Here is a 1,153,433-nt window from a genome sequence, read left to right as displayed (position 1 = left end):
ATATTGCCAAATGCCTTCTGCTTTCAGATAGTCCTTTCCATGAAATACACAGGCACCACGTCCAGTCAACTCTGTGGAGTCTGCGTTGTGCGCCAACATTCTAGAAATTCTCATCTGGCTTGCGGCCTCTAGAAACAGATAGTTCTGAAACATTGGTCTTGCAAGACCTGGTGCTTTCTTGTTTTTGCTTCCCCCCAAGGGGCTCATTTCTCCTGACTTCTTCGGGAACACCTGGGGTGCAGCAGAGGACGTTTTTTAGGGCTTCGAGTGAGGGGGATCCAAGAAGGACAGAGCTGGCCGAGGGAGCCGTGGCGTGAGTTTTCTGCAGCTGGAGCACCTGCCGGTCAAGGCCCTTTTATTAGGTCCATGCTGGTTGCAGAGAACAGCGTGAGAAGACAAGGTGGGCAGCCCCGGGGACTACAGGAACCCTGGGGACAGATGGAGAGATGGTATGGCCAGCCATGGCTGTAGCGGGAGGTCCCAGGCCCGGGGAGCTGGGGGCCAGGACGCCTTGTCCTTGGCAATCTGGCTGCGGGGTGTCCTCTGCAGATGGGAAGCTGGACCTGCAAAGAAGGTGGCTGTGAAACCTGGCCAGGTACCATCGGTCGAAGTTAGCTTTTAATTAATTTATTTTTTCCCGACAAATATAGTCGCTCAGATTTCCGAGGCAGCTGTGCTAGGGGAAAGGAGGCTGGTGGGTGAGAAAGCTGGGCCTCTGAGACAGCCCCCAGGCCCAGAACATTGGACTGAGGAGGCGCCAGGACCCCTCCAAGCAGCACCTGCTCATCCGTGGTCCCCTTCCCAGCCCAGTCCTGCTTGGAGCTGAATCGCTTCAGATTCAGCCAGGCCCGTCCTCTTTCCTGCAGTGGCCTGTGAGCTTGTCCTCCAGAACATTTTGTAGGGGCGTAGGGCAGTGGGGGAGATGGTTAGAGGTCAGGCAGGCAAAGGGGCAGCTGGGCTGAAGGCTGCTCCCTGCCTCTTGGGACTCCTTCCCCCTCAGTGGTGGCCTGATTTGAGCCGGCAGGGAAGAGGGGTGCAGCCCAGTGCCGCCCCCATCAGTGAGGCCAGGGGGAGCAGCCCAGCTGCCCAGGCAGGGTTTGGGTGCCGAGCTCTCCTGACCCAGAAGATCCACATAGTTCCATTCAATCACTTTGGATAGGGACTCACTTTTCCTTTGTTATCTGGTTTGTTCCTTTGGTTGGTTGATTTAAGAGTTTGCATTTCCTCTGCCCAGCATTTCAAAACACTGCCCTTCCAACTGGAAAATCCTTGGAAGGGGTCCCTATCCCTCTGGTCTGTCCCCCACTGGCCCATCTTCCACCCCAATTTGAAGCCCTCAGCAGCCTAGCTTGGGGTTTATTTTGGAATTTTGGAGCTTTGAGTTGTTTGTTTGTTTTTAGTGTTGGGATCACTTGAGACTATTTCTCCTGGCTGGAGTACAAGTCCTTGATGAAACTTTTTGTTTTTCAAGGTAAAAATCAACAAAGGGAAAAAGAGCTTCTTTTTCAGAGTGAGACTGAGGGAGCTCACAGATGTCGGAGCAGAAGTAGGAGTCATCCTAGGACAGGCCACGCAGAGAAAGGCAAAGTTGAGCTGGATGAGGTGACATTGGGGGAGTGCTGACTTTCTCCCCACCCTCGCCTGCTTTTTGGTATTGCCAGCCCCCACCGGCAGGTGTGGAGGGCTCTCTCCATTTAAATATTATCAGCACCGACCTTATTAGTTAGATGAATTTGCTGCTGCTTCAGAAAAAGTCTGAAGCTAGAAGGGCAACGCTATGCAACATGGAAGCATTATCTTACTTAAGTTTGTTATGCCTACTGTATCAGCTTCCCCATTCCCGGCCTCCGGGCGGCAGTTTCCAAGTGCAAGCAGTCAGCTCTGCCACCCCCACCCTCCGCCACGCTCCTTTGTTCCACCCACGGGGGCCTCCCTCTGGGTCGACTTCCCACCAGCCCTGTACAGACCACGTGCAGATCAAAGCTTGCCGCGCTGCGCTCCACCCGCCCCGCCCCCGGCCCTTTGATCCCCGTCTGGCCTCCCCGGTGAACTTGGACACCCACGGGAGGGCTGGGAAGTTACGTGCCAGGCTCTGGAGGAGTCTGCGTGAGAAGGAGAGGGCAGGACGCGGGAGGCCCAGGCAGAGCCGTGCGGGGCCAGCGTGCTCAGGACCCCGTCTCCAGGGCTGGTCCCTGTTGGTTCTCGCTTTCGTTGGCAGGCAGGTGGGGTGGGCTGAATTCTGGCCCCCCGCAGGCACAGGTTCTTAATCTTCATCCATGTCTCTCTGGGGGTGAACCCACTGTAAATGGGCCTCTGGAAGATGTTATTCGTAGTTTAGACGAGGCCCTTCGGAAACAGGGAGGATCTTAGATTCCTCGAGGTCTTGTAAGGATAAAGAGATCCGAAACCAGAGTCAGGGAATGCCCGCCCTGAGAGAAACCGGAAGTCAGCAGGAACCCGGAAGTCAGCAGGAACCCGGAAGAGATGGGGGAGGATGTGGCCATGTGATGGGAAAGGCAAGGATTGCCAGCCAGCCAGGAGGCTACCAACCCCAGGAGGAAGCTAGCCCACCCGCCGCCGAACCTGGAGCCAGCCCGTTGTGCGGCACCTGTCTTAGCAGCCCCGCAAACTGAGACGGGGGGTGGGGGAGGGTGGGGGGGGGGGTGAACTTTGCCCAAGGGTCATTGTGCAGTGACCCTGCACCCAAGTTGAAAACCGTATCGCCGCCACCACTGCCAATAGAAATGGGTTGTCCTCTGCTCCCCATAGCCCTGCCCACCTGTAAGATTTCCGTTCTAGTCTTCGGGGAATATTGGGAAGGGACCTTCCTTCCCTTCTCTGTACCCCTTCATGCTTCATTCACCCCTCCTCCTCGGAGGGATACCCCCTAAATGGGAGGGTGGATGTGCCAAGGCTTAGAGAGCACTCTCTTTCTCACCTGGAACCTACCTTTTAGCCTCAGGCCTCCCACTGTCACCTCTGCTTACAGCCTGTGAGCACCCTGGTGGGAGGATCTGACCCAGGTCTGGAGGCCCCAGACCCTCCCTCACTTCCTCCTGGGTGCCCTGCGCTTGACACGATGCACCTGCGGCACAGTGCCCGTGTGGTCGTGGGAACGTATCTGCCCGGCAGCCCCCACGGCCCCCCGGGTGCATCCCAAAGTCTCGGCTTAAGAAAAAGTGGTTGGAAACTAGATTTGGCTCTCCATCCCCGCTTTACCTATTACAGTCTGGTTCCTGTGCCTATTTCTCATTTGGTCCAGAATTTGCAGAAACGGTAATGCTGAGATTTACTGGGCACTTAGTAGGCACAAGGGAAACAATGGGTGAAGAATTTAGGTAAATCACACAAGGTCACTAGCGGACCAGTATTAGAGCCAGCAAAACCTCAAAACCCACATCTTTTTTTTTTTTTTAAACAATTCATATTTATTGATACATATTTTTTAACAATTCAAATTTATTGATACATATTAATACACATACAGTTCATCCAAAGTGTATAATAATGGCATTTTCTATAATCACATAGTTGTGCATTCATCACTTCAATCATTATTAGAGCATTTTCATTATTTCAATAATAATAAAACACAAAAAATAGACAAACAAGAAAATTCCTCAGCTCTCAATCTCTCTATGCCTCCCCCCACTGTACATAACTGCTGTTTCTGGCTATTCTATCCAGAGTGTGTCATCAATAGCTTTTAGTATAATCACAATGTTATACATTCATCATCTCAAAAATTTTAGAAAAATTTCATTACTCCAAAAAGAAATATTCCACACTCTTTAGCGTGCCTTCCTCAGACCTTCATAACCACTGATCTCCTTTCATCTTAATTGATTTATATTTACATTTTATATAAATGGAATCATACAATACATAGTACTCTGTGTCTGGTCTTGTTCACTTAGTATAATGTGTTTTTTTTGCTATTAACATTTTGTAGTATTAACTTACATTTGTTCAGCTTAAAAAAAGGTCTTATATATACAATTCTACCCATATTCATATTTCACATAATGTATTTATATTTCACATAATATATTTAGTCATAATAGCGTAATCATACGGTATCTGTCCTTTTGAGTCTGGCTTGCTTCACTCAACATAATGTCCTTCAGGTTCATCCATGTTGTCATTTCCTTCACGACTTCTTCTTACTGCTGCCTAATATTCCATCGCGTGTATACACCACAATTTGTTTATCCGTTTATCAGTTGAAGGATACCTGGGTTGTTTCCAACTTTTAAAGTCCATGCTTTTTCACCCTTCCATGGCACAGAGGGCCTGGCAAAAGCCAAGGCAGGAGGCTCAAGATGCACAAGGAGCGCTGAAGGTAGCCTTCAGACAGATGCAAAGAAGGTTCTGTTTTACGTGCTCCACCTGATCCAAGCCCACACTCTCTGCTACAAGAAGCAGAGATTTGTTAAACCACAAAGCCTGGATTTTCTGGGAGATCCCCAACTTCTGATATTCTTTCTCATTACCAGGCCCTTCCAGCACAGCCTTCAGGATAGAGTGGATGGAAGCATAGAGCTTTTGGAAGCTTGAACCATCTGTCAAAACTCAGAAAACATCATCATTCAAGAAATAAAAATCATTAAATACCATCTCAGAAAACTGGCGTTGAGAGAGGCAGAGTCTTCAAGAGAGGAAAAAACAAGTCGAAGACTTTTTTAAAAGAAATCACCAGAGCATTTCAGCTGCAGTGCTCTCTTTCAGCTCTCCAGCTCTGCTGGGGCTGGGGGGCAGGCAGGCAGGCTTCCCACAAGCCAGGTAGACACCCGATTGTGGGGTCCCACCTATGACTGGATGGTGTGCAGACAGGTGGGGCCCCAGGGGTCCAGCCTGTGGGCTCCTCAGCTTGTGGAAAGAGGAATGTCCTTCACAGGTAGATGAGGGGGTCTCTGAATTGTTAATGTGAGCGCTGCCAAACCCTACCTGGAAAGTCCTTGGATTGTGTGAGGCGGGCCTCCTCCGTGGTCTGAAATGCTGTGCCAGGTAGAACTCTTCCCAGGCAGTCTCACTAAGACTTTTTTCCAGAAAGAAAAAATTAATCCCTGAGCCTAAGGCTGGTTTCCAACATCACTGGTGCTAACCTGTGGGCGCCCTTATCTTGTGGAACTGGACGGAGTGACTCCAGCTCTGTCTTGGTCAATGTGCAGGGAAAGTCCACCTGGAAAGGGCATGGAGACACTTGATTCCAGTTTCAGCCAACGACTGAGGTCCTGTCTTCTGGCTCCACCTCTCCCCGGCCATGGCTCTGGAAGGCTGCCTTGCACTCCTCACCAGCTGCAAGACTGCCTGAGGTGGCCGGCCCTGCCCATTTGGCACTGACTCGGTCTGTGTGGAGGGCGCAAGAGCCTCGTGAAGAGGCACACCCCTTCCAGTTAACTGAGGCTTCTGCGGCAGAAGCCCATGACTTCAAGTTTCTACAGTCATTCTGCAGCATCCTCACTTCCCCAAAGGCTCTCGAACTAATCTTGTAGTCTCAGCCACAGCCAACAGCTCTCATCATTAGAGAAGATTCTAAAATCTGGTGGGAGCGGGGGAGGGGGGCTTGACTGGGGAAGAAAGAGGAGCATCCAGGATTTCTGCTTCTTCCCGTTTCCTATTGTGCAAACTATTGCCACCACCACTACAGCAAAATAGTTCTCTGGCTCCTGTAGAGGATCTCTCTGTATTTTCCAACCCTTGCATTCAGGAGTTCCAAGTCCCAGTTTAAGAAATACTGCATTAGCTAATAATATTCCACCAAGTCTATGAAATAAAGTAAGCAGGATGCACGTGCACTTTCTACCTGCAGAAAAGCTTTATGACCGCTTCTTTGAAAACATTCTTTGGGGAGTATGTCATTTATTAGGAAGCCCATTCTGGATAATGCCATAAAAAGGCTTATCTGAGCTCATATGCCAAATCCTTAATCAAATAACAATGTATAGCTGGTGCCTGCCAAAATCTTGCTGGATAAAAGCCACCACAATTTCCCCCTACAGGGCTACAAGAGATGGAATCCAGTGTACTCCGCATAGTATGAATGAATAAGGGAGTGAAGAAAGTTACTTAGTGAATCTGCTGCAAGTACCTTCGATGATAAATAGGCTGTTTCTTCATAGTAATATTTTTTTTGTAAGGAGGCCATTGCCAATTTGCTTGCTGTTTGATGAGCAAATGTGGCCATTCTAACTTCAAATGCTGCTGCTTTTAACAAAGCCCATGCAAATGCTCTCTAAGCCAATCCCAGACCAGTCATAAATGTTTTTGAGCAGGCAATGTTTATAGGCTGGAAAAAATCAGGCTGTGTCCATGATCATGTCAAAAGGGAAGAAGAAAATGAATAAAAATTATACCTTCCGTGAAAATACTATCTCATATTCCAGTTGCTGATAGACCTTAACTAGGCTAAATTTTAGAATAGATTTTTCAGATTTTATAAATGGAAAAGGCAAGTTATAAGAGGCCTTCTCTTTATTTGATTTTTTCCAGTAGTCCCACATTTATAAGAAAATTTTCTGTATGATTTAGCTCTTGCCTGGGTAGTATAAATTTCCCAATATGAGTACTTGGAATGTTGGTCAGGGAGCACAGTTGACCATCTGGAGGGTGACCTGATATAAATTCTAAACTCCTAAAGCCCAATCTCCAGAGCCCAGAAAGATTTGAGGTTTCAGGGCCCTGATGGGTAAATGTAGAGAATACTGAAGACAAGCATCCATCCATCCATCCATCCATCCATCCATCCATCCATCCATCCATCCATCCATCCCAACAACCATTATTTATTTATACATCAGTAAGAGAGGGTATTTGGGAAAGTCTTTGAACTGGTCTTAGAAAAATGAGTTCAACAGGAAGCTGTAAGTGACTCTACTGACAGAAAATAGAGCATGAAAGCCTCAGGAAAGTTATGAACCCCAAGGACTGGAAAAAAGATTCTCCAACCCAACAGAATCTTATTGCTTAGCATATGATACATGTGTTAAAGTCACAGTTGGCTTACAGCTAAGAAAGGCTCATGACGTTTGAGCTGCTTCAGCCTCCTTCATCAAATAGAGGAACCAGCCATGAGTTTCCCATGGGACTGCCTCATGATTACGAGGAATCCATGTGGCAGAGGAAATAAACTCAAAGGTAGCTATTCTCATCTCTTCAGACATTGCTCAAGAAGTAGAGGATCCTCAACTGATCAGGAATTTGGCAGTGAGACAAGAGGGAAATTTTCAGCTTAGTATGCCAAACTCTTTGTCAATGTTGATATATATTGTCTCATGTTAATTAAATGAATTTATTTAATTTCATTTAATTGATTATTAAATGAAATCCTATGTCAAAAGATTTTATAAGAAATAGTGCACAAAGAAATACTATCTGATTCAATTTAGTATTTAATGCAAGTTAAATATATAGCAAACAGTGAGTTTGTTATAAAATTCTTCATCTGAGACTTTAATGTCTATAGGATTTGATGTGAAGGTCATTCTTTTAACAAACATTTCTTCATCAGGAGGATACTTCCTGCTATCTCACCAAGGCTGGGGTCATGTAGAAACTGGCCAGGGCCTACTATTAATATGTCTACTCTGGGGTACAGAAAGAAACATCAATTCATGCTGGACCAAAAAAGCCACTCACAAAACCCTATCCTTAATTAGGCATTCTCTCTATGAGTTGTGGTGATGCTAGCTGCTATTTTCAGCAAATCTGAAATCCCAGGGGCCTAATATAATGAAGTTTACTTCTCTTTCATGTAAAACTCTTGTGGCAGTTTGAACTTCTTTTATGAATCTCAAAAAGAAGAAAGATTATGTTATTGAACTAATCCATTCCTATGTGTGGGACCCTTCGATTGTATTAAATTCAGCTGAGGGGCCTTTGAATAGATCACTTGATAAGAGCACTTTAGGGCTTTTAATTGGACTGTGTCAGTGAGGCAGGAGCCAGCTTAGGTCTCCACCCTCTTGTTGAGTCTGATATAAATGAAGACACAGAGAGACACACACACATACACACTCACACAGGGTAAAGAAATCACCATTATTGATCCTGCCATGTAAGAAGGAACTGCAGGAAAACAGAGAAGCCCTGAAAGGTGAGAGAGGTCCCGGAGTCTGGAACCAGCAGAGCACAGAGGCACAGAAAGAGGACCCAAGGGGCTTGACCCACTGAGCAGCTCAAGGCTGAGAAGACAAGCCCTGAAATATGCCCGATCACCACAGGGCAGGACAGCAGGATCAACAGTAGCTGACTTTGGTGAGAAAGCATCTCTGATGGTACTTTGATTTGGACATTTCATGGCCTCAGAACAGTAAGCTTTTACCCCAAATAAATCCCCTTTATAAAAGCCAACACATTTGCTTTGCATTGGCAGCCCTGTAGCAAACTAAGACAAGACCGAAACAGATTTCCTGATTCATGAGCAGCTGTTCTCCAAGCAATAACTAGATGAATATCCTGTCTAGCTCCATCATCTTCAACACCTGGCTTTCAAGTTGTTTGCTCATCTACATCAAGCCAGGAGAGAAGAGAACATGGAGGATGGAGTGCAGGAAGTCTTAAAGAGCCAGGCCTGGTGGCGCCATCACTTCCTCCCATTCTCCTTTGGGTAGAACGCAGTCACATGGCCCTGCCAAACTGCAAGGAATGCTGCATTATCTGGCCATGTCCCAAGGAGGTGGAGGACACATGTTTTGATGAGCACAGCAGACTCTGCCACAAAATACATTTCTTGAAAATTTGCAATGTTCCTAGTACTGTGTTGAGCAGGCATGATAGTTGTCCACATTTTACAGAGAAGTTAAGTCCTTTGTCCAAGACCCAAGGCTAACGGTAATGACCACCAGGCAGTGTGATGTCTAAGCTCATACCTTTACCCACCACACAGTCCTACCACCATCCCTCACATCAGAAATCTGGCACTGAACTGCTATGATAACACATGCCACGTCTTTCCACCAAAGAGCTGGGAATGTGGACACAGCATCTGGAGTCAGTATTTAGGGCAAGTGTGTGTGTATGGGGTGAGGTTACCAGTATCTTTTTTTTTTTTTTTTTTAAAGATTTATTTATTTATTTAATTCCCCCCCCTCCCCTGGTTGTCTGTTCTTGGTGTCTATTTGTTGCATCTTGTTTCTTTGTCTGCTTTTTTGTTTCTTTGTCCGCTTCTGTTGTCAGTGGCATAGGAAGTGTGGGCGGCGCCATTCCTGGGCAGGCTGCACTTTCTTTTCACGCTGGGCGGCTTTGGTTACCAGTATCTTAAATGAGGTTCTTCTCAAATTATAGAGATACATCAAATGAGACCAAGATCTACTGAAGAGAAATGAAAATCTCTCTTTAAAGACCTCCAGTGAAGGTAGTGTCACAGCCTTCCTTGATGGTATCTTTATCTGGGATCAAGTTAGGAATTTCCTCTTTTAATCTTATGCTTCAGGTTGTTGCATAAATTCTAGTCCTTGCTTCACTGAATGCTGAGAACAGCTCTATCGTTCCCTTTCCAACTTATTAGATATCATATAAGATTTATTTTTATTATGTTTTTCCTTTTTTCCCTCCAGGCTATGCCTGTTTTAGTTCCTTGCCAGATCTTTCCCCATAGGGTCTGCAGTCCAGCACTATAATCATTTAGACTCTGGTCTTAGGGCCCATCCTCAGTACTGCTCAAGGCTTTATTGAGCACATAGCCCTGACCTAAGGGCAGGAGGGCCGGACTCTAGGACTGATTCTGCCCTTAATTGACCTTGACTGAGTGACCCAAACTTTCTGAACAAGAGTTTCTTTATCTGAAAGAGAAATGAGTATGGATAATTGACTTCTGATTTTTTTGTACTTCTATTCCATTTTCCCCCCACTGTTCACTTAGAGCACACCAGTCCAAATAGAGAAAGAATCTGTTAAAGTAGAGTTCTAAAGGGCCATTAATGACTTGGTTTTGCCTGCTCTGGGAACCAGAATCTTGAGTCTAGTCAAGATTAAACTCATCAAATAAGACCTGTCCATGTTAGTTATCTGTATTTGATGTGGGGAGGGTGGCAGGTGGGATGGGGGGCAGAAAGGGTTAATTCAGAACCTTTTTTACAATTAAATATTTTAAAGGAGATATTCATATGGTTCAAAAATCAAATCAAAACAATACTAAAAGTATATATTGAGAAATCTGACTCCCTCTCATATTCCCTTCCACCTTTTATCCCTACTCCTTACAAATAATTTATACATGTTTCTTTTATATAATTCCAATATTCATGTAAATATGAGCAAATATATTATTATCCTCTTCATTCCTATTCATTATGCTCTATGCATCTTTTTTCTTTGTTTCTTTTTTAACTTTTTATTTTGAAATACTTTCATACTTATAGGACATTTGCAAAAATAATGCAAAATCCATACGGAGAACTCCAGTATAAACCCCAACCAGATACTGGGGCCACCAACTTTTAACATTTTGCAACATCTGCCACATTATTCTCTCTCTCTCTCGTGAACATTTAAGAGTTGCACATTTAATACTTATTCCCAAGAATAAGGATATTCACTTATTTACCTTAAGTACAGTTATCAAGTCCAAGAAAATTAACATTTATATCAATGTTTATAAGCTTTATATCAGTTTACAGTCTATACTACAATTTTCTGAGAATTTTTTGTGTTTTACATCTTTCCACATCAGTATTAGGACAATGTCCTCATTGGGATTTATAGCTGCATAGTATTCCAATGTGCAGCAGTATCATAATTTATCCAACTAATTGCCTACACACAGAGACTTGCATTATTTTTTATCTTTTGTTGTTACACATAATATTGCAATGAAGAACTCTGTAAATATGTCAATTTGTATGTGTGCAATTATTTCTGTAGGATAAATTCCCAGAAGTACAATTGCTATGTCAAAGAGTAAATGCACTTGAAGTTTTACTAGATGTTGCCAAATCACCCTCCATGGGGTTATATCATTCTTACGTTTCCACCCACAGTATATGAGAGTGCCTATTTTCCACAACCTTACCACAGAGTGAGTTGTCAAATCCAAAGCTGGGCTTTTGCCAATCTGATAGGTTAGGAATGACAACTCAGGAGGGTTGGGATTTTATTTCCTTTGTAACTATGGTAACAATGAAGAACTCAGGGCTCTTTGAAGATGGCAGAAGGATTTGTTGAGAATGATAAATCTGCACTACCATTAGAACTGTATTTGATGTACTACATATACTGTAAGCCAGTGGTTCTCAACATGATCGCAAGTTGGAACCACCTGGGAGCTGCTTCTAATAAATAGGGAAGCCTGGGTCCCATGCAAGGCCAATTAAAGCAGAGCCTCCAGGAAGAAGGCTTCAGCTCTTTGACTTCTAAAGTTCTCTAGATAGTGTATCTGTTTGTCTTTTTCCAACTGTGTTCTCTTCGTGGCATCTGGGACTGGCTTCCATCTACTCCTTTTTCCTAGCCATGAGAGAGATATTTAAAGTCTTTTTGGTAGCAAGCATTGCTTCCCGCTTGGACACTAGGCTGTGACCAGATTCTCTGATGGTGGCAATCCGTAACAAGTCCCATATAACACCATTAACATCCTCCTGGCAGGGTGATCAGGCATGTTTCCTTTCTGACCAGTGCTGAGCAGGGTACACTGGTGAACAGGGTGAACTCACGTTCAATTTCTTATGCTTTGCTAAAGTAAAGCTGGTCTGGATTTCCACGGACTGAGGTATATTCCAAAATCAAATTGTGAAACTCTCTACTGTACCAATTTTGAAACCATCTCCTAAAACTGAGAACTGTAATTGAGGAATATATCTAATACATCTTTCAAAAATTATGGTGGCTGTTGGGACTGAGCTTCCCTTCCTCAAATATCAGGGAAACTTCATGATATGGCACAAGTGGCCCAAAATTTGTAGACTTGTAAAAATGTGTCCATTTCTGTCCCCCACCCCATAGAAAAATCAGTTCACTTCTTTCTCCTTCAAGCTGGGATGTGAGTTGGTCTCAGCAAGGGAGATCTTGAGTGGGAATAGGAGAGAAAGAGTGGGTGCTATACCTTTCAGGGTGGGAACAGCTTACCTTAGGGTAAGAGGTACTTACCCACTCAGCACTGGGGCTGCCCCTGGGACTCCCATCCATCTCCAGTTAGTGGGTGTTGAGGCTGAAGGCTCCATTACATTTTCCAGTTTAGGAGATCCCTGACAATGACAACACCTGTCTCCATGCCCAAGTCACAGGGCCACTTCCTAACTGTATGGTGTGGTTCCATCCAACATCAGCCCCTCAGGTACAGAACATTCTATGGCGGCAAGGATTCCCTATGATCACCTCACTTAGTCACAACTACTCAAGGGCACATACATCAAGTAAACTGGGAATAGTGATGTTTATCAAATGAACTTGGAGCGAGGCCATTGAGAACTATAGTGGCAAATAATGGATCATTTCCTATTTTCTTTCTATTACCTTCGTGACTCCAAAGTTCTGTTTCTGACCACTTCTTATGACTTGAGAAGGTGTGTTAGGGGCTTTAAAAATAGCAGAACTTTAATATGTTTACTATCATCCAGTTCACAAATTTCACTCCCACACGTTACGATGAGGAGAAGAGCTTCTCTCCCTCTCCCGCAGAAGAGATTGCTTTCTCTCATAGATGACAGCAGTGTAAAGTACATGAATATATGGAAAGACAGAACACCAGTAAGCAGGACACTCACTGCCCTGTCATCCCAGGAAGCAGTTTTGAGGCTGTTGTGCACCACCTTAACCAAAGAATAGCCCTGACCTGGAGTGCTCAGCAGAGCTATTATTTTTCTTGACCATATACACCCACAGACTAAGACCACAAGTCGAATTTGACCAGACGGTGAATAAGAAAGTTTCTTTAAGAACAGAGACTATGTGATGTTGTATCTGGAAGTCAGACCAAAAGGAAGGGAATTTTTGAAATCAGTATTTTTGAAGCAATGGGGCATGTTTTCCTTTACAGCACATAAGTCCCCCAAAAGCTATTGTCAAAGAAACACCCCTCTATCTCTATGATGCAGAAACAGAGATTTTCATTATTTGGTAAGTTTCTTCTGGGAAAACAAACAAAAATCAGAGAGCTAGTTGTTCAGCAACATGATCTCAAAATAGTTTAGGAACTGGATTTAAAAAATTTTTATCTGGTTGTTTGGGCACTCATAATGCCCAAACCAAACACTTGTCTGGTTTTCTTTTGGTAGCATCTACAGACATCGAGGTTTTTCCCAATAGCTGGCCTCTCCTTGACCTCCATTTTTGCCCCAGAGCTACTTATGTGATAGCAACCCTTTAATTCACAGTAATTACGTGGTAGTCCCAGACACTGTTCCTTTTCCCAAAGTGTGTCTCTCTTTTCTTGGTGCTTATGAAACAAAAAGATGGGGAAGACAGTGCTCAGAAAAGAGCTGCAAAATTAGGATCTAAGGAAGTTTGCGAGTGGTGGACTGAGGCTCTCTCTGGTGCCAGATCCATTTCCCGCCTCCAGCCTTTTCCTTTCTGGGTCCGCAAAGAGAGATCCTACCAACGCCATCGTTGGCATCGCCTTCCAAACTCACGAAGGCTCTAATTATATTTTCAACCTGAAACCTCAGCATTCAAAACTAATCATTTCAAGATGAAAATGAAAAGATACGAAAGCTGCCATCCATTGAATAATTAGAGGAACAGACAGGATCCCGAGGGTGGCTTGGCTTGTCTTCTCTCCAAATAAGTGAGATAAGAGATAAGTAAGTGGGAGTTAGGTGCCCGCTAAAGATACTTTGCCTGTTCACTGTAGGTGCAGCACAAGCCACCCTTTGGGATCTTGTCCTGGAGGTCCTTCCTTTTCAGCAGTTCTGATCAGAAAAGAGGGTTATAAACTTGGGCAGAAAGCCGGCCAATGCTAATGCTTTCCAACTCACCTTTCCTCTTCGGGTCTATCAAAAAAATAAATAAAAATAAAAACCCAGGGAGTATCGAATTTCTAACATGGATCACAGGGTCAGCAGGCGATATTCAACGATTCCACACTTCTGGCTGCCAAAGGAGTTTATCCAGGGTTTAAGTTAAGTAGAATTCTATAGAACTACTACACACACACACATCGTTAAATCAAATGTCTTTCAAGGGACAGTTGCCAGTGAATGTGGGAAAACCTGCCCTGGGCTCGTGCCCATCCCAGACCTGGAGTGGGGGTGCGGTGCAGAGGTGAGGCCTCCTTAGGCATAGTAAGGTGAGTTCAGGAAGTGGCTCTTGGCCAAACAGGTATTATTTGGTCCACAGTTATCATGATCCTAGGTATTTGTATCAGATGTTGCACTCCATCTCCTTTGCTTGTCATTAGAAACCTCCTTCCCTGAGGGATCAATTAGTGGGAAGCAAGGTAGATTTCAGATATGGGGAAGAAACTGCAGAAGGTAACTGATTGGTTCGCCTACCTGGCCAAGCTCGGGCAGGTTGGAAGCCTGGCATTGGCGCTGGAGCAGCCTCCCCAGGTGCCAGGGCTGGATCAGGAATTATTAAGGAGAGGCAGAGCCAGAGGGTCAGGATGTGGAGGCTCAGTTACATTTCGGTTGGGGGCCTAAAATTTGAATTTCTTTGATATCACTGCTGTAACAGGAGTAGGAGTTTTAATTTATGTAGTAAGTTTCATAAACACATGGATTTTTTTTTTTAATAACAAAGCCTAAATGAAATATTCTCAAGGAGGTCATATGATGTAGTGAACATTTTTGTAAAGCTTTTGGAGTCTAGGGATTGGACCGTTGGCTGTCCAGCCCTGCCACTTATTCATCGTGAGAACTTGAACTCAGTGCCTCAGTTTGCTCATTTTTAAGATGGGGAGACTACCGCCCATACACTGGGGAGTTGTGAGGGCTAAATATGGAACTATCACTTAATAGTTTCTCAATAAATCTTAGTTCCCTTCCTTGTCTTCTTTCAATGAACAGAGCACCTTGAAATAGAGTTCTTGGCTTAGCTAAACCCAAATTCCTTCGGTTCAGTCCTTGTTAAAAAAATCCTTCTGAAAAGTTAGTTAATTTGGGCTTTCACTCATTCTAAATCTTCCCTTGGGGATTCAACATCTATTAATCCTCGGTTATGAGCTGTCACTCTTAATGACTATCACTGTGAATGGAGGAGATACTGGGAATGGGGGTTGGTATGAACTGTTAAGCACTGTAGGAATTTTGCTTTAAATTTCTGTCGCCAGGATTTGTTTTCATTCTTCTGTTTTTTTAAAAAATAAAAAATGAGTGCATAAAACATAGTTATAATATTTAAAATTTCCTCTTATTTTAACTGAGATGTTGCCATATGTAGCTGTCTCATTGTTTGTATCTATCTATCTATCTATCTATCATCTATCTATCATCATGATATCTATCATGGGTCAAAATCTATCAACTGGCATAAGAATATATTTAGATATAATTTGATTATGTCCATAAATCTATAGGTTATTTCATGACATTTACAAACTTGATTCGAGCACCATTTTGAGAATGGAAGGATATTTAGAATCCACAGAAAAACGAAGAGTGGATGTTTCCACATTCTCTGCCTCAGAACTGTGGAGTCACCCTGAGCTGTATCCTCCTGACCTCAGATCTGGGGGTGGTCGTCGTCATGGGCAGGTCCCTCGGTCTCATTACTCATTCCACCCAGGAACAGGACGTGGGCTGCAAGAGCACCTCCTTGAGGGGTTCTCTCAAGGAGAGGAAGCCCAATAGGCCCCCCAAATTGGGAGCTATAGTGAGGATAGATGAATGCAACATTATCTGAAGGTTCCAACTGGTTGAACACATCTAGCATGAGCCAAGAGACTCCAAAGAGCCCATGAGAATGTGTTGCATGTAAAAGGGAACGTCTCACACTACGTTGTTTTCAAACTGCAGGTCACAAATCATTTGTGGGTGATAAAAACATTTAGTGTGTTAGATCCCCCCCCACCCCTTTAAAATGGATAAATAGAATAGAAAATATCTGAGCGGATCTAATGTAGTGAGGAAAAGTATTCTTTCCTGAAACTTTTGTTTCAGTTATGTGCATGGGTATTTTAGAGCATGTGTGTGTGCCTACTGGGTTGTGATGTAAATGTGTTTCTTTCTCTAGGTCAAGGTAAAAAAAGATGCAAAACCATGGCATTGAACACTAGGAAACAATGGTTCTCTAGTGGTGATGGCTGGAACTACTTTTGTCACAAAAAATGAGTGCCAGATTTTAAAAATATCAGAGAAATGGATATGCTAATTGTGTATGAAATTCCTCTGCCTCCTACTTGAGCCAAAACAGTGAGAAAATTTATGATACTCAGAACTTTGCCATCAGTGAAACTAGGAGAGGTTAATGATTCAGAGGTCAGTAAATGGACTAGTATTGTCCCAAAGCTCTATCTTCTTTGTGGGGGGGAGGGGAACAGAAATTAACCCTTTGTTTTTGTAAGGGAAATACTTTTACTTATCATCTTGATCAACTGTTTATCCCCCTCTCTCTGAACAACATCATTACTTGCATTGACTTGAATATCAGATTCCCCAAACTGACTTCAAACTATTGCTGGACCTCACCTTCTTCATTCTTTCTAGTATTTTCAACAAAACCCTGGAATCATTTCAGCCTCAATTCTGGACATTGGTATATACAATCCTCCATCTTGGACTCAAACAAGCTGTCCCCAGCCTGCAGAGCATGAAAACAGTTTAGTCCTCAAAGCCCTGGATTGGGAAGCAGGAGGCCTCCGTGTGCTTCTCTGGGTGGCCTTGGCTGAGCTGGTTTAATCTCCTGGACCTGTTTCCTAAGCCAAAAACCGAGGGGTGGGTCTACCCTAGACCATCCCTAAAGCCAGGTATAACCTCCTCTCTACTCTATTCAAGCCAATTCTTTGCTTCATGTCTAGGACCAGCAGGCTGCCTCTATTAATACTTCCTCTGTCTCTTGCATTTTCGACTTGAGTGTGGTTTAAAATACAGGCGTACTCCTGTCTCCAGGGCATGATAAGCTTCTGACGGCTGGTAGTAATATACATCTAATTGGCAGGACATCGAGGCCATATGTACTGGATTGGGGGTTGAATGTATGCCAGCATACATTTCACTGGGCTATTTGGAATGAGGGAGGGTGCTGGTATTTACAAATTACTTAGTATTGATAAAGTATCTTTTCTTCCAGAAACTGAAATCATTTTTTGACCCACTCTCCATTCACTTAATTCCATTCAGTGTGGACAAGTGCCAAGGCTCTCCATTCTACAATATAAAAAACGAAGAACCCAATAAATTCCATTGTATGTCAGGCCAGGGGTTCCCTTCGCAGTGTTTGCCTCTGACAGGGGAAGTGGGAAATGTTTAGTGGACAAGTATATTAGTTTTCCTGTGTGGCACTGATTTCAATGGACAAGCGATATATGTAGAATATTTCCAATTTTCCCTCAAGAATCTATTAATCATGAAGTTTATTAAGCATGAACTTATCTGAATCCATTTGGAGTCTATTTATAATTTCCCCTGACACCCTCAGCATAATTTGCTCCATATGTTTACAACCTGGTATAGTAAACAATGTTTCCTCCTGTTGGCCACCAAAATGGCCTCCCCCAAACTTGAAGGGGTCTCCAAGTTTAGCTGAGTGTGCCTGGGCCCTGAGACTCTGCCAGGCCCATGCCTGAACTATCCTCTGTCTTCTCTCAGCCTCTGCCTTCACGGCCAAGGATTTCTGATGGTTTGAAACAGTCCCCAGTCCCTGCATTGGATGCTGCTCCATTCACATACTCATTTGGTCATTTGCTTACTCGTCTCTCTCAGGACTCTATGCTAAGTGTTTTGGGTGCTTATCAGCAAAATTATGTGCAATATCCTAGAGCCAAACAAACCACAGCTTTTTCGAGATTCCTTCTTCAGAATAATGACTTTATTGTGATTTTAAATTCGGGTTCTTTAACATAATGACCCACAATGATACCTGCATTATCAATAAAAATCTGTGCAAATGATACGCATACCAAAATAGACTTTACACTTCACCAACGATGGGTCTTAGTCTACCTGAACCAGTAAGACAATGCTTTGAGGGTCTCTTATAAACCTACTCTAAGATAGGTCCCTACTTTTAGTAATCTCATAGTCTAGCTAGAGAAGCCATATATACACTCAAAAAGAAAGAACAAATCATCATTATTTGTGTGGGAGGTGCAAAGGGAAAAGACTTTCTTGTGACAGCACTTTCAGTTTAAATATATCATTTAAATGAATGTGAGAAAGGTCCTGCTGAACCTGAGCTATTGGAATAAACAAATGAGCTTTTGTCCATGTCCCCTCTCCTTTCCACATCCCTTTCTCAAAAACCCTTCATGAAAGGGCTGTGCATATTTTGACAATGTCTTCAAATAAACGTAGTGCACAGAACACACTCACAAATAAATAAAAATAAAAGAAATAATAAATGTGTACGTATTTGTGGGAGAACTGAAAGACCAGTCAGTAATTTTGAGAAATCCAAATTATTTTGAAAAAGTCAGAACAAAATAAATGAGCATAAAGAAGGCAGGATTTTAACTGAGTCTTATAAAACATGATAGAACATAAACTAACAAGAAAAGAAGATTTTACAAAAGAAGGAAAGATTTAGGTGTTATCTGCTCCCCAGTACAATAATCACATGTAGGAATTACCATTTCTATTGGGTAAGATGTGGGAACTGAGACTCAGAAAGACTCAGGAACTTGCCCGAAGTCTGGTGCTCTTCGCTGCCTTCGGGATGGCAATGCGGAAGACTGTTGCCTGAGCCCCTCGTGTTGTCCACAGAACTCAGCGGGGCCTCTTTGCCCTGACCTGCGTTAGCCAGGCTTCCGGGATTTTTCCTGATCTTTGCGGCTTCTCACATCCTGAATTGCTGTCCCGGTTACAGTCTTGCTGTACCTCTGCCCTGAGGCTTGGCTCTGCTACCCTGTCTTCTCAGCCAGATGCTGTGTAGAGTCCACCACACTCAGTGCTGCTGGCGGGACTTTCCTGACAGGACCAGGAGAGGAACGCAGACCTAAGGGATTTCAAACTCTTTGTTTTTCCCCTTCTTCCACCATCACTTCCCAGAGGGAAAGGGCAGGACATCTCGGAGGAGACAAACGGCAGGGTGGTTTCTGGCCATCAGTCAGCGCTGGCACTGCCCATTAAGAACGTGTTTGCTAGTCTACATTTGCTTTCACAAGAAGACTAGATAAAAGAAAAAAAAAAAAGGGAGGCATTCAGTAAAGTAAGTGGAATAAATACTCATTGACAGCTGGCAAAAAAAAAAAGCCAACACAAAAACCCAAAAAAACAAAAACAAAAAACAAAAATACCACTTTTGAATTGCGTTAGAAATCTTAAAGGAAGTCTCATTGAAATGGTATAATTTTATATTATCAGAGTAGAATTGATAAGATGTTGTAACTGCAAAAGTTTTGTGCCACGATATAAAGAAAGAACTTTGCAGAGGGGATAGATATGAATGGTGTGGATAATGAGCATGTTCAATGAGCCTCTACTTGCTTTGTAGGCAAACACCAATCACTTTCTAAACCCTGAATAAATCCAGCATCTTTCATTTTAAGTTTGCTTCTGAGCAGGGACTTTGCTCTTCTCACTGCTGTATTCCCAAAGCCTATTCAGTGCTCAGGGCATGTTCCTTAACCTTTCTCAGCTTCAGTTTCCTCATCTGTGTATTGAAGGTAATGATATATAATTCTTAGTATTTTGTGAATATTAGATATGTTACTATATATAAAGCAATTAAGATGATGTCTCAGAGTAGAAACATATCTCTATAAATTATATATAAGAAATAAAACGTGCAGTTAAAAAAAAAAGACTATGGAACAAACAAAACTTTCCCAATAGCAGCTGAAATGGAATGAATTATGCAAATACTTAATTTTTCTAAGTCCAGTAGATTCTGACTTAATTTCCTACTCTCCAAGCTTAAAGAAAAATTCGAAATCAGTCATCTTTCAAGGTTTTCTCTCTCTTCATCTGCTCACACCCATCAATCAACCCTTTGAATTGGATGGAAAAATTGGATTGTTGGGATCAGAAAAATAAGGGAGGAAATTGGTTCTCATTCTATGGCCCCTATTCTGCTGTAGTAGCTTTGCCCAAGCCCTCGGACCCATCTGGAGATAGGCATCTCTTGGGTCATATCTAGCAGGCCATGGAAATCTCAAGTCCCCTCTGTTTGAGTCTTTTATGTGGACCCCACAAAATTATGTCCTTAAATTGAACCCATTGGGAACCTTTGATTAGATTAGCTCAAATAAGGGCCATTCGACTAGATTACTCCAGTAGGATATAGCCTGGAGTGGGCCTTAATCCTCATATAATGTAGGTAGAAAAGCCACAAACACAGGAAAAGCTGCAGAAACAGAAAAGAACCCAGAAGCCGAAAAATATGAGGCCCTGAGGAGAGGGAAGAGATGAGTAGACAGACACTGCCATGTGTCTGATCACCCACAGGTGCAACTTGGTGAGACAGCATCTCTTGATGATGACTTGGTTTGGACACTTTCATGGCCAAAGAGCCATGTAAGCTCTTAACCTGATAAATCCCTATTGTAAAAGCCAACTCATTTCTAGTACATTGCATTGGCAGCCCTTACCAAACCAAAACAGCCCCCTAGGGGAGGGACTGCCCCTCTTTTCTCCTGGACACACATATATTCCAGCTGTGGAGCAGCGAGGTCGAGGTTTCATCCAGTGGGTTGCGGTGGACGTGCTGTCAGCCACCTCCCAGCCTGGCCTCAGAGCCCCCGTGTGGTCTTCCATACCATCATTGCCCAGTGGAACTTTCTGTGCTGATGGAACTGTTCCCTACCCTTTCGTATCACTCTTATGGCCACAGACCTCCTGTACCTATCAAGCAACCGAGATATGGCTCATGCAGCTGAGGACCTGGATTTTTCATTTTATTTAATTTTAATTCATTTAAATGTAAAGAGTTACTGATGCTCTGGTAGCAGCCACCACATTGGGCAGTGCTGTTCTATACTTTCTTTCCTCTTCTGCAGAAAGCTCTGTGTTCTAGAAGGCAGAGTTAACTTAGAAGCAGCCAGGAACCTTGAGTTACTACCTGGTGGGAAAATACCCAAGGAGACAACTTAACTCAGAGCAGCTTGACCCACTTTATATGAGGTAGAAATAACAATTTGTTGCGGTAAGCCTTGGCAGTTTCAGGGTGTGTTTGTTAACACGGCGTAACATGGCCACTCCTGACTACTATGGCTTCTAGGATAGGTGCTGAGCCTGCCACCCCCGTCCGAGTCACATCACCTCAAAGCCCTGTGATCCAGCTCCCATGCCCGTCCCAGGAGACCATGCTAATATGTCCTCCCCAGTTCTTTTCCCCTTTCTGCATTAGTCAGTCCCTTCCTTCTTCAACCTTCAAATGGCCATGAGTTTATCCATACTTACCCTGGGACCACCTGGCTTAATGATTCTCAATGGGCCTGGACCTTCGGGACAAAAACGTGTATTTTGGGTTTTTCCTCTGGGCCCTGCCTAGCAACTTTTCTTTTTTCAGCGTTATGCTTTTCTAATGCATCTACCACAGTGAAAAACAAAGTACAAAACTTCTCAATAAGTTCTACACTGCCCTTAATTATTAATAAATCATCGAGTTCTGACTACAATTACTGACCTCTGCAAGTAGAGATAAGGGAAGAAATGATTTTCCTTTGTCCATGCCAAGTTGGCACTTTTGTCAAAGGCCTGAGATCTTGGCATGGGAAGTTCCACAGAAACAATTTAGTTAAAAGTATATCCCGGCTGGGGAAGTCCACAGAGAAGTCCGCTCTCACTCCACACCCATCTGAGTCCACACTCAGCATCCCATCAAACAAATCCCGTTCCACAATGCGTTGAGAAGTAATGCATATTTCACTGAAATCTTCAGTAGAGATTTCTTGGAGAGCTGGAAAAGAAAAATCACAGCTCGTACCTCAGAGCAAATAAAATTAACCATCAAACGTTGCTCATTTCCCCCAAAATTTCCTGTCCCCTGCTAGTCATTTCATCTCCCTTCTTATCTTTCCCTCACATAGCTGCTAAAATCCCCTTCTCCCCTTCTACCATCCCAAGCAACTTTCATTTCTCCCTTGGCTTGTATCCCTCATGCAGCAAAACAAAACCTCCCACAGTCCATCAGACAAGGATGATTTTCTCTCTCCCATGTCCCTGGCGATGGCAAGGCTCGCCCACCACCCACAGCAATTGAGCAAAAGCAAATAATTCTATTGCCCTCTTGTTGGAAGCTGCATTTTACTTCCTTTCAGGTGGTCTCACGTTATCACTCATGGGGACATCTTCATACCTAGCAACTGCGGCGAGGAGTTCTAAGCCCTCAGACCCTGTCCTCTGCAGGGGAGCAGAGCTCCTTGACCTGCACTGTTTATGCTTCCCCAGCCATAACACAGTTCCTGCCAAGTTCCCGGCCCCCGTGGACTCTGAGCAAAGAGCGCAGCTGGTGGACAGGAAGCTCGTTCTACCAATGTCACCGTTTCCTTTCCAGCCATCATTGTTCCTGCCGTTGGTGAGCATGTCGGGGGTTCAAAGCAACCGTCTCCTTTGGCTCTCATTCGGAGGCCTGAGTCTTTTCCCCATCCGCCTCTATTATCCTGAATGCCTTATTTTTCCTCTTGATCCAAACCAAACACTGTTAATCAGCCTTCGGAAGGACTCTGCAACGTTTCTGCCGGCTGTGAGCGTGACACGCCAAGCTTCCTGTGTGTGGTCCCGCTCCAAGACAGTGTTATTCAGGGCAGATCAGAGGGTCAGGAGCTGGCATTGTCCAGGCCACGGCCACGGGACAGCTAGGCCCTTTCTCTGTCCGTGTCCCAGGTCTCCAAAGCCCAGGAAGGACGTGGCTTGCACAGAGGGTGGCTCCATAAAGAGCAAGAGAAGTGAGTGTTGTTGAACAGTGCAAGTCTGAGGAGCATTCGAACTTCCAGAGCTGCTTTGAGCACAGTAAAGCATGTAAGAAATACCTGCCATGACAGCTCACAGGAATTTAAGGAGATTGGGGAGAGGTCTCCACCACCGACTCCCAGAGGGAGCAGTGTTGGGAAAAGACCACTGAGCTGACAGATGGGGAGAGAGGGCGACCTGCCTTCTCACCTCAGCTCGCCCCGTCACTGGTCACAAGTCTGTGTTATGTCAAGTTCGGGTCTAGATTTCCTTCTCTGTGCAATTAAGAAGCTGGGTTGCACGGTAGATCCCTCAGAGCTCCCGTATTATCTGAGAATTCTGTAGAGACCTTAATGGGTGGTGATGGAGAGCATGCAGGTGGCGTGACTCACAGGACGGCTTTGGAAGAAGGACATCGTGATACGAGTGTTGTAGAATCCTGAACATTCTCACCAGCCCACGCTTGGCCACTCTCCTCCTATTGTCCTTTTCCTTTGCAGGGCAACCCAGGTGCAGGAGTTTGGGGCAAGTCTAGTGCTCACCAAAGCATCTGTTCCCTTGCCAATAAGTTCTGCTCCACGTTCGAGTTACAAACTCTAAGCTGTACAAACAATCCATAAGAGCACATTTCAAAGCAACTTATTAGAGCCAAACTAGTTAAAAAGTATATTTTAAAAATGGTAAACAAGGCCAATTCTATGGTGTCTGAAATGAAACAATGAGCAAACGGGCCTCAGAACCACGTGGGTTTACTGAGAATTCTGCAGAGAGCTTATGGAGGAGTGAATGCTGGTGACATGGCACATATGACAAATGAACATGTTTACCTGGTCCAGACCATAGCCCAAGCCCTGTGCTGGGCACTTGGGACACAAAGATGCAGGCTCTGCTTTTGTGAAGCTCGCAATCTAGAAAGGAGGCCATGAGTAAATGAATAATTAGGATCCAGTTAGGAGGTGTGCCTTTGGTGTGTGCAGCTATTCCATCTCCAGCCTGAAGAAGGACTCATGACTGGCAGAGAAGAGTCAAGGGAAGGGGGTGGGAAGTGCATTGTACTTGAACTGCGACTTGCACTTGGAATTCTCCCACCGGCAATTGCTGCTTCCCAAATCTGTAACACGAGGCCCATTCCTGGTTCCAAGCCTCTTGGACCAGGGACAGAGTTTGCATCGAAGAGCAGCCAGTTTAAGCTTGTTGACGGTTCTGTGACTTGTGGCCTGGATGGAAAAAACAAGCCAGCCAAGTCAGAGGCATTGCTCAGGGATTTAAATTGGGAAACAAAGAGATGGTTGCCGGGTACCCGGGGGACGGAGGGTGAGTCTGTCTGAAAAGAGGGTTGAATCCTGGGCATGCTAAAATCATGCACCCTGGACCTTTAGGCAGAGGTAGCCGAGACAGGGAAGCACAGAGCACCTTCCTCTCCCCTCTCTCACCTGCCCCTACCCCCATCTTGAGAACTTTCCCTTTCCTGTTTTTAGGGGACCCTCATGCTCCCTTGGGTTTCTTCTATTTCATTTGGTGCAAACTTCATAAAGTTTTAAAAAGATCATAATTAAGCAGATGAAATTGCAGCAGACACCCGTGTAACCATTACCCAGAATGAACACACATTAGCAATTTGTCATTTGTTTGCTTTAGTTGGATGCATTATGAATGACCTAGAAATTACAACGGACACAGTGGCACATTCCTTTTTCTCGTTCTTGGCACCTCGTTTTCTTCAGAGGAACAACCGCTATCTTGAATTGCCATGCGTCTGGGAATCCTTTCAAATGTTTGGATGATGGGGCAATGTTTAAATCAGGAAAGAAAAGGGTTTCAACAATCCCTTGCCAGCTTCTCCACATGGCCTTGTGAACTAGTTGGGCACGTCCACAACTGAGTGGGGCTGGCAAGGGAAAGTGTTATGTTATTGTTGCTGCTTTTTTTTTTTTTTAACCTGGCATATTGCTTAGAATAAAAAATAATTTTGTAAAGATGGAAAAGGAGAATGCACGTTGGGTGGGATGAACAGGGTCTCTCAGTTACACATATATTCACCAAACTGATGTCATGACTGCGGGATGTTTAACAATCTTTCTCTTTAAGGTTTTGCAGTATCACTACCATGAGCCTGTAAGTATTTATTTGTATGGATTCTGCTAAGGGTCCAGACCATTTCTTCTGAGAACGTCTGCCTTCAATTTTGTAAAACCCACTGCCTTCTACTCTACTACTTCCATTTGCTTATTATGAAACATCTTATTGTATGCTCAACCTCTTTTCTATTTTCCATCTTTTTGCCCTTGCGCTACGTTCTCAGAGGTATTTTCTAGTTTAATTATCTGTTAAGTTGTGTCTAGTTTTCTATCCATCAAGATTTTTTATTTAAAATTTTAAGATTTAAAATTTTTAATGACCGTAGTTGATAATTCTACACTTCCAATTTGAATGTACTTTAGTTTTGACTTTTCTTTTTTCTAGGGTTCTGTTCTTGCTGTGTGGCATCTTTTTCTTCCTTTATCTCTTTGAACTCAAAAACATGTCAATATTTATTTTATGAAGAAAGATTGGCCATGAGTTTATAATTGTCAAAACTAGGTGGTAGGTCCATACAGGTTTTTATACTATTTTTCCTATTGATATGTTTCAATTTTCCACTAAAAAGTTTTAAAGACCATCCTTGTTTAAAGTGTCCTTTGGATTGTTCTAATTTTTTCCTTGTTCTTAGAGGTGCTGGTGTCTGCTTGCTGGCTCCTGCTGACTCCCCCAGAGGCTCATTTCTCTATCACTGGTCCTCATTCACAGAGGATTCTTCTTTCGCAGGTGTTGCCTTCCGTGGAGGCACTGACGACCTGGGCTCAGAGTGCAGCCTCCCAGGAAGGTTCTGCCTTGGGGACTGCTCCATTTAGCTTCTCTCCTTGGGCTCCCTGCATCATAGGGCAAGTCAAAGCCGGGGCTCTGTACCCATGGATGACCCAACCCTAGGGCTACGATTTCTATCAGATAATTCTTTCCCCCACTATCACCTTAAGCAAATGGCAGACTTCTTTGGTGCTCAGCCAGGCCAATGGCCAGGATTCTGGAAGTTCTTATCTCAGCCCATTAAGATATTGAACAACTTGCTTTAGGCACTTAGAGTGAGTCTAGCTTCCATCACGCACAGTTTGCTCCTCCTGCTCCCACCCATCCTGCAGGCACAGAACCCCAACCTCCAACTGGCAAGGGCCATCTGGTCTGAATGTCCCATGGACTGTTGGGGCTTCCTCTCCTACTAACTACTCCGAATTCAAGTTCCTCATTTCCGGCACCTGGGTATTTCCCTCTGTACAAGTGTCAAACATGTACAGGGGCCAAAAAATTATTTTATGATATCTTACTAACCTTTAATATATTTGGGTAAAGGATGGGAGTGGGTTTTACGGTCAGCATGAGTCTGGTCATGGTCTAGTATCACTGCCTGTCCATGAACATTGGCACCTTGCATTGAACTTCCTCTTTTCTTTAGCTAGTTTGGGTGGGCATCTCTGCCTTGAAATCAGAAGAACTCTAAGTAGAACAGGCATGGTCAGGAAAAGGGAGTTGGGAGAGGGTTCAACAGTGCTTCAAAATGTATTCACCAAATACAGTGAATGTGCCACTATGATGAGGGAAGAGTAGGGGGGTGAGGGTGGAGTATGTGAAAACCTCTTATATTTTTTAATGTAACAATTTTTGTGATTTATGTGTCTTAAAAAAAAGACAATTTAATTTAAAAAAATGTATATTAATTTGAACTTAGGTCTCTGACATGGAAGCCCATCCATGTCTTTTATTTATATCAAGAACCTTTTCATAGGAATTGGTGATAAGTTGTGTGTGGAAGGTGTAGAAGAGGGGAGGACTCTGAGGTTACTATCTTGGGTGATTCGCTGTTGAAGGTGCTGCTAATTGGCGGAGAAGCAGCTTAGGGAGAAAGGAAAGGAGTCCACTTTGTGAGGTGCCTGGAAGTCATTCAGGTGCATATTTGGAAATATATGGCCCAGGAGAGAGTGCAGCTGGAGAGATGAACTTTGACATTACTGGCTCATTGCTGGTTATGGAATCCAAGGGAGAGGATGAAGTCAGGGAGTAGATGAAGAGAGAAGAGAGCCAAGTGCATTACCTGGAGACATCAGCTTTAACATCTCAGGAGAAGGCATAGACAGAGTCAGATATGAGGGGAAAGGTAGGTAGCAAATTCACAGTAGACTTTCAAAAGTTAAAAGAAGTAGATTTATTTTTCTTAAATAAGGAGTTTTGATACTAACAAATGTTAAAGAGATCAAACAGGATGTGGCATGAAAAGAAGACAGTGGATCTGCCTATTAAGAAGTCACTGATGACCTTTGCAAAGACAAAAAAGGAGTGATGAATTCTGCCTGGGGCAGGCTAGAGAAAGGCTTCAAAGAAGAGTTGACATTTGAGTTGGACCATGAAGGATGGGTGGGATTTTGCCAGGCAGAGAAGAGGATAAAAGGCATTTCAGGCTAAGGAAACAACATGAAGAGAAAACAAGAATCCAAACTGAAAAAAAACCTTGGAATTCAGTCAGAGCTCTTTGGATTTTCATAGGCAATATCAAGTTGGCAGCACAAGTCTACTAGGTTTTCTTTTGTTTTCTACATTTGGGAGAATGTTAGAGTTTCTCTTTTCACTGTAAGGAAAATAATTGAGACTTGGAAATAAGACTGGCATCTTCCAAGGAGACACATGGTTCAGTCTCTTATGAAAACAGAGTACTAATAAGACAGTGTAAGTGGAAAAACTCTTCAGATACATCTCAAAGAACATTTTTATGCATTAGTGAGAATAATAAATGCTAGCTGTTGTAACAAATAAACCAAATTCTCAGAATCTTAACACAACAAAAGCTCAGTTCCCACAGAGTCACACAGAGTCAAATGGGGTCCAGCAACAATTCTGGGCAGCTCTCCTCCATACAGTGTCTATGTTCCTTCTGTTACATGCCTCTGTAGCCTTATAACCCCTTCACTCCCAGTCATGTGAATGGGGAAAGGAACTATGGTGAAATCATGCCAAATACTTTATCAGCACAGCCTGTTCACAGTCCAAGGGGTGTATTTACTCAAATGGCCAACCTAAGTGCAAGGGAGACTGGAAAATGTATGTTGACATATTGGGATTAGTGAGTGCCAACTCTATATGCCTAGGCATTGGTTATTAAATTACTCTTTGCTTCTCTTCAAAAAATGTGAATGATTTTATTCATTGTCTATTTTCTACATTTGCAGGTAAACCTGGCTCTCTGATTCAGGGCCTAATACCTTGGTATGCTTTTCAAAACTGATTTCCGTGTCACTAGAACATTTTCCTTAGACTGAAGCAACTAGAGTGCAAGTTTAAGGACCATAGAATTGTATTTATAAGTGTTTCCAAAAATGGGCTGCATTCTCAAAGTAAATACAATTCTACTGACTCATGATTAATCTTTTACTCTGGTTGTCAGTGTGGAGTGCACCACAACTAAGAGGAAACTATGCAAAGAAGATTTATGTCAACCCTGTAGGCTGAACTTGAAGGAGAATTTATTTTATGTCACAATCGTGCAATATCAAGACCTTATTTTTGCATATGCAATGAAGGATATTTCAAAAAATTTTTGAATGAGTAATATTGTACAAATATTAACTGCAATTTTAAGAAAGAGAAAAATACTCATACATTATCTCCTTTTTATTCTCCTGTTTCCTTCCAGTTAATATGCATACAAAACCTTTGAACAGTTGAGTTCATAGCATGATTTTTTATTCTAATATTTTCATAAATCATACTTCTTGCCGTTCCACCTTGACCCTATAGCAATCATGCTTTACTCTCTACATTCCAGTTATGTTGCCCTTCATTCCAGTTAACATGCCCATGTCTTTTCTACCTCAAGATGTTTGTACTTGAATTCTTTGGAATGGCCTTTACAAAGCGCTTTGTGTGACTCATGCATCCTCATTTTACAGGTCTCAGGTCCAATGTCACCTCCTTAGTGATGAGTTCCCTGACTGTCCTATGAAAAGTATACCATAAGCTCCTCATTCTTCTCTGTCACATCACCTTTCCATGCTCATGCCCATTGTGGCATTTTTCACATCACTCTTTCTTTCTTTAGGTGATTATTTATTGTACTGGAATGGAAGCTTCTATCATGAATATTATTATGCATATAACCTTGCCTCATTTTAATTTCTTTTTGCTGTGGGCTCTTTTCCTGAATAAATTCTCAGGAGAGAGATTATTGAATCAAACATTATATTCTTATGCTTCTTGAAATGTAGTTGCCATATTGCTCTCTAGAGTTGCACTCATTTATACAGCCACTGAAAGTGTTTCTGTACTCATTTCACCATATCTTTGCCAGTACTGGGATATATATGTGTGTGTATGTGTATTATATTCAATACACACATGATTTGGTTTGGCAAATGTGTTAATTGCATTCATGGATTAATTTATGAATTATTAGAGGTCAAGCCCTACTAAAATTAAATACTTTAGCATGAGATAAAATCCTGCATCTTGAATTCTTCAAGCCAAATTTTCAAGAAAATAGTCTCTTTATTAGTGTTTTTTTTTTTTGCAGTTCTCTAATCCTTGTATAATGAAAACCTTCTTAAGCAGCATCAAGAAAGAGCAAATGGTTAAAAGTAGTCTTAAAAAACACCTCTCTTTCACTGCCATTTAACCCTCAAGCTTCTGAATAGCTATTCTTCTCCAACTTTGAGGGTCCAAAAACTTTTAACTACTGAGACTCTGTGGATGAGGGATAGTCAGACTCCATTAAGTTTATGTAGCATCAAAGGAGACAGATTAGATTTATAGGAAACTACTAGGATTTCTGAGGGTTCAAGCAGAGCAGTAAATATGATGCCTGTGATATTCACAACAGCCAGAGACTTGTCACTTTACAACTAACAAAAAGTAAACCTGCTTTCTTTAGGCAAGATTCTAGCTCCCAAGGGGATGAATGAATAAATAAAGCAATAAAGCAATAACACCATTACAAGCACCTTGTCCAGATCAATCATACTAAGGACTAAGGATTGAAGATACAAGTGGGGTAGAAGATGAAGCTTCCCTTCTAGGATCTGCCCTCCTTGTGGCTGCAGGAGCCTTGCCTGTACCATGTAGAGGATGGAGCATGTCAGTGAGTTTTCAGCGTATTCTGCTAAAAACTAGGGCTTGCAGGCATGTTTCAAGGTTTTCTAAACACTGAATATTTAAACTGCCTAAGCTTTATCTATTTTGATAGAATTTCTATAATTTCACTTGAAAAAATGGTTTCTTTTGTTGCTTTGTCAGTTTTAATAACAAAAGGAATAGTGGTAAGCCACGGTCCAGACCTCTCTAGCCTTTGTCCCTCTCTTGCTTTATGAGATTTAGGGTAAATCCAGCAAAAAGAGCTTCCACCTCCAGCCCCACTGCACTGATAACACCCAACACACAGCAGGATTAGTCCTTCCTGCATTCTCCCTCTCTTCCTCTTTCCTCCTTTCTACTTTTATTCTCTTCTCTATCTCATCTCAGTTTGAACTAACCTTGTCTTTGGGTTGGAGGAGAGAAAGCCTGCAGTTTGAAGCTTGAAGAAATAACTTCTGTTAACACTACAAATCATTCTGTGATCATGAGTTCTACCCTTGAGAAGAATTTCTAAAATAAATTGACGGGATCCCAGTGTAAATCTAACACTTTTCCTAACCTTTTGTGTTGGATCTCAATTGAGGCCATTGCCCCAAACACTACAGTAGAAAGTATGCTTAGAAACATGTGTTGAGGATTATCATAAAATCCAGGTCTGGGGGACTTGGTATGGTTAGAGCCTCTCCACAAGCTAAGAGGTTTGGTGTTTTTCATCTGGTATACCTCACACACAAAATACCTTGGGAACAAAGCAAGGAGTTTCATGCTCAAAGCTCCTCTGATTTCCCACTTCTTTCAAGGCAAGATGACTTGCCTGATAGGGCCTATTTTCTTAGTATGGGGTTTAGAATCCTCAAAGGGCTGGTGATAATGAAACTTGTTTTTTTTTTTTTTCCCCTTCCCCAAGAAACACTTAGGTAAAAATTCTGAAGCTGATTCTGTTTCCAGCTAGATGAAAATAATCGGGGATCATTGGAAGATAGGGAAAGTCCTTTCACACCAAGGTCTTAAGGAAAAGGATTCCAGAGAGCCTGTCTTGGGTCCTTGAGCCCTGCCATATAAAAGTACAGCTCTGCCCATATGTCACAAGCAAATGAATAGGAAATCATCAGGGTTTACGATATAATTTTGCCAGCCCATATAAGCAATGTTTCTTTGTTGGAGAGTTGGCATCAATTAGCAGTTGGTATTTTGGTGTATCCTTGATCTCTGAGAGATCAAATTTTGCACCAGATCAGAATCTGTTTGTATTCTCTGGATCTTACCATCAAAACACCATTATAGTCAAATATTTGAAGCACAAAAATGCTGTTGAAATAAATGGTGTGACCTCTTTTTTTTTTAAAGATTTATTTATTTATTTATTTATTTTTCTCCTCTTCCCCCCCACCTGTCTGCCCTGGTTGTCTGTTCTCTGTGTCTATTTGCTGTGTCTTCTTTGTCTGCTTTTGTTCTTGTCAGCGGCACAGGACTCTGTGTTTCTTTTTGTTGGGTCATCTTGCTGCATCAGCTCTCCGTGTGCGGCGCCATTCTTGTGCAGGCTGCACCTTCTTTCACGCTGAGCGGCTCTCCTTATGGGGAGCACTCCTTGAGCGTGGGGCTCCCCTACGTGGGCGACACCCCTGTGTGGCCCAGCACTCCTTGTGTGCATCAGCACTGCGCATGGGCCAGCTCCACATGGGTCAAGGAGGCCCGGGGTTTGAACTGCGGACCTCCCATGTGGTAGATGGATGTCCTAACCACTGGGCCAAGTCCTCCTCCGTGACCTCTTTTTTGATGGTATTATAATATACAAACCTAAGTTAAATGTAAATCTTGTTGAAGTAGGCATTGAAATTTTCCACACTTCTCTTTTCCTTCACTCTCCAAATGAATTGCTTACCCAAAGAGAAATTACTAGAAAGTCATTTTTTTTTTTTTGTCAAGAGAATCCCGTTTCTTTGTATGCTTGTCAAATTCCATGTTGACTGCCAAAGTTTCTGCAGCCGTAGCTTTCACTCTCTGTTGGTTATGGAACTACTTTTGGTTGTCAGCATTTTAATTAGAATCACTACCATTTTGTACTCTACAAAGTCTCTTTGGGTTGGTGGATAATATACAATTCTCATTGTATGAACAGCCATCACCCTGAAAGAGAAAAAGCCCAGCTCTCCAGCATTCTTTCTGATGATTAAGGCCAGGCTGCCCACTCCAGAAATGTTCCCCTAAACTGCTGAACACTTACTCTGCGCCGGACACCTGCATATTAATAGCTTATTCAATCCTTACAAAAAAGATAAGGTGGTTACTATTATTATTATCCCCATATTAGGTAGATGAAACATGAAGCTCAAAGAGGTTAAGAGACTCTCCTTATCATAAATCACAAAAGGCAGCCAGAAAGTAGCTGGGTTAAATGTTTTACAATGCTCCTGGGCAGGTGTAACATAAAGTTGCCTCGTATAAGAAGGGAATCTTCAAGGGGAACAGTTTCTTGGAGATGAATTGCAAAGGACATGAGTCCTGGGCTTGGGAACTGACTCTTCATTATCTAGTGGAGCCATCCAACCTCTTCAGATTTGTATTTCTTCATCTGTGAAATGGGATAATACTTCGTCTTTCCAGGTTCTTATGGAAAAGTATGTGCTTATCCACTTAGAACCATTCATGGCACATATTAGACCCTCAATAAATATTTGTTGAATATAAAAAGGTTTTAAATGAAAGATGCAGGCAATCATTCTATTTTAAAAAAGAACTTGGAAGAACCAACAAGATGGCAGCGTAGTAAGGTGCTCCTAGAGTCAGCTCCTGCTATAGGGCAGTTAGCAAACACCCAGAGCTCTCTCGAGCTAGTGGAAGCACCTGTTTGGGGGCTCCAAGAGACCAGAAGAGCATCCTGCAACGTCTTTGAAGGAGTAGAAGGAGGAGACTGCCCACCTACAGAGAAGATTCTAAAGTAGAGGGCTCCACACCCTGGAGGCTGGTGCCCATCCTCCACTGGAGGTACAAGCTGCCTCCAGAGCTGTTCTGTGGCTGGAATTGAAAGCTCCACTTCCCCAAAATGGGGAGGAAGAGATGGTTGGGCACCAATTTCAGCTGTTGATGAGGAAATTCAGCAGGCTACAGTATAATCCTGAGAACAGCTAAAGCTTGAGCCTGTCCAAGTCAGAAAGAGGCTGGGAGCCGCCATCTTAATTCCATGCCTGGCACGAGGGGAAGCAGGGAAGACTGAGGATCCCAGGGCTGGTGGAGACCGGCTTCTTCCCATCCAGATCATATTGCAGGTCTAGCCTAGGCCCTAGTGTCACCTCCGGCAGGGAGGAAGCTGCAGGGACCTGTGCCAGCCTCTCTGGGAAATTACCGGCCAAGCCACGGAGGCCGATGATAATCTTACTCTGGAGGCATGAGCTTCCCCAGGAGCTGTTCAGTGATGGGTATTGGAGGCTCCATTTCCCAGAAACAGGGGAGGAGGAAATGGTTAGCTGCTGATTTCGGCTACTGAATGGGAGACTTAGTTGGCTAAGAAATGGCGCTGGGAACAGGGGACTGTGAACCAGTCCAAGTCAGCAAAAGGCCAGTAGTTGCCATTTTGACTCTGCCCCCAGCCTGAGGGGAAGCCGGGCTGACTGAAACTCTCAATGTCAGCAGGAACCAGTTCCTTTCACTGCCTAGGCTTCAGAGGAGGCTGAGGATCCCTGCACCAGCCTACATATGTAAGTAACTGCAGATAACTTTGGCTATCATATTCTGAAAATCAGAAGTCCACCAGGGCTACTGCAGTCATCTTGGACCCACACTGCATAGATTGCTGCCCACACCTGCAGCTCCTTCCCTGCCCCAGGCAGGAGAGAAAGGGATGTGAAGCTTCACAGTCTCTCTGGGTAACTACAGTCTAGGTCTGCACGTGCATTATTCCACATAGCTGTGATGCTGTCCTTACCCCTGGCAAAGGATAAAGTTGGAAGAAGCTTCATTGGTCCCTGGTGCAAGGAGAGCAGCTTGAGCCTCCACAGCTTACAGCACCAACTACATGCTTGGCTCCTACTGTACAACCAGCATGGGAGAATTGATAGGAAGCCCTAAACTAAAGAGAAAAACTGCACCCAGTATAAATACTGTAGTAAGCCAGATGCGAAGACACCAACAAAAAACAACAATCCACACCAAGAAACAGAAAGCTATGGCCCAGTTAAAGGAATAAGATAAGCCTCCAGATGACATAAAGTAGTTGAGACAACTAATCATAGATGTTCAAGCAAATCTCCTTAATAAATTCAATGAGATGGCTAAAGAGATCAAGGATATTAAGAAGACTTTGGATGAGTACAAAGAAGAACTTGAAAGCATACATAGAAAAATAGCAGATCTTATGGGAATGAAAGATACAGTCAATGAAATTAAAAAAACATTGAAATCATGTAACAGCAGATTTGAGGAGGCAGAAGAAAGAATTGGTGAGCTTGAAGAAATGTTCTCTGAAAGTGAACATACAAAAGAACAGATGAAGAAAAGAATGGGAAAAAATTGAATAAGGTCTCAGGGAGCTAAATGACAGCAAAAGGCATACAAACAAGCATGTCATGGATGTCCCAGAAGGAGAAGAGAAGGGGAAAGGGGCAGAAGAAATTTTTGAAGAAATAATATTAGAAAATTTCCCAATCCTATTGAAGGACATAGATAGCCCTGTCCAAGAGACACAATGTAATCCCATTCAAAAAAATCCAAACAGACCAACTCCAAGACACATACTCATCAGAATGTCAAAGGCAAAAGACAAAGAGAGAATTCTGAGAGCCGCAAGAGAAAAGCAATGCGTAACATGTAAGGGATATCCAATAAGATTAAGTGCTGATTTCTCACCAAAAATCATGGAGGCAAGAAGACAGTGGTCTGATATATTTAAGATACTACAAGAGAAAAACTTCCAGCCAAGAATCTTATATCCAGCAAGTCTGTCTTTCAAAAATAAGGGCAAAATTAGAATATTCACAGATAAACAGAAACTGAGAGAATTTCTAAGCAAGAGACCAGATTTTCAGGAAATACTAAGGGTGTGCTAGAGTCTGAAAAGAAAAGACTGGAGAGAGGGACCTGGAAGAGAGTCTAGAAATAAAGATTATATCAATAAATGTAAAAGTGTCAAAGGAGTGGTGAAAATAAAATAGGACAGCTAAAACTCAAATAGTTAGGAATAAACGTAATCAATGATGTAAAGCACTTGTATTCAGAAAACTGTAACTCAATGTTAAAAGAAATAAAAAAAGCCCAAAATAACTGGAAAAACATTCCATGCTCATGGATTGGAAGGCTAAATATCATTAAGATGTCAATTCTACTCAAATCGATATACAGATTTAATGCAATCTTGATAAAAATTCCACCAGCATTAAAGAAAAAATTGAAAACACAATCATTAAATTTATTTGGAAGGGTAAGGAGTCCTGAATAACCAGAAACATCATAAAAAGGAAAAATGAATCCTCATCTCCAGACTTTAAATCATAATACCTACCTATAGTGGTAAAAACACCATGGTACTGGCCTAAAGACAGATACAATAGACCAAAGGAACAAAATTTATGGTTCAGAAACAGACTCTCACAGGTATAGTCACGTGATTTTTGATTAGCCTGTCAAATTCACACAGCTCAGGCAGAACAATCCATTTAACAAATGGTGCTTAAAAAATTGGACATCCATAGCTGAAAGAAGGAAAGAGGACCAGTATCTCACACCTTATCCAAAAGTTAACTTAAAATTTTATTTTTATTTAAAAATAAAAGCAAGAATCATAAAACTTCTAGAAGAAATTATTGGAAAATATCTTCAAGACCTGGTGGTAGGTGGTGGATTCTTAAAGAAGATAAGAGAAGGACTGAGTGGACTACTGGTGTTTAGGGTATGTAGAAGTTTTAATTAGCTTTACTGTAAAACTGTGGAAATGTATAGAGTGGATGGTAACACGCAATGAGTAACAGTTAGTTTATAAATGGGGATGTGACTGAAAATGGTAATATAGTTATGTAAATGCCAGTTGACAGAATGCTAAAGAATAATCTAGGAAATGGATAATACAGTAAACCAAGAGGTGGATGAGACTTGTGGTTGATGGTAGAGATGCAAGAGTGTCCTTTGTTAGCTAGAACAAATGTATATCACTACTGCAGGGTGATGGGAATGTGGAGAAGCATGGGAAAAATACAGCTGGAGTGACCTATGGACTATGGTTAGTAGTAATAATATAATATTCTTGCATCTATGCAAAAGATGTATTGTGTTGATCCTGAGGCAGTATAGAAAATGTGAGCCAAATGCACACTATGGACATGGTAACAATCAGATGATATTATTTTATCTGTAGTAAATGACACACCAGAATGTTGATGGAGGGGTGTTGTTTGGGAATTCTGCACATGTGCATGATTGTTTTATAAGTTTACAACTTCTGTCATAAAAATATATTTAAAAAATAATAATAAGGTGGGTTGGTGGAAAAACACCCCAAATATAAGATAAGGACTATGATTAGTAGTAAGATTTTGACAGTGTTCTTTCATAGTTTGTAACAAACGTCTCATGACAATGCAAGGTGTTGGTGGAGGGTTGATGTATGGGACCCCTGTATGATGTTATGCATGTTTGCTTTGTAAGTTCACAACTTTTACTATACACTTAATTGTTTATGTATGTTCATATATAAATGATATAAAGATAATAGCAATCGAATTGGTTAGGGGAAAACTACTTTGTTTAGTAGTAATATTTTGACAATGCTCTTTAATCATTAGTTAAAAAGGTTTAAAAACAATGCACGTTATTGGTGGTGGGTAAGATGTTATATATGTTTGTTTGATGTTATATATTTTTGTTCTGTAAGTTCACAATTATTATACACTTATTGTTTATGTATATTTATGTATAACTGATATATTTCAATAAATTAAAAAAAAAAAGAACTTGGAAGAAAGCTCCTGGCAGATTGAGACAAGGATTTTGTCTTGTCTAAAATTTGTAGTTGGATGTGTGTCTTAGTTTGCCAGAGCTGCTGTCCCAAATACCATAAGCTGGTTTTGGCTTCAGCAACAGGGGTTTATTGGCTCACAGTTTTGAGACTAGTAGAAGTCCAAAAATCAAGATTATCAAGGCCGTCTTTCTCTCTGAAGACTAAAGGTGTTCTGGTGTTGCTTGCCGGCAATCCTTGGTACCCCTTGCCTTGTATTTCTGCCTCCTTTGCATGGCGATGTTATCTCCTTTCTCTCCCGGGTTTCCTCTAACCTCAGGATTTCCCTGTGGCCTTCTCCAACTTCTGGCTTCTGGTTTCTTCTGTTAGGCCCCCAGTAGTCTGGATTAAGACCCACCTTCATTCAATGGGGTCGCACCTCAACTAAAAAGAACATCTTAAGAGGCCCTATTTATGGTGGCATCATACCACAGGAATGTGGATTAAAATTGAGAACATGCCTGTGTTGGAGTCCATCATTCAGTCTACCACAATAGGGCTCTTAGGGAGAAAACAGTATACGTATGTGTACCTAGAACCATGCATGATACATATTAGACCCTCACCAAAAATTTGTTTGGTGTAAAAAGCTTTTAAATGAAAAACATAGGCTAATCATTTTCTCTATATTTTTCATATAACAAAGTTTATTTATTTTTAATACATCATTCGTTTATTAATATGGAAGTTCTGTGCTTTCACATAGATGGATATATTCATAAACAGCAAGTTGATTTGTGAAGAATTTGGTCAACTAACCAGATTTTTTGTTCATACTTTGCCAAATAATCTTGGCAACAAACTTTATTTTTAAAGAAGCTGTAGATTACGGAAAAGTTACATTGAAAGTGTAGGGGATTCCTTAATCATTCTTTAAAAAGAGATCTTGGAGGAGAAGAGCATGAAGATCTGCCGATTGAGACAGATTTCCTCTTGTCTAAAAATTATGGTACTGCTTGTTTCACCCTTCAAAATGCATTAAAGCACTTTCACTAGGTCATGCAAACCTTACCCTGGGGAAATGTAATTAATGTGGCAGGTACAAATGGAGGGAGAAGGAGAGAAGCCGAGGCTGGACAGTTGGGGTTTCTAAAAGCACTATTTAGAAGAGTGGTGGAAAGATGGCAACTCAAAAAAAGTCTGTAGCAGTGGAGAGAATTTTGCAAAATGAATTATGAGCACAGGCTGCCTTATAGGTTAGTTTGTTAAATAGGTTCTGACCTCTGAAATAATAATATAATATATAATAATATATATAATATAATAATATACTATAACATATAACATATAATAATATAATATACACATTATGTTAACAAGGGTGATGCTTATTGCTCAGAATGCAAAACTATTTGTAGACTCTGGTGTACATCTCTCTTTTTTTCTTCTAACTCCTTCCAATATTCTGAGAATTCCCCAGTGGGAAGCAGAGACCACCTCCCACTACAGAAGCTGAAAATGACAGTTACTCACTGTCCCAGCCCTCCTGGGAGTGAGGGCATAAAAAACATCAACAGAACCCAGCCTGGGTTTTGAATCAGCAGCTGGTGATACAGAACAGGGGCAAAAGACCCCTTTGTGGAAAGTAGCACGTGCCAGGTGGCTAGCGGGGCAGGCCACAGCTCATGGTGACTGGCTGGGGTGGGGATGGCATGTGACCTCCCCAGCCATGACTTGCTGTGGTTTTAGAGTTCCATAAATTCATTTGCTGACCAACTAAGCCAGTTGGTTCTCTTCCTACAACAAGCAAATGTGATGAGGCACTGTCACATTGGACGGTGTACCTTTTCCTTTTTCTTCCCCATACTTCCCACATCGTTCAGGAATTGAAGATGTTGCCTCTTCTGCCAACTATTGGGCCGGCATTTTTTTTTTTGAGGGTGTATTTATTTATCCTCTATTTCAATAAAAATAAAATTGGCCAGGTCTTGAGGCCCCTGAGTTCAAATGGGGGCAATTGGTCCCTGATTATGTTCTGCCCTCCACCATCCTAGTCCTTCTCAGCTGAAATAGGAGTGCAATATGGAGGTGGCCGTGATGGATTTCCTCCCTGTCCATTCCTTATGGGGTCTGTGAATCTGCAGGTGATAGGTTTGCCAAACCTGGCCATGCTGCATCAGGCAGCCACATATTATGGACTCAGATTTGGCTGCGAATACTTATCATTTCCTCAAGTTTTCACTAAGAGAATGTCAATGTAATTTAAAAAACAGATTATAACTCTTTAAAACTTTTATGGATTTCATTGGGTTTACCAGGTAACATACAAAACGATGGAATTCTTTTACCAGATGAAAAATTCAAGCAACTTTTTCAGCTTCCAGGGCTCTAATGTCTAATCTGTCTCAAATCAGTCCATTTCGTACTTACTTTTAGTGAGTTTACCTGTACTTAGCCAGGAAAGAAACTCGAATCTGGCTGCACTCTCTCCAAGGTGAACCAGGTGATATGGAGAACCCTAGCAATGCGGTGTGAACAATTTGCTTGCACTTGGGAGAAAAATGTAGCCTGTGAAAAATGAGCCTCTAAAAGACTTGAAAGCAAAGCTACGTTTTCGCCTTGCCTTTATGTTTTATGAATGTTGGGGAAAGGCCGGCTGTTTACTAATTATCAAAGCTGTTTTTATGACTTCCCCAAAGGAAAACAAAAAAAGGGAAGGCTCCAAGTATATTCCTTTAGGCCTGGGATGAAAGCTTGACCTTTGGTGCTCTTGGGGGAACTGTATGGTTTGCAGTGTTGGAAAATAAAAATCGGAATGCACGTTCAGGAAAACTGGAAGCTTTGAAGTTGGAAGCCAAACAGGAACAGCTGTCATAATTGGGGTAGCATAGACTCCCCAGCCCTGCAACCTGATAGAGCCATCCACGTAGGGTCTTCTGTGGTCCAGAGAGTTAGAGACTTTCTGTTGGTATTCCTGATTCACAGGGATCCAAACAAAACAAAACAAAACAAAATAATGAAACAAACAAAAAAACCAAGCCCAGGGCTTCTTAACATCTGCTGCAAGAGGAAATATCAGTGGGCCATGGTCTCTAGTCAACCCGTCTTACGTGGAGACCCCAGGCACAATGGAAATAAAAGCAGAGGACATGCAGTTACTTCTGAAAATTTAATTATAATGATCTCCAACCATCAGTCAAGCTTGATGGGAAGAAAAACACGTCTGTCATTTTAATCTTCTGAGACTCTAGAACTGGGACTCAGAAGAGCACACAAATATTTTCGTGGAACTTTTTATTTTCTCATTAGAATCCACATATTGGGTGAAATGCCATCAATTACCCTTGAGAAATTAGCATAAAGTATTCTTTCCCCCAGAGAGGATGTGAAAAGTCTGAGGTTGTCAGTTACCATAATCACTGGGTTCCAGTATTTATTTGCATTCTGACTTTGGTCTCCTTTCAATGGACAAGCCCTTTACGGCTTCCTTCCTGTTTCTAGCAGCGGAATTCGAACAGTAAAGACAGTAAATTACCCAGCTCTATCAGTTCCCAAGATTCAGAGTCTTTCTTTTATATTCTCTTAAAAATCAATTCAGCCTCGTCACTTTCTAAAAATAAAACTTAGGGCCACATGTATTGTTCTCCTGGCTTTGTGCTAACCTCTTTGAAGAATTTATGCCAATGTGTCATTTCCACTGAGCATCACTGGGTTGATATTCTCAAATGCTTGGGAACTTGGATTTGCAACCTAGACCCATTCTTTTTTTTCTTTTTTTAAAAAGATTTGTTTTATTTATTTCTCTCCACTTCCCCCTTCCCCCCTGTTGTCTGTTCTCTGTGTCCATTTGCTATATATTCTTCTTTGCCCACTTCTGTTGCTGTCAGTGGCACGGGAATTTGGTCTCTTTTTGTTGGGTCATCTTGCTGCGTCAGCTCTCCATGTGTGCGGCGCCATTCTTGGGCAGGCTGAACTTTCCTTCTCGCTGGGTGGCTCTCCTTACAGGGTGCAATCCTTGCGCGTGGGGCTCCCCTACGCAGTGGGCACACCTGTGTGGCACGGCACTCCCTGCGTGCATCAGCACTGCATGTGGGCCAGCTCCACATGGGTCAAGGAGGCCTGGGATTTGAACCACCCTATCCATTGGGCCAAGTCTGCTTCCCTAGATCCATTCTTATTTGAAGCCCACGGATTTGTTATAAATGCCCTCCAAGGGTAAAAGTATTAATAATTCTTGCCACCACCCAATGTAAAGTTTGCATGGGGATTGCTTTAATACAGCTACCAGGTTTACTTCCCAGCATCTGGGGAGTACTCTATGGCAGAAGTAGTTACCCAGGAGGTAACTTGCCTCTGGCCAGAATAAAGAAGAGGAGGTGCCACTGAGAGAGCTAGAAATTAGAGCCATGGACGTGGTGAACTAGTTGACTGAACAATTCAACAACAATGAAACCACAACAGAAATGGAGGTAGATTAGCAGCATGGCTCCATGGCTTGCATTTTGAGAGTAAGAATGGACTGATTCAGGGTAGGCTACTCAGGCAAGGTCTGAAGCAAACAGCTTGGATTTGAACAAGAGGCGAGTTGCTGGAGCCCAGGAGGTCACCACAGGCTCTTGGTTTATCCCTCAGATGTCTTAACCAGGTAGTGAAAAGCCCAAACCCCACACAGGACAATGCCTGTTGAGGGACAAAGAGGAAAGTTCCATTTTAAAAAAGTAACCAAGCAACCTTATAATTTATGAAGTGCTTTCCTCTGCATTATCTCATATACTCCTCTCAAAATGTTAAGGGGTTGGAATTGTCAATACTGCTTTATGCAGCAAATGGAAGTGGCTGGGCAGAGGCCAGGGGCTGGTCAGTGGCATCTTCTGTTTTTTCACTATTTAACTCAGGGGTTCTTAACCAGGGGTCCACAGACCCCCGAGGGGTCCATGGAAAGATTTCAGAGGGTCTGTGAGCTTGAATTGAAAATTCAATAAAACATTACTCTAGTGGGGATGTGTTGGTGCAGGGGTGATATATTTATTAAATAATACACAGTAAAATGTGGACTTAGAAGGGGTCTGTGGTTTTCACCTGACTGGCAAAAGGGTCTGTGGAACAAAAAATGTTAAGAACCCCTAGTTTAATTGAATGCTTTGGAAAGAGAGGGATGAACTACTCGATGATTCTCAAATTTTAACATGCACATGGGTCACCCGGTTGATCCTATAAAAATGCAAATTTGAATTCTGTGGGTCTTGGGTGATATTTTCGTTTCCTAGGCTGCCTAAATAGTTTGGCTTGAACAATGGAAATTTATTAGCCTATGGTCCTGAGGCCAGGAAAATGCCCAAATCAAAGCACCAGCATCAGGTGAGGCTTTCTCCCCAGGACTGTGGCGTTCTGGGGCTGGCTGCTGATGGCCCTTGGTTCCTTAGCTTGTCACATGGCAAGGCACATGGTGGCATCTCCTGGTCTCTCCCTTCTCTTCTGGGTTCTGTTGATTTTAGCTTCTGGCTGCACTGTCTCTCATGTCTGAATTCATTCCTTTCCTAAAGGACTCCAGTAACAGGGTTAAGACCCATCCCGTTGAGGTGGGTCCCACCTTAATTGAAGTAACCTCATCAAACGGTCCTACTTACAGTGGGTTCACACCCACAAGCATGGATTAGGTTTAAGAGCATGTTTTTCTGGAGTACATAGAGTCCCAAACCAACACAGGTGGGGTCTGAGGTCTGCATTTCTTTGGAAGCTTTGTGAGCAGGGAGTTGTGCGGACATCATTTTCAGCCTTTTGACTGTGGTTCTGCAGGCCTCTCCCTGCAGCAAACTAAGCCTCTCAGCTACCACTCTATTCTACATCATTTTGTAGACAGAACTCTATTTTATTTTCTGAATTCTTACCATGGGTCTCAGTCTCAAACTGTAGAATCTGAACATCCCAGGGTTTCTCCAGCCAGTAGTCAGGGGGTCTTATTATCAGCATCAATGCCCAACACCCATTCAGACTGGACCCTACTTCATGTCCAACAATGCCAATCCCCTGAAAAGGTCTTCCTTTTCAAATATTTTAGAGGCCACCCAGATGATGCCGTATGCACATCCATGGAGTAGCCCTGTTGCTGCTCACCATCAAGCTAGTAGCTTTGCCCATAGGTGCCTCAGCCCCACTCAGGTGAGGCTCATCCTTCCTATGACAGGGGCCGCCCCTGGGGCCACTGCCACAACAGGTTCTGGGGGAAGTAAGATTGTTCTTTCTTCTGCATAACACTATTTGGGGGTAAGGGTCCAGAAAATATTGTATTAAAGGGCAGAGTTGGATCCCCAATGTTAGAAAAATTCTTTAGTGGGGGAGCTTTGGAGTCTGACAGGCAAACACCATCTAATGGCAGCCAGCAGTGTGCTGGACTGGTGGAACTGCTTATCCTGGAAGAATTCATAAAGCCAGTATCACAGCCACTGTGCAGGCTCCACTGCTCATTCACCCTGGGGAGGCACACAGAGCTCTAGCAGGGCACATGATGAGGGTGGCATGGGCACCTCTCTCTAGAGTGGTCAGAAGTCTGGGATCCAAGTTTGGATTCATCACCTCCCCCCACACCGAGATGGCTCCCCTCGTCTGCTCATTGATTTTGCTTGCTATTTTTGCTTGTTGTTTGCGCTTATTGTCTGCTTGTTGTCCCTGCTCACCCTCTGCTCGTTGTTTGCTCATTGCTCTTTGCTCACTGTCTGCTCATTGTCGGCCTCCTTTTTCTTTAAGGGACACCAGCAACTGAATCCCGGTCCTCCCATGTGGGAAGTGGGCACACAACTACTTGAGTCACATCTGCTCCCCTCAAAGTTGGATTTTTAGTTGGGTAATGCAGCCAGTGTTCATGGTTGGGAAATATAATGTGTGGCCACACACATCTATGTGTACACATGTGTGTTCACATGTGTTTGTGTGTACATGAGTGTGCACACACGTGTGTGCATGTGCGTGTGTGTGTATGTCTGGGGTCTCAGACTTTTGACTTCTGGTGCTCAATGCCTGTTTTTGGCTGTAGCCAGTTTTCAGAAAGTCTGCTCTGTATTTTGGGAGAAATTGAACTTCAAAGACACTGTCTTTCATGGTGCTATTTGGGGCACCTGGGCAGAAGCAAAAGAGGTCACCTGGGCTTCCCCAGAGCCTCTCAAGTCCCACCATGTGGACGATAGGGGTGCCAAACTTCCTGGCCCTGACCACGAGCAGGTGTTTGTTCACAGAGCCTGCTTTGGCAGGGAGAAGTTCAGAGACATTGTCCTTCAGGGATGTGGAGGAGGGAGACACCAATTGTGATGTGAGTGAAAGAACAAGTAGCATCCTTGTAAGTTAGCTCAGGAGCCCTATTACAACAAAATATTCCTGCTGAAGATACTTGTCCACCAGTGTTCACAGCAGCATTATTCACAATAGCCCAAAGATGGAAATAACCCAGGTGCTCAATGAATGGATAAACAAAATGTGGTATAGACCCACAATAATATTTTTCAGCCATAAAAAGGAATGAAGCTCTGACACATGCAACGACATGGATGAACTTTAGAGACATCTTGTTAAAAGTAACAAGTCAGACACAAAAGAACAAGTAGTATGTGATTCCCCTTATATAATATATAATAAAAGCTAGAACACATAAATTCATATATAGATAAAGTATATTAGAGGTTACCAGGGGTTGGGGAGAGGAAGAATGTGGAATTACAACTTTATGGATACAGAGTTCCTTTTTTGGAGTGATGAAGAAATTTTACTTCTTCCTTTTGAATTTGGATGCCTTTTATTTCTTTTTCTTACCTAAGTGCTCTAGCAAGAACTTTTAACACAATGTTGAAAAATTGTGGGAAGAGTGGGCTTCCTTCTCTTTTTCTGGATCTTAGAGGAAAAGCCTTTAGCCTTTCACCATCAACTGTGATGTTAGCTGTGGGAAGGTAGTGAGTTTATTTGCTGAGTTTGGCTCAGAAAGAGGCCACATTTGGGTAACAAGGAGGTAACTCTTAGACATTAATAGGAGGTTACATGTATTTTCTGTGTGATTTTTTGGTAAACCTACAACTTCCCTAATAAAGAATTTTATTTAATAAGTGAACTATAACACATACCTCTTTTTCTTCTGTAACCTCCTTGAGGGCAACAAATGTGTCTTATCTATTTTGACACTCCCAGAACCTAACTCAGAGCCTGATTTATTGTAGGAACCAAGTACATGTTCACTGAATTGAACTGACAAGGTAAGGGACCTATATGTCCCTTCCAGAGAAGATGCAAAGACTCCTGCTACTGGGATGACATTTACTTGTTACTTGGCTTGCGAGCTTATGGCCTCTTCTACTTCCCTTGCCTGTCCCTGCACTGCTGGGTCAGCTGGAAATCAGGGCAAGCTGGGAAAGAGTCAGTTCTCTGTTTTCACCTAGCATCCCTCTGGAGACCCTAGCACAGGTCAAGGGATTCTCTGCACTGAAAGCATAGGGCAGTCCACTCATCAAGTATCTCCCTACAGAGACCAGGATGACAATAGGGAGCAGAGAAGCTCTTTGATTTACCAAGATATTTCTCTTCAAGGACCTCCTGAAGCTTTCACCCAGAGCTTCTGTCCCTGGAAGGCCGAGTGGTTAGCAGTCCCAGTACTTGGCATGGTGTCTAGCACAGAGCAGGTAGTTAATGAATATTTGTTGGATTAATTAATCCTTTAATTACAGAAGATAATCCAAACCATTCTACCCAAAGAAACTGTTCCTGGCCAGTGAGTCATCATTCTGTATGAGCTCCCTAACATTTTTATGAGGCAAACACTGGTAAGGATGAACATGCAGAACAGCCTTGGAATGACAAAGAGATGGTAGACTGGACCCAGAGATGTCTTGTGGAAGGAGACAAATCAGTCTTTGTCATGCAGCAAGCACTTTCTTCTCTCTACTCTCTAACTAGCAGATTTTATGTGCATGAGTGCTCTTACCTCTTTTTCTATCAGTTGGCAGGTCCCCATTCAGCCAAGACAGCCATGCAGCAGGACTTACAGAGGACATCTCTAGGCTAGGCCCACCCAAGCAATCACCCAACTCTCTTAGTCACCAAAAGACCCCTGAATCAGATATAAGGGGGTGATCTGCCTGTTTTTCAAAACTGTCTTGGTTTGCCAGGGCTGCTGTAACAAGGTACCACAGATATTGGCTTGGCTTCTTCTAATATGGTTATTTGGTTCCATGAGTCATATGCTTAATCTCTTTAATAAACAGTTGTCCAGTCATACATTTGGTCCTGATTCCAGAGCACACCATCTGGACACACTGAGAATTTTCCAAATCGTCAAGTTCTGGCTCCTTTTTGCTTAATAATTCATTCCTCAACTTATCTCTTTCCACTCACACTGTTCTGAAAGCAGCAAGGAGAAACCAGGCTCGCTGTGCCTTCTACTCTTTGCTTAGAAATCTCCTCAGCTGAATAAGTTTGCCATTTACAGATTCTGCCTTTCATCTGACATCAAAACGCAATTTCATCAAGGTCCTTGCCATTTTATGACAAAGATAACCTTCCTTCTAGTTTCCAATAGCATGCTCATCATTTCCTACTAAAGCCTCACCAGAAGCATGTTTAACACCCATATTTATACCAATAGTCTCCTCAAGGTAATCAAGGCTTTCACTATTCTCAAAATTATTCCAGCCACTATCCAATTACCCAAAGCCACTTCCACATTGTTAGGTATTTGTTGTAGCGATGCCCCACTTCCCTGTACCAAACCAAGGATTTTCTATTTTCCAAGAACACATTTTTTTGTGTTTTTTTTGCCTCCATTAAGACAGGGCTTAAAAAGGGCTCATTGGTCATTCCTGAAAAAGAAATTAGGAATCAAATTGTTAAATTGTACAATACTATCCTGTTTTAGCTTGCTAAGCTGCTCAAGCAGATACCATGAAATGGGTTGGCTTTTACAATGGGAATGCATTAGCTTACAGGTTTACAGTGCTGAGGCTGTGAAAATGTCCAAGTCAAGGCATCACGAAGGGGATCCCTTCTTCCTGAAGATTGGCTGCTGGTGATCCTGGGCTCCTCTGTCACATGGCAAGGCACATGGTAGTCTGATGATCTCTCCCTTCTCTCCCAGGTTTCATTGCTCCCAGTTTCTTGCTTCTGTGTGTTTCTCTCTCTTCTGAATTTCACTTATAAAAGACTCCAGTGAGAGGATTAAGACCCACCCTGAATGAGGTGGGTCAGATCTTAAGTTAAGATCCTACTCACCGAAAGATCCTATTTAACATACATCCACATCCACAGGAATGGATTAACTTCAAGAAGATACTTTTCTGGGGTCCATACACCTTCAAACCATCACACAGCCCATTAAGTGCCAGGACAAAGAGAACAGCCTGGCAGCCCAAGTGGTCCTCCCACCATGATTGGTGTCTCAATGCAGAATGGCTTTCTCAGATACCTGTGAGCCTCACATGGATAAGAGACCAGCAAAACCACACTGGGTGCCTACTCGGCATTCTAGCCTGGCTTCTTGGGGCAGAATAGCACCAAAAATATGGCTTACCTGAGTTTCACTCCAGTTGGAAGTTTAAAAATTGGTTCCTGAATAATCCCCCTTACCTCCACATCAGGTCCAAGGTTTTCTGGCAAAAGCTTAAATCACATGCAAAGATTGATGTGCAAGAGGGAGTTATACTTTTTAGCACGCTCTTCCCACCCTCCTGAGGCCAATGCCATTTGGTAAATACTGCAATCCCAGGTGGGAAACGTCTTTTAAAAATATTTAGAGAGGCTGTAAAAGACATATTTTTCATATATTCCTGGTTTCCTGTGTAAATCTCAGGATTTGAAGACTCTTGTGTGCCTTAAGTGAAAGCCTCTGGAAATGCTAAGGATTATGGTGTCACAGTGACTCTGATTGGGTTGTCACTCACAGGTGCTATTGCCTGCCAGGGAATATCAACTCTGCTTCCTCCGGAAAGCTCAAGATCAGACCATATTGGGACCCAACGTAGCCTCTATCTGGGCCCATCTACCTGACCATTCTGTTAGGTTGGGGCTAGTTGAATCCCAGTTGCTCTGAGAAAGAACAGCTTCCTGGCTCCTGAAGAAAGCAAGCTTATATAGACACATAGTCCTTTGTGGGTTTCATACCACAAGGCACTGTTGACAAATGCCCAATGGCAGCAGGGACACATACAGCTGAACTCTTCCTGGACTAAAATATGTGTGTTTAACAATGAAGGCTAAGAAGTGCCCAGCTAAATGTGTATTGTGTTCTGCAGATTTTGGAGTGGCTCTCAAGGACCTTCAGGCCATGTTTCTGAGCTCCACCCTGCTAACTAGAACAGACCATCCAGCCTGTCTGCCCTGGTCACCCGGGACCGCACAGCTTGCTTCACTTTCATGTAGCCTCCTCAGAGCCCCAAAGCCAGATTCTTCTTTAGAGCAATTTTTATGAGAATTCTCTCATAGAGTAACAGACCAAAGACACAAAAACCCTAAGCATTCCCTAAACCATTGCTTTAGTGTCTATATCGTTCAGTTGTTTCCCATTGTCCCCATCTGTGGTCAAGTTGTGCTCCCTGTGTGCTTCTCTCAAGTCTCCTTGACCTCTGTGCTCTCCCCTCACACACACCTTTCTAGTGGGAAAATGGTAAGTGCTGAGGGTAAGTAAGTCTTGCACATTTTGCCACCCAGGAGCCTGGTTTCTTTCAGAGCAGCATTTGAGTTTTCTAAATTTCAGTTTCTTCATCTGCACATAGGTGTATTATAGTACCTACCCAAATGACTTAATCTAAGCTAATCTCTTAGTAAAGTATCTGGCATGTACTATGTGAACCCTCAATTTAAACTATTAGTTTATTTTAAAGGAATTGGCCTATAGGGTCACTTGAGTAGAACACCAACCCATGGAGTTAGCATACTTCAAATGTTTGGGGGATTCCCCAGGGTGACATTCCTGATGCAGACTGTACAAGGATCCTTTTGTCATCAATAGGCAGGTGCTCCTTATAGTGGCTCTAGGTAGACCCACAGCCAAGCTGTGAGCACCTCAGAGTGGGATGAGTCAATCCTTTGCTGCCCCCAACATCTCAGTAACAGCCAAGACCTGCTCTCAATTCCCTTAGGCAGGTAGGTGATACGACTACAGGTTTTCCCACTAAGACAGGCTATAAGCACAGGAAAGGCACTCTGAAACCAAGAAAACTCTGTTTCCTTGAGAACTACTATGTGCAGGCATTTGGTGAGTACTCTTGTATGCTATCTCAAATCCTGTAATTTGAGAAGGGGTCTTCTGCCCCTACACATACCCCTTCCTCTCAAAGGTCCTCTTATTAATATAATTCCAGAAATGTTTATATTAACTATTTCTTTTAGCTTACTCATTGAAAGCCTTTACTAAAGTGTAAATTTTATCTGCAATGAAATATTTAAGGTGTAATAATCATCCCTTGGGACTAACTGATGTTTCAAATTGCCTGTTCACCCACAGAATTGAGAGAGAATGAATATGATAAATTTTAGATGAATAAAAACATGAGAAAAGGCAAATGAAACAAAGTGTGAACATAATAGCAATGAAATTTCCCTCCCTCTCTCCCTCCCTCACTCTCTCCCTCCCTCCCTCCCTTCCTTCCTTCCATAATGGAGGAAACTGCTTCTGCCAACATCTCTTCCTATAGCCAGAGAAGAATTTTAGAAATTAGGGGGAAATGACAGAGGAAAACTTCATTGTTGATTGACATAAGAGGGTCTTATAGTGAAATCCAGGCAGGGGGCAGGATAGGACTAGGGTTACTAGTTTACAAGAAATAAACTAATACTTAGCTTTTATAGATGGAATAGGAAATCCTTGTTTAAACTAGATGGAGGACTTTCAGATGGAAATTAATTTTTGTAATAAAATATCTGATTCTAGATACTTTAGGAGGAAACAAAACATAATCTGGAGCAGAAGATCCCAAAAACTTCTCCTGGTCCCCTCCCATTGAGACAGAACTTATCCTATTCTCTTCCTGGAGTCAGCTTGCCCTGGGACCAGTGTTACTGCCAAACAGAGGTGGAAGGGTTAACACAGGGCTTCTAGAGGCTACAAATTCCCAAGGGGATCTAGAGTTTAATCACTATCACTAAGGGAGAAGACTTGGTGGGGCTCAGACAAAACTTAATTGAGCAATAGGTAGTAACAATTTAGACATGGCGGGATGGGGAGAGGACCATTCTGGCCAAGGAGGGAAGTATGAGTAAAGTTACAGAGGAAGACATAAATCAGAATGGCACTTTCAGGAAATTGTAAGATATTCAGTATAGTTCAAAGAGCTCTAAGACGGATGTGCTGGTGACGGGATGGGCTTTTTGCTGAATCTTTAGGACTTTATCCTTCAGACAATAGAGAGTCATTGAATTTTGTGCAGGCGTATAGTATACTCAGACTTGCACTTCTGGGAGATTGCTCTGATGGCTAGATGGGGGATGGGTTCAAAGGAAGGGATTTGGAGCCCTGGAGTTTAGGTGTGAAATAATGAGGTTTAATTTTAGGCAATGATAGCAGGAATGCAACAGAAGAGTAGATATGGGATAAGGAAGGAGGCATGATTGTTGGGATCTACACATAAATATGTGTGAGGTGAGAAATAGGGAGGACTTAGGGGTGAATCCAAAGTTGCTGACTAGGGTGAACAGGTGGATGGTGTTGCCCTTGACTATGAAGGCAATTCTGTTGGGAGTAGAAAAACTGGAAATTAACTCAAATTGGAGTGTGTCACTTTTTAATTGCTGAAATACTGGGCAGAAATATTCAGGTTATATTTAAATAAATAAGCCTGGAATTCAGGGAAGAGACTGTGGTTGGAGACTACTCTCAATATTAAAAGCATGTGAATGGCTGAAATATCTCAGAAGAGTCATGTCAAGTGAGTTGCCAAGGAGTGAGCTAAAGAAAACATAATCTGAGGGGTGTGCAGATATAAAGGGATACACAAAGAAGACAGAAGGACCTGACAGAGGCATAGGAGAGAAATAGGAAAGGGGTATCACAGAAACCAAGGAGAGAAGGAGTTACTAGAATAAAGAAGCATCCCAGAGCTAGCTACAGAATGCCAAAGAAGAAAACGATTGAAGAGATACAGTGGATGTGGCAGTGAGAACTTCAGAGGTGGGGCAAGGAAAAGCTAGATTACAATGAGTTAATGGTGGTGATAAAGCAAAACTAATAAGCAGAAAAATTCTTCCAGCTAACATGTCTATGACGGGAAGGAAAGAGGGGTATTGCTTTGGGTGAGAGGAGAGTGTCAAGATGATTTTAAAGTCTATGAGCAGTAAGAGAGGGGCCAGTGTGGATGGAATGGCTGAAAAGCCACAAAAGAATGAAAAAATATGGAAAGGAGAAGGGTCAACAGAGAGAACACACTTCTGAAGGAGTTTGAAGGGAGTGACACCAAGAACATGATCCTGAGCTGGAGGAAGGAGATAACTCTGGGAACTTTGGGAAAATAATGGGGTGAATCCAGATGTAGACATATATATTTTTTCAGGGCAGGAGCTTCACACCTGATTGCTTCAATTTTTTTCTCTGAAGAAGGCAAATCAGCAATTGAGAGAATACGAAAGTTTGTAGATGGGGGAACTTGGCATTTTGTATGGAGTTTGAGGAGTGGATTCATGGGAACCCAACAGAAGGTGGTTGTGAATTCTCAGCACTTGGCTTGAAAATTTATTTGTACCATTTGTGGTTTGTGTGATTTTTCTTCAGCAGCTAAGGTTTAAAAGCATAGCAGGAGAATGCTTAGATCAGTGCAGGAGTTTGGCTTGTAGGGTGGTTGGGATGGAAGAACAAGAGCCTAAGTGTGTTGAGGCAAGAAATTGGCTTGAAAGGTGCACCCTGGGTTTGGGGCTGGGGCTGGAAGGTAGTGAAGTCAGGAATCTAGAGTCCAAGATCTGGAAGACCTCCTATAATGAGCACATGGAATTTAACCAGGGTGATTGAGACATCAGGATTCCCTTCACAGGTGAGAACTTTGGGGTTTTGACAAGGCCCAGTGGATACACAGAGTGGATGCTGAAAAGGGTATGAATGGAAATCATAAAGGTTAAGATGGTCAAGAAACTACGGGTGTAAGCATTTGTTTTTTTAAACAGCTTTGAGATATAATTCATATTGCATACAAGTCTACCATTTAAAGAATACAATGTTTATTAATAAATTCATAGGGTAGTGCAGACATCACCACAGTCTAATTTTAGAATATTTTTGTCCCGCCTTCCCCAAAGAAAACGCATGCCCATTATTTCCCCATCCCCATCCACCACTCCAGCTCTTGACAATCCCTAACTGACCTCCTGTCTCTATAGACTTGCCAGGGGCTAGGCTTCTGATCTGTCATCTTCAGGGACATTGAGTTTTTCTGTGATTATGGGTTCCTAGATGGTAGTCTTTAAGTAAGAAGGACTCATATTCTGTTTACCACTTCATCCTGACATTTCCATGCCTGTAAAATAATAGGTGCTGAATGGATGACCAGATCTGGCCTGTGGCTTGAGTTGCAACCTTCAGAAGATGAGGGGAAGCCTGTCAGTTGGAGAGCTAACAGCTATGAGAAAATATGGAGTTTTCACTGTTTGTCTTTATATATTCCTGCTCTTTACTCAGAGTTGCATCTTCATGCTAAGCCAGATCATTCCATCTTTACTTTCTGTGATGTTTAGCCTCACTGTTTGCTCAAGCAAGCTCTGGCATGATTGTTAGTGTGAGGACATTACATGGATTTAAATCATCAGTGAGGTGACTGCATAGATGGCTGATTACATCTACAATCAACCAAGGAGATTCCTTCAGCAATGAGTGATGTCTCATGCAATCAATTGAAGACCTTAAAAGGAGAAGTGATTTCAGCATTCAGAGTGAGAATTTCCTCTTTACTTCAGACAGTCAGTGTCTCCTGGGGAACCCACCAAGGATCTTCATTAGAGTTCCTGGTTTGCAACTTGCCCTATGGAATATGGACTCATGCATCCTCATGGTTGCATGAGACAATTCTATAAAATCTCATAACATTACAGATATCTCCTGTTGGTTCTGTTTCTTAGAATACCCTGACGAATACACCTGCTTTTAAGTCAGTGTCCTACTATGGCAATGTGAACACATCCTGAAGAAATGGTGGCCACACAGATCAGAGACTGGTAAACTCAACTTCATGGCAATGTGAACATATCCTGAAGAAACGGTGGCCACACAGATCAGAGGCTGGTGAACTCAACTTCATGGAAGAGACTTGGCTGCACAAAGGTGCCCTGAGGATGATTGTGAGGTATGGGGTGTCACCCAGGCCTTGATAATCAGAATGGATAGGTGTATTTGCAGAGTTTAGGAGCAATTCCTTTATGGACTCTCTGGTCTACCCTTTGTAGTCCTTACTCTCATGTATTTTATGCTTCAAAGGCAAGATCTCCTTTTACAACAATAATTTGTGCAGAAGCAAAGCCACACAAGTGCTGGGACATGCCCCTGTTCCGAAAACAGAGACATCTCTGTTGTCTTATAAACATGACTCTAGTTTCATATGCTGTCGATGTGCAGACTCCTCTTCCTTGCTGCCTCTGGGCTGTGACGGCCCACACCTTGTAAACATGTCAGAACCATTAAACATTGTGCAAATATGACTTATCCACCTGTTGCTGTGTGATTTTCTCCCTTTACCCTTAAAAGGGGAGGCCATTTGTGGTTAGCAGAATGCCAGGAAAGTGGAAAAGGGGAGAAGGACACTGTCAGTCCTGTTCCTTCTCTAACTTCGGTAACAATCCAGGTAAGGTGACCACTCTCTGGCTTTTGACTTCTGCTTTCTTCTGACTGGGTCAAATCTCCTCTGTTTATAAGGACTTTTGTCATCTGGAAGAAATTCCAACTTCATTCCATTTTGTCTCATCAATATAGGATCTATGAAGATCCTACTCACAAATCAATCTACACCTTGACTGACAATAACCTCTTCAATAGTCCTTATTTACAAATGGGTTCACACCCAAGTGAACACAGATTAAGACTTGACAATGTCTTTTGTGGGGGCCATGATTCAGTCCCCAACATGTAGCCACCTCAAAAGGCTTTTGCTTTCACACCACCAGTGATGTGGCTGATTTGTGGGATCTGAGTTGAGCCTGCATTCTTTTCCTCAGGGTTAGTCACATCCTTGGGCCTCTTTCTCTCTCCTTCTAACATCTGTGCATCTGGCTCCTTGGCACAGCCACCCCGGTAAAGGAGCTGAACCTCGTTCTGCCACTTGCTTTCTGTGCAACCCAGCACCTGCCCAGTCTCTTCTGCGCCAACATATTGCATATGAAGAAATGCCAAAGCAGATTCCAAAGAATGCAAAATATATTTAGCAAATTGTATTAGTCAGCCAAAGGTGGGCTGATGTAAAATACCAGTAATTGGTTGGTTTTTATAAAAGGTATTTATTTGGGGTAGGAGCTTACAGATACCAGGCCATAAACATAAGTTACTTCCCTCACCAAAGTCTATTTTCATATGTTGGAGCAAAATGACTGCTTATGTCTACAAGGGTTCAGGCTTCCTGGGTTCCTCCCTTCCAGGGTCTTGCTTCTCTCTGGGTTCAGCGTTCCTCTCTTCCCAGGGCTTGCTTCTTCCTGGGCTCAGGGTTCCTCTCTTCCTGGGGCTTGCTTCTGTTTCCTCTGTGAACTTACTTCCCAGGGCTGAAGCTTAAGACTTCAGCATCAAACTCTAACATCAAAACTCCAACATCAAAAACCCTCAACTCTGTCCTTTGCCATGCCTTTTACCTGTGAGTCCCCACCCATCAACTGTTGGGGACTTAATGCCCTAATGACATGGCCCAATTAAAGCCCTAATCATAACTCAGTCACACCCAGGTACAGACCAGATTACAAACATAATCCAATATCTATTTTGGGAATTCATAACCATATCAAACTGCTACACAAATGAAGACTTTTTAAGCACAAATAATGTATTAAACAATTCAAAAAATATTTTACAGCATTTATAAAAGATACACGTTCCCAGTGCACTTTGATTGCAACTGAGCTAAATGCTTGCTTCAAACAGACTCATTTAACCTAGGTTGAGTGGGAAAAGAAAGCATGTGTCCTAAGGATATACAGTAGTGGGGTAAGAATGGATTGGGTAGGCATTGGAGGCAGATGTTTACATTCAATGTTGGGTAATAACTTTCACTAGCTTGGGTAATCTTGAGCTCACATAATCTCACCTCTCTGGGCCCCCATTTCATTATCTGCAATGTGGGGATGATAAGTGACATAAGCCTGTGACTAGGGAGCTGGTGATGCCACATTATAACAGGGATGTTCACATTATAACAACTCAGTGGGGCACTTTTGCAGGGACTTTGGGGCAATGGGATTAGGTCCTGCATCTCCAACCCTGTGAATAAATCATATGCCACTTTACTGGACAGGAAACCAAGGCACGTCTGGAACACCAACAGACTTTCTGCCAGAAGGATTTGCAATGGGTGTTTCATCTTTTGTCTATGGGTGATGTTATCCAAAACCCAAGCCCTAGTTCTGATCCTGAAACTGGCTTTAGAAGATTAATTCATAGACAATGTCTTCACTGGACACCACCAGCCTCTCAGTCTTGCCTTTGTGCCTTATCTGTCCATCAGTCACCCATGAAAACTCCATGGGTGCACTCTCCCTTCTCAGAGCTGGGCTCTTCCCTCTGTTTCAGCCCACGGTGGTGGCCTCAGATTGTCTATGGCAACAAGAAACTGCATTACATATGTGCATACACTCATGCACATAATATACACACGCACATATACATATGCATAAACAACTGATTGCTGTTACTCATGGTCATTACGTTTTATAGAGCTGCCATGGACACTGATTTATGAATACCGAAGATTTACACTTGGGGGAAATACAGGGGTAGGTTCCTGTGAGTCTTCGATTACAATGCTTCATCAGTGGGTCAATTCATAACTTGATTTAGGCGTGTTTCTGCTTAAAGTCACCTTATTTAATATATATTGCTGATTCCTGAATACTGAGTCTTGGCCAGCAGTGTAACTCATGTCTGAATGGAGCTTCTCTAACCCACCTACTTTTCCTGTAAGGCACATCACAGCCTTCTTGCTCTTAGGAACAGTATGCAGCACTTTAGCACTCTGCTTGGGAGACATTTTAAACAGTGATATCACCAACAGAAAGCACAAAAATGAAAAAAACATGAACCAAGCATGCTGCAAAAAGGCATTTATTTACAGTATGAGAGTCAAAAGAAGAAGGAAAGGTATCACTTTGCTTGACCTCAGCTGGAAATATGTGTGCCAAGTGACTCAAATTTTCTGTCACTCTGAATAAGTCTGTGGATGACAGCAAAAAGTGTCAAATGTTCCTTTAGGGTGAAAAATAAATTTTAGCATGACTTTACATTGCATCGTGCCTTTCTGATAAACTTGGTTGTAACCTGATGTCAAGGACCACTTCCAAGACATTGGTAGACATCCGCGCGGAAACTTGACATATTTCTTATGTGTATTTCTCCTTAAATCATCCAAGAAGTAGGCTTTTACCTCTAGTAGAAAGTCAGAAATATCTAAGAATGAGGAAAAATAGAATTTCTGATATTTTCCCTACTTGAAAGTGTTAGGATGTTTTCAACAAATTATCTGGAAAAAACCACCATGATTGTTTCTGAATGAGGTGATTTTCCTAATTTTCTACCCAATAATAATCTGGAGTTTGAACTTTAGTCTTGAAACCGATGAAACTGAGCTTACTGGAAGGAGGACTTTGAGTTCTTTGAGGATGGGGAGGGGCGAAGGGGAAGCGGTGGGAAGGGAGAATGCTGGTCGAAACGAATGCCACCTTTACTTGTAAAAGAAGAAACGCATCTGCTGCAAAAGAGCAGATGTGAGAGATGGGGTGGGGAGGGAGTTATGTGTGCTGATTGTTTGCTCGGCAGCTGATGTACACGCCCAGGACGGAAGTGTGGCATGCTGGAGAGCATATCCGTAAACTGCCTGAGAGTCGGCGCCCCCGCATTTCCCCCGTGTGGCTGCTGCGTGACCTCCCGTGTCTTCCGGATTAGTGCCACTGTCCTGGGGGTGTGATGGAGTTTAGAAAGCACATCGCTATTCTCCTTCAGGGCCACATATCCACCCTGGGATAGGAATCTCAGAGTTGTTTTCTTTTGGTTATTCATAGTACACTACAGCATTGATTTCACCAACAATAAAGCTGTGGAAAAAGCACTAAAGCAAGAGTGATGAAACGGGCTCTGCTTTCCCTCTGCAACTGTGTGTCCCTAGGCAGATTGCTTAACCTCTCTGGGCCTCAGTTCTCCTTTCTGTAAAATGAAAAGATTAAACGTCAACAGTGAAATTTTTTTGAACTTTTGTCTTAATCTATGGAATTAATGGAAAACCTTTACATATACCAGACAAAGACTAAGTGATGGAATTGGTCTCCTTGAGGGTCTTTCTCTTTGACACTCTTTTCCATTGAGATGGTCCATGATGCCTTCTGGGGCCCAGGAGAGTCTGACAATCAGCCAATTAGGTAGTATATATCTGTGTAGCGTTCTTCTCTTGTCCCAGGTCATTTCATGTGCATTGCTATGGGAGGTAGATGGTTGGGGCAGGGCTGTTATCCCCATTTACCAGGAAGGTATTGGAGGTACAGAGCGGTTAGGTGACATATCCCACATGCACACTTGGAGGGCAAGTTTTTTATTGTCATCAAGAGCTTTTTATTCCAAAGACTCTTCCAAAATCCTGTGATTCTAAAACATAATATGTGACTTTGAAACAGGAAATTGTCTATGCTTGGGATAAAGCATTGGACTCCCTGTTAGTGCAGTAGCTCCTTGTGCTCTCCAGGCCTTTCTAGATGGGATTAGTGGCTGCCAATGAGAAGCCTCCTGGACTCATTAAGGTGGAAAAAGTCCATTTCGATTGTGAGAAATTGCTGAGATGCTTCAATGGATTATTAATGGGCTAGAAAAGGGCCAAGCATTTAAACAAGACCCTACTAGTTTAGATGATACCCTTTGATAATTTCATGGCCTTGCCTTCAACATCTCCTTTCTCTGAGCTGTCTCCTTTCCTTCTCCCATCTAATCACATGCTCAGACATTAGTTGGACCCTCCTTGAATTCTTCTCCGTCCTGGAGACCACACAGGTCTCCCTGTATTCTTGGAGTTTTTGTGACCCGCAAAGTCTCAACTCTTGACATTTGCCATGACTTGCCCCATTCATCAGTAAATATTTTCATGCATATCCTAGAATCTAATCAAGAGCATTATACTTTCCTTGCCATTTAAACAGGTAGAGGAACTGTATTCTTAAGAATATTGTAACCAATTGCCCATTATTCTGGTTCTCAAACATTTTTCTTAAAACATATATAAAAAAATCATACATAATCATTGTATTGGTAAGTAAAAACAGAGAAGATGAAAGTCACCAGATGTTCAAACAAAAAAATGGTTTTTACATATACATGCCTCACCTCCCCAATCTTATTATAAGTTTCTTGGGGGACAAAGAAAAGATCTTCTAAGTCATTAATAAAAATAATATTAGCTGTCATTTGTGCAGAGCCTTATGGGTTGAAACACTCACTATCTTAATTTGATCGTCACTGAGAAGAGTTTGGGCAGGGGCCACTGGCTTTGGTTGAATGTGATGAAATTGGGACTACAACAGGTGATGGGTTTTTGTTTGTTTGTTTGTTTGTTTTTAAATTTTTGTCTTTATTTATTTTCTTTAATGTTACATTAAAAAAATATGAGGTCCCCATATACCCCCCACCCCCTCACCCCACTCCTCCCATAACAACAACCTCCTCCATCATCACGGGACATTCACTGTACTTGGTGGATACATCTCTGGGCACTGCTGCACCACATGGTCAATGGTCCACATTATAGTTTACACTCTCCCCCAGTCCACCCAGTGGGCCATGGGAGGACATACAATGTCCAGTAACTGTTCCTGCAGTACCACCCAGGACAACTCCAAGTCCTGAAAATGCCCCCTGAGCTGAACATCTTGTCTGGTACAAAGAGGGCACAAAACCATCCTGTTCCCTCCCCCCACCCTTCCCCACATTGTTAGACAATGAGGGATACTCTCCTCAGAGTCCCTCATACTGACTAAATCTTTCCCATTAAATCAAGAAAGTTTTACGCCTCCTCTTCTTAACACAAACAAATGAATGTACAAATACCCTTTATTGATCTTTCCCTCCCCCTCAAGCTGAAGGCACATTTCTCGATGCTCAGAGTCAAACTTCTCCCAGAGTTCCTTGCTTGCCCATGACCCCCTTCTTCACCCATGCCCACTCCAGGCCCTCATATAGCGTCCACCTCCTCCATTCAGAGAGCACCCAACCCACAGGCCTTCTCCAGTCATTATTTTACCCGACCTTGTGGTAGCGAGTGGTGCGACCATTGATAAAGTTCCTGAAACCCGTTCATCTCGAGCCTTCTGGGTTCCACACTCCCTTGGGTCTTTCTACTTCTTGGAGTCTTCTTTGTTACCTTTCCCTTCCTCTCTAACATGAATGTCCTCTCGAGTCAGTTCTAAGCTCTCAGCCCCTGCATCTTCTTTCATTCTCTGCTCGAGATTTGGATGGTCAACCCAGGCCTCATCCTTGAGTTCTAGGCCCACAGGTTATAGCCAACGTCTACACTTAGGTCACTCAAGTTCACCTTGAACTCAATACCACCAAAACCGAGTTCAAAGTCGTTTCTCCCTCCTCCATAGCCACCTAGTCCTCTTCCCATGTTTGAGTGACATAACAGTCCAGTTGCCCAAGTCACGAATTTGCCAATTTTTCCTGGTGAATATCTCTTATATCTACTTGCTTCTCGTCATCTTTGCTGCAGCCTGCCATTGTCTCCCAGCTAGACCACTGCAATGAGCTTTCACATGTTCTCTCTGCATCTATCTTTGCTTTTCTGATTCTTTCTCCACCAAGCAGTCAGAGTACGCTTTATAAGGACAAATCTAACCATACACTTCTCTGGCTAAATTATCTCCTGGGATGAAAGACCAGTCTTTATGCTGCCTTGCAGGTCTTGCTTCATCTGATCCTTGCCTGACCATTCAGCATCATCTCACACTGATTCCCGGCCCATGCTCTGCCTTCCAATCACAGTGGCTGAGCTGCCTGTCACCGGTTAGAGAAAAGATCTTGGGGGTGTCACTCAAAGAACCCCCTTCTGATTCAAAGCATAACATAGGAGGTTGGTGAGAACAAGAAGGCTTGACTGGGCTTCACCATGCACTAAGCTCTCTATAAGCTTCCCCTCACCTAAGCCTTATGGGAACCTTGCAAGGCACAGATTATTGTTATTTCTGTTTTATAGACTAAAACCGGACTCTTAGAAGGGCTGGACAATTTGTCCAAGGTGACAGCCTTTTAACTGTCAAAGCTAAAATTCAAAATCAGGTGGGTCTCACTTCAGTCTTGACACTCTTCTCAAAGCACCCAGTGTGTCTTAGTTTGTCAAAGGTTTCCAGTGCAATATACCAGAAATGGGTTTGCTTTTATGATGGGAATTTTATTAGGGTAAAGGCTCACAGTTCTGAGGCTGTGAAAATGTCCATATCAAGGCATCACCAGAGACACTTTCTCACCAAAGGTCAGCTGCTAGCAGATCCTGGAGTTCTGCCACATTGGGAGGCAAGAAGGCAGGTCTGCCGGTCTCTATTTTCTCCTTGAGCTCATCTCTGGCTAACCAGGGATCTTTTTCTGGGCTTCATCTGCTTAAGCCTCTCAGGGCTTCTCTGTCTTTAGGTAGCTGTAGGTAAGCCCAGAATCCTCTCTCTCACATGGCAGGGTAAAGATGGTGGCGACTCTCTTTTCTCTGCGTTTCTCTTAATGTGTGTGTTCTCAGTTTAGGCAAGACATAGCAAGAGGATGGAGACCCAACCTGGGACACACCTCTCTGATTCAGTCTAACCAAAAGTCCCAAAGCAATAATGCAGTGATCTAATCAAAGGTCCCTTAACCCCGGGGTTTTTTTAACAGGGGTCCATGGAAAGATTTCAAGGGGTCTGTGGGCTTGAATTGAAAAGTCAATGGATGTGATATATTTATTAAATAATACACAATATTGTGTAAGAAGTCTGTGGTTATCACCTGACTGGCCAAGGGGTCTGTGGAACAAAAAAGGTTATAACCTCTGCCTTAACTGAATGTAATGCAATCAAAGGGCTCCAAACCTACAGGAATGGATTAGTTCCACATAATCTATTCTGGGATTCACAAAATTCAAACAGTCACACAGTCATATCTGTGTGCCTGCTCAAATGGGCTGGGCACTACTTCTTACATCAAGCTGGTCAATTTTCAGATCTATTTTTAGAGAATAACTTTTTTTGCTATTAAGCCCACATCTTTTTCTGAGTTAGCTTTTATCACATTATTCCTTCTTTCCCTGGTACAATAATGCATAATTCTGTTTCATTCCACATATTTAAACATAGCTCATAACTTCAACGTCTTCAGGGTTGGAGTCAAATATTCAGATTCTAGCCATTTGTAGAGCAGTTTAAGTAACATCTAGACAGAACTGAAAGGTATGGTAGCAATCTTCTGGTCTTGCTCACCATTTAGGGTTGAGGGTTGATGGGTCAGAGATAGGATGGAACCTGGGATGGACCACCCAAGAACCAGTCAAGGAGCCATGGTTGAAGCTCATTTCTCCCACCTTCTGCTCCACTCAGAGAACTACACTGACCTTTTGGAAGTTAATTGAGATATGAAAGTCCAGTTTTCAAGGATCTCTGTGGCTCAGTAAGGAATGTGAACAGTTTCAGAGAGGAAATAAAGACCAGTACATGCATTAAGACAGAAATCATAAAAGGAAAACTTAAAGTCCAAAGCTCTAGTTTCTTGAATTCTTAAAGAGGAGAGACCCATTGATGTTGTGTCAATGACTTTGCAGTAACAATTTCAAAGTCTGGATGTGACCAAGACCACACCGTGTTCTCCCATCAGGATATGTTCCAGAAGAAATGAGAGAACCCGCCAGGCTCCCTGGGCAGAGGCCCTTGACTTGAAAGTCATTGGGGGTGTAGAACTTCAGGCACCAGAGGAAAGGGCACTAAGGCTACTGCTTGTGTAAGCTGGTGACCATGAGTCATTTCTGCAACAAATGACCTGGGACTAATTTGGCAAAGTGTGTCAAAGGGGCTCATTTTGCAACATTGGCTGTCCTTAGCTGCTTTTCCCTCCTGCCTCTGGGTCTGCTGTCTTCTGTACGAACTGCCATTTCCTTTCCTGTAAGTAGGTTGCATAAGCATCCGCTGGTTGGACACACACTTTTCCATATGCAGAGGCAAGGCAGCCGTGGATCTCTGCTGTGCCCCTCCTGCCTGGCCCCAGGTGGCTGACTGGGCACAGGACAAACACATGTGCATGAGCAACCACACTTAGGAGAAGCACCTATGCTTGGAGGACATGGCACAAAAAGTCATTTAATCATTAAAAAAAGTAATGAGTATATGAAATGTTCCAATTACCAGAAATGGGCATCAGATGTTCACGATGAGAGAACGAATCTCTTTTGGCTCTGCCTTCTGGCACTTTGGCTAAGACTTCAGCCTGTCCCCACCTTCTGTCGGGAGGACATCAGCCCACGGCCTTCTTCCCTCTCTTGGAAGAAGAAGAACAATTTGTCCAACGTCTAATTGGAGTTTGGATTTTCCTGAGAGACTGTAAGTATTTCTCCTGAGCTTGTGGATATTAAACATCTACTTCCATTTGGTTGCTGGAATGTAATATCCTGCCTTCTTAGTTTTTTCTTAAGTACATTTCATTGAGGTATAACAAAGAAAAGTGAACAACCTGATGGGTTTCCACCCAGGAAAACAACCGTGTCACTGACACCTGGATGAAGAAGAAGATTTCCACAGTTCCAGATACCCCCCATTCTCCCTTAAATCACTAATATCTGCCTCCCCACAAAGAATTCCTTTATCAATTCGCTTTTACAGATTGGTACCAGCATAGCTGTAACATAATTTTAACATTTCCTAATCTTCCCTTTCACAAAGAGAGAGGACACCTCAGCTCAGGCCTTCAAAAGGCAACAGTTCAGCTAAAATTTAGTGATTTTGACTTCATTCGTTTAATTTTAATATCAGCTTTATTGAAATAACTTTATAGCATAAAATTCACCCTTTGTTTTCTATTAAAGAATTTGTAGGTTTACAGAAAAACCATGCACAAAATACAGAGTTCCAAAATACCACTTTATTATTATACCTTTCATTAATGTAGTACATTTGTTACAATTCATGAAAGAACATTTTTATAATTGTTCTAACATCTGTAGTTCATCATTCGCAATAGGATTCACTGTGATGTACAGTCTTATTTGTTATTTTTAAATTTTTATTCCAGTAACATACATATAACCTAAGTTTTCTCCCTTTAACCCCCTTCACATATATAATTAATTGCTGTTTATTAAACTCACAATGTTGTGCTACCATCAGCATTACCCATTTCCAAAACTTCATATAATGAACTCAAATAGAAATTCTGTACACTTTATCATTAACTGCCTCTTCTCAACCCCCAACCCAGCACCTGGTAACCTATATTCTAGATTCTGACTCTATGAGTTTGCTTATTCTAATTATTTCATATCAGTGAGGTGATACAATATCTGTCCCTTTGCATCTGGTTTATTTCACTCAACATGATGTCTTCATCCATGTTGTTACATGTATCAGAATGTTATTCCTTTTTATGACTGAGTAATATTCCACTGTATGTGTATACCATGTTTTATTTATCCATTAATTGATTGACAGACAGTTGGATTTTTTCCACCTTTTGGTAATTGTAAATAATGCCACCATAACATTGGTGTGCAAATAGCTGTTTCCCTGCTTTCAAATCTTTGGGGTATATCCTGGTAGTGGGATTGTGGGTTCATATGGTAATTCTATACCTAACTTTCTGAGGAACTGCTGAACTGTCTTCCACAGCAGTTGCACAATTTTACATTCCCCCAACAATGAGAGAGTGTTCCTATTTCTCTACATCCTCTTAAACACTTATAATTTTCTGTTGTTTTTTTTAACTGTAGCCACTCAGATGGGTGTGAAATGTTATCTTGTGGTTTTGATTTGCATTTCATAAATAGCTAATGACGTTGAACATCTTTTCATGTGCTTTTTGGCTATTTGAATATCCTCTTTGGGGAAACATCAGTTCAAGTTTTTTGCCCATTTTGAAAATTGGTTGTCTGTCTTTTTATTGTTGAATTGTAGAATTTCTTTATATATTCTGGATATTAAACCCTTATTGGATATGTGGTTTGTAAATATTTTTCTCCCATTGAGTAGGCTGTCTTTTCACTTTCATGATGAAGTCCTTTTGAGGCACAGAAGTTTTACATTTTGATGAGGTCCCATTTATTTATTTTCTTTTGTTGCTTTTGCTTTGGGTATGAAAACTAAGAAACCATTGCCTAATACAAGATCCTGAAGATACTTTCCTGCTTTCTTCTAGGTTTTTTGTAGTTAGGTCTTTGATCCATTTTGAGTTGATTTTTGCAGATCATGTAAGATAGGGGACCCCCCCCATCTTATTCTTTTGCACATGGATATCCAGTTCTCCCAGCACCATTTGTTGAAGAGATTATTCTTTCCCAATTGAGTGGACTTGGCAGCCTTGTCAAAATCATTTGACCATAGATGTGAAAGTCTATTTATGAACACTCTATTTGACTCCATGGGTCGATAGATCTATCCTTATACAAGTCCCAGGCTGTTTTGACAACTATAGCTTTGTAAAACGTTTTAAAGTCAGGCAGGATAAGTCTTCCAACTTCATCGTTCTTCTTTTTCAAGATGGTTTTGCCTATTCAGGACCCCTTATTCTGCATTGTATGCATTGTAAGATGGGCTTTTGGGCTTTTCCATTTCTGCAAAGAAGGTTGTTGTAATTCTGATTGGGGTTCCATTGAATCTGTACATTGCTTTGGGTAGACTGACATCTAAGCATTATTTAGCTTTCCAAACCAGGAACATATAATATCCTTCCACTTATTTAGGTCTTTTTTAACTTCTTTTAGCAAAGTTTTGTAGTTTTCTGTGCACCAGTCCCTGACATCTTGGTTAGATTTATTCCTTGATATTTCATTATTTTAGTTGCTGTTATAAATGGAACTCTTTTCTTGATTTCCTCCTCAGATTGCTCAACCTTAGTGTATAGAAATGCTATTGACTTCTGCTGTTGACTTTGTAACCTGCCATTTTACTGAATTGTTCCATTAGCCCTATTAGCTTTGTTGTAGATTTTTTGGGGGATTTCTATATATAGGATCAAAAATTCACCCTTTTAAAGTATATAATGTAGTGTTTGTTTGATTTTTAGCACAGGCACAGAGTTGTTCAATTTTAGAGTACCTTGATAAATCCTAAGAGAAATCCTGTAGCTGTTAGATACCACTTCTCATTCCTATCCTCTCCCATCCTTAGACAACCACTAATCTATTTTCAGTTTCTATGGAGTTGCCTATTCTGGATATTTCATATAAATGGAATCAAACAACATATGACTTTTTGTGTCTGTCTTTTTTTACTTAATCACATGTTTTCAAGGTTCATCCATGTTGTAGCATGTATTAGAACTCCATTCCTTTTTACAGATGACTAATATCCCATTGTATGAATTGATCACACTTTATTTAGTCATTAGTCAATGGACATTTGGATTTTTTTCACATTTTAGCTATTATATTAATGCTGTTATGAACATTCATGTACAGGTTTTTGTGGAGGCATATGTTTTCATTTCTCTTGGGCATATATTTAGGAGTGAAATTCATGGATTGTACCATGTCTTTATGGTTAACATTGTGGAGAGCTACAAAATTATTTTCTAAAATGACTGTAACATTTTACAACCCCACCAGCAATGTAAGAGGGTTCCAATTTCTCTACATCTTTGTCAACACTTGTCACTGTCTTTTTTATTTTTGTCATCCCACTGGGCATGAAGTGGTATCTCATTGTAGTACTGATTTGCTTTTCTCAATGACTAATGATGCTGAGAATCTTTTCATCTGTTTCTCAGTCATTTGTAGAACTTCTTTGGAGAAATGTCTGTTTAGATTAGTTGCCCATTTTTAATAGGTTGTCTTTTTATTTTTGAGTTGTATAGTTCTTTATACATATTGGATACCAGGCCCTTATCAGATCTGTGATTTGCAAATATTTTCTCCCATTTTTTAGGGTGTCTCTCCACTTTCTTAATTGGGTCTTTGAAGCACAAATGCTTTTAACTGATGAAATCCAATTTACTTTTCTTTTGTCACTTGTGTTTTGGTGTTATATCTGAAAAAAACATTGCCTAATTAAAGGTCACAAAGATTTAGTCCTATGCTTTCTGAGAGTTTTTATGGTTTTAGCTCTTATATTTAGATATATGATCCATTTTAAGTTAATTTTTATATATGGTGTGAGGAAGAGGTCCACTTTAATTCTTTTGCACGCATATATCCAGTGCCCCTGCACAATTTGTGAAAAAGGTTCTTCTTTACCAATAGAATGGTCTTAGCACTGTTGTAAAAAATCAAGTGATTTTTTTAAAACTCTGCCCTTGGCATGCAGGGAAGTGGGGCTGACTGAAAACCACAGTGAGGATAGGGACTGGCTTTTTCCCATCAACATATGATTGCAGCCTTAGCCTAGGCTCCAGCTCTACCTCTGGCAGGCAGGAAGTTGGGGGAACATGCACTTGCCTCTCGAGTGACCCCAAGTGCTTTTGGCTGGCACAGACTGAATAGTTGGGCACCTGGGGCTCCATCCTGGCTCCCAAATAGGGTAGGAGGAGAGCTGTGTTTCCTCCACCCCTTAAGAAAATGGCAGATATTTTTGGCCTACAGGGACTGAACTGCAGGATCTGCTCCCACCCCCTAACGGGATAGGAGGGGACCGATATTTCCTTATCCTCTTTGGGCAATGGCAGGTACTCTTGGCCTACAGGAACTTAACTGTTGGGCGTCTGAGTACCCAGCTCCAACACCAAACAGGATAGGAAGGGGCTTGTGTTTCCTCAGTCTCTCTGGGCAACAGCAGGCACTATTGGCTTACAGAGACTGAACTGATGAGTGTAGGTGTTTCCATTTCCATCCCCTAAAGGGCAGAAGGGACTGTACTCCCTCAGACTCTCAGGGCAATTGCAGACACATTCGACCTGCACAGACTAGATTGTTGGACACTCCAGAGGGTCCATCCCCACCCCTGGCAGGGAGAGAGGAGCTGGTGCTACGTCAGTCTACCTGGGCAACTACAGTCATTTTGGTCCCACAAAGTATAAATTTCTGCTCAAACCTCCAGCTCCATTCCCACCATAGGCAGGGGAGGAAGGGACATGAAGTTTTATCAGTCTCTCCAGCAACTACAGATAGATGGTCTTGGCCTGCATAACCTGGATTATTACACATGGCTGCAGCCCTCTCCCAACCCCTGGCAGAAGAGAAAGTTGGGAGAATCTTCACTAGTACCTGTAAGCTTCAACCTCCACAGCTTACAGCACTGACTATATCCTTAGCTCCTCCTATACAATCAGCAAGGGAGAAAAGGCAAGGAAGTTCTAAACATCTAGTAAGCCAGATGCCAAGACACCAATAAAAAAATACAATCCATATCAAGAAACAGGAAGATATGGTACAGTTAAAGAAACAAGACAAATCTCCAGATAACATAAAGGAGTTGAGACAACTAATCATAGATGTTCAAACAAATCTACTTAAGTTCAGTGAGATGGCTAAAGAGATTAAGGATATTAAGAAGAGGCTTGGTGAATAACAAGAAGAATTGGAAAGCATACATAGAAAAATAGCAGATCTTATGGGAATGAAAGGCACGATAAATGGAATTTTGAAAACATTGGAATCATATAACAGCAGATTTGAGGAGGCAGAAGAAAAGATCACTGATCTTGAAGACATAGTCTCTGAAGTGAACATACAAAAGAACAGATGAAGAAAAGACTGGAAAAAGTTGAATAGGGTCTCAGAGAACTGAATGATCGTAAGAGATGTGCAAATATACATGTCATGGGAGTCCCAGAGGAAGAGAAGGGGAAAGGGGGAGAAGGAATATTTGAAGAAATAAGGGTAGAAAATTTCCCAACCCTATTGAAGGACATAGATATCCATGTCCAAGAAGCACAATGTTCTCCCATCTGAATAAATCTGAGTAGACCAACTCTGAGACACATACTAATTGGAATGTCAAATGCCAAAGACAAAGAGAATTTTGACAGCAGAAAGAGAAAACATAACATATAAAGGATACCCAATAAGATTAAATGTTGATTTCCCATCAGAAGCCCTTGAGGCAAGAAGAGAGTGATATTATATATTTAAGATACTGCAAGAGAAAAACTGCCAGTCAAGAATCTTATATTTGGCAAGATTGTCTTCCAAAATTTGGGCAAGTTCAGAATATTCACAGAAAACAAACTAAGCAAGCTTGTAACCAAGAGACTGGCTTTGCAGGAAATACTAAAGGGAATGTCACAGCCTGAAAAGAAAATACAGGAGAGAAAGGCTTGGAAGAGAGTCTAGAAATGAAGATTATATCAGGAAATGTGATCTCAAAATAGTGGTGAAAATAAAATATGACAGATAAAGCTCAAAAGTCAAAATGGGTGAAATAAGAACTGCCTTTACAGTAAAAACATTGAAAGTTAATGTATTAAACTCCCCAATCAAAAGACACAGACTGGTGGAATGGATAAGAAAATATGAGGCATCTATATGCTCTCTACAAGAGACTCACCTTAGACCCAAAGTTACTAATAGATTGAAAGTGAAAGGTTAGAAAAAGATATTCCACATATGAAATAAATGAACAAACAAAAGCTGGAGTAACTATACATACATTGGATGAAATAGACTTTAAAAGCAAAATTGTTTTTAGAGACAAGGAAGGACATTATATATCAATATAAAGGGCAATTTACCAGAAAGAAATAACAATCATAAATGTATATGCACCTAACCAGGATGTCCCAAGATACATGAGGTAAACACTGGCAAAACTGAAGGGAAAAATAGATATCTCAACAATAACAGTTGGAAGCTTCAATACACTACTCTCAGCATTGAATAGAACATTTGAACTGAGTATTAATAAAGAAACAGAGAACTTGAATATTATGAGAAGTGGAATAATCCTAATAGACACATACAGAACACTGCATCCCCAAACAGCAGGATATACATTCTTCTCAAGTGCTCCTGGCTCTTTCTTTAGGATAGACCATATGTTGGGTCACAAAACAGATCTCAATAAATTCAACAGGATCAAAATTATACAAAGCACTTCCTCTGATCATAATGGAATAAAGCTGGAAATCAATAAGAGGCAGAAAAAGGGAAAATTCATAAATACATGGAGATTAAACAACACACTCAAGTAATCAGTGAGTCAAAGAAGGAATTTTGAGAGAAATCAATAGTATCTCAAAATGAATGAGAATTAGAACACAACATATCAGAATCTATGGGATGCAGTGAAGGCAGTGTCGAGAGAGAAATTTATAGCCTTTAATACTTAACTTTAAAAAAGAAGAAAGAGCTAAAATCAATGACTTAACTATACAGCAGAAGGAACTAGAAAAAGAACTGCAAACTAAACCCGAAGCAAGTAGAGGGAATGAAATAACAAAGATCAGAGCAGAAATAAATGAAACTGAGAACAAAAAATAATAGAGAGAATTAACAAAACCAAAAGTTGGTCCATTATGAAGACTAACAAATTGACAAACCCTTAGCTAGACTGACAAAAAAAGAGAGAAGATGCAAAAAATGAAATGAAAAATGGAAATGGGGACAATACTACTGACCCCATAGAAATAAAAGAGATCATAAGAGGATGCTATGAACAACTGTATACCCACAAATGAGACAATATAGATGAAATGGAAAATTCCTGGGAATGTACAAACAATCCACACTGACCCCAGAAGAATTAGAAGACCTCAAAAAATCAATCACAAGTAAAGAGATTGAAACAGTCATGAAACAACTCTCCAAAATGAAAAGCCCAGGAACAGATGGTTTCACAGGTGAGCTCTATCACACATTCAAAGAAGTTTTTAATACCAGTCTTATTCAAGCTCTTCCAAAAAAGTTGAATAAGAAGGAATGCTGCCAAACTCATTCTATGAAGCCAATATCACCCAAATAGCAAAGCCAGATAAAGATATGAAAAAAGAAAATTACAGACCCATTTTCCTAATGAATATGGATGCAAAAATCCTCAACAAAATACTTGTTAATTAAATTAAACAACACATTAAAAGAATTATTCATCATGATCAAGTGGATTTTATACCAGGCATGCAAGGTGGTTCAACACAAGAATTCAATCAGTGTAATACATCACATTAATAAATCAAAGAAGAAAAATCATGGTTCTATCAACTGACACAGAAAAGGCACTTGACAAAATACAGCATCCTTTTTTGATAGAAATACTACAAAAAGAGGAATTGAAGGAAATTTTCTCAATATGATAAAGGACATATATGAAAAATCCACAGCTAACATTGTACTCAATGGTGAAAAACTGAAAGCTTTCCCAATGAGATCAGGAACAAGACAAGGATATACACTGTCACCACTATTGTTCAATATAGTGCTAGAAGTTCTAGCTAGAGTAATCAGGTAAGAAAAAGAAATAAAAGGCATCCAAATTGGAAAGGAAGAAGTGAAACTTTTTGCTATTCACAGATACGATCCTATGTCTAGAAAGTCCCAAAAAATCTACAACAAACCTACTAGAGCTAACAAGCAATTTCAGCAGATTACCAGGATTCAAGATCAATATGCACAAATCAGTGGTGTTTCTGTTCACTAGTAATGTGCAATCTGAGAAGGAAGTCAGGAAAAAATTCTGTTTACAATAGTCACTAAAAGAATCAAATATTTAGGAATAAACTTAACCAAAGATGTAAAGCACTTATACTCAGAATAACTACAATGCTTTGCTAAAAGAAAAATTTTAAAACCCTAAATAATTGGAACAACATTCCATGCTCATGGATTGGAATTAAATAAACATCATTAAGATGTCAGTTCTACCCAAATTGATATACAGATTCAATGCAATCCCAATAAAAATTCTACTAGCGATTTTTTAAACAAATGAAATTCACAATTATTAAATTTACTTGGAAGGGCAAGGGGTGCTGAACAGCCAGAAACATCTTAAAAAGGAAATATGAAGTTGGAGGACTCTCACTTCTGAAGTTTAAATCGTATTACCTAGCTACACTGGTAAAAACAGTATGGTACTGGTATAAAGATTAACACATAGGCCAATGGAACCAAACTGATGGATCCATTTATGATCAAGTGATTTTTGACCAGCCTGTCAATAGCACCCAGCTGGGTAACAACAGTCTATTCAACAAATGGTGCTGAGAGAACTGGATATTCACATCCAAAAGAAAGAAAGAGGAACCCTATCTCACGCCTTACACATAATTAACTCAAAACGGATCAAAGACCTAAATATAAAAGCTAGAACCATAAGCTCCTAGAAGAGCCTGTAGGAAAACATCTTCAAGACCTGGTGATAGGTGGTGCATTCCTGAACCTCACACTGAAAACATGAGCAATGAAAGAAAATACAGATAAACAGGACCTCTTCAAACTTAAACACTTTTGTGAGTCAAAGGACTTCATCAAGAAGGTGAGAAGGCAGCCCACGCAATGGGAGGAAATATTTGGAAACCACATATCCAATAAGGGTTTGATTTCATTTTATATAAAGAGATCATACAACTCAACAATAAAAGAGAAAACAATTCAATTTAAAAGTGGGCAAAAGACATAGACATTTCTCCAAAGAGGAAATTCAAATGGCTAAAAAAGCACATGAAAAAATGTTCAATATCAATAGCTATTAGGCAAATGCAAATTAAAACAATAATGAGATATCATCTCATACTGCATAAAATCGCCATTATTTAAAAAAATAGAACACAGTAAGTATTGGAGAGGATGTGGAGAAATAGGAACACTCCTTCACTGTTAGTTGGATTGTAAAATGGTGACGTCTCCGTGGAAGACAGTTTGGTGATTCCTTAGGAAGCTAAACATACAACTGGTATATGATCCAGCAATTCCTTCACTAGGAATAGATCCAGGAGTACTGCAAATGGTGATGCGAAGAAACATCTGCACATGGATGTTCATAGCAGCATTATTTACAATTGCCAAAAGATGAGAAACGACCCAAGTGTCCATCAACCAATGATGAATGAACAAAATGTGGTATAGACATATGATGGAATACTATGCTGAGTAAGAAGAAATGAAGTTTGGACACATATGATAACATGAATGAATCTTGAAGACATTATGCTAAGTGAAGTAAGCAGACACAAAAGGACAGATGTTGCATGCTCTCATTAATATGAACTAAGTATGAAGAATAAACACATGAAGTTAAAACCTAGAGGTTTTTAGGAGATAAGAGGGGGCTGAGACAGACTACTGATGCTTAATATGTAGAAGTTTTAATTAAATGGAAGAGATGATGGTATCACATTATAGTGAGTAGCAGCTGGTTTATAAATGGGATTATAACTGAAAGGGTAGTCTGGGGATGTGAATTGCAATTGAAAGAAAGTTAGAGAATAATCTAGGAACTATGTAACACAGTGAACTCAGAGGTGGATGAGAACTGTGGTTGATGATACAGATGCAAGTGTGTCCTTCTGTGAGCTAGAGCAGATGTACATCACTATTGAAGGGTGGTGGGAATGTGGAGAAGCATAAGAAAAATACAATTGGTGTGACCTATGGACTGTGGTTAACAATAATGCTGTAATATTCTTCCATCAGTCCTAAAGCTATACTGTATTGATAATAGGAGTGTATGGAAAATGTGTGTCAAATGTACACTATGTACCATGATGGGTGGTAACAGTCTCATGATATTATCTCATAATTTGTAGCAAATATTCCATCACAGTGTGCTGTGTTAGTGAAGGGGTGTTGTATGGGAATTCTACACATGCACATGATTGTTTTATAAGATCACAACTTCTATAATAAAAATATATTTTTAAAAAATGATAGGGTGAGTTGGGGAAAAAATACACTAAATGTAAGATATGGACTATAGTTTGTAGTAATGTTTTGATAATATTCTTCCATAATTTGTAATAAATGTTTCACAACAATGCAAGGTATTGGTGGTGGGTGATGTATGGAACCCCTGTATGATTTTCTGCATGTTGTTTTGTAAGTTAAAAATTTTTACTATACACTTATTGTTTATGTATGCTCATGTATGAATGATATACTTCAATAAAATATTTTTAAAAATCGAAAAAAGTCAATTGACGATCATGTTGAGTGAAATAAGCCAGTCACAAAAGAACAGATGTTGTATGATCTCACTGATATGAAATAATTAGAATAAGCAAACTCATAGAATCAGGATCTAGAATAGGTTACCAGGGGCTGGGTTGGGGATAGAGAATGGGGAGTTAATGTTTAAATTGTACAGAATATCTACTGGGGTAGATTGTAAAGTTTTAATAATGGATGGTGGTGATAGCACAACATTGTGAATGTAGTTAACAATGCTCAATTATATATGTGAGAAATTTTAGTTTGTAAATATGTTACTAGAATAAAAATTAAAAGAAAAATGTAGGACGATACAACACAATGAGCCCTATTTAAACTATGGTCTAGTGTTAACGGTACATTTATAAAAATGTTCTTCCATAAATTATAACAGATGTATCTCACTAATGTAAACCAGGGTAGTAGAAGATGAGAACTCTATATTTTATATATTTTATGCATTATATTTATGTAGACCTATAACTTTTTAACAAAAAATTATTAACTAAAAATATCAATTGGTGATAAATATCAAGGTTTACTTCTGTACTCTCAAATCTGTCTATATGTCTATCCCTAAGCGAGTATCACACAATCTTTATTACTGTAGCTATATACATTTGGATGTCAGGAAATATGTAGCCTCCAAACTTCCTCTTGTATTTCTAGATTATTTTAGTAATTATGGATCCTTTGTATTTCCATATAAATTTTAGGATAGGCTTCTCAAGTTCTGCAAAAAAGACAGCTGGTATTTTGTATTGAATCTGTAGATCCATTTGATGAGTAAAGCTATGTCAACAATATTAATTGTTCCTGTCCATGTACATGATGTCTTTCTATTTATTTAGGTCTTCTTTAATTTCTTTCAATGATATTTTGCATTTTCAGTGCATGAGTCTTACACTCTTTTGTTATATTTATTCCTAAGTATTTTTGCCAGGCCTCTTAAAGATGATCAGGCTCTCCTTTGTAGTGTCTAGTGTTAGAAGGTAAATCAAGGCACTCTTTTTTGTCCTTATGTATACTTTGTGACTTCACATCTTTAATGACCTCTTCTTTACTCAAATAAGACATTTTCCTGAGTCTTTGATTCTCTTATTTCCATAGTATATAAATGAAAGACTAGCTGCCACAGTCACAGATAACTAAAATGCCAAAATTAGACTTGTTAGATCAGCCTGCCATTTTAGAAGAGAAGCAGTTCAATTTTGTAGACGAGACAGAAAGCTGGAAATATGATTATGATGTTCAGATCCTACTTGGCTGCTACCTTGTTGGGTGACATATTTGTTAATATAAGATAATCTACTTGTCAAAACTCTCAGTATGAGCTGGAAGGTAATATCTGACTGTTCCAAAATTCAATATGTAGAAATTCAGCAACCATATGTTAGAGAAGTGCATCAATATGCAATATCTGAGAGTTCATCTTAAAGAACTTTAAAATTACCCTCACTGTGAGACTAAAAGCATTCTCTTTGTTATTTCATGAAGTGATAGTTCATTCAATGAATTTTTAATGATCATCTTCTATGTCCTATTCTCCATAATAAGTACTGAGAAGGACACAAAGATGAGCAAAACAGTACTGGCCCTCAAGGCATGTAATATCTAATAAAAGAAAAAGGCATGTACACAGAAACCAAGATATGAGAGATAAATTATAGATGAAATGCAACATGAGGGCAAAGGGGTAAGAGATTAACTTATATTGATCTGGCCAAAAAAGTCTGCATGGAAATGGAGGCATTTGAACTGCATCTTAAAGAATGAGATGATTTAAACAAGTAGGATTGAGAAGAGGAGTGGAAAAATGCATTCCCAGCAGAGGAGGTAAACGAAGAAAGGAAGAGGCAAGAGACTACATTGAATATTGATAAAACATCAGAGTAGAGCAGCAGGGCTTAAACATAGAGTCTAAGAGATTAGAAAGAAAAAAGCATAGAGTAAGAGATGAGACAGAAAAGTCTGGCTTTTCAGAAAACATGCTCTCTAGTAACTCATCTATAGCCATTCCTGATTTCAAGTCTTCTGTGTGGCTGGTGTCACCTCTTTCATTCAATCTGTAGTTGAAAGTATTGGGTCTATATATAGTCAAAGACACCTTCTTGTTAATCCACCATATAATTTTACTAGTAGCTGGTTTATTTTTTAATGTATTATATTTATCTTATCTCTTACCCCATTCTTACCAGGAATACCAGTTAACATACCCAAATATGTACCACCACACCCTTATACACAACAGTCAACTTGAAAAGTGAGTACTGTATTTCTTCACAAATTCAGCAGAGGTAATTTTTCAAATGCCCAAAGAATTATTGCAGTATGAATTAAAATCCAGAAAATGTTATGCACATATACATTAAAATTCTTAGCTTAGTGGATGAAAGCAAGGGATCTTGAGTTAAATCTTGAGTGTCTTCCCATTATTCATTAGGATAAAGCTTAGAAACAAGGTAAGAGTTCATTTTTCTTTCAAAGAGAAATGCAACGGAAGGCAGTCTGGAGCTCCATAAAGTCATTCAGGTTTCTAGGCATCCTGCACATCTCCCTGTCACCTTCTTCAGGCAAAGACTTTCATGGTCAGGGCATAAGATGGCTTCTAGAGTTCAGCTATAACATCGATATCCCAGGAAGCACAACGGAGGAAATGGAACACACACACACACAAACACAAACACACACACACAAACCCAACCAACATCTCCTTTTAAAAAGACTCCTTGCAAGTACCACAAAATATTTTTTTACAGGGTCTTGTTTTAGTTGTGTGGCTATACTTACTTGTGAGGGAAGATGGGAAATGCAAAATTTTATCAGGGAACAATCCTATTTAATAACCTGGGCAGTCATGCAAGGACATTTGAAAAATTTTCTCCAAGCAGATAAACTGTAACTACTAAGCCCTGCAGACTCATAATAAAGTTTCTATTAATAGATGCCATATTTTCTCTCTCTTAAAAAATCAAACATAGGGCATCAATTATGCTAATGCTGAGAGTATGGAAGAGTTCCGATCTGTTTCTGAGATTTTTTGAACTGGAGGAGCTAAGACACAGACGTTGCTCAGGATGGCCTCCTTTAAAATAAATTTACATTTTGCTTGTGGTATCGCTAGCCACATCATTGGCACCAAAGATACAAACTTGGGCTCTGTTGCTGATTTCTTGGCTACATGACTAAAATGATTTTATAGTAATAATGATGCGGCTCCAAGCATACATTTCCCTCCAATTTCCCCCTTAATATATTTTTTAAACAGTAAAAGTGATACATGAGTGTTGTAAAGGATGCAACTATTTTAATGCAGCCTTTGATGCAGCGATAGCAATGACGTTGGTATGAGCATGAGTGCACTAAATAGAAATTCCCTTAGGAATATCTCAGAACATCTAGTATATATTGTCATTATATTTTATAATCTATTGTATATAGAGGTATGTTGAATAATATTACAAAGGAAAGGTCTCCTGCTGCATTATTGAGGGGGGGGTGGTGATTCCTGGATGCTGGAGTTTCAAGAGCCTCTTGCATCATGATAGCACATAGAGTAAACCAATTATGGTAGAAAGAGAATTTGTGGTAAGAAAATGGGCGCAGAGCACCTAGGTTAGAGAACTAGAATGCTGGAGCAACACACGCTCATTTCAAAGGCTACCAGACAACCGCCATTTTCATTCACTTATATCCATTCATTTATTCCACGGATGCTTAGGTGGGGACTCAGTGGTGAACAAGACACAAAGACCTTCTGGGGGAAATCATTCCTCCTGTGAAAATTCATTATCAAGCCTTCAGGTTTTAAAGGTGGTGTTTTTTGCAAGTTCACACCTGATGTTTAGCCTTCTATGGCTAATAGTACGGGTCTTGGAACGGGAAGTGGGTATTGCAGCATTTAGTATGGAGAAAGAACTAATCAGTGAGGCACAGGCATATAGGAAAAAGTCCCCAGAACTTGAAGAAAAAGATGGGATAAGTAATTGTTCTCTTGGCCAAAACTGCCAAGGGTTATCAAAAACCTCCAATGACAAGAAGTTGGAAATTAGTAAGAGAATATACCGGGCTGCCTTTGTATGTGATTACAGGCAAGTAGATGTGGACATGGTAATGTGTTTCTCCTTGGACAAGTTCATGTGCATAGTCAGTCGCAATAAATCTAGACTGCTTTTTATGAAAAGCACCGATATAAAGCTCACAAGTCCTAACTCACTGAATCTTTGTAACAATACTCAGAGGTGTTTTGGCTACTGTCATTTTGTTTTTGACAGCTGATGGAACTGGGGCCCTGGGTGGTTGACTAGGATGCAGGCACTGAACTGCGCCAATCCTGTCTGAGAACACCACTGGGCAGGACTGATCCTGTGGAGAAGGCTGCCCCAGCCTCAATTCCGACTGAGAGAGCCACAGGTGACAGTGGCATTTACCCGTTTGTTTGCCCATCTCTACTGTTGTCTTTTGCTCTTCTCATAGTTGGATTTGAAATGTCGTGCTTCAAGACGACCATATAATATATATGGCTGGAATGGAGATTTCCCACACCAAATTCTATGAATGGAACATTATATATAAGCATGGCTGTGTCTCTAAAGATTTGCTTTCTCTCAGATTGTGTCATAAATGAGATGAAAAAAATGTGATGATGAATGGAAATACACATTTCTGAGTTTTGGGGGGAAAATCAAGGAACTCTGTAAGAAGACTTATTGTGGATTTGGGTAAGAGCCATCAGATTTTCCTCCCTGACAATATGAAGGCTTATGGATTCTCCCACCACAAGTGGGCACCCTCACAAGCTATGCTGTGGGGTTGGCCCTGCTCACCCCGGGCCAGGGAGCACCTTACTCCAGGCGTCTGAAGATAAGCCTCACATTCCGTGCCAAGGGCCTTCGTGCCAAACCACATCTCCATGTTTATGGCAAGGCCATAGCACGAAGAGCAGAGCTAATGGATTTCCTGCAGTTGGGTGGGGATCTTCTCCTTGCAAATGGGGGTTTCTCGTGAAGGCCACCACCCCACAGGCCGGTCAACCATCTGAACTGAACAGTAGGACTTCCTTCAGTCCATTGCCCTAGAACCTAGAGTTAAGAAAATCTGGGTGCAGCTGTCCTAACACCCAGCCTGAGAGGACACAACCCTAGAATTTCAAAAATTATAGTGATGATCAGTTAAACAACTTTCATAAGACCATGAAAAATATTGAAAAATGAGATGACTGTTCAATTTAGTGGATTACAAGAACCTAATTTGACACAGACTTTGAGTAGATAATAGAGCCATTAATTTATCACTCTTAAAGTGATTCATCACTTCCTCATCTTGGCCACCCCTTACTCACTCACATCATCACACACACACACACACACACAGTCTCTCTCTCACCCACATGCACACACATACCTTTTCTCTTTTTCTCTCTCACCCACATGCTCACACGCACACTCTCTCCTCTCTCACACACACTCTCATACACTAACACACACTCTCACATACACACATAAACACTTTCTCTGTCCCTGTTACCATAATGCACACACACATGCTCTCTCACACACACTCACATTTGCACACTCACACACAATCTTTCCTTCTCTCTCTCACACACATACTCTCTCTTTCTCTCACCCACATACACATACTCTTTTTCTCTCACACACACATGCTCTATTTCTCTCTCACATGCACACATGTACATACTCTCACCCACGTGTGCACACACTTTTTCTCTTACTCACATGCATGCATGCACACACACACATACTCTTATACACTCACACACAATATTTTCTTATGCCTTGGACCCTGTGCACCAAGGATACCTTGAAAGCTCTTCATGTGCTGGGTCATTACGTCACGATTCCACTCAAACCTTATGACCTCCCTCTGACCTGGGTACATTTCACTATCCTATAATGGAACCAATAAACAGAGGTTGTGCAGTGGACACCCACCCTGCTCAGTGTGCACTAACTTAGATCCGCTCACCTCCATGCCCAGTGGCTTCGCCCACTCACCTTGCTTCCTGATCCAAACACCCGGCTGACAGTGTCACCACTCCCACAGCCACAAAGACCCAGTCATGTGTTCCTGCTGGCACAGAGAACCCTGGGCCTCTAAGAGGTCAACCATTGCCAGAGTAGAAGGCTTTGGGCTCCTATAACTTTGGGTCCACATTCCAAACCCATTCATTAAGAGCACAAATAAGTGCAGCCTAGATATGCCAATTTACCTGAAGTCACAAAAAAATCAAATAACGATACGTTACTGTGGTCTTTCCTGCCTGGAATCGATTTTCAAGCTACATTTATCAGTTTAATTTTACTCTAAACTCTGTCTCCATTCTCTTCACTGTTTCCATTTTTTCCCCTTGAAATTCAGGTCTTCTCTCTTTTTCACCGAAAAGAAGAATGATGTTGAAAGAGCCTGGGGTTGGGTAGGGGCAGGTGAAGGAATAGAGAGTCGATGATAATTTCTGAATAGTTACAGGGATTGGAAAAAACCTCTTCCTTTGAAGTGAGAATTGTGAAATCTGTTTCCAGCTTGCAGCAGATGCACAATCTGCCAGACTCCCCGGATCCAGTGAAGAGAGAGCCCCGAGGGATGCCTGGAGAGTGGTCTGACACCAAGAGTTTGCAGATCAGCTCCTTGGATCCCTGAGCTCCTCCATGTAGACTCAAAGTCCCCATCGCCACTGGTCTTTGGAGGTTTACAAAGCATCCCCGAATTTGGTGGAGGAACTAGGATGAGTAACAAGCACATCTGGGATCCTATCACCACTTGGAAAGATAAATTGGCAGTCTACTTACTACACTTTGAGTGTAAAGCATCTTTCTCCATTGAGGAAAAAAAAGGTGACATCAGTGTAATGAAATGATCGAATGTCAAATTTAGAACCCAGTTTAGCTGAAAAATCAAATCCTTCTGATGGGAAAAAGGGCTGCCAAGTTGAAGAAGCCATAGAAGAGTGAGCATTGCTAAGTTCTGGCCATTACTCTTCTTTGTCTTAATTTCTTAAAAAAACACTCCTGTGAGTTTTTAAAAAATGTTTAATCAAAACAAGGCTTGCTTCAAGCAGAAGGAGTTGGAGTTTCACTATTTAACCCAAAGTGTGCCCTTTGGCTCAGAAGGTAAAATATGCAGAAGGAAGGTCCCCAAATATTTGATCAGTTCTTTAATTCCAGTTCAAATAATAAGATACAGCTCATACAAGTTCCAAAGGGTGGTGAAGATTCTGTTCTCTCTATCCCTAAGGTCTATTCATGGGTTCACATCCCAGGAAGTCCCACCTGAACATCAACTTCTTTATCAGAGGTCTTCTCTAGACCTCTCTCTCCTACTCTCCTCTCTCTTTCTCACTCTTCCTTTCTCTCCTCTCTCTTTCTCTGGCTCTTCCCAAGGTCTGACCTCTTCTTGAATTGGGCCCAGCATAGACTGCCAATATCCTCTAGCTTGTTCATTTTTCTTCGGCTTGTTAGCAGGAAGAAAAAGTCAAGTTGAATATCTGGAAATTAGACCCAAATTGTGTTCTTCAAAAAAAATGTGACCTGAGACACTCCATTTTACTGACACATCCCCTAAAAACCTCTCCATTCCAGAGAAAGTTTTGATGCTTTCATTCATTGCTAGGCCCATTTCTCAGAGAAAGAAGAGCAAATTCACTCACTCCTTTAATGAACTTTTGCTGAACATGTCCTAAGTACATACCATACTGAGGCTTAGCTCTTAAAGTGCCTGTGGTAAGTGAAATTTCAGATTTCAAGCAATAATGGCTTCTGAATAATGCTGAGATCTAGGAATTTCAGAGAGGAAGGTTCTTTTAAACTACATCCTCTAACACACCACTTTGTTCATTGCTCTATATCAAGAAATATAATGTATAGCAGACTCTTTTTCAACTGGCTTCTACCAACTTAAATGTGGTAAAGTAAATCTTTGTTCCCAATATTCATTACCTTCCCAACAAGAGGCCTATACAGTTTTTCCTTTGATGTCAGTCTTGTCCATGAGATTCTATTTCCCACTTCCCAATGGAAAACTTGGCATGACTGGTTCTGGCCATTGACATGTGAAGGTAGATGACATGGGCCAGCCCCAATCAAAGCTTTAGGAGTTGTCTTCATTTGTCAGAGCTGCTATGATAAAAACACACAAAGGGTTGGCTTCACAGCAGGAATTTACTGCCTCACAGTTTGGGGGGCTAGAAGTCCAAAATTAAGCTGTTGGCAAGGCCAGGCTTTCTCCCCAAAGTCTGCAGCATTCTGGTGCTGGCTTGCCACAATCTTGGGGTTTCTTGGCTCACACCTCTGCCTTTCATGACATGGTGATGTCCTTGGTCTCCTCCTGTATCTTTCTCAAACTTCTGACTTCTCTATCAGACCTCTGGTAATACAAATTGTGGTTTACCCTCATTCAGTTTGGCCACATCTAAATAGGAATGAGTCCACACCTTAACTGATAATACCTATAACCAATGGATTCACACCCACAGGGGCACAGATTAAGATTAATAACATGTCTTCTGTGCAATCCATGATTCATTCTGCCAGGGAGCTGTCACATGGTTCTGTGCCTCTCTTTCCCCTCTACCGTAAATCCAGAATGTTCCAATGGGGACTGAAGTGGGTCCTGAAGTGAAGCATACAAGGAGCAGAGCTGAAGTCAACATGGGAAGGAAACATCAAGTGAGTGAGTTGCCAATTCTTGTTCTTGTGAGCCAGCAAGGTTTGGGAGTTGTATATTATCACAACATAACCTAGTGAAAGCTGACAATACAAGATCCACTGGCTATCTTGCTATATATGCTACATTCTTTGCTTAAAACACAGAAAGTAACGCCCTCAGCATGCCGATCATTTTCAGCTGAGCAACTACTCTCTGTCATGCCCATGTTCTTCTGCATCCACTAGAAAAGATTTGTGCTCATCACAAATCACTCATGCTCTTTCCCAACCTCTTTATTGTAGTTGTGCAGGTCACTGCAATTACATAATTTAGTAGTTATGAAAGTCAACGAACTACAAGTACAAAAGAAAGATTTGGGGAAATGGACTTGGCCCAGTGGTTAGGTTGTCCGTCTACCACATGGGAGGTCCGCGGTTCAAACCCCAGACCTCCTTGACCCGTGTGGAGCTGGCCCATGCGCAGTGCTGATGCGCGCAAGGAGTGCCCTGCCACACAGGGGTGTCCCCCGCGTAGGGGAACCCCACTCGCAAGGAGCACGCCTGTAAGGAGAGCCGCCCAGCATGAAAGAAAGTGCAGCCTGCCCAGGAATGGCGCCACCCACACTTCCCCTGCCGCTGACGACAACAGAAGCGGACAGAGAAACAAGACGCAGCAAATAGACACAGAGAAGAGACAACCGGGGGAGGGGGGGAATTAAATAAATAAATAAATCTTTAAAAAAAAAAAAAAGAAAGAAAGATTTGTTGGTGCCATGAAACCTAAGTTGAATGTTTTTGAAAAGACTCATATAGGCAAGTCACTAAAAATGTAAGACCGAGGAAAATACAAAATTCTAGAATATCATAAAATTTTGCAAATTGCTTTGCCAGTGACTCTGTTTTCTCACCTCACTTTAAAGAAATCAAAATAGGAAATCAGAAGTTATAAATTCTGGGGGCAGTTTATGCAAGGAAGAGGCACAGAGCTCTAGTCAGTGGATTCAAAGCCAAAGTAAAGGCATTAGCCCTACAGCAAAATATTGGCAAATGAATGTACAAGCATGCATTTTAGGTTAAGTAAATATTTAAGGTATGCATGTATCCAATTTTTAAACGATTTCCACCCTTTTATTGACTTTCAGTGAACAAAATATCAATCTCAATTACGATGGCTGAGTGGATTTTTATTACATATCATCTTTCCTACGTAACTAAGCCCATAGGTGGATCTATTTGTGCAATGACTGGGCACACCCAAGTGCCCCTCTCTGCCCATTGCCCATCCCCAAATTCTAAATGCAAAAACCTTCCACAAGACTGCAACCATCTCCTTGTCCAGCCCTGCTTCAGGGAGCGGGGTCGCATGGGAGCAGGAAGGGTGGGGAGGTAGTGTGTGTGTGTGTGTGCATGTGTGCAGGTGTGTGCATGCACACACAAATGCTAACCAAAGACAGTGGTGGGAGATGGACTTTCAAAGACCCAGGACTGGATAAAATCTTTCAGAAGCCCTATGTTTTGAAAAAGTTATGGTGCTTGCCTCTATCAACCCATATCAAAATACAAACAATACCAAGCCATAGGGAAATAAAGTAAAACTCTGATTTTCCCTAGGACAACTTTTTCAATGTGCTTTGATGATAAACATCAAAGTCTTTAGAAAAAAGTTTTCTTTTCTTTCTTTTTTTGGTGTCCCCGATCTAGCCCTAAGGGTGATCTCAACCCTGACTGTACCCACCAGAACTCCAGTGGGGAGCAGCCTGTGTAAGAGCTGGACATCCTCAGTGAGGATACTTGGCCACCCATCTCCCCTCTCTCCTCTCTTTCCTTTCTCTCCTCTTTGGTGCTCTCTTCAAGTCTGGCACAGGGATGATAGAGAAAAATGCCCTCTCCTTGCTGCCAGCACCCAGGCCCCTCTACATTCACAATTAGCTCTGGCTATGCTCAGGGCTGCACACACTGCCCACCCAAGGAGGACACCCAGTGGAGGACTGCGCTCTGAGCCTTCCCTCTCACTTCCCTGGACTCATCCGGGGAAGAGCATAGCCCCTGGATTTCAGCGTACAAGTGCAGCCAGATGAGTCCCATCTCCCACGGAGCCCACCGCTCTGAACCAAGATACGACCTGCCAAGAAAGGAGCAAGAAGCAAAGCCCAGGCAGACGTCAGAGCCTTCTGAGGCACAGCCTCCGGGCCATCCCTTCCATCCTTGGGGTGTGTTGAACGCTGTACCCAAGGGAAAGATAAAACATGTTAATCTTAATCTCATTCCTGTGGGTGTGAACTCACTGTAAATGGGAACTTTTGAGGATGTTATTTTTACTTAAGTTGTGGTCGCCCCGAGGAGTTTGGATCTTCATTCTTCTTCTGGAGGCTGTACAGAGAGAGAGTCATGGGGAGGAACTGGAAACAGGAAGTCAGTGGAGCCCAGAAGAGGACGGAGAGGACACTGCTATGTGAGTAGAAAGCCAAGGAACCCCGAGATTGCCAGCTAACCAGAAGGTTACTCACTCTGGGAGGAAGCCAGCCTTCCAGCCTCTGAAATCCTGAGCCGATTCCTATTGTTTCAGCCAGACCCATTGTGTGGTATTGGTCTTCACTGCTGGGAAACTAGAACAGCACTCCACTTAAGAAGCTCTGGTAACTGTGACCCCCCACTAACCATCTCTCTTCTCCCCCATTAAATCTCTTCCCTGAGAGGGAGTGGATAGCATCATTTACATATTAGTGTGAACTCCATGTCAAGGTGTTCTCATACCTGTTAACATCCTCATTTTAGGCAAATCATGGAAAAGCCAGCTGCATCCTCTATTAGTGAATTTCAGGAAGTGATGATAAAATCACGTAGTGCAGATCAGTTTCTGTTGAGTCTTATAGCAAATATAGATCTATATTTACTCACATGTATCTGCAACAAGTGGTCTGGGGATTCTTAGGGGTTCCCGATACTCTCTCAGTGAGGCCTATAAGAAATGAAGATTAGTTTAGTTTTCACATAAAGGAAGAAAATATTAATTAACGTAACCTGACAGCCTACTGCCTCAGTCTCCCACTCCTGGGTTAAACAGCAACGAAGGAAACCAGCTTAAGCCAGTCCTATAGGCAGCAAAAAGATGGCCAAGAAAGAGCTAAGTCAACACCAATTCAGCACTAAATTCCATTCCTTATTTGACAAAGGGGAGCAGGTAAAAATTAAAATGGTTGGAATGTGATGAGGGAAGCGGTTAATCACAAACTATTGCACGGGAAAGTTAGATCTTCTCGGATAGGCTGTGACTTCTGGAGTATCCAGTCTATGGAGAAACAGAGGAAGGGCTTGCGTGCTCGGCTTAGGGGTGTAAATTGTGTCATTTTTCTTTGTTCGGGGCGCCAGCCACGTTTTCTGGTTGTGCGCCCCTTCTTGCAAGATTGAGAATAAATTCTTTTCTTCTCCACAATCGGGTGAGCCTTATTTTCTTCCAGAAGAAGATTTCTTTCCAACAGGCCGAAGTCCAAGCTACTTTCATATGAATACTAACTAAGATGTTATTTGCCATTTGCTCTCATTCCCTCAGGAGTGTGTAGTAGAGTTTTTCAGAGGCTACATAGCATGCGATTTCACAACAGACAGAGAATCTGGCCATCTTCTACTAAGCCAAATCTTAAGAGATTTGAAAAAATGTAAAACACCACCACTTTTCTTGATCTATGTATATATATACACATATATTTTTTATTTTGAAAAAACAAGAGTTTCATTTACAAAATATGTTATTTATATGAACACTTAATGGGCTTATTGATAGTTTTAAATGATTAATAAATATTTTTAAGCTTTCTCAGTTTTAATTTTCAATGCAATAGAGACCAATAGATTTAATCCACTTGATCAGAGGCTTTTTGGGGTCTTTAATAGTTTTTAAGAAAGTAAGAGCCCTGAGACCAAAATTTTGAGTAGTGCACAGATAATCTATGTCTATGTCTACATATCCTTCTATGTCTACGACTATACCTAAGTCTAGGTTTATGTCTATGACTAGTATATATACTATTGTCTATACCTTTCCCCATTTTATAGAGAAGGAAACTGAATTCCGTGAGGTTATGGTGACAAGGCCAATGTCTCACTGAGAGTCTGGAAGCCAGGTGGGAATCCTGGCTCCTGGCAACAAAGATGGTGGCCCGTCACTCGGCCATTTTGTTAAATTAATTGCAGGCTGAGGAAGACCTCACACAAGACAAAATTTCAGAGGCAAATGGTAGATCAAGTCATGTGCAGGCCCCTGAGACACAGGATACCTCTTTATTGCTAAACAAGTGTTTTCGGTTTCTTTGAATTGTTAAATTGAGTGATTTTTTTGTTTGTTAGAGAAGTTATGAGTTTACAGAACAATCATGCACAAAATACAGGGTTCCCATATACTACCCTATTATTACACATCTTGCATTGGTGCAGAACATTTGCTACAATTGACGAAAGCACATTTTTGTAATTGTACTATTAACTATACTCCATGGTTTAACTCAGGGTTCACCGTTTGCATAATATACTTCCATGGGTTTAAACAATTTTTTTAAATTCTGTTATCATATATACAAGCTAACATTTTCCCTTTTAATCACATCCAGATATATATATACATATATGTTTAACTGCTGTTAATTACATGCACAATGTGATTCTTGACAGATTTCCCAAGAGTCTTTCAAAACCATAACGTGATCCCAAGTCTTTTTTCTTTAAAGATTTATTTATTTTATTTATTTTTCTCCCCTTCCCCTGGGTTGTCTGTTCTCTGTGTCTATTTGCTGCGTGTTCTTTTGTCCACTTCTGTTGTCTTCAGCGGCACGGGAATCTGTGTTTCTTTTTGTTGCGTCATCTTGTTGTGTCAGCTCTCCGTGTGTGCGGTGCTATTCCGGGGCAGGCTGCACTTTCTTTCATGCTGGGCGGCTCTCCTTACGGGGGCGCACTCCTTGCGCGTGGGGCTCCCCTACGCGGGGGACACCCCTGCGTGGCAGGGCACTCCTTGCGTGCATCAGCACTGCGCATGGGCCAGCTCCACACGGGTCAAGGAGGCCTGGGGTTTGAACTGTGGTCCTCCCATGTGGTAGACAGACACCCTAACCGCTGGGCCAAGTCTGCTTCCCTGGTCCCAAGTCTTAATCCCTGTTTCTAAGCCCTGTGTCTGTAATTTTGGTCATCAAAAAAAGCCCAAAACTAAAAACCTATTTACACAGTCAGTTTTTGTATCTGAGAAAAATATCTAATCCATCTGTTTTTTTTTCCTTCCCTCAAAACTACTTTGTATATTCTTGCCCTCAATCTCTCTCCTCATTGACAGGTGTAAAGGTGCACCATATTCTTAAAATAGCAGGGCTTGCCATAAACACTCTCTGTTCCCTTGCGTCATGGAGCACTGTGTGGGGATGCTAAGCCAAGCCCTCTTCTCCATGGGTCCATCTCCCTTCTGTGGTCCTGGTAAAGGGACAGCCAGGTGTTGATCCTCTGCCCATGCCAATGATAGCACATCAGTAGCAACCCCTGAATGTATTTCCAAAACTGCCTCCAGAATTCTGTCTCCTTGGCAAAGGTTAACCTTGTAAGAAAACGGAGGTGTTCATTTCAGAATCTCTTCCTTGCTCTTCTTGTCATGAGTCATATAAACTGTATATTAGGTGCTTTGGGGCTGGCACTTAGGCTAAAAAGAGGAAAACAGAGAAAATATTACCAAAATAGAAGTGAGTGATCCCAAAGAACTTTGGGATCCTTTCCCTGGTAAGTCTCTTTTCTCTGGTACACATACCAATAATTCCACTCTCAAGAGTGTCAGGTGTGTCTTGAAGCATCAGAGTTGTTTTGTGTGTGTGTGTGTATCTCTGTATTTATTTATTTTATTTCCCCTCCCCCCCTTGTGACTTGCTTGCTGTCTGCTTTCTATGTCCATTCGCTGTGTGCTCTCCTGTGGTTTTTTTTTTTTTTTGCTTGTCTTCCCTTTTTTGTTGTCATGTCACCTTGCTGAGTCAGCTCTTCGTGGCGCTTGCAGGCCAGGCGGCTCTCCACAGCATGTGGGTGAGCCTGCCTTCACAGGGAGGCCCCGGGACATGAACCCAGGGCCTCCCATGTGGTAGACGGGAGCCCACCTGATTGAGCCACAGCCGCTTTCCACATCAGTGTTTTTAAAAAAATTTTATTTATAATTTCTGAGGTATTAAATGAAAGGATACTTGAAGTTCCAAGTCTGATTCTGTAATATATTTCTCACTCTTTTTCCCGGTACTTCCAAGTCATGATATGGAGCTACAGGTATGCACAGGCCTTCTGGATTATTCTGCTAGCATAGTTCGCCTCCCTGCCTCCCAACACTGGGTGCTGTGGTACCAAACAGAGGATAAGAGTAGACCCATGGCAACAACTGACAAGAGTTTTCAGCCCCTACAAAATGAAACTGTGCCTCCTCACCCCAACATGCCTGGTGCTCACTCTTCCATTGAGGACTCCTTCCCACTGGGGCTAAGTCTAGGGTCTGATGTAGCCATGTCTCACTGGGGGGCTGAATTCCAACACACTTTAGAGTCCTCCATTAAGCCGATGTCAGGAGTAGACTCCCTCAGAGGAAGAACCTTTTGATGTCTCTTCCAGATAGAACTTTCTGGTTTTACTCCTCCAACATGTGGATATGAATTGCAGAGAATTGGGAAACATGAGATTCTACCTAGTGCTGGATATATTGTCCCTCTGATCCTTTCGCGAGTCCCAGAATGGGACCTCAGAACCAGAGGGCTTTCCCTGGGGCCAGCCCAGCCTGGTCTTGGGAATCATGCTCCCTCCTTCCAGCACCCGAGGAACTTCTCTCTGGACTACTGGAGAGGACAGGGATGGAGGGATTTGGCTATGTGCTAAACAGAGCTCAATGGAATTTTATGGAATAAATGACAGGGCAGTTTCAAGATCCAACACACATACTCTTCCACCTTTTAGCTTTTCTTGTCTCTGCAGAATCTAAGAGAAGTAGTGCTACTATTACAGCTTGTATTGTCTTCACTGACAGTGATTAGTAGGTTTGAGACAACTTGCAGATACAGACTAGTTATAAGAAACAGTTTCTGTTAAAGAACTAAAGCCAATATATACAAAATAATCAGCTACTCAGCTCCTATCTGACAGCTAATGATATTAATAATAATAAAGCTCCATTTACTATCTCTGAAAAAGGGTTAGGCTATGATGATTCTTTCCAAGTCCTTTAGAGCTCAAAGGCTATCATCGTAAAGCTGTCATTTCTGGGTGTAGCCAAGTTCACCAGGTTTACGAAAGGAAGTGTTCTCTCCTCGTGTATTGTACTAGATAGATTTGGGGTTCAAGAGACTTGATTTCTAGTCCTGGCTCTACTTTCTCCTAGATCAGTGGCTACTGAACAAGATACTGAGGAAAATTACACATCCTTCACAGAGTCATGGTGAGAATTAACTTTGGATAAAGCAGGCATGCATTCCAAGCCCAGAGCACAGGATATTCCAGGATATTCTAGGTGTTAATACTTGTTCTCCCCTTTCTCACTTTCTAAGCTATGGGAATCATTCTTTGTAGATTGTATTTTACAGAAGCAGAAGAACATTCAGTAAAGCTAAATGGAGGTTGTAGAAGAAAAGCAACTTAAAATATTTTAAGTGTGTTACTAATGCCCACCAAAAAAGGATAAGTGGAAAAAAATAAACTTAGACTGATTGAGGATGTTAGAGTTTGATAAAACCATGATAATTTTTAAAAGCAATTTGTAAAATCTAAACTAAAAATATAAAATAGTATCATTAGGATTCTATTGTAATTTGTTGAGGAGAAGAATTTTGAAAATGTATTTCCCTATTGCTGAATTTTGTTCTTCTCACTAATTCTGAACTATACCAATTGAACTAAGCTTCAATGAACTATTTCTTTTTTCAATTAGAGAAGTTGTGGGTTTTTAGAAAAAATATACATAAAATACAGGGTTCCCATATACCACTCTATTATTAACATTTTGTATTAGTATGGCAAACTTGTTGCAATTCATGGAAGTAAATTTTTATACTTGGATTGTTAATTAGTCTGTGGTTTACTTTAGGGTTCACTGTTTATGTTGTACAATCCCATGGATTGAAAAAAAATTTTTTAATAATGTATATACCTAAAATTTTCCCTTTTAACAATATTCAAATAGTGCTGCTGATTACCTTTTGTTGTTTAATTGTAGGATTTCTTTATATATTCTGAATATTAAATCTTTATCAGATCAGTGGTGTACAAATATTTTCTCCCATTGTATAGGTTACCATTTTACTTTCCTGATAAAGTCTTTTTTTATATTGTATTTTTCCTATATTTTTCCACAACCTTACCACTTTTTTTTTTTTCCTCTCTCTCCTTCCCCCTCCCTGCCCCGGTTGTCTGTTCTCTGTGTCTATTTGCTACGTCGTCTTCTTTGTCCGCTTGTGTTGTTGTCAGCGGCACGCGAATCTGTGTCTCTTTTTGTTGCGTCATCTTGTGTCAGCTCTCCGTGTGTTGGCTCCATTCCTGGGCAGGCTGCACTTTCTTTTGCGCTGGGCAGCTCTCCTTATAGGGCACACTCCTTGCACGTGGGGCACCCCTACGTGGTGGACACCCCTGCGTGGCATGGCACTCCTTGCGTGCAACAGCACTGCACATGGGCCAGCTGCACACGGTCAAGGAGGCCCGGGGTTTGAACCGCAGACCTCCCATGTAGTAGATGGACGCCCTAACCACTGGGCATCTTTGTCTTGTGCTCGATCTTAGAAGGAAAGCTTTTAGTGTTTCCCCGTTACATATGATGTTAGCAATGTGTTTTCATATATGCCCTTTATCATGCTGAGGAAATTTCCTTCTATTCCTATTTTTGTAAATGTTGTTATCAAGGAGTGTTGGATTTTGTCAAATTTATTTTCTGCATCAATTGAGATAATCACGTGTTTTCCTTCATTCTATTAATATGATGTATTGCAAAAATTGATTTTCTTATGTTGAACCACCTTTGCGTATCTTAGATAAATCCCATTTGGTCATGGTGTATAATTCTTTCCACATGCTGTTGGATTCAGTTTGCTACTATTTTGTTGATTGTTTTTACATCTATATTCCTAAGAGATATTGGTCTATAGTTTTCTTTTCTTGTGGTATCTTTATGTGCTTTTAGTATGAAGATGATGTTGGCTTTATAGAATAAATTAGGGAGGAGTCCCTCCTCTTCAATTTTTGGAAGGGTTTAAGCAGGATTTGTTTTAATTTTTGATGGACTGTTTTGTAAAATTCCCCTGTGAAGCCATTTGGTCCTGGGATTTTCCTTGTTGTGAGGTTTTTGTTTGCTGAATAAATCTCTTTACTAGTTTTTGGTTTGTCATGATTTTCTATTTCTTCATAAGTCAGTGTAGGTAGTTTATGTGTTTCTATGAATTTGTCCATTTCTTCTAGGTTATCTAATTTGTTGGTGTACAGATGTTCATAGTATCCTCTTATGATCCTTTTTATTTCTGTGGGGTTAGTAGTAATGTCCTGACTTTCATTTCTAATTTTACTTATTTGTTTCCTCTCCCTTTTTTCTTTGTCAGTCTAACTATGGGTTTGTATATTTTATTTATCTTTTCAAAGAACCAACTTTTGTTTTTTTGGTTGGCTCTCTCTATTGTTTAATTCTCTATTTAATTTAACTTTAATCTTTGTGATTTCCTTCCTTCTGCTTGTTCTGGGGTTAGTTTGCTCTTCTTTTTTATTCTCTCCAGTTTTGAGGTTAAGTATTTTTAAATGTAAGCATTGAGAGCTACAAATTTCCCTCTCGGCACTGCCTTTGCTGCACCTCTTAAGCTTTGATATGTTGTGTTTGTTTTCATTTCATTTGCCTCAGGATACTTCTTAATTGCCCTCTGATTTCCTCTTTAACCTTTGGTTGTTTAAAAGTACATTGTTTTTCATTAATTGCAATGAATGTACCACACTAATGAAAGAAGTTGTTGATGTGGGAAAAGTGGGGGATGTAGGAAGTGTGGCAATGGGAATCCCCTAAATTTTTTTAATGTGGCATTTTGTATGATCTATGTATCTTTTAAAAATAAACAAAAAATATATTTTTAGCAAAGCAGATGTGGTTCAATTGATTGGGCTCCCGTCTACCATATGAGAGGCCTTGGGTTTGCATCCTAGGGCCTCCTTGTGAAGGCAAGCTGGCCCATACACCATGCGGACCTGATGGCCCATGCCTGGGGAGCACAGAGAGCTGGTGCAGCAAAATGATACAACAAAGCGAGACAAGCAGACACAGAAGAATGTGCAGGAAGGGGCACAGAGAGAAGACAGCAAGCGAGGCAAGGGGGGAATAAATAAATACAAAAATAAAGCTTTTAAAAATTCAAATTTTTTTGAATTTTCAATTTCTCCCTCTGCTATTTACTTTTAGCTTCATTCCATGTGATCAGAGATGATAAACTGTATGATTTCAGTATTTTTGAATGTATTGAGATTTGTTTTATTGCCTAAGATATGGCCCATCCTAGAGAAAGATCCAAGGGCATTAGAGAAGAATGTGTATTCTGTTGCTGTTGGGTAAAGTATAACATCTGGTTGTTAGGTCTAGTTGGTTTAGACTATTGTTCATGTCTTCTATTTCCTTATTGGTCTTATCTCTAGATGTTCTATCCATTATTGAATGCGGTTTTTAAAAGTCTCCTACTATATCTCAGCCTACATGTAATACCAGGAGTTAAAAATGCTTTTTGACCCTGAATAAAAGGGGGAAACGGAAAGAACAAATGAATTTATATGGCTATGAGTCTCCAAAAAGAGCTGGGAGGTCTTCAGAGGGGTCTTACACACACCTCAGCAGAGCCCCAGAGAAAGATAAAGTAGATACAACCCCAGGTATTTGTTCTTCTGAGGGCTACAGAGACCCACAGGTTCTATGGTCATGGCAGATGGAGTTCAGTTGGCCCTTCTTTGGAGTTTGTGTTCCTGAGTGTAATGGAGTTGGACTCAGATGTGATCTTTGCTCACAAGCCTCTCCTGTAACTTTTACTGGACCTGTGGTTGGCACTGGGGTTTGGTGTATGCTCAGGGGGCCTGAATATCTGGACTGTCCATGTGATAGCCAGGCCCTGAGCTTCAACGGACTTGCAACTCCTACCTTCTGGTTTATTGGACTTACCCCAGCCAGCTAACATGGAGGTGAAGAAGGTCAACCACCATATCAGGGAGCCAAGAGTGCCTACAACTGCAAACAGGAGAATTGCATCCATCATCCAAGTGGAATCTAAGCACCCTCTCGATACAGAGGTGGAGTGGACATAAACTTCCCAGGGCCCACAGAATGGAGGAATAGAGTATGGATTAGAGTGGACTTATTGCTATTCTATTCTGGAACTATTGTGAATAGTAATGGAAGTAAATGTAGCATTGAGATGGAGAAAGTGGCCATGGCAGCTGCTAAGGGTGGGGAGTGGGAAGAAGAGATGTGATTTGGGGGCATTTTCAGGACTTGGAGATGTCCTGGGTGGTACTGCAGGGACAGTTACTGGATGTCCTCCCATGGCCCACTGGGTGGACTGGGGGAGAGTGTAAACTATAATGTGGACAATTGACCATGTGGTGCAGCAGTGCTCAGAGATGTATTTACCAAGTGCAATTAATGTCCCATGATGATGGAGGAGGTTATTGTTATGGGGGGAGTGGGGTGAGGGGGGTGGGAAGGTATATGGGACCTCATACTTTTTTAATGTAACATTAAAAAAAAATAAAGACAAAGAAATTTTTTTAAAAAGTCTCCTACTATTAATGTAGGACCATACATTTATCCCTTCAAATCTATCATTGTTTCACATATTTTGGGGCTCTGCTGTTGTATGCATGTATATTTTTAATTGTTTTAATTGTTCTATCTTCTTGTCCAATTGGCTCCTTTATGAAGTGTGTAATGATCATCTTTGTCCTTTATAACAGTTTTGAACTAAAGTCTATTTTACCTGATACATAGCTACCTCAGCTCTTATTTTGGTTATTACCTGCATTAATTATTACTACTTGTTATATTTGTTTTCATCCTTTAACATTCAACCTACTTATGTCTTTGAGTTTAAGGGGGATCTCTTTTAACCAGCATATAGTTGGATCATGCTTTATTATACACTCTGCCATTCTTTGCCTTTTGACTGGAGAGTGTAATCTAGTCACATTTAAAGTAATTACTAATAACTCAGGACTTTATTATGCCATTTTGCTATTTAGTCTTTGTAAGTTTTGTACATTTTCCCTTCAATTCTTCTGTTAATGCTTACTTTCATATTTATTTGAATTTTTTGTATTGTGCCGTATTGAGATGCTTCTCATTTCTTTGGGGATATATTTTCATATATTTTCTTTATGGTTACCATGGGTTAAAATGTAACATCCTAAATATACAACAATCATATTTGATTTGATACCAAGTTGATTTCAGTAGCATACACATACACTGCTTCTATACCTCTCTTTCCTCCATATTTTTTGTACTTGTTACAAATTGTATCTTTGTACATTGGATGTCCAAAACATAGATATCATTATTTTTTATGCACTTGCATTTTCACATATGTAAGTAGAAAGAAGAGAATTACATACCAAGAAATACAATATAATAGTTCTGGCTTTTATAATTACCCAAATGGTTATCTTTACTGCAGGTCTTTATTTCATTATGCTACTTTAAACCACTGCTGAGTGTCTTTCTTTTCAGTCTGAAGAACTTCCTTTAGTATTATTTGTAGGATGGGTCTCATGATGACAAACTCCCTCAGTTTTTGTTTATCTAGGAATGTCTTAATCCTCCCTCATTTTTTTTAAATGAAATTCCTACTGGATATAAAATTCTTGGTTGGCAATTGTTTTCTCTTAGTACTTTAAGTATTTCAACCCACTGTCTCCTTTCCTCCAAGATTTCTGATGAGGAAGAGGCCCTTAATATTATTGGTACTCCCTTGTACATAGTACTTTGCTTTTCTCTTTCAGCTTTCAGAACTCTGTCTTTTTGCTTTGCATTCAACAGTGACCAGTATGTGACAAAGTGTATTTCTCTTCAGGTTTGTCCTGTTTGGTGTTCTCTGGAATTCTTGGATATTCATATATATATCTTTTGCTATGTTTGGGAAGTTTCATGTCATTATTTCTTTGAATATTCCCTCTGTCCTTTTCTGTTTTTTCTCTTCTGAGACTCTCAAAATACATATATTAGTGCACTTGATGATGTCCCACAGGTCCCTTAGGCAATTTTTGCTTTTTATAATTCTCTTTTTCTTTCTGCTCCTTTGCTTGACTCATTTCAATTGTCTTGTCTTTGAGTTAACTAATTTTTTCTTCTGCCAACTCCAATCTGCTGTTGAAACCCTCTTGGGAGTTGTTGTTTTTTTAATTCATTCATTGTGGTCTTCAACCCCAGTCATTCTGTTTGATTCCTTTTTAAAATTTCAATCTCATTATTGAAGCTCTCATGTTCACTCATTGTTTTCCTATTATCTGTTAGGTTTTTCTCTGCATTTTCCTTTATCTCCTTGAACATATTGAAGATAATTTTTAAAAAGTTTTTGTCCAGTATATTCATAGTCTAGTCTTTTTCATTGAAGTTTCCTGGATTTTATCATTCTTAGAATGGACCATCATTTCTCATTTCTTTGTTTTTCTTGAAAATTTTGTTACACCCTGTATTAGTCAGCAAAGGGGTGCTGATGTAAAATACCAGAAATTGGTTGGTTTATATAAAGAGTATTTATTTGGGGTAGGAGCTTACAGATACCAGGCCATAAAGTGTAATTTACTTCCCTCACCAAAGTCTATTGTCATGTGTTGGAGCAAGATGACTGCCGATGTCTGCGAGGGTTCAGGCTTCCTGGGTTCCTCTCTTCCCAGGGCTTGCTTCTTTCCAGGCTTAGGGTTCCTCTTTTCCCAGGGCTCCAGGTTAAGGCTTCAGCATCAAACTCCAACATCAAAAACCCCCAACTCCGTCCTTTGCCATGCCTATTATCTGTGAGTCCCCACCCATCAAAGTGTGGGGACTCAACACCCTACAGGCACAAGAGGTTTACATGATTACTTAATCAAGCAAACCTCTGAATCCAATATAAGGTAATATGCCCCAAGGAAATGATCAGTTTACAAACACAATCCAATATTTCTTTTTGGAATTCATCAATAATATCAAACTGCTACACACTCTGTACATTTTAATATTTTAAAATGTTAACTCTGGGGTTTAGTCCCTGAGCTGTCTGTTTCTTTAGTTTGTATCCAGATCTTGATGACAGAGATTTTCTTGAGTACCAGGAGCTAACAAAACCAAACCAACTAAGGTGAAAAACACCTTTCACAGTCTTTGCAAATTACTTTTGCATTGGCCAGTGCTCTCTGTTAGAGTTCATCTCTCCTATCTAGAAGGTCAGCCTAGGTAAATGCAAAATGCAGGCTTCTTCCTGTGTTTTCTGGGCTTGTGTCTTGTCCTGGGTTTTGTGTTTTCTCGTGGCCTTATGAGTTTTCCTATTTACAGGAATTTGAACGCCCCCTCTACTTTCCATAAAACAGAAATTCTTCCTTTCCCAGGTTTTCCACTGTGAGTTTAAAGCAAGTAAGCTTTTGTCCCAGGCCACCTGACTAATAGTTTCTTACTGTGTTTTTGCTATGTCAAGCTGTTTTGTCTGGAGTAGGGCACTCTGAAAGGAGTTTCCCAAGTCATCTTTCCCAGCCAGGTTAAGGCTAGGGACCAACAAAGGGAATTCCAACTGGCTCCCAATTGCCCTGTGGAATGTATGGATGGGACCAGGAAGGGTACAAAAGCTTCTCCCATGATTCCCCAAAGCTGTACTTTCTTGACTCAGCTCCTGCTCAGCAAACACAGCCCATCAATTGTCTTCTGCAGTTCTGAGGAACCTCACAATCTTTAAGTCTCCTTCGCCACCTTTTTGGGGGGTGGGTTGTAGCAATGGCTGCCCTCAGAGCTGGGCTACCGGTGATCTGAAGTAACTAATCAAAAGGAGTGATCACTGATATGACTGCATACCCCTGGGTCTTGGGAACTAGGTCTTCGTGTCCTACCCTGGCACCAGCAGGCTGAACCAAGGGCTGGGTTTGAGAATCGCATTTCTGCCAGCCATGAGATTGGGGAATGGACAATGAAAGCTGCCACATGGAGAAAGCAACTCACTGATATTTATCACAAATTACCAGCCTTTTTCCTCCCTCTCTTTCGTCGATGCTCCAGAGTGTTCTACTGGGCTTGAGAGTTTCAAAACAGTTTATGCAGACAGTTACTGCCTTATAATAGTAGTTCTGAGGGAGGAACAGATTTTTGGAAATTCCTACCCCATGATCTTCCCACAATTTTCTCCTGATAATATTTTTACCTTGTAAGTTTCTTTTAAGATTTCTCCCTATAGTATTTTACTTTGGTGTTAGCAAATGGATCAAAAGGTGTTATTGTATCTATATCCTAGAGAAAGCATCTGCACAATTAGATGCTGTATCTATAGCTCTAACTAAACAATTTCTACATTAAAAGAATGCTCAGCAATACTAGAATTTGCCAATGCTGGTTCTGCTTTTGTTTGTGGGTATGTGGGAAGCACAATCCTGAGTTTACTTGCCTTTAGAGTCACATGCCTATATTTGACCAATTAAAGTGGAGCACAAGACACTTGTGTCCTTTCTGCACTGAGGTGGGAGAAAGCCCAGCTTGAGTCCTTAGTCTCATTCTTCCTTTCCTTCTGAATCAGAGGAGCTACAGATGGTGGAGTCTCTGTCATGTGTTCCTCAGTGTCCATGTGGGACAAAATAACACTCCCTGCCCCAAGCTGGTCATGTAGCATGAGTGAGAAATAAACTAATAGCATTACATCACTGAAATTTCAGGGTTCATTTGTTATTACAGCTCAAGTTACTCTATCCCAAGTAATGTGAAAAGTCTAAAGGTAACATATTTTTAAAAAACAATAAGAAAGTTCATCACCAAATTACTTTGCAGCAATTGTGACAACTTGGTCCTGCTAATCAATAAGGAAAGCTTAGAAAATAGTGAAAATTCATTCTAATACACAATGAAACCATTTTCATACACAAATTGTGTGTCCAAAATCCTTTACAGTTAATGGATTTCCATAATTGTTAATAAGTGGCCTGCCTTGTTGAAGTCAAATTAATAATTATAGTTTATTCATTCCTTTGACAAATATATATGAAGTGTATACTATGTATCATGTATACCATCAAATGGTAGTAAATACCCAACAACAAGATGAATATGTGGACCTTTATAGTGTGGTTAAAGGTGAAAATGCAGAGAAAAAGGGTAAGGAGTGTTGGATTGAGTGGCAGTTTGATATTATTTATGAATTCCAAAAATAGATATTAGATTGTGTTTATAAACTGGTCTGTTCCTCTGGGCATATTAGATTGTATTAGATTCAGAGATTTTACTTTTACTGGGTTAAATTAATATTGGGGCTTTGATTCAGCCATTCAGTAGGACTCACAGAGAAAATGACAGACATTGCTGAGGAGAGAGTTTGAGTTTTGATGCTGGAGCCCCAGGAAGTAAATACACAGAGAAGCAGATATGTGAGGAAAGAGAGAAGACTCCATTAGATGCAGTAGAGGCCCCAGGAAGAGAATGATCCTGATAGTCTACAGCTTACCTCGTGAAGAGAATTGAGCAGCTGAGCCCTGAAAGAGGCAAGCCCTGAGCCCAGAAAGAGATGAGCCCTGGGAGAGAGACAAGCCTTATACCAGTCTACAGCTGAGAACAGAAGGATCTGGGACCATGGAGCCTTAAGAGGAGAAAGAAGACTGATTCTTCACAGAGAATGGCAGCCATCTTGCTCCAACACGTGGCAACAGACTTTGGTGAGGAAAGTACCTTATGCTTTATGGCCTTGTGACGGTAAGCTTCTGCTTCCAATAAATACCCTTTATATATGCCAATAGATTTCTGGTACTTTGCATCAGCACCCCTTTGGCTGACTAATACAGATGGGGATACAATTTTAAAACAGCCTGCAAGAAATTACTCACTGAGAAGGTAAAAGAGTGAGGTATGATGATATCTGAAGATAAAGCGATCCAGGCAGAAGGAACAGAAAGTGCAAATAGGCTGAGGCCAGAGGCTTGACTGGTATGTTAGAAGAATAGTCAGGAGGACAGTGTGGCTGAAGAGGAGCAAGTAAGTGGGGAGAAGTAGGAGATGGACATGGAAGATGGAGCAAATTGTATAGGGATGTGTAGAACTGTTGTAAGACTGATTTCATCAAGTCTGAGTATGGAAGGTTATAACAGAAGAGTGACATGGCCTGAATGAACTGAGAATAATCCAAAGAGGAGCAAAGCAAGTGTGGAAGCAGGGATACTAGTCAGGAATCCATCATATTAATTCAGCAGAGAAATGATGGTGTTTGGACCAGGAGGTGGTAATGATGAGTGTGAGAAGTGGTGAGATGCAGATGGTGTTACTGGTGCATAGGATGCAGAGTGTGAGAGTCACAGAGGACTCTAAGACAGGGGTTCTTAACCTTTTCTTGTTCCATGAACCCCTTCGCCAGTCAAGTGAATACCACAGACCCCTTCTCAGAATGTAGCAGCAGATAGTTTAATGACACTCAACATCATGGGTCAGACAAAATAAAGATAATAAGTTGATTTTTTTCCCAATTCAAGCTCAAGGGCCCCCTGAAGTCTTTCCATGGACTCCCTGGGGGTCCAATGACCCCTGGTTAAGAACCCCTGCTCTAAGAGTTTGGTTCTGAGTAAGCATTTGTTGAGCACCTTACAGTCACCCCATCAATATGTCAGGAGAGGTACCATTAAACATACAGATAGAGAAATGAGAACCTAGAGAGTGAGATGGGCATTTGGGATCCAAGATCACAAATTTAGCAGATCCAGAGCTTAGAACGCTCATGCATCTGACTCCAGAATCTTGTTTCCAATGACTTCTTGTGAGCCTTCTCCTCATGGAGAGCATTTGAAACTGAATGAAGAGTGAGAAATCGAGCAGATCATAGAAACTAAGAAAAGTCTTCATCCAATGTCTCTATTCTGTTTCAAAGGGCATATGTCACTGTTGTGAATGGACTCATGTCCCCTACAAAGACATGTTCAAGACCTAACCCCTGTTCTGTGCGTGTGAACTCATATTTGTAAATAGGATCTTCGAAGAACCTACTCAGAAGAGGCCAAACTGAATTAGGGTAGGTTTTAATTCAATATGACTGGAGTCCTTGTAAGTGGAGGAAATTGGGCACAGTAGCAGAAGTAACAAACAGATTTAAGGAAACAGATGGCCAAGTGGCAGAGATAGAGGTTGAGTTATTGACTGTCAAAAAGCCATCTCTAGATGCTCCAGACTTCAGAAAAAGCCTAGCCTTGTTAACACCTTGATTTTGGATTTCTAGCTCCAAAACCAGGAAAGAGTAAATTCCAGTTGCTTAAGCCAACCTGTCTGTAGTATTTGTTATAACATTCCTAGCAAACCAAGACAGTCATCCAAGTCTTGGGTTCAGAACTACAATCAAGTTCTGGCTTCAGAACTACAGAGGATTGAAAGGAGTATTTCCTTTTGCAATCTGCAAAAGAGAAAGGGGTCCCCTCCAACCTTTTTGTTTGTACATCCACTTAACATCTACCACTGTTGCAGGCTTTAGCGTGAGGGCACAAAATATTGGAGTCCTTGCTGGGACTGCTATTGGGGAAGAATATTTTGTCATGTAACCCTGGACATTGGTCACTCCAAAGAGTTCTCAGTAGGGGCCAGTCTGTTTTCTCACCACCTTGAAAGAAGACAGCAGCAGCTTCAACTTGTCCCACACACCTATCTAAGTCCTGAGATGTCTATACATTCACACACTGAGCTACAAGGGGCTCAGTGAAGACCACTGGTATATGGGAGAGAACCATTATGCTCTTCTTAGAAGTCGTTCTGTGTTTGGTTAAAATATCTACCTTACATCCTTATTTGATGTTTTCTTTGGAAATAGGAAGGCACCATATTCTTTCTTCTAGGATAGAAGAGGTTTCCCTGAAGAGTCTAATGTCAGCTTTTTTTCCCTCTCAAAGTGTGGTTGATGCCTATGGCATCAGGATCACCTGAGATGCTTGTCTAAAGTGAAGATTTCAGAACTCGACCCCAGTACACTAAATGAAAATATCTGAGGTGCAGGCTGAAAAATTTACATTTGGAACATGTTCCCCAGATTATTTTTATCTGTACTGTATTTGAGTTGTTTACCAAACAGGATTAAGAGCCCAGTTATAGTCTTAAGTTAACATCACCATTCCAGACATGACCTTGGACATGTCATTTTTATCTCTTTAAGCCTCTGTTTGCTCAGCATAAAATGAGATACTCACTGAGTCCCTGTCTACCTCTAATATCTCATGAATATGCATGTCCAGCTCTGGTTTGCTGATGGACTATCTTACCATTACACCTTGTTTACTCCAGACTGCAGTGTCAGTCTCAGACTATGGCCTGGGCTTCCCAAACTTGGATAAGAAACAGCGATGGATGGTCCCCAGGGTTTAGAAGTTCATTTTGCCTCGGACAGTAATTCTCTGTTGGAGGACCCTCGGCCACATACAGAGTCCACAGTGGAGGAGGCGACGTTGTTGACCAGGGAGTGAGTGTACAGTGCTATTCTGCCGAAGGCTCTAGTAGTTGGAGCTGACCTTTTCAGAATACTCTTCCTTTCCCTTTAGCCTAAGCAAATCCTTCCATCCTGCTCCACCCAGCTTAGGGCTAGTCTTCCTTCCTGACCACACCCAGCTCACCCTGTTCTGCCTGTCTCTGACTTTCTCTGCACTTGCCATCATAACTTGCCCAGTCTTCTATTCTGTCTTGCCTTTTGCATTGCCAATTGGTTCAGGTTCATGAGGCATATGGAGAGAGGGTAGCCATCAGGGCCAGCAGATCAGGGTTTGAACCCCATCTCTACAGTGGAGGGTCTGCCTTTCAGGGTCTCAGCATATAGGGTAGGACAGGGCAAGTATGAGGTAAGATGACAGATGGAAGCTCCTGGCTTATAACGGGAAACCTTCCAATTCTGCAAAACATCCTGAGCTTAAATTTTATTTCATGGAATCCTTCTTTCCTTTTCCTAGAAGGCTTGGAAGCAATGGGAATTTCCTGAATTCTTATTGTCTGCCAGGCAGTGTGCTTAAGTTCTTTTATGGATTAATTCATTTAGCCATCATAGCTACCCTGCCAGGTAGCTCCTGCTATTGTCCCCATTTTCTAGATAAGAGAAATGGAGATTAGAGAGATTAAGTAATAGGCCAAAGGTCATGTAGTCATATATGATGGGGTCAGGAGCCTAACCCAGGTCTCAGACCAGGATGCAGTTAACTGTGCTAGCAGATGGTGAGGTTCCAGAAGGTTCCATGTGCCAGCATGGATGCCCTGGGGCACATCAACCAAGTTCTTCATCTTCCTAATCTCACAACTACCCTACAAATGCCCCCAAACTACCTCTCACCCAAATTATTTTCTTCTTAAGTAAAATATAATAATAATAATGACAAGATAATAATAATTTTGAAGTTTTCTCTCCTTTTGTTTTGTGACAGATAACAAAAGAGAGAAGAATATGAAAATATTTTAATTTTATCAGCAAAATAGAAGTGTATGTTGATAATGTATATTTAAAGTTACATAAATATTATGCAAAATATGTGTAATTCTCAGCATTGTTGAAAGAAGATAAACAACATGAATAATGTTCTTTCTTGGCCATAGATTTTTTTTTTAGCTAAGTATGTAATTATAACATGTTAGATACTGACCACTTAGATAACAACTAATATCTTGGATTTTGTTCTCAAGGAAAATGGTATTACATTAGTTACATTTAAAATTAACACTTCTATACCTGTTAATAATTCTTAAAGTGTTTTCCTACAGTGATCATGCAGTTATTGGTTTGTGATCTACAAAAAGATTCGTAAATTTCAAATTACTAAAACATAGGCCATCTTATGAGATAGTCATTGAAAAATTACATCAAAAGCATTCAGAAAAAAAAGTTATCTTGCCATATTTTACAATTGAAGTATGAGACTGGAAATTTGAAAAATAGAAGAACATTTCATAGTTAATCTTTTATGTGCATTTCCAAAACATTTTAACTCTCTGCTATGTGTCAGTGCTATTACAAAATTTGAAGACAAGTCATAGTGCCTTCAAGACTCAAACTCACTGGTAAGTAAAAGATATATCTATATGAGCTTTGAAATCCATTCTTTTGAAAATATTTAACCACATTTTAAGTTTTAAGATTTCTTAATTTAGGGCTATAAGTTATTAATCTTTTGAAAAATCGTTCTTCCAAGGAAACACACTTTATTCAACATTAAGTAATACATGCATTCTCAAACCTAGTTTTTTTCAAAAAGAAGTAACATTTGTGGTGTCATGAATTGCCCTTAATAAAATTCACAGTTTGTACAGATCACACAAGAACTTCATTTATGCATGACAATGTTGTGGGAATGCACAGCATTGGCAATGACAGAAAGGGGATGCACCTGTCAGTCTGCCCTTGTCAATGTCTTTAATTTTATTTCTTGCACCAGATTATCTACCAATCATCTTCACGAGCCCATTCAGAAATAATCCAAAATATTTCCTAATCCTGATATTTTTGTAATAAGTATATGCAATGAGACATGAAATAGCTCATAACAACCTTTGAGAAGGAATTTAAAAGCCGCACATGAATTTTACTTTCATTATCATCGTTAACAATGAAGCAACAATTTCAAGGCCATGATCAGGATACCAGTTAGCTTATCATCTCAAATGCACATCATTTTTATATTTTATATTTTAGTGTTTTGAATCAATTGATTCTCCAATATAAAATAGTGGTAAAAGACTCTGGATTTGAATTCTGACGGATCAAGCCTCTGTTCCCTATATTTAAGGTGAAGTGTGTATAATAAAGGTATGTACTTCATAAAGACATTGAGGGGATTAGATGAAATACTATACAGCAGCATGCTCACCATAGTCAGTGTGCAGTAAATAGCGGCCGATTCTAGGTTGTTGTTTTTGTTTTTTCCAACATTTCAGGGCATTCCTGTGAGCTCGCTGCAGCACCACAGGGTACCGATTTTAGCTTAAGGTTGACAGTAATATGTTTTATTTTTTTTTATTGACTTTGTAATAATATTACATTAAAAATATATATATATGTGAGGTCCCATTCAACCCCACCCCCCCACCCCCCCTTTCCCCCCCCAACAACACTCGTTCCCATCATCATGACACATCCATTGGATTTGGTAAGTACATCTTTGGGCGCCTCTGCACCTCATAGACAATGGTCCACAGTAATATGTTTTAGACTGGAATGGTGCAGCCACAGAAAACGACTGATCTAATTCAATAACCCTTTCCACAGATGACCCAGCTGAGGCCTTCAACATTTAGCCCTAATACTGACTAATTTGAATCTGAACTAAGAATTTAGGCCTTAAAAGTCAAGTCTCTTTTCCAAATATTTTAAAGCATCCAATAATGAATAGTTATTTTAATCAAAATTTTTATACCATATTTTCCTTAAAACTCATTGAAAACATGTATTGCTTCTCGACTTTAAAAGTCCTATAATTTTTCACTGAAAGTTAACCTGATTAAAATTTCTGCTTATTCACCTGCTTTTCTTGTCCTAATAATTCATTAGCTCTGTGGTCATCCAGATCCTGATGAGTAATTTGAAAAATATCTGGTGGGAAAAGAGAGCCAGACAGTACATTTAAAATAGTACTGGTTCAACAAAACTTGTTAGTTCTGCCACAAACAAGTAGCAAGAGTTTGGCAAATGTCTTCAACTTTGTCGGCCTCAATCTAGTCATCTATAAAACAGGTCATTGAAGTTCTATGATGTGTGAAGAGCTATTAAATTCAAGCAGTCATCCAACTCTGAATCGATTTTTGTTTTCCCTCAAAGACTGCATCACAACTCAGTTTCTTATTTTTTTAATATACTTTTTAATTTAAAAAAAAGATACTTAGATTACATAAATGTTACATAAAAAATATAGGGGTGCTTGCTTCAGCAGCACATATACTAAAATTGGAACGATACAGAGATTAGCATGGTCCCTGCGCAAGGATGACATGCAAATTTGTGAAGTGTTCTGTATTTTTCAAAAGTTAACTCAAAATGGATCAAAAAACTAAAAGTAAAAGCAAGAACCATAAAACTTCTAGAAGAAATTATTGGAAAATATCTTCAAGACCTGGTGGTAGGCGGTGGATTCTTAAAGGAGATAAGAGAAGGACTGAGTGGACTGTTGATGTTTAATGTATGTAGAAGTTTTAATTAGCTTTACTGTAAAACTGTGGAAATATATAGAGTGGATGGTAACACACAGTGAGTAACAGCTAGTTTATAAATGGGGATGTGACTGAAAATGGTAGTCTAGTTATGAAAATGCCAATTGGTAGAATGCTTGAGAATAATCTAGGAAGTGGATAGCACAGTAAACCAAGAGGTGGGTGAGAATCGTGGTTGATGGTACAGATGCAAGAGTGTCCTTTGTTAGCTAGAATAAAAGTATATCTCTACTGCAGGATAATTGGAATGTGGAGAAGCATGGGAAAAATACACCTGGAGTGACCTATGGACAGTGGTTAGTAGTAATAATATAATATTCTTACATCTATGCAAAAGATGTATTGTGTTGATACTGAGGCAGTATGGAAAATGTGAGCCAAATGTACACTATGGACATGGTAACAATCAGATGATATTATTTTATCTGTAGTAAATGACACATCACATAGTGATGTGTTGATGGGGGGGTGTTGTTTGGGAATTCTGCACATGTGCATGATTGTTTTATAAGTTTACAACTTCTGTTATAAAAAAATATATTAAAAATAATAATAGGGTGGGTTGAGGGAAAGACACCCCATATGTAAGGATTATGATTAGTAGTAAGATTTTAACAGTGTTCTTTCATAGTTCATGACAATGCAAGGTGTTGGTGGAGGGTTGATGTATGGGACCCCTGTATGATGCTATGCATGTTTGCTTTTTAATTTCACAACTTTGACTATTCACTTAATTGTTTATGTATGTTCATTTATAAATGATATAATGATAATAACAATCAGATTAGTTAGGGGAAAACTACTTGGTTTAGTAGTAATATTGTGACAATGCTCTTTAATCATTAGTTAAAAAGGTTTAAAAACAATGCAAGTTATTGGTGGTAGGGTGAGATGTTATATATGTTTGTTTGATGTTCTATATGTTTGTTTTGTAAATTCACAATTATTATACACTTATTGTTTACGTATGTTTTTGTATGAGTGATATATTTCAATAAATTAAAGAAAAAAATCAATAGCAACACCCCAAAGCCATCTCTCCCCCCAAGAATGCCAGAAAAGCTGTAAACCTGCACAAGTGGTGGCTGCCATCCATGTAAAAACTGTCACTAATGAACTGTGCAAGTGTAATATTACTCAGACACTGCTACTGGCCAAGACAATTGAATTTCTGGTGTCTCCTTGTTTGGTCAAGCACTCTCTGGCCTGACGGTTAGCATTGGGTATTTTCTGGCTTTAGTCCTTTGATTTCATCTATAGCTGATAACATCTATACTCAACGAAGCAGATTCCCTTCAGCAATGAGAGACATCTCCTCTAATCAGTTGAAACCTTTAAAGCAAGAACTGATGATTTCAGCAGTCAGAAAGAATTTCTATCTCTTCTTCAGTCAACCAGCCAGCTTCTCCTTGTGAATTCATCACCTTCATCAGTTCCCAGCTTGTGGCCTGCCTTGTGGAATCTGGACTTTTGAACCCCCACAGTTGTGTAAGCCAATAAACCTCTTAAATGTATATTGAAAAAAAAAAAATATATAGGGGATTCCCATATACCCCACACCCTACCCCTTCCACATTTTCCCACATTAACAATATCCTTCATTAATGTGATACATTTGTTACAATTGATAAACACATTTTGGAGCATTGCCACTAAGCATGGATTATAGTTCGCATTGTGGTTTATACTCTCTCCTGCACAATTTTGTAAGTTACAACAAGCTATAATGGCCTGTATCTGTCACTGCAATGCCATTCAGGACAATTCCCAAGTCCCAAAAATGCCCCATATTATGCCTACTTTTCCCTTTCCCTCCCCTCAGAACCTCCAGTGGCCACTGCCTCCACACCAATGATAAAAGTGCTTCTATTGCTAGAATCACAATAAATCTGAAGTAGAAGAACAGTAAATTTTCTCTAGTCCACCATTCATTTCCCAATCCTGAGGATTCTGGCATGATGATGCCCACTCCACCTCTAACTGAGAGGGGGCTTAGATCCCATAGGGCAGATGGATGGGGCTATCTTGCTTGCATGGCAGACTCTCTCTGTTTCTAGGGATGGTCATTGTCCATCATCATCTCCTTGTTAGTTGTCCTGGTTGAGTCCAATGAACTGGAGAGTAAGTATTGCAACTCTGCTGAGAGTCAGGGCCCAATTGGTACGGCGACAGCCCAAAGATTTAAGTCTCTTGGACATGTACCTATCAACTCTAGTACTAACTATAGGTTCAAATAGAAGGGACAGAAGAGCCATGTGTAGGGAAACCACATCTGAGTCCAACTCTGTCACACTGGGGAGCATAAATTTCAAAGTAGGGCCCACTGAAAGGGCACCAAGCTCCTGAGCTGTCTGCCATGCCAACACAACTCAATTTCAACATGGCACTCGTCAGCTGCTCTATTCTGTACAGTGGGTCAGAGTTAGACTGTCCTTTCCATTGCCCTTAAACAGAAAACCAGGCCTGGCTGGGGCTGCTAAAATACCATGACCACACACCATAAGGAGTTCAGATTTTGCAGCTTTAATCAGCATTAACTTTATTCTTTGGGGTTTAAAATAGTCTCACATTTTCTCCAAGGATTTTTGGCATGTGTTAGGACACAGTCCACGATGTGTGTGCAAGCTACGCAACTATGTAAAACTCAGATGGGCCTGCATGAGGACAACGATGAGAACCAAGAAGCAGAGAGTAAAATATCTGTGGATGAGGTGGTGAGGTAGAGGAACGTGCTCCCTCTGGCAGCACCCAGCACAGTGGGTGAAGGGCGGGCTCTGGACCCACCTGCCTGGGCCTCTCACGACACCCAATGCCTCGGCTCCTCCCCAGCAAAGAGGATCATAACAGGAACTACTTCATAGAGTTGCGAAGGCAACATGAAGTAATATCTGGCGCCCAAAGAAATGCCAGGTGTTCGTTTATTTACTGTCTTAGTTCTTGCTGAATTTTGCCAGGCTTATCATCAATGCATTTCTGGAACAGAGTCAAGGACACACTAAATATGTGCTGGAAACCTGGATTTTCATTTTGGAAACAGGTCTTTCATCAGCCATGATTTCACAGTGGAAAAGGAAAGCCACTGACTCTACATTTTCTCTTTGTGTCCTCTCGAAATTTGGACCACTCCCGGTTGGTCTCACAGAGCCACAGAGGGAAATCCATGACTTGGGGGGCACTGTTTAGCTTTCAGCCTAATTGTAGTTGGGATTTATTGCTCAGTTATAAAAGAGACCTGAGAGTAACCTGCTGCCTACACATCTCTACTGCTTCTTCACCAGGCAAACTCCTGATAGGTCCTCTACCGATTTGACTCGAATAAAAAAGATGGCAGGGGTCCTCCACGCCTATCTGAGTAGAGATCTTAAAAGATGAGTTGGGGTTTGTGGCCCTATCTGTGCCACGTGCTGGCCTTTTGGACTACTCGCTGGGCTTCTGACCTTGAGCTCAGGAAGTGAGGGTGTTGGGCGGGGGGCACAGAGAGGACAAAGAAATCAAGGGTTGCCCCCACCCCTTCCCAAGACAAACTGCTCTCGCATACCTGCTGTACATTCTGAACTTCCACATCTGAAGAAAACGTGCCTCCACTGAAGTTTTTGGAAATCACTTCCCTAATTGCCAGGGCCTTGTCTTGCTTTGACATGCTTCGACTCAATCTACTCCTATTGGGGAAGTGTCAATATATTTCTCATAATTAAAAGTGGGATGTGGGAGGAAGAGATGTGATGTGGGGGCATTTTCGGGACTTGGAGTTGTCCTGGGTGGTGCTGCAGGGACAGTTACCGGACATTGTGTGTCCTCCCATGGCCCACGGGGTGGACTGTGGGAGAGTGTGGGCTATGGTGTGGACCACTGACCATGAGGTGCAGTGGTGCTCAGAAATGTATTCACCAAGTGCAATGAATGTCTCATGATGATGGAGGAGGTTGTTGTTATGGGGGGGAGGAGTGGGGTGAGGGGGGTGGGGGGTATTTGGGGACCTCATATTTTTTGAATGTAACATTAAAAAAATATTTAAAAAAAAAGAAAAGAAAAAGAAGTGGGATTAGAGGGAAATGAGCTCAGTATACAGATAAACAGGAGTAACAGGTTATTTCATGGGAATTCGCCTGAGCACATGTGCAAATATCCTCTTCCCACCTGCCACCGGCTCTGCATCCTGTAAGGAGTCTCTTGTTTTCGTTAAATATGTTCTTTCCATCAGATCACCCCAGCTAGGACTGGAGGTCATGTTTACTTCTCTCTCTCTTTCTGACCATACCCACTCACTGTGGAAGGAAAGCCTCTTGAATGTATCTGTGACTTTTGTGCTTTGTGCTATGTCTCCCACGAAGCCCTGTTCAAGCTCTAACCCCTGATCCTGAGGATGTGAACCCATTTGTGAAGAGGATCTTTGAAGATGCTCTTAGTTAAGATGAGGACAAACTGAATGAAAGTGGGCCTTCATCCGATATGATTAGCGCTCTTAGAAGCAGAAGAAATGTGGACACAGGGGACAGAAGATGGAGAGAGAGAGATGGCCACATGACACAGGCAGAGATGGAGTCATGGGTTGCGGGCAGGCCACCACCAAACACCAGCCTTTGGAGGAAGTGTGACCCTCTGACTCCTTGGTTTTGGACTTCTAGCCTCCAAATCAAGAGACAATAAATGCCTGTTGTTTCGGTCAACTAGTCTGTGGTATTTTGTTACAGCAGCCCTGGCAAACTAAGGCAGCCGTATGCCAAATTCTCCTCTGCCTTTGTAACTTTGTGTACTTAGTCCCTCTCCCTGAGCAAGTTTCTCATTGTTTAACATATAGATAATCATGATTACCTAAATGCCGACTTCTTCTGCTAACGTGTGAGCCCTCCAGGGCTGTGACAACGTCTAAATCACTTATTCCCCATCTCACGTAGGCACCAGGCATTTTAGTAGGGGCTCAGTAAAGGTCTGGTGAATTCAGAAAGAATTAATTACAGCTTTCAAGTTGGGTTCCTGGGGTCAATGTTTGTAATCTCATGTGAGCAGAAGATAATTTCAATGAGGGGGGCTCCATTCAATATTTTCATCAAATAAGATGATCAGACAGTAGAGACACCGAATTAGGAAGAACAGTTTCATTAGTGATTCTGGGCACAGAAAGCAACGTGGAAGGAACACTCAAGACAGGTGTCCCAGTGAAGGCACCAGCAACCAAATCGTAAGAATTACTGTGCAACTGAGCCACCAACCAGGGTGTCACACTGTTTCCAGATGTCTGAGGGACAACCATGTAAATGAGAAGGCAGATTTGTCCTGGGTTTCTCCATACTGCAGAACAAAAACAAACGGCGACAAAGATGTTGGTATCACTTAAGGAAGAACTAAGAGAGACCTCAGGTGTCTTACAGTGGAACAGTTGGCCGAGAGCGCTCCAGAATCATCCAAACCTAGGTTGGAAGCTGTACGTCACAGTGTTGCAGGAAGCACAATATACAGGGCAGTTAGAATGGACAAGCTTTAACTCTCCTTCTAGCTCTAGCTTTCTGGATTTACAACTTGGGAGAAGAGAAATACAAGCAAAGACAACCGCTGTGGCTTTTGCTACCCACAAACAATATTACATTTCCCCCCAAGTTTAAACTTTGCTTTGTTGCTCACGCTAGAAACAATCTGGGAGTAAGACTTGGTCATAAATCAGGTTTCAGCTTCCTAAGCTGATTTGAGCCTTGACCCTTGATTCGTGAGTTGCCTTGTCATTGTATCTCTTCTTATTGCTTTGTGGAGGAGACAGAATTAGTCATGGGGAAGTCTCCCTTTCTGGCCCATTTTCAATTATCAGAAGATTTAGCAGGCTTTGGGGTGGGGAGGGGCTCTGCTCATCTTGGCTGCCCCACGACCCCCTGAGTTAGTCCCTTTTATCTCTTTCTGAATGTCCCATGTCCCAGCATGCCACGCTGCACTGGCAAAATAAACCCGTAAATCTAGCTTTTGTGTCCTGCTAATCCTTTTATTTCCTAAATCTTATTTAATCCGAAAGGCTTCCTTTCATCTCCTGAACTGTCCACTGGGTTGCCCTGGCATCCTATCAGCAACCCTCGCAAACCCTGGATCAAGTTAAGAAGCTTCTCAGTGTCTCCTGGATCTCATTAGATTCTCTGCTGTGAGGTAACACCTGCCAAGCCGAGTCCTGCAGGAAGCCTGCTCACCAGGGAGCCTCCAGACCTGTCTCTCGGCTCTGTCCATTGCTCGAGAAAGCCCTTGCCCTGCCACCCACGAAAGCCGGCAGCTGCTGCGGTCACTTTCCTCTGCTATGTTTTAGGATTATTTAAGGAGAAAGAATGGCAGCGTTTCTGATCCCTGAAACATTGGACCCAAGGCCACTGACAAAATTAAATTGGGCTCAAAGAAACACAGAAGGACCAATTCATACTAAATGAATTCAGTGAATATGAGCTTTGGGTTTGGAGAAAAGGATCAGTAATTAAAACAATTTCACTGTTTAAAGAGAGACAACAGACAAATCCATACTATACCCAAAACAAACATTTCCAATTCAACTCCTTCTCAATTCTTATTTTTTCTAGACTCTACTTTTGGAAAAGATATGTCATAAGATAATTAAAATACCATCAACCCTACTTATAACTTGTATCTTCAAAATCTTTTTGCTCCACAGTGTGAGTTCCTACTCTTTCCTGTTCTGAGCTCCCACAACCCTTCCTGTTCTCTAACAGTGCATCTTGTCACGCTCACTAGTGTGTCTTGTCACGCTCACCAGTGCGTCTTGTCACACTCACCAATTGACCAGATTTATTCATTCTGTTTTCAGGAGTGTGGGTGAAAAACCCCTCGTCTGGGAGCTGGAGGCACTGGGATTTCCACCTACCCTCACTTCAGGGTTTGGCCTCCTGGTTGACTTTAGCTAAATCACATCCCCTCTCTATGTCCCCTGTTCACAAACATAAACTTGGAAAATTATACTGACATTGCAGGACTGGGTAGGGATTCAACAAGATAAAAATGTAAAGCCCCTGAAGACAATCACACCTGGTAGATAAAAGATAACTGTCAGCTTCTACTCTCTACAAAGATTTTGTGAGAATTGCATGAGATAATGCACGTGTAAGAGATCCATACCCTGCTGCATATTACAAGAATAAGTGATATTTGTGGGTGCCTTGTTTTCTCACCAGATTGTAAAATATGGGAGTAGACAGGTGTTCATAAGGTATCCCTTCACCCTGTCTTGCCAAGAACCTGAAAATAATCACATCAATACATAAATGGAGGAAAAGTTATACTTTCAAGGCCAACATGATTAGCAACAGGACCTCAGTTGAATAACCCAATATATGAACCAATCTATATAAATCGCTCTTTTCAGATGAGTCATTGGGATGGAGAAACTGGGGAAGATGGAGTGTTGTAGAAAACTGGCTTACCTGCTCCTTATCGTAAATGTTATACCTGTTCCATTGTAGATGTTGCCTTATTGTAGATGTTGCTATTGTTCCTGATTATTGTGGATGATGTTGCACTTCAGATAGCAAACAGCTGCTTGGTAGTTTCCAATAAATACGAGGCGGAAACTAGGGTCGAGGTTCTTCGTTCCAGAAGCCGTAAGTCCCCTGGCCCCAGCTTTATCTCTCTCTTGTGTCTCTCTTTCTGTCCCTTTATTTTGTAAAGCTCTGTGTTGCCTTCCCTTCAAGCCAACCTATTGTGAGCTGATTGCAGCAGTGGAGAGGCAGGTTGGCCTGAGTGACCTGGCTCTCTGGGAAGACAGGTAGAGCCTCTGGAACAGCAATGCGTCATCCAGCTTCACCGAAACCTGGATGAAGTATTCTTCAGGACTGTCTATTTCTCCTTTCTTTAAACACATCCTCACCAAGCAAGTTTCTAACCACCCATTCATCCCCCTAGGCCCTTTATGACTTGGCATAGAGGAAGGTGTGCCCTGGATGATGGTCCATTCCATGGAAAAAGTTCTTCCCTATTTTAAGTTGATGCTTTGCTGGGTTGGCCCTTGTAGCAGTCTCTGTGGAGGTTGGTTGACATGAGCCTACCACGGAGAATCTGATCTTGGCTCAGCGGGCTACTTGCTGTAAGCTTGTGGTTTCTCTTCCTACCAGATGTAAGGCAAAAACCTGGATGCTTCCTCTTGTGGGAGACCCTACCATCACGGGATGCATCTGGGTAGTGCCACACCCCTGACTGGCACTCAGGGAATTGAAATCTTGTTCTAATTTTCTTTTCATTTCCTGTACAGTATATAGTATAGTTCCTTACACAAACAAGGTGCTCAAAATGTTCATTATGTGGAGATTATAGGACGGCTTATTTGATGTTCAGATTTTCCATAAAAATCTGAATCCAGTCCAGAGTACTAGGTTAATAGTCAGAGATAGCAAGTGGAATCCCAGTAGTGACAAACGCTGAAGTCCCCTCTCCACAACCACTGTCCCAAGGAAACCATAAATATTGTGACAGGTTATTCCAAGTATCTGACATGTTATGGGAGCAGATCCTTTTAACCATGTTTGACTAATCAAATTGTTATTTCTAGAGAGACTTTGAAGGTCCAAATTTCCGTGAAGTACTTGCTGATTTTCTCCCCCCAGAAATGGGTTGTGTTTATCTAATAGTACTTTGAGCCATCATTTAGCTCATTATAGGTAGTTTGTCAGAAATACAAAAACATGTGGCTGGTCTCTAAGAACTTTCTGCTTAAAGAACAAAGAAAATGTAAACACAAATAAAATGTGTGAAAACCTGTACATATATACAGCATGGCAGCTGGACAGTGGTGGGCACACAAGTGCTAAGGAGTTTTCTGGAGGGATTTGGACAGTTGGAATGCTTCCGCCAAATCCCAGAACACATTAGTTTTAGCAAAACAACCCTTCCAGTCTGGCAAAAAGGGAAGCCAGATGTAGTGTGGGAACCAATTAGAGAGAGGACTCATTGTCCTTCGTGTCTTCCTTCTATGACCCCACAGAAGACTCCCATTCCAGCTGCTTATTGTCCACACCCCTGCCCCCACCACTGCGTGCTCACTGCCCCCTGTGATCTGTGCCAATGGGTCTCCACCCAGGGATTTTTATTAGGCACATGACACACAAAGCGTGTGAGTGCACATGTGCAACATCACATCCTTGGAGAAGAAGGGGTAAGAGACCCCAGAGATCTAGTGAGGCTCCCCACCCCAAACTCCAACATTGTCATGGTTAAGTTCATGTGTCAGCATGGATGGGTTATGGTGTCTAATTGTCTGGTCAAGCAAGCATGGACTCTGATTGCTACTGTGAGTGTATTTCATGGATGGATTTAAATCATTAGCCAGTTAATTGCCTCTACAGCTGATTGCATCGACGATTAATAAAAGAGTTTGCCTTCAGTAGTGGAGAGGGATCTCCTCATCCAATCAGCTGGAGGCTTTAAAGTGAGAACTGAGGATTTCAGTGGTCAGAAAGAATTTCTATCTCTACGTCAACCAACCAGCTTCGCCTGGGGAATTCTATGTCACTGTCAAGTTTCCAACTTGTGGCCTGACCTACTGAATTCAAACTTGTCCATCCCCATCGTTGACTGATTCAATGCCTATAAGTCTCTTAATATTTACTAACTCATGCACACATGTGTGTATATATACATATATAAGTGTGTATAATACATATGTATATGTATATATATATATGCATATATGTCTTGTTGGTTCTGTTTCTCTGGAGAAACCTGACTAATATAGTCATTAAGTGTCCTCAAAACACTGAACAAAAATAGACTCGAGACACTAAAACCTCCGAGCAAAGCATTTCCATTACCAGTGCTGTCAACCTTGCTAATACATACCTAATACAGTTTTTCTTAAATTTGAATAAAATATGGGCCCCCATTGAAAACAAAAATTTCCTTTGCATTTCTAGAGTTAATGTAAACCTATTTTTGTTAGAGGGCTACTTAAATAGATAAACTAGATTATATATAGACTCCTTACACTAGTAATCAGTGCTAAAACCTGGAGATGACCAGATTAAGTCTTCTAGCATTAGGTAGAATGGGGGCTCAAGATTAAAGTTAAGTTCAGTCACAGAGATATGATGCTACATTTTTGTACATTTGAGTCTGTGTGATTTTGGGGAAAAAAAATGTACCTGCTACAAGGCATTCAGGTATACACATAACCTTTAAAATTTTAAAAAATCTCAGATACCAACTATAGTGGTATTCTCTTGTTAAGAAATGCTGCTTTAATAGGAATGAAAGTATTTCAGCCTACAAAGAAAGGAGGAAAATAATGCATTTACCTAAATTTTCTAGGTTTCTTAAGCTATGGCTTTGGAAATAGTCTCAGGCAAAATATTTCTGTTCTGTGAGATTTTTTAAAAAGTCTATTTTCATTTCAATACTAACCTAAAGACATAACTTGTATTAGCGTTTTGTTGTTTTTATGTGTTTTTTGTTTTTGTTTTTGGTGGTTTTTTAAATTTGTAAAGTAGCTTTACATTACAAAAATATTACATCAAAAATTATAGAGGATTCCCATATATTCTACCTCCTCTCCCTCCCACACTTTTCCCAATTAGCATCTTTCATTAGTGTAGCACATTTGTTACAATTGATGAACACATATTGAAGCATTCCTACTAATGAAGGATTATAGTTTACATTATAGTTTATACTTTGCACCACACAATTTTACAGGTTTTGAAAAAAATGTTTAATGGCCTCTATCCATCATTGCAACGTCATGCAGAACAATTCCATTGTCCCCAAAGTACCCCACGTTATGCCTATTCTTCCCTCTCCCTCCCCTCAGAACCTCTGGTGGTCACTGTCTTTACATCAATGATAAAAGTTCTTCCATTGTTAGAATTATTATAAACCTATTTTAGTCCATAGTTGCATCCCACCGCCCCACCCTCTTTTCACTTGTTTGAGAACCAAGGCCTCTGTTTCCTTCCAATTTCTTCCTTCTGAAATGGAAATGTCTACCTATCATCAGTCTTATCCTTGATTTGGAAACAGAAAGCTTCTAAGAAAAGGGAGGGGGTTGCATTAGAAGCAGAGAAACAAAGAAAAATGTGATGGCAGAATTCTCACTGGCCAAGAAGATGAAAAAACATATATGGAATTTCATTCAATGCAAATAACTTTCAAAAAATGAAAATACATTAAAGAGTATTGAATCACACAAAAGTGGGAATTATCACCACAAGATTCATGATATAAAAATTATTAAAGTAAATCTTTGTGGAAAAAATATGATGTGGATTGAAAATATGGACCTACACAATCTGAAGTCTCCTCTGAAGAATGAGGGACAGAACCTTCCAGTGGAGGCGACAGCATGAACTGCCCTTCCAAACCATCTAATTGAAGCTGGGTTTGAAAAATCTTGAAAGGCGAGAGGAAGACACCTGCACTGAACTCTCTCCCACCCTCTGCCAGGTGAGACTGGTCTCCACAGTGAGGTTCATGTACCCAAATTCCAGGGAATCCCATATGGACAACTCTGTGGGGTTCCACCGGGGGAAATCTCAGGGAAGGCACAACTGCCTCAAGGCTCATACCTTTCCATAATCCTGGGTGAGGGAGCTTTTTGTTTATTTATTTGTTAATGTAGACCAACTAAATGAAACGGATTAGCTCAGTGGAAAAATTCCTACCTAGTATGTACAAGGGCCCTGGTTCCATCCTCAGTTTCTCTCTGAGAAGTGATACAGGGTTATCAGGCATCCAGCTAAAACTTCATATTGGAAGGTAGACATGGCTCAACTGATAGAGCATCCATCTACCATATGGAGGGTCCAGGGTTCAAACCCAGGGCCTCCTGTCCCGTGTGGTGAGCTGACCCACGCACAGAGCTGCCGTGCGCAAAGAGTGCTGTGCCATGCAGGGGTGCCCCCGCGTGGGGATACTCCATGAGCAAAGAGTGCGCCCTGCAAGGAGAGCCACCCTGTGTGAAAAAAAGCGCAGCCCACCCAGGAGTGGCGCCACACACATGGAGAGCTGATGCAGCAAGATGACGCAACAAAAACGAGATGCTGTTTCCTGGTGCCACTGAGGGTGCAAGCAGACACAGAGAACACATAGGGAGTGGACACAGAGAGCAGACAAAGAGGGGGGATTAAAAAATAAAATAAATTAATAAAAATAAAGGAGACCAACTATAAAAACATGAATTTAGAGACAAAGGTTTGGGGGAAAAAATGTAATCCAATTCTTCTCTAATCCATATTCCTTTCTTTTGTGTTTCTTTTTGCCATCTCTATTATCGGTACAATGGCCCAGAAGAGCCCTGTTCCTGTCGCACTGGATCCAGCTGAAGACATTCTGTCCCCTAGGTACTGTGCTAGCTCTGTGATGCGGCATGAAACAGAAGGAAGCATGGAGCGTAAAGAACAGAAAAACAAAAAATAAACCAACCAGGAAATATCTAATTACAAAGTGCAATGGATGAGCAGGGCATGGTAATGCAGAGGGGGCTACTTTGGATAACGCGGCTCAGAACAGCCTCTCTGAGGCCAGTACTACTGAGGGCCAAGATTATTTTCCTTCTGTTAGGGGAAGAATCGGCCTAATGTATCCGTGGAACGGAGCGGGTAGTTTTAACCAAGAGGATCTGAGACGTGTCAGGAAGGCGGCCCCCACTCCAACATAATTTCCTTTACTCCCAGTGTCCCCACATCAGATATTTCAGTTAGGTCCTTCCAAGTAGGGTCACAAGACCAACGGGGGTCCCTGGAGAGGAGGGAAGGCCAAATGCCAGAGAGAGAGAAAGAGGGAGGGAGGGAAAGAGAGATTGGAGCTGCTTCCCCCTTACACGTAAGCTTGGTGGGCCCCGCAGGCATCAGATGCATGGGCAGACTGCAAGTGGAGACCCAGGGCTGGGTGGCAGGGTGTGGATTCTGCCCAAAGCCAGCTAACTCTTGACTAGTTAAGCAACAATTAGAATGCAAGACGAAAGCTGAAATGCACTTGTGACAGGAGAACTGTGTCTTATTAGCCTCTCCACTATATGACTTCTCTCCGAAGTATGCAGTACATGGAAACTTCTGTTTTACTGGAATCATCAACAGATAAATTATGAGTTTATTTTTCCCAGGGCTATTTCCCACCATTGATATCTGGTCCTGAACTTGCACAAGATAGTGTCACCAAAAAATCAGACTTGAAGCTCTTGGTTGTCACCCACCCACTTGGGAGATCTGAAGGGGTAGACTGCTGACTGAACTGTGACCCCTAGGCAGAGGGATCCTAAGCCAACCAACAGGGTAAGAGGTTTTTCAATGGTAGAATTCCTTACCCTAATTACTAATCAACCAATCAACACCTCCCGGTTAGCATACCTCATTAACATAAAATGCTAATCTAGACTCCAAACCCTAACCAGCACCCTCACACAGACCCAGCGTTTGACCAGTCAGCTCATTGCAATTAGGGGCCCCACCCTCAGGCGAGGCGACACAGTGAACCTATATCTAGGGCAGCCCTAAAGCCCTGAGCGCCCGTCCACCTGTGCCCTGGCCTGACAAACACCAAGCTGCAACACCAAGACGAGCCACAGCACCCAGCTGTTTGCCTCCGTCTTTGCCCGGGGCGTGCTCCCACCTGTGCCTCGGCCAGGCTTGAGCTCTAACGCTGAGGGCGCTTCCATCGCTGCCCTGGCCAGGTCGGAGCCACAACACTGAGCTGTGATCAAATAAACACTTGACTGCACTGAGGTCACGTCTCTTCATTCTGAAGTCTGTCCAAACCAAAGAATAAAAGTGGCGGTAACAAGATCCTCAAGGAGAGCCGCTCTGCACAAAAAAAGCGCAGCCTGTCCAGGAGTGGCACCGTACACACGGAGAGCTGACACCGCAAGATGATGCAACAAAAAGAGACAGATTCCTGGTGCCACTGACAACGCAAGCAGACAAAGAAGAACACACAGTGAATGGACACAGAGAGCAGACAAAGGGGGGTGGGGGAGGGGTGAGAGGGAAAGGGAGAGAAATAAATACATATATCTTTTTTAAAAAATTAACCATCTTAAAGGGAACAGTTTGGTTGCATTTAATACATCCATAATGTCGGGTTCTAGAACATTGACTCCCCATTCCTTCTTCCTCCCTGCCCCTGGAAACCCCCAATCTGCTTTCCGGGTATTTCATACGGATAGAATCACACAACACGTGACCTTTCACGTCTGATCCCTTTCATGTAGCCTAGTGTTTTTGAGGTTCATACTCATTAAAGCATGCTTCAGAACTCCCTTCTTTTTTAGGGCTGAGTAGTATTCCATTGTGTGTAGCTACTGCATTTTGTTGATCCATTCATCTGTGGTGGATACTTGGGCTGTTTCCCCTCTTGTTTTTTGTGAATAATGCTGCAGTGAATATTCATGAATAAGTTTGGGTCCTTGTTTTTAATTCTTTGGGATATATACCTAAGAGTGGAATAGCAGGGTCGTATGGTAATTCTATGTTTAACTCTTGAGGACCCACCAAACTGTTTTCTACAGTGGCTTCATCTTTTCAGATTCCCACCAACAATGTACAAAGGTTCCAGTTTCTCCACATCCTCGCCAGCACCTGCTGTTTCCCGATTTTTTGATTATAGCCATCCTAGTGGGTGTGAACCAGTCGCGGCTGTAGGTTCCCACGGGATGAACTCCATGCCAAGCCACGCACTGCTGCCAGTCTTGGGACCCAGTGAGGGAGAGGAACCCGCTAGTCTGGATGCTGCAGAACCGTTTAGAAAGGGTCTCTAGAGACCCTCGCTGAAGAGATAATGGAGCTGGGGTGCAAAGTGGGAGGTGAGTGAGGCACAAGTCCTCACATGGGAAAGGAAATTAGCCTTTCACCCAGCAACCAGGGGAACTGGCGATTTGTCCAGAGACCTGAAGGAAAATCAGTAGTCCTTCATTTTCTTAGATTGTGAAGCAGAGGAGGCACTTGAGGCCACTTCCCAGCCTGCTTTAGGCAAGCAAGCCCTAACCAATTCCCGGGCTTCTCAGTGGTGCGAAAAGGAAGAAATGGTAAAGTGCTAAGTGGGTCGGCATTACCACAGCTCCACAGGCCACACAGAACAGGTTAGCTATTGAGAAGGTCCCAGAGAGGAGGTTGTGTCGTGGCGCCCCCGCAGGTCCCACGGAGGAGGGTGTGGGGGCTTGTGAGGTGCCTGAGGAGTTCTGTGTCTTCAGGGGGATTTATCAGGCTCACGGAGGTAAAAAAAAATACAGGTGGGTGGAGATGTCTGGGAAGTAGGGATCCCCGCTGTTGGCTAAGCTCACTGTCTGAGACCTGCCCAAGCGCTGGGGCCTTCAAAGCCCTTTGATGGAGAAACCCACCCAGCCAATGTGCAGCCCCGCCCCAGGATGAGGGCCCGTCCCCACAGACCTCAGAATCCCACCTCCCACCCCTCCCTTCCATCTCCCCCCTCCTCCGCTCCAACCCCCACCCCTTCCACCTCCACCTGGCTTTTACCTCCTACCCCTCCCATCTTCTCTTCCACCTCTCACCCCTCCCGTCCTTCCTACCACCTCCCACACCTCTCAGTACCTCCCACCAGCTCCTTTCCACCTCTCATGTGCCATGTCTGCCCAGGGAAGCCGTTGCCTTTTTTTTTTTTTTTTTAATATTTTATTGTTCTTTTGAAGATACATAGATCACAAAAAATTGTTACATTAAAAAATATAAGAGGTTCCCATATACCCCACACACCTTCCCCACTCCTCCCACATCAACAACTTCTTTCATCATCGTGGCACATTCATTGCATTTGGTGAATACATTTTGGAGCGCTGCTGTACCACATGGATTGTAGTTTACGTTGTAGTTCACACTCTCCCCCAGTACATTTGGTGGGTTATGGCAGGATATATAATGTCCAGCATCTGTCCCTGCAATATCATTTAGGACAACTCCAAGTCCCAGAAATGCCACCACATCACACCCTTTCTTCCGTCTCCCTGCCCTCAGCAACTACCAAGGCCATTTTCTCCATATCAATGTTACAGTTTCTTCCATTAATAATCACAATAGTTCTATAGTAGAATACTAATAAATTCACTCTAATCCATATTTTATTCCTCATCCAGTGGACCCTGGGATGGTGATGTCCACCCCACCTCTATATCGAGAGTGCGCTTAGATCCCCCATGTTGAAGGATGTGATTCTCCTGCTTGGAGTTGTAGGCACTCTCAATTCCCTGGTGTGGTTGTTAACCATCTTCACCTCCTTGTAGCTGACCTGGGTAAGTCCATCAAACCAGAGAGTAGGAGTTGCAACTCTGTTGAGGCTCAGGACCCAACTAGTAGATGGACAGTCCAGAGAGTCAAGTCTCCTGATTATACTCCAACCCCAGCGCCAACAACAGGTTCAGTAAAAGTGACAGAAGAGGCATGTGTAGAAAGGCATTGAAGACAAATACTACATGACCTCTCTAACATGAAGTAAGTAAAGCAAGCTGTCTCAGAGAGCTATAGACTGGGTGATAGGCTTAAAGGAACTTGGGGGGAGAGGAAGATTGCTAGTTGACACCTACATGGGTGAAATCTATGATAAGCTGGAGGTAAGTATTTGTACAGGGAATGGATAAAATGGGGGTATAGGGATAACTTTGGGTAAGATTTTGTGGGCTTGAGGGGGGCTAGGAATGGGAGGAAGGTTCAGATGGCCCAGGAAATTGGGGGGAGGGTGGGGGAAACATTTGAACATAGGAGATTGTCAGGCATGTGGTTGAAATTATAATGTAGAGAAAACTCTTTAGAAAATATAATAGGAAGATTACTTGTTTAAGATGCATCTGACACAGGGCAAGCTTCTAGGGAGTGTGTGAGTGCTCATTTTGTCATAGTGGGTTATATCATTGGGTGGAGACCCATACAATGAGAGTGAAGATATACTCACATCCTGGGGAGGACTGATGTTCTCAAACAGAGGGAATTGTATCTCTCGAGAGAATTGTTGGCTACCAATGAATTACTGCAGTCGAGTATGTCAAACCCTCAACATGGCTGCAAGTATCTCTGAATATGGTCCTTCAAATAATGAAGATTGATTGGCAATGTGGACCCTGAGGGGAGGGGGAAAGCAGTATTGAATAGATGGAATCAGTGTAACTGTGGGGCAATGGAAGTGTTCCACAAGATCATGCAATGATGGATATAGGACATGTTAAATTACACTAAAAATGTATAAAGGTCTATATGCTAAAAAGTAAGCCATAATGTAAAACATAAGGTAACTAAAAATTTAGAAAATTATATAGTCTAAAATATAAACCATAATGTAAACCAAAATGGAACCATGTTTGAAAGCTATTGCTTCAATATCTGTACATCAATTGCAGCAAATATAATATGAACATGTAAAAAGATCTTTGCTGGGGAAGGGACAAAGGGTTTGATGTTGGATATGTGGGAGTATTGTATATTGTATATGTGAATTACTGTGATCTAAAACTTTTGTGAAGACAAACCTAAAAAGTAGAAAAAAAAAAAAAAAAGAAAGACTGTAGGCACTGAGGGATAAATGGAAGAAATTGCCTTGCCACTGTACATACAGGGCAACACCTATAGCAGTGATGAAAGGCAAAATGTCAAAAACAAAGCTTTTTCATTTTTTCATTTTTTGATACCCCAATTTATTCTTACTTTATTTAATTTTTCTTTTTTTTTATTGACTTTGTAATAATATTACATTAAAAATATATATGTGAGGTCCCATTCAACCCCACCCCCCACCCCCCCTCTCCCCCCCCCAACAACACTCGTTCCCATCATCATGACACATCCATTGGATTTGGTAGGTACATCTTTGGGCACCTCTGCACCTCATAGACAATGGTCCACATCATGGCCCATACTCTCCTCCATTCCATCCAGTGGGCCCTGTGAGGATTTACAATGTCCGGTGTATTTAATTTTTCTAAATTAGTATGTATTCTATATCTAACCTTAAAACCCATCACTATATTCCATTTTACTATTACTGGAACCTGACAATATATGAGACTTCATTTTTAAAGAAGTTTTGGACCACAGAGAGGTTCAACTATGGCAGGGGAGAAACACTGGTGTGGAGTGTTATTAATAGGGGGCACAAGGTTGGACGAGAGTTCTTCAGGGCATTTATACAAAGTACATAAAAATGTTTGGATATTTTCACAATGGTTTCAGTTAAAAACAACAACTGAGGGAGTGCGGAGTTCCTAGCCCTATCACATTCCCCAATGGAAGAGCAACGATCCCCCAAGTGCAATGGCAAAGACCAATAAAGAAGGATGGTCCAACAATGAGCCCTTGATACTGATGGCTACAATTATGACCCTGTGCACCTGAAATATGAACTAGGCCTAGAACTATAAGGTGCCTAAGATTTACCTCCTGAGAGCCTCCATGTTGCTCAAATGTGGCCACCCTCTAAGTCAAACTCAGTATGTAAATGCATTACTTCCCCACCAATGTGGGACATGACTCCCAGGTTTGAGCTTCCCTGGCACTGAGGGATTAGTACCAAGCACCAGCTGATGTAACTAGAAAAAGACCATGAATAAAAGGGTCAACTCAGACCAGGAGAATATCTCAACCTACATGTAATATCAGGTGTTAAAAACTGCTTTATGTCTTTGGATAAAAGGGGGAAATGAAAAGGAAAAATGAGTTTATATGGCTATGAGTCTCCAAAAAAGAGTCAGGAGGTCATCAGAGGGATAATGCTTATGCATGCCTCAGCAGGGTCCCAGAGACAGCCAAAGTAGATAGAAGCCCAGGTACTGGTTCTCCTGAGGGCTACAGAGACCCACAGATTCTACGGTCATGGCAGTTGGCTCTGGAGTTCAGTGCCATGTCAGTTGGCCCTACTTTGGAGTTTGTGTTCCTGAGTGTGAAGGAGTTGGACTCAGATGTGATCTTGGTTTACAAGCCTCTCCTGTAACTTTTACTGGACCTGTGGTTGGCGCTGGGGTTTAGTGTATATTCAGGGGACCTGAATCTCTGGACTGTCCATGTAATAGCCAGGCCCTGAGCCTCAGCAGACTTGCAACTCCTACTGTCTGGTTTATTAGACTTACCCTGGCCAGCTAACAGGGAGATGAAGAAGGTTAACCACCACACCATTCTGCTGTGGAACTACTGTGATTAGTAATGGAAGAAATTGTAGCATTGATGTGAAGAAAGTGGCCATGGTAGCTGCTGAGGATAGGGAGAGGGAAGAAGAGATATGATGTGGGAGCATTTTCAGGACTTGGAGTTGTCCTGGTTGATACTGCAGGGACAGATCCTGGACATTGTATGTCCTGCCATGGCCCACTGGGTGGACTGGGGGAGAGTGTAAACTACAATGAAACCCACTATCCGTGTGGTGCAGCAGTGCTCCAAAATATATTCACCAAATGCAATGAATATGCCACGATGATGAAAGAGGTTGTTGATGTGGGAGGAGTGGGGTGAAGGGGATGGGGGGTATATGGGGGCCTCATATTTTTTTAACGTAACATTAAAAAAATATAAAGAAGGGAAAAAAAAGATATTTCAAAAAAAAAAAAAGGTCATACCTGAGTCTAACTCCATCACAGAATCAGGAACACAAATTACAAAGTAGGACTCACTGACAAGGCACTGAACTCCAGAGCCATTGGCCATGACCATAGAACCTGTGCATCTCCATAGCCCTCAGGAACCAGTATCTGGAGTCTTGATGGGGGTGAATCTCTGGAACTTTCTAATATTCCTTTCTTCTCCTGACCTCTAACAGTGAATCCGATCCATTTTGAGTTAACTTTTGAAAAATACAGAACACTTCACAAATTTGCATGTCATCCTTGCTGCAGTTGGGTGTGGGTAGATGAATATTTGATTCCTACTCAGTGAGACATTTACATTTTAGCAGAGGCCCCCAAGACAAAAGGCCCTGGCAGGTCTGAGCAAAATGGGTATTCAGGCAGTAGCCACCCTGGCAGCCAGGGGTGGCATTTCTGTCTTGATAAGCAAAGCACAGAGCCAAACACTTATTCCACTCCCACTAAAATGGCTGGGGCCTTGCTGGTACCCCCTCCACCCCACATCCAGACCACTCCCTACACCTGCCTTCCAGGGTCTCCAATAGAGCAAGGGCTTCCCTTTCCAACACGTTATGGCCCAAACTAGGCAGAACTTCATTCTGCCCCAAGTCTAGTATTTTTCCCCCTGACACGTGGTGGGAAATGGATGAAATAAATTCTTTTTTCCCCCACTACATTGAAAATATTAAATACAATATGTGTATAAACATGACATTCAAATCTACAAGGCAGGTTATGCTCACAACAGTGATAATGCATTGTTCGAAAATATTCTCTACATGCATCTGCCTTCTGTTCTAATATAGTCTCTGATACAAGTTTTTGAAGACATAGAAGGAACAAGGGCTTGCTTGTTGGAAAGTTGTGGGTTCAAATCCTGGTGAGACCAGCTATCCTGCTGGCCCTCACTCCTCAACATTGCTTCTCCCACAGCTCCTCAGACCTCTTTATCATAAGAAAAGAGAAGCTCAGAAGCAAGACTTATCCTGTTTTCTGCAGGCAAATAGACTCCCTGTGTGAAGACTCAATAGGGAAGAGGTTTCCTGCAGAACTTTGGTCTTCAGTTTCCAGGAGTCTCTGATTTCAGAACTTAAAGCAGTTGCCCACATTTAATGAGTCTCATCAACAGAAATGGCATTGTTCTGAAACCTGTAAATATTGGCACTCCCAGCGTTTGTCTTTTGCCTTCTTATCACTTAACATGTTTTTCTGAAGAGTCTTCATGTCATCCACCAGACATCAGCTACTATGTCTGCCTCAGTTTGCTAGGGCTGCCATGACAGGCATCACACATTGGTTGGCATGAGCAACAGGAATTTATTGGCCTGCTGTTTGGAGGCTGGAAGTCCAATAGCAAGGTGCCAGCAGGGCATGCTTTCTCTGAAGCCTATAAGCATTCTGCTGGTGGCTTGATGGTCGTCAGTCTCAGCCTCCATCAGTCTCAGCCTCCATCACATGGCTATCTCTCCTGCCCCATCTGTCCTTCCTACTGTGTCCAATTTCCTCCTCTTATAAGGACTCCAATACTATTATGTCAAAGGCCACCCTGATTCAACTCAGCTTCATCTTAATAGCTTTATGAACATCCTCTTTAAAAGTGGTTTGCATTCTTCGGACTAGGAGTCAGGACTTTCACTTGTCTTTGTGTGGAACATGATTCAATCTGTCACAATTTATATGTCCGCAAGTCCTAAATGCCTTATTCCAGCTGAAACCTGTTTCTTAAACTGGTTCTCTATTTCTAGCAGCATTTTCTCTTGGGTGCCTCACAGGTTGACCAGTTCAGTGCATCCACCTCTGAATTTATCATCTTTCCTCCCAAGCCTACCTCTTCTCCCCTGTCTTCTGTCTCAGCAAAAGGCACTATCTCATACCCAGTCATTCAAACTAGAACCTGCAGAGCCATCTTTCTCTTGTCATTCCTTCACTCCCTCCTTTCTATCCAAGAAGCAATCGTACCCTGAATGTAAATGTACCCCCCTGCATCTCCCGATCTGCTCCATACTCTCCATCCCTGACCTCACTGCTCTCATCTTTTCTTGCCTGGACTATTTCAGTGGCATTCTTGGTTGGTGAGGTAGACTGAATCACACATGCCAACGAAAGGCATGTTCTTAAACTTAAGACATATTCTTGTGGGCCTGGACCCATTGTAAATGGAGTGCTTTAAAGATGTACTGTCTGTTAAATCATGGACTCTTGTGGATAGGATCTTCTGAAGTCCTACTGAGGCATGACTCAGCTGAATCACAGTGGTCCTTAATGCACATTACTGGAGACCTATAAGAAATTTGGAGGCAGTGAGTCTGAGAAAACCACAGGAGGAGATCAAGGACATCACTGTGTGATAGGAGGCAGAGATGCAAACCAAGGAACCCAAAGATTGCAGCAAGCCAGCACTAGAAGGCTACAGACTCAGAAAAAGCATGGCCTGGACGGTGCCTTGATTTCAGACTTACAGACTCTGAAACCAAGCACCAATACATTCTTCTTATCTAAGCCAACCCATGGTTTGGTATTTGTCATTGCAGCCCTGGCAGACTAGGGCAGGTGGACTCGTGCCTTTGCCACTGCATGATGCTCCACCTCCTTTCTGTGTGCGTGTGAAACCCTCTCTTCCATGCTGAAGGCATTTCTTCTCCATGAAGCCTTCTCTAATCTCTGCACTCTGCTCACGTAGCCCCTGCTTGGACTGTGATTACCTGTTGACACTTCTGTCTCTCCACTTGGCTACAAACTTCTTGAAAACCAGGAGACTGTGTGCTGTTTATCCAGCAGAACCTGCCAAATAGCATGTATGTACTCATTCTAAGTTTATTGATGCAAGAGCAGATGAATGGATGAATGGGTGACTTCTGAAGAAATAGGTGCATGATATAAAAATGAATACAAAAACTCACACGCAAAGCTGTTGTTCAAAATTATTTTTATAATTAGGCATTTTACAATTTTTTACTCATGCAGAAATCTTTCTAAGCACTGACCTTCTAGTGGCCACCTTTCTAGCACTGCAGATAAGGTGGTGAACAAAAAGGCAAAAAGCTTGTGCGGAACTTATGTTTTAGTGGCCAACTAAATAAGTAAAGTGAAAAAAAATCACATAATGAGTCCTATGGGAAACAAAAATAAAGCAGAGAAGTGGTGTGTGAACTAGAGGGAGGAGGGGCTGAGGGTGAAGCTTTAGGTAGGGGGTCCGAGTAGGTGACTTCTGAGTGAGGACTTCAGGAAGCAGAGAAAGAGCCGGAATCCCCGGGAGGCCTGTTCCAGGCAGAGCGGCAGCGCACGCGAGGCCGGCCGTGGCAGCGTGTCCACGGGGCTCCTGGCGCATCGGGTTATAGGAAGGGGCCATCCAAGCTTTGCCCAGTCTTCAGAGCAAAAATAAGTGCAAAATGAGCCCATGCAACCTGGCTCTCAGCAAAATGAAATGTTTGGGATGGGGGAGGCAGTCGTGTGGAAAATAAAAGGAGAGAGCAGCGCCGAGGCTCACCACCGGGGAAGGCGCGCCCCTCCTCGCCGCCTCAGTGCCTTCCTTCTGGGGCGGCAGCCTCCGCGAGGCGCGGACCCACCGCTTCCTGAGGGATGTCCTCTGGCGGCCGCCTCCTCTTCCGAAAGGTTCCCTGGGAGCCCAGGGGCCCCGGCCTGTGCGCCTCCAGGCTCCCTGCGCACCCTCCCCGCCCAGGCTGCGTCTCGCTCTGGGCATCTGCGGCCGCCGCAGACAAGGGCGCCTTAGAGAAGGAGCTGGCCCGCTGCCCCGCTGCGGCCCAGAGAGCACGAGGGAGGTGGGGGCGCGGGCGGGGGGGTGTTTCCAGTAAGAGAAAGAAGTGGCTCTAATCGTGGGCTCACAGAGGGACACTGTCCTCCTCCTGAGGGGGCTGCACCCAGCAGCCTTACCTCCCACCTTTTGGAAACATGCTTCCCAGATCGCCCTCCTGGTGGGAAAAATAAGCGTCCCGTTGTCCCGCTGGAGCAGCCCCCGAGGACACAGATGCGGCCACTCCTCCCGAGGCCGGGGAGAGGGTTGAGGTACCTGAGCCCAGCGCCCGGGACCCCACGCCTCCCACGAGCTCTGCACAACCGCCCGCAGCCCTCCTGCGCTTTTCCTCTTTCCCACCCTCCAGTCTTTGAAAACGCCCTGTGGTGCCCACCCACGAGGGCTGGGGCTCCCAAGGCCCGCCCGTCTCCCCCAGGCAGGGTGGGTTTGTTCAGGTAGATTCTTGCCCCAGAGCTCCCCGGCCACCGAGGCAGGGGGGATTTTAAAGCATTTAGGAGAAGGCTGGGGAGGTTGGGGAACCCGGAAGAGCAAACGCCCTGGGGGTCCTGCCTCCCAGATTTGCCCCACGTTCTGCGGAGGCGCCCCAGGCCCCCAGGATGGGGCCCCCATAATTTTCCTGCCCTTGGCCATGTCTGTTTCCCCAGAAGCAGGACGGTAGGGTAGCTCTGAGGGCACAGCGGGGTCCCATCCCTGCTCTGTCCCCCAGGAAAGGATGAAAATGGGGAGATGGTCTGACCTCCCCAAGTCCTGGTGATTTGGTCTCGAAGTGGATATGCTCAGAGTACATTTCTCAAAGGGCTGGTTTGAGTATCAGAGATATTTATGTATCTGTATCTATATCTTTACCTATATCTATATCTAGCTTTATCATCTATCATCTATCTCTATATCTACATTTATATCTCTATCTCTGTAGAGGGAGATTTATATTTATGTTTATGCATACACTTATATCCTAGTGGTTCTGTTTCTCTGAAAAACCCTAATACAGGGGGACAAGGTGTATTTAAGACTTGACGAACTACACTGTATCATATTTACTAAGTTACACACCAGCATCCATTGCATGTAATCATAGCGGCCAGCACAAAAGTTTCGAGAATTTATAAAACATTTAAACAAAGAATGTCTCCTCCAATAAATTTTTTCTGTGAATCGAGGACATCCCCCTTTATTAAGTTGTAGCGACGGTGCCTGGGAATGTGCAGAATTTCTCCCAGAAATGGGCAGCCTGGGCTCGCGCTCTTCCTCCTGGGGCGCAGGGTGGGTGGTGGAAGTGAAATGGAGAGAAAAGAATGCCTGCGGCCCCTGGACTTGAGAACCCCCCAGGGGCGCGGCTGGCTGCCCACGCCCCGGGCCTGGCTCTCTCTGACAGAGCTGTCAATCTGGCCCTCTGCAGGCCCCCAGCCCATCTCCCCCCCACCCCAGCAGCCCCTCCTGTCCGGCTTAGGAAGGACTCTGCACTCCAACGCCGGTGAGCCAGGGGCGAGGAGGAGAAAGGCCTGGAAACCTGTTATGCGCTAGACCTTTCTGTTTTAGAGTTCACAGAACACACGCACGCCGCCACGTCTCCACACGTATCCACACACGCTGCCACACCTACACTCACACACGCCACAGAAGCTCACTGACATTCCCCGATCGTACACCCCTCAGACTCAAGCACTCGCGTGTCTACCTTCCTGCCACCCCCAGAAGAGCCGGTGCCACCCAGCCCTTGCCGCGGAGAGGCGTTGCTGCCGGCTGAGGGTGGGCGGGAATCCTCCTGAAGCCGCCTGCGTTCCGTAATCCAAGGAGAGCACATTAAATCTGGTTTGAAGAAAACTCATTTTCTGGGAAAAACAAAGTAGGAAAATCTTATTGATAGTCTAAGGAAGTTAATGATGTGTACGGGTTAGAAAGCACCTTGGAATCACACACACACACACACCTCACACACACACTTCACACAACACACACCTCACACACCCATATATCTCACACAAGACACATCTCACACGTACCTCCCACATCCACACACCTCACACAATACACACCTCAGACAACACACAACACACACACTCTTACACACCTCACACACACCTCTCACACATGCACCTTGCCACACACATATAGAGAACACACTCTTATATACACCTCACACACTTCACAAACACACTCCATACATCTTTCCTCAGACACGCTCATACACACACACTCCCATACACACCTCTCACTCACATACTTAGAATCTGAGGCTGCTTTCACATTTCTTTCTCCTGATAAAGAAACCATTATTTTTTTTCCTGGAAGTCCATACCTAAAAGCAGGATGGATGTTACTAAATTAGCAATACCAATCCAAGTTATTTTCCTCATTAACCATAATCTTACTAGAAAACTTACATGGAAATATCAACCACACTTTAAGGAATGCCCATGATAGCATTTTTTTTTTTTTACTTTAGCAAATAACTTATGTTTACCTGTTTTCTTCATTTGCATCTGGGAATAAAATATTTCTGGCAAAGGCCAGGCTTGAGACAAGGTAGGCACTGGAAACCGTTCCCAGGAGGCCTCGAGCGGGCACAGAAAGGCCCTGAAGGGCTCGTGTTAGACCCAGGGGGGGATGGGGCGAGGCCATCCTGGGGAAGAAAATCTCCATTAGAAGGTGGATGTGGCCACACTCGGGAAAGCAGGTCTAGAAAGGTCTCCAGGGACAGCACTTCATCAGCCTGTCCCTGGCACAACAAAGGAAGGTTGCCTGGGGGAGGTGGGTGGGGCAGAGCAGTTTCCTGTCATTTCTGGAACCACCCTGGTCTCTCTCACCTCTGCTTTCACTCCAAGGCTTCTGAAAGTCAGTGTGCATTAGAAGCACCTGGGAGAGTTGTTAAAGATAAATTCCAGGACATTGCCTCAAAGCTCTTTTTTTTTTTTTAAGATTTATTTATATTTTTTATTTTTTATTTTTTATTATTTATTTCTCTCCCCTCCCCTCCCCACCCCGGTTGTCTGTTCTCTATTTGCTGCGTGTTCTTTGTCGGCTTCTGTTGTTGTCAGCAGCATGGGAATCTGTTTCTTTTTGTTGCGTCATCTTGTTGTGTCAGGTCTCCATGTGTGTGACACCATTCCTGGGCAGGCTGCACTTTCTTTCACGCTGGGCGGCTCTCCTTATGGGGCACACTCCTTGCACGTGGGGCTCCCCTATGTGGGGGCTACCCCTGTGTGGCAGGACACTCCTTGTGTGCATCAGCACTGAGCATGGGCCAGCTCCACATGGGTCAAGGAGGCCCCGGGGTTTGAACCGTGGACCTCCCATGTGGTAGATGGGCACCCTATCCATTGGGCCAAGTCCACTTCCCCCTCAAAGCTTTTGTTTCCGTAAGTCAAACCTCACATTTTTCATCACCACCACACATAATTGTGATAGTTTGTCTTGTTCCCAAATTTGAGGCATTTCTCTACATAGAAGGAGCTCCTCTAGGGGACAAGGAAAGAAAGTAGACAGAATCCAAATTATTCAGACTTTCTCCTTGTTAGCAAATTTGAGAGGAAAAGGTGGCTAACCTGAAGAGGAAAGCGAATGCTTTTAACTGTGTGTTTGTTTCAATTCCTAATAATTATCCTCTCCTAATCATCTGTAGCTAGTGCAGCTATATTAAATTGATCAATATTTCCTGTTATTTATCTATATATTAATATTTATCTTGGTTCTCTTTCCAGAAAGGATTTAAAAGCATCTTACAAACTGCAGCACATAGGAGTTGTATTCATCAGATAAAGGGGTGCTGATCCAAAATAATCTGTTGGCTTTTATAAAGGGTATTTATTTGGGCTAGAAGCTTACAGTTACCAGGCCCTGAAGGGTAAGTCACTTCCCTCACCAAAGTCTTAGGATGTGTTGGAGCAAGGTGGCTGCCGACGTTCAGGCTTCTTCTCCCCCTTAAGGCTGCGGGGTCTCCACTTCCTCCAATATAGGCTGTAGGCTGGGTTAAGTCTCACCCCTCTCCCGGGGCTCGTTTCTCTCCAGGCTCAGCTGCTCTGCTCTCTCCACAAGGTCAGCTGTAGACTATCAGGCCCTCTACACCTTGTCTCTCTCCCTGGGGCCTCTGCCGTAACTAATGGAACCTTCTCTCTTTCCTCACTTATCTGCTTCTCCTGCGTGTTTACTTCCCAGGCTCCAGGATGAAAACTCCAACTTCCCTTCTCGTGCTGTGGTTTTTCCGCGAGTCCCCACCCCCTTGGGTGGGGACTCAATGTCCTATTGCTGTGGCCAAATCAAAGCCTTACTCATTTAATCAAGTAAAAGTGAAACCTCTGAATCCAATATAATCTAATATGCCCAGAGGAACAGAATAATTTACAAACATAATTCAATATCTATTTTTGGAATTCATAAATAATTCCAAACTGCTACAGGAGTTAAAATAACATTTATAGTATGGGGACTGGGAAAATACAACCTGGGAGGTAAAGCTACTAAGCTTCAAAAAAAGAGATGTTCACCATTAAGAGGAAATATTTCTCACCTTGACTCTTTTCTAATAGTTCTTCATAAAATGGGAAATTACCCATTTCTTCATTACTTCAGAAAATTACCATTTATAATTATTTCATAGTGTCATGTTCCGAAAAAAACACAGTATCTTTGGATAGAGAAAGTAATAAATTTCAGTGCATAGATATATACATGCAGATGTGTAAGGATAGAAGAGCTACATCAGGATTGGGATTATGCTAGAATAAGGTTTTTTTCCCCAATTCTGCTTTATAGGAAATGTCCAGAATAGGCAAACCTATAGGGAAAGAAAGTAGATTAGTATTTCCTGGGTCTGGGAGTAACGGGTAGAGATATGGTGGTGAGAGAGGATGGGCAGCAGCTGCTGATGAGTAAAAGGTTTCTTTTTAGAGTAATGAAACTACTCTAAAATTAGATTGTTGTGATGATTGCCCAACTCTGTAAATTTGCTAAAAGCCATTGGGTTGTATATTTTAAAGGGGTGCACTGTGCACTGTGTAGTTGAATTATATATTAAACAAAACCGTTAAAAATATTTCAGCTAGCTATACACCAAGATGTCACAAAATAAATTCCATATTTTCTGCAATTTTCTCCATCACCTGTATTGAATGCCAGTTTATGTGAGTATGTTATGTAAACTATACACTTGTAAGGGTGATTACTCTAGTTTGTAAACTTTACAAGGTATTTCAGAAATAGCCATATCTTGAATTAACACACATAGAAGCAATAAATATATAGAGACACCTTCATTCACTCGTTCATTCATTCATTCGTTTGTTCAATAAACAACCATTACATACCTTCCATTTTTCAGCCTGTAATGAACCATTAAGAATAAAGCAGGAGTAAAACAAAAGCTCTGCCTTCACTGAATCATTTTCCCACGGTATCACTGCAGGTGTTTGGGTAAAAATATGGCCCTCTAGTTTTTATTTTTTTTACTTCCACCAACAAATAATTTGTTAAATAAAAATGTGAAAGTGAGTTTTAAAGGGAATATTTTAAGCAGGCATAGATTCATAGACTTTCAAAACGTTAAAAGTCCTTAACAATTTTTGTCATGCTATCATTTCATAGACAAAGAAACTGAACCACAGAAGTTACATGACTTGGCGAAACTTGTCAATTTGTAGCGAAAGAAAAACTTTGAGGACCCCCAAATTTATGTACCCAAGAAAGCAAAAAGTCATTTTGCTCTCTTGAGACTTACTTATAAGGCAGATTTTCTGGGAAAGCCCCAACTATAGGTACTTTTATTCTTTTCCAAAAGGCCATTTAAAATGTATATGTGATTTATTTTTATTCCTTTGTGAAGGCTTATAAAAAAACAAATTCCTGAGTCAAAAGAGTTTATTTTTTAAACCATGTTTTCAATTTCTTTGTCAGGCCATTCTTTTGGTTTATAAAATAGAGTAAGCATAGCCACATGCTGCTCAGAAAGAGTAGGTGGTTGTGTCTTTGGAGTCCCCCGTCTTCTGTCCCTGCCAATATCATTGACTTCCTAAACCTGAACTTCTGCTTCACTCAATATCTTTAACTATTCCTTGCTTTCCTCAACCCCTTCATTATTACAAGCAATTAAATTGCAGAAGTTACATCATCTTTTTGACATCTGGAGGATATAACTGCACATCTCCTCTCCACCTCAACCCCGATCTTAGCATGAGCTGGACCGCAAGAGGTGGCATCTGTGAGGGAAAGACAGCCAGTGGGTGGGGGGCACGGGTTGGGGTCCAGACAGGGGCTGGCTCCTTTCCGAGTGGGCAAAGTCACAGTCTGACTCTGGACAAGTGGGTCAATCCCTTCCTCAACCATGAGAGATCCTGTTATGTCTAGGGAGTCCATGAAGACACAAAGGTCCACACAGAATACTCTTCCTGGAAAGATACTAATTAAAAACTTTACGATTTTATTAAAACGATCAGCCAACAGAATATCAAATTTATAAAAAATATTAAAGATAAAACATGAGTTTTCAAAAAAAAATTATTTATCGGTGAATAATTCTGGTTAAACCCTAAGAATTCTGGGGTACACTGCCCTATGCCACAAAGGGCACCTTGGCAGAAGGTTCTGGAAATGGAGTGATGACAAAAGTTTTTTTTTCCACTCTAGAGTTTGAAGTTCTAAGAAGAAATGAAAAAAACTGTACAGATGTCCCAAAGATGATCTTCATTTCATAAGGGACAATTGCCTGGAGAGCCTTAAAAGCCTTCTTGGGGAAGCAGATGCGGCTCTAGCAGTTGCACGCCCACCGGGGAGGTTCCAGGTTTGGCTCCCGGTGCCTCCTAAAGAAGAAGAGCAAGACAGTGAGCTGACACAAGGGGCTGTTGCAGTGGACTGAAACAACAAGATGACACAGAGAGGATGCAGTGAAGAGACACAACTAGGAAACACAATGAAAGCCACAACAAGCAGAGCAGAGGTGACTCAAGTGACTAAGTGCTTCCCTCTCAAATAAGATGCTCCTGGGTTTGGTTCCCAGTGCCTCCAAAAAAGAAGTTAAGCACGCAATGAGCAGACAAAGAGAAGAGACAGTAGTACAAGGGGATAGAAATAAATAAAATAAATCTTTAAAAAAAACAAAACTTTGTAACCCTTTTATTTAAAAAAAATTTTTTATGATACATAGATCACAAAAAATGTTACATTAAAAAACATAAGAGGTTCCCATATACCCCTGCTCCCACTCCTCCCACATCATCAACTTCTTTCATCATTGTGGCACATTCATTGCATTTGGTGAATACATTTTGGAGCACTGCTGCACTGCATAGGTTATAGTTTACATTGTAGTTTACACTCTTCCCCAGTACATTCAGTGGGTTATGGCAGGATATATCATGTCCATCATCTGTCCCTGCAATATCATTTAGGACAACTACAAGTCCCAAAATGCCCCCACATCACATCTCTTCTTTCCTCTCCCTGCCCTCAACAATGACCATGGCCACTTTCTCCACATCAATGCTACAGTTTCTTCCATTACTAGCCATGATAGTTCTATAGGAGAATACCAGTAAGTTCACTCTAATCCATATTTTATTCCTCCATTCTGTGGACCTTGGGATGGTGATGTCCACTCCACCTCTATATCAAGGGGGGCTTAGATCCCACATGGTTGATGGATGTGAGTCTCCTGCTTGGAGTTGTAGGCACTCTTGTTTCCCTGGTATGGTGGTTGACCATCTTCACCTCCCTGTTAGCTGACCTGAGTAAGTCCAACGAACTGGAGAGTAGGAGTTGCCACTCTGCTGAGGCTCAGGGCCCAGCTGGCACACGGCCAGTCCAGAGATTCAAATCTCCTGATAATATACCAACTCAGCGCCAACCACAGGTTCAGTAAAAGTGACAGAAGAGGCATGTGTAGAAAGGTCACATCTGAGTCCAACTCCATCGTACTCAGGAACACAAATTACAAAGTAGGGTCCACTGACAAGACCCTGAACTCCAGAGCCATCTGCCATGACCCTAGAACCTGTGTGTCTCCGCAGCCCTCAGGAGCACCAGTACCTGGAGTTGCATCTACTGTCTCTGAGATCCTGCTGAGGTGTGTGTAAGCATGACCCCTCTGATGTAACCTTTTTATTTAAACTGTGGCCTCAGGGAGAAGCCCCTTCCCCACTACAGGTAGCAAAGCCCCTGCTCCTGGGCTCACTCTGTGGTCAGCAGCACCTGGGATGTCACAGGGGAAGCTCTGACCCCACTTTCCTTCTGAGGGTCATTTTCTGGGCAGAGCAACTCCGAATTTAGAATGCTTAAGCAAGGCAGGAAAGTTGCTTGGGTCGGCCTGGATTTGGCTTCTTCTCCAGGCCTGCGAGGTTGTCCCTCAGATTCCCTAATTTTGCCTTCCTGGCCCATGCTTTGTGGTGTGCACAGGCAGTCCTGGGCTGCTGAAGTGTAGGCAGGGGTGCTTTTATCAGAAGGGAGAGCAAGCATCAAAGGAGGTCTTTGTCTTAGGGAGGATTATGGAGAAAGCAGGTAAGGTAAGAGAGGATCCTGAAGTCAGGTATTAAGGCAAGGTGAAGACAGAGGGCTCAGCCACCTGGCCAGGGCAGACTCCTGCTGGAAGCAGCACCTTGCACACATGCAAGCCAGGGCCTTGGGCATATGTAAATGGGCATCTTGCATACCTGTAAGTCAGCACCTCACATACCTGTAAGCCAGCATGTTGTACACCTGCAGGCTGGCACCTTGCAAACCCGTAACAGGAGCTTTACATATTGTCAGCTATGCCCTACATGGTTGTCTCCCAAGAGGAGGTGTCACACAGGCTCCACTCCCTTTATTTGTCCAGTGCCATAAATCCTGGAGACACCTTGAAGGTCACACTCCAACTTCTCCCTTTTTTGCCCATTTTTATTCTTACATGTTGAATTTTAGTCTAGTCATGGTTGGTTTGATTCTAAACTTTGCTGAGATATTAATACCTATCACTGTTCCCCAAATTTTCACAAAGCATTTCCTATATTTCTAACAAATACATTGTTAATAATATTTTTAGTGACTGTAACATATTCCATCACAGGTGTGGCACATGAAAGATGGTGCAACAATTACCCCCATGTTCCTTTACACCATGAAAAGGGGTGTCTCCTCCCCACTCCTTGAATCCAGGCTGCCTGAGGGCTGTCCTGGCCAGTAGCATGTGGTAAGAATGATGTTGGGGGGCTTCTGAGGCCACCCCTACTTCCAGTCCCACCCCCTGGAGCTTTGTCCCATGACAGCCATGTGAAAAGCCAGGCTAGCTTAGTGGGGTGAGAGAACAGAGAGAGGACCCAGGCCTCCCAGCCCACAGCCAGCGCCAACTGCCAGGCCTGGGAGGAGGTCTCTTGGTCATTCCCGACATTCTGCTCTTCCAATTCCCAGTGGAATCCAATGGGGGAAGTGTTCCAGGTGAAACAACGTGGGGAAGGCATACCGCTAACCCACATGATTGTGAGGAATGATGGCTGCTGTGTGAAGCCACCACATTTGGAGGTGGTTTGTTAGCAAGCAAAGGCTAATGGAAACAAATGGAAAAACTGTGAATGAGACAAATGGAAAAACCCACCCTACCACGTCCTAGAAAGAGTCTGGCTCTAGTGATCTGCTGAGCACAGTAATTAATCTGACAGTGAGAACTCGGATGCCATGACTTAAAAGGAAGAGAAGATAGTAAGATTTGTATTTTACACTTACAAAATTGTTACCTCATTTTAAAGCAAGCAAATGGAGACTCACAGATGTTGAACCATATTGGTGGTATTGAAAAGCATGGGTGTGGATTTGATTCCTCTCTCTGCCCCGTATTTAGTTCACCATGTGAACCTCATCATATGTTCTCAATTTCTTTATCTGTAATATGGAAATAATAATATTAAACCCATAGAGTTGTGTGAGAAGTAAACAAGGTGGTATGTATAAAATACTAAGCACAGTTCCTGCACATAGTTCTCCCTCTATGAAGGATTCCTGTAGTGGGTTGAATCATGTTCCCCCAAAAGTCCTGACCCCTGGTACCTGTGCATGTGATCTTATTTGAAAAGAGAGTCAGTGCAATGTAATTAGTTAAGATGAGGACATACCAGCATATTGGGCCCTGAGTCAAAAATGACTTGTGTACTTAGAAGAAGGAGTGAGGAGCCACTTGGGAGAAGACTAGGTGAAGGGCTGTGCTTCCAACCCAAGGAATGCCAAGAATTGCTGGCAAATCCCCAAAAAGCTAGGAAGAGGCAAGGAAGGATTATCCTCCCCCAGCTGTCGATGGAACATGGACCTGCTGACACCTTGATTTCAGACTTTTAGCCTCCAGAATCATCAAGCACTAAATTTCTGTTGATTTAAGCCATCCAGTTTGTGGTACTTTATTATGACAGTCCTAGGAGAATAAGACAATAGCTAAACTGCTTGCCCTGGGTACACAGTAAGCCAAACTGGGACTACCCTTGACCTGTTTGACTTCCAAGTTCATGCTCTTTCTACTATGCTCCACCTTGTATACATAATGTTTAGCCTGCCAAGCAATGAAACAATTTTATTTCACGCATCTGCTCACACTAATGTATTCAATAAATTTTCATTGAGTACTTGTTATGCACCAGGTATGAAGCTCTGCTCCAAAGATAATGTGTTGAGGCAAAATATGCAAAGGTTCTGTTGAGGGAGACAGATGATAGCAGCATGGACAGATAAGCAATAGCCATCAACCCCAGTGAGTGCCAGGAAGAGAAGCAGCAGGGAGACATGAGCTAGAATAGGCACAGCATGTCCGAGGGAAGATTCCAGAGGAAGTGACACTTGAGCCTAGATCTTGAGGATAAGTAGGAATTAACTAGCAGGGAATATTCTAATCAGAGGGACAGCAAGTGGGAAGGCCCTAGAGCCAGAAGGAATACAGAACTTTGGAGAAGATTTGAAGAAAGACAACGTGGTAGAGCACAGAGCACAGAGGGCAAGGCTAAGGTGGGCCAAGGTGAGGCTGGAGAGGAAGCAGGGTCAGTTCATACAGGGCTTTGGGGCCATTTTAAGCACTTTGGTCTTAAGAAAGAGAGAAGCATTGATGTTTTAAGTGGGAGAGTGACAGGAGCCAATGGCGGTCTGAGTCTTGGCTCTTCAAGAAACAGTGAAATGCTCTGTTAGTGATACTGTCCCTGACCTTGGGAGATGGGGAACCCCAGTGCTCAGGCTAAGGCTGTGTCGTTCTGGTCCTACTACCTAAGAGGCATAGGATAAGAATTTGTTGAATAAAGAAATGATTCTTTGGTGGTAAATTTTCAAGAACTCTGATAGGAGAGCAATGGAGAAATTTGGGAGTGGGGGTAGGATTGGCTTTTCAAATTAAATCACTGAGGGAAATTTTACTCAGCCTTCTTTTTTGAGCAGGACGAGGTTTATCATGGGCAGTGAGAGAAATGGGGCATCATACGGCTCAAGTCTCCAAATTTCTACTGAAAAGTATGTTAACATTTTAAAAAGAAATTTTTTTTCTTCCAGTTTGTTTAGTAATTGTCAGTTAAACCTTTGAACATATGTTTATGAGGTGCGTGGAGAATCTGAAATGAAAGTGGTCATGAAAATGCTAGAAACTATTGCTTTCTCCTCCTCCTCTTCCTCATCTAACATGATCTTTTGATTCTCTTCCCAGTCCTTACCCAATCTTTTCTAGTGGAGATAACTGTCAGTTAAAAAAAACCACAAAAAACAAAAAAGACACACACACAAAAACTCCCCCCAAAATTGCTTAGAAACATAAAACGACAGTGGAACTAGGAACACTCATCTTGTTTCAATGCCAAGTCCCCTAAACACAAGTCATTGCCAGAAAATGAAAGAAAGGGAAATTTTTTCAAGCATCGTTTGCAAGTTCAGCTGAGAGAAGTCACACTTTTTCCTTGCTGCCATCTGTGATGAAGTGTAGGGATGGAGAAACAGGCAGAGAGACATTATGGGGAGGAAAAATCTGGCGGGGAAAAAACACTAAAAATAAACATAGCTCTTTCCACTATATATTTTTAAAGATGCACCCTTGTAATTCAAGATCAGTCATACAGAAGCAGCCATACTCAATGCCACATAGCGTTAAAACCCAGACACTATGAAATGAGTCACCCTGTAAGAGCAGGTCAGAATGAAGGGTAAGTCAGAAGACATTTGCATTCTTCCCCTAATCCATTCTTTTGATAATGAAAGGGGTGAGGAGTTTAAAGACACAACTTATGGTACTCTGGAACGTTCTCTTAAAAGAAGAGACGAGGGAAAACGGACTTTGGCCCAGTGGTTAGGGCGTCCGTCTACCATATGGGAGGTCCGCGGTTCAAACCCCCGGCCTCCTTGACCCGTGTGGAGCTGGCCATGCGCAGTGCTGATGCGCGCAAGGAGTGCCGTGCCACGCAAGGGTGTCCCCCGCGTGGGGGAGCCCCACGCGCAAGGAGTGCGCCCGTGAGGAAAGTCGCCCAGCGTGAAAAGAAAGTGCAGCCTGCCCAGGAATGGCGCCGCCCACACTTCCCGTGCCGCTGACGACAACAGAAGCGGACAAAGAAACAAGACGCAGCAAATAGACACCAAGAACAGACAACCAGGGGAGGGGGGGAAATTAAATAAATAAATAAATCTTTAAAAAAAAAAAAAAAAAAAAAAAGAAGAGACGAGACCCTTGGAAAAACACACCTAGCAGTGCAATGGCATGGCTCTATGGCCAGGAGGTCTATGATTTTGCCTCTTCTGAGACAACAAGTAGCAGAGTTATTATGTAACTGGACCTTAAAAAGGAAGAAAAGAAAAGAAAAAAGCTTTATTTCAGCATTAGACATAAGGTTGGCATTCACCAAGTGTTTATTAATAATAATGACTTATGTATGCCAAACCCCCTTCAGAGCAAATTGTCCCAGATCCAAATCCCACAATGAGCCAAAGGATTTCAATGCCCTGGCAGGAAGCTGGAAGGATTTGGAACAATTCCCACATAGCAGAAACCCTGCTCGCACCTCCCACCCACTCAGCCCCACCTCAACCCCCCACCCCCATCAAATGGGGAGTCCCATTGGCAGGTCACTGTTGCAGGTCTTTATTGAATAAAGGGGCACCCCTCTTTCTCATCTAGCCCAGGCTTTCAATATTTCCTTCCCAAGGTAAACAAGGGTCTAACTTTGTGCTTCCTCTTAAGAGATAAACAAAGGCAACCTTCATCAAAGGAAGCAGCAGTCACTGCTGGAGGCGGGGAGGCTGAACACGGGCCCGTCCTCCCCCTGCACGGTGCTCAGGGCCTGGCTGCTAGACCTCTTCCCACCTTCCCCTCTGAAAACAAGGAATCACCTGCACCCAGCCCTACTTGACCGTCCAGCTGTTCAAGATTGACAGCCACCCAAGGCCTCTTCCTAAGTTCCCGATGAGCAAAGCAAAGGCACAAGCTTCTCTACTTTATGTTTCTCAAAGAACAGTTTACAGTGGCCAGTCCTGGGCTGGTGAGCAAGCACAGAGCCGCCCTGGAGGAAACCGCTGGGTTCAGCCTGTGGGACTTGGGCTCAGGCTGCTCACTGCCCCTTCCTTGAAGAGTTGTATTCACCTTCTCATCCAAAAGGAGCGCAATGAGATCGTATCATCACTTGGCTGGTCAGATCGTATTGGTGTCTACCAACTGCAGAGCATTTTGTTTTCTGAAAACAAACACGCACACCTACCTAGTCACACCTTCCAAACCATGAGCCAACATCTGTCAGAGGTGGAGGGGCTACGTTTGCTTTGGTCATAGGTGTCACAAACAAAACAAAAAATATTTGTTTTGTTTTTGCCGTTGCTATCTGAATTTACCCTCAATAATGGCAATTTCTCTGGGCTTGGTTGTATATTAGAATACATGGGAGAAAAGTGTTAGTAACAGCCAAGGAGAAAGGAATTTCATTTTTCACAGACGTGATTCCCTTTATTTTCAATAAAACCATGATTCCATCTCCTCCAGATCAGTCAACGAATTTATTCAATGAATATTGATCAGGCCCCTAATATGTGGCAGGCACCATACTATAACCCTGAAACCACATAGCAAGCAGCACAGAGGTAGTCCCTGCCCTCATGGAGCTTACCATCAGCTTAAAAGCAGAGACAGCCAAGTCCAAAGATAAATAAACCACAATTTCATGTTCTGTTTGTAGAGCTGGGTGTTGGCTACACAGTTGTATTAGATTTGTGAAAATTCAGTTCACTGTACACTGATATATTTTTTTTCTGTGTTGCTATATACAGGTACATACATTATTTATAGTGATATGTATGCAATTCTTCAAATAAAAAATTAAAAACATTTTTAAAATTCAATGACCAAATCCCATGTACGGTTGCATACAAAGGAAGTAGCCATTTTTCCAAGCTCTGAATAACCTACCATCTATGTTGGGGACAATTGGTGTGGGCATACGCTGAGATCAGCGATGCCAATGGCATGGCCGCCAGAGCAGAGCCCATTTCCTGGTTCTTCTCCCTCCCTGCTCCTTTGTTCTCTAAACCCTGCCACTCCACCCCAGCAACAGCAGTCACCAATCCCTAAACCCTGCCACTCCACCCCAGCAACAGCAATAGCCAATCCCTAACTGCTATCCCTCCCACTACCCCTCCCCTTCCCAAGAGTATAAATGCTTTGTTCTCGCAATAAAACTTTGCAGCTTGATCCTCACCCTGTCTCGCTGTCGTTCCTCGTGTCTCCTGTCTCACCATTCTCCTCTGAGCGACCACGAGCCCCCGTTCCCTGCCCCGCTGGCCGGGGCTTTAACACATCTAGGGCAGGCCATGCTGAACAAACACAGAAAGGAAAAAAAAATGATTGCGGAGAAGAGCCGCTGTGCTGCAAAAATTGCCATCTACAATATCAGTGAATATGGGAAACCATAGATAATATTATGGGGTGCTTCAGTTGAATTGTTTTAAAAGGAGTGGGTCTGAAAGCAAGGTGTTCTGGAACTGTCAGGAGCACTGACATGGAGAGGCTGTAGGAGACAGGCTCCATAGCATATTTTAGTTTTTCTTCCAAATTTTAAAATTTGGAGATATTATGAAGAAAGTGGGAAATAATAGTTATGTTACGCAATTTGTTCAAATCTCTCCAGTTCAGAGTATACTATTCCTTGATCTTTAATGGACAGAAAATAGTCTCTATTGAAATGAGTTTGGGGATTCCTTAAGTGAATCTCTTCCTTTTAAGTCACGTAAACATTTTCATTATTGTTTTGATTTCCTTGTATTTTACAGGAATGTCATCTTTGCTGCAAATACTACATGCAATTTCTTGCCTTTGCAATGTTTTATCATGAATATTTTCAGTGACACAGTAAAGTAGAAAGAATTTTTAGTAAACATCTGTAAATGCACCACCTAAATTCTACCTTTTGCAATTTACTGTAATAGCTTTATCACATATCTATCCATCTGTTCATGCCCCATTCATCCATCAAGTCATCTTATGTTTTGGTGCATTATAAAGTAAGTTTAAAAAATCAGAAAAATTTCCCCTAAATACTTTACCACATGAAATGTCTTTTGATATTAAAAACACATTTTCTCAAAAAAGTAAATATTTTAATGCTTTTAAAAATGAAATGGCTGAACTCTTGATAGCAAGCTAACACTATCAATGGTAAGCAGCAGTTTATACTAAATATAAAACATAGATTGTGAAGGAGTGAGCTGGTAACCTCTGTAACTCCTAGGCAGAGGGATTCTGAACCAACCAATAGGATAAGGAATCCTGAGCCAACCAATCAGATAAGAGATTTTTCAACCAATAGGCCCCATTACCCTAATTAATAAACAACCAATCAACACCTCCCAGTTAAGATAACCTATTTACATAAAATTCTAATCTAGTCTTCAAACCCTAACCAATGCCCTTATGTGGAATCAGTGATTGACCAATCAGAGCATCACAATTCGAAGCCTCCCCCCCCCCCCCCAAGGTTGGCAACACAGTAACCCTATATCAAGTGCAGCCCCCAAATCCTGGGCACACTTTCCATCTTTTCCCCGTTCAGACAAACGATCAGTCTGGAGCACTGAACCAAGCTGCGCCGGAGAGCTGTGAGCCTCCATCTTTACCCCTGGGATGCTTCCGCTGGTGCCTTACTAGGCTTGTGCCTCCAAGAGGCTTAAGCTGCAACACCAGGGGGCATTTCTGTCTATGCTCCAAAACAGGTTCAAGCCCCAACACTGAGCTGTAATTAAATAAACGTTTGACTATACTGAAGTCACGATTCTTCATTCTGAAGTCTGTATGAACTGAAGAATAAAAGTGGTGATAACAAATAGTGCAACTTAAATTCCTTTTAATCAAAGACCACAATGAGCTTTTTTTATTCACTAGTATTCTCTTGTTGTTTTTGTTTTTAACTCTTCTGGTACACGTCATATCTTGTCTAAATTAATATAGTTTTTTTAAGCATTTAGTTATCATTCCCATGATTTATCGAAAAGTGGTTGTAAGGCCATATTTTAGGCATATTTCATCAAGATGTTCATTTTTGGGCAGAGAGTCATCAAGTTGAACTGAAGAATATCATGAACATCACACAGTTGAGAGCATGGCTCCTGGTAACAAATTAAAACTCTCCACCTTTTGTGGCCAGAGTGCTTTTGGGATTCTGGTCAAAATTCTGCCAGCGAATTTTCCTCTATCCACCATGTTCAAACAATTCTAATAGGCTTCCCTAGAAAGTCTTCTAAAGCTGTGCTTAAGGCTGAAAGCTATTTTTTCAGTTTTCTGTTTAAGTCAAACCTGTATATTTTTTTAAAAATGTGAGACCAATGACATACTTATCTCAATTTCCTTGTCTTAGTTCTCATAGGTCAATAATATGTGTAATAAATATCAATCGTTCAAGATGACTTTTGTTCCTGGCATTATCTAGTTAAATTAGTATACTTACTTTTAAAATGTTAGGTATAAATTTTTCTTTCACTTTATTGCTTCTTAAATTATATATCTTCTGTGAATTATCCATCCTAGAGGGTAGTCCTTGGTTTTATTATTTTATCTGTCTATAATGTTCAACATTCTAGCATCAAAATCTGAATTTATTTCTACTAAAGTTATAAATGCTCTATCATAGACTGTAGATATTGACTGTTACTATTTGAAAACCCAATGCTATGCTTGGTTAAATATGGGACACATAATATTAATTTTTAAAAATATGAGATCAATGTTCTCCATTAGTGTTATTTCTTATTGTTGAAAATTATCTACTGTTTACTCTTTAATCAGCTTTATAAAAATTTCATGTACAATTTTTGGTTGTGCAAATGACATTACATGCTATTTAACCAAGAATCTAATGTCTTTAGTTATAAACGCATTCATTAGCCAAAGGTAATCTTGAAGATTGGTTGCAAAACATTTTGGCTATAGCAACAAAATGTTTTCTTTGACCTTAGCGTATAAAAGCTACATTTTTATCCTCCATTTAAAATATTTTGGTATGAAAAGAAATGCAAAAATTTCTGCCATGTTCAATCAATGGAAAACTATAATATTCATCTGAATGTATTGTATTTTGTTGGAAACATTCTCTCACTGTCAGATGGATGTAATGGTCATTTTCCATCATGATCATTCAATAAATAGAGTAAAGCTCCTGAGAGTTCATCCTTCCATTCCAATTTGCCAATTTCATCTTCTAATGGTCAGGTCAGAATTGTAATTACTGTCTTTCAGTTGACAATTTTTAATTGACATTTTAAAAATCAGTAAATTTTCATATAGTAAAGATTAAGAAGTTGCAGGAATTTCATATGACCTGAACAAGTTGCAGACTTAATGAGGACAATTTTATTGCTTATAATCATTGTTTTAATAAATAATTAAATATTCATTAATTTAACATTTCTAAGATCACGAAGAATCAAAAACATTTTTCTTTGGGGAGGGTGAAGAAATGACACATAATGGCTGTAAATCGTCTAAGGACAAAATTCTAAGGAATAAAGAAATAATGATAAATAATAAATGTATTATTTATTAGTTAAATTATAAGGAAATAAAGAGAGGCTGTTCATGAAAACAGAATCCCTTTTTTAATTACGTTCAACAATGTTTTTTGAACCTGCTTTGTGCTTTTGTATCTTGGTACACAAAATTTAATAAGATGCCCCAGCTATTTAGAAGCTGCTATCTAGTGAAAAGGAAGTTGGGGCGGGGGTGGGGGAGTAGGGGGTAGGAGTAGAAGAGAATTCCATTCAGAGATTAGGTTTTAAAACATACTTAAGCTCTTACTATCAAGCTCAAACTTCTTGGAGTCAGGGGTAATACTTGAGACTTTATTTTAGTATTTTTCACAAGTTTTAGAGCTTCATTTGTGAGTTACTAGATAATTATATATTTGTCATCAAACCAGTAGAACTCAGCTCTAAATATCAAACATCTAGAAATCAGTTTTCTGAAACCCATCTATGAGTAGTTTTTAACTCTCTATAACTGAAAGATGGGGCCTCTTTGGAGCAAAATGTTCAGGTAAAGGAAAAGGCAAATAGTAATTTTCTGATGTAGGTCACAGAAATTGTCATGTCAGGATTTTATATGATCTCTGTTACATCCTAAACCCAGATACTAACAATGCTTCCCACCTGACTTCCTGCTTTCCAACATTTCAATCAGAGCTTTACCCTTTCATTTTAAAGGCTTGTCTCACTTAAAACTCAAAGTTTCCTCAGCAGTTATCCTAGAAGCATTGCTTCTTATCTACCCCTTCAATATTCCCACATCTTTGTGGAAAAAAAGTATGCATCTGAATCAGTTTATCAATTTGCTATAAGGAATGTATAATTTGTGTGGTTTTGCCAGAAAAGGCAAGATTGAAATAGGAAACTAAAAGACTGAGTTGTTAGAAGGGAAAACTGAGGGTGTAAGGCATGAAGTAGAGTTGTGGGTGCATGACCCATAAGGAGCAAGTGTATTTAGCATCAGGAGCGGGCGTATGAAAGTATAAGCAAAGGAAAATCAGCTTGGAGTGAGGAATAATGGAGCAGATTCTAAGATTTGATCAGAGTTCTAACAGCAAGAGATCATGGGCTTCGAAGAGAGATACAGAGAGCATGTACCTTTCGTTTATAATTGTTTGCATGAGGTTGGTGGTAATGCAGTATATTGTCAGCTAAAGGAGTGCTGATGCAAAATACCAGAAATTTGTTGGTTTTTATAAAGGGTATTCATTTGGGGTAGGAGATTACAGATACCAGGCCATAGAGTATAAGTTACTTCCCTCACCAATGTCTGTTTTCACATGTCAGAACAAGATGGCTGCCAAAGTCTGTAAAGGGTTCAGGCTTCCTGGTTTTCTCCCTTCCTGAGGCTTGCTTCTCTTTCCTCTGTGTGGTTACTTCCTGGGGCTCCAGCTTAAGATTTCAGTATCAAACTCCAGCATCAAAATTTCAACATTAAGAACCCTCTAACTCTGTCCTTTGCCATGCCTTTTATCTGTGAGTCCCCACCCACCAAGGGTGGGGGCTCAATGCCCTTCTAGTACAAGAGGTTTACCTGATTAAGAATCCAATATAATCTAATATGCCCAGAGGAAAAGATCAGTTTACAACATAATCCAATATTTCCTTTTGGAATTCATCAATAATATCAAATTGCTACTTGTAGTTTCTCTTCTTAGAGTCCTGTTTAATTCCTGCAATCTTACCAAATTTGGTGATTTTTTTTGCCATTATTTCTTCACATCCTCTTTTTACCCATATTCTCATTCTCCCTCTCCTTTCCTCTCCTCTCCTCTCCTCTTTTCTCCTCTTCCTTCTACTTCTCTTTCTGGAACTGCAATTATACCTATATTAGACCACTTGATATTGTCCTAAGGTCATTTAAGATGTGTTCATTATCCTTCACTCTCTTTTTCCCTCTGTTCTTCAAATGAAATAATTTCTATTGATCTACAAGTTCCCTGGCTTTCTTCCAGTATCTTTGACAGACTGGCAAGCTCATCCAATAAATTTTTCATTTAAGTTATTTTAGTTTCAGTTCCAAATTTTCCATTTGGTTATTTTTCATAGTTTAAATGTTTCTGCTGAACCTCCCCATCTGTTCATTCATTATGACTATGTTTTTTTAAGTCTTTCAGCAACTTTGTAAGAGTTGCTTAAAATACCTGTTTGCTAATTTCAAATCTAAGTCATCTTGGAGTCAGTTTTTATCGACTTTTTTGGTTTTCATATGTCTAGTAACTTTTTTATAATATACAGAGTACTGTGAATGATATATGCAGAGATTTGGATGGATTTGATTATGTTTCTCTGAAGAGTGTCAAGTTTTGTTCTAGCAGGTCTCCAAACTGTCCCCCCTGTGGTGCCCAGTATCTGAAATCTCTTTCAATTTCTTTCAATTGCTTTATTTGCCAGGCCCCAGAAGACTCTAACACACAGGCATGATTCAATACTTAGCAAATTATTTAAGAAAAGTTTATAGGCATATTTATGGGCTTAATCACTCTTCAGTTGCTTTCCTTCTGGGATTTTTCTCCTAATTTTCCAGTTACCTTGTCAGACATGAACTTTGACTCCTTAAACTTGTAAGAGAAATTCTGCTTGCAGAGCAAGTTAGAGAGTACCATCAGCCAGAATGTGCCAAAATTTACAGCTCACTGTGGTGGATGGACAGAGTTCTACAATGGCCCCAAAGATTTCCACCATTTGTTGTATATTCCTGTATAATCCCCACCCCTTGAATATGGGTGGAACTTATGAATATGATGTGATTTCACTCCCAGATTAGGTTAATTATATATGAAGGGTGTAGAGATTTTGCAGATGTAAATAAGGTTCCTTAATGAACCTGAATTCATTAAAGGGAAGGCAGTTCTGGGTTGGCTTGACTCAATCATATGGACCCTTAAAAGAAAGCAGAGAGGTAAAACCAGCAAATGCTCTCCTGTTGGCTTAAAGAAATGACCTCCATGTTGTAGGGAGGACCATGTAGCAGGGAACAGTGACGCTTCTAGGAGCTGAGGACCTCAGTCCTCCAGTCATAAACAACCAAATCCTGCCAACAACCAGTAGGCTGGAGGAGGATCTTAAGCCTCCAATGAGATTGCAACCCAGCTGCCACCTGGATTTCAGTCTGGTGAGGCCCTGGACAGAGGACCCAGCTAACCTGTACCAGACTCCTGACCCACAGAAATAGCAAGACAATAAATTTGTGTTGTCTTAAGTCACTGAGTTTGTGGTAATTTGTTATACAACAAGAAGAAACAAGTACACTGGCCCAACTCAGGTATCATTTTCAAGGGTCAACTTTCCTTCAGTTTCTACCTGCTTTTGGCAATGCTGCAGTCATTTCAAATAGTTAAGGATGTTTTTGCAGCATTTTGTCCAGATTTTGTCAATGTTATCTGTAAAATGTTCACCTGGCCAAGCTACTCCACCATTACTGGAAGCCAAAATTCTTTAACCCTCTATAAATTCATATCTACCTGGGCTATCTTGAATGAACCTCTCTTGCTTCCAGTAAAAAAAGTCCTTAATCAAAAAGAAGGTAATACTAAGTAAATTGTTTTTAGCCTTATGGACCATAAGAGAGTGAGAGAATTGGAGTTCTGAGATGTGTCTCTCAAAGGAGAATAGAGAGACAAGATAGTCCGGAAGACACTTTACCATCTTCTTAATTCTGCTCACATGCTAGCACTGGAAATTTGATTTTGCTCCAAGTGAACAACCAGTTAACTGAGTGAGAGTTTCAACCTGCTCTGCAAACCCTTAGCCTTTTTATATTTCTCTTCTACTTCCCATAAACTCTCACTTGAGAACCATCTCATCAGGGCCACGAGTCAGAGTCTCCCATCCTTTGGAATGGCTATGGCTGGTTCAGTGTGCTGCTTAGGGAATTTGCTTTCCCAACAAGTTTTTCAGAGTTAAAAAGTTAAATATAATTTTCATTTGTGATTCTCTGTTATTTCAAAGGACAGGATTCATAGATTGTCAATATTTTGCCATCTAAAAGAGCAAAGTAGAATATTGCACACATTGGACTTAAGTGTTTTATTGTCACATGTACTCTCTATAGAGTGGGATGACCTAAGAAAATCTGCAGCAGGAGGAGAGGGTCCCTCCAAAACAATCTGAACATGCCCTAATAATTGTAACATTTGACTTGCTTATTATTCATATACAGTAACAACACTCTTTTGCATCTGCTAGGAAATTTCCTCCATTCCACCCCACCAATCTCTTCCAATCGTGCAGAACCTAATGAGTTTTCAAAGGGAAAATGACTTCCATTTCTGCATGTGGAGCAGTTTGTTTATAACTATGCTTGCAAAAAAAGATTCTGGAGTTATTTATTGGTAATTTGCATGTTACTAAACAACAGATGGTCTGCAAAAGAATACCTCCTTTGCAACTGAAAAAAATAGTTGAATTTCAAATGCCTAACATGAGGGGAGTCTCACATTTTATAAAAAGTCTTTCAAGGGACACCAATCTGCCAAGACCAAGTAAATACCTCAAAGAGTGAAAAGATCTATTTAAAAAACAAGAAACCCTTCTCTCAGTGACTTGTGGTGGTTTCCATTCTTAAGAATTCCTCTATGTGAAACTGCTTGCATGAATCTTCTGGTGGCATATGAAAATAATAATAGTTTAGCAAGGTCCTCAGGGCTGGAGTTCACCCCTGTGTTTCCCCAAAACGATTTAACAAGAAGAAGGAGAAGGAAGAGGAGAAGAAGGGAGGAGGAGAAGGAGGAGATGAAGGAGAAGGAGAGCAACGTTTGGTTTTAATTCTGCGCCTATGCTACACCTAATATGCAAAACAAATTTTTAATTTTTTAAAGGCATGCCCTATTGTTTTCTCCTCGAATACCTACCTAAACTTTTTAAGGCGGAGTGGTACTTCCAAAATGACTTCTAGGCAGGAATTGTGTTTGCCATCTTATCTCGGTTTGACTCTCAGTGACACCAGTGCTCATTTAGGAAGCCCTTATGCCATGAGGTCTACCCAGAATATTTGCCTGTTCCATGTGGAAGAAGCCTGAGGAAACCAGGATTCTAAGGCCTTGGGACCATTTGCATTAGTGCTCCTGGAGCTCTTGGCTGAGAGAGAAAATGCCTAAAACCAGTGGGAAGAGGCACCCTCTCGACTAGGCACCCTTGTGAGATGCACGCGAGCCATTTTGAGAGGGGCTCGCTGCCAGGTTGTACTTGGGCTAAGAAACCAGGAGGAGCCTCTTTCTTTCTCAAACGCTGAGCTAGTTCTCTGCCTCAGCTTCTTTTCTGAGTAGCTTTGCAGAGTAAGTAGTGCTATGTGGCCTCCTCCCTAAGAGGCAAGAGAAAGGATGATTACTATCTCTTGGGCTTATAGGAAAGGGATTGGGGGAGGCCTGGAGGAAGTGCTGAGGGTGATCCAGGAGATTTAGGAAGAGCCAAGCTCATGTACATCCTCAGAATGAGGAGAGCAAAGCGAGATGAGTGACGAGTGTTCCCAGTCAACTAGGAAGGTTTTGAGGGCTTAGCAATTAGTAGGCTGGATTTTATTTTTTCCCTCAAAGGAAAGATGGGACAATACTGATTAAAGAACCTGAAATTAGTGGAGCTGGCAAGAAGGCTATTGGAGCACCTTTTCTGGCTATATTGCAGCTTCAAATACCTAACGGATAACAGCTTGTGGTGGCCTTCCGATTTCTCTAAGGCCTGAAAGAATATGTGGGGGTGTTAGTCCTGTTGAAACTACTTGGAATTTGAGGTCCAATCTACCCTTTTTATTTCTTGTGACTCCCAGAAGATTTCAGTTGTTTAATAATGACATACCTGTATAGTATTCTTAGTGTCTGAAAGACTTTCCTGTCCTCTGGTTTATTGTACTTAGAAGTTATCCAAATGAAAGCAGGAAGGGAGGGAGGATGGGGGGAAGGAAAGAAGGGAGGGAGGGAGAAAGGGAGAAGGAAAGGGAAGGGAAGGGAAGGGAAGGGAAGGGAAGGGAAGGGAGGGGAGGGGAAGGGAAGGGAAGGGAAGGGAAGGGAAGGGAAGGGAAGGGAAGGGAAGGGAAGGGAAGGGAAGGGAAGGGAAGGGAAGGGAAGGGAAGGGAAGGGAAGCAAAGGGAAGGGAAGGAAAATGTCCTCCGGATGTGTTCTCTGAGTTTGTTTATATAATTAGAAAGGATAAGTTGCTCTAGCTTGCATCAGCCCTGTGAGCTGGGAAGAATTGACTAATTTTATTCTAATTTGCAGATGTACAAAAGAGAAGGCACAGAGCAGAAAAGGGACTTGCCTGAGGCTGCCAAGTTCCCTAGTGACACTGCTGGGCTGGAACCCAGATCCCCAGATCCCAGTGTCCCCAGAAAAAAATGACTTGAGGTCAGGGAAAGCATGCAAAGTCATCTCTCCCAGGGATCTCAGAAGGAAAGGGCATCTCAGAGACAGTGCCCGAGAGCGCTGGGCTCTTCAAACCTCCACATCTGGTTGTTATGGCTTCAGACTCATTGAAAGTACAGTGAGAAGCTTAGTCGGCTTTGGTCAGAGGCTGGTTTGTCAGTCCCAATCCTGTGGTTTTAACCTAGGGCATGTCCAGGGGAGGGAGAGAGAGGCCCCTACCTAGACAATCTATGTCCCTCCATTTACTTACTCCAGAATCCCAGCACTTTTCTCTCCTCTTTGCCTTCTACCTCTACCTGATCTGCAAGTCCCATCAATTATTTTTCCCTAAGTAGCCATCAAATCGATTCCCCCTACACCAATGTTCATAGCAGCATTATTCGCAATAGCTAGAAGGGGCACCCAACCCAAGGGTCTATCAACAGATGAATGCATAAACAAAAGGTGGTATATCCGTCAATGGAATATTAGTCAGCCATAAAAAGGAATTAAGTTCTGATGTATGTGACATCATGTTCAGTGAAATATGTCGGACACAAAAGAGCAAATAAATGCATGATCTTGCTTACATGAAATACCTAGAATAAGCAAATTCATGGAGACAGATAGCAGATCACAGGTTACCAGAGACTTGGGAGTAGGGGCATAGGGAGTTGTTACTTAATGGGTGCAGTTTCTGGGGTGATGAAAAAGTGTGGGTAAAGGATGTTGGTGATGGCAGTGAACATAATTTGTATCACTGAATTATATACTTGGAAGTGGTTAAAAGAAGAAATTTTGAGTTGTATATATGCTATTGCAATTTTTAAAAGTAGCATCCAAAGCCTATGGAAACAAAATATGAAATGGAATTGATTTTGGTACAGCCACAAAACATAGGATTATGTTTAGAACCAAAGTAGTTCTATAATTTTAAAAAATCTATTTCTTCTTCTCGAGCCTTCAGGTCCTGGCTTAAATAGTCAGGTTTTCTCTGCTGGGTTATTTCGGTAGCTTTCTAACTGAACTTTCCGACTTTATCATTTCCCTCAACTCCATCATCTACATCAATGCCAGAGTCAGCTTTCTAAAATGGAAGCAAGTCCATCTTGGCACAATGTACCAAGACCTCCAGCAAGCCTTTCAGTGCCTGTAAGATAATTTTTCCAAGCATAAGGTCCTTCATCATTTGCCTCCAGCCCACCTGCCTAATTGGGATGTTGTCGCCCGCATATTGAGCATAGCCCATGAAGAGCACTCAGGAGACCAAAGCTGTTTCCCGGGTCCTGCGATGTTTCCTTTGGTATGACTAGTGCTGAGATATAGCACAGCTCTGTGCGGCTGCCAGAACCTGCAGAGAAGAGAGGACCTGTATTATCACCTCACTGAATGAGATAGAACCATAAATGTTTGATGTGTAATCAAACACTCTTGAAAGACAAAGAACAAAAATGCCTGACTTCTGAAGCATCATGTCTTGATTGCATATTATACTTTATAAATCCCCTCAGCTTTTGGTTTTCAGTGCATTGGGAAGAGCCGGTAATGCTGCAGAATCGATCGCAAGGACGGGGTGACTACAGTTTAAATGAAAGGCATGCATCAGTGCTGACGTGATTTGGAAAACAGATGGCATGTATGCAGTAGGAGCACCTGCAGCGGTTACTGCCACAGGTGCAGGCTAGCTGCTGGCAGATGGACAGTTTTATGCTGGAAAATTGGAGGGTCAGTCCATTGGGTTTTAGTAAGGCTCAGTTTGCTAACAGCCTCTCAGACTGGTAAAGTCAGGCCATTGCAAATTAAGCTACTAAGCCTATATGGATTTTATATAATTTTTACTTACCGGTATGTGGGCCATCACATTTGTAAATGCTCTCGTGGTGATGATGATAGCCACTCATTTGGCAGAGAAGGAAGCTCAATCTCAGAAACTGAAATAACCTACCCAAATTCATGAGACTGACAAACAGAGGAAACGGGGAAATAGAGACCAGAGTTTCTGGACCCCGTGAGATAGAAGAACCCAGAAAATGAAAACCCTGGTATGTGTCTGCTGTTCTTTTCATTGGAAGTGAAGGCCCGGGAGGATCGTGGGCACTGGGTTGGCTGGTCGTGGTGCGGATAACCAGGGCTGAGAAGCCCGGGCTTTTTTCCATGTCTTGCGAGGTCAGTAAGGCATCTGCTGGACCTGCCATGGAAGGGCGCCTCTGGGAGTGACAGCATGGAAGCGATTGCGTGCGCCCCACTTCCCATATGGTAATTGGATTATCACGGGTCCACGCTGGAGGCTGCACAGCACTGGGCCTCCATAAGGACGCCCAGAAGCCCGCGGGGACGATGGTTTGCTCACAGTTTGCTTCCCTCTCATGAGTTTACACAGTCAGTGCGGTTCCTTTTTATCTTGCCATGCCTATTTATTTTCCTGCTTTGTTCTGGCGGGAGAGCCTACGGCAGAGGATGATTCAGACATAGCAGGTGACTGGTGAGTCTCGCTGGCCAGCCAGGGCCGGCCAGGAAGCTGTCTTCCCCCTGAGAACCGAGAGTCCACCTGGGAGGTCGAGGCGTCGCTCTGCAGTCAGACCAGCCAGTATCTCAATATTGGCTCCCCCGCCTGAGGTCGGACAAGTGGTTTTAACCTAAGCCTCGGTTTCCCCACCTGCAGATGGAGGCAGAGCGGCATCTGTGACCCGACCTGGCACCTCACATCTTTAGCTCAGCTGAGTGTGACTTCAGTACACATGTGCACACATATGCACACGCTAACGTGCACATTTGCATGATACACATCACACAGTTCACACATACACGCGTGCACACACGCCATATACACACTCAAACAAGTACATGCACATATACAATGAACGTGTTCATACACATTCACACACATGCACATACATGCACCAACACATATACACATACCACACACAACTAAATTGATGTAGACTAATCCCCAGACAACTGCAAACAAAGTGTTGGTAGTTCAACACACTTTGCCTAATACAATTGCAAGACGGGCATTGCATCTATATGCTTTTAAAATAAGAGCTTATGAAGTGGCAGTCATGGAGGTAACAGGACGTGGACCCCTGTCCATGTGCTGCAGCGGTGCTCCAGGAGGTATTCGCCCGGTGCCGTGGATGTGCCACAATGATGGAAGAGTGTGTTGATGTGGGAGGGGTGGCGTGGGTGGGGTGGGAGGTATATGGGGACCTCATCTTTTTTGAATGTAACATTTAAAAGAAAATAAAGAAGAAAAAAAATAGTTAAAAAAAAAAAGATGAATTTAAGCTCCCCAAAGACCTTTTGGCTTCCCAGTCAGTTGCAAAATCCTACAGCTTTGAACCCAAACACTGCCATTTACTTCAGGGCTCGGCAGATCTTGGCCTGTTGCCTAGTTGGATACAGCCTGTAAGAATAGCTATTACACTTTTAAATGGGTGGAAAAAATGAAAAGAATATTATTTTGTGACGTGAAAATTATATGAAATTCAGTTTCAGCATCTATCCATAAAACTTCATTGGTTCTTAGCCACACCCGTTCATTTTCACCTTGTCTTTGGCAACTCTGTGATGTAACGGCAGAGTAGCTGTGACAGAGCCCCGTGGCCTCCGAAGTCTCAGGATCTGCCAGACAGAAGTTTGCCAGACCCCGATGTATATGGTTATGTTACTTTATGTCCTTAGGTCTCAGTTTTCTTTTCTTTAGAATAGAGAAAATGAATCCTAACAGGATTTTAGTGAGGATTGGATGGCAAAACAGATGTAACCATTCAACACCGTTCCCAGCACGTAAATGACATGAAATGCATCTTGTTCCCCACTCCTTGCCCTCTCCCGCCCCCTCCAACAGATAGATACAAAGACACAGATGTCTCGGGCCCACATCTGTGGGAGGACATGCCTGGCTCCCATGACATTGAAGCATCAGCTCCCTAGGGCATGACTATCCTGTTTGACATCCTGCTGCTCTTCTGGCAGACCAAATATGAAGACAGTCTCGTTTATCCATAGATTGTGAAGGACGCAAACTTTGTCTTGGTATTTCTCAGCTTTCCCCATCTTGGGCCCTTTTTTCCTCCTATGCATCAGCTACCTCATTCCACAATAATGCCGTATGACAAATGGCCCCAAAATCTCATTGACATACAACAAGCAACATTCATTGAGCTCGTGTGCATGAGGGATTTGGCTGGTTTGAGTTGGTTTACTCATGCTTCTGGGTGATGTCTGGCAGTTTTTATCTACATGTCTTTCAACCTCCAGCAGGCCAGTGTGGGCATGTTCTTGTGACAATTGCAAAGGTGCAAGAGCCACCATGCATCTGCTTGTATCTTATCTGTCCCATTGATGAGGTCACACTCAGAATCAAGGGGCTGGGAAATATGCTTTACTTCTAGATGAAGGAGCTGCAGAGTCACATGGGAGAGGGCATGGCTAAAGGGAGGAAGGACTCTAGGCCCATTAAAGTACTTCATCCACCAGTCTCTACCCCTAGCCCATGGGGTACTCCTTCACACCTTCACGCCAGCCGTTTTCCATCTCCTTCTTCTTCCAATCAATATCCACTTCATTACATCCTCTAAAACCCATTCATAAGCAGGAATAGGTTTGAAAGGAGGAACAAAGAGTTAAAATATTATCTCTTAGGAGTATTTAAATTTTATCTTTGAACAAATTTTGAGTCAAAGGAATGTCACACTAATAGTGGAATTTCAAGTAGCCGAGAAGCAGTAGTTAGGAGGAGCATCTGGGAGAAGAGAACCTGCCTCCCCATTTCCTCTGGGGGCAGACAACTTAGGTGGTCTCCTTCTTGGACAGCTGGCAGCAGGAGTGGAAATGGAGGCTATTTACTCACGGAACTCTGACCATATGACTGCGAAATCCCTTGGAAGCCCTGACAACTCTCGGCTCTACTGCCCCTAAAATGGCTTGAACTCCCTGCCAGCTGGTGGGCCTAGGAGAGGCCCCCACCCCTTTCCCCCATATTAGAATTTGCCAAAAAATACATTTGTCCTCCCATTGTCACAGAATTCACTGAGCTTAGAAAATTCTCCATATGCTCAATTTACCAAATTTTAAAAACTTTCTCTTCGTGTGGCTGTAGTCTGCTGTGAGAATCAATATTCTAGCTAAAATTTATTTAATTATCTGTAGTGTCTCATTTTCTGTATATGTTCTGCAGTTATTTGGGTACTATTGTCACTTTTTTGCATATTCATATCCAATGTTGGGAATAGAAATAATTAGTTCTAGGAATTTCATGAGTAAGAATGGGAAATCATGTGCATGTAGTTATGTTATTTTTCACTAGTGTGGCTGAGAGGCCCCCTGGAACTATTCTTGTATGTTCTCTAGCCCACCCTGAGCAGTCATTCACTTTTTTATTCCTTCAAATTCAATGAATTTTTATTATGCAACCTATCATGGTTAGTGTGTTCTGCACTGCTGATACAAAGATGGATAAGGGACTATGTGATTGGAAACCCAGTTCACTGAGAATAGCCAACAAAGGCACCATTTTAAGACAGTTCTTAAATGGCCAGTGGTCCTCTGGGACCCAGAGACATATATTCAAGTGAAACTATAGCCTTTCCTCTGCAGAGACTTTATGAACCCTAAAAGAGTTACCCACCCTTCTCTCTTTCTGGAGAAGATAGAGGCTTCTGATTCTCAGTTTCCCCTGTAATGCTTTCTGTTTGCTTATCTACCCAACATCAGTCTGCTACCTTCACTGCTTCTTCAGAGAGTTTGAAAACTCAGACATCAAAACTTGGCCAGAGTGCTGCCTCAGTTCAACTTAGCGAATGTGTACCATGTGAGGTGCTGGGACTCACAGATGTACAAGGCATGGTCTTCAGTTCCCACCAAGATCAGAGTCCACTTGCAGAGACCCTAGTGTCCATAATTAAACTGCAATGTTAGGTACAAACACACACACACATACATATATATATAGGAACACATATGAGAGAGAAATCAATGCTGATGGAGATATTAAGGTCTTAGTAGAGTTCCACCAAGTCTTTGGAACCAAATGTAATTGTTTCCTTTAGTTAAATTCACTCAAACATGCAAGCATTTATATAAACATCAGTGTTTCTCTCAGGGATTCTGTGGGATTTGCAAAATCTGCATCTATTTAGTCTGAGATGACATACTGGTTATAGGATGAAAAAAAAATTAAGCACGCATTCCTCAGATCTCGGACCTCAACCACAAACTGAAATCCCAAAAAGACTTGTTAAATCTCAATGTGTGCCTAAAATAGCAAATTTGAAAGAAAAATGTTCCAGGACCTTGAACTTTAAAATGATCTCTGACTGTCATCCCTTCTGTTCCTGGGTCTGGACATCATTTGGGCACCCCTTACACACCAAGGGGGAGCTCGGCAGGGGGGCCTGGGAGTCACGTGACCGGGCAAGCCGGAATGGGAACAGAAGCGGCCAAGCCTGGTCATCTCCCAGGGGACATAGCGTTCCTAACAAATAGTTTGTGCATGGACATCAGAGTCCAGAAGCAGCTTCAAATCCTCATAGACAACTTTTTCATTTTCCTGAAAATTCTGAGACAGTGAAGCAGGGGCTCTGAGAGGGTTCACTGGGGCCTGTGGACAGCAGCTCCTCTGTGGAGACAAGACCAGGGCCAATAGGGCGTTCTCCTCAGAGGGTGGCGCTCTCCTGGGGACGCGGGTCCTCAACCCCAGTAGGGGTTTGTGCTTGTCCAAGTCAACTGGAAACCTTCTGGAAGTGTCTCTTGCTCTCCACCCCACTGAGAAAGAAGGGGAGTTTCCAGCCTGCTCTGTCACCCCTAGCTGAGACCCTGGACACTTGGGAAAGGCAAACTGGGCAACTGACTCTCCCCTTGCAGAAGAAGAGGTACTAGGGACTAAAATGCATAAAGCTTCAGAATATGCATCTCTACCCAACTTGATTTTAACCAGCAGATCAGACACATTTGCAGAGCAGCTTGGACCCTGAGCCTCAGCAGAGTTGCAGCACCTACTCTCCAGTTCATTGGACTCACCCAGGACAACCAACAAGGAGATGATGAGGAACAATGCCCATCCCAAGAACAAAGAAAGTCTGCAGCTGCAAGCAAGATCGTCCCATCCATCTGCCCCATGGGACCTAAACCCCTCTCAGTTAGAGGTGGAGAGGCCATCACCATCCCAGAGTCCTCAGGTTTGGGGAATGAAGATGGACTAGAGTAGACTTATTGACTTATTGTTATTCTAACAATGGAAGAGCTCTTATTATTGATATGAAGTCAGGGGCCCCTGGAAGTTCTGAGGGGCCTTCTGAGGGAAAAACACTTCTAATATGGGGGCTTTCTTGGGACATGGCAATTGTCCTGAATGATGTTGCAATGATGGATACAGGCCCTTATATATTTTGTTATAACTTACAGAATTGTGTGGGACAGAGAGTCAACTATAATGTAAACTATAATACACACTTTGTGGCAATTGCTTCAAAACGTGTTCATCAATTGTAACAAAAGTACCACACTAATGAAAGATGTTGTTAATGTGGGAAAAGTGTGGAAGGGGTAGGGAGTGGGCATATGGGAATCCCCTATATTTTTTATGTAACATTTATGTAATCTAAAGTATTCAAAAAATTTTTTTTAAGTATTAAAAAATTTTTTAAAATTATATTCAAAAACAATTTCTTACTAAATTGAATCGAGTGGCTGCATTCTTATAGTCAATAAGAGAAAATCAAAACACTCAGGGTGGGAGTGTGAAAGATACTGTGAAGTGGGAGGTGGGTATCCCCATCAGGCCAGACCAAGGTCAGGGAAAGGCAGCTGGGCTGGGGAAAGAGCTAGTAACCATGTCTTCAAGGAATGCATAGAGAACTGGGTATTTACCAGATGCCAAAAAATCCAAGGGTAGATGACAGAGCTACTTTAAAATGTTTGAAGCTTTGTTTGCCTTGCTCCAGAGGAGAAAACTAGATTATACAGGAAAAGGCTATAAGGAGACAGGCTTCGCATCAATATTAAAAGAACATTCTGGGAAGCAGATGTAGCTCAACTGATAGAGCTTCCACCTACCATATGGGAGGTCCAAGGTTTGATACCCAAGGCTTCTTGGCCCGCGGGGTGAGCTGGCCCACGCAGAGCGCTGCTGTGAGCAGAGTGCTGCCCCACGCAGGAGTGCAGCCAGCCCAGGAGTGGTGCTGCCCACACAGAGAGCTGACACAGCAAGATGACACAACAAAAAGAGACACAGAGAAGAGACAATAAGAGATGAAATGAACTAGGGAGCTGAGGTGGCACAAGAGAATGATTGTCTCTCTCCCACTCTGGAAGGTCCCAGGATCATTTTCTAGAGCCGCCTAATGAGAATACAAGTAGACACAGAAGAACATACAGTGAATAGACACAGAGAGCAGACAAGGGGTGGAAGGGAGGGGAGAGAAATTTTTTAAAAAGTAAAAAAAATCCAAAAAGAACATTCTAAGAGTTGTTCAAAAAGCAATGGCCATTTCCGTAAGGGGGGAAGTGTCCTGTCTTTGAACATGTTCAGAAAAAGCCAAATAAGCTCTTGACAGGAATTCCAGAGGAGATATTGCTGACTTGGGTTGGTTGATTCACATGATCTACAAGTCTCCTTCTCCATGTCTAGAAGATAGCCCTACAGAGCTGTGCCTGTCTGCCATGCTGACTCACTGGGGGAGGAGTGGAAGGGGATTGATTGGTCAGTGTGTCTGCAGGAAGAGCTCTTTCTGAGTTGGCAAGTGGGGATGCTGTAAACATGTTCCTACTCTGTTCCATATTTGTACAAACAAACGTATTTTTGCTGAAACTAATGTAAATAAGTCCTTACTAATGAATGCACTCACCCTAAGCACTAACCAAACAAACCTCTTTCCTCAACCCACATATCTAAGCCCAGTTGTTGTTTTGAAACACGAGCCTTCTTTTTTCAAATATCAGAGTCTACATTTGCCTGAATTCTTAACCACAGAAATTACTGCTCATAAACCCAAAGCCTCCCTGGTAAGCAGGGCAGGGAGGTAGGCATGGTTTGGAATGTGATGATGTCTCGTGAGAGCTTAATACAAATGTAACCCAGCATTTAATGGAAAACTCCCAAGGGGCATGATCCCAAGGAGCTTAAATATGGAGGGCTCCCCATTTGTCCTGCTAAGGAGCGCAAAATGCTCCAAGAGCCAGGTGATTTTAATCCAACAGGCACACCACTCATGGAGGCGCTCCAGGGGCTCTAAGTGCCATTTTTACCAAAAGAAAATAGAGTCCAAGGTCATCGATTCAGTAGTCTAAACAACAGAAGCATCCACAAACGAGGATTATTCTACAGGAATTTAAAAATGAGCATTCATTTTAAAAGTTGTACCAACATAATAATGGAAGAATAATTGGTTATGGCTTGTGGCTTGAAGCGCTGGTGCAATCCACGAGTTGCAAATGACGAGTAAATCGTGCCCAGGTGACTCCATCTAAGTACAGTCTAGAGACATCACAACGCATCAAAAAAGGACTACTCAGGTGGTGAATTACATGCATTTCATGGAACAAAGTTGATTTCCTACTGAACTGGAGAAACTCCAAATAAATGCATAAAAATAGGTATTTGAAATGGGAAGTTCTGGTAAGAGCAAGCAGACAGTCCTGGCAGAACTTTTCGGAAAAGAGGTTGAATCATTTTCTACCAATATGTTACAACAGTACCTGATTAATTATTACTCTTTTTCTCATTGTTTCTTAGAATTTTCATTTTGAATGATAGAGACCATCTCACCATGATTCCAAATGAGGATGAACATTTAAGCTTCTTGGACACTCATTCCTGAGGATGGATATAATTATCCTCATGTTACAGCTAGAGACTTGAGGCTCAGATATGTTAAATGGTTATACCCTAGGTCACATAGCTTCTAAGTTGAAGAACCAGAGGCAGAACCAGGGGTGATTTTTCTGAGAAGTTCATAGAGCTTAAGTTTCCCAGACCTTCCCAGTCAATTTGGCCTTCACAATTGTATCTTCTTTTCCTTTAGAAGGTCTCCCCATTTATATGAGTTTAAGGCCCCACAAAACCTGGAGTGGAACTTGAGTAGGATATCTGTCTTCCTTTACTGCTCCTTCCCAGAGCTGATTGGTTCCAGCCCCTGACACATGTGCAAATTCCCCATGTGCTGGAGAGCCGCGATGCATCTTCACTGCCCCACTCTACCTCCTGTTTGTATAGGGGTTCTCAGTTTACAGAGCTCTTTCAATAGCATTGTCTCATTTGATCCCTCTACCAACTCCACAAAGTGGGTTACGAACATCAGAATCAGAGAAGGATATTAGGAGGGTTGAAGGCCAAGTGGTTGAAGGTCAAGAGCTGGGGCTTGGGCTTAATCAGACAACCACAGGTTCCTCATCTTGCTTGACCTTCCTCCCATCTCTGAGTCTTACTCTTCACAAAAATAAAATAGATGTACTAATAGCACCTAGCCTGGGATCTCTGTAGATTAATTGAGATGTGTCCTTCCCGTAGCACCCTTTTATCATGCCCAGCTCATCTAGTGATGAGAGAACAAAGACACAGAAAGAGCAAGTGATTCACTCCAGGCTGTTAAGGAAGCAGGTGGTATTCTCATCCTAGCACCACTGACCCAGGAGGTAGTATCAGGTGGTGGCATCAGCACAGCCTCTCAAGCCAGTCTCTTCAGATCCAAATTATAGCTGTACTCTTTATTGTAAGATTCTTGACCTTGAATGATCCCTTAACCCTCTCCACCTCTGCTTGCCTCAAAGGTTTGTTGGGGGCATTATATGAATTATGGCAGTATGACTTTGATGGCGGTTTCTGGCACAGAGAAGCTCTTAGGAAGTGTTCTCTATTCTTATTCGTCAATATTTCACCTACACTGGAGGGCCACTTGTCTCCAATAGGATGGCTTCCACCATCCCAGGGGAGTGGAAAGGACCCAAGACCTACCCACTAGGAGCCTCTATCTGAAATCTGCCTCTAGACTACCATGTTTTGTTTTTTTTTAATCCTACCTTGGGATGTCCCATGACCTTGATGGGGAGGGAAGTATACACTACAGTTACAGAAGGGAAGGAGAGAAGCAACTAATCCTAATTCATTATACTTTAAAAACTATCTGTCACCAAAAAAAAATGGCAACATTCACACACTGGTCTTGGCCATTCCCGGGGGAACAACGGTGGGGTCTCGATGTTGTCTGCCCCAGCATTGCACCTTCAGATCAGCCAGCCCTGGGCTTCCAGGCATTATGGGTTCATTAGAGTCTTCTACCAGCCTCTGATCACTAAGGACTCAGGCTCCCACCACCTTGACGGCCTGGACAAGAGACCCCACCAAAACTGGGGTCCTGGGCAGTTGGCAAATTGTAGCCAAATGATGCAAGCCTGCTAGGCTAGGAATAGTTGCCCAGGTTATCTCAGAAAAGTCTTCTGTCCTCCTGCTCACGGCACCTATCCATCGTGGATACCATCCCAGTTAGCTGGATTGCCTTTAATGCTAGCCACGTATCTCTTGCCTTCCACAGATACACATATACATGTAAATCAAATGAGCCAGACTTAATTTACATGCATATTTTAATACTACTAATTTTATATAGCCAATTTTAATGTAGGCAAATTAATATTGCTAATTTTATTATTAAGGAGAGCGGTTGTACCCTTTTATTCATTGTAGGTTTTATTTTTACTTTAAATGCCCCCCAACAAGTAGATGGTTAGTCATAGCCTTTTAAAGAATTTCTACATATTTTCCTAAATGTAGATAATAAGCCAGATTCTTAAAGTATATTTTGCTTATCTTGTTGAAGGGTCTTGTCTCTATTTCTTGACGAGATCAAATACACATAAGGCCTTCCCCCGATGTTAGCATATGCTCCATTTCTCTTAAAGATACCAAATACTGCACAATATGCCTTTCTTTACAGGATGAAGTCTAACCAAGTGTGTCCAGAACCCAGCTAGAACCCTTCTGACCTTCCAGGTACAACACACTTAGGAAGAGGGGATCCCCTCATGCTTTCAGGTGCCAGAAATTCCATGACTGGGAATTTGCTCATTATTAGAGAGCAAAGACTTCCTTTCTTCTCAAAAGAGCAAAGATACATAGGCGAGATAACCTCTTTATCCTGAAAACCTTCCCAAACTCTCAGCACCTGAAAAGTTTGCACGTTAGAAAAAGACAAATGTATGCAAAACCACTTGGCAAGAGGTCCTGTTCCCAAGCAGCTGTTAAAGTGTGTATGCAGGATGGGACAGGGCTGGGGAGAAGCAGGAAGTAGAAGAAACGATATGAAGGTAACGAGGACACAGGAGGTCTGACTCCTGAGGAATAGAGAGCGATGGAGAGAGCTGTCCAAGCAGCTCTGACAGAGCTGCATCCTCTGTGGACTGTGTGCCCTCTTTAGCAGCCATATCACCACTTTCTTGAAGTATCCATATAATGAGCCTCATTGGTGATTTCTTTGATCTCTCTCTATTCTATCTGTGGTTGTCTGAAGTATGATCATCCGAAACCAATTTTGCAATTATCTCATCCCCAGCAACCATTTTACTCCTGAGTTATTCATCAAGGGTTGAAATCATTGTCATGTCTAATGTCATGCCTAGAAATTCCAGCCAGCAGGGTTCATCTTTTTTTCTCCAGCTAGCTCTTCCAAAGCATATCATACTTTGCTCCATTTTTTAATAACTTTATTTCAACTTCAAAAAATAAAATAACAGAAAAAAGGCAGCTTAACAAATTATGGAAGCATTACTTTAAAAAATCTTGTCCAGGCACATTTACCTTATTTGATTCTAAATACAAACTCAGTTGTTTCTCCAGTGTCTGGAAAGGAGTTGGCTCATTTCTAAACGTTCAAAGATTTGGACTTCCTCTTGAATCCTCAACTCCTGGATTATTGGTGTAAACATTCCTCTGAGTAATTGCAATGCCTTTATGAGTACGGTTCTCCACACCTAATCTCCCTTAAAATCTGGCTGATATTCTCTGCAAATCTAATCCTAATACTCATTTGTATGGTGCTCTGCATGATTCTTTCTTTCCTCCCAACTCTCATAGTACAAGGTCATATATGCATTATCTCCTATCTCCTTTTTATTTAAAACATATTCAGAAGCAAAATTTAGCTATCATTTATTGAGCACCCAGGAAGCCCCCTGCTAGGAATTTAGCATACATTGTCTTACAACCATTTGGAGAGAGAAAGCTCCCTTCCCTTTTATAGATAAAATCCTTGGGGCTCAGAGTTGCCAACTATTTTGTCTTTCTCCCCTTCCCTTGAGCTCTTCTGCACTCCTTGCCTCCCACCAATCACTTTCCACACTTCCTTCACTCCATTTTTCCTCCCTATCTGTCTAGCTTCCTATAATTACAATTTTGTGATATATTAGGAAAAGTACTGTTTTTCTTAGTTGTAAAGATAGAAAAACTGATGTGGGGGACTTATCAAGAAGCACACATGTATGTGATCAGAGGGTATGGAACTATCCAGTGTCTAGATAGTATTTCATTTTAATATTCTATTGAAAAACCAATCCGTGAAAATTGATCATTCTATAGTGTACAGAGGGCTGCAGAAACTTGAGGTGCTATATGCATCAATACATTGGTAATTACCGATGTCAAATATTGAAATTTCACTTTATCCCTGGCACTGAAGGGATACAGATTAACTTGATGATCTGGGGATAGCATGTGAGAGGTAAGAGATGGTAGAGGTGCAGAAATTTGCATTAGTACTTTTTCAAAAGATGTTGCTTCTGGTAGCCCTGAGGGAAGTCTTGCTGTGGAGAACAGAAGGCCATGTCAAGTTTGACTCTTTCATATTCTTCACTGTGTAGCCAGGTCCTTTAGAGCACAGAGCTAGGGGCAAGTATTAAAGCACTAATACTTTACATGAAAGATACAAATCTAGGAAGGTGAGTTTAAGAAAATAGGGGAAATGAGATGAAAAAATGGGAGAGAAGATGCAATGGAATTCATTACAATGATGGCCACTGCTCCACAACAAGCCACATATATAATTCTGAGTTGACAGATTTTTCTTCTATTGCTTTGAAAGAAGTCTCTCCATTTTCTTCAGGCTTGATTGATTTCTGATGTAAAGTTAGTTATAATTTCTAACTTTGTTCCTCTGTATGTATATTTTCTTTATTCTCTGGCTGACATCAAGGTGTTCTTTTATCTATGGTTTTGTGCAATAGACAATGATGTGCCTAGGTATGTTTTTCTTTTTATTTATCATGCTTCAGATTCCCTGATTTTTTGAATCTGTGGTTTGTTGACTTTTGTTAATTAAATTTTTTAAATTGTCTCTTTGAATGTTTCTTCTGCTTTATTCTCTCTCTCTCTCTTACTTTTGGGACTTCAATTATATGCATTAATATTTCCCACAGCTCTTATGTGCTTTTCTCTACTATTATTCTTTTCTTTTCTCTCTTTCTCTTTGCATTTCATTTTTTATAATTTCTATTTATCTATTTTATGTTCACTAATTCTTTAATCTGAATTTACTATAAAGTCCATTGAGAGAGTTCTTCATTTCTGATAGCATATTATAGTTTTTATTTCTAGCATTTCCATTGAGAGAGTTCTTCATTTCTGATAGCATATAATGCTTTTTATTTCTAGCATTTCCATTTAACTCATTTTATAGCTTATATCTCTCTGCTGAAATTCCTCATCTGTCCATGCATGTTGTCTACCTGTTCTATTATATTCTTCAACATATTGTCGTTTATTACCTCTCTCTGATAGTTTCAACATCTAGTCCATCTTCGGGTCTAGCTCTGTTGACTACTTATTATCATTGCTACAGTTTATTGTGATACTATAGGTTCTGGAAAAAAGAGAGGGAGGGAGGGAGGAAGTTTGAAAAGGAAGGGATAAACCTGTTGTTCTTTTGAGATAATCTGATCGTAGAAAGAAAATTCAACAAAGACCAACAGAAACAAGAGAGTCCAGCAAGCTCACCTTTCAAAAATCAATAGCATTTCTCAAGTAGATCCACAATCAAGTAGAAAACATAAGAAAAAAATAAGACACTAGTCGTAATTGCAACATGTCTATAAAGAATCAGAAATGAACAGATAATATATAAAAGATATTTGGGAAAATTCAATAAACTTTGTAAAATAGAATCTGAATAAATGGAGAGTTAATAATATTCTTAGACGGAAGTTCTAAGTAATCAATAAGTTAAAGAAGAAAACACAAGAAATTAAAAAATATATTTTGAAATAAATGGAAATGAAAACATCAAAAATTAGAGCATTAAATTTTATACTTTAAAAGAATAATAATCTAAGATCAATGATATAAACTACCATCTTAAGGGAAAATTAAAATAAGAGCAAATTAGATACAGAAAAAGCAAACAGAAAGAAAAATAAAGATAACAGCAGAAACCAATTAAATTCAAAACCAATGAAATTCATCTGTGTAGAAATCCCAAAGAATTAACTAAATAGATACTAGAAATAAAATGTGAGTTTAGTGAGGCTGCAGGATACAAGTGTACTTCTACATTCTAGCAATGAAAAATTTGGAATTGAAATGAAAAACAACATTGTTTATAATAGCATCAAAATATTAAATATTTTGGGATAAATCTAACAAAATATGAGCAAGATGATAGGAATTAAAGAAGATCTAAGTAATAGGAGACATATTCTGTGTCCATGGGTCAGAAAATTAAATATTATTAGTACTAAGATTCCATTTCTTCCCCAAATGATCTAATGGTTCAAGGTAATCCCAATTAAAATCTCATACTTTTTAACAGAAATTGACAAGATGATTATAAGATTTATTATTTAAAATTCAATGAATATAGAAGAAACAAAATAACTTTGAAAAAGAGCAAACCTGGAGGATTCACATTACCTGACTTATAATACTTACCGCATTATAAATTACAGTAACAAAGAAATTGTGGTATTGGCATAAAGATAAATATATAGATAAATGGAACAGAACACAGAGCCCAGAAACAAACTCATACATATACAATTAATTTATTTTTAACAGTAGTGCAAATGGCATTCAATCAGTAAAGAATAGTCTTTGCAAAAAGTGGTGGTAGATAACTGAACACTTATCCGCAAAACTAACTAACTAACTAAATAACTAAATAACTAAATAACCTTGACTCTTAACTTTTTCCATATAAAAAAACAATTCAACTCTAAATGAATCAAGGAACTAAATATAAGAGCTAAAGAGATCAAACTTATTGAACAGAATAGAAGAAAATCTTTGTGACCTTGGGTTAGGCAAAGATTTCTTATTTAGAGAAGAAAAGATACATTTCATAAAAGAAAAGAAAATCTTTTTATCAGAATTAAAATATTCACTGTTTGAAAGTACTATTTAAAAAAATGAAAGGACACGATAAGGTCCGGGAGAAAAATATTTATAAAATAAGTATCTGAGGAAAGACAGAATATGTGAAAAACCCTTACAATTCAATAAAACTAAAACAAACAGGGAAGCGGACATGGTTCAACTGATAGAGCATCTGCCTGCCATATGTAGGGTCTAGGGTTCGATACCCAGGACCTCCTGACCCATGTGGCAAGCCGGCCCAGGCACAGTGCTGACACGTGCAAGGAATGCACCCCACAAGGAAAGCTGCCCTGAATGAAAAAAGTGCAGCCTGCCCAGGAGTGGTGCCGCACACACAGAGAGCTGGCACAGCAAGATGACACAACAAAAAAGAGACACAGTTTCCTAGCACTGCCTGACAATGCAAGTGGATGCAGAAAAACACAAAGTGAATGGACACAGAGAGCAGACAATGGGAGGGAAGGGGAAAGAAATAAATAAAATAAATCTTTAAAAACAAACAGATGAACAAACCAATTAAAAACTGGGGAAAATCCCACTTGGTTATGGCTTAAAGTAGTTCAGGAGGACCTGAACTCTCACTCTGCCCAGCAATTAAAAGGCACTATTTTCACATCCCCAACATGTTAAAAGAGGCTGGTGGGAAACTTGGACTTCTACACCCACATGAGAACAATGAGGTAGTTTCCTCCTTTCTTTTTCAGTGTTGTATCAGAGGAGTCTGGTTATAAAGAAGATTTAAACAAGATCCAGAGTCTTATAATATAAAACCCAAAACATGCAGGATACAACTGAAAAATCACTCATCATGTCCAGAACCAGGAAAATCTCAACTTGAGAGAGAAAAACAATTAGCAGACACCAGCAAGAAACGACACCAATGTTGACATTATCTAACAAGTATTTTACAGCAGTTATCATAAAAATGCTTCAAAAATTGATTATGAATGTGTATGAGCCAAATGAAAAAAATGTAAAGCTTCAGCAAAGAAAATTTCCATTTGGTAATTTTTGGAAATTTTAGGACTAAAAATTACAGTAACTGTGGGCTATGATGTGGACCATTGACCATGAGGTGCAGCGATGCTCAGAGATGTATTCACCAAATGCAATGAATGTCTCATGATGATGGAGGAGAATGTTGCTATGGGGGGAGTAGTGGGGTGAGGGGGATGGGGGTATATGGGGACAGCATATTTTTTGAATGTAATATTAAAAAAATGAATAAAGACAAAAAAATAAAAAATAAAAAATAAATAAAAATTACAGTAACTGAACTAAAAATCTCTGTGATTGGTTTTAACAGCATAGTATAGGGGAGAGAGGAAAGAATAAGTGAACTTGAAGACAGGACAATAAAAACTGACCTAACAAAAGAGAGAAATTTTGTTTTGACTAATGGTACTATAACAAAATATCTAGTATTTTGTGTCCTGAGATTCCCAGCATGGAAGAGAAAGAGGATGGGGACTGAAAAGGTATTCAAGTAAATAATGGCTGGAAAATACCCAGCTTTGGCAAAAGAAATAAACTTAAAGATTCAAAAAGCCTAGTGAACCCCATATAATATAAGGCCAAAGAAATCCAAACCAAGGCACACCTAATCAAACTTCTGAAAACTGACAACAAAGAAAAAGTCTTGAAAGTGGGAAGAGAAAAGTGATACCTTACCTCTAAGGGAAAAATAATTTGAATGAGAAAGAATTTCTCATCAGCAACCATGAAGGCCAGTAGTAGTGGTACAAGATTTTCCAAGTTCTTAAAGAGAAGAACTGTGAACCCAAAACCTTATATTCCAGCAAAAATATCATTTAGAAATGAAGGGAAAACCAAGACATTCTCAGATGAAAAATAACCAAAAGATTTTGTCACCAGCAGGCCAATCCTAAAAGAATGCCTAAAGGAAATTCTTGAAATAAAAAGGAAGTGATAGAAGAAAGAATCTTGGGAACATTAGAAAGGATGACAAAACAAGACACAAATGAATTTTCTAAATTATGTTTAGGCAGCGGACATGGCCCAGTGGTTAGGGTGTCCGTCTACCACATGGGAGGTCCGCGGTTCAAACCCCGGACCTCCTCGACCCGTGTGGATCTGGCCCATGCACAGTGCTGATGCGTGCAAGGAGTGCCATGCCACCCAGGAGTGTCCCCCGCGTAGGGGAGCCCCACGCGCAAGGAGTGTGCCCGTGAGGAGAGCCACCCAGCGCAAAGGAGAGTGCAGCCTGTCCAGGAATGGCGCTGCCCACACTTCCCATGCCACTGACGACAACAGAAGCGGACAAAGAAACAAGATGCAGCAAAATAGACACAGAGAACAGACAACCGGGGGGGGGGGGGGGGGAGGGAATTAAATAAATAAATAAATCTTTAAAAATAAATAAATTATGTCTAAACTTGAAGCAGAGACTATAAATTTTTTATGTGATTCTCAATATATGTAGAGGAAATACTTATGTTAATTATAAAGGAAGAAGGATATAGAGATTTGAAGGTAACATTTCTGTGCTTCACTCAAATTGGTAAAATGTAAATAGCAGAAGGGTACTGTGATAAATGATGTAGGTATAATGTAACACTTAGCAGAAACACTAAAAATCTATACAAGGAGATACACTCAAAAACATTAGAGTTAAATCAAAATGGAATAAAAAAATAATAAGTTCAACTAATCCACAGGTTGACAAGGAAAAAAAAAACCAACCAACAAACAAAAATCAGAAGAAACAAATAGAAAACAAAAAATAAAATGGCAGACTTAAACCCTAACATATCAATAATTACATTAAATGTAAATGATTTAATTTTTCCAATTAAAAGACAGAGCTTGGCAGAGTGGATTAAAAAACAAACATGTCCCCACCATATGATATCTGAAAAGAGCTCTCTTTAAACATAACAATATAGATAGGTTGAAAATAAAAGGATGGAAAAAGCTATATCATGCAAACATGAGCCAAAAGAAAGCAGGAGTAAATATATCAATATAAGATAAAGCACACTTAACAACAAAGGAAATTATCAAGGACAGAGAGAGACATTATATAATGATAAAAATGTTAATCCACCAAGAAGAGTAATAATCCTAAATGTTTATGTACCAAACAACAGACCCACAAAATATATGAAATAAAGATGATAGAATTGGAAGGAGAAATAGGCAAGTCCACACTCATAGTTGTACATCCCCTTATTCAATAACCATTAGAACAAATAGAATCAGTAAAAATATGGAACTCACGAATACCATCAATCAGTAAGATGCAATTGACATTTATAGAACACCCAATGGCAGCAGAATACAAATTCATTTCAATCGCTCACAAAACATGTGTCAAAATAAACCACATCCCAAGCCATAAAACAAACCTCAACAAATACATAAGAACTGAAATCATATCATACAGAGTGTGCTTTCTGACCACAATGGAATTAAATTAGAAATCAACAGAAAAATAACAACAAAATCTTCAAACTCTTGGAAACTGAACAACATACTTCTAAATAATCCATAAGTCATAGAGGAATTATTAAGGGAAATTTAAAAATATATTGAACAGAGAAAGAATGAAAAAGAAAATATATCAAAATGCATGGGACACAGCTAAAGCAGTTCTGATAGGGAATTTATTGTACTAAATGCTTATATTAAAAAAAGAACAATAGCTCTTGGAATACCATTCTAAAATGGGTACCAATTGGTATTTCAAGGTTGTGCATTCTCATTTTTTCAAGCTCAACATATTCAAATTATCTTACTGTATCAAATCATTTTGCTAAAGCATTTCTTTGTTTGAATTTAGGAATTTATTTTTCTTTTAGGGATTATCATATCTGAACAACCAATAGGTTTGTTTAACCAGAATGTTTTGGATCATAACAAAAGATGGAACAATTTACTATGATTTGTTTTCTGTTTGGTGGTATGTTTAGACATTTAATGAGTTATTAGCTTACAGACTGTCATCTCTAGTGCTGAACTTGGCCAATGATAAGAATGTGAAAGTGATTGATTCAAAAGGAGCTCACCACAGGATGTGCGTGAGGCATTTTGTCATATGTCTCTATTCTTTATGTGAGGGATGATAATGTCAAGGATATTTCAGATCTCAGGAGCCAGAGATTCTCAGTGTGATTGGATATTTGTTTTTATTGTCCACCTAAAGCTGTAAGGAAGGAATGGGAATTCTCATTTGAGATGGTGGTCCAGGTGAAAGGGCAATCACCTCTGACTTTGGGTTTATTTTGCAGAACCTGGTTTTCACCAAGAGCCTATTATTTTTCAGGATCTTTGCCTAAATATGCAGGCTCTCGATAAAGTACAGCTGGAGTTTGCATTATTACTAAAAATGACTGACATGTGGAATAAACCCCTGGCTAAGTAGTGAGGGCAACTGGATGAGGAAAATGAGATGGGAAAGGGGAAGCTTGACCAGGATCCCACATGAATTAGGGGTCTCAGGATGGCAATAAAAATGTGCCTAGAGTGGTTGTTCCAAGGATGAAATGAAAACATGCACAGACATGCACTTTTTATGAACTTACAACCTTACACAAATGTAAGGAATAAAAATTAGAATGTTTTTCCCCTCAAGAAAGCACGATAAATGGAAAACAGATACACAATTGCAGAAACAAGTAAAAGTATATCTAGAAATCACATTAACTATAAATTAAACTCACGTGTTAAGAGATAGCCATTGAATTACAAATTTCAGCTACATGCTTCTTATACGAATGAAAAGGAATAGGTTGTGAAAATATTATGTTGAATTTTTAAAATGAAGTTGTTTTTCCAATATGGTACTGTTTATATATAATTTTAAAACACAGAGAGCAGTGCTATATATTGTTTATGTATATATGTAATTAAAATATCAAAAATATGAACAGAAACAATAGTGAAATTAATGACGGGTTTTCTTGAAGAGAGTAGGAGAGGATTTGTATTAGGGAGTTGAATATGGATGTAACTTTATAATCTTTTACATATTTTATTTTGATATAATACATAATTTAAAAATGACAAAATGCTCACAGTCTTTTAAATTTTATAGTGAGTATTTGGATGTTTGTATACGTTTCTGCCTTAAAAACAGGAAGGAAGAAAGACCTTTAGAATTACAAAGGGCAGGCAGGCACTTAGGCAGTACTGGGGTAAAAGGAGTACAAAATTCAGTGGGAATGGTGAGCTCTGATGTTTAGAGTTGAGAGGATGGTCTTTTAGATTCTCACCTAAAAATGGGCAGAATTCACCTTTTTGTTTCTCTGGTCATCAATAAAATTGTGTACTGTGTACAAAAGAGCACTGTGTTCATTAGGAAATTAATTTCATGCAAGAAAAATGTAGGCTTAGGGTTCTAGTCTAGTTTATCATTTCTTTTCTATATGTAGGTTGGTATGATAGCATACAATAGTGACTCACTGCTATGGAACCTTGCGAAATGCATTAACTTTGCCAAGATTTTTTGTTATCTGAAAAACGGTGTAATCAATAGTTTGTAGGGTTATAGGAGATCAAGTGACACATTTGCAGTCTTCTGTATTCTATAACTTAGTAGTTTCTTCTGTAACTATGATTACTACAAGTTAAGAAATAGACTGTGATAGAATAAGCAAATCCCCAATTTCATTGATTTCATTTTCATCTCATAATCTAAGACTATGGCCTTGAAGAAAATTACACGACTGGTATTTATTTGGCTGGTGCTGAGTACTTAAAATTAACAAGGTGGTAGTTTTGAATTCAGTAGTTTTAATTCAGTTATTGGGCAAGGCCCTGGATTTCTGTGTTCCTCAGAAAATGATGTTGGAAAACCCTACATAAATGAGAACTGACTGCAAACTGGTTCTCACATCTAAGCCAACTTTTCCTGGTTGAATGATTTTTTAGAATCACATTAAAGTCTATTCATTATTTTAATATTGAAGTCCAACTTCTCACAGACCATCTACCCAGGGAGTCCTCGCCATTGGCGATGGAAGCCAGGCTGACATGGAGCTCTGAGAATAGCTGAGAATCAATATAATTATCTCTGGCAAAGCATGAGTGTGGACACCATCTGTCTCTTTAGGGCAAGAGAGTGCAGTAAAGAATGCTAAGTGAAGATGAATCCCTGGATGTCAAAGCAACTGAGCTCTCTGCCCTGTGACTCTTGAGACAGACACATACAAAGACCTGGACACACACACAGGCGCTCACGGACGAATACACACCAGCTCATGCACATCATAATGTTCCAGAGTAAAGCAGAATTATGCAAGTTGTCTGGTGGGTCTCTGCTTGCACATCTCTTCCAATCATTTGGGGAAATGAAATCTACTTCTGTGATTGGGGTTCTTAGTAAATGAAACTTGTTCATTTTCATTAGCATGTTTAAATACCCCAGTGCTTGTATTCTACTTACAAGTGTCAAGCTCATAAAACAGTTTCACTTGGTAATCCTGTGAAACAGTGACCAGAGGTTTTTTTTACCCTTTTGTCATGGGCACAAAGAATGAATATGTGATATTAAAGAAGCACCTTCCTGGTGGCGAACTTGGCCCAGCGGTTAGGGAATCCGCCTACCACATGGGAGGTCCGCGGTTCAAACCCGGGGCCTCCTTGACCCGTGTGGAGCTGGTCCACGTGCAGTGCTGATGCGCAAGGAGTGCCGTACCATGCAGGGGTGTCCCCTGCGTAGGGGAGCCCCACGCACAAGGAGTGCGCCCCGTAAGGAGAGCCGCCCAGCGTGAAAGAAAGTGCAGCCTGCCCAGGAATGGTGCCGCACACACGGAGAGCTGACACAACAAGATGATGCAACAAAAAGACACACAGATTCCCGTGCCGCTGACAACAACAGAAGCGGACAAAGAAGACGCAGCAAATAGACACAGAGAGCAGACAACGGGGGGGGGGGGGGGGGGGAGGAAATAAAGAAATAAATAAATCTTAAAAAAAAAAAAAAAACACCTTCCCTTCCCCATGCCAGGGTTAAAGCAAGATGCTAATATACATCTATTGGCTTGAACTGCTCATTCTAATAAAGACCATATAACACAGAAATAATTCAAAGCCATAGCCAATTCAGAAGCGATTTACTCTTAGATTGTAATATAGTAAGCGCCACCCATTCCATTTCTTGGTGACATGAACTGTACAAAAGTAGGAAATATCAGTGAATTTCATATCCTACTCCTGAAGTTAGAAAAAGCAGGAAGGAAATCCTTGTGATCTGGAACGCTGTAAATTTTCTGGTCTTCAGTTAGCCCCATTTCTCTCTCTCTCTCTCTCTCTCTTTCTCTCCCTCCCTCCCCCCATTCCTTCATTTCTCTTTTGCTATTAATCGAGTGAATAAGGTTGGGGAAGAAAGGAGGCCACGCAAGTGACACATGTTATCCATTAGGGTCAACCTCTCTGCCTTCCACGGGGTCCCAGGCTGGGGGTGAGGAAGATCCCACCTCCCCTCTCTCCAGTCTCAAGGCTTGAGTGCACTGTGCTTCAGCTCATGTTGGGGAGTGGTAGAGACCACGGTGCCTGGGAGGACTGCTAAAATACGGGGAATTGGGCCACCCCTATTCTAAGCACAAGCAATTCCTCTACAACTCTCCAGGATTCCCTGCAACTAGTGTTATCTTTAGAGACCTCCTTTTTAAGGTGTACTGTTTGTTAATATGAATTTAAATATTATGTCAATGCATACACCAATAGCCATAGCCCATAACATTTAGGGGCAAGTGAGAGATTCCTTTTCTACCCAGTAATTTTCCATTGTTCCCCACATCTTACAGAACAAGGTCTAAACTCTTTACCATAACTGTCATAGACCTCCATAATCTGACTCCATCCTAACTGACCTGTGGTCTTGCCGTAAAGATATATTCCTTTTCCAAGGAAGCCATGGACTGGAAAAGCTCTGCATCTTTGCCTGGCTGTTCCTTAGCTGAGAATGCCTTTCCCTCTCTTTTATTGCTTGAATGCATGCTTACTCAAGATCCACACTACTAAATATTTCATTAATGAGTGTCTATGACTGATGTTAAACATTTCCACCAAGAAGCAATTTCTAATTTAGTGGTTTGACAAAAACAAAAAAGTTGGATAAAATAATTATGTTATAACTGTGTGCGGGGGGGAACATTTTCATAAAGATTTGGCAGGTCTGTAAATTTTAAAATGACCATGGATGGCTATTTGGCACAATCTAGAAAATTATTAAATACATCTACCCTCTGACCCAGAAATTATACTTCCAGGAATGTATCCTACATGGGACACATGGAAAATGATATATGTACAAAGGTATTTAATATACCACTGTGACTGCAAAAGAGTATAAGCAACCTAAATGTCCATCAATTGGGGATTGGTTAAATATATCATGGTACATTTAACTAATGCATTACAATGCAACTATAAAAAGAAGAAGGAAACTCCATATGTACTCATGAAGGGAAATAGATATTATTATGTCACATACAGACAGTTTAGGTAGCATTTTAAATGGGGGAGGAGATGTGGGTTTGTATTTGTTTGTATAAGCATAAAGAAAAATTTCTGAGAAGATACATGAGAAACCAAGAATTATCGCTATTTGTTGAGTCTAATATGGTAGAGGAAGAATGTGAGTAGATGAGGACTGGGGATGGAAGGAAGATTTTGACCATAATATCTTACAATTTTTGATTTGTAAAATATGTAAATGCTATCTAGTAAAAAATTAAACAAATAACTCTTTAAATATGAAAGTTGATTTGTCATTTCCTAGACTAACTTCAAACATTGGAAATATCTGTTTTATCAAGCTCTTCACCTATCCTCTTGGAAGAAGGTATCATGATGGATGTGGGAGATGAGGTAGGGGATGGAAGGGGAATTTTTCTTTCCTGATAAAGGCATCCTATATGTTGAAACAGCTCAGAATAATACTTTGAAGTTTATTATCCTCTGTTTTTCCTTTTATGTCAACAAAAATGACCCATGCTTAGGACAATGATATTATTTAATTTGTAGTTTCTATGATTTGAGAAACAAGTACTCACCAATCCCCATATCCATTTAATTGATAGGAACACCTGGATTCAAACTCCAGCGCAACTACAGGGAGCCTCTGTCTTGTTGGAAGTCACTTTAACCATGTGCGCTTTTATTTGCTTTGATGAAAGTTAGAGTTCACCGTATCAGTCACACTCTTCCTCCCAGGATTACTGCCACACTCAATTGAGACGTGGAAGTGTCTTGTAAACTGTGAAGTGGGTCGTAAAAGTCCGCTGGTCCTCTGTGATCCTTCCAAACCCCTGCCATCACCTCCCCAGACTGGATGCAGCACCAGAGCCACGAGGCACATCAGAAACCCACACACGGTCCCCACGGAGGACGCTCTCCGTGTTGTTCTCTTCCCGAGAGCGGTCAGCTTTTAGCTGGCCTTCCCCTTTGCAGCAGCGCATGGCCCGTGATTTACAGAGCTGGTCTACTGTAATTCCCAGGGCTCCAGTGACACCAAGAGCTCAGCGCCCATCACTCACCAGAATAGTCTCCTCCCCGAAAAGCAAACCTGCAGACCTGACTCACAAGGACTCGTTTGCCATGTTTCCGTCCGTTCTCCTTGGAGGAGTCTTGGTGCCCCCAGCAGATATCTATTCCTAAGGCAGGAACCAGCCACACCACACCCTTTGAAAACAAACTTCTAAATACTAAATTTCTTTCTGCCTTGTCAGTGCTGTTTCTCAAACACTGTGGCGGTGAACCCAGAGACTTCGAGGTCAAGGGAGCTTGTAGATGAGCAATTCCTTGTAAACTCTTCACCAAAACATTAAAGCAAATTATCTCCAAATAAGTTCAAGACAAGTCTCTCGGGAATGTCTCCCTGCAGTGAACGCAGTCGGTGAGATTTAACTTCTTCCTAACATTCTAAACTGTATTCTTATCCATAAGCAAAAAGGCGGGCAGGAGAGTGACTATATCCTAACCAACAAATTAGATGACAGGAATTTACACTTGCCTGTGGAAGATAGCTCACATGCACATCATATCCATACATTCTTAAAAATTATCCTTCCTAGTTGTGCTTTGACATGTTGATCTCCCGAGTACTAACCCCTTGAGTGGAGAGAAGCAAATGTTTCCGAAGTGAACAGGTGGGCACAAGGAATTCCCCCCACATTCTTCAAGGAGGCTGGTCTGCCCGAGAGAAGGACTGGACAGGTCCTTGGAGCTCCTCTGCCCCAAGCCTCAGCCTCCCCTCTGGCACCCAGGCTCGGACACCTCGGAGGGCAGCACCCACTCCAGCCCACCCCTTTGCCTCTAGTCATTGAGATTTTCCCCCACGCGCAGTCCTGGGGGGAGATTATGGTACAGCCTCAAGTCTGAGAAGGCATGTGAAATGTCAGACGCTTAGCAGTGATATTTCCATCCTGAGAAGGTTTTGCCATCATGAGAAGAGGGGGAGAAAACCGTCACCCTCCCCCATGGTCACGCCGCACTCCGGCAGCCGGGTCACTGGGCACACAATTTTGATCTTCGGCTTAAAAGGACCCGATGCTTTTGTGGCTGTCTGCGTAATCCTCTGGGGTGCAGGCCCATTGTCCCACTTGAACTGCCTGCAAATGGGGAGTAAGCTCCTTCCCTGAGCTCCTTAATTTCCACAAAGGCTGAGAAAGCTCCCTGGCAACTCCAGGCCAGCTTTGCATTCATCCAGGGGACTTTGACAGCCAGTCCCTTCCGCCCCCCACCCCCACCCCAGGCACACACACAAAAAGGCTCCTTTTTTTTTTTTTTTTTCTTCCTGGGATGACACGAACGGCAGAGAAATGAGCAGCCAGACTGGAATGAGAGAGAAGCGTGAATGGCTGGGCAAAGCCGCTCTTGGAGACTGTGGCTAGTTTCCTGCACCGGCTTACTTTCCTGAAGCTTTGCAGAAGTTGGCCACACTCCCCTTCACGATAATGCTAATGCTAAATCTCCTCGAAATGCTCCGAGCGCCTTTCTTCCTAGGAATTGAAAAGCACTTTGACTTACTAGAAAGAAAATAAAATTAAAATATTAAATAAAATAAAGTGAATAGTTGATCTATATCGTGTAAGAGCCTATGGCTTTAAACCAAAGTTTTTGGTAAGGCCTTATGAGAATATTGTCTTATTCTAACCGGTATAGAGACTTCAGTGATCTGTAGTCAGGGCTAGCCTGGCCCGTCCAGGGGAGGGTCAGCAACTTATGCTCATGGAGGCATGGGAAGGCCCCCTCCAGACTGCTCTCCCACAGTGCCCAAGTTTCCATCTCTACCCATCCACCCTCTTAGGCTGAACATAGAAGTCCTCAGCACGGCCACACTCGCAGTCTAATCTTTCTGCCAATCGATCTGGTCAGAGCCAATGTCCTTCCTTGTTTTCCAGAGGGTCAGGGCCCTGGGAGAACTAAATGACCAAAGAGGGCAGATGGTTTGAATGTATGGCTAGAAGGCAGGGGAGGAAAACAGGACAGGGGATTCAGATGTTCTTAAAGCTGTAAGTTTTTGTTACTCCAAACTTCTTGCTTTGCTTACGGATGCGAAAGCTGGTAAAACTGCTTTAAAAAATGTGTACCTTAAAATACTGTTTTATTTGCTGGTACCATAAATTTTCAAATTGCATTTTTCATTTTTAACTTGAAGTTAGACATATAATTCTGCATAGTTAGAAGCAGTGAAACGACGGTTCGTTCGTGGAATTTGTGGTTATTCCGTATCACCCTCTAGTACAGAAATGAAGCTTATAAACACAAAATAACTTTACATTTAATAAGGAGAAGTGAAATGTAGATGACTGAATTTGTGTTTGCTATATTAATAGTCATGTCATTATCATTAAGCACATCATTTCCTTCCAGTCTTCACATCTGTAAACACTTTCATCTGTCAATTCCTGACTATAAGGTTGATATTTCGAAATAGAACATTCAGCAGAGAGAAGAGAAACAATGCACAGTAATTTTTAAAACAAGAATATTTGAATATAACTTGACCATACCATTGGTTGAACTTCACAAACACTCCTGCTCATGCACTCATTTTGATTTCATTAAGCAGTTTCAATATAGCTCTGGCTATCAAAGCACTATGCCCCGAGCAAGCACTCATCTTATGGGTCCATGGGCTTTCATTCCTCCAGCCTTATCTGATTGCTTCATCCTCCTGACAGCTGCCCAGCATCTGGCATGCATTAAATAACCCCATCTTTTATGTGGATTCATTATGTTCCATCAAGTTCGTGATCAATTATCAAGTGATTTTGAAGAACACTTGAAATTAGAACGAAATAACTAATGATGAAGAAAGGGGTCTAACATCATATGCTCAGCAAATGTAGTGGCTTTTCCAACACTTTCTAACTCAGCAGAAGATAAGAAATGTGTGTAATCTATAAGAAGAGGTAAAGCCGTGGTCTACGTTAATGTATAAATGAAACGGTTCTCAGAAGGTTTGTGTCGTATCTTCAAAGCCAGATTTTTGGAATGGTGATTATCTACAAATGGAAAAATTAAACACAAACAATTTACCTGCCCCCCAAGATGAACAGGCTCTCAGGGAAATCCTTTCCCACAGGCGCTGCCCGAGCCACCCACTCCTTACAAGCCATCCTGCTGGAAAGACTGAAATCCAGCTGTTAACAGAGCTAGTACCAGCTTGCCCTGAGATCTACCCACCACTCAGGGACAGGTACTCCCCAGTGGGGGTCCAAAACTGTTTTCTGAAAACCCAAGCCTTAGAAATGGATGCTTAGAATGAGGACTTGTGCACAGGGCCAGACGACTGGTTTTTGTGCTGGGAGAACTGCTGCTTCTCCCAGATCAGCCACGCAGGAATGGAGGGGTCACGGGAACGTGGAGCCCAGAGTCCCCAGACGGGGCCCTGTGCCCTCATGTCACAGGCAGACAGGAGGGCACAGGGACACACGCAGGCCTTGTGGGGGGAGGGCAGAGGAGCTACCTCTGGAGCTGCGCTGGAAGGCAAGACAAAAGCACTTCCACCTCTAGGTTTCTTTCCAGCAGGGCTTTCTTCTCCAGCCAGCCTCAGATAACCTTGCCCTGATGTGGCCGGGGAGCTCTGGTGGAGAGCACAAGAAAAGAGCGCTGGCCTCGGTGGCCTGACACCTGCATAAACGCCTGTGGCAGCCCGAGGAACCCTGATCACCTTGACGGGATTCAAGCAGGAGGCTCCACTTGAGCCTGCTTCCTTCTTTCCCCAGGAGGAGCCAGAGCCCCTGGGCGAAGTTCCCAGAAGACTTCCCCGGGCTTAGGGTACTCCACGCAGCCCTGACTTCCAGGACCTGGGTGGGAAATACCCCAGCTGGGTGCTTTCTTCTGATGGTTCTTCACTTTCAGCTCCCTAGCCCCATGATCCACTGTTTGTAAAGTAAATCTCAGAATCCAAGTTTAAACATTCAGAGGAAAGGAAGCAGTTCTCCAGACTCCTCTGCCCTCCAGCCCTTCTGGAATCTCCCACTGCCACTTTCCACCTGCCCTTAGTCCCCTCTCCTGCTTCCTCAGGCAGGGGCTGAGTAATGTGTTGTTTTCATTGTGGGGCGAGGAGGAATTGTCATGATGCATGAGTGATGCTAGAAAGCACTTTCAGAACATCAGGCCTCCCCAGGAGGAGGTACAACACCTTCCTGCTCATTGTATGGGTCTCCACCCAGTGATATAAGACACTATGACATGATGAGCACTCACATACTCCCTAGAAGCCTGCCCCAGGTGCGCCCTGTGCCAGATGGCCCCATTAACACCTTAAACAAGTAACCCTTCCTTATCTATTTTCTAAAGAGTTTTCTCAGCATTATAGTTTCAATCACATACCCGACAATCTCCTGTTCACGTGCTCCCCCCCAACCTTCCCCCAATTCCTTGGACCATCCCACCCATCCTCCCAACCCTAGCCCCCCTCAAGCCTGCAAAGCCCAACCCAATATTATCCTTATGCCTGTCTTATCCCTTCACTGCACAATTACTTACCTCCACTTTATCATAGATTTCACCCATGTGGGCATTGGCTCACAACCTTCCTCTACCCACCTATTTCCTGTAAGCCTATCTTCCAGTCTCTAGCTCTCTGAGACAGCTTGATTTGCTTAATTAATATCAGAGAGGTCATGTACTATTTCTCCTTTCATGTCTGGCTTGCTTCACTCAACATAAGGTCCTCAAGATTCATCCATGTTATCTCACGCGTTAGTACTGTGTTCCTTCTTACAGCTGAGTAGTATTTCATTATATATATACACCACATTTTTTAATCCATTCATCTGTTGATGGGCATTTGGGTTTTGTGATGGTGAATAATGCTGCTATGAACATTGGTGTGCATATATTGGTTCGTGTCCTTGTTTTCAGTTCTTCTGGGTTTACACCAAGCAGTGGAATTGCTGGGTCATATGACAGATCTATGGCTAGTTTTTTGAAGAGCAGCCAAACTGTCCTCCAGAATCGTTGGATCATTCTGCATTCCCACAAGCAATGGATGAGGGTTCCCACTTCTCCACATCCTATCCAACATTTGTAGTCCAATATTTTTTTAATAGCCCCCAATGGAGGGTGTCTCTCCAGAGCATGGGTGGCTCCCAGTGGGGGAGGACAGACTAGTGTGTCAAGCCCTCAGCATTGTTGCAAGTATCTATGAATCTTGTCCTTCAAGCAGTGAAGCTTGGTTGTCACTGTGGGCCCTGAGGGGAGGGGGAGAGAGGAATAGAATAGTTGGAAGAGAGGGTAACTGGGGGGGGCAATGGAAGTGTTCTGCATGATCTTGTAATGATGAATGCAGGCCATGTTAAATACCACCAAAAATTTATAAAGGTGTATAGTCTAAAATGTAAAGCACAATGTAAGCAAAAATTTATAAAAGTGTACAGTCTAAAATGTAAACCATAATGTAAACCATTATGGAACCATGTTCGGTAGCCATGTTTCAATATCTGTACATCAGGTGCAGCGAAAGTAACATCCACATGTAAAAAGATCATTGCTGGGGAAGGGGAAAAAGAGTTTGATATTGGGTATATGGGAGTTTCGTATATTCTATATGTAACTTTACTGTGACCTAAAACTTTCTTTGAAGAAGTAATAAAATAAATAAATAAAAGTTTTAAAAAAGATGCTGACACTGAGGAAGAAATGGAAGAGGTTGCCTGTCCACTGTACATACAGGGCAACACCTATTACAGTGATGAAAGGCAAACCACCAAAAAAAATTTATATTTGTCGTTTTATAATACCCCAATTTATTTTTTCCTTTATTTTAGTTTTTCTAAATTATTATGTATTCTATTTCTAATCTTTGAACCTATCATTACTACTTCATTTTCCTATTAATTGAGTTGGGCAATTAGACTTCATTTTTTAAGAAGTTTTGGATCACAGAAGGTTTCACCTATGGCAGGGGAGGAGCACTGGTGTGGGGTGTCATTGATGGGAGATGCATGGGTGGGAGGGAGTTTTCCAGGGCATGCATATAGGGTATATAGATATGTTCAAATGTTCATTGGGTATTGACATAGGGCATAAATTTTCACACGACAACTGTAGTAATGCTGAGTTCCCATTCCGGGAAACTCTATCACACTCCCCAGGGGAACAACAATAATCCCCCAAGTACAAGGGTGAAGACCAGTGAAGAAGGATGGTCCAACGATGAGCCATTGATACTAATGACTAGGCTTATGAACCTGTGTGCTTGAAATTTCAACCTGGCCTAGAGCTGCAGGGTACCTAAGAGTTAACTCCCAAGAACCTCCATGTTGCTCAAATGTGGCCACTGTCTATGTCAAACTCAGCATATAAATGCATTACCTTCCTCACAGCATGGGACATGACTCCTGGGGATGGGCCTCCCTGGTGCCAAGGGATTCCTACTAAGCACCAGCTGGTGATGCAACTAGAAAAAGACCTTGAATAAAAGGGGGAAATGATAAAGACAAATAAGTTTATATGGCTAAGGGACTTCAAAATTTGTTGGGAGGTCGTCAGAGGGGTCACGCTTAAGCATATCTCAGGGTCAGCCAAAGTCGATACAACCCCAGGTAGTGGTGCTCCTGAGGGCTATGGAGACACCCAGGTCCTATGGTGATGGCAGATGGCTCTGAAGTTCAGTGCCTTGCCAGTGGGCCCTACTTTGGAATTTGTGCTCCTGAGTGTGATAGAGTTGGACTCAGATGTGACCTCTCTACACATGCCTCTTCTGTTACTTTTACTGAACCTGTGGTTGGTGCTGGAGTTGGTGTATGCTCAGGAGGCTTGAATCTCTGGACTGCCTATGTGTCAGCTGGGCCCTGAGCCTCAGCAGAGTTGTAACACCTACTTTCTGGTTCATTACATTTGCCCAGGTTAGCTAACAGGGAGGTGAAGATGGTCAACAATCATACCAGGGAACTGAGAGTTTCTACAGCTGCAAGCAGAATTCCATCCATAGCCATGTGGGATCTAAGCCCTCTCTCGATATAGAAGTGGAGTAGACATCACCATCCCAGGGTCCTCAGGACAGAGGAATAAAATATGGATTGGAGTGGTCTTACTGCTATTCTACTGTGGAATTGTTGTGACACTAGCAATGGAAGTAATTATATCATTTATGTGGAGACAGTGGCTGCAGGAGTTGCTGGAGGCAGGGACAAGGAAAAAGAGGTATGATATGGAGGCAGTTTTGGGACTTGGAGTTGTCCTGAATGATACTGCAGGGACAGATGCAGGACATTATATATCCTGCCATAAGCCACTGAATGGACTAGGAAGGAGTGTAATCTACAACCTAGGCTGTGGTCCACACTGGGTGGCAATGCTCCAAGATGTACTCATCAAGTGTGATGAATGTACCACACTGATGAAGGAGGTTGTCAATGTGGGAGGGGGGGGTGTGGGGAGTGGGGTATATGGGAACCTCTTATATTTTTTAGTGTAACATTTTGTGTGAATTTATGTATCTTCTTTAAAAAAAGATAAGTATCTTTTTAAAAAATGATAATTTTAAAAAAGCAAGCAGTTTCAGGTGCTCTCCTTGCGGGGCACGCTCCTCACGTGTGGGGCACCCCTATGCAGGGGATACCCCTGTGTGGCACAGTACTCCTTGCACACAGCAGCACTGCACATGGGCCAGCTCACCACACAAGTCAGGAAGCCCTGGGTTGGAACTCTGGACCTTCTATATGGTAGGTGGATACTCTATCAGTTGAGCCACATCTGCTTCCCTTTTAAAAGACCCTGTTTTTGTTGGTTTTCTCCCTTTGATTTTTTTTTTTTTCTTTTGGTGAGGTACCGGGACCGGGGATTGAACCCTGGCCCTCGTGTTTGGAAAGCCAGCACTCAGTCACGGAGCCACATCAGCTCCCCAAAGCATTGTTTTATGGAACAGGCTAACATGCACATGCTGTTTGGAGATAAGGTGCATTCCTCAAGACAGATTGATATTTAGATTTACAGGTTACATAATGCCAATTAGGTCACAAAGAAGTGAATTTGAAAAGCAAAATTGACACCTGAACAAGTGCACAGACTAGCTAACAATAAAGGAAATGCAGATTGAGGTAACTCTAAGGTATCATTAGAAACCTAAAAAAGATATAATGAAAACTCGAAAACCTAGTATTGGGAGGATTGTGAGTAAACCCATGCAATTTTCTGTGTTAATGTAAATTGATTCTGTCTCTGGAGCTTTATATAATAAGAGTGATGTCATTGTTCCCACTTAGACTTTATCGTTCCAAATACCCCCTACCCACACACACATGCACAGAAATAACTTAATAAAAAATTAACTGACTTGTGCAAATGTATAGCTGGACTACTGATAATAGAGGAAAATTGAAATGAACCCAATATCCTTCAAACTATTTGAGCAAAGGAGATGCTTCAGAACTTTTAAAATAGTAATAATAGCAGAGGTTCAAGGATGAGTGTAGGAATGATATATATATGATATAGCTATAGATATGTATATATATGTATATATGATATAGAGTTCCAATATGAGTAGCCTGGGTGTTTGAAGACAAGTGAAACCCTTAGTTGAATCCTGGGAGAGGTTTGCTTGCAGGAGGGGCTTGCCTGGGCTCCTCGAGCAATTGGAAATACTGCCTCACTTTCCTGCCCCCACCGTCAAAGGCCCATCACACATGGAGGAGAACAGATGTAACAGTGGGCCTTGCAAGAGTGGAGTTAGGGGCACAGAGGCGAGCCTGGCCTGAGTTCGGGTCCTGCTCACTAGCTGTGTGCCTTTGGGCAAATGACTTCTTTGGGCTTCCATTTTTCTCATCTGCGAAATAGGAATTATCCTAGTACCTCCTCCTACCCCCAATGTTTTTGGAAGGACGAAAGGAGTTAATATTCGGAAACCTCCTAAAAAATTCTAAGCTTGTGTATGTGCTTGTTAAAAATGTTTATTTAATAAATAGGCAACAGGAAAGCACACAAGCTGGACCTTTTCCAGTGGGAAGCGGGAGGAGATGTTCCTTCGGAGCTCACATGGGAAGGAGAAGCTTCTTTCTCTGGATAGAGGAGGATGACTAAATCAACGGGGAAAATTTGATTAAAAGCAGAAGCAATGTCTCCTAAGTGGGTGGATTTTATGTGGTGAGAAGAAGGTGAGGAATGTCAGGGTCCAGAGGTGGAAGGCAGCCAAAGCAAGTGCAGGGGGCTGAAGGTAAATGAGTCAGGCAGAGGTCTGTCTGTCTTGCCTCAGTCCTTGAGACAGGGGCAGCATTGCTGCAGGGTGGGTGGGTCCAGGATAAAGAGGACTGATAGTGGATGAGGAAAGTCAATTCTGAGTGCAAGGTAAGAAGGGGCTGTGCTCGGTGGGCCACTGCCACTCCCTCCCCCAACCCAGAGGGCGCACCCCCTGTGTGAGACTCTGCCAAGGTGACTGGAGTTATCAAACATACTGGCTGACAGAGGCAGGCACTATGCCGAGGCAGAGCTTCCACTGTTGGAATAGAGAGTACCAGCCTTATGGGGCGGCTTGGAGAAACCAAACTTCTCTCTGGAGTGACGAGGAGCTGAGGAGCAAGGGTGGGAAACCGGAGAGAAGCCTGAGGTCTCTGCTGGTTTCAGCTGTTTGGTTAAGAGTGTTCTGATCTTATTCTTCTAGTGAATTTGCAAGCTTCTGATACCTAGAGAAAGAAGAGCTAAAATACAATGTTATGTAGCTCTTAATAGTTTATGGGAGGCTTGAGATACTTTCCATCCACACTTGATTTTATATTCGCTACGCTTTAAATTGGGTGGTACAGAATCCCCTACTTACAGCTCAGAGCTGTTAAGATACCACCAAAAGGATCACAACTGTTAAGACGTCAATCCCATACTTGCACCCAAGTTTAACATCCAGAATCCGTGTTCTTCAGTGGATTGTGATGCAACAGGGAATAGCGTACCCATGCAAAATCATATTAAGCAAAGCAAAATTAAATAGGGCATTGCGGTAGCTTGGAACTACGTGTACTCTGAAAAAAAACATGTTCTTAAATGTAATCCATTCCTGTGGGGTGGGTGTGAACCCTTGTAAATAGAACCTTTTAAGGAGGTTGCTTCAGTTAGGGTGTGACCCAGCTGAATCAGGATGGGTCTTAATCCTATTACTGAAGGCCTCTTGGGAAAGTCACAGAAAGAGAAAAAGGCAGAGGGAGCAGCTAGAAGCTGAGTATCAGTGGAACCCGAAAGAGAAGGGAGAAGACAGAAAACGCTGCCTGAAAAACCAAGGCAACCAGCCCCAGAACTCAGCAGTCTTCTGGGAGAAAGCATCACCTCTGAGATGACTTCTCCTAGCCTCAAAACTAGGAGCCAATAAATTCTCCTTGTTTATGTCAACCATTGCATGAAATTTGATTTCGCAGTGAGGAAACTAAAACAGGTATATAGGCTTATTGTAGTATGTACAAGATACATGGCTGGGCATTGATAAAAGTAAGAAGTGAAGCCAAAGAGACGAAAATAGACTCCAATGATTGCTTCCTCCTAGTCACTATTACAATTTACATCTGTACCTCTTAAATAGATACTTTGTATGGAAGCGTCTATGGTACAGACATGGATTGAAAAATGGTTCAATCCATTTTAGCTTCCTGGCTTTTCTGATATTTTTTCTCACTTCTAATATTCTATGAGTATGAAAATAAAATAGGAATTGGTGTGTCATTTGCAAAATCCCTCTATTGTGGAGGAACTAGACTCATCCAGTATAGCTACACCTTCATGCTGGAAAATTTTCTTTCCAGGGAAGAAAATAATTAAGTGAGCATCTCATCATGGACCACCCTTAGTGACTACAGCGGTCTACTTTCACTCTGTAAGAAAAAAATTACTCCCTGAGAAAACTCAAAGCTCACATCTGTTTATGAGGGCAAGACTTCTTTTCCCTCTTTATATTAATTAGCTATTGTTGTGTAACAAATATGCCATAAAGTCAGCAGTTTAAAATAAAACTCATTTATTATTGCACATCTCTGTAGACCAGAAGTCTGGGCACAGCTTAGCTGGGTCCTCTGCTTGGGTTCCATAAAGCTGTGGTTGGGGAGTCAGCCACACATCTCTCATTTGCAGTTGGGATCCTCTTCCATGCTGATTCAAATTGATGGTAAACACCAGCTCTTTGCAACTGTAGGACTGAAGTCCCCATTCTGCTGCTAGTTGTTGTCCAGAAACCACTCTCAGCTCCTAGACATTCCCACAGTTCCTGTCCAGGTGACCCACATACAGTTACAAGTGACTCAACATCTGAAAGAGGCATCATTTGTCTTTCTCCAGTAGCTATGCTCACCTGGAAGGAAAAGCAGCATGTAGGGAAGACTTGAGTATCACATAGCCCTTCTGCTTGCTCTCCACTGAACTCAGGCATGGACAGGAAGACAAAGAAGCTTAAGCAGAAAAACAGGTGTCTTTTCTGCATCTCTGATTTCTTGTGGTCAAAAGGATGCAAGAAATAGAAGAGCAGGAGATATCAGAGGTTGCCTTTCAAAGGGATGATAGCAGGAGAGATGAATGTGTTCTCCAGAAACCCATACTCTTTTTTTTCCTAATTGTAAAACTTTTTTGTAGTAAAAATACACAACTCAGATTTCCCATTTTAGCACCTTTCAAGTGAACATCCAACCTTTGGTATTATTAATTACATCTACAATATTGTTCTACCATCACTGATATCCATCACCCATACTTTTTCATCAACTCACACAGAAACTCTTCAGCCATTAAGCAATAACTCCCCTTCCCTTCCCACATGCACCCTGGCCCCTGGTTACCTGTTAACTATTATTCATCTTTATGAAGTTTGTTTCTTCCAGATATTTCATATTAGCAAGACTATACAATATCTGTCTTTGCCTTCTAATTTTTTTCTCTCACAGGTCTTCAAGGTTCATCTATGTTATGGCATGTATCAGAATTTCTTCCTTCTTACAGGGAAAAAAGTATTCCATTCAGTATATGTACCACATTTTGTTTATCATTCCTCTGTTGATGAACACGAGGGTTGCTTCCACTTTTGGCTACTGCAAGTAATGCTACTGTGAACATTGGTGTACAAATACCATTTGATCCTCTGCTTTCAATTCTTTTGGGTATATACCAAGAAGTGAGACCATAATAGAAATATGTAATTCTATTTTAACTCTCTGAGGAACCACCAAACTGACTTCCACAATGCTGTACCACGCTGTACAGTGCCACCAGCAATGTGTGATTTCCTATTTCTCTGCATCTTCACAAACACTTATTATTTTCTGGTTTTTATTTTATTTTATTTAATAATAGCCATCTCTAGGAGTTGTGAGTCTGTCACATTGTGGTTTTCATTTGTATTTTCCTGATGACCAATGATGCCGAGCATCTTTTCATGGGTTTATTAGCCATTTGTATATCTTCTTTAGAGAAAAGTCTATTCAAGTCTTTTGCACATATTTAAATTGGGTGATTTGGCTTTTTGTTCTTGAATTGTGGCTATTCTTTATATATTCTGTATATTAAATATTTATCAAATATATGGTCGAAACCCGTATGCTTAGGGAAAAATAATTCTCAAATGGCAAGGAGAATATTATTTGTCGACCGGCTCAAAAAAAGATGGTACTGTGGTTCCTGGGCCTGACATCCCACGGATGAAAGCCTGCTAGCTGGTGCCTCCTTGGAAGGAAGGTGGTGGAGGAACCCGTGATGGTTAATTTCATGTGCCAGGTTGACTCAGTTACAGTGTCCAGTTGTTTGATCACTGGCCTAAGTATTACTGAGGGTATCTCATAGATGAATTAGTATTTATAATCTGTTGATTTCATCTAGGGCTGATTGCATCTACAATCAACAAATACTTAACATCAGCAATGAAGGGAGTCTTTTCATCCAATCAGTTGGAGGTCTTAAAGCAGAACCGAGGATTTCGGAAGTCAGAAAGAAGAATGTCTGCCTCTTCTCTGGCCATGCAGCTTCATCGGTTTCCTGCTTGCAGCCTGTCCTACGGAAGTCAGACTTGCCAGTTCCCATGGACTGTTCTCTTTCTTTGGAGACCCTGACTCATCCAGATCCCATGCTTCCCAGCATAGGAATTGCCTGTTGGGGAGCCAATTCATCTCCATTGTCCTGGTCAATGTATCTCTCAGCCCCTTGAGGAATTCTTCAACTCATCTCCAGAGGATATATCTATAAGAAAAGCAGTAAAATGTTTATGATCTGGGTTATAGAAAAAGCTAGGGGTGTGATTCTCAATCTTTTTCCCCCTGCAAGACACCCCCAAATTACTTTCACATATGCAGCACACCCCTAGGGGTACACATGGCCTCTAACCTGGGGGCTCTGGTGCCTGCCTTTTCTCTCCTGCTCAGCCGAGTGAGAGCACAATATCCAAGAGATACCATGATGCCACTTGAATTCATTTTACAAAGTAAACAAACCTGTCAGCCACGAAGACAGCATCAGATGCTCCAGGAAGCCATGCCCCTACAGAATCTTTAAATAACTAGTAAAAAAATGTCAGCGCCAAAGTCCTCAAAAACCCAGAAAACGGGAACAGGGTTGCAGTAAATGGGGGAGTGAGAATCAAGAAAACGCAGTTTTAAAAATAGCAGGAGAAGCTTCTGGCAGCATTGCTGCCTCCTCGCTCACCCCGTGCCATGGTGTTGTGTGGACCCAGCTCGTGCTCTCATTATGGGTCCCTGAACCCATCGCAGAGGGAGCAGAGCAATCCCCGTGCACATATGCCAATCATCTGGTGGCAGCCTAAAAGATGGGACTGGAAACCCATCTGTGGCTTGACTTCTCCAAACTCATCCTGCAGGGAGAAGCAGCTTGCTGGCAGCTAAAGCAGTGCATGAAATAATCAAATCAAAGTGGCTGGGAGCAAAGGATTGCCCCTTAAAGGAGTTGTATGCTTAAAGACCTACAACAGGGCAAGAAGGAAGAGGGAAAATTCTTATTTCATAGACAGTAGAGGGGCCATTCATATTCCTGTAAACTGGGGACTCCTCAAGATCATGAGTCACCACAAGCCAGGAAAGGACAGGCACAGGAAACATGGAGAGGACCCAGCACTTCACTTTTGCTTTGGGCTAATCTTCTTGATAAGAGGGCTAAACTCTGAAGCAGAGTACCAGCCAATGAAGAACCAGTTTGCAAAGACAGTGAAAGGTGTTTTTTTTGCATTTGTTTGTTTTTGTTAGATCCTGGCACCCAAGGAAATTTTTGTCATATCACTAGCTAGATAGAAATTTAAGTAACGGAGAGCTCAGGGAATAAATCCCAGAGTTCACACTTTAAAATATTAAAATGTACAGTGTGCCACAGAAGACTACAAGACAAGAAAAAAATGAAACAAAAAATGATGGTATATCCAAAGGAACAAGATAAAAGTCCAGAAACCATCAATGAAGAACATCAGCCTTGGGACATATCAGACAAAGACTGTTAAAAAAGATCTTCAATGTGATGTTGGGAAAATTGAATATCCATATGCAAAAGAATGAAGATGGACCTTAACCTGACAACATATAAAAAATTAACTCAAAACAGATCAAAGACCTAAATATAAAAACCAAAACTGTAAAACTCTTAGAAGGAATCATAAGGAAGCCTCTTCAGGACCTTGTATTAGGTAATGGTTTCTTAGACTTTACACCAAAAGCATGAGCAACAAAAGAAAAAATAGAAAAATGGGACTTACTCGAAATTTAAAACTTTTGTGCTTCAATGGAGGACTTCATTATGAAAATAAAAAGACAACCTACAGAATGAGAGAAAATACTTGGAAGCCACATATCAGACAAGGATTTAATTTCTGGAATATATAAAAATATTCTACAACTCAACAATAACAAAAAAGACAAACAAGAAAAGTTAAAATGGGGAAAAGATTTGAATAGATGTTATGTGCCCACTAAACACATAAAAAGAGGTGCAACATCATTTAGCCACCAGGGAAATGCAAATTGAAAGCACAATGGTACCATTTCACACCCATTAGAATGGCTAATATTAAAAATGGAAAATAACAAGTGGTGGACAGGATGTGGAAATATAGGAACACTCCTTCATTTTTGGGAATGTGAAACAGTGCACTTACTGAGGAAAGCAGCTTACTATTTCCTCAGAAAGTTAAGCATAGAATTCCCATATGACCCGGCAATCCCACTACTAGGCATATGCCCAAAGAATTGAATGCTGGGACTTGAACATATACTTGCACGTCGGTGCTCATAGCAGCATGATTCAATGATTCACAACTGCCAAAAGATGGAAGCAACCCAAGTGTCCATGAACAGATGAATGGAAAAACTCAATGTGATACATGCATACAATGGAATATTATTCAGCCATAAAAAGGAATGATGTTCTGATACATGTAACTCCGTGGATGATCCTTGAAGACAACATGTTGGGTAAAATAAGCCAGAAACTAAAGAACAAGTATTAATCTCACTGATATGAAATAATTAGAATAAGCAAATGTCTAGGGTCAGAAACTAGAATTCAGGTTACCTGGAGCAGGGGGGGAGGTAAGGAATGGGGAGTTAATGCTTAATTGGTGCGAGTTTCTGCTTGGGGTGATAGAAAAGGTTTGGTAATAGATGGTGGTGATTGTAGCACAACATTGTGAATGTAATTAACACCTCTGAATTTAATATTTGTGTATATAAGTATATAAAAATAAGTTATATTTATGTTACTAGAATAAAAAGTTTTAAAAAACATTCATACAAATAGTGAACCCTAATGAAACTATGAACTATTGTTAATAGTATAATTTTAATAATATTGCTTTATCAATTGTAACAAAATTAGCACACTAATGCAAAATGTCAATAATAGGGAAATCTGTTTAGGCAGGGGAGGTATGGGGGAACTTTGTATTTTCTGCATGATTTTTAGGTAAACCTACAACTTCTCTAATAAGAAAGGAAATAACTTAGGAAGTTTGATGGCGTCAAGCTTTGGAATCAGATGGATTTAGGTTCAGTTCCCTGCTTGCCCACTTTCTAGCTATTGCACTGGACAAATTGCTCCTCAAGTCTCAGCTTCCTCAGCAGTAAGTGGGGAATTAATGGTGCTGACCTCAGAAGATCATTGCCAGTGGTAAGCTAGGACACGGGTGCAAAGTGTCCGCGAGTGGGGCATGATGGACACTTGCTAATTATCACTAGCTGTCAGCTGTAGAGGGGTAACCTCATCTCCCACTGTCCCTGTGCTGTAGCTGACCTAAGGAGCTTCCCAGAACTGAGCAGGAGCATTTTCAGTCTCCTCTCATCCTAGAGCCCTCTGGCAATAGCTTGCCTCACCACTCTTCTTGTCGGATCCACGTGTACCTTCTAGAACTGTCCAATGTCAAAGCTAAGGAAGAGCTTATTGGTCATCCTCTGTCACCCGGCTTCACGGTGCGGAGAAGGACCCAGGACCTAGAGACCAGGAACGCTCCACCCTGGTGCCCTCATCTCGGTTCTCTATTTGTTATGGAACTTGCACTCGTCTGGGTGACTGTTGTCATCAGTGCAAAATGGAGCCAGCACCCCCAGTGAGTCAGCCCCCTCATTTCCCGCTGGCTCATCCTTTGTGAACATAAATCCCATTCCCGTGACGTTCTCAGCAGGATCGAGTCCCAGCAACCCCAGCAGAGATGGCACCTCTACCATCACCTCTGCTTTCAGAGGGTCCCAAAAGCCCCCGCTCAGGGACTCAGCAGAGCCCGCCCTTTGCCAGGGTGTCACCCTCTGGGGAGTCAGAATGATGTACTATCGGGAGAGCTTTCTCTAGGCTGGTTCTGCCCTCTTAGACTGGAAGGGGGTCATTGTCAGGACTCCTCACAGGCGCTGCTAGAGAAAGGGGGCTGGCGGGATCCCCTCCCACCAGCGGGAAAGCCACGAAAACAACCGTTTTAGTATAACAGCATCCACCTGCGCCAGCGCGGGGCCAAGCGCTTCACAGCTGGGAGCTGGTTTTCGCCTCGGTGTAACCTAAACAGGAGGAGTGCTATCAGCAACCTTTCAAAGGTGAGAGAAGGACCTCCCCTGTCCGCGGTGACGCAGGAAGTGGCAGAGGCTTGGAAGGAAGGATGAGGTTGTGAGGTCTTACTGGGGGGAAGAGTGTCAGATCACTTTGTTCAATGGGCTGCCCAGTCAGAACGCCCCCTTCAAGCCCTGACAGGCAGCCCCCCACCTCGCATAACAGGGCTGGGGGGCCACGGCCTTTCCCTGCAGCTTTCACTGTTTACTCAGTATTGAGTGGTTAAGTACATTTTTTTTTTCATTCGGTATTAAAACTTTAGGAAGTAGATTTTTACTACACACACACACACAAATATCCTCCTTATGTCTTTTTTCTGCTTTATCATTCTCATAATTATTGCTGTATATTACAATATATATTTTATTTATTGAAAGATGCTTTCTTTCCCACTAGAATGCAAACTCTAGGCAGACTTTTCCCTGGTCTTTTCCCCCCCGTCGTTGGTATCATCACTGCCTAGAAAACGTTGTCATTGGCACTCAATAAGAAATTGTTGGGGAGGAAGTGTAGCTCAGTGGTTGAGCACCTGCTTTGCATGTATGAGGTCCTGGGTTCAAACTCCTGTATCTCCTAAAAATTTTAAATTAAATGAAAAAATGAAATTGTTGAATACTTTATTTTACAAATGAGAAAACAAGCTCAGAGTATAAGTTCACAGAACTGGTTAATCACAAATCTGGGATTTGAACTCTGGCTTTTCTGAACTGGAACCCCATCCTCTTTCCTTTCACTGTGCTACTCATCAGAAAACACTCATGCATAGTTGAACCTTTTCTCTCAAATGTCCAGGTATCATCAAATGCTACAAAATGAGTCTCATCCCCCTTCTCCTGAAGAGTCTTTGATATTTGCAACAGTTATTCTTCCCTCTTTTACCTGCCCGGGTCCTTATACAAAGCAGCTTTTCTGTGTCTTTCCTGTACACATATTAATCTGTCCTTCTAAGAGTGGGATGCAAAACTTGTCTCGCTGGGGCACAGAAGTAAAAGGAGAGCAAGCCAAATGCCTCCTGTTTCTACCCACACCCTCTTCCACGCCCGAACTCTTCTCTGCCTTACCGACTGACACAGTGGACCCCTAATTGCAAGCTGGGTACACACATCCTCCTCAAGACAGTGCTAGTGTGGAGACAAGACAAGCTGCCAACAGTCTGGCAATCCCTCCTCTGTGCAGAAATTCTGCCAGCCTCCTCGGGCTCCCAGGTAGGCTGAAGTCAAGACCGGGCAGGCCTGTGCCAACGTCCCATCATCGCTGTGTTCAGACTTGGTGATACCACATTCCTCACATAATTTCTCATCCGTGTGCCTGCGAGGCCCTGCTGTGTGGGAAGAGCACCCTTCCCTAATGATCCTCACTAAATCCAGTATCTCCCATTCACATAGGTGCCCCATTGCCCCTGGGCTGACTTCAAAGGTGGCCGTTGAACCTGAGTAAATAGACATATGAGATGGAAAACTTCTCAGTCAAGTCCCAGCCAGGAAATCCTGCATTCATTTGCCTTTCTGATTTGTAAGAAAGGCTGAGAAATATGTCCTTAGCTTTTATGTCAGGATGCCATGGTTAGATTTTTTCTGGTGACAGAACCCCTTGCTTAAATCTTCTGCAAAACTTAGCAGGGTGAGGTTTCCCACATGTGGCTTGTGAAAGCGTTGCTGAGTTCAGACTTCCTTTGGATTGTCTTCTCACCTATCACCGGCCTTCTGGGTTAAATCACCACCTTGTGTTTATAGAGCTCTGCCTTCCCTTTACCAAACCCTGACTTGCCTACCCCCACCCCACCCCTCAGGACAGTGCCCCCACCGTGACTGTGGCTGCTGGGGAGCATCCTGCCTGGGGACAGCTCTTTTGATGCTTAGTTCTCCAAACACCACACAGTGGTAGGCTTAATGCAGGAATTTATTGTCTCACAGTCTTAGAGTCCAGGTACAAAATCAAGGTTATACTCTGATTCTCACTTGCCACCATCCTTGGGGCTCCTTGCTTGCATCGCTGCTTCTGGTCACGTGACGAGCTCTCCTCGCTCTGCTCTTCCATTATCTGTTAACTCTGGGCTTCTTGGAATTTTCTGACTTCTGGCTTCTCTTTATGAGGCCTCCAGTCACAAGGTTAAAGCCCACCCCAAAACAATTGGGCTACACCTAAATAAGATTTTAGGAGGTCCTATGTACAAACAAGTTGACACCATGACTGATAATCCATCTTCAAAGGGTTCTTTGTAATCATACCCAGAGGAATGTGGATTGAGATTAGAACATGCCTTTGGTTGGGGCCCATGATTCAATCCACCCCAGATGCCATTATTTATCTGCAGCCATTCCTCTTTTAGAGATGGCCTACATGGCATCAGCGAGCCCTGGCCCTTAGTGATTTGGTGTTTGGAAATCTCAAGGACATTTTGTAAATCATCGTGCCTCCTGGAATTGTGGCCTGGCAGACATTAAAATACCTACGTTCTCCTAAAAGGGGAAGGAGGTTCTTTGAAGTGAAGAAAACTCAGAAGCATTCAGAGGCATGGCAGAAATGGCAGCAAGGGAATTGTTTTAAGTACAAACGACTGCTTTGATCTTGGGGATTACCTGTGGGTGCTCTGCCTGCAGCTCTGTTGATTACAGTAGGAGCCACCCCTGCAGGCACAGGGCGGTGGGTCACATGACTACCACAGCTGGAGTAGCCCCTGTGGGTGGAAATCTTGTCTTTTGCTTTGTTAAGCAGTTGGTGTCCTTGAAATCTCCCAAGTGTCTCCCCAAGATGTTGTTCTTCCATTACCAGGTCATAATGGGTTCTGGTTCCTTCTTCCAAAAATGGAACACTGTGGAAGCAGGATCCAAATGGACTGGACGGAGAGAAGCATGACTTCTACAGCGCAGCCAAAAAGGGGTTTTGGCTTCAAACACCCTAGAATTGAGAGCAATCACCCTCCCTATTGCCGCAAATGCTTTGTCCACTGCAAATTCACCCCCAAAGCAGCATCCAGCTGGAGCAGCTGAGCCGCAGTCACTTCATGGGTAACCTTTTTGCACACAGCCCCCAGGATCAATTTCTTTAACATTTACCTTCTTAGATCCCTCCCTTGCTTTACTCTGCAAAGCCTTCACACTCCCCTTAGAATAAGACCCAAACTATTCATCCTGGTTTACATGTTCCTCCACGACGTGGCTCTCTGTGCATCTTCCTTGGGACATTCTCTCTTTTGGCCAATGAACCCCAGCATATGGGCCTTCCTTCTTTCCCTTGAACTGGCCAAGCCTATTTCCATCCTTAGATCCTTAAACTAGCTGTTCCCTTGGCCTGGAATGCTTGGCTGCCCAATTTTATTTATTTAATTTTTATATGTTTAATCAACACTACTATAGAAAGAGATTTGTAGCAACTATTTACAAATATTTACTTAACTGCCCTAATCTTCGTCCAGTTGCCCTTGGTTTTCAGATCTCATCTTATCTGTTAAGCCTTCAGAGAGGCCTTTTTCGATCATCCATTGCATTTACCACCTCCTGGTGTTTTCTTTTTTGGTTCGTCACTGTGTACATCCCTCCCACTCAAGCAGAATCTGCTCCATGAAAGCAGAGTCATGTTGTATTCTAAGTGTCTAGGACAGTGCTAATTGTGTAACATGTACTTAATCAATCTTTCTTGAAAAAACAAATGAATGTATAGAACATTATAGGTATTTTTTCCCAAGTTTTTCAGTGTCAGTAACTACTCTTAAAACAGGTGCAATTACTGATTTGCAAACCTGTAAGAGTGTGGAATCTCCATGTGCATGCTCTTCTGGCCACACGTGGGAACTTACCTTTCAAATTCAGTTGCATAACATAATGGCCATTTTAAGCCAGAAATGGAAAATACATCCCAAGGACACAACAATAGGGTAAATCCTTTTGCCTTCACGTTTTCATACTCCCATTCTATTCGCTAGGGTGCCCTGTTGGGTACCCAACTTCTTTGAAACGTAAAACAAAAGCAAAGCATGTTTCTATGATAAAAATACATCTCATTCCCCATGTCACTGTGAATCTTTGGGGATCAAAAAGATACTTAGATCCTATACATATCAATAACTAAGGGAAAGTAATTTTCAGGTCTGAAATTATTATTTACTATCTAAACAGAACTAGAAGCAACTGTGATCACCTATCTAGTTCAGAGTCATTTGGCTTTTTAAACCCCTTTTTCCTTAACCAAGACCAGAGTAAGAACTGCACTTGATATCATAACCCAGTACACATTCATATATATAACCGAAATGAATGGTTCACAGAACAATCTGTACCCTTAGGACCTATAATATTCACCTTTATTTTCAAAAACACTGATTCTAATCCTACCCCTATTCTTTATAAAGGAAAAAACTAAGTCCAGAAAGGTTGTGAATTGCCCAGGGTCAAATAGCTACTGCAGAACCAGTTTTACTGATTTACATTTCCTAAATGAACAGTTGCTTCAGTTTTCCAGTTTGAAGGGAATCATCACCAATTTTCTTGGGGAAGGGGAAATCCCATTCCTTCAAGCAGTCTCCTTTGTAGTCCCTGCAATTTAAATGGCGTTCAGGTATGAGCAGGCCATAGACAGTCTACCTGCTGACACAGCATATGTGATAGTCAAATCCTCTTCAACAGGGTCAGATCATTTCACCAAGTGCCAAGAAGGCCAACCTGAATTAATGGCACTCCCAAAAGGCAGACCCTCAGCTTGGCATTGGGTGTATATACATAGTGTTGTCTCTCAGAGGGCTAACCTCATTGCAGAGCAGGGTGCTTGCTCACATTTTTCTCAGAGACAATAATCTGCTCATTCTTACAGATCTGTGGTCTTACACACAGAGGAAAGGTATTTGATGAGAAGAAACCCCCCCCCCAAAGATTTTTGAGGTCAAATTTAAATGATTAGATACACACTAGAATTAATATACACATTGGTTCTTAATTGAAGGTAAGTCCAGGAACTCAAGAATGTTTCAGACATTCACAGAAGAAATCTGGACCGATAATGTCTAGTATGTTTTCCTTTCATGAGCATTGGTTCAAGGGAAAGAATAAGAAATGCCAGACTTTGCAGGTACACTCTTATGAGTAATCTGTGACAGAGCACCCTGGCCCCAGAGGGAACAGATGTTGTCTCTGATTTATTCATGAGTATATGGAGCTACATCTACATTGGTGGCAACTTGGCATACAAGTATATGAACAATAAATTAAAAATTACAAGCTCCTGGGTATTGAAACAGTCCCAAAGGAAAACTCAGCCAGCATGGAGAGGTAGCACTGAGTCCCTAGTCAAGGAATGGAACAAATTTGGTTCAGACAATGATGGTGGCCAGTTCCCCTGGATAATTCAGAGCTGTCTTTGGGCCTTTATGATCCTTTGATTCTATTCTCCCTGAGAATCCCAGAGAATGAGCCATCATGCTCAGCTTCGGGGTTGCAAAGCCTGTTTGTGGCTGATTTGGGAAGCATGGGCTGGAGTCCAAGCTCTTTAATGATGAGCTGCTTCACTCATGGTCTGATCCTTCCTCCCACACCACAAGAACCTGGGGCACTGCACCTGATTTGGGATGGGTGGTGTCTGGATGCCAAGACTGGGTGTAGCAGTCATGGTAGGGCTTGCCCCTGGGTGATAACACTTAAAGACAAGGGAACCAGGCAGGAGAAACATCTTCAAGGCAGTCCTTCCAAATGAGACTGCAAACTGAAGCAGCCAGGCATGAGGGGAAGATTCAGATGAGTCAAAAGGATAGAAGGGGGAGACACAAAACAAAACAAGTAGGTTCAAAGTGGACAGAAAATGGTAAAATGTTGGAGGGATTCATTGAGCCATAAGAGTACATTGAAGGATCAGTCTTTTGGAGAATGTCACAGAATAGAGTAGAACAAACAGAAAATTAGGAGAGTATTTTACTCTCCTTATTATAGTAAGGGTGTGAACTGTTCTGGGAAACATTCATCTCAGTTATATATATAGATATAAATATATATGTACTAATACTGGGTTATGATACAACATATAACTCTTACTGTGAGTGTTGGTTAAGGAAACAGGGCTTTGGTCATTGATCACATGTGCTTAGAAAGTACTTGGCTATGTTGCTCTACTGAATGGTTCCAACTAACGACATGGCTCCAAGAAGCATCCCAGATCCTCCAACACAGCACCCTGCAGAACCCAAGTGTTACCTTTTGTACTTTTTGTAGGACTTTTCCAGCTTGACTGGGAAAACATGTGCCTTGTTCTCAAGCCAGCCCACAACTCACATCCCAGTGCTGGATTCACTGAAAGCTACTTTACAGAGGTTGCTCCGGTGACCACAGGAACCACGCCACATATTGCTCTAGGATGAAGTGATTTTATACAATCCTATTTAAAAAAAAAAAAAAAACCTACAGCTTTATCATCCTTGGCAAAATCTGCACTAACCCACTCTTTGAAAATCTTTTCCCATGGTGTTTTAGATTTGTAGAATCTTAGGAGGGAAGAAATCTTTAAAATGTCCTATGTAGCATCCAGAGTTTGTAGGTTTCCTGACTCCCAATCCAGTGCTGTTTTGCAATGTGCAGTATAAGCCTGAAATATCTTTAACATGGTAAAAGCTTTTAACTCTAAATTAGACATACAGTCTAAAATACAAATATAAGGGGAGAGGTGGCATATGGTTTACTTCTTCACTAAGATGATAATGGTCATAAAAATACAACCTGGAGAAGTACAATGACTGTGCACAGATAGACAAACCATAGATACTGGTGAAAAATCTCTGAAGGAGAAAGAGGAACCTGAGAAGACAAACCTCCTAGTTCACAGTCTGGGTTGTGGATCTGTTTTCAGTAGCTTATTGTGAAAAATGTCCCTTTTAATTTAATTCATGTTACTTCATTAAACATAGGTTGTAAGTCTGTTAGGTAAAGTGAGGATTACATTGATGAAAAAAAGATCAGTCCTTCCTTTAAGCATCTTACAATCAGTCAGAGCAGAGAAGATATACTTGTAAACATTGACCTGTAATCTAGAACAAAAGCATATCAAGTTCTAATGTCATAGTATTTTAAAGAGGTCAACAGAGTGCTGTAGGACTAAATGAGAAGGAGTCATTATACTTGATGAGGGGAAGCCGAGTATGGCAGTTTGAGATTATTTTATAAATTTCAAAAGGAGAAAGATTATGTTTATAAACAAATCCATTCCTCTGGGTGAATCAGTTGAGGGACCTTTGATTAGATTACTTGATGAGATTGCTTTAGGACTTTTGATTGGACTATGTCAGTGAGGTAGGACTCAGGTTGAGTCTCCAACCCTGCTGGGTCTGATAGAAACAGAGAGGGAAAAAAGGGAACTTCTGCACATTGATTCTGCAGTGTGAGAGAGAAGATTGCTTAAGCACAAAAATCCCAAGAGACCCGGCCCATGAAGCAGCTGAAGAGAAGATAAGCCTCATGCCTGATAGCTTACAGATAAACTTGGGAAGAGAGTGGAACAGCTGAGACTGATATAGGAGGACTGGAAAGCAATAGACCTGAGGCTAGGTGAGAGAGGACTACTGGGTCACTTAAGCCTGAATCTCCAAGAGGCTAGGCCCATGGAGCAGCTCAAAAGGAAAGGGAGAGCCCAGAGGGGAAGGCAGAGATTGGCAGCTATCTTGCTTTACCACATGGCAACATGCCAGGATCAACAGTAGCTGACCTTGGTGCGAAAGCATCTCTGATGGTGCCTTGGTTTGGACTCTTTGTGGCCTTGGAGCTGTAACCTTTTACTCCCAAATAAATACCCTTTATGAAATCCAACAGATTTCTGGTTCTTTGCTTCAGCAGCCCAATGGCAGACTAAAACACTAGGAAAGCCTTTGTAAAGGAGGACACGTTGGACCAGGGATTTAAAGTAGAAATAGAATTCTCAAAGACAGAAGACAACTAGAGGGCCAGGAGCTGAGAGAATGGTTCAAGCAAAAGTGCCTGATTGTGAAAGATGATGGAGAGCTTAGGAAATAGGAGTACATGTTCCTTATTGTCACTGTGACAATTCACCACATCCTGAGAGGATTAAAATGACACACATTTATTATCCACAGTTTGGGAAGATAGAAGCCTAAAATGGGTCTCACTGGGCTAAAGTCAAGCTGTCAGCGGGGCTGCACTCCTATCTGGAGGCTCTATGGGACACTCCATTTCCTTGTCCTCTCTAGCTTCTAGAGGCCATCAGCATTCTTTGGTCCATGGCTCCTTCCTCCATCTTTAAACCCTAAATTCACACACACAGAGTTATTCTTCATTATACCAAACTGAGTCATTTACCTAAAAGAGAGAGTTGGTGGCACTAGGAATGCCCCTAATATTTTATCTTCAATTGCCTAAAAGCAGTTCATGATGAGGGAATTATCCCAAGCAGTGAAATCAAAATGCTGAATTCATCTCTTTGGCTTCTAAAGTGAGGTAAAGGTGGGGTAAAATTTTAAGCAGATCTCAAATTCAAGTTCAGCTTTAGATAAAAGTCAGGTTGTAAGCCTGAAGGTGCTTAGAGAGGTTGCAGAGGGGCAGACGGGGGGCAGGAGAGGATGACAGGAAGTGGAACACTGAAACCTTTTCTTTTATCCCCACTGGATGGCCATTTCCATTATAGATTAGAAACACTTAGGGAGCCACATAGGCTAAACAGGGACACATTCCTGAATGGCAAACCTGCAAATGAATTGCTAAGTTCAGAATTCACTGATGCTCCAGAAACAACAGAATGCTTTAAAAGCATTTTGTATTTTTTCACTGTTTTGGTTTCCTCGTTGCTAAAGCAAGTACTATGCAGTGGTTGGCTTAAATGATGCAAATTAATTTACTTGTGGTTTCAAGGTTAGAAAAGTCCAAATCAAGATGTCATCAAGGAAGTGTTTTTTGTTTCCCCCCAAAGACTGGCATTCTGGGATTGACTTCTGGTGACCTTTTGTCCTGGGCTCCTTTGTCACATGGCAATGCACATGGTGGCCTCTCCGGACCTCTTCCTTTTCTTTTGGATTCTATTGACATTCAGGATCTGGCTGCCCCCTCTGTGACCTTCCCTACAAGGACTTCAGTAATAGCATTAAGACTGGTCCCGGGCCACACCTTATCTGAAGTAAACCTCATCAAAAGATCCTGTTTACAAAGGTTCGTACCCACAGGAATGGAATAAGTTTAAGAGTATGTCTTTCCAAGGTACATAACCCCAAACCACAACAATTATTAAGCAAATTTGCTGATTTATTTCAGTTTTATGTCTATGGAAGGATGTATCTTGACAGGATTTCCATCTTCAAGTCATTTCATGGTGCTCCTTTCAATTTTTAGAAATTGAAACTTGAACTCTATCAAGACTTCTGATTGTACTCTTGAACCTGTTGCAACGTCAAACTGAGGCCAGTTGTCAAAAAATTAAATTTGGAATTAATCTGATTTATTTTGTTTTTGAAATTTGGGCTGGAAGTGGGATTGAAGGCAGAATATACTTTATAGGCGGAGACCTAATAAACAGCAGCTCAAAGTGCTGAAATGACGGCTGTGTCTAAAAATAGACATTAATAAAAATGTTTGATAATAGAACACCCAACTAGAAGTCATTGCCTTCCCGTCTCCATATGGCTTGAAGGCATTTCTGCAGAACTCTTCTCCCCCTTGTCTCAAGCCCTGGGAAGTACTTAGGTTCTCTAAACTAAATAACTGAATATGCTTTATTAAACACAAGTTTCTCCCCAAATTGGGAAAATGGAGATACAATTACATTTTCCAGATTGGGAAGTGGCCAACACCATTCTGGGCATCTTTGCTTATAATTGTAAGCTACAGCTGAGTATCCCTAAGTGCTTCCTCTCTGCGACTGAGGCAGCGAGCCAGTGGACACTCAATACATTTTTGCTGGATGGAATGCCACGTAAATGAAGCTGCAATAGGTAATGCTTTGTCCCTCTGAGACACAGACTTGAATGAACACCTACAGATGCCTGACACCCTAGGTACATTCAGAAGAGACCAGGATGAAGTTGGAGTGGGTGATGTGATTTCTGTACTTGCAGCAGACTTCCACAGGAACTACTCCCAAAGATTGCCTGGGGGAAAGGGCTTACCCCTCTGACCATCTTCCCAGGGGACACAGGTTGCCCATTTCTCCCCTCTCATTTCCACAAGAGCCAGCAAGACATTCTCTGAAGTCACGGGTATCAGAGAATTAGTTTCCCTTCATAGAGATTCACTCACTGCTGTAGAAAAGTTGAGATGACTACTAGACAAGAGGTAGTCACAGCAACCAGACTATCCCTAATGGGTGGAAAAAGGATAGATAACTCTGTGGTCCAATGCAGATTCAGCTACGGCTGGAGATTGCGATGTTATAAAAGTTAAAGTACCATGAAATTGTAGTGTTGGAAGGGATTTGTAAGTCATCTACACCAACATTCAGTCAGCCCAGGAATTCTCTCTAAAATATGCCTGGCAGCATCTACTAAAATCTTTACAGGGATGAGAGTTTTACCAGCCAAAGAGGTATAAGGGAATGACCATAAAGAACGTTTTAAATAAAATTAATAACTTCCATTGTTGGGGGCAAACTATGTGTTTAAATGCACCCTCAGTCCATTTTATAGATGAGGAAACTAAGGATAAAACATATTAAATAATTCATCCTCAGTTACCCACCAGTAACTGTCATGGCCAGGATTCAAAACCAGGTGTATTTGACTTCAGAGCTAAACAGGTAGCATAAGCTGTACTTCTGAGCCTTCGTGTACCTTGTACTGAGGTGTCAACCATCTCTTGGCGGTCAAGAGGACTCTCCAAGGGCTTGGATGGCAGATCTCCATCCTGAAGTCATGCTTCAGGCCAAACTCTTTAATAATCTGTTGGAACATTTTGCCATCAACCTTTCTCTCCTCTTTTGAGAGTTGAGATAACATTTCACATTTTCAAACTTTGGTCAACTCTCCCACTTCTTTGTGACACCTCAAACATTACCAACAATGATGTCAACTGTATATCTTCATTTGATCCTTATGTCTTATGAATAGTGTTAAGAATCATGAAGAAAAAAAGTTTCCTGAAGACAGATTTTCTTCCCCCTTGGATATTCAAAAAAATTTCTCTTTAACAAATTTCCAATCATGTTTAAAAAATAAAGGCAAGTAAACTGTATTCAGACCTTTACATTTTCTTTTCCATTAAAAATTTAAAAATGTGTTTTACTGAAAATTCTACTTGGGAAATACATTCTAGACTAATTTCTTGTTTTATCTATTTGGTTTCAACCAGAAGTTGAGTTCAGTATTTACAGTTTAAAGAGATTCTAGTCATGGTTTCCAGTGACAAACCCTCTGTATACCCCAGTTGGTCTCTCTTTGGTCTAAAGTGCAGTGTATGATAGCTGGTATCTGGAGATTGCTTTTAATCCTCAGTCATCATGATCCTTTCCAAGGCCAGTCCAGGTAGGAACTCAGTGAGCATCTGGGCCACCAAAGAGTTCAGATGGAAAAGGCCTCCTCTTATCCAGGATGCAAATATGCACAATAAAAAGTGAAATAATGACAATAACAATGGGAGAAAGAAATTGGAGAGAGACAAAAAGAGACAAGCATGACAAAGGGCTCAGCCTGGAAGAAAACAAAAGAAATTCAACTATAACTTAAGAAGAAATTCCCCAAGTGCTTTCCATTATAGAATTCAGAAACATGTGTGAATAAATGACTATAGAATGGGGCCAAAATCCAGCCAAAAAAAAAGTGTAAAACAATGCAGAATCCAACAAGGCAGTAAGGAGGTTAATTGAATCTTTTATGTAACAAAATAGTTCACAAAATAAACTTGCTGCAACCCGAGGATGGTGCAGAATTCTATCTATCTTGGTCAGGAGCTACTCCGTCTACCTCCAGTAAAGCCCAGGAAAGATGAGCAGCGAAAACATGAAAAGCTGGGTTGGAAAACTAACTCCCTCGGAGAAGTTGAGTGTTTGGAGTTCTCCACGGATATAATGGCAGCAACTGCCTATCAGAAAGGGTTTAGTGGACCATCTGTGGCTTGGACCCAGAGGCACCATTAGCACCACTGTAAACTGCCTTTCTACAAATTAGAAAAAGGCACTGGCTCCAGGAGAAAAAGTTGATTAATAAAATGATGCCCTTCTGGCTGCACTGGTTAGAAAAAAGCAGCCCCTCTCGACAGAACAATTAGTCAAAGTGCCCTTCTTCCAGGCCAACCCAAACCATTGCTGGGGCCGTGGTTTGGCAAAGCACAAGTCGGATTTCATGCTGGGCACAACCTGCGCAGCTGTACCTGACTTCTTCACGTGTAGGGAATCTTCCTGGAAGTGCGTAGCCCCCCTGAATCTGCCTCCTGGGCTCAGATCCCTGATGGATACGCAACTGTATTGACATCTTTTATTTTCAGTCCAGGAAACCTCAGTCCACCTGAGAAGGAAAAGAGTCCCTCATTGCTGGATAAGGAAAACAGAAACATTATGTTTGTAAACATAACGGGCATAAGTACATGGGCTTTAAAACATAAACATAGAGATAAAGTATTTTAAACACAGAAGGCTAACTCTTGGTGTTAAATTTATATATACAAATAGAACAATAAAATGTGTAGTTTGGGAGCCAACGTGGCTCAGTGGTTGAGTGCTGGCATCCCACATATGAAGTTCCAGGTTCAATCCCCAGCCCCAGTACCTCAAAAAAAAAAAATGTGTGAATTAAAGTTAAAAATTAGATTTCAAAATTTGCAACCTTAATGAAATATTCATTTAGGGCAACTAACTCACAACTTGTTCTTTCTTCACATAAAATCTCGGGTCAAATACTAAAAAGAAAGCCATAAAAAATAGTAAAAGAAGATCTGAAAGAAAAAAAAAGACAGATTGAGATGAACTGTAGAATTATATTACAAAAGCAACAGGTAGATTAGAAACAGCAAGAAAAATAAGAGTCAGAAACCAATTACTGACATAAAAGGAAGTTTAAATGTAAAGGAAAAACCAAATCACTTACAGCAAAGAGAGTATAATAGGTATGAAATTAGTGCCCTTAAAGTAAAAAAAGCTGGCAAATGAAATGATATATTCAGAGATACATCAGGAAAAAAAAGTTTGCTGAAATGCAGGAAGAAGAGAACTTCCAGTTCATAGGAGCACATGTTCCAGAAAATTGATACAAAAATGATAAATATTGAGACTTATACTGATTATTATGAACCTTCTAGGTGAAAGTAAAGAATTCTTCAGTCATCCAAATAGAAAATACTTGGGAATGTCAGACTGGCATCTTACTTATCTGCCCAAATACAGGGAGCAAAGTTATAAGAGAAAGAAAGGATGACCCAAGAATTTTACACCCAACCAAGATGTCCTTCAAATACAAAGACAATAGGTCATTTTTTCCCCAAAATATGAAAGAATTCAAGACATAGACAACTTCTAAAAAACTAGATGACGATGAAACCATTCATTTGAGGACTGAATGGAGAAACTGAGGACGAATGATGGATGGCAGAAGGTAATGAAACAATGCTTAAAAAATTCTAAAGGAAAGTGATCCAGGAATTTGATAGCCAGCCAAGTTTTCCTTTCAAGTGTTTAAGAATGAAATCCAGCCAACCAAGTGATAAATCAAAACAAAGAAACAAGGACGAGAAAAGCCACAGTAAAAGAAGAAATGGAGCAAGGAACCATTTAGAAATAGAACTAAGGCTATTTGTATCCTATGGTTACAAAAGGAGATATAAGTGGCATGCAATGTAATGGGAAAAAGCATAATACATGTAAGAGGGGAGGCTGGAAGCAGTGTAAAATTACAGGCATATCTCAGAGATATTATAGGTTCAGTTCCAGACCACCGCAATGAAGCGAATGTAGCAATAAAATGAGTCACATGAAATTTTTGGTTTCCCAGTGCATATAAAAGCTATATTTATACTACACTGTAGTCTATTAAGTGTGCAATAGCATCATGTCTAAAAAAGCAATGTACAGACCTTAATTAAACCTTAATTAAAATACTTTATTTGTAAGAAGTACTAACCATTACCTGAGGCTTCAGAGTGGTAATCTTTTTGTTGGTGGAGGGTCTTGTCTCCATGTCAATGGCTTCTGACTGATCAGGGTGTTGGTCGTTGAAGCTTGGGGTTGCTGTAGCAATTTCTATTTTTATTTCTCCCCTCCCCCCCATTGTCTTCTTTCTGTGTCCATTCACTGTGTGTTCTTCTCTGTCCGCTTGCATTCTTGTCAGGCAGCACCAGGAATCTGTCTCATTTTGTTGCGTCATCTTGCTGTATCAGCTCTCCATGTGTGCAGCACCACTCCTGGGAGGGCTGTGTTTTTCTAATGCCCAGGACGGCACTCCTTGCAGGACATACTCCTTGCACATGGGGCACTCCTATGCAGAGGATACCCTTGTGTGGCATGGCACTCTTTGCGTGTGGCAGCACTGCACATGGGCCAGCTCACCACATGGGCCAGGAGACCCTGGGTACTAAACCCTGGACCTCCTATATGGCAGACAGATGCTCTATCAGTTGAGCCACATCTGCTTCCCAATTTCTTGAAAAAAGGCAACAGTGGAGCTTGCCATATCAATTGACTGTTCCTTTCACAAAAGTTTTCTCTGTAACATATGATGCTGTTTGAGAGCATTTTACCCACAGTAAAACTTCTTTCAAAATTGGAATCATTTCTCTCAAAACCTGCCACTGCTTTATCAACTCAATTGATGTAATATTCTAAATAATTTGTTGTCATTTCAACATTTTTCAAAGCATCTTTACCAGGAGTAGATTTCATCTCTAGAAAACATTTTCTTTGCTCATGCATGAGAAGCAACTCCTTATCCATTCAAGTTTTATCATGAGATGGCAACAATTCAATCAAATGTTCAGGCTCCACTTGTAATTCTACTTCTCTTGTTATTTCCACTACATCTTCAGTTACTTCCTCCACTGGAGTTTTGAACCTCTCAAAGTCATCCCTGAGGATTGGACTCAACCTCTTCCAAATTCCTGTTAATATTGATACTTTCACCTCCTTCCATGAATCATGAATGTTCTTAATAGCATCTAGAATGGTAAATCCTTTCCAGAAGATTTTCAATGGACTTTTCCCAGGTCCATAAGAGGAATCACCTCTATGGCAGCTCTAGCCTTATGAAATGTATTTATCAAATAATAAAATTTGAAAGTAGAAATGACTCCTTGATCTATGGGCTGCAGAATGAATCTCATTATACATCTCCATGAGAGCTCTTGGGTGATCAGATGCATTATCAATGAGCAGTCAAATTTTGAAAGGAATATTTTTTTCTGAGCAGTAGGTTTCAACAGTGGGCTTACTGAAAATATTCAGTAAACCATGTTGTAAACAGATGTACTCTCAGTCAGGCTTTGTTTTTCCATTTCTAGAGTACTGGCAGAATAGATTTAGCATAATTTTTTTTATTAATACTTTTTAAAAAAGATACTTAGATTACATAAATGTTACATTAAAAAATGTGGGGGATACCCATATGCTCCATTCCCTACCCCTCCCATACTTTCCTACATTAACAATATCTTTCACTAGTGTGGTATATTTGTTACAATTGCACATACTGGAGCATTGCCACTAAGTATGGATTATAGTTTACATTATATTTTAAACTCTCTTCCACACAATTGTGTAAGTTATGACAAGATATATAATGACCTATATCTGTCATTGCAATGTCATTCAGGGCAATTCCAATGTCCAGAAAATACCCCTATATTATACCAATTTTTCCCCTCTCCCCTCCAAAAATAACCTCCAGTAGCTACTGCCTCTACATCAATGATAAAAATTCTTCCATTGCTAGAACAACAATAAGTCTATAATAGAATACCAGTAAGCCTACTCTAGTCCATCATTCATTCCCCAATCCTGAGGATTCTGAGATGGTGATGCCCATCCCACCCTCTATTTGAAAGTGGGCTTAGATCTTATAGGAAGATATATGGGACTATCTTGTTTGCAGTTGTAGACTCTCTCTGTTTCTTGGGATGGTTACTGTTCATCATCATTTCCTTTTTAGTTGTCCTGGTTGGGCCCAATGAACTGGAGAGTAGCTGTTGCAACTCTGTTGAAATTCAGGGCCCAACTGGCACATAGACAGTTTAAAGATTTAGATCTCTTAGACATATACCTATCAACTCTGGTACTAACTCTAGGTTCAAATAGAAGGGACAGAAGAGCCATGTGTAGGGAAACCACAGCTGAATCCACCTTCAAAGAGATTTCATATAATTCTTAAGGGCCCTAGGAGTTTCAGAATAGTAATTGAGCGTTGTTTTCAATTTAGTTACCAACCGCATTAACCCCTAATAAGAGAGCCTGTCTTTGAAGATTTGAAGCCAGGCCTTGATTTCTTCTCTGTAGCTAAAAATGTCCTAGAAGGCATCTTCTCCAAATAAATGGCAGTCTCATCAACACTGGAAATCTGTTGCTGAGTGTGGCCTTCAGCAAGTTCCTTAGCTAGATCTTCTGGATAACTTGCAGCATCTACATCAGCACTTTATGCTTCACTTTGCAGGTTTATGTTATGGTGATGGCTTCTTTCCTTAAACCCCAGGAACCAGTCTCTGCTAGCTTCAAACCTTTCTTCTGCAGCTTCCTTACCTCTCTCAGCCTTCAAAAAATTGAAGAGAATTCGGGCTTTGCTCTGGATTAGGCTTTGGCTTAAGGGAAAGTTGTGGCTGGTTTGATCTTCGCTAAAACTTTCTCTATATCAGCCATAAAGCTGTTTTGCTTTCTTATCACTCATGTGTTCAATGAAGTAGCACTTTTAATTTCCTTCAAGAACTTTTCCTTTGCATCCACAACTTGGCTAACTGTTTGGCGCAACAGCTTTTGGCCTATCCCGGCTTTTGACATGCCTTCCTCCCTAAGCTTAATCATTTCAAGCTTTTGATCTGAAGCAAGACACAAGCGACTCTTTCTTTCTCTTGAATACTTAGAGGCCATTGTACGGTGGTAACTGGCCTAATTTCAACATTGTTGTGTCTCAGGGAATAGGGAGACCTGAAGAGAGGGAGAGGGGTGGGGAAGAGCCGGTCATGGGAGCAGCCGGAACGCACACAGCGTTGATGGATTACATTTGCCTCTTCTATGGGTGCTCTTTGTGGCATCCCCAAACAGCTACAATAGTAACATCAAAGACCAGTGGCCACAGATCACCATAACAGATATAATAATAATGAAAAAGATTGGAATTCTGCAAAAATGACCAAAAGATGACACAGAGACATGAAGAGAACACTTGCTCCTGGAAGAAATTGGCGCCGATAGACTTCTTCAATGCAGGGCTGCCACAAACCTTCAGTTTATAGAAAAATACAGTATCTGTGAAGCACAATAAAGCGAAGTGCAATAAAATGAGGTACTCAGATATCCCATTTTTCACAGCAGGGAGTCCATCTATCCTATCTAAAATTGAAAAGTGTTTTAAAGAAATTAATGACTCCTGTTACTTAATGTTTCCCTGATCTTTTTCACTAATCAGGGAAGGATTTCTTAAGGAAGAAATCTTTCATGGTGAAAACATTGATCTGAAGTTCTGAAATCCTTTTATTTTTACATTAGTTTCTATTTAATTTTTTAAAAGTTAACTTAATTATTTTTATTTAAAAATATAGTGTATGGTATGTTTATAAGATCATGCTTATAAATCTTTCTATGCTTTCATCTGTATATATTCATAGAAAAATGGCTAGAAATGTGTTCACATACAACTAATGATAATTCCTTATGATGAGATTTGGGGTGGTTACTTATTTTCTTTGTGTTTTTCTGCATCACATGAATTTTTATAACACTTAGGAATCATTTTTACAAAAGTATAAAGTATATTCTTTAAAGAAAATAATTGTTCTCTAGGGAGTGAAAAATTGATGGATGGGGAGGGAGAGGGTTAACCGCCATTTGGCCATTTAAAATGATTGCCCACATGCACAGAACTAACTTTAAAGCCAAGCATAAGAGACACTTCCCTACTTCATGAGATTCAAAGGACCCAAAAGATACCACCTGTGACAGTTTGAAGCTTTTTTTCGATCTCAGAAAAGATTATGTTCTTGGAGCTAATCCATTCCTGTGGGGCCCTTTGATGGGGTCCCTTGAGTGAGGCACTACCCAGGGTGGGTCTTGGTCTTCTTGCTGGAGTCCTTTATAAGCAGGAGGCAGAAAAAGCCACAGACACAGAGATACATAGAAAAAGGCAGCAGAGACATAGAAATGCCACAAGGCTGAGAGGAGTTCCTAGAGGCCAGAGACTGGAATCAGGGGAGCCCAGAGCCTCTGAAAGAGCCCCCTGAGAGACTAAAGGGAGGAGGCCTGCAGGAGAGGAAAGAGATGAACCATATGCCTGATTGCCCACAGCTGATCTAGGGGAGAAACTAAGCCTGGATGAAGGCAAAGACCCAGACAAGCAGATGCCTTCATGTGCCTTGCCCCCGTGAAGTAGCCCAGAATTGCCAGCTGCCAATCAGCTGTGAGGACAGCATCTCTGATGATACCTCGATCTGAACACTTTCACGGCCTCAGAACGGTCAGCTTTTAACTTAATAAATCCCCATTGAAAAAGCCAACCCATTTCTGGTATATTGCTCCCAGCAGCCTTTAGCAAACAAAAACACAGCCCATCCAAAATCACCATTCATTTGGATTGTCAACTATGGTTGTGCCAACATGAATTTATTTATCAGATCCCCTTTCAACTTTGTGATGGCTTGAAGACAAAGATCCAAAGGAATGAGAGATGTGAGCTGGCAGCCTGCACTGAGCAAGGAAAGCTACACTCAAGGTTAATAGATGCGTCTGCAGTACTAGGAGAATAAGGACTGTAGAAGGCCAAGGTGCAGGGAGCAGGTGTAGCTCTGTGGTTGAGCACCTGCTTCACATATACGAGGTTCCAGGTTCAACCCTTGGTCTCACCTTAAAAAAAAAGAAAAGAAGAAGAACAAGGTGGTGGGCAGAAGCAACTATAGTCAAGGAGTGGCATCTGCCAAGCAGAGATCCCATAGACTGAATATAACACAAAAGATGTCAGCTCAAGAACCAAAGCCAGTTAAGAGTGAAGGGACAGATAAGAGATGTAAGGTTGGCGCAGGGACTCCCTCCTTTAAGGCTGAAATATTGGCCATGCTATGAGATGAGCGCATGCTATGAGATGAGCCAACTTAGGTTAAAAGCCCCCAAATATCCTCTGTACAGCAGGAAATGCTCTGGTTTCCACTGGGCAGGAGGCATGGGCATGGGGCACAGTGTAACTCTGAAAAGGAGGTATGCATGTAGAGTGGGACTGTGGGAGAACCCCAAAGTTTACTTTGCATTCTTCACAATGTCTCCAATATCCAGCTAGTCCCGTGCCTCTTGCAACTATAGGACACGACTTGTAGTAAACCAAGGCAAAGATGCCTAAGAGCCAATAGAGTAAGTATGTTCAGGTGGCAAGCAACTGGTGTCCTTTCAATCAAGGTGAGGAATTATGTCAGGGCTGGTCATTACACCACAGCCATGTCCAAGATTCTCCCCTGATTTTGAATCTTAACCCTGGCCAAAGGCAAAAAAGGTTGTCTGGCTCCTGTTTGCAAAGCAGCCGAATGGCAGTTGTACTGAGCTCCTATTAAGTTAGCTGACTCATGCTGAAACTCAAGATTTATTTTCAATTAGCAATGACGGTAAGTGGAAGGTGCTCCTCAGGCAGCCTCAAACACCCCTGCTGTGTCAACAGGGTTCACAGAGATTGTGCTTGGAGGCACTGTTACACAGTGGGCCAAAAATGGAGAAGGGATTAATTCCAAGCAAGAGGAATTCATTTAATAGCCAATATAAGTCACTTGAGTGTACACCCAAAGATCGATGAATGCCAAGAGTGCATGCTGGCTCACTGATGTGAAACTGGGAGCAAAGACTAGAAAAAACAGGCAGATTTGGAATAAAAAACCATGAATGGAATATCATAAGTGGTGCGCTCTCTCTAAAAAGAGGAATGAGGCCTACCTTCAAGAAAGCCTTAAGGAAACTGGGACTTGAGAGATTTCTGAGCACAGGTGAGGAAAACAGATTTTCATTCCCATGTCTGCCGTCACCGTCACTATCAAGACCATGCCAATACTACACCTAACAGCCAGGAGTCTTTTCAAAAGACCACATATTATTAGTGTATTCAAGAGATAGAATAGTATAGTCAAGAAATGTTTAGTTCCAGCTCCTCCACTGATTATAAATTCTTAGCTTGGCCCATTACTCAGACTTTTCTGGTCTGGAGTTCCCCATCTGTAAAGTGATGTGCTGCTTCCCATCACCGTCCACTTGGTCCGCAAACCACAATCTTGGAGGCATCTTGGATTCTCCGGTGCCCACATGGGCCAGCAAGTCTAGTGGTTCAGTCTCCAGACATACTTGGCACTATTTTTTCCCCACCCATCCACCACCACAGCCCCCTCAGCTCAGGGCAGGCAGTCTCCTGCATGGGTCCTCATTGGAGCCTCCACCCTCAACGAACTTATCATCCATAAGACATTTAAAGTGGTTTTCCAGAAACATAAGCCTCATGATGACTCTAGTCTGTTCAAGGCCCAAGTCATTTCAAGGTCAGTGTGAGAATTCTTCCCCACTATCAGGCCTCATCCTCTGCTGTTCCCAGGTGACCAGCAGTCCCAGTTTGCTCAGAACTGTCCTGGTTTTTTCCTGTATCCTTGGACACCTCTCAGCCTGGGACTGGAGACCTACCTGAGCCTTCTCTACAGCTTTACAGGCTATTTATAGTTCCCCAAATGCCCCATATCTGGGCCTTCACCCTTGGTATTTTGTCTGCTAAGAAAGGTTCTCTGTCTTTTTCCTCCTACAAAACCCAGCCAAGGACCTCTTTCTCTAGGACAATGGTTCTCAAAGGGTGGTCTTCCACCCCACAGCCTCAGTATGCACTTTCTAGACCTGCAAATCCCCTGCTGAATCAGAAGCTCTGGGGGTGGGCCCAGTTCTCTGTGTTTTTACAAATCCTCCAGTCGATTCTCATGCATGTTGAGTTTGAGAACCATGCTCTAGGAAACTTTCTCTGAGCAATGACCACCCCCCCCCCCAAAACAGAATTTCCAGTTCCTTTCTTTAAATTACCATGGGGTTTGAGTCATACTTTTGTTCTTGAACTCATTGCACGGAATTACAGTTATTTGCTAACATGCCTATCTCTTTGAAGGCATTGTCTCCATATTGTTGTTTTCCAGGTAATAGTCTAGGTTTATGCATTCTTGAAAGTTTTTGTAATTATTTTATTAAAGGAACAGACTTATTAAACTATATTTAATTTCCTAAGTCAAACCATGCTGGTGAGAAATGTGTAATCCCAGGACAAAGAATATCAGAGAATAAAAAAGAGCAGGTGCTAATACGCTAGCCACAAAGCCTCTGTTTGGGTAAATTCTCATCTAAAGCCACAGATAAATCTTGGTTACCCTCATTTAATTGGAGTGATAGACATTCTTTTCCTGCTTTAAGGATTATCACCACTTTTCAAAATATCATATCCCTTGAACTCTAGGCTGCCTGCTGAGTGTTTTCAGCATAGAAAAAAATCTGTGAGACAAAACTTTGATTGAGAACATTTTGCAGCCTCTGATTTTGCACTGTCTTTGTGCCAGGAAGAACCCACACTTTTGGTCTCAATTAAAAACACTGCCACATGTCTGCTATTAATAATGACAGCAATTTACTTCTGTTGAAATTGAAAGCCTTCAATTCCCTTTGAAAAACCTAAATGCATTTCACATGGTTTACAGGCATGTTTCAAAGCTTTCTTCCCCTTTAAAGTTTTTTTTTTTCCTTTTGGTTTTAAAGTGGATTTCATCTTCAAAGTTTATGATTGCCATTTGGTGTCTGATATATAGATCTAAACATACACACATATGTTTATGTGTGTGTTTATATTTACTTATATGTTGTGCTCAAACAAATTCCGCCTTCTGAGGCAACTTGTTTTTGTCCATGTGAATATAATTAAACTGTTATTTTTTTCTTGCATTTTTACTTGACATTTTAAAAGTCAGTGAAATAGTATGACAAAAGAAAAAACTTGCAATGAAGAAGCATAATTGTTTTCAGCAAACCACATGTGACGTTTCAGATGTATGTTTTATATGGTATTGTCTTAAAAGAGCATACAATTGGGGAGGTTTAAATCATTAGGAGAAAACCTGAAACAATTGACATTCATCAAATACATAGGAATAAGACATGTGATTTCGACCACATCAAATGTCCAAGTTTTAAAAGTCATGTTTCATTCACTGAACATTTAAAAAAATACATTACGATTCAAAAGAATTATGCCCTCCCCTCAAACAAATGGATATGTTCCAGAAGAGCAGGTCAGGAAGACACCTGGAAATGATTAGGGGAGCGAGTTCCCTAATTTTCAATAGAAAGCAAATCCTGTATCAGTGCCTGGGATTTTGGAAGGACTCAGAAGGTTTAGGGTCAAAATTAAGTAGAATGTTTCTAAGGCAGTAACTTTGAGAATCCAGTCTAAAAAATATATGTTTAAAACATTAATAACAAAGTATGGAATTTGGTTGGGAATTTGTTCTGTTTGACCATCATCACTGATCATATTCAATAATTGGCTTTGTTCAAACATGGTGCTGAATAGACCAAAAATATGTCAAAATACAATCACATAATTAGGTACAATCTAGTTAAGATTGAAAATGTTCTGTGTATATGATGAATCCATTGAACGGTTTCCTTTATTCAATTATTTATTTGTTCATTACTAAAACAGTGGTTGGTACATTGTAGATGCTCAATAGATTGAATTATTGTAAATTTCTAACATATTATAATTTAGAAACTTAACTTACTTAACTTTATATCTAAGAGTTGAACAGATCAAATATTTCACGCTGATCCAGGTCAGCTATATTCAGAGGAACATGATTTTTAGATGTCGGTGTGGTATTTCATGAGAGACTAGTTGGAAGTTAGGTTGATGGATTGAAGGTAAGCAGGTAAAGAGAGTAAAAACTGAAATGCTGATGTATTACTATCTCTATAGGTTTCTATAATTAAAATAAAATAAAATATTAATAATAAAGATCTAAATTAAAATAACTAGACTGTAAGGGTATAGATACACTTGACCTGCATTTGCACTTTTTTTTACCCTATTTTAACATAGCTTCCTACATCTGTCTAATGTTTTATATTTATGTCATTTGTTCCCAATTCTTTAAATAAAGCCTTTTGATAAATTGAAATCACTTGAGCAAAGCACAGTTTCTGACATCATGTAACTTACAACCTAGTGAGCAAGATTTTTAAAAAAGTAAATGGAGGGGGAAGCGGACTTGGCCCAGTGGTTAGGGCATCCGTCTACCACATGGGAGGTCCACAGTTCAAACCCCAGGCCTCCTTGACCCATGTGGAGCTGGCCCATGCGCAGTGCTGATGCGCGCAAGGAGTACCCTGCCACGCAGGGGTGTCCCCGCGTAGGGGAGCCCCACACGCAAGGAGTGTGCCCAGTAAAGAGAGCCGCCCAGAGCAAAAGAAAGTGCAGCCTGACTAAGAATGGCATCACCCACACGGAGAGCTGACACAACAAGATGACTCAACAAAAAGAACCATGCTGCTGACAACAACAGAAGCAGACAAAGAAGACGACGCAGCAAATAGACACAGAGAACAGACAACTGGGGCGGGAGGGGGGGAAGGGAGAGAAATAAATAAATAAATAAATCTTAAAAAAAAAAGTGAATGGAATATGGGAGGAGTGAGGGTGTGTGGAGAGTGGGGTATATGGTAACCTCCTATATTTTTTAATGTAACGTTTTGTGTGATCTATGTATTTTTTTAAAAAATTTTAATGAAAAAAAAGTGAATGGAGACATTGCAAAGTGACAGATGCTATGACAGAGATATGCTCATATTACCCTGGAGAAGTCAGGAAGTATTCAGTGTAAGACTAAACATTCATGGAGCACTCCTAAAGGAGGGGATGCTATGACTGAGCCTAGAGGGAAATGTCTTCAACAAGTACTTATTGTCCCCCTCTGTGCCAGGACTGGGGATAGGAACTGAATAAGGCAGATGATGCCACTCTTCTGCTTAAATTCTCCAGTGATTAGCCACCATATCCAAGGTCCCTTCATTATAAAAGCCATCCACATTATCACCTGCATGTACCTCTTCACCTTTATCTCTCCGAACATACCCACCTAAAACCTCACTTTCCATAACCTGAAAAAGAGAGAGAGAAGAAAGGAAACAGCATCAATAACCAAAAAATCTACTTGTATTTCCCCAGATTCACCACTGCACTTATTGCCTCAATCCTTTTGTTTATCTTTTCTCTCCTCCTATAATGTTTCTTCCACCTTTCTTTTCTCAGCCAACTCTGATTCTCCTTAAAAACACAGATGAAATGTTATTTTCTTGAGAAGTCTTCCTAAAATGCTCGAGTTGCAAAAAGGTGCCCTAGTCTACCTTCCCCAGGACCCCTGTGCATGTTTCTATCTCCACTTATCACATGATGGGACCTGATCTGTTCACATGCAATTCCCTACTTTGAACTCAACAAGGACCTCAGGAGCAAGGGCCTCATTGTATTCATCTTAAAAGCCCATTGCCTAGTAAATTGCCAGGGATATGCTATGTGTTCAGTAAATGTCTATTTACTGAATTCTCAACCCAGGTGCTAAAATAATCTTCTAGAAAACAAGTCATACCATGTCACTTCTCTAATCAAAACTTTCTAGGTCTTCACATTTCACTAGAGTAAAGGAAAAGTCCTGAAGAGGCTTAGCAGTTCCTACACCACCATTATCTCCTGGCCTCATCTATTATTTAGTCCCTTGCTTATGGCCATCCCAGTCATGCCACCCTCATTGTTATTCCTTGATTACGCAATGCATGCTTCCACCTCCAGACCTTTGCTTCAAGTTCCCTTTGTCTCAAAGCTCTTTGTCAAGTAAAGGAATGACTCTCCTCCTTCACCTCCTTCAAATCTCTGCTCAAGTATTATCTTCTTGGTGAGCCTTCCCTCACAAACCTATTTAAAATCACAACCCTTATGACAACACTTCCTAATGCCATTCTCTGCAATATTTTTCTTCCTGTACTTTACCACCATCTAACATACTGTATACTCTATTTGTTAACTATCCTACTTGAACAGAGATTTTTATGTTTTGCTCACTGATGTATTTCTACCCTTTAGGGCAGCTCCTGGCACATAGTAGGCATTAAATACACATTTTTTTTTAATGAATGAATGAATAACTGCACTGAACTAAACCAGAACCTTAGAACATGCCCATGAATTCAAGTTTTCTCCATGATTTTCTGCAGATGTAATATTTACTGAGTTCCTACTGTGCTCCAAGGACTTGCATGTATATGATGTCACTTCATCTTTACAGTTCTTCTAGAGAGTGATTATAATAATGAAGCCTATTTTTCAGAGAAAGAAACTGACACTCAGAGATGTTCTGTAACTAATCCTAAGTCATAAAGCTAATAAGTGGCAGTCAATATTTCACCACAGGTCTTCTGCCTCTAAGTCCAAACCTCTTTCCACAACACACAAAGGGTAAAGAGACTTTTTTTTCATGTACTGGGGGCTGGGGATTGAACCCCAGACCTCATATGTGGGAAGCCGTCACTCAACCATTGAGCCACACCTGCTCGTAAAGAGACATTTTGACGTGTGAAATTCCATGAAACTGTGAGGAAGTATGTGTGACAGTTTGAAGATTTTCATGGATCCCAGAAAGGATCATTTTCTTGAAGCTAATCCATTCCTGTTGGTGTGGGCCCTTTGATTGCAGTGGGTTCAGCAGGGGGGCCTTTGATTGGATTACTTCAGTAAGACGTGACCTATCATCCTCATGGCAACCCTCTGAGATCAGCACCACTACTGTTACCACATTGCAAAAAAGAAAGTGATGTTTTTGAGAAGTTCAATAACTTGCTAATATCACACAGCTGCAGTGAAAACTTGGACCAGTTTCATTGGATGCCAATGCCCACATTTCATCACATTGCAATATTCCTATTCTACCCACCTATTTTCCTCTACAAGCAGTTATTTCTTACCAGGAAGATCAGCAACAAATTTCTGACCATGATTGGATCCCACCATTTGATCACTTGACACAGAATAAACTAATTTTAAAATGGGGAACCGATTACAATCCAAATGGTCAGATCTCTACAGGTTTGAGAAATAGTTATCAAAATGCCCAATTCAAATTATGACAGATATGGCTGTGCCCCTCACTGAAACTGGAAAAAAAAACTGCCTAAAAAATTGCTGTGCTGATGGCCTAAACTCACAGAATAGAAACATGTCTTCTCCCATTTACCAGTCTATGGTTTTTTTCCTGGGAGCCTGATGGAACACACTGCCTTTGAGGCCAAAGAACCATCAATTAATCAAGAAATCCAGAATACATTACCAAACACTTACCACAAAAACCCTATAAGAAGCTTCCCTAAGCTTCTGCTCTTTCTGATCTTCACTAAGCCTTCCTACTCTGGCCCTGCAAGCACTAATCATGTTCATGCTACATTATTGAGCATCTCTTTGTGTCTCTGGGTTGAGGCTGGGTGAAGCCATCCTTGGAGTGCACTGCAATCAGTGCATTGAATGCTCATTCAGTGCAGATTCAAGGCCCAATCTTGCCTCCCTGTACACTTGTCTTTTTGAACAGATGGTGTATTTTACTCTTGCAATACCATCTACACTTCACACATAAAAGGAATTGGTTCTATACTATATGGTCTTCATGTTTTCCTTCTTTGTATGAATGTTTGTGTTAAAATGCTCAAAGGAGATGGCCAACTGTCTTACAGTATTCACTGTTTCCAGTTCTTCTTTGTTTTCTTCCAGTGTATTCATATTCTTGCGTGTTTCATAAATGTATAAAGTAGACATCGCATATACACATACACACAAAAACTTGATTGTTTAGCAGCTGCCCGAATGTTGCTTCATTTGGGTAATAAGATACAATGTCATTTAATATTACTGTTATTTTTCTTTGTCTGTGTGTGTAATTCCAGGCTGTTTTTCAACCATTCTGTATATTTTTTATGGCCTGTATGTAAAACTGCACTCCAAAAAGCAAATTAGAGCTAAACTATTTAATTTCTGCTTTGTAACAACTTCTTTCTCCATTTGAAATGAAATAAATTTAATAGGCTGAAGATGATTCATTTTCATATTACCAGAAGAAATTGTTCCACTTTGAAAAAGAAAATAAACAAAGGAAATTTTAAAAATAAATATGGACAGCCCACCTCTCAGTAGGTATAAAAGGAACTTTTCTTTGCATTTCCTGTCTCTTAATGAGTGACAAGTCTTACAGCAGTCCAGAAATTTTTTTTTTAGTTTTACTGTTTGTTTTCTGTCTTTTTTTTTCCAATTTATTTTAACTTCAAAGAGTTTTGTAACCAAATGGATTACAAAATACAAAAAAAAATTACTTTGGAACTCTAATAAGAAAATTTCTCTGCTTTCACCTACAAGAAAAGAATGAAAAGTGTCTTTCCATAGTGAAAGTGTCTTCAGCATTTTCCCGTTTCATGAAGTGTTTTTGGACAGCACAAAGGTTTATCAGCCTAGTAAATGATGGGATCATTGTCCAGCTCTTGAGATACATCTCCACCACCAACTTCCCATAGATTACAGAACTCAGGGTTTGGCCACTGGGAAGTGGAGAACAGGGACTAGGAATTTCATCTTCCCACTTGCTAGTAATGGAGAAATGGCCACCAGGAAATGAAAGATAAGGAGAAAAGGGCAAAGCGTGAAATGAATTGTAGGAAGAGCCTCTGTATATCAAGTTATTTCCCGAGTAACACCTTATAGAAGACATAGTAACTGACAAAACGATAATTTAAGGAGAGGGGAGATGAGAGTAAGGGAGACCCACTTGTGAGAAGTAAATAGACCTAAAAATCTAGCTAAATATGTATGGTGATTATCTGTGGATGAGTCTCAGTCTTCTTCTTTTCTTTCACATGGGAAAGGGAAGGGTTTTGCAACCTGATTGATTGTTCAGATAATTTAGATACTGAATTTTATTGCATAAGGTGGAAAATAGAATATAATGAATAACATTTGCAAGTTAGAACAGAACCAAAAGGCAACACTCCAGTGGTGTTACCAAATTCACCCCCAGCTAAAAAACCATAAATAAAACAACCAGAGCCACAATGTAAATGAAAGAGAAATCTGCTTTCCCAGAGTTCAAAATAAACACAGCAAAGCCAAATCTCCATCACTTCCTCCTTCATTCATGTCCCATTTAGAAATGACCTCAGGAAGCTGGACAGGAACTCAGGTGAGATGCTGTGATGTTGGGGTGGTTGTTCAAGGTAGTGCCACTTTAGGAGTTCTGGTTTAGCACCTCCATCCTTCCCACTGGTTCATGAAATGCCACTAGCCCAGTTCTATTTTAGCCTAGGGCTTCTACTGCAGTCTAAATGTAAGAACTCAAATAAAGACCACCACTTTTGAGCTTATTAATTATGCTTCAGTGATAATGAGTTCATCAGATCATTTTATCTTTTGTAAAGGAATAAGGTCAAGACCATGAGTACCTATGGGTGTCTTTTAGAAGGATGGTGCAAAGAAAGGAAGCCAAAGGGTTAATTTTGAGTCTGTCTGATGGTGCCAGCCAGAGACAAGGAGAGCATAACCCAGAGCAGGTCCAGGGGGAGGACAAGACAAGAAGCAGGTCTCCTCGAGAATTCATCATTGAACTTTGACACTCCCCTGTATGTTTCTGGTGGGAACACTGGAGTACTTATGTACACAAAGTTTGAAACCCAATAGATGCTGCTCAATAATCATGAAATGAATCAGTGGCTGAAAGCAGATATGGAGGTTCTCCTCTGCCTGTTTGTCATGTTCCAGGCAATAGTCACAAAAAGAAGGATAGAAGATAAGAAGACACAAAAGGAGAACATCTTAGCTACAGAAACCCCCCCACACAAACATCTGTCCTACCCAAACGAGATTCCTTGTGCTTGAACACTTATGGGCTCTTCTATGAGCAAGAGAGATGCTAAGGGCTTTCCACAATCCATGTCCCTTATCTGCCCACCAGCTCTATGAGGTACAACCTTTACACAGAGGGAAAACCATAGGCTCTGATTATACCAGTTCTCTCAGACAGCAAGCGGTGGAGTCAAGATTTTAATCCAGTCTTGAGGGAACCAAGGCTTGGGCAACTCACCCAAAGGCCATGTTGGCCCCCTGGTCAAAAAGTGAAAATATGTTACCATGCATTATTATGACTCTCTCTGCTGTTATCACATGGTTTACAAAGAATATGGATACAACTTAGTAGATTCTCATGAAAAATTCTAGAAAGCAATGGTTTTCAAATCTGGAGTGTGTCTGCCATAATTCCCACATGCATCTGACTATACTTAGAGCTGCAGAAATGGCACTTTCACAAAAATTCTCTAAGCTACTTATGTTTGGTTTTTCACATGCATTGGCACATATACGAGTATGTGGCACACACATGTGGTTTCTGTGTATGTATGAAAAGAGGGGCAGAAGCAGAGAGATCAAATGTTATTGTTTCTTCAGCTATTATCTACGTCCCACTGCTGGTCTTACCTCTTTGCAATCAACTTTCAGTTATGTCAGTGAACTCATGGACATGACAGGGCTAGTAACATGTGTGCAGGTGTTCTCTTCGGGTGGGGGTGTGGTCTTCAGCTCAGCTATGTCGTGCCCTGCGCTTGCCATCACCACCGGCTTCTCTACCTTTCTGCGTGAGCTCTGTCCCTTGCTGCCCTGCCCAAGCTGCTGTGCCTCCCCCTGCAGGTCTTACTCACCCTTTTCCCTGCCTGGAGACACTTCCCTTCTCATTTCTACCTGTTAAGTGCTCCTCGTCCTTCAAAGCCAGTCCCCGGTCATCTCTTTGGTGAGTCTCTCCTGGCCACCCCAGGTCCTCTTCTTCTCCACATCACTAGACTGACCCCTCACCTTGTTGCACTCACTGCAGTGTTGTAGTTAGGAGGGCAGGATTTGGAATCAGAAACGCCTAGATTCAAATCCTGGCTCAGCTTCTTTCTAGCCTTAGAAATGGGCAAGGGACCATTCATGATGCCTCGCTTCTTCGTTCATAAGATGGGGACAGTCATAACATGTACCTCGCAGATTGCTGGAAGGACTGGATGAGTTAATTCAGGTGTAGTTGGAGCTCAGCCTTTAGAGGAAGGAGGACAAGGGACAAAGAGGCTCTTCCAGAACCTTCACCTGATTTTTTGTGCTTAAATCTTAGAGTCCACCCGCTCTGCCAGGCATGTGGGAAATATGGTATTTCATCCAAATGAAATCAGGGTGCTGATGCTAACTCAAAAAGCTGGCATAGGTTGTAAGCAGACACTAATGACTACAACATTTGGATTATATATTTTCCATATTTGTGTACATACCCTAACACATGGATATCTTCTTAAAAAGTGCTTACCCTGGATTCTAAACTTAAGGAGGTCAAATAAAAATTCCATTCCCTTCCTCCAAAAGCAAGATCCTTTGGAGAACAAATTTCTTAAGATCAAGAGTTATGTCTTCAACGGCTTCTGAAGAATATGTGGCAGAGCGCTGGGATATCAAATGATTTTACAATTATTCCCGGCAATATTCTCTCCTCCCAGAAAAGCCAAGGAGAGATAAAATTCCTTCTGCTGCTTCTTCAGGGCAGAGGGCTCCAGTGATGGAAAGGGTCCATAGATGCCCTCAGATTCCCAGTGAGGAAACTGTTCCTGTAGCAGTTAAGGGCCAGAGCTGAATATAAAATCCCCTAACTCCTTGAACGTTTCCAGCCTTCCCAATGGCCTGGTCTTGACTGGTTTCCAGGTCATCTACTAAACATGTTCAGTATGTTTCCTCACAAACTTTTCTCACTGGCCATGAACTATCAGGGTGCATGGGCTCTATTGAGTTCTCATTTATATTTTTAGTACCCAGCCAGATGTTTGAGGTATACTACTCATTTTTAAAATCATTTGACAAATGTTTATTTAATGTTTACATGATACCATGCATTGACCTAGCTGCTGGGCCATTGGAAGAACTGCTTCTAATGTTCTGTCAAGTGAACAGGCAATGGCTTGACGTGGTTGAGGTTGCCATGGGAGCAATGGGGGAGGAGGGCACCTGAAGGAGACCCAGGAGGGCTTCCAGGACGACACGACCTCTAGACGAAGATTGGAGCCATGTCAAAGAAAAGGAGCAGGACCAGATTCTCCATAAATATTTGTTGAACAAATAAAGGAAAAAAAGGGTTTGAGAATTTTTCTTTTCTTTGCAGTTTGGCTCTCTGTATGTGTCATCTTGATTCTAAGGTTTCTCAGTAATGATTCTTTTCTGTATTTTTTTATATTCTTGGGTTTTTCCTCTTCTTTGGCTTACTGGAGAGAGCAAATATTTGTTTTCAATTATTTTGCTGCTATATGCCTTCAGTTTTTGCTTGTGCTGAAGCCTCTGGCCCAAAAAATGCTGAAATCACCAACAACTGACCCCTGCTGTGTGAACCATGGAACATCTAATAGATGCAAGGCTTTATTACGGTGGTGACTGGGGGCAAGTCCATGTGCATATCTGCCCATTTCCAACACTTTTTAAATAACCATCTTGGATAATAAATAATGCTGCTGTAGGTGTTCTCTTGTCCCTGGTGCCACATTAATGCAGAGACAAATTGGTGATTTAAGTAAGGCTTCATCTAATCAATAGAAAGTCTATGAATAGCTACTAATTTAGACACTGGGAAAAAGCCCATGAAAAATGTGGAGTCAAATTGTGAGAAAATAAACTATAAGCATATAAGCTTTCCTAGATGTATTGGGTAAATTTAAGTGCTCCCAAACTCTGGAGATTTTTGAGTGCTTGTGTCTCTTTACAGATGTTTTCTCCCTTACTGTTGGTGCAAGAACAGAAACAGCTAAGTGTCCAAGTTCTGAATAAGAAAATAAAATAGATTCTAACTTAGGGGCTGATATGCTCTGTATTAGTCAGCCAAAGGGGTGCTGATGCACAGTACCAGAAATCTGTTGGCTTTTTTAAAGGGTACTTATTGGAGTAAAAGTTTACAGTCCCAAGGCCATGGAAAGTCCAACTTAAAGTACCACAAGAGGCACTGTACCAGTTCGATATGGTTATGAATTCCAAAAATAGCTATTGGATTATGTTTGTAATCATACCTGAGCATGATTGAGTTATGATTAGGGCATTGATTCCCCACCCACAGATAAAAGGCATGGCAAAGAACAGAGTTGAGGGTTTCTGATGTTGGAGTTTTGATGTTGGAGTTTCATGCTGAAAACTTAAGCTGGAGCCCTGGGAAGTAAGCTCACAGAGGAAAGAAAAGCCAGCCCCAGGAAGAAAGGAACCTTGAACTCAGAGAGAAGCAAGACCCTGGAAGGGAGGAACCCAGGAAGCCTGAACCCTCATAGCAGTCAGCAGCCATCTTGCTCCAACACATGACAAAAGAATTTGGTGAGGGAAGTAACTTATACTTTATGGCCTAGTAAGTGTAAGCTTTTATCTCAAATAAATATCCTTTATAAAAACCAACCAATTTCCGGTATTTTGCATCAGCAGTCCTTCGGCTGACTAATACAGGCACTTTCTCACCTAAGTCAGCTGCCATGTATTGAAGCAAGATGGCAGGCGATCTCTGCCTGTTCTCTCAGGGCTTCCTATATCAGTCTCTGGCATAGGGCCTGCTTATTTCTAGGCCTTCTCAGCTGCTCAGCTGCTCTGTTCTCTTCAGCTGCGAACTATCAGGCAAATGGCTCCTCTCTCCCCAGGGCCCCAGGATCAAACATGACAGAGTGCTTTCTCTCTGTTCTCGTGTTGTCTTGAGGGCCCGTTTATATCAGCCCACCAAGTGGGTGGGGACTCAACCTGAGGCACACCCTACTGACATGTTTGAATCAAAAGCCCTAAATTGATTTAATCAAGGAAACTCAAAACCTTTGAATTTAATACAATCAAAGGGTATCATACCCAGAGAAACAGACTAGTTTACAAACATTATCTTTCTCTTTTTGGGATTTATAAATAATCTCAAACAGCCACATGCTCCACATGAATAAAGTACATGCTTTCAGAGATTAGAGATGCAAAATGTTGTAGTCATATGTACTATGAAGAGAACCGAGGGAAGACATCTGTAACCTTTGTCTTAGTTTGCTAGTGCTGCTATGGCAAATACCTCACACTAGTTGGTTTAACAACCGGACTTTATTGGTTCATGGTTAGGAGGCTAGACGTCCAAAATCACGATGTCAGCAAGACCTCCTTTCTCCCTTAGTTGGTAGCATTCTGGTGATGGCAGTTCTCCATTATATGGCAATCTCTCTCTGCTTTCTTGTGGTTTTCCCTGACAAACTGCATCCACATTTACTCTCTTCATAAGGCTTCCAAGCACATGGATTAAGAAAAAGACTGATTTAATTTGGCCACACCTTAACTAATAATAACCTCTTCAAATGGTCTTATTTACAAATGGGTTCACACCCCACAGGAATGGGAATCAAGATTTGAATATGTCTTTTTGGGGGACATGATTCAATCACCAACAAACTCTCTGAATGCCAAGTGTGCATCTCTAAATAGGGACATCTAGGCTGTCCTCTGGTCATCACAAATTGCATGAGGGTCAAATGAGACAGTTTATTTGAATGACAAAGTGTTACATAAATATGGAGCTTGAGCATCACTATGGACTTCACGAAATTGAATTTGATGACCCAGAGAACTGTTTGTTTACATTCAGCTCTGCTTTGGAGAGCGAAGCTGCTGTGAAATGGAATGAACTAGCATAAGGCCTTACATACACAAATACCTACCTGAATTTGTCAGAGTCATACAAACATGCACATCCTAAAAGGACTAGATAAGCCTGAAGGCAGTCAAGTTCAGGGACTAAGCATTGGGCAGTATTTTAGAGACTATCTGGTCTACCCACCTATTTTACACACAATTTTATAAAGCTGAAATCATTAGGCTTCCTAATTCTCAGTAAGGTGTTATCTCTAGCTCCAAAGCTGCACCCAAAGAATGAATTTTTACATGTAAGAGGTAGAAAACTGATTTAAATGGGTTTTGAGACATTTGGGCTACAGTGGGAATGCTCTATAAGCTATTTGGATATTTATTGCAGTTGGTATCTAGACATTGACTGCTACAGGTCACTCAATAGGTATAAATATCTAAACATTTGAGTATTTAGAACTGATTTTTGCCCCCTTGTGGGGTGATTCACCACTGCAGAGAATTCCTGGTGTGATCTAAATTCAATGAATGTGCCACAATGATGAAAGAGGTTATTGATGTGGGAGGAGTGGGGGTGGGTGGGGAGGGCATATAGGAACCTCTTATATTCTTTAATGTAACATTTTTTTGTGATCTATGCATCTTTTAAAAGAAGACAATGAAAATATTTACTATAAAAAATAAATTCATTATTGTCAGTGAGTTATTTTTAGAGTATACTTACATAGTGCTTAACCATGTGCAAGTTCATGCTACTATTATCCATATTTCACAGATGGGATGAGTGGGGTGCAGCAATGTTGGGTAACTTGCCCAAAATTGTACAGCTGAGGGATAGGAGCCTAGCAAATCTGGCTCCTGAATCTTGCTTTTACCATTATGCTTTACTGCTTTTCATTGTCAGATATTTTTGAGCATTGCTATGTGCCATTACAACATAGGGCATTCTGTGATTGAATACCCCTGTTTATGTATCTTTCTGTTTCTGCAGTTGTGTGCTGCAGTGGCTTAGGGTGATGTTTGCTTCAATAAAGACTCTTTCTTGATGGTCTGATCTTATCCTACTTTATCTACCCATCCAACAAATGCCCATTATGGAAGGACTTGTAAAAGGGCTGGGGGAGGAGATACAAACATAATGCCCAATTTTCTTCCTGTCTTCAAAGAGCCTAGTAATCTAGTTTCGCAGTTAGACACACACAAGACAACCTGCACTACAAGATAGAACAATATAGAAGTCATATAGACAGTACAGACAAAAAGGCTACTAAGGTCATTTATTGTCTCCTGCCCCTGCAGGGTCTCATAATTTCTTCCAGGAGTTCCTCAGTTTTCTCATCAGACCCCTAAACAAGCCTGTAAGAAAGAGTAAGTGATGGTTAAGCCAAATCACTCTCACACATATCTGTCTCTAGCCTCTGTTGGATCTCTGAAACACATATATCTGGAACTCAGAGGTTGGTCAGTACATATCAGATGAATGAATGATTGAATAAATGAATGCTAAGTTGCAAGCACTTTACTGATTTTCTCTGATACCCTTCATGATTTTAAAATGGAATGTAGTATTTAGTTTTATTTGCTTAGAAGACTGTGCCCCTCAAAGTGAAGTGTCAAAATGACATTTTGTTTTCAAAATAATTTATTCTAATTAATGTGTTTTAGAAATATAACTTTGGAGGGACAGCATCAAGATGGTGGAGTAAGACAGCTGCAGGAACATTTCCCCTTAAAGACAGTGAAATAAAAGGGCAGATTCCAACTCCACTGGAGGAATAGTAAGACTACCAAATGACCCTACAAGTGCTGAATTGTGTAGGGGAGAAGAACACAAAAACACAGACCTAAAAATGGTGGGAAAGCAGCACGGTGGACTTGACAGTCTGGACCCCACCCCCAATCTTGGATTCCATGCAGTTTTGAGAGACACACACCAGGGGCTTTCCAGCCTGGGAACCACTTGCATGGTCCTTCACCACAGAGCCACCCATCATAGTGGTTTAAAGTCCCATGCACATTCAAGCATGGTGACCCAAGGTCACAAAAATCCTTGGTGGGACCCCAGTGGTTGGCAAATACATTCAAACAGCTTCCTGGAAATCAGAGTGATCCACGGTGGATCTTTTGGGAAATTGTGGCTGGACCCCTAATTGCTGATGCACCTAAATGAAAAAACACTGGGTATCTTTGAACATTGACTCCATTTGGCTCCATAGGTTGGGATCCCTTAAGGCTGGAGTTATCAGACACGGAAAAGCCAAAAGGAAAGGGGGAACCAAGCTGCTTTATGGAAGGGCAGATTCACGGCTCAAACCTGGAGCAAAAGGGCAGTCCAGAGTGCAGGAGAGGAGTTGATCAAATCATAACCACTGAGGAAGAAAATTTATATAAAAACAAAAAGAACAGGCCAAGACTCCAGAAAGAGGAACAGAGGAAAGGAAATTTCTCCCGGAGGAGAAACAATCACATACACTAGGGTAATCATGAAAGTCACTACACATGCCCAGGATAAGAAGCAGGTTCAGAAAGACCCAACAAAAACGGGCTGTTCTAAAGGTTCAATATAAACTGGATCAAGTGTTGAAGAAGAGTCTTTACACCCTTAGCCAAAGTGCACTAAAACCTTAGAGAAGAGGAAGAAACTAACTTCCAGTTATCCTATCAAAATAATCAAATGCTCAGATATAAGTAGAAGATCACAAACCATTACAAAGAAAGAGGAGGAGATCACCCATTCAAGGAAACAAATTAAAATAGCAGAAGGAGCACAGACATTGGACAACTAATAAAAGATGTTCAGTTAAATGTCCTAAATCAGCTCAATGAACTAAAGGGAAATATGGATATAGAACTAGAGGGTATCAGGAAAAACATGGGTGAACAAAAGAAGAATTAGAAAACTTAAAAAGGAACACAACAGAACTTGTGAGGATGAAAAACACAGTAATAATGATTTAAAATACACTAGCAGCAGATTTGAATAAGAATAAAGAATCAACAAACTAGAAGACAGGACAATGAAATAATACAGTATGTAGAGAGAAAAAAAATGAAAAAGTGAGCAGATCTAAGAGCCTTTTGGGACATCATGAAGTGCACCAATATATACACTATGAGAATCATAGAAAGAGAGGAGGATAAAGGGGGAGAAAGAACATTTGAGGAAATAAAAACTGAAAATTTCTCAAATATTCTTGGGAATGGAGGGGTATAGGAGCAGAGATTGTGTATGCCATTGAAGTTAAGTTGGTATCTTTTTAAACTAGTAGGTTATAGAGTTTACAGACCTAGAATTTTAAATACAACCCTAGGTTAACCTCAAAGAAAGTATCTCAAATATATACAAAAATGGAAATGAGAAAGGGATCAATCAGTACATCACAAAGATCAACAATACACAAGGGAGGTCTGCAATTAAGAAAAAGAGGGGCAAAAAGATATGGTATATTTGAAACAATGGACAAAGTAGTTGAGATAAGTCTTACCTTATCAGTAACTGCACTGAATATAAATGGATTAAACTCTTCAATAAAAAAATACAGATTGACAGAATGGATTTTTAAAAAACATGATTTGAGTGTATATTGTTTATAAGATGCACACCTTAGACCCAAAGATATAATAAAGTTGAAAGTGAAAAGATGGAAAAAAATATTCCATGCAAATAGTAATTAAAAAGAGTAGTGGTAGCTAAATTAATATTGGGTAAAATAGACCTTAAGTCAAAAACTATTACAAGAGACAAAGATACTATATATAAGAAAAGAGGGAAGCAGACTTGGCCCAGTGGTTAGGGCATCCGCCTACCACATGGGAGGTCCGCAGTTCAAACCCCGGGCCTCCTTGACCCATGTGGAGCTTGCCCACATACAGTGCTGATGTGCGCAAAGAGTGCCCTGCCACACAGGGGTGTCCCCCACGTCGGGGAGCCCCATGCACAAGGAATGCACCCCATAAGGAGAGCCGACCAGTGTGAAAGAAAGTGCAGCCTGCCCAGGAATGGCGCCACACACATGGAGAGCTGACACAACAAAAAGAAACACAGATTCGCGTGCCGCTGACAACAACAGAGGCAGACAAAGAAGAACACACAGCGAATAGACACAGAGAATGGACAACTGGGCGGGGGGGGGGATAAATAAATAAATAAATAAAGCTTAAAAAAAGATTGTACTTTATTACAAATACAGAAATTCATTTTTTTTAAAAAAAGAAAAGAGCTCATCCTTTTATTAGCATATGAACCTAATTACAGTGCCTCAAAATACGTGAGGAAAAAATATCAAAACTAAATGGATGAATAGACACCTCTACAATAATAGTTGGAGACGTCAACATATCACTTTCATAAATGGATAGAACATCTACACAGAGATCAATAAGGAAGCCAAAACTTGAACAATATTATACATGAACTAGACACATACAGAACTCTGCACCAGCATATTAGGTCACAAAACAAGTCTCAATAAATTTAAAAAGATTGAAATTACACAAAGCCTCTTCTCCAAACACAACAGAATGAAGCTAGAAATCAACCCAGAGGGAGAACTATAAAATCAACAAATATATGGAAGTGAAACAACACACTAAAAAACAATGGGTCATAAAAGAAATCCCAAGAGAAATCAGAAAATTTATTGAGACAGATGAAAATGAAAACACAACATACTAAAACTTATGGGAAGCAGCAAAAGGCAGAGGTTAATGCAAGGCTAAATGCTTATGTTAAAAAAAGAAGAATGATCTCAAATTGGAGACCTAACCTTGTACCTGAAAGAACTAGGAGAAGACACTAAACACAAAGTCAGCAGAAAGAAGCCAATAACAAAGATTACAGCAGAGAAAAATGAAATAGGGAATAAATGCAGGGCCCCTAAAAGTTACCTCCTGAGAGCCTCCATGTTGTTCAAATGTGGCCACTCTATAAGCCAAACTCAGCATATAAATGCATTACCTTCCCTGCAGTATGGGACGTGACTCCTGGGGATAGGCCTTCCTGGCACCGAGGGATTACAACCAAGCACTGGCTGGAGATGCAACTAGAAAAAAGATCTTGAATAAAAAGGGAAAATGGTAAAGACAGAAAAGTTTATATGGCTAAGAGACTTCAAAATGAGTCAGAATATCATCAGAGGTGTCACACATACTCATTTCTCAGCAGGAACTCAGAGACACTCAAAGTAGATACAACCGCAGGTAGTGGTGCTCTTGAGGGCTACAGAGACAGCCAGGTCCTATGGTCATGGCAGATAGCTCTGGATTTCAGTGCCTTGCCAGTGGGCCCTACTTTGGTATTTGTGCTCCTGAGTGTGACAGAGTTGGGCTGAGATGTTACCTCTCTACACACGCCTCTTCTGTCACTTTTACTGAAACTGTGGTTGGTTCTGGGGATGGTGTATGCCCAGGAGACTTGGATCTCTGGATTGTCCATGTGCCAGCTGGGCCCTGAACCTCAGCAGAGTTGCAACTCTTATTCTCCAGTTTGTTGGATTTACCCAGGTCAGTTAACAAGGAGGTGAGGATCATCAACCAACACACCAAGGAACCGAGAGAGTCTACAGCTGCAAGCAGGAGAATCCAATCCATCAACCATGTGGGATCTAAGCCCTCTCGCAATTTAAAGGTGGAGTGGTCATCTCCATCCCAGGATCCTCAGGATGGAGGAATAAATATGAATTAGAGTGGACTTACTGGTATTCTACTATAGAATTATTGTGACTCTAGCAATGGAAGAAATTGTATCACTGATGTGGAGACTGTGGCCATGGGAGTTGCTGAAGGCAGAGAGAAGGAAAATGAGGTGTGATATGGGGGGCATTTTTGACACTTGGAGTTGTCCTGAATGATACTGCAGGGACAGATGCAGGACATTATATATCCTGCCATAACCCCCTGAATGGACTGGGAGAGAGTGTAAACTACAACATAAACTATAATCCATGCTCCAAAATGTATTCATCAAAGGCAATGAATGTACCATACTAATGAAAGAAGTTATTGATGTGGGAGGAGTGGGGGGTTTGGAGAATGGGGTATATGGGAACCTCTTACATTTTTTAATGTAACGTTTTGTGTGATCTATGTATCTTTAAGAAAAAAGATAATTAAAAAAGCAATAGAGATAATTAATACAACCAAAATTTGGTTTTTAAAAATATCAATAAAACTAGAACCTTTTAGCTACACTGACAAAGAAAAAAAAGAGATAAGATGAAAAGAACTAATATCAGGAATAAAAGGGTGAAAGTTACTACCAAGAAATAAAAAGGATTGTAAGAGAATACTATGAACAACTACACAAATAAATTAGATAAGCTAGATGAAATGGACAAATTCTGAGAAGCACACAAACTACCTACATTGACTCAAGAAGAAATAGAAGATCTCTCAACACACCAATAACAAGTAAGGTGATTGAATCAGTAATCAAAATCCTCCCCAAAAGTAAAGCCCAGGACTAGATGGCTTCACAGGGGAATTTTACCAAACATTCAAGGAAAAATTAGGATCAATCTTGCCTAAACTGTTCCAAGAAATTGAAGAGGAAAGAATACTTCAGAACTCATTTTATGAGGCAGCATCACCCCTATACCAAAGCCAAATAAAGATGTCATAGAAAAGAAAATGGCAGACCAATATCGCTCATAAATATAGAAGCAAAAATCCTCAAAAATATACTAGTAAACCGAATCCTTCAGCACATTTAAAGAATTACACACCACAATCAAGGCAATTCTATTCCAGGTAAACAAGAATGATTCAACATAAGAAAATCAACTAATATACTACACCACATTAATAAAACGAAAGGAAAAAAACCACCTAATTATCTCAAATGAAGCAAAAGGGAGACAAGTAACAAAAGCAAGCACCCCTTCTTGGAAAAAAAAAAAAAAAGGCTTAGAAAACTAAGAATAGAAGGAAACATCCTTAATATGATAAATGACATATTTGGAAAACCCACAACCAGCATCACCCTCAATAGTGAAAGCCTGAAAGCTTTCCCCATTGATAAGGAAGAAAGACAAGGGCATTCACTGTCACCACTGCTATTCAACGCTGTACTGGAAGTCCCAGCAAGAACAATTAGGCAAGAAAAAGAAATAAAAGTCATCCCAGTTGGAAAGGAAAAAGGAAAACTTTCACTATTTGCACAGTAAGATCCTATTTCACACCCACTACTGGGTACTATTTGAAAAAAAAAACAACAGAAAATAAAAATTTTTGTAGGGCATGTGTTGAATAGACCCCTCAGACACTGTTGGTGGGATGTACGATGGGGTAGCTGCTGTGGGAAATGCGTTGGCAGTCCCTCAGGAAGTGAAGTACAGCATTACCATGTGACCTGGCAATCCCACTTCAATGCATATACCCCAAGGAATTGGAAGCTGGGACTTGAACAGACATTTGCACACTGTTGTTTAGAGTGGCTTTATTCACAATTGCCCAAAAGACGGAAGCAACCCAAGTGTCCATCAGTTGATGAATGGATAAACAAAATTTGGTACATACATACCTTGGAATATTATTCAGCTGTAAAAAAGGACTAAAGTTCTGATGGATGTGACAACATGGATGAGCCATGAAGACATCATGTTGAGTGAAATACGTGACTCAAAAGGACAAATATTGAGTGATATCACTTATGTGAATTAGAATATGCATAGTAACAAAATCTGAAAGAATGCAGGTTACCTGGGCTAGTGGGGTTGGGCTTGAGGACTTAATGTTTAATTGGTAGAGTTTGTTTGAGGTAATGGAAATGCTTTGGCAATGGATGACCGTGATGGAGGCACAACTTTGTGAATGTACTTAATACCACCAGACTGTCCATTTGAAAGTGGATAATATTGGAAATTTTAGGTTGTATATAAGTTTCCAGAAAGAAAAAGCCTATAGAGCATATAACATAGAGTGAGCCCTAATGTACTTTAGGGAGCATAGTTCATAGTATAATTGTAATTGTATAATATTTTTCATCAGTTGTAACAAAGTTACCACACCAATGTAAAATTTTAATAATAGGGAAAACTGTGTATGCCAGATAGGGGTAGATGGGAACTCTGTACTTTCTGCATGATTTTTCTGTAAAGTTCTTCTCTAATAAAAACATGTAACTCTGAAGTTTGCTCTCTGCCTCTGAGAAAGCTGCATGGGTGTTTAAAAATTCAATGTCTTTTCTATTTATTGAAGTCCTGCTGTGGACAAAATACTGAAAATCAAGGCTTAGGTGTTGGAAAGGATATAGATACGACTCAGTACCACCCCTGTCCTCCAGAAGCTTATAGTCAAGGGGAATTTACCATCCTGTTGGCACTGACAATCTAGCAAGTTTCCAGAAAAAAGTCTATTCCTGGTGGTGACATTTTCCAGCCTTTGAGGATATAGACCAAGAATGTAGTTGTGTTTTTTCCCCTCTCAGTCTCCGGCACTGAAAAGCCATAACATGCTTTCAGCTACATTCATAGTCGGGTGCATTTGGGAATGAATGCTTTGATTATTCTGAACTGTCTTAAAACTACTATTTTCTTCAAGAACTTAAAGACTTAGAATCTCTGATATTCCAAATGCCCTCCATTGGAGCATAACTTGAGATCCGTTTTCACGAGTTCTATGTCAGAAGAGCAAGCTGCAGTACTGTTTATAAAGTACAGACGTTGGTGCTTCCGCCTCCTAGGACAACAATGCCAATGGAGCCAGCTACTACTTCGTGCTCATGAAACACGGAGACACCCATCCTAAGAAGATCAAGCCCAGGTGATCACACCAGTTCCATGCCTCTTGCAGTACCTCCCAGAATATGCGCTCATGATTCGGATGGGAGAACTCATCCTAGTTGAGTCTGATTTTGACTTAAAGCCTGTGCCAATTACAGAGGCTCATAATTAGGACCATGGGAAAAGACAACTTGCTGGACCTGTGACCTTAGCTCCTTTGAGTTCCTTCTCTTATGCACATGACAAAAGTCATTTACCAACAGCTCTAAGTTTTCTAACACACTTGTTGATATACTTGGGGAACCCTGTCCAGCTGCCTCTGCCAGGGACTCTCCTGTTAGTACCGGAAATCTGGGCTACAGACTTGCTTGAGGCTTGGGTCTGTAGAAGCAGTCAGGGAAAATTCCCTGTGCCAGTTCCAGGCTCCCGATCATGAGTTGGAACTCGAAACGTCCTATTACCTCTCTAGAAATACCCTCCTCCAATGCTTCTAGTCTGAGCCTATAGCCACATATAATCATTCTAAGACCATATTTTTTTCCATTATCCTTGCCCAGAAGTAGTGGTGTATTAACAGCAGAAGTAAAAAGCAACACAGAAAGTAAACCCTGCAGGTAGGACAAATCTTGATCTACACCCGCAAAAGTTGATGAGGGCATTGGGGGATGGGAGGGTGGGGTGGTAAACCTGGCAGGCTATTGTGTTGAGAGTCGAGAACTTATATGTCTGACACTAGACATGGAAAATGAACTGGCAAAACAAATTTCTAATTGGTGACATCATTCTGGCTATGTTTTTATCACACCAGTAAAACCAGTTGGTAAAACAAAAAACTGAATCAACTCAACTGTGGAGATGACTCCAAATTACGGCTAGCCTGTTGGTTTTAGTCTTTTTTTAATAACCAAGTCAAATAATTATGTAAATGTATTACCTAATTGTTCTGCTAACATGTGATAAATGAGCTTTACATTCTTTTCAATTACAACCTACCAAACTGCTCTTCCATAAACACACCAAGCCCAATAACCTCTTTTGTTGTTCATTTGTTTCAAATTTTCCCTGACAGACTAAAAGACATCAAAAGGCACAGAGAAACTAAACACCTCCTAGAATGTGTTCTTGGTCACCCGGCTAATGTTCTCTTTAAGCAGCCAAGGATGTTGTTAACTTCATTTCCAAATGCCCACCTTACAGAAAGAAATCAAGTTCTTGGTTTAAAATGGAAAAACCTGATTGACCCTTGGAAATCATTCAAATCCGGCACATCATAATCTGCTACCCAGTCCTAGCGAGAGGAAAGGGCAAATGATCAAGAGCAAAATCAGGCTCAGAAAGAGGTAGCAGAGTAAGCCTGACTCAAACTAATGCTCACAAAGGCATCAGTCCCTCTTGCACACACAAGGAGCCTTTCATCTTCAAGATTTGCAAACACGAGCAAGTTAATCTTCACAACATCTTCTCAGCTAGGCATGTAGTAGGAGTTATGTTCCCTCGCCTTAGAGATGGAAAGATGATAATCTTGGTGGTAAAAATTAAGACACATCAAACAATGTCAGCAGCATCACATCAAAAGACCCAGGGCTTTCTCTGAAAAAAAAAGAAAGGAAAACTGGAAATTGTCAGATGTATTCTCATTTATTTTACTCATGCGGAGGTCCAGCTAGTGTTTAACCTCCAAAGCATAAGGAGTTGAACCAATACATTGTGCAAAGGGGCAGAGAACTCTCTTGAGAAGTCAGGCTTTTTCTTTAACCTGTTTCCTTCTGAAAAACACTAGGAGTGAGTGAAGAAATGTTCTCGTGATCCCATCTGACCCGGAGGCTTCTCTTTCTCCCGGTAAGAGGAGGAGGCCACCTGCAACCTGGGAAGTGCAATAAACCTCCCTGCACCTATGGAGGGCCCTTGCAAAGGAGAGACCCAGAAAAATCTATACCCCAAACGGCAGGAACCAGGGCCCCGGGGAATGAAGGAAGCAAGCGAAGTTGTTCCTGCCTTTGGGGTCTTAAAATCCCATGGACATCCCCAAACGCCGAGAACACAAATAGAAGCACCTTCACCGTGGCTATTAGATTTGGGGTGGCGCGTGAGAAGACTCAGAGAAGGGAGCCCTCTTTAGTAGGGACTGGCTGAGAGTCTGGCAGGGGTTTCTCCCAGGTTTCAGCCAGTCACTGGCCTTCTGCAAGGGGGAGGAAAAAGCAAGGGCTCCCGCTGCCTGCACCGTTCCTTTCACAGGTTGGGGCCTGCGCCCGGCTCCCGTGCTCCCTGGAGGAGCGCGGCGCGAACCAGGTCGGCGCGATCCCGGCAGGTCCTCTGGGCGAAGGCAAGCAGGGCTCCCACCGACGAGCGAACTCTCCAGCGTCCCAGGAGCTCAGTTTCAGAATCCCCCTCTCTCTTCCCTTCTCTCCTACCTCTCTCTTAGACACACACACCCCCCAACGCGTGCAAGCCTTGCTCACGCTCCGCTCGGGGCTCCCACCTTTCACCTGTGGGGACCCCCAACCCGGCTGCCCTGGGCGAAGGCCGGGCAGGGTGGGTGCAGCCGGCCCTGAGGCCCTCGCGGGACGAAGCTCTCTCTCTGGGTGGGCGGCGGAGACAGGGGAGTGGGGGGTGAAGATCGAGAAAGGCCTGTGCTCAGCCCGGGCGGCAGCAAGAGGGGAGCGGAGGGCAGAGCGCAGGAGGGGGCGGCGGAAGGAGGGAGAGGATGGAGGGGAGAGGGGAAGGAGAGGAGGAGGAGGAGGAGGAGGAGGACGGCGGAGGGAGGAGGGAGGAGGGAGAGGGAGGAGGGGGGAGGGAGACGCAGGGCGGCGGGGTCCGGCGCCGCCTTTCAAGTCCCTCGCTCCCTCCCCGACCCCTCCCCCCTCCGCTCCTCCCTCCTCCCCCGCGTCCCTCCCCCGGGGCCCGCCCCGGCCCGCCCCCGGCCCGCGCCCGCCGCCGGCGCGCTGGAAATATGAAGAGACGCTGCAGCTGCGGCGGCGGTGGCGGCCCCTGCACCTCGGCGCGCGCGGCGGCGGCGGACGCGGAGGAGGCGGAGGACTTGGCGGGTGCCGGGCGGGAGCGCGAGCCCACGGCGCCGGGTGACAGCGCGCCCCGAGCCCCCGGGCCCGAACCCTCGGCCCCGGAGCCCCCGGCCGCGGAGCGCGCGGAGCCGGGCATGGGGCGCGCCGGGGCCGCCTGAGCCGGAGGCTGCCGGAGCGCGCGGGGCCCGCGGCGAGCCCACGGCGACAGCGGCCTGGCTCGGCCCGCGTCCTTTGTCCCCACTCCCTCCGGGGCGGCCCGGCGCCGGGGCTGAGCGCGGCCGGGTCCTCCCTCCGGCATCTCGAGGAGGGGAGCTCCGCGGCGCGGGCTGCGCGGGACGGCGCGAACTCCGGAGCGGCTGGAGATGTCCTGTCTGGGCTGCCTCCTCGTGAGATACCTGTTCCCGGCCCTCCTGCTGCACGGTGAGTTCCCCCGCGGCCCCCTCGGAGCCTACGCACAGCGCCGGGCGCCAGCCCCGGGAGTCCCCCGGCTGCACCCTGGTCCCGCCGAGAAGGGACTCCCCCTCTTCCTAGAGTCGGAGCCGCTTAGACCCACGGGGCGCTCAGAACTGTTTCGCTGCTCCGATTTTCTTTCGTGGGAGGTGCAAACCTGGGGAGACACCCCCTTCCCCGCTTCCCCTCACCCACAGACCCCTTTGATCTCTCGAATCCCTGGCAGCGATTCCTAGAGACCCTTGGATCCATTCTGGTGGGTTTTTAGACTCCAGGCTGTAGCGAGCCCACATGCTTTGCGATGCTCTTTGCAAAATGTCACAGCGCAGGAGTTACAATGGAAGTTTTTCTGGGACTGCTAAGAAACTGGGATCACTTCAGGGACCGGGCATCTCAAGGGTGTTTTTGTCTGCGTTCCTTGGTACTGGTGCTCGGTAGTCTGAAAGCGCACCGGCTCCCCTTTGAAGGGGGTTGGCGGGGTTCGCTCCCAAGTAGACCTATGGGACGAGGCTGCTCATTGTTAGGGTGCAGTTTCAAGGAGCGAGGCACATCTCCTGCCCAAGCCATAAGCGTTAGAGCAGGCCTGCAAAGGGTCACTTGATGCTTTCGTTGCCCTGGGCTCCTGCTGGATCCTTTTGTTTCTGGGTTGCATACATTTTTCTCAGGGGACCTACTAAACCCTTATCCAGGAAACATCAGCCCTTTAAGAGTTCCAGAAATTGTACTGGGAAAAATCAGGTAGGATTGTAGGAGAGTCGACAACACAGATTTAGTGGTAGCTTGGTGTTGATCACGGTGACAGGCCCACTTTCGCTGAGGGTGGGACGGCTGACATTTCCCCTGAATGACCACAGGGCTCTCCCTCCCTCCTGACACCTCTCCCCTGCCCAGGGTCCAGCTTGGGCTCCAGGGTTCCTTGTGGTCAGGACAGGAAACCAGGTTGTGATCCCCCAGTCGATCCCTGGAAAGGGAAGTCTTTAACCCACGAGCTGCAGGGCTGCTGCTTTCTTTGTGGCTCTTCCCCGGGCAGGAGGCTCACCACCGCTCTCTCGCAACTCCACAGGCTGTGTGAATGCCTCTAGTGGGCCAGACCTGCCTGACTTCCAAGGTGTACCCTGAGCCGCAGCTATCCCAGATGTTCAAAGTCAGGATGGAAGCTTGCAGTTAGAGGGCAAAAGAGAGGAGGTATAATTATAGGGTTGGACTCCTAGGCCCATCTGCTTAGAATTACAGAGCAGTTTTAATCTTTGGCTGAAACATGAAACAAATCAGAGCCAATGAACAGATCAAACAGCAGCTGCCACACAGAAGAAAAAAGAGAGAAAAAGAGAGAGATGAAACAGGGAAAATGGTCCCTTAAAAAAAAAAAGTCCATTGCAATAGCTTGTGAAGAAAAAGATAGAATGGCCAAATGACTTTAAAAGGAAACTTTACTTGAAAAGTTGGCATAAACAGAGGATTTTGCATAAAACCTTTGCTTTTTGAACTACACAAGTGAACCTCAGCAATGCTACCTAGTCCAAAATGGGAATTTTCTCCCCCTTTTGAGAGGTAGGGTTGTAATTATACTTCCTACGCTACCAATCCGAGCTGGGAAACTAACAGCTGGTGGGTAGCAAGAGCCCAAGTCTACCCTTAGGGAGGTTGTGGTATAGTCCCAAATCACCCAAATTAGAAGCAGGAGTCTGGGAACTCCTTGGGATCAGGGATATCCCTCCATCCCAGGATCCTAGGAAGAGCCCTGTCTACAGAGAGAGGCACTAGAAGGGACAGTCTGAGCTAAAACATGGTGGGACAGCAACGCCAGAATGTGTATGTGTGTGCACACGTGTGTGAATGTGTGTGCCTGTGTGCATGTGTGAAGGGGATGTAACTAAAACGGGCTTTGCAAAGTCTAAATGGATGACCTGGAGCCGCCTACACAGAGCTATCCACGTGCAAAATGTACCTGCAGTGGAAAATTATTAAAATTGAAGTCGCCCCCAAGTCTACTTGGATCCAACAGGGAGTGTTGGGTGTTAGTGCAGAAAATAAACAGAGGGAATTGTTGCTCAGTTTATACATTCTTCAGGATTTAAGAGTGATAGGAGTTTGTCATAGCTAGTTAGGATGATGTAAAGCACTGGAAAGAGTTGAGTAGTCTCCCCTTTCCCCTGTTTCCCTGTTCCTCTCATTTTTCCTTGACTGAAGTAGTTCTATGAGAAAATGGGTATTAATTAACCTAACCTAAGAGAATGGTTTGAAAGGGATTTTGCAGGCATTCCAAAATTCTGTAGTAACTGATGGAGCTTGATCAAAAATATTAAATTGAAGTTGTCTGAAGGAAACTTACCTGAAATCTTTCTGGAGTGGCATAATGATTTTTTTCTGGTAAATAGGGTGCTTTATTTTGCTAACCACATGACATCATTTGTCTATTTATGGTAGCAATTTTGAGGTAAAATGTATTTTCTATGGTTATGAGAGTGCTTGTGACAAACCAACAAATTGAGTTTCAGGCACCATTTACAGATTAGTTGTTATGCCAATTCACATTAATAAGGTGGAAACTTTTCTTAAAGTACACAAGGCCTTTATGAAGAGCCTGTGTGAAGATGCTATCGGTACTATTTTGTTTGGTATCCGGTCTTTGTCCAGTTTTTTGTTGTTGTTGTTACTTCTATTTCAATTCATTGCAAGTCATAAATCATTTCTTAAGTGCCTATTGGTGAGTAATTTAGACTCTGGCGAGACTTGAGCCTGTTTATTTTTCTTATTTTTTTCAACTGTAAATGTAGTGCAAGACCCAAGTTCAAAATTTGACGGCATAAAAGTATACATGTCAGTGTTACTTTCCTGTTCTTCAGATTCTGAAAACAATTGCATTTCTGAGTCCAAATAAAACCTATTGAATGTCATGACGGTATGCAGCTGGAAGATGTCCATTATCACTGTTTTCTTTGCTTACATGAAAAGCCACGAAAGTTTCAGATGTCAAATTCTAAAAATCATTCAGTTCCAGAACTGCAGAGCAGCACAAGGTATTCCAAGGGAGCTGTGCTTTAATGCACAGTGAAGTACTAATTCTCTTTGCTAAGGAAAACATTTGTTTTTAAGGATTGGAGCTGATGTTGGGAGAGAGCCTCCATTCCTGGATGTTGTTTACTTTTGTGGAATTCATTGACTTTTCTGAAAGGCAGAGACTCTTTTCAGCTATTCCCTTGTGTTCAAGCTTATTAGATCAAAACTGTAAAACAAAACAAAACAAAACTGCATAGATTACCAAATGACAGATTTTTAACCAGCAAAATGGGAGGACACATTTAAATTGGGTGAAATAGAGATCTTTGAAATACCAATGACAGAGACTCTTTTTGTCACCAAAGTGTTGTCTTTCCTGCACCTTTTCTCCCCTTGATCATAAAAAGAAAATGAAATCTTGAAAAGACACATGGATCATCTGGTCATAGCAGGGGTCTTAGACAGATGTTAACTATTTTCTTGGTAAATAAGTTGACTTCTTTCAAGCATGTGGCTAAGCAGGAAAGCTAGCACAGTTTGAAAGAGACATGTTCCTTTTTTTCCCCTCTAAAAGGGAAAAGAACTGAAAATCAGTGGATGAGATGACTGTGTAATTACATACTGTTTTGGAACAGACTGGTGACAACTTGATATAATCTATTAAATTGAAGCATCAAACATTTAAGTCCAGAAATAGAAAATGATTGTTAGTGATTTTCTACTTTTGCTGAGAGTCCTCTCACAGAGCATGTCTTTGGTAGACTCTGCACATAGAGTTGAAGTTACTACAGAGAAAACTTAAGGAGAAAACTCTGCCATCGTTGTCAAAGTAGGACTTCTCGCTGTGCCAAGATTTTATGTGAATAGATCATTTCTTGGTTCTTTACACTTTGGGCATGAAATTCGTCAGGAATGTTGAGTGATATCTGTGTTAGAGAAAGGCTATCCCAGCCAGAAATTAAGGCTGTTCTGTTGTCCTGCTCTACAAGGGTTTTCCAAATTCATTCATTGAAGCCAGTCATCCCTTCAACAAGTACTTTTATGAAGGCCTACTGTGTACCATTGGCCAATGATAGGTAGGGATAGGGCGTAAGGAGGAGTACGTCCCCTTTCCTGAAGATTCCTGAAGAATATCTAGGGGTGAGGAAGAAATGCTTATCTTAGAGCCTCAAAGCCAGGAGGAAGGCATTCTGGTTGGCTGCACAGTTTTGTCTGCTGGCAATACCCACACACACCAGAAACACCCATACCTTATACACACCACTCATACCACATACTTATACTGCATACACGCAACACAGAAATACACACCACACATTCACACGACATACACAACACACACAACCACACCACATATACACCACACGTGCACTGACACCACTTGCACACTCACACACAACTGTGCTGAAGAGGACGAGTGTGGCAGCAGCAGTTAGCTGCAGCTCCACCATGTACAGCCGCCGATCCTCTGGTTCAACCCCAGCCTCTCACATAAAAATATTATCTTGTTTTCAACTGAAGTTAAATGGAGCCAGGAATTTGAAATCTTAACTTTATTATATTTCTCCTTAAAAGAAGGGAAAATGCTTTTAGATAAGAACGTTTAAAGCTTGGTAAAGGCTATTGTCTTGACTTCTGTTCCTCTCACAAATGAAAATGAAAATAAGAACCTGGTAACCTTGTACCTGCATGGTAGTAAAAGCCCGTCTATCTGTGATATGTATGTACTTTTATTTTAAATAGAAACCTGTGCTGGACTTTATCTAGCATTATCCACGTCAAAGGATGCGTTTACAGTAATGACGTTATTTAATTGGGTAGGGCAATTTCATGGCTAAGTAATTACCTGCATTTAATTTAATCAGTCATATTTTACCTGCTCTAAATTTTTCCTTATCATGCAGATTTTAACTTGAGAATGCTTTTCTTACTCTGATCATTAACATGATCCATGGATGTTAATAAAGTACAGAAAGATGCAAAATGAATAAGAAAAGTCACTCGAATCCCTTCAAGTATCATTATTCTGACACTGTTCTTATGTAGCCTTTTTTTAAAATTAAGGTTTTTTTTTTAAAAAAGCATTAGAGCATATATACTCTAACCTGATCAAAAATTAGTACATCCCCCAAGAAAATCCTTGTTTCCTGCCCGATGAATTTTATATTCTATTATATGCAAAATGGTCTTGAATTTTTGGTGTTTCAGCCAGTGTAGATAGGCAGGTGAAAAACCCTGAAATATATCTAGGTAATTCCGATTTTTTCAAATGTTATTAAAAAAAATCAGGAATTTGGACATGGCATAGACCATCCTTCTATTTCACTTTTTCTTTCACATATCGACAGTGGTTCTTGGCTGAGAGAACTTAGGACTGAACAGGCATTCAATTATTTGTTGAATGAATGAATATTGGCTTTCCAAGGCAAGTAGCCATTGTTCCATTCCCCACTCCCTCTCCCTTCCAGAGTTCTTTTTTGGTCTCTTTCTATATTTGGCTTGTTTCTCAGAGCACCCTGGTTTTAGGAAAATTTCCTAAGGATGACAGCAGCAGAAGTCCTCTATTTGTTCCCTTGAAATTGTGCTAAGGACCGCTTTCTGTAAACAGAACCTGTTGGGTTCAGATAATGTAAACAGTTAACCTAGTCACAGAGCCTTTTATTTAGGCTGTCGATCCTAGTGTTGGTGGTCAAACCCTATGTTTCCTTTCATTTAGGGAAATCTGATTTTTTAATTTGATATCATTGGGAATTTTCACTCCCTAGTCAGTCAGTTATTGTAATTATGATTTTAGTTAAGGCCATTCCACAGTCATTTAGGGTTACTTTTATAGCATAATTTCTTCCTTACACTTGCACATGCGCGTGCACACACACACACACAAAGAAATAGCACTCCAAAGTCCCAGGAGCTCGTTCAGTTCCCTGGAAGTGGTAATTTGTAAAATTGTACCCAAACCCCTCAGGACTTCATTTGTTTTCAGCAGGTGAGCAATTTATATCTCGAATTTACATTTTCTCCCCCATACATTCAAAAGAAACTCCTGCTTTGCCATAATCATTTTATCATAGTCCTCCTGAGGTATGAGACCATTGGAGAGTGAGGTCGCTGATAAGCGCCTTCAGAATTCCACTGGACTGGCCATAGAGCAAGGGGTGCTTCCCGTTTAGTTGGTATAACTGACCCACTATTTCCACGACTCTTCACAATAGAGGGCCATTCTCCAGTTGCTCCTTTCTACACCTGCAGAGTAACTAGCATTTGATTAACTTAGAAACTGTATGCAGAGAGTAAATTGTCAAGCATTATAAATATTAGGCATCATTATTACCAGTGTTATCATAACTTTTAATTTATTCAAGAAAAAGAAGGCCACAGATTCAATGACTTGCCCAAAGCCAACTGGAAGACTCAAAACTCTCACTGCTTTCCTGACTGTGCAGTTGAGGTTATTCCTTGGAGATTCTTTCTCCCCTGGATTCATTTGAACCCTCATTAAGTAGTCCCCTCAATTAACCAAAACATCTAGACTATTCCATTAACCACAATGTTGATGTTATTTGTGTGTGCACTTACACAGATAGAGTTTTTCATTTTCATTTTGGAAGAAAAATAAGGGGTGGTGGGGGCAATGTCATGGTCAAAGCTGGGCCAGTACCTTTACTCCAGGCTTATTATTATTTCATCCCAGCACACCCCACACCATACCACACTGATCTTCTTAAAAATGACCTTTAGCCATTTTGAGAACCTGCATCATCAGAGAAGAATCAGTGTCCAGTTCATCCCACGCGGCATGGCAGGATGTTCAACAAACAAAAATTGCAATTAACCAACACTTCCAGTTGCAACAGATAGTCCAATTGAGTGAAAGGCTTTACAAATATTATTATACATAATAAGCATATTTATTATTACAAATATTAGGTCTACTCTGATCAGAACTACCATCGTTGTTAGCTAACATCCTTGAGTGTGCTCTACCAAGTATCAGGATGATGGATTATACAATGGAAGATAGACAAAGTAGACTATTTAAATATTTCACAAAAACTCCTCTTCAGATGTAATGCTAAATTAGTGTAAGTTTCTCTGTCTCTCTTTCTTAATATAACTTCTTGGTAAAACTTTCTTCTACAAGACACAAAAGATGGCATGCACATCTCCAAGACTAAAAGTAGAGTTCACTACTGTTTGTTGAGATCAGTCCCCTTCTTGTATATCTCTCATTTATTCAGACAAAACACAATGCCAGACTGAGCCACTGCAGCAGCTTCATCATTGATCTTCCTGCTTCTGCTCTGCCCCAACCCTCCAAAAAGGGAAAAGCAGTCTTATGGAATTTGTATCCTGCCACTGACATTGCTTAAAATCTTGTGGTGGTTCCTCTTCACTTTCACATCAAGTCCATGCTCAGCATACCAAGCATGGCCTTCTTGACCTTGGAGCCTGCCCCTCTCTGCTGCACCTTCTGCATGTCCTCTTTGGCTTTTCTGGGGTCTCTCTTCCTAGCCATTTGAAGTTCTTCCCATCTGAACCATTTTCTGTATGATTGAGATGCTGTGCACTCTGCCAAGAGAGCTTCCATTCCTTCCTCAAGGTGTAGCTGCCCATCTTGGATCCTCCAAGAAGCCCTCAGAGCTTCCTCCCTTTGTCCCACGGGACTGCTCCTTGGGCCATAATCTCTGTAGCTTCCTGCCTAGCATGACTTCTGGCCCTTCAGAGCCTTAGTGGTAGTCCACATGCATGAGTTGCTATTCCAGTCCCAAAGTTGACGTTGACTCACTCCTGGTTTTCAGTGAACACAGCAGCAGTCCCCAGAATGACCAAAAATCTAAGATGGGTCTCCTGGGAGGGCACAGCCTCGCTGATTCTTGCACCGTGGGGTATAAAGATGCCGCTATTGCATTTGGCATCCTCTGCCACTGAAGTTGGTGCTCCAATCACCTTTAATTTCCTGCCCCTTGATAGAAATAGCGTCCCCTGAAAGCCATCCACGTTTTGCTCACCAGATAAACCATTAACTATGGAGAGTAGTGTTAGTAATTGACCCAAGACCTAAGAGCTGATTCCTTCTCCTTAGAGCAACTCCTTCTTTCTCTTGACCCATTTAATTTTGTTCCCTAAGAGTAATAAAGATGGTGGGTTTTTCAAAGGGGAAAGATAAAAGTTAATAAATACCAACCCCACTTGTTTCATCCTTAAAAATACATTATTACATCAGAGCGTGGACCCTAAAAGGCTCTGTCCTGGTAAAACTGTGCCAGCTGTGAAGTTTGTCTCCCATTTTGGTGTTCACGTGGACCAAGCCTCTTGCTGTCTGGCCAAGTTCCTGAGCTTTGCTCTTTTTCAAGTGAGAATGATAGTGAAAAAGGAAATTATGGGAAACGGACTTGGCCCAGTGGTTAGGGCGTCCGTCTACCACATGGGAGGTCCGCGGTTCAAACCCCGGGCCTCCTTGACCCATGTGCAGCTGGCCCATGCGCAGTGCTGATGTGCGCAAGGAGTGCCCTGCCACACAGGGGTGTCCCCCGCGTAGGGGAGCCCCACACGCAAGGAGTGCGCCCCGCAAGGAGAGCCGCCCAGCGCGAATGAAAGTGCAGCCTGCCCAGGAATGGCGCTGCCCACGCTTCCCGTGCCGCTGACGACAACAGAAGCGGACAAAGAAACAAGACGCAGCAAATAGACACAGAGAACAGACAACCGGGGGAGGGGGGGAATTAAATAAATCTTTAAAAAAAGGAAATTATTTCGAGAAACCCTGAGTAATCAATGAGTCTTTTGCCAGCTTTCTAATGATTTGCATATTGGTGGTTCTTGGGTGTATTTCTTCCACCACTGAAAAAAAAGCAAAACTGTAAGTTCCCTTCACCCCATGACTCTAGCACGTAAGTGTAGGTTCCCTCCACACTGTGATTCTAGCCTTCTGAACACCCACACCAAATGAGAACCCCTGTCCCCCTCTTCCTCTGGCTTTCTTCTTCAGAGCCCTCCTCCATCACCTCTGCCCTTGTTGGTGAAATGAGCCCTTAAAAAATGGTCAGGGTCAGAAAAACTTATCTTGATTTCTCCTTTACACCTCACCCTCTAAAATACACAGAGGCATAGTTAATAGGTATTTCTTCACATGAAAAGAACTTAACAACCATGGATCCCAACTCCTTTGGTCCCTCCCTCTTCTTCATCAAGGGTCTTCATTTGACTTTGCCCAGAAGCCTCGTCTTTTTACTCTGAACACGTTTTCCTTCTCAGAGCTTGAATCCACCTTCTCTAGTTGAGCTTCATCATTATTTTAACTGCTCTATTAGTTAGAAAGAAATGTTCTGAGAGTGGTCTAGAACACTAACAGCTAACATTGAATGAGAACTTACTATGCTCCAGGCACTGTGCTAAGAAATAGTCTCAGCTAGTCCTGGGAACAACCCTAGGAGGTGGGTAATGTTTTTATCCCTTAATTAGACTAGTAGACTATAGCTTGGAAGGTTAAGTAACTCTTTCAGAGTCCCAAAGCAAAGACTCTATTTCATCAATGGTAAGATACACATTTTATTCCATATTTTAAAACCTTTGAAATGGTGTGACTTACAATGGACAGGGTCCTAGTCCCGACAGCCAGCAGGCGGCACTGACAGAGAAGGTGTGCTGGCCTTCACCTGTGTGAACTTGAACGAGGCAGCTCAGAGCCTATCATATCAGTTCCTTTGGATGCATCCTTAGCACTCCTGAGCTTAGTGGCAAACAGGCTGGTTTTGAAAAGAGCGATTTGAATGACTGGGTTAAACAATCTTGGTACTCAATAACTCAAAAATTACAGTTGTGCAGTGGAAAGTGTAAAACATAATGTAAACTGTGGATCATGGTTAGTGGCAATGCTTCCATATGTGTTCATCAATTGTAACAAATGAACCACACTAATGAAAGATGTTGTTAATGGGGAAAAGTGTGTGTGGGCGATGGGGTATATAGGAATCCCCTCTATTTCTGATGTAACATTTATGTAATCTAAAGCTCCTGTAAAAATAAAGAAAAAAAAATAATAAAAGCATCGGGATACAGCAAAATTTTTTACACCATCAGTACTGAAAAGACAAATCATGGTGAGATGCAGAAAGGACTCTTATATATCAAAACGATGGAGTATTGCTTTGACATTAGCAAAGCAAATATTTTTCGCTGGAAAAATAACTGCAATTTCATATTTTCTCACACAGCAACAGTTAATTACTTGCAAAGGAAGGTACCCTCAAAAAGATGAGGCTGTGCTTGTGTTTTGTCACTGAGATAGACAAAAAGCAGTTGATTACCTGTCACATGTGAAGCAGTGCAACCGAAGGCCAGAGAAATTGCCAAATCCCTTTGAATAGATAAAAGAAATTCCAAAGCCATCGGAGGCTGCTGTGAATGATTCATGCATATCCCAAAGACTGCTGGTAAGGTATTGTGTCATCCTTTAAATGGAAATGTGTTTTCCACTAGTACATAAAATAATGATGCATCTTAACCATCATTGAAGTCTTAGATTTGATGAAATCCTTTAAGTGGCAGATCCAGTGTCAAACCCAAGCAGCCTGGCTCTGAGGATTTTATCTAAATCCACTCTCCTTGCAGCTTTTATGATCTTTGTGGGAAAACATTTGCTGGGTGTAAATAGGTTTCCAAGTCGGTTTTTAGAGCACGACGTGGTTGACGGTAACACGATGGCATCTTTTCTGAATGCCTTGCCTGTCATGTTTAAAACCGTCTTCCCGAACTCCCAATACATTATGACTTCGATTAAAATTAATTTTAAGTTAGCTGCATGGTAAAAAAACCCACAATTGACTCACTGGTTGGCAAATTGTACTGTGTTTCATACCTTAATTGCATAATGAGAACATTCAGGAAAAGCTTCCTTTGAGCATGATAATTAAGCAACTCTTGGGATTAACAGGGTACAATGAATAATACCCCTGATTCCAATTCTAACTCAAAGCTAAGTTTGAGAAAGATCAACAGAGATGTCAGAAAATGATCAGGGGTCCATTGGAAGATACAGTTTAGGTGTGTGCATGTGATGAGATTGCTGATCGTTCACCTTGAGTGTTTCAGACCTTCCACTGCATCAGCAGAACAACTGCCTGGCAGGAGGCCAGTCAAAGTGCATGCATTTTGTGAACAGGCTGCTCTTGAAAACAGACAAAAGTGACTGAGTCAAGCATGCTTAGTTCCTTTTCCATAATATGTGCCACTTCACTTGCAAGGATGGAATGAGCGATGGAGGAGAATTCCAGGAGTATTGCTGTAGTGGAAAAATATTCCCTCTCATGGAAGCCAGGGATCTCATGGACCACAGGATAGGAGGTTCTTGCTTTAAAAAGCCATGAACATCAAACAGTGACACCACTAGACAGATGTTTAATTTTCAGTGTTTACCACATTTTAGCTCAGGCCAATACCAGCTGACTTGACTAAAAGAATTGTGTTTTCTCAGTGCCCAAAACTTTCTATTGAAAAAAAAAAAAATCATTCAATCCTCAGAATGTTTTGTCCACATGATGACCAATATCTGAGTATTTTACAATGATCTGAATGCTGTCAATATGTGGCTCTGTGTTTATCGAGATAGACTTTTATCATGTTGCCTTAAGTCATTATATTTTGTATCCAGATTTTCATTTGCAAATAACCTCTCATAAACCATGGTTTCTCTATGAAGTTATTCAGGTGTTGACTGGAAAATACATACTTGTCTCTTCTTAAGTAGGGTTCTAACAGGTATGTTTTATTTTGTGTATGCTTTGTCTTTTCTTTTGGTACATTTGTCTAACCAGTGTCTGTTTTTGCTAACACAGTGCTGAGCACTTAGTAGGTCCACAACAGAGACCTACTGATTCGTTAATTCAGAAATGAATCTCAAAGGAAACAGTGGGCTTTCAGATTATGACTCCATTTGTTTTCCTTGATTATTTTTTTTGAACACTAGGCTAGCAGTAAGTTCACATGTATGGATTTTGGCCAACCCAAACTACCTGTGTTATTGATGGTAAGCTGAGTCCTAGTGTTCCTTTAGCCCTGGGGAAAAAAATATGCAATCTTCTTACAATCAGTTCCTAATTGAAACTGATCTTGTATATTCAGTTGGTCGCTGGCTTTTGTGGGGAAGAAGGCTTGGCTTGAAAGATAATGGGGGGTTCATACCATCCCATGCTGTAGGGAAGGTCGAGCATTTGTTCTCCATTGACAGCAGTTCCAAAGAAGCCATCCACTTGGAGACCAAGAGAGAGTGGATGGGTGTGGCTTATGGCAAACTGGTGGGAGCAAAGCCAGGGAACAGATCCCAGCCGGGGGTCCCCCAGGCTGTCCTCTGGGCTTTTCTCCTCCATTCTGGCCCAGCTGCATTCTTCCTGAGCCTGGCCCCCTCACCCTTTCCTTTCTCTCCTGTGGATGCCGTGGCATGTGCCCAGTCTTCCAGATAACCCCTTTCTCACCTCTCCCTTCAATCCTGTCTCCTCTGCTTTTGTAGTTGGAGAGTATTTCCACTTCTCTCGTCTATACCTCCTGTGGCATCACTTTGCTGACGCTGTGCCACTACCCATTTAGATGCACCACCTATTTGCTGTTTCATAGATGTAGGAATTTGAGTTCGCAAGGAACTGGCCAAGTGGCCTCAAGCATGTCATGATCTGGGGGATCTCACTTTCTTCACTTGTGGAAGGGTCTCCGGGGACACTCCCAGCTTTGGACGGTGATTTCTCAGAGACCAGATGCTAGAGAGCGGTCTGATGGAGCAAGAGTGCATTGCCAGCTGGGGCCGCCTCACTGCCGCAGAAGGGCTGCTTTCAGCCTGAGTCTCCTTTTGGTTCACTGTCCACTTTTCCTCTTCAGGGCTGGGAGAGGGTTCTGCCCTCGTTCATCCAGACAGCAGGTCCCATCCTCGTGCCTTAGAGAAAAGTGCCTGGAGAGCTTTCAAGGAGTCCCAGTGCCATCACATGCTGAAACACCTCCACAGCGGCGCCCGGATCACTGTCCAGATGCCCCCAACCATCGAGGGGCACTGGGTGTCCACGGGGTAAGGCTGTACGAGTGGGAATGGGGCTGGGGAGGACTGGAGAGAACGCTTGCGTGGGAAGCCCCTTTTCTGGCTTCTCAGATGCACAGAAACCTTATATCATTGGCAGTGACTGAGGCGTCGCCTACGTTTTCACAGAAGCACCCAGCAACTTTCTGAAACTATGGTTGGTTAAAAGACAGATCTCTGCGTACTGGAGAAATCTAATGCTAGAACAGGGATCATATGGTACCACAGTTAACCACAGACTGTGAGTGAATAGAGTCTTGTTTACTGAACTCTATCGGACCACTTGTTTATAAAAAGAAGCCATTAGCAAGGGAAATTAAGAGTCCTGTGTTTCACCAAGCCTGAAACATGACTGGCAGGCTTCTTATGGGGCTACGTATTCTAATATATTCTGGTAATTTAATATACAGCTTCAAGGTAAGTTAAAAGGTACTCAGACTACCTCCTCTAGCTAGGATAGGGTTCTTGGATTCTTTTCCATGCTATGGAGCTCAGCTTTGGCCCGGTTTGAGCTCTGGTTTATCTTCCATTAGCCCTCTAAAGAAGAGCATAGAGGCAGACCTGTAATTTTTTTTCCCTTCCTTTTAAATTGCTGAGGATTAACAAGACTAATGCTGGGATCTGATCACTTCTCCCTGTGCACTGCACCTGGGATATGGATAGCAGCTCCAGGTACCTTGGGGAGAGATTATATGAAAATGGAGAAGAGAAAAAAGAAAAGAAATTTTATAAGATGAAGACCTGGCATTTTTTCTAAAAACGGCGTCTTTTGAAATAACTGCCCAACATTTGCATATCCAATCTTGACATGCTGTACTTTAAAATAACTTATCCTTTTATACAGCAAATATTTATTGAGGGCCTACTTGGTGCCAAACACTCTTCTGGATTTTGTGTCTATTAGCAGTGAGCAAAACAGACATACTCCCACTCTTCAGGGATTTTACAAAATAAAACAGAGGAACATGTGGTTGTAAAATGGGGTAAGTAAAATGAAGTTAAAAAAGAAACCAGGCACCAGGAGAGAATACCAGGGAGGTCCAAGTTTAGGTTGAGGGTCAGAGTGGGAAATTCTATTTAAAAAGGTAACACTTGAGCTGAGACATCTTTGCTGTGCACAGATGGGAAGAACATCCACCTGGAAGAATGAGAAAGCCTGGCTAGGTGGCAGAGAGTGCAAGAACATGGCTTGGCTGGAGAAGACAGAGAGCCCTGTGGCTGGGGTTTAGAAAAGAAGAGGAGAGTAGGTGTGCAACTCTCCCGAGATTCAGGGCTCAACCGACACATGAACAGGCCAAAGATTTAAGTCTCTGGGACATAAATTTAACAAGTACAGTGCTAATTATAGGTTCAAATAAAAGGGGCAGAAGAGGGTGGTAGACTTGGCCTAGTGGTTAGGACACCCGTCTACAACATGGGAAGTCCGCGGTTCAAACCCCGGGCCTCCTTGATCCGTGTGGAGCTGGCCCATGCACAGTGCTGATGTGTGCAAGGAGTGCCGTGCCACACAGGGGTGTCCCCGCGTAGGGGAGCCCCACACACAAGGAGTGCACCCCGTAAGGAGAGCCACCCAGCACGAAAGAAAGTGCAGCCTGCCCAGGAATGGTGCTGCACACCTGGAGAGCTGACACAACAAGATGTCGCAACAAAAAGAAACACAGATTCTATGCCGCTGACAACAACAGAAACGGACAAAGAAGACGCAGCAAATAGACACAGAGAACAGACAACCAGGGTGGGGGGGAAGGGGAGAGAAATAAATAAATAAATCTTAAAAAAAAAAGGGGGGGGCAGAAGAGCCATGTGTAGGGAAACTATAAGTGAGTCTAACTCTGTTACACTGGGAAGCCAGTTTACTGGACTCAACCAAGACAATTGACAAGGAGATGGTGATGGACAAAGCCCATCCCAAGGAACAGAGAGTGTCTGCAACTGCAAGCAAGACAGTTCCATCCATCTGCCCCACGGGATCTAAGCCCCCTCTCAATTAGAAACAGCATCATTAGAATGAACATCACCATCCCCTAATCCACAGGATTGGGGAATGAACAATGGATTAAAGTAGACTTTTTATTTTAGCAGTGGAAGAACTTTTACCATTGATTTAAAGGCCATGGCCAACAGAGGTTCTGAGGGCAGGGAGATGGAAGAATAGGTATAACGTGAGGGCAGTCTCAGGACATTGGAATTGTCCTGCATGACTTTGCAATAACGGATGCATTTTGTCATATCCTATAAATTTGTGCACAGCAGAGTGTAAACTATAATGTAAACTGTAGTCCACAGTTAGTAGCAATGCTTCAATATGAGTTCATCAGTTATAAGAAATGTACCACACTAATGAAAGATGTGGGAAAGTGGGAGGGGAGAGAGGTGGGCCATGTGGGAATTCCCTATATTTTTTTATGTAACATGTGTGTAATCTAAAACTTCTTCTTAAAAAAATTAAAGAAAAAAAAGGAGGATCACCTCATCCACAGCCAAAAAGGAAAACAGGGCCAGCTCTGAAGTGTTCACAGCACCAGGCATGCTTAGAACATGGTCCAGCTTTATTAAAACACACTCTGGTTACCGTGTGGCAAATGGATCATAGAAACAGTGGTTTGGGAGGTGACAGAGGAGTAGGTAAGACTAGTGAGAGGAGCGATGGAGAAATGAATGGACTTGAGGTGCCACTGTCCTTTGGAGGGAGGCACAGTCAACAGACTGTCAATACTTAGATGAAAAATAAATGAGTGATCTCACTGCTTACACCAGCTTTCCCTGGAGGAGAAAATCTGCATCTTCTCTTAACTCCTTTTTCATCAATTATGATGTTTAAAGTGCTGAGTGATGTTATTTGACATCAACTGCCAAAAATCGTATATATAGAGAAAAAGGAACCAGCTTTGAAATGGTGTTTTTCACTCATTTGTTAACTAAAAAGTTAACCTGTTAGCAATTTTGAATACCAGTTACCTTTACGGTTTTGGCCCCACTGCTTGACTTAGCAATGCTGAGTCATCTCAAACCAGAATTCTTTGTGGAAGTTGTGAGCTTGTAGACACTGAGTTATAAGGTCATGATTGATGAGATGAAAGTCATGATGAAACTTATCCTAGATCTAGTAAAATGTTACAGATGAATTCTTTGGCCAACAGATTAAAGAAAATCCCCCACTGTTCCTGAGCGCAGGCCATGCTGCAAATGTTTGAATTTATTACACTTACAGCTATGTGAGGAATTTATCCAAGTAAAACCTACTGAGCTTGTTGTGTTCCATAGACCCCATCTATGTACATCTGGCTTAGGAATCTATCTAATGCCCCAGCAAAGGGCGTTTTCTCATTACAAGCTGTCAAAATGTAAGGAACCCTTATCTTTACTTTAGCTCTGTTTTCACAATTAACAGTAATTGCACCATCATTTTTCTGCAAGAGGGAAAATTAGTTTTGAATGGACCAGAGGGCAGGAAGTCCAATTGCCTCCAGGTGATATCCCCACAAGACTAGATTCAGCTTCAGGGTGACAGCAGACAGAATACCTACCTTTTTAATGCGGGGTGTGTGGAATGAAAAGCATTAAGGAAATGAAGAAAACCATGTTTGAACTGGTAGACGAGAACTTCTTTTATCCACTGGCATTACACTCTTCTTCCTCATCTGGAAAGAGCAAAATGCTCTTGTACCTGCGGGACCATAGTGGGGCCAAGGATGGGTGTGTTGCTGTCCTACTCTCTCAAGCCTGCAAGCGAAGGACTTTCTGGTATAGAGGAATTAGGTGCACAGATGCTAGAGCCAGGCCACCTGGGTCAAATTCTGGCTCTGGGGAAGCGGACTTGGCCCAGGGGTTAGGGCATCCGTCTACCACATGGGAGGTCCGCGGTTCAAACCCTGGGCCTCCTTGACCCGTGTGCAGCTGACCCATGTGCAGTGCTGATGCACGCAAGGAGTGCTCTGCCACACAGGGGTGTCCCCTGCATAGGGGAGTCCCACGAGCAAGGAGTGTGCCCTGTAAGGAGAGCCACCCAGCGCGAAGGAGAGTGCAGCCTGCCCAGGAATGGCACCACACACACGGAGAGCTGACCCAACAAGATGACGCAACAAAAAGAGACACAGAGTCCTGTGCCGCTGACAACAACAGAAGCGGACAAAGAAGAATATGCAGCAGATAGACACAGAGAACAGACAACTGGGGTGGGGGGGTGGAGAGGGAGAGAAAAATAAAATAAATAAATCTTTAAAAAAAAAATTCTGGCTCTGATACTTGCTAGTCGAGTGACCTTGGGTACATTCCCCAACCTCTCTGTGCCTTGGTTTCCTCATCTATAAAATGGAGATGGCAACAGTACCTAACTCATTGGTTGGTGGGAGGTTTGGGTGAACTAGGTTCTAGAAGGCACTTAGAACAGGGTCTGGCCCATAGTCAGCCTTCTCTTCCTAGGATCATAATTTCTTACTATCATAATGAATCTCAAGCCTTTGGACTTAAAAACATCTTTCCTTCCCCCTTTTCTTCTTCAGATGCGAAGTGAGGTCAGGGCCGGAGTTCATCACCAGATCTTACAGATTCTATCCCAATAACACCTTCAAGGCCTACCAGTTTTATTACGGCGGCAACCGCTGCACAAATCCTACCTATACCCTCATCATCCGTGGCAAGATCCGCCTTCGCCAAGCCTCCTGGATCATCCGCGGGGGCACGGAAGCAGACTACCAGCTGCACAGAGTCCAGGTCATCTGCCACACCGAAGCCGTCGTGGAAAAGCTCAGCCACTTGGTCAACCACACGTGTCCCGGGTTTGTCCCCACTGGGAGTTCCTGGATTCAGGACGTGCCCTACGACCTGTGGCGGGAGGAGGGCGGCTGTGAGTGTACCAGGGCTGTGAATTTTGCCATGCATGAGCTTCAGCTCATCCGGGTGGAGAAGCAGTACCTGCACCACAACTTGGACCACCTGGTTGAGGAGCTTTTCCTCGGCGACATCCACACTGATGCCTCCCAGAGAATGTTCTACCGGCCATCCAGCTACCAGCCCCCTCTGCAGAATGCCAAGGTACCTGTGTCAACCAGCTGCCCTTAGAACCTAGTGGCTCCTTGCTACTAACTAAAAGGAGTGACTGACTGTGAAGGACCATAGGTGGGGTGAAGGGAATCCCACAAAAGTGGAATTCTGGGCTGCTGAGGGGCAAACTGAGGCTGGGGGCTGCTGTGAGGGGAGTGGAGATGGAGCAGGCATGGAGGAGATCCAGGTCCCCCAATGACTTGCCTTTTGGATTCTGGCATCTCTGCTCATTTTTGAAGTGTACAGGTGGCTGGCCTGGTGATAGGTTGGTAGCTGTGCCGCTGGCTGGGCTGGTGGCTGAGCTGGTAGCTGCACTGGTGGCTGGGCTGGTGATAGGCTGGTGGCTGGGCTGGTGATAGGCTGGTAGCTGCACTGGTGGCTGGGCTGGTGATAGGCTGGTAGCTGTGCCAGTGGTTGGGCTGGTGGTGGGCTGGTGGCTGAGCTGGTGGCGGGCTGGTGGCTGAGCTGGTAGCTGAGCTGGTGGCTGGGCTGGTGATAGGCTGGTAGCTGCACTGGTGGCTGAGCTGGTGGTGGGCTGGTGGCTGGGCTGGTGATAGGCTGGTAGCTGCACTGGTGGCTGGGCTGGTGATAGGCTGGTAGCTGCACTGATGGCTGAGCTGGTGGTGGGCTGGTGGCTGGGCTGGTGGCTGAGCTGGTGGTGGGCTGGTGGCTGGGCTGATGATAGGCTGGTAGCTGCACTGGTGGCTGAGCTGGTGGTGGGCTGGTGGCTGGGCTGGTGATAGGCTGGTAGCTGCACTGGTGGCTGGGCTGGTGATAGGCTGGTAGCTGCACTGATGGCTGAGCTGGTGGTGGGCTGGTGGCTGGGCTGGTGGCTGAGCTGGTGGTGGGCTGGTGGCTGGGCTGATGATAGGCTGGTAGCTGCACTGGTGGCTGAGCTGGTGGCGGGCTGGTGGCTGAGCTGGTAGCTGAGCTGGTGGCTGGGCTGGTGATAGGCTGGTAGCTGCACTGGTGGCTGAGCTGGTGGTGGGCTGGTGGCTGGGCTGGTGATAGGCTGGTAGCTGCACTGGTGGCTGGGCTGGTGATAGGCTGGTAGCTGCACTGATGGCTGAGCTGGTGGTGGGCTGGTGGCTGGGCTGGTGGCTGAGCTGGTGGTGGGCTGGTGGCTGGGCTGATGATAGGCTGGTAGCTGCACTGGTGGCTGAGCTGGTGGTGGGCTGGTGGCTGGGCTGGTGATAGGCTGGTAGCTGCACTGGTGGCTGGGCTGGTGATAGGCTGGTAGCTGCACTGATGGCTGAGCTGGTGGTGGGCTGGTGGCTGGGCTGGTGGCTGAGCTGGTGGTGGGCTGGTGGCTGGGCTGATGATAGGCTGGTAGCTGCACTGGTGGCTGAGCTGGTGGCGGGCTGGTGGCTGAGCTGGTAGCTGAGCTGGTGGCTGGGCTGGTGATAGGCTGGTAGCTGCACTGGTGGCTGAGCTGGTGGTGGGCTGGTGGCTGGGCTGGTGATAGGCTGGTAGCTGCACTGGTGGCTGGGCTGGTGATAGGCTGGTAGCTGCACTGATGGCTGAGCTGGTGGTGGGCTGGTGGCTGGGCTGGTGGCTGAGCTGGTGGTGGGCTGGTGGCTGGGCTGATGATAGGCTGGTAGCTGCACTGGTGGCTGAGCTGGTGGTGGGCTGGTGGCTGGGCTGGTGATAGGGTGGTAGCTGCACTGGTGGCTGAGCTGGTGGTGGGCTGGTGGCTGGGCTGATGATAGGCTGGTAGCTGCACTGGTGGCTGGGCTGGTAATAGGCTGGTAGCTGCACTGGTGGCTGGGCTGGTGGTGGTGGGCTGGTGGCTGGGCAGTTGCACTAGGAAATTCCTAAGTCTCATTTCAGCTCTAATATTCAAGGGCCCTCTTCTTTGAGTCTAAGAGGAAAGAATGAAGGGAAATATGGAGATGTTGTAGCCTCATTTGGAAAAGACACTGAGCAGACACAACAATTGCAGCCCAATAGGGGAGTGGGAGCAAGACCGGGAGAAGTGATGATGCCACTTGCGGGGTTCTTTATATTTTTTTAAACTCGCCTCACACACATTACTTCCTTCAGTCTTCACTGCCACCTTGAGATGTGAATACCATCAGTGCCCTTTTATGTGGGAGAGGAAGCTGAGGTGCTAGGAATGAAATGATCTGCCCGAGGTCACAGGCTATTGAGTTTCAGAGCTGGAGCATGAACTGAAACCACTTTTTTCCAGAGTCCCCATTTTTCCCATTTTACTAAGTGAAGTATAAAGTCATTAATTAGAGGGGAGAACTAAGGAAGGCAGGGAAAAATCAAAACCTCATATGCTCTTTTCTCCAGCAATATTTCTGTAATTATGGAAGTCACAGGCTGAGAGTGGATGGCAAATCTATCACTGGACCATACCACCACAAACATCTGAAATCGAAGGCAGACAAGGGTGATTTGCTTCTTATGACAGTTACAGGGGAGCAGACCCAGCATGTGGGCCATTCAGGATTTCCTAAAGTATCTTCCCAGTTGCTCAGATGGGCTCCCAGGAATCCCTTTCTGGAACAGGAACCCTCTAATTGTACTACCCCAGTGGATTTTGCTTGGCAGTGTATTCATCTTTTAAAATTTTTTTTTCCTTATGTGTCCTTTGAGCCAATTCGTAACTGGTGGAGGTATCACAGAGTACTTCCCCTGCCAAAGGCTACTGGGTATTATCTCATTTTATCTGTGTTATTGTGAGCTCATGTACTAAAATACCTTTTATTGTACTTTTGAAAACTGTGCCGAGAAAGGCCCATTGGCAGAGACTGCTTCCTTGGATGTGTCTAGTCAGGGCCCTTGGCTGTGGGTGATGGAGCCCAACAGAGAGGGAGTGCGTGGCCTCGGACCCCTGCTCCCACCCACCCCCTCATTTGGGCAACTGGCCAGTGGGACTTCAGATACCACCTGGGGCTTGTTCCAACACAGAATATGAGCCCTGGCCATTATTTCTGCCTTGTATATGTCAAACCAGCCATAGGAGAAGAGGTGAGTTAGGGCAGGGAGGCAGGGGGTGCTTCTAATGTTTGACCCCATGACAATATTTACTTTGAAGGGTTGGAGAGAGCAGGAAGCCAAAGGGTCTGCCCTTTGCAATATGGTGACCTCCTCAGGAAAGGCAGAAAGAGGAGACTGTGCTCGCCACTGATAGCTGGGCAAGGGTGGTGGTTTCTCGGCCAGGCTTTGCTGTCTGTGTTGGGGGAAGTGGCCCAGTATCTTTCTGGGCTCTGTGCACTTGGTAGCATTGTCTGGAACACTGCAGCTGAATGGTACTGCTCTTACATCTCTGGTTCGAGATAGTAGCAGGGAAAAGGGGCTTTTCAAACCTATATTTGTGTTTCTCTGAGTACAGTCTAACCGACTTTCAAATGATCTCCAGTGATGGGAAATAAGAATGTCATGAATAAAAAATGGCCCACAAATAATCCACAAACCTCATGCTAAACAAGAGCCTCCACCTGCATCTCCCCTGCACCTTCATTAAGCTCTGCCTAACAAGGAGGGCCCTTTTCTTCTTCTCCCCTCACTACAGAGACTCTCATGAGCAGCGGACAAGAAGTGAGTCTGCGTCTGAGTAATAAGGCTAAAGTACTCCAGGTGGGCACACTGTAATCCCGGAACTTGCCCTGGGCTGGTGTCACTTGACCTTGGGCTTGTCATTTGCAGGCACTCCAATTCAGGCTCTCACTTGCAATTGGCTCTTTGAGCTCTTAAGCTCTTTTTAGACTGAAAAAAGAAAAGCGGTAACTCTAACAAAGCTTTCTTGTCTTACCTCTGCTCTCTTCACTTCCAGTTCATTTTCTGTCCTTCTAGTTGGTATGGCCCTTCCAGACCATCTGAAAGTCTACAAGGTAAAAAGGTAACTCCAGATGAGGCTTGCGCGCGCACTTCCCGCCTTGTGGCAGCTGTCCATTCTGGACGTTTCCATTCTGGTTGGTGTCCACCCACTGCACACAGCTGTCCTTGGGGAGAGGAAAGGCACATGCACAGGGCCCCTGGAGGAAAAGTGGCGTCTTAAAAGTGAGAATTACTAAATATTGGGCCTGGCAGTTGCAGGGCTGACCTTTGTAGAATTTTTATAAACGGAAACTGAAGAGCTTTTTTTTTTTTTAAAACACAGTCTGGTTATATCGACAAGAATATGGGTTTTGGAAGTGGAATTCAATTTCAAGTCAGTTCTGCTCTCGTCACTGTGGGTGTTGATAGTGTTATGGGACTTTTTGGAACATTAGCTTCTCATCTCCATAAAATGGTAAAAGTAAAGGACTCGAGTGGAAGCGTGCAGTTGTCTGGCTTCTGGAAAGGGCTCCTTACCAAAGCTTTCTTCTCCCCCCCCCACCCCCCCCCACCCCCCCACCCCCCCCCACCCCCCCGCCTGTGGGAAGGAGCCCTTCTGGGCCTGGGGCTCTTAGAGGAGTGAGAAGGACCGTTGACCACAGCCATCAGAATGTTTTATGATGCCCAGCCATAAAACGCTTCCTCCCCTTTCCTGCTCCCTGAGCTGCTCAGACAGTCATGGAGACATCGACCTTGATGGTTAAGAAGCAGACTCTTTAAACCCTAGGCCTGGTTGCCTGCCTGATTAGAGAACTATTAGGGGTACAGACCTTTGGTATATTAGCCAGGGCATACTGCTGAGTTAAAAAAAGAAAGGAAGGGTCAGAAGAGCATGAAGAGTATGATACCATGTGTGTAAAAATAATAATAAAAGGAGGAAAAGAAGATATGCTTCCAAAAGAATAGAATAATTCTGGAAGGGGACATGGGAAACTTAATTGATTGCCTCTGAGGAAGGAAGCCACATAGCTGCACAGAGACTTTTCACTAAATATCCTTTTGTACTTTTGGGAAATTTATGCCATGATCTTAAATGACCTAAACACAATGACCACCACAAAATTAAAGTGAAAACAAAACAAAAACTAGGACTTTGAGGCAAAAGAATGCCATGGGCCGTGGACCAAGATGGCAGCAGGGCTGATTGGAGGACCCCGGCTTCCAGAGCCTCCCCTTTGAGCTCTCCAACCACTCTGCCTTCCCGCCCAGCCTGCATGGCCAAGGGGAGGTTAATCAAAAGCTGTGCCTGAAGTCTGGACAACCTGAGCCACTTCATGTCTCTGGGAGCTGAAAGGGACCATTCTTCTCTTGTTGTTCTTTGCGTTGTACCTCTTGGCAGTTTGCAGTAAAGTCGTCAGGATGTTTTTAGATCCCTTCCCCAGGACAGCTATGAGAACGAATAAATGGACTTAGACATTGGTGTCTTTCCAGACACAGAGAAACGAAAACCACAGTTTGCCCTGCCAGCGGCAGGCCCTGCAGGAGCAGGTTGGGTAGGCTGGTGGCGGCAGCCTTGGCTAGGGGCAGGGAGGAGTGCCGGCGAGAGGCAAATGAAAGACCGCACAAGCATGCCTTTGAGAGGTTATAACCCTTCTTCTTTGAACTCTTTGCCTTTCCTAATTGCTGGTCCGTAGAGACCTGGCTGAAAATTAGTTTAAATGCTAAATTGAGTTTGAAACCACTAGTCTCAGGCCCCTCTGGAAATGGGACACCAAGTGAAAATAGAAACATTAAATTATCTTGTTTTTCTAAGAGTTCTACAGCTTTGCTGTGAGGTTCAAAATCCTTTGGCAAGTAACTTAGATTTGAAGAGAATCAGGTGTGCCGGGAGAATGCTGTCATTATGAAATTGGCTACTCTTCATTAATTAAAAAACAAGATAAACTAAAATAAAACTGATAGTAGATGCTTTGTCAGAATCCAGTTCAAAATCAGGCAGCCATCTCCCTCTGCCTGGGTTCCCCAGGATCATGCAATTGAAGAGTTAACCGGGCTTGTTCTTTTAGTGGTAGAATCGAACAGTACTTAAAAGTGAATGATTGCTGGGTGCTGGGAAGTACCAAAGCCTTAGGATCAGACTTTCAAGCAAATAGAATCGGTCTTTCTTCAAAATCCTACTCCGATTCAGCCACAGGGTGGGAAATCACTGGAATCCTGTGAAAGCCAGGCAGCTTCCCCAGCTCTGCACCATAAATATCTTAGCCAAGCTCACATATGGCAGAGCAGATGCAGGTCAGAGAAGGAAAACCACTGAGATCTTTCTGGAGTCCCCTGGGTACGGAAGGAAACACCAGCATGCTTTCTCTCTTGTTCTGTAGAAACTTCTAGACTAGGAGCAAGCATATGTTTTCGAAGTAGCTTGTCTTTTCAGAGCCTTTTTCAAGTAAGTAAAAATACAAATTCCATGGGACTTCCCGATGTTTGTGACATGAGGAGACTCTGAACGAGATAACTATGGGTGATGGACTTTTCAGCCCAGTCCCAGGACATGGGCCATGCAGAAGGCAGGGGTTTCTCCCCAGGCATGTGCTTGCCTCGATTCCTGGGTGGGCTGGGGCTGCAAGAGTAACCATAGGAGATTGGAGAAAGAAGCCCATGTGCGTCTCTTGTTCCCCGTTGAGGGGAGAGGAAGGGGATGGAAGAAGTAGGGGAAGAGCTGGAAGTCCATGTGGAGTCATGTCTCCAAATGATTTCAGCAGTCAGTCTTGTGTGAATGCTAACTGACGCCTCGAGAAGATCCTACCTGCCCCTTGGAGTTGAGAAAATGGAGTTGGCTGTTGGGGTCAGATGCTGGGGTCTGACCTGAAAGCCAAAATGGTAGCTTTGGTGGGCGCTGTATTTAGGGCAAGGGGTGAAGCGTCCCAGAATGGCTAACCATGCCACTGCAGTCAAGCACTTGTGTACATTATCGGTGGTGATTCCAGAGTCTTCCAGCGGATAAATAGCGTGCAAGTTTGCTTTATTTAAGGAGTTAGCAGACCAGTAAGTACTTTTTCCCGGGGACAATGAGATTGGTAAACAGCTCATCCCTTAAAAGGCAAGAAAAACTGTGACGACAGAGAGAAAGCCTGGGCAAGCAGGTTATCTATCACTTAGAATTTATTATGTGCTTACTCATGTGAGTTTCTCACTAAGCACTATGGGGAGAGAGAGGTGGACAAATGGTCCAAACCAGGACTCTACAGGGTTTACAGCAAATCTAAGTTAATTATTAAAATTCATCCCATTTAACCATTTAAATGAATTCAAATTAATAGGAGTTGGGGAAAGAAACAGGTCAACATTAAATAAAAGTTTCTTCTGAAATCCCTCCTAAAGTCTTTTCTACTAGACTAAGCAGCTCCTTGGGGTCCTTTTTATCTAAAACCTAGTGTAGTCTGTGTAGAAGGAGGTAAATTTATCTTTTTTGTTTTGATGATTACAGATATTAACATGACTTCTGAGATTCTAAATGTTTTAGAAAACCGGTTTCTAGGACCATTTTAAAGGCTGCTCCCAAGGACCCACCAAGCGCCTGTCTTTCCGCAGGTTGCATAAGTTTCAGTTGGCTTCGCTTCCCTAAGTGCTCAAACACAAACCCTGCAATCAGCAGTCCACCTTCCTGCCTTCCTCCTCCTCCAGGCCAGGCCCTTCCACTGGTAGCTGTGGCAGGTTGGAGACGTGGTCTCCAGCAGGTGTGTCCACCTGGAGCAGGTCACCAGGTGGGGACATCAGTACTTTGTAGATAGAAGCACCAGCCCCCACCTGCCAGCCACTGAGATGACTGCCTGCAGCTCTAGCTAAGGATACACAACTTTATCGGCCTGGCTATTCTCCCTCCTCCTTTTTGAACATGGAATCCTCATAACATCATGACCCCTGGAAGTGACCAAAATGAGCCAGAGGCCGTAAACTCCTAGGATCTCAGATCCTAAGAAGTTCCACCTACAGGGCAGGGTAGCTTTTGTCATTTGTGAGGAATGGTCTTTTTGGGGGGAAATCTTTCTCTTTTTAAAAATTTTGTTTTACTAATTGTTAAAATTGTGATAAATATACAATGCAGAATTTCTCATTTTAATCACGGGAAACAACTCAGTGATATTAATTGCATTCACTGTGTTGTGCTCCCATCACCATGATCCATTACCAAGACGTCTTCATGATCCATTCATCCCTTTAAATACCAACTGCTTTCTGTTACCCCGGTCTCCCCTGCAGGTTCAGCACCCCCTCTAGTTGTTTCTGGAAGTAGGAAACATAGAGAACACCCTTGCTCTTGGCCTCAAAGAGCATATCGCAGAATGGAGAAGACCCAAGAAGAGCATCCATGGGCAATGGTATAGGAGAAACCTAAGCAAACCCATGAAAAATCAGTTATTTTCTAAAAAAGCTTTCAGCATTGGTCATTGGCCATGGTGGGTTTTCTTGCTGAGAAACAATGATGTACTTTTTACCCCATGGTTATCTGTTGGAAAATTACCCTAGGAAAGGATGCTTCCCCCATTTTTCCTGCATGGACAAAACTTTTAGCAAGGAAAATGCTGCCTTTGAAGACATCTGTCTTATTCAGCCTGCTTTGCAGTTGATCAGTTCATGGCCAGGTCATGTCAAGTCATTTCTTCCATTTGGGGAAGATGGTGAAAACAGATGAAGAGTCAGCAAGTGTTGTTGACTGACTGAGTCTCCAGAAATAAATACTGGCAGGGCAGAGAAGGGAAAAGGGGGTCTGGAGGTCCCCACCAGTCACCAGCCAGAGGGGACCTTTCCAAGGGACCCGACTCCCAGTAGGGAGATACCTGTTCCTGCAGCCTCAGCCTGCGAGGGAGCCTGGGAGCGGGGGCTGTTGCCAGCTCATCTCCCTAGTCCTGCTTCTGGCTTGTAAAGTTGTCTGAGCCAAGTTATTTGATCTCTCCAGGCCTTGATCTCCTCATCTGTAAAATGTGCCCAGGCTCTTTTTTGGGAGGTTGTAAAGCTTAATGGGATGACGTGTTTAATCCTCCTAGGAATTGAATGTCATGTGACTCGAAGCTGTTATTTGATGTGTTCCCCCAGCACTGGGCAGAAACCAGAAAGCAGAGTGGGCAGAACTCCCTTCTGCCCACAAGCCCTGCTCACTCGTAAAGTTTGAGGTTGATTTTTTTTTTTTCATCTTCAGAATAAGCTTGATTATCTTTTTTCTTTTAAGAGTTTAATCATAGAGGGAGCCTAGTTTTCTCCCCCCTCTTCGTTCTGAGTTAAAGCTTTTTATAGTTGGTGTAAAAAATAGCAACAAGGAAACACTTTCTGGTCCCTCTACTTTAACCTTCAAATCATCTATGTACAGGAACTGCCTTTAAATAGCCCTTTCTAAGATTCGGGGAAAGGGAGTGGCATAGAAGCCAGCCACGAAGCCTGGGAAAGAACATGCTCCCAATGAGAGTTATGCATCAGGACATGGATCATAAAAAAAAAAAAGGGAGATGGAGCCACTTCCTAAAGCCACTGATCTCTCAGAGTGAAAAAAAAAAAAAATCAACGCCTTTTTCATTTCTGGCCATTCTAAGAAGGCACCAGACTCCATCTCTGGATCCTTAAAAAGATAGGTTTGCGGCATCTTAGCTGGGGGTGGGTGAGTAAGGGATGATAAATACCATATATAATTCTCTCTCCATTTATCAATCTTGGAAGGCTACGTATTTAAGAAAAGCTCATGAGGAAAGAGAAATTTTAAGAGCCAATACAATATATAGGCCTCAATTCCTGCTTCCCTATGGTAGCTTCTATAGGTCCCTCTGGTTTTTATGCAAGCCAAGGATTGTGAGCCTTAGGAGCCCAAATTATTTTTTTAAACCTGCCTAGAAAACAGAGAGGTGTCTCCCCTTATCAAACCATGGCTAAGACTGTCCCCTATTTGTGAAGAGACCAAAAATCCACCCCTGTTTATGATATCATTGGTTTCTTAATGGCAACTAAAGAGGTTTTGAAAAGTTGACTCGTGTAGGAGGTTGGTGAGATCAGTCACCCAAGAGCCAGGCTCCTCCCCTCTCCCCCACCTCCACCCTAAATCCTCACAACCCCAATGGAGGTGAGCTTTCCCGTGCCTCTGTGGGGAATCCCGTTTGCTCCCCTGCAGACAGAGTTCAGCCCAGGACCAGTGTTGGCATGAAGCCACCACAGTTTAGCCTGGTCCTTGTCACAGAGCTTGGGACACCTGCCCCACTGCCCTTAAAAGAGAAGCACCGGACACGGCTCCTTTTGGGAACAACCCCAGGTGGTAGTGGGGGCCTTCTCACTCACATTGTCATTTTGATCCTTGGTGTTATTCTAGCAGCATCTCTTGCAAGTACTGAGATCCCTTATTCACCCACCCCTAGCTAAGAAGCCCCAAACATCTTTTTAAGGATCCAGAGATGAAGACTGGTGCCTTCTTAGAATGGCCAGGAATGAAAAAGGCACAGCTGATTTTTTTTTCAGTTTCTCAGGTTAGAGCAAACCAAGCTGTGAGAATGGAAGAAAGGGGAGATGGGGGTTGGTGTTGGTGTCCTCATGGGCTGTGTGCAGGTTAAGCCGGGAACATGCTTCCCTGCCCTGGGAGGAGGAAGCCAGCACAACGTTTCCCTGTGAGAGGAAGGTCTAGCTCCTCCATGGTGACCTGGAAACGTGTTGCTCCTTCCACTGATTGGGTGTGAGCTCCTAGAGCTTCCTCTCTTTACAGAATGTGGGGTCCAAGCTGCAAGCCAAGGGCACCACGCCCTGCCCAGCCTGTGTCTTTCTGTTAACAGGCACCAGCACCCAGCAAGCCTCTGTTCTGTTGGTGAAAGGAGGTGGGATTCAGCAAGGGGTGCGCGGGGGTGGCAGGGGGAGGAGGCAGGTTGAGCAGCAGGATTGACTCCTACATGGCAGGAGGGGCTCAGTGCTAGATGTTCCATGAGCTTTCCAACCTGGTTGTGAACCTATGAATACCCCTTCTGGGTGAACATTTTGGAACCTTCAGCTCACAGCATTTTACTGAGAAAACACAGCCTGGCAAAGTGAAATCCAGTGATGCTTTTAGCTGAATTTGTGTCTCACTTACCACCCCGTCCATGCACTTGGAAGGATGTGGTGTGTACTTGTGGGAGATAGGCATTTATTTAGGTTTCATCCCTAGGGTTCTCTCGGTTGCCTTGAGAAATCCCTCGCTTAGGCTCACTGAGTAGGAACCACCTGCAGATATGTCCACTGCCATGAGGGTCTAGGGACTCCCTCTTAGACATGAGGGGCTAATCAGAGACAAACTTGCCCAAGGCCAGCACCTGTTCAAGGTCATGGCCTGGATAACAGAGCAATGGAAAACATGGGCCTGGCCACACCCCTAGGTGGCCAGAGCCATCTCTACGCTGCCACCAGGATGCTGAGCACACTTGGTTCCTCGTGCACCTGGTAGTCATCAGCCCCCTCCCTACCACAGGCAGCAGGGCGGTTCCCCCTTGTGCCACCAGGGCCCTCTGTAGACAGTGAGCCAACAAACACCACCCACGCCCTGGATATCTCATGCCACCGCAGCGCATTCGGTCCCATCAATTACAAGCCACCAGGGATGTCGGTACAGGAAGCCTTCTCTTTCAGAAATTGCAACTCATAGCTCATTTGATGAAAGTCGCAATTCTGTATCTGTGCTCTGAGAATATGCAGGAGGGTAGCTGGAAACCCACTTCTCCTCCCACTCCCCGCCCCTCCCCAAAAACACTGAGTCCTGAAACTACAGCCACCCACAGCCAGACAAAATCAACCCATTGCGCGCCATGAATGAAAAGGTCCCGGCGTTGCTTTAGAGTTGCAACTTCAGAAAACCGAAGTGCTTGCCTGCCCGGAGGAGTGCCTCTGGCCTTCTGCCCCTGTCCCTGGGGTGGGATGACCCAACAGGCAGGTGGCTGAGGTTCACAGAACACTCCAGGCCCGGGCAGGGCCAGGCAGGAGCTACAGCCATCACCCTCCCTGCCACGACAGGAATGTTTGCCGCGTGCTTTGGCGTGACCTTGCATCCTGGCAGCCCTGTCTGTGGGGTCGGGGAGGACAGCAGTTAAGATGGTCCCTGCTTTCAGGAACCCCAGCTCCTGGCCCAGGGCCACTGTGTGACTTAGGTTGAACCCTGGAGAGTGGCGGAGCACGTTCAGGAGCCGGGGTCCCCTGGCTTCGGAGTGCGGGCTGTTCGTGTCAGCCCTGACACCCTCCAGATGGACACGTGTTTACTTGACTGAAAGACTCTGGCACGCACACCCCAACTGCAATGAGCCTTCTCTGAGCCACACACCAAAAGGGGCCCCAGGTGGTGTTACCAGACAGACTTGGCAAGAGAGGACCTCCCGAAAGACGCCACCTTGCACTAATTAAATTGCTTAAAGCTGTAAAAGCTGGAAGCAAACGAGGATCCCATAAACCTTCCAAACCCGGAGGCCGGTGGTCCCAGGGGTGGCCAGTGTGCACACAGGCTTCTTCCCAGAGGCCTCCGCACTTGCCTTGCAGGTCCCCTCGGTGGCCTCCTTTGAAAGGACCCCTTCCGTTCCTAGACATCTCCTTTTCCCAACCACAGCCGTCAGAATGCTGTCCTGTTTTTTAGGAATCAAGTGCACATCTCCTTTAGGGCCCACCCAGGGCTTGCAAGCTGAATGGGATTCTAAAGAGTGCTCACATCACAGCTGAAAGGCAGCTCTGCGACATCAGCCAAACACGTGCGCAAGTACACACAAACACGCATATATGCATAGCACACAAATATGCACACATGCACATCCATACACATGCACATGAACAGCACACATGCACATGCACACACGTGCATGCACGCACGTAAACTTTCATGCATGCAAATATTCATGCACAGCCATACATACCCAGAAACATGCAAATACACATACAAAGTGCACACACAGACACACTTTAGTCTCTGTGTGCCAGAACAGGTCTCCTTTGCTTCTTGGGTGCCCAGGTTACAAGGGAAGGTGGCCTCGGTGCCCCCCCCCCCCCATGCTGAGACCTCTTTGCAGGGAGCGCGTGGACACCGTTCTCTGGTGGAAACGCGGTCTCTGAGCATGTCTCTCTCCTGGCCACAGAACCACGACCACGCCTGCATCGCCTGCCGGATCATCTATCGCTCGGACGGCCACCACCCGCCCCTCCTGCCCCCCAAGGCCGACCTGACCCTCGGCCTGCACGGGGAGTGGGTGAGCCAGCGCTGCGAGGTGCGCCCCGAGGTCCTCTTCCTCACCCGCCACTTCATCTTCCACGACAACAACCACACGTGGGAGGGCCACTACTACCACTACTCCGACCCCGTCTGCAAGCACCCCACTTTCACCATCTACGCCCGGGGCCGCTACAGCCGTGGCGTGCACTCCCCCCGCGTCATGGGGGGCACCGAGTTCGTGTTCAAAGGTAGGGCTCCTGCGGCAGGCCCCACCCCCGGCAGCCTCGGGGCCGGGGGCCACGGGCGCTTTGGGGACGTTCTTGTTGAGGCAGAGCCTGAGGGACAGGGCGCCTTTTCTGCTGCACATACTGAGGAAGGAACGAGGGAGTCGCTGGGACCACCCTTTGTCCTCGGTCATTGCCCTCTGGGCTCCTCTCTGCCTCAGTCTACAGGGCCCGCCTCTGGGGTCCCCTGGGTCCCCGCCCCGCCCACCCTCACAATCCATTGTCAGGCGTTCCTAGCCGTAAAAGTCCATTTCCCGACTTACTCGGATTCGGAAGCCCCCTGTGATGACGTCATACTCGCTGGGAGGGCGCTTTCATTCGGATTCTGAGGCCCCTTGTGATGACGTCACACTCGCTGGGAGGCCGCTTTCATTCAGATTCTGAGGCCCCTTGTGATGACGTCACACTCGCTGGGAGGCCGTAGTGCCTTCTGGGAGAGGCCTGGAAGAGGAGGTGTTCGTCCACCCCAGACTGTTACGTGCAGCCTGAGCTTGTCATGTCCTTGGTGACCTGTCACAGGCTCGAAGGTGTGGGCTCCTTAGGGAAGGTTCAGGCGACAATCTCTTCAACTAAGCGAGGTCGGAAAGGGCTGATAGAAGCCAGACTGTTACCAGCAAGCGAGGGCTTGTCTCTCTTTCTAGAATTTTCTTTTGGAGTCTTGGACATCTTTGTAAAATGGCTTCATCCTTCCCGTGCCCAAATAAAGAAGGGCGGCCCAGGCACTGTGTGTGTCCCCTCCGTGGCTCCGGCAGTTTCCTATAAAGCATTTCTTTAGCCCATGTAAGTCCTGGGGTGTCTTAGCCCTCCTTTAAGGAAGGAAGGTTTGCTCCAGAAGGAGACTTCAACAAGAAAACAAACATCTTCATCTGATTCTATCCCAAACTTAATCCATGTTAGACATAAAATTCAGTTTCCTGAAAGGAGCTTAGATGCTGCGCTCTACAAGCGTTGGCATCCTTATTTAATGTATTTACTCATTGTTTTCTTGCTTACTGTCCAATTTATTTTAAATGTCAGATCAAAGGGCCTGTATTAATTTACAAGCTAGCTAACACTGGTGCTGGATACCAACGCTTTTAAAACCCTCAAAACCTTCCATAAAAACAAAACCCCAGCTTTTTCTCAGACCCCAAGATTACAACCATTTGGAAAGACTTCAGGCCAGAGTTTTGTTTTCCGTGGGCCAGACGGGGTCTCGCCAGTGCGACCTTGACCCAACGTATTTTTTTTTAAGAAAAACTTTATTTCAACTTCAAAAAAATAAAATAACGGACAAAAGGCAGCTCAACAAATTAGGGAAGCATTACTTTAAAAGGTCCCGTGCAGGCACGTTTATCTTACTTAATCCTTACAACAAGCTCAGTTGCTTCTCCAGTGTCCCAAAAGATGACTAAACGGGCACAGGCTGGCTCTCCTCGACATTTATCCGTCGACTGGAGGCGCTTTTTTCTGGTCGCACCCGCAGTCTGCTGGGTGTGACCGCTGGGCCCAGGAGACGCCTGGGCTCTGTCCGCAGGAGGGAGCTTTCAGGCACGAGGGTGGCCTGGAGGAGTGGCTGCTGAAGTGTTGCGCAGGCGCGTGGCGCAGGCGCGTCGCCCTCTGCCCGCCGGCGAGCCAGTGACCTCTCCCCTTCTCCCGCCCCGCAGTGAGCCACCTCAAGGTCACCCCCATGGACGCGGCCACCGCCTCGCTCCTCAACGTCTTCAACGGGAACGAGTGCGGGGCCGAGGGCTCCTGGCAGGTGGGCGTCCAGCAGGACGTGACGCACACCAACGGCTGCGTGGCGCTGGGCATCAAGCTACCTCACACGGAGTACGAGATCTTCAAGATGGAGCAGGACGCCCGCGGCCGGTACCTGCTCTTCAACGGCCAGCGGCCCAGTGACGGGTCCAGTCCCGACAGGCCGGAGAAGAGAGCCACCTCCTACCAGATGCCCTTGGTGCAGTGCGCGTCCTCGGCAGCCCGCGCCGACGACCTGACGGAGGAGAGCGGGATGCGCCCGCACGGCGGCGCCGCTCCTCCCAGGACGGCGCTTCCCGGCCTCCTCGCGGCCCTCGCCTGCCTCCTGACTGTGCCACACTGGGACACCCTCAGATAGAATCTTCTCCTCTCGAAGTTCTGTTGCCACAAACCAGGGTCCCTTACAATGTACAGACTTCCCTGACGGAAAGAAAGGGCACGTCTTCCTTTGATGCACTTGAATGCCTGAGAACTGGTGTCCTTTTGCTTCCCCGCCTTGGTCCCCTCCCTTCCAGCCCTGAGTCATGAACAGCACTTGTTTGAAGTTTCTGCTTTGAACTTCATCCAGTCTGATCCCTGGCCTCCGCGACTTCACAGTAGTAATTGCACTTTAAGACTGCAGAAGAGTTTTCTGGAGAATGTGTTTGGGAGGGAGTGGGGATGACAGCGAGGTCCTTTTATTTTTTTCCTCGTAATTATTATTATATTTTGGAGTTGAACTTAGAAGAAACCAAGGTCAAGCTACAACTTTTATTGCCGTTTTACTGTGGTTGCCTCCTGTCTCCCTTTGAAAGCCTTTTACAGCCTGATTTCAATGCGCTGTTCCCTCCGGACTCTCATCAAGACACCTTTTAATGCCATAGAGACTTGGGTGTAGATATGTACATATGAAAGGAAGCAAGGTTCAGCTAAACTGCCTTGACAGCCTTTATGTAAAAAAGGAGAGATGCAAAACTCATTTCGGAAATGTTGCTTAGAAAAATATATGTAATTAAACTTTCAAAGTAATTTAAACTATTTTTACATTAGTTCCTGTAGCTTTGTTAAGTAAAGAGAGGCTGGTAGTGTTGGCTATATGTTGATTTCTGGAAGGTTACATAATGTGTGTTGCTGCTGTACATCATAAGTTAGACAAGGGCAGTAGAGAAAAGGTTGGAAACAATCCATTACCCGTGAAGACAAGCAGGGACGCCTGAGGCAGTAGAGTGCATTAAATGCTCTCTGAATCACGTATGGCTCATTCCTCAGTTTTCTCCTCATCCTGGATCACAATCTATTTGGTTAAGGGGGAGCAGAAGGACCTTAACTTCAGGCATCTGCCACCTCCAGAACTAAGTTCACAGAGACAAGACTTTGGTGACTTGTTCTCTAGTAGGCCCTTGTAGTGTGTTCATTGAGACTTCGCATAAAGTCGTCTTGTCATTGGACGTGACACTTGACTCAGTTTCTTTTCTGCCATTGACCTGGGTCTGTGACTGCAGTGTGTTTCGGGGTCACCTGCAGAATCAAGAACGTCAGTGCACCACTTCTTTCTCACAGAGACATTGGGAGGATGAAGGAGTTGGTGCCTATCCAAAGCTTTGAATGGTTACAAATGGTGCTTCATAAATATCACATAATATTACTAATAGAGCCCAAGTGAGGTCACTGGTGAGACCAGACAGTGATGGAACGCAGAGATGTAGCTAAAGGCAAACAGGCAAAACACGATCAAGGGTGGGAGTCATACTTGTATTTAAGAATTAACTTTATGAAATGCTCTAGCGTTCACTGCAACATTAAGTTATAAGGCTAAGAATGGTATGGAGTAACAGTGTTTTATATTTAGATTCTATTTTAAGTTGGGTACACACTGAGGTGGTTTATTCAAAATGAAAAATACTAACTTAATGTCTGCCAAGTTTAATAAACAAAGATGTCAAAATTACTCCCACAAGATAACATTTTACCTGTGGATCTTTTTCATTCCTACTATTTTTAAAGGGTATAATAAAATCATGGGAAAAACCATAGTCACTGCTAAAGAATATCTCAGTAATTCACTGTAGAAGTAATAGATGGATAGCCACTTAATTCACAAACACACACCTAGATGTAGCTTTTCACAATTTTTAAAGTGATACATTCAAAATAGACACATACATACACATATATAGCTCCAAATACAAAGGGATGCCCTTGTACATGATGTATGTGTCTGTACATCTTAAGGATGACATGAAATTCATGTGGACGTACCACTTTCAGATACACTATAAGTCATTATAGAAAATGACTAATTGGATTTTTTCACAAATGATTGGCACAGTTAGATTTGTTCCTGTCACTTTCACCCATAAATTTTACATCTTGTGTCATTTCAACACAATTAAGGACCTGTAAAAGTACATTTCCCTGCGTGTCCCATGACAACGTTCATTTCAGGTGACTTCTCATCCCTTTGAAGAAACAGCTCTCTACCTGTATGTGTCATTCAGGTTTGAGAGTCCAGAAATTTTAATTCAGGGCCAGGATGCTATCTATGAAGAAAGTATAACTGACCCTAGGATATTCTACAACATCCTTCCATAGTATGTGCTAAGGTGCTGGCCTGTCGAACCCTAAGGTAGCAGCAGGTAGTTCTGCTTGGAAAGACTAGATTTGGGGGAAGCAGTGAATAAATCACTAGTTCCTCTTCTAGACTCCATTGCCCTCCTGTAACTAGACATCCTCTTCCTAGGGCTTTCTGGGGTGGGCTGATAATGGTCAGGTCAGAAAGGTGTTCCTTGGGTCCCGTGAAACTTGGATGTGATCTGGGTATCAAGTAATAAAATACGAATTGATCCTGGACTCAACAAAGAAATCCCAGAGTCCCAATCTGATGCTTGGCTCAGACTTTACCATGTAGGAGGTGCTGGAGCTCATTGTGCCCGAGCTTCAGGTCTTGCATGGTGATGCCCATCAAAAGCTGTCATGAGCCGCATTCCAGTCTGAGACAGCCCAGAGTCACCCTCAGTAGAACCCACCGTGGCATGTTAGAGGGGACTAACGATCCAACACATTCTCCCCAAGGCCTCAGACAGACTTCTTGGGAGTGGGGTGAATGGCAAGACTTGTGGTTCCTTCTTGAAGAGAAAGCTTTAATGATAATAAAAGAGCCATTCTCTACAATACCCAGCTCCTTAAATATGTCCTAAAAACAATGATGCTCTCCATATCAACCCATACAAATATTTTAAAGTGGAATATCCAATCCCTATAAGAGATGCTTGATAAACCCATACAAATATTTTAAAATGGGATACTCAGTCCCTAGAAGAGACGATTGGTAAACCCATACAAATATTATTTTAAAATGTGATACTCAATCCCTAGAAGAGATGCTCTGTAGATGGCAATAGAATACAAATCCAGCAAATAACATGGAGTTAGGCACTTCAGGACACTGTCCTCAAAGGAAATTGCTGAAGAGCCTGAGAGGGTTATTGGGGAAGGGGCAGTGGGTGGCGATACAGGGAGAAGAGGTCCACCCAGCCACAGAGAACTTTCCCTATCCCACAAAGAGTTCTTGGGCTTTTGTGAGACATCTAAACTTTCCTGACTCCAAATATTTTTCATCATGGTATCCTTGCATCATGAATGGCAATTTGGATAAATGTTTCACACCAATTTCTAGATGCAGGAGAAAATGCATGAACATTATTTTCTTACCAGTAAGAGAATCACATGTCTGAAAACTAATTTGAATTACTTATATCTCTACTATGATCCAAGAGTGTTCCTGGCTTGCAGAGTAAACAATCTCGAAATATAAAATTTGGCCTTGCTTTGATCACAACCCCATTTCCTGGGTGCTTCAACCAACAGAAGTAGTACTTCCTTGGGAAACAAATAGTAGGCAAGTTATAATCTCCAACTTTAACTTTGGCTAAGATGTGACCAAAGTGACATTGAATGTGACCACACTAACTCAGGGAAGACCAAACGTTAAGACCAAGTAAAATCCCACCAAAGGAGTGCACTGGACGGGCATGCATCTCCTTTGCTCAAATAAATCCAGGAAGACCATGTCACTGTGTCTGACGAATATCCTAGTTCTAAGAGCAAGGCTGTGGTTTCCCTGGCATCATCTTTGTGTCTTGGTTTCTGACACCTTACACAACCACCTCCACAACCCCACACCAAACGGGCAACTCCACCCCATCTTCATTTAACAACTCTAACGCAGCCCTTCGAAAGAGTCTGTGAGTGCCAGCGATGTACTTTCCCACCTTGGTCCAGATCCATCTTTGTCTTCCTGAGCTTGAGGAGCAAAAGGCACTTCTCCCAGCCTTCAGGAAACTACTCTAGCTTTTCCGCCTTTTCTTTAGCACTAAGTTGCTTCCTCTCAAGTGATATTAAACCTTTGAGGTTCTTCAGAAGGTTGGCATTCCATTTTCCAAGGACATCAGCCACTGGAGGCCCAGTCATTTCTTTGCATCCAATGAGGCAACAGGCATAAGACCATCAAGAGCCTATGACCATCAGAAAATCAAGGTTGCAGTATAAGCAAGGACCACAGTTAATTGAGAGGACATCTACAGAATGTCTTCCTGTCCCCAAGTAAAGCGATCCAGATTCTCAGAGCTGGACCCAGTGTAAAATGTCTGCCCTGGGACCACTGTCACAGTACTTTAAGGAATAGAGGTATGTGTTGCCTGTTGCAGTTTTATCCTCCAACTTATTTGGAAAATGAGGCTATATTACATCTCACATTTCTTATATGAAAGAAAATATTTAATTAGCCTTATGTGGTATCCTTAACGCATACAATAATTGTCTATAAGGTCCTCTGCCATTTATGTAGGGAGAGAAGCAACCAGGATCTAACCTCCATTCTAACCTTTATCCATTTTCACTGCTTCTTAAGCATTTTATCAATGCAAACACTTTCTGTTTTTCTATTGTGTGCCTATTTTGTGAATGCTTGAAACAATTCTTCGTGTTCCAAATGACATTGCCCATGAAATGTGACCAGTTGTTAAAATGTTGATTAAAACAAGGGTAGTGAATAGAGCACTCGATTCCTAGGAAATGTCAGCAACCCTAGAGTAAGCTGAGACGATATTAATCTTATTTTATAGATGCCAGAAGTAAAGGTCCCTGAGTTTAAGGATGAGGGCACCTGAGAACTTTCCTTTGACTGCCCTCCTTTCTTGGCTCCAGAATCTCAGCCTGGCTTTCCCTTTTTGCAGTTGTCAACACTCACTATTTATCAGCAACAGCAACAACAGCAGTGGATTAAATGCACACCAAATACACGGCTTCAGGTGTGCTTCTTCCCAGAAAGTATTGTCTTTAATTTTCACAACAACCAAGCATGGTACCTTACAATTTTGAATTCTTAGTGAAAAATCAAGTTAAGATCTGCAGTGTACTTGCCTTAACTACCTACGCACAAATATCTTTCTTTTTTAAGGCCTTTATCACTGCCCCTACAGAAATTGTAGGGCCACCACAAAGCTTTCAAGGTATGTGGTCTCGTTCCTGACTTTCGGGGACAGAAAGTAAAAACCGTCACTCTCTTCTTTCACTTGTGAGAGCGGGACTCACCAACACTGGCTTCCTTGATCCAGGTTTAGGAAAGCTCTGGGAACCCTTTCCTCCCAGAAAGCATCTGGGTACCAGCCAGGCAGTGCCGTCTTTGCAACAAGTGGGCGATTTCAATTTCTAAAAGTCCTCAGGCAGTTCCCCAGCCAGCCCAAGAACCATTCCTTCCAGAACTTTCCTGGTCCGAGGTCACCAGGCTGGTGAGTAAAGGTGCCTTCAGGATGGGTTCCTGACACACACAAGCACACCCTTGATATTTCCATTTCAAGTCACAAAGATTTGAACATCTTGGGTCAATTGGAGAAATGTTTAATGCACTCCATGAAACTACATAAAGGAATCTGTCGTGGGATGCAAGGGTGTGCTGGGGGGAAAGCATACACATGGGCCCTCTCGGGCCACCAGCATGCTTTGATAAATGCTGTACTACTTTCATGCTGGCCCTGGCTTATCACCCTTCTGGGTAGAGCCACAGCTGCAGACAGTTAATGAAAAAAAAATACCCTTACCCCAGTTGACCGGTCATTTTGGCTCTCCATCATTTTTCCCATTTTGCACCCACATATTCCACCATGGCATCCATCTGGGAAGTGATGGTGCCAGCCAGGCCATCGTCTGACCATTTCGGATGTGTGGGCCTGTCCCAGTGTTGATGATGAAGTACTCAGATGTGAGGCCCAGGTCAACAGAGTGGGCTAACGGGGAAACTCCAGGAAAAGCTCTCCAAAGTAGGTTGCAGGGATGTCTTCCTTTTGTCTCTCCAGATCCTCTTGCCACCCTTCCCCACTTTGTGCCTTTACCTGGAGGTTTCTAATGGGGGTCTAGGCAGGGATGCAGGGGGCGGGAGGAGAGCAGGAAGGTTGGCTGCCCATCGGGGGACCTCTCCAGGCAGCTGTGCTTGGCGATGGTGACCACGTCGTCCTCCAATCCCCTGCTGTGCTAGCCCTGGAGCACCGCTCTCTCCTTTGTTGACTTTCCTAAATGTTTGGTACCTAGCTCTGCAAGTAATCACTTTATTTATTAAAAATCTTAAATTACCCCTTTTGAGTGTGATACACAAGAGGAGGGGAGTACACATGGTATTCACTGTTTTCCAACTAAACTCTATAATAATTATATAAACCAGAAACCAGAGTGCTGTTTATTTTTATCTCTGTGTAATCATGAGCAAATGTTTGCTTTTTATGGATGCCATTAATAAGGAAGGAGAGCTTAGGGGAAATCACCAGCAGAAATGAAATGAAACCATGCACAGACTTTTAATCACTCGTTTTATCTCTGTCAGCTCACTTGTAAATGGTTCCTCCTACCTGAATTTATGGACAGTCCATATATATTCTAGGTGGTGTGTGGACCTAGGATCGGTCCTGTTGACCATCCAACGCTCCCAGCACAGTTGGGAAAGAGGGCCAGGCATGGACAAAGACAGCTGCTGTTTTGCCAGAATGCAATGGAAAAGGATTTCATTCTTGCATGCATTCATTTTCTTCTCTCCTTATCTAAGGATGCTTGTCCCTCAGGCCTGGAACATACAAAAGAAGAGAAAATTATGGAGAGAGATGATGAGTCCATCTGGGGGCATTTCATTTGTGACACCCAAGAAAAGATCATTTGTAGGTGGTCAGAGATGATAATTATGAAAATTATGATCCTTTACAAAGCACTTTTGCACCATATCCTGGACTAAGCACTGTAAATACTTGCAGTCAATTCTCACAATAAACCTCTAAGAGGTCGGTATCATCCAGCCATTCTAGAGATGGGAAGACTGAGGCTTAGAAACGTTAATGACTTGCGCACATTCCGTCAGCTAGTAAATGTGAGAGATGGAGCACAGTCCATCTCTGAAACCCGCATGAGAGGAGATTTTCTCAGAGTGAGGGGTATCAGAATTTAAGACCTCAAAAGGTGGTGGCGTGCTGAGTTAGAACAAGTCGCAGGCCAGCATGAATGCAGCAGTGGGTTCCTGGTATGGGCGAAGGTAAGGTAAAGGGTTATTTCTGAAGACCCCTTTGAGAGATTCACTTGGTTACTCCAGTGCTCTCTGCATTTTTCTCTTGATGAGTGGCTTTTGAATTTGTAGTTTTCACAGAACATCTGATCTTATTGAAAGGAATAAATAAATACGGGTTTGAATCATTTTTCAGACAATTCTGAGTGCTTCTCAGACATTGGATCAGATCTGCTGCCAAGCTTTCTGAGGCAGTGCTTCCTTTTGTAAGCAGTAAAACCCTCTTCAGCTGACCTGATGTTCTGGAATTGCCCCCCACCCGTAGTCAGCTCTCGTGCGCTCACAGCCTCCGTTTCTGGGTAAGCAGGGTAGCTGCTGGGCAGGAGGAGTGGACAAAAGAGAAGAAACGCTTAATCATGAAGCTGGGCTCTTCAGGTTTTCCATGTAGCCATGTTAAATGAAAAATACTTTCCACATTACACAAGCTCTGCTCTCCTTTCTGGTGAGGGGTATAACTGATCATTTAATTCAGATCAGATTTCATATTTTCACCCAAGCTATTTTCCGTTTGTTTCTATTCTGTAGTAATCATTCCATAGCTGTCACATGTGGTGGCAATGACTTTGAACTAATTGGTACTCTTATTTTCAATATGAAGAGTTCAATGCTAAGACGTGCAATGCATTATAAAAAAGTTGACATTTGGTATCATACCTTCTTTGACCATTAATTTTTTGCCATGGAAGCAACTGAATGATGTCACGGATGGATTTCATAAGCAAGGAAGTTAGGCCTTCGCAAAAGATTTGGTCAAAGATGAGAAATAGTTCTAGTTTCCAAATACAAAGTATCTCAATAGCCAAGAAAACAAAACCCATGGTACGTTAAAATGCATTCTCTAAAGAATCTTCTTTGAGTGTGTTCCAGCATAAATGTCTATTTACAGTGTTCATAGCAAACTCTAGCCAACCTCTGCATTTCCTTATTAGCTTGAAACTAAATGGCAGGAAACACCCAGGGGCACCAATAATTCTCCAGAACCTTGTGCCAACAGGGAAGACAGTGCTATGGAGCTGGTTTCTTACTACTTTGAAAAATTCCTTTGAAATGAGAGATAAAAAACATGAAAGGCAAGTACTTTTTTGCATCAATAAATAAAACATCAAAGTAATTATTGAGCCAGAGATCCAAAGCAGTCATGTGCAATTTTCAGCATAATAAGCAGTGAGTATGAATTCAAATGAGTAGCCCGGGTAAAAAAAATAATAACAACAATAACTTTCTATTTCTGGAGCAACCTTTCTCCTGGGAAGTGATGCCAACATTGATATCACTATACCGTGGCCAATTTTTCACTTGTGCCTGGTTTCTGATCATTTTTCTGGACAATGGAGGGCCAATAGTTAATTTTTTCAGTTTCCATTGACGTGCAGAGCACCAAGATGTTAGAGGGAATGGTAAAAAAAGTAATTAGAAACTAACAGGAACTCTGGAAGCTCAAAGGTTCTTGTGAGGATATTTAGATTGAAGGAAAAGAATATGAAATCTCTTACCTTTAGCTGACCCTACTAAGAACTTGTAAGGAAGCCAGAAAGTCCCAGATCTTGTCCTAGAAATTACTTTCTCCTTTTATCGTTTCCACTGAGCAGGCTAGACCAGACTTGCCATCCATTTCCTACAATCCTTCCACGAACACTTGAGATCTCCTTTGGGCTCGTGCTTCCAACCCCTTTAGGGAAGTGTTTGAACTTCTCTGTGCACTTTTATGTAGTGAGAATCATAACCTAGTGCAATAGAACTGCACTTACCAACTTCTTGGACCGATGGGCTCTCCCCTTCAATGTACTGGCTGAAGCCCTGTCACACTTCACCTCCTTGTTCCTCAAAATGTGGAGCATGGACCCATAGCCTGTCAATTCCTGGGAATTGGTGAGAATTGCACAATTCTGGACTCCATTCCAGACCCACTGAACCAGAATCTGCATTTTAGTAACATCTCTAGGGGATGTGTGTGCACACCACAGTTTGAGAGGCAAGACTTTAATTGACTCTCTGGTACACCTTGTCACAACTGCTGCCACCAGCTGAGGCATCTGCTGTAATACTTAATTGTTTTAATTCCCAAACTTATTTGTGTTTGCTCTTCTTTTTGCTGGAATCCTATAATGATTTCAAAACTGACTTTTTTTAAATGAGAAGAGAAAAATTAAATAAAATTAATGAATTAATTTATTTTTAAAATTTAAGAGTTGTATCTATGAAACCCAGTTTGAAAATTGGGAAGACCATAATAAGTGGCAAAAATATTGCCACTGAAGAAGGCAGCTCTAAATTACTGATTGGGAGGTAGAGACATAATGTAGAAGGAATCTGAACTCTAATGATTGCAAAAATATCTCTAAGGTCTTCCTTCTCATTAAAGAAACCCAAACTGGACATTGTAAGCTATGTATGACAAATGAGATGTATGCAGGGAATCAGTGAATGTATAGGCAAAGAAAAACACTTGGTCTTTTATGAAAAGACTGGTGATTTAATGTACGTTTATAGATTTTTCATTAAAATAAAATATTCGAAGCATATTTGGACTACTGTTTATGATGCTCTCACTTTAACTCACTACATTAGAAGAACAACATCCCTGTAGCATTCTAGTGTACCCACCTTACAGAATTGTTATATAGATTTGAAATGATGAATGTGTCTATGCATGGGTTCATACAATAAATTACTAACTGGTATATACAAGACATTGAAAGAGGCATCATGAGAAAGACAAAGAGTTGTAATAAACTGACTCCAACTTCAAAGAGTTTGCAATTGAATGTTGATGATAAGGTAACAGCAATAATGCCTATTTAGAGCAAAGTGTTATCTGTGCATTTTGATAGAAATTTCAGAAAAATTTGACACACAGTCAGGTGTAGGCAAAAACAATGTCTATAAATAACCATTTGTAGAATAATGCAAATTTTCATAAAATTCATGTGACATAAAAGTCACCATTTTAACCATTTTGAAATGGCATTGAGCACATTCTCAATGTTGTGCAATCATCACTGCTATGTAGTTTCATCATCCCTAATGGAAACCCATACACTTTAAGCATTCATTTCTCATCCCACCACACCCCATCCCCCAGACCCAGGCAACCACTAATCTACTTTCTGTCTCTATGGATATATATTTAGGAGTGGAGTTGCTGGATCATATGGTCATTCTATATGTGAGTTTCTGAGGGACTGCCAAACTGTTTTCCATAGCAGCTGCACCATTTTACATTCCTGTTAACAATGGATAGGGGTTCCAATTTATCCAAATCTTTGCCAATACTTGTTATTTTCTACCTTTTTGTATTATTATTATAACCATCCTAATGGGTGGGAAGTGGTATCTTGAGTTGTATTTCCCTAATTACTAATGATGTTGAGCATATTTTCATGTGCTTATTTGCCATTTATATATCTTCTTTGGAGAAATTTCTATTCAAGTACTTTGCCCTTTTAAAATTATGTTGTTTGCTTTTTGTTTTTGCATTGTAAGTATTCTTTTTACATTCTGAATACTAGACCCTTATCAGATATATGACTTGCAAATATTTTCTCTCATTCTGTGAATTTTTTCATTTTCTTCAGTGTTCTTTGATGTGCAAAAAGTTTTTAATTTTGATGAAGTTAAATTTATCAATTTTTACTTTTGTTGTATTTTAATTATCTTATGCAAGAAATCATTTACAAATAAATGGTCATGAATATTTATCCCTATCTTTACTTCTAAGAGTTCTGTAGTTTTAGCTTTGGTTCACTTTAGGTTTGTTTTTGTATATGATATTAGGTAAGGGTCCAATTTCATTTTTTTTTTAATGGAAATCCAGTTGTCCAACACCATTTGTTGAAAAGACTATTCTTTCCCACCGTTAAATTGTCTTTGTACCCTTGCTGAAATCAATTGAATTCCTTCTGAATTTATTTTGGGTTTCCCAATTCTATTTCATTGATCAATATGCCTATCCTTTTGCCAGTAGCATATTGTTTGAATTACTGTAGATTTGTAATAAGATTTGAAAGTGAGAAATGTGAGTCTTCCAAATTTGTTCTTCTTTTTAAAGATCATTTGGTTATTCAGGGTCTTCTCCAATTCCACATGAATCTTAGGATCAGCTTTTCCACATTTGGCAAATAAGCCATTGGGATTTTGATATGGATTGTGTTGAATCTGTAGATCACTTTGAGGAGTATTTTTTTGTTTCGTTTTGTTATGTTTTGTTTTTTAATTTTTTAATTTTTGTCTTTTTTTTAAAGATACAAAGATCACAAAAAATCTTACATTAAAAAATAAGAGTTTCCCTTATACCCCACACCCCACCCCACCCCACTCCTCTCACATCAACAACCTCTTTCATCATTGTGGCACATTCATTGCATGTGGTGAGTACATTTTGGAGCACTGCTACACTGCATAGGTTATAGTTTACATTGTAGCATGCATTCTCCCCCAGCCCATTCAGTGGGTTATGGCAGAATACATAATGTTCTACATCTGTCCCTGCAATATCATTCAGGACAATTCCAAGTTCCAAAAATGCCCCTATATCACACCTCTTCTTCCCTCTCCTTGCCCTCAGCAACTCCCGTGGCCACTGTCTCCACATCAATGATACAATTTCTTCCATTGCTAGAGTCACAATAGTTCTATAGTAGAATACCAGTAAGTCCTCTCTAATCCATATTTTATTCCTCTATCCTGTGGATCCTGGGATGGTGAGGTTCACTCCACTTCTAAATCGAGAGGGGGCTAGATCCCACATGGCTGATGGATGTGATTCTCCTGCTTGCAGTTGTAGACTCTTGGTTCCCTGGTATGGTGGTTGACCATCTTCACCTCCCTGTTAGCTGACCTAGGTGAGTCCAATGAACCAGAGAGTAGGTGTTGCAACTCTGCTGAGGCTCAGGGCCCAGGTGGCACATGGCCAGTCCAGAGATTCAAGTCTCCTGAGTATATACCAACCCCAGCACCAACCACAGGTACAGTAAAAGTGACAGAAGAGGCATGCGTAGAGAGGTCATGTCTGAGTCCAACTCCATCACACTCAGGAGCACAAATTCCAAAGTAGGGCCCACTGACAAGGCACTGACCTGCAGAGCCATCTGCCATGACTGTAGAACCTGTGTGTCTCTGTAGCCCTCAGGAGCACCATTACCTGAGGTTGTATCTACTTTGCTGTCTCTGGGATTACTTTGGAGAGTATTGACATCTTAACAATATTAACTCTTCTAATCCATGACCACATGGTGACTTCCATTTATTTAGGCCTTTAATTTCTTTCAGTAATCTTTGGTAGTTCTCAGTGCAAAGTATTGTGCTTCCTTGGTTAAATATTCTGAAGTAGTTTATTCTTTTAAATGCTATTGTATATAGAGTTGTTTTCTTAATTTCCCTTTTGGGTTGTTCATCATTAGCCTCTCCAGCTCTCTTTTGATTACAATTTGCATGGAGTATCTTCTTCTGTCTCTTCACGTTTAACCTATTTGTGTCTTTGGATTTAAGGTGAATCTCTTGTCAACAGCGTATATTTGGATCATGCTTTTGTATCATCCTGCCACTCTGAATTTTAAGGTGAAAGTTTATCCATTTACACTTAAAGTAATTAATAAGGAAGGATTCTACCATTTCACTATTTGTTTTCTATATGTCTCATATCTCTTTGTTCCTTGATTCCTCCATTACTGTCTTCTCTTGTGTTTAATTGCTTTTTCCCCTAGTATCCAATCCCTTCTCATTTCCTTTTCTGTATATTTTTTAGTTGTTTCCTTAGTTGGTACTCTGGGATTTACAGTTGATATCTTAAATTTATAACAATTTAGTTAGTACCATCTTAACTTCAATAATATACAAAAACTCTGCTTCTGTGTAGCTCTGTATCCTCTTTATGCTGTTGTTGTTACAAATTACATCTTCATATACTGTGTATCATTAACAGATTTTTGTTATGTTTTATTATTGTTTTTACGTATTTGAAAAAAAGGCATTACAAATAAAAAACACAATAATACTGGCTTTTATATTTACTTATGTAGTTACTTTTACCAGTGTTCTTTATTTCTTCATATGGTTTCAATTTGCTGTCTTGTGTCCTTTATTTTCAGCCTGAGTCTCTGTTTTGCACTTCTTTGGGGGCAGGTTTACAAACTCCCTCAACCTTTTTTTTTTTAATCTGCATATGCATTAATCTCCCTCATTTAGAAGAATGGTTTTCACAGATATCAAATTCTTGGTTGGCAGATTTTTCTTTTGGCTCTTTAAGTAAGTCAACCCACTTCTTTCTGGTCTCCATGATTTTGATGAGAAATTGGCTATTAATCTTATTGAAGAGTCCTTATACGTGATGAATCACTTCTCTCTTGCTACTTTCACAATTCTTTCTTCATTTCTGGCTTTCAGTAGTTAGTTTAAGATCAAGAATTCATTGAACTTCTTGGATGTGTAGATTTATTTCCTTTCATCATTATTCTTTTAAATATTCTTTCTGTCCCTTTTTCTTTCTCCTCTTCTTCTGGGACTCCTATTATGCATAATTTGGTATGGTTTATAGTATCCCCATTTCTTTTAGGCTCTGTTCATTTTTCTTCATTATTTATTCTTTCTTCTTTTCAGACTGTATAATCTCAATTGGTCTCTTCAAATCCACCGATTCTTCTGTCTGTTCAAGTCTACTGTTGAACTCCTTTTCATTTTTTCACTTTAGTTATTGTATTTTTCATCTCTAGAATTTCTATTGGTTCTTTTTTTTAACATTTCTATTTCTTTATTGATATTCTATGTTTGGTGAGATATCATTCTCTAGGTTTCCTTTCATTCTTTGTCCATATTTAAGCATATTCTTTGTCCATATTTTTAGCATATTTAAGGCAGTTGACTTAAGACAGTCTTTACCTAGTATGCCAAATTTCTTGGCTTCCATAAGACAATATCTATTCATTTCTTCTTTGTATGAATAGGCTGTCCTTTCTTATTTTTTCCATGCCTCATAATTTTTTGTTGCAGCCTGAATATTTTGAATATATAGTGTAGTAACACTGGAAATAAAATTCTCTCTAGTCTCCAGGGTTTGTTTTTGCTGCTTGTTGTGGGTTGTAGTTGTCTGTTTTTTTTTCAGTGACTTTTAAAAACTATTTTGTAAAGACTGAGGTCTCTGTTCCATTAACTGAGTTATTAGTTAGTGACTTCACAGAGATTTTCTTAAAAGCCTGGAGCCAAAGGGGAAAAAATCATCACCTGATCTTTGCAGATTGACTTTTTATTAGAGCATTCCTTCCACATTTAGCCGAACTATTTGTGGCTCTGCCTTAGTCTTCATTTACTATTTGTGTAGGGCCTACAAGTCAGAGGTGAAAGGTAAGGATCTTCTCTTGTCATTTCTGAGTATATGTCCAGTCTTCGGTATCTGTGTGGCCTTTTTTATTCCTTGTATCTACAGGAATTTTTAAAAAGTCATTATTGCCTCATGTATCCTCTTCCCCAGTTCCTTCCTTATCATGCTTTCCAGTCTGTCACCTACCTGATGCAGCTATTGCTATATATTTGCCTTTACATGCTTTCAACAAATACTTCCCTAGAGACCACACAGTACTAAGATGTCTTGAAGGTGGAAAACAGAAGACAAGCCTCCAGACTGATTTCTCAGGAAGCCACAAGACAGGTCAATGCCCACAGACACAATTCTCTGAGAACCAGGTCCACGCTGCTCCCTGTGGCATCACAAATCTGCTCTAGATATGCAGGTTGCCCTCTTCATGGCTGCCACCGTGCAGCAGATTGGAAGATGGCAGGTGGTATGTTATAACACCACAACAGTCTCTTATCTAATTTCAGCAGCTTATTTCTTCTTTGTGTTCCCCTCATTGTTTTAAGTCTTTAAAATTAAATTCCAGATATTCTAAAAAGTTGATTCTGACATTTTCTGCTAGCTTTATTGTTGCTTTAGTGGAGGACATAGATTTGAGTTTCCTACTCTACCATTTTCAGTCACATAATAATGTTTTAACCTAGATTTTTCTATAAAACTGTTATTCTTCTTTTGTACTTTACAGCCACAGTTTGTGTTGATCCAGGAAAGGTTGTAGATCCACAGTTTTTTCTGTGCTGAAAGCCCAAGTCCTTGCTAAAACTCTATATCAAATTTTCTTTACACATTTTCATGATTGGTACTATTGTAAGATTTATTCCATTTTTATAAAAATACAGATTACCTCAAAATTAAATCTACTCACGTATTGACTATGTCTTAAAAATTCAAGTCTTCCTTTCTTATAATAAAGTTAAGGATCTGGTTCTTCAAAACAATACTGTTTAGGAAGCAGATCTGACTCAACTGATAGAGTGTCCATCTACCATATGGGAGGTCAAGGGTTCAAACCCAGGGCCTCCTGACCTATGTGGTGAGCTGGCCCATGCACAGTGCTGATATACTGAAGGAGTGCTGTGCCACGCAGGGGTGCCCCCTGCATAGGGGAGCCCCACATGCAAAGAGTGCACCCTGCAGGGAGAGCCGCACCACGTGAAAAAAAAAAGCGCAGCCTGCCTAGGAGTGGCACTGCACACATGGAGAGCTGACGTAGCAAGACGTTGCTACAAAAAGAGACACAGATTCCCGGTGCTGCTGACAAGAATGCAAGTGGACACAGAACACACAGCAAATGGACACAGAGAGCAGACAACGGGGGGTGAGGGGGCGGTGGAAGGGAGAGAAATAAATTTAAAAAATATACACTGTTTATGAACAGTCCGGAGATTAATACTGTTTTGTCATGTTCCATATCTCATAAAAGACTCTTGGGACTGGGAATTTGTTTTTTTTAGGGGTTGTTTGCTTGTTTGTTTTATAATTGTCAGGTTCTTTTTGGAAGATTTGGGTAGTCTGTGGCTTCACAAAATGGCTTCCAAAACCTGTGAGTCTGCTACCTTATTAGCAGGCAGAATGGTAAAATCAAAGTAAAACTCACAAAATTCTGCCACGCATGCCAGCATCTATTAACAAATACAGAAACAATTATTCAGCCTGTTTTTGTAAACTCTGTGAAGTACTGGCATCTTCCCTCACACTAATTATATGGCCTAATTGTTTTTTACTAAGACTTATGCTATGACATGACAGGGTTTGCAAGTTCCGTGATCTTAAATGGAATGAATTAAATCAATTATTCCAAAGCTTAAATATTTATTGTGATCGTTATTCATTAATTTTCATGTGACCAACATTAAGTAAACTGATCAGTTAAGCTAAACCCTTCCGCTATTTAGGAATGACAAATACGTTGTAACAAAGAGAGGATTTTACTGTCACAGAAAGCTTTGAATCCATCCAGTCCCACCTTATTCCCAAAAAAGTGGTTCTGTTGACACTAATACTGACAGAGGAGCTCCAGTCTCCATTTGAACACTTCCAGAGACATTGTTAATATCTCCAGTGCATATCATTCCATTGTGAACACTTGTAAGTTTTTAAAATGTCTTTCTCAAATTGGGTTAAAATCAGTCTTCTTCTGTCCACTGCTCCTGGTTCTGTCAGACAAAATTAAAGGTACTTGCTAAAATATTTACCTTTTACAGATTCCACGTTTATCAAAGCTTGCAGAAGATGCTTAATTCCAATGGAAAAAACAGATCTATCTCCAGGGCTATATGTTAGGGCTTGTGTGGAGAATCACTAGAGGCCAGAACACTGGGTTTTATTTCCATGAAAGTCCAAGAACCTTCAAGAGTAAGAAATCTTTTTGGGGTGAAATAAAGCGGGGAGCATCACCTTGTTCCAATAGTAACAGGCTGCATTTAGATTGGAGGAGTGGGTTATAAACTTATATTTAGCTTATCTTAGTGCTTTACTGATTGTGCTTTTGAATGATCTATATTCTTGGCTTAGATTTTACTGCATTAGTTTAGATTGCGTGGTTAAATTGAGTTTTAAAAATTGCAATCTCTGTGTGTGTATTTACTTATTTATAGCCCATGTTATTCCAAATATGAGTCAAGGCAGCTTAAGAGAGTACTTACAATTCAACAGGACTAACTAGGATATAAAAATAGCTGAGTGCATCTGGGCAAACAAATGCGAAAACTTCAGACATGACCTTGGTACACTTAGGATGTACCATAAAGTCTCATATCCTAGCTAGAGGTGAGCCATTTTTAATGTTAGACTTTCCAGAACCTAGAAGTGGTGACATGACTTAAAATTTCCTACGTCTTGAACAAATTAATTAATCAGGAAAGTAACAACTGTTTCTGACTGCAGAGAGGGATTTCTCCTTTGGAAAATTGATTCAATAAAGAAGAATCCATTTGCTTTATTCCACACTGTAGCGCATTCATTTCTATTTAGGAACGTGGGAGCTAGATAATGTTTGCAAGCTACCTATTGACCTAGATGCTATTTTATGCCTTATTCCAGAAGTTGGAATAAGGATACCTGTGTTGCATACCCCAGATATAGCACACATTCAGTGCAAGCACGGAAGTTTTCACTTTAAAACCCTGGCCCTTCTGAAATCAGCCTTCACTGTTACAAACAACTTTAGATAACATACCTCTCTTATTTGTAGGTACCTTTGATGTATGTGCCTTTTATGTTCTCTTCCTGTGTTAGGCACAGTGATCTTCCTTTCTAGGGCTTTGTGGAGCAAGATTTGACTTTCATCCTTCAGTTAAATCTAATTAAGAAAATCAAGCGAAGTATTCCCCATAAAAGTGCGGTGTTATTACGTGCTAATGAAAGGCAGATTGATGAAGCAAGCGTTCTAGTTACACAAGTCGTAAACACCAGGTCACATTCCCATCAAAGGGTCTTAATTATCTGTCCCCAGAGGCTCTCACATAATTATGGTATGCCATTATTAAGTGTCAATAAATACCAAAACGATACAGTACAATCTGCATGCAGAGAATCTGATCAGCTGGAGATTTGATGTGGTAGTTTTTGCTAAGCCTATCCTAGTTTAAAATCCAAAATTGCTCTACCCTTTATAGGGAAACCATTTGTTACATAACCTCCACGTGGAAAAGCCCATCCTTTTTTTTTTCTAGGATGGAGGGAGGGGTGAGGGTGAGGATGGCAATTAGGGAATCATCTTGAGGCCCTTCACAACTGATGAGTCTTTGCTGTGGCTAGTTTTGAGGTTCTCTTCCTCTCTCCTCTGCATTTAATCAAGGGCAGGGTCACTGCCCTCTCTCACCAGGCAGTTGGGAGTAGAGACATTTTTTCCCCCAGGGTTCCTCCTGCCCATCTACCCCTGAACAAATGCATCCAACCACAATGGAATTTCTTCATTACGAGCCAGGAGGATCTCTGTTTCATGGCACAGTATCAGAAAGACTAAGGATCAGAATTCTCAGTTCACTAGGTCACAATCATTACCTCGTACTACCTGGTAAGGAACAGCCTTCCACAGTTGATCCTCCCAGGCACCTGCTCTCTTTCTTAACTTCTCTCTCTTCTTCAATTCACTCTTATTTTCTTGCAGAGAATTTTTGTAAAGCCCTCAATCCAGGCCAACTTCTCTCCTGGGAGATTCCTGCTTTCCCTAAGAGGGTGTGTGTGGGTGTGTACGTGTGTGCATGAGTATATCAGGGCATGTGCATGTATGTATGCATGTGCACGAGTGTATCAGGGTGTGTGCATGTGTATGTGCATGAGTGTATCAGGGTGTGTGCATGAGTGAATCAGGGCATGTGCATGTGTGTCTATGTACATGTGTGTGCATGAGTGGATCAGGGTATGTGTGTGTGTGTGCATGACTGAATTAGGGTATGTGCATGTGCATGAATGAATCAGGGTGTGTGCATGTGGGTATGTATGTGTGTGCATGAGTGAGTCAGGGTGTGTGCATGTGTTGTGTATGTGTGTGCACACGAGTGAATTGGTATGTGTGCATGAATCAGGGTGCCTGCATGTGTGGCATGTGTGTTTATGTATGTGTGTGAGCATGAGTGAATCAGGGTAAGTGCATGTGCATTGTGCATGTGTGAAACAGGGTATGTGCCTGTGTTCTATGTATGTGTGTGCATTAGTGAATCAGGGTACGTGAATGTGTGTGTGTGTGCACAGCTAATCAGGGTATGTGCATGGGTGTGTGCATGGGTGTATATATGTGTGTGTATGTGTGTGCACAGAGTGAATCAGGATATGTGCGTGTGTGTGTATGAGTGAATCAGGGTATGTGCATGTGGGTGTGCATGAGTGAATGAGGGTATGTGTATGTGCATATGCATGTGTGTGCATGAGTGAATCAGGGTGTGTGCATGTTTGTCTATGTGTGTGTGCATGAGTGAATCAGGGTATGTGCATGTGCGTGTGCATGAGTGAATGAGGGTATGTGTATGTGCATATGCGTGTGTGTGCATGAGTGAATCAGGGTGTGTGCATGTGTTGGGCAGGTGCTTCCTCTGGGTCTTTCCTTTTGCTAACAAACTGGTGCCTCGGGCTTTAGCAAGAGACTTTTTCTTTGCTTGTCACAGCCTGCTCCCAACAGGAGGGGACAGGCTGGGGCCCCATACATGAATTCAAAGTTGAGTCCTACCCCTCCTCTTCAGCTTCTACCCAGCGCAAGCTAGGTCTGATTTCATTGCTAGAAACAAGCAGGTCACACCAAGATGAGCACTTAAAAAAAAAAAAAAAAACAACTCTAGTGGTGAGAAACTCTGACCCTTTCCCGGAATTGCTTACAATCCGAGTGTCAACACAAATTAGATGCTCTTATTAGTCGTGTTATTTCCAGTCATCTCCTCTCCATCCCCTTCTCCTGATAAAAATGCTTCCTCCATTCATCTTTATATAATTACAGTAGCCAGCTATCAATTAACAGATCATTCAAAAGGACAACCCGAAGGTAAAAAGTACCAAAGAGATACCTGAACATATTTTTTCTCCTAATTCTTATCCTACTAATGAATTCTCAATGCTTTTTACCAACTTTTCCAAATTTGAGATGACAGCTTTAACATTGATAGTATACAATGATGAATATTGAGTGGCTTTTTTGCAAATGTTTACATTTTATTGAAGTAAAAGATCTCCTTTCCCCCAAATTCTAGGACAGGTAGTTTCAGTGGTGACTACTATCTAACTTGAAAAGAACAGGAAACTTCTAACATATACACATATTCTCTGGAAAATAAAAAATGAGCCAAAATATTCATGTCCTTTTATGAGCTAGTGCATTTATGGTTCCAAAAATCTATTAATGACAAAATACATAAAAATAAAGCCATATATATTTTACTAATTAATGTCGATGTAAAAACCCCAAAGCATTACTCAAATAAACCCAAAAGTATATTAATAAAATATGTATCATTATCCATAATTGAGTGACATCCCCCCCATGGCTTTTTGTTTGCTGTCTGCTTTCTGTGTCCATTTGCTGTGCGTTCTTCTGTGTCTGTATTTATTTATTTATTTTTATTTATCCCAACCCCCCGCGGTTGCTTGCTGCCTGCTCTCAGTGTCCATTTGCTGTGCATTCTTCTGCGTATTTGCTTGTCTCCCTTTTTTTGGTTGCATCACTTTGCTGAGTCAGCTCTCCGCGGTGCCTTGGCTGGCGGCTCTCCACAGTGTGTGGGCGAGCCTGCCTTCACAAGGAGGCCCCAGGACTTGAACCGTGGACCTCCCTTATGGTAGACAGGAGCCCAACTGATTGAGCCACAGCCGCTTCCCTTGAGTGGCTTTTTTTTGGTGGAAAACAGGGGCTAGTGGCTCACATTTTCACACCCACACTTGAAGTACAGGTGGGGTTCTTGGGAGCCAGGGTTCCGATCTCTCAGAAGCTTATTTATCAACAGATGAGGATTTTTTTTGGTTCAAAGACCTCTCCCTAATTTCTCTTCTGAGCTCTCTGAGACTCCACTCATGCCCATCCTTTCCTATCCCTGCCCACAGTTCACCCCTGGAAAGTTGTATCTCCTTGGTACCACTTTTCATGTCGCCAATTAAAAAATATGTATTAGTTATTGATATCTGTGTGTCTTGCTAAGAAGTGAGCTCCTCGAGGGGAGGGCCACACCTGCCTTGCTCACTGCTGGGTCCCATTGCAGACTTCAGTTCCTTGCACATGGGTGGGGGTGGGGGTGGGGGGGAGATGTCAACAAAACATGTTCTGAGTGAGTAAATAAACCCTGACTGTGCTGTCTGGTTTCCCCTAGCAACCTTACAACCCAGCTTCTTTCAAAACTGCTTCAGACAGAATCCAGAGTTACAGAACATTGCAAAATTTGAGCATAGGGTAAACAGATTTCATCACAGCCCTGGCAATAGCAGCGGCTGAAATTTAGCTTCCAAAAACCATCTTTTGATTCAACTCAAGATGTTCATTTCTTTATGAAACATGCAGCCTTTTTTTCCTACAGAAATCCTACTCTAATTCTCCCTCTCACCCTACTGTCAGGAGGCCCCAGGCTATGCAAAGTTAATTGTCAGTGCTCCTTTATGCAAAAAAAATTCCAGTACTTGCCTAAGAAACAAAGAGGGAATCCTTTGCTCAGGAGGCAGAAAAACAGATCTTCTGCCTGGGATAGTCCCAGCCACAAGGGAGGAGATCTATTTCTCTTTCTGTTCAAATTCCTGAAGAGTTTAGGTAGTCAGGGAGATTTACAAGAGAAAAAAGACAGACACGCATGGAGCAGCCCTGTACGTTCTGTGATGCTTCTGGAATGCAGAAACAGCACATCTCTTTCCACTTAGAGGGCTACGTTTCATGCTTGGGCTCACTGAAGTTGGACTTAGTGGTTCTCCTTGCACCTGACCTGCTCAGGCTGGCAAGGATTTGTGATCATGAAGCCCTTGGACTCTAACACAAGTCAGATGCGAGGGATTTCAGGGTCCTCTCTGGGCCCTGAGAGGCTTCTCTGCCCATATTACTAATAAGCTGTCCCATGGAAACAAGGAGGCTGATGGCTTCTATTTACCAAGAGCTCAGAATGTGTCAGTTCTGAGCTACAGTGGCTGGGAGGTATCATTTGTAATCTTGACCATAGCTCCACGAAATAGGCATTTGGCCTGGTTATCTATTGCCGTGTAACAAGCCAACCCAAAGCGCAGGGGCTTAAAACAACACTTTATTAAGTGTTGTATCTCATGATTACATGGACCAGGAATTTGGATAGGGCACCATGATAGAAGTTCATTTCTGCTTCAGGATGCCTGGCCACTGTGGCTGGCTGGAAATCTCTCTCCCAACACAGACGCTCCAGCTGGTTAGCCCGAGCTTCCTCACAGCATGGCAGCCTCAAGGCAGCAGTCTGTTCAAGGGCCCGGGAGCACTTGTTTCAAGAGACAGGAAGTAGGGCATAGACTCCACCTCTCAGCCGGAGGAGTGTTGGAAAGTTGGTTGCCATTTAAAATCCACCACATTAATATTATTCCTATTTTATAGACAAGGGAACTGTAATACAAATAAGCCAAATAACTTACACCACATAGGAAACACAGCTGAGGTTTTAAAGCATGACTAACTCTAAGCTTCTTCCCTTTCCTGTACTAAGTGTCTCAACATATAGACACTTGGTTTATAAGGTGAGACTTGGTGAAAGGTAAACCACTTCTCTGAGAGTGTTTAGAATAAAGCAGAGCAAATCATTTTACCACCTTCTTCCTATATTTGTATCTCTAAACTGAAGAGGCCAAGTCCAATACACAGCTGTAGAATCTAAAACTACTCTTCATTTTGGGAGGTCGTTTAAGGTAAAAGAAGAGGAAAAAAAATACAAGTGAACAAAACCACCAATTTAAATGAGAGCTACCTGCCTCGGGGTAGGTTACCCCCTTCCCCCCAGAGGATAGAAATATATTTACATTATGAAATAAGCTGGAATCCATGGGAACCCCCTTGTTATTCTTAGATTTCCTCTTAAGAAGGATTTGTAAAGGAAAACATAACTGGTTATTTTAGTATTTTGTTTTTCAGAGAAGAAAAACCTTTTGCAAAAACAAATTTAAAAGGAAAACCTTATCCATTTCAAGCACTTGTTTATTTTCTCATTTGCCAGGCTAAAGCCGTCTTCTTTCATCTCTGATTTTGTTGGGGGTTGGAGAAAAACATTTTCCCCCCCTTTCTGCAAAGCTGGAAGATCTTTTTCATGTATGCATGGTCCTTAATTCTTCGTTCTCTTGGACTGCTTTTCTGCAGCCTTCCTCTGGTGCAAACCTGTGGGTGGAGAGCCCCATGCAGTGGTGGAATCGAAGAAGGCAGAGGGTGAGGGAATGTGCAGCAACGAGCAGCTGGGGCGTTTCATCCTGTGGTTAAAGCGTCCAGCTCAATTGATCATGATCCCTCAGTTCATTTACTAGCACATATCTCTAATGTTGATCATGATTCCTCGATGCATTTACTAGCAAATATCTCTAATGTTGATCCTGATCTCTTAGCGCATTTACTACCACACAACTCTGTGCTTCCATTGCTCTTTTTTTTTTTTTTTCCTGGAAGGTACCGGGGGATTAAACCTGAGACCTCATACTACGTGAAACAAGCACTCAACCTCTGAGCTACACCTGCTCCCTCCATTGCTCCTTTGTATCTCTTTTTGTAGCACATGTCCTAATGTGTCGCTCTTTTTCGATCTACCCCCTCAGCTACCCAAGCATCCTGAGAAAAACTGTCCTGTAGCTTTTGCCATCCTAGGGTCCCTTGTGGGTTTTGAAATTTTCACGTCCGAATAAATGTTCTATCATGTCATCTACTACTGTTCTTATTTTTTTTCAGCTTTGTTAGCCACATATACTTATTCCTAATTACACAAGAAGAGGGAAATTGTATTTAAGAAGGAGATGTGTTCCTAAAGTGTTGGAACATATTTCACAATTTGCATAACTGAAGACCAAGTGTGAGGAAGGATGGCCTGAGTTGGTTTACTAGCTAAATGCTAGATGTCTCCCTCCCTCCCCTTCACCCTCACTGGCTGCCTTGCTGTTCCTTGAAATACACCTCACAAGCGTACTGTTATTTTCTATTGGGGAACTTCTTTGTTTGTTTCTTTGGGAAACTCGTAGCTCATTCCAACGCTTTCTTCAGGTAAAGCCACGATCTCGTGGTAGGCAGTTTCTTAGACTTTACACCCAAATCAAAAGTAACAACAAGAAAAGACATAGATGGGACTTCATGAAAATTTAAAAAAACTTTTGTGCCTCGGAGGACTTTACCATGAAAGTAAAATGACAATCTGCTCTATGGGAGAAAATATTTGGAAACCACATATCTGATAAAGGTTTAATATCCAGATTATATAAAGAAATCCTTCAACTTAACAACAAAAAGATAAACCAACCCAATTTAAAAATGGGCAAAAGACTTGAATAGACATCTCTCCGAAGAAGATATACAAATGGCCAAAGCACATGTAAAGATGCTAAACATTATTAGCTATCAGGGAAATGCAAACCAAAACCACAGTGAGATACCACTTCACACCCACTAAAATGGCTACTATTTAAAAAAACGGAAAATTACAAGTGTTGGAGAGGATGAGTAGAAATAGGAACACTCATGCATTGCTGATGGGAATGTAAAATGGTGCTGCTACTGTAGAAGACAGTTTGGCAGTTCCTCAAAAATTTAAGTATAGACTTACGGCTTAGCAGTCTCACTTCTAGTTATATACCCAAAAGAATTGAAAGCAGGGACTCGAATAAATACTTTACACCCACATTCATAGCAGCATTATTCACAATTATCAAAAATGGAAACAACCCAAATTGCTGAAGGGATAAACAAATTGTGGTATGAACATACAATAGAATAATATTGGCTATAAAAAGAAATGACATTCTGATACATGCAAAAACATGGATGAACCTTGATGACATCACATTGAGTGAAAAAGGCCAGACAAAAAAGGACAAATATTGTCTGATCTTACTGATACAAAGTAATTAGAATAAGCAAAAATCATACGTCAAAATCGAAAATATACTAGGTGACAAGGTAGGGATAGGGAATAGGGAGTTAAGGCTTAAAATGCACAGGGTTCCCATTTAGAACGATTGGAATGTTTTGATATTTTTTGATAGTGATGTTAGCACAACATTGTGAACATAAAATAATGGCACTAAGATTTTATATATATATTTATATTAAATAATATATAGTTAAAAGGGGAAATGTTAGGTTGTACATATGGTAATGAAATTAATTTTTAAAAAAATGAATGGAACTAGACTACACAAATAGTGAACCCTCAGTTAAACCATGGACTATAGTTAATTGCATAATTACAAAAATGTGCTTTCATCAATTGTAACAAATGTTCCATACCACCATAAGATCTTAATAATAGGGTGGTATATGGGAATCCTATATTCTATGCATTATTGATTTGTAAACCCACGAATTTATACATAAATAGAAATGAAATGAAATGAAGTGAAATGAAAACAGCAAAAACCAGTTGTCATCTGCTTGAGGAAGTGATTCAACCTTCCTCACACTCTCACCCATCTCTGTCCCCCCTTTTCTGCTATATTTTCATGAAAGCACTGATCCCATCTAGCATTCAGTATATACCCATTTAGCTTGTGTCCTGCTTGTCTTCCATTCCTCCCGACACTCTGTTAGAATGTCAGCTCCTTAGGTGACAGGATTTTTGTCTGTGTGGTCACAACGAGATTCCCAGGGTCTAGATCTGTGCCCTGACCCAAGACACCACTTTATACCTACTCATTAAGTGTAAGCCTGAAGAATGAATAGCACACAGTCATTCTTTGCAGTATGCAATTTTGACAGCGACAAATTGTGCAATTCTTAAGTGACTTTCCATTTGGAGGATACACAGTATTCAAAAATTGCCTTCATAAAGTTAGGTTCTATTAATATTTAGGTTGTATTATTTTTAAAAATGCATAATTCATCTTTGTACAAAATGCAGCCACATGAATAGATTTTCCTGGTAAGAAAATTAAATAATTCCAACTAAGGTGAAAGTCCTCTTTACTGGGCTATCTATACAATCTGCTTGGATCAACTAGCTTCTTTGCAAGGAGCCCAATAAAATAGTCTAGGGTTCCATAAAGCCAATTCAGTAAATTTGGCTTCATCTTTTACTGATGTTGATATTTCTTAAAAATAATATTCATCAAACAATTGTGATGGCTTAATGGATGTAATGAGATCTGGTATTTAACCTTTTAAAGCTTTAGATCTTTCCAGCTTTACTGCATCCTTGGGTAATGCTATTGAACTTTGCAAACGAAACAGTGTAAATGATCACTTTTATGTGGAAACTTTGGTTATGACTTTGAAAGTTTACCAGAATCTGACTATGAAATCCACAACAGTGGGAAGCGGACTTGGCCCAGTGGTTAGGGCGTCCGCCTAGCACATGGAAGGTCCACGGTTCAAACTCCGGGCCTCCTTGACCCGTGTGGAGCTGGCCTATGTGCAGTGCTGATGCATGCAAGGAGTGCCGTGCCACGCAGGGGTGTCTCCAGCCTAGGGGAGCCTCACACGCAAGGAGTGCGCCCTGTAAGGAGAGCCGCCCAGCATGAAAGAAAGTGCACCCAGCCCAGGAATGGCGCCGCACACAGGGAGAGCTGACACAACAAGATGACACAACAAAAAGAAACACAGATTCCTGGTGCTGCTGATAAGGATAGAAGCGGTCAAAGAACACACAGTGAATGGACACAGAGAGCAGACAACTGGCCAGGGAGGGGGGAAAGAGGAGAAAGGGGAAAAGGGGGAGAAATTAAAAATAAATAAATAAATAAATCTTAAAAAAAAAGAAATCCACAACAGTAATTTTGTGTGGAAGCCTCAGGTTTGTTACTGCATGTGCACGTGGTGCCACCTTGTGTTTGTGGAGGAGAACCACAGGCCACAAGCAAAGGCCATGAACACAGAAAACACATTTTGACGATAAGTGCACCAGGAAGCCAGTCTTCTCAGGATAATAAGCTTATTACATCTGGAAGATTTCACAGCTCAGTCATTTGATAACTCATTTCAGTCATACCTAATAAACTCCTAACTCCAACGTTTCATTTATTAGTCAAATTTAAAACTAGTCACAATTATGTAGCAAAGTGCATCACTTGACATTACGATCGGTTTTCTTTAAAAATCGATAATTCGAGCTGTCCCATTAAGTGGGAGTATTGTGTGAGTTGTTATTAAACGATTACAAAACGGAGCCTATTTTTCAGCCCATTACAATGGGTCAAGCACAGATTTTGGAATCAGAGGGTTCTGGGTTCGAGCTTCCGCTTTTCCATTAACTGCCTTTGTGAGCTTAGGGAAGTTACTGAGCTGCTCTGAGCCTTGACCTCCTCATATGTAAAACGGAATAATAGCAGTACTCGTAAGTGAGTACACATAAAACCCTTAGAGTTTCTGGCATGTGGTAATTGCTCAGTAACGCTTTCCCTTACCGTTCCCACGGGCCCCAGGTCTGAGTTGAGGTCTTAGCCATCAGCCTCCCTGAGGAGCCTAGAGCGTAAGGTAAGCTCAGTATCCTAAGTCCACTACCTGCACCATCCTCACCTGCTTCCTCTCCATTTGAGGCATTTAAATGCTATGTGTTTAGAGCTGTGCTGTTGGTATAAGGTTGTGCTTGTCTGGGATGCCATATGTTGAGGTGAAAGGACCAGCATGTGTGACTGTGGCCCTCTCCAGTCTTTCTCCCTTTTCACACTCCATCTCTCTCTTGCCATATTTTGAAATCCATTATAAAATGAGAAGAACTTAATAAAGATTCTGTGAAGGGCAAAGCAGGAGAGACCAAGGGAAATGAGGAGAAAGTCCAGAAAAATCAAAGCAGACAGCAAGGAAAGTGAATCACCCCAACGCAGCTCAGGCTCCTGAGGGTTCAGTCTCCCAAATGCCCTCATCCTCTCTCTCGTAGCGATCTTCTGTAAAAATGCAAGCGTTTCAGGTAAGCGTTCATGGAGTTTGGTTACATATGTAGCAGTGCACTAAGTTCTGAGAAGAGAAAGAAGAAAAAGACAATTTAGCAGCAAAGCAGACATGGACTCAACCATAATACAAGCTGCCAAATAAACACCATCAGAGAATATAAAAAGGTGTTACAGGAGTATGTACAAGGGAGTAATTCATTGATTTACTCAGCACCTATAAATCATGTGCCTATTATGTTTGACAAAGTTCTAAACATTGGGAATGCGTCAGTGGACAAGATGTACCAAGATAATTGGCTTCAGGGAACTCGAATTCTAGTTGGGGAATGGCAGATAACAAACAAAAAAAACCAGTAAAAAGTGGCAAGTACTACTGGGGGGAAAGGAGCATAAAAAAAGAATTGAAAGCTTGGAGGACAGAGAGGGAGCAGGGTGCAGAATTAAATAGGGTAAATTTTGAGCAAAGACTTGAAGAAGGTGAGGAATTAGTTAAGATGCTCTCTGGGGAAAGAGGGTTCCAGGCAGAGGGAAGGCTAAAACCAGGCCCTAAGGCGGGGATGTGCCTGGCATGGTTGGGAACAACCAAGTTTCCAAGTGACTGAGTGGAGGAGAGGCCAAAGGAAAGCTGGTGGGGGGCTCAGCTCCCATTAAGTCTCGGGTCTTTGGCTTTTACTCTGAAAGAAAATGGGAGTCACTGGAAGGGTCTGAGGAGAGGAGCGACTTATATCTGAAAAGGGTCCTTCTGGTTGCTGTGTGAAAGAGCAGGGACCTCTGTCAGAGGCTATTATGTTAAGGGACGGGTGGCTCAGACTATAGGGTAGCCACAGAGAGAGTGAGAAGCAGCTGTGTGCTGAATGGCTTTGGAGGTGGAGTCAACAGACTTTCCTGACAGATTACATGTGGGTGTGAAAGGAAAAAGAGGGGTCAAGGACCACCCAAGGATTTGGGGAATGAGCAGGGTAAGTTACCATCAGCCAGTTTGCACAAGACTGTAGGAGGAACTGGGGGAAGATTGAAAAGTTCAGATTTGGACCAGTGTCAAAAGAGAAATAACAACAAACATGCAAGGCAGCAAAGGCGTTTATTTGAGGTCTTAGAATGGAAAGTTGGGGAGCACAGATTCAGGCAGCACCTCAAATCACGTCCCAACTTGGCATTCTCAGGCACGAGTTTTTGAAGAGAAAGAAGATGAGTTGTTTGTGGTTGGTGGGTATTTGGGAGTACTCCAATTGTCCTTCAGGTTAGACAATTAACTGAGTTCTTTATCTTGTGGTTTGTTTCATGGTGTCGGGATGTCCTTGGGGTTTTGGGGAGCACTGTTGCTTAAGGCTTTGCAGACTTTGGCAGTTTGCGATATCTGGCCTAAGAGTAATTTCCAGAATGACCTCCCCATCCCATTTTAAATCTCTTGGCCATGGTAACTCTATTTTATTTTGTTTCTTTTTACACAGAGATTGTAGACTTCTAAGTAGAGCCAATGAGCAGGCATTTGGACATATGAATCTGGAGAAATAATTCTCCATAAAATCTAATAGCATTTGGGGTGATTTTTATCAGTGGATTTATTAATAAATCCAAAAAATATATAGATCATAGTGGCTTCTATCATATTTGATCTAACAAAACAAGAACAATTTCCAGAAATCCTATGTTCAGGGAGAGGAACCCATGAAGTTATAACAGTTATAAACTTAAAAAGTTTATTTCTAAGTTTGTTGTTCATTAACCCAGAATGCATTTTCCAGAGAGATATTTTTGTACTCCTGGGCCTGGTCTCAGAACAAAACTAATCTAAAAGTGGCAGTATATTTGCAATTTATATTTATATTTATTTCACGTATACATACATATATATAAAGAAACAGTGCTCTGATACTAGTAATTAAACAAAACTTAATGATTTAGGAGCCCTTGTGCTTCCCTCATTTATGGTTTGTGGTTTGAAATAGTCACAGTTCCTGGCCAATCAAATTCTCTTCCTAAGCAATGACAAAGTCCCTTTATTTTCCTGATCCTTGAACTGAGTGAGTTGGGTCCAAGAACTTTGCTTCCTGGCAGCACACTAGAGGAGGGGGACAGGTTTGTATATACACAAAAAGTCACCAAGTCATAAGCCACCATTTGAGAAAGATTTAGGTCAATAATCTGTTTTAAGCCTCACTCACACTTTGACGTGAATCACTTTAGTGAGACCCAAAACAGGCAGAGCATTTGAGGATGTAAATTTTTACTGAGGTATGATAAAGAAAAGGAATTTTAGAACTGGAGGAACAGACATGAGCTCAGATGGGGTCACTTGGGGTCCTTTAAATGTCTGAAAAGGCTCAGGAGAGGAGGCAGGAGATGGTCTAGAAGAATGGAAGGAAGACGGAAGATAGGTTGAAGGTACAAAGAAAACCTTTGCTTAGGTTCTGGTGACAGATGCAGTGATACCAACAATTATTTTCATGGATTGCCAAGGCTTGAGTTAGGCTCTCAGATCTAGTTTGAAAAACCACACATCTCAGTTGTTCCTCGTTCAGTCCAGTCCTTCCCATCTGAGTTCATGCAGGGCAGCTTCCCAATTTAAGTCCTTGCTCAATCACTACTCCAATCTTACTGTAGGAAGGGAAGGGGAAAAGGACAAAAGTGAAGGTATTTGTGTCATATTATTATCCTGGCTCCTCCCTTCTCTCAACCCCTTTATCATGAATGCCAGTTGTACTTACACCACTTATCCTTGAGAAAGGTTATTTTGGAACATAGAACCCCCAGATGCCAAGAGGCTATTGTGGCTTGCTCTATCTTTTTCTTTCTTTCTTTGTTGATGCTTAAGTAAAGTTAGGTTAATATCTGTGTCCCTTCACAGAGCACAAATTCCATGAGGACAGGCAGTCTCTGCTCAACAATTATCCTTGATGCTTGAGACCAGTGCCTTGCGCATAGTCAGTGCTCAGTAAACAATTATTCAATTCTTGTAAGATTGGATAAGGGAGAATGAGGAGAGGGCTATAGACTTTTGGTTTAGATGCCTTAGGTAAACCTTGGGGCATGTTCAATGGTTTTAGAGGTTGATGGCACTGCTTGTTTATAAAGACTAATTTCACTTTAAAGTGTAAAGCTTTCCTGTTTCCTAAAATAGGCACTGGCAACAGGCACCCAGCATTGTAGCTGATTGGGAATCACAGCCACAGTATTTTTCAGCTCCTTTCTTTCCCCATCTTTTGAATCCGGACTGGCCTTGTGCCTTTCTTTGACCAATAAAGTGTGGCAAAGTGATGTTGGGTAAGTCTGGAGCGAGGCCTGTAGCTTTTGCTTTCACCCTCTTGAAATTTCACTGCCTCTGAATAAGGAAGCCCAGGCTGGCCAAAAGAATGATCAGAAACCTCATGCAGGGTGGCACTTAAACCCATGAGACTAAATAAGGAGTGAAAATAGATTAAAGAAGAGGTCCAGAGAAGAGTGAGAGTATTTGGGAACAGATGAAGGTAGATTGGAAGATGTGGTGGTGAGGCCAAATGGAAGATTTCTTCTAATTATTTTCTATGAAACAAGAAGTAAGAGTTGGCAGATAGGCAGGGACATTGTGTTCGGAGTTTCAAGAAGGAAGGTGTGAAAGCCATCTGAAGGAGGGTGAGTGTTTTAACCAGGCAAATACAGACAGTTGCTCAGCAGCATGGAAGATGGAACAAGAGCAGGGGCATAGAAGGATGAGCGTTTCTTCAAAGATGAAAAATGATTGGTTCTAGTAAGAATGAACTGGAATGAACTGGAATGGCAGGGGGTAAAGTGAAGCTGCTTGACTTTGACTGTGTAGAGGGCATACAGTTATTATTAATTGGTAAGGTGAAGGATATGACCTTGGGTATGAATGGCAGCACTGGAGCTGGATGCAAGAAAAGATCTTTGGAGGTAAGAAACTGAGAGTCTGTTTAGGTATTGCAAGAATCATCTGTGTGATTCTGAAGTCACCGTGAATTGAGCTAACAGAGAATTGAGCCAACGTTATGTCTGGCTATTATTTCTACTAGACCGCTGCAATCCATCATAAGCCCTGAAGTTTTCATTCCGAACACTTATCCCAGCTTGTACTGTTGGAGGAATGATTGATAGTCATCAGGGCTGACAGTATGTTTTACTCGACACTGCGTCCCCTGGGAGCAGCGTCCTGACAGACATATAATTGGTCAAAAGGCAGAATGAATGAGTGAACACTATTATAGCTGTGGTAGAGAAGCTTCGGGTGTACTAGAATATAGCGTCAGCTAACTCTACAAGGGGATCCAGACCGTTTTCACAGGACTGAGAAAGCAAGGTGCCATGACAGCGGGGATTTCTGTCTGCTGTGTCCCCTGGGGATTTCCCGGCGCCTAGAGCTGAGCCCAAGAAATATCTAGATGAGCTAAACTGCCAACGACCTCCACCACGTTAGCAAACATCACCTCCTCGGCGCCTGCGCCTGCGCCTGAGGCGCAGCGGTCGGCGAACTGTATCTCTACGCGCCTGCGCGCCGTTTCCCGACGTCGCTCCCCAGCCAGCTGCCGCGCAGCCGCGGGATTGAGCCCTCCGCGCCCCCGTAGCCCATCGGCGCCGCGCGGCCCCGCTTCCTCCAGCACGGCCCCACGCCCCCAGGGCTGGGTTCTGTCACTGTCGTGTCTGCAGTCGCTCTGTGGAGATGGCTGCGCAAAAGATAAACGAAGGACTGGAGCACCTTGCGAAGGCCGAGAAATAGTGAGTGAGAGACTGCAGTGCGGCCTCTGGTTTGGCGTCGGGGCCCGGGCGGCCCTTACTCAGGGCTTGGTGGGCTGGAGGAGGGCGGAGAGGCGAGTGGCGACGGGGCGCGGGTCGTCCGCTCCGCCGGAAGTGGTCTTTGTCCCCTGGGTAGGAATACTCAGCGCTGTCCCCTCATCCTTTCCCCGCTGCTTTTCCTCCAAAAGGCCGCCTCAGCCTGAGCACCCTAGACAATAATTAGTTGTGGTGAGGGCTGTCCTGTAGCATTCCCCCCATTTGTGACAACGAGAAATGTCCTCTGAGGGACCATTTCGCCCTGTTGAGAACCACTGCTCTCAGACTCCCGTGTGTTGGGGGAGGGGCTTCCGATTTACACTGAAATTCCTCGGCGAACCCTTGTCATTTCCCACTAGACCTGGGGGCAAGAACTAGGCGCCTTATCCTTTAGTGTGTTTGTTCTGTTAGCTTCTGGTAGCACCCAACAAATATTTGTGGGGCTAAACTGACTCCCCTTAATTATTTCTTTGGACCATCCTCTTCCCCCACTCCCCTCAGTACATTTAGGCGTGTATCAGGTTTTTATCAAGCAGTTACGGATAATGGAAAGTCTACAATGTAGACTGCATTTTTCTCTGTGGTGGGTGCTTCCCGTACAGAATATAAGATCTTCACATAAGATTTACAAATGGATACTCTCATTTTACATCGGGGAAATAAGGCTCAGGCAACCTTATAATGACTTGCAGGAGGCTCTGCAATTGAAAGGTGGCAGAGCCAGTGCTGAAGCAATGTAAAAAAAAAAAAAAAAATCAGTGTCTTTCCCTTGTACTGCATTGCTTCCAGATCGCATGTGACCTCTTGATGTGCAATGGTGCCCCAACAAACCATTTTCTGGTGGGAGCAAACACAAAAGTACAATTAGAAAAGTGTATCAGGGACCATAGTAAAGATGTGCTTTGGTGACACAGAGGGAGGAGATTGTTCTGCCTGGGGAAATTCAGGAAGGTTTCCCAGAGATGATTGCTGATCAGGGCCTGAAAACCAAGAAATGTTTTAAGTGGAGGGAAAATCCTGTGAGGGGGATTCTATACACAAGATACAGTATGTTCTCAGGTCTGAAAATGCACTCAATGCACAGCACATGTAAGGCAGAGAGGAGTTGGGGCCAGACTAAGAAGCCACTGTAAGTTGTTGCTGTGTGTACCAGGCACTAGGTACAAGGGGAACACAAAAGTGGTTCCTTCCTCACTCAAGAGTGTAGAATTTACAGGAGAGCCTACAAGTAAATGGTTGAGTGAAAATAAGGCATTAAGTGCTAGAAGTATGTAGTAGATACAGTGGAGATACAAGAAAGGATAAGATAATTTCCCCGGTGGGGTGCATAGGGGAGTGGAAAAGGAGGGCAGAGTAGGAAAGGGTACTCTCTCATGAAGGTGCTGTGAGACCACCAAGTAGGCTGTTAATCTTGCCTTTGCTGAAAACAGGTGATGAGGGCCTGAGTTTAAAAAAAAAAAAAAAGGTAAAGGGGCCAGGATTGGGCAACATTTACCAAATAGAATTGACAAGTTTAATTGATTGGATATGGAGGGGAAAGATTGCCTAGATTTCTAAGGTGGGAGATGGAGTGGAGGAAGAGGCCTGCAACCAAGAGGGAATATAGAATTATATGATGGGTGGAATAGGACTGGGCAGGCAGGTATTGGATTCAGACTTTTTTTTTTTTTTCAGATTTATTTATTTATTTAATCCCCACCCCGTCCCGTCGTCTGTTTTCTGTGTCTCTTTGCTGCGTCTTGTTTCTTTGTCTGCATCTGTTGTCATCAGCGGCTCGGGAAGTGTGGGTGGCGCCATTCCTGGGCAGGCTGCACTTTCTTTCGCGCTCGGCGGCTCTCCGGCTCTCCGTACCAGCGCACTCCTTGCGCATGGGGCTCCCCTACGTGGGGGACACCCCTGTGTGGCAGGGCACTCCTTGCGCACATCAGCACTGCGCATGGGCCAGCTCCACACGGGTCAAGGAGGCCCGGGGTTTGAACCGCGGACCTCCCATGTGGTAGACAGACGCCCTAACCACTGGGCCAAGCCCCTTTCCCCGGATTCAGACTTGAATGTGCTGTGTTTGATATGACTCTAGACAGAGTTGGTCAGTAGGTAACAGAAATAATGGGCTAGGAGCATAGGAGAGACTTGATTTTTCTTTTTTATGCAAGTAATTTTGTAATTAGCCCCCTCCAAACAGATGGCTGGTTTTGCCCTTTATTTGATCCTGTGGCCTTGGTCAACTCTTGGTGTCAACATTAATAGGACAGAATTTCTCTATTGACTTTCAGGCAGACCTAAATTTACTAGAGTCCCTTCTCGTTCCTCTAGTGGTGCTCAGTTTACTTAGGATGATTTGCTTTATTTTAAAATCTCTGTCCCTTTCCATGCATAGTACACTAGATGTAATTAATTGATTGTATTTTGTTTTTGATGGTTTTTAACACATGGTAATATACAAAATGTAATGAGAGCTTTGGGATTGTTAAAGGATTAGAATTTTGCTTTTGTATATTTCCTCAATTTTGTGGATTAGAATAGACATACTGAAATGTAAGGATTTTATTTTTCTGAACAATAAAAATTCTTGATAAGCTTCAAAAATTGCCAAAAAATTTAGATCTAATTGGCAAAAAATGTTACTTAAAAATTAGGGCCTTTAGGCACTTCACACAGCTGTCACACATTAAAAGGTGCACTTTCAAGGGTGTTCCCAGGGATTCCCAGTCTCTTAAGTTGTTCTTTTGATTCCTTTGAAACTAACAGTGTCATATGTTATTGAATTGAAATTTATCATTTAAGATGATGTTTATTTAGCAATTCTTAAGCACACTCAACTTGAGAGAGATTAAATTGTAAGTCTGAATTTTTTTTTAAAAAGAAAAAAAATACTTCACAAAGGGCAAGTAAAATAAGGAGTCAGAATTGATTGTCCTTTGGGCATCTAAGAAGCCATTGGTGGTCCTTGCCTTCTCTTGGTTGTCATAACACCTTTCTATTTCTTGTTATCCTTCCTTTTTGCTACTGGCTAATTCACAGCCTCTTTTGCTTCCTCCCTCTGTTACTCCTCTGAATGAATGTCTTCCTGTCTTCTCAGTGATCTTAACAGTGTATGCTGATGACTTTCTGACCTATCTCTCTCCTCTGAGAGCTCTAGTCTCATGAATCCATTTCCTTACTTTATGCTGAACTTTAGAGGTTTTCCAGCTTTAATGCTTACAGGGTTTCTTGAAACGTAGCTTGGTGTCCTGCCCCAGAGCTTCTGCTTCAGCAGGTCTGGGGCAGGCTCAATGATTTGCATGTATAAGTGCCCAGGTAATGCTGATGCTACTGGTCTTGGGACCACACGTTGAGAGTCACTGCTCCGTTTGGGTACTATAGAGACATTTCAAAAAGAGGAAGGCCACTTCTGTAACAGTGATGAGGTTGCATTTAAGTTCAGTGGAAGTGGGCTGGATAGTTTGTGCCTGATGGCATTTTTTTCAATGACTTACAAAGCCATTACAAGCATGATAATGACTTAAATGTGGTTGGCAGCTTATATTAAGTGTGTCTTCCTTTCATTTTAGCTTAAAAACTGGTTTTTTGAAATGGAAGCCAGATTATGACAGTGCTGCTTCTGAATATGGAAAAGCAGGTAAGACCAAAATCCCTGTCACTTCAGTGTATAATCTTAAAGTAGTCTAATCATTTCATTTCAGCATAACACTTATTCTTAATGCTTCCAATAGGTCTAAATAGTAAAAATAATGACGACCAAAAAGAAACACACGAGCCTTTGCTTTCGTTTCCACTTACTGTTTTCAGGTATGTTGAGGGCTGAGTTGGAGATCCTGATACGTCCCTGTCATGACAGCAGATGAAGGGTAGGGTTGATGGTATGCAGATGCAGGTTTTTAGTATTTTATGTATATATGTGTGATTGTGTCACTGTATTAGTGTTTCTTAAACTTATGTCAGTGGCATACTACTTCAGTGAGTTTTGCCTTATTCTTCTATTATTCTTCCTGTTGTTGAATAAACCTTCTCTAAGTTAACTTTTTTTTAACTTAGCCTCATCTTCAGCAATATTGTCTGTAAAATTATCAGGTTGTTTGGCACTTTTTTTTTTAATGAGCCTCACAGAGATATATTAATCTTAATGTAAGATATAACATTAAGCTATATAAATGTTTAATAAACTTATTTAATATAAGATATAAACAATCTGAAATATGTAACAGGGAATCTACTAAAAATTTATTTTCCTCATATCTGCAACCATTTTGGCTATAAAGCATAGTGCAATTTTGAATACATTTTGCAGTTGTGTTTCAGCCATAGGCTTCATCACATTTGTTAGCCTAGTGTAGAGATTATCTAGGTAAAGTGTTTTTGGGCACATTTTAGTATTAATATATCACCAAAAGAAAAATAAAAACATCAGATGGATGGAACCTAATGTTTTCTAGATAATAAAGGAATTGAAATAACTGAATCTTTAACACTTTTATTTAAATCTTGAGTAAATTCTCTCTTGCATTCTGAAGGTTGTTTATATCTCATATTTAAAAGAGAAATTATTAAAAATCCAAACTTTATATGGATTTTGTGGATACTTTATAAAGGACACTTTTGTAATTGGAGAGCACAAAGTTTTGCAAGTCTCCTTGATGAGGGAAAATTTCCCCTTTTTTTGGTATGCTCTGAGACCATGAACTGTTTTCAAAAATCAGGCCCAATTTTCTCATTAAAGCTTGCTTTGTTTAAGGGGTTATGCAAAATACATTTAATCAATTGAATGTATTTTTCAAAAGCAAAATGAGAAAATCCAGGGATGAGAATTATTTCAGTGTTTTGTTTCTTTTCAATGTTTTATTGAAGAGAATTTTATGAGTATGTTTTAAAAAATGTTTTCTTAAAGTGGTATGATTTCTACTTCTGTCTGCTTATTTGTAAGCAACCATGGGTAAGTTTTTCAAAAATTTTAAGCTCATATTTTAGGGCCACTCATAATTGTTTTTGCTCAGATGATGACACTTGTACAACAGCTAACGATATGCTTTAACTTTGGACCATGAGTTGGCTTTTTCACAAACAGCTAAACATTGTAAAAGCTTTGTTTTAAAACAAAGTGCGTTGCTAAATTTTTAGACCTATGTTTAAAGATCTTAACATTAAGGAGGGTTTATTGTAACAATATTTAATGTGTTTATTGGTTTTCAGTTTCTAAGTAATTCAAAAGATAAACTATAACTAACTCTTTAAAGCATTATTTTTATTACTAACTATAAAACTGGTAAAGTAAACTATTGTCTGTTGTGGCTTGAAGAACCTGCCTGTTATTTGATACTTTAGTAGGTACTTTCTGTGTTTCTCAGATCTTATATATTGGTGTTAGATTTCTTGATTTGAGTAGATGTTGCACTGATCTACTGCCAAAAGTCAATAACTTAAAAAAAAAAAAGACTTGAAAATACTTATAAATTATTGATAGTAAAAATTATAGTATTACTTCACTAATTGTGGCAGAGCTAGCACACTAATGCAAAATGTTAAAAGGGAAAACTGTGGAGGGGTGGTATATGGAACTACTTTCTGCATGATTTTTCTGTAAATCTACAACTGCTTTAATAAAAAAAGTAAGTTTAAAAAGGTAAGCAAATTGCTTTAGGAAAAAGTGGTGTTTTAAATGACCTACATATTTGACTGAAATGAATATATTTTCCAATACTTCATACTTGGTGCAGATTTCAGTAATGATTCATATGAGTTTTTTTAATCCTAGAAATAGAAAGTCTATTTTTTTTTTGTTCTTTTTCAGCTGTTGCTTTTAAAAATGCCAAGCAGTTTGAGCAAGCAAAAGATGCCTGCCTGAGAGAAGCTGTTGCACATGAGAATAACAGGGCGTATCTTTTATAGCTTTTCAAAAGGAATTAAACAATTAGATGATTTTGATAGAAACTCATTTTCTTGAGTTATAAATTTGCTACATGTGAGATATACAGTGCTTTTAAATTAGAGAATGATTAGAAAATTTTGTGATTTTAAAAACCGAAGGAGCATTTAGAGTGCTGTTTGGTTATAAACTCTATATTGGTTTGCAGAGAACAGAGTGACTCACTTATTTCCTCTTGCTTCTGGGTTTACTTGATGACAGTTTTATTTGGGATGAAGTAAGGTTAATCAATAGACAAGTGCTGAACAATGAAGAAGTAGTAGAGATAATGGAAATGTATAAACTGCTATATAAATTTTAAAAAATTGTCTTCCTTGGGTATTTCAAATAAGATGTATAAGTAATTTAAAACTATTTTTCTGAAATATTTTAAAACTTCTTGACTAAAAAAAATTTGATTATTTTATCTCACTTGTAAACTTTTTTTTTTTGGAGGTACAGGGGATTGAACCCAGAACATTGTACACCCACTCTGCAACAATAACTTTAACATTTTAATAAAATTCTTCAGATTAATGCATAATGGAAATAGTTTTAAATCTATGAGATGTTTTATCAGTGTTTTGTTTTTTTAAAAAATATAGTTTTAGGAGACATCAACAGGCATTAAAAATTATTTTTTCTTTACGTATTTGTAGGATATGTCTTTTGGAACCAGCTGGGGCTGTGATTTAGTTAATGCTGTCTTTTAAATATTGATCTCTAGAAATGGTTTCTTTTCTTTTTTTCCTTAATTTGGACTTCATTACATCTATTCAGCCTTTTTCATGCTGCCAAGTAAGTAAATATTCTCCACATTTTCTTGTATTTGCAGATGATATGTTTTAAATATTGTTGCTTTTCTTCAGTACATTTTTTCTGGGTTGTATATTAATAATTATTGAATTGTATTGATTTAAATTGAATAGTCATGCCCATTTGGTTCAATTTTCACCTAAATATTGAAAAATAACTCACTCCTAACTAAAATATACAGTGTTTAAATTCAGTGTAATATTTTCCTCAATAGCCTATAATAAAATAAGTAAGTGAAAATCTCTTTTCTTCCCCCCTCTTTCTTGATAGTTAATAATCCTGTGAAGAAGAAACAGGAAGCTTTTTCCTGCCTTTGTAGAAATGTGTTTTAAAACTTGTCTTTAGGTTTATCAAATAGAAAGTCATTTGTGTTTTCTGAGCCATATTTAATTTTGCAAATGCAAAATGAAATCCCTTTCAACTCATATGTCTGATGTTGACTGAAGAGTTGTTGCCCACAGAAATAAAAAGAAGAAAAAAATGATATTGCATAATAATATAGACTTTCTAAAGGGCTAATTTTAATTGGGATAACTTCCCTTATCATTAGTAGACAGTTTCTCCTTCCCCTTACTTAATTACAATCTCATCAGAGAAATTAATTCTCTTTGCAGAGCCTATGAACAAGCTGGCATGATGTTGAAGGTCAGTAATTTTGTTCTGTCACAACTGTTCAACAGGTAAAATGATTTAGTTACAAGATGACAAAGTAAAATTTATGTTGCAGTTGAAAAGTTTCTTTGCTGTAAGGCAATAGAGGTCAAATTAAGATTTCCTGTTCTAATCAGTGCTAATTGGACCCATAGAGTACTCTCTGGGTGTTTTAAGATAGGGAAACTTTAAAGTGAAATTTAGAGAATTTATTAGAAAATGGGACATAATTTCTAAAATAAAAAAGTTTCCCTATTTTTGAGGCACTAGGAATATCTTAATGTAGTAAAAACTTTAAACACTTCTTACTATACATGGGTTATAGAAAGAAGAGAATTTTGCTTGTTCTGTAAATATCCATTGGCAACAAAAAGAGCCATAAGACTTAAGCTCTTGCTACTTTAACTCGGATTCTTTTTGAATGGACTATTTTGGCTAATGTGTCCGTGCCACCTGTAATGTTTCTGGTTCTTAAAAGCAGGTAGGCATGGTACTTTATGACACTGACTCTGAAAGTATGCCAAGGGGCAACTGATACAGAAAACCCTCCTTTCCATTTATACATTGGATCTTTCATATGGTAAAAGCTATTTTGCCTTATTTATTATAATGCTTTAAAAACTTACAGTTTAGTAAGGCTTTTGTTTTTCTATGACTTGTATGTTTACTCATTTTTTTAATATTCAATTTTTAAGTAAATACATGTTCATTGTAGAGCATTTAGAAAATGCTAGAAAGATTAAAGATTAGCAATTTAACATGTTTATTTTTTTCTCCTAGTCTATCTTCCATACACATAAATTTTCCTATACATAAGCAAACTGAGATTATATTCTACACACAGTATTGTATTTTGCTGTTTGCATTTAACTTTAACATTCAAATGTATGTAAAGCCATTTTGAAAAATACTGCCATAATATATCTCAAGAGCTTTAAATGTTATCATAACCTTTGACCCAGGAATTCCAATTCTATGAATCTACCCTAAAGAAATAGAAAATCTTTATGCATAAAGGTGTTTGTTTACTGCAGCATTGTTTATAAGAAAAATGGTAACTCTCTAAATGTTTAGTAATAGGAAAATGTTGAAGTAAATTACGATGCTTCCTTAATGATACACTGTTATATAGCCATTGAAATCAAACTTTCCTTGACTGAAGCATGCAACTGAATGGATACTTGGTGACAAAAGTCCAATTATCGGCAGCAGTTCCTTACTTGAATTTCTGTTATAGTCAAGGAATCCGAGGTCTGCCCTGGCCTTCTCCTTCTCTTGGGTTCCCTGTGCTCTAGGAAGCTCCCTGGTATCTGGTAGTGTCAGGTACCTGGTGCCAGTGATTAGGGAACATCCTCACAGTGTAAGCCAGTGAGTTTATACCTCAATAGCTGTGCAAGACCAAATCTTCATCAGAAGTTATCATTTCCATTACTTAAGTATGTTTAATTTGAGAGTTTGCAGGGTACCAGTTTGGAGGGAAAATAAAGTCCGTGGATAGAGAAACAGACTAAGGAAAATGCTTTCTGGCCTGGTTTCATATTTAAATCAAGTACGTTTACACTGTCCTGGGCCTCATTGGTAATTTTGAATTGCATGGTTCAGATTAACAGTGTTCACTTATTTGACTCCCAAACCTTCACTTGCTTTCTATTGAAAGGCATAGGAGTACCACTTTGTAGATGGAGGCAGGAGGGTATCCAAAGGGACTTGTTGGATGAACTTTGTTCTGTCATTTTCCAACTTTTGTAAGTTCTTAACTGTTTGTCCTGGAGGAGCAATAAGGTTACCAAGGCCCATGGCCCACTGAAAATAGGCATATTTTAACTTTCTGCTTTGCCATTCTGCTGTTCTAAGAGACCATGGTGAATGGTGTAACTTTTAAGTAGGTAGCCCATTCCTTCTTTATGGAGAGATAACAGAATGGGGCTTGTTCCTCTGCTGTTCATAACTGTGCTTGATTTGGTGCAAAAGCGGGAAGTGTAGTTATTTTTTAAATATATGACTTACATGGCACTTACTTCATACTGCTGTTTACGTCTTATCTACTAGAGTAAAACTTATGAAGGATAGCTCCCTGTGTTGTATTTTATCCTCCAAATGCTTTGTATGTTGTATGCTCAATATACACTTGTTGAATTAAAGGATAGGTGAATTTGGGGAAAATATTTTATAATAGTAAAGTGATCCTCCGGCACTAATGTGGGCAAAGTAGATTTTGCGGGGTTTGTATCCCCTTCCTTCTCAAATATCCTCCAACATATGCTCTCAACTCTGATTTACTCATCAACTTTTGGTTTTTATAACAAAGAAAAAAACTATTTTTCTTCACTGAGGTTTGAGGAAATAACATCATTTCATTTGAGTAAATATGAAATAAATGACTTAATTTCATATAGTATCTTTCAGTTTGAATTGGTAGTCTCCTTAGTTAAATAATAAAAAGTTAAATTTTGAGGTTGGTACAATGAGACCAGTAGTTTTTGGTTTGGAAATGTTAGCTATTAGGACTACAAGATGCTGAGACCCGAGTTTAATAGTAAGATAAAGGATTTGTCCTGTTGATGGTGCTCAGCATGGAAGAGGGTTGCAAACTTGGCTGAACTTGGGCCTAGGGGAATATCTGAAGCGAGTAAGGCCTGCCCTGGGTGGGATGCAGCCAGATCCAGAAGGCATGCTTCATCTGGGGGCTGCTGCTGCTCAGCCCCAGCCCATCACTACCATTTGGGACTGCAAACCTGCCCTTTCCTACCATTTGACTTAAATTTTTTTTTAATTTTTAGGAATCCATAAAACATCGTTTTTGTGCAGGTATCTGCTTTAAAAATACAATAGTTCAAGCAAGATTCATTTGGGAGAGGGACACAGCCCTTGGGCTGCTGGTTTGCAGCTTCTGGCATATAATAGGGACTCCATCAATGTCAAAAGGATTTTAAATGCTTAGAAACAGTAAAGAAGAAGATTTTTGGTTTCTCTAATTTGTACAGTTTTCCTGAAACTATAAAATGATGAAGAACTCTGTGTAGAAGTTGACTAATATATTTTTGCTTTGGTGAACTGAGGCTTGATTAGGAGAGTAACCACATGAAGGCATATCATTTTAAACATATTTCTGTATAATGTTTTTTAGTCATTTACATTCCTAAATTAGGGATAAAATAATTGAAGGTCAGATTGTTTACTCCGTATTTTTAAGATTATGTATTTTCTGATTCACGCTATATCCTTTGCCAAAAGGAGATGCAGAAACTACCAGAGGCTGTTCAACTGATTGAGAAAGCCAGCATGATGTATCTAGAGAATGGCACTCCTGACACAGCAGCCATGGCATTGGAGCGAGCCGGAAAGTGAGTTTGTGCAGCTATTGTTGGGAGAACAAAGCTCTGTATATAGGCTGTTGTCTTTTTGTTTTAATAAAAACCTTTGTAAAACATGTTTTCTGTCTCATGTAAGTTAAATTTTCTTATCTAATTTAGGCTTATAGAAAATGTAGATCCAGAAAAGGCTGTACAGTTATATCAACAGACAGCTAATGTGTTTGAGGTAAGTTTGATTTTATTTTCTTTAAGTACTCAGAATGTTTGTGAAATTCATAATATGTAGAAGAATTTTCTACAAGTTCATAATGTGTAGAAAAACTTTTTCATGCTCACACCTGAATTCTATTTCTTTTTCTGTTAGAGAATAATAAAATGGACCAGCAGCTTTTGTGTTTAACACCCTTGATTATTACTTTTGAATAAAACTATTATTGGGGGAAAAATGAGATTTCTACTTAAAGCAGCCCTCCCTTTTCTTTGATTCCTTCAGAATGAAGAACGCTTACGACAAGCAGTTGAATTACTGGGAAAAGCCTCAAGGCTCCTAGTGCGAGGACGCAGGCAAGTCTTCTAAAGCTGTGTTCATATGTGTCCATTATATTTTTAATTTGGGAAATAGCTTGTTAATATTTTTGGTTAAGGCCATAGACATGCCTTCCCTCTCTCCCCCCAGTAGAAAAATGGACTTCTACAAGGCAGTAAGCACATTGAATTAAATAAAAAAACAGACCTGCTATTTTCTTACAGTGTAGTGTCAGGATTTACCTTGCACTGTGCTGTGCTTTCCTTAGTGACTTGGCCAGTGGCATGAGAGAACAGCTGTCATCTGGGTTAGATTTTAAATTCTCTTGAGGAACAATAGATTATATATGTGTGTGGATATAATGTATATAGGCATTAGAGGCAAAATGCCCTAAATACTCACCCATGAAAACTGAGTGGTTTTTAATAGCCAACCAATGTCATTAAATAGGGTGTTTACTTCTTTTTATTTGTTTTGTTTTGGGGTTTTTTGTTTTTATTTATTTTTGTTTTTTTAATATTTAAACACATGACTTAAGGCACAGATAGCTGGACCTAGAAGGCTAGAATCCTGTTGGATTTTCCTTTTGTTTCGTAAGCTTAGTGAACAATGTCATTAATAAAATTGTGTTTGTCAGGATCTCATTTAATAGTATTTAAGAGAAACATTTTTAGGAGACTGTGAGTCTGAAGTTTGAAATCTTAATTCACATTTGTTTATAACTCAACTATTTGTTATATTAGTCTCATGCTTTTCCTTTATTTCTGGAGAACCATAATTCAGAAGTGCTTCAGAATTTCAGTTAGCTGGCATCTGGAATAACCTTAAAGTTACTACTATACAGTACTGTTGTTTACGCTTAGAAAAGGTCTTTCAACAAATTGATCATGGCTTATAGCTAAGATTTGAATCCCTTTTCTTTCTAGAGAAGATCTGAGGATCTGAGCAGATTGGACATGCTGTGTAGGTGACTCAGTGAACCCAAATCCCAATCACCTTTCCAGAGTTTAGCTATGACTCCCAACAAGAAGGAGAATTCTATTTCCTTTTCAGTTACTCTATTCCCTCACTTCCTGCCCGCTACTTAAAAGACTCACTTAGGAATGGAAAAGCACTTCTTTCTCACAAATCTGTTCAAACATTCACTGGATTCCAAACGCAGAAAGGGCTGGGGGTGGAAGTTAGGGTGGTTGGTGTATGTTGGACGGGATGGGTGTACTAGTTGAAGATAATAATTAGGTCTGTTTTGGGTCCATTGTGATGCTGTTAAATAACTAGTTTAACAGTGGCGATGATAAGCTTAGTTGGGAATATGATGAAAGGCTGAAAAGTTTTGTGGGTAGTTGAAAATATATTCTGGGGTTGAGGAGATAATTGGGTTAAGAAGAATTGAGCCCTTGTGAGGAAGGTGTCCTTTGAAAGCTTGGGAATGAATGAGGTCCCGTGATAATTTCCTTCTTATGCATGTAATTTATATGGGGTTTTCATTTTGTTTTGTTTTGTTTGGGTCTAATTCCTCAGGAAGATAATTTATTCTGTTTTCAGCAATGCCAGAGAGCATTTTATTTTGTTAGGAGTGTTTAAATGACCTAATGGGAAAGTTAAAGTCATCTATGTTTCATTATAGCAAACAATTTCCTGGATACATTTGAAAATAGCTTTATATGCCAATTTTACAGACTTTTAGTAAACTTTGTTGACTATTTTAACCACAAGTCCATATAAGTGCACAATATTTCTCTCATATGGCTTTTTTGCTAGGTAGATATTAGCACACAGAAATGCCGTTTTTTATGCCAAGAAATGAATAATTCACATGTGGAGCAGGTAGCTTTTACAGTTAAATATTTTTAAAGTTTAAACTTCTGAGATTCCTATTAGAATGATATAATCTGGGCATCACTTTCACAGTATGTTCTGATTTAATTTATTTTATAAGGCTCTGTTGTAAGCTCATGGTTGCAATTACAAATGATACAGATACATGTCACTTTTCTATTTTTGTGTAACAAATTATCGCAAAGCTAGCAGCTTAAAGCAATATCCATTTGTTAGCTTACAGTTTTGTTAGGTCACAAGTCTGGGCACAGTGTAACTGGACTCTCTGCTCGAGGTCTGACCAGTCTGAAATCAAGGTGTTATAGGGCTGGATCTTATCAGTGGCTAGGGGTCCTTTTCCAAACTCACTGGTTGTTGACAGAATTCATTTCCTGAGCTGTATGACTGAGTACCTGCAGGCTACCTGCACTTCTCGTCTTGTAGCCCCCATAGACAGCTTGCAACATAGTGGTTTGCCCCTTTTTCAAAGCCAGCAGGAATGAATTTCTCTGACTCCCAAGCTCTCCAATTTCAGGAAGACTCAGTCCTTTTTAAGGGTGCACCTGATTGGGTTGGGCCCATCAAGATAATCTCTCTTTTAATTAACTCAGAGTCAACTAATTGGTAATCTAATGACAGAAGTGATATCCCATCATAGAGATTGTGCCCCATGCTCAAGGGCAGAGTATATAGCGAATGTATATGAGGGAATGGAATCTTAGGGGCCATCTTAGAATTCTTCTGCCACACCAAATTATGAACTGATTTTTATCTAAACATTTATTGAGTTGATTTTGGAAATTCAGAATCCTTTCTCTAATGAATGTAATTTTTTTTTGAAGTACTAATTTGTCAGAGCAAGCCACAAAATTGAGAAAAAATTGCTCAATTTAAGGAGCAATATTATAATAACCAAGTCACTGTGTATATGCAAATGTTTTTTTTAAGATAATTATTAACACACAGAAAAATAGAACATAAAATATAACATTTAAAAAATTAATTGGATGACAGCAGCACCACTCTCTCCACTATGTCCTTAACAGGGCAGACAGACTACTTTCCCTTTTTAGCTATCGGAGTGTTGAGCTCCCAAAGCCAAGCCACTGGTAGCTGCTACCATGTCCTCTGACACTGTTCATTGGGCTGAGAGAAATTGGGTGAAGACTGCATAATTTGTCCAGTCAGGAGTTAAGGATTAGTAAGGGAGTCCTGGAATTAGGGATGTACTAGAACTTAAGGAGATGAGGACCTGATTAGGCTGTGGTTGGATTAGGGTGCAGAGAGGTGAGAAAGGGGAAGGGACTTGGGGAAAATTTTTGGTGAGTTCTGCCATCTGGGTGGAATGGAAGAAAGGGAAAATGTATGAGAGTGGATTAAAAATAAAAAGGAATGCTGAAGATTAAAGGTGGCAGGAAGGACTCTTTCCTAGCCTTCTAACTTGTCTTCCCTCCATGCTACCTGTTAGACTCCATGGATTTAGGAGCAACTGAGGCAGCAATGCAATTTGTAATGATGAGGGGGAAATAATTGTTCAGCAGGGAGAGAGTGCTCTTGGCCATCCAGAGATGGCTTTTCAGTTGCAACAGTTAAATTGAGGATTTTCTTTAATACAAGGCAGCCTGTTGAATTTGACAGAAACTGATTAACAGGTGATCCTAACCAAACTCAAAATTCCCCAAATGAGATAACCCATTCTTAGGTACCTTCGGTTTGTTAGCTAAAATGCCTGAGAGGGAAAAGACAAGATAAGCAGGACTAATGGCAACATTGATTATGGAACAGTTGCTAAAATGGTTGATGTTTTCTTTTTCTAAAATCTGTAATATATACTAGCAAGGTGACCATTCCTCTAAATCATTTAGATCTGCCTTGTTTTATGTTTGTTTGTGTGCTTTGTTTTTAGGTTTGATGAGGCAGCACTCTCTATTCAGAAAGAAAAAAATATTTATAAGGAAATTGAGAATTATCCAACTTGTTATAAGGTATTCTTCAAAATGCTCATTTTTGGCTTTACATTAGATCTTTGTTCATATTGGTGTAACCTAAGATAATATAGATATTTTCATGATGGAACTCTATTTCTGGCAAGATGGAGTAAGTCCACTACAGCATAATTCTCCTGTTGATTATGACTAAAACTTTTGGACAAAATACAAAAAGCAACTTCTTGAGAACTCTGAAAAGTAAGTAAAAGTAGGTAAACTGTGGAAGGGAGTAAATATTTGGAGAAGCATCCAATATGGGGGTGAGTTTCCCAGGTTTCTTTCTTTTTCTCTTATGGCATTGCCCTGAAGTGAGCTCTCAGTAATGGAGTGGGACAGCAGATGCTCAAGCAACCAGAACCCTATTCTTCTAACCAGAAGAACTGGGAAAATGTCCCTACTCTTTTTTTTTTCTTTCCTGGTTTTGCTTCTAGGGTGGACCCTAGTTGTGGAGCTGTAACTGCAATAGTGGCATAGGCAGCCAAAACTCCAAGAAGAAAACCATCTCTCTGGCCCTAGGAATTGTGAAGCTGAATCAAAAGAGCAAGGGGAAAATTCCAGAAAGGAGAGAATGGGATAAGGGAACTCCCTAAATTTGTGTGTGGGCCCGCATAGTATTTTGGGTTCATTCCCAGACTGTGCATGTGTGAGACAAACCCAAAGTAGGAGTGCAGAATTTTGAGAACTGAAATAAGATTTAATCCATTGCCCATACTCCCACTAATCCCCACAGGGCTCATGCATAGGACAGACATAAAGCTGCACAACAGAGGCTTTGAATTATGATTAGGAAGAACCACTGCCCACTCAAAGGGAGGCAGAACATGCAGGGTGAATGAACCTCACTGGGATGATTGCCCTCTAAAACAAAACCACTGTTCTCCTGAGGGTTATAGTAAAGTCTATACAGTATAGCATTCACAGCTATGCACGATACAACCCCAAATTATTTGACATACAAAGAACTGGGAAGATATACCAGTTTTCAAGAGAAATAAACAAGTGGTGACAACTCCGAGATGTTGGAATTATCAGATAAAGACAGAACTCCATGAGGTAAAGATAAACACTGTTGAAATAAGTGGAAAGATAGAAACTATAAAGTAGAAATTTTAGAAATGAAATGTACAATATTTGAAATAAAGCCCTAGATAGGCTTAATCTCATATTGTAGATGGTGATAAAAGACTCATTAAACCTGAAAATAGATAATAGAAATTATCCTATTCCAAGACTAGAGATAAAAATGATTGAAAAATACTTTATGAAGAGCTCTTTTGCTGATAAGATCATATCAGTAATATCCTTGCACTTACTACTGTTTTTGTTGTTGACATGTAAGTGAAATTTTTTTTTTTAATCTAGACTTTTTATTCATGCATCTTTTTCCTAGTGTCTTTTTAAGAATTCTAAAGTGTAATTGTGGAATTATGGGTGCTACCTCTTTTTATTCCCCTGTCAGGATTAAACCTATGTAGAGATTTAAAAGAAATTTTCTTAAAAATGTGATGGTTGTTCTAAGGTTTTTTTGGCTCAAAGTGTGTTCCTCAGACTAACCATATCAGCACTATCTGGGAGCATGTTAAAAAATAGCAGAATCTCAGGCCTATGAAATCAGTCTTCCTTTCAACATAATTCCCAGGTGATTTGTATGCACATTAGAGTTTGAGAAGTATTACTCTAGTGTATTTTCCCTCAGGCATCCTGTGGATGTTACTGCAAAATTTATAAATCTCTTTCTTTACAAACCAAGACTGAAAGTTAAATTCCAGATATTTTAAGACGACCAGAAAATTGACTTAATTAATAGATAAAAATTTGGACCATGATCCCCTCTTTTGTTTTAGAAAACAATTGCTCAAGTCCTAGTCCATCTACACAGAAATGACTACGTGGCTGCAGAAAGATGTGTCAGGGAAAGCTATAGGTAAGGTGTGGGATGGGTTTACCTTGACCTGTAGTTTTAACATTTGTTTTTTAAACTAAGATTGCTGACTAGACAAATGTTCCTGGTTATGAAACTTTTTTTAACTAAATTTTCATAATCATGAAAGCTGTTACATTAGGATTTTTACAAGTTCTGTTCTCTGCTTTTCTCTTGGGGATTCCATGGGTGTAAATAATTATTTTATTATATTTGCCTTTGAAGAAAAAAGAACCAAAAAAAGGAAAAAGTTCGGTGTTGTTTGTTGCAGGAAGATCAGAATTCAGAATGAGAGTTTTTTATTTATCTGTTTTTTGACACTATTGACATTTTGGGCTGGATAATTATTTGTTTTGGGACTTTCCTGTGGTGCCCTCTACCCATTAATACTAATAACATCCTAATAACACCCCTCTCTTGTAACAATCAGAAGTGTCTCCAGACATTTGCCATGTGTCTGCTGGGAGGCAAAACCATCCTGGGTTGAGAACCATTATTTTAGGGGAAAGGTGAAGAACTGTGAATTGTTTTACTGTAGCATACCTGGATTTAATGGGAGTGAAGACTGTGCTGCACTGGAACAACTTCTTGAAGGATATGACCAGCAAGACCAAGATCAGGTGTCAGAGGTCTGCAACTCTCCACTTTTCAAGTACATGGACAATGATGTAAGTGGGCTTTTTTGGTTAGCTTTCTTCCTTCATCTTGAAATTACTTTTCTCCTGTAGACTTGTGAGATTTTCTGTATCTTTTTTTCACCTCAAGCTACTACTCAAAGGAACTTACCACTTCCATTGACCTCCCATGGGATATAGACTGTATAGGTTTACAATCATTTACTTGTCTATCTAACTGTGTTTTGCATATGCAGTTTTTTTATTTATTTTATTAACTTTCTTTTAGACCTGCTATCTGAAAGACACCCATCATGCAGTGGCCTTAGTAATAAATAGTAGACTGACTGGAATCCTACTTCTTTGGCAATTAGCTGTGTACTGCAGGTTATTAACTGAATACCTCTAGGCCTCAGTTAATCATCTCAAAAAAAGGAGCTCATTGTACTTACCTTGCAGGACCCTTGTGAAGAATAGATGCATCAGTGTGTGAGAAATAACCTCACATGAAACCTTTCATGTAAAGTGAACCTTACATATGAGTTTCTGTTTTTTCTTATTTTCCATTTTGGAGGAATTGTGAGCATCTCTTGATTGAGTGTTGTAGCTTTAGAGTCTCATGGTATCAGATCAGTTTAAGATCTTCAATTTTTTTAATCATATATGCAGAGAAGCCAACTTTTTCTAGATAAATTCTTACAAAGGTTTTTAAAATTTTTATTTATAGTTTTTTAAATGTATTCCTAGCTTTCACTCTTCATTTACTTAGCAGACCTTGTTTCTTAGTACTACAAATGTACCTTAACATGTCCATACAGTCTCAGATTCCAGTTGTGGTATATAACTTACATTTTCACTAGCTGTGTATTTGTCATATATCATGGTCATTAGGTATCAGACAACAGGGCAATGTTGTGTTTTGGGGTATTTAAAAAAATCTAACTGGTAGTATTTTTTTTCATGGGGGTAGGGCACTAAGATCTGTATTTTTATAGGTAATAACTGTATGGAGGCATCCCGTATAGGGATTCCAGTTATCCAGCTTTTAAGACTATGTTTTATCATTGACAGTATGCTAAACTGGGCCTCAGCTTGGTGGTTCCAGGAGGGGGAGTCAAGAAAAAATCACCAGCAACCCCCCAGGCCAAGCCTGATGGCGTCCCCACCACAGCTGCTGATGAGGAAGAAGATGAATACTCAGGAGGACTGTGCTAGTGTTTTGCTTTGCCAAAGGGAAAAGAAAGAAAATGAAAGGAAAGCTTCTGACCTGCCACTTCAGGGATTGGGGCCTTATTTGAGGGTATTCCATAATTCACTGCAGTCATGATTCTGAATGCTAACGAACACTGATTTTTAGTTACCATTTCCCCGGATGACTCATCTGTATCCTCTACCTGTGAAGTCTTTTTATTTGCTCCATGATAATAGCTTTTCTGAGACACCAGGAGGAGTGAACAGAAAATAAATTGTATGTTTTAATGCATAATTTGCAATCAAATTCTAGACATTCTAAAGAAATGGGGCAATAGGCATATGTATTCTTTTGTTTTGGAATCTTAAATTGATTTTTAGAGAATTTTCATTTTATTTGGTAATTGCTGCTAACAATGAAATTTACCGGTAAAAAACAATTGGCATTTTAGAAATTTGTTTTGTTTTGAAAAAGAAATTTATCCCCTATTTAAATTATTAAATCTTTTCAAGGATGAGATTGGGACAGAAAGATATTCTGAACCTTGAAATGTTATTTTAGTCCAATAAAAGATGCATTTAAGATCTTTGAGTTTGCAAATTTTGAAGGTAGTTTATTAAACTCATTCTATAGATGCTTTCATTTCTTTGTGAAGTATGGGTATTTCTCTCATTTAAAAAAAGAATGATTCTCTCCAAACCCATTTATTTCTTGACTAAATGGGAGCTAATGAAGACCTCTTTTATGCATTTTAAGTTTTAAGTATTGTTTCCAGTAGTCCTATATATATGTATTTCTTCCCTCCAAAGTAATTTTGTATTCCGAGTTTTAAGTACTTGACCATTGCTTGACATGGAAATTTGTGGATACTACAGAAATTTAAGTGAAAGGGAAGAATTTTTTGAAAGACATATATTTAAAATACTTGATACCAATATTTTAATCCTTTAATTACTTGCTAAAATGTTATTTTTGAAGCATTTCTTTTTCAGCCTGTGGCTTAGACCTATCTGATAATCTGTTAATTGGAAAGAGGTTCTAAACACAAGCAGTGTGCATTTTGCAAGCAGATCTGTCCTCTTCATTCATGCCCTGTCTCTAGTTCTTTACAGACTCATCCCTTATTAGTGTAGGTAGAGAAGGCTCAATTTTGCTAGACTTCCTGATAACACTAAGGTAGAGTATCAGTAGTAGTTTTAGTCACACTTGGTTCTATGATAGAGCATAGACAGAATAACACACTCATTTGACAGGTGTGTGCTTGGATGGGTAGATATTAGTATCTTTATTGAAGAACTGGTACATAATACTAATAAATTATGTTTTAATTCCTTAAGTTACCTGCATAGTTCCTCAGCTAATAGCTCATTTTCAATAATTATGTTGAAATTTACTTAGTCCGAATAAAGCTATATTTAGGCATCGATTACCCCATTATTCCTGCTGTACTCTTTAGATCCAAACAAACTTTTGGAGTCTTTATTAATTAGCTCAAATGAGCATTTATGTATCTGTTTAAGCAGATTTTGGTAGTATTTTAAAGATGTTTTAGACTATCTGTTTATAGACCTTATTACCCATTACGCACTTCAGAAAAACTTTTTTAGTTTTACTCTTTTACATACTGAAAACTTTAAAAAGAGGAATGATTCAGTGCATTCTATAGCAGCAGTGTAACTGAGCCTTAAACAACACAAATGGCTTTATAAAAGTGCAGCCTCCCTCACACACATCCTGCCCAACTTTAAGAACTAATACACAGGACTGTGTGGATAGTTCTTTGATATCTGGGTTATTCTATGTGGTGTCTCTTAGTGTATTTGTTCCTCATTTATTGTATTTTATATTTTCCCTTGCATAAATCTTTGATCCCAAGATTATAGTCAGAAGTGGGAAACGTGGTGTTTACAACAACAAAAAAATTATTGCTCAGAAATCTAGTGTCATTCCTTTTCCCACAGTGGAAGTCTGCATGAATATACTCTGAATCTAATATACAGTGTTCTGTTGCATTATAAGAAGTCAGTCTACAAAACATATTTAAATTGATTTATTTGTACATATGCAGAATATGATATTTGTATATGGAATCTGTGCTTATTTTTTTCTAGCTCTGTGATGAGTAGAAAATTAAATATTATGGACATACAGATTATTGCTTCTCTAGGAAGATAATTATGAAAATAAAAACCTGAAAGTATACGAATATGATTGTTTTTTTCATATTTTGCTTTGCTTGTTAATTTCCTGTTTTTTTCCAGGACACTATCTGTTAATTATTTATATCATTTGAGTCACAAGAGCAGTATTTTACCTGTTATCTTCAGTTTCATGTTCTGCTCCTTGGGAGTCAGGTATGTGTTAAGATCCCAGTCATCTGTCCAGTTGTTATGCATACAGTTCTAATACCATGCTGTCTATTCCCTGGTGAGCTGGAAGACTTTCCTATACCTTCCAAGAGAGTAATTCTTTCATTGAGTTAAGTAAAGTTAAGTGAGGCTAAGAAAAAGTAGCATTGTTTTACAATTATATATAATTAGTGCTTTAATTACTAGCTGATTCACTTAAGCTTAATCAGATTTTATTGAGTGCTTACCATGTAATATTGTCCCTGTCTTTCATAGAATGGAAATCAATAATGAAATTTGATAACTGGATTTCATGAAAGCTAGATTAAGACGGAAATAATGGAGAAGAAGAAGTGGTTTTCAGACACAGTACAAATTTTTAGGTCTTTCAGAACACCTCAGTATACTCTGTGCTTTGTGGTCTTCCGTGTGTGTGTGTGTGTGTGTGTGTGTGTGTTTTTAAAGGCCGAGAGACTTTTGTTCATAGAAAGAACTTACATGGCTTCTAATTAATATTCAAGGACAATGAATAAAATTCCCCTAAGTAATTAATCCTGTGTACAGACTTGGTTATTTAAAATCCCCTTAGAGTTTAAGGTTTAAACATTCTAATTACATTTATAATTTTTTTTTATGTAACTCAGTCTCCCAGATCTTTTAAGAGGCCTAAACTTAACCTTCAAAATCAAACTTTCAGATTTTCAAATACTTTTAAATTCTCAAATTAATCATAATTAAACATTTAAAAGAAAAAGGTTAGTATGATTGGATTCTGCATAATGTTTCAAGAACCTTAAGTATATACCACAATGATTTTAAAATGTATTTGTAACTTAACAAGAAAGTGTAATCATTATGAGGTACTTATTTCTATATCTGCCCAGAATAAGTTATTTAGCCAGTCAAGGGGAACAAACTTCCCATCATGGGAAGGCCAAGATGCTAATTAAAAATTTGGGACCACAATATGATTGATTATAGTTCAGACACTAGGACATGGAAACTGAGTACTAAATTCTTGCAGTATGATTCTACACATTCTGTAAGTTAGCAAACTCAGCCTTTTCTTACTTCAGTTCTTGTGCTATGACAATGAGAGATGTAAAACCTCTTAACTTTCAGTTCAGGATTTAATTTCACAACCCAGTGGAACATCACCTCTGGGCATTCATTCGTTCATTCATTTACCTCTTTCAACATTTTATAGTCCATTTTGAATAGACAAAATCCTGTGCTAGGTTGAAGATAATTGGTTTCCCTCCTTGCTTCGGAGTCAAGTATTCCTTATCGTCCTATTGGCTTGGGCATCTTTTTATATTCCATAGATTTTAAGCCATGATTTAGGAGACATTTTATTGATAAACTCAATGATAACTACTACTACTATAGATAATGTGGTCTAAGTTTTAGGTAAAGCATGACTTCATGAACAATTAGGAGGGGACATGTTATGCTGCATTAACAACCTCCAAATGGTTTACAACACGGAAGGCTTGCTCACTTCTCATTTATGGTCCATGGCCATCCCAGTCAGCAGAGGTCTCTCCTCCCCCTCCACTCTGAGAAGAGCAGGATGAGGGGGTGTTATGAGTTTGGTCCATCCACAAAGAGACATATCACTTGCCCTCAACTAATGAAGGGGCCAGATACTTCAGTCTCCTAGGGCCCTAGAAGAAAGGGAGACTAAGCAGCAATAAGGGCGACCACAATCCACTTATGTCTTGAAGCATTTGTGGTCATATATATATTGTTTTTTAACTGCTGTAATCCTCATTTTAGGATTTTAATAGAGAACGGTGAATTTGATCTCGAAGCAATCATTATTGTCCTATTACAAACATACATACATGTATTATTGTGATAGTTAGCCTTGTCTACTATGCCTGGTTATTCCCATTTTCAGGTGAGTAAACCAGCCAAGAGGAATTCATTTGCCCTGAAATGCATTGCCTTTCCAGTGTTTTCTTGTTTTATGTTTTGGTTCTTACATTTAGGTCTTTGATAGATTTTGAATAAATTTTTGTACATGGTGTGAGGTGGGTACCACCTTCATTCTTTTGCATATGGTTATCCAATTTCCCCAGCACCTTTTATTGAAGAGACTTTTCTTTCTCCATTGAGTGGACTTGGCCCCCTTGACAAAAATCAGTTGGCCTTAATGTTATTCATAATTGTGCCAAAAGATGGAAGCTTCCCAAGTGTCCATCAACAGATGAATGGATAAAGAAAAGGTGACATAAACATACATTGCAACATTATTCAATCATAAAAAGTAATGAAGTTCTGATGCTTACTATAACATGTACAAATCTTGAAGACATCATGTTGAGTGAAAAAAGCCAGACACAAAATGGTCGAGTACTATATGATCTCACTTTTATGAAATAAGCAGAATATGTATATTCATAAAGTGAGAAACTACAGACTAGATTACCAGAGACCACATGCATTGTGGAGGGGAATGGGGAGTCAATCTTCAGTTGGTACAGAGTTTCTGTTTGGGTTGATGGACAAGTTTTGGCAATGGGTGATGAAGATGGAGGCACAATTTTGTGTATCTTGCACCACTGACTTATATAGTCAAAAAGGAGGAAAAAGGGAAATTTTAGATTGTATATAAAGTACCGCACACACACAAACCCAAAGAATTGTACAATACAAAGAGTGAACTCTAATATAAACAGTAGGATAAAGCTAATAACATCATAATTTTGATTCTTGAATTACAATAAAGGTATAACAAACTTTTTAAAAAACTGTGAGAAGGGTATATGGGGATTTTTTGCATGATGTTTCTGTTAACTTACAGCTGCTCTAATTAAAAATAAATCAATCCATTGGCCATAGATGTGAGGATTTCTTTCTGAACTCTCAAATTGATTCCATTACTCTATATATCTGCTCTTGTGCCCATACCTTTTTGTTTTAAAATTTATTATTTATTTCTCCCCGCTCCCCCCTCGCAGCCCCCCCCCCCCCCCATGGTCTGCTCTCTGTCCATTCTCTGTGTGTTTTTCTGTGTCCACTTGCATTCTTGTCAGTGGTGCCGGGAATCTGTGTTTCTTTTTGTTGCATCTTGCTGCGTCAGCTCTCCATGTGTGCAGTGCCACTCTTGGGCAGGCTATGTTTTTTTGGTGCGGGGTGGCTCTCCTTGCGGGGCGCACTCCTTGCATGTGGGTTCTCCCTATGCGGGGGACACCCCTGCATGGCACAGCACTCCTTAGGCACATCAGCACTGCGCATGGGCCAACTCACCACATGGGTCAGGAGGCCCTGGGTTTGAACCCTAGACCTCCTAGTGGACAGTACCAGTTAAATCAAATCCGCTTCCCCATACCATGTTTTGATTCCTGTAGCTTTGTGGTCCAACTTTTTCATTTTCAACTTGGTCTTAGCTACTCAGGGTTCCTTACTATTCCATATAAATTTAATTTCTGCAAAGAAGGCTATTGGAATTTTGATTGGTATTGCATTGAATCTATAAATCACCATGGGTAGAATTTACACCTTCACAATATTTAAGTCTTTGAATCCATGAACATGGACTGCTCTTCATTTATTTAGATCATCTTTTATTTCTTCTGGCGATGTTTCATAGTTTTCTGTGTACATATTCTTTATATCCTTGGTTACATTTATTCCTAGATATTTGATTCTTTTAGCTCCTAGTGTAAATGGAATTTTTTCCTGATTTCCTCTTCAGATTGTTCATTACTAGTGTATAGAAGTGCTATGGTTTTTTTTAATATCGACCTTGTACACTACCACTTTGCTGAATTCATTTATTAGCTTTAGTAGCTTTGTTGCGAATTTTCCAGGATTTTCTGTATACAAGATCATGTCATCTGTATATAAGGGAAGTTTCCTTCTTCTTTTCCTTTGAATGTCTTTTATTTCTCTTTCTTGCTTAATTGCTCTGGCAGGAACTTCCCATAACAATGTTGAGTAGCAGTGGTGAAAATGGGCATCCATATTTTGTTCCTGATCTTAAGGGGAAAGAAAGCTTTCAATTTTTTACCATTGAGTATGATGTTAGCAGTAGGTTTTCCTTTTATGCTCTTTAATATATTGTGGATATTTCCTCTTATTCTTGGTATTCTAGGTGTTTTTATTAAGAAGCATTGTGGATTTTGCCAAATGCCTTTTCTGTGTCATTTGAGATGATCCTGTGGTTTTGTCCTTTGTTCTTTAATGTAGTGTATTACATTAATTGATTTTCTTATGTTGAACCACCTTCACATACCTGGAATAAATCCCAATTGATCATGGTGCATAATTCTTTTAATGTGCTGTTGGATTCAGTTTGATCATATTTTGTTGAGGATTTTTGTTTCTATATAAATAGCATAAGTGATATCAGGTCTGTAATTCTCTTTTCCTGTGGTATCTTTATCTGTCTTTGGTATTAGGATGATGTTGTCTTCATAGAATAAGTGAAGAAGTGTTCCTTTTCAATTTCTTTGGGAGAGTTTGAGCAGGATTGGTATAAATTCTCTTGGATTGTTTAGTAAAATTCACCAGTGAAGCCATCTGGTCCTGGGCTTATTTTTTGGAAAGTTTTTGATTACTCATTCAATTGTTTTCCCTGTGATTGGTTTGTTGAGATCTTTTTCTTTTTCAGTCAGTGTAGGTAGTTTGTGGATATCTAGGAATTTGTCCACGTTATCTAATTTGTTCACAGTGTAGTGTTAAAATCCTTTTTATTTTTGTGGAGTCAGTAGTCACTTCTCTTTCTGATTTTAGTTCTTTTCATCCTCTTTTTTCCCCTTTGTCTGACTGAAGGTTTGTGTATTTTATTATCTTTTCAAAGAACCAACTTTTGGTTTTGTTGACTCTTACTATTTTTTACTATTACTGTTCTTGATTTCATTGATCTCTGTTCTAATCTTTATTATTCCTTTCCTTATGCTCACTTTGGAGTTAGTTAGCTCTTCTTTTTCTATATCCTCCACTTGTCAGGTTAGGTCTCTGTTTTTGGAGTTCTTTTTTATGTAAGTATTTAGAGCTACAAATTTCCCTCTCAGCACTAATTTTGTTGCATCCCATAAATATGGGTGTGTTGTGTTTTCATTTTCATTAGCCTCAAGATATTTCCTAATTTCCCTTGTGCTTTCTTCTTTCATGCATTGATTTTTTTTGAGAGTATTGTTTAATTTCAACATATTTATGAATTTTCCAGTTCTTTCTGTTTTTGATTTGTGGCATCATTCCATTGTGGTTGGAGGAAACATTGTATGATTTCAGTATTTTTCCACTTATTAAGACATGTTTAATCCATTTACATTTAAAGTAACTACTGATAACACAGGACTTTCTTCTGCCATTTTGCTATTTGGTCTTGCAGGTACTTATACCCCTTTTGCCCCTCAATTCTGCCATTAATAAATCCCTTCTCATTTCCCTCTCTATATTTTTCAGATAATTTTGTCATTTCTACAGGGCTTAAATTTAATATCCTATATCTAAAACAATCACTTTTGTTTTAATACCAACTTAACTTCAATAGCATGTACAAACAGTGTTCTTATACCCCTCTGACCCTCTTAATCTTTCTGTTGTACTTGTTACAGATTATATCTTTATGCATTTTATGTTTAAATCCATAGATTTATCATTACTTTTATACATTTGCAATTTATAATCTTAACTAAAAAGTAGAGTTACATATCAAAAAAATACAACAAACGCAATATAACTAGCATTTATAATTACCTATATGGTTACCTTTACCAGGAGTCTTTATTTACGCCACTTTCAGTCTGAAGAACTCCCCTGGGCATTGCTTGTAGGGCAGGTCTAGTGGTGACAAACTCCCTCAGCTTTTATTTATCTGGGAATGTCTTAATCTCTCCTTCGGTTTTGAAAGAAGTCTTGCCATACATACAAATCTTGGCTGGCAGTTGTTTTCTTTCGCCACTTTAAATATATTTTTCCCACTGCCTTCTTTCCTTCCTGGTTTCTGATCAGCACTTAATCTTTTGGGGCTCTCTTGTGCATAACATGTTGCTTTTCTCTTGCAGCTTTAAGAACTCTCTCATCCTTGGTATTCAACCGTTAGACTTGTATGTGTCTGCAAATATTTCTCTTTGAGTTTACCTGACTGGTTCATTGAAATTCATTGGGAAGTTTTCTGCCATTTATTCTTTGAATATTTCTTCTGTCTCTTTCTCCCTTTCTTCGCCTTCTGGGACTCCCACAGTGTGAATATTGGTACACTTGATGGTGCCCCATTATGGCTCTCATAGCTTCTGTTCACTTTTTTTTCATTCTTTTTTTTTCTTTTTGCTCCTCAGCCAGAATCATTTTAATTGTCTTGCCTTTGAGTTCATTAATTCTTCCACCAGCTCCAGTCTGCTGTTGAAACCCTCTAGAGCCTTTTTCATTCAGTTATAGGAAAATAACCAGTCTCTAATTCTAGTATTTCTGCTTGGTTCCTTTTTACATTTTCTACTTCCTTATTTGTGTTCTCATATTGTTCATTCATTGTTTTCCTGATATCCTTTAGTTCTTTATGTTTTGCCATATTTCCTTAAGCATCATCATATATCATATATATATATATTTGCCTGGTATGTTTGAGGTCTAGTCCTTTTCATTGATGGTTTCTGAATTTTTATCTTGTTCTTTAGGATAAGCCATCATTTCCTGTTTCCTTGTCTTGTAATCTTTTGTTGTATCTGTACATTTTAAATTTTAGGGGGTTCCTTAAGTTTGTATCCAGCTAGTGATATGACAGAGATTTTCTTGAGTGCCAGGAGATAAAAACAAAAAACCCAATGCAAAACCCCTTTCAGTCTTTGCAAATTATTGGTACTTTGGCTAGTGCTCTCCTTCAGAGTTAGGCTTCCTATCAAGAGGATCAACCTGAGACAAAAGTGATGTGCAGGGTCCTGTCCATTTTTTCTGAGCCTACTCTTGTCCTGGGCTTGTATTTGCTTGTGGTCTTAGTAATTCTGCAGTCCAAATGTCTCCTTTACTCCCTATGAGAAGGATGTTCCTCCTGAGATCCTCAAGTCTGTGTCTTAAAGTTGGTAATCTCTTTTGACTTAATTGCTGCTTTTTTTAAAAAAGATTTATTTATTTATTTATTTCTCACCCCTTCACCCCCCCCCCCCAGTTGTCTGTTCTCTGTGTCCATTCGCTGCATGCTCTTTGTCCACTTCTGTTGTTGTCAGCGGCACAGGAATCTGCGCCTCTTTTGGTTGCGTCATCTTGTTGTGTCAGCTCTCCGTGTGTGCGGCGCCACTCCCTGGCAGGCTGAACTTTCTTTCACGGTGGGCGGCTCTCCTTACGGGGCGCACCCCCTGCGCACGGGGCTCCCCTGTGCGGGGGACACCCCTGCGTGGCACAGCACCCCCTGCAGGCATCAGCACTGCGCATGGGCCAGCTCCACACGGGTCAAGGAGGCCCAGGGTTTGAACCGCAGACCTCCCATCTGGTAGATGGACGCCCTAACCACTGGGCCAAGTCAGCTTCCCTTAATTGCTTCTTAAACTGTGTTAGCTGTGAATAAGCTGCTTCTTCCCACAGAGCAAATTCTGAAAGTAAGAGCTAGAGATGAGCTTCCTGATTCAGTCTTTCAGGCTGCCAGCTGACAGATTGGCACTGACATACCGGCACCCCAGTGTTCACATAAGGGTTACTCATCTCCCTCCAGAAGAGGGCCAGGGATCAACAGTGGGAGGGCAGGCTGACTCCACGCCACATTGGGGAGGGGAGGGGATGCAGGCCAGCAAGGGTGCCACAAGCTTTGTCTACCATTCTTTACAGCTGTGTTTTATTGATTTGGCACTTGCCAGCTACAGCAATCTTTCAGCTGTTACTGAAGTTTTGAGGAAGACAGTTTGCCAGCTTTTGCTTCTTGTTCAAAGCCTCTGGGAGGGAATCTTGTGCCACCATTTTGGCCGTCCTAATATTCTGTTTTTTTTCTGTCACCATTTAACAATGAATTCTAACTCTGCTGGCCACAGTTGACTGATCCCAACTAGGCTTCTGGGTCAAACTGAGCTAATTAGAGATCCTTCCTTGGGATTCTGGAATTTGATCTATCTAGCTTTAGTCTGAATACACTCTTGAACTAAGGAGATGTAAACTCAACATTGGATGACGGTGACTGTTTTCTCTCTTGTGGCCTGGGGAACAGAGAAGGCTGGTCTGCAGTGAACCCTGCTTTTTTAGATTTCCTTTAGAACTCCAGCCACTGGAGTTTTACCCTTAAAGCCCAGCTGGCTCCTTGCACTTGGGTTTCTGCAGAGCACCTTTTGGCCAGGGACACATTTCCAAAATTCCCTTGTGTGATTTCTCACTCAGGACCTACTGAATTAGACCCAGGGATAGAGGGAACCAGTGGTTACCTATCCCAGTTGTCTTTTCCACCTATTCTCACCAATCACTTGCATGCTATTAATTTGTTCAGACAGTGAAACTGTAACTTACTTCCATTTCTTTCAAGTCTTTCAATAGCATTTTCTATTTACAGATTTTATATTTTAAAGCATCAATACCATGGGCCCCTCCAGTGAGGGCTTCTACCCTGATGAAAAGTAGGAAGCTCCGAGGCTCCCTCCTGCTGTTACTGGATTTTATCTAGGTTCTTTGATTATGTTGCAGAAATGAATTTCAAGAGCATGTTGGGTGAGTTAGGCCAGTAATTTATTCAGGTGGGGTGGGAAGAGAAATGGGAGAAAATAACAGATCACGGGTCCCAGGCAGAGAGGAAGGGGCTGAAATGATAGAGAGCTGATTTACAGACTTCAATTCCCCATTATAGGTTATAAATCCCCAGGTTTACTTGCGTGGCCACAAGGCAGAGGGAAAATGGTAAGAACGGTGCGCAGAGGGCAGGATGGGTCCAGAGGCAAGAGAGTGGAGAGCGAGAGTGACCTTAGGCTCTGTGCCTGCCTTTTTGAACTGCCAAATATTCCACCCCTTTGCTAATGGAAGGGGAGGAGTTTCAGCTGTTTGCTATTTTGCTTGATTATACCACCCATCAATTCTCTGTGAAGACCTAGTGATAAAGTCCTTAGGGAATATCCAGGGCTTCTCCTGACTTCCAGAAAAAGTCTTCGTTCTGAAAGGCAGAATCTTGGGAAGGGTCTCCCAGCAGCCCTCTTGGGGTTTCCTTTCCCAGTTCCCCCATGCTCTGACTGCTCCACCTCTCTCTGCAAACTTCTAATATGCTTTCCCTCTTCCTCTCTCAAAGAGGCACTTAATAACGTGCTCCTGCCCCCATACTTAAATGCATCTGTATAGCGCAAATGTCAGCCCTGACCTCTTCCCTGAGCTCCAGGCTCCTATAGTCATCTATTTCATATCTCTGCTTGGATGTTAAAAGGCATCTGGAACTCCCCATACCCTAACTGAATTCTTGATTTCTTTCAATACCATTCCTTACCCTGTGGTCCTCACCTCAGGCCATATCCAAATCCATCAGCAAATTCTCTCAATGCCACCTTCAAAAAAAACCTTGCAGGGGAGTGGATGTAGCTCTCTGGTTGAGTACTTGTTTCCCATGTGTGAGGTCCTGGGTTCAATTACCAGTATCTCCTAAAAAAACAAAAACCAAACCAAACCAAACCAAACCAAATCCTTGCATGCTGCCACTGCTCATCACTCCATTTCCCATACCCTCGTAAAAGCCATAACATCTTTTGCCTGGGCTCCATACCAGAGTGCTAATGGGTCTCCTTGCTCTTCCTCTTACATCCCTAAAGTATGCTACACATAGAAGACATAAAAAGCCATATTTTTTACAAATCATAAAGTATATCACCTTAAGCCTTTAGAGGCTTTCCATCCCACTCAAATCTAAATGCCCCTCCGTAGCCTACAGGGCCTGTGTGGGCTGACCCTGCCTGCCACACCCCTACTCTACCTCTCTTCCCTCTACCTCCACTAGTTACATTTGCTGCTCCTCAGACCTGCTACATTCAGAGTGGTCTCTGGGCCTCTGTCCTTCTGCCCCCATGGCCAGCAGTGCTTGCTGTGTGGTTTCACTCAGGTGTCTGCTCAAAGGCCACACTTCTAGAAGACCCTTCCCTTTGTACCTAGAATTGCCTCCTCCACCCTCAAAGTGCCCTATCTCTTTACCATGTTTTATTTCACTTCACAGCACTCCTCAGTCCTTAAAAGTATGCTATCCATCTATTTGTTGATTGTCTGTCTTCCCCTTAAAAGGTGAGCTGTGTGAGTCTCTTCACTGTTGACTTCTGGAACAGAGCCTGGCACCTATTAGGCAGTCAATAAATATTAACAAATACATGAGCAAAAGCACTCAACAAATGCTATTCTGTTTTTTATTGAAGTTGGCTGGTCTCCAGTAATACTCCTTGCCGTTCGTAATTTCTATCAACCAATATTTATCCAACACTTTTTAAACCAAATAGATGTGAAATTACTTATTTCATGAAAATGTCATTTAACTTATGGGCCTTTTTGTTGCCCCAGGCCTCCATGCCTGACTTAATAGCCAAGGCGCATTTAGGATTTAAAGATATACTATGGGACCTCATGGTGAGTGTTCAGCTAGCTACCTGCCTTGACTGGTCCCTTGAGGATAGTAACCATGGATCTTGGGTTCCGAGTTTTCCACAGCTCAGGGCCAAACCACAGAGTTACTGCCTGAGGCTAAGATAAGATTTGACAATGATTTCACAGGGGTGATAGTTTGGAGGGGTGGTGATGGGGCGAGGAAAAACAAATAGAAACCAAAATTGGTTTGAACTGCCTTGTTCAGATTTTAGAACTTCCTCTTCACAGAAAACTTGCCTTTCCTCTTCACTTAAAGCATTTCTTAAGCCCTTTTCAGAATTTATAGTTTTGGGTTTCACAGTCCTAGAAGTAGAACATTTTACAGCTTACATTTTTGCACCAAAGACCTTGATGATGAGAACCATCAACCTTGCAATAGCTTATTGCAGAGAGCTTGTAGAATTTCCCTCTCAGAAAATTTTTTTCCAAAACTAACTAGCATTTCAACTTTTTCATGGGATTTGTGTTCCATCCTGCTGCTAAGAGTTCCTTCCCTTCTGGTAGTTTTGACAAATGTTAAGTGGGATTTGATTAGATATGATTTTAATTAAGGAGCTTTATAAATGTCACTGGGCAGTTACACCTCACAGAACCATGCAGATAATTATTTTTTAACTTTGGGCTAAAGTTAAAGTGGATTTGCTATCAGACTGTGATGTTTGAAGTATTGTATTAATAGAAACAGCAACAAATGTTTTGATACAATCCTAGGTTTTGAAAGTGTATTAGTAGCAGAGTTTGTTTTTCCAACATCTTCAATAGCTTCCTCAGTCTCAGAATATTTTCCTTCTGACCTCCCCATCCCCACGTGAGCCCAAGGTCCACATTCACTGGCATATGTATGCAAATAGATGAATACCCTGATGGAAGCAAAGATAGTTGTGTGGTCCTGTCATCTTGCAGGTAAGTTTAAGAGGGATATGTTCAATTTTAATTTTAATTAAACCTAGTCTATAGTGAGGTAGAATTGAGTCGAGGTCTTTACTGTCCATTGACCAACAACTCAGTGTTTACCTCCATTGTATTTGCCCTGCCCATCAGCCAGCCACTGGGCTCTTATTTCTAGAAAGACTCCTTACCAGAATCACCAGCATTCTCTTAGTTTCTTGGAGTTGGGCATGGTCAAAGACCCATGTTCTGCCTGTTTGGATTGGTTTGGTATGGTTCTACAATGACTCAGGGCTCCCAAATTTGGTTTGGAGTAACTGTGCACTCAGTCTTTACCCAGCTTATCCAACATGCTTGACAAAGTGCCCAAGCACTGAAGTGATGACCTTAATGAAGAACAATTCATAACTGTCACGTGATGAGTCCCTGGTTCTTTCTAGATGAGGCAGCCTAGTTTCATCCCTCCCCAAAATTTCTGGCTATAGGAAGCTTGGCTTCTTAAATCTTGAAATCAGGTATATTTTGCAATAATGAGGTGAGCCTTCAAGGACTCTGTGTCATTTAAGATTGAGTCGAAGTCTAATGTTTCCCTTTAGGATTCCTTTTGAATAATTGTGGAAGCTGATCACACCACCAACTTTGAAGACACATTGGTGTACAATGACCTTTGCCATCATTTTGGGCTCTTCATTCTGAAGGAACTTGGGCCTAAGTAGATGGTGAGATGAGATGGGGGAAGGAAATCACCTCAAAGAGGAATTTGAACACCAAGTTGCAGACTGCTCATTGGCTTGGAGAGCTTTGCCAGTTAGACCAGCTGGTGTGAGGGGGTCCCCAGGGGGATGGAGGGTTTACATTGTGCTGTGTTACTTGGATTATGTGTAATAATTGGAATTTTTCTCAGCCACTCTGTGGCTTACCCATAGTAAACTAACCAAGGCAGCAAACATAATATTGAAAATATATAAGCCATTGCTGCAGCTCAACTATAGAATTATTAAAAATCAGGATAATATTGTTTACTTCTGAGACACTTTCGAGTAGTAGACGCATTGAAGAAAATGTATTGTCAGGATTCTATTGGAATTCAAGACATCGGTCTCTCACACTTCAAGATTGGCCTCCAGCACTTAATGGAAATGAAATGAAACAACATCATCTTGTGCTTTGTACTATGAAAACGGAGCCCAGCGTGCCTCACTGCAGGTCAAGGCGAACCGCAGAACCACCACTGCTCCTGCCATCCCAACTCCTAAAGGAGTCACAATCTTCTGCCCAAGCAGCACGCTCTTGCCAGTCTGGTCCTGGAGTAAATCACGGAGATCAAAATTGAATGGGAACAACGCAGGCCTCTTGTCTACCTTTCTGACAGCCCAGGCCAGCATCCGCCCTGAATGTATTTCTTCTTGGGCCTTGCAGGAGAGAGCACCCAATTCACCATCATTTAGCCTAGCTTTTGGCCCCACTGCTAAGTGCTCTTACTTTTCTGCCTTTGACCCACGGTAGGCTGAAATTAAAGGTGACACCAGCAAAGTTTTCATTTGGTTTTGGTGATGAAATGCTAGTTGTTAGCACGGGGTCCCCAAACCAGGACTTTTCTTTTCAGAGCTGAACGTTGACTTAATTTAATGCTCTCAGCCTAAGGCACCCTCTTGGCAAAAAAGCAAGTTCATTTATCTGTTTTCAGAGATGAGCCTAGAAAGGACAAGAAGAGGAAATAAATGGGACAGGAATTTTAGGATTCGTAGGATACAGCTACCAACTACCTGGATGGATCGTTCTCATCCATCCAGGAAGTACGTACTGAGACAGTTCTCTGGGGGAGCCACTGCGGGCCAATTGGAGACACGGCGAAAGTCACCTCGTGTCTGCATGACCCATGACCCAGGCTTGGTTCCTGAGTGGCCTGGACACAGGTGTGGCAGCCCCTGGAGACCCCACCATGGTCCCATTGACTCATTTCCACCTCTTCCCCTGTAGAAGTGCTGGAGGGTGGAGGGTCACTCCATCACCGCCTGTCGCCAAATGAAAACGCAGGGCCTTTTGTTAAAAAACCAGACAAGAAGCTGCTTTTCTCCCTCGGTGGTGTCTTTTCCGGTCTGTAGTGGGGATTTCACCGGCTGTTTACCATCGCTCTCCCTCACGGCGGACCCTAGTAGATGCCTGGGTCCTGCCTCGGGACCCGGTCCTCGAGGTGCCTGACCGCGGCCCTCCCGGGCCCAGGGCACTTCTGGGCCGCAGCGGGCACAGCGGCTGCGGGCAGGGGCTGTGGGGTGGGAGGCGGGAGGCGGGGATGCCTGGGAGGGGACCACACGGAGGCCAGGCCCCACGTCCCCACACGAGCTCCATCATCCCATAAGCCTTTGCCTGCGAACCACAAATTAAAGGATAACTTGAAGGATTCCAAAACGACCCCGTGCAGCTGCGCGGGTCTCCGGCCCGGGAAGCCAGCCCGACTCCAGCAAAAGGTGTCTGAGCCAGACTTCGGTGTGTGGCAGGGGCTAGAGCATACACCCCACCCCCACCCCCCATGCAGTGTCTTATTTGGAGGTGTTTCCGCCCCCACCCCAATTCCCTTCCATTCTAGAGGAGTCAGCCATGAGACCAGGCGGCTCTGGGTTCCAAGTGCCGTCCAAGGAAGTCCCAGGTGCCGCTCTCCGGTCCAAGCACTCCCGGCGCCCAGGATCGTTTGCAGGAGCTGTCGGAGGTTCTTCAGTTTCTTCCCTGGGCAGCAAATAAATACGTCTTAGAAGAATATCGATCATGTCTCATAATCCAGCTGCTTTGAGCTGCTAATCTAAAAGATATCCCCCGGGAGGGGAGGGGAGAAAATATTTACGGGCAGAGGAGGGGAGGCGGAAGGAACCCTAAAGCTTTATCAGGCTGCGTACCATATTCCTAGATTAAAATGTCAAAGAAAGGCTGCTTCAGTGAGTCTGGCGCGTTCCCACAGCCCCCTGAGCCCTTCTTGCAGCGAGGTGCACTGGCTGGTTTGATTCATTGTTCATCGTTTGCTTTCTCAAGTCCAGGTCGTGTTGCCTGCGTGAGGGCACCCCCAAGACCCCTGGAGAATGTCCTGCACCCCTGCCGGGCCCCAGTCCTAGGTCTCATCACTCAAACTGCACCAAACGGAAGCCCTAAGCTTGCAGCCGAGGTGAAAGAGAGAGCATTTGGCAAGTCGGTGGAGAGAGGGCAAAAGGGAGAAGCGATTAGAGCTCCAGGAACAGACGGACTGGCCGAGCGGGCGACCCAGGCCTGAGAGGAGGAGCCAGGAAGTCAGCTCTTCTTCGCTCTCTATGAAAACCACCTGTCCACAAGGGGATTGGGGTGAGATCTCGCCACCACCTCACGTGCTCTTCCGAGAGGCAGCGGTGCGGGGCGCGCCTGGGGGCGCCCTAGGAACGGAGCTCGTCGGGCCGGCCGCCTCGTGCTGTTTTCCTCCAGAACGCCTTGTCGCATGGATCGTTATTTGTTGTTTTTCCCCCAGCTTCCACCTCCTTTCCCGCCTTCATTTTGGAATAATGAAGGATTTAGGTTTATCCAGGAACGCCGGGTCTCCCAGGCGCCAGCGCAGAACTCTTCTCGCCGCCAGGTGGCGCTGCCGAACAAGCGTGGAGGCTCCGGGGCGGTCGCCGCGTCCTCACCGCGTCGGCGCAGGGTCGGCGCCGGGCACCCTTTCCCCGGTGACCCGCTCCATAACCGCTCTCCCTAGAGCCCTCGGCACCAGACCCTGGGAGCAAACTGTAGGATGGGCGCCTGTCGTTGAATCGGATGGTGTCTTTCAGCCGGGGTGTCGGTTCTCTCTGAATCACGCACACACGTGCGTGCACACTCATGCGCGCTCCGTGGGCGAACACTTATCCCCCCACCCCGGTGTTATTCTCCTAGCCCCGGGCCAAGGCATGAAATGATAAAGGTCTGGGCCTCAGGGCATTTGGGACAGCCGATCTTTGCGTAGTCTGCACTCTCCTTGCGGGTCATGTAGTGCCCCTGGCATGTCACAAACCAACCACGTCCTAACACTATGCAAATGGCCCACCCACGATCCGGCACTGTCCTTTATAGGGACCCACAGAGAGGCCTGAGAATTCAACATACCTCTCCCCCTGCCCTTTAAACTCTCCGCCTCCTGAAGACAGCAGGATGCCTTTATGATAGCCACTGCGTCACTGCGTGGCTACTGTAATATAAATCAATTTAAATGGAATAAAAGTAAAATTCAGTTCCTCTGTCTCATCAGATGCACTTCAGGGCTTCAATAGCCACGTTTGGCCCCTGGCTCCCACGATGGACAGAGTGGATATAAAGCCACTCATTGCAGAAAGCTCTGTCAGGCACACTGGTCTCGGTGAGCTTGCAAGCACCGTCTGGCCCCATACCACAGCTCCTGTGCTTGAGAAGCCGGTGCAGGCGCGGTGTCCGACGGCACAGCCCTGGAAATGGTGAGAAGACAGCCACGGCTGCCGGTCACCCCCCCCACGAAGTACCGGCAGAGCCGACTCTCAGACTTCCCAGTTCTGAAATGCAGAGCCAAGCCCTACAGCTCGCCCTCCTTTGGCTCCTCCGTCTGACCTCTTGGGTCTACAGTCTACTGGTCCAGGGCACCGACTGCCTAGGTCCCCAAGAAACCGGCATCTTCTCTATGGGACCTCCGGGGATGCATGCTTTCCCAATCGGGACTTCCTGTTGTCCGCTCAAGGCGAAGTTGTGGCGTCTTTCTGTTTCTGCCTTCAGACTGGTTTGTTGGATTGGAGGGGAGCTGTCCTAGTTTAGCAATTCAAAGACCCTTCAAAGCTCTGATGTGAATGGCCGGGTTCTCAGTAGAGAGACAAGGACTTGGTTACACAGGAAGTATCAGGCAGTGGTGCCTTGGGAGCAGGGAGGACATTCCTCAGTAAAATACTTAGGAGTTGGCTTCAGAATATATACCACCCAAATGTGACAGTCCAGATGGGCTTTCTAAGATACCCCTACAATTAACAATGACATATAAACGAGAGAGAGAGAGAGAGAGAGAGAGAGCCATGCTTTAAGTAAGGTGAACCTCTCCTTGCACCAGAAAGGAAATAGAAGCTCTAAGCCGCATGCTGGTGAAGTCCTGCTGGACGGAGGACATACCCCATACTTTTCTCATCTCAAACATTTGTTTCTTTTTTTTTTTTAAGGTTTATTTTTTATTTATTTCTCTCCCCTACACCCCCCCCCCCCAGTTGTCTGCTCTCTGTGTCCATTCATTGTGTGTTCTTCTGTGTCTGCGTCTATTCTTAGCAGCAGCACCAGAATCTGTGTTTCTTTTTGTTGCATTATCTTGCTGTATCAGGTCTCCGTGTGTGCGGGACCATTCCTGGGTGGGCTGCACTTTCTTTTGCGCTGGGCGGTTCTCCTTACAAGGTGCACTCCATGCACATGGGGCTCCCCTACGCAGGGGACACCCCTGCATGGCAGGGCACTCCTTGCGCGCATCAGCACTGCACATGGGCCAGCTACACACGGGTCAAGGAGGCCCGGGGTTTGAACCGCAGACCTCCCATGTGGTAGGCGGACGCCCTAACCACTGGGCCAATTCCACTTCCCCTTTATTTCTTTTATTTTTCCTTTTTCCTTTTTTATTTTTTTTTTTAAAGTCTTTTGTCTTCTCCAGATAAATTTTATTCAGATGCTTCTGGAAAACACTTGCCATCAGCTAGAGGCCAGGTGCCTCATCTTCAACAAAAAGGACTGGTCCAGAGGCCCATGGGAAGCACAATACCAAGTTCTCTGGTGCACAGGCTTTGCGGGCATTGCTTTCGTAACTCTGAGACCATCCCACCAGGCTGAGTCAGGAATGCAGAATTCTAGTGGAGGAGCTGATGGTCTTGAGATTGTTGACACAAGATTGAGTGGAACAAGAACTAATTACCTAGTACTGAATGAAGTGACGAAGAATGATTATAGATTTGTTTGGGTTATTACTGGTGTTTTAATGTTCTATTTTCTAGATACAAGGAATCCCTTTTTTCTCCCTTAAGCTGTCTATAATTCATGAAACTTTCATCCTTTTCTCCCTACCTGGATCCTCCAGAATTTGGAAACTCTTATTGAATATTCTTAGTTTTATGGCAAAATAATTATTTGCAAAGGTTCAATCAGAATCTGCCCTCCTTGTTAACAGGACATAACTGGAGATACTGATTATATAACAAAGGCTTTGACTGGATGTCACATTTAAGAATGATGCTCATTTAATCCGATTCAGTGACCACATACTTTTAAGGAACTAAGGTTGACTTCTTGGAGCCAATGCCACAAAACCCTCTTGGAAAAACCATCGGGCACCTGGCTCCTGGATTCCCAGCCTTACCAATCTGCAAAGAAAGTTACTTTCTGGATTGCAGATGAAATCTGGTGTTTGGTTCTTGGCTTGGCTTCCTACCCTCTGGAGCAGGGGGTTCTTAACCAGAATCCACCTATTTCAGGGGGTCCATGAGCTTGAATTGAAAAAAAAAGAATCAACTTATTATCTTTATTTTCTCTGACTTGTAACTGAAATCTAGCATTTCCTTCACTTATGAATGTATGCAGTAAATTACAGTAACATTCATTTCATGTCACATTACAGTTATTGTCTATCTCAAAAAATCTCTTATGCTATCCTTACTTCTAAATGATGGTTGTCATTACACCCAACGCTAGTTGAGTGTCATAAAACTGTCTGCCACCACATTCTGAGAAGGGGTCTGTGGTTTTCACCTGACTGGCAAAGGAGTCTGTGGAACAAAAAAGTTTAAGAACCCCTGCTTTAGAGGTTTTTAAAAGTCCAATCAGATGTTTCTTATGAAAACTACCAGAAATAGAAAAAAGCCTTTATGGGAAAAGGCCTATATGGGAAATTGCCATTCTTATAGCACCTCTGTAAATAATCAGGTCAAATCTAATTCTGTTACTGAAGCCTTGCCAGCTGGTAGCATTGCTCAGGATGTACCGTGAACCTTGGAAATGCAGTTCCATGCTTGCAAATGTTTCAGAAACGCTATGTAATATATTCTGGAATTTCACAATGCACAATAGCAAATTAAAGGTTCTGAGACGTGCTATAGACAATGTTGCATGGCTCAGCAATCTCCTAATGCTTTAGACTGCAATGACCTTTTCTAGTCTAACACTCGTTTGCCTTCAGCACACTAGGTTCCTGACCACACTAACTTATCCACAAGTATCCTGGAGGGCTGGTCCCAGCTTGGTCCCAGACCACGGATGCAATTATGTGATGTCTTTCTGAGCTCCAGCTGCCCTTTCTGGGTGCCACCAGAGAGCTCTTGCCTGCACGAGAGAAGCCAAGAGAAGCAATTTTTTACAAGGGAAGAAATAGCTTTTTGGTAATCCTTGGAGTCCTTGTGAAAGAAGGCGTCTTAGTATCAGTGACAACCACAATACTACCAAATTGTAGTATGGGACCAGCTCTTGCTTTCATACTCCTCCTGTCCGTATATTTCAAGTTTTGGTCTCTAGGTTTACAGGATAAAAGATGATTTCTATTTTTTGTGGTTAAAAGCACAGATTTTGGAATTAGAGGGGCCAGGATTTAAGTTCCAGATTTGTCATTTACAGCTGGGAGATGTTGGAAAAGTTATCAAACCCTTGGGCTGCAGAATCCACTCATCCTAATAATTCCTGCTTTGGTATGGTTGTTGTGGAATGTGTTGAAAGGGGAAGAGGGCACGGCTGAAAAGCCCCGAAGGGAGCGAGGTGGATCCCGGCTCAAGGCAGTAGAGCACCTTGGCTACTGGTTGAGAGCTGCGAGCCACTCTGCTGGCAGCAGATCCCTGCTGCCCCAGCTGGCTGCCCTTTGGCAGGAACCTCACCTCCCAGAGCTGCTGGGAGCCCTGACAGATTCACACACGTAAACCAGCTAGAACCACGCCTGGCTCATTTGGGTGAGTTGAAGTGCTGGGGGAGGAAAACTTTCGGGGCAGAGGGAGGATCAGAACCAGTTGGCAAGGCCGGCGAGAGCTTTGGCAAGACAGGACGGCAAGAACCAGAAGGTTTGTGGAGAGGCTAAGACTGCTCTTCGAGTTCCAGGCTTCAGATTCCTAATTTCCGAAGGAAAACATCTGGTCTCGCAAAGGAACAGATGATGAAGGAACGGCTGGCGTCTGCCCCAAATGACAGGCGCGACCCTCTGAAGCTGAGCCCCGGCCGACCGCCTCCGCAGGGCCGACCTTGGCAAAGCAGCCTCGGAGACTTGCACCCCCGGGGTGAAACGGCAGTCCCTCCGCACACAGCCCAGCACCGAGCGGGGCTCTGCCAGTCCTGCCCCTGGTCACTGAGCGTGAATGCTTGTGCGTGGGGAGGAGAAGGGTGATGCTTCCCTCAGGGGGATTTAGGCCCTGGAGGTCTGGGGCACCTGCTGGGAGCTGAAGTCAGATGCTGTTCAGGCAGAAGAGAAGGGACAGCTGCCTGCTGCCACACCGGTCCCTCTGGCTCTCCTGCCTGGCCTCCCACCCTTCTCTGTCCCCCATCCTCTCCTAGACCCCGTGTGGGAGGCGGCTCCTCAGCCACAGTCCTCAGCCACCAGCTCTTCCTTTCCAGTCTTCCCGAGAGCCTCTTTTCTTGTGGATTAAGAGCCTTACTTCTTTGCCGATTCGCGAGCGGTGGTCCCTGGGCCAACCCTTTCTCCCGAGTCCCCCAGCCTTTCACCCCAGTGGCCTCCTGGAGCCTCCAGCTCAGTACCTCCAGCTCCAGCTCTGCCTCTTCCAGCAGGAAGCCAGGGTGTCGGTGTCACTCCCTAGCTCCCTGGGGCAGGGGGATCCTGGCCCAGACTTTGCAGTGTCCCTGGAGTCGTCACTGCAGTGCTTAGGCGTCAGGCTCCAGGTCACTCTGCACTGCTTCTTGTCCCCACCTCAGGCTGCGTCCAGCCCTTCGCCGGGCAAGGTGAGCCACGGTCCTTTCCTGAAGTCCCTGGGAGGTTCAGGCTGTGTGCAGACCCTCGCTCTGCCCCGAGCCTCCCCGCCCCACTGTGCGTGGCCTTGGGAGCAGAGCTGTAGCCCCTGGCTCTGGCATCCTCCCCCTGAACCGGGCCCCTGGCCTCCTCCTTCCCAGCTTGGAGGGGCCATGCAGTTCAGCTGCTCCCCTGCCCTCGGCCCTCATGCTTCTCTAGCCCCACTGGCCTTCCACCTGCCCGCCACCAGCCTCACCCCCGGGGAGGGGCTTGCCCAGAGCCTTGGGCAATGGTCAGCCTCTTCTTTTTTTTAAGATTTATTTCTCTCCCCCGCCCCCCCTCCAGTTGTCTGTTCTCTGTGTCCATTTGCTGAGCGTTCTTCTGTTGTTGTCAGCAGCACGGGAATCTATGTTTCTTTTTGTTGCGTCATCTTGTGTGTCAGCTCTCCGTATGTGCAGCACCATTCCTGGGCAGGCTGCATTTTCTTTCACGCTGGGCAGCTCTCCTTACGGGGCGCACTCCTTGCATGTGGGGCTCCCCTACGCGGGGACACCCCTGCATGGCATGGCACTCCTTGCGCGCACCAACACTGTGCATGGGCCAGGGGCGCACTCCTTGCATGTGGGGCTCCCCTACGCGGGGACACCCCTGCATGGCATGGCACTCCTTGCGCGCATCAACACTGCGCATGGGCCAGCTCCACACGGGTCAAGGAGGCCCGGGGTTTGAACCGTGGACCTCCCATGTGGTAGACGGACGCCCTAACCACTGGGCCAAGTCCGCTTCCCAGGTTGGGCTCTTCCTTCAGGGGTTTTCACAAGTTCTTGTACTCCAAAGCCATGGACTTTGTTTTCCTGCCACCCTCGTTCAATTTCCCTCCCTCGCCCCTTTTCCAACAAAGGGACTAACTGGGGGCAGCTCCAGCGCCCCTGCCAGGTCCTACTGGGGGGAGGTGGAAGGAGGGGTCTGGGTGTCCTTGGGGGATCTCACGAGCCATGACTGGGGCAGGAGAACCCTGGAGGCAGCCAGCCCTGGGGTCCCTTGCACTGATTCCCACCGGGGCTCGTGGCTGACCCACCCTAGGATCCCCCGCAGGTGGGGACAAGGGGGAAGGAGTGGAATGATGGGTCTAGGTCCTCAGAGGCCTTCTGGAGGTCTTTGTTGCCTCGTTGCTCTCTGTATCTTCTTGGGAACCTCCCTTTCCTGGCTTTAATTTTCACCTTTAGATTGGTGACTTTATTTATTTATTGGTGACTTCCTTTTAAATTGTGGTTACATATATATCTATATGTCCATAACTCAAAATTTCCCATTTTAACCACTCCCAAACATACAATTCAGTGCCATTAATTACCCACACAATGTTGTGTTACCGTCACCACCTTCCATTACAAAAACTTTTCCATCACCCCAAGTGGAAACTGCACCCATTAAGCATTAACTCCCCATTTCCCCAACTCCCAGTCCCTGGTAGCCTGCAATCTGATTTCCACCTCTTTGAATTCATATATTCTAGTTATTTCATGTACACAGTATCATACACTGTTTGTCCTTTTGTGCCTGGCTTATTTCACTCTCCATGATGTCTTGAAGTTTCATCCATGTTGTTGCATGATTCAGGACTTTGTTCCTTTTTACGACTGAATAATATTCTATTGTATGGATCCACCACATTTCCTTTATCTGTTCGTGTGCTGATGGACACCAGGGTTGTTTCCACCGATGGACTATCGTGAATAATGCTGTTATGAACATCGGCATACAAAGGTGCTTGAGACCCTGCTTTCAATTCCTTGGGGTATATGAGGTTGATGATTTGTAAAGTCTTTGTCTTTGGCATGGCTTTTCTCCAAAACTCCAGTGCTACTGGCATGTTGATGTGTTACCCTCTGACATGAACCTCCACTGCCCCACACTTCATATTTCCTCTCAAACCCATGCGATATCCTTCCTTGCATGTTTGAATCTTCTCGTCTCCCATCCCGCTGATCAAGTCTCATCATTATCCTCGTCAGCAGTGCTGCTGCCATCAAGACCACCCTTTCGTCATGGTCCCTATCCCACAGTTAATGTTTCTTAAGCTGAAATCCAGCCTCCCTGGCCAGGGAGACATGGCTTTCCACAGTGGGACCCTGATTTAGATTCCTTACTCTAGGTTCCATGATCCCTCTTTCTACCATGTTCTTTGATCAAGCTCTTCACAGCCCCTTCCTTTGCTGCATCTTTTATCTGGCTCCCTTTTCCCTTCCCCCCATTTCCACATACTTAAAAACCTCCTAACGCCAAAGTTCTGCTTCGAACGCTTTCCTGCTCCCGCGGGCTAGGAGGGAGCTCGGCCCTAACTGGGCATGTGCTAATTCTGCCCTGAGCAGTGGAAATGGGTAGGACCCGGCAGGGACCCATCTGCCCTTGACTTCTTTCTGGACTGTGCTTTTTTGTCGATAGTTGCATTATCTCCCTCACGATCTTATAAATCCCCTCGTGAGCCTAGCAAACTCTTTGTAGTAAGGTGAGTTCAAGCACCCAGTCATGGATGCACAAAGGTAAGCGTGCAAACACCTTGGTGTTTTTAGGTGAGCTGGGGGAATCACAGCTCAAAAAAAAATACTGTAAATGAGCACCACTCTACATGAGATCTACGGTTCCTAATAATGGGGCAAAGACCAAATAGTTGTGAACCAAATGATCTGTAAATGATGAGCCTCAGCCTTTAAAGACATCATAAGGAAGAGATACAAGCTCATTTATCTGAAGCTTACCTCTGCATTTTTTTTTTTTATTAGAGGAGTTGTCAATTTACACAACAATCATGCAGAGCATACAGGACCTGTATGCATGCCTACATCACCCCACCACCACCACCTTGAGATGCTGGGGAATATTTGTTACAAATGATGAAGGACCATCATTAAAATATTACTGACTATAGCTCATTGCTTACATTTGGTGTATTTTCCCCATAAACCACCATGCATTTGTACTGTATATTTGTTATAGCTTGTGAGAGAATGTTCTCGTATTTATGCTGTTAACCACAGTCCATTTCCACCTCGGGGTTCACTGTAGTATATGGCCCCATGCCTTGTATAATCCATCCAAAGGTTATGCTGATTGGTTGGCTCTCAGTTTCATCAGAATTGTGCTGTCATCATCTCTATCAATTTTAGAACATTTTCATTACTCCAAAAAGAAAAATTCTGTACCCATTTACCCTTTATTTGTTGACCCTTAGCATTGATACAGTACTTTCTTTGCCCTTGATGCAAAAATAGACCCTGTTACTGTTAACTATAGTCCATAAGCTACATTAATTCTATTTTTCCCATGTATCACTATATCTTAATACCTTGTGACAGTGACTTACATTTGTTCTAGTTCATAGAAAATTCTTGTATTTGTTCTATTAACAACAATCCTCATCCACCCCTGATTTTACTGTTATACATTCTCTAGCTTATTGTCTAGCTTTCTTTCAATTGACATTCACATCCCTAGACTACCCCCTTTCAGCCACAATCACATTTCTAAATCAGCAGTGTTAGTTATAATCACTACACTGTGCTACCATCAACTCTAACCATTTCTACACATTTACAATCAACCTTATTAAAGATTCTACATACATTATGCATCACTCCCATTCTCAACCACATTCTATTTCCTAGTAACTTATACTCTAGAGTTTAATTCCATTAGTTTGCTTGTGATATTTAGTTCATATTAGTGAGATCACACAGTATTTGTCCTTTTGTGTCTGGCTTATTTCACTCAACATAATGTCCTCAAGGTTCAGTCATGTTGTCATATTCATCCCAACTTCATTTCTTCTTACAGCTGAATATATAATATCATATGTATACACATTTGTTTACCATTTCATTGGTTGACACTTGGGTTGTTTCCACCTTTAAACAATTGTGAATAATGCTGTTGTGAACATCAATATGCAAATATCTGTTTGCGTTGCTGCTTTCAGTTCTTCTGATATATTCCTAGTAGTGGGATTGCCTGCTCATACGGCGGGTCTATATTTAGTTTCTGAGGAACTGCCAAACTGTCTTCCACAGAGGCTGCAACGTTTTGCATTCCCACCAATAGTGAAGGAGTGTTCCTATTTCTTCACATCCTCTCCAGCCCTTGTAGTTTTCTGTTTTGTTTTTTTTTTTTTTTTTAAATAATGGCCGTTCTGTAAGGTGTGGAATGATATCTCATTATAGTTTCGATTTGCATTTCCCTAATAGCTAGTGATGTTGAATATCTTTTCATTGCATTTTGGCCATTTGTGTTTCCCCTTTGAAAACAATGTCTATTCAGTTCTTTTGCCCATTTTTTTATTGGGTTCCTTGTCTTTTTATCATTGAGTTGTATGGATCTCTTTATGTAACGGGGAAATCATCTGAATTTTTATAAACATTAAAATGATGTTTAAATATAATCTCAAATCCTCTTATATTCATTTCTGTAAACATTTTTCCTCAAGTTCATGTATGCCTGTGTATGTGTTTGTGTGTGTATACATATATACCTGTTTTTGAAAGACAAAAATGACAAAAGTTAACAGAGACAGTTTTTGTTTTTATTAATTTATTTTACAAAAACCAACATAGCCTTTCCTGTGTGCTGCACCCTCTGTGATGAGTTTTATCATTTAACTTGTAGAACAATGTTATTAAGGAGATACTATTACTACTTCTGATTTGGAGATGAGGAAACTGAGGCATAGTGACCTTTCTATTAATCAAGTCATTACTTGTTAACTGGTTATCCTTTTAGAAAAATCATTCCTCATCTTGTTCCATATTCTGCCTTCCAAGGAAACATAAAAAGCAACGCTTTGCATGTGTAAGTAGTGCAGGCTAAGGGCATCCCAGGATATAGTAGCGAGATGACATCCTTGATTTTCCTGGCTGAAGGTCTGATAAGGTCTGTAGCAGCGTTTCATTACCAACTTAACATCCATTACAAAGCAAATTTTACTTCAATTTAGCAGATGGCGTAATTTAGACTCTTCCCATTGCATATTAAGAAAAAGTTCTTACAACTTAGATCTATTCACATATATGAAACCTATATGAACACAGTTTAACTAGGTTTTTTTCTTCTTTACAAAATAGAGCTTTATTTGCTCAAAAGGAACAGGAAAGTGAACCATGAAAACCCAGATAATTACCTCTGTCCATGGATCCTGTTCCTTTGAACCAATGCCTCCATATCACTTCTCCTTCCCCCTGCATCAACTGCTTAGGAAAAAAAGACAAATACAAGTCAGGGATGGGTACCTAAAGCTAGAACAGCTGATTTTGGAAGATCAAAAACAGAGTCAAGATACATATTGTTAGTGGTGCCCTTGGCAGAGGGGCAAGTTTTGTGTCTACGCTCCTACATCTCAACCAGTTATTTTGGCATCTCCCTGCATGCCCACCTCAGCTCCCTATGTCCTGGCCCAACAGCGAAATGGAGTATTGCTGATGTGAAAAACTAAAGTCCAGTCAATTAGCTTAGTCAAGCAACTGGTCAATGTAGTAAAAATATTTATCTTAGCCCATCCAGTGAAATGAGCAGAGCATTCAAGCTCTGACTTCAGTGCCAGAATAATTGTTTTCCATGAGGACAGTTCAAATACAGTGGTTTGAAAAAAAAAAACAAACCCTTGTGTGGATTTACCTGCTGCATTGCTTGATTGTGTAATCATTTAAGCTGTTCATATAAGGGTAAATTATATGACTTATTATTTCTCCTTTGGTTAATCTTTATCAGTGAAAGCAATTATGTCATATTTCAGGTGTGAAGGACAAATTGAAATCAAGTGTGCAGACTTCAGCATTTTATCTGCGATACCATAGTTGCACTGCCTCCTAGGAAGCCAGAATGGAAGTAGATTTAGGGTTCTAGGGATGGCAAAAGGTTTTAATAGGCCTAAAAAGGAAGTTAGCTTGATTCCTATTGACTGAACGAGGGTTTGTCAATCTTATAGGGGCAGGTTTAGGGCAGGTGGGTTTTATTTTGTATTGGGTCAAAGGTAATGGACTAGGGCTTCACTGGCTGGGTCGGCTGCCTTGGTTGGGATTTCAATTTCAAAAGATAAAGAGGAAACTCAGAAGGGCATAAGCTTTTTGGTTCTGTGGGGTCCCCAGGGCTTTCTCGACACACTTTAAAAAATATATATATTTTTATTAAAGTTGTGAACTTACAAAACAATCATGCACATGTGTGGAATTCCCATGTAACCATTCTCCACCAACACCCTCCACCAACACACCAACCACATTGTTGCAGAACATTTGTCACAAATTATGAGATAATATCACCTGACTGTTACCACTGACTATGTCTATAGTGGTACATTTGGTGTATTTTTCCATACCCCCTAATTGTTAAGACAGTACGTCATTGGCATTGATGTGAGAATATTACAGTATTGCTGTTAACTATAGTCCATAGGTTACATTAATTGTATTTTTCTCATGTTTCTCCATATTTTTACCACTTTACAATAGTAATGTATATTTGTTCTAGTTCATAGAAGGACATTCTTGTATTTGTAATATTAACCACAATTCTCATTCATCTCTGGATTCATTATGTTATTCAGTCCCTAGATTATTCTCTAGCTTTCTTTCAGTTCACATTTACATCCCTAGACAACACATTTCAGCCACAATCCCATTTATAAACTAGCTGTGTTAGTTCTACTAACTATAATGAGTTACTATCAACTCTGTCCATTTCCACACTTTTACAGTCAAGTTAATTAATTAAAACTTCTACTACATTAAGCATCAGTACACCTTCTCAGCTCTCCTTTATCTCCTAATAACCTATGCTCTAGGTTTTAACTCCATGCATGCATTCTTCATATTTAGTTTCATATTAGTGAGATCATGCAATATTTGTTCTTTTGGGTCTGGCTTATTTTACTTAGCATAATGTCTTCAAGGTTCATCTATGTTATCATATGTATCCCAATTTCATTTCTTTTTACAGAAGCACAGTATTCCATCATATGTATATTCTACATTTTGTTGATCCATTCATCAGTTGATGGACACTTGGTTGTCTCCACCTTTGGCAATTGTGAATAATCACACTATGAACATCAGTGTGCAAAATGTCACAGTTTTCAGTTCTTCTCAATACATTCCCAGTAGAGAAAGTGCTGGTTCATATGGAAGCTCTATATTTAGCTTCCTGAGGAACCACCAAACTGTCTTCCACAGAGGCTGCACCATTTTGCATTCCCACCAACAGTGAAGAAGTGTTCTTATTTCTCCACATTTCCAGCTCTTACTGTTTCTTATTTATTTTTTAATAATGGCCATTCTATGTGGTATGAGATGATATCTCATTGTCATTTTGATTTGCATTTCCCTAATTGCTAGTGATAGTGAACATTTTTCATGTGCTTTCTTTTAGTCATTTGTATTCCTTCTTTGGAGAAATGTCAGTGTAAGTCTTTTGCCCATTTTTAAATTGGATAACTTGCTCTTTTATTGTTGAGTTGTATGATCTCTTTATATAAAATGGAAATCAAACTCTAATCTGATTTGTGATTTCCAAATATTTTCTCCCATTGAGTGGGTTGCCTTTTCACCTTCTTGATGAAGTCCTTTGAATCACGAAAGTGTTTAAGTTTGAGGAGGTCCCATTTTTTCATGTTTTCTTTCATTGCTCGGGCTTTCAGTGTAAGGTTTAAGAATGCACCACCGACCACCATGTTTCCCTGCGTTTTCTTTTAGGACTTTTATGGTTCTAGCTTTTATATTTAGGTCTTTGATACATTTTGGGTTACTTTTTGTGTAAGGAGTGAGAGAGTGTTCCTCTTTCTTTCTTTTAGATATGGATATCCAGTTCTCTAGCACCATTTGTTGATTAGACTGTTTTGCCCCAGCTGGGGGGGAGGGGTAACAGCTTGTCAAAAATCACTTCACTCTAGATTTGAGAATCTGTTTCTGAATCATCAATTCAGTTCCATTGGTCTATGTGTCTAACTTTATGCTAGTAACATCCTGTTTTTACCTCTGTAGCTAGGTAATAGGATTTAAAGTCTGAAAGTGAGAGCCCTCCAACTTGGCTCTTCCTTTTTAAGATGTTTCTGGCTATTCAGGGTAGCTTACTCTTCCAAATAGATTTGATAATTGTGTTTTCCATATCTTTAAAAACTGCTGGTGAAATTTTTATTGGGATTGCTTTGAATATGTATATCAATTTGGGTAGAATTGACATCTTAATGATATTTATTCTTCTAATCCATGAGTACAGAATGGATTTACATCCTTGGTTAGATTTATTCCTAAATATTTTATTCTTTTAGTCACTATTGGAAATGGATTTTTTTTCTTACTTCTGCCTCAGATTGCACATTACTAGTGTATAGAAATACTAATTTTTGCGTTTTAATCTTCTGTCCTTCCACTTTGCTGAAATTGTTTAATTAGCTCTAGCAACTTTGTTGTAGATTTTCCAGGATTTTCCAGGTATAGGATCATATCATCTGTGAATAGTGAAAATTTATTTCTTCCTTTTCAATTTGGATGCCTTTTATTTCTTTTTCTTGCCTGATCACACTAGCTAAAACATTTAGTACCAACAACCATTGGTGATAGTGGGCATCCCTGTCTTGTTCCAATCTCAATGGGAAAACTTTTAGTCTTTCACCACTGAGTACAACGTTAGCTGTCGGTTTTTCATATCTATATATGGCCTTTATCATGTTGAAAAAGTTTCCTTCCATTCCTGTCTTTTGTGGTATTTTTATCAAGAAAGGATGCTGCATTTTGTCAAATGCCTTTTCTGCATCAATTGATAGGATTATGTGATTTTTCTTCTTTGATTTATTAATGTGGTGTAATACATGGATTGATTTTCTTGTGTTGAATCCTTACATGCCTGGTATAAAACCCAATTGATCATGATGAATATTTTTTTTTTAAAGGTCTTTTTTTTTTTTTAAGATTTATATTTATTTATTTAATCCCCCCCTCCCCGGTTGTCTGTTCTCCGTGTCTATTCGCTGCATCTTGTTTCTTTGTCCGCTTCTGTTGTCGTCAGCGGCACAGGAAGTGTGGCGGTGCCATTCCTGGGCAGGCTGCACTTTCTTTCGCACTGGGCGGCTCTCCTTACGGGGCGCACTCCTTGTGCGTGGGGCTCCCCGACGCGGGGGACACCCCTGTGTGGCAGGGCATTCCTTGCGTGCATCAGCACTGTGCATGGGCCAGCTCCACACAGGTCAAGGAGGCCCGGGGTTTGAACCGTGGACCTCCCATGTGGTAGATGGGCGCCCTAACTGCTGGGCCAAGTCCGTTTTCCCAATGAATATTTCTTTTAATGTGTTGTTGGATTTGATTAGCAAATATTTTATGAGGATTTTTGCATCCATATTCATTAGGAAAATCGGTCTGTAATTTTCTTTTTGTAATATATTTACGTAACTTTGGAATTAGGGTGATATTGTCTTCATAGAATTAATTTGGTAGTGTTCCTTCTTGATCAATTTTTTTGGAAGAGTTTGAGTAAGATTGATATTAAATCTTCTTTGAATGCTTGGTAGAACTCACCAGTGAATCTATCTGGGCCTGGGCTTTTCATTTTGGGGAGTTGCTTGATGGCTTTTTCAATCTGTTTACTTGTGATTGGTTTACTGAGGTCTTCTATTTATTCTACGGTTAGTTTAGGTAGTTCATATGTGCTTAGGGATTTTTCCATTTTGTCTACATTGTCTAATTTTTTTTGGTGTACAGTTGTTCATAGTATCCTCTTATGATCTCTTTTATTTCTGTGGGGTCAGTAGTAAGTCCTGATTTTCAATTTTTTATTTCATTTGTTTGCATATTCACTCTTTATTCTTTGTCAGTGTAGCTAAGTTTTGGTGATTTTGTTGGTATTCTCAAAGAACCAATTTTTGGTTTTGTTAATTCTATCTCTTATTTTTTGTTGTCAATTTCATTTATTTCTGCTCTGATCTTTGTTATTTCATTCCTTCTGCTTGCTTTGGGAATAGTTTGCTGTTCTTTTTCTAATTCCTCCAGCTGTATAGTTAGGACATTGAGTTTAGGTCTTTCTTCTTTTTTAATGTAAGTGTTGAGGGCTATAAATTTCCCTTACAGCACTGCATTTGCCACATTCCATAGGTTCTGATATTCTTCTTTGACCCACTTATTATTTAAGAGTGTGTTTAATTTCCATATGTTTATGAATTTTCCCTTTTTCTGCCAGGTGTTGATTTCCAACTTTATTCCATTATGATCAGAGAAAGTGCTTTGTATGATTTTGATCTTGTTGAATTTATTGACATCTGCTTTGGGACCCAATATATAGTCTATCCTGGAGAAATATCCATGAGCCCTTGAGAAAAACGTATATACTGTTGTTTTGGGATCTAGGTTGTGCATATGTCTATTAGGTTTAGTCCATTTATCATATTATTCAAGCTCTCTGTTTCTTTATTAATCCTCTGTTGAAATGTTCTGTCCAAAACTGAAAGTGGTGTATTGAAGTTTCCCACTGTTATTGTAGAGATATCAATTTCTCCCTTCAGTTTTGCCATTATTTGCTTCGTTTAATTTGAAGCATTCTGATTAGGTGCATATATATTTATGATTCTTATTTCTTCCTGATGAATTTCCCCTTTTATTAATATATAATGTTCTTCCTTGTTTCTGTTATCAGTTTTGCTTTTAAAGTCTATTTCACTGGTATAAGTAGCTACATCTAGCATTTTTTAAGTTACTCTTTACATAGAATATCTTTTTCCATCCTTTCACTTTCAATCTTTTGGTATCCTTGGGTCTAAGGTGAATCTCTTATAGATGGCATATAGATGGCTAATATTTTCTTACCCATTTGCCAGTATGTGTCTTTTGATTGGGAAGTTTAATCCATTAACATTGAATGTCATTACTGTAAAGGCTGTTCTTACTTCACCAATTTTGACCTTTGTGTTCTATCTGTCATATTTTATTTTCACCACTCTTTTGACACTTTTAGTTACTTTTATTGATATTATCTTCATTTCTAGACTCTCTTCCAGGCCTTTCTATCCTGTCTTTTCTTTTCAGGCTCTAGCACATCATTTAGTTTACCTGCAAAGCTGATGTCTTGATTATAAACTCTCAGTTTCTGTTTATCTGTGAATATCCCTCATTTTTGAAAGACAATCTTGCTGGATATAAGATTCTTGGCTGGCAAGTTTTCTCTTTCAGTATTTTAAATATATCATACCACTACCTTCTTGCCTCCATGGTTTCTGATGAGAAACCAGCACTTAATCTTATTGGGTGTCCCTGTATGTGATGCATTTCTTTTCTCTTGGTGCTCTCAGAATTCTTTGTGTTTGGTATTTGACATTCAGATTAGTGCATGTCTCAGAGTAGGTCTATATGGATTTATTCAGATGGGAGTATGTTGTGTTTCTTGGATATAGCTATTTATGTCCTTCAATAGGGTTGGGACATTTTCTACCATTATTTCTTCAAATACTTCTGTTCCTTTTCCATTCTTTTCTCCTTCTGAGTCACCCATGACAAGTATGTTTACACATCTCTTGCCATCATTTAGTTCCCTGAGAATTTGTTCAATTTTTTTCTGTTCTTTTATTTGTTTGCTTTCAGAGGCCATGTCTTCAAGCTCACTGATCCTTTCTTCTGCCTCCTCAAATCTGCTGCTATATGCCTCCAGTGTATTTTTAATTTCATTCATTGTCACTTTCATTCCCATAAGATCTTCTATTTTTCTATGTATGCTTTCCAATTCATCTTTGTGCTCACCCAGTGTCCTCTTAATATCCTTAATCTCTTTAGCCATCTCATTGAATTTATTAAGGAGATTGTTTGAAATCTATGATTAGTTGTCTCAACTCCTTTATGTCATCTGGGAGGCTTATCTTTTTCTTTTGGCTGGGCTATATCTTCCTGTTTCTTAGTCTGGATTGTAATTTTTTGTTGGTGCCTTGGCATCTGCTTACTAGATGTATTTATTCTGTGTGCAGTTTCTTTCTTTAGTTTAGGGCTTTCTTGCCCTTTCTCCCTTGCTGGTTGTATAGTAAGAACCAAGGATGTAGTTGGTACTATAAGCTGCGGAGACTGAAACTGCCCACCTTGCCCCCAAAACTGATGAAGCCTCTCCCACCTTCTCCTCTTCCAGGGGTAGGGATGGAACATCAGTTGTGTGTACTAATCCAAGCTGCACAAGCCAAGATCTCTGTAGTTGCCTGGAGAGACTGATGAAACTTCATGTCCTTTCCTCCCCTGCCTGGGCAGGGATGGAGCTGCAGGTATGGGCAGCAAACTAAGCTGTGTATGTCAAAACTGACCACAGTAGAGCAGGTAGCCTAATGTAGCCCCAGCACCCCAGCACCCCTCCTCCCCTGCCAGGAGTGGGGATGGACTCTCCAGAGTGCCCAACAATCTAATCCGTCTGGACAAAAGTGCATGCATTTGCCCAAAGTGGCTGAAGAAACACCAGCCTGCTCCTGTCCTATGGGTGTGTGTGTGGGGGAATGAAATAGAAGGCACTCAACAAACCATTCTGTATGGGCTGAAAGTACCTGCTGTTACCCAGAGTGGCTGGGGAAACACTGACCCCCTTTGTCCTTTTGGGGTTGGGGGTCTAGGTGGACACATGGGCACCCAACAGTCCAGTTTGTGCAGGCCAAAAGTGCCTGCAGTTGCTCAGAAAGGCTGAGGAAACAACAACTTTCTCTTATTCCATTGGGGGTGGGGCAGGGTAGAGCCCCAGTCATTCAGCAAACCAGTCCCGGCAGGTTGAAAGCTGCACAAAGAGGCTGAGGAAACACAACTTTCCTCCTACACTGTTTGGGGGCAGGGATGGAACTACAGTTGTCTGAGTACTTAGCCTGTGTGGGCTGAAAGCACCTGCAGTTGCCTGGAGAGGCTGGTGCAAGTCCCCCCAGCTCCCTCCCTGCCAGAGGTGGGGTTGGAACCTAAGCTAGGACTGCAATCTGATCTGGGTGGCAAGAAGCCAGTCCCTACTGCCATTGTGATTTTCAGTCAGCTTTGCTTCCCCTCCCGCAAGCTGGGAATGGAGTTAAAATGGCAGCTACCTGTCTCTTTCTAACTTGGACAGATTCAAACTTTAGCTGTCCTTAGGATTATATTTTAGCCAGCTAAATTTAATAATCAGTTGCTGAAGTCGGTGCCCAACCATCTCTTTCTCCCCCATTTTTGTGAAATGGAGCTTCCAACTACAGCCACAGAAGAGCTTCTGAAGAGTCTTGCACTGCCAGTGGAGATTGGGTACTGGCATCTGTGGTGTGGTGTGCTCTACTCATGAATCTTCACAGTAGATGGGCAGTCTCCTCCTTCCATTCTTTCAAGGTTGTTGCAGGATGCTCTTCTGGTCTCCTGGGCCCTTTCTCCATCTCAATGCTACATTTACTTCCATTACTATTCACAAAAGTTCCAGAATAGAATATCAATAAGTCCACTCTAATCCATACTCTATTCCTCCATTCTGTGAATCCTGGGATGGTTATGTCTGCTCCACCTCTGTATTGAGAGGTGCTTAGATTCCACTTGGATGATGGATGCAATTCTCCTGTTTTCAGTTGTAGGCACTCTTGGCTCCCTGGTGTGGTGGTTGACCTTCTTCACCTCCCTGTTAGCTGGCTGGGGTAAGTCCAATAAACCAGACGGTAGGAGTTGCAAGTCTTTTGAGGCTCAGGGTCTGGCTATCACATGGAGAGTCCAGAGATTCAGGTTCCCTGAGTATACACTAAACCTCAGTGCCAACCACAGGTCCAGTAAAAGTGATGGAAGAGGCTTGTGAACAGAGATCACACCTGAGTCCAACTCCATCACACTCAGGACCACAAACTCCAAAGTAGGGCCAACCGACATGACACTGAACTCCATCTGCCATGACCATAGAACCTGTGGGTCTCTGTAACCCTCAGAAGAACCAATGCCTGGGGTTGTATCTACTTTATCTGTCTCTGGGACTCTACTGAGGTGTGCGTAAGGATGACCCCTCTGATGACCTCCCAGCTCTTTTTTGGAGACTCATAGCCATATAAACTCATTTGTCCTTTCCATTTCCCCCTTTTATTCAGGGTCAAAAAGCATTTTTAATTCCTGATATTACTTTTATTTTATTATTATCTTTTTTTTTTAAAGATACATAGCTTACACAAAATGTTACATTAAAAAATATAAGAAGTTCCCATATACCCCACTCCCTACATCCCCCACTCCTCCCACATCAACAACTTCTTTCATTAGTGTGGTACATTCATTGCATTTGATGAATACATTTTGGAGCACTGCTAATATAGTTTATATTATATTATAGTTTATAATATATAAACTATACGTGTTTATATATTATAGTGTGGATTATAGTTTATATTGTAGTTTACACTCTCTCTCTGTCCATTCAGTGGGTTATGGCAGGATATATAGTGTCCTGCAATATCATTCAGGACAACTCCAAGTCCTGAAAATGCCCTCATAACACACCTCTTTTTCCATCTCCCTGCTTTCAGCAACTCTCCACTGTCTCCACATTAATGATATAATTTCTTTCATTGCTAGAGACACAATAATTCTATAGTAGAATACCAATAAGTCCAATCTAATCCATATTTTATTCCTACATCCTGAGGACCCTGTATACTTTTATCATAGGGGTTTAGCATGGTGGGATGGAGAAACAATGGAATTTGAGGTCAGGAGATCTGTACTAGAGGGCAGTTGTGCCCCTAGTGGCTGCAATGAGAAGCATGCCAAGGCCCCTCGCAGCTCAGTATCTACTAGGAAAGTGCATGACCTAATGATCACTTTCCTTCAGGTCATTTTAAATTTGTTTTCCTGCAGCTTTCCACAGGTATAAAAATTCCATTTCTTATGTTTCATTCACATGCACTGCACTTGTACACCATGCGAGGGGAAGATGAAGCCTGGCTTTAGGCATTCTGAATCTGCTACAACGTCAGTTGCCCAAAAAGGAAACCAAGGCCTCTTCTGAGTGGCACGAGGTCTACTGGGTGACAGCAATGTGGCAGGGTCAGGCTGGAGGAAACACCCCCATCCCATTTGTTAAAATGTTCCTATCTTTTAGGGTCTGTCTCATGCCCCCCTTCCATGAAGTGTCCAGTATCTTCCTCCCAGTCTTGCCCCTCCGTCTTTTGAGCTCTAGGAGCATTTTTCTCAAGTGCACATTATGACCTAATTCTGCTGCAGGTTCCAGTTGGCACTTCTTCTGGATTGAAAGCTATGTAAGGACAGGGACTACGTTTTACATTCAAACTTTCCCTTCTTTGAATCAGCTCTGAGCATCCGTGTTGGTAGAGGAGGACCTTTGAAAAATGGCCCAGTGAGTTCTTACCACCCAAGTGCCTCACCTGTGACTGTAGCTGCAGGGCCTCTCCCCAGTTGGGTAGGGGGTGCTGACAAGGTGTCCACATAGGTCTCTGTTTCTGAAGAACTTTCAAAGGGAAGCTATTTTAAATATGATTGGGTGCCCCTGGCTCTTTCCATTCTGACCTTTCCCCCATCACAAATTCCCTTGTAGGAAGTGAGTGGCCTGGGAATGTTTGGGATTCAGCCAGGGGGAGGGTCTGGGGTTGGTCCTCTGGATACTCTCCCTAAGATGCAGCTTCCTGTGCAGGAGGTTGGCAGGGACGGGCGCTCAGTGATCTCCGCAGGGGTGCGCGGGAAACAGGCTGGGATTTACGGACACGCAATGCCGAGTGCAGGGGAGCAAAGCCTATGCATTCACTGGCAAAAGTTCTAGGTTTTTTGATGATTCATGCAAAGACTGACATCGATGATGCTAACATGAAATAAAAAACAGAGAGTGAAAACATAGATGGCAAACTAATTACTGAGTGTGGTCAGTTCAAAATGCTTTTATGATTAGTCACTTTGCAAGAAAACTTTGAAATGTCCTGAAATCTTACAATTCATGCAGGAAAGAAACATGACAGAGTTGTCCCAAATTTGATGAAAACTTCAACACATGGCATTTCCAGTCAGAAGCTGTTAAACCAAAAGAAACTTTTCTGAATGATCAATAATAGAAAACAACTTTGGATCAACCATGCCACAGAAAAGATTGAACTAACTATTCTCTTCATAGAAAATATTGTGAAATGATTATCATATAAAGAGCAAAGAGGATGAAACCAGAAAATGGAAGGGAAATAAAGTATTAAAGAATTACAACAGACAGTAATTTAATTAAAAAATATATTTTGTTCTGGATGCTGCGATGTTTCTGGTTATTTGCCAGCTTTTAAAAATTTAGCCAGTCATGATCTCTTTTCTCCTTCTAAGTATGCACCTTATACCTTATGTTGCTACTTTCATGTTTTTTCTTAAAGAGGACCCCTCTTCAGTTTGGATAAGCTTCAGCTCCTCCCACATCCAGGTCCACATAGGCTCCTGGATCATCCGGCTGTCCAGCTTAGATGGAGGGCAGGGAAGGTCATTTGATCTGATCCTAGCTGCAGCCTGATTCTAGCTGCCAGGGAGCCTTGAGCCAGGTACCTAGGGTGTTGATGAGTGGGACTGAGCCCAGGTCCTGGAAAATGTGGATGAGAGCAGAACTGTACATGAAATGCCCCAGGATCACCCAAAAGACTCCCTTCTCTGGGAATTGCCCCTATGGGTGGCAGGAGACTGAGGCACAGGTTGGCTCTCTGAGGTGGGCTATATTTTAGCTTCGGGGTAATGTGAAACCACACAAAGAAACACCTTCCTAATTCAGTTACATCCATCATCTATCCACAGCTACTTTTAATAACAACCAATGGATAATTATGGGCCAAAGAGATGGGGTCAGGAAGCTACTTCCCAGTGTGGACAGGGGCCAACTGAATAGAGGGACTTAAACCCTCTGCTCACACATATGGAACTCAGACCTCCGGCCCAGTTGGGGACCATTTGGTTCCTACTCACTCACTAGGGGAAGAAAAGTCAGACACAAGACTGCCAACTGGACAGAGCCCAAACCAACCCACGCAGGCCTGGTGCCGGCGCTCTTGACATCTTCCATGCTCTCAGCACCACCCAGAAAGTCTGGGTCAAGTTCACCGCTGAGGACAGCAATTCATTTTCTCTGGGTCAGAACTGATTACTCTGGAAAACAAAGTGGAAACTCATCGTTGAGGCCAGCCTGGTCTTGGAGCCACACACTCGGCTGTGGATTTCTTTGCATCCCAGAGACCATGGTTCTACCGGGGGAAAGAGAACCTGTCTGTCCCCAGAGTGCACACGGTCTGCACGGGGTCCTGCAGATTGGTGATACCTCGGGTTCTCTCTCTGTCCCAGGCTCACCCTGCTCTCGCCCAGTGCCACATGACCCACCCAGATCTCATCCGATCGGCTACATCAACAGGTGGGGCTAAGCAACTGGGTTTGTGCCAGAAGCTCGCTCTTGGCAGACATCATTTCCCCCTTTATGGCTGGAAGGTGCCACAGGAAGAAAACCAATGTGGCTACTCAGTAGGAATGGAGGAATCAGCCTCACGGAAATGCCCAGCAGACCTGGGAATGTGAGAAGAATTGATGAGAGAATGAATTTCTAGCACAGCCAGTGCTGGCTTCAGAACCCATCCCCAGTATAATTCAATTGGCTCCGCAAATCGGCAGCACATGTTTTCCGTCTGACCTTGTCGGAAGCAGGCGTGTGGGAATTGCAGATACAGATGCTGGGGGTCACTCCTTTCGGGCAGATGGCGGGTACGTGTTCCTGGCTGCACAGAGCCAACGTCCTGCTCATGTTTGCCCAAGGGGCTGGAAAGTGGTCGGCATGCCAGGCAATGAAGTTCGATGACTTAGTTCTGTTAAATCCTTTAACTCATTGCAGACTTGGGCTGCTTCATGCTTTATTCTGCTGTTAGGCAAGATTTAAAAAAAAAATTTTAATATGAGCCTTTTTGCATGCTCAGTTGGAAGCGTGTGGGTTCATTTGAAGGCCCGTAGCCTTTCCTGAGGTTGCTCATGCTGGTCATTCCCCTGAGGGGCTGCTCGCCAGCCACACATCTCCCAGTGGCTGCCCTTCTCTCACAGGCTGGCTTCAGCATGATGTTGGCAACACAGGGGAGGGAGGCAAGTCAGGCCTTGCCTTGCCCATGCACCTTACTTGTCTCGGGGGGTTTACCCCAGCAGCATCTTGAGCCTTGTCTCTTCACTTTCTGAGCTTAGCAAACATGAAAGGTATCCAGAGGTGACTGTGGGATGCTGCTTGGCTCTGCTTCCCTCCATAGCTGGCTGAGCACATGCTGGGGGCAGGTGACTCTGGAGGTCATCTCCATCCTTGTTTCCATAACTGCCACTCCTGAGAAGCAATTTTTTCTTTTTTTTGACAAGTCATATGTATCATTTTATTCTCTACAGCACCTACCACAATAGCATCTAACACATATTCGCTGTTTGGATGATGGACATCAGGAACACAGACTCACATTCCCCAAGGGCATTTGCCCTTCCATCCCCATATGTTATCTGCCCCTCTTCTCAAACTCCCCACTGGAAGGCAAAGGTACTGCCACTGAGCTTCTTGGCAGTCTGGAATTGAGCCTCCTTGGCAGGAGGGCTGCTCAGCAGGAGGAACTGGTGTGAGGTGTGCATGAACTTCCGCCTGCTGAGAGGTAGTTTGACAATGTGTGACCTGTTGCTAGAGATGATCCACTGCAGGAGAGGATGGGTCAGGGGATCCAGCTTGTTCATCTGCTTCTTGATTTCCAGATATGATCCCTGGGTCCTCTCCCCCTCAGCGCCCTTCATCTTACTTCAAGGTCTCTAACAACAATAAAAAACAAAGTCATTTGAAGATATAAAATCTTGGCTACAGAAGACTCCAAGTACAAATTCATTTATTAAAGTAAACATGGTGTTCCAAATAAACATGCTCTATGATGGGAATAAAAAGATAAATAATCCCGAGGCCTCTGCCTCAAGGATCTCACAGTCTTTCATAGGAGGTAGACTTGTTAAGAATATAAAAGGATTGTCCCCAGCCCTCTTTGGCTTTGGGGTAGAAATGAAATCACATCAGCACTAATGTCCAAGCCACTGTGGTTTCTTGGATGGAAACTGCATAACCACAAAACCTTAGCCTTCCTCCAACCAACTCCTTCCACCATGATCATTATTTCAGTGACTGCCCAGGTAGTTTCACACATGCTTTCGATAGATTCCGTCACACATGCTGTTGTTCTTTCCCACCAGCCTCTCTCTCTCAGTATTGAGAGTGCTGCCTCTGCTACCCTCAAAGCTGCTAGAGCAGTTCTGGGGTCCGTGCTATGGGAGTCAGCCTCTCAAATGTCTTGGCATGCTCCTCTCAGTGTTCATGACCCTGTGCAGTCCTTTCCGCAGTGAATCATGACTGACCCGTGTGATGGTGTCTGTCTTCTGAGACAAGGTCCTAAAAGGCATGACATAGTCCGCCTCGGTCTGTTGGATCACTCATGCTGATTGAAGCCAGTTGTCATGATACTCAAGCAGCTTGGTTGAGAGGTTCATGTGGAGAGGAACTGAGGCCTCCCATCAACTTGCCAGGTATGTGAATGACCCACCTTGGAAGCAGATCCTTCAGTTTTCATCAAGCTTATGAACCTGCAGCCTTATCAGAAACCTTGAGCCAGAGCCACCCAGCCAAGCTGTACCCAAACTCCTGAAGAAAGTCATGAGAAATAACAAATAATATTTTGATTCCAGCCATTAAGTTTTCAGTGGTGACTTGTTATATAGCATTAGATAACTGATACACATTTTGTAGAACAAATCCCCTATTCCCAGTTGTGTCTCATCTGTGCTTTGGGCCCCAGAGTAGTACAAATTTAGACTCAGTGTCCCACAAAGAATCTGATAAAAAGTTTCTTCTGTCTGTTGCTCTATCTACTGACTATATCAAGGCACAAATACCCAACGGGTCAGAAGCTAGGCCAATCTCCTGGCCATTTCCCATACCACAGTTACATCCTTTCTTCTCTGCTAATAAGACCCCACTTGGTCCAACTAGTAGCAGACAGCACTTGATCTCAAGGAAAGCAGACCCTGCCTCAACCCTACTTGGTACTTATTTCTTTTTGTCTAAGTGAGGATTGTTAACACATTACAGCCAATGTTATGTGAGTGAAGTCTGCTGGATAGGGATTGCTTTCCCAGATCGAAACATCTTCCTACACGAAAGGTCTTTGCTCCCCCCTCCCCCTTCAACCTTCTGCCACTGTTGTTGTCTGAAGGTTCAGCAGGTGTCTTGTGCTCATGAGGAAACAAGTCAACACCTAAAGTATATTAGTACAGAAATATCGAAGGCGTCAGAATCCTGTGAGATGTTTTTAAGCTACTGCATCAATCCATTTCCTAAATATGTCCAGGCACTATTTGTCTAAGGCACTTGCAACTTGGATTATCTCATCTTCCTGTTAATTATACCTCCCTTTCTTTCTTAGACCCAAATTAATAACATGCTAATATTGCTGCTGAGGAATCTGCTTACTAATTTCTCAAAGAAACTGGCTTTGAATTCTAGTCCAGGTTTATCTGGGATGTCCTGCTATGCAAATATTGATAATATAATATGACAATTGCCTTATCAGCGGCATGCACAAAACCTATAAGAGCTGGAAAGAGACTTCTTTTCCCTGGGGCATTAGGGAAGATTCTACAGGGGAGGAGGAAGACCACCTGGTCTTTAGGGATTAGTGAGAACTCCCTAGATAAGATAAACAGTTGAGCTACTTCCTGCGAAAGCTTTTGGTGTTTTCCAATATTCCACATAAGTGTGCTGAAGGGGGTTATTCTATCAGAAAGAGAAGATAAATGTTCTTTCAAACTAGCATTCCTGAAAAAGGTCTGTGCGCATTGGTATTTTCATAATTCATCCACTTTGTTTTCAACTTTGATTGACTGGGTGGCGTTCACTGCTATGTATCTAGATGAATATAACTTCTTTTGCATTCATAAAGTAAGAAAATATGAGACATGGTTAAAGTGCAGAAGGTTTTAACTTCACATTCCCTAGGGAAATTCTTTTGATGGCATGTGGCCATTTTCTTTTCTTATTAGAGAAACAAAAAGGTAAATCCAGTAAAAAGTGTTTTTTATTGCCCAAAGCTTTTGCTTTAGAGCATAATAATCTGGGCTCAAGCATGAGGACATGGAGAGAGATTATCTTCTCATATGAAGGGATTTTGAACAAACATCACAATTCAAGGGATAAAGACAAACACAGAGGTGGGGATTTATAAAAAAACCACAAAACACACTTACTGATTTTTTTTGTTTGTTTGTTGTTGTTGTTTTGCCCCTGGAGTACATCCATAGCAGAGAGAATACGAGTGAGCAGTTGGGCATGCATTTGGAACTTTAAAAATGTATCTGTTCTTGTGAAATTGAAACTTAGCCTAGTGATATGTATTGCCTAAGAATTACCTCCTGAAAGCCTTCTTGTTGCTCAAATGTGGTCTTTGTTTGAGCCTAACTCAGCAGATAAACTTACTGCCTAACCCCCAGTGTGGGACATGACTCTCGGGGATGAGACTTCCTGGCACTGAGGGATTATTATCAAGAGCCAACTAGCAATGCATTTGGAAAAAGACCTTGATCAAAAGGGGGAAATATTGAATACAAGTGAATTTTTATGGTGAAGAGATTTCAAAGTAACTTGAGAGATCATTCCAGAGGTTACACTTAGGCACGTCTCAGCAGGATCGCTTTGACTGCCACCGTAAACAGTCCCTCTGTTTAGTCAAGGGCAGTGGTGCTCCTGAGGCAATCTGAAGACATCTGGACACTTTAGACATGGCAGAAAGTCTCAGGAATTTGGCACCCTGTCAGTTGACCTTACTTTGGAATGTTTGATAACCCATCTCCCCAATTTATCGGAGTTAGACTCATTTACATTTTTTTCTACACAAGTTTCTTCTGCCCCTTTTATTGGAACCTGTAATTAGCATAATACCATTAAATATATGTCCCAGAGACTTAAATCTTCAATATGTTCATATGCTGATTGATCTCTGAATCCTAGCAGAGTTTCAATCAACATCTTCTCTCTAGTTCATTGGACTCATCCAGGACAAATAACTAAATGATGATGATGAACAAGACAATGCCCATCCTAAAACACAGAGAATATCTACAACTGCAAGCAAAACAGTTCCATCCATGTGTAGATATGACATGGGGCATTTCTGGGTCATTGGAATTATTCTGCATGATATTACAATGATGCATACAGGCCATTATACATTTTGTCAAAACCTATAAAATTGTACTGTGCAAAGTGTAAGTCACAATATAAACTAGAGGATGTGTATTAATCAGTTAAAGGGGTGCTGATGCAAAGTACAAGAAATCTTTTGGCTTTTACAAAGGGTATTTATTTTAGGTAAAAGCTTACAGTTACAAGGCCCTAAAGAGTCCAGTTTAAGGCTGTTTTCTCACCAAAGTCAGTTGCCACGTGTTGAAGCAAGATGGCAGGCAATCTCTGCCTGATCTCTCCTTCCTTCTTCCTCCTAAGACTCCATGGGCCCAGCTTCTCCTGATCTCAGCTGTAGGCTGGCATATGTCTCATCTCTCAGGGCTTCCTATATTAGTCTGGCATAGGGCTCCTTTCTTTCCAGGCCTTATCAGTTGCTCAATTGCTCTTTTCTCTTCAGCTGCAGACTGTCAGGCGAATGGCTCATCTCTCCCTGGGGCTCCAGAATCAAAACTGACAATGTTCTCTCTCTCTTCTTGAGTCTTCTTGAGTGGGTGACCGTTTATATCAGTTTACCAAGGGATGGGTGGGGGGGAACTTACCTGAGTCAAGCCTTAATCAAAGACCTAAATTGATTTAATCAGGTAAACTTAAAACGTTTGAATTTAATACTTTCAAAGGGTATCACACCCAGAGGAACAGACCAATTTACAAACATAATCTTTCTCTTTTTTGGGGTTCATAAATACTCTCGAACTACTATACCATGGTTAGTGGCAATACTTCAGTATATTTTCTTCAATTGTAACAAATGTGGCACACTAATGAAAAATGTTGTTAATGGCAGAAATTGTGGGAGTGGGAGGGGGTGGGGTATATTGGAATCCCTTTTAGTTTCAATGTGACATTTATGTAATCCAAAGCTTCTTGAAAAATAAAGGGAAAAAAAAAACATGTAAAAATGAAAGTGTTGTGTTTCTTGGCACTCTGCAAGGCAGCTGTTTCTCCCAGGTACTCTTTGAGTCACCAGATGCATGGGTGGTGATGATAATATCCCCTTGCTCTGAAAAAACCAGGCTTCTTTTCTGCATGGGTAACCCAACTAAACAGAATAATGACCATATCCTCTTCAATTTGTAGCTATTACAATATTTTAAAATTTTCCCTTTATAAAAACAGTCCAGCACAACCAATTTAAATATTAGCATAACATTCTATTCAGATTGGATATATTATTATTAATGAATTAGAGATATATTTTAATAACTAAAATAGGCTGAATAAGATAATTTAGTAACTTCCAGGAAACCTTCCTGCTTTTATTTGCCTTACTAAACAAATCAATGATATACCCAGAAACAAATGCAAGATGTTCTGTTTATGTATTGCTGAATCTACCTGGCTGATTATCTGTTCATTTTTCTGCCCATCATCTATGTTACCAGCTATTTATTCCTATGTTGTGATTTCATTATCATCATCACCATCACCATCACCACCATGACATCAAGTTTCTCTTTCCAACTTTACTGCAAAGAGGGATACCACTATAGTTAACTTTTGCATTTTTTCACAATGTCTTACACAAAGATACTATTCAGTAATATTTGTTTCTTTCTGTTTTATAAAAATTAAACATAAATAAATTCTTGTTTATTGAAAAAACAAAGCACATTACGCATCCCAAAAAGCACAAAAGGAAACAAAAAATTATTTCAAATCTCATCAGTTAGAAATAAACATTTCCTTTGAACAGCAATCCAGTTCTCTCTCTATGCACATGTTTCTGAAAGTATTGATAGATAAACAATTTACTTTACAGAATAGGGTCATATTTGCTATTTTAAAATAAAATCATAACATTTTCTCTAGCTTGAATTTAATAGAAAAGTAGAAAAACTGAAGGAATTGTTGAAATTAACATCAGTGTTTCTCTACAAGAGATAATTGTTTCTAAAAGTGTCCTCTTAGGTTTAAAATAGATTGGATTATTTATGTTTTTAAACCTCACTATTTCAACTTTTGACATTTTTCTGTTGATTTCCTGCTCTGCAATATGGAAAGTCTGGCAAAATCTTGGGTCTCTGTGATATTTTTTCCTAAGAAGTCTTGAGTTTTTTTAAGTTGTATTATTACTTTTCCATTTTCAGGATTTTGAACATTTACAATTCTGTTCTTTGATCACAGTTTCCATAGTTTTTAGTCTTATTTTTTAAAATCTAAATGGATTTAGAGCTCACCACCAGTTCATCATTATTTTTCCATTTTTTGAGTTATTTATTTTGATTAATCCCTTGACTGGCTAAATTTTATCATTAGGATTTTTTCCCCCACTATTGGCTCATGGATTTCTTGATATAGTGTCCTGTTTGACAGCATTTGCCTTTTGCCTTTTTACTTTATGTACAACTTGGCTAAGTATAGAAATTTTGGGTGATACTTTTCCTACTCAAAGCCTTGTAAATATTGCTGCACTGCTTTCTGGCCTCAAATAGTGCATTGGAAAAATCCGAGCCCAACCCAATATTTCTTCTTTGTATGGAACTTGGATTTCCTGCCTGGATGAACATATGAGACTTTTTGTTCTCTTGGAATTCAGTAACTTCTCTGGTATAAGCTTGATGGTGATTTTTATTTTTATGGTGCAGGTTGTGTTCTTTTAAGTAGTAGAATTAAGGATGTCATTATTTCAGTAATATTTAATGTTACTAAATGAATTTATTTCATTTATCAAAGTAATACATGTACATAAATTAAGAGTCAAATAGCTGTAGAAAGCTTATAACTAGACATTGAAATAGTCTGCTCGATAGTTCCCCAAGCCTCAATCTTATTTTCCAGAGGCAACCAAATTCAAGCTTTCTGTTTCTTTTTATACTAACTTCCATATTTCTAAGTAGCATGCTTATGATGCCCTTTCTTAGATTTTAGACATTATTTAGAAACTTCCTTTGGTGAATGTTGGGATTTTTCTTCTTACTCTTTGCAGCAACCCTCAGCCAACCAATACAGTTATAATACAATTTTGGTTGTGTTTAAATTATTATAAGTATATAAATATCGCTTATTGCATACCAGATGTATCCATTCAGGTCATCCTTGCATACTCTAAGTCTTTCCCCATTTTTACCTTGCTCTGTTTTCTCTCATAACCTTCCATTGTCTTTCTTCCCTTCAAGAATGCAATTCCAGAACTTCATTTGTTTGTTCCTGCTTCATGTCCAGAGTTTAGAACAACACTTGACTCAAAATTGTTACTCATCAAATATATGTAAAGTGAATAAGTGGTGAGAACATAATGTGCTATGAATGTGTATATAAATATTTGTGCAACTTTTTGTTTTCCCCCAAATTAGTGATTGCCCAGAGTTCAAAAATGCCTCCCTTTTAGTATGCTTATGTTTCTATGTAATTCTAATTGAGAGCCAAAATCTCCAAAAGATTTGTGGATGCTTATAACTACGCTGTCTCTCTTTTTGTGAAAGCCTTTCTCCTTCCACACCCTTCAGGAATCCCTGTGTCTGGAATGGGCACACAGCTGTGTACTGGACCTTTGCCACCGTTAGGGGACTCTCTGCTCCTCTCCCCCCTTGGATCCCTATTTCCTGTACCCCAGTTTTCCTCTTTTTGGTTACTCCCTCCCTTTACCAGAGCACATCTTCCAGTAATTTCCAGAAAAAACACGAGGGGAATTATACTATTCTGAGCTGTTGTGTGTCTGAAAATTTTTTTTCTGATATTTGAGATTTGGCTGAGACTAGAACTCTAAGTTGGAAATCTTGCTGCCCTGAAGATTTGAATGGAACAATCTCCGAGCTTCCCATGTAGCTGTGGAGAAGTCCATTGCCATTTCTGATCATTTTTTTCTTCCTCCCTTCCCCATCCCTCTTTCTCTCTCTGTCCCTTACCAGAATTTTTTTTTTAAGATTTATTTATTTATTTCTCTCCCCTCCCCACCTCAATTGTCTGTTCTCTGTGTCTATTTGCTGCATCTTGTTTCTTTGTCCTCTTCTGTTGTTGTCAGCAGCGCAGGAATATGTGTTTCTTTTTGTTGCGTCATCTTGTGTCAGCTCTCCGTGTGTGCGGTTCCATTCCTGGGCAGGCTGCACTTTCTTTTGCACTGGGCGGCTCTCCTTACGGGGTGCACCCCTTGCGCGTGGGGCTCCCCTACGCGGGCGACACCCCTGCGTGGCAGGGCACTCCTTGCACGCATCAGCACTGCGCATGGGCCAGCTCCACACGGGTCAAGGGGGCCCGGGGTTTGAACTGCGGACCTCCCATGTGGTAGACGGACGCCCTAACCACTGGGCCAAGTCCGCCGCCCTTACCGGAATTTTTAAAGGATGTTTTCTTTGACTGGTGTTCTGAAATTTCATGATGATGTACCCACAGTGGTACCCAGAGTGCTGGGAAAATAAAGTTCTTCATTTCTGGGACATTTTCTTTTTTTTTAAAAAGCTTTTTATTGGAGCATATAATATTTTTAAAAATATGATTTCCCCAAAATAATTTCCTCTCTTCTGCTCTCTCTTTTTGGACTTCCTATTAGTTGTATACTGTACCTCCTAACTTAATCCTCTAATTTTATTTTCTTCTCTCTTCTATTTTTCATCTCTACTTTTTTGCTCTACATATTTGAGAATTTTTTCAATTTTAACTTTCAAACCTTTCATGCATTTTTCATTTCAGCTATCAGATATATTTTAAAAGATTTATTTTTTATTTATTTCTCTCCCCTTCCCCGCTCTACCCCCTCCAGCTGCCCGCTCCCCATGTCCATCCGCTGCATGTTCTTCTGTGCCCGCTTCTATTATCAGCAGCACCAGGAATCTGTGTTTCTTTTTGTTGTGTCATCTTGCTGTGTCAGCTCTTCGCACATGTGGTGCCAGTCCTGGGCAGGCTGCACCCTCCTTTGTGCTGGGCGGCTCTCCTTACGGGGCGTGCTCCTTGCACGTGGGGTTTCCCTACACCGGAGACACCCCTGTGTGGCATGGCACTCCCCGTGCACATCAGCACTGTGCATGGGCCAGCTCCACACTGGTCAAGGAGGCCTGGGCTTTGAACCGTGGACCTCCCATGTGGTAGGCAGACGCCCCATCCATTGGACCAAGTCCGCTTCCCTCGGCTATTGTACATTTAATTTCTGCTGAGCCTTTCCTCTTACCTTCTTTTCAAGTTGTTCCTTTTTCCCCCCCGACATTAAACTTCTCTTATTTCTTGAATACAGTATTGTATATTGTCTTTGGAAGATTTTAGTTATTGTGCCTTAGAAGTTCTGCTCTTGAGTTTCATTTTTGTGTATGCTTTTGGTCTCTGTGATAATGTACTCCTCCCTGGTAAAACTTTTTGACTCTCTATTTTAGAGGGAAGCACTGAAAAGCTAATGGTAGGAATTGTGTGTGGGCCGAGCTTATTGAAGAATGGGCTTTGCTTTAGAGTGATTTGGATAAGTATCCAGAAGTTTCTTTGGGGTCCCCTCAGTTTTTCCAGGAAAGACTCTTCCATTCTCTTGCAGCTGCCAGTGTTCTGGGAGCTGGCCAAAGGGACCAGAAAGCTCATTGAGAAGACATCGACTTCCACTTAATCCTCCACATTAGCGTCTCCCCTGCCCTCCTTTGCATCCTGAGATCCAGTGGTAGAGAGAGAAATTTACCTGACCGAGTACAGCAGAGCAGAGAATGAGAGTACGAGGTCTATCTGTTCCTTAGCTGGAATTTTGACTGATTGTCCTTTGTTCGACCTCTTATCCCACTTCCATGATTTCTGGCACATCTAGTTCTGGAATTCTGCTGGGGGTGAATTGGCTTCCTTCTTGTTATTTTTCCTTTCTGCGGCACTTGGGGTTCAGCTTTCTCCATTTACTTTCCAACTTGTAAATTTTGTTGACATTTCTCACCTGATATTGTCTCTTTATTATTCTCATTCCCTTGGGGATTTAACTCTGCTTTATTCTTCCACTCACCTTTTAGTACAGTTTGGCAAGGGAGTAGTGATAGAAGCACATATTACACCCACCAAATTTGGTCATTAACTCTTATAATTCTGAATGGGTTTTTATTCCACTTGCATTGTCCTTCTTTGAGAATGCTAGTTGTCTGAAAGCTGAATTAACTCTTATAATTCTGAATGGGTTTTTATTCCACTTGCATTGTCCTTCTTTGGGAATGCTAGTTGTCTGAAAGCTGAATTTCCTTTTTTTCCAACTCTTCTTTTATACATTTTTGGTCCTGTCTACTTTTCCCCTGACTGTATTTTGAATCATGCTTACTGTTTGTGTTACTTCCGATGCCATTTTTGTCCTTTTGAATTTTATTTTTGTCTTCTATTTTTTCTCTGAGAAGATTCCTTTGAACCCTAATTTTTTAAATCTTCATATCATTGTGTATGTGTGTAATGTCTTTTCACCTATGGAGAACGATTTGTCTAAATTCTGCCTCCTTTTCTAGACAGTACATTTTTTTAATAACACGTTTTTAAATTAAAGTTAATAGATCACATAGAACATTACATTAAAAAAACATAAACGGTTCCCATATAACACCCTCCAACCCCATCATTTTTGTAAATTTTCTTTTTTTGAAGATACATGCATCACAGGACAGTACCTTTTATAATACACGTTTGTCATCTGCCTTTTGCTTATGTTAATTTCCACTTAAAAATATTTGGCATAGATCTTATGTGTGATCCTTTCTGATTATTCCTCAATTTTAAGTATTACTCAAGAATTATGTGGGGAGGACATTAGCACCTTTCAAGACCTCTTCTTCACACATGGGCGTGACGTCTGTGTGCAAAGGGAAAAAGCTAGTGTTTCCTCCATGCTCTGAAGTGAGCAACCACCCAGCTCCTACTTTCTCTGATTTCTGCTGCCAGCCACGTCCGTGAGCCCTTGGGGATGATTTATTTCATTGGCTCTGTATTACTTGGCTGCCAATATTTCCAGAGATGTCTCTGGGATTTGGCTCATCCTCCTTGAACGCTGATGAGAAAATCCTACAGAGTTCCATATGTCCAAATGCCAAGTGAGAGGAGACAGTGAGACTGCAGTGGACTGGCTGACCTGCCAGCAGCCCCAGGGCCTGGGAGCTCATCCCTTGCTTCTCAACGTGGGCCTTATCCAAAGGAAAAAACCTAGAGAGAAAATGCTTGAACTGCGTGGAAGGTCGCTTCAATCCCCCCAGATTACTCTGGGGAAATTTGTGCCTATTCAGTTTAAGCCCATGCCATGGGCTTACCCTGCAGGGCAGTGCAAAGCTCACTGAGCAATTTCCAATACAGAATACAGACTACAGTTGCAAGAGAGATGTAAAGCCCCCTCTCTCTAAGTAGCCCAGAAAAGAAAAGTGGGCATTGTGGCAGCTAGAGCTCTTAGGTGGATTAGACTGTGCTCTCTCTCAACCAGCCAGTCCCCAAGAAGCCTCTGGAGTTGGGGGCTTGGCAATCTATATTTTGTTTACCTACAGATGCATAACAAGCCACTCCCAAACCAAGAGGCCTAAACCAATAATTTTTTATTATCCCTTCTGTTCTGTGGTTCAAATAGATTCAACTAAGCAGTCTTCCTTGGGGATTCCTGTCTCACAGTTAGACAGTGCTGAGGCTGGAGTTGGAGAAAGGCTGAATTGGGCTGGCTATCAGATGCTGGCTTGCAAGGCTGGCAGATGGGGCTGGATGTCAGTTGGACTTGTCAACTGGAGCAGCCAGGCAGGACCTCCTCCCATGCCTGGGCTTCCTATGGTGTGGCCCCTGGGTCCCAGGAGAGAGTGTCCCCAGAACATACTGCCAAGGGGCGCGGGTGGAAACTGCAAGGCTTGTTAGAAACCTAAGCTCAGAAGTCCCCACATGCCATTTCCTTCTCATTCTATTGGCCAAGTAAAAGGCTGAGGCCAGCCCACAGTGAAGGAAAGGGGACACCCATTCCACTCTCGGAAGGCATGTGGCTGCCACGGGATGAAATGAGGGGGCAGTACAAAGCAATGTCAGCCTCCCATGCTCTGTTCTGGGAGGGAGCAAGGACAGCCAGACATTCCTGTAGGGACTTCCATCCCAGCATGGCTGGATCGTGATATCTTGGCCTCCCAAGATCAATGTGTACTTTGCTCGATACCCCTATCTCTGTGAATGCAGAGAGAAGGCTTGCTGGGATGCCCCTCCCAGAACAGTGCAGTGCTTGGCCTCTGCTCTCTCTGCTTGCTCTGGGAGCACTGTAATGATTGTCCTCCCCAAGCCCCAGGGAGGGGACCCACCCTGCTTGGAGTCCATACAGGATCCCTTCACATGCCTCTCTGCCCTCGTTTGGTGCCAATATCTCTTTGACAGCTTCTCCACTTCTCCAGCTCACTGTCCATGGAAAGCATCAGCCCAGTGATGTTGCAGCAATACTAGGCTAAAAAGGGACCTGCCTCCAAGGAAATCAGAGTGCAAATACAGAGACAGCCCAGAGAGCCCTCTCCATACACAGTGGTGCAAATGGCAAACATCTTGAGGCTTGTCTTACACTTGTTTACAGGCTGTGCCTGAGACACCTGGATATAGGGGTTCTATACTGGCTCTGTTGATCAAGACAAAGATGACTTCTTCCTTGTAGGTGGCAGAGCATGGTGTTGTGATCATAAACTAAGACCAGTTGTCATTCTGGGTTGGGGAGCAGGACGTCTCCATGGATAGGGGCTGGCAAGCCCGGGGCAAATGAGGGTAAATGGAGCTAAACCCCTTCTTGAAACAGGACTTTGAACAGGGACCAAGGTGGGCATCCCATCTCGGGAACTGGGCACGCTCAGGTTTCAGGAGTCTGCACACAGGGGTCCCCTGGACCGTTGGGTCTGAGGGGCTGAGTGTGTGGGTCCACAGGGGAGCAGGTGGAGGACTTCAGAGCTGGCTGGGGCATAGTGCGGAGCTTGGTGACCAGCTCTGGGTCCTCCATTCTTGGACCAGCCCTAAGAAAGATGAAAAGTAACGCCCAGTGCTTGTGGGGTGCCAGGCACTTTCCCATACGCTGTGCTGGTTAGCCACATTACCTACACTCCAGGGTGTTTTAATCTCAGCTGACCTAAGCAGAATGCAAAGGGGAGGGAAAGGGGAATCAAAAAGTATTCAGCACTGTGCACCCATTGCCTCACTTAACAAAGTTACTTTTCAAAATAAGAAGTATTAATTCTGTGTTTATAGATGAGGAAGCTGAGTTTCAGAGGGGCTTTGCTATTTGCTTATGATCACTCAGCTGAGAAGTGACAGTACCACGATTAGGAGCCGGGAGTCTATGGGTCCAGAGCTTCTGACCCTTTCCCTGCTCCATTCACACCATCTTTTTTTTAATATTATCTTTTCTAAAAAAGATACAGAGATCACACAAAATGTTACATTAAAAAATATAAGAGGTTCCCATATACCCCCATTCAAACCCCCTCACCCCCCCACTTCTCCCACATCAACAACCTCTTTCATCAGTGTGGCACATTCATTGCATTTGATGAATACATTTCGGAGCACTGCTACACAGCATGGATTATAGTTTACACTGTAGTTTACACTCTCTCCCTCTTAATACTGAACCTTCCCTGGTGGCAGCCCAGAGCTGGTAATGCATGGAGGATGACAGAGTAACTGAAAGTAACTTGTTTCCCTCCCTGTTGCTAGGACACAAAGGAAAGAATTGTATGTAAATTAGAAGGTAATGACATGCAACCCTATCTTTCTGCCAAATTCTGCTTGTGATGATCAAGAATATCCTGTTGAAGCAATGAAGTATGGAAACCAGCTTCAACCGGTTGGCCGGACCTACGCAGAAGAGCCCCTTGCTGTCCTCACTTCAACTTGCTTAATTACCATAGTAAATTTCCCACCCAGGGGTGGAGTTATCCACCCCTTTTTTGATCATGCAATGTATGGGAAAGCATGATTTCCTGAACATACTAATCATACAATTATACAACCAGCTATGTGTGTTCATCTACATGCATAAAAGCTAATGCATAATCAAAGCAAATGCTAAGTAGTAACTTGGATATTTAAGCAAGAGTGAAAACTGCAGCACGGGGAGTCAGGTCTGAGCCACTTTAGACTAACCTTGGCTCCTGACCTCTGCAGATGTAATAATTGTGAGTTTGCCTAACTCTTGTGTTGAAGTTTTCTTCATGCCATCTCTGGTTATCCATAAACATCCCACCTTGAGGCCTAACACTGTTATTTCCTTCTGGTCTACCTTCAGGGTTGGTTTTCCAACACTCAAGACAAAGAAGTCAGCGAACCCAGATGCACATACCCAGGGAATGCAGAGGAGGGGATGGTGAGCACACAGTGTGCCCAGACCTAGTGGTCCTCTGCCCAGCGCTGCAAGAGGCCTCTGTGGAGCTCAGAATGTTCATGGATTAGTTTTGTGTTGAGTCTTCTCACTGATTAAAAAGTCCCCGCTGAAGTTTTCTGCCTCTCTCTCGTACTTGTTCCCTTCTGTTCTTAGGTCATAAGTACGTATGATCTGGGACATCTGTGATGATACCAGAGTTATTAGGTGGAGTTCAGCTATTCTGATTCCTTATTTTCTCCACACCTCACATCCCAAGAACCTTGAAAACACTGAACACTGATTTAGTTCACTGTGGATGGATGTTCATCTCTGGCCATCACTTTGGGACTTAACCGAAAATCTTGGGAAAATGAGGCCATTACCAAGAAGCAAGCCTCCTGCCATTTTACTACAGAGAATTTCCTTTGGTTAATTTGGGAAAATACAAATGCTTTGTTTTCAAACTCAAAGCAAAATAATGCAAACTCTACTGTCCAGCAGATACAGTTTGATTAACACCTACACATATTAATGGATTTTACTTTCACATCTCAATTTTTTAAATTAAAATTATTTATTTATTTTTAAAAATTACATTAAAAAAACATGAGGTCCCAATCAACCCCACCGCCCCCACCCCCCACTCCCCCCACAGCAACACTCTCTCCCATCATTGTGACACATCCATTGCACCCGGTAAGTACATCTCTGAACATCACTGCACTCCGTAGTCAATGGTCCACATCAATGGCCCACACTCGCCCACATTCCATCCAGTGGGCCCTGGGGGGATCTACAATGTCCCGTAATTGTCCGTGAAGCACCACCCAGGACAACTCCACGTCCCAAAAATGCCTCCACATCTCATCTCTTCCTCCCATTCCCCAACCCAGCAGCCACCATTGCTACCCTTCCCACACCCATTCCACATTTTCTCTGTGGACATTGGATTGGTTGTGTCCATTGCACATCTATGTCAAGTGGGGGCTTAGATTCCACATGGATACTGGATGCACTCCTCCTGCTTTCAGTTGTAGACACTCTAGGCTCCATGGTGTGGTGGTTGACCTTCTTCAACTCCGTGTTAGCTGAGTGGGGTAAGTCCAATAAATCAAAGCGTAGGAGCTGAAGTCTGTTGAGGCTCTGGGCCTGGGTGTCTTATTATCAGTCCAGAGATTCAAATCCCCTAAATATATCTTAAACCCCAGCACCAACTACAATTCCAATAAAGTAGCATGCAAGTCTTATGAGAAGAGATCCCCTCTGAGTCCAACTCCACCACGCAGAAACACCAGCTCCAAAGAAGGGCCATCTGCCATGGCAGTGAACCCCATCTGCCATGACCATAGAACCCGTGGGTCTCTTTATCCCTCAAAAGAACCAATACCTGGGGTTGTATCTACTTTATCTGTATCTTAGACTCTGCTCAGTTGTGCATAAGGGCATTCCTTCTGACAACCTCCAGACTCTTTTTTAGAGACTCACAGCCTTATAATCTCATTTCTCCTTTCCATTTCCCCCTTACATTAGGTCAAACAGCATTTTGAAGTCCTGTTATTATATGTAGACAGGGATATTCTGCTGATACGTATTGAACCTTTAATTCAAGGTCATTTTCTAGTTGCATCTTCAGCTGGTATGTGGTAGTGATCCCTCGGTGCCAGGGAGGCTCATCCCCGGGTGTCATGTCCCACGCTGGGGGGAATGCACTGCATCTACATGCTGAGTTTGGCTGTGAGAGTGGCCACATTTGAGTAACATGAAGGCTGTCAGGAGGAAACTCCCAGGCACAGTGCTACTCTAGGCCTTGTTCTTATTGCAGGTGTATAGGCTCAAAAGCATAGCCATTAGTATCAGGAGCCCACTGTTGGGCCCTCCTTCCTTCCTGGTTCTTGCCGTTGCACCTGGGGGACTGCCGCTGCTCACCCAGGGTCCATGACAGTGACCCCCCGGCCAGGGGCCCAGTACCCCCCCCGCTGTTGTTTTTAATTGTTTCCACTATGAGTATATCTAGACATTACTATATACCCTGGGCATATGCCCTGTATGACTCCCTGTCAGCCATATATATCCTGTCAATAACATCCTATATCAGTATTCCTCCGCTGCCATTGTTGAACCACTCTGTGATCCAAAACTTCCTGTAAAGTGAATCCCAACATAATGTCAGCTTCACAAGAGTCTTAGATCACCGAAATTCATATATACAATATACAGTACTTCCCCAGATCCACCATAAAACCTTTTCCCTTCCACAGCAATAATCTTTTAGCTTATTCATATCATATTTCCTGAAACTGATGTACAGATTCCGAGACAATAGCTTTCAAACAAGGTGACATCTGTGCTTACTATGTGGTCCATACTTTAGATTGTACAGTTTTCTAAATTTTTTAGTTATCCTATGTTTTGCCTTATGGTTTACATTATTAGTCTGTCGTCCCCTATATGTTTCTGGTGTAATATTACATGTTTTATCTTCATCCTCGTGTACTCTCACAGAACTCCTCTCTTGCCCCCATATTTACCTTGGTTCCATCCATTCCACATCCATTTTCCCCTCCCCTTGGGGCCCACAACGCCAGCCAATCTCCATTTCCCAAGAAGCCATGTCCAGAGATACTTGCAGCAGTATTCAGGGCCTGACTTTCTCAACTGCCCTAATGCCCTGGGAGCCATCCTTTCTCATGAGAGATACAGTTCTCTCTATTTGACGGCATTAGTCCTCCCCAGGATGTGGGTCCACCCCAACTCTCACTTCTTGGGTCTCTTCCCAATGGTACAACCCACCTTGGCAAAATGAGCCTTCAGCTATTCCCCCGAAGTCCGTCCCACATCAGACCATACCCCCTGAGCATCCTAAACAGGTAACCCTCCTACTTATACTTTGATACGATTTTCTCAACATTTTGTTCTCAACGATCACCTGACACTCTCCCATGTTCGTATGTTGCCCCTCCCTCCCCCCAATTTTTGGACAATATTACCCCTCTGCCCATCCCCAGCCCCCCTCAAACCCACAAAGCCCCACCCGAAGGCAACCCCTTGCCCCCATTTTGTCCCTTCTTTTTGCGCTCATACTTACCGCCAGCTCATCACAGATTCCACCCCTGCAGAAGTTAACTCACATCCTTCCTCCACCCCCTGATTTCCTGTAAGCCTCTTTTCCAGACTCTAGCTCTCTGAGGCAGTTTGCTTATTTCATATCATTGAGGTCATGTAGTATTTGTCCTTTAATGTCTGGGTTGCTTCACTCAACATAAGGTTCTCAAGACTCATCCATGTTATCACATGTGTTTGTAGTGTATTTGTTCTTACAGCCGAGTAGTATTCCATTGTGTGTATATACCACATTTTATTGATCCACTCATCTGTTGATGGGCATTTGGGTTGATTCCAACTTTTGGCGATAGTGAACAATGCTGCTATGAACATTGGTGTACATATATTGGTTTGTGTCCTTGTTTTCAGTTCTGATGGGTATATACCCAGCAGTGGTATTGCTGGGTCATATGGCAAATCTATGGTTAGTTTTTTGAGAAACCGCCAAACTGTCCTCCAGAATGGTTGGATCCTTCTGCATTCCCACCAGCAGTGGATGAGTGTTCCCCTTTCTTCACATCCTCTCCAGCACTTGTATTCTTCTGTTTTTTTCATAGCTGCCAATCTTATGGGAGTAAGATGGTATCTCATTGTAGTTTTGATTTGCATTTCCCTGATAGGTAGAGATTTGGGGCATTTTTTCATGTTCTTTTTAGCCATTTGTATTTCTTCTTTGGAGAAGTGTCTGTTTAAATCTTTTTCCCATTTTTTAAATGGGTTGTTTATCTTTTTGTTTTCAAGATATATGAGTTCTTTATATATGCAAGTTATAAGTCTCTTATCAGATATATGGTTGCCAAATATTTTCTCCCATTGTGTGGGTTCCCTTTTTACTTTCTTGACAAACTCCTTTGAGGTGCAGAAGGCTTTAATTTTGAGGAAGTCCCATTTATCTATTTGTTCTTTTGCTGCTCGTGCTTTTGGTGTGATATTCACGAAGCCATTTCCTATTGCAAGGTCCTGTAGATGTTTCCCTACACTGCTTTCCAAGATCTTTATGGTCTTGGCTCTTATATTTAGGTCTTTGATCCATCTTGAGTTGATCTTTGTATAAGGTGTGAGATGGTAATATGGCTCTCCTGTTCTCCAGGCAACATTTGTTGAATAGGCCATTCTCTCCCAGTTGAGAGGGTTTGATGGCTTTATCGAATATTATATGGCTATATACATGAGGTTCTATATCTGAACTTTCAATTCGATTCCCTTGGTCTGTGTGTCTCTCCTTATGCCAATACCATGCTGTTTTCACTACTGCAGCTTTGTAGTATGTTTTGAAGTCAGGAAGTGTGATTCCTCCTATTTCGTTTTTCTTTTTCAATATGTCTTTGGCTATTCGGGGCCTCTTTCCTTTCCAAATAAATTTCATAGTTAGTTTTTCTAGTTCCTTAAAGAAGGCTGTGTTGATTTTTATTGGGATTGCATTGAATGTGTAGATCAGTTTTGGTAGGATAGACATCTTAATAATATTCAGTCTTCCTATCCATGAACAAGGAATATTCTTCCATTCAATTTTTTTTTGATAGCTGTGGTAGTTTGAGATTATTTTATGAATCCCAAAAAGAGGAAAATTATACCTGTAAACTAATCCATTCCTCTAGATGTGATACCCTTTGATTACATTAAATTCAGCTGAAGTGTCTTTGATTAGATTACCTGTTAAGATTGAGATAGGCACAGGGATGAGCCTCCCTGGCACCAAAAGATTATTACTAAGTGCCAGTTAACGATGCATTTGGAAAAAGACCTTGACCAAAAGGGGAAAATATTAAATAAAAATGAATTTTTATAGCTAAGAGATTTCAAAGTGACTTGGGAGGTCATTCCAGAGGTAATTCATATGCACATCTCAGGAGGATCTCATTGACTGCCACGGCAAACAGTGCCTCAAAAAGGGGTGCTTCTGTGGGCTCTAGAGAGATCTAGACACTATAGGCAGGGCAGACAATCTCAGGAATTAGGTATCCTGTCTGTGGGTTTCTTTGGAATATATTTTCCCCATTGTAACAGAGTTAGACTCATTTATAATTTCAATACATGGCTCATCTGCCCCATTCATTTGAACTTATAATTAACATTATAATCATTAAATATATGTATAAGAGACTTAAACCTTCAGTCTGTTCATTTGCTGCTTGAGCTCTAAATTCCAGGAGAGTTGTAACACACACTCTCCAGTTCATTGGACTCACCTAAGACAAGTAACAGAATGATGATGATGGACAACATCCATCCCCCAAAACATAGGGTATCTACAATGGCAAGCAAAACAGTTCCACCCATGGGATCTAAGCCCCCTCTCAATCAGAAGCAAAGTGGGCATCACCACCCCAAATCCTCAGGAATGAGGAATGAGCAAACATAAGGGGGAATGCAACTATGGACCAAAGTAGACTTATTATTATTCTAGCAATGAAAGAACTTGCAACATTGATATAAAGGCAGTGGTCACCAGACGTTCTGAGGGGAGAGAGAGGGAAGAATAGGTATAATATGGGGCATTTTGGGGCATTGAAATTGTTCTGAATGACTTGCAATGACAGATACAGGCCATTATACATTTTGTCAAAACCTAAAAAAATGTGTGGTTGAAAGCGTAAATTATACACTATGGTTAGTAGCAATACTTTAATATGTGTTTATCAGTTGTAACAAATGTACCACACTAATCAAAGACGTTGTTAATGGGGAAAAGTGTGGGAGGGGGAGGGGTGGTGTATATGGGAATCTCCCTATATTCTCAACATATCATTCATGTAATCTAAAGCTTCTTTAAAAATTAAAAATAATTTAAAAATTGAGTTAGGGCTCTTATGATTTGACTATGTCGGTGGGTGTGACTCAGGTTGAACCCCTGCCCCTTGTTGGGTCTGATATATATGGACACTCACACAGACAGACACCCAGGAAGAGGGAGCTCTGTGATTTTTTGAACCTACCATGTGACAGAAAGGAGAAGGCTCAAACAGCCAAAGCCCTGGGGAGAGATGAGCATTTTGTCTGATAGCGAATAGCTGAGATTGGGAAGAATGTTGAGAATGATACAGGAGGCCCTGAAAGAAACAAGCCCTATGCCTGGAGACAGAGGACTTCACTTAAGCATGAAGCCCCAAGAGGCTGGGCCCACGGAGCCTCAAGAGGAAGAGAAAGCCCAGAGCGGAAGGCAGAGACCAGGCAGAGACTGGCAGCCATCTTGCTTCAACAAGTGGCAACTGACTGGCGAGAAAGCAGCCTTGAGTTGAACTTTTTATGGCCTTGTAACTGTAAGCTTTTACCCCAAATAAATACCCTTTATAAAAGCTAACAGATCTCTGTTCCTTTGTATTGGCATCCCTTTGACAGATGAATACAGTGGCAAATTTTGAGTTTGGATTAAAAAACGTGACTAATAGCTGGAACAGGGTTGCGAATTATGTATTAACCCAGAGACACTAGGTTCACATTTGGGAACATTGTAAGAAGGTGACAAGGAAGGACACCAGTGAACAAATGACAAATATTTCTCCAGAGCTTTTCAGCTCCCAAGTGGAGATAAGATTCATGACAGACTGCAGATGACTTAGATGTTGGAGATGCCAGTGAAAATCCAGGCCAGAGGTGGATTCAGGGCCTTGGGACTATAAAGAGCAATCAAGCTCACTTCCTTTCTTCCCTTTTCTCCCTCCCTCCCTTCTTTCCTCCCCTTCTTCATCCTTCCTTCTTCTTCCCTTCTCTTCCTCTCTCTCCCTTCTTTTCCATCTCCTTTCCCCTCTCTTCCTGCTGTCCTCCCTTTCATTCTTTCTTTCACTTTCTTCTCTCCATTCTTCCCTTCTTCTCATTTCTGAAGACTTTCTCTCCCTCCCTCTTTTTTCATTTTTCTCTTTTGTCTTGGTAACTGATGTTCTGGTTTATGGGGGGGGGGGAACTATCAAACTAACAAAAATGAATCATTTAAGGCAGAAATACATACATCTGTATTTCTACAGAAGGAAGCATTAATCATAGTTTTGTTTGATCAGAAGGGACATGTGGTTCCAAATGCTGGGAATGCTGCTTCATCCTTTACAATAAAGAGCCTTTGATAACAGTAAGCTAAGGGGAGTGGGTGTAGCTCGGTGGTTGAATGCCTGCTTCCCATATATGAGGTTCCAGGTTCAATCCCCAGTACCTCCTAAGAACAAACAACGAAACAAGAAAAAAGAAAAAGCCAGTAATGCAAGCTTCCAGGCCATTGGCTTTCCTTGTGGAAATGGAGCGAGAGCTGTTAACATGGTTTAGCAGCCCCAAATCTGCAGACGAAGGTATGCATGGGCTCAGCCCCTTTGAGGAGCTTCCCTGTAGAGTGAGGGTGCAGGGCACTGTGGGAATCTAGAGATGCAAGAGTTTTGTACAGTTGTCAAAGGTTGATAAAGAGTGGAGTAATGAATGAGAGGTTTGCTCCCCAAGTCTTTCTTTCCTTCAGGTTACTCTACCATCATGACCTACAAAGTGAGGTGGAGTATAAAGACAAGATAGAGAAGAGACCAGGGGGGGGTTAATGTGATTTAACAGAAGAATATACTTACTTCTGCAGTTCCAGGGAGGTGAGTGGTGGTAGTTTCCATTCAGCCACCCCTCACCCTCCTATAAATATTAGCCACTCTCAGTTAAAAAAAAAAAATGTCTAAAGATCAAAAGAAAATAAAACAGCACAATCAGGGAAGGCCTCATGACTTCATTTGAACAAAGCCTTTAGAATGAAGAGGATGTGGAAAGAGTTTTGGAGGGTGTCAAGAAGAAGGAATGTCAAGAAGAAGGAATGCCTCTAGAGCCTCCTGCTCATATCTCTGACATGCCTTGACTACCACACATCACAACACATCAGCTGAATGGTCTACTCCCCATCTCATACTCATATTAGAAGGTGAGTTCTGGGTGGAATGGAACATTGTTTCTGCCACGTAGCCGTTGTTCAGTGTATGTTCGCCAAATGACCAGATGCAAAGAGAGACAGAGAGATAGAAGGGCAGTTGTGAGGGGGAATCCAGTACATAGGAAATAGGGCTCCTAACATTCACCGAGGGCTTTCTATGGGTTAGAAAGTTCTTACAATGGGGTGTAGAGAGGAAAGGTCCCCACAAGGTGCTGAGAGTCCCCAGGCTATTTTATCATCTAAAAAAAACCCAAAAAACCCTATTCTCTGCATTCCCAGTACTGATTTATGTTCTTCTACTAGGAGGCCATTGTAAGAGTATTCATGTGGGACCATTGTCCTTATGCAGAATATTAGACCATAACTTTGTTGGAACTTACCTTGAATGGGACAGACTACAAAGCACCCCTATCATTTTATTTAACTCTCAGAGAAGGCTGGGGAGGTAAGAGGGGCATGTTTCATTTTTAAAACTTTTTACATGATGAAACAGAAGTTCAGGGTTTGCATACTTATTCCATTTGCCCACTGCAAATGAGCTCACCCAGCTTTGTTCTTAGAAAAGATATAGTCTCCATTAATGTTAGATCCAGACATAATAGGGGAAGCAGAAAAATGGAGGAGAAAAAATGGGAAGGGAGATGTCTGTGAGCCAGAAGATGCCACCTGTTACTGTGAGCACCAATGGTAGTTTGGTGAGAAGACTAGAGGAGGGAAGGGAATCCTGGCTAAGGAATTTTGGGAAAAGTTTCCTGTGTCTGATCCAGTCTGAGTTCTTAAGGCCAAACTAACACATAGCCCTGCATTTCAAGTTCCCTGGCCAACAAAGGCCCATTGGACATCCTTGCTTTATTTCCAACCTGGTCTAAGAGGGCACAAGTTATATTCTCAACCCTGACCTTTGTTTTTGTCTCTTATCAGTGACCCAAGTTTCTCCCATTGCATTTCATGTTGTCATCTCCTTGTCCTAGGTTGGCTTTTATCTCTGGCCTCCAGGATAAAGTGTGTTTGTTATTTCTTGAATAGGATATCTCTATCTCCTTGCATCAAGTGCCTTGTGAAGGTTTGTAAAACATGCTTTGAGAGAGAGAAAAACCTAACTTTGTCAATCGTGGTTTAACTAATCTCAGAATAATCAAGGTACCATGGAGGGTAGGGAATATACACACATTGTGTATTTGTAATCAACTTCACCCTTATATCAATGGAGATCTGCCCACTTTTTGCTTTGTAATTAATTTTAAAATCTGAATTTGTGAAATTTTACCATGTCAGTAGAAAGATTAATAAAATATAAAATTGAATGCCTGAAGGGTAATTCTGTATGCAGACTACCTTGTTATTTAAAACAAGGACAACCTTGTTATTTGATAATAAGGTTATTTCAATTTCTTATGCTTGTCTTTCAGCTCTGCTGGAATTTAAACTTCACAAAGGCAGGGATCTTGGCTGTCTTATTTATTCTTTCATCCCTAACACCTATCATAGTGCCTGGCACATAGTGGGTGCTGAAAGTTTTTTGAATGAATGAATACAGAGGAAGAGGGGGGTGAGCTTGTCACAATAAGAAAACTATAGCTGTCAGAAGAGAGAAACAATTCTTTTATTTTCCAATATTTAAATCTGAAAATTTTCAAACATATAGCAAAGTGGAAATAATTTTACACTGAACACCATATACCCACCACTTACATTCTATCAATATCTACTCTAAGGGTTTTGTCATATATCATTCCATCCTTCTATCCATCTATCAACCCATATTATTTTTTGATGCATTTCTAAGTAAATTGCAGACAATAACTAAAGCTCAGTATATTATTTTTTAAAAAACTTGAATGTGCCATGTAAATTCACACAATTTTTGCCAATGCATTCACCTATGTAATTTAAACCTTTCTAAAACATATAACTTGCCATCACCCAAGAAAATGCTTTTGGGTTCTTTCTTCTTAATTCCTTTTCCCAACCACCTAGAGGCTACCATAGATTCATTTTTCCTGTTCTAGAATTTTATATGAAGTGAAGCATACAGTTTGTACTGTTTTATGTAAGTTTTTTATTTTCTTCTTCCCACAGTATAATGTTTTTGTGATTTATCTAAGCTGTTATATATATTAGTAGTTGTATTAGGCAGACAAAAGGAGTGCTGATGCAAAATACCAGAAATCTGTTAATTTTTATGAAGAATATTTATTTGGGGTAGAAACTTACAGTTACCAGGCCATAAAGCATAACTTACTTTCCTCACCAAAGTCTGTTACCACATGTTAGAGTAAGATGGCTGCTGATGTCTGTAAGGGTTCCGGCTTCCTGTGTTCCTCTCTTCCCAGGTTGGTTCTCTTCAGGCTTAGCTGCTCTGCTCTCTCCACAAGGCCAGCTGTAAACTATCAGGCAGCTGGCTCTCTCTCTCTCCCCAGGGCTCAATTTTTGATTCTCTCCCAGCTGAGCAGCTCTGCTTTTCTGTGTGCTTACTTCCTGGGCTCTAGCTCAACAACTCCAACATCAAAACTCCAACTAATCTTCTGCCATGTCATTTTCTCTGTGAGTCCCTGCCCACCAAGTGAGGTGGGACTCAATGTCCTACTGACGTGGCCCAATCAAAGCCCTAATCATAATTAATTATGCTCAGAGGAAAGACCAGTTTATAAACATAATCCAACATTTCTTTTTGGAATTCATCAGTAATATCAAACTGATATAGTAGCTTATCACTTTTTTATTTTGAGTAGAGTCAATGCTATGATTATATCACACATTTATCTTTTCTCCTTCTGATGGGCTATGAAAGACAGTTTTCTTCTTCCTTTCTGATTTTTATGGTTATGGGTTTTATTGTATTGTCTACATCTCTTATATGGTGTTGAATGGAAGTGATGAGAGTAGACATCCTTACCTTGTTCCTAATTTTAGGTGGAAAGCATTCAATTGTTCATTATTAAATGTGCTATCAGCTGTAGGTTTTTCATAAATGCCCTTTATCATATTGAGGAAATTCACTTTTATTCCTGTTTGCCAAGAGCTTTTATTATGTTGAATTTTGTCAAATACCTTTTCTACATCTACTGAAATTATAACATGGGGTTTCTCCTTTATTTTGTTAACCAGTTGGATTACAAAACAATTGATTTTTGAATGTAATTTCAACCTTGAATACTGGGATAATTTCTACTTAGTTGTAAAATATTATCTTTAATATATTGCTGACTTCAATTTGCTAATTTTTTCTTAAACAAATCTGTGTCTTTTTTTCATGGGGAATATTGGTCTCCTTTTCTTTCATTCTTGATGCTAGGGTTATGTTGACCTCATAAAACAAGTTAGGAAATTTCCTTGCTTACCTACTTTCTGAAAGAAACAGTTAAGATTTATCTTCTTTCTTTCTTGACTATATTATAGAATTATCATATCAAACCATCTGTGCCTGAAGTTTCCTTTGTGAAAAATATTTGATAACAAATTCTATTTCTTTAATATACATATGGCTATTTAAATTTCTGTTTCATCTTATGCCAGTTTTGCTAAGTTTTATTTTTCAAGGATTTTTCCCATTTCATCAATGCTATGTTTCCTCTCTTCTGTAGGCATCAGGAATTGAACCCAGGACCTTCCATGTGGAAGGCGGGTGCCCAGTTGCTTGAGCCACATCTGTTCCCAGAATTCTTACCTTTTTTATTCATTGGGAGCTTATTATTCATTGGATAGAGTTATAGCTGTCTTAAAATCCATATTGTCTAATTTTATCTTATGGGTTATATCAGGATGTTTATCTTTTCTCTTGAGAATGTGCTACATTTTCTAGTTTTTTTACTTGTCAAGTAATTTCATTATGAATGATCATTATGAATGTTCTGTTATGGGTTCTTTAGATTCTGTTACATTTTTTCAATAAGTGTTGACTTTTCATTTTATCAAAATCAACTTGGTTGGTCTCAAACTTCAAACTCTGTCACTTGAGCAGCAGTTTTGATCTCAACTTAGTCCTTTTCTTCTTAATTGGGATACTTGCAGTCTTCTTTGCCTATGTTTAGTTCACTGTGGACAGATATATGGTCAGAGTTTATACACTGGATTTGTGACTTACTTTTTCTGGTTCTCTTTTTTCTGGGGTCTCTTTCTAATAGTTCTAGTTACTGTGAACTTAGTCTTCTGGTTCTACAGGGCAGAAAGGCAGTGGTTGGTTGTGAGCATTTTAGCTGTTTTGTGCAGCACTGTCTTTGACCTCACTTCAGGTTAAAAGTTATTAAAACAGGAAGTTTTCTCATTACATTTCCATTCTTCCAGCTGTCAACACTTGCTCCAAATTTTCACATTTTTATTCACTTTCTAGTACCTTCATGTCCTCTTCCTCTTACTTCTCCTCTTCCCTTTCCTTGTCCTTCTTGTATTTTGTTGAGCAGATTATAACTGTTATCTGCAGAAGGTTTTCCTGGCGAACTCTTACTTGGACATATTAAAAGACAAGAGAGGCAATTCGGGTAAGGCATATTGGTTTCACAGATTTATTTGTGGCCTTTCCTTCCCTGAATTCACATATCAGTCTTAGGGAGAAGATGAACTGAAATGAGCAAATGAAACAAAAACAAAAAGGTGGTTCTGCATCTGTTTATGTTATACTTTGAGTCATAAGGTAGCACTACATGTGACGAAGTATAATTGTGGAAAGCCAGAGAGGCTTCTCTGCATATCTACCCAGAAATGATGGGGCTTTAGGGTTTTAAGGAATCCAGTTAATCCAGGGTTACGTTGGTGCATTGTAGACTTCTTTTAGGGAAAGAGAGAAAACTGGTGGATCTCAAGAGGAAGCATAAAGGCCTTAATGCATAAGCCACCTTCTTGTGAGTCCTAGAGCTAGGTTAGTGCAAAAGTAATTGCGGTTTTGCATTGTTGAAATCTGCTATTTGATATTGAAATACATTCTTAAATGTGGCTATGTTATACATCATTTTAATGTGCATTTCTTGCTTTATGTTTTTTTTTTGCTGATTACTTGCTGTTTATTTTACATTTATTTTAGACTGTGGAAATGATGTTAGACAAAAACAAATACTAGCGATTTTCTTATTTGAGTTCAAAATGGGTCATAAAGCAGCGGAGACAAATGCAACATCAACAATGCATTTGGCCAGGAACTGCTAATGAATGTACAGTGCAGTGGTGGTTCAAGAAGTTTTGCAAAGGAGATGAGAGCCTTGAAGATGAGCATAGTGGCTGGCCATCAGAAGTTGACAACGACCAATTTAGAGCAATCATGGAAAATGATCCTCATACAACTACAGGAGAAGTTGCCAAGGAGCTCAACATCACCATTCTACAGTCATTTGCATTTGAAGCATTTGAAGCAAATTGAAAAGGTGAAAAACCTCAATAAGTGGAAGCCTCATGAGTTGACCAAAAACTTAAAAAAATCATCATTTTAAAGTTTCGCCTTCTCTTGCTCTATGCAACAACATCAAACCATTTCTCAATTGGATTTTGATGTGTAACGAAAAGTAGATTTTATACGACAACTGGCAATGACCAGCTTCAAGGTTGGAACAAGAAAACACTCCAAAGCCCTTCCCAAAGCCAAACTTGCACCAAAAAAAAGGTCATGGTCACTGTTTGGTTGTATGCTGCTGGTCTGATCCACTACAGCTTTCTGAATTCTGGGGAAACCATTATATGTGAGAAGTATGCTCAGCAAATCGATGAAAGGCACTGAAAACTGCAATGTCTGAAGCCAGCGTTGGTCAACAGAAAGGGCCCACTTTTTCTCCACAACACCGCCCAACCTCATGTCACACAACCCACACTTCAAAAGTTGAATGAATTGGTCTATGAAGTTTTGCCTCATTGTGATGTTTAGGCTATTGTATCAATTTGGCCAGGTAATTGTGCCTAGTTGTTTGGTCAGGCAAGCACTGGGCTAACTGTAATACAAGGGCATTTATGGACTTTAGTCGCCATTGACTTTACTGCAGTGGTAAATCATAGATAGCTGATTACAATTACATCAATCAGGGAGATTGCCATCAGCAATGAGTGATGCTTTATCCAATCAGTTGAATGCTTTAAAAGGGGAAGTGATTCCAGCATTAAGAGAGAATTTCACAGCTCATCTTTTTGACTGCCAACATCTCCCAGAACTCAACAAGAACCTTCATTGGACTTTCATTGGAGTCCCTGGTTGCAGCCTGCCTGCACAACCTGGACTTGTGCATCCCCATAGTTATGTGAGAGACTGTTATAAAATCACATACTATTGACAGATATCTCTTGTTGATTCTTTTTCCCTAGAGAACCCTAACTAGTACAATCATCCACCATTTTCACCTGACCTCTTGCCAACTGACTACTACTTCTTCAAGCATCTTGACAACTTTTTGCAGGGAAAATGGATCTACAACCAGCAGGATGCAGAAAATGCCTTCCAAGAGTTCATCAAATCTCGAAGCATGGATTTTTACACTACAGGAATAAACAAACTTATTTCTCATTGGCAAAACTGTGTTAGATTGTAATGATTCCTATTTTGATTAATAAAGATGTGTTTGAGTCTAGTTATAATGACTTAAAATTCATGGTCTGAAACTGCAATTCCTTTTGCACTAACATATACGACCTAATACATGGGCAAGACTTTCTGTTGGAACAGGGATTTAAGACTTCTTTGGAATAGGAAGAGAGGAGAGACTGTTAATTGTTCTCAAAGTGACTGCATTTTTTAGTGTGGGAATAAAGAATTTGAAATTACCTGTCATGACTGTGAATGAAATCTCCTCTGTAGATCATGTATTAAATCAAGGAATGGAATATTCCCAACCTTCCAACCAAGACAGGGTCTGTGAATGCATGACATTGTGTCTGAAATGTATCTAGGTCTTTATAAGGAGTAATGTAAAAATGCCAGCCAGGACCTTTTGGTGGCTAAGGAAATAGCCAATGATAGGTAGATGGCTCATTTTACTCCTTACAGGTGAGAGCGAACACAATTTTAAAAGCCAGTGGAAGTGGGTGGGGATGAAGGAAGGAAGGAACCTACTTCCCTGGGGGCTGAGATGACCTGGTAAATTATGAGGCCATCAGGATAATATTTCTTTATTTCTGAGATTAGCTTGAGAATTAATGGTTGTCTTTAGGGAGTATGTGTGTGTGTTTGGTTTCCTCAAGGGCGGGTAGAGGGACAAACAGTATATTTGAAGAAAAAGATACTGAAGAGAAGGGGTTGTGAAAGAAAGGTTAAGTACTGTATTTTTCCTTGGACTATATAAACATAAGGTACATATTCCTCTTTTTTAATACTATAGTTCTCCAGAATTTCCTGACTTTTTAATAAAGACTTCTATGTTTGGTACTAACGAGAGAAGTGAGGAAAGTTGGTGAATCAGTCAGGATCAAACTGAGAAGCAGAACAAATTATTAAGAGGTTTATTGCAAGGAATTGGTTTATGCAACAGTGGGGGCTGGCTGGGCAGATTCAAATTCCATGGGGCAGGCTGGAACTCTGGAGCATAAGCTGAAGCTACTGTGCATAGGCAGAATTTCTTTTTCTTCAAGGAAGAATTACCTCTGCTTTTAAGATCTTTTAACAGATTGAATCATGCCAATCCAGATTATGTCAGCTAATCTCCCATATTTAAAGTCAATTTACTGTGTACTTTAGTTATATAAACAATATACCTTCAAGCAATTCTTAGATTAGTGCTTGAACAACTGGGGACTGGGGCCTAGCAAAGTCAACACATCAAAAAGACCACCATGAGAAGAAAGATCCCTTCCACATTTAAGGCTCTACAATGCTCCTGCCACCCCATCTCCAATCCCTCACTGCAGAAGCTGCTGCAGAGGGAGAAGTATCCTGTGGAGGAAGAACTTCTTGATTTCCAGGCCTCAGCTAGGATCAGCATGAGAGATGACACACTAGCTCAGGTAGATGTGGGGTGAGCTTCCTCTTTGTTCCCATATAAACGTGAAGTATGTGATCCATAAAGATGGGGATTAGGGAGGGAGGAGCAGAGGCTGATTACTCTGAGAAGATGGAAGAATCCTGGAGAGTTCTATCTGCTTTATCAATAGGAACTTGGTCACTGAGCAGTAAAATAAAGTCCAAGTTCTGCTTGATGCCTGTAGGTGAGCCACAGGAACATGGTGCCAACATGGGAGCTTCAGAGATTATCAATTCACCCTGACCTCTTCTCAGTTACTGCTGGAGCCCTGACTCATTCCCCATGAGGGTGTCTGGTCACAAAAAGTTCCTTTATCTCACTGTCCACAGGACATTCAAACTATGAGAAGACCAATTCTCAATGACCAAGGAGATCCAACCTTGTTTGTGATGTGTTCTCTGTCAAAGTCAAGGTTATGTTTGTAAACTAAATTAAGATAAATCTTTTACCACAGCTCTCTGATGGCGGAAGGGATGTTGGAAATTCTAGAGAAATTTCACTTTGGAAATAATGATCTCTGATTGGCTACCAAATGGAATGTTAAAAAGAAAATCATTTCCCTTTTGTCTCTGACAGCCCACCTTCCACATCCCTGATTAGTTATTTCTACTTACTATTTCCTGTTACAAAGGGAAGGTTCTAAGTTTAGTTCTCTTGTCATCTGTCTTAGTTTGCCACTGGGCTGCTGATACAAAGTACCAGAAATGGATTGGTTTTTAAAATGTGAATTTTATTTAGGGTAAAATCTTACAGTTCCAAGGCCATGAAATGTCAAAATCAAGGCACCATCAGAGATCTATTCATCATCTATCTATCCACCATCTATCTTCTATCAATCCACCATCTATTATCTGTTTTTCTATCTATCCTGGGTTGAATTGTTCAGGAAAACAAAAAACATGTTCTGAATCTTAATTCATTCCTGTGGTAGTGAACCCACTGTAAATAGTACCTATTGAAATTGTTACCTTTAGTCAAGGTGTGGCCCAGCTGAATGTGGTTAGGACTTAATCCTACTATAGGAGACTTTATGAAGAGAAAGCCACATAGCGGAGAAGAAGCCAGAAGTCAGCTGAAACCCAGAAGAGAAAGCAGAGGACATTACCATGCAATAGGAAAGCCAAGGAACCTTCAAGGATTGTCAGCCAGCCAGAACACTACCAACCGCAGCAGGAAGCAAGGCCTGCAGACTCTGAAATTGTGAGCCAATAATTTCCTGTTGTTTAAGCCAACTCATTGTACGGTATTTGTCATAGCATTCAGGAAATCAAAACAATATCCATTGGTATTTATATATGTACGTATGTATGTATGTACACATCTATCTATCTATCTATCTATCTATCTATCTATCTATCTATCTATCTACCTACCTATCATCTTCCAAATATTTGATAGGTTATATACATCATGTACCTTATATACATAATACTTCAATGTAAACTTCCTAATAAAAGGATAATCACTTATGTAACCACTGTAAGTACTGTTACCAAGTTCAAGAAATTTAATACTGTTATAAACTCAGAGTCTCTATTTCAAATTTTTCATATGTCCCAATATACTTTTGAGCCTTTTCTTCTCCATTATTAGATCTTGCCCAGGATCATATATTACTTTTAATTGTTCCTGTCTCTTTAGTTCTTTTTTTAAATTGTGGAAACATACATGCAACAAAAACTTTCCCATTTCTACCACTGCCAAGTATACCATTCAGTAAAATTAATCACATCCACATCCACAAGGTTACACTACCCTCACCATCACCCATTACCAGAACTTTCCCATCATTCCAAACAGAAATCCTATCCTCATTATGTTTTAGCTCCTGATTTCCCCCCTGTATCCCCTCTACCCCTGCCCTTGGTAACTTGCTCTCTCCTTTTTGTCTCTGTGCATTTGAGAATTGTAGTCACTTCATATATATTTTTTTCCTTCAGTACTTTGAATACATCATTCTAATTTCTGGTGTCTTCCATTGCTTCTGATATAAAGTCAGCTGATAACCATATCATTGTTCCCCTGTATATATAGAGTCATTTTTTTTTATGGCTTCTTAGATGATTATCTTTTTATATTTGGCTTTCAGCAGTTTCTTTATGATGTGCTTAGATGTGGTTTTCTTTGTGTTTATCCTATTTCAGATTTTTTGAGCTTATTGCATCTTCATGTTAATGTTTTCCATCAAATATGGGAAACTTTCTGGCATTATTTCTTAAAAAATGTTTTGATCCCTTTTTTGTTTTCTTCTTCTGAGACTCCTGTTACATGTATATTGAATGCTTGACTTTGTGCCACATGTTTCTTCAATCCTTTTTCTCACTGTTCTTTGGATTGGATAATTTCTGCTTGTCTATTTTCAAATTCATTCATTTTAAATGTTATTTGTCTGTCGTCTACTGTTTATCTATGGTATTTTCAAAAATAGTATAGATTTTGCAGTTTGATTTAGTAAAAATTGAAATCCTTATAATTTTTATGCTATACATCTATGAACATGATGTACCTCTCTTTTAATTTTCCTTCATATCTTTCAGGTAAATTTTAAATTTTATTTATATCAGTTTTATGCTTTTCTTAGATTTACTACTAAGTACTGTGATGGATTGAATTGTGTATCCAAGTTTGGACATGTTCTTGGTCTTGGTCTGTATTTTGTTAGGTGTTGACCTGTTAGAAATAGGATCACTTGAAGATGGTAATTCAGTTAAGGTGTGGCCCAACTGAAACAAGTTGGGCTTCAATCTGAATTACTGGAGTCTTTATAAGCAGAATGAAATTCAGACATAGAGGGAAGAATCCTCAGGGAGCAGGCAGAAGTTGGAGGTCAACAGAACACAGAAGAAAAAGAAGATGGCTTCAGGTGTCTTGCCATGTGACAGAAAAGCCAAAGAACCCCAAAGGTTGATGGCCAGCAGAAGATACCAGTCCTGGGTGGAAGCAAGCCTTCTAGCCTCTGAAACTGTGAGCCAATAAATATTTGTTAAGCTAACCTATTTATGGTCTTTGTTTTGGCAACTTGAAAATGAATATAATACCTTATAGATATTTTTCTCTGTTTTGCATGATTTGAGTGCTACTTTTTAAAAATTACACTTCATAATCAGTTATTTCTGTTTGATAGGAATACTAATGATATTTGTAGGTGAATCTGTTATTCAATAGCCTTGCTAGATTCTATTATTAATTGTATGGGTCTGTGTGTGCATCCTCCTGGATTTCCTAAATAGATAATTAAATCAATAAAGACAGAATTTTGTTCCTCAGTTTTCCTCATTTCTTTTACTATCTTATTGTCTTATTGCTTTCTCAACCTGTTTTGTATAGTGTTTGCTAGAATCACCAAAAATGCATGTTCTTGTCTTATTTGTGACTTTAATAAGAAGTTTTTAATTAATATTATATTTGTTAGATAACTTTTATCCTTGTAAGGGATATGTTATTTGTTCCTAGTTTCCTAGGATATTTCATAAAATGATGAATCAATGTCAAATTTTATTAAATGCCTCTTTTATGCATATTATGTGATATTTTACTTCTTTTCTCCTATTTTCTGATATTGAACCATCCTTGAATTCATGGGATATGCCTACTTTATCATGACATACTTAGTCATGATACACTATCTGTTTTTTAAAACAAAAATACTTAAATTCAATTTGCTACTCATTATTTTTACATGTGTATTAAAATTAGATTTCATGATTTTACTTTAACAGCCCTTTACAGTTTTTTAAAAATTCAAGATTATATTAGCAACATGATGTTAGTTACAGAATTTTCTTTCTTTTGTCATTGAAATATTTTATGTAAGGTAAGAATTACCTGTTTTTTTTTTGTCAGGGGGAAGCTTTGTGGGATTAGTGTCTTTCTTTTTGGGCAGAGGAGATAACATTTTTGATGATCAAATCAATTTTGATTACTCAATAGTTATTGCTTTATTCTATTTCTATTTTCTATTTTTTAAATTAAATTTGATAATTTATATATATTTTCATTAAATTTTCTATTTGATCCAAGTTTTCTTTTTTTTTTTTATTGATTTTGTAAAAATATTACATTAAAAACATATGAGGTCCCATTCAACCCTACCACCCCCACCCCACCACTACCCCCCCAGCAACCCTCACTCCCATAATCATGACACATCCATTGCATTTGGTAAGTACACCTCTGGGTATCTCTGCACCTCATGGTCAATGGTCCACATCATGGCCCATACTCTCCCAGATTCCATCCAGTGGGCCCTGGGAGGATTTACAATGTCCGGTGATTGCCACTGAAGCACCATCCAGGGCAACTCCAAGTCCCAAAGGCGCCTCCACATCTCATCTCTTCCTGCCATTCCCCATACCCATCAGCCACCATGTCCACTTTTCCCACTCCAATGCCACCTTTTCTCTGTGGAGCTTGGATTGGTTGTGTCCGTTGCACCTCTATGTCAAGAGGAGGCTCAGATTCCACATGGATACTGGATGCAATCCTCTTGCTTTCAGTTGTAGGCCCTCTAGGCTCCATGGTGTGGTGGTTGTCCTTCTTCAACTCCATCTTAGCTGAGTGAGGTGAGTCCAATAAATCAGATTGTAGGAGCTGAAGTCTGTTGGGGCTCAGGGCCTGGCTATCATATTGTCAGTCCAGAGATTCAAATCCCCTAAATATATCTTAAACCTCAACACCAAGTTTTCAAATTAATTGGTATATAATTTTCCATAGTACTGCCTTATGAGTGCTTATTTTAATTTACAGTTTGCTCTGAATTCCTTCCTTCCTTCCTTCCTTCCTTCCTTCCTTCCTTCCTTCCTTCCTTCCTTCCTTCCTTCCTTCCTTCCTTCCTTCCTTCCTTCCTTCCTTCTTTCTCAATCTTGGTAGAGGTATATATTTATTTTCTTTAAGAGAATTGATTTCAGTGTTATTTTCTTATATTTTTACTTTTTTCTATGTATTTTCTGTCTTATATTTAATATTTTTTTTACTCTTGACTCCCTTTAGTTTTACTGTTATATGTTATCTCTTTTATCTTGAATTAAATATTTAATTCATTTATTTTCAGACTTATTGTTTAGTGCATGTACTTAAGATTATCTATATTTCACTTTACTTACATTTTACAAGTTTTGAAATATAGCAGTTTTATTTTGACAAGTTTTAAAATTTTGCATTTCCTTTTTAAACAAATTACTTCAGAGTTTATATGCTCCTACTGTAATTTTAAAATTATTTTTGCTGAGTTATTTGTGATTTAACTTAATATTGGTTTAAGGCATTTTAATTAAGATAGGTTAGATCATGATGCCTAAATAAATGACCCCCAAATCACTGTGGCTTAAAAGAACATAAGCGTATATCTTATTTTCACTATATGCCTATCAAAGTTTGTCATGGGAGTCTGCTCATTGCCGTGACTTAAAGTCACACTTTACTGGGTCAGCTTCCATTTCAAATATTGCCTGTTGCTATGTCAGAGGTTAAGAGACAGAGGATGAGAAAAAGCTCTGAAGGGTTTCCCACTGGCTGTTAAATGTTCCAGGCTAGAAGTAACATACGTATTATTTCTGCTCACTGCCCATTGGCTAGAAGTCACCACATAGTCTCACCCATTCACAAGTGGGGTGGAGTTTGGAAATGCAGTCCTACTATATGCCTGAAAGTGGGGAGACCTGTGTTTGGTAAACAGCACAGGATGTATCACTTCTTAGCAAGTTTTTTGGCTGATAATTTTTTTCCTACCTGGTCAATTTTTGTAAAGATACTGGGTATCCTTAAGAGTTTATCTGTTCTCTATTTGCAGAGGTTTGGGGTCTATAAACAAATTAACTAATCAAACTTCTGAACTGTGTTGTTCACATCTAACTTAAAATTGTATTCAGTTCTTGAGTTTCTGAGAAAGTCATATTAAAGTCTCCTGCCATAGCTGTCTTTCTGCTTCTGTCTATTTCTCCTTCCAATTACAATTATAAATGTTTGAAGTGTCTATAGTTAGGTCCAATTTCTTATTATGCATCTTTGCTCTGAATCCTTTTTCTATAAAAAATGGTAAATATATTGATCAAGAGGGTACCTAACTTTCCTATAGCTGATCATTTTTACTAGTCGACAGGACTTTAGTAACTATTCGGAGCCAGGCATACATGATTTCATTTCATCCTTACATTATGGTCAGGATGTTGTTTTGTTGTTATTCATGACTTACCTTTGTGTACATTGAGAAAAACTGTGTCACTGTGTTATATGAAGCTCCCAATCCTGAATTTCAAAGTCTAGTCTCTTTTCCTTGCTCCAGATTGCCCTCAGGAAAGGCCAGCCAACATTTTGAGTGCAAAAACATTCATTAAAGAAATGGTCTCCCCAGAAACTGGACGGATTTTTGTGGTGCAAATATTTGTATCGGAAATTAGCTGTTCCAGTTCTATGTCCTGCCCTCTACTGAGTCATAAGCACCTCGAGGGCAGGTGACATGGCTAATACAATTTCTCTGTTGCAGTAGCTAAGCAACACCAGGGAGATGGGATGATCAAGAAACTCCAGCTGTTTTCGCAGGAAGGTTTGCACAGTTCATAAACCTTCCTCCTTTGATTCCTTTCCTGGAATATGTGTTCCATTCTCTGTAGCTCATTTCCCAGGTCCTTCTCAGGAGGAGTCACATAATGCAGTCCCTCAGTCTCATAATTCATGTCTATACTTTTTCTTCTTGAATCTTTTGGCCCAATTCCCCTGCCTAAGTCCCATGCTCTTTCTGCACCCAGACCCAGAGGTTGGGATGTGTGCCAAGGCTGTTCAGATGACTGCTGTCTGCAAGGAAATGCTGGGGCCAGCCCCACTCTGCTTTGTTGAAGTATATTAGCTGACACCAGAGTTTCAATCTTTTTTTTTTTTTAATGTTTTCTCGGTTTATCATCCCAAGTGCAAGGCAAGACAAAGGCTGCCTGTTATTTGCCTGCTGCAGAGCTCCGGGCAGTGGTGAGCTGTGAGATGGAGTCATCTCAGCACTCATTAATATTTCACGGTTCACATCAGGCTGGGCGCCAAGAAGCAGCATAATTCATAATTTAGTGTTGCTGGGGTGTGCCTCCCTGGGACTCATCAGCATTTAGGAGGGCCTGGCCCAAGAAGTGCTCTGCACGTGTGCTGGCTGTCCTGGAGCCCAAGTTTGTGGCCGCCCCTGGGGGTAGGAAGTGCAGGCTATGTGGAACAGCCGTGGCAGTCAGAAGTCACAGGGACAGAGGAGCAAGGAAGGTGATTTGGCATTTCCGCAGCCCAATGTGCCAATGAGGGCAGTAAGCTTTCCGATGTGGGAGGTGGAATGACTTCCATAGAAATAAAACTTTCCCTGAATGAACCTTGCTGTGATTAAGATTGGAGGCGTTTTCGGGACGTGGAGTTGTCCTGGATAGTGCTTCACGGACAATTACGGGACACTGTAGATCCCCCCAGGGCCCACTGGATGGAACGTGAGAGAGTCTGGGCTATGATGTGGACCATTGACCATGGGGTGCAGTGATGCTCAGAGATGAACTTACCAGGTGCAATGGATGTATCATGATGATGGGAGAGAGTGTTGCTGTGGGGGGAGTGGGGGGCGGGGGCGGTGGGGTTGAATGGGACCTCATATATTTTTTTTAATGTAATTAAAAAATAATAATAAATAAATATTTAAAAAAAAAAAAAGATTGCACCAGAAGAATTAAGGGGAAAAAAGTATGAATTATGAAATTAGCTAGTGGAGGAAAACCAATATTTTTAAAAGATGTATTTTATTTATTTCTCTCTCCCACCTCATTGTTTGTGCTCAAGGTCTGCTCATCTTCTCTTTAGGAGGCACTGGGGACCAAACCTGGGACCTCCCATGTGGGAGAGAGGTGTTCAATCGCTTGAGACACTTCCCGCTTTGTTATGTCTCTCATTGTGTTTCCTCTTTGTGTCTCCTTGTTGTGTCAGCTCACTGTGCCATCCCACTGTGCCAGCTCCCTGTCTTGCTTGTCATCTCTAGGAGGCACTGGGAACTGAACCCAGGATCTCCCATGTGGTAGGTGGGTGCCCAAATGTTTGAGCCACATCCATTTCCCTAGTTTTACTTAGGTTTTACACATCTGTATGTACACAATAGGAAGTGTGCACATTTCTGGTTTGGCAAAGCTTCCAAGGTCTCTAGCTTTTATATCTTTAGTTGAGTACTCCATCCCATAGAAAAATTGGGTCAGCCCCAAGACAATCTGCTTTGGTCCAGCTTCTCAAGGCATTTCCTTAGGTTCCTGTAGTCCTCCTTCCTCTCCACCATGCACATTTATCACCCATCTGTCCTCCATGCCTCACAGCAGCTCTCAGGACTCCACCCCTTGGCAAAATTTCAGGGCACCCTGCTACCATTCCCAGGGATTCTGAATCTAGGCATTTGCTCTAGCTAAGAAGAGAAAGTTTTCTTTTTAGAATCATTTCTGGAATAATTCAAGAGGAGGGGAATGATCCCATGTGAAGACTGAGCACTTCTTGGGATGTCTGAACCCACACTGAGCAGATGACTTACTGCCTTCTAGGGTTTGTGGAGATCCCAGGCTTGGGGCCACAGGTTTTGCCTCATTTATTATCATTTATGAATGAGGTTGATCAGGAATTTCCAATTACTTTCCACATGATTCTGAACCAAGAGACTTCCCTTTATCAACCATCATTTTTATAAGGCTGCAGTAATTCTTCACTTTTCTCAATAAACCCTGACCCAGTGTTCCCACTAGGCATTTGACCAACACATGAAACAGAGTTAAGGGTTAGGAGGTGAAGACAGGGGAAATGGACAAGTATCTTTTGTCTCCGGAGCTTTCATCTCTCATTGATTTAGACATTCCTCCAGAGCAAGGGAGACAGCTGGCTTGGAAGGAAGGAGGTCAAACCAGTATCATTGAACACCTCCCATATTCTAAGTACAATGTCTTCTTGGATCCAGAGATAACCAGCAAGGATCCTCCAGAAAGCAGTATGAGGTGGGAGTACCTTTAAACCTAGCTCGATGTCAGAAACTATACCTAGATCCTTGGGTCCTGGCCCTCAACATCAGTCTTCAAAATGATGTGAAGCTAAGAAGTCTGCATTTTTTTCACTAGAACCTGAGGATTCTGATGATTAGGCAGTTTTAGGAGTCAGCAGGTTAGAAAAGCTGCTCTCTTCAAACTCAGTTGATGACCAGGTATCTAATAATAATGCTGGGGCAATGACAAAGAGAGAGAGATTTCTGGGCCCTAGCTCAATGTGGTCTGATTAGTGAGTCTTTTGGATTCTGGAATCTATATATTTTTTAAAACCTCTTCTAGGGATGCTGATATCAGGCAGGTGCAGAACTTCTTGGAGTAGAGGGAGGAGAGCGAGCATAAGAGACCAATCAGGGGCTGCTGCAAGAGAAAGGAAATAAAAATGGCCCAGAGTAGGGTGGGCAGGGTCAAGACAGGAGGGGAACCTACCAGAACAGATGTATGCTTGACTTTACCACCCCAGAGAGTGTCTGAGGCCTCTCAGCCCTCTGGGTCCCTATGGGCTGCATGTCACTGCTCAATCCCGATGCCACCAATGTATCAAATACATTTCCGAGTCCACATGTTTGCTGCCATAAGCCTCTGTCCTGCAGGGTTCAAGCCAGACCTAGATGGTGTACCAGTCTCACAGAAGGAGCCCTCCAGCACACAGGAATGTGGTCATGATGAGTGTGTAAGCCTCCTTGTGGATGCGATCTTGGGCAAGTAGGTTCAGTTTTCTGGGCCTCAGTAGTTATATCTATAAACAGGAGACTATTGGAATAGAAACTTCTAAACTTCCTTCTACCCCTAATTTCTCAGGGGAAAAGGACACACTAAAGAAAAAGAAAGATAAGATGAAAACATGCTTTGGGCTATAATGCTTGCAAAAATCTGACTCTTCAATATCCCTGAATGAAGACAGAATTAGGAGTTAATGGAAAATACAAGTAGTTCCTAATGATCTCAACATTTCCTAGCAAACAAAATTAGACCCAAAGTCTACCTGGAGTTTCACACGACATTCAGGAAAGCATTGTTCTGGATTTGAGATCTGTGTCTTTGTTTCCTGATACGCTGTCTGCTGGTCGCACATTGCCCTTCTCAGGAGAGTTGCTGAAAGCCTGACCACCAGGCTTATGGCCCACAGTGGTAAGGTGTTTGGAGCCCTTGTCTGAACTAACTGTTTTAGTTTCCTAGGCCGCCAAAAGCAATATACCATGAAATGGGTTGGCTTTTAACAATGGTGATTTAGTAGCTTACAAATTAGCAGTCCTGAGGCTGTGAAAATGGCCAAATCATGAGGATGATGCTTTCTTCCCAAAGACTGGCTGCTGGTGATCTCGGACTCCACTAACACACAGGAAGGCAAATTGTGGTGTCTGCTGCTCTCTCCTTTCTTTTCCAGGTTTCATTGATTTCAGCTTTTTCGCTTCTGTGGCTTTTTCTCTCTTTATCTGAATTACGTTCAGTGTGGATATATATAAAGGACTCCAGTAACAGGATTAAGACCCACACTGGGCCATGCCATAACTGAAGTAACCTCTTGAAATCCTACTTACAATAGGTTTACAGTCACAGGAATGGGTTAGCTTTAAGAACATGATAATCTGGGGTACATAAATTTTCAAATCTCCACACTAACCCTCAGGCTCTTCCCATGTTCAGTTCTAAGATCTCAGCTCTTTCACCTTGTCTGGGATCCAAATATATCCTCAGATTCTCCATCTTGACCACCACCCTCTTTCCAGCTTTTTAGTAGTGCTCACGACATGGATAGCAGACAGTAGAAACACCTGGTTATCACACAGCTTCCTGGGGGGGTGTGGTATTTCAGAAGCCCCTTCCCAGACTCCAATGGGAGTGGGCTTACCAGACAATGCAGACATCAGGGCCCAGAATGTTAAACACTATCTGCGATTGCCTTTCCATCTCACTTGTCATTTTGGGATGGTTAGCTTCAGTTCCTTCATTTGGGCAAAGGATTTTAAGTGAATGGTTAGCTTTAGCTTCAAATCTTTGATTCACTCCCACCCCTCAACTTCCTACAGATTATAGAAGATGATGGTACTGCAGATCTGAAGATGTTTGGGAGACTGATAAGATGAGCATGGGGCATAAAACCCCTGGGAAGGTGGGAGCTCAATGGAATTATTTACTCTGTGCTGAGTCCTAGAGAGTTGGGTGGGGGCAAGCAGAGAAGGGGATGTTGCAGGTGCATTCTTCAGGGCAGGCCTGGCAGAGATGGGCTCGGGTGGGTGCTGAGCTGACGGTCCTGAGATGGCAGATGGTTTTCTTCCCCAGATGTTTCCTATTTTTTCAGCCTCCCTTTAATGTTACTTACCTAAAGGAATGAGAATTAGAAATGTGAATGTGTGGAGATAAATATTTAGAAAACTTTGGAGAAAGTCTCCTCCCAACTCATTAAAAATTCCCTTTAACCTATCCATTTTCCTTACCTTAAAGATACTTCTTTCTTTTTTTACATTGCTCATGTAATTAATGTTCATAGTAGAAAAAATTAGAAATTGCAGATGAATCAAAGAAAAAAATCTCCCAAATCCTACGGCTAGGGGGAACTACAATTTACATGTTGGCATAGAAACTGTTCAGACTTTTACTCTTCAGCCAGGAAAAACAAATTTGCAGCTAGACTCTCAGGCCCTGGGATCTGACTGCCAGTTCAAATATCAGCTGCATCATTCGGAATTACTTCACTTCCTAGTGCCTCAGTTTCCTCATCTCTGATAGAATTATTGGGAGGATTAAATAAATAAATACTATATAAAGCTCTCTAGTGGCTGGCACAAGGAAAGTTCTTAAAATGTTAGTTTTATTTATGAGTATTGACAAAAGAAAGATTAAACTGTGACTACAATTTGATAACCTGTTTTTATATATTGAAGAACATCTTTCTACATCAATAAGAACATCTTTCTACATCATAATAATTATATACAATTTCAAGGACTGTGCTGTGTTTGAATCTTCTCTTTGGGGATTTCCCCTTCCCCCCAATTTTTCAAATATTGTAAGCATCACTGAACAGAACATGTTTGGAGTAATATATTTTGTAAGCTTATCTGTTGATTTTCTTTGGAGAAATTTTCAGAATTCTAAGATGCTGGATCTGTAACACCCTGTTATGACAGACACATAGTGCCACATAGGGCATATCAGTTTATTCACATCAGCAAGGAGAGAGTGTCCAGTCTAAACCTCTTTGCAACACTGGAGATGAGAATTCTTTCTATTCTCCTCGATATGATGGGAAAATGAATGATCTCATTGGTGTTTTAATTTATTTTCTCTCTTGTTATTGTTTCTGAATAGTTAAATACTTATCCAAAATCTTTATAGGGTGTTATATGGAAACTCTATTTCATGCATGATCTTTCTTTCATATACAATTTCTCTCATAAAAAAAAGAAAAAAAATCAAAAGTCTTATGAATACATCATTTGATAAACAGAGATGGAGCTGTAATGGGGCATTAAAATAAGTATGGAATTTACCCACACTCGTCCATGCACTAACTTAGCTATTTTGACCAATATAGTCATACATGTTATCAACATGTCCATCCATATCATCTCTTAGGAGTATTTAACAGAAGTCCTGAAAGCAGGTGTGAGCACATAGTTGCTTGTATGGTGTACATATCACCCTTGAGGAGAGTGATGGTCTGAGCTCATTTACTACATCTCATCACCCCCAGCCTCTCTGGGCTCTCTGGACATCACCTCCATCCAGGACCGCTCTCCTGCTATGTCCCCATGTGAACAATTTCTTATTTCAGACTGGAATTCTCAAAAGGAACATAAAGAACATTTAGAAAAATCCATATGCATATGGAAGTTGAGCGTGGAGGGCCATGGTTTTGGGTCTTGAGTAACCAGGGTCTAGGCTTTGTTTCTACAGTTTAATGGATTCTTATTTCCTTCTGTTTGAGCATATGCAGTCAGCAACTCCTTTGGAAGGGTCTAAACATTAAGGCCTGGTAGGTCCTGAATCTTCCCCAGATTGTACATCACAGCTTCTCTGGGACTGTGTGACCTGGTCTGTGTGTGTCCTGGTCTAGCCTCCTGGGGGAGAAGCTTCTCCCCTTAAAATAACCCCATGCTTCCTTTTTGTTCATCTGGATGGCGTGCAGTAGTTTCTGCTCAACCTTCTGTTCTGTTGTATTGTCTGAAGTTCATGAACTAACTGGATGATAAATGTGGGCTCAGCCTTTCAATAAAGTTCGGCATCTTCAGTGGCATTGGCAGTTGGACTCTGATCTCTGGCACTCAGGGATTTGGACAGTTGTGCAAAGAGGTCTGAAGCCTTCATCCATGAATGGTGAGTGAACTGTTTTAGCCTCAGCAAGAACCTCCAATTCTTGCTTGCTTTGTCTTTCTGTAAAAGCAGGGCTATGTGAGCCCACCCTAAAGGTGAGAGGGGAGGGTGAGGTGAAGGCCTCAGGGGCCCTGGCCTCAGCCACGGAGTAGGCCTCCTCCAGGCTTAGGTGGCCTATGGCTGCTTGGGCTAGTGATACAGGTGACGTTCAGGTGGGTTTGGTTTTCCATAGGCTGACTGGCACCCACCTTAAGATTTGCATGCAGGCCTCAGCAAAGGGGCATGTGGGTGCTTTGGTCATATGTTAGGACAGGCTGGTGGTGCTCACCTTGGCACACATGAGGGGCTGTATGGGACTCCAGAAGACCCCACTGGATACACATTTTCCAGCCAACAGGTGGAGCAGAGGCAAGACTCATGTTCAGTCCACAGACATTGGAGAGCAATATGTACTCCTTTAAAACTGCAAGACAGTGGTCCTGTGGGCAACACTGGTTGCTAGTGAGGGCCATGCCAGGTCCATATAGGGCAGCACTAAATCAGTTGCCTTCTGCATTGACAACCAAGAAAGCCACTGTGAGGAGGCTAACCTGGTCATCAGGTAGCTTGTCCACAAACTCAAGGAGAAACCCTTCCCCATGGTCTGATTCATTAATTGTATATGAGGAAGGAATCTTCTGTATGTGGCAGACTGCATAAATCCAAGGAACTCCACAAGGAGCAGTGGGCACCATTACCTCAGCTCACAACTAAGAATACCACCATGAATTCAATGGAAACTACCTCGATTGAGTTCTAGCATGCAGGGAACAAAGGGGGAAGGGAATTGAGGAGGTTATTAATATATTGGGTGGGAAAGAAGGGCCTCTCCACCCAGGCCTTTTGACTGTGGAGTTCTACCTTTTCTGTAGGAAGACAATTGGGGCTTCTGGTGGTGAACACATCTTAAAAAGGGGTGGGATGCAGATGTGGATGTCCCCCCACATGGTAAGTGCCTGGTGTCAGAGTTAACTTTCAGAAGTAATAGTTCTCACCTCTGAGTGTAAGCTTATGGCCATGGTTCTGTTTAACCAGCACAGACAGACTGGCTTCCCAGCATGTCCAGGGCAAATGAGATTTTCTCCATCCATCTTCACTCAAGCACCACGACCTTCTGTTCTGGACTTCGGCAACATTCTTTAAAAAAATTTTTTTTCCCTTTATTTTTAAAGAAGTTTTAGATTACATAAAAGTTTACATGGTCTGTAGTTTAGATTATGGTTTACACTTTGCACCGCACAATTTTATACATTTTGACAAAATATATAATGGCCTGTATCCATCACTGTAATATCATGCAGAACAATTCCAATGTCCCAAAAATGCCCCATGTCACAACTTTTTTTCCCTCTCCCTCTCCTCAGAACCTTTGGTGACCACTGTCTTTATATCAACATTACAAGTTCTCCCATTACAAGAATAAAAAGAAGTCTACTTTAGTCCATATTTTCATTTCTACCTTATGTTTGTTCATTCCTCAATCCTGAGGGTTTTGGAATGGCGATGCTTCTGATTGAGAGGTAACTTAGACTCCATGGGGCAGATAGATGGAACTGTCTTGCTTGCAGTTGAAGATACTCTTTTTTTTTTGATGGGCGTTGTCCATCATCATCCTTTTGTTAGTTGTCCTGGATGAGTCTGATGAACTGGAGAGTAGGTTTTAGCTGCACTCTGCTGAGATTCAGGGCTCAATTGGCATATGAACAGACTAAAGATTTAAGTCTCTGGGACATACATTTAATGGGTATAGTGCTAAGTATAGGTTCAAATAAAAGGGGCAGTAGAGTCATGTGTAGGAAGATTATAAAAGAGTCTAACTCTGATACACTGGGCAGATAGGTCATATATTCCAAGGTAAGGCCCACTGAAGTGGTGCCAATTTCCTGGGGTTGTCTGCCCAACCTATAGTATGGAGATGTCTCTACAGCCCTCAGAGCACCCCTGCTTGAGGTATTGTTTACCTTGGCAGTCAGTGAGATCCTCCTGAGACATACATAAGCATTAACCTCTGGAATGACCTCCCAACTCACTTTGAAATCACTTAGCTGTAAAAACTCACTTGCATTTAATATTTCCCCCTTTTGGGGTCTTTTTCCAAATGCATCATTAGTTGATGGTTGGTAATAATACCTTGGTGCCAAGGAGGTCTATCCCTGGGGGTCATGTCCCATGCCATGCTTATATGCTAAGTTAGACTTAGAGAGAGGCCGTATTTGAGCAGCAAGGAGGTTTTAAGGAGGTAGCTCTTAGGCAATATTTATTACTAGGCTAAATTTCAGTTTTACAAGAATAAGGCTCATAAGTACAAGCATTAAAATCAAGGGCCTTGAAGTGTTGGTCTGTCCTCCTTTTCTAGGCACTGTCTATATACTCTAGAGACCTTTGACGCTCTACTAGAAAATGTAGCAGTACTCCCCAGGATGGGGATTTAATATTTATTGGTTATTGTGTGAGTCTCTACCCACTGAGATAACACCCCAAGACCACATGAATATATTCATATTCCATAGAGGCATGCCCTGAGTGCATCTTTCCCCACCTATCCCCCCACCATTGCTACCCTGCACCAGTGATCCTCTCCTGCCATAGTTGTAACCTTTCTGTAATCCAAAACCTCCCCAAAAACAAAGCCAAAATTTTTTTTGGCATTGTACCATTCATCACCATAAGATGTTATCTTTTATGTATATTTATAATTTCTTCTGTGTGTTCCCCCCAGTGTCTTATTCTATTTTATTTTTCACTCTGTTTTCAAAGAAGCCTTAGGTTACAGAAAAGTCACATAAAAAATATAGGTGATTCCCATATACCCCACCCCTTTCCCCTCTCACATTTTCCCCTATCAACATCTTACATGAGTATAGTACATTTGCTACAATTGATGAACAAATATTGAAGCATTGCTACTAACCATGATCAAAGTTTTACATTATAGTTTATATTTTGCATTGTACAATTTTATAGGTTTTGACAAAATGTATAATGGTCTGTGTCCATGATTGCAAAATCATGCAGAACAGTATCCATGCCCTTAAAAAGCTCCACGTTCTACCTATTCTTTTCTATCCCTTCCCTTGGAAACTATGGTAAGCACCAAGGTTCAACTTTTCAAGAATATGGTTCATAATTATGTACATCAATATTAATATTAATATTAAGCACTGCCTAGGTACTCAAGTGATTCTTGCCCCTCTGTTTGAGAACATAGCAAGACTCCTCATGATGGGAGTTTAATATTTTCTTGTCTATTGTGTGGGTCTCTACCCACAGAGATATTGCCCTATGACAAGATAAACACATTCATATGCCACAGAAGTGTGCCCCAGGTGCACCCTTTCCCACACATTCCCCCACCACTGCAGTGACCCTTCTCTGCCCTATTTGCCAAAAGAACATTCCCACCATTGTAGTTTCAACCACAGAACTACGAATTCCCAGAGTTCCCCTGTTCCTTCCTCTAGTCTTCCCCCCAGCTCCATGGGTAGTCCAACCCAAACACCAACCTTGCTTCCTCCCATTCTAGTGCCATCTACCCCACTCACATCCCTGCACCACCATCACTGCCAAACCACCCCCCTTCCACATTATCGTAGGTTCTGGCAAAATTCTTAATGCCTCAGAGAACATGGTTTTGCCAGGTTGAGGAAAGGATGTATCATGCCTTTAAAATTTATGACATGGGTAGGTTCCTTAGGCCCTATTAACTTTTGGGTTCTTTAAAAAATGAAGCACAGTCAGAGACTTGAATCATATTTAATCATATGTGAATCAAATTAACGTATGAGGGACTGAAAGGAGGCTCCTGTCGCGTGAAGACACACAACTTGGATTCCAGAAGGAACCTCAATTCCTTAAAGGTGCTGAGATCTTCTCTGGCTTAGATGGACTAGAAAAAGACATCAAAGGAGGACTTTAATTCCTTCAAATCTTAGCTCATGAAGATAAGATAATGAATGTTCTTTGGTTCTTGGACATTAACTTGCTAAGGGATGTCTTTACATATATAATATATATGTATTTTTTTAAGGAGATAATGGGGATTGAACCTGGGAAGCAGGGACTCAACCACTGAGCTACACCTGCTCCCTGGGATATAATATTTTAATTCTAATTTATCCCTAAAACATTATGAAAAGAGGTTTCTATTTCCAAAAGAAATGAGGCTCAGGACTGGTTCGCTCTCTCCCTGATGGGCCTATGTGGGTATGATGTTCAGATACGCCACACTCTTTCACTCATACCTGCAATTTATATGAGCCACATTTATTTCATCTACTGGCTTTTGTCTTCTGTTCAATAGAACACATCCATAGAGATCATGGCATCTTATTGTTTAGATACCACATTTCTCAAAGAAATAGATATTCTCATCTTGACCAACTAACTCCTTTGCTGAAAACATTAGACTCACATGCAGATACAATGAAAAAGTAGGTATGGCCTGCAGGAATAGATGAGGAATGAGACATTTATGCTTATCATGATAATAACTCTGGTACTTTATTTCACACATATATACAAGTTACTTGGGAAAGATCTTTCGGGTTTTTTGATTTTTCTCTAGACTATCTTCATAATGAATTTTTTGTAATTGAATACTGGATTGGGGGATCTGGTTACATAGTATGGTGGCTGCGAGTATGATGGGAAGCAGGGGCGGTTAGGAGCCCTGCTGTGATGCACTGGCTGAAATATTCAAACTCTTTGTGCCTCTGTACCCTCACTTGTAAAATGAGAAAATAATACCTACTCTTTGGGTTTGCTGTGAACATATGAAGATGATCCATATAAAGCATTTAACAAAGGGTCTGCCCCACAAAGGTGTCACTACGAGACTGAGAGATAACAGTTTTAAATCACATCAACTAATTATTTGGTGTGAGGTGGACAAGCAAGGCACCTCTTCTACTGTGCAGCTGTCTGGGAAAAGCCATCAAGAAATTGTCACATGTACAATTAAACATTAGCATATAATATTCAAAATTCACAAAAGCTAGGGAATGGAGAGGAGATTTAAACAATTAAACTTTTAAATGGTGACTTCTGCAAGTTTGGAGCATTTATACTTCTGATTTAGGATACTCTGTATATATCCTCAAATGTTTATATTAGGAGAGAAAAACAAATGAGCTACATACCCAACTCAAGAAGTCAGAAAAAGTGTACAGAATAACACAAAGACATAAAAAAGAAATAAGAAAGGAGAAGACATTTATAAACTGGAAAGCAATCAACAATAAGGAGGCTCACCAATCACTCTTTGAAAATGCCAATAAAGTAGACAAAAATAGGCAAATTTGATCAATAAATATATGCGCGAACATAACCACAGGTGCCTAGGACTTAAACTAATGCTTTAATTATGGACCTCCTGTATTTTGTGCATGATTGTTCTGGAAACCCACAACTTCTCTAATAAAGGAAAAAAGCACTAAAAAAATCTTATTTAAAAAACCTAACAACTTCTTCTCAAAACAATGTAGACCCTAAGAATCCATCATTTGTGTATACTAATTGCACCAGAACACTTTCACACCACATAATTAGTTGATGTGATTTAAAACTGTTATCTCTCAGTGTGAAATCAGTGTTTTCTTCCCCTGTTAAATATTGTGTGTCAAGACTGTGCCTAGAGGATGTCTGGGCAGGCAAAGGTGGTAGTAGCCTAGTACTGGATGCCTTCGCCATCACTTCCTATTCTTTCCTCCATCTGCTCAAGAAAACAACCGATTAGAACTCGGCCAGCAAGTACAAATCCTGAGTCTGACGGCTGCAAGACGTGCGTGGAGGCAGCACCTTCGCAGGAGGAAGAAGAGAGAATCAGTGGATCCTGGCAACGGCCATGATGTGGAAGAGCTGCACATTCCCATCAGCGGGTGGGGGCAAGCGTTGCCTGGAAGTTCTGCAAGCACTGGGTTTGGATGGGTCCTGGGAACACTCACACTCACCACTGGAACCCTGTCCCAGGACAAGGCTCTGCAGCCAGGGAAAGCCTCTGGAGTGCTGAACAGCTCCCCATGGGAAAAGAAGGTCCTTATAAGGGGCCGCAGGAGACAGAGTACACGGTCTTAGCGAGTAACTGCGCATTTCTGAACACTTCCAAACAAGAAAGACAGCTCCAGAGCCCCAGAGCTAGAAGAGCCACCCTAACCCCCGGTGATGGTCAGGCTATTTTATCGACTCAGCCAGGTAAGTGTGCCCAGTTGTTTGGTCACGCAAGCACTGGGTTAACTATAATACGAGGGCAGTTATAGACTTTCGTCACCATTGACTTTACTGCAGTGGTAAATCATAGATAGCTGGTTATAATTACATCAATCAGGTAGATTGCCATCAGCAATGAGTGACGCTTAACCCAATCAGTTGAATGCTTTAAAAGGGGAAGTGATTCCAGCATTGAGAGAGAATTTCCCAGCTCATCTTTGGACAGCCAACCTCTCCCAGAACTCATTCAGAACCTTCACTGGACTTCCATTGGAGCCCCTGGTTGCAGCCTGCCTGCGGAACCTGGACTTGTGCATCCCCACAGCTGCGTGAGAGACCCTTATTGAACTGCATACTATTGACAGATATGTCTTGTTGATTCTGTTTCCCTAGAGAACCCTAATACACTCCCCATCTCTACAAAATCCAGGAGAGCCAAAGTCGCATAAAAGGAGCAACAGAAAAAGGTTGCGTGTCAATCCAATGCAACATTCTTACCGGCAATAAAGAAGAAAGAGCAGCATCACATTTGCCAGAAAGGTATGGCCACAAAACTGATGAAAGTTATAATCCAATATTCCAAAATGAGCTAAAATAGGTTATGAAAATCACAGAAGAAATGAAGGAGCAACATAAATTGTAATCAGAAAACCCCAAGATGGGGTGCTAGAATTCAAGAAGGAGTCAGCAGAAAAAAGAAAATAATTTCAGGAGGTATGACAAAAGGAGAAGGACAAGAACAGTGACTGAATACCACAGGTGTGGCCAGGAAAGGAGCCGTCGCCGTTCTGACTGAGCCAATTGGCCTAGGTGACCAGAAGACGAGGCTGCTGCTCCTTGGTGAGGGCAGGGAAGAACAGGCTGGTGCTCTAGGGTCATGGGGGCGCTTCTGGTGCTCCCAGGTCTGGTTTTAATGATAAGGAGATAAGTGAAGGCACTGCACATGGGGAGGGTTTGGTAACCAGGTATCAGATCTACTGGTGCCAGCGAAATGTGAGGGAAATCCAGATGGGGTTGTGGAAGGAACAACTGTTGAGAGTCCTGCATGGCTTGAAGCCAGCTGCAGCAGTGGGGGGCTGTGGGTTGTTTCACTTTACTCTTCCCTGGTAAGGGAAAGGAGGCCTCACAATCTGTTACATGGCCAGGTACCACCACCCCGTTCGGCCACACGCCCGTGTTTGTGGCTCAGAGCTCTGGCCCTCAGTGGGAATTACCATTAGTTCACCAAAAGGGGAGGGTGGCCCATGGCAATGACCGATGGAGGCAGGGGTCCCAGTGCTCACAGCCCACCTCAGCTTGTGACCATGCAAGGCACACCAGCTCTAATGCTTCCCGGACTGGCTGAAGCTCAGCTGTACTTGCACACTGGGTAGCCTCTCCTTGCTCATCCTGCCTTCTTCTTACGTACTGTGGAACCCCCAAGAGCACCTCCCCTAAACGGCCTCCTGCGACCCTCCTTCTCAGAGTCTGTTTCCAGAGAACTCAATCTAAGATGGCAGCATGCATTAGCCAAGGGGCAGCTACCTGGGCAGGCAACGCTCTCTTCAGAGGCTGAGAATGTGGCTGGTTGAAGCTGGACAATTGACTGATGTGGTCAAATAGGTGAGGCCTGGCGAGTGGCAGTGACCTTGCCCGGTGTCTTCAGCTTGACAATGGCCCGGCCAGTACTGCCTCATTCCCTCTGTCATTGTTCCACCAACAGAGCCTCTCGAGGAGCACTTTCTTGGGTTAGCAAGCTTGCTTTCTACATTTTTTGCTCTGACATATCTAGTAGCTTTTTCCCCCCAGAATCCTGGAAATGATTTCTTAAGGAATATTCCAGTTCTGGTATCCTTCCACCCTTATGCTTTCCTCTCTTGAGCGTTTTTCCTACTCTTTCCTAAAAGTGTTATTCATGATTTCCCTGGAAATCCCTACAGCCAGAAACACACATGGTTCTTCCTGTTGCTGGGAAATCAGAATGTCATCCAAAGAGTTCCACTAAGTGGTTTGAGTTTATTGTTGCACTGATTGAAGCCGTTCATTTCGGCAGGGACTGAAGTATGTTGGCTCCTCACAGTACAAGAGCAAATGTACCATAAATCTCAGGAAGCACTGAACATCATGTGAGCTCAGCTATTGTTTTAAAGCTCCGTATTCACTCTAATAGCTTCCTGTTTGGAAATTAATTTATCTGTTGTTTCCTGCTTATATAATTTATATAGAGCACCCAGATGAGAAACAAACAAAAAAGAACAGCACAACCAACAAGAAATGGATTCCTCACCTCAGCTGATTTTTTTAACTCCTTGTACACACTGTTAAAAACAATCACTTTTCCCATTTCATGCAAAAAAGCAAAATGAATACTATTCTTAAAATGACTTGCAACATGTGCTTTATTTTAAGTCAGTCCTGAACCCAAGCTACACAGGATCACTTTTTAACATATTCTAGCCCATTCAATGATTCTTCTCAGAAACTGTATCTTAATATGGAATGACAACTACTATTTCAATCACAAACTGGTCATGCTACATTGTTATTTAATGAAGAGGTTGTATTACCAATAATAATAATTTAAGAAAAGGCCATTTTTATTTTCCAGAGCTCAATATACATATTTCTCTCATAATTATGAACTTAAAAAACCCGTCTCAGATGTAAAAATGTGAATTGGAATATGTAAACTCTTTGGTATACCTGAAAAACAGGAAGGAGAATGTCACATACTGGAAAAACCATTGCCTCAAAGCATGGAAATGGGAGAAAGTGTGTTGAAGGGTGGGGAAAAGGTGGTAGAGCGATCATGACCTCGGTTATTAAAGAGTTACAAAGTCAGAGTATTTCAAATACAACTGCATTGCCTGTTTTTTTTCCTGTCTCATGTCTATGTTCATAAGGAGCAATAACTCTGAAGTACAACAGTCACCGTCATTGAAGTGAGTCACTAGCTGATCTCAACAAAGCAGATGTCCACAGATTTCTTTTGCTGCTTTTTTTTTTTTCCTGAGAAGTCACTGGTGTTTCATGGAAAGATCTCTTATTAGTCTTCATTTAAAATAAGGCAGTGTCACTAATGTTATATTTTTGCTTAGAATGAGGCATCTTTCACCGCGCCACCCTCCACCGCTGACCTCTTGATGGATCATTGGCTTCCTTTCTCTCTCTCCCCCAGGGATGTGTGGTAGGAGTTTTTAGCGTCCTATTGCTGTTTCGTATTTTGGGTGTGCTGAAGGCTCATTTAGTTCCTGTCACAGCCACTTCGCCATGGGTGACAGGGAGCTGCAGATTGCGTTATGGCGTCTCTTCGGGAAAGGCAGAGTCCCGGCAGAGTCAGCCGTGACACGGGGGCATCTTTCCTTCTTCCTCCCTCTCCTGCTGCCTTTTCTCTGAGGAAGGGGATCCATAAATGGTCCCTGCACTTAAGTCAATCAAGGCAAGACACCACAGACAAAAACACAAAGCAAGTGACCCTGACTTCAGAGAAATGGAATTACAAAGAACTTCTTCAGCAGAGCCATAACTTGCAAGGTGGCTTTATTTCAGAAAGGCCACCTGTCAGAAGAGAAACCATTTCCACCAAACTAGAAAATGCTTAGCTCTTAGGAGAATATTGTGCTTTTTTCTTGAAAATCCAAATGCTCCCTTTATGCGCAGTCTGTGTTCTAAGGTATCAATTTGTTTTCTCTCTGGTCCATTTGATCATGGTTTCTGGAGAGCGGTACAGGAATATTAATTTGGCATAGAGATCTTCCTCGAGTTCCAGCTCCCCTGTCTCTCGAACTAAAAAAATATCTGTGCACAACTTCAAAATGCGATCCACATTTGGAAGCTCTTCAAACATGATGGAGTGAGAAATCCCACTGAAGAATTCACGGACAAATTTCCCAATTACGAGGACAACTGAAGCATACAATCCCATGATACTGAAAAAGAGTTTAAGTAGAAATTGTATCTAGAAGTTAAATATGGCTGATAGAACTTGTCTAAAAGGAAAAGTAATAATGTTTCCCCCTCAAACTCCCTAGAAGACATAATATTGGCTTATCAAAGCTTAAATTGTTTCCCTTTGGGTGAAAAATTTTTACTTTTTTCTGATTAAAAAAAGTAATTCACAGTCTTTGAAAAAAATTTACCCTTTACAGAACTGTAAGACTGAGAACAGAAAGTCCTTTTAAGTCTCACTTTCTGAAAATAACTAACAGTTTCATGTATGAACTTTAGGTGGTACTACTACATATGATATGTATAACCTATATAGTATATTTGGTAGAAATGCAATTGTACTATATATGTTTTTTTGCAACTAGCTGTTTTCACTTTAACAATACTATATGTCTTGAACATCTTTCAAAGTACTATTTATATATATAGGTATATATATATCTTTAGTAGAAGCTAATTTTTAATATAAAATTCTGGGTGGAAAATAATTTCTTGTGAAGTATAGGAAATGTAAATTTTATATTTGTGTCCAGTCAGGGATGTATATGTCCCTACATTTAAATATCAGAATTGGAAGATATGATTATCTCTGGAATTGTCCAAGGCTATGAGGTTTTATTGAACGTATCTGCTAAGTTTCAGAAGGTAATGTAAACACTGAACTAGGAATAAATAATTATAATATATAATTATAAATATAATTTAGAAATAAATCATAAATTTAAACACTGAATATCAAAAACACAGAGTAAAGAAGTCAGATAATATGACACCTGGCCCTACCATTAACAGAGTGACTCGAACAAGGCATTGGACTCTGGTTCCTCACTTTTTAAAAAGAAGGACCAAGGATATGTAAATTTTAATACTGCAGCTATAAAATTCTAGAATACTAAGAAGATAAAACACTTCCCAGCCTACACTTTATGTCATACAGAGTATGCCCTTGGAACTGTTGACGCTAAATGAGTCCTTACCCATAGCCGGCCAGGAACCCAAGACTGGGAGGGCTGACTTTGTCGTTGAAAACCACCAACTCCAAGGCCTGGGCGTGCTGGTTGTATATTCTATTTCCAATCAGGTTGAGAACCCACCACTCACTGTTAGACTGAGTTGTATTGTCTCTGGACAAAATGATGGTAATATTCATGAACTTGTTTTCTGGGTGGGGAGAAAAATGAAATCCAGTTAGTGAGAGAATCTTAGAATGCTATACAATACCAACAGGTCATGGATGGCAAAACTTGGTCAGTATTCAGCACATAAGGTTCCAGGACACAGAGGACCTAGGGGCATGTTACCTACATGAATGGAAAAGGAGGGGAGGATCCTAGGTTTGCCAGGCCATGTGGACTATCCACTACGGGACTGGCGTGGACAGGTCTGTTAGCTTGGGGTTGGGAAGACCCATGAGAGATTCACGGAGGCTATGACTTTCGAGCAGGAGTTGACTGAATGAGAGTTTTGATAGGTGGAGATGGGGTCATTTCAAGAAAGATGGATGACATGGGGCTCTGTAAAATTCTGAGAAGCCACAATGTACAAAGATTCCTTTAGTTGGAGCATAGGGCGAATATAAGAAAATACTGAAAGATAGGGTAAACAAAGTAGCCTAGGGTTACATTGCATAGTTCTTTATAAACCAGGTTGAAGCTCCAGCATACTCAATGTGCTCCTTGGTGCTTGAGGCTGAGGCAGTCACAGAAAGGGCATAGAAGCAGGAGTTACACTGTAGGATAGGGGCACCTAACAGGGAGCTTGAGATATTGGTAATTGCTTTTCAGATGCTGGGAATTAATTTATACTCTTTGCTCCCACAGCTTTGCTTGACTAGTTCTTACTCATTTTTAGGGCCATGTTTAAACTCACTTCTACAAGGCTGTCCTCCTGACCCATCACATTAGGGTAAATGAGCTTCTGTCTCTTGGTCACCTGCTCTCAAGGTTCTCCTTCATAGCTCTACTGGTGGCCTACCACGAGTTCTACTGGCTCAAAGATGTTAAATATCCTCCAATAGGCAGGATGGCCCCTCTCAAAGGCAATTCTAATACCTCCACTGAAGCCTGGTGTTGAACTGTAAACTCCCCAAGGTGAGGCTGTGCCTGCATTATTTCATGCTAAATTTCTAGATGGTAGGAATCTAAGAAAGTGGGCAAAAATCAATTGTCTGCTGGGTAGATGGAATAATGGATGAAGAGGTGTGAGGATTCTAATGGCAGGATACTGGTAAAGGTCAAGTCCCTGCCAAGGAAGAATGTGAAACTCTTGGAATACTCAGGAACAGTAAGAACTTTGATTCTCAAGTCCAGAGGCAGTTGTGAGGGAAAAATTGGCCCTGGGTCCAGAGATACCCAGGTTTGGATCTGGGTCTATCACATACTGGTTGTATGACCTTGGAGTACCTCAGTTTCCTCAGCTGTAAACCGGTGATAGCTTAGTAAAAAATATACCTTGTGGTGAAGATTAGAGAGAACTCAGTGGAGCTCTTCAAATAAGCTGTTATTCTAGGAGGATCTCAGTTCAGCAAGACCATGTAGTCTGGGGAGCAAGGGCTCACGGGCTTGACCGCATATCACTCACTGTGGTGAGAGATTGGAAAGGGAGAAGAGGAGGGACAAAGGAGGGCTGTAGGACTGAAGGTGGGGAGGGTGCAGGACCAGGGCCCATGGAGAGGCTGACCTTGAAAAAGAGAGGAGTGACTTTTCTTCAAGCCTGAAGGGAGGTGGAAGGGGCATATGGAACAGAGACATTAACGAAGGAGAGGAAGGATGCTCAGGATGCCCCTGGGTGGCCCAGTGGTTCTGTGGAAGTCTGTCTATTGAGACAGAGCAGCTGGGAAGAGTGTGAGGATGCCAGGATAGTTTCATGGGAATTACTGACTCTCAAACTAAACACTAGAACTATTTCTGATGGAGAAGGAGATATCAGTCTCTCAGTGCTTCTTACAATGACCTTGCAAGACACACTTTAATTTACTGTTGAGGAGGAAAAGGGTGAGGGTTGAAGAACCCAGGTTTGTGCTTGTCCTCCAGGCCCTTGGGAAGTCCTCTGCTCTGGCAGTCTCCATGTGGGATTGAATCTGTTTATTTGTATCTCCATCTTTCTGGCTAACCTGTGAGCAGCCCAGTGCCTAGTCTCCAGGACCTGGCCCACTGCCTGGTGCACAGAAAATGACCACGTGGAGGGATGTTTGCAATGAACATGCACTGGATAGCCACTTTCTGATCTGTCCTTTACCAGATGGCTATGTCCACTGCTGGTTCAGTGACTGATTAAATCAAACAGTTCTTGATCATTAAGGGAATCCAAAAGCTTTCACTTACTACCATTCATGTTGCACTGGAAAAATAGTCATAGAACCCTGTTGTTGACCATGAATAACCCCATGGCTGATGTAGTCCATTTCAAGCCTTCTTTGTCTTGTTTTTATTGGGAGAGGTTGTCATATTTAGTACTGCATATCATATTTCATGGTACAAAAGGACAGATGCTAATAGAAATAAATAGTAGAAATGCAAGTCACTAAATGTGTTTAAGTCAGTTAGGTCCTTCATCAATGAAAGAAGGTGAAGAGTAGGGCTCCTGAGCGAGCACATGATTTCTTCTGACTATTGAAGGATTTCAGGGGCTTTATCTTCCCACAAACCGTGCCAAATGGGGAAAGGCAACTGGAAAGTGGCTTGATAAAGGCTGGAAATGTAAGCTGTTGAAATTCAATGAAAGTATGGTTTAAAAAGTTCTGGAAGAGACAATCAGCAAGATGGTGGCAGAGTGAGGAGCTCCTAGAGTCAGCTTGTGCTATAGGGCCGATGTTAATCACCCAGCGCTATCTGAAGCACCTGTTTGGGGGCTCCAGGTGACCAGAAGGGCATCCTGCAACATGCTTGAAAGAATGGAAGGAAGAGACTGACCATCTGCAGAGAAGACTCGTAAGCAAAGCACTCCATGCCCCAGAGGTCGATGCCCATCCTCCACTGGTGGCACAAGCTGCCTCAGGAGCTATTCTGTGGCTGGGATTGGAAGCTCCATTTCCCAAAATGGCGGAGGAAGAGACAGTTGGGCACCAACTTTAGCTGCTGATTAGTAAATTCAGCAGGCTAAAGTATAATCCTAAGAACAGCTAAAGTTTAAATCAGTTCAAGTCAGAAAGAGGCCGGTAGCCACCATTTTAACTTTGCCCTCTGGCATGAAGGAAAGCTGGGCTGGCTGAAAATCACAGTATTGGTAAGGATGGCTTCTTTCCATCCAGATCAGAATGCAGCTCTAGCCTAGGCTCCAGCCCCTTCCCCAGAAGGGAGGAAGCTGGGGTACCTGTGCCATCCTCTCTGGGAAAATACAGGTCGCACTGTGAAGACCGGTGATTATCCTACTTTGGCAGTGCAAGGAACCTCAGGAGCTATTCTGTGGCTGGAATTGAAAGCTCCATTTCCCAAAAGCAGGGGAGAAATAGTTGATTGGCTACTGATTTCAGCTACTGATTAGTAAATTCAGCTGGCTAAAGTATAACCCTAAGAACAGTTAAAGTTTGAACCTGTCCAAGTTGGAAAGAGGCCGGAAGCCACCATTTTAACTCTGCTCCCTGCATGAGGGCAAGTCGGGTTGACTGAAAATCACAGTGATGGCAGGGACTGTTTTCTTTCACCCAGATTGGCCTGCAGCCCTAGCCTAGGATTCAGCCTCACCTTTGGCAGAGAGGACGCTGGCAAATCCTGCAACAGCCTCTCTGGGTAACTGCAGGTACATTCAGCTGGCACAGACTGAAAAGTCACAAGTCTACTGGGGTGATTGTGGTCATTTTGGACCAGCATAGCAGAGACAGCTGCCCACACCTGTAGCTCCATCCCCACACCAGGCAAGGGAGAAAGGGGTAAAAAGCTACATCAGTCTCTTTGGGCAACTACAGTCTGGGTCTGCATGACTTGGATTATTACACATGGCTGTGGCTCTGTCCCCATCCTTGGCAAAAGAGAAAGTTGGGAGAAGCTGCAGGGGTCTCTGGGGCAATGAGAGCAGCTTAAGCTTCCACAGTTTATAGCACCAATTACATCCTTGGCTCTTACTACAAAACCAGCAAGGGAGAAAGGGCAAGAAAGTCATAAACTAAAGAGAGAAACTGTACCCAGAATAAATACTCTAGTAAGCCAGATGCCAAGACATCAATAAAATATTATATCCCACATCAAGAATGAGGAAGATATGGCCCATTTAAAGGAACAAGATAAGCCTCCAGATGACATAAAGGAGTTGCGGCAACTAATATAGATGTTCAAACAAATCTCCTTAATAAATTCAATGAGATAGCTAAAGAGATTAAGGATATTAAGAAGACACTGGATAGGCACAAAAAAGAATTTGAAAGCATACATAGAAAAATAGCAGATCTTATGGGAATGAAAGGCACAATAAATGAAATTTAAAAATCATTGGAATTATATAATAGTAGATTTGAGGAGGCAGAAGAAAGGATTGGTGAGGTAGAAGAAATGGCCTCTGAAAGTGAACATACAAAAGAACAGATGAAGAAAATAAAGGAAAAAATTGCACAAGGTCTCAGGGAACTAAATGACAGCAAGAGATGTGCAAACATACATGTCATGGGTATCCCAGAAGAAGAGAAAGGAAAGGGGCAGAGGGAATATTTGAACAAATATTGGTAGAAAATTTCCCATATCTATTGAAGGACATAGATATCCACATCCAAGAAACATAATGTACTGCCATCTGAAAAAATATGAATAAGACCAACTATGTGACACATACTAATCAGAATTCAAATGCCAAATACAAAGGGGAAATTCTAAGACCAACAAGGCAAAAGCAATGCATAACATATAAGGTTAAGTGCTGATTTCTCACCAGAAACCATGGAGGCAAGAAGACAGTGGTATGATATATTTAAGATACAACAAGAGAAGAACTTTCAGTCAGAAATCTTAAATCCAGGCAAGATTGTCTTTCAAAGGTGAAGGCATGTTCAGAATATTCACAGATAAACAGAAACTGAGAGAATTTCTAACCAAGAGACCAGATTTTCAGAAAATACTAAAGGGTGTGCTAGCACCTGAAAAGAAAAGACAGGATAGAGAGGCCTGGAAGAGAATATAGAAAGGAAGATAATATCAATAAAAGTAACTGAAAGTGTCAGAAGAGTGGTGAAAATAAAATATGACAGGTAAAACTCAAATAGTCAAGAATAAACTTAACCAATGATGTAAAGCACTTGTATTCAGAAAACTGCAACTCAATGTTAAAAGAAATAAAAAAGTCCTAAATAACTGGAAGAACATTCTATGCTCATAGACTGGAAGACTAAATATCATTAAGATGTCAGTTCTACTCAAATTAATATAAGGATTCAATGCAATCCAGACAAAAATTCCACCAGTGCTTTTTAAATAAATGGAAAATACAATTATCAAATTTATTTGGAAGGGTAAGGGGTCCTGAATAGCCAAAAACATCTTAAAAAGGGAAAGCAAAATTGGAGGACTCCCATTTCTGGACTTTAATTCATATGACCTAGCTACAGTGGCTAAAACTGCATGGTACTGGCATAAAGAGAGACACAGAGACCAATGGAACTGAATTGATGGTTCAGAAACAGACCCTCACATCTATGGTCAAGTGATTTTTGACTAGCCTGTCAAACCCACACGGTTGGGACAGAAAAGTTCATTCAACAAATGGTGCTGAAAGAATTGGATATCCATAGCCACAAGAAGGAAAGATATCCTTATCTCATATCTTATACAAAAAATTAACTCAAAATGGGTCAAAAACCTAAATATAAAAGAAAGAACCATAAAGTTTCTAGAAGAAAATGTAGGAAAATAGCTTCAAGACCTGGTGGTAGGTGGTGGAGTCTTAAAGGAGATAAAAGGAGAACTGAGATGGACTACTGATGTTTAATGTACATAGAAGTTTTAATTAGCTTTACTGTAAAAGTGTGGAAATGTACAGTTGATAGTAACATATTGAATAAGTGCTGTGGCTGAAAATGGTAGTCTAGGGATGTAAATGTTAATTGATGGAAAGCTAGAGAATAATCTAGGAACTGAATAGCACAGTAAACCCAGATGGATAAGAATTGTGGTTAATGGTACAGATCAAGAGTGTCCTTAGTGAGCAAGAGCAGATGTATATCGCTATTGCAGGGAGGTTGGAATGTGGAGAACACGGGAAAAATACAACTGGAGTGACTTATGGACTGTGGTTAACAGTAATAATGTAATATCCATGCATCTAAGCCAAAGAGGGATTGTGTTGATAATGGAGGAGTATGGAAAAAGTGTGCGAAATATACTCTATGGACCTCACAATTATCTGATGATGTTATCTTACAATATGTAAAAAATGTTCCACCATGGTGTGGTATGTTGATAGAGGGGTGTTTGGGAATCCTGCACATATGCATGATTGTTTTGTAAGCTTACAACATCTATTATAAAAATATATGTAAAAAATAATAATAAGGTGGGTTGTGGGAAAAATATATCAAATGTTAAGATAAGGACTATAGTTAGTAGTAAGATTTTGACAATATTCTTTCATAATTTGTAACAAATGTCTCACAACAATGCAAAGTGTTGGTGGTGGGTAGATGTATGGGATCTCTGTATGATGTTATGTATGTTTGCTTTGTAAGTTTACAGTTTTACTATACACTTATGTTTATGTACATTTATACATAAATGATACAAAAATAATAATAGAGTGGGTTGGGGGGAAACACTTTGATTAGTAGTAATATTGTGAGGATTTTTTAAAATCAATAGTTAGAAATGTTTCACAAGAATGCCAGGTATTGGTGGTAGAGTAATGTATGAGAGCCCTGTATGATGTTATGTATGTTTGTTTTGTAAGTTCACAACTACCATAGATACTTACTATTTATGTATGAATGATATACTTCAATAAATTAAAAAAAAAAAAAAGAGTTCTAGAACAAGGTCTTCTCATCCTTACCAGATAGAAGTTGCTTTATAGGTTTTGAGTTAGAGTCACTGGGAGCTTTCACATAATATGGATAGATCTTTTCGATAGTCCTGTACATTGACAAAAAGAGAGATATAATTAAGGTTTAGTTGTTTTGTCCACCAAAATTTTGATTTTTTTTTGCTAATTTTGACCTTGTAGCAAACAAATGATGAAAATCTTCATATAACTAGACAACGTATATAGACATCATCATTTATGGGTTCTCATTATAATCCGAATTCTCTGAAGTTGAATGAATTCACCAGGCAGTTGGCCGCCTCCAGATATGAAGGCAGACTTGGTATATCAGTTACCCAAAGGCCGATACATGCCTGTAGATATGTTCCCATGTCTGTGACCTTTTATGAGCCAAGGATTATCTTGCTTGCTGGGGTCCTATAGGGTTTATCTATAGCATTGAGCACTATTCTAATTTTAAGTTTTAGCTTTTAAAAAATATATATATACAACCAAGCATTCTGCATGAATTGATCTGATGAATGGAATGAGGGAAGAGCTGAGAACCATTGACCTGACCTCATCCACCCTCTGGCACTGATGAGGGAGTGGAGCTGTGACCTTGAGAAACCCAACTCACCTTTTTAGACCTATTTTCTTCTCTGACCAATGGTGGGAGAAGATTTGACAATCTTTAAGGGTTCTTCCAACTTTAGTGATTAATAAAGTGATTAATTTAGTAACTGATAAAAAATATCTTAGCTACGGAATATTTCTAAGAACAGATATTCAATATGTTAAAGTGGGGTCTGGGAAGATTAGATGACAGAACTGGGGGAAAAGACTGGTGGATGGCTGGAATACTCCACTTAAGAGCTTTAGGCCAGTATCTTATTTTTTTCTCTTGCTTGTTCTATTAGAATCTGAATTTCACAACTCGATTTGTTTGGAGTACTTATAGGGCAGGGTAATATTTTTTGAGATACAGTTATTTTCCCCAAATTCCTTTTGACTTTCCCAGCCCTGTCTCCATTCAGTCAACCAGGCATCCAGTGATCCAGAGGCAGGAATATTACAGTAGGGTCTTTTCCTCCTTTTTGGTGGTTATGCTCTGACAAGAGCAAGGTTTGCTGCCCCATACTCCTGGGCAAGGCAGATATAGAGACCTGAGGGGGAGGGAAGTAGCTGAGACACCGGTGGGCCCCCTAAGAAAGGATCATGAGCCCACCTCCTTCCTCTGAGGGTGGATGGTTGAAGTGAGCTTTTGAGATTGAGGAGCTGACATGAATGACAAAAGCCTAGATTGCTTCAGAGCAGTCCAAGGTCCCACTGCCGAGCAGAGCCCCGAGAGTCTTGGGTGCTGGAGGGGTGGAGCCCTGTGGGCCATATATTATGCTTGGAAACACAAACCACAAAAGCCTCCCAGAGTGTCTGCATCTGCAAAAGTCTTTGGAATCACTACACTGCTTTCCAGCATGCCCAGGAATGGGACCCAGATGGCTGAGAGAGGGAGCTAGACCTGGAGTCCTTAGGCATGGACCAATGTTTAAATCCCTAGAGGACTAGCATACATCTTGATGGAAACCTACCAGGATAGCACTTACTCAGGGCAGATTGCCTCCCTGAAGCGAGGCTTGGTATACAAGCTAACCAAAGGCTGACACACTCCCTTAGATATGTTTGGTTTTTCTAAAGATTTTATTTATTTATTTATTCCCCCCCACCCCAGTTGTCTGTTCTCTGTGTCAGGTTCTTATTTTGTCCGCTTTTGTTGTTGTCAGCGGCACTGGGAATCTGTGTTTCTTTTTGTTGCGTCATCTTGCTGTGTCAGCTCTCCATATGTGCGGTGCCATTCCTGGGCAGGCTGCACTTTCTTTTGTGCTGGGCGGCTCTCCTTACGGCACGCACTCCTTGCGCGTGGGTCTCCCCTACGCGGGGGACACCCCTGTGTGGCAGTACACTCCTTGCGCACATCAGCACTGCGCATGGGCCAGCTCCACACAGGTCAAGGAGGCCTGGGGTTTGAACCACGGACCTCCCATGTGGTAGACGAATGCCCTAACCACTGGGCCAAGTCCGCTGCCCTCCCTTAGATATGTTACCTGCTATCCTCACCCAGAGCTGAGACACAACACCAGGGCAAGTGGAGCAAAACCCCAAGGACTGAGAAGAAATTTCTTTAATGTAGAATAAAGCCTAGAATTACAGAAGAATGAAGAAAGTTGCATTTCTTGCCCACATGGATTCGTAGATGGAGGTTTTGTACCAAAGGCGTGTACCTAGTAAAACAATATTAATAGGGAAAATAAACTTACACTGGCGTTTTTGAGCTTTCTGTGTTGTTGCCAGCTATCATTTTAGCTATACTCTCTCGTGTATTATTTTGAAGAGGAAAAGAAAGCTTATCTGTTGCTATTTCTGCTTTTGCACCCAGACTCATGTTTCTGTGAAGGAAAAAAGAAACACAAACAAAATCAATGTAGATGACTATTTATAAGTCTGAAAGAGAGATTTAAAAACTTACCTGACTCAACTTTTTTAATCCCACCAAGTTTCATTGGGTCTACAACCATCTATCCCAAACCTTTCCTTCTAACTCATCTCTATCTCCTGCTTCTTTAGACAAACAATTTAAGAAAATCAGGGAGACCATGAACCCCATAAAGCAGAATATTAAGGAAGGAGATAGAGTCTGTTGGCCAAGGAGAAAGTTGTCTTAATGCTCTAATAGGAATTTCAGAAACACTTTTTTAAGTTAACCCAAGGATGTTAGTCTCTATGGGGTCTGGTAGATTTTTAAAAGGAACGTTGAATCCGAGGTTGATTTTTCATTTTTCTGTTGTTGTTGCTTTGTTTATTGGTAGCTGTTCAAAGATGGGGCGAGGGGGTAAATTTTGGATGAGTTAGTACAGAATTGAATGAAAGGAATTTGGGACATTTAAAAGACAGGAAATAAGATTAAAGATGGAGTCCTTTAAATTCTGAACAGCCCCTTCAAAATATTTCTTTACTCTTTCCTTGTGAATTTCCTTTAGATTCCAGAAGGCTTTTGTTGGTACCTGTCATGATTTCTAAATTTCAACCAAGAAGTTGGTTCTGGACACCTAAATGAACCTGTTATGTGACTGCCCAAATGAACTTGCTTGGAGTTGTGAGTCATAAGACTGTGAAGAAAGAAACCAAGCTAATCAACCAATGTATTGTTTTGAGGCCTCCATTAGAGTTTTGCTAAAATCTTGTTTTTTTTAACGCAATTTCCGGATGCAAGTACTTTTTCCAAGTCAGCCTTTGTCTAAACAAGTGAAGATTAAATCAGTGGCTGCCTGCCTGTCGCTGACCCTGGTTAGATGGAAAAGGCTCTTAGTTATCGCTCTCCTGTCTGGGAATGCCAGGCTGTTCACACAACTCCTGCTTGGAAGAAAGATCTGCTAGGGCTTCCTCAAGGCTTGAGGGATGCAGAAGACAGCGTGGGCTTCTAGAGGCTGCAAGTTCTTTATTGTTCAGATCAAACTTCAATCTTTAAGAGCAATGTTATGATTTGCTCAGGTTCTTTTATTTTATAAATGATGCTCCGCCTTCTTTTCTCTCTACCTCTCTCTCTTGCTTTCAGAACTCATTGCTGGCCTCTCTTTAAAAATTGAAATTAGTAGAAAAAGGAAATTAGCTGGGCAGCTCACTTTACAATGAACAAAAATGTTAGGTGTGACATCGAATGGAAGTTCCCAAGGATGCAATGACCAATGAAGAGCCATATTAATCTAATTTCCCTCTCCTTCCATCCCTCCACACCCTCCACCCCAAGTTTAGATTTGGGAAAGGGGGAAATTATGCATGGAAATATAGTAACTACCTCTGAATACTCCATGAAAAAACAACAGAGAAGCTACTATTGGGGTCCGTGAGTTCGTGTATCATTTTCTGCTTACTGGGAGGGCTGATGGTCCACAAAGAATTTGAGTTTCCTTCCAGTTCTGCTACTGTTATGTCTTCTTTTTCATAATTTTCCAGAAATTGCATAGCACCCTGTATGCACACAAATACACCTGCATAAATACATTATATACATGATGCTCATAAAGAAAGCAATTTTCTTTCTTTCAATTGACTATATAGAGAGGATTTCTTCTTACGAAAAGGAAAATTTGTATGATTGATTGTCTTTGTATTCCACTGCAGAAACTGATTCCCTCCCCAAAGATGTATGGGCAGCTCCAGGTCACATTGTCCCGTCACAGCTAAGGAGTCATTCTAATTAAAAAATGAAGAAAAATCAGACACTTCTGTGATGCTTTACTACCCCACTAAGAATGAAATGTATTATCTATTGGGGAACATCCTTTTCATGAGAAAGACAAGATTTAATCTATCTCAGCCTCATCCTTGAAGCTCCTCAGTCTTCAGGATGAGTTTTCACAGAGTGCATTTTAGGCTGATCATTTTACAAAAGAGAAAATTGTCCATCATCTTAACTGCTTCCTTTAAATGAAAAAGCATGATTTGTAAAAAACAAATTTTAATAATAAAAATCATGTGATATTATTAAGAATTTTAAATATACTAAAAAAGGTAACCACTCAAAACCCCACCACTAGCACATGGCACCTGCTTTCTGCAGTAAGGGGAGTATTTCTTATTTTAAATCATTAAAAAGGAAAACATTCTATTAATATTTTTCACTTATGTTTTATCTTTTCATTTATAATCTATGCATGATATCTTTTATTACAAAAGAAGCCATTTGGAAAACATTCAGACAACAAAGCATGTAAATAAAATAAAAAGTGGAAGTTCCTTTCTCTTACTAGTGACTACTCTAGGTAGCCAGTAGTAATTACCCTCACTTCTAACAAGTGTCATCATTTACTCAAACAGTCCATATTTACTGAGCCCCGAGTGACTTCCAGTTTTCATTGATATAGAATAGGCTTTAATAAGCAAGTACCTACATATAGTTTTTCTGTTTTTTTAATTACTTGTATGAGGTAGATCTCCAAAGTAGACCTACTGGTCAAAGGGATCAATAGCTGTTAAGCTTGTGCTAAAATGTTCTGAATTAAAATTACATTGATTCACACGTTAAGTCTAAGAATATAGAAATAACCTCTGAGATTATCAAAGTGGCCAGTGGCAGGAATATGTTGTATATAACTGAGATTCCCTTCAAAATCTTCACTCCCACAACCACCCAGCCATGGAAAAGTATCAAGTATCATGACCACTGATCAGCTCGCCGAGATGAGAGGTCTTCAATAGAGATCAGCTTCATGCATTTACTTACAGTGTCTTTAGAAAAACCATTCATAAAAGCTTGAAACTTTGACTGGTTCATGACTTTCAACTGGCTTTGTTGGGCACTCATTGTGAAAATGGGCTGCAAAAAAAAGGTACATAATATTGTCAACATTGTCAACCTTTCTTGTAGCATCCCACGTTAAAAGTATGTCCACTGATTATCCTCATGGTAATTGGCCTAAAAGATCTCGATTTAAAGTAATTAACTCCTGTGCTCAAAAATAGAGCAAAACTATTCTTCCACTGTCTTCTGCACCTCATTTAATTGGTCATATCTTTGTTAAAAAGTTGAAACTTAGGTAGAACAATTGTATGTGCAAAATGTAACTAAACATCCTGTAGACTGTCATCAAAGAGAGAGTTAGGTAAAGTGTCAGCAGTGGGTGAAATCCACAGAGGGTACACATTGAGTCTGAGGATGAGTCTGCCATCGTGCCTCACCTGATACCCTCCCAGGGTGACGGTGACGGAGACATCCAGGGGCTGGTTGATAACCCCCGCAACGGATTTGATCAATGACATGAAGAGAAGAGGAAACCAGACGATGCAAATCAGCAGGACAATAATCATGCCTCCCATGCCATACTTGACCACTTTCTTCTTTTTCTGTCCCCGGGGCTGAGGATACCTCTGCAAAAGAAGAGTTCCAATGAGGCTCACTGCTGAGCATTAGGTGTCCCAGGGAGAAGCAGGGTAAATGGAAGAGGTGCTCATGAGGTGTCTGGGGACCTGGATCTAGTCCTGACTCAAATTGGCTCTCACTCTGAAATGGGGATAGCAAACATGCCCCTATCTCAGAATGAAGTGAGCTAGTGAGTGTGAAAGTGAAAGTGCTTTGCAAACTGTGAGCGGTCCTACCACATTGAAGGTGGTGGCCGTGGTGGGACCAACACTACCTGAATGGCATCTCAAAATTGTTCTGTGGGTTCTATGGATTGAATTGTTTCCTCCCAAAAATATAAGTTAAAGTTCTCATCCACAGTACCTCAGAATGTGACTTATTTGGAAATAGGGTCATTATAGATGGAATTAGTTAAGATGAGGTTCTACTGGAGTAGGGGGAGTCCCTAATGTGCTTATAGGAGGAGAAGATTCACAGAGTCAGAGAAGATGCCAAGAGACAATGGAGGCAGGGACTGAGCTATCCCCCAACCCAAGTAATGCCAAGGATTGCTGGCCAAAACCAGGAGAAAGGCTTAACAGATTCTCCCCTATGGGCTTCAGAGGGGGCATGGCCCCATCAATGCCTTGATTTCAGACTTCTGGCTTCCAGGACCATGAGACAAGAAATTTCTGCTTTTATGCCACCCAGTTTGTGGTACTTTGTATCAGTAGTCCTAGGAAACTAAGGCTGGGTTTTGTTGGTCATGAACCTCTGTCCCAGTGGGTCAACTATTCTGGTTTCAAAGGATCATGCAGGAGACAGCCGTATGACTTTACATTTCTGAATTTTCAAAATCTGTCCAGTTCAATGGACTCTTCTCCACTTTGGAAGACACTATTTACTATTTTTAATTTCATTTATGATTCAAGTTGTCAAAGATAATGGTGTTTGAGACATAAAATAAGATTTTTATGATGGGTAGAACCATCGATAGGCTCCAGCAGATCAGCTTAGACCCTGGTTTGGGTGCTGTGTTTGTGGGTCAGCAGCCATGGGTAGAGACTTGCCCTGTCACCACAACCAGTGGGCTGGTGTCTTGAAGAGGATCCATAAAGTGATGTGCTAAGAGACTATGGGCAAGGTGGCAGGAGTCAGCTTCAGTCTCTGGTATTAAAAAGCTTTGCTTTAGTGTTGCTCCTCTGCATATCTTTTCCTTCATGGATAACCCTTCAGTTCATGCTACATTTATAACATAAGGGATGTTCCTACTCTCTAACTCAATATTATGACTTCTCTTTAGTCTCAAACTCCTTCAGGAAGGATTAGCTCATTGTGGTAGGTAAGTAGAATAAGCTAAATTCTACCTGTAGGCACTAAGCCACAGTGTACAAACCAGGATAGAGGCCTGGGAGCCAGTGGGGATGTCTCTGGGAAACTTTAGGGACTCTGTGACAATGGCTTCAAAAGCCTTGGCCATCAGTGACTGCCCATGTGGTCCTGGAAACTAAGAATGTGAGCTTGACTGAATGGTGGATCTCATGAGTAAGGAGAGTGTGATTTATCAGTGCATGCAAGAGAAATACTTCTCAATGATGCAGCACTGTGGAAATTGTATGGAGTTGAGTAGAGGTGGATTTTGGGCTCTCTGCACTGCAATTTGATACTGTTGAGGATAATTTTCTATTTTGAAAGGAAAAATTAAAGTCTGACATTTGAAATAAAAATCCATATATATTGGCACTTGTGTGTACTACATGTGTATACACACAAACATATGGTTTTGCTTTTCCAATATTTTCTCAGGGAGGCAAATTTAGACCATTTTGCCACTCATCCTGCTGCCCCTACAGCACTCTGACATCAAATAATGAAGAAATGTGTGGGCTAAAGGAGGTTTATTCAACGTCTGCCAAGAGCATTTTGGTCTCTTCTGCCTGAAATGGGACCATATTTGCCTCTCCTGCATGCTAGGTCTCTTTGAGGCTCTCATCTTGAAGGATCCACAACTATTTCCTTCTGGTCTTTTCACTCATCCACTCACTTGTCATGCATTTCACAGGGAGAAGAGGGAAAATAGTCTTTTGACCTCCCTTTAATTTTTAGATGACTTTCCCCCTTGCTTTTCAAAGTGATCGTCAAATTCTTGTGCTGGGTACCTCCACCATCCCTTTGTTACTTTAAGTAACTCAACTTTTCACCCTCTTTATCAGTTGGCTATTGATGTGGGTTTGCATCTCCAATCAGATCCCTAAAGTTTTGGGAGAAGTGGCTGCAAAGAAATCATAGTCAAATATTAATAGGAGTGCAGGCTTATGCCAGCAGTGTGCCTTTCCAGAAATTGTTCTTGCTTTCTCAAGATATTCAAAAGTCAACAGAAACATAATCTTCATTTGGAATCATTCCTCAAGAAAAGTGTCTTTGAACAGGGAGCTTTATAGTAGGCAAGGGATGGTCAATTGAAAGGTTTAAATCTCTGGTGAGATACAGTAGTAACTCATGCCAGTAACTTTGACGCCGACTTACACACACCTGGATTTCTCAGGAAGGCTTACCTCACCATGAATGATTTAAAAAGGCTAGTATTAAATAGTCATTAACCTAGCATAAAGTGCAAATATGCATTAAAAGAAGGGTGAGACATTAAAATAAGGCTTTTTATTTCCTGAAAATAAAGTAAAAAGGTAAGTGTACATCTTTTGCCTGGCAGGAATGCTTAGTCTTCTCATTCAGAATGACCCTGTCCTTCATGGGAAAGAAGGACCCTGGAGTGACTGCCTCAGAGATAGGAATGCTGTCACCTCTTGGCTCAAAGACACTGGAAAGCATGAGTTGATGAATGGGGTAGCTGCGGCTTATTTCATGAAGGTGGTTCTAGGTCCAAGAGGGCAGAACTATGGCAATGAAAGCAGGCAAGGCTGGGTTCGTTCAGAACATGGTTCTCCAAGGCCACCCTTCTTTCTCAGCCAGGTGACCTAGTATTTCCAGTCAGGTCTCTGGGGTGCTTTGGAGCCCATAATGTCATCTCTCAGCTTACTCTCAGCAGACAACCTCATCTGTGTGATGGAGAGATGGGTCATCAAGCATGACTTATTATTATTATTTTTTCTCTTTTTTAAAAAAAATGTTGCATTAAAAAATATGAGGGAAGCGGACTTGGCCCAATGGATAGGGCATCCACCTACCATATGGGAGGTCCATGGTTTAAACCCCGGGCCTCCTCGACCTGTGTGGGGCTGGCCCATGTGCAGTGCTGATGCATGCAAGGAGTGCCGTGCCACGCAGGGGTGTCCCCCACGTAGGGGAGCCCCACGCCAAGGAGAGCACCCCGTAAGGAGAGCCGCCCAGAGTGAAAGAAAGTGCAGCCTGTGAAGAATACACAGCGAATGGACACAGAGAGCAGACACTGGGCGGGGGGGAAGGGGGAAGGGAGAGAAATAAATAATAAAAAAATCTTAAAAAAAAAAAAATGAGGTCCCCATATACCCCAGGCATGACTTTTACTGTCCATCTTTATTTCTCCATTGTTCTTCAGGACAGCCCTCTCTCTTTGCTACTATGAACTTATTCTCAAGCATGCCTCTCATCCTACACTCCCCAGACCCCCATTCAGACTTTCTCCTGTGGCTCTGCTACCAGAACTTTTACTTTTTTCTTTTCTACTGGGCCTTTCTTTACTATCTACAAAGCAGTTCAGATCCTCTGCATTCTGAAATTATCCTCTTGATTTTTCCCTCTCACTTTTTCAAAGATTTATTTTATTAATTTATTTCTCCCCAACACCTCATTGTTTGTACTTGCTGTGTGCTGTGTCTTTGGGAGGCACTGGGAACTGAACCCAGGACCTCCGAAGTAGGAGGGAGGCACCTAATGCTTGAGCCACCTCTGTTCCCTGCTTTGCTGTGTCTCTCATTATGCTTTTTTCTTCTTGTGTCTCTTGTTAAGTCATCTTGTTGTGTCAGCTTGCTGCACCTGCCCATCACGTCATGTTCCCTGTCTTGCTCATTTTCTTCAGGAGGCACTAGGAACTTCTGCTCCCTTCTTTGTTGTATCTCTCATTATGTTTTTCTTCTTGTGTCTCTTGTGGCATCATTTTGTTGTGTCAGCTTTCCATACCTGTCTGTCATGCCAGCTCACTGTCTTTATGAGGTACCAGGAATGAACCACAGACCTCCCATGTGGTAGGCTTGAGTTCAATTGCCTGAGGCACATGCGCGTCCCTGTATTTCTCTTGAACGAATTCTTACACTCTCCTTTCCCTTGCTTATTCTTGGTTCCTCCAAAATATTTCCTCCCCACCTGCCACTAAACACCCTGCAGTCTGGCCTCATTATGGTTTGGAAACTGGTCTTTCCAAGGTCACCAGTGACCTAATGAAAATAAGCTCCAATGCCTATGCTTGGTGTTCATAGATGTCAAACTCTGCATCTTGGGCATGCAGAGAATGCCCTAAATTTATTTCCTTTCTCTAGGTCTAAAAAGGTGGGAAGAATGAATAAATGGGGATAGAAGGATAGTATAGAGGTTATACTAGGCAAAATTGTAGCTTACAACCCAGACAGACAGGGCAGGATAGGTAAGAGAGATTGAATTGTGTACCCTGATTTAGACATGTTCTTAACCTTAATCTACATTCTTGTGCATGTAAATCCACTGGTAACTAGGAGCCTTTGAAGAGGTTATTTGAGGTCGACTAACTGAAGGGTGGACTGAAATCCATATTGCTGGAGGCAGTAGAAAGAGAAGAAACTGAAGCCAGAAGTTGGAGAAGGCCCACAGAAGGACACAGACAGTCAGTGGAAACTGGGAGAGCCTTCACAAGGAGAGAGGTTGCCATGTGATGGGAGGCGGAAATGCAAGTCAAGGAACCCCAGGGATGGCAGCAAGCCAGCACCAGAAACCTACAGATTCCACAGAAAAGCAAGCCCTGCCAATACCTACATTTTGGACTTCCAGACTGTGAGATGATAAATTCCTGTTGTTAAGCCAACCCATTGTGTGGTATTTGTCACAGCAGTCTGGAAAACTAAGGTAGCAAGTGAATCTGTTGAAGGCAGCCACAGATGGGACAAAGGGTATGGTGGTGATGCATGCTTGTTGAAATCATCCTTAATTTTATTTTATTTTTAAAAAGCCTCAATTTTATCAACATATACAGTGAGTGCCTAGACTTACAGTATTAAGATAAGCCTAAGGCACATGGTGATGAACAATCTAAGAGAATGACTGATCTTGTCATCACAGAGTTTATAATAATGAAAATTAAAGAGAGAATGGATTCTCCATTGTTTAGATACTAGATGGGTTAAGAGCACGGGGATTCTGGGGCTCAGAGGGAAAGATGTGATCCAAACTCAGGGAGTCAGGGCCGGCCCACTGAGCAAGTTGAGGGCTGGGGCTTGGGAAGGAGTTAGACAAATGAGGAGTTGGGGCAGGATGTTTCTGACAGCAAGAAGAGTATGTGTAAAACCTTACCTGGGGCAAACAGACTTTAAATAAGGCCCTAGGACAAGGATTGGGGTGAAGGGTTCAGGGACAAACACAGAAAGGAAGATGCTCTCCTCTTCCTTCACACAGCTTAGATACTTCCACAGACTCTCAGCTCATTACAGACATTTCCCCTCATCTCCCTGACTGAGTCAATTTCCCCAGTGATATGCCTCTGAGTATCATGCATCTCTCTTTCAAAGCATTTTCCATCTATTGCATTTATTTGTGTGATCATTTCATGAACATCTGTTTTCTCCAACTGTCCCTTCAGTTCCACGGAGGAGGGGATCATTGTGTATTTGGATCACTGCTCTATTTGTCATGCTCAGCAGAACTCCTGGCACAGCACAGAGGAGATGCTTACTAAATGTCTGTGGTAAACTGAGAAAAAAAAAAGGCCTCAAATTTGTCTCATTCCTGATACATGACCCTTTGCAACATGGCTTTGCCAATTATCTCATTGATTTCTCCACTTCCTTGAATCTAGGCTGGACCCTAAATTTGCTTTGACCAATAATGTGTTGGAAGTAATGGGGTGGGAACTTTGCACCTAGGCCCATCATATTTTGCAGCTTTCCTCCCCGGTCATTTGAGAATGTGTTGGCAGCATCTGAAGAAGCCTGGGCTTGTCTCCCTGAGGACGAGAATGTGCATGGGGCCAAAAGTCCCAGCCAAGAGCCAGACCTGACTTGGATGTTTAAGTGAGACCCTCTAACAACATCTAGCCCCCACTGGGGTACCAGATGACCCTGGCCACAGGAGTAACCCAGGCAAGACCAGCAGAAGAACTGTCCAGGGGAGCCTAGTCCAAATTCCTGACCCTTAGAATTTTGAGCAAATAAAATGGTTGTTATTTTTAAACCACTAGTTTTGAGGTGGTTTATATGAGCAGTAGATAACTGATGTGATACCTGCTGGATGAATGACTCTAGGAGCTGCAGGTAGACCTTGGGTTTTTAGTGTAGGTGCTTCATGATGTAAATTCTCCTCTGTGAGATCTTTTCAATGTGTACTTGGACCCTTCTTGGCCATCCCTTCCTGAGGCAGCCAATTCTGAGGTGGGGTAGCTTTGTTAGAAAGTTCTTTATAGTCCATGGAAACCTACTGGACCTTTCACCTGTTTGTCTTAATTCTGTTTTCTTGAGTCTCACAAATGAATTCTAATGTGTCCTCTGCCAACATTTCAAATGGTAGGAATTCGGATTTTGTCTCCCCCCATTCTTTCCTTCTTGAGACCCCCAAATTCTTGGTCTTTCCTATGAGTCCTCATAGGCCATGACTTCTGGATCTTTTGGTCCTGATTGCTATCCTTGACTTCCCTTTGGTAGAGTGTCTTCCATATTCTGACATTATATAAACTCTCCTGATCAGAATCTGCCAGCTTGTGGACTCTTTAAGAGTCAGACAAGTCAATATGATTTTTATTGTCCTGCCAACTTCCAGCTCTTTCATTTCCACAAACCTCATAAACCCAGAGGCCACAGTATAAGGAGCTCCAAGACTGTAAAGCCGAAATTGCCAGGGGAAACTGCAGAACTTAATAGAAATGATATGGACTAGAGGGCACTTTTCCAAAGAGGGTAATATTGAGATGAGATATTCCATGTCACCTCAGCTGTTTGTTGGGTATTTCTACTGCTATTTTGCATCAGGCATCTCTTTCTTATATTAAACTTAGAAAATTCAATAAATGATAGTAATTCTGTCCATATTTAAACCTTAACATTCAACCTAGCAGAATAAGTGAATTGGCATTTCAGTTTCCTTTGCACAAAAGGGTCAAACTGTCTCTCTTCAGAGTGAATGAGAAGGTAAGCATGAAATCAAGTCACCTGACCCTACTTTTCCCTACCATACCACATTCTCCCCTGCTCCCTAATGGGCCATTTAAGAGTTGTTGGGTCATAATATAATGTATCATTGCATCTCTTTAAAATAACTATACAATTGCCAAAAGAAGGAAACATCTGGATACAATTCTGACAAAGGCAGCAGTAATTCTAAAATCTCTGACTCCAATGATTGAAAATCAATGGGGCATTTATAGGTCCTGATTGTTTTTGCTCTCTGCCTGTATTTGTTTGGCCACAAAACTTGCAGAACTTCATATTCATCTTATAAGCAGCCTGTATCTAAGAGAAACAAACAGGGGTAGAGATACTTTTATTGGATTCTTACTTTTTCCGATTCCCGCCAGCACTTCAGGATGAATATGTGAGCATAAATATCCTCCACACAAATCCAGCTGGAGAGGCTCAGGGTTGTGTCCGTCCATACCCAATCCATCACAGCCCTCAGTTCAGTCAAGAAAGGGACAAGGCGGAACCTGAGGGAACCATAGTTTCTGTGAGACAGTTGGGGTGGGGGACCCCACCATCTGCTTGACCCAAGGAGGTCATGTAATTCCTTAGTTTTTTAACCCTCGTGATTAATGACAAATTCCCTAGATGACCTACAGTAAAATTAAACTGGAAACAACTGCTGTTCATTATAAGTCTAATATATGGATTTGTATTTTCTGTTTCTTTTTGCCTTCAATGATCTTAAACTGGGATTTCTCCTTCAAATAAGTTTTAAGATAAATTAGTTTCTTTCACATTTATTTGTTGATGTTATGAGATTCAATTACTGAAAATGATTTCACTTAGGCAGGGCTATGTCTGTGTTGAAGATTGAGTTAGGAAAGTCTGTACACTTGGTCAGTAAAAGATGAGGGCAGATAAAAGAAGTTGACTTGAGTAAGAGATAGCCTTGGGAGGCGGGTATAGTAGATCCAAAGCCTGATAGACTCACTAGATTGAAATGTGGCTCCATAGCCAGTGCCATTTCAGTTGGAATGGTTTGGCCTGGGCTCCTGTAGAGATCCTATAGGAGAACATCCATTGTTCCTTGACTCACACAGCTTCTCCCAGGCTTGAGAACCTGGGCTAGTCTCCTGGCTCCCTTAGTCATTTGGGTTACTCAGAACCTCCTCCCTGGCTACCTCAGATCTGTTGAATGAAAACTTATCCAAACCCTGGAAACAATATCATGTCTAGTTTCAGGTAGCACCAAGTGAAACACTCCTCAACTCCTGAGAGTTCAGAGCATCTGGTGCCCTCTTCCACAACTTGATCTCAGGACTGGAGCCGTGAAGGACCAGACGAGCTACTGGCTCTCTTGTCTTAGAAGTCTTGTCTTAGACTATGTGAGCTGAGAGGATATGCCACTGCTGAAATCATTGCGTAGAAGAATGAATAGTCTTTAAGGCGCTCACTTACTACCGGAAGTGAGCAAGTCCCACAGCATTCAGTTTGGAATGATGTGGAAGAGAGGCCACTCTTGAGTGGATGAAATGTTTTTACACACAGTATGAGCAGACATTTTAGAATAGTGTGGACTCCAAATGTTCTGTTTCATTGTGACCAAAAGTATACTGGTGCTTAAGTATGATGCATCTCCATTTTTTTTGTTCTAAAATATTACCACAGTAATTGTTCAGGATGCTAAAATAGAAAAGTAAACCATGTGGATGATTCTAGAACGTCCTGGCCAACCATGTGGCAACTATGCACAGACAGGTGCTCAAAGAAGCACATTTATTTATTTGCTAGACTCTATAAATAGAGTTACACAATGACTTAAATGGTTGTCTTCCAGCATGTTTCCTCTTCCAATTACTTTATCTTTCGATGGCCATACTCCCCTCTCTAAGTGGAAATATGGATTATACTCACCCTTGAAACAAGAAGAGGTTGACATAATTATAGCTCTTTGTGAGGAAGTTCCCAAGCACTCGAGTTGGGTAGCCACAACGGATTTGGTAGGCAGATAATCCGAAGTAAACACACTTCACAAAGTACCAAAGCTGAGCAACTAGGTTCTGACTGAATTTCCTAAAAATTTAGAACACAGAAAAGTGAAGGAATGGAACATGCTTCCTGGTACAAAATAACATCAGGTTAGGAATGGAAAAAAAAAAAAAAAAAGCCCAATTGTCCCTCTGGCACTTAAAAGTCAATTTTAAGGAATTCTCTCTATATGTACTTGATCACGTCAAAACAGTAAGTAAGAAAACCTAATAATTGAAAAGGAAATTCCTGTAAATGGTGCCTCCAATGCACTAGGGCATAATTCAGGTTTTTAGGCCATAATTAAAATAAATTATTTTAAGTTAATTTCTTAATAACTACTTTCTCATAACAGGAATCCTGCAGCTACCACAGAATGTCTGAACTAAAGCTCAAAAGGACCTATAATTTGAAATATGTAGGGGAAAGAATACTTAAAAGTGAGCTTCAATTGTTTTGCTATGTATCTATGAAAACAGGTAATAGACTGAGATACTTTCAAAACACCTGAATTTTGGTTCTATTCATTTTCTAGCTTTGGAACTTTGAAAATGTCACCATTTCTGAAGACATCAATGTCTTTATTTGAAAATTCTCCCTAGTTCTGAAAATCTTTGCCTTCTATTTTTTTTAATGTTATCCTCAAGGCTACAGGTGGGAGTCTTTGTCCCAGGTGAATAGTAAGTGAGTAGACCCATACTGCTGTACAGTTCATGAATACTAGAATAAGTTTGAGCAAGAATTAGTGGAACTGAATTCTATACTCAAAAAAATGTAAAATATATTTCCAAAGAATGATGAACTCTAGGGACATTTTTTAACTTTGGATAAATGCAGCAAGTCTTTTAAATCTGGTCAGTATGAACAATAATAATTTAAAAAAGGAAACAAAAAATAAGATGCTTTGAGTTGGCAAGACTTTAGGCTAATCTTCCCGTGCTTAAAATTAAGAGCACGAACTTAAAGGTTTTTATACAACCAACATCACTACTTTTTGTGTTTTGGACATGATGTCTTATTAAAATTTAATTTTTAAATTCGAAACCATGTTTAGTTTCTTTTAACTGAAAATAGGCAATTTCAGTTGACAGGCTCTAAGAAGAAACCAGGAATGCATAGGCTATGCATCCTGTCGGGCCTGGTTGGAGGCAGGGCAGGGAAGGCCCATCGTCTTAGTCTTCCTCCACCAATGCGCTGCGCGTCTTAACACGAGATCCTTTCCTAGAACCCGTAGCATCACCACGGAGCTCTCAACAACTAGAGATCTCAAAAATATTCCTTGATCTAGACATTTGAGAATATTGAAGGTGAACACATCTTGCTAAAACTTATTAATTTCCCTCAATACTGCTAACCTTTCACCTGAATATGAACCAGTATGAATGGTGATTTTAAGGGGATAATCAACTCATATGAAATAGGTATTTATTCCCCAAAACAATGTTTAGACTCCTGGAGGACTACTCTGTTCCACTCCAGTTGCCTTTAGGAGAGACTTTTAAAAGACAAGATGAGCCTATCTTTAACCGTCCCTGTCAGGGCAATTAGAGGGAATCATATTTCTTAGTTTAATAAAAATTCATGGGGATTTGAAAAGGAAAAAAAGTAGCAAATTAATCCCCTGACCTACTAATGAATATGCCCTTCGTAAGTTGATGTACTCTTGAGTTTCGTTTCCTCATGCTAAAGAGAGAGAAATGCACCCAAGTTTCTTCTTTACTGTGAAGGTTATGGGAATGAAATACCATCTATAAGCTGCCCTGCACAGTTCCTGCCACAGTCTGGATGCTCATTAATTGTCCTCTTTTCCTATATCATCAAACAAAATTCAGAAACAAAAATCACAGAGGAACTCATGATTTTTAAAACAAGGAATTCCGTTTTTTTCCCCTAAGTTTTACAGAGGTATAATTGTGTCCTATAAAAGGCACAAAATCTAAAACTTGTTGCATTTTGATGAGTTTTGATCTATGTATAGAACTGAAAAACCATCAAAGACAATCAAGATAATGAAATATCCAGCCCCCCCCCCTCCCCGCACCCCTTCAAAGCTTTCTAATGCCCTTTTGTAACCCTTTCTCCCTTTCCTATTGCATATCCCAGGCAATCACTGATTGCACTGCCACTTCAGAGTAGCTGGAATTTTCCAGAATTTTATATAAATGGAACCATGCAGTACTCTTTTTGTCTTCTTAATTCAGCATAATTATTTTAAGATTTATCTATCTTGTTGCATGCATCAATAGTCCTGTCTTGTTTACTGCTGAGTAGTATTCCATTGCATGGATATACCAAGATTTGTTCACCTGTCAATGTACATTTGGCTTGTTTCCAGTTATTGGCCTTTACATATAAAGCTTCTATGAACATTCATATACAAATCTTTGAATGGACATATGCTTACATTTCTTTTACATAAGAATGGTATTGCCAGATTAAATGTTAGGCAAATATTTAACCTTTTATGAAATTTCCAAACTGTTTCCAAAAGATGTGCCATTTTAGATTCTCTCCATCACTGAGAGGTCTAGTTGCTCTATATCTTTATCAACAATTGGAATGGTCATTTCAAAAAATTGTATCCAGTTTAATGGATGCACAGAGGTATCTCACTGTGATTTCAATAGGTATTGGATTTTGTCAAGTGCTTTTACTGTATCTATTGAGATGATCAAAAGTAGGTGTCAGCCAATAAATACTTTTGAATAAATGAATGAATCATAAATAGTAAGTGATCCCGAAAAAGGGCTATACTTCATGGTTAATTACTCCTGGAAACAAAAGGACCTAAAATCTGCAATGCTCATGTCTTAGTCAGGAGATTTTGTCAGTGTGGGAATGTACTACCTTAAATAAAATTCCTAGTCAATCCTATCATCTCATTAAATGGCTTCAGGCTTGTTTTGTGGCCTATTTATCCTAGTAAAGCCATAGGATCTATAACAGAAGATCTGTAACAGAAGATCTCCTACTTAATGAACCTAAGGCATTACTGGGTTGCATGTAAAAATGCAGATTCTGGGACCCACCCTTAGTAGGGACTCAGTTTCAGGACGGTGAAGTAAACCTGGGTTTTAATTTTTTTTGTCAGGCATTCTAAATCATTCAGGAATACAGAAAAATATTGAGGATCATTTATAATTGAGGTAACTTTTTAAGGATAAAATATTTTTTTCTTTATGTGTTGTGGCTCCAAATATAAAAGTCTCATATAAATAATTGTCAAAGTATGAAGAGCTTCAAAGCATTTTTTTGAAGATAATTTCCTTAATCTTGAAAACCATAATCCCTTACAAGACAGCTACAGGTTAATATTCTACATATTTATAGTAAGCTGGCCTTTTGTGAAAGTGCTTGACATACGGAATGTGCTCAATAAGTATATGTGGAATCTCAATTTGTATATTACTACCCATATGTCTCTATGTGTCTTTGGTCAACAGAAGAGTATATTGGTATTTCATGACCTGATCAGTTAATTTAACCATATCTGATCATGATCCAACCTTTGACAAATTATCAATAAAAGTATCAGTTGCTGTACAGATAGCCCATATTAAATCCTATCCATTCCCTTTCCCTTTCCAGGAACATTAGCAAGAACATCAGGAAAGCACTCTCCATAGAACTGCATTTGGATTCTACAGATAATTGATATGAAAACTGGATGGGGAAGAAGTCTATCGCTGTCAAAATTAGAGCCAAAGTCATTGTCAGCTGTGTTGCCTAATTTCTCTCATAAAAGGATCAATTCATGCTTGGCCCATTAAAAAAATAAACCTTTTTACCCTACTCCTTGGAATAAGTAATAGTCAGGTCTACAATGCCTAAGGGATCATGTTGGATCTAATTGGGGACATTAAGGCTGTCCTATACTGAAAAACTTCTTTGGTGGTCTCTACATATTTTATGGGTCCCAGAGGCTAGCATCACGCCTCACTTATCTCTCTCCCACAGGCATCTACAGCCACAATGCTTTTACACTGAAGACAACCCCTGACTACTTATTGAATAAATAATGTGCATGTACACAGAAAGAGCCATCTATCAGATTAATTATTCAAGATATTGGAGTTTCTTGATGTTCAGTATTATGACTGGTACCTACAATTTCCCTCCGTATAGCTTAAGATGCCTAACTGATTGCTTCCTTTATTCTTTCCTTGTTTCAAAAAGAATTTGTCCAACTATGCCTATGAACATGTTTGCTCTTTGCACAATAATGAACTAAATATTCAGGAACAATATTTGAAGGAGGAAAAATCAATTTTGGACGTTAGCAAGTAAAGGCAGAGAAATGATATGACAAGAAATTTATGTTATGGGTCCCTGTTATGCTGGCAATGAAGACAGAAGGTTCATCAATCTTAATATGTCTTGAATTAACTATTCAAAAATAGAGAGTAACCTGTTGTGCTAGGAATGACCAGTAGGTGAGGCTCCAAGGGGAGATGCAAAGAGACAGAAATGATCTCTGTGTCCCTACTTCTAGTGCTTTCTCTAGTGCCTTGAACCTTGGGGAGCTCATTGTGTGGCCTTCTGACATGGACAGTGGCCATGCTTTACTCACTTGGTACTGTACTCCTTTTGTCTGGCATAGTGCTCTGGACATAGGCAGTGCTTCATAAACATAAAAATGAATTGAATATGCCAGATTTTACAACACAAAGAAGCTTCATTCAATCATCAACATCATCAATCATCAACAAGCACTTCATTCAATCATCAACAAGCACTTAATATTTACTATAAGTTACATATGGATTTCCCAAACTCTCTGATGAAGGATCAGTTGTTTCATTGTTTTATTTATTTACTTACTTTAAAATTTCTCATCTATAGCAACCAATACTTTAGTAAAATATAATAAACACGTATGACTAAAAAAATAAAAGAGGAACTGGAAATAAGGACACAAACCGATGTAGGCACACCAATGTTAACAGTGGCATTATTCACTATTGCCAAAAGTTGGAATCAATTCAAATGCCCATCAACAGATGAATGGATAAACAATATGTGGTATACACATACAATGAAATACTACTCAGCTGTAAGAAGGAACACAGTACTAATGCATGGGATAACATAGATGAATCTTGAGGACCTTATGTTGTGTGAAGCAAGACAGGCATTGAAGGACAAATACTACATGAACTCCCTGCTATGAATTAAGCAAATCAAGCTGTCTCAGAGAGTTAGAGATTGGGCAATAGACTTACAGGAAATTGCACGGTGGGTGGGGAGAGGAAGGTTGTGAGCTGATGCCTACATGGGCAAAATCTATGATAAAATGGAGGTAAGTAGTTGTGCAGCGAAGGGATAAGACAGGGGCATAGGGATGCTCTTGGGTGGGGCTTTGCAGGCTTGAGGGGGGCTAGGGTTGGGAGGATGGTCAGTGGCCCATGGAATTGGGGGGAGGGTTTGGAGGGAGCAGGTGAACACAGGAGATTGTCAGGTATGTGGTTGAAACTATAATGTTGAGAAAACTCTATAGAAAATAGAATAAGGAAGGGTTACTTGTTTAAGGTGTTTGACGGGTGGCATCTGGCACAGGGTGCACCAGGGGCAGGCTTCTAGGGAGTGTGTGAGTGATCATCTTGTCATAGAGTATTACATCATCATACAGCGAGTGGGAAGGTGTTGAACCCCCACCTTGGGGAGGCCTGACACTCTCAAACAGAAGGAAGTGTGTCTCTCGAGAGCATGGGTGGCTCCCAACTGGGAAGGACAGACTAGTGTGTCAAGCCCTCAGCATTGTTGCAAGTGTCTATGAATTTGGTCTTTCAAGCAGTGAAACTTGGTTGTCACTGTGGGCCCCAAGGGGAGGGGGAGAGGGGAATAGAACAGATGGAAGAAAGGGTAAACTGGAGGGCAATGCAAGTGTTCTACAAGATCATGAAACGATGGAGCTAGGCTATGCTAAATTTTACCAAAAATTTATAAATGTGTATAGTCTAAAATGTAAACCATAATGTAAATCATAATGTAACTAAAAATTTAGAAAAGTATACAGTCTAAAATATAAACCATAATGTAAACCATAATGGAACCATGGGTAGTAGCTATGTTTCAATATCTGTACATCAGCTGTAACAAATATAGCATCCACTGCTGGGAAGGGAAGGCGAAGGGGAAAAAGCGTTTGATGTTGGATGTATGGGAGTCCCCTATATTGTATGTGTGACTTTATTGTGATGTAAAACCTTTTTGAAGGCAAAATTAAAGGTTAAAAAAAAAAAGATGTAGACACTGTGGAAGGAATGGAAGAGATTGCATTGCCACTGTACATATAGGGCAACACCTATTACAGTGATGAAAGTCAAAACATCAAAAATGAAGTTTTATGATATTTTTCATTTTTTAATATCCTAATTTACTTCTTACTTTATTTTAGTTCTCTTAAATTAGTATGCATTCTATTTCTAATCTTTAAACCTATCATTACTATTTCATTTTCTTACTAATTGAATTTGGCAATATATTAGGTTTCTTTTTTAAAGAAGTTTCAGATCACAGAGGAGTTCAACTATGGCAGGGGAGGAGCACTGGTGTAGGGTGTCATTGATGGGGGACACATTGTTGGGAGGGAGTTCTCCAGGGCATGTATATAGGGTATATAAAAATGTTCAGATATTTATTGGGCATTGTCATAGTAGGTACATGACAACTGAGGGAGTACTGAGTTCCTACCTGGGGGAGCTCTGTCACATTCCCCAATGGAACAGCAACAATCCCCCAAATGCAAGGGCAAAGACCAGTGAAGAAGGATGGTCCAATGATGAGTCCTTGATACTGATGACTATACTTATGAGCCTGTGTGTTTGAAATTTCAACTAGGCCTAGTGTTGCAGGGTGCCTAGGAGTTACCTCCTGAGAGCCCCCATGTTGCTCAAATGTGGCCATGCACTAAGCCAAACTCAGCATGTAAATGCATTACCTTCCCCCCAGCATGGGACATGACTCCCGGGGATGAGCCTCCCTGGTACTGAGGGATTACTACCAATCACCAGCTGGTGATGTGACTAGAAAAAGGCCTTGAATAAAAGAGGGAAATGATAAAGACAAATGAGTTTATATGGCTAAGAGACTTCGAAATGAGTTGGGTGGTCATCAGAGGGGTTGCCTTACACACATTTCAGCAGGATCACAGAGACAGCCAAAGTAGATGCAACCCCAAGTACTGGTGCTCCTGGGCTATGGAGACACACAGGTTCTACAGTTATAGCAAATGGCTCTGGAGTTCAGTGCCTTGCCAGTGGGCCTTACTTGGGAATTTGTGCTCCTGAGTGATGGAGTTGGACTCAGATGTGACCTGTTTACACATGTATCTTCTGTCACTTTTACTGAAAGTGTGGTTGGTGCTGGGGTTGGTGTATGCTCAAGAGACTTGAATCTCTGGATTGTCCATGTGCCAGCTGGGCTCCGAGCCTTAGCAGAGTTGCAACACCTACTCTCTGGTTCACTGAACTTACCCATGTCAGCTAACAGGGAGGTGAGGATGGTCAACCACCACACCAGGAAAACTAGTGTGTCTACAACTGCAAGCAGGAGAATCACATCCATCAGTCAAGTGGGATCTAAATCCTCTCTCAATTTAGAAGTGGAGTGGATATCAGCATCCCAGGGTCCACCAGATGGAGGAATAAAATATGGATTACAGTGGACTTACAGGTATTCTACTATGGAACTATTGTGACTCTAGCAATGGAAGAAGAAGTATCATTGATGTGGACACAGTGGCCATGGGAGTTGTTGAGGGCAGGGAGAAGGAAGAAGAGGTGTGATATGGGGGCATTTTCGGGACTTGGAGTTGTCCTAAATGATATTGCATGGACAGATGGAGGACACTATATATCCTGCCATAACCCACTGAATGGACTGGGGGAGAGTGTAGACTACAATGTAAGCTATAATCCATGAAGTTTAGCAGTGCTCCAAAATGTATTCACCACATGAAATGAATGTGCCACAATGATGAAAGAAGTTGTTGATGTGGGAGAAGTGGGTGTGTGTGTGAGGTATATGGGAACGAACCTTGTATATTTTTAATGTAATGTTGGTACATGCATCTTTTTAAAAAAACACAATTAAAAATTTGGTATAAAAAAAATAAAGGGAGCAGATGTGGCTCAAGTAGTTGAGTGGCCACCTCCCACACGGTAGACCCTAGGTTCAGTTCCCAGGGCCTTCTAAAAAAACAAAACAAAACAAACAACAAGCCAAACAAATGATAAAACCAACTCAGGGCAGCCCATGTGGCTCAGTGGTTGAGTGCTGGCTTCCCACTTATTAGGTCCTGGGTTCAATCCCTGGCCCCTCAAAAATAAATAAATAAACAAACAAATAAATAAGTAAATAAAAAAGAAAGACAGAAGCATAAGATTTAATCTCATTTTTAAATTATTAGATTCCAAAGATTCATTCAATTACTTTGTCAAATTTCTATAAATATTTCTAAAGTCTCTCAATTTCTGAATTTATTTCATCACAGATAGGTAACAGACATGATGTGAGTTCTCCTATTCCAAGAAAGCATGATTTCCCATTTATAGCAATACACTTTGCTTTTATTTTCTAGATGGATTCATTCATTTGTTCATGCAGTAAGCACTAAGTAGGTCGCAAGTACTGTTTTGGATGGAATTGTGGGGTGGAGAGACTTCCTAGAAGAAGTGACATCTGCCTGGAGATATAAGAATGATGAGGGCAAGTACCATGGGATGGAGGAGGGGGAGAAAGAGGGGAGGAGCAAGTTTGATCAAAGAGCATAAGGGGCTTTGATCCCGGGAGGGCAGAGCACTCGTGGAGAAGGAGGTGTTAGCATGCCCATCCAGGCCATGGGGGGAAAGACACACCACCTGCAAGGTCCTGACCAGCCCTTTTCCTATCAACGATTAGGTTGCTCTTTTTAAAAATCCCTCCCTGCCAAGAGCAGGAGCTGCCCTAGCTGGAAGGTCTTTTGGACATGCTTACCCTGCCTCATGCTCAGCACCTTGCTGGGTGCTTTCCAAACATCCTCTCAACCATCCTATGTGGCAGAAAGAAATATCTCCACCGTTTCTTCTACTACTTAAACAATGTCAAGCTTTTTTGTCCCTCTTTCCTGTGACCTGGCTTCTCATCCTCCTAAAAATGCTCCTAGGACTTCAGTGCTTCAGTGATCTCTCTACATACAAAGGTTTAGAGACAGATACAACTAGGGTGTTTCTGCTTTTGGATCTTAAAGGCTATCATCTCTCTCATTCTCAAAGCTCTATTGCTCTGCCTCCATTTCATATATATATAAATATATATATACTTTTTGTTAGGCAATCAATTCACCCTTTGCATTCACATTGGATTTAATATTGAGTAAAACCTTTAGCCTTCCCCACTGTGCTGAGCTACCAAGCCCCCACCACAGCTTGGCCATCTGCTGCACCTATGCAGACCTGGCAATGACCTTGTTCAATGCTCCAGCTCCGCAGCTCTCACCTCTCGGTCACGCCAGGCAAGATGAAGAACATCCAGAAGTGAATCCCAAACACAAGAATCACCTGGAAGATGACCTTCCCCAGGACTGTCTTCCTGAGGTATAGGGCTCGATCCACCACCATGGTCCCAAACTGAATGAGTACCATGACCAGGAAGGGCCCTGGGACCTGGTCTTCTGAGAGTGACGAGGTGATGTCGGCTGCCGCCGAGTGTTTCTGGGGAGAGACCACACAGTAAGTGCCCAGGAGGAGCATCCTATAAGCGAGGGAGTGGGTGGTGGCCACGGCCCCCAACCTACCCCAAAGGCCCAAAAGCCAAAGACGATGATGATGAAGTCAACGGTGTCAGCCAGGAACATGAGCACATAGACGTCGGTCACGGCACTGTAGTCAGGGTGGATGAGGTTGTAGAAGAATTGCCTGATGGGCACGTAGATTTGCAGGGCCCTGTAAGATAGACCCCCCCCGCCCATGTGTTTCAGGAAGGGAGGGATGGGAAGAGTGGCGTGTGATGGGCTACAAGGAGCAGATTTCCTCCTAGCCCTCCTAACCTGAAAGTGCGTGAATGTTAACTGCCCAGGCAGCACCAGTGGCCTATTTGGGGGTGATGCCCCAAAGCTCTTTTCCTGCCCAAAGCACAATCTAGAGGTAGAGAGCCCTGAAAATCAGATACCTGGGTTTTGTGACCTGAGTCAAGGACCTGTGAGAACTTGGGCAAGTGACTTTATGCTCTGTGTTTTAGTTTCCTCTTTGTAAAACTGGGTGATCCTAATTCCTGACTCAGGATCAGGGGGAGAACTACAGGTGAGAGTTCACGTGAAATGCTTAGACTTGAGAGAGCACGTGACCTGGGTGCTTCATAAATGTCAGGACCACCCTCCCCTGTGTGTGTTCGGTGTCAATTGCAGTTGCTTGCTTTGTCGGAGGCATTGGAATTCCATCTCACAGTCTGTTGTTGCCACATCTTCCCATCCACCTCTTCCCTGCTTTCCCTGCGCTCGAGGCCATGCTTGGTGTGGACGGCTGTCCTGGTGTCTCAGGGCCTGGTCCTCCTGTGGCTGGACCCAGGAGTTACAGCCCAGTCCCAGCTCCTGGATCTGCTGCCCTTCTGTGCTCTGACTGCTTGGAGGAACCTATGCATGGTGCTGGGTGCCAGCCCTTCGATGATGGACAGATGCCTTCCCCCTTGGTGCCCCCGTATTCCCTCTCTAGGATGAGCATCCGTCCAAAGGCCTGCCTGGTGCCATGTTACTCTCTGTCTGGGAATAAACCCAATAATACCTGCAAACGCAGGCTGAGAGCTCTTGAAAATACTTATATTTATCCTATTTAAATAAAAAAGGTGTTTTTGCAAATGCAATCGGTATAAAACCAATCACGGTTAATGAAAAAATACTTAAAAAAAAACCAATGTGATCGCGGGCCATTTTTTTCCTGCCATAAGATGACCTTTATCATATGAGAAGTCACCTCCCAGTCCCAGCTCACGTTTATGTGAAATAACTGATATCAGTATTCCGGCCCTAAAATAAAACACACAACCCAAATATTTTCATTTACTCACTTTTTAATGGTGAATGCTTTAGCTTTAATTAAATGTTCTTGAAGCTTTTCCATGTAAAGTTCCCTTTTGCTTTTGTGCTTAATACTCAAAACACTGCTTCCTTTTTGACTGCTGTTTCGGGTACTTGTGCTGCCTAGACATAAAAAAAGACCAAAAGATACTGTGAGGAACAGGCTTTGTTAACATAAACATCACAGAAGCAGCCAGAGCCCACGTGGCATCTGGAGTGAGGGATGTGCATACATTGGTGCCATTAAGAATGGTTCCTGAGTAATCTGTAATCAATGTCTGATTTGGAATCCATGGTCTCAAGTGTACCTCCACAGCAAGACAGATCTGTGGGTTTTATATCTCTTTGTGGTTCTTACTGGGTTTTCCCAGATTGTGATGCAATCTTTGTCCCAGGAAGAGAGGAAATGGAAGAAGAGTTTTTATTGTGCTAAGCTGGATCCTGGGTGGTGGGTTTTCCAAGTTGCATCTGTGATCCAAACCTCTTTAATATCCTGACTTCTCTAATTGTAAAATGTATATGACATGATCTGGCTGTGTCTGTCTCAAAGGGAAGTTCTGAAGATGGAGGCACGCCCAATGCTTAGGAAGCTTCAGACTTGAGGACGCTGGATACAAAAATACAAATATTCAAATTGTGACCTATTTTAAAGCATATCTGCTTTCTGATTGTACTTGCTGACAACTAAGAAATTAATTAATCACTATTTTAGGAAATAAGTAGATATTTTGGCCCAAAGTTCCTTTTGATTAACTTTAAACACATTTCAAAATAAGTGGTGAATCACATCCAGTAGAATCTCTGGGTATGATTTAGAAATATTTGTGGAACCAGCACTTGCTAGGTGAGGAATCAGACATTTTGAACAATAAGGAGATGGCCCAGGTCACACAGCCAAGGTAGGATTTGAACTCAGTCTGCCAGATTTGAAAGATTCTTCTTTTAATATCAAAATATCTGTCTCCTTGAGAGCACCCCAACACAACCCTCCTTGTCCAAACTCAATGGCAACAGAACAAAAAGACAATTTGGGGGTTCCCAAGCCCAGGGATATGATGGGAATGGGTACCTCTCCTGGACCTATTTGAAGAGAAGCTGGACCTATGGGAGATCTGTGAGTTGCTGCTGGAGCTTTTCCGTCGGATGGCCGTCTGCTGTTCTGGAAAGTGCACATGGACAGACTCAACTGAGGCTGCCAGGTTGATGGACTTCAGGGAGTCTGAGGAATCTCTCCTGCCATGACTCAGGGAAAGCTCATCGTCAGAATCATCCTTGTCTGTGCCATGTTCAACAATGTCATCTTCATCCCATAGGCCATGACACTAAGAGAGGATGGAAAGGGGCAGTTCAGGCTCAGCTGTGGGGAGGAAAATTGGCATCTAATCAAACACATCTCTTGCGAAATTAGTGGAGATGTGTAAGGCATTCTAGGAACATTTATAATCTAGAACTTTTATAATCTAGAACTCCCTGGAGAGTGGAGAGGGGTGGGTGTAGATGATGAGTTGGGCTAATTAATTGGGATAGAGACAGCAAATGTTTGGTGGACGGAGCAATGATGAAATGAAGCTACTGGACTTATTCTTTGAGCGAAGTGCATTCCACAGCAACATCTCGTTTTATTTTTCCCAACTTTATTTATTATTATTTTTTGTCTTTTTAAAAAATGTTACATTAAAAAAAAAATGAGGTCCCCATATACTCCCCACCCTCCTCACCCCACTCCCCCACTAACAACAACCTCCTACATCATCATGGGACATTCATTGCACTTGGGGAATACATCTCTGAGCACTGCTGCACCACATGGTCAATGGTCCACATCATAACCCACACTCTCCCACAGTCCACCCAGTAGGCCATGGATGGATGTCCAGTAACTGTTCCTGCAGTACCACCCAGGACAACTCCAAGTCCTGAAAATGCCCCCACATCATATCTCTTCTTTCCACTCCCTTCACTCAGCAGCTACCGTGGTCATTTTCTCCACGTCAATGCTACATTTTCTTTGATTACTAATCACAATAGTTCATGAATAGAGTATCAGTAAGTCCACTCTAATCTATACTCTATTCCTCCATCTTGTGGACCCTGGAATGGTTATGTCCAGTCCACCTTTATATCGAGAGGGGGCTTAGATTCCACATGGATGATGGATGCAATTCTGCTTTCAGTTGTAGGCACTCTTGGTTCCCTAGTGTGGTGGTTGACCTTCTTCACCTCCATGTTAGCTGGCTGAGGTAAGTCCAATAAACCAGAGGGTAAGAGCTGCAAGTCTGTTGAGGCTCAGGGCCTGATAATCACCTGGACAGTCCAGAGATTTAGGTCCCCTGAGTATATACCAAACCCCAACACCAACCACAGGTCTGGTAAAAGTAACAGGAGAGGCTTTTGAACAAAGATCACATCTGAGTCCAACTCCATCACACTCGGGAACACAAACTCCAAGGTAGGGTCAACTGACATGGCACTGAAGTTCATCTGCCATGACCATAGAACCTGTGGGTCTCTGTAGCCCTCAGAAGAACCAATACCTGGGAACAACATCTCTTTAAATGCTCACAACCAGCATTGCAAGTTTCAAGTGGTGAACTCAGCCACACCACTCCATGTTCACCAAATAGCTTGACTTGAATAAAGATGCTGTCCCTCACTTAGGTTGCATGGAAAAATGTGGATCTTGAAACAACTACCACTGAATCAGACACAAAACTGCTAACACTCTACACAAACAATGTTGCCCACAACAGAAAAAGTTGGTGATGCATTCTGCAAAACCTGTTCTCTGCTTCTAGAAAACTAGTGAAGAGGGAAGAAAAACAGGCAAACAAGAGAGTTAGAAGCCAGGGACTCCACTGGAGCAAGGGAGTGTCCAAGTCAACAAGTCACCCTGTTGCTGATGGATGAGGAACTTCAATGAGTTTATTATCTCTGGAGCTCTCAGGAGCCATGATGCCTACACATTTTTTCCCGAAGAAGACTTTACCCAGTTCTCCCTCTGAATCAAGCTTGAGAGGATAAGAGCCCAAGGCCAAACTGTCCAAAAATCAGGTGGTTAAAGCCAACTCATAGAAGGATCAATTCATTGAAAGACAAAGCCAACCAATATACTGATCATTTAAAATTATTTATTTACAAGCATATTTATAAAACATATTCAACGAATGTATCCATCTCATAAGCACACGTAACACTTTAGCTTTTCATAATGGGATCTTTCAGTTTATACTGATTTCCTTCAAATGATCTTAAACATTGTTTTGTATTTTGCCAACAGTCGAACATTTCTGGACAATTTCACCACTTTCTCAGTAGCATTCTTCCCATTATTTATAAAATTTATAGCAAGTCAAACTAAACAGAATAGTTTCACCACTTTTGAAATTTCTACATAGTTTTGGTTTGGTTTTCATAGTAGCATTTTATAAAAAGTTTGAAATTTTAAAATCTATAGGGTAGCTTTGTCTTCTTATGAAAAGATTTTTGGTTCTGAAAGTATTTCTCATGTCATTAGCTAAAGTTTCAGCATCCTGTCAGTACTGCAAATCTTATATACATTCCACATATATATGAAATTTTCTAAGAAGAACCCAGAGTAAGTATATCAATACAGAGCATCAAAATTTTGCTTACTGTCAACCACGACTATAAAATTGTAGCTATTAAATCATTTGAGAAATGGTGAAAAAAATAAAAATGCTGAAAGGTTTTATACAATTTTTAAAAATGATATGCAAAAGAATGCAAAAGTTGCAAACAATGCTATCATGTATTAATCTGAAATTTAAAATATCAAATTATAGAACTAAAGAATAGGTCAATATATTTATTAATATTTTCATAACAGTTATCAGTAAAATTTATAAATTCCAGTAATTAACATAATTATTAGAAGAGTTGAGAAATTTAGATAAGTTCAATTTTGTCTAATTGGTTTCCTTGGATAATATATCTTTGCAAAATCACCACACCCCAATGACCCAGATGGAGCATCCCCAGAATGTAGGGGTAGGGGATTTGGCACTTTGCAAGGTGATGATAAAGTGAAGACTTGAGGAAGGTATATGCAGATGTAACCCAGTTCAAAGTAGCCCACTGAGCTAGAACAGGATTGGAGCTTGCTGTTAAATGCATATGTATGCAGGTATGGATATGTGTGTGTGTGTTTGTGTTAAACTTATGCCAAGCCTTGCTCTAAAAAGGATCCTACAGACTGATCACAATACTATGTGATAAAATGAGCTTAAAATATTTTATAAAAGGAGACAGGACTGAAATAAGAGGAAGAAAGAAAGGTTGTAGCCATTCATATAGAAAATGAATGCTGTGCAATCACTTTTATATTCTAGTGTTGAGTTGCGATTTGCAAGCATAGCTTATAATTTACAGTGTGTGAGAAGAAAAAGAGAATAACCTATAATTGCTCAGGAGAAGGATAGCAGTTATTGTACCTGAGACAGGGTGTAGGGTAATGGATGGCTTTCTCAGTAATAGGCTAACAGAAAGCACAGAAAGCACAGCTCTGAGCTCATTTGAATATATGCTCCTTCATTGAAAGCTAATGGTTCATGACAAAAAACTAACCAAAGAAGTAATAATAAGGGAAATTAGGAAATATATTGAGACTAATGAAAATGAAACATAATATACCAAAACATATGGGAGGCAGCAAAGGCAATGCTCAGGAGGAAATTTATAGCTGCAAATGCCTTTATTAAAAAAAAATAAAATAAAGAAATAGTTCAAATCTATAACCTAATTTCACATCTTGAGAAACTAGGAAAAAGAAACAAATTAAACTTAAAATACATAGAAGGAAAGAAATAATAACATGGAGATAAAGGAAAGAGATACTAGGAAATCAATAAAGAGAACCTCTGAACTCAAAAGTTGGTTCTTTGGAACAATCAATCAAATCAACAAACCTTAGATAGGAAGGCAAAGAAAAAAAAAAGAGAAGACATAATTAAAATCTAAAGTGAAAAGGGGAACATTACCACTGATAATACAGAAAATAAAATGATTATAGTAGAATAATATTACTAATTATATGCTAACAAATTAGATAATCTAGAGAAAATGTAAACATCTCTAGAAACTCCCAATTTACCTGAACTGACTCAAGTAGAAATAGAAGATATCAAGAGTCCTATAACAAGTAAAAGAGATTGAATTAGTTTAAAAAATGTAATTTTATTGGAAGAAGGTAGACAGAATTTAAGGTGGAGATAAGAAGTAAGATGATCCAGCCTAAATTTTAGCTCTCTGAGGTTTTGGCTTAAACTAGGGGCAAAATTCAGTGTATTAGGGCATGAAGTTATTGTACACCATTCAAGCAATTTTCTGCAAATGTGGATTAATTATGATATACATCCAGCCCAGGGTAGGAAGATGGGGAAATTTTCTCCTGGATTTGTTCCATATTTCACATTCGCATAGGTACTGGAGAAAATGTCCACTTAAATAAGCACAGCTGTCTGTTAAAAACAAAACAAAATAAAACAAAGCAAAGCAAAACAAAACAAAAGAACAACGACAACAACAAGAGCACACAGGTAGAAGGCATCTATTGGTCCCATTACCGGTCCCAGCAAAATGTGCTGGTTAACTGTAACATGCAGTACCTTCAAAATGGATCGATGGAAGAAAAGGGCAAGGAGCTGAATGAGATCGTAAAGAACGTAACCTTCTTTCTTTTCCACTCCAATGATATTTGGTGGGTGGTACGGTTTATCTTTGTAAAATTCCAAGTTCTTGTTCCAGGGAAAGAACCCGAATTGGAAGAAATACTTGATCACAATTGCCACCTAAAGACATGTGATAAAAATCTCACAATTAGTCCTTTTAGGCACAGAAATATATGAGGAAAATAGATATAAAAATTAAGAAAAGAATTGCCCATTTCCACAGTTTTGGTGGTGGGAAGGCCCACAGTTATGTGGAATACAAACATTATCATTCTCACAGATATTTACTGTAGCACAAGAGCAATGTCTTACTTTTGTGAGTGTTCTAAACACACATCAGGGCTGGTCAGGTAACTCATGCCAGTACTTTAAATCACTGTTCATTTCCTCTATTTTGGAGAAGATGACTGATTTTTACTGATTTAATTAGTCAGTTATACAATTATTCAGCCATTAAAACATGGTAATTAGAACAAACTTGAAGGGAAACATATGTTTATATCTTTATGCTTTATATACTATTTGAATTTATCTTTATGAGCAAATCACATAATTTTTTATGTATAAAATTTTCAGTTTCCTCCAATCTCCTTTTTCTCACTATTTTTATTGCTCACTGGAAGTTCTCCTCAAGAAGAAATAAAATGTAAATGAAACATAAACTTGTCCATTATGTCAACAATTAGTTCAGGGTATAAACGTTGTAAAGAAGTGGTATGCTGAGCTAGAAGGCCAAATGGGGAAATGCCAGGGTTTCATTTAAGCATATCTCTAACAAGTGTATCATCAAATGTTAATTGCAATATACACAATCCATTAATACAAATATATTTTAAACTTCTTCTTTCAACTTAGAGCATCTTCTTTTAGTTCTTCTCCTCTCTCCCTTCTTTTTATAGATAAGCTTCTTCAAAGAATAGTCTAGATTTACCTGATGCCTCTATTATTGTACTCCCTAAGCTTCTCTCTTTCCTGGGTTCCTTATCTTGGTGGACCGCATCTTCACCTCCCTCACGTGAAAGCAGACACCTTGCCTCTCCCCCTCTCTTTTACACTCTTAACTAATTCTAGTCCATTACCACCACTATTGTCATCACTTACTCATCTTCAAACCCTTGTCATTGCTCTAATTCAGCCCTACCTCCTACCTAGACAATTAAATCAGTTACCTCTCTGGCTTCTGTGTCTCTACTTACAAACCCTTCCAGTCCATTCTGTACAGAACACAAAACTGACCCAGCCATGTCCTGTTCACATTCTTTGTTGATAGGGTAAAGTCCTGTCCACTTATTGAAGCCGACATTTCTAAGATCTCCTTCTGCTGTATTCTTTGTTCACAGCCTGCCTTCCTGACCCAACAAACCACCTACAGTTCTTGGCACAGGCCAGGCTATCTTCTGCACTTGTTTCTTTGCATAGGCTACTCCAAGTGATGGGAACACTGGGCAGGATAGAAAAGCAGGTCCGTATGATTACAGTGGGTTATAGCAGCCTTGTGTGAGACAGAAACCCTTTCACTCATTCAGATTTTGAAAATAACTTTGTGTTTTGATGTATGGAAATTGGCTTTTAGGTTAAAAATAGAAAAGATATATGCTGCATTACACTGTATTCAAAGGGCTCTACTCCACTGGCAGGACTTATGCTGGGCTCTGAATAAGACGATTCATTTTCTTACTGGTCATTATTACTGGTTAGGCAACCCCACTACTCACCAATCGGATAACTTTAGGCCAATTATTTAGTCTCATTAATGCTGTTTCCTTATTGGCTAAGAGGGAGTGGTATCAGCACCTACCTCGCATGAAGATTAAAGGCAAAATGCTGGCTCAAATTGCCAGCGTCAAATGACCGCTGGTTATAACCATCTGCACGTCTAGGACTATCCCTGTCACTCTCTCCTAGGTGAAGCTTTCTGGAAGTCAGAGCCTGCCAGTGCAGAAGGAGCCCGTGTGGACAGAGGAGCACGTTGGCTCGGGGGCGCAGGGGTCCCCGTCCCAGGCGTACCTCCGTGTAGACGATGGCCATCATCCAGAACCGCCTGCTGGGCCTGGGGACAGACAGCATGGCCCACAGGAAGATCAGGATGGGGAGCACGAGGGTGATCATGGAGGCCGAGACCATGTGGTTGAGGATGATGACAAAGTAGCACACCATTTCGGAGCGCGCTACCAGGGTGTTGTACATGGCGTAGAAGAGCAGCAGAAATCGCGGCTGCCCAACGTAGAACTTCTCTGACTCTTCAAGCTCATCGTCATGGAACATCCTGTCAGCATAAACAGCATGGTTACACCGTGCATCCTTAATTTCTCTGAATCACATATTTTCAGTTTGCATGAGCCTCCACCCCTGCCCAGCTTCCTCTGGACCCCACATTTCTTTTCGAACAACCTATGGCTCTAGGTCTTCATAATAAATTCACTTAAGTACAGGATGATGCCTCAACACCATGTCTACTGATGCTTTTTAATTCTATATAACTCAGTCCTACAATTTGGGCTAAAATACCTAGACAAAGCTTTTTCATAGGGACTTTCTACAAATTTACGGTACACACTGAGTGACCCATTCTACATCTGCTGCCTGGCTCTTACTTGTTCAGAAGCAGCTCACTGGCCGTCAGCTCATGTGTCAAAGGTGGTAAGATGCTGGACTCCAGTTTGTCGGTGCGGCTGTCGTCTGGGCTGACCACCATGTGGTTCTTGCCTGTGGAACCATCGTCCTGAGAGCCAAAGGAGAGGCGCTCGAAGCTGACCGCCTTGCTATACGAAGGTGGGGCCTCCACGTCCCCTTCCATGGTCGAGTACTGAGGCAGCTCATTCTCAGGGGTCAGGCTGATGGTCTCGGCCCCCATGTCGCACTCAGCTTCCTCCTCATCAACTGCGTGCTCGAATGCAGGTCCCGGCCCCACAGCCTCCTCTTCTTGCTCAGCCTCCACCTCCTCGATGGTCTCAGTGGTCCCCTGGCGGGAGTATAGCAGGGTGCACTGTGTGGGCTCACTGTCCAGAAAGAGGGGCAGAACCCGGTCTCAGCATCCAGTTCTGGAGTTCTGGAGAGTCCTTTCCAGAACTCCCAAATCAAGACATCAAGGCATGTGAAAAAATTAAGCATCCCATTTTTGTTCTGCATTCCCACTGCTCTGTTCCTTTGGCATCTCTGTTACCCACTGGTCTGCAGGTGGCAGTTTCTCAAATGCACTCACAGTCTAAAACCATAACAAGTTGCATGGTTCACAAGCAGCCAAACCCAACTTATGCCCAGAGGCTTTTTTCTTTATAGTATCAAGATTTAAGACAGTTGTTCCAGGATTAATCTTCAGATCAAGACAGACTTATCATAGCAGAGCTTCCGTTTATATATTTTAAGGAAAAGTGCATATGCCACTTTAGTTTTGTAGGTTTTGACCAGGATGAATTCTACTCTCAACCTTACACAATGGACCTACCCAGACCCAAAGGGGTTGCCTGCCACATAGAAATGGGAAAATGTTGACTAAAGAAATAACTGATTGCCTCATTAAAAATGTCATACTTGTTCAATATTCATTTCTCTTCCTTGTTATTTTTCCATCCTACCCACTTTTCTTATTGGAATTTCCCACATTTGATTGAGTTTTCTCTAACTCTCCACCCCTCATCCATTCCTACGGCATTCCTCTGCTCAAACATGGAAATGCCAGTCAGTTTTCTGTTCCCCAGTGTGCCTCTCTCCTGGGGCCGCCTTCGTCAGCTGTTTGCCCCCATCCCTGCCAGGGCGCCCTTCTGTTCTCTTCTCCTAACTACTTCAACTTATTTTCTTTTACTAGTTGCCTTTCTAGCATTTATTTTCCATAAGCTTCTCTACCCTTGTCTCCACTCCCTATTTTTGATCTCCCGTTCTTCTCTCTTGCATCTTTCATCTTCTCCTTCTATTTCTTTATCTTCTGATTTTCCCTAGCAGGCCCAAGGAAAGAGAGGTTAGCAATGAAAATAGAGCTTCTGCACCAAGTGAAATTCAGGGCATGCCTTTTATTATTGTCTATTCCATACAAACCCAGTCCCCAAAGGGCAGAGGCAACAAAATAATCTTGAGATCTGGAATGTGGCAGATGTAGGAGTGAAATTTGCTGGATCTTAAAATGCCCTGATATCTGAGTGGCACATGTGAACAGTGAGGGTCCACAACCTTTGAGATTTGCAAATGCACAGAGTATAACCATTTTTCTTGTCCTAGGCACTGGTGTAGATATGCCAATGAACCAATGAATGAATGAATGGAAGAGCCTATGACAGAGCCCTTCGTGGCATCCTGTGCCTTTGGAACCAGTTTCCCATGAGCCCAAGGTGCCTTCTCAGAAGTTCAATGTCCCCAGGCTTTGGCCCCAAGTGTGTATGTATATCATGGAGGGCAACTTGGGCTTTTACTAAGACTTACCTTGATTAGGCTTCGCCTCCTAGGAAGGTTGTGAAATTGACCCATCATCCCAGTACACATTCTGACAACGGGAGCCAGCCCCACATCACACCTAACTTCCAGTATGACTGGAACTAAGGAGAAGCATGTCCCCTAAGGTTTTGAATCACATCTGGCCCTGGGAATTGAGGGTACCTCCAGGCCTCAACCAAATGGAGTGACATAGCATGTCTTGTCAGAGACCATCTCATAGCACTTCCAGTTTTTTCCAGAGCTGCTGGCACAAAGAAGGTAAGGCCCCTGCTGATTTGCCACGATGAGCTGTCAAAATGAACTGTGTTTGGTATTGGGTCATTTTAGTGCCAGGATAAGCAGAATGGAGCCAATGCTTCTTACTCCATTCTAAGGCAATTCAAAAGGAGAGCTTTGGATTGTATGAAAATAATTTCATCTCTGAATGATTACTGCATTATGGTAGGATTTAATGAGAAAAATTAAGCCCCAAAGTAATTTTTGCCAGACAGATTAAGTTATGGCCTACAAAGGTGATGTTTTATACAGTATAATAACATTCTTTTTAAAAAACCAATGGAAAAATACATTCTTTTATGTTAGTTAGGCACATAAAGTATGGAGTTTACTTCAAATCAACCAAAAATGACCACATATGGCAGATTTTCAGTTTTATTTTTCCTGTTGCATCAATCTTTTGATGAAATCATTTAAAAAATGTTTTTTACGTTTCCTGATAGATTTCCCCCTTTGAGGACTGCCTATATAAGCTCCATGTCAAGGTGGGAATATGCTGATTTCTTTAAAAATGGCATGTGTGAAATATTTTGAATATTTTGAAAATGGAGGGCAAACTTATAACAAGGATTTTTAAGCAACTCCTAACAGAAACTAATGAGCAGTTAGCTTAATAAAATACTCTCATGGGAACTACTAATTATGTCTCAGAAAGGGCAGTAGTTATGCTTTTGTTATTCATGCAAATCCTTAAAATAAAAATAGAAAATAAAAACCACACATCACAAGAACATACGTTTGCAATGACATAAAAGGGTGAAAGGTGATACAATTATGGAACAAAGCATGCACGGGTTAAGCACCTTGATGCTAAACTGCCACTGTCAGCTGATGAAGAGGACACATCCATGCTGAACATTTTACGGAGCCTAGGTCGAGCACGCTCACTTGTTTTAGGAACAGTTTCTGGTCCATCTAAATCATCAAGGGTAGACTGCCTTGAGAACAGCATGGTTGCTTCAGTGTAGCAGCTAGCAGCGCAAACAGTTACAGAGACACAGTGTTAAACTCCAGTGGTATACCAGTTTACATATGGGTCATATGATCTACATATTGGCCATGCAGCAAACCATACATAACACCAACACTAATAACAATGACAACCACTACAACAAAGGTTCAAAGACAGGAAAAGGACCTGTTTGGCAGGATAATGAAATGCAAGATTACTGGAGTTTAAAAAAATGTTTTGGCTAATGATAAATTATAAAATGTTACTCTCTGGTTGGGATAGGGAATTAGATTAATTCCAAGTCCCAATGCTTCTCATATAAATTCTCATATAAATTAGAATTTATATCCCTACATCTTTGAAACAGAGTTGTTGTTTTTTAAAATAGAGGAAAATATACTTTATTTGGAGCTCCCAATCCTAAACTCATTGAGAGCATTTTGTAATCAAATTCCTTAAGCAGAAATAACTGCTCATTTAAAAATTTATATACAAGATTTCCATGTTTTTTGTTTTAAACACAGACTCCAGAATGAGAGGAAGCTCAGAAACGACCACAACAAAATGAAATTTCTACCTTATTTTCTGAGTGATATCCAGGTAAGCCAAACTAGATGCCTTGTGTATAAAGGAGATGCTGGTTTGATATGCAACTGGATATAAACCAACATCAAAATAAAATAAAATAAAATAAAATACAATGCTACAAAGAAAATAATGAAGGAACCCTAGCAATGGCAGGGGAGATTTTGTCTAACTTTTCATTTTGCCTAATGTTTCTTCTGAATTACGTTTTAGTTCTTAAGTGGATGACATTTGGGAGAGAACCTTGTGGCTAAACACACATTTCCTGTGGCCCAGTGGAGCAACAATTGTGCCGGGGGCGATGGCAGATTTGGAAATGAGAGGTTGCAGGGTGATGCCACTAAATGAGAAGAAGGAAATCAGAGTTAAAATAGACTGATTCCAGTTCAGACATACAGTTCAATTGCTAAGAGGGACAAACAAACCCAAACGGCTGATGTGGGGGGCTAGGAGAGACTTTTCTTTCAGCCTGAACACTCGTGACCTGTCTGGAACAGGTGAGCAGACCCTTGGTGGTAGACCCTTGGCTATTTTCCTGGCTGACACTGTTAGGCTGAGCATAACCTCAGAGGACATACAATAAGAGAACTCCTCTGTCCTGGGCCAGCACAGCTGTGTACAGCCGATCAGGGTCACTGAGAGGCTGATGTGGGACACCATCCAGGAGGTAACAGCGTTGGGAGCTGGGATGGAGGGAATTTGAGTCACTCATTCTAACTACAGAAAGGGCTGTTCAGGTTCCAGGTACTAAGGTACAGCCCCATAGATTCATGTGCACTTCACACTTAAGTGGACAAGGTTGGGGCAGGTGATGGGGAGGTGAGAATGGGAGAACCAAATGCTCTCTAAGTAGGAGAGAGGGACTGGTGTGAATGAGGTCTAACTCCTTCAGCTGTCACTGTATGTGTGGATGGGATTCTCAGAACAAGCTGTACAGAAGTTCACAAGATAAAATTGAAAGAAAGCCTGGAAAGGGTCAGGCTTGAGACTCAATTCTGACATTAACTCACTGTGGGGCTATAGAGAAATCATTTCCCTTTTTAGGGTTCCCAATTTCATCCCTTATAAGACAGGAGAACTGGATCTTGCAACTTGTGTATCTTAGTTTGCACTTTCAGAGGTGTGACTCCATGGCTTTTTAAGAGTTTGCAGGAAGAAAGGTAGAGTGTACCACCCCTACTGCACTTCTGGAACCTTCTGCATGCAAATGGGTGGTTCTTATCTAAAGGCACATTTTCCCCATGAATTCTTGGGTCACATCACCTCCCTTTCAGAATCCACATGGTCCCAGAGATTTGGGATTATTTGTAGGGGGACCAGATTTCATCTAAACCATACCAATTTTAAAGGATCAAGGGGAGATGTCCAGACAAGAGGCCTCAATGGGATTGTTCAAGGGTGTTTTTTGTCATGTAGTGACCAGCTGTGCCTTCAGAGTTATGTGTCTTAAAGGGGTATTTCAAATGACCCACATTTCCCCAGCTCGTAGCTGGAAATTCCCTGGAGAATGTAGTTGTAGTGTTTCTTGAAGCACTTTAGGCTAATTTGTTGTCTGGAAAGGTAGACAGTATCTGATCTCATAAAACAACCCTTTAAAAAATGTTTGCCATTCATCATTTGGGTTTGAAGAGCAACTATTCTGACAAGTCAAAGGGAACACGGATCGAATTGTTAGGGTCCCTCTCTGGGTCCTGAAGGTAAAAATGGAGCAATGGGATCGTGGGACTGCTCCCCAGAGGCTGTGTCCTCTGGAAGGGGGGCAGGCACCCTGAGCATGCCAAGCTTCGCCAAGGGACAACTCCATTAATTCGTGTCCTCCCAGCTCCATGACACGGGGCTCCTGGAGGAGGCTCCCACACCGGGAATCTCCTCTAGGGACGATACCTGCATTTCCAGAAATCAGCCTGGCATCCTACAGGCTCTGGTTTAGACAAATTATTGTTTGGAAAGTTGAGTTTCATAGAAGCAGAGAATCTAGACATTTGGCACAACCATTTAGCAAAAGGCGAACTTGTTAATGCACTAACAGTGTAACAGATTCTATTGTCTCCTCTTTATTTAGGTTGAGGACAAAAAGTAAAAATACAGCAAATGTAAGATAAGGAATATAGTTGGTAGTAATGTTTTGATGATGCTTTTGCATAGTTTGTAACAAATGTTTCACACCAATGCAAAGAGTTGGTGGAGGGGTGATGTATGAGATCACTGTGTGATGTTACGTATGCTTATTTTGTAAGGTTGCAATCTTTACTATACACTTATTGTTTATGTGTTCATGTATGAATGATATACTTCAATAGAAATAAAAAAAATTAGAAATTAATTTGTGTTTGTTTTCTACTAGTAAATTTGTTTGTCGATTGACAACTTTATGACTTGGGGGATATTTGAATATTTTTTGTTAGAAAACAATCAATGAATTTAAATATCTCCTACATCACAATCTTTGATCTTGGGTGGTTTTATATTTGTATCCATGGGTCAAATATAAAGGCAGTTATTTGATTTATTTTTAGCCCGTCTTTCTTCTTTTTGTTTCTCCTAAGTTGTGATTTATAATGTATAGCTAAATTCTTAATTGGATACATCGTCAAATTTTATGCAGTTAAAAAGTCATTGTCATAAGAATCATATATGTTTATTTTATGGCAAATTTTAAATTCACTTTCTAATAGTCTCTTTGATTCATTTGATTCAGTGTAGCAAATATTCTCAAGTCAGGCTCACATATGATATTCAGGAAACCTATAAAACCCTTGGAATTGTATGAAAACACTTTGTAATTATGTGCAGTTTTCATCTTTGGAATATAGCATATAGCTTTATGGAATTTTAGAAGAGGTTTGTGAAAAGCATGTTACCAACCATGATAGGGTCAACTGCAAATTAACAAAGAAAGACTTCTATCCATTACCCTTTTTACTTGTCAAGCTTGGAGATCCAGGTTAAAAAACAATACAAAAGCCAAAAACAAAAAACAAAAAAAAAAACACCCAAAAAACCCAAACCCTCTGTATTATGAAACAAGGCAAGAAGGGAGGTTCAAACAAAAATAAAAAATAAAACACCATTCGAAAATAGATTATATACCACATCATGTGGACAAATATGCAAACCTACAATGATCAGAAGCTAAGCCATCCATGTATATAATTTTAGTTCTCCCTATGTGGAAGGAAATAATTCCAGTTGAATGTGAACATGAGTTTTAGTTAAGTTAATCAGAGAGCTATAAGAAGCCTTTTATTTTGGAATTCAGAAAAATTAAAACATAGTTTGGATCTGAATCAGTCCATATTCAATCTCTCCAGAGTAGCATTATCCAAACCTTAGTGTAATGGGACTTTTGTCAATGTGAGGCCAAAAATGAACAAGTCAATAAAAGAAACACATTTTGGAAAATGTAAATCCTGATGATTTCAGCATTTCTCAAAGCTTACTATTCCCCTACCCTTAAAAAAAAAAGGAAAAAATAAAAGGTTGTTTGGTCATGATGAGGTTATAAAGTGGGTAGATTTAGGAATTTTTAAAATTTTCCAATTTTTACCTTATTTTACCCCTTAACTAGAGAGCAGCAGTAGTCAGCAAATCTTGACCCCCTACCATCACCTTGCCCACTACACCTACATGCTTTTGTACACAAGCTCAAGCAGTCTCCACTTTTTATTAAAGCAATAAACTACATTGGAGTAAGATTGATCCTGTGAAGAATGGGGCTAAAAATGGGTTTTCAGTATCTTATAATGAATGAGTGAAAACACAATTGTTTAAATATATGGCTTACAGAGAGAACTGTTGCAACAAGAACAATTTGAAGAAGGCTGGCAGCTTCCAAAGAGGAAGGTTATGATGCTTTGTAAAACAAAACAAAACAAAACAAAACAAAAAACTTATAAAAAGAAAACCTAATAACTATTGTCCCAATGAAGTCTGTCAAAGGAAAAGACAAGCTTCTGTTTTGAAATTATTGATTGTAGGATGCTTTTTGGAAGACCCATAATGAGGCACTTTTAATATTTTCAAATAATATTTGAAGGAAATAATATTAGATTTCACTTTGTACCTTTTAATATTATTAATGGTTTCAGAAATGAATAAATGAGAAATATGTGCATGCCTGAGTAGAAGGAGAATGGAAGTATTATTAACTGTGACACATGTTCTAATAACCCATTATTTTATTCCAGGAAAGGAAAACATTGTAAACAGAATGTCAGTTAAGAAATAAATGTTTAAAACGCTTAAGGGTTTCTGTCCTAAATATTCTGCTCACAAAAATATGTAACAGCTGAAATATACATATATTTTTTGGAATTTAAAAATAAGCAAAGGTTGTTCCCAAAATAAAAGGAAATTTCTCTTTTAATATCCCTCAAAGAACTTTAAAAGAACTATTACTTATTTTTTCAGGAGGCATGGGAGGGGACATATCTATTAAGTCTTATACATGAATAGTACATTTAAATCCATATATGCATAAATGCATGTTTTTAAATAAAAATGAGGTATCAGCTTACATACTATGTTAGAAGTTGAGTTTTACTTAAACATATATGCAGTGGATATCTTTCCATGCCAATAAATATTGATATGAATAAATAGATAATTATTGGGGAGCAAAAGAAGAAGCACAGAGAAGCTCAAACATAGCAATTCAACAACAGTTAAATAAGGCACTTCAAGGCATAACTTTTTTTTTAACCCATCCTTCCTGTTCAGGTGGCAGATTCAATGTCCATTTATCTATTTTGGGTTTGCTGTCAATATATGGGGCTCAGTTCCCTCCCCTGTTTTGTCTCGTAATACAGCCAGTATTTGCAGGGCAAAGGCTTGTAAGGCCAGCAGTTCTGGCTCAGCCTGTGAAGCGTGACCACCCAATAAAGTGGGGGCTGATAGACCAGTAATCCCAACATGCTCACTCTCTGCTCGCCTCTTCTCAACCATCTGAGAATCCCAGAGATTCTTCCAAGGCTCAGACCACTTCTAGGACTGCTCTTGGGGGATTATCTTTTTGTACCTATCCCAGAATTGAACCCAGGGCCTGGCATGTAATGGGTGCTTTTGAGCAAGTTTAATGAAAATAGAAACTGTGTGAACGTCCTTGGTGCTACCATTCTTTACTATGAAGATGGGTACTCTGCGTAATTCATCTGGTCCAGCTAACCTCCTGTTCCTCCTCAGACAGGGCCTTCTGCTTCAAAAGCTAGCTCTGTGCACCTGAACAGCAGCTGTCCACAACACTGTGATGGGAAGTTGGAGAGGAGGTTTTTCTGGGAGAGGCAGTAATGTCAGTTCTCAAAGTCTGCCTGGAGTGCAAGGGAGGCAATGAGGAGGGGCCTGCCAGAGGGGTTAAGAGTTGAACTGAACCTTGTCTTCTGGAAAGAAGAGATGACAACAGTGTACGCCCCCAGCATCTTGAAAGGATAAAGGGAAGAAGCACCTGTCTAGGGGTTGAGGTTGACCTGTGTTGAACGCTCAATCCACGTTCATCGTTGGGCCATGCATCCTTCCTGGTTTAAAACATAAAACTCAAAGGAAACGAAAGCTGACACAATTGCTTCTCAGATGTGTATGATGCCCCTTAAAGAGGCAGTTTTGAAAGGAAAAGATCAAGGATGGAGAGGGATGGTAGAAGATACTTTCATTTGGAACAGCTATTTTTAAAAGGCACTAAAGACGCAACCCTTATGTAACGTCATTCCGTGACAAGGAAGGGTGGCTCTTATTTGCCTCCAGCTTGGACACGGGCATTGCTGCTTATTATTGATATCTGCTTTTTCTGGGTCAGTCTAGAGAAGGGCAAGGCTCCTCTGACCTTGCTGTACACACAGAAACAGCCTGAAGAGGGAGGGGACCTGTGTCAGCTTTCAAGTAACTTTCACCTCATGCATTCATTTCTCCTTTGGAAGATGCCCCCCTCTTTGTAAAAAGCAAGTCCACTGTTTAGAAAAAAGGAAATACCTGGAGATACTGTCATGGGACTCTAAGCTGTCCATCCTGTAGGCCGTCTGTGAGCCTGAGATGGCCTTGGGGTGCTCGTCAATTGTGTCCAGCCCCGACTCCCTGGAAAGCTTCATGATGTGGTTCTGATAGTACATGTGGATGCTCTCCCGCGTGGGGACGTTGCCCTGAGGAGAAGGGAAATTGCCAGGTTCTTAGGGAAGCACGTGCACCCACCACCACCTGCTACTTTGCAGTGCACCCACCACCACCTGCTGCTTTGCAGGTTTCATCCTCACTACATTCAACTCTCAGCCACCATGCCTACCTTGAAGGAAGATCCAAACAAAGCCAGTCAAATTAGGGATGGAGGTCAACTCATTTAATTAATGGTGCCTATGGGAGCAAGGCAATTCTAGAAGAGAAATTCTTTCCTATATGTAAACATTTTTACTGAATTCTAATAACTTCTCCAAAGATGCACTATTATTTTTAAATATAATATATAATCCATATATGACTACATTTGTTTCTCTGCATATAACCTAATGTGACAGTTTGAATTTTGTGAATTCCAGAAAAAAGATGATGTTCTTTAATATATTTCTGTGGATGTGGTTCCCTTTGCATTCGATCTACTTTAGAGCACGTCGTTAGATTGCTTTGGATTGGACTGTGTCAGTGAGGCATGACTCAGGTTGAATCTCAACCCTCTTGCTGGGTCTGATATAAACAGAGACACAGAGAGACATGCACAGAAAGAAGTTGTCATATATGATCCTGGAGCAAGGACTCCAGGTTCAACTACAGCTCCCAAAAGGGCAGAGAAGCTCTGAGAGACTGAGAGGAGGACCAGAAAGAGATAAGCCCTATGTCTGCTTGCTTACAGTTGAGCCCTGGGAGATGGTAGATTCTGGAGGGGAAGGCAGGGACCTTGGCAGAGACTGGCCGCCATCTTACTTCAACACATGGCAGGACCTTGAGAAAGCATCTCTGCTGATGCTTTGATTTGGACATTTCATGGCCTTGAAACTTTAAGTTTTTACCCAAAACGAAATTCCCATTATAAAAGCCACCCATTTCTGGTACTTTGCATTGACAACCCTGTGGCAAACTAAGACACTTAATTTTTCCCATGAAAAATTTCTCACCAAACTTCTGAGACCAAATAACATAATCATTTTTAGGATACTAAAGAGTCTACACCTGCAATAAACTAGTCATTCTCTCAGGAATGTGTGGATGTATGCATGCATAGGGGTTGGTTATTTCAATTCTGAGCGTGGAAAAAATTTAAATCTACTGAAAAGCAAGGCGGCGTTGCAAAGACCGCCTGGAAAGAACAGATTCTGTCTTATTCTACTTGGGGTTCTGGATATTGACTTTTACAATCTTTAAAATGGGGGATGAAACAACAAAAATATATCAATCATGTTACCTTTTTAATTTCTCTGGTCAGCATGCATCTTTCAATTCTCAGAACTGTAGATATATCAATATGCTCCCTTGAAATGGAATTAAGCCAAGTTGTGAAACTATCCACTGTTGCCAGAAACAGGACCCAGGTAAATTTCAAAATATTAAATATCCTCTTGATGATATTATCTGGGAGGAAGAAAATCAGTGAGACTCCAAAGGAACAAAAGCACATCGACAGTTTTGCTCTTGTCTCGCCCAGTGACATTTGACCAAAGTCAGATCTGGCTCTGATGCCACCCAACCTCAGCTGTGAGGGTCTCTGTCTCAGTGATGGCCAAGAGGAGCCCTAGGGTCCAGGCAGCCAGCTTTGGCTCCTTCTACATCTCAGTGGCAGCATTGAGCCCAAGCTAGAGTACAATATCAACATTTGGTCAAAATATCAAAGTAATTCCATATAGAGATGATAGGTTTGACTACAAGAGGAAACTGCATTTGAAGGTATTTTCACCATTAACATAGCTAACTGGGTCTTTTAATGCCTTTTGTATAGGGTTTCTGCTTTCCTTAGGTGACAGTTGCTGTTGCAAACACTTCTGTTCAGTCAGTAAGACTTTGACGTTTCCCACTGCATTTGCATTTCAGTTAAGTCATCTTGAAATGTACTTTGTAAAGCACCCAATACACATGTTACTTGTAATTTAGAGCATGTCTATATATACCCCTGGATTCTCATCATACTTTTCATATTATATTAAGCTGTGCAAACACCAAAATTCCACACATAGGATCAATCTGATCCTAATCAAGAGAAAGCCCTGAAATTCTGGCTGATTTGGAAGCGTCTGATTCTGGACCTCCTCTTTGGCTATGGCCATGACCCGGGAAGCGTGGGAAAGCTGTCAAGTGCTAAACTCTGCTGAGATTCCCATTACTCTCATCATGTTGTCACAGTGCAGCACACACACCTCCCCAGGACCCTCAGAGGATTAGAACACAAGCTCCTTGACCACTGCCAAAGACTCGAGGAGGCTCCACAGCTGTGACCTCACTTCTGCTAGGTCAGAACTAAAATAAGAGTGGGAAGACACCACCACATTTGTTATCTGTCCTACTCATTCATACTCATGGTTTCTCAACTGGTATACAATGAACCTTTTCAGGGCATACCGTCACATTCCATCAGTGTGTAACATTTTTATTTGGCATTTTAAAATTTTAGGATTAATCAATATTTCCACATTGACTGCATTAAAGGGATACTTAATGAACATGACAATGCAATCAGAATGGCCTTTCACTTCATTTAAGAAAAGCACGACAGCCACTAATACCACCACCAAGGAAATAACGTGCATCCCTGACCCTCCCCCAACAAAATTAAAAGAGGGTCATAGCAAAATCTTAATAAATTTATGACTAATGACTACAGTTTGGAATTATTGTAGTTTAAAATCATTATATAACATACAAAAAAAGAGGGGGGTCATTTCTTAGAATAAGGCTTTACAATCTTGTACAGGGGTCAAAAACCTTTTTCTGTTCTGGGTTCAGTAGTAAATATTCTCAGTTTTTCAGGCAAACAATTCAACTACTCTCTATTCAACTCTGCTTTTGTAGTTTGAAAGCAAACACAGACCATGAATAAATTGTCTGTTAATGAGCATAGCTGAGTTTTCAATGAACTTTAGTTATGGACACTGAAATGTGAATTTCATCATTTTCATATTTCATGACATAATATTCTCTTTAGATTTTTTCCCAACCATTTAAAAACACAAAAATCATCCTTAGCAAACAGGTCCTATAAAAACAGGTGGCAAGCAAATTTGGCCCATGACCTATAGAGTTTGCTGACCCTTAATCTAGCATAATCAAATATGGCAATTGCAATGACTTGCCCTTGCTTTCTACTGATTCTGTCTAAAATAATGAATGAGAGTTTGAATTTATAATGGGAAAAAAGTTTATTTCTGAACCAACTAGCCTAGGAGAAAGGCAGAATTTCTTTCAGGTGCAAGTTTGTTCTTTTTAAAAAGAAAACTGTCCAAGGGACAGTTGATGTGTGAATTGAACAAAGTCGAGATGGGAAAGATATGTATAAAAAAGAGTTAAACAGTTTAATCTAATAAAGTAACAGGAATTTTGGAGTTGCCCCCTTGCACCTGGGGAAGAAAGTTGGTAATTTGGAAAAGGAGACAGAGAGTAGTCTAGTGAGAAGCTTCTAGTGAGAAAGGCACCAAGCTGCTTGGGTGTCAGCTAGGGCTTTAAGGAGTGAGCTGGTGAGAATCCCCTGTGAGGGGTGAGGATTTCTATCCTAGGAATAGTGATGGCTGCCATTCTGTTTCTACTTGTATCCTGCAGATGCTGTAAGAATTCCCCAAGAGCTCTGTACAACGGTGTCATGCCTAACAGTCTTACAAGAGTATCCTTCACCAAGCAAAGAAGTACAGAAGAGAAGGTGCTTCATGAAGTTGAATCAAGTGAGGTACCACAAAAGTCAACAGAAGAGCAATTCTGAACCAGAGATGACCATGAACATCTAAATTTCTCTCTCCAACCCACCCTCTGTTTTCTGTTTTGATATTGAGCAAGGTAGGTGTTTCCCACAAGCATTTGGTTTGAACCTTGAACCATTTTTGTAAGCTTGGAAAGGAAGCTTGACCTCAGAAGGCTACATAGGTCTTAGGGTCACATCCATTAATACATTTCAGCAGCAGCAACTTATTTTTTTGACAGTTTTTAAAATTTTCTCACATTCACAATTGTTTTCTTAGAAGGTGGCAAAGATAAACATAACTATTTCACATTTTGCTTATAGTGGTCCTGGATGGAAAACTAAATTTGCTGTGTTGGAGAAATGAATGACATTCACTTTATTAACTTGGGAGATCACCAACTAACCCTGCGAAATTAGAATTTTTTTTTTTTTTTTTAACAAGGAGACAGTAGAACACAGTGGTTAAGAGCACAGACTCTGGATTCAAGCTCTTTGGAGCCAAAGCCCAACTCTACCCTGTGAGCAAATGTATAGACTTGGAAAAGCTAGTTCATTTCTTTCTGCCAGTTTCCTTTTCCATGAAATGGCAAAGAGGGTTTTGAGGGGGTTTAACAAGTGAATGTGTCCAAAGATCTTGGACCACTGGCTGGCGTGTGCAATCTGAACTGTTGGCTGCTATTACTGTACCAAGTTTTGTAGCAAATATGGAATATAGACTCCCACATATATGTGAGTCACACAATTTGTAAACAGTAGGCCTTTTTCAGTGATGGGTCAGCAGAGGGCTTAAATAGCTTTTGGAAGTTTCATTTTGTGTCAGCAGATAACAGCCTTGGAAATAACTGTGGACAGTGTGAAAAAGCCTCACGGTTTTGCCCACTCATAAGTAATATGCAAAGGGGATCCAATGCTGCGAAGGAGAAGAAACTAGAGGGACACCTGATCTCATCTGATTTGAAGGCTTTTGTTTTTACCTTTTGTTTCTCCTTTTTTGGGTATGGAGAAATCTTCCCCTCAATCACATACTATGTGACACCCAAATGGCATTGTGACCTGGGTTGGGAGTCTGAAGACAGGGTTTCTGTCCCTGGCTCTGTAAAGTAGCAGCTATGGAATCCTGGCAAGTCACAAACTCACTGGAGCGGGTTGGCCCGAGCCTCTGGAGTACCTCTCATTTTCCCAATTCTGCCTACTTCTCAACTCTTATGTTCTTCAAAATAAATTGCCAATACTTTTTTTGTGCCTCTGTTCTGATGATTATCATGGGAAGTTTTGAAATTGCTTCCTAAAATTCGCTTTCATCAGAGCTTGGATAGGGTAATTCACATACCAACTCGCATCTAACATTTACTCCAACAATGGAAAGGTTAGCTCTACTTTTAGGAGTCCCTGCAATTTCAGTGGAGATGAGATTCCCAGGGAACCCATTAATTGGTCATGTTCCAGAAACAGTATTTGATTAGTTCTTTTTTCAGAAAACCTTCCATTTTTTACCATCCAAGAAAGTGTAAATTTTGAATTTCCAGCAGCTTATATTGCGTCCCTATTTCTTTTTACCTGGTCCATCAGATTTCTTTTTGATTGGTTCATCCTCTCGTTCTTCCCATTCCACTGGACCTGCCAAGTTGTATTCAATAAAGACAAGTTAATTTTCTTCGAAGTGAAATGAAATGCCAAAATTTATCTTTTGGATTAAAAGGAATTTTATAATTAAATCCAAGACATTGTGACTATTTTAAGAGTTCCTGGGAAAAGTGTTAAGACTCCATAGCTTTTAGATTCTCCTTTCTTCCATGTACCAGGGGTTGGGAAACTATAGCCTGTAGGCCAAATCTGTTTTTAGAGAGCCTATGGGCTCAGAATAGCTTTTACATTTTAAGTAGTGGGAAAAAATTTAAAGAAGAATAATATTTCATGCATATTAAAATAAAATGAAATGCAAATTATAACATCTATAAATAAAGTTTTATTGAAACACAGCCATGCACATTTGCTTACATATTTCCGGGCCTGCATTCACCCTACAATAATAGCATTGAGTAGCTGCAACAGAGGCCTCATTCCTGCAAAGCTTAAAATATTTACTCTCTGGCCTGTTATGGAAAAAGTTTGCCGACCCCTGATACATAATATGAAATTTCAACTTTGAGTACCTTTGGAGAATATTATAAATTTTAGTTTGTCACATACCAAAACAATATCATAGGATCCCATTTTATTTCTTGTCTTCTTTTTTAAGACTGAGGTTGCCAGATTTAGCAAATAAAACCACAGGACACCCAATTAAATTTCATTATTTCAGTGTAAGTATGCAATGTGTCCAAATAATATGTCCATGCAACAGGTCCAAATAATATTTTAGTATAACTATGTCCCATGCAATATGTCCAAGTTGTCCTTGAGCTAAAAATTATTTGTTATCTGAAAAGTCTAATTTAAATGGATGTCTTGTATTTTATAGGTAACCCTGCCAAAGACCACTCATGACCTCATCTTTTGAAACTTATTTTTACTATCCTTATTTGCTATTACTGTTTCACATGTATTCATCAGCTAAACTGGCCTACCTTTTATTTTATTTTTTAAAGTTTTTAATTAAACACTTTATTTTGTGCTGTGAGAAAGAATACAAACTATCCTTTTCTTAGTTTTCCCCCAACTGTAACATGGCTACTAAGATACTGATGTTGATACAAAGTATAAAACATTCCATCACCCTTTCATAGCTATATGCCTCTTGCTTTTTTTTGCTATAAGGTGAGGCTCTTTTCAAACAGACTGCTATTTGACACAAAGCATTCCTTAATACTCTTGGCTGCAAGTAAGAGTATTTTATCTACACTGATTTTTTTTTATGGAACTTTGCATTTTCTTCGCTATTTGGAAGATTGTTTTCGTTCTGTTTTTTTTTTTTTTTTTTTTTTTTTTCAGGAGGAACCAGGAATTGAACCCAGGACCTTGTACATGGGAAGCAGATGCTCAACCACTGTGCTACAGTTGCTCCCCATAGAAAATTGTTTTCTATGCTTGCCTTCTGTGCTGTGTAAGAAGAAAGTGCCTGGGTGAACTCCAGATCTGTAACTTACTTAATGGTGATGTGATCTTAGCTGCTTAACTCTCTGGGACTGCATTTCCTCTTCTGGGAATTGTTGTAAGATGAAATGAGTTAACACACAGAAAGAATTTAGAATAGCACCTGGAGCTTTGTGAGGACCAATTGATATGCTTTCTTTGTCAGTAAAAATATCTAGAAGAGACAGAACCTTGACCAAGAAGGGCCTGGATAAAGATTTGTTAAAGGAATGAATAGAAATGTATTTCTAGTCCCAATATCTTTAAATTGTTGTTGACACTGTCTTTGATTTGTTGGTATACAATGATGCAACATGAATAATCTTCATGATACCAACAGGTGAGATGTTTTCAAAATGATGAATGGACCTATTTTAGAACTGGTTACATAATTTGGAAGAAGAAATGTCTGAGAATAACAAAGTCAATTTTAAGAAAAAAAAAAAGAGAAAGGTAGTGAGGGAAATTTACTTTACCAAATATTAAAACTAACTAGGCGTGTGGGGGATAAGGGAACCTCTTATATTTTTTAATGTAACATTTTTTTTTTGTGATCTATGTATCTTTAAAATAAAAGAGATAAGGAAAAAAAAAACTAGGGGAGCGGGTGTAGCTAATGGTTGAACCCCTGCTTCCCATTAAAGGTCCCAGGTTCAATCTCTGTTTCTTCCTAAAAACAACAACAACAACAACAAACCAAAACCAAAAAAAAAAAAAAAACCCAAAAACTAACTCTACAGCTAATGGACTCAAAAGTATATGGCACATTATGAAAGTAATTAACATTACTGAATTGGATACTTGAAAGTCATTACAATGGGAAATGCTATGTTGTTTATATGTTACCACAATAAAAATTAAAAATAATAATATTGGCCCAGATCTAGACAATAGTATGGTGGATCAGAACACATCCAGAAACATACTTAAAAAAAAGGGGAGCTTAATATTTACAAAAGTAGGTTTAAGTTCAGTAGATAAAGGAAGAGCCATTTAATATTCAACAAAATAGACAGCATTCCAGCATATGCTCATAATATAATTCATTTGACTTATGCTCTTTATATGGGCATTTAGGATGCTTCCATTGTTTTGTTATTAACAACGAACATCTGATGAATATTCCAAGTCATGTGCCCTTGTGCACATGTGCAAATATTGCTTCAGGCTAAATCACCCCTAGAAGTAGAATTGATCCGTTGTAGGATACGTTCGTTTGAATTTTCAATAGATATTGACATACCCACCCCAAAGTGGGTTTGCTATTTCACAATGCCATCCATAGAGCACTCATGTTCCCATGAGCTCCCAACCATTTGATGTTATCAACTATGTAGAATTTTGCTACTCTGACAGGCGAACATAAACGGAATGTCAAAACATTTAATATTTGTTTCCCATTTTACTTGTGAGGCTGAGTCCTTGTTGGCCATTTCTATTTTCTGGTCTCTGAACTGCCTTTTCATAGCCTTTCACCCATTGGCTTGACTATTTCTTTGTCTTATTTTTTGGAGTTCTTTATCCAGAATACTATTCTTTACCCTGATACATAGGATGAAAATATTTTTCCTGATTTTCACTTACATTTTAACTTTGTTTTTGGTGTGTTTTTTTTTTTTTTGTTTGTTTGTAGTTTGGAATTTTCTTTTCTCTTAGAAAGTGTTCATATTGTTTTCAAATGTGTTGGTATAATGTTGAATATGGCAATCTCTTACAATTTATAAATTCTTACGTAAATTTCATCTGTATTGTAGTTATGCTCCAATTTTTTTGTTCCTGATTTTTGTTTAATTGCACTTTCCCCTTTTTTCCTCAAAATTGTCAAAGGTTTGTTTTTCTTATTGGATTTGCCAAAGAACAGCTTTTAATTTAAGATCAGATCTTGTCTTTTATCTCTTTTCTATTACTTAATTTCCACTTAAAAATTAATTTTCTTCTTTATACTCTCTTTGGGTTTATTTTCCCCCTTTCTTTGCTTCCCATTCTATAATATACATCTCTGCTTCCATTCATGTTTTATTGCATTTCAAGTGTCAGATATGAGCAATGAGGGCAAGCAACATTTTTTTGCTCTTTAGAATTTAAGAAATTTACCCCCACCAAGCTCCTGTCCTCTCCAATTCTCCCTTTGGATTTAGGACCACAGAGGCAGGAAGCACTGGCTATCAAATACTATACACCTGAGCAACACTCACCTTCCCCGGATCCTTTTCTCCTTCGTTTCTGTTCTTCTCTTGTAGACTTTTTTTTCTCTTTACGTCTCTGTCGGAGAGCTGTTTTCGGATCAGTAATCCAGGCTTGATAAACAAACTGAAGAGAGTGAGTTCAATTATTTTCTGACTCTGTAATAATTCGCACTGACAAGAAGAGGGACCTACACTTGAAAATGTACAAGTGTAAACTTCCTAACTTTGGGAGATTTTTCTCATCCTCCCGATACAAACAGCCCTCTCCCACCTTGTCATGTTGTGCTGACCTCGGTTATTCTCATTATCAGGAAATAAAATGTGAAAACAAGATGTGGTAGGAATATACCTCACTTTGTACCATAGATAATTAGGAGATAAACTCTGGGTATAGTCAAACAACCATTCCTCCCAAATGCCCCCTGCCGCCTACTTAATGTTGATGTGACCTCAGCTGCTGAACTCTCACTGCCTGTGATACTTAGTGACAGATTCTTTTGCATCACGAACAGTAAGAATAAGCCAGAAGTCTCACAAAGTACTATTAAAGTAATTTTTATCTCATTCCCAAGAAACTTGGAGTCAAAAAACAAAATATCTCTAATAGTCTTGTTGTCTTTGGGAAATGGTTTTGCCCATTTGATCCTCTCCCCTCGACTAACAGCTGATATCATCAGCAACTAGAGAAAGGGCTTCTAGATGGATTACTAACTTGAGAGGAAAAAAAATCAGGTCATATTTTTATGGTTTCTTCCAACAAATCGAGAAAGTGAGCATTGGTGACGACTGAAAGGGTTAAGGAGTTATTTCAGGATGGTGCAGAAGGAAAGCTGTGGTGTTCTCGGTGGCCTTTTGTCATTTTCACTCAAGAGCTGAAAGTCATTGCAGTTAATATCCTATTATAATGAGCGACCATGATGGAGCAATTTGGAACAGCCTGCCCACCCGCAGTCTCCTAAATCATGCAGAGGCGCGTAGGAAAACCTTGGTACACAGAGTCAGCCATCTCTACCCACAAAGCCAAGCAAGCATGCGCTCATGCACCGCAGACACACCTGGTCTCAGGGAAGCTGGCCTTTCCATTGGGATGAAAATGCTGCATGAACTCTTTGTGGGACCTTTCCATTGGGATGATAATGTTACATGAACTCTTTGTGGGGGCTCGTACAAACCCAGGTGCCTTATTGTATTCTATTTTATTCCCAGGTTTCTGAACTCTTTGAAAAACAGCATAAGCAAATCACCAGCATAATGATGGCAATAGCAAATGGAAAGGAATTCAACTTGTCCAATACGGAAGTGTGAGGGGCATAGGTTACTAAGGAAGAATTTTTTTTTTTTTTTGCTGGTAGAAATCTACACCTTAGGGGCAATTAATACAAACATATTACTTCCAAATAACAAATCCAGGAGACAAAAAAAAATCATCTTGGTTTATATGAAAAAGGTATTTTTAAAAATGAGAGACAAACTTAGAGTTGAAGAAGGACTAAATAAAGGAATGTATAGTCAATGTTTAGTGATCATGTTAACTGGAAATTCTATTAAGAATATTTTTGAGGATTGGTTTAGTACCAAGCAAACTTGCTTTTGCACAATATTAGTTCTTTTAAAAGAACATGCACTATTAAATTTAAGACATCTTCAGGCTTAAGAGCAAAGTATGGTGACATTTCCATAAAAAGAAAAGGTTGCTATCATATTGCTTTTAGATAATGCAAGAATTCCAAATGTAGAAAATAAAAAGTAATTTAGGGTTTGTGACTAAGCTGAAGCAGAAGAAATTCTTTTAATCTGAAGAAAACTGGAACTAGGAGGAAAGAAAGAAGGAGCAAGGGAAGGGGATGTTAAAGATGGAGTTGTTGAAGTCTTGTACAAAGGGCAGGTACCATTAAAACTGTGAAGTATAAAAGGGGAATCCCTGGTTTCGCTTATGATACCTGAATGATAAAGCCTATGATTCCTTTCTCATTGGGATGAGAATTTAGGTCATGTAAATAAGAGGGAATGGAGGGGGGTGGGGGGAGCCAGAAGACAAGTCCTTATTTGTAAGTCAATTATCTTAATGTTGATGTTTGAAATACAAACACAGTTTCAGGAACATTTGATGGAGGGTCAGTTTAGCCTTTGATAAAGAAGAAAGAGAAGGAAACTTCCCGATTCTTATTGAGTCTAGAATCTGAAGTTTCTTACTGAAACTTTCCAATTCTTACTTTGTAGCTGTAGCTTTTATCTGACTTGATTGGTCTCCCTCAGACTAACCATAAATAGAAAAATGCAGGGAAGTGTATATAAATGACCTTGGGATGATCCAAACTGCCACCACCCCTAGTATGGGTTCTCAAGAGGTGATTTTATCCTATCGATTGGGGGAGAAATGGGATTCATTTTACTGAACATTTACCTTTCAAAAATGCATTTTTTTTTTAAATAGGGGAGAATTTCATTTAAGTGGCTATCCTTAACTGAAAATGGTTAAATGTCATAATACGTCCTTCAATTCAAATGTGATCCAGGAGCTTTATTGTGCAGTATATCAGGAGATGATTTTTTTAAAAAGTGAAATGGGGAATAGTTACTTTGTAACCTTTCATTTAAAGAAATTCTTAAATAGGAATTGAGAGACTCACATGGTATCTTAAAAGAAAAAAAAGAAAAGAACTCTTGGGAAGCAGCAGCAGTGAAGAGTAGGATAAAAATCTGCAACCTGGTATTTTAATAATGGGAGGAACCTAGGTGTTTCCACACTGTTTGCTACACAAGGTGGTCCAGCAGTTGCGCTTCACCTGGGAGCTTGAGAGAAATGGCCCCATGCCAAAAGTGCTGGATCAGAATCTGCATTTAAATAAGATCTGCAGGTAAAATTTGAGAAGTACTGCTCGATCACTATTATCCAACCCATCTGTTTGAGGAGCTTAAAGACCCAAGAATTGAGTGCCTTGTCCCAGGTAGAGTTCAAGAGAAAAAGCTTTTTATACACCATAAGAATAACTATTCACTATGATTTTCAATAATGGGTTGACTATAGCCCAGCTAGCAGAATAATTTCTCTTGTGCACTAAATTAATCAACAAATAATTTTTAAGCCATTTATTCCAAAGCATGATAACTGGTCATATGGAATTTAGGAACTAAGCAGACTATATAAGGCACAAGAATAATCTAGAGGGTGCTTTACTGAATTCACAGAGTACATGGAAGGTGAAACCCAATTTGGGAAGGAGACTAAATGGAAGTCGAAAGAGAGATGGGGTAAATGAGTCTTTGATTCATTTATCTAGAAATTTACCAGCTTTCTGAGAAAAGTTATTGTATTTTTTATTCATTAAAACTGATACATGCAATTGGATGTGACCCTTTTAAACAAAATGTGACTTAGGCGAAAGTATGGAAAGGACAGAAAGTATACATGTATCTGCATTTTCTCTTTCTATTTTTCGATAGTTTCACATGTCCACTTAAAAACAAGAGTCAAATAATAAGAAATTTGGCTTCTAAGAATGACTTTTGGAAAATTTTGCCCAATCTTAAATTCTCGTAATTCTTTTCTTGTACTATCTATAGAACAGGGAAAATGCAGATGTAGGGCAATGGGGACACGTTTCTCTAAAATTCTACAGAGCGAAAGTCACACGCTACACATCAGTAAAACATCAAATACCTTTGCAGCTCTGATTAAATACTGAAGAATAGTTTTGGGAAGTTTAATGACAGACTTTGGCAAGGCTAAAATGGCTGATGCAAACTTCCCAATAGCTCTCTACAAAGAAGGACAAAGCAAGAGTAATTAGTAGAAAAAAAAAAACCTAAAAACTTCATATATGATGTCAGTATGATTTTATCTCTATAATCACATTAACTCGGTTAAAATGTGCCAATCATGGAAGCTAGAATAAAATGTGTTCTGCTCACAAGTTAGGAATAAAAAAAAAATCCAATCAGGGCATGTCATCGATTAAAAAATGGTGATGATGGTCACGTGCTCTCCTTTGCTGTGGGAAGAGTGATGGTTAGAATGCATACCTCATTAGAATAAAAACAAACAGGCTAAGTCATTAGTATTTTTGACAAGGCAGCCAGCCGTACACATGCACCCAGACACGTTGATCAAGAAACACACACAGGTAGCAATGGAGCTGGTAAGGAGGTGTCAGCATGAATAATTTAGATCTTCATTCTCACTGGGGATCAACAGTGGATGTGACCGGCCAGCTTGAGAAAGCCTGGCCAGCAAACTGATAATGGTTTAACATGAGCGCAAATTATTCCCAGTCCCCACATCATGCAGCTTGTTGGATGCTACTCCATGTGTCTTGTAGTCTAACATATGAGCTTATGAGAGATAATGGTCCTAGTGTGTGGCTCATTCATGAGTGAAATATATACTAAGTTTCCATTCCATGTGCAACTCTAATGACAAAGCCTCATCTTATCCAGCGCTGGTGATGTTGTTTTAGGCTGAGCCAAAAAGCTGAGAACGTTATGGCAGGTTCTGAAAAAGAGAGGCAGTTAATCTGAGGGAGATTAGGGGGAGAGGGGGACGGAGGCAGAGTGGTGCTAGATGTTTTTATTATTAAATAAATTCTTAATTCTTTACGAATACCAATGAAGCTGATTCCCAAAATTCAAAGCAACATTGAAACGACGATTTTGTTTCATTGTAAAGCAAGTATTTCATTTTCATGATCAGCTATTTCACCTATTGCAAGATAAATCCGTTCAAGCAACCCAAAGCAAGGCCAGAAAAAAGAAGTCTTCACCTCCTCCTTGCAACAACCAAAAAAAGCTCACCCGAGGAAGCTTTATTTTTCGTTTACAGCATCAGAAATTGTTTTGATGCAAGGGAATGAAGACCTGACCTAAACCCTGTTCTTACATGACAATGCTGACAGCAAGCAGCACTGCAGGTTCATTAGAAGTAGACAGGTTCCCATGTAAATTATAAGCTTCTGGGGCCTAGAGCACAGATGAATGTAGGAGATGAAGCCTAGACCTGCAGTTGAGGTCTGTTGATAAGAAAGACCCTTCTGATTTCCCCAACCCCGTCATTACCTGGAACGCTGACCTTCTCGGTGGCTCTTCCTCTTCCTTTTTTAGTTCTTCCTCCTCCTCCTCTTCGCTATCCGTTTCAAACAAATAATAATCTCCGCTCCTGACCACTAAGCAAAACAAAATATTTATTTATTTCTTGGAAGAGCTATGAGGTATTTGGGTATATTATTCATGAACTGGCCCCTAAGGATATACAAATTGTCCATACAAGGCCCACAGCAAGAGGTGTTGGTAAGAGGAAGAAACAGGAGATGAAGGGCACTCATTTGAGGCTACTGCTCCATGTTGGGGTGATTTGGTCCCCAGAGAATGAAGCCTTGTGTTTGCCAGACACGGGAACGGGCCACTACAGGGTTCACCTGGTATTCTCTTCCTTCTTCACTGTGAATTTGACACAGATGGATCAGATCAATACTGCAGCATTGGTTATAAGATGGTGAAAGCAGCTGAAAACCGTGGCCTCCCAATTCAGCAGCTTGGTCCTTCAGACAAGACTGAAGTGAAGTGGAAGGTTTGCCATGGTCTGAGCTGGCCCAGTGAGTTCAACATGCCCATCAGCACGGTTCAGGGCTGGGCCATGGGCCCCCCACTGCACTTTATACTGTGCAGATCTGGCTTCTCCCCATCTAACACGAGGGACATAGCACGCACGGCAGTATGTCTGAGAGAGTTTTGAAAAATAACACATTGCCATGAGGAGGAAATGGGCAGGTATCATTTAAACATGCACACGCACACAATACAACAGCAAAAACACCATTGCCCAACCGCCCCTCTGCCTAGTACTACGTGTAGCCATTGGAAAAGATGGGGCAGGTGGACGTGGTCCATGTAGCTTAGCACTGTGCATTCTGTGGCCAGGGAACACCCCACTCGCTCATTTAAAGTTGGGGGACATGATGCTGACCACAAGACACAGGGCACAAAGAGTACGGATTGCTTTTGTCTTGTCTGATATTTTCCCTGCAAGATCGCATGGCCTGTGTTCAGTGTTTGGAGCAGAAAGAACTGAACTATGCAGCGAGCTGAAAAAATTTGTGAATTAAATCTTCATCAGTTTGATCATAGTTTTATCAGAAAAGAGCCCCAGCGTCTGCATTTCTCATTGCAGGAAAACATATTAATATTTTCAGATTACATTCAGGCTGTCAAATGCTGGGGCAACTTTGCATGATAGAACATGACGTCTCGTGTTGCCTTTTGGACTTGTACATTGTCAGGTAATGGAAAACCTTGGCTTGCTTAAAATTAGTTGCTTGCATAATACTAAACATGGTCAAAAGTAAAGTGATTTTGCCCATGATCTCAGAAGAATCGGAAGCCTCCATTCATGAAGATGCAGAGTGAATGAATTGGGCCTTATATCCTTGAACAGAAGCACTGTCATTTGTGACTTTTATTTTGAAGAAAGAACCAGGCCCAGAGTATGGGAATAAATGCAATACAGCATGAGGTAAGAATAAGCAAGAACAAACCAAAGTTACAGCATTACATTTGACAGTGAGAAAAACCATTAAAGTAATGCCTTCATGTAAGCTGAGAGATTGCAGGAAAGTCAGATAGACTCTACGTCACATGGTCATTTGGTAGACACACAAAGTATCATAAGATGAGCATTTTACCCTCATTATAGGCTCTGAAATCAACAACAGCTTAAATCATATTCAATCATACCTTCTAAAACTTCTAATCAGACGGATGCAGGAAGCCCAAATGCTTTTCATCTCAGTCAAAAAAATTCACTATATCATTAAAAACTTCACCAATTTGAAAGTGAGCCAGGGAAATGAACACTTATGATTAAAGATGGAAAATTAAAAAAAAAGTTACTTATTCCCTTATTAAATATTCTTGAAATAAAACTGGGAAAATAAATGCATACTTTCTTTAGGGATATCTGGTAAGAATGACAAGAAAAGCTATCACATGTAAGTTTTTCCTTTAGTTACACATCCCCCTCCACCCTAGGTCCATATATATATTATGGATGTTGGTGCTACTACCAGCTACTGCATGTGAAATTAACTCTTACAATCCTGCACCTTGTATCCCCAGAAACTTGGCCCTTGATTTTAGGTGTTTAACAATAAAGAGAGGCTTGGTGTCGATTCAGGGAGAACTGAATTGATATGGGGACAGATGACACTGGGGTACATGGAAGGTATAATTGAACAGCAATAATGCAATTGTATGTGTATACATAGGCATGAAGTGGGAGGTTTGTCACCTACAGCCCATGCTGACATCTTCAATGTTTACCAGTAATATTAACAGCATGACAATGTTATTATATTGTCAATGGATTTCCACACGGATATTCCAACTTCACGTATTCTTAGACATTTCTAAGAAATATCTATTTGAAAGCCAGTAACTCAGCAGGTCAGATTAAGGGCTTTCATCATGGCTTCCCAGAGCTAAAGAGAAGTTTAGGGACTCATCATAAGTTTAAAAAGTAGACCACAAATTCTTTCCCCTTCTTTCCTCACAAATTTGTAAGAGGAAACACATTTTGTAGAAAGAATTTAGCACCACAATTGGAATCTAATGATTCTAAACTATGAGTTACACACATCCCTGCATTATTGCACTGTACAGTACTGTAACCAGCCATGTTTATTTAATACCAGTCTTCGAGAACTTGATATAATGAGGGTGAAATGAATCAGAACATCAAAAAATCAATAACCTTCATAAGAAGTTTGTTCAATTATTACCAACTTATAAGATGATTATCAAAGACCATATCCAATTCCTTCTAAAACACAATGTTTAGATGAGAAAAGGAAAGACAACCACAATAATTGCGATGGGAATTTACCTCAGGTGGAACAACAAAACACTCAATATGACAAAATGTTGAAATGGATAGGTCTCTCTAAACTGGCAAAGGGCCCTTACAAAACAGAAGGATTGGCATAGTTTACTTGTGACTTGATAGAAGTAGGGATTCAGAGCACTAAATAGTCTCAAATTGTTGACGTGACTAACATGCCAATGGACAATAAATAATGTAGTCACATAGAATTTCAGCTTGAATCTTTGCTTTTTGTCTTGGGCAGAAAATTAAATGAAACTCTTTGCAACACATGGGCTTTGTTTTGTCATAATGTTGAAATTCAACATTTGGGATTAAGTTGAATTTTATCCATATACACTGGGAAAATTTTAAATATGGCCTCATTAAATTAGCTTGCTGACTTTAGAAAAATATTTGTTGTATGAGAGGGACCAATACTAGATCTAGATGACCCAAAGAATAAGGCATGGGGACAAGTGTGACATTATTTTCTAGTGGGTTTAAATATTTATTAGCAGTCCAGCATTGTGTGGACCGGGCCTTGGGGATATTCCTTATCCACTTAGATCAGCTATGGTTTTAAGACTAAATTCAGACATCACAAGTGGGTTCACATAATGATGAATAATTATTTCATATTCTAACAAATCTAAGGAGAATCAGATTGAGATGGGTCATTCTATTATAATGTCATTGACCAAGAGGGTATGATATTTCCTTGGCAAAGAAGAACAATTTCCATAATTCCTCATTCATTTTTATGATCCAAACAGAGAAGCAACTACCCTTCCATATGGTTATCAAACTCTGCTTTGCAAAAAAGGCTTTTCTGGTTTTTGCTTTTAATGGTAAGCATTGAACATTGGATGGCTCAGAGACTTTATACATGCTCAGCTTTGGAAGAGTGAGTGTAATTTTAGAGCCTTTTATAAATTGGGGAGGAGGCAAAGTGAAAGAGTAAAGGTGTCTTAAGTTATCCCCATCTTTATATTTCATCAATTGCCAAAAAGCTTAAATGCAAATAAAATCCAAACTCCAGGCAAGAGGGGAAGGGAGGTCATGGGCATCAGTGCCAAGTGCCTTACAAAGAGGGTTATGAATGCTTTTGAACATAATGATTATCCTTAATTAGAGTCCAAGGAGGAGCCAAAGGTCATTGGTAATAATGTTGTTTTGCCATAAAACAAGCAAACTCCAGCGGAGCTCTTGACCTCAGAACTGCATAATACAATAACCAATTTTTTTCCCCTTTATGAGCCCATAAATTGTGCTTAGGTGTTCTTAGCTGACAAGTTTAGCCAGCACGGTAATCAGTGGATTTTTGGGGGAGAATTTGTCCCCAGAGTTCAGAGGATCATTGTCATTGCAATTTTCCTACACTCAGACCCCCTATCAAGTCACAAGGATCAAACCATGCATGGGACACACAAGTCATGGGAACGCCTGAATTCTGGTCAAGGATATAAGGGTTAAAATTGATGAAATTGTAAGAGGATCGAGAAAACCTACTGGAAGCATGATCAACCCAAGGCCGCCACCACTGCTTTTTTTTGCCCTTGGCTTTCTGTTTGTCTGCTTCTCCTAAAATAAAATATGTCCAAATATTAATTCTTACAAAGTGAGAAAACAAGTTTTGAAAACCACGTTTTAACAACTCAATCGTCAAATCTAGATAAATTGTAAAAGTACATCAGAGGTCAGGAAAAGGAACTATACTGAGATCTGAGAGATATGCACGTATTAACAGTCAATTTCTCAAGCTAAATACTAATCATTTTATAAAATACTATGCCAAAGTTTCACATTCTTCTTAGTAATTGAGGGCATATAAAGACATACAAAAAAGAAGGGATTGTCAAAAATGCATCATGCATTCAATTTTCCATTGAATTATCAGAAGAGAGGCATACCCCCAATTTTATAACACAATTTGGTGGTAACTAATTCCAATAACCAGGAAATTTGCTGGTGATACATTTAATGCATGCTTAGAAAATATAAATTTAATGGTGATTAATAGATACTATGTATGTGCTGAAAAAATACCATGCATTATTTCTCCACTCCTTACAAACAGAGCATCATGCAAACATACAAAGAAGACCTTTAAAACTCTAACTAGATATAATATTAGCATATAATTTGATATGCTAAAAAGGTATTGCATGTTATGTTTCATTGGAACAGGCAATATTTGAGTGATATTTTAACTACCAACATTCAGATGTCCCATAAAATATGCATACGTATTTCATTTTGTTAGCATAGAAATAAAAGACAATGGTAGAGTGTGTATCTGTAACATATTCCATAAAGGAAAAAATTAAGCAAATTCATGCCCCATTTCCTTCAGAAACAGATGTCTATGAAACAGAAGCTCGACTCTGTTTGTTAAAGCCCTCTTGCTAGAGAGTAGATACTATGAAAGGGGCTGATTCATTAAAGTATATTTTATTACACAAATAAACCTATTCCATTCATAATGGGAAGGGAAAGCTTGTTGAGTTAAAAAACAAATATATATATATACATTGATACTAGTGGCAGAATAAAGATAACCATTGTTTTACAACCCTATCTTGTTTCTATTCAGTGTCAAAGTACTCAAATACAAAGAAATGTCTAGACATACTTTCATCATCCTCTTCAGAGAGTTTTTGGATGTCCTGGCATTCCCCTGACTCCTGGGTCAAGCTTAGCATCCTTTCTTTACCCTTTTTGTATTTCTGCTGCCTAGCCTTGATGCGATCCATCCTATGAGAGAAAATAGCATCAGTCAAGCCAAGGACACTATCCACAGTGATCACGAGGCCAATACTTTGGACTAACGTTCTTACATATATGGCTAAAATCAGGGACACACTGGTCAATTACTTGGGAATTGTGAAAGGGCTGCTTATGAGCAACAATAATTGCCTTGCTTTTTTTTCTATAACCATCATATTTAATACTATGTAGGTGCTAGTCTTAATAAATGATTAATAATAATTATCCTTCCAGAGTTTGATTTGCAATACTTCACGCCAACTCATACCTTGTATCATACTCATTCTGAACATGGCATATTATGAGTTATAAGTCATATATTTTCCCGAGTTTTTCATTTTTAAACAAATGGAAAAATTTAGTCAAGTGGATTACAGTAACATGCCTCACAAGAAATTATGAACAGGCTCTAGATGTGTGTCCAAATTTGTTATTCCTCTAAACCTGATTTAGATATTTAGGAACAATAGCAGCCACAGTTATATCAAATTGCATTTACATTATATTCCTTTACAAAACTTTTCTCTTTGATTGTGAAAAAGAACCATGCTATGGTTTATGTAGTAATTTATACTACCAATTATTTCTGCATGGGAAAATAAAGCTGGGAAATGAGGTTAGAATGGAATGAAGCTGCCATGGCCAAATAAACCATGTTCCAAATGGGCTGATTGGGTGTCCCCCTTTTCTTAGATGAAGTGGCTAGTTTCTGAATTCTGTGGTCACCAGTTCTCACATCTGGTCCTCAAACATATGAAGTACTACCAAGGCCCATTTACTGATGACAATTTCACTCTAAGAAAATTCCCTTCAACTGGCCAATACAAAAATTATAATTCTCAAATCTTTTGGGTGGAGTCAGCCCATCGGTTGACTTACCCAGAATTGTGTGGAAAGGAAAGTTTTGAACTGAATAAACTAAATACAGGGAAATATGGGTTGTATTTCTAGTGTTAACTCCAAGTACATGGCACTGGGCATGCCTCATTCATTAATTCTTAATCTATATAAATACCCAGGAAGGAAGAACTGTGGGCACTAATTTCAAGTCAGGGTTCCAAAGGAAATGGCTGAGCAAGGATTTGGACATTGGTCATACTCCAAGTATGTCACCTTTCCATCGTACTGCAGTTATCTTTCCTTTAGACTACTTTCATTTTCAGTCTAGCAAGCATCAGAAATAGCCTGCACGCAAGAGATGACACTTGAGTAGCTGTGAATGTTGATGTGACTAGAATAGATTTCTCAGGGAGCTGAGGATCCCCATGACCTGAGAGTTAGTTGAATGTGGTCATTCAGACCAGAAAACGAAAGGAAAGGAGAACAAGAGTAATACAAAGCATCCTCACTGTCTCTTCAGCTGATCCATTGACTTTTTCTCTTCCTCAATTCTTGCCTTCACAGCCTTTACAATGGTGGCCTGGAAAAGTTCAGCCCCTCTAAAGGAAAATCAGAAACACAGAAAAATTAGCATTTTAGTTGCTGTTGTTGGCCTTCTCTTGAATATGATTACTAAGGTTTTGAAACCAAAACATCTCTTTTCTAGCAATTGACTGAAGTTTCTTGGCTAGGACTGGGAAAGTCTCCAAGATTCAGTCTGGAAGCCCTTTTCCAGTGGATGAACAAGGTAGAACTTTCCACCTGGGAGTTACTGGGCCCCATAAACATAAAACATAAATAGTTCATATCTTCCCAGACATTAAAGGTCATTCACCTCTTCAAACCTGTCCATGCAACATTATACTCCAGCAAAATGTCACCTGACCTGATGGCACTTGAACTACGAGGGGGATTTACATGGAAAAGTGCTTTAGCTTAGTTTTTGATAAATTAAGCAGAAAGCTTATGGAGTAAAGCCAGGGTTTCTTTAAGGAAATTTGGGAGGTTAGAGTTCTTGCACCATCAATGTGATTTCCAGCTCCTTGCCTCCATAATACTCTTCATCCCATCCTTCCACAACTTCTATTCTTTCTCATCTTTCTTTTTTTTTTTTGAAGATTTTATTTTTATTTTTTATTTATTTAATTCCCCTCCCCTCTCCCGGTTGTCTGTTTTCTGTGTCTTTTTGCTGCGTCTTGTTTCTTTGTCCGCTTCTGTTGTCCTCAGCGGCAGGGGAAGTGTGGGTGGCACCATTCCTCAGCAGGCTGCACTTTCTTTCGCGCTGGGCGGCTCTCCTTATGGGTGCACTCCTTGCGCGTGGGGCTCCCCTTCGCGCTGGGCGGCTCTCCTTACGGGTGCACTCCTTGCGGGTGCACTCCTTGCTTTGCGCGTGGGGCTCCCCTACGCGGGGGACACCCCTTTGTGGCATGGCACTTCTTGCGCGAATCAGCACTGCGCATGGGCCAGCTCCACACGGGTCAAGGAGGCCCAGGGTTTGAACCGTGGACCTCCCATGTGGTAGACGGACGCCCTAACCACTGGGCCAAAGTCCGTTACCCTCTTTCTCATCTTTCAAGGAAGGTAAATCTCTTTGACTTCTCTGTATAACCTCAACTCTGTCCCACTATTATTCCACTCCTCTGTTAGGCAAATATCAAATCTGTCAGTTGCAGTAAAAGTGCACAACTGGGCAACTGGTTATCAGCTGAGCCCTCCACAGTACCCAGAAATTCTCCTGCTTCCCTATGGCAATTATTTCAAACTCCTTATACTTTTCTCACGTCTCACATTCTGTCAAATGTCTTTTCTCTCCTAGTAAATGTCATCGATCTGAGTCTGTCCTGTGCTTGGATCCATTCCCTCCCACAGCCTGAGATATTCTTTTCAGTTATTCCTCTCTTCTTGCATTTGCACCATTTCCATTGCTACTGAATGCTCCTCAATACCATGTATACATGCTCAAATCTTAGTAATCTTAAAAAATAAAAAAGCACTCATGTCACCCACACTTTTTTGGTCTAGCCTACATCACTGCCCCCTTCCCAGGCACATGTCCTCCTAGTCTTCACTTTCCACCTTCTTCTCAGCCTCTTGCTACCTGGCCTTGATCCCCACCTCACAAGGTCCCGAATTTCACTGTTCGATTTTCAGTCTTTCCCTCACATAAGATATCTGCTGAACTTCCTCTTTGAAACAATCTTTCACAGGCTTCTATGTCACCCTGCTCTCCTAATTTACCTTTTCCTTTCTGTCTCAGGCTTCTCGGTCTCCTCTCTCTGCCCATCACTTAAATGTGAATGCTCCCCAGGGTTCTTCTCTCTTTCTTCATGCTCATTCTAAGCATCTCCTACCACTCACCTACTTTGATTCCATCTAGGTAATGATCACACTTAAATCCACTGACAACTCCAGACCGGTATACTCAGCTGCCTGCTGTACTTCCCAACTTTCTGAGTTTCATGCATCTACATGATGCATGAAATCTATAACTCTGCAACTGTAATCCATTTCTCTCCCAGGCTACTGCTCCTTAGCTTCTCCCCATTGTGACTGGCACCACCCTTTGCTTAAGCCAGAATCTTTACTCTTGCCTTTCCATCTTCACATTCCTCTTTCTAATCAATCTTCTGGTGATGCCAATGTTACCTCTTAAACCATTTTCTAGTTTATCCTGTCTTGGTCCTGGCCATCGTCTCTGCCTTAGGTGGGGTGGCAGCCACCTCTGGATGACAGTCCTGCCTCTGACCAATCTATTCTCCACTCCACAAGCCAAGTGATCTTTCTATAAAACCAATGCAGCCAAATCAGCCCTTACTTAAACACCTTCCTGTTGTTCATGGACCACTTCCGAAGTCATAAACATGGCCCCAGTCATCCAGTCTCTGTTTACTTCTCCAGCTTATTTATCATCACTCAGGATTCTCATCCTCAAAAGTCTGTGTCCCAGCCCTCTGAGCTTCTTATGGCTCCTCAGTGAGACCTTAGCTCAGTAACCTCATGTGCCTTGCTTTCCCTATTTTTTTTAAAGTTTATTTATTTATTTATTTCTCTCCTCTTCTCCCCCCCACCCCGGTTGTCTGTTCTCTGTTGTCTATTTTTGCTGCGTCTTCTTTGTCCGCTCATGTTGTTGTCAGCGGCACGGAAATCTGTGTTTCTTTTTGCTGCATCATCTTGTGTCATTTCTCTGTGTGTGCGGCACCATTCCTGGGCAGGCTGCACTTTCTTTCGCGCTGGGCGGTTCTCCTTACGGGGCACACTCCTTGCGTGTGGGCCTCCTCCATACGGGGACACCCCTGCATGGCAGGGCACTCCTTGCATGCATCAGCACTGCACATGGGTCAGTTCCACACAGGTCAAGGAGGCCCAGGGTTTGAACCGCGGACCGCCCATGTGGTAGACGGATGCCCTAACCACTGGGCCAAGTCCACTTCTCTGCTTTCCCTATTCTCTTTCTCTTTTCCCTGCTCTCTTTCTCTGGCTAATGCTTATTCATCCTTCAAACGGCAGCTTAGAATGCAAGGCAACCTTTATCTGTGCCATAACCAACCTTGATCAGCTGGTTATGCTGCTACATGAACAGAGCTCCTTGAGCATCTCTTGCCATCATGCTAATCACATTGAATGAAACTTGCTTGTTTACGTGTTCATATTTCTGCCAGCCAATAAGCTCTATGAAGACAGGGGCAAGCATCCTCGTAATAGAGTAGGTGATGAATTGAATGAATGAATGGCTGCATATTCTTTGGAAATGGCATTGTGAAGTCAATGTTTTTTAGGACATGGTTTTGCTTTGACAAGCATGAGTTGTGCTCTAAAACAAAGCTGTCACTCTTACTAGAACATGAAGCACATGCTTTCTAAGTCATTGTGGCAACTTTGGAAAAAGGGTGCTGCCTTTCTACTATGTTCTGGACATCTAAGAACCAAATGTTATGGAGGAGGCAAAAGAGATGAATTTATAAAGTTATCAGCTGCTAAGTACAAGTGAATAGGGTTACTATTGGGATGAGACATTTATACTCTGCTCTGTAAATAATGTCCTAGGTATCAGAAAAACAGACATAATAGTAAATTTCAGGGCCAAAAAAGTGGAGTAATTGCTCATCTACAAAATGACAGTTCTCCACAAGGCTGCTTGCAGCAAATGCCAGTCCCATACTGGTCCTCTTTCTGTTTGGCTCCAATTAGATAACAAAAGCCTGGAATTGCCCTCATAAAAGGACTTTTGAAATAAACATTTTGCTTATCCTGGTGCTAGAAGATAATAGGTATTAGGGAAACTGGGAGCACAAACCATAATATTAGGTTAAACTATAAGTCAGTTACATATGATGCATCCTAATATATATTGGCTTATTTAGCACCATGACTCAGATGGGTTCAGGCAAGGTGAGCAACTCTGAGTTGAGCACAGCAGGACAGGGAGATTATATACTGGCCACTGTACCCTGCATCTTAATGGACATGGAAGTGACATACCCACTCACCGTACCCCACTTCTCAGTGGACAAGGAGGTCATGGCATCCCACATCTCAATGGACAGGGAGGTAACACATTCACTTGCTACACCCCATGCCTCAATGGACAGAGTTCACCGCAGCCCGCTTCTCAGTGGATGGGGAGGTGATATACCCATTAAATGCGGCCCATGTCTCAATGGACAGGGAGGTGACACACTCACTTGCTACGCTTGGTGTCTCAATGAACAGGGAGGTGACACACCTGCTTACCACACATCAATGGACTTCTGTTTAATGCCTGTTCCTGTTCCCAGGCTTTTTCCCTAAACCAGCAAGATGAGGGCCAAACGTGGAAGACTAAGGGAGAAGTAACGCAAATAATTCCAGTGGCCCAGAAAATAAGAAATAGGAGAGAAAATACTATAAGGAAGCATAGGGAAAGGAAAGGCAAAATAAGAGTTCAGAGTGAAGTTGGAGCAACCCGTTCCTCCATTTAACTTAAGATCTGCAAAATAATAGGTAATGTTTAAAAAAATTTTTTTTTTATTAGAGAAGTTGTGAACTTACAGAACCATACATAATGTGCAGAATTCCCATACATCACCCCTATATCAACACCTTAGATGGTTGTGGAACATTTCTTACAGATTATGAAATAACATTATCAGACTATTACCACTACTATGGTCCACAGCGTACACTTGGTGTACTTTTTCCACCCACCCCTATTATTAACATCATGTATTAGTACTGTGTATTTGTCATCGTTCACACGAGAACACTCTCCTATTTGTACTGTTCACCACTGTCTATCATCCAGCACAGGGTTCACCGTTACACAGGCTCATGCCTTGCACATTCTCTCCAAAGTGTGCACTCAGTAGCTCTCATTTCCATCAGGTAATTATGTTTTTCTCCATTTTCTCGAGTTTCTTTTTAAAATATTAACAGGGAGGGGGAAAACGGCCTAAACTCTAGATCAAATGGTCCATGTGACTGTTTGGATGGAGACCAGAATGAACTGCTTTGAGTGAGGTGACCTGACAGAGAGAGGGCCTAGACCTGACCTTTTGACCTGGAAAAGCCTAAGTTTCATATATCCCCAATCCTCTTAAGGTGGGGTGTGACCTCAGAGATTTTCTTGTCATTTTCTATTCTAAATCTTAAAGGTCTCATGCTAAAGCCTTCTTGGATTAGTTTTCCTGGAAGGAATTTCTCAATCACGATAAAAGAAGTGTTCTACAAGCAAGCTCAGATAGAAAGCATAGTGCAGTAATACTTTCAGACAGGTTTCCTAAGAGATATCCGTGATTCAATGGCCTGACCTACCTCGATGCCAGGATCTGTGAAGCTTTTATATCAGCCACAACATGAAGGAAATAGTAACTCATGAAAACTCTTCTTTGCAGCAGGAGGAAGGCAAAACATATGCTGTCCCAAATAATCCCTGCTTCACCACTGGGTAATCTACATGATGCATTACTGTCAGCTAGGGCAACAATGTAGAAAACAACACATTTAAACTCACATCCATTTCAATCATAATTTTATGAAATCAGTAGTACACTCAGGCCTGGGATATCATACACATATAAGAGCAAACTTATGAGGCATTAACTTACTTATGAGCTGATTTATTTACCAACAAGGCTAAAGTAGTTCAAATCCAATATCAACATCAATCCATAAGGCAGATCCTAGAGCCTACAGTGAGTTCTTGGCATGGAATGTGCAGGAGGATCTTTTTGCCAAGGAGGACCCCCAAGTATTTCTCTCACTTAGGGAGGGGGTCCCTTTGTCCCCCAACAAGAGCCATGGACAAATGATGTCTGTCTCAATACTTGAGGAAATGCTATCATGCAAAACAAAACACCCATTCGAGGGATGGCTTCTACCCACTGGTAACCAGCATAACATTTAACATGCTATGGTCTATTCAAAGAAGGGGTATTAATGGCATGTTTTACCATACATCAAAATAGCTCCTGGTGATTCTTCACCCTCAGAAAACTGTAGCCTGTGTTGGAAGTATTTGTTAATAGTGGGTCACCGTTCTAGGAACACATGGTAGACATGGTGTGCTGTTGTCCTGGGGACTAGAATGAGGTGTGAGAGCTGCAGAAATGTGATTTCTGCCTCTGACCAGACAGAGTCCAACTCCAGAGACCTGGGGCTCCTCCCAAGTGTTCTCATGAGTTTGAAGGTCCCTGAGCCTCCTGAGGAGAGAAAGCCCTGGAAGTCAAAGTTAACTTGATGACCTAAGATTCTAAGTGAGGCAACCAAAGGTTTGAGTGGCCTTCTGAAACCCTTACTAAACACAACTCAAAAAAGATAAAGAAATTAGCACAACACCACACCCAATCCCCAGACCTGCTGGGGTTTGGAAAGTTTCTAGAAGATGATTGAAGATATCTAAAGTATAGGAACTTCATGCTATGGAAGTATATAGCACATCCAAAACGTACTATAGTTCTATAGTCTCCATCTAGAAATAGGGTTGACCTTTACTTTTGTTTTTCTTCTTTAGGTACTTTGGTCCAATTTTAAAATTCGAACAATACAACTGTCCTTCCTTTCCTCTCCTTTCCCTCCTAAATTTTGTGTTTTATACTTACGCATTTTGTAGCCTTTGACTGTGCAGGCCAGGCTGAAAGCTTGGATCAACCAGCAGCTATTGTGCACTAAGGTCTCAATGTATCCACATGCTCCTATCTGAAAAATAGATCGGGGAGGCAAATTGTGAAACTCTGCAGCCAGAAAAAAGGATGGTATTCGTGATCCCAACACGAGCAAGAATTCACCAAGTGTCAGTGCCAAGGATTACAGAAGGTATAATTTGTGCCAAAGAAGTCAGTCACCATGAGGCAGAGAATTAGATGCTTCAAGAGCACCATAATTTCATGGAGAAAGTTAAACCCAATAAATAGAGGAAGGGTCCTTACTGTAAGGATTTCTGCATTTTGGAAGTGCCTCTCTTTTCAAAGAAGGAATCTTGGACCATTATATTAACAAGTCGAACTTTGTGATAGTAAATGGGGTGCACTAAACCCCAGGGCTTTGAATTTGATAGTTATTTTCTTACAAGTCAGACAAATTAAACACATGCTGTTCCCTTGAAGATAAGCACAAACATAAGCTTCAGTGTAGATTTCTAAGAATGGGAACAGATTATAAGCTTTGAGCCTAATTTTGGTAATTCTCTGGGTAAAGGAATCATTTTGGCTGATAGATATGTGATTGTCTCAAAACAATGAATTTTATTTTATGGATATGTTAAATTCAAACCCAGAGGTAGAAAAGTTTAAATCAATCATTAATCATTACAAGCCTATGTGTAGAGGAGATGTCTTATGTATACATTTCCTGGGAACAAGAGATCAAAGCATATAATTAGGATTTGCTCCCAAATCAGTGGTTATCCAGAATGGTTCCCAAACTAAGATTTTAATCCTATATTGCCATGTTTATGTTTCTGTTTTCTATGTTGGGAATTCTCTTCCCTTAGTGTCTCCCCAAAGACCCTAAAATCTATTTTTCAAGTCTCTAAGGAGTTCAATTGTCTTTTCTTTAGGAAGTCTGCTCCCGGTTTATCTAGGCAGGGTACTTGGCACTCTTATTTTTTTTTTTATTTTCCTAAAAATATTGTGATAATTAGTAAGAACAGATTGTATTTTGAATAGGTCCACATTCCCTTTTAGAATGTGTTTTCCTTGAGGGGTAGACCTGAGTGCTATTTATTTCTAGTTTTTCAAGATATTAAACTGTCTAGCACAGAATAGGTCTGCAATAAAAGGTTGTGGAATTACTGAATGAATGAATATAAACTTTGACTCCATACATTTTCCAGGAATGTTTGTAGGAATAGCGAGTTTATAGGAATAGCTTCAAGCAATGGATCCCTTACCACGAGACTGGCGTTAGAACAAAGTGACGTTCTTCTGCCCTGTCTCATACCCTCTCCAATAACTCTCACTGATATCCAAAAAGTAAATTAATCTTGGTGGAGTAAACATGTTTAATGAAAGTTATATCTACTATTAATGGAAAAATCAACATTTCAGTGGACCGTAAACAAAATAAATTATTCAAATACATATTGGTGGCTATATAGACTTGGCTTCCCATGCCTCTAAACACAGCAATGCACGTGTGCCAAAAAAAAAAAAAATCAAATAGCTTTCACAGTTAAATTGCGCGGTGAGCTCATCCTGAGTAGCCGGGAAGGGGAGAAGCAGGAAATCATTCTATCACTGCTCTTCTAATGCACTCTCGGTTATAGCCTGTGACTGGCAGCCAGAGGGATTAACTATGCGTTCGGCCAGCCAGAGAGGTATTAACTCCTTCAGCTCACAGAAAGGAGTTGTTTAATTTCCTGAAGTGATAAATAACTTACACGGTGTCCTGCAGCCTAGAAGACTTTATGTGATTCTGGATTTATGAGTAGGCAGTTTGAGTTATCTTCTAGGTCGGGGGGGAAGGTTGTATCCTGGAATGAGGCCATTTAAGAGCAGAGCAGCCACACTTTGAAGAGGAGGAAAGTGTGTTTTTCCTCAACTCCATATTGTCCCAGCTGTACCCTCAACTGGAAGCCTGTGCTGAGAGGCAATGGTGGACCAGCATGTCCCCCCATGTCTATGCACATCTTATGGATACATGTGTAATGAAAAATTACCTTAACAGGGGGTTTCCCATACCCTGTTCCTGAGGGGGAGCCTTTAAACCATTGGAATTTCCCAAGTGATTGATAGGTGTGTCTTTGTTAGGCATGGTTAGTCACACTCTAGGACTCTGGGTAGGCTGAACTCACTGGTAGTCGTGGGGTCAGGGCTGGACAGGTCAGAAAGGCCAACCAGGTGATTACAGGGTTGGGGCTCTGAGCCAGGTTCTATCAGCTCAAGCTTCAAGGAGGAAAAAGGGGCTGGAGATGAAGTTCTAACACTTTGGGCCATGACCCAATCAATCATGCCAGTGGAATGGGAGCCCAGTAGAAACTCAGGACACTGAGGCCTGGGCTTCCCTGGTGGGCAGTATTCCTCGAGTGGTGTCCTACGTTGATGTGCTGGGAGGGTGAGTTGTCTTAACTCGCTGGGGAGTGCACAGTGGACCCTTCCTTTATCAGATCCTCCCAGAACTTGTCCTATGTAGCTCTTTTGTGGGTGGGTCTTATCTGCATCCTTTATGCTATCCTGAAACTATGATCCTAAGTATACCACTTTCCTGCATTCTATTCCAGCAAATTATCGAACCTGAGTGGGTGATGGGAACCCCAAATTTATTGCCAGTTGGTGGGAAATGAGTGTGGTCCTGGAAACCCCTGCACTCATTACAACACAAAAAACAATTAAGAATCCTGGGTTCAAGAGCCCATTCCCTAGCCCAGTGTCATAGAAAATTCTGCTCATTTTGTTTTATACATCAACAATTTCTTGGGAAGAGAGATGCTTTTAGGCAACGTGACATGACTTTTGGAGAGATTCAGTGATTCTGATTCACCTCATAACAGGGCTACTTCATAGCATATTATATGAGTGATTACAAAATTATTTCTCAGAAGGGATGAGATTTTAGAACTTATTCCCATGAATGCATATCCTCTTGTCATGTGATCTTGAGATGATGAAAATGAGCCAAACGATTCTGCTTAATATGGCAAAACAAAGAAGAGTAAATGGTCATTTGAATTCTGAATGTGCAGCCTCTTATTTGGGGCTTTTAAGAAATGTGGCAGGCAATAGGCTTTTCATAACCACTGAATGGATTGTTTCCTCTTACACTGAGACCACAAATGTGTTATAGGGTGGGAGCCACTTACTGACAGTATATTTTTCATCGTAATCACAAAAACGTTGTAAGCAATCAGCCAGTCCCAATAGCGCAGGATGCTTTTGATGGGTTTCAACAGCAAATCGCCCCCAAAGAGCAGGAAATAGAAGCAGGCCACCAAGTAACCCATGCAAAATATGCTGATCCTGGTTGTTCCCGTAATGAAGATGACAGTAAGGACGAACCAGAAGAGGTAGCTGAAGATGATCACTTTGGACATGTCTAAGTACGATCTGGAAAACAAATGCAAACAATGAGAGGACAACAGCAACCACGGAAACGAAGCAATTCATGCTTCTGCTTTCACAAGGGAACACAGCACGCGCTCCAATTGGGCTACACGTGAAAGCACTTTGTGAGTCCTGCTCTGAGTTACGTATCCTCTTTCACTTAAGAGTGTCAGGAAGCCTTCAAATAATTAGTAATGGATGAAACGGATGAACAGACACGCTGTAAAAACATGGTGCTTATGTTTATCATATGAACATTTGGGCCGAATTTCTCACAAACAGCCATTTTTTTGCCTACCAGTAAGTAATCAAAATTCCTTTGTCTTTCTGTAGGCAGCATGAACAATTATGTGGCAAAAGAAATTCTAAGATATAGATGCCTCTGGGCTAGCTGTTGAGAAAGGATTCCTTCTGATGGACTAGGAATTGATGGAAACAAATCCATATTCCATATAAAGATTTGATCAGAGAAGAACATCTCTCCTTGTAGACAGAACATAATTCTGAAAAAGTGTAGGCAGCCACGGTAAGGTTTGAAGTACTTTCCAGTGCCCTGTCCTTGCACATCCCTGGGCTGAAGTCAGGCTTCCTTTTATGGAAGGGCTCTCCTCCCCTAGGACCATCCTGGTGGAAGGAGAGGCTGGCATTTGGGTCTCAGTAGTTTTGCAATAAATAGTGGATGGCTGGGAGTCCCCTTAGTCAATTACTGACATCTTACTAATGTTATACCTACAGGTTCAAATCCTACTATATTTTCCTAATTAGAGCTCTAACTTTTGGTTTTGTTTCTATATTGGTTTTAGTTTTTGCTTCTCTTTCTAGGTTTGGGAGAAGAATAGGAGAACCAATTCTGAGTTAGTTCTTTGATGAATAAATTATTTTAGAAGTGTTTAGTAATCTCTTAATAAAATGTATACCACACATTACATATGTTAGGTAAGTTTACCAGGTAAGTGAACTTTTGAACTTTTTTTTAGAGCAAAGGTAGCTGTTAATAATAATATTATTAATATTATCTGCATTGTAGGAAAAATACTATTTATGAGGTTGGGGTGGGAGGTGGACAAGTACAAAAACAACTTAGAAATGCAACTTGCCCTAAGGTGCTGAAAAAGTTTAGATGCTTTCTGTAATTTTTTTTCTAATATATGACACCCTTACTTGAAATGATAAACAAAGGATAGTGAGTAAAATGTCAGTATTTCTCAGTATCCTAGAGTCCCACAGGTAACATGCATGGCTTAGTAGTACTGTAATACAGAAATGTCCACAGAGTCTTCTGAAGTGTGGTTTGAATTGGGTGGAATCGGGCTGCTGGCATTTCTGAGTGTGTGTATACATGCTAGCATGGTGAGCACTTTCCATAGATTCCTCTTCATTTTGCAGTTGTTAATTCCTGGTCTAGGAGCCTGTGGCAGTTTGATATTATTTATGAATTCCAAAAAAAAGATAATTATGATTGTAAGTTGGTCTGGTCCTCTGGGTGTGATACTCTTTGATTGTATTGGATTCAGCTGGGAAATCTTTGGTCAAATTATGTTAAGATTAAGACTTCAATTAGACCATCTCATCAAGGCGTGGAGGGTTGAGTCCCTGCCCCTTTGGTGGGTGGATAAAACAGATACTTACAGACAGGAGAAATAGCTGCACAGAGAAAGACATGGCAGACAGAACTTGGTTTTGACACTAGAACCCAGGAGAACATTAAACCTGTAGTTACTGCTGACCTTGTGAAGAGAAAAGAACAGCTGAGTCCAGAAAGAAAGGAGGCCCAGGAAGAAAGATGAACCTCATCCAGCCTACAGCTGAGATTGGAAGAAGGTGGACCCACAGAGCCTTAAGAGGAAGCCTGAACCCTTGCAGATGTCACCTGCCATCTTGCATCACCATGTGCTAACAGATTTTGGTGAGGGAAGTAACTTACTCTTTATAGCCTTGTGACTGTAAGCTCCTACCCCAAATAAATACCCTTTATAAAAGCCAACCAATTTCTGGTACTTTAGTCAGCACCCCTTTGGCTGACTAAAACAGAGTCCTAGAGCCCAGGCTCGGGTTCAGGCTTGTGAAGATGACATGGAAAAGTCTAATAAACATGCTGCAAGAGAAGACTCGGGGACCCTGATGAGATGTCTGTGGTCCTTAAGAGCCACTTAACAATTGGATCTCAAGGTGCTTTCTAGTGAACTGAGGCAGCAGAGGAACTTAGCCCAGGAAAAGCCTGGGCAGGGGGCTTGATGTGACTGGTGAAAGCATCCTTAGCTTCCTGCTCACTACTTTGGATTGCTTGCGGAGGGGGGTCACTTTTCTGGCAGTCCTGAGAAATGGATCTCAAAATTTGAAATTGTTCAATTAAGAAAAAAAAAGATACAGCTTTAAAAATCATTCGCACATGAGATTTCATCTGAGTTGCTATTTCAGTTTTTCCTTAGCACCTTATAGAGTCAAGGACTTATGCTTTTCCCCTTTGTGAACGGGAAAAGGAAGAGTTGGAGTGATTTTTCTCTAAGCATCGGAAAGAAGTAAAAATGGAAGCCCGACCTTATACTAGTGGTTTTTTATACTCTATTCATAAAAAGAAGTTTCAAGTCTATATAACACATCCTTTGAAAGCTAGTCCATGTACTGATTTACTTGGTACATATTGAGCATCTTCTGCTCTTGAGAGGTTGTAGGGGAAATTGTTTCAGCATTCAGTTTTTGCAGCTAGGTGGACTGGGTTCAAATCTTGCTCTTCTATTGCCTAATGCCACATCTCTGCCTCAGTTTCCTCATCTACAAAAGGGGACAATAATGTTGCCTATCCATAGGGCTATTAGGGTAAATGGCTAAATTAATGTAAAGCACTTGGAACAGAGGCAGGCACAGAGAGAACACTCAGTCACTGCTACCTATTAGTATTATTATCTACCTCATAGGCCAAATACTGTTCATGAGGGCGGGGGAGGGGGAGAAGCACAGAAACAAATTAGAAGTGGACCTTGCCCTAAGGTTCTTACACCTTAGAAGAAGAAATAAAGATAAGTTCTTCAGTGGGTTATGGCAGGGTATATAATGTCCTGCAATATCATTCAGGACAACTCCAAGTCCCGAAAATGCCCCCCATATCACACCTCCTTTTCCTCTCCCTGTAATCTACAATGTAAACTATAATTCATGCTGTGTAGCAGTGCTCCAGAATGTGTTCCTCAATTGCAACGAAAGTATCACACTAATGAAAGAAGTTGTTGATATGGGAAAAGCGGGGGGTTTCGGGAGTGGGGTATATGGGAACCTCCTATATTTTTTAATGTAACATTTTGTGTGATTATGTATCTTTTAAAGATAAATAAAAAACATATTTTAAAAAAAGATAAGTTCTTAAAAGAAAAATATCAGGTAGAAAGTGATTATTTCCCTGCCAATAGGATACTGCTAAGTCTCCTGCATTGCACGTTGCCTGGAGGGACGAGAAGGAATCTTCCAGAAGACAAAAACAATTGACCTGCGGGAACTTCCTGAGAAAATGGATCCCACCCTCTTCAAGGGCTGCAGATAAACAACCCCTGGTGATAAACCAGGTTTGGTTCAGTCAAGGGAGCTTATCAGAATGGACAAGCATACCATACTAACCAAAATATAACCCTGCTCTCTGCACTGTAAGAGTCTCCAGGTAAAATGCAAACCCAACATCAGCCAATCAGAACATCTCCTCACTTGCTTCTGCTTGCCCTCTGTGAGCTCCCCATTTCCACTCCCTCTGCTGAGCTCCCTTCTACTTTCTGAATAGCATGCCGCCCGATTTACAAGTCCTGCAATAAAGCCATGAGACCCTAAATTGCACTAGAAGTTTCTCTTTTTTCAATATTATGAGGAGTCAGAAGCCGAAGTGCTAATATCAGGTGTGGGGCGTCAGCTGGCTGAGCCTTAAGGGCCATGACTCCTCCCGGGGCTTCCCATTGGGTCCTCACCCTGGCACTGCAGGTAGATACTAATTAGTGAGGATCAGAAAGGTGAAGCAATGAGCTCAGAGTTGCACAGCTAGTAAGGAGGTACAAAGGACCAAACTGGCTTTATCAGACTCCTACAGCAGGTGATCGCATCGAGTCCCAAAGGCTTTGAAGGATGAGTAAGTTTGGGCTGGAGTGGAGAGAGGAAGCACAGTCCAGGAAGGGGACACCGGTTGATGAAAACCTGGGGGCCTGAACATACAGAGGAGGAGAAGGAACATGCAACAGAATGTTTAGTTTCACTTAAATACAATCTCTTGGAAGAGGATGGTCAGGCAGCAAAGTTAAGCTGTCATCAGACCACAGAGGGGAGAGGAGGACAGAAAAGGTGCTATAGATGGAGCCCAGAAACTTCCACTGTGGAAACGCTGTTCCATGTTGGGGGTGGGGGGGTGTCTAGTGAAGGATACCCTGTGAATGCCGGGGATTGCAGAGAGGAGATCTGGCTGGAGAACAATGGACAGGAAGTGGTATGATCACACAAGCCAGTTTTCTGCATAAAGAAGAGGAACCCCGAGGCAACGAAGTGGTGGCTAATGCTGGCAAAAGCAAAAGCAGAATTAGGGTTCAGGGGCTCAGCTTCTAGGCTACCCAGCTTCACTGTCCCGCCTTTAGTAGCCTCAGTGTGTCCAATTCAGCTGGTCAACTTCCAAGTGAAGCAGAGAGAGAGGTGTAAAGAGAAGTGTAATGGACGTGAAAGTGCACAGATGAGAGTTGCTTTAGAAAAAAATAGAAAGCGATTGTTACCTGCAGTGAATGAAATCTGGCACAGGGTTGTGTTGGCTAAAGGAGGCCGCATCAAGGTTCATACAAATTTCAACGTTGTCCCCTGCCATGATTCGCACAGCAGCCTTATTTTCATCCTCAAAAATTTGCCGTTGTAGGGAGGCACACAAGAGCAGCATGAAGTCATCTGGCAAGATAAAGACGAAAGAATGAAACCACCTTCTCTCGAGGTAAGACCCGAGCATCAAACAGTATGAGTCGCTTCCCAACTCCTAGGTGAGCTGTATTTCCACACCTAATGGTTCAATTCATCCAGGTTTCCTAGTTGGAGCCAAGCCACAGCTTCCCCTGCCATGGGGGGATATTCCAGGGACTCATGGGGCAGGGATCTATGCCTTTTGGTTTGCACATTGGCGATGAAAGTTTTAGGCATGATTGACTAGCCTTCATCCCTCTCTTAGATGACAAGGTCTCAAGGAGGCCATTGGAGCAGTTTCCATTTTTCTTTTTTAATTTTAATTTTTTAAAAGATACTTAGATTATATAAATGTTACATAAAAAATATAGGGGATTCCCATAATACCTGCTCCCCACATCTCCACACTTTCCCACATTAACAACATCCCTCATTAGTGTGGTACATTCATTGCAATTGATGAACACATTTTGGAGCACTGCTCCTAAGCATGGATTAAAGTTTACATTGCAGTTTACACTCTCTCCCACCCAATTCTGTAGGTTACAGCAAGACATAATGACCAGTATCTGTCACTGCAATGCCATTCAGGACAATTCCCAAGTCTCGAAAATGCCCCTGTATTACAGTTGTCTTTTGGTTTTCTTTATTCTCTCCGTGCCCCCTTTGCTTTTGCAATCAAGGGCTGTTCCCAGAAGCATAAGCTGCAGTGAAGAACGGGGATCCCAGGCAGTGAGAGGAGAGGGGGCACTGATGGCCCGTCCCCATGGCTGCACACCTGTCAGCCTGGCCATTTGAAGATGCAAGTGTTAACTCCCATCATCGCAATGCCATGATGCTGTTATTTCTAAATCGGATGCCACTGGGCCAGGCATTCCCTTTCGCCACCCCCCCACTCCCTGTGGCTCAGGTGGTGCGCCCTCAAGGCACTGGAAAAGCAGCTTCGCCCTGGGGTGGTTTGGGAGTTGCAGTCCAGGGCTAGCGGTGTGAAATCTGGAAAGCATCTTGCTAGCTTCCAAAGGCACAGGCTGTCTGTAGAAATGACGACTCAGGAAATGCAAGGCCTCCTTCTCTAGTCTGTCTTCTAAGAGGGATGTGTGTGTGTGTTGGGGAGCAAAATTATGACCGTCAAGATGGTACTTCCAATGTTTACTTATTAATTTTGCAAAAGTAAAAGGCCCCTAGAAGCCATTAACGCAGTAATACAAATGCAGAAGGACGAGCCCTGCTGCTGTGGCAGAAGGCACTAATGCAAAGCACGTGAAAAGTCATTAGCAAATATAAAACCAACTACCAGTGCCTTGTGGCCCAGCGGCAGAAATACTCACAGACCAGAAACACGGGGTTGGGGCGTACGATGAAGTCTGGGAAGTACAGCCACTTTATGATGTTGTTGTTGAAGCTGGCACCCTTGAATCGCCATGGATAATCTGCAGGGAGGGAAGCCGCAGACAACAAATCAACCCTGGTCTCTGCGACTCATCTCCCCGCTGTCTGCTCTGCAGTGTCCCCTGGGGAGCGTGGCCCACGTCACCTCTGCAGGGAGCAGGTGGGATCCCGATGCAGATGAAGTACTGGAAGGTGATGATGCAGGCCAGGAAGCAGCAGTACTTGGGCCAGACCTCTGCGATGGCCTTTCTCCTGCGTCGATACAAGACGGCGATCAACCAGCAGGCGTGGATCATGGCGTAGAAATCCATTCGCTGACCGATCACGTTAACTGACATTAGGAAACAGGTCTGTGTAAGGATGGAAAGAGGCAGAAAAAATATCGGGTTTACAGGGAAGGGGAGCCGTGTTTGGGGTAAGCCTTGCGCAGGTGCCAGAACACCTGCCCTCCTGAAAGCAGGTCTATATGATCCTGCAAAGTCTCGCTTCTTCTTGGGCGTCTTTTATGGGCAAGTGAAAATACTACACAAATTCCTTCCAAAGGCAAAAATGGACTACATCACATTTCACCATATCCACTTCCTGTGGTAAAGAACCATGGCTATGATCTCATCAAGAAACGTAACTGTTCCCAATTCATTCTGTTGAGGGGAAGACCCAACTCAACCAGTTCAGGTTAAAATGGTTCACCTGGGTAGAGGTGACACATTCCAAATGCACACACCGGAAAGATCACAATACATCATTATTTTAATAAGAAATGAGTTAAAATGACAACTTGTGTCCATGAATTTATATGGCTCTAGAGACCCAGACAAGCCAATTCAGTGATGGAGAGGAGGGGGGTGGGCACCAGCTTTTGGAAGAATTTTCAGCCAGCCCAAAGTAACTCACCAATAGAACTGCCTCTGTCAATCCTGCAGAGAGGGTAAACGTGGCTTGAAGAGTTACAAGAAAGCTCAGGGGACCAACTGGCCCAAAGTAGTTACTTGGGTTTTCACAGCAGAAAGGAATGAAGCACATCAGTCGTGGAACTCACCTCCAAACCAAATTTGTAGAAGAAGTAATTTATGAAATATTTGGCACAGTTAATCAGCCCATCATCTAGATGTAGCCTTGTGATGTCATGAAAGATGGTTCTAGACACAGGAGCTGTAAGGTTGTTTCGACCGCGATAGTACTCCTGGTGTCGGTAAATCGTGACTTCGAAGGCCAGAATGGCGAGCATCAGGAGATTATTCTACAGAGCAAGGAAACACAGCGCTGTGGTGCCAAGTGCTTTATGATTTGGTCATTTTGAGCTAAATCATTGTTGTCACTCTTGGTGTCTAAAAGGCCAATGTTTTCTCAAATTCTACCGCTATAAAATATAGAATTGGGCTCAATGGTCATTTTCCCTGTTTTTGGCAACAAGGGTGGGTTTTTCTCTTTTACACACATGAAGCTACTTTCCACCATAAGGGATCTGGAAGCTCTAGTTAGAAGACTGCTGCTGCACCTGTCCATACCTGAGAGAGTGCACTGCACCTACAATGGAGCAGGGTCAGTTACCTTGTGAGGGAGGTCCTACCTTGCCTACAACTACAAGGGCAAAATAGGACTGGGAACAGATTATGCTGGAGGAGCTGGAGGCTATGTTTGAGCACCCCCAAATTTGGTTAGGAAGTCAGTAAATTGAGTATCATGATGTGAAGATAGAAAAATGATAATAATAGTAATGATAATTATTATTATAATGAAAATAGTTACAAGAATAGTTATTGAAACCTTATTATTTTCCAAGCACTCTTCTAGTCACCATACTTTTCACATTCAATCCTTATAACAACTCTTTATGGTAGATACTACTATAAATGATACTCGCCAAATGAGTAGTGACACAAAGGAATTGATGGTTTTGCTTTTAGGTGCAGGCTGTTCAGAATATCCATCAAATAAATGTGAAAAATCTGAAGTATGAGGCTTATATTATGTTTGTTTTAACCAAATGCAATCAAATTTCCTTTTTCAAAGATACGCTTTTTGCTCTAGTGCTCCTAAACATAATATATGCTCTGTATTAAAATTTATAGATAATCCAGATGGCAAAATTTCTTGTAATGCTACACCTGTCTCTCAGAAACAATCACTGTTGACCATTTGATATAATTCAACCAATATTTTCCTTCTGGGAATATGTGCCTAGAAGAGATTATATTATGCCCAGTGTTTTGAAATGTGCTTTCTTTCTTTTAGCATATCAGTACATTGTGGACATCTTTCAAGGTCTGACTTCTCAATCTGACTCCATCTTTTAATGGTTGCCTAATGTTTCAATGAATACATTTCTCATGCCAATCTCCTACTACTTGATTGATTTCTTTTTGACACCATGCAAGACTGATTTTAACATTCAATCATTTGTTTGAAGTAATTCCAAATGCCACAAACTAAGAGGAGGTTACATATCAAATGCCATATCAAAAGTCTCAAAGGAAAGGATTCCAAACAGTAACTTAGTAAGACAAAGTCATTACCCTTAGGTAGACAAGCAGAGGGGAAGACTTCCTCAGGCCAACCCACTCTGTTGGGTCGATAGGGGCGCTGTAGAGTAGAGATGAGTTCAACTGTTCAGGGTCAATATTCGTTTGATTTTCATTGGGCTGAAAGGAAGAGAAAATGGAGTAAGAAATGACTACCCAGATTAGAAAGTTCATATTTTTCTCTTCAGCTTTGATCAAAGGGACAATGGTGGGAGAGGGAAGGAAAGGTCCATTTCAAAGCAGGGAGAATCTCATCTTGGGGAAAAAACTTAAGTCCAGTATCCAGGGCCGGAATATATACAATCTGGATGAGGTGACTCAAGAGCCAGACTGAATGTGCTTGGGAATGTCATTTCTCCAAATATCTGCCTAACTTCCTAAGGGGCTATCAAGAAGCTTCCCCCGTCTTTGAGGCTCACCAAGGAACAGTTCACAGAAAAGTTCTCAGGCTTAATGGTTTGGAGCTGGTACAACATTTTGCAGACGATGATCACACATGTCCAGACAGTGCAGACACTTGAAGCCAGACGGCGTAGCTTGGCATAGGGGAGGGCAAAAGCCCAAGAAATCAAAAACACATAGTTGAACAGAGACACCTGAAAACATAAAATCAGAGATGGGGACAAAAGTACATCACATGGCATAACATCCAGAAAGCATGGTGATTTGATTTATTCAGTTCAACAATGGTTTATTGCGTTCCTAGCATGTGCAAGGCATGGCCCTTACGGCTGGGGATGCTAAGATAAATGAGTTAGCTATTGGTCTCTTTCTTTAAGGACCTTATGCCTTATATGGCAGGCAGATGTATAATCATGTAGTGTCAAAATAATGTAGCAATGGCTAAGCTATTGTTGTGAACAGGCTCCTGTAAGAACCCCTAGAAAGTATTTGATCCAATCTGGAGGTTCAGAAAGCATTTCCTGGAAGAGATGGTGCCTGAGCTGAGCTGTGAGAGATGAATAAAAGTCAGCCAGGCCAAGAAAGGTGAAAAGGGCATCCCTGGTAAAGGACGCCTGAGCAAAGGCAGGAAAGCATGGCATAGCATGGGAGGAACAGGTCACCACAACTTGCTGGGAATGTTAGAGCTAAAGGTAAGGAAGCACAGCAGGAGGTGAGGCTGGAGGTGCAGCTGGGAGCCAAGACTGCATGGACCCTCATTCAAAGCCTGCTATGTCACATGCATCTATCCTGCAGAGAAGAGAGAGCCATTGAGGTGGGAAATCTTAAGTTCCGGCTTACATTTTGTTCAGATAAAGGTAACAGAAGGATGGAGAGTGCAGTGATGGGAGTTAGACTAAAGGCAAGGAGACTAACTTGGATGCTGCTGGAAGAGCTTAGGAGAGCAAAGACGCAGACCCTACTAGAGCTGTGAAGGTAGAGATGGACAGGAGTCATGGATGTGAAATGGGCACTGAAATCAGCTAGGGTTAATGACTGATGATTGACAGACTTGGTTTGGGGAAAGAGGCAAAATGGAGGAAGGACTCCTAGATTTCTGGCAGGGGACCCTGAGTGGATGATAGTGCAATTAACTGAAATAGGGAATGCTGGGGATATAGCTGGTGCACGTTTGAGGAGGCAAGGCCATGAAATTGAACAATTCAAACACATTGGTCATAGGTTGCATGCTCATCTATTAGAGTAATTGAAGGCTCCAGAAGCACTACCATCTTATACAGCCATGAAAGATATCCCGTTATTCTGAATATTGCTAAGATAATATCCTAGGCACATTTGAAAGTATCAGGTAAAATCAGCATCACACCCTCATTTAATGAAAATTCATTGGATGTGTACTAATTGCTAAGTATTACAGGTAAAAAGAGGTACAGTTGCCTGTTCAGCTTCCAAAATGACAAAACAAGAAATGTGGAGAGCCCACAGCAGTATGTGGTCCTGCAGTTTGGCACCTACTACTCTTCTTTCTACTTAACTATTGACTCTGTCCAAGGCCTGACACCTCTTTGAGACTTCAGTGCTGAAATATTAGGGGTAGTAAGAACTGCCTGAAAATTAACTGAGAATGAAAGAAAGACTGTATGCAGAGGAGTTCCATAAGCCACATAAACATATTGAATGCTACACTTAACCAAATATTTTGATTATCTGGTTGACTTCTCCTTCTCCTTAGTCCTCAGAAAGTGTCACCTTAATCTGGATGTTGAAAAAGCAAATCCTATTACAGATACTGTGAAAATGTCTTTGTTGTTTCTTTTATTATGTATTTAAGACATAAAAACAATATAATGAACTTACACACAGAACTTTTTATTTTATGAGTGATGGGGAAGAGAAGAAAAGGATGTGTATTAAGTTTTGATTCAGTTCAAGGTAACTGATACTGTGTGGATTTCCTGCTCTCGAGAAACAGAAGGGGTGATGGCAGGAGAGAAATAACCTGTCAATAACAAAACAATGAAATAACTGCTCTGCCTGGGGTGAGCCTTGGCATCGAGGGACCACAATCCAGGGTGAGTGAAGATGGTCTGGAGGACGTCAGACCTATACTGAAACCTGCAGTACCAGTCAGAGTTAGCCATGTCCTAGGACCTGGAGGCAGGGGAGAGCACGGCATTGCCAATTCTTGAAACAGCAAGCGCTGGCTATGAGAGAAGTGTGGTCAGGAGGTCGAGGGTGTCTAGGGACGATGTTGGCGGGTGGCCTGGACCAGGTCATGGCATCTTCTACTAGGCTCTTCTGAGGAAGAGAGAGCTATTGAATGGTTCCAAGTAGAGGATTAACATCAAAAGACATAACGTAGGGCCCCTTTCCTCAGGGAATAACAGAGCTCTTTGAGGAAACTTTCAAAATAGAAAAATAGCTGTATATAGTTTTAAAAAAGGAGAAGAAACTATGATTTCATTTCAAAATCTAGGTCATTCCAAAATGGCATCACTCCTGTGTAAGAGAAATGTTTGTGTAACAAATTCTCTCCCAATGGCCTTTTCTTCCCCAGATGCCCCACGATAAGAATCAGGAAAGGGTTAATATTTATGGGAGAGATGACTCCAAAGGTTTGTAAACAGAAGGGCCCTTGCTGGACTCTTCAGACAGCTGTGGCTTGAATCCAAAGCTCATTGTCACACCTCCTGCAGATTTAACAGGGATTCATTTGCCATCTTGTCCTTGAGTGATCGGCAATTTCAGAGGGAGGATATTTTCTGTACTGATCAAAATTAGCAAGCTCTCAGTGGTAACTATGTATAGCAAATGTTATCACTATGGCTGATAGGCTTTTCTTGTTGCCAGTGAGTGAAGCCTTAAAACACACAAGAACCCACTGCATGTGTGAATTAGCATCTGAGGGCTGCGCAACTTCAGGGGCTGCTGTTCACAAAGAACACAACGTGACATATGACCCTGACCCTGGAATTGTGTGAGATAGCAGTCCTGATATGGACAGCTGAAAGTAACTAGATGAAATTCAGACCCAAGAAACACTGGCTTGGCAGATATGAACCTTACACAAATGCATACAAAGAGTCACAAGTTGCCTCTCTTTTCCAGTTGACTGAAAACAGCCAGAGAAAGAGATTTTATCAAGCACATCTCTGAAATTGCAGTTGGAAAGCCCCACCGAGGAGCTTCCATGAGGGAATGGGTAGATTTAATCAGTGGTAGCCCAGACTGGGAAGCCATCTCATGACAGAACCAGGAAAGTCAGAATATCCCTCCACCTTAAAGTTCCCACTCGATTCTATGGCCCAACCCAGGGGATGGTACCTGAAGTTAGTTAACTGGAGGAGGAAATAGTGTTGAGAAAGAAAGGAGTAGCCAGCCAAGGCACCACCTGGCAGGCAGCCTGCCTGCTCTTTGCCCTGGCTGGAAGAGGAGAAGCTTCTATTGGGTAAGACATCTAAGCTCTGATTATTTTCTGTGGCTGGGCAATTTTAGTTAGTGAAGTAAGATTTTGCTTGCTATTTAAAGTGACTGTAGGACCTTCCATGACTCAGGAAAAATCAGACAGGTCAAGGGACATCCTGGGTTTTGCATTCTGGGGAATGGAAAAACTTTTCCTATTGAACACATTTTAAAAGGACAGTGGGATTCAGCAATAAAGTTGTTGGCATGATCACAGCCCACGAGCCCTGACTGGTTGATGTTTCCCTGACAGTAAGAATCAGTGGTGAACACACTGACTGGAGCCTGAAGACCTCAGGCAGTGCAGAGAGTGAGAGCTCTGAGTGAGAAGGCATCCAAGGATGGTTTGGTAACTCACCCTTCGTGGCTAGGGCCCCTCACCCAGGTGGGATGTCATCACACCCAATGCAGATGATACACTGGGAGTTAGAATAACTTTCTATCAATGGGATCTGGCAGGTGTTACTGGCTGTAGGAAAATTTTTCTGCTTCATGGGTCTCTAAGGTATTGTAAATTTATAGGTGAGAGAGATGGAAGTAGGAATGAATATCCTGCTCTCTGGAAGTCTCCATGTATGTGATTCACAGAGAAGGGAAAGGCCTTTTTCTAGTGGTGGAGCAAGGTGAATAGAGATAGCCAATCCTTGTTTCCTTGATATTATTATTATCAAGACCACATTCTCCAGGCTCATTTAAGATGGTCCAAAAAGAAAAAAGAATGTCTGTCTTTTGTTCAGGATTTTAGGAAAGTGGTATCATTTAACCCTTTCTCTTTCTGAACTCTCACGGGTGGATTTCAGGTAGTGTCCTAGCCCCATTAATTTCTCTTTCATTTAGCATCCACTCCTATCATGAAATGGCCTTAATATGCCTTCACACCTCAATTAGAAGTCATGTCTACATCAGATTTGTTTAATCCAAAAATAATCTTTGCTCATTTTTCATCAAATGCCTTCTCTTTTTTCTTTTTATTTCTCTTTAATATTCTGGTTCTCCAATTCTGTCTGGATTGGTCCATTCAACTGTAGAGTTAAAATGCTTAAACTCTTTTGCTCTCAATTGATAGACATATTAAGCTAGATCCTTGGCTCCAATAAATACCTAGACTTGGTTCTTTATCAGCAGAACATAGGTTACTTTCTGTTACAAGTGTCAAAGGGAGAGCCATTTCTCTTTCTATTCCCGCCTTGCAATAATCATCAATAATCATCATGTAAGATGGTTTGTGTGATATGGGGGAAAGTTCTTGTTTAGATAGGAGAGCTCAAATCAAAGGTCGTCCTTTAGTTATCCCATCAAAACTTTAAGGTTGTATAGGTTGAAGTCATATATTATTAAATTTTTAAAATCATAGGCATCCTCAAGATTGGGGAATGAACAATGGATTAAAGTAGACTTATTATTTTACTATAGACTTATTATTCTAGTAATAGAAGAACTCTTATCATTGATATAAAGGCAGTGGTCACCAGAGGTTCTGAAGATTGGAGAGGGAAGAATAGGTATAATATGGGGGCATTTTCAGGACACTGAAGTTGTCCTGCATGACACTGCAGCGACAGATACAGGCCATTCTGTATTTTGTCATAACCTACAAAACTGTGCAGCCCAGAGTGTAAACTATAATGTAAACTGTAGTCCACAGTTAGTAGTAATGCTGTAATATGGGTTCATCAATTGTAACACATGTAACACATGTAACACATTAATGAAGAAGGTTGTTAATGTGGGAAAGTGTGGGAGGGAGAGGAAGTGGAGCATATGAGAATTCCTTATTTTTTTAATGGAACATTTATGTAATCTAAAGCTTCTTTAAAAATAAAAAAAAATAATTTAAAAAATCATAGGCAGTAGTTACTTGACTTAAGTTTAAGTTTCTATATGGGAAATCCTCTTTGTCAACAAAAATAGTTGAGGGAAATTCAAAGTATGTGAAAAATATTTGTTGAATTAATTGAAAGAAAGCAGAATCTCTACTGAGTAAACATTCAAAATTGCTGGCTGAATGAAGACTCTCCCTTTTATAGATGAGAATCACAATTACAATGTTCAAAGGTTTTGTATCTTGTTTCATAAAATCCAGTAATAAACAATGTAAGCTATACTAAAGATTTTTATTAAGTTTTGGAACTTGAGTTTACTCATTGGTAACATAAACTAGAAAGTTATTTCCCTCATAGCAGCAGCTTTCTTATATTTGACTAAGGGCTAGATGAGAATTGGTAACATTTGTGATATAGTCAAACCAATTAATTAGAAACAAAGCAACGAATCTCTTTCTTCCCTCTATTTTTCCTTCCTTTTCTTGGGACATTTGTCCTCTGGTTTTCTGTCTATCAGAGCATATGTGCCTACCTTGCAGGCTCATGAGACACATGGGAATTGTATTAGAAAACAACACTGACCATTGGAAAAGTAAAATGATGATGCTCTGTGCCTCTATTTAACACATATACTTGCCTCTTTCACAGAAACCCAGATAATGTATGATGAAACAATTTTGATGATGTGCAGCTCCAAAATCCACCACATGAACACCTGCAGCTTATGGAAGTACTCCAAGAATTTTAAGAAGAGCACAGTGAGACGGTCAATCACCAGGTGCCATTTGTTCCTCAAATCTGCAAAAGAGTAACCCAGTCAAGAGCATAAAAAGATTCTGTTGTATACTTTTACATTATTATTTAAAGCATATCTTGCAACTTTTAGATTGGAATGAGAAGCTTCAAAATAATAGTAGTGGATAAATTCTTAAGAATATTAAGAAATAAAGAGAACCATTATTATGAAAATAATAATTTTTTTCAATAATAGACATACTATTTTTTATAATACAATCTTATAGATTTTATATGAAAATTTATAATAAGGTTGGTCTAAAAATTCATGCCATGGTGATGACTTAGAAATAATATATTGTGACTCTGGCAGACAATGTTACTTTTTTATATACTTTAATTAAATTAGTGTAAAGAAGAATTTTGAACTTATGCATAAAGAACTTCTTTACATGGCTGGGGTGGCCATACTTTCTTTGGAAAATTTGTGTAAGGTTTTTGTTATTGTGAAAAATGATCATTTACTCAATAAATCAGATGATAGTCAAAACAAATGTTTAGGTAAAAAGTGAGCCCAATTTGAAAGGGAAAGTGGAGGACAGGCGTGGATGACAGGTACATGGGAGAATTTTGTAACAAGGTGCAGCCCTATTTTTGGTGAGATCCTATTTGTAAAGCTCATATCCTGTCTTATGGTAGCGTACTAAAATCCTTGTCTTAATTCATTGGTCCATAGACCTCGGTTCTCTCCTTCACACTAAGGAACACATGATGCCCAGATATGGAAAGAACATTTCTGGGCCTCTCCTATATCTTCTGAGATGAATGGGAGAAGGTGGCCAGGTCTTGGGGATTTTGCTTTTGGGTATGCTCTTCTTCCTTGTACTGCTTCTTTAATTTCTACTTTTGTAAAGCAAGAGGACCAGCAAAGAAAAATGCAGCAGCTCCTGTGATGGTTAATTTCATGTGTCAAATTGGCTAGGTTATGGTGTCTAGTTGTTCCGTCAAGCGAGCACTGGACTGATTGTTAATATGAGAGCATTTCATAGATTGATTAGCATCTACAAGCAGTTGACTGCATCTATGGCTAATTGCATTTACCGTTCTCAAAGAAATTTGCCCTTTGCAATGAGGGGAGATTCCTCATCCAATCTGTTGGAAGTCTCAAAGCAGATCTGAGGATTTCAGAAGACAGAAGAATTTCTGATTCTTCAGCTAGCCAGCTTCTCCTGGGAAATTCAACTTCACTCTCTTTGGAGTTTCCAGCTTGCATCCCACTCTAAGAAATTAGGGCTTGCTAGTTCGCATTCCCATTTGAGCCTATTCCCATAATTAGTCTCTTTATACATAATATATTAATACATTATCTATCTATCTATCTATCTATCTATCTATCTATCTATCTATCTATCTATCTATCTATCTATCTATCTACCTATCTATCATCTCTCTCTCTCTCTCCTATTGGTTCTGTTTCTCTGTTCCAACTAATACAGTATCTTAACAGCATAGCCCCAAATATCATCCCCAAAGTCTACATTCTCTGGCTCCTCCCATATTTTCTGGGAACTACTAAGTAGACTAAGCTTTCTACCTTTTAATACTATCACATAACATTTACTGATCAACAAGCCTACCAATCCTCATCCTGCCATATTAAAAGAGCATTTGAAGTCTAGGATGAAAAATAGGAAAGAGGAGCCTAAACAATAAAAAGGGAAAACTCTGAATTAACAATGACCACCAAAACATTTCTACCTGTTTGCTTGAAAGGCTATTGTCCCATGGCCTCATTTTCTCCTCCAGTTTCCATGTCCTTAAGCATTATAAAAGAACCAGAAACACTGTCTTCATTATCAGTGTCCTGAGAAGTTCTCAGAATAATTTCACAGAGAATGTGCTTGAAAAGGTTGTGTCTAGAACATTCCAAAAGGCTACACAGCTGCCTATTTTGGCTTCTGTAGGGACTGTCTCTGTCAGGGGTTTCTGATTCAGTAAATGGCAAGTGCCCCCAGCTAGTTCCAGACTTGATCACAAATGCATAACTGATGGCTGATGACCATCCATGAATAAAAGAGTCAACTCAGATCAGCAGAATATCTCAGCCTACATGTAATATCAGGTGTTGAAAACTGCCTTTTGACCTTGAATAAAAGGGGGAAATGGAAAGGACAAATGAGTTTATATGGTTATGAGTCTCCAAAAAAGAGTCGGGAGGTCATCAGAGGGGTAATGCTTATGCATGCCTCAGCAGGGTACCAGAGAGTCAAAGTAGATAGAAACCCAGGTACTGGTTCTCCTGAGGGCTACAGAGACCCACAGGTTCTATGGTCATGGCAGATGGCTCTGGAGTTCAGGGCCATGTCAGTTGTCCCTACTTTGGAATTTGTGTTCCTGAGTGTGATGGAGTGGGATTCAGATATGACATTTCTACACATGCCTCTTCTGTGAATTTTACTGGGCCTGTGGTTGGTGTTTGGGTTGGTGTATACTCAGGAGACCTGGATCTCTGGACTGTCCATGTGACAGCCAGGCCCTGAGCCTCAGCAGACTGGCAACTCCTACCCTCTGGTTTATTGGACTTACCCTGGCCAGCTAACAGGGAGGTGAAGAAGATCAACCACCACACCAGGGAGCCAAGAGTGCCTACTGCTGAGAGCAGGAGAATTGTATCCATCATCCATGTGGAATCTAAGCCATCTTGATGTAGAGGGGGACTGGACTTAACCATCCCAGGGTCCACAGGATGGAGGAATAGAGCATAGATTAGAGTGGACTTACTGGTGTTCTGCTGGGGGAACTATTGTGATTAGTAAGGGAAGAAATTGTAATATTGATGTGGAGAAAGGGGCCACAGTAGCTGCTGAGGGTAGGGAGAGGGAAGAAGAGATATGATGTGGGGGCATTTTCAGGACTTGGAGTTGTCCTGGGTGGTGCTGCAGGGATAGATGCTGGACATTGTGAGTCCTGCCATGGTCCACTGGGTAGAATGGGGGAGAGTGTAGACTGCAATGTAGACCACTGTCCATGTGGTATAGCAGTGCTTCAAAATGTATTCACCAGGTGCAGTGAATGTGCCACAATGATGGAAGAGGTTGTTGATGTACGAGGAGTGGGGTAGGGGCGGTGGGGGGTATATGGGGACCTTATATTCTTTTAATGTAAATTTTAAAAGAAAATAAAGAAGAAAAAATGTAAAAAAATAAATAAAAGGAACTGATTGGAGCAGTTGGAACAGCCATGCTATAAATATAGCAATGAAAATAAAAACAACGACCAGATTTTGAAAAACTGACTGAATCAAAGATTATCCTTTTGGAGCCAATCCGTGCTTCCTCCACCCAGTCCTTTCCGTCCACCACCAGCACTTCCTGAGCACCCACTGGCCCTGGGTTGATTACCCGACGTTTCTTCCTCTTCCTCCTCTTCTCCCGATTCCTCTCTCTCCGATTCCTCCTCTTCCTCTTCCTCTGAACCCTGGCTGTCTTTCCCAGGCTCAGCCTTCTCCTCCCTCTCGTAGGTCCCCTCCAGCTTCTCCTCCTGAGGCTCCTCCACCTTCCTCAGCTCCTGCTTCTCCAGGCTGGCTGCCAGGTTCATCATGGTGAGGTCGGGCAGGCTTCCTTCCGGGTGCGCCAATCTGCGGGCAGAGAGCAGCTGAGTCAGGAGAGGAGCGGGCGTCAGGAGAGAGCCAAAGAGGGGCAAGTAAATGGAAGGACAAACACAAAATTCAATGCATGTACAAAGGCCTTTCGATGTGGGGTGTTAGCACCAGGTTGCTTGTTTATGTTTCTATTTTTCAAAGCTCTTGCTAAAAACCAGCTGTAAATTCGGTTAGGTCTGCGTAGCTTTTCTAATTCAGGTTCTAGTGACTAGTCAGTAATGAGAGCTATCAACACCTAAACTTGACATTTTCCCCCCGGAGGGGCCAATGGTCAGAGTTTAGGATGCAGAAGCATGAAATGGCATCGTAGAGCACAAACATTTCATGGCTTCACGGGGGACTTACTCATTTTGGTGGATTGGTAATTTTTTCTTGATGCTGCTCAAAGTAATTGAAATAGAAAGGAAAAGAAAAAGGAGGTGAGCACAGAAGAATCATAAGGAATGTCAGATCATAATCATGCGACTGAACATCCACTGCGCATTCCCGCTTGCTGGCGCAGTCCCGTCCTAAGGCCAAATGCATTCCAGCTGGGCATCCACAGCGTGCTTTGCTCTGGACCCTGGGCCTGGCAACTGATTGGCGAGTGGGCCAGAATGCAAGTTGGTAATGGAGAGAACGCTGGGACCCCGTGGCAAATTAGATCATGCTTTTTCAGGAACACAACAAACCACAACCCAATCATTCGCATGTTAAGGAAGTGTTTCTGATTCTTAAATCATGTGCGCTTTCAGTCAACCTTTGCATGTCTATGCAACCCACTCTTCCGTCATGTAAAGCATTAATGCAGCGCAGCTAAATGCTTTCAGGAGAATAGAGTCCACAGCCTGGCCCTTGATGAGGTTTTCGGGTGGGAGTTGTTTGCACTAGCCGTTGTAAGGGGCCACGTGTGAGAGCCGAGCCAGAGTGAGGTTACAGGGAGACAGTTTTTGCGGCGACCTGGGATATTAATTTACTTCGCAGTGGATAATAACAAGGGTGATCCCTCCCATAAATTAAAAAATATATATATACCTTTTTATTCAGGAATATCTGTGGGCAATAAAATACATATTAGGAAAAAGACTACTGGAAATCCTGACAACCCTCTCCATTTGTAATAAGTCATCTGTTGATTTGAGCTTGGTCTTAATAGGATGGGCAATTAACATTATCCTATCTGTATAACTGTGGGTTTGAAGTAAATTATTTCACCTTTCTGGAATTTATTTCATATGAGGGAGTTCAGCTAGATAAAAGCTAAGTTTGCTTTCAACTTGTTGATTCCATATATGTATTGTCTATCATTTTGGATAACTGTTTAATGAGTCTATATTGCCCTTAGACTTTTAGAAAGGTTAACGTGCCAAAGGAATTCCTTTTATTAAATTATAGTATGCTATTTCATACTATTTCATATTTCTGTTCTTTCATAAAGAAAGAACATTCAGAGGATTTGCTCAATATTGGTGGAAGGAACTATGCAGACATACAACTTTCCTGTTGTCTTAAGCTGCCCATTCACCCTCCTGCCTTCAGGAAAGCTAACCACTCTTGTAATTGCAGTTGCACATCTTGTATACCAGTGCTGCATGCCAAATCTGAAGGTACATGTCTGCCATTTCTGATTCATCAGGACTAAACCAGTTGGGGGCTATACCGTTGCCAATATTTATTTGTTTACTTCAGCACTGCCAGAGGATTGCATTTCATAAATGAGTAGAGACTTTTCATTATGAGCAGGAATTCTATAGTTCTTAGTGTGCAAGGGTGGTGATCTCTGAGTACCTTTCAAATGTTTACAGGAGTCCCACTATGACTTCCTACTAATAAGGAAACAGCTAACAATGACTACTATTAACAGAGATGAGATTATTTGGGAGGCTGCTACTCTGGAGAGAGTGTTCAGGCAATGACGCTCAAAACCATCCTGCTGTGGACAGCATGGTGAGGATAGACTGTCAAAATGGAGGTAATCAAAGGAAACAGTGGTGTAAGCCTTTTAGAAGCAGGTCTTCTGGAACCTTCTAATAGTCTGCGAGATAGCTGCGATTGGACAGAGCTGGAGCTAGAAGGACAGTAAAACTCTCAATCAAACATGTCTCCTTTCCCTCCAACTGAATGCTCACGAAGAAATAGGGCTTATACCACTGGACTCATGCTGGTGTGATTCAACCTCATGAGCTGGCAATGAGCCACAAAAAATGGAAGAAAGGACAAACATGCATGAGGTATCATTTCCCAGCCTTGAAGTCTGTTAACTATCTGAGGAATTTCAGTGAGTTGGACCTGGCCTTTTACATTGACAAAAACCTGCATGCATAAAAGTTGGACAGAACAAAATATTTGACAGGTGTGATGGTAGCCTACTATTTAAAAAAAAAAACAGTGGTGTGAATCCTTTCATTTTCATCACAGCAGTCTTTGGAGGCAATATAGAATAATCTTAAAAGCAGGAGCTGTGGAAGGACTTGGGCTCAAGTCCCCACTAGATAACTTATTAGCTATGTGACCTGGGGAAATTATTCAACCCGTCAAAAAATGTCTCAGATTGCTAATCTATAAAATGGGATAATTATACCTAGTTCATAGAATGGTATGAAAATTGAGGTGTTGACTATTAAGTGTTAACACAGTGCCCTGTACATGAGAACATTTTTTAAGTAAGGACCCATCTTCTATGATAGGTTTTGATTGTTGAAATCATCAGTCCTTGAAAATGAAAGGCAAAAGGTGGAATTAGTTACACACCTCTGCAAGGGACCGCACAGAGCCGGAGAGTGAAGAAGGTGCTAAACTTAGACTGACGTTCTGACATTTACATATTCTTTAATAGAACTTGAGTATTAAAATGGAAAAGAGCAAAAAGTTCCTCCTTGGGAACTTGTCTTCCAATATTGTCCATGGTCTGTGATCTCTGTCATAAGTGTGTAACTTCCCACCACCACACTGAACGAAAGCATTCACAGGCAGAAATAACAGCTGTCTATTCTCTAGGGAAAGCCTGTAGATCTTAATTCTTCTTCCAGGCAATTAATCTAGCCTGACTTTTCGAGCACATGGAAAAGGGATCTTGATTTTTCAAATACTAAAGAAAAAAATTGCTAATAAAAACCTTCCCCAGAACTTCAGGCTCAGAAACTTACAATACTTGTAATTCTCTACTAAATGCCATGTGCTAATCGTGTCATCATCATCCTAGGAAGTGTTTTTACTTTGGGACTCCAAAGAGACCTGGGGATGAACTGGATTCTCAGAAAAACTCCTGACGTTTTCTTAAGTCATACTATTTCCATGCCTCTCCCTATGCAAGTTCATTTTCTTCGTATTTTTTTAACCTTAATCATAACCTTATTGCTTTGCTTTTAGTATGATTCAGTCTTTGAATTGTTAGCCTATCATTGACTCTTTCTTAAATAAAATTCTTCTCTCATTTCGCATTTTACTCCAAAGCTGATAGTCTTTATCTGTTTATTCATCCACTCTCTTTGTGCCTCTATAGTTTTGAGCAGCTCTCAATTTGTGCATTTCTCTGTTTGTATGTACATCATTTCATTCCAATTATTTTTTGTGTTCTCAGGAATCTTCCCGTGAAGGCAGAAATCCTGTCTTACTTTACTAATCTGCCTTGTAAAATATATCACAATGCTTCAAGCATACCATGATTGAGTGAATGTTTGGTGAATGAATTGTATATGTGGGAGAAACATTCTTTATTGAAACAGAAGAAACAAATTATGTTATGTGGAGAGCTGAAGAGGTTTAATTCTGCACTAGGACTTGACTTTGAAATGCCACATAATAAACTAGTTTTTATTTAAGAACATGTGAATTCTACCATTGTAAAATATCATTAGTCTAAATTCCTTTATTTCTAACTATTTTAATTTGTAATATGTGCTCATTTAAATGATACTCATCCTGTTCTTTATATTATTAGACAAAAGGAGATGCCTTGCAAATTTGTAGTGTTTATAACATTAAATGAAGGATACCAGCATTCTTCTTTTATTGTACTTCATTTTATTGTGCTTCGTAGATACTTCATTTTTATTTTTTTTTTTACAAATTGAAGATTTGTGGCAACCTGGTATCAAGCAAGTCTATTGGTGCTATTTTTCCAACAGCATGTGCCTATTTCATCTCTCTGTGTCACATTTTAATTAAGGTACATGCATTGTTTTTTAGACATAATGCTATTGCAAACTTAATACATTACAGTATAGTGTAAACATATACACAGGAAAACCAAAAGAAAGTCATGTCACTCACTTTATTGTAATATTTGCTTTTTTTGCAGTGGTCTGGAATGGAAATGGCAATATCTCCGAGGTAAACTTATATTTATATGGTTTAAGATGAATTATTCTCTAGAACTCATAAGCACCTTTAGATGATTATATTCCCACAAAAGCAATTGATTTGAGAGTTTAATATCACATCTTAAATGTGTATGAGAGTAAATTTTCTGGAAAAAAAAATCTACAAAGAAGGTAGGATATGATGGATCTGGGTTTTTGTATACTTGGAAGCAATAAACATTATTTCTGTGAAAATATTCTATTATTTTTGAAAACATTTTTAAGTATTTAATATATTTAAATTATTTTTAAAAAACAGGTTTTACTAATTCAGTGTGACTTCCTCACAATTATTTACATCATTAAAATTTTATCAAAGTTACCAACTGTACTCTTCTCTTTCATACCATGTAACATCTAAATTTTAATTAGTCCAAAAGAAATATATTGGATGCCCACCTTTTAGTCCAGAACCAAATAAATAAATACATTATTCTCCTTATAAAACGACATTGAGCACAAATAAGTAAATTATGGGAGGAAGTTATTTATATTTTAAAAGGCTTACTTTGCCCTAATATTCCAATAAAGAGGAGGCCCCGTTAAAAATTGGACACACCTCACAGAAAGTATTTGAGAAGCCGGTGTCGTAAAGTGAGAGATGGGTTGATTTGCTAACATTTTCCCTGGGTTAACTCTGGCCTTTCTTACCACATTAACCTTCAGGGAAACACGAGTGATTTCGCTGGGAAGAAGATGGTGCTAAAGCTGGAATATGTCACGGTTTTAATTATTTGGGATGACTTTATGTCTTGATATTTATATTTCCAAGTGAATTCACTGGCCTTGTGGGTTGGGGGTAGTGGGTTCCTTCTCATGAAGTAAATCAGGGCTACCTGGGAGGATTGCAATAGAAACATTAAGCACAACTCCTGCCCTATTTGGCGTCCCAACCTTCTCCTCATAAAGCAATCGGTGAGACACTTTTTGAGAAAGACATATACTCATGGAGTAGGTCCTTGTATTTGGAGGGTCTAGGTAAAATAGTTGCACAAAATTTCTAGCAAGTGTCTCTATCTTACATCTTCATCAGCTAACCTGAGATTGACTTTTCCCTTTCAGATCATCAATAAAACTGGCCCTCAAAAAAATCGGCTTTTGCTTTACTTCCTTCAGCAATATACATTGTGTATGTAGTACATTTTCACTTTGTTCTGTAAGTTCTGCCTCCCAGGGGTTGCTATTGGGTTGTAAGTCTTAGAGCTTTACCCATGAGAAAACCAAATAAAACAGAAAACCAAAAAAACCTTTCTAAAGAATTATTTTATAAGTTAATTTATGGCAAAATATATTTTTCCAATAATTAAGTTATTAGTTTTATGACTAGTGACATGAAGTCGTAGAAGTGAATATTTTAATGTCACGTATTTAATAAAGTAGGAGTAATTTTAATAGGTTATATGCTACAGGATTGTTTTCTCTGTGCTTGAGGGGCATTTTGAAGATAAATCTATACACTACACTTATCAAAAATTATTTTTTCTCATGTGTAGCCACTTTTGCATGTTTTATCTCCCCAACAGGATGATGGTCATTTTGACATTAGGACCACAGCTTAATGCCCATCTTTGCATCTTTTTTGGAGCTCAACCATCTTGTGAAATCTGGTAATGTAAAATATTCTTCAATAATATGCTCATTTTTTAAGCAGACATATTTGAAGAAATTGATGTTTAAATGTTCTTTGGAACACATATTGGTTGTGACTATTTTCGTTCAGCAAATATATACTGACTATCAACTACTGGGTAAAATTTGTGGCAGGTGTTATGGCGACATCTTGGCGAATTACACAGGTTGTCCAGCCCTCAAGGAGCTTATGCCTAGCAAGGGAGATAAGACAAGCAGGCAGATAGATGACTGGGGCCAAGTGTCCCCAGGGCAGCAGTGCTCAAGTGCTATGGGATTTAAAGGAAGGGCGTGTGGTTTTAGCAGAGGGTGTTGGCATTAATGGGAAGGTTTGTGGAGGAGGTGGTTCTTGAGCTGAGCTCTAAATGATACGGTCAAGAAGGAGATGAGCGCTACAGCAAGCCTTGGAACTAGTTTTACCAAAGAGCAAAACTGATGGGACATCTGTTTGAACCCAAACCAAAAGCTGAGAGCACCAGCTCAAGACCCTTGACAGCCTCCAAGTCCACTTGGCAGCGCCATTCAGTGTCATCACCAAATGGCTCAGTGTGCAAAGACATCCATGAGCATACCTGGAAACCACCGTCCACTACTTGATGGCATGGTTTTGTTCATTTACAAAGCAGCAAAGACTTTCACACACTATGAAATGGGTTTTCACAGAAAGAAAAGAGAAAACATTGAAGTACCCACCTATTTATTATTAGATATACACGACCATTGACTTTGGCATGGCTACGAGGTGAGAGATGGAAGTACAAGGATGCATGTGATAGCATGGGAGAGACAAGTTGGAGAGAGAAAGAGGAGACGGTTAGAGAAGAATGAAGTAGACTAAAGGTTTACATCAATCAGGTATATCATCATTGACACATTTCATGCAGAGAAAAAGAGTCCAGGCAGCAAGATTCAGGAGCAACAAGAAATAAGACATATTCAGGAAAATGTTTGAAGGTAACAAATCTCCATTGTTCTCATCCCTCCCCATCTCACAGATTTTATTAAGAATTTGTAATGTTTAAATTTTGAATGTACATTTTTATATTAAAATACAATCTAAAAGATAGATGCTTTTCCCATTCCCAGAATGAAAAAATCACTACTAAGTAACTATATTCACTATATTCTTTAAGGTTTTCTAATGCTGAAACTAGGAAAAAAAATAAGTAGGCATTTTATTTCTATGTACATATGAATACTTTCTAAAACAAATTATTGACAAATTAGAGATATAAAAGAAACCTTCAAATTTTTCTTAGTAAATTATCATCAATTATGTTATAATTACATATTTTTACTGTTTTCAATATATAACTGAAATGACATTTCTAAGAAGACCTACTTAGAAATAATTAGATTCTCCCTGCATATTATAAAACTATTTTTCATAATGTTAACTTTTAACTTTGGAAATTCTGTAAACACAATTCTGATTCAGACACTAGTGACATTTACTTACACCACATATGTATACACCCACACACACTGTGGACAAAAAAGGGAAGACAAGGACAGTTGGATATTTACAGAAACAACAGTGCATGAAATCAATTTAATGACAAAAATTAATTGGTTATTCCAAATTGGCATGTTATTTTTTATAAAGAATCTACTGAGGAGGTGGTGGCAGAAATAGAATACATGGAAGTCAAACCAAACTCTGATAATATTTATTTTTCTTCATCATTTTGATTTTAATGTAGAGACAGATTAGGACTCTAAAATACTGTGGGGTAAAAATTGCTATTAAGGAACACACTACAATGGGAAAGACTTGCTGAAAAGATAGGCTATAAACCATATGTTCAAAGTTAAAATGATGGGACTTTTATATTTAACTCTCACAAAAATCCCAATACAGGGATTTTCATGGACCCTCGGTCTCAAAGATGGTGACTCTTAGGCTGGTAACATCTTTGCTGAGTTAGATTGCCTTCTACATAACTATGGTCCTGAAAAATCTCTATTTTTCTGGGTAAATTGTGCCTATAGCTCTATGTGATTCATAACAAAAAACTCAGACACAAGACAATAAGAATGCCTGCAGGGAAAGCTTCTAGGTAAGGACTTTCAATGAGAAGAAAATGAAGATAGAAGAGAAGGAAAAGCATTTAGAAGGAAAAATTTAAAAAGCTATTGTTAGCAGTTATCAGCAATTACATTTCTTTCACAAACACACAAATCTACTCTCTTGACAAGATTTTTCTTGAATCATAAAACGGACCTTTCTTGGTTAATTTTTTATTTAACACCAACCAGATAACATGCTTTATTTAAATATAAACATTTGGAAAAATATGGTGAGGGTTTATAATTAAAGCATGTTACCTGGTTGGTGTTAAATAACAAATCCAATTTTTACTGTAGTATACTATACTCTTACCTACAAGCATCACGAACAATGGCAAAAGAATCATCAGATCTTCGTTTTTCTAATTACAGACAATTCTCCCTTTTCTATGCAGGTGTTATCTTTGTAAACTTTTCATCTTAGAATGATTCTCCTACCAACAAGATGCCTATGAATAGGGTCTCTTAGGAGTGCCCAAATTTCAGAGAGAAACTACTTTATTTTCCCCAATGTTTGGTTATCACTGAAGGAAGTAAGAGTAAGTATACAGATAACATAAACCACTGACCCTAGCCATGCTTCTTCCCGACTAAGGGATTGAGAAGAGATTGGTTTTAGCAGGGTTTCATTATTGATAGTAGCAAGATAGCATAAGAAATTGTGATTATGTGTTTCCCATATATTCTAGTGGTTAGGCTTCACTGATCTGATCAGCATTTGCAATATATGCAGAGTGAAAACTAAATACTATCTTAGGCCAAACAAAACAGAAGGAAACTATATCTGCTATGAAAGAAAGACAGAAAGACATAAAGAAGAAAGAAAGACAAAGAAAGAAAGATGGAGGGGGGAGGGAGTGAGGGAAAGGAAAGAAGGTCAACTATAAAATGTGTTTCATAAAAGTGCCTTGGAATTATTCATATTCCCCATCTCTCTTAGACAACTAAAAGTTTTTTGTTTTATAAAATGTGTATGATGATAAACTACTTCACTTTCTATTGTTGTACTCTTTTTCCTCCCCTTGAAGTTAAATAGTTAAGAGGAATTTTCACCTCTGGCATCTGTACTCCTCTTCATACAGCCCTTTTGTTCCCTTAGATGCTTAATGAGTATTTTTCTAAGAACTGAATCCTAGGTTAAATGTGAGCAAGAGAAGATCATCAGTGTTAGCATCCTTTTGAAGAATGCTTGTCATTTCCCTATGGAATCGATTGAGGGATTTGAGACAACCCATCATGGTTTCTACAAACATGGGCAGGAAAGGCAATATGTCATTGTTCCTTGTAACCAATTTATATTTATAGGTGAGAAGACGACAGAAGAAAAGTAATAAAGGAAGACATTGTTTTCACTTTCTCTTCTTAAAGATCATTCTAGTACTAGTAAATTTCAGACTGTCCCCTTAGCCAAGGTTCTTCATTTGCAAAAGGGAAGGAAAAATTTCACATCATCTTTTGGTATGCTCTCACTATGACTTCTTTACTGGAGATCATGCAATAGAAAACTCATCCTCTGAAATTTCTTAAAAACATATCACCAGGGAAGCAGATGTGGCTCAAGCAATTGAGCTCCTCCTGCCTGCCACATGGAAGGTCCTGGGTTCAGGTCCCAGTGCCTCCTACAGAAGATGAACAAGACAGCAAGCTGATGCAACAGGCAGGTGTGGTGAGTTGATGCAACAAGATGACACAGCAAGAGACACAAGGAGGAAAAACATAATGAGAACACAACAAAGCAGGAAGTGGAGGTATCTCAAGCCATTAGGCACCTCCCTCTCACATGGGCAATCCCAGGTTCAGTTCCTGGTGCCTCCTAAAAAGACCAGCACACAACAAACAAACAAAGCAAATGCAAACAACGGGGGCAGAGGGAGGGAGAGAAATAAATTAATAAAATAAACCTTAAAAAAAATCACCAGCCTAGATCTTAAATATATATCACTAGCTATAAAGTTAGTCTGTGTAGCTAGTATGAATCTGACCATGTGACTATCATCATTTTACATTAACCAGTTGTTTCAGAAAGCATTATCAAATAGGTTACATTTTTCTCATTTTTTTTCACTCAAGGATTGATATTCATGGAAAGTTTGAACCTCTATGGTAGATTATTGGCTTCCTCCAAAGAGGGCAAGCAAAGGTGGCTATCAAAGGTGTGTGCTTCTTTATTTGCTTACCTGTAGATGGTGTTGTCTTCTTTGCTGGGAATGGACTTGAGGTCTGTGAGTTCAAGGAAACGGTCGTGGAAATAGTGAAGATGTAAAATGCACACCAGAAGGAAGGAGGTTGGGATGAATATACGAGTGAATAGTTCAGCCACGGTAAACTGTTTTAAGCCAAGATCCTCAAGCCTATAAAGCAAAACAAAACAAAAAGCAAGGACCTTTCTTGGGCAATGAAAATGTACTCTCTTCATTATAACCTGTATCACATTTTTTACTCTCTTTAGTTATGTCATTCATTGCATCCCAGTTTTTCATACACTCCCAAATGACTTTTGTTTCCACCATTTAATTAACTTGCTTCTATAATGGCCAATAACAATCTCTCTACTGCTAAATTCAGTGGCTATTTCTTTTTGTTTAATTCAAACTCAAGTCCTTCTTGAAAGAGTCTAGGTCCTGATGCCACCACACTTTTCTGGATTTCCTCTTCCTTCACTCGCTGCTCCTTTCTCCTCTTTTCTTGGATCTCTAACTGCTGAAAAAACCCCAGGACTCATTTTGAGTCTGCTCTCTAGCAACACATTTTCTGTAGGTGATTTCACCTAGCTCCATAGACTTCAACCCAATTTTTATGCAGATGACGCTAAAATGTGTACCTGCAGCACAATTTTCTCTTGTGACTCTGATGTCCAAATTTCTACCCGAAAGGAGTTGTTCCACTGTTATTTCATAGTTGATGTTTTCAAAACAGTATTTTTGATTTGACTGTTTTTTTCTCAGCAAAGCTGGATTCCACCACCCTCTCCCAACTCTGGTCCTTGCCTAGACCAATAAGTGGTGCAACCATCTATCTTGTGGATAATTGAGAAACCGGGTGGTCATCCTCGGTTCTTTCTTCTCCATCACACCTAGCTCATCCACACTTCCTTTCACCTCCTATACATTTCTCATCCTGTCTAACCTCATCCATCTCCACAGCCCTCATTCCAGGACCACTGCTATGGACACTTATGGAGTTTGCTGTTTCTGCTCTGTCTCCCCAGAAGTGACTTTGATCCAGTAGCCAGGGACCTTGAAAGACTCTTCAAAGTTTCACTGAGAGTAAAATGCCAGTCTGCTGACAACAAGGGCAAGAGGACATGCAACCCCCAGAGCTTGGCTGAGTGCTCACGGTCTCCTCCGTGCTCTTCTTCCTCTGGCTCCTGGCAAGCGCGCTCCCTTCAGTTCCCCACACAGCCAAGCTGCCCTGCCTCTGAACCTCGGCATTTTCCTGGGATGCACCTTGGAGCCACCCTCCCCCACCCCAACTCACACCCTCTTCCTAAGACAAGCTCCTTCAGCTCACAGTTGAAGGATGGGTTCTCAGTGAAGCCCTCCCAACCACTCTATACATAGGTGGTCTCCTCCATTATCACTACCAAAGCTGGCTGCTTGTTTCCATCATAGACCTGCCAGAATTTTAATTAATTTATCCATATATTAAGTAGTTTTTTTCCATTTGTTTTCTCAACTAGAGAACAAGCTCCAGGTACAGAGGAGTGGCATCTAGGAGGTGTTCAGTATTTGTTGAATACCTAGTCTAGCTACGTCATGATCCTTTTCTTTTATACTTTTTTTTTAGCCACTTCAGTGCACTCAGCTCTGCACCCAGTTCTGGTTGAATTTCCAACAGAAGCAAATTAGAACAGATCAAGTCCCATGTATTGCATCCATGGGTAAAACAATCTCATCACTGATATATTGGCACTTACAGAAAATTTCTACAGAACTAACCACTCCTTGGAATTTCAGTACCACCTACACAAATGAGGAAAGGGTGCCAACTTTTTGAGTCCAGGAGCCTGCATTTGAGCTGAAGACCTGAACTCAGACATGGAGTGCAGAAAGCATGAATGGAAAAGAACTATGCAAATCTATTCACATGAAACTCAAATTATAGAATACCACTTCCTAAAAATGGGGCAGAAATTCAATTTTTAAGTCAACATTCATTGAGGGCCTACTGTGTGCCAAGGCCAGGCAAGGTACAGAGAATACAAAGAATAAGGGTGTGAATCCTGCTCTTGAGCAGCCTTTAGACATTGAGCACATCATGGCCATTTTTACTAAAATCTTCCTTAGAGATATTTTCAACAATATGCATTCGTCCTGTTTGTCATTTTCACATCCCATCATAGACCAAAATTGCTTACTTTTCTTTTTTCAGTCCAGTCATATTTTGCCACAAGCCTGGGAAGTTTTCAAACTGATATGTATAAATAAAAATAAGCACCAGCATAGTGTAAATAACCACTGACATCCAAAAGTATTTTAAAATTCGCCTCCACCATTCATAGTGCACCTGTACATCAGGCAATGGGAAAGAAACAAGAGAAAAAAATCAGTTCTTGGAATATTCAGAAAAATTTTGGTCTACTCAGTCAATAGAGGTGATCATTTTTACAGATATTTTGGGGGGAAAAGACTTTCACTTTCAGTGTTTTCCACTGTTTCTAATATAACCGGACGAGTAAGTTAGAATTCCATTTCTACTACTCATTGCTAACCATGTCTGTGGGCAAGTTGCTGGACCTTACTGAGCTTCAGTTTCCTGCTTCCTGAATCTGACTTTGTAGCATTGTCATGAGGGTGACATGGACAATATTTACAAGGCATCTTGCATGACACCTGATATGTGGGAGGATTTAAGACAGGGCAGCTGCTGTTGTCATTGTTGTTATTATGGCCAACTCTCTCTCTTTACCATAAGCTTGTGAATAATTGTCAGAGAATACCCTATTCTGAATTCCTGAATGTTTATAAAGTGTTCAAAAGTTTATTGACTTCAGTTGAGATATATTTAACTCCACATATAATATACTCTTGTTTATTGCAGGTGCTTTATTTATTTTGAACATTAACTGCACAATATCTTATTGCGACACTTGTTTCTATTATCAGGTTCCCTTCTACCATTGGTAAATATTGAGTTTGTGAGAGAATAACTCATTTTAATATAATATTGTATAAATTTTAATCAATGAGGTACTCATCTTCTGATGCAGTATAAATATATATGTGTACATACAAACCTGTAATTACATATATTAGCAGTTTTCTGATTCCAAAGCCCCAAGTACAAGTGAATCTATGATTTTACATTATACAGCCAGAGTTCTTAAATCATTATTCTAGACAGGCTTCTCTTTTCAGAGGGTCTTTTATCAGAACTGTTGGGAAGTGTATAAACCTTTTTTTCTGATGTCTTTAAGAACCTAAAGTTTTAAAATAGTGAGCAAGCTGAAGACAGTCATGCTGGGACACAGTGTTTGGATCCCATCAATCACTTCATATGCTCATAGGCGTACAGTAGTTTAGATTCTCTTCAAGTGACCCTCCCGGGCAGTCCTGGGGCAGATGTGAGGTTTAGAACATGCAGAGGACACTTTGCTTACCTGGTACAAGGCCACACAGAACAGGAACAGCACCATGTAGATGATTTTGTACATCACGATTTTACCCTCGAAGCTGACGAAGAAGAACATGCCTCCGCAGACGTAAATCCAGTACTTGATGAACATGGTCACCACCAAGTTGCCCACCACTTTCATGACGTCCTGGTCGTCGTCGTCGTCTTCTTCCACGTCTTCCTCCTCTGCTTTCTTCTTCTCTTGCTTTTCTTCCTTGGCTTCCTCTTCCTCCTCCTTCTCTTTGGGCTCGCCTTCCACTTGTGAATCTTGACGTTCGTCATCTTCAAAATATAAAACTCTACTATTATACTTAACTAGTGACCTGAACAAAACCCAACCTGGGACCAAGTGAGACCTGTGTGGGATGCCGGAACACATGTTTTATGAATTACTATCTGATTTGAGTGGCTTTACGACTGTCCCAATAGATACGGCATCATTCGTAACCAATTTGTGGTCAATTTTCATAACCTTCCAGAAATGTAGCTTAAAAGAAAATGAATTTGGTAAGGTCTTTATACTAATCAATTTCTAACACATTTTCATTTCCAGTCTCCAAAAAGAGCTGTCAGTACTTCAGGATATAGAAAAATAAATAAGCACCAATAACAAAAATGAAAACTAGCAAATCCATTTCAAATTTTAATTGTTTCATGGCCATAAAAAATCCAAGTAGTGCTTTACTGAGTGTGGTTAATACTAACAATTTTAACCAAAAATCATGCTTTTAAATAACTAAAAAGGTAAGAGTTACAGCCAAATACAATTCCATTTAAATTAGGTTTACTGAGTTTAAACAGCTTTATCCGTTGGAATTAAAATCTTATTTGGTCTTACTTTAAAAGATGTCAGTATATAGGACTTATCTTTATGTTAAAGTTACCTAAAATTTGAATAATTTATTAAAATAACTGGTAGAGTCCCAGGATGAGGGGAGTGAAAGTGAAGCAATTGTTGACCTCAAATTAACCAGTCTTTAAATTAACTGGTTAAGTGAATCAATCGGTTGATTAGAGACATTCAAATTCATATAGGCGAGATTTAAATATTATAGATTTTTATTGTTGAAAAACAACTCATTTGTTAGGCAGACCTGAGAAAATGAGAAACTATAAAATAAAAACACATGTTTCTCCTTGTTCGTTTTATTATGGTTACCTAATGAAATGGCTATGAGCCCAGCTTTCGTAAACATGTACAGCCTCCTTTACAAAGAAAATGCTGCTTCATGAATGCTTCTTCCAGTCCATTCTATGAACACTGAGCTTATATTTATCTGTATATACAGGGAGATAAGGAGAAAAGTTGTTCTCATTTTACCTATATAGAGGGTCTAATATTGTAGAGGATTCAGCTTTTAGACCCACTATACATCACCCTCTTTTCTTTGACTTTGTGGTATGTTATTTTTAGAGGAGAGGATTTGAATTTTAAAGATTTCAGTCTGTTTCTTTGGTTCTAACTCTTAATAAAAGCATGACTTTGGAGACATTATGCACTTTCTCTGGGCCTGCTTCTTCTTTGGTTAAAAGGCAATCTTTATGAGGGTCAAATCACACCATATTTTTAAGAGCTCCTCCTGAGCCTGTACGTGCATTTGTAAACTTACGTATTAGTACTAATACTGTGATTTATCCCTATGATTGCCACCAATTTCCACCTGCTCTGAAGCCTACAGGCATAATGCTGAATCCAGGGGCTCTTTCTCCATATTTTGCCAAGCACAAAAATCTCCAGCCACAGACTATGTAGATGCTAATTTACCTTTGTCTTCATTTTCCTGACTTCCAATTTTGACTTCAGATAAAAGAGCTTCTTTTTCTTGAAGAGCTTTTTGCTCTGTGAGGTGCTGCCTCAGCAGTAGCCAAAAAGTAATTGTGAAAAGAATCTGAAAATAAAGAAAGAGCAAAACAGGAATTAAGCCCCTATTGGACGTGGAAACACATTTCAACAAATACAACGTGTTTCTCCACGATTCTGGCGGCCAGGCACTGTAACTAAACGTGTTTCTCTGAGATGGAGTCAGGCCATCCACGTGGCTTCAGCAGGAAGTGTCCGGCTGGAGCCCCTTTCTTGAAGGGGCAGCGTGCCTGTGTTGGGTGCCAGCAGCACCCGCGGCTCCGGGAGGGGCCTGAGGAAGGCGCATTTCAAGTCCAAACGACTCCCGTCTGGGCAGGAAGTCCATCTGGTCTCCCTCAAGACACCTGTCCTCGATAGATTTACTGTTCTGACCACAACATCACTATAATTTTAGAAGGAAGAATATACTTCTTGGATACTACTCATTTGATTCTGCACTGTTACTTATTTTATAGAATTCCATGGATGGGAAAAAAGAAAATTTCATCCCAGAAAATAGGTTTCCCAAAGCAGAATGAAGAATAGTTCCACCCGTTTGAAACTAGCATTCTTTTTAAAGGCTATGAAGAAAAATGATGGTTTCAGGAATTCCTTTCTTTAGGGAATGCAAAACCTGGCACATAGCAGCTTTGCATGTACATGTATGTGTGTGTGTGTGTGAGAGAGAGAGAGAGAGTTAACTTTATTGAGATATAATTGCACACAGTTGTGCAACCATCACCACAATAAATTTTAGAACCTTTTCATCTCCCTGGAAAGAAACCCCATGTCATTTAGCAGTCATTCCCCCACTATCTTCTCCACCCCCAGCCCTAGGCAACTGCTAATTTTCTGTCTATGTAGATTTGTCTATGGTGGACATTTCATGTAAATGTAATAATACAATGTGTGTTCTTTTGTAATTGTCTTCTTCCACTTCACATAATGTTTTCAACATTTACTCATTATATTAGTCAGCTAAAGGGGTGCTGATGCAAAATACCAGAAATCTGCTGGCTTTTATAAAGGGTATTTATTTGGGGTAGAAGCTTACAATTACCAGGCCATAGAGCAAAATTTACTTCCCTCACCCAAGTCTATTGCCACGTGTTGGAGCAAGATGGCTGCCAATGTCTGCAAGGGTTCAGGCTTCCTGGGTTCCTCTCTTCCTGAGGCGTGCTTCTCTCCAGGCTCAGGGTTTCTCTCTTCCTGGGGCTTACTTCTCTTTCCTCACAACCAAACTCCTCTGTATGCTTACTTCCCAGGGCTCCAGCTCAAGACTCCAGCATCAAAACTCCAAACTCCCTTCTCTGCAGAGCAGTTTCTCTGTGAACCCTTGGTGGGTGGGGACTCAATGTCCTACTGATGTGCCCCAATCAAAACCTTAATCATTATTTAATCAAGTGAAAGTGAAACCTCTGAATCCAACATATTCTAATATGCCCAGAAGAAAAGACCAGTTTACAAACATTATCCAATATCTATTTTTGGAATTCATAACCAATATCAGATTGCTACACTCATGTTCCACCATGTATAAATTTTTACCTCTTTTAAAAAGTAAATGATATTACATTGAATGGGCATATCACATTTTATTTATCCATTCATCAGTTGGTTGTCATTGGACTGTTTCCACTTTTTGGCTATTCTGAATAAAGATGCTATGATAACTTGGAATATAGGTTAACCTATCTCCCCAGTGTAACAGAGTTAGACTCATTTATAATTTTCCAAAATACAGTTCTTCTGCCCCTTTTATTTGAACCTATAGTTAACACTATACCCTTTATATGTATGTCTCAGAGACTTAAATCTTCTGTCTGTTCATATGTCTGTTGAGCCCTGAATCTCAGCAAAGTTGCAGACAACACCTACTTTCCAGTTCATTAGACTTGCCCAGGACAACTAACAGAATGACGATGATGGACAACCATCCCAAAATATGAAGAGTATCTCAAACTTCAGCAAGACAGTTCAATCATCTGCCCCATGGGATCTAAGTCCCCTCTTAATCAGAAGCAGAGTGGGCATCACCATCCCCAAATCCTCAAGATTGAGGAATGAACAAATATAAGGGGAGAATGCGACTATAGACTAAAGTAGACATTATTATTCTAGTAATGGAAGAATTTGTAACATTGATATAAAGGCAGTGGCCATCAGAGATTCTGAATGGAGGGTGAAGAAAGAATAGGTATAAAACGGGGCATTTTTGGATTTGTCCTTCATGAGATTACAATGACAAATACAGGCCACTGAACATTTTGTCAAAACCTATAAAATTATGCAGTACAAAATGTAAACCATAATGCAAACTACAGACCATCATTAGTAGCAATGCTTCAATATTGGGTCATCATTTGTAACAAATGTACCACACGAATGAAAGTTGTTATTAATAGGGGAAAATATGAGAGGGGGAGAGGGTGGGGTATAAGGGAATCCCTATATTTTTTTATGTAACTTTTATGCAATTTAAAACTTCTTTTAAAATAAAGATAAAAAGATGCTATGAACATTCATATACAAGTTTCTGTTTGCACATGTAGCTCTCTTGGGGATATACACAGCAGTGGAATGTCTGGGTTGTATGGTAACTCTATGTTACACATTTTGAGGAACTGCCATGCCCTTTTCCAAAGCAGCTGCACTATTTTACATTCTCACCAGCAATCCAATTTCCCCAGATTCTTGCCAACACATGCTATTATTTTATTTTATTTTTTTTTAATTGACTTTGTAATAATATTACATTAAAAATATATATGTGAGGTCCCATTCAACCCCACCCCCCCACCCCCCCTCTCCCCCCCCAACAACACTCGTTCCCATCATCATGACACATCCATTGGATTTGTAAGTACATCTTTGGGCACCTCTGCACCTCATAGACAATGGTCCACATCATGGCCCATACTCTCCTCCATTCCATCCAGTGGGCCCTGTGAGGATCCACGATGTCCGGTGATCACCCCCGAGACGCCATCCAGGGCAGCTCCACGTCCCAAATACGCCCCCACCTCTCATCTCTTCCTGCCCTTCCCCATACCCATCGTCCACCATGTCCACTTTTCCCAATCCAATGCCACCTCTTCTATGTGGACATTGGATTGGTTAACACATGCTATTATTACCTCTCCTTTTGATTATAGCCATCGAGTGGGTGTGATGTGGTATCTCATTATGGTTCATAATGGGCTTTACATAAACATTTGCCAAAGAAATGAAAAATATAAAGAGATGAATGGGTACTTTTTCACTTCGAATAAGTGTCCACTTACATATCCACAAATACCCACTTATCGTTTTCCTGCAACATTAACCAGTCTTGCAAATAAGTCCTGGTAAAAATGCCCAGGACCTAATGAAATGAGGCCTGCTAAGAACTGGGTGTCTACACCTCTAAAAACTGGCATTAAACTTTTGGAAACCACAATAAATTGAACTATAGCTACAATGTGGAAAGAAATCCATGTTTCTGTGATGCATATGCATAGAGTTAGAAGTAATTAGGGGTGGATAGGAAATTTTAACTGGGAAAGCTAGGTAGAAGCCAGGTTTTGGAAAACACAGTTGGTATGGTTAACGGAGTCAGGGATGGAGCTCGTTAGGAGTTTTAGAACACTCTAGAGTGGCTAAGCCTGGCTGAAGGAGGTTTCTGGTCCTTTGAGACAGAGGCCGAATCTTCTCTCGTTGTCTATCACAGTGACTCGTATGTTACTCTGCAAGCACTGAGTGTTTTTAACTAATGTGTTTTGACTAGTGTTATTACTATAGAGATTTTATGAGCCTGGAGTTGTGCTCGTGTTCATTATCTGTGACAATACTTTGCACTTCTTTTTTGAGCAACGGGGTGCAGTAAAATAAAAATGCAGACCTCAGTTTCCCCAGAATCATGGGACTTTTGTTTTGGTTTGTTTTTAATGAGTGGCAAATTTATTTCCCAAACAACGTTTCCCCCAAAGAGCCGAAACTTTTCTGTTACTCAGGAGGTAATTCAGTTATTTGGTTGGTACGCAGTTTCCAGAAGCCTTATTGACATTCCAAGTCAGGAGGTTACAGATTTCCACAGACAAAGGATAAGGTTTTGAATTTCTTTGACAGAAACTGACTAACTTACCAGTTGTGGGTGTGTGCATGTGAGCATGTGGGTGTGAGTGTTTAAGAGGAAAGAGAGGGAGGGAGAGAATTAAAGGAAAGTCAGATGAAGGTGGCCTGCGAGAGGGAGTGTTGTGATTTTCAGCAGGCAGGACGGTTTGCGAGAGTAAGTGGGGGTAGATACTGGAGTTTTGGATGAATCAATGAGTGACTACATGAAGCTGCCTTGGTTCATGAACTCAGGGGGTATGGGCTAATCCCTAAATGCCATTAGCATAAGGACTTTTTTCCTTTACCTCAAATGTCCCCTACAAAAAATATGTTTTCAGGACCAATTCCCATCTGGACTACTCAGTTCCACATTTATGCTGGATTCCCTTGGATGGGAGTATCTGGTAACCTGTAAGGGAGGTGGCTGCTCCCAGGAAGGGTGGATTTCATGTGTCACGAGAGTCTCCTCCAGAGACACTAATTACCCTCTCTGCTTAGAGGAGGAAAAATGCCATGGGTCCTCCAATATGTACAGATAACTGATTTTACTGTCTTAAAGTCATCAACACAATGGAATGTATGTTAAAGTCTGCGATGGCTTAACAAAAGAGAGTAAAGTCAGGGTACCTAATTTGGAAATGAAAACCCTATTAAAGTGGTCCATGAAAATAAATGAATAATGAAAGATAATGAAACAAATATGGATGAAGGCATATCATGTAATCAATAGAACAAAAGCAAGCAACTGTTATACTCCATTTTTATTGTTAAAAAATTTTAAGACCTCATTGGAGAAAAATTGTTTTTTATCGGTAATCAATTATTATATACAATATTAATATACTAAGAATGTTTTACAAATTGATATCTATCAAGTAAAGCCCTTTAACACATTAATTTTTTATTTTTTTACATTGTGTTTTCTTATTTCCCCATAGAATTTATACTAATACCTAAAAAAAAAAAAACTTTGAGTGTAAAGCACTGTGCATTTTAAAATAAAATCTAAAAGTATGCTGTAATTTCTATTTAAATTAGAGATTTGTATTCAATATAAATGATTTATTACAGTTTCATATCTGTTCAATTTTGTAAAAGTTAATATTTAGAATTGTTTTTTTTTAAGTTTTTGCTTGGAATTCATCATTATTATCACGGTTTTGTATCATTGCCTTGTTTTCTTGTTTTTCTAGTCACTTACCTTTGAGGCAAGTTCTCCGGGGTCTTTCTTTTCTAAAAATCCTGGGACCTTTTTAATTTCAGGAAGTTCAAAGCTCCATATATACTGTAATATCAACAACAGGTTTCCATAGACAACCATGAATGGAGAACTGATCATGGCATATTTCCTTCTGTTGCGGATCATCCACAGGGTGCAGGACCAGATCAACAATACGAACGTTAACCAGCTGTGATACGTAATACTCCAAGCCTCAGGGAGAGAAGGAAAGAAAAAAGGACAATGGTCAGAAGTCATCTGAGCAGAAAAGGTCCCTGGTGTTCCAAGGTGGGAGAAGGTGTACTGGTGGTGGATCCCTGGAGAGAGAGCCCCACCCATGTCGCAGGAAGGAGGAACAGGTAACGCTGATTCTGCTGGGAGTCATGTTGCTTTTGAACTTTCTTCAGGGATTAGAGTCACACGTTCAGGAGTCTTCATTCCCAGTCCCTTCCCTACCACCCCAAATCTCTTCAGTTTTATCTGCCTTTATAGTATTAAAAGCAATCATACCAATTCCTTTCTCTCCCTCTTTTTCCAAAATAGCTTGGGGTTTAGCTTTCTGCATGAGTGATAAGTGAGACTGGGTCATAACTAGGGTTGAGGAATGGAGACCTGAGAATCACTGGGTGTAGCATAATAAAAACTTGGCTGGTCTTCATACTCAGCTCCTAGGGAAACACTCTTTGAATCTTAGGTGTTTCCTGCAATAAGTGAGTCTTTCGTTCTTCATGGGGGGCTCAGGACTACATGTGGTGGTTACAGAAAGACCCATCACGTGACTTAGGGTTGGAGCTCTGAGCAGCATCATATTGACCCATTTCAGCCCATATCAGCGCGCCTTCCCAGCTTCTGTGAGGGGAGGGGACTGGAGATTGAATTTAACCACAAGGGCTTTGATTCCATCAATCGGACCTATGTAATGAGACTCAGTATGAACTCAAGACCTTTGCAGCTCAGGTGAGTGTCCATGATTGGGAAGATATGTGTCAGGAGGGTGACACATTCTGACATGGAAACTTGCCTCTGAGACCCTCCCAGATTTTGTCCTATGCACCTTTTCTTTTGGCTTCTTCATATTTGTATATTTCTATCAAAATAAAATGATAATGGTAAGTAAGTTCCGTGAGCCATTCTAGTGAGTTATGAAACCCAAGGGAGTGGTGGGATCTCCTGAATTTGTAGATGGTTGGTCAGAAGTGCAGGTGGCTTGGGTCCCCAAGTTTGGAAAGTACCTCCCTGAACCTGTGGCGTCTGGCCTAACTCCTGGGTAGGAAGAGTTAGAATTGAACTGATGGAGTTACTGCACTACCCTAAGCATACGAGCTGAGATTCAGAGATTGCTTATAGTAGACTATCCAAGAAGATATACATAATGAAAATTAGGGAACTTGAATGAGGAAGTTGCATGTTAGGCTTCTGCACACCAAAATGATAAAGCCAAGCTAATGTAATGTAAAGGTTAGCCTTAGCTTTTGCTCTGTAAATGTAGGACTAAAGAGCCATCGAACCTTTGGATAAACAATACATCTTCCATTCACACTAAACTTCCAAAAATCAGAAGTGCATCTCAAAAGGCAGCTACTAGAACAGTGTGAAAATGAAGCACACAAATTGTCCACTTCACAAAACCTATCATATTTTCTGATGTCATGATTTTGAGAAAATATCTTTAAAAATATTTTCTAGATATGTTTGGGGCTAATAGAAATCAACCATATTACTGAATATCCTGAATGATCAAGAAATAGTTGTAAAATCCAAAATCTTTCCTGTGTCTGTTTATTTCTAGAAAATAGTCAGGTATTAAGATCAATCAAGTCACCTTGGAACCAACAAATATTTCCTTTCAGCAATTTGCAAATTTGCCCTAAATCACAGTTATCTTTTAAGTGATGAGTGGAATTATTTAAAATTGTTGGTTAAAGCTCATGATAATTCTAAACTAAAAATTAAAATCGTTTTTATTAAAAATAAGTTAGTAACTCACAACTGTCATCAAGTCTAAACTATCTTTCTGAAAATGTTATTTCTTACAATTAGTATTTAAGAAAGATTTAGGCAACACTTAATGTGTTTGCATTAAATAATGCATTAAATGCATGTATGCTAGGGTGAAATACAGATATAATTTGCTATTATTTTGTGATCCAGGAAAAAATCTTCCCAAATATTATACTTTCAGCAGGTTTTTAACCCCACACACATTGTTCTTGTTTGGGAGGATGAGGGTGGAAAACAGAGGAAACCAAGTTATAAGGAGTTTATTCTTTTTTGCTTTCCTTGTAATGTCTAAGTTATGTGTATTTTTCAGTTGCGGTAGTCGGGAAGTAGGATCTGCAGCATTTTTTTTTTTTACCATGTTCAGTGCCAGAGTTGTCTGATAGGTTGGCATAGCCATATTTGGTATTTTTGAAAAAATACGTATATCATCCTGACAAATCCAGCTACTTGGGATTTCTGTTCCTGGCTGTGACAAAATGTTTGCTACAGAGCAGGGAGCGTGCGTACAAAGCAGGCACTCTTAAAACACTAAGCCCAAGGCTCAGTTAAAACAGCCAATGGCACCAGAAAAGGGACACGTTTTTACAATGAAGGATTTGGTGTATTCCGTTGTTTTTACAATAGATTTTTTTCTATTAAGTAACAAATGTGTGTTTAAATTTTTAAAACTGTATTATTTTTATAAAAGAAGACCAAAACTTATTCGACATAGAGAAAAAAAACAGTGACTGCTCTTTTGATTTCAGAAGCAGTATCATAAATTGTATTTATAAGTTCAATACTTCAAAAAGATTGGCTGCAGTTTAAGTAGAGATTGAAATGCAGACAAGGTCAAGAAGTAACCAAACATACACAGAATTAATTTTATTTAAAGAATAGTTCCCAAATGAACCATCTTTAATGTAAAGGAGTTTTCTTGTTTTAACCTCCTTGTAGATAAGGCAGAGAATCTTAGAGAAACTGAAATTGAGTTACACCAAGGTTCATTTGAGAAACACTGTGACTGTGCATAGGGAAACTGTGTTCAGGTATTGTCTCCTCTCTAGTTCTACAATTTTTTGTTTCTTATCATCAAAGGTACCCATGGGCTTTCACTTGGGCCATGAAATTTGGCCCAAGCTTTATAAGTGTTAGATTTCTCAAAAACAAATCAGCCCCAAATTCTCAAGATTGGGGAATGAACAATGGACCAAAATAGACTTACTAGTATTCTACTATAGATTTATTGAGTGAACTTTTATCATAGATTTGGATGCAGTGGCCACCAGAGGTTGAGGGAAGGGATAGGGAAAACAGGTGCAATATGGGGGCATTTTTGGGACACTGGAATTGTCCCACATGACATTGCAGTGAGTGAAGGATACAGACCATTACCTATTTTGTCATAACTTACAAAATTGTGCGGGACAGAGTGTAAACTATAATCCATTGTGAGCGGCAATGCTGCAATATGTGTTCATCAATAGTAACAACTGTACCACACTAATGAAGGATGTTGTTAGCGTGGGAGAGTGTGTGAGAGGAAGGGAGTGGAGGCTATGGGAATCCCCTATAGTTTTAATGTAACATTCATGTACTCTAAAGCTTCTTTTAAAAAAATAAATAAAAAACAAAACAAATCGGGTTTCCTAAGAAAGCTTGTTTTCAGAAGGGAAGAAATTAGACCTTCTTTTATCTTCTCTCCATAGACCCTATGTTTTACAGCTGTGACATGGTAGATGGACAGGTCCAGAAGTGAGGAGGTATGTGCTCAAACCAAGGGCTCACAATCTCTGGGTAACCTGGCTCCTGATGGCCATGCTGGCAAATACTTATTGCAGCTAAGATTCCAAGTCTCACCAAATCTAAGATAGGAAGTTGATAAAACTTTCAGTATCTGAAAGCAATAAAAAGCAGCCTAGGCTATTCTTGAAGACCCCGAGAAGAACTCTCCAAGATGCCTTCTGAGGTTGGCAAGATAGGGGCGGACTGACTTGAGAGGTTAATTTGAAGGTCAGGTATTACTATTTAAAAGGAAGTGAGGAAGAGTTGGAGAGGACATGGTTGTGCAAGCTGGAATAGAGAAACCCCATGAAAAATGAACGTAATGAACCATCCTCTGCCAAGGCCCTGGGATGCTTACATTATTGTGCTGGTCAGGGGAGGATGCAGAGGCTTGGGCCAGCGGGTGGTGGGCTTCAGCCTTTCATACCTACCATCATCGCAATAAGGGCACAGATGTAACTCTGTTTCATAATAAACTGGAACACAGAGACCATGGCATGAACTTTAACGCTTCTTTTATCCTCATGGCTCCTTTCCTCTTCATATTCTTCATTTTCATACTCTTCTTCCTCTTTCTTTTCTAGATGGACAAATACTTTATATAACTATTTGTGCGAAGATGTACATTTTGCCTAAATGTCCCAAGCAGGGCAGCACATGCACACTTTTTAACACAGCCCTTGGTTTCTGACTTGAGAAATTACTTCCAATGGGTCAAGCTATTGAGAATTCATTCTGCAAGTTCTGCCCGGTAAGTGCAATGGAATGGAATGCTCAGAAATGGCAGAGAACGTCAGCCCAAGAGGGTGTGGAAGGCGTGGGGACTGGGGCACCTGTGGTTTCCATCTCCAGGTGCTACAGCCCTGTTTGATCCCCTCCCCGCTGTATGTGGAAGGACTCAGAGACTGGCTGCTAACCCACCAACTCTTCAGAAGTGAGAGGACTGTCATTTCCAAGTTAAGGTTAAAACGTTTGGCTTTTGCCTTGGGAGGCTTCTCATTCTCTCCCTCACTTGTTCTGAGAGAAGCCAGCTGCCATTTCGTGAGCTGCTCTTTGGAGAGCCCCAGGTGGCAAGAGCTGAAGTCTTTCACCCAGCAGCCAGCAAGCACATGTCAGGAGGCAGGTAAGTGTGCTCAAAAGCCAAGCCTCCTCTGGGCATGGCTTCAGATGAGACGGTGGCCCCAGCCGACAGCTTGACGGCTGCCTGGTGAGCCACCTTGGGCTGGAGATATCCAGCTGAGTCACACCCACAGAATCTGTGTGCAAATGTTGTTTTAAGACACTAAGTTGGGAAGTAATTTGTAACATGCTAATAGATAACAATACAAAGAGTATAGGAAGCATGGGTAGAGAAAAGGTGCAGAAAACTAGGAAACCAACCAACCAACCCCTCTGGCAGAGCAAGCTCTGGGGCACACTGTTGCCCGTAAGGTCCTGGAAAGAGGCAGAGAAGTCATACTGAAGATGGAAAAAACAGGTTAATGGCCGGGGAGAGAGAGAAAACATGGAAAGGTGGGGAGAAGAGGAAACAAAAAAAAGAACAGGTGTGTGTGTGTGTGAAGGAAGGATTTCTCCTCAGCGTGCCTCTAAAGATGTCAGAGTTGCAGCTCTGATTTCACAGATGAAATCATACTTAAGAGGGTGTCCTTTCTGTCTTTCTTCTTAAATTAAGCAGGCTACCTATAAATGGCTTACAGCAGGGGGTTGCTTAGCACCATAAGGAGAAAGTACAATGCACTGAGCAATCAGTGCCCACACGTGCCACACATGTGCGCTCCTTCAGCTAGCCCCGAGGCAGGGGTTTGCAGCATTTCCTGGGACCCAGCCCCTGTCGTCCACTCCTCCAAAGTCAGGGCTGGGCGAGCCAAGGGTTTATATGGGAAAGTCAGTGGGTCTTCTTCATGAAGAAATAGAATTTGGTAGGTTTTACAGAGGTGTTGCTGGTTATGACACTTCTAGGCAGAGAGATCCAATAAAAATAAATTTCCCGTTTTCGTTTCACTTTTGAAAGCTCACTTTATAATTTGAGTATGTCTGAGTTTGCTTCATCAGCAGTCAAAAGTCCACTATCTCTCCGGTAAATACTGTAAAAATAGAAAAATGTCTAGGCTGTGGCATAAAAGTCTCAGACTTCAGGGGAGTCATAAATGCTGATTCCAGGGCTCTGCCCTGGGTAGTTCTATGCAGAAGACCTGGAGACTACACATTGGACAGCACTATTACTGTCGTTCCTGGAGAAGGTCAGTATGGGAAAACCTTCTTTTGAGCCTGGTTTGCAAAGTAAAGTGCATGCAGCTGGGAAGCAGAAGAGGGCAAATACTGGTAGAGGCTCCTCGCAGATCCCTGGTGCCTTCTGGCAGGGCAGGGTGAGTATGGAAACTGAGCTTCCAGGATTGGAGGAATGTGGGAAACTGAGCTTCTCTAACCTTGCTGAGGAAGTGGAGAGTGTGCCTGACCTTATGAATTGTGAAATAGCTGCACCATCAAGGCCAAGAGTGGGAGGTGCTGATACGAGATGAGGAAAAAGAGAGAGTCAGTGTTTGCCTAATGAAGAACAATTTAAAAAAAAAAAAAAGACACTGGTGAAAACATAAGGCAACCACTGATGCAAATTGGAGGGCTGCTGGCTGTTTACTAAAGACAGGAGAATGTAAGACAACTGTCACTTTAACACCTCTTACGAAGAGATGAAAATCCTCTGTAGTCTTGTGGAGCCAAACTCTGGCTGCCTGCATGCATTTTAGTGTGCTTCTCTTCCTTCCTAAAAATGAACTAGCTAGTTCCGTCTTATGGATTAGTGCATTCCTCTAGGTCTCCATTTCTTGTTTCCCCGGAGGAAAGAGGTGAGCAAACAGCTGCTTTATAGAAATGAAGAACTAGTGTTGACAAATATTCACATTCTTCAAGGGATTTCAGACATTTCCATTTCTAGGTCAGAGCTGCAGCTTTTCAAAGGGTGGTTACATTTAAATTAAAAAAAAAAATGCCGCGTAGGCCAAAACATCAGTCCCAGAGCAAGATCTTAGTCGCAGATAACCAATTTGTCATGTCTACTAATAGTCTGTTTTCCCTCAACCTAAAAACCAAAGCAAACGGACTAGAACAAAGTTTGACCCTTTCTTTTTTTTTCCATAAGCAAACCAAAAAAGGTCTTTCTCAAATGACTTATGCAATAACCAGAAAACTGTTAACAATAATTACAATCTCTATTTATAGGAAGACGAAAGTACATTTAAGCACCTGGCCTAACACGAAAATAAGTCAACATGTTTAAAATAACTTGACCTTTTATTTTCAAATTTGCCCCATTATGCCACTTATTTTGTCTACAAGGCTATAACACACATAGCCACAGGATGCCGCAAAATATAGGCAGAACTTTTCCTAATAGGAAATTAGTATCAATCATAGTGATCGCGAGGATAGCACCTCTGTTTATGGGAAGAAAAAAGAAAAAAAATCAAGCTAAAAAGAAAAAGAGAAAAGAGAGCGGCCAAGCGTCTGACGGGAAGGAAGGGAGCGCGTGGCGCGGCGTGCACCTGCCCGGCGGGCTCCTTACCTGAGGATCCCTCCGAGGGCTCCCAGCGGTACTGGGGGGTGGAGTACCTGTCGGCTTTGGGGCCGTTCTCCAGGGGGAGGCCGGGGTGGATGGTGTGGTAGTCCACGGTGGTGCAGTTCACTGTCACCAGCAGACCCTGCAGGGGAGCACAGAGAAGGGGCTCCCGTGAGGGCAGCTGTGGTGCTGAAACACAGCTCTGCCTCCTCCTTCCCCGCTCGCCTCCAGAATGGAACAATCATCACCCCCCCCCCCCCCCAACTATTTTAGCAATCTGCACAAGGTCTACTCTCTCTCCAAGTCTCTTCTCCACTGAGTGATGGCAAAACGAAATGTGAAGTCTGAGCTGGTCGCATTCTGCTAAAATATCGTGCAATGCCCTCTCCACCTGGAGCCCACCGCCCATCCTGCCCCACACCCCAGCCTGCTCCGCACAGGTACTGAGGCAGCGCTTTCGGGTCACATCCTCTGAGGGTCTCTGCCTGATTCCGCAAATTTAGTGTTGAGTGTTCTAAGCGACAGTTTCAGGTTGTGTTTTTTTTTTCTCTTCTGTTTCCTTGGCTTTACAATTTTTGACATAGCCGTGTACATATAGACAGACTCAACACATTTGTGTGTTGTGTGTGTGTGTCTCCATATGTGTGTGCTTCTCCATAGACATCCAAGACTCCCTATTCAAATTATGTACTGGGCAATCTGCAGAGCAAAATGCTTAAAAGAAACCCACCAAGGTGGCTTTTTACAAGAAAAGTTTAAATACATTTTGTGTGATTATATTCTCATATTATATAAATCATTGTTTTACCGGCAACAAATCAAGGTGATTTCTGTAAAAAAAATAAAATTCAAAACTTCTGAAAACTTTCGAGATCATTAAAATATACTCAAAGGAGGTAATTCCACTTGTGTCACTTTAACATCACTTCCATATGTACACGTGATAATTCTAATGATATACTAACATCAGATGGTTTGTAGTCGTCTTGGGTCATGGACAAAAGCTGCAAAAAGCAATGCAGGAGAGTATGTTAATAGGTAAGCTGAAAGCATGATGTTTATTTAGAACTGTAACTTTTACTATACACTTACCATTCTCTTAAACAGGCTGGAAGTGCGTATGTTAAAGATTGCCATGCAAAATATAAAGGAGCAAGTGACTGAATTGCATATAAAATGCTGCTGTTTATTATAATGATTTTCCAGCTTCTGATGTTAAGTCCTAATCATAACAACAAATAAGCAGTCATAAACCTTATGACTACAAAAACTGATTTGTATTCCTCAAGTGTTTTGTTCTAATAGAGTAAGCTGCTTGGTTTTTTACTCATAGAAGCTTTTAACCGTCGGCAAAATTCTGAATATAGCTACATTTCAAGAAATCGAAGCTTCATAATAAAGAAAATAGATTTGTAGTGAGGCTTGAGATTATTTTCAAGCTTTCCAAGCTGTTAACAAAACAATAATTATTACAGAATGGAGCTATTTTTAATCGTTAGTGCTATATGGTTCCCCAAATTAAAAGGCATTTGCTATGCCAGTTATCAAATTTTTTCATCTCAGGACTCCTTTACATTTTTAAAAATCACAGAGGATCCCAAAGAGCTTTTGTTTATGTGGGTTCTATCAGTATCTACCATACTAGAAAGTAAAATGGAGACATTAAAAATGTTTATTCATTCATTTAAAATAACAATAGCCCATTATGTTTTAATATGAATAAATGTATTAAAGTAGTTATACTTTCCAAAATATGGCAGAAAGAGTGGAATTATTTTATGCTTTTGCAAATCTCTCTAATATCTGGTTTAAGAGAATACAGCTGGATTCTCATATTTCTTTCTGTATGAAATCTGTTGTGATATATCGTTTTGGTTGAAGTATATGGAAAAAACCTGACACAGAGCCATGTGGTTGGAAAAGTAAGAAGGAGTATTTTAAAAACCTATTCAGAAATCGTGGATAATCTCCTTGGATACCTCCCCAAAAACTCAGTCAGTGATGTCTCTTGATGTTTAGTTACAATGTAGAATCTGAAACCATGGCAATGAACTGTTCATATTTCTAGTATATTAAAACCCACTTATATAGCAAATGCCCTGAATGGATCTTGTAAGCATGCCATTATAATATCACACATTGGTGACTTTGAAACTGTTGGTTTAGTGAGTGAGGCAACTCTATCAGAAACTGATACACCTCATTAAACAATGTTAAAAAAGGACATTTATTAAAATTGCCACCCATCTCATCAGAAATGTCCTTAAATATTGAGAAGTCTTCAAGTTTGCAGTAGCATATACAATCTTCCAATATTCTAATTTGTACTCAAAAGCTTGAATTTTATCATTGACAGCACAAGCTGTCAGGTGCTTCCCTTGAAACGATGGTTGCACTTCATTTATTTTCAAGTACATGTCTGCCAAATACCCAAATGCTGAATAACCATCATTCAGCTGTCTGTGGTTCTTTCAAGTAGAAATAGCATGCTGTGGGAAACAGCTCACAGAGCTCACAGTACCAGCTGTGGGTCAAGTGTGCCTCATAGACATGGCCAGCATACCTGCACAGGCAACAGTTCATGCAAGCTTCCCTTTTGTGACTCAGGATATTAAAAAATGTGTTCTCTGAGGTTGAGATTTAATAAAAGTAATAACTATTTCTGGTTCATCAATGATATTCTTAAGACCTCCTCCCTTTTTTCTACAGAAGTATGGCTGGGTGACAACCATGCACTTTGGTGTCACTGCATTGATTCTTGCTCAGGTAGCAAAACATTTTCTCACTATTGCTTTATTTACATCATCAGTGCAAATGTAAACACCACAAAAAAGGCAAATTATATTTTACTATTATTATGGAAGTAGTTTTGGGCTTGTAAAGTCCTCCAAGGTTCCCTGGAAACCCTAAGAGGTTTGCAGACCATACTTTAAACACTGCTGGGCTATCCTCTGTTGATATCTATCATTTAGTGAAATAGGCAAGATAATCTGAAACATAGGGTCTTAGTTTGCCGGAGCTGCTATGACAAATACTAAGGATTGGATTGGCTTAAACAATGGGAATTTATTGTCTCATGTTTTTGAGGGCTAGAAATCCAAAATTGAGATCTCAGCAGGCCGTGTTTTCTCCCAGAGTCTTCTCTGGGAGCCTTCTGGAACTGGCTTGCTGGTAATCCTTGGAGTTTGTTGGCTTGCATGTCTCCCTCTGTCACATGATGATCTGCTTCATTCTCTGGCTACTTCTGACTTCTGGCTTCTCCTTCCATGTGCAACTTCCTTTTCTCATAAGGACTTCAGCCATACTGGATGAAAGTTTGCCCTCATTCAGTTTGTTCACATCTTAACTGATGATAACATCTTCAAAGGTCCTGTTTATAAATGAGTTCATATATATATATATATATATATCTTTTGTAGGGGACATGATTCTATTCCCAATACATGGTGAGATAAGAGAGAGAGAAAAAGGCTCTTGCAGGTCCTCAGACAGCTTGGCCCCCTCTCTAGTCCACATTGCTGTCAGCACCATGCAGCAGCTTAGTCATCGTCTGACCCTCCCTGAGCCCAGGATAGAAATGCTCAGAATGAGCGTGTGACGGTTGTCACCAAACAATTCAGAAAATCTACTACTTAGTTCTCTGACATTCTGGGAAGCAAATGCTGGCCCCATCCAACAATGACAAGAGTATTTTTCTTTACAACAATAAAAATAGAGAATTTTAGCAAATCAACATAGCACCGAGTAGTGTTCAAAATGATGAATGATCAAAAGGTTATATGAATTCCCAGAGTGTGACTCACCTTTCCTTTTCAAGATATACCATTGACTCACAGTATTATGGGACGTACTTCATCAGGCTCTTATAGATTGTTTGATCTTCTTTTAGTGGTTCTGTGACTTATTTTTTGGCTGGCTAACCGATAAGAGTGAGATTCTTTTCTGCTATATATTTCAACCCTGACACATTCACCACCTAGTGCCAACAGATGAATGTGCTCCTAACAATTTTTAGTTTGTTTTAAATACAAATTAATTTTTTAAATTATGAAAATCCTTTCTTTTTATGATTAAGAGAATTCATTAGAAAGCACTGAAATATAAAATTGTGTCTTCATGGTATATGATGGAACCCTGGTTATTTCCTGTAGAAGCGCCGGGCTCTTCTCCCTGATCTACTAAGACTCCTAAAGCAGATTATAGAAATTGTGAGCTACCTGAATTTGTTGTGTGGGATTCTATGGCTCAGATTCAATGATAAAATATCCTTGACAATAAAAAAGTAAATTGGAAAGTGGATATTCCTTTCTTAACGCCTTACTTTTCTCTCGTCGGTTGGGTAATGGGCTGCGTACCACAGGCTGCGTCTCCTCTCGGCTGTTATTTGAACAGGGCTACAAGCCAAGGCTCTGTCCTCTTCCTTGACCCCCTCCTCCTGCACCTGAAACACAGAATTACCCGAAGGACCAACTCTGCTTCCCAGAGCAGCTCCCCAACAGCCTGGGGGAATGTGAGATGACGTTTGACACTTATCTCACTATGATTATGCTTTAGAGTTAAGGTATACAATTTATGGGGTTTTATCAAGACATTTAAAAAATTATACATAAGCCTACTAGGTACATTAATATTAAATGTTCCCTGTTCCCCACTGAACCCCATAAAAAGCAGGAATATGTTTAAAGGCAGACTCATTCAGAATTCACATATAACATTAAGCAAAAGCATATCTGCTGCACAAAACTTCCCTTGCCCAATGAGACATTTGCCTCAATTAGCCCATTGGATCTGACCTTCGGTCTAGGAGAGATGAGAAAGACAAAGCATAAAGAACAGAACGTGTTTAGGTGCTTTAGATGGCCCCCTAATGTGGGTGTCCCAATGAAAAGTGTAACAAAGTTATCCTTGATATTGGATGGAGAAGCAGCTTCATTTTATGGCCCAATATCTAGTCCCCAGTGAGTCCAGACAGAGCAGGAAGGATCCAATTCCTTGGGTGGGAAGTCATCCTTGTTGGGTAGGGGCCCATGGATTATATTTAACTCTTGGCACCTGCTTTTCTCGTTTGCTGATAGACCTGAGCCTCAGGGCTCACATTTGGTGGCCAACATTTTTCATTAAATATCCTTGGTTGTGCTCAGCCTATGATATCCTCAGCCACCTGTCTCACAACATTACCTCACTGAGAACGACGTTCTGTTGCAGCCCACCTAAATAAAGACCACCTGAAGTGTTGGCACTATCTCCTCCAGATATTGTGCTTGTTAAATCACTATTCACAATATGGCCGGCAGCTTAGTTTATCTTCCTAGCACGTCCTTCTCTTCCTTTGCTTCCAGGACAGCCTGAAGGGGTCATGGCTTAACCTTCACCCTAAATGACAGCCTCTATATTTAAGACTTGCATTATTTGAGAAATGATGTGCGTTATCATGGAAAACACTAAAAGCCCTGGGAACTTGTATTAACTTGAGTGCTTCAAAATCATTCCATTATTTGTAAGACACTGCTCAGGAATAGTTCCCATAATATACATTACTTTTTTATGTGTATATTTTTATTTGTGTATGTGTCACATATACACATTCATAGGTGTGTTGGTAGAGGAAATGAACATACTGCACACCATAAAGGATTTTGCTGGCACAATCAAATTTTAGAAGAGAATTGGAGAAAAATGTAATCCAAGATGGCTGGGCCTCCTCCTGACCCTAAAACCATTACATAGCTAGACACCTCTTATCTGTGGGCCAGCGGGAAGGCATATGCGAACAGCCTACAAGGATGGCCTCAGTGATCCAGGCTTGGCCTGTCTGCACAGTGGAGGGGGCCACCTCACCGGGGATTGGTCACAGGCCCCGTTTCCATGGTCCCACTTCTGCTAGGGATGGAGGGAGGCAGGGCATCTCACTCAGCTTTATTTCTGCTATGTGAGTCTCTTCCCATTTGCTTCTTTTATCTGCTTTTCCTCTGGTAGAAAACACCACTCTTGAGAATAGGGTCATTGCTATTGTGGTCACTGGCTCTCTCCCCAGTCCCTGGTCCCGCACACAGATGGCCTTCAGTAAACATTTGTTGACTGACTGACTGAATGAATGAGCAGATGAATGAATGTGTAGGCACAGCCTGTGGGTCAGAAAGTAGGAGAACGCTTCTGGGTTTCCAGCAGAAGGTGAGCCATGCAGAAGTCACTGGAAGGGTAGTGGCTGTGCCCAGAGAACACAGACACCTCGCTTCTCCTCCTGCAGGTGGTGGGTGAAACGGTGTGAAACCCTCCTCTACAATACTTGCCCTCTTCAGTGCCAATTAAGATACCTTACCCCTGAGTGTATTAAAGTCATTTAGGGCAGGCAATAACAGCTGGCTGCAGTTTTCTGCCACTGAAGGGAAAAAGAGAGAAACCATTCAGTCTCTGTGGACCTGCCCTCCAAAGTGTCATGTACAGGTTAATATTCCCATGGGGTGATGAGAAGGCAGGGATCCGAGTCCCAAATTATGCATGAAGATGAAAAAGGGCAGTTTCTACCTGGTCCTGATACCATTCAGCTCAATGAAATGTTCAGGGGGCTACAGGCCCACTTACAACATGGCTGCCCATGCGATGCCCTCAGCACTGTGGGAACCCCCAATCCCTGCAATAACGGGAGTGTACACCACCCAACTTCATCGTAAACACACATGGACTTGAACCTGAATTCTACCTTCAATAAATGTGTGATTTCAGACAAAGCACTTCATGTTTCCAGCCTGTTTCCTCATCTGTAAGATGAGTATCATAAGAACTGCTCTTCACATGTTCAATGAGAGACCATATGCAAAGAGCTTAGCAGATAACTGACAGCCTGGCATTTAGTAAGTGCTCAATAAAACCCCAGCATTCCATTCTCCTCCTACCTGCCCCCCTCAACAGCATGTAGTGATACTGGCAGGAAGGCTAGCCTTAATTTTCATAGTGTTTGTATTCATGCAAGACTCCTGATGGGATGAAAACACTCTTAACTAGAACATTGCAGTCATATTTGAATATAGTACTGATTAATCAGCTTCTCTCCGGCAAGGAATAGAAATGAGTCATTTCACCTGGCGAGTCCAGGCTAACATTGCAGACAAGATCATGAAAAGCTTCTTAGCCTTACAAGGGGTTCTTGTAGCCAGATGCGGATCAGTGTTGCTAGCGTGTAGTACATCACCAGCAGCAGGATGGGGTTGGCATGGTGATACCAGGACAGCTCAGGGTTGACTATGATCTTCCAGGTACTGGAGCAGTCTGTTTGAATTACTGATTTGATGCCAAATAATCTGTTTAAAAATAAAGGGAAAAAGAGCAAAAAAGATGCAATAAATTATATGATCTCAGAATAAAAGCACCTTTATTTTTGCAACAACAACAAAGTGATTTATTACTGTTAATGTTGAACAAACTACAACCAAGTTGATTCTGGAAGAAATATTGGTTAAATCTTGGCTCAGGCACCTAAAAGTGCATTATAGCAAAAACTTGAATTTCTGGACTGGATTGGAATGTTTCTGGACTGGATTGGAATTAAGGTCATTCTGTAAGACAATCTACCATGAAAAAAATGGAAATAAGAGTTTAGACACAGAAAGTATCTGATACAGAAACTGAGATATTTATATTTCCAATGTGGGAAAACCTAGGACTCAAAGAAAACAAACCTATCACATTATTAGAAGAAAGAAGAGGGCATTCAGAAACTAAAGGCAGAAAGCAGTGCACCATGGAAATATCTGTGTGTGAAGTTACTAATACACTGAAGTTGCTGAAAAGTGCCTTGTTTGTAATACATTCATTCAATACACATTATATATATATATGTGACTGATGCCAACAATAGCTAATCTTTACATTGGTTCAAAACATGGGTAATATTAAATTTTTGCATTCCATTAGGAATTTACTCATTTTTAGTGGTCAGTCAGTCCTATTTAAACTCTGCATTACTGAAATGTAAAGTGTTTGGATAAAACATAAGTCCAACTAAATGGGTAAATATTTTGTTTTTGGAAAGACTTAAAATAATCTATTCATCATTGGGCAAATTTGGAAATTGGACACCATTCTATAATGTAGCCATAACATTCACTCACTGTAAACTGGGGTTTCTGTAAGATATATTTTCATCAGTAATTATATATATGGGAAATTTCAATGCTTTATAACTGATGAACATGTGCCTTGAAATATGACTTTATGGGCTTGTTAAATTTTGAAAGGTCTATTTTTCATGTTGATTACCACTATATAATCAGAGTGTAACTGATTATATCATAGAGAATAGGGTAAAAATATGATCCACTTAAAAACTCATTTTATATGAAATTTTCTAATACAGGACTCTGCTAAGTGAATCAAAACCTTTACATGCTAAGAGAGTTGCATGCATTTCGTTGTTTGCATTCTTTATTTATTTTTGTAAATTTCCTTTAATTTTGGGGTTATAGTCTTCATTCAGCTATAATTTCCTCAAAGATTTCAGTGTTTTCTATCACAATGCAAATTCAGTATTGAATTTCTGAACACTGATTTTAAAAGTAAACTAAATAGAAAGCAAATTAATTTTATTCAATTTTTTTAGAAAAAAAAGTTATACTAGAACTTGCTTTTATTTTATCTTTTCGTCTAAGACCAGGCAGGTTTTTGTTACCATTTGACAGAAAAGTTTCCTGAGTGCAAACAGAGATGCTCCACTTAGAATACTGAAATGACCTGAAATATTTCTGGGGTCCTGGATTAAAATGTTAATTTCTTGTGGAAAGTACACAGAACTGAAAGCTTTTAGATCTAAAATAAGATGATCTTAATCGTCTTTTGGATTAATCAAAGCTGGCGGTTTTCAGACCTCACACATGTGCCAGAAGTGACCTCATCAAATGTCAAATTAACAACCCCTGTTTTACCCCATTGGAAATTTAGTAGATTATTTTCCACAGTGGCTTGTAACTGTTCCATGGACCTCCTGAAAGACTTAATATCACATCAACACTCTATGTGTTACCTTTGATATCATCTTATTCCAGACTAATTTTGGACATTTCTACATGAATACTGAAGAATCAGTTGTATATTTTGTACTGACAGTACTAACAAACATGACTAGAAGCTATAGAATAGCAAATTGTTGTCCCTTACAAGGACATGTTTTTTCTAAAAGAGCTTTGCAAATACAGCATGATCTAAGACTTCTCTCTCTCTCTTTTTCGTAAGAGACTGGATACTATAGAAATAATTGCTTGATAAGATGGGAAATTTGTACTTTGAAGTTTCACATCCTTTCAGGTACTGCAATGATCTTACTCAGTATGCACATTTACTTAAATTACTTCATCTTTATATTGGACCTCCTAGAATCCAGGATTGTTTCTTTTTTATTCTTTCTTGTAATAAGCTTTATTTTTAGAGAAGTTTCATATTTACAGAAAATTTACACCAAAAGTATAGGGAATTCCCATATAACCCCCCCCCGCCCCCACATACACACACACATCCATACACATAGTTTCTCCTATTACTTACTTCTTCTTGATATTGCTAATACAAAGAAAAGTGATGTCATAGTGTCAGCCCTCCAGGAACTCATTCTCTACCTGTGATGATGTGGTATGCTAGTTTGTTGAGAGCAGATGTTGGAAACACTTTTTGCCTGTGGGGGTTTGGGGTGGATGCTGGGAAGAGTAGTTGGTCAGACGAACCCTGGGTGTTGAGGATGTCCATCCAAAAAGCCTTAGATGAGCAGATAAAATAAATTATGAAAAACTGATGAGGTGTTGCCAGGTTGGGGGCAGGGGTCTAAGGAAGGGATTGGACATAGAAAGAGCAAAGACTCTACTTAGTTATTGAGGCATCACTGGGAATGAAAAAGTTCATTCAATCTTGATGATTCCCAAATGAGTGCTAGTATCTTTATGGTGGTTTTGGGCTTGGAAGATCTTCTAGCATTCAAATTCATTAAATAAAAATATCGATACTTTTGAAATTTACCAGTCCCTAAAATATCTGAAAATGGCTATGTGAATTCTTTCCATAGAGATTTCTCTCTGCCTGAGAAGCATATGAATGGCACAACTATGGAGTAGTGCAGTCCCATTTACTGCTAGTTTAGAAGCTGAAAGATAAAACTTTCCTTTTGGCATATCCCTTGCTTATCTCTGATCCAGGCCCAACTCTATCAATAAGGTACATTGGTATATTTGGTAAATGACTCACCATTTCTGAATTTTGGCATCCTTATGAAATTTAATAGAATTGGGGGTTGGTTGGAGATATAAGCATGTGGACAAGGAAAGGGCATTTTCAAGATCTAATGCTAAATGCTTGAGATTGAATAAGCTCTTTCATAACCTAAAGGATACTGGAAGGCAGGTCCCCACGTGGAGATAGGTTACCAGAGGATGTACCATACCTTCAAGACACATGTCCATAGAACAGGTCCTCAACTTCTCTTGGATATGTTAATGCAAAGGGAGGGCCTGTGTCTCTAGATTCTCTCGCCTCTCTTTCATCCTGCCCACTACCCTAGTTATCTTCCTAAAACCCAGATAAGCACATCACCTTCCTATTAAAAAAAACACTTTGAGAAAATAACTCAGAGTCCCAAGCATAGTATTTCCACATGCCTTCAATCACTCAGCCTCATTGTCCTTCTTCTCCCAGACACTGTAAATTTTAGTTACGCTAGGCTATTTGGTGTTTATCATGACAGCTTGGTGGCCTTGGTCTTGCTATTCCTTGTATAGCCAGAGTTCTTTCCAGGTAGTAGGGACTTTTCTGGTATCGGTTGCCTAATGAAAAATTAAGGATATATGTCCCAGGTGAGTTTTTTCCACTCCTTGATAAAGCATATTCCAGGCAGCAAGTCATGCAGGGCTTCACAGGCTCTCTAATTTCTCTCACGACAACTCCAGCACCACTCCCAGCTGCATCATCTAACATACACATATCCATGTATTCTTTCTACATCCCCTAATATTGTAGGGGTCACTTAGATTATCAGCTGCATAGGAATGACTGCTGTGGCCCATCATCAGAACCATTATGCTAATGTATGACAACTAGTTTCTGCTGTAAGCATCAGTTCCTCTTCATTCTTATTTTCAATCCAGATATTATTTTACAGTTAATATAAAGCAAAAATTTAAAAGCAATTCTCAACACTTTTTACTTAGAATTCTTTTTCTTTTTCCTCTTCCCTTTTTTAGCTGGAAATCCTTGACGAGGCAAGACCTAGCTCCAATACTATCATCTCTGAGAAACTTTTTTTCATGTTTCCAAATTGGAATCACTTTGTCCTCCACAACTGCATTTTTAATCACAGTTTGTAATTCTATTACTATTAGTTTGTGGGCTTGTCTCTTTGGCCAGTTTGATCCTAATTCTTTTAAAAAAGGGTATATATCTTGACACTGGTATTTCTGACAGTGTCTAGTATACAGCAGGCTTTATAGGTAAGTTGATTTAATTGAATTAATAAATATCAGAATAAGCTATTCCATTAAGTTAGTTGATTGTTGGTTAGAGAGGGGTAGAATGTGAAGAATAGCAAAGTTTCTTTTGAGAAAAGGAAAGAAGTGCTGAGAAGGAACTTCAGATATACAAGCACATTCTAGAATATTTGAAGAAACACACTGCAGGCTGAACTCTAACATTTATAATTTTAGTCTCGGTTTGGGAAATAAGAACATAGAATAAGAACATAATAAGGGTATGACAAAGACATTTTGATTTATCTAAAGTTTATTTTGGGTCACAACTAGAAGGCAATTATTGTTTTCTTCAGACTTCAAACAAGAACTTTGAGTTTACCTTCTGAATGGATGAATAAATAAATAAATATGGGTCTAAGACATAAGAAAATCCTAGTTTACATCTAAGAAATAATTAGGAACCAAATATTCATTAGGAACAAAATGTGTAGCAGCCTGGAAGATTCCTTCAAGATCCTACAAATATACTTTAGTTAGGTATAATATACAACACAACAACATAGCAACATGGACATTCTTTCGTCACATTTGATTGCTCTAATTCTGTAGGCCCACGATAGCAGTAGATTCTCTAGGCTCTGCTGGGCCACCCTGGACTCATCATCGATGTTTCTTCACCTTCTACAGCGTGCTTGCTTTGCACTTTTTCTTCTCTCTCTGAAGCACTCATAACATCTGACAACATAGATGGTGATTATGAATTGGCAGGGCATTTATTTCTTCTTGCACATGTTGGCAGATTTATAATACCTCCACCTGTTTCCAGGTCCACATCTGCTCTCCCTCTTGTAATAGAGGCACCCAGCCACTTGCAAGAAATATGTAGTATTGCAAGTGACATCACACTTTTAATTTAGCCTTTCTTCTCAAAAGGTTAGGATTCTTTATGATCCAGCCTTCTCATAATGATTCAGGAAAGTCTTTTCTTCCATTAAATAAGTACTAGTTGAACAGAGTACATGGTTAGGTTGATGACAGGCAGATTTTAAATCCTCTTATAAAGCCAGGAAATATATTCTTTTCAGGAAAGGTAAAATAAATATTTGGAATAAATAATTCTTTAGAAAAACATGTTTTAGCAATCTTACCATTTTTAATCTTAGATCCTTTAGGTAATTGAAAGGAAAGGGGGATGAAATGGAAAGAAGAAATGGAAATGGAAGCAGTGAAGGAAAGCAACTATTTCTCAAGAAAGTTTGACAGTAAATCACAAGCTCTAGATCAGAAACCAGACTCAGGCGAGATGAGGTTTCCCAACACTCAGCTCAGCTAAACTGAGGACATTTTTACATTGCCAGAGCTCTAGGGAACTCAGTGATTTTTATTCTCATGCTTGGAAAGTGGGTTGGTGAAGCACAAAGTCAGTCATTATTATCATAAGGACTTGTGGTTCAGTTGAGTGCCCAGTAACAAACCATTTCACAACTCCCTGAGTCTTGCAAATAGCCTCCAAAAAGGTAATAATGAGACCTTATTTCTGTAGATAAGTCCTCCCTGGTTTAGAGGAATGTGTACAGCCTTTAGGATTAATTGTGTTTGAAGGTGTAAAGCTAGCATCTACTACAGCTGCCCTTAGAAGGGCTGTGGTGATGCAACTTTTAAAGCAAACATGGGTACCCTTAAAAAGCTTGTGGAATTGTGGGAAAAAAATCACCTTAAAATATTCAACTTTTTTCTTCCGTCCCTCGCCCACTCCCCCTACTCTATGACAATAAATCTAATGGTGACAAACCATGGAGTTTATTTTTAAAGGTTAAAAAATGATGAAGTATCAGGTGGCACATATTCTGTTTAATATTTTCATTTTCACACGTCCCTTGAATTAAATTGCCTGGCATGAAATCATAATAAATTTGTGAAAATCAGAGTCTATATGGCAAAATGGAAAAAAAAAACAAAAAAACCCAAAACCAGAAATCCAGATATGGATTCAAATCTTGCTAATATTATTAGCTATGTGACCTTGAATGTGACATTTGACCTTTCTAAGCCTCAATTTCCTCATTTGGAAAATGAAGCTAGAAAATATATAAATTGTTAAGATTAGAAATGATAGTTATAAAACTTTTGAAATACTTCTTATGTCAGTTCAATTGGACTTTGAAAGTGTTCTACATAAGATAAAGTTTTGGATTACAAGCTAGATGATTACCAAATTTTTTTCAGTCAATATAGATGTTAATTTCTTTCTCCCATTCAAAATACAGATGTAGACAGTTCAGGCTGGAATGATGTATCTTTTGTTTGGGCAGCAATGTACCTCGTTAATATTTGGGAACTCTACTAATGAAGAATAAATAGAGCACAGTCTCTTCGTGGTACATTCAGTGGATACTCTAAATATTTATGTGTACTTTCTTCTCACATCTAGAACACAGTCTGTCCCTCCACAAGAAAAAAATAATTTCATAATTCCACCAAGTTATATAACTTGCTCAAAAACCAGGAACCTTAGGAGATGCTTGGTCATTTCTAACAGTTCAGAATACAGCTCTTTATAAGTTCACAAAATTTCACTCTCTATTTTTCAATGGGATAGTAACATTATAATTGCAGCAACAACTCCCATTTTGAAAGAGGAGAGTATGAGAAATACCACAGTCTTTGTCAGAGGCACTATTATCAAATCCTGCTAGAAAGGAATAGCGAAGATTTCTTCCCTGGTAGATAGTAAGTCTCCTGAAGCTAGGTAAAGAAAAACTACTGAGTAAAGAAAAAATATTGAGGGACTGTAGCTGAATGATTCTTAGATCTCACATAGGAGTGGAAGTATTTCAATTATGGCCAATTAGAGTGGAAAGGCCCTCAAGCATTCAGGAGAATAACCAGAAATGTGATGCTTTTGTAGTTGGATTAAACTAGTCATAAAGTAAAGGCTAATCTAGACCTACCCTAAGAAGACTTAAAAACAAGCCTAATAGGATAAAGCTGGTCCATAAGTAACTTTACTGCTTGCCAAAATAAAACTCAATATTCTTTAAAGGAGGAAAACAAAATTCAGACACTCAATAATGTGAAAAATCACCACGTCCAGAATCCAATAAAAAATTACTAGACCTGATAAAGCAAGAGAAAAATCCACCAATAAAAACCGATTCAAAAATAACACAGACACTCTTTAACAGAGCTCTTTTAAATATTTTCAAGGATTAAATGAACACAGGAACATAATGAAGGCAGAAATTGAACTTATACAAAAGAACCAAATGGAGCTAATAGAGCTAAAAATTACCATATCTAAAACGAAAAATTCCTGACTGGATTTAAGAGCAAATTAGATATCACAGAAGAAATGATCAATGACCTTGAAGCTAGGATGATAGAAGTGATCTAAAATGAAGAACAGAGAGGAAGGAGATTGGGGTGGTGGGGTTGGAGTAACAAAACTGTAATGATATATAGGACAACATAAAGAGGTTTAAGATAAGTATAGGTAGATTCCCCAAAAAGGTGCACAGAAAAAATACTTTAAAAAATAATGTCCAAATATTTATTAAATTTGGTGAAAAATGTAAACATAAATTCAAGAAGCTCAATAAACCCTATCTCAACCAACTTTAAGGAAACTTACCTATGCATAGGATAATTCAATTTTTGAATACCAGTGAGAGAGAAATTATTAAAAATTTCCAAATAAAAAAACACACCATATACAAGGGAACAATAATAAGAATTATCAAGGCTTCTCACCAAAAATGATGGAAGTCAAAACATGTTCTTAAACTTAATCCATTTTTGTGAATGAGAAACCATTGTAAGTAGGGCTTTTTGATGAGTTACTTCAGTTAAGGTGTGGCTCACCTCATTCAGGATGGATTTTAATCCTATTACTTGAGTCCTTTAGAATCAGAATGAAATTTGGTCAGATGGAGAAGAAGGTATGGGAAGCAAGAAGATGAAGGTCAACAGAACACGGGAGAGAAGGGAGAGGCCAGAGTGTCTGGCCTTGTGCAATGCCATGTGACCGAGAAGCTCAGGACCAAGGAATCACTGGAAGCCAGTCATAGAACACCAGTCTTTGAGGAGAAAGCATCGCCTTGATGATGCCTTGATTTGGATTCTTCCCTGGCCTCAAAACTGTGAGCCATCAAATTCCCATTGCTTAAGCCAACCCATTGCATTAGTATTTTCTTGAGCAGCCAAGGAAGCTAAACTTCTTCCTGTTAAGACCCAGCCCCTGGAAAGTGTGGAAAGAGCCAGGCTGGCTTCCCATTGACCTAGTGGAAAGAGTTCTCATGGGTAAAGAAGGAATAAAGAGCATGCCAGCAGAAGCCAAGCTTACTACACTTCCTGCTGGATATTATCAACATTTCTCTTTGCAATTTCTGTATTCTGTGTGCATTCTGGTTAGGGGACACTGGATTGCTTATTAATGTCTACTCTCCAGGGTTCTAGGAGTGTATACAAGCCACCCCAAAACAGAAATTTGATACTTTGAATTAAATTACACGAGATGTTAACATTTATATCCCCAAATAAATGAGTGGTTCAATTAACGAGCTTCTGGAACTCAGCTAGACTGAGATCTGTGGAATTCTTCGATGTCACATAGTGTACTATTTTTAAGTAAATAGAATACATCTTAACATTAATTTGTTTTTAATATAATTTACTTTTTTGACATTCAGAAAGTTACAGCAATTACAAATAAGAAAAACTGTAACCTGGAACCGGACAACAGTCACTTACCTCTCCCTTCTCTCTGCCCTATGAAAACTTCACTCTTATTTCAGCGCAGGGATTTACCTCATTGTGAGCATCATCCTGATGTGCACCAGCTGAATAAAGTCTTTAACCACTATTTGAGTATTTTAAAGAATTTTTCCTTGTCAATGTCAAAAGGAAAATTAATTTCTGCTAAAAAATACGTCTTACGCAAAAAAAAAGTAAAAAATTAAAATGCATGGGTAGAAGTCACACTCGGTTTACTAAGTAAACAGATTTCATAAGCAAGGCAAGCCTAGCACATGAAAAAACCTGGACAAAATTCTAAATAATACCACAGTTTTTAATTAAAATAAGACCAATCATGTAAATAGGTCATAAATGTCACTTAGCTTCAAAATTTAAGAGATTGAGACAGGATGTTCAAGGATTACTCGATGCAAGCTGTTTCCCACTTTCTTAAAAGCTTGCCAGTAGAGGAAATTTCCTTTACAATTTAAAGTTGTTCGAGTCTGGATGCAGCTAACTAAATTGGGTTTTGGATAATAAAATCAAGAAAAAATGAGAAACTGAACTGCTACCCTGCAGAGATTCATATCTTAAAGACCAGGGGTGGGGGTGGTAGGTACCTTTTAACTGCACTCTATAGTTAAAGAATCCACATTTCCTTCTATTGTTTCCTAAATGACCCTGGAAGATCTGCCAACAGAATTTACACAGAACTAGTTCTTGGTGGATCACAGAATTATTGCACAAGGTATGGGATATTCCTGCCCATAAAGGACCCTGGAACTCATTATGGTAAGCCACAAATGCTGATTATTCTCGCCACCAAATAACATGCCAGCGTCACCATGCAGGTGACAATATCGGATCACACGTTCAGGGAAACTCCACCTAGAGTCAGGTGTCTGTAAAATCATCAAAGCTTCACAATCAAGTTCCCTTCCTTAACATCTAAGGCTTTCAGTCCTGACAAATCCTTATTAGTACAAAAGCATGTGTCTAATGGATGCGTCGCGATGCTTTCATGAGTTTAATGTATGCTGAAATTAATACCAGGAAAGCACATTGGTGCAGGGGATATTACTTTATAGAAGCAGCGGTACTAATGAGAGCTCCTTCTCTGCAGGGCTTGGGTGGTTCAGCCTCACAGTTTTCCTCCCTGCTCCTCCAAATATACCCATGTTCTGTTCAAGGAACCTTCTTCACTACACCCAAGAGCTCTTGCTCAGAGCCTTCTCACAGATGCTGCTTGTGCCCTTTCATCCCACTTGAGTTCCTCCTCTCTCCCCAGCAAACCTTCTTCTTGGTTAAACCTCCTCTGCGTCCTCACTGGCCTCTCTGCCTCCAGACTCATCACCCTGAACTTACATCAAAGGTTGGGGCACTTCCTTTCATATTTACGATCTTTTATAAATCGTCAACTAAGATGTTTCACATGCCCCATCCCACTTGGTGGGGACCCATTTGTAACAGAGGACCTTTGAAGATGTCATTAGCAGTTAAGGTGTGGACTCATTTGGGAAGAGAATCTTAGAAGATTCTATTTAGATGAGACCACATTGAATCAGGGAGGCCTTAATCCATATAATTGGAGGTTATATAAAGAGAGGAAATTTGGATGCAGTGGGTCAGAAAAAAACAAAAACAAAACCATAACAGCTGAAGCCAGAATTCAGCAGCAACTAGAAGAGCAGACACAAGGAGAGATTGCCTAGTGACAGACTGCCAGAAAGCTATCACCAGATTGTGATAAACTTGGGAGAAAGCAAGTCCTGACAATTCTTGGGTGTTGGATTATCTAGCCTTCAAAACCACAAGACTGAAACTTCTTGTAGTTTAAGCCCACTCACTTTGTGCCATTTGTCATAGAAACTCTGGCAAACTCAGACAGGTACTAATGCACAGAGAGGTTAAGTAATTTACCCAATGCACATAGAGAGTAGTAAATAGTTGAGCCAAGATTAACAAATAAGACCAAATTCACTCTCTGAAGATGGGAGGGGGGGCTTTATTTATTTTTTTCCCAGTAAGAACAGAGATAGTTGATGCTTAATAGTAGTATTTGTTTAATGATGGCACAAAAGCAGGAAGGAGTATGATCTGGGGAATTTAGAGCTCTGTAATTCTATCAGTATCCTCTACCTAGGAAAAATAGTGGGCTCTACCTGCCTCTGCAAATGTGATGGGAAGTGCTTCTCTCTGTACTTACCTGGGGATTACCCAGAGTGATTACCTAGAAAAATGTTAAATGCCAACTCTCAGGCCTTACCCCTGGAAATCCTGGATTCCCAAGCCTAGGTGGGCCCCAAGGGTAGGAATGTTTTGAATTGCACCTCAGGCAACTCCTATGCACATCGAAGTTGGAAGAACACTGATTGGATGGAACCCTGGGCTGGAGGACCTGTCTCTTCACCCTGACAACCTCCCTCAGTGCACTGTGCGTGCGTGCGTCTCCAGCAAACTGTGCACTCTGACGAGCACACTTCTTAACTCTATAACCTCAGCTTTGTTTCAGAAAAGGGAGAGGGATGGAGAAGCAAGTTCTTTAGAGCTGGCTTGCTGGCAGCTGGTGGCAACTTGCCTCCTTGGAGAGAAAGTTCATCCCAGAATGGCCAGCCGTGGTTCTGCATGGCAGAGTTGGGGAAACACACAGTATATCTGATGGCAGAAAACACAGTGTGTCTGATGGCAATAGTCATGACGGTGGCAGGTGGTGAACTACAGAGGGATTTGAAGCTCTCCTCCAAGGAAACTCAGCCCTGAGGTGCTCAAATGGGGAATGAAGATTACGACATACTTCTGGAGCTCTGAGACCCACTTCTTCCTGTGTCCTCTTCTCCTTTGTTCTTCCTGCCCACGGGGACACCTGCAACCCCTCCAGTCACTCCTTTGGAATTCCCTGGGAGCTTTTTATGTGTCACACCTGAGCCTCACCGCAGATCAACTGGGATTTTCTGGGTAGGGGTGAAGGTGCCAGAGCATTTACAAACTGCTCCAGGAGTGTATTAGCCAGCCAAAGGGGTATTTTGGTATGGCAAAATACCAAAAATCTGATGGCTTTTATAAAGGGTGTTTATTTGGGGCAGAACCTTAAAGTCACAAGGCCCTAAAGAGGACAACTCAAGTTTACTTAACAGGTACTTTCTTTTGCCACGTGTTGACACAAGACGATGGACGATGTCTGTGAGGGTTCAGCCTCTCTTCCCTCTTAAGGCTCTGTGGTTCCAGCTTCTTCTGATCTCAGCTGTATCATAAGGCTTGTCTCTGTCCCCAGGGCTTGTTTCTTTCTGGGCTCAGCTGCTTTGTTCTCTTTAGCTGCAAACTATAAGGCAAATGGCTTGGCTGTCTCCTCAGGGCTCCGGCATCCAAAACTAAACTCTGTGTTCTCCTTCTCCATGTATTTACTTCCTTGTCTTTGACTGAACTTCCTTTTATATAGTACACAAAGGTTGGCGGGGGGGGGGGGGGGGGGGTGCGGAAAGGGGGGAAGCTGGGGCAGAGACTCAAACCAAGTCACCCTAAGGATGTGGTCAAATAAAAGCCCTAATCCTGATTTAAGAAAGTAGAAGTGAAACCTCTGAGACTAGTATACTCTAATATGCCCAGAGGGACAGACCAGTTTACAAACACAATCCAGTATCTATTTTTGGAATTCATAAACAATACCAAACTGCCACAGGGAGGTTCTTATTTGCAATCAAAGTTGAGAATCATACCATCTATCACTATTTTTACCACCAGGACGAGACACTCTACAGCATAAACTACACATAAATGAAGGAAGTTGTAACGACATCGGCTCATAGAATTTGGCTTCAAGTCCATCCTTTCGGTTTCAATGGCTTATCACAAGCTCTTCAAGCTTCTCAGATTTTGGAGAGGCCCTTCCTTCTTTTCCCTCAGCTTCCAGTCAAATATGCTTTCTTTTCTCGACCTGGAGCCTCAGGACTCTCCTTATAAAATGTATGTGCCAGTCCTTTAGTTTGGAGAGCTCCCTATTTTACTCTGTCCCTAAATGAAAGGTTCCCTTTGTAAACATATCTGTGGCCCTGGCCAACATTCCTCTCTATTCCTTTGTTTTACCGCTTTTCTAGAAAGCTCCTCACCTTCCTGTGCATTAGGAGAGCTGTAGAATGGGGTGAGTCAGAGTTGGTGGCAGACTTAGGTCTGAGTTCCACCTCTGCCTCTGCCACTCCTTTCCCTGGGGAAATCTCTTAAGTTATCCACATTTCCGTTTTCTTATCTTTATAATGGGGATAATAACACTACCCATCTAATAGGATTTGGGGGTAAATGAAATAACTAGCACCAGACCATAGTAAATGCTCAATAAACCTGAACTATCATAATTATTAATAACTATTACTCGAGTCCCAGTATATAAATTAGGTGGCTGGTTTTCCTTTCACACGTCTTCATGGTCACAGAGCCTTCCTGGGAAAATGCAACGAACAACAAACAGTGACTGACTTTCTGTAAGATGCCAGGCACTTTACATACACAACCTGTGTTAATGCCTCATGGATTCCAATTACAGGAGGAAGAAGCCCCAACGCCAAGAGCTTAAGTTACCCACAGCCTCAGAGTAAATAAGCCTAAGCCATATGTGAGCCCAGGCCGGAGGGGAACGGCAAAGTCCTTTCCTTGCCACGAAGCCAAGCTGTCTATAAAAGACAGAGCGTTCCTGGAACATTAGCACATGGAAGACTCTTCCTTCAAGTTCCTTTACTTCTTCCTTTAGCAGAAACACCAGCTTCATTTTCTCACACCCCCTTCCACATGTTCACCTTCTTGGATACATTATCAGAGGCTCTCCCAGGCTGAAGGCCGGCTGCTCCAAGGACCTCAGTCCTTTCCATTAAGAGGGAGAAGACACGGGATGAGAAATAGACATTCCAAATTTAGAATATTGAGCAACCAGCCACTGAAGAGTGTTTGCTGTCAAATACAAAACAGATCTGTCTATAAAGACAGAGAAACTTTCCAGAGTTTCTGTTCTATATTTTTCCAGCATTCTTTATGCCATTGTTTCATTAAAAAATGTACATAATGTTATACTGGCAATATGCCTGCGAACAAAATTTAACTACACAGTGGAACTCCTAACCAAGAACTTATTGTTGATCATTTTACAATCCAAGTAAGTAACACCCAGTTCTGAGTAGCAGCGGCTTAGCAACTACTTCATTCCAAAGATCCAGTAGGGATGTTTACGTTAATTTCCTTTGTGGAAAATGTCTACCTACTCTGATAGGGTGATGTCATTGTGAGAAACTGACTTAACTGAGTTAAAATAAACCATTGTCACTCATGTTTCAATTTTCTTCATATTAGGATGTAAAAGAAAACTTCTGATTTTTCAAAACACTCTGTGATGTCTCTCCAAGTTACTGGATTGCAAGAACAAAGTCCCACCAAATAGAATAAAAGAACCCTCAGCCAGACTTAGCTAGTCTCTGGAATCTCTCCCCTAATCTCAAAATTTAAGAATCCTGAGTTATGCTAATCTTTTTTCTCCCCTGACAATTACTAGAATTGATAATGCTAAATCTTCATTATGAGCAATAAAGCTGCTCGTGCTTAGCTTAACAATCCCAAGCTTATTTAATGCCTTATTTTAAGTCTTAGGGATCTATTTAAATTATAATTGTCTTTGCATTGAAAAAGATCTTCGCAGTCACCGACTTACATTCCTCTACTCTTGTCTCCACTCCATTAGCACCCCTCTCCCAAATTTTCAGTCCCAGGTATGACTTGTTGAAGGTCACATTATGTTAAAAAATAGTGGAGTTAGCAGATGTCCTAAAAATAAATTGACAATCCATTGTTAATGCTTACTTTGCTCCTAATGAATAGATCGAGACAATGTGGTTTATGATATAATGCATCTAAAGCAAAATCATAACTGTGAAAGAAATTCTTGCTGCTGGTATAACAACTACTACCCTTGCTATTATTAAAAAGTAAAACATGGGAAGTAGATGTGGCTCAAGCAGTTTAGTACCTGCCTACCACATGGGAGGTCCCAGGTTCAGTTCTCAGTGCCTTCTAGAGAAGAAGAACAAGACAGCAAGCTGACCCAATGGGCTGGCATGATGGGCTGGTATGGCAAGCTGATGCAACAAGCTGATGCAACAAAGAGACACAAAGAGGAAACACAACAAGAGACACAACAAAGCAGGGAGCAAGGTGGCTCAGCAATTAAGTGCCTCTTTCCTACATGGGATGTCCCAGGTTTGGTTCCTGGTGCCTCCTAAAGAGAAGATGAGCAGACACAGAGAGTGCACAATGAATGGACACAAAGAACAGTGAGCACAAACAAGGAGGGGAGGAGGGAGAAATAAAATAAACCTTAAAAAAAACAAACAAAAAAAACCCATGAACTTGGTTTATGCGTCTTTTACATTCCCTCCCCGCCTTGTGGCTTGCTTGTTGTCTGCTCCTCTGTCCATTCGCTGTGCATTCTTCTGTGTCTGTATTTATTATTTTTATTTATGCCCCTCCTTGTGGCTTGCTTGCTGTCTGCTCTCTGTGTCCATCTGCTGCATGCTCTTCTGTGTTTTTACTTGTCTCCCTTTTTCGTTGCGTCTCCTTGCTGAGTTGGCTCTCCACGGTGCTTGAGGGCTGGTGGCTCTCCGCGGCGTGCAGGCGAGCCTGCCTTCACAAGGAGACCTGGAACCCACACCCAGGGCCTCCCGTGTGGTAGACGGGAGCCCAACTGGTTGAGCCGCAGCCGCTTCCCTATGCCAGATATTTTATAATTCCATACTGACGGTGCTGACAAAACAAGAGTATATAAATGTCCTCTTTAAGATAGAGTCAAAAGAACCACAACTTCCCCTGGATCTCTTAAAGGTGGTGATATTTAGCAGTGGTTCCAAGGGTTTAGGCGAGGGGGTAGGCAAGGTGTGCGAAATTTACAACATCATATTATGTTCCCCTGTTAACATTAGGCTGTTAATTAAGAAAAATACATTCCTTTCATCTTGGTAATGTGATTCAAGAAAGAAGGAGAGAGCCACTGAGGACACCCCCAATTGCAGATTGGTTTCTACAAAGCACACTCTTTTCTACTGTTGCTGCACACCTGTACTTTTACACAACTATGATCCACGTGGTAGTTTCTTACGTTAGACAAACAACTACTCTTTGCCCAGGAATGACCATCAACTGCTTTCCATGCCAAGAACAGCATGAATGAGGAAGGACAATGTGCAGTCTTGTTCTGGAAGGTAACAGAATGTAAGAATATGTGTTTCAATAAGCTTGAGTTCAACAGCTGTCACTAACTTTCTTTTTGTAACTTTCCAAGTCTAGACTGGGGAGAGTCTGGGGATTCTAAGAGGAGAAGTACTCTCCAGGGGCAAAACATTAATTCCTGGGTTGCTTTCTAAAACTGCACCCTTCCGTTTCTTTCATTCTGATTGTTACCTGCAGACAGTGTGCTCCCTGCTCATCACCGCAGAATCACTGGGACTGGATGGTGTAGTGGGTAAAGACAGCTACTTGGTATGGTGTTACCCATTAGAATGTTGGGGGCAACAAAGAAGCTTGAGAACCAGTGGGAGAGGGTGTCAAAATACCTTCCTAATCCAAAATGCTATGGTACAATCAATTTAAACAAAGGGCTAAAATCTAACTGTTGGCAAGGGGAAAGAGAATTCATTTATATGTATGAAATAAATCAAGGGTACACTGTCAAAGGCAAAGGAGGTCAGATAACCACAGAAAGCAATGTTTGTGCTTCAACCAGTTTTGAGAAATAACCCCAATGTTAGGCAAATGTCTCTGCTGGAACAATATTGAAACCATCTCTAAATCGTCTTTCCAACAGGATCATCTCTAATTCTTACAGCATTCCATCCATATGAATATAATAGTGCCTTTGAACATTCATTTTTGCTTCTTTGGCTTCCAATTCCTTTTTCCCCCTACACTGCATCATATGAAAAATGCAGCCAATGTTTAACCATCTTTTTTTCATTAGTTTCTTACTTATGCTTTAAACAAGTTTCCAAGCCAAACCTATAGGCATTTTTGCATGTGAGAAAATTGAAATCTGACAGGTTTCACACTACATTGTTTTTTTAAGCTTGGAAAAACTTTGCATTCCATCCTCTGGGATCTGCATCATGGCTTTGAAGTCCTTTTTGGCACATATGTGTATTAACTGTTTGCCAATATGCTGAAATTGGGCTTTATGCTCTCTGTGCAGAATACCATCTTATAATCAAAGCATTCTGTCCAAAGGACAATTTTACACCATATAGAAGGTGTGCTATATTCAGAACCATGCTTGCTGGTAGATAGATTGAGGTCATTTTGAAATTCCTTTCAATCTATTATTAAAGGCACCTTAATCTTCTCTGATGTCACATCTAGGGCTCATAAGAAAAGTTTTATATTCTAAGGGTGTTTTAAATTTATGGACTATTTACCTTGCCTGAGAACATTTTCTTTTCACAGAGAAATGTTAGAAATGAATCCCCTATATTTTTGATGTAACATTTAGGTAATCTAAAACTTCTTTTAAAATAAAGAAAAAAAATAAAGGAAATTAGAAAAACAATGAAAGAGCACAAAGAGGCTATCAATAGTGAAATAGAAACTATGAAACAAAACCAGAGCTAAAGACCACAGAAAGAAATCTGAAATTTCCTAAAAAGGGGATCAACAGCAGATTGGACTTGGTAGAAGAAAGAATTGGTGAACTTGAAGATAAGACAATTGAAATCATGTAGTCTGAGGAACAGAAGGAAGAAACAATGAAGAAAAGTGAACAATGCCTAAGGAACCTATGAGATACCGTCAAGCCTATCAACAAAAAGCACTGTGGGAGTCCTAGAAGGAGAAGAAAGAGCAAAAAGAACATCTAAAGAAATAATCACTGAAAAGTCCCCAAATTTAACAAAATACATTAATATACACAACCAACTACAAATCGGGATAAACCCAAATAGATACAACCACACCATGTTGTAATCAAATTGTTAAATGCCAAAGATAGGGAAAATTCTGAAAGTCAAGAGAGAGAAGCCATGAGTCAATACAGGGGAGCATTAAAAAGATTAGCTGCTGATTTTTCATCAGAAATCAGAGGCAAGAAGGCAGTGGGAAGACATATTTAAAGTGCTGAAAGCAAAAAAACGCTGACCAAGAATTCTCTATCTGGCAAAAATGTCTTTTTCAAAAATGAGAGAGGGATTAAGATATTCACAGATAAACAAAAGTGGAGGGACTTCATCACCACTAGACTTTGTCCAGAAAAAGCACAAAAAGGAAACAAAGAACAGATTAAAAAAAATAGAAATAATCTTTCTTTCTCTAGCAATAATCATGTTAAAAGTAAATGATCTCCATATCCCAATTAAAAGACAGAGATTTTCAGACTGAATAAAAAAAAGTAAGACCCAAACATTTGTTGTGTACAAAAAGCACAGTTTAACTATAAAGGTACAAATAGGTTAAAAGTAAAATCATGGGAAAATATAGGCCATTCTAACCCTATCAAAAGAAAGCCAGAGCAGTTTTATTTATATCAGACAAAGCAGATGTGAGAGCAACAAATAAGAAAGGGACAAAACAAGTTATTTCATGTTGATAAAAGAGCCAATTCATCAAGAGGATATTGCAAACACAAATGTTTTTGAACCTAATAACAGGAATTTCAAAATAATGAGGCAAACCTGGGAAGAGTTGCAAGGAGAAGTAGACAAATCTACAAATGATAGTTAAAAATTTCAGTGTTACTCTCTCAATAATTTCAGGAACAAACAGAAACAGAAATTTATTAGGTGTATAGAAGATATGGATAACTACCTAACAACTTTACCTAAGAGTCACACATTGAACATTCTATGCAATAAGAGTAGAATATACATTCTTTCAAGTTCATGTGAAACACTTACCAAAATAAGCCATATTCTGGACTATAAAACAAATTACTTTCTCCGAAAACAATAGAATTAAAATGGAAATAAAAAACAAATATATCTCTGGAAAATCCTCAAATGTTTTTACACATTTCTAAATAACCAGTGGATTAAAGAAGAAAGCAGAATGGAAATTACCAAGTATTTTAAACTGAATGAAAAAAACCAAATATATCATATGAACATTTTAGGGATGCTGTTATAAGCAGTACTTTGGGATAAATGTATAGCACTAAATACTATATTAGAAAAGAACAAAATCTAAATCAATGACTTAAATTTCCATTTTTAGATGAGCAAAAGAAAGAAATTAAAGGAAAAGCAAATTAAACACAAAGTTTAATTAATCAACTAAATACAAAGGAAGTAGAAGAAAGGAAACTAAAAATATCTGAGTGGAAATCAATGGATAGAAAACAGAAAATTAATAGAAAAAATCAATGAAATCATAGGGTACTTCTTTGAGAAGGTACATAAAATTGATAAATCTCTAGTCACACTGATAGGGAAAAGAGAGAAGAAACAAATGACTCATCTCTGAAGTGAGATAACATCACTACAGAATCTAAAAGTATTATAAGGAAAACCAGCAAATACTATTAACAATCTTATGCTAATGAGTTTAACACCTTACATGCAAAGGGAAAATTATGTCAAAAACACAAACTACCAAATTTCATTCACTGAAAAAAATAACCTGAATAGTTTCATATGTATTAGAAGAAACTGAATTTGCAGTTAAAACCTCCCCATAAAGTAAATTACAGGTTCATATAGTTTCACTGGTGAATTCTACTAATATTAAAAACAAAACAAAACATTAATTGTAAACAATTTTTTCTAGAACATTGAAGAGGAAATATTTCCTAAGCCATTCTATGAGGCCTGCATTAACCTGATACTAAAACCAAGCAAAGATGTTCCAATAAAAGAAAAATATAGATCATTATCTATTATAAACATGGATACATATATTCTAAACAAAATTTTATCAATTCTAATTCAACAGTATATAAAGAGGATAATACCTTTTGACCAAGTGAGAGTTATCTTAGGAATACAAGAATGGTTTAATATTTAAAAATCAATTCACTATCTTAACAGGCTAGAAAAGAAAAAAAGAATATATAATCATCTGAGTAGATGCAAAACAAGTATTTAATAAAATTCAACATCTATTCTAGATAAAAACTTTCAGGAAATTATAAATAGGTGGAGATTATTTTAACCCAATAAAGGGCAGGTTTGAAAAACCTACAAGTTATATCACACTTATTGATGAAAGGCTGAATGCTTTCCCCTGAGAAGGAGAACAAGGTAAAGATGTCCATTCTCACCACTTCAAGTCAACATTGAACTGTTTCTAGAAAAGGAAGGAAGGAAGGAAAGAAGGGAGGAAGGAAGGGAGGGCAGGAGGGAGGGAGGGTGGGCATCCAAATTGGAAAGGATTAAGGAAAACTGTCTTTATTTGTAGATAACATGGCCTTCTGTGCAAAAGATCTTATGGCATCTATAAAAATATGTCGTAGAAGCAACACATATTTAGTAAGCTGCCAGGATATGAGATCAGTATAAAAAAATCAATTGTTTTTTTCTGAACTAGTAATGAGTAATAAGAAATTGGAAAAAAATACCATTTACAATGGCATCAAAATTATGATATGTTCAAAGGATAACCTAACAATAGACTAATAAGACTTGTGTAGTGAAAATTAAAAAAAAACAACAACAAAAACCAATGATGGGAAAAATTTGAAAAGACATAAGTAAATAGAGATATATCATGCTCTTATATCAGAAGACTTAATTTCATCCAAATTAATATACCGATTTAATGCAATTCCAGTCAAAATTCCAGTGGGCATTGTTGACAAACTGATTTTAAAATTCATATGAAAATTTAAATGACTTTGAATAGCCTAATAACTTTGAATTTAAAAAAATGGAGGACTAATATTACCTAATTTCAAGACATGATTCATAAAAGAACAAAATGAGAAATTGGGCTTCGTCAAAAATTAAAAACTATGTTCTAACAAAGACAGTGTAAAGAGAATGATTAAAAAATACACAGAATAGGGAAATACTTGCAAAACATGTATCTGATTAATGACTTATATCCAGATTATATAAACAACTCTTAAAATTCAATATTTAAAAAACAAACAGCTCCAATTTATTTTTAAATGGTTAAAACATTTGAGGAGACATTTCATCAAGGAAGATAAATGTACATAAATAAGTCCATGCAAACATTCTCAGCTTCATTAATTATAGGGAAATGTAAGTTAAAACTACAAGGAATGAACAGTATACACCTATTAAAAGGCTTAAAATTAAAAGTCTAACTATACCAAGTAGTTAGTTAGGATGTAGAGAAACTGAAACTCACATGTTGGTGGGAATGTAACATGGTACAACCACTTTGGAAAACTGTTTCAACAGTTTCTTAAAAAGTTAAACGTAGACTTATTACATGAGTGTGCCATTCCACTTCTAAGTATTTACCCTGGAGGAATGAAGGCATATGTCCACACAAATACTTCTCCTTAAATATTCATAGCAGCTTTATTCATAGTAGCCAAGACTGGAATCAAACCAAATTTCATCAAGAGGAGAATAATAAACACAGGGCTGTATTTCCATACAATCAAATACAACTCAACAATAAAAAAGAAGGAACTGTTGATACACGTTAAGATGCTGATATTTCTTAAAATAATTAGGCTGATTGAAAGAAGCCACAGATGCTTCACTTCCTCCCCAAAAGAGTACATACACAACGTGTGATTCCTTTTAAATCAACTCTGAAAAATGTGTACTAATCTAGTGACAGAAAACAGATGAGTGTTACCTGGCGATAGGGTAGGCAGGAAGGGCAGGAGAGAGTTTACGAAGGGACAGAGGGAAGTTTGGAGGGTGATGGATAGGTTCATTGCCTTGATCACAGTGACGGTCTTGTTCATATGTCAAAACTCATCAAACTGTACACTGTGAACATGTGCATTTTATTGCTTATCCAGAATATTTCAATAGCAGCGTTAAGAGAAACAATTACACTAATTATATCAATAGTGAGTAACTGGCAAATTTATAAAAACATTTGTCAAATTTTCTCAGCAGAAAACTTGGTTAGAAATACCCTGAAGAGAATCAAAGCATTTTGGTTCTTACTTTCAGGGCTAATAATTTATTCTGAAGTCATGGATATTTGGGACTAAAAAAGAAGATACAATAACCGATGATACTGCATAAGCAATATTCTGAACTTGAACAACCCAAGCGGTTAGAAGACACTATCTTTCATTATATTTATTCTCAAAATACTTCACAAGTCAGCCAAGTTGGCTTATCTACAACCAAACTAAGAAATTAATGAGGTGTGGCTGCAATCAGTTAAAACAAAGGGCCTGGATGAGATTCTTACCTCTTACAAACAAGTCAATCACACATTCCAATACAAAGTTTGATAGCTAAAGAATAGTCTTGTTCTAAAATGCCTTTTCTCAAAAGGAGGCCTCTGGATAAGACTTCTTGTAAACGGTGATCTTTACTTGTCAGAACATTCAATCTTTCCACCACAAGAATTTCTACCATCATTAATTTGCTATTAATTTTCAAATTTGAGAGGGCTTAAACGTACCTTCCAGGCATATTTTGTGATGTATTCATTAATACCAATCATTTGGACCAAGTTTGGAAAAAAGACATCACCATGAACTATGCCTAATTTGTATTCCTTTATAGCTGGAAAGGTTTAATGTCAAAAGACTCATTTATCATTTAGGGACCGTTCACTGGAGCCAATGGCAAGATTGGTATTGGATACTGAGGGGCCACAAAGTTGAATCAGCTGCAGTATCTGCCCTGAGCTACCAGGCAAACCCTCTAACTGCTCCTTGCCTGGATCCAAATGTTCTGTATCCACAAGGATTAGCTCAATCTGCCCCCAGGAGGCCTGGGGGATGGGCTGCTTCTAGTTGCTATGGCTACAGATGTCCCTCCTACACACTCCCTCCCGGTGGGAGAAAAAATACAAAGCCCAGAATTCCCAAAAGTTACTTTGGAACTGGGTAGGTCAAAGAGATTGTTAGTGAACATTTGAGGAGGGCAGAGAAAACATACACTATGGGTACTGTTTGCTTGAAGGTAATTATACTTCAGTGTCGCTAATAGGGGCACCCATTTTGGAGTCAGACAGAATTGGGCTCAATTCCTGGTTCTGATATTTAATAAGCGTGTGGCCTTGATATGCTACTCCACCTCTGCCAGACTCAGTTTTACTCTTTATAAAACAGGCATGAAAATAACAGCACCCACCTTATACGGTTATTGTGAAGATTAAATAACAGAAGAAATTAAAAGCACATAGCAAAATGATTCTCACCCAGTAACTGACCAAAACACAGTAGTTATCGCTAAGTCAGGAAACAAGCACCTAGAATTATATTGCCTAAAAACCAAATCACTGTTACAACTTGAAATTTAAAATTAAGACATATGAGAGACTAGACTTCTATATTGTTATTAATGTTCTGATCAGATGCTTGACTATCTAGCTAACTAGTAGGGCAACTTATTTAATTAATTTATTTAAAAAACACCTTTCCACAGTTCTTAATATGTGCCAGACACTATTTTGCAAATATTAACTAATTTAATATTCCATAATAATCCTATGGGAAGGTAGTTATAACTATTGCCACTCTACTTTTACTTATATGCATATAAAATCTGTGTATGTATATATATATATGCACACAAATATATATATTTATATATTTGTATAAAATGTCAACATAGTTTTGTTTATAGGGAGAATATTAAGAAATAGAATTAAATAGTACTAAATTTCCAAGACAAGGTGACTGATTTTTTTTTGCATCAGCAATGCAATGGTGGTGGTGAGACTTTTAAGAAAACATGAAAGAAGAGTTACTTTGTTGGATTTAAGACACTGATTTTACTAAACTACTAAGATGCCACATAAATTAGAAACCAGCAGATATAAGAAAACATTACTTCCTAACCCTCACATATAACCATTTAATTAAAAGAAAACACACACACATGCTATATTGCTTTCTGTACAGATGCAAAATCTATAAAGGAAAAATGGAGCTAGCATTCCTTGATTACCCTCTAATTACCAAGCATGGATAGACCCTTTTGTACATAATCTCATTAATACTCACCACAAAACTCTGAAGCAAGTAAATTATCTCCATTTTAAAGACAAGGCCCAAAGAAATGAAGAAATATTACCCAGTTACTCAGTAGTAAGAGGTAAACTGGGTCCTTGAAGAACCTATTGAATATAAAATGAAATTTTGCATTTCTTAAAAAATGAAAGCTACTTACTACTTTAACTATGTTTATTTTAACCAGTAGGGCTAAAGTTATTCTTGAGCTTTCTAAATAAATACCTTGAAAACCATCATTTTTCTAAAGCAGAAACTAAACATTTGCTAGCATCACACTTATGGAAAACATGGCTACTTCTACCATAGCCTCACTTAGCGTCTAAGTTGAACATGACAGTCAATCTGTGGTGGAAATATACCAGAGGGTATATTAAAATTGACAGTGACCTTGTCGAACAGTAATTTTTTCCATACATATTAGAACCAGTGGTCACATCTGGGGCTGGGAGTTGAAGAAAAACACAAACAAATTTCATGTTATTTTGATATGCAGGAGATAAAATGCAAGGGTTTTAGGAGAAAAGAGAGGGAAACCAAATTCATTCATGGAACAAAAGCTTCCTGAGAGCCATGATCAGCAGTGTCAGCTCCTGAAAAAGCCAACATCAACAAGGCACCATGAATAGCCATCAAGAAGTCTCAGCTCATCTCCCTTGCTCCTACTGTTCCCTCAAGAACAGTTTCTAATGGGGGAAGACATAGACATAAACATATTATGCCAACTCCCACCACCCCTCAAGATCTAGCTCAGGGGTACCTCGCCACAGGAAACAACAAAAAGTGAAATGGAGACCCTTCCTGGGAGATGCCTTCAACAGACGAAGGGCAAGACATCTGGTCCACAGCATGTCACTGAGGCGGAAACTGTGGAAGGCGAGGTGGTGAAGAGTTAGGTGAATAGGATTAAATAGACAACCTGTGGGAGGGTGTGTAGGCTCCTGGGAAGCAGACAGGCGCTTTCGTACACTGCCTCAGGACCTTGTCACAAGTTAAGACGTCCTGTTTCCTGGTATTGAGGGACCACAACACACCCATTTATGCCCTGCAGTGACCGCAGGTGCTGAATGTCGCCCGGAGACACTCAAGGGCTCAAGTATTTAAGTTCTATTGATTTTCCCTTTTAACTGTGGAAAGTCAATTAATTTCTCTTTTGGCTTTTATTTTTCCCCTTTCAGAAGGGCACTGCTGAATGCTAGGACCTGTAGATAAGAAGTCGCTGAGTCACTGAAAAGGCTTCTCAAAACGGAACTGAGAGTCTGGTCATAATTTTACCACCTACCAACTTGAAAAATTAAACAACTCTATAACTTAACTACCATCGGTGCCATCTTTTAATGAAAAGGTAAAGGGAGTGTGTTAATGTGGGCTAGGTGTTTTGCATTCTTTGGCATGAAAATGATGTGCTTTACTTCTACTTCTTCTATACGCACTGGACTTCTGTCAGATGACATTCTTGTCAACTGGGCTCAACTAGAAACAATTTAGTCTTTCTGTGTTGTTTCTGTTTTCTAAACCTCAGATCACTCTAAGGCGGGAAAGATATACTGCAGTTAATTGCTAGGCTGCAAACTTGCAGTTGAAGTAGCCTGGATTACATAACAGCTTGCAATGAAAACTGTGGCAAACTAGCAAACAGATTGCATTCTTTCATTTTCTAAAGGCTCTACAGACTTCTCTAAACCAAAGAAAAAGACAGCTAGCACTGAGGTCTGTATTACTCCTTACATATTCTTATGACTATTATAAAACCAGTACAAATATAACAAGTGATCTTGTTCTTTTAATGCTTTCAAAAAAAATTTTTTTTTTTTAACATTTAGCTCATGAGTTAGAGAATATTTAAATTCATGATGCTGGGCTTTTAGGTTTTGCTTTTTGTTTTTTTATGTTGTTTTACCACTGAAATAAACATAAGCTTTACACTCATTAAACAATGCATTTTCCAATTGTCATGATTTACTGAAACAGGAAATAAAATGTATAATGTAAGGACAAATCATTGTGTATTTATCTAATAGAGAATGCTACTTTTGGGAAACGGACTTTGGCCCAGTGGTTAGGGCGTCCGTCTACCACATGGGAGGTCTGCGGTTCAAACCCCGGGCCTCCTTGACCCGTGTGGAGCTGGCCCATGCGCAGTGCTGACGCGCGCAAGGAGTGCCGTGCCACGCAGGGGTGTCCCCCGCGTAGGGGAGCCCCACGCGCAAGGAGTGCACCCCGTAAGGAGAGCCGCCCAGCGCGAAGGAAGGAGCAGCCTGTCGAGGAATGGTGCCACCCACACTTCCTGTGCCGCTGACGACAACAGAAGCGGACAAAGAAACAAGACGCAGCAAAAAGACACAGAAAACAGACAACCGGGGGAGGGGAATTAAATAAATAAAAATAAATCTTTAAAAAAAAAAAAAAGAGAATGCTACTTTCATAGTGAATGATTCAGACTCTTTCTCATTTCTTTCCATCCTTTCGTTTTTTTTAAAGATTTACTTTTTATTTATTTTCCCCTCGGCGGCTTGTTTGCTGTCTGTTCTCCTTGTCCATTCACTGCATATTCTTCTGTGTCTGCTTGTCTTCCTTTGCTGGGTCATCTTGCTGCACCAGCTCTCTGCAGGTACGGGCCATCAGCTCTCCATGGGCGCAGGCCAGCTTGCCTTCACAAGGAGGCCCCGGGACATGAACCCAGGGCCTCCTATATGGCAGATGGGAGCCCAATCGATTGAGCCACAGCCGCTTCCCCCATCCTTTCACTTTTAAATTTCACAGCTGAACGTGAAAAAGGAGCAAAGCCAAGGACTGAATTTGAGCACACAGGCCCAGCTCCTGCATGATTTCTACGAATGTTCTAGAGGAAGTTCAAGGGTCAGAATGACAGCAAGTCAATGACTACAAGACACAACTGAAAGAATTATTCAAAGTCACAGTCATTTCCAGCTCAATGTCAAATGCTCATTATCAGTATCGAGAAATGAATTCACGGATTACAAGTGTCTATATTGTGGTTAGTCAAGTAATCGCACTTTGGTCTCCTGCTATGCTTACCACCCTCGCCTACTTCAGAATTATCTAGAAAACTCAAGAAAAAACAGAATAAGAACCAAACTAACAAAATCCCATATTTAGTACAGGATTGTTTTTAGATGGATTAGCTTCAAATGGACTCTAGGTATCTTCTTCACAAGGGAATATGGCCGGAGATCTGCTGCCAAATTATTAAAATCGTCTTTCAATAGAAGTCACCAATGAATAGAGACAGAAGAAGTTTATAACATCCAAGTGCATTTTGGAGTCCCTCGGGGCATCTTGCATTCATGCTAGACCAGCACAAATCAGGCCCACATGCCCTTGTCCGCATCCTGTTCTCCACACACCTATTGCACTTTTAACGCAGAAAGCCTGCAAGACAGAAGCTGCGCAAGGCTCCCAGATTCCTCAGCTTAGCCAGTCTCCCAGGAGGAACACAAGTGGGGACACACATGCTTATGTTTCACCTTTAGCTCTTGCTTCATGTCTTTTCAAATTTAAGGTGCTTGCTGTCTACAGAAATTCCCTATGAAAATACTAAACCTTTGGAAAACACTACATGTTGCTAAGACAAATTTTGTTTAGTTCATCATTTTCCTTAGGGGACCCTGCCAGAAAAACTGTTGTAATGTCTCTTAAACAAACTATTTTAAAATCATGGTTCTTATATTTAATTATGTGAATTTGTTTTGAAGCCTTTATTTTGCTGGAACACTACTCAAGTGTGGTCACTCATTTTTCAAATGGTCATAATGCCCTAGAACATTTCAGATATGGGGAAAGCAATCCTACTTTCAGATACTCTGTCTCAAATTTCCCGTACATACACTTGAAACTCTGAAATGTTGAGGCCTGAATTTTGTTTCAGAAAATACAATCATGCAACTCATGTGTGCACAGGTGGAAGGGAATCATTAATTCCTGACACACCATCGACTCCCCTGCTCTGGTTGGGTCCTCCTACTTGCTGTCTCCAGAAGGTATACCTCCACAGCTTTCCTGGGCTACAAATAAGGGAGGCATTCTCCCCTCAGGCCTTGTGAAGCTAGAAGAAAGCACATGCTTTCTTGGGGCTTTCAGTTGAAAGAAGAGATCATTCTAGAGAAAAATGAAATTCCGGCTCTTTACTAACCTTAAGCATATGATTTCAATTTATAGTCCTTGCATGGTGAGTAATTCCAAAACAATAATTAACATAATATTGACCCAGGACCACTGAAACTTCAGGGTCTTCCAGCAGAAGCAGAGCCAAATAACACGGGGTATAGGGGCCTGCATTGTTCTCATGTTGAGTTACATTTAGATTCAGAAGTAACATGTATGCTTATTCATATTCATGAGAGCAAAAATGAGGAACAAGCCCTGTGGTAAAAAATCAGGGAGTGAGTAAATTATAATATACCGACACAACCAAACACTTTGAAGCCTATGAAAATCGCATTTTAGAAGAGCATTTAATGACATGCGAAAGTGCACAACTTAAGTGAGCGAAGTCAGTTATAGAACAGTATATGCATTATGATTCATCGCTTGTTTTTAAAAAAGCACACATGCAAGGGAAAATTAGTGGAAGAAATTGACTAACAGTATTTATTTCTGGGTGTTAGGATTACATTTTAAAACCATTTTCCTTTTCTTTCCTATATTTTTTCAAAATTTCACTCAAAAACATATATTAAATGATCATTTAAAAATCATTTACGTATTACTTAAAGACAATTCTCATCTATTTTTATGATTAGAAAAAGATAAAAACTGTGTGGACTGTTTAAGGGTAGGCAGAGCCAAAAGTTTTTAAGGTTATTAAATTAGTGACAAATGTCTCATACAAGTTTTTTTTTGTTGTTGTTCCTGTTGTTGCTAGTTTCCAGTTTGTTTTCTTCTAACTCAGATTTCTGTGTTAACAAGACATTGATATTATACCTTAGAACAAAACTACTGGATGTACATTTCCAAGCCTTAACAGACTAAAATGTAGTGTCTTATTATCAAGTTAATGATGGGAGGGGACAGAGACTTACAATGAAATTTATATATTGCATTCTTTAGTTCAAACTTTCCACAACCTAATAAAAAACAATTCTAATGACTACTCTATGAGATAACAACAGACCTTCTAAATTGTTAAAAGGCTGATCTCTAAATGCATATAATAAATTATAATTTTAAGTTTGTTATAATTCAAATTAAAAACAACACTGTCATTTTACTACTAGAAAGTTATTGTCTAGACCACAGGTTGACAAATTAAAGCCTGTGTACTAAATCTACCGCTTATGAGCTAATAATGATTTTTTGTATTTTTACATAGTTGAAAAAAACTGAAAGAAAGTATCTTATGATGTGAAAATAATATGACATTTCAAATTTCAGTGTCCATAAATTAAATGTTACTGGAACACAGTTATACTCATTCTTTATATATTGTTTGTTTTTTCTTTTTTAGTTTGTTTTGTTTTTTTCTTTTTTTCTTTTTTCTTTTTTTAATGTTACATTAAAAAATATGAGGTCCCCATATACCCCACACCCCCCTCACCCCACTCCTCCCCCATAACAACAATCTCCTCCATCATCATGAGACATTCATTGCACTTGGTGAATACATCTCTGAGCACCGCTGCACCTCATGGTCAATGGTCCACATCATAGCCCACACTCTCCCACAGTCCACCCAGTGGGCCACGGGAGGGCATACAGTGTCCGGTAACTGTCCCTGCAGCACCACCCAGGACAACTCCAACCCCCGAAAATGCCCCCACATCACATCCCTTCCTCCCACTCCCTACTCCCAGCAGCCACCATGGCCACTTTCTCCACACCAATGCCACATTTCTTCATATATTGTTGATAGATGCTTTTACTTCTAGGCTTCTTGAAAGAACTGCAGCAGAGACCACGGGACCTGCAAAGCCTAAAATATTTACTAATTCACCTGGTAAAAAGTTTGCCTGATCTTCAGAGGTATTTTCAAGGTAATGTTCTTTGTATTTCCTCCCATCAGCCTCTAGATGGCACAAAAGATCCTTAAAGTAGTAGGGAGAAACTACCCAAACCTAAGATGTTCCCTAAATGTCGCCTTTTAAGCAGTACCAAACATATTTTTTTCTGTATGTGTTCAATAAACTGAAATTTAAATTCCTAAAAGGACATAAAGGATTCATTTCATCTAGAACTCTTATCTGTACTGAAATCTAGCATTTGTTCATTCCTGCCTAAACCCAACAGCATGAGAATCTGCACCATTATAAAGGTCCTTCAGCTTAAAAAATGTGTCCAGATAGCATTCTTTTATTTTTAGACCAAATTACATCTTTAGCTTCCAGGTTAGTGCAATTGGTTGTGTCAACTGGATTTGGAATTCTGTAGGTTTTGCCATGTACGAGTGCGTATATATGTGTGCACGTATGTGGGTAGGCCATTAACTTTTATTTTAATTAAATTCAATAAGTTTTAGGTAGGACTTGACTGACTAATCTTTTTTTTTTTTTTTTTAAGCATACTGTAGACTCAGGTACAAACAGGCTTTTATTGTGGCCAGATTTTCTATATGAACCAACAAAATCCAGGTGGGTTGGTCCACTTTACTGATTCCTTCTTCCTATTTCCTATCCCATAAAAACCACATTAGACTATTCTGAAAGAAGGATGCACACTTGTATTACCACATGATAATATTCTCCCTCCTTGTTGTTTAAAAATACGGACTCCTCATTTCTCACCAAGAAGGGAAAAAAGCACCTATACCACTTTCCAGAGGTACAGCGCGCAGAGAATTCTGTCTTCACCTCACACTCACCTTCTCTCTTAGTTTTCCCCTTTCTTTTTTCTGCAACTTTCAAATAATGCACTTCCAAAGACAAGGAAAATAAGACAATGGATAACCCCATGCCATTTTGTGGTGGTTTGAAGCTGTATGTATCCCAGAAACAGTGTTCTTAAACTTCGTTCATTCCTGTGGGTGTGAATCCATTGTATGTAGGACCTGTTGATGAGGCTACTGCAGTTAAGATGTGGTCCACCTCAATCAGGATGAGTCTTCAGCCTATTGCTGGAGTCCTTTATAAGCAGAGTGAAATTCTGACAAGAGAAAGTCAGTGGAAGAAAAAGGCTGGACAAGAGCAAAGCCCTGAAGAGAAAGGAGAAACCAGAGCAGCCTCTAAGTGCATCGCCAGGAGGCAGGAGCCAAGGATTGCCAGCAATCCATATTTGACTTTCCCCATTTGACCCCCAAATTTCTGTTTTAGATTTGTCATTGACCCAGTATCCAATCTACAGTTATTCTTTACATTTTTAAGGCTTCTGTAGTCTCCTTTAAACTAGAACAGTACTTCTCTTTTTCATGACACTGATTTCTGAAGAGAGCAGATCAATTGTTTTATAGATTCCATAGCCTGGATTTTTAAATTGTTTCCTTGTGGAACCATTTAAATCATTTTCTAACTCTTATATTGTCTTTGGATTGGAGGGTAGGTCTAAAGGCTTGAAAATAGGATGCTGTAGACCTCATACTGCATCACGTGAAGAGGCATGACAGGTTATCTCATTATTGGTAATATTATTTCCCATCAATTGATGAGGGTGTTAACCTCTATTGTAAAGGTATGGTGTTTTTTCTTTGCAATTAGCAAATAGTCCGTGATATTACGCTTTGTTATTGTGCAAATGTCCTGCATTCTAACAACCTTTTAAATGTAATAATGCTAGATTGTGACCAGAATCCAATACTGAATTCTTCAATCAAGGATTGAAAAATGGTAATATTCTAATTTTACTATTCCTTTCCTTTTCATTAGCTGACATTCTCTAGTAAAGAAGAGTTTTCTCTCATCAAATAAGAATGAACTTCTAAATAGTCAGTGTATATGCCGAATCCTTTTCCTTTTAATTCCTGTTCTCACATCAAGGAGTCAAATCTAATAAACATCGCTAATAGGAAGAGATCATTATCTTTCTCTCTGTCTTACCATGGACTTGTATTTTTATTTCTAAATTTTACAATCAGTTATCGTTATTTTCAGTGCTCAGTTTGTCCTATATTTAGCTTGTGAGACTTCCTTCTAGGTGGCTCCTTCTGACATATCTTTAGTCTTCTTTGATATAATTTTCTTTCTTGATCTCTTTCTATATCCTAAACCATGTTCAGTTCCATGTGCTACAATAGCAGGCCCCCATCTATGGTAGGTTGAATTCTGTCTCCCAACAAATACATGCTCTTAATCTTAATCTGTGTACCTGTGTGTGTAAATCCATTATAAATTGGATCTTTTGAAGACGTTATTTTTAGTTAAACTGTGGCCCAACTGAACAAGCAAGATCCTTAATCCAGATAACTGGAGGCCTCATTCAGAAAACCTAGCAGTCACAAAAGAAAAAGGACAGAGCATTGCCATGTGACAGGAGGTAGAAATACAAGATAAGGAACCCCAAGGATCACTGGCAGCCCCGCCCAGGATGCTGTTTTCTGGGGAGAAAGCAAACCTTGTTGATTTCTTTATTTTGAATTTCTTCAAGCTTCAAAACTGTGAGCCAATAAATTCACATTGTTGTCACAGCAGCTTAGGCAAGCTAAGACATCCTCATTTTCAATGCCCCAGCTGTACCTCCATCTGAGGAGACTCTCAACTTTCTTCTAGACTGTGTCATTTAGTGGATTAAAGCATAGACTGCTTCTTCCACTCCCACTAAATATATGCTTAACACATCAATTAACTGTCGATTCATAAGCCTAAAACAAGACCAAAAAAGGAGGGGGGAAATAATCTCTCCTTGAAATGTCTCAAACATTTTCTTACCTTGCATAATAGTCATTCGGTGGAACTGCCTCTTGAAAGAATTGGAACTGGTATAAATAAAGTCCAATCAAGTGTCCAGCAGTGAAAATAGCCAGCAGAACACACAAACAGCTGAAGAGCAAAGGGTCAAAAGTTCGGCACCAGGACCACCAGGTACACAGACCCAAAAACACAAAGAAATACACAGATGAGGTCAACGATGGCAGCATCATACCTAAGGAGGAAAAAATGCAACCATGGAAAACTGGATAGAACTGGAAGATCACCTACCACTTGGTGAATGCAACCAATAGAAATGATGTGAATCTCTTTTACATGGTTTTAGATAATTGTTTAGGGTTTTGAGAGATTAGTTACAAGTTACTTATATAACAGAATTAATACTGTTTTTAATGTGAAAAGTCCTATAGGAAGTGATAATTTAAAAAATATTGGAGAAGACCAGAAGAAGAAATTCTAGTTGTTCTGTGTATTTAGCACATTTATTTGCCTGCTTCTAACTTTCTACTTCTTTTTTTCCCAAACATTTTTTGGTAATACGTGCATGTCTCCCAATTTTCTCTGACACCATTTTCTTTATGATCATGTTCTTCGTTTTAGTTAACTAAGATGTATAATAATATTACATCCGATGGGCAGTTAATCTCACTTAAACTTTGCCTGATCTGACAAAATTTGGTTTTCACTTTTACCAGGAGGGGAAATGCACAATGAGGTAACACCATGACAGGTATTTTAAAACAATTTTATTGGATCTTTTGAAGTAAATTATTAAAATATGTGGTGATGTTTCTTGAAAAATTCAATTTTCTTTTCTTGTCTTGCCCCCTCCTCCCCCCATTCAAAACTAGTTAGTTTGCTTCATCTTGTGAAGTTTCTACTGAGCAGCCTGGTTAAGTCTACTCTAATAAACATAGTCTGTCTGGAACTGGCGAGAAGTTCAATGAAGAAGGAGGTAGAAGATCAAGATAACATTTTTACAGAATAAGCAGTCCTTGGCCAAAATTTAACGGAAGCAAGTGTCTCTGCTGGAAGATTACAATCTAACATAGGAAGAAATATATTATATCCCGGAAAGTTAAATTAAGATGGACTAATGACTCAATATAAACATGCACACATTTAGAATGCACGTGTGGGTCAGAATGGCTATACTCAAATTGTTAAACTGTAGTAGGTTACAGTTCAAAATCTCTGTGGAAGAAGAATAGTTGTTATTCTAACCTAAAAATGGAAAATGAAGTCACTTAACAGAAATGAGAAAGTACTGTTTTGCCGAGGTTAACAGAAACCATCTAAAAACATTCAAACCAGAGCTTAGAAAAAAATTTATATTTTTTGTGGTTTGTACATAAGGCCAGTTTTACAAGAGCTTCAGTTATTATTGTGGTGTCATGGAATAGATTCACTTCCTTTAAAAATTTTTTCCCATGGACCATTTCTTTCATTATTCGCCAATGTGCTACTTATGGCTTCTTACTATGCTGCTAAATATTATTAACACTCACCTGATGAACCAAGTAAAATCGTTACGACAACTTTCCCAGCAGTGGTGATCATGTTGCCAATGAACTCCTTAAGCTTGGAAGCTACCGAGGCAAGTCTGCGGAACATTTTTAATTTTGTGCTTTCTTCCAACTCATCTTCTTCACCGTCTCCACCATTTAAATCCTCTTCATATATCAGTGCCTCCTCTGGGTCTATTTTTTCTCCTCCAGTCTAAATAAATGGCAAACAGAAAACACTACAGTACAAGCCTCTGCTTGCCCACCTGGCTGAGTATATGGTTCCTAATTTATGGGTCAAAGTGGTGCATTCCACAGATCAGGAGAAAGGAATACAGACAAACACCAGGTCTCGGATAATCACTGTATAAGCCCAAGTAACTTTGAATTTTCCTATGTAAGTCATCACAGGGTCCCTAATGACATGTCGTTTTACCTATATGTTCTCAATTTGTAAAGGTGAAGGAGAAACGGTCTGAATTCTTTATTGATTATTTGGGGTTTGAATCTTCAAATATGCACAGGTTGTCGTCGAGGTGATAGGAGGTTTTGATAAAAATGATCCATGATCCATGGCTTTGCTCAAAATAGTGGGTCCAATCTATACTTAGGAAATCTCCTTTTTTTCTGAAGTTTATCTTTGCTATTTCAGTATTTCCTGACCATGAGAGGAGGAGTTCTTGGGCTATTCAGCTAAATATATAGCTACTTCCTATTATTCCCTTAAAGAATGATAGTGGTCTACTTCCCAGCAATCCAACTTCTCAGTACTGCTATCAGAAATTAAGGTAAGAAACACAAGTACCAGTACATATACATACTTTTTCCTGTATACTCTTAAACTGGGGTCTGCTAAGGTAAATTTTGCTTTTTGAGGAATAAATAGGAAAATTTATTGGTTTACTAGCATTTTTCTCTGAAAGGCTAAGGGATTGTTAAGGAATCATAACTATAAATCTTCACCTTAAGACAAAAGGAAGGAGTATGGACTTTGCATTTATGCCCAGACTTATACAGACTTCCCATCATCAGCCTGACTGAAAAGACTGCAGCTGGCTCCTTGTCCAGAAAGGTATTGAGGCTGAGTCAACGTATTTCAGGCTTAAAGAGTAGAAACTGGCCTCTCCATTTTCCTATTCTAACAGTTCTTTCTCAATATGCTTAGTTCAGATATTTATGTAATATTCACTGGTGGCATCCACAACCTTTTACTCTCCCCAGGATCCCTGGAGGGAGGTGGTGCTCAGGAGGGCTGGATTGACCCTTCAAGTACGTTGGTGAATGACCTTGAAGACACAGTGTTTTTCTGTTTTCCAAGTACCACAAAGACCAATGGTGACTCAAGTTGGCTCTTGATGAAGCCAAGGCTACAGAAACCCGCTCCCCCAATGTATAAGTGGATTATAAGTGGATTTAATCCTTGGTCTATTTAGTGTTGCCTAGCAAAATTGGGCTTTACTGTTCCATAATAACATTCTTGTATTTCTTTTGTAGTGAGCAATACATCAAAAAGTTAGGAAACAAAATAAATCACAGTTATAAAGGCTATGCAAACTATTAAAATAGGATGGTGTGACTGTGAGTGAATGGGTGGCTGTTTTAGATTCTCATTCAAGCAGAGCCTCTCTAAGGTGACATGTAAGCCGAGTTCCTAAGGAGCCAGCTTTGTTGAAATTCTTCAAGTGTCCAGGGGACTGGTGGCTGGTCAGGTCCTGAGGCATGTCCAGATGGACAGCCCATGGGGGCAGTGCTGCCTAGGGCCACTCTCCCAGAGGACGGACCACAGCTCACCTGTCCTCCCTGGCTGAGGACAGTGACCTGGGGGTGGTGGCCAACTCCCACTAGCACGCCAGACCACCACCTATCTGCACACGCAGGGGCCAACCTGTTGTCCACTGTGCTGCTCTCCCTTCCGTGACGGGAAGACCTACCCACACTTGCATTGATGGCCAGCTCCACAGGGAAGCAAGACCCTTTCTGCTCTGGACACCAGGGGTAAAGATGGCCCCAGCCTTGCTCTCCTCCAGCTGCTTTCAGGGAGCTTCCCTTTCTCCTGCACCACCTCCACCACCCACAGATGAGCCACACCCTCACCTTAGAACAAACTGTCAAAGCCCTCACCTGAGAACAAAAGAGCCACACCCTCACCTCAGAACAAACTACCACACCCTCACCTCAGCACAACCACCACACCCTCACCTCAGAAACAGCCACCACACCCCTTACGTAAAAAACTATCACACGCCTCACCTCAGAACAAGCTGTCAGAATCTTCACCTGAGAACAAAGGAGCCACACCCTCACCTCAGAACAAATGACCACACTCTCACATCTGAACAAAGGGTCCAGAAGCTCACTTGGAACAATTAAGTCACACCCTCACCTTAGAAAAACACACCCCATCCATCCCCACATTTACCTCTCAGAGAAAAACTCTCCAATAGAGTTGACCAGACACCTTGTTCCACTTTCTCTATTCTGAAATTCTCTCCAGCCCTTTCTATTCAGAACTCCATCTCCAACCACTCTGCCTCCTCAGGGTTACAGCATGACCTGGTGTACAGTTTAATAAGATAATCCTAGTTGCTGATGGGGAAGAGTAGAGAGTGACCCCAAATAGGAGGGCATTGCTGTGGATGAGGACAGGGCAGACAGCGGAGCTGAAAAGAGGTTCCTGACTTTGGAGCATGTTTTGGTGGTTGGGTCTGCAGGATTGGCTGGAAAATTTGATGTGGGAAGGCGTGCAAGAGGAGACTCAAAGACAGTTCCCATGTTTTTAACTTTATTGCGAAAATGTGTGCCATAGCGAGTGGAACAGGCTGGGGTTCCAGTACCTCTGGAAATTCAATTCTGAGACACCTTTCAGAAGTTCTTGTTCAGGGTGTCAACTAGGCAGCCAGCACAGGGGTCTGGATGCTGGAGAGGGGCAGGACATGTACAAGCGCATTTGGGACTCACTGGCAAATGGACAGCACTTCATTCAGGTCAGGGCAGTCTCAGGGTGAGGTTGCCGGGGGGAGTGCAGAGGTCACTGCCTTACCATGGCAGGTCCTGCCAAGGCTGGTGCCCGTGGGCTTCTCTAACCTTGTCTCACCTTTGCCTCGAGCCACCCCATGCAGACACCACCTGGAGAGCCCCAAATGAACAGGCTCTCCTTCACCCCACAGGACGCCCGCTCCTCCTCCACCTCCCCCAGCAAAGACGCTCTCATGAGGCACCCACACCACACACACACACACACACAGTCTGCTTGTGGCGCGTCTGCCGCCCCACGGCTCCCTCCCAACAGGTGAACAGCACATTAAATCTCTTCCTCTAGGCAGGAAGTTTGGCTAAAACCTTCAGGCGCTGTATTTGTAAAAGAAGACAGAGAGACAACACAGCTAGGCCTGGGTCATCGTGAGAAACACACTTGTGCCTTTCAAAACAAATGACTTGCTGTTCAATTACAGACTCGCTACGGATGTAGATTAAATCAAATAGAAATCTCTGCTCAAGAAGCCTTTGTGAGGTTATAAAAATGCATTTCCTTGGCCTCTCTTAGGCAAGACAGGGGCCCCTGTGATTTTTTGTAAACATACCGGTGTACTTTAGGTTTTCCCATATTTTTGCACCAGAATCTCTGAGGCCCTCAGTTGGAAGTGCTTTCTGAAACTGCCAAGCCGAGCAGGAGCAGAGATGAAACAGGTTAGACTCTGTGAGTTCCTACTGTCTACTCTGGGCCAGAACCACCATTTGTCACATCTGCGCTGCTTCATTATACACAGCTTGTCCCCTAAGGGTTCCTCTGGTAAAGCATAAAAACTGTCTCTTGGGGAGAGAATGGACGCACTCATATTATCTTAGAGTTGTAACTGGCCCCTGCATTGGAACGTAACTTGGTTCCGGTCTCAAAGCCAAGACTGAAGAGTTGTCAATAAAGATTAACTCCCACCGTCCCTGATCTGTCTCGGAAAAAAAAGAGAAAGTGAATCCTTTATTCTCTAGTAAAACATTACCTCTAATTATTGTCTGGGTCAAAAATCTAAAGCTTATTTGAAGAAATTTCAGTCCTTTACCTCGCCGTCTTCAAAAGTTTCTGATTTCAAAATTCGACAACATGTCTGAAAGCATCATCTCTTGATTCATGTGACTAAGCTCTAAACACTACGGCGTCACCTTCGTGCAAGGTCATACCAGGCTCTGAATCTGGATAAAGCCTAAAAGGAAGCCACCTGCTTGTCCTCATTCTGCAGCTGCCGTCTCACCCACAGGAAATCACATCAGAAATCACCGGCATTCAATTTTGGACAAAGAAGACACAATCATTTACTTTTGATTGGACCCAAGCCTCCATTTTTCTTTACCTCCACGCACTTTAAAATTCAGCCTGGGTTGGAATAAGTCACCTGGGGGATTTTAAGTGTACAGATTGCCAGGCTCCACCTCAACTGTACTAAGCTGGGACTTTTCGGAGTCAATCCTTGGAATTTGTATAAATGAAGAGCTCCTTTGGGTGTTTCTGAAGTAGCTCAAGGCCTAGTACCAGGAAGGCCCTGGCTGACCTTTACAAACAACTGATAAACGCATTCTACGTATAGGATCAGCTGAATAGGAAAAATTTGAAAACATTTTGTTGGAATCATATCCTGGAAAATACATTGAAATAACTTATCTTTGGAACCATTTTCAGGTTTCAATCAAGCTTCAGACATTAGACCAGAGTTTCTCAAGCATCTGAACCCATTTTCCTCTCCTTTTTGATTAAAACACCTCAAGCTTTTAGAAAAATTTCTATTGGAGTGTATCAAAGTCACATATTGCAAGCCAAAGAATCTGGGAAGCAAAAGGAGCATTTTTCTAGAGTGTCACAAATAGTTTATTCACTGTTTATTATTAAAAGTTAACAATTTATCTTAACAGAATGGGTTCATCTCAACAGAAGAGCTCAAGGAAGGAAAAGGCAAGTGCTATGACTCACTGTGAAAGATAAACGCTATCCACAGTGTGTTCCCCCGTGAAAGCAAAAAGCAAGTGAAAGAGGAGAGGCTTGTCTGGGTGGTGCCACATATTTTGAGTAAATCGAACATGATAGCTTTTTACGGATAAAGCAAATATTTTATTCTGCTGCTAGACTTGTTTAAAGAAGAGTATATCTGCAAACTTATGAGAGCACTTTAAACAGTCCCCTACTTCATTTGGAAAAGTGAGTAGGCATACATGTGCTTTCAGCCACCGTTCAATAAGGGGCAGGTAAAAGTCTTATTTAACTGATGGCACCCAATCAAGGGCAGTTAGGTCAGTGGTTTTCAGCCAGGACTGCAGAATCTGTGGAGCTTTATAAAAAAGTCCAATCTCCTCCTCCCACCCCAGGAGGGGATTCTGATTTCATAAGTCTGAAATTTTAAAACTCTCCAGGTTAACTCACTGAGTTAGTAAGATGGTAGCAGTTTTTAAAAATCATTTGAAACATCATTTGAAAGGGAAATTCACAATGGAGATTAGTCAACTTGCATTAACTGCTCATTTGAAAGGTTTTTCCTTAAGAATATTTTTATTCATCTAACGGAACAACATAAAATCAAATCAGCATGAACACATGCATATCCATACACAGACACAGACACACATATGCCCCTATGCACATACACACATGCATACACAGAGGTGCATACACACATGCACATGCATAGATACACGCACACACAGATCTGGACACACATCATATACACACAACCGCCCACCAATATCATTCACTCAATTTGTCTTTGGTGTCTATGATTGGGACTGACCCAAGATTATCCATTTTCTCTTCTAGGAGCCAGTTAAGTTTAGTTCTTCTAACTGCATGCACTGATATTCCCTCTAGAAGCAAAAATTCAGACTAATGACAAAGGAGCATCTGGAGGGCGCATGGCCCTTCTTGGTGTTTCCAAGTTTCCTAAGAGATTCTGAACCCATGTAATTACTTGTGATGGACTGAGATGCAAACAAACATCACATGGTGGTTATCCAAATCTCAAAAGGTGAGCAGTGCTGTGGCTAGTTGGGAGTGGGCAGCACCTGCCCTGCTGACGTCCTCCACTGGATGGAGCTGAGTATGAGCTCTGCCCTGAGCACCATGGGGGGGTCCAAGCAGGACACAGATGGAAGTGGTCAGGGGACTCCAGAGACTTTGCAGTTCCTCAGGGGAAATAAGCCCAAGATAAACAACAAGAACTTAAGATCCTAAGGACACAGAGTTTAAGGGGGAATGCATTTGAATAGAGACTCAGAACGCCTCATGCCAGTTAGCCCCAAGGCAAATCTTAAGGAGGGGGGATGGCAAAGGTGTTGGCAATCAGAGCAAGAACATGAACAGTTAATGGTAGACAGTAGATTTCCACTATCCTGGCACATAGTAGGCCCTCAAAGAAGAGGAACTGATTAAGTACCCAGGCCATGGACAAATAAGCATCATCCTCTGCAGCTGCAGGGGGGAGAGAGCCAACTCACAGGGCACCCAGCTCTGCAGCTGATCCAGGAGGCTCCTGCAAATGCCTCGGCCTTAGGGCTTTGTTGCTTTAGTTCTATAATCTGGTTGCCGTGTGCAGGCAACCATATTAGTCAGGTAGTGCCAACAAACATGAGTCCTACTATGTGGACAATATTAAGTTACATTGCTTTATTTTGGGCGACAGCAGAGACCAAGACCAACCAGTCCTTGGCCCCTGGAGGTAAGGAGGGCAGAGGACTGCCTGTAAGCTCCATTTAGGGTGGTCCAGGACAGGTCCTGGAAGGAGATACCTGGTGAGCAGGAAACAGATAAACCTGCAAAGAGCAGGAGGAGAGGGTTGGAGCCAGGGTGGGGGCAGGGGTGGCCCGAGGAGTCACAGAGCTGGGCACGCGGGTGCAAGTGATGAAGGGGAGGATGTTGTGGGCACGGCTGAGAGAGACGGGCCCAGGGCTCAGGGGAGGACGGAGAGGGCGTGAGCTGCTGGAGCCATAGCCATCATGGTTCAATCCTGAATTTCTTTCATAGGACTCTAATGAAATGTTTCACCTAAGGAAAAGCGTGATTTACAATTTTATGAGAATCATCTGGGCACTGCTGCATGTGGTACTGACGGATCAGGGTGAGAATGGGGGCAGGAAGTTGGAGACCATGGGGAGGTAATTTCAGTGTCTCCTGGAGAGGCAGAGGCTGCCGAGGATGAGGGTGGGGTTGCTGGAGAGGGAGGAAAGTGAACCGGTGTCAGACAAAATGGAAAGGGGACCCCGTGGAACTCATGGCTGGTAACGGGTAAGGGGCCAGGGCATTTAGCTGGGCAGTGTTTAAACTGACCAAGGCGGGCATGCCAATAGGAAGAATGGGTGGAGGTAGGGGGTGATGTCTCTATCTCCTACCCCCAAACACACTACCGATATTTTGAATGCAAGATGGGTTACAAATTTATATTGAGTTGGTGTTGATTCCATTTCGGGGTATTTCTGGTTTAAGGCTGGAGAGATGGCACAGCCACTCTCAAAGGACTGAAACCCTCCTGTGGGTGAACTGGACAGAGGCCGTGGGTGGGGCGCGCACGCAGGCTCTCCCCTTGGAGCAGGAGTACCTGCCTACTCCACCCCACACCAGTGGGACCAAAGGCTCTGCCATTGCCCTCTACAACTTTCCCATTTGTTTTTTGCTGTTACTTGAATCTCATGTGTGAGAATTCACCTATCTAATAGTGCAAGGAGAGAACAACATATCCAGGGACTTTCTGAAAACACAGATCTAAAGATATCATTAAAAGGCTTCTTCAGACCTTTGATTCCTGGCTGCTAAATGTTGCTAAATGAATTAACACATGAGTGAAACCAAAGTTCAGTTATTAAATTTTAATAGTTTTAAGACATTGTAATTGATATCCTAACTGCTGCTTCTTTAAATTATTTGTCACCATCAGTTGCATTTTCGTCCACTCTAGGTAAAGTTGGCTCAAATAAGGTATTGTCAATAGTATAATAATACTGACCCCATCTTTTTGTGTGATAATCCCCACAACCGACTGGCCAAGGGGCACTCCTGGGTGTTTTCATCAGAGGAAAGATGGCAAGGCCATCCACCTCCCACCTCATGGCCAGTGAAAGGTAGCTGGAATTAAACACCTTATACCTCCTTCTTTCCTTAGAAGACAGACCCAATCATTTCCTCTAATAAAGCCTTTTCTTTCATTTAAACCAATCATATCTAAAACCACTAGAATTAAAAGCTTCATGCAAACTTGAGTGAGGTTAAGCCCAGAGAAGGCAGATCAAGGGTGCAACATTTGGAAGCACCTAATGCCAGAGAAAAGACATCCCCATTTCTAGCAGTGCCTGTGAGTGGCAGCCCAAAGGAGTCACCCAATTACACCAGAGACAGCATCTCTGGGACAGCCACGGAGCAGGGGAGTTTAAATTGCTGTGCATCACATGGTACCAGCTTTTCAGGGGAACTGGGCAGCCATTCAGCTTATTACCATTCCAAATAGTGACAAATTTCAAAAGATTATGTTTGCATGCTTAAAGAAACAGGATTTAGAAAATTCAAATCAGGAGAATTTGGACTGTCTCAGGTTAGAACACACCAAAAGCTGAAGGCCTAATTAGAAGGTGAAAATAAAAAAAACTTTGTTTCTCCAACTCTTTCTTTCTTGCTCTTTAAAAAGGGGTAACCTGAAAATCAAGGCTGAAACTTAAGGGCCAGTTCATTTGGCCATTTCGTGTGTGTGTGTGCTGGAATACACAAGATAGGCATTAGGTTTTAGAAAGGAGGATGCAGTTTTCCAGGATCAGAATGAATTTCCAAATAAATTTAGAAGGATCTAAATGTTGCAGCCCTAAATTTTTAGCAGATGGGGGTTGAGTTATGTTGAAATATTCATTTTATCCTTCACATTGGGTTTGTCAGACTTTTAAGATTTCTTCTAAAGCTGGCAAAATCATGATCATGATTACTATTTAATAAATATTTAACTAATCAGAAACAAAGTTCAATACTACATTAAAATACTATTTGCTTAGAAAAATGAGGCCTCAAATCTCATGAAATAGCTAGAAAGAGTGAAAACTAAGGGGATATACAAGATAATAGTTTGTTGAAATTATATATTCTTTTATTGCCTAGACAACCCTTTTCTCCACAGCATAGTCATCCTAAAAAACGTCAGACACTTTAAAATATTTCAGAATAGGAACCCTTCTCCCAGTTATTATTTGCAGATCTCCTTCTGAAACAAAATGAACAAGTAAACAAGACCTCAAATGTGTCAAGGGAAGAGGCAGCTTTTATAGCATGTAAGGAAGGAGGTTTTCCTCCCTAAGATTTTATCTCTGTAAATTCAAAAGCCACTGGAAGGCTCTTGTCGCAAGGCTTATCTCCACATCCCCTGGGAGTCCTTAAGGGGACTCCCTGGATTTGTGATCACCTTTAAAACAGTAAACTTGAGCCTCAGCATCAAGTTCCTGAAATTAAGGAAGGCTCATGAGCCTTCTCCAGGGATTAGTTGCTATTTTCCTAAAACAATGCTGAATTTGAGGAAGAATTCTCCCAGGCACCAGGGGATTAGTCTTGCCATTTCTCCATGGAGATAAATGAAATAAGAAACAATGCCAGCAAATATTGTTCTTTCAGAGTATCCTCAAAAACCAAACATTCTAGAGTGCAGAACCCAAGACTCATCATCAGCAGGAAGTATGTCGGTGCCTTCAAAAATAAAATGAATTTAAACAAATTCCCCTGCTTATTTTGGTCATGTAATGATATTCTTTTCAGACTCCTGTCCAGATTGTTCATGTGTAAGAAATATTTCCCTGTGGATCAATCTCAGAGGGTTCACCAAGTCTTTTCTACTAACATTTTTCTTTGCAAATTTCATCTGTCAATTGTTAAGCCAGTTACTTTAAAAATTGATGTCACCTACTATTTTTATTCTTTTTTTTTTGCTTTTTTTGGGGGGATGTTTTGAATCACAAAAGGGTCACAACTGTGGCAGGGGAAGATCACTGTTGCGGAGTATCAGTGATGGAAGGATGTGTGGGAAAGTGCGCACCTGAGGCATGCCTTTATGGGATATGAATATGTTCAAGTGGTCATGGGGTGTTGTCTTGGTGGGTGAAGACCCACAAAATAACTGAAAGAATATTGACTTCTCATCCTGGGAAGTCTGGCTACATTCTCTAATAGAGCAGCAAGAATCCCTGGAGTACATGGGAAGTGCCTAGTGAAGAAGGACAGACCACTATGCCAGTACACTGATGGTTGTACTTACAAACTATGTTTCTGTGAAACTGAAACTTAGCCTAGACTATGTATGGCCTAAGAGTTATTTCCTGAAAGCCTCCTTGTTTGCTCAAATATGGGCTCTCTCTAAGCCAAACTCAGCCTATAAACTTACTACTTTTCCCCTAATGTAGGATATGACTTCCAGGGATGAACCTCCCTGGCACTGATGGATTAATATTATCAGGTGCCAACTAGCAAAGCATTTGGAAAAAGACCTTGACCAAAGGAGGGAAATATTAAATACAAGAGAGATTTTATGGCTAAGAGGTTTCAAAGTGAGTCAGGAGGTCATTCCAGAGGTTACACTTATGCATGTCTCAGCAGGATCTCATTGATTGACACAGTAAACAATGCCTCAAGCAGGGGTGCTCCTGAGAGTGCTAAAGACGTCTAGACACTATAGGCAGAGAATCTCAGGGTTCAGCACCCTGTCTGTGGACCTTACTTGGAATATATATTCCCCAATGTAAAGAGTTAGACTCATTTATAATTTCCCTATGCCCCTTTTATTTGAACCTATAATTAGCACTATACTCATTAAATTTATGTACCAGAGACATAAGTCTTAAGTCTGTTCATATGCCAGTTGAGCCCTGAATCTCAGCAATGTTGCAATACCCACTCTCCAGTTCATCGGACTTTCCCAGGACAACTAAAAAAATGATGATGATGATGGACCATGCTCATCCCCCAAAACAGAGCCTATCTACAACAGGAATCAAGACAGTTCCATCCATCTGCCCCATGAGAGCTAAGCCTCCTTTCAATCAGAAACAAAGTGCCATCCTAAAATCCCCAATATTGAGGAATGAACAAATATAAGGGGGGAATGTAACTATGTACTAATGTAGAATTATTATAGAATTATTTTTATTCTAGCAACGGAAGATCTTATAATATTGATATAAAGGCAATGGTCACCAGAGGTTCTGAGCAAAGGGAGAGGGAAGAATATGGATAATGTGGGACATTTTGTAGACACTGGAGTTGTTCTTCATGAGATTGCAATGATGGATATAGGCCATTATACATTTTGTCAAAACCTATCAAAATGCATGGTGCAAAAAGTGTAGACCATAATGTAAACTACAGACCACAGTTAATAGCAGTGCTTCAATATGTGTTCATCAATGGTATCAAATGTACCACTTTAATGAAACATGTTGTTAAGGGGGGAAAGTGTGGGAGGGGAAGGGAGTGGGGTGTATGGGAATCTCCTCGATGTTTTTGATGTATCACTTATGGAATCTAAAGCTTCTTTAAAAGTAAGAGAAAAAAAAGACTGATGTCCCCTAAAATCACATAAAAAATACAGATATTAAATATAGGAGACTTCCACAGCAGGTCAGAGGTGTGAGGAGTTAGCTGACCTGCTCCTGTATATCAAGGAATGAAATTTGACATATTCTCTCATCCAATGATTATCCTGACACCCTTTCCACTAGCTCAAAAATGTAGCATTTACTCTATTTTTATCTTTTTCAATTCATACATTTTAAAAAATACATGTTTTCTCTGGACCACTTGAAATAACATAATCAAGTATGCTGAGTTAAGCCAATCACATACTGAAGGGCAAGGCACACAGAACTGAAGGTCTCCCTTCAGGGAGGAAGCATTTTTTCTTCTCCTGAAACTCCCATGTATTACTTCATTTCTAAATATTGTGCAATAACTAATGCATCCAGACCAACGGGGGCATAGTACCGTGACTTTCAAAGGTTGACCATTTAAGATGATATTAAATGCCTGTTTGGGATGGTGACAAGAACATTGGGTTCAAATACTGGCTTGGTCCCTTACCTGATAGGGGGGCACTTAAGTCCCTTGAACCTGTTTCTGCATGGCTAAGGTGTGGATGGTAATGGCTACCCATGACCACTGTGAGAGATTCTGACATAGTAACCACTAACCTTGTCAAGCACTGTGAGATCTAAGTGCTACCCATAGTTAGCATTACTATTAGAGCTCCACCACTTGTTAAGGGCCAAGGTCCTCAGAAATCAAAGAAGGAAGAGGCAGGTAGTCAGATTTACCAATTCTTCATTTTCAAACTCCGGGTTATACTGGGCAGCTTCTTCTGTCACTGGTTTCTGAACAATGTTTCTACAGATGAGCCAGATGGTCAGACTAGCAATGAACATCCCGATATCAGGCACAAACACTCTGATCCCGTTGCCAGCATCAGCTCCTTTTAAGCTATGGGGAAAATAAAAAAGGAGGAGGGGGTAGAAATTTAGTTGTTCTTGTATTTCTCTGGTTAAACCACCTGAAAATATGTTTAAGTCTTCTTAGTGATTTAAAAATAAAGGTTGTTTAGCTTCTCCCTAGAAGGTACCAGAAAGCAGTTCATGAACTTCCCAGTCTTAAGAAATCTACTAGGACTCAGGAAGAGACCAGTGTTTCACTGAAGTTTGAGAAATGTTGTAAAGAGCCCTATACCAATCCTCGTTCTCCAAAGATGCTCACAAATTATATCATTATTAAATAAACCCAATGTCCAGGACAAACACAGTTGCCTGCGATTTAGCTGGAGCAGTTAAGAACCAGACAGACACTAGCAGCTAGAATATATTTTACTTCAGATGTAAATCAAAGCTAGAAGGGAAAAACAGAGAAAATATTAAAAGCAATCCTTGAATTTGGGACCTCTTCATTACTTACTATATTTAGCTGATTTGTTTTCCATTCTGCTCCAAGAGAGGTAGATCTAATATGTTTCTTGTTTTAATTTTAGTAGCATTAAATTTAGGAATATGAATATGTGGATTCCAATCTGTGACATTTACTGGCTCCCTCACTCACTGAATGGCTTCTAAGGTCCGTAATTTCCTCTGTGCCAAGGAGATAATATCTGCCTTTCTAATCTCATTTGAGTCAAGTGAGAAATAGATCATGATTTTGGAGAAAAATGATGAATACATTTGTATGAAATAATATATGTAAAATTCTATGTAAATTATGGAAACCTTTTGGCACATATTCCCACTCAAGCTTACTTTCTGAATAGCATCAACTAACATAGTTTTCACACTTATATGGCCTTTTGTTATAACTGAGATCTTGAAACAAATACGGTATGGCAGGCAGCAAAGACTGGAGGGTGCGGTGGAGGGGAAAAGACTTCCACTGGAGGAGGGGAAGGTATGTCTGGAAAGGTAATACAGACACAGCTTGTGGATCTGGGAGACGTCCAAGGGTAATGGATATGGGAATAAGAGGCAGTGCATTGAATTGGCAGCATGGTTGGCCGGCAGACATCACCTCAATTGCAAGTGTGTTGGCTACACTCACTTTGCTGTGAATGTAAGACAACAGAGGCTTAATTGTCGCTGTCACAGCAAACTTAGCACCCCATTCAGCATCTGGCCTGGGCCAGCCACATCCCTCATGGCGCTAGACAGGTACCGAACCTGCCATTGCTTTCCTAAGGGGTGGGTGCATGGTGCTGCATTGATGCCCTGTGCTGTTACCTGAGAAATGTGTACAGACTTAGGTTCCCAGAACGAGGTCTAGGTGGGGGGGATGGAGGGAGGGGGAGTAAGGGTCTGTGTTAGTAGTGAAGCTTCTAGAGAAGGTGAGACAAACAGTGGAAAAACTCAAGAGTGGGAAGTCAAAGGAGGGCTCATTCATTGAAGAAATATTTACCAGAGGCGAAACTTACTTAAGGACAGGAAGCAAAGGACAGGATTTAGATCATATAGAAATATATTTATATACATGTATCCCTATACATTCTACATGATTTAATATACCCTGATATATAGGAATTCAGTGTTGTACGCATGATAGTTCTGTAAATGTACAACTTCTCTAATAAAGAAAATAATGAATACATTTACATTGTATCATTTTGTTAAAAAAATAAAAAATACAAAAAAACAAAAACCCAGGACCCCCATCACCTAGAAATAACCACTGTTAACACTTTAGTGAATAGCAAAGCTATTAATAACGTCTACCACTTACTGAGCACTTATTTTGCGGTTAGCAGTATGGTAAGAGCTTTGCATATATTACTTCATCTGTTCAAAACCTTATAGAGTTAGAGATTATTATCCTATATTGATATATGAAAATTATGAGTCTTCCAAGGTCAACCAACTTCCCTAAAGTCACACAGATAGTCAGCGAGAAAACAGAACTGCACTCAAGCTCTATGTCCAGATTGTATGCACTCAACAACTACATTCGCATGAACATATCCACTTACCCTTCCAAGTTTTTGTTCTGGGCGTTGACACATATATTTATATTTAAAAAAAACTGATTTGCTCATGTAATATATCACTAACATTCTCACAATCCATAGATTGTTATTCTACATCATCGCGCTCATGGTTGGATAGGATTTATTTAAACTAGTCCACATTTAGAATATTTCCATTTATTTGTTAGCATAATATAAATAAAACTTATATTTTAATGAAATAAAGAGTCTTCCAAACTAGGATCTTCTAGGAATCAATCCTCAAAGCAGTCTAATTTGCTTTTTAAAAACTATCTGGAAGAGTAAATGCTCTGCGAAATCTTCAGTTTTTCAAATGGCTCTAAACTCTTCTAAATATCAAAATAGGAAAGTGATAAGGCACTCCTTGGCCCCCATTAAAACAAAACATAATAGTGTTAGAGGATTTAAAAAAAATGGCAAACTCATTTAATTTGAGTAAGAATAAAAAATTCAATGAAGAAACCTTCTTCTGGACCAAATTATTAATACTGAATTCTGATGATTCATTTTGTCTTAGGAAAGCAATGCAGAGGCTCATTGTAAACTTTATAAATGCCTAATGTAGTCAAACAGAACAAACTAAGGATAATCATCATTTCAACAAGAAGGAAAAGGTATCAAAAGACACCAGAAAACAAAACCAAGTTGGGACAGTTGTTTTCTGTGGAACTTAAGTCAAGAGAGTCGGCTGGTATATTCTGGTGGATTTTGGCAATAAAGATTATTGTAGCCCTTTCATGGAAAGCAAACTGACTGTATTGTTTTATGAAAAGCACCAACCCAGTAGAGTAGAGGGAAAAAGAGTTCTTAAAGAAAAGGTAACAAGAGCTCTAGCTGTGGCCTGACCTGCTTCTTGCACCACAACAGAGAGACTCAGAAAACCGTTGCCATATGACTTTTCCACCTGAGGATTACATTAAGGTCTCAGTTTGCAAACAGTCGCTTTGAGGCAACAGCCCCGGCTTTGTGTTTCTTGGCCCCAAAGGAGACATTTCATAGCATACGTATATTAGGGCACAAATGAATGCAGTTTGCAAAAGCAATCACTCCACCCGCTGTAATAGAATTCAGCTACTAGATTCAGGATTGGGCTGCAATCCCTAGTTAGAATGGAATCATTCAGCCAGAGAGGCGCTAAAGTATTAGCTACTACTCTTGGCTTGCTAAGTTAACAAAGCATTGCATTCATCACGCTGCATGCAGGAACAACGAGACTTTTGAAGGAACATAAGGAAAAGCGAGTAACTTAATCACTGCTGATAAGGCCTTGATGATGCACATAAGACGAACAGGCTACAATTGGATGGATATGTCGTTTGTGGGCCATATCATCAAAAAATAATATTTCTTTCTTCACTGTGTAGACCAGCATTTGCTGAAGTATATTCTTCAGAATGTTAGTCCCCAGAAATGCTGTACATTAGAACACAATAAAGCAAAACAAACAAAAAACTGTCCTTGGTCAAGTAAGTATTAGAGACTCATAATGCATATTACTATGCTAAAGAACTTGAGAAATTCTGCAGCGAAACAATTGCTTTTCATTTAAGCATTTTTCCAAAATTTATTTGACCATAAAATTATTTTTAAAACATTTCATCTAGCACCTATTAACATTCAACAGCATTAATGATTCATAGAACAGGCTTTGGGAAATGCTGGGTTAGAGTTTACACATTGGTTTAGGTTTCAGATAGAAAAGAACAATAATTTAGTAGCTCTATTTGTATACTTGTAGCTAATCTTTATACACGTAGTTTGTAAAAGGCCTCTAATAATTTTAGAAGTGCAGAGACATCTCATTCCATATTCCCACATCCATTTGTTACTATCCATCCCTCCATTCAATAAAGTAAATCATTGAATACACAGAGCTGGAAGAGATTTAAAAATATCCTAGTCCATTTTCCTCATCTTACCGATGGTGGAAATCAATGAGTAGAAAGGTACAACAGTTTGCTCCATTGTGCAGTTAATTCAGAGGGTGAAGTTGAGCTCGAGCTCTATGAAATCTCGCATTCCCATCAAAGCCAACCCTTCTAAGTACAGCCAACCTCACTGCCCACCTTCCACATTCTGTCAGGGCTTAGCAGTCATCTCCTGACCCAAGTGTCCAAATCTCCCATTTTAATTCTCATCATATTCCATCTCTATGCTTCATTTGACAGGCAAGCTCAACCCTTTCTGCTCTCAAATATCTTCTCTTTGGTTTCCTTACATCTCTTCCAATTATCCACCTACCTATGTATGTCCTTGAAAACTCATGTTGCTGGCATAAAAAGGAATGAAGTCCTGATCCATGCGGCAACACAGATGAACTTATCATGTTGAGTGAAATAAGTCAGACACAAAAGGATTAATATTGTATGATCTCACTGACTTTAAACAAGCAGAGTAAGTAAACTCCTAGAGTCAGAATCTAGAATATAGGTTACCTGAGGATGGGGTGGGTATAAGGAATGGGAAGCGAAGGCTTAAAATGTACAGGGTTCCTTTTTGGAATGATGGAAATGTTTAGGTAATAGATGGTGGTGACAGTAGCATAAAAGTATGAATGCAATTAATAGTAATGAAATATATATCTAAAAATAATTAACAGGGGAAATGCTAGATTGTATATATGGTAACGAAATAAAAAAATCCATGGAATTACACTACAAAAATGGGGGACCCTAAGTTAAACCATGGACTTTAATTAATAGTACAATTATAAAAATGTGCTATCATCAATTGTAACAAATGTTCCATACCAATGCAAGGGGTTGGTCGTGGGTATAATAAATAAATTTAAAAAAAAAACACAACATGTTGCTGGAATTCCCACTAAGGAATACTGAGTGGGGTTGTGCCCAGCAGACTCTTCTTCTCTACTTCTTCCTGATGAGCCTGCAAGGTTCTCTTCTTCACTTATTTTTTCTGCTAATTCTACATGGTCAACATGGATAATTGATCCATCCCAAAGGTTCCAACCAGCATCTACATAATGACTTACCAATCTAACACCCTTTCCTGATAAAAAACATTTGACAAGCAAGTGGATTTGGCTCAACTGATAGAGCATCTGCCTACCATATGGGAGGCCCAGGGTTCAAATCCAGGGCCTCCTGACCCATGTGGTGAGCTGGCCCACACACAATGCTGATGCCCGCAAGGAGTGCTGTGCCATGCAGGGTTGTCTCCTGCTTAGGGGAGCCCCACATGCAAGGAATGCATCTCTGCAAGGAGAAACGCCCCATGCAAAAAAAGGGCAGCCTGGCCAGGAGTGGTGCCGCATACACAGGGAGCTGATGCAGCAAGATGACGCAACAAAAAGAGACACAGATTCCTGATGCCACTGACGAGAATGCAAGTGGACACAGAAGAACACACAGTGAATGGACACAGAGAGCAGACAATGGGGGTGGGGGGGAGGGGAGAGAAACAAATAAAAAAAAAAGTCTTTAAAAAAAACAACATTGGACAAACTAGGAATGTAAGGTGGCTTCCTAAACCTGATAAAGGACATCTACAAAGCACTCACTGCACTGGATGCTTTCACTCTAAGATTAGAAACAAGACAAGGATGTCTACTCTCACCACTTCTACTTACCATTTTACTGGAAAGTCTAGCCATGACAATTAAGCAAGAAAAAGAAATAAAAGACATCCAGACTGGAAAGGAAGAAATAAAGCTATCTCTATTTGCAGATGACATGGTATTATATATAGAAAATCATAAGATATCCATTAATAAACTATTAGAAATAATAAATGAGTTCATCAAGGTTGCACAACACAAGATCAACATACAAAAATCAATTGTATTTAAAAAATCAATTGTATTTTATACACTTGCAATGAACAACCCAAAGATTAAATTAAGAAAACAATTCTATTCACAAGAGCATTAGAAAGAATTAAATGCTTAGCAATAATTTAACAAAAGAAGTGTAAAATTACAGACTGAAATTAGAAAACATTATTGTAAGAAACTGAAGAAGATCTACATAAATGCAAAAACATCTTATGTTCTTGGAAAGGAAGACTTAACATAGTTAGGGTGGCAATACTCCCACACTGATCTATGGATTCAACACAACGCTTAGCAGAATTTCAGCTGACTTTCTGGTACAAATCTACAAGCTGATGCTAAAATTCAACAGTACTACAAAGTTACAGTAATAAGCCAGAGTGGTACTGGCAACAAGGATAGACAGGTAGCTCTAGGGAACAGAATTGAGAGTTCAGAAATAAATATATGTATCTATGATTAACTGGTTTTTGACAAGGATACCAAGACCATTCAATAGAGAAAAATAGTCTTCTGTTGCTCAGACAACTGGATAACCACATGCAAAAGAATGGACTTGGATCCTTACCTCACATCATATACAAAAATTAATTCGAAATGGATCAAAGCAGTAAATGTAAGAACAAAAACTGTAAAACTCATAGGAGAAAACCTAGGGGTACATCTTCCTGGCCTTGGATTTGGCAAAGGATTCTGAGATTTGACACCAAAAGCACCATTACCAAAAGAAAATATAGATAAATTGGACTTCACCAAAATTAAAAACTTTTGTGCTTCAGAGTAGACAATCAAGAAAGTAAGACAACCCAGAGAATGGGAGAAAATATTTGCACATTATATCTCTGATAAGGTCTTCTACATAGAATAGATAAAGAACTCTTACAACTCAATAATAAAAGACAGCCTAATTTTTAAAATGGGCAAAGGATCTAAATAGACATTTCTCCCGAGAAGATATACAAAAGGCCAATAAGCATATGAAAAGATGCTTGCCATCATTTGTCAGCATTTGTCAAATCAAAATCACAATGAGACAGGCTGCTAAGATGGTTAGTATCAAAAAGTCAGATAATAAAAAAGTATTGGCGAGGATATGGGGAAATCAGATCTCTCATATATTACCAGTGGGTATGTACACAAATGGTCAAACATGGAGTTACCCTATGACCCATGTGCACCCAGAAACTTGTACATGAATAGTTATAGCAGCATTATTCATAACAATCAAAAGGTGGAAAAACCCAAATGTCCATTAACAGTTGAATGGATAAACAATATGTGGAATTTCCATGTCATAAAAAGGAATTAAGTATTGATACATGTGTCATGAATGAACCTTGAAAACATTATACTAAGTGATATAAGCCAGTCAGAAAGAACCACATGCTCTATATTATTCCTTTCATATCAAAGTCCAGAACAAGGACATCTATAGAGGGAGAAAGTGATTGCTTACGGCTTGGGGGTAGTGAAGGGACAAGGCCAGAGGTGATAGCTAAAAGATATGGATTTCTTCTGGAAGGGGTGAAATTGTTATAAAATTGATTCTGGTAATGTTTGCATGTATCTGTGTGTACACCAAAAAGCACTGAATTGTACATTTGACATGGACAAATTTTACGGTATGTGAATTATATCTCAATAGGGCTATTTTTTTAAAAAAAGAAATATCTATATTCTCAAGCATTGCCCCTGAGTCCCTCCATGTCCTGGATCTTGTTGGCTTTATCCCTTACTATGATTTCCTTGTACCCCAAATTTCAGCCACACTCAATGCTTACCATACCCAGAACAGACACATGTTCCCCATGGCTCTGTTCTAGTGTGAATCTCCTTTGCCCAAAATGCTTCACCTGCTCTTAAGTCTCTTTTCTCAAGACTGCCTCCCATTTCAACTACGACACCCTCCCCAGCTCTTGCCATTTGGTGCCAGCACTCCCTTCCCATAGTGGATTTGGCCATTCCCCCTTTCATAAGCCCGCCATACCTTGAACCTGCTCTGTCATAAAATGCTTAACATGATGGCACTCATTCATTATGGAGGTGCCTGACAGGAGCCAAATGTCTCTGTCAACTGTGTGTCCCTGGGGTTGAACACAGGATGTGGTATAGTGTGCGTTATTACAAAAGGTTGCCTGAATGAAGTTCTCTCCAGAGCATGCCTGTCCACGTATTTCTTCTTTACTCTTTCCGACAATACTTTGTGCAAAATACTGTTGAAGAATTGGACTAGACCCTTGTCACAAAGAGCCCTGTAATTAAGTTAAGGGAAGATAAAACACAAAGAGAAGGAAAAATAACTGTGGTCTTGGGAGCGGCGTGAGAGTGGGAGTGTGGGCTCATGGGTAAAGTCTAGGTTACTTGGATGTGGAGATTAAAAAGTGAAAATTGTAAGTTAGAAATCATTAAAATATATTCAGATACATTTTAAATAACTATGTTGTTGAAAACAGTTCAAGAACAGGAGATACGAAGTGTTTATGAAGAGCATAGATGGTTCATTTTGCCAGAACTGTTCACTCAAATGTCTTTAGTAAGCACCTACTATGTGTCATTGCCATTCCTAAGCACAGGGTTTGAGTTGTATGGGGATTTGTAAGGGAAATAAATTCTGAGAAAATGGAGCAGAAAGCTAAGGAGTTTGGGCTTTTATTTTATAGGAGAGCCACTGGCAGATTTTTAGGAAAGAATTCCCCTAACCAGAACTACTGAAGGACTGGGAGCAAAGGGGACATCATCATCAGGGGTCGCTGAGTGCAGAGGAAGAGTCAGCGATTTGGTTTCAGGAAGCAGGGAGTACAGGTGGTGTCTGCCTAGCATGAGCACTGGGAGGATTTTCAGGGACAGATGCAATCATTTCACCTTGGGGTAAAGTGGGATTTGGGCCCGGGAGAAAGTCAGGGCTGCAGAGGTAGATTTGAGAGCTTTATTCTTACACATGTTGGCAAAAGTCAACTGAGAAAAGTAGATTGTCCAGGGACTGTGGATAGCATGGAATAAATACATGTGTAAGGCTCTCTAAACTCATTCTATGTATACATTTACAGGACGTTCAAAAAAAATTAAATTTTATTTCAAGTAAATACTGCCCTTGGAATCAGGCTAGCCAGGCTTTTCCCTAGAGGAAGACCTGTTTTAGTAAATCAATGCCAGCCTAAACAGTGCTGTTTTCCATGAACAAGACAAACACATTTTTCTTAGATAAAAATGTATACTAAACTGCTTAAAGCATCATGTTCTCTTAAACGGGCAAACATGTCTTTTCTGATCTCCTTATATGCATATCGGTCTAAATTTTTCAGAGTGTGATTTGCTCCCTGAGAGGGGGTTAAAGGCGCTAGAAATTGGGAAATGCCTAAATATCCACAAAGAGGAAAATGGAAAGATTAAATTGTCATCTCTCTATAAAATAAAATACTGCAAATAAATTAATGAGTACAAATGACTGATCCAAATCTAATCTATAAACATGGATGAATTTCACAAGCGTAATGCTGAGCAAAAATAGGAAGTAGCAAAGGTTCAAAATATCTACATCTTGCTAAGTAATACTGCAAAAAGAACTACATGAAAATGAAAAACTGCTAACTCAGGGTAGGGGAGAGCGCTGTGATGAGCTCCATTTCTAATGTCTAGTTTCATAAGCTGGTTGAACACTAGTTGGTAGGTACAAAAGTGTATCTTTAATACTTCATATTATTTGAACAGCCTGACCAGCTTAGAATTCCCTATGTAGAACATACCTGAAAGACATTAAGTCAATTATCTTGCCTGGGAAAGATAATGACCAACTGATGCACTCACTAGGGCCACGATTATACTCTGTTTGATTGGCTTATTAATCAAACTCGATTACCATTTTAATGACATTGCAGGGTCTTTCCAACTCTAAAATTTGATTCTAACCATGAAATAAGGAGGCAGGGAAATGTAGATGGGACAGGGAAAGAAGAAAAATGTTTGGAGTTTCAGATATTTCTGCGAAGAAGCATCCAGACAAGTCACTGCAAAACTGTAAAAATTTTCAGAATTTCAGTAAGATTTCAGTAAGAACAACTCCAGTTATGCAACTTGGAATAAGTCCTTTGGTTCAGAGTTGGCAGAAATATCAACCTCAATCAGATGGTAATAAAGTGATTTAAAATATCAGATAAGCAGAGTCCAAATGAATAAGGACTATGGAAATGGTTGTACATAGTTTTCTGGTGGCCTTTGAAGTTCACACACTGACAGTCTTCTGTTTTTCTGCAATTTTAGTGTCTGATTCAGTTTCCATCTGTCACTTAGCTTTTTAAAAATAATGCTAAGAGCAGACAAATGAGTGTGTATCTCATAGTAAAACTTAATGAAAGATTTATGCTTTATTAGTAAGTATCAATACAATTTATTTGTTAAAAAAACATAATGATTAAGACCTAGGACCACTGCATTCAACTACCTCCCCCACACCTTTAAAACACCAATGAAGGATATCTTTTTACTGATTATCTGGCCTATATGTAGAAAGTCACTTAGGACTAACATTTGATGTAAATGCAGGAGAGTTCAGGTTAGAAACCTTGAGAAGAAATGTAACATTTATTGAGACCACTTTCAATACTCGAATCAAGGGATTACAGAGTGAATGATACATTAAAGAATCCAAAGCATTAGCTCATTTTGGTGAATTAAGAAACCTTTGCTACCATTAAAACAGCAAATAAATGCTGATTTCTAATCACCTACAGGTATGATTTTGTGCAGGATTGACACTATATATATATATATATATATTTATACTAGTGGCTGGATTTGTGTGAGCACTTTAAAGCTGAAAACATTGCTTGAGTATTTTAATCCACTTACCTCATTGTGATGACAGTGAGTGCTATTTCCATTTGGAACACACATCACTTTATGCTCATACCAATGTACTGCTGGGTTTTCACTTTGCTATTATGAGGTGATATGTAGGGCCAGTTAAAGGAATCTTACAGCCCATGCTTTGATGGAGAGTGCTGGCAGAAGTGAAGAGGAGAATGAAGGCCTACTGTTAGTCCTGGTGTGTACATTTGCAGCCTCAGATTTGTTTCTCTTTAAACTCCTCTTAATAAGCCTCTTTTGCCTCGGTTCTTGCTTGCCCTTGACTTTCCCTAGAGTCTCAGCCTAGGCTGCCCATACACAATTGTCCTGACACTGGAATGCGGTGAGGGGCATTGAGTGGGGAACGGAAGAAGGACAAGGCAGGGAAGCCAGATAACGTCTGTGTAAATGCTCTTCCATCAAAGAAGGCATTTCTTTATAGTCAGGTATGACGGTTGGGTTCATGTGTCCACTTGGCCAGTAATGGTGCCCACTTGTTTGGTCAAACAAGCACTGGCCTTACTGTTACTGTGAGGACATTTTCTGGATTAAATCATCAATTAGTTGCTTGCATCTCTGGTTGATTACATCTGTCATCAACTGAGGAGCTTGTCTTCAGCAATGAGGAATGTCTCATCTCATCATTTGAAGACCTTAAAAGGAGAAGTGATGATTTTGGCATTCAGAAGACAGAACTTCCATCTCTGTTTTAGCCAGCCAGCTTCTCCTGGGGAATTCATCAGTGACCCTCATCAGAGCTCCTGGCTTCCAGCTTGCCCTACAGATTTTGGACGTGTGTACCCCCGAAGTCATGAGAGACAATTTTATAAAATATCATCATATTTAGAGATAGCTCCTGTCAGTTCTGTTTCCCAAGAGAATCCTAATATATCAGGAAAAGAAAATAGTTCCTCACAGTTACTCAGCCCAGTGGTTGCCATCTTTGTCACAGTCTCTCTGTACCCTTGCCTTTGACCTTCATGATCACAAATGCTAAATATCTAACAGTGGAGTTGGGCAGACCAAGGTTCCACCTGAGTGTGGTTTGCATCAAACCAGGTTTAGGAATTCTGGACCAGAATCCTTGTTCTTCATTTGAAATAAAATGAAAGATAGGTTTTTCTGAGTTCTGACTTGGTTGCAGGGACAGCATTAACTATTTTTCATGTGTCATTTCCTGTTAGTCTCATAAAGGCCCTGTGGATAGGAATTATTAGCACTATTTTATGTATGAAAAAATACAATAACCGAGGCTCAGAGAGTTTATGTAAATTGCCAAGCCTTTGGAATCCATAAGTTGTAGAGTGGGGTCCAGCTCAGATCTGCCTAAATCTAAAGCCTCTGCCTTGGAGTGTATAGCCAAGTGTGATGCCAGATTCCTGGGGCCCAGTCCTGGCTCTCCCACCTGCCAGCTGTGTAATCTTGGGCTAGGTATTTAACATTACAATGGTGTTTTCAAGAGGACTAACTAAATTTAAGACACTTAGAACAATTAGGAAATCCTAAATAAAATACCTGTAATTAGGGTGACCAGGTAATTTATCTTCCAAACTGGGACACTTCTGAAGGAGAAAGAGGCACTGTAAATAGCTAAAGGGGTACAAAAGACACAAACCAAAGCTGAACCTGTCAAATTGTGACATACTGTCCCTGTAGCAACATCATTTTTGTAGTTATTATAAGCCATTTATCAATGTGCCTCTCAACATAGTGCCACTAATTAGTTTTGGAATGGTGTGCACATCACTGTTTCCTCATATTTAAAGGGAGGAATTTTGGACTGGATGATCTCCAAGACATCATCCTGCATTTGGTCTCTCCATCATCATCCCTTCTACTCCAGATAAGAATGCAAATCAAGATCCCCCTCTGGATTCAGCTCAATAATTAAGGCAAGCAAGCAGAAATATAAATGTTATCCAGCCTCAAGGATATTTAGGATTCTGAATTGTTCTAAGTGCCTTAAATAAAGTTAAATAACTAGCCAAAGATTACACACTGGCAGGTGGTAGAGCCAGGACTGGACCCTGGGATTTATAAAATCTCATAATATCTTCTGCCAGTTCTGTTTCCCAAGAGAACCCTGAAGAATCAGGAGAGGATTCACTCATTTACTCAAAAAATATTTATTTTGTTTATTATGTACCAGGGGAATCAGGGATATCCTAGGATAAAAGCTTGGCATGGTTGCTGTCCCCATGTAGCTTTCAGACTAATGATGCCCAAGTGTAAAAATGCCAGTTGGCTGGGACTTGTTCAAGCCTTCACGGTCAGTCAATGATGGTGACCAAAAATAAGCATGGTAACGGTGTAAATAAGCACGTTTTATACAGGTGAATATGGGATATTGGTTTGAAAATGGCCAGATTGCAGGTGGGATATAGTTAAAGGTAGAAAAGGCGAACACATACATACCACTGTTAATTCTTTACCCATAAAATGTGAAATATTTTCAATTCTTTTGCCTTATATGCTTCAAGACAAAACACTGATTCTAAATTCATATTACATAAGTTTGTATTGACTCTATGCCATTTCATTCTTAATTTTAGAGAAAGGACTTTATAGAGTCCTCTGACTCCTTGCCAATTCCTGATGATCTTCTTCATTCTTGGTAAAATTTAAACCAAGTGCCATCATGATACTGAAATAATTTAGATATAGTCGCATAAACTCTCTTTCAGTGACTAGATTTTATCACACAGCAGAAAGGAAAAATGCATTCACAATTAAATCAATTTAAATAAAGAGTGGGTCAAGCCACATATATCATTAAAAGTAGAAAGAATAATAGTTTAAAAATCCTTTTGTGAGTAAAAGAATAAACAAATTCCAACATATAAAAAAGTGAAAGACAACCAACTCTTTCACCTATAATTTGTTTGATTTATAAGAAAACAGAAATTAGAGAAAATTCAATTTGAAAAAGGTTTACTTATTTTTTTAAAAGAACATTTTTAGCTTTTTAAAAAATTGTGACCTATAACATACATAGAAAGACTTGAATAAAGCATATGTGTAATAGAAAGCAAACATCCATGTAACCCATCACCTAAAACAAGAAATAGAACTTAACCACTTCAGAAGCCTCCCACAGCTACCACTACTCTGGTTTTTGTGATAATTATTTCCTTGCTTATCTTTGCATTTTCACCATATAAATAGTCAGCCTCAAGCAATATAGCTTACTTCTGCATGTTTTTGGATTTTAAATAAATGGAACCATTCATTCTGTCTTCCTATATATTATTTCCCTCAATTATTATTTTTTTTTGTTTTTTCCCCCTTATAGCACTTATTTATATATTTTTCCCCCTTATAGCACTCATTTATATTTCAGAAGTGTAAACTTACAAAACAATCATGCACATGTGTAGAATTCCCATACAGCAACCCTTCACCAACATACCACACCACACTGTGGAGAAACAATTGTTACACATTATAAGGCAATATCATCAGACTATTGCCACCAACCATGGTCCATAGCACACATTTGGCATGTTTTTTCCATACCCTCTCTATTATTAACACAGTACATCTTTGGCACTGATTCAAGTATATTACAGTATTCCTATTAACTATAGTCCAAAAGTTACATTAATTTTATTTTTCCCATGCTTCTCCACATTCCCACCACCCTGCAATAGTGATGTACATCTGTTCTAGTTCACAGAAGGACATACTTGCATTTGTACTATCAACCACAATTCTCATCCGCCTCTGGATTCACTGTATTATGCATCCCTAGATTATCCTTTAGCTTTCTTTCAATTAACATTTGCATCCCTAGACTATCCTTTTGAGCCACAATCTCATTTATAAATCAGTAGCTACATACTGTAACATGTTACCATCAACTCTATCCACTTCTATACTTTTATAGTCAAGCTAATTAAAACTTCTACATACTTTAAGCATCAGTACTCCATCACAGCCCTCCTCTTATCTCCTAATAACCTATACTCTAGATTTTAACTCCATTTGTTTATTGAAAAAGATTTATTTTTATTAAATATATTCAGCTTTTAGAGATATAGAGATATTAACAACCAGAATTGCAGTTGAAATAAAAAGATGTTCATTCTATTACCATTTATGTTCATGAACTGATGAGGTGGGTGGGAACATCCATACTTAGAATCTATTACTTTTTATAAATAAGTTCAATACTATCTACTTACATAGAGCCTTGTTGGGGTCAACAGCCAACAAATCATTCCATTTGTCAGAAACAAATTGCTAATGAAGCAAAACTCTGTATCACCCCAAGTATATAATGGAAAAGCCTCTACTTGGAAGTTTTTTTTTTTTTGTTTTGTTTTTTTTATTGACTTTGTAATAATATTACATTAAAAATATATATGTGAGGTCCCTTGGAAGTTTAGGACAATGAGTCTTAGAAAAGACAACTAGACGTTTTTCATCTGCCGACGTTGAGATCAGAAGAGCTATTTGGAAGTAAGTGTAAAAAGTCTCCCAGACTAAAAAATATGAAATTGTAAAACTTTAGATTTGGGAGCATCTTTATATCTCACCTAGGCCACTGCTTACATTGGAACAAGGTTACTAGTGATTTTGATTCTAAGCAATAATAAAGTGTTGTGATGGTTTGCAGCTGAATGGACACAGAAAATCATATTCTTAAAGTTAATCCTTTCCTGTGGTTATAACCTTATTGCATGTGGGACCTTTTGATCAGGACACTTTAGAAAAGGACCTTTTGATTAGGTTATTACAGTAAGGCACAGCCCAGGGTGAGGCTTAATCTTCTTACTGGATTCCTTTATAAGAGAATGAAATTCAGACAAAGCAAAAGAGAAAGCTAAGGAAAGAAGGTGCTGAAAGCAATGAAACCCAGAAGAGAAAGGAAGAGACCAGAAGATGCTGCCATGTGCCTTGTCCTGTGACAGAGGAGTCCAGGATTGCTGGAAGCTGGTCTTTGGGGAGAAAGCATCACCCGATGATGCCTTTATTTAGACATTTTTCTCAGTCTTGGAACTATAAGCTTGTAAGCTAATAAATCCCCATTACAAAAGTCAGCCCATTTCTGGTATATTGCTTTTGGCAGCCCAGCAGACTAAAATGGGGGGGGGGGGGGGTGGAGTGGTAGGGGGTTATCTCTGAATTCCTTAGCAATGCAGCAAGCTCTGAAGATAGCAGTTTGATGGTATACCTACCATGATTTAGTATATAATTAGAAGGAAAGGTTTATTGCCGTTATGACCTAGACTTGTCTTACATTTTTCGTTTTATAGAAAACATTTCTACTGCAATGTCCTATTATCTCAAGCTTTGTATGCCTAACAAAGCCTCCACCACTTTTTCCTATTCTGCTCTCCTCATCAATTCTTTCCCTTCTAGCTTCTTAGGTTAAATCTTCTATGATATTTTGACCTTATTTCTCATTTTCAAGTGTGTCCTAGTTTTGCTTTTACTTAATCATTTTCCTTGTGAAAAATGCTTCATAATGTTCTTTCTTATCTCTTCTCATTGCCATTGAAGATGGAACTGCCTCCTACCCAGATAACCCTATCAGTCTCTAGCCACCCAACTTTCTGCTACTTAGTAGCATGCTGGAGCTGGTTGGCACCAGCTCTTTCGAATTTTGTGTTCACGAACAATATGTTAGTTGCTTGGAATTGGCCACAGTGGGACTATTTACACTAAAGAAATTGGCAAATACTGCAAATCCAGGATGTTTCCCCTAGAGAGGCAGTTGTTGAACATTTACCCACGGCTGCTAATGAACTAGCAAAACAAGCAAAACTAAAACAATAACAACTAAACTCACTCCTTTTGCCATGTTTTTCTTGGCCAAGATCCTAAAAATCACCCCAATGCATCAAATCTGAAGTCTACTTGGTGTTCAAGCCCACCATAGCAATGCTTCTACCTGCCTTCCTCTATCTTACTTCTTGCTACTTCATGACTCACACCTCATTGTCTAGATGCCTCACCATCCTATGATGACACAGGATGAAATATTCATTTCTGCTTCTAGATCTTTGCCTTTACCAGGTTCCATCATTTTAAATTCTCACTCTTTTCCCAAACAAAAATAGCATATATGCTTTTTCTAACTTGGTTGGCAACAAAATTTGTGTAAAAGGACAAGCCCATATGCTCCATTCATTGGTCTCACCTCTTGGGAAATTCTCTAAGCATTTGAGAACTTCACGTTTGCCTCATGTGTGTTAATTCTGTGAGCACAAGTCTATCACCGAAGGAAGGCCAGAGTGGCCTGTCTTTATTTTGAAATTCCTTCAGAAATATTTTCTTATTGCTTATCAAGTATAATAATAAAAATTTAGTGACCCGAGGCTTCCTCCAGTTGCCCTCTACCTAATTCTCTCTTGCGTTTGTCTTATTCTTACCTACTCTGTGTTTGCAAAGGATATTTGTCCTTGCCCCAGCACACTAATTCCTATAGACTGGAAATGCCCAAATTGTTTATCCATTACAAGGAGAAAATTCCACTGTAGAGACATAAAAGCAGAGTCACGCCATTAGTGGCACATTCAATGTGAACAGCATTCCCAGTCACAAATGCAGCGCTGGTTATGTGGTTCAGTTGGTGAGATCTGGGTTCTACTGGAGGTGCAGTTACAAGGCCAGCATTAAAAACTGCTAGAAACCTACATCCATAAACCACAATGGCAATAGAGCACAATGCTTCATGTCAGATATTTCCTCCTGCACTGAACAGCTTGAGAAAAATGAACCAAAATTAATTTTGCTAAAAAAAAATAAGATGAGCAGTGGGTGGTTTGAACACAATAGTACATGGATCGTCTTCATAAACACTGGCTCTATGACCAGCTGTTGGTAAAAAGAGGCAAGAAGCTCTGTATGTACCACAGGGTAAAGCATGGGTCTTAGAAACCTCTAATGGAATCTCAAGCCTGGTAATTAATTCAATGAATGCATGAGAAAGTCCACCATGTTATGGGCACTGTGCCAGGCCCTGGGCAGAGAGTGCTGACAAGGACACTGCCCTTAACAAGATCATTGGTAGGAGAGGCTGATATGCAAGCAAATGAATCCCTGGACGACTTAAAGTCAAAGTTCCTCATGTGTAGAAGGTTCAGCCCAAAAGAGGGGAATGACCAACTCCCTTTGTCCAGGAGGGGTTGGGGGACAGTTCCCACAGTTGGTGAAGCTTGACATGAAGGATGTTGAAAATCCATGGTGTGACCAGGGAATGGTAAGCAAATGGATTTTGCTGTGATACAGGAAGTAAGAACTCGTGGTAGGGGGTGGCTTGAAAGGGAGGGCTTTGAATGCCATGCTGAGGCATTTTCAAGGTACTGGTGAACATCTGTAATCCACGACTTCTCTGTTTCCTAAAAGGTCAGAGAAAGAAAGTAATACATCCTTCCTAATGTGACAATAAACAGCGATGTGTACTGTGCTCCTACCTCCCCTTTCCAGGGAAATTTTGGGTGAGTGGCAGGAACTGGGCTTGGGAGAGGGCAAGGCTGTGGGTTAGTATAAGAAAAGCTCACCAGGGTTTGCTCCTATTCAGGTCAGGTGGACAAGTTTAGGAGAAGAGAGGAAAAAAAATGTCAAGTCCATGGAAGCCATTGGGAAACAAATCCAGGATCTGAAGAAAGTTTAAAGCAAGAGAGATTGTGCAAGTATCACAGGCAGTTTGGGAGAGTGGTCCTTCCAGAAAGTAAGAAGGCATGGCAAAGCAGGGTATTTTACAAAGCAAGGGCAGCAGAGCAGAAGGGAACTATGAGGGATCAGAACTTTCTCTGATGATATCTGAGGAATGGGAAGAAGTTATGGGAGCCCTTCCCATAGAAAATACAACAACTGGACAGCTGTAATTCACAAATGAAATCGTCAAAATTATATATGTATGTACACATACACACACTACAAATGTGTTAAATCAAGCAAGCCAACAGTTCAGTCTCTGCATGGGGCAGGGTGTTGACAGCCTTTTGGGCACTTGGGTAAGATGAGTCAAGGCAGGATAGCTCCATTTTATTTCTCTCCCTTTCTCTACACAGTGTGTACACCTCAAACACAAGGATTACTACCACATCATCTTCCCAACCAGGAAGTCAACACCGAGTCAGCTCTAACATCAGAAGCGTTGACTCATGCACGTTTCACCAAATGTCCTGATGGTGTCTCTTACTGCTCTGTGGCCCAGGGTCCCATCCAGGAGAACACTTTGCACTTAGTCATCATATCTCCTCCATCTCTTTCTGTTGGACCAACTCCTCCATCTCTCCTTGCCTTTCATGATCTCAGCAGCTTTAAGTACATCTTTCATGTAGGATGTCCCAAACACCCTGGGCCAGGTGTTCTTTGTGGTAAGACCAGAGAAAAGATGCTATGCTGTCCTTGGCGCATCCCCTGGTATGGACCTGCCCCACATGGATGATGGTCACCAACCTTTAGCACTTGGTCGAGTTGGTATGTGCCAGCTTTCACCACTGGGGGCAGTAGTTTTCCTTTTGGATTTGACCACTATTTGGGGGAAGACAGTTCGGAATGACATCACTATTCTTCTTGTTGTCAGGTCTCTGTCTCCTGACCTCAGCAGTTTTGGAAAACAGCTGCCTGTATCAACCTATCAACTACCACTGTGACTGCTGCCAGTGATGAATATTGTGTTTGTCATTCCTTCTCTACTGATTAGCTGGTGTTCTACTGCAGTTAAGCACTCCCCCTTCTCTTCCATTCACTAAGTGATTGATGAACTAATGTCAGTGGAGATCCATGGAGTCCTGTTTCATTGGATTGGTTTTCTTTCTTTTTTTTTTCTATTTTTTAAATTAAAAAAAATTATTTTGTATTAGCAGTATATATATTTTCTCTTTTTTTGTCTTTATTCATTTTTTTAATATTACATTAAAAAAATATGAGGTCCCCATATACACCCCACCCCCCTCACCCCACTCCTCCCCCCTTAGCAACATTCTCCTCCATCATCATGAGACATTCATTGCACTTGGTGAATACATCTCTGAGCACCGCTGCACCTCATGGTCAGTGGTTCACACCATAGCCCACACTCTCCCACAGTCCACCCAGTGGGCCATGGGAGGACATACAATGTCCAGCAACTGTCCCCGCAGCACCACCCAGGACAACTCCAAGTCCCGAAAATGCCTCCACATCTCATCTCTTCCTTCCATTCTCCATACCCAGCAGTCACCATGGCCACTTTCTCTACACCAATGCCACATTTTCTTTGATTACTAATCACAATAGTTCATTCTATTTTTTTTTTAGGAGGTACCGGAGATTGAACCCAGGACCTTGTACATGGGATGCAGGTGCTCAACACTGGGCTAAGTTCACTCCCTAGATTGGCTGTATTTTGAAACTATCATTAAGTTGATGCTCTAATTGCCCCTTAAAACTGGTTGCTGTGACTTGTTCCCATCATTCATTAGGCACTTTCCTACTTTTCGACTTAGTAAGATGTTATAGCCTTGTCTTCTATTTTCCCTATGCTGTGTTCCACTACTTCAAGAAGCCCTGCTTTCTTTTTTTTTTTAAGAATTTTTTAAGTTATTTCTCCCCACCCCCTTATTGTTTGCACTTGCTGTGCCTGTTCATTTTTCTTGTTTATTTAGGAGGCACCAGGAACTGAACCCAGGCCCTCCGATATGTGAGGGAGGCACCTAATCACTTGAGCCACCTCTGTTCCCTGCTTTGTTGGGTCTCTCATTGATTCCCTTCTTGAGGCTCTTGTTGCATCATCTTGCTGCATCATACTATTGTACCTGCGTGTTGTGTTGGCTTGCTGTGTTGCTCGTCCTCTTTAGGAGGCACTGGGAACCTCTGCTCCCTGCTTTGTTGTGTCTTTCATTATGTTTTTCTTCTTGTGTCTCTTGTTGCATCAGCTTGCTGTGCCTGCCCACTGTGCCAGCTTGTTGACTTCTTTAGGGGGCACTTGGAACTGAACCTGGGGCCTCCCGTGTGGTAGGTGGGAGGACAATTGCTTGAGCCACATCCACTTCCCAGGCCTGCTTTCTTTTAGTGGAGGGTGGTTTTAGGAACTGGATGCTCAGAAAGTGGGGCCCATGGGGCTCTCACTTGAGTGGGATATTGCTCCTTGACCCTCCTGCTTGACGGAGGCAGGGAACAAATATTTGCATATATTTTTATACACAGAGATATACACATATAACTATTTCTACACCTTTCTGTGTATTTTTATTTACATGTGTTTTACATTTAATCTTAACCAACAGGCAGAGAAGCTAAGTATTTACATGTATTTAAAAAATGCAAGAGTTCATTTTGATACTTCCAATTTAACACCTCGGGGTTCTTTCTAACCTCCCCCCTTCAGTGTTTATAAATCTTTTTCAGATAGGGAGAAACCTGATTTAGTGGTTTGGAGCTATATGTACCCAGAAAAACATTTTCTTAAATTTAATCCATTCCTAGGAACGTAAACCAATTTTAACTAGGACCTTTAGATGAGGTTACTTCACTTAAGGCATGACCCATCTCAATCAGAATGTGCCTTAATCCTGTTACTGGAGTCCTTTATGAGAGAATGAAATTCAGATGAAGAGAGAAAAAGCCACAGAGGGAACAGTCAAAAACTGGTCATCAGTGAAATCCAGAAGAGAAGGGAGAGACACAGAGATGCTACCATGTCCATAGCCATGCGACAAAACAGAACCAAGGATCACCGCAGCCAGTTCCAGCACACCACACGCTTTGGGAGGAAAGCATCGCCTTGATTTGGACATTTCCCTGTCTCAAAACCATGAATGAATAAATTCCCTTTGTTTAAGCCAAACCAGTTCATGGTATTTGAGCTGCTGAGGAAACTGAAACATCCAGCTTCCGTTATCCTTAATACATTTATATATTAAGCATACAGTTATATGCTCAATCTACAAATTTACCTGTTTTACGTAACTAATCTCCAAACCACTCTGGCCACTTCGGCAATGTCCAATCCTGAGCCACTTTCTCATACCTGGTCCCTAATCCCTTCATGACACCACCCCTGCCACCAACAGCCCACTTCCCCTGAGGCCTGGGCTGCAGCTGTTCAGGCTAGAATTTCATCCTCTCTAACCACAGCGCCTTTTGGACACCAGTACCTAAACACTTTCCTGGAAAGGGAAGGAAAGAAAAAATGGGACGGGAAGGACAGACAGGAAGGAGTGTCACTGGTGCTTGATAAGAGGAAGGAGTGAAAAAGAGGAGACAGGGAGAAGAGGCGAGAACACAATGGGTAACCTCTGTGGACACAGTGCTTCTCTCACCTGCATAGTTCTAGGCTCCAAATCCAGCTTTGCACTCCTTCCTAGTAATAATGGTTTTTCCCATCTGGGACTTGTCTGTTGAGTGATGTGTACTGAGCAAATATTCAAAGATAGGAAAAAACAACAGCAAATTTGTCTGAACCACTGCCTATTTAATAGAAGTAAGAGTGTGTTGATGTTAGATTGAAAAGGTTTCAATTTTGATTATGAATTATTGTGAAGCCTTGGACCACATGCTTGACCTTTCTAAATTATAAAATGGGACTCTACTTCTTTTTGCAGTCCTGAGAAATTAATCATGAGGGCTTCCAATGTGTTTTGTAAAAAGCATGGTTAAAGGTATAGAGAATGAGAGTCTGCATTTTAGAGTCACCTCCTAGGGGCTGGGTTCGCTCTAGCAACTTGGTTAAGCTAGGGACTGTTCCCAGAATTTCTGTCCCTGCCTGTCTCTGAATTAGAAACTGCCAAAAGAGACACTTGTGCATGATTTGGAAGGTGGCAGAGAAGCAGGGACCACTGCTTCCTGAAGGTCTTTTCAAGGTCTGCAACCGTGATGGGCATCTGGTGATTCCGCTTGCCCTCCTTCTCCTTTGCCCAGCTCCAGCCCTTCTTCCTGTGCACTGCCTGGCTGACCCACAGCAGACCCGGGCCCACCACCAGATGCCTGGCCTTGGGCTCACAGAAGTGGCAGCGACACAGAGGAAAGAGCTTCCCCAAGACTCTTCCCCAAGCATGCCGTTCAATGTCCCTCTTCGAATCCGGACGTGCTGCTTTCCTCCCGGAGCTGTGCCACCCCTGCATCAACCACAACTGTGTGTGGTCTAGCTCCTATTTAAAAAAATGCTGCATCCCATCATTTGGCAACTCCACTCCCCCACTGCACCCCGTCCAAGGCCTACCTATTGTCATTTGCAAATTCATTTAAAAGTGGCTTGCAGAGCTTTTGTGAATTATTGCAGAACAAGAAGCAAGTAGAATCTGCTGTGTCTGCACTAGACTCCCATGGGATTCACCCCGGTTTACTGGAGGGCCACGCAGTCTCCAAGAGTCCATGAGCTTCATCCGAAGGGTGAGGTTTAAGCATCTAATCCAGAGAATACATAGCTGAGGAAAAGCAGCCCTTGCTTGTCAATGCAGCTCAGCCTACAAATGCCACAAAACATGAGCGCTTGTCACCAGACAGGGAATGGTCCACGGTAAAGCAACAACAGGCAGGAGTTTACTCCTAATTTGCTTTCTCATTTATTGGGCATTATGCCCCAGACCAGCAGTTTTCCCAAGAGCAGGTTTTGACTCATTAGTTTATTATAAAAGAAATTTAGTGGACATCAATCAGCATTTTCTTTTTAATGAAACCCAGCAGAAAAACATGGAACAAAAAAATACCAAAACATGTTGCCTCTGGTAAGTGTAGCTATTGTTTCTAAACCCTTATATATTTATAATATACTGGATCATGACATAAAGTGTATTTCTTAGTGTGGCCACAGTAAAAAAAAAAAAACATGGAAAGTTTGAAAACCATTGTCTAACAATATTCTGCTCTATCGAAAGGTGGGACAGTTGTGTGAAAATAGCAGAGATTATACAGGTCCACAGTCCTTTATCCAAAACTCTTGGCCAAAGTATTATAAAAGTCATGATTTTCCAGATTTAAGAAAGGTACATATTCCATAGAGGATGTGATACTCCCAGCAGGAATGAGGGCAGTGCCCCTTTCAAATATACAAACTTGATTATTCACACTAACTAGAAGAGAAACTATAAATAGCCCCCATCAGCTAAGGACACATTTGCTGCCAAATGAGTTTAGGTTTGGTCAGGCTTTGCCATCAAAAAATTAGGTGAAGAGAAGTGGATGTGGCTCAAGCAACTGCGCTTCTGTCTACCACATGGAAGGTCTATGATTTGGTTCCTGGTGCCTCCTAAAGAAGACAGTGAGCTGATGTGACGGGCAGGCACAGCAAGCTGATGCAACAAGATGATGCAATAAGAGACACAAGAAGAAAAAGATAGTGAGAGACACAACAAAAGCAGGGAGTGGTGGTTCCTGGTAAGATGAACAAGACGGCAAGCTGACGTGATGGGCAGGGGCAGCAAGCTGATGCAACAAGATGATGCAACGAGAGACACAAGAAGAAGAAACATAATGAGAGATACAACAAAGCAGGGGATGGAGGTGGCTCAAGCGATTAGTTGCCTCCCTCACATATTGGAGGTCCTGGGTTCAGTTCCTGGTGCCGCCAAAAGTAACAAGAAAAATAGACACAGCAAGTGCAAACTATGAAGGGGTGGGGAGAAATAAATAAATGAAATCAATCATAAAACAATTAGATGAAAATGTTAAATAGCCAGAGCATTTATGATTTTGGAATGCAGGTGAGGGATGTGGGCCTGTACTGAAGTATATTTTAAGAGACTGCAAATGCTAAGCTTAAAATGTAAAAAAGAGAACATTCAAAAATAAAATTGGTGAAACAAAATTAATCAAATGAGTTAAAGGGCATCTCAGAATTCTTAACTGTCAATAGGTATGCTCTCTGGAAACAAAATTAAAGCATGAGGGCCCATACTGCAAAGAGATTAATAAAAGAACAGCTCTAAATATACAGAGCTCTACAGAGGGAAATATACAGAGCTATGGCTCTAAATACAGATGCAGTTAAAAAGGAATTTAGTTTTCAAAACCTAATTCAGTAGGCACTTATTGGAGTGCAGGGTAAACACTGGCAGACAGTCTGAAGGCAGGAAAGGCAATTTAGAGTTTCCTAGAGTCAGAAAAATAGAAATACATGGGCAAAGTCCTCTATGCAAATGTTTATAGCAACTTTATTCATAATCACCCAAAACTGAAAACCCAAACACCTGTCACCTGGTCATCAGGTAATTGTGGCTCATCTATACCGTGGAAGACTACTGGCAAAAGCAGGAATGAAATATTTGCCAATTTGTGGATGAATCCAAAACGCATTACACTAAGTGAAAGAAGCGACAAGAAAAGGTCATGGGTGGTATGATTATATTTACATGACAATCTGGTAAAGGTAAAACAATAAGAACAAAACTCAGATCCAAGGTTGTCTGGACCTGGGAGGAGCCTGGAAGGATTGCCTACAGAAGGACAGGAGGAAAGTTTGGGGAATGATGAAAATATTCTGTCTGGATTGCAGTGGCAGTTTAATGGCTGTTAAGTTTGTCAAACTCATAGAACTATACATCTAAAAAGGGGGACTTCTGCCAAAAGTAAATTACATCTCAATAAACCCAATTTAAAAAATCAGAGGGAGAGAGACAGCTAGAATAATCTGACAGGAAATGATAAGGGCAATCTAAGATGATGGAGCAGGAATAGAGAGGAATGAGAAAATCTGAGACACTGTAAATGAAGAGAAAACAGCAACCCCAAACTACCAAACACTTGACACTGTGTGATGCTTTAAACAAGAAGCATCTGTAAAGTAATATGCAACTATTGAAAATAACACCAAAATAGACTAAATAATATAAATTGTTCTCTCACATCTCAGCATGCAAAAAGAAATACTGTCATAAAGCTCCTTGAGCCCCTCCCTGTGGTATTTCAACAGAAGCTGCTTTACTGGCTGCTTCTGCCAGGGGATTTCCCTAATAGAAAAATTTATGGCAAGGATAAAATTAACAATGCAAGATTCAGAGGAAACTGTTTCCTTTTGTGAATCCCTCTGATTTAAATTCTGGGAAATTATGTTTCAATAGGTCAAGACCGATTGCAAAATCACTGATTTATGGGATTATAGCTAGTTTATTGAAAGCCTTTCTCTTAAATCAGGATTCGTTATTTTTATAAATAAAACAATACAAACACTCCTCCAGCGAGCTGTTGGCCACTGAGATGTGCGTGTCTACAAAACTGAACAGTGCATGCTTCTATCCTATCGTCAAGATGCAAACCTTCTGCTCTGGTTGGGCTGGATTTCTCAATGATGCTGAGGCAGGCCACGCCCACTCATTTTCATTCCGGACGCCTTCCCTTCCAAACTCCTCCCCTCTCCCTGTGCAAATCCTCCCCACTTTTGGTTCATCAAGGGGAATCCTCGTCTACACTAGCGTTCACCTGCTATTCTAGACCTCACGGGTCACTGCCTGGAGCTCCTGGGCAGTGAAACAAATACTGCCCATATGGAGATGGGGCTTCTCGGTGAATTTGAGAAAGGGTGAGCAATTCAGTGTAGGACTATTTCCACCTCCATGGGAAATAATTATCTGGAGTACAGTGCTATGTGTTTCTTTTATCTTTAGTCTTACAGGCTCCCACTTATTTCCAAAGTTACTCAGGTCAGCAAATTTCAATGAGGTTATCATTCTACATTTGTAATACATGTAGATTTTTTTTTTTTTTTGGTCACAGTCTGAATTTCACCATGAGAAGCACTGATCTCAAAAATGGGCTTTAAAGTTCTATGGTTTTTTACTCACGCATAGTGCCACCATTAGAGTATTATACAGAATACTTCACTACCCTTAAAAATTTCATGTGCGACTATTTTTTTGTATTTCTTCCTTACTGTCTCCAAGCCTACTTCAATGCTAGGGAGAAGGTATATATTTAACGATCACTTGTTCACAGAATTATAGAAGTCATCATTTATCAAAGTTAATAACGTTGGTGGGACTGAATGATCTGTCATGGTTATGTTGTGATGAACCTCTAATTTTGCCTCATAATTTCCCAAGCAATTCACTTAGATCTTCCTCGTGTGTCTACTGAGTGCTAGTCGATGGTCATGAACCCATGGGTTCCTACTGATACACTGGTCCTTTAATGTTCCGTAGATGCCACAGTCCCTTCCTCTCCTCACTGGGGAGCATTTCTTTAATCAAGAAAAGGGTTTGGTTCATGTTGCTGCCTGGTTGTTCCTCCCCCTGAAGGCCTAAGCAGCTGCTGGTTTACCCCTGAGAGAGCACATGTCCTCTCAGCACGTCACACGCCATCTCCCTGTCCTCTCCTCCCAGCTGGCTTGGTAGAAGGGGTCAGTGAAGGCATACGGCTGACCAGGGCACTGTGCAGAGCTGCTTGTTTTCTTGGTTTAGAGTCAGTGCCTGTTGGGGACCACTGGAAATTATGGGGATGGATGATGCTCAGGTTTGCTCATGGGAGATGAGTTTGCTTTCCTTGACCCATGGGTTCTATTTCTACACTGTGCTCTCAGGAACACATGCAATTGTTTGGTTTTCTTTCCCCCAAGGGAACATGGGCCATGTGTGGATGGCTCATAAAACACACTAGTATTCCTGGGAAAAAAAAGGAAGAGACACTAACTGTTCAGACTATGTATCCAAGAAATAATGAATACACAAAAAATGTAACATTAATATTACCTCCCACCATTTTTTCCCAAGAAGTTACATACCCATTTTCTAGAAAGTGCCAGTGACTTCTCAACTATTTGGGGCAAAGCTTCAGCATTCAGCTCCTGTTTCTAAGGGTAAGTCTCCCCCCACTCCGTGTCCCTGCAATGCGGTCCACATCCATTAGTGTACAAATAAACACTAGCAAAGCCACAAAAATCACACTCCGTTCAATACAGAATTGGATTATCTGCATGGATTTCTAAATAAATAAATTTAACTGGCCTGAGCAAAGGATAAGGAAGTTTTCAAACCCAAACATTTCTCTTGATGACTAAGTGAAAACAATCTTCACTCCACATACGGCAAACAGGTCAATGGACAGCATCTGGTATGAGCACCCCGAAGCTCTCTTCGAAGCTTCTCTAATTTAATGTTTACATCTCCATGTGCTGTCGACTTGTACATTGATCTTTCTTTTCCATTTGCTACAGGAATGGAATACTCTCAGATGCTTTATTGCTCACAAATTACCAAAAGGTGGAAGAAAGACATTGTGTTGGCTAACTACTCTTTTCTGTGTTTGTGCTTGTCATCACCAGCTTTCTTCCCACGTTTGAGGGGCAAGCTGATAAGGATTTGTTTCTGCTCAAGGCCAGCTATGCCAAAAAGAGTAGGGAGGTGTTTTCTTCTCTGGTATTTTCCTTAAAATGATGTCTGCAGAAAAGAAATCTCTCAACCTCTCAGGGTAAGACATGCCACTCCTATTGCAATAGAATGATACAGTTTTGATTTCCAAAATCTAAGATCCCCAGGTGAAAAAGTAAAAATACTAAATATTACCTGGAATCAATTTAGCTGCTGCTTACTCCTTTATCCATGATCACTGATATGTTTGCTACTAGAATAATATTCATGATTTCTTTAATTTTCAATGATTTTAAATGTAAGTTTTAATGTACATGAATGGCTTTTGAAATGGTACCATTAGGTCAAAGGAAATGGCAACCCATGTTATATATAAATTGTAGTTATTTTATACAATCCTTCTGGAAGAGGGACACCTCTTTGACAGGAAAAACTGCTTTGAATATTTTCTAAAGTATTCTTTACTTGCCATAGGAAGTGATTCCCCCTGTTTTAAGGAAACACTTGGCCTTCAAGTGTTCTTCTGGTGTATAATGCTATCCAGGTAGGATGGTGAAAACTCTGCAAGTTCTTCTTAGCTGTATAGCTGAGAAACTTTTTGAGATGAAATTCTACCTTGCAAATTGCCTATGAAATGCAGTGCAATCCAATGCTTGTTTTGCACCTCCTTTGCATAAGGCACTGTACTAAGCAGAGTCATTGAATATGGTAGGATGTTCTTTACACTTGCATGGGTGTAATGTGAAAGGTAAAGTTTTGCTGGAGAGAAGGATATTTCCATCTATCTATCTATCTATCTATCTATCTATCTATCTATCTATATCTTTATATAGATCACACGAGGGTAGACAGTGCTCAGAAGGCTGGTGGTAAAAGGGAGATGTCCATAAGATGGCCTGATTTTGAGAAGCAAAGGTATTCTAGACAGAAATTGTGGGAGAAAAATGTGGGCTCAGTTCAGGCTCCAATGGCCAGGAGCTTAAAAGTGTGTGTAGAAAGAACTGATGAGAGAAGGTTTGACTGGAAAGGTGGGTGGGGACCGTATGAGGTAGAATATTGGGCTGGGGACTGATAAATTAATTCAGAGGGAGGTGAGTTATTTCCTTATAGCCGTGTATAGGTAAATATAATTTAGCTTTCTTGGATAGGAGGATTATTAATAAGAGAAGACAGAAAAATAAGGGGGAGGCCACTCCACACTCCTGAGGAAGGGAAAGGTGGGTCTAAACTTAAGGAATGAGAGTAGGACATGGGGAGAAAGAGTCAAGTGGACTTGGGGGGCTTTCCAGAAGTAGGAAAGAGTTTCTCTCAGAGATGCAAACCAGCCTGGCATAGGAGTGATGCCAAAAGTTGGGATAAGAGGAAAAGAAAAGGATTTCACAGATGTATGAAGGCTGGGAGAACAGCCTCACCAGAGTTCCCAGTGTCTTCTTAGGATCAAGGATGTGATAAACTGAGAAAGAGGGACCAAGAGAACACAATGAAATATATTTAGGCAGAATTATCATTCTGGAGACAGAATTGTACCAGGCACATGATAAAGCTCTCCTGATGTCTGCAGAGATTGGCCCAAGGGGAGGAGTACAGACGTTCCTTTCCTTACCACCTGCTCACTGAATAAAGAAGTCAGTTGAGCTCCCTGAATCTCTGTTTACACTCTGCTTATGTGAATGGAAGGACTAAGCTGTAGAAATGGTATAACACTGAAATGTTTGTTACTTTGGGTATTTTGTGTAAATTTAGAAAGCTTGTGAGCAATTGTGTGTGTGTGCAAGCGTGTGTGTGGAAGTATGTATGTGCTCGGAGAGATAGATCACTAAAAGTCAGGATTGGACTGTTTCCACTTTGTTCAACTAGAATGATGCATTTCCCAGGATCTTTATGGAAAACTCAAAAAGTTCTTATGGAATCTGCCATTTTACCTGAGCAATGATGTCTTTGTTCCCAGCGAAGGTGTTTAACTAGCTGAAGTATGGAAAAGGCATTTTATAGTTATTAAAGCTATGGTAGAGCCATTTTCAGGCTGGGAAGTAAGATGCAAAACCAACTAAGAAATATGAACCTTACACACATGTGTCTATTAGCACAATTCTCCAAAACATTCCATTTTATAGACTCAACACCCAAGTCATGCCTCCATATCAAACAGCAAGAATTTCCTGTCTGCTATTCATCATACTGTCTACACCAATGCTTGAACTCTTTAAGTGATATATTATACAGATCATTTGTTTATGTCACTAATGAAATCTAAATGGTTTGTGCTGATACCTCTAATGTTGGATAGAACAGGATGCCAAGCAAACCACAGGGGAAATCAAGCTTTTAGGTCAAGAATTCACCATTCTCTGTAGATCTGATCTTTCGCATTCATTAACTCAGAGACTGTTTATATTATTTCTAAGAACCTGATCTAAATAGAGAAGATAGAGATGACAAGTAAGAGGATATTCTCTTTCAGCCATATTTAGAAAAAAAGGAAAGAAATTTTAATGACTACATCTTTTTTTCCTAGAAGAAAAATAGATCTGTTCACCAAATATTTAATAAATGATGTCACTAAGCTTGAATAAAGGAAAGTTAAGCAAATTACATTCCAAGTTGGAAGGTCAAAGTCTTAGGTAAAGTTCTCAGCAGCCTAAGAAGTCCAAATCACCTATTTTTATTAACACAGGCACACACACACACACACACATTAATCTGTGGCTTTCAATCTGTGTTTATAGTACACACAAGATATTTTGGCAGAGCAACTCAATCAGTGAATTTGATTACTTTCATGGGAAAGTTTATGCAAGTGATGATAAGTTATCACCTTGATCTAAAAGTCTCAGACTCAATGTCTTCTAACTTTCCCTCCAGTAGTGCGGAAGTTACAGGGACTTGGTGAGTGCCTACGTCAAGAATTAATGACAGCTCTACTACTTTATGATGACATGTCATGCTCATGACAATAAGAACCTAAGTTGGAATTTTGCTCATGTTATGGGCATGTTTTGGCAGCCAGCACTTAATCAGGACTAAAGATAAAATCATCAGTTTGTCTTTGTCATATCATGGCAATATTCTCCAACGGTGCCTCCTGACTGCAAGTCACCAGGCACCTTGCAATTCTTTGATGATTCATTTTGGCTCTAAATGTTGACCACATCCTCAGTCAGGTAGGGGATTTCAAAATGTTTTACCTGGCCAAGTACCCAGATTCATCAGGAATGGAATCTAGCGGGCAAAAATGCTTCTGTTCCACCTCCACACCCAAGGTAGGCAGAACTCCAACTTGACCATAGTATTCTTTTTTGCCTAAAATCCTTTCAGCTGAGGGCTCCTGCCCACTGTGACCAAGGAGCCAGAGTTCTGTGGTCACATGCTTATGAAAAACAATCTTAGGGCTTATTAATACTATGCTTTGCTCTTCATTTAAGATAATTTTTTTAAAAGGAAAGAGGAAAGAAGGGGAAAGGAAAAATTTACTTTTAAAAACAAAGCCAGTTCTATGAGTGCCAAGGAAGATATTTGTATGTGCACATCACCCATGTCTGAGACAACTGGATTCTGTGACTTTAATAAGTGCTCAGAAAATGCTGATGATAGCTGGTGATTTGGGGAAGAATCCACCTGATCTGATTCTCTGGCATTTTTCAAACTTGCCTTGCTGTATCAAGATATTTGCTCTATTCCCTAAGAGGAGGATAGCAACAGAATTACTGCAAAAATTTCAACTAAGAAGTGCCACTGTTTGAGCCACAATGTTCCATATTTTGCTTTTCTAGTGGGGTAGCATTAAGGGTAAAGGAAACCAGAGTTCTTTCTGATCATTGCCACATTGGCCTCCGGCAAGAGCAAAGGTTGGATGACACATGCTCCGTGGACTCAGTACAGGCCTGAGGTCACTGCAGGGGGAGAACCCTGCCCTGAGCCTCAGTGTGACATGTGTACCTAGTCTGATGATAACAGCCACGTCCAAGAGGTGTGAAGATAGATGGCTTAATGCAAGCACGACATGCACGGGAGTGCTTGCTTGCACATTCATTGCTGTTATTACTGCTAACATTCTCTTTATTAAATGGTGGCTAAGCAGATTCACTAGTAATCCAGTTCTGTCTCAATGAACTTATTAAATACAAATTCCGATCTGAATTTCTACCAGACCCTGATAAAAATCACATTTTCAGCTCCTTGGCTTAATCTCTCTGTGCCTCAGTGTAGCCAGATGCCAACGCTCCTCGGTGCTTTCAATGGTAGGATTCTGTGACCCAAGTGTCACTGCTATTCCTCATTAGCTTCCAGATAATTGAAGGGGGAAAAGCACCCCCTTCTAGATATTATCATTTGAGAAAGAAATACAATGTGGTCTGCATCTGAAAGAGTAATTTTTCACTGAGGTTCTTAGATAGTGGTGTGCTTCTGAGGCTCTGTGAATTCCCTGAGACTACATGTAAAATTTACTTTGTGTGCATTTTTCTAGAAAGCACATCTATTACTTTCATTAGATTCTCTAGGGATCTGTGCTACTTCCCCTCCCACCCGCTTCCAAGATAAGATATAAACCAATGATTTCTAAAGGTTCACAACATTGTAAAAATAGTATTATTATGCACTTTTATAGACTGAATCCATACCCAGGAAAAAAATCAGAATCCGAGCTTTTAAGTTTAGTATCAGTTAATACAGTTGAGCATTGGCATCTTAACTTGGGTGCTCCAAAGATCAGACCCTGAGAAGAGAGCTTGGGTGCAGGGAATTCATTTGGGAAGTCCTCCTGGGAAATACAAGTGAGAAAATGGGAAAGCAAGTGATAGGGATCAGAGGGGATGCAATAAAGAGTGTGCCATTAAGCAGATTACTACTATAAGGAATTCCTGGGAAGCCTTCTCAGACCCCTATGATATGTGCCTAGCATTGTCCGAGGTACTGAATGCGGAAACTGGAGTATTTATCTGCTAATTCCTGTTGCTTGTGATGCTTCAGTGGCTTCAACCCCAAACCCTCCAGGCTGCCCTGCTTGTGGGCAGAGTCAGCTTTCCAGGTGCTGGAGAAAACCCCCTGGCAGAGAAGGAGAGATACACACACTCAACCAATTGGCAGTGGCCCATTCCAGAACATCCCAGAATCAGTCTTCTCCCACACACCCCCCATCCCATTATTCAGCAAGTTGTGACTTCTAATTTTACTTCATTAAACATGCCTGGCGCACACTCTCTTACCTTGATTGAGACATTTACCATCCTGCTCCTGAACTACTGCGGTAGATGACTGGTTGACCTCCTCGGCCATCCATGCTGCCCTCTAACTACTTGGCTACCCAATGCAGTGATGTGTCCAGAAGCTCATGTGACATTTCTTACCACATCTTTCCAAAGCTTTACACCCTTCACGACTACCCAGTGCTATCAGATAAGATCCAAATTTTCTGGCATTGCCTGTAAGGTACTGCCTTTTGCGGTTTCCACCAGTTCTCAATTTTTCTTCTTTGACCATTTATGCCCTTGTGCCTCATCTCTAGCAGGTCTGCCGGATGTAATTCAAGGCAATCACCTTCCAAAATCCTGCCTAGGCACTCCTGAAATGAGGCTTTCCCATTCTAACTCTCCCTCCACAACTCTGCAGCCAGGCCTCGCCTCAAACCACTCCTTCTTCCCAAATTTAACTTTTCTCTCTTCTATTTCTATACCACAGATATAATTTAGAATGGTACCTGGTACATAGTAGCTGTTCAAAAATCATTTTTTGTTTTGAATGACTGAACTAAATAGTAGCATGTAACATGTTGTATATTTTATGTTTGCATATTTATATTCTTCTATAAGACCAAAACCAGTTCTTTCTTTTAATGAATAGTTATCATAGTGGGGATTAACAAATGCTTGTATTCATGAAGCATAATAAATACCAGATGGCTTGTGAATGAGCAGGAGGGAGAGGCAGATATAAATGGGTCCACATCTTGCTTTTGAAAGGCTCTAGTTGTGTAATCTTGAATAAAATATGTAACTCGTCTTATTTTATGTCACTCCATTTTTAATAGAAATGGTTACTGTGGTAGAATCTATTATTGCTCCAATGTTATGAGACATGCCTGTCCACTGCCATGTGTGACTTCAGGTCAGTCTACGGGGGAGTTTGCTCTTTGGCACACAAACCTCAGACTGGGTCAGGTGACCTGCCAGAGCCAATGAAAGAGGACGGAAGGGGCTCGTGTCACATGTCAGCCTGAGACTGAGGAATTATTGTTTGTCTTGGCCAAGGAAAGGCAGAGCCCAAAGGAAGGCTCTTTCTTAGCTTGGATCCCACGATGAAGAAGGCATTTGGAGAAGAGCCGTGGTTGATCCACAGACTCTGCTGCTGTGAATACAGGCAAGAAGTAAACTTTGGCTTTGGAGGTCACTGAAATTTGAGGTTGTTCGTTACCCCAGCATAACTCTGCAGAATCCGACTCCAGACTGTTCTGAGGATTCAATGAATCACAAAATCGAAACACTTAACAGAGAGGTCAGCATAAGATAGATTTTAAATAAATCTTACTTACGTTTCCTAGTCATTCACTTGAAACCCCAAATCTAGCATGTGATGGGCATGTAGTGGTTGTTTGGGAAAAAAAAAACCAACTTTCAATCAATCAATCAATCAATCAATCAGTCAATCAGGCTTAATTTTAAACAACAAAATGCCTTCATTCCTTCTGGTCATTTCCTGAATATAAGCTCCTTTAACAAAACGTTATATCATAATTTCAGAACAATTTCTGAAAATTTCAAGGATGGTTTTTATGTATAGTCTGAAGGAGAGAAAGAACTTAATAGCCTCATCTTTAAGAAAGCCGGTGCATGAACAGGGTGAATCCTTTAATTAAGAACTATAGATTGTGCACCTCTATACAACCAGGGCTGTTCACTTATGAAGCTACCAGGTTAGCAACACATTACTAAATCCCAACTAAGACGACTGTGTCTATTTACCTCATAGACTGCGAGATTATAATAATGATATGTGAGGTGAGTTAATGCTTTTCCTTTCTGTATGCTTCTCAGAGAAGCAATATAACAAAGTACTAGTCTTGATATACATAAATAGATATTCAAATGATCCATTTTATTCCCATGAATTATAAACTTAACTTACAAACTTCAGAACAGTCTATATAGCAGGTACTTTAGAAATTAATACAAAATTAATTTCTATCTGATTCGTTTCTATCACAGTTTTGGTTTCACATAGCCATCTCATTTCTTTTTTTTTTTTTTTTTTTTTTAATTTTTTTATTTTTTATTGACTTTGTAATAATATTACATTAAAAATATATATGTGAGGTCCCATTCAACCCCACCCCCCCACCCCCCCTCTCCCCCCCCCCAACAACACTCGTTCCCATCATCATGACACATCCATTGGATTTGGTAAGTACATCTTTGGGCACCTCTGCACCTCATATACATTGGTTCACATCATGGCCCATACTCTCCTCTATTCCATCATGTAGGCCCTGTGAGGATTTACAATGTCCGGTGATTACCTCTGAAGCACCATCCAGGGCAGCTCCATGTCCCGAAGACGCCTCCACCTCTCATCTCTTCCTGCCTTTCCCCATACCCTTTGTCCATTATGTCCACTTTTCCCAATCCAATGCCACCTCTTCTATGTGGACACTGGATTGGTTGTGTCCATTGCACCTTTATGTCAAGAGGAGGCTCAGATTCCACCTGGATGCTGGATGCAATCCTCCCATTTTCAGTTGTAATCACTCTAGGCTCCATGGTGTGGTGGTTGTCCTTCTTCACCTCCATCTTAGCTGAGTGTGGTAAGTCCAATAAATCAGATTGTAGGTGCTGGAGTCTGTTGAGGCTCAGGATCTGGCTATCACATTGTCAGTCCAGGCCATCTCATTTCTTAAGCATAAGGTTTTCATAAACAAAAATATATCATAAAACCTTCCTTGAGGTCCACTTTTTCACTATTTCTTAATAGTCTAGGTAATATCATATAAAAATAATTCATATTGCATGAATTATACAATAAAATTTAGGATAAAAAAAGAATTCAAAATTTGGCCTTAAATTTCCCAAGGATTCTATTCATTAAAGCAAAACACCAACAGGCTAATAATAGTGACAATGGCAGATTCCATGAAGGTGGACCAAGAAAGCAATGGCACACTAATATTTATTTAAGAGACATTCTATTTGTTCATCAAACATTTATCAAAGGCCTAGTATTTGCCAGTCCCTGGACCAGCACTAGGGGGTTCATGATGGTGAGACATATTTCTTGCTTCCGGGCAGCACAGAGGCAAGTGTGAGACCCTAAGAACCTTGTTGGTGATTGAACAAAAGACATGTTCAAGTCTTAAACTGAACGCATTTGTATCTTTTGAAGAGTGTTAAATTAAGGTGTGCCCAAACAGAATCAGGGTGGGTCTTTTTTTTTTTTTTTAATTATTTATTTATTTATTTTTTTAAATTACATTATGAAAAATATGAGGTCCCATTCAACCCCACCGCCCCCGCCCCCCACTCCCCCCACAGCAACACTCTCTCCCATCATCATGACACATCCATTGCACCTGGTAAGTTCATCTCTGAGCATCACTGCACCCCATAGTCAATGGTCCACATCATAGCCCAGACTCTCTCACGTTCCATCCAGTGGGCCCTGGGGGGATCTATAATGTCCCGTAATTGTCCGTGAAGCACTATCCAGGACAACTCCACGTCCCGAAAACGCCTCCACATCTCATCTCTTCCTCCCGTTCCCCACACCCAGCAGCCACCATGGCTACCGTTCCCACACCCATTCCACATTTTCTCTGTGGACATTGGATTGGTTGTGTCCATTGCACATCTATGTCAAGTGAGGGCTTAGATTCCATATGGGTACTGGATGCACTCCTCCCGCTTCCAGTTGTAGACACTCTAGGCTCCATGTTGTGGTGGTTGACCTTCTTCAACTCCATGTTAGCTGAGTGGAGTAAGTCCAATAAATCAAAGTGTAGGAGCTGAAGTCTGTTGAGGCTCTGGGCCTGGGTGTCATATTATCAGTCCAGAGATTCGAATCCCCTACATATATCTTAAACCCAGCACCGACTACAATTCCAATAAAGTAGCATGCAAGTCTTGTGAAAAGAGATCCCCTCTGAGTCCAATTCCATCACGCAGAAACATCAGCTCCAAAGAAGGGCTATCTGTCATGGCAGTGAACCCCTTCTGCCATGACCATAGAACCCATGGGTCTCTTTATCCCTCAAAAGAACCAATACCTGGGGTTGTATCTACCTTATCTGTCTCTTAGACTCTGTTCAGTTGTACATAGGGGTATTCCTTCTGACAACCTCCAGACTCTTTTTTAGAGACTCACAGCCTTATAATCTCATTTCTCCTTTCCATTTCCCCCTTACATTAGGTCAAACAGCTTCCCGAAGTCATGTCATTATATGTAGACAGGTATATTCTGCTGTTCCGCATTGAATCTTTAATTCAAGGTCATTTTCTAGTTGCTTCTTCAGCTGGTATGTGGTAGTGATCCTTCAGTGCCAGGGAGGCTCATCCCCGGGTGTCATGTCCCACGCTGGGGGGAATGCATCGCATCTACACGCTGAGTTTGGCTGTGAGAGTGGCCACATTTGAGTAACATGCAGGCTGTCAGGAGGAAACCCCCAGGCACAATGCTACTCTAGGCCTTGTTCTTATTGCAGGTGTATAGGCTCAAAAGTGTAACCATTAGTATCACGAGCCCACTGTTGGGCCCTCCTTCCTTCCTGGTTCTTGCCGTTGCACCTGGAGGATTGCCGCTGCTCTCCCAGGGCCCACAACAGTGACCCCCCGGCCAGGAGCCCAGTACCCCCCCAGCTGTTGTTTTTGTTTCCACTATGAGTATATATAGACATTACCATATACCCTGGGCATATGCCCTGTATAACTCCCTGTCAACCATATATATCCTGTCAATAACATCCCATATCAGTATTCCTCTGCTGCCATTGTTGAACCACTCTGTGATCCAAAACTTCCCGTAAAGTGAATCCCAACATAATGTCAGCTTCAGAAGAGTCTTAGATCACCGAAATTCATACATACAATATACAGTATTTCCCCAGATCCACCATAAAACCTTTTCCCTTGCACAGCAATAATCTTTTAACTTATTCATATCATATTTCCTGAAACTGATGTACAGATTCCAACACTATAGTTTTCAAACAAGGTGACATTTGTGCTTACTATGTGGTCCATATTTTAGGCTGTACAGTTTTCTAAATTTTTTAGTTATCCTATGTTTTGTCTTATGGTTTTCATTATTAGTCTGTCGTCCCCTATATGTTTTTGGTGTAATATTAGCTGTTTTATATTCATCCTCGTGTACTCTCACATAACTCCTCTTTTGCCCCCTTATTTACCTTTGTTCCATCCATTCCACATCCATTTTCTCAGGGTGAGTCTTAATCCGTGATACTGGAGGTCTTATAAAGAAATGCGGGTGTAGTCAGAGAAAGTCCAGGAAGAAGCAAAAGGTCAGACGATGCCAGAGATCACCAGGTGACAGTAGACAGCCATCACCACAATGCTAATGATCCTGTGAGAAAGCACGACCTTGCTGCCAACCTGATTTTGGTCTTCAAAACTATGAGGCAATAAAGCTCATTGTTAGGAAAGTAGATGTGGCTCAAGTGATAAGGCCTCTGCCTACAATATGGAAGGACCTGGGTTCGATCCCTGGGGCCTCCCAGTGAGAAAGTGTGCCCACGTGATGAGCTGAGTGCCCATGTGGTGAGCTGAGTGCCTGTGCAGTGAGCCAAGTACCCACATGGTGAGCCGGGTGCATGTGCGGTGAGCCGAGTGCCCATGTGGGTGCCTGTGTGGTGAGCCAAGTGCACACATGGTGAGCTGAATGCCCATACGAGTGCCCATGTGGTGAGTGGAGTGTCTGCATGGTGAACTGATGCCGACATGGCAAGCTGAGTGCCCACATGAGTGCCCATGTGGTGAATCAGTGCCCACATGGCAAGCCAAATGCCTGCGCGAGTACCCATGTGGTGAGTCAAGTGCCTGCACAGCAAGCTGAGTGCCTGCATGGTGAGCCAGTGCCTGCAGAAGTGAACCATGCAGCAAGATGATGAAGCAACAAAAGAGATGAAGGGGAGAGTCAAGGTGAAGCAAAGCAGAGACCAGGAACTGCGATGGCACAATTGACATGGAACCTCTCTCCACATCAGAAGTCCCCAGTATCAAATCCCAGTGAATCCCAGAGGAAAAAAATGAGAAGAGAAGACAAAAAGAGAAATAAACACAGAGATCACACAGCAAATGGACACAGACAGCAAATAGAGCAGGGCAGGGAAGAAAAAAAAACTTGTTGGAGCCAATTCGTAGTGTGGTATTTGTCATAACATCTCTGGCAAACTGAGACAAACATGTACAACTATACACATGCCTGGTTGCTCTATTCTAAAACAAACTGTAGGTGATGACGGGAAGACAGAAGAGGGGATGCTCACACTGATGGGTGGAAGTTGGTGGGTATTTTAGTTTGCTAAAGGCTGCGCTTTCCACGTTTAGTTTGGAAATCTCCACAGATAAATATCCAAGCTCATCACTATCAAATTCCGCCTTCTATCTAACATCAAAAGTCAATTTTTCCAAGTTTTCTGCCACTTTAAAGCAAGTATTGTCTTCTTTCTTGTTTGCAATGACACAGTCATCATTTCTTTGTAAGTCCTCAACAGAGGTATCTTTTTTTTTTATTCAATTTTTAAAAAAATATCACATTCAAAAAATATTAAGTCCCATTCAACCCCACCCCCCACCCCCACCCCCCACTCCCCCCACAGCAGCACTCTCTCCCATCATCATGACACATCCATTGCATTTGGTAAGTACATCTCTGGGCATCGCTGCATCTCATAGTTAATGGTCCACATCATAGCCCACACTCTCCCATGTTCCATCCAGTGGGCCCTGGGGGGATCTACAATGTCCCGTAATTGTCCGTGAAGCACCACCCAGGACAACTCCAAGTCCCGAAAACGCCTCCACATCTCATCTCTATCTATCTCCCATTTCCCGCACCCAGCAGCCACCATGGCCACCCTTCCCACACCAATGCCACATTTTCTCTGTGGACATTGGATTGGTTGTGTCCATTGCACATCTATGTAAAGAGGGGGCTTAGATTCCACATGGATACTGGATGCAATCCTCCTGCTTTCAGTTGTAGGCACTCTAGGCTCCATGGTGTGGTGGTTGACATTCTTCAACTCCATGTTAGCTGAGTGGGATAAGTCCAATAAATCAGAGTGTAGGAGTTGAAGTAACAGAGGTATCTTTAGCATCCATATTTACGAATAATTTCTTCAAAGCAATCTAGGCAACAAAGCAATCTATCAAGCAATTCACACTTTTTCCAGAATACTTCTCTTACTCATTTATAAAACCATTCCAAAATTTTTGATATTTGCAATTACAGCACCCCACTCTCCTAGTACCAAATTCTGTTTTAGTTTGCTAAAGGCTGCGAAGGCAATATACCAGAAATGGGTTGGCTTTTACAATAGGGATTCATTAACTTATAACCTTACAGTTCCGAGGCTGGGAAAAATGTCCAAATCAAGGCATCAGGCAAAGCTCTGTCCCCAAAGCCATGGCAGTGTGTGCAATCCTGGACTTCTCTGTCACAGGCTACTGGTCTCTGCCTTCTCCTCTGGATCCACGGCTTTCATCTGTTTGCTGCTCCATTTGTGGTTTTCCTCTCAGCTTCCTTGAGTTCCTCTCTGAGCTCCTGTGGTCTTTTCTCTCCCATCTCTGATTTCAGCCTCTTGCTCTCATGGCTTTCTTTATCAACTTCTGGGGGTTTCTCTCTGAGCTTCTGGATCTTTTCTCTCTCCTGCTGTGTTTCCCTCTCCCTGTATTTATCTGATTTATAAGAAGATTAAGACCCACCCTAGGCTATGTCTTACTGAAATGATCTAATCAAATGGCCTTTAATTGAATCTAATCAAAAGGTTTGAAGTACAATGGATGTACACACACAGTAATGGAATAAGTTTAGAGCATAGTTTTCTAGGGTTCACAAAATCTTCGAACTACCACATTGGAAGTTGGGGAAAGGTTCTGGGAGGAGCAGGAGTCAGGCATGAACAACTCAAGTGTCCTTAAGGAACTACAAGGTGGGAATGTGGACAGGCCAGTGAATTCAGGTACAAAGACCAATGTTTGCTAAGCCCTTCCCTGATTATGATGCAACAGAAGCAGGCCCTCACTCATTCCTTTATTGAACTTTGTTGCCTCTGTGAACACAGCAGATGTAGCTTTTCCCTAAAGGAGCTATGAATCTTACTTAACTCAGGGAATGACAAGTGCCAAGCTCAGAGCAAGAGCTTTAGACTCAGTAGCTTGAGGAGAGGGAATTGGGAATATTGATCTGATGGTCAGAGGAACTGAGAGATTTTTCACACTGCCCCATGGGACACAGTCACCTCTTCCTCTTCATGTTCTGGGAAGTGAAACAACTGTAGCTGCAAGTCTACCCATCATTCTTACAGGAGGCTGCAAAGAAGGGCTCATACCACAGTTAGTCCCTCTCCTTGGCTTCCTCAGAAGTTCACTCTTTTATAAGCAAATTTCCTGGGGTCTTCTCTATTGATGCATTCATTTATTCAACACACATCTGGAGCTAGTATGTGTCAAGGGGATTAGGAGTGTCCCAGCTTCATACTTTCAAAGACCTCCCAGTCCAAAGGAGGAGAATCATAAGAAAATGCTCTCAATATGGCGTGTCTAATATTCTAATAGAAAAAAGTAATTGTGTCTTAAAAAGAATGGTCTTGATATACATCAGGAAAAGTTTGCCCGAAGCAACGGTATCTGAGACCTAAAGTTTTCCCATTGTATAGATGCAAGGGGAAGAGCTTGGCTACAGGCAGTGAGCTAGGAGAGGCCATGGTGCTCCCTCCCAAAAAAAGTCATGCTTTTTGCATTATGTCAACACTGGAAAAAGAAATTCTGAGAATTGTTGTGCTTCCTTCCACAAAGCTGAGTATTTTCATTGTGATTCATATTTTAAGATGTTTTTTGTAGGGCCAATCTATTTCATTCCATAATCCAAGTGGAGCATCAAATAAAATCATGCACAATAATGTTAATAACAATGTGATCTGAAGTGTTGTGCTGATTATATAAATTTGTTGAGAATAACCTCCTTGCTTTTTAAGTAATAGTGGGTGACAGATCAGTAAAAAAATGCCATTTAAAAATAAACAGCAGGAAATCAGCTGTCGCTCAATCAGTTGAGCTCCTGTCTACCATATGGAAGACTCTGGGTTCACGTCCCAGGGCCTTCTTGTGAAGGCAGGTTTGCTCACACGCTGTGGAGCGCCACCAGCCTGCAAGCGTTGTGGAGTGCCGACTCAGCAAGGTGACACAACAAAAAGGGAGACAAGTAAAAACACAGAAGAGGATGCAGCGAATAGACCAGAAAGCAAAACAACAAGCAAGCCACAAGAGGGGGAATAAATAAAAAATAATATCCAGACCCACAGAAGAATGCACAGCGAATGGACACAGATAGCAGATAGTAAGCAAGCCGCAAGGGCAAGGGTGGTGGGAATAAAAAAATTAAAAATAAATAAATAAATAAATAGCAATAAGCTCTCCCAGAAAGTAAAACTTCATTTCTGGTGGAAGATTTCTATGCATGGGCATATTTACTTAACGGCACATATTTTTCATATGGAAAGGGCAGTTTTGGAAAGAAAAGTTTCCTATTAGGATGTTGTCAGAATTTATTGTAGTAGATATTCCTGCTGCTTCCTAATACTTCCCCTTGTCATCCCAAGTCCCCTTCCTGGAATCATGGAGCCTTGACATTTCCCCTTCTCCTGCAGTAGAATGCAGCAAGGTGACTGGCTTTGGGCAGTGGCCTAAGAGCTGCAATGTCACATGCCACGTCCACATGGAAACTCTGAAGAGTCAGTGTGCAATTTTCAAGCTCTCTTTCCATGCCTAAACAAACGCAGAAGCAACAAATTGAGACAAAAGGGTCAGAAGATTGATGCACACTGGAGAGCCACACAAAGAGAAAAGCTGTCTCAGAGCTTTGGTCTCCTCACCAGATTTTGCATGAGTGAGACTTAAGCATCAGCTGTATTAAGCCACTGAGAATTTGGGTCTTTTTTATTCCAGAGCTACCCTACCTGATACAGTCCTTTAGAACACGCATAGTATCAATGAATCCATATAGGCACAGCATTTGTTCTATAGATTTAACACTTGTAGTACCAGGAGTGGAAGGGGTGTTGGAGGCAGAACAGAAGATACAGGAACCTAATGTTACAGCATTGTCTTCCTCCAAGGAACTCCTACAACAAAGACCTGATATCCCACAGGGAAGGGAGATGTGATGATGTGCAAGATGAGCATGATGCGTTGTCATGAATTCAGCCACATAAACTGGGAGAGTGTGTATTTATTCTGACATACTGTATCTAATCACAGTTTGCAGCAAGGAAAAGGTTGACCTCCAGCTCGTACCACCATTCTGCTCTGTCTTACTTCAAGGAGGGCATGTGCAGGCTGAGCCCCATCAGCGCCACCCCTCATGTACAAAATGCACAGCAAAAGACATCTTTGTTTCCTTACTCTTGAAGAAAGCTTTGAACCATTAGCTGACTTAGTCATTTCTTTACCCTTAGATGTAGCCACTTAAAAATAAAATCTGCTGGCAAATAACGTGACAGGCAAACTTCAAAGAAGGACACAGCAGTGAAAGGATCAATAACTCTTACAATTACTCAAGAGAACCAGATAACTTCATTTAAGATATAATTGGAATTTCCTTTAAGAGAAAAAGCAGGTTAAGCTTGAGGAAGAAAAGCAAGCAAAGCCATAATGAACAGTTTAACTTGACAAAACTAATTTTTGCAACTTTAAATACACAGTGATCCCAAGGGATCAATAGCCATTCTATATTTTTAGACACTCAGACTTATATAAAATGCAGCCTGCCCTTAAATGAGAAAATGTGGGGTGACATAGGAAAGCATGGGATGGCATTTTAAAACAACATCTGAAAATCAGAATGATCTCCAAATTCTCTCAATGGACCAGGATAAATTCTGGAAAGCCTAGAGAGGAACTAGGTTCAAAAATGAAGCTTGACATATTCCTTAATAACTTTTTTATTTGCACACCTATTTGGAAGCATAGCAATTTTAGGGAGGCACTGTATTAAGGAATTTATACCACCTGGCCTTATTCAAAATAATCATATTGTAAGAATAGTCAACCAAGTTTGTGACTTAAGAAGATGCCCACAGAGATACAAGGATAGGAAAGCTAAAATAGCATAAAAGGAAATAAAAGTATGATTCACAAATTAAATGTAGTAAGAGGTAAGAAGTTCAATCTATGTAACCTAGCAAACCTGGAGCCAAATACAAGGAAATTTGAGTGGTTTTGGTTTTATGGGTAGACTCTCTAATTTCTTTGAGCTTATTTACCTGTGGGATAGCTTAGGAGGATTGACAAATGATGGCCAGTAGGCCAAATCCTACCAGCTGCCTATTTTTGTAAATGAAGTTTTTTTGGAGTAGGGCCAATGACGGCTGCTTTCTGCTACAACAGCAGAGGTGGGTGGTCACTTCAGAAACCACAGGGCCTGCCAAGCCTACCGTCGGTTACTATCTGATCCCTTATGGTGCAAGTTTGCCAAGACCTGGTCTGTGGTGTTGCTGTAAGGACTAGAAATGATTTAACACAGTGCTTGGCACATGGTCACTGTTTTCATTAAATTTTCAGTCAAATAAGCAAAAGGCGAAGGTCCTATAGGCTAGGAGGAAAATGCAGGCTCACTTGCCTAGTCCTATTGACCAATGAAATCCAAACTAACTTAGAAGAAGTTCTTGTTCAAAGTGCCTCACTTAGGAGAGAGTGAAAGTTCTCAGCCAATTTTTCATTCAATGGAAAAATGACCCAAGATAAATGCAAATGAAAAGTACACCAAGACTCCGTGTGGACCCGACTCGCCTTGCTCGCGCCTCACTCGGCTTCCTCTACAACCATGTCTGACAAACCCGATATGGCTGAGATTGAGAAATTCAGTAAGTCAAAACTGAAGATGGCAGAAATGCAAGAGAAAAATCCACTGCCTTCCAAAGAAACGATCGAACGGGGCAGCAAGCAGGAGAATCGTAATGAGGCGTGTGCTGCCAATATGCACTGTACATGCCACAAGCATTGCCTTCTTCCTTTACTTCTTTTAGCTGTTAACTTTGTAAGATGCAAAGAGGTTGGATCAAGTTTAGATGTCTGTGCTGCCCCTTTTCACGTCAAAGAATCGAGAAGTACTAATTAGGAAGGCTGCGCTGCCCTCTCCCATGTGCCTGTCTGGTTGGCAGGGAAGGAAAAGAACTTGCATGTTGGTGAAGGATGATGGTAAAATCTGGAGTAAAAGCAAAATTTGGTCCAAGGTGTCCTACAGGCTGTAAAATGTAGTTTAATCAGAGTGCCATTTTTTTTGGTTGTTCAAATGATTTTAATTATTGGAATGCACAATGTTTTCAATATTCAAATAAAAAGTTTTAAAATCTAAAAAAAAAGTACACAAAGATAATGTTTCTCACCAATTGAATTGACAAAAATCTCATTTGATTGATGCTCTACTGGTGAAGCTTTGGGGAAACAGTTACTCTCATGCATTGCTGGTGGAAGTGAAAATTGTTAGAAGTCTATGGAGGGATATTTGGTAATATTAAGCAAAATTCCATATAAATTCACCTTTTGATTGTGATTGGTATTCTATCCTAAGATATCTGAACAAATAATAAAAGTATGTACAAATTAATTCATTACACTATTACTGTATCATCAAAAGACTAGAAACAGACTAAATGTCTGCCATAGGTTGAATGGATTATACTGTACCAAGTGGAAAGGAAGGAGGCAAAGCAGCTGATCTGTGATCCATTCTTCCTCTGATTACTAAAGGGAGATTGAGCAGTGGGGGAAGAAAGTAGGTGACCTGGTTTACTCTTGTAAATGTATTAACTAAATCTCTGGGCAACAGATGAATGATTTTGCTCCATACCGATTCCCCTCTAAGGAATGCATCAAGCAAGACAATCCCAGTTTAGGATTGTTATCATAAACAAATCTTCAATCCATAGATTGATGAGGCATGACACTCCCTGGAGAAAGTCACATGAGCTATTCAAATTTCTTGGGTATGAAACTGGGGATGCTGCACAGCTCAAATGTTCCCTGCTATGAGAGGTGACCTGCAAACCTCATTACAAACCCCACTTTTCACCCTGAGCCAGAAAGCATGGCTCTGATGGGGAAAAGAAGGATCTGGGCACCACGTGGGTTATCCTGGATCTCTCACTATATCATTCATGAGCCTTGATCACTTGTGTCTATGAAATTTTTAGTAAAGCTTGATACCAATTTGTGTAAGTGTGATGTGACAACCTCACTTTTTGTGTTAGCTCACTCACATAAAGGAGACCATCCACAGGTTAATGGAAAGAAGAAGATATATATGCCCTGATGTGGAATGATCTCCAGGATATCTTCAGGACAAAAAAGAAAGTGCAGAATAGCATATATCATATGCCAGTCTTCATGCAAGAATAGAGCAAGGATACAAAACCTATCTTTAAGCTTATATTTTCAAAAGTAAAACACTGGAAGCTTAAACCAAAAACTTGTAAAAATGATTGCTGTGAGAAGAAGGGAGGAAACAGAGCACAAGAGAAAAGAATGATAGCAAGAGTTTTTAAAACTTTGATACATAATTTGGACTTGGAAGCATGGAAATGTTTATACATTCAAAATTCAAATTAAATCCAAGGGAAAAATATTTTGAAATTAAAAAGATTCTGGAACAAAATGAACCCAACTATATATAAAATTTGAGATATGACAACAAGAGAAAAAAATACTTCTAACTACTTTAGTTTTCAGTCTTTTGATTATACATCCTTAAAGGAGTATAAAATGAAGACAGACCTGCAGATTTTTAAAACTTCATCTAGTAGTCTTTTTGATACTTGCTAATATTAGTATTATTATTCTCAAATATGTATATATATATGTTAAGATGAAACAAATAAATTTAATGTTGGTAACAACCAAAATTTTTAGCAAAAAAAATACTAATTAATATCAGAGAAATTATGTAAAAACTCTGAAAGACTATATTTAAATTACTTTATAACTCAGGATTTATTTTCCTTAAAAAATGTGTTTCCTAGCTCCATCCATTGAAAAGGCCCAGAAGCAATGACACCCTGGAAATGATTAGCATCCCCATTCTCTGGATTATGGTTTAAAATACCATTCCCCAGGACTGGAAAACTGGAGGAGCCCATGCATCTAGTTGTGCTAGAAACATGGAAACTCTAAGAGACCAACAGAGCTTTGTCAAAAGAACAGGAGGTCAACACGACGTTGTTCTCAGTTTGAGCACCAAAAGGAACAACTACAAACTGAATACATGAAAAACTGAGTTTGCAATATACTTAAAGCAAGAGAACACTATACAAAGCAGTCATGGAGTGCCATTGTGAGTATCTAAGACACCAACTCCTGAAATTGAAAATTATTAATCCAAGAAAAGAATTATGCAATTTTTTTTTACCTTTTTGCTATAAATTGTATTAAGGATAAACAAAGAACCCCCAACACAAAAGGAAAGCTCATTTTGAAGAAACATTGCTGTTGATAGATGTGGTAGAAAGGAGAGAATTTTTGAAATCATGATTTTGCAACCTCTTATGAAATACCTGATTCAGATGATGATCACCCATGCATGGAGCCATCCCCCGGGAGGCTGGTATGCCAGTAGGAACTCAGGGAAAAATTTCAGCCTGCCTAAAAGCATACCTCCTGGCGTAATGCGCTGTGGAATAACACAGCCCCACATCAAATATGAAAGGGGTCTTGTGAAAAAGACACATCAAGGTTTTAAAACTAACTTAAGCTTACATGAAACAGAGGGACAAAAGAACAAGTTAAACAACACTTCAAAGAAGCATGCACTTACACACACAGAATGTGAGAAATCCCACGGGATAACTGACCTGGTTTCCTTAGGAGCCAGTGGTATGAAGAAAACCCAAATGGAGCAGGAAAGGGAGTGGGGAAAACTGATCTAAATAAGGAGGCTAGGGAAATGTAACAACAAAATGGAATGCGGGGGCTTAGGTAGCAGGCTGACTCAAACCAGTGTCAGTCAAATGACATTTATAAGGCAATCAGGAAACTGAAATGTCGATTGGGTATTAGATGATGCGAAGAACTTACTAACTGTATTAGGCATGATAAGGGTATTACGGTTATGGAAGAAAGTGTCCTCCTTTTTTTAGGACATGCACCCCTACCTATGTAGAGGTGAAATGACATGGCATATGAGATTTTCTTTAAAATATTACAGAAAAAAATAGATGAAGCAAGTCCGGCAAAATGTTATTGGAGCTGGGCTATGGATATAGGATGACCATTTTGCTCTTCCCTCCACTTCTGTGTATGCTGAGCATTTTTTTTTGTAATACAAAAGGAGAATCATACAGGGGTGGAGCCCATGGGAAGACAGACGCAGAGACTGGAGTTTTGCTACAACAAGGCAAGGAACCCCGAGAATGGTCAACAACCTCCAGAAGCTGGAAGGAACCAGAAGGCGGCCTCTCCTAGAGACTTCAGAGTGGGCACGCCCCTGCTGGCATGTTATTTTCAGACCTCTGGCTTGCAGAAACGTGAAAAAATGAGTTTCGTTGCTTAAGACAAAGAAGGAAGGAAGGAGGAGCCCAAGAAAGGAAGGAAGGATGGAGGGAAGGAAGACAGGCAAGTCTGGAAGGAAGGAAGGAAGGAAAGAAGACAAGAAGGAAAATGAGAAGAAAGAGAGGGAATGATGCTTGCGGAAAATATTTCACATTGAAATGAAGCTGTGCATGATTTTCATTGTTTGTTGTAAATTGACAAGTGGAATCTGACCATCCCAAGCCAGCCAGTATCCTTAAGAACTAACTATAAGAGCTACTGTGAGGTCTAAAAGTGATTTTGTTGATGTAAATATGCAGAGAAATAAATAAAAGTTAAAGTCAATTCAAAAAGATAAAGGAAGTGCTATCACACTGGGCCTGGTGACAAACTATTGCTATTGGGGATATAATGCTTTTTAAAGGATTTTGTTTCTTCTGTACATTCTAAGTACTCTGTCAGGTTGGTCGATATACATAAAAACACATTTTCAAGATGATGAAAACTAGTCAAAATTTACTTTTAAAGTTCAAAAAAAAAATGTTGAAAATTCCTTTTCTGTCTTTCAATAAGTGTATCTATATTGGAAGTTCAGTATACATCCCCAAGGGCTGCTGGGAGACATCTGCCGGATGCTTTCCATTAAATTCCAAGGAAAAGTGGGTTAGTGGCTTTTTTGACCCTCCCCCCATCTTCTAATGTTATAATGCTTCAGTTGATTTGTTTCCTTTTGGGGAGATGTTGGTATAGAAATGCTTTTAGCTAACAGTGACATGATCTCAGCTTTCATTTATGGCTAATAAGATATAAGGATTTTAATAATTGTGACCATATCCATATAAATATAAATTTTTCCATGCTAAAACCATAGAACTACTAAGACATCAGAGGCAAGCGAAGATATGGATGGTTAACTCTAGTTATAAGCAGCCCTAGCTATTTCCTGTCATTCTCTAATTAAACAACTTACCTTTTATACTGCCTTATAGTTTATATAACATTTTCATATAAACGACCCCATATAATCTTCATTTCTACTGTGTGCATGGTATAATTAGAGCTCTATTTGACAGGCAGTGAAGTTCAGAGGATCAAAATGGTTTGCTCAAGGTCCCACAGTTACTGAAATGGTGGTGGTAAGACTACTGATTCATAAATCTCCATTAATTACTTTGAATAAAATCAGACAATCAGACATTAGTAGCTAACAGTGGAGACATGCTAAACACCGCTTACCTTTCAAAGCCAATCTGCCGAAACGTCTTTTCCCATGTTGAACCTGCAGGAGAAGAAAGAAACAAAATTAGTGCATGTCAAGTATTTGGATGATTTAGTTCCAGATATTTAGGACAAAGCTACCTGCCTAGATATTTGGGGTTACATTTAGGTAGATTTCTTGGTTTTCCCTGATATTCATCAGTCCCCAATTCTGGCCCCTAAATGGCCTTTTTTGGGAGTATTCTACTTAAGGATGTATGAGCATACACTCTACAATAAGACACTCTCCTCTGATAAGCCAGTAGGCAACTAAAGAAATTCTCCAAAAATTCAAATGTGTGTCTGGCTCAGAACAATACTATTAAAACACTCCTCTCAAAAAAAAAAAAAAGAAAAAAAAGAAAAAAAAAAAGAAATAGACCATTGTAAATTTGTAAATTGTACATTCTAAAATTCAATTTTTAATTTCATGTAATCTTTTGAAAGCTAGAAGACACTCTGAAGTTTCAGCACTATGCAACGCCTTTATCTTACCAATGCTGAAGCAAAGGATTAACATTTCCCTTTTTAAAAATATTTTTGTAAGCCAAAAGCAATTTACATTAGAAGTCTCCTGAATGCAAAAATGCTATATTTCAAGCGACATGATTTGAAGAGTCTATTATAGAAAGTCATACAAGAAGAATAGCTTGGTATAAAAACAGATTTTCTACAATTTTTCCACCATAGACACGAATAAGTCTTCCCTACCATTATTGAACTGTAATAATTTTCTGAGGACTTGATATAAAGCCAAGTAACTTTTATCCCATAGCATGTTAATAATAAATTCTGCATTCACAAAAGGGTTTGTGCTACTAACCCAGGGTTTTACATTTTCCTGATACTGTTAGTGGCAAAAATATTTAGATTTCAGTAACTCTCACAAGGAAGTATCCACTCAGCTCTAAATTCATATGTTGTGTTGCGTATCAGTAGCTTAACAATCAAGTGGCTAATTGCTGTCTTTCTGTAAAATGTAATTTTACAAACAGGAAGGGGTGGATTCAGTGTTGGGTCTCCAGAGGATAGTACCCTGCTCCTTTTCTAAAATCATAATAAACGGGGATATGCCTATGTTTCTTTCTTGAGAACTCTGCCCCAAATGCTTTATCCTCAGGTGGACTGCAGTGTCTCCCACACATGAAGTAGACTCCTGGGAAGTCAGGAGGCTAGAGGGACGCCGGAGACCTGGGCAATCTCCCTGGCCAGCTGCGAGGGCTGACCTGTACCCAGGGGACTGTGGTGGTTAAAATGGAGCATTTGCAGCGATTTTATAAATAACGAAAGTACCGAATTTGGAGTATGAATGGTATCTATCTATCTGTGGATGAAGTCACACGCATCCATTAAATTCCATTTTGCTTTGCTGAGTAGGAGAGAAAGACTGGGAATTTTAACTAACCAGCCCAGGAATTCCTCATGGCCTTGGGCCCGCGAGAGTGGGTCCCCTATGAATATCATCTGTCTTGTGAGTCACACACAAAATAGTTAAGAAACCCTGTATCAGGAATTCTTTGAAGGCAAACATCCTGCCCCTGAAATCCTAGCACGTAAGACACTGACATTCTAAGATGAAGGAAGGGGGGAGAAGGGAGGGAAAAGATAAATAGATACTACACTTGATCTTAGCCAAAAGACTGAGAAGCAATGACACAAAGTGAGAGAAAGAAAAGAACAGAAAAAATGAGAAAAAAAAATTGAACCTCCCCAGGCTGAATGCCATTGGATTCAAGGACAATTGACAATCACCTGGCTCAAAGCAACAAGTGGAAGAGGCCAAGAGCCCCCTGCCTGCTGAAGTGAGAACCAGATGGTCTGAGCACAGACCAGGTGAGAAAGGCCAGCATTTTCAACTAAGGGATGGGAAGAGGGGATGAGGGAGAGGGATGGGCCCCAAGGGGGTTTAGCTACTTTTCTCCACTTCCCTTTCTTTCAGTGAGAAAGCACCTTTTACATTATTCTACATTTCCACCAGTTTCCCCAATCTTCTCAGTATATTCCTAAATTATTTTTTATAAGAAAATCCTTTTATTTTCCATAGACTCAATTTATTCTCAAGCCAAAATAAATGGTTTTGCCATACTTCACTATCGAGCTTTTCAAAATGGGGACTTTAATGAAGAAATAGGCACTATCTTCTTATTTCTGAAAATTGCAAACTCTGATTCAAGTTCTTGGTGTGAGATTTCCAGCACTCCTTAGAATAAACACTACTAAGCGGCTCAACCAAGCACAATAGAACACGACTTCGTTATATCCACTGGACAGCAAATGCATTAATGATTTCAGCATCTTACACACCGCAGGCATTCCTCACTGTTTGCTGTGAATACTAAAAGAACCATTGAGCATGCTGAGTATGAGACTGAATATATTAAAGTACAGTTTATGCCCTCAAATGCCATATACCCTAGAGGGCTGAGTTTTTATACCTTTTGTGAGCACTTAGTCATGATGAAACAAGGAACACACAATAAATGGAACAGACGTATTCAGATCCTTTGGCACCAAAAATGCTTTTGACAGCCCATTATTCAGTTGCTGGGGAATTCTTTTAAAGCCATTAACCATGTTTTACATGGTAAGGTAATAATATGCTCCTTTGCCAAAGCAATCCAACACGGAGAGAGAAAAGTAGAGAAAACAAAAGTGGCTGGCAGACTTCCTTGATTCAACACTTCTTAAATGAGAGCTATAATGCAGAGAAGACACAAACATGTAACAGGCTTCAGGCAAAGAGCAAAGAGTAGTGCTGCCACCACCACCAAGGAAAATATATACCATAGAGAAATGGATACAATTGAGAAGAATGTTCTTTTCTGTCCTTAGAAGAAGCAGTTTAGAAACAATGAATTGTGATTCTTTGCTTTCAACAATTGCACTATCTCTGGTGATCAGAACTGAAGTCTAACAAGGAGGATTGTAGAGTCTAGAGGCTGGAATCAAACCTGTGACTAATTGCCATTCAGTATGCAGAGCAAGTTTCAATATCCACTCTTCCAGGGTGGCAAGATACCTTTTGAAATCCACCAGTGCTAACACTGAGTACAAAGTGAATGGCTTCTTCTCCCTGAACAAAGTAATCAGCAATTCCTCATTTACCTGTAGCTCCATCTATCCATTCCCATTCTCTCTACTACCCTCCTTCACCCTATTTACCTGTCATCCCTGCCAGCGCCACTTTCCCTTCTTTATTTTTACATTTTTATTGTCTTTTCTTAAAAGACAGATAGATCACAAAAAATGTTACATTAAAAAATATAAGAGGTTCCCATATACCCCACACCCCACCCCACCTCACTCCTCTCACATCAACAACCTCTTTCATCATTGGGGCGCATTCATTGCATTTGGTGAATACATTTTGGAGTACTGCTGCACTGCATGGATTATAGTTTGCACTGTAGTGTATACTCTTCCCCAGTCCACTCAGTGGGTGGAGTGGACATCATTATCCCAGGGTCCACAGGATGGAGGAGTGAAATATGGATTAGAGTGGACTTACTGGTATTCTACTATAGAACTATTGTGACTCTAGCAATGGGAAGAAATTGTACCATTGATGTGGAGACAGTGGCCACAGGAGTTGCTGAGGGCAGGGAGAGGGAAGAAGAGATGTGATGTGGGAGCATTTTTGGACTTGGAGTTGTCTTAAATGATATTGCAAGGACAGATGCTGGACATTATATATTCTGCCGTAATCCCTTCTCCTTTTGATAACAGCGACTTCCCTTCTTTGGGTGCCACCCCAGGGCAACTGTTGCTTCTGGTAGGGTGAAGGAGATGCAGGAAGATCTTTGGTTCTTTGTCTCCCCAGCAACAAAGGACAGTAGATCAAGGATGGGCTCCACACCAACTAGATCAAGCCAAAAAGAAGGTATTCCCTAGGCTCCATGTCCATTTATTCTGTTAATCTTTTCCTTGCTTGCTTGTTTGCTTGACTAAGTGGTAAGATGATCTCTCTCCTCACCTGTCAGAGAACCAGGGTGATGGGAGTTCAGCTCTGACAAAGGCCATGCTGGCTTCCCTGAACCCCCCAGCCCCAGAGAGCCTGTCCATTTGAGGGAAGGGCACCTGTGTCTCAAAGAGTACTAAATATGAACAAAGAAAAATACGATTTTAACAATGCCTTCAGCATCCAAATTTTGATGGGAATGAGAGCAGTTTTAATCAATGCTAGCCATTTTTAAGCATATTTTAAATCAAGAAAGTGAACATTTATTCCGATATTAACAATAGCAATCACTAACGCTTCCTCTCCTTAATCACTTACCAGATGCTAACTTCATCTATCTTGGCTAATTTAATCCCCCCAATGCTCTAGGTGGTCAATGTGTCATGTTTTCTTTTCAGGTTAGACAACAGGACTAGAGAAATTAAGGGCTCAAGAGGCAACCTTGTTCTTAGCCTCTTGACTCATTGTTTTGGAATACATAGGCGCTGGAGTCTTGTCTTTCTTTTCTTCTTTCCTGTCCTTCCCTTTCTCTCCTTCTTATCATATGTCTCCCAACCTGATCTGGCTACACTATGGAAATTGAAAAATATTCTGTTCATTCTACAAGGTTTTAGGTGCCTGATTACTAACTTTTGAGCATGCGAATGCCAAGAGCAGAAGTTGCCTGTTGCCAAATCCCTTTTTTTGGACCTATGAATTTTCCTATGTTAATTCTGTGTAACCATCAGTATGCACAACTGTAATTTAATCTTTAAAAATATACATACACAAAGGTCATATACCAATATGTAGTCTGTAGATGGTGGAACAAAGGGTGAATAACTTCTTTTTTAGGACATACTGGGGATTGAACCTAGGACCTCATATCTGGGAGGCAGGCACTCAACCACTGAGCTATATCTGCTCCCCAGGCATGATTAAATTTTTTTTTTTTAAGATTTATTTATTTATTAATTTCCCCCCCCCCCCCCTGGTTGTCTGTTCTTGGTGTCTATTTGCTGCGTCTTGTTTCTTTGTCCGCTTCTGTTGTCGTCAGCGGCATGGGAAGTGTGGGCGGCGCCATTCCTGGGCAGGCTGCACTTTCTTTTCACGCTGGGCAGCTTTCCTCACGGGCGCACTCCTTGCGCGTGGGGCTCCCCCACGCGGGGGACACCCTTGCGTGGCATGGCACTCCTTGCGCGCATCAGCACTGCGCATGGCCAGCTCCACACGGGTCAAGGAGGCCCGGGGTTTGAACCGCGGACCTCCCATATGGTAGACGGACGCCCTAACCACTGGGCCAAAGTCCGTTTCCCTGATTAATTTTTATTTCTGCTAATTTTTCTGTAGTAGTGGTTAAAAGTGCAGAGCTTTGCTTGTTACTTGAAACTAAGCATTTGAGTTTTAAGTACAGCCCTACTTCTAGCCATCTGTATTTCCTTAGGCAAGGAACTCTTGGGTCTTTTCTTTCATTAAAATAGTATTAAGAGGTTGCATATAGGACCCTTTCAGTTTGTGATTTTATTTTTTGATAAATGCTGTCATGTGAAAGGTAGAATCCTTTATGTTGTGATTTACCTTGTAAATTGCTTATTCAATCTAGTATCCTGTTTCTTCATTGATTTCTTTTATCAATCATTATTTTAATCAATCATTTGCCCAATTTCTAATTCCAAAAAAAAAAAGTAGCATGATTTTGGTGAAGGTCAAATGACTGTAGACTTTCATTAAATTGAATGGTTTTTCACCAAGAATATCTTGGCAGTTGAGAGCCACTCGAACTTGGACCTACACCTCTGCATTTTCAAAATAATTGGCAGAAAAGGACTAAGCATTCATGGAAATGGTGGGTGTTTGCCAGCATATTCCCATAAAAATAGAAATATTCTCACTTGTGGTTGAGGTTGACAGGCACTGAACACACAGCCTGGCCAGAACTTGGTGATGAAACACTCAATATCAGGAAAACTATATAACTGGTACCTTTTCTCCAGAAATATCATTTACATGATTTTTAACTCTTTAAAAGATCTTTTTACACAATCAAAGAAGTCAAGATTTTAACCACGCATTGAACATTGAACATAATGGAAATTCTAATAGAAAAATAGACATTTCTTCTCAATCAACTAGTAGTGACATTTTATTTTGCAAATATGAAGATACTTTTTTGTTGAATTTTAGTTGAAATATAATTAACCCCAGAGATGGATTTGCATGCACCCAAGTAATGCGGATTTCCCCATCCAATGAGCAATTTCAACATTTGGTGAAATCGTGTGATCTGTAAAATTTTCCGAGTCTTAATTCCCAGGTGAAATCTGTCATCACTGGGTTCTTTTCCATACCTTAATGAACCATTTTCATATTAAATGGCCTATTATTATTTTTTAAAGCGTCCTTCTTACTTCTAACCTAATACTCTTGTTTTGTAATGTCCATTCCCCCTCAGTGCGGATATCCAGATGTTGCCCTTTTACATTTGTAATAACAGTCAAGTTATAGGCTTTAGTTTATATTCCACTTATCCTTTTTCACTTCTTTCCAGGATATGCTTTAATTTTCCATCTCATCTAAGGGTGATCCCTTCAAAAAAAATAAGGGTCAGAATTCACCAGGGTCATTAACAATCTGGTAGAATATAAACAACATAGATTTAATTGTCCATTTTTTAAAAAATGAATGACTTTTTGCATTTCCTTATTTGTAAAATAACATATCATTACAAAAGATAAAAAGGCAATCATATATTTTTGCATAAACATCCACTCTCTCAGTTTTGCTATTATATGTAGCCATGTAGTGAACATCTTGTACATATATCTTTGAGCATTTGTTCAATTATTGCATTAGGATAAATTCCCATCAGTAGAATTACCAAGTGAAGTTACAGCATATGTAGAATTTTGATTAATATTATCAAGATTGTATCCCAAAAGGTTATGTAAATTTACATTTGCTTGATTAACTTGGGTTTTATGAATTCATTTTTACCTTTTAGAAAACATTTTATATTTGACCTATAGTTTCATGAAAATGTTGAAACTCAGGAAAATGTTTATGTAATTTCTAATCATGGATTACCTGTTCATTCTCATTGTCCATTTTAAAAATTAGATGTTTGTTTTTCATCCTATTGATATGTAGAAACACTATATATTAAGGTTTCTAGTCCCCAAATATGGCATATACTCAGCAAATACTTTTGTCCTTTAGATTCAAACTTCAATACTTAATTATTTCACTTTGCTGAATAAGAATGCTTCATGTTTACATTACTAGCCAATTTATATCATTTAGGTCTTAAGCTTTTCAATTTATGTGTGCCCCAATAGGTGGGAAGAACTATTGCATTTGTTTCTTTGATCATCATGTATCATTTAAAATGGACACAAATCTCAACTTTAGTAGCTCTTGAATGAGAATGATATATGTTCTTAGCTATAATTCTAAGTTGACTATTCAGGCTGAAGAATCCCTTTTGCCATAGTTCACTTTTTGTAAGATTAGGACAAGTCTATTCACAAATATGCATATTTCAACTCTCTCATCTGTGAATGAATGATGCCATGAACATCTGAAAGAATTATCTTTTTTAAAAAAACATTTTCAAATTACTCTAACATGAAATTTGAATCTTAAGTGGTTAATTCCCTCATTAGATAATGGATTTTTAATGCTGATCCTCGATTATAAAATTTGTGGTTTAAAATTGGATCTGGTTGGCAATCTGTGATTCTGCACTGAGCGACTTTCCCCTAGAATAGCTAAGGACACACTGCAAAAAAAAAGGAAACACACACACACTGAGAATAAGTCAATTTTCAAGCATTCTAGAGGAATGTTCTCGAGGAGATCAATTTAACTGAAATGGGAGACACAAATTGTAGTCTTCTATGCATAAGTCTCCAATGGAAACCAAGCAAAATAGTCAGCCTTAAAGATAATGCAAGTACTTTTCATTTTTTTCCTCACTGTATTCCTGCAGCTCAGAGACACAGGGTACATACTGAGCAGAAACTGGACAACTATGCCTTCTCTGCATAGACACCCCATTTTGAGGCAGCCAGATTTTTGTTCCAATCATCATCATCACATCATCCTACTTTCCCCTGCCTTCAATCTTTCTTCCAATCCAGTCCAACTCTTGGAAATAATGAGAAAATGTGTGTGCATGTGTGCGTGTGCATGTGTGTGTGTGTGTCTGTAGATGATGGACTATAGGGGAGGGAGTCAGCTCTCCGGGCCTGATATCATCTTTTGCGAGACACGGTGCTTATCAATAAAAATGTATAGGAATAGTTAGGGACTGAAAATCCTGACGCTGGATAGCCTGAGCACTGGAATCAGCCTAAATATGAAACAATTAGGAAATGTTTAAATAAATTATTGAAATATGGTGGCCCACTATGTGACATTCAAATTAAGTTTCTAATGAAGAATGATGAGATAACTGAGATTTCGAGCCTTTGTGTGAGTCAGCTAAGTTATAGTTGGTAAGGTGTCACAACTGTCATTCAAATCCAGATGTCCCTAACCTCCAATCTTATATTCCTTTTATTTCCTGCTGCTTCACCTAGGGTATTAGAGACATGAGATGGTCAAGAATAGAAGCTGAGGAAACAGACAATATTTTAAGAGCAGGTCAAGAAAGAGTATCCAGTTAGGAAAAATAGAAGATCTAAGAATGTAAAGGGGGAGGGTTTGAAGAGAGAAGGACTCACCAGTACCTGAGGCAGTAAAGAGGCTGGCTTGGATGGGAGGTGACTCAGACACCATCGTCATTAGAGGGGAGATGGTAACATGATATTATATAAAAGTCAATGAAAGAGGAGTGAACAGAAAACTAAAGGGAAGGCCAGGAAGCGAGGGTAGGCTGTTCTTTTACGAAGCACGGCCATGTTGGATGGAGAAGGATAAGATAATGAGGTTGGAGATGAGGACTAGAAGACGAGACAGGGCCAAAGGAGGACATTGCCTCTTGAGGGTGAGGTGCCTGCAAGGTCTATCACAGTGGAAGAAACACCATAGGCAATAAATAAAGGTATGCACATCCTACTTTTTTTTTTTTTTTACCTTCAGAGCAGTCATAATACAAGGTAGCAAAAATTCTCATAATTATGATACTTTTGGATAATCATGGTACATGGGTTCCTAATGGGGTCTGTTTCCCTTAACTTCAGCTTGGGACAAACCTGAATATAAAAGATTAAACCTCATCTTTAAAAGAAAAAAAGAAAAAAAAAAAGGAAGGAAGCAGGGGGTAAACAGAGGTTGAAGACAGAGAAAGAAAGGGCATTTCAAGAGATCAGTTAAGGGAGGAGAAGACTGGGCATGGGTGGAAAAATCTTTCCGGAGCAAGGCGAGGACCCTGGGTCCAGAGGCAATAGATGAAAAAGAGTGGCCACGGTAGGGGGTGGGGAGGGAAGTGAAGAAGTTCATGCAGAACTCGTCACCCTAAAGAGGGCAGGGAGATACCCTTTGAGAGAAAGGAATGCAAGAAACGGGTACTTAGACATCTCAGTTGATTATATAACTAACTGGATCTATTGTTGTTATACTAGTCATATAGAGGTTCATTTTGTTCAAGGCATTGTAATATATGGCACACCAAATTTATATAAAACAAATATATCTGTTTTAGGCAACTTAGAAGAGGCTTAAGGATTTTGCTGTGTTCTCCATTATGAAGAACAAATCTTCATTGTATGAATTTGCAGTGCTGGGCTGCCTCTGAATTAGCCCCATGGTGTGCTCTGAAAGCTATTTTAAAAAATAAACCTCTGATATCCATTTGCTTATTTGTTCTCGGTCTGTTTCTCCTAAATGTTGACTACAGCAGAGATTTACAGTAACTGTAGTTTCAGTTGTTTGGATGCCAGATGAATGTGAGTTTCCTGCAGTCTCCTAAGCAATATATACTCTGCTCAGAAATGGCTTAAACTCAAGACTACAGATGTTAAAATGAAACTCTTCTCTAATTTACCAGTTCCCTAACTTACTTGAAACACTAAGATGCTTGCATTAGATTCCATCCTCCTTGTTCATCTCCTGAAGTTCACACCTAAGATAAAAATTCTACATAAACACCTATGAATCGATGGGAAAATACTTTCACAAAGTGGCAGATCACTTTAAATGTTAATTTTTAAAATTTACAGGCTGCAATCACCCTGCCATGGTGCTTGGCTTGGGGGCAGCAGGTTGGAGAATGTTCTGACAATTCATGTCCAAGGGGACCATGGTCCAACCACTGGACGAATGGCCTGAGTTTTAGCAAGAGGCTAAGTTAGAGAATCTCCTTGCTGAAGTTATCAAAAACCTGGCAATATAGTCATTATAGTCACATCTTTGTAAGCAAGTATTTAATTCATGTGTCAAATGAATTTCCAGGCTTCAAATGCAAATTTTTAAATTTCATTCAGCAACAATGACAGGCAGCATTTATACTTTCTTAAGCTCTCTTGCTATTGCTTGTGCTTTGAGGAATTGTCCTACTGATGCTGGTTTCCTTTGATTTCAGGTGTCCTCTTTCTCTCAAAACCCAAACCAGAGGCTAATATTTCAGCACAACAGACAGTACTGATTCCAGTCTTGCAGAGAAATAAATTTGGCTTTGAATCCCCACTCCACTATTTCCCATGGCTCAGATTTCATTTGGGACATTACTTTATGTCTTTGAGTTAGTCAAAGCATCTCTAAAATGAGGATAGCAATACCTTCTTCACACGAATACACCAAGAACATGTATTCAAAGCATCTTGTGCAGTATCTGGCCCAAAGTAGGTATTAGATAAATGGAGCTTCTACAAATAAAAGGTTCTCAACCTAGGTTTTAAATGAACAGTGAGGCAAACTCTAAAACTCTGGGGCCTAAGGGTGTTAATTGTACACCATTACCACAGCCTGATTTCTCTTCCATTCCTTGTCCACATGCACATGTACACACACACACAATTCAGCAAAGGCGTGCATGCAAATGTATAGAAATAAGCTTTAGCATCTCTTTGCTTTTTAATTTGGCACATCTTTTTGTTTGCTGATTTGTTTCAGTCATTCCGTGCTGTATCGTATAATTTTCCTTTAAGTACATGTTTGCCAAACTCTTCAAAAACTATGCTGAGGAGCATGCAAATCAAGGTCAAACCACAGAAAACTTTTCATTCTTTAAGCTCAAGTCCTTCATAAAGAGCTCACAAGCATATAAGAATATCAAGCTGGCATTTGTGACATCCTCCCTTAGAGACACATGTGGGAACATGGATCAGGAGACCTGCTGTTTCTGCAGACCCGGAAGTAGAGTCCTACAACTGAAGGCCCTCAGGACGGACCCCAAGGACACACAGCGAGGGCTGACGTGATAACGGGCACTATATTCTTTTTTTCTTAATTCGAATGTATTGCTTGTTAATTTTGTCATTCCAAACCATTTTAAGTAAGCGGACATCACGAGAAAATACCAGGAGTGTTAAACAGATGTTGGCAACACTGATGAGAATGCTTGAGTGTCTGACATAAGGTAATGGGAGGCACCATGGCCATCATCACTCCCAGAAATTCATAATAGATAAAAAGAGTTCACTGGCACTTAACTAGCACTCTTGGTAAATCTATGAACCACAATAAGCCAGGACAATCTTGCAATCTTCAGAGCAAAACAATGTATTTTAGATTCCATTAGTAGAGCTAGCTTTTCAGTTTCTTTATTAAAAAAACAAAAAACAAAAAAACAGCTAAGAATTCAACACAAGAAAACGTACACACATACAAACCAGAAAACAAAAGTTGGCATATTCCAGTGGTCCTGAATTTTAAAAATTCTTTCACATTAATTCAAGAAATAAAACCGTGATTCAGTTTTTGAAAATTAGATTAAGTTCCTTCATTGCCATTATATTTATTTTATAATTCAAGAGTTGTGACTATATTCTTTTGAGAGAAGGAAGAATGTAGTCATTTCATTTTGTTTTAATTTGTCAGTTTTTATAGAAGACTGACAGGCATTCCGATGGAGAATTCTTTTCTTTTCTTGTAACTTCAATAATCTTTTGTTACCAAACACATGGCAGTGTTAACTCTTTAACACAGTTAACCACAAAGCAGCATCTCTAACTGGATCAAGGAAGGTGGTACAGAGCTAATGAAGATGGTCTCTTAAACAAAGGATAAAAAAAAATAATAATTTTTTAAAAGTAAAATTCTCCAGTGTTGCAGAAAAACATGTCCCAAACTGATTACGGTCCATTAAGAAACAGCATTTGGCAGTCTGCTCTGTCTTCAAAACCAACTCAGTATGAACGTAGGAAAAAAGCATCAACCCCCAGATTTAAAAAAATCCCCTTCTCACAGTGGAGAATTCTTAACATGGTTAGAACGAGGACTTTCAATTTGATGTTCCTCTGTTGTAAGATATTACAGCTCCTTCGTACAGTTTGAAGACACAGTTTTCTTTATACTAACTGCAAACTCCACACTTGCCAGAGCGTGTGCCAACCTGCAATACTCACTCGTAAAAATTAAATGCAAACACTGGTGGGCACTTTGAGGGCTGGAGATTTTATGAAAAAGAAGAACTCATGGAATATATTCAGTTTAAACTTCCAATAAAAATTTTTGTTTTCCTTGAACATGGATCAAATAAAAAACTCAGAGGAAAGCCTACAATACTTATTTATCATCTAAGAGGTCAAGGTGGTTTCCAATGCTTCATTTTTAATATTATGGGCAATATATATAATCTGAGATATAATAAAATATTAAGTATATATAGAAAAACCTCATCTAGTATCTGTCAGATATTTGAAAATTTTGACTTCAAGATCGCCTTATTTCTGGGAATACAATAAATTTCTGAATGATTGATTCTGTAATTACCTTAATTAGCTTTACTATAAATGCTAGGTATTATCTTTGGATTAATTTCCTGGAAGTCAAATGGATTCTTATTACTTAAAAACATCCATGAAAACAGGTAAAAGTAAGACATTTACTCTATTTATTCAAGAACTACTTATTGAGCCCCAGGCAATGGAAATATAGCAGTAAACAAATACCTGAATATCCTGCTCTCACGTATATTACAGTTTAGTGGGGTAGAGGCAAAAAATAACCATATTACGCTACGGAGAAAATAATGAGGAAAGGGGCTTAGGAAGATAGTCAAAATGCAAAGATTTATCCCAAGAGTGGAACTTCTATATTTTTAAGTTTCTTTTTCGTTGTTGGTTTTTTTAGCCAAATTCAAGGCAGCTGATAAACTGCAACCTGAGGTTTGCCTGGATGATGTCCTTCACCCTCTCCAAAGAACACCATTACTTAGAGAAAATTGATGTCTTCATTTCACACACACAACCAGATGCTAGGAAATGCCTCCCAGGCTTCCCTCACTGGCTCAGTTTGCATCCCAGGGTAGAGCACTGAAAGCCAGGAAGGTACAGACCCTTCACCCTCAAGTCAGAAGCAGCAGGCCATCCATGCCCTCTGGGTTTTAGCCCTGGGACATTTTTTGGCTGTTGCCTGGGTACACTGTTGAGCTGCAGATGGCTGGCAGCTGCTCAGCCTCTCCCAACTCCACATTCAGTGGCCTCATGCTAGTGGCTTGGAGGCATCCAAGATTGGAGTTTATGGACCATGGAAATGGGTCAATGCTACAAATAAGGGCTGGTTCCCTTGCACACCTGGCTGCTAAATGTTTGCCAGGGCACCCCTGGATGGACAGCCTTTCAGCGGATGCCTTAACAACTGGAAGAGCTCAGCTCAGCTGGGCAGACATATGAACTTAAAGGAGGAGACTAAGAAAATTTGGGCCCAATAAATCAACTACAGAGAAAAGTGGATTAAAACGAATCTGCAGTAGAAGTCTCCAGTTTATGCTACTTTGAAGAAAGAGGAATAAATGAAAGTAAAATAAACCAACAGCTAGATTTAATGAAAATATTATGTCCAGGTGATTTTCTGCACATTCAGCAAATACTCTCACCCTTTATGGGTTGCTATGACTTTTTTTGCAAAGATTAACACCCATTGTGAAGTCCCTGAGATGTTTCCTGTTGGAGCAGGAAGATGATGGCATCACACCAAGATTTTTCAACAGCCAGGGTGCAGAAAGCTCCTGTCCATTAACCAGAAAAGATAATTCTACTCAATGCTCTATAGAACTAGGACTCGTTCCTACTGAGGTTTTACTGTAAATGACCACGGAGCTATGTGGTCCAACAGCCAGACATGAACGTTGCGCCACTGAACTTGTCCAATCTGTTTTTACAGAAGGAAGATTAAAACTGCTTTACTCCTTGCTGTTTTCCACGAGACGCAGGAGGAATTAAGAAGAGACGTTCTGTGGCATTCCAGGGCCACACCCAGTAGCAGGAGTCAAGGCACATGTGCCCTGGCTTTTCTCCTCTGCCTCCACTGTGCTGCCCCAGGGTCCATCTGTGAAGGTAGGAGAAGCCTTGCAGCTCTCAGAAGTCACAATTTCTCTTTATTGGATTTTCTTTTTCAGGGAGACCCCCATGAGTTCCAGTTCTTGACCCACAGAGCATCCAAGGAAGACTCTGATTTAAACGTGGAAACTTGAAATTAGTTAGACTCAGCCACATGTCGGGGAGACCCATGAGGGTAACTGTCCAGTCCCACTGGTGACCCCACAGGAGGCTGGGCAGGCTAGAGGATGGGAAGGATATCCCACTGCAGGCTGGCCACTGGCGGGGAGCCCGCCTGACATGGCCCTTGCGATGGCCAAAATTCTCCTTTACAATTATGCTTTTTACTGATAAATATTGCTAACATTACATTCACACCAAAGAATGTCTGACTAATATCTTGGCACAGGGCAGAATCTCTGAGTTTTAAATTTGAACCAGTTGAAAAGCAACTGATAGACATTAAAAGAACACAGCAAATATCAGGCTTTTAAAATTATGTGTGTGTGTGTGTTCAAACTTGGAAGACTTAAGTGTACCTAAACTGAAAGGTAAAGCTTTCTTGGACAAACTCCAGTGTTTTCCTCTCTCTCTGTGGTTTTCTAGAAGCCCAGCTCAAATCAAACCAGACTAACTCTGGCTACATCTCATAGCTTTTCTGGGGCTGATAACTATAGCAGGCCCCCTTTATTTTATTTCAAAGGCGATGGACTTTAGGTTTAATCGGAGATATTAAAACTGTATTTTTACGGGACTAAAATGTTTATGAAGAGGGCAGGAGACCAAATCCCGGAGAACTTAGACTGGGTTAGTGTATTTAGTCTAGGGAAGCTTCCAGATGTCCGAGGCACACACTTGCTTAATAACAGTACCATGCCCATGTGTGGTGACACACCCTTCACAAAGCAGCCGTTCATACATGATTTTACATGGAAGCAATAAGCGGAGGTGCCTGCAAAGACCGGAAGGAGAGAAGCAAAAGTCTTCTAAAGCCTATGGCTTTGAAACAGATACCAGTGGCTTCTGTCTAACCCAAAGGAGAAGAGGGTCTATGCTTGAAAGCCACAAGTCTTCCAATCAAAAGATGCATCAACTCTGACACAAGGAAGCGTGTCAAATAGACAGCAGCCTCAAAAGGCACAGCCTTTCCAAGGAGGGAGAGGCTGTGTGGACACTCACTGTAACCACGTGCAAATATGCTGTAATAACACACAAACTTGATTTGCTATACTGTCATTTCTCTGCTTCACCATGCGTTCCTCACTTCCTTCCCTTTCAAGGGGAGAGAGTGACAGATTTATTTATAATCTTTATTCCCTGTTCTGAAACTGTGCCTGGCATGACAGTAGTGTGTGTGTGTATATATATATATGTAAATTATAAAGGTTCATTGTAAATGAATAAATGTGATAAATATGGAACAAATGATTTAGCTAACCCATTGCTGGCGATGATATCCTCTTCCACAGATTCCTGTTTCAATCAGGAGATTTTTCTGGATCCAGCATTATAATAGCAGAACTTTCCCCTTATTTATTAGTTACCTAGAGAGATTTGTGGCCACCTTTCTTAGAGCATCCATTTCTCCCCCATTTTACAGGCCCACATGGCCCTTCCCTGTCTGCAGTTCTCTGCAGTTCAAAGCAAAGGAACTTCTGGAAAGAGCCTCTGTAGCCATTTGGGGGGAAGGGCACAGTGAGACAGGTCTAGTCATAATGTCTCTAAGCTAAACACTCCCCTTTCCTATCTTTGCAAAAGTTTTATACCACTTCACCTCCATCCACATTTAATGGTTTAATTTGGATGCATTAATGGGAAGGAAAAAAAAAATGATTCTTAGTTTGTCTCCGTGCTGACTCAAAAAGATTTATGGTAATTTGCTGAGGTTTTGGCTGACTGCAGTCTCCCAGCTGCTGTTGAAAAGGTGTCCATGCATCAGTCTTTGTGTAAACACTCACGACAGTAACCACAGCTGCAAGATAAATTAGAGTCCCAGAAAGTTTTCTAGTTTATGCACTGAGCTGGACCATCTCAACCTCAACTGTCTGCCCTTCTGAAATCCAGGACTCAATCAATGGAAATGGAGGGGAAAAGTGTGAACCAGCAAGTGTCAGCCGATTGCAAACATTCACAGATAATTCAGAGACATCTTGGTGCTCAATGAACGGGGACATCCCAAATCACGCTGTCATTACTGACGTGATTCAGAATGGTATGGGTTCTTGACAGACTCAAAGAAGCTGCTATATCTTTTGGAACAGATTCCAACACCCTTTCCTGTATCTCCAAGTAAGACCAGAATGATTGAACAAAAGAAGAAATAGGCCTTCCTCATTGTTGACTTACAGCGATAATTTTGCATTTCTTAAGTTTCACATGTCTCGGGAAGCGGACTTGGCCCAGTGGATAGGGCATCCGTCTACCACATGGGGGGTCCAGGGTTCAAACCCCGGGCCTCCTTGACCCGTGTGCAGCTGGCCCATGCACAGTGCTAATGGGTACAAGGAGTGCCCTGCCACGCAGGGGTGTCCCCCGCATAGGGGAGCCCCACGCGCAAGGAGTGTGCCCCGTAAGGAGAACCGCCCAGCGCGAAAGAAAGTGCAGCCTGCTCAGGAATAGCCCCGCACACACGGAGAGCTGACACAACAAGATGACGCAACCAAAAGAAACACAGATTCCCAGTGCTGCTGACAACAACAGAAACAGACAAAGAAGACGATGCAGCAAATAGACACAGAGAATAGACAACCGGGGCGGGGTGGAGGGGGAGAGAAATAAATAAATAAATAAATCTTTTAAAAAAAAAGTTTCACATGTCTGGGACCATGGTGAATGAGGTAACACTTCTCATTTTTGATGGACTGGGAAAAAGAATGCCACTGGACACCGTCTTGGCTCCATTTTCTGCCAACCTTTAGAACAGACGCTGTTATTCTCTCCCTGAATAAACAACTACAGCAGCAGCAACAACGACAAAACCCCCCAGCTCTTCCCTAGTATTTAAATTTGACACAGAAGAGTGGATGGATGGGATTTTAGGAGGCACATGCTTGACTTGAGAGAGACCTTGGTTAACAAAAGTACCAGTGGGAGGGGGAAAGCACTCATATTTATTGAGCCCCTATTATGTTGCCATAGTTGCAACCTCCATAATCTGCTTACAGCTGCTTTATGGGATTCTCTCTTAACTTTTGAGGAGAGTGAAAACCAAATATGGGAGAACTATCAATGGTCCAATTTTTAAAATTCTGTTATAAAGGGCAAATGTGTCTTAAACTGAGAGTAAGAAGTATTGGATGTCCCTCCAGGTAGCCGCCTACAACTTGGCTCAAAGCACCATAGAATGAGAACAGGGATATGACTTGATTTCTCTCAATCTCTTTAGTTTGAAATAAATAAGGAATAACTTACTTTAGATTGTAGCACTTGAGACTTCCTATACTAGACTTCAATCACGTAATTAGGGACTGGTAAGAAAGCTGTAGTAAATACAAGTTGCTCATGAGTTGGTAGGGTCTGAGGTGGGGATCTCAATTGAATTATAGTGATATCTCCTCTCTTTATCTTTTGTCTATTTATCTGTTGTCTAGTTATCTATGTATGCATCTACCTCTCATTTTAATAGGACCTGGAATTTAATTTTTTGCAGAATTTTTCTTATTAGATAAGCAGTATGCATGCATTTAAGTCATGAGTGATCCCATCATCCAGATGTCAACCCCTGTTAACGTTGGTGTATATTCCTCCACATTTCTTTTTGTTCAGCACATATGTGTCTTTTTCACAAAGTAGGATCATATCATATGCATTGTTATGCAATGGGCCTCTTCTCTTAACATTTGGGGCAATTTGTTTCTTGTCAACCCACATTCTTAAACAGCCCCATCTGTAAGGGTCTTAAAGTAGCCCCATGTGTGGCTGTCACTGAATTTAACTAGCCCATCCCTCTGTTCAGGCACTTAGGCTGGTTCTTTCCTCAGGAGAGTTTTGAGTGTGGTGACCACACCTTTGCTAAAGAAGAGCCAAGAGCACAGGCACAATTAACTGTGTGGTTTCGGTACTTATAACTAAAAATGTCCTTGGGACAGACTGTGTTCATTTATAAGTTGAGCCTGATGAAATTGGTGACATTTGACCAGTTTTGCCTTAGAAAACCATTTCATGTGATTCAGCATAACATCTGCATGACACTATTTGAAAATCTTAGTTTCCACACATCAGGATAGAGCCATTGATGCATGCAGTCAGGTGGAAGCTCTCATAGGGCAGCTATCACAGTCGGCGCTGTGTCTGCACTGCTGAGCCAACCTTCCATGGTCCCTGCCCTTCTGCAGTTCATACTCCATAGCAAAAGACAAGTGATAAAGACAAGCAATTCCATGATTAATCACTGGAATAGGTGTTAGGAAGTAAACTAAACATAGAGTAATTTAAATTGGGTAGGGGTGTCAAGGAAGGGGGATTTAAGTACAGAAAGGGTAGAGGGGAAGACATCCCAGGCAGAAGGAAAGCGTTTGTGAAGACCCTGGAGGGAAAAGGGCCTTTGTGTACAGGCCCTTGAGAAACTGATTGAAGAAGAGAATGGCAGGAACGTTATAATCAAGGGGCAAGCATGCAGGAGACAAGACTGGGGAGAAGAAAGGGGCTGTCACTTTAAAAGTCTTTACCAATTCTATCCGTCAACAAATGATACCTAGTTTTTCATTTCACTAGCATTTCTTTGATTCATATGGTACTGAGTTTTTTCTTTTTTATGATAAATGACATAAATTGCATTAACTGCCTATCTATGTCTTGTCTCCATTTTCCTATTAGGGAAATCATTTTCCTGTTAATTTCCATGATTGCATATTCAGAATATTAACACTTTTGTCATTTGCTTTGCATTTTTTCTCAACTTATTTGCCTTTCAACAGGTATTTGTGAATACTTTATGAAAGTGACTCCACTGTCATGGGAACAAAGTGTGTCCACCTAACACACTTCTTGGAGAAATTTAAGAAACCCGCGTACACACAGTTTGTTGTGCAAATATGAATTGAAGAATTCTTCAGGGGGCTCTAAGTAGCGGTAGCAAGGAGAGTGAATGGATGGCAAGATGCAAACTAGTTTTTAGAGTCTGAAACAACCTCAGCCTATTAAAGTCCTTCATGACTTCATGAGCTGTTGCACACCACTATCAAGCTTTCATGAATGTTTTTCTAAGAACAGGCACTGAGCGCTCATCTACCATGTCATGTTCTAAGCCCTGCAGTGTAATTAACAACCGTAATTTTCCCAGGGCACGAATGAGGAACGGCCGCACCACTGTGCTTCTCCATCAAGAATTAATGATTAAGTCGCTCACCGAGGTTGTCCTCCAAGGGAGCCAGACTCAGTCGACAGCTCGGCTGGAGCGTTTCTGGCTCCCAGGTGGATGCTCAAGCCCCATGCGCCTCTCAGGGTGAATGTATTTCAGGGGCACGGTATGAAAAGGGGCTTTTGTGATCCCATTCCCTTCTCCCAAGTCAGGGAGAAAATCCATTTTACTTTCTACTCTTAAATAACGGATTGACTATTCTGCCGTGCTTAGGAACACTGATCCATTTCAGCAGGTAACTTGATGCGTATGCAAAGAATTAGAAACCAGTGTTAGAAAGAAGGGTTAGGAGTTGTCGGTGTGTCAGTGCTCTCTCTCTCTCTCCCTCTCTATTTTTTTTCAGACTTTTGGAAAACGTACACTACTCTTACTGAGAAATTTTATTTTTTTTAAGTCTGTGTGTTAGTGCCATTAGACATACTAAGGAACACTTAAGAACCTGGAATAACTGGTTTAATTTAATGTCCTTTACTATGTTCCTCTTGACATCTGACCCAATAGGATTAATTCCTCTCCATGGTTCTAGGACCACTGTCTAACTGTTCCCAGAAATAGAAACTCTTTTTGCTTAAGTGTTTTCCTTTCCTTTTTTATTTACTCTTATTTAATAAATGATTATAGAGCACTTAACATGTGTCAGGCTATTCTAAGACTTTAAAAATACTAACACATTTTATTTAATCCTTATGTCTACTCTATGAGATAGAGACTATTGTTATATATTTAACAGATTTGGGAAGTGACACAACAGAGAGGTTAAGTAAGTTGTCTGAGGCCACACAACTTAAGTGGAAAAGCCAGGATACAAAGGCAGGCAGTCTGTTCTTGCTAATATCTGGGCTTTAATCATTGTACTACCTTTTTTGCTCATTACCCAATTCCAATAAACTCTATATAGCTGTAATCATGAAAAAAAAATTTTCTTACTTTGCATATCTGAGGAGAAAGCCATGGTAGAACTCCTTGTTTTCTTCTTAGGGACCCTACAAAGGAGGAACTCTCAGAAAAAGTTCACCATAATGCTACAAGTATTTATGAATATGAACACGTGCTCAGCTGGGGGAAAAAAAAATGGGTTGTTTAATCTGTTTAAAGAAAAAGAAAAACTTGGAACTGCTTACCAATATTCTAATGCTGTCCCTTAATTAGGTTGGTGAGAGGTTGTTTTGTGTAATTCCTCCCAGTGTGGAAATAGGAGTAGTGGATGAAAGTGACAGCAGGGATTGATTCTGCTCACTCTAAAGAAGTGTTACCCTAAAAACAGAATTGTATACATTCTTCAATTATTTGAGAAAAGACTCCGTGAATTGATCAAATTCTGTGTAAAGGTGAATGAGATGATGCCCAAGTGCTCTTTCAAGACTACAGAACAAAAGACTTATTAAAGGAGAGTTTAGAGCATATAAAAGAAACCTGCCCAATTAGCACTATGAATAAATTTTGGCTTCCATTAAGGAAGCTTTCGATTAATCTGGCTTCTCAAAAGCCAGGACTCTTAATTCTCTTGCTAGCCAAGCAAACCTCATTGTTTACTAAGCTTTCTCTCGGTCCCAACACACTGTAGCCACTGTTTATCCACCTTGACAGCCACACTCTCCCCGCCGGCAGCAGTCAGAAACAATCATCTGCCTCGTGTCTAGCTTTTTTGAACCCACATTTACTTGGAAGGAGACTCCAACTTTCATTCCTCTCTTGTTTCTCCCCTATCACTTTTGAGGAAAGATTTGGAAGTTATGTCTGAAGGGGAAGCGATTCCTATAAAGAGATTCATATAAAATGGGTCCCGTAAGAACTTTATCTCGTACACAACATCACTAGGTGAGAACACTGAAGACACCAAGGGGGGTCTTGGGCTGGGAACCAAAATTTTGATCACTTTTCAGAGTTTTCAGAGCAAGAGAAGAGACATTCTGTTGAGGTGCCTTCAGTGGCGGGAGCTGGCATTTGCCTTCCCAGCCTTTTTCTAGAGCTAAAAACACTTTCTTTCTTGGAGCGTGAATGCCTCCTCCCTGGGGGCTTGCCTTCCTTTCTGTCTGCCTAGTTTCAGGATCAAAGTTCTGAAACTGCTACGTTTCAATTCTCCCCGCCACCCTTCTTTTTTAATAGTGCCAACTTTACAGCTCATAAACCTTCATTGGATTTATAAAGATGGAGCTTGCTTTGGAATGTCTCCTGGATTCGGTCTTCATTGAGATCGCTCTTTAGCATGCTCCTCAAACAAGAAAAAAAAAAAGAAAGAAAATGAAAGTCAGGAAATCACAGAAGGCGTATTTCACAAGCAACCAGACTGTAAGCCCTCTGGGCAGTTATGCCTGAAAAAGAAACATTCCCACCGCGAGGGAAGCTGCCAATTAACCACTCGCAGGCTGGTCTCTTCCAACGGCATCCCTTTCTTTCTGCGGATGTGCTGGACGGCTGTCCTGGCCAAGGGAAGTTAAGGGCCTGGCAGCAAGATGGTAAAAGTTTTGCTCCAACTAAAATGGCTTGGGGCTGGAATTTTAGTCCCCATATGGAGGAAGGAGGAAGGAAACGGTCCGATGTCATTGCTACCGGGCAGGCAGGCAAACACTTAACCCAATAGAATACGTCTCTGTTAGCGATAAGAACAACGAAATGTCACAAGCCATATTTCAGCGGATTCTGCCTTGAAGACAACATCGCAGGTCTGTGGAGACACAGGCCAGCAAGCGTTCTTATTGTGCTGCAGCTGGTCTGGCACGCATCCTGAAATGAAACGGGGTCTCCTCTCTGGCATTGCACCATCGTGCCAGGAGCCAGTCGGCGCTTACTCCTTCCTTAATCCCGCCCCAACTCCTTCTCCCTTTCCATTCTAGAGACCTGGGAAGATTCTAAACTTGTTTAAAATTTTTATTTTAATCTACTCTGATTTCTCCACAATGACAACTCCTAAAACAGACAATCCAGCTTACTGTCATCAAGAGGAATGGATATTTAGTTTATGAAGAGTAAACTATTTGCTAAAAATGACACGTAATGACCAGGACAAGGCACAAAGTTAAACACTGGCTCCTCAAAATAGCTAAATGGAAGCAATAATACCACAGAGGAGAATCTGAATGAATGAAAGGTCACATCCCTTCTGTTTATCCTTTACAGATTTCAGCGTTCCTTCGTAACACACATAAAGAAGATGCGTCTTGTTTCTTCTTGATTTTGAGTTCGGCATCTTAACTGGAGCATCCAAGACCTTGAGGAGAAAGTGCCTTTCAGACCAGCTCACGTCCAGGATCTCCTCGTCACACATTCCAAGCCTGTTATGCCGGTGGGGAGTTTCATAGAGAGAGGAAGTGGTGAACGCTCTGCTACTCTGGCTGGTACGTGGTGGATTATTGCGAATTCTGGCAAGTTTGCCTCAATTTTCATATGCCACTTCCCCTGTGTACAGAGCTACATTGTCATAATGATGTCCCTGTGGTCCCTGTGGTAGGTGAAAACAACTCAAAATACTTGTATATAAAGGAGTCAAAACTGGGTTTCCATAAAATTGGACACTAGTGCCATGTCTTCCAAATTTGGGGGCTTTCTTCCAACTAACTCCTCCTCTAGTTCTACTGCTGGTCTCTCCTGAGCAGTGCATGATGTTCTAGGCATCCTTCTCCTCATCTCTGCCATGGACATTTCCCTGATTTATGATCCACACTCTCAAAGCCTGTGCTTGAACTTGTAGTTCGCTAGGAAAAGTGGCTGGCGCATCAAGTGACTTAAGAGTGCTCCTTTAAGAAATGGCTTTAGCTCGATTGGTTGCGACTCAAACAGTGGGTTTTCAGGTAGCAGAGTAGAGACATGAGAGAAATGGTTTTCAGCAAGAAATTCATGCAGTACTTTCAAACAAATTATATATATATATACGTGTGTGTGTGTGTGTGTGTGTCTTGTTTGGCTTTAATATGCAAATAACTTAGCCATCTTCAATGAGTTGAGGTCTCATTTATAATTCACCAAAGTGGGAAATAAGGCATCAGAAAGAGAAAGAGCACCCACTTTGGGGACAGAAGACTTGTAGTTAAATCTTAATTCACCCCACACACATCTGTTAACTGCGTGACCTTGGCTATGGGCTGCAGCATTCTCAGCTGTAAGATAGAGTTAATGAAACTTGCTCGGCAAAGTTCTTAATACTAAAATGAGATACGAGTGTGAAAAGTGCTTTGCAGAGAGCTAAGTGCTACAGAAATACAAAATACCAAATAAAAGTTAATACACTAGGCATCTAATAGGTATTAATAGCAGCAAGGTCTAACCACAGGCAAACACCTATTTTAAGCACTGACTTGTGCCAAAAATCTCGGGCTAGACAGAGGAAGGAAAGACCCATAAATCAAACAGTCTCCCTAAGAAGCCTCCTGAGGAAGTCAGCAAAGATTTCAACATTTTTAGCGTTCAGTTTTAAGCAACGTTGAACAATTCCCAAATGCTACTAAAAATTAGGGTCCACGTGTCAGGAGTAAAATGCATTGTTCAAACCGACAACAATACACTGATAATGAAAGCGTCTTCAAGACCAGAAGAAAAGGGAATGCTCAATGCATTTTATAAATTACTTCATTCTGAACAATGAAGATGATTTTCCAAAAAGCCAATAACTAACACACAAAAGAGGCAGTTAGGTAGGTATTTTTCACTTTCGAAAGTGAGTACGCATTCTTATTTTTTTTAAATATAGTTTTTTTTCAGTTTTTTAAGAAGATACTTAGATTACATAAATGGTACATTTATGTAGGGAATTTCCATTTGCCCCAATCCCTATTCCTCCCACACTTTCCCACATTAACTCTTCATTTCAAGAGAAGACTCCCCTTAAAGAGTAGGCACTATAGTGAATCTTATCTGATAAGTTGTGCCAAAAACTTAATTATGAGCAACTTTTCAGCTCATGGATACATGTACATTTCTGCCAGTAGAATAGCTGGAACTGACAATAAGGACACAAAAATAATGCATATTATAAATTACAACTGATAAGTGTGCGATAAAGAGCATACAGTTGGAAAGAGGCCTGGAGTTTACTTTAAAAATCTTCAGAGACATTGAGAGTTATGTTGTGTGTGAGATGATTTTCATCTATAGCCCAGGGGCAGTCAATTACCCTCACCAGAGCCAGAAACTCCAGGGGGAGTTAACCAGTATTTCCTACAAAAAGACACACCCCAGAGGAAACTACTAGTGCTTCTGCAGTCTCTATCCTTGATTTACACAAGGGATTTGTTATTTAGCAAAATAAACAACAAAGTGGAAGGCACTGGTGAAATCAGTGGTGCTTATGGTATCTGAAAAAGGTAATAAAAATCTAGTGAGCTCTTTGCCCGTTCCTTTCTGGATTGGCACCGAGGTTGGATGCTGTGACAAGGCCGGGTCTAGTTAACTACCAGTTTCACAGATTAGTTCTGTGCCGATGCCAACAACGAGCAAGACCAAACCCTGAATCCTGCCAGTGGAATATTGCATAGTTTGCCCCTAGTGAATATTTCACATAAAGTGTGTGCTCAAAGCCCCTTTTAGGATCAGGAACTGGGACTTATTCATGAAAAATGTATAACAGGACCCCTTACTGCTTTTGCATCTGGTTTATAACAAATGTTTGCATTTTTAAGAGAATTCAGTGTGGCATCTGTTGTCATTGCTACCCAACAGCAAGGATGTGGACAGAAACAACTGGCTCTAAACTTCCTCTTAGTATCACGGACTATTGATACTTACTAAAAACAGCCTGGGAAGTGGATGTGGCTCAAGCAATTGGGTCCTTCTCTACCATATGGGAGGCCCTGGGTTCACTTCCCAGGGCCTCCTGGTGAGGGCAGGCTGGCCCGTGCCCATGGAGAGCTGACAGTCTGTGCCCCCAGAGAGCTGATGGCCCACGCCTGTGGAGACCTGGCGCAGCAAGATGCCATAACAAAGGGAGACGAACAGACACAGGAAAATGTGCAGCGAATGGACACAGAGAACAGACAGCTAGCAAGCAGCAAGTGGGGAGGGGAATAAATAAATAAAATAAATCTTTAAAAAAAAACAGCCTAAGAAGAGTACATGACCCATTTATAACCTTGTCATAATTGATTTCAAAATACCACCTGTCTCAAAATGTCAACATCTAAACATAGGGGCTGCCATTTTTGATAGAATGGCTGACTAGATAGTCTAAACAATTCTTCATACTAAGAAATAAAAGACAAAACATGTTGGATAAAATATATTTTAAAGTGTTTAAATGGATCTCAGACCTGAAAAGAAAGTAAGGAATTCTCAGAGGCAAAAAAAAAAAAAAAAAGTGAAAGTAAGAATCCAGAGAAGCAAGCAAAACCTCAAACAGGCTTCTATGCTAAAAGTGACTACTTTACCCTTATAATACTGCATCATCACACAGAGCACCATGAAATGGTAAGCAATTCTACTCCCACCCAAAGTAGGTAAAATAGGGAGTTCAAATAGAAACATCTGACTAAAATTGTGACCCTACACATTTATACCATTAGTGTAAATTTTAACCAGAAAATAAGCCCAGCACCAAAGGAAATGACAAGGTAACTGGCCAGCCTCTACCAAGAGGGAGATAAATATCTTCCCTGACCCCTCCAACTCACCAGCTTTTCCACACACAGGTTTTCTGCCTGAATTCACACAGCCTACATGGCCTGAAAAGCTTTCACCTGAGAATTTACACTAACATGGTTCGAGATTGGTAGGACCCCCAGGTATGGAGGAAAAGCAAACAGAAAGTCTCTTGGAAAGGGACACACTTTCATCCTAAGCCTCAAAGTATTCCTCTAAGGCAAATGTTCAAGAAATAGATGCTGAGAGTAAAAATAATAAAACAATCAAGAATCCAAAGCATCATGGTGAAAACCAAAAGCAATTACTGAGAATTGAGCTATCAGAATTATCAGACATTGAATATAAAAATGAGTCAGTTTAGTATATTTAAATGAAGAAAAACAAAGATCGAAAATATGAGAGAGCAAAAGACTAAAATAACAAACAAGAAGATTTTACAAAGAACCAAAGACTAGGAGGAGAATGAAAAGATAAACACTAAAAAATAAAAAAATAAAAAAATAAACCCTCATTGGATAGGTTAATTATCACTCTGGGCACATGTAAAGAGGGGATATGAAAGATCAAAAACAATGATCCAAAACACAACAAAAAGAGTCAAAGATTAAAAAAAATATCAAAGAATGTACAAGAGACATGACGGACAGAGAGAGGTGTAATATTAACCTAATCAGTGTTCCAGTAGGAAAAAAAGAAAAAGAAAAAGAAAGAAATAATGGGTAAGGAGATAATTCTCAAAGTTTTCCAGATTTGACTAAAGATATCAATTCCTGAATTGTATTATGAAAGTCCAAAGAAACCCAACCAGAATGAATAAAGTTTACACAGATATAAATTACAGTGAAAGTACACAACACCAAAGACAAAGAAAATATAAATCAGTCAGAGAGACAGAACGGATGACCCACAAAGAATGAACACATCAGAGGCAGGAGTGGGTAGAATAATGAGCAAGTTTCTGCTTCCAGCCAAAATGGACTTAGAGGAACCACATTTACTCTCCTACCTGATACAAACAAAAATAAAACAAACTAAAGGCAAATTTATGGAACAACCATTTTGTAGACACTGACTCTCAAGTAACAAATGTCAGTGATCTCCGAGGAACAGAAAACAAACTAAAGGAATCCAACAGTTGCTCCCAGATCACTACCATGAGAGATGGCTCAGAACACTTACTGAGCATACAATGCAGACCTGAGAGTCTGGTAAAACCAAGGCTGCTAGGTTCTCAGGGCAGAGTCCCAGACAGAGATCAGAGATTGCCAGTGTTCTAATTTGAGTCTTCATCTAGCACCCACCTGTAAGGAAACTCCCTGTGTCTAAGGAAGAAATCATCTGAATGCACTGGAAGAAACAGTACCCATCCTTCCCACAGGAAAAAGGAATACTGCCTGTTCCCACCAGCCAGCCTTTAGTAGAATTATCAAAAGGTCTTGCCTCAGTTGTAGGGGGAAAAAAAAATAACTCTAAATTGAACACTGCTCTGGTTCTGATTAACAAATCTTTAAAATAAACCCATAAGGATCAAAATGTTTCCAAATAACCACATCCCAGAAGAGAGCTTAAGGATATTTATAAGAGTAAAAAAATATCCAATATCTAACAAGATAAAATTCATAAGATAGGTATCAAATAAAAAATTATCAGGTATACAAAAAAAGTATGAAAATGTGACCCATAATTAGGGGAAAAAGCAATCAAAACCCTTCCAGAACTGACACAAATCCTCAGATTAGGAGAAAATAAAATTAAAACACAATTGCATTCTATTTGTGCAAAAAGTTAAGCAGACAAAATATGTAAAAAAGACAAAATTTGAACTTCTTGAGATGAAAGCTATTGTATCTGTGAAGAAAAATACACTGAATGGTATTAATGGCAGATTAGGCACTGCAGAAGAAAAGGTTAGTGAACATGGGTATATGGCATTGGAAACTAACCAAAATGAAAAACAGAGAAAAAAAAATCAATAAAAATGAAAAGAGTGTCGGTGAACTATGGGCAACTCCAAGTGGCCTAGCATCATGTATTTGGACTAACAGCAAAACACTTTCAAATTGGACGAAACCTATAACCTCAAGGACCCAAGAAGGTCAATGAACTTTAGGAACAAGAAACATGAAGAAAACTACTCTATTGCATATTATAAATAAATGGTTTAAAATAAATGAAGAAAGAGAAAACCTTAAAAACAACAGGAAAAAGCAAGCAAACAAAAACATATTACATAAAGACTAACCAAAGTAGGGATGATGGCAGATTTCTTATCAGAAACAATGAAGCAGAAGCAAGAAGAGGTTGGAGTACTGGGGGTGGGGAGATGCATCAATTTTTAATTCTATACCCCATAAAAATATCTTGTAGGGGGTGGCAGACTTGGCCCAGTGGTTAGGGCGTCCGCCTACCACACGGGAGGTCTGAGGTTCAAAACCCGGGCCTCCTTGACCTGTGTGGAGCTGGCCCATGTGCAGTGCTGATGCGGGCAAGGAGTGCCGTGTCATGCAGGGGTGTCCCCCACGTAGGGGAGCTCCACGCGCAAGGAGTGCGCCCCATAAGGAGAGCCACCCAGCGCGAAAGAAAGTGCAGCCTGCCCAGGAATGGCACTGCACACACAGAGAGCTGACATAACAAGATGATGCAACAAAAAGAAACACAGATTCCTGTGCCACTGACAACAACAGAAGTGGACAAAGAAGAAGATGCAGCAAATAGACACAGAGAATAGACAACCGGGGTGGGGGTGGGGAGGGGAGAGAAATAAATAAATCTTTAAAAATATATATATCTTGCAAAAAATGAAGGCAAAGCCCAGTGGGGAACCTGTGATTCTGCCTGTACTCTATCTACAGCAACAAAGCATTGTGAGTCAGCCCTCTGCTTCTCCCCATCCTGGGTTGAGTTGCACTTACATCCAGAGTTGGAAGCAATGAGGAGGTATGAGTCGGTGCCCGGTTTTCACTAGGAAGGTGCTGGCAGGGCCAAGGGGGAGCTGAACTTCACTTCACCCATCAGCAACAGGGCAGTGTGAGTCAGCACTCGACTTTTGCCAGATTGGCGGCAGCAGGGCTCAGTGGGAGGCTGAGCATGTGTAGTCACTCGGCCCTCCCTTGTACTCCACTCAACAGGGGGACTGCCCAATTTAAAAAATAATAATAAGATTAAACAGGATCCAGAATCTCATAATATAATACCCACAATGTCCAGAATACAACTGAAAATTGTATCATATCAAGGACAAGGAAAATCATAACTCAAAAAAATAAAGACTATTAATAGATGCCAGCACGAATAGGAATCAGATGTTTGAGTTATCTGAAAGGGATTTTAAAGAAACCATCATAATAAAATTAAACAATTATGAATTCTCTTGAAACAAATGAAAAAAAAAAAAACCCAGAAATCCAGCATAGATATAGAAGTAATTTAAAAAAGAACTAAATATAGAGTATAGAGCAAAAATATATAAATCAAAAATTTTAAAAATTTTCTAGATGGGCTCAAGAGTAGAATAGAGAAGATAGAGGACAGAATCTACAAGATAAACTTGAGGAAAAATCTATATATTTTTCTATCTAATCTGAAAAATAGAAAAAATAAAATAGACTGAATAAAAAAGAACCAGGGCTCAGGGACATTGGGACCAATAACAAGAGAATTATCATTCATATTATCAGAGTTCCAGATGAAGAGGAGAGAGAGTGGAACTGAAAAAAAAAGTATTTGAATAAATAATGGCTGAAAACTTCTTACATTTGAGCCATAAAGCCACAGATTCAAAATACTGAGAACCCTAAATAGGATCAGGTCAAAGAAAGCCATGCTGAAGCACATCATAATTAAACTTCTACAAACTGAAGACAAAGAACAAACCCTGAAAGCAGCCAGAGACAAATGACACACTACTTATAGGGCAAAACCAATTCGTTAGGATGAATATCCCACCAGAAATCACAGAGGACAGATGAAAATAGCATATCATTTTCCAGTACTGCCCAAAAAGAACAGTCAACTGTGAATTTTATGTCCAGCAAAAATATGTTTCAGGAATGAAGGGGAAATAAAGACATTCTCTGATGAAGGAAAACTAATCTAATTTATTACTAGCATATCTATCTTTAAAGAATGGCTAAAGCATATTCTCTGAGCAGAAAGGAAATGAAAGCAGAAGAAGGCTTGTAACTTTAAAAAGGAGGGAACATTGAGTGGGTAAAAATAGGGGTAAATATAATAGACTATCCTCATGAGTTTCTTAAATCATATTTGAGGACTGAGGCAAAATTTTAACACTGCTAGGACACTCAATATATGGACGTGAAATAATTAAGACAATTATATTTTTTAAGTGGGGTGGCTAAATGAACCTAAATGGAAGTAATATCACCACACTTCACTCTAGGTATTAAAACATCAAAGCCAGTAGGCTGTGATAAGTTACCTACATGTATTGTAATACCTAGAACAACTCACTAAGAAAAGTATACAAAGGGATATGCTTGAAAACACTATAAATACATTAATATGCTTAAGTTACTCACAGGAAGGTAAAAACTGAGAAAGAGAGGAATGAGAAATGGAGGAAACAGAAAACAAATAATAAGATGGCAGACTTATGCTCTCACATATCAAAAAGCACCCTAAATATACACTATCTAAATTTACCAACTAAAGGATAGAGATTGGCAAAGTGGGTTGAAAATAAAATAAAATTTAAAAAAAGGTTATACAATACATTGTCCACAAGCAACTCATAAATAAACAACATATGGAAGCTGATTGTGAAAAGGTAGAGATATACTGTGTTAATATGAATAAAAAATCAAGGTAAAATAAGACTTCTTTAGACACAGAAAAGTGAAAATCACTCAACAGCAGATTCTCATTAAAAGAAATATTAAAGGGAGTCCTTCAGGAAGAAGAAAACTATTATCAGATGAAAATATGATCTACAAAAAAGGAATGAAAAATATTTGAAATGGTAACTATGTGGGTAATAAGTAGTATTTTATGAATTACTACATGAGTAATAAATAGTACTTTATGAATTATGTCATCTTTGAAAGGTAGCCAAATCTGAAACAAAAATAATATTTGTGGTGTTTATAATATTTATAAGTAAAATATAGGACAAGAATAGCATAAAGGCCAGGAGAATGTAAACACTAGCACACTACTGCTTGGCTTACAATATATGAAGTGGTGCAGTGAAGGCAGACTTCATTCTACATTCATGCAGGTACACTGTGACAAGTTAAAGATAAATATTGCAACCCCCCAAATAACCGTTGAAGTAAAGAAAACAAAAATTTTTAGCTATTAAGTAAAAAAGTGGGATAAAATTGAATTATAAACACTCAATCCAAAAGAAAGCAGAAAAAGAAGAAAAGCAGGAAAAGAACAGGTAGTACAAATAGAAAAAAAAGTCAGATGGCAGATATATCAATAATAATATTAAATGCAAATGGCTTCAAGATCTTAGGGAGGCACACTGGGGTTTCTAAGATTTTGTTAATTGTATTGTCAATCTTTGTAACTTAAACGTGATTTCAGTAGATATTAAAAAGTATTTAATTATTTAATAAAAATTTAAAAATATACGCATTAATAGAATCCCATATTAAAAGTACTCTAACAATACTCATGTGTGTACAATTGTGCTATTCTTACTTTCTGACTAGTAGCTCACCTCAAAGCTTTTTATGAGATATAATTAATTTTATTAAATTAGAAGACTTTTTTAAGTTATGTGCTCTCAAAAAATCCTATGCATATCTTAGTTAATGAAGCTAACTTTTAATAAGATAACATATATTATCAATCTTTGAACTACCAGGAAATATCAGATAATGCTAATAAGATCTGACCTGATTTTTAAAATTGTTGCATTGATGATGTTTTAAGATTTATACCTTTTATTTTATTTTATTTTTTGTAACTGGAAATGGGTGCTGAGAGGTGCTGAGTGTGTTCATTAGTAGGGTGATAAATTGGAGAACACACAGTAAATTATTTGTTCAAAACTGTCATATCATTTCATAAAAGAAGTCCTCTCTGCCATTTTTAACATATGGAGAATTTGACCTTGAGTTTAAATGCAGTATGTATATGAGTATTTGTGTGTGTTACAGAAATTCAAAGTACGTAAATAAATTAAATGGTGTACTTTGTATAGATGCAAGCATTCCCTCTCATGAGTACATATGTAAAGGTGTTATAGCCTCTTTGTAAAAGCCAAATTTTTATTACCAGTTGACTTTTTGGAAATACCAACTATTCCCTCCAGAAATATAGATGAATTTTGTTCATTTCAATGATAGGCTAAAAGTCCTTTAAAAACAGGCTTTATCTTAGGACCCTGAGAATTAACACAGATATAAACATCTACTGGTTAGTAAAAATGCTAGTTATATCTTTTTTTAGATAAAATTTTTCCAGGAAGCAATTACATATGTTTTTATTTTTTTAATTGGCTCAAGACGGAGAAATATGAAGCACTTTTTTTTCTCATTTCCTGCCCATTCTTAGCAGTCTAAATCAATACTAATGCAGGATATGAGTGGTGAGACTACAGAGATTTGCCCTTCACATATGCCATGCAACACGGCCTACAAGAACAAGAAATACACTTTTAAAATACCATTTTACCAACTTGAAATACACCCAAATAATGCTTTGAAAAGGGAGGTTGGACAACCTTATGGGGCTGAAGGTATCACACTTTTTCTCAAATACTTCTCAAAACTCCTCCCAGGGCTGTCTACTCAGGGATCAGAGAAGAGCTCCAAGAACCCTCCTTTGTCCAAGAGCAGAGGATGGATTCAGAGAGAACAGTTAACCACCCCAGGTCCCAGGCCCCCCAGCAGCAATCCTGCACCAAAGTTTACAGAAAAGTGTGAAATTTGGCAGTGACAAATCATTGGCAGGAAAATGACGGCATTCATACTGCTCAAGCAGAGTATCTGAGAGGAATGGAGAAAGAGCACTTTTCCTTCCCAGAGAGGCAAAGAAGGTGGTATTCAAAGCTGGAAGGGAAAACCAGCCAGGGGATGGCCAGCTGCCTCCATTGCCTCAGTCGTGCATCACACACACATGCGCCCGCACACACACACCTCAACACCCACATATGTGTGTTTCCCACACTGCTTGCAGAACAGCCTTTCACAGCATCATTTTGTTCATGTTTCCTCCTTTGCTTAAAACCCTAAGTGGCTTCCTATCATCTACGGGCCCAATTCTAACCTCCTATAAACGATAACAGATCCAGACTTCACAAGCTCCTGGAAAATTTTCCACCACCCGCAATGAGAAGAGTTCTTCAATCACACTTTTGGGCATCACTTTTCCGCATATTTATCTCTGTTATGGTTTTATCATGTTAATGCAAGGATTTGTCTATACATCTCATCTTAGATGCTGATCCCCTCAGGGGTGGTGGACTGTAGCTTTCTTGTCTGTGATTTCCTGATGCTAGCACACTTCTTGAGACTCAGTATGTCCAAAAGTTCAATAACTCTTTGTTTAATAAATGAATAAGAACACATAAAATAGAAAAAGGCAAGATGCTACTAAGAATTATCACAATTCCTATATTACGGTAAGATATGCATATAAATAATTATATTTTTCAGGTATAGGATTGCTTAAATTTGTGAAATTGTTTCAAAAACACTACTGAGTTTGGTCTTCACAATAACCCTGAGTAAAATTAATCATGACCTTGAGGACCTGTGTCTCATCTGCAGTGATAGAGCCAGAACCAGAATCATTCCATTTTTCATTAAAGCCCCCAAAACAAATAAAAAAGGGAAATGTCAATTTGTTCTATATTCACTGATATTTTTCACATTTTTTCTTATTAAGGGATACTTTACATAGAACAAAATTCACTATTTTTTAGATACAATTTTTCCAGTTTCAGTAAATGTATAGAATCGTGGGAATGACCACTGCAGTTTAGATATAAAACATTTCTATTAGCCCCCCAAACTTCCCCATGGCCTATGTAGTCAAGCACTTCCCAAACACTTCCCTAAACCCACTGGCAACCACTGAGCTATTTTCTGTCCTTAAATTTGACCTTTTTACAGAATATCATATGAGTAATTCTACAGTATGCAGCCTTGTAAGGCTGTCTTCTTTCACTTAGCATCATGCATTTGAGATTCATAGATGCTACATTTATCAGCAGTTTGTTACTTTTTATTGTTGACTAATACTCCATTGAGGTACCATATTTTATTCATCCATTCACCAGTTGAAGTATGTCTTGATTGCTTCCAATTACAAATTACAAATAAAGCTATGTAAACATCGCTTAGAGGTTTTTTTTGTGACCATAAAATTTCATTTTAAGAATGGAATCAATGAGTTGAATAGTAAGTGAATGCCTAATTTTATAAAGTACACCCAGAAGCTTTCTCAAAGTGCCTATGCAGTTTTGCATCCCACCAGCAATGTATTTGTGCTGCACATCCTCATCAACATTTGGAATTGTCTGGTTTTTGTTTCATTTTTGCCATTCTAATAGGTGTATGGTAGAAATCTATTTGAGATTTTAATTTGCATCTCCTTAATGACTAATTATGTTGTGCATCTTGTCATATGTTTGACTAATGCCACTGAATATCTTTTCATGTGTTTATCTGCCATCTATATGTCTTCTTTGGTAAAGTGTTTGTTCATATTTTTTGCCCATACTTTAAAATTGCCATGTATTTTTTCTTATAATTGAGTTTTGAGAGTTCTTTATTTACCTGTTTATTTAGATTGAGTTTATCAGATATGTGGACTGCAAATATTTTCTTCCAATTTGGGATTTGCTATTTTATTTTCTTGATGGTGGATTTCAAAAAGCAGAAATTCTTAATTTTGATAAAGTCCAATTGATCATTTTGTTATTTTATGGATCAGATCATACTTTCTGTGTTGTATCTAAGAAATGTTTGCCTAAGCCAATAACAAAAAGGGTTTTCCTATTTTTATTTTTTTTTAATAACTTTTTCTTTTATTCCCTACCCCTCCCACTCTGGGATGACTTTCGTCTGTTGGCGTGTTGGTTTTTTTGTTTTTTCTCTCTGCTTGTTTCTTCTTTAGGAGGTACTGGGAATCGAACCCAGGGCCTCCCATCTCTTCTCTACTTGTTTGTATTTGCTTGCTGTCTGCTCATTGTTTGCTTGTTGCCTTGCTCATTGTTTTTGCTTGTCATTGTTGTTAATTCCTCATTGTTTGCTCGATGTCTGCTTGTCGTTGGGTTTTACTTTTTTTTTTTAATTAAGATTTTATGGTTTTAGGAATTTTAGGAATTTAGGAATTGGATCCATAACTCGTTTTGAGATAATTTTTGCATATAGTGAAAGGTATAGATTGAAATTCTTTTCCTTCTTTCCTTCCTTCCTTCCTTCCTTCCTTCCTTCCTTCCTTCCTTCCTTCCTTCCTTCCTTCCTTCCTTCCTTCCTTCCTTCCTCCCTCCCTCCCTCCCTCCTTTCCTCCCTCCCTTCCTTCCTTCCTTCCTTGACATATCCTTTGTGGGCTATGATTCCATCCTCAACACTGACTTTTTACGTATTTACGTGGAATATGGGAGCCAGTTATACATGTACTGCAGGGCAATGATGTTACTTAATCAGAAAACAAAAACAACCAATAGGAAAGCAACCACATACCAGGCTCAATGAATTTTCCTCAGGTTTCTCTGAATTGCTACATGGATATTAGGTTTTGCTTTGATTGGCATCTATCAATAGAAGGAATCCTAGCTCCATTCCTGTAAACACAACTCAGATACAGAGTGTTTAGAGTACTGAGAGCAGTGACCATGGAGGGCTGACAGTATGAAGAGCCAACAGACAACTGGAAGCACTGTGAGAGAACTGGAGCAATCTGGAATCAAGCGGGTCTGTTTCTTACACCCTGGTAAGAAGCCCATCTGGCAATTTAGGAGCCATACGTTAGATGCCAGGGATGCTGAACCAATTGCTCACATTTGCTGTTTGACAGTATATTCTACAGGTGCCTAGTTACTGGAAAGAATGGGGAACAAGGACAATCCAAGCCTCTAGCCATCTGTGGAGAGAACTATCTCAAGAGAACTAACTCACTAAACAAAGAAGAAGATGTAGAAGGAGGAAGAGAAAGTAGAGGAGGAGGAAAAGAGGAAGAGCTTTTTCTAAAATCTTGCTCTGTATTTATTCATTTATTTTTAAAAAAATGAAAATTATAAATGGGTCAAACTCCAAATCTTCAAAAACCATAAAATATTCTGGACACTAGTTTTTCTATAAAGGTGACAGACAGTAAAAGTGGTTGGTGAGTCATGAAAGCTACTAAACAGTCTAAATTATCTGGCAAACCAGATCTGTGCTTTGCAACAGTCCAAAAAATTATGATTTCCCCCCTCCCACTCCATTTGCTACAAAGGTAAACTGGCAGAAACATCCCTTTGGCTTAAGTAACCGAACATGAAAGCCATGTTAAGAGTTATCCAGGGCTGTCTTATAGCCACAAATGGATATAAAGGCACAATTCTTGAGAAGAATGTTTGAATGTAAATATCTGAATCCAGTGACAAAGAAGAAAGAAATACTCACCAGTTTCTGAAAGCTTCTGAAGCTCACCTGGAAGTATGAGCTTCAAAGTGTTTGTTTTAGCCTGAGTCCTCCAGAAAGTAGACCCTAAGGGATTCTACTAGAGAGCACAATCTCAAAGAGCAAGAATAAAGAAGAGAAACATGAAGCAAGGAAACAGGGAAGTCACTACTAGGGTATATTATTGAGTTGGACACCCATCATTTGGTGCAAGGAATTGCTTGACGTTGCATGATTATCTTCCAATAGGTCAAACAAGTAACTATTCTCAGGATAACCCATTGAGGCAGGCTAGAACAGGGACCTGAGGGGAAAAAGTCTGCCTTAAATTCTTTTTTGCATCATGTCCAAGAACTAGGACACCCAACACTGGCAACACCATCTTGGGGAGAAAGAGAGAAGAATCTATCTTCCAGCTCCTGATTCCTACTGATCAAAGATTCATCCCATGAGGTATCAATTTGCCCATCCTTTAAGTTTGATGTTCCTGACCGTCCAAGGGCTGCTCAGCATCTCGTGTCTCCACATCAACAGAAAAACAGTAAGGAAGGAGGCAGAGAATGTGAGGTTCGGGCCCACATGATTGTGCCTGTGAGAAATTAATTGCTGTCCACTTAGAATTCGTTTCAAAGGTGGTGGCTGTGGCTGAAACAAGTGGCCAAAGACCCAGAGACAGGAGAGCTAAGAGGAACTAAGGGAACACATCAGAGACATCCAATCCAATGTGAACACAGACTGCAGAGCACCGTTGTATTTTTCTCTTGCTCTTCTCCTTATGATTAATTGCTGGAAATATTTTCCTTTTTCTCCCCTGAAGAGTACAGCTCCATGAGATTAAATGTTTTTGCTAGTTTCCTTATCACTATATTAGTGCTTTAGGTACTACCTCAAACATAGTGACTCTTCAACATATAGACAAGAAGAAAAGAAAGAGAAGAGAGAAGGGATAAGGAGGAAAGAATAGAAAGGAAGAGACAGGGCAGAGAAGAATGGTAAAGGAGATGGAAAACAGAAACTTGGGGTAAAGGAGAGCTGAAAAGTACCTTGGAGCTTGTTTTGCATTAAAAATTCTAGGAGAACAAATGTTTCCTTTCATAAAGTTTTGTAGTGGTATTGAAATATGCAAGTTAACAGAAAAGATTTTCTAGAAATGGAGTCCAAATTACGATCAGACCAAGACTTGCCTTAACTCCCACTAAGAAAAGGTACTTTGGAGAAAGGAGACAAGTAAGGTTGAGTTCCAGTAGGAGAAAAGATGATGGAATGGAATGAGACCACAGAAAATTCTGGCAGGGCATGTGTAAGGAATGCTGGATGGAATTTAAATAATCTTGTCTGGATGCCTTCCTCTCTCTTTCACCTTTTATCTGGGAATCCTGGGATAGGAAATGTATTCATACATGGTGCTTAGAATGGAATTGTTCATATTTTAGTCATTTGCTTTTTCCTTTTTTTTTCTTTATTTTTAAAAGAAGTTTTAGATTACATAAAAGTCACACTGAAAACAGGGGATTCCCAAATACTCCATCCCCTTCCACTTCTACCCTTTCCCCAATTAACAACATCTTGCATTAGTGTGGTACTTTTGTTACAATTGATGAACACACACTGAAGCATTGCTACTACCATGGGGCAGATGGGTGGAACTGTCTTGCTTGCAGTTGTAGATATTCTGTTCATCAGGGTGGGCATTGTCTAGCATCATCCTTTTTGTTAGTTGTCCTGGGTGAGTTGGATAAATTAGAGAGCAGGTGTTGGCTACTACTCTACTGAGATTCAGGGCTCAACTGGCACATGATTAGCTGGGAGATTTAAGTCTCTGGGACATATATTTGACAGGTAATAGTTCTAATTATAGGTTCCCATAAAAGGGGCAGAAGAACCCTGTGTAGGTAAACTATAAATGAGCATAACTCTGATACGTTGGGAAGATAGGTTATCACATATGCCAAGGTAAGGCCCACTGACAGGGTGCCAATTTCCTGGCATCATCTGCCCTGCCTAAAGCATCTAGTTGTCTCCAGGGCCCTCAGGAGCACCCTCAGTGAGATCTTTTTTTAAGCGACTATATCCTCAGCATCTAGATCAGAGCCTCACATGGGCGAGTAAACATGAATTGTGCTTTCCATGAGTCTTCTCTCTCCCTGTGGGGAGCATCCTCTGTCTGCATGCTTAAATCTAGTTTCCATCATTATCCCATGGAGTTGAACTACATGGCCTTGAGGGACTCGGCTACATGGAATGAATTTTCATCCAATGAGTTTTATCATAATCTGGGTCCATGCTTCTCAGGTAAACCTGACAATTGTCCCAATAATAACATCCCTTGATTTCATCCTGATAGAAACAAAAAGATTACTTTTCCCAGGGTATATTCATGTACTTCAGGCAGCCTTTCATTTAAAATAAGGATTTTTTAAATTTAAAATATTTTTTTCCAAACATACACTCTTCCTTCCCCCATCCCTTGGTAACTCCTAATCTGCTTTCTATCACTGTGAATTTGTCATCTATAGTCATCACTTACAAGAGACATCAAACATTATTTCGCCCTCTGTGCCTTCCTTACTTCCCCGAACATAATGTTTTCTATATTCAACCATATTGTAGCACGTCCCATAATTCATTCCTTCTTCTGATCGGATACTATTCCATTGTGTGTATTTGCTACATTTTGCTCATCTAGTCATTTGTTGATGGACACTTGGGTTGTTTCCTCCTTTTGGCTCTTTTGAATAATGCTGCTATGAACATTTTTATACAAGCATCTGTTTGCAACTTTGTTTTCACTCTCTTTGAGCATTTACCTACAAGTGGAATTGCTGGATCATATGTAATTTTATGTTTAACTTTTTGAAGAACTTCCATATAGCTATCCACACCGGTGGCACCATTTTACATTTCCACCAACAACGCACTAGATTTCCAATTTTTCCGCATTCTCGCCAGCACTCGTTATGTTCCTATTTCTTAATAACAATACATGTGGGTGTGCAAAGGCATTTCACTGTGGTTTTGATTTGCATTTCCCTAATGGCTAATGATGTTTAGAATCTTTTCATATGCTTATTGGCCACTGCCTATCTTTTCCAGAGAAATGTTTATTCAATTCCTTTGCCTATTTTTAATTGGGCTGTTTATCTTTTTGTTGTTTCATTGTAAAAGTTCTTAATATTCTGGGTAGTAAGCCCTTATCTGATATAAATAAAGTAAATTTTAAGGCCATAAAACAGTGGACATATTCTAGGAATAAATTTGTTCACTCTGACTTTGAAATATAAGCAAAAATAATAACTTCATGAATATTATACATTGAGTATAAAGCATCTGTTACGTTACTGAAATAATACATTTTAAAATTATATCATTATTAAGAATGCTTATTGTGATGACTCAAAATCAGGAATAAATAACAATTTCAAGAGTAAAATAAATGCCAGTTACTGCTGGCGATGTTTATCTATAAGTATAAAATAAAAAGAAAAGACATTATATTTTGTCAACAAAAAGTTACATCGGTGATTCAATCTTACTAGTGAAGTGCCTGTTGCATTCTGTTAGCATACTGATTCAAATTTTAACATATGAATTAGAGGCTCAAAAATTTGCTTTATTTTTAAATTTTTTTATTTTTATTAATTCAGATTTAATTTATGAGTACATTCCTTTAGAGCAGAATATATAAAAACCCCAACATATTCAGAATATTAATTGCTTCATTGTTTTGTAAATGAACTAACAATAGGATTTCTCTTAGAAGATTTGCTTTAAATGAAGAGTGCATTTTGTCTTGTTTCAGTCTTTACAGTGGGAAGTTGTGTTCACCTGCATCTGTGTTAATGGAAAGGGTAAGGGATTTTACAGAGATTTCATTAGATACTTCAAATTTTGTTTTTATTTTAAGTTTACAACACTCTACAGTTGGATTCTTAAATAATATTTTAAATTTTGTATTATAAATTAAGATTGAGAAAAATGCCACATGCCCAAGCTCATTATCAATGTCAAAAGATTACAAATAGATAACCCACTGCAGGGAAGGATGACATAAGAAGTCTGTAACACCCCAAGCATGTTGAAAAAATTGTTCTTAAATTTCTTTTTTTTTTTTTCACTCTTTATGGTTTATTTGACATTTTTGAGGTACGACACTTGAACAGTTGGTTGCATTGTAATAGGTAATTTTTTTTTACATTACATGGCAATGTACACTACTTTGATACATTTGGTACACAAAATAAGATCCTTTAAAATAGTTATGCACAAGACATGCAATGTTGGATTTACACATTGGAGTTCAGGATATGATTGATTGGGAGGAAGGAAATTACACGAGGCATGTTAGATAAAGGAACCAAAGGTATAAAATACACAGTAACCACACTTTCTTCTGGTTTGAAAGTCAGCTGCAGCATGTGCATTGGCACTGGTGCCTCAGACATAAACTATTTTATATAATCAGTTTGGGACTATACAAGATAGGTATCATCTTCAGTATCAGTAAATACCTTTAGGGTTTTAAGAAACATTCCTATGTCTAACTTTTTTTCCTAGGTCATCTTACTATTACTGCCGTAATCCAAGATCAGATAAAAAGAACAGGAACAGCCCCCAACTAAAATCCTGTTGTAGCTTAAACAATGAAGTGGTACATTAGAAGACTTTAAAATTGTAGCTCTTTTTGGATCCCCCAAAGTGTATCTGCACTCTTCTTCAAACGGCCTTCTTCTTCAGGAGTCAGAGTCACCTTGACAACATCTGAGATACCATTCTGTCCCAAGACACAAAGAACACTAAGGAAGACGTCATCTTTTATTCCATAGAGTCCCTTAATCATGGTGGAAACTGGATGTACACGTCTAAGATTCTTCATTATAGTTTCTGCCAAATCTGCCACAGATAACCCAATGGCCCAGGAGGTATAGCCTTTCAGTTTGATCACCTCATAAGCACTGTCAACCACCTGTTTGTGAACCTCTTTCCATTGTTCCTTATCTGCATCAGTGCCTAACTCAGGGTGCAGATTTTTCAAGGAGACACCAGCAACATTCATTCCACTCCACACAGGCACACTAGAGTCTCCATGTTCCCCAAGGACCCAGCCATGACAGCTGGATGGGTGAACTCCCAGCCTCTCCCCCATTAGGTAATGGAACCGGGCTGAATCCAGATTGCAACCACTTCCAATAACACGGTTTTTGGGAAAGCCACTTAGTTTCCAAGCCACATAGGTCAATATATCCACTGGATTGGAAACAATAAGCAACTTGCAGTTTGGGCTGTATTTTACAACATTAGGAATGATGAATTTAAAGATGTTTACATTATGCTGGACCAAATTAAGACGGCTTTCTCCCTCTTGCTGACGAGCCCCAGCTGTGATGATAACCAGCTTGGAGTTTGCAGTCACACTATAGTCTTTGCCAGAGACAATTTTTGGTGTTCTAAGGAAAAGGGTGCCATGTTGGAGATCCATCATCTCTCCCTTCAATTTGTCTTCTATGACATCCACAAGTGCAAATTCATCTGCCAGTTCCTTCATCAGAATACTGATGGCACAGGCCATGCCAACAGCACCAACCCCAACAACTGTAATATTATTCTGAGGGATCTGTTCTTCCTTAAGGAGATTCTGAATCAGCTGATCCTTGAGAGTTGCCATCTTAGATTTGGAATGGGAAGGAACCGGGACTACACGTCGAGCGGGCGTCTGCTGCGCGCGGTGCTTGGATCCAGACTGGGCGGCTGCAGCTGCGGGACCTTAAATTTCTTATGAACACTGCGTCTTACTCTACCAATTTCTCAGTACCGTAAATACAGACCTACACCCAATCAGCTCGTATGCTTCCCGCTATCTACCCTTTATTTCATGAGATCACAAAGACCCACTAATGCGAGTGTGACTTGTCCAGGGGCAGAGAGACAGAAGACATTCAGAGCTAGACAAGTCTCTGATCTAAATAACTCTAATAAAATAAATATCTACACTTCTTTTAAGTAGAATATTCATTTGACATAACTTTAACAACGTCAAATAAATGAAATAAATTTCAATCTCATCACAAAGTATTTTACATTAATAAATATTTATTATCTCCCAGATATTTAGAAATAATAAAGAAATAAAGATGACTCTCTTGTTAGAAATACTGAATGTTTCCTGAATAACAATGAAGATGGGCATATTTCTAGTTTCAGAGAATCTTAAATTTAGTTTATATGTAGTACACATTTATGTGTATATTTTAAGAGTTCAACAATCATCAAGCTGAAGTAAATCCAGCTTTACATCAGTTTTGGACTTTGACCTAATAGACTCTGAGCATGATCGCACAGAAATGCAGCTGCGGCTTTTCATATTTTTACTGAAGTTAGAAAGTCCTAAAAATGCCAAACCAATATGCATTTATTTTTAACATTAACATTGGTTTTATCCAACCAAACAATTCACTTAAAGTATTTTTAAATATATTAAAAAGATTTAGCTGCATGATAGTAAGAAACAAAACATCTTATATTTTTCATTTTTCAAGAAATTTTCAAGAAGCACTTATAGCCAGACTCTACAATACAAGTAGGAATTATTATCTTAAAGCTATTATTTATCTTCATCCACTCTAAACAGTAATGAAAAACAGGATGGGTAGCCTTTCCAACCCTACAAATGTTATTTACATATACAGTATATTTAATACATTAGGTGACATCAAGAATAACAATGTAGTTATTGGGCTGGACTGGACTGGACCAGATTGAACTGGATAATCTGGAATATCTTAATTGGTAGAAGAGTTCATTATTCTACATATATAGAAATTACAAAATGTGTCATTATATATAAATATCTATATATTTATAAATACATTTACATGTATATTTTTATGTAAATATTGAGTCCCATTTATAATGCTACTTTCGGGTATCCTCTTAAATTAACAATGAACAATGCATTCTTTTCTCAGATTGTTGGAAATCCAGCTCCTCAAAAGTGATATATTAGTTCAGTAGAAAAGGATTTTTTCATAAGTGACCCAAGACCATACTTATCCAACCTTAAATGCAAAAGTCAATGTAGCTAGATGGCTGTTGTGTCTAAGAGGAAATAAGTTTAAGCAAATAACACAAATAAATAGACACAGGACTTTTCCTAGAGGTCCACTCATGAAAACATCTCACAACCAAACATCAGCATCAAAGAGTGTCAGCCTTCCCTAGAAGATGTGTATAAGTTCAGGTGAACTGCTGAGCTACCTATCCTATGTGGGAAACTTCAGAAAAGCATGCATGATGCTTACAAGGTCTATGGTTGTGTCCTCCAAGAACTTAGGACCAAAGACCACAATCAACTATGTCAACAAGACAACAAAACTCTAATATTTTGGGAATATACTGATCCCCCCACCCCAAGTTGTGATGGAATTAAAGTTATTTCCAGATGCTCTGTTCAATGAAAGAGAATCAAAAAGAATGCAAACAAAACAACAAAACCAAAAGGCAATTCTGGGCTAAAGATGCAGTAGGTAAAATATCTAAACATTGCTCTCTGCACATCCACTCTGCATCTCCCCTCTGTTGTGCACAGCTTTTCTCTGGGACCCACTGCCCTACCTCTGCCCCCACTCCTTGTGCCCCATGACCTCATGCTGACAATTGTTATTTACTTTCCATGCATTCTCAATTTTCTGACAACTCTTGTAAGCAGAGAGTTATAAAGCCTGGACATCCAAGTGCTATACACAGGGCCCACTCCTTGCTCCTTTGTTTGAGTTTTATAGCTAATTTTCATCCAGTTTCTACAGTTGTAATGGTTTCTATTTCAATCTTCCATTCATACAGGAAGTAGACTTCTTTACTTCATTCAACTGTGCACTATCTCCTACTACTTTTCCTTTTACCAATTTCAAATTACTTTTTCCATAAACAAACCTTTAATAGCTATCCTGAAATGCATGTATCATCTCAATTTTTGCACTGTTATACTTGTAATTCCATCCCCAAACCACAAGGTCAGGCATTTAATGTGTTTAAATGGAAGGGTCATGATTGTTAAGGCAGATTACAGAGATCACATTCGAGCAGTTCATGTTAGGAATCCAAGGGATTTCTGAGTTATAAACTGGCAACTATTTGTTGTAGCAACCCTGAAGCCTTGATTTTAGCTTGAAATACATGCACCTCTGTCAACTTCTGAACACTTAAAGATTAGAATTGTCTTGGGTGCCATTCGAGATTAAATAGAAATATCCTTAGAAAAATCAGTTTATGTGAGATGACAGGTAGCTTTTTCACCACAGTGGCATTTATTCACTGGACTAAGAGCAGTATTTCTGTATCTCTGTCTGGGTCTAATTGAAGAAACTTATCAAATAGATAATGAAGTTAAAGTCAAGATATTCACCAAACATATAACATCTGGAAAAAGTAAAAAATGGTTTTCCATGTTCATTGGTTACACCAGATAATAATAAGGAAAAATTATAACCTCTTTTCTCCATTTATCTTGTTTTCCCCCAAATAAATGGTTGTACTTATACTTACTGTGAGTCAAGTCATGATGACAGAATGACAGATAAGGAACACCTGTATATTAAGGTAAAGCTGTGTCTGAAAATATATGTCAGTATATTGCCTTTCACCAGAAGATTCTTATCCATTTTATATGGTAGTTTGCTCTTGAGATACACACATAGTTTATGTCTCACACTGAAACAGAGATGACTGAGCATTTCGATAGACACCAACAGAGGCTGTTGTTGTCTGCATGCAAGTCCTCCAAGACCCACATTTTCTACTTGAGTTGTGTTATTTGAGACGTATTCAGAATCTTCTTCAAACAGAATCTCAAGTTTCATAGTAAAGAGAAACCTGGGGGAAGGGGTGGGTGCGTAGAAAACAGGAGAGAGTGGAAAGGAGGACTATGTGATGTACCACGGAAGCAGGCTCTGTAATGTACTCGTGAAAGTAACTTTTTCCTGACTGCAGACAAGAGTGCCTCATGAATGAAGGGCACTTACTCTTATCAAAGGAAGGATTATTTGATCAAGTGATGGGAAAACTTATTAGCCATGTGGAAAAAAAGAACATATTCTGTTGGGCCCACTTTTGTAGTTTCTATGCAAAATAAACTCCGGATAAAATAAAGAGCTAATAAGAACTATGGATAATTGCAATGAAAATGAAAATCAGTGTAATGAGACTCAATAAAAAAGCAATTTTTAAAAATCAAGTAGATATGGAGAATAATATGACAAATAACACAAGCAAATCTTCCACAAAAGAATAAATACAAAATAGTATGGAAAAATGATGATTTTTCACTAACAATTATTTTAAAAGAAGGACTGAGGTTTTTTAAATCTACTAAAGTAGCAAAAATGTTTACTCCAATGCTGACGAGATTTCAGTGAATGTTGTACATGTTACAAAATATTGATTGATTGTTGGCAGCATTTGAAGAGGAACCCATCGGTTAATGACTAATATGTTAAAATGGAGGAAGAGTGAAAATAATACTCATACAAAATAATACTCTGACCTAATAAATCCCTCTGAAATTTATCCTAACAACATAAACAATAGATTTACGTGTAAAAATTTACATTATTAAACCACTTTTGGCAAGGTGTGAAACATTCTTATCCATGAGTGTGAGGAAAGATCATACCAGAAATTGAATATTTATGAAGACAAAAGTGTAGAAACATGAAATACAGCAATGGTCACCCCATTGACCTAGGTGTGTCCCTGTCAGGCAAGGGGACAGAAATTCAGTGGAATACAAGGTCCATGATTGCAAGGAACCTTAGTAAAGTATTCCAAATCCCAAAACTGGGTCTGATACATGACAGATTAATAAACAGATAAATTAATGGTGGAAATAAATGCCAAATGCTAACCAAAATATTTATGGTATTTGAGATGTAATATACAACTCTGGAAAAATCTAAGCCAGTCTCTCAGGGACATCTCAGATTTGATCCAAAAGCTTCTTCACTCTGGAATCCATTATCCCCTTCCGCACTTCCTCAACCCAAAAACCTGGGCTTCACTTTAGCTTCTTCCCTCTTCCTCATTGCCTGAATACCACACATCCAAGCCGTTCAGTCAACACTGAAGGTCCCCCTAAGTATCTTCCCATCATCTTCATTCTCTCCTCTTTCACTACCCTAACTGAAGCCACCATCATCTCTTGCCTAGAGGACCACTAGAGCCTAGAAAATGGCTTCCTGCTTCCAGCCTTCTCCACTTTCAATCCTTCCTCCACACAGATGGCCAGTGTGAACTTTTCTAAAACACAAATCTTCACATTTCCCTCCTCTGCTTAAAAGTTTTCAAAGCATTCTCACTGCTCACAAGATAAACCCATATTTCTTCACATAGTTCACATTAAGAACCCTCCATTTTGACTACATGTGAAATCACATTAAATACTAATGCCCAGGTTGCATCCCAGGCAATCTGTTTCAGTTGCCTTGGGGTGAAACCCAGGCATGGGTATTTTTCACAAACATCTCCAGGTGGTTCTGACAATCAGCTAGAGTTAGAACCAACTGGTTCACATGGCTTTTCTGCTCTAGCTCCTCCTTAACTCTCTGAGTCATACATTGTCTCCCTCAATCCCATATTCCCTTCCCCAGCCTCAATGGATTTCTTCTCTTAGTTCCTTAACTGTGCTATCATCTCTGTCACTTCTGAGTGTTTGTACTTGCTTTGCATTATGTAGGAAATGTCTTTCCTACTCTTTGACAAGACAACATATACTCATCCTTCAGGTTCTGATTCAAAATCACTTCCTCCAAGAAGTCTTCACAGTTCAGACCAAAGCAGAAACTGATTATCTATATTACCAGAGTTCATTGTACATCCTTGATGATAGTACTATATCAAACACTTTTGTGACTGTTCATTTATTTCTCTGCTTCTAACTCACCAGTAAATTGTAAAGTCTATGAGGGCAGGGTCTGTGATATTTTCAGTGGAGGCAGAGGGAATGCACATACCAGATGTTCAATAAATAGTTGTAAAATAAATTAGTAGGGGACAGGATTGTGGATGACAAACAACCTGAATTATTTTTAAAAAAAATTCTCTTTCTGCTCATTGTAGCATCTATTTTGTAGAAAACATTTTGCAGATTAACAATGTAAGATACCATAAATATCATTATTATAATGTGAATATAATATTCTTTCAAATTCTCAATTAAGGAGATAAATACAGACTAACATTTTCTAAGGAACACCTATAAAGGTAAACATATATTGCAAATTAAAATGTTATCTTTTTGATTCCACAAAACTAAAAAGGAAGGAAAGTTGTGTGTGTTCTATCCTGATCAGCTTAATGTTGTTTAGATGTCAGGTGTGCTTTAATTTTCATCTTTTAAAAAAAATTTAACTGAAGTATAACACTCATACATAAACATACGTAAACAATAAGTGTATACTAATAGTTGTAACATACAAAACAAACATGCATTACATCATACAGGACATCATACAGGACTCTCATAACTCACACTACCACCAATACCTTGCATTGTTGTTAAACATTTTTAACTAATGATTAAAGAGCATTGTCAAAATATTACTACGAACCAAAGTATTTTCCCCCTACCCACCCTATTACTATTATTATCTTTATATCATTTATATAGGAACATACGTAAACAATAACTGTATAGTAAAAGTTGTGAACCTACAAAGCAAACACACATAACATCATACAGGGGTCCCATATATCAACCCTCCACCAAAACCCTGCATTGTCGTGAGATGTTTGTAACAAATTGTGAAAGAATATTGTCAAAATCTTACTACTAGTCATAGTTCTTATCTTACATTTGGTGCACATATCCCCCAACCCGCCTCACTATTATTTTTTAAATATATTTTCTATGACAGAAGTTGTAAACTTATAAAACAATCATGCACATGGGTAGAACTCTCAAACATCACCCCTCCATCAACACACCACACCATGGTGGAACATTTGTTGCACATAAGATAATATCATTCTATTGTTAACACGTCCATAGCGCATAGCTGGCACACACCTTCCACATTGCCCCATTATCAACACAGCACATCCCTGGCATAGATGCAATAATACCACACTATCACTGTCAACCACAGTCCACAGATCACTCCAGTTGCACTTTTCCCATGTTTCTCCATACTCCCACCACCTTGCAGTAGTGATGCACATTGACTGTAGCTCACAAAAGACACTTGCATCTGTACCATCAACAATTCTCATCCACCTCTGGGATTACTATGCTATTCAGTTCCTAGATTATTCTCTAGCATTCTGTCGATTGGCATTTACATCCCTAGACAACCATTTTCAGCCACATCCGCTTTTATAAACTAGCTGTTACTTACTATTTATTACCAGCCACTCTATACATTTCCACACTTTTATAATAAAGCTAATTAAAACTTCTACATAGATTAAACATCAGTAATCCATCACAGTCCTCCTCTAATCTCCTTTAAGAATCCACCACCTACCACTAGGTTTTGAAGCTATTTTCCTACAATTTCTTCTACAAACTTTATGGTTCTTGCTTTTATTTTTAGGTTTTTGATCCATTTTGAGTTAATTTTTGGATAAGGTGTGAGAAAGGGGTCCTCTTTTCTTCTGTTGGCTTAGATATCCAGTACTTTCAGTACCATTTTTTGAATGGACTGTTCTGCTGGAGCTATGTGGGTTTGACAGGCTAGTGAAAATCACTTGACCATACGAGTGAGGGTCTGTTTCTGAACCATCAGTTTGTTTCCATTGGTCTATGTGTCTGTCTTTGTGCCAGTACCATGCAGTATTTACCACTGTAGCTAGGTAATATGATTTAAAGTCTGGGGATGAGGGCTAGCTTTGCCTTTTTAAGATGTATCTGGCTATTCAGGACCCCTTAAACTTCCAAATAAATTTGATAAACGTGTTTTCAATTTTAAAAAATGCTGGTGGAATTTTTATCAGGATTGCAATGAATCTGTATACCAATTTGAGTAGAACTGACATCTTTTTAAAAATTTTTGACTTTATTTCTTATCTTTTTAAAAAGTTAATAGATCACACAAAATGTTACATTAAAAAACATAAGATGTTCCCGTATACCCCTCTCCCCGCCTCCCACTCTCATCATTTTTTATTGCATTTTTTTTGAATATACATAGATAACAAAAAATGTTACATTAAAAAATATAACAGGTTCCCATATACCCCACACACACCCCACCCCACTCCTCCCACATCAACAATCTCTTTCATCATTGTGGCACATTCATTGCATTTGGTGAATACATTTTGGAGCACTGCTGCACCACATGGATAATAGTTTACATTAAGGTTTACACTCTCCCCCAGTCCTTTCAGTGGGTTGTGGTAGGATATATAATACCATTTAGGACAACTCCAAGTCCCAAAAATGCCCCCATGTCACATCTCCTCTTCCCTTTCCCTGTCATTAGAAACTACCATGGTCACTTTCTCCACATCAATGTTACAATTTCTTCCATTATTAGTCACAATAGTTCCATACTAAAATATTGGTAAGTCCACTCTAATCCATATTTTATTCCTCCATCCTGTGGACTCTGGGACAGTGATGTACACTCCACCTCTATATCGAGAGGGGGCTTAGATCCCACATGGATGATGGATGCAAGTGTCCTGCTTGCAGTTGTAGGCACTCTTGGTTCCCTGGTCTGGTGGTTGACCATCTTTACCTCCCTGTTAGCTGACCTGGGTAAGTCCAAAGAACCAGAGAGTAGGAGTTGCAACTCTGCTGAGGCTCAGGGCCCAGCTGGCACATGGAAAATCCAGAGATTCAAATCTCCTGAGTATATACCAACTTAGCGCCAACCACAGGTTCAGTAAAAGTGACAGAAGAGGCATGTGTAGAGAGGCCACATCTGAGTACAACTCCATCAAACTCAGAAATACAAATTCCAAAGTAGGGCCCATCGACATGGCATTGAACTCCAGAACCATCCACCATGACCATAGAACCTGTGGGTCTCCATGGCATTCAGGAATGCCAGTACCTGGCGTTGTATCTACTTTGGCTGTCTCTGGGGTTCTGCTGAGGTGTGCTTAAGCGCAACCACTCTGATGACCTCCTGACTCTTTTTTGAAGATTCTTAGTCATATAAACTCATTTGTCTTTGCCATTTCCCCCTTTTATTCAAGGTCAAAAAGCAGTCTTTAACACATGATCCTGCATGTAGGCTGAGATATTCTGCTTGTCTGAGTTGACCCTTTTATTCAAGGTCTCTTTCTAGTTGCATCAACAGCTAGTGATTGATAGTAATCCCTTGGCACCAGGGAGGATCATCCCTGGGAGTCATGTCTGATGCTGGGGGGAAGGTCATGGATTTACATGCTGAGTTTGGCCTAGGGCGTGGTCATATTTGAGTAATATGGAGGTTCTCAGGAGATAGTTCTTAGGCACCCTGCAGCTCTAGGCCTATTTCAGGCACACAGGCACACAGACTCATAAACATAGTCATCAGTATCAAGGGCTCATCATTGGACCATCATTCTTCATTGGTCTTTGCCACTGCACTTGGAGGATTGTTGCTGTTCCATTGGGGAATGTGACAGAGCTCCCCTGGCTGGGAACTCAGCACTCCCTCAGTTGTCATTTGTTACTATAACTACTATGAAAATACCCAACATGTATCCAAACATTTTTATGTACCCTGTATACATGCCCTGGAGAACTCCCTCCCAATCATGTGCCTCCCATCAATAACACCCACACCAGTGTTCCTCCCCTGACATAGTTGAAGCTCTCTGTGGTTCAAAACTTCTTAAAAAATGAAGCCTAATATATTGCCAAATTCATTAATAGTAAAATGAAATATATTGATAGGTTTAAAGATTAGAAATAGAATACATACTAATTTAGAAAAACTAAAATAAAGTAAAAATAAATTGGGGCATTAAAAATGAAAAATATTATAAAATTTTGTTTTTGACATTTTGCCTTTCATTACTATAATAGGTTTTGCCTTGTATTTACAGCGGCAAGACAATTTCTTTCATTTCTTCCTCAGTATCTACATCCTTTCTTTTTTTTTTTTCTAATTTTTAATTTTGTCTTCAAAAAATTTTAGATCACAGCAATTCACATATACAATATAGGGGACTCCCATATATCCAACATTAAACCCTTTTCCCTTTTCCCCAGCAATGATCTTTTCAGATGTTCATGTTATATTTGCTACAGCTGATGTACAGATATTGAAACATAGGTATCAAATACGGTTCCATTTTGATTTACATTATGGTTTATATTTTTGACTGTATAATTTTCTGAATTTTTGGTTACCTTATGTTTTACATTATGGTTTACATTTTAGCCTATGGACTTTTATACATTTTTGATGTAATTTAACATGTCCTATATCCATCATTACATGATCTTGTGGAATACTTCCATTTTCCATATAATGGAATACTACTCAGCTTTAAGAAGAATTGCCATTTTAATATTTAGTCTTTCAATCCATGAGCTTAGAATGTTCTTCCAGTTATTTAGGCCTTTTTTGATTTCTTTTAACATTGAGTTGCAGTTTTCTGAATACAAGTGCTTTACATCATTGGTTAAGTTTATTCCTGATTATTTGAGTTTTATCTGTCATATTTTATTTTCAGCACGCTTTTGACACTTTTATTTACTTTTACTGATATAATCTTCATTTCTAGACTCTCTTCCAAACCTCTCTCTCCTGTCTTTTCTTTTCAGGCTCTAGAACACCCTTTAGTATTTCCTGAAAATCTGGTCTCTTGCTTAGAAATTCTCTCAGTTTCTGTTTATCTGTGAATATTCTAATCTTACCCTCATTTTTGAAAGACAATCTTGCTGGATATAAGATTCTTGGCTGGAAGTTTTTCTCTTGTAGTATCGTAAATATATCATACTACTGTCTTTTTACTTCCATGGTTTTTGGTGAGAAATCAGCACTTAATCTTATTGGGTATCCCCTTTTATGTTATGCATTGCTTTTCTTTTGCTGTTCTCAGAATTCTGTCTTTGTCTTTGGCATTTGATATTCTGACTAGTATGTGTCTTGGAGTTGGTCTATTTGTTTTTTTTCAGATGGGAATACATTGTGCTTCTTGGACAGGGATATCTATGTCCTTCAAAAGAGTTTTCCCACCATTATTTCTTCAAAAGAAATTTCCCACCATTATTTCTTCAAATATTCCTTCTGACCATTTTCTCTTCTCTTCTTCTTCTGGAACACCCATGGCATGTATGTTTGAACATCTTTGGCTATCATTTATTTCCCTGAGACCTTGTTCAATTTTTTCCATTCTTTTCTTCATCTGTTCTTTTGTATGTTCACTTTCAAAGGCCATTTCTTCAAGCTCAATCATCCTTCCTTCTGCCTCCTCAAATCTGCTATTATATAATTCCAACTTTTTTTTTCATTTATTGCACTTTTCATTCCCATAAGATCTGCTGTTTGTCTATGTATGCTTTCAACTTTATCTTTGCCCTTATCCAATGTCTTCTTAATATCCTTAATCTCACTGATTTTATTAATCCATTGAATTTATTAAGGAGATTTTTTTTTAACATTTGTGATTAGTTGTCTCAACTCTTATGTCATCTGGAGGCTTCTCTTGTTCCTTTACCTAGGCCATATCCTCCTATTTTTTGGTGTGCATTATAATTTTTTTTTTTGTTGTTGCTCCTAATAGTGTTATTTATTTATTTATTTATTTTATTGACTTTGTAATAATATTACATTAAAAATATATATGTGAGGTCCCATTCAACCCCACCCCCCCCCTCCCCCCCCAACAACACTCGTTCCCATCATCATGACACATCCATTGGATTTGGTAAGTACATCTTTGGGCACCTCTGCACCTCATATACATTGGTCCACATCATGGCCCATACTCTCCTCCATTCCATCCAGTGGGCCCTGTGAGGATCCACGATGTCCGGTGATTACCCCCGAGGCGCCATCCAGGGCAGCTCCACGTCCCAAATACGCCCCCACCTCTCATCTCTTCCTGCCCTTCCCCATACCCATCGTCCACCATGTCCACTTTTCCCAATCCAATGCCACCTCTTCTATGTGGACATTGGATTGGTTGTGTCCATTGCACCTCTATGTCAAGAGGAGGCTCAGATTCCACATGGATGCTGGCTGCCATCCTCCCATTTTCAGTTGTAATCACTCTAGGCTCCATGGTGTGGTGATTGTCCTTCTTCAACTCCATCTTAGCTGAGTGTGGTAAGTCCAATAAATCAGATTGTAGGTGCTGGAGTCTGTTGAGGCTCAGGACCTGGCTATCACATTATCAGTCCAGAGATTCAAATCCCCTAACTATATCTTAAACCCCAACGTTAACTGCACCTCCAGCAGATTAGTATGAAAGTCTTATGAAGGGAGATCCCATCTGAGTCCAGATTCATCACACATAAACACCATTTCCAGAGAGGGGCCATCTGCCCTGGTAGTAAACCCCATCGGCCATGACCATAACTCTCATGGGTCTCTTTAGCCTTCATAGGAACCAATATCTGGGGGTTGTATCTGCTTTATCTGTCTCTCTGACTCTGCTCAGTTGTGCATGAGGGCAATCCTTCTGCCAGCCTCCAGACTCTTTTTTAGAAACTCGTAGCCATATAAACTCATTTCTCCTTTCCATTTCCCCCTTATTATAATTTTTTGTTGGTGTCTTGGCATCTTGCTTACTAGAGTGTTTATTCTGGGTGTAGTTTTTCTCTTTAGTTTAGGGCTTCCTGCCCTTTCTCCCTTGCTGGTTGTGCAGTAGGAGCCAAGGATGTAGTTGGTGCTATAATGCTTAGAGGCTCAAGATGCCCTCATTGCCCCAGGGACCCATGAAGCTTCTCCTAAATTTCTCCTTTGTCAGGGGTAGGGACAGGGTCACAGTTGTGTGGAATAATCCAAGTTGTGCAGGCCGAGACTGTAGTTTCCCAGAGAGACTGATGATGCTTCATGCTCCTTTCTCCCCTGCCTGGGGCAGGGATGGAGCTGCAGGTGTGGACAGCAATCTAGGCTCTGCTGGTTGAAGATGACCACAGTTGCCCCAGCAGACTTCTGATTATTCAGTCTGTGCCAGTGAAAGGCACTTGCAGTTACCTGGATAGGCTGGTACAGGGTCTGCCAACTTCTTCCTAGCCAGAGGTGGGGCTGAAGCCAAGTCTAGGGCTGCAGGCCAATCTGGGTGAAAGAAACCAGTTCCCACTATCACTGTGATTTTTGGTTTGCTAGGCTTCCCCTCATGCTGGGGGTGGAGTTGAAATGGCAGCCAGAAGCCTCTTTCTAACTTGGACAGATTCACACCCTAGCTGTTCCTAAAGTAATACCTTAACCAGCTGAGTCTGCTAATCAGTAGCTGAAGTCAGTGGCCAACTGTCTCCTCCTCCCCTGTTTTTGGGAAATGGAGCTTCCAGTTCCAGCCACAGAATAGTTCCTGAAGTGGCTTGTGCCTCCAGTGGAGGATGGGCACTGACCTCTGTGGTGTGGAGTGCTCTACTTAAGAATCTTTTTTTGCAGATAGGCAGTCTCTTCCTTCCATTCCTTCAAGAATGTTGCAGGATGCTCTTCTGATCTTTTGGAGCCCCCAAACAGGTGCTTCAGCTAGGTCCAGATAGCTCTGGGTGTTTACTAACTGCCCTGTAGTAGGAGCTGATTTTAGGAGCTCCTTACTCTGCTGCCATCTTGCTGGTTGTCCTTGTGCTTTAATTTTTGTTTTAACCTATTGCCAGTGGGGAAGAAGCAACCAACAAGTAAGAATTTTTGAATTTCAGCCATCACATCTCACTCCACCAAATTGCTTCCTAACAATGGTTTGGGTCCCTACACAAATTTAAAGCTTAGGGATTTTTTACTAAATAATAATTAGGTTACAAAAGAAATGTGTTTGAAACAATGATCATGAATAAAATAATACATATACTCACAAAGCACTTTTCTTTTTCAGAAAATAAATGCTTAAGGAATATGCAAAGCATGCATCTATAAATATAACACTTTTATAGTAATATCGTTAATGTCAATATTCTACATATTTTAAAATGGGAATCACTAAGAAGCTTTTTACATGTCTCTAAAATGAGTGTAAGAGGTAAAGTATACTGGCAAATTTTTTTGCCAATCTTCTACATCCTAAGTATGTATTCTTAACACTTAAAACAATATCAGGAGGAATCTTCTAAATTCAAACTTCTATTTATAGAGAAAAACAGATTTTATTTAGGAATCCATATACCTAAGCCCTAAAAAATAATTTTGTAGGTCTGAAGGTCAACTAACCCCGTGCCATAAAATTAATATTTTCTGGAATGGCACAACTATACTTAGCCCAATATTGCTACTTCCATTATGCACTTGAAATATCCTTCCGCTACCCCAGGAATTTGATAGCAGAGAGTTATATAGCTTTATGTCATCCAGCTATAATTTTGAGGTCAAGTTTACTCCCATACCACACAGACTCACCTTGGTGTTTTTATTGTAAATAATTTACCCTAGAAAGGCTGTATCATGAGAAGGAAGAGAGGGAAATTGTTATTTAAGCAAACAAAATTGATCCGAAATCATTTCACATTTCCTGCACTGTGATTTATCTTCCAGCAAGGATTGGAGGCAGGGGAGCATGAGGTCAGGGGCAGGTGAGCCTGTAGAGAGTGACATGAATATCCATCATTTGGAGGCTTCTCTTCTAACCCCTAATAATTAACAAGTCCTTCTTGCTCAAGTGCACTCCTTTCCCAAACTCCCTTTCCCTCCTTCTTTTCTTACTACTTCTAACTCCAGCCCCTCTTTTATATTTTTCACCCCATTTTCCCCAAATCTGAATGGAAAGCCACATTTCTGTTTGCAAAGGAAATATCAACTGACTTAACTTGACAACTGCATTTACAGAGAAATGAACACTCTCCAGTGAACAGGTCCTTCTCAGATTTCCTCATGAAGTTGAAGCTTCAGAGTAAGATTTTCAGTATTCACCAGGAGGACAGAAGTGAGTGGACAATAAAGAGTGCCCAGCAGAGAAAGAACATCAGCACATCCTAGCTGCTCTCATCCGTGGGTCAGAAACAGTCCTAGATGGGAAGGACACCATCCAGAAGGGCCACAGAACAAGACGGCTGTTAAGTGCCACCATAACTACACTTTCGTTTCCTTTTTTTAATGCTATTCATTCTTCAAACAATTATTGGGCATCATATTATACATCAACCACTATGGTAAGTGCCAGGGTTATAAAAATGAATAAAACATGGTCATTTCCATCCTAAATTTGCTCATAGTCTAATGAGAGAACAGACATCTGAAGTCAGTATTATTCTCCATCTATTAAGTGCAAAGACATAGAAAACTGGGGAGAGCTGAAACACTTTTAAAATTCCTGCTTTAGAATACTTTAGATAAGAGAAAATTAGACATTGGCTCCAGATCCTTGCACAGATGGCCAGAATAAGAATGACCACTGGACCCAGTCAATTGGGAGTATTAATTCAAGATTCCTGGAAGAAGTGGCCAGAGTTAAGTAATGTGGATAAAAACATTCTCCCAGGGGAACAGCACATGCAAAGGTATGGCATGGGGAATGGAAGGCCTGTAGGGATGGGCGGTGAGAGGCAAGAAAGGCAACCAGCAATGTGAGAAATAAGGCAGTGGGCTTGTCCTCCCCTGCCCAACAGCCTGTCTTCTCTTTCCTCATCTAGATGAGTTTGCTGGCCTGCATTCACACTGTCAAATCCCTCCCTAGGTGACCCTACCTGCCATCTTCACTTCTCTCTCTCTTTAGTCTAATCAAAATATAACTGCCATGTCACTACTCAGTTTATTCAACTGCAGAAGGAGCTAAATATCAATTTCCTTGTAGAATGATGGTGCAGGCTGGAGATAGAAATAAAATATGCCTGGCAATGTAATGGGCAATTATATAATGAAACTATGATATCGCCGATTTACATAAAAACTTAGAACCAAATACATGTTTAAAAAAAAAGTTGGGTATGAGATCTGTGAGTCAGAAGAAAGGGAAAAACTAAGATTTGTGGAGTTCTTGTTCTGTTCTTGCCAGAAGCTATCAAATTTTATCTCATTTAGGGCTGAAATTAAGACAATAAGAAAGATCCTCTTCTCATAGGTAAAATCAAGATCACAAATCCAGGATGGGAGACTATCTGTCTTTAGAGAAACAGAAATGGAATTTCACAAGAAACAGATCTGATCTTTTAGGTAAAAATAGATCTATATGAGTCCACCTAATGACATGCCTCTAATTTTAGCTAAATCAGAAGTAGAGTAACCAGAATAAGGAATTTTGTAGTTGGCTATGTGTATTAGTCAGAGTTCTCTAGGGAAGAACCAATAGGAGATATCTATAAATATGAGTTTTCACAATATTGTCTCATGCAAATGTGGGGATGCACAAATCCAAATTCTATAGCACAGCCTACAAGCCGGAAACTCTGATGAATTCCCCAGGAAAAACTGGCTGGCTGTAGTAGAAGTGGAAATTCTCTCGTCAGACTGCTGGGTGCATCACTTTTCTTTTTAACACAAGGGTTCTTAACCAGGGGTCCACGGATCAAAAGATTTCAGGGGAGGTCTATGAGCTTGAATTGAAAAAAAGTAATCAACTTATCTCTATTTGCTTGGACCTCTAACTGAAATCTGGCATTTCCTTCACTTAGGAATGTATGCAATAAATTACAGTAGTATTCATTTCATATTACATTACAGCTGTTGCATATCTCAAAAAATTGCTTACGCTCATCCATACTTCGAAATTATGGTAATTCTTAGACCAGATGCTAGTTAAGGGTCATAAAACTATCTGCTGCTACATTCTGAGAGGGAGTCTGTGGCTTTCACCTGACTGGTAAAGGGGTTCAAGGGGAAAAAAAAGGTTAGAACCCTTGTTTGAAAGCCTTCAACTGATTGGGTGAAATGTCTGTCATTGCTGAAGGCAATATCTTCAACTGATTGTAGAATTAACTCAATGATGATTTACATATATTTAATTTTTGTAAATAATTATTTTGTAAATAATCTAATTCACAAATAATCTAATTTACAAATATGATTTTCATATTTGTGAGGATACAAAATATCCTCACAGTAACAATTATGCCAGTGCTTGCTTGACCAAACAACTGGGCACATGGTCAAGTTGACACATGGGCATCATACCATGTTCTGCATTAATCCAGCCGTAGTTATCCCAGCTGGTAAGACAACAAGATTATCCTACTTCAACCAGAAGAGACACTGGCCAAGCCTAGAAGAGGCGACAATATGGTGGTCTTCAAATATTTGAAAGGGTGTTGTGTAGAGAAAGGATTAGACTAGGGATTTGTAGGTTTGGGAATAGGACCAGGGTCCCAAGGGCTGACATTTCAGCGAGGAAGTGTCCGTCCACCAAAAGCATCCAATACATTCTTGTTGGTTTACTGACTGACTTGTACCTTCAGAGAAAAAGTTTCCCACTTTCTTAGGCTTCAGAAATGTAAGCTAGAGGCACAGACCTGAAAGACTCTAATAGCAAGTGGACACAGGGCCTGTGACAAGACCCAAGTGAAACAAGGTAGGCAGGGAAAGCAGGGTCAAGGAGGCCAGGAGATATGCATCCCTGAGAGTAATTACGTACTGACCAGCCTTCCATGCAGCTTTCCTATCTGAATCTTACCCATTCTTCTAAATCGTTCTAATTATATCTAAATCCTCCCCATAAAGCCTTCCCCAGTTGACTTATGCGGCTTCAGAGCACAGGTCAAGAGACCCTAGCTTGAATTCTATCTTGGCCACTTGCTGCCTCAGGACCTCATTCCCCTATCAAGAACATGGTGGCAAGAGGAGATATAGTAAGAGTTAAAATGAGATCAAGAGGGTAAAGTGTTAGTTCATGGCACACAAAAAAATGTTGGTTCCTGTATTAATTAGCCAAAGTGGTACTGATGCAAAGTATCAGAAATATGTCGGCTTTTATAAAGAGTATTTATTTGGGGTAAAAGCTTACAGTTACAAGGTCCTAAAGAGGACAACTCAAGGTTACTTCCTACCAAACTCTGTTGCCACATTTGAAGCAAGATGGCAGGTGACACCTCCAAGGGTTCAGCCTTCCTCTTTCCTCTTAAGGTTCCATGGTCTCAGCTTCTTTGGATCTTAACTGTAGGCTGGCATAGGGCTTGTCTCTCTCCCCTGGGTTCATTTCTTTCTGGGCTTAGAAGCTCTTTTCTCTTCAAAGGTCAGCTGTAAACTATCAGGTGAATCACTCATGTCTTTTCCTGGGGCCTCTGCCATGTCAATGCAGCTGTCTTTCTTCCTCTGGGCATCATCTCTGTGTATCTACTACAGTGTTCTTCATTGAGCATCCATTTATATAGCCCACCAAAGGTCAGGGACTCAAACCTGCATGCCCTAGTGATGTGGTTGAATAAAAGCCCTAATCTTGATTCAATCAAGTACCCATAAAGCCTTTGAATTTAAATCAATCAAAGAGTATCATCATGCCACAAGGAACAGACCAGTTTACAAATATAATTATTTTCTCTTTTTGGAATTCATAAATAAGATCAAGCTGCCACAGCTCCCTTTCTTTCTAACAGTTTCATCCTTTTTCTCTTCCCTCTAAAATCCTATCACAGAGAAAGGTGAGAATGAATGGTGAAGAACTATATGCTTCTCTGTGCTGGATGACATGGGGTCGATAAGAAGCTTCCAGGTACATGAGAGGTGAGCAGAGGCCCACGAGGTATTTAGAAGCCCAGGCTGGGAGACTCTGGAGGGATGAAGCAGGTCGCCCCACCAGAACAGAATGCCGCAAGGAGGGTACAGAACACAGACCAGCCTCACCAACAACCCACTCCCACCAGCTCCATGTGAATTCCAAACACACACAACAGAGGAGGTGGGAACTCAGGTGCAAGAGAAGGAATCAGAAACTTAGATAAATTGCAGGGGGTACCGCACAATCCTAATGATTTCCAAGTTCCATACATGTGGCTGTGTACGCTATATGATTTGGAGGGTGAGGTTTGGTTCTGAGTTCTGTTTCTACTACTTTGTAGCTATATGAGACCTTGGGCAAGAAATATGACTTCTCTAGTAATAATAAAAAAACAAATAATAACACATTTACCGAACACTTAGTACACCCTACGTTAACTCACCTAACCCTCACAACAATCCTAGAGATGGCAATTCTTATTATCTTTATTTTACAATTGAGGAAACTGAGGCCCAGAAATGAGTCATTTACCCATTGTCACCTGAGATCCTAAATTTGCTCATATACTAGATAATGTAAACCATCCTCATGAAACATATTTCGCACAATTAAATGGGATATTCCATTTGAGAAAATGCTGTCTAGACTGACAATCACCATATGACTGTGACACCTAGGTAAATCAAGACATGAGCCGGGCACCAGCCTAAGAGATTTAATCATGGCAGTGCTTTCTGCTAACCTGCTGTGTTTCTCCACCTAGAGCCCCCTCAGCAGTTCACTCTTGTTGTGCTGCTTGTGTGCTTGTTGCTAGCATTTGGCAGTGAAAATCGGCTACATTCATTATTCCAAGAACATCAACACCATCTGATATCAGTTCATGAGGGTTCTTTAGCCATGCTTCCAATACAGGGTGCCCAACAACAAGTCAGTTTCAGACTGGAATTAACCCACCCAGCAGGCTGAGCGAAGGCCAGTGACAGGCTGGCAGGTGCTGTAGTGAGCTGGTGCCTTGGAAAAGCCATCTGCCTCCACCATCAGGAATTGTGAGAAAGGACTTGGAAGGTAAATTTCTTTTGTTAGATAAGTGATTTGAAGATGTTGATGTGACCCACCAAATGCTTTAAGAACACCTTCCTTAAGAGAAAATGAGGCCATGCTGTCCAAATTCTTGTGCAGATGGCCAGAAAGAAGAATGACAGCTTGGACCAAGGTTTTGTTTATTTGTTTGTCTTTAAATTGTTTTATTGAGGGGAAGTCTGTTTTCAGGAAGCTCTTATAAAGAGCAAAAAAGGTCCTGTTCATGTTCCTCTGTGAGGCAGTTTAGAAAAAGCAGGACAGGATACAAGATCCTTCCAGAAGTTTCCTCCCTGAGCCTCCTAAGAAAGTGGACAGCAGGATGTGATTTTAGTTGGCAGGGAGAGGAAGGTTGAGATCTGATGCCTGCATGGGTGAAATCTATGATAAGCTGGAGGTAAGTATATGTACAGGGAAGGGATAAGATGGGGTGTAGCAGTTTGATATGGCTATGAATTCCAAAAATAGATATTGGATTATGCTAGTAATCTGATCTGTACCTGGGCATGATTGAGTTATGATTAGGGTGTTGAGTCCCCACCCCTTGGTGGTTGGGGACTCACAGATAAAAGGCATGGCAAAGAGCAGAGTTGAGGGTTTTCTGATGTTGGAGTTTTGATGTTGGAGTTTGATGGTGAAGACTTAAGCTGGAGCCCTGGGTACTAAGCTCACAGAGGAAAGAGAAGCCAAACCCAGGAAGAAAGGAACCTTGAACCCAGAGAAAAGCAAGCCCCAAGAATGTAGGAACCCAGGAAGCCTGAAGCTTGCAGATGTTGGCAGCCATCTTGCTCCAAATATATTTTGGTGAGGGAAGTAATTCATGCTTGATGGCCTGGTATCTGTAAGCTCCTACCCCAAATAAATACCCTTTATAAAAACCAACCAATTTCTGGTATTTTTATCAGCACCCCTTGAACTGACTAATACATAGGGGCACAGGGATACCTTTGGGTGGGGCTTTGCGGGTTTTAGGTGGGACTAGAGTTGGGAGGATGGGTCAGATGGCCCAAGGAACTGGGGGTAGGGCTGGGTGGAACAGTTGAACATGGCAGATTGTCAAGTATGTGCTCGAAACTATAATGTTGAGAAAACCCTTTAGAAAATGTAATAAGGAAAGATTACCTGTTTAAGGTGCTTAAGGGGGCCATCTGGCACAAGGACAGGTTTCTAGGGAGTATGTGAGTGCTTATCTTGTCATAGTGTGTTATATCATTGGGTGGAGAGCCATAAAATGAGTGTGAAGGTATACCCACATCCTGAGGAGGCCTGATGCTCTCAAACAGAGGGAATTGTGTCTCTCAAGAGAACTGGTGGCTCCCAATGGGTTAGGGCAGTCGAGTATTCAAGCCCTCAGCATTGTTGTATCTGTGAATCTGGTAGTGAAGATTGACTGTCACTGCGGGCCCTGAGGGGAGGGGGAGAGAGGTATAGAATAGATGGAAGCAGGGTGACTTGGGGGCAATGGAAGTGTTCCAGAAGGTCATGCAATAATGGATAAAGGACATGTTAAATTACACAAAAACATATAAAAGTCTGTAGGCTAAAAACTACTCTTAAAGCAGGTATAACATTAGTTTCTTCTGATATATTTTTGTCTCCCATTTCCTATATATATATATAAACTCTTTCCTCCACAGTACTGGTATATAAAAATAAAGACTTTTTCTTTTTCTTTTTTCCATTTATTGAAATATATCACTCATACATAAAGACTTTTCTTAAGTTGTGGAAATGTTGTGACAAGGATGGGTCTACCAGTGATGGTCATTTGAAGGACCATCTCCAGTTCACAAGGTTCATGAACAGCAATGCCCTGGGATGAAACTAATAGCTGTGTGTGCAGAGTGGTCACTCAGAATTGGCACTAGAATTCCAGAATCTCTGCAACAGCAGCTCACTCAGTGAATCTGCATGGCAACCATCAGGAAGGTAGGTGGTCACCATGCCATGATCTGCTCTGAGTCTTCTTGTCACACACTATTGCTGTATATGTATGGTCTCATCACTGGAAACATCTATGTCTTGAGGATGAAAGGGCATCAGAAAAAAATGCTCCTAAACTCTATGCTAATCTTTCAATCAGTGGGCTCCTGGGCCAAGTTTCCTTGGATCTTGTGGTAGTTTGAATCATTTGTGGACCCCAGAAAATTAAGTTCTTAGATTGATCCATTCCTCTGGTGTGAACCTATTTTGAACCTTTGATTAGACTGAATACAGTTAAGTGCCATTTGATTACATCACTCCAGTAAGGCATAGCCTGGGATGAGTCTTAATCCTCTTACTGGAGTCCTTTATGAACTGGAATCAGTGGAGCCAGAGAAAAAGAGAGACACTCCCAGAAGCTGAGAGAGAAGGCCCCAGGAGACAGAGCTGAAATCAATGGAACACAGAAGCTGAGAGGAGGCCCCTGGAGCCAGAAGCTGAGGCAAAAGGACCTGAGCAGTAGGAGGAGACCAGCAGATACTGCCATAGACCTGATCACTCAGAGCTGCAGCTCAAGGAGAAAGCATCTCCTGAGGATGCCTTGATTTGGACATTTTTCTCAGTTTTAGAACTGTAAGCTTATAACTTACTAAATCCCTATTGTAAAAGCCAACCCATTTTTGGTATATTGCTTGGCAGCCTTTAGCTAACTAAAACAGACCTCATGTGTTCTTTTAATCAAAAAAAATAGACCCCTAGATACCCCAGCTCCCACAGGAGAAGAAAGCAGCTGATCTGAGGGTCTGAACTATAGGGGAAACGAACCCAACTCTGAGTGCTGGAACCAAATTAAACAAAGGAAATATCCAACTGAATTATCAGGGCAAATATCCAAACCAGAGAGGCTCATGGACGGAATACCAGAATTTCATAATCAACTCCTTTGAAACAAGACTTCTCCAAACTCCTAGTAAATGTCAAGGATGAAACAATCCTAAAAGTCTCACAAATTAGGAGTTAGACAGAGAGGTAAAAGATGGTGGATACATTCCCCAATGGAACAGCAACAATCTCCCAAGGGCAAAGACCAGTGAAGAAGGATGCTCCAATGATGAGCCCTTGATACTGATGACTATGCTTATGAGCCTGTGTGCCTGAAATTTCAACTAGGCCTAGAGCTGCAAGGTGCCTAAGAGTTACCTTCTGAGAGCTTCCATGTTGCTCAAATGTGGTCACTCTCTAAGCCAAACTCAGTATATAAATGTATTACCTTCCCCCCAGTGTGGGACATGACTCCCGGGGATGAGCCTCCCTGGCACTGAGGGATTACTCCCAATCACTAACTGGTGCTTCAATTAGAAAAAGATCTTGAATAAAAGGGGGAAGTGGTAAAGACAAATGAGTTTATATGGCTAAGAGTCTTCAAAAAAGAGTCAGTAGGTCATCAGAGGGGTTGCACTTATGTATGCCCCAGGAGGATCCCAGAGACAGCCAAAGTAGATGCAACCCCAGGTACTGGTACTCTTAAGTGCTACAGAGACACACAGGTTCTATGGTCATGGCAGTTGTTGGCTCTGGAATTCAGTGCCTTGTCAGTTGGCCCCACTTTGGAATTTGTGTCCCTGAGTGTGATGGAGTTGGACTCAGATGTGACCTTTTTACATATGCCTCTTCTGTCACTTTTACTCAACCTGTGGTTGGACTGGGATTGGTATATATTCAGGAGACTTGAATCTCTGGATTGGCCATGTGCCAGCTGAGCCCTGAGCCTCAGTAGAGTTGCAACTCCTACTCTCCAGTTCATTGGATTTACCCAGGTCAGCTAACAGGGAGGTGAAGATGGTCAACCACCAAAACAGGGAACTGAGAGTGCCTATAACTCCAAGTTGGAAAATCCCATCCATCAACCATGTGGGATCTAAGCCCTCTCTCAATATAGAGGTGGAGTGGACATTACCATAGCAAGGTCCATAGGATAGAGGAATGAAATATGGATTAGAGTGGACTTACTGATATTCTACTATAGAACTATTGTGACTAGTAATGGAAGAAATTGTAGCATTGATGTGGAGAAAGTGGCCATGGTAGTTGCTCTGGGCAAGAAGAGGGAAGAAGAGATGTGATATAGGGGCATTTTTGGGACTTGGATTGTCCTAAATAATATTGCAGGGCCAGATGCTAGACATTATATATCCTGTCTTAACCCACTGAATGTATTGGGGGAGAGTGTAAACTACAATGTGAACTATAATCCATGTGGTGCAGCAGTGCTCCAAGCTGTATTCACCAAATGCAATGGATGTTCCGCAATGTTGAAGGAGGTTGTTGATGTGGGAGTAGTGGGGGTGGGGGGTGGGGAGTGGGGTATGTGGGAACCTCTCATATTTTTTAATGCAGCATTTCTTGTGATCTATGTATCTTCAAAAAATACAATAAAAAATAAATGCTCACAATAAAAAAAGAAAAAAGATGGTGGAGAAAGAAGCGGATGTGGCTCAAGCAATTGGGCTCCGGCCTAGCACATAAGAGGTCTGTGGTTTGGTTACTAGAGCCTCCTAGAGAAGACAGCAAGCTCATGTGATGGGCAGGTGTGGCAAGCTGACACAGCAAGATGATGCAACAAGAGACACAAGAAGAAAAAAATATAGCAAGTGACACAACGAAGCAAGCAACACAACAGAGGTTTCCAGTGCCTCCTAAAGAGGATGAGCAGGACGGTGAGCTGGCATGATGGGCAGGTGCAGTCAGCTGATGTGACAGGATGACACAACTAGAGACACAAGAGGGAAAGCGTGACTAGGGACACAACAAAGCAGGGTACAGGAGTGGGTTAGGTGATTGGGCGCCTACCTCCCATGTCGGAGGTCCCTGGGTTCGGTTCCCGGTGCCTCCTGGAGAGACAGGGAAGACAAACAGACATGGCAAGTGCAGACAATGAGGGAGTGGGGAGAGATAAATAAATAAATAAAATAAATCTTAAAAGAAAAAAGATGGTGGAGAAGTGCAGACATTTAGTGTTTCCGTCTACTGCCACAATCTGTTTCTTCATTGCAAACGCCTGACTCTCAGCTCACATGTACAAGAAAAATGTACCACCCAGGAGATGTGAAGTCACAGAGCCTAGCCCTGCAGGGTTGTTTATCTGGGCCAGCAGATGGGGCTGTGTAGCTTGGACAGCTGTCCCATCCAGGGGGTCCAGTCTGGTGTTAGGACCAGGCAGTTTGCACTCCCCACATCTCCCCTGCCCTATGCCTGTACGCAGGACACAGCTACCCCTCCGTGCAGCCTCACCTGCACTAATGATGGTTTTGCAAATGAAATGGACTCATGTATATGGCATGCTCAACTTTGAAGATGGAAGACATTAATTAGAAAGGGAACATAATGATCTTCAGGTCTTAAAATTAGGAGGCTTAAAGTTAGTAAGTATTATCATCAGTAATTTTTTCCCAATATTATTAATAGTTTTGAACTCAAAAGTTTCTCTGAATCAATAGCCTTGCTTTGGCACAGCACAAGAATCCAGACTTTGGAATTTCACTAGCAATGCCACGTCTACCACCAAGTCAAACAAATTACTTCTATGTAATCTGTAATGACCTAATTGAAACCGGGTTTACATGTGTTTAAATAGCATAGTTTTGATGGAATGAAAATATTTTGGTAGGCGGCACAACACATGTTGAGGAAAATTTACAGAGTTCTCCCTGTCCCATCGATTTCCCCACTTACCTGTAAGGGCACCATTTTGGAAATGGAGGGGAGAAAATGGAAATGGAGAGAGACAGAGAGGGAGAGAAAGAAGGACGGTATCAAGTTCCAAGTCTGTAAAATAGCGCCATTAACAAACCCGTCACTTGTCAAAAATGAAATAACATGGTTTGAAAATATCTTTATTACTGCCAGTTAATAGTCACAGGACCCTGGGGAAACAAGAACTTTCAATAACTCAATACTGGTAAATGCTACTGTTGTTCTCTAAACATATGTCCTAGAAACTTGGGGAGGCTGGGAACTTTTGCTCAAATGAGGGTGAAGGTGTAGGATTTTTAAATGGGGAGAGATGTAGTTAGGAAAACAAAATTAAACATGTATAAGAACATGCATTTGGTAGCACTGAAGTTGAATATCAGATATGACTGGGAAACCTGGCTTGTTTGGATTACTGCATTTTGATTTACCAACATCTTGAATATAGGGAAAAAATTCAAAATGTACAACACTGCCAACCAAGATGGGTTTTTGTTTTTTTCTGGGTGTGTGTGTGATCTTTTTATTTGAAATCTTGCTACTTTATATCTGCAGCTACCAAAAGTGGCTACACTGCAGATTTGGGATATCAAAATAGCTGGATTTGTGTTTACAGCTCTGATGGTGTAATCGTTAACTCCAAATGTTCAAGAAACAATAACATTAGTGAGATGAAGTCAACTCTAAATTAAAAGTCAGTGTTTCCATTACCCACCCTAACAGCATTTTCAGTTTATATAACTTGATCATTAAATAATGCTCCAGGCTGAAAACCTGGTCTGTGTCAATCTTGGACTAAAATAGTTTGCAAAGCTCTGAAGTTTGTTTTCCCTTCTCTTTTATCCTTTTTCAGGAATGTGTTGGTTGTAAATACTCACATGAAACTGAACAGAAAAACAAAAATCTGTAACACCTGATTACCCAGCACTGTTGCATACACCACTGGTTTTTCCAAAGGAATTTATGATATTTTTGAAGCACACCCTTCAAGGTGCTCTGGGATGGAAGTAAAGAGCTTAGACGTCTTTTCCAACTCAGTCTGTTAGCATATCCCTGCTCTACTGGTTACTTAATAAAAAATATGGAAACTACAAATTGGAACTTTAACTTGGTAGAAATTTAGTTGATGGTTATCACTTCCATGAAATTAGCTCTTTGTGGAACAGAGCCTTAATATGGAGACACCAAAAAAGGAAAGAAAGAAAAATACATTAGATTCCGATATGTTCAATAAATATTTCAGGAAAAAAAATACTAGTATAGGGTATTTAGGCATGAATAAAAATATCTCCAACAGAGACCTGGAAATATCATGCTATCTAGAAGCCTAAGTATTTAGGCTGTGAGGTTAGAAAAGGCAGCCCTCGCTCCACAAGACTGGGTTGGCAAGGAGAGCACAGGATAAGGCATGTCAAGAAACCAGCTCTCACTACACCTGAAATGGCCTCCTCCCTTCACTATTGAGAAAGACATATTCAATATAGTAATTTAGATCCAGCCAAAATATCTAGGTGATTTGGATATACACCCCTTAAAGGAGCCACCAAAGCAAGGACAAATGTGTGTGCAAACATTGTGATTATACCAAAAGCCATTCATTATTCAATTTGGACAGATTGTAGGTTATGCGAATATATCTCAATAAATCTACTTAATAAATACATAAACAATTGTGCAAGAATAGCCAGAAATAGCAGCTTTTACAGCAGGGCAAACAGAGAGATTGAGAGGTGAAGAATTTTCTTGTTTGTCTGTTTTTTAAATTATTATTGCACAAATAATGAAAATGCTCCAATAATGATTGTAGTGAAGAATGCACAATTATGAGATTATACCAAATACCATTGATTACACATTTTGGACGAACTGTATGCTTTATCACTATATCATTAAAATTGATTTGTTAGAAAATGTGTGTGCGTGTGTGCGTGTTAAGTTTGTATGCCTTTCTGTCTCTCTGTCTCTGTCTAAATGTTATACACGAGAACATGCACAGAGTAAATACATTTATAAATGTGGACAAGGGAGTGTTGTTTTAACATTTCCTATTATGCTTTTATTTTGTCCTTTGTGGACTTGTGGAAAACCATCATAACGGATAAAAATGGAAATGCCTGGTCTCTCTGGTTCCAAAGAGAGCATGTATTTCACTTCCTAATCTAGGCACCCCAGGGGAGGCCTTCTTGCAATATCACTCAGCAAATGAAATAACTTACAGAAATGGGCAAAGTATATATTTATAAAATCAAATTTTAGAACTTTCATAACTTGTAATATATCTTGCGATAAAATACTTTCAGTAATGAAGAACTCATATTCATGAAATAGACTTTTTATGGGTAACGCTTATGGCTATAAAATCCTTCCTTATGGTCCTAGGAGTGCCCTACCAAAAAATAGCCCTAGAGTAGACATATTATTCTACCAATGGAAGAACTTGTAACATTGACATAAAGGCGGTGGTCACCAGAGATTCCAAGGGGAGGGAGAGGGAAGAGGAGGTGGGCATTTTGGGGATATTGGAATTGTCCTGCATGACATTGCAATGACAGATATAGACCATTATACATTTTGTCAAAACCTATAAAAATGTGCAGTCCAAAGTGTAAAATACAATGTAAACTATTGACCATGGTTAGTAGCAATGTCTCAATATGTGTTCATCAATTATAACAAATGTACCACACTAATAAAAGATGTTGTTAATGGGGAAAAGTGGGGGAGGGATGAAGTGAGTTATATGGGAATCCCTTATATTTTCGATTTATCATCTATGTAATCTAAAGCTTCTTTAAAACTCATATTTTAAAAAAAGAAATAGCCAAACAATGTTTAGTTAAGAAACACTTTAAAACATTGCTGCTAATAATCCTACTAAGTCCAAAAAGATTTGAACCTGGCCAAATATAATAAATGCTCCTTTTCATTATAAGATATCCAAAAATACTATTATTTACATGTAGCATTCTATCCAGCTTTTAATAACAGGATGAAAATTGGTTTTCACCAAACACTGAAACCACATCTAAACAATGGAACATTATTCAGCCATAAAAAGGAATCAAATTCTGATTCATGCTACTATACAGCTGAACCTTGAAAACATTATGCTAAAAGAAAGAAGCCAGACACATGAAACCACATAGCATGCAACTCCATTTATATGAAATCTCTAGAATAGGTAAATCTAATAGAGTGAATTTGTGGTTGCCTAAGAATGGGTGGGGAGGGAATGGATATGCTAATGACAGAGGTTTTTTTCCTTGGGGTATTGAAAATGTTCTGGAACTAGATAATAGTGATGATTACAAAACTTTGTGAATATACTAAAAACCACTGAACTGTACACTTGAAAAGGGCAAATTTTAGGATATGTGAATTATACCTTAATTTTAAAAAATTTCAATAAAATGGCCAAGTGATTATTAACTTTAGGTCTGTTTGTATCTAAAAGATATACATTTAAGGACCCTGAACAATTTATAAAGAAGAATTCTACTAAAGAGTACTTTACTACATTTGAATTAATACTCTTTGGTCCATGAATAATCTTTATCTCCATTTTATGTTACAGGGAAAGGTAGGTTTACTTCATATGGTTTGAATTTGCACTTAGGAAAGTTCAAGAAATTTCAAAACCACAAATGGGTTCTTAAAAGGAAAAGCTAGCAAATTAAAACTGTTATTACAGTCATTTTCAAATGCCCTAGAGTTTCTTTAGGTTTACCTTGTGCATTGTATTCCATATATTTAAAGTATTTCTTCCAGTAACTACAGCATCACCTTACAAAAACTGAAGTAGGATTTATCAAATGGCAGGTTAATTTTGGAAAGATCACACTGCCTAGTGGGTTAGGGTTATGGTCATAACACAAATATGTGTTGGCTTTTTTAAGATCATAAATTCTAAATATAATATGCATGAAGCGTTATTTGCTTATGAATACCAATTAAAAAAAATCACAATTCGAAAAAAGTGTCTTTACATTTTCCCATAAATATATACGAAAGCTTATATTTTGCTTTATAACAGGAGCGATACCACTCCAATATAATGTTATTCAATTTTTATTGACTTTTACCGTGTTAGAAATTTTACATGTCCTGTCTCACTAGTCGTGCTGTAAGCTTCACAGGCTGTATGTCCATCTTGATTTCTCAGTTGAATTCAGTGATAACATCTTATACACAGATAGAAGCCTTATATCTATGGGGAAGACTCATTATGTTGCTCTCTTGCCATATTTTCCATGGCAAAGCTTCTTTGTATGTACACATACTACATTGGATTGCCAAATGACCACAAAATTAGCACGCACACTATAATGCAATTATTTCATAGATTCTTTTTGTGTGCAGACCTTTATTATGCATGGACATAATATGAAAAATAATACTGTAATACTTACAGTTGTAGCCAGGTGCGATACGGTGTTGTGCTTCAAGGCTTGCCAATGTGATGTGAAAAATGATGTGCAGCAACAGGAACGAAAGACTGGTAAAGCACAGCGACTTTAATAACCGTCCTGTATGCCCTAGGGAATAAAAGGCAGAGGAACTGTGATAGAACTTGAGACAAGACTTACTCATCCTGCCCCCTCACACAGCATGATAATTTTCTATATAACCTTTTATGTAAACTGAGTCAGAGGTATGGGAAGTATAACAATTATTCTTTTAAGTACTAGTCTGTGGCTAAAATCTACCTTATTCCCTCTGGAAAATTGTTCAATAGGCTGCACATTGTTTAAAATTTTTCCACAAAAGAAGATGCTTTCCTGTTTATCATATAATATTTTACAGTGAAACCACAAAAAGCTCCTGGCCTGCAAAGTTTTATAAGGGAGTTCTGCCAACACTGAAGGAACAGATAATCCCTATCTTAAACAAGAAGTTCCAGAAAGTAAGAAAACAGTGAAAGTTTCCCAAAATGTTTTATGATGTTAGAGTAACTTTAATTTCATAATTACATAAGAATAGAAAAGAAAATTACAAACTCATTTTACTTATGAACATGGATACAAAATTATATTTAAAAAAGATATAGACTAACCAAATGAAATAGCCTAGGAAAATTATAACACATCATAATCAGGTAGGTTTATTACAGAAATGCCAAGTGTGGTTTAACATTTGTAAATGTATTAGGTTTAATTCACATATTAATGGGCTGATAATAGGTATACCAAAAGGAATTCATGAAGTTCAAAATCCATTTATAATTGTAAAAATCACTCAGAAAACTCAGAACAGAAAACAACTTTAGCATGATAAAGACTTTATTCCAAAACTAAATAAACATTCTTTTTATAGTGAAATTTTAGACATAGTCCCATCGATGATCAGAGAATGATTAAAGACATTTGATTTCATTGCTGCCATTTAATATATCACTTAGAGTACTGGACAAAGCTGTAAGATAAGAAAAATAATTAAGAGTTGAAATAACTAGAATTATTTGCAGGTAATATGATCAAATGGAATTATCTGAAGACGATATCAGCATTATAGAATGCCATACTGAATATGCAGATCAACTACTAGAACCAAATACAAGAATTCAGAAAAGTATTCAGATACAAGAAGGTCTTACTAAAATCAGTAAAGTTCCTCTACACTACCAATATCAAATAGAAAATAAGACACCACTTAAATTAGCAGCACAAACTATAAAGTGTTATGATGGTTTTATAAATGTGTCAACTTGACTAGGCTACAGTCCCCAAATATTCCATCAAGCACTCAGCTAGGTGTCACTGTGAAGAGAATTTATAAATCTGATTAAAGTCCATAATCAAATCACTTTGACTAAGGATGATTTTCCTGGTTAATCTGGATGGAGCTGATTCCAGCAGTTGGAAGGCCTCAAAATCAAGCTGAAGATCCCCAGAGAGAGACAAAGAGCAAGAGACAGGCAAGAAATTCTGCCTGTAGTCGGCGGCTGCAACCTGTGCCTGTGAATTCCAGCTTGCCCACGATCCTTCCTTCCTGACAGCCTGCCTATGGATTTGGAACTTGCTTAGCCAGCTCCCATAATCATTTACAGAGCCAATGTCTTGTAATATATCAATATCCCAAATTCAATATACAAATTCAATATAATTTCAATTAAAAAGCCAGCAAAACATTACAATAGACATGTCTTAAAATACATATGAATGGCTTTTTAGAAGACCTCAAGAAATATATTTTTAAAGTATATTTGGAAAAATAAAAGTTGATGAATGGCAAGGTCAATTTTGAAATTTTGAGAAATCAGATCATAACAGGGAAGGTTTGTTTATCTGAAAGTGCACTAAGGCAAACTACAAACTCATAAGCTAAACCAAAACATCAGAAACTTAAGATTCCTTATAGAGAGAAAAAAAAATTAAATGGAACACCATTTAGAACATGGCAACAAAACTATTTATTTATATAGCCTTGATAAAAGTCAAAGGTGACCACCCAAGTCAAGAGGCAAAGGATAGGTTATGCAGCAAATGTAAACTGGCTGAAAAGATTTTTAAAAAGTTAATGCTAGAGGTGGTCTCCAGATGAAAAGAGGCCTAAATGTGAAAGATAAAACTCTAAAGTTAATAAGTATAACTATGGAAAAATAACTTGGTGACTTTGCAGTGGGGCTGCCTTCTAAAACAAGACCAAAGAACATAAACTATCAGGCAAAAAAAGGTGTATTTGACTGTATTAAAATTAGAGATTCTACAAAGATCATCAGAAATAGTTAACTGGCAGATGATTAGCTTTGTCACTGATAGTAGATTATTGATATTTATATATCTATTGATAGTAGATTATTGATATTAGATTAGATTATGTAATATTTAGAATAAAAAAAGAACTCCTGCATGTCAACTGAGAAAGAAGGGGATGAAACCTATAAATAAGCATCTTAGAAGGAGAAACCTGAGAAGGCAGTCTATTTACACAGAGAGGCTAAAAACCTTTAGCAGTCAGAGAATCGCAATTAAAACAAGAATGTGCTACCATATTACACCCATCAGTTTAGCAAAAATCAGAAAATTTCATAATAATGAGTTTTGGTGATGGTAAATCAGTTTTTTAGTAGTTGGAAAATGGTACAGCCTTTCTGAAGGTCGGTACTTACTAATATAAAACTGACTAAATTTTCTAACCCAGTAATTGCACTCTTCTTTATAATCCCCAAAGAAATGTTTCATAATAGGTCTACATGGGGACTTTAATAAGGATATTCCTCACTGCATTGTTGGTAGCAGTAGGGAATGGGAGGTTTCTCAATTCCACATTGAATGGATGGATATGCAAAAATATGGGTAATAAACATCTTAAAATACTTGCAACAGTCAAAGTAGAATCCTGAACAACACAACTAGTACTAAAAAACCACGTTGTGCTAAAATAGTAAATAAGATGAGATAAAAAGCACAAAATCATTTAGACAAATTAAGAGCACATAGATAAACCAACTCGAAATATATTTTACAAACATATTTATGTATACTTAAAACACAGGGAAGCGGATGTGGCTCAACTGATAGAGCATCCGCCTACTACCTAGAAGGTCCAGGGTTCAAAACCAGAGACTCCTGGCCTGAGTAGTGAGCTGGTCCATGAGCAGCGCTGCCACATACAAGGAGTGCCATGCCACACAGGGGTGTCTCCTACATAGGGGAACCCCACATCCAAGGAATGCACCCCACACTGAGCCGCCCCATGCAAAAAAAGTGCAGCCTGACCAGGAGTGGCGCTGCACACACAGAGGGCTGACGTAGCAAGATGATGTAACAAAAAGAGACACAGATCCCTGGTGCCACCGAAAATGCAAGTGGACACAGAAGAACACACAGCAAATGGACACAGATAGCAGACAAAGGGGGGATGGGATGGGAGTGTAGAAAGGGAGAGAAATAAATAATTTTAAAAATAGTAATAAAATAAAAGAAAATACATACCAAGCACAGAATAGTTTCACCTGGAAAGGCAGGAAATAGGAATAAGAATTGGGTATGAATAAAGAAGTGAATAACTAAAACAGGAGAAAGCCCTTGCCTAATTCTATAATAAAGCTGCTCCATAAATTAAAGAATAAATTGCTCAACTCCCTTTGCACAGAGATGGAGAGGTATAGATAAAAATTGGACCAAATTACTAATATTCCAGTGCTTGAACTGTCATTGACCATGTGACTTTTGGGGAATTGATTAGACTAGCTCTCAGGTCTTTGAAACTCTGAAATTTATTGATAGGACAAATTTATGCATGGTAAGTATATATGACATATTTATAAAATTATAAACTATATGGCTGTTATATGACACACACATTTATTGTATGATACTAGGCTTTGTGGAAAAATTAAAATCTGACATTTCTGACTTTTACCTAAATCTCACTCTTACTTGTGGTTGGAAATTAACATTAAAATGTAGGCCTTCATGAGACTTTGGAATGATTATACCATTTGCGGTCAAGGGAAAGTCCCAAATGTCTTCGAAAGGACTCACCATTGGCCCCCTGAGAAATAAAAGGTGGGGCAACCAATCAGAAGGGCAAACAAACTTTAAAAATCCCTGACCTAAGGTCCCCGGTATGCATTTAACCCTGCAGTATGCCCGTGGTCCATGCCTTGGCATAAACCGTAAAAAAAGAAAGTAGGCTTCGAGGATGGGGGCAAGATGGTGGCTGAGTGAGGCATTCCAAGAGTCAGCTCACCCTACAGGGCAGTTAATAATCTAAATATCTAAAGTCGAAAAGTATGATGCAATATTTTCCCAGTGATGTTCATAACAGCATTATTCACAGTTGCCAAAAGATGGAAACCACCTAAGTGTCCGTCACCTAATGAATGGATAAACAAAATGTGATATGTACATACATATAATGTAATATTATGTTGTAGTAAGAAGTGAAATTGGGATATGTGATAACATGGATGAATCCTGAAGACATTATCCTTAGTGAAATAAGACCAACACAAAAGAACAAATATTGCACGATCTCACTAATATGAACTAAATATGAAGAATAAACACACGGAGTTAAAACCTAGAGTATTGGTTATTAGGAGATAAGAGGAGGGCTGCGAAGAAGTACAGATACTTAATGTATGTAGAAGTTTTAATTAATTTGAAAGTAAGAGTGTTGAAATGGATCTAGTTGATACTAACACATTATAGTGAGTAGAAGCTGGTTTATAAAAGGGATTGTGGCTGAAAAGGGTAGCCTAAGCATATAAATGTTAACTGAAGGAAAGCTAGAGAATTATCTAGGGACTAAATAACACAGTGAACCCAGAAGTGAATGAGAACTACGGTTGATGGTACAAATGCAGGAATGTCCTTCTGCGAACTAAAATGAATGTACACCACTATTGCAGGGTGGTGAAGCATGGGAAAAATACAATTAATGTAACCTATAGACTATAGTTAACCACAATACTATAATATTCTTGCATCACTGCCAAAGATGTACTGTGTTAATAGGGCCGGTATGGAAAAAATATGCCAAATGTATGCTATGGACTATAGTTAGTGGTAACAGTATAATATTATCTCATAATCCATAATAAATGTATTAGTGAATGGGTTTTGTATGGGAATTCTACACATGTGCATGATTGTTTTGTAAGTTCACAACTTCTGTAATAAAAACATATTTTTAAAAATGTAGGCCTTGAAATTCTACCTTCTTTACTAAAAATTGGTTTATATTTAGCCAAGCAAAACTGTTGGACAATATTTATTAGGGATAGTGGACAACAATGAATCCAAGCCCTAATTTTACAGATAAGTTCTTCTCTATTTTATCTAGATATCTGAATGAGGCCAGATTTTCTTCAAATATTATACTTCATCCAAGGCAAAATACTGCAGGAGTTTAAATGAAAAAACAGATATGAGTAGCTATATTCTGTTAAGCCAGGTAGTAAAGAGATTTGAAGGGAAAAAAAGAAAAATGAAAAGAAAAGCACATTGATGTCACTTTACTCACTATATTTGTATTGGGATAACACGGTTATTATTTGTAAAATGCAGTATTTATTAGCATGTGATGGTTTGTTATATTATTTTTAATGGAATTTATAAGTAAACATTTGAAACATTTCACAGTTTTAATTTCTAATGTCGTAAATAATGATCAATGTAATGCATAAAGCCAAAGCTCTTTGGGGTTCTCAGAGATTTTTAAGTATAAAGGGTTCCTGTGATCAAAAACTTGAGAACTGCTGATCCAGTTTATACTTCAGACTAGACTAGGACAGAACTTCAGGTATAAGAAATACATGTGGTACAAAAACTTAAGACAGGAATGGAACAAGCATTGCATGCTTAAAGCATGACTCATTCTATATGTTATTTCATTTAACATGAAGACAGTGGAAATTACTGAGATATGAAACACTAGAACATTCTCTGTACTGTCTGATGCTATTTTTAAATTTTGCTTTCATTGTCAATGTGGATCTCTTTAAGAGCTAACCAGAAGTTTCATGATCTCATTTCAACATAAAAACCCTACTTTAATGGTAAGCAAATTGCTTTAGAATGTTTAAATGACTTGATTATTCATGATTTCATGTCAGAAGAGAAAACTCTGAGAAGTTCATTTAAATATTGATAGACCATACATCAAATATCTAACAGGTCAGTGTGCAACAAATCCATTCTGGAGAAAGTGATTTCTCAGTAGCCAAAGAGAAGTGTCCATTTCAACCTGTTCAGTATTTATCTGTCAGGCAAAGCAATACCATGAGAAACCACACATCTCATATTGACTTCTTGACAACTGTGTAACCCACCTTCCTTCCCCTGATAATTGCTGCCTCAGCGTGCCTGGGCTCTGAGCTGTGGAGTTTATTTTTTATCTTTTCCAGTGCTGTCTGGGAGGTCTCCATGTGTGCTGGCCACAGGTAGTCAAGGTAGAGGAACTCAGAAATGCCCCCAGGAAAAAAAATGCAATTGCCACAAAAATGGGGCTCTCATGTCTAAAATGCCATAAACATAAAAAAACACCAATAACACTAAAATATGTATCATTGCATTATAAAATTAATTTTCTTTCATTTTTCTAACTTTGGAAATAATATACTTTTGGCATAGAGTCAATTACTTAAATGAAAACACATCTTAATGAAGTTGAATTTTATTAGCTCATAAGAAAATCAAGCATTTAAAATAAATGGAAGCAGAAGGCAAGGGAAAAAGATTTTCTGTTTCTTCTCAATACCACTGTAGTTTTCATTGCTCTGACTGGAGAGAACTACTAAGAATTAACACACAGATAAAGTTTCTCATGACCAGTCAAATAATGTATAATTACATGTTTTGTGGTTGTCTTTGCCTTTGTCTTTTTTAAATTTTTTTATTTTTTTAACTTTATTAATTTAATAATTGAATATATAAACAATTAAAAACTAAAAAGAAAACACAGCTGAATATAAACACACGTTTCTCAATTAAATGCAATCATAGAGCATATGAAAACATGGATGAACCTGGAGGACATTATGTTGAACGAAGCAAGCCAGACACCAAAGGACAAATACTACGTGATTGCATAACTGTGAACCAAATACATTGTGTAATATGTTGTATAGTTCAAAAAAAATTATAGGTATCCAATTACATGTTATAATGAAGTAGGTTTCACTTATTCATGTATTCCCCTACAGGAAAATTTTCTGAGTGCAAATCAATATCTCTAGCTCTACTTATCTACCTATATATAGATAGACGTTGTTGAGGAGAAGTTCACATAACATAAAGTTAATGATTTAAATATTAACAATTACAGTGGCATTTAGTATATTCACAATGATATGTAACCACCACCTCTGTCTAGTTCCAAAATATTTTCATCTCCTCAAAGGAAACCCTGTACCCATTAAGCAGTTACTCCCCATTCTCTTCTCCCCCAGGCCCTGGCAACCAATGTTTATCTGTCTGTCTGTATTATTCTGGATATTTCATGCGAATGGAATCATACAATATGTAAAATTTTGCATGTTTTCTTTCACTGGGCTTAATGTTTTGAGGTTCATCAACACTGTAGAATAAATATCAGTACTTCATTCTCTTTTACAGCTAAATATTACATCGTACAGATAGCTGAAAACTTGTACACCCATTCACTCATATGAGGAACAATTGGATTGTTTTCAGCTTTTGGCTATTGTGAATAATGCTTCTATGAACATGTGCGAACATGTAGTTGTTTGAACACCTGTTTTCAATTCTTTTAGGTATATATATAATCAGAAGTATGCTTGCATGGTCATATGGTAATTCCATGTTTAACTTTTTGAGGAAGCCACAAACTGTTTTCCACAGCAAGTGAACCATTTTACGGTCCCACCAGCAAATGCAGAAGGACTACAATTTCTCAACCTCCTTGCCTCTGTGGTTTTTGTTGTCATTGCTGTTTTTTCAATAGAAATCTGTTTTCGTTTCCTTGACTGCTGAAGCAAATTCCATGAAATGGGTCGAGATAAATAGTGGGAATTTATTTGCATATGGGTTTTTTTATTTTTATTTTTTATATCCATGTTTTTGAGGTTAGGGAAAAGGTCCACATCAATGCATCATCAAGGCAATGCTTTCTCCCTATTGCAGCATTCTATGGCTGGCTGCCGGCAAAATCTTGGTCCTTAGTTTGTCACATGGCAATGCACACGGCAATGTCTTCTAGTCTCTTCTTTCTCTACCAGGTTTCAATAATATTCACCTTCTTGCTTCCTGTAGCTTTCTATCTCTCCAAATTACATTCCCCTTATAAAGGACTCCAGTATTAGGATGAAGACCCATCCTGATTGGGTGAACCACACTGTAGCTGAAGTAGTCTCATCAAAAGGTCCTACTAACAATGGGTCCATACCCATAAGAATAGATTAAGTTTAAGAACATGTTTTTCTGGGGTACATACAGCCTCAAACAACCACACCATCCTAATGGGTGAAAAGTCCTATCTCATTGTAGTTTTTAGGTACATTTTCTTAATGACTTCGAACCTCTTTGCATGTGCTTCTTGGCAATTTATATATCTGCTTTTAAGAAATGTCTATTCAAGTCCTTTGTCCATTCTTTAATTGGATTTCTTGTTTGTGGTTGAATCGTAGGAGTTCTTGATATATTCTAGATATTTAACTCTTATTAGACATTTGATTTCCAAATATTTTCTCCCATTCTGTAGGTGTCTCTTCTCTCTCTTGATAATGTTTATATGGTTTTATAATTATTTAACAATGTCTTCATGTTGTTATGTTTTCTGATTCATAATGTTTTGTGGTTTTAGTTCTGATGTTTAGGTTGTTGATCCATTTTGAGGTATTTTTTATATACTGAGGTATGAGTCCAACATCATTTTTTGCAAGCGGGTGTCCAATTATCTCAGCACCACTTAATAAGAAGACCATTCTTTACCTATTAAATGGTCTTGGCACACTTGGTGAGCAATATTTCACTCTATCATTTCCTTCCTTCTGATAACCTTAGGTTTAGTTTGCTTTTTTTCCTAATTTCTCAAGGTATGAGGTTAGGTCATTAATTTTAGATCTTTCATATTTTTTTAATGTAAGAATTTACAGCTATAAATTCCCCTCTTGGCACTGGTTTTGCTGCATACAGTAAGTATCTGTATTTTACATTTTTATTTTCATTTGTCTCTAAATATTTTCTGATTTCTTCATTGAACTATTAACTGTTTAAGAGTGAATTGGGGGAAGTGGATGTGGCCCAAGTGATAAGGCCTCCACCTACCATATGGGATGACTCAGGTTCAATACCCAGGGCCTCCTGGTGAAAAAGAAAAGAAAGCATGCCTGTTTGGTGAGCCAGTGCCCACACAGCAAGCCAAGTGCCTGTGGGGCGAGCTGAGTGCCTGTGTGGATGCCCACATGGCAAGCAGAGTGCAAACATGGTGAGGCAAGGGCCAACGTGAGTCCCTGAGTAGTGAGCCAAGCGCCCACATGGTGAGCCAAGCGCCCACATGGTGAGCCAAGCGCCCACATGGTGAGCCTAATGCCCGTGTGGGTGCTTTGAGTGTGCACATGAGAGCCTGCGTGGTGAGCCGAGCACCCGCATGAGTGCCTGCATGGTGAGCCAGTGCCCATATGGCAAGCCAGTGCTTGCATGGTGAGCTAAGGCCCACATGGTGAGCCAAGTGCCTTCGCAGCAAGCCAAATGCCCGTGTGGTGAGTCATGCAGCAAGATGATGATGCACCAAAAGAGAGACGAGGTAGAGAGTCAAGATGAAGCACAGCAGAGACCAACAACTGAGGAGACACAATTGGCAGAGAACCTCTCTCCACATCAGAGGTCCCCAGGATTGAATCCTGGTGAATCCTAGAGGAGAAAGACGAGAAGAGAAGAGAAAAAGAGGAATAGATACAGAAGATCACACAGCAAATAGACACAGAGAGCAAAAACAGCAGGGTGAGGGCAGGGGCAGGGGCAGGGGCAGAGGCAGAGGAGTGGGCAGCGGCAGTGGTTGGGGTGGGGGTAGGGGCAGGGAAGAAAACAAAAAAAGTGAATTGGTATTTTTCCACATTTGTGACCCTTCCATATTTCTTTCTGTTAGTGTTTTCTAGCTTCACTCCATTGTAATCAAAGAAGATACCTTTTGTGATTTCAAATCTTTTAAAATTAAGACTTGTTTAATGATCTAAAATATTGTCTCTCCTGCAGAATATGTTATTTACACTTGAGAAGAATGTATATTAGGCTGTTACTGAGTAGAGTGTTCTATAATGTCTGTTAGTTCTACCTGGTTTGTGGTGTTATTCAATCCTCTATTTCTTTACTGATCTTCTAACTAGATGTTATATCCATTATCCAAAATGGTGTATTGAATTCTTGTCTAGTCATATTGAGAATCCCTTGTACATGACCAGTTACTTTTTCCTTGCTACTTTCAAGATTCTCTCTTTGTTCTTGGCTTTTGATAATTTGATGTCTTGGTTTTATACTCTTTGCACTTATCTCCTCTTGCCACTTGAATTTGTATGTCATCATTTATCAAATTTAGGAAGTTTTAAGACAATTTCTACAAATATTCTTTCCATCAGTTACTCCCCTCCTCTCCTTCTGAGATTCCCATTATGGTAGTATGTTTGATGATGTCCCACAGGCCACATAGGCTCTACTCATTTTGTAAAGCCACACTGTTCCAGCTGCCTTGCAGAAATCTAAGACCCCAAGGAAAAATCAGTATATCTCTGGTCAGAGGGACCAAGATAAGGGACCCAAGAGCTAAAACATTAAAGTAAAATACTGGAGAGAACAGAGTCAGAGCGACATCCTGCAATTCTGTTATAAACCAGTACATATCCTGGTCATGCACCTGAATAGTACATATGTACATGAGTCCCAAAGAGCATAGCAAAGGCTATGAGAACTTAAATTACAATATAACTAACCACCCAAGTCCCTCCAAGTAGTACATTGGTAGGGCAGCCCCAAATAGTAGAGCAAAGGTTTTGAAGAACTGAACTGACATTGGAATTGACCACACACAGAAAGTACAACAAACTCTGTGACCTGTAACCAACCAGCTAACTGCCTGCTAAGGCAAAGAAACAAACAAACAAAAATCAACATTCTCCAGATTTTAAAATGACCCAAAGTAATAAAATGTAATATTCAAAATGTCCAGGATACAATCCCAAATTACTTGACATGAAGAACCAAGAAAATCTGACCACTTCTCAAGAGAAAACTCAATCAACAGATGCCATCTCTGAAATTATCCAGATGTTGGAATTACAGAGGGTGATTTTAAAACATTCTAACCATGATTCATAAGGTAAAGGAAACAATGTGGAAAGAAATGGACAGAAAGAAGTTGTCAACAGAAAAACAGAAACTACAAAAAAATAAATAAAAACTTTAGAACTGAAAATATACAGCACCTGAAATTAAAAATTCACTTGATGAGCTCAATAGTAGAATGGCAGTGACAGAGAAATAAATTTTAAAAACTTGAAATTATTTATTCTCAAGAATAGAGAAAAAAGACTGGAAAAAATAGAACTTCAAGAACATAGGGAAAATATCAAAGGGTCTAAATTTGTGTCTTTGGGCTTACTGATGGAGAGAAGAAATTGGTGCAGAAAAATATTTGAATAATAGCTAAAAATTCACAAAATTTGGCTAAAATATAATTTATGAATTCAATAAGTTCAGCAAACTACAAATGGGATGAACTCAAAGAAACCACGCGCATATATACAACAGTCAACCTATTGAAGATGTAAAAGAAGGAAAGAAAAACTCTTGAAAGTAGTCAAAGAAAAAGTCACATTATCAATAAGGAGACAACTATTTTAATGACTATAGATTTTTCATCATAAGTCATAAAGGCCAGAATACAGTGAAATAACATGTTTAAAATTATGAGTAAAAAAGAACTATTAACCCAGAATTTTATATCCTGTGAAAATATCCTTCAATAATGAAGGCAGAGAGAAGAAATTCTCAGCTGAAAGAAAACTAAGAGTGTCACCAGCAGAAATGCTTTGAAAGAAATGCTAAAGGAATTTCTCTATACCAGAGGAAACCCTGGAAATTCAGGAATAAAGAAACATAACAGAAATGGATAAAAACCTGTTTATTTTCACATACACACAATCACACATACCTAAATGCCTCCATGCTCCAATTAATTCATGGCATTTCTCTAAATTGTTATGATTCTGGAAATATTCTGTGTGCACAGAAATAACTGACCATATTATATTGCCAGTGTGTTTTATGTAAACTCATTTATTTAAGAAATATGTATATATTTAAAAACTGAATCATTCAAAGATATGTCACTTAATAAATACTAATAATTAGAAACATAAGAAAATGGAACATACTTTAAAAAAAATAAAAAATATATATGCTAACTTCAAGATGATTTCCAAAAGTAACCCAGATAAAGCATACACAAAATGGTCATGGATTAATGGCCAAAGGTTTATATATAGGACTCCTTTGCTTTGATTATTAGAATGACAAAGCAAAAAGAATTCAACATGAGCAAAGGGAAAAATCAAAAAGGAGAGCAGGTAGAGTTTTTTATTCAATATATTATAACTTGGGTTTTATTTGTAGATTTTACTTATTGGTTATACATTCCTTCAAACAGAGCTAAAAAAAAAACTATTCTCACTTCACAGTTGACATTCAGTAATAGGTATTTAATAGTAGGTATTAATCTAAGTCCTCATTTCTCATATTTTTAAAAGTAATTTAGAGGTTATTGTCTTGGGCAAAATTTCCATTTCTCTAGCTTTCCAGTGATTAAATGTGACATCCAAATGTGGAAGATCCACAGTGCTCATGATTGTGCCATTTGCTGTAAGTTAATCTTGAAATTTCCCACTTAAGAAGCAATCCATTCCTAAATCCTAGCAATTTTTGAAGGAGAGCTCTGAACCTTGTGATAATTTTCTTTTTGGTGTAAATGAAACAGCAAAATTTTTCATTGATACATTCACTGTAGAAGAGTTAATGAACTGAATATAAATTCTCCATTAAAAACATGGTTTGAAGACATGTATTTGAATACATAAAAAGTATGTCTTGAAATGTCTTCTATGGCTTATTCCAAAGCTGAATATTATTTTTTTAATTAATTTACAATTTAATTACCAGGACAGAGTAAAATATATATATAGGACATGTAGCTTATATATATGGCAGTTCAAAACAATACATTGGAAAGCAAGCATTCGTATTTAAAGAATTGGTCACGATTTTATGCTCCAAGTAGAACAGATCAAATGCAACTTATTATGCAAAATGGAGGGTTTAAAAAAAATTAAAATCAATGTTTAATATAGATACCTATCAATTACTGAGACTTCAAAATAAACTGAATAGTCAAGCTTTTAGGTTGAATATATGAAGTTGCAAGTATTTAATCGATTTGGACTTAGAAGAATGTGCAATTTCATTAGTATCCAGCTAATACAAATGGAGATAAGAAATACATGTCTGTTATATATTCTATATGCTATCTCTTTCAGGACATCATTCTAGCACTCCTCAAATTTTTTTTTTCTGTAAGGAGTGAATCATAGAGAGATAGAGAAGCACTGTGGCACTACAAAAGCAAATGGAAGAATGAATGAATGCCATCACCATTTTGCCTAGAGCATGTCCTATCTTCATAGATTAGAATGAAAGTTTCCATTGCCTGCCTCCACATAGGACATGGAAATCCCAACTGTGCTCCACCTCTCAATCCTCCTTTACAAAAGCTCTATTCTCTTTTTCCAATTTTTTTTATTGGAATATTACCAGATCCAAAAAATAAAGTATTTTTTCCTCTCCCTTCCCATTTGGATCTAACATTTATTCCCCTGGCTTTGCATCCTATTATTTAATAATGTTCAAAGTATTACAAACTCTTCTAAAAGGTGCCTCACAATGAGCTGATAGAACCAGGGAGATCAGTGGTACTGTGGGCACATAGGGGAATCCCACAGAGAATGGGGTCGTGAAGCTGCCAGGATCACAAGTTTCCACTCCTCCAGCCTCCTAAAATTATTCATAGTCAGGTTTCAAATCTTTTCCAACATCTCTTCTTACCACTTTGAGGGAAAGGGGCTCTTCCTGATTGCTGTATTTGACATTTTGGAATCTATGCTTTGTAACATTTCTTGCTGTCCTGGGTTGGGTTACTTGGAAACAGATGCTAGGATGGAAATGTATGCACAGGAAATTTATTGGGGGGACCCGAGCAACAACAGCTATAGAGGAGTATGAGAAGCAGTGCTGAGCCCCAGGGGAGGCTGAACTGCCCTGCAGTTGAAACAGCACCCTCAGGCAATCCCTTGAGAAGCTGTGGGAATGGGATGGTTCTTCAGAGTTGTTGAGGCAAGAGTCCTGAGCCTTTGCCCACCATGCTCACATGTGCTATGCTCAGAGCTATCTTGGCCAAGGCAGTGTCCAACAGTTAAGGAAAATTATTAGTGAGGAGCTCAGCTCCTGGCACCCAAGGGAATATGGGTGGCATATCACAGCATGCACTATAGTCATCTTGTTCCCAATATTTATTGTCGTCAGATAAAATAAAGCATGCTGAAGGGAGGGGCCACATCAAGCATAGGGTCTTAAGCTTAGCAGGAACTTTTTAGACAACTGCGGATTTTCAGACATGGGCTTCCAGGCCATGATTTCCTCAGCAGCTAGTAGGGGACACTACAAGTCAACACTTCCTGTTAGCCATGCATCAAAGAAAGGGAGATACCTACACAGATCTTCAAATGGAACCTGTCACCCTGCGGCCAAGTGAGAGTCTTAAGTCTCATCTGCCCTTTTCCTTCTTTGATCCTGAGGGGGATGTCCTCATTGTCAGACAGAAGAGATCCCTAAGTTATCTTCCTCCACTCACCTATAAGGCCTTATATGGTTGTATCCTGCATTCGCACATTTTCCAGGGATCAAGAACAAGGTTGTTTTATTCTAAAATTTCTTTCCAGAAAGTCCCCTTTCAGTTACCACCCCCCAAAAAAAAATTAAAACTACCTTCTATAATTTCTCTTGGACTAACTGGTGAAACACAGATAAATAAATGCAAGGAGAAAGATTAAATTCTCAAAGAACTACAAAGCAATGGTCAAATACAGGAGTACTTTCAAATAAGCCTGCAGAGTGAAAAAGTTTTCCAGGGAAATTGTGTGTTAAACTGTTAGGGTTAGGGTTAGAAGCAGGAATGAGATAGCACAGCAGCAGAGGCCTCAAAATCCAGAAAACATTAGGGTCCTGGGGCATCTGGGTGTCAATGTGCCTGTTTGTTTGAGTCACTCTTTTGATCTAAACACACTGAAATCATAGATAAAAGCAGATAATCAGAAGTACATAATTATTACCAGCATAAGATAAATACTTCCAAGGGCCAGAAATAGAAGAGAAATGCAAAGCCATGAGCAGGCTGACCTTGAGGCCATGGGCATCAAAGATGGCTTGAGGGTGAGCACTGAATATCATGCTCCTTGTAAAGAAGGAGATAATAGTCAATCATTGATTAAAACAAGGGGCTGGGTTATATAGTTCCCTAGATTTTTCAAAGGTGCTGAAAAAGAATCTGTTCCTAACCACTTAAGATTTATGGCTTGCAAGAATCTACCTGCTTAGGAAGAACATGGGAGAAAATACAATGAGCAAGCCCAAATCCCCAACATTATCAAAGGGCAAAGCTCTGAACTACTAGGATATGATCTCTTACTGCACTGGAGTCATGGTGCAGGTGAGAGCAACTATAAAACTGTCAGAGGGAGAGAAGAGAGGTACGGAGGAGAGAGAAAGAGAACAAGAACAACTACAAGAGAAGGAGAGACCAAGACAAATAAATATTTTTTCCAATGTGAATATATAAAGCATAAGTTGAAAATATACAAAATAACATAGAGCTAGGCAAAACATTGGGACATGAATAGATTAAAGATAAAACACAAAATTATAAAACATAAGATTCTGAAAAGATGCTTTACATTCTGAAAAGAAGAAATTATTTAACAAGAATGAACAGAAAAGAGACATAAAGATGATATATTTTAAAAAGCAACTATAAATATTGGAAATCAAAAACAGTCATTGAAAAAGATGAATTGGATAGAGTTAAAGAGAAATTTAGTGAATTGGCTGTGAGTGCTAAGGCATCACTTAACAAAGTAACAAAGAGAAAGAAAATATAAAACAGGAGTAAAGAGGCATGGGGTTTGAGAGTGGGATTAACAGAATTTAACATATGTTATTAGGGATTTTATCAAAGGAGCATGGAATGAAGCACAGGAATAAATATTGGATGACTTGTCTACTACTCATTTATTTATTAATTGATTCCTGAGACAAGCAATTATTTTATGGGAAATGGATTTAGCTCAACTGATAGAGTATTCACCTACCATATGGGAGATCCGGGGTTCAATCCCAGGGCTTCCAGACCTGTGTGGTGAGCTGGCCCACAAGCAGTGCTGATGCACACATGGAGTGCCATGCCACATAAGGGTGTCCCCTGCATAGGGGAACCCCATGCACAAGGAGTACACTCTTGTGCAAGGAGAGCCCTCCCATGTGAAAAAAGCGCAGCCTGCCCTGGAGTGGTGCTGCACACACAGAGAGCTGATGCAGCAAGATGACACAACAAAAAGAGACACAGATTCCTGGTACCTCTGACAAGAATGCAAGCAGACACAGCAGGACACACAGCAAATGGACACAGAGAGCAGACAATGGGGGAGGGGGAGGAGGAGATGGAGAAGGGGAGAGAAATAAATAAAAATAAATAAATAAAATAAATCATGTCTTCTATGTGAAAGACACCTTATGAAAGACTTCATAGCTTCTAGCAATGAATAAGAAAATATTGTCCCTGCCCTTGAAACCATACATACTATTGAGAAGCAGAGAGAATGCTAGGTGCAGAGTTAAAAAAATTATAAAGAAATTGGAAGTGATATTTTTGTTGAAATAAATTAGATCCAATATATGTAAAAAACATACATGTACATGAACACACATACAAAGTCATGCTCAGAGGAGATGTGGTGGTTTGAAGCTCTATGTACCCCAGAGAAACATGTTCTTAAATCTAATCCATTCATGTGTGTGCAAACCCACTGTAAGCAAAACCATTTGTGACTTCAATTAAGGTGTGACCCACCTCATTCATGATGGGTCATAATCCTATTACTGCAGTCCTTTATAAAAGAATGAAATTCAGAGAAAGAGAGAGAGAAAGCCACAGCAAGCAAGAAGCTGAAATGGAACTCGGAAGAGAAGGAAGAAACCAGAGATACCATGTGACAGAAGAACCAAAAACCACCAGCATCCAGCTCTAGAATGCCACAGTCTTTGGGAAAATGGTGTATCACCTCGATGATACCTTGATTTGGATATTTTTTTGTCATTAAAACCATAAGCAAATAAATTCTCATTATTTAAAGCAAACCATTTCATGGTGTTTGTTTGAGCAGCCTTGGGAACTAAAACAAAAGCAAAAGTTTGAGCAGAGTTGGAGATTCTAGGTCCTCTACCTGAAGGCTACAGAGTAAATATTTTAGTCTTTGCTTGACACATGATCACTATTGCAACAACTCAACTTAGCCATTGTAGGACTAAAGGGTCATAGAAAATTTGTTTTAAAAATTAGTATGGCTGTGTTCCAATAAAACTTAATTTATGGACACTGAATTTTGAATTTCGTGTAATTTATAATTTTCACGTCATGAAATATTAGTCTCCTCTTGATTTTTTTCAACAATTTAAAAATATGGAAGCCATGCTCAGTTCATGTGGGCTAAGATTTGCTGACTTCTGCTCTAGATGAAGAAAGCAGACTGGAAAGCCAAATGTTCACAAATATAAAGAAACGAAAAGGACTGTGCTGTGATAATCAAGATCTTTTAAAATATGCATTCCACCAATGCTGTAATGTCCAAGGGCCATTCCCCACTTAAGAGGAATAAACAAAGCAGTGTGTTCACTCAGCTGTTCCAGGTTGTAAAAACCCAGGCCTTTCTATTTGCATCCACATGGCTCAGTTCCCTGGAAAGACCCCACATGCACTTTCTCTTTCTCAAATTTCACAATTTCCAAAAGGAAATCAGCCAAAAATCAGGACAAAATTTGTAAAGATATGCCTAATTCATGATACCATAAAGCAGTCATTTTAATTTTAATGAAAATAGAATCTTGTACAAGCACACTTAAAATTTCCTGCTAAAGTCTGATAAAGCTGAACTATGGAAAATAGGCCAAATTGGATAATCCAATTTCAAACACCCAAATGATATGACTTTCTTGCACATTCTCATGGCACTGTGTAGGCAAGTTGGGCAGGAAAACAGGCCAAATCAAACATCCAATGTGGACACAAAACATTTTCTTTCACAGGGTCAACTGATTAACCAGCCTCACTCAACCAGAAAGCAGCATTTGCCCTACTCTTGAGGCCTCCCCTTTCATTAGCCAATGCCTGCTCCATTGAGTTCAAGGGCAGGCTTAAGCAAGCAAAGACTAAAACATGGAAAACAGTGGCATCCAGTCCTCTGTGGGGCATCCCAATGACGTGACTTCACTGTGTCCTTCTAGGCCTTTCCTTCTGCATTTGGAAGGTGAGTCACTCAGTGGGGTTCAGGAATGTGTGTATATTTACTAGAGAACTGGGAAAAGTTTTCATGTAGAAGTGAAACCTCTTAATTGGGATTTTTGCCAACTCAGTAAACAAACCATAGGACTAAGGGAAGAGAGATAATAGTCACTATTTTTTGTTGGTTTTGCTTTTATTTTTATTTTTTCACCATGTTGTGACTTCTGCAACTTTGACCCTAAACAACTGATGGTTTCCATATTTTATTGCAGTGGCCGGAGAAGGGTAGAGTGCAAGTATGGCCCTGTATGCAGAAACTTCTGGACTGCAGAGATTCCCTGACTGTAGACCTTTTCTTACAGCAGAAATGTCCTGTCTATTGCCCCCTTTATTTAGTTCCCAGGAATCCACGTACGACACATGGGATAGGATTTTAGTAATGGCATGCCTGATGTCTGGGAACCAGTGGCCAGTCCCACTGTGCCCTGATTCCCTCTGTTGGAAAGCAGTCAAGCCCTTCTCCTCTGTTAGAAACCCTGCAAACTTCAGAGGTGAACAAAGGAGAGAGAAGACTGACTAAGATATTTATCAGACACAGCTTTGAATCTCACTGAATAGAGACTCTGTACTCCTCCTCCTAGGGTTCTGGGAATTCCTCAAAATCTCCTCTCAGAGGACTACCTAACAACTCATCTATATCAGGGAGCAGCCATTAGGGAATGAGGGTCCTAGTCATTTTCTTAGATGACTCAGTATATGAGAAGTGTGGTTTAATGCTCCTACATTTACTTTCAACTTAAAGAAGGTTAGAAAGGGCATGAAAGGGAGAAAATAAAAATAGCAAAACAGTATGCAAGAAAAATCTTCTCTGGTGATCAAGCTGTCAAATCAGAAGGGAGGCTCTTTTATGAGGAACTTTTGAGGGTAATGGGTTTCCTTTCCCAGACCTTTGGTTAGCATAAATAATTCAACATCAAAGGAAAGAAAATAGATCCCCTCTAAAATCTGAATTTCCTCCAATTCTCACTGCATTCAACAAGATGCAGTTTTACTGAAGTCCTTCCCCAAATGTTCTTTCAGGTAGTTGATTTGTCCATTTCCTAAATGTTGACCAGACTGTAAGCTTCTTGAAAGTAGGAGTCGAGTGTCAAATAAGGCATTCTTTAGTACTGAGCACTGCATTTTGCAAATAATAGGTCCCTAGAATGTTTTCTGAGTGGACATAATAATAAACGAAAACTGCTTAATGAGCAAGGTAGTCCCTGTGTGCTGATTTTAGCATATGCTGATAAGAACACTTTACATCAAGCTCACAAGAATTCTGCATACTTCTTTTGATTTTGTTAGGCCAATTTGCCAAATACTGAACCAAAGGGGCCTACAAATCATAATGAATATGGAAAAAAGAATTACGCTATTGAGTCCCCTCTACGGCAGATTTATTCCCCAGACAGCATTCTTCCAGTAATTAGCTTTAGATATCTTCGGCACTGTTAGCCTGCAATTCCTTTAGGAAAACAATGAATTTGACTATGAAAATATTTTCCACCCTGGTACCACTCTAATACCTAATATAAACTTGCCTTTGTCTCTTTTTTGTTGCTGTTCTTTCACTTCCGTTTTCAAGAAATTTAGTTTAGTTCAAAAGACATTTATTGAGTCTTGGGCATAAAGAGCTCCATAAAGAAGGACTTATTGCCTTCAGTCTTACATCGATGGGATTCAGAACACAAACCAAGGGGGCTTCGTTGGAGGGTATGTGCTGGTGGACATCACCACACACCTGGGAGGGAAGTAACCCAAAGATCGTGTTAGATGAATATCTGCTGAAGTTTTTCCAGCTGGTCTCAGCCTTCATCGAGCTTTTTGTCACATGGACATTTTCATTAGTACAAAATAGCTGGTTTACTTGGCCAGTAGGGTCTTGCTTTCCTGAATCATAAAAAGGGACTTTTTGTACTATTATCTCCTTGTTTTCCCCACAGAGATACACATACCAGGTTACCATGACTAACTGCCTTATGACCTGCTGTGTTTATTCTCTCTAACCTTTATCTTCCGTATTATGCCATGGAAGCCAGGCCGGGGCAGCTGTTACCCAGCATTTGCCTCTGTCTGTTGTTTGTACTCACAAGTGACGGAGAAGTGACTCATCTGAAAGGCAGACTCCACCAAAAAGTGTATATGAGCTTCAACTTCTCTCCCCAATAAAGCCAGACACAGTTTAAAAAGCCAACCATTTTTTAGTACTTTTCCTTCACTGCTGCAATGACATTTTTTCATTTATCTATGAAACAGACAAGAAGACAATACAATGTCTCCTGTCAGATTTTACATGCCTGTCTCTTTTTGCTCAGGCCATCCAAGCTAAAATGGACATCTTCTCCCCAGTGGCTCTCTATCACATTGCACTGTTTTACAGACCTAACAACCTGCAATTATCTTCTTTTATTAATTTCTTTGTTTTATCACTTACCTCCCTGTTAAGAATGTAAGCTGAACAGTGTAAGCATCAAGTTTGACTTGCTTGGTCAGCATTGTATTCCTGATATTCGAAAAAGTGCTCAATATGTAGTTAGCAAACAATAAATATTTGCTGAGTGAATGAATAAATGAATAGAATATAGCAGTTCAATCTCATAAATTATATATTCATTTAATCCTATGAACACAGCCATGTGGACTAGGATTTTAGGGAACACAACGTAAAATCTTCAGCCTTCAAAAAGTTTAAAAGATTGAGGGAAGCAGAGAAAAATCTGTAGCTCTAAATGCTTACATTATCAAGAAGAAAAACCTTAAATGAGAAAACTAATGTTATATCTGGAGCATCCAGAAAAAGAAGAGCAGTTGCATATCCCAGTTATGCAAGGGTGGCTCAACATAGGAAAATCAATTAATGTAATACACCACAATTAGAATGGAGGCGGAAACCACATGATCATCCCAATTGATGCCAAAAAGACCTTGAAAATAGCCATCATTTCTAATTAAAAACACATAGAAAATTAGAAATAGAAGGAAATGTTCTCAACTTAATGAAAGGCATATCTGAAAAAAATACAGCTATCATCATATTCATTGATGAAAGAATGAAAGCTTTCCCTCTAAGATCGGGAATAACACAAGTATGCCCGCTGTCAATATTGTTATTTGGCATTGAACTGAATATTCTAGCCAGAGCAATTAGGTACGAAAAAGAAACAAAAGGAATCCAAATTGGGAAGGAAGAAATAAAACTTACACTATTGGCAGATGGCATGATCCTACAAATAGGAAAAAATCCTAAAGCCTAACAGCAAAACTGCCAGAAGTTTCAAATGAATTCAGCAAAGTGGCACAAAATAATCAATAATTTTTCTATACATCAGTAATGAAGAATCTGAAGAAGAAATCAATTAAAAATAATTCATTTACAATAGTAATTAAAAGAATCAAAATCTAGGAATAAATTTATGCAAGTATGTAAAGGACATATACATGGTAAACAACAAAACATTACAAAAAGAAATTTAAAAAGAACTTAATAAACGGAAGGATATTTCATGCCCATTGATTGGAAACCTAAATATTGTTAAGATAGCAATTCTACCCAAAGTGATTTATAGATTCATGACAATTCCAAAATTCCAGAGCATACTTTGCAGAAATGGAAAATACAATCATCAAATTTACAGGGAAGGGTAAGGAACCCCAAAAAAACTAATGAATCTTGAAAAAGAAGAATGATATTGGGAGCCTCACACTTCCTGGTTTTAAAACATATTACAAAGCTATAATAATCAAAATAGCATGGTACTGGCACAAGAACTGACATATAGACAAATGGAATTGAACTGAGGGTTCAGAAATAAATCTTTTGAGAAAGGTGTCAAATGTACTTCGTGAGGAAAGAAGAGGGTAGACAGATTCAAAGGAATGATGGTGTATCCCTATCTCATACCATAGACAAAAATGAATGCAAAATTAAAGAAAGAACTAAATATAAGAACCCAAACTATAAAACTCAAGAAAACATAGGGAGAATTTTTTTAAGACCTTGTGTTAGACAATGGTTTCTTAGACTTAATATTAAAAGCACAAGCAACAAAAGAAAAATCAGATAAATAGGACTTCGTAAAAGTTACAGCTTCAGTCCACCACAGGACTTTATCATAAAAATAATATTTCTCAATGAGAGAAAATATTTGCCAACCACAAATCCAATAAGGCTTTAAGATCCAGCATATATAAAGAACTCCTACAATTCAACAACAGAAATATGAACAGCCCAATTAAAACATGGGCAAAATACTCGAATAGACATTCCTCCAAAATATATATATATATATACATGGCCCACAGCACGTGAAAGGATCAAAGTATTAGTAATTAGGGAAATGCAAATCAAAACTACAATGAGAGAACAACCAGCAAGATGGTGGCAGAATAAGTTGTTTCTAGGGTCAGCTCCTGCTACAGGGCAGTTAGTAATACCCAGAGCTCTCTAAAGCACCTTTGGGGACTCCAGGAGTCCAGAAGAACATCCTGCAACACCCTTGAAGGAATGGAAGGAGAAGATTGCCTATCTCCAGAGAATATCTGTAAGTATAATCCTAAGAACAGCTAAAGTTTCAACCTGTTCAAGTCGGAAAGAAATGAGTAGCCACCATCTTAATTTCAAACCTGGCACAAGGGGAGGAGGGGTAATCACAGTGCTGGTAGGACTGGCTTCTTTCCATCCCGATCAGACTGAAGCTCGTGCATAAGCCCCAGCCCCACCTCCAGCAGGGAGGAAGCTGGGGGGGTCTGCACCAGCCTTTCCAGAAAAATACAGGCCATGCTGTGGAGGCTGGTGATCATCTTACTTTGGCAGTGAGTGCAAGCCACGAACTATGTTGTGGCTGAAATAGGAAGCTCCATTTCCCAAAAACAGGGAGTTGAGATGGTTGGCAAACAATTTCAGACACCAATTAGTAAATTCAGCTGGTTGAAGTATAACCCTAAGATCAGCTAAAGTTTGAAACTCTCCAAGTCAGAAAGAGGCTGGTAGCTGTCATTTTAAATCCACCCCCAGGAGGGGGGAAGCTGGGCTGACTGAATAAAATAGTGACAGTAGGGACCAGTTCCTTTTACCCAGATTGGCCTACAGCTCTAGCCTAGGCTTCAGCCCCATCTCTGGCAGGGAGGAAGCTTGCAGGCCCTGCACCAGCATATTCAGGTAACTGCAAGTACATTTGGCTGGCACAGACTGAGTAACTGAGGTCATCTTGGACCCACACTGCATACATTGCTGCCCACACCTGCAGCTCCATCCCTGCACCAGATAGAGGAGAAAGAGGTGTGAAGCTTCATCAGTCTTTCTGGAAAACCACAGTCTAGGCCTGCACAACTTGGATTATTCCACTCAGCTGTGACTCTGTCCCTACCCCTGGCAAAGGAGAAAGTTGAGAGAAGCTTAATCATTCCCTGGGACAAAAAGGACAGCTTACACCTACATAGATTATAGCAGTAACTACATCCTTGGCTTCTACTACACAACCAGCAAGAGAAAAAGGGCAGGAAGCACTAAACTAAAGAGAAAAACTGCACCCAGGTTTTGGGTAAGCCAGATGCCAAGACACCAACAAAAAATTACAATCCACACCAAGAAACAGGAAGATATGGCCCAGTTAGAGGAACAAAATAAGCCTGCAGATGACATAAAGGGATTGAGACAACTAATCATAGATGTTCAAACAAGTCTCCTTAATAAATTCAATGAGATGGCAAAGAGATTAAGGATATTAAGAAAACACTGGATGAACATAAAGAAGAATTTGAAAGCATACACAGAAAAATAGCAGATCTTATGGGAATGAAAGTTGCAATAAATGAAATTTTTAAAATATGCTGGGATCATATAATAGCAGATTTGAGGAGGCAGAGAAAGAATTAGTGAGCTTGAAGAAATGGCCTTTGAAAGTGAACATACAAAAGAACTGATGAAGAAGAGAAAAGAAAAATTGAACAAGGTCTCAGCGAACTAAATGACAGCAAGAGACATTAAACATACATGTCATGGGTGCTCAGGAGAAGAGAAGGGAAAATGGTCAGAAGGAATATTTGAAGAAATAATGGTGGGAAATTTCCCAACTCTATCAAAAGTCATAGATATCCATGTCCAAGAAGCACAATATACTTCCATCTAAAAAAATCCTAATAGACAAACTCTGAGACACATACTAATCAGAATGTCAAATGCCAAAGACCAAGAGAGAATTCTGAGAATGGCAAGAGAAAAGCAATGCATAAAATATAAGGGATACCCAGTAAGATTAAGTGCTGATTTCTCACCAGAATCCATGGAGGCAAGAAGATAGTGGTATGATATATTTAAGATACTACAAGAAAAAACTGCCAGCCAAGAATCTTACATCAGGCAAGACTGTCTTTCAAAAATGAGGGTGAGTTTAGAATATTTGCAGATAAACAGAAACTGAGAGAGTTTACAACCAAGAGAACAGCTTTGCTGGAAATACTAAAGGGTGCACTAAAGCCTGAAAAGAAAAGATAGAAGAGACCTGGAAGAGAGTCTAGAAATGAAGATTATATTAATAAAAGTAAGTAATAGTGTCAAGAGTGGTGAAAATAAAATACGACAGATAAAACCCAAATATTCAGGAATAAATTTAACCAATGTTGTAAAGCAGCTCCTGTATTCAGAAAACTACAACTTATTGTGAAAAGAAATTTAAAAAGACCTAAATAAATGGAAGAGCATTTCATGCCCCTGGATTGGAAAACTAAATATCATTAGGATGCCAATTCTACTCACAGTGATATACAGATTCAATGCAATCCTGATTAAAATCCTACCAGTGCTTTTTAAATAAAAGGAAAATATGATTATCAAATTTATTTGGAAGGGTAGGGTGCCTGAATAGCCAGAAACATCTTAAAAAGGAAAAGCAAAGTTGGAGGACTCTCATTTCTGGACTTTAAATCATATTACCTAGCTACTGGTAAAAACAGCATGGTGCTGGTATGAAGACAGACACATAGACCAATGGAACCAAAATGATGGTTCAGAAGCAGACCCTCACACATCTATGGTCAAGTGATTTTTGACTAGCCTGTTAAGCCCATCCAGCTAGGACAGAACCGTCCATTCAACAAATGGTGCTGAGAGAACTGAATATCCATAGCCACAAGAAGGAAAGAGCACCCCTTTCTCACACTTTATACAAAAAATTAACTCAAAATGGATCATAAACCTAAATAGAAAAGCAAGAACCATAAAGTTTCTAGAAGAAAATGTAGGAAAATAGCTTTAAGACCTGGTGGTAGGTGGTGGATTCTTAAAGGAGATAAGAGGAGGACTGAGATGGACTATTTATGTTTAATGTATACAGAAGTTTTAATTAGCTTTACTGTAAAAGTGTGGAAATGTACAGCTGATGGTAACACATTATAGTGAGTAACAGCTGGTTTATAAATGGAAATGTGGCTGCAAATGGTAGTCTAGGGATATAAATGCCAACTGACAGAAAGCTAGAGAATAATGTAGGGACTGAAAAACATAGTAAATCCAGGGGTGGGTGAGAATTGTGGGTGGTGGTACATATCAAGAGTGTTCTTTGTGAGCAGATGTACGTCACTATTGCAGGGTGGTGGGAATGTGGAGAAACATGGGAAAAGTAAAACTGGAGTGACCTATGGACTGTGGTTAACAATAATAATGTAAAATTCTTGCATTTATGCCAAAGATGTACTGTGTTGATAATGGGGAAGTATAGAAAATGTGTGTCAAATGTACACTGTGGACCTGGTAATAATTGGATGATATTATCTCATAATTTGTAACAAATATGCGATCATAGTGTGGTGTATTGATAGAGGGGTGTTGTTTGGGAATTCTCCACATGTGCATGATGGTTTTGTAAGTTTATAACTTCTGTCATAAAAATATATTTAAAAATAATAATAGGCTGGGTTGGGGGGGAATACACTAAAAGTAAGATAAGGACTATAGTTAGTAGAAAGATTTGACACTATTCTTTCATAATTTGTAACAAATGTCTCACGACAATGCAAGGTGTTGGTAGAATGTTGACGTATGGGACCTCTGTATGATGTTATGCTTTTGCTTTGTAAGTTCACATTTTTATATACTTACTGTTGATGTATGTTCATAAATAAATGATATAATAAAAATAATAATAATAATAGGGTGGTTTGGGGGAAAATACTTTAGTTAGTAGTAATATTTTGAGGATGCTCTTTAATCATTAGTTGAAAATGTTTAAGAACAATGCAAAGTATTGGTGGTAGGTGAGGTACGAAAACCTTGTATGATGTTATGTATGTTTGTTTTGTAAGTTCACAACTGCTACTATACACTTATTGTTTAACTATGTCCATGTATGAGCGGAATACTTCAAGAAATTGAAAAAAAAGCCCACAAGATACCTTTTCATACCCACTAGAATGGCTACTATTAAAAATACGGAAAATAATAAATGTTGGAAAGTATGCAGATAAATAGGAACGCACTGTTAGTGGGAACTGTAAAATGGTGCAGTTGCTATGGAAAACAATTTGGCAGTTTCTCAGAAAGTTAAAAATAGAATTACCATATGACCTGGCAATACCACTTCTAGATATTTACCCAAAAGAAATGAAAGCAGGGATTTGAACAGATTTTGCACAGGGATGTTCATAGTGGCATTATGCACAATTGACAAAAAATGGAAGCAACCCAAGTATCCATCAACCGATGACTGGATAAATAAATATGGTATATCCATACAATGCAATATTATTCACCTGCGAAAAGGAGTAAAGTTCTGATACATGGAGCAACATGGACAGACCTTGGAGACATAATGTTGACTAAAATAAGCCATACATAAAAAGTCATATCTCACTGTATGAAATAACTATGATAAGCAAATTTATAGGTTCAGAAACTAGAATACAAGTTACCATTAGTCAGGATAGGGATAGGGAATGGGGAGTTAATTCTTAGTTGGTACAGGTTCTCTTTTTGGAGATAAAAAAAGGTTTGGTAATTGGTAGTGAAAATGGTAGCACATTATTGTGATTATGATTAACAGCACTGAATTATATATTTGAATGTGGTTAAAAGGGTTATGTGGCTAAAAGGGAATGTGGTTATAGGTTTTATATATGTTAATAGAAAAAAATTTTTTTAAACATAGGACTATATAACAGAAACTGAATTCTAATGTAAACTATGGACTATAGTTAATAATATAATTATAATAATATATACAGATACCACTCTAATGCAAATTGGTAATAATAGGAAAAAATTGCAGGTATGAGGGGCATATATGTAAGCTCTGTATATTCAAAATGAATTCTTCTTTAACTCTACAACTTCTCTAGCTAAAAAAAAAACCAAAAAACAGAGAGCATTTGTAACCAATAGTCATTCACTATATAGAATGTTGAAAGTTCTTCAGCAAAGGCAAAGCACACCAAAGGGCAACTCAGACCTCTAAGAAGGAATGAAGAGTAGAGAAATGGAGAACATGAACAAACATAAAAATCAATCTCTGTCTACCTTCCCCCAGCTTAAGCTGCAGTCCTAGTGGGGTATGGGTGCCTTCAGAGGACACATACTCTGTTTTGTTTTTATGCTGTGATGTATATTTGACAAAGAGACTATATACACATATGTGGGGATAAATAAACCTGGTGTGATGGTTAAATGCACATGTTCTCTTGGCTAGATTATGGGTCCAGTTGTTTGGTCAAGCTAAGCACTGGTCTAATATGATAAAGGAATTTCCTGGACTTAAATCATTAGATAGTTGATGGTATCTTTGGTGGACTACATCTACAATCAACAAAAGAGACTGCCTTCAGCCATGAGAGGAATCTCTTCCAATCAGTTGAAAGCCTTACAGAAACTAGGTATTTCAGCAGTCAGAAAAGAATTTCTACCTTTACTTCAGCCAGCCTGCTGAATCTTCATCATCTTCCTTGGAGCTTCAACTTGCTCCAAGGTATTCAATGTCATCAATGAGTCCCCACCTTGCAGCCTGCCCTATGGAATTCAGACTCACCAATCCCCACGGCTGTGTGAGCCAATTCCTATAATAAATCTCTTAATATTTACATATCTCTATCTTCTTCCTGTCAGTTCTCTTTCTCTGAAGAACCCTGACTAATATGCCTAATACACCTTTTACCAAGTTTTCCCCGTCAGGCACGTAGTAGGCAGCAAACTCCCTGAATTCAGCAATGCCTCCTTACAAAGGAACCTTCTTGCCAAATCAGCTACATAATGACCCAAACCACCTTTGCCTCCTGCATTTGCAAGACATGCTCCAACCACGCCAGCCACTTTGTCCTACTACCCTTGGAGCCTGTCTCTTCCATAAAACAGGCAGTCAGACCACAGCTCCTGCTCTGTCCATTCATTTATTTATTTATTTATTTATTTATTTATTTTCTGTCCATTCATTTAATATCAAAGCAATCCCCAAACACACGGCTTTGTCTCGGCCCACATTAGCAGCTGCTAGTTAACGCTTGAGCCTGGCTAATTCTCAACCAACAGTACATTTCAAGGTCCAATAATGATACCCCCAGGTCTTAATTCCTTGCCCACGAACATCTGGTTTTGGCTAGCCACTGGACCCCACTCTTCAATTTCACTTACTGGCTTCAGCAGCACGTCACTGTTTCTGAGACTTGGTAATTGCTGCCTCTGGACCTCTAGCCCTGACCATCTGAATCTCAAATCACTTTGTGGCACCAGGTTCCAAAGCTTGCATATTGCTTAATCATTTCCTCCTTCCTTCTGACATTGGCTGGCCCACATACTATATGCCAGCACTCTGTAAGCAACAGAGTCCCTGCCCTTGGCAATTTGCATTTCAGTGGGGGTGAAGGGCCACCTAGTTAAGCAAGGGTAGTGGAGTGATGGGGTGTTCTAAGTACTTAAACCTCAACAAAGTGTGAGGAGTTGGTCTTCACCAGTAATTCGAGATTAGAAATATTGTGGAGTCCTCCTGCAATCAGGAATAAGAAATCACTCAGCTGATTAATTCAAAAGAAAAGGGGAATATAAACCCTTTAAAACAATAACATTTTTTTCTAACATCTTATATTATCCCATGGACTATACTGAAGATACAGTTTTGCTATGTAACTACTAAAGTGATTTTGTTCAAGTCCCTGGAATCTCTTCAATGCACTTTCTTAAAACATAAAAAGAGAGTGCTTCAAAAGTAAAAAATGTGGTAGGGTATTCTGCAGATGTAGGTGTTGTTTAACTGCACAATGTATCCCAAGAGTTCTTATTAAATAATTTTTGACTGATTACTGAATCTTTCATGGATGCAGTGGTTCAAAACATTAAAACCAATTGGGGACCCTTATAATAAAATATGACGTCCAGACTCCCCTTCCAAACATTCTGATTTAATTGCTCTGCGTTGGGCCAGAGTATTAGTATGTTGTGAAAGCTCCCCAGGCAAGTTCAAAAAGAGCCAGGGTTGAGCACAATTGTGTTAGAGGTTGTGATGTGGGAAAGATAAGGCATTGGTTAGCACACAGATAGGGCTGGGAACAGTGAGGATGGTACATGGACTAGCGGCAGGACCTTCTCTCTTAGTGAACAGTTAAATGATATCATAAAAAGTATACCTCCAACCACATGAAATGAACCTAGAAATCATTAACACACAGAGAACTGGGAAAATCACAAATATGTGAAAATTAAATGAAGAGAAGTAATGAAATAATAAATGTTAGAACAGAGTTAAATGAAAATAGAAAATAAAAAACAACTGAGAAGACCAAGGAAAGCCAAAGCTGGTTCTTATAAAAGATTAATGAAATTGGCAAAACTTTAGCTAGATGGACAATACAACAGAGAAATGACATAAAGAGATAAAATCAGAAACGTAAGTGGGGGCATTACTACCAACATTTCAGGAATAAAAAATACTATAAAATATTATAAAAGGATACTATAAATAATTGTAAACCAAGAAATTAGATAACTTAAATGAAATGGTAAATTCCTTGAAACATGAAAATAAACTCAATTGATTCAAGAAGAAACAAAAAATCTCAATAGATCCATGACAGGTAAACAGACTTAAGTAATAATAAAAATTCTCCCCAAAAAGAATACCTTCTTGACCAGATGGTTTCACAGGTGTATATTACCAAATATTCAAAAATTTAATACCAATCCTTCTCAAACTCTTCCAAAAAACTGAAGAGATGGGAAGACTTCCTAACTTATTCTATCAGCTAGAATCACCCAAATATCAAAGTCAAATTAAGATATCACAAGAAAAGAAAAATTCATACTAACATCCGTTATGAATATAGAGGCAAAAGCCACAACAGAATTCTGGGAAATCAAATCCAACAGTTCATTAAAAGGATTTTACACCATGACCAAGTGGGATTTATCCCAGAAATGTAAGGGTGGTTCAACATTAGAAAATTAATCAATGTAATACACTACATTAATAGAATGAAGGAAAAAAAATACAGATGATCATCTCAATTGACACAGAAAACACATTTGACAAAATCCAACAACATTTTTTGATTAAAAACACTTTAAAAAGTATGATTAGAAGGGAGCCTCCTCAAACAAGATAAAATAAAAACAACCCTAAGATCAGGAACAAGACAAGGATGCCCATTTACATCTCTGCTATTCAGCATTATACAGTAAGTTCTACCCAGAGCAGTTAGGCAAGAAAAAGAAATAAAAGACATACAGATTGGAATGGAAGAAGTAAACACTCTATACATGCAAATGTCATGATCTTATATTTAGAACATCCCAAAGAGTACACAGAAAGTTATGAGCACTAATAAAGAAAATTGGCAAACTAGCTGGGTATAAGATAAATATGCAAAGCTGAGGTGTGTTCCTAAACACCAGCAATGAACAATGTGAAAAGAAATCAAGAAAACAATTTCATTTACAATAGCTCTAAAGGAATAACATATCTAGGAATAAATTTAATCAAGGTTGTAAAAGACTTGCACACTGAAAACTATCAAATATTGCTGAAAATAATTAAATAAGACACAAAGTAATGGAAAGAGAACCACGTTTATGGATTGGAAGACTTAATATTGTTAGGTTGTTGAACTACCCAAAGTGATTTACAGATTCAGTGCAATCCTAATCAAAATCCCAATACTCTCTCTTGCAGAAATAAAAAAGCCAACCATGAAATTCACATGGAATGGCAAAAGGTCATTGTGAAATCAGTCTTAAAAAGAATGCTGAAGTACTCACACTTCCCAATTTCAAAACGTACTACAAAACTACAATAATCAAAACACCGTGGTAGTGGCATAAGGGCAGACAAATAGAACAATGGAAGAGAATTGAGAGTTCAGAAATAACCCCACATATGTCTACGTCTAATTGATTTTTGACAAGGGGCCACTCAAGAGGGAAGGAATAGTATCTTCAACAGACCAGGATATTCATATGCCAAAGAATTGAAGTGTAGCCTTACCTCACACCAAATACAAAAACTGGAAAGGGAGCAATGACCTAAAAACAAGACCTAAAACCATAAAATTCTTAGAAGAAAACATAGAGGAAAATCTTCAGAACCTTAAACTAGGTAATAGGTTGTTAGTTGTGACATCAAAAGCAAAAGCAAGAAAAGAAAAAAATAGAAAAATGGACTTCAGAAAAACAGAAAGTTTTTGTATATCAAAGGACATTATCAAGAGAGTGAAAAGACAATCTACAGAATGGGAGAAAATATTGGAAACCATATATCCAATAAGGGTTTAAGGTCCAGAATCTATAAAGACTTCCTGCAACTCAACAACAAAAAGTCAAACAACCCTTTGAAAATGGCCAAAGGACTTCAATGGACATTTCTTCAAAGATTTACAAATGATCAATAAGTACCTGAAAAGATGTTCAACATCGTTATCCATTAGGGAAATGGACATCAGAAATGGAATGAGATATCACTGCCACCCACTAGGGTAGCTAGTATGAAAAAAGCAGAAAATAACAAGCGTTGCAAGAAAGAGGAAAAACAGGAACCCTTATGAACGTTGGAGAGAAGGTAAAATGTTGCTGCTGCTATAGAATACATTTTGTCAGTTCCTCAGAAGTTAAAAATAGAATTACCATACAATCCAGCAATCACATTTCTAGCTATATACCCAAAGGAATGAAAGCAGGGATGTGAACAGATTTTGTACACTGATGTTCATAGCACATTATTCATAATTGCTAAAGGATGGAAGTGACCCAAGTATTGATCAGCAAATGAATGGGTAACCAAAATGTAGTCTATCCAAACAATGGAATATTATTAAGGCATAAAAAATGAATTTCAGCTATATGCAACAACATGGATGAACCTTGAAGACATCATGTTGAATGAAATAAGCCAGACACAAAAGAACAAATATTATATGATTTTGATTATATGAAATACCTAAAAGAAGCAAATCATAGAGACAGAAAGTAGATAACAGATTACCAGGGTCTGGGGTGGGGTGGAAATCAGGAGTTATTGCTTAATAGGTAAAGAGTTTTCTGTTTGGGGTGATAAAAAGGTTGGTAATGGATTGCGGTGATGGTGGCGCAATGCTGTGAATATAATTTATTTCACTGAATTGTGCACATATAAGTGGCTAAAATGGGAAATTTGTCCTTTTATGTGACCACAATAAAAATTTAAAACAAAATGCATTAAGGTTAAGGATATAAATATCAAACTCAAACTGTTTTCTTTGGGCTACTGACATTTTCCACAATGGATTTTGACATTTTTTCTCTTATGTAAATTGGAGGATGAATGCATGTTAATGCTATCTTTTTGTAGAATGCTTAAATTTAAATACATTTCTTTTCCAGAGCTAATAATATTCTTATTGCTGCATATATTTGAGCAAACTTTATATTTCAAGTATGCTCATTAACTTTCTTTTTAATATTCTTCTTTGTGACAGAATTTTATTTTAAGTGGAACATAGCACTTTTCCTTTTCTAGGCATTGATTTTCTATCACTCAACTGCTATAAGTTCCATTAGAAAAATAAACTCACAGACTGGACATTCCTTAAGGATAATAGCCACAATAAAAGCAGTTAGCTCGTCTTTGACTTGTAATTCCCAAGGAAAAATAAATCCACAATTCTTTGTATATCTACATTTCACCAAAATGAAATAAAATAAAAATATCTATATAATTGAAAACAGGTACACTACTTGGAATTTTTATTTTTCTTATTCCTTTGCAAAATTAAAATAAAAACTGCTTTAGGGGTGATGTTAGCAGGTTATGCCCTGCCCTCAAAGGCAAAATACTTTCAAGGGTATATAAACCTTAAAGATTGTTACTTACAGGTTTCAAAAATCGTTTTAGCATCCTCTTTAACTTCCTTAAGTGCTCCATTATGATTTCTAAATGTCAGCAAACACATTTACTCACAATGTCTAATGAGGAGTTTCTTTCCTCAAGCATAATATGTCAATAAACTAAAGAGATGAATTTAAAAGCAGAAACTGGAAGAGTCTAAATTCCAAGCATATAGAACACTTACAGAGTTCAATACCTGTTGAGCTTTTTTTTTTACCTAATCTCCACAAAGACATCGTGAAAAGCCCTAGAGCATTGTTCTGGATCCTATGAACTTTTCATTAAATGTAGTAATTATTAAATTAAATTGATGTAAATCCTTGACTGGGCAATTTAAATGTAAATGTATGCTTTTTATTGTCTACTCTTGGATGACAACTCAGGTGGTGACTTAAATTGATTTTTTACATTCTGCATTATATGAAACCATGCAAATGAAAACATCTTTAAACCAGAAGTTTACCCGCCATTCTTTTATATTCATGAGTCTGTAAGCTAATTTAATGTCTGATTTGACACTGGATTTGCATTAGTTGTCAATGTATTCCTTTTTTAGCAAATCAATTTTACTGATACATATTAATAAAGCAAAAACCCACCCAAAGTATACAATCAATGGTATTCGGTATAATCACATAGTTGTACATTCATCACTCCAATCATTTTTAGGGCATTTTCATTATTCTAGTCATAATAATAATAATAATAATAATAAAGCAAACAAAAAGACAAACAAAACTCATCACCTCTCAATCTCTTTATGCTTCCCCTGTCATACCTAGCTGCTATTCTGTTGCCTTCTCTCTAGTTTATTTGTATTTATACTTTGTAAAAACAGTCTTATATATATACAATGTCACCTATATTCATATTTTACTTGAGGTTTCACTATGTTATACAGTCCCATGTCACATTTTTAAGTTTTCCTTCTAGTAATACAGATGTCCTTAGACTTTCCCTTTCAACCACTGTCATACCCATATATTAAGCTCTGCTAGTCACAAACAGTATAATGTGCTCTCACCATTTCCATTCATTTCGAAAGGTTCACAGACAACCTTTTAACCAATTCTGCACAGATTAACCACCAGCTTTCTATTTTCCGGTGACATACATTCTAATTATTAATTCCATGATTTACACTGTATATTTAGTTCATAATAGCGCAATCATACAGTCCTTTTGTGTCTGGTTTGACTTGACATGATGTCCTCCAGGTTCATCCACTTGATCATATGCTTTATGATTTTATTTCTTCTTACCACTGCATAATATTGTATCATGTGTATATGACACAAATTGTTTATCCATTCATCAGTATTTGGACACCTGGGTTGTTTCCAACTTTTAGCTGTCATCAATATAATGCTGCTATGAACATTGGTGTGCAGTTGTCTATTCGTGTCTCTGCTCTCAGTTCTTCTGGGTGTATATCCAGTATAATATGGCCAGGTCACATGGCAAGTCTGTATTCACATTCCTTAGGAACTGCCAAACAATCCTCCAAAGTGGCTATATCATTCTGCTTTCCCACCAACAGTGAATAAGCATTCCTATCTCTCCACATCCTCTCCAACATTTACAGTTTACAGACTTTTTAATAGTGGACTATCTAATTGGTGTGAAACAATATCTCATTGCAGTTTTGATTTGCTTTTCCCTCAATGCTAATGATGTTGAACATTTTTTCCTGTGTTTCTCTGCCATTTGTATTTCTTCTTTGGGCAATTGTGTTTTCAAGTATTTTGCCCATTCTTAGGTCAGATATTTTGTTTTTTTATTAGTGAGTTGTATGATCTCTTTATATATCATGGATAGTAAACCCTTATCAGATATGTGATTGCCAAATATTTTCTCCCATTGAGTCAACTTCCTTTTCATTCTTTTGACACAGTCCTCTGAGGTGTGAAAGTGTTTACTTTTGATGAATTCCCATTTATCTATTTTTTATTTTCTTGCTCATGCTTTGGGCATAAGGTTTAATAAACTACCACCTACCACACAGTCTTGAAGATGTTTTCCTATACTTCCTTCTAAGAGTTTTATGGTTGTTATGTTTATATTTAGGTCCTTGATCCCTTTTGAGTTAATTTTTGTATAAGGCATAAGATAGGGGTCCTCTTTCTTTCTTTTGGATATGGATATCTAGTTCTCCCAGCACCATTTTTTGAGTAGACTATTCTGGCCCAGATGGGGAGCTTGACGGCTTTGTCAAAAATCACTCAACTGTAGATGTGAGGGTTTACTTCTGAGTTCTATATTCAGTTCCATTGGTCAATCTGTCTTTATGCCAGTATCATGCTGTTTTTATTGATGTAGCTAAGTAATATGCTTTAAAGTCAGGAAATGAGAGTCCTCCAACTTTGATCTTCTTTTTTAAGACAGTTTTGGCTATTCAGGGCCACTTGTCCTTCCAAATAAATTTGATTATTGGCTTTTCAATTTCAGCAAAAAAGGGCTGTCGGGACTTTTATTGAGATTGTGTTGAATCTGTAAAGTAGTTTGGGTAGAACTGACATCTTAACAATATTTAGTCTTCCAATCCACGAACATGGAATGTCCTTTTACTTGTTTAAGGGTTCTTTGGTTTCTTTTAGCAATGTTTTGTAGTGTTCTGAATATAGATCATATATGTCTTTAGTTAAGTTAGTCCCTAAATATATGATTGTATTAGTTGCAATTATACATGGACTTTTTTTTTCTGATTTCCTCTTCAGAATGCATATCAGTACTGTACAGAAACACTAATTATTTTCGCATATTAATCTTGTATTCTGCCATTTTGCTGAACCCATCTATTAGTTCTAGTAGTTTTGCTGTGAATTTTTTTGAATTTTCTACATATAGGATCATATCATCAGAGAATAGTGAAAATTTTACTTCTTACTTTCCTGTTCAGGTGTCTTTTATTTCTTTTTCTAGCCTAGTTGTTCTAGCAAGAACTTCTAGCACAATATTGAACAATAATGGTGACAGCGAGCATCCTTTTCTTGTTCCTGATCTCAGAAAGAAAGCTTTCATTATTTCACCATTGAGTACAATGCTAGCTACAGGTTTTCATAAATGCACTTTATCATATTGAGAAAGCTTCCTTCTACTCCTACCTTTTGTGTTTTTATCAGGAAAAGGTGTACATTTTGTCAAATTCCTTTTCTACATAAATGAAGAGGATCATGTGATTCTTCTTCTTCATTTAATCAATGTATTACACAAATTGTTTTTCTTGTGTTGAACCACCCTTGAATATCTAAGATAAAACCCACTTGATCATTGTGTGTAATTCTTTAAATGTGCTTTTGGATTCTGTTTGCAAGTATTTTTCTGAGGATTGTTGCATTTATAGTCACTAGAGATATTGGCCTGTAATTTTCCTTTTTCGTAATATCTTTATCTGGTTTTGTTATGATGGTGTTGTTGGCTTTAAAGAATGAGTTTGGTAGCATTTTTCCCTGTTCAATTTTTTTGGAAGAGCTTGAGCAAAACTGATGTTAGATCACCTTTGAATGGTTGGTAGAATTCGCCAGTGAAGCCATCTTATCCCAGGCTTTTCATTTATGGGAGGTTTTTAATGACTGTTTCAATTTCTTCATGTGTGACTGGTTTATTGAGGTCTACTCTTTCTTCTAGGGTCAATGTAGGTGGTTCATGTGTTTCTAAGAATTCATGATCTCCTCTACAGTTTTTAGTGCTTTTTTTGTTTGCATACAGTTGTTCATAGTATCCTCTTTTTTTTCTTAGTTTAAGAGTTTTCTTTTGTTGATTCTCTCTATTCGTTTTTTAGTTCTTGATGTCATTTACTTCTGCTCTGATCTTTACTATTTCTTGACTTCAGCTTGGTTTGGGATTAGTTAGCTGTTCTTTTCCTAGTTCCTCCAGGTATGCAGTTAGAGCTTCAGTTTTAGCTCTCTTCTTTTTTTAATATAGATACTGAGGGATCTAAATTTCCCTCTCAACACTGCCTGTGCAGTGTTCCATAGGTTTAATTTGTCTCAAAATATTTGCTGAATTGTCTTGCAAATTCTCTTTAACCCACTGATTATTTAAGAGTGTGTTGTTTAATCTCCATGTATTTCTGAATTTTCCCTTTTTCTGTCCATTATTGATTTCCAGCTTCCTTCCTTTATGATCTGTATAACTTCAATCTTACTAATTGCATGGAATATCTTTTTCCAACCTTTCACTTTTAACATAGTTGTGTCCTTATGTCTGAGATAAGTCTCTTGTAGACAACATATAGATGGCTCATACTTTTTTATCCATCATATCAGTCTACAGCTTTTGATTTGGGAGTTCAAGCCATTAACATTCATTGTTATTACTGTAAAGGCATTACTTACTTCATCCATTTTGTCCTCTGGCATTCTGTTGTCATACTGTACTATTGTCTGTCCTTTTAACCTTTAATTTACCCTCCCTAATAGTCTTCATTTCTACACTCTTCTCCAAGTCTCTCACCTTGTTTTTTTTTTCATTTTAGTCTTCAGCACTCTCTTTTATATCTCTTGTAATTCTGGTCCTCTGGTAACATATTCTATCAGTTTTTGTTTATCTGTGAAGACCCTCATTTTTGAAGGACAGTTTTGCCAGATACAGAATTCTTGGATGTGAGTTTTCTCTTTCAGTACCACTTTCTTCTCACCTCAATGCTTTCTGATTAGCGGTCAGCACTTAATCTTATCAAGGTTTCCTTGTATGTGATACTTTTCTCTTGCTGCTTTCAGAATCTGCTCTTTACCTCTGATATTTGTCATTCTGAATAGTAGGTGTTTCTGAGTAGGTCTATTCAGATTTATTTTGTTTAGGGTTCATTTTCCTCTTTGGATATTGGTATTTTTTTCTTTCATAAGGGTTGGGAAGTTTTTGTTCATTATTTCCTCATATATTCTTTCTGTCCCATTTCAATTCTCTTCTCCTTCTGGGATACCAATAATGTGAAAGTTTGTGCTTCTTATATTGTCATTCAATTCCTTAACACTCTGTTCCATTTTTTCCCTTTCTCTTCTCTTTCTATTCTCCTCTCTTTCCCAGTCCACATGTTCTGCTTTCAAAATCACTAATTCTGTCTTCGAGCAACTCAAATCTACTCTTATGTGCCTCTACCATATTTTTAATCTCATCCACCACATCTTTCATTCCCATAAGGTCTGTTTCTTTTCTTTGCAGTATTTCAAAATGTTCTTTATATTCACCCAGTGTCTTCTTAATATCTTTTGTCTCCTTAGTCATATTTTCTTTCAATTCTTTAAATCGATTTAGGAGAACTGTGTGATTATCATTGATTAATTGTCTTAAATCCTGAGTCTCTTAAGAATATTTGGTTTGTTCCTTTGGCTGGGCCTTCTCTTCCTGTTCCCTAATTTGGTCTGTAACTTTTTGCTGATGTCTAGGCATCTGAATGAGTTGGTGAATTTACTCTTATGGCCAATTTCTCTCTCTTGCTTATTATGTTTCCCCCACAGCTTTTCATTTATATTTGGTTCAACTTATTCTAAGTCCTTAAAATTGCCCAATTTAAGTTATTAAAATCATACCTGGGACTCACTAATGGGGTAGAGATCTACTACCAGGAGTTAAAAGAACAGAGAGAAACAAAAGCAGTTTCTGTCCATTCAGTTTCCAGACCAGCCAGAAGATGGTTCTGGTCAACACACTGTTCCAAAGAGGTTTTACTTTCAATCTCCATTTTCCTATGTTTCGGTCTGACCAGAGCCAAGATTCTAACAAGGCTCATGCTGGCCAAATTCACTGAAGAAAAGTCCCCCAAGTCCCCTTCCTTTTCCCTTGTAACAGCTGACAGGGAGGAAAATGTCTATTTGCCTCTCAGTCAGCTGCAGTGCCCTAGGGGTATTACCCCAGCTTAGCATCTTGTGGGTGGGGAAGGGGAGCACTTCCTGGCTGCCTGCAGGAGTTTGGTAACTCATATTTGTTGTTTCAGTTTCTTACCCTCTCTGTCCCTCACCTTCCAGGGAATCATGAAGCACTCTCCTGGTCTGCTGACCCCCAAAGCAGATCCCTCAGACAGCTTTTGGCTCCTTCTCTGTTGTTTTTATGAGAGAGTTGAGCCCTACCTGCCTAATCTGATACCATCTTCCGACAATTCCTCAATCTAGTCTCTTAAAACATTAAATTATTAAAATATTCTAAAATTTTCAGATTCAGTTTTTATTTCTTCATCCATGCATTAAAAAATTGTGGTAGAGAGAACAATGCCTCCTCCCCCAAAAAGACTCTTATGTCCTGAAACCTGTGAAAATGTTATCTTACATGTCAAAATGGACTTTTAGGGATTTTTTAGATGGGGAGATTATCCTGGATAATCTACATGGCCTGAATGTAATCACAAGGGTCCTTTTAAGTGACAGAGGGAGGTTGAACAGAGATAGCCTCATTGAAAAGACTCCATCAGCCCTTCTGATTTTGCAGATGGAAGGGAGTCACAACTTAAGGAAGGCTGGCAACCTCTAGAAGTTGGAAATGGCAAGGAAATGTATTCTCCCCAAAGCCTCCAGTTAAGGACCTCAACCTTAGTTTTAGCTCATTTCAGAGTTCTGATTCCAATAAGTATAAGATAATAAATGTGCATTGTTTAAAGTCACTCAGTTTGTGCTCATTTGTTAGAGGAGCAATAGGAAACAAATACTTCAAGGAATTATCAACACTTGATCTTGATTTTACCATTTTGGTCACTAATCCAAGGTCATTCACACGCCAGAAAAATCCACATTTTTAAGCAATTTGAGAGACTGAGTAGAAAAAATGGACCAGTGGCTCTCCTTACCAAATTCTCAGTGATAGCCATCTAACTTTGAGCAATGAGATGCAATATTCTCATTCATTAGCAACAATTAAGTCTACACTGTTGGTCTGAAGAAAGATCTCCTCAGGAAGGAAACCATCTTTTTATACTGATGATAGAGGAAACTCAGCTCAGCAGAAATATGTCAAAAAGCTGGAGTGGTGCACAAAGGCTACACTGCTTCATTTCTCAAATGTTATATTCTTCACAAAATAAAGATCATTTGAAAACACTACCTCAAGGAAAAACCAAGTTCTGACATTCTCAAGGTCTTATAGAAACGATCCAAGTGAGCTGGCTTTAGGAACATTGTAAGTGGACTAATAAATAGAGGGAGAATAAAGTGAAAATGATGGTTTTTGGAGGGGTCCTGGATGTGGAGACCCACTCCCTGGTGGTACATATTATGCCTTTTGGGACACATTCAGGTACATCACCTGTGGGACTCTGCCTCCTTACCACCATCTCAGAGTCCAGGCAGATCACCTGGGTTGGATATGTCCATTCTCCACTTCTCTGTATGCACCACTAAACCTCCCTGATTTCCATCAAATATCAGAAGAGAATATTTTCCACAACAACTGCTCTGTTTCCACCATATTCACCTGGTTGCTTGACCCTGAAGGAAAGGGGCCCAATTCCTATGAATCCTAAGATGCAGAACAGGGAAGCAGCTTATAGCTCTGTTATTTCTACCTAACTTATGTTTATTTGCCTGGCCCTCTAACATAGTTTAAAATTTGTTGTGGAAAATTAAATCACAGATAAGCTCATGGGGTGGGGGTGGGGGGATCCCTTTAAGATTGACTGTTCAAATCATGTCCCACATATGTTCAACTTCATATTTTAAAGATTATTTTGTATATGAAACCTTTTCCAACTATTTTTCATAATGGTTCTTTGTTGCAATCACAACTTCAGTAATTGAAAATCAACTCTTCATTAGTGAGAAATGCTATATATTGGGCCACTCTGATGATGTTCTCCCTCTCCATTCTTTCTTTTTTCTTTCTTTCCATCCATGGCAGATTGAGTTAAGTTTAACTGTCATTTATAGTTAAAGTGTGGCCAGAAATCAGGATAGGTCTTAATCCCATTATCCTGGAGGAGCTGGAAGCCAGATGTCAGCAGGAACAAGGAAGAGAAAAGAGATGTTGCCATGTGATTGGAAAGGCAAGGAACCCAAGGACTGCAAGCCAGTCAGATGTTAACAAACAAAGGAATAAGCAAGCCTTCCATCCTCCAAATCCATGAGAGAATAAATTCACATTGTTTAAACCCAGCAATTGTGTGGTATTTGCCACAGCAGCTGGGAAAATAAGTCACCATCCTTACCTCCTTCAGCCTTTTCTTTATTTCATTTTCCCCATCCTTCCTTTCTACAAAAACCAATAGCAATAACAAAAAAAAAAAACAACAACCCTTTTTATTAACAATGTTTCCTCCTAAATTTAATAAATATAAGCAGTTAGGGAAGGAGATGGGCCTTTTGATTACTCTTCAGAAAGCAGTAAATCTGCTGGGAGAGAAACAGATGTAGAGAGGGGCTGAAAAGGGTAGACAGCATGGCAGTAAACACTGTCATCATATAATGACCACTTGTTAGAACTACCCACATGCAACTTCTTTTCCTCTTTTAGGTCCTGTGCAACAGTTTGAAGTTGTTTAGTGAATCCCAAAAGATTATGTTCTCAAACTAACCTATTCCTGTGGGTGTGGTTCCCTTTGATTGCATTAGATTCACTTTAGATCACTTGATTAGACTGTTTTTTATTGGACTATGTCAGAGAGGTATAACTCAGGTTCCTCTCAGTCCTCTTGCTGGGTCTTATATAAATGGAGAGATAGGAAGAGACACTGAGAAAAGAAGCCACCATTGTGATCCTGCCAGATGACTGATAAGACAGGAAAATAGAGAAGCCCCAAAGGGCTGAGAGAGATCCTAGTATCTGGAATCAGCAGAGTAGAGAAGCACAGAAAAAGGCCCGGGAGGGATTGGGCCCACAGAGCAGCTCAAGGCTGAAGAGACAAGCCCTATGCCTGATAGCCCACAGCTGAACTTGGAAAGAAAGCAGAGCAGCCAGGACTGAGTCAGGAGGCTGGGAAAGAGACCAACACTATGTTTGGTCACCCACAGCTGGGTTCTAAGAGATGGTGGGCCCAGAGGGGAAAAGGGACCTCAGCAGAGATCAACTGCCATCTTGTTTCACCTCACAGCAGGACTCCAGGATCACCAGTAGCTGGCTTTGGTTAGAAAGCCTGTCTGATGGTGCCTTGATTTGGGCATTTCATAGTCTCAGAACTGTAAGCTTTTACCCTAAATAAAATTCCCATTAAAAGCTAACCCATGTCTGGTACTTTGCATTAGCAGTCCTTCAGCACATTTAAGACACCTTGTTAAGCTAATCTTAGCTTTGAAGGAATAGACAACCAATGAGAATAGAACACAGTTAGTAGCTATGGTCAGAAGCTAATTGCAAAGTCTAAATAACCACTGTATTAGTGAGCCAAAGGGCTGCTAATGCAAAATACCAGAAATTGATTTGTTTTTATAAAGGGTATTTATTTGGGGTAGGAGCTTACAGACACCAGGCCGTAAAGCATAAGCTACTTCCCTCACCAAAGTCTACTGTTGGAGCAAGATGGCTGCTGATGTCTGCGAGGGTTCAGGCTTCCTGAGTTCCTCCCTTCCAGGGTCTTGCTTCTCTCTGGGTTCAAGATTCCTATCTTCCTAGGGCTTGCTTCTCTTTCCTCTGTGTGCTTACTTCCCAAGGTGCCAGCTTAAGACTTCGGCATCAAACTCCAACATCAAAACTCCAACATTAAGGACCCTCAACTCTGTCCTTTGCCATGCCTTTCATCTGTAAGTCCACACCCACCAAGGGGACTCAACACCCTAATGACATGGCCCAATCAAAGCCACAATCATAACTCAATTATGCTCAGGTACAGACCAGATCACAAACATAATCCAATATCTATTTTTGGAATTCATAGCCATATTAAACTGCTACACCCACAAATTGGAGCTTTTCAGTTTTTAATGCAGGCTCAGTTGGGTAGTGGAACTTACCTGAACTTTATCTCACTATAATAGTAAATTCTTCACCTATGGGAGGGATTTAGATGCCATGTTTTCTACATGCAATATGTGACCAAGCAAGTTAAAATATGTAGTGCAAAAGAGCATGCACAAGATGCAACCTCCTCCCACCTGTCAATCTTGTAATCCAACCCACTGGACTCCTCCCCTAACAAACCAATATAATGCTATTACTTCTGCTGTTTGGGGAGGCAGATTTGAGACTTACTCCCCTGACCTCAGCAGCCTAAGAAAGCTCTTTCCCTTGTATGATCAACCTTGGTGTGGACTTCAATTCTCTGTGCCGGTCAAGAATCGAGAGAACTTATGAAAGTCCCCTTCAATCACAGCCTAGATGTCAAAACTGAAGGCACACAAAACAAGAGCTGAAAAGCAGGCACACCTAGAAGAAGGGAAAAACACCAAAGTGGTGGTGAGGACAAAAGAAGCAATCCAGATGCAAACAGTAGTTTGGAAGGCACTAAACAAACAAGGAAAAGCAGAACATTTAGGGATCCATGAGAGAAACTGAATGCTGAGAAACCACAGTCAAGGCAGGTGTGGGGGTTCAAAGTGCAGAACAATGAGGGGAGCCAAAGAAAAGTAACAAGGTAATTAAAAATGAGTAACAATAAATTATTTAGCTAAACTAAGTGATAACTCAAGATTAAGAGAAAAGAGACCCAGAAAAGCTGGGCTTATGAATCACACCATAGTAAAAGCAAGACCAAAAGGAACAAGGGGAGGGCACTGAAGAAAATCACATTTCAATTGCAAAAATAACGGCAAAGGATATAATGTATAAAGGAGAATTTTATCATATCTTCCCATGCAGATACAACCATCTTCATGGGAAGCATATTGCCTTCCAGTTGTTTTCCACATGTATACATGTTTTTTATATTTATTCGGCTTTTTCTTAACGGTATAGTTGGAAGAATTTCCAGCTTTTCACACCCCATGCCTTTCTTGTCATTTCCCTCTCCCCTCATTACTGTTTATTAGCATGAATAGTTTGTCCTGCTTATCTTTGAAAAGTGGAGTTGGGAGTGGCCAGGAAACTCACAAGGTTGGTGGGGATGAAATACAATGTTAAATGAAGAAACAAGTACACCGAAATTGGAGAAAGTTCCTCCAAGAAAGTGGCTAGCAGCACCCAAACACCTGAATGCACTCAAGGTTTTAAGGGATGAAATTTAACTTAGATTTTTTTCCAAAGGGTATAACTCAGACAAGTAGATGGAGATCACCAGGAGACATGGTTTTGTTCTCTAAGGTAAAAATAAAGGTCATTGCCAAGTGGATGGGCTGTCCTGGAAGTTCAACGAGTGCCCTGCTTGACTGGAAGTGTTTAAGCAGAAGCAGAATGATCTCTTGTTGGTGATTCATGTGAAACTCAAGCATTAAGAAAGAAGTCGTTTTAGGGATAACTTCTAATGTCTCTTACAATTATGAAAAACTCTTAACAAGTGCAAATGACTCTCACCAATACATTTCACTACATGTAAATACAATCACTAATAAAGTTTGCGATCTCTTTATCTACATTCACTGAGTGTGTAACATAACATAGCAAAATCATATAATATAACCCAATAATAGTATCCATTCAGTCATTCTAGGATTGGCAAGTATACTATGAAATTGCATCCCTATTAATTTTCTCAGTGTCCCTGGTTTTAATATTGCAGAACAATCTTCCAGTATAAATTAGATAGTATCACGCCTCAAGCTGGAGGGCTCTTCCCTCTGCCTGGGGCATTCTTCCTCACCAACACTGGATAGCTGGGCTCTTTTCATTATCAGATTCCAGGCCTCTTTCTCAGAGCTTTGACTCTTCTGTTAAACCATCCGCTTAGGCATCTCAAATATAATATGTCTAAAATGAATCTTAGCTCTGTCCCAGAACACTTCCTCATCTAATTTTCCCCACTGCAGAATGTGTCACCACAATCCATCCAGTTGATCAACCCAAAAACCAAAGGGTGATTTTTTAATTTTTCGAAATCCTTCCCGGTCCATATCCAATCAATCATACACTGCAGATTCTACTTCCAAGATGTGTCTTCAATTCATCCATTTACCTGTCTCCGCTGACAACTCCACTGGCATTGAGTTCAAGCCTCCAACATCTTTATCCTGGACCTTATAAGGCAATAGCCTTATAAGAATTTTTCCTGTTACACTTTTGTTCATTACCATATGTTTTCCATACAGTAGCTAGAGTGCTTTAAATACATGAATCTTGTCATATAATCCCCCATTCAAAACCCTTTAAAGCTTTCCATGTCGCTTAAAATGAAATTAAAACCCCACACCAAGGCTTACAAAGCTGAATGCCTTTCTCCCCCCCAACCCCGTAACCTATAGTAGCATCATTTGAGATCATAGGAAGTACCTTTGCACTTCCATGGGGAGAAACTAATCCCTGATTCTTAGCATGGCTAGATCTTTTTTCTTTCCTTGCATCTCAATTTAAATGTCTCCTCTTCAGAAAGTCCGTCCAAAACCACCCATATAAAATATCGTTCTCATTGCTCTCATGGCCTATTGAATCACTGGTCCCATCTCGATTCCCTTGTAGAAATGTTTTATATCAACACCCCTGTAATGCCTCATGCTGGGCAGAAGTGTATTTACTTCCTTTACTACCCCTAGACAAATGAATGAGCAATAAGTGCTGATTGTTGTATGCCACTGAGATATTGTAAATGTTTGTTATGTAGCAAAAGATAACTGATATGCTCTTTCTTGCTTCATCCTATTTATTTTCTTCAAAGTACTAATTACAATGGGTATTGGAATTATTTATTTGGTAGTGTTCCTGTTTATTATCTTTCTCTAGAGAGCAATTCCATGATGACTGGGGGCAGGATGCCTAGACCAAATGAAGTTGAAGTTTCTAATTTGTTTCACAGAAAGAATGTTTGGACAGGTAACGCGTATTGGGCCGGATGAAGGATAGATAAGTCCCTCCCTAAGAGTTCATGCTTTCCTTATGCAAGTACTAACTGTACCCAGAGCAGGCAGGTGTAGGTGCAGCACTGCAACTGCCCAGTTTTTGAAAGTTTGGAATTTGGGGACCAGTTATGAAAAAGTCAATCAAACAAACAACAAAGAACTCAATTCTTCCCTGAGCAAAAAAACACAACACAAAAGAAATCACTCTGCAAAAGATTAGATGGTGACTTTTAATTATGCTTTATGCAATTCCATCATTTGTAACACTTGCCTGCCCCCTTCTCAGTCTGCTGGACTCCATTAACATAGCACAATGATGATCATAGCCCTGAGGTAGCCAGGCTCCTGCTGATTCAACAGTCCTTACAAAATGACTTCCTGCAATAACATTTCTGGTTGGCTTAAACTGAATTGGCAATTGGGGAACAATTATTTCCCATCATTAGTTCAATTCAAAATGCAAAAGTGGGTATTTCTGATTTGCACATTTGCAGACGAGTTGTTTTGCTGTCTATACCTGGCACTGATGAATTACTGGATTTTTCTAGAAAAATAAATAAAATATCTCAGCCCTTGGAGGTATAGAGAAGATCGTGGCAGGCAACTGTTGCTCAAACTGCCCAATAATTGCAGATTACTGTTTTGAAAATATGAAAATTACATGTGTTGAGCAGTTTGCTGACCACTAAATAGAAGTTAGGTTTAAGGGAAGGGCAAAATGATACTTCATATTTCACAAAGTGAGCTTTTTTTTTTCAAATAAACAATGGCTGGTCTCACTAATATCTTCCTTTCTTGAAGCCTGAGACCTTGCACGCAGCTCTTAGATAATCGAAATGTGTTATTTAATAAGAAAATCCTTGAAATTTGTTGTTTGATAAGAAAGGTATTATCCTACTACTATTGATGTGGGCTATGGGTAGAAAGCTCTTTGTCTCTTCAGAAATAACTAAGCTGTTTGACTTGTGTCTCTTCAGAAATAACTAAGTTGTTTGACTTGTGAGTGTGGAACGGTAAGAGGCTGCAGTCCTGCCCTTAGGGACAGTGACAGCAAGCTCCAGTCCCAAGAAATGTTTAACAAAGCAAGAGCTATAAACTTTAAGTATTTAAAAGAAATGCAAAAACCAAAGCTTATCTAAAATGTCTAAAATCCTTGCTAAAAGCTTACCTAAAATGTAAAAAAGATATATACTAATTAAAGCCTATTAAAAACTAAAACAAAGAGACCATTTAGCCTTTCCTCTCTGTATAAAAGACGTTTAAAAATCTTGTTCCGGGCTCGGGATTCAAACAAAAAGCTCCCGAGTCCGGCCGGTCGTCAATAAACCATTTTTCCTTCTCAAAATCATTCCTGAGTCCTGGCCTCTCTATACTCAAATAATTAAACTTCTCTTAAATTCCACAACACTATATTCTTCTACCTTATACTTTTAAGTGGCTCCTTGTTAGTTTTTCAAACTGAAAAAGAGAATGATCAGACAGACATAAACCCAAATTAAAATCAAAGAAGCACAGGAGAGGAAAAGATAAGGAAACAGACCCTGGATCAAAATTGTTATACTACCTGAAAGTGACCTACCTGCTTAGGAGAGAAGGCCAGGACTGCATCCCTGGGGCTGGGCAGACAAATCCAGACTCCATGGAGTGGTTCCCCCTGTGTCTGACCATGGTCCTCTTCTAGCTCATAATGAAAGAAACCCCCATCATCTCTCACTGTCCTCTAAATCACAGCCTTCCCATCCACTCACAGCCAAATTCACAGGTGACAGACCTCCGCTGCCAAGAAGATGGCTAACCCCACTCTCAATGAACTCCCAAACTAGTTTTCATTTGATCCATAGATCAGTTTGATCTTCTTGCTTCCCATTTTCCAGTCAACTCTCTGGAGAAAACCCTTCCTTTTTTCTTCCACAAAAGCATTGTCCAGCATCATGTAGTCTACTCCACCTGGCTCTTTCTGAAAGATTTTTCTTCCATCCTTCTCCCCCAAACAGGGTTCAAGTGGGCCCAGCTTCTGAGCTGTTCCTAAGGGTCTCCCCTCAGAGGGCTCCCATCTTTCCATGCCGGAATCCTTGAGGAGGGGACAGTCACCATCCGTGAGAAGCCCCAAAGTCCTGGGGACTTACTTCCTCACAGGCCTCAAGACAAGCGCCTGTCTTATAGTGGGACTGTGCTGATGGATGAAGGGAGAAACCAGGTCCTTTTCACTCATGCCTTTGTTAATTAATTCCATTCAACATATGCATTTGACAGTCTACGATTGCTAGACATGATTCTAGATGCAGCTGAGGATCAGAAGGCTAATTCAGAAGGGAAACGTCCTTCCCGAGGCGATTTGTTCTGAATCTCAATGGCAGGGTCCAAGGGCTGTCCTTTCTTGATGAGACCCTTTGATCTTCCACCTTCAAGTCATTTCCCAATCATGGCCCTCAGGGGGCCTTCCATGGCAAGAGGCAGCTGACTTATGACTGCTCACCAACAAGTCTGGCACACTTACCCCGGGTTTGCAACCTACAGCTGCCAAGCATTTCATACCCATTTAAACAAATGGGCTGGTTGCACGCAAGTGCAGACTTTATAGAGTGGACGACCAACTAGTGCTTCCAGGCTCAGCCAGTCAAGGGTCCCTAAAGGCCTGGTACCCTCTCCACGGGTGGCCAGACACAGTGGTAGCACCCTCCATGTTCCTGCCTCTGGAGAGGGCATGACAAACAGCAGCATCTGCAAGGAAATGGCTCACCTTTAGTTCTGAGATGAAATGAAGTCTTCAAAAAAAATCACACCTGGAGAGAAAGTCAGTTAAGAAGGCCAGATACTACAACCTTACATGTGAATAGCACTTGTGACACTGTTGTAGATCAAAGTACTCTTTACTTAATTACATTTATGTAAATATTTGTACTTGGCACTGAAAGGAAAGGGAAAAAGGAAGTGAGGGAGGGAGCAAAGGGGAGAGGGAAGGAGACATCTTAGATATATTTAGAGAGAGAGATATAAATAAATGCTATAGATGAGACATTGGATATACAGTTAAATATGGAGGAATAGGCAGGTTTAAGAATGATTCAAAGATTTTTAAAGGCAATATTCACAATATCTGATTTTGCCTCACAAGCTGACTACAGAATACGTCAATGACATAGACAGAACTACAATTTACATCAAAGCATTTCTACCATTTCTCTTAAGGAGCATCACGTCTTGATTAAAAATGGCTTTAGAGTCAACTGTCTACATTTGTACCCAGATCTTTTACTCTACAGAAGGGAGACTTACAAACTTGTTGCCCAGTGTCCTCATCTATGAAACGGAGATGAGAATTCTAATATTCACCTCATTTTTTGGCTAGAATTCAATATACCTAACACTCTTAAAACACTGTCTTTCAAATATTTAATAGTAAGCCATCGGTGTATGTTTCTTAGTATTTTTTGATCCTCAGAAATTTCATGTGAGATAAATAAGGCCGATATCAATTTTTTATGGAAATATTTGGGGTTTTAAGTTAATTGTCCAGGCACACAAAGCACATTCCTGGTGAAGACTGGCCTAGAAGTCAGGTTTATGAACTCCCCAGGCAGGGCTTAATTTTGAACAAGGGGATGAAATTCAGGCCAATCTTATCTCAACAAAGGGACACAGGGAACATCACTTCTCTCTCAGTCTCATGGCAGGACTAGCTTTTTGAAATCAAACACTCTCTTTTCTAGGCTAGGATTTCCAGAATGCCTGGTACAAATAGTAAGACCCTGAGGACCAGGTCCCACCCAGTAAAGAGCCCAGAACCTACCATGACAATTCTCAGAATGATTGTGACAGTTTGAGGTTCTTCTGTGCATCCCAAAAAGATTGTGTTTTTGAATGAATCCATTCCCGTAGGTGTGAAACCCTTTCAATGCATTAGATTTGGTTAAGAGAGCTTGATTAGATCATTTGATTAGATCACTTCAGGGATTTTGAATGGACTAAGATCAGTAAGATGTGACGCAGCTCAGGTCTCTGCCCTTTTGCTGGGTCTCACATAAACTGAGAACTAAACGCAGAAATAGAGAGAATAAAGAGACACAGAAAAGGGAGCTCTGCCATTTTTACCTGGTCATGTGAGAGAGAAGACTCCAGGTTTGTCTATAGTTACAGGAAACAGAGAAGCCCCAAGAGTCTCAAAGAGATGAGACCTAAGGAAAGATGCCTGATCACCACAGCGGAGCTCCAGGAGAAAGCAGAGTGAGAGCCCGGTAGACCTGCCATCTTGCCTCACCATGTGGCAGGACTCCCGGAACTGCGAGCAGCTGACCCTTGGTAAGAAAGTATCTCTGATGATACCTTGATATGGACATTTTTGCCACCTCAGAACTCTAAGCTTTTACCCCAAATGAATCCGCTTTATAAAAGCCAACCCATTTCTGATATTGTAGCATTGGCAGCCCTGCGCAAACTAATACAATGAATGATGTTTCCACACCCATTTATTCTCATCCTGGGTCAGGGGGGTGGGAAAGATTTCCCTTACCCCTCTGTAGGTTTACAGGGTTCTGGCTGAGTCTGGGAGGGTGGAGGAGGACTTCACTGGACTTCGCCAACTGTGTGCTGGGTTTTGCTCTAGGAGCTGCCCATCCCTCCAGAGGCCCCTTTCTAGAGTTGCTCAGCCCAGTCATAAACAGGAAGAGATGGCCATCCCAGTTCCTGCCAAGCGGCTTCAGGATCAAGAGAATCCACTGCTCTTTCCCAGGGCCTCTCAGCTGTTCTTCTCTGGGAACTCTGGGTCACTCCTTTCTGAGTCTACTTCTGAGTGACTCCAGAGCCCATTGTTAATAGTCCAGGCCAGCAAAGAAAGAAAGAAGTGATTTCTTTGGAGTTGTGCTGGTTGCTTCATTTCTCTTTTTTTTTTTTTGGCACACATGACATTTTTATTCATATTTTGAAACTGTGATTCTGCCATGCAACCAAAGACAGTGTTTCTACATATCTCTCTGCCCAAAAATCCTGCCTCAATTTCACCTATAAACAGAAAGTTGGCTGCTCTGCTCCCCTGTTTAGAACTTTGGTAGGTAGCTCTTGAATGCCTCAAATAGCTCCAAGCTCCTCAGCCTGCTCCATCACCTGAACCCACTGCCATCATCATTTTCTAGGACTCCTTGTCACACAAGCAGCGCCAGCACCCTGGACCAGGCACCCATCCAGATGCACTGTGCTCTCAGTACTACTGGCCTGCCTCCACATGTGCTGGACCACAAGTACCCAACCACTGCACAGCTCTATGGAGTCATGCTTCCTTGTCCCTTCCACTGCCTGCTCACCTACCTCATACTTCTCTTGAGTCCTCAACCCCATATGAGCAAATGCTCATCTTCAGATTTCCTAACACCCTCTTCAGAATTCCACTGCTTTATTTCTCGTGAATTTAATTATCTGTGCATGTATCTATCTCCCCACCTAAATTCAAAGTGGCTTAGAACAAAGACCACATCATAGTCATCTCTGTGTTTCCAGCTCCCAGTCAGGATGAAGGGGAAAAAAAAGAGGCATTTAATACATGTGTGGAAGTGAGCGCCTGAAGGACAAAAAAGAAACAAAAAGACCATTGCTGTGGAAGCAACTAGCCAATAAGTTGTCTGAGAAATCTTGAAATGATGGATGGAAGCCCCCTTCCAAGTTCTGGAGGTTTCAGTTTCATAGGCATGGCTCTGCCCTTAGGTGTCTTGGGAACTATTTGGTGACCCATATGTACAGGTGCACATATGAAATCACAGGGAACAGTCCATTCTAATCTGTGTGAGAATGACTGAGCTTAAATAACAGAGAGTCAGACAAACCAAAATAGATACCAGCATTCATGGTGGGGGTAGGATCTGAACAGACATAAGAGTGTGGGTAAAACTCAGGGTGACATAAGTGATTAGCATTTGTGATGGGGGAACAGAATGTGCAAATTATGGACCCTCAGCTGAGAGCCCCAGCTGAGGCATGGGGAGAGTGTATGTACAAAAAGTGAACTCCATCAACTGCCACAAAACGCTCCCTGCTCAGAGCCAAGGGGGAGGTTAGTAATAAGACTCAGTGGACAGAGGGAAAAAGGAATCCAATGGACATTAAAACAGGAAATATAATACTTCAAAATTTAATTTTTAAGATAAAGGTGGAAGCTTCTACTTTTTCCTCGACTAAATGTCATCTAAAATAACCTTTTAACTTCCTATTTTAATTTTATAGTTTTCTTCAGAAACCATTGCTTGTATCTTTCTTTTACTGGAGAAAATTTAATTTAAACATCTGTAGTAGATAATTGGTTGATGGATGAATGATAGTTCAGTGGCGTTTCAGTTCCATTTGCGGTCTTCTTTCACAATTATGTGGTACAAATAAATGTAAAAGTCATTAACATTAACTGAAAATAGCCATTCACTGCAACTCGGGGACAATAAGTGATCTTGATATAACATTTAGAGTTGCAGTTCAATACTGAAGTTTCAGTTTATGACTTGGTAAGTGGATTTTCTATTTGAGAGGTTTAAAAAGAAAACATAGCAGAGTAGGTTAAAAATAATTGCTAAATATGCTAGAAGGGTTTTACTAAAGCAAGGCCTTTTGGGATAAACTCTTCAAAAACTGTATTTGGGAAACATATCACAGAACAGGGAGATGTGCTATTCACGATTAGTACACAGTACTTTTTACATGTCCTTGTAGTTAGTGCAATTGCTGTGTTAGTGACAAAGAGTAGTTACTTATGTTGATAGATCTAGAAGTTTCTATGTGGGAGTGGGGCACCTCTAGTGGCAAGAAGCACCATCAATTAATTAAATAATTATAAAATTTTATCATGTTGTAATAACATAAAATGAACATGAAATAAAGAAATATTCACAATACAGTGAAAATCTGGGCTAGACCTTCTCTGTATTCAATTTAAAAATTTATCAGAATTTGACTCACATGACAACACCATTTGTGCATATTTCCTGCCAACTCAAACGCATCATGTCCAAAAGTGAACTGGTTCTTTTCTTCATCTTGTTCTATCCCCCACCCAGTCCCCTCATTTCAAGCAAGGGGTATCCTCCAACAGCCAATTACTCAAATTTGAAATCAAGGACTTTCCTTCATTCCTCCTCCTCCCTTACGACCACATTCCATATCAAACTCAAATCTTATGGAGTTTTCCTCCAAAGTTGACTTAGAAATGGGTACATTTTATCTTTCCCGCTGGTCTTGGCTACGTGATTCATTTCACAGTCTTGCTTCTCAATTCTCTGTTTCCACTCTAGCCTTGGAGTGATCTTTCAAACAAGCAAACCAGGTCACGCCATTCTTCTGTTCAGGAAACTTCAATGGTTCTCCACTGCCCTTAGAATGAAGTCTCATCGCCTCACCTTCACTCTCACTCCTTTCTGCTCACCTTCAGTTACCCTAAGAGGTCAGTGCTTTCCTGCCTCATACTCTTGGCAGTTCCTCTTCTCTCCACCTAGAGGACCCACTTTCTCTCTGCCTCCCCATTCTTTCCTGGCTGGCTCTTGTTCTCTTCTTCAGAGAGCCTCACCTGACCTAAGGTAAATTCCTCTACCACCCTTAGTCTATTTCACAGCTCCCTCTTCCTATTCTTTCTAACACTTAGCCCAGTTTGTAACTACACATTGTTCACTTCCTTGTACATGGTCTGTCTCCCCTGCTAAATGCATCAAGCTCTATGAATTGGTCTGAACTTAACCAGCTTGAAAATATTTTTATCTAATCTGAAAATGTGGGCAATTTTTACTGCTTTTGAGTAATGTCAGAAGATCCATTTTTTAATTTAAAGGCTTCTCATACTATGATCTTTTTGAAAAAATTTAAATGACGAATTACAGCCAAAATTTAAGCAAAGAAGTCAACCTTTTGTAGTATTATGAATGTAAATAAATTCAACTGGGATATCAAGGATATGAATAGACACTTACTACTCATGGCCAAGTTTACAGGTTTGCTGTAAATGACAACTACGACGCAATTAACTCCTCAATTATAAGATTTTTATAATTTCAAAAATGTCAAAATGAGGGGGAAGGTGTCCTGGTATCAAGAAATTACAGTACTGCTTTTTATTATTCTCTGTAATACCCCTCTAGCCTTGGGACCACATTTAATAGATTACCTGGAAGGGATCCTAGGACAGTCCAACTCCCTCACATTAGTGATGAGAAGACTGAGGCCCAAAGAGTAGACTTGGCCACGGCCAGACCACATTTCTTGCTTTGGGGAGACCCCAATGTCAGTTAGAAAGCTATGGGTCTTATTTTATCTGTTATTTCCATCAGGTCTTACATCTCTGTCCTGGTTTCTGGAAGCCAAACACAATGCCAACTTCGCTGGGTGGTCCAGTCAAGACATAGAAGCACTGTTCTCCTTTAAAGTTATTTGACAATTTTAAGCTCACCAGACTATGGACAGTGCTGTCCACTTTTTTTTTTTTTTTGTAATAATAAACTTTATTTTAGAAAAGTTTTAGATTTACAGAAAAATTACACCAAAAGTTTAGGGAATTCCCATATAATCCCCCCATGCACACCCGCACACATAATTTCCTCTGCACAACTGGACAAATATTGCATGAGCTCACTGATATGAACTAAGGATAGTGAGCAGATTCATGGACGTAGAATCTGGAAGATAGGTTACCAAGAGAGAGAAGGGGAGTCGAGATTAGCGAGCCAACGCTTAATCTGTACAAAGTTATAAGTAAGCCAATTGTAACAGTTCATTTTTCTTATTTGTCTCAAGTACTAGTCCAGGGCTGAGCATACTCAGGATAACTTGTTGATTGAGATGGTAAGTGGTGTCTACAAAGACAAGCATTTAAAAAAGCATTGCACTTAATAATCATGTTTTCAACTAACCTTGATTTAACTCTTTCATCATTCTGTTAAAAGCACCTATACTTTCAACAAGATTTGAGAAGCAATCCCAAATAGACTATTCTACTGCAATGAAATCTCATTTTTGAAATTTTAAAAAATGGGCCCATTAGAGCCTTGAGCAAGCTTACTTTTTAAATTAATTAATTTTTTCCTTCTTTATTTTTTTTTAAATATTACATTAAAAAAATATAAAGTCCCCATATACCCCCCACCCCCATCACACCACTCCTCCCACATCAACAACCTCTTTTATCATCGTGGCACCTTCATTGCATTTCGTTAATACATTTTAGAGCACTGCTACCCCACATGGATAGTTGTTTACATTGCAGTTTACACTCTTCCCCCGGTCCACACAGTGGGCCACGGCAGGACATACAATGTCTAGCATCTGTCCCTGCAGTACCACCCAGGACAACTCCAAGTTGTCATATCTCTCCTTCCCTCTTCCTACCCTCAGCAGCTACTGTGGCCACTTCCTCCACATCAATGCCACAATTTCTTCCATTACTAAGCACAATAGTTCCATAGTAGAATATCAGTAAGTCCACTCTAATCCATACTCTACTGCTCCATCCTGTGGCCCCTGGGATGGTTATGTCCACTCCTCCTCTATATCAAAAGGGGAATTAGATCCCACATGGATGATGGATGCAATTCTCCTGCTTGTAGTTGTAGGCACTCTTGGCTCCCTGGTGTGGTTGTTGACCTTCTTCACCTCCTTGTTAACTGGCCAGGGTAAGTCCAATAAACCAGAGGGTAGGAGTTGCCAGACTGCTGAGGCTCAGGGCCTGGCTGTCACATGGATAGTCCAGAGATTCAGGTCTCCTGAGTATACACCAACCCCAGTGCCAACCACAGGTCCAGTAAAAGTAACAGAAGAGTCCAACTCCATCACACTCAGAAACACAAACTCCAAAGTAGGGCCAACTGACATGATGCTGGACTCCAGAGCCTTCTGCCATGACTGTAGAACCTGTGGGTCTCTGTAGCCTCAGGAGAACCAGTACCTGGGTTTCTATCTACTTTGGCTGTCTCTGGGACCCTGCTGAGGCGTGCACAAGCATTACCCCTCTGATGACCTCCCAACTCTTTTTTGGAGACTCATAGCCATATGAACTCATTTGTCCTTTCCATTACCCCCTTTTATTCAAGGTCAAAAAGCAGTTTTTAACACCTGATATTGCATGTAGGCTGAGACTTTCTGCTGGTCTGAGTTGACCCTTTTTTTCAAGGTCTCTTTCTAGTTACATCATTAGGTGGTGCTTGGTAGTAATCCCTTGGTGCCAGGAAGGCTCATCCCCGTGAGTCACGTCCCACACTGGGGGGAAGGTAATGCATTTACATGCTGAGTTTGACTTGGAGGGTGGCCACATTTGAGCAACATGGAGGCTCTCAGGAGGTAAATCTTAGGCACCCTATAGTTCTAGGCCTAGTTCATATTTCAGGTGCACAGGGTCATAATTGTTGCTATGAGTATCAAGGGCTCATTGTTGGACCATCCTTCTTCCTTTGCCATTGCACTTGGGGGATTGTTGCTATTCCATTGGGGAACGTGATAGAGCTCCCCTGGTTAGAAACTCAGCACTCCCTCAGTTGTTGTTTTAACTGAAACCACTATGAAAATATCCAAACATTTTTATGTACCCTGTATACATGCCCTGGAGAACTCCCGTCCAACCATGTGCCCCCTATCAATAAGACCCCACACCAGTATTCCTCCACTGCCATAGTTGAACCTCTCTGTGGTCCAAAACTTCTTCGAAATTGAAGCCTAATATATTGCCAGGTTCCATTAATAGTAAAATGGAATATAGCAATGGGTTTAAAGGTTAGATATAGAATACAAACTAATTTAGAAAAATTAAATAAAGTAAAAATAAATTGGGGTATCAAAAAATGAAAAAATGTATTTTATTTATTTCTCTCCCCTCCCCCCCCCCAGTTGTCTGTTCTCTGTGTCCATTTGCTGCGTGTTCTTCTTTGTCCACTTCTGTTGTTGTCAGTGGCATGGGAATCTGTGTCTCTTTCTTGTTGCGTCATCTTGCTGCGTCAACTCTCCATGTGTATGGTGCCATTCCTGGGCAGGCTATACTTTCTTTTGCGCTGAGTGGCTCTCCTTACAGGGTGCACTCCTTGCGCGTGGGGCTCCCCTATGCGGGGACCCCCCTGTGTGGCACTACACTCCTTGCATGCGTCAACACTGCACGTGGGCCAGCTCCACACGGGTCAAGGAGGCCCAGGGTTTGAACCACGGACCTCCCATGTGGTAGATGGACGCACTATCCATTGGGCCAAGTCTGCTTCCCAGAGCTTTGTTTTTGATGTCTTGCTTTCATCACTGCTATGGGTATTGTCCTGTATGTACAGTGGCAAGGCAATTTCTTCCATTTATTCCTCAGTGTCTACATCCTTTCTTCTTTTTTTTTCTACTTATTAAGTTTGTCTTCACAAAAGTTTTAAATCACAGTAATTCACATATACTATATATGGTACTTCCATATATCCAACATCAAACACTTTGTCCCTTCACAAGCAATGATCTTTTTACATGTTCATATTATATTTGCTACAGCTAATGTACAGATATTGAAACATAGCTTTCAAACACAGTTCCATTTGGGTTTACATTATGGCTTATATTTTAGACTACAGTTTTCTAAATTTTTAGTTATCTTATGTTTTACATTATGGTTTGCATTTTAACCTATAGACTTTTATACATTTTTGGTGTAATTTAACATGTCCTATATACAACATTGCGTGATCTTGTGGAACACTTCCATTTCCCCACAGTTACACTGATTCCATCTATTCAATACTTCTCTCCCTCTCCCTTCGGGGCCCACAGTGACAATCAATCTTCATTACATGAAGGACTATATTCAGAGATACTTGCAACAATGTTGAGGGCTTGACATACTTGACTGCCCTAACCCCCTGGGAGCCACCAATTCTCTCGAGAGATAAGATTCCCTCTTTTTGAGAATATCAGTTCTCCCCAGGATGTGGGTAAACCTTCACTCTCATTGTATGGGCCTCCGCCCAATGATATAACCCACTATGACAAAATGAGCATTCACACACTCCCTAGAAGCTTGTCCTGTGTCAGATGTCCCGTTAAGCATCTTAAACAGGTAACCTTCCTTATTATATTTTCTAAAGAGTTTTCTCTACATTATAATTTCGATCGCATATCTGACAATCTCCTATGCTCAAATGTTTCCTCCCCCCTCCCCCCAATTTCTTGGGCCATTTGACCCTTCCTCCCATCCCTAGCCCCCCTCAAGCCCACTAAGCCCCACTCAAAGGTACTCTTATGCCCTCATTTTATTCCTTCCCTGTACAAATACTTACCTCTTGCTTATCATAGATTTTACCTATGTAGGTGTCAGCTTGCAACCTTCCTCTACCCCCAACTTTCTTTAAGCCTATCATCTAGTCTCTAGCTCTCTGAGACAGCTTGGTTTACTTATTTCATATCAGAGAGGTCATGAATACTACTTTTTATCTCTAAGAAAATAGATTTCATCCATCATGACTTTAAAAATTATACTCAACTGTTAATTCTTAGATTTTTACATCAGAAAAAAATAAGTGACCACTACTAGAATTTTATTTTAATTGGCGCAATGGTTGCTTAAAAATGGCTGAATTTTATATCTCTGGAACTTATATTATTTTGACTTTTTCATGATCTTTAGAGAGGTGATCTTCAAATTTTACTGTTTTTGTATTTTAATAGTTTTTGCAGGAGTAATATTCAATATATTAACCATTAGTCTGACATGAACACCAATGAATTGGAAATAATCCTAGTTTTATCACAGAGCAGTCTGGAGGCCTCCAGGAGAGGCAAATACAACCCATTAGTTGACGACAAAGCATAAGGAGATTCTAGGTCATGGGGGAGGAGGTGGGAGCTGGGGTGTAAGGGAACTGGGAGTGGGGAGCTGGCAAGCTCAGAAGAGTGGCTGTTAACACATATGGGCATATTTTAATGTTTTATAACCAATTTGGCGGCCCAGGTGCCTTCCAGATGTATATCAGTCCAACCCTTTATTGCATCACATTTCCAAGATATAAAACAACACACACACATATATTTACAACTGATGATGATAATCATAACAATAGTCATAATAATAATAATAATGCTAGCCAACACTTTTGAGGATCTACCATGTGCCGAAGCCTGTGCCACAGACTCTATGCCAACTATCTCATTTAATCAGAACAACAAACCTAGAAAGTGAAATGCTTGTGTGAATGGTAGGAATTTAAAAACCAAATGAATCTAGCAGCCTTATGTCCCAGCATTGATTTTAAGGTCTCTAGGATGGTCTAAAGTACAGAGGAATACATTTGGCATGTATTCTCTTAACTAGGCCATGGAGATTTCTGTAAAGAAATAAAGGCCATTTACACCACTACTTGCCATTCATTTCAGCGTCTGCAGACAGAAGGTAATAGCATCTGCCCATTAAATCCTCACTCACCTGGGAATAAAGACTTGCTGAATTTCCACCCATGCACTTTCTTGCTCACTCACGCTCTCTCACTCTCTCTCTTAATATATGGAACTATTCTCGGATGGCGTCTGGAGCAAGCATGAAGATTCCAGCTGGCATAAGCCCAAGGGATGGGAATCCCAGCTTTCCCAGTCTTAAGAGCACCAGGGGCGAGTACAAATACTTCCAGCATGATTTTGAAATATAAAGAATGGGTTTAGGCTCATTCAGAAAGGGAGTGTGATCTCAGCAACCAGGCACCTGTCTTATACTTTTAACATGTCACTGTATGTGCCATCAGAAATATAATCCATACACTTGGATATATATGTGTGAGTATGAGTGTATATATATGTGTGTATATATATATATATAGTGTGAGTGTATACACACTTGCAGCAGGTCTCGCATTAACTAGAGAAGGAATATTCTTCAATCTACTTGTCCTAAATACTTATTAAGTCAGTCATCTAAGGTCTCTTTCGGCCCTTGCCTCTTTAAGTAACTCACCCTGAAGTCAGAATGGCCCCAGGAATGGATTAGTTGGTACTCATCAAGGAGGGGTTAGGAATGGTTAGGGCTGACCCCCCCAGCCCCAAGCATAGAATGGACAAGAGTACAAGGGCATGTTGGAGGAAAAATGATAACAGCTAAAATTTTTCATGCATTCATTATGAGCCAGACACATCTGGCTCTGCGATGGATGGCATTCCCACCGCCATTCTCAACAAGTGAGGAAACTGAGGCATGGAGGCATGAAGTAACTCACTTGAACTCCTAAAGCTGGTAAGGGGAGGAGCCAGATTTGTTTTTAAGTTCATATAATTCCAGAGTCCAGGCACTGGACCCCTAGCGACCTCAGGGCAGGACTCGGGGCTGGCAGTGCAGCCCTAGCTCTGGGCTAAAGGTCTGCGCCGCCTGTCTCCAGCGCCGAGGTTCCGTTTGTTACGCATTTGTGTGGAGAGTATGATTAATGTCGAAGTTAGCACAGTGTTGACTCAGAGAAAGTGATCCTTTGCCTTGATTTTTGACAAGCACCTCCTGCGAGAAGCTCAAGGAGCACATTCCCTAAGTCCTGGAAGTGGTCTCTGATGTCTAAAGTCAAAATAACTGCATTTTACTGAAAAAAAAAAAAAGCCTTCCAGCCTCAAAACATAAACCACATAACAGGAGTCAGACTTGCATGGCCTATGCCAGAAGTGAAACGCTTTCTCTCGTGCAAACCTGCTGCACTGGGAACATAAACATTGCTCTCAAAACAGCCGCTCCCAGAGGAAGTCAAAATCTGATTTAAAGTTGGCATGCTACTAAGGGGCCTGGGATGCTCCGCAGAATGAGATGTGTGATCCCTGACTGCTATGAACTGGCAAGGCTGGCAAAGTAAAGTATTTTTCCGACTAGAACATACTAGCATCCTACCCAAAATACTGTCTGCAGATTTCAGCACTTGAAAAACTCAACAGCCCAACATCATGCCGAGTTGAAACCGAAGGGGGAAGGAGGCTGGGAATCCCCCCATGCTTTGTTTGACATTTTTTAAAAGCCCGAAAGATTTGATGGGGCTTTCTTTTGCAGTGTCATCTTCCCCAACCTCCCACCCCGGGCTGGGCATGCAAATTTCCAAAGGAACTTGGTACTGATGTTACCTTCCAGTTCTCCATAAATAACAATTCCACAGCAAGTTCATACCTTGCTGCTGCTCTCCCTGAAATAGTCAAGTCAAAAGCTCTATTTTTCTCTCTTCTGACTCAGACAAAAGCAGCCATATTTTCTCTCTTGCTGGAGTAGGGGGAATAAAGTCTCCATATTAATTAAATGTACCCTCTTTTTTAGAGTTGTCGTGAGTTAGTCCCACAGATCCTTTCACCCACTAGGGAACTAAAGCAAACACACTTTAGTGTGCTTCAAAACATCTTCTAGTAACAGGGATCTGGCACTCCTCAAAATCATTTTTAAGTTGTGTAGACTATGTTCATCAAATTTCAAATCTCTGAAGGCCAAGCAGATTTCTTTTTCACTATAGAAATGAGCTGGGCAGGGAGGTACCTGAAGATCTTAACCCAGTGGAGCAAAGGCAGAAGAATCTCAGTTCTCCATTGCATGGGAAGCCTATGAATTCTAAAAAAAAAAATAATTTATGACAGAGCGTATCCACGGGGATGGAGCTGAGGACTGGTTATAACCCATCTTGCTAAACATGGACACATCCAGCAGGTACCAAAGAGAGAGACATTTACAGACTAATTATCAGGAAACAGAAATGTCAAAGGCCACTGATAGGAAGTCCTTTTACCCCAGAAAAAAATATCCGTGGAGAGTGGGAAAGCACAATAATGACAAATGAAACCAATATCCCACAAAACTAATTATATGGGAGCATGCACACAACAGGCGCTACAAATATTTGCAAATAAGTTAATTCCTAAAAAAAAATAGCAGGACTTGATTCTAACAGCCCCGTGGCCTTCTCCCTTAAGGAACAGCATATAACATCTGTACTCCAGATATTTGTCAAAGGGCATAAACTCACCTTGCTGCCTCTTATGACTTTCACTCGCCAGTGGGATGTATTTATGGAGGGCTGCCTGAGGTACGGCTTCTCCAACCGGCCGCACCCCTGGGGTACTTTTAGGATGAACAAGGCCTGAGCCCCTCCCTAGAGGCTGGGACTCCCCTGGGCTGGGGTGGAGGCCCAGGTGACACCTCACCAGCAGCTCTGAGAACCTCTGGCCTAAAGCAAATGAAGCCACTCGTTCCCCTGGACACCCTAAATTTGATCTTATATGTAAGATAAGGAAAGAAATTGCCTTATAACATTATTTTGTTTCTGGAAGAGGCAATGCAGGAACATGATTCCTATCCTCAAATGGTATCCTCTCCCTGTGGACAAATAAGGAGAACCTGTAGTCATCTTAAAAAACAACAGCAACAACAGCAAGGTACACTAAGGAACCCTGAGACCTCGCCCCATGTCCTAGGAAAGAGGTTAGAACGAAGGGATAACTGAATCGCGTTGGAGAGATACAATTGACACTTAGAAAATAATTCTGAACAATTAAAGGCAGATGATGAGCCCTAAATTGTGACATCTAGATTTTAGTTCCTATACTGTTCCTATACTGTTGGGAAAGAGAGATAATTAAGGATTGGAATGAGGGGGAATTTCATAGCCAAAGAGAACCTCCTTTGTGTTTCTGAAAGAATTCTCAGTGGTTCCAGCCCTCCCTCCCAGAAGACCTCCTCTGGTACAAATGTAGAGGGAGAGTCAGCTGTCCCAGCAGGCTATTTACTGAGCTTCCCACCTGAAGACAGAGAAAGAAGAAGAGATAGAGATATCCTTTATGGGTTCCTTCCAGGATTGCAATTCTGGGTTGAAGCACAAGAGGCTTTGGGAATAATTGGGTAGGTCGCAGCCTCTTGCATGCTAGCTCACATGCAAGGTTTCTGTCTTTTCCGTCCAAGTCGGCTTGTCAAACGCTTAAATTATTTCTGCCATCTAATCTTTTTTCCATGTTTGACTTTCTCCAAATCAAAACACTTCTGGTCTGAGGCTCTGAATAAGAATCTGAATGCCCCTTTACCACACACAAACATCCATTCATATACACTCGGACTTCTAAATTATACAATTTAAGAGAGACGTAAGCTGGGAAGGACAAATATCATGCTAATTTTTCACTGGCCCAGAAGAGTAAAAGATGTTGCATGCACCTTCAGAGGACTTCAGTAATATTAGACTCTCCATATTTTTCATCCAGATTCCAGCTACCAGAACCACCATAAAATAACAGAGCCATAAAAAAATCATGCCATCTATTCACCTATAATTCATCATATTCTATTTGGATAGTGCACATTGCTTTCAAGAAAAAGCAAGAAGCCTTAAAACTGCTTAGCTGAGCAATATTATTTCTAAGTAGTATTTTTATTCCTTAATTTTTAACACAAACTTACTCAAAGACAGGAAATTAAAAAGTAACCATCCCCATGCCAAGGGTAAGTCAGGCACTCTGATTTAAGAATAGCCATCCATTCCAAAAGCTTTAGGTCCAATCCCATTTCTTCTCCTCATCTAACGTTTTTCAATACCCTTTGAGAGCATAATAAACAGATTTCTTATAAATCCAGTCTGCAGTGCACCTTATGCAAACCTCCTGCATGAAGACTGAATGCTCGTATTTCATCCTAACAATAGTTAGGAAACAGCATTGAATTAGAACTCAGAAAGGTGGGTTTCTATATTGGCTCTACCACTCACGGACCACATAACCTTGAATAAATGATGTAACTTATCTGAACTTAATCTCCTCATTGGTAACACGCACAATAATAAAATAGTATAAAATTAGCTCTAGTCAATCCACAGGTACAGTTGTGAGTGACAAATGAGGCATCATATGGGACTATTCTGTAAAGGATAAAAGGCTATGCTTAATTTTTCCAATTCCTTCAAGTATATAAGAATCATAAAATAATAGAGAAGACAATGAGAAGCATGGCTTTGAAACCACTGTAGCCTTTACTGGATTGCCCTTTAACAAAAAGGCTGATATTATTTATGCATCCTTAATTTACAAAATCATTCTTAGCAACCCAAGTGACACTACACATAAGATTCCATACCAAAAGTGAAAAGAACTGGAAGGGAGGTGAAGAGGGAGGGGAAGGGAGGGAAGGAAAGAAGAGTGAGTACAGCTGCACAGCTAAAGCAATGAAACTCATTAGCATGGTCTACATACTTAAAAACCCACCCACAGTGCCACAACAAATGGTTAGGTGACAGAAGCACTCATTGCAAAAGGTAAGGCACAAGTACTGACTTCACTTCTTTGCAGACAAATGGAGCATTCTATAGGCAGAAAGGCAAAAACAAAGCTGTGCTAAGCTCCAGGACATGGATTGTAACAGATTTCTTATAAATCCAGTCTGCTTTGAGGAACACTTTCATTATGCTTTATGTTTTCTGGCTTTATGTTACACAATAATGTTGCTCTCCTTTTCCACATTCAGGCAAAAGTTCTGAATTCTCCTTTCTCCTTCTAACTTCCCATGCTCTTGCCCTAGAGAACTCCACTTCTTCAGCTGAATCTACTTTAAATAGACATGCATACAGACATATAGAAACATATTTTCTTTTCCCTTACATCACCACCCTCAGGATTAAAAATTAGCAAAAACTAAGTTTAAAGACTTGATATGTTAAAAAAAAAAAAACCTTAATATGTTAAATACATACAAGGGTATATCTTCCAGGTGCATTACTATGAAATGGAAATGCCACTGCCGGGACCTCCCCAAAGCTCCCTGCCCCTACAGACAAACAGGCACCCATTTTCAAACTAAGAGTTACGTCGGTTGTAACAGCCTTTAAATAAACTGCAGGCCTGAAAATCAAATACATACGTCTCTGTACAGATGACAAGACCTCTTTCCATTTTTCAGGAGATGCCTCAAAAAGCATGGACTTGCTGGTCAAACACTGTCTGACAGAAGGATAAATATGAATTATGTTGAACGAAAATCAGCATTTTCAGTAGATGTCCTTACCATGCAGAACAATTCTATCCTCTTCAGTTATTCAACAGTAAACTATAGCTATTTGTGCTATTATTATTACAATTCATGCAATGTTTCATTTATTCATTTAATATTTTGTCCAAGTAAAATTAGATTGCTATAAACTCTTTGAGTTTAGAGACATTGGTTTACCTTTATTTCTTTGTAACCTAAATTCTAACTTGGAAAATCTCTGATAGAGTGTATCAATGAGAACATAATTAGGACTAACTTAGGACTAATTATCAATCACCTTTACTATTGATAAGGCATTTCTGAGGTGTAATTAAAATAATTCCATATAGGATGTTTTGCTGTTATTCTTGCATGAGAGCAGAAAAGGATTTGCTTTGGAATGTTGGGTAATTTTCGGGATTACATCATTCATATAGAAAATTGATGAACCAATATTAATATGATCCAAACACCTAGGGAGAAGGAGTGCTTCCAAACTTCATACTTACAGAAGTGCTCTTCCCATTCTGAGATATTTTCAAACTGCCCTTTAGTTCCCGCCCCCACAGTTATCCTCAGTGTGGAAAGAAAGGGCAGTTGGGTGTCACACCATTCAGTGAGTTCTTACAGGCTTTTAAAAAAAAATTTTTTTATTAGTCTCCTTTCCAAAGCCCGTCTTTATTTGTCACAATTCAAAACCCAAAAAATACTGAAAATAAAAAATATTTAATTTGGCTTTATTTTTCTGCAAAAGGCAAAGTATGAAGGAGGCCAATTAAATGGGATTAGTGAGCGTTAACAGAAAGGCCTCAAAGGATCATACTTGATATAAATGCTTTGGGAAAACATAGCTCCCCCTGGTGGAAAGGGACTCTCTCTGGGCGCGAAGGTGCACAACCCAGGATGTGAAGATGTCTTCTGGAGCTGAGAGCAAGTAGGACAAGTCTGCTTTCGGTATTTGGGTAGTCAGTGGCTGGTGGGAATCCTGAAAAAAAAAAAAATCCCCAAACCTGAATCATAAAAATGATTTGCCTTCAAATTAAATTGCTTTTACCTCTGCACAAGACTTTCTTGGGGTCACTTGCCCGGAAAGGTGGAACGGCTGCAAAATATGCACAATTTGGAGTTTGGAGAAACTGCCCTCCAGCCACTAACCAGATGTCACCACACGACTCACAAGTTCCTCAAATTTGATCCCAGGACATTAGGAATGAGGACTATTAAACACCCAGCTCAGGAACTGTGAGAGGTCTGTGCAGCTAAGGGAAGAGAATGAGCTCAGCAGGTCTGACAGTGGGTTATGAATGGACAAAACCCCGCTGGAAAAGGAAATGCAGCTCTATAGAATCCATCCTGTGTTCTAGACAGCCACTTCCATTGTTTTCAAAGGTCAGTGGGTTTTTAAACGAAATAGCTGGAGCTGGAGGAAATCGCGATGTTAGTCATCGTTTATTTTACCATCTTATCTGCCCGCATCTGCGATCTTTTTTGTTTGGACTAAATTTGTTCATCCTTTTCCTGCTAGGTCAACTGTACGGGTCTTCTTAATGTGAGAAAATATGACACATTACTGTTGATTTCATGTAACTTAGAAAAATGTGAATGCTACATTAATTTGGAAAATTGAGTATAAAAAAAGTCGGTAAGGCACTAACTTGTGCCATTTCTTCATCTCACATTCTAAGAGAGTTATGTCCGGTCATTTAATAGCCACATGGCTAGCGCAAGATCCAGGTATGTCAAAAATTATACATAAGACTGTGGAGAAAGAGCCACGGTCTCTCTCTGCGCGCTGTAACAATGCCCCAGCTGCGTTGATCCAGGTGGCCACTTTCCCTGAGCACCTGGTTTGCTAGCATCTTCTAACCATTATGTCCACTCAGCTGTGCTGGTTCAATGCCAGGAATCTCTCTCGGAAGGAGGATGCCCCTCAGCCGTGTTTGCAGGAGGTGATATGGGGCACCCTCTAGCCATCTCCCCTAGCAGATAGAAATGTGTTTCTATTCTGTCAACCAAGATGAAAACCTGCCACTGACAAAGGGAGATCCTGAGCAATCTATGCTGCAGACTTCCCAGGAGACAGCCGCTGCATCTCGGCCTCAGCCACTGCCCCCTCAACTCTCAGGAGGAGGTCCTCGCAGAGAGCCAGCAGCGGGCTTTGCAGCAGAGCCCCACCGCGTCCTGCATCCCACACAGGCACGCCTCCTGGCTGGGGACAGCCGATGAGCACTTTGTACACACTCCCCTCTGACCCCGTGCGGCCAATTTTCAAATGGCCAGTGTGGGAAGAGGAAGTTTTGCTGCTTCACCAATGAAAGCACGCCAAGACTCACCAGGGAGTGAATAAACACCACCAGCGATGAGCTAGTGGCTTGTCCACCATAAAATGGTGTCCTGGAGATGATGCTGCCCGTGACATATATGCCCGCGAGACAGTAAGGGGAGACTGAGCCGGGAGGGAAGGAATGGCCCATGTCCAGCAGATGGGGACTTGCCTTCAACCTAAGGGCTGCTGGTCCTGAGAGCCTGAGAGGAGGCTCCTGATTAGAAAGGCCACTATGACTGCCACCGGGACATGCAGGCTTGATGGAGAAGTCGCTCACATGTCATGCAACTGGGGAAGGCAGAAAAATTAATAAAACCCACAACATTTTGAGGGCATTGTAAAAGGGCGACACATACTCAAGCTAATAAAATAACTCAGAGAACCTAACCTCCCTTCTAAGTTAAACTGAATTTAGAGTTGAGAGACACAGAAAACATATCTTCAGAAAAGAATCTTCTGAAAACTTAGTTTTAGTTTGATCAGTAACCCCAAAAGGTATTTTATCTCCCCAAAACTGATTTGGCATATAAAGAGGAGTACTCCAGGTACAAATTTAATCAGCTCACTCTAATCCCAGCCTGATCAACTTTCCGATATGTTTTGTTGTCATTTCTGTATAAACAAACAGTCCACAGAAGAGATCAACATTTGGCCCTTAAATTGCAAAGGGGAGTTTAGAAATGCTTACCTTACTGCACCCAGACAAGATCATGAAATTGATAACTTGAAAAAGGAGGAAATATCTTCTCTCTTTACACACACACATACAAACATGTCCCGAAACACACAGATGGCATACATGTTTAGTTACTAGGGTTGCCAGATTTAGCAATTAAAAACACAGGACATCCAGTTAACTTTGAATTTTAAGTGAAAAACAAACAACACATTTAGAATAAGCAGGGCCCCTGTAACTTGGGACTTAATTTTACTAAAATAATATTTGTTGTTTATCCAAAACTCAAATTTACACTAGCCATCCTGTATTTTATCTGGCAATCATAATGATTACATATACATATATAAATATAAACTATATTTAATTTATGTTATTTTTGGAGATCATGTCTTTGTATGTAAGAGAGAGAGAGAATCCATAGTTTAAACCAAAATTGAGAATAACAAAAATCCATGAAATTCATGGATCAAAGTGTCCATTTTCTCCTTAACCAAGTATACTTCCTGAAAGAAGGAGAGTTTACTGCTATTTCTTAAAATAATGCTATTGTAAGCTAAAAATTGTCTTGTTAAGACACATTCTCCAAGATTCCCGCTATTTATTTCTTTCATGCATTTCCATAATTAGGACACATTTGGGATACAAAAATTTATGAGAAATTTATATATGTATAAGTGTGTATGCATACATATATACACACACATATATAGACACATATACATATATACATGTGTGCATTTATAAATATGCCTATACATTTGATCACATGTAATATCTAATGAGTTGACCTGAGCTGATTCCTTCCTTATATGTGGGAAAATAATAGTTATCTCTTTTTATAAAAGATACCTCCACCTCATTGTCTGCCTTCTGTGTCCATTCGCTGTGCATTCTTATCTGTATCTACTTGTTTTCTCTTCAGGCAGCACTGGGAACCAAGCCTGGGACCTCTCAGAGTGGGAAAGAGGTGCTCATTCTTCAGTGCCACCTCAGTTCCCTAGTCTGCCACATCTCTTATTGTCTTTCCTCTGTGTCTCCTTTTGTTGCATCATCTTGCTGCTACCAGCTCTCTGCTCAGGCCAGCTTGCCATGCAGGCCAGCACTCCTGTGTGGGCCAGCTCTCCGCTCAGGCCAGCTTTCCACTTGGGCCAGCTCACCGCATGGGCCAGCTTGCCTTCACCAGGAGGCCCTGGGAATCAATCCCTGGACCTCCCATATGGTAGATGGGAACCCAATCGCTTGAGCCACATCCACTTGCCAATATTTATCTCCTAAGATTGTAGGAGATAGTATGAATAGTCTGGTGACTATACTAATGAATGTAAAAAAGTCTTTGTGAAATGAGAAACCAAAGGTTCATTATTATTAAAAATATAATATTAATTCAAAAATTGAAACTGACAAGGCAAATGCCAGCTTGCCTCTCACCTCTTCTTCACACCATCTCTGTTAGACAGCTCAGACTTGGCAGTGTGGCCTCCCCGAGGTTGAACATGTGTGCTATGTTTAAAATGCCAGGCCTCCAAGAAAAACTTCTGCAAGGACACTGTTAATTGCCAATCAAATACAGAAAACATTTCACTTAAGAGAAAGCTGTAGCAGTTTTATGGAGGCACTCCTGGACCACCGTGTTTATCAAGCTGAAACAGCATAACCCATCTTAAAGAAAATTCTAACAGTAATGTTTAGGAAATCCCTTTCTAACAAGACAATACACTCTTCATCCTTAGAGTATCTATGCCACTCTAACCTTAATGTTCATATTGACTTCAGATGGCATTCTATAAAATTAAACATATACTTTAGCATCACTGACTAGATAGCAAATATCTGGACTACAGGAGTTATGTCCATTTTGGCTTACTGTTGTATTATTACCAGTTCCCAACACTGAGTTTGGGAAAAGTAGGTGACACCTAAATATTGGTGAATGAATGAATCAATCAACCAACACTTTATCCAGTCCCACTACTCTACTTTGACCTTCCTACAGTAAAGTTATCCCATGAATAAATGATGGAATATGTTCTTTCAGATCTGTTAGGGTGTTAACACCCAAAGTCAGAAAGTCAACATGTACTTCTGGACCACAAACATTTTTCAATTTCCCAGGTAACGATCCCCCAAACCCCTCCCCTCTTCTAACTAGCTGATTCCTGGTTTCCAAGTACAGTTTTAAGAAGCCGGCCTCCTTATCCCCTGCTGCCTGTCCATGGCTTACACAAAGCCTTTGTAGAAGCTCTAGCTGCTGAATATTTGATGAGAAACATATGGCTGAACCACAGAATCCGTGACTGCTATTCAAAGACGAACGCAGCCCAAAGAAGTACCTCGGCAGCATTTCCGACTCATTCATTTGGGAAGAGTGTTTGCCAGGCACTTGTTTTTATGAAAAAGTAGACAGCCCAGCCTGCATCCATGCTTGGGCTTCCTGATAATCCCACTGTCGGTGGGCCTGGCAGTAAATAAGCAGTGAAGTCTCACCTATTGCTCAGTCCACCAGCAAGTAATTGCCAAACAAAGAACAAGTGCATGGAGTTAACACATCACCAAGGCCAAGAAGGCTCCTGCCCTGTAACAGAAGCACATTTGCTTGGATGTCTAAGCTGCCTGTCCTCACCTCGCCATCAGCCACTTCTTCCACTCCCTCTCTCAGTGTTCTTAACCACCTGACCTCTTTCTCACTCTCAGTATATGATAACGCACTTATGGATCGTTTACAACCACTTCGTTCTGCAAGGCAAGCATGCTTCAAGAAGACATGAGTAGGGAGGGACTCACAAGACTGACAACTTGCATCGTGTTTTCCTTGCTAATAAAAGCATTGTATTTCTCTGGACCCTGGGTGGTAGAGGAACTTCCACAACAAATCTGAGGAAGTTGTAAGGATGGGAAATTTGTTTTGAGGGAAGCAGGGCTCATCTTGCTCTAAAAGTTGTCCTTGGCCTTCAATATCCTGCTTTTTTTTCTGCAGGGCCATTGCTTGCCAACCTACAGGACTCCTTCCTATGGAAATAAACTAGAATTCAGCATTCTCGGCCAGGGCCCATGTGCAGAGCACAAACTGGTCCCTCAGCCTGGGCAGCCCATTACCCTGTGTGCATCCCCCAGTACTGCCTTTGTGTCTTTACTTGACTTGGGTGGATCTTGGGATGGTTGTTCTTGCTTTCAGATGACAGGCAGTGAACATAGAAGTGGCTCTTGGATGGTTACCTCCAGTCATGGGCATAGAACCTGAGACAGAGATCTGCAAGAAGGTGATTGATTAGGGGAAATAATCAGGACCAATAGGGAGGGGTGGGGCAAGGGGGGAATTGGGAGAGGTGAGGGTGCAGGGGTGCCGGCTGATCCCATAAGATGCTCTGGAGCAGATATGATCCTGCAGAGATGTGCCAGAACAAGGCAAAGTGGCAGGGCCTTTCAACTCCTTGCAATGACCAGTCTTTGAAAACAGATGACCCTCCCTGTTCACACCGAGATACTACTGTGCCAAGTGGCATTGCGTTGTAAAAGAGCGGTCTTCATTCCGCAGCTGCCCTTAGACTTAAGGGAATCACAATGAAATGGCAAAGTGTTTGGTGTTTGAGGGTGCCACACCCTGAACCCCCTCATAAAGGGGTTAACTCACCAGGTGGCAGGGAGAAGAAGGAGGAAGCTATCTTGATGACTTGGAACACTCCAGAGCACACGTGCTTGCACACACTCAGCACACACGCTCCATCCTCCTGCCAGCCCTGAGACTCTGGGAAGGGGCTCTGGGCCAGGGCATATTATACCCCTTTCTGGGGACACCAGGCTTGGAGAGCGTGAGGACAGCCATAAGCCACTAGCACCATAGTCATGCACTGACTCTTAAAGCTTAACCTCACCTTCTCCAGACTGCCTGGAGAAAGGGTTAGCAGCTCTGCATATGCAAATATGCAGAGCTGTCACAAGTCGAAAGGCAGAGAATAAGTTTAGGCAAAAGTAATTACAAAAAAAATAAATAGAGGGAAGTGGGGTGAAGGGGAGGGAGGGACTGGGGAGGGAAGAAGGGAGGAAGGGAAGGAGGGAAGCAGGGAAGGAGGGCTAAATGGTTCTAAGATTCCAAGGACCAGCCTTACCATTATTTGTGGCTTTTATGACAAGTTGATTGCCTGGCACACTTTGGGCACTCAATAGTGCTTGTTTCCTCAGTAGACAAAAAAGAATGCATATTTTGCCTCAATATTCTCAGCGTACTTATTTCTCTAGCCTGCTTAATGCTGAAGAAATATACTTTAAAAAGTGGTTTAAAGTAAGTAATTATTGACTTATCTGTCTTTAGGTGAGTCACTGGGCATACATAATTTCTACATATGTCTTTACTCTATATTAATTTTATAATAAAGCACAGTAGAATGAGGGAGAAGTCTATGTAAAGAACTGATTTCTCTTAGAAGCTTTCATGCATTGAATCCATGGTAAGACTTGTTCGTTTCCGGAATCATTCATTAACCCCTTTGTGTTTCTCAGTCTCCCGATAGTCTCTCTCTCACAAGGATGTTGTAAGGATGCAACGTGCTACTGCTTCCTGGCATATGGCAAGCACTACATACGTAACCTATTTATTTTTCTTATAATTGATAATTACCACTGTTTGAAACTTTAATGAAAATTACAGTCCCAAAAGGTCCTTTCGCATGAATCCACACAAATACAAATGGGCGTGTTTAAGAGAAACAGTTACTCATGAAGGAAATTCCATAGTCTCTAACAAAAAAAATCAATCAGAAATTAGTCTTTTCCAGACATTGATCAGCTTCAAAAACTGAAATAAACTGACTCAAAATACATTCCCCAGGCAAGTCAAATAAAATTGAACACTTTGAAAGGGGAAATAAATTTTAAAAGTAGTACAGGGCTACAATTTCCATCTTTAGAGCTCTTTCTCCACGCTTTCAGCACCTACCACACATTTAGGTATCTGAGAAAGCACCTTCCAATCAGCAGGAATATTCTGTCCAGGAAAAGAGCCTAGGGCTCGGCAAATGAGGAAACCTGGACTCTGAGAATTTTGAGCAAATCTAGCAGAGTTAGATTCATACCCTGAGGACAAAGGGTAAAACCTTTGTCATTCACATCATGGGTAGTACCATGGCAAAGCAGATACCAGTAAATGTTTGTCAATGAATAACCAGAGGAATAGTAATTTGAAGTGCTGATCGGCAAATAGATACTAATTTGAGTAAACTTAATGTTGAATTGTCATGACACACAGCACTGAAATAAAAGGTCAAGTCACACTGCAGATTTGGATTATCAGAGCCAAATAAAGCAAAAAGTTTGGCACTTCTGGAATCCTTTCCTTAGTAATATAATAATATATCCCAATGGCCCTAGGCTGAGAATTAGATGTACTGCTTGAAACTTTCTCTATCTGACTGAATAGAGTATGCCAAATTTAAAGCAACACTGGAATATTACATTTGCACTGTCCCCAAAAAGAGCAGATAAAATATCTTAAAAGATCTAAAATTAATTTATTCAAAAATTCAAGAAATGAGCATCTAATTATTTTTATTAGCATTCCTTGTGGCAATAATCTGATATGGATAGTAAAACACATACCTAAAAATTTACTCAATTAAATATTTTCTTGTCTTTTGCTTTATGACATAATAAAACATAGTAATAATAAACCTAATGGTATAAAGACCAAGAGTGTTTTTAACAAAAACCAGATGCAAGCTATTTTATATATCTGCTACTATTTCCTCTCTGACGTCTAAACATGTCTTTACAAGTTACAGACCTCTTTGCCTAATCGTGGAGGCAAATGGAGCAGCATTTTTCTTTTCTCACGGTGCCTCTCTTGATTCTGGCCAAGTAGGTAAGAAGCTCGGGATAAAGTGATTTCACGCACACATACACACACACACTGTGATTTGCACAACTTTCTCTTGAACTAGGACACATGTTCAGAGCTACGTAGAATAAAATACCTTCTTCTTTTCTATCATCTTTAGAATAACTTTGGCAATAGCTGACAAAAGTTAACTCAGCCTACTAAAACTTTCACTTTCTTACCATTCTCACCAACGCACTTTCTAATTCTGTCCCCATAAAGGTTGGAAGGGATCCCCTATAACCAAAATAGTACATTCTTAATAATAATTAAGTGTAAACACAAGTAAACATGTATCAGGGAAACTACTACCTTGACCAAAAGAATAAAGCAAAGATTATTGGAAAACAACAATCTTTGTTTTTCCCAGCAAGAAGGAGAAACTTGTCCACAAAAACCCATACTGAAAAATAGGTCAAGGCCAAAACTTGAAGACATGGGAAGGGTGACAGCAGTTTTGTTGTCAATCCTTCTGCAATCTTTCCAGTCTCAGCACAAACAGGGTCCATGCTCTGTGTTTCACTTACTCTAGGAGGAACTGACCACTGTCATTTAGCAATGAGGGCTTAATAAACATTCACAATAGGTACCAAGAGTTCTTTTTTTCACCCACCACTGGGAGTCAATGTTCTCATGAAGTACAATGGTGCAGTCCAACCTTAGAGTCAACATTTCAGAAATAAGGTTCTGCCGAATAGTATGAGTCTTGGGGCGAAAAAAGACAACTCAGAACTTAGCCTAGTTCTTTCAGTCTTTGCAAAACAATCACCTCTGTATCCCTCAGATTTTGTGTGCTTGTGTACGTATGTAACTTAACAACTTCCTGTATGAAATGCTTTGAAGATAATGCCTCTGAGATATTGTTATTGTGGGGTAATGATGAATGCTGTCCAGCAAGTGTGGTGGTCTTATAGTTTTGGCCAATTCTGTCTCAACTAGTGCCCAGTGAGAAAATGACTATCTGCAAAAAAAAGTGGATTAGACTCTCCTCTTCATTACTGCCTAAGAGAAAACCCACCACAAAGTTCACTTGTTGGCCTAGCTAAGCAACCCGACCGAAGCAATTTCCAGCAAATGGCAAACATCATACTGTAGGTAGATGTGCACCTCTCTCTCATCTCAGACTAGAGTGATTATATCAGAACTATCATTATTGAGAGCACATGGAAGGATGTAGAAGCAGCAGAAGACCTCAACAAACCAATTATGAGGAAAGAGATTGAAACAGTCATCATAAACCACCCAAAACTGAAAAGCCCAGGACCAGATGGCTTTGCAGGTAAATTCTACCAATCATTCAAAGACGACCAAATACCACTCTTGTTCAAGCTCTTCCAAACAAAAATGAACAGGATGGGAGGATATAAAACTCTCTTTTGAAATCAACTGGAAAAGACTCAGGACTCAAGTACTGACAGAATCAAAAACTAAGAATGTTCACATGGCACGGTGGATGACATGAGCACACGCTGACCCCCATCTTTGTCAGAAGAGCTGCATGGACACAGGGAGTCGGCTAGGGGAAGCAGGGCAGCAGATGGAAAACAGGCAACCAGGCTGGCCACAACGCGTCTCACTAATTTAATTTCCCACCAATTCTTTAATAGGAGGAAAGAACATTAATATTAATACCTCATGGTATATAGTATTCCTAGTTCTGAAGGGCATTTATTCTCTAGTTACCATTATAAAAAAACCTTTTATTTCAATTCAGAATGGCGGTTCTGCCTTTTCAATAATCCTTTTTCTGTGTTGCTAATTCATGAGTTTGTGTATAGAGTGCTTGGCACATGGGAAATGTGACATAAAAGTTGGTTATTTTTATTATAACTCACATCCTCAGCTAAAGACCCACCCCCAGGGTCTCTGGTCTCACCAAGCGGGCACTGACTGATCATCATCATCAAGATTCAGGCGTAAATCTAATTAATCAATACTTCCTTCGCACGCTCCCTTCTCATCTGGGTATCTCATTTCATAACAGCATGCCAGATCACAGATGTCCTTCTGGAAATATTTGCATTTATTCCATGTGTGCCTGTTGGGTCCTATCGTATCAACACTGCTGCTTTCCTTCTAGTAAACCTGAAACCTCTTCATGCATGATGAGGAATGGCTTTCTGACTTTTTTATTTTTAATACTAAATACCCTGGTTTAGTTTTTTTCCCCTAAAATTGATATGACTAATTTGATCACCTGCTTTTCCCCCATTAAACTTTGTCTCTGAATGCTATGAAAATCAGACCCACCTTAAAAGGACAATGGGGGAAGTGGACTTGGCCCATTGGATAGGGCGTCCATCTACCACATGGGAGGTCCACGGTTCAAACCCCGGGCCTCCTTGACCTGTGTGGAGTTGGCCCATGCTCAGTGCTGATGTGCGCAAGGAGTGCCGTGCCACGCAGGGGTTTCTCCCGCTTAGGGGAGCCCCACGTGCAAGGAGTGCGGCCCGTAAGGAAAGCTGTCCAGCACAAAAGAAAGTGCAGCCTGCCCAGGAATGGTGCCGCACACACGGAGAGCTGACACAACAAGATGATGCAACAACAACAACAAAGAAACACAGATTCCCAGTGCCGCTGATAAGGATAGAAGTGGTCACAGAAGAACACACTGTGAATGGGCACAGAAGGCAGACAACTGGGCGTGGGAAGGGGTGGGGGGGCGAGCGAGGAGAGAGAAATAAATAAAAAATAAATCTTAAAAAAAAAAAAAAAGAACAGTGGTTTGACAACCTTGAGCCTATTTCAGGCAAACTCTTAAGGAAATTTCAAAAGAGCACTTCAGATGAGTTCAGAGAAATGGCAGGAAAGCTCAAATAAGGTTACGGCTTCCAAAGGCAAGGACTTTGAAAAATCTACCACTCCATATAATGAGTAAGAGGCAACATGTTCATGAGAGTACTTTAGCGAAGAATTATGCTTCCATCACTTTTGTAGCGTCCACAAAACCAAGCAGGGTATTTGTGTGCAGGGTAGTCTTTCAATTAACATTTGTTGAAAGCAATGAGCAGTCACACTTCATGTGGTGTATTTTCTATACAACATACACACTCCATCCATCCGAACCAATGCATTAAAATAGCTCCAGTAAGTATCTTATTAGCTCTTCCTCTCTAGACCCTCAGGCACAGAGCCTGTTCATTCATCAGCCACCACGTATTCATTAACTGGCCCTTTCCCTCTTCCCTAACAAGTCCCCAGAGGATTTAGTTCCACATAGGGAACAAGTCCAAACAACAAAGAGGTTAAGAGCCTGCTGTGGGAGCCAGGTAGCCTGAATTCAAATACTGGCCTGTCCATGCTGCGTCTGTTGTGTCCTATGACTCCATAGGAGCCTTCCAGGAACTCAGTCTTGACCTGTGATTTTTTTATAATAGTTTTTTAAATAATAACCACGTTAAAAGTTGTTGTAAGAATTCAATTAGTTAATGCATGTCAATAACAACATGTACATAGCTGGCAGTGTCACAGGCTGTCTATCAATAGGTAACTGAGTCAAAATGTTACTTAACAAGAAATCAGAAATATCTGTATCTACGAGTAGAACATTATAAAGCTTGGCAATCACAGAGTTCTCAGCTAAAGACTGGCTAAAGTCATACAAAAGAGAATGACTCTGAAGTTCAAAGTAATAAGTCATAACGTCATGTATCAAAATGATATTAATAAAATAATAACAGCTAATTTTATTGTGTACTTGCTGTGGCCTTCTTCCAGATCTCATACATTTAAATACTTACGGTCTATACAAAAGAAAGACAAGTCTTCTACCAATAGATACATGTCCTCAAGATATCAGAAGGTAAAAAAAAACAAAACTATGTGGATCTGGTTAAAGAAATTAATGTCTTATCAATTTGGACTATGAGGGCCACCTGAAGTTAATTATATATTAGACAAGAAATGGAATGGAATGTATTCTCAATTCTGAATGTAAAACACACTGTTATCAAACAGCAAGAAAAGATTAATTTCCCTTAGTACAATATTTTGTGCTTTAATAAAATGTCCATCATTGTAAGTGAAAGTAGTAAATATTTTTAACAACAGTGTTATTTTCTTCAATTACTCCTGCTCCTGTGATCCTAATCAAATCTAAAAATATGAAAATCCCATAGCCTATATATCTTAAGCTTCTGTTTGCAGAGGCCTATTCCATGCAATAACCTATTCTCTGAGGTTTGCTATTATGGAATTGAGGTAAGCAGAGGACTATTGCTGTGTTCATAAATTCTTCTAGAACTCTATATTCTGGAACTGTATTCATTCATTTGTTCATCCATTCATCCCCTAAATATCTCCAGTACACCAGGGACTCATCTGGATCTGGGGAAAACAGCGGAAAGCAAGACAGCGAAATCCTTGCCTATTTGAAGTTTACATAGTAAGGGGAAAACACAGAATAAAATAAAGGTATTAAAATGGGAAACTCTGTATGACATGTTTCAGGTGAGGTCCTAAAACAATGAGGGGCAAAGTCATTGCTGGAAAACATTTCCTTGTACGCCACTGAAAGCAATGGCAAAGAACATTTGCTTTCAACCTGTGGCTCCTCACCCTGGAGGGTACCAAAGCTTTACTGCTACAGAAACAGAGAGAGCTGGCTATGGTGGGGAGAATGCCAAGCCTGGTGAGAAGGATTTCAATGAGATCCTAAGAAAAGAGGTTGGCTGCAGTGGTCTGGGCTAGCAAAGATGAAGGCATTGGTGAGGGTCATAACTGCATGCTGTGGGTGCTTATTTCCCAGGCCATGAGTGTGTGCATCTGGGTGTGAGAGATACACACACAAGGACGGAGAGAGGAAAGAGAGAGAGAATCAACCCCCTGCAGCCAACTTAAAGGCACTTTGCCAAGAAAGGAACATCAGAGCAGAGGACAGTAGAGACCAAAAGAGGCTTCGGTCAGCAATGGGCAGCCCTGGCAGGGTCCCTCCAGACACCTACAAACTCAGGGAGCCTTGTCCTAGCTCAGAAAGTAGTGGGGGAGAGGCAGAGGCACAGGGGCTCTTTTCCCACATCAGTTTCCATAGAAGTTGGCCAAGAGTAGAGCAGGGAAGCAGCTCTCCTTTAAATGACATTGGCAGCTTTACATTTGACATAGAGGGAAGGCTGCACCGAGAGAACAGAAGATATTGGCAGTGCAGAGTGCTCAGAATCCATCCCGGGACCGGGGAAGATCCACCACACAGAAGAGGTTTGTCAAGAAAAATCATGGGGGAAATGGAATTTCTTCATGGTTGTGATCTTCAAGTCCAGCCCTGGCTATTCATTGGCTGTGCAAATAATTTCAGATAGTTTTAGAACTATGGAAAATAAAATCACTTCACAGGATAAAAAATTTTTAAATGTGAATGGGGGTCAGGCAGTTATTTCATTTAAGAAGATACTGGAATTCCTTTCCTAGGTGATGACATCGAGATGAATCTGAATTATGAGAAACAGCCACCCATTTGAAATGAGGGAAGAAAACTCTAGGCAGAGGGAACTCCAGGCAGTTGTAAAATTAACTACGCTCATTTCACAACTAATAATGCCTACTATTTGTGCAATAACTTTATATTTTGTTTAAAATCCATACGTGTTCATTAGATCCCCACAAAGCCTAATAACCCCAGAGAACAGTGATCTCCACTTATAAAGGAGAAAAACTTGGCCCAAAGAATCAAGGTCAAGGTCATGTAAGTTGTAGGCACTGGCTCCAAGCCACAGGGTGCCTGAGCAGCAGCAACCTGGCAAGATTTGGTTGCACTTGGCTCTCAGTGTTGAGGCACCTGCTGCCACTAAGCCTCACCCTCGCCATAGCTCTTTTCTGATACCTGAATTCCCAAGTCTTTCAATGACATGGGTCTTCCCCTCTGATCCAAGGTTGGAAATGATGGTTCCTCCCTAAAACCAGGAGCCAAGGTGGAGTCACAGGGCAGGAGGTTTGCCAGGAGGGCTCTCGGCAGCCACACTCATGAGGACCTATAGCAAAAGGGATTCTGCAGAAGGAGCAGTGCAGTGTGACTCCTTCTCTCTGACTCTCATATGTGCTTGAGTCTCCTTTGTGGTCTGAACAACTGATGGATAGGCCTCACTGTGGTTCTAGCAACTTCCAGATGGCCCTTGTTTCTGAGTGCTCTCAATACCACCTGTTCTTGGGTTCCCTCCAGCCCCAGGACAGGACTGGCTCCCTGCTTTGCTGATATCTACTTTGCTTCAACATTCCTTTTGACTTCTTAGCTCTAGGTTCTCTCTATTAAATTTCCATTTTTAAAAATGCCAATAGTGATTCCTGGTTTCTGACAGGACCCCGACTGATACAATCCTACAGAAAAAAATTACACATCTGGAGATCAGAAATAGAAAAAAAAAAAGAATTCTAAAATCCTAGAATTATAAAAGGATTACAAAGTCATGTATATGAACCCCCTATCTTTTTTTTTAACATTTATTTATTTATTTTATTTCTCTCCCCACCCCCCGCCCCAGTTGTCTGTTTTCTGTGTCTATCTGCTGCATGTTCTTCTTTGTCTGCTTCTGTCGTTGTCAGTGGCACGGGAATCTGTTTCTTTTTGTTGCATCATCTTGTTGTGTCAGCTCTCCGTGTGTGCGGCGCCATTCCTGGGCGGCTCTCCTTATGGGGCGCACTCCTTGCGTGTGGGGTTCCCCTACACGGGACACCGCTGCATGGCATGGCACTCCTTGCGCACATCAGCACTGCATATGAGTTAGCTCCACATGGGTCAAGGAGACCCAGGGTTTAAATTGCGGACCTCCCATGTGGTAGATGGACGCCCTAACTGCTGGGCCAAGTCCACTTGCCTGAACCCCCTATCTTTTGACAAATTTTTTAACAATATGTTATTATAAAGTGATCTAATTCCTGTTAATCCTTTCTTTATTACTCTTAGATGGTCACAATGGCAGGAAGGTGGATTTTAGTTTAATGAAAGAAATAATTATCTAATGATACCACTGATTTCACTGGGGGACAGTGAGCTCTCTGATTCCATAAGTACTGAAGAAGTAACCATGCAACCCACCAACACAGATATTGTAGAAGGAGTTCCACCACCAACAGTGGCTGGAATTCCAGGGTAATTGATTTATGAGTTACAGCACACTGAGAATATGCTTATAGCTCCTGAAATCTCTTCCAGCTCTAGAATTCTGTGATTCTATAAGCCTCAGCCTTCACCTTTCAGACAATACTCAAAAGTAAGGTAAGTGGGGAGGCAGATGTAGCTCAAGTGATTGGGTTCCCATCTACCATATAGGAGGCCCAGGGTTCAATGCCCAGGGCCTCCTGGTGAAATCAAGCTGGCCTGCATGACAAGCTGGCCCATATGGAGTGCTGGTCTGTGCAGTATGCTGGCCCATGCAGAGTACTGCCCTGCGTAGGAGTGTTGCCCTACACAGGAGTGCTGGCCCACATGGAGAGCTGGCACAGCAAGATGATGCAACAAAAGGAGACACAGAGGAGAGATAATAAAGACACATCTGATCAGGGAGCAGAGGTGGCACAAGAGAATGATCACCTCTTTTCTACTCCAGAAGGTTCCAGGATCAGTTCCTAGAGCCACCTAATGAGAATACAAGTAGACACAAAAGAACACGCAGCAAATGGACACAGAGAGCAGACAATGGAGGGAGGGGGAGAAATAAATAAATAAATATTTTTTTAAAAAAGAAGAGAGAAAAAGGTGCCATCCTTGGTTTGCCCTTTAAAAAAAGACAAAAAATAAGGTAAATGTATTGAGCATTGAAAACAATTCACGTCACCCTAATTTTTCAAAGCAAAACACAAAACTTGATGATGTTTCTACATAAAACTGTCAATCATCCTCCTTCATCTATGGCATGAGAGTCTAAGGCCATACAACCAAAATTCTGCTTATTCATAGTCTTGGGGAAGAAATCACTAATACTCAGACATTCTTTGTTGTACTGCTGACATTGAACTTGAAATAAGCTGACATCTCTAGTCTAAGCAATAACAGTGGAAGGCATGGAATTTTACATTTAGGACTACATCATGAACCATGCCATGAAACAATGCCCTCTAAGTTATGGCACTAAAATTCTCCACATACTGGGCACCTCTAGGGACTGATGCTGGAGGACCTTTCCTAGGAAAAAAATGCAACAGACCAAATGAAGCACAGAGAACTTGCACTTGCAGTTCAGAAAGCGTTCAGAGAGAGTTCCCATTATCTTCACATGGTCGCAGCTATACCCACAGGGGTCCATTGGTCCCTTCCACTTTATCTTTAGGCATTCAAATCCCCTTACTGATGCAGGCACAAATGACTGCCCGAGAAGGAAGTTCTTTCAGTTTGCCAATGTATGTTCTTATCAACTTGCCAGACATTTGTATGGACACAGATTTGAAAGTCCAAGTCTATCTGACCTTGAGTCACCCTGAAAAAACCACACTTCTCTTCTTTTGTGTCAGTCTTGCAAATGTCTACTCTATGTCAGCTTTGACAACCTTAGGACCACCCTTCACCAGATATACCTAAAGTCAGATATTGCAAAACACAGACTTAGAAATTCTAATTCTTCCAAGTTCAGAAAAAAAATGTGATATCTTTCCTATAGTCTCTATATAATTACATAGACGAACAAACAAATATATGAGGTTGTACTGCATATCAGCCATGCTTCTTGGCACTGAAAAACCAAAGGAAAGAGGAAAATAAATAATAATGGGAGTTCCAGGAAGATGGTGTTTAAGAAGATAGGCAGAGCTCAACTCTCTCTCAAAAAAAAAAAACAAACAAACAATGGAGAAAGGGCAAAACCTCCCCAAGGGAGCGCTTTGGGGATCTAAAGAACAGGAAGGTGCTGTGCATCACCCAGGAGGGACTGACACAGATAAAGAAGCCAAAGGAAAACCGTAAGTCACTTGCCCCTGTGGTTGGAAATAGCCTTGGTAAAACCATTGGCTCACTGCAGCCACCTGAGTGGGAGCGGTGTTCCCTGGGAAGAAGGGTCTGCCTTTTCAGTGAGTTTTGCCAGCGGAGTCCCTTTGAATCTCAAAAGAGACCCCAGCCAGCATTGAGGTGACCCCAGGGAGAGGGAAGGGGCATCTGATCAGGCAGGCTGTCATACTCTGCAGCCATGGAAGAGAGAGGAATTAGGTCAGTAAAGGGGCAGAGACAGGTGCCTAACCAACTCAGCTCTGGCAAACTGTTAGAAGCCCAATTGGCCTGAGGAAACGAGGTCAGGAAGGTCCAGATAAGCTTTCAGAAGTCTGCTTAACCTGTGAATCCCATGTAGCTCAGTGGAGGAATTTCTGCCTCACATATATGAGGTCCCTGGTTCAAATCCTGCTGCCTCCTAAAAAGGGATCCACCAGGTTATCAAGCACTTAACCTATACATTGTGACAGGGACTCTATCGACATGTTGTTTTTATTCTTTTAGATCTTCTTGGATCTGTTATTTTTTATTTTTCTGGGTTGTTTTTAGCTGTTGTTTCATTTGTTGTTTGATGTCTTTCCCCATTCTTTGTTTCTTTTTTCTTTTCTTTATTTTTTCTACCTATTTTATTTCTTTTCTTTCTTTTATTTTTCAATCTTCTATCTTTTGATGCTTTTCTTTCATTCCACCTCTTCTTGTTTGGCCCTCATTTTTTATGTCTCTCTCTCTCTCTCACTCTCTCCTCCTCTCTTTTTTCTTTTCCTCTCTTCTCATCTTTCTGGTCTTTTAATTCAGTCTATTTTTTTTCCTCTATTTTGTTTTTTGTTTCATTTTTCCCCTTCCACCTTTTTATTCTTATTCCTTTGTATAATCTTATGATTTTTTACTCATATTATTTATTTTCATAGCTCTTGGTTACTCTTCGACCTTTTAAAATTATTACTGTTCTTTGGAAAAGAAACCAGCAAGATGGTGGTGGAGTAAGGGGCTCCTAGAGTCAGCTCCTACTATAGGGCAGTTAGCAAACACCCAGAGCTCTCTGGATCTAGCTAAAGCAACTGTCTGGGGGCTCCAGGAGACCAGAAGAGCATCCTGCAACATCCTTGGGGGAGTGGAAGGAGGAGACTGTGTGTGTGCAGAGAAGACTTGTAAGCAGAGTCCAAGCCCTGGATGCAGGTGCCCATCCTCCACTGGAGGCTGGAGGCACAAGCCGACTGAGGAACTGTTCCGTGGCTGGAAGTGAAAGCTCCACTTACCAAAAATGGAGGAGGAAGAGACAGGTGGGCACCAATTTCAGCTATGATGAGGAAATTCAGTGGGCTACAGTATGATCGTGAGAACGGCTAAGGTTTGAGACTGTCCAAGTCAGGAAAAGGCCGGAAGCCGCCATCTTAACTCCCACCTGGCACAAGGGGAAGCGGAGTGGACTGAGAATCCTAGTGCTGGTGGAGACCAGCTTCTTTCCATCCAGATCATATAGCAGGTCTAGCCTAGGCCCTAGTGCCACCTCCAGGAAGGAGGAAAGCTGCAGGGACCTGCGCCAGCGTCTCCGGGAAATTATCGGCCAAGCCGCGGAAGCCGGTGATTGTCTTACTCTGGTGGGAACTTTGGCTGGCATTGACTGAAAATCAGAAGTCTACCAGGGTAACTGAGGCTATCTTAGGACCCACAATGCATGGATTGCTGCCCACACCTGCAGCTCCATCCCTGCCCCAGGTAGGGGAGAAAGGGATGTGAAGCTTCATCAGTCTCTCTGGGCAACTACAGTCTAGGCCTGCACATAGATTATTCCACACAGCTATGCCTCTGTCCCTACCCCTGGCAAAGGAGAAAGTTGGAAGAAGCTTTCATTGGTCCCTGGTGCAATGAGGGTAGCTTGAGCCTCCACAGCTTACAGCACCAACTACATGCTTGGCTCCTACTGCATAACCAGCAAGGGAGAAATGATAGGAAGCCCTAAACTAAAGAGAAAAACTGCACCCAGAATAAATACTCTAGTAAGCCAGATGCGAAGACACCAACAAAAAATAACAATCCACACCAAGAATCAGGAAGCTATGGCTTAGTTAAAGGAACAAGATAAGCCTCCAGATGACATAAAGGAGTTAAGACAACTAATTATAGATGTTCATACAAATCTCCTTAATAAATTCAATGAGATGGCTAAAGAGATAAAGGATATTAAGAAGACATTGGATGAGCACAAAGAAGAATTTGAAAGCATACATAGAAAAATAGCAGATCTTATGGGAATGAAAGGTGCAATCAATGAAATTTAAAGCACATTGGAATCATATAATAGCAGATTTGAGGAGGCAGAAGGAAGGATGAGTGACCTTGAAGAAATGGCCTCTGAAAGTGAACATACTAAAGAAATGAAGAAAAGAATGGAAAAAATTGAACAAGGTCTCAGGGGAAAAAATGACAACAAAAGGCCTGCAAACATATGTGTCATGGGTGTTCCAGAGGGAGAAGAGAAGGGAAAAGAGGCAGAAGGAATATTTAAAGAAATAATGGTAGAAAATTTCCCAACCCTATTGAAGGACATAGATATCTCTGTCCAAGAAGCACAATGTACTCCCATCCAAAAAAAATCCAAATAGATCAACTCCAAGACACATACTCATCAGAATGCCAAAGGCCAAAGACAAAGAGAGAATTCTGCGAGCAGCAAGAGAAAAGCAATGCATAACATATAAGAGATATCCAATAAGATTAAGTGATGATTTCTCACAAGAAACCATGGAGGCAAGAAGACAGGGGTCTGATATATTTAAGATACTACAAGAGAAAAACTTCCAGCCAAGAATCTTATGTTCAGCAAGACTGTCTTTCAAAAATGAGGGTGAAATTAGAATATTCATAGATAAACAGAAACTGAGAGAATTTCTAAGCAAGAGATCAGATTTTTAGGAAATACTACAGGGTGTGCTAGAGCCTAAAAAGAAAAGACAGGAGAGAGAGGCCTGGAAGAGAGTCTAAAAATGAAGATTATATCAATAAAAGTAACTAAAAGTATCAAAAGATTGGTGAAAATAAAATATGACAGCTAAAATTCAAATAGTCAGGAATAAACTTAACCAATGATGTAAAGCACTTGTATTCAGAACACTGCAACTCAGCGTTAAAACAATCAAAAAAGTCCTAAATAACTGGAAGAACATTCCACGCTCATGGATTGGAATAACAAATATCATTAAGATGTCAATTCTACTCAAATTGATATACAGATTTAATGCCATCCTGATAAAAAAAACCTAGAAAAAAATGAAAACACAATCATTAATTTATTTGGAAGGGTATGGAGTCCTGAATAGCTAGAAACATCATAAAAAGGAAAAGTGAACCCTTATGTCCAGACTTTAAATCCTAATACCTACTGATAGTGGTAAAAACAACATGGTACTGGCCTAAAGACAGACACAATAGACCAATGGAACCAAATGGAAATAGATCCTCACAGGTATGGTCAAGTGATTTTTGACTAGTCTGTCAAACTCACACTGCTCAGGCAGAACAATCCATTTAACAAATGATGTTGAAATAATTGGACATCCATAGCTGAAAGGAGGAAAAAGGACCCCTATCTCACACCTTATCCAAAAACTAACTCAAAATGGATCAAAAAACTAAAAATAAAAGCAAGAACCATAAAACTTCCAAAATAAATTACTGGAAAATATCTTCAAGACCTGGTGGTAGGTAGTGGATTCTTAAAGGAGATAAGAGAAGGACTGAGTAGCCTACTGATGTTTAATGTATGTAGAAGTTTTAATTAGCTTTACTGTACAATTGTGGAAATGAATAGAGTGGATGGTAACACACAGTGAGTAACAGCTAGTTTATAAATGAGGATGTGACTGAAAATGGTAGTCTAGTTATGTAAATGTCAATTGACAGAATGCTTGAGAATAATCTAGGAACTGGATAGCACAGTAAACCAAGAGGAGGATAAGAATTGTGGTTGATGGTACAGATCCAAGTGTCCTTTGTGAGCTAGAACAAATATATATCACTTCTGCAGGATGTTGGGAATGTGGAGAAGCATGGGAAAAATACAGCTGGGGTGACCTATGGACTGTAATAATAATATAATATTTTTGCATCTATGCAAAAGATGTCATGTGTTCATGCTGAGGCAGTATGGAAAATGTAAGCCAAATTTATACTACGGACATGGCAATAATCAGATGATGTTATTCTATCTGTAGCAAATGACACACCTCATTGTGCTGTGTTGATGGAGGGGTGTTGTTTGGGAATTCTGCACATGTGTATGATTGTTTTATAAGTTTACAACTTCTATCATAAAAAATATATTTAAAAAATAATAATAGGGTGGGTTGGGGGGAAAACACACCAAATGTAAGAAAAGAAGTACAATTAGTAGTAAGATTTTGAGTGTTCTTTCATAGTTTGTAAGAAATGTCTCATGACAATGCAAAGTGTTGGTGGAGGGTTGATGTATGGGACTCCTGTATGATGTTATGCATGTTTGCTTTGTAAGTTCACAACTTTGACTATACACTTAATTATTTATGTATGTTCATATATAAATGATATAAAAATAATAATCAGATTGGTTGGGGAAAAATACTTTGTTTAGTAGTAATATTTTGACAATGCTCTTTAATCATTAGTTAAAAAGGTTTAAAAACAATGCAAGTTATTGGTGGTGGGTGAGATGTTATATATGTTTGTTTGAAGTTATATATTTTTTGTAAGTTCGCAACTATTATACATTTATTGTTTATGTATGTTTATGTATGAATGATACATTTCAATATTTTTTTAAAAATTACTGTTTTTTTCTTCATATCTCTTTCCTTTTCTCTGGTCCTAAGGGAACACAGTCAACTGCAAGGATATAGAATAAGAGGAATGAAATGTCAAAAGGAAACTCACCACACACACATACACAACAACAAAATAAAATCCTAGAGTAGAAAGAGTAGATAACCAACCTAATAATCCTATAAGGATAAACAGATGCCCTAACACCAACAAAAAATTACAAGCCATAATAAGAAACAGGAAAGCACAGCTCAGTCTAATAAAAAAAATAAAAAACTGGAGTAAATGCAAAACATGGAAAAACTAATTGGAGATGACCAAACAAATATCATGAATCAACTTAATGAAGTGAAGGAAGAGGTGAAGGATATTGAGAAGACACTGGAGGAATATACTGAAGAAGTTGTAAACATACATATAAAGATAACAGGTCTGATGGTGATGAATGGCATAACACAAGAAATCAAAAATATACTGGAGGGAAGTGGATTTGGTTCAATGGATAGAGCATCTGCCTACCACAAGGGAGGTCCAGTGTTCAAACTCGGGGCCTCCTGACCCATGTGATGAGCTGGCCCACAAGCAGTGCGGATATGTGTGAAGAGTGCTGTGCCACACAGGGGTGTCCCCCGCATAGGGGAACCTCACGCACAAGGAGTTTCCCTGTAAGGAGAGCCACCCAGCACAAAAAAATGCAGCCTGCCCAGGAATGGCACCACACACACAGAGAGCTGACACAACAAGATGATGCAACAAAAAGAGACACAGATTCCCTGTGCTGCTGACAAGAATACATGTGGACACAGAAGAACACACAGCAAATGGACACAGAAAGCAGACAAACTTGGGGGTGAAGGGGGAAGGGGAGAGAAATAAATAAAAAAGAAATCTTAAATATATATATATATATATAGGAAGCACATAATAGCAGATTTGACAGGCAGAGGAAAGAAGCAGTGATGTCAAAGACAGTACATCTGAAATCAGACAGATAGTACAACAGAGAGATAAAGAGATAGGAAAAAACCTAGCAGGGATTTAGGAATTTGAATGTGAACATGAAATACACAAACATATGCATAATAGGCATCCCAGAGGGAGAAGAAAAGGGAAAGGGAACAGAAGGGCTGTTGCAGGAAATAATGGCTGAAATTTCCCAACTCTTTTGAGGGACATGGAACTAAATGTCCAGGAAGTACAGTGCACCCAAAATGGTATGTCATAACAGGCCTACTCAAGATGTGTACTTATCAAATTGTCAAACACTCAAGACAAAGAATACTGAAAACAAGAAGAGAAAAGAGGTCAATCATGTACAAGGGAATCTCAATAAGATTAAGTACTGATTTTTCATCTGAAATCATGGAGGCAAGAAGACAATCATATGACATAGTTAAGGTGCTAAAAGAAAAAATTTCCAGCCAAGAATTCTCTATCCAGCAAAGCTAGTATTAAAAAATGAGAGAGTTAAAAATATTCACAGATAAACAATAATTAAGAGAGTTTGTTGGTAAGAAAGCTGCCCTTCAAAAAATACTAAAGGGAATTCTGCAGGTTGAAAGGAAAAAACAGGAGAGAGAGAATTGGAGGAGAGGGTAAGAATAACGAAAAAGATAAAAAGGGAAATAAAACAACATATGGCATACATAAACCTAAAGAAAATATGCTAGTATAAGTAATTCCTTGACAGTAATAACACTGAATGTTAATGGCTTAAACTCTCCAATTAAAAGACACAGACTGGCAGAATGGATAAGGAAATATGACCTATCTATATGCTGTCTACAAGAAACTCACCTTAGACCCAGGGACACAAGGAGGTTAAAAGTGAATGGTTGGAAAACAATTTTGCATGCAAACGATAACCAGAAAGGTCAGTTGTAGCTATACTAATATGGGACAAATTATACATTAAATGTGAAACTATTTAAGAGACAAAGAAGGACACTATATATTAATAAAAAGGATAATCTATCAAGAAGAAAGAACAGTCATAACCATGTGTGCACCTAACCAGAGTGTCTAAAATACATGAGGCAAACATTGGAAAAACTAAGTGAAGAAAAAGATGCCTCTATAATTATAGTGGGGGACTTTAATACACCATTATTTCCATTAGAATACTGAGTAAGAAGATCATTAAAGAAGCAGAGACCTTGAATAGTATTTTAGAGGATCCAGACTTAATAGACATATACAGAAAATTAAAACCAAATACAGCAGGTTGTTCATTCTTCTCGAGCACACATGGATCATTCTCCAGGATACAGCACATGCTAGACCATAGAACAACTCAACAAATTCAGAAAGATTGAAATTATACAAAGAAATTTCTCTGACCACAATGGAATGAAGCTGGAAACCAATAAGGGACAGAGAACCAGATTAGGCACAAAGATAAGGGAGTTAAACAACACACTCTTAGACAATCAGTGGGTTAAGGAGGAAATTGCAAAAGAAATCAGTAACTACCTTGAAATGAATAAAAATGACAGCACAGTAATTCAAAAATTACAAGATGCAGCAAAAGCATGCTGAGAAAGAAATTTATAGCCATTAATGTTTACATTAAAAAGAAGAAAGAGGTAAAATCAAAGACCTACTGCACACCTGGAGGAATTAAAGAAAAATAAATTAATCTCACAGCAAATAGAAAGAAATAACAAAGATAAGAGCAGAGGTAAATGAATTGAAAATGAGAAAACAGTAGAAAAAAATTAACAAAACCAAAAGATGGTTCTTTGAAAAGATTAAAAGAATTGACAAACCCTTACATAGACTAACAAAGAAAAAAAGAGAGAAGATGCAAATACATAAAATAAGAAATGACGGGGATATCACCACTGACCTCATAGAAATAAAGAGTATCATAAGAAGACACTTTGAAAAATTGCATGCCAACAAGATGGATAATTTAAATGAAATGGACAAATTTCTAGAAACACACAAGCAGCCTGCACTGATGAAAGAAGAAACTGATGAACTCAAGAGACCAATCACTAGTAATGAGATTGAATCTGTCACAAAACCTCCCAACTAAAAGAGCCCAGGACCAGATGGCTTCACATGTAAATTCTACCAATCATTCCAGAAAGCACTAACACCAATCCTGCTTAAACAGGATTGTTTAAAGAGGGAATATTGCCTAACTCATTTTATGATGCCAACATCACTGTATAATCAAAGCCACACAGGAAAGCTATAGACCAATCTCTACAGGTGCATAGACTCCTCAACAAACCACTGGCTAATTGTATTCAACAAAACATGAAATTAATTATACACCATGACCAAGTGGATTTCATCCCTGGTAAGCAAAGATGGTTCAACATAAGACAATCCATCAATGTAATACACCCCATTTAGAGAGTGAAAGAAAAAAAATCACATGCTCATCTCTATGAATGCAGAAAAAGCATTTGACAAAATACAGCACCCTTTCCAGATAAAAACACTTCAAAAGATAGGAATAGAAGGTAACTTCCTCAACATGATAGAAGAGTATGTATGAAAAACCCAGAGCTAGCATCATATTCAATGGTAAACTGCTAAATGCTTTCCCTGTAAGATCTGGAACAGGAAAAGGATACTCACTGTCATCACTCTTATTTAACATTGTAATAGAAATACTTGTTCCAGCACTTAGGCAAGGAAAAGATATAACAGGCATCCAAACTGGAAAGGAAGAAGTGAAAATTTAACTATTTACAAATGACATGATCCTATACATAGAATGCCTTGAGAAATCCACAACAAATGTAGAGCTGATAAATAAATTGAGTAAAATAGCTGTACATAAGATCAACACTCATAAATCAGTAGCATTTCTGTACACCAATAATGAGCAATCTGAGGAATAAATCAAGCAAAACATTCCATTTACAATGGCAATTAAAAGAATCAAACACCTAGGAATAAACCTAACTAAAGATGTAAAGGACTTGTACACAGAAAACTATAGAACATTGTTAAAGGAAATCAAAGAAGACCAAAATAAATGGTAAAATATTCCCTGTTTATGGACTGGAAAACTAAACCTCATTAACATGTCTGTCCTACACAAATTGACTTACAGATTTAATGCAATTGCAATAAAAATTACAACAGTTGTTTTTACTGAATTGGGAAAGCTAATTATGAAATTTATTTGGAACAGCAAGGGGTCCCATATAGCCAAAGATATATTGAAAAAATAAAACGAAATTGGAGGAATCATATTGCCTGACTTTAAAACATACTACAAAGCTACAGGGATCAAAACTGCATTGTATTGGCATAAGGACAGACATACTGACCAGTGGAACAGAACTGAGGGTTCTGATATAGATCCTCACATATACAGTCAACTGATATTCACCAAGGCCACTAAGTCCACTCAACTGGGAGAGAATGCCCTCTTCAACAAATGGTGCTTAGAGAACAGGATATCCATATCCAAAAGAATAAGAGAAGAACACTATCTCATACTCTACACAAAAATTGTGGCTCAAAGATGTACATATAAGAGCCAAGACCATAAAATTCCTGGAAAATAATGTAGGGAAGGATCTATGAGATTTTGTAGTACAAAATGGTTTCATAAACTTTACACCCAAAGTATGAGCAAGAAATAAAAAAATAAATAAATGGTACCTCTTCAAAATTAAAACTTTTGTGCTTTGAAGGAGTTTGTCACAAAAGGGAAAAGAGAGCCTACTCAATGGGAGAAAATATTTGGGAACCATCTATCCAATAGGGGCCTAATATCCAGCATATATAAAGAAATCCTACATTTAGAAAATAGAAAATTAAAAAAAAAACAAAAACAGACAACCATTTAAAAAATGGGCAAGTTTTGAATATACTCTTCTCCAAAGAAGAAATACAAATGACTAAAAACCACATGAACAGATGCTCAAAATCATTAGCTATTAGGGAAATGCAAATCAAAACTACAATGAGATACCTCCCATTAGACTGGCAGCTATTAAAAGAAACAGAGGACTACAAGTGGTGGAGAGGCTGTGGTGGAAAGGGAACACTTATCCCCTGTGGTGGGAATGTAGAATGGTACAGCCTTTCTGGAGGACAGTTTGGCCGTTCCTCAGGAAGCTAACTATAGAACTGCCATATGGTCCAGCAATCCCACTGCTGAGTATATAGCCAGAAAAATTGAAAGCAGGGACCCTAACATATATATGCACACCAATGTTCATAATGGCATTATTCACTATTGCCAAAAGTTAAAAGCAACCCAAATATCCATCAAAAGATGAATGGATAAGCAAACTGTGGTATACATATACAATGGAATACTATTCAGCTATAAGAAGGAATGTAGTATTAACACACAGGATAACATGGATGAATCTTGAAGACCTTATGTTGAGTGAAGCAAGCCAGGCACTGAAGGACAAACATTACATGACCTCACTGATCTAACTTATGCAAACTGAGCTGACTCACAGGGCTTGAGTCTGGAAGGTAGGTTTATAGGAGACAGAAAGGGAGTAGAGGATGGTGAGCTGATGCCCATGTGGGCAAAATCTATGATCAGTGAAAGGTTGTAATTTTGCAGTGGATGAGCGTGACAGTGGTTCAGTGATGTGATTGCTTTTGTGGGTGCTGGTCTGTGAGGGGAAGCAGGTTGGGAGGGTTGGTTTGAACTATCCATGGAACTGTGAGGAGGGTCGGGGGAAGAAACAGGTGAACTCTAGGGCTTTGCAGGTCTGTGGTTAAGTCCACCATGTTGGAAATGCTCTTTTGGCAAATATGGCAAGGGTGGTTACTGATGTATGGTGTTGGATGTGACAGCATATGCGGGACAAGGAGCAACTGGGGCAGGTTTCAATGGAATATGTAAGTGTTCATCTTGTCATAGTGTGCTATATTAGTGGGCAGAGACCCACACAATAAACAAAAAAATATCAAACTCCCATTCTGGGGTGTCCTGTTATATTCTCAATTAGAGGGAAAAGAATACCTCAAGAACATATAAAGTAATCTGATGAAAGAAAACAGACCATATGGCAAACCCTCAATATTATTGCAAATAACTATGAATCTTATTCTTCAAAAATTGAAACTTAGTGGTTCTGAGGATAGGGGAAGGGAAGAATAGAATAGATGGAAGGTAGGGCATTTTTAGGTCATTAAAATTGTTCAGCATGATCTTGCAATAATGGATACAGGCCACTTCAAATTTCATCAAATCTTATAAAAATGTACAATCCAAAATGTAAACCATAATGTAAACCATTGGCCATTGTTAGTAGCAAGTCTTCAATATTTATACATCAACTGTAACAAATATACCATACACATGTGTAAAATATTGATAGAAGAGAGGGGAAAAAAGGGAAGGGCATTGGGTATATATTCTGTATATGACTTTTCTGTATCTTAAAGCTTCTTTGAAGATAAAATGAAAAAAATAAGACACTGGGGAATATATGGAAGAAAATGTCACTGTACATACAAGACAACAGATCTTATAGTGAAGAAAGACACAATGTCTAACAATTTACTTTTTAATTTTTTTATTATTTCAAATTTTTAAAAAATATTGTATTTTGTTGGTTATTTCTAAAAGTACTATTTCATTTTCTTATGAATTTTATTTGGTTATTTTGTTGGCTTCATTTCTGAAGAGGTTTTGGATCACAGAAGTGTCACAACTGTGGCAGGGGAGGATCACTGGTGTAGGGTGTCAGTAATGGGGGGATGTATGGGAAGGGGTTCACCTGGGGTATGTGTCTAAGGCATATTAATATGTTCAAGCATTCATGGGGCACTGTCTTGGTGGGTAGAGATCCACATAATAACCAAAAGAATATTAAATTCCCATCCTGGGGAGTTTTGATACTTCCTCTAACAAGACAGCAAGAATCTCCTGAGTGCAAGGGCAGGATCTCATGAAGGAAGACAGAGCATTATGCCAGGCTCTTACTATTGATGATTGTACTTATGAATCTTTTCTTGTGAAATTGAAAGTTAACTTAATATTATATACTGCCTAAGAGTTACCTCCTGAAAGTCTCCATGTTGTTCAACTGTGGTCTCTCTCTAAGCTGAACTCAGCATATAAATGTACTACCTCCCCATCAGCATGGTACATGACTCCCAGGGATGAGCCTCCCTGGCATTAAGGCATTATTACCAAGTGCCAATTAGCAATGCATCTGGAAAAAGACCTTGACCAAAAGGGGGAAATGGTAAATACAAATGAATTTTTATGAGTAAGAGATTTCAAAGTGAGTCAGGAGGTCATTCCTGAAGTTACACTTATGCAAGTCTTAGCAGGATCTCATTGACTGCCAAAGTAAACAGTGCTTCAAATAGTAGGGACTCCTGAGGGTTCTAGAGATATCCAGAAACTATAAGCAAGGAAAACAGCTCAGAAATTCAGCATCCTGTCAGTGGGCCTTACTTGGAAATTTATGCTCTCCAGTGTAACAGAGTTAGATTCATTTATAGGTTTTCTACACATGATTTCCCCTGATAGCTCAGTCCAGTTCTGGGGTATGAACCAAGGGCCCATTGTTTGCACTTGAGTTGAGCCTCCTTCCAAGCCCTACCAAGACTGAGACAGCCTGACAAGGGAGCAGGGCTGGGTAGTTTGGGAAGAAGGAAAAAGTCAGTAGTGTTCACCTACATAGGAAGGGGGAAATGACAGTGACCTGATTTCCAAATAAAAACAATAATGGGCACACCTCAACATAAAAGCAATAGATAATTCCAATGAACAGGTAAAGGCACTCATTTTTAAGACATCCAATAAACAAAGAAATAAATTCACAAGCCAGACCGTGTCTCCTAATCAGAGCTTCCAAACATACTGTCACCATGCTTTGGTATGCTTTCATGTTCTTGTGGCAAAGGAGGAGGAATCTACATTTTTGCAGACCACAGCTGATATGTGATCATGTGATGGCTGGAATCCAGCTTTCAGTCCAGTTCTCCTGATCAGTGACTTAGAAATGTAAGACACTTGCCTGCCTCTTCTTCACTGGTCATTATCTTCATCCCAGCAATCCAATATGTAAATGCACATACCTATATTGTCACATCATCTGCCTTATCTGAGTAACAATCCTTGGAATTACTCTTAACTAGCCAAATCATTCCAGACACACTGGCAGGCAGAGTGGTAAAGACTTCATAGGGAATGTAAAAGGGAAAAAGTAGCTGTGTAAGTGACAAAGCCAGGTATTTCCAATAAGTTGCAGTTGGCTACCCTTGACCAGCCCTGCCACAGATACCTTTCCTCCCATTAGATAAAGGCAAATCCAGGAAGCTCAGCAAAACACATCCAGACTGCATAACTCTGGTAAGGAATAGTAAATGTCTCTTACCTTGCATTGTTGCTTTTGTTGGTTCTGAGAACAGGGGAATGAGCAAGAGGTAGATAAGGTAGACAAATGAGAGCCCATTGTATCGGAAAGCACATGCTGTAATTGGGAAGAGAAGAGAAGGAGGATATCATTAACAATGGCACATCAACAGAATCAGGAATACACAAGGGCTTTGGGGGGATGGTGTAATATATGGGTCAAATGACATCACTGCCTAAATAGCCATATCAATCGCAAAGTAATAATTGAGCACTTATGCTATTCATCACTATGCTGAGAATGTTGAGAAATGAGGATTTAAAATACATGGTCTCTGCTCTTAAAATCTCACCGGACCCAGCAATCTCACTTCTTGAGATATACCCAAAGAATCGAAAGCAGGGACTTGGACAGATTTGTACACCAATGTTTTTAGAAGCATTATTCACATTAGCCAAAAGGTGGAAGCAACCCAAATACTCATCAACAGGTGAATGGATACACAAATATGGTATATACACACTAGGGAATGCTATTCAGCTCTAAAAAGGAATGAAGTGCTGGTACATGCTACAACATGGATGAACCTTAAAGACATCATGTTGGGTGAAAGAAGCCCTGCACAAAAGGTCAGATATTATATGACTTGCTTATAAGAAATAGCCAGGAGAAGCAAATTTCATAGAGACAGATAAGAGGTGATAACTTACCAGGGGCTGGCAGGAAGGAGGGCAGGGAAGAGGGATGTATGGCTTAATGGAAGCAGAGCCTCTGTTTGAGATTATGAAAAAATAGGGGTAATAGATATTGGTGACAGAGTGCATACTGTAACTGTGATTACTACTGAATTGTATAGTTAAGAGTAGTTACAATGGGAAATAATGAGTTGTTAGACAGTAACTACAATAAAACGATTTTTAAAAATTCTCACCAGGAAGGCAAAACCGATGTACCTGAGTGAAGGCAAGATATAATTAAATCCTAAATTAAACTGGGCAGATTGAAGTACAGAGAGCATGGGATTAGTGAGGGTTTGAGAGAGTCAGGTAAGACTGTCAAAAAAAGAAGTGACACTTAAGAGCAAGAAAAGAGAAGAAAAACATTTGTTAAATGCCACATGTTGAGGCTTTACACAATTTATTTCATTTAATCCTCATTTTATAAGCAAGGACTCTAAGGCTCAGGGAAATGACATAATTCATCTAAATTCTCCCAGCAAACATTGAACTGAGGTAGAATTAGACTCTCTGTCTGCCAGAGTCTAAAGCCTCCACTCCTCTCGCTGTATCACTATTAAAGGTAGCACCCAACTGAAGAGACGTACCTAGAAAGCTGGGTGCCTTGCCTCTTTAGGTTCCCATTTCCTCACCTGGAGACGGCTCCTAATAACTGTCTCTACCTCATAGATTTACCATGAGAAACAAATGCAGTAACACATTTAAAACACTCGGCTCGGGGTCTTATATTAATATATACAAAGTTCCCCCAAACAAGAGCAATAATAACAATTTTCCTCATTCTTTAGATTGGAGAAAGTCTTCTGCATTTTATGTGGAAGGACAAAACAGTGACACCAGTACATGAGCTGGATTACTGGGAAGCAAAATTTAGATGTTGCAAGAATTGGGCTATAAAGGGGAGAGGTGGGAGCAGTGTGGTAATAAGAGGAACTTGCAAAAGAAACCTATGGAATAAAACTGCATGTTTGGAAATAAATAAGTATGGAAGGGTGGGAAGTGAATTATACAAAAATGAATCCAAAGTTTAAAACCCAGGAGATAGAAGCAAGGATTATTGCTATGGGGAAAAAATAAGAACTTTAGGAAGAACAGTTCAAGGTTTATCTTCAGACACAGTCACAGAATCAAACCTTAGGACGTGGATCTTACGGGAATATTCAACAGACAGTTTGGACAACATTGCTGCTCAGTAAATACAAAGGGAAATGGAAACAGAATTCTGAACAGTGTTGGTAGTTGAAATGACAAGAAAGGATTAAGTCTCTAAAGGCAAGAGAAAGGAGAAGCCAAAGAATGAAGGCGTTTTGCAGTAGCTACTGTCTGCATGCTGGGGGTGTAGGAAGCAATGAAAGGAAAACTCGCATGTATCAAAGAAAAAGGGAAATTGAAGTTAGCTATGAGAAAAGCCAGGGAAGCTCTATTTCATGAAAGTAAAGGTTTTCATGAAAGAAGCTCACCGCAACAGAAAGACCAGTTCATATATGATTTGTCAGTATGTCCTTCAACCCCTCTGAAAACATTTTCAGCCAAGAAGTAAGGACAGAAGCCCAGGTAAGGGAACCCAAGGAGAGCCCTGCCAGAGCCAGGAGGTGGGGCACACTTGCCCTGGGGGTGGCAAAAGAAAGGAGTAGAGCTGGGTAATGGGGTGGGGAAGAAAAGGTCAAGGCAGGGAGTTCTCAGTCACAGGAGCACAGAAGGTCTGGGGCAAGGGGACAGCCTAGTGTGGGACACACATCATGGTGTGTCGGGTCCCCAAGCAGGAGAAACAGGAACATGGCACCCATGGCAAAGAGCCTGAGTTAGCAGCAGCCTCTGCCTCTGGAGCTGACCCCACAAGTTCCTAAATGATAGAAGCAAGTGGGATGAAGCAAGGGATGGAGGTGGGCAGGCAGAAGAGTCAACAAGAAGATCTTTGTCATCATGGAGCCATGGATGCATGGGATACCACCCCTACATTCCCAAGCTCTTTACTAAAAGAGCCAAAGTAGTATGAAATTTTCACACATCTGACTGGAGGGACAACAAAATGTAGAAATGAGACTTTTGTAAAAACAGACAGACATATGTTTCCAGCTTTGCCTTTTGTCCCTTATCTTTCTTCTCATCTAGAATTTAAATTTCTCATAAAATCTACAGATGTAGGTGGCACAGGCTGAGCAGTGCAGTTCTGCTTTAGGCCAGTCTCCTAGTTCCCAATTCTGTGCTGTCCCCACGATGCCACCCCTCCCCCTTATTCCAATGTTAAGGGCCCTGCCAGGTTAGGGACAATGCCCTGTGCCCCTCAGTACCTGGCCTTCTTGAACCTGATCTCAAATGCTCTGCATGTACTTTTTTTTTTTATTCCCCACTTTGTGGTTTTTTGCATGCTGTCTGTTCCCTGTGTCCATTCACTGTGTGTTCTTCCGTGTCTCTTTTTATTTATTTTTATTTTCCCTCCCCCATAGCGGCCTGCTTGCTCTCTGCTCTCTGTGTCCTGTCTCTGTGGGCTCTTCTGTGATGTTTTTTTTTTTTGCTTGTCTCCCTTTTTTGTTGCATCACCTTGCTGAGTCGACTCTCTGCAGTGCCTGCAGGTGAACCTGCCTTCTGGAACGTGAACCCAGGGCCACCCATATGGTAGACGGGAGCCCAAGTGATTGAGCCACAGCCACTTCCCATCTGCATGTATTTTATTTCAATGTCTGAAAACGTCATTCTGGAAAGTTTTGTATGATACATGGTCAAAGTGTGTTCACCAAGGAAATTTCTTAGGGTTAACTTTGGAGGTGGGAGAAGGAGCCTATTCTTGGTTTCCCAGATCACAACCTTTAGTTAACCATTATTTATAGCAAAGTCCAAGGAGCTTAAGAGGACAAGAATGACAAGTGTGGTGGGCTCCCTTGAGGACATTCTCAGCTCCTGACATCCACACCTTGTGGAGTTCCCTTCCCTGAGTGTGGTCCAGTGGCTTGCTCCAAATGAGTGGGGTATACTAAAGGTCATGGCATGTCACCTCCGAAGGTAGGTTACGAAAAGGCTGCGGCTGTCATCTTGGACGGTCCCTCTCCCACCCCTACTTGCTTGCTCCTAGCCAGCCGCCATGTTTCATGGTTGCCCTGGAGAAAAGTCCAGGTGGCAAGGAACAGGGACCTCAAGCCCACAGCCAGCAGGGCCCTGAGGTCAACCACCAGTCCCATGAGTCAGCTGGAAAGCAGATTATCCCCAGGCACACCTTGGTGGGACTGTACTCCACAGTCTCTTGAGAGATCCCAAGCCAGAGGCACTCAGCCAAGCCACACCCAGGATTTGGACTCCCCAAAGCTGTGAGATAATAACTAATTTTGCTGATTTAAGCTGCTAGATGTTTGGGTAATTTGTGTGCCGCAAAAGATAATAAATAAACTAATACTCCACCTTAAAATAAAGATATCTCTAGAAATCCAAATTTATTTACTTTTTGTCTCCAATTATCCCATTTGACAGACAAGAGGAGCCAAAAGGCCGAATTCTCTGCTTTGCTTTATATGTATGAAGTTGCTACCCAGAGATTATCCTAGCCTATGGGGGCTTTGACTACCATGTCTAAGTGAGTTATCCCCATCTAGGGCAAAATATGCCTTTAAACTTGGCAATAACGCACATTCGAGCTAGAGAAGCCTTAGAAGGCAAATAGCAACTCTTTCTTCACCAAGTATGATGTTGCCTTTTTTTAGGACCCAAAGACACTAAAAGTACATTCATTACTTTTCATAAGGAACCCTCGTATTTCTGGCGGCACAATTTCCCTGCAAATCCACAGCTCTCAAGGGACCGCCAGATCATCTGCCAAACTCATGTGCATATGGCAGGTAGCCAGTACTTCTGTCCTCCACATCCAGAAGTTTAGTGTTGACAATACAATTTAAAAAATGAAGAGCCAATGCTCAATGGAAAGAGCCTTTGCTTTAGCTAAGAATGTCCTATAGTTTCCACTAATCCTACCTGGGTTAACCATCCAAAATTATATGGAAATTCCCCCCAGAAGGATGACAATAGTTGACAGTAATTTCCAAACAAAAGACCTTGCCCAGACCTAGAGAGTTCACAATTACAAAGTGTGAAATAACAAGTTGTCACTAGAAGTGCTTTATAAACATCAACACTGCCATTTGAACTGAACACATGTGCACTGACCTCATGAATGTACTTCATTTCCTAAAGATGAAAGTTGGCGTGCAGTTTTAGAAAAACATGTCAAGTATGGAAAATGATAGATTTGACAACTAAACATTTATTGACAGAGAAGGGGAAAAATATCCTGCAACGATAAAGTGTTTAAGGTGGCCACAAAACTTTTATTTAAAAAATACTAGTGCTGTAAAAGATTTATACTGTTTCCCTATAACTACAATACATTCAGAGATCCTTTACTGTACACTTTAATTTATGTATGCTTTAATTTACCCTTCTATAATTTCAGATTATGTTAATAAAGGTAAGTGCTCTCAGAGCTGAAGTTTTAGCAAGATTTATCCTCGTATTTTCTTCACAGTCTGCACAAGGCCATATAACGTCTTATTACAAATGACCTGGGAAACAATGCCTTACATGTTTAGAACCTCCATTTCAACTAAGTACTTTCTAAATGTGCTTTATTGCCCACAAGAGCCCTGTTTATTTTAACAGTTGCCAGAGAAGTAGATACACATTTTAAAACTTAAATATGAAATTATAAAACAGCTCTGTCAATTCAGTGATTGTGCAATTCTTTTGGTTTTACTTTTAATATTTTTCCTGCTATACTCTGAAGCAATTGATTTTTATAGGATGGCCTCTCAAAATTCTGGTTATGGTATAATTAACATAAACCAAGACAACCAGCTGCAAAGTATATACAATGGAGCAAGAAAAAAAATTCAAACCATCATAGGTATTTCCTAAGTTAACATAATGATCAAAGAAATGTGAGATAGGAAAAAGTCTGCAAGATCACCAAACTCATCATGTTTGAGTAAAATTCATTTCCCCATATGCTCTCTTGTCTTGACATCCTGTTAAAACTATAAATGTCTCAAATAGTCATGCTATTTGTGCATCAATCCACAAAATAGTAGTCTTCTCCATCTCTGACCTCCACATTCACAATTGGGCTTGTCCCAAGGGTTTCCTTCAGAAAGTTACAAAATTTATTAATAGCTGGTCAAGAAAGATTATACCAGTCTTTCCACAACAGTTCAAAAAGGTAAGATACATACATACACACTGTGGTGGATTGAATCCTATCCCCCACGAAGGTATGTCCAAGTCCTAATCCAGAGTCCTGAGGGTGTGAATGCAGATGGATAAGGCCAAATTGAATCAGGATGGGCTTTAATCCAATATGGCTGAAGTCCTTACAGTCAGAGGAAATTCAGATGCAGTAAGTATAAGCCAGAAGTAGAAGCCATGGGGGATTGCCATGTGATGGAAAGATCACCATGTGATGGAGGTAGAGATGCATCTACAAGCCAAGGCACCCCAAGAACTGCTGCCAAGCCACCACCAGAATACTAGGGACTCTGGGAGATAGCTTGGCCTGTGGAGACTTTCATCCTCCAAACTGTGAGCCAATAAATCCCTGCTGTTTAAGCCAACTAGTGCGTGGTATTTGTCATAGCAATTCAGGCAAACTAAGACACACACACACACACTCTCATCACTTAACAGTTGGATTATATTTTCATGCATGCCATAAGAATTCTTATATATGTGTGACATAAGTGGTTAGTGGAAATATTTTTCAGATATGAAAATACCGTGCTACTGCAGTTAGAGATGGTCTCTATATTTTAACATTACATTTTTACCCAAAGATGTAATAAGCTGACATTATTTCAGTAAGTTTGTCAGCACAACACTGAATCTATCAAGGCATGTGTTTCTCAACCTTCAAGAAACCAAAATACAGTGTGGTACTATAATCCCATCATGAAAATTGGTTAAAAGAATGTAATTTTAGAACAAAGCCCCAAAGAAGACTTTAATAAGGTAATATTATAAAGACTTAGAGTCAAATTGTATTTGCAGAAACTCATAACAATTTCTCAGTGTCAGTTTACTAACAAATTTTTAAGCGAATCTAATGGAAAATTCAGGCGAAAGCATCTTATTTGTAGGGGTAAAAAATTCTTTGGTTTGAGTCTTCTACTTTTTCCAATGACTTGAGGTACTATATGTAAAAGATGAGTTGGACCAGATGGTCACTAAAATAGTAGATTTAATTTGGAGGTCATATGAGTTTAAAAGTTCATTGCCATCTTTAAAAACTTATGCAAAATATTTCACTTAATTCATCACTTAATGAGGATATAAGCAAGATATTACAACTTGTTCAGAGGCTAAATTAAAGTACTGTTTATATAAACACAGGTAAAGAATGACAGTTAATCTTCAAATAGGCCTACAACTGTAAGCAGGAAACTTGCATCCATCATCCATGTGGGATCTAAGTCCCCTCTCGATCTAGAGGTGGAGTGGACATCACTATCCCAGGGTCCACAGGATGGAAGAATAAAATATGGATTAGAGAGGACTTACTGATATTCTACTATAGAAAAATTGTGACTAGTAATGGAAGAAATTGTAGCATCGATGTGGAGAAAGTGGCCATGGCAGGGAGAGGGAAGAAGAGATGTGATGTGGGGGCATTTTCAGGAGTTGGAGTTGTCCTAAATGATACTGCAGGGATAGATCCTGGACATTATATATACTGCCATAACCCACTGAATATATGGGGGAGATTGTAAACTACAATGTAAACTATTATCCATGCAGTGCAGCAGTGCTCCAAAGTGTATTCACCAAATGCAATGAATGTGCCACACTGATGAAAGAGGTTGTTGATATGGGAGCAGTAAGGGGAGTGGGGTGTGGAGTACATAGGAACCTCATATTTTTTAATGTAACATTTTTTTGTAATCAATGTATCTTCAAAAAATTACAATTAAAAAAAGAATGAAAATAAATGCCTCACTAGTTTGTTTAGGCTTGTGATTTAGAAATCACATAATCTTCCCTTCCAAGCTCTTTGTTCTCATGCAAGGAATGTACTTTTTAACTTAGTGAGTCTCAATTAACTTATATAATTCAGTAATTTACAAAACTATGAATCATTATAGTGATGGTAGCTGCATCATTAACAGACAGCTGAATATCTCTAATGCTTAATTTTATACCAAATTATTCATTCCAATTTTTCCAGTTTTTTTCACTTAACTCTATTTTCCCAAAGTTTATCTTATCTTTTTAATATATATATAAATTCTACTCTACTACACATCCAGTATAATTTGACTTTTACATAATCAGTCTTTGGAAAACCTAGGAGAAATGCTTGGCTTTGTTAATACCAAGTTCATTTCAGCAGTTTACCTTTAAAGACTCACAGAGTTTTCAAAAATCTCCCCTTCATTCCTGTGTAGTAGGTCTAAGTATTATGTTCAATGTTTCTAAAGTGTTAGTTTGAAACTGGCACGTGATAGTTTTCTATGTCCAAAACAATTCAGTATTAGAAAGTGCACATGGTTCAACCTAAAATAATTTAGGTATGACTTACTGGACTAGGTTAAATAAGAGAAATCAATTGCAATCTTGCTCTGTCTCCTGGTATTAAAATGCCTCCCAAATGCCAAAATGCTCATCCCTAAGCAATTTGAGACAGCTATGGAAGGCGGGAGGGTGCAGCAAGGGCCAAATATTTAACCCAGAATATACAGTTTTATATGTATGTGTATATATACACAGCTTCTATCAACAGCAGAAGCTTTTTTTTTTTAGCAGCAGCTTTTTAATGACAGAATTAATTTACCGCCTGCCACAGTTTCCTTCTTACAAGAACTTAGTAAAAATAGATTTTTGTAGGCTTATACTGTGGGCCTTCGAATATTAGATATTATTCTTGGCAGCATCCACCTTGAACTGATACATGCATCAGCAAGAAAAGAAATCAATCCTGCTAACTATAATGAAGTCATATTTCTTCCATCTTCAACACACGATGCTGCCCAACACTATGCTGTTTAACAACTAATACAGCTGAAAATTGATTAAAATCTACAGCTTTTATTTTGATAAATTTACTTTGACATTCTGCCCATTTCTTCCTGGGAACGCCCTCTTCTCAGACACATATGGAACCATCACTCTTGCTTTCAGATATTTCTGTTGCTAGAAAAGTAGACACACCTTTTACGGCAAGAATTTAGCCTCTGAGTATTTTGGAGTTTATACTTATAAAACCAAACTAATGAGAAATAGCCTCGGACCACAGTGCGAAAGCCTTGCTCCTCAAACAACATCTAAAACAGCAATGAATTGAACTAATGTCTCATAATTAGCCACTTCCACCAGATCTCCTTGCTCAATCTCTACCTTATGTATGTCTTTGACCTTGCGTACATTCTTTTCCTCATAATTTTGAATGGTAATCACACACCAAATATGTATGACTGAAAACAGAGTGGAGTCAAAAAAAGAATTCTTGCAGTTAACAAAGTAAAGAGAAGTTGAAAGCTCATCCACTCAACTTCATCCCACCTCAGAGACTGCTTCCGCCTTCTGTTCTCTCTCTCAGGACCCTTCTTTTATCTACACACCACTTCCACATACTATGCAAAGTTAAGGTTGCTAAAAAGCTGGTGTCACTTTATTTGGAGAATCAGAGTAAGTATTTCAGTAACATTTCTGAGCTCACTATTCAGGATTTCATGAGCTTATTTGACTTGACTTGAGAGAAATTTTGACTTCTGATCAATTGATGAAGAATTCTAGAACCCCCCAATTTCCAGGTGTACATGACTTTTCACTTTTTCTGACCCATTCTTATGCCCTGTATTTACTAAGTGATCCACAATGTTCCAGAACTTTTCCCATCATCTCCAAAGTGAGGAGGTTTTATAGCAGAGTCTCCTTCCAAAATGAAGGTATGCTGCTTTCCTCACAATTCATTATGAGGCTAAGCTGGACTGTTTATATCAGAAAACTATAAAAGGGAAGCGGCTGTGGCTCAATCAGATGAGCTCCCCTCTACCATATGGGAGGTCCTGGGTTCGCATCCCCGGGCCTCCTTGTGAAGGCAAGCTCGCCTGCACGCTGCAGAGAGCCGCCGACTCAGCAAGGTGATGCAATAAACAGAAGGGAGACGAGCGAGAACACAGAAGAGCCTGCAGCGAATGGACACAGAGAGTGAACAGCCTGCAAAAAGCCGCGGGGGGTGGGGAGACGAGGGACAGAACCAACTATAAAGGCTGGATTACCTCCACAAATGTCTCTGTTAGGTTGTTTGGCAAATTTTCATCAAGGGACAAGAAGGCTGCAGAGCCCTGCCACTCATGCCCAGCCTCCTGACAAAACTCAAGAAACAACGTGCTTCCTCAGTCATGCCTCCGGTTCGAGTAAACTCTCCTATTAACCCTTCCCCAAACATGTATTTGTCCAGCCCTAGGCTACTTTGGGACAGGAACTCCTTCCGGTCCATTACTCCTTTTCCAGTGTCTCTTTCTATTTCTGAACATAATAGGTATTCAGTAAATATTTACTGAAAGAATAAATCAATCCCTGCCGCTTTCTTTGCCAATGGGTTATTTTCTCTGGTCAACAGTGTGTCCCAAATTCTGAAGCATCCTTCAAACCTCAAACGTTTGTTTCCTCTGTGAGAATATCCTCATAATCCCAAATAAAAAATAATAATCTTTTCTCAATAAAAAACAAGCATGTCTAGCAATAAAGGACCCGTTCAATGAGGATTGCCATCCATCAGAATTCTGTGCCAACTGTCACAAAGAATGATTTTTGCACATGTAAATGAACATGGAAAGAGACTCACAATACACTAGGGAGAAAAAGAGATTGCAAAACACTACGTAATATGGTAGGTCCACCTTGGGCACTGCTGCAGTGTGGGCTCGCCCGGAGGGCCGCTGCAGGGGCGGTGTGGGCTCGGGCAGAGGGCTGCAACACACAGAGGGGCCTTCCGAGAAGGCGCTCCGGGGCCGGCAAAGTGCGGAGGACGCGCGGTAGGAAGAAGACTACCAAGGAGACCAGGATCTGTGCGCAAGTCTGATTTATTCAGGAAGTACAGCGGTTAATATAGGGCGAAGACGGGGGAGGGGCAGGGGGCGTGGCCGGGGGGCAGCAGACGGCTGATAGGTTCGTGCAGGGGTGCATCACTGGTTGCGGGCAGAAGACGGGGTAGCCAGGGTTCTCGGCGGAAGCAAGGCGGGGCTGTCATGGCGCAGCGGTGGCCCTCGGGGGAGAGGCGGGGTTAGGCCACCGAGGGGGAAGCGGGTGCAGCTGGGCAGAGGGGCGGGCAGTACGCCCGAACCCCAAGCGGAGGGCCTTAACGCCCGTTCCCGCCACCCGGGTCCGGCGCCTGGAGACGAGCCGACCCTTGCTGTCGCCGCACTCCCACACAGTGCTGCCCTACAGGGCACTGCCAGTATCCCCTGATCCACAAGACACTCAGGCTCAGAAACAGTATGTAACATGGCCAAGGTCAGAGAGCTGGCTCTTGTTGCAACGGGTCTTCATGCTGGGTCAGGCTGTCTCTAAACCTCATTCCTCAGCTACCTCTCTTATCACAAAGAAAATATCTAGAAGCATCTAGAAGAGTATATTGGTGGTGGTGACGGTAGCAAAATAAGTTGAACGTCATTAACAGCACTGAAATACACATATCAATGAGGTTAAGCAGGGAAATGTGAGGTTGTATTTTTAAAAAGTGAGCGTATGGGTCTATATTAGTCAGCCAAAGGGGTGCTGATGCAAAATACCAGAAATTGATTGGTTTTTATAAAGGGTATTTATTTGGGGTAGGAGCTTACAGATACCAGGCCACAAAGCATAAGTTACTTCCTTCACCAAAGTCTATTTTCATGTGTTGGAACAAGATGGCTGCCAAGGTCTGTGAGGGTTCAGGCTTCCTGGTTCCTCCCTTCTCAGGGTCTTGCTTCTCTCTGGGTTCAAGGTTCCTTTCTTCCTGGAGCTTGCTTCTCTTTCCTCTGTGTGCTTACTTCCCAGGGCTCTAGCTTAAGACTTCAGCATCAAACTCCACCATTAAAACTCCAACATTAAGAACCCTCCATCTCTGTCTCTTGCCATGCCTTTTATCTGTGAGTTCCCACCCACCAAGTGATGGGAACCCAATGCCCTAATGACGTGGCCCAATCAAAGTCCTAATCATAACTCAATCACACCCAGGTACAGACCAGATTCCAAACATAATCCAGTATCTATTTTTGGAATTCATATCATACTGCTACAAGGTCTAATAACAGTTGTTGCTTCTGAGAATAGGGATTTGGGAAGGGAGAAACTGTGACTTTTATCTTTGTCATATCAAAGTTTCTTAGAATGTGCATGGCATATTTTGTATATAAGAAATAAATGTAAATGCAAGAAGAAATGGTCTCTTCCATCTCTGACCCATGGCATGTTGGTTTGATCACTGATGACCACATGAACCTGGGATTATTTCACTGTGAACACATGCCATCTTTTGATTAGACTGTAAGCCCCTTGAGAGCAAGGTTCTGTCAAGGTTGTGTCTTTACAGCACCTGGTATAGTTCCTGGCACATGATAAGTATGCAATGCCTCTACAGAAGGAATATAGGAACAAGGACTGAACTTCCATTGCCCTTAAAAGGGGAGGCATGAGAAAAAAGCTATCTTTTGATCCAAGCATTTGACCCAAAAGGTGTGAATGATTTCAGCTTTCACTTCAGTGGCCCCAAATAGATTATTCTGGAATACTCAACCTGGTTGACACCATACCATGACTACAACAATGAAAATAAAAGGAATGACATGAAAGTCTTTGTTGGAAATAAAGTATTTGGGTAACAATTCCCACTTCGGCATCCAGACAGAGGCAGAGAACAAGGGAGCCTCTCTCTGTCACTAAGGAGTTCAGCTCCAAGCAGCTTCTCACAGAAGAAAATGGTGCTTGAAGTTCAAATTCCAAGCCGTAAGTATATTTTTCATACAAATGGGCTTCAGTGTAAATTCTACATCCCTGCAAGGAGCTCCGAGAGACTCTGATCAGCTCTCATGGGATAAGGCATTTTTAAACCACAGATCACTGAGTCCCATCCGGGGACTTCTACTGGCAGCAACTAGAAGAGGAAATCAAAACTCTAGTCCTAGGAGAGCAGCCTTCAGAATTTCCATTACTATCTCCAGCCTCAACTTCCCTTCACAAGACAAAACGAAACAAAACAAAAACAAACAAATAAAAAACCACAGCAATTCTGCTATGTGTAATTTTTTAGTGTTTTAGAGGTAGTTGAATTGGAAGAGCTTCAATAACACAATATATTGTAATGACTTTACTGACCTCGGCGAGCCCTCTGGGGGCTGCTTCTCAGCCAACAGTACTGGGATGGGCTTAACGGGCCAGGATCTCAGCTGGCTACCTTGGGGGTTTGGAAACAAATGGCTGTGCCCAGGGGAAGGAAGGGAGCTCTGCAGGCCACCAGCAAATGGTTTCTAGCTGTCCATTTGAAAGTGACCACACCTTTCTGGACCACCAGCTTTTGTTTTTCTTGCTTTTCTTCTTCAGCTGAAAACGGGGAAGAAAGTCTAAAAACTAAACTTAAACCATCTGCGATAAATCACACCACGGCAAGCAATCAAGTCCATCCAAGGGCTTAGTATGAAAAACCTTCCATTGCAAATCCAATTACGATTGCATATTAGTGCCTTAATTAGGAGAGCACAGAAAGGGAGTTATCAATCACAAGTACCTTCTATTTGAATGTACAACCGTGTTCAAGCTGTTTTGCATTTTTACGTTAGTTAGCTCTTCTTTGGCACAAATGAATCCTGAAAAGCAAATGACTAATTTTTCTCAGAAAGAAACTATACGGTTTTTCGGATTGGTTTTTTCTCTTTTCCTCAACTATCATCTGGAGCCTGTTGATTTTTGTAGTACACTGCCTGCAAATACAACCTGGAAGCTAATGGAAAGCAAACCTCCACCTTTTCTTACTTTTCTTTAGAAAATATAATTTGGAGCACCAAAACTCCTCTCCCCAAGGCCTCTTCCAGAGTTTAATTATCGAGGACATTTCCAACAAGAAAGACCATGATTTGATCCCAGCATGCACTGGGAGGGAGGAATGTCAAAACATACCCTGGTCAATAAAACTCTCAGCCTCCTAGTAATCAGAGATGCTGCTGCTTTCCCAGAAGTCATCCTGGTGGCCATTACCATCTTACACTGCGTGGCTCACCTGCTCACTCTACCTGCTCAGTCAGACAAAGCACACATCATTCCTTTTGCTTTCATTTTCATAACCAGCAGCTGAACTTACTCACATGGGCAAGTGAGAATATTTTCATTTTACAGATGATAGCTATAAGGTCGAATGAACTTTAATTCATGTCCAGCTACTCTGAAGACCTGGTAAACTGAGTTTTATTACAACAAGGAAATATTTTTATCTGTGTAGTAGCTAGGACCAGAATTTCTCTTAGAAGGAGAGCTATATTTGTTTGGGGAAATGCCCTTGATAAATTCTTGGGGTAGAAGGGAAGATCCCAAGGAATGCAGGAAGCACAGAAACACTCTGCTTGAGGAGGTCATGCTGTCTGTGGCTCCAGCAGTAGAGGAAACAGGAGGAAATAAAGACAGAGCTCTTCAGATGGTGTGGGCTACCCAGACGTGGAAAACTTCAACAGGCACAAGCTCTTGAAACACTCAGGGTGAGAGCCTGAAAGGATTTTTTTTTTCTTTTTGAGTGTGAGAATCTTCAATTGATTGATTTTTAGGTGGAATTGGCTTTTTAAAATTTTTATTTACAAACGCTGTATACCCACCAAGCAAAACCTTCTTTTTTTCTTACCTCTAATTCCCTGGTAACCTGCAATCTGCTTTATGTCTCTGTGAGTTTGCTATCTTTAGTCATCTTTTATAGGTGGCTTTCTACTTGTCCTTATGAGCCAAACTTGTTTCACTGACTGTGATGTTTCCAAGGTTCATGTATGTTGCAGCACATCTCAGAACTTCATTCCTTCTCAGGGTCAAATAATATTCCATTGTGTGTTTATACCTCAGTTTGTTTATCCATTCATTTGTGAACACCTGGGATGTTTCCACCCTTTGGCTACTATGGATAACACTGCTTGGACATTGCTGTACAAGTATCTGTTTGAGACCCTGTTTTCACTATCTTTGGGTATACACCTAGAAGTGGATTTGCCAGGACGTACGGAAATTCTATATTTAACTCTTCGAGGACCCACCATATTCCTTTCCACAGTAGCAGCACCATTTTACATTTCCACCAACAATGCACTAGAATTCCAATTTCACCACATCCTCTCCAACACATGTTATTTTCCATGCTTTTAATAAGAGCCAAGAGGCTGAGCTTTGAGTACAGTTTGATGGGAAGCAGAACTAAAGTAGGACATAGGAGTCGAAGGCCCCAGGGAAGGAAGACTTTGCAACTTTGCTGAAATCATCTGCCAAGTTCTGGGCTCTCACAGGCCATTTAGTGGGGTTTAGCACAGGAACGCTTCATCCAGCAGCTACTTGTATGTGTTTGATATCGAAACAATTAAGTCTATAGTGTCTGTTTTTATTAAAAAGGCTATGAATTCTATTAGGAAAAAGGAGGGATAGGAAAGGGAACCCTAGTTATTTGATATCTTACAGAATTAATTTTTCTCTTTATAATTCTTTGTTGAATCCATCAAATTGTAAGGACATATGCCAGGTGTTAGGAAAGTGACTTACTAACACTGTTCAGGTTACAAAGCTCTTATCTCATTCAACTCGCACAAAGTCCTGTGAATTAGGGGATGTCAAGAACCTCATTTTGAACTACTCGCCAAGGCTAGTAGAATTAAAATGCAGAACTAAGATATCACCTCAGATTTCTGAGGCTTTCCCTCCTTCTATACCCTCCATCAAGACCCCACCATGCCAGCCTCTCCCCAAACCCTCTCCTTTCATTCCTCCCACTTGATCACACATGGATGGTTTGGGGTTGGAGACCCAAGCAATTTACTTCTACTTATCACTTAGCAACTTTCATTCTAAATTTTATTTGCTGTTTTCTCTAAGGAGAATTCCATTCTAATAATCTGAGATGACAGAAACTCCACCACCTATCACACCACCCACAAACTTGCATTTCAAGAGAGCAGGTTTGAGGTGGGAATGGAATGCAACACTGCTTCCAGAACCATCTTTTCAGACTACCAAAGCAATCATGTCACCCCTTGCTTTAGTTGTAGGAGACCGGCAACCACAGCAATTATTAGGATTGCCTAGTGCATCTTCTACTACTTGTGATCATGTTTGGTGATCTGCGTGATTTAACTCTTTGATCTGAGTGCACCTAGAATATATCTGCTGCACAATGGACATTTGATAAACAGTTGCTAAGTAAATGAGCAGATGATAGCACAGGCTAATATATGAATATATATTTTTCATCTTCACAAAGCCCGACAGGGTATTGCCATTTCTATTTTAGAGATGAACATAATGAGACTTGGAAGGGATCAATATTCTCCCCTAAGTCATGTCTGAAACTGGAAACCGTAAAATAAGAATCACAACTGAATAAGTTGATTTTACTTTCCCTACTCATAGTGTTTTCTCACACTGACTTATCCACACTCAATTCTCTGTCATCTCTGGACCTACCCATCTTGCCAGCCATCACACTACTAACTTTTAAGAGGGAGTTATATGAGGACCCTAAATACTGCCAAACTCTCCATTCCTCCTTCCTTTGGATGTACTGCTCAATTACCTGGGATGCACCTCCACTTCTTTCCCCTTCAAAAATCTAGCTCCGAGCCCATTTGCTGATTACGCTTCTCCATCTCACCCCTGCAAAATGCCCTGCCCCACTCAGGGGTGGTGATGGTTATTGGTAATGAATAAATTAGGAGCCAGTACTCCTATCTTGATAAATTATGAAATGGATTCCCTACCCTTCCTTCTTCCTGAGTTTCTCCTCTGTCCTCTAGTAAAGCTGCTGTTTCCCAGGCATTAACTAGAGGCTAAATATGGAACAGCAAATATCACCATAAAATATAGGAATTTGGAGGAATGGATGTAGCTCAGTGGTTGAGTGCCTGCCTCCCACATACAAGGTCCTGAGTTCAATCTCCTGTACCTCCTAGGAAAAAAAAAAGAATTTTTTTTTTACCTTTACCTGAATTGTAATGCTTACTGACACAACAAAAATGTTACTTTAGGAGGGAAGGAAGAAAGGAGGGGAAGGAGGGAGGAAGAAAAGGGGTCCTTCCGTATTGAAAACCTTAATGGCACATGTGGTAATTTGAGCTAACCAGGACAGAGGCTGTAGACTATTCCCCTTTGCAGTCTCTGCACCAAATACAATGTCCCGGCACAGAGTGAGTGATCAATAAATATATTCCGTGTTGAACTGAACTGACATGACTGGATACACAAAGATTTTTGAAAACTGGTAATAGGAGCTGGACTCAGATGTGATCTTTGTCCACAAGCCTCTCCTGTTACTTTTACCGGATCTGTAGTTGGTGCTGGGGTTTAGAGTATACCCAGGGGACCTGAATCTCTGGACTGACCATGTGATAGGAGTGGGGTGAGGGGTTGGGGGGTATATGGGGACCTCATATTTTTTGAATGTAACATTAAAAAAATAAATAGACAAAAAAAGAAAACTGATAATAGGTCAACAATAGAAAATATGAAAACTATTGATGCTTTCAAAGTTAAATTCATACACAACTGACTTTTTTCCTTTTTATTCATTTTGTTTCTTTTACAACTGATTCTTTAAAGCTTCGTTTGGTTACATTCTTGTGACATGAAAATTCAACATGGAAGTTGTAATAACAGGTTAATGAGACTGACAAGTTAGCAGAAAAAAAAAACAGGAGGGAAATCTGGTTATTATCATGAAGAAATTTACCATCTTGCCAGTAAGTAGGGTGTAGGAAGTGGTAGATAGAAAAAACACTATTATGTTGTGATAATGGATCCCTGCAACTCTAGCCAAACTTTCTTACAATACAAAAAAATGAGGCAAATAAATAATTCAGTTTTTATTTTTTAATGGGAAGAATTGGAGGAGCAGAAAATGTCATATTAAGAGAAACAGGTTCTTAACTCTAAATTGGTCTTCAGTCTCCAAGGTTTTTTCAGGGAATAAGGTAATTCTAGGATGTTTCAGATAAAAATGAATGGCCAATCAGGTCTAAACTACAACAGAAAGGTGGCAATACCCCTCCAGTATAGTTTTTAGCCCAGAAAGCTGTTAAAAGTTAAGGTTGCATTAATCAAGGACCAATCCACCTTCTTCCTAGGCAGAATCCTAATCAACACAAGCATCTCTTTCTCCCCAGAAATACAATTGGTCTTTCTTCAATTTCATCTGAATAATGCTTAGCTGGTTCTAGATAATAAAAGTCTCATGCCTCTGCAAGCTCATCACCTAGAAGTACAGTGGGAAGACCAGTTTAAACTCTGATGCTTTCCACAAATGCTGGTAATTTTATTCTCCACAGACCCCTTGATCTCCCCTCATCACCCTCTGCCCACTGTCTCTACCTCCTTCTTTGCTCAGGTGTTCAGCTTGGCTCTTGTCTGCCTACATAAAGTCTTCATCTTTCCCAGGGAAATTACTCCAGGGTTTACAGTCCTGGTTCCTGCTTTCCTTTCAACCTACCACCCACCCAATACTCAGAACTTCGGGCACACCGGCTTACTCACAGTCTCCACTGCTTCTGCATCTTTTCTGTTTCTCTCTTCCCCTTTGTATTTAAACATCCTGCTTCCTGTGTTTCCTTTGCATTCCAGCTCTAGTATCTCCTTCAGGAAGCTGTCCCTGGACAGTGGATGCTGAGTGAGGCATTTCCTTTTCTGTGTCCTATGGACGTTGCCAGACCTCCTGGCACATTTATAACACTTGAGGTATCTGGTGGCAAGCTTTCCCTTCCCTCCCCCCCAAAAAGCTGTAAACCCCTCGGGGCAGAGATGATGCTTTCATTATTCCTGTATCCCAGGAGCTTAAGACAGGGCAGATCTTTAAATGAATACTTCAAGGTAGAATGCTCAGTACAAGCATAATGAAGAGTTTGTGTTTGATACTCATCTAATAACCACACTACTGAGAACACAGATGAAAGGAAGTGCTACAGTTTATTATCTTAAACAGCAAGTCCAGAAAATTCTCTGTGACTGTGTATGCCTAGGATATCTATATCTATCTATATATTTTTATAAAATGTCTATTCTTTTGTCCATTTTTTTAAAAGATTTATTTTATTTAATTCTCTCCCCTTCTACCCCATTGTCTGCTCTCTGCATCAACCTGCTGTCCACTCCTCTGCTTCCACCTGCATTATCAGATGGCACTGGGAAACTGTGTCTCTTTTGTTGCGTCATCTTGCTGCATCAGCTCTCCATGTGTGAGGTGCCACGCCTGGGTGGGCTGCACTTTTTTTCACACGGGGCTGCTCTCCTTGTGGGGCACACTCCTTGTATGTGGGGCTCCCCTCTGCAGGGACACCCATGTGGAACGGCACTCCTTGCGTGCGACAGTACTGTGTGTGGGCCAGGTTACCACATGGTTCAGGAGGCCCTGAGTATAGAACCCTAGACCCTCCGTATGGCAGGCAGACGCTCTGTCAGTTGAGCCACGTCTGCTTCCCATGGGATCTCTATATTAACCTACACTTCCTCACCTCCTCAGTGCAGAGATCGAGGATGTTCGTATGGGAAATTGTTAAGGTTCTGACATGCCCCCAAGGTGTGATACTGATTAGTCTTGCTGTATTCTAAGTTTTTACAAATTTGTTGAGCCCTAGCATAGCCAATTTATCAAGAGCTTTCTTTCTCTTTTGTATCATTTCTTAGCTACAAAACAAGATCATGTCGGTCAAAGTCTTAGCAGAAAGCAGGTGTTATGCTCAAACTGGGTAACTGCAGAAGGTTTGAAGAGGGACCACATTCACTGGGGTTAGATGGGTTTAGAAAAGCTGCAAAAGATAGTAGAGCCATGTGCAACTGGCCCATGAGCAGTGCTGATGTGCGCAAGGAGTGCCCTACCATGCAGGGGTGTCCCCGCGTAGAGGAGCCCCATGCGCAAGGAGTGCGCCCCGTAAGGAGAGCTGCCCAGCACGAAAGAAAGTGCAGCCTGCCCAGGAATGGCGCCGTACACACAGAGAGCTGACACAACAAGATGATGCAACAAAAAGAAACACAGATTCCCATGCCACTGACAACAACAGAAGCGGACAAAGAAGACACAGCAAATAGACACAGAAAACAGACAACTGGGGTGGGAGGGGAGGGGAGAGAAATAAATAAATTAATTAATTTTAAAAAAAAAAGGATAGTAAAGGACTACAGGGCCTCTGTGGCCCTCTGACCTTATGCTCTCTGACCTCCTCACAAACCCTTCTTGAAGTTGAGAACAGAAGAGGCCATAACATGTTCCACATGGGTCAGCTTCCCACCACACAGAAGGCTTGATCGTAGTCCACAGGTCAAAGAGAAAACATCCAACATGGTAACTAATTGCCATTACAAGCAGGAAGTGCAACGAAGCTGAGTGTCCAGCGGGAACTGGCCATTTAACAACACAGAAAACATTTGGTTTAATTCAGTATCAAAGAAAGTACTCCCCCGGTATACTGCTTATAAATCAGTTATAGCAATTATTAGCCTGCCTGTGTTCATCTTTTGTGTATATGTGTGTATCTTCTTCCATTTTCCCTGGTGGTTACAGCTGGTCACACCTCAGAACCTTCTGGGCAGTCCCATCCACACCCATAGAGTCAGAATTCCCAGAAGGAGTACCTCAATCGTTAGGGTTTTATGAAGCAAATTTAGACATGCATAATGGTGAATTATTATTATCCCGAGTGAGCCCTCCAACCTTAGTTCTTCTTTATTTTTCTTGACTATAGAATGCATAGCAAGATACATTGAGCAACTACTTACTAAAACTTAAAGATGCTGTTGCTTTGAGTTGAAACAGGCAAACAGGATGTGCCATCAAGGACTTTCAGTAGAAAAGAGAGTTCAGCAGTTAGAAAAAGCATCTACTTCACCAAGAGATGTGAATTCAAAGCAATGATGACTGATGACTCTGTACTGAATTGTTGGAAACCTCCATAACTTCCCAAGACACTTTCCAGTCTTGGGAGAATAATAAGAAAAGTCTGTAAGTATTCAAGTGTCCAAACGCTCGAAATTCACTTTAGGAGACAAACTTGTGTAACTGAATTTCAGGTTAAAAGAGGGCTGGGGTCAGGGAGAGTTATTTATTTTCCAAGGACAAATAACCACCAGCCCCACTTCTGAACACTAACTCTGTGCCAGGTGTTGCGTTAAGTCCCTACAAACCTTACCACAGAACCTTCTAAGTAAGCACAAGAATGTTGATAGTCCCACTCCAGATGGACCACACATCTCAAACATGCTAGCTCTTCAAAAATATGCATTACAGAAGTCCTCAAGAAGATACTCTCTTTTCTTGACCTGCAGGACCTGAGTACTAAGTAGTGTCTCGAACACAATTATCTCCCAGCTCTGTCCAAGGAGCATTTCCTGTCCTGGCATTTCTGGTCACTGCAAGTGTTATCTAGGCTCTGATAAAATTCCAGACCATTTCAAGTCCGACAAAGAGACCTTACTGATCTCGTGGGCTAGGGTCTCAAATGAGATAGTAAAATCATGACAAACAAAGCAGAAAGAGTTTCCAAGTCCTATTCTCATTGCAGGGCAGGGAAATGCAAACGAGTCTAATTTGAAATCCTAAAATTGGCCTCAAGGCAGTGGCCATCCAGGCAAAGCCCTTCTGCCAGGAGAAGGATGTGAAGGGAAAGCAGGAAACCTAACAATCCCAGTGCTTAGGTGTTGTTGGTGTTATGCATCTTGTTCAGTTCAGCTCGCCAAGGTTTTCCTTTACCTATTGATTCTCCATTACAGAGCATCTGTAACAGTGCACTCTTCCTGGAACAGACTGCAGAAGTCCCCTCTGACCTTTGATAAGCCAGTTGCCAAATTTGGTCTACCAGATTAAACGACAAGGAAGGAAAGAGAGAGTGGGAGGAGAGAAAGGGTGGGAGGGAGAAAGAGAGGGAAGAAGGAGGAGGGAGGAATAGAGAGAGAAACACAAACTGGTATGTAAAAAAAAAAAAAAGTGAAAGATAAGCATTGCCAGTTGGTCTTGAACTTGACAATGGAAGTGAATGAGAGACAACTCAACGCAGGCATAGGCGGTTGGACACCTTCTAATGGCTTTAGAATATCCACTGTCCAGACTCACTAATGTCATGGAAAACTATTTCTAACCCTGAAGGGGTGGGAGGTCTGGGGAGAGGGAGAGGGCAAGGGAAGTTAATTACTTCCAGGCAAACTGCCCAATACGCTGAAAGTATAAGTACAAGGCAAAAATAGATGAACAGCAATTTTATCTTTCAGATCAAGTTCCACCGCCACATCGCCCTACTTCCTTTAGGCATTTGTGTGGGAAACAGAACCATAAATATGCATAACAAAGATAAATTTGTAAAATGAAGAAAGTCACAAATATAGGGCCCCAGGGACCACTCTGCTCCTGTACCTGAAAATGCCACCTCTCTGGTCTCTCTTTGAAATTAAGAAATATCCTCTAACCAATGTATAGGTACACAGAGAAAACATAAAAGAATGGCAGATTTTGAGCACTGGCATTGATTAGAAGTTTTATATTGAAAAATCAGTCCAAGACAAAAATCATTTCACTAACAAGTCAGTTAGCTACGACTCATTTGGGGTGAACCTCTCATGTTCTGTAACACTCTCAACAAAACTGGGACACTCAGGCTATCTTGGTATGGGGGAAGGGATTAAATAAATTGGGGTAAAATACCCAGCAAAGAGCAGGTTCATAGTGAGTATGAAAAAACCACTTGTTTTTGTTCATCCTGCCATGCTATTACTGGAAATTTCCTCTTGGCACTGAAGGTGTTCTCTGAGATAAAGGCTGTTAATTGCTAATCCTTGATTATAAATTTAGAGGGTGCGTCTCTTTCAGAATCAGGGACTAGGAGCTGTGCATTGGCTCCCAAAGGCAGCAGCCCCAACTCAAGACTGCAAAAGTGAGCCTCCTCCTCCGAGGCCCATCAGATACAATGCAAGAGTTCTCTTCCTCTTTTCCTCAAATTCCTAATACAAAGTGTTTCCAGTCACCCAGTCCAGGAGCAAAGAAGTTCAATCCCACTGACAGAGGAGGCTAAAAAGGTAATTCCCTAGAAAGATATTTGAGGATGGAAATTAACGGAGCATATCGTGGTCCAAGACCAAGGACACATCAAGTCAAGCTCTATTTTCAAAGCAAGGAACTGGAAGTAACAAAAGGGATATGGTCCAGAATATTAAGCAAAGTCCATATTATAGAATACAGTCCACCCATCTGAAATCCTATAGCAGATGAAGAGTTAACAAGAGATTGTTAGATAAACACAGTCAATTACCAAAAAAATGTGTGGCCTATGATTTGATTTACTAAGATACCTAAAGTATTCATTTAACAAAAGGTAAGAAGGGAGCACAAAAACCTTAATCCTCACTTGGTAGTGCAACAACAATTGATTTGTAGGCTGCATTTACAAACTTGAGTCTGTTTTTATATTTCCTAGAATTAATAGAAATTATTTTGTATCCAGAAAAAGTTACTAATTTTAAGGTTTCTTTTTTCATCCCCATGAAAAAAACCTAGCCACTTTATTACACAGCCAAGAATAAATTTAACTAGGCAGGGTGATCTAAACTGTACTTTGGACCTTGAAGAAATCTGAACAAAAAGGTTTTGTAAAACTAAGGAAAAAGTTCCCAAATGAGTTTCACACCTTGACTTTCAGTAATTTAGCCCATGTCGTTAAGGTTGCAACTGAGAAAATTGTGGTACACGAAGTCTCTCCACCTGCCCTTCCCCCTCAAAACACCCACAGGCTTATCCTTTGAGCAGGTAACAAATCTCACATTTTTCTCTTGTCTTTCCCTATCAAAACCTGTTTTCAGAAAAATTGGCCTAGTATGTCTCTACGGTGTTATCTTAAGTCACACCATTTTTAGGTAGCCCAGGAGCTAACAATGCTGAGTATGTTTGCGTAGAGACCACTGGTTTCTAGAAGATTTTCAGACCAGAAATTGATTTCTGGTAAGGTGTCCTAGCTTCTGCAGTTTTCTTTATCAGTGATATATTGAAAAAATGACATGGAGTGGACTGTTAGGCAGTGTAGAGGGAAACGCTGTCTTTTCTCTCTCATTTGTAAACTTACCTGCCATTTCCAGAATCACTCTCTAGCCTGGAGAAAGCAGGGCCAGCCATTTTGTGGGAATAGCGCAACCCTATCACTCAAGCCAGACTCCAATCAACACACTGTGTAACCGATATGAATACCCTGAAACTGTTCGAAAATCATTTCATTGCAGTCTTTACAATTTAGTGAAAAACAATAACCAAATGATTTAACCATTCCTTTTTTCCAATCTTTTGAAAACTTCATATAAATTCACCAAGAAGAGAATAATCCTTCTCTGATGATGTGATCAGATGATTATAATCATTCTTAAGCTTGGAACTCCAAATATTGTCTTTTAGAAAATTGTTCCTTTACAGATTGGGGTAGATGTCAAAATATAGATTTCTTTTTGGTATTCAATCCACTCATTTAACATCTTAAACTGACTTAAGAGAAACTTAAAATGTTCTAAATCTTTAGAATCAGTGGGCTAAATAAAAGCCTTCACTCTAAATTGTACGTTCCATAAGGGTAAGTAAGATTTTGTTTGTTTGTTTGCTCAACACCTGGCACAGAGCCTCCTGCATTGAAAGCACTCAAGAAGTAGATATTGGGAAACGGACTTTGGCCCAGTGGTTAGGGCGTCCGTCTACCATATGGGAGGTCCGCGGTTCAAACCCCGGGCCTCCTTGACCCGTGTGGAGCTGGCCATGCGCAGTGCTGATGCGCGCAAGGAGTGCCGTGCCACGCAAGGGTGTCCCCCGCATGGGGGAGCCCCACGCGCAAGGAGTGCGCCCATGAGGAAAGCCGCCCAGCGTGAAAAGAAGGAGCAGCCTGCCCAGGAATGGCGCCGCCCACACTTCCCGTGCCGCTGACGACAACTGAAGCGGACAAAGAAACAAGACGCAGCAAATAGACACCAAGAACTGACAACCAGGGGAGGGGGGGAAATTAAATAAATAAATAAATCTTTAAAAAAAAAAAAAAAGAAGTAGATATTAAAAGACTGAACATCCAAGGCCAAGCAATGTAAGTCCAGTGATCTGGAGGAATGAAATTATCCAAGTTTTCCACTCTAATAATTTAATCAGCTCCACACACATCTGAGAGTTAACTTTTCCAGGCCACTGGAGTAGGCATTTGCCACTGAAATTTTACAATTGAGAAAGCTGAGGTGAAATGATTTTCATAAAGTCACATAGAGGGTAAGTAGCTTCACTAGAACCCAGATCTTCAATTCAAAATTAATGACTTCCCCACTATTCTACAGCTATCTCGGTGGGCAAAGCAACTTAGTTCTCTTAAAGACATAGTAGTAAAATGCAAGAGACTCAGACAGTTATTGGTGCCTATGGAAAACAGGCAGCATTCCACATCCCTTCTAGAAGCAGAAGCTAATTAATTTCCATAGGTACTCAGAAGCCCCACAACTCACCTTCTAAAAGTTGCCACCAATGACCACCAGCATCACCCCAGCCTTTTGGACCTCTACTCCAGCTGTTCTATTGTTTATAGCAAATGGAAAACATTTCTTCTGAAAATTTTTTGATATAGATTGTAAACAGGAAAGAAAAAACAGGAGCAGATGAACAGGTGATTATTTTTCATAAATTATATCTTTAAACATGGACTGGGATCATTTTTCAATTCTCATAAAAACGTCTCTTCTTGGTAAACAATAGTCTGCAAAATTAGAAGCAGTAAATGAAATGTCAAGTAAAGTACCACAGGGATGGTTTTGACTGAATGCTATACGAGAAGCTCTATTAGCTCTTCCATTAGAACTGAAAACCACTCATTGGAAAGGGGAGCCCAAGGGCCATTTGTAGTATGCCATCCCAACTACTCTGCTGTGAGCTGAAGAAGGACTGAGGGGAGCGTGCTCTGGCATTGTCAAAGCTGACCCACTATCTATGGATGTTGCATTCATGCCAGCAAGATACTGGGTATGGTCTTTTGACTATGAGAGAAGCTCCAGTGTTTCCTAGGCAAAGTAAGTAAAGCAGCAGCTGATTGCTGATGTTCACAGAAGAGTAAGCTATTTATCTTCCATCCACAAATCACAAATACAAATGTGAACCTAATAAACCCTTGGAGAAGTTTAGACATTGGCCTCCTTTCCTTTTCTCTCAAGGTCCAGTGAGAAACAGATATTCTTTGCCATGACCAGAGTCACAAGCTGCTTACAAAGGAAAATGATATAACCCTCCATTTCGGAATCTTGGCATATTTGAGCCAAGAGAAGCCTTTTGCATTACCCTGCCTGGAGTTCATTTTGAAAGTGAAGAAACCACCACCCAGTAAAGAGAACTGGGCTCCCCCAGGTCAGAGATAAATTGCAACCAGGTCAATATCGACCTCCCCATTGATTCTATTCCATATCTTTTTACCACCTTCTTCTTTTAGAATTAATAAAATATGTGAATAAAATATGTTTCTCTGAAACAACCGTTGAGCACAACAAACTCATAAAGTGCTAGGGAAAATTATTTCAAAAGGAAGTGGGGAAGATAGACATATCTTGTTTTGTGGGTAATAAAAGCTAACAACCTCAATGTGCACCTTTCATATAATTCCTGGATTCTAAATTAGGATATCAAACCAATTTGGAAGTTTGATCCAAACAGCCCTGAAATCTCCTTCCACAGATTAGCAGGGGAGATAGAAATGAATTGGTCTCTGCTTCCTTTTGCTAGTCCCCACAACTTCCAAAAATAATACTCTGGCCCGGCTGTTCAGTAAGGCTTTTAGTTTATTTGTAGTTAGTTGAAGTAGAAGACTATAAATTAAGTTCAGATGCCATGAAAGAGAAATGTCATTTCTTCCAAATTCAACACTGAAAAACCTTTCTTGCTTTTGTGCCAAATGAAAGATGATGAGAACAATGTACCCTTGACTCCAGCCTCTACTGAAATGAAGAACGAAAGGTTCAGAAAACAAGTGGCATTGCCCTAAAATCGTTCACGTTCTCTAGGCCAGCAGGCCCATGTGGGCCTCTTGTTTTAAAGGTGCCTGAGCAGTGGCAGATCTTCTAAGAGGGGCTCCTCCTAGCTGCTATGGGGCCCAGAACTCTCACAGAGCCCTGCAGGAAAGAAGACACAGAGATGGCCCAGTGTCCTGTCAGGCTGCATCTTCCAGAAAGAGTTCTGAGGTCAGACCGACCCCCACACAGTCCATGGTGGCCTCAGGCATCAGGTTCCAAGTCCTGCTACCAAATGGAATTCCACTGGCACCTGTGGTATTTGTTTGGCTTGTAATGCTGAACCCTGTTCAAAGGCAGCTTGAAGACTGAGGTGGAGGCCCAGAAACAGGTTCTCTAGAGGTCACAGAGCTGGGAGACCTTGAACAAATTCCTCACTGTTTCTGGACTTCTGTTCCTCATTAGTTTAAGAAGCTTTACTCAATGAGCTACGTGGCCCTTTCCAGGTCTTTTTCGGCAAGGATTTCTGTGAGAAACAAGAAGTAGACAACCCTTACAAGGTAATTTCTCAAATTTATTCTGTCCTTCACCTTCTTCCCCTACCTCTACCTCTCGTCATTCAAGCAACATATGTCTGAAAACTTGGGAAAAGGAAGACTGTACAAGAAAAGGGAGAGTGAGTCATCTCTGTAGCTCGGTAAGATCAAAGTGATCTAAGAAGCATCCGTTCTTCTACATCTCCTGCTGCCCTTTGCCAGCAGCATTGGAAGAGCACATATTCCGGAATGGTGGTCTCTCAGGAGACGAGAATCACCAAAGGTGGAAACGTGCTTCTGCCCACCCTGCAATTCCCCACTGCGAGAGAAGAGAGCTGGCCGGTTCATTATCATTTGTTTCGTCTAGGAAAGATGGCAATATCTAAGGTCAAGAAGATGTTTCTTCTAGGACGCCATCAGATAAAAACAGCTAGTGAGTTGAGTCTGTCTCTAGCGCAATACATGTTTTTTGGACATGAGGCAATTTCATCCTTTACTTGGAAATTGTTTCCACCTCCACTTTCTTAGACAAGGGTCAGCAAACTACATCCTGTGGGCCAAATCTAAGAATGGTTTTAACACATTTAAACAATTGGGGAAAAAGTCATAAGAAAAGGACATTTTCATGAAATGTGAAAACGATGTATAATTCAAACTTCAGTGCCCATAATTAACGTTTTATTAGAACCCTTTAAATATTATGTGCAGCTGTTTTGCATTACAATGGCAGAGTTGAATGGTTGCAACAGAGCCTGAAATATTTACTTTTTTTAAGAGTTTGCTTATATCTGACATAGAGGGATCAAGTCCAGAATTCAGTACAGAACTGGGAAGAAGTCCTCTGCTAAAATAATAATAATAATAATTAATAATAATAACACAGGGCCTGGCCATAACTGGTTTACAGTAAAGGCAAGCAAAGCTATTTAAGAGGAATAAGGCCTACCCATCTCAAACAAATAAGTTTCCTCACCTTACTGTTTTTCTTGGTTTATTAGTTTCATTTCCAAACCACTTTGGTTGATTTTAATGCAAATATATTATCTTTATTTTTATAGTATGAACACTTTTGGTTCACCCATTAGAAAGACTACTTTGTTATCAAATGTATGGAATTACCACTAAATGGTAGATGAAAATATTCCTAGTCAAAAATAGTCTATCCATTTGGTAGTTTTCTGTAGACTTCTGTGGACTTCTATGTATTGCCTTTACTCAAAGTATTTAAAATGCTACATTTCTGTGCTATGCATTTTAAGATGAAAATATAGTAATTATATAATGACAACAAATTATTAATAAAAACAAATGCTTGTATACTTTATTCCAGTAAATCTACTTCTAGGAATCTATTTTAAGTAAATAATCAGGGAGGCAGATGAAGATTTATATATTAGGTTGTTAACCTCAGCATTTGTGGTGGTTTGGAACTGTATGTACCCCCCAGAAAATCATGTTCTTACAGCTAATCCATTCTTGTGGGCGTGAACCGACTGTAAGTAAGACCTTTTGAATAGGTTACTTCAGTTAAGGCTTAATCATTTTACTGAGCCCTTTATAAGTGAGATGGATATATGAGAGAGAGAGAGAGGGAGCACGGGTGCCATGGAAGCAAGAAGCTGAAAGCAACGAAGTCTGAAAGAGGGGAGTTACCAGCAGGTGCCGCTAAGTGCCTTGCCATGTGACAGAGAAGTCAAGGATCGCTGGCAGCTGGTCTTCACGAAGAAAGCATCACCTGATGATGCCTTGATTTGAAAATTTTTCTCAGCCTCAAAACTGTAAACTTGTAAGCTAATAAATTCCCATTGGTAAAAGCCACTCCATTTTATGGTATCTGCTTTGAGCAGCTTAGCAAACTAAAATATCATTATTTAAAGTACTTAAAAATAGGAAGAAAACTAATATCCAACAATGTGGAATAGTTAAATTAATTATGGCATTTCCCTATAATAGAGCACATGCCCTAAGAAAGAAAATTTGCAAACAGGCAATATATGTGTGTGTGTATGTGAGTGTATACTGTATATAAAAACATATATATATATAAGAGTAGTATCCCAAATGTTTATTTCTAGGTGGTGGAATTATGGGTGACCACTTTCTCTTCTTATGTATATTTTCCAGTTTCCTAATTGGTTTCCTACAAAGGAATAAATACTCTTTATTAAATTTTCCAAAATTAAAAATACGTAAACTAAAAAGAAAGTTCTCCCACCCCCACCTTGAATTCCATCCCTTAGAAGTGCTCATTATTAATTGTAGTATGTATTCTCCCAAACCAATTTCTTTTTACAAAAATAAGGTATTATAGACAATGCTAAGCAACCTTTTTATTATTAAACAAACTACTGTCTCCATACATATGTGTATCACATTGCTTTTTAAAAGACTGCATAGGTTCCATAATTTATTTAACCACTTCTCTAAGAACAGACATTAGGTTTATCCCAACATTTCACTACTTTTTTACAGTACTATATTTGTGCCTGTATTTCTTCAGGTATTTCTTATTGGATCATAAAATGGGCACCTTTTAAATTCTGCTAGCTAATACCAAGCTTTCCTCCAATAAAAAGATTGAAAAACAGATGCTCCATATAGAAATTCCTTGTTAAGTATACCCTTCCTGGTACTAAAACAGTCCAGTTATTTTTGCCAATTGTTTTTCAATAGGAGATATGTGGAATCTTGTTAACATTTTAATTTATAATTTTATTATATTCGAGGTTGATTTTTCTAATTTGTATGGTTTTTTATTCATTGTTTTCTTCTTTTATAAATTGGCTGATAAATATGTCTTCCATTCTTCTGGGCTTTTTCACTTTTCTTCCAGATGAATTATTGTAGCCTCATATATTAACAGAGATTAAGCCTTTATTAGTAATATATATCACAAATATTTTCTCCAAGTATGTCATTTGTCTTTATGCATAAAAAGTTTAATTATTTTATATGAAGAAACTTAAGTATATATATATATTTTAAGATTTATTCCCCCATTCTTCCCCTTCCCCACCATGCATTTTTGTTGTCTGTATCCATTCGCTGTGTGATCCTCTGTATCTATTTCTGTTTTTGTCTTCTCTTCTCATTTTTTCTCCTCTAGGATTCACTGGGATTCGATCCTGGGGACCTCTGATGGGGAGAGAGATTCCTTGTTAATTGTGCCACCTCAGTTCCTGGTCTCTGCCACACTTCACCTTGGCTCTCCCCTTAGTGTTTCTTTTGTTGTGTCATCATCTTGCTGCATGACTCACTTGTGAGGGAATGGCTCACCATGTGGGCAGACTTGCCACGCGGGCACTCAGCTCCTATGCAGGCACTGGCTTGCCATGTTGGTACTGGCTTACCACACAGGCACTGGCTCATGGCACAGGCACGCTTTCTCTTGTTCTTTTTCACCAGGAGGCCTCAGGGATTGAACCCAGGTCCTTCCATATGGTAGGCAGAAGCCCCATCCCCTGAGCCACATCCCCTTCCCTTAAGTATATATTCATTTTTAAATTTAATTTTGTGTTTTTAATTATCTTTTTTAAAGTTAATACATCACATAAAATGTTACATTAAAAAACATAAGAGGTTCCCATATATCCCACTCCCCACCCCCCCACCCCTATCATTTTTTAATTGTTTTTTCTAAAGATACATAGGTCACAAAAAATGTTACATTAAAAAATATAAGAGGTTCCCATATAACCCACACACACCCCACCCCACTCCTCCCACATCAACAACCTCTTTCATCATTGTGGCGCATTCATTGCATTTGGTCAATACATTTTGGAGCACTGCTGCACCACATGGATAATAGTTTACATTGTAGTTTACACTCTTCCCCCTATATTCAGTGGGATATATAACATCCAGGATCTATCCCTGCAATATCATTTAGGACAACTCCAAGTCCCGAAAATGCCCCCACATCACATCTTTTCTTCCCTCTCCCTGCCATTAAGAACTACCATGGCTACTTTCTCCACATCAATGCTACAATTTCTTCCACTACTAGTCACAATAGTTCTATAGTAGAATATCAGTAAGTCCACTCTAATCCATAATTTATTCCTCCATCCTGTGAACCCTGGGATGGTGATGTCCACTCCACCTCTATATCAAGAGGGGGCTTAGATCCCACATGGATGATGGATGCAATTCTGCTTACAGTTGTAGGCACTCTCGGTTTCCTGGTGTGGTGTTTGACCATCTTCACCTCCCAGTGAGCTCACCTGGGTAAGTCCAAAAAACCAGAGAGTAAGAGTTGCAACTCTGCTGAGGCTCAGGGCCCAGTTGGCACATGGCATGTCCAGAGATTCGAGTATCCTGAGTATACACCATCCCTAGCGCCTGCCACAGGTTCAGTAAAAGTGACAGAAGAGGCATGTGCAGAAATGTCACATCTGAGTCCAACTCCATTACACTCAGGAACACAAACTCCAAAGTAGGGCCCACTGACAAGGCACTGAACTCCAGAACCATCTGCCATGACCATCAGCCATGACCAAGTACCCTGTGGGCCTCCACAGTCTTCAGGAGAACCAGTACCTGGGGATGTATCTACTTTGGCTGTCTCTGGGTTGCTGCTGAGGCATGCGTAAACGCAACGCCTCTGATGACCTCCCGACTCTTTTTTGAAGACTCTTAACCATATAAACTCATTTGTCTTTGCCATTTCCCCCTTTTATTCAATGTCAACAAGCAGTTTTTAAGACATGATCCTACATGTAGGCTGAGATATTCTGTTGGTCTGAGTTGTGAGTAAAATGGAAAGTTGAAGCATAAATACATTGGCCATTCTTTCCTTATTGAATTGTACATTAAGTTGCCGAGTGCTTATGCAGGGCAGGTTTTAAAAGATAGACTGTGAAGAGATTTTCCATGATTATTCAAAGAATGAGGTTCTTAATTAAATGCATCCATTGCCCTGAATCCACAATCATTTGATTCTCTCGCTAAAATAATTGATGTTTCAAATGATTGCTCCATTTGTTTTTCTCCTCCATTTGAATGCTTTTTAAAAAGCAATGGAATTAATTATCACAAAAATTCATGCAATAGAGTCAAAATTTATTGAAACTAAAGTGATGATTTAGATGATTTAGCTGGCTGGCACTCAGCCGGCTTCCATATTAAAAGCCTGAGACAACGGCATTTTAAAAGCCTGCCTCTCACATCAAGAATTTCAACTTGCACTGTGTCAAAAGGTATTTCCTTTTCATTTCATGATGCCCCATTTGGTTCCTTCCAGGTCACCTGGCCCTCTCACCACATTTCCGTTTTATTTTATTTATTTTTTATTTATTTTTTTTATTATTGATTCTGTAAAAATATTACATTAAAAAAATATATATGAGGACCCATTCAACCCCACCACCCCCACCCCACCACTCGCCCCAGCAACACTCGTTCCCATCATCATGACACATCCATTGGATTTGGTAAGTACATCTTTGGGCATCTCTGCACCTCATGGTCAATGGTCCACATCATGGCCCATACTCTCCCCCATTCCATCCAGTGGGCCCTGTGAGGATTTACAATGTCCGGTGATTGCCCCTGAAGCACCATCCAGGGCAGCTCCAAGTCCCAAAGACGCCTCCACCTCTCGTCTCTTTTCCGTTTTGTTAAGGCTTCAATAGGTAGCAGGATGGGCCTTGGAACCCTGGGGTTATTCAATCGAGGATAGAGAGGACCAACTCAGGGGCCATAACTAACTCAAGACGTTCCCTCCGGATGGGTGGCTTACCCGTTGCCATTCAAATTATGGAGGCCAAATGACCTTGGTTTGATTCAGATTCCTTACAATTCCACCAGCACACTCCCCCCCCCCCAAGCCAGGGTAGAAGAGATAGAGTTCCCTCTTGAAAGCAGCTCTTTCCAACCAAATAGACTTTGGGTTCCTCCCACCTTCCCTAATCCCCAAAAATCTTCTTACATCCTCCAAATCCTTTCTAAAGTCTAGAGACCCACTTGTCATGTACTCCCAGAGAGCCAGGGTAACACAGAATGAAAGTGGTTGCATTGAATTTGTAACATTTGCAAAGATATATGTCCATTTTCAGTAAATTCCCTCTTTCTTATAACAGCAATTGTAGACACACACTTATTTCTATGTAACAATAAGAAAACAAGCTGCCAAAATTATACATAAGAATAATTTTAAGAATGCACTCAGATTTAGAGTCGTTAGAATTTAAATATGCGTATTTAAATGTACATCTATGTGGCATTTTCCCAGAAGATTCTATTTCTCACAAGTCAATTTGGAAACAATATGAAAAAGGATGGTTATATTCCCTGTTTTATATCTTCCCAAGAATTTCCTAAATGTTTAAGATAAATTGGGTTGGTCATTTTTCTCTTTGCTCACATATAAAAACTGCTATATTTATAACCCTAAGGAAACCTCCATGTAGACATCAACCTGTAAGAAGGCCTCTGGTACTATATTGCTAATTTTCTAGAATAAACCCCATACTTAGCATTCTAGTTACAAACACTCCATTTTAAAACCACACTCAAAGTTGTAAACATTTTCAGTATGTAAACTTTCTGGAACCCTCTCGCTTCAAAACCTCTAACCCTGTGCATGCTGATGCACACAGATGTGAAAGGGATTCACAGCCCAGGGCCTTCACTTGAAATCTAGAGAATTAAGCATTTGGAAATATGCCTTGTCCTTAATATTTTCATTTAGCTCCTACTTTTCACCTCTAAAATGCCAAAATGATAAAATACCTAAAGTACTTGATAAAAATCCTCTTTCTCCAATAAATCAAAACCTTCCTAAAACTAAGAGACAATGTGACCCACTAGACCTGGGGTTCTTAACAAGGGATCTATGAGTTTGAACTGAAATTCAAGAAAAAGACTTTATTCTCATGGGGACGTGTCGGTATGGGTGTGATATGTTTATTAAATAACACAAAGGACAGTGTGGACTTAGCAAGGGCTCTGTGGTTTTCACCTGACTGGCCAAGGGGTCCGTGGAACAAAAAAGGTTCAGAACCCCTGCAATGGAGTCACAGATCTGTACAAGAAAGTGTGGGATGTGATCAAAATGTGACTTTTGGTTTCAGACTACACTTTCTAATCCATTCCTTGAGGTTAATCTTCCCCTTCTCTGGGAGAAAAATATTAGCAAGTCCCATGACTTCTCTGCTCTCTCTGAGACAATGGGGTTTGGGATCCTAATAAGTTACAAGCATAGTCCCCATTTAGAAATGTGAACAGCTAATCCCTGACAACCATCACAACCCTGACATGATTTAAAATGAGATCTTATCCTCTAGCTCCAGCCAGGACTGATGCCACAACAGAGGACTTCCCTCATTCCCTCCGGGTCCTCCAGCCAAGGGACCCCAGCTTCAGGCCCTTTGGGAATGATGGAAAGAGGAAGCACAGCACAAGGCACTTTAAGGTTGAACATTTCGGCTGGTTTTGTCTCTCTGGCCTGGGTAATGTTTAAAACTAACTCTTTCCTGGATTTTAGAAATGACCCCTGCCTGCCTTTTCCCAACTAACCTCTACAGATTCCACTCCAGTGACAAAGGCATTGGCCTCTCCATTGCTGGCCACGCCGCTCAACCCAAGGCTCCCTGGTGGCCAGTCCCTATACACCCCAGGCCTGGGAAGCAGATGTGGCTTAAGTGATAGGGTTTCCGCCTACCATATGGGAGGGCCTGGGTTTGATCCCTAGGGCCTCCTGGTGAAAAAGAAGAAGGGAAAGCATGCCTGCATGGTGAGCCAGTGCCCATGTGATAAGCCAGTGCTTGTGTGGCAAGCCGAGAGCCCGCACAGCAAGCTGAGTGCTCATGCAGTGAGCCAGTGCCCATGCAAGTGAGTCATGCAGCAAGATGATGATGCAACAAAGAGAGACTTAGAGAGCAGCAGAGACCAGGAACTGAGGTGGTGCAGCTAACCAGGAGGTCCCCAGGATCGAATCCTGGTGACTCCTAGAGGAGAAAAAATGAGAAGAGAGACCAAAAAGAGAAATAGATACAGAAGATCACACAGCGAATGAATACAGAAGCAAAAACAGCAGGGTGGGGGAAGGGGGAGGGGAAGGGGAGAAGTCAATCAATCAATCAATAAATCTTTTAAAAAAACAAACCCTAGGCCTGTCTCCCAGCCTCCCAGATGGTTTCTTGGGCAGGACTTGAAAGGCTTCCAGCCATCTCCCCCAGGAGGTCTTGTCTGCCAAACCCCTTCATCCCCTGCCCCGGAAGAACTGTAATCATTTCCAGGAACAGCAGCAAAGAGCTTTAGCTGTGCTGCCAACTCAGAGACCCTAGTGGGGAGTAAACCGCAGGCCACTTTTAAAAATATATTTTTAATTTACTTTTAAAAGATATATAGATCACACAAAATGTTACATTAAAAAAATAGGAGATTCCCATATGTCCCACTCCCCACACCCCCCACTTTTCCCATATCAGCAACTTCTTTCATTAGTGTGGTACATTCATTGCAATTGATGAATACGTTTTGGAGCACTGCTACACAGCATGGATTATAGTTTACATTGTAGTTTACACTCTCTCCAATCAAATTAGTAGGCTATGGCCACTCTTGTCTCCCAAACTCCAAAGACAGGCATGGGGCTTTCACAGTGAACCAGTAGAAGGAGCCTTCACTAACTTGAGTGTCAGAGTCCAAAGCCCTCATCCCACCAATCTGCATGGCTTGGGGGACGGGTAGACCTCACAGCCTAACTTTATCCATAGAAATCTCCCTCACAACATACAGCACTCTCGCAAGCCTTTTACATTCTTGAAGTAGTAAAGAGACTCCAAATCCAGAGCCCCAAGAGTTACAGAACCCATTCCCTTTGTGAATTCTGGGCATAGGGGGTCCTACACATTGGGACCAGATAAATATAGTATTACCACCTCCGTAAAGCTATGATAATAAGAATTCCATTTCAACACCCTTTTGCACTACTGTCTACAACTAGTAATGAAGACATAAACCAATGGTTATAAGTGTGACCAAAGTCTTTTTGAAAGTGAATAAAAAATATGTCAAAATTCTGCTTTTAATGACAGTCAAGTGATTTTTAAATCCTTTGACACCTACGCAGCTTTTTAAATTTCTGCTCAATAATTTTTCTACATCCATATGTGCAGAATGCTGGATGAATTAAGGTTGCCCTATGATCTTTCTCTAAACATGGTCATATTGATATCTCTCAATAAAAAAATTAAAAATGCCAATTATTATTAAGAGATACTCATAAAAGAGACAAACTTTTACTTGGCAGCATATGTTCTTTATTCAGTTTAAGCCTACCTCACAATGGAAAAATGCTATTTATGAAATGGCTCAAAAAAGTTCAAACTCTGTGTGGCTCAGCAGTGGAAGTACATGTTCAATGAATTCTGAGTTGAATGGACCTTAAGCTTAGTGTCTCCATTTACCCTTGACAAATAACAACTTTCATGATGTTTAAAATAAAACTGTTTTGAAAGGCATGAATGATACTTAAAAAGCCCTCCAGAGTTACTGAATATAATGGGTTGTACATTTAATTAATATAAGGATCGATTACTAAATACAGAGTTCACAGAAGACATAGCCACTATAGATCCAAAATCTCAGTGAAATCAAAGTCAAATAATCCCATGACTTTATGTAGTAGAAATCTATAGCTTGCTTCTATATCTCACCTTTCGTACTCTAGGTTCAGTACCCTTTTATCTGGGGGACTATCTCTCAGACCAAACATATCTTCCTAGTGTTTGCCCTAATCATAGCACACCTTGGTCCAGGGGCAGATATCTGACCCACAGAAAACCAGTGAGTGTTTTTCCCTGGGAATTTGAAAAACGTCTGGGAAAAAAAGATTCAGTCTGTCTCTCGAGTGGCAAGACTGGGAAATGCACTGTTCTGGGACTGGATCAACCATATTCTAGACTAGATGGTGAATGAAGGAAACTGATATAAGGTAACATGCTTCACCCAGAGAGGAAAGTAGAGATGAACAAAGTAAAAGGACAATACTTGTGGCATTTGAATTCTTGGTTCCAATTTCCCTGATGCCAGTTGTGTTCCTAATCTTCCTGCAGTCACACAAATATTCAAGAACTGGGAAACGGACTTTGGCCCAGTGGTTAGGGCGTCCGTCTACCATATGGGAGGTCCGCGGTTCAAACCCCAGGCCTCCTTGACCCGTGTGGAGCTGGCCATGCGCAGTGCTGATGCGCGCAAGGAGTGCCGTGCCACGCAAGGGTGTCCCCCGCGTGGGGGAGCCCCACGCGCAAGGAGTGCGCCCGTGAGGAGAGCCGCCCAGCGTGAAAAGAAAGTGCAGCCTACCCAGGAATGGCGCCGCCCACACTTCCCATGCCGCTGACGACAACAGAAGCGGACAAAGAAACAAGACGCAGCAAACAGACACCAAGAACAGACAACCGGGGGGGGGGGGGGCGGGCAGCAAACAGACACCAAGAACAGACAACCAGGGGAGGGGGGGGGGAATTAAATAAATAAATAAATCTTTAAAAAAAAAATATTCAAGAACTTTCTTCCCTTTGTGTAAACTAGTTGAAGTTAAATTTCTGTGACTAGAAACAAAGAGGGTCCTTGTGGACTTGTGTATGACAAATTTGAACACTATGCTCTCTTTGTTCTACATGCAAGGGCAGTTTGGGGGCAAACTATATATATAATTACTATACCACTTTATAACATCTAGAAAGTTCCCTTTGAACTACAAATGGAATTAGGATTCACAAAGGGAAGTAGTGTAAAAAAAATCACATTCCATGTGGATGTGTTTATTTACAAACTGAAACTAGATCTAACATCTTTAAGTTGTTGCTTATCGGATGATGGAAGGGTTAGAACAAGCCACAGACTAGAGAGAAGTCAGTGGGCTGAGGTTCCTCCTAGGACCAAAAGAGCTGGGTAAGACCAGGTAAGCCTTTCTTCTCTGGGAATGCTATGCCCTAATCTATAACATCTAAATTTGAATAGATAATCACCAGGGTAATTTCCTGATCTTTTTAGCTCCCAAAATAACTATTTGGAGGATAATATTTCCTCAAATATTTTCTGGGAGCAACAACTGACAAGTTTTCTAGATATGAAAAAGAAAAATCTAAGGGAAGCAAATACTTATTCTGTGTTTGTGATTTAGTGGGAGTCGTATGATACCTTTGAAATCCAATTAGCCTGACTCATAAAATCCCATTTCTCCTCACCTCCATTCTCTCACCTTTCCTTCTGCAATGGAGGACTGTGAGGGCCCACCTCAGAAGAGCAGAAGAACTCCATAAAGAAAAGTCTAGATTAAAGGTAAATGAGCTCATTTGTGGAAACAGACTTCACAGGGCCTGGCATTCATTATAAAAATTATTATTTTTTTAGACATTCAAAGTACTGGATACCACTTATGAAGATTAATCTACTGCCATGGATTTGAGTCAGCATCGCTCAGTATGGGAAGGTCTCTGAAGTACATCTAGCTTGACGGCCCAGCCTATTTTTTATTTCTTCCCACCCACCAAACTCCTCTAGGAAGAGGGAAATGAGGCTCTTCCAAGATAACATTCCATTTCTGAATAGCTTTAAATGGTAAGAATTTGGGGGGAGCAGATGTGGTTCAGGCAGTTGAGCACCCACCTTGCACATGGGAGGTTCTGGTTTCAGTGCCCAGTGCCTCCTAAAAAAGACAAACAATGAGCAGACAAAGAAGAGAAATTGAGTAAAAAACAATGAGCAGACAATGAGCAAAAACAATGAGCAAGACAACAGGCAAACATCGAGCAGAAAGCGAGCAAAAACAAAGAACCAGGATGCAGATTCTGCTCAAGCAGTTGGGTGCCTGGCTCCCACATGCGAGGTGCTGGGTTTGGTTCCCAGTGCTTCCTAAAGAAGAAACAAACAGACAACAAGCAAAAACAACAAGCAAACAGAAAAAGGAGCCATCTCTGGGTAAGGGGGAATAAAATAAAATAAATGCTAAAAATTCACTGAATCCAAATCTCTTTGCTCTCTTTTCCAACTGCCTCATCCTAATTCTCTCCCATAGGATCTCATAAGATGTATCTGCTCGCTCTCTCTTTCTGTTATGAGAATGCTTTGGATATATGGAGGCAATCATCACAGACTTTCACCCTGCCTAGATATGTCCAGCTCGTCTAGCTATTTTTCCCCTGACAAGATTCCAAAACATTCACCTCTCCACACACTCCATGTTGTCATCCTCACACATGAGGCTCAGAAATGGGGGTGGCAGGAGAATCCATTTTAGGAAAATGGTTATGTGCCTGGTGAAGGCAGTGGACCTCTCTCAGACATTTGAATATTTTCATCTGCCAATTTTTTTACCACTTTTCTAGTAGATTCCTTTATTGTTCAAGACCTTAACTGCCGCTCCGTAGGGTCTCTCCTTACTGCATGTTGCCCACCTGTCCTCAGTGCCATGACATGTGGCTTGGCATGGGACTCGCCTGTCCAACTGCAAAAGGGAGGGGAGCCACTTTTGAGCAGGAGCTTTAGGAACTATCATGTGGTCTTCAGCCTTTTCTTTTCCCTGTGGTCTGAGCCAGGACGTGCCAAGTTCTGGGATGCTCCTTCAGCCTGTCCTACAGTGAAGAGGTTCAGAGAAGAGCCATAATGACCATGGAAGGCAAGTAGAAAATAAACCTTTGTTGTTGCAAACCACTGCGATCCTGGGATTGGTTGTTACTATAGCATAATTACAACTGTTCTTCTTGGAGAACCACTCTCCCATCATGGTTTTTATGGTTCGGGAGGTGTTGACCTATATCCCCCAGTTTTACCTTCAACCTACTTTGGCCAAGGAGAGCCTTTATGCCCCTTTGGCCCATTGATGGATACAGAAATCCTAGCAGGACCAGTAAACATTGTCTTTGGGACTTCTGCTGGAGTTAGTGGAAAAGAGACACCCTTTTCACATGATCACTAGTTTTAAGTTTATTAGCCTAGAACTGCTGGTTTCTATCATTGGGAGAGAAATAGCTTGACTAAGAAAGGACACCAACACAGAAGAAAACAGAGCCAAGAAATAGAGAAAAAGAGAGAGAGTTGGACCTTGGACCTTGTCAAGCTTGAGGAAGTGCTCATAGATCACCCCTTTTCTTTAATTGAGATTTTCTTTTGTTTCTGAAATTTGCAACCAAAAGACTAAAGTTACTAAGACAAAAGTTGCAAACAAGGTGGAGCCACATCCCCTTTTTGATAATTGGTGTAAAAATAGTCTGGGCTGGAAGAGAATGTGAGAAACAGACTTCCTCCTCAAGCCTATAGATTAGGTGGTAACTAAACCATTCTAAATTCATATGAATTTTTTCAAGGGCCTCTATGGAAACATAACAGTTAGTCTGAGGAACTCATCCCAGCGCTTAACATCATCAACATCAGAACTTCCTCCACACTTGAGTATCTCTTGCACAGTCCATCTTATTCTTTTTTGCTTGTTATGAAACTTTTAACAACTATCATCTTCTACATGATCTTGCAGACCTCTGAAAGAAGCTAAACTATCATGGCATCACATGGCCAGTGATGGCCAAATTGGTAACTGTGAACCTGAAGGCCAGGGCTTCTTGAGGTTGAACTATAAAATTCTGTAACTGTATAAAAATTATGTTGTAAAATATAAGCGAGCATATTCTGGGCATCAAAGAGCAATGCATCTAAATTAATCCTCTCTGTGACAAGATTCAGCTGGAACTATGAAAGGGCTGATGGACCCCAAATATTTCAGAACAATCTAGTCCCTCTGCCATAGGGTTATCTGACTGATTTATGCCATTCCAAGAGTTTCTCAAAAGCACCAAAAGCTTCTGTTTATTTGAAGAGGTCAAGCTTCACTTTTTGGCACACAAGACAAAAAGTCTTTCATGACTAAATTTCGAAATATATTTTGGTCATCAGGCTTTCTGAAAGAGCTGCTTTAGGCCAATACTTATAAGCAACCCTTTTTATCAGCAGGACTCCTCCTCAGGAGCATTCAACGTCTGACTTCCTCTTCTTTATAGGTACAGTATAAGGAAGAAAATTTAATCAAAAGCAACTACATACCAGGAATGCCCACCAAAAATACATTTGGAGATAAAGCGAGTGCAGCTTTCCCTGAGGCATCCATAGGAAGCACTTGATGGTCTACTCGCTTAGGAATGGCATATGGTATGAACCATTTATAAATATTCACATTGATTCTACAGGGAAGCCTGTCGATACTCAGAAACTGGAAAGCATTAATGCAGTTGTGCTCAGAAACAAACCATCTCTGGGATGATCCTGGGTCCTGAGAAGAAAATGGCTCATTATCTAGAGTTCCTTAACATGAATCAAAGTTTCACTTTTACGAAAATTGTATTTGGATGAAATCTCAGGGTCACATGCCCACTGAACTAGATTATTACAACTTTGCACACTGTTTTATTTTTTTGGCTGGGGTAGGGGAAGAAAAGCATTCCTAATTCTCCTAAAGATCCTATTTCTTTGGACAGAGAAGAGGAATCTCTCAATGGTATACCTTGCGTAGGTTTGTGAGAAGGATTAAAAATGTTAAAATATGTAAAGGCCACAGAAAATTGTCTAGCACATGAGAAACACAATTAAAGTATTTGCTATTATTTTTACCAAACTTTAAAATCTTGTTTAAGCTTACTTTATTCTCAAAGTATGCCAGAAGATTAATCAGATTATCAACTTCCAAGAAAAATGGGAGAAGAGAATAAATTGAAAATAAACAGATGTATTTGAATAAAATAATATTTAACAATCTGGTAGAAAAGAGGATATGTCTCTGCTTCTCCAAATGAAGTCATTCATGAACTCAGTTGAGTCCATTATTTGTTTTGTTTTTTTTAAAGAAGTCCCTCAAATTTTATGTACAATATTATGTGGTTGACTACTGGAAAACAGTAGATTCTTTTCTTGTTTTATAAGATGGCATTATAGAAAATTTAAAGCCACTGAAATGCACTCATTTTTTTTTGTAAACCTACAACTTGTCTACAAAAAATGAGGTAAACTGTGTGGAGCTGGCCCATGCGCAGTGCTGATGCACTCAAGGAGTGCCGTGTCACGCAGGGGTGTCCCCAGTGCAGGGGAGCCCCACGTGCAAGAAGTGTGCCCCATAAGGAGAGCCACCCAGAGTGAAAGAACGTGCAGCCTGCCCAGGAATGGTGCCACACACACGGAGAGCTGACGCAGCAAGATGACGCAACAAAAAGAAACACAGATTCCCATGCCGCTGACAGCAACAGAAGTGGACAAAAAACACGCAGCAAAGAGACACAGAGAACAGAGAACCCGGGTGGGGGCCAGAGGGGAGACAAATAAATACATAAATTTAAAAAAAAAGAAACCACTATATTAAAGATTAATAGTAATGAGCTCAAAACTTCGGACCTGCCTAAGCTCTTTAATAAATGTATTTCACCTTTATATTTAGGTAAATCATAGCACATTTTATGTTTGCAAAATCATTAAATTATGAAAGTCAATACTGATGCCAGCAGCAAAGAGAAATCCTTTTCCCTCAGAGGTTCTGCAAAAGTGGTGGAAATCCCAAATATACATTTTTAGTCTGACAATGCTTCAACTATATAATATACATGACTAAACTTACATCATTGTTATTAACTTGCTTTGATTTAACTTAACCTAAATGTGGAGCAGACCCAGGAGAAGATCCAAAGGTCTTTAGTCAAACTGGTTCCACAAAATCCAAGAAGCCACAAAAATTCACGTTCACTATTGTTTATAATATGGTAATGTTAACGTAAAAATGGTTTGGGCCTTTCTTCATTACTGAAATTCCTTATTAAAAAAAGTTCTCGCTTAGCTGTCCAGTGAATGTTATTGGTGGGCTCTGCATTTGTCCAAGGAAAAATAAAGAACACAATACTACACTTTCCTTATACGCATTAAGATCTGTAGCCTCGAAAAAAATTCATGACATTTTTATTCTGAAAAATAGCCAGATTCTACCAGCAGACTTTCAGAAGGCAAAAAATATCACCACCTAACCAAAGTGCTGCCGGGGAAAATGTGCAAAGCAACAAGTATAATAGTCACAACTGACATTTATAAAGCACTTCCCAGTTTAGAACATATTTTCCATAATTATCTCATTTTATCCTTTAGTAGGGGGGTATGTTTGTCCCACTTATAAAGTGCTGAGGCTCTTAAGGTTAGCAGATTTGCCCAAACTACAGAGCTGGTAAGTGATGCAGTACAGGTATAGACACTAAGAGCAACAGATTTGCCCAGCCCCTGAGCTGGTAAGTGATGGAGTGCAGGACTAACAGGTTAAGACCAGAGTTCTTTCCATTGCCCCACACGGACCCCAAACACCTCAGTGGAAAAAAAAAAAAGGATAAATAAAACTGACGGAAGTGTTAAAGCATCTAGTGGGCTTCACCCTGACCAGAACTTTTCCAAGAGGTTTTCAACAGAACAGCAAGCTCTTCCCTCCCGCAGAGCCTACCACCTGCCCACACGCTGGTGCTCCACGAGGCAGGGGACTGCGGCCCCGCCCCACCTGCCACCGCCAGAGGCCCCGTCTCCAGCCACATGGGGAGCCATGACATCATGCCTGCGAAGGGTACACACCTCCTGCAATGGTCTGAGAAAAGAGTCTGCAGATCCTGCAAGCCACTCCTCTCAGGTGCTCCACTGAGTCTGGGAGCTCACAGAAGCACAGCTGGCCATGTTATGGGGGGTTTATGGCCCACGCGATCATTCGACAAGTGTGAAAAGCTTTTTTGGCCAAAGATATTGCTGAATTAAAAAGCATTAGCAAATCTCTGTAAGAGGAAAATCACTGTTTCTCAGCAGGTATTACAATAGCCCAATTCTTTGGCTATTTATTTAGCAGGTGTGTGTGACAGCAACGCTATCTCAGTTTTGGTATGGAAGGCTAAGAAATGGTGAATTTAATGTCAGGAAGTGAAAAATTGCATGCCTTATCAATTCCTGACACAAGCGAGATGCAGAAGCACCATCTGAAACCTTAGCTCACCAGCCCTTCCTCTCTTGCTTTCCTTTTACTCAAATTTCTAGTTTGATTTGATTCTATGGGCATCTAAACCAGAGCAATGGTAAATTATTTGAAAAGGCAGAAGGCTAGAATTGAGACAAAGTTATTGTATTTTGCAACTCAAGTCCTCAAGCTGGGCCCCCTCCCCTTCCATGGGGATCATGGGTGAATAGTGACAAGCTCAGGTGAGACTGGGGACGACTTACATTTTCACAAGGCTGCAGTTCAGGAAGTCCCAGTACACCCTTTCCATTTTTCTAATAAACACACACACACACACACACACACACATATATATATATATGTAAAATGTCTTAAAAAGGTAAATCTCAATTCTGTTTCTTCTCAAAAAAAAAAAAAATCCTTTAAATTTGGAGGAAAATGGAGAGCTCATGCTGTGTGCCAAAAGCTGACCCTCTGCGCTGTTCTGGCTGACTGGGTTTTAGAACAGGGGTCTATTCCTGAATCCTGCCCCACCCAATGGTTCCCATGAAGCTCAGTCTCCTCAATATCTAAGGAGCATGCCTGGGATTTTTCCTCCAATAAAAGAGAAATCACGGAGAAGGGGAAAATGAAATACCGGCCATCGATTCCATCAGCTGGCCCTGGACAGAATAATTACGCTAACACGGTTTGACCATGGTGCCACGCCACCTTTTCCGAGCCTGTCCTGCCTCCAACGCCCTTTTGCTTGGTCCTGTGCTCCCTGCCATCTCTCTGGGCTGGGTGACCGCAGGCAGCTTTGGCCCACTGATGTGTTTTCTTTGAACCACAGGGTGTTGGCCAGTACCGTGTTTTAAATTTGGTTTTGTTGCCAAAACTCAAAAGTCCGGGAGTGGACTGGAATGTGATCCATTTGGCATCATTGCCGCCCCCTTCTTAGGTCTTCTCTGCACTCCCGAGATGAAGCTGGGGCTGATTTCCCAGGATCCTCCACCCCATGCCCTTCTGAGTTGGAGTCCACCAGTAGGAGGCACTTGGAGATTTAGCGATTCGGAGGAGGGGGAAGCTGAGGTCCAAGCAGATGCAAGGGCATCAGGACAAGGACTCCAGGGAAGTTCTCAGCAGCATACCAACATCTCCCACATGGGCACTGCAGGCACTTGGAGAGCTGGCAGTGGCATCCTTGGGCACTTCAGGGCTGCAACCTGAAGGGCTGGACAGAGGGTCTCAGAGACTTGGAGACCTGCAAGGATTCCAGGCTGCATCTTGCTACTACAGATGGAGATCTTTGGGGTATGCAAGAACTTCCCTGGCCTCTGTTCCCCATTCCTTCCAGGAGTGGAATAAACCTGTCATTCTCTACATTAAAACCCTTATTGCATGGAATATAGAAAGTGGCTGCTGTTTTTCTGATCAGATCCTGAACTTACATAGGAATATATCTTATTTTAAAAAATCATGCCATCTGGCAAAACTAGGCTTATTTGTCACATGGCAACATCTGACTTGAGTCACTGCTTCTTTGGAAGGAGAAGCATACATCCTCCAATTGCCGGGGTCCCCCAAACCTGTGATACTGGGGCCACTTTCTCTACCACTTTCACCTACCTACCTGGCACCCTGTAGGCATTTAAACTTGACAACCCTGATCCAGCTTTACTTCTCCTGCCCCTGCCCCTCATACACTTCCTCTCACTTGCTCTCAGATGATATCAAATCCCTACTCAAACCTGAAGTTGAAAAGACTCCTTGACCTGACTGATCATACCCTCAGTGAATGCCCAGTCAATTAGGGTAGTGGGATGCACCTAAAACCACAGCTCCAGCCTGGCAAATATCCCTGAGGCTTCTTAAGTGTTCAATTATATCCTATGATAAAGCATTTAAAATAATATTTTTACATAAAAATAACTACGGATAAATTATAAAGTAGAATAAAAAATGTATTAAGATAAAACATGAGATCTCAAAGAAATTTTTATCTAAGAGTCTGGCTACTTCATGGATACTTAACGTGTTCTCTTCCAAGTTACCTCGCTGAAGAAAGAAAACATTCAAGATGCCCTGGCTAAAGGCATTTTACTCCTGACAGCATTCATATCAATAAAGAACTCTTCACAACTAAAAGGATTTTAAGACTAAAAGTAATTAAACTTTAATGATAGCATTACCAAGATTATGATGAATTCCTTTGAATAAAAAATAGCCAAAAATTCATGTTTATATTTTTATAATTTAAGGAACATCCAGATGTTTAGTATCCACAGTTTCAGATAGCTGGATATTTGTAAAGATAAACGTGTCTTTTTAAATTCTTGATAAACGAAGTGCTTTCAATATGAGAAAGAACCTTTGAGTTTAAAATCAATTAAAACAGTTGTTTGACGGAAGTGGCTGCTTTGATCTGTTAGTTTTCCTGGTCCATCCATTCCAAACAACAGCACAGGCACAGCCTTTCCTGATAGCAAAACTTAGTATTTTAATCACCATGAGGAACTCTAGAAGGCCTCTAGCCTCAGAATCTAAGTGTCATTACCAAAACATGTGACTCCAACTCCTTTATTTATTTATATGGTTCTTCTGAGATTCAAGTCTCCAAATTGATGAGTCTACCCTACAATAAAGTTATCACAGAGTGACCTTGCTATAGCTTTTGAAACCATGCAGTTATTTCAGGGTCCTGCTAGGGATGTGATAAAGAGATACTTCCTTAGTCATAGCTCTGCATTTTCCAAATTAGGTACAGAAAAGAACCTAAGTAACTTTCTAAAAACTATGCTGGGAACACAAAATGTTCTTCTGTTTATTTACTCTGAAAGTGTGTAATGTCCCAGGATTATATTGGAAATTTGGGGTCCTATCTCTTCTGTAGAAAGTCCATATGCAAGAAGAAAGGGACACAATAGAGAAAGAACAATAGAAGCTGCCCAGAATTCAAATATCATGATCCTTGGACACTCTCAAACCCCTCCTCTGTAACTACTGCTTCTATGACCATATTCTCAGCACTTTCTCTGAACCAATCTCATCTCCAGTTTCAGACACAGAGGATAGATAATAGTTTGTTTACTCACTTTTGCACCCAACCCAGTACCCAAGCCCAGTGTAAGCATTCAACAAATGTTGACATGAACTGGCTGACTCATAAAATGCCAGAAATACTCCTCTGGTATAAAGTAACAATGTCAAAACTTACTGAAGTGCTTGGTACTCCAGGAAAACAGCAACAGTTAAGAAATCCCCCCACCCTCTGAGTTCTGGGTCAAGGCTTAATGCGAAGAAACACCCTGCCACATTCTACTGAGATGAGACTCACTGATGACACCTTGCTTACCTGTAACAAGGCCACAGTCCAAACAGCCATTCTTTGCCTCGTACATTACAAACTGAGCTGTTTGCCCCACTGATTAATCTGGACAAAATACCCAAAACCTTGATATGGTCAAAGTTTAGTTAGGATTTGCCCCTCCCCCCAGCCCCCCGATTTTGACCCAATCCTGAGCTAACATTAGAATGCAAAATAACCCCCTTAAATGTCCCCTTCCAAGAATCATCTGACTTCAGAGAAAAAATTTCCTGATCAACTGTCCCATCATGCCACATTCATCCCATTTGCCCACACCCACTTCTTTCTAGCCTTGTTTACTCCTCCCTATAAAAGAGAAACCCCTTTCACCTTTGAGATGCTTGCAGAACTTATGGTTGGAACAGTCTCCCTATTGCAAGAGATCTCCTTCCTTTTACTGCATATGTCTTGTCAAATATAGCTTCTCCTGACCTAAGAACAAATTTATTTTTTATTTGACAAAAAGAAGTAGTCAAATATTAACCAATAGGTTATTCCCATAGCATATCATCTATGATAATACAGGTCCTTCCAGACACTGCCTCCCCAACTTGTTTCCAAGGTGTGATCTGAGGACAGACCAGAAATGGGCAGAGCCAAAAGGGTGCACTGGTGCCATCCAGACTTTCTTAGTGTGTTCCCAACCACATAACCATCTTAGATGTAGCTTTTTAGCAATGTCCTTTTTTAATATTTATCACACCAGTACCCTAACTATTATGAAATATTCATGTGCCTTCAAAGCCAAGACTATGATAACTTTGTTAATGTACCATGGAGTCCACGATATAGACATAATGGTTGCAAGGTTTTTTTCTGAGGCACTGAGTAGGCAAATGTCTATGCAGGTTGATAATCTTCTTTGAAAACTAGATGACTCTTTTAGGAAGTCATTACTGCTTGTCAGATTGTATTACAAAGCCTTAAAATAAACACAGTAAAATATTTAGGTTAAGGGAGGTTTATTTACATTAGGTTAATAGGGTTGGTTCCACTCAAAATAAATGGCATGAGGCTCAAGTTAACTTATGCAGAAAAGCCTAGTGGTTCTTTCCAAGAAGTAATTCATAGGTTCATTTCCAGTTTAATGGTCCTCTCATCCTGCCTTCTAGTCCACCACTACACCCTGCACACTGCAAAGGAAGGTGAAGTCATGCTTCAAAGGGCATGCCTCTCTGGTTTCTCAGCCTGAGGTTCTTCTCTTAACTCCCCCTAAGTTTGCTTAGGCACCATTTGCTGTCTTTTCTGTTTAACTGTATTTGGTTATGGATAGCTCTTATCTTGCCAATTATCTTTTTATTGTTTGTTTGTTTGTATATCTGCCTTCTTCCTGAAAGGACTCAAGGGATTTATAAATACATGGCTGGACAACATATCAGCAGTTCTTGAAGAAGATGAGGCAGTGGGAAAACAAGAACTAAAATCAACTGAGGCACATACACAGCACACTTGCTTTTAAGATTCAATTCACTTACAATAAGTGGTCAACCAATTCAGCAGAAATATAATTCACAAGATTCAGAAGATAAAATAAGACAACTATTGAAGAGAAACATAATTATTCATGATATTAAAACAAGGACAAAATTTCTCCCAACCAACATCTTACTTCAGCAGGCATTGTTGGGGATCATTTCAGGTGTGCTCCCCAAAATATGAGTTTATCAACTATGTAAAAATGAGGCTATATTGCATGTTTCTTTGGATTAGCCACAACACCCAGCATAAGGATTGGCATATTAAATAAAGTAAACAAATATTCATGGATTCACTGGTTCATGACATTCAATGCCCTTTTAGTTTCATTGATGTGGTTCCCTATAATCATCTCTTATATTAGGAGATCATTTGACAGATTTATGTTAGAATTTCTTTTCTTTTTGTATTTTATCTACTTGTGAATAGGCATTCTGTTAGGCACCTTATGGATTCTATCACTTGAACATAACAACATCTCTGTAGTCTGAATATTATTTTTGTCTTTGAGACCTGGAAACAGAAGATCAGAAGTAACTTGAGTGGCAGGACATAGATGAAGGTAACAGAATGGGATCTGCATGGCTTCAAAACCATGCTCTTTCCTCTGATTTTCTGCCTTTCTACTTAACAAATGGACAAGGCACAAATTATACATCTAGAAAAGCTTCTTAGGATAGTATATCTGTGTCCCATAACTCCCCACCATTTATCATTTATGCTATCATAAAATATGTAAGCATCATAAGTATAAATGCAGTAATGATAACTAAAGGATAGGAAGATTAGTTTATTTTTAAACAGCATTTTTTAAATTTTAGAGATCAGTAATTCCCACCTATAAAAATGGGAAATTATTTTTGTCTGAAAATTCTACATAACTCAAACCTATCTATGATTTAACTTATTCTATAAAACCTGGGTTCAATAGGTGTTGAAACAGAAAACTTATTAAGAAACCTGTTAGAAGGTGTGACATGGTGGCCCAACTCTATTAGTCAACACATTAAAACTAGCATATTGATCGAACCATATTCTCTTTGCCCACAGGTCCTTTATGTTTGTGTCATTTTCAAGATTGTAAAAATTAATGGCTAGAAATAAAAAAGAAATTAGGACAGGTGGCTACATGTTTATGAATCATTTTAGTGTAATTAATGCAAAGTGAAGGTTGTTGGGGAAAAAAACACTTTGAGATAGCAGTATTTTACACTGTTGAAGTAATTTTGGAATAAACAAAAGTGTGCATTATGGCAACACTCAAGAAGAAAAAGATATTTTAGCAAATCTGCAGTTACCCATCAATATAATAAGAAGTGCTGTCAAGTTATGGCTTTGTGTATTGGAAGAATGCTCAGTTTCAGAGTAAAACTATTATTATTAATATTCCATGAAAATAAAAATGAAATACTCCCATCTGAATAAATCCAAATAGACCCACTATGTGACACATAATAATTAGAATGTCAAATACCAAAGACAAAGAGAGAACCCTGAGAGCAGCAAGAGAAAAACGATGCATCAGATACAAGGGATACCCAATAAGATTAAGTGCAAATTTCTTGTCAGAAACCATGGAGGCAAAAAGGCAGTAGTATAATATATTTGAGATACTGCAAGAGAAAAACTGCCAGCTAAGAATCTTATATCTGGCAAGACTGACTTTCAAAAATGAGGGTAGGTTTAGAATAATTCACAGATAAATAGAAACTGAGAGAGTTTGTAACCAAGAGATCAGCTTTGCAGAAAATGCAAAATGGAATGCTGCTATACCAGAGAAGAAAAGACAGGAGAAAGAAGCTCAGAAGAGAGTCTAGAAATGAAGATTATATCAGTAAAAGTAACTGAAAGTGAAAAAAAGTGGTGAAAATAAGATAAGATGGAAAAATCACGAAGGACAAAATGGGTGACATAAGAACAGTCTTTACAGTAGTAACACTGAACATCAATGGATTAAACTCCCCAATCAAGAGATATAGACTTGTGGAATGGATAAGAAAATATGAGCCATCTATGTGCTGTCTACAAGAGACTCACCTGAGACCCAAGGTTACAAATAGATTGAAACTGAAAGGCTAGAAAACTATATTCTATGCATGCAGTTACCCCCCAAAAAAGCTGAAGTGACACTATATTTATATCAGATGAAAAAGACTTTAAAAGCAAAACTGTTATTAGAGACAAAGAAGGACATTGTATGATAATAAAAAGGGTAAATCACCAGGAAGAAATAACAATCATAAAAGTATAAGTACCTAACAAGGATGCCCTAAATTACATGAGGCAAACACTGGCAAAACTACAATAATAGTTGGAGACTTCAATAGTCCACTCTCAACATTGGCTAGAACATCTGGGTGAGGAACAATGAAGAAACAGAGAGCTTGAATAATATGATAAATGGACTAAACTTAATAGACATATACAGAACACTGCACCCCAAAACAGCAGGATATATGTACTTCTCAAGTGCTTATGGATCTTTCACCAAGATAGGCCATGTGTTTGGCCACAAAGCAGATGCTAATAAATTTATCAAGATTAAAATGATACAAAGCACTTTTGCTGATCATTATAGAATAAAGTTGGAAGTCAACAACAGGCAGAAAAAGAGAAAATTCAAAAATATATGGAGAGTAGACAGTACACTTAATCAGTGGGCCAAAGAAGAAATTTTGAGAGAAATCAATAAATATCTCGAGACAAATGCAAATGAGAACACAACATATCAGAACCTATGAAATGCAGAGAAGGCAGTGCAGAGAGGGAAATTTATAGCTCTCAATGCTTACATCAAAAAAGAAGAAAGAGCTAAAACCAGTGACCTAATTATACAGCTGGAGGAGCCAGAAAAATTACACAGCTGGAGGAGCTAGAAAAAGAACAACAAACTAATCCCAAAGCAAGTAGAAGGAATGAAATAACAAAAATCAGAGTAGAAATAAATGAAATTGAGAACACACATACACAAAAGCAATAAAGAAAATTAACAAAACTAAAAGCTGGTTCTCTAAAATGAATAAGAAAATTGGCAAACCCTTACTTAGAGACAAAGAAAAAAGGAGAGAAGATACAAATAAATAAAATAAGAAACAAAAACGGGGGCATGACTACTGACTCCACAGAAATAGAAGAGATCATAAAAGGATACTAGGAACAATTGTACACCAACAAGCTAGACAACGTAGATGAAGTAGAAAAATTCCTAGGAACTTGCAAACGACCTACACTGACCCTAGAAGAAATATAAGACCACAACAAAAAAAGCACAAGTAAAGAGATTCAAACAGTCATTACACAACCCCTCAAAATAAAAAGCCCAGGACCTGATGGTTTCACAAATGAATTCTACCGATCATTCAAAGAACATTTAATGCCAGTCTTACTCAAACTCTTCCAAAAATCTGAACATGAAGAAACAATACCCAACTCAATCTATGAAGCCAATATCTCCCTAATACCAAAGCCTATAAAGATATTACAAAAAAAAGGAAATTACAGGCCCTTTCCCCTAATGAATACAGATGCAAAAATCCTCAACAAAATACTTGCTAATCAAATCCAACAACATATTAAAAGAATTATTCATCATGATCAAGTGGGTTTTTTACGAGGCATGCAAGGAGGGTTCAACACAAGAAAATCAATCATCATAATACATCAGATTAATAAATAAAAGGAAAAAAATTCATATGACCCTATGAATTGATTCAGAAAAGGCATCTGACAAATAACAGCACCCTTTCTTGATAAAAATACTTCAAAAGATAAGAATTTAAAGAAACTTTCTCAGCATGATCTAAGGGCATATATAAAAAACTCAAAGCTAACACTGAACTCAATGGTGAAAGATTGAAAGCTTTCTTATTTAGACTGGGGACAAGACAATGATGTCCATTGTCACCACTCTTGTTCAATATAGTGCTAGAGGTTCTAGCTAAAGCAATTAGAGAAGAAAAAGAAAGAAAAGTCACCCAAATCAGAAAGGAAGAAGTAAAACTTTCACTATTTGCAGATAATATGATTATATAGCTAGAAAGTCCCAAAAAACTTCAAAAAAGCTAATAAAGCTGTATTAGTCAGCCAAAGGGGTGCTGATGCAAAATACCAGAAATTGGTTGGTTTTTATAATGGGTATTTCTTTGGGGTAGGAGCTTACAGATACCAGGCCATAAAGCATAAGCTACTTCCTTCACCAGAGTCTGTTTTCATATTTTAGAGCAAGATGGCTGCCAACGTCTCCAAGGGTTCAGGTTTCCTGGTTTCCTCTCTTCCCAGGGCTTGCTTCTTTCCAGGCTTAGGGTTCCTCACTTCCCAGGGCTCCAGCTTAAGGCTTCAGCATCAAACTCCAACATCAAAAACCCTCAAATCTGTCCTTTGCCATGCCTTTTATCTGCGAATCCCCACCCACCAAGGGGTGTGTACTCAATGCCCTACAGACATCCAGAGGAAAAGACCAGTTTACAAACATAATCCAGTATTTCTTTTTGGAATTCATCAATACTATCAAACTGCTACATGAGCTAATAAATTCAACAAAGTGGCAAGGCAAGGTTAATAAGCAAAAATCTGTAGTCTTTCTACACGCTGTTAATTAGCAATCTGAGGAAGAAGTCAGGGGAAAAAAGTGTATTTATAACAGTGAGTAAAAGAATCAAATATTTAGGATTAAAATTAACAAAGGTCGTAAACATTTGTATTCAGAAAACTACAATGCATTGCTAAAAGAAATTAGTGAAGACCTAAACAAATGGAAAAACATTCCATGTTCATGGATTGGAAAACTAAATATCTTAAAGTGTCAATTCTACCCAAATTGGTATACAGACTCAATGCAATTCTGATAAAAATTCTATCAGCATTTTTTAAACAAATAGAAAACATAATTATCAAATTTATTTGGAAGGGTAGAGGCCCTGAAAAGCCAGAAACCACTTAAAAAGGAAGAAAGAAGTGGAGAACTCTTACTTCCAGACTTAAAATCATATTACCTAGCTACAGGGGTAAAAACAGCATGGTACTGGCATAAATATACACATATAGACCAATGGAACTAAACTGATGGTTCAGTAACAGACCCTAACCCCTATGGTCACATTATTTTTGACAAGGCTGTCAAACCCATCCACCTAGGGCAGAACAGTTTATTCAAAAAATGATGCTGGGAGAGAGAGAACTGGAGATCCATATCCCAATTTAAAAAAAAGAAAAAAAAGGACCCTTACCTCACCTCTTTTATAAAAATTAACTCAAAATGGATCAAGGCCTAAATATCAAACCTAGAACCATGAAGCTCCAAGGAGAAAAGGTAGGGAAACATCTTCATGATCTGGTGGTAGGTGGTGGATCTTAAACCTTATACCGAAAGCACGAGCAACAAAAGTAAAATGGATAAAAGGGGCACCTTCAAACTTAAACACTTTTGTATTTCAAAGGACTTCATCAAAAGGTGAAAAGGCAGCCTGCTCAATAGGAGAAAATATTTGGAAATCAGATGTCTGATTACGGTTTGATTTCCATGCTATATAGAGATCATACAACTCAACAACCAAAGAGAAAGCAATCTAATTGAGAATTTGCATTCCTGACAAACTTGAGGTTATGCTGATGCTACTGGTTCACAGGCTGAGAAACCCTGTCTTGTTCTTTTTTTAATTATCTTTTTTTAAAGTTAATAGCTGGCACAAAACATTACACTGAAAAACAGTAAGAGGTTCCCATATATCCCACTCCCCACCCCATCAATCTTTTTAATTATATTTTTCTGAAGATACATAGAGCACAAAAAATGTTACATTAAAAAAATATAAGAGGTTCTCATATACCCCCAACCCCCTCTCAACCCACTCTCCCCATATCAACAACCTCTTTCATCATGTCTTCATTAATCTTGGGATAGTCCAGGAATTTTATTTTATATATGAAAGAGCAAAATTCTCAAGTATTTTGCCCTATCAAATGATAGAAAATGAATTCCTGTTACAGTTCTGTCTAGTATTTCCTGATGGTTACAATAAATAAATTAATATTCACTCTCTTAAGGTTTAGGCTTCTTTTTTTTTTTTGCCCCCTCTAATCAAGGGCAGATGGGAATGATTTTATTTCTTCCCTGCTTAGTTGAAAATGACAGCTGGCAGCCGACAGCTCTTAGCTAGTTGTTCTAATAAAATAACTAGAACTAGTTGTTCTAGTACATCGTTGCTGTACTAGCATATTCTCTGATAAACATAACAAATTTAGATTATCACAAATTATCACCAACAGTCAGAGAAGGATGGTGGGTTTCAGACACAACAAAGACACTCAAAGAAGCTCACTGACCATTTCTGAGTCTATCAAACTTTCAACCCATCAGACGATTTTATCATATAAATAACAATAGAGAAGCAATACTTTGCCTTTGAATTAAATGGGTCAAGTGTTTTGACATCATCTAAATGTAGGTATAGATACGGGCAAACTTATGAAAATTCACAGCAATGAGTTACTTTTATTTTCCTTTTATCCTTCTGTCTCTCCCCAGAAATAGTATTTTTTCAGATTAACCAATTGTTTCCCACATACTTTTTAAGAGCTTTAAAGTTCTGGCACGTCCAGACCAGGCTATTTAGGATTCATGGTTTGGTTCTGGATGGTTAAAGGAGATCCAAGATGAAGAATTCAGAAACCCATGTTGATATTTTAACTGTTTGAGTTAAAATAGTTAAACTGTTTTACACGGAATAAATATGTTCATTTATTACATACTCTGCAATTGAAAAGTAGGTTTTATAAATGGTTATTAGCTTAAAATATTCTGCATAGGAATTAAGTTAAAGAAAGGAAATATAACAAAAAACAAGCATTCCTGTTTATCTTCACTTCTATCAATTGATAAATACAATCTATCTGGCCCACGGGAAGGCACCCATGCTAAGTGCCATGTCAGGAAAACCAAAAACTCAAGCTAGTTTCTCTTTCCAGGAAATGCCCTGCTTGCCCAAAAACCAAATTTATGTGCAGCCAATCAGTTGTGGCCAGCTAACTTTTTCTTCCTAAGCAATCACCTGCTCCCCACTTTATAAGATCACTCTAATTAAAATGGAAATTTAAAGTCAGCCAATAGCATATGTCCTCTCTTGCTTCCTCATTCACCCTGTATGAGCTTCCCCTGTCCACCCCCTTGGTGGAGATTCCTTCTGCTTTGTGAAGGGCAATTCATGAATTGCTCAATAAAGCCGTGAAATCTTAAATTGTATGACAAGTTTTGATCAGTTTTGGCAACCAAAACTGGAACCCAAAGATGACTGCTGATGTGCCTGGAGACAAGGAGAAAGACAGGTAAAGGCACCACTGGGCCTTTTGAGTTGCCTGCCCTCCTTGTCATCCCCAAGAGTTGTGGGGGTGTGCCTCAGATTTGAGCTTCACTTTCTTTGAGTTCAAGCTCTCTGATCTCACCAAAGGTCAGCAGGTCAGGCTTCGTTGACCAAAAGGCTTAAATTCTTAGCCCAACTCCCTAGGCTTTTGGTGGCATTCCACAGTTTCATTTTTCCTACTGCTGGTTTCTTAGTCCTGTGCACAAGATAAAAAGTGCTTCGGACCAATTTGACTAATGAGAAGTCTCAAATTTTGAGTCTACATCTCTAGCCTTTGGTTCTGTCCACTGTTTCACTGTTGCTTGTTGCAACTGCAATTTTTTCTTTATTTGTTTTTTTGTTTTTGTCCTGTATACAAGGTAAGAAGCGAAATGATAAAGATGGGATCCTCAAACTCATAAAATCTTTGATTCTCCACCCTCTAGCATCTCAACATATTACATGTTCAAAACTTCTGGGGCTGGAAGCTTTGTCTATCTAACCAAATAGCAAAATCTCACCAAAGACAATCCATAGTTACAAGGGTCATTTTAGGGAATGTTCCAATTATAAAAATTTACTCATCTCAGAGGAGTTCTCAAGAAAAGGAGTTCCAAAATTAGCCAAGTGGGATGCCCGTTTTAATTGGTACTCAAAGTCTACTAAGAAATTATAAGATTCTAAAACTAGCTTACATAAACTAGTGAGTTTTGTATTTCTATGTTTTCTGTGTTTCTGTGTTTTTATGTCTGACTCATGGCTGAAAAGTTTTAAATTAAAGCTATAAGGTCTCTATTTGTGTCTGTATATATGACTGGTATATGATGTTTTCTTACTTCTGGATAGTATTACCAAATAAACTTGTAAAACTCCTTAAAAGAGCTCCATTCAAATTGGCTTAAAGATATATATGGGCATTTGGGTTGATTCCAACTTTTGGCGATAGTGAACAATGCTGCTATGAACATTGGTGTACATATATCGGTTTGTGTCCTTGTTTTCATTTCTGCTGGGTATATACCCAACAGTGGTATTGCTGGGTCGTTGGGGCAGTTGAGCAAATTAGGCCCTGAACACTATTCCATCTATCTCTGGAAGTGGCTCCTCAGGAAACGGAGCTTGGCTGTCACTGTGGGCACCAAGGTGGAAGGGAAAATGGACGTTAAATGTGTGGAACCAAAGTAAATGGGGGGAAAGAGAGGAGTTTCTTGAGAGTACACAAGGACGGATATAAAACATGTAATATTACACCATAACATATAGGAGATGACAGACTGATAATGTAAACCATATTGTAAAACATAGGATAACTAAAAATGTAAAGAATTGTGTATCCTAAAGTATGCACCATAATGTAAGCACAGATATTACCTTGTTAGAAATCTAATATCTCAGACTCTGTACATCACCTTAAGTAAATATGATATGAATAGGGTGTAAGAGTATCGATGTGGAAGGAAAAAGGTTATATGGTGGATGTATGGGAATGCTGTATATTATATATATGCATTGCTGTGGTCTAGGACTCCTATGAAGAAATGCTGAATAATTAGGGGGGGGGGGAAAGGATAAGATGTGGAATTTTTTCAAGTCAACATTCCTTAAGTTCTATATCTAACTTTATCCAAGTTCTTTATCTATCCGTTAAACCCATCGCTATATGCCATTCCCTAGTAAGGGACCACGACATTATATTGGGCCTCAAATTTCGGGGAGTTCTGGATCACAGAGTGTTTCAACAATGGCAATGGAGAGATACTGGTATGGGATACCAATGACAAGTGATATATGGCTGACAGGGAGCTGTACAGAACATATGTCCAGGGTGCATGGCAATGATTGGATATACTCATAGCGGCAACAATTAAAAACCACAGCAGGGGGAGTACTGGGTTTCTGGCCAGTGGTGCTCTGTCGTGGTCCCCAGGGGAACAGCGACAGTCTCCCAGGTACAGCGGAGGGGACCGGGAGGAAATGAGGGTTCAACAGTGAGCCCCTGATGCTAATGACTATGTTTGTGAGCTGATAAACCTAAAATAAGAACAAGGCATAGAGCAACATTGTGCCTGGGAATTTCCTCCTGTCAGCCTTCATGTTACTCAAATGTGGCCAGTCTCGAAGCCAAACTCAGCATGTAAATGCAATGCCTTCCCTCCAGCGTGGGACATGACACCCGGGGATGAGCCTCCCTGGCAACGAGGGACCACTATCAAATACCAACTGATGATGCAACTGGAAAAAGACCTTATATCGAAGATTCAATGCGGATCAGCAGAATATCCATGTCTACATAAAATAACATGTCTTTAAAATGCTGTTTGACCTAAAGTAAGGGGGAAATGGAAAGGAGAAATGAGTTTATATGGCTACGAGTTTCTAAAAAAGAGTCTGGAGGCTGGCAGAAGGATTGCCCTCATGCACAACTGAGCAGAGTCAGAGAGACAGATAAAGCAGATACAACCCCCAGATATTGGCTCCTATGAAGGCTAAAGAGACCCATGAGAGTTATGGTCATGGCCGATGGGGTTGACTAACAGGGCAGATGGCCCCTCTTTGGAAACAGTGTTTATGTGTGATGAATCTGGACTCAGATGGGATCTCCCTTCATAAGGCTTTCATGCTAATGTGATAGAGGTGCAGTTAACGTTGGGGTTTAAGATAGATTTAGGGGATTTGAATCTCTGGACCGACAATGTGACAACCAGGTCCTGAGCCTCAACAGACTCCAGCACCTACAATCTGATTTATTGGACTTATCACACTCAGCTAAGATGGAGTTGAAGAAGGACAATCACCACACCATGGAGCCTAAAGTGATTACAACCGAAAATGGGAGGATTGCATCCAGCATCCATGTGGAATCTGAGCCTCCTCTTGACATAGAGGTGCAATGGACACTACCAATCCAATGTCCACAAAGAAGAGGTGGCATTGGATTGGGAAAAGTGGACATGGTGGAAGATGGGTGTGGGGAAAGGCAGGAAGAGATGAGAGGTGGAGGCGTCTTTGGGTCATGGAGCTGCCCTGGATGGTGCCTCAGAGGTAATCACCGGACATTGTAAATCCTCACAGGGTCCACTGGATGGAATGGAGGCGAGTATGGGCCATGATGTGGACCATTGTCTATGAGGTGCAGAGGTGCCCAAAGATGTACTTACCAAATCCGATGGATGTGTCATGATGATGGGAACGAGTGTTGTTGGGGGGGGAGAGGGGGGGGGTGGGGATGAATGGGACCTCACATATATATTTTTAATGTAATATTATTACAAAGTCAATAATAAAATTAAAAAAAAAAAAAAAAAAAAAAGATATATATGTGCTTATTTACCTTAAAGCCAGTTTGAATTCCTACAGTTCTAGAAATTAAGGAAACCAAATTTCTAATACTTCCAATGAAAAAAATATTTGTAGAACAAAACCAAATGTTTAAAGTAAAATACAAATTCAAATAATTCAAATAAACTTTTGACAAATGGGATTAGTTTAATACTGTGAGTCAAACAAAAGCAGCTAAGCCTTCTGAATTATCAGTGATAAGTACAAAGCAATCACAATTTTATTCTACTTGGGTATGTTCTTCCTAAATATATACAGGTTTATTGATAAAATAAGCTAGCATTATATCTACTCGATCTTTAAGATGATGAAAAATGTAAATTTGTGTTTAATCAAATTGAGTTATTATTTTTGACAAACTTTATTTTATGAATAATTATGTTTTGTTTGAAGACAGTTTCAAAGATCATTTTGCTAACTTAAGGTATGCAGGAATGTAAAGAAGTCAGCATGTATTTTGTTAGGGGAAAAAAAGAGTAGTTTTGCACTGAAGTAAATGACTGGTTGTCACGGAAAGAGAAGCATGAATGCCTAGGACAAAACCTGAAAGGATATAGAAAGCTGTAAAAGGTTTATGGAAAAGTAATTTATTTTTCATGGTCAAGGTTGGGTAAGATTTGATAGGCTTATGAGATTTTTAAGTTTTCTTATAAAACAGTATCCTCCTGCAAAACTAGAATTTGGTTTTCTTTCTGTTAAAATTACAAAGTTTTTTCTTGGATTATTTGTCTACTCCTAGTAAGAGCTTGTAAGAGATGGTTAAGGGTTTTCTTAACTATCTCAGAAATCTGCCTAGAAGACAAAGATTCTACGTCTTATTGGCATGACATCCTTATTGATATTTAGATCGGCCTTATAAAACAAGACTTCTCATTTTTAAAAGAACTGTCTTTTTTTTTTTACAATCATATTAACTCCTATTTGCTCTTTTATTGTCACATTGGTGAAACAGGCAACCAAATATTGTTTCACAGCGATCCATTTTCCTATTTAACAAAATGTTTAAACCTGACAACTTTTTTGACATTTTACCTTCCCCAAATCCTAAATGATGATTTATTTATCTCAAATTGTCTTTGGGATTTTCCAGATTGCCCCTGCAAAATCGCAAAGGATTTATCCCTTCACCTTGTAAAAAAAGTAGGTACTTTCCTTCTCCCTGCCCGAACCCTCTAGAATTTGGACACTCTTCTTGAATATTCTTATTTTTACAGCAAAATAATGATTTACATGGGTTTGATCAGAATCTGTATTCTTTGTTAAGAGGACTTAATTGGAGATACTGACCAAGGTATTGACTGGAATGTCATATTTAAGAATGAGGTCCATTTATTCAGATTTGACAAGATGGGGTTAAAGAAGTAAGGTTGACTTTATGGGGCCAATGCTTTCAAAACCCTCTTGGAAAAACTGGCCTGGTACCTGGCTCTCCAGTTTCCAGTCTTACAGATCAGAAAAGAAAGTTACCTTCTAGACTGCAGGTGAAATCTGGTGTTGAGTTCTTGACTTGGCTTCTAGCCTTGAAGGGTTTGAAAAGTCCACTCAGAGGTTCCTCATGAAAACTACCAGCAAAACAATCTTTAAAATGGTATAGATGGTAATTCTCCATTTTCATTGCTCCTATGTAAATATTCAGGCCAAATCTAATACATCCAGTCTTATTTTATTATTCAGAATAATCTTTTTGATCAAAAGGAAGGTGAAAAGGGATAGTCTAGGGATGTAAATGTCAAATGAAAGAAAGCTAGAGAATAATCTAGGGACTGAATAACATACTGAACCCAAAGGTAGATGAGGATTGTGGATAACAATACAAATACAAGAATGTTCTTCTGTGAACTAGCACAAATGTATGTCACAATTATAAGGTGGGAAGAATATAGTGATGCACAGGAAAATACAATTAATGTAACTTATGGACTATGTTAAAGCAATACTGCAATATTCTTGCATCAATGTCAAAGAAGGCACTATATCAACACTAAGGGTCAATAACAGGGAGGTAAGGAATTTTTTGTTTTGGACTATGGAAAATGTTCAAAGGTTTACTGGGCAATGATTGCACAACTCTGTGATGAAAGTGAGAGTCAATGATTTTATACTTTGAATAGAATGTATATGGCATGGGACTGTATAACACAGTAAACCATGTAGTGGAAAATGGACTATGGTTAACAGTTCAAATATGAGAGTGCTCCATCATGAACTATAACAAATGTACAGTGCTAATACAAAGCGTTAATAATAGGGGATGTATGAAAAAATTATACCAAGTGTACACTATAGACTATAGTTAGTGGTAATAGTCTGATCATGTTGTTTCATATTCTACAAAAAATGTTCCACAACAATGTAAGCTGTTGGAGGGGTGATATATGGGAATTCTGCACATTATGCATGATCATTTCGTAAGCTCACAACTTCCCTAGTAAAAATATATATATATATAAATTAAAAAATATTTTTTTAAAAAAGGAAGGTAACTGAAGAAAAATTTTGTTTCGATGGTAAAATAGAGTATAGTTCTGTGGATTATCAGTTTCTGCTCCTGTTCTTTTGTCTTAGCTATTTTTGGATACCCTTTATAAACTGCAGATACCTGCATGGTATTTTTTGTTAGTTTTTTTTAACCTGCCTTTAAATTGGACTCGATCCTGTGATCTTGCAAATATTGTCTAGCCTAAATGCTGGTCAGAAAGCTAACTTAGTACCTTTTGTATACCGGGCCTCAAATTGACAAAAGAGGGTGAAAATCCCCAATCCCTTGTCCTACCGTGAAACAGGGTTCTATCTTTTAGACTTACCACTATCCCTTCACTAGGAAGACATGCCATAGAGCAGGCAGTTATAAATATATCTGTTAAAAGGAGGTTTAACCCCATCCTAAACGCTCTTGAGACTCTCAGGCTGAAGTTGCCAGCTGGCATAATCTTGCAAAATGGATGGCTTCTAGATACCATACCTGTCCACCAGCAATGCTGCATTCATGTTAACAGCCTGGCACAGTCATAAAAATAACCTGAATATTTTAAAAACCATGTTTAGGTGACTCACAATATCATTGAGGCCCAAACATTTCAATCTATAGACAGCTGGCATATGTCAGGACTATTTCCCTTTGAAATTTATAACAAAGCTAAAGCTTCACACTGGACTACCTTGCTTGATGTACACTCCCGAAGCAAACATGAGTTGCCCAGGGGGTGTCACTGATGCTGGATGGGTCTCTTAGATTGGACTCCTATTTCCTTCATTAGGAGTTCAATGAAAATATAAGCAGAAACTTCTCTGTAATAGTCAGAGAAATTGCAGAGTCCACTGCAAAAACTATTGTTGTACAACAAAAATCTTTAGATTCTTTAGAATAGAGTTGCACTCGATCACATGCTAGTTGACCAAGGAGAAGTTTGTGCTGTCACCAACACCACCTGCTGTATCTGCATAAACACTTCTGGGGAAGTCGAAACACAGTTATTTGAAAGACTCAAGCCACTTAGCTCAAGCAAGGAAGTCTTTCCTCTGATTTCTGGTAGTTTGGGTCCTGGGGTCCTTGGCTCACAAGCCAAACAGTGGGCATTTTACTACTCATGGCCTTTATAACAGTCTCTCTGGAGCACTGTATTCTCTCAAAAGTTTTAAAAGGCTGCACCCAGCCTTCTTGCCAAATGGTGCCCTCTGTCTAGAACGACAGAAGCACAAAGAGAAGAAAAACGACCAATCCCTTGACATCTGTAACCTAGACTAAATCACCTACGAGTACCATCTAGAACCAGCAGATGGTAAATGGGAGTGGTGCTAATGCCTTTAATTTTTATCTCAGCCCTTGACCAGGCCAAGGCTGGATTGATTTAGTAATCAATCATGTAATTGATTACTAAAATCCAACATGGAGGCTCCCGTGCTAAGCCCCATATCGGCAAAACCAAAAACCTAAGCTCATTTCTATTTCCTGTAAATGCCTGGCTTTCCCAGAAAATTAATTTAAATACAGCTGATCAGTTACCACCAGCTAACTTCCTCATTCCTAAGCAATGACCTGCTCCCAACTTTGTAAGAACCCTAAGTAAAATGGAAGCTTAATATCAGCCAATCAAAAATAATTAGAAAAAAGAAGCAAAATTAAAAAATATATATAAATATATATATATATATATATATATATATATATATCAGCCAATCAGAACATTCCCTCACTTGCTTCCTCATTTGCCCTATATGAACTTCCATCTTCCATCCCTTCGGTGGAGGTCCCCTCTACTCTTTGAATGGGATGCTGCCCAATTCATGAATTGCTCAATAAATCTGTGAAAGCCAAAACTGCATGAAAAATTTTGCTTTTGTCGTACTACACTTTCCAAATCCTTTTGAGATAAAGAAAGATAAGCTTTAAATTATTCCTCTAAGTGAACATTTTTGAAACATCCTAAATATCCACAAAAAGGGAAATATTAAAAAACATGGTACATTAACTCATCATAACAGTATACTGCCATTCAAATAATAACTCTCAAGACCATGTAGCAAAATAGGAAAAATATTTACTCAGAGAAGAATGCAAATTTTGGCATACTAATAATGTCACCATTATGTATAAAATATAAGAATATGGAGAAAGCTGCATGTAACCATAAGTAAGTTCAAATATGGCAAAGGGGAATACTTAGACCAAAAAAAAAAAATCAATAATCTGAAATGCAAATTTAACTGGGCATCTGGGTTTTATCTGGCAACCCTAATATTATCCAAAATGCTTTCACTAACATATAAACATTCAATGTACCACATCAATGAAAGGTGTTAATAATAGGGTGGTATATGGGAATCCTGTAATGTATGCATGACTGTTCTATAAACCCACAATAATTCTCTAATATACACACATATATATATATAGAAAGAATGTTTATAATATAACATAATATGATATATTATATTATATTGTAATATAATAGCATTCAAAATAGTTTAAGTGCTACCTTTAATTAAACAAGTTTGAGTCCTAGTGGAGAGGGTATGGAAGAGCATCACAACCCATAAATGAAATCTTTATCCCTCCAAATGATAAAACACATGCAGTTCATAACACATAGAAATAAATGTACTAGTTGAGTGTTTTTAGAAAGTTATCTCCCAAACAAAATTTTGGATTAAATTTCATTTACACCATGGAGTGAGACTGAAATTCACTCTTTCTACTATCAATCATAATTTTGGGTACCAAAACAACTGTTTAGGATCAAATAGTATAACTGTGATTTTATTTTTCCCAAATCCTATAATAAAAATGGTAAAGTCTGTTTTGGTATCCCTAATTATGTCTGCTGGTAAGAGTGAATTTTAATCTTGATAGAATTCATTCTCCTTTCATAAGGGGGAAGAGGAAGTTTCGTTTTTCCAAATCAATACCACTATGTGAGAACTGATTTTTTTAAAAAGACATATGGACATTTTGAAAAGAAAACAAACATCAGTAGACATTTTCATTTGTTCTCTGGTTTTGGATGAAGTTGTCAGATCTATTCTAGGAGGAAACATACAAGTTGAAAGGAAAACTATTTTCACAGTATTTGGAGCTGCATAATAAATACTGTAGTAAGCTTGAGAAAATGCCCTATAAAAATTCAGCAGTTGTAATACCAGCTATTTTCTGGCATTTACCATAAATGATTTTAAAAGACTCAGGAAAGCAAAAACAGACCCGTGCTCAGGATATGCCCAAGTGCCGCCAGCAGCTGGCCTTCCAGATCCTATGTGGTATTGCTTTCAGAGACCTCCAGGGGAAAGGCTGTCCCATGAATGGCAGAAAGAACTTCTGTGGGACTCAAGACATTGCCAGAAGAAATACACTGAAACTGCGAAGGTAGTTACCCATAGCCTTCGTTTCATTGTAAAATAGTTTCCTAAGATTAAACCAGAAATACAAATTCTCGTTGGGTACTTTACTTCACAACCTCTTATACACCTCTACGATGCATGGTTATTTGTTTCTTAGTACAAATAAGTAAGATTTGCAAACTTCCTTCCCTACTTAGGTACTGAGTTGAAAGTTATTTAATGCATGGAAGCAATGTTATGATACCTAAATTGAAAAAAGTTCCAGTTACATCCTCAAAAGTGAAATCTTTAGATTAACTTCTACCAAGTCTTTAGTTAAATATTTTTTTCCATTTTTTAAATCTTCAGAATTCAAGCTGAAACTGATATTGACCAGCTAAGGTGACTGAACAATTTGACCAGCTAAGGTGACTGAACAATTTGACAACTGTGGAGTTACATAGTGTATCATGATTTTTTGAGCACTTAAAGAGAAAAATCTGCATTATTATCCACAGGGACCTATAAAAAATCATTTCAGTATATGGATTCACACTTTAATTTATAAATAGCCAACGGTAAGGACTGGTCTGACTGATGGTGAGCACACACTTTTGTCTCCCTAAAGTTCACAGCTCCAAAAGCATTTACAAAATAATCACAGCATTTCTAAAAGCAAAATACAAATGGTTACCATTAAGTATGATTTTGCTTTGTGAATCAGAAGATAAAGACACTGTACGGATTCGTAAATATTCAATGTAAGACCATGAGCTCATTTAAAATGGGTTCCCTAGTTTTATTGACCACCTACATCAGTGAGTCTTCAAATTTCCAAAGCCTAAGAATTTAAATGTGTCTAGAAGAGACAGAGAATTTGCTTTTGGATATTTCCCTCTGAGATCAAAATGTGGCATCCACTCGAAAGACCCAACTAACCTTTTAAAAAAGGGGTGGGGAGGGGGGCAGCTGAAGAATCAAAGAGGTCCTTTTTGAGGTGTCAATCTTCACCAGAAGCACTGCAGAGGCCAAAGTGGGTATGAAGTCAGTGCCCTGTACTTCCAATAGACTGAATTCCTCAAGGATATTCGTGCTCAAGTACAACTTCTCTAGAGCCAAGGGATACAGTGGTTGCATTCAAAGACGTTCCTAAGATCAAACTCTTGGCTTCCATTCCTTTGACTAAGGATACTAAATGTTCTGTTTATTTACGAGTTGGATGACTCCAAGTTTATGTTGTCAGCACACAGGTCTCATTTTTATATTTCCTTCAACCCCCATAAACTTCTTGACACATTCCTCGGAGCTGACTTTTAGTTTACCTCTGTTAGGTCCATCATCTACTCATTCCACTTGTGTAAATTAACTTTCCGGGTACTGTCACCATGACGAGTGGGCCACAGCTGGGATCTGAAATCACGCAGCCATGTTTCAGAGAGCAGGATCACAATAAACCCTGCCCAGGGAGTCTCCAAGGCCACCGTCTCCCATGCTCACCTTTCTCTAGCCTATTTCAAGTGAGGATCCTGACTCCAACTCTGGAGCTAGCTCCATATCCATGCTCTCCAGGCTGGTGAGTGCTCCCTACTTGTCGGCTGGCTGGCTCTAGGGGCTTGCAGATCCCTGACTCAGCCAGAGGACAGGTGCCAGGGCTGGACACAGAATCCACATGGCTCCTCTAGGAACAGAAGGGGTCTCAAAGGGTGCCAGGCCCCCAATAGCTGCCTCACTCTTCTTCCTATTGGACCCAAAGAGTTCACTTCCTGTTACAGCAGCTCAAAGGAACTCAGGTGATGGTTGGTCTGTCTTCCACACTTGTTTCCTTTTTCATTTCCATGGCACAGTTAACTGAGATGCCTGGAGAAAAAAGTTCCAAGACATGTTAACATCATTGTTTCCCAACTGGCCTAAGATGAGGACAAACTATTCCAAACAGGATCAGAACATTAGGCAAAATACTAAGACACAATCGATTGCACCTAACCTTTGGATCTCATTCAAGTGCCCAAAGATGCTGGAATGTTTCATAACAGAAATAATGTAAAAAGCAGAAAAAAAAAATACCAGCAAGAAAAGGAATGAGCAGTCTGAGAAACCTCCCATGTGCTTTCATTTTACTGTAAAATAACCTCCTAAGGATAAGTCACTGATATAAATTCTCATTGGGTACACTGCTTTACAGTGAGACTTTAACTTCATAAGTGAATTCATCAAATAAAAATCACTCATCCATAAGATCAGGTTAATTATACCAAAAAAGGCACTTAAGCACCTGATTATGTAGGGAGAGTATGCAGTTCAATAAATATTTTAGATATGATTGCAGGCAGAATAAGACTCAGGGCGAGAAACACAGTCATCTGTTTATTATAATTCTTCTCCACCTTGAGAACAAACAAAGTATATAAAATCCATCCCTAGGGAAACGATACCCTGTTATATAGTAACAGTTGCAGTTTGCCTTACAGAACTTCTAAAGGGATATAAATCCAGGAAAGAAGCAGCAGCTAGGACAATCAAATACACATTCTCATCATTGATTTAAAACAATCGTAAAAAGATAAAAAAAATAGTTCTTTTCATGATTGGGGAAAAAGGAGTAGAACAAGCATTTACATTGGATTACAATAAAACCAAGTTGTTATGCCTCTATTAAAAAATCATCATCTGATAACTGTCTTTGCTTGATTACGCTTTAACAGAACTGCATTTGTGACTTTCTCTGCTAAAAGCTAATTTGGCTTCTATGGGTAATACGGATGCCATGAGATAATATGAAGGCAGTAGGGCTTGCAGATTAGGCAGCAGAGGACAAAAGTTGATTCTCAAGAACAAATGTGGCATTTAAACCACCTGCACGTAGCTGAATCTAGTTCTGTATTAAAAACACATCGAAGCATTGCCTCTTGTCACAGCCATTGCCAGACCACCCAAGACAACCTTCCTTTCAGTGGTTTAAAATACACTAAACTGGTGTTCTCAGAGTTTCTGACAGTAAATAAACAATTGCGTGAATATGAATGCAATGGAAAATCAGACACAGCCTGGAATTACTGACCAGCTATTTCATAAAATTGCAGGATTTTTGTACCCAAAATTTAAGCTAAAGCATTCAGCCAACCCTACCCCCATATTGTACTTCATAGTAGTTACAGATACAACAATCTGGATCATCAGCAGAACCAGTGAGAAGAACATAGGGCACTAGCCCTGCAGCAACATGGCGGCTGTGTGGCGATCACCTGCCAGCCTTCCAGAGCTCTCCATCCTCAGCACGATCACCAGCCACTGGGCTGCTGGTAATCCCAGCAGTTAAAATCATCTTTTAAACTTCCCATCTGTGACAAAGCATGAGAAGATCAATCATTCTATGATGACCCAAGCAAAGATCTGTGGCATTTTTATTGGAAAGTATTAACCACCAAATGGGTTTTTCTTCTCAAAAAGACATGTTTTCTTGATATACGTTGTCAGCTAAATTTTCTTAAGTGCATTTCTGGCATCCTTAAAGAAGATGGGCATGTCAGCATTTACTCAGGATAAATGCATACCCTCGATCAGGTTCCTCTACAAGGAAGTGGCCAAAAGAAAACAATGCTACAGGTTTTAATGAGCACCTACTAGGTACACAGTACCTGACTAAGGGAAGAAGGGAGGATAGGAAGGCTACCAAACTGGAAGGTAAAATAAAAAATTATACCCTCAATGGTTTGGAAGACTGCTGAGCAGCCTGTGACCCCAAAGCTTTAAAGAAACAGAATATGTAAAAATGATGCTTCAAAAAGTTCCAGCAATTGAAGGGAATTCTGATTATCCAAATCAGACCTAAACCTAATGATGTGACTGAGGACATTCCTATAAAAACCTAACTGGGCCAGGACATGCTCCTCTTTCTACTGAATCTGTAGCTGTGGGACCTGCAATCAGAGAGAGCGAGAGAGAGAATTTTCTTATTCACAAATTTACTTATATGTATTTTTAAAGACCCACAAATTTATGCAAATAAAATCAATTTCAATTTGAACAAATCAACTTTATCAAGACATATAAATTATATGAAAAATGTAAAACTTAGCCAAATAGCCCTTCAACTATATCTTTTCCATCAATCTATAAAGTTGATGGAAAACTGTTCCATTCTCACAAATCTGAGGAATTCCTCTTGCTCAGTAATTGCCTGTGTGTCTCAACATTCTCAAATATCTCTTAAGACTTTCATTTGAATTCCAAAAGATTTTACAGGACAAAGGGTCAAAATCTTCTCCAGTACAAATGTGGTTTAGCAGTGGAAATGGCCTCTAGCACAGCGTGAGCTCTAGCAACGAGAGGTATATATTCCCATGACTACATATGGTGCATCCAACCTCTCTTTGACTGGTAGATAAGTTCTCCTCATTGTGGTAATTTAACAGTTTCAATCACGATATGAATTAAATTTATAAATTTCATTGTAGAGAGTAGACATGAAAGGAGAAACTTCTTTCATTCTCATTTAGGAGTTTTCATTAACAGATGTTATCAAGATTTACTTTCCAAATGTCTAGACTTAAATTAACAAAAAAAACACAAAATTCTGTGAACTCATACCCCAAGGCAAACAGCAAAGAATACCATTAAGAATTTTATTTCACTAACTTTATCTGCAAAACTAAATTATAAGTTTTCTGCCTCTAAATTCTGACCCAAGAACAAATATTCACACAGCTTCTATATGATATGATTTGTTCTTTTCTTCCAGACATACCATGACAGGAATGAACAGCAATATATCATAGGAAACAAAAAAGTTCCGAAATATTTTTTTCAAAATACTTATTTATTTCTGTAAATGAAAAATGATGTAAGGAGGGATGGTCTCAGATATACAGTTCTAAAATATAGCAACATTTGTCTAGAGGACACTCGGGTAAAATCTTGGAAAATTTGGCTTGGGGAAACACAAACAAATGACTGTGGTCAAAAGAACAACCTGTGTATCAACCTAAAATGCATCAGATATTTTAGCAAGATATTTGTTGCATGGCTGCAGTTTAATTAGTTCTGAGTTGAAGTTATCTGACAACTTTCAAAATGGTTCTTAGAGCTCATTTTTGGACTTAGCATGTGCCTAATGATATTGGTGTTACCCGCCAACAGGCCACATTCTTATCAACAATTCTGTTACTGTGCAAAACAAAGAAACAATCACATGATTGTCAGTTGGATTACTTAGCAGGAGGTCAAGCTCAACATTTCCCATATTGACATGGTTTAAAAATATCAAGCCTCCCAATGAAAAATGACATTATCCTCAATTTGTTAAACATGAGTTCAGTTTCCACGACCATTTCCAATAACTTTTTTGCCTTGTGTTTTAGCTGGTAAAATAAATAAATAAATAACAATAATAAATTCAAACAATGGGGGGCGAGTTTAGAGTTAAAAGTCTTAACAAAATGAATTAACGGTTGTATTTCAGGGTTTTTTTTACCTTTATTCTTACTTTGCCATAAGGGTTGGTTTTACAAAATTATCTTACTTTTTAAGGACCAAGGACTGCAATGAAACTTCAAAACCTACAAAGCAAACTCATGTTCCTTTGACTGCATATATTATGTGACATGACATCAAATTTCATTCTAATAGTGTTTATGTTTATCTTAATGAGAATTGAATTTTACTAATAATATCTTCGTTTCCTTTTTAGAAAAGATGTTTGGTTTTACAAAACCCATTAAAAGTACAGTTTGTTTTTCAGCCCTTTTCACTTATTTTGCAACTAAAGTAAAACAATGTTAATCAATTAATTTTAGGCACTTTAAACAATGTCATACCACTTGCAAAGTGATTTAACCATTATTATCACAAATGTCACCCAATTTTTTTTGTTGTTGTTGGCAGAACCGGGCAGATTTTCATATGAATGCAATTGTTCACAGACTTTAAAACTGGAAAAGCAAACCAGACATAAGAACGATACTAGGAAAATTGCCTCAGCCACACTTTATGTAGACTGGTGTTTACGTATTCTTGCAAATGAGTATCATGTTTGTTTCATTCTAAACTATGTATTTTTCTAATTCTGGGTTTCCTTAGTTTTATTAAGGTTTTGATACTCTACTTCGGAAATAAAAGATAATGTTTGGAATCCTGTGGTCCTGGAAAACAGGGGGCGTTGGCTTACCACCCTCCTACAGAAAGCATACTTTCTTACACCTGACCAGTTAATTTTAACCTGAGAAGCAGCTAACTAACACCTTGTGGGTCCAGTGGTTGCTGACTGCTGCCACATATTGTAATCACCGGGGAATCTTTAAAAAAAAATACTGAGACCCGGTTCCACCCTCAGACATCCTGATGTAATTAGTCTGGGTTAGACCTGGGCATCAGAGTGTTTTAAACTCCCCAAGTGATTCTAAAGTGTAGCAAAGACTGGGTATCACTGTACTCAATGAATTCTTCCATGAATTCATAATTTTAATCACCTTACATCCCCAGAATTCTGGATAACATTCAACAAATATCTTTTAACTTGACTATACGTAATGATGACAAAGAATAACAGTAAGACACAAATCACATTCACAGTCATTAAAAACAGTTCCCATGTGTCACACAACAGTAGTATTCAATATGAGTCCAGTTGGAAATATTACTTCAGGTAGTATGTGGCTGTCTCTCTAGTTTTCTTTTCTCTCATATTTAAGATTCAAAAACTAATGCATGAAGTTATTTAACTGGTAATTATCATGTGGGCAGAGAAAACAGTAACATCTCTACTCTTAATCAGTGGGGCTCAAATTCTGAGCTAGGCATGGCATGGAACCAAAAGGCAATTAGGGGGAAGCGGACTTGGCCCAGTGGTTAGGGCGTCCGTCTACCACATGGGAGGTCCACGGTTCAAACCCCGAGCCTCCTTGACCCGTGTGCAGCTGGCCCATGCGCAGTGCTGATGCGCGCAAGGAGTGCCCTGCCACACAGGGGTGTCCCCCGCATAGGGGAGCCCCATGCGCAAGGAGTGCACCCCATAAGGAGAGTCGCCCAGCGTGAAAGAAAGTGCAGCCTGCCCAGGAAGAAGACAATGCACACACGGAGAGGTGACACAACAAGATGACGCAACAAAAAGAAACACAGATTCCCGTGCTGCTGACAACAACAGAAGCGGAAAAGAAGAACAAGCAGTAAATAGACACAGAGAGCAGACAACTGGGGTTGGTGGGGGTGGGGGTAGGGGTGGGGGTAGGGGTGGGGGAAGAGGAGAGAAATAAAATAAATAAATAAATCTTTTTTTAAAAAAAACAATTGCATTATTTTTAGGTCTACCAGATGTATCATAAATACAACCCCAGTTCCACAGAAGGCCAGCAGCTAAATGCTATAATTGTTAGAATTAAAAAAAACAAAAATACTTCATGTTTTCACCATCAAAGTTCTTGTCCCAGCAAATTCTGAGACTATTTATGTCACTCAAGAGACCACTTTGTTTAACTTTACAATGGGAATCAGATCATCTCTGGGAACTCAATTCAACTAACTTACTTTCTATATTTGTCCTTACACAAGAATTATCAAAATGAAGGTGTTCATCCAGAACTGCCTTGGGAGCTCTTTTTTCACATTCTCAAAATAGATGTAGTCATAGAGTTTTAGAATTGAAAGTGTTTTGACATTTGTAAGATGAGCTTATTATTTAAAGGAAGTCAACTGAAAATTTTCATGAGATGATATTTTTATAAGGTAAATTATAATTCATTTAGTAATTCATTATAATTCAAATAATTCCTATTCCAAATGTTAAAGTTTATATATCATGCTTTTCTAAACTTGAAATATCTCTGCACAGTTTCTCTTTCTTGGCTATAATTTTGACCTAAGGATGTACAGCCATTCTTTGTACTCATCTATGAAATATCTGTTTTCTTCATTCTCAGAGGAGAATCTTATTTATCTTTTAACTTCCCTTCAGGAATTCACAGTCAAATACACATTACAAGTGCACAAACAAAATAGATAAACACAATGCAGAAAATGTCTGTCAGACTTCAGTCCTAATTGCCCTCAGAATGCCCACACTGTCTCCTAAGAGAACATGCAGTAATTCTCCACAAGTATCTGCACCAGCTCCAGGATTTCTCTAAATTTTGTGAAGGCAGCTCTTTCACTGCTGCCCCTTAAGCTTTTCAGGGACTTTATCACTATATGAACTGTTCTTGCCAGAGAAGCAGAAGAAGTCACACCTTCAAAATTACCATTAATTTTCTTTATCCCGGAGCCTCCAGACGGGTCATTGTAATAAGACAATGGCGTAATTTTTAAATCCTTAGATATTGGAGTTTTAAAGCAAACAAGATGATAAGCATAAAATATTTATTTCTCTGAGAATTAAAGTTAATCAATAAACACAAAAATGTACTAAAGCATTGCACATTAGTCATCTATTGGGGGAAAAAAATATGCATCTGAACCCACAAAGATCCTCTAAGAATTGCTTACCATAAATGGTTTCAACTCCTACGAAACTCAAAGTAGTGAAAAATGTAGTGAAAATCTCACTTACTCTGCATCCTGCGTATAACTTCATATGGATTTGGTCCAATCAGAATATTAGCCTTTCACTGAGATATACATAATTACACTCTGTTTTCCGATCAAATACAGTGCTAACTTAAAACAGAACAAGCTAAGTAGATGTTTCGATCCCTAACACTTCGCAAAGAAATGGAAGCTTACTAATTTCAGCAGAGGAAATCTTGCCATAAGCTTTTAAATTCCTAATCAGGAAAAACTTCATTAATTTAGATTAATAATAGAGACCAATAATAGAGATCAGGATAAAGTGTGACCACAGAATTTTAAAGAATGAACTCTTTAATTTTCAAGAGCATAAAATGATTTAAATTCATCTCTACACAATGCAGAGATGCTGAGAGTTTTGCATGCTATAAAGATAAACTAATCACAATGCTATAAAGATAAGCTAATCACAGCACAGATAAGTATGTGTAGAATTATGCTTGGAAGTAGTAGATATTCAACAAACAGTTGTTGAATAAATAAACAAGTGACAGTTTGCTGAACACTGAAAAAAACAACCTGAGAAATACCAATTGGTCTACGAACAAATGAATCCAAACACAAACTTGTAAAAGAAATTGAATAAAGTCACCATCCCACCTGCCTTCAGGTTTATTCATACTCTATCCCTTTGAGTTGCATATTTTTACTTCCCGACAAAACTATTTTTCAGAGGTAGAAAAAAGGGCCATTTCAGGCCAACCTCCACTTGAATATGTGAGAATTACTCAATATTTGCCTAATAGGCTGTGAGCCACTTGAGATCAAATTGGCTACTTTCCCTTCCCCAAAGATTATGGTGCCTACTATAAAAAGTCTCAAATGAATGAAGGAAATTAATTCATAAATTCAATCCCTCGTTCCTCCCAGCATTTACAGTGTTATTCAAGTAATCATTTGTTAGGCCAGGCCCTAGAATGATCTGTGCCTCTTTTCCGTAACAGCTCTGTGCAACAGAAAAATAATCCAAAAAAGCTATCTGAAAACATGTACAGCACTTGGACAGTTGCACAAATCTCTTCTGGAAGAAATGAAGGGAACAGTGAACACCTAAAAGCTGAGTGGTTAAAGCAAGGGATTCCAAATGCAAATATTTTTCCGAGAGGAAGTGCTATAGCCATCACATCACCTTCCCCTCCAGACAAAAGTGTCCCTCGGCCGGCAGAAGCTGTGCTCCAGAGCAGTGTCGAGCCCCAGGATGAGACCCTCAGAGAGATGATGACATTTACAGAGCCTTGGTACTTGTTAAGAATAACTTTCTTGTGGCTGCAAGCATACTAGATTAAAAGTTTAAAAAAAAAATCTGAGTTCCAGGTCCAGTTTCATTCCACCCTTGACCACCCATGAGTTACTTAATTGCTCGGAGTTTTTATTTTCCCAGGCATAAACATAGTTCCTCCTCCTATTTCCTTTTGTATAAATTCAAGACACTAATACCTATTTCATAAAGTATTTACAAGTATTAAATGAGAGCTAGTATAGAGTATGTATCTATATTTATCTATATCTATCTGTGTATATATATATATATCTATAAGTATTTACATACTATATACTATATACCTACACTTCTTGAACTTATAATGCAGAGTATGTAAATATGTTTTACAAACTGCTATGTATTTGATAAACAAAATATCTTACTATTAAGTCATCAGCCTTAGTGCAACACTTATAACAAATGTGGTGGCATTTCAACAATTTTCAGAATATTATCAAGATGTCTATCCTACCAAAACTGATCTACACATTCAATGCAATCCCAATAAAAATCAACACAGCCTTCTTTAAGGAACTAGAAAAACTAACTATGAAATTTATTTGGAAAGGAAAGAGACCCCGAATAGCCAAAGACATACTGAAAAAGAAAAACGAAATTGGAGGAATCACACTACCTGACTTCAAAACATACTACAAAGCTACGGTGGTGAAAACAGCATGGTATTGGCATAAGGAGAGACACATAGACCAATGGAATCGAATTGAAAGCTCTGATATAGAACTTCACATATATAGCCACATAATATTCGATAAAGCCACCAAACCCTCTCAACTGGGAGATAGTGGCCTATTCAACAAATGGTGTCTGGAGAACTGGATAGCCATATGTAGAAGAATGAAAGAGGATTACCATCTCACACCTTATACAAAGATCAACTCAAGATGGATCAAAGATCTAAATATAAGAGCCAAGACCATAAAAACCTTAGAAAGCAGTGTAGGGAAACATCTACAGGACCTTGTAATAGGTAATGGATTTATGAATATCTCACCAAAAGCATGAGCAGCAAAAGAACTAATAGATAAATGGGACTTCCTCAAAATTAAAGCCTTTTGCACCTCAAAGGAGTTTGTCAAGAAAGTAAAAAGGGAGCCCACACAGTGGGAGAAAATATTTGGCAACCATATATCTGATAAGAAACTTATAACTTGCATATATAAAGAACTCCTATATCTTGAAAATAAAAAGATAAACAACCCATTTAAAAAATGGGAAAAAGACTTAAACAGACACTTCTCCAAAGAAGAAATACAAATGGCAAAAAAGCACATGAAAAAATGTTTCAAATCTCTAGCTATCAGGGAAATGCAAATCAAAACCACAATGAGATACCATCTTACACCCATAAGATTGGCAGCTATGAAAAAAACAGAAGAATACAAGTGCTGGAGAGGATGTGAAGAAAGGGGAACACTCATCCACTGCTGGTGGGAATGCAGAAGGATCCAACCATTCTGGAGGACAGTATGGCGGTTTCTCAAAAAACTAGCCATAGATCTGCCATATGACCCAGCAATACCACTGCTGGGTGTATACCCAGCAGAACTGAAAACAAGGACACAAACCTATATATGAACAGCAATGTTCATAGCAGCATTGTTCACTATCGCCAAAAGTTGGAATCAACCCAAATGCCCATCAACAGATGAGTGGATCAATAAAATGTGTTATATACACACAATGGAATACTACTCGGCTGTAAGAACAAACACACTACAAACACATGTGATAACATGGATGAATCTTGAGAACCTTATGTTGAGTGAAGCAACCCAGACATTAAAGGACAAATACTACATGACCTCAATGATTTGAAATAACCAAGCTGCCCTAGATAGCAAAAGACTGAACGATAGGCTTACAGGAAATCGGAGGGTGGAGGAAGGATGTGAGCCGATGTCTGCAGGGGTGGAATTTAAGACGAGATGGTGGTAAGTATGAACACAAAGAAGAGATAAAAGGGGGGCAGGGGTTGCCTTTGGTTGGGGCTTTGCGGGTTTGAGGGAGGCTGGGGATGGGCGGATGGGTAACACTGCCCAAAAGTGGGGGGAGGGAGGGGTAGCATACGAACACAGGAGAGGGTCAGGTGTTGGTGGAGAGTAAAATGCCGAGAAAATCATATCAAAATATAATAAAGAGGGTTACCTGCTTAGAATGCTCGGAGGGGAGGGTCTGATGCAGGACGGGCTCCTGGGGAATGTCTAAATGCTCATTCTGCCAGAGTGGGTGACACCATGGGGTAGAAACCCAAGTAGTGAGAGTGGGGGTGGACCCACATCCTGGGGAGGACTAATGCCATCAAATAGAGGGAACTGTATCCCTCGAAAGAAAGGGTGGCTCCCAGGGCATTGGGGCAGTTGAGCAAATTAGACCCTGAACACTATTCCATCTATATCTGGAAGTGGCTCCTCGGGAAACGGAGGCTGGCTGTCACTGTGGGCACCAAGGTGGAAGGGAAAATGGATGTTAAATGTGTGTAACCAAGGTAAATGGGGGGTAAGAGAGGAGTTTCGTGAGAGTACACAAGGATGGATATAAAACATGTAATATTACACCATAACATATAGGAGATGACAGACTGATAATGTAAACCATAATGTAAAACATAGGATAACTAAGAATGTAAAAAACTGTGTATCCTAAAGTATGCACCACAATGTAAGCACAGATGTCACCTTGTTTGAAAGCTATTGTCTCAGACTCTGTACATTACGTTAAGTAAATATGATGTGAATAGGGTGTAAGAGTATCGCTGTGGAAGGGAAAGGTTTTGTGGTGGATGTATGGGAGTGCTGTATACTATATATATGCATTGCTGTGGTCTAGGGCTCCTGTGAAGAGAAGCTCAATAATTGGGGGGGGGGGAAGATAGGATGTAGAATTTTTTCCAAGTCAACACGTATTCTTTATATAACCTTTAAACCCATCGCTATATGCCATTTCCTAGTAAGGGACCATGACATTATATTGGGCTTCAAATTTCAGGGAGTTCTGGATCACAGAGTGGTTCAACAAAGGCAATGGAGGAATACTGGTATGGGATACCATTGACAGGGGATATATGGCTGACAGGGAGCTGTACAGAACATATGTCCAGGGTGCATGGCAATGTTTGGATATACTCATAGTGGCAACAATTAAAAACCACAGCAGGGGGGGTACTGGGTTCCTGGCCAGTGGTGCTCTGTCGTGGTCCCTAGGGGAGCAGCGACAGTCTCCCAGGTACAGCGGCGGGGACCGGGAGGGAGTGAGGGTCCAACAGTGAGCCCCTGACGCTAATGACTATGCTTGTGAGCTGATATGCCTGAAATAAGAACAAGGCCTAGAGCAGCATTGTGCCTGGGAATTTCCTCCTGTCAGCCTTCATGTTACTCAAATGTGGCTAGTCTTGAAGCCAAACTCAGCATGTAAATGCAATGCCTTCCCCCCAGCGTGGGACATGACACCCGGCGATGAGCCTCTCTGGCACCGAGGGACCACTATCAACTACCAACTGATGATGCAACTGGAAAATGACCTTATATGGAAGGTTCAACGCAGATCAGCTGTCTACATAAAATAACATGACTTTAAAATGCTGTTTGACCTAATGTAAGGGGGAAATGGAAAGGAGAAATGAGTTTATATGGCTACGAGTCTCTAAAAAAGAGTCTGGAGGCTGTCAGAAGGATTGCCCTTATGCACAACTGAGCAGAGTCTGAGAGACAGATAAAGCAGATACAACCCCCAGATATCGGTTCCTTCGAGGGCTAAAGAGACCCATGGGAGTTATGGTCATGGCCGATGGGTTAACTACCAGGTCAGATGGCCCCTCTTTGGAAGTGGTGTTTATGTGTGATGAATCTGGACTCAGATGGGATCTCTCTCCATAAGACTTTCATGCTAATGTGCTGGAGGTGCAGTTAGTGCCGGGGTTTGAGATATATTTAGGGGATTTGAATCTCTGGACTGACAATGTGATAGCCAGGTCCTGAGCCTCAACAGACTCCAGCACCTACAATCTGACTTATTGGGCTCACCACACTCAGCTAAGATGGAGTTGAAGAAGGACAACCACCACACCATGGAGCCTAGAGTGATTACAACTGAAAGTGGGAGGATTGCATCCACCATCCATGTGGAATCTGAGCCTCCTCTTGACATAGAGGTGCAATGGACACAACCAATCCAATGTCCACATAGAAAAGGTGGCATTGGATTGAGAAAAGTGGACATGATGGCTGATGGGTATGGGGAAAGGCAGGAAGAGATGAGAGGTGGAGGCGTCTTTGGGACATGGAGCTGTCCTGGATGGTGCTTCAGGGGCAATCACCGGACATTGTAAATCCTCACAGGGCCCACTGGATGGAATGGGGGAGAGTGTGGGCCATGGTGTGGACCGTTGACCATGGGGTGCGGGGGTGCCCAGAGATGTACTTGCCAAATGCAATGGATGTGTCATGATGATGGGAGGGAGTGTTGCTGGGGGGGGGGGGGAGAGGTGGGGTGGGGGTGGTAGGGTTCAATGGGACCTCATATATATATTTTTTTAATGTAATATTATTACAAAGTCAATTAAAAAAAAAACAATTTTCAAATCCAGCTTTTGCCATTATGTCAAGATACTTGAAAAAGGAAAGAAGTAATTCCAATCACATATACAACTAGACCACTGTTTAGTGAACAAAATGCATGTTTAGTACTAAAAGACCAGCACACTTCATTAAATAGTTGCTTCGTTTCCTCAATATTGCTGGGGAAACCAAGATCTGCTCCATTCTAAATAAAGGATTATCCTTCAAAGAAAAGCATTCTGGCTTTATGAAGTCCTGTGGTAACCACAATGAAAGAAAGGAAGAAACTTCAAAGCCAGGATTAAGTAGCTTTATGCCAGAGAGACACTCAAGACACACTCGCTCTGGCTGACACACCTCCTGAGCCTCTTTATGAGCAGTGCCAATTCTTCTAAAATGTTTAGGTGTCTCTGCCAGCACTGGCTCTTCATTGACTTGACTGTATGAAGTCACTAGACATACCAGAAATAAGTCAGGAGAAATATAAGTAGGGTAATTCACATCTATTAATTCATGAACTTCCGGTGCGATTCTGCATACAAGTTTAGAGAGAAAAGCCTATCGGAACACAGAAAAAAAAAAAGAAGTGCATGATTATCTGGAGAACGTTGCCATTGCCAAAAACCAAACCATATATGAGCTAGTTATTCTGCAAAGTGCACAGTCTTTAGCTCTGTACGTACACATGGATTTGCCTTACTGGTAGAACAGTAGGGTGCCCACACCCTAAACAAGCTCTCGGGAGCCCCTGGGAAGTCCCGCTGCCTCTTATCTGTCCATGCCCATAAAGAGCCCTCCATGCAGGCAACTGATGCTCCAAAGTCCAGCTTAGATATTTATTTCTTTAGTTTAAAATCTTTTCTCCTGGGTTTCAAAGTCAAGATTCCCAGAAGTGTCAACACAAAGTTTATTCAGTCACTTTACCTCTTATAAATCTGTTGACTCGATCCTTTTTTGAGCGTGTTTTCCTGTGAAGGGATGATACATCATTCCCATGGCAGTGTTTCCCTTCCACTCTCTCTGTTCCACTTGGACTTCATTTATTCATTCTAGGACTCATTTCACTGCAGTACACCAGACCATGAGCTCCCAGGTGGCAGGCACTGTGAATCTGTCGTATTTGGATCCCCGAGTCTATGAAGAATTGTTGTTCACATACCAGGGACTCAACGCACGCAGTCCTCTCCCTATCTCTGGTCCCGGCTTCTCCATCACATCCATCATTCAAAATACTCCTAGGCATAACACGCTCAACTTCCCACTCAGAGTGTTACAGAGAATCTGGGCTACCTAAAATTTTAAGAGAAGGGACCACAGCACATAAATCCCCCCTCCCAGAATCTAGCAGTTTTAGTTTACAAATAAATCTTTCTTGGATAAATCAAAGGCAAGTTAAAATCATAATAGCGATTTAAATCTATTAAATGCTTATTGAATGCCAGATACTGTATTAACCATTCTAAATATATATATTGTTTTTAATTTCCCAGTACCCCAATGAGATGGGTACTATTATTGTCTCCATTTTACAAATGAGAAAACTGAGACACAAATGATTGAGTGAACAAATATAACACCATTTCCATTTTTGTTATGTAATCAGTTCATATAATGTATTTAATTGCTATATGCTTACCAAAGATCTGACCTGGAAACAGCAGGGAAGGAGACTTACATGAGGTTCCTGTCTCCCTGGAATGTATACTCTAGTGGAAGGAAATTGAAGGAAGCAGGGAATAAATAATAACAAGCAACCTCACCAATGTGAAAGAACAGGCAACAGAAAATACCGTGGAGAAAATTACAAAACGTAATGGGATGCTAGTGTAGGAGAGGGTGGTGTGAAAAGACCCTCCTGAGTAGGTAACATTTAGGCTGAAATCTAGGGGAAGAAAGCACATCAGAGAAAATAGCAAGTACAAAGGTTTTAAAGAAAACCTAGCTAGATCCAAGTTACAAAAATTATTCCAGGTCCTTTGGGCTTTATAAATCAAGCTAAGATTATAATGCTGTGTTGTTGTTGTTGTTTTTAATGCAATAACAATGTGTTGGAGGATTTAAAGCCCAGGAATGACATCTGATTTAAATGTTAAAATAGATCAATCTGATAAGCATGTAGAAAATGGATAGTAAATAGACAAGAAGCAGCAAGAAATATGAAGCAAGAAGCAGAAATTAGGAAGCAGGAAGTAGGAAGAACCTGATGAGGGACTGCAGCAGTCCAACATGAAGATGATAGAAATGATGCAGGAAGTGACTTATTTTAACTCCCTTGTTAATTTTTTACTATGATGGGGTTAGACCTGGAAATGGTTATTTACAGGTATTCTACAAGAGCTGGGATATATAGTTTCTAAAATCATTTCTCTCCTCTTAAACACTTTGCTTTTAAAGTAAACAAAAGTATAAAATATAGTTGGCAAGCATATCCAAGAAAAGTACAATCATGTTTATTATTTCGTATGGTAGTTTTGACAGTGACTGCCTATCATGGTTCATGCTCACACCTAAAAACATAGAATCTGGGTCTTCTGAAAGTCTCCTTTATCCCAAATCAAGCTCTCTCATTGAGCCAACAGTCTAAAATTCCTACAGAATTTTCCACAGGTGCCACAGGAAAGAAAAAAGGGTTCTGTGGTCAAATAAGTTTGGAAAACACTGCCTACTACACCAAACTCTCAAAAATTCAAATTTGCTTTAAGCATAAAACTCTAAACAGTCTTGCTGTAAAGAGCATTTAACCTTACTTAACCTAACAGTTCTAAAAAAATATCTGATCCTAAAAATATTTTGTAATATCCCACCATAGTTAGATGCTGGAATAAAATATTGAAAGCATGTGTAAAATGAAAATGTTTCCCGACAAGAATGATCTCATGAAACTCAAAAGAGTCCCTTGGGGGAGAAAGAGCAGCAGATGATTTGGTGAACATTATCTTCAAGCCACAAGGTTACCACTGACATGGCTGGGATGATATTTTCCCTTCTTCCTCTGAACAACTATGTTCTAGTTTGCTAGGCTGCAGAAATGCAATATACCAGAAATGGGTTGGCTTTTACAATGGGATTTATTAACTTACACCCTTAGAGTTTTGAGGCTGAGAAAATGTCCAAATCAAGTCTGGTCTCAGAATCTCAGCCAAGAGAATCTGGGAGTGAGACTATCTATCCCAAACTCAAATGATCCGTGAGTTAGTCTGGGATGATTTGAAGCTGCATGGACCACAGAAAAGTATGTTCTTAAAGTTAATCCATTCCTGTGGAGTGGGGCCAGTGTAAGTAGGATATTTTGATGAGGCTACTTCAACTACGATGTGACACACCTCAATGAGAATGGGTCTTAATTCTCATACTGGACTCCTTTTATAAGTGAAATGAATTCAGACAGGGAGAAAGAAAGTCATGCTGAAATCAACAAAACCTGGAAGAGAAGGGAGATACCAGCAGACACAGCCATGTGCCTCACCACGTAAGAGAGGAGCCAAGGATCATCAGCAGTCAGGCTTCAGGATGATGCCTTTTTTCCTGGCCTCAAAACCCTGAGCAAATAAATTCCCATTGCTTAACTCCACTCATTTCATGGTATTTACTTTGAGCAGCCTAGGAAACAGAAACAATGGGTTTCAACCTTTGCTCCACTGTACATGATATTAGCTCTGTTTGCAGGAAAATCATGGAATTACTGAAAACACAGTTTTTCATATGTAAAATGAAGTCATTAATATCTACTCTGCAGACCTATGGGAACGAAAGATAATGTCCATGAAATGATGTTATCTGAGGACCCATGTGACTTTTGGTTATTTGATTCCCGAGACCTTCCTTGTCATAGGGACCCTTGAAATGCATTTGTTTCCTTTGCATTCCTCACAGTTGCTGGCATGGTCACGTGCACTAAACTGTCACTCATTAAATTTTATCAAAAGATTGAATTAAACAATCAGCTATGCAGAATACTTTTGCATGTCTCATAGGATCGCATTTTTCCACAGACAAGACATAAAATAAATAACTAGCAAGTTGATACATAGGCCAGACACTGCTAAATTTCACCTTCTTATCTATGAGACAGATGCTCTTATCATCTCTATTGTACGGATGAGAAAACTGAAGCATGTCCAAAAGACACAAGGATTCTGTGGCAGGCTGTCTGCAGAGTCAGAACTTCTAACCAGAAGCTGGGCTGCCTCCTCTCCTGACACAATCAGTAACCACTAAAGCAGTGATGATTTTAACTCTATGCAGTGTATGGCTGGCAGAAGGAATAATTAGAAAAGCAATGAATTAGAGTGCTGCTTGTGAAAACGCAGGTGAATCATTTCATCTTTTGAAGTAGAATGTTTTGCCTTGATTTAGCCACTCTGGAACCACCCATATCAACGGCTGAGGCATATAAAAACGTGCATGAGTTTTTGCAAGAGTGTTTGAATTTCCTAGTTGTCTCTAGCTCAATTCATGTCATTAAAACAGAAGGTCTGAATTAACAAATGATTGTTTTCCACACTAATGAAATATACAAAGCCCTATTTCTTTTCTTAAAGATTTATTTATTTATTTATCTCCCCTCCCAGTTGTCTGTTCTCTGTGTCTATCTGCTGCGTGTTCTTCTTTGTCCGTTTATGTTGTTGTCAGTGGCACGAGAATCTGTGTTTCTTTTTGTTGCGTCATCTTGTTGTGTCAGCTCTCTGTGTGTGTGGTGCCATTCCTGGGTAGGCTGCACTTTCTTTCAGGCTGGGTGGCTCTCATTATGGGGCGCACTCCTTGCTCATGGGGCTCCCCCAAGCGGGAGACACCCCTGCATGGCAGGGCACTCCTTGCGTGCATCAGCACTGCGCATGGGCCAGCTCCACATGGATCAAGGAGCCCGGGGTTTGAACCACGGACCTCCCATGTGGTAGACGGACGCCCTAACCCCTGGGCCAAGTCCACTTCGAGGTCATTATTTTCCCACCTAGAGAAAGTGACTAACTTTTGGTAGATAACTGTCACATATATTAACACAAATGTTAGTAAACAAATTCAGAACACTCTGCACTTTGGGAGTCTCTCCACTGACATTAGTTTAGAAGGACTGTAACGGGACTTATGACCCTCTACTTCCCCTTCCTGAAAATTACATGATCCAACTTTTGCAATATGCTTCCAGCTACAGCCAAAGAATTTACAATTCAGTTGTGTAAGATACAATGTGGACCTGCAAATGCAGCTTCATTCTTCAAAGTGATCACATTAGAACTCTAAATAACTCATGACCATTTAACTCATTTGAACTGTATTGGGAGTTGAGCTGAAATAGCACAGCACATTGTCCACAGGTATTAGAAATCTCTGTGACACATAACTGAAAGTCCAATTCTTCATCTTTGCAGGAATTTTTACATTAAGACTTGAAAAAAATTCTTGACACCCTCTAGGCATTTTAAATAAGTTCAGAATATAAGACTGAATGATTTACTTTAATACCAAACACCATTTATTCTACTTAATGTCTTTTCATTTATTTCAACATATTATTATTTTTATATTGTAGATAAACTCAGAGAATCCCATTTGTACTCATCTCTTAGGAGCTCCTCTCTTTTATAATTTCTTTTTATTAGCAAAACTGTAGTTTACAGAAACTTCATGGAGTGAATAGAGAATTCCCAGATATCCCTGCTCATAGAGTTTTCCCTGTTATTATGATGTTGCATTACTATGGTAACTTTGTTACAACTTATGAAATAATATTATTATAATTATACTATTAACTGTATTCCACAAGTTCCTTTAGAGTTCAGTTTGTGTTGTACCATCCTATGTTGTTGTTGTTGTTTTATTCTAGTAACATGTATACAACCTAAGTTATTTATCCCCATTAAAATACAAAATTAAGTGATCTTAATTATATTCTCAATGTTGTGCTACTATCGCTACCAATAACCAAAATACCCAGTCACCCCAAACAGAAACTCTGTACCAATTATGCATTAATGTCCCATTGCCTACCACCATTCTAGCCCATAGGAACCTGTATTCTGGTTCCTAAGTTTATTAACTTAATCTAATTACTTCATATCAGGGAGCTCATACAACTTTTGTCCTTTTCTGTCTGGTTTATTTCACTCAATGTGATGAATTCTAAGTTCATCCATGTTGTCGCATGTATCAGAACTTCATTTTTTTTTTACAGCTAAGTAATATTCTATTGCATGTATACATCACATTTAGTTTATCCATTCATTCATTGAGGGAGACTTGGGTTGCTTCCACTTTTTTAGCAATTGTGAATAATGCCGCTATGAACATTAGTGTGCAAATACCTGTTTGAATTCCTGCTTCGAATCTTTTGGATATATACCTGTAAGTGGGATTGCCTGATCATGTGGCAATTCTATACTTAACATTTGAAGGAACCACAAAATTGTTTTCAATAGTGGCTGAACCATTTTACATTCCTAGCAACAATGAACGAGTATTCCTATTTCTCCACAACCTGTTCTACACTTGTTATTTTCTTCTTTTGTTGAAATAAAGGCCTTTCAGGTGGGTGTGAACTTATATCTCATGGTTTTCATTTCCATTTGCCTAGTGATCTTTTTTAAAGCCCTTTTCTGATATGTCCAAAGTATTGTCTTCTTCCTTCATGGTTTCTAAAGTTCTATCTTATTCCTTTGGATGGGTCATCATTTCCCTTTATTTGTCTTAAATTATTTTATTGAATAGTGTACATTTTAATATTTCAAAGTGTTATCTCTAGGATTCTATCCCTGAGCTGTCTGGTCCTTATGTTTGTATCCAGCTAGAGATATGTCAGTGCCTGGAGTTAACAAAAGCAAACAAACCGAGGCAAGAAACATTTTTCACTATTTGCAAATTGGCTCTGCATGGGCTGGTGCTCTCCTTCAAAGTTCAGTCCTCCTGTCAAGAACATCAGCCCAAGGCAAAAGTGAAGTACAGGGTCTTCTTTGTCTTTTCTGAGCATGCATCATGTCCTAGGCTTGCTCTTGCTCACAGACTCAGGAATTCTTCTGTTTACAGGAATTCCTATGTCCTGTCTACACCCTATGGAATAGATCCACTACACCCATGCTCTATTGTATGATAATCCTTTGTCCCGGGCCACTTCAACTTGTTTCTTACTCTGCATTAACAGTTTTTTTGGCAATGGCTTTTTTCCTAGTTAACAATAGCACGCTTGGGATAGAAAATATATGGTGGCACTAAGCTATTCCTTGCTTTCCTTAGGATATTACAGAGGGTGAATCCAGAAGGGTAAAGAACAATATTCAGGGTGAAGTGTTCAGAAAGGATGGGTAGAGAGAGGCCAAGCACTCAGAAGAAGAAAAGGAAGAGAAGCACAATAGCACTTGTTCAGCCCTCTATTTTGTCAGGGCTATGCTAGTGCTTGACTTAAATTATTTCATTTACTCTTTATTATTATTTTTGAATTTCAAGGTGTTTTTGCTATTTTTAGGTAGGGAAACTGATATTGAAGCTAAGAAGTTCAGCTTGCCTTCTGTCTTTTGACTGAAGAGGAGCTAAGCAAAGTTTTGAAATCTGGCCTGATTAACCCTAAAACCCATATTCCTCCTCTCAGACCCCTTGATCTCCCTGGAAAAGCCACTGGAAGCTTTTGGAAGAAAGGAAGTGAAAGGGAAGAAGAAAAAGAAGTAGGTCATTAGTATAAGGCAAAGAGGGGAAGTGGGAAGATACTGAACAATCTTTGGGCACTTTCATTTTTTCCTAATATTGACTCTACCAGAAAACCTATTGGTTTTCTCTGTTGGTCTATACATAATGAGAGATGTGAGGCTTTTTATGTATGTAGCCAAAAGCCAAAAAGCACATCTATGACTCTTTCTAGAGGAAGATGTTGATACAAACTAAAATACATGTTCATTCCAGACTCATTAATTCAAGGCACAACATCAAGAAGACATAGAGGGAAGCCCATGTGGCTCAAGTGATAAGGCCTCTGCCTACCATATGGGAGGACCCAGGTTCGATTCCTGGGCCTCCTAGTGAAAAAGAAGAAGAGAAAACATGCCCACACGGTAAGCCCGTGTCTGCAAGGCAAACCAAGGGTCCACACAGTGAGCCGAGTGCCCATGTGGTAAGCCAGGTGCCCACACAAGTGCCCACGTGGCAAGCCAAGTGCCCATGTGGTGAGCCGAGTGCTTGCGTGGTGAGCCTAGTGCTGGCACAAGGGCCTGCGCAGCAAGCTGAGTGCCCCCGTGAGTGCCCGCGTGGTGAGTCAGTGCCCGCGTGGCAAGCCAGTGCCTGTGTGGTGAGCCAAGTGCCCATGTGAGTGCCTGTGTGGCAAGCCGAGCGCCCACATGGCAAGTTAAGTGCCCACTTGAGTGCCCGCATGGCGAGCCAGTGTCCGCTCAAGTGAGTCACATAGCAAGATGATGATGGGACCAAAGAGAGACTAAGGGGAGAGTCAAGTTGAAGCACAGCAAAAACCAGGAATTGAGGTGGTCAATTGACAGGAAGCCTCTCTCCACATCAGAGGAACCCAGGATTGAATCTCTGTGAATCCTAGAGGAGAAAGATGAGAAAGCCGAAAGGAGAGAAACAGGCACAGATCACAAAGCGAATGGACAAAGACAGCAAAAACAGCAGGGTGGGGAGGGGGAGGGGAAAAAAAGAAGACATAGAAATGATGGGGCTAAAAATGGGTGTGTTTAAGCAGCAAGTACAATTTTATTATTTCTGCAATAATTACACATACCTGAATAAGTGAATAAATGACAAAGACCTTCAGTGAACAATTAATAGCTTATTTTTAGAATGGAAACAAGAATCCTGCGAATTCACTGAGCACCTTCATGCTGCAGCCCCAGGTGGAAGGAAGGGGGAAGATCATCTAGTGAAGAACAAGTGCTGCAAAACTCAGGGCCTCACGGAGCCACCAGCACTCAGCAACCAGACCAGTTTCTCTTACATGTTCCCCCACGCTGCTGAATTTTTAAGGTAAAAGAAGAAACTAGATAAGAAATATTTTTTCATATTTCTCTACTGAGAATTGATATGGCATGACGTGTTTTTATTGAGAATTAAGAAGGAATGCAATTAGTGGAAGATATACATGGTGATATTTAGAGAACTTCATAATAAGATTAATTTTTTTTTCAAATTCCCTTTGGGCAATTGCCATTAATGAAACCTAGAAAACACTAATGCCAAAAATGATGAAGCAATATGAATCAAATCATGAATCATTAGACATGAATTGCCTTTGACATTAGCATAACAAAAGCTAGTCCTATTTTAAGAGACTGAAGTCTGGATTTCTGTTACTATTCCGGTGAATTCTGGATAATGTATATAGATCTCATGGGGGAGGGGGTAGAAAAATTGGCCAAAATCAGAGAGCGGAAAAAAAAAAAATCCATAGTAGACAATTTAAAAACTGCTCTTCAAATATATTCTGTTTCAGAAAACTCATTATATACACATTCAAATGTATAAAACATTAAAGTGTGGCAGACACTGCCAAGATATTCGAAACAGGATGTACTTAAGCATCATGCTCCTCTCTCCTTGGAAGAACAGCAGTACATTTAAAATGTACTGATAAGCATATCTGAATATGGAAATATTGGAATAAATGACCGATCAATCAGTGTCATGCAGGTAAGACAGAATCTGAGATTTGGTCACTCTAAGTAGTAGGGTTGAGAAGATACACTTATTCTAAAGGTAATTGCTCAAAATATTCTGGAATCACTTTAAGAAATGCCTCTGGGTTCTGTGCCACTTTTCTTCAAATAATCCTGATGGTGGGAAACTGCTGTACTTTGGGGGTGGTTTCAATGTCTGAAAATGGCCAGAAGTCAATATCTGCCGAGACCAGTGAAGGAGGTGGGGGATTGTGAGGCAGCAACACGATGGGTCATGGGTGCTGTGACTCCAAGGCAATGCGACAGCAGAGAGGATGATGCGTTGCACCAAAAATGATGATGCTTTGGAAATTATTGCTAAACAGGTTTGTGGTTCTTAATAAATTTTTTTTTTTTTAATTTTTGCAGCTGGAGGTTTCTGAAAAATGGTGGTTCACAAAAAACAAATCTCATTTTAGGACTGACGGCCAACCCTCTCTCTCCTGACTGAAGAAGGCCCGCCACAGGCTGTCTGCTGACCAGAGGATCAGCCATGGGCGTGGCAAGCCTGGCTCTAGCTGAGAAGGCCTCACTGCTCACCAGTTAGACTGAGTTTAGCCCACAGGCCAACAGGAGGAAGGGGCCTGGAGGACAGAGGGAGGGGAAGGAAATAAGGAGAGGAGAGAGGAGGAGGAAGAGGCAGGCTTGGAAGTGCTGGAAGCTGATGCCTGGGCTGCTGAAGCCAGATGGACAGGATGTGGGGACCATCTTCCGTAACTCTATATACACACGCTTGGTTGATGTGCAGCGCCCGCCCCCCTTTCCTTTTATGGATAATGGAACTGTCCAGCTCAGATATCACAGGGCGTACAATGTCATCAAAATGCTACCCTTGGACGTAAAATTCAGTGTTTTACTCAAACTATCTTTTTTCTGAGTCAACTCTTATTTATTTGTACTTCAACTGCCCTGCACGGTTATTTAGCTCCAATTAATAACTGCATGCAGTTTGGGTTTCTTAATGGGCATGTGTGATCATAAACTATGCATGGTAGTACACCCTTCTTCCTGCAAAGCTACACCCAACTATTTCAAAGCCAAATTTGAGCACGCATTTTGTTGTTCTTTTCCTTATTACTGCTACCACTGAGAAAGGGATGGTGTATATGATTCTATATTGTATTGTATTGTATTATACTGTACTATATCATATTGCATTATACTGTACTGTACTGTATTATACTGTGTGATATTATACTGTATTGTATTTACTGTACTGTATTGTGCTGCATTGTATGTATTGTATTGTACTGCATTGTACTGTATTGTATTGTACTGTACTGCACTATGTTGCATTGTATTGTATTATATTGTAGTGTATTGTACGCAAGTGAGACAGAAGCACAGAATTAGGATTACAGAGCCTAAACTAGAACCTCTCTCCTTCAACACCAATTGTTGTGAAACAACCCACAATTGAATGCCTAGCATGATAAAAATTATCTTCCTTAGCAGTTCCTACACATTTTTGAGGGCAATTCTGAACCAATGTCATCATAGTGGTTGTTAAGAGACCACAATAATTTAGATGGATAAATTCTAGGGTGTTGGTTGAAAGGTAGTGCTTTATTGTTATACTTTCTGGAATTGAAATTAAAATGTAAGTACTGAAATATTACTCTGAGAAGTTGTAGAATATTTACCACGAAAATATTTATTAGCCTTGAACATCTCATTTTAAAGATGGTGTAATTGAGGAATAGAGTTCCTCTGACTTGGCAAAGTCACATAGCTCATTATTAAAAGGATTGAGACTTGCTCATGGGACCTTCAGACCGGGGCTCTTTCCAAAATATCTGCTGCCTAGATTCTCTGACAGGGCACATATCCATGTGGCAATGGCCAAACAAAAGGAAAGGCAGGAAGGAAGAAGGACAGAAGCAGGCACTACTCGAGCAACAAGAGGCAATTCTGTACATATCTGTAATTAATTTCCATGGAACTTTGGTTCCAACTTATCACTTTGTTAAGGGACTAAACTCTTTTTCCTTTTCTGCACCTGTGGTCAAAACTGCTGAACTAGGGCACTTGACCACAGCAGGGGGAAAAAAAAAAACAGATCAATATGTGTGGTTCCAGAAGAGCTGAAAACTTTTTAAAAAATAATATGCACTTCAAGGATGAGGCCCTGGTCAAGCTTTAGTGTGGTCAAAATAATTTTTTTTTTCTCTATTCACTGCAGAGCAAACAAAAGGTATTAATTGATTATACTGATAAAATTCACAATCATGAAAGTTTCAGAGGGTATAACGATTTTTCTGAAGCTTACAGTGAAAAACATAAAAAGTAATAGCTAAAGGAAGCTGAGCCTAACTCTAGTTTCAGATTTCTGAGATTCTCAGGAGAAAAAAATTTACTCGATAAATTATGTAATGAGTCAAATGTCAAATATTTCTTCAGCACTCCCGAAGTATGACAACCCTTTACTGGATAGCTAAAGTGTAATGAGCAGATAATTTAATCTTTTCATTTCTTAAAATGCTGCAATTCAAAAGACATTTTTAAAAATATCTGCCATAATTTAAACATTATATTTTATACTGGGGATGTCAAGAAGAATTATACAGCGTGCCTCAGCTTGCAGATTTTGTAATATAGAAGGAAAGAGAGAGACCGTATCACTTAAGTTCTAAACAGTCCTTAATTTACAAGGTATTGTCCTAAAGCTTCTTTGTCAATTGACTGGAACTCTAAATAATCTGCCCATTGAAACTAGGTTGCTCTTGATGGGGTAGTTCTCAAGCTAGTCGAGACATTTTATTGCATTAATGATAAATGCCCACGTTCTGAGTCTGGAACTAATACTAGCTAGTATTTAGTGAGTATTTACCAGTATCCGGCTCTGCTCCAAGCCCTTTACAACTACTAAGTCTCACAACTACTCTCTCAGCTAAGTACTATTAGTATTCATTTTACAAATAAAATGACTGAAGAACAGAGAGGTTAAACTATCTGATCAAGTTCACACAGCTAGACTGATGGAGCCAAGACCTGTGTCCAAATCCAGCCTTAAAAGCAGGACTCCAATCACCACGGTATTTTTCTCCTTTGTATGTCCAAAAACATATAATGTAAATAAAGGAGGAAGAATAAGAGAAATAATTTTTGTTTTCTGTTACCTGCCTATAGAGCTAGCCCTATGAAAAATATGCTACTTTAATCCTGGAAAATGTCCTGTAAAAAATCCCTGGGCATCTAGATTTACATTCACCATTTAACAATTGTCTTTCCCCATTCAATTAAAAGGCCATTCCCTCTCAACTAGGTTACAGGAAGAAAATAAGCTAATTGAACTAACTTATACTAATATGCAGAAAACAATAGGCATTTTATCTTTCTACAAATATTTACACTTTAAATGAAAAGACTTGTAACTCAAAAAAATGGAGTGGGAAAATTGAAATGAAAATCTTCACACATTGTGAGGTAAGCGCTTTTGTTTATTTTTAAATTGGAGAAACTCCAAGGCCATTACACATCTCACATCAGAGGGACTTTCTAATCATAATTGCTTGCTACGTGTTAGGCAGGGACACAGTAGTTTACTATTTCAGCTTTGAGAAACGACTGCTCCAGTATCACACAGCTACTAAGTGGTGCCACCAGGTTTTGAAGTAAGACTGACCATAGAACCCATTTCCTTAATGATTGTTCGTAATTACCTCCTAAGACCCATGGTGAAACAAAGTGTCCGTTGAAGCTGACTTCAAGAGGACACCACCACCACTGTCTACAGGGAACACCCAAGAGCCACAGAGGGCAGGATGTGGATTGCCAGGTTTTCACTGGCATTCCAAATCTTAAGGAAGACCTCAGTGCACTCTGAACCATGCGCCCCATTCCAGAGATGCTACTCTACATAGTGGGTACATTTTGTTACCTTCATCCCTCTGCTGGAGGCATAGACAGTGAGGTGAATGTTAACATCCACTCTTCCTTTCTCTCTCACAGCCACAGAACCACCCGTTTCTAGATGAGGACATGACCAGCCAGAATAAAGATGACATACTCCAGCTTCCCTTGCATTAAGGTGGATAACGGTATTAGATTCAGGCCAACGAGATGTGGGCAAAAGTGATCTGTGCAATTTCCAGGCTGTGCCTTTAAAGTGTGGGGAAAGAACATACCATACTGCCTGTGTTTGCTTCCTCAGTCCTTCAGCTTGAAGGCGGGCTTGGTCCCAGGCTATGGTGAACCATGCAGGTGAATACAGCACCACAGAGACGCAGAACAACAAAATCGGGAGGCATGGACCCGGAAAACCTCAGAGTCAGTCATCACCGACTCTGAATCCCCTACAGCTTGACTGTTATGTGAGAGAAATACAGTTTGATCATATCAAAGCATCATTACCCTGAGAAACCTATCTTGAAAAGAAGCCTTGATAAGAACAGAACTGTCTTTGCTTGGAACTGGCTGAAAGGGACAAAACCCTTTGGTGCATCAACTGAGAAAAGAATCTACTAGCTACAGGGTCAGGATCACAGGCATGACAGGGCTGAGGGGCCAAGCAGAGCATTTAACCAGGGACTGCCAAAAACAGATTGCCTGATTTGACTGAGGTTGAGGTTGGAATGTGATTGACCATGAGAGACTCCCCAGTAAGCCTTTACCTGCAGAATAAATTCTGGAAGGCTTGGAGCAGTAGAGGACACACCCTGCTCACCACATGGCAAAGACTGAAAAAGCCCAAGAGACCAAGATGGAGGTTTGAGGTTCTCCACTCTGTAGGACCACAGGATGTGAGCCCAAGGCAGCAGAGCTGCTGACTTGGAGGAAACAGATGGGCAAAGCTGGAGGACCACCTGCGAGTGAAGTACTTGATTTGGATAGTGACACCGATAGTATCACTGCCCCAGTGGCAGTTAAGGGGCAGAGGAAAAAGTGTCTGCTGACTGTACCAGGGAGGATTCAAGGAGAAGAAAAGATGCTTGGTGCTCACCAAGCCAAGTCCAACGGCAGGGAGAGGGGGCAATTGGAGTTGGGGAAAAACTGAGGGGAGAACCATGTGAGTTTGGAGATGGACTGAATAACTCCCCAGGAAGGTAAAATACCCCCCACCACCATGACTGGTGAATGATAACGAAAGCCTAAGTAAGTAGTTACTAGCAGAAGGAACCTCATGGATACAACAAATCCATTCTCCTATAGAAAATGTACTGAAAATTTGCAAATTCATAAACAAGGAAAGTTAAATATGTCCATCCGTGGTATCCTAGTTTAATGCAGAATTGTGCTCACCAGTACAGAAAAAAAACGAGGATTCAAAAACAGCAGGTAACACATTAATCAGAAGGTTTCATTATCCTATTCAATACAACAAGGTGGACAGAAAGTATTGCATATTCTGCCAGGGAAATGGAAAACATTTATTTAAAGTGGTGATTATTATATATAGCTTTTTTCTTTGGCAAGTTGTTTTTTTTTTTACAAAGCAATTTTACTGAGACAAATTAATAAAGCATAAATCCATCCAAAACATACAATCAGTGGTACCTGGCATAATCACATAGTTGTGTATTCATCAATTCAGTCATTTTTAGAGCATTTTCATTATCCTAGTAATAATAATAATAAAAAGCAAAAACCAAACACATGTACAAAACTCATCACCGCTCGAGCATATGCTTCACCATAGAGAAATTAAGTCATCAGGAAATTGTATGTTATCTCTCTTAAAGAGATTAAAGTTTATAAGTAATTTAGTTAAATGTTCTTTCCCATTTAGATAATTCTTTTACAGTTCAAAAAATTATAAAATTGTAAAAGAAATATATGTCTGATGTGTTATCTCCACAGATATTTAGTATGTGCAAGGCTTCTTATCCTTCCTGGTCTTGTCATGACCTAGAAGGATCTAAAAGGCCAGGCAAAGAGTTCTGTAAATTTGACAAACTTAATCCAAGTGCTTTTCTATGTTTTTCAGTGCAGCTTTGCATTTGGCCTCAATTCAATGAGATACTTGCTTTATTTTGTTTACCTGACTCCATGTCCTCAAAACAACTGTTTAAACCCACTTTACATTATACACATTGGACATCATATTGTTCTTAAGCAAATGTTCTTAAATATCCAGGCACACTTATACTGTTGTAAGTTATCCTGAATAGTTGTGGAAAAATATAATATAGTATATATTGTTACTACATGACCTCAAATACAGTAACTCTTAGTAACATAAGAACCCAAAAAGAAAATGTCAAAACAAAAACAAAATGAAATCATATTAAATGCAGGCTATGAAAATAATAGCATAGTGTCGAAAAGACAAAAACCAACACTGTCAGTCTAGTTCTAGGGAGAACATATTAATCTGAAGAATGCAACTGCAGATATATAGAATATTTGGTGAAACTTGTGAGAAAAATCTTCATGATGAAAAGTTTTCTTCCCTGTGCCATGCGTGCAGATGCAAGTTCCAGACAGCTATATGTCCACTTTCAATGACATAATTTGGCTCTAGAAAATTACTTGTTAAAGTCACTGCTTTAATTTGAATCCCACCTGTTCAACTCAGTTTCTTCATGATCCACTTACTGCCTATTAGTCTGCTAATTCTGCTAATTTCTATTAAAAACCTTCATCAAGCATTCATGCTCTTCTACTCATCTTTATAAGTGTAGTAATACTCTCTCCCTATTTTGAATACCTATTGTGGGTCAAGCATTTTACAAGGAGTCTGTGCACACTATTTCACAAAAGCCCAAAGAAGGAGGTATTGATAACTCCATTTTACAGGAAAAAAACAAAAACAAAAAAAACCTCAACAAAATCAAGCAGTATAGGAGAGAGCCAAGATTTCAATGGAGGCCTCTTTAATTGTAAAGTCACAATACCATCTGTCCCCCAAAGGTGAACTCCAAAGTGTTCTGCTTAAATCTGTCTATGAAAATGTGCACAGTCTGTATAACTTACAACACACACAGCTCCGCTTCTAAAGCTTTTGGGATAAAATGAATCACTGCCCTTCCTAGTTTATGAAATATTTTTTAGAATTAAATTATACATTTCTAATTTTTTCCACTATTACTTTTCTCTCTGCAAGTGATAAATAGTATTTACCTATGTAAGGGTAAAAAAGTGTGAGAAAAAAGAAAAGTTACTTCTAAGGCTTTAAATGACTCTTTGAACAGTCAAAACTTCTCCCACTAAAGCTAAGGCAGCAGCCCATAGGAGAAGGCACGGATCACTGTTAAGTTAAAACATACTACCTTTCATCCATTATTCTAAGAGTGTGTAAAAAATATGATTGCAAAAATGACATAGCCACACAGAGAAAAATCACGTTATGCTGATTTAACTTAATACTCCTATTTAAATTTCTTTCACAGGAAAAAATAAATCTTAAGCACCAGATTAAAATCCATGGCAGTTCATTTTTAACATCCATCATTGGGTGAAAAGGTTAGCGCATTTCTGTGCAGAAAATTTCCAACATCCCTGTTCAAGAAATGGGTCTAAACATGAGAACTATATAAGCTTCTGCAAAGGCTTGGCTTTGAAGGCTGCCTTGTCCAGATATAAAAATAGATGGCTAAAATGTAAAATCGATCCTAATAGCAAACAGATCATTGCACTCTCCAGGTCCAGGATATCAGGGAAACCGGAATATTTGATTTAGTAGCACCTTGGGAGTAAGCAGAACTGAAAACCCTCCAATAACCTTGAAAATCTTCACTTCCTGTAGAAGAGATTCAAGTTTTTCCAAACAGTTTTCTCTCCAGCCCTATTTGTCCCTATAAACACAGGGATTGGAGAGGGGATGGAGCACGAGAACCTGAACTGTCTGAGCAGCCGCCAGCAGAATGTTAGCGGTCAGTTGGTCATCTGTTCTTCCCAGGAGCTAGCTCTCTTCCAGCACGAAGGAAGAATCCAAGTCCTTGCCTTCCCCTAGGCTGTTGACTAGGGTAGGGGGAAGCAACAAGTTCCAGATCTGCTGGCATCCATCAGCTCCCTGGGGCGGGCCACTGGCGAAGGGAGACGGATAATACACCCCACCCACCCCACCCACACACACAGCTGGGTCAACCTCTCTTCCCCCAGAAGACACGTGGACGTGCACTAGGAAAGAGAATGAGGGCTGAGAATCCTCTGGGCAGACCTGGGGGATCGGGCCATTATCTCTGCACAGCTTGAGCCCGCGCTCCTTCCAGGAAAGTCCCGGCCTGGGGGTTCTTCACGGTCCTGAAGCGCCCAGCCTCCCCCGGGACCCAGCCCGCCGGCGGACGAGCACCGCCCACGGGTCCTCGCGGCGCGGCGGGAGAGCGAGCTGGGCTGCGCCTTCGGGCCCGCCGTCTGGGGACTGGAGGTCCCTGCTCTGCTCACGCACTCCCTGACTGCCCGGCCCGGCCCCTCGGGGCTGCCGGGCTCAGCAGTCCTACTAAAGGGCTTTGCGGTAAAGACCACGCCGGAAGACTCGGCAAGACCTGACCCCAAAGCCACCCTCCGCGGGCATCGCGGGTGCAAGCGAGCGGTGTCCCGAAGGAGCAAGAGCTTGGTGCCGGGTCTTGGGCAAGCAGCTGGCTAATTCCTACTGTCGTTTAATTCTACCGGTTGTGCCAGTTACAGAGAGACCTTGAGAGCTGCAGGAGACCAAGCAGCCGAATTTCCCTACCATCTGGGCGAGCCGTTTCCCCGCAGGAGGCAGGGGAAAAGGAGGGGGTCGGCACGAATGGGGCTGTCAGAGGGGAAGAGTGGGACTTGGTCCCCAGCACTCCTCCCGGGACCCACCCTCGCCATCACCCCTAAAACCCGCAAACGCACAGGCTCACACTGGAAGCCCAGCATTGACTCTGGCACCGACTTCCATTTATCAAAGAGGTAACGTGCCAACACAGCGCCAGGCGCTTAAGCCACAGAGTGACCCCATCCCACATCAGGACCTGTGCAAAACGCCCGAAAGATGCCCGCACGGCTTTCCCAAGGCCTTTTATGTTTCCAGTTTAGGCAAACTGGACGGAGGAGAGGTCGCCCTCGGCTCCGAGGAAACTGTGCTCAGGGCCACATGGGAACAAAGATCCCTGTTACTTGGCCCTCGAATCCCAGGTGCACAGTGAAGGCCCAGGACCCCACGACCGCCCCTCCTGGTGCCTGGGGCCCTGGTTCGAGTCCACTCCTGGCGTCCCGTGGGGGTTCACGGCTGACATCGCCCAGTTACCTCACCCATAAAATGCATTACACCCCGAGAATCCTCCCAGGAGCTGAGATGTGCACTCAGGAAATAGGCTCTTCCGATTCCCTGCACAGATAAAACAGCGCACGTATAGTCCCGAGCCCTTGAGCGCTGGAAAATACGAATCAATCATGGCCTTTTCTGCCATGGCCACCCTCTTGGTCAACTGCCACCCGGTAGAAAGTGCTCTGTTCTCCAGTGTGGTTGGGGAGGAGAACGGCAGGCGCCGTGTGTCAGTGTGAGGAATGGGGTTCAATGCAACACGCGCTGACTAGGAGAGGAGTTTGGCTTCAGGCTCCGAATCGCTCTCACTGCAAGAACCTGGCCTTGGTCCTTGTCCTAACACCTAGTTCCTTTGATAAGGAGCAGGACCTGAGAAACTAATGAAACGCTGAGAAGCCTCCCTCTGACCACCCTTAGGCCTCGCCGTCCCAGATCCCAGGCCCCAGCCCTGCTCTCTCACCCTGGATCTGCAGACAGCCGGACGTGATCTTGGTCAAACCTGTAGACTCTGCATCTAGGACTTAGTAGGCCCTTTGGTTGAGGTCAAAGAAAGTGAGAAACGCCAAGGCAAGGGCGGGAACCTTCTGTTCCTCTGCTGCTGTGGCAGGGATCTGGGGTGCGGGGAGATAACCCTCGATGCCCTGTGAAGGCACCATGAGCTGTTCTTCCGGGACACCAGGGGTGGGCACCACTCCCATTCTGTACCGTAGTTGGGGTGGGAGGGTGTCTACAGCCACGTTCCAACGAGCTTTGCATCCTTTGTGCTCAAATTTGTATTCCACGAAAGAAACTCCACGTGTGCGTTTAAATTCAGCACCAATGGTCTCCAGCCCCCGGCGCATCAGGGGGCCCGGGTTTTCTAGCTAGCCGGCGGGAGTCGGCACCCGGCCGAGCGCCGCGAGGGCAGCAGGAAAGCCGGCAGCGAGGCCGGGACCGCGCGCGTCGACGCCGCGGGATGAGGGACAGCAGCGTGGCTTCGCGAGCTGGTCCCGGAGCAAGAGCGCCCTGACTCGCTCCGAAGACCCCGGGCAGCTCCCGCCCCGGCCTCCCCAAATGAGCCCGCTGGCCCGGAACACTCACCTACTGCCAGGCAGAGGGGCAGCAGCAGCCTGAAGACTAGCCCGCACACCACCTCCGAGGCCATCGCGTCGGTGCGGCGAGTCCTGGGTCCCGGGGCCCCGGCGCCGGCCCGTGCCCACCTAGGGTCTCCCGCGGGTGGGGACTCCGAGCCACCCGGGCATCGCCTGCTCCCGGCCCGAGGGCGTGCGCTCACTCGCAGGTCCCGGGAATCCCGGCGGCCGCGAATTGTACAATCCCCCGGCGCGGCGAAGTTGCCTTCCTTCCGAGGTGGTGGGCCCGGGAGCGCCTGAGGACCGTTGGTGGGGCCGGGTGGGCGGGCTGCGGCGGGTCCCCCGCGGGTCTCGGGGGCGCGGTACGGCGGCGGCGCGCTCCAAGAAGGAGAGCTCACTTCCCCGCGCGCCCCGGTGGCCCCGGCAGCTCTCCGCGCACCCCGCCCTCGGCGCGGCTTTCGGAGCTGCCGGCGCCTGGCGGCGAGGCCCCAAGGGCGGTGGCGTTCAGCCTCGGCGCCCCCCGGCCTCCGACCGCGGAGACGCAGCAGTCAGAAGCCGTGCGCGCCCCGCCATCCCGGAGCCTGGGCTCGCGCTCCTGGCTTGCACAGAGAGGACCTGTGCGCCCTGGAGAGGCAGAGATCGGGACTAAACTGCCCAACGAGCGCCTCGGTCTCCAACTCCTCAATTAAATAATAATAATAATAATAAGCCAACACAAGTGGACGGGGCGCCGCGCCGCCGCCCCGCTCCCGGCCTCGCCCTGCGCCGCTCGGCCGGCTAGGGCGCACTTCTCCACCTTCAATGAAACTTTCTGCGCCCTAGCTAGTGATGGGCGGGCGCACCGGCCAATGGGGCCGCGGCTCGGGGAGCCGGCGCCACGCACCGGGGACAGGACGACGCCCCCAGCCAGCGGCCGGGGAGCTCTGGGTGAGACCGCGCAGGGGCCCTAGCGGACGCCTCCCACCCTGCGCGCCCACGTGCCTGCACTGCCGCCGCGCTCCCCGGGTCTGCACCTCACGCTTCCCTCGGGTCCCTGCAGCGGGGCTCTAAAATAACCCAGTCTGCGGGGTCATCGAACGCGCAAGCGAAATCGCCCGCGCGGCCCAGAGAGTAACCGGGCCTTTGACAATCACTTCACCTGGGTCCAATGCAGGATTAGCATCTGTACAGAAGAATTGATCTAGACCCTGGACTCAGTCCGTATCTAATCCTTTGAGAGTTTCAACTTGGGATAGGCTCTGGGGATACCCCGGGTCTTTCAAGAGTCCCAACTCCCTTGTATATTCACTTTGTACATTTTGTGGAACTCTTGTGCTCCCCTCCAGCTTGTCCCTTGCTTGTCATGGCTCTGAGAAGAGGAGTATGTTTGGTGTTGAGCACGTTCGCCTTTTCGCCGAAACAACCGTCCTTTTGCTTGTTGTCTAGGCAAAATTCACAGATGGCAGGTATTTGACAATGTGTAGGTAGGACCATTCCGACCCGCCATTTCCATAAAGGTAATGAATTTGACTTCCATTCTTCACAAGCATTCTGCGCTTGTATTGGTTAGAGAGGAGAGCGCTGTTTATGTCCCCTTAGCTTTCAGGGTCTTTTTAGCCATTGGAGCTGCCATTGTGCACATCCCATTTGTTTGTGATAGAGTAAGTTTGTGGCTTAAGCTCAAATGCCTTCACAAATTCTCTGAGAACTTCCTATAAATTGTGAACCATAACTTTTTTGTGAAGACTCAAGGACCGGGAAATCATTTGAAGACACTCTTGAGAACTTGAAGACTCTATTTGTTTTGTTGCTCTTAAGAACCCTAGATATCAAGCCCCAAGTGTAGCACTGAGCCCAACAGGGATTAGAAGTTACTATGGGGATTTCAATTAGCAGCTAATCATTGATTGGTACCAAGAAATGTTTTTATGTTTTCTACAAGTCTGACATGAATCTGCCATCCATTTTGCCCTGAGAAGTCTAGCATTTTTCTCTTCATAAGTCACTCTCTCTCTCTCTTTATCCCTCCTTTTCCTGTCTGGTACAACTTGTTTTGTGACCTAATTAAGAGGTCAAGAAGCCCTCCTGAATTTTAAATAATGTGTCACCACATGAATCCTCAGTTTGCTCTGAGTATTTCATCATGTTCTTGGTAGACTTCCCATGTTAAACAGTTTAGTTGTCTTCAAAATAACTATACTGGATGTCTAGGTTAGAAGATGTAAGAATCCAAGCAGATAGCTGATCTTAACCAAATATATGTCTTCCTTTCTCTGCCACATTGTACACCAATTTGGCTGGTCAGCTTTTAGAGATTTTTAACATCTAGATCCTATTTCTGAGTTCCCAATACAGACGCAAGGGGGAGTTTAAATGTCCAACAGGCATCTAATGGAGGATTCTCTCTCCAGGCTACATATCACAGTTACCTGGGGAGCTTTAAAAAAAATACAAATTCTCAGTTCCGCCCTCCTCCCATCCAGAGATGCTAGGTTACTTGGCCTAGGATGGGCCTACAATGGTATTTTTGTTGCAGCTATCAACTGATGCTCAGGTATGCACTTCCAAACAAGGACTGGTCCTTCATTGACGACAGGATGCCATTGAAACACAGTGACCAGCTCTGTACTGGAAAAGATGCCCTGGCCCCAGGCAATATGTTTAAAAACGGTTTCAGTGGGAATATAGGCGTTTTCTATGGTGTTTGGATTTTAACTGTTTAGTTTTATCTTTTCTGCACTTGGTTTAATGTTAGACTGATTAACAAAATAGTTCAGAAATGCCATCTAACCCAAGAGTTAATTTTCTCTAGTATATTCAACATGCAAACACAGAATTAAGAACTCTTTTACACCCAGTGTCATGGCAAGCTTCTATCATAGTCTCAAATATTTTGTTAGCTTCTTTGGAAAGATCTCAGGGACAGATATTATGCCAACCAATAACTTTACAAAACAGCAGCTCCTACAGGGAATATGATTCTCAAACTGGCATTTTCTTCTTCCAGTGAAATAGGCCCAAATCTTTTGGTGCCAACCAGCATGTGGAGGATACGGTGCTTCTGGCCAACTTCAGGAAATTGTCTTCTAGCACATAACTTCCTCGAAGCACTAAAATAATATTTTCAGATAGATACACTGCTTTGTTTTCATTTATACTTATCACTGCAACACAAGTCCCAGGATTTATTTGGAAGTGATTTTAGTTAGATTTTAGCCATAGTTTTAGGCTCTTATACTTGAGAAAACTTGGAAAACGGAAGCTTTTCTTCATGCTAATATATTATGTGGTTGGAAATTTTAAAAATATATATTTACACTTATATTTATATATATATATATACATATATATCTAAGAATTTAATCTTTAAAGTAGAGGTAATTTCAATATTCTCAAATTCCATAGACCTAGACAATTTCTAATAATTTGTAAGGAACCTAGTCTTTTTGTTGTCTTTCTGCTAGAGAGGTTATCCCCCATGCAGTCTTTACCACAGCACTTACAGTGTAAATGCACAAAACTCATTATAGATTCCCCACTTCGCTATGACATCTGGCCATTCAATGTTCTCTCTCTGCCGGGTAAACATAAAACTTGAAGCATAACTTTGATCAAAACTCGTGAGATGTAATTTGGGTCCAGAATCAGAAGGAGCATGCTGATTTTGTGCCTTTTGTTCAACCTTGAACAATCAACTAACTGACACCTGCGCGTGTCTTATCTTTCAAACTACATTGTAGACTTTTGAGGGCATGGACATCTACGAAGCAGACTAAGTGGCAAAATAGTGCTTCGAAAAAATTGTATCCCACTTATTTGCTTCGATTACACACACACATACAGACACACAAATAGCTAGAGCTGGATAAGAAAGATCTCAAATGAAAATAAAAGCAAGTATAAATTCTTATTTCTTTTCTGTTAGATAATCATATAAAGGAAAAGATTATGAATCCCTGAGAAGGATACTATGTTGACACTGACAACTTGCCTCAGGCACCCCAGGCACCCAGATGGCTGGTACTAAAACTTTCAAACCACCATTCATTATTCACAGCCAACATCACAAGCAGATTTTTATCTCAGGAACTGCCTAGTTGCTGTCTGTGTCGTTGCTCCTGAAACCTTTGAAGAGGTTGCTGGTTCTTAACATCATTTCATCCAAAAAGTAATAGAACTCTGGTAAGAGTTTTGCAGAAGGAAATTGGAGTCTGGGGAATAATATAGCAGTAAAATGTAGTCATCCAAAGCAAGTTACTAAACAAAAATATCACAAGCTTGTTCTTAACCCGTCACCACTGAAATAAGAAAAGCTTTCCTGTCTGTAAACTAGTAAATATGTATCAGTCAATACATATACATTTCAGAACAATTTGGATTTCGGTTGTAACTCCACTTGTATCTCTTCTGTGGTCATAGAAACAATGATTGTATTCTTAGTAAGCCTATGTGATTTTTATTCATTGGTCTTCTTAAGAGATTTCAGAGGTGAGCATGCACAGAGCGAATAAACATTTTGGAATTGGCTATTTCTCATTATTAAGACTACACTAGGACTTGTGGATTCAATTCGATGACTTAAGTCAGCCAGCCTGAAGTTTCATTCACTTTTTCTCCTGCAGTGCCACCTTTTGGCTAAAAGAAGATTGGAACAATATAAGGGTGTTTTAACAGAAAGCATACAATTGTGCGCAATCCTCAAATGTCTAGCAGCCAACAGAGAGACCCAGGGCTATGGCGGTGAGCAGAAGAAACACAGCTGCTGCCTTCATGAAGCAACATTAATCAAAGAATTATAAATAATTAAATAAAGAAATATTGGGCGTTATGAAAGAGCATTAATAGTGAACCTAACTCCCTCCAAGGGAGTGAGGGGAGAAAAGACTCCTTGAAAAAGTCCTATGAATGACATTGTATTAGTCAGCCAAAGGAGGGCTGATGCAAAGTACCAGAAATCTGTTGGCTTTTATAAAGGGTATTTACTTGGGGTACAGTTACTCCATCAAGGCTGCTTTCTCTCCAAAGACAGTTGCCACGTGTTGAAGCAAGATGATTGCCAATCTCTGCAAGGGTTCAGCCTCGCTCTCGCAACTACAGGCTGACAGGGTTTGTTTCTTTCCAGGCTTTCTCAGCACTGCAACTGGCTCATTTCCCTTCCTGGGGCCACAGGATCAAAGTTCTCTCCTCTGCCATTTCTTTGTCGCTCTCTCTCTTCCCCTGTCTTCTTGAGTGAGTCCCCCTTTACAACAGCCCACCCACGGGGCAGGGGCTCAACCCTGAGTCATGCCCTACTACCTTGGCCCAAACAAAGGCCCTAATTTGATTTAATCAAGTAAATGTAAAGCATCTGAACTTAATACAATCAAAGGTACCACACTTAGGGGAACAGACCGGTTTATAAACATAATTCCTCTCTTTTGGGGGGTTCATAAATAATCTCAAAATGCCACATTTCACCCTCTGAATCCCAAGAAAAGGTATTATAATATTCCATAAAACCTTACATCAGTAACAATGCTAAGTACAAAATCATATCACAATCAATTTTAGAAATACAGTTTGTTTTAGGGCAAAGTCCCCTATGGCTATAGACCTGTGAAACCCAAAAAGCAATTTTTCTGCTTCCAGTATACTGCGGCTGGGGTTTGTTTAACCCCGACACTGACGGGGGGTTCTGGAGGGGTCAGGCTAGACCGCAGCGGCGTCTGAGGCTGCGGCAGACAGCCTCAGAGGGTCTCTCAGGTGTGGAGGACGCACGGCAAGGGGAGGAAGAAAGCCGCGGAGATCAGGTCTGTGCGCAAGTCTGGTTTATTGCGGAAGGCGACACAGCTTTATAGGGTTAGGGACTGCGTGGAGGGATTTGATAGGTGCGGGCGGGTACTGCTTCCTGATAGGTGACTGTAAGCAGTTGCTAGGCAGAGGGCTGGCTGAGAGGTTTGGAATAGGGGAGGGGAAAGGGGAAGTGAGAGCTGGCCGGATGTTGGGCTAGGCGGGAGATAGAAAGGGGGAGGGTGGTGCCGGCCAGCCGCTAGCAGCAAAGGCCTAGTCAGGCGTGGTCACCTTATCTAGGCCCAGTGGGCAGAGGCGGTATCACCTCTTGCCGCACTGTTTGCTACTGTGGCAAGCCGGGCGCCCTTCCTCCCACAGTATACAAAGGGGCAGACAAAGGATAAACATTTGCACTACCATAAGGAGAATTTGAGAGGGAAATATGAGTCGCTGGTCCCCAATAGTTCTGAAAACCTGCAGGGAATACTCCATTAGATTTCAAAGTTTGAGAGTCATTTTTAAGATGAAGTTGGGGTTTTTTCCCTCTTTCAGGCCTCACGGGGGCCCACCCTTTCCACAGGCTTGCCTAACAGGAATTTTCTTGGTTGCACCCTCATTAAGAATCTTGGTGGACTGAGCTCTAGCTCTAACCCTCCAAGAATGTTGGGGTGATGGCCATTCTCTCCCAATCTCTTGGGTATAGTCTCAACCCCCTTAGTGCAGTGAGGTGGTGGCAACATTCTCCCTAATCTCTGGCATACATGCCCAACTTCCTCAAAACAGTGAGGTGGTGACCCGCCCTTCCCTAAGCTATGGGGTACAGACCCACCCCCCTCAGAGGACTGGGGTGTCAACCTTACTCTCCCTAACCCATAGGGAATGTGCTCCACCTTCTCTGTCACCTGGGGCTGCAAAAATCTCCCTGAACAGTGGACTGGAACATCCACCCTCTTCAAGTGGCCAGGCAAACTCGCCCTCTCCATACACATGGGTGAGATGTCTCTTGGCCCAAGAAGATGTCGTAATTTCAGACCTCAACTTCCATGACTTTCCTCTAAAAGCCATTTTCCCTCCCATTTCTTCCTTCTCTGTCCCTTTTAGTCCAGGCTGACAGTGGTTTTGTTCACACACATCTCACAAAGTCCTTATTCGATTAACATGCAGGAATCAGGGGTCCAAGCCATTAGCACTAGACAGGTTTTCCATACATCTTTTCCAGATAACTGCATTTTCAATCCTGGCTTACAAGTTCCAAATTTAGTAAATTCCTCAAATGGGACACTATCATCTAGAGGCTTGATTTCTAGAGACTTGGAATTTCCAGAAAAAGTTTCTGGTTTCTTTGTGCCCAGCAATTTAGTTCTCAGCTTATCTCTTTCATCTAGCATTTTACTATAAGCTGCAAGGAAAAGCCAGGCTATATTCTCCAAGTTTACTTTGGAAAGTTCTTCAGCTAAATGTCCAACATTGTCATTTTCAAATTCTACCTTCCATATAATATCAAGAGTCAACCTTGCTAAGTTCTTGGCAACTTTAAAGCACAGATCACCTTTCTTTAAGTTTTCAATAAGAGTGTCATCATTTCCTTCTAAGACCTTATCAGAAATAAAACAGGTTCCACATTCCTACCAACAGTCTCTTCAAAGCAATCTAGACCTTTTCTATTAAGCATCCAACAATTTCTCCAAAAAATACCCCTTACCCATTTATAAAACCATTCTAGCAGTTTTGGTAATTGCATCAGACTGTAATCCCACTCTCCTGGTACCGGAAATCTGTTTGCTTTTATAAAGGGATTTATTTCGGGTAACCTAGGCTACTCTCTCACCAAAGTCATTTGCCACATGTTGAAGCAAGATGGTTGCCAATCTCCGTGAGGGTTCAGCCTTCCTCTCTCTTGGCTACAGGCTGGCTTAGGGCTTCTTTCTTTCTGGGCTTTCTCAGTGTTGCAAACTATCAGGTGAATGGCTCATCTCTCTTTCTGGGGCTGCAGGATCAAAATTCTCTCCTTTGTTGTGTCTATGGAGCTCTCTCTTTCTTCCTGTGTCTTCTCAAGTAAGTGACCATTTATATCAGCCTACCAAGGAGGCGAGGACGCAACCTGAGTCATGCCCTACTGATGTAGTTGAATCAAAGCCCCTAATGTGATTAATTAAGTCAACTTAAAACCTTTTAATTTAATACAATCAAAGGGTATCACACCCAGAGGAACAGACCAGTTTACAAACATAATCCTTCTCTTTTTGGGGGTTTATAATTAATCTCAAACTTCCACAGATGTCTTGAGCAGGGCAAGATGATTCACCAGAATGTAAGCTCCATGAGACCAGAGACTTTGTTTATTGCTATATTCCCAATACCTAAAAGAGAAGCTGGCCCTTACTAGACACTACAAATACTTGTTGAATGAATAAAGGAGTTACCTAGGTGAGGAGAGAAGGGAATAACAGCCAATATCCTTTATGTGTAGCAAAAGCAGTCCCCAGATAATATCTACACTCCATTAACTGGGGATACTCCACATCTTAAACAATTTGCCATGTCATATGAAATATCAGTTTCCAGTTTATCTCCTGTCTATTTTCTATCTTATTAGATTATTATAGTAACACATGCTAATTAAGCACAAGCAGAATATTTGACCCAGGCAGGCAAATCACAGTCTCCTTAGAGTCTGTACCAAGCAAGTTCCCACATTATTCTGTTTTATTCTGCTGTTGTGTACTACAGAAGCAGGAGAGTCCATCAGAGATCCCTTGTGGTAGGAGATGGGTCATTTCAACTCTGGTACCCTCTTATTGAGTGGCCCTAAAGTAAGTCTCTTGGTGCTCTGGATTTTCTGGAGGTTCTCCTACTTTAGGTACCACATATATTTAATCTACTTTTTAAGTCTTTATACAGAGACCACATAGGTATGCATTTCCTCTGTGCCTCTGGTAATACCATAGCCAATGCACTACTATTCTTCACACCTAAAACTTGTCCATGTTCCCACTTACTTTTCATTTGGTGGAAAGCACTGGTGCAAATGAGCAGATGCTTGGCCATATTCACCAAACAAATAAAACCTTGGTGATGAACTTCTTGGTTATGAAAAGTCCAGTATGTTTTCTCCAAGGGCCAATATGAAACTTCCTCTGGTTTGTCCAATGATCAAATAAACATCATAGGTGGTTCCAAGATTCTTTTAGGTGCTTCAAACAAGTATTTTTATATTGGGATGCTTCTTTTATATTGGGATGTGAAGAATAGTCCTTTTTAGTAAAATAAACATGTGACACCAGCCCCCTTTTCTCCAAATCTGGACTGAGAACTCCCAAATCAGAGTCCATCAGTAGGGAGGACTTGCTGCAGCTTTGACTGCATTCTGAGGCCACCATCACATCCAGAGCCCAGGGTTTGCATTCCTTTACTTCTAATAGGGGAGAAGAAGACCTTTTCTTTTCTTTCTCTTTTTTTTTAAGTTTTATTTTATTTAGCCTGTTTTTTCCAAATTTGGATCATAGAATCTTTTTTTTCCCTCTCCCCTGCCCTGCTATTTTTGCTGTTGTGTCCATTTGCTGTGTGATCTTCTGTATCTATTTCTCTTTTTGTCTTTTCTTCTTATCTTTCTCCTTTAGGATTCACTGGGACTTAATCCTGGGGACCTCTGATGTGGAGAGGGGCTCCCTGGTATCTGCCCCACCTTAGAGCCTGGTCTCTGCTGTGCTTCACCTTGACTCTCCCCTTTGTCTCTCTTTTGTTGCATCGTTATCTTCTGCATGACTCACTTACGCAGGCACTGGCTCACCGCATGGGCACTGGCTCACCACACGGGCATTCATGCAGACCCTTGGCTTGCCATGCGGACACTTGGCTCACCACACAGGCACTTGGCTCACCATGTGGGCACTCAGTTCACTGTGCAGGCGCTGGCTGGCTGTGCAGGCATGTGTTTCTCTTCTTTTTCATCAGGAGGCCCCAGGGATTGAACCCATGTCTTCCCATATGGTAGGTAGGCAGAGGCCTTAACACTTGAGTCACATCCCCTTTCCAGAAAGCATTTTTTTCATCCTCTGTTGTTCCAAGAAAGTTGAATCTGCCCTCTTCTTTAGCTGTCTCTAAGGAGGAAAGTTCATGGGGATGTTTTACACTGCCATCTTGTTAAAGTCACACCTCCATACTCTTTTGATTACTCTCACCCTTTGGAAATTATTTTTATTCATATACCCGAACACATGAATAATTATAAACTAATAAATTATAAATTGCATGTAGATAGCATATATATTACATACTTGGTAATGGTAATTATATATATTATGTATTTTAACATATATGTATATATATTACTATCATTAGCTAATAAATCAAGGCATACTACAAACTTCTAACAAGTATGATCATTAATGATGTATCTCAAATATTTCTCTGGAGTGATGAATTTTTTTGTCCAATCTTTGTTAAATTTGATTAAATGTTAAGTGCTTTTATGGAAACCTACTACAGTGGCCAACCAAATAAGAATGGTTTTCTCCAATAACAAAACATTTGGCAACAGACAGCCTGGACTGCTGCGGTTGTACCATCACATCATCATGTCTCAGGCTACTCTGATCCATCCGCCTGTCAGTGTCAGCCATCAATTTTCTTCTTCATGTTCACAAGACGGCTGCTCTTCCCCTAGTTCCAAAGCTGCTTTCCAGGCTGGATGAAGAGAGTGACAACAGGGAACAGCATATCCACTCAGTACTTTAAGTGTGCCAGGTGCATTTTGAGGAGCAAGATCTTAGTTTAAGAGGTTGTGAGCCAACTTTCGTTTCCCCTCTCTCCAGTCCTGTGCAGTTTACCTCATTCCAAACTAGTGTGCCCGCCCCCAAGTTGCACAGAGGTTGATGCCTTGTTCAGAGTCTCACAGCTGGCAGGACAGAGTTGGGACCAGCAGCCTGGTAGTTGGCCTCTGAACGGGTCCATCAGTGCCTCTTCCATCAGCAGACAGTGGGCCACACCCAGCCACTCACTGCCCTTCTGCAGGGTTTGGGCTGCACTCTCAGCCCTCTGTGCCACCAGCCTGGCTCTGAGTGTCCCTTAAGATCCAACCGCTCCACACATCTTTGCATCACTGTCATTAGGGCAGTCGTTGAACCCAAGGTTTTCAAAGAACTAAAGAATGAACTGGGGATCACAGAACTCAAGTAGTGAGGTAAAAACTCTTCTGGATGTAAACCCTTACCACCAGATACCTGCAAGTGCTGGAGTCACAATTCAGTGTGGTTCTACTTTGTTAATTTCCTACTAATTTCTGCTGACAGTGAAAACACTGGGATTAGGGAAACTGTTTTTTAGTCTCTACAGTAGAAAAACATGTTTGCGTTTCTGCAGATGGGCATTGGAAGTTAAACAGGTCTATGTTCAAATTCCATCTTCTTCACTTGAAGTTATATAAGCTGAGGCCTAAAATTGTGTGTGACCTAAGACCTAAAACTTTGTATTTTTTTCATATAATAAATCTTATTTTTAAAGAAGTTTTAGATTACAGAAAAGTTACATCAAAAGTGTAAGGGAGTCCCATAAACCTCACTCTTTCCCCTCCCACATTTTCTCCTATTAATAATATCTCACATTATTATCTTAGTATGATGTTATTACATCAATATTTGCTGAACAAACACTGATGCATTGTTACTAACAAAGGTCTATAGTTTTCATTATGGTTTACACTTTGTACCATAGTTTCATAGGTTTGTAAAAAATGTATGATAGCTTATATCCATCATTGCGATATCACACAGAACAATTCCAATGCCCTCAAGATGCCCTATGTTCTACCTATTCTTCCCTTCTCCTCCCCTCAGAACCTTCCGTTACTACACTAATAGTAAGTTTACTTTGTTTTTTGTTTTTTTTTTTAAAGATTTATTTATTTATTTAATTCCGCCCCCCTCCCTCGGTTGTCTGTTCTCTGTGTCTATTTGCTGCGTCTTGTTTCTTTGTCCGCTTCCGTTGTCGTCAGCGGCACGGGAAGTATGGGCGGCGCCATTCCTGGGCAGGCTGCACTTTCTTTCAAGCTGGGCAGCTTTCCCTGCGGAGCATACTCCTTGCGCATGGGGCTCCTCTACGCAGGGGACACCCCTGCGTGGGGCGGCACTCCTTGCGTGCATCAGCACTGCGCGTGGGCCAGCTCCACACGGGTCAAGGAGGCCTGGGGTTTGAACTGCGGACCTCCCATGTGGTAGACGGACGCCCTAACCACTGGGCCAAGTTCGTTTCCCAGTAAGTCTACTTTGGTCATGTTTGCATTCCCCTCTTTTATTTGTTCATTCCTCAATCTTGAGGATATTGGATGATGATGTGTGCTCTGCTTCAGATTGAAAGGGGGCTTAGATCTTATGGGGCAGATGGAAGGAACCACGTTGCTTGCAGTTGTACATACTCTGTTTTTCGTGATGGAGATTGTCCATCCTCCTCATTTTGTTGTTGTCCTGGGTAAGTCCAATGAACTGGAGGGTAGATATTGGCCACAACTCTGCTGAGACTCAGGGCTCAACCAGCATATGAACAGACAGAAGATCTAAGTCTCTGGGACATACATTTAACAAGTATTGTGCTAATTGTAGGTTCAAATAAAAGGGGTAAGGTATTGTATTTTTGTTTCTGTTAAAATAATTAATGTTAAGTGTGGCCAGAGAAAACAGTCAATTTATAATCCATATAGAAAAAAAGTATCTGGCCACTTGGGTAAAGGACTGTTGGAAAGAAAAGAAGCAGCTTGATTGTTTTCCCAGAAGTGCAAAAGTTAAGCAGAATAAAGGGACAATAATGATGATACCTTGCATACATTTGGTTCTTTTCTCTTAAGAGCTCAGAGTGCTTCTCAGACAGTATCACATTAATTTGCAAATCATTCCTGGGAGTTAGGTAGAAAATAAGCCAAAAAAAAAAGTTACAAATTTTCTACCTTTCTACTTCAATGATTGAAATATCCTCTATGTAAGTAGATGCATCTCCTATATATAAACTATACACAGGTCATACCCAGAAAAGTTTGTTTACAGACTCTTGTTAACTTTCAAATAACACATACCCTTTAGTAAGTAAGTTACTGTAACAGAAGTTTTCTTCCTTGATTTCCTGATGAAGAGAAATGTTTATGGAGTCTGTTTCGCAGAAGTGGAATTCAAAGTATTAACATATTTAACATATATAAATGTACACTTTTTCCCCTAGCACATGGCAATGGTAAGAGAATGATTGTCTTTTGAGAGGTAAGCTAGAAAAGGGGCACAAACTGATGAGATCAGAGACATGCAATGCCACCATAAATACACACAAAAAAGTCTCAAGCTAGCATCATCTGACTACCCTGATTGAAGGTATTGACAGACATAAAGAAAGGATACACCAGTGAGAAAGAGTAGAAGAAGACAGAAAATGGGAGGCAATATTTGGCAGTTACCAAACAAACCCTGTGCAAGAAAAAAGGATCCTTGATCAATACATTGCAAATGGTACGTTCCATTAGCAAGGCGATTCCTAGAGGGATACCCATAGAGTCTGGGAAATGAATCTCCAGTTGATAGGGCAGGAGGAAAAGGCTAAATAAGAATGGGGATTCAGCATTCTGAAAATGCAAATGACATCACCTGGTTGGCCCCACTTTAGAAAGGGGCTGGCTTTGCATCCCTTATCAGTCAATCATCACACTTTCCTGAGGTTCCTCAGGCAATATCTTTCTTTGCTCAAGCCAGTGGGTGTTTAGTTAGGTCTGCCCAGCCACTCTGGCAGGAGTCACGCAGATGGCACAGTTTGGACCATGTTGGCTGAATGTGCTGCTGCCAGTCATGTCCCACAGGATTCCCAACATAGTTTGACACCACCCCCATTTCAGGATCTTCGGGAATTCAGGCCAAAGATCACAAACCTTTATTTCTAATGTATTCTTTCTATATTAAAAAGGACTCAAATCGGGCATTGATATTGGCTGAATGCCTTGAACATGTAGTTAGGCAAATGGTTTTGATTTTACTACATGTTTCACTTGGCTGAAACACCAAGTTCTTTTTCTTTTTAAAGCCTTCACACATCTGGTTTTTTCACTCTAGAAAGCTCTTCCTCCCTTCCTTTTTGCAACTGTCTTCTAATTCTGCCATCTCAATTCAGGTTACAGCCTCAGAGAAACCTTTCTTTTCTAACCACAGTATCTGTAGCTTCCTTCCTTCTCCTTGCTCTCCCATTATTCTATTTCTCAGAGGCCTGCTTCCTTTCTTCCTAGCACTTTTTGCTACTTTAAATTTTACATGTATGTGTGCACATGTGTCTGTGTATTCTGTCTACCATGCTGGACATCTAAGGACTTTGATGTGCAGAGATCTCTGACAATATGTAATGGATGCATTGTATGAAAAAGAGGTACATTTTTGTCCTTTGAACAAAGCCATAACATCATAGGGCTTTTTGTTCCTACAGCATAACCTGTCCTATATTGATTGAAATGAAAATCAGAACTTGGAAGTGAGAAACTTCCATGCAAAAATTCCCTTAATTATAAGCAAGTGTCTCAAGGACTTGGCAGCAGGCAGTGAGAAAGCCGTTATCAGAGACCGAAGAATGGTGAGTCTTGTAATGCATTGGTGAAACAGTCAGAAAAATAATAATGAACCTAATCAGACTGTACCTCTAGAAAGAGCAGGAAATATTTGAAATAGTAACAACTGTGACAGATTAGAATAAAGAAATATCTAGGCATCTTTTTTTCAGACAATAGGAGTAATTGGGACCAAAATTACCATCCCATTATGAAGAATTAAAAATACTGAACAAAAGGCATGGAATAACTCTGCAGCACTGAAATAAGGAAACAAATCAAATGAGCTCTATGATTACCCTAGATTTTTGTCTGGCAACACTGTCTAGAGAATACAGGAAGGGACTGGTGGGGATTGAATCTTGTCCCTCACAAAAGTCATGTTCAAGTCTCAACCACTGGTCTTGTGGGTGTGAACCTCATTTCTTAATATATATATACTTTTATTAGACAAATTGTAGGTTGACAGATAAATCATGCAAAAATACAGAGTTCCCATATACTCCCCTATTATTAAGGCCATGCATTGGGGTGATGCCTTTATTACAACTGGTGAAAGAATTAATAATAAAATTGTCCTATTAATTATTATCCACAGTTTACATTTGGGTGCTCTATTTGTGTTGTATAGTCCTGGTTTTAAAATTTTTTATTCGAATAAAATATAAGCAGCCTAAAATTTGGCCTTTTAACTATATTCAAATAAAGAATTCAATACTGTTAAGTCCATTCACAGTGTTGTGCTACATTCACCAATGTTTATTACCAGAACTTTTCTAGCACCCCAAACAGAAATTGTGTACCAATTAAGCATTAATTCCCAATTCCCTACCTCCACCCTGCCCTTGGTAATCTGTATTCTAGTTTCTGACTCTATGAATTTGCTAGTTCTAATCATTTCATATTAGTGAGATCATACAGTATATGTCCTTTGTGTCTGGCTTATTTCCCTCAGCATGATGTCTCCAAGGTCTGTCCATGTTCTGCAAGCTGCCTACCAGTGATCTTTGGTCCTTGGCTTTTCTCTCACATGGTGATTTCTTCTGGCTTCTCTTTTCCTTGGTTCTGTTGACTTCCAGGTCCTGGCTAATTCCTCATGGATTTCTCTCTCTGTGTCTAAATTTTATTCTGCTACTACAGGACTCCTGTAATAGAATTATCCCCATCCTGATTCAGTTGAACCATCCTTAACTGAAGTAACCATATCAAAAGGTCTTATTTACTATGGGTTCACACCTATAGGACTGGATTAACTTTAAGAGACATATTTTCCTGGGGTACCTGTCTTCAAGCCACAACTTCTGTATGGAAAAAAAGAACTTCACACTTCTCTCAGTAAGTTATTTTTAATAGCAACAGTGATGGTATGATCTTAAAACTATTTCATGTGTATGGTATAAGAAAGAATACTGCTAGTTTTAGGAATCAGGTGTTTTAGTGAAAGAAAAAAGAAAGTCAAGTATAAAGTAAAAACAATTTAAGAAAATAACAATGTTAAATATAGATTGAACACATCCATATTAGCTCATTATTTCTAAAAATGCTTATTTATAGTTCTGTACACTGAAAGAGTCAAGAAGCAATGATTCTCCATAAGGAAAAAATTTACTTAGAGCTTTATTTTGGCCTCTAGGAATCATTTGCAATTAGAAAGAAGCTGGACTCAGAAGAAATGGCTGACTGCAGGTCTGGAGCAAGGGACGTACAATGTGAGAGAGCTTGTGATATCTTATGCTAAAAAAAACAAGGAAAGGCTCAAAGATGATGAAGACTTACCAAAATGATCCAGAAGCGAGTTGCAGGAACATTTTGGATAATACATCTTTGAGAAAGCCTGTGATAAACTGTGGATTCATTTAAGCCTGCTGTAAAAATGTTGGCGTTTCTGAAGCTTCAGGTGAAGCAAAAGACACACCTAAAAGAAAACCCGTTAAGAGTGAAAAAATAATAAAAGAAAGAACACCATGACTCTATTGGAATGGTGGAAAGTTGGTGACAAATATTCTGCCATTTGGTCAGAAGATGGCTGCATTTACCCAGCTACCATTGTTTCAAATGATTTTAAGATAGAAACTTATCTTGTGATTTACAATGAATATGGAAATAGTAAATGGTTTGGAAATAGAAAAATCTGTCTGTCTGAATTACTGTTACCAGCCTTTGAAGGGGTTAATAATATAGAAAGAAATGCTTAGGAGAATGAAAATGAAAGTCCAATTACAACAGATGAAAGTGAGAACTCCTACAGATCTCCTGGAAATAAACCATATGATATCAAGTAAAAAATGGCTCCATGGAACTCATATATTCCCACCAGCCCCCATGCCAGGTTTGGAATCTGAGCCAGGAAAGTCATGCCGAGTTCCGTGTTCCAGATCCTCCAACCCTAACACCCATGTGCTTTCATGCAGGCTGCCGCCAAGTCGATTTGGACCACCAAGAACTCTCCGACCACCTCCCATAAGTCCAGACACTTTTGATTATGCTGGTGCAATGGGAAGCGTGTAAATATCTTGGTATATGAATGGCTAGCATACTGTTTACAATCTAGGTTTCAAAAAAGCATCAAAAAGAGGAAGATGCACAGATTTCAATTGAGGAGCAAGAACCTATAAAATTGAATCTCACTTTTCTGCATATTTTATGTTTATGGTTTATAGAAAACTAATGTTTAAAATTAAAAAGTTAAAAAGTTTAAAATGTCAATGTAATAGCAATCTTTAATAGATGTTTTGATGCCCAAACACTTAGATAAAAGATTTATCCCCATCCTCACCAAAAGTCTCACAATGCCAAAATATCACCTCACCAGATACTTGCGAGTTGGTTGTATGGAAAAGCCTGTCTTTACAATAAAGCAATCCCCAAAATCAATGATGAGACTTTGCATCACTAGTAGCCAGACAAACAGTCATGTTTTCTGATTTTTAATGCAGTGTGAATTGCACTCTGTTACCCATAAAATGCTCTGGTGAAGAAGAGAGATTGAGAGATGATGAGTTTTGTTCTGTTTTTTGCTTTTTATTATTATTATTATTGGAATAATGAAAGCACTATGGGAGTGATTGGGGTAATAAATACACAAACATATGATTACACTGAATACCACTGATTGTACTTTTCGAAGGATTTATGCTTTATTAATAGGTATCAATAAAATTGATAAGTAATGCTTAAGAAAATAATGAATGTACAAAATAAATTAGAGATATGGAAATTAAACAGCCGCTATGTATGGCAGGGAAAGCTTAGAGAGATTGAGAGGTTAACATTAAGGGGTACAGTTTTTTGTCTGTTTTTTGTTTGTTATTACTATTAGCATTGGAATAATGAAAATACTCTAATAATGATTGAACTAATGAATGCAGAACTATGATTATACCAAATACCATTGATTATACACTTTGGATAGATTTTTTTATTAGTATGTATCAATAAACTGATTTAAAAAAAAAAGGAAGTGGATGTGGCTCAAGTGGTAAGGCCACCACTTACCATATAGGAGGACCCGGGTTCAATGCCTGGGGCCTTCTGCTGAAAAAGAAGAAGAGAAAACATGCCTACATGGCCAGCCAGTGCCCTCATGGCGAGCCAAGTGCACACACAGAGAGCCAAGTTCCTATGTGGTGAGTTGAGTGCCCACGTGGTGAGCCAAGTGCCTGTGTGGTGAGCTGAGTGCCCATGTGGTGAGCTGAGTGCCCACATGAGTGCCTGCATAGTGAGCCAGTGCCTGCATGGCAAGCCAAGTTTCGTGCAGCAAACCAAGTGCCCGTACAATGAGCTGGTGCCCATGCAAGTGAGTCATGCAGCAAGATGATGACACAACAAAAGATAGAGAAGGGGAGAGTCAAGGTGAAGTGCAGCAGACACCAGGAGCTGAGGTGGTGCAATTGACAGGGAACCTCTGTCCACATCGGAGGTCCCCAGGATCAAATCCCAGTGAATCCTAGAGGAGAAAGACAAGAAGAGAAGACAAAAAGAGAAATAGATACAGAAGATCACACAGCAAATGGACACAGAGAGCAAAAACAGCAGGGAGGGGGAGGGGAAAAAGTTGAAAAATATACAAAGGCAACAATGGCCTTAGTGTTAAAAAGAAAAACAAAAACACTGTTCAACTTCTGGTAGACTAAGATGGCAGCATAAGATGCTCCAGTGTACCATTGTCCCACTGATTATTTGAACAATTAGCAAAAAGTTACATCCTCTTCAAAACTCCAGAAAAAAATTAAAGGGTAGCAGTAACTTAGCAAGTCCAAGACAAGAAAACATGTTTTAAAAGCAGTAGGAGAGGCTAGTGTTGCCAGTGTAGCCCCTTTCCCCACTTCCTTCTAGGCACAGTGTGAAACTGGCCTGCACTCTCACTGTAGGCCCCTAACCCTGATCCAGGGGGAACAGAGTAACCCTATGAACATAATGGGGTTTCTGTGTGTTGGTGCCAATTTATCAGGTGGGGAGCCTGAAGGAGTGAACCAGGATACTCATCTCTGCCTTGCCTTTCCAGAACTTGGCCTGCAGGCAGATAGCTAAAGCAGTGTAAGAAGCAATTAAGTCAAAGCTGCCTTGGGGAAAGGATTAATAACTTCAAGACATAAAAGAGCATCCAGAAGGAGAAACTTCTATTTCATAGGGAGAAGAAGGGGCATTCAGACTGCTCTAAATGGGGGAAATACTAATGTCATGAAGGTAAGCCCAGGACTATATGAAGGCTCAGAAAAGACAAAGAGGATCCTGCATTTTTGGCACAGACCGATGTCTTTGATGGGAGTACCAACTCTGCACGAGAGCAATGGCCAACACATGGCCAATTTGCAGTCAGTGAAAGATGTTTTTGTATGTGTGTTGCTTTGTTTTTGTTAGCTCCTGGCACTCAAGGAAGTCTTTGTCTTTTCACTAGCTGGAATCAAACTTAAGGAATAGACAGCATAGGGACAAAATTCCAGAGTTTATACATTAAAGTATTAAAATATGCAATATACAATAAAAGATAATAAGATAAACAAGGAACAGAAAATGATGGTCCATTCCAAGGAACAAGGTAAAAGTTTGGAAACCAACAAGGAAGATCATCAGACTTTGGAGATACCAGACAAAAACCTTAAAAAAAATGATCCTCAATATTCTAAAGGAGATAAAGAAAAACACAGAGAAAGACCTAAAGGATATCAGGAAAATGATGAATGAACTATATGAAAATCTCAATGATGAGGTAGAAATTCTAAAAAGGACCCTACGTGAAAAGCAGAGTTGAAGAACACAGTAGTAAAATTTTAAGAAGCCCCAGAAATTTTTCAACAGCTGAACTTCCAGAAGAAAGAATCAGGAACTCAAAGATAGGACAATTGAAATGATTCATGCACAGGATCAGAAAGGGGAAAAAAGGATTTTTAAAAAAGCAAGCAGAGCCTAAAGGACCTGTGGGACACCATAAAGTGTGCCTGTATATGAAATATGGGAGTCCCAGAAGGAGAAAAAAGAGAGAAAGGGGCATAAGGAATATTCAAAGAAATAATGGCAAAATAAACTTCCCAAATTTAATGAAATACATGAAATTCACATTCAAGAAGCTCAATGAGCCTCAAACAAGATAAACTCAAAGAGATCCATGCCTAGATACATAGTTGTCAAACTGTCAAATACCAAAGACCAGGCTAGAATTCTGAAACCTGCAAGAGTAGAGTAACATGTAACATTCAAGGACTCAATGAGATTACATGCAGATTTCCCATCAGAAACCATAGGCAAAAAGGCAGTGGGACACAATAATTAAAGTGTTGAAGGAAAATAATTGCCAACCAAGAATATTATATTGGGTGACTCTCTTTCAAAATGAGGGTGAGATTAGACAATCCCATACAAAACCTGAGGGAATTCATCACAACTAGACTTACCCTACAAGAAATGCTAAAGGGAGTTCTCCAAACTGAAAGGAAAGGACTTCAGACATTGAAATGAAGAAGCATAATGATATAAAGATGTCTGGTAAGTATAATCATAGGGTAATTACAAATGCCAGTACTATTATATTGTGCTTTTGTATGTAATTTCACTTTTTACTTCTTACAGATTCTAAAGTGAAAATGCATAAAAAGGAGTAAGTCTTTTGTGTGGACACACACAATGTATAAAGATATAGTTCATAAAAAGTATAAGAAACAGGAAGATGGAGGGGTATAAGAACAGTGCTTGTGTAAGCAATTGAAGTTACGATGGTATCAAATAAAGTTGACTGTTTTTGTTTTGTTTTTTAAGGAGGTACCAGGATGAAACCCAGGACCTCATACCTGAGAAGCAGGAACTCAGTCATTGAGCTACACCCGCTCCCCTAATTGTGACTGTTTTTGATTTGGAATTTAATGTGTAAGCCCTATGGCAAACACAAAGAAAATATCTGAAAGATGTACACAAAAGGAAAGAGAAGGGACTCAAAATGGTACACTATGAAAAATCAAGTGCATGTGAAAGTAAGCAGCAATGAAGGAGAGCTAGAATAGCCATACTAATAGCAGATAAAATAGACAAAGTAAAAAACTCTTAAAAGGTACAAATAAGGATGCTATATATTGACAAAGGGATCAATTCAACAAGCAGGCAAGACTATTATAAATATATATGCATGTAACAGCAGAGCCTCAAAATATATAAAACACATAGATTTGGGGAGAGATCTATACAGTTCTACATTAATAGTTAAGAGACTTAGTATATCACTTTCAGTAACAGATAGTACAGCTAGGAGATCAATGAGGATAAGGATGATATGAATGATAATGTAAACCAAATGACTTAATGGACATATATAGAACACTTCACTCACTAACAGCAGAATACACATTCTTCTCTAGGGCACATGAATCATTCTCCAAGAGAGATCATATTAAGTCAAAAAACAAGGCTCAATAAATTAATAAATATTGAAACCGTGCATACAAAATTGAATGAAAGCTAGAAATGAGTAATAGAGGGAGAAATAGAAAATTTACAAATATATAGAAATTGAGCAACACACTCAAACAAACAATGGGTCAAATGAGGGAAATAAATACACAAAATATCAAAACTTATGGGGTACAGCAAAGACGGCGGTAAGGGTAAAGTTTATAGTTTTAAATGCTTAAATTAAAAAAGAAAAATCTCAAAAAAGAGACCTAAACTCACAACTAGAGGATGTAGAAAAAGAAACATAAACTATACCCAAGAAAGCAGAAGGGTGGAGTGGAGTTAAATGACATAGAGAATTAAAAAAGAAAACATTAGAATCAATGAAGCCAAAAGTTGATTTGAAAAGATCCCCTAAGATTGACAAAACTTTAGCTAGAATGACAAAAATAGAAAGTAAGAGGATACAGTAACTAAAATCAGAAATTGAAAGGGGGACATTACTACCAACCCACAGAAATTTAAAAAAGAAAAAAGGATTATGAAAGTACATTATGAACAACATTACTCCAACATATTAGTTAACCTAGATGCAATGGAGAAATGTCAATAAACACCCAAAGTCCCTACACTGACTCAAGGAGAAAGGGAAGATCTCAACAAATCAATAACAAATAATGACATTGAATCAGTAATCAGAAACCTCCCAAAAAGAAAAAGCCAGTACCAAATAGCTTCATTAGTGAATATTATCAATATTCCTAGAAGAATGATCACAATCCTGCTCAAACACTTCCTAGAAATTGAAGAGGAGGAAATACTTCCTATCTCATTCTTTGAGGTTAGCAGCACTAGACTAACAAAGCCAGATAAAGATTCCACCTGAATAGAAAATGACAGACCAATATCCCTTATGAATATTAATGCAAATCCCTTAAGAAAATATTAGCAACTGAATCCAAAAGCACATTAAAAGAATTGTACACCATGATTAAGTGGGATTTAACTCTAGTATGCAATGGTTGTTCAACATAAGAAAGTAATGTACCACATCTCATTAATAGAACAAAGGAAAAAAAAAACCACATGGTCATCTCAAATGACACAGAAAAGGCATTTAACAAAACCCAGGATCCCTTTGTGATAAAAACACTAGAAAACTATGAATATAAGAAATCTTCCTCAACATGATAAAAGGCATATATGAGAATCCATAGCTAATCCAACGAAGTGACATCACTATAATGTGAGTCACATGAAATTTTTTTTCTGCATTAATTAAATATTCTTCATTGCTAAAAATGGTAACCATCTTCTGAGACTTCAGCAAGTATAATACTTTTGCTGGTGGAGGGTCCTGCATCCATGTTGATGGCTGCTGACTGATAAGGTTGGTGGTTGCTGATGGCTTGAGTGGCTGTGACAGTTCCTTAAAATAAGACAAAATTGAGGTTTGCTGCATTGAATGACTCTTCTTTTCACAAAAGAATTCTTGTAGCTTGCAGTGCTGTTTGATAGCATTTTACCCACGTAGAACTTCTTTCAAAATTGGAGTCAATCCTCTTAAACACTACTGATGCTTTATCAACTAAGTTTATGTAACACTCTAAATCTTTTGTTGTCATTTCAACAATGTTCACAGCATCTTTACCAGGAGTAGATTCTACTCAAGAAACTACTTTCTTTGTTCATCCATAAGAAGCAACTGCTCATGTGTTAAAGTTTTATTAGAGGATTGCAGCAATTCAGTCACATCTTCAGGCTCCACTTCAAATTCTAGTTCTCTTTCTATTTTCACCACATCTTCAGTTACTTTTTCTTCTGCAGTTTTGAGCCCCTCAAAATCATCCATAATGTTGGAATTGACTTTTTCCAAACTCCTATTAATGTTGCTATTTTGATCTCCTCCCATGAATCATGAATATTCCTAATGGCATCTGGAATGGTGAATCCTTTCCAGAAGGTTTTCAATTGACTTTGCCCAGATCCATTATATATATCATTGCATATATCATTATATATGTATATCAGCTCTAACCTTATGAAATGTGTTTCTTAAATACTAATACTTGAAAGTTGAAATGACTCCTTGATACATGGTCTGCAGAATGGACATTGTGTTAGGCATGAAAACAGCATTCATCTCATTGTGCATCTCCATCAGAGCTCTTGAGCGACCAAGTGCAATGTTAATAAACAGTAATATTTTGAAAGAAATGTTTATTTTTCTGAGCAGTAGGTCTCAACAGTGAGCTTAAAATATTAAGTCAACCATGTTGTTAATAGATGTGCTGTCATCCAGGCACACATTTACAGAGCATAGACAGAATAGATTAAGCATAACTCTTAAGGATCCTAGAATTATCAGAATTGTAAATAAGCATTGGCTTCAACTTATAGTCACCAGCTGCATTAGCCCTTAGCAAGAGAAGCGGCCTGTACTTTGAAGCTTTGAGGCCAGCCATTGACTTTTCCTCTCTAGCTATGAAAGTCCTAGATGGCATCTTCTTCCAAAAGAAGGCAAATTTATCTAAATTGAAAATCGCTTGCTCAATGTAACCACCTTCGGCAGTTACCTCAGCTAGGTATTCTGGATAACTTGCTGCAGCTTCTTCACCTTGCACTTTTATGTTATAGAAATGGTTTCATTCCTTGAACATTAAGAACAAACCTCAGGTAGCTTCAAACTTTTCTTCTGCAGCTCTCTTACCTCTCTCAGTCTTCAAAGAATTAAGTCTTTCATAGAATTAAGGCCTTTCTCTGGATTAAAGAAAATACTGTGACTGGTTTGATCTGTCCAGACCACTAAAACTTTCTCCATATCTGCAATAAAGTTGTTTTCTTTTTTATCTTTCATCTGCTCCCTGAAGTTGCACTTCATTTCTTTCAAGATTTCCCTTGCACTCACTTTTGTCTATTTGGTGTCCTAGGTCTAGCTTTCAACCATCTCAGCTTCCAACCCACCTTCCTCACTACACTTTAATAATTTCTAGTTTTTGATTTAAAGTGAGAGATGTGTTACTCTTTCTTTCACTTGAACACTTAGAGGCAATTGTAAGGTAATTAATTGGCTAATTTCAATATTTCTGCCTCTCAGAGAATAGGAGGCCTGAGGAAAGGGAGAGAGATGGGGAATGGCTGGTCAGTGAAGCAGTTAGAACACACATTTATCAATAGAGTTCACCATCTTGTATGGGTACAGCTTGTGGTGCCCTAAGACAATTGCAATAGTAACAGCAGAGATCGCTGATATAATAATACGAAAAAGTTGAAATCGTGTGAGAATCACCAAAATGGGACACAGAAACGTGAAGTGAACATCTGCTGTTGGAAAAATGGCACTGATAGACTGGCTCGCTGTGAGTTTGTGACAAACCTTTAATTTGTAAGAATTGTAATATTTGCAAAGCAGAATAAAGCAAAGCATACTGATCTGAGATATGCCTGTAAGTCAAAGAAGATCTAAATAAATGGAAGACAGTCCAAGTTCATGGATTGGAAGGTTTTATATATCCTTAAGATGTCAAGTCTACCCAAATCAATTTACAGATTTAACAAATCCCAATAAAAAATTACAACCACCTTCTTTGTAAAAATGGAGAAGCCAATCATCAGATTTATATGCAAGGGTAAGGGGTCCCGTAAAGTCAGCAATATCTTGAAGAGGAAGAATGAAGTTCAAGAACAAACAATTTCCAATTTTAAGACTTATTACAAAGCTACCGTAATCAAAAGAATATAAAACTGACACAAGGCCAGAAATATAGACAATGGAATTTAACTGAGAGTTCAGAAATCAACACTCATTTTCACGACCAATTGATTTTTGACGAGGCTGCTAAGTCCACTCAATGGTGAAAGAGTAGTCTCTTCATCAAATGGTGTTGGGAAAACTGGATATCCACATGCAAAAGAATGAAGATGGACCCCCATTTCACACCATATACATAAATTAACTCAAAATGGATCAAAGACCTAAATATAACAACCAAATATATAAAACCCCTAGAAGAAAACAGGGAAACAACTTCAGGACCTGTGTTAGGCAATGGATTACACTAAAATGCATACTTTATGTTAAAGCATGAGCAACAAAGGAAAAAGGTAAATGAGACTTCCCCAAAATAAATGCCTTCTGTGCATCAAAGGACTTAACCAGGAAACTAAATCAACAACCTAAAGAATTGGAGAAAATATCGGTTTATAGTTCAATATGCAGAATATATTTTAAAAAGCCTACAACTCCACAACAAAGACACAATTCCTATTAAAAATGGATAAAGGACTTGATTAGACATTTCTCCAAAGAAGATACACAAATGGCCAAAAAGTACATGAAAAGATGTTCAACATTATTAGCTATTAGTGAAGTGCAAATCAAAAATTCATTAAAATACCATTTCACACTAACTAGAATGGCTACTATTAAAAATAAACAGAAAATAACAAGCGTGAGAAAGAATGTGGAGAAATAAGAAGACCCAATCTTTGTTGGTGGAAATATAAAATGGTGCAGCTTCTGTGGACAACAGTTTGACAATTTTTCAGAAATTAAATACTATAAAATTACCATATGACCCAACACTCCTACTTCAAGCTATATACCCAAAAGAATTGAAAGCAAGGACTCAAACAATAGTTTCACACAGATATTCATAGTGATATTATTTACAATTGCCAAAAGATGGAAATAACCCAAGGGCCCTTCAGTAGATGAATAGATAAATAAAATGTGGTATGTACACACAATGGAATGTTATTCACTTGTAAAAAGGAATGAAGTTTTCATACATGTTCTGTCATGGTGAGTGAAATAAACTAGACACAAAAGGACAAATATTGATTCATCTCACTTGTATAAAATAACATCAATATGCAATGTCATACAGTCAGAAACTAGAATATAGGTTGCCGAAGTCGGGACAGTGATAGAGAATGGGAAGTTAATGCTTAATTGGTGCAGAATTTCTGCTTGGGATAATGGAAAAGTTTTGGTAATGGATGGTGGTAATGGTAGTGCAGCATTGTAAATATAATTAACAGCACTAAATTATTTATTTGAATGTGGCTAAAATGGGAAATTTTATGTTGCATTTATGTTACCAGAATAAAAAGCTTAAAAGAACCATCCAAGTATACAAAATAGTGAACCCTAATGTAAACAATGGACTAGGGTTATTAATATAATTATAGTAATATTGTTTCATAATTTGTAACAAAATAGTGCATTACTGTTAGACATTAATAATAGGGAAAACTGTGAGTTTTATGGTAACTCTGTACTTTTTGCATGATTTTTCTGTAATCTAAATTTCTTAATAAAAACATAACTGAATATTTAACTGAGATCTAATTATGCATTTAATCTAATTTTACATGCACAGGAAATTAAGGGAAGAGAGCCACAAGTTAACTGATAGCACAAAAGAAATGATCAGAGAGTCCAGAACATTTAATGTTGTACAAGATAACTATCCTCATTTCTTCCAAAAACCAGTATCATGGAAGTGGATGTGGCTCAAGTGATAGGATTTCCACCAACCAAATGGGAGGACCTGGGTTCGATCCCTGGGGCCTCCTGCTAAAAAGCATGCCCACATAGTGAGCCAGTATCTGCATGGCAAGCCAAGTGCCCATGCAGCAAGCCGAGTGCCCACATAGCAAGCTGACTGCCCATGCAGCGAGCCAGTGACCGCGCAAGTGAGTCAAGCAGCAAGATAATGACACAGCAAAAGAGAGATGAAGGGAGAGTCAAGGTGAAGCACAGCAGAGACCAGGAACTGAGGTGGCGCAGCTGACAGGGAACCTCTCTCCACATGAGAGGTCCCCAGGATCAAATCCCGGTGAATTCTAGAGGAGAAAGATGAGAAGAGAAGACAAAAAGAGAAATAGATACAGAAAATCACGCAGCAAATGGACACAGAGAGCAAAAACAGGAAAGTGGGGGAAGGGGGTAGGAGAGGGGGGAGGAGAAAAATTAGTGTCATGAAAGAGAAAAGAGGGTGGAGTGGGTAACGATTAGATTAAAAGAGACTTATGAATCATAGCAGTTAAGTCAATGGGGTAATCATGATTGGATCCTTTGGGAAAAAAATATTTAAAACCTGTGATGGGAAGGGGAGGAACGTCATGGAAATTTGAATATGGACCAGATTTTAAATGAGATTAGATAATTATTGCTAATTTTATGACCCATAATAAGAGTATTTTAATTTACAGAAGAATACTACCATTTTACAGATTTGCACACTGAAATAGTTAGGAATAAAGTCTTACAATTCACCTAATATATTTTTTAATGTTTTAAAAAACTACACAGAACAAGAGAGAGAAAAAGAATAAATGAACATGACAAATATTAAAAATGTTTGGGTCTTAGTGGAGGATACATGAGTGTTTATTTTGTTCTCCTTTCAAGTTTTCTGAATGTATAAAATATTGGAAAGTTGTTGAAAATTTTAAGTATCTCCTTTAAGTATTAAATAAATTCCCAAAGAATGTCAAAACAGTATTTTTTGTCTAACACATAAAAAATGGCCAATAAAGATTTACTGACTTTAGGATGTTTCCTGTTAATTATGGGCAAAAGAGACACTCCACATTGATTAGATTTTCTGAGAAAAATATGCCCCATTGGTATTTCGGTCAAGAAAAATGCTATTTGAAAGCAAAATGTATTTTCATTTTCAAATCATTTGGTATGTTTTTTATGTGCTCATATTTTAAACAATGTCTTTAACATTAAGGTTTTTCACATCTCATTTATATCTAAAAGAAAGCTTCTTCTGCTTTTTGAAGTATTTTAAATATTTTAAAAGATTAAATTATTTTAAGAGGTTTTACAGTTTATGAGAACTATGCAGCAATTTTGTGACGACTATCATGTGGTATGCACCTAGTATTTTGGATTGGTAATTACAGAGCTTGGTATTTCACATCATATTTGTAGAGCTTTGTAATCGTAATGTGCTATTCTGCAGCCAAGAGGAAAAGTAGCAAACCATTTTTAATCCCCCCTTTTTCCACGACTGTTTGACTTCTGTACTAAACTAACATTCCATTGTAAATGTAAATAAATATTAAAGGTAGGCTCCCTTGGTACAAAGTGTTTACACAATTGCCCATCATACTTTTCCTGTTCCCCTTTTCCTTTCTTTCCCCAATTCACAGTTAAATTCTATCTTTCTGTAGCATCTTCAAAAACAAGGATGGTTACAGGTACAGGTGACTGAGATTGTCCTATGAAAAAAGAGTAGAGAAAGGAATATTCCTGGGAGATCAAAGACAAACAAATGAGGTACAAGAAACATAGGTTTCCTCAGGCACAGGCTTATTTTTCACTTTGCTCAGGCTAGATGGACCCCACTGGCTTTGTAGAGAACAGTTCTTTGTTCTACCCATTTGCATCAAGCTTCTCTGTTTTTCCCCTCCCATTTTCCCCTCCTTCACTGCCCAATGTCACTCTCATCCAACATGTAACACATAGAACCCGGGGACAAACACAGGTGTCGTCAATTTCATGGGCGCTGGAACCTCTGCCCACTCCTTCTTTGCTATCCATTCATCCCTGCCGGCCCTAGGACACTGTTCCCTTCCTTAAAATCACACAGTATATCAAATATAAAGCAACAGTTGCACGATAGCAATATATTGTTGCTGTATGCGTATAGTAACATATATGTTTGTAACACAAGGGAGGCATACAAGGCTCCAAGACAATTACTAAGTCCCTACCATGAAAGCTTTAGGAATCTTTATAACTGTTGGACTACAGACTCCTTTTGCATAATATCTCTTAGCGATTTATGATTTGTAACCTGGCCCCAGACAAATTTTGGCAAGCGGCCCCTCATCCCAGCTAGTTAATATTAAGTGTCTCTTGGAATGTTTGTGTTTCTCGGACTGTGCTGCTTGGCAAATTCTAGGATGATTTGGCAAAGTCTCTCCACGCCCCACCTTGGCACAGCTTTCTGGATTGCCATCTGAAGCGCTTCCACATGACTCAGACCATCCTGGTCCCACGTCTCCTGCAAAAATCATCAAGAAATCTGTCTCAAGTTGACTGAAGTTCAAGAGAATCATCAGGTGATCATACATTTTTCCTCAGAATGTCAGTCCTGAAATAACCTTCTGTGTGTCCAGGTCAAGCAACTCCCCCTGGAAGGATCAATCAGGCATTAGAGCTTGAAAAATAGAAAACTGGACTTCTCCCAGAAAAGAATTACAAAAGGTACGAAGTTAGCAAATACCACAAAACCACAGACAAAGCTATCTCCTCATCCTGTTCTGCTCTTTTAACTATACGGAGGATTTAAAAAACATTTACTGAGCACCTACTATGGGCTACAAAGCTTCTACTTCCCCTATCTTCTGCTGCAATTAGTTCTATGTGCTTCCCCCATGAGCTTTATTGTGTAATTTCTCATAAACAGTGATACTTGCTGCTTGCCCACTACTCAGTCTTAAGCTCCTTGATGGTAAAAGGTGGTGTCTTTTTCAATTTATTCAACACTGTTTAGCCAGGACATAGTAGGGCACCCAGCCTATGATGGGTGCTCAATAAATAGTTGTTGAATGAATGAATGAATGAATGAATGAATGAACAATGTTAAGTAGAGGATTCATCAGACCCTCTATTGGAATGGGAGGATGGAAACTGATCAGTCAATCATTTTGATCACTTATTGTGTTGCAGGCACTGAATTCAGAAATTATTCACATCACTTCCATACATCCTTCATTAATTCCACAGGGCAGGGGTCTTTGCTCCTAGTTTAGAGAGATGATTATTCAGAAGGAAAGGGGTCAGAAAATATGACCAACATCACAAACAGAGAGCAACAGATCTGGATTTGAACACAGGTTTCTCTGACACTAAGGACATCCTTTATCCTCAAAAGATTACCAGAGAGTGGATGTATCTGACTAAATGGTTGAAGCATTACAATCATTGGTCAAATTACTTTTCATTCAAATTTCTTTGAGGCTGCATTGGAGCTAATTGCTAATGGAAATGTGGAGAGGTCCTGTGCCAATTGGAAGTCTTGTGAATCCCATAAAGATCCTGTTCTTAGAACTAATCCATTCCTGTGGGTGTGAAACCTTTTGATTGCATTAGATTCAGTTAAGGGAACTTTTGATTTGACCACCCTTTGATTAGGTCACTTTAGGGTTTTTGACTAGACCACATTAGTGAGGTGTGACCTAGGTTGGGTCTCCACCTTCTTACCGGAGGCTTATACGAGCAAAGAGCTAAATGCAGAAACACACAGAGAAAGGCAGCAACCATTTTACCCTGCCACGTGAGAGAAGACTTCAGGATCACCAATTGTAGAAAGAAAAGAAGCCCTGACAGGTCAAGAGAGAGTCCCAGAGGCCAGTGGTTGGAGTCAGGGAACACAAAGGCATGGATAGAGGCCTCTAGGGGCTAGAACCACGGAGCAGCTCGAAGCTGGACGACACGGTGTCCTGGTAAAAGGCAGAGACCCAAACTGAGAGCCACCGTTTTTGCCTTGTCAAGTGGCAGAAGACCAGGATCTTCTAGTAGATGATCTTGGTGAGTCAGCATCTCTGATGATGCCTTGATTTGGACATTTTCATAGCCTCAGAACCATAATCTTTTACCCTAATAAATTCCTATTATAAACGCCAACTCATTTCTGGTATTTTGCTCCCAGCGGCTTTAGGAAACTAAAAGAGAGAAGGAAAAGGGCAAGAAAGCTTAAGCTGAGTTGTGAGTGGAGGAATCTGGGAAAAATGCATTCACATCAGAGGTGTAAAAAGGGTATCCTTGGGGAAATAAAAAGAGTTCTGTCTAGCTGAAGATCTGACTGACTCTTGGACTAGCCAGAGTTGAACACCCTTATAGTCACAGGAAGGGGTTTGACTTTTTTGGAGGGGTCGTAAAGAGGATTAAAGAGAGGTACAACTTCATCTGGTTTGTGATTCAGAAGACTTTTCATACCACAATGTGGAGTAGGATTGAGAAGATGGAAAAGATTCTCATTAAAATTGGGAAGAGAGATGAATTAATAGAGGAGTAGGAAGGCAAGAATAATTCAGGATGAACACATTTCAGAGGACTGAATGAGGAATCAAGAGGTTGTTTGTAGATGACTCAAAAACGCTTGATGAGTGAATACAGTAGCATCTGTGGTAGGATAAAATCTCTGAAGACCAAACTTAGGTCTTGCATTTTTACCCTGTGACTCTGTTTGATAAAAATAAAAGACCCTGGCACCCAAGGGGGATTGTCACAGACCCTCTCATTCACTCTAGCAGAAAATCCCTGGTGAAAGAAATGGTCCAAGAAGCCCCGCTTCCAGTCTTGGATTGTGTGACTCTTGTCATTTTGTCACCGGTCTCTTTGTCAGGAAATGACCTGAGGAACTGGCCAGAGAACAGGAATAACTAACTCATACAGCATTTCTACCTGGCAGGAGTGGGGCTCCAATCATGGAGCATAAATGAGGCAGCTTGGGGAAAGGATGGTGCGGAGGTGAGCAAAACTGGTAGGCAGTATCCAAGAAGCTAGTCGTGGGGTCTCGGTGATGGAGGTTTTAAATTTAAATGACATGACAGAATGTTTACTTCGGATATTGGAGTGTAAGAAAGAGACTTATTTTGGCTAAACTGGCCCTGAAGAGAGGGAAGAAAATATAAATTCCATTAAATGTAGCCTATTCTGTGATTCAGGAGCCTTGTCCCTTTCAGTACCAACACTGTTCCCAGGACTAGGGAAAATCCACTCTAGTAGACTGGTGAGGCCCAAGATAACTAAGGATGACCATCGAGAGCTCACCTTTGGGACTTGTTGCACATCTGAGACGAGTTAGAGTCAGAGACATGGCTTAGCGGAGAGCCCACTTACACAGTGACGGGCGTTTCTCCAGCATTGCTCACCGCCTGGGTGTGGACAGGAGAAGGTATCGGGTAGCTCTAATCCTGTGTTGTTATTTGGACAGACCGCTTTGACTCAATTATTGAATGCAAGGAGTTGGTGAGAGGACGGTCCAGATGACCTTTGCTGTTGGCACCGCCTAACGGGATAACTAGTACAACTTGGTGAATTAAAAAAAGAGAGCAAGCGAGAAGGAAGCCAAGGTCACCTTTTGTAAGAGTCAGCCCTCCGGCATTTCTCTCATTTGAAAACCTCACTTCTGGCCTGATAGAAAGTTGTAGCAACGTGAGGACTGCATTAACTGAAGAATAAAATCTTTTTTTTTTTTTAAGATTTATTTTTATTTATCTCTCTCGCCTCCCCCCCGGCCCCCACCCAACCCTCCGCCCCGGTGTCTGCCGTCTGTGTCTATTTGTTGAGTGTTCTTCTGTGTCCGCTTGTATTCTTGTCAGCAGCACCCGGAATCTGTGTCTCATTTTGTTGCGTCATCTTGCTGTGTCAGCTCTCCTTGTGTGGTGCCATCCCTGGGCAGCTCTCCTTAAGGGGCACACTTCTTGGGCGTGGGGCTCCCCTACGCAGGGTGCCCTGTGTGGCAGGGCACTCCTTGCACACATCAGCACTGTGCATGGACCAGCTCCGCACGGGTCAGGAGGCCCTGGACTTGAACCTTGGAACTCCCATGTGGTAGGCGGACGCCCTATCAGTTGGGCTTTAAAGAATAAATGGCCAAGAGCCAGCTGCTGCTTAGAAACCATCAAGCCATTAGGTGGCCCCAGGATTTGTGAACAAATAAGAGATTTCTGGTTGAGTCCTATAAAATGGGAACAAAATCTAATACTTAAAGCCCGGGCGGGTGACTCAACAGGTTGCACAATCAAGAAGGCACGATGATTTATGGGCCTGTCAAATCTCAGCAGTTTTCAGGTTTATTTAGGGCGCAGGATCTCGGAGTGCATAAGTCATTGTTACTCAACGCTAGGTGGGGGTGCAGCCGGCTATCAGTCTCCCTTGTGTGCTCACAGGCTTCTCTGTGGAGCCTGGCAGTGTTAATCACTGCAAAACTTGAAACTCTCATTCCTTTTTGAGTTTACTTTAAATTTCTATTCGGAAAAGAAAGTAAATCAAATGTCTTAAAGATTATTATTGGCTCATTTTCCTTTCAGACTCACTCAATTTTAGAAATAACAAACGCATTTTCAAGGAACAGAGTCTTTGTCGTTTTTGTTGAAGAACTCATGTCAAAATACAGGAGTAATTTAGCAGGGATATTGCTCTGTCTATCTACATTCATAATAAAAGGGAAACGAGACAGCATAGACCTTTAGTGATTCCAAAAGTGCTGTCTATCGACTGCAACAACACATCCATTTATTTTCCTAACACATAAATTCCATCAGGAATAACGTTCTTCTTGGGAACAAACTATCTCAAGCATTTAGGAGGAGGTAGATTAGCAAAATGCTGTGTGCTCCAAACGTTTAATTATATTTCGCTTATTTGTGCTTTAATTTCAGAGTAGGAAAGAGTGGGCTACAATTACATCAAGTAAACAGGTCATTTCATTCGGGATGATTTAATCCATGGATACAACTAAATTATAGTAATTTAGAATCTAATCACGATTCAAAACAAGAATTCTATTGCAAAATGGCTTCAGCTTCCAGCTGAGGATATTAAGAAAAATAATTTTTTTAATCCCCATACCTCCTTAGCTCCTTGCCTAGAAACTGGGAGCTGAGGTGTCACATTTAGGCTAAGTGCCAAGCTAGGGCTCCCCCTAGTGGCAATTTACAGTACCCTGTGGGGGGCTCCAGCCAAGGACCAAGTCACTTTATTATGTGGTGGGAGTTTAGAGCCGGCTCAGGGTCTGGAAGCCACAGGAGCTGGGGATGGGGTAAGAAGTAGCAGCATACAATCTGTCTCCATTCCATTCAAACTTATTCTCCTTCTGGCACGCAAGAAGAAGATGGTAAATATTTACTTGAAACAAAGAGTCATAAATGAGAAGCAAATGTACTTTTCCTTCACTGCACTAAGTAACTAATTATTTGTTATTATTTACCTAATGCCTTTTTCCCCACTAGACTTTCAGCTTCTGGATGCCAAAAATACTATCTGGTTGTTCTCTTCTACATATCTGGCCATCAGCATAGGTCCTCACCCAAAAATCCACACTAATAAAACACATGAAAGAGTGAGTGAAACAGTGGGTGTAATTGATGACAATTGGAGGCACAGAAGGAATTTTGGATTGCTCCATGATTTCTTCTGCCATGTGGAAAATCATCCTCAAGATGATAATATTGTCACATATATGAATAATATAATTTCCAAATGTTTGGAATATTTCATAAATAATATTCCCATGTATATCTCAGTGACCCCCAAAGCTGTCCTCTGCTTTACACTTGGTAACACTTGAAAGACTGGACACTCAAAGAATATACTAAAGATCCCAAAATACCAAGAGTCCTTTCCATGGCAGGAATACCTGCTCTGTAGCAGACTGCATTGATTGACAGCTATTGCCCTCCTTCCACCCACCTCAAAGATGACCATCCTTGAAGTGACTGTGTGAGAAACACAGTTCTCAGAAGACAGACTCTGACAGGAGACCTTGCACTTACCATTTACCAAACCTTCACTTTTATTGATGTCACCAATTTCTTATTAGGAAAGGTTTGGCTTTCATCCAGCTTGTTACACTAACCACATGAGCGCATTCAGACGAAGGTGTTTTGAAATGGAGAGCCTGCTTTTTGGAGGCCAAGTTCACCACCCCAGGGAAATGGTTGATGGATTACCTGCCTTCTGAAGGGGCTCAAAGAGGAACTCAGTCTAGAGAGTGAGGCTGCAGTGAGCGAGGGGGGCCAGAACAGACTGTCACACGGGGGTGGGGGCACTGCCACTTCTTTTAACCACGACTCCCCATGCCCAGCTACCTACTGCCCCATTCCTAAACAATTCTGCAAGATGGGAAAGTCTTGTTCACTTTTATTCTAGAGCTGCTACCACTTATGGGAGACTGGGTAAAATATAAAACAAAACTGTACCAGTCTAAATGGGTTGGGTCATGGGTATTTTGAAAAAGATATCTGTCAGTTTTGAAAGGATTAGGAAGCTTGTTTCTACAGTAATCACTTTTGAGCTTTTCAAACCACAATCCACACTAAGAAATACACTTTTCTTCCAGACCGCGTGTACATGCACACATGTACAAACAAAGCCGGGAACAAAATGTTGCTGAATAATATTTATCCTGACTCTGTGTGATGTGCTCTATTTTCTATTCTTTTGCATGTCATTAAAACTTTAAAAAAAATTGTTACCCATTAATGGGTTGAGGCTACCACCTTCATAAACTCTTTTAGAAGATATTAAAATCTGTTTCAAAAGTCACCTTCAGAAAGTTTATTTTAGTGAGCAAACTTTTTCCTGTTTTTATTCCACAATTCTGCCTGTAATCACCACTACCAATCCTTTCCCTGGGTCACTTGTGCACGGAGCGTTACTGGAAATTATTCCACCAATTTCTCTGCTCAACTGTCACTGAAGCCAAGGTTGTGGTCTCTGAGTCATGACCTTCTACACCTGCAAAGAGGCTTAGCTCTGAATTATTTTCTGATGTAGTCTTAAGAAATGGACCAATTTGTCAGTCTCAGTTCATAGCACATGCCCCGTCATGGACCAAATGTATAAAACAGGGGAGAATGGAGGGAGGTTATTTGGAAAGATATCAGATATGACATGTACTTCAATTACTTATATTTCTCAGATCTCCAAATGTTTGAATACTAAAAAGGACAGATAAAATGGGGCTGAGTAAGGGCGATAGGAAAACACATTAAAACGATGAAATAAATTATTCATTGTGCACCATAGAAATTATCAAATGTTGAAGATTAGAAGGAATCCTAGTAATTATCTACTCCAATGTAATCATGCTCATTAGCCATTAAATTGACTTAGTAAAATAACACAGCACACTCAGGTTCAATTTATTTTCTTTATTTCGTATAACATTTTATGTTTCAAAGTTTTAAAGAATGGCTACGAAATTTTGGCCTGAGGAAGGATGCTTAAACTATTTTATGCATGGTGGAGTTTTTTAAGCTCAGATAATATAGCACCAGGAATGAACACTTTGTACTGGTCTCTGATCCAAAACTTCAACTTAAATTCTCAGTTTAGCTTCTTGCCATATTCCAGTCTCATTTTGATAAACCAAACATTCAGAAAGACATAGGTGAATTTCTACTACTTAACTTCTTAGATTCACTTAACCCTTCTAAATAAAAGTAATAACAATCTTGACGCTTTCCATCTTTTAAGGGTTAGGTAATGACATATCAGCTAAAAATACAGTCCATAATACCAAGCATAAAACTAAGCACATTGCAGGTATTTTTAAATTAATGATTAATTGATAAATCCTGAAGATTTCATTTCAGAGATTTTAGTTTTAAAAATGACTACAAATGATATATGGACAAGAGAGATTAAAGTGGAAATTATGGATGTGGTTTTCACTAAAAGAATACCCAAAATTAAACATTTCAGCAGTACAGGCTATTCACTACGATGCTGAAATTCCCCAGAAATATGCTTAATGGAACACAGAGAGATTATGTTGTTATTTTATTTCAATGGTACCCAAATAGAATGTCTTTTGACAGTATATGGGGAAAAAAATGTACCACTCCCTTTCAGATAGAAATACTTGTAGAAGTGCCATATAATTGGGAAACTGATCATTCTATAATAAAATATAATGCACTGAATAATTCTGGTCCAAATTGCTATAAAGTAGAAATATCAATTTCATTAGTGATAAAAATATATTTCAGTAGGAAAAGTCCCACAATTTCAAAGTAAATCTATGATAGGCAGGAGCAAAACCCGTGAAACATTAGGAAAATAATAGAACTAAAACCATAAAACCAGTACTTCTATTCCCAACATAATTCATGAATGAGTATATAAATTCAGAGCACAATTTGAATAACGCCTAATAATCTGCTGAGTGTGTAAAATTTTACACATTGCCAAAGAGGCAAAAATAAAAATAAAACATAAATATACTTTGAAAGAATTATACAGTCTTTTAAAGTGAAAAATATCTACTTCTTTTGGAAAATACTTATCTTTGACTTTATTTATAATGACAGAATTTAAACATTCACTGCCTTCTTATGTAAGCAAAATACAATTTATCTTTCATCTAACTTAATTATTACAATTATAAATTAATTGGTTCTGCCTTCCCAAAAGTCTGTATCCAATTTTTATATTATGATTTTAACCATTTGGAAAACCATTCATTTTCATTACTCTGCTAAAAGGTTTCAAGAGTCCAAAGAAGCAGAGTCATCAGTTTGGAAGACATACAGTAAAAGAAAAGTTAACCACAAAATGCAAACTTGCTTTTAAGTTCATAGGGCAGTTTATAAAGGTTTCTCTGATACTTACTGCAAATTGAATCACAAAAAAGTCAATACATAAAAACATATTGCCTTTGTTCGATAAGGATGTTTTCTCAACCCATGCCAATTCTTTACACAGACTTCTGCAAGGTCAGCAAATCAACAAGGAATTCATATCTCTGGAGACTTCAGTTCACTTTTGGGGATAGAGGTAGGGAGAATCCCCAAAATAATGTGACAGCCTAAATGTGCAGTAATCTAAGAATTGTTTTATTTATTTAGCAGAAAGCATAGAGAAATAGAGAGCATTATGTTGTTTGTTTTTTTTTTTTATTTTCTTAATGGAGACAATCTTACTTATACCATATTGTGGAAAATATTAATAAAATATTTATAGTTATTCTCTGTGTCAGAAATCTGTCAAGGGAGAGGATTGTGGGAAGATGGCAGAGTAGGAATCTCCAGGAATCAGTCCCTCCGTCAGAACTATTGAACAGGCAGGAAATGACTGAGTCAACTATTTCAAAATCCTGGGGTCCAGTAGAACACAAGGCAGTATTCAGGGAAGAGTGGTAAGAAGTGGCTGTTAAATTACAATAAAGAGCAGTGAAATGCTTTCTTCGTGTGGCTATGACTGATGCCATTCTCCACTCTTCTAACAGTTTGCAGTGAGGTTTGCTCTGTGGCATAGCTTCCTGGGTCAAGAAAAGGGCATAAAAATCCACTTTCCAAGACCCAGATGGGCACAAGCTGATCTCTGGTCACAGATTTTGATGGGTGACTTTGGATCTGGGTCCCAGTTCTGGGGGTGGTCATTTTCCCAACCCACCCTGGACTAAGGTGGCTGAGGACACTTGGAGATGGTATGTTTCCTCAGAGTTGTGGAGGATGGTTGAAGGATGGCATTGGCTATGCAGGTCGAGAAAGTGCAGCTTTGGGGAGCTTTGGAAGAAGCTCCTGGCACCCTTCCTGTCTCCCCTTTCTTCCTCTTTCCAATGCAGTTTAGGGCTGACTCACTTCCTTTGTGAGTTTCTGGCTGGGAAAGGCTGACTTGAGAAGCTCCTTTCTGACATGCTACCCTCTCAGAATTTGCCTCCCAGCAAAAGCACTTACTACAATGAAAGTAGTGTAAGAAATAATTGATGTGGGTGCCATGAGACAAAGGCTTACCTCCTACTGAAGCCCACAGTGGAAACTCAAGAGAGGGATTAGGTCTGTCTCCTGGGAAGTAGAGGCGATATTTAAACTCCTGTAAACAGGGGAACTCCTAAGGATACTAGCAAGCACAAGCCAAGGACAAGACAGAGGTCCAGAAACGACAGTGAGGGCCCTGCACTTTGCACTTGCATTGGGCAAACCTTCCTGATAGGAAGTCTGCCCCAAAATATATCTACTGTATCACCACCTGGCTACAAGCTCAAGAAGCAGACATCTCACGGAATAAATTCCAGATTTAACATTTTAAAATATTAAAATGTACAGTGTGCAACAAAAGTTTACAAGACAAAGAAACAGGAAAAGATGGCCAATCCAAAGGAAGAATATAAAATCCAAAAAAAAAAAAAAAAAAAGTCAATGAGGAAGAACAGAATGTCGGCATATTGGATAAAGGCTTAAAAAAAATGATCCTTAACATGTTCAAGGAGATGAAGGAAAATACAGAGAAAAACTAAAGGATATCAAGAAAACAACAAATGAATAATATGAGAATCTCAATAAAGAGACATTTTAAAAAGGAATAAAACTGAGCTACTGTTGTTGAGGAACACAATAAATGAAATTTAAAAATTCCCAGGAGGGTTTCAATAGCTGGTGAAAAAAGAATCGGCAAACTCAAAGAAGAGATAACTGAAATGAGTCACACTGAAGGGCAAAAAGAAAAGAGAACTATAAAAAAAGTAAAACTAGCCAAAGAGACCTCTGGGATACCCCCTAGAATCTCAATATAGGCATTATGGGATTACCAGAAACAGAAGAGAGAAAATGACAGAATAAATATTAAAATGAATAGCAACAGAGAAGTTTCCAAATTTAGCAAAAGATATGAATATACACATCCAAGAAACCCAGAGAAACCCAAATAGGATAAACTTGAAGAAAAACATGCCCATCACATAGTTATCAAATTCTCAAATGCCAATGACAAGGGGAGAGTTCTGAGGGCTGCAAGAGAGAAAAGCAACAAGCTATTTACAAGGGAGTCCAAATTAGATTAAGTGCCCATTTCTTATTAGAAACCATGGAGGCAAGAAGGTACTGGGTTGATGTATTTTCAAGTGCTATAAGAAAACATTTGCCAACCAAGGATTTTAAATCCATCAGGACTTTCTTTCAGAAATGAGAGAGAGATTAAGACATTAACAGATTTCTAAATAGCAGAGGGAGTTGACCACCACTAGACTTACCTTACAAGCTGTCCTAAAGGGACTTCTTCAGACTGAAAGAAACTGACCAATAGACAGTGTCTCAAAGCAGGATAAAGAAAGACCTCTGGTAACCATTTGGATAATCATAAATGGCAATACTACTGTATTGTGTTGTTTAGTATCTAACTCCAATTTTTACTTCCTAGTAGTGCTAAAATGCAAATGCATAAAAAAGTAATGCTAAAGCTGTGGTTTTGGATGCACTTACAGTCAGGTTGAAAGAGAAAAGATGGAAAAAATACACCATGCAAATAGTAACCAAAGAGACCTGGGTTAGCTATGCTTACATTAAAGGAAATAGGCTTTTAATCCAAAAATATTATGAAGATCAAAGAAGGTCACTACATGCTAATAAAGGGGTCATCAACAAGAAGACATAAAAATTATAAATATATATGAATCTAATATCAGTGCCATAAAATACATGGGCCCAATATTGACAGATTTGAATGGAGAAGTGATGGTTGTACATTAAGAGGAGGAGACTTCAATGTACCACTTTCAGTAATGAATATACCATTTAGACCGAAGATCAAAAAGGAAATACAAGACTTGAATGATACCCTAAACCCAGTAGACCTAACAGACATAAAAGGAACAGTTCACACAAAACAGCAGAAAGAAAACACATTCTTTTTGAGTGGACATGTATCATTTTTCAGGAGAGACCATATGTTAGGTCACAAAACAAGACTCAATCAATTCGAAAATATTGAAATCATACAATGCATAATCTCTGACCAAAATGGAATTAAGCCAGAAATCATAACACAGTGAGAAAGGGAAAAGTCACAAATACATGTAAATTAAACAACATCCTTTCTTTTTTTCAGGAGGTACTGGTGATTGAATCTGGGACATCGCACATGTGAGGTACAACCACTGAGCTACACCTGCTCCATTAAGCAACATACTTTTAAACAACCAATGGGCTAAAGAGGAAATCACAAGGGAATTTAGGAAGTATTTTGAGGGAAATGAAAATGAAAACATAACATGTCAAAACTTATGGGATGCAGCAAAGGCAGTGCTGGAAGGGAAATTTATAGATCTAAATATTTATATTAAAAAAGAAGAAAGATTTCAAATTAGAGAACTACCTCAAAATTGGAAGAACTAGGAAAAGAAGAGCAAACTAATCTCAAAAGGAATAGAGGGAAGGAAATAACAAGGATTACAGTGGAGAGAAATGAGATAAAAAAGTAAAAAAGAGAATCAACAAAACTAATGCTTGGTTCTCTGAAAAGATCAATAAAATTGACAAACTTTTAGTTACAATGACAATGAAAAAAAAGAGAGGACTCAAATGACTAAAATCAGAAATGAGGAGAATGTAACTATTGACCCCACTGAAATAAAAAGGACAATTAGAGGATGCTATGAACAACTCCATGCCAACAAACTAGATACCATACATGAAATGGAAAAATTCCTAGAAACATGCAAATAACCTATACTGGCTCAAGAAGAAATAGCAGATCTTAACAAATCAATAACCAATAAAAATATTGAATCAGCAATGAAAACTTCCTATCAAAGAAAAACCTGGGACCAGGTGGTTTCACAGGGTGTTCTCCCAAACATTCCAAGAGGACTTAAATCCAGTTCTGCTCAAACTCTTCCAAAATGTTGAATAGGAGGGGACCCTCCATAATTCATTCTCTGGGGCCCAAATCATCCTCATATAAAGCCAAATAAAGATACCACATGAAAAGAAAACAGACTAATATTTTTTATGAATATAGATGTAAAGATCCTCAAAAAGTATTGGCAAACTGAATCCAACAGCACATTAAAACAATTATACACCATGATCAAGTGGTATTTACCCCACATATTGCAAGTGTGATTCAACATAAAAAACTTATTTAATATATTACACCACATTAACAGAAATGAAGGGAAAAAAACACATGGTCATCTTAATTGGTATAGAAAAGTCATTTGACAAAATCCAGAGCCACTTTTTAAATATATATATTTTTAAAAGGATACTTAATTTACATAAAATGCTACCTAAAAATATAAGGGATTCCCATATGCCCCACTCCCCCCAACTTCCACGTTTCCCCACATTAACAACTTCTTTCATTAGTGTGGTACATTCATTGCAATTGATGCACAGATTTTGGAGCATTGTCACTAAGCATAGATTATAGTATACATTGTAGTTTACTCTCTCTCCCACTCAATTCTGTAGGTTATGGCAGGATATATAATGACTTGTATCTGTCATTGCAATGTTATTCAGGACAATTCCAAGTCCCGAAAATGCCCCCATATTTCACCTCTTTTTCCCTCTTCCTGCACATCCAGTGGCCACTGTCTCCACATTAATGATATAATTTCTACCATTGCTAGAATCACAATAAGTCTATAGTGGAATACCAGTGAGTCCTCTCTAGTCCATAGTTCATTCCCCAATCCTGAGGATTCTGGGATGGTGATGCCCACTGCACCTCTAATTGAGAGGGAGCTTCAGTCCCATATGACTGCTGGATGAGACTCTTTTACTTGCAGTTGTAGATTCTCTTGGTTCCTTGGTATGGCAACATCATCTTTTGATTGAAAAAAAAACCCCACACTTAGAACACTAGGAATAGAAGGAATCTTTGTCAATGTAATAAGGGGCATACATGAAAAACTCCCAGCTATTAGCCTACTTACTGGTGAAAGACTGAAAACTTTCCCTATAAGATCACAAACACAATAAGGATGTCCACTGTCACCACTGTTACTCAACATTACACATGAAGTTCTAGTCAGAGCAATTAGGCAAGAAAAATAAATAAAATGTTTCTAAACTGGATATGAAGAAATGCAACTTTTCCTATTTGCAGATGATATGATCATCTATATAAAAAGCCCTGAAAAATCCACAACAAAGCTCCTAGAGCTTATAGGTGAGTTCAGAAAAGTGGTGGAATATGAGATCACCACTAAAAATGAGTAGTGTTCCTATACACTAGCAATGAACAATCAGGAGAGGAAAAAAAGGTGAAGGGGGGAAAAGCAATTCTAATTACAGTAACAATTAAGAGAATCAAATATCTGGGAATAAATCTAACCAAGGAGTTAAGCACTTGTACACCTTGTACACAGAAAACTATAAAACATTGCTAAAAGAAATAAAAAATTAAATAAATCTAAGGGCATTCCTTGTTCATGAGTTGGAAGACTAAAAATTGTTAAGATGTCAATTCTACCCAAACAGCATTGCAGCTCAAAAAGTATTAGATTTATAATCAGAACCACTGGCTCCTAAATCCTTATTATCAGGTAGTAGACAGAAGAATGAGTCTCCAAAGATTATTTATGATGTAAGCCCAGAAACTGTGAATGTGTTAGAATCCATGGCAAAGGGAAATTATGATTCCTAATCAGCTGACAAAATTTGTGTAATAACTTGGATTATATTTGTGGGCCCAATTTAAGCACAAAGGTCCTTAAGGGCAAGTGAGGAAGAACCAGATAGATGGCAGTTTGAGAACAACTCAGCTCTACACTGCTGGATTTGAAGATGCAGGAGCCATAAACCAAGGGATGTGGGAATCCTCCAGAAGCTAGAAAGAGTGGGAATGTATTCTCTCTAACATCTCCAGAAAGTAAGCCAGCCCTACCATCCCCTTGATGTTAGCCCACGGGGACCATGCTAGACTTCTTAAATATAGAACGGTAAGATAATAAATTTGTGTTGTTTACAGCCTCTAACTTTGTGGTATTTGTTACAGAGGCAATAGAAAACAAACATAACTAATATAACTAGTTCAGAGTTCTGAAAATCTTTTTGCAATCCAGTTCTACTATCTGTCAAATATATAGGCTGCAGCTCGGTCCTTCAGGCTCTGAAAATAGTAAACACTTTGATACATTAAGCCCTTCAGTTTGTAGGAGCAAATATGTAACAGAAGAGCCACATTCTGCTGCAGGAAGCACAGGGAGAACGTGGTATTTCAAATCCAGCTAAGAGCACAAATGATAATGAGGCAACTTCATCTAGTCAGGGTGGATCCCAACGTACACACGTGCTGTTTTAGTAATGTTAATCTTTTTTGAGTTGCTACCATGCATCAGACATCACAATGTGTCTTTTACATATATTTTACCAATCCTCAAAAGAAACTTAGGAGGTAGAGATAAATATGACTCCCACTTTATCTTTTGAAATCTTAGGTTCCAGATCCTACACCTGGTAAGTGGACGAACTGTGATTTGAAGCAGGTGAACTGCCTATTTAGCCTTCTTTCTCAACCACTCCCTGATTCTGCTTTGCCTGTAATTCAGGCATTTCATTCAAGCAACAAATATTTATCAAGCACCCACTATATACCTGATACAATTTCAGGTGACAGGAATATAACAATAATCCAAAAAAATAACTTCCAGGCTCTCAAAACACTTAAAATAAGTAGCAATTGATACATTCAACCGATATTTGTGAAGGGCTAATTTTACGCCAGACATGGTGCCAGGTGATTTACTAAACACCAGAGCCTATAAACTCTAGTAAATGTGTCACAAACATGGAGCAGGCTGGTCATCTGGGGACCACCTAATTCAAAATGCTAGTCTAGTACTTGCAGTGCTTTTCCATGTGAAAGGAGATGCTCACCGCCTACCTATGGAGCGGCTCTGCTTTTACGAACCAAGAAACAATAATCTAAAAACTGTTGCATTTCATCTAAGCCTGAAAGACTTGAATTTATTGCTACCTGGAATTGAAAGGAAAATTTAGGTCAGAAGAAAGAGATTTTTATGTGCATTCAGTAGATCAAGTTTACCTAGTATCGTAATGGCCAAAATATAGTTTCCACTTTCCAACTGGAAAGGACCTTGTTTAGTGCAGGAGAAACCACATACGTTATACCAAATGTTAGATTGGCAAAATCATTAACTCTGCTCTTACACAACATTAGCAATGCCAACAGAGAATTTTGGCTTACCAAGTTGCTGCCTTTCATCAGAATTTGCCTGTGTAAAATGGTTTTCAGCTTAAAATGTCACAATAGAGTAATATTTATTTATATCAATTTTTATTGCAAAAGTAATTTATGGTAGCTAAATATCATAATTTTAGGGATTTTAGTGTGTAAATCCACTAAATGTATAATGTTAGTGGAGTCTCTGAGTGGACTTAATCTTTGTTTCTTAAACCACCACAAATCTTCTCAAAGGATTATCTTTAAAAATGCATCTAGAATTCCTTCTTACTCTGCACACCCATTAATCACATCAGAATATCACAGTAGAAAATTGTTTTCACTAAAGCTTTTTTAATTTTTTAAAGAAACCAAATTTTGATAAATTATGGCTGGAATAGAGAAGCTAGGCTATGGAGAGGCTTACCTATGGCAAGAGAAAGAAAGGGACATTTTCAATTAATAAAATAATTAATGGATTACTAAGAGAAAGTGTATGTATGTATATATGTGTGTATGTGTATGCAAAGAAAGGAATTGGGAAACAGTATAGATATGACTCTTTCCCTGTTAAATGGTGATCAAATTTCAATAGAAAATACAAGCATAAGTACTTTAAATGAGAAAAAAAATCTTGGTTATAGAAGGAGATTTTCTACCACCTGTCTGTTCTTTGTGTCCATTTGCTGTGTGTTCTTCTTTTTGTCTGCTTCTGTTGTCAGCGGCATGGGAGTCTGTTTCTTTTTGTTGTGTCATTTTGTTGTGTCAGCTCTCCATGTGTGCAGCGCCATTCCTGGGAAGGCTGCACTTTCTTTCACGCTGGGTGGCTCTCCTTATGGGGCACACTCCTTGCGTGTGGGGCTTCCCTATGTGGGGGCCACCCCTGTGTGGCAGGGCGCTCCCTGCACTCATCAGCACTGCGCATGGGCCAGCTCCACACGGGTCAAGGAGGCCCGTGGATCTCCCAGGTGGTAGGTGGACGCCCTATCCATTGGGCCAAGTCCGCTTCCCGGGATTATTTTTGAGATTTTACTATATGTTTCCACAAATATGTTCCTTCTTTGCTGAGATGAGCAGGTATCATGTTTCAAAAGGATTATTCCTCCTAGACAAAAAAATAATTGTACTTTTTTAGAGTCACCTCTCTCTCCCAGAAACTACCCTATAAAGTGTAAACACACACACACATAATACCCCACAATCCCTCTAGATACCTAAAAAGTCAAACTAGACAGTATTAAAAAATGTAGCTGAGTAAAGATTTGCCTTTGGATAAAAACATCATACAGTATAGAGAAAGACTGGAACTGCTGGTAAAATTAAGGAGGATAAGGGAGTTACCTTTCCTTGAGTGCATATTAGCAGGCTGGTGGATGGTGCAGAAATGGAAACTAAGTCTGAGGACTCCAGAGCGCCTATTCTTGGACACCAGGCTGCATGAGCGCCTCAGCTCAAGGCACTTGCAAACTATGAGAAAAGAGAAAATCCTAAGGAGGGACTTCCTGGAATCTAAAAATGCAGGCTGTATAGAAAGATACAAGATATTTAGTAAAAGGTCAGAAGATTGCTCTCTGTGCAGCATCTACATCTAAAATGTCTGCAGTGATAACTATAGAAGAAAGCAACTGCTTACCTCATCTTCTTTGGGAAGAAAGAATATTACATTATAAAATAATTAAGGAGAATTTAAAAAGAGTCTTTTACTGTTAGGACTGTGAAGTTCATTTTCAGTAACTCTAGAAAGGAGAAGAATAAAAAGCCAAAGAGGAGCCTCGTCAGCAATCCCAAGTCCTTTTCGTAGGGATAAAGCAAAAGCATTGCAGGGCTCTCAATTGTTTAATGAAGGTTATATAGCAACTTTAGGAATCTCAAGATTTAAAAATAACTAGCTTATTGGAAATGTTTGTCCAAAAATTCCTGTAGACTTCTAATATAAAGGTTATGAATAAGTCTGCGCCCATTATGTCTAGAATGTCATAGATGAGGTAAACTTTATAGTTCATTTTATTTTAAGGTAAATATGACTGATTGTGATAAACATAGAGGTTTCTTTCAAATATATTTGTAATAAGGAATGAATATGTGTATAACATAATGATTTTTGGTCAATAAGTGAGTGGGTATTTGGGTGTTTAAAACATCATTTGGCCAAAGTTCATTCTATTCCCCAATTCAGTTTAATAATAACTTCCTGAAAAACATACATGCTTATAATGGGGATTAGATTAAATATATAATTAATATATATTTATTACACAATCTTGGTACTTGATGAAAAATCACGGCAGTAATCATTTATAGGAACTTCTTACTGGGGGTGTATTAGTCTCCTGATTACTAAGAGAAATGCCATGTAATATATTGACTTAAACAAAGGGAATTTATTGCTCAAAGTTTTGAGACCAAGAGAAGTTCAAAATTGAGCATTAGCCAGGCAATGCTTTCTCCTAGAAGTCTGTGGTATTCTGCAGCTGGCAAGGACCAAAGCAATCTTTGGTCCTTGACTTTCAAGTCACCTGACAATTCACATGGCAGCATCTTTGCCTTTCTTTTCCAGATTCCATTAACTTCTAGTTTCTGGCCGCTCCCCATGGCCTCTGTTTTTGTATCCACTTTCCTGTGCTTATAAGGACTTCAGCCATTTTGAATAAAGGCCAATCCTTATTCAGTTTGGGCACAACTTTACTAATAACACCTTTAAAAGTCTTATTTAAAAATGGATTCACACACACAGCATCATGGTTTGGGAACTGAATCTGCCTTTTGTCGGGGGCACAATTCAATTCCCAGTTGAAGGTAGTATGTGTGTTAGGGGGATGTTTAAGAGGCAGCTGCACTGATGCCTCTTGGGCCCTTACTCTACAGAGTTGTTGTTCTTTGGCTGATCCAAGCACCATGAAATAATCACCCCACTGGCCATGAAAATTCATTGTAAGTTTTGTAACCTCTCTCACTGTCCCCTTGACATCAGGCCAGATATAGTCTGAGATATTGAGTCACTTCTGTCCCCAAACAAGATTGTACTTAAACTTAGGCTATTTAATGTCAGACAGTTCTTCCTGGACTTCTGGTCTACCTTCCTTCCTCTGATCCTTTCAAGGGGTTTCATCCCCTGCCTACTGCACTTTTGTGGGATCCTTATATTATTGAACCCACCCTCCTTCCTCACCTTCACAGTGATGTTCTGTAACTATCCCAGCTGTAAACCAACTCTCTTCAAGGGTGTTGAAGATCAACACCTTTCATTCTTCTTATCATGGCTCTTTCCCACAATGAAATGGATCTAGAATGTCAATAGACATTTTCCTGTTCCCTTGCTATTGCTATATCACTGTATGGTAGAAGCAAACTCTCCTTTGAGCCTCATGAAGGCTGGTTATGCTAAGTTCTGACCATCCTTGCCACTATCATTTGCTAATCTCCCTCTTACATGTTGAAGACTTAGCAAAGTGGCTCATATCATAACTTTGTGCCCTACTCTAACTATTGCCTTCCTCTTAGAAGATTCAAAATTCAATGAAATAACCCATCCAGTAATTTATCTTTACAAATGCTATAGCCTTAGACCAGGGTTCTTCACCTTCACATGATCCATAGATCCACTTTGAAGATCATTCTCTTGGTCTTATTTTCATTGGTAATTCCTCATCCTCTGAAATCTTAAATTGAAACTTAAGAACCTCTTTTGTTGTTTTTAAACTAATTCTATTGAGGTATAATTGACATGTAGTAAATAGCACATATTTAAAAGTGTATAATTTGATAAGTTTTGACATATTTGTATAAACGCAAAACTATCACCACATTCAAGAAAATGACCAATTTCTTCCCCAAAAGATTTCTCATGACCCTTTACAATTTCCTCTTTCCAACTCTTTCATTCCCTCCACCCTGCTCCAAGACACATACTGAGCAGCTTTCTGTCACTATACATTAGTTTGCATTTCCTAGAATTTTACATAAATGGAATCATAGAGTATTTGTTCTTTTTCTTTAGCTTCTTTCCCTCAGCTTAATTATTTTAAGAGTGATATATATTGTGCACTTATCAGGCGTTAACTCAGTTTTATTGCTGCAAAGTATTCCATTGTGTGGACCTACCACAATTTGTTTATCCATTCATTTGTTGGATTTCTTTTCACTTTTTGGCTATTATAAATAAAGCTGCTATGAACTTTAATGTACAACTGCTTGTATGGACACGTGCTTTCCTTAATATTAAGAAAAGACATAGGAGTGAAACTACATGGTATTTGTACATGCAATCGTTTAGGAAAAGGCCAAACTTCTTTTTGAAAGTGGCTGTACCATTTTAAATTCCAAACCAATAATATATAACAGTTATAGCTGTTGTGTATCCTTAATGACACATAGTAATGTCTGTTTTAGTGTTTTCTTTTAAAGATTTATTTATTTATTTCTCTCCCCTTCCCCCCACCCCCTGCCCTGGTTGTCTGTTCTCCATGTCTATTTGCTGTGTCTTCTTCTTTGTCTGCTTCTGTTGTTGTTAGTGGCATGGGAATCTGTTTCTTTTTGTTGTGTCATCTTGTTGTGTCAGCTCTCCATGTGTGGCGCCATTCTTGGGCAGGCTGCACTTTCTTTTGCACTGGGCACCTCTCCTTATGGGGTGCACTCCTTGTGCGTGGGGCTCCCCTACACGGGGGACACCCCTGCGTGGCAGGGCACTCCTTGTGTGCATCGGCACTGTGCATGGGCCAGCTCCACACAGGTCAAAGCCCGGGGTTTGAACTGCGGACCTCCCATGTGGTAAACGGATGTCCTAACCACTGGACCAAGTCCGCTTTCCTGTTTTAGTTTTTGATGTTCTACAAAGAGTATAGAATGGTGAAAGGGGCATATGGGCATCCCCTATATTTTTGATGTAACATTTATGTAAGCTAAAGCTTCTCTAAAAATAAAGAAAAAATGGGACAAAGGGAGTATAAAATATTCCATTGTGGTTTATATTTGCATTAGCCTAATAAATAAAATGTTGAACATTTATCATGTGTGATTCTGCCATTTGTATGCCATTTTTGGTGAAATATCTGTTCAAATATTTTGCCCAGGTTAAATTTGTATGTGTGATTACTACCAAGTCATGATAAAGTTCCCTTATCAGATACATGATTTGCAAATATATATTCCAAGTCAGTTATTTGCCATGTGTTCTCTTCATAGTGACTTTCAAAGAGCTAAAGTTCTTAATTTTTAATGAAATGATTTTTCAATATTTTAATTTATCTGGACAGTACTTTTGGAGTTGTATCTAAGAAACTTTTTGGGGGATGTAGCAGTTTAATATTATTGATGAATTCCAAAAAGAATGATTGGATTATGCTTGTAATCTGATCTGTACCTGGGCATGATTGAATCATGATTAGGGTGTTAAAAGGCATGGTAAAGAACAGAGTTGAGGATTTCTGATGTCGGAGTTTTGATGCTGGAGTTTAAGCTGGAGCCCTGGAAAGTCAGCACACAAAGGAAATAGAAGCCAGCCTTTGGAAGAAATGAACCTTGAACCTAGAGAAAAGAAAGCTCCAGGAACATAGGAACCCAGGAAGCCTGAACTTTCGCAGACATCAGCAGCCATCTTCCTCCAAATAGACTTTGGTGAGGGAAGTAACTTATGCTTTATGGCCTGGTATCTGTAAGCTCCTACCCCAAATAAATACCCTTTATAAAAACCAACCAATTTCTGGTATTTTGCATCAGCATCCCTTTGGCTGACTAGTACAGGGGGTTAACAACAGGAATTTATTGGCTCACTACTAAGTTTCAGAGGCTTGCTTCCTCCTGGGGTGACATCTTCAGGCTGGTGAGTAGTCTTTGGTGTTCCTTGGCTTTTCTGTCACACAGCAGTGTAAATGGTGGCATCTTTACCTTTTTCTTCCCAGTTACCTTGACTTTCAGCTACTACACTTTGGTTTCTCCTTTCTTTTTTCTTTTTAATACTATTTTTATTTTTAAAATACTTTAGATTAGCTAAATGTCACACAAAAATATAGGAGATTCTGTAGCAGTTTGATATTACTTAAGAATTCCAAAAAGAAATATAAATTATGTTTGTAAAGTGCTTGGTTCCTATGGCATGATAACCCTTCGATGGTATTAGATTCAGTTGAGATGTCTGATTAAATTATGTTAAGATTAGGGATCTGATCCAACCATGCCATTAGAGTGTGGCTCAGTGTTGAGTCCCAGCCCCCTTGGGCTGATAAAACAGACTTTTACACTCAGAAGTAGCTACACAGAAGCAGATATGCAGGAAGAGAGAGTGCTCCACAGGCATGGCAGGAAGAGAGATGAGCCTGATAGTCTATAGTTGACCTCCTGGAGAGAACAGAGTACCTGAGCCTGGAAAGAAACAAGCCCCAGGGAGAGAGATGAGCCTTATACCAGCCTACAGCTGAGATCAGAAGAAGCTTGGACCACAGAGCCTTAAGAGGAATGAGGAAGACTGAACCCTTGCAGAGATCATCCACCATCTTGTGTCAACACGTGGCAACAGACTTTGTGGTACCTTGAGTTGGTCTCTATAGGGCCTGGTAACTATAATCTTCTACCCCAAATAAATACCCTTTATAAAAGCTACAAGAGTTCAGCTCCCCTTTGGCTGACTAATAGAGATTCCCATATGCCCCACTAAGTCACAAAGTTATTTCCTGTTTTCTTCTAGAAGCTTTATAGTTTTTAGGTTTTATGTTTAGGTAGATGATCCAATTTGAGGTATTTTTGGTTATTGCATGGGGTACAGATTGAAGTATCTATTTTTTGCTGTAGAGATACAATTACTTCAGGAGCATTTGTCGGGAATAAAAACCTAACCTTTGTGCATTTCCTAGACACCACACCACTATCAAAAATCAATTGAACTTATCTGGTGGGTTCATTTCTTAAGTTTCTATTCTGGTATATTCAAAAATTTTCTATTTTATACTAATACTACAAAGTCTTGATTATTGTGGTTTGTATTAAGTTTTAAAATCAGATAGTATAAATTCTCAAACTTAGTTCTTTTTTTAAAGGTGTTTGTCTATTCTAGGTCTTTTGCATCAATATGAGTTTTAGAATCAGTCTGTCAATTTCTACAAAGAATCCTTCTGGAATCCAAATATCAGTTTGTGGAGAATTGATCTCTTAACAGTATTAATCCATTTGATCCATGAACATGGTATATTTACAATCATGTCATCTGCAAATAGGGAAATTTTTACTTCTTCCTTTCCAATTTGATGCATTTTACTTCTTTTTCTTGTCTAATTGCTCTGACAGGAATTTCCAGTGTAATGCTGAATACCAGTGGTAACAGTGGGTATCCTTGTCTAGTTCCTGATCTTAAAGGGAACGCCTTCAGTTTTCCACCATTAAGTATGCTGTTAGCTGCAGATTTTTCACATATGCTCGTCATCATGTTGAGGATGTTTCTTTCTATTCCTAGTTTTTTCATCACTAAGCAGTGCTAGTCATTGTCAAATGCCTTGCCTGCATCAATTGAGGTGATCAAGTTTTTTTTCTTCATTCTGTCAATGTGGTGTATTATAATGATTTTCTTGTATTAACCCACCTTCCCATACCTGGGATAAATAGCACTTGTTGATCATGGTAGATAATTATTTTACTGTGTTGTTGGATTCAATTTGTTAGTATTTTGTTAGGGATTTTTGTATCTACCTTCATAAGAGATGTTGTTCTGTAATTTTCTTTTCATATGGTATTTTCATCTGGCTTTAGTATGAGGGTGATGTTGGCCTCACAGTATATAGAGAGTACTCCCTTCTCTTCAATTTTTTTGTAGCGTTTGAGGATTGGTGTTAATTCTTCTTGGAGTGTTTGGCTGAATTCACCTGTGAAATCCATGGAAAGAAGAAAATAAAAGGGAAAATAGAACGTATTTTTAAAACATATATATATTATTTATTTTTTAAAGATAGATTACATAAAATATTACATAAAAAATATAAGGGAAGCACATATGCCCCACTTCCCACACCTCCCACCCTTCCCCACCTCAACAACTTCTTTCAAAAGTGTGGTACTTTCAGTGCAATTGATGAACACATTTTGGAACATCCCCAGCAATCATGGATTATAGTTTACATTGTAGTTTACACTCTATCCTACCCAATTCTGTAGGTTATGGCCGTATATATAATGACTTGTATCTGCCATTGCAATGTCACTCAGGACAAGTTTGAGTCTTGAAATTGCCCCTGTATTACACCTCTTTTGAATGAAAATTAAATCAGCAGTCATATATACAGGCTAAAAAATGAGTGGGAATACAAAAATTATAAATATCAGCAATGAGATAAGAGACATTGCATTGGGTAATCATAAAAGCCAATACTATTATATATATCTTTTTTGCATATAAAACTTCTTCTTACTTCCTACTAGTCTTAAATTCAAATGAATAAAATGTAATGGTAAATCTATGGACACATAATGTACAAAGTTATAATTTGTGAAAAATACAAAAAAGGTGGGGGGACAAAGGGGTGCAGGAAAATTTGTGTGTATGCTCCTGAAGTCAAGTTGGTATCAAACCAAATATAATTGTTATTTATTTAGGATGTTAAATTTTAACCCCATGGAAATGACAAAGAAAATGTATCCAGTTGGAAATGAGAAGGTAAATAAATTGTAAAAACCCAAGAAAATGAAAAAAAAAGAAAAAAAGAAATGAGAAGGCAATAAATATGGTTCAACACAAAAAATCATGTATATGTATATATATGTATAAGTAGGCATTAAGAGAAGAATTAAGGGACAAAAATGTATAAGGTTTACAAAGAGTACTTAGCAAAATGGCAGGTGAAAGACTTGCATTATCAATAGTGATTTTAAAGGTAAAAGAATTAAACTCTATGGTCAAAGGCCAAAGTGGATAAAAAAGCATGACCCAACTATAAACTGTCTGCAAGAGAATCACTTTAAATTCAAAGGCATAAGTGCTACTTATTTACTTTCCAAAAATTTGGTGATTTCTTATATTTCTCTCTTACTGATTTTTAAATTATTTCCATTGTGGACAAAGGACACACTTTACATGACTTAAATCTTTTTGAATTTTTTAGATTTTTTTCTTGGCTCATAATATGGCAAATTTTGTTAAGAGTTCCACTTGGACTTGAAAAGAATGGGTTGTTGGGTGGAGAGCCCCACAGATATCAGTTAGGTCAAGTTGTTTGCTGTATTTTTAAATTCTTCTGTACCCTTACCGGTTTTCTCTTTCCTTGTTCTACCAAATATTGAGAGAGGGGTGTCAAAATCTCTGACTGTTAATTGTCTATTCTCCATATATTTCAATTAGTTTTTACTTTGTGTGTTTTCAAGCACTGTTACTAAGTGAATACCTGTTAAGAATACATATTTATATCCTAATTGATTAACCATTTTAACATTTGCTCTCAAATCTACTTTGTTTGATATTAATACAATTTTAATTATTGCCAGAATTATATGTTTCTCCATCCTTTTATTTTCATATTTGAATCTATATATTTAAAGTTGGTTTCTGGTAGGCAGCATGGAGTTGAGTTTTCCTTTGATATCCATTCTGACACTCCCTGACTTTTAATTGGGTTGTTCGGACCACTTTTATTTAATGTGACTATTGATATGGTTGTAGGTTGATATGGTTAATATAGTTGATATGGTTGTAGATTTAATTTTATCACCTTACTATTTGTTTTCTATTTGTCCAGCTTGTTCATTCTTTTTGTTTTATTCTTTCTGTCTTCTTTTTGATTAATTTTTTAATTCCATTTTATCTCCTTAGCTGGCTTATTAGCGCTAAGACTTTAGTGACATAATAGTGTTTGCTTTATAGTTTGCAGAGCACTTTTCAGGTATCATTGTCTACCTTCAAGTGATTTGATATCATTCACTTACCATATAGGAACCTTAAAACAGTGTTCTTCCATTTCTTCCCTCCTTGCCTTTGGACCATTTTCATATATTTTAATTCTATAGATATTATATATCTATAATATGTTATAGATTCCAGGATAAATTATTTTTGTTCTTGCTTAGTTTTCTTTTATAAGTGTATAACTGATAAGACAAAACAGAAAATTTCCTCAGAAAATAGGTTCTTAATCTTAATCCATTCTGTGGGTGTGAACCCACTGTATATAGGACCTTTTGATGAGGTTACTTCAGTTAAGGTGTGGTCCTATTCAATCAGGTGGGTTTTAATCCTATATCTAGGTACCTTAAAGAGAAGGTCACAGGAGAGAAGCCATGGGAAGCAGTCAGAAGCTGGAAATCAACAGAACCCAGAAGAGAAAGGAGAAAACACTGTCATGTGTATTGCTATGTAATGGAAAAGACAAGGGTCCCCAAAGACTGCTGGTCAGCCATAAGATACCAACCCCAGGAGAAAGCAAGCATTTTAACTGCTGAAACTGTGAGCCCATAAATTCCCATTGTTAAGCCAACCTATTGTATGATAGTTTTCTAGCAGCTAGGAAACTAAAACACCCAGATAATTACCATTTCTGAACTTTACATAGACTTGGATTGCCATAAGATATTATTTTTCCTCTGCATGAAGGAATTCCTTTAATATTTCTTGTAGGATGGTCTGTTGGCAGTGAGTTCTCCTGGTTTTTGTATGCCTGAAAAAGTTATTATTTCATCTTCGTTTTTCAAAGGTATTTTGATTGGGTATAGTAATCTCAGTTGACAGTTTTTCTTTCAATATTTTAAAGAAGTTTACCCATGCCTTTCTGTATTACATTGTTTCCACATCACTTGATGTGCCTTTTTTCCCTAGGTGCTCTTAAGAACTTCATATCACTAATTTTAAGCAATTAAATTATTGCTTAAAATAAGCAATATTACTTGATTGTAGTTTTCTGCATATTTCTTGTATATGTGGTTTGTTGACCTTGTTGGATCTTTGAAGTCATCATTTTTATAAATTTGAAATATTTTGGACATTATTTTTTTGGTTTGTTCTTAATTTTTTATTTTTTATTCTTTCCTTGTTTTAGACACTATTTTTTTGGACAAATATTTTTCAGTACCATCTCCCCTTTTGTATGGGGTTACAGTTAAATGCATTAGGCCTCTTGAAATGCTAACAGCTCACTGATTCAGTCTTTTTCTCTCTAGATTTCATTTTGCATAGTTTCTGTTTCTATGACTTCAACTGCACTTATGTTTTCTTTGGTAAATCTAACCTAGTGTTAATATCATCCATTATGTATTTCATATCAGACACTGTTGTTTTCATCTCTACATGTGTGATTGGGCCATTTTATATTTCTTTCACATATTTATTTAACATGCTGAATTTTTCATCTAGCTTCATGAACAAAATTATAATAAATTTTAATGTCCTCATCTACATTTGTGACACTTTGGGGTTGATTTTGACTGAACGCTCCTTTTCATTTTGGGATGTATCTTTTTACTCCTTTGCATGTAATTTTTTTGCTACTGAGGAAAAATACTTCTGAGTACTCTACCTGATGCCCCATGAATTATGAGGTTTCCCCCTTCCTTTGGAGCCACTTGCTTAAGAGTAAGTAGCTGAATTCTTGTATCTGCTTCTACATTCAATATGTTGTCATTTGTTGTATAGGATGAAATATATGAAGAAAATCCAGCCTCACAAAGATGTGTTTTACAAATAAATGAGTATTTTAATCTGTTTTCTAGACTAGTATGGATATTCTTAATTGATAGTACACCAAAACTTGAGAAATGCTGATGACTTAAAGGTTAATTGCGTAAGGAATCTGTAAGCATATCGATGAATATTTTTGTTACATCAAAACTAATTGGTCTACCTTTCACTTGGAATGGAGTATTTATCTGTCATTTTGTTGCATCATGCATTCATCATTTGACATATATTAATTCATTGAATTATGCAGATTTTATAAATGTTCACCTGAGGTTCTTAACTTCACTTCTTCATATGTTATTACTCAGTATAAACAAGACAGATGTGGTATTTTCACAATAAATCTCATCTTGGAAAACTTCCATGCTCATAGTGGCTATTTTAAGTTTTCCAAAATTCTAATCTTCACTCAAATCTTTTAATTTCGTCATTGGAAACAAATACTCTCCATTGTTTTCTTTCAAATAACAGACTCGTTTTCCTTTTCGAGAAAATTTTCTGCCAAAACAAAAGTCTGATTAACTGCCATTTGCCTGTCAATTCTTCCAGTAAAAATTGTGTTTATTGCAATGGAAGCTATCACACAATCACTTTTCCATAAGGCATTCATTCTACTTGAATATGCCGCAGATGTATTTACCATTCCTCCACACAGAATATTAAAAAGATGTGTACTCCGGATCAAAATTTAATAATACTAATGATTTGTACTCTTTATCTGGACATTCTTAATTGAAACTGACTTTTTAGAAAAACTATGAGTGTGTGGCAGTGAATAGTATAATGACCATCAGTAGAGTTTTTTTGCCTTGATTAATACTAAGGTGTGACTTTTCTCACTTTTTAAAATACAAATGTCAACATAGTGAAGAGGGCAAATTACTTTTTAGTTTTATTGTAAAAATAGTCTTTTATTTTATATATATTTTTTATTTTATTTTTTAATTATGTTTTTTTGAAGTTAATAGGTCACACAAAACATTGCATTTATAACATAAGAGGTTCCCATATGCACCACTCCCCACCTCCACCCCATCAAAATTTTTAATTGTATTTTTTGAAGATACATAGACCATAAAAATGTTACATTAAAAAAATATAAGAGGTTCCCATATGCCCCCCACATCCCTTACCCCACTCCTCCCATATCAACAACCTCCCTCATCATTATGGCACATTCACTGCATTTGGAGAATACACCCTGGAGCACTGCTGCACCACATGGACAGTAAAAAAGTCTAACGGATCCCTTGAAAAGTCAGAAACCCCAAAGGACCACACTTTGAAATCCTGCTTTGAAAACTACTGGCTCAAGAAAACTAAATAAATAATATATTATATTCTATATCAATTAATTAAATCAATTTTCTTTTGCTTCAATCTTAAATGTCTTCTCAGCTTTAGGTCTATTATTTGGTACAGTTAGAAAGTGTGGTGAGGTGAAAAGGATAAGTTCTATTCTTCTTTGCAGCCACATCTTACCACTGCCACCTTTTTCTTATTAACTTTCATGTCCTTCTACATTCTATTAGGTCAGAGTTATACCAGAACTGAAGGTATTATTTTTTCAAAGATACATACTTTATTGCCAAAAGCTAGTTAAGCAATGCCCAGGCACAGTTTTCTTTCATTTCTTCCTGAGGCAAAAGAAACAAAAAAGGTTTAAACAAAAGACAACCAGACCAAGATGTTTGATGTTCTGCTTTAAATTTAATGTTCAGACATCCCACTTTGCCAGACCTCCAGCCACTGACTCTGTCACTCATAAATCTGGTCAGATGGAAAGGAGGCGATGCCTTTTAATTGGGAAAATACGTATCATCTTTGAATTGTTTTAAGTTACAGTTATTGGCTCAATCAAGAAAAGATATTTGCATGAATGCATAATTTATTTAATTATTTCAAATGAAAAATAAAAGGCCAACATTTTCTTCGCTATTTTTTTGTACCAATATCCCTTTATTTATGGTCTGCTGGAAAATCTTGGCCATCACATTCCAGATCTCATTGTGCTGAGCCACTGAGCCTTTAAGTTCTATCCTATTCCAAGTGGTCTGTATCTGATTGAGAAAAAGAACCTTGGGCCAAGTTAGCAGGATTGCTTCAACACAAAGGCATCTTCCTGTGAAAATACTCTGAGGGCTCCATAAGCATCCCTGATTTTTTGTATTATGATTATTTCTTTAGGATAAGATACTGGTGTTCCATGAAATAATATGATTGTGTTACTTGGGAGGGAGAGATAACGTATTACTAGAGTATTATATATTCACATCCAAAATGAAATTTACTAAATTGTTATCTAGTCACTGAGGAAGATTATGAAATATGAAATATAGGACAAGTAAAGGTTAATAAATAAGAAGAAGCATAGTTAATCTTCTTAGAGTCATTCAGAAAACTTCAAAAGTATTATTAAAAATAATACTTAATGTAAGTCACTGATAAACTGAGGATATATTTTATTAATCCTTGATTTGAGTTGACATGTAGGCAATTAGTGAGATACTACTATATATTATATGTATCTCTATTTTAAAAGCTGTCCATGCCCATCTGACAGTGGTATAAAATAATTTTTAAGGAAAACTGCTGTCTCATTTTAAAAATTACATGCAAGTTTGTAAAGAGTTTGAAGTTTGTAGAAAACAAGTCTTGATTGCAACTTCTATGAATCATAGTTTAAATATGTATCACCCCTTCCCAGGAAATGGATAGAGGGAGCAATTGGGAAAAAAAAATCATGTTTATGGTAAACTTGACTATCCATTTTCTGACTGGGGGAAATAGAGGCAGAGAGCTGATGAGAGATAAGAGAGAGGAAATGCTATGACTCTTGAATTCTTATTGACAGTATAATATAAAATTATTTTTTAGAGCTGTTAAGATCATTAGCAGTACATTAACAAGCTGACTAAAAGCCTGAGAACTTAAGACTTGCACAATCCATGAGAGGTAACTATTGAAAATTTATACTCAAAGCAAGGAAAGGAAATAAAAAGAGTAAGTATGTTCACAGTAGCACTATTCACAAGTGCCTAAAGGTGGAAGCAACCTAAGCCTCTGTCAACAAGTGAATGGATAAATAAAATGTGTTGTATCCATACAAAGGAATACTATTCAATTATTGGTAAGTATGAAGTTTTGATGCATGCTACAACATGGATGAAACTTAAAGACATGTTGAATGAAATAAGTTAGACACAAAAGAACAAATATTGCATTAATTCATTTAGATTCAATACCTAGAACAAGCAAACTTATAGCAACAGAAAGTAAATTATAGGTACCCAGGGGCTGGGAGGAAGGTAGAATGAGCGATAGTGCTTAATGGTACAGAGCTTCTATTTGCGATAACCAATAGTTTTCAGTAATGGATAGTGGATGTGGCTAGACCACATCATAAATACAATCAATTGTACACGTGAAAGTGATGAAAATCTGAAATTTAGAATTGTATACATGTGACCACAATAAAAAGTTATTAAAAGTGAAAATGTATGAGACCCCTGTGTGATGTTACGTATGTTTATTTCGTAACTTTGCAATCCTTACTATACACTTATTGTTTATGTGTGTTCATGTATGAATGATATACTTCAAAAAAATAAAAATTTTAAAAAATGAATAGGTGAGATAGAACATATAGTTGAAATTATTATATGATAACTGCACCTTAATTTTTATTTAAATTATGTACTGAAAATGCAAGTCCTATTGGAAGCCTGATTATCTGGATGATGAAACTGTAATTGTTACCTCATTCTCCAAATGGTTCCAGTTCCCAGTATTGTTCATCTATGCCAAGGAAGAAGTAAATTACTTTTCATATACTAACAAGCATCATGGTTTAATGTTTGAATGCTGGGCCATTCTCAGTAGAGGTGAAAGACTACACAGTTCTTGTGATGAAAGCCTTTACATTGGCTGCTTGCTTTTTCCTGATGCAGAATGAAGCCATCTCTCTTCCCCGTAGCATCAAATTCACCATGGCGTGTTCACGTCATTATCAAGAACCTTTGTCATGGTTTGAGGCGCTGTTCAGCATTTTTTGAGCTACGCTCTAACATTTGAAGAATTTCTCAGAAACTCCCCTCCCTGCCTCCCTTGCAGATTGGTCCAGCAAGGAGTCAAATGCACTAGTGAAAAACTTCCATTCGGAAGACAGCTGTGAGCCTATGGGATCCATTTCTGACAAAAGTGGTGACAGAGGCAGCCAGAGTCTGGGCAGCTACAGTGGTAGAGTTTCTGAACTTACTGCCCAACATCAGTGGTGCCAACCACAGGGTCTGAGTGCCTCGCTGGCATCTTCAGTGGAGAAGGTTGGGTTTTGTCACTGGGTAGGAAGCTTCTGAGCCCCCATCTCTGGCCATCCCAAAGAGCTGTAAATGTCTTAACATCCTTTAACAAATTCCTTTGCATCTTTAACCAAGGGGGTTTGTAACTTGGAATTAAGAACACTGATGGAGAGATTCTAGAATTCATTTACTAAGAATTGCCAATCTTTTGAAAAATTGCCAGTGACATTGAAGATATGAGTGTGGAAATTGGTCCCAAACTGAGCTTCAGAGTCAGAAAAACCCAGGGAGTTAAAGGTTAAATGAGGTAATTGTGTTAAGGGCAAAACCCATTGCCTGACCCATAGTAGGCACTAAATACCCCTTAGTTATCAATAAGAGCTTCTTACAACTTTTATTGTTATTATTATATTCAGTTTATAGTTTAGGAAACAGAACCCCAAGGAGATAAGTAATTCTCAGAGGTGTACAGACACTAAGTGGCTGAGCAAGAACAAAACCATCACCTAATTCACTTTCGGAAGCCCATGTCCTTTGTACTCTACAATGCTACCCAGAAACTATATATATGCTTAAGTTCAGAGACTGATGATTTTTTTGGGGAGTATTTAAATTTAATGTTGCATTCTTTCAGTATTCTAGAATCACACGTCCCTTCCACGTCCGCAGCTGTGGTGCTCTTGTTCATCTAGGGCATCCATGGTTATGTACATATGTATGTGGACAGGTGGAGAAGGCTGGCCAAATGCGTGAGATGTGTAGACAGGGGGGAAGGCTTGTCGGGGAGGAGGATCATCAGGCTTTTTGCATCAGGGGTTAAGAATGAAGAACATTTGCCCATCTGCCTATTTAACATTGCTTCTAAGCATTGATTATAATAAGAAATAAAGTGACCTAAAATCAGAAACAGAGCAGAGATCATCCTTTGTCCCTTTACTAAGCTTGGATTCTTTATTTTTTTTAATTTTTAATTTTTTTATTAATTTATTTTTATTTCTCTCCCCTCCCCCCCCCAGTTGTCTGTTCTCTGTGTCTATTTGCTGTGTGTTCTTCTTTGTCTGCTTCTGTTGTTGTCAGCTGCACTGGAATCTGTGTCTCTTTTTGTTGCATCATCTTGCTGTGTCAGCTCTCTGTGTGTGCGGCGCCATTCCTAAACAGGCTGCACTTTCTTTCACGCTGGGCAGCTCTCCTTACGGGGTGCACTCCTTGCGCGTGGGGCTCCCCTATGTGGGGGACAACCCTGCATGGCATGGCACTCCTTGCGTGCATCAGCACTGTGTGTGGGCCAGCTCCACACGGGTCAAGGAGGCCCGGGGTTTGAATCGCGGACCTCCCATGTGGTAGATGGATGCCCTAACCACTGGGCCAAGTCTGCTTCCCTGGATTCTTTAATCAGCTCACTTTTTCTTACACAAAGTGAGTGTAATAAACTTCTCCTGGTCCTTTCTGCATAGTGACTAGCAAAAAAGACTCAACCTCTCTTGAAATTAGAGTTATATGTCAAAAGCACACCTTTATAAGTTATACTAACTGACATTTATTTAAATCCCATACATCTTGTCTGAATTGAGTTTTCTAACATCTATAGGCTAGGCATAAGATATGGTTTATTATTGACTCACTCAAATTAATATTCCTACACTGGTATCTTGTTGAACTCCTGGGACAACATAGACTTTGGAGCTAGGCAGACATGGTATATTGCTTTTCTCTTGCTTCCATAACAAATCGCCACACATTTAGTGGGTGATGACAACATGCATTTATCTCCCAGTTCTGGGTGCATGGGGTCTGGGCAGGGTGTGCTGGTACCCTTCTCTTATTCTCACAGGGCTACATTCCCTTCTGGAAATAATCTGACTCCAAGCTTCTTCAGGTTGTGGTAGAATTGGTGCCTTGTGGCTGTAAGACTGAGGTCCTCATTTCCTTGATGGCTGTCAGCCAGGGGTCATTCTCAGCTTCCAGTGGCCACCTGTATTTGCTGGCTCACCATCTGTACTAGTCAGCCAAAGGGTTGCTGATGCAAACTATCAAAAATCAGTTGGTTTTTATAAAGGAGCTTACAGTTACCAGGCCATAAAGCATAAGTTACTTCCCTCCCCAAAGTCTGTTGCCACGTGTTGGGTCAAGATGACTGATGACGTCTGGCAGGATTCGGGCTTCCTGGGTTCCTCTCTTCCTGGGGCTTGCTCCTCTCTAGACTCAGTGTTCATCTCTTCCCTGGGCTTGCTTTTCTTTCCTCACAACCAAGCTCCTCTGTGTGTTCACTTCCTGGGGCTCCAGCTCAAGACTCCAGCCTCCCTTCTCTGTGGTGTGGTTTCTCTGTGAGTCCCCACCCACCAAGAGGGTGGGGATGTAACATCTTACTAATGTGGCCCAATCAAAGCCTTCATCATTATTTAATCAAGTAAAAGTAAAACCTCTGGATCCAATACCATCTAATATGCCCAGAGGTAAACCAGTTTACAAACATAATCCAATATTTATTTTAGGAATTCATCGACACTATCAAACTGCTACACCACCCCTTCCTTCAACTTCAAAGCAAGAAATGGCAGGCTGGGTTCTTCTTATGCATTGAATCTCCCTCGTCTCCCCCTTCTTCTTTCTGCCACATCTCTCTGGTGGACTCTTCTGCCTTCCCCCTCATCTTTTGAGGGCTCATGTGATTTTTCTGGACTTACTTAGTCCATTCCTTGTCTCTTAAAGTCAGCTATTTATAATCTCAATTCCATCTGAAACATCTCTTTCACAACAGCACCTAGATTAAATAAATAGGTGGGATGCATTGAGTTATGTTCCCCACAAAGACATGTTCAAGTCCTAACACCCAGCCATGAGTGTGAATTCATAAATAGGACCTTTGAAGATTCTATTAAGAAGAGAACAAACTGAATCTGGGTGGGCCTTAATTCAGTAGGATTGGAGTTCTTATAAGAAAAGGCCATTTGGATATGGAGTAGAAGCCACAAAAGGAGAAAGAAAGAGACGGGCACCACGAGTTAGAGGCAGAAATCAATGGCCAGCAGAACACCACCAGAATGCTACAGCCTTAGGCATGGCCTGCTGATGTGTTGATTCTGGACTTTCAGCCCCTAAACTGTGAACCAATAAATGCCTGTTGCTTAAGTCAACCATTCTGTTAAACTAAGACAACAAGGGTCAGAAATCTTGAAGGGACATCTTTAAAGTTTTGCCTCCTGTCATGGGTATGTCTTCAACTTATAAAATCCAATAAGCCTTGTTTTTACTTTCTTCTTTTTTTAAGTGGAATTAATTAAGATCTAACTCATACGATCAATGCAAAAATTAAATGAGATTGTTTACATAAAGTGTTTAACACAGTGACTTGGAAAACAGTAATGGGATCAATAAAGCATAGGTATTAGTATTAGTGATTGTAGAACTACTGTACCTAGAACAAAGAAGGTACTTAATAAATGCTGATTTTCTTTCCTCCTATACACAAAGAGAGTTTGACATAAGCACTAAGGCTCCATATCTCAGGTGATCTTGTAGGCAAGAGCCTGTTTTGAAGGTCCTATAATGCTACAAGGGTTTGCTCTTCATAGTACTTCCCCTGCTTTCATGCAACTACAGCCATGGCCAGCCTGTGGCAGCTTTAATTTTATGAAAGAGTGGCCATGTTGTGGAACTTTGAAAGTTATGAGGAATGAGGCAAAGGGGACTGTTTTATATCAACTATTAATTAAAACCAAAAGTTCAGTTCATCAAGAAGACATAATAACCCTAAATGTTTATATACCTATTAACAAAGTTTAAAAATTCAAGAAGCAGTAACTCAGATGTGCCAGGAGAAACAGACAAATCCATGATTATAATTGGAGATTTCTAACTCCCTCTTTCACTAACTGATGAAACAAATAGATAGAAAATCATTATAAATGTAGAAAATTTGAGGAACACATTTAATCAAACTGACCTAATTGACATTTAACGAACACTTCATCCAACAACTACAGAATACATAATCTTTTCAAGTGCACGTGAATGTTGAAACCTTTACCAAGATAAATAATATTTTGGGTCATAAGTCTCAATTATCTAAAATAAAGAGATTAGAGTCATTAAAAGTTTCTTTTATAAACATAATGGAACTGAGTTAAAAATTAATAACAGAAAAATCTCTGGAAAATTTCCAAGTATTTGAAAACTAAATATCACATTTCTAAATAACCAAAGAGTCAAAGAAGAAATAAAAAGGTAATTAGAAAATATTTTTAAATGAAGGAAAATGAAAATACAAGATATCAAAATTTGTGAGGTACTGTTAAAACAGTACATTGGGGGAACTTTATAGCACTGTTTTGAAAAGAGAAAATATCTCACATCAGTTACCTCAATATTTTAAGAAATGAGAAAAAGAAAATCAATTAAAGCAAAAAAGGAAAAGGGAAATACTAATATGGTAAGCAGAATTCTAAGTTGGCCATCAAAATTCCTGCCCCCTAGGTATACAAGTCCTTTATAAAACTTGTCCCATGAGTATGGGAAGGACCTAAGCAGATGATAGGAGAGCAACTCCAGAATTATGTTACTTTATATGGCAAAAGGGATATACCATTAGGTTAGTAGTTAGTTAACAATGAGTTAATCTAAAGGAAGATTTGCCTGGGTGGGTCTGGCCTAATCGGTGGCACATCAGAGTGCTCGTTTTGCTAGACACAAAGAAGAAAGTCATGATGATAGGCAGCATCCAGGAACTGAGGAAACCTAGGCCAATGGCAAAAAAGAAAAAAAAAACTGATGTTTTGAGAGATAACAAATTGATAAACTTCTAGCCCACTAATTGTATCTTCTTTTTTTAAATTTTAAATTTAATTTCTAATAATTGGGATTTAAAGAGGTCACATCACTACAGACTCTGCAGCTATTAAAAGAATTATAATATTATGAGCAAAGTTAGGACAAAAATTTTGAAAAATTGTATCATCTCAATCATCTCAAAACTCAATAAAAAGTAGATAACATGAATATCCCTATATCTATTAAATAATTGGATTGAAAACATTCTCAGAAAGACAATTAAAGGCACAGATGGGTTTACTAATGGTTTCTACCAACCATTTAAAAATTAAATGATCCAGTTCTTTAGAAACACCCCATAAAATTGAAAATGAGGGAATAGTTCCTATATCATTAGATAAGACAGCATCAGTCTGATACTCAAGTCAAAAAAACTATTACCAGAAAATGAAATACATATCCCTTGGAAATGTAGATGAAAATATTTTAAGCAAAATTCTAGCACATCACATCCAATCTATATAAAATGATAGTATATCATGGCCAAATGGGGATTATTCCAGGAACGTAAGGTTGGTTTAAGTGGTAGCCTTTCACCTCACTTGGTGTGGTATTTTGAGGCTTTTACTGACCCCAGAAAAATCACATCCTTGGAGCTAACCCATTCCTGTGGGTGTGAACTTCTCTTAGGTGGGACCTTTTGATGAGGTGACTTCAGATGGGGTGAGGCCCAGGCTGGGTCTTAATTCTCTCACTGGAGTCCTTTACAAATGGGATGAATAAAGAAAGAGAAACCCACAGAAACTGAGCCAGCCAGCCAGAGGAAGCAAGAAGCTGGAAGCAATGAAACCCAGAAGAGAAAGGGAACCCAGCTGGCATCTCCATGTGCCTTGCCATGTGAGAGAGGCGTCCAGGATTACCGGCAGCCATCCTTGGGGAGAAAGTATCACCTCATGATGCCTTAACTTGGACATTTTTCTCAGGCTTGGAACATAAGCTTTAAACATAATTAACCCCCATTTTAAAAGGCAACCCATTTCTGGTATTTTGCCTTGGCAGCCTTTGGCAAATCAAAGTACTTGGTGTATGGACTGGAGCAAATTTCAAAAGGCAGTTTATACTGGTTCTAAAACCCTAAGAGGTTTTCCAAGCATCGTGTTTTTCTCTTACTGGAAGGATTTGCAAGGTGCAATACCTTGTCCTTTTCCTTGGAACGAATGTCCTGACATATTCTGGAACATTGGATTTCAGTCATGTGAGGGTTGCCTGAAACTATGTAGGGTTTATTTATGGCTCTGTAGCTTGCATAGATTTTACCAACATATTCAGAATACAGGGCAGTAAGCATGATGATATCAACATAGTGAGACAATGAAACATCCAGATGAAATAGTGTCAGGGAAGCAGCTAAAACAGCTTCCACCTGCTGCAAGATACTAAATTGAAAACAACACTATATCCCACATGGAATGGGAGTTGTGGTCCCCCAAGAGTAAAGCATGCAGGGTGGTATCACGATTTACAATGTATCTACATTTACATCACCAGCCTGCTTCCAAGAAAGAATCAATAATTTAACTTAGAGGCCATAATCCAGTGATGCTCGGAGGAAAAGTTCACATAGCAGTTCACAGCACTATAAAAAATGCCTAAATATAATCACGAATTTCTGAAGCATTTTGTGGTGAAAATTATGCCCATGAATCTGTTTTCATAGACACCAAAGGAAAAAGGAGAAATTTTCACATGAGTTTTCTACTTAAAATCCACTGTCCATGTGGTTCAGCAGTGCTCCAGAATGTATTCGCCAGGTGCAGTGGATGTGCCGCAATGACGGAAGAGGCGGTTGATGGGGGAGGGGTGGGGAGGGGTGGGGTGGGGAGCATATGGGGACATCATATTTTTTTAATGTAACATTTAAAAGAAGATAAAGAATTTTAAAAATCTTGTCTAATAAAGTATTCACAACTGAGTGTCAAATCTACTCATGTGATTTAGAAATTAGCTGCATCCCTTCATCTTAGTATAAAGGGAAATAATAGATTGCCCATAGTGTTTCGGAAAAAAAAGGGGAATCAGCTGAGTCAGAGGCCCCTTGAGTTCCAGGTTTCCTTTTGTATGGTGTAGGTCAGAAGGTCTTGTTAGTAAGTATCCAGAACCTACCTAAAGCTAGCTAACGAAAAACTGTGGAGATTTTAACAAAACTTTAGGAAAAGCAGAGGTGGGGCTGACTCAAGAACGGTTTGCCAGGGACGCTACATCAGTGTTTTTCTTGTCATCATGGCTGCTTTTCTCTGCAGATTTACGTTCTTCTTCTTTTCGCAGATAAGCCTTCCCACAGCAGGCAGTGGGCCCACCGGCAACTTCAACTCACATTCTCTTATCTTATCCAGGACCAGGAGGAGAAAAATCCTCTTCTCTCCTCCCTCAGTGCCAAGTAGGAAAATTACAGAGAAAGCCATAGATTGTTCTGGCTCAGGTTGTCTATCCACCTCTTGAACTAATCCCTATGGCTCATGGGTTAGGTCCTTTCATTGGTCTCATCTCTGTTTTTTGTTCACCTCTGTGGCTGGGAAGACAGGATATATTACATGAAGATGGAAGAATTCAGTGCCAGATAGACAAGAACACCAGATACTATCTGTACATTTTATTTCTGAGATGATAAGAAACTTCAGTATAATATCAAATAGAAGTATCTTATCCTTGTGCAGTGTAATGTTTGTACCTACTAAATGCAAGGCATTGTAAAGTTTACAGAGATCAGCATCATTGTATCTCAGGATTACTGTCAAGAAGCTTAAATGCAATGAAGAAACTAATGACAAAGCTAGAACTAAAGGTATAATAAGTCAAATATTCTAACAGAGATACAGATATCTGTTGTGTTTCAATGAATTTGATGAAGAATCATGTATTCATGCATATATCCAATCACCCATTCATCCATGCAGAATCACCCATGGGGCTTCTGGGAAATATAGGTTACTAGGTCAACCTTCAGAGAGTTGAGGCTCTGGGAAAGGCTTTGACATCTGTATTTTTAAGAATGTCCCCAAGATATTGTGGTTAAAACCTCACATTCAACTGTGGTGTTGAGAAGCAGCACTGGACATGTTGATGGAGTCCCAGAATGCACACAGTATGAAATTTATAGCACTTCTCTAGGTAACAAAGTTTGGAGAAAATAGATCAGTGCTATATATGAGTTATTGGTGTTGAGTTTCCTGTAATTTAAGTTGTATATATGGTACTGGAATAAGTTTTTAAAAAAAATCCATGGAACTGCAAAACAAAAGCAGTGAACCCTGAATTAAATCATAGGATGATAGTCAATAGCACAATTTTTAAAATGTGCTATCATCAGTTGTAACAATTACACCTTACCAAATTTGGGTGTTAATAATAGGACTGCATATGGGAATCTTGAATTTTATGCATAATTTTTCTGTAAAACTGCAACCTCTCTAACAAAACAAACAAACAAACAAAAAGCATGTATTTGAATTGCTTGTTTCTATTGGCATCTGCAGCAGTTTGATATAGTTATGAATTTCAAAAATATACTTTGGTGAAGAAAGTAACTTATGCTTTATGGCCTGGTATCTGTAAGCTCCTACCCCAAATAAGTACCCTATATAAAGGCCAGCAGATTTCTGGTATTTTGTATTATTACTCCTTTGGCTGTCTAATACAGAATTTGGAACCGAGGGGTGAGGAAGTGCTTTTGCAATTACCGAAATGCTGGAAGAGTTTTATAAATGAGTAAAGGGTATTTTTTCGGAGGAATTGTGAGATGCTTGGAAGAAAAGACCTATAGTGATTTGAAGAGAGTGTTGATAGCAATACGGACGTTAAAGACATTTTTTTTTTCAGATTCACCAAATTTTAATACTTTAGTGCATTTGCTTTATCCTCATCTCAGATATGTACAAATATGTACGTATACACACATTTACATAAACACATACAAAAATATACACACATCTATGCATAAGTACATACATATTTCTTTCTTCTTTATATATACACACATACATTTTCCGAACTATTTGAGGACCAGTTGCAGACATACTACACTTCATATCTAAAAATTTCGATCTGTATTTCAAAAAAAAAAAGGAAAATCTATTACATAACATAATATAATACACAATTCTGGAAATTTATCACTGATATACTATTATTATATCTACCAAACTTAATTTTGTCAATTGAGTAAACATTTTATTTTGTTTTTAGTTTTTAATGTTTTTATTGTCTTTTTTTTTAAAAAAAAAGAGAAATAGAACACATAAAATGCTACACTAAAAAACATAAAAGGTTCCCATATACCCCACTCCCCACCCCACCCCTGCTCCTCCTACATTAACATTCCCTTTCATCAGTAAGGCTCATTTATTGCATTTGGTGAATGCACCCTGGAGCACTGCCACACCACATGGACCATAGTTTACATTGTAGTTGACACTCTCCCCAGGTCCATCCAGTGGGATATGGCAGGATATATAATGTCCTGGCATGTGTCCCTGCAATATCATTTAGGACAGCTCCAAGTCCCAAAAATGCCCCATATCAGACCTCTTCCTCCCTCTCCCTGCCTTCAGCAATTCCCATGGCCACCATCTCCATATCAATGATACAATTTCTTCCATTGCTAGAGTCACAACAGTTCTATAGTAGAATACAAACAAGTCCACTCCAATCCATATTATATTCCTCCATCCTGTGGACCCTGGGATGCTGATGTCCATTCCACCTCTAAACTGAGAACGGGCTTAGATCCCACAGGAAAGATGGATGCGATTCTCCTGCTTGCAGTTGTAGCTACTCTCGGTTCCCTGTTTTGGTTGTTGACCATTTTCACCTCCCTGTCAGCTGACCTGGGTAAGTCCAATGAACTGAGAGTAGGTGTTACAAATCTTCTGAGGCTCAGGACACAGTTGGCACATGGACAGTCCAGAGATTGAAGTCTCCTGAGCATACACAGACCTCAGCATCAATTACAGGTTCAGTAAAAGGGACAGAAAAGGCATGTATAGAGAGGTCACATCTGAGTGAGACTTTTTATTTGATGCCTTAGAAGTAGAAGATGAATCTGTTATTGGAAACTGGAGGAACTGGGATCCATGTTTTAAGGTTGCAGAGAACTTAAGATGATTAACTCCTGGGGTTGCATAGCAGGCAGAATTTGAAAATGGCAAGCCTGGGCATTTAGCTGAAGAAATTTCCAAAGCAATCTGGAAAATACAGCTTGGCTTCTGCTTGCAGCTTATAGCAAAATGCTAGATGAGAGAGATATGCTGAAGACTGAACTGTTAGGCACAAAGAAAACAGAAACTGATTCAGGAAATCCCAAGTCTTTGGAAATCAAGCTCCCAGATGAAAATGCCCCATTGGAGGACCTAACTAAACTTGGAACTTGTAAATCAGGATTGAAGAAGGAGTTATGTTGGAAAGACTTGTGGAAAGTCTTACTGTCTGATGGCTTGGACCCCTGCTTCCTGCATGATAAACCAACAGACTTTTTGAGAGAGCTGTATGAACAAAACCACTTTTAGCCCAGAATAAAAGGGACATGGAAAGGAGAGATTGAAGGGGAACAACTTCAGGAGGAAAGCCATGGAAGCTGAGATCTGGAATTAAGACATCACCTTGGGCCAAGAGAGAAACCCTATCCATGTGTACAGAGAGAGTGAGTTTCCCTCAGCAGTTGAAGAAGGTAGATGTTCCTGCTCGATGTTCTGGGAGAGTTTTGCTGCTTCAGGGTACAGAGAAGGTGGAGCACATTCCTCAAGGATTAGGGTGGTTAAGGTCAGCACGCCATAGGTCTGAGAGGAGTAGACCTGTCCCCCATGGATTAGGGACAGTCACATGGTCAACTCGTTTCTCTGAGAGGGTTGAGCCCATATGCCAAAGGTTAGGGAAGGTCAGGTGATCAACTTGTTGCTCTCAGAGGGTTGAGCCTGTATGTCAAAGTTTAGGGAAAGCCAGGTGGTCAGTTCATTGCTCTGAGGGTATTGAGCCTATATGCCAAAGATTGGGGGAATGTTGTCTTCATGTCACTGTACAATGGGGGTTAAGACTCTAACCCAAAGATTGGGTAAGGTGTGGCAATCACACCAACCACTTGGAGGGTGAGGTCTGGAGCTTGGTCAACATCCAGATGCTTGATGAGGTTGGATCCAAGAAAATGGCCATTGGGCAAGCCAGTGGAAAGGGTGGGTTCCCATAAGGCACCAAGGAGAAGAAACCATCATCTTAAGAATGACTCTCAGACTTTGAAATTGAATGGAGGATGCCCTGCAGGTTTACTGAACTGTAGAGGACCTGTGACTCATGTATCCTCCCAATTTCTCCTTACTGTAATGAAAATGTTTACCTTTTGTCTGTCCATTTGTGTATTTCAGATAGAATGTGTTCACCAGGTGACAGAAAATCTGTTTAAACTACATAAATATAAGAGATGTTATTTTTCACACAATAGTAATTCCAGAGGCTGGTTAGATTTCAAAGTTCAAGGATGACATCTGGGACCCAGATGCTTTCTCTCCCTCTAATCCATCATTCACAGCCTTGCTGTTATCCTAAGTCAGTCCTCCTTCTTGGTTTTAAGATCATAAGGTAGCAAAGTGGTTCTCCATGCTTGTTCATGGACATCTCAGTTGGGGTCCAGGGCTGAGAACCTGGCTGTTGTCTAAAAAGGTCTTTCTGAGAAGCCTCCCTCAAACAATCTCACATCTCTCATTGACCAGAAATGAGTGATATGCTTATCCCTGAATCAATCATTGCTGAAGAGAACTGGATTATCATTCAAGTGACCCTTAAATCTGAAGTCACTCTTTCAGACAATATTACCTCAACATTACCACTTCAACACCACAATGCAAGAACTCCCCTTTGCTTTTCCATATCCTTTCCTCTGAGGAGATAGAGTAGAAATCTAAGATTGATGACAATAAAGAAATGTGATGATTTCTTAAAACTGGCCTGGTATGTTTCTACTTTCATTGTGGTTTTGAAGGGAGTGCAAGAACCAGATAGCTAAGATAGAGACATAAATCTCTAATTGCTGCATTCTGAAAGTCCACCTTCCTTCAGACCAAATCAGACCAAGTTCCAAATCAGACCCTGTTCCTGCTCTGGTTGGTTTATATTCTAACTTGGAGAACGATGAAAGAGTTCCTGTAGGAAATTGCATGCAAGATGCATCTTGAAGAATGGATAAGGCATTGTCATGAGGTATTGAGTTAAGGAATTTATTTTTAAGGAAAGAAGAGCCTGAGTACAATTGTGGTGAATTGAAAGTACTGAGGTGTGTCTGAGGACAGCAAACAATCCAGCTTAGGCAGAACACAGGACATATATAGGAGAGGAGAGGAATAAAAGGCCAGAAGGAGCATCTGAAAGATATTGAGACAAATGTCAGGTATGAGACCAAAGAATTCTTACTTTTTGTACAAATGTAAGCTATGTGAAACTGATAAAAGTTTTAGAGCAGGAGAGTTAAATAATTAAATACGAACTTTAAGAAACTAATCTTACCACAAGCATGACTGGAGTTAGACACATCTAAAAACATGTTTATAAGGATCTAAATTACGATAGTCGTAGTGGAAAGAGAGGAGCACTTGCAATAGATGTTACTGATGTTTTGCCAGTAGGACCCAGAAGGTGCTTGGATTATGGGGTGTTAGGAATGGGGTATCTATTCTTAATGGGAATTAAGAATGATTAAAAAAGCCTTTTCCAAACCATCTCTATGGAAAAATAAATTTTAAAATGTGAAAATATAAATGATGTAAAAATAAGGTATTATTTTTAATGGGTGATAATTTAATATTATTATGAAAGATTCATAATGTGAATTACCATATCAAGTGTCTTGCATTTATAAACCTCTTTGACTGTTGTGTTTGAATAATAATTCCCAATCTTTGTTTCCACACATATTAATGTCTAGTAGTTAAGCACTCAGCAGGTTGGTTGTTTGCTAATACAATTAAATTCTATCATTAAAAAATAGAATGATCCAAGATTTTGAGATTGAATTACTGGAAAAAGACAAGTCTTTCTATAGGAGAGTTAGGAGAAGCAATAGATCTGGGTGGAAAAATGAGATATTTAATTATTATCCATTGACCAGTAGAGAAATCATATGGCAAGAGTCAGAAAGTAGATGGTTAGATTGTTGGAGAAGAAATCTTGACTGGAGTCAGAGCTTTTAATTTTTGCAAAAGCAGACAGTTCATTCCAAACACGAGCTACTGAGATGGAATTGTTTGGAGCGGGACAACAGAATCTGAGTGTTTTAAAGTATCACGGGTGATTTGGAAGCAGAGGGAGTACTGGTAATCCCTTGGTCTAAGAGCTAGTTCTCATTGATGGAACGCTTCTGCACAGGACCTTTCATCTTACCAATTCCATTTGCAGGTTGTAATTTGGAAAAAAAGAATCTATGTATTTTATGCCAAAAGTCCATTTTAAAAATTCCGATGAACTCCTTTTATCAACACACTTAGCAAATGACAACAATTTAAAGGCTTCTCACTTTTCTAAGACTTCAGCGCTTTTCAAAACCACATTACTGCAATTAATTTATGTGCTGTGAATGTTGTCACAAACAATTCAAGCTCAACTATATGCTTTAAACATTACAATTTCCATTCTTAGATTTTAAGTAAAGCAGAAATTTAAATGCTCGCATTCTTTTTTTTATCCCCCACCCCCATTCCTGCCCGTTGTTGTTTGTGCTAGCTGTGTCCATTCACTTTGTGTTCTTTCCCTGTCTGCTTGATTTTTCTTCGCATCTTTCTCTTTAGGAGGCACCGGGAACCAATCCTGGAACCTCTGGTATGGGAGAGAGGCACTCATTTGCTTGAGCCACTTCATCTCCCTGATCTGCTCTGTCTCTCACTGTCTCTCCTCTGTGTCTTCCTTTATTGGGTCATCTTGCTGCACCAACTCTCTGCAGCATGAGCCGTCAGCTCTCCATGGTGTGGGCCAGCTCACCTTCACCAGGAGGCCCGGCGAATCAAATCTGGGGCCTCCTGTATGGCAAATGGGAGCCCAATTACTTGAGTCGCATCTGCTTCCCAAATACTTACATTCTTCACACTCCTGTAAATGTCACCAGCATACCACAAATTCAAGGCTAAGAGATCTGAATCACAAAGTGCCATTTCTGGTGTCTTCCATGATTTGTGCACTGGTAAACATGTGCTACCTTTTATGTACTTCTTTCTATTAAACCAGAAAAGACATTTTAAAAAGAGAGAGGCGTTCCATTGAGTGTAGCCCCTTTACAAATTTGCCAAGCATTAATTTTGCTTCTAGCTAACACAAAAAGAGAGTAGTACACAAAAAGAAAGTAGTAGTGAGATTAATAGCTATTATAGACAAAAGGTTTGCATTAGAATACATAAAGAAAATCAACAAATCTATTTTAAAAGAAAGATAAATAACCTTTGAGTAATATGAGCTATGGATATGAACAATAAGTTCACTTAAGAAGTCAATAAACAAAATAGCATATAAGTTAAGCTCATCAGTCAATTGCACAAATGCTTACTAAGGCAACAAGAAGTTTCTTTTTATTTTGCCTATTAGACTAGAAAAACAAAAACTTTAATACTTTGATGCATGTACAGATGGGAAGAAATTGGTAGCTTTGCTATATTGTTGATAGAAGCATAATTTGGTACTGACACTTTGGAATGAATTTGTCAGTCTCTGTTTACATTTAAAATTTCCATATCCTGTGACTCAGCACTTCCGCATGTCCATTTCTAATTTGGAGAAATCCTCAGACATGTACAAAAGGACATATATAAAAAATATATATAGGCGGCGAACTTGGCCCAGTGGTTAGTACATCCGTCTACCACATGGGAGGTCCACGGTTCAAACCCCGGGCCTCCTTGACCCATGTGGAGCTGGCCCATGCGCAGTGCTGTTGTGCACAAGGAGTGCCCTGCCACACAGGGGTGTCCCCTGGGTAGGGGAGCCCCACGCGCAAGGAGTGCGCCACGTAAGGAGAGCTGCCCAGCGTGAAAGAACTTGCAGCCTGCCCAGGAATGGCACCACCCGCACGGAGAGCTCACGCAGCAAGATGACACAACATAAAGAAACACAGATTCCTGTGCCACTGACAACAACAGAAGCGGACAAAGAAGCAGCAGCAAATAGACACAGAGAACAGACAACCGACAAACGGTGATGGGGGTGGGTGTGGGGGGAGAGGAGAGAAATAAATAAATAAAATAAAATAAAAAAATATATATATATTTATTTACATGTGTGTGCATCTATTACAACATTCTTCATAAGAGTGGAAATTAAAAACAATAAAAATATCCAGTAATAAGTCACAAGATTTTATTAATATGTGATAAACATATATTACGGAAAGCTACAGAACAGATTAATATATAACAATGTTAATGTCCATGTCTTTTGTGGATATTTTACTGCTAAGGAAAGTGATGTAATAGAATTTACAATTTGATGATAGTAGTATTAAAATGCAAATTTTCTGTGGGTCCACATCTGTGTGTGTATATATATGTATATATTTATTAGAGAAGTTGTGAACTTACAAAACAATCATGCAAATTCCCACACAACACCCCTCCACAAACACATTACATTGCAAAACATTTGTTATAGGTTATAAAATAACATCAGACTATTACCACTAATTGTGATCTACAGCATGGGTTCTTACCAAGGGGTCTATGAGCTCGAATTTAAATTTAAAAAAATATTATTCTTGTGGGGACAGGTTGATGTGGGTGTGATATATTTATTAAATAATAAACAGTATAATGTGGACTTAATAAGGGGTCTGTGGTTTTCATCTGACTGGCAAAGGTGTCCATGGAACTAAAATGGTTCAGAACCCCTGGTCTACAGTATATATTTGGTATATTTTTTCCATACCCCCTATTACGAACATAATAGTTCTTTGACATTGATGCAAGAATATTACAATAGTGCTGTTAGCTATGTCCCTTGGGTTACATTAATTGTATTTTTCCCATGCATCGCCCCAGTCTTAGTACCTTGTAATAGTGATGTATCTTTGTTTTAGTTCATAGAAGAACATTCTTGTATTTGTACTATTAACCACAATCCTTATCCACCTCTGGGTTCACAATGTTATTCAGTCCCTAGATTATTCTCTAGCTTTCTTTCAATTGACATTTACACCCCTAGACTACCCCTTTCAGCCATAATCCCATTTATAAACCAGCTGTATTATTTACACTCAGTATAATGTGCTGCCATCAACTCTATCCATTTCTATACTTTCACAGTGTAGAAATTAATTAAAACTTCTATATACATTAAGCATCAGTACCCCTTCTCAGCCCTCATCCTTTCTCCCACACCTATACTCTAGGTTTTAATTCCATGAGTCTATTCTTTGTATTTCGTTTTTAAAAGTAGTCTCACGTCTGTGTTTAAAAGGATGAAAATGGTGACAGGATTCCATGGTCATTTGTCATAAGTAAGGAGAAGACTGGAATTTGAAGTGGGAGTGAAAGGGCTATTAAGCCTGGTCTCTAATGTTGCAAGTTTGTCTGGAGTTGATTGTTCTCACATATTATTTGGGTAAATAAATGATTAATAATTCAAAAAGTGAATATTGGTTTAGGCTTTATCCTGCATATGTGCACATAACTGAAAAGATGCAATGATTATGATTTGATTTGTTGAACTCTATGATGCAGACACTTCTCTTATTTTCTTTCCTTTTTCTTTATACTTTTAAAGTAATCAGATACTTCCAAATATGTCATCTCATTTATTACTTCCAATATTTTAGGTGCAGGAAGGCATGGCACGCAGAATAATTGTATAACTTTGCTAAAAACCTATGGCTTATAATTGGCATTGTCTACATTTAAATTGAGGTCTTCTGAGGTCAAGCCCACCGTATTACTTTTGTTTTATGAGTCTATGTCTGATAGGCTTAACGTAACCCCATCATAAACCATTTGTTCTGGATTAGCTCCCAGAGATACCTGCTGCCAAAGATCAACTCACCTGGGCCAGATGTTCCTTTTTAAGCTTAAAGTTATAGAAGGTACAATATCCTCGCTAGCATACAAGCAGACATGAACTAACATTTTATCCATCACTCTCAGCCCTTCCAGATTAACACAGCCAGAGTCAAATGCATTCCTGAGCTCTGTGCTGTAGAACTGGGACAAGGGTCAGTTACCCCAAGAATTTGGAAGTCATATAATATGTGCCCAGACCATCTCACCTTGTGATAACCAAACTGGGCCATGCAGTTGAAGGGAAAAATATTTCACATTGTGATCTGACTTAACAAGAGTTGTTTTTATAAATCCATGAAGTAAGCAGTGGGTTTTCCAAACCTACTGTCAATATTTACAATATTATACAAAGAAATATATATCAATGGTGAAAATAGCACCAAAATCCTAGGTGTCCGGTTTTCATTCTTATAAATTTCTTTCGAATATACTAACTGCTTTTCCTATTCCCTCTCACATTTTTGCTTCACATCATTGATCAAACAGCAGAGTTTTTCCCGAGAAGAAAAGATAAGAGACAAGGAATACTATATTATATTATATTATATTAAATGCTAGGAAAGAAGCCAAAAACCTTTGGCAACCTAGTGCTGTTTTATGACCTCTCAAAGGAACAGAGGACAGAAGTCTTGGAAAGATTGGACCTCTGGAGACTTGGTTGGGCAGCCTCTTCTCTCAACTGAATATGATGTTGGCAGAGGGTGAAAAAGGCACAGAGGAAGACAATGATCTGTGAAATAATGGCTAATTATACAAGTGATTATAGTTTTTAAAAACGTATCATGGTATTTTCTTATAAAAGTTGATGGAAATAGTATATAAAAGGAAAGCAGAAACATCTAGGAATTTTTTTTCCATAAGTCTTTAGAGTTAAGGTTGGGGTGCATCACAGTAAATGTGGAGAGATTTCCAGAACAACAACAAAAAATGGACCCAAGAACATTGTTCATTTACCGTGCAAGTGACCCTGAAAAGTGATACTCTCTGTTCTTTGTCTTCAGGCTAAGAACAAAAACTACTTCAAGACTTGTTCAGAATTAAACAAGATATTTGTACATAGATTAGTTCTTATTGTTGAGGAAATTCCTTTGGAAAACCCCCAGTATCATCAAATATACAACTGCAAAGAAAGCTATTTTAAAAATTATTCATATTGTGTTCCTATTTTTCCACAGTTTACTGTGTTTTTATACCATTTCCTAAGGAAAAGTTATTATAACGAATAGTGTACAGGCTCTCAGGTCAGACTTCAAATCACACATGTGATATGGTGTGATTTTGGGGAGATTATGTAAGCTTTCATTTCCTCAGTTTCTTCATGATAAAAGTGGGGAGAAAATAGGATTTCTGTAGAGATTTAGTAGATGTTGTGTATAAAGTACTTAACACAGTACCTGGCATATAGTGAGCATTTAGAACAGGAATGATGATATATTAATGAAAGACATCTGGTAAAGGGTGAGGGGAGACCATAAAACTAATTTGGGCATAGTTGAAATTGGTCTAAGCAGATCACATATCCCAACGAGAGAAAATTCCTAGATATGGCAAAGTTATCACACAGGAGCCACGCATAGGGGCCAATTTAGACCAGCAAAGGCACCAGGTTCCTCAGCGCCCACTGAAGGCCTGGTTTCTAGTCATTGATTCATTTTTCAAGTAATTATTGATTGCTTATAAGCAATCACTATTCCTGCTCTTATGAATGAACATAATCATGTAGATATTCAAACAAGCATAAAACTACAACTGTGGAAAAGACTAAAGGACGATGAAACAGGGCTATCAAGACACAAGTTTGTGCATGAGGCTGAGTCATGGAGTGGTGGTAGAAGGACAAGAAGGGGTTGACTAGGCAGAGGAGGCAGGTGGAAGGCACGCCTTGCAGAGCAAACAGTACATGTGAAGGACTGTGGCAGGGAGCACAGTATGCTGAGGAACTGAAAGAAGACAATCTGTATGGAATGTAGAGGAGCATAGCAAAGTAAGCCTGATTAAGTAAGCAGGATCCAATAGTTCAAGGCCTAAGAAGTCAGAATACAAATTTCAAGTTTTATTCTAAGAGGAAGGAAAAATCTTGAATATTCAAAGAAGTGAAAAAACTGAAGGGAGTGTATGGAAGGCCTCGTGAGGGGAAGAGACTGTTAACAATCATATTAGCATCTTGAAGACGCTCTGGCTGCCATTTAAATAATGGACAATTTAAAGACTTGTTTGAACAATTGAAAGACAAATTTAGAATAAGGGATGATTATAGAGTTGGGGAAGAAGGGCATGAAATCCAGAGAATTGCTGGGCTTGAAGAAATTGGGTGAAGAATTGGGATGGAGAATGAGGAGATGGAGGAGTGAAGAATGAAGCTTACATTTCTGGTTTTACCAGCTGGATACACTGGAGGGGTGTGGTGAAGATGCCTTTATATATTTGGAGCGGGGATGTTGAGGGTATGGTCACTTTGTAACACTATCTGCTAAGTAGCAGAAAAGATCATCAGCTGAGAGTGGGAGGAGAAAAGAGGCAGGGGATTTGAGAAGCAAGAAGAAAATTTTAGTAGGCTCTCTGGAGAGTTGGAGACAAATTAATCAGGGTGACACAGTGAGACTGGCAACAGTACTGAGGTTCCATTTGAGGCTGTGGATCAAGAACTTAGAGCAGTGACAGTAATCAGTTGCGAGCTGTCAGCAAGAATTTACAGCCGAGGTCCAAGTACAGAGAAAGCATATGCAGAGTTAGGGTTTCTTTCTAGTAGGGGCAAAGAAAAGGCACATAGTTGATGGGCCATAAAATCTATGCTGGATAATGATTAATGTGAAGAAAAGAGAGAACACATATCCCACTCCCAAAATTATGCCACTACCATCTCAGCGGTCATATATTTAGAACTTATTTGACAGTAATTTAATGGGGTAGGTGATGTTTTTTGCTGAAAGTAAATTACTGATGTTCAGTATTCAAGTAGAAACAAAGCTCCAGGACTGGAAGTATATTTATAACTTTTTGATGTTTAGATTTTTAAAAGTATTTTTTTCTTTATTAGAGAAGTCAAGAGTTTGCAGAACAATCAAGCATAAAATACAGGATTCCCATACAGCACCCCTCCAAGAAAACCTTGCATTGGTGTGGGACATTTATTGCAATTGATGGTAGCACCTTTTCACAATTACACTTTTCATCAAATCCATGGTTTAATTTAGGGTTCACTGTGTAGTGTAGTTCCATGGATTTTTTTTAACAGTCTTTATTTTTTGTCTTTACTTTTTTAATGTTACATTAAAAAAATATGAGGTCCCCATATATTTCCTACTCCCCTCACCACACTCCTCCCCCCATAACAACAATCTCCTCCATCATCATGAGACGTTCATTGCATTTGGTGAATACATCGCTGAGCGCCGCTGCACTTCATGGTCAATGGTCCACATCATAGCCCATGGTCTCCCACTGTCCACCCAGTGGGCCATGTGGCATTGGTGTGGAGAAAGTGGCCATGGTGGCTGCTGGGGGTAGGGAGTGGGAGGAAGAGATGTGATGTGGGGGCATTTTCGGGGGTTGGAGTTGTCCTGGGTGGTGTTGCAGGGACAGTTACCAGACATTGTATGTCCATGCATTTTTTAAGACTTTTTTTTCTGTTACCATATACACGATCTAGCATTTCCCCTTTTAATCATATTCAGATATATATTTCAGTTCTGTTAATTGTATTCATAATGTTGTGCTATCATCACCACCATCCATTACTAAAACATTTCCATCATTCCAAATAGGAATCCTGTGCATTTTAAGCCTAACTTCCCATTCCCTATCCTCACCCCATCCCCTGGTAACTACCATGCTACATTCTGACTCTATGAACTTCCTTATCCTTATTGTTTCAAATCAGTGGGATCACAGAATATATCTTTTAATTTTATTTTTATTATTATTTTTAAAAAGAAGCTTTAGATTACCAAAATGTCACATCGAAAATATAGGGGATTACCATATACCATACTCTACTTCACTTCCCACGTTTTCCCCCATTAACAACATCTCTCATTAGTGTGGTTACATTTGTTACAATTGATGAACACATATTGAAGCACTACTACTAACCATGGTCTATAGTTTATATTGTGGTTTACACTTTGCACCACACAATTTTATAGGTTTTGACAAAATGTATGATGACCTGTATTCATCATTGCAATATCATGCAGAACAATTCTTCCCTCTTCCTCCCCTCAGGAACTCTGGTGATCACTGCCTTTTCTTGTCCTTTTTTTCCCCTTTTAAAAAATTATCTTTTAAAAAAAAGGACACATAGATCACACAAAATGTTACATTAAAAAATATAATAAGTTCCCATATACTCCATTTCTCCTCCCACACTCCTCCCACATCAACAGCCTTTTCATCATTGTGGCACATTCATTGCATTTGATGGATACATTTTGGATCACTGCTATACAGAACAGATTATAGTTTACATTGTAGTTTACAATCTATTCCAGTCCATTCAGTAGGTCATGACAGAATATATAATGTCCTGCATCTGTCCCTGCAACAACATACACTGACTCTAGAAGAAATAGAAGACCTCAACAAACAAATCACAAGTAAAGAGACTGGTCATCCAAAACCTCCCAACAAAGAAAAGCCCAGGACCAGTGTTCGGTCCAAGCCCCTCAGTCAGAGTGGGGAAGTCATGGCCATTAGCAAAGAAAAAGGCATGTGGAGCCAAGGGAAGTTTATGCATATTGAGTTTATTCCATGCTTTTTCCCTTCCTCTGCTCTGTCTCTGCTCCTGTTCCTTTAAGCTTCCTTTGTTTTTTCCACTCTGTTTACATGGGAGCTGCTTTTATGTCACTACCATCAGAATATATGATTGGCTCTTACAGTGGCACACCTATCATGTTATATATACTGATTAGCTGGCACTTGTGTCAGTAGAGTTCCTAGTTCTTCTCCTGGAAAATGAGTGCAGTTCTGCTGTGTCACTGCTTCCCAGATATAGCAGAGAATTATCCAGAATGCTTAGGCCATTTAACTATTGGACTCTAGCTACCCCTACAACCAAATGACTTCAGAAATGAATTCTAGCTATCATACTAAGAAGAATTAATACCAAGATTTCTCAAACTCTGCATAAAGAAACCAAAGAGGAGAGAACCCTACATAACTCACTCTATGAAGCCAACATCACCATAATACCTAAGCCAGGTAAAGGTGTTACAAGAAAAGAAAATTACAGACCAATTTCTCTAATGACTATGGATGCTAATATCTTAAAAAAAAATACTTGCAAATTAATCCAACAGCAAGTCCTTCAATCCTTGGTTAGATTTATTCCCAGAAATTTTATTCTGTTAGTTGTTATTGTGAATGGAATTCTTTTCTTGGTTTCTTCTTCCAATCGTTTATTGCTGCTGTAGAGAAACACTACTGATTTTGAGGTGTTGATATGCTGAATTAATTTATTTGCTCTAAGAGCATTGTCGTGGATTTTTTCAGGGTTTTCTGTATATATGATCATATCATCTGTAAATAGGGAAAGTACTACTTCTTCCTTTTCTATTTGAATGCTATTTATTTATTTGTTTGTTTATCATTTATTCATTCATTTAATTTTGCCTAATTGTTCTGACAAGAACCTCCAGTACAAAGTTGAATATCAGTGGTAACATTGGGCATCCTTGTCTTGTTCCTAATCTTAGAGGAAATGCTTTCAGTCTTTCACAACTAAGTATGATATTAGCTGTGGGATTTTCATATATATTCTTTTTTTTAAAAAAAAGATTTTTAAAAAATTTCTCTCCCCCACCCCCTTGGTCTGCTCTCTGTGTGTTCTTCTGTGTCCACTTGCATTCTTGTCAGAGGCACCAGGAATCTGTGTCTCCTTTTGTTGCATTATCTTGCCATATCAGCTCTCTGTGTGTGTGGCACCACTCCTGGGCAGGTTGTGCTTTTTTTGTGTGGGGTGACTCTCCTTGCAGGGCACACTCCTTGTGCATGGGGCTCCCCTACATGGGGGACCCCCTGCATGGCACAGCACTCTTTGCACACATTAGCACTGCATGTGGGCCAGCTCATCACATGGGTCAGGAGGCCCTGGGTTTGAACCCTGGACCTCCCATATGGTAGGTTGACACTCTATCAGTTGAGCCAAACCTGCTTCCCTTCATATATATCCTTTATCACACTGAGGAAGTTTCTTTCTATTCCTAGCATTCTACATGCTTTTATCAAGAAAGGATGCTGTATTTTGTCATATGCCTTCTCTGCATCGATTGAAATGATCATGCAGGGAAGTGGACTTGGCCCAGTGGATAGGGCATCTGTCTACCACATGGGAGGTCCATGGTTCAAACCCTGGGCCTCCTTGACCCGTGTGGAGCTGGCCCACATGCAGTGCTGATGCGCGCAAGGAGTGTCGTGCCAGGCGGGGATGTCCCCGTGTAGGGGAGCCCCATGCACAAGGAGTGCACCCTGTGAGGAGAGCTGCCCAGCACGAAAGAAAGTGCAGCCTGCCCAGGAATGGCACAGCACACACGGAGAACTAACACACAAGATGACAACAAAAAGAAACACAGATTCCCTTGCCACTGACAACAACAGAAGCAGACAAAGAAGAACACACAGCAAATGGACACAGAGAGCAAACAATGGGGGGGTTGGGGGAGGAAGGGGAGAGAAATAAATAAAAAATAAATGTTAAAAAAAAAAGAAATGATCATGTAATGTGAGTTTTTTTTTCCTTCATTCTGTTAAAGTGGCATATTATATTAATTAATTTTCTTACTTTGCATACCAGGAATAAATCCCACTTGATCATGGTATCATGGTATACAATTCTATTTTTTTAAATTTTGTATGTCTCTCACAATCTCATCTTTCAGGTTATTTTTATTTTTATTATATTTTATAAAATAGTCTGACAGATTGGAAATTTTTATTTTTACCACTTTCAAGGGTACAATTCAGTGTTTTTTTAAAAATTTCTTTGTCTTTATTTATTTATTTTAATGTTACATTAAAAAAATATGAAGTCCCCATATATCCCCCCACCCCCCTTACCCCACTCTCCCATAACAACAACCTCCTCCATCACCATGGGACAGTCATTGCACTTGGTGAATACATCTCTGAGCACTGCTGCACCACATGGTCAATGGTCCACATTATAGTTTACACTCTCCCCCAGTCCACCCAGTGGGCCATAGGAGGACAGTAACTGTCCCTGCAGTACCACTCAGGACAACTCCAAGTCCTGAAAATGCCCCCACATCACATCTCTTCTTCCTACTCCCCACTCTCAGCAGCTACCATGGCCACTTTCTCAATCTCAATGCTACATTTACTTCCATTACTAATCACATTAGTTAATGAATAGAATATCATTAAGTCCACTCTAATCCATACTCTATTCCCCCATTCTGTGAATCCTGGGATGGTTATGTCTGCTCCACCTCTGTATTGAGAGGTGCTTAGATTAAACTTGGATGATGGATGCAATTCTCCTGTTTGCAGTTGTAGGCACTCTTGGCTCCCTGGTGTGGTGGTTGACCTTATTCACCTCCCTGTTAGCTGGCTGGGGTAAGTCCAATAAACCAGAAGGTAGGAGTTACAAGTCTTTTGAGGCTCAGCACCTGGCTATCACATGGACAGTTCAAAGATTCAGGTCCCCTGAGTATACACTAAACCCCAGCACCAACCACAGGTCCAGTAAAGGTGACAGGAGAGGCTTGTGAAAAAAGATCACATCTGAGTTCAACTCCATCACACTCAGGACCACAAACTCCAAAGTAGGGCCAACTGACATGGCACTGAACTCCATCTGCCATGACCATAGAAACTGTGGGTCTCTGTAACCCTCAGGAGAACCAATACCTGGGTTGTATCTACTTTACCTGTCTCTGGGACTCTGCTGAGGTGTGTGTAAGGGCAACCCCTCTGATGACCTCATGGCTCTTTTTTGGAGACTCATAGCCAAATAAACTCATTTGTCCTTTTATTCAAGGTCAAAAAGCATTTTTAACTCCTGATATTACATGTAGGCTGAGATATTCTGCTGGTCTGAGCTGACCCTTTTACTCAAGGTCATTCTCCAGCCACATCATCAGCTGGTAATTGGAAGTAATCCCTCAGTGCTGGAGAAGCTCATTCCCAGGAGTCATGTCCCTTGCTGGGGGGAAGGCAATGCATTTACATGCTGAGTTTGGCTTCAAGACTGGCCACATTTGAGCAACATGGAGGCTCTCAGGAGGTAATTCTTAGGCACCCTGAAGCTCTAAGTCTAGTTCTTATTTCAGGCACACAGGCTCACAAGCATAGTCATTAGCATCAAGGGCTCATTGTTGAACCATCCTTCCTTATTGGCCTTAGCCATTGCACTAGGGGGATTGTTGTTATTCCATTAGGGAATGTGACAGAGCTTCCCTGGCCAGGAACTCAGCATTCCCCCAGCTATCGTTCCCAACTGTAACCACTATGAAAATATCCAAACATTTTTATGCACCCTACACATATGCCCTAGAGGACTCCCTCTCAACCATGCACCCCCCCACACCAATAATACCCCACACCAGTATTCCTTCTGTGCCACCATCGAACCCCTCTGTGGTCCAAATCCTCCCCGAAAATGAATACAATTCTTTTAAGATGCTATTGGATGAAATTCAGCTTGCTAGTATTTTGTTGAAGAATTTTGAAACTATGTTCATAAGAGATTTCTTTTTTTGTGGTATCTTTATCTGGCTTTGGGATGAAGGTCAATCAATTAGAGAGTGTTCCCTCTTCTCCAATTTTGTGAACAATTTTGAGCAGAATAGGAGTTGTCTTCTTGGAATGCTTAGTTGAATTACCCTGTGAAGCCATCTGGTCCTTGACTTTTCCTTGTTGGAAGGTTTTGGTTACAGATTCAGTCTCTTTACTAGAATTGGTTTGTTGAGATTTTCTATTTCTTCTTGAGTCAATGTAGATAGTTCGTGTATTTCCAAGAGTTTGTTCATTTCATCTAGATCATCTAATTTATTGGCGTACAGTTGTTCATGGTATCCTTTTATAGTCCTTTTTATTTTAATGGGGTTGGTAGTATCACCCCCCTTTTCATTACTGATTTTAGTTGTGTGTATCCTTTTACTTTTTTCCTTGCCTTTGTAGCTAAAGTTTAGTCAATTTTATGGATCTTTTCAAGGAACAAATTTTTGATTTATTGATTCTTTCTATAGTGTTTTTGTTTGTTTGTTTTCTATTTCATTTATCATAACTCTAATCTTTGTTATTTCCTTCTTTCTGCTTGCTTTGGGTTTAGATTGCTCTTCTTTTTTCTAGTTCCTTCAGTTTTGAATTTAGTCTTTTTTCTTTTTTAACATAAGCATTTAGAACTATAAATTCCAAACCTCCCTCCAGCACTACCTTGCAGCATCTCATAAGTTTTGTTATGTTGTATTTTCATTTTCATTTACATCAAGATATTTCCTAATTTTGCTTCTTATTTCCCCTTTAATCCATTGCTTATTTAAGAGTATGTTGTTTAATTTTCACACATTAGTGAATTTTCCATTTTTCCTCTGTTATTAATTTCTATCTCCATTCCATGGTATTCAGAAAATAGGCATTGTATAATTTCAATATTTTAAATTTATTGATATATATTTTATGACCCAAAATATTGTCTATCCTAGGGAAATACATGTGCAATTGAGAAGCATGTGTGATATGTTTACATTGGGTGCATTGTTCTATGTATGTCTTTTAATTTTAGTTGGTTTAGTGTATCCTTCAATCCTGTACTTTCTTATTTCTCTTCTCACGAGATGTTCTAACCATCATTGAGGATAAATTGTGTTAAAGTCTTCTGCTACTAATGTAGAACCATTACTTTCTCCATTCAAATATGTCAGTATTTGCTTCATATTTTTGGGCTCTGCTATTTAGTGCATATATATTTATAATCGTTACATCTTCTTGTTGAACTGTCCCCTTTAACCATATGTAGTGATCATCTTTGTCCCTCATAACTGCTTTTGACTTAAAGTCTATTTTTTCCACTCACCACCCTGGCTGGTGGTTGTTTTCCTTCAACACTAAGTATTTCAACGCATTTTCTTGAATAGATACTTCTCCAAAGAAGATAAACAAATGACCATTTGTTGTTCTTAGTACCATTAGCCATTATGGAAATACAAATCAAAACTGTGAAATACTATTTCAGAAATCACTGGGACTGCTATAATAAACAAGATAATCCATAACAAGTCTGCAAAGAAGTGGAGAAATTTGAACTCTCACATACTACTGGTGGTATATAAAATAGTAAAATTTCTTTTGAAAACAGTTTATCTTTTCTTCAAAATAGTAAACATAGTATTTTCATATGATACAGAAATTCCTGTCTTAGGTATATACCCAACAGAGATGAAACTATATACTCAAATAAAAAAATTGTACATAAATGGCCATAGCAGCGTTATTAACCAATAATTAGAAACAACCTAAATATCTCTAAACTTATGAATGTATAAATAAATGTAGTATAGCCTACAAGGTAATATTATTTGTCAATTAAAAGATATGATACATGAACACATGCTACACAACCTGGATAAAACTTGAAAACATTATGCTAAGTAAAAAAGTTAGTCACAAGAGACAACATAATTTACGGTTCCATTTTTATGAAATGTCCAATATACATAAATTGATAGAGACAGAAATTAGACTAGTGTTTGCACAGATTTGGGGCAGGAAGTGAGGGATTAGGGAGTTAGTGCTAATGGGTAGGGACCTTTCTTTTGGGGTGACGAAAAAAATCTAAAATTAGACAGTGGTGATGTCTATATGTCTGTGACTGTAGTTAAAACATTTGAATTTTACATTTCATTTGTCAATTGTATATTATGTGAATAATATTTCCATACAAGTGTTTCAAAATTCACTGTAAATATTTATATAATATTTGAGTAGGGAAGGAATTTTCTTATATGACAGGAAATCCAGAGCCATAAATATTAAGGAGTGATAAGTTCGACTGCATAAGTCTTTAAAAAAAATTTTTGGCCAAACATATCACAAAGTTAGAGGAAAAAAACTAGAAAATATTTAAAACACACATATCTAGTAAAGGTTTACTAACCATAACAAATGAAAATTTTTACAAATATAATAAGACAAAGAAAGAAACATGGAAATGTACAAAGAAAACTACTGACAAAAGTAAAACACAACTGGTCAATGAAGATGTGAAAAAGCAAATGCCACCTTTCCATGATCAAAGAAATGGAAATCAAAACATACATCATTATTTTATTTCTCTCTCACATTGGCAGAAATCAAATCTTTTTGATAATATCCGGTATTTGCATATGTGTGGGGAAATGGAACTAAATAAAATGGCGTGATCTATGCAGATGGCAATTAGGAAAGAGGTATCAAAATTTTAAGCTACCAGCAATTTGATTTGTAACTATTCTATTTAAATAATTAAACAAATGAAGTGTACAAAGGTGTATATAGAAGAAAGTTTATTATAGCACTGCTTATAAAAGTGAAAACTCCATACAATATGGAAATCTAAGAAAATGGGCTCCTTAAAAATAATGTCGCTCATTTATAAAATGGAAGGTAGTAGAACTGTATATAAAAATATTTAGGCTATGCTGTTAAATGAGAGGGTAGTTCACAAAATACTATTGCAGAATCATTCCATTTATGTAAAAATTACATGGATTTATAGAAAAGAATTTAAATCAAGAAATGTCACATTATAAATGGCAATCATTTGCAGATGTGAGATTATAGTCATTTTTTACTTTCTTCTTTATATATTTCTAACTTTAAAAATTAAAGTTAAATTAACTTTGAGCTTTTAACTTTAAAAATTAAAGTTGAAGTAACTTTCTTACTTCAATTTTTAAAAAATAGGCCATATTCATTTTTTTAAAGTAAGAAATTTCCAAAAATTTAATCTTATTTTAATTTTTTGGGAATTATTATTTAAAAATTAAAAAATAAAAAAGATATGGCAATGTCCAACTTGAGAAAACATTTACTTTCCAAATGCCATCCTCAAACAGAGACCATGCAGTTTCTGACCTTAACATTAGTTGCTATTTCGTAGCTTTACCATTAAGATTCTCTCTTTCGGCATACGTATTTCTACAGCAGAGTTTGGAATTGATGGTAGTATAGAGTGACGATGGTAAGGCTTTAGCTGCATGGTAGCAGTGCTAGGAAGTCAAACATTTGGAATAAAATATTCCCTACTTCTATGGAGCATGAAAAGAGTAACGTTTTCTATCATGTGGAAGAAAATAATATAACCTGGAATGGGAGCCACTACTGCCTATCGAGTGCCCCGTCATTCATGGAGTGTCCCCAGGGGACTAAAAATGCCAGGAAGAGAGTAAGAAATGGTCTGAAATCCTCCTCTCTTTCATCGAAAATAGAATTAAAGAGTGAAAATGTTTCAGGTTCAATAATGGCATTGTTTTACACAAGTAATAGGAATTAGAAGATCTTCTTTGTTGGAGATTGATTCTTTAAATGACAATTTGTAATTGATTTTGTGATATAATTAGGAATGTGTTCTAAGGGATTCAGAATCTAATGGAGGAAAGGGAATACAGAGAACCAAGCAAATAACATCACAAAGTCAACCCATTTTACAAAAATCTTGTCAAAAAGACCGTGTACTGTCCTATGTGGGTTTTTTTAATTATTATATTCTAGTAACATATATACAACCTAAAAATTTCCCCTTTTAACCACATTCAAATATCTAATTTAGTGCTGGTAATTAAGTTCACAATGTTGTGCTACTTTCACCACCATCCATTACCAAATCTTTTCCACTGCCCCAAACAAAAATTCTGTACCACTGAAGCACAAAACAAACAGTGGCCCCTTTGTAAACTATGGACTATATATAGTTAATAGTATGACTACAATAATATTCTTTCATCAGTTGCAACAGTAGCACACTAATGCAAAGTGTTATAATGGAGATAAATGGGAATTCTGTATTTTCTGCATGGATTTTTCTGAAAAACGACAATTTCTCTAATAAAAAATTATATCTATTTTTAAAAGATATTGTTAACTTTGTTTTCTGCCATTGGTATTAGGATGTAGAACTTAAAATTTTTCCAAGTACAAAATTGCATGAATCTGAATGCATTTTTTCAAAAGACACACATCCTATCGAGATTCCAATGAGTATCATTAGAAGTGGGTCAACCCACCACTCTACTTTTGTTGAGAAGCAGCCTTATTAAGAAATGCTGACATGTAATTTCATGTTTGGGCTGAGAAGGAGAGTAAGCAACAATGCAAATTATTCTGGAATTAATAATAGTCTTGATTTTATAAGCACACATGCTAAACTCTATGTATGTCTCTATGCACTTTTTAGAGAGTTAAAAAATATATATAGTTTTAATGCAACTTTTGCAAATGACCCCCAGATGGGAATGTTGGCACCTGAAGTCCTTCTTCACACTTAGCAGTAGAACCATTTTGTTGTGACTCCAGCAGCGTTCTTTGGCCAACCTTATATCCAGCATATACTTCAGCCCAATGCCGTGGGAAGAGATCCAGAAATCCAGAATGCTCCAGTTAGACTGCCACATGTCTGGCCTGTAGCTGGCTGCAAAGCTGAAGGAGCTGATCAGAAAGGACTTCATGATTTTTCTACTAAGGATTTTGCCTCATTGATCCTGTTTCATTTGAAGACCTTTATGTCTGTGATTTTATCCTTTCGTCAGTGGATTTTCTCTACATCCCTACTTTGGTTATCATAAATTATAATTAACATTTTTTTCTCCTTTAGGTCAAAAGCTCCTCAGAATCATCTGCTTCCTCCCTGGAACTGGGACTCCTTGGCTTCAACTGCACTTGCAGCATTTCCCCTTTCCCGTCTTACCCCCCACCCCTATATTCAGGACCAGTCAGGAACTTAGGCAGGGAACATTGAAGCAGCTCCATACACCATCAGGTAACTTGAGATCCAAGTCCTTCCATGGCCTTGGAACACAGTTCCAAGGAAAAATAATACTTTCCACTTTTGTATTTATCCTTGCAAAGTGTTAAAGTGCTTTTGCTGTTCAGTCCAACGTAGTGAAGTATATAGCTTCACAGGAGCTGTAGACAGTTGGCCTGGGTTCCATCCTGGTGCAACCACCTACAAACTGCATGACATTGGCAAGTATCCTCATACGTAAAAGGGGGCAACAATATTGCATATCACAGGGGTATTGGGAGGAATAAATGAGTGCATATACAAAAGAATAGTTCTGAGCTTGTAATAATTACAATATGAGTATTGACTCATCTTATTACTATGTCATGTTGATGGATATGACATACACGTGTTCTCATGGAATCCTTATAACAATCCTGTGACCATCAGAGAAGTTAGCTTTGTTTTACACAGACAAGAAACTCTCAGGGGGTCTTGCTTAAAGACTTAAACCTACTAAGAGGTGGAATAAACTAAGTTCCCTTCTTTAAACCACTGCTCTTTACTATCCAGGGGTCGTTTTGCCTTAATTCTTACCAAAAGAATTGATTGCAAGATCTTGTCAATACATTTAGTCTTTTCCATGTAGACAGAAGCTGCGGTCACAATGACACTGATAAAACAGCACTTCTCTGGTCAATCCTCACCAACACTTTAAGGAATATCAGCCCCTATAAAATTCATTTGAACTGGTTATGAGTGTCTCGGGAGTGAGATGTCCTTGTACATATTCCTCACTTGCAAATGACTTCCTCATTGGTTTCATCCACTCTGAGGAAAATTGTCCGTGGGGCACCCATGTTTCAGCCAAAGCTGCCAACCCATTGGTGCCTTTCGCCGCTTTTTTTCATTTCCATAATCTGAACAGAGGCTAGCCAGCATGCTGCTCAAGCAGGGTTGCCTGTTTCACTAGCCCACTTCTAGACCCAAGCATGCTGCAAACCTAGGCTCTGTCTGCAACCTGCTACTAATACAGAAAATAAGGTATTTAATTCTGTCCATATCAGCATATTAATTCTTTATTATTAATAATATATGAGAGTATAATTTTCAAAAAATTAAACTCAGAACTCCCAAGCAAATATGAAATGAACACTTGCCCAAGATTTTATTTTATTTAAGTCATTAATAAGGGAACCAGTATAATGTTATGACCAGTTTAAAACATATTTCAAAAGTAAAATATTTATAGGACAAAAGATTGCTGGGTCAGACACAAAATTGGTTAATAATCAATCGGATCAAGAGAAAAGCAAAAATTATTCTGGCTGAATATGGAATTTCTCTTATCAAGTATATCATCAAAATGCTAAAAAAAAACCTTTCCTCTACTCTTGTTAAGAGGTCTCATTTAGATTTATATCTCAGTAGAGCAAAATCCATCTTCAAGTTTTAACTTAACATAATATTTGACAGTAAAAGTTGCATAAGGTTTTCCCTCATTTTCTTATGAACAAACCAATAAAAATAAGCCAGTGTTGGCAAAATTTTAAATACATTTCATAATATCTTTCAGATTCTTCATAAATAAAAACAAATAAAAATTCCCTTCCTGCAAACCTACAACTTTCTATATTCATTCAGGTTTTGTTTTTCACTGTCTTATTTGATGCTCTGGAATAGACAGGCATGTTAAGACACAGCTGCTTGCTCTCTTTCACCTTGATAGAGAAGGGGTCAAACTAGAACATATCCCTTCTTCACACAATTGCATTTCTCTGTTACCACTGCTCCTAGTAGAGGCTCAGCCAACAATATTTACTTAAAAAATTTAATCAAGGTAACTAACATATTGCACAGAAGAAACTGGGAGGTAGGAAATTGAGAACTGTCTGTCATATGGAAGTATTTCCACAGACTAGCAAATCTAAAGAATAAATATATCATTTTACGAAATAAAAGATCTGCAAAAATAATATTTTAATTTACCAGAAAAAAATTACCTTTTTTATAATCAGAAATATTATTTAGTAATAATATTTGCTTTTTGATTAGTAAACCAATATAAAGTTTGGAAAATTCATGATAAACAAATCATTTGAAAAATGTGCACTTGTTACTAAACTTGCAGAGAACTTACTGCTGTTATTTTCTTTCTTAAACTAAAATTATTAAACTAATCTGTTTTTCTCCAAATATTCATCTTAAATATGTAAGTATGGATTTTTTAGAACATTCCTGAGCTATAGTTTCTGTAAGAAATATATGTGGTCCTAAAAGTATATCACATTTAAAGTATTAAGAGTTCAGATTCTTTACTTTCTGTGACATGTGTGAATGTTAAATTTATGTAAGTGCTTATTTATCTCTATAAATTAATTGGAAGAGAGAGCTTCTTTAATTTAAGAGAATTTACAATCTAATCCATTACAATACCCTTTGAAGGTAGGAAAATATTTGACATCCACAAATGAGAAATAAAAGTCTTTCTAAATTACAGACACACAGATACATAGTTTATAAGCGTAATTCTACACCTTTGGCTACAGGTTAAAAGCAGATTTAGAAACACAAATCTCACTGGTCCAGAGCCCAAATCTCAAAGAGCTGCTCTTTGCAGTGGGCACCAAGTTTGATTTGAGCTCACAAATAGACAAAGAAAAAAGACTATATTCTTTATCAAATCTCACTCAACAGAGAGTAGATCTACACCATCCATCCAACAGATATCATCAAATGTTCAAACCATAAGACCAGCTTCTCAAATATCACTGAGTCTAATCTGTAAAACGAGTTCTTTGTGAACCAGAAACACAAGGGAAGAGAAATTAGTAGAAGGGAGGAAAAACTCCTTTGGAAGCACATGTTACTTGATTCAGTCAGTTGCATCTACCTGGGAGTCTTGGCGGTTTCCAAAACTGTGTTAGAATAAGTTTGGAAAAGGTAAAAGCATGTTTTTCTGGCATGTATAAAATAAATACATGGCAAAGACTTTATTTAACTCACAAAATAGTGAGGGAAACTGCATGATGTTATGATCCTTTGAAAGAACATTTTACAAGCCAACTCTTCATAGGAGAATAAAAATGCTCGATTTGATACAAAACTGATTAATTTCCAAACGGACTATAAAAGTTTGGGGTTTTCTGTCCCACTGAGCAGAAATTCTTTGCATCTTTATAAATAAATCTACAATTAAATGGTAACTGTGTTAAGTCTGGAGCATTTAATTGATAGTAAACAGTGATTTGTCCTGTAGGCAATCTTTGGTTAGCCTTCTCCCTATATAGCCTCAAAACTTCATGCCACACACTCTTTTGGATGATATTTTTGCATAATTTTTAATAATTTTTCTGATTTAAATCGCAATAATGAAAGAACTGTGATGTAGTAGAAATCAGTTTATGAAGGAAAAGTGAGAACCTAGAGATCTTATAAACCATTTACAAGGTCCAGATACTGTGAAATAGAATGCTTTTTATAGCAGATCTCAACTTTCCTTTCCCTTACTCTTCCTCCATAACTTTCTTGATAGAATCTTTTCCTCCCCTGTAAAAACATATCCTCTAGAAACCAGAAATGATTTAATACCACACAAGTTTCTCCCCTCTCTGCAATGTGTACCCCATTCAAATTGTCCTTCCTTTTCTGAAGTCACTTTTTTGTAGTTTTCTTCTAATAAGAAAATATGTTAATGATAGATGTAATGGCTCACCAATGAGAATTATTGGGCAATTGTATTATAGGTAGCTATAGCTAAAGGTGTATGGGGTTGCCTTTTCAATTGCCCATTAATATATCAAAAGTTGGAAAAGTGATTTAAATGATTCAGTGACGACATATTGTCTATGCTGAAAATTCCAAAGAATTGGCAAAAATTGGAACAAGTACTCAGTTTTTAGCAAGGTTTCAGGATATCAGCAATAAACAATTGGAATTTTTTGACGGTAGAATAAAAAAATGGGGCTATACCATTTATTGGACAGAATTATGGGATGAAGATAAAAATTGGTGAAGTCAGTGAAAAATTGAAGAACTTAAGGCTTGAATAACAAAAATTATATTGATCTCATTTATTTCAGCAACAATCAAATACGTAGGTAAAATTCCCCCCTTTTCAATCATATTCATGTGATAATCACATCTACCTATTTTCTTTCTTTCTTTCCTATTCCCTTCCATCCTTTCTGCCTTTCTGCATTTCTGCCCCTCTGCCTCCTTTCAGTATTTATTTTTAAAAAAGATTTTACTGAGAAATACTTTCAAACTTACAGGACAGTTACAAAAATAATGCAGACCCTGTACAGAGAACTATAGCATACCCGTAACCTCTAGATACCCAGTTCCACCATTATTAATAATTGCCACATTTGCTGTGTCATTTCTATCTATCTATCTATCTATCTATCTATCTATCTATCTATCTATCTATCTATCTATCTATCTGTCTGTCTGTCTGTCTGTCTGTCTGTCTGTCTGTCTGTCTGTCTGTCTATCTAGCTATCTGTCTGTCTATTTTATCTGTTTATCTAAATATCTATTTCTATCAATCCAGTTTCTAAACATTTGAGTCTAGGTTGTATATATGATGTTTCTTGAGTTTTTAATACTGCCATGTACATTTCTTAAGAATAAGGATACTCACTTATGTAACCTTAAGTGCAGTTATTAAGCTCAAGATATTTAACATGATACAAAGCTTACAGCATATATTCCAATTTTTTCAAATGTCCCAATAATGTCCCTTTGCATTTTTTCTCGTCTCTTATTAGATCTCATCCAAGATCACGTATTGCATTTGTCATTTCTTTAGTTCTTTTTTTTTTATTTGTTGGAAGATATATACATCATAAACTTTTACAACTTACTCCCAAGCATACCATTCAGTGGAATTAATCACATTCACTATATTGTGTACCCTTACCACTTTTCATTACCAAAACTTTCCCATCTCCAAAAACAGAGACCCTATACCCTTTATGTATTAACTCCCCACTCCCTCATCCCCTCCCTTGGCAAAATGTACTCTTTCTGTCTATTACTTTGTATATGCTCCGATGTTTTATTTGTAGTTATTATGTGACTTAAATTTAACACCCTAAATCTATGATAATCTTGTTTATACAAACTTTGTTAATAAATCACTCCACCCCCCCACTTTATGTAGGTCTTTGTCATCATTCATGTTTATATATTTTTTTCAGTCCAAAATCTCTGATTTATCATTACATTTAATGCTTTTGCCTTTTAGATCTTGTAGAAAGTAAAAGGTGGGGTTATAAACAAAAAATACAATAGTACTGAATTTTACATTTACCTGTTGTTTGCAGTTTTGATCTATTATTGTCTACTGTCCTTTCCTCTAAATCTGTAGAATTCTCATTAGAATGCCTTGTATGACTGGGCTGGTGATGACAAACTGCTTCAGCTTTTGATTAATTGGGAATGTCTTAATCCTTCCCTCATTTTTGAAAGATAGTTTTACTGGCTATGGAATTCTTGGTTGACAATATTTTTCCTTTCAACACTTTAAATATATCACTCCACTGCCATCTTGCCTTCATGACTTCCCATGAAAAATTGGCACTTATTCTTATTGAGAGCATGCTTGTATGTTATTACGTTGTTTCTGTCTTGTAGCTTTCAGAATTCTCTCTTTATCTTTGGCATTTGACAATTTGATTATAATACACCATGGTGTAAATCTATTTGGGTTTATACTGTCGTTTGTTGAGCATCGTGGAAATGAATATCCATGTCTTTGCTAAGATTAGGAAGTTTTCAGCCATTATTTCTTTGAATATTCTTTCTACCCTTCTCTCTTTCTTCTCCTTCTGGGACTCCCACAATGCATGTATCGGTACACTTGATATCAGGTGTCTCACAGCTTCCTCAGGTCTGTTCACTTTTCTTCATTATTTTTTCTTTCTGTTCCTCAAACTACATGATTTCAATTGTCTTACCTTCAAAGGTCAACTAATTTTCGTCTGCCAGCTCCAATCTGCTGTTAGGGAATTTTTAATTTTTGTTACTTAGTCTTCAGCTCTGTTTGATTACCTTTTGTAATATTCATACCTCCCTTGATATTCACTTTATGTTCACCTACTGATTCAATGATTTTCCTTAGCTCTTTAAGCCTATTAGCACTTTCTTTTCTTTTAAGTCTTTGTCTGGTATGTTCCCGGTCTGATCCTCCTCATTGATGATTTCTAAAGCTTTAATCTTCTCCTTTTTCTGGCCCATTGCTTCCTTTTTTTCTGTGTGTTCTCAAATATTTTGCTTAAATCTCAACATTCTGATATTTTAATGTGTTATTGCTGGAATTTAGTCTCTGAGGCATTTGTTTCTTAATCTTGTATCCAGCCAGTGTGTCACAGAGATTTCCTCAAATGCTAGGAGCTAACAATGACAACAACAACAACAAAGAGAAAATATCTTCCCCAGTTTTTGCAGATTGATCTATGCAAGTGTTCTCCTTCAGGGCTTATCCATATAATGAGTTTAGAGAAAAGCCCAAGACCAAAGTGTAGGGGACTTCCTGGTGCTTTCTATGTATGTGTCTTTTCCTGGCATTTTCATTTTCCCTAGGAATTCCCCTGCTTACACTGGTATGGGTGTCACTTCTGCCCTAAGAAACAGTATCCTCATGGTTCTGAACATTGCTCTGTATGTCCTACAGCCAGGAATTTCTTGCTCCTGGTAACCAACTGACTGCTCTCTTTGGCTATCTGCAAGAGAGCTTAGTGAGCTGTCTACTAAATTCATGAGAAATTCTGGGACAGTGAGCTTGAGATGAATGTTCTGGTTCAGTTCCTCAGACCATCACCAAGCAGATTGGGCCAGATATACAGCTTCTCATTATGTGCAAGAGGTTACTCTCCTACTTCCAGAAATGGGGCCAGCAGCCCACACTGTGTACATGGGCTGGCAATAAGCTGAGCCAGTGTGGGGATGGCGGGGGGGGGGGGGGGTGTTTAGCTAGGGCACTACAAAATTCTACTGCTTTAACATTGCTTTTTTTCTTGATTTGGCACTTGCCTCATTACTGCATTACTTGCCCCATTTCTGGAGCTTTGGTAAAGCTGTTTCTGTCTATTGGTTGGTTGTTAAATGCTTCTGCTGGGTGACAGAGCCATGAAGCTTCTCATTCTACCATCTTGATTGGGATAGGGCCAAATAATTGGAATTTGAAATTGAAAACAGCACTTTTTACATTAGCAACAAAAAATGAAATAATTACATATAAATATAACAAGACATGTAGAAGATATATATGAGGAAAACTACAAACTCTCATGAAAGAAATAAAACAATATATAAATAAATGGAGAGAGATTGCATCTCTATAGATTTGAAGGATCAATAATTTTAATATATCAGTTTTACCCTACTAGATCTGTAGAGTGAATGCGCTCACAATCAAACTCCCAGCCTGCTATTTTGTGGGTATCAACAAACAGATTCTAAAATTTATAACTGATTGTGTTTGTTAACTGGCCTGTTCCTCTGGGCATATTAGATTATATTAGAATCAGAGGTTTCACTTTTATGTTATTAAATCAAGATTAGGGCTTTTATTTGACCACATCATTGGGTGTGCTGGGTTGAGTCCTCGCCTCCCTGGTGGGGGTAAAACAGACTCTTAAATGGAAGTAAATACACAGAGAAGAACACAGAGAGTTGGGTTTTGGTGCTGGAGCCCAGGGGAGACAGTGAACCTGTTTGCCTGATAGTTCACAGCTGGCCTTGTGGGGAGAGTAGAGCAGCTGAGCGTAGAGAGAGATGAGACCCAGGAAAAGAGAGAAGACTTACGTGAGTCTACAGGTGAGATCAGAAGAAGCTGGGACCATGGAGCCTTAAGAGGAAGGAAGAAACCTGAACCCTTGCAGGCATCATCCACCATCCTGCGTCAACCGTGGTAATAGACTTTAGGTGAAAAAGTATCTCTTATGTACCTTGTCAGGTTTAAGTTTCAGAGGTCTACAGCCAAGTGGGACTTTGCTCCAAGGCAAACTGTATTTCTTTAAACTGATTGTGATATGATTTTGTACTTAGCATTATTACTGATTTAAGAGTTTTTTTGAATACTGTAAGGTCTTTTTGGAATTCAGAGGGTGGAGTGTGGCAATTTGATATTATTGATGAATTCCAAAAGGAAACTCTGATTGTGTTTGTAAACTGGTCTGTTTCTCTGGGTGTATTAGATTGTATTAGACTCAGAGGTTTCACTGTTACTTTATTAAATCAAGATTATGTCTTTTATTTGACTATGTCATTAGGGTATTCAGGATTGAGTCCCAACCCCCTTGGTAGGGATAAAACAGACGCCCACATGAAAGTAAACACACAGAGAAGGAGAACACAGAGAGTTGAGTTTTTGATGCTGGAGCCCTGGGGAGAGAGAAAAGATGTTTGCCTGATAGTTCACAGCTGGCATTGTGGAGAAAGCAGAGATGAGTCCTGGGAAAAGAGATGAGCCCTATGCCAGCCTACAGTTGAGGTCAGAAGAAGCTGGGGCCACAGAGTCTTAAGAGGAAGGAGGAAAGCTGAACCCTCACACACATTGCCCACCATCTTGTGTCAACACATGGCAACAGACTGTGAGTGAGAAAGTACCTCTTATGGTACCTTGAGTTAGACTCTTTAGGGTCTGTTAACTGTGAGCTTCTACTCCAAATAAATTCCCTTTATAAAAGCCAACAGAATTCTGGTACTTTGCATAAGCACCCCTTTGGCTGACTAATACATATGGAAAGGCAAAAGATCCAGAAGAGCCAAAGCAATGCAGAAGAAGATGAAGCAGACTGACTCTGCCTGGCTTCAAGATTTACTATAGCATTACAGTAATCAAGATAGTATGGAATTGATGAAAGAGTACACATATAGATCATAAGAAAAGAACAGAGAGTCCATGAATAGAGCCACAAATACAGTAACCTGATCTTTGACAAAGGAGCAAAGGTAATCCAATGGAAAAAGGATGGTCTTTTCAGCATCTGGTGTTGGGACTTCCATATGTAAAATATGAATCTAGCCATGGAGGGTCCTTATCCTGACTCCTCATCAAGGATTAAAGAGTTCCTCAGACTACTTCAAATTCAATGTCAAATTCCTGGGAAAAGGCCTGAGATAAACCCTGACATTCTGCCAAGTTTCAGAGACTAGCCCAACTGTTTCACATGGCCCCTCTGGCTTTTGCTTCCTTACCCCACATCCTCAATGCTCCCTTAGCTACCAAGGAGTGGTTTCCATCTTGACCTTTCACAAAGTTGCCCTAACTCTTATGCCCTCATTGGTGTTTATACTTCCTGCTATGATATGCAGTACTTAAAAAAAAAAAAAGTGGTTAGTTTCTGATGCATTTCACAATTTACAAAATGATTTCTACTTATAGCTTTATGGTGACAAAAATTCTTTGAAAAAGGAAAATGAAAATCTTTGGATTCTTTATTACTATTAGGTAAAATACTAAGTTCACTTCAGTGCTGGCCAATTCCACAACCTTATAATGGGAAAAAATTCAATAAAATTAAAATATTCTTGTGAATTATAAATCACAATATTGACTTCCAATGGTTTGTGTCCTCATTTTACACATGATCAAATTTATTGAAAATATATAAACATAATAATTGTATATTAAATGACATTGTAAATTACCTACCAGAATATTGCATGGATCAATTTCTAGAAGAAAAAGAATTTGGTTTCAATATAAACAAAGAAATAAAGAAACAATTTGATTCACCTTACTATTATTAATAACTATTACTGAAGACAGATCTTGAGTTGTCAATGAATAATTTATGGGGGAAAATGAAATATGAATTAATACCTTAAAGAATGCCATGATTTTGACAAGTCTTCAAAAGTGAGACATATAACACATGGATTAGGATTAGGATGAGTTAAGACACAGTACTAGAAAAAAGCAAGGCAACAATGAAATTGTACACAAAATTGTACATAAAAGAAGTAACTGAAGACTTTTTGAAGAGAGTTTTTTGCAATCTCCATGCTCCAAATATTAGAAGAAAATCATTGTTTCTCCCCTCCTGGAGCCTGTTCAGGACTATAATGGGATTTCTTTATAGTGTAAACTTGTCAGCTGCCTTGACTGGAATGGGTAGGGATGGGGCACTTTTGCATGTGTTAAGTTAGAGCAAATCTAAGGGCAGATTGGAATCAATAACATACTTTCTACTTTACCTTGGGATCAACTAGATTGAATGTAAATTAGATCATTTTGCTTTCCTCAGTTTGGCTTAATGTGTTAAGGAAACATCCATAAAGTTTATATAAGGCTTTGTGTTTCTAGTTTCAGTTCCTCTAAAAAAAAGCTTAATTTACTTATAGATATTATACAATTGAAACACATGAAACATTAACTTAGAAAATTGTGTAGAAAGTATTTATGTAATCAATATTATTTTATTTGAAAAAAAAGATGTTTCTAAACATATAAATTCATCCAGAGCATAAAATAAGAATGAGAATGTATGAATAAAACAAATACACAAAAGAACATTTAGCCTTGTTCAAAAACAGGAAATAGCAATTGATTTCCCCCACCAACAAATTCATAAAATAAAAATTAATTAAATACATAATCACATTAGATACAATTACCTTAGTCACATGGTAAATATATCAATACTCTAAGGCAGCAGTTAAAAACAATATGTTCCTCAAAATTTTATCCACAAAGTGCTCCTCTTCAAATAATCGACCAGCGATATAAACAATCTCTACATATGTTATTCTTCTCTTAAAATTTCATTGACAATTGCAGATTAAAGGCTGTGAGAAGTTCTTCAATAAATTAACTTGCTTAACATTGTTTACTGCACTGTTTTCCTAAAACTTTCAAAAACATATCTCTTTGTTTCTTCCATTGGAATTGATGTCTCATACACCAATACATACATTTAGAGAAATGCCATTTTTTGGTATTGAACACAATATTTGGGATTAAAGAATTATCTAGGAATGATTTTCTGAAGAGCACCCACCAAACCAGTAGCAGAAAATGGCAAAAACAGAAAAAATTTTCATTGAGAATTACTACATGCAGTAAATTCTTCTCCTGGAATACCATATGGAACAATATCTGATTGTCGTTTTCATGCGTCTAATGATTATGTGATTTCATTTGTAGACTTCATTTTTGTTTAAAATACTAAAAGTTTTATTGAGGAACAGTCATGATTGATGGAAGAGATGTGGGAAAACAAGATGGAATTTTAACTAGTTTAAAAGGAGAACTGTACTGAAACATTAATACATGGAAGAATTAAGTACAGTCATGGAAACAATGCAGGTAATCTTTTCAGATTTCCAGGCTGTTGTGTTTACAACACCAAGAATAGAGGAACATTTTACTCAGAGCAGAGGTCTTTAGAGGAAAGAATATAAAATAATTTGGAAGTGATAGATGTAGAACAATTTGGAAGGAATCAAAATGACCAGGAAAAGAGTTAAACATTATCTGGAAGACAATAGGTGGTACCAAAGGTTTCTGAGTGCCGGAATAATATCCAACATCATGAAATATTCTGGTTCTTAAATAAATGAATGCCTGATTTAGAAAGGAATGTAACATAACTGTTAAAACTCTGAACAAATAAGTATACTTTCTTCCCACAGCATCTTCGTTCAGAATTTCAGTAGTTATGTTACATTTATATGAATTTGAACATAATGATAGTGGAATATTCCTAAATACATTGAAACTAGAGAGGGGGCAAGATGGCGGCTGAGTGAACATCCCTGTTAGAGTCTTCTGCAGGGAATCGGCTGGGCGGCGTTGGAGACTCTTTGGGACCGGATTGTTTCGGGATTTTTGCTGGTCCGGAGGTGTCTGGACATCGATTTGGAGGGAAGGTAACAGAGAGGATTCGTCTGTGAAATATACACGGAGATCCCAGCTACCTGCAGAGGATTCCCTTCTTGGGTAGGCGGAGACGAGGCATCTAGCCCCGCTCGGTGGGGCTGAGCCAGGCCGGGCCGGGCCGCGGTAGCGTTTGGAGCCGGGCGGGGCCGGTGCAGGCCCCGGCCGAGGGCCGCGGTAGCGCTTGGAGCCGGGCGGGGCCGGTGCAGGCCCCGGCTGCGGGCCGCGGTAGCGCTTGGAGCCGGGCGGTAGCGCTTGGAGCCGGGCGGGGCCGGTGCAGGCCCCGGCTGCGGGCCGCGGTAGCGCTTGGAGCCGGGCGGGGCCGGTGCAGGCCCCGGCTGCGGGCCGCGGTAGCGCTTGGAGCCGGGCGGGGCCGGTGCAGGCCCCGGCTGCGGGCCGCGGTAGCGCTTGGAGCCGGGCGGGGCCGGTGCAGGCCCCCGCTGCGGGCCGCGGTAGCGCTTGGAGCCGGGCGGGGCCGGTGCAGGCCCCGGCTGCGGGCCGAGGTAGCGCTTGGAGCCGGGCGGGGCCGGTGCAGGCCCCGGCTGCGGGCCGCGGTAGCGCTTGGAGCCGGGCGGGGCCGGTGCAGGCCCCGGCTGCGGGCCGCGGTAGCGCTTGGAGCCGGGCGGGGCCGGTGCAGGCCCCCGCTGCGGGCCGCGGTAGGGCTTGGAGCCGGGCGGGGCCGGTGCAGGCCCCCGCTGCGGGCCGCGGTAGCGCTTGGAGCCGGGCGGGGCCGGTGCAGGCCCCGGCTGCGGGCCGCGGTAGCGCTTGGAGCCGGGCGGGCCGGTGCAGGCCCCGGCTGCGGGCCGCGGTAGCGCTTGGAGCCGGGCGGGGCCGGTGCAGGCCCCCGCTGCGGGCCGCGGTAGCGCTTGGAGCCGGGCGGGGCCGGTGCAGGCCCCGGCTGCCGGCCGAGGTAGCGCTTGGAGCCGGGCGGGGCCGGTGCAGGCCCCGGCTGCAGGCCGCGGTAGCGCTTGGAGCCGGGCGGGGCCGGTGCAGGCCCCGGCTTCGGGCCGCGGTAGCGCTTGGAGCCGGGCGGGGCAGGTGCAGGCCCCCGCTGCGGGCCGCGGTAGCGCTTGGAGCCGGGCGGGGCCGGTGCAGGCCCCGGCTGCCGGCCGAGGTAGCGCTTGGAGCCGGGCGGGGCCGGTGCAGGCCCCGGCTGCGGGCCGCGGTAGCGCTTGGAGCCGGGCGGGGCCGGTGCAGGCCCCGGCTGCGGGCCGCGGTAGCGCTTGGAGCCGGGCGGGGCCGGGTCAGGCCGCGGCGGGTACGGAGCCGGGCAGGGCCGGTCCAGGCCGCGGTGGCGGGAGGTGGATGCTGGAGCCGGCTGGGCCGCTGTAGCGAGCGGAGCTGGGCGGAGCCAGGCCAGGCCAAGGCGGCGTGAGGAGCCGAGCAGAGCCGGTCCAAGCCTCCGCGGCGGGCGGAGCCGGGCCTGCGGAGGGGTTTCTGTTTTTTTTTTTTTTTTTTTTTTTTTTTTGTTTGTTTGTTTGTTTGTTTGTTTTTTAATTTTACTTAAATTTTTTTTTTTTTTTTTTTTTTTGAGCATCTGCAGTACTGGGGAGTTCGTGGGCCCTGGGCGGCCTATTGGGGGTTTGTGGGAAGGGAGGTGCTTGCAGACCCATTTGGGCAGACAGACGGGGGGGTTTTAGGGCAAAGCAGGGGGAAGTTGTTGTTTTAGATAGTGTTGCAATTGTGACACGTGTGTACCTGTATCTCTCTTCTCCCTATCCGTTCCCCACCGTTTGCCCATCCTCTTTTTTTTTCTTCCTTTCTTCTTGCCTTTCTTTTTTCTCTATTATAATTAGTTTGTTTTTTTTTTTTGTTTTTGTTTTTTTTTCGGTTTTCTCTTTCCCTCTTGTCCCTCATCTTCCACTTATTTTTACTTTAATTCAAGTATACAATAGGTGCTACAGGGAACACCTCACATTTGCTGGGTTTTCCCATCCTCCACTGCCTCATTTCTGTGTGAACTGATTTAGGCTACCTACACTATCCCCCTTCCCCTGCATCTTGATATCCACTATCATCTACTGTCTCTCCTATATTCCACCCCCCACCTCCCGTTCTTTGATCCACAAAGTGTCTAACTCTTAATTTCTAATACGTTTGTTCTGTTTTCTGTCTATTATCCACTCTTGAAACTATTACCTTTCTTTTCTTTTTCCCTCTCTCATGAAAACAATAGCTGTGTAGTTCATACCATATTCCTCCCAAATTCAGTCATCAACTTCATAAAAGGTACTCTACCTACAGCTATAACTCTATACAATCTACATGAATCTAACCTCCATCCTTCCAGATCTCATATTCCTGCTTTATTAACATACATCACCAATACAACTTTACACTTTTCCCTTGCTTACACAATTGCCTTTCCCCAACACTAATACTTTCCTCTAAAGTGAACTTAACCAACAACAAGTAACTAGAATAAGAAGAAAAAAGTGACAAAGAGAAGATATAACACCTGTGCAAAAATAACAACTAATTAACCTCCAAGAGCAGACAAAGAAGCTAAGGAACTGATTAAATTCGTCAAAATAAAGAGATGACCAGAAAGCAACAAAAATCTACGAACCAAACCAATAATCAGGAAAACATGGCTGAATCCAATCAACAAACCAATAATCACGAAGGGGAGCAAAACTTGGCACAAGCAATGAAAGATCTCAGAACATTTATCACTGACAAATTTGATGCAGTAATGAAAGAGGTTAACAACATGAAGACATCACTTGGAGGGGAAATTGCAGACATACGCAAAAACATAACAGATATGATGGGAATGAACACCACAGTTCAAGAAATCAAAAATACACTTGCAGCAAATATCAGCAGACTAGAAGAGACAGAGCAGAGAATTAGTGATGTGGAAGACAGTACATCAGAAATCAAACAGATAGTAGAAGGGGTCAATAAGAAGATAGAAAAAATCCAATTAGGATTTAGGGACCTGAATGACAATGCAAAACGCTCAAACATACGTATTATAGGCATTCCAGAAGGTGAAGAGAAGGGAAAGGGGTCAGAAAGAGTGTTGCAGGAAATAATGACTGAAAACTTCCCAAATCTACTGAAAGAGACAGATGTACATATCCAAGAAGCACAGCGCACTCCACAAGTCATAAACCCCAACAGGCCCACCCCAAGACATATACTTGTCAAATTATCCAATGCTCAAGACAAAGAGAAGATCCTAAAAGCAGCAAGAGAAAAGAAAACCATCACATACAAGGGAAGCTCAATTAGATTAAGTGCTGATTTCTCTTCTGAAACCATGGAGGCAAGAAGACAGTGGTATGATATAGTCAAGGTACTAAAGGAAAAAAATTTCCAACCAAGAATACTCTACCCAGCTAAACTAGCATTCAAACATGATGGAGAGTTCAAAATATTCGCAGACAAACAGAAACTGAAAGAGTATACCAACAAGAAACCTCCCCTTCAAGAAATTCTAAAGGGAGTTCTGCAGGAAGAAAGGAAAAAACAGGAAAGGCAAAGTTGGAGGAGAGTATAAGACCAACAACAACAACAAAAAAGACAAAAAAAAATATACAAACAAAATATGACAAACACAAATCCAATCAAAATATGGCTAACACAAATAATTCCTTGATAGTAATAACACTGAATGTCAATGGATTAAACTCACCTATCAAAAGATTCAGACTGGGACACTGGATAAGGAAATATGACCCATCCATATGCTGTCTACAAGAGACACATCTTAGACCCAGAGACGCATGGAGATTGAAAGTGAAAGGCTGGAAAACAATCATACAAGCTAACAATAACCAAAAAAAGGCAGGAGTAGCTATATTAATATCAGACAAAATAGACTTTAAATGTGAAACAATTGTGAGAGACAAAGAAGGATACTACATTTTAGTCAAAGGGAAAATCTGTCAAGAAGATCGAACAATCATAAATATCTATGCCCCTAACAAGGGTGCCTCTAAATACGTCAGGCAAACGCTGGAAAAACTAAGTGAAAGAATAGATACATCTACAATTATAGTGGGGGATTTTAATACACCACTATCAATTCTGGACAGAACATCTCAAAAGAGAATCACCAAAGACACAAAACATCTGAATAGTATATTAGAGGAGCTCGATCTAATAGACATATATAGATCGCTACACCCAAACACAGCAGGATATACATTTTTCTCAAGTGCACATGGATCATTCTCCAAGATAGATCATATGCTAGGCCACAAAGAAAGGCTGAACGAATTCAGAAAGATTGAAATCATACAAAACATTATCTCTGACCACAGTGGAGTCAAGCTGGAGATTTGCAAGGGAAAGAAGCCCAGATTTCACACCACGATTTGGAAATTAAACAACACACTCTTAGAAAAACAGTGGGTCAAAGAGGAAATCTCAAAAGAAATCAATGACTACCTTGAAACAAATGATAATGATAACACAACATACCAAAATTTATGGGATGCAGCAAAAGCAGTACTGAGAGGGAAGTTTATAGCCATAAATTCATATATCAAAAAAGAAGAAAGAGCAAAAATTGAAGAACTAACTGCACATTTGAAGGAATTAGAAAAACAACAACAAAGTAACCCAACAGGAAGAAGAAGGAAGGAAATAACAAAGATAAGAGCAGAACTAAATGAAATAGAAAATAAGAAAGCACTTGAACAGATAAACAAGACCAAGAGCTGGTTTTTTGAGAAGATTAACAAAATTGACAAACCTTTAGCAACACTAACAAAGAAAAAAAGAGAGAAGATGCAAATACACAAAATAAGAAATGAGAAAGGCGATATCACCACTGACCCCACAGAAATAAAGACTATCATAAGAGGATATTTTGAAAAACTATATTCCAACAAAAATGACAATCTAGAGGAAATGGACAAATTCCTAGAAACACATAAACAGCCCATATTGACAAAAGAAGAAATTGATGATCTTAACAAACCAATCACAAGCAGAGAGATAGAATCAGTTATTAAAAATCTCCCAACTAAGAAGAGCCCAGGGCCAGATGGCTTCACAGGTGAATTCTATAAAACATTCCGGAAAGAACTGACACCAATCCTGCTGAAACTATTCCAAACCATCGAAACAGAAAGAACATTACCCAACTCCTTCTATGATGCCAACATTACCCTAGTACCAAAGCCAAACAAAGACATCACAAGAAAGGAAAATTACAGACCAATTTCTCTAATGAACCTAGACGCAAAAATACTTAACAAAATACTTGCTAATCGTATTCAACAACACATTAAACGAATTATACACCACGACCAAGTGGGATTCATCCCAGGTATGCAAGGATGGTTCAACATAAGAAAATCAATCAACGTAATACACCATATAAACAGATTGAAGGAAAAAAATCACATGATTATATCTATTGATGCAGAAAAAGCATTTGACAAAATACAGCACCCTTTCTTGATAAAAACACTCCAAATGATTGGAATACAAGGAAATTTTTTGAACATGATAAAGAGTATATATGAAAAACCTAAAGCCAATATTGTTTACAATGGAGAAATCCTAGACTCCTTCCCTCTAAACTCAGGAACAAGACAAGGATGCCCACTGTCGCCGCTCCTATTTAACATTGTCTTAGAAGTACTTGCTCGAGCACTGAGGCAAGAACCAGAAATAAAAGGCATTCAAATTGGAAAGGAAGAAGTCAAAATTTCATTATTTGCAGATGACATGATCCTATACATAGAAAACCCTGAGAGATCTACAACGAAGATTCTAGAACTCATAAATGAGTTTAGTAAAGTCGCAGGTTATAAGATCAATGCGCAAAAATCAGTAGCATTTCTGTACACCAATAATGAGCAAGATCAGGAGGAAATCAAGAAACAAATGCCATTCACAATAGTAAATAAAAAAATCAAATACTTAGGAATAAATTTAACTAAAGAGGTAAAGAACTTATACACTGAGAACTATACAAGATTGTTCAAGGAAATCAAAGAAGACCTAAATAAATGGAAGACTATTCCTTGTTCATGGATAGGAAGACTGAACATTATTAAGATGTCTATCCTACCAAAATTGATCTACACATTCAATGCAATCCCAATAAAAATCAATGCAGCCTTCTTTAAGGAATTAGAAAAACTAACTATGAAATTTATTTGGAAAGGAAAGAGACCCCGAATAGCCAAAGACATACTGAAAAAGAAAAACGAAATTGGAGGAATCACACTACCTGACTTCAAAACATACTATAAAGCTACGGTGGTGAAAACAGCATGGTATTGGCATAAGGAGAGACATATAGACCAATGGAATCGAATTGAAAGCTCTGATATAGAACCTCACATATACAACCACATAATATTCGATAAAGCCACCAAACCCTCTCAACTGGGAGAGAGTGGCCTATTCAACAAATGGTGTCTGGAGAACTGGATAGCCATATGTAGAAGAATGAAAGAGGATTACCATCTCACACCTTATACAAAGATCAACTCAAGATGGATCAAAGACCTAAATATAAAAGCCAAGACCATAAAAACCTTAGAAAGCAGTGTAGGGAAACATCTACAGGACCTTGTAATAGGTAATGGATTTATGAATATCTCACCAAAAGCACGAGCAGCAAAAGAACTAATAGATAAATGGGATTTCCTCAAAATTAAAGCCTTCTGCACCTCAAAGGAGTTTGTCAAGAAAGTAAAAAGGGAGCCCACACAGTGGGAGAAAATATTTGGCAATCAGATATCTGATAAGAAACTTATAACTTGCATATATAAAGAACTCCTACATCTTGAAAATAAAAAGATAAACAATCCATTTAAAAAATGGGAAAAAGACTTAAACAGACACTTCTCCGAAGAAGAAATACAAATGGCAAGAAAGCACATGAAAAAATGTTCCAAATCTCTAGCTATCAGGGAAATGCAAATCAAAACCACAATGAGATACCATCTTACACCCATAAGATTGGCAGCTATGAAAAAAACAGAAGAATACAAGTGCTGGAGAGGATGTGAAGGAAGGGGAACACTCATCCACTGCTGGTGGGAATGCAGAAGGATCCAACCATTCTGGAGAACAGTATGGCGGTTTCTCAAAAAACTAGCCATAGATTTGCCATATGACCCAGCAATACCACTGCTGGGAATATACCCAGCAGAACTGAAAACAAGAACACAAACCAATATATGTACACCAATGTTCATTGCAGCATTGTTCACTATTGCCAAAAGTTGGAATCAACCCAAATGCCCATCAACAGACGAGTGGATCAATAAAATGTGGTATATACACACAATGGAATACTACTCGGCTGTAAGAACAAACACACTACAAACACATGTGATAACATGGATGAATCTTGAGAACCTTATGTTGAGTGAAGCAACCCAGACATTGAAGGACAAATACTACATGACCTCAATGATATGAAATAAACAAGCTGCCCTAGATAGCAAGAGACTGAACGATAGGCTTGCAGGAAATCGGAGGGTGGAGGAAGGATATGAGCCGATGTCTGCAGGGGTGGAATTTAAGACGAGATGGTGGTAAGTATGAACACAAAGAAGAGATAAAAGGGGGGCAAGGGGTTGCCTTTGCTTGGGGCTTTGCGGGTTTGAGGGTGGCTGGGGAGGGACGGGTGGGTAACGTTGCCCAAAAGTGGGGGGAGGGAGGGGTAGCATACGAACCAGGAGAGGGTCAGGTGTTGGTGGAGAGTAAAATGCCGAGAAAATCATATCAAAATATAATAAAGAGGGTTACCTGTTTAGAATGCTCGGAGGGGAGGGTCTGATGCAGGACGGGCTCCTGGGGAATGTCTAAATGCTCATTCTGCCAGAGTGGGTGACACCATGGGGTAGAAACCCAAGTAGTGAGAGTGGGGGTGGACCCACATCCTGGGGAGGACTAATGCCATCCAATAGAGGGAACTGTATCCCTCGAGAGAAAGGGTGGCTCCCAGGGCATTGGGGCAGTTGAGCAAGTTAGGCCCTGAACACTATTCCATCTATCTCTGGAAGTGGCTCCTCAGGAAACGGAGGTTGGCTATCACTGAGGGCACTAAGGTGGAAGGGAAAATGGACGTTAAATGTGTGGAACCAAAGTAAATGGGGGGTAAGAGAGGAGTTTCTTGAGAGTACACAAGGATGGATATAAAACATGTAATATTACACCATAACATATAGGAGATGACAGACTGATAATGTAAACCATAATGTAAAACATAGGATAACTAAAAATGTAAAGAACTGTGTATCCTAAAGTATGCACCATAATGTAAATACAGATGTCACCTTGTTAGAAAGCTAATGTCTCAGACTCTGTACATCACTTTAAGTAAATATGATATGAATAGGGCGTAAGAGTATCACTGTGGAAGGGAAAAGGTTTTCTGGTGGATGTGTGGGAGTGCTGTATATTATATATATACATTGCTGTGGTCTAGGACTCCTGTGAAGAAAAGCTGAATAATTAGGGGGGGGGGGAAAAAATAGGATGTGGAATTTTTTCAAGTCAACATTCTTTATCTAAGTTCTTTATCTAACTTTATCCAAGTTCTTTATCTATCCTTTAAACTCATCGCTATATGCCATTCCCTAGTAAGGGACCATGACATTATATTGGGCTTCAAATTTCAGGGAGTTCTGGATCACAGAGTGTTTCAACAATGGCAATGGAGGGATACTGGTATGGGATACCAATGACAGATGATATATGACTGACAGGGAGCTGTACAGAACATATGTCCAGGGTGCATGGTAATGTTTGGATATACTCATAGTGGCAACAATTAAAAACCACAGTAGGGGGGGTACTGGGTTCCCGGCCAGTGGTGCTCTGTCGTGTTCCCTAGGGGAGCAGCGACAGTCTCCCAGGTACAGTGGTGGGGACCGGGAGGGAGTGAGGGTTCAACAGTGAGCCCCTGATACTAATGACTATGCTTGTGAGCTGATAAACCCAAAATAATAACAAGGCCTAGAGCAACTTTGTGCCTGGGAATTTCCTTCTGTCAGCCTTCATGTTACTCAAATGTGGCCAGTCTCGAAGCCAAACTCAGCATGTAAATGCAATGCCTTCCCCCCAGCGTGGGACATGACACCCGGGGATGAGCCTCCCTGGCAACGAGGGACCACTATCAACTACCAACTGATGATGCAACTGGAAAAGGACCTTATACGGAAGGTTCAATGCGGATCAGCAGAATATCCATGTCTACATAAAATACCATGACTTTAAAATGCTGTTTGACCTAAAGTAAGGGGGAAATGGAAAGGAGAAATGAGTTTATATGGCTACGAGTTTCTAAAAAAGAGTCTGGAGGCTGGCAGAAGGTTTGCCCTCATGCACAACTGAGCAGAGTCAGAGAGACAGATAAAGCAGATACAACCCCCAGATATTGGTTCCTTTGAGGGCTAAAGAGACCCATGGGAGTTATGGTCATGGCCGATGGGGTTAACTACCAGGGCAGATGGCCCCTCTTTGGAAATGGTGTTTATGTGTGATGAATCTGGACTCAGATGGGATCTCCCTTCATAAGACTTTCATGCTAATGTGCTGGAGGTGCAGTTAATGTTGGGGTTTAAGATATATTTAGGGGATTTGAATCTCTGGACTGACAATGTGATAGCCAGATCCTGAGCCTCAACAGACTCCAGCACCTACAATCTGATTTATTGGACTTACCACACTCAGCTAAGATGGAGGTGAAGGACAACCACCACACCATGGAGCCTAGAGTGATTACAACTGAAAATGGGAGGATTGCATCCAGCATCCAGGTGGAATCTGAGCCTCCTCTTGACATAAAGGTGCAATGGACACAACCAATCCAGTGTCCACATAGAAGAGGTGGCATTGGATTGGGAAAAGTGGACATAATGGACAAAGGGTATGGGGAAAGGCAGGAAGAGATGAGAGGTGGAGGCGTCTTCGGGACATGGAGCTGCCCTGGATGGTGCTTCAGAGGTAATCACCGGACATTGTAAATCCTCACAGGGCCTACATGATGGAATAGAGGAGAGTATGGGCCATGATGTGAACCAATGTATATGAGGTGCAGAGGTGCCCAAAGATGTACTTACCAAATCCAATGGATGTGTCATGATGATGGGAACGAGTGTTGTTGGGGGGGGGGAGAGGGGGGGTGGGGGGGTGGGGTTGAATGGGACCTCACATATATATTTTTAATGTAATATTATTACAAAGTCAATAAAAAAAAAAAAAAAAAAAAAAAAAAAAAATACATTGAAACTAAACAATGCCCTTCTAAAAATTCCATGGGTAATATAGGACATCAAAAGAGAAATTAGAATACATATGAGCTGAATAAATGAAAATATATTACATCAAAACTTGTGAGATATAGATATGGCAATGTTTACAGGGAAATTCTTAACATTTGATGCTTATGTTAATAAAGAAGAATGATTTCATATGAGCAGTTGAAGCTTCCACATCAAGAAACCAGAAAAGGGGAACAAAATAAACCTAAAGCAAGCAGAAGAAGAAAATAAAGTTGGAGAACTCACTTTACTCATATCAGAAGATAAAGACATAGATTAACAGAACAGAATAGGGTATTCAAAAATAAACCAATCTGATTTAGTTTCCTCATTGCTAAAGCAAATAGCATGCAGTGGGTTGGCTTAAGCAATGGGAGTTTTTGCTCATGGATTGCTACAGCAATCTCCATGCTCCAGTTATTAGAAGGACATTATTATTTCTCCTCTGAGGCTGCTCCCTCTGGTTTCTCCTGTGAGGTTTTCCCTTTAAAGCTCCAGGAATAGCGTTAAGACCCATCCTGATTCATCTGGGCCACATCTTAAAGTAACCTTATCAAAAGTTCCTATTTTCAATGGGTTCACACCCACAGGAATGGATGAAGTTTAAAGAATATATTTTTCTGGAGTGCATAATTCCAAACCACCACAACGTACAAATATACGCAATTGATTTTTGACAAAGATGCAAGATAATTCAATTGAGTAATATTAATTTTTTCAACTAGTAGTATTTGAGCAATTGGACAACCAAACACAAAACATGAATATTTACCTACACTTCAAACCTTAGGCAAAAATTCAAAATGATTAGTAGGTTTACATGTAAAACACACAACTTCACAACTTTTAGAAAAAAACAGGAGAAAATCTATGTGACCTTGAGTTCTTAGATGTAACACTAAAAACACATCCATAACTTACCACACTCAGCTAAGATGGAGTTGAAGAAGGACAACCACCACACCATGGAGCCTAGAGTGATTACAACTGAAAATGGGAGGATTGCATCCAGCATCCAGGTGGAATCTGAGCCTCCTCTTGACATAGAGGTGCAATGGACACAACCAATCCAATGTCCACATAGAAGAGGTGGCATTGGATTGGGAAAAGTGGACATGGTGGACGATGGGTATGGGGAAAGGCAGGAAGAGATGAGAGGTGGAGGCATCTTTGGGACATGGAGCTGCCCCGGATGGTGCTTCAGAGGTAATCACCGGACATTGTAAATCCTCACAGGGCCCACTGGATGGAATGGAGGAGAGTATGGGCCATGATGTGGACCATTGTCTTTGAGGTGCAGAGGTGCCTAAAGATGTACTTACCAAATCCAATGGATGTGTCATGATGATGGGAACGAGTGTTGTTGGGGGGGGGGGGAGAGGTGGGGTGGGGGGGTGGGGTTGAATGGGACCTCACATATATATTTTTAATGTAATATTATTACAAAGTCAATAAAAAAATATGAATGGAAAAAAAACACATCCATAAAAGAAAGCAAATATTGATAAATCAAAATCATTGAATGAAAAATATTTGTTCTTCAAAAGACACAAAGAGAAAGGAAAGAGAATCTAGGGACAGGGTGAAATATTTGCAAATTACATACATGGCATAGAATTTTCATCCAAAATATATGGAGAACTTTGAAAACTGAATAAGAGAAGAAATGCTGCCAAATGGTCAGATTTTAACAGACACCACAGATGATAAGCAGATGGCAAATAAAGACATAAATGGATGCTCAACATCATTAGTTATTATGGAAATGCAAATTAAAATCACTTTAAGTATATAAATTAAAACCATATAAGGTAGCACTATCCACCAGCTAATTTTTTAGAAAATGACAATATCAAGTGCCATTGAGAATATGAAGAAATTGGAACTCTCATACATTGATCGTGAGATCCCAAATGGTACAGCTATTCTGGAAAACAGTTGAACATTAACTCACCATATAGCCAAGCAATTCCACTCATATTTGCCCCAGAGAAATGAAAATTTATGTTCTCAGCAAAATCTTTACATGAATGTTTATTCATAATTGTCAAAAACTGGAAAAGATTCAGATGTCATTCAATGGGTAAATTAGTAAATAATCATGCACATCTATACAATGGAATACAACTCGGCAATAAACAAGAATGAACTATTGATATGTACAATAAAGTGAATGAATTGCAAAGTTCAAATGCTGAATAGGAAAAAAAAACTATCTCAAAAGATTACATCTGTATGATTCCATTTAAGTGAAATCCTGGGAAAGACAAAACTGTAGGGAAGGAGAGAAGATCAGGTATTGCCAGGGGTAGGAAGGGGAGGGCAGAGCGTTTGACTACAAAGAGGCAGCATACTTGGGGGCAAGGGGTTGCCTTTGGGTGGGGCTTTGAGGGTTTGAGGGGGGCTGGGGATGGGCGGATGGGTAATATTGCCCAAAAAGTGGGGGGAGGGAGGGGTAGCATACGAACACAGGAGAGTGTCAGGTGTTGGTTGAGAGTAAAATGCTGAGAAAATGTATCAAAATATAATTAAGAGGGTTACCTGTTTAGGATGCTCGGAAGGGATGGGCCAATGCGGGACGGGCTCCTGGGGAATGTCTGAATGCTCATTTTGCCAGAGTGGGTGATACCATTGGGTGGAGACCCAAGTAGTGAGAGTGGGGGTGGACCCACATCCTGGGGAGGACTAATGCCATCAAATAGAGGGAACTGTATCTCTCGAGAGAAAGGGTGGCTCCCAGGGCATTGGGGCAGCTGAGCAAGTTAGGACCTGAACACTGTTGCAAGTATCTCTGGATGTGGCTCCTCGGGAAACGGAGGTTGGCTGTCACTGTGGGCAACAAGGGGATGGGAAAATGGATGTTAAATGTGTGAAACCAAGGTAAATGTGGGGTAAGAGAGGAGTTTCGTGAGAGTACACAAGGATGGATATAAAATATGTAATATTACATCATAAACATATAGGGGACGACAGAATGATAATGTAAACCATAATGTAAAACATAGGATAACTAAAAATGATAGAAAACTGCATGTCCTAAAGTATGCACCACAATGTAAGCACAGATGTCACCTGGTTTGAAAGCTATTGTCTCAGACTCTGTACATCACTTTAAGTAAATATGTTGTGAATAGGTTATAAGAGTATCGCTGTGGAAAGGAAAAGGTTTTGTGGTGGATGTGTGGGAGTGCTGTATATTGCATACATGAATTGCTGTGGTCTAGGGCTCTTGTGAAGAGAAGTTCAATAATTAGGGGAAAAAAAAAAAGGAAAAGAAAAAGATAGGATGTAGAATTTTTCCAAGTCAACACGTATTCTCTATCTAACCTTTAAACCCATCGCTATATCCCATTTTGCTAGTAAGAGATCCTGACATTATATTGGGGCTTCAATATTCAGGAAGTTCTGGATCCCAGAGTGGTCCAACAATGGCAACGGAGGAATACTGGTATAGGATACTATTGACAGGGGATATATGGCTGACAGGGAACTATACAGGGCATATGTCCAGGGTGCATGGTAATATTTGGATATACTCATAGTGGCAACAATTAAAAACTAAAGCTGGGGGGGTACTGGGTCCCTGGCTGGCGGTGCTGTGCCGTGGTCCCTAGGGGAGCAGCGGCAGTCCCTCAAGTGCAGCGGCAAGGACCGAGAAGGAATGAGGGTCCAACAGTGAGCCCCTGATACTAATGACTATGCTTGTGAGCCTATATGCCTGAAATAAGAACAAGGCCTAGAGCAGCACTGTGCCTGGGAATTTCCTCCTGACAGCCTTCATGTTACTCAAATGTGGCCAGTCTCGAAGCCTAACTCAGCATCTAAATGCAATGCCTTCCCCCCAGCGTGGGACATGACACCCGGGGATGAGCCTCCCTGGCACCGAGGGATCACTATCAACTAACAACTGATAATGCAACTGGAAAATGACCTTGAATTGAAGGTTCGATGTGGATCAGTAGAATATCCCTGTCTACATAGAATAATATGACTTTAAAATGCTGTTTGATCTAATGTAAGGGGGAAATAGAAAGGAGAAATGAGTTTATATGGCTATGAGTCCTAAAAAAAAAAAGAGTCTGGAGGCTGTCAGAAGGATTGCCCTTATGCACAACTGAGCAGAGTCTAAGAGACAGATAAAGTAGATACAATCCCCAGGTATTGGTTCCTTTGAGGGCTAAAGGGACCCACGGGTTCTATGGTCATGGCAGATAGGGTTCACTGCCATGTCAGATGGCCCTTCTTTGGAGCTGGTGTTTCTGCGTGATGAAACTGGACCCAAAGGGGATCTCTTTTCATAAGACTATCATGCTACTTTACTGGAATTGCAGTTGGTATTGGGGTTTAAGATATATTTAGGGGATTGAATCTTTTTACTGACAATATGATAGCCAGGCCCTGAGCCTCAACAGACTCCAGCTCCTACAATCTGATTTATTGGACTCACCTCACTCAGCTAAGATGGAGTTGAAGAAGGACAACCACCACACCATGGAGCCTAGAGTGCCTACAACTGAAAGCAGGAGGATTGCATCAGCTAAGATGGAGTTGAAGAAGGACAACTGCCACAACATGGAGCCTAGAGTGCCTACAACTGAAAGCAGGAGGATTGCATGTAACCATGTGGGACCTGAGCCTCCTCTTGACATAGAGGTGCAACGGACACAACCAATCCAAGGACCACAGAGAAAAGGTGGCATTGGAGTGGGAAAAGTGGACATGGTGGCTGATGGGTATGGGGAAAGGCAGGAAGAGATGAGATGTGGAGGCACCTTTGGGACTTGGAGTTGTCCTGGATGGTGCTGCAGGGGCAATCACCGGACATTGTAAATCCTCCCAGGGCTCACTGGATGGAATGGGGGAGAGTGTGGGCCATGATGTGGACCAATGACCATGAGGTGCAGAGATACCCAGAGATGTACTTACCAAATGCAATGGATGTGTCATGATGATGGGAGTGAGTGTTGCTGGGGGGGGAGGGGTGCGGTGGGGGTGGTGGGGTTGAATGGGACCTCATATTTTTTTTATGTAATATTTTTACAAAAAAAAAAAAAAAGCGGCAGCATAATGAGAGATGTTTTTGAGGTGATAAGGATGTTTTGTGTCATGATTTTGGTGAGCAGAGTCAGAGAGACAGATAAAGCAGATACAACCCCCAGATATTGGTTCCTTCGAGGGCTAAAGAGACCCATGGGAGTTATGGTCATGGCTGATGGGGTTAACTACCAGGTCAGATGGCCCCTCTGTGGAACTGGTGTTTATGTGTGACGAATCTGGACTCAGATGGGATCTCTCTTCATAAGACTTTCATGCTAATGTGCTGGAGGTGCAGTTAGTGTTGGGGTTTAAGATATATTTAGGGGATTTGAATCTCTGGACTGACAATGTGATAGCCAGGTCCTGAGCCTCAACAGACTCCAGCACCTACAATCTGACTTATTGGACTCACCACACTCAGCTAAGATGCAGTTGAAGAAGGACAACCACCACACCATGGAGCCTAGAGTGATTACAACTGAAAGTGGGAGGATTGTATCCAGCATCCAGGTGGAATCTGAGCCTCCTCTTGACATAGAGGTGCAATGGACACAACCAATCCAATGTCCACATAGAAAAGGTGGCATTGGATTGAGAAAAGTGGACATGATGGCTGATGGGTATGGAGAAAGGCAGGAAGAGATGAGAGGTGGAGGCATCTTTGGGACATGGAGCTGCCCTGGATGGTGCTTCAGGGGCAATCACCGGACATTGTAAATCCTCACAGGGCCCACTGGATGGAATGGGGGAGAGTGTGGGCCATGGTGTGAACCGTTGACTATGGGGTGCAGGGGTGCCCAAAGATATACTTGCCAAATGCAATGGTTGTGTCATGATGATGGGAGGGAGTGTTGCTGAGGGGGGGGAGAGGTGGGGTGGGGGAGGTAGGGTTCAATGGGACCTCATATATATATATTTTTAATGTAACATTATTACAAAGTAAATAAAATAAAATAAAATAAAATAAAATAAAATAAAGAATCTATATTTGTATTAAAAGTCAGAATTCTACATAAAAGGAATCCTTTTTATACTTCATAAATTTAAAAAATAATAACAATTTTTAACATACTAGAAATTATATAACCCAACCAGTTGCTTTGAATGGGTAAATAGATAGAAAGCAGATTGCTTGAAGGAAAGGCATTGTTGTTTGTGAGTGTTCCTTTGTTATAAAGGCTGAATAGCTGTATTTTAGTCAGCCAAAAGGCTGCCAATACGAAGTAGACAAATGTGTTGGCTTTTATAAATGGTATTTATTTGGGGGTAAAACCTTATAGTTCAGGCACCATCAGAGGTGCTTTCTCACCCAAGTCAGCTGCCACGTGTTGAAACAAGATGGTGGGTGATCTCTGCCTGGTCTCTGCCTTCCCCTCCGAGCTATACCATCTTGCCGAGCTCAGCTGAGGCCTCCGGGCATAGGGTTTGTCTCTTACCAGGCCTCTTCTCTCAGTCTCAGCTGCTCCGTTTTCTTCCAGATTTCAGCTGCAAGCTATCAGGCAAATGTCTCATCTCTCCCTGGTGTCTCACCTATTTGAGACTTCCTGTCTCATGGCAGGATCCAAAATGGCAGAGTTTTCTTTTCCAGTGTGTCTCCATTTTCCCTTGGACCCAGCAAGAGGTAGGAGATTCAACCTGAGTCATGCTGCATTGACATCCAGCTGAAAAGGTTGCCTATATCCACAGAACTGGACCAGTCCACAAACATCTTTCTCATTTTGGGATTCATAAAATAATTTCAAACTACCACAAGCTGATATGAATGATTGCTACAAATTTCTTGATGTTGAAGTCCCAAAAAATGTGCTTGAGTAAAGAGTATTAAAAGTATTTTTCTTGGAATTTTTTACACACAATTAAATATTCATACCTTCAATCAGGAAGAAAAAATAATGGTGGAACACATTAGAAAATAGACCAACAAAATAATTAATCCCAAATATTTATTTAAGATACAGAAAGCTAATCTGAACTAACCAATCAATTATGCTTTCTTCCCTCTTCCTCTAATTCTACTTTAAGAAAAGAAAATAGAAATACACACACGTATTTTCCCTAGGCAATGCAATCATTCTATCGAAAGTGTGAAATATTTAAAAGAACAGAGCTGTATAGCAAGAAATGAATATCCACATATTAAGGGCTAATAATTTCTTTTCCTAAATGTTTGTATAAACACAGCCTAAAAATTATGAGCCCTGACTTTTTTTCTAAATCAATTGAGGGGGTAGGGAAACAAAAATTTGAAATAATATCCCTACCAATGATCTAAAAAAAATTAATGGCAGAAAAGAACTGTAAAGAGAATTTCTAGCCATTCCTCTGAAGAATAAACTCTTATTTGCTTGGCACTCAACAATCTTGTTGTTGTCTCAGCATGTTTATTAGACCTGTCCCCTATATGTGGACTTGGAGACAAAATTTACTATTTGTGGAACAATGGAGCAACAATCTGATTATGTGCAAATAAAGTTCCTACAACTGATTGAAAATGAAAACTTTTTTTTCTATCTTTTGTAAAATTTCACATCAAAACCTTAATATTTAGCTTCATTCTTGGGTTACAGCTCACCAGTTTTACCATAGCAGTTCTAACTGGAGATCCCAGATCCCTTGAAGTATTCATGTCATTTCTTCCCAGGTAGGTTCTGGTATCCGTTAAGTTTGCTTACTACAATTCAATCCTGGAAACTGATCCAAGTAAAGCCGACTGTCTATAGTCCACAACTAATAAATCTTGCAAAGGTCATGGAAATACCATCAACAAAGTGTCTCATCTCTCAAGCCAGACAGAAGACCATTTTTTTATTTGCAATTAATTATCTCCAGGTGTTGGAGAGCAAAGAAAAAACATTTGCATGGTGTCAGAAGAGTTTTCTCATGCTCTTGTGGTGCAGTGTTTGGAAGAGAATTTAACCAGCATTTAATTCAAAACACCCAGCTTCACAGGAGAAAAGGGAGGCTCAGAGAGAGAGTGAATGATGTGTCCAAGGTCAAATTTATAATTAGTGGTTGATCAAGAATAAACTCTGAGTCAAGACGTCTTTTATGGTATGTTTTTCTTAAGTATTTTTCTATTTCCTTAGTCAGGAATTGTCAGTGTGTATGTGTATGTGTATGTGTAGGAGTGTGAAAGAGTGCGAGAAGGTGTTGTAATGGTTAGGTGTATGGGTGATGGGAGTGGGGAGAGAGGTGGTAGGAGAGTCCAGAAGGAGCAACATGAACACAGGTAGACCCTAAAGTACCTTTTAACCAATGGGTGTATTTCCCAGAGTTACTAAATAAGAAAACAAAATGGCCCTTTTGGACTTTGCTTTTTCTGCTTGTTCTCACCACTACCTCTTATGGAAATGATATAATGCAATCAACTGTGTAAAGGGCGAGACATTGGAAGAGGAAATAGGAAAGGGAAGCATGTAGGAATCCATAAAATAAACACACAGTCAATCAATTATTGGGTATTGGCTGTAAAATTACATTTGGTAAGTATGGAATTTTATCAAACCTCTAGCTACTAGAGTCAAGAATTAATAATATAAGCACTTTGCCCAATATCATAAATATAACATACTAGCTAGTGAACCTTGTCTCAAAAACTCCTTTTAGAGTACTGGGACAAACCCTCTCATTAGGAATCACAAATACTTGGAGACAGGCTTCAGCAGCAATCAGGTCATTAGAATTCACTCAGCACACAGTAAGAAGCCTCACACCATCCATTTATATCATCATCTCTTTCTTCCTGCAACGTGGTGGCAATATGGTGGAGAGATGAGATTCCTTCTTGGAGAGATCAAAGCAGGTCTGCTTTCCACTCTCTTGCACAGAACAACTATAAAATTACAATAAATTATGTCAGCATCTCTCTTTCTCCCCCCAAGTTCTCACCTATAAAATGTTAATCATGTGAAATGCACAACATGCATTTTCTTGTGTTCTTAGAACATAGCAAGAAGGATTCATGAGGTCATGACTACCAAAAGTCCCTGGTCACCATGGTGCCTCTGACGGGGCCCTGCTCTCCTTCCCATGGCTCTGTGGGCAGCCCCATCACCACTCCTCTGTTATTGCTGCTAATGTAGGTGGCTTTGAGTTCCACAGATCAGGTAAACAATAACCTGGGTATCACACAACGCACACCACACTCCTTCACATTACTTGCATTGAGTGCAGTACAAGAGCTGAAAGGGACCATGCATTTCTTACCTCTGAAACTTTCCATAAGCTATGCCCTTCCCATTATTTGCAATGCTCTCCTCATTCTGCACTTGGTTGATCCCTTGCCCATCTGTCCTGATTTGCATCTTTTGTGGACCCCAGAAAATCTTGTTGTTAAGCTAACCCATTCCTGTGCATGCAAGCCTATTGTAAATAGGGCCTTTTGGGTAGATTGAGTTACCGGAACTTTTGATTGGACCCAGGGTGGGTTTTTCATCTCCTTACTAGAGTCTTATGTAAATGAAGATGGCACAGAGAAAGAGTCACTGCCATTTTTACCCAGTCATGTGCAAGAGCACTCCTGTATCTCCTACAGCTGCAGAAAGACGGAGAAATCCCCAAAGGCTGAGAGAGACCTGAGGTTGGAATCATGGTGTAGCTCAAAGCTGAAGAAATGCAGCCCAGAGGAGAAGGGAGAGAAGAGGAATTGTGCCTGATTGCCCACAGCTGAGCTCAGGGAGAATGTGAGCCTGAAGGAAAAAGCAGAAGGAGCAGGGCAGACCCACCATTTTGGCTTGCCATGTGGCAGGAGTCCAGGATCCAGCAGCCAAACTTTGATAAGAAAGCATCTCTTATCATGCCTTGATTTGGAAAATTTTGCAGCCTCAGGACTGCAAGATATTGCCCTAATAAATTCCTACTATAAAGGCCAATCCACTTCTGGTATTATTGCACTGTCAGACCTAAGCAAACTAAAACACCATCTTTCTGATTTCATGTTAGATGCTGCAATCTTCATCAGGACTTCCCAGACCTTCCAAGCCTGGAACTGATATCATTCTTATATACTACCTTAGAATCCAATGCATATGTCTGCAAGCACCTTAAATCACTGTACGGAACTTATGTGTTTGCCTGTCTGTTTTTTTCCCCCTCAACCCCACTGTCTTTATCCCAAAAATCTAGGACGCAGTTGGTGCTCAACACATTAAATCATAATGAATGTTGACTGCTTGACTGAGTGAAGGAGTGTCTAGGTTTTGCTTAAAGAGAATTACTTGGGGAGAGGCATTATATAAATCAGGGATATTCTGCCTTTGAATGTGGAGCAAAGAGTACTTTTCCTTTCATGCTTTTCACTTGATTAGAAAACTCAAGAAGTGGTTATTTGAACAATGTATCAATCATCTGGTGAAAACAGCAAGTTTCAGTGAATTTAATACCCTCTATCATCATAGTGAACACACACATGCACACACGTGCACACACTTCAATTCCTGGTAATCGATGTAGTTATCAGCAGTGTTTGCTTTTGGACACACATCCACCACAAAACAATAGGTAACACACAGACTGAAGTAGTAGGATAAATCAGCATCTCTCTGCTCACATACACTGTTAGGCACTGCTTTGTAGTTGAAATCTGATTAGGGCACCCTGTCTTTTTTATATTGATGCTAATTTACCTCATTCCCACATCTCTTACCCTGCTTCCTCACCAAGAATTTGCCTTTTGTTTGGGGGTTTCTCATTTCAGGTCTTAATAGAAGGTTTTGAAAATCCTCCTTTCTTGGCAAATATGCTCATTTTTGTAAAAGTTTTACTTATCAGGTCCAAGAAACCCTGTAGCCAAGAATCATAAATTTTCAGTGTTTTGGGGCTGACTCTATCTAAGATACCAGAACATTCACTCACTTAACTCTTGTCCTCCCTTATCACACTCTACCCAGGAGGCCCTCACCTCCTTTTGGCAATTTCAAATTATGAATTTTCTCTCATGTGGGAACATTAAGGAATCCTCCATATTTTCAGTGTTACCAATGAAGACAAATGACAACCTGAACAGAAAGGGCACAAACTGCAGTAATCACACCTAGAAGCAGTCTTTACTCTACGGGAGCAGAAACCCACCTGTGGCCTGCCTCAACCTACCAGGTCTGAAAAGTAGCTGCAAAATCAAGATCATATTCTCCTAAAGTGTGTAATCAGTTAGGACTCTGATATTCAAATAATACTCATCTCAAACTTCCTAAAGCCAAATGGCAAACATGATGAAGATATTGGGATGTCAGAGACCAGGGGAAGATTTCCATTGATCCTCGGCTAAACAGGCACCAGATGGAACTGACGTTGGCACTTCTTCTCTTTGGTCTTCCATCTACTTCTTTTTTTTTTTTTTTAATTTATTTATTTTTTTATTGACTTTGTAATAATATTACATTAAAAATATATATGTAAAAAAAAATATATATATATATATATATGTGAGGTCCCATTCAACCCCACCCCCCACCCCACCTCTCCCCCCCCCCAGCAACACTCATTCCCATCATCATGACACATCCATTGGATTTGGTAAGTACATCTTTGGGCACCTCTGCACCTCATAGTCAATGGTCCACATCATGGCCCATACTCTCCTCCATTCCATCCAGTGGGCCCTGTGAGGATTTACAATGTCCGGTGATTGCCTCTGAAGCACCATCCAGGGCAGCTCCATGTCCCAAAGACGCCTCCACCTCTCATCTCTTCCTGCCTTTCCCCATACCCATCAGCCACCATGTCCACTTTTCCCAATCCAATGCCACCTCTTCTATGTGGACATTGGATTGGTTGTGTCCATTGCACCTCTATGTCAAGAGGAGGCTCAGATTCCACCTGGATGCTGGATGCAATCCTCCCACTTTCAGTTGTAATCACTCTAGGCTCCATGGTGTGGTGGTTGTCCTTCTTCAACTCCATCTTAGCTGAGTGTGGTAAGTCCAATAAATCAGATTGTAGGTGCTGGAGTCTGTTGAGGCTCAGGACCTGGCTATCACATTGTCAGTCCAGAGATTCAAATCCCTTAAATATATCTTAAACCCCAACACTAACTGCACCTCCAGCACATTAGCATGAAAGTCTTATGAAGGAAGATCCCATCTGAGTCCAGATTCATCACACATAAACACCATTTCCAAAGAGGGGCCATCTGACCTGGTAGTTAACCCCATCGGCCATGACCATAACTCCCATGGGTCTCTTTAGCCCTCAAAGGAACCAATATCTGGGGGTTGTATCTGCTTTATCTGTCTCTCTGACTCTGCTCAGTTGTGCATGAGGGCAATCCTTCTGCCAGCCTCCAGACTCTTTTTAAGAAACTCGTAGCCATATAAACTCATTTCTCCTTTCCATTTCCCCCTTACTTTAGGTCAAACAGCATTTTAAAATCATGTTATTTTATGTAGACAGGGATATTCTGCTGATCCGCATTGAATCTTCCATATAAGGTCATTTTCCAGTTGCATCATCAGTTGGTAGTTGATAGTTGTCCCTCGGTGCCAGGGAGGCTCATCCCCGGGTGTCATTTCCCACGCTGGGGGGAAGGCATTGCATTTACATGCTGAGTTTGGCTTCGAGACTGGCCAGATGTCCATCTACTTCTTGGTTCATCTGTACTAGTCATTCTCTCAACAACGAGCTCCCACTGCTCCCTTGTCTGCTTAGCCAGCAACTGTTCCTGATCTGCATATCACAGTGCAAAGGCACCTAGAAGACACTGACTCTCATTTCTTTTTTCCTTTACACAATTCCAGAAGGGGAGGTCTTTTTTAATCCACATGGGTCTTATGCCCATTCCTGTAGAAATTAATGACATTCTGGAGGTGAGTTCTCCTTACTAATATGGTAGGTTCCACAACAGTCAAATGGGGAACGATGGAAAGGGCGACTTTTAGAAAAGGATGCTGGTAGGAAGTCTGTTGTTCTCCATTATAGAAGCTGAAGACGTAGCTAGGACAAAAGGGTGTCTAACTCTGAGTATATGACTGGTGATATTTTATCTTCTTCCTTCTTCCTTGGACCTAGCTTATATCAAACCCCTACTTCACATGTATGCGCATACACACACACACACAGAGGACAAAGAACCCATTCCCAAATGCAGTACAGAGAGCATGCCTTATTAAATTACTGGTCTGCATCTCTAGAGAATTCATAAATGTTACCAAATGAAAAAGTTTTTCTTAAAATTCTAAGCAAATGAAGGTCATTGGGATATGCTAACCTTTGAACTCTAGACCAATTAAATATTTTTGTCTAAAACGTCATTAAACTCTTCTTATTTTACCCAAAAGGCTGACTTGGTGATTTCTTCTGCAAAATATGCCTAGAAGCCAATAGAGATAACAGTGTTTGTGATTTCTGGAAGACTTGTTTCTTTTTTTCATATATTTGCAGTTGCTATAACAGCTTCCATCAATTCTTTCATTAAATCTTTCCAGTAAATATTCTACATAGTTTACCCATGTGAAGTAAAGTTAAGGCAGAATTTTTGTCATCATGACTTGGTGGTATAAACCATAGTTTAAAATAGATTGTGAATATAGGACTATAATTTTTATTATACTTAGGGTAGTCTTCTAAGATTAGTAGTTCTCAAAGTAAAGCACAGAGGAAAATCAGGAGTTGGAGACAGCTCTGTTGGAAGCAGGGATCAAAGCAAAGCACTTTTGTTCAGAAGGTGAAGAGATGCAGGTCTAATAGGATATTTAAAGTTATTTTTCCTGTTACCCCAATGTTGGCTAAAGCCCCAAGTTCTGAGATCATTACAGTAGATGCCAAGTAAGATCACATGATAAAAGAGCCACTAAACTACTTATAAGGCTCTGCCTAAGAGAGTATTTAATGGGATCTTATAGCATTAGCCCATTACCCACCTCCAGATGACAAATCATTCACTGTGGAGCCTGAAGAGAACAGATTTAAGCTTGCTTTGAAGGTCAATGTGAATGTGCCCTGTGTCTCCCTCAACCCCTCTACCCACCATTAGTAGAGGTGTTCCATGGAAAAGTAGTCTCAGCGAACCACTGGGACAGCTTAACACTTTCTCCCTGGAATTAGGAGTACACCAATACTTGCCTGGATTATACCCAAGAGCTCCAAAAGGGAGAGGTTGGCTGACTGCTTTGAAAGGGCAGAGGGAGGAGATGTGGAAACTCTCTGTAACGGCAGAGTTACACAGCAAATGTTGGGCAAGTTCTGTGGACTGTATGTGAACTCCACCGTGGACATCCAACCTGAGTCATTTATAGAAAGACTCTGCTCCAAGATGAATGCTGGGAGGATGAATTGAACCCAGACAGGGATGCACCATGGGAAATGATGATCTGGCAAGGAAATCAAGTGCCAATTGGAAAAGGAAACTTATACCCAAGTCAAGAAGACCCATTGATGAGGTTGGTCTTCACACAAAGTCCAGAAGATCCCTTGGGAAAGAAAGAATTAAGTTTTGGAATCAACAAGAAGATTACCATTTTATTAGATAAGTAAGTCTTTGCCCCTTTCTTACCTCTCTTCCTAACTTTCAACAAGAATTTTGTCCAAAAAAAGCATCCAATGAACAGAGGTAGAAATGAAGTCAGAATGAGAAAAGCAATCAACCATGATCCCTTGCATCTTGCAGGTTTCTCTGGCTGAGTAGAACCTAATGTGTCAATTACATAAAGTTTGGAGTGTGAACATTACTTTGACTCGAATTTTAATACTTGGAAAACAGAAACTATTTATTATTTTATTGTAATTGAAAAGTAAAAAGAACTGCTTGAACTTGGATCCAGAAAATGGTTATGAAAAGACAGTGATAAAAATAGTGAATTTCTGCTTGTTCCTTTTCAAGTCTTGTCTGTTCAGTTAACAGGGGACACAGGCTGTGATATAGTACTCATTGCTTGCCTTTATTTTGTAGGCTTTCTTCCAGTGAACATCCTTATATGTTTATCTCTTCTAGCTTACAAAGATGTTGTAGAAGGTATTCTATCTGGACATAGGGGCTTCCTATAGGTGGAAGGAAGGAAGGTGTAGCCTTAACACTTGTTCAAATAATAATAATAATAAGTAGCATTTGTAAGCAGTTTAAAGATACTTCCTCTAGGAAATTCTCAAATTGGTTTCCAATGCCACAATCTAACTGACCTTTTCAAAGGTGAATATAATGAGAAAAACATACTTCCAAAAAATTTTCATTCCAGAGTTTACCTATCCTTCTGTTTTGACCAGCTCAAAGCTCAAGGAGCAGTGTAACCTCCCCCCAATTGTGACTTCAAATTTTTAAGTAATGTCACCTGAGTTTGCATTATCCTGAGGGGCAGTGACATTGCACTGCTGACAACTGGATAATACCCCTGATCTTATCCATGCATCCTTCTATTGACCAGAGCACACCTTCTTTGTACTTAGAAGGCAGTTGTTACTTGGGGGTACTATTCCTTATCTTCGTCCTTGGCTCTGTTACATGTTATTATTTTTTCTTTCTGTATAGTAAAGACTTTTGCCTCTTTATCTTATATAATTAATGCCATGGAGAAGAAACCATTTTTGTGTCACTCAGTCTCTCTGAAGTCACATCTAAGATAAAGATGGGACTCGGGGAGGGTCTGGGTGGTGTGATGGTGAACAGGCCTGACTATCTGGGTCCTAATCTCAGGTCCAAAAATTACCAGCTGTGTGAATGGGTCAAGTTACTTAATCTCTCCACATCTGAAAAACAAGAATGAGAGTGTCCTCTCACAAGGGTTTTGGTGGAGGCCAATGAGGGAATAGACGCAAAGTCCTGGAAATGACCTCTTGTCTGTAGTAGGTGCCCGGCACTTCTTTACTAGTGTCTGTATGGATTCTCTCTGTGGAACTATTTCTCTTTCTGGGGAACAGGACCCGATTATATAATTTAGCTGCACTTGGAGAAACTATGTTTTAAAGTTTGGGCTCAGAGATCGTGGATATTTTGAATGTTGGGATGATCCACCCGTTTCCTGTGAGCAGCAAATTTCAGGTCAGGGCTGGCCCGACAGTGTCAAAGTCAGCCCTTCCTCCAGCTGGTCTGTTCATTTTATGGCTGGGGATGTCAATATCACGGAGACCTGGAAGTGGTGTGAGATAGGGAGAGAGGGACTTTATGATTTCCAAATTGCCACTGCTGGGAACTTTACCTTCTAGTTTCCCTTTCGATGGCCCATTAAGGCGAAGTACCATTAGATGCTTGGAACTGTTCCTGAAATTGAGCTTTGGCAATTTGAAGAGTTCTATTTCTTTTGTTTTCCTTAAATAATAATAAAAAAAAAAGACAAAAGAAAGAGAAACACACACACACACATATTTGGGTCTATCTTCATCTACTAAGGCAGACCTGGGGAGTCCCACAGGTATTCCTGGCATTCCCTTGAACTGTTTCACATGTGCTCATAGGAAAATTCAGCAAGTTATCTGTATTTTCCCCCTTTCCTGCTCCAGCCCCTCACTGTGTATTTCTGCTCTGATGCCTACTGCATTTCCATTTGAGTCACACTTCAGTAAGGGGTTAGCTGATGCCCAGATCCCAATACACACTCAGACAGCATCTCCATCTTCACAGTTTCCCACTTCTGTACCCTGCCCCTCCCACCAAACCTTCACAATTCTGTACCTGCTCAGCACCATGGGCCAGGGGGCATACGGGTCCTTGAATTATCCAAAACACAAATGGGGGCAAATGCTACTATTCGTTTTGAGGTTACATTGTTAGAGAGATAGCTGAGGCATTTGACCTTATACTTAACGATAATCGCTCTTCTGTTTTTTGCTGTCATTATTTTTCTCCCTAAAACCTACAACAAAGTCATGAGAACAGGCCCAAGAAAATTATTGAGGTGGAATTTTTAACTAGAATCACTTTTACAGTTAGGTCATAGTGTAGTACTTCTGCATAATAATAGGATTTATTTCATCAGGGATCTAGGGCAACATTACATAATTTAACACTTACTGCCTGGCACTTTGTAATTGCCCAAGAAATGCTACTATCATTATTATTGTATTACTAATATTACTTCCCTTAGGATGTTTTTCTCCTAGAAAGTTTCTTTCCCCTGACAAAGTAACATCCCATGGGTCCACCTCACAGATGCTTCAGGCATGTCCCTGAGTGGGCATGGTAAATAGTTCTCTTCCCTGCCCACGCTCAGAACAAATCGAGACATAAGACAAAGAGGAAGACAGTGGAGAGTCAAAATATGTCCTTTATTAATGAAAAAGTCTCCTTTTGAAGATGCAGATAGATGTGAGACGAGAAAGGACCTGCTCACTCCACACTGTGGGTACTTACCAAGGTGATGCTAAGATGGTGTTAATGACCTATATGATGATGATGATGATATTGACAGTGGGATGGTGGTCGTAGCAGCCATCCTTTGATAGTACTTTACAAACATGTTGGCATCCATTTAACATGCTTTCAAAGATATGGTTCTTGTGGAAGATAAAAACCTTTTTATAAGATGTACTTCCTACTATCATAAGCATGGAGTATAGTAGATAAGATTCAGAAGGTAAATACTTCAGGGAGAAAGCTGGCAAGTTCTAGAGCAACAGTAGAGCTAAAATGGTAAGAGAATCCAAAGAGAGGAGTAAGTCTTTCTCATCTAGGATTTTAGGAAGGCTCCACTGAAGACACAGAATTTTAAGGCACATCCCAGAGGAAGGAAACACACGGCCAAATAATGAGAATGAGAAAGCCTGGGCAGAGTCAAAGGGCACCATGTGTCTGGCCTGACTGAAGCTGCCCACGAAAATGAAATAGGTCTCTGTGCTCCACTGCCATGGCGGGGACCCGCCACTCCTGAATTGGAACTAGACAGTAGCAAGCACTTCATTCTTCATTAAGATCCCCACTAAAAAGCCTAAATGACAATTGCTTATTTTACTCAATCCTTCACAATTTGGTGAGGAAACAACGAACTAGAACAAGACCTGACATCTGTGCTGTCTCAACCTGAAATGTAACCAGGGAAAACCTACCATAACCGCAAGACCAATGGGCAAAGCCCTGAGTTGGTGGCTGCTCCAGAAGCCCTTCTGTGACAGCAAGAACTTTAAGAAGCCCTGAATTTTTGGTGACTATATTAAATTTCAGGCTCAATAATGTCTATCTTCCAGAAGTGTAATCTAGAGTCATTTTAGAAGAGGTTTTCTTCATCATGGGGGGAGGGGTGGTGGTTCTTTCTCTTTCATAGATAGATAGTGTATTAGCCAAGGAGGTACTGATGCAAAGTACCAGAAATCTGATAGCTTTTACAGAAGGTGTTTATTTGGGGTAAAAGTTTACCATTGCAAGGTCCTAAAGAATCCAATTCAGGGTTGGTTTCTCACCAAAGTCATTTGCCATGTGTTGAAGTAAGATGGTTGCTCATCTCTGCAAGGCTTCAGCCTTCATCTCTCTCAGCTACAAGCTGACATAGTGCTTGTCTTTCTTCCCAGGGCTGCAGGATCTAAGTTCTCTCCTCTTCCATGTCATGACAAAGTTCTCTTCTCTGATATCTATGGAGTTCTCTCTTCCTGTGTATTTTCTTCTGTGTCTTCTTGAGTGAGTGACCACTGAAGGGGTGGGGACTTAATCTGAATTACACTCTTCTGACATGGTCAAGTCAAAACCCTAATCTTAACATAATTTAATTGAAGACTTCTCCGCCTTTTGTCAAAAACAATCAAACGGGATCACACTGAGAGGAACAGACCAGTTTACAAACATAATTTCTCTTTTTGGAATTCATAAATAATTTCAAACTGCAAAAGAGGGAGGTATAGATAGATAGATAGATAGATAGATAGATAGATAAATAGATGAATGGACAAACAGATATATACATACAAACATACATACATACATGCACAGATGGGTGGATGGATAGATAAATAGGCAGATAGATGATAGATAGATGATAGATAGATAGATAGATAGATAGATAGATAGATAGATAGATAGATAACCAGTAGGCTTTCTTAACTCTGGGAAAGTTATAAGCAGGACTTCATTTGTTTGTCACCACCATCCCTAAGGCTGGAAATGGTGACTTTTACTGGTTGTGTAGCCTCTGGAGAGGGCTAAACTGTCTGTACAGGAAGAGCTTGAGGGTCCCCAATATATGTTTTTCAATCACTTGATGTTAAAATTGCCTGTTAGCATGAAAAATCGGAAAGTAAAGATATACTTAAACTAAACACAATTGTCTGTCCTGCATTCAACATCACAGGTTCACACATCAATCTCCTTATCACTAGTGGAGAAGTGAGAATGAATTCATGCTAGATATTGTCAGGATTGCCTTAAACTCTTACCTGCAAAAGGAGAACAGGCAGAGAAGTATGATGGGTGCTTCAAAGGGAAATTCACAATGATGAAAACGGGTCATAACATTGACCAGAGTTTAAACGAAACTTCTGAGGGAAGAGTAAGCTGACTGTAATTCATATGTAGGTGAGTTCAGATGTCATTCCAGACCATCTGTCCCACTCCCATGCTTAGGAGTGACGGCTAAACTTCTGAACATGAGCTAACAATTTTATTTTTTAAACGTAGAGTAATATATGGAAAATATGCTCTAGCCTTATTTTTACCTTGAGGAAAAGAAGGATAAAGGATAAAATCACAAAAATATATCCTAGCAGTGGCTTTCAGCAAAGGGGATAAAAATCTCAAGCAGATTTTTCTCAACAAGGAGGAGATCTGGTTTTGGATTGTCTGTTTTATGGGATATTATCAAACAGAAAATCAAATAATAATAATAACACTATGACTTGAAAATTAGGCTAGTGAACAGAAGACAAATATTTTGACACTCACATATTAAGGGCCTCTCATACATAGCATCTATGTTCACAGCCCCTTGTTCAAAAACCAGTTCCTTGGCCACTGCAGGCCACACAAAACAGTTAAAATGTTTTACAGGGATGGCATCATTACAACATTTTACGAAACAGTTATGAAAACTCAGTCATTTCAAACTCAAGGAAATCACTGTGTTTCCTAATCTTGTTCTATGTTCTTGAGAGACCCAGTGCCAGCTCAAAGAATAATCCAGTTTTTTAGTAGGAAAGTGAGGTTGATACTCAAACCCAAATCAAGTAGCATCACCCATGGATTTCTAGCATATATTAAAGTTGGTAGAAAAATGATTTTGATATTAATATTAGCATAAATTTAGAGGTGTACATCTCTTTCACAGCAAAGTTGAAAACAAAGGCATTTTATAAAAGTCAAATTTTGAGGCATTTTTATCAGTAACATCCTTCTCCCTGAAGACTGACCCTGTAAGCACATCAGCAGGTTCCTAGTTCTCTAATTATGCTATCACTATTTCCTAACTGACTCTCAGAGAATCTGAGGCAAGAGAAGGAGGTGATATGAGTCACTTGGGATAGACTGCCAGCACAGAGTAATGGTAATAGGATGATTCTGATTTGTAATAATTGTCCTTGTATGTGAACTTCACTTTATAAAATAGATACCAACAATTTTAGTGTAAGTCAGTCACAGTGAGCACCTGCTTTAGAAGAAAGTCTTTATAAAAGATCATGTATGTTAGATTTATTTTGAAAGTCCTTGAATTTTATTTCATTATTATGCAAGGCAAAATTTATTACAAGGAGTTATTCTTGTGATTTAAAACTCTGTTTATTTTACTAAAAAAATCAATTAAAAAATGACTTGTGATATCTTAGCCAAAAAGATGATGGTGGCTGACTAACCTGATAACTGAGGAGCCATTAGTCTCTATTTTCCCAGTTATATCATTGTAGTCTATGTGTTTCAATCTTTTCTCTCTTAACACATAAAATTTTAAATGAATTTTGATTTTTGTACCAAATCAAAATGAATTTCCTTGCGTGAAATTAACATGTATCATCAGTGAAATCAAATAAAGGAAGCCGAAAAATATCCACTAAATAATTTTGTAAACTTTTCCTCCACTCTGAGCCTTCTTTCTTGACTATTGAATATCTAACTACAATGGGAAAAAGAGGAGACATGAATATTGTCTTCCACTTACAAGATTCATTTCACTGAGTTACTCTAAGATTTCTCTGAACACTCCTGATGTTTTGTAACTTTGGAAATGACTGCTCCCCTGAATCCAACTGAAATTATAAGAAGGAGCAAGGTAATACTGCTGTGTTACCAGCTTGGTGATGAAAACATTATTTCAACATGGACATTTTGAAAGGTAATTCAACACATTCTAAGGTGAAGCAAATTAATCATGAAACAGAGTCAGGTTAAAAAGAGGTATGGAAGGTGACACACATGGTGGCATCTAACTCGATTCTCCAACCCTTGGTCAATGGACCTTGGCCATGGTGAAGGCAAGGGTGAGCCTCAAACTACTTCTTTAAAATACCCTCAGTCCAATGGTAGTTATCAAGATCAATTCAAGAAGGGTGGACAGGCACTTCTATGAATGGAGGGTTGACTACTACATGCTTTGAAAAGAGTTTAGGAAAACTTTATTTTCACTGACCAAACAAGGATGCATCTCAATGATGCACGTATTTTTTCTTCCCAATCCTTAACTCCCTATAAAAAGATCTTTTGGAAGGTGATCTTTTCAATATATCACAGTTTTTTTTCCCCTCTTCCTTAATTGCAATATAAAAAAGACCTTGTGAAACATTGAGATTTCATGGTTTGATATTAAAAACTGAAAGCCTCAATCTATATGCATGGTTTCTTGATACATATCTTTGAGAGCACACTTGAATTAACAAATGCTGGCCTTGTACCCAGAGTTTGACCATGGCTTCTTTGTTTTTTTTTTTAATTATTTATTTTTAAAAATTACATTAAAAAAATATGAGGCCCCATTCAACCCCACCGCCCCCATCCCCCACTCCCCCCACAGCAACACTCTCTCCCATCATCGTGACACATCCATTGCACCTGGTAAGTACATCTCTGAGCATCACTGCACCCCATAGTCAATGGTCCACATCATAGCCCACACTCTCCCACGTTCCATCCAGTGGGCCCTGGGGGGATCTACAATGTCCCGTAATTGTCCGTGAAGCACTACCCAGGACATCTCCTCGTCCCGAAAACGCCTCCACATCTCATCTCTTCCTCCCATTCCCCAAACCCAGCAGCCACCATGGCTACCCTTCCCACATCCATTCCACATTTTCTCTGTGGACATAGGATTGGTTGTGTCCATTGCACATCTATGTCAAGTGGGGGCTTAGATTCCACATGGATACTGGATGCACTCCTCCTGCTTTCAGTTGTAGACACTCTAGGCTCCATGGTGTGGTGGTTGACCTTCTTCAACTCGATGTTAGCTGAGTGGGGTAAGTCCAATAAATCAAAGTGTAGGAGCTGAAGTCTGTTGAGGCTCTGGGCCTGGGTGTCATATTATCAGTCCAGGGATTCAAATCCCCTAAATATATCTAAAACCCCAGCACCAACTACAATTCCAATAAAGTAGCATGCAAGTCTTGTGAAAAGAGATCCCCTCTGAGTCCAATTCCATCATGCAGAAACACCAGTTCCAAAGAAGGGCCATCTGCCATGGCAGTGAACCCCATCTGCCATGACCATAGAACCCATGGGTCTCTTTATTCCTCAAAAGAACCAATACCTGGGGTTGTATCTACTTTATCTGTCTCTCAGACTCTGCTCAGTTGTGCATAAGGGCATTCCTTCTGACAACCTCCAGACTCTTTTTAAGAGACTCATAGCCTTATATTCTCATTTCTCCTTTTCATTTCCCCCTTTCATTAGGTCAAACAGCATTTTGAAGTCATGTTATTATATGTAGACAGGGATATTCTGCTGATCCGTGTTGAACCTTTAATTCAAGGTCCTTTTCTAGTTGCATCTTCAGCTGGTATGTGGTAATGATCCCTCGGTGCCAAGGAGGCTCATCCCCGGGTGTCATGTCCCACGCTGGGGGGAATGCACTGCATCTACATGCTGAGTTTGGCTGTGAGAGTGGCCACATTTGAGTAACATGAAGGCTGTCCGGAGGAAACTCCCAGGCACAGTGCTACTCTAGGCCTTATTCTTATTGCAGGTGTATAGGTTCAAAAGCATAGCCATTAGTATCAGGAGCCCACTGTTGGGCCCTCCTTCCTTCCTGCTTCTTGCCGTTGTACCTGGGGGACTGCCGCTGCTCCCCCAGGGTCCACGACAGTGACCGACCATGGCTTCTTTGAAGCAGAATTGACAGTGGGAAATATTTCAACATCCCTGTCTTAGTTGCCAGGCTACCATGACAAATACCACATAAAGGTTTTGTTTAAACAAGAGGAATTTATTGGCTCACAATTTGAAGCTAAAAATAGTCCAAAATCAAGATGTTGGCAAGGCTTACTTTCTCCCACCTTCTAATATTCTGGCACTGGTTTTATCTCTACTTTGTGACATGTGGTGATATCCTCTCCATTCTTTTGCTGTGTCTTCTGGGTTCTCTTTATTAGGTCTCCTCTAATCCAGATTAAGGCCCACCTTGCTTCAGTTGGGCCATGCCTTAATTAAAAATAATACCTTCCAGAAGTCTTATTCACAATGGGTTCCCATCTACAGGAACACAGATGAAGATTAAGATATGGAATTCAACCCACCACAGTTGTCAAGCATCATATCTCAGACATAGAACCAACAAGAAGCAGAAATTAGAAGGTTGGTCTTTCACATCCTTCCACCTCTTCCATCAGTGCCACTCCTTCACTGCCCCCTGCCATGTGCTCGTCTTCTATCTCATCTCTCCATTGTAGCCAATTGAGGCCTTTACTTCCAGAACACCAAATCCATCTGTGTTCCAACTGCTCAGAGACAGACAGGGAGTCTGTCTCCTTTTCCATCATGGTACACTGCTATAACATCCACCTAATACCAGCGCATAAACCCTTGGGTACCCAGCAGAGATGCCAAGTAAGGATTTAAGTAAGACTTAGAGGTCACCTTGATGCTGCCTTCTCTACACAAGTACCAAACATAAAGCACATGCTTTTGGCTACTTTAAATGCCTTATCTTAAATGGCTCTTCTCATTTACACACTTAGTAGACAATTCTTGCTTTTTTCTAATCTCCTTTAACACTCACACACACACGTTAACATCTATGCATATTGACTATTTTACCTACAACAGCACTTCCAATCTCTTACATATGATTTATATATATATATATATATATATATATATATTCTAATATAATTCTAAATTCATCTTCCTCTATAAACTTTCAGGAATTAATTAAAAGGAAACTTATTTCCCTGCAATGATATCAAGTAGTAAATGCATGCTATAAACTTGTGGCACGTAAAGAAAAAATATTTAACATTTAGTGGAATGATACAATTGATTAATTGGAGGGAGAATCTGAAGAGTAAAGAAAGAAACCAAAACTAGTAGGCATTTCAAATGTAGTGAGATGGGGATTTGACTTCTATGAATGAGAAAGAGAACAAGTAACAGAGTGGGGCATCATTAAAGATTTCACAGGGAAGAAATCTAGAAGGGATGGATCATTTCCATTTAGGATTAACTAGCTGGTACTCTTGAGAAAGTATAACACTAATTAGAAGCAGAGTATGCACTGGAAGGTTTTTTTATTTTGCAACTTGAATTTGAGATGTATCAAAAATTCAATTTCCAAGGGTTGCTTCTGCAGATGCTTCTTCACTACTGTGAGCTCTTCCAAGTCTTCAGCTCCCATCTCTCCAAACTATTCAGCTCCTCTCCATATTCATTTTAATATTTCATTGTTATCTTATGAGGGAAAAGCAGTCACTATGTATGTTCCTTTTTAATCGATTCGTCATGGCAATTATTTGTTTTTGCTGAAAAGGATGCCAAGGAGACTGCTTCCTCCCTGAAAGGGACTGTTTCAGAAGTGTGTGTAATGTAATTGTCACCCCACACTCCCATTTGTGGGATGTTCCCAAGAGGTTGGTTTGTGTTTGTGAAAAGCTGGGGTGCTAAAGAGTCTTGGGGGTTATTTCTAAGATCCATTTTAAGACACAGTGACTCTCACTCTCTAGCAGGCTGGTAATCAGGACCATTCACCAATAACTGAATAATAACTTGGAAAAGAAGGTATGAGGCCACAGGTTTCTCTGAAGAGACAGTTGAGATAAGCCCAGTATCTGTGAACATGGCATCATGGCTTCCCAGCATTCCCAGCCGAAACTTGTAAGACGTGCTAGCTCTCCATTCCTATCTTTTGAATGGTCAATGAGCCAATGAGCTGGGAGAGTGAAAAGATGGAGTGACCCAGTAGGGCAATGAGCACAAGAGTCAGAGGGCACTGAAAATACACTGCAGAATTAACTCCTTTCACTGAGCTAAATAAATGATACTTGGTGCAACATCAAAAGGAGAAGAGATGCTCTCAGACAAAACTATCAAGTATTAAGACTCACTATGCTAGCCAGCATCGCACAAAAAAGGAGGAAGAAGGTGACGTGACTCTTGGTTTTACTTATAGCCGCCATCGTTTTTCACATTCACTTACATGTGAGCCTGTACTATTTTACCTATGTTGACTCATACCATTTATCTCCATTATAATTCCTGCTTCCTGAGTATACTCACAAAAAAGATTTGTTCGCAGTGAAAGTTTTTCGACTGTAGGCCAAATCCTCTTGCACACACAGGTTGATCTTTCCCAGAACTCCTGTTATTTTAATAATTCAACTCTCATCAGAGAGTTATCTTACAGTGAAAACATTTTAAGTGTTCCTGCTGTTTTCCCCCAAGTGATTGAGCTGCTTGTTTTCTGTAATTACCCAGCAGGAATAGCTGCTGAGCTCCAGGATTTAGGCACTGGAATAACATTCCTAAACTTTGGAGCAGTTCTACCACCCACTAGCACCACAGTCAGTTTAGCCCCTTAGCCTTTTAGAAGCAATGGGTACAATTATAGGAACTGTGGCTTAGACCAGTCATTAGATGGGAATGAACATAAGTATTAATATCTTGGTGACACGCTGTGCATGCATTTACACATTCTTCATTAGTAAGCTAACTCCTCTAAATGTCAATTGATTGGGCACCCCAATTGCATGCACCCCCTTGAAAAAACTTGAATGTAAGACACAAATATCAAATATATTATTCATGGCATACTATTCCCAGCCATGACTGATATATACCATCCTCTGGTCTGAAAGAGTGAGGGCTTTTGTTGAGGAGAGCAGCAAACAATCCACAGTCTATCAGCCCCAGTTCCTTGTGTCTCCAGTTGTGACCATTGCTGAGAAGCATATTCATCATATCCTTGGCGTTTTTTTCCTTACTAAACAGGGTTTTTGTGTTTTTAGCTCGAAATAAAGAAATGGAAAGTTTTTCCCCCTTTCTGGACACCTACCAGAGGCACTTCATTGACTGACTCAGACCCAGGCCAAGAAAAGAAACAATTTGCAATTAACAGATTCTCCAGTGATATTTCAGTTATTCTTTCAGGCCTTCAGTTTTTGCTCTTGAACTTCTCTCATTCGACTTCTCGGTCATGCAAATTGACAACAGTTTTATTAGAGTAAGGAATGGGGGAAGGAAATTCATAAGAATGGAATATATAAATAGTGAAATGGAGTGTGATATTACTGTTTACCCCTTATTCTGCCTTTCAAACAACACAGAAAAGAATTCTTTGAAGTTGCAATCACACTAGAGATATTAGCTATTATGCAATCTTATTTTTTTTTCTAACTCTTCTCAATAGAATGGACACAAGAAAGAGTGAGAATTTTTACCTCTTTCATTCCTGCTTCTCTCCCCAACCATGTAAACAGAACCCATAGCACAGAGGAGGTGCTCAACAAATATCTGTTGAATGAATAGAAACAATTCAGGCACGTATGATATTTCAGGTAATATACCCTAAATCATGACTAGCAAATCTTTTGGTCTCTGTGAACCCCATAATGTCTAGTGCTTTGAGATAAAGGACTCTTTGGTTCCCAAGCCTAAATTATTACCTGAGTGACCAAAAAGTTACTCAGTTTCTTCATCTTTCATATAGGTGGAATAATATTTACCCTGTAAAATTTAGAAGATCCTTTTTTGGATCAGTAAAATTGTATTTTTAAAAAATGAAATGATAGTTGTGAAAATATTCTGAAAGGATAAATGCTTATACATACACAAGGTATTGTCATTTTTGTTGTCATTATATTAAATCATCCAGTCTGTCAGGATAAAACTGTTACCTGGATCGCCACTAAGTGAAGTTCATCTCCCATAGTTCTTCTTTGAGTATTACTTGACTTCCTGGTTCCCTTCCAGTTTCCTCTTACACTCATGCATTTCTGGATTTGAATTGTAGGACATTCATTCTTGTATTCAACAAGTATTTAGGGATTACAAGGTGAAGAAGGCATAGCTGTTGATGTACAGGAAGATGCCACACCTTTGCTTAAAATTCTTCACTTTCCAACAATCTAAACTGGGGATCATTAACCCTTGGTCTGATTTTGAAAGTAGAGACAGCACAAGGAAAGCTAACCGAGGGCATAGTTTTGACATCCGTCCATATTCTTTTCCTTTAACATTGTTCCTTGGACCATGAATAATATCATACTTATCTACAAAAGTTAAGGAGATTTTACCAAGTTCTTGCTAAACATAGCATCTCTGTGGTCTGAAAGATTGATATGGCCAATTAAATCATTGGCCTGATAGCAACCATAATACTTGCTACTCTTTGTTCTACATGGGAAGCAGCAGAAATGACTAGAGGAAAGGCTGACAGACTGCAAAGCAAAACACAGGTCCAGAAAAGTTGTAACTAAAACTTGGGCACATAGATGAGTGAGTGTAATAGCAAATAAGGCACACAAGTTAGCTCAGGGCAATATTAAAGGAGATCTTGGCTACCAGACTGAGTTCAGATTTATTCCCTACAGCTCTAGGGGCTTGTGAAATATGGGAGTGGAGAGAGATGGGAAGTTGGAGAACTTGAGCAAGTCGTTGAAGTCTGTTCTAGAGCTATTCCAGTGGGGAATTTAGAAACAGAAGACAATATTAGTGACTCAGAGTTAGTATCAATAGAATAATTGGACAAAGGGCAGAGACTAATAGAAAATGTCTAAAATTTTTTAACTTAAGCAACTGGGAGGAGGCTGGTGTATCTTACAGAGAAAAGAGCTGCACAGAAGCAAGAATCTTTTTATTGGGTTTAGTATGATAAGATATGGGGGCAGAAGGTAATGAGTTCCATTTTGTACTCCCTGAGCTGTGGCACAATATGATATCTGGGTGAAGAAGCCTCTTGGGACATTGGAGATGGAGGTCTGGAATCACATAGGCAGACTGAAGCGAAAGTTTGGGAAGTGACACTTGAGACCATGGTTGACTTGCTGGGAGAAGACATCTGCTTTCATGGGAGAGTGCTGGAGCAAGAGAGCAAAAAATAGAAACTTGGGTTAAATGTGGAACTGAAGAAGGAAAACCAGCAACAGAAACTGAGAAAGAATTACCATGGCAATAATAACCAGGAAAAGGAATCACAGGAATGCAATGGGTGAGAGTTGAGAAAAAATAAAGATGGAAAATGGAACTTGAAGGGCGGGGGATAAGAGGAGGGGGTCGAACGTGTCCCTCTGAAGAGACAGAGCAATGGAACCCTGACTAGGAATCTCTCAGTTGAGTGAGTAGAACATTTTCAGGAAAGAAAGTTGAATTTTAAAAATGTATCCTATTGCATTAACTGAAGAGGAAAATAGCCAGTCACAAAGAACTCCAGAAGTATGATTTAATTGCGAATGAATGTTTTTGGGGAGATATGAATAGTTTTCAGTGCCATACTATTTAACTGAAATAAGTAATAGTGTAAAGTATTTAAAATTACAAATCAAATGAACTGGTCAAGTCATTCCTTTTTATACCCACCCCTGCCTCTAAAAGCAGATTAATTTACATAGTCGTTATCTGTTGGCACATTAATTTAATAACAACGTAAGTTTTCACCAATTTCCTGTTATCCCTTGTTAAAACACTGAAAGAATATTCCTTCAATTACATTTTTATTCTTAAGCTTTGGGAACTGGTTGATATCTCATTGAAATATATATAAATTGAAAGAGTAAAGAAGTAGGCAATTTGTTTGAAGTAAGGGTGTGCTTTAAAATGAAAAAAAGATCCCCTGAGAACATTTTAATATTATTGTTGTAAAAGAAAAGCATTCGAATATAACTGACTGGAACTCTGGAGCCTCCAAATCTGTCCCTGAATTCCAAAAGAGAAACAGGCCATATTTGTCAGACAAGGCATTGCCTAATCGTGCCTTCCTAATCAGCTTCAACGTTGAAAAATGCAGACACATCATCATGAACTGCTCTGATAGTCTGGTGTTCACAACACAGGGTTTGTTCTTAACTATTTTTCTACTGCCAAGTAGTGCTCAAATGCTGCACTTTAAATTATGTGCTCCCATGATGAAATTGGATGCATTGCTTTTTAGGTTTTCATCCAGCTAAAATTGTATTTGGGGAGAAGCCAATTATAGATTCAGTGAGTTGGAAACTCAGAGTTCAGTAAAGTTCAGGAGGTTGAGACACATGGATGGCAGAAAAGGCTGGGCTTGCTGGCATGGTGGTCCCACAGGGCATGTCCTGTGAGAGTCACAAGAAGCCCTAATCCCAGCTGCCTCAAGTCATATGGTCTTTTCTGATATCCAGTTCCTGGCAAGAACAATTGTGCATGAATTTCCGCTCCCATCGATTGGGCTCCATTTCTGTGTACACAGTAGGCCTCAATAAATACATGTTCACTTGGTTTTGTCCTCTGGAAGTATTCCGTGTTTTGGATATGGAAGACCTTACCTAGAAATTCAGTTAACGTAGTTCTAGTCAGCACTTTCACTTTTCTAAGGTTTTTCAGTTTTTCCACATTTTGATTTACACCCAATAAAATGTGGAAACAACTCCACTAGAAGGTCAGTCTCTTCTCCATGAAACCTGCCAGAAACTGGAAGAACAGAGTGTTTTAGCACTACGAAGTTGGCCAGGCTGCATCAGCAAACCAGATTGCCTGCTCCCAGCTTCTCACTCTCCCATTACACTGCCTACACTGCCTTGAGTGGAATTCTGCATGACTTAGAATCCAAATTTTAAAACTGAAAGAAACTTGGAAACAAAACAATATATGTAAGCCTAGAAATAGCAATAAAAAATCTCAAAGTATAGGCTTTAAATAAAAAAAGCAAGGAAGTTTAACTTCAAAAGTTAAGAGTTACAGATCATGAAAGGACATTTTTACATATAAAGACTACATCCAGGATGGATTGGTGATAGCAGAGAAATGATCTGCCATCATTTTGTTCAGTCAATAAAGTATTATTTGCTAATTATTTAGTACTGGATTTGGCAAATTTTTTCTGCAAAGACATTACATAGTTTAGAATTTGCAGGCCATGTGGTGACAACTACTAAACTCTGCCACTGAGTGTGAAAACAACCATAGAAAATATGCAAACAATGAACGTGTTTGTATTCAATAAACTTTATTTACAAAATTAGCCAATAGGTCCCTGATCTATCATTAAAAGATTTATTTGTGCCTCTCAGATATTGATCATTAGCATGGACCTTATCAAGAACATCTTGAGTTGCTAAATTGAGTTTTTCAAGGATTTTTAGAGTTGGAAAAGCTTGGAGGATTTTAGAAAGTTTGTGATTTTTAAAATTATCCCCTGAAATCTAACCACAGTCAGAAATCTTTCTGCAGATGAATTTCTTCACCAGTAAAATAAAGAAGGAACTTCCATCTTAATCAATTAAGAGTAAATATTTAAAAGCAACCTTACAAGTGTCTCTGGGTATAGGCATTGTTCCTAGATCTATAATTTTTGCAACCAAATTACCACAAGGATTTCCAAAATATATCTTACTAATTTCCTTATGATATAATAAAGGTCTAAGCTTGTTTGCTAATGACTAGTTTAGTGGACAATTTTCCTGTAAAACAAGCAAACAAACAAAAAAACAACTGATGAGCCCAAAGAACTAGATGTGGGCCTAGAGTTGGACTTAGAGTTTTTGTTCTTTTGTAATTGTGTTTTTTCTGTGGCTTAACTATGTTTCAGATTATTGCAATCAACATATTTCTATGTTCCTTAAATCTTGCATTGAGAAAATTTAGCTGTATCTTTCCAGAGTCGAAATCAAGTAAAACAATTAAGAATTTGACATTCTTAAACCACTTTCCATCTTACATTGTTTTTTTTCAACTAAATATAATTCTTATGTGGAGTTTATATAAACAAAATGGAAAGTTGCAAAGGGTGAAATAAAATTCTCCTCAATTTATAAATGGCCTAGAGTATTAATCCCCCCAGCTACTTGTTCCATGAGAAATTTAACTTATCAAACAAACACACAAAAGACACATACACACAAAGTTTCCTTCCCTTACTTAATCCTTATTTGAGAAGTTCCTCTGTATTTAAGTTTATGAATGTAATTGAATCGACTTCTGGTAAGTATCAAATATTTATTTGGGACGTTCTGCAAGGAAAATCCATTTCTTAATAAGAAAAGTCTGTGTTAAATACTATAATATCAGTAAATAAGGCAATTTATCTCCAAGTAGTAGACTCTGAGGCAATTCAAAACACCCTCAGTAAGGGCATTGGTTTTTACTTAAACCTTTTAAAAATACAGAAAGAAATTTATTAGTAAGAATATGCCAATTTTAACAAAATCCCTCTGTTAATGGCATACCCTGTAATTCTATCTTTCATATATCTTAAATAATAGAACATTTGAACAATTTGAAATATGTAAATATGATTTCAGAAGTTTCAATTTTTAAATAATTTAGGGCGGAAACTATAAAGTGTACTTGAATCACCTCAAACACCTAATTGCAATCCTGTGTCAATATTTCCTGGAGGTAAACTTCCACTATGAAGGCACTGAAAAACTACTTTGTTGTGTTGACTGATTCTATCAGATAGAAACTTCTTTATTTTCAGGGATATTTTCCTTTTCATGATGGTATGTATATGAGAAGTTTCCACAAGTAAGGATTCCCCTTGAGAAAGAACTCTTTAGCTGGAGGAAAAACATCTCCATTTTTGATAAGTATAATGCCTTTGCACCTCAATTTATTTATCTGTAAAATAAGGATAAAAATACCTACCTTGCAGAATTAGAATTGTGTTCACTCAACAATCACTTTCTTCCTATAAATCAGGCACTGCTAACAGAGGACTAGAATCCTGGCCCCACCACTTCCTGGCTGTGGCGTCATAAGCAAGTGACCAGACTTCTCTGTGCTTCAGTTTCTCCAACTGTAATGTAAGGATGTTAGCCACATCTATCTCTCATGTAAAGTGTTTACGTGCCATAACTGGCACATAGTAAGGTTTCAATAAATACTAAATACTATTGCTGCAGTTAGGATTGTTATTTTTAAATTATTATTAATGGTCATCAAGAGGTAACAGAAACTTGATGGAGGGGGAGGAGTTAGCTAAGCAAAGGCGTGGGAGTGTAGTAAAGGTACAGGCATTTCTGAACTTTCCAGTGGTGCATTCGTGTGAGGGGAACTGAAAGACATTCACTTGGTAAGTCTGATGTGCGAGGACCAGGTATGGTGAAAAATGAAGCTGCAGGAGTAGGTAGAGACAAACATTGCAGAAGACTCTGCAAAACCTTACTAAATTTTGAACTTATTAAGAACTTTGGTTTTTATCCTGACAGCAATGGAAAGCCAGCAAAGAGATATCAGCAGAAATCAGATATGATTTTCCTTCGAGGAACATAATTTTAGCTGCCTTAGAAACACTCCACCGAAAGGGCCAGACTGAAGGCAGAGAGACCAGCAAGGAGGCTCCAGCAACGACCCCATGAGGAGATGCTGGTGGTTTGGGTCCAGGTAATGCTAATGGGGATGTGGAATAGTAGAGGGATTTGTGAATGCTGGGAGGCAGCTTCACATTGCAGCTGAATTGATTACTGGTATTAAAATTTTCATTTATTCAACCCACTAAGTTAAATCATAATAGAAATGGCCCAGAAGGTGAGAAATAACCCACTAAATTATCACTTTACCGACATTAATAAAATAGCAAAATATTTTACTTGCTGTGGCAAAAGCCTGTGGAAGAGGAAGAAGCCACTTTAGTCAATCTCTTGGCTGAGCTCCGCTGTCACTGTGATGCTGACCGGGCATGGAGCAAGGTCCTGGGGCAGAGACTCTGGGTTCCTTGAGGTAAAGGCAGGCCAGGGCCCAGGACACTGCCAAGGAAAGGAAATCTTGTGATGTCTGGGTGGGTGGGGCATGGGATAGGGGCTAAGAAGAGTGAGGACATCAGGGGCTCCTGAATTAGGTCCAAACGCAGGATTGGAGGTACAAAGGAGAGTTAAGGGAGCCCCAGAAATGAATGACGTGTCCTTTACCATCTTCATTGCTGTGGCCCTCAGGGTGAGCTTAAGATGCAGAGGGCTGGCCCTTCACAAAGTTTAATTCTGCCAGTTTTGCTGGTGCTTCCTGAATTAATTGTCCTTTCCTCTTTCTACAGAAACTTCAATAGCAACTCAAAATCTTCTCTCTGTTGTTTTATCAGATTGAAAAATATTTTAGTATCTATAGGTAAGATCTCCATGGCTTGGCTCCAACCTCCATCATTTTTATCATCCTTTCTTACTTCTGCCCATTCACAGCCAGTGCTTGATTAATTTACACCAATCCTAGATTCACTCCCCCTCCCCCCCAAAAAAAGCTTCCCATGTCTTAAAATTGCTTTTAAGCAATTAAATATTGCCATTAAATATTTGCCACCCTCCCACCTATCACCAAGAATGATTCCTTTGTAGAGATGAAACAATTCATTTTAGAAGTTCTGGTTAAAAACAAAATCCAAAGCAAGCTGACTTCTTAAATCTGATCTACCTCTCACTTATTTTTCACTCTTCATGTTATTTGGATGATAAAGGTATCAGGTGTTATTCATCACAAATAACTTACTTCATAATGGCTTTTAAAAAGAGGGAATTGTTAGTCCACATAACAAAAAAAGGTAAGGAGATTGTCTGTTTTGATGGAGTATCTCTACAGCCCCATCAGCAGCTTGGATTGGTTCTTTTCCGTCCATCTTCAGCTTTTTCAAGCTGGTCCCTTTGTGGTTATAAGATGGCTTCAGCATATTCAAATGTCTTGTTCGCACACAGCAGTGTCCAAGGGTAGAATGAGAAAAGCTCTTCCCAATACTACACTGCCTAGTTCCCACTCATGCCCATTCCTCAACCAAGGCTGGCAAATGAACAGCGTAATAGAACTGGCTTAAGCTGGCCTCCCCGGAAGCACCTGACAGCTAAGACCCAAAGGATATCCAAATTCTATTAGCAGGAAGGAAGCGAGCCAACAGCAGTGACTTCCCAGGAAGACTGATTACAAGGTGGCTGCTTGCTGAATTTAGACAACAAAAACCTATTTGACTCAGACTTTGGAATTTACAAATGTTTCTTTTATGGTCAGCAAATTTTAATGGTAGGTCTTAAATTTTCTGGTCTGTAAGTGCTTCCTTTTCCTCTTGGTGGTACTACTTATAATAACTTCTGGAGGGTTAATAACCACCATCAGATCTCTTGAAACTTATGGATCCTTCACCCTCAGGGAAAAAGACTCATAAATATACCCTTTTGCAAAATTTTACTTAGGATTTCACAAACCCCCTGAAACTCATGCACAGGCTTTCTGTCTAGGACTCTTCAAGCACTTCCCAGCAGTCACTTAAATAGAAACTAAGATGCTGACTGAGAAAAATGTTATTCTGACACATAGATTCCTTTTACCTATATCCATGCAAGAAATTTATTCTTTAGTCAACAATTCAAATTAGACCCTTAAATTCCACAAGGAAATACTAGATTTCTCACCCCCATAGCTTGTACATAAAGCATTTTCATACTCCTTCCATGAAAATTATGGATGCACTTTCCAGGAAAATGTCAAGTGCAGCTGAAATGACTGCTGCCCAGCTCCTGTCAACATGCCAGTGGAAACATCTTAATGTAACAAGCAGGTAAAAATATTTCTAAGCACATTTCCTCCAAGTTTTGTAACCTCTCTTGATGAATTGGATTATGTTTACAGAAAGTTATATTCATATTTCAAATTAACCTAGCTCTAAAATATATTTTGACCCTTGAGTCTTGTATTTATGCCCTTAAATTTTAGTGAGGCTTATCAATGATTGGCCACCTGATAACTGTTATGCCTTGTCTGTCAACTGTTATTAAATGTGTTGAGAGACAATTCTCCTTGAGTTTCTTGAGCCTGTATATGTTGTAAACAGAAGCACTGGCAGTCCTTTCTCTCAACTGTCTTTTCAAGGATGCTTTGGAAGCCTGGTATGATAAAGACATTGTTTTCCTCTGGAGCAATGTTCAATCATGATTGTTGTTGGACATGTAAAGTATGGGTCCTCTAAGCTCAGGGTCCCTCTCCTGTAAACCCCCCACATACATTGTGTCTGCAGGTGTTACCTGGTCCTTTTTGTGTTGCTTTGGTGGAATTTAGGCTCAAGGAACCAGTGTAAGAAAATGCTGATTATCTGGATCCTGCTATTGCTTTGTATAAAAGAGTCTTTGTCTCTGACCCAGCAGTCTAGTGTCTTCTTTCAACATCCATGAATCTGTGATAGCATCACTTGTTAGCCTGCAAGTAGCATAAACTCTCAGACAGAACTTTCACAGTCCTTGATATTACACTCATTTAGGGAGTCACAGATGGTCAGAGAATGCACTGCATGTAAAATCTTGACACTTCCTGACAAGAAGGCCTCTCTTTTACATGCAATGATGAGGCTTTTTTAATTTTATTTTTTCTTGGCTAAAAGTAAGCCCAATAATTCAACTGAATTAACCATGTGAGCATTGACTTATAAATAATTACCTTTTATTTGTTGTGTATCATTTTCATGTTAATATATTTAATTTCTTTGGATAAACTATTTGGCTGTAAATGCTAAATGAATAAATAACCCAAAATGTGCAAACCTGAACTATTTTAGTGTTTTACAATCATTTAAATGATTATGTCAATGGAAAGATGCAATTTAGCATGCCACAAACGTCTTCCCTTGAGAACAGAGATGCAGGGCTGCTTCAGTATAGTGGTCTTCAGTATATTCCTGAAGCAGGGACGAAACAAGGTCTGATATTAGGACCAAACTCTGGAAGAGGCTTCTGGGGGTTCCTGAGGCAGACGGGTTAGTTATGGCTCTCAGAATGGCAGGCTCTTCCGACTCCTTCCCTTGAAGGATGTACTGAACTATTGGTGAGGCCAATGGCATGGATCCTAGATATGGGGATGATGAGGTCAACAACTTTGGGGAAGGTGGGTAGCATTAAATGGAGATTCAGGCTAATGGAACACACCAACAACCTGCTCCAGGCATGCCTGGGATGGTTCCCTAGTAGTAGAGTCCATGACAGAGATCTGAGGGAGCATTTGATTTATTGAGGAGTCCCATTCAGGAAACACCTATGAAGGAATAAGGAAGGCAGAATAATGAAGGTGGATTGACCAATCAAGGAGATGGTCTCAGATAGTTTACCCTTGGCCTAATCCTTTTGGAGGGTGGTGGTGGTGGTGTTTGTTCCTATTGAGGCAAGAGTGCTTGACTGGGCTGGCATGTAGGACACCTTAATGACCTCTCAACAGTAATGTGGCTCCTGTTGGCTGAGGAGAGTTCTCCAGTGAGAGATGGGGTCACCATTCTGGTGAAGAGGTTCTGGGAAGGGCCTAAGAGCATCTTTTGACCAGCAGGGATGAAGATGGGAGGGAGTCAGTAAGAGAGTGGGGAGGCATGGGGTCTGCTGTGGTAGATGTATAATAGTTCTCCTGGTGAGTCACTACTAGCTTAGTATTGACAGACATTATCTACAAATGGTTCCTTCAAGGATTAATTAAATTTGAGTTAGCACTTTTTTCCGTTTTGCTGTGCTCTGGAATTTCAACTTACATGGAATTGTGGAGTTGGTGTCTCCCCATTTTTCTTTAAAAGGAGCACAACTCTCCTGAGCTCTGTATTCCAGGGGAGCTAGCAATGTGGCTCACTTCTGAATAGGGAAAACCGAAAAGTTCCCATCAACTTTCCTACAGATGGAAGATTCAGTTTAAGAAACAAAATTACCTGGGATACAAATTCAATAAAAAAGAGAAAAGCTCAGGCTTCGCTCCTTGACCACCCAGTTTATTTTTAAAGTGTTGTACATAATGTAACTACCACAATATCCCTGGAGAGTTCATGCCCTCTCAGTCGCAAAGTTCTTTTTTCGTAAATTCTCAAATGAAACCCAGTCCTCCACTTATATACACTAAGACCTTTGGGAGTCCAAGGCAAGTATCATAAGTGTATGTCACAGGGCACAATTGGGAAAAAAAGAAAATAAAAAGCTTTATGTGAAGGGGAATTGAGTTTGAGCACCAAACTGCACAAATAAAAAACTTGCTTCCTTAGATCCAGACATCTTTAGACCAGGGAATTTCAAATGAGTCTCTTGGGGATTGAGTTCTCTAGGAGAAGTAACCATTCCCAGTGCATTCAAGGAGTCCTTAATTATCTAATAACCTACAAATAATAAGTTAATATATTAATAGTCCACTTGACACTTTATAGCCAGATAAACAATACTGCAAACAAGTTCATGGAAGATTTTAGCCTTTCTAGAGAGGAAAGACCAACATCATCTACCCACTCACCACCCAATATGGAGCATTCAAAATCTGACCCAAATAACATCCCATCTACAACTGATAATCTCCACCACAGAGGCAGTACCCTGATGAGGTCATCAGGAAAGTTTTCTGGTGTCTGAAAAGCAGTGAGGGAAAACCCAGATGATCTGGAAAGGAAAAGATTGTTCTGAGTGATTTTAGAATGTTTTGGGCTTCAAGTCATAGATTTGTATAATACCCTCCATGCCCTTTGGGACATGCCTGTTCTCTCCTTGACTGTATGACTCACTTTCCTCTGAGTAGAAAAGGAGGTTAGTCATGAGGGCAGAAAATGTTAATCTACTTACTTGAAAATAAAACCCAAATTATGCCCTCAAGGGGACTATCACAGGAGTCAAATATTTTGCAAAGAAAATCCTCCTTTCTTACCCTACCCCTTGCTTTATTTTCTTTAAAGAGACAAGCATTAAATATAATCCAAAGCTGTAAAACTGAAATGGTGTTAAGTGCTATAAAGGAGAAATGTAGGGAGCTATGGTTGTAACAGGGAAAGCTTCTGTAAGGAATGGCCTCCAAACTAGGATGAGAAGTAGAAGTTCACCAACAGATGAGGCAGATGGGCACAGTGAAGGCACCAAGGCAAATTGAAAAAGTGATAGTAAGCCCATGGGGCTATAAGAGGAGGAGGTGGAGGTGAAAGGCCAAGATGAGGTGGGACACATAGGCAGATCACACAAATCCTTGTAAGGTCTTATCCTTTAACAATTGAAGAAAAATAAGGAGTTGTAAGCAAGAGGAATCCATACTCAGATTTGCATCCACACAATGGGAGTTTGGAGACAGAGCAAGGGGGGAAAGAGCAAAGAAGACCCTGTCTAGGAGGTTATTGCAGTGATGTAGGAAAACGTGGTAATGTTTAGTATAAGGTAGTGGCAGTTGTATTAGCCAGGGTTCTCTAGGGAAACAGAATCAACAGGAGACATCAGTACATAGTAGGAGATTTTATGAGTGTCTCATGTGACAATGGGGATGTTTAAGTCCAGGTTCCATAGGCAGCCTGCAAAATAGGGACTCCAGTGAAAGTTCAATGAAGGTCCTTATGAGTTTCCAGGAGGTGTTGGCTGTCCAAAGGCAAGCTGGGAAATACTCTCTGAGTGCTGAAATCACTTCCCCTTTCAAGGCATTTGACTGATTGGATAAAGCATCACTCATTGCTAATGGCAATCTCCTTGGTTGATGCAGATGTAATCTATGCAGTAAACTCACCAATGACTAATTCCTATAAATATCCTTGGATTAAAATTAGACCATTGTTTGCATGACCAAACAAGTGGGCACAATTACCTAGATGAATTCACACATTAACCTAACCATCACATATGAAAAAAAAAAAGTGGGCAGATTCCAGAGCAGTGTTGAATTGGAGAGACACTCCCTGAAAGAACTCACTCTTTCCTAACTGTGCAGATATTTACAGCTGAGTGCTACTAAGTGTAAAACAAGTAGAATTTACATGTTTTTGCTTTGGGACCTTCCTGTTTATATCAAAACATAATCTGTACCCAAGTAGTCCTTGAGTAAAGAATATGAGGGATTAACAAAGACTAGTGAAGCAGGAAATTAGAATGGGCATACTTTATAGTTAGAGTAACAGCAAAGAATCAATATAGGGAAGCGGACTTGGCCCAGTAGTTAGGGCATCTGTCTACCACATGGGAGGTCCACGATTCTAACCCCAGGCCTCCTTGACCTGTGTGGAGCTGGCCCATGCACAGTGCTGACGCACAAGGAGTGCCGTGCCACACAGGGGTGTCCCTGCTCAGAGGAGCCCCATGTGCAAGGAGTGCGCCCCATAAGGAGAGCCGCCCAGTGCAAAAGAAAGTGCAGCCTGCCAAGGAATGGTGCTGCACACACGGAGAGCTGACACAACAAAAAGAAACACAGATTCCTGTACTGCTGACAAGAACAGAAGCGGACAAAGAAGAACATGCAGCAAATAGACACAGAGAACAGACAACTGGGGTGGGGGTGGGGGGAGAGAAATAAATAAATAAATACATCTTTAAAAAAAAGAATCAATATAGGCGAAAACAGGCAAAGATAAGAGTGAAAATAATAAATGAGGATGATTCCATGATGAAAAAAGCTTTAGAACTTAGGAGTCTCCCTTAAAATTGTTCTTTTTTGCATATTGTGTTTATTACCTCCTAATAAATCTGACCATTCTGGGTCATAAACCCTTCCAGTAAGTTAGAATCTACAGTTATGTACCTACAGTGGTATACATTTCAGTCTTGGACCTTGCATAGAAATTTAAAAATGGGTTGTCATGACCTTTATTAACTACAAAATAATAGAGGCTCACTCTCTTCCTCAATCTCTTTGGCATGATGGGGTTCCTTAGCAATATCTATACCCATAGTATTCTCTAGATACTTTGGCTTCCCTTCAGGGTTTCATAGGCCTAAAGATTTTTCCCTCTCTCTTCAGTACTCACGACGTGAGGTGGTTAACCAAGACCTACATACCAGTTCTCGTCCACTGATTTACCAGGGCCTGGGGGATGTTGGCAACAGCTGGGGTGTGAGGACCACACACCAAAGAGTGCAGATCTGATTAGTGTGGCCAAGTGCTCAGGGGGCCTAGGTAAGCAGGACAGGTCAATTTCACTGGGCTGACAGTGTTCATATCTGTGAGCAGCTGATATACCTTCATAATCAAGGACCATCTCCTCTTGGAGTTTCCTAAAGGCTTAACCCTTATAATGTTATAAAGAAAGAAGAGGAAATGCTATTTTGGGGAAGTCCCCATCCAAATTCCTAAGACCTTTTAATTTCCAGGAAAATCAAACTGGCCTAATCTTAGGAGAAATACAGTGGGATTTGCTGTGTCTGCCACCTTCCTTACCCATATTACACTTTGATTGAGGTCAGTTTTAAAGAAGGGACATAGACAGACCCAGTGAGAAGAATTCCAGATTAGTTGTTCCATTTCAGTCACCCATGTCCCTGGTGATGTGTCAGGGACTCTGCTTTGGGACAGCCTGGTGAAGGGAAGGTTAATGTGCCAATGAGTGGACCCAAGGAGCCCGTCTCCAATCTTGTCTTCTTTCTCTGTGGTTGTCTCCCTCATCCTTGTCCAGCTACTTCCTGCCTCAATTTCTTGCACATGGAAACTTTCAAAGTTTAGACTTTCTTTGTCCCTACTATTCCCCTCCACACCTGTGACACCAGTATCTCTAGGTCACCCAGTGGCCACTAGAGAATCTTGACATAGGAGGGGTTATGTGAGCACGGTTAGTGGGCAGTCTCGGAGGGCTTCCACAGACTCTCCCACCTGCCTATTGTGTTCCAGCTTTGCTCCAGACCCCCACTGGTTCTTGGGGAGAGTTGTGGTTTACATGGGTGCACATTCAAGAGGGATTTCGAATGAAATCCAGGCCAAAAGCTCTGATTCTTAACTTGCATGCTGGTAGCTAGCTTCTCGCTCTCCCTTCTTTCTAGCTGCCATTGGAATGGATCTGGGCCCAGAACCCGAGTGCCACCTACCTGGCTGAGTCCTCCTTGGAGTTGGATGGCTTCATTCACTCACACCCACAGCATCCATTCATTGGATTCTGCTTATGTGAGATGCCAGGAATAAAACAGTGAATAAGAAAACATCTCTGCCCTTCCTCAAGGAACCAACAGTGATGGGAGAGAGAGTAGATGGGCTATTAGACAGCATGAGATAAGCCTCTGGGTGCAAGGGATCAGAGAGGAGAGGGGCTGGACTCAGCTCTGGGGATTCCAGAGAGACATTCCAAAGGTGTTGGTGTTCTGGGTGAGCTCTGACCAATTCCCATGTTCAGGAGATTGAATCATGTCCTCCACAAAACACATGTTCAAGTCTAACCCTGTCTTGTGGGTGTGAACTCATTGTAAATAAGGCCTTTGAAGATGCTCTTATTAGTTAAGCTGTGGACCCATTGGTGAAAAAGATCTTCAAACATGCTATTTACTTGAGGCCAAGTTGAATGAGGGCAGGCCTTAATCCATCTGACTGGAATCCTTATAAGGTAGAGGATTAAGGGAAAGCCACAGAAGGAGACCAAGGAGACAGTGATGCAAGTCAAGGAACACCATTGATTACCTGCAAGTCAAAACCGAATGTTCCAGATTTCAGTGTAAGCATGAACGTACCAAACCCTTGATTTTAGACTTCTAGGCTTCAAATCTGTGAGACCATAAATTCCCATTGTTAAGCTAACAAGTTGGTGGTATTTGTCATAGCAGCCCAGGAAAACTAAGATACCATCCCAGAGGTGCCTTTCTTATTGAAAAATCACCCACTTTCTTGCAGAAACTATCCCCTTGCCTGTGAATCTAATGCTTGGGAAGGTCAGACCAGAGTTTTCTGTGTCAAATTGTACTTGAAAATCTAGAGGAGAGTTCTCAAAGGGGAGCATGCATATCCCAAGCATAGTGTGCAGCTTGAGTGCTGCATCTGAAAATGTTCTAACCTCGGCTCATATGTCTTTTTTTTAAAAGATTTATTCATTTAAATTTATTTCTCTCTCCTTCCCTCCCCTCCCCCCAGTTGTCTGCTCTCTCTATCCATTCACTGTGTGTTTTTCTGTGTCCACTTGTATTCTTGTCAGCGGCACAGGGAATCTGTATCTTTTTGTTGTGTCATCTTTACTTAGAAATAGGAAAAAAAAAATTAAGTCCTACTCACAGTGAAGTAGACTATTGTAGGGTTCTCATTCAATGTGCATCCCAGACACCCCAAAAGGCCAAGGGCCAGCTCTACCAACTTGCTCCTTTAGCTTCACATGGCACATTGTAGTCTGTGCACACAGAAATTGAGGCAAGAAGTGTACACCAAACACAATTAGTTAACTCTCAATAAAATAGTCATATTATGTATGTATGACTGTATTATCAAGAGTGAACTAATTGTGTTAGGTTGACCATGTATCCCCAGAGACACATTTTTATCTTAATCTGCATCACTGTGGAGGGTGGATGATTCCTACTCTAAAAAGAACCTTTTTTTTTTTTTTTTTTTTTTGAATTTCTTTTTTTTTTTATTTTTATTTTTTTATTTTATTATTGACTTTGTAATAATATTACATTAAAAATATATATGTGAGGTCCCATTCATCCCCACCCCCCCTCCCTCTCCCCCCCCAACAACACTCGTTCCCATCATCATGACATATCCATCGGATTTGGTAAGTACATCTTTGGGCACCTCTGCACCTCATAGACAATGGTCCACATCATGGTCCATACTCGCCTCCATTCCATCCAGTGGACCCTGTGAGGATTTACAATGTCCGGTGATTACCTCTGAGGCACCATCCAGGGCAGCTCCATGACCCAAAGACGCCTCCACCTCTCATCTCTTCCTGCCTTTCCCCACACCCATCTTCCACCATGTCCACTTTTCCCAATCCAATGCCACCTCTTCTTTGTGGACATTGGATTGGTAGTGTCCATTGCACCTCTATGTCAAGAGGAGGCTCAGATTCCACATGGATGCTGGATGCAATCCTCCCATTTTCAGTTGTAATCACTTTAGGCTCCATGGTGTGGTGATTGTCCTTCTTCAACTCCATCTTAGCTGAGTGTGATAAGTCCAATAAATCAGATTGTAGGTGCTGGAGTCTGTTGAGGCTCAGGACCTGGTTGTCACATTGTCGGTCCAGAGATTCAAATCCCCTAAATCTATCTTAAACCCCAACGTTAACTGCACCTCTATCACATTAGCATGAAAGCCTTATGAAGGGAGATCCCATCTGAGTCCAGATTCATCACACATAAACACCGTTTCCAAAGAGGGGCCATCTGCCCTGTTAGTCAACCCCATCGGCCATGACCATAACTCTCATGGGTCTCTTTAGCCTTCATAGGAGCCAATATCTGGGGGTTGTATCTGCTTTATCTGTCTCTCTGACTCTGCTCAGTTGTGCATGAGGGCAATCCTTCTGCCAGCCTCCAGACTCTTTTTTAGAAACTCGTAGCCATATAAACTCATTTCTCCTTTCCATTTCCCCCTTACTTTAGGTCAAACAGCATTTTAAAGACATGTAAAAAGAACCTTTTGAAGATGTTATTTTCAGTTAAGACGTGGCCAGTGGGGGATGGAGGGCATAACTCTGGATTGGATTACTGGAACCTTTTCCAAGAGTACCTGGCCTCTAACTTGGATGAGTTATGAGAGAAACTCTGTCGAAAAATGGTGCAGCCCTGTCCTAATTAAGGTAGAGGAGGCTCTGCAGGAGCTTGCCAGAAGCTTCTCATGGTGTTTCGCAGCCAAATCCTGTTAAGGTTTCCCAGAGTTCTTCAACTGAAATTGTTTTTTTATGTCCCTACTGGACCTGCTCAAAAACCCATAGTCCAATCCAGCCTGACTTGACTCCTAACTGCAAATTAATCAGTATACCCCCCCCAAAATATGCAAATAAAATTCACTGTTGCCAGAGGGGAAAATAAATAAAGAGTACCTGGATGCTTCAGAGGTAATCACCGGACATTGTAAATCCTCACAGGGCCTACATGATGGAATAGAGGAGAGTATGGGCCATGATGTGAACCAATGTATATGAGGTGCAGAGGTGCCCAAAGATGTACTTACCAAATCCAATGGATGTGTCATGATGATGGGAACGAGTGTTGTTGGGGGGGGGGGGAGAGGGGGGGTGGGGGGGTGGGGTTGAATGGGACCTCACATATATATTTTTAATGTAATATTATTACAAATTCAATAAAAAATAAAAAAATTAAAAAAAAAAAAAAAAAAAAAAAAAAAAAAAAGAGTACCTGGAAGTCACAGAAGCCAGGGAGGAGAGGACATTGCCATGTGATGGGAGGCAGAGACGAAGCCAAGGAACCCCAAATATTGCCAGCAGCCAGCACCAGAAAGCTACAGACCTTGGGAGGAAGCACGGGCTTGCCAATATCTTGATTTTGGACTTCTTCTAGCCTCAAAACCATAAGACAGAAATCCCTGGTGTGTATGCCAATCTTTTGTGTGGTTTTTGTCATAGTCGCTCTGGCAAACTAAAACAGTAATCCTCACAAAAGAAAGCAAGAAAGAAGAAAATTTTCATGGCATGAGCTCAAGGGAACTAGACAGTGAAACACCTAACATTCCAAAAAGGAGCCACCTTTGTGGGTAAAAATTGGTGTTATTCATTTCATTTTTTATGTTATCCATTAGGAATTTCCATTTAGTTAAAATCACATAAAATACAAAACATGCCAGAACAACAGAATGCTCAGAGTTTATGCTAAAATATATATATTATTGATAGATATTTTTCTGATAAAAAAATTTTTTGTAGCCCATTGTTTTAGATTGCAGCCTTCTGTCTGGAGCAGACAGCCTTTTTCAGGAAAGGTAGTTTTACTCAGCCCTCATCTAGTTTCCGTTGATTTTCTCTCTTCCGAATTAGAAGCTCTGATATCTATCACTTATCCTTGGGGCCACACCAGCAAGGGCAAGGAAACAAACACAACATCATGAGTCAATTGCAAAGTAAAAGTCCACAAAAACTCTTTCTGCTTTCTAGCTAAAATCCCATACACATATGAAAGAAGCAGAAAGCCCCAAACCTTCCAGAATGTGGCTGGCCCCTTGGGACAGGCACCAGGCTCGCCTTCTCCTCGGATGCACTGCGAGGCTCCAAGGAGGTTTCACGAAATCCTTCCTTTGATTTTGGCTCCTGGAATCTGAGTTTTGAAGTCATACCTTGTTCTGGATGGAAACCATGTAAAACTATCACATCCTATATTGTTTCTATCCTAGACTGTGAACTCACTGGCCGCCATCCAAGCCAAACCTCAGCCCTGATTTCCTCAGGAGTTGGCCTGCATTTATAAACCTCAGAGAACCTCCCAAAGACCTGGCTTCAATCTGAAGACCCACATTTTACAAGGCCTGCTTGTAAAACCAGCAAGCTTGCAGGAAACTGCTCAACTATCTCATGGCATCCTTTCTGTTGGAACTTCCATATTGTTTGTTTAAAAAAAAGAAGAAAAAAGATGATTCATCGATTCAAACTGAGTAGGCGTAATAGAACTGTAATGATCTTGGTTGCAAAAGCTTCCAAAAGGACATATAGCTATATGTTCTGACAGACATGAGGAATCAACAAAAAACTTCCCACAAAGTTTCTTTTAGGACTTAATACTAAAATTTACTAGCTGTTCTCCCTTACTTTCTGAAGAAAAGGCCCTGGTGCCTTTTTTACGCATGCTCCAATGTTTTCTATACATGGCATTTGTAAAAAACAAAAAACAAATAAAACATACCTAAGTGCATAAACCCAAAAAGGAGCAATATTTGTATGTGGCAGCACATCACCCAGTTGGCATCACATTGTTGCAGAATTAACATTGCTGGTTAAAAACTCTGGCTCTGTAATGAATGATTACATTGTGGATAGAGTAGAAACACACTGTGTGAGTTACACCATATAAATGTAATGCAGGAAATTAACATAAAGGTATTTGCAAAGTAGAAGTTTATATATTTCTATTCCATGGAGGGTTCCGAGACTTGACTTCATCCCTTAAGCCTGGGCAAGGATGTATTTTAAGTCCTGGTGGGATGCTAGCTACACACACTCCCAAATACATGGTGAGAAAAAGACTCCGTTTGTTTTCCTTTCCTAATATTTATTACAGCACCTGGTGCCCATAAGCTGGAGATGCTGGTGGTCGGAAGTCCTGCCAAGTTCAGAGCCTCCGGAGTGGGGAAGGGCGAGCTGCCTCTGCTTCAGCCACCCAGAGCGGAGGAAAGAGCAGAGGCTCCTCTGGGGTCCCGCGCATGTACAGGTTTCCTGCTACAGCCTAGTCATTAAATTCTTGTCCTTGGGTTTGGCCTGTGGTTTAGAACTATTCAGATGTTCGTGGAGGGGATCAGTGGAAAGGAACAAGTGGTGGTAGTTGGGCTCCGGTCCGGCTGCCAGGGCACCAGATAAAACGGCTGCATGCTGTAAGCCAAGAGTGCAGAAGGACCAGAAAACAGAGGGTCAAGTACCAGCCTGCACACGACCAACTGAAAACCAGCAACCTCTAAATGAAGTTTAGAAACTGGAGGGGGAAGCGGACAGGGCTAGAAATACCCAGGCTGTTTATATAGATACCACCTTTTCCTCTAAGAATTGACTAAACTTCCTTCCCTCTTGCTTTATGGCAGGGATTTATAACTTTTTGTTCCATAGACCCCTTTGCCAGTCGAGTGAAAAACCACAGACCCCTTTACTAAGTCCACACTATCCTGTGTATTATTTAATAAATACATCACACCCGCACCAACACATCTCCAGAAGAATAAAGTTTTCTTGAATTTCAATTCAAGCACACAGATCCCTTGTTAAAAACTGCTTTATGGTGTAGAAAACAGACAGCCCTCTGTTCTTCTGTGTGAAGTTCTCAAGAGATCTGTGTCTTTGGCAGGGCTTTTGTCTATTTTGAACCTGAGTTTCTTATCCCCAATCAAGCAGCAAATGCTGATTTCTAAATTTAATGAGAGATCATTGAAAGGGCACATCTCCTGGGAGGTAGATTAGGTGGTCTTGTGGACAGATCATTGATTTTGACCTTGCCTCGCTGTCTTCTTTTACTTAGCAACTACCATAGCTCATCAAATCTAAGACACCATTGATTGCAATGTGCACCCTCATTTCACATACCTCTAAGGAAAAGAATACACTGTCAATTATCACAGTAAGAGCCAACAATTGAAAGATGCATCCCAATTTCAGAAGTGTTAAATGTGAAAATAGACGTGAAGCAAAATTGATGAAATACTGTGTTTATTGTGTGCTTACAAGGCCAGATAATGTAGATATTTTTACCTTTATCCAAGGACCTTATACCTGATCAGATATGGGCCCCAAAGCACATCTGCAATGTCTTCAATTCTTCCATAGGACTGATGGCAAAGAATTCAGATTTTCTCTCTTCAGTGTTTCACTTTAGAAACTCTGTCATTAGTTACACATTTGTGCTTGTTTCGTGTAAAAACAAGCAAGCAAGTAAATAAAATATGAAGATAGGGCGAATGTTCAAGATAGTAACCACTTGAATCCTACTCCATTGAAGACCTTAAAGAATCTAATGCCAACCTCTTCCCATTGAGTCCTGCGCTGTTTGCAAATAGATTCCCTGTATTTATTCCTTGTGAATAAATAGCCACCAAGTAGTTCATTCCTAGAAAAATATAATAAACATGTGCTGCATCCCGCTTCACAGCTGACATTATCCTGTGGGAGGAGAAGAGAAGAGAAGGCATGTTGAGAATCCTGATGGAGATCTCACACTTTGAAGTAGGATTTAAAAATAGCTTACTTAATCATTCACCAATCCCTCCCTGTCCACTGAGGAAGTAAAACGTCTAATGAAAGAGAATGATCGTATATACTGAAACTCAGAGTGCATATTTTATATTGACAGTTAATGTGTTTATTCTAATTAACATAGAAAATGTTTTGTATTTTAGGAATACCATGAAATTAAGCTAAATAACTTTCAATTTATCTTGGTTTGATATTCTTTGGGTTGCTTTTCCATTTGCTGCATTCTCCCTTGCATACCAATCTAGTTGAATTTACATCTTATGAAAATCTATGAAACGATATGCTTCTATGTATAAAAAGAGGAATAGTAAATTTATTTAAAAAATTTTTTAGAAATGTAATGAAAATCCATTGCATTATAATGAAAAACTAAATTGCATACTTTTTTCTCTCGCTATAAAAATATGTATTCATTTTATACAGTTTAAGAAAAATCCGATAAGCACAGAAAGAAAATAAAAATAATCCACACATCTCAGCTGGATCTCAGAAACAGCTAAAGTAGATACAACCCCAGGTAGTGGTGCTCCTGAGAGTTATGGAGACACCCAGGTCCTATGGTCATGGCAAATGGTTCTGGAGGTCAGGGTCTTGCCAGTGGACACTAATTTGGAATTTGTGCTCCTGAGTGTAATGGAATTAGACTCAGATGTGACTCCTCTACACATGGCTGACAGTGCCTGGAGGGAAGTTTTGATTTAACTGAGTTTGGCTGTCATCTTTGCCCTGAGAGGCACTTTCTAAAGTAATCAGGACAGCTCTGGCTCAAGAGGAAGCCAGGGTGGTCTTCAGGCAGAATGGAAGTGTATGTATATTCATTTTTCTCCAATATGGGGTCCCTGAGGGATCCCCCTTATGTAAGAAGAGATTTTGAAACTCAGACTGTTGATTACCGTTTTTGTTTTTTCCTACGCTGTTCAAAGTAGATACCATTACATGGGTTGGCTTTGAACAATGGGAATTTATTGGTGGACATTTTGAGGCCATGACAATGTTTGAATCAAATCATTTTTAACAAGGTGATGCCTTCTACCCAAAGATTGGCAGTGATCCTTGGCTCTTCTGCCACATGGCAAAGCACATGGAGGCATCTACTGGTCTGTCTCTTCTCTTCCAAGTTTTCTTGATTTCATCCTTCTTATTTATGTACTCATTCTAATTACTAAGGATTCTAGTAATAGGATTAAAACTCATCCTGAATGAGGTAGGTCAAACCTTAACTGAGATACACATCCACAGGAATGGATTAACTTTAAGAACATGATTTTCTGGGGTACATACAGTTCCAAAGCATCACAACTACCCATCCAATGAAAAGGAAATTGATTTATTTACCTCAGTTCTCTTTGTCAAGAGTAAGTTTTTAAATACAGAGGTTAGCCCAATTTAATTATTTGAAATTATTTTACTCTATTTTCCCTCATATATGCCTTAAGTTAAAGGACTAAAATTTCCCTTGAAAATTATGCAGCTGATTTCTGGCAGGTCCATCCTGAAGGAGAACAGCTCTATGGAAAATTTGTTAGTAGTATTTTGAGTAGAAAAATGGTCTATAAACTTGAAATGTAACATAAACTCGAAAATGCTACGTCTCCTCGTTTAGTGTAATCAAGGCGTTGGTTAGCATAGCTCTCTGTTTTAGTTTGGAATTCTAAACTATTTTGTTCTCATTTAGATTATTTAGCTCAGTTTTTTTTTTATTTTATTAACATTGACATTTGCAATGTTGGAAGTTTCCTGGATATATCTTTCTGTGAATGTAATTTGTTCAGGAGGATCTTAGTTGGCCAGATCCGCTATCACAAATACTACAAACTAGTTTTTTCTTACCAAGAAGAGTTTATTGGTACACAACTTTGAAGCTAGAAGAAGACCCAAACCAAGATTACAGCAAGGTTTGCATCTTCCCAGAGTCGGTAGGGTCCTGATGCTGGCTGCTGGACTCTTGGGGGTTCCTTGATGCGTCTCTGCCTCCCATCACATGGCAATGTTCTCTCCTGTCTGGCTTCTGTGACCTCTGGGTTCTCTTTCTAAGGTCTCCAGAAATACGCAGTAGGCCCTCCCTGCTTCAGTTAGTCAAACCTTAACTAAAAATAAATCTTCAAAGAGTTTTATTCTTAAATGGGTCACATCCCCAAAAATATAGATTCAGAATAAGGACATGTTTTTGCCAGGGTTTATATCTCAATCTGACATAAGTAAAGTAATTTTACCGTTACATCTGAGAATCAATATTGACTATCTTATTTTTTTCTTTCTCTTTTACAACATATATGTTTCATAAAGTCTCACAATTTTATTATGTTTTGCAGTTCCAAAATACTTTCTCTTTCTCATATATTATTATATAAGAAATTCACAACCATCTTTGTTAAGTGATGTACCAAAAACTTTTAGCCATAAAACTTTTAAATCTTATTTCCATCCTTAGGGAAGGGGAGAGAGATTCATTAGTTGCCATTCTAGTTTATAGTCAATTTTAGCACTTACATATAGTCTTAAATTATATGCATATATATGCAAATATATAAAAATTATTGCCTTGACACCTTACAGAATCATGTCTCGCCACCTCCTAAATATATAAATGACTTGAAATGGTTAAATACCATTCCAGTATCTAGAAACAAAATATCAAAATATAAAATGGTATGTTAGTTTGGGTATGGTGGCATGAAGTTAAAATTTACACCTTTTTTTCCTTGGAAATTACTGAATAGCCACGAGATTAAGAAATAAAAAATGCAAACTCCATTTCCAATGAAACTTGGAGGCACCTGAAATCTCAAACTATAAAAGGGAGAGAGGACTCTCCAAAGGGTGAATTGTAAAGTAGATGTGGGTGTGGAAGGAAGTGAGTCATAGAAAGAGCTGAACTTCAAAGTCAAAGATGCCTTTGGGCATCTGGGCAGAAATATCAAAATTCTTCTAGACTTTTCCACAAGAAATAACACCTACAACATCCTAAAGGAAAGGATGTTTGATCCAAAAATATTTCTATCCGTCCATAGTTAATGAAAGTAAGAAGGAACAGGCACAAAGTCTTGACTTTCCAAAACTCAGGTAATATTGTTCACAAGGAACCTTTTTGAAAACTCTAGAAGGAATCTCAGAGGCACCAAGAGATGCCTAGAAAAAAGTGAAAATATGACTCTGCTTGACTGGTGGACTAAGACAAAAGCAAATCCACAAATTATATTTTCAAAAGAAAATAATGTTATAAACCATAAACCATGGAGATATAAAACCTAACAAAGGTAAGAAGGGAAGTAGAAGGTGGGAGAAAGTATCAATTCACCAATTTCCTTAGCTTTAATAATTGAGGGTTAAAATATATCAGTAAAAGACTACAAGTCAATTAATGGAAGTATAATTACTTTTAATAATATAAACATGAATACTAAGATTTATGATAAAATCAAGATCTCTAAATGGGTTATGGAGAAGAGAGAGGAAAATGAAGAGGAAGAGGAAATATGCATGAGGAAATATAGCTTTCCTATGCATAAATGTAAATGGATTAAACTTATCCATTAAAAGTAAAAGACTGGGAAGCAGATATGGCTCAATTGATTGGGCTCCCGTCTACCACATGGGAGTCCCTGGGTTCAAGATTCAGGACCTTCTTGTGAAGGCAAGCTGGCTTGTGCCCTTGGAGAGCTGATGACCTGTGCCCACAGACAGCTGATGGCCCAAATCCACAGAGAGCTGATGGCCCGTGTTTGTGGAGAGCTGGCGCAGCAAGATGATACAACAAAGGGAGACAAGCAGATACAGAAGAACACCCAGTGAATGGAAACAGAGAGCAGAAAGCAAGAAAGTGGCGGGGGGGGGGGGGGGGGGGTGGAGAGGGAGGGGGGAGAGGTTACAAATAAATAAATTAAAAATCTTATAAAAAAAGCGAAAGACCATCAAATTGGATCACAAAGAAAAATAATAGAAGGAATTAATAAATACAAAACTAGAGTCAATCATTATAAAACAACAATTATGGAAATAGGAAAACATTCAAATGCTTGTTCTTAGAAAAATTAGATAACTTGCTAGGTTAATGAAAAAATTCCAAACTGTAAAATGAGAAATGGTGAAAGGAAAAGAACCATGTATGTGATTAAATTAAAATAATAACAAGTAACTATTTCACTTTATTCAATGTAAATAAATTTGAAATGTCAATGAACTGTATACTCCTACAAGAAAATGCAGTAGACCAAAATGAACTCTCATGAACCTAATCAGACCAATTATAAAATAAATTAAATTTTTAGAAAATTATCTCATGAAAAATATCAGGCCCAAGTGGCTTCACAAGGGATTTCTACTAGACTTGAAAATATCAGATAATTGTAATGCTATTACAGAGCATAGAAAAGAAAAACAATTCTAAAATTATATTCATGATGTGAGTGTAAGATTGATCCTAAAACCTGAAAAGAGACTATATACACACACACAAATTTTAATTCCTACCATGCAAAAAATTCTAAAGTAAATATTAACAAACAGAATCTAGCAGCATACTCAAAATTAATGATATGCCGTGACTAGTGGGGGTTGATTTCAGGAAAGACAGGAGGCTTCAATATCAGGAAACCTATTGCATTTCACTATTTTAATAGACCAAAGAAGAAAAATCATATTATAATTCATAGGTTCATTTTATACATTTTAATAATGTAGTATTTATTTTATCATTCATTTTTCAGTATATCACAACTTCCAGTGTAATTTCTCCTGAGACCTGTGATTTATTATGGTGAAATTTTTGTTTTCTTTATTTTTTTTATTCTAACTTAATTGCATGGGATAGAGAGAACATGTTTAATACATTTTTAAAATGAATTAAGGGTTGCTTTTTGGACTATTAAATGGTCAATTTTTATAAATGTTCTAAGCAGATTTTCTAAATGCAGGATTTTCTACATATAGTATTTCCATAATCATATTCATTAACTGTATTTTCAAATCTTACATTCCAGCCATATTACCAAAAAAAACCCACTTCCTCTTGAGCACTGAATCCTATCCTCTACTGTCCACTGAAGGATTTACTTCTGCATTTCACCCCTCTCTCTTTGCCTCATCTTTTTTGCTCCCTATAAGATCATTTGTATAAGTGTAAAAATATACTGAGCTTTCTCCCAATTTATAAGGATCCTTCCTCGCTCTGATTTCTTCATACCACTACTACCTAATTTCTGTGCTCTCTTTATTAAAATCTTTGAAGTCTTTATATTATGGGTGACTCTTTCAGCAAACTTACTTCTGAATAACCAAAATTATCAATTGGTTAGAGGACAACAAATTTCATAAATAAATAATCCTTCATTTAAAGTGCTTGTCTGTGCTTCCTATTCCAGTCTGTTGCAAAAGAACTTGGCACTCATGTGTGCAGGATAATGTAGTGATTAAGAGACCAGTCCAGGCTTCAAAATCCTGGTTTGACCACTGACCAGTTCAGGTGACCTTGGGAAAGTTACTTGAACTCTCCATTTTCTCATTGTGAATTATAACGATGTGACTAATAATTAACAGACCTCGGTTTTTAGAAGGATTGACTGGACTACCATGTATGGAGAGCTTAAAACAGTGTCTGGCACTTCATGTATTTTTGTACACATGTATTTTTGTACACATGCATTTTTGTCATTCTTTTTAGACATATGATGACTCTTATCCGGTTTGGTAAAAAGGGCATTTCTTTGGTCTGCATGTTCATTTTGGTAAAACATCGTTATGACAAGACTCTTAGATGGTCTACTTTATGAACAATAATAGTGTTTTAATTTCCTGGCAGCTCAAGGAAATACCTTGCAAAGGGTTGACTTAAACAATGGGAATTTATTAGCTCACAGTTTTGATGCTAAGATACAAGTCCAAGTCAAGACCTCATCAAGGCAATGCTTTCTCCCCAAAGACCGTGATGTTGGGTTGCTGGTTGCTGGTGAGGCTTTGTCCTTAGTTTCCCACATGGCAACAGTCAAGGCTGTGCCTTCTGGTCTCTCCCTTCTCTCCTGGGTTCCATTGATGTTCAATTTCTGGCTGTGCCCTCTGTGGCTTTCTTTGTGTCTGAAGTTCAGTCCTCTTATAAAGGAGTCCAGTAATAGGATTAAGATTGATCCACATTGAAGTGGGTCACACCTTAACTGAAGTAGCTGCATCAAAAGTTCCTACTTATCCGGGGTTTACACCCACAGTATTGTTTGCTTGCTTGCTTGTTGTTTGTTTGCTTTTTTATTTATTTTTAGGAGGTACTCAGATCAAACTGTCCTGGACCTTGTACATGCAAAGCAGGTGCTCAAACACTGAGCTACACCCCTCTGTATTAAGTTTAAGAACATGATTTTCTGGAATACTTCCCCTCCAAACCATCATAAATAGTAACATAAAACTCAAATGATTCCCAGCAAATGTGGAAACCAGTTAATGTAACTGAATCTGAGTTATTCTACCAACTGAAATTCTCCAGTAACCAAGGGCTTCACAAAGTGTGGTACAAATAGGAATCACCCACAGGTCTTGTAATAATGCAGATTCTGACTCAGGAGGTCAGACGGAGCTTTTGACATAGATATTCCTGGTCTTCGGGCCACATTTAAGTAGTCAGGCACTAAAAATCTAGCTAAGGATGGGATGAAAACATTAATGGGTGAGAGGTATATAACTTCAAACTGAAAATGTAAAGTTATAAAATCAAGAAAAACCTGTGGACAAAATTTGAACCAAATGGCATCATAACACAGGAATTTCTGCAAAAAATTCTCCTAAATAAGACCTTTGTTTACAAACCAGTTTAGATGGCAGACTTTCATTCTTAGTCATATTCTCAAGTCATATTTTACACAGGCTTGTCATGACCACACATCTTGAACTGTGATGGCACATGATGTAGGTGAAAATAACAGACCAGAATATTGGAAACAAGGACTCTCCTAAAAATTTTGAGACATACGACCCCAGATATTTCTTTCTACTGTTGATACGTGTGTGCATTCCCATGATCTCCATGACTTTTGAATGTTGTATATGTGTATGTTTATGTGTATGTGTAAGTGTAGGTGCATGTGTATATATGTATATGTATACATCTAATATGTATTAAATATAGACACCACACACACACACACAAGACATCCCCTATCACTACCCTTCCCTTGGGACAGCAGGTCACCTTCTACCTCAGGACATAGGACTAGAGGGGTATAACAATGTGTAAATGAATTTTACAGATTGTTAATGTCAGTACCAACACGGGCACAGCCATTGATGGAAGAAGGAGAGAAATGTGACTGATCTCAAAACCCTCAGAAATGGTGACATCTTTGAAGTTGAAACAGAACGACATGAAAATAAGATTTTCTCCAAAAGCATCAAGGTCCCTTTCAGTAAACAGAAAGAGGCAATACAATTTGGAAATGATATTGGGATGTAGCTCAGGTTTATTTACACAAAGCAAAGAGGTCTGCCTCTGAATGAGCTGCTGGTTGATCCTGTGCTGCGCTCCAAAGTCAGCACTTTCTTCTGATGTGATAAGTTTATCTGTTTTGGAAATGTGCTCTAATTGTATTTCTCACAATTCTAGTAGGGTTTTTTTCTCTTTTTTTTTTTTTCTTACAAGGAAATCAATAGGCAAGAGAAAGAATTATTTCTATTTCTTTGGTTAATGTTCTGCTGGTATGAGGTTTTTCTGAACTTATTCAATCCAGTAGGCTTTTCAGCTGGCTGGCTTTTTAATAGTCCAATACTATGGATACCAAATAGAAGATAGAGATGTATTGTAGCAGAAGCATCCATGGGCAGAGAGTTAGAAAGGGCTGTTCAAGTTCATTTAAATCAATGTTTTGTATTATTGCTGTTACCATGGAAAGTTCAAAGAAGAAGTGGAATAAGAATTACTTCCACTGAGTGATATAAGAAGTATTTTAAGCCCAGCCCAGTCCAGTCCAGATAAGCATATGGTACCTGACAGTAGTAATATTAAATAAGCTCTTTGAATTAGGGAATGACTTCTGAAAGGCAAGGTTAAAACACACATCACAATATCAGCTAGCATTTGAGCAATGTGTTCATTGCACTAAAGATTGTAGCTTAAAAATAAAGATAGTCACGGGAAGCGGACTTGGCCCAGTGGTTAGGGCGTCCGTCTACCACATGGGAGGTCCGCAGTTCAAACCCCGGGCCTCCTTGACCTGTGTGGGCTGACCCATGCACAGTGCTGATGTGCACAAGGAGTGCCGTGCCACGCAGGGGTGTCCCCCACGTAGGGGAGCCCCAAAGGCAGGGAGTGCGCCCCATAAGGAGAGCCACCCAGTGTGAAAGAAAGTGCAGCCTGCCCAGGAATGGCGCCACACACACAGAGAGCTGACACAGCAAGATGACGCAACAAAAAGAGACACAGATTCCTGGTGCCGCTGTCACAGAAGAATACAGCGAATGGAAACAGAGAGCAGACAACTGGGGGTGGGGGGAGAAGGGGATAGAAATAAATAAATAAATCTTTAATATAAAATAAAATAAAATAAAGGTAGTCCTTTCAGAGGTTGGAACAGAAGACAACATGATTTTAATGATGGTGGGATGGGGCTGGGAGGATGCTCTGGCCAGAAGCCAGCATTGAAACAATGGTTTTTAGGTTCAAGTGCAAGTGTGAGATAAAGATTTTCATTCAATCATTAGAAATAAGGCTTAATTAATAAATAAAATAAATAAAGATCCCTGGAGTTTATTAAATTATCAAATATGGTGATTTAAATTTATGCAACATTATAAAAAGGTTTAATATCTTTATTTTTCACACTCTTCCCTTATAAAATGAAAGTATAGTGGGTTTAGGTAACTTCTTAGAAAGGCATGGGCAGTGTAACAAAATTTTAAATAGAATTGGTGAGGAAATCACCAAAGAATCACAAATGAAGAGTGGACACGGGATGAAAGCAACTTAAAGACAATAGAAAAAGTGCATATCTTGTGGAATATATCAAAACATTGCTTCTAAGCATTTTGATTAATGACTAAAAGAGTGAAATAATAGTTACTGGATTTGCAATGCCTGAAAGATAGCACAAAATGGGACCACCTGCTGATAAAAAGAGTGAAGAGCTTTTTCTCTTTCATAGAGAAGGCACTGAGATACAGAAAACAACACATACAGTAAAGATGTAGCAAAAAGTTTCATAATATTTCCTCATTTACTCTCTCAAAGCAGATACATAGCATAAGGACAAAGCAGAGTAAAGTGACAGCAATTTCATGAAGAGTGGAGGGGCAATGTGTTCCAAATATGCATATTTCAATGAGTCATCCTAACCCAAGAATAGAGGTTACAGTATCTTTTTTAAAATGCATCGACTGAATGCATTTTTCAGGCAATCACTTTTAAATATCATTTCTCACAATGAAGTTTGTTAGGTAGAGAAAGACGGTGGTTCAGATTTATACTCTGAAGTTACCTGGCAAGTGGTACGTTGTATAGTATAGGGCGTTAAAGTGCAAAGCCACAAGTTTCTGCTAATTTGAGAAGAGAAGTAGAAGCAGGGTCTTCCTGTAAAAATGGAGAAGTCTGATGAGAACAGACACCTAGACACAGGTCACCTCCATGTCCCCACAGACATGGGCTAAGGGATGACTTGGGGACACAGTGCAATGTCTTTAAGAGATCATTTAGGTTCACTCTAGCATGATGCTGGAGGGATCTTCTAGTGCCCTAAGTTCTGGGCCATAAAGCAGTGTTGTTAAAGTGGCTGTAGAAATTGAACTCTTCATTCACATAAAAGCTTACAAGAATGCCTAATAGCTATCACGGCAACAAGACTACTGCTCCTGCTGAGTGGGTATGGGGCCTCAGTTATAACCTCACCAAGGGGTCTTCTGTGGACCACCCATAGCCCAACCCAGGCACCTGACACCACGTCAGGACTAAAGAACCCTGCAGCAAACTCCAGAAAGCTCTTCCTGTTAAGGTTAATAGTTTGAAAACTATGAGAAATCATTACATTCAAGAATAGTCATATACTCACCTTGTAATTGAAAAAAAATCAATAAAGCTCTCATAAAGTATTTGATCCTAAGCCATAAAACCTCTTGATATACTCACTAAGATGCAATGGTTGCAAAGTGTATGTCTAGACAACTGAATGAGTTAAGTTGCCATGTAAGGTTGTTAACTCTAAAATGATAAAATGTTGATGGACGTCTACTCAAAATGGTGTAATTTGACAATATTGTCAACCGACTCTCTAGAGGTTGATTACTGACATGAAAACGCACACCCTTTTGTCTTGTCCTCTATGAATGTTGAAAGACAAAATCTGGGTCATCCAAAAGAGCTATTCAATAATTAGAAAACAAATTAAAAAAATTTTTTTTAAGTAGTTCAGGACACCTTATGATTTGAATCCACTGGAAGTGGTGAAGCCTTCAAAAGATGGCACTACCAAACTTGACCTTCAAGGTAACATGAAGGACGTGTTCTGTGTAGGGTCAGAACCCAGGGAGTTTAAGTGACACTCCAGCAGCCAAGTCACTGCAAAGCTCTCACCACAGGTTCAAATACTGAGGAAAAGTGAGTAAAGTCAATATCTTACATCAATTTCAATATCTCCATAAAATTAAAAAGTGTGAAATATCCAAAATTGGAGTAGGCATGCTTGTATCCCAGATGTTCCCGCTTAGCTCGAGAAAAACATGTTTAAATGTAAATAAGACAGAAACCGGGAAATTGAGAAAAAATGACTCCAAAAAATCATCTCAAGGGAAAAAAAGGAGGGTAAGCTATGGATTGGATTGACCATATTCCCACATAATCACAAAGTGGATAAAACAAACAAACAGATAGAGCCAAGAACAAAATCTATAGTTCCAATTTGGCCTTCCACCATTTCAGAGGCAGGAAAACTTTCCCAGCTGTTGTTTTAGTTTTTTAAAAACTTGACTTAACCATATCAAATGTGAAAACTATTCACAAAGTAGGTTGGGAACATGTGAGTGATTTGGGCCAGGTTACTTCTGGAAAGATACTTTGATGTGTGACTAACAGCTACTGATCTTACAAGTTGGAGAGAGGACCAGCCTGCTGACAGATGCGGAGTGGATAACGGGTCCTGGAAGACTGACTCCTTCTGTTTGCCTCATCTGCCCACTCATCCCTGAGTTTCTCATCTGCCTTTGCACTGGGGTCCAGCTGAATGAAGCACTGTATTTTCTTTCCTCCAGTTTGACATATGATCCTCAGGGGCTGAAGCCTGGGAGGAAAAAGGCATGTGAACCATGACTCACAACCACTGGGTCTGCTTTGGGGGACAATTAATAAGAGAATGCTCTGGGGCTGAGAAGGAAAGGCTTGATTGCACGTGGACGGTTTGACTGTTTAAGTAAACCCAACCAGAGGGAGGAGACAGGCTGGGAGCTTTGTGGGCAGAGATTTGGAGGCCTGAGGAGCAGCAAAAACAAACACCACAAAAGAGAGGACTTAGATTCCACTTCCCAGGAGAACAAGATTCATCTGGAAGAAACAAAACAATTTTAAAATAAGTATAATTAATATTTTCAGAGAGATATGAAAGGCTACATTACTTATAAAATAATAAGAGAAAGCTATTAAAAATTTAAAAATATAGATAGCAAATTTGGCTATTTATACCAGAATTTAATTAAGAACAAAACAATTGAATAGATACCTTGATTCCCTTATTCTCTAATATATTAAGAGCGATTGGACCTAACATTTACCTTGGGGCTTAATCTTTAAAAAAATAAATAAATTTTTTAAACAAAGTTTTTGGTGTGCAAAGGAGGGAGTGTCTCAGTTGCCAGGGCTGCTGTGATAAATAGCGCACACTGGTTGGCTTAAGCAACAGAAATTTATTCTTATGGTTTTAGAGGCTAGAAATCCAAAATCAAGGTCTCCAGAGGCTATCCTTTATCCCAGAGTCCATAGGGTTCTGATGGTGGCTTGCTGCAATCCTTGGATGTCCATGGCTTGCATCTCACCCTCCATCACATGGCAGTGTCCTTCATTTTCTGGCATCTTCTGACTTCTACTGACTGGCTGAGCCCCAATTTCCTTTGTTTATAAGGACTGCAGACATTCAGAAAGCATCCCTACCTCCCAGATTCAATTTGGCCTCACCTAAATTGGAGATTCAAAGATCCTTTTCACAAATGAGTCCACACCTTAAATAAGAACATCTTCACAAGTCCTATTTGCAAATGGGTTCACACAGAAAGAAATGCGGATTAAGACTTGTCATACCTTATGCAGGGGGTGTGATTCAGTCCCTCAGAGGGGCCAACCTTGGAGCAAGCTATTAGGCAGGAGAAAGAAGCAGAGTGGAGCCCATGTAGCTTCAGACCCCTGCTATGGACATAATTACTGGGGTAGGAGCTCCTCTGCCTTGGTATGAAATGAACGCCCATTGTCCCACCAGACTGCCCAGGGAGCAGCCTCCCTATGGGAAACAAGTGTGATTGCCGTAGAAACTCATGCCCGTGACCTCTTCTAAAAATCCTGTCCTAATGTCAGTGAGATAGTCAAATGACTACCATTATAATTAGACATCATTTGGAACCAGTACACATGTAATTTTTCAGACACGGTAGTAACTCAGTAAATGTCAATATTTATTATAATTTTTGAGAGAAATAATTGACACAATTTTAGCATATTTCATATATCCTTTGTGTACTTGTTTATAATCTTTTTTATTTTTCCTGCTAGAATCTATGTAGGTAAGGTTATAATTTTTATATGTATTGAAGCATCAGATTGGATTCTGTACTTTTCTCATGGCTTTGTCTGATATCAACATTAGAAGTCCCATTAATAACATATTCAAATTATGTCACATATGTGGATCCTTCACTCTGAGAAGGAAGTACAAATAAATTGAGAAAATGAGAGCATGAGAAGGTTACCATGGGCCTGGAATAGAAATGGTAGTACTCATTATTATGTGACCAGCTGTGAAAGCAGCTCATGAGAAAATCCTTGTGTGGTATCAAAAATAAAGACATCCAAGAAAATGGTTGGAAATAACTTAAAACACCCCTACATGAAGACAAGGTCTGAGGGTAGTGACACATACAGCTAGAAGTCCTTTGGTCTCCTCTCATCTGGGTGCAGGATTCTGGGCATGGTAGAAGCCCACACAGCATTCTTGTGTGCCTAGGAGGCAGGCGAGGAGGAGGGCACTTTCCTGTGTATCTGCTGCATTTATCTTCTTATGCTCACAGAGGGGCAGCAGATAATTTTTTTTTTCACTTGAATATCTTAAAGTTATATGGAGAGAATCTAAGGATCTGCCTGTATCAAATACATCATGTTCGACCTCTCCTAAGCATCAGCTTTTTTGGATGGATTCCAGTGCCCTGACCCAGTGCACCGCTTCCTGCTTCCTGCTAGTAGGTGTGCAGTTTTTTGCCTAGCACATCCTTTCCCTCCTACATCTCAAAGCGGAGGCAATCACTCTCCTCATTTCCTGCATATGCACTGAAAGTTCTTAGACTCTGTTGTCTGAAAAAATTTCCATGTCAACACTCACAAATATATATACCTTTCCTCTTGCTATTTAATTAATTGTATGTGAAAAGTTAATAAATTCAGAGAAAGGAGAACATAACAAAAACCATTTTTCAAAAATCTCAAGAGGATTCCTTGAGCTCTTCAGATTATCTTCAAACGAAGGGTTGCTGCAGACCTTCCCAGATTGCCAAAGGACGGAAAGAGCTGTACCAAAGGCTGAGGTTGTAGAACCTTCTGCTCATGCCTAATGATTTTTGTAAATCTGTTTCCCTCTCACCATTTTGTCTATCTGATGCTTCCCAACAATTAACATAGATTCTTTCCCCCATCCTAAGTCTTTCTTTTGCATTTTCAGCTCTCTCCTCGCTCTAATGGTAGCCTATTTCCCTCATATTCTACATCTCCTTCTAGTGACCTTTCAGAACCTGCTTTGGGAAACCAACCCAACTAATAAATTTATTATAGTGGCATAAGATCTGTGAAGGCTCAAGGCACTAACTTCCTCAGGGTACAAGGAACCTTATGATAAATGAATAGCTCTGTAACTGTGGCATTTCTGATATTATCAAGCAGGAAGAGGATGTGTTTTTCAAGAAAAGCATGTATTCTCAGTGGTCCCCTGTCCACCCGGTGACCAGCTGCTGTGCCTTCATCTAATGCTTGCTCAGTCCATGTTCCCCAAGTATGATGACCTGCAATGAGTCTTCCTTCCTAAAGCAATCCGGAATCAACTGCATTTTTGTCCTTTTCTAACATCTGGGAACTGGCAAAGCCTGAAAAGAATCTATGCCTTCTAGTTCTAAGCGCCAAAATGTCTAAAAGTAAACTTTTACAGGCCCTTGAAATCTACCACAGTCATTTCTCTCTTATCTCTCTTTCTCTCTTTTTCAGATAGACAGGCAGAGAGATAGATAGACAGAGACATAGATAGATAAAATAATTGCAGAGCTGAAATACACTAAGGTATTTTTTCTTGATGGTACCGATTGTGTTGATCAAATAGCATCAAAAATAATTTATCTGCAAAGCACAGGGAAGGAATTTGAAGTCAGCAGTGACTCGGGATCGGACAGTAAGCACAAACATTTGTCTTTGGCATAAAGAGAGTGCCTGGGGAGAGGATGTAGTTGCAAAAGGAATATTTCCCCTTCAAGCCCCTGGGTCCAGGAAGCCTTTGGTAAGAAAAGAGTAAAAGGCCATTTTCATTTAAGGGCCTACATACAAGAGTTTATGAGTCTAAAGAGCTACCAAATGTTGAGTAAAAGAAAACGTCCTCTTATGATGTGTGTGGCCAGTGGGACCCCTTTCCGAGAAAGGCTTTTCTTAAAGACAAAAACAATTGACCTGCAGGGTTTTCCATGAATATGGAACATATCCTACTGAACTGGAGAGAAGCAGCACTGGGTAATAAACTAGCTTTGATTCAGTAGAAAGAGCTTATCAGAATGCAAAAGCATATCACACTAATCAATACATATATTCCCCCCACTTTGTAAGACCCTGTCGTAAAATGGAAACTTAGGGTCAGCCAATCAGTACATTTTCTTATTTGTCTTATATGAACACCCTCTTTCCTTCCCTTGGAGGAGCTCCCTTCTACTTTCTGTATGGGATGTTGCCTGATTCATGAATTGCTCAATAAAGCTGTGAGATCCTAAATTACATGAAAAGTGTTTCTTTTATCACAAATGTACTAAAAATTTTGGGGTGCTTATATTTGTTGTTAATGCACTAAGATCAGGATTAAGGACAATTCACACCATAGAAAAGTATGTTAATAATCAAAAGCCTTTTGTTTAGGAAACTTGTAATAGTTAGTAATAGTGAAGAAAATATTTATTCCAAGAAGATTTTTTTTTCTAAGTTTCAGAAGAGTGAAAAAAAAGGAGTTATAGAATGAAACTAACCATAAAGAATGAAAGCAATCCAAATGTCCATCAACAGATGAATGGATAAGTAAACTGTGGTATATAACATTTGTGTAATCTCAATTATCTTTAAAATTTTAAAAAAATGTGTTATTTAAAAAAAGAATAAATGGCTAGGTTTCCAGTTTGAATGTTTGGGTAAATAAGGATATATCTTAACTGATACCTAAAGTAGGGAAGTGTATGGTAGATAGAGGGGAGGAAAATTCTGATTTGGTAGTGTTTAGCTTGATCTGCCTAAAGGAGATTTAAAGACAGATCCAGTGTATACCTCATTACACCAATTTAGAGATCTAGAAATTTGGGCACAAGGTACAAATGTAGGAGCCTCCAGATATAAATAATAAAGTCATGGGTGAAAATGTGGATAAAGAAGAGAACTAAGGCAAGGGGTTCATGAGCATGTATACATCAGCATGCTTTGAGACTTCAACAAAACCTGTTTCGCTTGTAGAGAGTTCCCAGTCACCTTCTAATCAACAGATTCCTGGATTGGTCAGCATCTCAGGAACACTCAAAATGGGTGATGGAAAAGGGTGTCGTAAAAGGGTAATTCCCCAATGTGTGATTATTCCCCAATGTGCGCCCAGGATCATGCAGCCCTGGGCCAAAGCACAGCAACAGCAGAAGCACTTACCACGGTAGGTGCAGCGGACTCACAGCTGTAGGGGGCACACTTACAAAGGCTGTGTCCCTGAGTGGAGGATTCTACCTGGCCAGGACCCCATGGGGAGGGCACAGAGGAAGCCTGCACAGCCCCTCTATCCTCAGGTCTCCTACTGCCCACACCCAGTGGAAACAAAGCAGTCCTAGAAATCAGCCTCTTGGGCATTAAAAGATGCAGAGTCACCAACATAATCAAAACTTCAGTTTATTGAAGGAGAAACTGCTCGAGTAGTGATATCTCAAACCAGGAAAGTTGGAGGGAGCATCGCAATAGTCATCTAGTCACAGCCCTTATAAAGGTACATCGTGGATTTCCAAATGGGAAGTTACAAGGTGAGGCTATTTGAGTTTCTTTTTACATGGGAGGGTCTTAGGCAAAGGGGAACAAAATGTCCATTGGTTAGCATGATATACTTACCCATTTCTAATAAGCCATCTTTACTGGGCTGAAACTCACTCATTACTAAGTATCTAAGCCTTGCTCAAATGGCAATTTTATTGGGTGTCAGAATGTCCTGTCCCTGTGTGCTTGTAATCACTTGTTTTACCTTCTGGAAAATCCCTGTCATTTCTGGGAAATGGGGTGGCTCTCGCAATGCTCAATGCTGGTGGCCATTCTAATATATTTAACACAAAATGGAAGTCTAGTTCCATTTTGCTTGTTATTATTTTTATCTGTAAGGCAATGTTTACGGCATATGCTTATTGTTATATTACAGTTTCCATTCTTTGTTTTTTAGAAATGATTGGAAAGTGAAAATATAAAGACTAGTACTTTTTGTATGAAGCATATATCTTGTAATTGTGTACTGTTGACACAAATATAGAAACCATTAGATGTGTTAATTATAAGCCAATTCAGGTTAAAAGCCAACCCTCAATGGGAAGGAAAAGAATAAAATTTAAAGAACTTGTATGAGATGCAGGAAAAGAATGCCAAAAATATGTATCTAAAAGGAGAGGTGTTGTTGGAGAAAAATAGTGTTCACTGGGATGTAGAGACTGATAATTGCAGGCAGAAAGTTAATTGGGAAGCTCTCCCAATGGAGGGGGTCTGAAGAATAGACTTCAGCCCATCCGAGGAGGGTGGTGGATGTGACTTTATACTGTATATCAATAGGCAGGGAAACTAAATACAGCCTGGGGCCAAATGGCTACGTGTAGTGAGCTAGAAGGTAGGGTATTCTTAGAATGCAGGAGGGATTGGTGGTACCTGGGCCTGGAAAGGGTGAAGGCCCTTACTCTGTTCATTTTTGGAAGGGGATGGACTGCTTCCTAGCCCGTAGGCTTTGTCTTGCTCATCGGTTATAGTTGGAGGCTGCCTTTCTTCAATTTATGTCACTGAGGAATTGAGTCACAGTCTTATGACCTGGTTATCATTGCAAACCTTGTAGGGGGAAACTCTAGCATTCCTAACTCTTTGATTATATATATCTGTGATGAAGGACTTGAGTAATGGGAGTACTTGGCAGAATGGTAGGGTGAGGGGATTTGGGACATCGACTCATTCTGGCTACTTTCTGCGGTGAGGGGGCAAAGAGGGGTTCCTGTCCTGCCCAGTGGTTTTGGCTTCTGATCCCACAGAGGTTGGTGTTGTTGTTCTCACAGCAAAAAGATGCCTTCCACATATTCCTGGTATGTTGACTGTGCAGTTTGGTGTATGAACTGGATGGGAAGCTGTAAGAGACAAAGACTAAAAAGTAGAAGCAGCAATACTACCAGTAATGGTGTTATAATGGGTAAAAGGATTGATTTTAGGGGTAAGGAGGAATAAGAAAGAAGTGAGGATAGTGTATGCAAGGGGATGATAAGGATTTTTTTTGAAAGGCTAGTACAAAGAGTTGTGGAAGGGTAAAATATAGGATGTCCATTGTAAAGAGACTTCAGTCAGTAAAGAAAAGGGAGATGGTGGCAAAGGACAAGAGGGTTTCTTCAGGGTAAAAATCAGAAAAATCTCCTTGTAACCACAGAGCCTGAATGATGTCAAGGTATTGCTCGAGTGAAAGAGTAGAGGGGGTGACAAAGTCAGTTAAGTATGAGGAGAGAATGATACAAAATGTGTTGGCCTTGGGTAATAAATTATGAATTGGTCCTGCCAGATTTAAGTGTAATCATGACTGAATTGCAGAAAGGAAAAGGGAGAGATATTAGAAAGAAATGGGGTCCATAATAATTGGAACACTGTCACCTTAGTTTTTTATGCATTTTCAAGCAAAAGTCTCCAAGAAGGTCACAGTTGTTATATACCTTGAGCTTCAGGATCTTGTAATTTGCTGTCTACAGAAGGCGGAGGAGCAGGCTTTAATCTGGGAAAAGTATATCCACGAGGAGAGTTTAAAAGTTTTGTTACAGTGGGGGTGGTTAGAAGGACAAGAAAAGGACCCATCCAATTAGGGGTTAAAGGCTTGGGGTGTAAGTTTTTTAGGTATCCCCAGTCACCTGGATGAATGGGCAGTGAAGGGGTAGAAAGTTCCAAAGCAGAAAGACTGAAGTCAGTTAGTTGATGCAGGAATGAATGCATTTGTGTTAGGCTGCTGTCTTGTTTTCAAAATGACATGCCTATATTGGTAAGAGTAAAAGGCCTCCATACATGATTTCAAAGGGGCTTAGGAAGTGTGGTTTTCAAGGAAGGGTTCAAATTCTCGTGAGAGCTAAGGGCAGAAGGTCAGTCCATGGTGTCTGAACCTGCATTGCTCGTTTGGTCAAGTGATGTTTTAGGATCCCATTCACATGCTCAACTTTTCTGAAGGACTGAAGTCTGTAAGAAATATATAACTTCCAGGTAATTCCCAAGGCACTGAAAACTTCTTTTGCAATCTGTGAGGTAAAGGCTATCCCATTATTTGACTGCAGAGAAGAGGGAAGGCCAAATCTGGGAATTATTTCTGCTAACAGGATGTTAATTACAACATTAGCCCACTCAGAAGTGATAGGAAATGTTTCAACCCATCTGGAAAAGGTGTTTACAAAGATATTAAGAATTAAAGGAGTGACGGGTTGTGTGGCTTCATTGGTAGTTGTAAGATCTTGCACAAGGCAATAGCTCCCATTTGGCTTTTTACTGCCAGGATGGAAGTGTTAAAGGGTGAATTAGTGGTATGCAAAGGACTAGCAGCAGAGGGGTTGTCAATGGTTGGTGTAAGGCCTCGTCGAGCACTGAGGGAGAGGGTATACTGAGGAATATTTGTGAAGGAGGAGGGTTTTTTAAGATTATTCAACAGGGGGATGATGCGTTGCAACAGAAGGATGATTAGTATTCCAGAACAGGGGGCTTCCTTCTGTCTGCAGTATAAGAGGGATATCAGTGGGAATTGGGAAGGGGGGTGGGATGGGGTTGACAAGAAGAGAAGGAAGTTGGTTTGAGAAGATGGAAGACTGAAAGAAATGGAAGAGTGGAGTTTGGACAATATATCATGGTCTAAGAGAGGGCAGGGACAGGCAGGGATTATAAGAAATTGATGGGAGAATGTGTGATTTTCTATCACGCATATGACTGGTTTGGTAATTAAAGAAGAAGGGATGTTGTCAACCCCTGCAATACAGACTGAGGAAATAGATAAAGGTCCTGAATGTTCTAAGAAGACTGAATATGTGGCCCCTATGTTAATTAAAAACAAGACTGGCTTACCTCCAACCTTGATAATAACCCTCGGTAGGATTACTCAAGGAGATATGGGGCCATCTTGAACCAGGGACCCGTCAGTCATCCTGCATTAATCTGAGGAGGTCTGGAAAGGAGGATCCTGGCTACGGGTCTGTAGGGTGTGCTGGAGGAGCTCTCCTGGAAACAGGGTTTTCAGGACAGTCTGACTTCTAGTGACCCTTGTGATGACTCACTGGGCAAGGTCCCAGTGGGGCCTGGGATCGGGGCAGGAACCTGACCAATGCCCACCCTTCCACACTTGGAACAGGGTCCAGGAGTCAGCCACAAAGGAGAAAGATTAGCTTTTTGGGACTCGAACCTAAGGGCAGCAGCTAGGAGGAGAGCTTTAGCCTGATCTCGTTTATGTTTTTCTCTTTTAATTTGGCTTCCTCTTCTCTATTGCTAAAGACCTTGAATGCTGCTTTAATCAAGTCTTTCTGAGTGGTGTGAGGGCCATTTTTAAACTTTTGTAACTTCTTTCTAATGTCTGGATAACATTGTGTGATAAAGTGGGTATGTAGGTACAACTGACCAGAGTGATTCAGGATCTAAATTGGTGTATTTAAGGAGAGACTTGGTCAATCTATTCATAAAGGCAGTAGGGTTTTCATCAGGTTTCTGTGAAATTTCTTTAACTTTATCGTAATTAACTGCTTTGAGTGTGGGCAGTCAGAATCTTGGCACCAGGTCAGGACAGATGGTTGGGTTATGCACATAGCCTTGGGGAAGTACGGTGAAATCCACTCTTGGCCTTCTCACATGAAGGTGAATGCAGGCTGGCTTGATTTGCCTAAAGAGATACTAAAGAAAGCCTTAGCAAGTTTTAAAACAAAGTGACAGTGACAACACATGGATATTAATTTTTGCAACACACTTGCAATATTTGGAACTGTTGTAGATAACAGTAGTGTTACTTTAATTCATGATAATCTATTGTTATGCACCACCTCTGGCAGTCCTCAATGACCATTCTTTTTCTGCAGCCATAGAGCTGCTTCTTCAGTGGAGGTGGGGTAAATCAGATGAACACAAGCTAAAGCATCTGCCTCTTCATTTCTAGATGAGAGGTTGTTTCTGTGACACATATTTCACTTTTTCACAAGGTGAAAGATATTTTTCAGGATTTGACATCAAGAAGACAGGCTTAAACATTATGTTCTTTTAAAAGTGGTAAGATTTAATTTTCTTAAACAATCAAGGAAATGATAAGGTTAAAGTATAAGACACTATTTTGAACAGAGAAAAAATAAAATTTTAACTTTGCATTAGTATACTTTTTGAACTTTTTCATGAACTTTTTACCTATGTACATAAGTTGCTAAATTGATTTTGGGAACTGTCTCAAAGCAAATTCAGTTACAAATTTCACCGTCACAGAACACATTCCTTTACTTAATGCTACCACAATACTTTCTACAACTTGCTATATGCATTCAAGTTTTATCTAACATATTTTCATTTTGATTTTATGAAAACCAGCCATCTTACCTTAGGACAAAACACACTTACTAGAGCAAATATCCCTTCCACAAACTTTTTACTTCTTTCAATATCTCACATCCTTCATTTCATTCTGTGAAGAAAAATAAACTGTTCATTTCATTTTAGGAAATAACTATTTTTTATGAAGAGATTTGTAGTAATTTCATTAGTCAAGACTTTCAATTTTTATAACTTCAAAGATTTAATATACATAATGTAAATTAATTTTACTAGCATTCATACTTATTTATTAATATAAGCACTTATCTAATTTTTGGCCATTTGACTACAGTTCTTTTAAGCATTTTCATTTATCAATTTAACATTACCATCAGGAGGTATCAAAATATACACTGAACAGACAAACACAAAAAGAGTTATGACACACTGACAGAAACATAAAGCTCATTAACATGAATCATAATTCTTGCTCCTTTGGTATGGCTATTTTATTAATCAGCCAAAGGGGTGCTGATGCAAAATACCAGAAATTGGTTGTTTTTTATAAAGGGTATTTATTTGGGGTAGTTGCTTAAAGATACCAGGCCATAAGCATAAGTTACTTCCCTCACCAAAGTCTATTTCCACATGTTGGAGCAAGATGGCTGTCAATGACTGCCAGGGTTTAGGCTTCCTGGGTTCCTCTGGGCTCAGTTCCTTTGTTTCTTCCACAAGGTCAGCTGGGACTATGAGGCTCTCTAGACTTTGCCTCTCTCCACAAGGTCAGCTGTAGACTAGCAGGTGAATGGCTCTGTCTCTCTCCCTGGGGTTTCTGCTGTGTCTAAGGAGCTGTGTCTATTCCTTTGCATTCTTCTCCTGGCTCAGGTCCTCTCTTTCCAGGGCTTGCTTCTGTTTCCACTGTGAGCTTAATTCCTTGGGCTCCAGCTTAAGATTTCAGCATCAAACTCCAACTCCAACATCAAAACTCCAACATCAGAAAACCCCCAACTCTGTCCTTTACCATGCCTTTTATCTGTGAGTCTAACACCCTAATGACACAGCCCAATCAAAGCCCCAATCATAACTCAATCATGCCCAGGTACAGACCAGATTACAAACATAATCCAATATCTGTTTTTGGAATTCATAACCATATCAAATTGCTACAGCTATTTTTAGGCTTTTCATTATTTGATATCTTTGATTTTACCACTTATAAGATTTTTTTTTTTTAAATCAGTGTTGCTCGTAATATGCAAGGCTTGTTTTTGGAAACACTTTTACTGTAATCAGCAACCAGTTAAGAATATGCAATTAAGCTTTAATTTAGCAGTTTAGATAAATGGGCATTTAACACATATATTTTGGATTATTCTTTTTAGGAGTACACTTAGATTTAGGAGTCAGCTAAAAACTTAACTTGTAAAAGGCAAGCAATTGTAGTTTGTTAAGTAAGATTATTAGAGAAAACTGGGTATTAAAATTTTTGATAAAATGAGAAGGACCCAAGATGGTACTTGATTTGGGAGAAATCAGAGAAGGAGAGGGGAACATGAACATGCATAATGCTTTGTGCCTTGGCCACTTCCTGGAGAAGAAGGAGAGGAGCTGGCGAAGGAGGCTTGAGAGCAGGTGGTAGGTGGGGAGAAGGGAGTGGGTTCAGGGGAGATGTGGGGGAGTTGGAGGAGGACAGGGTAAGTTCAGCGGCGTGCAGCAGCAGAGGAGGGGCATAATTGGAGGGATTGGAGTTGGAAGAAGTATTTTCCATGTGCTGAAGGGGGGCATGGAAAGGGAAGATGAGCACTGGCTCTGGTGCCTGTATGAGGAGGAGAGAAAGTTGGGACAGAAAGTGATGACATTGAAAAGGGGGAGGAAGGGGAGTCAGAGGATGAGGAGGGTGGGGGTGGAGGTGACATCAGAGGTATATATGAAGAAGGGGAAGGAGAAACCTAATCAGCTGGATCAAAGTGGAAGAAGAAGAAAGCTTTTGAGGAGGTTTTTCTTTTTTTTCTCTTTTTAAATTAATTTATTGAAGTATATCACCCACAGACATACATAAACAATAAGTGTATAGTAATAGCTGTGAACTTACAAAACAAACATATATAACATCATACAGGACTCTCATAACTGACCCTACCACCAACACCTTACATTGTTGTTAAAACTTTTTAACTAACGATTAAAGAGCATATTCAAAATAGTACTATTAACCAAAGTATATTCCCCCAACCCTCCCTATTATTATTATCCTTATATCATTTATATATGAACATACATAAACAATTAAGTGTATAGTAAAAGTTGTGAACTTACAAAGCAAACATGCATAACATCGTACAGGGGTCCCATACATAAACTCTCCACCAACACCTTACATTGTTGTGAGATGTCTATTACAAATTATGAAAGAATATTGTCAAAAATCTTACTACTAATCAGAGTCCTTATCTTACATTTGGTGTGTTTTTCCTCCAACCTACTCTATTATTTATTTAAAATATATTTTTTTATGACAGAAGTTATAAACTTATAAAACAATCATGCACATGTGCAGAATTCCCAAACAACACCTCTCCATCAAAACTCCACACTGTGATACATATCAGATAATATCATCTGATTGTTACCATGTTCATAGTATACATTTGGCTCGCATTTTCCATACTGCTTCATTATAAACACAGTACATCTTTTGCATAGATGCAAAAATATTATATTATTACTACTAACCACAGTTCATAGGTCACTCCAGCTGTATTTTTCCCATGCTTCTCCACATTCCCAACATCCTGCAGTAGGGGTGTACATTTGCTCTAGCTCACAAAAGACACACTAGCATCTGTACCATCAACCAAAATTCTCATCCACGTCTTTGTTTACTGTACCATTCATTCCTAGATTACTCTCTAGCATTCTGTTAATTGGCAGTTACGTACCTAGACTACCATTTTCAGCCACATCCCCATTTATAAACTAGCCATTACTCACTATTTGTTACCATCCATTCTATACATTTCCACACTTTAACAGTAAAGCTAGTTAAGACTTTACATACATTAAACATCAAGAGTCCATCTCAGTCCTTCTCTTATCTCTGTTAATAATTCACCACCTACCACCAGGTCTTGAAGATATTTTCCTACAATTTCTTCTAGAAATTTTATGGTTCTTGCTTTTATTTTTAGGGTTTTGATCCATTTTGAGTTAATTTTTGGATAAGGTATGAGATAGAGGTCCTCATTCTTTCTTTCAGCTATGGATATCCAGTTCTTTCAGCACCATTTTGCTGAATGGACTGTTCTGCCTGAGCTGTGTGGGTTTGACAGGCTTGTCAAAAAACACTTGACTGTACATGTGAGGATCTGTTTCTGAGCCATCCATTTGATTCCATTGGTCTATGTGTCTGTCTTTATGCCAGTACCATGCTGTTTTTACTACTATAGCTTGGTAGTATGATGTAAAGTCCTGAGATGAGGGTTTTATGTTTCTGACTATTCAGGATCATTTACTCTTCCAAATAAATTTGATAATTGTGTTTTCAAAATTTTTTTTAAATGCTGGTGAAATTTTTATCAGGGTTGCATTAAATCTGTGTAGCAATGTGAGTAGAATTGACATCTTAATGATATTTAGTCTTCCAATCCATGAGCAGGAATATTCTTCAAGTTATTTAGGACTTTTTTGATTTCTTTTACCATTGGGCTGCAATTTTCTGAATACAAGTGCTTTACAACATTGGTTAAGTTATTCCTGACTATTTGAGTTTTATCTATCATATTTTATTTTCACCACACTTTTGACACTTTTAATTACTTTTATTGATAAATCTTCATTTCTAGACTCTCTTCCAGGGCCTCTCTCTCCTGCCTTTACTTTTCAGGCTCTAGCACATCCTTTAGTATATCCTGAAAATCTGGTCTCTTGCTTAGAAATTTTCTCAGTTTCTGTTTATCTGTGAATATTCTAATTTTGCCTTCATTTTTGAAAGATGGTCTTGCTGGATATAAAATTCTTGGGTGGAAATTTTTCTCTCATAGTATCTTAAATATATCAGACCACTGTCTTCTTGCCTCCATGGTTTCTGGTGAGAAATCAGCACTTAATTTTATTGGATATCCCTTATATGTTACGCATTGCTTTTCTCTTGCTGTTCTTAGAATTCTCTCTTTGTTTTTGGCATTTGACATTCTGATTAGTATGTGTCTTGGAGTTGGTCTAGTTGGATTTTTTTGAATAGAGTATGTTGTGTTTCTTGGACATGAATATCTATGTCCTTCAATAGGGTTGGGAAATTTTCTAACATTATTTCTTCAAATATTCCTTCTGCCCCCTTTCCCTTTTCTTCTCCTTCTGGGACACCCATAACATGTATGCTCACACATGTCTGGCTGTTGTTTAAGTTCCCTGAAACTTTGTTCAATTTTTTCTATTCTTTTCTTCATCTGTTTTTTTCACTTTCAGAGGCCATTTCTTCAAGTGCACCAATCCTTTCTTCTGCCTCCTCATATCTGGTATGATATGATTCCAATGCTTTTTTTTTTTTTAAGATTTGTTTATTTATTTATTTCTCTCCCTTTCCCCCCCCCCCCCTGGTTGTCTGTTCTTTGTGTCTAATTTGCTGCGTCTTCTTCTTCGTCCACTTCTGTTGTTGTCAGTGGCACAAGAATCTGTGTTTCTTTTTGTTTCGTCAGCTCTCCGTGTGTGCAACACCATTCCTGGGCAGGCTGCACTTTCTTTCACACTGGGTGGCTCACCTTATGGTGCACAGTCCTTGTGCGTTGAGCTCCCCTATGCGGGGCACTATTTGCGCACATCAGCACTGCACATGGGCCAGCTCCACAAGGGTCAAGGAGGCCCGGGGTTTGAACTGCAGACCTTGCATGTGGTAGATGGATGCCCTAACCACTGGGCCATGTCCGCCGCCTCCAATGCTTTTTTAATTTAATTGATTGCACCTTTCATTCCTATAAGATCTGTGTTTTTCTATGCATGCTTTCAAATTCTTCTTTGTTCTCATCCAGTGTAATCTTAATATCCTTAATCTCTTTAGCCATTTCATTGAATTTATTAAGGAGATTTGTTTGAACATCTATGATTAGTTGTCTTAATTCCTTTATGTCATCTGAAGGCTTATCTTGTTCCTTTAATTGGGTCACATCTTCCTGTTTCTTGGTGTGGCTTGTAATTTTTTGTTGGTGTCTTGGCATTTTACTTATTAGAGTATTTATTCTGGTTTCAGTTTTTCTTTAATTTAGGGCCTCCTGCCCTTTCTCCCTTGATAGTTGTGCAGTAGGAACCAAGGATGTAATTGGTGCTATAAACTATGGAGGCTCAAGCTGCCCTCATTGCCCCAGGGACCAATGAAGCTTCTCACAACTTTCTCCTTTCCCAGAGGTAGGGACAGAGTCACACTTGTGTGGAATAATCCAAATCGTGCAGTTCTAGACTGTAGTTGCCCAGAGAGACTGATGAAGCTTCACGCCCCTTTCTCCCCTGCCTGGGGCAGGAATGGAGCTGCAGGTGTGGGCAGCAATCTATGCAGTGCCAGTCCAAGATGACCACAGTTGCCCTGGTAGACCTCAGATTATTCAGTTTGTGCCAGTCAAAGGTACCCACAGTTACCTGGATAGGCTGGTGCAGAGCTAGCCAGCCTCCTCCCTGCCAGATATGGGGTTGAAGCATAGGCGAGGGCTGCAGGTTGATCTGGGTGAAAGAAACCAATTCCTTCCATCACTGTAATTTTTCATCAGCTCAGCCTCTCCTCAGGCTGAGGGTGGAGTCAAAATGACAGCCACTGGCCTCTTTTCTTTCTGACTTGGACAGATTCACACTCCAGCTGTTTCTTGGGTTATTCCTTAGCCATCCAAGTCTAGCAATCAGTAGCTGAAATCAGCAGCCAACTGTCACTTCCTCCCCTGTTTTGGGGAAATGGAACTTCCAATTCCAGTCACAGAACAGCTCCTGGGGTGCCTTGCACCACCAGAGTAGGACACTCCCCAGCCTCTGCCACTTGGCCGGTAATTTCCCAGAGAGGTTAGTGCAGGTCCCTGCAGCTTTCTCCCTGCTGGAGGTGGCAGTAGGGCTTAGGCTAGACCTGAAATCTGACCTGGATGGAAAGAAGCCAGTCCTCACCAGCACTGGGATTCTCAGTCTATCTGCTTCCCCTCATGCTGGGTGTGGAGTTAAGATGATGACTCCCAGCCTCTCTTGACTTGAACAGGCTCAAACTTTAGCTGTTCTCAGGATTATACTTTAGCCTGCTCAATTTACTCATCAGTAGCTTAAGTTGGTGCCCAACTGTCTCTTCCTCTCCCATTTTTCAAAGTGGAGCTTTCAATTCCAGCTGCGGAACAGCTCCCAAGGTGGCTTGTGCCTCCAGTGTAGGATGGGCACCAGCCTCTATGGCATGGAGTGCTTTATTTACGAGTCTTCTCTGCAGATGGGCAGCCTCCTCCTTCCTTTCCTTCAAGGATGTTGTGGAATGCCCTTCTGGCCTCCTGAAGCCCCCAAACAGGTGCTTCAGCTAGCTCAGATAATTCTGGGTGTTTACTAATTACCCTGTAAGAGAAGTTGATTCTAGGACTTCCTTACTCTGCCGCCATCTTGCTCATCCTCTTGAGGGGGTTTCTTGTTGTAAAAGAAGGCTTTGGTAAGAACAGGATTGACTGAGGGAGGGGCAGTTTCAGAGATAGAAGAAGGCCTGAACATAAGGAATCTCAGGCCATTTGCCGCTGCACTGGATAAAGTTTGTTGAGTCTCAGAAAACTTGGAAATAGAAAGTGCCATTTTCCAGCCATTGAATTTCATTGTCCAATTCATATTGCAGCTACATAGAGATTGAATAACAAATTAGCTTTTTAGGTCTGATATCTCCTTCTGGGTTTAGAGTTTTAAGGTTATGAAGGAGACAACCCAGAGGCATGGTTTTTGGGGGGGGGGGCAAAGTTGAATTCCTCATTTTAGTGGCGTGGATGAGACTAAGGATCTCTGGAAAAGAAGGAACAGGGGAGATTCTGAATGAGATAGTAATCCCTGAATCAGTTGGAAATCACCCAAGGAAATGGGAGAATGCACTTGGGACCAGACATCTCTGGAGCCAAGAGGTCTCTTCCCACAAGGGCACAGACATATTTCCTGACATGGTCCTCAGGGACAGTAAGGATCACTGACTTAGTGCTAGGATTTTTGATGGGTTGTCTTGGACAAGAGAAAGAGAGATAAAGAGAGCAGGATCCTCCGGTGGAGAAATCCTTGATTCACCCAGTTATGATTTGGTGTCTGGTGTTGGATGGATTCTTGGCAGTGGCAGGGGAAGATTCCTCACCAATCAGTCAGACTCAACACAACCCCAGTCCCAGGTTTTTGGCACCAACTGTTGGAGAAAAGCAGCACTCACTGGAATGCAGAAACTGATGACTGCAGGCAGAAAGTTTATTGAGAATTTCTTTCAATGCAGGAGGTTTGAAGAATAGACTTCAGCCACCCTTGTAGGGTGGTGGATATGATTTTTTACTGTAAATCAATAGGCAGGGAAACTGAATACAGCCTGGGGCCAAATGACTAGTGGGTAGTGGGCTAGAAAGTAGCGTATTCTTGGAATGCAGGAAGCATTGGTGGTGTCTGGGCCTGGAACAGTTGAGTCCATTATCTGCTCCACTTTGTTCATTCTTCAGACGGGATGGGCTGCTTCATATCCTGTCAACTATATTTTGTTCAATCGGTTATGGCAAAAGGCTGCCTTTCTTTAATTTATGTCACTTGGGAACTGAGTCACAGGCTTATGACCTGGTAATCATTGCAACTTTGTAGGGGGGAACCTCTAACAGGTGTAATTATGAATTTTAGAATAATTTTGCATTTTCAGCAAAAATTTTCTTTCCAATATCATTTGACTTTTACACACTTTTCAAGAAAACATTCTCTATGAAGTTCAGTAAAGGTGTGTCCTTTCATTCCTAAGAAGCTTAATAATTATGGACATGTCAAAGTTCTTTTGAGCTAGTCCAACCTCATATATATAGCTAGACCATTTTCCAACAGAACTTTCTGCAGTGATAGAAATGTTCCTTATATATGCTGTCCAATATGGTAGCTCTAAGCTACATGTGGCTATTGAGCACTTGAAATGTGACTAGGGCACAGCTGTATTAATTTAAATTTAAATAGTCTGTGTGGTTGGTGGCTACTATATTGGAGAGTACAAGAATCTGTAAATTTTAGGAATTTAGCTTGCATACCCTTGTATTACATATTCCATTCTATACATATGAACACACATATTTATATAGTCTAGTGAGATACAGTTGAGATCCTAATTACAATTACTTGTAGCTATTGCTCACCTTTAAAGTTATAATCAGTCACCAAATAATTATTGAGCAACTCCAAACTGGGGTTCGGATGAAGAGGTAACTAGATAAATGCAGCTCCTGATCCCAACATGGCCTCCCATCTAACAAGATGAGCAGGTGCTTATTTTGGGTGAAGTCAGAAAGATCTTTGTAAGGAGTTCCAGATAACATGATCAGGCTGTGAAAGGAGAACAGAAGGTCAAGGGGGCTGTTGGCAGCAACTAAGTAACCTCTGGGAATGCAGGAGTCAAGGCTGATGGCAACCACATATCTTGGTTTGCTAGGATGGTGTGGTTGGCCTCCATTAGAGGAGTGTCCCACCTTGGACTACTTACAGAGGACACGGTCAGCTCAGATATTGGGTGATTGGGTGTCTTTCTTCCCCCCGGAAAAGGACAAGCTTCCTTAAGGTCCAGATAATATTTTGCACTCTTAGTATTTCCTGTCAACCACTAGTCCAGCTTTTGGGGTATCAAAAGCCATAAAATGCACTTAACAGAATGATATTCACTGTCCACCAAGCTATACAGAGATGTAATGATTGATGTGGCACCTCTTCTGTGCCAGACCAGTCCATACTTCCCCATCTACTTTGTGTGTCACTTCCCCCCACCCCAGATATGCCAGGACAGAGAGATGAAAAGGCTGCACAGGGGATTGTGTCAGCTGGGTGGTGACTGCCGGGCTTGGGCTTTGTCTCAAGTCTGTCATGCTCCTCTCCTGTCCATTTCCATGAGTTTATCTCATTCAGAATCACCCCAGCTTGGAATTAAAGAAAGTGAGGTTCCGAAAAGTTAACAAATATGTTAAAAACACACAGTGACAGAGCCAAAATTTGCACCCAGTTATGATCTATTTTTAAAACTAGGTTGTTCCATTTTCCAGGAACTGCAAGCTGCAGTAGATTGTAGTCAATATGATCAAAAACTTTAGAGTTGGGCAGGTCTTAGTTCAAGTTGTGTGTTCTGTAATTTGCTAGCATTGGGTTAATTACCTAACCTCTCCAAAGCATACTTTCTTCATTTGCAAAGTAGAGATAATAACAGTAGCTCAATCACATATTACATGTGCTATGTAATATCATATATATACTCTGTGGTATAATATTATATGTATAGAACTCAATAACTATATTATTACAAGTGTAAAACTGAATTTCCAGTCATTCTTTAATTTTGTCACTAACACAGCATGTGACTATGCACCCCAAAGACCTCTACCCAGTCTCACTCTCTTTGACTCCTTGGTTAAGATGAAAGCATAACTCTACATCTCATTTAAAAATCTGTGATCAAGGGGAAAAATTAAAGTCTCTCAATCAGTCTGGCATTTTTCTCAGTTCTTTGAAATCAGGGATTTAAGGAATGTTTTGTTTGGCCTGTCATAGTAACAGTTGAAGGGTATAAGAAGATGCCAACAACTATCCAATGTTCTCCTGTGTGCCAGCCCCCTGGGCAGGCCCTAATGAGACAGTGACCATTTGAGTCTGTCAACATGAGTGACCCTTGGAGCATCAGTGGCCGCTGGGTGCTTTGTGAGCCATGTGGTCTTGCAAAGCCCTGGGACAACTCCCAGTTTTCAAGTTCTTTCCCAGTAGACAACCATGGAAGGGAGGAAAGAAAATCATGCTTTAAAGATTAGTCTTTTCCATTCTTCTGCCCTGAGAACCAAAGATGCAAGTACATGGTTTTATTTTAAATATTTGGCCCTGTGTTACTGTTCTGTCAAGTATCAGATGTTACCAATATTTTATATTGATTCTATTATTTTTTTCCACAGGAGTGCATTACAGTTAGCCAGGTACATGTGTGTAATGGTATAAATTAATCTTGTGGACTATTAGATTAAATTCTGGGGAATAGCTGGCTGTTATTCAGAAAGACAAGAATTTTTCTCAGATCAAGGCTTTCTAAACTCAAGCCAGATTTTTCATGGTTCACATGTGAGGCAGTTATGTGGAAGGAGCAGATAGCCTACAAAGTGCCTTAAGACAAGCCTGCAAACATTTCTGACAATGCAACCTAGTGGACAGTGGAATGTTGACAGGGTTGCAAGGGAAAGACACAGTTGAGAAAACTCAAATTGCTCTTTTGTTGGTTTTGAAATGACTGGCTTAGCTAAGAAGTCGAATCAGCTATATAAGAAACCATAAAGATCTTAGGTTATCTTGTCAATCTGGAACAAAATAACTATTTACAACTGACCTAGTGCTATGGTTTAAATTTGGCTACCTTAAAATGGGTAATGGATCGAGTTCACAGTTAAAAGGAAAAGAACATCTATGGATAATGGAAGAATGAGGCAGCAAGGAGGAAAGATTCATGGGGCCAGAGTCTTGGGATGCTTGGAAATAGGTAGATCATGCTTTCCTTCTTCACCCCTAGAACTTCCATCAGGCAGTGAAGATAGAATCCCTTCACTCCACACTTGGGCAGGTAATAGTGATAGGACAGTGAAGGGTTTTATTGGATTTGGGTGCATCCTAAATCCAACCTCTGCTGTGGGACTGTTATACACCATTTATTGGCAGGAGTGTTCTTATTTTTTTTCACAACAAAGTCAACATCTTAATTTAAAATCAAAGTTTGTGTGGTTTCCATTCAGCTGCTATGGTTCTTCATGAAGTTTGAGGCATAAGGAGAACAGTGTCTTTTGTAATGACAATATGATAGTAAAGAGAGACCTTTTACAAATTAGACAAATCATGGTCCAAGTAGGGTGGTAGGTTTTGCACATTGGACATAAATGTAAATACAGTTCAATCTGGGAAGCTTACAGTCAATTACAAGAAAAATTATAAAGACTGGCATAAAAAAACAAATGGCATTTGGCAAGATGGACTATTAACAACTCCAGCCCTTCCCACAGGGCCACTTGAGCATCAGTTGCTACTGCATTGTGAGTCAGCTTCTTCTATTGCCTTCTCCCTTCCTTACAGGTATGACTTCTGGGATTCCTTGGCTTTTCATCACTTGGTGATGTCCTCTCCCTTCTTTTCCAGTTTCTTTCATTTCCAGCTCTTCCCAGTGGCTTTCTCTGCCTATGCTTGAATTTCTTTTGCCTATAAAAGGCTTCAGTATTCTGGATTAAAACCCAACTTCATTCAGTTGGCCACACCTTAATTAAAAATATCTTCAGGGGATCCTATTTAAAATGAGTTCACACCTACAGGAGTTGGATCAAGAAAAAGAACATGTCTAAATTGGGGCACACATTTCCATTTAGAACTTTTGTTTTGCTTCAAGAATAAATACATTGGCCGGAGTTGTACTGATTTTTGTGATTTATTCCTTTACACTGTTTGCTTGATTAAAACATACTCAAACTTCTTTAACTTAATCTTCCTAGGAATATTTTGATGTCTTGCTGTGTTACAGGCATTTACCTTGCAATGGATCACTGACTATATGGTCTATAACTTCTGGAGACTAGAAAAGAACTTTGACAGTTTCTCTATCCCCTGTCTAATGGAGTTCGTTGATTTGCTGGTGTCAGCTTTATTAGCCTTAAATTATTCCCTGTGGCTTATTATAGAGTGACGTGGACATGTTGAAGACTAATAAATCCTACTATCTCTTTGCAGATGATAAAGTAGAAAAAAATTATGGTACCTTCCCACAAATATTAAAGTACTGGTTTGCCTTTTTCCAGGTAATATTTGGTTCACCCTGATTCAATTAAATGGCTTTCCCTTTTTTTTTTTTTTAAGATTTATTTTTATTTATTTCTCTCCCCTTCCCCCCCCCCTCAGTTGTCTGTTCTCTGGGTCCATTTGCTGCGTGTTCTTTTTTGTCCGCTTCTGTTGTTGTCAGCAGCACGGGAATCTGTGTTTCTTTTTGTTGTGTCATCTTGCTGCATCAGCTCTCCATGTGTGCAGTGCCATTCTTGGGCAGGCTGCACTTTCTTTCACGCTGGGCGGCTTTCCTTATGGGGTGCACTGCTTGCACGTGGGGCTCCCCTATGCGGGGACACCCCTGCGTGGCACAGCACTCCTTGCGCACATCAGCACTGCGCATGGGCCAGCTGCACACGGGTCAAGGAGGCCCCGGGTTTGAACTGCAGATCTCACTTGTGGTAGACGTACGCCCTAACCTCTGGGCCAAGTCTGCCTCCAGCTTTCCCTTTTATTAAAGGAAATTGTTTTGAACTAGAATGAAGATTATTTATGCCTCTTTTTATAGAATAAGTGATTATCTGACAATCGTATAGATACAGAATCTCTGAAATTAAATAAGAAAGAATATAGAATACAGGATGTTTACATGTAATAATTTTGAATTCATATACCTAGCAGAAATGTTCTTTATCATTGTTTAACTTATAATGTAAGGTTAAGTTTAACTTTTCTTGACCCATGGATGTGTTGTACTGAAAAGCAAACTATAAAATTAAAGAGACCCAAATGAACTTTAACCTCCATGTCAACTGAGGACAAATTTATTTATTGTTCCTAAGGCAACCTAAAAATGTTTTGCTGGGCATAATAGAAACTCAATTTTACCTGCATCTATTAATTACCATGAATGAGTTCTTGGAAGGTTACCTTTCAAATATAGATTGGCTGTGAGAGATAATTAATGCAAAAAAGACCCATTTTTTATTATTTATTTGTTAGATGATCATGGTTTTGTTTTTCAGAGAACTTATAAGTAGTCACAAATAGAAGACAATCTGAGTTAAATTCATGCGCATAGAATGGAATGAGAAATGGTATATGTGTGTGTGTGTAAAAAAGAGTAAATGGGCAAAAAAAACATATTGCAAGTCACATTTTATGTATTTACCAACAACTTTATTCTAGTACTTTACATATTCCACAGTGCACTCAAACACACTATATTATATAATTGCATATATTTATATTTAATTATAAAATTATGATAATATATGAAATATATATTATTAACTCCTCCCAACAGTACCTGTGAAATAAGTGGGATAGATATGGTTATATGTATTTTACTGAAGAGGAAATTGAAACTAAGAGAATTTACATTCGTGAAGTTGCACAGCTACAAAGTGGGCTATTAGTGACAAAAGTTGAGGTCTCTCATCTCCCAGGCAAGTCCTTTTTCCATGCCACATGTCTACCTCCTCCAAGCGTACTATGAGTGCCTCTAGCAGGTTGATATAGTTTCGAATTCCAAAAATAGATATTGGATTATGTTTGTAAACTGGTCGGTACCTGGGCATGATTAAGTTATGATTAGGGCTTTGATTGGACACATCAGTAGGGTGTTGAATCTCTGCCTTTTGGTGGGTGGGCACTCACAGATAAAGTACATGGTAAAGGACAGAGTTGGAGCTTTTTGATGCTGGAGATTTTGATGTTGGAGCTTTGATTTGGAGTTTGATGCTGGAATCTTGAGCTGGAGCCCAGGAAGTAAGCACACAGAGGAAATAGAAGCAAGCCCTGGGAAGAGAGGACCTGAGCCAGGAGAAGAACACAGTGAAATAGAGATGTGCCTTAGATATGGCAGAAACCTGGGATGAGAGACAGAGCCATTTGCCTGATAGTCTACAGCTGACCTTGTGGAGAAAACAGAGGACCTGAGCCCAGAGGGAAGCAAGACCCTGGAAGAAAGGAACCCAAACCCCAGGAAGCCTGAACTCTGGCAGACATTGGCAGACATCTTGCTCCAACACGTGGAAGCAGACTTTGTTGAGGGAAGTAACTTATGGTTTAATGGCCTGGTATATGTAACTCCTACTCCAAATAAATACCCTTTATAAAAGCCAGCAGTCTCCTGGTATTTTATATCAGCACCCCTTTGGTTGACTAATACAGTGCCCAACTAATCAACATTGAGGAATCCAACTGTAGGAATAGGCTTTTCTAAAGGAAAAAGTATGGTTGTACAGCTTTTAGATTTCAGACAGGAAAAATTCCATTTAATATATCTTAATGGATTAGAATGGCCAACTCTAAACTATTCAAGCCCATAAGACCAAGGAAAACATAGACAAATGAAAACATGAGAATTAACAACAATGCCTTTATTTTTTAAAAAAAGTACCACCACCTTCCCCAAATCTAGTCATTTGCCATATATGGTAATAACTAGGATGACTAATTTGAGTTTGTCTCCTTTCTTTTTTGCTATTCAACTTGGTTAGAGCAATGATGTGTTTTAAAGGCAGGTGATAGGAAAGAGGAGGAAAAGAGATATGGAAGAAATAGTCAAATCCAGCTCCATGAACTAACAGTTTTCTCTTACATTATACTTTTGCCTTATCTAGAATTTCATATATATAGCATGATATGAAATGTAGTCTATGTGTTTGACTTCTACTTGCTTAGCATAATGTTTTTGAAATTTATGCATGTTTTGTATGTTTAACATTATATATTCCTTTTTATTTCTCTATTATTTTCATAGTGTGTATTAACACAATTAGTTTATCCACTCATTAGTTGAGAGATATTTGAGTTGTTTGCGGTTTTTTGTGTACTATGAATAACATTATTATGAAGATATTCATGCAAGTCTATGAGTAGATGTATATTGTCTTAGTTTGCCAAAGGTTGCCAATGCAAAAATACCAGAAATCACCTGGCATTTATAAAGGGGATTTATTTGGGGTAACAGCTTACAGTTCTGAAGCTGCAAAAATATCCTTATCAAGGCACCTTCAGAGATGCTTTCTCACTATAGGTCAACTGCTAGCAAATCTTGTAGTCCTGCCACATGGTAAGGCCAGATGGCGGGTCTGCGGTTTCTCTCTCTACTTTTATCTAAGGTTCAGCTATGGGCGATCAGGCATCTCTTTCTGTGCCTCATCTCCTTGAGCCTCTTGGGATTCTTTGTCTTCCTGCAGTTGAGCCTGTAGTCCTCATTTTCATGTGGCCAGGATGAAATAGCAGAGCTCCCTTTCTGTGTGTTGCTTCTACATGTCTCCTTTTATATAAGGCTCTGGTAAGAAAGTGGAGAACCAACCTGAGTCAAATGTCACTAACTTAGTACAATCAAAATCAATCTAATCAAATGATTTAATGCAGGTGCTTTAACTGAATCTAACGCAATCAAAGTGTCTCACACCCACAGAAATGTATTCGTTCAAACCCATAATCTTTTCTGGGATTCATGAAATTCAAACTTACATATATATTTTCATTTGCCTTGTGTAAATGCCTAGGAGTGGGATAGCTTCGATCAAATAATAATTTTATTCTTACCTTCAAAAGATACTCTCGTAATGTATTCCAAAGTATACGTAGCATTTTGCATTCTTACTAATAACGTACAAGAGTTCTGGTTCCTTCACATCTTTGCCAAAACTTTGTATTCTAGTGAGTGTAGTTGTATCTCATTGAGGTTTGAATTTGCATTTCTGTAATGACAAGTGATTTTGAACATCTTTTCATATTCTTACCAGTGATTTGTACATCTTTTTTTGAAGTGTCTGTTCAAACATGCTGTCCATTTTTTATGAGTTGTTTTTCATCTTATTACTGAGTTACAAGAGAGTTTATATTAAAAATACTTGATGTAAGTTCCTTTTAAAATATATTTTGCAAATACACTGTCCCAGCATATAGTTTTCATGTTTTTCTCAAATGTGTCTTTGAAAAACTTCTACCTTTGCTTTTATATAAGGTTTAATTTTATGAACTTTGGATCATTTTCTTTTTTTCTTTTATGAGTCACGCTGTTTTATTCTGTTTAAGAAATTTTTGCTTAACCAAAGTGTACTAGTCAGGTTTCTCTAGGGAAACAGAATCAACAAGAGGTATTTGTAAATAGTATGAGATTTTATAAAATTCTCTCACATGACCGTGGGGGATGCATAAGCCCAGATTCTGCAGGGAGGCTGCAAATCAGTCACTCGGATGAAGGGCCCGTGAAGGTCCTGGATGAGCTCCCAGGAGACGTTGGCTGTCCAAAGATGAGCTGGGAAATTATCTCTGAATGCTGAAATCACTTCCCCTTTTAAGGCAATCAACTAATTGAAGGAAATCCCCTGCATTGCTGATGGCAATCTTCCTGGCTGATTGTAGATACAACCTGTCATCTATGCAGTAAACTCTCTGATGACTAAAGTTCATAAATGTCCTTGTATTACAATTAGCCCAGTGCTTGCTTGACCAAACAACTGGGCACAATTACCTGGCAGAGTTGACACATTAGCCTAACTATCACACAAATTCACCAAAATATTCTTGTGTTTTCTTCCAGAAATGTAATAGATTTCCACACTTTTATTTAGGTCAAGAGTCCACTTCAATTTAATTTTTATGTATGGTGGGAGGCAAAGGCTGAGGAGTATTGTATTTCCATGAGGATAGCCAGTTATTCCAACATTATTTGTGGAAAAGACTAATTTTTCCACATTTAATTACCTATGCACTTTGCAAAATCAATGATTGGTCTGCTTTTTTAGTCTCTAGTTTTTTTCCTCTGACCTAGAGGTCCATTTTCATGCCAGTATCATGGTGTTTTGATCACTGTGGTTCTATCGTAAGTCTTATAATCAGGTAATGCTTGTCCTCTAACCTGGCAGTCTTCCCCCAATATTATTCTAGAACTGTTCTTTTTCCAAATAACTTTCAAAATCACCTTGTCAATTTATTATTTTTTTAAGTTTTTTTTTTCCCCCAGGTTTTCAGTGGTATTGCATTGAATTTATAAATCAATTTAGGGAGAATAACTTTAGCAGAATTGAGCCATCCAATCTATGGACATGCTATCTCTCCATTAATGTAGGTATTTTTAAGATCCCCTTGCATTGCTCTGTAGTTTTCATTATATGGCTTGTGCACATCTATTATTAAATTTGTTTCTAAGTTCTTTTATTTTTAATGCTATTTTAAATGGAGTTTTTCAATATTTTCCTTTAAATACAATTGGTTTTTATATATTGAAATGGCATCTTGCTACTTTGCTAAATTTACTTCTTCATTTTTGCTATAATCACTCATGCTATATTACTAAATGGTTTATATTTTTAAATTTTTATATAGCTTGTTCTCTAGTTCTCTATTCTCTTCCAGAATAATGTTTATATACTGAAATCCAATGATGTTCCTACTCTGATTTAAATCTTTTAAATGGCTTACACATTCCTTGCCTTAGCATGTATAAAGAATACTTGATGTTTTTCCCCCTACCCTCAGCAACCTCTTCAATGGTCTTCAAAAATGAGATATTTGACTGATAAAATCAAAGATTCTTCACTGCACAATTTCTCGTTGCCTGAGACTCTTTACTCTTTCAGTCAGAGACACACATTGCTTTAGAGAGAGGCAGGTACTGCCAGATCAACAAAGCTCAAAGTGTTTTCTTTTTCATTAAGTACTTAATTAATTAATTTTTTATTTAAGACTCTAGCACAGACATTCCACATTACAAAGTCCATAGCAAAGTCTCAAAGCAAAAGTGCTTTTGCCTTGCAAGAGCTAGAGTTTATCGAGAAGGAACAATATTTTTGTAGAATTTTAAAATCAGGGACTTCAAAGGAAAAAGAGGTAAATGTGAAAAAGTGAGCACAACATTTCCATTCAAAGCTACAGAATAGTAGGAGTGTGTGATAGCAACTCCTCCCATCCAGAAGGAAAGAAATCTTGGCTACCAGGAGCCAGAGGGACTGGGACACGGCCTCAGGCTTATCTTCTGGTGGTGCCTGACCTCTGGCAGTGGAAAACTCCTCCATATTTAAAATGCGGTTATCTGAACAGACTAGAGGGGTTGCAGGATTGGTCCGGGGTCCTAGGCATCTGCCAGGACCACAAGGAAGAGGAAATACAAGATGCAGAACAAAGCCAGGTTAGAAGGGCTAGTGGCACAGGAGATGCCCAGGTTGCTCTAGGAGCATGGCAAGCACAAGCATTTGGAATTTGGGGTTAGTCGGGAAATAAAGAAAGCAGCATCAGAGACTTTAACACATAATGCAATCCAATGTTGGGGGGCTCTGAAAGGACCAAATCAGGAACAATTCACTTCACTGCCCAGGGTCTGGACACACTGAGAAATAAGATACGTCAGCGGCTGGAAAGCCATATCACCACTAAGTTGAAGGGTGCCACTTTCTTGAGGCCACGTGGGCCTGATGTCCCTGAATTTTGCATCTGTGCCCAACCTCATAGCACTGGACTGAGACAGTGCTCCCTTGGGGGACCTGCCCAGGGAAGGGGGCAGCATAGAGGAGCAGAGGAAAATCCCTGCTCCCTGGGTAAGAGTGAAGCACTGAACCAAGCAAGCCCTGTTTTTGTCTCCTGATCTGGCGAGTCATTCCACCTCACCTGCCTTGGAGTGGTAAAGGGCTGTAGAAAAGGCCTTGTAGTGGTAATAGGTGGGAGCAGACTCTGTGGGAAAACAAAGAAAAATCAGGTGTGGGGAAAGAAGAATTTTGCCCAAGAAGTCAAGACAGAGCAAGACCAACAAACTACAGCAGGGCCAGTGAATGCAAAGGATAACTAACATGTAAATCAGGTGCCCTGAACTTTTTGCTGAAATAATATAAGCCCCACTCCCTTTCCACTCTCAGGAGAAAGGGTCACAAAAGGTGAGAAATAGTGCCCTGAACTGGGCTGAGATTTGGTGTCAGATGAGCTTTAAAACCGATGATACTGCAAACTGACAAGGAACTGCTTTGTTATGAATATAAATATGACTAAAGTTCATTTCAGTCATGTACAAAGAAGAAAAGCACATGTTTTGCACACTGACTGATGATTTACATTGGAACCCTTGGCTTTGAAAATATTCATACAAGCAGTCTTTGATTTCAGAGAGAGATTCTCTGAAACGAGAAAGCCAAACAAAATCTTCCCCTTGGTGTCCTGCTTTTAACAATTCCATTTAACGAAGCTAGCTTTATAGTGGTAAATGCTTCTAATCCAGCTAACCAAACATTCAGCACCAAATAGCCCTGTTGAAAAATATAGACTTCTTTATTAAGCGCTAGATTAAAGTGGAAATATGATGACCTGAGGTAGACTGCTCAAAGTGTTTATTTCTATAAACAACATTTTATTTTAAACTCTATGATCATATATACAGTAGCCAGATCCCCTCTTGAAGGTGAGGTACCCATTGCCCATATGCTCAGAATATGGCCTGCTGACTAATCATAATTGCATTGCTCCCTGGGATTTATCCCCAGCCTTTAGGGAACTGCTCAGCCCAAGGCAATGATCTTACTCCTGTTCCAGGGTAGGTCTTGCATCAATGACTGGCTGATGCAAGCTTTCGAAGGCCTGACATTATCCCTATTTGGGGACAACTCTCAAGGATCATTCCAGCTCCAGACCTTTCCTTAGGGTCATTGGGCATCTGTAGCAACTGTGTTGTGAGTGAGCTTCTTCCTCTGCCCTTCTCCCTTCTCTACAGGGATGGCTCCTGGAAATACTCTTGAGCAAAGCTTGAGTGCCCTTCTCCATTCTGAGTCTCTGCTCAGGAAACCTGGTCTAAGAGAGTTGGTACCAGGCAGGGACCTAAAGAGCAAACTCTAAGATGGAATTCTGGAGATGAATCACTTGCAAGCAGGCTGGCAAGGAAGACATATGTCCCGGTGGTTAGTGGAGTCTGCATAGCCTCTGGAATGTTCAAAGGGTTCAATTAGTTTAATTTTTCCCTGGTGTGGAAATGGGAAGGAAAACCAGTGAAAGGGAATCTCTGCCCTTGAGAGGCATGAAGGAAATGGCATCTCAAAGACTGTGGAATTGGATGGATAAGGTGAGTGCTACTTGTTCATGGAGAGTAATAATAACAGGACAGGGGAAATCACAAAGCCATTTAAAGTAAACTGGGAAGACCAGAGGTCCCCTTGATACTATTTAAAGAAGTCCCCAACTCTTGCAGCCACAGAGCAGATGGATTGAAGAGCCAAGCCCTGGGTTGCATTCTAAAGCAGCAGAGCTTCAGAGAAGGTGGAATCCTGAGTCTGGCAGGTCCCCTACTTCATGGATAGGGCCTCAGTGATAAAGGCGAGGGATAGTGGAACTGGAATGGGAATATCCAGTGCATACAGTTGCATATTTGAATTCTCTTGAATCCCGTGGACCTGAAGATATGGTCTGTTGTCTTTTGGCTTAAAGATCTTACAGACATCCCCAATGGGGCATATTCCTTAAGATACAATGCTTGACCCTCTCGGGGTTGGCCTCCACCTTCTCTCTTGACCAATACAAAGGTCAAGATCCAGAAAAGAAATCAGGTCGGGATGGTCGTGTGAAAGAAAGAGAGGGATGGAATGCCACAGGAGCTGTGGGCTGGCTGCCTGGAGAGGATGAGTGGAACCGGTCCTGGGGTGAGCCAGAAGGGGGTGATCTTAAACATGGTGACGGTAAAGGCAGGAGAAGCACTTGGGAGGGTTCCTGCACATAGTTCTTAGATTGACATTGTATCCCAAGACCCTGAGTACATTGGGAACGCCCTTGCAGGGCAGAGATGTGGGGGAGTCACATAATAATAAGTAGTGACAGGTCCCACTCAAGGTCATTGACCTAGGCCTAATACTTGGTAAGAGTGGTTTCCCCCTGACTGGGACCAATGTAATCTCTGCATTTGGATTTCCTTTTCTTCTCCACAGTGCTTTAGCCAGCACCACTGAGAATTTATAGGGCCCTGACTTTTTCTGTTGATCCCATGCTAAGAAACAAGAGTCTTACTTATTTCTACATGAGGTGCAGGCTGCTTATGGCAACTTTCTTGCTATACTCATTCTAAAATGGAAATATGTTATATCTTATATTTACTCTACCCCCCCAAGAACAAACAGCAATATGTTTTATAAGAACATATGAGAGATTAGAACAGATAAGAAATGTCTTTAAGATTATTCAGTTTAGTAGCCAGTGAATAAAATTTATTGAAAGTGTTACAGGTCAGGGGCTCACTGCCTGATATACAGAGGTCACTGACGTGACATCGTGATTTTGAGAAAATAAAGAGCTTAACTGCAAGGGTGACCGGCATGGACACAGGAGTCAAGGGTCAAATCTGTCTCCCCAGGCTCAGGGCTAAGCGGGATTTTAGAGGAATGGGGGGTGAGAGGTGCAGACAGAAATGGCAAGTTATAAAGCTGTCAATATGTGGTTGAGTGGATTTTAGTCTAGAACTTCCTAACTGAAGGACCTCTTGCATTTTCTTCTGATGTCTTCCTGTCCTCATAATCGTGGTTCCAATGGAGGTGACCTCTGTTCCTGTTGTCTCAAAGATTGTCTAAAGGACTAGAGTCAGTTTTTCCTGTGCATGTTCAGGTTCTATGACCTGCAGTAAAACAAGCTCAAAAGAAAAGGTTATAGGAACAGGAGATATCTCCGCACACTGATTTTTCTTGCCCACAGCTTCAAAAAGAGTTTTGAAGCACTTTGAAGAAGTGAATTTCTATAAAATGAAGTAGAAAAATGTTCCTTTATTTTAAAGTGTGATCCTGAATCGCAATGGATACATTGTTCGTCTGCATATAATAAATAGAAGAATCACTTGGTTAATTCAGAATCAGAAGCTATTAGCTAAATCTTAGTGGACCTGTACATATTTAAAACTCTTCAAAATAGTTCAAATTCAGAGACATATTGATAATGAAGAGCTTTGAAACATGTGTCCTAGCTTGCCTGTGATTGTCTCTTATATCACAAATTGTTTAAAGCAATTACAATAGAAGAACTGTATGAAGTAAACAAAAAGAAAATTTTAAATATTGATTGTGCAACATTACTTCTGTTCACTCAAAATAAATATGTAAATAATAATAAAACATTATTTTGATTAAACAAATTTTTGCTTAAATATTAAATGTTTGGAAATTTAGGGGAGATCAGAATTAAAAATTATTCTTCTACTAACTACAAGACAGAATATGGAAGCACCTTACCATTGTGCCTGACAGATTTTATTTGTTTGAGAAAAAATAATTTTACCCCTAGTAAACTTGTTTCTCTACTTTTAGCAAGCTGCCCATTTCATAATCTCAAACTCTTTTTTTTTCTTTCCTAAGAGTCATTCTAGGCCTATGTGTACATTTCCCTCAGGTGATCTCTAAACAACACCAAGGAAAATTAATTCATTGCTTAAATTTTAAGAACTAAGAGCATTCCCAAATTAGGAAATTGTGAATACTCTAAAATTTAAAAAAACTAAATGGCTTCAGCTAATTTAGAATACTTTTTATTCTTAAAGTTTTTTTCTAATGTTACCAAATAATTACAACTTGAAAATGCCTTTATTTAGTCTTAAGACTAGGGTTCTTAACCTTTTTTTCCCCACCAACCCCTTTGCCAATCAGGTGAAAACCACAGACCACTTCTCAGAATGTAGCAGCAGATTATTTTATGGCACTCGACTAGCATTGGGTCTAGCAACTACCGTAATTTTGAAGTATGGATGAGTGTAAGTAATTTTTTGACATATGCAACAACTGTAATGTGATATGAAATGAATTCTATTGTAATTTATTGCATACATTCATAAGTGAAGGAAATACTAGATTTCAGTTAAATGTCAGAGAAAATAATGATAGGTTGATTTTTTTTTTCAGTTCAATCTCATGGACCCCCTGAAACCTGGTTAAGAACCCCTGTCTTAAGAGGAGTTTTGTTTTCCTTTACTAAAATGCTCTCATTCATAGTCAATGAAATATTGACTTTTTCCCCCTTTTATAAACTTATTACATGAAATGTCATTTATAATCCATTGTGATTGCAGGATATCAGGAAGGTAAATGATTATGCAATTCAGATCTTTCTCTGCCCTTTCAGAGAAAGTGTACACTCTGCATACAGTTATACTTAGAAAGTTCTTTATTGAGAGAACTTCTACTTTCAGCTAAATCCAGAAGGAACTGAAACAATGAAAAAACTGGACAAACAATAAGAAACAATTCATTTTGTACATTGGACTTCAGGCAACATAAGACAGTACGCCCTGAGAAAGAGCACACAAATGAGATGAGCATACAGTTGCCCAACTTTCTGCCTGAAAAGAAATCCCTTTCTTCCTTTTGGTCAATTAGCATACCGTTAGATGTATTACATCGTAAGGATAAGAGCAACATTCAAGGGATGGCAGGAAAGAACAAGACACAGAAGGAGATTGGATTCATGGGCCACCTCCTGGGGTAGAGCTGCCTTGACTGCTTGAAGTTCCTACCTCTTGTCTTTAACTAAAGAGAGAAATAATCTTTTGTAAGCCACTGTTAATTAAATACTGTCCTTTTTTTAAGCAGCCAACTCTCCATTCTAAAGAATATACCAGTATAGAGAAAGTTCTCAGCTGTTTACTACTCACTCCCTTACATCATGGGAAAAACTGAAATGCCAAGATTCCATAGTATAATTGGGTAAAATAGCATCCAGAGTGAGACTTTAAAGCATAATCATGATGCTACTGCTTAAAATCTTCAGTTATGCATAAAGTATATCTACCTTGGCTTAAAGGGAATGTGCAGGACCTGACTCCCATTTGCTTCTTTAACTAGTTCTCCTGTCCCTCCACTCAGAGGCATACTAGTCTTCCTTCAGCTCCTCAAGCACACAAAACTTGGTCTAGTCTTCAAACTTTTATACAGACTGATTCCTGCATCTAGAATGCATCCCTTTAGCACTATTTGAATTATGTCTGGCTTATTTCCATCCTTCAGTATCATTCTTGAAAGTCCTTGGAGAATCTTCCTGACAACCCTATATTTGTTGGTTCCTCCCCAACACCCACAGAAATTTTTATAATAATTCCTCTTAATTTGTACTTACTTGTGTTTATGTTTACTTGTTTAATGCCTCATGATACAGAAGCTCTATGTATAAAAACACAGTGCTTTCGTCATTTATCAGTAACCACTGTATACTCAGTACAAACAACAACTTATGTAGTACTTCCATATTTGCATAGTCTAGAAGAAGGATCAAGTGCAGAGTGCAAGACTTTCCATTTTTCTCACTTCAGTGAAAACAATACAATAAGAAAGTCAAAACATTTATTTTTTTGTAATAAAAAGAGTAAGAATTTAATTTAACAATGTGACTTACCATTCAAGTCTGCTACTGTTTAGCAGATTCACCATTAGGGATAGCCATTCTCAATTGGCTAAGCAATGTTGTGTAAGACAAATAGTTGAGTGAGTTACAAGAGATACAATTATTAGCTCTTGGTTACCTTACAATATATCAAAAGGTTAATAGTTATAAGTGGTTACAGTTCAGAAGTTTATAATTATATTTGTTGGTTTTGGTTATAATGTTATGAGCTTGGAAGTCATTATACCCTTATAATGAGAAACAGCTGAATACTCTAAAAATCAAGGACTTTTATTAGAGCCATCAAAAAATGGGATAACAGGGCAAAGTGCTACTCTGAAATTGGGAGAGACAAGTGAATAAAAAGAAGCAGAGCCAAGACCAGCTTACCTGAAGCAGAACCCTCTAGACCAATAACTGATTATAACAATTAAATAGCAATTTTGATGAATTGCTGGAAGCTGAAGGTTGAATAACTTGAGAGTTAAAAAACATTGGATGGGACCATTCTTAGGGGTTCCTGAATTTTCACAGGACTTACCTTCAAGAACCCTCATGATTATCACAGTGAAGATAAAAAAAAAATTCTCATGTTTTGGTCAGGGGCAGGCTAATAGAGGTAATCATTTTGAAAACAATCCAGAACTTTCTCCATGACAGATGACTTCCTTCCAATGGAAGCATTTTATTAGAGCTGTATCTAACCAAGGAGAATGCCAACTAACCAGTGCAAAACTCCTTTAGATTTCTTGTCCCATTTGAGGGGAAAAAAGAGGACCACCAAAAAAACTAATAACTGAGTTTTAATCATATAATTAGGAAATATCTTGAAGTGAGTAAAAATGAAAATACAACTGATCAAACTTATGGGATGCAACAAAAGGTAGGACTGAAAGGAAAATCTTAGTGCTAAATGCTTACATTTAAAAAAGTGGAAAGATTTCAAATCAGGCTTAACCTCAAAACTGGAACAACTAGAAAGAAAATAACAAACTAAAACCAAAGAGAACAGAAGACAGGGAATAGCAAAGATTACACTGGAAACAAATGGCATAGAAAAGAAAAAACAACACAGATAATCAACAAAACAAAAATTTAGTTCTTTGAAAACATCAATCAAGTTGCCAAACATTTAGCTAGATGTTTGATGATGAAGAAAAAGAGAGGGCACAAATGAATAAATCAGAAATGAAAAGAAGGGCATTACTTCAATTTGTGTTCATCAATTGTAACAAATGCACCACACTAATGAAAGATGTTCTTAACATGGGAAAATGTGGGAGAGGGAGGGGTTAGGGAATAGGGAAATTCCCTGTATTTTTGATGTAGCATTTGTATAGTCTAAGGCTTCTTTTAAAATAAAATATATATATATATATTTATTTATTTAAAAGGTCATTCCTACCAACCCTAACCTAATAAAATGGACTCTGAGAACATACTATGAAAAACTGCATGTCAAGAAATTTAGATAACATAGAAGAAATGGATAGATTCTTAGGAACACACAATCTACCTACACTGATTTAAAAAGAAACAGAAATCTCAACAATCAATAACTATTAAAGAGACTGAAAACTTAACAATAAACCTCCTTTCAAAGAAAAGCCCAGGAACAGAAGATTTCACAGGAGAATCTTACCAAACACTCCAAGAATTAACACCAATCCTGCTCAAACTCTAACAAAAAACTTAAAGAAGGAGTAGTACTAACTTCATGTGAGACCGACATCTCACAACAAAAGGACATAAAGATACCATGAGAAAAGAAAATTACAGACCAATATCTCTTATGAATATAGATACAAATATCCTCAATAAAATACTAGCAAACAGCATCCAAAAGTACATTAAAGAATTAAATACCATAATCAAGTAGGATTAATCCCAACTATGCAAGGTTGGTTCAGCATAAGAAAATCAATTAATATAATACATCACAGTAATAGAATGAAGGAAAAAAATACATGACCATCTCAATTGATGAAGACAAGGCATTTGACAGAAATACAGTACCCTTTCTAGGTAAAACTTATTAGAAAACTGGGAACAAAAGGAAACTTCCTCAATATGGATAAAGGTCATATATGAAAAACCCACAGCTAATATCATACTTAATACTGAAAGATTTCCTCTAAGATCAGGAACAAGACAAAGATGGTCACTGTTTCCACTTCAACATAGTATTAGAATTTCTAGCTAAGGCAATTGCTCAAGAAAAGGAAGTAAAAGGCATTCAAGTTAGAAATGAAAAGCAAAATTTTGCCTACTTGCAAAAGATGTGATACAATATATAGAAAACCCTGAAAAGGCCACAATAAAACTCTTAGAGGTAATAAATGAATTCAACGAAGTGGTGTGGGACAAGACCAACACCCAAAAATCATAGCGTTTCTATACACACTAGTAACAAAATAATCAGAATAATTCTTTTAAAAAATTACATTTACGATAGTAACTAAATGAATCAAACATCTAACAAAAAATTCTAACTAAAGGATTGGTACACAGAAAACTACAAAAATTGTTAAAAGAAATTAAAATAGACCTATGTAAATGGAAGAATATTTCATGGTCATGGATTGGAAGAATAATTATTAAAATATCAATTCTACACAAAGTAATATACAGATTCATTGAAATTCCAAGAACCATTTTGGAAAGCTTAAACATCAAATTTATATGGAAGAATAAGGGCCCCCCAATAGTCAAAGAAGCATGTTATTGGCTGAAATACAAACATATTAACCAATGGAATTAAATTAAGAGCTTGGAAATTCACCCTCATATTTTTGATTAACTGATTTTTGACAAAGGGGCAAAGATCACTTAATTGGGGAAAAATAGTCTCTTCTGCAAATGCTGCTGGGAAAACTGTATCTCCATATGCACAATAGTGAAGGTGGACTTCTACCTTATAAAATTTACAAAAACTCTCTCAAAATGGATTAAAAACCTAAATATAAGAGGCAGAACTATAAAACTTATAGAAGAAAACAAAGGAAGCATCTTCAGGAAATTTTCTTAGGCAATGAAATCTAGATGTTATATCCAAAGCACATTCACTAAAAGGAAAAATAAGCAAATGGGTCTTCATAAAAATTGAAAACTTTTGTGCCTCAAAAGATTTATCATGAAAGTAAAATGACAACCAATACAATGGGAGAAATATTTGGAAATCACATATCCAATAAATATTTATTATCCTGGATGTATAAAGTGATCTTTCAACAACAAAAAAGGCACAACCCAATTATAAATGACATTTGATTAGACACTTCTCAAAAAAAAATATACAAGTAGCCAGAAAACACAGGAAAAGATGCTTAACATCCTTAGCCATTAGGGAAATGCAAATCAAAACAAAAATGAGATACTATTACACCCACTAGAATGATTACTATTTTAAAAATAGAAAATTATAAGTGTTGGAGAGGATGTGGTGAAATAGGAGCACTCATTCATTACTTGTGGGAATGTAAAATGGTGCAGCTGCTGTGAAAAAACAGTTTGGCATATGACCTGGTAATACCACTTCTAAAAATATACCTAAAAGAATTGAAGGCAGGGACTTGAGCAGATTTTCGCACACCAATATTCATAGTGGCATTATTCACAATTGCAAAAAGATGGAAGCAACCCCAGTATCTATCAACCAATGAATGAATAAATAAAATATGGTATATACACACAGTGATTACACTGTTGTAAAAAGGAATGAAGTTCTGATATATGCAACAACATGGATGAACCTTGAAGACATGTTGAGTGAAATAAGCAAGACACAAAAGGACAAATATTGTATGATTTCACTGATATTAAATAACTATAATAAGCAACCTCATAGAGTCAGAATCTAGAATATAGGTTACTAGGGGTGGGGTGGGCATAGGGAATGGGGAGTTAAGACTTAAAATGTACAGAGTTGCTATTTGGTACAATGGAACAATTGTGGTAACCGATGGTGGTGATGGTAGCACAACACTGTAAACATAATTAACGGCACTGAATTATATTTAAACATGGATAAGAGGGGAAATTTTAAGGAGCGTATATATCATTAATATGTAGTTTCAAAAAGTATGTGGAACTGCACAATACAAACAGTGAACCTTAAGGTAAACCATGGACTAATAGTACAATTATTAATATGTACTTTCTCAATTGTAACAAGTACAGAATATCAGTGAGAAAGTTGTTAGTAATAGGGAGGTATATGGGAATCCTCTATTTGTGTGCATGATTGATTTGTAAACCCACAAAAACAAAGAAAAGATGGGATTGAAATAAAGTGTTTAAAGAAAAAATCCACCATCCTCAATTTCTGTATTCAGCAAAATTACCCTTCAAACGTGAAAGAGAAAAAAGACTTTTTCTAACCACCCCTCAAAAGAAAAAATTAAAAAATAAAATAAAATAAGTTCAGTGCCCCCCCCCCAAACAGAGCAGCTTTGTTACCAGCAGATCTTCCTTTGAAGAAATGCCAAAAATATTCTTCAGAGAAAAGGAAAATTTCATATGACAGCACTCTGATCTACATAAAGAAAGAATTTCAGGGAGGAATAAGTCAAAGTATATAAAATATTTTAAGTTATTTTTCTTAATCAAATAGTTCACTATTTGTCAAAGCAATAATAGCAACAAAGTATTGGATGATTGTAACATTATAATATACAGATAAATGAAATGAACCACAGGACTGTTGTATTAGCTCACAGGGAGGAATTGAGAAAACTCTGCTATAAGCTATTTGCACTGCCCTGAAGAGTAATTTGAAAGTGGATTTACTTTGATTGTAAATATATATTGCAAACTCTACCACTACAAAACTACAAAAAAGAAGTAGAAATGATATGAAATGCAATTATATAAAATGCTTATTATAAAACAAGAGAAGACAGGAAAAGAGAAGGTAAAAATTTAAAAAAAGCAAGTGCAATGAATAAAAAAGTTACAAATGTGGTATATGTCAATTCAACTATTAATCACTTTAACATCTATGAACTAAATATACAATTCAAATAAAAGACTGTCAAAGTAAATAAAAAACTTAAAACCCAACACTTTGACTATAAGAAACCCACTTTAAATAAAAAAAAATAGGTTAAAATTGAAGGAATGTAGAAAGATACATGGTGGTAATACTAAACAAAAGAAAGCTAGAGTAACTAGATTAATCTCTTTTTTAGAATAAGAACAGTTATAAGTGATAAAAAGGGGCATTACATAATGAAAGGGATCAATTCCCCTGAAAGTCATAATGTATATGCACCTAACAACAAAGGGTGAAAACGGATAGAACTAAAAGGAGAAATAACAAATCCACTATTATAGTAGGATTGAATTCCCCTCTATAAGTACTTGATGGATTCAGGAGGCAGAAAATCAGTAGAGATCATCTTGTACAAGAATGTTCACACTAGCTTTATTAGTAACAACCCACATATCCTGAAATTGGTGAATACTTGAACAAACTATGTATAGCCATACAAGGAAATATTACTCAGCAACTGAAACAACTGGAATGTGAGGGTTAGTGTGTGTGTGTGTGGGGGGGGCGGGATTGGATTGGACTATCCAAGGAACTGGGGTGAGGGTTGGAGGAGGGAGCTGTTCAGTTCTGGAGATTTGCAGGTCTGAGGTTAAAACCACAATGTTGACAATGTTCTTTTGGCAAATATGGCAGGGGAGGTTTACTGGCATATGGCATGGGGTAGGGGGGAGGGTATGGGGGATGGAGTGCCCCTGGGGCATGCTTCTATGGAATATGAAAGTATTCATCTTGTCATAGTGTGTTATGTCAGTCGGTGGAGACCCACATAACAAACAAGAAAATATTAAACCCCCATCCTGGGGAGTCCTGCTGTGTTTTTCAATTAGAGGGGCAAGAATCTTTCAAGAACATAGGCAGTGCCTGATAAAAGAAAACAGATCAATATATCAAGCACTCATTATTAACACATGTACCCATGAATCTTATTCCTCAAAAACTGAAACCTATTGGTAACTAGAGGTTCTGAGGGGAGAGAGAGGCAAGAACAGATGGAACATAGGGCATTTTTATGGCATTATAATAGAATTGTTCTGCATGATCTTACAATGATGGATATAGGCCATTATACTTTTTGTCAAAAACTATAAAAGTGTGTAGTGTAAAATTTACACCATAATGTAAACCATTGACCATGGTTAGTAGTAATGGCTCAATATTTGTTCAATTGTAACAAATGTACCATACTCATTTAAGATGTTATTAATAAGGAGATATGTGAGAGGGGGAGACAGAGTACATGACAATCCCCTATATTTTCTATGTGATTTTTCTGTAACCTAAAGCTTCATCGAAAATAAAGTGAAAAAATTAAGACACTGGGGGAACATACAGAAGAAATTGTCACTGTATATAAAAGATAACAGATGTTAGGTGATGAAAGACACAATGCAAAAAAGTTTTTTCCTGCATTTTGTTATTTTAAAAATTATTTTTATTTATTTATTTATTTTGGCTTCTTTGGGGGGGAGGTTTTGAATTGCAGAAAGGTCATAACTGTGGCAGAGGAGTATCCCTGGTTCAGGGTGTCAGGGGTGGGGGGATGTGTGGGGAGGGATGCCCCTGGGACATGCCTCTCTGGAATATGAATGGGGGGAGGGGTGGAGACCAACACAATAACCAAAACAATATTGAATTCCCATCCTGGGGAGTCCTGCTACAATCTCTAATAGAGTAACAAGAATTCCTAGAATACATGGGTAGTACCTAGTGAAGGAGAACAGATCAATATGCCAGGTCCTTGATATTGATGCTTATACTTATGAACCTTGTTCACGTGAAATTGAAACTCAACCTAGTATTATATATTGCCTAAGAGTTACCTCTTGAAAACCTTCTTGTCACTCAAATGTGGCCCTTCTCTAAGCAAAATTCAGCATATAAACTCACTTCCTTTCTTCCAGCATGGGACATGACTCCTGGGAATGAGCCTCCCTGGCACTGAGGGATTATTACCAAGAGCCATTTAGTGAAGCATTTGGAAAAAGACCTTGACCAAAAAGAAGAAATATTAAATACAAATGAGTTTTTACGGCTGAGAGATTTCAAAGTGAGTCAGGAAGTTATTCCAGAGGTTATACTTATGCAAATCTCAGGAAGGTCTTACTGACTGCCACAGTAAACAGTGCCTCAGGCAGGGGGGTTCCTGAGGGCTCTAGAGACATCTAGACACTATAGGCAGGGCAGACAATACCAGGAATTTGGCATCCTATCAATGGTCCTTACCTTGGAATATATGATAACCTATCCCCCCAATGTATTGGAGTTAAACTCATTTATAATTTTCCTCCACATGGCTCTTATGTCCCTTTTATTTGAACCTATAATTACCACTATACCTGCTGTGGCAATTTCTTACTATTTATGAATTCCAAAAAGAGATAGTGATTGTGTTTGTGAACTGGTCTAGTCCTCTAGGCTTGATACTCTTTGATTGAATTAGATTCATCTGAGGTGCCTTTGATTAAATTAAGATTAGGACTTTGATTTGACCATGTCATTAGGATGACTCAATTTGAGTCCCTGCCCTCTTTGTGGGCTATATAAGTGTACACTTAATCAAGGAGACACACAGAAGTAGATCCATAGAAACATATACATAGAGGAAGAGAGACAGCTCCATAAACACGGCAGAGAGATCAGTCATTTGCCTAATAGTTTGCAGTGCTGAGAAAGCCGAGGAAAGAAAGAAGAGCGCTCCAGCTTACAGCTGAGATCAGAAGGAACTGGGATCATGGAGCCTTAAGAGGAAAGAGGAAGGCTGAACCCTCACAAATATTGCCCACCATCTTGCTTCAACACATGGCAAATGACATTGGATGAGAAATCAACCTTGAGCTGGACTCTTTAGGGACTGTAAGTGTAAACTTTTACCCCAAATAAATACCCTTTATAAAAGCCAACAGATTTCTAGTACTTTGCATCAGCCCCCCTTTTGGTTAATACACCTATAAATGTGTGTTCCAGAGACTTAAATCTTCTGGTTGTGTATATGCCAGTTGAACCCTGAATCTCAGCAGAATTGCAGCTAACATCTACTTTCTAGTTCATCAGACTCACACAGGACAACAAACAAAATAATGATGATGTACAATGCCCCTCTCAAGAAACAGAGAGTAACTACAACTGCAAGCTAGACAATTCCATCCATCTGCTCCATAAGATCTTAACCCCCTAACAATCAGAAGCAGAATGGGCATCACTCTCCCCAAACCCTCAAAATTAAGAAATGAACAAACATAAGGAGGGAATGCAACTATGGATTGAAATACTTATTGTTATTCTAATAATTGAAGAACTTGTAACATTGATAAAGAGGCAGTGGTCACCAGAGGTTCTGTGGGGAGATAGAGGGAAGAATAAGTGTAACGTGGGGCATTTTGTAGACAATGGAATTGTTCTGCATGAATTACAGTGATGATACAGGCCACTATGCATTTTGTCAAAACCTATAAAATTGTGCTGCACTGAGTGTAAACTGTGATTAGTAGCAATGCTTCAATATGCATTCATCAATTATAATAAATGTACTATACTAAGGAAAGATGTTGTTAATGGGGATAAGTGTGGAGGGAATGGGGTGAGGTATATGGGAATCCCCTATATTTTTGATGTTATATTTATGTAATCTAAAACTTCTTTAGAAATGAAACAAAACTAAACAACAGCATCATCAAAGACTCCAGTATAGTAAAGACTGTTGGCTGCCCCATATGAAAATTCTCTCCCTCCCCTTGAGTAATAGAATCCTTGAATTTAGATGGTCATATGCCTCCCACCTAAGACCACATTATATTGCCTCCCTTGTAAATAGGTAAATGAAGACATGTGACTAAGTTTTGACCAGAGTGAAATAAATGGGAATATTATTTGTAACTTCTGGGAAATTTTCTTACATACAGGAAGCATGCCCTTCTTCAGCCCTTCTTCCATCCTGTTGCCTGTAGCACTAGTGTAGAAGCTGGAAGTCTGATGGACCTCTAGGACCAAGAAGAGGACATCCTAGGGATAGCGGAATGGAAACAAGATAAAGCAGAGGCTTCTAATGACTCCATTGTGTTGTCAAGGTAACTACCTGTCTTAGTTTCCTGACTGCCAAAGCAAATAACATGCAATGGGTTGACTTAAACAATGAGAATTTAGTGGTTTACCAAGTTGAGGTTAGGAGAAGTCCAGATCAAGGCATTATCAAGTGATGCTTTCTTCCCAATGACTGGCATTCTGTGGCTGCCTAGCAGTGATCCTTGGTCCTGAGTTCTTCTGTCACATGGCACTGCACATGCCCTCTGTCTTCTCTTCTGAGTTCTGTTGACTTTCATCTTGCTTTCCCTGGCTTTCTCTCTATATCTCTCTATATCTGTCTGAATTTCATTCACCTTGAGGTGAAGCAATCTCATCAAAATGTCCTATTTACAATGAGTTTGCACCCACATGAATAGATTAAGTTTAAGAACATTTGGGGATACATAGCTGCAATCCCCCATACTACCTCTCCATGTGATAAATATACAATATACTTCTATTTTAATTAACTATTTCAAAAGGTTGCATAATATATGATGTTATTCATATAATATCTTTGAAATGACAAAACAATAGAGATAGAGAATAGATGAGTTGGTAACAGGTGATAGGAACATGGGGTGGACAGGGTGGAACTTCTTTTGTGGTGATGAAACAGTCCTGTATGTATGTGATGATGATGACACAGATCTATACAGGGGATAAAATTACATAGAACCATGCACATGAGCATATTGAGAGACAGGAACAAATTAGTACAGGATCAAAATGGTGTAAACAAAATACATCTAATTAAGAGTAACATACCAATGTCAACCTCCTCCTCTTAATATTTTACTACAATTATATAAGATATAACCACTGGGGTATAATAGATGAAGCAAACACAGGATTGGTTGTACTATTTTTATGTCTTCCTATAAATCTATAATTATTTTTTAAGTTAAAAATAGGTCAATAATACTACTCAAACTGAAACTCAAAAGATAAAACAGTTAAAAAACAAACCAACAACACTAACATATATGAAATATATTTTCTGGCTAAAGGAACTTAGAAAAGTTACTCTCATAATATGAAGGGGGGGGGGAGCTGGATACTCCTTATTTTTTTTCCTCTTTCTCTCACTACTTCATGTAAAAAGAAAACTCCACCACATGGAACTTAGTCAGAGTAGAGGAAGCTAAAACTCTGGGAAAATACCATCTTGCTGGCCAGAGGAGCTAGGCAAAGGGACCTCTGAGAACCAGAGAATATGAAGGAAATCATGACGGTTGTGTGCTGGAGAAGGGAATCCATCGTTCTTAGTATAAACAAACTAAAATGTGTACATGTATAGAATATACTAAAAGAAATGTAGCAAAGTCCTGGAAAAATGAAAAATAATATAAACTTCACAAGTCCCAGATTTATCCCCAATCCCTGTGTTCAAGTCCCAGACTAGCCCCTCAGTGTGAATGAAAGGGGTAGATTGAAACAGCATGGCAAAATATCCAGAAAAAAACAACAACAATACAACTGGCATTGGAACGATTTCTAAGATAAGGTGAGACAAAACCAGTAGTCAATACCAACTTGAATTGTTGTCTGCAAAAAAATACAAAAAGTCAATATTCTCCAGAAGATTTTAATAGGACTTAGAGTCCCAAAACATAATATTCAAAATGTCCACTAGACAATTAAACATTACTGAACACACCAAGAACCAAAAAAGTCTTATTATTTCTGAAGGGAAAAGACAAACAACATAGGTTATACCTGAAATGATCCAAATATTGGAATAATCAGCTAAAGATGTCAGAAGAGCTCTTATAAAAAATGTTGAAATAAGAGGAAAGATGAAAAGATCAGTGAAATAGAAACTATAAAAAAGAATGATATGGAAAAATCAGAACTGAAAAACACAATGTTATTAATCTTAAAAATTAGCTGGATGGGCTCAAAGAAGAATGGAGATAATGGAAGTTGATGCAGGGAAAAACATTTGAATAAAGAATGGCTGAAAACTTCTCAAATTTGGTGAAAGTATCAAAAGCCGAACAAGATAAATTTATAGAAAACTATATAATATAACAATAATAATAAAACTGCTGAAAATCAACCATAAACAATCTTGATTCTTTCAATCTAGAATTCTATATCCAGCACAAATATCCCTCTAGAAAGATGGTGAAATGAAGACATTTATTTACAAAAAGTAAAACTAAAGAGACTTCATTGTGAGCAGACCTGCTCTAAATGAAATGCTAAAGGAACTTTTTCACAGTAAAGGGAAATTATATTAGATAGAAACTCGGAAGCTGAGGAGTGAAGAAAGAGATAAATAAATAAATAAATATCTGGGTAAATATAATAAACTGTTTTTCGTATCTTACATTCTTTAAATATGCTTAGCTATTGAGTACTGAAAGTATAGGATTGCCGGAATCAAAGTATGTACATGTAATATATGTTACAACTCTATCTAAAGCAGAGAGTGACAAGAGACCTAAAATGTAAGACTTCTACCTTTCACTTGAAGTAATTAAGTATTAACTCTAAGTAAAATGTATGATGATAGATATGTATGTTATAATCCCTAGAGCAAACATTCTAAACATATAAAAAGAAATATAGTCAAAAATACAATTGGCAAATTCAAATATAATGCTAAATATATTCAAATATCTAAAAGAAAGAGGAAAATGATAATAGAGGAACAGAAAACAAAGGGGACAAGCAGAGAAAAATGGTAGAACAAAATCTAACAGTAATAATTCCATTAAATGCAAATGGTCTGAACACACTAAGAACAATTGTGAGGTGGGTAAAAATGTAGACAATTATATTCTGGAGGCAAGAAACCCATTTTAAATACAAAAGCATGGATAGATTAGAAGAAAAAGAATGAAAAAAATGTACCATGAAAACACAATTAAAAGGAAGCTATAGTAATATTACACAAAGATGATTTCAGAAAGAGAAATATACCAGGGATAAAGAGGAATATTGTATAATACAAAAAGGGTCAGTTCACCATGAAGATATAACAATCATAAATGTGTATGCACAATATAGATTCAAGCTACCTGAAGCAATAATTGATGTAACTGAAAATATAAACTGACACTTTCCACAATTATAGTTGGAAATAAACACTTTAAGTCTCAAAGTAATCAGCAGAACAAAAAGATAGAAAATCAGAAAGGATATAAAGATCCTTAAGAATGTAAGAACATGCATTCTTTTCAATTGAAGGTGGGTCATTCACCTAAAATCTTTCAAAGAATGTAAATCATTCAAAGTATGTTTTCTGGTTATAACAAAATTAAATAAGAAGTCAGTCACAGAAGTATACCTTGAAAATTCACATATATATGTAAATTAAACATAAATATCTAAACAACCTATGGGTGAGAAAGGAAACCTCAAGGAAATATTAAAAATAGTTTAAACTAAAAGTGAAAATATGACAAAAAATTTGTGGATGCCACTAAATATTTGCAAAATGGTATAGACCCTGTGGAAAGCAGTTTAGATTCTTATAAAGTTAAACAAACAGTTACCATGTGACCCAGCAATTTCACTACTAGGTATTTATGCTAGAGTGCTATGAGCTGCGTGTGTGTGTGTGTGGGAGGGGGGGTGCTGTGTGTTTCTTCATAACTAACCTGGGCAGTGTGTGTCAAACAATAAGAACTGCAGCCCCACCTTTCATAACCATACCAACCACTCCAGTTTCAGAAAGCCAATTAAGTGCTATAAGTGCTACAGGCTCTATAGACTTTGAATATTCCGGGAGGATGCAAACTGAATATGGTAATTCAAGCTTACCTGGAAGGTGGAAGACATGTGTGTGGGGGTATGTGTTAATTCAAGTTTACCTAGAGAGTATGTGTTAATTGAAAACGTATCTGATACTCAGATAAAACACTTGAAATTCTAAGAAACTAACAAAAAGTTCCTTTGCTTATAAGCACCACCATTTGACTCCATACTCCTACATCCTCTGTATAAAAGAAACCCAGAAATCCTATTCGGGCTCAGTTTCTATTAGGACAAGAGTCTGCTGAGCCCAGCCAGTCAGAAATACATTTTCCTGCCCAAAATTATCATTGAGTCCCGGGCTTCCATACACTATCATTGAATCTCTCAGTTTCCACAACGAGAGAAATGAAAATTGATGTTCACACTAAAAATTTGTATATGAGTGTTTGTAGCAGCTTTGTTTGTAATTGCCAATAACTGGAAACAATCCAAATGTCCTTAACTGGGGAATAGAGAAACAACTGTTATATGTCCATACATGGAACATTATCTAGCAATAGTAAGGAACCAATCATTGAAACATACAACAGCATGGATATATCTAAAATGCATTTTGCTAAGTAAAAGAAGCAAAACTAAATACTATATGATTCCTTCACATGAAAGTCAGGAAAAGGTGAATGTATAGGTATGGTCACTGGGTACCAGGAGTTTAGAAGTTGCAGGAAGATTTTATGAAAACAAGAGGATTTTAAGGGTGGAATAATAGAAATGCTCTGTATTTTGATTGTGGTGACTAGAGAACTGAAAACACTTGTTAAAATTCATAGAACAATACACCAAAAAAGTGAATTCCATTATATGAAAACATTTTTTAATGAAACAACAATATAACCGATTGTTAAGAATTAACAAATAATTATCATTTCTGGCCTTTTCATTTCTAGAATGTTCTAAAACAGCCAAAGGTTAACATCTGAAATTACTGGAACTGGCTAGACAGACCACATATTGTAAATGGTCATTTTTAACCAAAACCTGCTATTATGATGATTATTTGAAATGGACCTTACCCTTGTATATGGCCATTTCTATTGAAATGGTAACCACTCCACCCTCCCCTGTTTGAAATCTGTAAAACATCCTTGTAACTGACCCTTGTTTTGTAACTCCTATCCCTAGATGCCTTGATTTCTGATAATGATTTCCTTGTGATTGTAATACCTGTGACTCACCCCTCGTTTTGTGCCCACCCATCCTTTTCAGTCCCTTAATGTATACTAATGAAGGAACCTGAGTTAGTCTCCATCTCAGTTACTCATACCTGCCTATCTTTTGCTGCTATAGAATATCACAATTATTGCAATTCTGTAAGGCAGATTTTGGGACCTTAGGCCATTTACCTCCTTCACTATGAACAAGCAAATAAAATCTGTCTCTTTTTGAAACCCTGGTATCTTAGAAATTGGTTAATAAAATGCATCAGGCAGAACAAATCATATTTTGCTCAGTATTTACAACAAAGTGAATTGACTGTCTAAACAATAATGCAATGTATTTTGGATTCATAACAGAGTAAAATGCATGATAACAATAGTATAACAGATAGGAGGAAGGGTATAGAAATTTACTGCTATAAGGTTTGTATCTTATTAAACCTCTGTTATTTGAAGATAGATTGTGTTAAGTTAAAAATGCATAAGAAGGTGCATAGGAAATTAGCTAATGTTGGACATAGTAAAGAATCCTGAAAGTATTCAACCCAAACTTAAGCAGAAAAAGAAGAGGCAGAAGGAACAAAGAATAAACGAGACAAATGGAACATAATTAGCAAGATAGAAAGTAAATGTAAATATTCTAAACATCTCAATTAAATGGTAGAGTTTATTAGGCTGGATGGAAAAGGAAAAACCCAATTAAATATTGCCTGCAAGAATAGTACTTTAAAAGGCATAAATAGGGGGAAAGTAAAATTAAAATGACCTGCCCATTAAAAGTTATCATTATGAAAATTAGCAGACAAGACATTACCTCTCTATCTATCTACTTAACTAGTATTTTGGTTATTTTAGTCAGGTTAACTCCCCATAATGAAGCTGGTAGGGAGACAGGGAATCAATAGACAGATCTGGAACCTGGCAAGAAGTTCATGTGGACATCAACACCCCAAGATGGCTGCTGGAAGACTCTGAGGAGAAACCAATTCAGAACAAGATTTCCTCCGGAAGCCAGGAGAAGCCCCGGATATTCTCCAGGGGCCTTATTATTGGGCCCTCCTGGGAGATTGATGGGTAGGGTAATCAGGTGAAAGAGCAAAGAGCCAAGACTCCTCCCCTGCCATTAGCAAAGGGGAGGAATAATTAATGGTCTAAAAAGCAAGCAGAAAGGCTGAGCTCTTTTGCCTTTTGCCTCCTGTTCTTACTATCTGCATCCTGCACTCATTGTGTCCCCCTGCATGGATCAACAGGCAAGTAAAACCTGAGCATTTATAATAATTTATAATGGGAAATTGCAGTCTGTAAATCACCCCACTTTATCACTCTTCAGCCCCTTCCTCTCTACCTGGGACCCATGACCTGTTATTTTCTTCCATTTCTCTTCCCTCCCTACCTTAATGAATCACTGGCCTAACTAACTTGACATGCTCTTGAAATTCATTTCTGCAGCATAGTCAAGAACCTAGACAAAATCCAGTTATAATACTACTGCAAATAAGAGTCCTTCAATGATTATTTTCCTTTTTTGGTTCTAAGATTAATAATGTATGTATTCTATCTTTTACATTTGCTTGGCCTTGCCAAAAGTTTTTCTGTATTTTCATTTCATTCATTTCTGCTTTTATTATTTCCTTCCTCCCTCTATTTTTGGAATTAGTGTCTTGTTGACTTTCCAATTTCCTGTGTTTGATTCATTACTCATTGATATTTGTTCTTTCTTTTTAAAAAAATTATTGCTATCAGAATCTGTGAAGGTCTGAGATATTCCCTACTTGTACAATTATGTATTTATATAGCCAGAGAGACAGAGACAGAGGGAGAGGAAAGGGAAAGAAAGGGGAGGAGGGAAGGGAAAGGAAAGGATGGGGGGGGGGGGCCGCAGCAGGGAGAAAGGGAGAGGAAGGGAGGGAAAGGGGAGGAGGATGGGAAGCAGCAGCCAGAGGAACATTGTGATGTGGGCTCCCTCCTACGCACATGTGCAACAGAATCCCTCGGTAGGCAAGGGACATGGAACTATGAATTTCTCTGCATATATAGAAGCAAAGAATATCCACATCGCCTATGTTCTTACCTTTTGGAATGTAAATAAATCTCTCCAGGGGAAAGATAAGGTGTGTACCTCCAGGTTTACCATCCAAAGTTGCATCCCCTTTGCAATGAAAACACTTAGGAAGATAATTCTCTAAATTGCCCTGTGATCTCCATTCAATCACCCTTTCTAGTTTCACAGATAACAGTATAGGAATGCAACTCTCTGGTCTTTCCAGGGACATTAAAGAAATTTTGGTATCCTTTCGATGGGAGTGAATTAGCTCTACCTTTAAGAAGATAAATAGCTGTAGACATAACTACCAAGGCATGTGAACAGTACAATGTTTCTGGGGAAAAATAAGCAAACATTCTCTAGCTTCATAGTTGGTGAATTTCAGTGGCTCAGGAAGCCAGGATTTTGTAGGACTAAGAAATTTAGGCAAGATTTATTTTCCCAAACATGCATTTTTAACTATGTAAATTTCCTTCCTATTGGTGGATTTTGATGGATTTCACAAATGTTCCCTTGAAACTTGCATTCTGCTTCTAATTGCCATTATGAATTTCTTGTTTTTGTACCTTGAGTTATTTTTAAGTGTGCTATGTAAGTTTCCAACATTTTGAGTGGACTAGATTTCTTTGGCTAATCATTTCATTGTTGAATTCAAATCATTTTGCATTGTGGTCAAATAGCCACAATAACCTAATCAGAACCTGATATCAGTTCCTTGGCATTTGTAGAGTCTAGTCTAGTTTGTGGTGTTTTGGTACATGTATACTTCTAAAGATTTTATATTCTCTAATGGTTTCAATCTTGTTTTGTGACTACTATTTAAACATTATTGGTTGTATTGCTCAAATCTTCTATATCCTTATTAAAATTTGTTGTTGCCTTTTCTACCCATTATTGAGAAGTCAGTTAATTCTCTCATTATTTAATAACAGTTTTCTTGATATTTTTAGTTTTGCACGATATACAACATGAAGAGTCACAATTATTTTATCTTCCCAGTAAATTATTTACCTTATTAATGTGTGTTTATCCTTATATGTTTTTTTCCTTAATTTCTTTTCGTTTTTATATGATGGTACTGTGAGGGTCACTTTGAGTGACCTCATGAAAATGGCACTTGTCATAGTGTTGTGGAGAGAGAGAAGTTGGGTGAACATGGCATTGAAGGCCAGGACGCAGGAAGCTGAGAAGGAAGATTTATTACGACTGGTTGAACTTGGGGAACTCCTGTCCTAATAAAAACTGAGCCCCAAATAGGATTTTTGGGTTCCTTTTATACAGAGGATATAGGAGTGTGGAATCAAATGGTGCTTATCTGCAAAAGGACCTTCTGTTATTTTCTGAGTTTCAAGTGTTTTATCTGAGTATTAGATAGATTTTGAAGTAATACATACTCTCCAGGTAAGCTTGAATTAACACATTTAGCTTACACACACAGCCCAGGTTATTTATGAAGAAACACACAGCTACCCCCCCCCACACACACATCCAATATCATTCCCCTCTTTGATGCAAGCTTAACTTGTTAAGCTTTGGCATCACTACTGTTGGAATTATGAGGTGGGCGACTGTTTGTTGTTTTGATTACCCCACCTATTAATTTCCCAGTTTGTTGTTTTGATTACCCCACCTATTAATTTCCCAGTGAGGGACTAAAGATAAAGTAATATCCAGGACTTTTTCTTGTTCCTAGAAGAAGTTTTTGTTCTGGATAGCAGAATCTTGGGGGTGGGAGTTTTCCAGCAGCCATCTTGGGAGTTACTGATGTTCATGTGGACTTTCTGCCAGGTTGCAGATCCATTTACTAATTTCTTATTTGATAAGCTTGCTTTATTTTCCCTTTAGAGCGTTTACACCTTACATCTTCAAGGGGTGCTGAAGGGAGATGATCTTTCTTTTTATAGCTACTTCCTGCTGGCCATGGGTTATAGTCCCTACTGAAAAGGTGTAAAAATTTTGTTATTTTTTTTTGACTGGAGGAAGATGGGTCTGGCATTCTGTATGAAGCTGGATGAAAGTTTCACATGGCTAACAAAATGCCCATTCTGAAAAAAACAAACTTAATTAGAAGGACACTGGATCACAGAAGGAGAAAAGGTTAGGTGCCTGCAAAGATGGCACCTTTCTAAAGTTGGTGGGGAACAGTATATATATATATATATTTTTTTTTTTTTTTTAAGGTATTTTATGTTTTTGGTTAACCCCAGAGAGAAATTGTAATAGACAATGGGATTAAGTATATATCATTAACATTAGTTTTTATGGTAGAGGAGAGGAATGAGAAGAGGTATTACTCTTTTCAGTTAAACCAAAGGAGATGAAAAAAGGCAAGGTTTTTAAAGGAAAGTCTGGCTTGTTTTTTGTTTGTTTGTTTGTTTTTTAGCAATAGGCATTTGGGCTAGAGTTAAAGGGAGCAGCTGATTTTGACATAATTACTTAGCATTGTTTTTTAAAGACTCATTCCAGGTTGTTTAATGACTGCCACTTGTGTGTTTCGTCAGGTGCTTCTGGTGAACTGGCACTCTTGGGAAGTTGACTTCATTCAGGATTAGTACATGAAGCTGGACATTTCTTTAACTTTAATAGCTGTGGGAGTGATTAGCACTACAGAGTAAAGTTTTTATACTTTGGCTTTAATTGAGAAACTCCTGATAAGTTTTTTTGACTGTTTTTACCAGGGTTATTACTTTTTTTGAAAATTCATTTGGTTAAGCTAGTTAGGGCATTTTCCCCCAGATGAGTGTCTTGGTGAAGTTCAGGAAGGACATTTTATTGCACTGCTCCTGGCAAGAATATTTGAGCATTTTTAATAAGCTACCCATCAGTTTTTAGGGTGAATTTCAACCTAGCTGCCTCGGTTTGTTTACTTTGAGTACACTGTTGAACTTTAGGTACTGGTACAGGTGCTGGAATAAGGGGTAGGAGGTAAGCCTGGGTTGAGAGTTTGATAGACCATTATTTGCACCATGGGATTTTCTAGTAATTGAGCCTTGTATTAATTAACCAATTACCTGTAAGCCACTAGGGGCTTTGGGCTCAAGCACATCCTTCACCTAGTGTGGGGAGAAAGATGTGAGACATTGCCCCTAAGTTAATTTGGTAACTTTTCAATTAAAAGGGTTGTTGTCCCCATTGTTCTCAGGCAAGGTGGTCACCTTTTTTACTTTATAGACATGTTTATTAACTATTCAGAAAACAAAGTTGATTAGGACCTTTAACATGTTCACTGTTTTTCTGTATATGATTTACTGGAAGCATTACCATAGTTATCAGATATGTATCTAGAATAGGATATAGGCACGTTACTTCATACTAAGTAATGTATTACTTAACGTATAAATTTTTCTTGAGCTGCAATTAATAGCTTGAAGTTTCAGGTTTGCAATACTATACAGATTATTTTTCCATGGGAACAAGCTATACTGCCAATTGTGTTTAAGTTCTACTTATAGTATTCTGGTATTTACTGCTCTACTTCATGTTCTTCACAGAAAGCTGCAGCACCGTTTACCCTAGAGAGAAACTAGGGGTAGATCTTACAGCCTAGTGCATAGCACTCTCTGGCACTTATGAAATGGTGCCAGTCTGAAGTGATATCTATTGTACATTTGGCTGTACTGAGCCATTGTTGGCTGTTGCAGGAGTTCGAAACTGCACAGTAGTTCCCATCCACTTCAGGAGCATGACCAAAGATATAGTAGATACTTTTATTATTTTAGGGGTCAGTGACCAATCTAGCCAATAACTCACATGGAGAAATACCCTGCAGTGTATTGGATGCCTGGTTTGAATGCACAAGAGACTTTGACAATGCTGAAGTCTATGTTTTGACTTTCAATACATCTTTTAAACACTTTTAATGCAATGTGTCATAAATTAAATGGACTTTTAGTACTTTGCTTTTAATTTTTTATATTTTTTACCATGAAGAAATTAATTACGCAGGTATTTTATTTTAGCAGTAGAGGGAAAAAAATCATTTTTTTTCTATTTTTAAAATGAAAACTGAGGACTTCTAATGGAATCAAGGTAACTTTTTACTACCACCACTTGAATATGCACATTGAGGTGACTTTTAGACAGGTTTTATTGTCACAAAGTTATTCTTTGCTCTTAATACAATTTTAGATTTTAAATTAATAATGGCTTTTTAAAAATTAGTAATTTAAATGCTTTAATTTGGAAGATGTTTTTACAAATTTTGTACATAAACAGTTATATAGACTGCCTTAGATTATAATTGGCAACCAATGGATTTTACTTTATGCATTTAGGAGGGGGCAGATTTATCATTTTTTTTAAACTCAATTTTATTAAACACGAACTTACAGTTTTTTATTATTTTAAAGATCTAATACATATAATGTTAACCTATTATTCCGGGTATTTTACAAATCAAAGAGATAACCCTCAGGCTAAATAAGTTGAAACTGCTATTGTTTAAGCAATTTTTTTTTTCTCTATAAAACAAGTTTAACTGTAAAACAATATTTGAAAGATTTTTCTGAAGGCTTTTTATTTGTTGGCTTTTTCAGACTAGGGGTTCATGGTTTCCCCCCTTTGTGGCTTTTTAATTAATGGCTTATAACCAAAATGTTTAGAATGCTATTGAAGCAGGCTAGTAAGATAGGGAATTAATAGACGGATCTGGAACCTGGCAGAGTCCACGTGGACATCAGTAGCCCCCAAGATGGCTGCTGGAAGACCCCACCCCCAAGATTCTGCTATCCAGAACAAAGACTTCTTCTGGGAGCAAGGAAAAGCCCAGGATGTTCCCTAGGGACTTTATCATTGGGTCCTCACTAGGGGATTGATGGGTGGGGTAATCAATCAAAACAGCAGACAGCTGGAGCCCCTCCCCTGCCATTAGTAAAGGGGTGGAATAATTAATAGTTTAAAAAGCAAACCATGAGGCCTGAGTATTCTCTCATCCTGCTTTCTTGCTTCTGGACCCATTCCTGCCCTCTGTGCACTGCTCTTGCCATTTTTCCTCTGCCATGTGGCCATGCAAGTAAACCTGGGATTTATAATATATAATGGGGAATTGTAGCTTCTAAAATCAGCATTCTTCATCCCTTTTGACCCCTTTCCTCTCTACCTGGGACCCCTGCTCTGTTATTTTTTCCCATTTCTCTTCCCTCCCTACCTGAATAAATTACTGACCTAACTCACCCAGTGTGCTCTTGAAATTCATTTCTGCAGTATAGCCAAGAACCTAGATAAAATCCAGTACCATTATGATACATTTTTTTGTTTTGTTTTAGACTTGCAGTAACTATAAGTAAAGGCAAACCTAGCTTATAGTTACTATTGCAATAGTTGAAGTCTTGGGGTAGGTGAAATCAGTTATGAAGTAACTATAATTAAAGGTAAATTTAAGTTATAATTACTATTACTTTAGTAAGAACTAAATAAACTTGAAGTAGTCATAAACAAGAGTAAATTAGTTTAAGATTACTATTACCGTAACTGAAATTTAAGCTACATTTACTCTGCTGTAATAGTTTCAGTTATTAATTTATATATATATATATATATATAAAATGGTACTTATACAATGATTTTAATTCTTAGTTTCTAGAAAGTTTTTACTTAAAATTAATTTGGGTACTTTATTAACTATACAGTTAAAGTAATTTTATTAGTAACAATTCTGTGCAGTTTTTCCACCTTTTTCAGCAATTAAACAAATTTCACTCAGGAGTTATGCATTAAATTTACTAGCATGACAGTATTGGCATTTAAAGATTCATTTCAAGGTTACCTTTTACTGTCATCCAACTTGTAACAGATGAACTCTAAATTTGATTTTCTAGGCATAATCAAACTGACAAAGTAAAATAGATTTTAATGTTGAACACAAAATTGAGCACAGATTAAAACAAAAGAATTTTACTCCTTTGCATTTTGGGGGCAGTTTTAGACTTGGGAGACAGGCTGACTAAATTTTAACATGAAGTTACCAAGCTGAATTGTGTTGTTTCTTTTTCTCCTGCAGCTTCAGTTTTAAGATTTTATTGTCTGATAGTTTCCAAGGTAAACCAGCCATTAAAAGGCCATTAAGTGATTAGAGGTTAATTGTTCTAGCTAACAGGCTTTGGGTCCTGAGGC

At 40.2% G+C, this 1,153,433-nt stretch overlaps 4 protein-coding genes, 1 non-coding gene and 1 pseudogene across 5 annotated transcripts; 4 read left to right on the top strand and 2 right to left on the bottom strand.

The window, feature by feature from the left end:
- Positions 1-105,117: 105,117 nt before the first annotated feature.
- Positions 105,118-105,221, top strand: LOC111762454 (U6 spliceosomal RNA). Its single transcript, XR_002795561.1, has one exon. It is a non-coding gene; the product is annotated as a U6 spliceosomal RNA (small nuclear RNA).
- Positions 105,222-241,332: 136,111 nt separating this feature from the next.
- On the top strand, positions 241,333-286,165 carry APCDD1 (APC down-regulated 1). Its single transcript, XM_058277353.2, has 5 exons — positions 241,333-241,782; positions 254,677-254,860; positions 259,372-259,903; positions 272,791-273,112; positions 274,795-286,165. The coding sequence occupies exons 1-5, from the start codon at positions 241,725-241,727 to the stop codon at positions 275,244-275,246; spliced, it is 1,548 nt and encodes a 515-aa protein (XP_058133336.1). The 5' UTR covers positions 241,333-241,724; the 3' UTR covers positions 275,247-286,165.
- Positions 286,166-307,095: 20,930 nt separating this feature from the next.
- Positions 307,096-329,012, top strand: NAPG (NSF attachment protein gamma). The gene is made up of 12 exons (XM_004450933.4): positions 307,096-308,013; positions 311,619-311,686; positions 313,853-313,937; positions 314,747-314,764; positions 315,397-315,427; positions 318,668-318,777; positions 318,907-318,973; positions 319,241-319,311; positions 322,998-323,076; positions 324,924-325,003; positions 325,539-325,668; positions 326,686-329,012. Exons 1-12 carry the CDS (start codon positions 307,958-307,960, stop codon positions 326,827-326,829), a joined length of 939 nt encoding a protein of 312 aa, XP_004450990.1. The 5' UTR covers positions 307,096-307,957; the 3' UTR covers positions 326,830-329,012.
- A 90,979-nt stretch (positions 329,013-419,991) lies between these two features.
- PIEZO2 (piezo type mechanosensitive ion channel component 2) lies at positions 419,992-924,315 on the bottom strand. Its single transcript, XM_071208436.1, has 54 exons — positions 924,037-924,315; positions 824,066-824,161; positions 727,388-727,513; positions 655,599-655,641; positions 605,561-605,723; positions 593,261-593,471; positions 591,753-591,966; positions 558,770-558,932; positions 555,956-556,075; positions 552,600-552,638; positions 551,641-551,776; positions 548,513-548,661; positions 544,299-544,529; positions 538,931-539,054; positions 537,152-537,447; positions 535,910-536,058; positions 533,730-533,903; positions 523,254-523,489; positions 519,755-519,915; positions 513,850-514,026; positions 513,425-513,550; positions 511,948-512,148; positions 511,054-511,258; positions 510,848-510,949; positions 509,345-509,510; positions 504,371-504,614; positions 501,174-501,270; positions 499,888-500,047; positions 494,568-494,657; positions 493,085-493,206; positions 491,962-492,033; positions 487,653-487,759; positions 486,262-486,360; positions 482,610-482,724; positions 478,900-478,959; positions 474,865-475,031; positions 473,448-473,614; positions 466,753-466,920; positions 463,843-464,247; positions 463,256-463,514; positions 461,186-461,368; positions 456,631-456,883; positions 455,552-455,684; positions 454,287-454,434; positions 453,989-454,203; positions 444,398-444,556; positions 442,860-443,007; positions 435,032-435,220; positions 434,577-434,669; positions 433,149-433,321; positions 431,614-431,742; positions 429,329-429,408; positions 422,341-422,524; positions 419,992-421,344 (listed from the first exon to the last, which is right to left on the bottom strand). The coding sequence occupies exons 1-54, from the start codon at positions 924,098-924,100 to the stop codon at positions 421,092-421,094; spliced, it is 8,544 nt and encodes a 2,847-aa protein (XP_071064537.1). The 5' UTR covers positions 924,101-924,315; the 3' UTR covers positions 419,992-421,091.
- On the bottom strand, positions 697,041-698,235 carry LOC101440370 (L-lactate dehydrogenase A chain-like). Its single transcript, XM_004468304.5, has one exon. It carries the CDS (start codon positions 698,149-698,151, stop codon positions 697,153-697,155), a length of 999 nt encoding a protein of 332 aa, XP_004468361.1. The 5' UTR covers positions 698,152-698,235; the 3' UTR covers positions 697,041-697,152.
- An 11,884-nt stretch (positions 924,316-936,199) lies between the features above and the next one.
- LOC101441374 (survival motor neuron protein pseudogene) lies at positions 936,200-940,935 on the top strand (annotated as a pseudogene).
- The last annotated feature ends 212,498 nt before the right edge of the window (positions 940,936-1,153,433 follow it).

Source organism: Dasypus novemcinctus, chromosome 16 (genome assembly GCF_030445035.2).
Source record: "Dasypus novemcinctus isolate mDasNov1 chromosome 16, mDasNov1.1.hap2, whole genome shotgun sequence".
In the NCBI taxonomy this organism is placed as follows: Eukaryota; Metazoa; Chordata; class Mammalia; order Cingulata; family Dasypodidae; genus Dasypus; species Dasypus novemcinctus.
The sequence above is the reverse complement of the archived record's forward strand: the minus strand, read 5'-3'. Positions and strand labels throughout refer to the sequence as shown.

What these genes read in the sequence shown, in the direction of transcription:
- APCDD1 (XM_058277353.2), top strand. Translation starts at nt 241,725, where the DNA reads ATGTCCTGTCTGGGCTGCCTCCTCGTGAGATACCTGTTCCCGGCCCTC. An exon ending in GGGCACTGGGTGTCCACGGG is followed by an intron (nt 254,861 to 259,371) that starts GTAAGGCTGTAC and finishes TTTCTTCTTCAG; the next exon opens with ATGCGAAGTGAGGTCAGGGC. An exon ending in CACCGAGTTCGTGTTCAAAG is followed by an intron (nt 273,113 to 274,794) that starts GTAGGGCTCCTG and finishes CCCGCCCCGCAG; the next exon opens with TGAGCCACCTCAAGGTCACC.
- NAPG (XM_004450933.4), top strand. Translation starts at nt 307,958, where the DNA reads ATGGCTGCGCAAAAGATAAACGAAGGACTGGAGCACCTTGCGAAGGCC. An exon ending in AAGCTGGCATGATGTTGAAG is followed by an intron (nt 315,428 to 318,667) that starts GTCAGTAATTTT and finishes CTTTGCCAAAAG; the next exon opens with GAGATGCAGAAACTACCAGA. An exon ending in CTCCTAGTGCGAGGACGCAG is followed by an intron (nt 319,312 to 322,997) that starts GCAAGTCTTCTA and finishes CTTTGTTTTTAG; the next exon opens with GTTTGATGAGGCAGCACTCT.
- LOC101440370 (XM_004468304.5), bottom strand. Translation starts at nt 698,151, where the DNA reads ATGGCAACTCTCAAGGATCAGCTGATTCAGAATCTCCTTAAGGAAGAA.
- PIEZO2 (XM_071208436.1), bottom strand. Translation starts at nt 924,100, where the DNA reads ATGGCCTCGGAGGTGGTGTGCGGGCTAGTCTTCAGGCTGCTGCTGCCC. An exon ending in GTGCCCTTATTGCGATGATG is followed by an intron (nt 544,530 to 548,512) that starts GTAGGTATGAAA and finishes TCTCTCCCTGAG; the next exon opens with GCTTGGAGTATTACGTATCA. An exon ending in TCAGGAAAATGAAGACAAAG is followed by an intron (nt 537,448 to 538,930) that starts GTAAATTAGCAT and finishes TATATTTTGAAG; the next exon opens with ATGACGAACGTCAAGATTCA.